Genomic DNA, 857184 nt, shown 5'->3' with positions numbered 1-857184 from the left:
GACTCTAGCAAGGGGTGTGGCCTAACGAGGGATGGGCCTGACCTAAAGAGCTGTTGGCAGCGTACATTACCAGAACACACTACATATACAGTACGTTATAGTAATCAAACTATGGTTCCCACTTTAAGAAAACCATTTTACTTTGCAAATGTGTTATAATTTATCTTTTAGATGTGATTGAATACTGTGTTGTCGAGATGAACAGCGCAGATAAAAAACAACACCGGGACGTTCAGTTTTAATACCTTTTATGCACAATTGTACACGTTTTTCACTCTGAATATCCAGGGATTTTTTTAAAGGCAAAAAACGATGTGCACTATTCCTTTTGCTTATACAGTATTCCAACCTTTTAAAAATAGAATGTTCAATTTCAAAATAATACAAAAGCAGAATCGTTATGCCCTGAATCAGACAAAGCAGGGTCTTCACTGTAATGGGGGGGGCGGTCATTTAGTCGACGGCTAACAGTGTGTTCTAACAGATGAGGGGTTTCACCCTGATGTGTTAATGCCCCCGTCCCCCAATACCACCACGAACAGGGCAGTTTGTAGTCCATTTGGTGCCCAGGGCGAAACACTAAATTGCGCGCTTACACCCCGGTGCGCGCGCCACTCCCAAACTACATCCGGCGGTTAAGTAACTCCTACCCAACCAATGTGTTTTTGTACGATGAATGTGATGCACACTGTTTTGCCCAATGTGGGACAGCTTGATGAGTTACTTCACTATGTAGGTATGTAGCCCACTATGTAGGGTTTGATTCTGACAGGGGGCTCTGATATGTTTCAACAGGTGCAGGACACCATGTAGTAAAAAGGGTAGATGTGCAGCGCTTCAAATAATCAGCATTGAGGCCTGTGACTTATATCAAGACCGAGTACATGGTCCTTTGGCACTAATGATGTTGAAAATCTGCTTCCTATATTTCAATTTCTATATGATATGTTCGGTTGCGCGTTTATTTTGCATGGGAAAGCACCATAACAACGGTATAAGAAAATATTTGTGAAAGTGCAAATGCTGTTTGCACATGCACAAATAGTGTACATATGTATGTTCAAACTCACAAACAGCGTTTTCAAATGATCACAACGTATACTAACATTGCATGAAAAGTGATGTGTCATTAATATTGATGACTACAAATGATCCATCAGCACACAGTAATGTGATGTTTGCATCCATGGGTTTATTTTTATTTATTTGATTAGCTGTTTTATAAAGTGGCACATTGAAACGGGCTGCTTCAGTGTACAAAAGTTTGAAGATAGGTAGACCGGTCATCTGGCCCATCACCTCTCTGGTCATCTGGCCTGTCACCTCTCTGGTCCGCTGCTCATCTGGTCTGTCACCTCTCTGGTCCGCGGTTCATCTGGTCCTCTGGCCTGTCACCTCTCTGGTCATCTGGTCATCTTGCTCGTCCCCTCTCTGGTCCGCTGCTCATCTGGTCCTCTGGCCCGTCATCTCTCTGGTCCGCTGCTCGTCTAGTCCCACAAGCTCTCAAAGTACAACAAGAGTTTTGGCATGTAAGCCAGTCTTTTAAACATTACATACACCAAGGGTAAGAAAAGAAAAGAAAACGTTGTGATAGGGCATTCAGACGTGTGTTAAATGAATGCTGTTAACAGATTCCTAAAAGTATGTAGCATGCGTGGTTCGTTTGATTGGTTACTTCAGCATGCGGATAGTAGTTTTGATCAGTTTTACTGAATAAATATTTTTCTTAATGCAGAATTTGCATCACATTTTATCAGCCCCCCCCCTCCCTTTGGTACTATTCAAACAGTCCGTCACACAAGGAATGAATTGCCATTTGCAACGGTGGGCCACTTTTTACTTGGTGCCCAAGACAATTTTATGCCCCAGTCCAATTTAGGATGTGGGCATTGAGGACTGGGTGCTAAAATGGATTTCTGAACTCTGACCTGGGGAGCAGAGGTTCAGGAGGCCAGCCTAGTTTCTTGGAACAAAGGTAACCTTCTGGCCAAGCCAAACCAATCAAGGTAGCTTGGCGGCGGTCAAGACTAGGTGTCAGGAGGGGTGAGGGTGACTGAAAGACCTCAATGAGCACACAGAGTAAAGGACACTTACAAATCACTCCCAGTCAGGTGTATATTATATTAAAAATACAAATACATTTATTTAAAGGCCTTGGAGTTTCAACGCACAAATCAAATCATAGTAATACTATTAAGCCAACACAATCGTATCTAAATACATATATACAAGACCAATGCGGTCTAAAGGGTTAATGCACGAAATGGGTCCACAACCTAAAAGGGGAAGGAAATAGGCAGTACAAATAGTCCTTAGTCCCTTCTGCATCCAACACACTCCTAAGAGGCAGTCTAATCCCTAAGAAGAGTGGAGCCTATTGCTCAAATATACATGCAATGCTAGATCACGTGGTAGTTCAAATGGGCAAAACGGGGTCTCTTCAGGGGTCTGTAGCAGCTCAGGAAGGTGGGTGATGTGATGAAGAATAGGTTCCCACTATTCAAGGAGGTTCTCCACTTGAGGGCAGAGTCGATTCCAAGAGTTGAGAATAGTTTGCTAGTTCGCACTAGCAGTGGAAAGGAGAGGGGCCCCCAGGGGCCTCTCTTGTGTACAAATGGATGGAGGCACCAGGGGCCACCGGTTAGGGTTGTGATTACTCACTAATCCTCAGTGCACTCTGGACCAAACTTCAGGAGTCGAGTCCACTTCGGTTGCAGGTTCAAGTGTGGCAATTTGGCGGCTCTGCGGCTTTCAGTGACAAAGATACAGCGATGATTTCCTAATGGGACAGTGGCGATTTTTCCTCTCCTGGTAGATGGATCAGACCAGTTTCAGTGCAGCAGGCTTTAGGGTCAAGAGGGGCACAAATGCAGCACACCTGCAAAGTTTGTCACCACGGCTGGGCGACACGGTAACATGTATGCTCCGGTTCGGGCGCACTCACTTTACTCCAGACCTGGGAATGGCAAGTATACGAAATTTGGTGTGAGAGTGCCGTGAACACAGAGCTAGCAACGTACCAAGTTTCAAGGGCCTCCTCGAAATGGCGACGGTATCAGGGCAAATAGTCTGCGTAAACTGGTCAGCCCACTGGTTGGCCCAGGGACACTTCCGAGAGAGCTTAATTGCAGGGTTTGATGAAGGTGCCGAGAATAGTTGGTCCCACTATTCCAGTGGGTCGAAGCGTCTTTGCAGACCTTCTAGGATGACCAGATTCAGAGGGGTCCCACGGGACTACAGCAGGCTCATGGTGCCAAACCTTCCAGCGGTTCCTTGACTCAGCTTCTTAGTTTCAGGATTCTTGGATCCTATCCTTCGTTCAGTGAGAACTCCAGAGATCGACATGGTATGGGTGTTTTTAGCCTTCTCGTATCCAGAATCTCCTTCGCGCCAAAACAAAGAGGACCCAATGGGAGATCTGCTCACATTCAGGCATATCATATGTGGACCAATCATGAAACACAGTGGTCTCAGGCATTCACAACACTCTAGACTCTCTGGCATCCAGGATGTGTATTGGGATTAGACATCCCAGCCCACATCCTGGAGGGACACACACAAAGCATGCAGAAGCCTGCGAAAGCTTGGCGCTTCACAGGAAAATGCATACCCAAATAAGGAATGACCCAGGTCGGCTCGACCTGTGGAAGGTAAAGGGGCAAGATGGCCAAAGGACAGGACAAAGAACTTCGTGGCATGGCCATTTTGGAGCCAGGCCACCTATTTGTGCCAAACGCGGTAATCGTGGTTTACCTGGCAGGAAAGGGTTCAAAATATACCAAATGATAAGCTGCTACCAGCCCTGTCCAATGCACATCTGCACTTCTAAAAAATCCTTTGAGAGTATCTAGGGCCTTTGGAAATGATGAATACACCCAAGTGCACTGTACTGTAAGGTACATTGTACACTTGTTACATTTTGCAGAAAAGTTGCAACATTGGAAAGGACTAAGGGAAACAAAGTCTCCCAGTAATGACTGTCTTAAGGGCATGTCAGTTTCCCCATAAAAAGTGAGCGAAAAGCACAGAGGAGTGCAGCAGAAGGCTGGGCTCCTCTGGTAAAGTCAGACTATGGTGTTAAACATCAGCAAAAGGTTGGGGGGTTCACAATTGGAGGGAAAATTACATATAAAATGGAAATCTTTCCTAACACTGGGCACATCAAGAGACCATGATTATGGCAGAGAATGCAGTATATACAACCAACAAAGAACACAAGATATCCACTGGAGCATGTATGGCCAGGGAAAACAATGGCACGGCCAATAGGGGCTGCAATATATGCTACTGGGCATATGGGGGCTTGCCGTCTCCCTTACCAAGCATTTTGGAGACTGGAGATCTGTTGACAGAACAAGAGGACATGCCATATCTGTGATTCCCAATTATCTCATTATCAAGCGCGTAGTTTCAGTATCTGCTCCTCAATGTCAGCCTGAGTCACTCCCAGCTCAGTCTTTCAGAGCCGCTTGCCCACTTGCCTCCCGGGCTGTTGAGGCTGAGAGCCACCTTAATCACAGTCTTGGCTTGCCAGCTGCAGCCACGCTGCATCACCGTCTCCGCAATTAAAGGTAGAAGATCCATAAACCACGCCAAACCTCCTCTTTCTAAAACAAACACTCATCCACATACAGGCTCAGAATGGCCTAAACCTAAAACACAAAATGTTGGTGTTGCACAGTTTTTTGGGTCAAAGTGGGCCCCTTTTTTGGCCCATGTGGGCCAGTTTGATGTGTTACTTCACTATGCGGATAATAGTTTTGTCCAGTGTTGCTGAGTAAATATTCTTTAAAATGCACAATTTACATCCCATTTTATAAAAAAAAAACCTCCCCCTTGGGTACTATTAAAACAGGGTCAGAAAAGGAATGAATTGTCATTTACAACTATGGGCCACTTTTTCATTGGAGGCAGAGACAATTTTATGGCCCGGTACGACCCTGCTCAGTACACAGGATGATCGGCAGCACATGTACACAGGAGCAAACCGTACCAGGCACCTGTGCACCTAAACTAGCAAGAGCAATGTTAGTCCACACTGCGATCTGAGTTCATGCAGAGGAGGACTATGTAAGAATCATTAAGAAAAGCAATGACTCTAGCTAATGGTGAAAGACAAATAATCTGTGCAGAAACCCTAGTTTAAACCGAGGGATTGTCCTGCAACCTCATTCTTAAAACCTGCTGATTTCTGTTCGCCATAAGCAAAGCTTTCTTTTACTTGACCCACATCCGGCACAGCTCCTGCAGCTCAGAGACGTCATTTAGGCATCGCAACTGCGACCCCTGAGGTCAAACATTGCATAAATAAAAAAATAAACCGGGTCGTGGCTGAGGACTGTAACTTCCTCTGGTGACTCCTGGCACAGGGTCACCAGAGGAAGTTACAGTTTGCTTTTCCTGCACAAGTGCCAGCCACAGCGTTGTGCTGGTTCGTTTTTCAGTCACAGCTGCTCCGCCGTATCTTCATTATAGCGGCAGGCAAATGTCCTGTCGAGGTTGCGACCGTGGTCATGGCTGGGCCGGGGGCCCTGCTGAGCTCCACTTAAAGCACTGCCCCCAATTATGAGACTGCAGCTGCGTGCACAAACACCCTTCTCTCTCGGCATTCCCCAGGACCCTTTTGTTATCCCTCCAATCCTCAGACACACACACACCTGCAGAGAAGCAAAGCTGCCTACAATGCATGCCAACTACCCACACCCACTGCACCTCCCATCCCATCAGAATGCAGGCACGAAAGCATTCAGTGACTAATGGCCCATTATTAGTAGTTTTGTGCACTCCATTCTGATGAGGCCTGTGAGGGGTGGCTGATCTTAGCTGCAGGGGCAACTGAACTGTTTTTATTTTTGTGCTTATGAGGAAACAAGCGCAACAATAAGCATCCAATTAACACCATAAGCGGACAAAACCTGCGACAAGCGACCAGAAAATAAAAGCGACTTTGGTGAAAAACAAGCCCAAAGTCGCTTATTATAAACGGACATGGCAACACTGATGCTGGCATCCAAAAGCTGCCATGAACACCATGCAGGCACCCTTCTATGCACCCAAGCAGTGGCGCGAAAGCTGCGAGTATGGTGACCCGGGGAACGCACATAACTTGAGCTCATCAGAGGCAGTGCCAGCACCTGCTGCCTCTACTCTACTCGGGCAATCGCACACAGCCCAAGGCAATGGTGCCCACCCCAAGGTAAATGCGCCCCCAGGGCAATAAGAGCCCTCACCAGGGTGGGCAATCCGAGCCCTCACCAGGGTGGGCAATTGCATCCCCGTGGCAATTGCGCCCCGGGCAGTCGCCCGCTTTGCACATGCCAAAAAACGGGCCTGACCACGAAGCACTGCTTAGCCTCTGTAATCCATGGCTGAATGATGCAGTCGCAGAGGAAGGAGGGTGAAACATGAGCCAGTCTTTCAGGTGTACCTCGATGGCATGATCGCTCACCACAGAACACGTCAAAGCCGGGCGCAGTTCATGCTGGCAATGGTAGACTGCACATATAGTCTGCTTCAAATATGTCCTCAATATTTGCGCTACTTTTGTAACAAAATGATAATGGATACAGGGGCAAAGGCGGGACCAAACACTATATTATTTAAACCAGAGAGCCTCAGAACGACTACATGGCGCGAGTTACCTTAGCTGAGGGGACCTCCAGGTTTGACTGGCGACCAGGGCTGTTGCTAGGTCTGGAAAAGATCTGGGGCTAAGCTAATGTCGGGACTGTCGGAACACGGGGCTAGCTAGCCTTTTGGTTGTAGCCCCTGAGATTCTATCCGGGGCTACAAACAAAAGACCCGGTGCTTAACCACCCTCCTCCCCCCCAACAACCCCTCTGCTGTTGACTTAACAGACCGCGGTTCTATGTCATGCATCTAACAGCCCCGTACCAAGTTATGCAGTGATGGTGTAAGGCAGGCTGGTAGGCCAGAACAGTTCTGCAAGCGGTTGTTCATGCCTGATGATCCCTCCGCACCTGTAGGTCTGTGACAGAGGGTTGTTCATCGGAGAGCTGATCATGAGCACATAATCAGATCAGCAGCACACCTTGGCTGGTCCAGCACAATGCAGCTAGATCAAGGAAATACATGGGTGGGTGGTTTCCACAAAGGGTTCACAGCCCTAAGAAACCCATGTTAACCATTAAACCTACCGAAGTGGGTGGGGCCTACAATGATTGCTTATGGGAATTCAGGCTGGACAGCATACTCGCCCATAGCTCTTGGGCAACAGGACCAGTTCTACCAATGAGTTTATACTGGGACCATGACAACTTTGATTTGGTAATACGGCTGGATCTGTCCTACCAGTGAAGTACTTCTTCTTGGTGTGTTGTGGCGATAGTCCGTGCCCATCGTGGCAAAAGACACCTGTAGCAGTACGGTATTGGTGACCACTTCCCTGCACTCATCTGGGTTGGTAGTGGCAGATTATTCTTCCCTCTCACGGATCAGCCTGCTAGAGCAATGGGAACATTCCTGCAGCTAGTCGCAGCCCTTTGCGCAGGGCTGTCCAACTCCAGGCCTCGAGGAGCGGAATCCTGACGGGTTTTCAGGATATCCCTCATATGCATACATATAGAACCATTGTTTGCAAATTTACCTCATGAATATTAATTAGGGGTTTCCTGAAATCTTGACATGTTTCAGGCCTGGAGTTGGACAACCCTGACTTATGGCAATGGGAACAAGGCTTGCAGCTAGTGGCATCAGATAGGGCAGTGGAAACAAGGCTTGCAGCTCGTGGCACCACTTAGGACAATGGGAACTAGGCTTACACTAGTGGCACCACTTAGGGCAATGGAGCGGCACTTGCAGGTAGTGGCACCAGATAGGGCAGTGGGAAAAAGGCTCGCTGCCAGTGGCACTAGTTAGTATATTCAGAACAAGGCTTGCAGCTCGTGGCACTACTTAGGGCAAGGGGACCGAGGCTTGCGCTAGTGGCACCACTTAGGGTAATGTAACGAGGCTTGCAGCTAGTGGCATCAGATAGGGCAGTGGAAACAAGGCTTGCCAGCAGTGGCACCTGTTAGGGCAACAGGAACGAGGCTTACAGCTAGTGGCACCACTTAGGGCAACAGGAACGAGGCTTGCAGCTAGTGGCACCTGTTAGGGCAACAGGAACGAGGCTTGCAGCTAGTGGCACCACTTAGGGCAACGGGGACCAGGCTCGCAGATAGTGGCACCACTTAGGGCAACGGGGACCAGGCTCACAGATAGTGGCACCATTAACGACAATGAGAACGAGGCTCGTAGCTAGTGGCAGAACTTAGGGCAATGGGAAACAGCTTTGCAGCGAGTGGCACCACTTAGGAGCATGGGAACAAGACTTGCAGCTAGTGGCACCAGTTAGGGCAACAGGAACGAGGCTTGCAGCTAGTGACACCTGTTAGGGCAACAGGAACGAGGCTTGCAGCTAGTGGCACCACTTAGGGCAATGGGGACCAGGCTCGCAGATAGTGGCACCATTTACGACAATGAGAACGAGGCTCGCAGCTAGTGGTACCAGTTAGGGCAATGTGTCACAAATACCAGCTTTGTCAGTAATGTCCAAACCACTTTCCAATTCAGTCTCCTTCCCTTCCTCCTCACCTGAAGAAAGAGCTTTAGTAAACTTCTTCTCTCTTTTCTTAATGGAGGATTTCTTTTTAAGTAGATATGGTCTACCGCGGAAAGACGCCACAATGGTTGTCGGAAAGTTCCGAAAACCAGTGGCCCCGCATCCGCAATAGCCAACGGGGAAAAAGCCAGGTAGGCAAAAAAAAACAGAACGTCTTTGCTGAAGAGAGGGAATCCTGATGCCAATGGAGAGATGGTAAGTATCCTTGGTGATCCGGGAAACCCAGGTAAGTGTCCGTAGTTCCGGAAGCTCAGGCACGAGATAAGGATCTTAGTAGGGATGAAGGAATGCGGGGCGAAGGGGGACGAGAGAGAGAGTGAGAGAGAGACCGTGAGAGAGGCAAGAGAAAGGTACAGGAACAAGGGAAGGCACTGCGAAAGTCCGCATGAGAAACGGAACAGGTAACCAGAGGAAACAGAGAAAAAAGTAAGAAAGAAGGGACAGGGTGCCCAAGACAGGAAAGCGGGGGCTCAGCGGAGCCAAGAGAAATAATGTGGAGCGCAACAACCAGCAGAGTAGCGAACTCAGTTGCAACGCGAATGCCGGCTGCAACGAAACGCTGATAACACAGGCGGTGGCCATCTTGGAAAATACTAGACCGCAGCCTAGCGTTGCGGCCCCTACGTAACGGGACTCATCTATGGCGGCCAAGTTTCCATCTGCCCCAATCCCTTACAAAGAAGGGACGCATGACAGTATGCCCCCCACCAGTGCGAGAGAAACCCGGCTTGCCAGGGTGAGCTCGATAAAACTTCCTCTCCAGTCGTGGGCTACGTACATTAGTGCTGGCCTCCCAGGAATCTTCTGATGATGGGTAACCCTTCCAGGAAAGCAGAAATTCCAATCTCCCCCGGCGATAACGGGAGTCCTTGATCTCTGCTACCTCATATTCATTTTCTTCCTGCCCCTCTGCCTCGGTAGGGCGAACCAGAGGTGTGGCAGGAATGCCAGCCAGGGCTGGACGTAACAGAGATGAATGGAACAAGGGATGGACCTTATTCATGCATTTGGGCAACTGGAGGCGAAATGCTACTGGATTAATTCGGGAGACCACGGTGCAAGGTCCCACAAATCTGGGTGACAACTTAGAAGGGTGGACCCATCTGGGTAGGTATTTGGTCGATAGCCAGACCCGTGAACCCACCTCGATGGTGGGTACGTCAGTGCGTTTCCAATCCGCTACATGCTTGTAGCGGCTGCGAGCTTGGGCCAGGGCTACTTTGGCAGTTCTGTGTGCTTCCATGATTTGTTGCAATCGGTCATCGAAAGTGGGACAAACAGTGGCAGAAGCGGAGACAGGCAAGATGCTCTTCGGGTGTCTACCACAGGTGCTGTAGAAGGGGCTTAGGCCTGTGGCAGAATGTTTACAATTATTGTACGCAAACTCTGCAGTGGGCAACAGATCGTACCAGTTGTCTTGTGTGTGGTTTATGTAACACTGAAGATATTGTTCCAAACTACCATTCGATCTCTCCGTCTTCTCATTTGTTTGTGGGTGGAACACAGAAGACAATGCCCTTTCTATACCCAGTTTCTGACAAAGAGCGGTCCAAAATTTCGAGGTGAATTGACTCCCCAGGTCAGAGAGTATCTTCGTAGGTAAGCCGTGCAAGCGAAATATGTCTCGCACGAATACCTCTGCCATTTGTGAGGCAGATGGTAAACCCGGAAATGTGGAGAAATGAGCCAATTTAGTAAGCAAATCCACAGTAACCATGATACATGTGTGGCCACGCGGGACCGGAAGGTCCACAATAAAGTCGGTGGAAATTTGTTCCCACGGGCCTTCGGGCAAAGGGATCTGTTCCAGGAGTACAATGGGTTTTTTTAAGCAATGTTTACTTCTGGCACACTGAGCACACGCTTGAACGTATTTCTTAATGTCGGAGGACATATCAGGCCAAAAGAATGATCTCTGGACCAGTCCTTCTGTGTTCTTCCTTCCTCGATGACCTGCAGTACAGTGATCGTGGCACCAAGGCATGACCCTGTGCTGTAAATCGGATTGGGGCACAAACAATCTTTTGTCCACAAAACACAATCCTTCCCTCATTTCCACCTGGATTCAGGGCGAAGAAGGAACAGGGAGAGGTCTTGACTCGAGAGAGGAAAGAAGTGGCAGAGGCGATAAACACTCTGCTTGGGAAAAGCCTTTCCTTAAGGTGCGCAGAAGGATCTTCAGAAGCATATAGATGGGAGAGTGCATCAGCGATCACATTTTGACTACCCGGAACATAAGTAATCTCGAAATCATACTGGGCGAAGAAGTGTGCCCACCTCGCCTGGCGAGAGTTGGCAGATTCCATATTCTGCAAGGCTTTAAGGTTCTTGCGATCTGTTCTGATAGGAAAGGGACTTCCTCCTCCCTGCAAGAGATGCCTCCACTCCTCACAGGCAATCTTTATTGCCAAAAGTTCTCGTTCGATCACAGAATAGTTCTTCTGACTGACTGTGAGAGTTTTAGAGAGATAAGCAATGGGATGTTCCACTCCTTCGTTTTCTTGCAGGAGAACCGCTCCCACTGCATTGGCAGAGGCGTCTGCTTCCAAAATAAATCTTTTGGCTTGGTTGGGCTGAACAAGAACGGGAGCCGAGCTGAATCTCTTCTTCAAGTTTTGAAAGGCACCCTCTGCCTCCGGTGACCAAGAGAAGGGTTGGTTTTCTTTCTTTAAGAGAGTGGTGATGGGAGCTACCGTGGAAGAAATGTTTTGGATGAACTTTCTTTAAAAGGTAGTGAATCCCAGAAATCTCTGGACCTCTTTTACAGACATAGGAGATGGCCACTCCAGAATGGCCGAGACCTTCTTCAGATCCATTTTTATCCCCTCTTGGGAGAGGATGAACCCTAGATACGGGACTGAAGAAACCTGAAACTCGCACTTACTGGGTTTCACTAGTAGATGGTTTTCTTGGAGACAGTAAAGGACTTCATGGAGATGAGTGGAGTGTTCTTGCGGGGTCTTTGAAAAAACCAGGATGTCATCTAGGTAAATGATCACCGAGCGGAACAACAAATCGGAAAAAGTGCGGTCCATAAATCTTTGGAATACCGCCGGAGCATTCAACAGACCAAAGGGCATTAACTTATACTCGTACAGGCCATAGGGTGTTCTGAATGCTGTTTTCCATTCGTCTCCAGCCCTGATACATAGGAGATGATAAGCGTTTCTTAAGTCTAACTTTGAAAACAATGTAGCGCCTCTTACAGCTTCAAGGATGTCGGATATAAGTGGCATTGGATATCGGTCCCGAACGGTAACCTGGTTGAGCCCCCGGTAGTCGATACATGGTCAAAGTTCTGTGGAATCCCTCTTAGCGATGAAGAACAGGGGGGCACCTGCAGGGTATTTCGAGGGTTGTATCAAGCCATTCTTTAGGTTGGCGTCCAGGTACTCTCGAAGTACCTCTTTCTCTCTTACAGATAGGGAAAGCATCCTGCCGAAAGGCACCAAGGCCTCTGGGACTAACTCTATGGCACAGTCCTCAGGACAGTGAGGAGGTAGATCATGTTCTGTCTTCTCCAAGAAGACTTGGTGGTATATCTGAAATTGAGGAAGGATCAAGTGGATTGTTCGTGGTTTAGATTCTGCCGACTGTAAAATGGCCGGTTGATAACGAGAAGACTCTAAGCAGAATTGTTGGCAATAAAGTGAGAGGAAGCTGAGTGTGTTCTTAGACCAGTCTATGGTAGGATTGTGTTGGCGCAGCCAGGCTATACCCAGAATGATGTGAAAAAGGGCTGCTCGGATGATTTTAAAGGATATATATCCTCTGTATGATGTTGGATGATAATCCGGATCTGTTCTGTGGAATGGGTAATGGGTCCCGAGCAAAGAGGGGTACCGTCAACTCCTTCTACCTTCATGTTTTCCTTGTTCTGGACACGACGGATTCCCATCTTCTTCTCCCACAAGGTGTACACAAAGTTGCCTGCAGCGCCACAATCAATGAGGGCCAAAGTTTCCACTGAGTGATCCCTCCAGGACAAATGCAGGGTTACTACCATCAGGGGTGTGTCTTCTGTCTGACTTGAAGGTGCGATAGACAGAGTTACAAAGGGACTTTCTGTAACTCCTCGAACTGTGGTCCCACCTAGGTTCGAGGCGGTCCATTTCCCGATCGTCTTGGCGGGACCTCTGGACAGTTCCGAAGCAGATGAGAAGAGGATCCACAGTAGATGTAGAGAACAGCTTCTCTGCGTCTCTTCCGTTCCTCAGGGGCGAGTGGAGACCTCATGGATCCAATATGCATTGGTTCTTCCTTATTACTGGCTCCAGAAGAAGGTGAGGGAGTCTGTGAGAGGGCAGGAAACCCAAATGTCTCTCTTCCTTTTTTCTTCTCTTGCCTTCGTTCGTTGATCCGATGTTCAATTTGCAGAGCGACCGATAACAGCTCAGAGAAAGAGGCTGGGCAAGGAACTCGGGCCAATTCATCTTTAAGTTCCTCCTTGAGCCCTCTGCGAACAAGATCGGATAACGACTGCGATGGGTTGAGCGCTGACAACCAAGACCCAACTCCCTTCCTTTATCTATTCCTTTATCTATGAAAGGTTTTGCTTCACTTATCTGACTCCCAGTGACTGGAAAGGCAACAGGGTCTTGCCAAACACTTCCCTGATGAAGGCGGAGGACAATCCTTGGATATGAAAAACACTTTCTTCTTGTCTTTATCCAATCCTGTTCCGCCGAAACGCTTTTCTTCTATCAGAGGGGAATTACAGGTCCTTCACAGCATCACCTGTGGACACCAGGATCTCTCTCTTTTTTTGCCTATGTGACATGTATCCATTAATGGGACCATGTCCTTTCTGTTAAACATGTATCTAATTTTTTGCTTCCCCCCAAAGCGTTGGCAGACCCCATTCTCATCCCTGAGTCCTTGGGGATTGATTCAAAACACTGAAGAATATTCATTTTTGAGTTTCTATAATTTCAAATAGAGACAGTATGGTACTTATCACTATATTTACTCTAATGTTTAGAATATTCATTTTTGAGTTTCTATAATTTCAAATAGAGACAGTATGGTACTTATCACTATATTTACTCTAATGTTTTGCTATTTGATCTATTCCAATACTCTAGTGATAAATAACTGTTGTTTTGCCAATAGGAAAATTGTCGTATGTATTTTTATGTATGTCTTCTTTTTGATGCACTAATCCTTCTCCTTTTTTTCCCTTTGTGTTAAAATTGTCATTCTTTATTTCCACAAATGGAAGATTTGTATTTATGTCTTCAATTATATATGTACCTCCAAGTTGGTTTTTATTATATGCACTAAGTTGTGATATAAAAGTTTCTTTTCTAAGAAACCTTTTTTTGTTCCATTATTGTGGAAGTTTCCAGCACACCTTCTGTGCATGTAAATTTTGATAAATTATCAAGACTATATGGGTTGAGACCAGGTGAACCTTTCCAATTTATTTAGACTTCAGAGTAGCCAACCCAACACATACCAGTATCCTTTCTTTCTTGTTGAGATCATATACTTTGCCCCCCACTGGTATGTGAACCCACGGGGCTAATCACTGTGGCCACGATGTGGCCCATTTATGCACAGAGAAAGAGGCTGGGCAAGGAACTCGGGCCAATTCATCTTTAAGTTCCTCCTTGAGCCCTCTGCGAAAAATGGTAAATTGAGCTTGTTCGGACCAGGTGGATTCGGTAGCTAATCGCTTAAACTTTGTAATATAAGACAAGAGGTCCATCTGGCCTTGGTGAACCTCCAGCAGTTCTTCACAAGCCATGAATTTAATTTCTGGCCTTTCAAAGGTCTGTTTCAATTTAGTAAGGAAGGCCTCCCAGTCTCGTAGGACTGGATCATCCGTAGTAACTAGGGGGTTGGCCCAGGCCAGCGCGTTCCCGGACATGTTAGAAATGACAAAGCCTACCTTGCTAAGGTCCGTAGAGAAAGTGGTGGGGCGGAAGGCAAAATGCACATTACAAGCTTTGATGAATTCTTTGAGTCAAATTTACCAGAAGACAGAGGCATAGAAGGGAGGTCTGAACTACGTGGTTCCCGGTTGGCCACCAATTGATGGAGCACATTGTTCTCTACCTTGAGATTCTGCTCCTCTTGGTTCAAGTTCCGGATTTCCAAATTGAGAGACTGTACTGCCGCAACCAGTTCCTGGACTTGTTCGGCAGTAGCCATTTCGGAATGAGTTGGGCGTTGCAAACTGTCACAAATACCATCTTTGTCAGTAATGTCCAAATCACTTTCCAATTCAGTCTCCTCCCCCTCCTCCTCACTTGAAGAAAGAGCTTTAGTCAACTTCTTCTTTCTTTCCTTAATGGAGGATTTCTTTTTAAGTAGATATGAAACACCTGTGTATAGGCGCGTTACAAATACCATATCATATCATATCATGGTCTACCGCGGAAAGACGCCACAATGGTTGTCGGAAATTTCCGGAAACCAGTGGCCCCGGATTCGCAATAGCCAACAGGGAAAAAACCAGGTAGGCAAAAAACCCCGGAACGTCTTTGCTGACGAGAGGGAATCCTGATGCCAATGGAGAGATGGTAAGTATCCTTGGTGATCTGGGAAACCCAGGTAAGTGTCCGTAGTTCAGGAAGCTCAGGGACGAGATAAGGATCTTAGTAAGGATGAAGGAATGCGGGGCGAAGGGGTACGAGAGAGTGAGAAATAGACCGTGAGAGAGGCAAGAGAAAGGTGCAGGAACAAGGGAAGGCACTGCAAAAGTCTGCCTGAGAGACAGAACAGGTAACCAGAGGAAACAGAGAAAAAAGTAAGAAAGAAGGGCCAGGGTGCCCAAGACAGGAAAGCGGGGGCTCAGCTGAGCCAAGAGAAATAACGTGGAGCGCAACAACCAGCAGAGTAGCAAACTCAGTTGCAACGCGAATGCCGGCTGCAATGAAATGCTGATAACACAGGCGGTGGCCATCTTGGAAAAGACTAGACCGCAGCCTAGCGTTGCGGCCCCAACGTAACGGGACTCATCTATGGCGGCCAAGTTTCCATCTGCCCCAATCCCTTACAAAGAAGGGATGCATGACACAATGGGAACGAGGCTTGAAGCTAGTGGTACCACACACGGCAAAGGGAACGAGGCTTGCGGCTAGTGGCACCAATTAGGGCAATGGGAACAAGGCTTGAAGCTAGTGGCACCACATACGGAAAAGGGAATGAGGCTTGCGGCTAGTGGCACCAATTAGGGCAATGGGAACGAGGCTTGAAGCTAGTGGCACCAGCTATTAATTTATTTGTACATTTATATAGCGCGCCTAACCCTCAGGCATCTGGGCGCATTTCTTGAACATTAAAGAAAGGTTACAGTAACAGGAAAGCAGTAGACAAGTTGGACAAAAAAACCGAAACACATACAGTTCTTGTTGAGAACGGTTGCATTTTTTTATTTATATATATTTTTTTAGTTTTGGTTGGTTAAAATAATAAAAAAAAAACGACCTTTTTTTTCGACCATTTGACTTCGATCAAATGGTCATTCGATCATTTTGTTTTCGACCAGTTGACCTACAACCGTTGAGAATACAGTACATCTGCATAAACAGGTGCGTAATGGCAGGTCAGGCTGTTGCATAGATCGTTACTGTGAAAAAAACCATGTTGTCAAGATTTTTTGAAATGTCCATAAGGGTGGATTCAGCTCTTAATGATAAAGGTAGCGTGTTCCACAGTTTGGCAGCTACAACTAGGTTGGAGCCGGCCAATCAGGAGGCTAGAAACGCAGACTGATACTCCCGATCTAGCCTGATTGCTGGATCCCCAGCCTGCCATCTTTCCCACCGCCGCCGCAGTAATTATGACCACCATGCCCCAATACCCATTTACCTGTTTGCTGCGGTTACTGTCGCAGCCCCTACAAGTTCTCTCCTTGCTCTGTTTGGCTGCCATGGAAAAGGAAGAGGGGCTCCGTGTGGAGCCCCACCTTCCTCAACAATGGCGGCCATCTTTGCACAGTATTTATATTCAATGAACGGGACGCCGCTTTGGTAACCCGGGGTGATAATAGAGTTAGTAGCCCGTTCCATGGGCTATACCGGGGGTAACGCCCCAGTCCCCTTGTTACATACCATTGCTTCGCTCTGGCCTTTAACTCAGGCTGCCGGGCCGTTACAACCTGGTATAGACCGTGCAACGGGTTACTAACGCTATTATATAGAATTCCTCCTCTATAGCAGCACAGTACTGCTCTCAGGGCTGCAACTGGTGACTGATGAATGTCACTCAGTTGTCTTTACCCTTCCTTTTATGCTGTGCCAAGACGATGCTCACTCCAATGTCCAATCAGCCGGGTCTGCAAAATGAATGGCTGCTTGGGAAACAAGAGCTAAAGGCAGAGTCCGCCCTGTCTTCACTTCATTTCCCCATGCCTGTATGAACGGCACCTCGTTTGGGAAGCCCTAAGGCCGCAAGGTTGCCACTTTTCTTTGTTGCTGACCGGCCCTTATAACATGGCCGCTGGGTTTCCTGGCTACACCTGAGGCACCCACAAGCCTCCGTTCTGCAGCCTGATTGGCTATTGCCCTATGTCCCTCTTCCTCTCTGAATGAGCTGACCCTGCCTCACTCATTTCAACCTCTTCTTCCAAACTCCTCCTCCTTGGTGACTTCAACTTCTACTCTCTTGAATCATCCACCTCTCAGTTCCGGGTCCTTTGTGACTCCCTCTCGCTCACTAGTCTTCCTTGCGTCCCCCAACTCATTCTGCCGGTCACACTCTTGATGCCCTCATCTCTGGTGACATCCTTATATCTAATCCGCTCACCACCCCTCTCCTGGTCTGGCAATTCTCTCCTTTCCCTGTGGCCCTCCTTTCCCTGTGGCCCTCTATCTGAGCCACCCCCTGCACTGCCAGCCTCCTTCACCGTCATTCGACCGATGAAGCGAGTATCAGTTGCTACTGTCGCCTCCACCTTCATCCCCCATCCTACTCCCACTACTGAATCTCCCTCTGACTCTGTCCTTGCTAACCTGCACCTTGCCATCTCCAACACCCTTGACATCCTTGCCCCTGCCATGAGGATCTGCCTAAAACCTGCCACCAAGAACAGCAGCTGGTATGAGTCTGATCTAGCATCTCTGAAACTCAAGTGCAGAGTTGCTGAACGGAAGTGGCAGAACTTGGGCTTATCTTACATACTCCAAAGGCAATATCGCTTCTCTATCTTCTCCAAGAAGCGGGCCCACATCCAAGCCCACATCTCTGGAGCCACTAACAAAATGGCTGAACTTTTCAAAATCTGCAAGGAACTTGCCGATCCACTTGCAGTTTCCACCTCTCTCCTTCCTTCCTATGCTCTCTGCACTGCCTTGGCCTCCCACTTCAGATCCAAAACTCAGGACATCCTGTCCTCACTCTCTTCCACCCCATCCCCTCACTCTCTGGTAGGAAGAAGTTTAAAAAGGACATCCCGGTCTCCAACCCAGGCCTCCCTATCGCTGACACCTACATCAGTGCCTCCTCCAAGGAAACTCTCCAACCAACATCCTCTTTGTCGTTTCTTCACCAGATCTATGGACCCCTCATATGGTCTCTGTTCTCTCTCCTTTCTCCTCTTCTCCCATTAATGGTGGTACCCGTTGGGACGCCCCCCTGGCCTCCTTCCTATCCTCTAAGGTCATCATTAATGTCTACTCTAATGGGACCGTCTTGGTCCAAGGCCCTCAGGCCAACCTTCATCTCTTTGATAGACGCTTTCCGCGCCTCATCAACTTCCTTTCTTCTCCTTCTGTCCCTTCTCCCCTTTCCTTGGCTACCTTGCCTTCCCCCTCCCTCTCTGCCCCCTCTCGAGCGCTTTCTACACTTCCGCAGGGCATACCTCTGATCTGTACCCCTCCCCGGAAGTCCTTCAAGGAGGGTAATCTTCTCCACATTGCCACTCTTAACTCCCGCTCCACTGTCAAACACTCCTCTGATATCTGCCGCCTTCTTGAAGAACTTGATCGCGATGTCCTCGGTCTCACTGAGACATGGTTTACGGCCAGCTCTGTCACCAGCTTTGACACGCTCCTACCTGATGGCTACAAGATCCTCTCCACGCCCAGGCCCAACCGCTCTGATGGGGGCGTAGCCCTTATTTTCCCTGAGTGGATTCCTGCCTCTGTCATTCCTACGCAGGCCTACTCCTCTTTTGAATGCCTCGTCTGCAGGCTCTCTCTCTCGCCTAGCCATTCCCTTACTGTGGCTACTATCTATCGGCCACCTGGTCAGGTTTCTTCCTTCCTCTCTAAGTGGATGGACCTCTCCTCCTCACTCCTGGCCTCAACCACTCAACTCCTCCTTCTTGGAGACTTCAACATCCATCTGGATGCCTCCTGTCCCCCCTCTGAACTCTTTCGCGACCTCTGCGACTCTCTCTCACTCACCACTCTCCCCTCTGGCCCGACTCATTCTGCAGGGCACACTCTCGATGTTCTGATCTCTTCAGACCTTCCCCTCTCTGTCCCTCTCTCCACTCCTCTCTCCTGGAGTGACCACTTTCTCCTATCCTCCCACCTCACCCTCCCTACCCCGCAGGCCAAGCCACCTCCGTCACTGCCACCCACCTTCTCGGTCATCCGACCCATGAAGCGCGTGTCAGTTGAGGCTTTCGCCGCCACCTTCTCACCCCCTGTTACCCCCCTGGCTGACTCTCACCCTGACACAGCCCTCTCCACGCTTCACTCTTCTATATCTGATACTCTGGATATCCTTGCCCCTATCATGAGAATTCACCTGAAGCCCAAAGTCAAGTGTAACTCCTGGTATGACTCAGACCTCGTCACCCTAAAACGCAAGTGTAGGGTTGCCGAGAGGAAATGGCGTGCTTCAAGTTCATCCTCTGACAAACTGGCCTGCCGCCTGCTTCAAAGGCAATACCGGCTCTCCTTCCTCACCAAGAAGAGAGCTCATATCCAAGCTCGCGTCTCTGCGGCATCTAACAACTCGGCTGAACTCTTTAAAATCTGCAAGGAACTGGCCAATCCTGCCGCAGTCTCTACCTCTCCTGTCCCTTCCCAGGCCTTCTGCATGGCACTGGCTTCTCACTTAATTTCAAAAACTCAGGACATCCTGTCCTCACTCTCCTCCTCTCGCCCCCCCCGCTATTCCCTGCTCTTCCTCTGGCCCTTCTGCAGCCACCCCTCCTCCCTCCTTCTCTGCCTTTCCCCTTTAATCTCCAGACAAGGTTTCTAGACAAGTCCGATCTATGAAAGTCTCGTCGAAACAGGTTCACCCCTGTTCCTCCAAAACTATCAAGGACCACATCGACTCCCTGGCTCCTGCCCTGGCGGATTTCTGCAATCACTCCTTTGCTACTAGAGTCTTCCCTCCCCCCTGAAGCACTCCCTTGTGCACCCTCTTCTTAAGAAACCCTCTGCCGACCCCTCCTGCCCGGCTAACTATCGCCCAATCTCCATCACTCCCTTCCTGGGCAAGCTCCTGGAGAAACTGGCCATCTCCCAGCTCAATCTCCACACTGAATCTGTTGGTTGTCATCATGACCATCAGTCTGGCTTCAGAGCTGCAAGAAGCATGGAAACTTCTCTCCTGAACATCCGTAAAGACCTGCTCACCAACCTCGACTCTAACATCCTGTGTGTTCTCATCTTGCTTGATCTCTCTTCTGCCTTTGACACTGTCAACCATGCCATCCTGCTCAACCGTCTACGTGATAACCTAGGTATCACTGGTCAGGCTCTGGCATGGCTGACTTCTTTCCTCTCCGACCGACCCTCCCAGGTCCAACTTGGGTCCTTCCTCTCCGACATCTTTTTCTTTACCTGTGGTGTCCCCCAGGGATCTAACCTCTCTCCCTGGCTGTTCAACCAATACCTGGCACTCCTTGCCCACTGCATCGCCGCCCTCTGTCCCAACTTTCAGTGCTATGCAGATGATACCCAGCTCATTGTCAGGCTACCCTCGGCCTCCTCCTCCTCTCCTTCCCTCATCTCGGACTGTCTGTCTGCCATCCAGGAATGGTGTGTCGCCAACAACCTCTGCCGTAATGCCAGTAAGACTGAGATTCTACTCATCGGCACACCCACTCCCTTCTTCCCTGCAGCTCTCTGGCTGGCCTCTCTTGGCCCTCCTCCCACTCCCACCTGCAAGGCTAAAAACCTTGGGGTCATTTTTGACTCTGCACTCTCCTTCTCCCCCACATCTCTGACGTCTCTAAGAAGTCACACTACCAGCTGCACCTCCTTAGAGGTATTCTTCCTTTCCTCTCCTTCCCTCAGAAGCTCACTGTCTCCAGAGCCCTGGTCCTCTCTAAGCTGGACTACTGTAACAGCCTCTATCGAAATCTGCCTGTCCTCCACTCTCCGCCCTCTGCAACTTATCCAGAACAGGACTGCGAGACTTGTCCTTGGCCTCAAGCCCAGGGATCGTATCTCTCTAGGACTGAAATCTCTGCACTGGCTCCCAGTGGCTGGGAGGATTAAGTTCAAAACCCTCTGCATTGTACACAAGGCCTTCTGGGGTCTGGGTCTGGGGACGCAATACCTTCAACTCTCTCTTCCTAAATATCTTCCTTCTTGAGCTCATCTGCCTCCAACTACCTCAGGGTCATTCGCTTCTCCAAGCAGCGAGTTGGTGGCAGATCACTCTCTTCGGCAGGGGCCTCTCTCTGGAACAGCCTTCCTGCCTCCCTGAAACTCGAGGAGAACCATCTCCGGTTCCGGAAACACCGCAAAACCTTCCTCTTTGCTTCTGCTTTCTCTCCTCCCCTCCCTTGCTGAATTCCTGACTGAAATTGCACTGGTTACCTGGCCACCCTTTCTGATCTCTGGCCCAGGCCCTGTCAATTGCCCACCTGCACTGCCTCCCTGGCAACCCCTGTGTTACGCTCACCTGGTTCCCACAGGGGTGTCGAGCGGAACTGGACAGCCACGGTCTCCACCAATGTGATGCGTAGTGCAGAGATGACTGACTGGACTGGCCCACCTAGCTTCGTCTGCTTCACCCGTAGAAGTAGTCTCCTAAAGGCGGAGAAAGGGAATTAGCCACCCGTGGATTTGAGTAATAGCCCCTCACTGTGTCCCCATTTATCACCTCTGATATTCCCGTTCACAAAGTTCACCTTATAGTTTTGAATGATGAGCTCTCCATCCTGCAAGGAACGCAGGGGCGCGTTGATGGCCAGTTACTTCATTGGCTTGAGGATATTGGAAGAGTTCTAGACAAATCTTGGCTCCAAACCTCCTGGTGAAGGACCGTAAGTATATAGTTCTTAAGAGTTCAAAAATGTCTGAATAATCACTCTTGTCCAATTCCTTTGTTTATCTTGTAGCTTAGACCCAAAAGAAGATCGTCTTGTGGCAGCTGAAAGCGTTCAGGTAAGAGTCTGTGTTATTCCACACTGTCCGTTAAATGATACCAAGGTTTAACTTGCTGCTTTCTCTTTTCTTACAGGTGCGTTGTAAGAAGATTTGGCGTGCTGGTGAATAATACCTCCGGCGGTAAAATCAGGTAAGTATATGGTGGCAAGAGATTGTCCTTGTTTGGTCCCACAGTTCACCTTGTTGTTTTCTGTTCCCCCTTAGGTGCTGGAATGCGGCAACATAATGATGGAGACAGCGCCGGATCGTAGAGATGCTGCGAGGAATGGTGAGTATGGCGCGGCGCTGCTGGTGGCGATGCGACGTGTTTAAAATAAAGTCTGTTTCTGGTTCAAAGGTGCGATGAATCCGGAATCCGGTAAGAAACCCAATAATGTTCTTGTTCTAACCTTTCTTCTTCTTTCCCTTCTTTCTAGGCGCTCCGGACTCGAGGCGGCGTGGCAAGAGGCTGGATGCTGACTGCAGGCACGGTGAGCATTACGCTGCAGGATGCAGAATAACGCGAAGCGTGTGATGCTCTTCGGGCGTGGTTTAAATAGCCTCCAAAGTAGTCCCAGGTAAGAAGTTCCCAAGACCGCACCCGAGTAAGAAAATAGTCCCTGAAAAGTAGTCCCTTCCAAGCCTCACATGGGCTTGGATCTCTTGCAGCATGGTCTGCATCAGGTAAGTTTTAACATATGAGCCTGGCGCCTATGACGCCAGGACTGATGCCCCATATGAGCCTGCGCCATAGACGCCAGGACTGTACCCATATAGCCCCTAACAGGGGTTGCTGGGTTTTCTCTGGGTAACATTATGCCTGCTTCCGGGGTTGATGGACTTGGTCTGGATGCCCGGGGTAGGCATCATGACACCCTGCACCTGGGGACCATTTTCTGTATCTCTACAGTCCCCCTACCAGCACTTATGTCTGCACTTCCTTGCACTTACCACTAGCTGGCTGTTTTATTTGTCTTATTTATCTTATTTAATCCACTTTCCCATGTACTGCACTTTCCCCTCTCCCTTCCCCCGCACACTTTTCCTTTCCCCGCTTCCCATGCACTTGCGCGATCTGAATGACACCTGGCCTAGTAGGATCGTTGTCTGTCCTCCCTTTCCCCCCCCCCTTGCCTCGCCGCGCCTTGAAACTCTTGTGTATGGGCGCGTTATAAATGCCATATCATATCTGCTCTCCTTCCCATAACACCGGATAATGTCTCTAAAGTGGTCCACTCTAAGAAGGCCTCCTCCAAACCGGTGCCCCCTGCTCCTCCACAACCATTAGGGACAACATCGCCTCTCTCACCCCGGCTCTTGCTGACTTCTGTAGCCATTCCTTTTCCACTGGCTCTTTACCTCAAGTACTCCCTTGTGGCCCTTCTCTTAAAAAGGCCGGCTGCTGACCCCTCCTGCTCGGCTAACTATCACCCTATCTCTACTATCCCCTTCCTGGGTAAAGTCTTGGAGAAGTTGGTCCTCCCCCAACTGTCCCTCCACACTGATCTTGTTGGGTGCCTTCATGACCATCAATCTGGATTCTGGGCATTCAGAGGCATGGAAACTGCTCTCCTGAACCCCCGTAAAACCCTGCTTGTAAATCTCAACTCCTACTCTCCTGCTTTTCTCATTCTCCTCGATCTCTCCTCTGCCGTTGACACAGTAAGACATTCTATCCTCATTAAACGTTCTGTGACACCCTCTGCATCACTGACCGGGCACTTGATTGGTTGACCTCATTCCTTACTAACCGCCCTTCGCACCTGCAATTGGGCCATTTTTTCCTCCACCACTGGCCTCTCTACCCTGTGGCGTCCACCACGGCTCTATCCTATCACCATGGCTCTTCAATATCTATCTTGCCCCTCTTGTTCACCTGATCTCCTCCTTCTTTCCCCATTTCCAGTTTTATGCCGATGACACACAGATTTCCTTCAAACTTCCCTCTACTTCTTCCTCTTCCTCCTCCTCCTCTCTCATCCCTGAATGTGTGTGCGCCATTCAGGCATGGTGTGCAGCACATGATCTCTGTCTCAATGCCAGTAAGGCAGAGATCCTCCTCATCAGGACACCTGTGCCCTCCTTTCCTCCTACCCTCTGACCCCCCTCTTTAGGCCATCTACCGCCACAATCCTGTGAGGGCAAAAATCTCGGGGTCATCTTCGACTCCGATTTCTCCTTCACCCCTTACATCATGGACCTTACCAAGAAGTCCCACTTCCATCTCCACCTCCTCAGTGGCATTCTTCCTTTTCTCACCTTCCCCCAGAAGCTCAATGTCTCTAGAGCTCTGGTCCTCTTCAGCCTGGATTACTCTAACAGCCTCTTTCTCAATCTCCCTCTTTCCTCCCTTCGCACCCTCCAGCTAATCCAGAATAGGGCTGCAAAACGTATCCTTGGCCTCAAGCCCAGGGACCGTACCTCTCCAGCCCTAAAATCTCTACACTGGTTCCCAATGGCTGCAAGGATCATATTCAAGACATTCTGCATCATTCACAAGGCCTTCTGGGGCTTGGGACCACGCTATCTCCAACCTTCACTCCCTAAATACTCTCTCTCCCTAAATACCCCCCTGCTAGAGCCCTACGGCCCTCTAATTACAACTCTCTGACTGCCAAACACTTCTCCAAGCAGAGAGTGGGGGGCAGGTCCCTTTCCTCGGCTGGTGCCTCCCTTTGGAACAGCCTCCCTGCCCCTCTCAGACTTGAGCCGGACCTCCTTAAGTTCTGGAAACTGCTCAAAACTCTGCTCTTCTCTACCTCTTTCCCTCTTTCCCTTCCCTGCTAATCACCCCACTGCCGCTGTGACCGTTGGCCTGGTCCTCATTAATCACACACGATTCCAAGCCCTTCATCACTAGTCAATACCAGCACCTCTCCGCCCCCCCCACTGCACTGCCCTCAGGGCCCCTGCTTGGTGGCTCCACAACCCACCCTTGAGAGTCACCTACTAGCACTTAGCCTGAGGTTCTCCTCCTTGGTTCTCCTTAGCATTCCCCTCACGGGCCCTCCCCCAGCACTTGTCCACTCCTCTGCTCCTCCTTCCTTCCCCATCCCCTGCACTTCTCTCAATGCACTTGCACGTCCGAATACCACAAGGTCTAGTAGGACTACAACTGTATATTTACTGTTTTTTGCCATTGTTTATCTCCCCTGTTCCTTTCCCATTTAGCCTAGCTTTGAAAAACAACTCTGTTGTATAAAGCGCCTTACAAATACTCAATAAAATAAAATAAAAATAAAAATAAGAATGCATCTTTCAGTCTCTGAAAAGGCCAACTTAGACTCTCCCATCAAGGCAAACCTCTTTGGCTGTCCATGAGGCTACTATAGAATGACAGCTAGCCAAAAATCATTGGTAGTATTGGGTGAGTCTCAAAATGGCGCTAACCTCTGTCTGGGTGATGCGACTCCTAGTCATTCATTGCCTGCATCTTGACTTGATGGTTGCCCTTTCCCCCGCCAACTGTGTGTCCATGGTGCACCACTGTGCTTTGCCACACATGGCATTTAGTGACATGAATGGACAACCATTTCTTTAGGTGAGGGAAATGTTCTTCCCTGCTCCCACTGAAGACTGTAGGGCCATTGAGACGATGATGCGGCGCCCATGGAATGTGTTACAGAACAACACCTAATGTATCTATGACTGTATCAGCTCAAGGGATATGGCATGCATTTTGTCTTTTTAACAGAATTGAGCCCTATAAACAGTATAGAAAATACAAATAAGTGTTGGCCCGAGGATACCAGTATGATAGGTTTGGACCATGGACTCGGGTAGGTTCAATGACCTCTAGGTGACGCTTAGAATTGATGCAATCTGTAATATTGTCTGACATTCAATAAGTCTTGCTTTTGACAGGAAGAATACACCACAGCATCAGTCCTATAGTCAAGGAGAATAGCTGGGAGAACGGATGCGGAAATGCTCCACTGACTTTGTGATACCAGGAGGTGAGGCTGGAGGAGAGCACCACTACCTTGTTGGAGCCACCAGTGGGTACTTCATTAAGCAGGTTGGAGAGACCTCCCTGTTGTCTCCTTCTTTATCTGTGGCAATAAGGAGTGCAGTAAATTCCGCACAACAGAGGCAAATTATTACTATAGAAGCTTATTTCTCAAGCAACTAGTTAACTGCACGTCTATTCCTAAATACAGTGTGGGGGCCAGTTCCCTAGTGTACCAGAGCCAGCAGCTCATGGGCTACATTGCCAGAATCTTCTGGCTCTCTTGGACATCTGCCTGGGTTACCTTATGATCAAATCACTTTTTCATCAGCTACTGGCAAGTCTTTTGGTTCTACCTCACCCAAGCCATGAGCAGGGCACTCATTTTCTTGGGTTCTGGGCATATCTTCATGCTGCATCCTGCCATTACAGAAGAGGAAGGGTCAAAGGCAAATTTGACTTGGTCCCACCGTAAAAGGGGCAGTCCAGCCCAAACTGTTTGTGCCTCAGTGGAAGTTGTCAGTGAGGTGTATCTTTGGTCTCTAAGCAAGGTGACGTCAGGACCCACGTCTGAGCATATCCGTCCTACTCGGGCAGACAAATATATTAAGGAAAAGTACTGGGTGGAGGGTTCAAAAAGCACTGGCAAATCTCGTGGCACCGCTCCAAACCATGGGATTTCAGCCTGACATGCCAATATACAAGGGTTAGCAGCAGAGAGGCTAAGTAGTCAGAGGCCTGTGCCCTGTGGCAGGCAAAGGGTGCAGCTGTTTGGTGCAGGCTGGGGAAGCAGGAGCCTGAGTCTTTGAGTCTGGACCCTGTGCTTAATTACCTCTGGGAACACCTCGAAGTTTAGAGAGTCTCAAAAGCTGCTTGAGCCGACTTGATTGAATTCATTGAGGGTGGCATTCTACCTCACTGACTTTCATTGACTTTGTTGTCACGTGAACTTCTGCCCATTTGCTCAGGTGGTTGCTGGGGGTCACAGGTGTGATCCCCTATGGTCTTCTTGAAACCCCTATATAAAAAGAAATGTTTAAATATATATATATATAATCGTTTTTTTTTTAAAACTGAAGCACCAGCGGCAGACACAGTACCAGCAGGGTGAGGCAAAGCACGCATGGCCAGTTTAGGCAAAAAGGCAAGCCTTGCCTGAGCCTCACGACTCCAGCTGTATCTCTGACACCCCCTATGGAGGAGCGAGGCTCCTTCCCTACTCCCTCCACAATTTTAGACTTCATTTTCTTTCATGGGATACAAAACAGGTTTAGAAGTCTGTTCATGGCGGTTTAGAAGTCTGTTCATGGCTGTGAACATTTTCCCTGGAATGCTGAGCTTGTAAAACCATCACATCACGTGAGTGTGTCTGCTGCTTACGTCACATTTTGTCTATATGGCTGACAAATCTCGACTTCTGCACTTGACAAGAACCCTGTGATTCTGGGAAAACCACCTTCTGCCACCTCTCTGTATCTAAAATCATAACCATGTACAAATTACTGTGAAACAAGGTCACTGCTACATCCAACCAGCAGCATTACACCAAGATAAGCCAAATGACGTTTATGTACTAATATTGGCAGGGTTAGAAACAACCGGACTCATTACAACCTTGCTGCTATCCTGGCGGTAGAGACGCCAGGATACCAGCAAAGGCTGTTACCGTTTCCAACACTCCGTCCGGCGGCATTGCCGTCAGATTCCGAGTGCCGGCGGTGCAGTGTAAATCCCCCAAATGTTGTGCTACGCCACTCGGTTACCCTGTTACATTTTGTATGTTTTACATATAGGCCCCACGTCGAATCTGGAAAATGACATTCGCCATATGAGTGATCGTAGATAAATCACACCTCCCTCTGTGCCTCGGTTCTTATATCTGGCTAAAATTAGAGCGCCTGGGAACACTTCCGTTAGACGCATCTGAAAGGCATGTGCCATCACTTCCCGTGATGTCACTTGGTGGTGGAGTCATATGACATCACTTCCTGTGAGGTCATCAGAGGTCAAGGTTCATGTGATGTCACTTCCACTACCCCTGGCATTTTTGTCAAATGACGTCACGGATGTGCTGCTCGCTTTCGCCTCTCAGCCCGACACCCTGCAGGGCAGAGGACTAATCAGTGCTTTGAGCTGCAATCCGATGGGCCAGCAGATAATGCAGCGAGGCAGCAGCAGCAGTTCACGTTAATAAAATAGGGGCCAGGGGCTTAACTATTATGTCCAATTTTGATGTTCAAGGCAATGGCTTGTTCTTAGCCCAAGTTGCCCAGCCCATCCATCAGTAATTGGGCCCCTTTACTCCAACGAGCACGGTGGATGGCATTGCTGGCACCGGCTGTTGAAGGCAGCGAAGTGAGGGAGGACCTCGGCCTCTGGATGCCCCTTGAGCTGTCGGGCGTTCCTCACCTGCCCAGCCCATCCCTTTGGATCTGGGCTCTCTTACCTTAACGAGCCGGTGATTGTCATTGCAGCTGTTGAGCTTGAAGGGAGTGAAGTGAGGGGGCATGGACCATGCGTGCCCCTTAAGCTGTCGGACGCTCCTTGCTTGCTTACTAGCTGCATATTAGCCTGTACACAAGCTTGGACAATTTTGTACACTTTATGGTGATTTGTTGGTCACTTTTCACTTTTTAATTGCTATTATTGCTGTGTGCTGTAAAGCGCGAAGGGAGGTGGGGGATCAGGGACTTCATTCCACCAAAATGCCTGGGGTAGTGGAAGTGACATCACACAACCATTGACCTCTGACGATGTCACAGGAAGTGATGTCATTTGACCCCACCCCTAAGTGATATCACAGAAAGTGATGGAACACGACCTTTCACTCCTTGACAAAACAGGAAGTGGCCTCACATAGCATTGATCCTAATTACACCATGAAAAATATGTTTACATTATCACTATAATGTGATATACAATTCATACAAAAAATGGATCGCCATATGTATAATTTAAATCAGGGTGCATAGGCCCATATTACCAAATTACTGTGAATGCCAGTAGACATCCATGGCCAAATGATAATGATGTCTTATTATATGGCACTTACGCCTAAGGGCTTTATAAAGAACAAATATACAAACAATTTCACCCAACCTGTGTTGGTACTCATTTATCGACCTCAGAAGGATGAAAGGCTGAATTGAAGTGTTTAAGAACAGACTAAATCAGTGACTCAACCCCTGAAGTGTACCTGAAATAAACTTCTAATGAGTCTACCAATTATTGTATAGAATTCCAGGAAGACAAATTATTTATAATTCCTATTCTTTCTTATTTAGGCTCACTGCTGAAAGTGTTAGACTTGTGAAACAAAGAGCCACATGGCGCTGGCCAGGGGAGGTTGCATTTGAAATTTTTTTAAAAAATATTTTTGTTTGTTTTTGTTTCCAGGGGTAGCAAGGGAGACCACAGGGGTAGCAAGGGAAACCTCAGGGGCCACAGTTGCGACCCCTGGCGGCCCCTAAATGATGTCCCTGGGGGCCGGGGGAAAAGGGGGTTGGCACAGACCATGCAAGCAATTTTACCTGTTGGGTGTTATTCGTTTTGCACAAAAGGTTTTATCGTGTTATTTTTTGCATTGTGATTTTAAAATGGCCCATTTGGGTTTTTTGCATATACTGCATGAACAGAGATTATCTCTGACTTTCAATAGGTAGGAACCAGCCTGATAGGTTGCCTGCAGCAGATAATTAGATATAACTATTTCCCTTCCACTAGTTTATACCAGGTAACCTGATATTGTGCTCCTTATAGTCTTTTTATAATTTTTTTCCACTGTGTTTGATATGTCTAAAAGGAAAGCTACCCAGCCCATTTCGCCAAAAGGCGGGAGCAAAAGGGTTTATTAATTATTCAAATCCATTAGGGATGTCAGCATTCTTATAACAGAGATTAAAGGCCTATTAAGCGACATATATGGGCCGACTGACCACCGATACATTAAGTAAACCAGCCTGTACCCAGCGGGTCACTGCCTCTTCCAATTGTGCATCCGTGGTAGAGGATGATGAAATTAAACCTGCAGAACCTGTAGTACACAATACTAAGCAGACCCTCGCCACAAATATGGGGAGAGGCAATGGAAAGCAAAAAGACCCTTGGATAACTATGAGATAGGGAAGTTCGATGGTCAGCACGGGGTGTGGGGTGTTGTTATATCAGCTACAACACCTGGTCTAGAGGGGGGCCAAATTGTAGAGCTACACCAGCTAGCGTTGCACCCTCCAACCCTGAGCCCCTTTAATTCAGATGGAACTACTGAAGTTAACCTGTCAAGTTTATACCAGGTGGAATTGACTGGTCATTTAACCAAGGACCCATCACTTATTGTAGTAGAGCAAGAGGACGGGATCCAAATTAATTGATCAACTTCAAATAGATTTCAAGTCTTGGACGAAGAGTCATCTCTGCCTGTATCTAACTTTGAATTGAGTAGATCAGGCAAGAAAGTGCAAACACCAGCGGTGAGGGAAGTAAGGGCACTAAGGGTCACCCTGAGCCAAGGGATAAGTACAGGGACCGAGACGGAATGTATGTGTGAGCCACTCTGGCCTGATATGTTAATGTTAAAGGATATGTGTACCGCACACTGGTCCCCTGGCGCTCTGGTGGATCTGAAACAAAAGGTGGGTAGGTTAGGGCGTGTTAGTAGGACAAAGCTTGGAGAAGAGCAAGGGAGCTGTGAAGTAGTATTGGCAGAATCAGTTCGGTTAACACTGTTCACCGAGCTTACTGGTGTGGTATTCGGGCCTGAGTCCGTCGTGTGCTGTTGTGTGGGGGTCTGTGTGGGGTGTTTGTTGCTGCGGTGCAGTGAAGTGCATGCGGGTTGCTGCAGTTTTAAGCAGTGTGGTTGTGTTTGGTTAGAGTGTGAGAGGTGTGTGAGGAGTGGTGAGGTTTTTAGAAGGTTTCTGGGGGTTGGTTAGTAGCCTTGTTGTTAGGAGAAATGCACACTCCTATTGTGTCTCATTTGTGATTTAGACACAGTTGTATTCCTTTCAGTGATTACGTTTCAGCCTGATAAGGCTGTCTCATCTCTCTGTCATTATGCTATGTTAGCTACTCTTGGTGTTTCTATCTTTGCATTTGGCCACCTCCTATATCCCAGTTTGTCGTTGCTGCAATCCAGTCCTTTTGGATCGATTTACTTGTGACCTACACCTGGACCCTATGCCCTTTCTGGGTGGGTAAGGTTGGTGGTAGTGCCTTTGTAATAGGCGTGTTTGCTATTGTTCTGTCCTCATGGGGTTGTCTCTCGTGTTCTGTTCCACCTAGCATCGTCTGTCTTGTTCTTGTAGGAGTTTCCCTTAGACAGTCCTAGGTGTTGTCTGTGCCGTCATATATTCTGTCAGTCTGTTCTTTTGTGTTTCCTATTTCATTGTTTCAGTTGTTTTCGTCTGGTTCCAAGGTGTTGAAGAGCCAGGTTTTTAGAAATGTTCAAAATTTTAGGTGGTCTTTGGTGTTTCTTATTTCTTTCGGTAGGTTGTTCCAGGTTTTTGCGAGAAAGGGGATTCTTTTTGTTGAGTGAAGGAGGAAGAAGCATTTCTTAATTATCATGTTCACTTGTGGTTCTAAGCTTAGAGCGTTGTCTATTAGGACTCCCAGGTTTTTTACTACCTTAGATGATGTGGGCACAGTTCCCAGTTCCGTCGGCCAGAGAATGTAGGTGTTGTTCTCTTGGTTTTTGGATATAATCATGATTTCTGTCTTTCCTGGGTTGATTTTTAAGTTGTTGCCGTTCATCCAGTCATAGATTTCTTTTATACATTCTACTAGGGTTGAGTGATCAGCTTGTGTATCTTCAATTTTGTTGATGATTTGAGTGTCGTCTGCGTAGTTGTAGCATGTAATGTTGTATTTTTTTAAAATCCTGGTAAACGGAGTCTGGTAGATGTTGAAGTGTAGTGGTGATAGTGAGGATCCTTGTGGTACTCCACAGTTGTTAACTCGTGGAGTATATTTGAAGGGTTTTATCCATACAGTTTCTGTTCTGTTTGCTAGGAATACTTTAATCCATAGTGCATACTCCGTTATACCCATATCTTCTAAACTTTTGATGAGGGTGTCATTGCTTGCTGTGTCGAAAGCTGCTGAGAGGTCGAGCAGAATCAGGGCAGAGGTTGTGTTGGAGTCTGTGTTTGTTTTTAGGTCATCCCAGATGGATAGTAGTGCCGATTCTGTTCCTCTTGCGGGTCTGAAGCCGACTTGTGCTTGGTCTAGCAGGTGGTGTTTTTCTACGTGCTCGTAGGTTTCTAGGAGTTTTGCCGGGTAGGAAATATTTGAAATCGGTCTGTAGTTGGAGAGGTCTTCCACGTCGGCACTTGTGTTTTTTAGAAGTGGTTTAATATATGCTGATTTGAAGGATGGTGGGAGAGTCCCTGTTGCAAGCAACATATTCAAGAGATTTCTGTAATATTCTGATGGCGTTCCTTGTGCAAGGATTGATTTGTAGATGTCAGGGGGGCAGGGATCCATGGGAGATCCTGCTTTCTTGTTGTGCTTTGCCAGCTTGACGGATGTCTCTATTGATATTTCCTGGAAGGTCTGGAGTTTGTGCTGTGGTTCCACATCAGGTCCGGTTGGTTGAGTGTTAGGGTTGGTTGCTCTGCTTTGTATGATTTGTCGGATGTCATTGATTTTGTTTTTGAAATGGTCTGCCAAGTTGTTGCATTATGTTTGTGAGGGTATTGGAGTGTTGTCGCAACATGGTGGGTTTCTCATTTCGTTTATGATGTTGAAAATGTATTTTTGTGTGTTAGAGGCTTTGGTGTTTCTATCATCATAATGCCTTTTCTTTGCCTGTTGAATTTCCTTCTTATATGATTTGATTTGTCTCTGGAGCTGGGTTTTCTTATCTTGGTCGTATTCTTTCCTCCATTCTAATTCCAGCTTCTTGTTGTTCTTTTTCATGGTGCTTAGTAGTGGGGCGAACTATTTTGCCATTGCTCTTTTTCGTGAGGGAGTACATGGATTTTCCGGGGAGATGTTTTCGATTGTATCAGCAATCCATTTGTGGAGTAGCTCCAGTTTCCTGTCTAGGTCTGCCTTCTCCAATTTTGCCGTTGAAGGTTTGGTCAGCTCCAGTTGCTCTATTAGGTTGCTTGCTTTGATGGTTTTCCAGTTTCTTTTTGTGGTGGTTGGGAGCTTGAGGGGCTGGATGGTGACCTTGGTTGATTAGTGTGATCACAAATGCAATGATGAGATGGTCGCTCCAAAGTATTTGTATCGGTGGTGCAGTGGTGATAAGCTTTTTCCTGGCAAAGATTACGTCAAGGGTGTGTCCTGCCAAGTGTGTTGCCCCTTTGACCAGCTGTTGTAGTTTCATGGTTGTTAGCTGCCCGATTAGTGAGTTTTGAGAGTGGGCGTGTTTTTCTTTGAACCAAATGTTGAAGTCCCCCAGGATTATCAGATGCTCGTGTTGAATGACTATGTTGGTGTTGGCTTCTATGTAGTTGTCGATGAAGGTTGCATCGTATGTCGTTGATCTGTAAACCAGTATGAATGTAATGTTTGTTTTTGGATTCGCCAATAGGTGTATGACCATGGATTCGCAGTTCACCATATTTAGAGGTTTGTCTGTTTTTATTTTCAGGTGTTCTTTGAATGCTATTGCAAGGCATCCTCCTTTTTTATTTTTTCTGTTTAACTGAAGGCATTTGAAATTGGTGGGGAGGCAGCTTTGGAATGTGATTTTGTAGTTGTCGTCCAACCATGTTTCTGTGATGAATAGGATGTCGATACTGTTGTCGCAGAGAAGGTCAAATATCTCTGTTGAGTGTTTTGACATGGATCTTGCGTTTATTAAATTGCAGTGGATTTTTAAAGTATAGTTTGGTTTGTGCTTTATTGTCAGTGTTGTCTTCTGACTGGTGTTTTGGTTTCCTTCCAAGTCGATCTCTAGTTGCTGTTTTGGTACAGTTGTGTATGTTAGGAGAAAAAAGGGGGTTCTCTATGTAAGCCTATGCGCCTTCAAATAAACAGTCCTCACAAATTCCCAGTTCTGTAAGGATTGGGAGGTACACACTTGTTAGTGATTATACATCGTTATGTTTTAATTCAATTATTCTACATTCATAAAAAAGAAAAATTCTTCACTTAGTATCATTCCTTATTGAACTTGTGCCCATAGTGACATCTTACATGAAATTGTGTAATTCTTAAGTAAACTTGTGCCTCAGTACTTGTCTCTGGGGTATTTAAAATAAATGGGTTTGGGAATCTCACTTGTTTTGTATTTGTGACTCTGTTTCTTTTGTGTAGCATTTTATTTCCTCTAGAAAATCCCTTTTGGTTGGTACTTGGTTGTTCGGTTGTTTATTCGTGCTCTCGTTCTCACTTTCTCCATCAGAGCTTGTAGGAGATGTACACGGTGTGCTGTCCCTCGAGGGAGTTTTCTTCTTTTCATCATATTTGTGTTGGAATGTATATACTCGATCCTGTCTGTAGTCCTTGTTGTCTCTTGATGTTTTTCTTGCCTTTCTTAGTTTCATTTCATCCTGATGTTGTGTTAGTATTCCATCCATTGTTTTGTAATTCTTCTTTTTGGTCTCTTCCAGTGCATCCATTTCCTGGATTTCTTTTTCATTTTTTGCCATTTCTTCTTCAATTCTTTTGTGTTCCCGACTGGTATGTTCCGCCAGTAGTTCCACCATTTTGGTCGAGCTTCCATTAAGATTATTTACCCATTCTTCTGCTAGGTCACTGTCCTCTTCATTGTGGACATTTGGAAAAATGTGTATTCTCAAACCTTGTGGTAGCTGTTTGTTTTTTAGGTAGTTTAACATTGTTTAACATTGTCGCTTTCTCGTAGTATTTGGTAATTTCCTTAATTGATAATCTTTCAAGTTTGATAAATTTGTCTCGTAGAGATTCCGTTGTGCTTGATTTGTTACTGAAGGCATTCTCTGTACTCCCTTTCAGGGAGAAGAGTGATCTAGTGTCCTCTTCCCTGTTCACTCTGTATGCAGTCATTTTTGATTTGTTGGTGGCCACACTAACTGATCACAATTGTAGTGTATGTTTCTGGTTCTAGCGAATGTTATCAGTCTGTGCGCTCTGCCCACTGCTGATCTGTTTATGATGCTTTATGTTTTATATTCACTTAATACCTGACTGATCCAAGTTAGTATGGATCCAAGCAGCCCCTGACCTCCAACTAACTTGGATCAGTCAGGTATTAAGTGAATACAAAACATAAAGCATCATAAACAGATCAACAGTGGGTAGAGCGCACAGACTGATAACATTCACCAGAACCAGAAACGTACACTACAGTTGTCATTGAATAGCTCTTCTAGGTTCAGTCTTGGGTTTTTGTTTTCATCAGGTTCCTCTTCTAAATATTGTGGCTGTTGAGGGGGGGGGTCCTCTTGTTATGGTGATGTAAGGGGTTAGGGCATGGAGCATGTTCTTGTTATCTCTAGGTTTGTCCGTTCTTCTGCGTGTTTGTGTTTGGTTGTTGGTCGTTCTTGATTTGTACGTTGGGTCAGTTCGTTCCAGTGAGAGGTTATTTGCGAGGTATGATGTTAGGTATATGGATTTCTCTCTTCTCTCTGCGCCGATTCGGAAATTGTTCCTGTCAGTGGGAGTGTGTTCTACAGTTGTGAGTCTTCGGTGGTGTTCAGTTGGGTTTGTTCTTTCTGCTCTTTGTCTTTCCTTGGGTCCAATTTGTTTCCGCTGCATTTTTGAGTTATTTGGCATTTGCGTTCTTGGTAACATGTTTGGTTTGTATTTCCATTGGGTTTCCTTGGGGTTGAGGTTGTGGTTGCTGTGGCGGCAGCCCTCGTGCAGTGCTTTGTTGGCTGGCTCGTTTCGTTCTGATCGTACGGTTGCACACGTTGTTCTGGTTGGTTTTGTTAGGTTCATTGTTGCAGAGTCAGTCTTTCGTGCTTTTGGTCTGGCTGTTTTGTGGTGTTAGACTGGGTGTGGGGGATTGTCTGATACAAGCTTAGGCTCCATCTGTTGGGGCTGGTCTGGTCGTGTTATATCACTTGGGCAATACAGTTGCTGTCTCGAGCTTGGGGGTTGTCCGGTTGGGGAGGTCTACTAGGGGTTATATCGCTAGGGTATTTCAGTGGCTGTCCCTAATGTGACTCTCCCTGGGTGAGGCTTACAGCAACAATTAAATCTCTGGCGTGCTACGAAGGCTACTGTTCATAGCATCATCTCAGAATGTCATGGCCAATAATGGCAGTACCATTTTGGTGCGGCAGGGCTAATACTTACAGTGCTATACCAATGTGGCTAGATGCGATTTAAAGGTCTTCTTAACAATTCTCTAATGGTGCGACGTAGGCAAATATTCACAGTGCTATCCCAGTGTGGTGCGGGCTAACAGTCACAGTACTATCCCAGTGTGGGACGGGGTGATAATCACGGTGCTATCCTAGAGCCACAGGCTAGTAATCACAGCACTATTCTTATTGTGGTGTTTTCTAGATGTGATTCATTTTAATATCCACAAATCTGTATGGGTGCTGCAGAGGCCAATAATCACAGTACTATCCCAGAAAGGCACAAGCTAATAATCCCATTGCTATCATAGAAAGGCACAAGCTAGTAGTCACAATACTCTTCTATTGTGTTGCTTTCTAGATGTGAATCAAGTCAACACGTGCTAATCTCTAAGGGTGTAGTACAGTCTAATAATCACAGTACGGTCCTAGAAAGGCACAAGCTAAGAATCACAGTACTATCCTTGAAAGGCACAAGCTAATAATCACAGTACTATCCTAGAAAGGCACAAGCTAATAAACACGGTACTATCCTAGAGAGACATAGGCTAATAATCACAGTGCTATCCTTCAAAGGCACACGCTAATAATCACAGTATTATCCTAGAAAGGCACAAGCTAATAATCACAGTATTATCCTAGAGAGACACAGGCTAGCAATCACAGTACTATTCTAATGTAGTGCTTTCTAGATGTGATTCAAGTTAATATGTGCTAATCGCTATGGGAGAGGCGTAGTCTAATAATCCCAGTGCTATCCTAGAAAGGCACAAGATAATAATCACAGTACTATCTTAGAGAGACACAGGCTAACAATCACATTACTATTCTATTGTGGTGCTTTTTAGATGTGATTCAGGTTAACATGTGCTAATCTCTATGGGTGCGGCGCAGTCTAATAAACACAGTCCTATCCTAGAGAGGCACAGGCTAATAATCATGGAACTGTACTAGGAAGGCACAAGCTAATAATCACAGTACTATCTTAGAAAGGCACAAGCTAATAATCAAGGTACCATCCTAGAGAGACAGGCTAAGAATCACAGTGCTATCCTTGAAAGGCACAAGCTAATGATCACCGTACTATCCTAGAAGGCACAAGCTAATAATCATGGTAGTATTTTAGAGAGACACAGGCTAAGAATCACAGTGCTATCATTGAAAGGCACAAGCTAATAATCACAGTACTATTTTAGAAAAGCACAAGCTAATAATAACAGTACTATCCTAGAAAGGCACAAGCTAATAAACACGGTACTATCCTAGAAGGCACATAATAATCATGGTACTATCTTAGAGAGACACAGGCTAAGAGTCACAGTGCTATCCTTGAAAGGCACAAGCTAATAATCACAGTACTATCCTAGAAGGCACAAGCTAATAATCATGTTACTATTTTAGAGAGACGCAGGCTAACAATCACAGTACTATTCTATTCTGGTGCATTCTAGATGTGTTTCAAGTCAATATGTGTTAATCTCTAGCGGTGCGACATAGTCTAATAATCACAGTGCTATTCTAGAAAGGCACAAGATAATAATCACGGTACTATCTTAGAGAGACAGAGGCTAACATTCACAGTACTATTCTATTGTGGTTTTTTCTAGATGTGATTCAGGTTGATATGTGCTAATCTCTATGGGTGTGGCGCAGTCTAATAATGACAGTACTATCCTAAAAGGCACACGCTAATAATCGCAGTACTATCCTAGAAAGGCACAAGCTAATAATCACAATGTCATGGCTAGAGGCCCCAGGACACAAAAACCACACCATCTAGTGATGGGGGCAATGGGTCACTTGACTCACTTATGTCCCTCTGGGACCTACAAACACAGGGGCTCTGGCTGGACTCAGTCCTGGCGACTTTGGCGCCAGGCTCATGTAGAGATGTGAGCAGGAACACTTTATTTCAGTGCAGGAGTGCTTTTACTTTATTTCAGTGCAGGAGTGCTTTTATTTCACAAGAACTTTCCAGGAGCTGAAAGCCTTTATTCCAGAGAACATCTTCATGTGCTGGCTCATCGAGTGTGGCTCCCTAGGCCTGGTTTTCATGTGCTAACTCATCGGGTGTGGTAGGGTGTGGCAGGCAGGCTGAACCTGGTGGGCGTGGCTTCAGAAGCTCAGCTATATAAGCTGCTTCATCCTTAAGGCCGGTGCTTTGCGTTACTGTGCACTCGCATGCACCATGACGCTCACCGCCGCTTGGACCATTTTACTTACCTTTGCAACCAGGTATTCTCCTTCATCGCTTCATCTGCAGACCCATCTCCTGACATCCAGTGATCTTGACCCCGACACCGCAGCACCGCACTCCGCATCCACAAACTCAGACCCTGTGAAGAAGAACAAAGACAAGGTTAGAACATCCGTCCTAGGGTCGTGCCGCATTTGAACCCTGCGCACCCCCTAGTTAACAACTTACCAGCTACTGTACCGCTGCAGCTTTGTTCCTCATTCCCTCCGGCTGTTGCCTCGAGCTCCACAGCTTCTGGCAGGCCAGCAACATCACCTGCAAGGGAAGAAAGCAAAAGAGCAAACATCAAAAGTGGAACGGACAGCAATACAAGACAATGAACTTTACAATACAACAAAAACAGACGAGGAAAGACAAAGGCAAACAGGAACACTTACCTGAAGTATAGTGGCTTAGTCACAGCAGGACTGGACTACCACGTGCAAGGGTCCAGTGAAGGAACTTGGTCCAGATCATACAAGCGCCCCTGCCAGAAGCAGCAGGAAGGAGTGCTCGCCAAAACTAATCAACAGGTGAGCTTTCCAGGGATAGCGCATCCCACGGGTACCACGGTTTGGGAGAAGGGGTCTCGAAGGGGATCAGGTGCACAAGCTGGCATACTCACGCCCCCTATTCTCCGCGCAGGAGCAGTCCCGAGCAGCATCACCTATTACCACCAGTCACCACATAAGCGCAGAGGGCGAAGTCAGACCCGAGCGACCTCACCCCCGGGAGGGCTGTAACCGTGCCCCAACGTCTCCGCCGAGACCAGGTGAGCGTAACACATGGTAATATCCTAGAGAGACACAGACTATGGGACTCGATCCCAGCCTCACGAGGGTGTCAGTCTCAGCACACTCTGCTTCCAACAATCTTCCACAGCTCCCACTACTGCCACACCTCTCCTATCACGCAGCTTCACCTGTTGCAAGATTTCCTGACTCCCTCTCTGTTACACGGCCCCCCTTCTTATACATGAGATACTGATTAAGTGACTGTTGGTGTAGCCTTTGAATGTAGTTGCCTGATTTTGATAAGAGTGATTAGTTGGACATGCCTGACCTTTACAGTGCTCTGAAGGCTTCTTCCTCGTCCCAGTACTAGAGTGGTGAAAGGTGTTACTGGTATCAGTACTATCATGGGAAATATGTGGGAAAATGAGGGGAGATGTTTGACAATAGCCCACAAAGCCCAGGGGAGGGTTAGGTCTGTTTTCAATAGGCAAAGAGGGATACCATGTCTCACCTGGGGGCACTCCACTCTCAATCCCCAAGGACCCTCCACCTACGTGATCCTTCCTTGCCACTCCACCTCCAGAGTCAGGATTCCCTGGCCACCTGAGAAGAGGATCCAGGGGGAATAAGAGTGAGAACACCCTCAGGTTTCTCACATACCTTTCCCCAATAGGGGCTGGACCGGGGTGCTTCATGGGGAAACCAGGAGAGGAAGTCTACATTACCTTGCTCTAGTTTCCTATAGTGTTCTGGTGAGGTTGAAGGTCCAGGAAAGGAAACCCTGCATAACTCTTGGGTTGGATTCTTCTCTCTGATGTACAAGGTCCACCCTTAAGAACACAATACTTGCTTCCCCACTGATTCTCTCTTCAGAATTGGGAGGTTCTGGTTTAATTGGGCAGAGGAACCAAGCTCTAAGAGTCTTGCATTTGACTTGGGCCACCTGTGAAACCCATTGATCGAATTGGGGTAAAACAGTTCCCAGGACTCACTGGGCTGGTAACTTGGAAATCACCACTAATGTTAGGTTTATTTTTCTTCCTAAAATGGTAATGGTGATCTGGGTTAATGGGTGATTTACCGTACGGCCATGTACCCATGGCCACTCTCTCTTTTCCTAATTCTTTCCACCCCTGGGAAAGTAACTCTGTTCTTATGGCACTTTTCTTACTTCCCGTATCCAATTTTGTCCAGACCGTTTTTCCCTCTAATGTAACAGGAATTTTATACATGGTTTTATCTCTAGTACATAGAAGGACGTTGGGTTTTCTCTGGTTCTTATGGGTCCTTCCTTTTTTCCCAAACTTCTTTAGGCTCTTCTCTCCTTCTATTATCATACCGTGAGATTGGGTGTATAGGATGCTATGGTATGATGACTCTATCCTTGCTTCCTTATTCTGTTTATCCTTACTGAGTAATTGTACTGATGGACTGGTAGGGAAATGGATCTGGTTTAAGGGGCAACATTTTGTGCGGTGTCTCATAGCCTTTCCCTGGCCACCCTCAGGTTTCTCACATCATGCAATCTGCATTACCTCAGCATGACCACACGGAAGGTGGCCATAAGAATTAATGAGCATCTCTCAAAAATTCAAACAGCTAAAGTGTTTAGCCCGTCTGCTCCAACATTTTTTGCTAACTAACCACAATGCAAGTGGTTTAAGATGGTCCCTTATTGAACATCTCAAACCTGATTGCCATAATTCTACAATGATGAACCGGCTGCTTAAGTTAGAGCAGACTTGGAGGCATTGCTTGCGCACGCATGAATTTGTCTTGAATGAGGAGCTGCAATGGCAAGTGATACTAGCATGAACAGCCATCACATTGGGCTCTGTCTCACAGGCGATTGCTGGACAGGGCTGTAAACCTTTTGATATGACTCTGCTTTGAGCACATATTTACTAGCAACTCCCCCCTTTTTTACAGGTGTAGTATGCCTTAGTTATGCTGAGGGTCTACTATAGGAGGGTGCCCGGCCAACTTTGAGTGCCTGTTGTCATGCACCGTATTTCTTAGTGCCTACTATTGATTTGCACGATTCAGGACATTACTATGTACACTTTCCAAGATGGCCGATGGTATGTCTCGTTAAACAGAACTGTTGATAACGTTCCAGTTCTACTTTAAAATGGCCGTCAAGTTTTTAGTTGCGTGGATTGTTAAATGTAGGGATGCTGGCAGTTACAGATAACTCTGGAGCCGGGCGGCGCAGGAGCATTCATTAGACAGTGCAAATGTATATTGGAGCAGTAGGAGGTGCCCTTAGAACTACTGCGTGGGAATCCAGGTCAGGTTAAAAAGAAAATGATGGAAAAAGACTGCATTGTGACCTGTGATAAAAGGGCTCAATATACCCTGAGCAGAGAAATAAACACTGAATGTAAAAAGAAAGGAACACTGCAGAAATATTTGGCACAGTCTCCAGACAGTCGGTATAGAGATACCCTTTTTTAAGGTTTCGACTTAACATCCTCCTAACTGGAGAGATAAAATCAGTATGCAAAAACCAGAAAACTGTGCAACTGTGGAATAGCGGTAGAAACCCGTAAGCCTTTAATGATTGATTGCGGGGCCGTCCAGAAGTTAAGAGAAGAGCCTTTCTCCCAATGTGTCTATTCCATAGACTCACTGAATTCAGGGAACCTCTGGAGATGCATTTTACAAGGCTCTACTTCTTCCTTGGCGATTAGAGCAGTCAACTTTTTGAAACCGATTAATATTGTTGATTGAAAGAATGAATGGTTGATTTGATGAGTGAATGAATGCAGGAATGTGGAATTTTAGAAGAATTTTTGCAGGACTCCAATGAAGTTGTTAAATCGGGAGAGGTTATGAGTATTTATCTATGAGATTGAAAGTAATGGTTTTAAGAAGATCCAACCTTTAATGAATTAGTTAATCTAGCAGAATTCCATGCTTGATATAAAGCAACTGGCACTAGTATGTAATACACAATTAATCATTTTACAAGCAATTTTTATGAATGTACAATTCGTAATGGTTTTTAAATTATATGATTGAATGAACGGTTTCCTTTGAGTAAAATGTATAAGGTTTGTAGTAAAGCATTTTGTACAATGAAAAATAAAAAAAAATGAGGGGATGCAAACTGAAGCAAAATATGTTGGGTGCCTGAGATGGGTGCCTTAACAGGACATCTATATGCTTGTTGGCCCGGATATGGTGCGGCTACCAGCATTTCAAACATGTTGAGTGTTTAGGTGGATGATGCATGTGTCATGTACACTTTCCCCACCGTTTCTGCGCTCTGCCCCATTGAAATGCTGGCACATTTTACTCTGCATTGATGTTTTAAAGCTTAGCTCGATTGGTAGCTGGTTTCTTTTACAGGTATGGTTAAACCGGTTTGTCATCACAGTGGTCAGGGTGCACTTACCTAATGGGCTGTGCCTTCTTGGCCTGCCGTGTGACTTATGGTTTTCATTTTCCGGCAGTGTGCTTACCATTGGTCGTATGGCCATTGGCCAAGGTGATACCATAGACCGCACGGGTGTCCTATTTGAACTCGAGGTAAGGTTACAATTTAGCAATTGGTCTTTTCCTCCTTTTGTGAGTTTCTTTGTTGCTAAACACTGTGTGAACTCCATTAACAGAGCATTAATTCAGAACCTCTCATTGTGTGGACTGCATTTCAGATGATAAGATGCTCTCCCTCGTGGCTTGTCAATCCTCAGTCCTAAAGAAGGCTGGGTCAAATAGAAAGGAGGGACACCAAAGCCGAAACTCAAGTCGATAAAAATGTACATTGTGGTTGTGATCTGTTTTTTAGTTTCAATATATGGTCGCAGTAAATGCGACTAAAATACAGTTGGCCTCCTGAAGTAATTGAATGCACCGAGTTTGATTGTGATGGGCGTTGGGATGAATTAATGGTCCTGTTTTGTGTTTCATTTGTTTTAATGATTTAGCTTGAGCACATGTGAGTATGGTATTTTTGCGTTTATTTCTATGAGTTTGGAATGATTGGGTTGAATGTGTTCGACCTTTTAACACATAGGGAGTATGCGCTTGCACTTTAATATCATTAATGTATTTTGTTATTTCTAACATTGTGTATGTGTATCATTTTTGTGACTGTTGTATTTAGATTCGACCTCCTTAGGCTCGATTTCCATACATTCATTCTGCATTACAAATGTCTTATTATTCTAACAATGTTTACCTTAAAAATGTTTGCCTTGAAATTATTTGTTTTCACTTGAAAATAGTGGAGGACCCTCTTTGTATTGTTTGTTGTTTATAGTTTTCCACTGGTCCTGTACTTTGTTCTATCTTGTGGATAGACCTCAGTTTTGTGAGATTAACATTTCAGTGTTCGAGGTGCACTCAGTGAGGGGCCAGATGGTCTTATCGGCTTCCCTTCGAGGGGAAGACTTGAGCTCATATTGAGAGCAGCTGATTGGTCTGAGTCAACTTTCACAAAGTGTTTTCATCGATGAATTTAACATCTAGCAGTAAATGTATTGAACATGCATAACAAGAAGCCTCCGGTATTGACATAGAGTGGAGAATCCCCTCACTACCATGAGTGGGAGGGTTTAGATTCTATTAAAGACACAAAAGCACGTGCTAACCCTCCCGCCCGCCCTTGTTTATTTTTGGTTTATTGCAGCTACGGTTTGTGGCAATAATAAAGCAGACTCAGATAAGAATTTCGGAACACGGCAGTCGCACAGTGAGATCCTTGGATTCAGTTATCAAATGGATTGCAGGCCTCATGTGGATTTTCCTTTGGCTGTCACATGTTACATTGGAGCTTCAGAAGAGGGTGAAGTAAAGAGCACATAGCCTCAAATGGACTGGAGAGTTACCCTACTGGATGGGTCAGGGAATGACCTTCCGGAATCTTGCATTGGGGTCTGCCCTTTGAGAAAATGTTAACTTTTGTGTTGAAAAGTTACAACTTGTAATCTTTCCTGCTGGTTGTTGGTAGGACAGAGGTACATGCATAATACTCACCTCTGTGTCTTTAAAAGAATCTAACAGCCACCCTGTACTCCCCCTCGTAAATATCTTCCTCTGCGACTTCAACATCCCTGGCATCCCAGCAAACAAGTCAATGAAGGAAGATCTCCACTGCTTACTCGAAACACTGAACCGCACACAGCACACGAAAGAACCAACTGACTGGAAAGGTAATATCATCAACTTCATCATCACTGCACTGCAGGAAAGGTAATATTCTCAACCTCATCATCACTGCACTGCCCACCCTCCATCACAGCTATCCTATTATGCTCAAATCTGGCAGTCTACTTTGAGATTAGTCACACAACACCTCTCAAGCAAACCCATTGCAAACCAAGCAATAAAGCCTTTAGGTCCTTCAAGAACTTCCCAGTAGAGGCTCTCACAAAAGACCTAACCAAACTCCACCTCACATGGCCTGATGTACCTCTGACGAACCAGCACTGCAAGTCACTTCTCCAAGAAGTCAACATCACCCTCACAAACATCAACCACCATGCCCCAGTGAAACTGTGCACCCTCAAGCCTAAACCATCAGCACCCTGGTACACTCAAGAAAAAAAAATTCTGGCAAAAATCCTGCAGCGCATCTGACCTCATCCTGCTCAAGGAACTATGTGCTACCCACAGGCAATTGATCAACATTTCCAAGGCCAACTACTACCAAAACACCATAGCCAAGCCCAACAATGAAAGCTGAGCCCTCTTCAAAGCCATTGAGCACTGAATCAACCCTCTGCCAACCCACCCTTAGCACTCCATTGAAAAATACATCGCCATCAACTCTAGCTTTGTCAACAAGAGCAACATGATCCACCAACACGTAGCCACAACTGACAACACACTACACATCCCATCTTGCAAAACCACAACTACATGGAAAACTTTCAAGACACTAACTATGGATGACTTCACTGCCACCTTAGCATCCCTCAATGCCACATCGTATGCAGACGGCATCCTACCAGCCTCTGTACTTAAGACCCTTCCGACTGAAACACTCCTCCCTTACCTGACAATCATCAACAGCTCCCTAACTCAAGGCACATTCCTCTCGACCCTCAGGACCGGACAAATCCTCCTGCTTCTTAAGTGGCCAACGTTGGGCTTCTGCCTTGAATTCAAGAGATATCCATATCCTCAACAGCATGACCAAAGGGGGAAGACAACGTGGAAAGGGAAAAGAGGAGGGCACACTATCGACTACATCTGTGTGTCCCGTAATCTGCTTATGATGGTTCAAACATTACAAGTAGAAGAAAAACACCACACTGATCACGATCTATTAACTATGACTTGGAACGCTAATAGTATGGCTGATGAAGGCAACTATCCAGCTGTTTTGGAAGTCACATCTGGAAGGAACAGACTAAGGATCAAGGGGAAGAAACTAACAAAATTGATAGAAAGTCTCAAACTGGAAATATTACAAGCAACTACAGCACAAGGCACCAACGCTGTTAACTACTGCCGGGTGCTGGAAGCATACAAATAAAAATGAAAAAACATTTAACAAACCCATTATTGTTCACCGGCATGCATTTGACCCAGTGGTCATGGAAAAAAAGAAGCAAATGAACACCTTGATCGCAACTTGAAGAAACAGAACAATACAGAAACTGGTGTAAACCACACAAAAAAAGGCTAATGCTACAGGACGCACAGAATATGCTACAGTACATCAGGCATAAGAATACAGCTGAAATCTGGTTAATGATTAACAACCTGGATGCCCCTCAGCAAGCTCTAACAGCCAATCCAGTTTCTGAATTACAATGGACGGAAAACGTTTCAATGTTGTTTGACGATTCCATCGGTGCTCAGCGGACAAGTGAAAAGGCCGGTAGACAATGGGATCAGTTAAACTTAAACTTGGAGTCTGTGAGAGAGATCATAGCTAAGTTGAAAAATTCGAGAGCTCCAGGGCCCAACGGAATGACAAACGACTTGCTCAAGGAAGACCCTGAATAATGGTCCATGTTCCTGATGATGCTATTTGAGCACATAATGAAAAACAAATCACTTTCAGCTACTTGGAAAAAAGCTGGGATAGTGCCTATTTACAAAAAAGGATCTTGCTCAAATCCCGAAAATTACTGCCCGATAGCGTTGTTGGATGTAGCCAGGAAGGTATTTGGTTCGCTCACATTGAAGATGTTGGTGAAATAGGCCATGGAAGTGAACAGACGGGGCAAATGGCAAGCCGGTTTTGTCAAGGGTGTGGGAAACTCTTTGAACATGTTTGTTATAAATATCTTAAAAGCGGAAGTCAAGAGAAGCAAAGGACGGCATATTTTTGTAGCCTTTATTGATCTTTCCCAGGCATTTGACAGCATCAGCCAGCCAAAATTATGGGGAAAGTTAAAGGACTGGGGATGTCCTGCCAACGTCCAAGAAGTAATCGAAGATCTGCACTCTGATACATCATTGCAAGTAAAACTGGACAGATCGGGTATGCTGAGGAAGGAAATCTTTACCAACAAGTGCCTTAAGCAGAGTTGCCCACTGGCACCCAAACTTTTCAACCTATACTTCTCAGACATCGAAGCCGCCTTTGCTGACACTAGATATTTCCCACCAAAAATCGGCACAGCCAAAATAGGACGAATCTTATATGCAGGTGATGTAGTTCTGGATCAGACACCAGTAGGACTACAGAGACAGCTTGAAGCCTTCCAGAAGTACGTAGAGAACAATGACCTCAAAATCAATCCAGCAAAGTCTCGAATGATGTCCTTTCGACCAGGCAATCAGAAGCAGTTTAAGAAACCCAACGTGTGGTTATTGCAGGGTCAAAAGATTCCAGAGGTCAAATCACTAATATACTTGGAAATGTGTCTGAACACTGACAAAAAGGACCTGCCAAGATGGGAACTTCTAAGAAAAAAGGCATTTAATCTAGCAAGCCAGGGGCGAATTCTATTGAAGAAATTCTGCGGCTTTTCATTGTTTGCACTATTAGTACCCGGTGAGAGTCAAGCAGAATGCAACACGCATTCTGATTGGCTCTCGCCGAGTCCTTACCCGGCCAAGAATCCTTCATTTTCTCGGCAGGGATTCCAGCTGCCTTGTCCTCGGCGGGGGGCGTGGCAGCCCCTCAGCCAATGAGGAGGCTCGAAGAGGGGCCATCCCCGCTCCGAGCCTCCACACGGCTGAGAGGCTGCCTTCGTCCCCCGCGGGGGACTCAGGTAAGCTTCTTTTTTTTTTCTTCCCTTCCCTCTCTCCTCCCTGCCCTCCCCACCCCACTTACCTGCTTGCTCCTCCGTCCCCGGTGGGGGATGATAGCAGCCTCCAGCAGTGTGCAGACTCGGAGCGGGGCCAGCCCTGCTCCGTGCCTCCACACAGCTGGAAGCTTCCATCTTCAAGGTATATATTATTTTTATTTATTTTTTTCTTCCCCTCCCTCCCAATCCCACTTACCTTCTGCTTCTTTTTCTTTTTCGGGAGCGGACGCGCTGGGAACAATTGTGTTCCCAGCGCGTCCGCTCCCGATGGCCGCCATGGAAAGGGAAAACGGACTCTGTTTTCCCTTTGCAAGGCGGCCATTTTCTTGGTCGTTTTTTTTTTTTCTGTCCTGAAACGCTGCAGCGTTTCGGGACATAAAAAATGCTTTTAGTGCCCCGGTCACGCACATAATGCGGGCCGGGGTACTAATAGCAATATGACCCTTGCGGCGGGGGCATTACCGACTCAGGTAATGCCCCGGGGCCTTCGTTAAGCTATATAACTATGGGCCCCGGGGCATTACCTGAGTCGGTAATGCCCCCGCCACTCGGGTCATATTGCTTAAATATCTTTCTATGGTATGAAGGTACTTCCCATACTAACATATGGGGCGGAAACATCGTTTACATTTGGATCGGAAAATTGGTCAATGATTGAAGGCCTATTCTGGAAGAGAATGCTGCGTTTGTCCAAGGGCACCCCGATCCAAGCAATTCGGATGGAGCTGGGAATCGCAGCCATGAAAACAATAGTAGTGTGGAAATCATTATATCTGCATAGGAAGTGTATGGACAGCCCAAAAACAGGAGGTTTTGCAGTTCTAAGGAAAGCGCTTGTGACCAGTGAGAACTCAACATTGACAGAATGGCGAGTGCTTTGCCAGACAATCATATGACAACTGGGTGAACCTGAAGATACCTTGTTGGATAACCCAGACAAGGTTAAAAGAAAATTGTACATCCATGATTGGGTAGTAAACCAAAAAGAGCGCCAGCAATTTGAATTGTACGGAAAGTCCGTTCAAGAAGCAGGAAAACTCAACAACCATACTAGATAGCTTAGACTGTTCCCTAACTGGTATTTTAGGGATCAAATCATGAGATTTAGGCTGAACTTATTACCAACAAGGAAGATACTCAGCCAAAGAAAGGCAATGATGGTACAACGAACTGTAGACTGTGCAAGAAAGAGGGCTTGTATGAAAATCTGAAACATCTTGTATTATTCTCCCAGAAACGAGTAGAATCAGACTGTCTTTATTTACTGAATTCACCATGAAATATGGCTCCCGCACGATGGAAGACTGGTGGACTGAACTGGGGAGGAAACCATATTCCACTTACTGTGGCACTGGTAAAATTACTTTTATTTTTTAAAAACAATTCTTGGATATAAAAAAACAAAGTAAGACACGAAATGGTTAATTTGAGAATACAAAAATGTAATGGAGTTTGTATGTTTTAAGTTTTTCAAAAAGTTTGATAAAAAAGGTTATTTCTGTGTTGTGTAACCATATAAAAAAAAATAATAATACAAAATAAAAGAAATAAACCAACACTGCACCCTGCTGACAATCTCAGCAACTACCAGCCCATCGCCCATTTCCCCTTCTGAGGTAAGATCCTTGAGAGAGCAGTAGCGACACAACTCCTCCAACACATCAAAGCCAATAACCTCGTTCAGTCCTACCAGTCATTCCCCCTATGACTGTAAGCGCTGCATTGCTTCCCGATGCTAGGTTCACGCTCAATTAATACCCACTAATAATACCCTGATAATGCTGAGTAGGATAATTCATTGTGTGCTGCTTTCCTGCCGCAATCTGTGATGATCGATGAGGCCGGCGGCAGCCATTCCTGATCCCTGCCACTCCCGCTGCAGCGTCTGCATGGGGGCCCAGGTGGGCCCGGGGTTGCTTGAGCTACTCTACCTTTGAGGGTCACGGAAAGAGTGAATCTCCGCTCTGTCTCACCTGTGCGTGAGTTTAGCAGTAGAGTCCGTTTCTATTGTAAAGGTGACTTTTGTAATTCGTCCTGCTATGATAGGCTTTTAAGCATTTATTTTCATTTGCTGCTTCCGTTTTTTACTTCACTAAAAACGTGATTTTAAAAAAAAATGTTCATCGTATGCGCAAAAGGAGATTGGTTAGCATTTTAAAATTACGTGTATTTTAAGGCCATATTTTTAAATCACACTCTTAGGGCAGACGCATGCGGTGCTGTCCACTAAGGCCAGCATAGGAAACACAAAACTATTTTCTAAATAGCCTTTCCGACTGGCCTACAAGTAATTTAAACTGAATATATGGATGTGGCTCCCTCTCCTGGCTATATAAGATGATAGCTCCCTGTAATTGGGAAAGCAGTAGACACCGTACACACCATAACGCATGGAGCAGAGACGCAAGCTTTTCAGATCATTTGAATATATACCCATGATGCATTGCTAGAACTCTGATCTGGAGAAGAAGGTCCAGTGACGGCTTTGTTGTGCGTGTTCTGACCTGTCCACATGTTATGTGTGGCACATCACGTGTGTCACATTAATAAACGCTCTAATTTTTGTAATCCCTCCATATCATCAAATGGATTTAAGCACGAATTTAGTTCAAAGAATAAAGTAAATGAAGTGCAAAGATATTTCTGTATAATCTCAGGTAGTCTGCAGAAGGCCACAGGCCTGCAAACCACCTCAGCAAGACAACAAGATGACTTGTGACCGTGGCGAATTGGATGGGGCAACGCAGCCTCAAACGCAATAGACCGGAAATGGAAATCTTAGGCCTTCGAGGAACCCAACTTCAAAAACTATTGGGCACTCTTGCCTTAATCAAATCTAAGGCCTGAGAATCAAGCTTTGGCATGAGCTCGCAGGCTGGCACGGTAGCTAAAGCATCCCTTTTCCAAATGAAACTGCTAAAGAAACAATCACCTTATTCTCTCAGGAAAACTAGTCATTCGTAGTAGGCACCCTAGCCAACTCCAGGCTGGGCCACTCTATATGTGGCCGTCCCCTACACCAGCAGCCTGCCAAATGCGAAGTCTCCAAACATTCAAAAATGCTGTGGGCAGACTCCTCTTTGAACTGAAAATAAATGCAAATCGCTCCCCAGCCACCTCAAGAAGATCGCTGGCTCTCCCTGTCCTTCTTCAGAATCTACTACCCAACATATGCATGCCTGGACAAATACAGCCCACTCTTGCTCCCAAGGAAAAAAACAAGCCCCACCGCTGAAAGAAATAACTAGTGCACAACGCTAGATGCAAAAGCTCGGGAGACGGGCATTTCAGTCTCCTTGATGGTTGAGACAAGCAAACAGACCCAACACTCAAGGCTGGGAATCAAAACGTATATTCTAGCACCCTCCTGAAATCTGGAAGCACACAGGCGAAGCACCTAGAAGCAACATTGTTTTGCAGACTATGTGATCCAAATCAAACAAATATAAACACAGGTGCAAAAATCAGAGTATTTTCTGGCTGGCCCGCACTTGCAAATATATCTTGGCCGTCGCACCTTAGAAGCGTACAGGCTCATCTTGGCGTGTCACAGCACATTTTGTTTGGCCAAACAACCATTGTGGCCATGTCCCGACGGTGGTGTGCCCTGGACCCAATGCTCGAGACCTAATATTTGCCATTGTTTCAGACAAAATGGACGGATTTCTGTAAATCCGGCCACCATTTTGTGATCCAATGGTCCATTCCATTCACCTTGGCTTAATCATTCTTCCAATAGCCCGGTCTGTCCTTAGACAAGGCTTTTTTAACTCTTGTCCCACCCACACACTCACTTCCCTAACAGAGCCAAACTATCTCTCTTGGCCCTCATCCTCCTCCCACCTGTGAGGATAAAAACCTTGGGGTCATCTTCGACTCCACACTCTCCTTCTCTCCTCACATCTCTGACGTCTCTAAGAAGGCACACTACCAGCTGCACCTCCTCAGAGGTATTCTTCCTTTCCTATCCTTCCCCCAGAAGCTCACTGTCTCCAGAGCTCTGGTTCTCTCTAAGCTGGACTACTGCAACCGCCTCTTTCTAAATCAGCCTGCGTCTACTCTCCGCCCTCTGCAACATATCCAGAACAGGACTGCAAGACTTGCACTTGGCCTCAAGCCTGGCGATCGTATCTCTCCAGGATTATAATCTCTGCACTGGCTCCCAGTGGCTGCGAGGATTAAGTCCAAAACCCTATGATTGTCTACAAGGCCTTCTGGGGCATGGGGCCTCAATACCTTCAACTCTCTTTTCCTAAATATCTTCCTTCTCGAGCTCTTCGCTCTTTGCTCTTCCGCCTCCAACTCCCTCAGGGTCAGTCACTTCTCCGAGCAACGAGCTGTTGGTAGATCTCTTTCTTTGGCTGTGGCCTCCCTCTGGAACAGCATCCCTGCCCCCCTGAAACTTGAGGAGAATCATCTCCGGTTCCGGAAGCACCTCAAAACCTTTCTCTTTGCTTCTGCTTTTTCTCCTCCTCTCCCATGCTGGTTTACTGGCTGAAACTGAAATGGCACTGGTTACCTGGCCACCCTCTGATCTCGGGCCCAGGACCCTTCCCGCCAGTCACACACCTGCACGGCCTTCCTGGTAACCCCAGCACTTGGGGACTGTTTTTCTGTATCCCATTACCAGCACTTGACACCTGATGCCTGCACCTACCCTTTACCCTTGCACTTGCCACCTGCTGGCTGTACTTGACTTATTGTTATTTATTCTATTATCCCATGTACTGCACTGTCCCCTCCCCCAAACTTTCCCCTTCCCCCTTCCCATGCACAGTAGTAGGATCGTTGTCTGTCTTCCCTCTGTTCCCCCTCCCTTGCCTTGTCACGCCTTGAAACACTTGTGTATGGGCGCGTTATAAATGCCTTATCATATCATATAATATTTTCCCTTCTACTCAAATTCTGAGGATGTGCCCAGTATCATTATCTCAGGCCACTTCACCATCATCCTACACAATATATGTGGTCACCCCAGCCATAAGATATGCACACCAAGTTTCCATGAATGTAATACCTCCATAACTTGGTCACTTAGCCAGTGCTGGTCATTGGGCCAGATTTAGCTGGGTCCAAGATCCGGCAAAATATGTCTCCCTGGATCTCGGATCCAGTCTGCCACAGCCCTGGCCTGGAAGGAACCACATCACACTTTGGCATGGGGGCGGTGAACGCAGCAGGTTGCAGCCATGAGCGCCATGATTTTGTGGCTCCACCTCCCCTTCCTCCGTCACGCAGTCAACGTGCTGATAGGGGGGTCTAGGGTGCACTGCACTGCAGTGCCCCCAGCTCACCTTGAAGAGATCACCAGGGTTGCCAGATTTTGGGCTATTTTGGGTGAGTTTGAAGGTTTTGACAAGTAAATGTTTGTTCGGTAGGGGTGGAAGTGCAACACAAAGGATTGGTACTGAAGCACCAGTTTAAAAGGCCGCCTGGGGCTATAGCCATCACCTCTGAAGAAGCTCACAAACACGTTTCCCTTTGCCATCAGTAAATGCTTTCATATGCGTGATGGCAGCGACATTTCCAGCAGAAAGACCCAAAATACCACTAGTTAACAACGGAATGAAGCCCTCTTTTAAAGATGTTTTTATAGCCAAGCAAGGGGAAATCATAGCAGTAATTTGTGAAGAGATCTCTTTGTTTGTGTGGGGATAATTAATTAGGTGGATGCTGGCTTTCAGAGTGCCCTTTCGAGCCTTTTGGCAATCGTGTAATTTACCACATGGGTAAGAGGATGGGGAGGGGACCTGAAATGAGTTTTGGGCAATGGAGAAGGGCCCTATGGGTTGGAGATAGCAGCCCTTCATCCAAGAAGAGGGGAAGTGGACACCCTAGGTTTAGACAAAGACAGACTTTTATTTTGGACTATCTGGCATTGACGGCCTTTAGAAACATCTGTTTAGGAAACCATCCCTTTAGAGCTAGGTCCAGTTAGGCATTACACCAACCCAGAATCATTAGTAAATAAAGGTTTTGAAATTAACATATTTGAGTCTGTGTCTCTTTTGCGACCATGCCTGTTTCACAACGTATACAATACAAAGTAGCATATTGTGAACTATTAAGCTTAGTATCTTCATACTGCAATGCACACACCAGAACTCTTGTGCACGCTTCGCTTACATTCTCATCCATCACACAATCCCTCTTGCACCCTTGTGCTCAGCTTAACAATGCATTCCTCCAGATCTTTGATGTTCCTACATCACTCTCACCTCACATACCTTCATACACCCTCAAACACACAACATTACTCTCCAATATCATCCACTCAACTCACCCACCCCTTTTTCCACACATCACATACAAACATACGCACATACTCACAACGTGTAGCTTTGTCGCTTAACATACAACAATTTTGAGTTGAATTGCACTGAACACTAAAAGGTTTACGCCCTTTACAATGTTTAACACGATTGACAGCATTTGGATCATTATTGCAATGTTCCCTTTACTGGTAGTCAATGCCAGTACCTCTTCTCTTATTGTTAAACGCGTATATTTTCTTTTTTAGCTCCAATAGCGTAAATAGATAAATTGTGATGCTTATATCTCCTTTCTGGGTAAAGTGGCAAGGCTCTAATAGCAGCCACAACCTTCACTTCTCTCACTCGCTTCCTCACTCCTCGGAAAAAACTTGCTGGAAGGAGTGCTCATCTCAGTACTTCATCCCTAGGCCTTTATACCCAAAGTCATTTACTTGATCACAATAGCCCTCTTGGCTATCTGCAGGCCCAACATCTACTATCTAACTCTCATCTGTAATTCTCTGTTCCTACTATTACTATGTCCTGCACACTATCCTCTCTTTTCCCCCTTTCAATTCTATTTCCACAAAGGAAGGAAGGAACTATCTATCCACCATCTTTTGAGAGACTGCTGCAATATGTGACCTCATTTGCAACATCCATGCAGTGTAATCTGTACGTTTTCACTTCAATTAACTCAATACCACCAGTTTCCATTTCCCCCTGTGTTTACACAAATGCTTAGTAGACCTAATAGATTTTTAAGCCGTTGTAGAATGGGGTGGCAAAAAAGTAGCAAATCTCAGGGGAAGTCTCATGGAATGTCAGAGGACTCAACAACCCAATTACAAGGCAAAACATTCTCTCTCATATTAAGGAATTAAAAGCTGACACTGTCCTTCTCCAAGAGACCCACCTTTCAGAAACGGAAGCTCTGAAATTAAAAAAAAGACCCTTTGAACACTGTCTCGTCTCTCAAGTCACAGGTAAAAAGAATGGGGTCACAATTCTCATCAAATCTTGCATAAAAGCATCCATCATTCAATCCGAATCAGATTCCGAGGGAAGATTGATATTTTGTTCATTGTTAATAAATGGCAGTAAATACCATTTAATGAATATGTATGCGCCCACCCAAAGCGACACATCCTTTTGGAACTCCTCAGTAAAAGGATAGAATCCCTTGTCAGTGACAATCTTATAATTAGAGGAGACTGGAACCCCCCAATTGACCTATTTGTAGAGAGAAAATCAAAAGTAAGATTCTCCGGCAGTAAAACTCACAAGTCTCTGTTAAAAATGATTGAGACACTCCTCCTTACTATAATTTGGAGATTATGGAATCCAAACTAGCTGGACTACACATTCTACTCCAACACTAACCAATCATACTCTAGAATTGATTACATCCTAATGGGCTCCCGCATCAGAAATAAGATATTTGACACCAAAATAGGACTGACTGTCCTCTCCAAATGCCCCCATTTTAATTGTTTTATATATTAACCACACTGATAACCAAAATAAAAGATGGTATCTAAAAACAGCACTCCTTAAAGATACAAACTTCACCAAAGAAATGACTGCATTCTGCAAGGATTATTTCTCACTTTACCGACCTGATCAAACTAATAAGGAAGTAACTTGGGATGCCTTCAAAGTGACCTTAAGAGGGGAAATAATCAGGAGAGTAGCTTAAAAAAAAGAAATATGATATGAGAAAGAACTACAGGATTTACCTTCAACCATCAAACAACTTGAAAAACTGTTCTAACTAGACAACTCAGACATATCTTAATAAATCTGATTAAATCAAAATTCGATTTCAATAAAAAATCTACCACAGCAGCTAATATAACGCTAGTCAATATTAGGGCAAAACACCACGGTGATTCAAACAAAGCAGGAATACATGTGGCACGTTACTTGAAAAGTAAAAAAGAGAAAACTAAATTTGAATCCATCAGGAACTGTTGAGGCAAAACATGCACCACAGACTGAGATATTTCGGAGGACTTCACAGACTACTACTGCACACTTAATGCTTCTGAAAACTCTACAAACTCCAACATCCAAGTAGAAAAAGACCTATTGTTTGTGAAAATTCATAAAAAGAAACTAAGCCAGAAATAGCAAACACAAACTCCTCAATTCAAAAAAAGGTAATCACCTGGACCAAATGGTTCTCAATAGAATGTTACCAAACCTTTACTAATATTTTATCTATTTATCTTATATGACCACTTTTCTTCTAAGACCTACCCTCATGCACCTTTAGGGAAGCCAACATTATCGTATTACCGAAAAACAATAGAGCGAGAAATGAATTTTATTCTGACAGTACGTCTATTAACACAATGACACAATACGTAAAATTATCATCGATCACCATATACAAATAGATTCCTTTCTTCCATAAAATATTTGACACATTAAAAGGTTCCTTAATAAAATTGGCTGCATCAGATACAAATGTCACATCATTATTATTCATAATAAAGTTAATTGCCCCAGTGCAGGTTCTTATGTTATTCTGATTAAAATGCAGCCAAAGCCAGCGTTTACTCATATGAATTGTATACCTACAGACTGTTAAAAAATGAATCAGGTCCCCCATCAACCCCAACCAAAGGGATAGGTTTTCTCTAACCTCAACCATGGCACTCTCGCTTGCAATGTTAATACATTTATTTGTGCCATAAGCAGCAACCTGCGGCTGTTAGGAGAGTGCAGTCTGACTATTGTTGGGGAGTATTTCAGAGACTCCGAAACAGGGTCATAAACCCTTGCACAGTACCTTTAAAATGAAGTAGCTGAGGCAGTCCTTCCTGGCAGCACGAGCAGATCTCGCTGTTCCTGAGCTTCAATCGTGGGGACAAGAAGGAGGACATCGGGAGGTTCCTGCATGGCCCAAGGATGAGGCCACAAGCTTAGCAAAATGTCGGTTTAAAGTGTGAGTGCCTTAAAGACCACAAACTGGTATCCCTCCCACTGGCTATTTGGTTTTCCACAGCACTCTGCAGAAAATTCAACCAGGAGGGGACGGTGTCCAGGCGGCTAACGAGTTGGTTGTTCCCAAAAGTGGATGCCCTCACTCTTTAAATAAATGTGATAGACAGTCTTTAAAAAGGAAGAAAACAGTGGTTCAAAAACAAGAGGAAACCAAGGTTGGTTTCAGGTGGTCTTCTCATCAGGTGTAGTTTGGTCAATGTCACAAAAATGAGTTCAATCAAAAAAGGGCTGTTTCTAAGACCTTCTCGAAAGAGCCTTTGCAGTATTCTCCAACACCTTCACCATCTTTGTTTCCTTTGGGTACCCTTCCCCAAGCTTCAACTTGTTCAAGTTCCAAACACTACAAAAGAAATATAACAGTTCCTTTTGAAGCTTCTCAGGGTTTCCTTCCCCAAGCTTCAATCCTTTCAACACTACAAAACAACACATATACTTGAGGTTAACAAAAGTATCCAGATCAGCCAGTGAAACCCAAACCCTTTTCTTTGTTTTACACAGGGCACTATGGACCCCAGAAAAATGACATGTGTGATAATCCACTCTATTGGCGGTGCAAACATACACAACTACATATGCGTTTCTCATGTCCTCGACTATCTATATTTTGGGAGAAGATTCCTAAAAATATTTTAAATTGGCTCTATCCTTTCCTTGAAAGACCTTTTCACCAACGTCTTAGCTACCAATGTTAAAGAAAGATTCTTAAATACCAAGCAAACCTTTCTACTAGAAACACTTCTAGCAGCAGCCATTCAATGAAACGCTGCTACACGGAAGAATAAATACCAGTCAAACTTGGTGGAATTCCATCTGCTTACCTCACTGTTTGGAAAAAGCAATTAGTGGAAATACTTTTGAAACTTTGAAGTTCTTAGAAACCTGAAATCCATTGGAGAATTACTTATGCAAGTTCCCCCCAACTCCCCATACAATAGCATTTTTCTAGGAGTCTGCAAACCTCTGTAACTAAAACTTGTAAGAGTCCTATTCTAGAGATCCCTGGAAAGCTACAACAGACACAACTTTCTCGAGAAGTTAGGCTACGTCGTAACCAATCCTGGCTGGTCTATCCTCCCCCTCCTCCCCTCTACCGCCACACGACCCTCCCAATACTGCATCCCTTGGCACATCAGCCTCAGGGATCTTCGAGCTACACTCATCAGTCAAATGCTCTACAGGTACCCTATCTATATAACGCACACCTTCACCACCTCAGAAGGGCCTTTCAGAGTCAGTAGTGAACCACTCTGTAGTTCACTTAAGATGGATTGCCTTCTCCTTCCTTCTGTTCCACTCTTACTTTTGTCTTCACATCTATTTCTCCCTCTAAGCTTCTTCTCAGTAGCAACATTACAATCCAACGTACCCTCCATTTTTGAACGCAATGGAGTGCACGCACACAGAAAAACAATTTCTCAAATGCTTTTGTAATAAACAATACACCTCTCTATATTAAAGAACGTTTTTGGATTATCCTTACCAACACCATGTAATAGGCTTTGTCACGGTTCAATTCATTATTGTCAATGAATTCTTCTTCTGGTCATTCTACGCATTTTAATCATATGTTGTCGCTCCCCCTGCGTACCTGTAGCCTTGTCCCTTACTTATGTTTTACATACTTACTTATCTTAGATACTTAATCTTAACTTTTAATTTTATAAAATTAATTTTAAAATTTTCCTTAATCTTTCTAATATCTTTTTTTTGTCTGATTGATTGTTTTGTCGATATTGGGAGGAAATTCGATCCTGAGATATTTAATGTGGCTTGTTTTTCAGCATAGTCCTAGGTTGTCAAGGTCACTTTTGATACAAGAAACAGTTAGAGGGAGAAGCTTGGTTTTCTCTTTGTTGAGTTTGTAAACTGAGACTTCCCGATAGTTTTCAATGTGAAACATAGGGCCTCATTACGAGTCCGGCGGTAACCAAGCTGTAAAAACCGGCAGGTTACCGCCGGATTCGTATTACCATTCCGCCTCCATGATTCCCGGAATTACCGGGGCATTACGACCCGGTTACCCGGGAATTCCGGAGGCGTAACTGTGGAAGTCCCCATCCCCATGGAGTCCCAAAGGACTCCATGGGGATGGGGACTATCGAAACACCGGTTCCGTCTATGACGGAGCCGGTGTTTCCATTTCCGCCTGCATGCGGGTGATGTTAATCTCTTAATCAGCCGGTCCGGAAAGAACGGTGGTGGTGGTTTTACCACCACCATTCTTTCCGGACCGGCAGGGTCATAATGAGGCCCATAGTTTTCCTTACTGTGCTATTGGGTTTGGAGAGAAAAAGGATAATATCATTTGCATATGCTGCAAGCTTGATATTGGTGTTATGTACTTGAATTCTGGTTATAGTTATGTCGTTCCTGATTAGTTCCAGAGCAAAGACACATAGAAGTGGGGTGAGCAGACAGCCTTGCCTGGTGCCTCTGTTTATGGGGAACAAAGGGGAAATTGTGTTGTTAACTGTTATGAAGGCTTTAGGGTAGTGGCACAGGCATGTGATCAGTTTGATGATGGAGTCACTAAAACCGTGCCAACTTAGTGCTTTAAACATGAAATCACAATCTAAGTGATCAAAAGTTTTCTCTGTGTCTAATGCCATTAAAAGCCTGGGTTCAATAGTAGGGTTAGCAATCAAGAGAATGTCGGTGACCAGTCTAGTGTTTGTGTTGGTATGTCTACCCTTAATAAAACCCACTTGGTTGTTTTTTATCAGGAAGGGAAGAAGTGTCTCCAATGTAACAGCAATGATTTTAGATTTATTTTTACAATCAACGTTGATTAACAATATGGGTCTGTAGCTCTTGGGGTCTGCGGGGTATCCTTATTGTTTTTCACCCGGAAAATTATCACAGCCCGATGGTTTTATACTGGCTGTCTGACAGGGATGCAGGTGAACTCCCAAATATGGAGGGGTCTCTAAAGCAGATCTGTCCCATGAAAATGATATCGAGAACAGCGGTTCTTAAACTGCTAGCGGATGAGGATATCTCTAAGATTCAGGATAAATTATTGAAGGCTTTGTTGCATGCATAGGTGATGAATCTGTTTGAACATATCGAGCTACGAATTAGCAAATTAGATGTGCCCGCCTCTCCAGCACTGCAGCGCTTTACTGAGCCAGTGAGGGCAGATGCCCCCTGGTTCGACAGCGAATGCAGGCAGTTGAAGTGGGCAATCCACGTAACCTCTCATACACAGAAGTCCATGGTAGGCCACCTCTTCCACCTGAAGAAGTCATACAGAAATTGCTCAAGAGAAAGAAAAATCTGTTTGTTGAGGCTCAGTGGGATTTGCTGGACATTTCAATTAAAAATAATCACCCAAAAAGATTCTGGGGTCTAGTTTCGAAGGGGTATGTAGGTGCTAAAACAAAAGTGGCAGGTGCAATTAACCCAGAATGCTGGGCATACCATTTTGAAGAGATCTTGTGGGACCCTGCAGTGGGAACCTGTACCCTTCCATGTCTGCAATACGCGGTCCGGAAATCTTTTCGGCCATTGCGAAAGTTTGAAGGCTTGTCCTTCTCTAAACATTCGTCTAACTTTTTTCGCCTAGCCAAATTCTTCTAAACTCTGTGGCAAAAACTTAACCGTTTACTACCAGAACTGTGCTATCCTATATAAAGACTATGAACCATTGACTTTGGCCCAGGCCTATGAACTGAATTGCTGGTTGTAGTTTACTGAAACCCTTTGCCCTGCCTATGAAAGTATTTGTGCTGTTGATTCTTATAACCATGTCTTTTTACCCCTTTTTAAAGTATCTGAAGTGCCATTTTTGTTCCCACTTCAGGGGAGCTGAACTTGTTCAGTAAGTTATTGGTTGTGTATTTGTAGTGTATTAGTATATGATATTGAGCTGCTCTTGCTAGTGTAATGCTTTCAAACTGACTGTGTAAATAAATGTATATTCTTTTACCAAGAAACCTTCAGTAAGTGTTGATTGAACCATGTATTAGTTGGTCCTTTGTGTAACTTGTTCTACTGCTCACTCAACTCTTGAGATAAGTGTAGCTGCTCAGCAACTGCTACCACGTTACTGTGTAGTACAGGCTTGTACCAAAGGTGAAATTGTACTGACACTTGTAGTCTTAATTGCATGTAGTGTTCCCAAGGGGTACTGCATGTGCTTCTGCCTAACATTCTTCAATGAATAACAGAAGATATTCTCCTAATTCCATCGGCCCATAGAAGTCGACCGCTACTCTGTCCCGCAGTCAGTATGGGATGTGTGTCCGCTGTAGTGGGATGGGGGTTCCACCCTCGCTGTGCAGTGGCATGCTAGACATTTCTTTACCCAGCTGTCCACCAACGAGTCCATGAAGGGAAACCATACGTGGCACCGCAGTTGTCTTTTCGTATTGTCGGCCCCTCGGTGTCCCTCATGTGCTGTATTAATCACTTCAGCTCTGAGTGTCGCAGGGATGACTAGGCGACACCCACTTAGTAGGATGACATGGTCTTTGACTGCAGGTTCAGTGTGTATCCTGTCCAGTTCTACTCTGCACACCCCCATGTGCTTAAACACTGCACATCGATAGCTCTTCCACTTGTTATTGCACGTCAGGCTGATGGCTAGGGCCATGGACGGGTTTGCCGCGAATGCGTTTGCGACTGTTTCGAGTCAGATCGCTGGTGGGAGTGCATTTGCAGCCACATAAATGATATATTCTTTGTCACCCTTCCGGGTAACCGGCATACCTGCGGGATGCTGCAACAGATAGACCGCTGGATTTTGATCACTCCCAGGTCTGTAAATTATGTCATAGTTGTATTCTTGCAGTCTGATCCCCCATTGCTCTATCCTAGTGCGTGTATTGCCAAACATGGATAGCAGTGCCTGGTGGTCCGTGATAAGTGTGAATTTCTTCCCAATAATGAAATTATGGAAATGTTCACAGGCCCAGACTTCCGTCAGGCTCTCTTTTTCGGCTTCAGAGTACGTGGATTCGGGGCCAGTTAAAGCTCTGCTCGCATATGCGACAATGAGCCTGGGGTGCATGTCTGGTCCACTTGTCAACAGGCTTGCGTCCACAATGATTTCTGTGTGCCAGTCGGGGTCGAAGTATGCCAGGTGTTGCGCCTCTGACTCAGCCATCTTGATGGATTTGAATGCCTCTTGGCACTCCGCTGACCATTCGAACATGGTGTCCTTCCATTGCAGGTGCCGTAGTGGCTCGGTGAGGGTCGCATAGTGGGAGATATAGTGTCCACAGTAGCCGGCCATCCCCAGGAAAGATCAGACATCTGCCATTTGCATTGGTTCGTGTAAGTTGGAAATGGTTTCTGGATCTGGGGTCATGCCCTCCGCAGAGAAGATGTGACCCAAGAATTTCAGTTTTGTTTTGCTGAAACGACGCTTCGCGACATTGAGTGTCAAACTGGCCTCCTGGACCACTGTACAAGTGGTGAGAAGAGCAGCGTCGTGGTCTTCACGGGATGTGCCAAAGAAAAGTATGTTGTCGCTATTTCTTTTTATTTTTTTATTTTTTTTATTTGTGTTTTAGTTCAAAAGAACTTTTCACAAATTATGAACATATACAGTTACATAAGAACAGAGAAAAGAAGAAAGTACACACACGCTCATTTGCCAATAAAATACAATATAATAATAGCTACATTGAATTTGTCACCAAAATATAATATACATTATTAAAAGAAAATGAATTACATAATTTACATGAACTAATTATAAAATACAATAGAGCAGACAGAACACACCGCACCTAAATACATCTAAGTCTCATACAATTCATCAATTAGGAGAAAAGGTGACCAGGATAGACGCATCGTAACTTGACGCAACCCCAACTCAGAAGGGATGAAAATCAAATATATTTATAATTCTGTTAGTAGCTTCACATTTTCTTCAAACTGCCTAAGGGGAAAATTTGCCACCTTACAAATCTGGGTTGTTGCAATTATTAAACTCCTATTCCACCCTGCTAAGCATCTCAGCCAAAACCTTTCACTGGCAATGTAAGTCAGGTCATATTCATATTTTTCCAAATATTTTTCTAAATATTTCTCATTAATGGAGCTCATATTCTTACAACAGGTAAGCACATGTCTTATAGTTTCTTTCTCATTTTCGTTACAGCACAGTCTGCACATTCTCCTTTCCTCCGGGATATTTAGCCATGCCCCCCGTACCCACAGAACATTTAGTCGATTTAACCTCATATCCAGGAATATTTTCCGATTTACCTTCGAGGGCAAAAGCTTTAAGTAGAACTGAGGTTTTTTATACAGGAAAGGTAGTTTTGCAAACAACCCTAATGAGCCAAATTCGGCAAACCTATCATTGCTGTAAGACCAGTCCCACTTTTCCACGGCATTTTTCAGGGTCTTCAGCACCGCCCCCTCACCATAATCCCATTTTGGGACAAAAGCAATTCTCTCGAAAACATCCTGGATTTTGTTTTTGGAAGTTATTCAAGGCCCCCATATTTCCTCCCTTTAGACCTTCATGTACTATATGCAGTAATGAGCCTTGCTGTGTATACCTTATTTTGATATATAATTTTGCTCTGTTATAGTCAATTTGGGTAGATAGAGAAATCAGCCCCATTTCTAACCGAATGGTCTGGATAGGTGTATAGTTAGAGAGATCTAATATTCTCCTCCATATCACACCTTCTGTCACATCCACCCATTCAGACCAGTCAGAAAAAGAGGCTTCCAAGGCATACAAGAACATTACAACCAGCTTTTGCTTATAGATGTTAATGATTCCCAGTAGACTAAAGGCCGCTGTTTTCTTAGAAAAGCTCACAACTGCTGCTAGGGTTGCCATTATTTTGGTTCGTTTGATCTTTTGGACTAATGGGTTCATTTTCTTCCTCTCGCCACATATTTCCTGGCCCAAATATTTGTAGCTGTTAACTTTCCTTATTGATCCCAGTGAACATAATATGGTGGGATTTTACAGCAGTGTACCCCAAAGCTCATAAATTGTGTTTTTTTCAGGTTAATTGTGAGGCCGTTCTTTTCTGCGTATTCACACAGGGCAGATGCACTATTACAAATGCCCACATACGTATTGTCCATGATTATGATATCATCTGCATAGCAGATCCACCCCACCTTATGTGAGCCAATTTTGGGAAAGGTGTTAATTTTATCTTTGAAAATTTCACCAGAATCGGACATGAACAAATTGTAAAAAGTGGGCGTTAGCACACATCCCTGTCTTACGCCTTTAGAGATGTTAAAGGGTTCGGATAGGGTACCTCGATTATCTAGGCGTATCCTGGCTTTGCTGTCATCGTATATCATCATACAAAAATTTAACACATTTGCAGGCATACCAAAAGCTTTAAGTTTCATCCAAAGTCGCCCCCGCTCAACCGAGTCAAAGGCAGAAGTGAAATCTACAAAGAGTACATATAAAGATAGAATTTTATCTTGGACAAGATCATTAACTTTGCTACTAGGACGCTCTTTGAACTCCCTCACTTCACACCTACTTGCTAGTACCGTCAGCATGGCCAGATTTACATTTCTTCTCCTGGTTCACAAAACTATGCACAGTAAGGCACCAGTGTATCTATCCTCCTCTATCCAACTCTACAAGCCTTCTCGTAATTTCTACTCTTACTCCTCAGCTACCCTGGTGGCTCCTTTCCCTCCCTGTACTACCTCTCGCTTCCCCCTTTTCTCTGTTCTTGCTACACTTGCATGGAATTCTCTTGCCCGGACATCTGAGAAACAGTCCACATGGATTTGGTCAAAACCAAACTAAAATTCTATCTCCTCACCTCTGAGTTACCCTCTTAACCTACCTCTCATCTGTCTGCTAGCTAGCATTTTTACCTTGCCTCTAACCTGCCTCTGTCCCTCACGTCCTCTGCCCCCACTTTAGCACTTCGCCCAACATGGTCACATCCCAAGCACAGCTGGCCATACTGCCCACCTGCACTTAAAATGTCCAATGTTCTTTGTCCTTAATCCATGCATGTCTGCTTATGTATTGTACCTGGTGACTGTTCCATTTATTCCCCTCCACAACCTGGTCAGAATGTCCCTCAAACTCACCCCATTGTTCGAAACTTACCGCTTATGTCAAATCGATTTCTTATCTATTGTACATTCTTCTGTGATCAAAAAAGCATTGTTCCTCCTGTATATAAATGAAGCATTGTTCTGGAAATAGTAGTTTTTCGAGATAAACAACATTTATATTTCCTTGGATGTCCCTATCATGATGCATACTGCCGCTTTACAGGATCGGTGTTCCGATCACATTGTTTAATCATTCAGGAGGCCTTTTCTCATCATGGCCAACGCAGTTTCCACATTGCTGCCTGCTGCCTGACCTTGTGCGTGGTCGCTGGTGATTGGCCTACAGCCCGCCTTAAGGACCTATCAGGTATGCCAGCCCACCGCCAAGGCCCTCGAACTAAAGCCCTGTTTGTCCCTGTCCGTGCTGGTACATGCCCAAGGCCCTACTTATGGCTGATCATTCCACACGCCGTTCCAGATCATTCTTTCCGCACATAACGTTCTGCCGATGGATCTCCTTGCAAACCACACCATCAGGTGACTTCAGTGGCGTACCTAGCCCTCTGTCTCCCTCCTCCGAGACCTTCACGTCGCCAACCATAAAATGCGCCCACACTCTACACTGACTCTGTTTACTGCCAGCTGCTACTAAGGCTCACTCACCTTTTTACCATTGCGCCCTGCGGCAACCGAGTGATATCTTCAGTATTGTGTGCCCTGAGAGCTGCTCTGCCGCTGCCTAACAGTTACCCTGTAAATCTGTATTTACTGCAAATCGTCTGGGCTTGTTTCTTCCCTGCCCCATCCCTGCTTGGATACTGCCTGTGTGTCACAACCTTTGCGTTCCACCCCTCTGCTATCTCAATTTGCCCCTCAGACATACTCTGTACCCTCTTCACTCTCTGACTGTGTTGGTTGCTTTAATGTTGCACTCCCTATCACTATGTTGTCCTTGGATTGCTCTCTACCTACCTGTAACTGCATAGTTTTGATGTAGCACCCTGTACCATTAGGTGAGGCTTTCAAAATTGTGCACCCAAAATTATGCCGCGTATTACCTACCTGGAACTGCATATGTCTAAGCACCCTGTACTAAGAGGTCAAGTTCTCCTGTGCAAGTGTCCTGTAACCAATGTAAGTTAACTAGATGCCCCTGCATTTTGTGCACTATGACATGACTAAATAAATAAATAGTGAACATTTTAGTAAGCTAGTCCCCACAAATATGGATAACGTGTTACTCTCTGCATGTCAAGTTGAAAAGAGGGTTTACTGTAAAGTCTTACACCTAGTCTTATAAGTCTGTGTCCCTAAGGGACACCCTATTCTAACACCCAAACTTCAGACTCGCGGCCAACAGAAAGTTACAAACCTATGCATTAGGAATGTTTTATCCTCAAAGCTAAACCTAAGTTGCAACATAAAAGTTCTCAACATTTGCCCAAAACAAGTGTAGATAAGCCTATGCTTTAGCAGTCCATCCTTATTCTATACATAAAACATATATCAGAGCGTATCACAACAGAACCAGAGGCAATCATACCATCTGCCTGAGGCTGCCTGCAGAGGTCAGGGGACCAAAAAGAAGTATCCAGGATTGTTCTCTGGCGTGGACGTGTGACCTCTGACCCCAGAAACACCATATTTCAAAGAAAGATCTTTCCACCTTCAAAAGGGACTACAACTGGGATGAGAGCAACACTGAGCTCATTACAGCAGTACCAGAGGCACTCATGCCATCTGCCTGAGGCTGCAAAGGTGGCCTGTCACCCCCACAGGCTCCTTCTGCTACTCTCAGTGTGGCATCCTCCATCCAGCTGGCTCCCCTCAGCCACCTGCACCACTATTGAGCAATGAAAAGGGCGTCCGGGCCAGGACTCCATCTCCCGGCTTGCCCTGCTCTGTAACCACAGGCAGGTAGCCCTACCTCCCATTACTGCCATTGGATGCTCCTCACCACTTCCAGTACTTGGCTCGTTGCTTTGGGAAGACTCCATCCGGGCAACCCAGAAAAGGGCCAACCTCCAGCCTTTCCTGCAGTCTCTTTGCCTCTTCGTCTTTGAGATATTGCTTTGGTGTGTCCTGCTACTTGCTTGTGAGTACTAAGTACGTCTTTGTTCAGCCTCGCCCTCAGCATGCACTGCGCTTACTATCTCTTTTACTTCTTTCCTCATTCACCTCTGCTCAAAACCTTTTCAATTCTTTCCTTATCGTCTCTTCCTATCCCCTCTTCTTGCTCACACACACTCTCTATTCACAAAACCTCCAACCCCAACTTTCATCACACTTCCGCTTCTCGTTTCTACCCCAGTGCATCTCTACTCCGCAAACTTAACATCAGTATGCTTCTACTTCTAACTTTCTTTATATTTCTCTTGGGAATACACTGTCTATAACAATTCTCCCTTTCTTGACATCATTGCCTTTACAGATAGCTGGATTATTCCCTCAGTCTCAGCAACCCTTGCTGCCCTTTGTGACCATGCCTACACCTTCACCCCCTCTCCCCGTCAAACTGGTAGGTGTGGTGGTGCATATCTGTACCCATCTTCCAAACTTCCTATCTCTCCTACTCCCCTATTTCCTGCTATTTCTTCTTCTTCTTTTGAATACACTATCTCCACAATGGCATTCATATTTTATCTCTTTATCAGCCACCTGGACCCACTGGTCAATTTATTAACCACCTCTCCCAACTGATTGACTCCCTTCCGCCCCGTCATCACCTCATTGTCACTGGTGCCTTTAACCTTCCCTCTCTATCCATTCCTCTATCCACTGACTTTAGCTCTCTTCTCCTTAACCACTCGGTCACTTCTACCCACTCTCTGCCCATCCATTCAAATGGTAACTTCCTTATTCTAATCTCCTCTCAACTCTCTGCCTCTAATATCTCCACTGCGCCTTATCCCTCTCATCATCCCATCTTCTTTGCCTCAATCTCTGCTCCTACATCCACCCACTCTCCCCATGTACCACTTCCATTACAAACCACAAGTTTCCCTCCTCCAAATTCCCTATCTACCTCTCTGACCTACACCACTTCTGCTCCAATGGAAAATTAATTGCTCCATCCAGTGATGGACTTCAATACCTTTAATGCTGCTCTTAATGCTCCATTCTCCTCTCTTCCCTCTTACTACATTCATTCCTAAACCCTCCCCTCCACGGCCTTGGATTACACCCAACATCTGCAACCTGAAAACAACATTGAATAAAAGCCTTTCTACGTCGCAAAGATCTAGACACTCCTCGGATTTCCAACTCTACCTGACTGCTCTTCAAAACTACTGCTCTCGACTCTGCCAAATGTTACTTCTATCTCTCTCTTATTTCATCTCAATCCTCTCAACCTAGGCCCCTCCAAAAATCTCTCAACTCAATTCTCTTACCTCCCAAACCCACCTCCATCTCCTCTACTCTTTCTGCTAATAATCTAGCTCTATACTTTGCTTCATACATTTCTATCATTCAGCATAACTGTGCAAGTTACCTTCTATCCCCCACCTGCTCACTTTTCTCCACCTCCTCTACCCTCCTCTACTGCAGCATTGTCTTCATTTGCCCCCACTAACCCAGATGAGATTCTTGACATTCTCCTCAGGGTGAACCCTTCATGTGTCCCCATCGACCCTCTATCGCCACACATAGTGAAACTCATAGCTCCCAGTGTGGCTCCATATCTTACGTTCCTCTTCCACTCCTCTCTTGAAAGTGCCCCTTTTCCATCATCCTACAAGTTGGCTTCTGTCATCCCTATCCTTAAGAAACTTAGCCTAGATCCTAACTTCCTAGCCAGGTTTCACCCTGTCTCTCTTCTACCTCACTATTCCAAAATCCTAGAACATGTAGTTTTCAACCAACTCACTGAGTTGCTTGGCGCGCACACACAACCCCGGGCTCCTCTTCAATCTGGCTTCCAACCTCTGCACTCTACTGAGTAAGCTCTCCTCAATGTCAGCAACTACATCTCTTCCGTTCGTCATGATAATGTTAATCTATTCTTATTCTTCTTGAACTCTCTGCTGCCTTCACTAGCGTCACCCATTCTGACCGTCTCAACACTATCTCTCCTAGGCATCAGGGACAAGGCCCTTGCTTGGTTTGCTTCATATCTCACCCTCAGACACTTCCAGGTGTCCTGGAACAGCCTTACCTCACCACTTACTGTTGGTGCTCCCTGAGGGTCAGTCCTGGGTCAACCTCTCTTCACTCTCTATACCTCTGCGAGTTGATCTCCTCCTATGGCTTCTCCGATACACTCTTCGCCGATGACAGTCAGATCTTCTTCTCCCATTCCTCCTTACCTGATGAGCTACAGTAAAACATGTCTAACTGGGGGGGGGGCGTGGCCAAGATTGTTGACAGAGAAGTTGCATAAACGTTGGATCCGATGACCCATCTCTAATGTTGCAGTGAAGCAGGCGACTCCCTTCCCTACCAGCCCAGGAAGGACCCTGCAAACCGAACTGGAGGGGGGGAGTGCTGCCAGACCTAATGGGTGTAGTTTGCCACATCAACCTTGTCCCCTGGAGCTCGACCCCTTAAGCTAAAGGATGATAGTTCTGTCATCTCAGCCCACACCAGACTGCTTCTACACAAGCAGATGCCAACTTCCCCTTTCTAGTTTCTTTAGTACTTTCTTCTCTAGCACCCAAGGTGTCTACTATACCAATTTCAAAATTCAGCCCACAGTCCTATGTTGGGGAATTTTGATGGGTCCTTAAGGCTTTGTGGAAACTGAACCAAATTCTGTATGATGCCTTTACCAATCTAGCAAGTATATGCAACCTTTCTCAGAACCCCTTTTTCTTTCACACAGTGGTTTTCTACAATGCACTTCTTGCCCTATTGTATCTCTCCAAATTATTGCATTCCCAGGACATTTACATCCCAAATGGACTGGTTGATGAGGTGGTTTGTTGATATGGAAAAGTTGATTCCCACGCTATCACCCATGGGACGGCACTGAAATGGTTGGCGTGGAAAGGGAATGTCAGTCAAGATATTATGCGAAAGGGTCAACTTAAATTGGACCACCCATTGTATTTATAGGTCCATATCTAAGTGACCCCAGGAAAGGTGATGCGTCACACATTCATGAGCAAAATTCAAACATAAGGTTTACTTGTGCTTTTCTAATCGTGTCAATGTATTCCGACACACCTTCACCAATATGCAATTTAGTCTGAGTTGTATAAAAGAATCTTAGGTATAGGAGCAATTGCAAGGACATGCTTACTACATGTATTTCATCAATCTTTCTACGGTTCTATTATGTCTATGGCAGTGCTGTAGGTAGTGAGCTGTGGGACAGAGTCTAAAACTGAATATTGTGAACCTGTTGATCCCCATCAGAGGCGACACTGGGATGTTCATAGGCTGCTGTATCTCAAAAGCCATGACAGGCTGGTACAATAATCAAGATGGAAGCCTCCAATCATTACTCGCGTAGCCCCAAGCAAGATGATGGACTTCTGCTACCGGGGTAATTCTGGAAGGAGGAGTCATGGTAATCATTTAGGAGAGCATGGATTGCATCTTCCAGTGTCACAAGGCTTCAGGTACGCAGTCTTCCACTGTGGCTTAATGTTGCCATCCCCATATTTCTCCCAAATGTCTGCCCACTGGTCTACTGAACCTAAGTTTCATTCCCTGTTTGTACTACACGCTGCTGTGTTCGGTCTACTTTTCTTGTGTCCTCTTGTCTTCTATGTTGGCCATGGACAGTAGATTAACTCTCTACACTCAAATCTCCCTCATATTTCTCTTCCAAGAAGATCACTTCTCGTTTCTGTTTAGAGATTTTTCCCTAACGAGTTTTCCCTTCCGATTGGCCTTTTCTTTTGCTGACCACATATCTCCCAGCAGTAGCCCCTCTTGAAGGACAGGGTGGCATCAAGAAGGGACCAACTGTTCTTCTACGCATCACAATTATGGAGTAAACCTCAGGTAAGACCTGTCACTGACAGGTTCGATATATGTGACATTTAAGAGAGACACATTTGCAGGTTCTGCTTTCCAAAGGTTACTGTCATGAATTTCTTTTCTTCAACCCTCCTTGATGTTAAATTAAATATTTATTTGCCTACAGATCACAAGGAGAGTGGTTCAAGGGGCCAGATGCTTTACCATTGCAGTACATGATGGGCCTGGGATAGATGGGGGAAGAACCCCTGGCCACTTTTCATTGGTCACTGCCACACTATTAGACGTATCCCCTCCCCAGTAACAGAGTCTGTTGTGCTTCACAGGAAAGGGAAACTCTTTTATAATCTACTGTCTATTGGGGTTCTGAAATGTTGGGTGGGGAGCATTATTTGTCAATTGGGAGAACTGCTGTGGGGATGAGCTGTACTACAAGCTCCATGAAAGAGATGTATGTTAAGAAAAGAGGCACGATACGCAGGAAGCACCCTCGCGCTATGAGAGAGCTCGTGAAGTTGAAACGAGATGCATAATATGAAACATCACTTAAGGTTAAAACTAAATATGTATAACATTAACCATTACTTATAAATAAAAGGAATATCTAACATCAATTTATAAACACTATACACTTAGATCATTACATATCTCCCTCCTTACGGCCAAATTGACCAAGATAAGAAAGGAACACATTTGACTACATTTCACTCTACAAAATCATTTAACCATCGCGGTTTGTGGATGGGTCTCCTCAGTTTATGAAGAACACTACATTTTTCATGACTACCCTCAGTAACACCTTCAGTAGGGATCTCACTTTCTTCCTGCTCATCACCACCCTCCTCATTACAATTGTTTTCATCCCTTATCACTACTCCATCTTCATTGATTCTCCCTTTTACTTTTGCTAATCTGCCTTGAAGCCATACTTCTCCACCTTCTAGGACTACTGCACCACCCACACCTCTACAACCTTCTTTGGACCAATGTATTTACTTTCAACACATTTCTGCGAGTGTCTGGGATTTTTAATAAAAACCCAATCCCCAATATTCCATTCCCTTTTTTTTTACACACTCCCTCCTGCCAAACAATTCTTTGTTCCTTACGTGTGCCTGCTTAATGAGCTTCATGATGGTTTTCCTGTCTACAACAACTGTCCCCGCCAGTCCTAACCAACCCCGACAAAGCTTGGTCCCTGGTTCTCTGCCTTTTGGCGATACAAAAGGGGACACTTTTGTAACAGAATGTGGTGTGGTAACATAACTCCACAACATGTGATTTAGTATTTCTCTCCAATCTTGATTTGAACACAAAGCTAACCGAATCCCGCCTTTTATTAGTCTGTTTATCCTCTCCACTAACCCATTCGCCCTTGGGTGATATAACGCTGTCCTGACATGTTTAATTCCATAACTTTCTAAGAAAGACTTCATAAACTGTGATACAAATTGTACCCCATTGTCAGATACCAACTCAGATGGGAACCCTTCCCTAGGAAACACTCTCTCTAAAAAGGAGATCAGCCTTTGGCTGTTACTTCTCTGGACACATCCCATTCCACCCACTTTGAATGGACATCAACTAAAACAAAGAAATATTTGTAACCATCCCCCAATGCTGCAACCGGTCCTAGTATGTCAACAGCCAACTTCTGCTAGGGTTGGGAAGGTACACTATTTGGTATCAGGGGCACTTCACGTACACACTTGTACTTGTCACTCGATTGGCACACATTACAGCTCTTCACAACATTTTCTACCATTCTATCCACCTTTGGCCACCAATAGCAATGTCTTATGCTTCTCTTGGTACTTCCTTCTCCTAAGTGACCCTGATAAGCTAGTTCAATTAGACCCCTGCATACTCCTTCAGGAGGTACAATGCAATTACCCCTTCTCAATCTCTCACCAACTATGCTTAGTTGATCTTTCACTTCCCACCATACCTCAAATATCTTATCAAGGGTTTCCCTTTCTGGACACCCATCAATGGTCCATTGTTTAATAAGCTTCAAGTCTACATCATTGTTTTCAGCATTGTTCCATTCAACTTGATCCACACTGACTAACTCAGCAAATTACATAACTCTCCTCCTCGTTACTCTCTTTCAACTCACATCCAAATCTGCTAATACATTTTTCTTACCAGGAAGGTAATCTACTTCAAAGTTGTAGGCCTGAAGTCCCAGACCCCATAGACTTATCCTAGGAGGTCCTAATGCCCATCTTCCGCTATTGAATAATTGTACTAGAGGTTTGTGATCTGAGCGCACTAGGAACTTCCTTCCCCACAAAAAATACTTGAAGTGACCGATAGCCCAGAACATAGCCATAGCTTCACGTTCAACAACAGAGTAATTCGCCTCTGCCCCTTTAAGTTTTCTAGAGGCAAAGGCAATGACCCTTTCCACATTATCAGAATTGTACTGTAACAGAGTTGCACCCAGACCTAAAATACTTGCATCAACCACTAACACTGTACGATCCTCATTGTTGAATTTTCCAATAGAGGGAGCATGCATAAGCCATTCCTTAATTTCTTTAAATGCCGTGTCACACTGTGTGGACCATTGAAACTTCGCTCCTTTCTTTAACAATGCTCTAATTGGAGTGGATATGGTAGCAAAGGTTTTCACAAATCTATGATAGTATTCGTCTAAACACAGGAATGACCTGACTTGGTCTTTATCCGATGGATATGGTACACTCTTTATAGCCTCTACTAGGCTCAACTTCGGACTAATACCTTGGTTTGTTACTACATGATCTAGATATTCCACCTTATCCACTGATATCCTGCATTTATTCCTCTTAACTGTCAAGCCTACTTTTTCTAATCTAGAAAGATTAGAAAAGATCTGAGTAACTCATCATGCTCCTTCTTAGAGTCTGCATATATAAGAACATCATCTTGGAATACCACCACATTACGAATTCCCTCCACCACCATCTTCATGATCTTCTGAAATACTGCAGCTGCCAGAGCTAAGCCAAACGGCATTCTGCAGAACTTGAATGTCCCTTCAGACGTGATGAATGAGTTAAGGCTTTGGCAGTCTTCTGACAAGGGAACTTGCTGGTAAGCCTGGGATAGGTCAATTACAGAAAAGATGCTTGCTTTACTTAATGTGGCCAACTTCTCGTTGATATTTGGTAGAGGGTGGTGGTCAACCAATATGTTCTTATGGCTCGCTGCAACTGCAATTCCTCGTCGCCAATGTTAAGAAAAGAGGCACGACACGAAGGAAGCTTATGGGTGAGTTTATTCATACGAGCCCACTGTTCAACTGACAACATAACAACCATAACATTCCATACTCCCGTGCACCCTTGCGCTTCGAGAGAGCTTGTGAAGTTGAAACGAGATGCATAATATGAAACATCACTTAAGGTTAAAACTAAATATGTATAATATTAACCATTACTTATAAATAAAAGGTATATCTAACATCAATTTATAAACACTATACACTTAGATCATTACAATGTACTTACCAAACTGGCTGTGCTCTTCTCTTCACACTCCTTCTCCAAGTCCTACTAAAAGTAACATATGTCCAGAAAGGTGTCCAGTCATATGGTCGAAAATAAAAGATCGAATGACCATTTGATGGACAGTCAAATGGTCGGAAAAAAAAGGTCGAATTTTTTATTTATTTATATCTTTTTTTAGTTTTGGTTGGTTAAAAAATATTTTTAATAAAGAAAACGGGGGGTTGGGAGGGGCAACCCCCCCATAAAAAAAAAGAACAAAAAAAAAAAAATCAACCATTTTTTTCGACCATTTGACTGTCGATCAAATGGCATTCGATCCTTTGGTTTTCGACCAAATGACTGGTAACCGTCAAGAAACATTCACATACCAGTACAGTGCAGTGAATGTCAAAATAAGCTATGTCCAGTTCGCAAGTTCCCAGTCCTTTCAAAACCAAAGTGTAAACAAGCACTTTATTGTTCACTAGCGGGTGAAACTCAACCTCTGGACACAACCCTTTAGTTCCACAGAGGGACAGAAAGGCTATGCTCCCTGAACTGAAAACATCCCAGCAATGAACCTCGCAAATAACCCAGTTGTGGCATAATAGTTCCATACGGTAGCATTCTATTTCAGGCCTGCGGTTTGGCTGATCATTCCCCAGTCTCCAGCACATCCCTGGCAGTAACAGGGAAATGAAAGAAACTCCAAAAGAGTGACAGGGCCTCATTTAATTTTGTCCGAGCCCCAAAGCACCAATGTGACACAGGTGAGACCAAAAGAAAAAGCCAAATCAGGGCATTTTCTCAATTCATCACACATGTGCAAACTATCAGGAGGAAGCCCATTTAGGAGGAGGAGGAAGGACAATATAAAATCCAGCCGCCCCAGTTGCAGGGTGTGAGTTGTTGGTGCAAGTTGTGACTGGTAATTGAGGGAATTTAGAGTGGAGCACCAGAACGGCAGAGGAATGGCCGTTGTTGGAGTCAAAATGGGAAGAAGGAGCCAGTAGGAGGAGGTGAAGATCTGTAGGAGGTTGTAGGGGATGGTGAAGATCTGTAAGAGGTGGTAGCAGAAAGAGGTGGCAACGATCGGGGGGGGGGTGAGGTATTAGAAGGTGACGATCTAGAGGTGGAAGCTGGAGGAGGTATTAGTGGGAGGAGGTGTTGAAGATCTGGAGGAGCTGGTGAAGATCTGGAGGAGGTATTAGTGGGAGGAGGTGGTAATAGGAGATGGAGAAGGATTGGAAGAAGTGGTAACAACTGGAGGAGGTGGTATGGCAGTTAATAGGAGCAAAAAGGAATTCAGTTGACCAAAAATATTTCATTTTGGGGCTCTACAAACTAGCATTAAGTTTTAAAAAGCAGTCACAGACAGCGAAGTGGAGATGGGAAGGGCCACTGGGAATGCTGACAACAGAAGAACAATGCTAGCATGCGAGAAGTTATGTGCGCAGAGTCTCAGGGAGATATTCTTATAAATGATTACAAATTAAGTACCTACATCAATATTACCAAACCCCAAAGCAAATCACTGTATATGAGCTGCAATGGGGCGGAGAATGTCCCAGATGCCGAGCGAATGCGGCTGATTTCCTACACGTGGCCTGGAAGTGTCCCCCAGTACAGGAGCTTTGGGGAGCAGTGACGAGGAAACTCCAGGAAATACTGGAAGAAAATATGGATTGGTCCCCAGAGATAGGTTTGCTTGGCCGTCTCATAAAACTAAATAAAAGAGACGCTAACTTGGTTGGAGGGGCATGCCTCTTAGCAATAGCGCTCATTGCCAAAATGTGGCCCCATTAGTGAAACTTGGATGGGGAATTTGATATGGGGTAACGAACAGCAAAAAACAATAGGCAGTATAACTGCCCTGGCTGCTTGGCCCCATGATTGCTGGGGGGAAACTGCGCTTTTATCTTATAAGACAGACCCTAACCACTTCCAGCAGTGTTGTAAACTGATTGTTTGTGGTATACATATTGGAAGATAGGATCCTGCCTTTCCACAACCAGACTTCAGAAGGAATGTATGTATGTACGACACTGGTGTTCGTTGTTATTGTTGTTGATAAGTTGAAATAAATAAATAATAGCAGAAAGGAATGAGGAGGCCAGGTTTACCCACGACCAGTCAAGAAAGCAGGTGGAGGTATGAACCCTTTTCTGGGTGATCAGAGCAGTAGTAGCGAGGAGCCTAAGAAGACAGAGGTACAGACTGAAGGCTCTAAATGTGGCGAGGGGGCCTAAGATTTAGAGACCGGTAGTGGAAACTCCTGGCTTCAACTCCAGCCCCTCAAGAAGCTTGAGTTAAATCAGGTGGTGGAGGATATGGAATGACAGGAAAAACCTCACAGACCAGAACCTTATGGGGACACTTGGTGTTAGATAGTCCTGGGTATGTGACTTAGATAAACCTGCAACTAGCACGTCAAGAACGAGCTGCAAGTCAGCAAACAGCTTTGGGATGAGAGGCATGGCCCCCAAGGTGAGAGAACATACAGAAATATTCTGGAGAACATTCCCTTGACTATTTTGACTAGTTTGAGCCTTTGTGTTCTGTTGAAATAAATACTCTAGAACTCACCCCCGAGTCAAGTCGTTTGGGAGCCTTCATACCAGTATCAAAAACTAAACAGAATTTCATTGTTCATTACTGTTTAATTCAAAGTTTTCAAATCAATATTTCTGTTGGTCATATCTTGTAATATTCCAATAATTAGCAAGCATGCAAAGTCCAGCAGTTAATTGGGAAGCTGTGTGCAATCCGCATAGACTCAATGGTCTCCTGTCCTACATTGGTTATAGGCCTGGTGATGATAGCAAGCTATTACAGGAGGCAGGTAGTCAGGGTAAATAAAATATTGCTTCTTCAAAATGTTCAATCAGTTTAAGAATCTCTGTATACCGGGAGAGTAAAGTGCTGATCTTTTGCCAGTCTACGTGGCTTAGTTTTCACATCGATATCTAATTTTGGACATTAAATATGGAGAAATATATCCATATTATTATGACATGATCGCTGTAACACCAAATAGGTTGCCAGGATTTCATTCATAATCTTTTGAATGACTCATTTAAACTTTCAGCTGCCTTTTACAGCAATTCCTATTGTAATATTCATGAAGAGGTTGTGTTTGTTTTGATTTTGCAGGGCAACTGTCTTTAATTCAAAGTCTATTGGTTTTATGTCAGAACTTGAATCATAGCGCACCACACTTTGGATTAGATGGCAGCTACGCAATGTGGCGAGATGGAGTAAAGAGGCTGTCGAGGTGGCATCATTTTGGTTATAGACTTTTATTTAAAGAAAAGTACCTGCCTCTCCCTATTCTAGTGTGGTCTTTCCTACCTCAACACAGAATAACCCAGGTGCTCGTCAGGATGCAAGTTAAAAACCAACATACGTTCTCTGTCCAAACCAACTACTCTATCCCTATTACCAAGAAATAAACCAAAAAAGATCAATTCACTTCTTATCAAGGCCACTAGGAGACTGGCTCCCTTCTCTTGGTATAACAGTCCATTCTTAGGCTGACTTAACAGCAGTCTCTTGCAATAGGGTCTGATTTACCAAATACTCTTAGACAGGAGAAGGGAGAATGACTCCCTTCTCCTGTCTGGAAGAGTTTTGAAGACTGTTCCTGGATAGTCCTTTGTACACATTTTTAGAAGTTTATTTACTTCCTCCCAAGGAATTGCAAACAACAGCGTTAAGGCTTTATCAACTCTTCTTCTTAGTGCTGGCACATTGTCAGGACTTTTTATATCTTGAGTATTGGTCCTTACGGTATCTTTCACAATGGTTTTGCGTGTCACCACTGTGAAGAAGGGATAGTTAACTCTTGATTCTCTGGGTATCACTACTGTGACGAGGGAGTTTGCTCCCAAGGAATACTTGACTTATTGGACCGCACCCGGCTTTCCCGCAACGCCAGTTACCTGTATCTTCACTGGGGAGTGCTGCCGGTTCTTCACAGGGTCTCTGGTTGTTGTTGGTTCTGCATGTCTTCAGCACGTATTCCTGTTTTCCACCGCTTTGGTCTGTGCAGCTCCAGAGAGCCATTACAGCAGCAGACTCCATGTGTTTTAGGGACTGCATGGTCTGGCTTACTCTGGATCGCATGATTCCTTTCAGCTTCTTCTACTGAAACAGACTGTCTCTCGACGCTTAGAGCAGCGCAGGTTGGAGTTTCCCAGGCCCTGCAGGACGGACACCAGCTTCCCTCACTGCTCTTTCTGCTGCCGAACACTTCTAGTCCTACTTCAATATTTACTTTATATTGCTGGGCATGCTCCAGCATAGCGTTACTGTTTGTTGTCAATGCCTCTGACGTTATCTTCATGCCTCCTGGTGGCCACCTCTTCACAGTACTTTGGTAATCCCTTCTACTGTTGTTCTGTATGTTTCTTTGGGTCTTCCTCATCTCAGTCCCATCTGATCCACACAGTAATAGTTTCAGGTTGGGAGGGAGAAGGAGTCAATAGTGCCATGAATTCTGGGCACAAGGGTTTAGGTAAGTCTTTCACAGGACAAGAGTCCTTATCCCCATAATTGGAGTCCCTCCCTATGAGGTCTTCCCACTTTTTATCACCCCTAAGGGAACTATTGGGTAGCAGCCTCACCTCCCTAGCCTCATATGGAAGGGCTCCACTCTGGGGGGAAGTGACATGATCCCGTGAATCTTCACAGGAAGCACAGGATGAATATCAAAGCCAACCATGTAAGAAACATCGGCACACACGGACAGAGTAAACTTTATAGTCCCACCACCATTAGTACATGACGATCTTGAAATGGGTTAGTGTCTCTGTAGTTGTTCAAGTCACCCGTTTATCTCAGCCATACTGTCCCGTCCATGGCATCGGCTACTCCCATACCACCAGGTCTTTACTTCATAAGCAAGGCACCCTGCATAATTGTGCTAGGTCCTCTGTGTGCTCATCTCCTCTAACTTCATAGTGTGTAACTACATCAGTGGTGTAGTTTCTTTGCAGCACCACCCCATCAACTCCCAGATCTTTGCTTTCCCCCTTTTCCATCCTACTTAAGTGTCCCTGTGTTCTCTTTACATCTTTCTACTTATCCATCAGCATGATACTGTGGAGTTCCACAGTTCAATTCCCTCTTCCTCTCCCAAACCTACAGAGTCTGAACTGCTAACATATACTTCCACACACACAGGGCCCAATTGATCACACTTTCATTCCATCTCCATTGCCTGGCTGTTCCTGTGACATCACTCACCTGCCAACATTGGGAACAAGCACACAAAATGAATGGTATACAACCAGAGTGCCAGTTGTGCTTGTTCCCAAGACCACCTTAGTGTTTGCTCTCAGTGTCCACCCTCTTCTCCCTTACACTACTAATATTTCCCAGTGAGGTTTCAAGACTTTTGTATCAGTACCACACAATCCAAAGTGTTTTTAATTCCTACTGACCCTGCCCTTAACATGTCTGTCCCCCAGCCACTCCTGTGTAAACATTCCCTAAGATCCATGCATTTCTCCATTACCTCTGACACCAATCTTCTGAGTTCCACATTGTTCTAACCATTTGTGTTCTTCCTCAGTCCCTACAAAGTTGGTTGGATGAGCAACAACGATGCTGTGTTGATTCTGGGAAATCGGCTGCTGTTAACCCACAAAATTACTTCAAAGCTCTGGGATGGAGGTTTCCATTGGATCAAAGACAATCAAAGAAGTGGTGTTTCTTACAAAAATAAAAAGTAGAATATGTGTCTGATACAGCACATCAAAAAATAAAGAAAAAAAAAAGACGCTAAAGGAATGTGAAGTGATACGATGGTCACAAAGCTTGCCATGAGAATGTTAGAGTTAGCATCTGAATACAGAAGGCACAGTTTCAGGGCATAACTATGGTAAACAAACAATTGTCTTGGACATCAGTTTCCCAGCTAATTGACTGTTAAAGTAATGTCTTGTCACCTGCCGAGGATTGTCAAATGGTGCAAGACTAAAAGCAGTTCCAAAAGAAATGGGGTATTTTGTACATCAAAAGACACAGGTTGGATTAAGGCTGACGGTATAACAAAGAAGGTGACCACTTTGCAACAGTTCAGAAAGCAAAGGGAAACCACAATTAAGAGGGAAAATTGAGCTCGAACTCCTTCCACCTCGCCCCAGGCACATCAACAGAAAGAACAGCAGGAAGAATAAGGAGCGCACTCATCAATTTGCACCAGGTGCCAGTGCGCCCATGGGTGACAAATATGCTGAAAGACACCCATTTCACCAACACTGCAACCTACATTGGCCTCAATTCAGCAATACTGCCATGCAGAATCTACAAAACACAATAATTCCTGTTTAAAGGCTTGCAGATGCTCACATGAATGAACCTAACAGCACTATAACTCATCAATTCATGCATTATCAAATGGCACAGTGTAAAGCCATGCTTCAGGAAAATTACAGCCAAGTACACTTGTCTCACTAAACACCAGCCGCAGTGGGGATTCGTGCTTGCTTCAGAAATGCACCTCGCAAACCCAGGAGCAGCTCAAGGCCTTGCAGTAAGATAAGATTATTTTCTTTAAACGACAGTGAACTCTGGCAGACAAGCATTTTTAATTCTTCATAAATGCGAGTAATTCAGAGCAGAACACCCAGGGCCCAGCGTTTTTTCTCTGGGAACGAAAGAAATGTTCGCAAGATCCAGACATTATTTGAAACATAATTGTAACAAGAATGGCTCAGCTCTGGCCAATGAACATTGAGGGCCCAGGGGTGAAAAGCCTGCTCAGCTAAAACGAATGGGAACAAATTCACAGTGCAACAATTTTAGAATTAGGTAATGGGGAGGAGCAGCCAAGCCAGCCCTCTTACACAAAGGTCCAACAATCAGGGTTCGTATAAGGGCACTATATGTCACCAACCACTCGGCAGCCAATATCAGGACGAGATAGGTTTCTGGGAGCTGTCCAATTTTGTGATGTCAGCCTGCAGTGTGTTACAAAGATGACTTGCAAGCCAGTCTCTCTGAGACGGTGCCTGGATTTTCTTGGTGCACGAATCCCTGTGTGTGTTTGCTGCCCAGAAATAAAACACAGTTTGGAACATGCTGCTGCTTGCCTGGAACTCTGCTGCATTTCTTTGGACAAAATGGGAGGTGTTGGGGCCTCCCATATTCTGGGACCCCCAGAAGCTTGGTGGCGGGGTCCAACTTCTCCCCAACAAGTTGGTGCCCTCGGTGAGGCTCATTGCTCACTGTAAGGCCCTTAGTGGATGGGCACTGCCTGCACAAGCCCTGCATTGAACTACCCTCCCTGCCGCCGACCCAAGGAAGCTGTGGGACACTCGCCTGCACGTGAAGACCACCAGAAAATGCATCTACCGGGTAAAGGCACCAGGGGCCACTTGGGAAAACCCTGCTTAGGGGCAGGTGAGAGCCCTGCACAAGAAGGGGTGCGATGAAACGCCTTGATGGGGGGTCCGGTAGCAGAGCAAGTGTCAGTGCAACATAGTAAATGTAAGAACAAGTTCAAGCAACCAGCAACATGGGCTTTGAGGGGAGGGTGTGATTGTGTGGGGTAAGAATGGGCAAATGTTTTAAGTATTAGGAAGTATTGTTGATCAGTATGTTGTAAAAATGTTAAATTGTATTGTCTGGATAGGGACTGGAGCTTTTGTGTGTAGGGAGTGTTCGGGCTTCGAGGTAAAAGGTTCTGGTGAATAACCAGGACTATAGACTTGACAGGCTTGGACTGCAGAAGTATGTAAATAGAGGTATACCTGTGAGTCGGGCGTTGTAGTCTGGATCAGGGATGATGTACTCCCGTAGTGATAGGTTAGCTGGAGCTATCCTAGATTGAGGATGGTGTTTGACTGGACACAGTCTCCAGGAGAGAGGCGTATCATTTGTGGGGCGACGCAACAGGTGCAGTTTAAAACAAACACAAGAGAATAAAGAGAATACTCCACCGTGGTGGGTGGGAAGGCAGCTGTGGGGGAGGTATTGTAAATAGGGTGGGGTGATTGTACATTGTTACAAAATTTGGTGTATCAGTGGTGATCGGCATGTGAGTTGTAGTAGGGAACGGAGCGGAGGTTGATGCATAGGACACAAAGTTTTGATGGTGAGGAGCTAGTGGTGTGGATTTGGAGGAGGAGAAGAAGAGGTGACCGAGAGGCAGTGTGCACAAGGCACATGTGCAAGATTGTGGGGGGGGGTGCCGGAGAAGGCAATGATTTGGTGAAGATGGGCTGTACATGAAGTACACTGGCTAAGGTGCAGAGCCAAGAAGGCTCATAGAAATTTAAAAATGTTAAATCATCTTCTAACTTTTGCTCCCTGAACAGCGGATTATCGAAATTCTCAACTTGAGGTGAGGTAAAAGGTGTCACATAATGGAGAAATGACTCCCCTTCAACTGTTATGTAGGACACAGCCCCCATGCCTAGATAAATTAGTAAAACATAGTGTACAATTGTTCAAAAGTACTGAAAACAAATAAATAAGACTATAGCCGCCCACAGGCAGCTTCTCCAGAGGCGTGCAGATAAATTAGTAAAACATAGTGTACAATGGTTCAAAAGTACTGAAAACAAATAAATAAGACTATAGCCGCCCACAGGCAGCTTCTGCAGAGGCGTGCAGCAAATGCTAATGACACACATACATAGCACTTACACAGGAAAGAAGCTGAAAAGGCACCCGGCTATAGTTGAACCATGGCGCATGAGGGAAAAGAAAGTGGCGAGGGGTCAGCAGATGCTGAACAAGCATGAGGTGAGGGAAGAGGGGTCTCACCCTTCTGCACCTCTGGGAGTGTAATATTTGATGACGCAGATGGTGAGCAAGGAATGCATTCCATGAGAGAACTGAAGGCAGCAGAAGGACATTTAAATACCACATACAAGCCATCACAATACACTAAAGAGAACAAACAGGCGTGTGCAGAACAACCCACTAGCAGCACAGGTTTTATTTTTCAAACTTAAAGGGAAGATAATGGGGGAGGTGCAAGGAGTGACCACAGCAATAGTGAGTGGGGAGGAGGAGCGCAAAAAGCTTGAGTGGGCAGAACAAATGGAGAGAGAAGAGAGACGGGAAAGGGACTGGGTAATGAGGTGCAGAGTAAGGTGAGAGATAGGAAGAGAATGGAGAAACTGGAAAGGGAAGACAGGAAAAGAAGGAGTAAGGAAGAGCGGGAGCTTATGGGAAGGAGTGTGGAGAAGGAATAGAAAGGGAACTAAAGGGAGAGGGTAGAGAAGAAGTGGAGAGAGAAGAGAGGAAGGGAACTAGAGGCAAAAGAGAGGAGGAGAGGGATAGAGGAGCAAGAAAAGTGTGAGCTAGCGGAAAGGGGACAGAGAAAGTTGCAATTACAAAGACTCGCAAGGGAATGGGCACAAAAAGTAAGAGGATGAACGGGCCATAAAAGCGGCCAGTGAGTGGGTGGCACTGGAATGGGAAAGTAAGAGATGGGAGAAGAGAAGGACTGAACAAGACAGCACAGCCAGACATGGAAGAGGGTCAGTGGGGAGTGGAGCAGCTTGGGATATGGAAGGGAGGGAGCCACCACAGTGCTGGATCTGCGGGCATTTAGGACATGTTTCAAGAACCTGTCATTTTGGGGGAGGAAAGCAAAGCAAAATAGGGGGGGGGACAACAATTGTATACAGGGGCACAGGAAAATTATTATGCCATGGGCTAGCAGCAGCAAGGACAGATACAGGGATCATTTCAGCAGATACTACAAGCATCAACACAGGCACTGTCACCACTGCAGGTACAGACACAACAAATGACAGCACCACTACCCCCCGGACTTACAAGCATCACAACCCAGGGGGACTGCACAGTCAGCACACATACAGAACACTGACACAATAGCAACAGTACCAGTTAGATGACTGGGAGGGGTCATCTTGGTGGGGAACAACCCTTTCACAGAGAATGGATTGTCATTATACGCCTAATAGGACAGCCCCCAGACACACTTGATGCGTCTCACTCTGCCACACACACTCACGCACACTTGATCCTGCGGAGGACAATTGCATAGGGGTGGTGATAGGTAACAAAACATTTTCCTTTCTGGGTGACAGTGGGGCGACTAGGCCATGCATTAGGGAAGGGACATTTGTGACATCATGAGCAGACTGGATATGAACATTTTATTCACAGACAAAGCCATAACTTGTTTAAAACCAGGCATACACATGCTGAAAGTAAGGAAGATTGTTTAGGCATATTGGGAGTGCATGGTACAGAGGGGAGGGGGTGCCCAAGGATATTGGATTGCAAGAGAGTACATTCAGCTGTATTCTGAGCACACATCTTTTAGCAAGGAGACTGGGCTCATGCATACACAAATAACACAGAGTAATTCAAGCTAGAGAAAGGTGCACTTGAGGGTGGAGGCATGCCTTTCATTGACGGTTCACTAACTATCGATCAGACTGATGAGGTCAAGAGGTTAGGAAATGCTGTAGTAAGACTGAGGGAAGGCAGGACAAGTGAGAAGGTTGGGGGTGCACGATTGCCATCACATTATTAAGCACACAGAACAAAACGAGTTTCCCATGCACACTGACACAGGAAGAAAAGCTAGTTGCCCTCACAATTGGCACTGGAACACAGCACAGAAACTGGGGGAGAGACACACTGACTGAAAGGAGTAAAGGAGTGAGGGGCACGGTGATCGGAACAGGGTACAACAATCCACCAGAGAAACACATCATGAAATTGCAAGGGGCTGCACCACGGGGGGAGAGAACTCCAGGTAAAGGGTGGATGATCCATGTTCTCAACAGACACCCTTTGGCGTCAAAATAACACAGTGCAAGTAGTAATGCCACTAGCGCTTTTGAATACAGCACTGGCACAAATGTATTAGCCAACACACATATGGAAAGAGGTAATTGCTGCACGAATTGGAGAATAATGGTTGTATTAAAATTTAGGAGTAGATCCTCATGGAAGAAATATTGTGTTTAACTTCAACAGTAATGAAAGTAGTGAAGTAATACAATGCTAGACTTAAATAAATGAGCAGTTAACAATTGTACATGTGGTGGGATACAGGGCATGGGAGTAAATTGTGATGGTTGGATTGATAGAAAACAAAAACAAATAAAACAAAAAAAGAGACAAAAGAGGGGGGAACAGGTAGCGAATACTTGGTAGCAAATTTCATTAGTACCAGCTTAAGTGCCAGCAGTTCACTGCGGGGCACACCCGGAGAGTTGTGAGAGGAGCCATAGAAGAAAGATCTAAAAACCCTGCGATTCCCTTCATTCAGGAACCTGATCCTCTTAATTTAGACACACAGCCACTTTATCTGACAGATTTACCACCTTGATGCTTCCCTGTTCAGCTTGTCAGCGCCTAATGCCCCCGGGTCAAAGACCCACACTATAAATAGCTTAAAGTAAAGTACAGTAAGTATGATCCAGATGTGTTATGGCAGCTACAGGTTAGTGGTTGTCTACCCATTTTCCAGGTAAATTTTGAATTATGCAACAGGTTAGGGTCCGTCCACAATTCAACACCCACCAGGTGGTGACAGGACGGTGCATAAATGTACCCTTGGCTCCTTCCACTAGGAAACAGAATAGTGTGAGAGTAGTTCAGAGAAATTAGGTCAAGAAATTGAAGAATATGTCAATTCTCAGGTCTCAAGCGCTTCTTTTTCATTTTTACGTCAGATACAAAGGACCCAGGGCAGGCCTGAAGACAACAGACAACTAAATTCCAATGATTAGGGACTAGAGACTGAAAAATCTCTAGTGCAAGTGGGACATTTTGCCCTCCTGACAGACTTTGTTAGATGTGTAAGGCGTCAAGCCCTACAAAGCGGTAGCCACCCTGGCAACAATGGAGCAACAATCAACAGGGCCAACGCAACAGATTTTCATGAACTGCAAGACAGCACAATCACTCAAGTTAGGGAAACCTGGCCATCCTATGGTCCAACGCACACAAGCAGCTAGAATAGGGACTAACACCCCTGTGTGCATAGCATGCTGAATTAAGTTTCAAATTCTATTTTGTACACCCGATGGTTGTAACACTGTTTTGTTCTCTCTCTTTTCCTCGCACATGCAGGCTGTTGCGTATGTAGGTTGTTGGAATTGTGTAGGGAATTTCCTTGATGTTCCCTCCCATTCATCACCCTGAGGCCTACATTAAACCATCCTGAAGCCTTTCCCACTCAAATTGCCCACTCTATTAGAAAACCCAGACTCTTCAGAGCACGATTACCTGGAGTATATTTCCTTGCTTCCATTGAATACCCAGCCCAAACTTTTCCCAAAATTGAATACAGTGCATATACTGTCCTACCCACATTGAGAAACTCTCAACACGAAATGTCTGGGGGGAGGTTTCATTTTTGTCCTCAGTGATTGTTTAGGTTGTGGAGCTTGAGGTTACTAACAAGTACTAATGTATTAATGCCTTTCTTGTGATTTTTAGGTGGGAAACTTTATCACCTCATCAGCTGCAAGCACCCAGCAGCGTAAGAGGTTATGGGCAAGCCAATAAGGACTCTTATCCTCATGATGAGACTGTTAATGGTGAACAGAATAATGGGGGGTGGTCCTTTGAAAATGATGTGCAATAGTGAGCATTACCGCTGTACCCCCTACTAACATTCCCTGACCCAAGCAGGAAGGCCTACCTTGTCAGAGGGTAAGGAAAACACTGCTGCCAAAGTAAGGAGAGGTAAGCGCAGTGTTAATGCAGACACGAAGGGAGTAAACATACACCTCACACATAGCACAAGTAACCAATGACATACACACATGTACAAAATTGGTAGTGACGCCACTGGGGAGAGCTGTCCTGTCTGCTCTTTGATCCCCTATGCCTTGAGTGCCTTGAGAAAATTGATTGCAACAGAAATATCTTCAGCAAAGCACGATGCCCAGGTATTTCAAAGTGTTCCAAACGTGAAGAAGATTGCAAGGGAAGACAGCAACATTGAGATTGATGTAAAAAGAGACATTCCCCTATGAAAGAAGATTACATTGAGATGCAACCCATAATGAACAACTACTGGCAGCTCATTGAAGAACAACTTATATAGCAAAGGGGCCAGAGAAAGGAGAAACAACTAGCAAATGCACCAGTGAGCAAGCTGCAAGAAGAAAATGATAAGTGCCTAATGGAGTGGACCAGGAGTGCAAAGATGGTGGCTTGGGTGGAGAATGAAGAAGGACCTATACTCTGAAGGCACCAGCCTTATCTTACCAGCACAACAGTGAAAAGAAGTGGATGAAAATGCTGAATGCAAGAAGGTTGAGATCAGTAGGGAGATGAGAGCAGGAACAGCAGTGCTTCTGGACAACTATTTAGCATATGGATCTAAAGCTCAAGAGAATATGCCACCGAAATGGGGAGGAGACTGTTCATTGGTGCACACCAGCTTGCCCTTGTTGGTGATGCCCAAGGAAGATGTGAGGCCTGACGACTTCCCCAAGATGGAAAACAACTGAAGGAAGAAGAGATGACTGAACAAAGCATCAACAGCCCAAACAAAGGAAGAAGAGAAACAGACTGAGAAGTGAACAGAGGGGGGAACTACTTCTCGAGCGAGACAGAAGCAACATTGGATGAAGTACCAGCACACAAAAGACTGTTCATCAGAAAACGCACGTGAACAGAGAAAGACAAGAACTGGCTAGCGTTTCAATGGTCATGAACAGAGAAAGCCAAGAACTGGCTAGCGTTTTCATGGTCATGGATATCATCATGACTGGCTGGTGTATTGAAAATGATAACTAAAGCACTAGTACTGAGCGCAGCATCATTGTGCATGATCAAGATCCATTGCAAGGTGCAAGAGAACAGCAGAAGAAGCGATAGGAATGCAAATACTGATGGATGTGAGCATAGGGGGAGCAATAAAAGACATGATGAAAGGAAGAGCGGACTAAGGGAGAAGATAGTGGTGAGCGACATGGTTCCAGCAGTAATAAAGGTGGACACTCCCTGTGATCCGAGGAAGTACGAAGGGAAGTGAGTATGGTGGAACTCAGAAGGAGAATACTCCTAAATGTACTAGTGCTTGCCAATTATGTGAACAATTATGGACACCTCAGAGAATTGACAAAGATATGCTGACCGGAAGAAGATGAATGTTGCTTGGTGGTATGGTCAACAAGTCGACCAGAGGGGGGACTGAAGAGGGAAAATCGAGATCAAACTCCTGCCCCTCTCACCCCGGGCACATCAACAGAAAGAACAGCAGGAGGAATAAGGAGCACACTCATCAATTTGTACCAGGCCCCAGTGCGCCACTGGGTGACAAATGTGCTGAAAGACACCTATTTCACCAACACTGCAACCTACATGCTACATTAGCCTCCATGCAGCAATACCGCCATGCAGAATCTACAAAACACAAGAATCTCTGTTTAAAGGCTTGCAGATGCTCACATGAATTAACCTAACAGCACTATAACTCATCAATTCATGCATTATGAAATGGCACAGTGTAAAGCCATGCTTCAGGAAAATTACAACCAAGTACACTTGTCTCACTGAACACCAGCCGCAGTGGGGATTCGTGCTGGCCTCAGCAATGCAACTCGCAAACCCAGGAGCAGCTAAGGGCCTTGGAGTAAGATAAGATTCTTTCCTTTGAAAAACAGTGAACTCTGGCAGACAAGCATTTTTAATTCTTCATGAATACGAGTAATTCAGAGCAGAACACCCAAGGCCCAGTGTTTTTTCTCTGGGAACGAAAGACATTTTCGCAAGATCCAGACATCATTTGAAACATAATTGTAACAAGAATGGCTCAGCTCTGGCCAATGAACGCTGAGGGCCCAGGCGCGAAAAGCCTGCTCAGCAGAAACTAATGGGAACAAATTCAAAATGCAACAATTTTAGAATTAGGTAATGGGGAGGAGCAGCCAAACCAGTCCTCTGACACGAAGGTCCAACGATCAAGGTTCCTATGAGGGCACTATATGTCACCAACCACTCGGCAGAGATAGGTTTCTGGGAGCTGGTCCAATTTTGTGATGTCAACCTGCAGTGTGTTACAAAGCTGGCTTGCAAGCCAGTCTCTCTGAGACAGTGCCTGGATTTTCTTGGTACACGAATCCCTGTGTGTTTGTTTGCTGCCCAGAAATAAAACACAGTTGGGAACATGCTGCTGCTTGCCTGGAACTCTGCTGCATTTCTTTGGGCAAAATGGGAGGTTTTGGGGCCTCCCATACCCTGGAAGCCCGAGAAGCCTGGTAGGGGGTGGTCCAACTTCTCGCCAACAACAAGGCGGAGGTGTGAGGGGTGTACTATAGCACCTGTTCCAAGTATGACTACAGTCGCGGGTCCCAGTACCCTTATGTGCTTCAAGTAGTTCAACAAAGTCACTATCATTTCCGGCAGAGATCCAAAGGTCCAGGGTCCTCTTACTCAATTTTCCAACAACATATGATTGGCCTGACCATGGAGGACCTTATAATCTATGCACTGACCCTAAGCTCATTTTGCATTTTCACTGGGAGCCTTTTTAGTCTGTCTTTCTGTTCCTTCTTCTCCTTCTTGTTTGGTTCTTGTTAGGATCTTATTTTTACATTGTCTCTATCTACTTCTTCTGTTTCTGCCCATTCCATGTATTGCTCTGATCATCATTATTATTATTATTTATTTTTGTTGTGCCTTTAATACTCCATTGTTTGTTTCATCTTGTACTTCTGGTCTTCCTTTTCATTCTACTTTTGCTGCTCTACCCGCGATGACTCAGCTTCTATTTTTTCATCTATGCTTTCTTCTTCTCTTGATCATTTATTTCTGGTTTCTTCTTTCTCTCCCTCTCAGAAGCCACCTCAGCCTTAACTCACTTCCCTACTTGGCTCTATGCTATCATGTTCTTCGTGCCCTGGAGAGGTGCTGCCATAAATCTTCGTCAGTGTCGGATCTTCTCTCTTTTATTTCTTATAATACATTATATGATGAGGTTCTTTGTCAGCTAAAGTTTTGTATTTTTCAGATCTTCTGTGTGCTCAATCTACTCACCCTTGCGATTTGTTTCACTCAAATTCTCGTCTTCTGTCTCCTCCTTTGCCTGATTATTCCCTTAATTCTACTTTAATTGCTTCAGACTTTGCTTCTTACTTTTCTTCAAAAGTGACTGCTCTTCGACCTGCCATTGTTCTGTCAGCTCCATCTCTCTTCTCACCCTGTTCTAGACAATCTTCTGTTTCAACCATTTTTTGGTTTTAGAATTCTCAATTCAGATAACTCTTCTGTTCTACTTCGTGCGCATCCTACCGCTTCTCCGTCTGATCCTATTCCTTCACCTCTTATACCAAACGTCCATCCTTCATTGGTTTCTTATCTTACTTCTCTTTTTAATATTTGTGGAGTGCCCTGGTGAGTGCTGTTGGGCTGTTTCGCTGGCGGTGAGTGGGGTGGGCGTTATATCCAGCATATTATATGGCGAGATTGTAGACACATTTGAAAGAGCACAGCTAGGAGAGCCATATCCATGTGTTTGATGGTAATTACCACAAAAATAGAAATATAGCACTGATTGTACTTTAGCATACTGAATATTAGGGGTATGCCCGCAATTACGAGGAAATACCACCTAAGAAGTGAGGTGAAAAGTACATGTGCAATCAGATCTTTAGTGGCTGTAAGAATTTTAAAAAAAATCTTCAATACAGAAAGATTAAAAAAATTATAAATTAAGTGCACAGCTCAAAAAAGAAGGTAGTGGAGATTGGGATCATTGAAGCACCTTGGGAGTAGAGAGGCGACCCAAGGATGGGTCAGAAAAACATTTCAACCTTCCTGAAACCAATTAGTAAACCCAGCATTACGGCAAAACAATCTCTGGTTATGGGGGGGCAATGATCCCACTGAGTGGGAGGAAAATGTGGAATCGGACCCTATTGATAATAATTCCTTATTACATATGGTGTTAAGAGTGGGAGGAAAATGTGGAATCGGACCCTATTGATAATAATTCGTTATTAAATATGGTGTTAAATCTTAGAGATAACACTATAGAGGGGTTGTGCAATGTAATTGAGGGGGAATGTGTGGAACGACTCCTCTTCATCTTCTGAAGAAGAAAGCTCCTAGAACCGGAACATATTAAGGAACATATTAAAATAATTAAAGCATTGTTCACCTTGTGTAATACAATGTATAATGAACAAAAGTAATTAAAGAGAACTTAGCAATGCTTGTGGATGTAATATGTACCACTACCAATAGCAAGTAAAATTACATGGATGGGGATGATAATGAAGAAGGGAACACAATGGAGGCAGTGGTGAGTGAAGGAGATCCTGAAAGAGGGGTGGTAAATGAGGATGATTCAATACTTACTTTGCATGAAGATGAAGAAGTGATAGAGATGGGTAAAACTATGGAAACCTCCTGTGATGTTTTCAATGAGGATGATACAAATGGACTCCCGAAAGACCAACTCCAAAATGAGGGCAGAAAATGTAAACATAAGAAAAAGCATGTGATTATTGCTACCAATAAAAAGGGCAGATCGAAAAAAAATATCTCTTTAGCCAGGCCTTCTAAGAGTGTTAATAGCGTAGAATTCCCCGAGAATTATCAACTGGTAGGAAATAAACAAACTTTCAAAAGACAACAAACAAATAAAAAAGGTTGTAAGCAAAAAAAAATTGGATACATGGGTCCAGAGAGTGCCGTGTGTGTAGCTAAAAATTCTGTGTTAACCCACTTTGAAGATAGGGATGATGATGAGTAGATGTGCATTGAGAAAACTGATGATTTACAAACTGAAGATTGGGAAACAGCAAATAATTAATTATATGGGAAACAAGTAATAGAGAACATTAAAAAAAAAGATATGGGGCCTCATTATGATTTTGGCGGTAGCCATGCTGCTATTGGCGGCATGGCTGCCGCCAAAATCGGGTCTGCATCCGAGTTCCCAGAATGGGGAATTACTGGGCCATTCCGAGTTCGGAGGGCCCGGTAATTCCTCCCTCCAGGAACCCGGGCCCAGACCTTCCCCATTCCCATTTCAGCCCCCATAGGGCTGAATGGGAATGGGGGAGAGAGCTAACAACGGGCCGATTATGACCAGCCCGTTGTTAGCTCCCTCTTCCCCTCGCGGGACCCGCTCTGCACGTCTGGTTTCACCAGGTGAAACTAGACGTGCAGAGCGGGTCCCGCGAGGGGACCTCGTAATGTGGCGGAATGGTGTTAACGGGTCCACATCCTTTTGCGGAACCCGTTAGCCCATTCCGCCACTCTTGTAATGAGGCCCATGTTGTTGACTGACGTTCTAGGATGCACTGAAATGAATACGCCAATCATTAAGATAACTGATACATTTGCTATCTTCTGTAGTCCTTTCCATAATAGCCAAAATGTTCTAGAATTATTACATCAAATTCCTGAGCTAAAGATATTAACAAGTATGGAGAGGGCTCTGGTGGAGTTACTGATGACTGTGCAGGATGCAAATGAGGCAATATTGCATTTTGTCTCATCCATCATTGCAGAGCTTATATTGATACATATGGAGGAGATAAGGGATTTGGCCTATGAAATGACAAAGATTATCACTAAAGTATCCAGAAATTATACTAAAAGAAAATAGCAAAACATGTAGGAATTTAAATGAAGAGGATATGTCTGATGTGGAAAAGTTGGTTAAATGTATCATAAGAGAACTCACAAAACATCTAGGAATTAGCTTAAAGTGCCTCGGACCTTGCAGATATACCAATGATATAGATGAATTAGATTGACAAAACGCTATATCCAATGAGAAACTAGAAATCACATCATGGAATACAAGAGGTCACCACTCATTTTTGTCAAGAAAAGAGGGGTTGATGTATCTAATGGAGGCGGATATATTTGCACTCCAAGAAACATGGTTGATGAGTGATTTAGTTATTGATGGATATTGTATATTACAGAAAAAGGCTATGCGAGGTGAAAGAGGTCGCTCTTATGGAGGTTTGGTTCTGGGTTTCAAATATCATCTAAAAATAATTGAGTATAGTGTGGTGGAAAATTCCCCTTTCATACTAACAGCGACTGTACAACTAAAAGATGTTGCTCAAAATCAGTGAATATTGATTATAATGTTTATAATCCTCCAAATAATAAAAGCACTGTGGAAATTATAGAGGCATTGGAAAAAATACTTGATGCTTGGCAGTGGAACCATGCAGAGGCCTTGTTTTTAATAATGGGAGATTTCCATTATCAAAATGGATTGCGGTTTGGAAGAGATGGTGTTGTCAAACAATGATTTAGGCTCCACGATCATTCATCATATGGATAATTGTAATTTGACGAAAGACTGATGGTCTATATTTATTCATGCAAATTGCTTATACCAGCTGTTCACAAATCAAAGTGATAAGTGATAAACTATGAAAGTGTTTTACTTGGTCCGCTGGTAGCAATGAGTAATGGATCGATTACATATTTTTCTCTGTACCCTTATTCCGAAAAATTGGTAAATTACTCCTGATTCAAAACACCTTAAGTGATCATGTAATCATTAAGTTTAACTTGAGATCAAAAATTAACATTAAGGAGGCAGCATTGGGACAAACTATGGTTAATGGAGCCGGTAATAGAATACACTGGTTGGTGACAGACATAGATACGTATAGACCAGGGGTGCACAACGATTTTCATGAAGGGCCAAATGTACCTTTGAAGCCATTTACAGTGTCCCGGATTCTAATGTGTGGTGTGGAGCGAGGAAAGGGGATCGCGGGCAAAGCTAGGAAAATGAAAAGGAAATAGAAAAAGCATCCTGGTCATGAAGATGGGGACCACAGAGTATTGTGATGAGAAAGAACAGGAGTCCACGTCTCTCTCCATGTCTCTCTCTCACTCTTTCTTGCCCCTCTTTCTCTCTTTTTCTTTCTCCATGTTGCTATTTCTGTCTCTCTTTTTCTGTCTTTCTATCTCTTCCCTTCTTCCTCTCTCTCTCTCTCCCTCTCACTCTCTCTCCTCCCCACCCCCGTTGGTTACTATTTCTGTTGATATGACATGATTTGGCATTTGTAACGCGCCTTTACACAAGTGTTTCAAGTCGCGACCAGGCAAGGAAGGGGGAACAGAGGGAGTGCAGAGACAATGATCTTACTAGGTCAAGTGACATTGTGCAGGTGCAGGGGAGAGAGAGAGGGAGGGGAAAGTGCCAGGGGAAAGGGGAGGATGCAGTGCTGTACATGAGATCAAAACAATAACAAGAAGTGTGGCCAGCAGGTGGCAGGTGCAAGGGTAAGTGCAGACAGCAGGTGTCCGAAAGTGTAGGTAGGGGGACTGTAAGGTTACAGATACAGACCCAAGTGCAAGGGTTGCCGGAAGGCAGTGCAGGTGTGCAACTGGGCGGGCAGGGACCTGAGCCCGAAATCAGAGGGTAGCCAGGTGACCAGTGCAGTATCAGCCAGGAAATCAGCAGGGGAGAGGAAGAGAGAAGGCAGAAGCAAAGAGGAAGGTCTTGCAGTGCTTCCGGAACCAGACATGGTTCTCCACAAGTTTCAGAGAGGCATTGTTAAAAAAAGCAGGCCTCCCTAAAGAGGACCCTTTGAACTACAGGCCCATCACTAATTTGGCATTTCTGATGAAAATATTGGATAGGGTCACTTACAAGCAGATAGCCAATCATCTTTAAAGATTCCCCATACTTAATGGCCGACAATCGGGTTTGAGAGCCGGGCATAGTACCGAAATGGCTCTCCTGGAACTTAAATCTAGGCTTTTGTCCAACATCGACAAAGGAGAGGCCTCCATGCTTATGCTGTTGGATCTTTCCGCTGCTTTTGACCTGGTTGACCACACGTTATTGGTCACCAGGCTCGTAAAGGTGGCAGCATTTTCCTCAGAGGCTTCCCGCTGGGTAGCCTCCTTTCTCCAGAACAAGGTTAGCTGTGTCTGCCCGGAAATTGCTGAAGCAGCTATGGTGCCGATTGAATACGGAGTTCCGCAAGGAGCAAGTCTCTACCGTGTTTTTAGAGCATCTTTACAGCCCCATTCTTGCTTGGGCAAGAAGGCATCTGGTTCACTAATTTTGCGGATGATACTCAATGTATCATCCCTTTGACTGGTGCCCATGCACAAGATGAAGCCTGGATCAATAACGCATACACATGCATCAAAAATTGGATGGTCATGAATGGATTGGCTTTGAACAGGTCCAAGACAGAACTTATGGTTGTGGCGTCTCCCATTATGATCTCCAAGCTGGACTCTCTGTATAGAAATTTCCAACTTGGAGAAGTGAGGATCGACACCCTCAAGAAAGTAAAGTCCCTTGGGGTCATCCTGGACCAGCATCTCTCCATGAAGGCCCACGTGGGGAGCCTGGTCTCCAGAGCTGCCTACTACCTAAGTCTTTTTGCGCACTTGTGTTCCTTAATTTCTCAGACTAATGCGGAAACGCTAGCAAGAGCCATACTAGGCACAAAAATTGATTATTGCTGTAGTCTCTTGACAGGCCTTAGTAAAACTGAGATAAACCGGCTTCAGGTGATCCAAAATGGGGCTGTGAGGGTTGTCACGGGCCTAGCAAGACGTGACCACATCATGCCAGCCAGAAGAACCCTGCATTGGCTCCATGTGGAGGCGAGAATTAGTTATCGCCTTCTTTTGATCACTTTCAAGAGCCTTTTGGGTATTATGCCCTGTTACCTGAATGAACTTATTATGTTCCAGAATCAAGACCACCTCTCAATCACTCAGATCAAATGAGACAAAAATGCTAGCGATTCCTAGAAGCAAATCCAAAAAGGCAGAAAAGGTAGCTTTTGCCACAGCAGCACCATCGGCTTGGAATAGCATGCCGCTGGATCTTAGGTTGGAATCAAAACTGGAGCCTTTCAAGAAAAAGCTAAAAACTTGGTTGTTTGACTAATTTCCACTGTTTTCTGCTCCTTCCACCCTCTGGCTGACCTTTGCTTATGTTCCTTATGTCTGTTTTATGTTTTGTCCGCACCATCATGCCTCCGAGTCCATTGCTGCACATTACAAGTTTAATAAAGTAAAGTAAAGGAAGGCTGTTCCAGAGGGAGGCCCCAGCCGAAGAAAGAGATCTACCACCAACTGGTTGCTTGGAGAAGGCACTGACACAGAGGGAGTTAGAGGAGAGCGACAAGCTAGAGTAGCAAGGTATTTACGAAGAGAAAGTTGGAGGTATTGAGGACCCAGGCCCCGGAAGGCCTTGTGGACAATGCAGAGGGTCTTGAATTTACTTCTTGCAGCCACTGGGAGCCAGTGCAGAGATTTTAGTGCTCGAGAGATAAGATCCCTGGGCTTGAAGCCAAGGACAAGTCTCGCAGTGTTCTGGATGAGTTGCAGAAGGCGGAGAGTGGAAGCAGGCAGATTTAGAAAGAGGCTGTTGCAGTAGTCCAGCCTAGGGAGAACCAGAGCTCTAGAGACAGTGAGCTTCTGGGGGAAGGAGAGGAAAGGAAGAATACCTCTGAGGAGGTGCAGTTGGTAGTTTGACTTCTTAGAGACGTCAGAGATGTGATGAGAAAAGGGGAGTGTGGAGTCGAAGATGTCCCTGAGGTTCTTAGCCTCACAGGTGGGAGCAGAAGAGGGCCAAGGGAGGCAGGCCAGAGAGTGACATGAAAGGAGGGTACAGGTGTGCCAATGAGGAGAATATCCATCTTACTGGCATTAAGGCAGAGATTGTTGGCTGCACACCACTCCTGGATAGCAGACAGACAGTCAGAGATGAGAGAAGGAGAAGAGGTGGCAGAGGGGAGCCTGAAAACGAGCTGAGTGTCATCCGCATAGCACTGAAAGTTGGAGCAGAGAGTGGCAATGCCGTGGGCGAGAGGTGCCAGGTAATGATCGAACAGCCAGGACAGAGAGGTCAGACGCCTGGTGAACACCACAGGTAGAGTGAGATAGAGGAAAGGAAGGACCCAAGGTGCACCTGGGAGGGTCAATCAGAGCAGTGATACCCAGATTATCACGGATACGGTTGAGCAGGATGGCATGGTTGACCGTGTCAAAGGCAGAAGAGAGATCGAGGAAGATGAGGACAGAGGGCAGTTTAGAATCAAGGTTATAGAGCAGGTCTTCACAGATGTTCAGGAGAGCAGTTTCAGTGCTTCTGGCTGCTCTGAAGCCAGACTGATGTTCATGGAGACACTCTAATCTCCCTTTATCTTTCTTTCTCTCCCCTATGTTACTATTTTTGCCATCCTTTTCTGTATCTCACTTATGCCCACACTGTCCACTCTCACAATATCGCCCTTTCTCTCTCCTCTCCCACAAAGACATTGCTATTCCGAGGGGTTTAGGGAGCAGTAAGCTTGAAGGGCCGGGGTGCCATCCGCACCCCCCTGCAGTCCTCGGTTGTCTCCCCATTTTCTCCCGGGAGAGTTCTTCAACATGTGTCAAGTCTGCAGTGGTTCATGTGCACCCTCCTGGGCTGCCCTGTCCTGCGTGGCTGTTCTGCGTCACACGACCACCGCAAGACTGCTCCTCCCTTCAACCAGCCCCTCTCTGCTATGCAGACGGAGTCTGGGAGCTTTGTGCCTGATGGCACAATTTAAAGTGGCATAATAAATTGGTGAAAATTTTTTTCATACACCTGGGACCCAGACCTCATGGGTCATTCCTTTTGGACTGACCCAAAAAAGGAGCTATTGCCATGCAAGCATACATAAACCTACTTATGCATCAGCATGAGTGCAAGTCTAACAAGTAGTGCAGCAAAATAGGTACATGCAACAAATTAAATTAATACATTAATGTAACGCAAAAAAGCAGTTATTTATACCCAAGGAACACAGAAATGCTGTCCGAGAAGTTCCTGGAATGTAGCATTATATGTTCCACAAATGGCAAGAAGTTTTTGTTGCTTTTATTGCCAAAACACTATGGGCCTCATTACGAGTCCGGCGGTAACCGAGGCGGTAAAACCGCCTCGGTTACCGCCGGACTCGTATTACCATTCCGCCTCCGTGATTCCCGGAATTACCGGGGCATTACAACCCCGGTTTTCCGGGAATCACGGAGGCGGAATGGTGTAAATCCCCATTCCCATTGAGTCCTATGGAACTCGATGGAAATGGGGATCATGGAAACACCGGCTGCATCTCGTAATGCTGCCGGTGTTTCCTCGTCCGCCTGCATGCGGGAGGTGTTAAACCCGCCAGGTCAGACCTGGCGGGAACATCACCTCCCGCCTGCAGGGGTCGGACTCAGGCGGTCCGGAAACAGCGGTGGCGGCGAGTTTACCGCCACCGTTATTTCCGGACCGCCTGGGTCGTAATGAGGTCCTATGTATCTGTTAGCCACCTACATGTACCAAAAATGACTTTGGAACTTAAACAAGATCATCTGTTGCCAGAGTGAAGGTTCTTTATCAGTACAGACAGGGACGGCGCCTGTGCCTTTCAAATGAAAGGGGCCTCAAGCCTCAGGGGGGCCCAAAGCAACTGCTCCAATATTGCCAGTCAGCAGTCTAATAACATCAATATATTCCTTCCTATGCTACTTACGTTCTGGGCCTTACAGTGTGCGGTTTGCGGCGCTCTCCTCACAAACTGCATTGGCTGAGCCCGTCCAGCTGTGACTTCCATTGGGGAAAACAGAAGTGCCACCTTGTTGCCTTTCATCAATGTTTCCTCCATGCCAGCCGCTTTCTTACAAAGAAGGTTTCATTGCTACTCAGCGGGCATTCAGTGTTTCAGCTCCCTGCGGAGTAGCAATGAATCCTTCTTTGTAAGCAAGTGGCGAACAGCTGACTCTCAAGCCCAGGCAGTCATACACAAGGCTAGCACACAATCAGAAACCACAATTTGTTTTGATCACATGTGAGGCCATTAAAAAAAACATACATTATAAATGTTGTAGTTTCAACACATTAAGCAAGCAATATTCTTTGAAACCACCATCAGTGAACTGGACTGCATGTGTAAAGTGACCTACATAGGCCCCAAAAACCAGTTTATGCAGGCCTGGTGTGAGGGCCTATTGGGCACTGCCCTATTGGCCAGTGCAACTCTGGACCTCGTATGCGGCCCTCCCTGGGCTGTCGCAGAGTTCTCTCTTGATGCAGTTCTCTAAGCTTCGTGTATTTGGTAACCTGGGGATTGCAACACGGCCTTCTGTGGTCGAACGGCTCCAATCCTCCATGAGCCCTATTTATTTATTTAGTTATTTTGAAGCTTATATAGCGCACCAAGCCCACAGGCATCTGGGTGCTTTCTTACAGAAGAGATATGTTACAGTTGTTAGAGAGCGTAAGCCCACAGGCATCTGGGTGCTTTCTTACAGAAGAGATATGTTACAGTTGTTAGACAGCGTAAGCCCACAGGCATCTGGGTGCTTTCTTACAGAAGAGATATGTTACAGTTGTTAGACAGCGTACTTATACAAGACAGACATAATGCATGGTATAAGCAGTACAGATAAATTAGATTATAAACAATATTTACAGTATTTATAAGGGAGCAGGTGGAGGGCTGTGGCATGGTTGAGCGAATAAGGAGTCATCTGTGGAGGTGGAAGGTGTGCATTAGTTACCCATACTTTGAGTAAAGAGGTGCGTTTTGAGTTGTCTACGGAATACCCAGAAGGATTCTTGTGCTCTGAGTGGGACCTGCAGTGAGTTCCATACTTTGCTGGCAATCATAGGGAAGCTACTACCACCTGCTTTTTGGAGCTCGAACTCGAAATAGCGAGGAGGTGCTGATAGGATGCTCTTGTAGGTCTTGCACGATGTGTCATGGTGATTTTGTCTGGCAGATAGGCGGGGGCCACCTGGTGAAGACATTTGTGAGTTAAGGTGAGTGACTTGAACATGATGCATTCATGTACCGGCAGCCAGTGTTGCCTTTTTCTTATTGATGATATGTGTGCTGATCTGGGGATGTTAAGTGCGGCTCTGAGAGTGTTATTTTGAAGCACCTGTAGCTTCCGGATGTTCTGGATCTTAGTGCCGGCATGTAAGGCATTACAGTAGTCGAGGCGGGTTAGGACTAGTGCTCTAGCTAGAGTAATACATATGTCAGGTGTGAGGAATTGTCTACATGCATTGATGAGTTTGCAGGTGTGGGTAGTGGCTGATGTTGTGGCATTTACTTCTTTAGTGATGGTGAGGAGTCCAAGCAGAAACCTAGTGTTTTTACCTCGTTAGAAACTTAATGGTGTTCCCATCAATGTTAAAGGAATTGAAGGCAACGTTTAGTTTGGCGAGCCTGTGTTGAGAGCCTATTAGGAGCAACTCGATCTTGTCATCATTTAAGCATAAACCGTGATGCGCCATCCAGGCTTGAATGGTTAGGTATATGGCATTGTGTGTGGCTTTATCAGCATTGTGGTCCCCGGATATTGGGATGACGATCTGGGTGTCATCTGCGTAGTTAGTGTAGGTGACACCCAGGTCGTCCAGACGGTCAAATAGTGGCTTTGTAAAAATATTGTAAGTTGGGGACACACACAAACCTTGGGGTACTCCACAAGAGACTATGGTAGGTGGTGCTTCCTCTTTAGGGGAGAAGACTTTCATTGTTCTGTCGCTAAGGAATTATTTTATCCATTGTGTGGCATTTGTGGAGAACTGCGCTTCTGAAGCAAGGTGTTTACACAGGATATTGTGGTCCAGCAGATCGAATGCAGCAGAGAGGTCCAGGAGAAGAAGAATGGCTAGTTTCCCTTTGTCCCTCAGGTCGTCCATTTGGACTTTTAAATCCAGTAGTGCTGTTTGCGTCCTATGTCTCGGGCGGAATCCTGACTGACGTAGTCCTAGGATGTTGTTGGCTTCAAGGTATTTCTATATTTGCATGTATGCTACTCTATCTAGAATTTTCAAGAGGAATGGTACTGTTTTTATTGGGCGGTAATTCGTGGGAATGTTTGGGTGGAGGGTGTTTTTTTTTGTAGGAGTAGTACTCAAGCATTTTTTAGAGGTCTGTGGGGACGCAGTTGTTTTTGAATGAGGCATTAATAAGATTGGTGATGAAGGGAGTGAGTTGGGGTGCGCAGTCCTTAATGACAGTAGGTGGACAGGGGTCACCTTGACATCTTGATGGTTTTAGACTTAAGATGATTTGGAGGACATCTGAGTTAGTTAATTGACGCAATTCCTTGAAGTTGGTAGCATTCTTAAGGAGTGTCGGTGGAACGGAAATATTGGCTAGACTGTTCTTTTTTGCTTTGATTATGGATTGGGGTCGAGTGATTTTGTCTTGGAGAGCGTTTTGTATGTTCTCACATCAGTTTGCATCTTAGTTGCAGCTTTCCACTGGTGGGATCGGGGTTTCTAATTCTCTGAGGATTAAGAACAGTTCCTTTGTATTTGAGCTAGCTTAGAGATTCTGTCACTGTAAAGTTTACTTTTGGTAAGGAGTAATTGTTGTTTGTATTCCCTAGAGGCGCTGTCATAAACATTGTTGTTTGCTGCTGTAGGCGACTTTTTTCCAGAGTGATTCAGCCTTTCTTTTAGTCTTTCTTAGAGCTTTTAGCACAGGGGTGAACCAGCCATTGAGGTGGGCAGGTTGTTTGGCTTTGCGTAAAGCAAGAGGTGCTATTTTGTTTATGGCTGCAAGTATTGTGTCATTGTAATGTTTAGTCATTTTAATTGGGTCAGCGTTGTCATAGGTTGGTGTTGCCAAGACAGGTTGCATTAACGGAAGTTAGTTGTTGGCTGTGATAGTCCTTTTGTTTCTAGATGGCGCCGCTGGGGCTAGTATTGGGAGGTTGGTTTGGCTGATCTTGGTATTGACATTGAATGTGATGAGGTGGTGATCAGACCAAGGACAGGGAGAGTTCGATGAGATGGTAGAGTTGCAGTAGATATCTGGAAGCCAGTCGAGTATGCAACCTTTCACATGTGTGGGATTCTGGCTCCTGTGCGCGAAACCAAGTGCTGTCATGGTGGTGGCCAAGGGTAGAGCATTATTGTCGAGAGGGTCATTAAGGCCTGGATTAAAATCACCCAGAATTATGGTTTGTTATTTAGGTTTGGCATTTGAAAAGACTATTTGCGTAACATCATTCTCAAAAGTGAGTACAGGCCCTAGGGGTCTGTAGATGAGGTGAATATTTAGTGTAGCTGTTGCTGACAGTGACATTTTTACTGATAGAAGTTCAGGGAAAGTGAGGGGAGTTACAGACGTCTCTCTCATGTTCAAGCATGTTTTTGCTATGATGGCAACTCCTTCACCTTTGGCATTAGGTCTGTCCCTCCTACATATGGAATAGCTGTCTGGAACAGCAAGTGAAAGGGCTGGGCCCGCTGCGGCATGGAGACAGTATTCTGTTATGGCTAGGAAGTCTAGATTGTGTGATGTGATGATGTCTGCAATGTCTAGTGCTTGGGCTGGTAGTGATCTGGTGTTGATGAGAGCTCCAAGAAGTTTGTGGTTGGGAGTGCAGATGTTAGTGAGGGTGGGTGGGTGTGAGTTGGCTCGGGCCGTGCAGAGTGTAAGGATTGAGTTTCTTCTTAGGGTGGTGGGGGCAGTGGTGACTGTAGTGTCTCTTGTTGACTTTGTTCTGGTGCTAGGTTGGCGTGGTGGGGCTGAGACGATGAAGGGTTGCCCTGGCTCCCAGATTGTGCTGGTCATAGAGCACCGGCAGGTTCTGTTCTCCTGGAGAATCATGTGATTGTGGTTGAGCGCCGCTGATGGGAGGCGGGTATGCTGGATACAGCGGGCGTCAAGTATGTTGGGCTACATCGCTATAGATCTGGATGGTCTGAAGCTAGACAGGGTCATAACATAACGTATGTAAGGGGAGACCCAGGAACCAGCAAACTCACAGCTCATGAAAGCCATCAAGGCCCTACAGAGGACCATGGAGACCAAAATTGACGCTGTAGCAATTGATTTGAACCTACTGCATCAGGATGTCCGTGCTATTGCAAGCAGAATGGAAGCGCTGGAAACCCAAGTCTGTGAGAACACGGAGGCAAAAACCCAGATGCTTAATGATGTGGACGCACTAGTACAAAAGGTGAAAAACCTAGAGGACAGAGCCGATGAGGCGGAAGGGCGGGCGCGCCGAAACAATATTAGACTCCTTGGATTACCGGAGGGCATTGAAGGGGACGACCCCACGAATTATGTTGAAAACCTCCTACTACAAGAAATCGGGGCCGGAAAGTTGTCGCAAGGTTTCACCATTGAGCGCGCACACCGTTCCCTCACCAAACGGCCGCCCCCGGGAACCCCACCCAGGCCTATAATAGCCAAGGTGCTCAATTACAGAGACAGGGAGGCGATCCTCGCATTCTCGAGGTCGGGTGGCTGCATACAAAGGGACTCAGCCAAAGTGGCTATATATCCGGACTACACATTCCAAGTCCAAATGGAGAGGGCCCAATTCATTTCCACCAAGGCACGACTAAAAAACGCAGGCCTACGCTACATGCTTCTCTACCCGGCCAGGCTAAAAGTGCTACACAACAACAAAGCGCTACTATTCGATACACCAGCGGAAGCCAGCGAGTGGATGTACAGAGAACAGCTCCCAGACCTTGAACCCAGAGAGCGCAGGCCACGGAAGCAGCACCCTAAGTGACACAAGTCGCACAGCTATGGGGCTGGTCTCACACGGAAACCGGGACGCACCGCAGCGCAGCAACATTGATCCACATAGGAGTTGCACGCGAGTCGAACAGCTCCTCACAAGACAACATTTGTAGAGCTCCTGCTTCAAGCCCCCTGAAGAGGTTTGGGTGCATTAGACCCTCCCGTAGGGCACCTGGAGACCTTAGGTCAAATGGAGCGGAAACGGGATAGTCAGAACGGGGGGAACCTCGCTAGACTTGTTATGTTACAGGGGACTTCAAAGTTTTTGGGAAGGGGAACCCGGACCAGGGGATCCCAGTTGGAATTAGTGTGTATTCAGACCCAGGACCACCCAGAGCGCCCAGAGTCGCTGGAACCCTTTACAGACATACCCCAGGCGCAAGCCTGGAACACCAGATCACCAATTTCCCATGGCTGACAAAATTAGAATCGTGACATGGAATGTCAGAGGGATGAACAGCTACGTCAAACAGCATAGAATTCATTCATTCTTGAAACGTAGCAAGGTCGGGATCGCCTTCCTGCAGGAAACACACCTGCACGCCCCAAAGTTAACGGCGCTGGACCGGATCTGGAGAGGAACTACGATAGGCACCACGTTTTCTACATATGCTAGGGGAGTCCTCATATGGATAGCCCCCACCATCCCTATAAACTTGATCCACACGAAAACCGACGACGAGGGAAGAATGGGCTTGATACATGGCACCATTGAAGGGAAGGAGGTCTGCCTGATCAACTCTTATGCCCCCAACCACGATGCCACAGTTTTCTTCCGCTCCTTATATACTAGGCTCGGCCCATACAGAGACTGTGGAGGTCATTACAACCTTGGTGCTAAGTGCACCAACTTTACCACCATGGTGTAAACTATGTTTACACCATGGTGGATGGCGGATTTACCGCCCCATTCCAAGGTGAGTGGGGCGGTAAATCCCAATTTCCCATTTTCCCTTCCCCATTCCCATTTTTGCCCCATAGGGCATAATGGGAGAGGGGAAGGCGCTAATTACGCCGCCGTAAATTACGGCGGCGTAATTAGCACCGTTTTGGGTTAGCGCCATGGACTTTAACGCCTGCCAAAAGCAGGCGTTAAAGTGGGAATCCGGCGTTCGCCGGGGTTGTAATGACCTCCTGTATCTCAACATGGGGGGGAGACCACAATTGCACCCTGAACCCCCGCGTGGACAGGTCTGATAGTAAGCACTCCCGTCCTTCCCCGCCAGCCAAAATCCTGAAAGAACTGACACAACAGTTCGCATTGATAGACCTTTGGCGAGAGCAACACCCCGAAGCTAGAGAATGTTCATTTTACTCGCCCCCACACGCAGTGCATACCAGAATAGACTACTTATTCGTGAGCGCAGAACCCCAAGCCTCATTTGAAGACACACAATATCAGGCCAGAGTGCTGTCCGATCATTCCCCACTCACAGCCACCTGGACGGTGCTAGAACCCTGACCTCCAGCACCCACGTGGAGGCTCAGGAGTGAGGCTCTGCTGGATGGAGCCTTCAGCGAACAGATCCGCAGCAGCACGGTAGATTACTGGCAAATTAATGACAACAGTGTCCAACACATCCGCACGGCATGGGAGGCGTACAAGATAGTGATGAGGGGAGAGATGATAGCTGCCTCAGGGGGTGCACAGAAATCCATATCGACCCTGCTAGTTCGGGACGAAGGCGAGTTGAGAGAACTTGAAGCCGCGTCCTCATCGGACCCTGCCCACATAAAAAAAGATTTCTGACCTCAAGCAAGCCTGTCTAGTTCACTGGGAAAAACTTGGGAGACTTAGCTACGCAAAACACATAGAGAGGAAGCACGCCATGGGCGACAAAGCGGGGAAGCTACTAGCGTGGCTATATAAACGGGAAGCCCCTAGGAGGCCCATCTGCCACATCCATAGACCTGACGGAACATCAGCGCACACGCAGACTGAGATAAACTCGGTATTTACGAAGTACTACCAAGCACTCTACACCGAGCCCCCATCACTTATCGACACTGATATCGAGGACGTTCTAGACATTATCAGACTGCCCGCACTAGAGGGGCAGCTAGCCGAGACCCTGGACGACCCCATCACCCCCGAAGAGGTCGTGGCCACCATCAGGTCACTCCCATCTGGGAAGACACTGGGCTCCTATGGACTCCCCGGGGAGTTTTATAAAACCTATGAAGACGCACTAGCCCCCTTATTGGCCCAAGTTTACAATGAAGTTTACGATGTGGGTACCCTATCGGACACCATGAGAGAAGCTGTGATTATACCGCTCCTGAAGCCGGGCAAAGTGGGGGAAGACTGCAGCTCGTACAGGCCCTTGTCCATGCTAAACGTAGACAACACGATTCTGACGGCACTGTTGGCTAGGAGGTTGAGAAAAGTGATCCCACTGCTGATCCATCAGGACCAGACGGGATACGTGCCCGGGCGTTCCATCACAGAGAACTTACGCAAACTACACCACGTCATTCATAGCACAAAAGGCTGGACAAGCAAATGCGCAGTGGCGTCCCTAGATGCTACTAAGGCGTTTGATTCCGTCCGGTGGGACTGGCTTCACGCCACTATGACCAAAATGGGAATAGGGCCGGCCTTCCGAAGATGGGTTAAGCTAATTTACACAGACCCCACAGCCAGAGTGCGCACTAATAGTACCTACTCTGAGAAATGGCACCTCTACCGAGGCACGCGGCAAGGATGTCCCCTTTGCCCCATGCTATACATCATAGCCGCTGAGCCTGTTGCTGCATACCTAAGACAGGAAAACGGGGACGGGGGCATTGAGATAGACGGGGTAACCCACTTAGTCTCAATGTACACTGACGATATGCTCCTTTATTTAAGTAACCCCAAACACTTTCTGCCATACATACTTGAAACCTTAGAGGGGTTCCACAGAGTCACTGGGATCCAAATCAATTATGACAAATCCTGCCTCTTCCCCCTGGCGGCCCTGAGCGAGGTCAAGGTGGCGAGCCTTCCTAAACTGGTATTCAAATGGGTGGGAGACCTCCTCCTTCAAATATCTAGGTGTCTCTATCCATCGAGACCCCAAGACCGAACACGCCCTGAACACGGCGAAAGCCAAAGACAGCCTAGAAAAAGCAAGGAACTTCTGGAGCAAGATACCGCTCTCAGTGGCTGGTAGAGCGGGACCACTCAAAATGGTGGCACTACCCCGTCTCCTACATTACTTCACAAACGTCCCATACTACATCCCTCAGCAATTCTTCAGAGAACTAGATAAGCTCTGTAGGAGGTTCCTATGGCAGGGGGGACGGCACAGAGTGGCACTGGAGGTAATGCAGAGGCCCTACGACAAGGGAGGATTGAAAATCCCTAACTTTGAACTATACTACCTAGCAGGCCAATTGAAGCATGTGATCCAATGGATGGCCGACGACACAACAACGGACACTCGACTTCTGCAGCCGGCGGTCTCCCACGGGCTCCTTAGAGACCTTTTCTGGACTACACATAAAACAAAACAGAACCATCCATATCTAATCAACCTTGGGATCCAGATATGGAAACGAGCCTGCAAAGCCATGAATGAAAAAGACCCCTATTCACCTCAGATCCCGATAGCAGCCACAATGACCGCCAGACCCGACGGCCCGACGATAATCAGGAATACATGGGAGCCCTTTGGAATTGCCACCCTGGGCGACCTGGCGAGCGAACAGGGCATCCTAACATTCGAGGAGCTGCACGAAACCACGGGACTACCTGCAGGTCAGTTCCTGTTGCATGGAGCCGTGGTAAATGCCCTCAAAACTCGATGGCCTGAGATCGACGACTTCGAAGCTGGGACAGAGGTCGTGGAAAACATGCTGAATGCGGCCGAGAGGGGACATGAAACCTTGAGGATCTACGAGTCGCTGCTTGACGGCGCAACCAAGCAAGACCTTAAGTGTAAAGTAAAATGGGAGCAGAAACTGGGCCTACAGTTTGAGGACAATGAATGGCAAGTCATAACACACCACCATAAGAAGGTGTCCAGAAACGCTCGATTGCAACTTATTCAATTCTACATCATTAATAGAGCCTACCTCACCCCGGAAGTCATCTCCAAATTTAAGGGTGCAGGAGTCACAGAATGCCCCAAATGCAGAGAACCCCACGCGGGCATGACCCATATGTTCTGGGGTTGCCCGGCACTACAAACTTTCTGGAAGCAAATAGAGACAAAGGTGATGGAAGCGGACATAACCTTGGACGTACAGTCGCCAAAGGCGTGCATACTGGGCAAATACAAGAGAAACAAGAAAAACAAACCACTCAACAAGATGAAAGATCTGATGTACATCCTGGCCAAAAGGCGCATCGCTATGGGGCTGTAGAGCCCTAGAATTCCAAGCATAACACAGTGGGGGGAGGACCTCCGAAAATGGTCGGCTGCAGAAACAGGGGCCTGAGAGAATGCCCAGCGGGAGCAGAAGCAGGACATTAGCGGAGACCTGCAACAATGGGTGTCGCTGACGGTGACACTATTTCATCCTGAAGAGGGAACCTCCTCTGATGAAGACGCAAGCAGTTCATAAGGATTCACCAGTGAAGACGAACAATAGGGAGCGAGGGTTGGTCCTGGGGTAATGGGAGGGAAGAGGGGGAGGGTTTTGCGTTAAAGTGGTATAAGGTGTTGCGGAGCCAAATGTTGTTGGTTCATGTTATGTTGTAAAAACAATACAAATAAATTTTTTTAAAAAAAACATAACTTGTGTAAATCAGGTATTTGATTCATGCGGAGGACATGGTAATCGGTTTGGTAGATAGACTTAGTGGTGATGTGCCCGTTTCTGGACAGTGGGGTCTATGGGTGGCGCGGTAACTGTTTGATCAGGTTAGCCTCTGCAGACTCTCAGCTCTCGTGGATGTAGCAGGGACTTGCAGCTGGTACGCTGCTGAAGATCCTTTGGGACTAGGACCTAGTGAGGATTATTGTCTGTGGACAACTTACAGGCACTCACTGTATTTTACTGTGTGGAATACTGGTAGGCAGTGCATTATATGATTATGCTCCACATAATGCTGTGATAATACTTTTTTTAAAAAATTTAAAATACCTTCCATTACCTGAGATAGGGGCATGACCTCTATTGCTCCTTTCTGTAGCAGCTGTTCTACTTCTTGCAGGAGGATGACGAGGTGTTCTGGTGACAGGCGTCGTCCCCTTGGAGGTCTGTAGGTGGGGGACCGATTGAACTCTATACAGTACCTGTGGGCTACGGTTGACAATACCCACCGGTCTGATGTTATTCCCTCCCATGCTGAAAGGAACAATGTTATCCGGCCCCCAACCGGAGACGCATGGGAGGGGACCCGAACCTTCGGGTCATTTGGTGTTACTTGCCGGGGTGCCTCTGGGGCTGGTGCCTCGGCCTCTGCCCTTGCCACGGCGTTGTCCTCTTTGGTTATACTGGTTACTGGTACCCTGATTAGAGGGCCAGTTGCCCGCAGTGTAATGCTGTTGCTTTGCTGCTGTTGGCATTGGCCACGAAAAAAGCGCTTGTTCCCAAATCCCTGCCTGTTTGGAGGCTTTGAGATTTGGTCTAAGGTCTTTATGGTGTCAAATTCTTTCTTCGCATTTTCCAGTGCATCGTCCACTGCCCTTCCAAAGAGATTTGACTCTTCTATTGGCTTATTAATGAGTGACGCCTGCGTTTCTGCCTTGAAACCGGAATTGCGAAGCCAGACGTGACGCTTCAACAGAATTCCCTGCACCAAAGAACGGCCAGCAGTTTCTGCCGCATCAAGAGTGTTCTTAATGATGCTCTGGTTGACCAGAGCGTCTTCTGTAACTGTAGCCAATAAGCATGTTCTTAGAGGTTCCGGGGCTTCTTCGATGTCCTGCTTAAGCTTTCCCCTTTGAGCATCGGCATAGCTTGCCAACAATGTATTATTATTGGCAATCCTAATTGGAAACGCTGCTGGGGCGGAAATTCTTTTGCCCAAGGCGTAAAGTTTTTTCCATTCTTTGTCTGGGGGTGCCTCGCTGGTTGACAGTGGAACCCCAGCCCTCTTCCTTGTGTTAGTAACCACTAAGGAGTCCGGGACTGAGTGACCCCTGATATATAATGGGTCTGACTGCGAGGGTGAGAACAATTTCTCGATTCTTGGATTGACCCCTCTTACCAGCGCGGGGGTAGACAGCGATGGGGTGAGTTGTCTCTTAACCGAGGCGAGGATAGGAATAGTTTGACTAGTTGGAGGTTTTTCCTTAATAATCCTTTCGACGAAATCAGTATCTGGGGTGACCTCCCCAGTTTCAACTTCAAAATGCGCTGCTGCCTTCCTCAGTAGCGCATTGCAGGTGGGCTGATCGTCTACTGGAGATGGGTTCCTGACCGGTGTGGTCCGAGGAGAAGAAATGTCTATAATGCCAGGGTCTGTAGACCCTGATGGTGACTGCCAGGGCTGTGAGCCACCTTCACCTGGGTCCTCCTCGTAGCCCTCCTCACCTATGTTAGTGTCATCATGAAAACCTTCTTCCTCTTGTTGGTCTTCATTATTGACAAACTCATCCTCTTCCTGGAAGTGAGAGTCCTCTTCAGTGAGGTCGTAAGAGTTCATGCCTTCCTGTAGGGGGTTAAAGAGCTTCGGGTATTTAGCCCATGGCCCCTCCTGGAGTACCTCCCTTGGCCTTTTGGGTGTCCTATTTTCTGGGATGGCCATGAACCTGTCTAGCTTGTCCATACATGATTGGAACCTCTCTACAGTCCAGTTAGGTAGGCCAGAGCGGTCTGGGAGTGAAAAGGGAGGTTCTTCTCCTTGCAGCTGCTTAGTTCTGTCCCATAGCGTCGAAGATAGCGTCCCTTCGCCGTCTGAGAAACCTTCTCGCTGGCTAGGGTCTTCTGTCGACGGTGGGAGCTGTCCCAGCCTACCCTCCGGCGTCCTCGGCATTTCTTTGGCCTTGTGAGCGGTTATTGACGTGTTACCCGCCGTCCGTCTCTGGCCGTCTTTCGAAGCTATACGCGCGAGGCTTTCGGAGAGCAGCTTCTCCGTCGAGGGATCGCTCGCCGTAGGCTGTGCAGAGTCTTTACTGGCGACGTACGCACTCTTGCGAGATGCGTCGCCTGAGGATTTGGGGTTACCGCCCTTCTTTACAGAAAGCCCATTTGCCGGTCGCGGAAGCGGTGGCGTGGAGGGCTTGCGACCCTTACGGTCGGCGGAAGGCGCCGGTGGACCCAACGCCTCCGTTGACGCTATGGCTGCCTTCGTCTTTGACGAATGCGTGCCGTGGGGTATGTACTTATGTGTTTTCCTGTGTTCGCCCTTGTTGCCGGGGTGTTCATCCCCATAAGCGGGGCGTGAGCCGGGCTTGTCGGGGCCAGGGACGGACGCCGAGGAGCGGGAACGCTCCTTCGAGAGGTCTACAACCTCCGTTGCGGAGGCCGTGTAATCACTTTCCTCGTCACATTCGGCGGCGGCGGCAGTCGGCGAGGAGTCAGACCTAGACATTGCATAGGCTGCCCACCTTTTCACCCTGCGGTCTTTTAAGGTTTTGGGTTTAAGTAACTTACAGGCCGCACAGCAGTCCTCTTTGTGATCAAGGGGCAAGCAACGGTTACACCGTTTGTGCTTGTCCTTCGAGGTAAACTTGCCCTTGCAGCGCGGGCAAAACCTAAAGGGCGTCCTCTCCATAGCTGAGGGTATGAAATGTGATTATGACCTCAAAAGAGAGGGAGGGGAAAGAGAAAGGCATTCTTAGGGTGAAGCAAAGAAATGACCACACAACCCCACTCTCCCTACTGTATTAGGCCGGCGAGGCCAGGCCACGTGTTCGGCAGCGCTGAAGGATCTCCTCCGCTCGTCCCTCCGTCGAAGATCTTGCTCGGCGGAGAACAGCTTCTGCATCGAAGGAGGGATCTATGTGTATGGTTATAAATAATAGTAAACGACCAAGGGTTGAGGAAAAGATTTCGCAATGTCTCTCGAAGAGCTCCGCATAAAGGCGACCAATAACTGGGCGGCAAAAAACAATCTGAGGGACCTCGACGTGTGAGGGATTGTGGGTACACTGCACGTCACTATAGGGATAGTGTTACAGACACGCCTTGTCGACGTCTCCTTTTCGACTACGAAAAACAAAATGCAATACTCCGCAGTGACCACTGGATGTCGGACTATGCACAGCATGTGATTCTAAGCAGATTAACAAACATCAGAAACAGTGTTATTCTCCGTCCTCTCCCCACCCACCCCATAAACTTGAGCCGGCTCATCCGTGTCATCTACAGGAGCGTTTTCGGGAATCGCAGTGCTTGTAGACTTGTCTGAGTCTTCTGCTTCATAGTTAACCTGGTGGGGATTTACCATAGAGGTCACTAATTGTCGCCAGGCTATCAGGGGGCCCACTTCCTCCTCACCCCCCCTCGTAACTGCTTCAAACCATACTACTGATTCTGCTTCCGCCCATCTCAGGAGGTCGCCCACCATGTCTCCACCCTGGGTCTGTGGGCCGCCTTCCAGCCCATTGCGATCCTACGCTTGGCCAGGATGTAAGCAGGTCCTTCATCTTGCTTATGTGCTTTAGATTGCGTGGCCTGGGAAAAATCCCGAGCATGCATGCCCAAGCCGACCCCACATCCAGCACCACTCCCCCACCGGCCATCTTGGTCTTTATTTCGTCCCAGAATCTGTGCACCATGGGACAGGCCCAGAACATGTGTAGCAACCCCGCTTCCACCTTCTCGCACCTGGGGCATTTCTGTGTGGCCGAGCCTCCAAACCTGGCTATTTTCCCGGGGGTCAGATAAACCCTATGTGTGACATACAACTGGATCTGTTGGAGTCTCGCATTTCGGGACACCTTTTTATGGTACCTTTGAGCTCTCTCCCATTGCCCCTCTGTCATGGGTCCTCCTACCTCCTCCTCCCAGTTGAAGCAGCTCCTTCCCAGCCTTTGCTCTCAGGAGCTTGTTTACCCTGGATTTTTCGTGCCCGCCCTCCGAGACATCGTACATCGTTTCCAGGGCGGCATCAGGTTCTTCCGCCAACACCGTCTCAGGCCACCTCTCCCTCACCCGTTTCGTGAGTCTGGTGTAAGTTATATATTGGCCTCTATGCACCCCTGTCTCCTCCTGCAAACTCTGGAATTCCAATAGCTCCCCTTCCTGCCATATATCCCAGAGGGTGTCCAAGCCCATGGGTTCCCAGTATCTATGGACTACCTCAAGCAATTGGGAGTCGTTTCCACACAGCGCCACCAGCGGAACCTGCTGGGAGAGCGGATCCGGATCACCCACCGTTCTCCACGTCCTACGCCAGACCTCCCAACCCAGCTCCAATAGTCTCCCTCTTCCCACCAATTTACACTTTTGTAGCCACACCGTCTCTCTCAGAAAGTATGGAGCCAAGTTGACCTTCAAAAGTCTAGCTTCTGTCGAGTCCTCTGACAACAACCACCTGGCCACAAACAATAGCTGCCCCGCCAGATAATAAAGCTCAAAGTTCGGCAAGTTTATGCCCCCCCTGTCACACGAGTTCTGTAGTTTCCACAGGGCCACTCTGTTCCTGGAGTTGCCCCATATGAAGCTCCTGCACATACCATGAAGTCTCTTGAAAAAGCTTCTGGGAATCAAATACGGGACATTTACAAAAAAAATGTAAGAGTCTGGGCAAAACCACCATTTTGAGCAGAGCTGCTCTCCCCATCATAGATATGGGTAATCTAGACCAGAACACCATACTATTCTTAACACCCTCAATCGCTTTCTCTGTGTTATGTTCGTGCTCTGTTTCTATCCTGTGATAAATGTTTACTCCCAGATACCTAAATGTCTCAGGTTGCCAGGGTATTTGCAGGATAGGCAGCCTCTCCAACGGGAGACTCTTATACCTTCCCAAGGGGAACAAACTAGACTTCCCGGGGTTCACCGATATGCCCAAGAGGGTGGCATAATGATCCATCACCTCCAATACATATTGCAGGTTTTCCTCCGGGTAGCGCAAATAGAGGAGCATGTCATCTGCATACAGCGATATCAGGTGCATGCCACTTATCGTACGAATCCCCACCTCCCCGTATTGTTGTCGCAGGCATATTGCCAGCGTGTAGGATGTTTTTACCCATGCATCCAAGCCCTACCATAAAACTGTGCATTACTGGCATTGAAAACATCATGATGGCCAGAACTCCCCAGAGAGTGCACAGGGAAAACATGAAGAATAGGCTGCCACCCATTTTTGCCTATGTTGTGAGCACAGGAGGGCACTGCCTAAAACCACCATTGGGCTACACACACAGTAGCCTGAAACCATTGGGAATGGCAATGCTGATTGCCAAAAGCAACCCAGAACTGTGGGGAATTACTTTTCTTAATGTCAAAATGGATGCAATACTGGTGCTCACCACTATCAGAAAGCCGGCGTTTTAAAACCACCAGACTTTTGTGTAAAACTGAACAAATGAACTCAAACCAGGCCAAGGGAAGACTTGCTAAGAGGTAGATATAATGTAAAACTATATTCTGAAATGACTTGAAGGAAGTAATTATTTAATGTATATATAAAAATAGCTGGGGATGTCAGCAGCTTAAGTGAATTTGGGTTTAAAGCCACTAAAATCGAAATGTTTAGAATAAATGAGTGACCTACTTGTGAGTGTCACATAGGTTGCAATTGTTTAAATGTCATAGTTTTGAACTTAGAATCAGAATTCTAGCTGCATGTGCAAAAATTGTAAGTTGGATTTGAATGTAGAAAACTGGGAACTAAAGGGACATTTAGCTGAAGCCTGGCTGAAGAGAGTGAATTCTGCCCGGCAACTACCCCCAACAGGAGGGAAACCTGCTCAGCCACTCTTCCCAGGCCTGGCTGCATTCAGCTGCCCCTGCCAAAAGGAAATGACACCTCTCTGATTGAATTAGGGGAGTGGCACCTGGGGATTACAGGAAACTAAACAAAGCACTGTCAATGGCCCAGGCAAATGTTATATTGGGGGGGCCGTAGTGGCTTCCTCTTGGGAGAAATTGGGAGGGGCAGTGCCTGTGAGAAGCAAGCTGAGCTTGGGGGAAGTAGATAAACCAGAAATTCCACCATGTGCTTTGGAAAACCACACCCCTTTGGGGCCAGAGCATGATTTTAAAAAGATGGATAATTCACAGTGCAGACTTGTCAAAATTATATAAATAACATCATCATTCTTGCAATTTTTCTGTGCATATTTTAAGAGGTGTTAGGACCCTGTGGTATGTTCTTGGGGATAGTAGCCGAAAAAAAGGCTGTTACTCCAAATGTATGCATGTTAAAAATCTGACACTTTATCATCTGAAACCCATATCCCTGGTGCACATTTGTGTAAAATCTGGAAAGGTTTAGAGGTCGTTATCTGGATGAAAAGGGGAGAATTCTGTCATAAGTGGACACGAAATCGTACAAAGACAGGGATCAGATGGTTTGGTGCTACAGAAAATATGTTAACTGGACGTATAATATTAGAAAAATGGTACATAGATAAATATGTATTTGGCCCAGAAATAGATGTGTGTGCATTTGACAAGGGGAGGTTCCTCTGACCATAAAACCTACAGCATCACTCTGACACTCCATTTCTTTCCCCCAATCATGGGAGAGAGGAAAGCTTGGCCAATGATAAGTGAGAGGGGCAGGCTTAGCTAGGCCCAGGCACACACCCATTTTCAAAACACATAAAAGGAACATTGAAACCCAAGTAGAGACATTCACTTTCCACTTTGTTGCGGGACGCTTTGCTGGGAGACTTCAGACTTCACATCCCGAGATCCAGACTTCAAATCCATCAATCTCCAGAGACCAGAAATTAACTCCAGAATTTGTAGCAGAGAGGCCTGAATCCACAAACTGAATCCTCTTCAGCAGGCCTCAAAACCGACCAAACTATTCAACAGCCGGGCGAGCTGCTTGAATTCTTTGCCAAGAACTTTTGCAAGAACCTGTAGCAGTATCCAGAAAGCAGTGCTGTATCCGGAACCAGAGAGAACCAGAGACCAGATCGCTGTGAAGAACTGCTAGCAGAAGTCCAGCCAATCCTGACCCGATCGGTGACGAAGTCGCATTCCTGTCCAAAATCTAGTGTGAGTACCCAGCTAGCACTGTGCCAAAACCAATCTCTTAGTTTAAAATAATCTAATCCAAACTATTTTAGCCTATTAGAACTGCCTCCTAGAATCGTGTCATTCTGTCATCTTTAAAACTGAAAACTGTCATCTGTCATTCTGAGCTTTAAAATTTCAAATCCGAAAAACTACCTTTACTAAATCGGCCGTATCTCCGGAACCGTTTGTGCTATGAACGAGATTAGATTCGAGGCTTTCCAACGAGCCTAGAACCGACTTCCTACTCCTTATAGTGCCTCCGTAATTGCGCTCGACGCACGCGACTAAATTTGCCGTGATTTGACATTTTGCTTAATTTCAGCCACGTGTAAAAATATTTGTCCTTGCTTTCCTTGCTGAAATTCGTGAGCAACCTGACAATCATACATAGAGCATTGCTAAAGTGATCCTGAATTAATTTAAAGTATCTCTCACTCACCCTGAACCTCCTATAGGGAATTAAAGCAATTTTAGCATATTTTTCACTTCTTTGCATACCACATCAAAGTATATTGCCTGTGTTTAAAACTCCTACCTGCTTTCCTCCAAGCTTGCTAGGGGGGGGGGGGACTGAATTATATTAGATTGCAATTCTGAGAACTGTGTGCTTTCCTTCCATCTCTTTACCTTGCATAAAGGGGGGGGGGTGAATTGTCAAAGAAAAGTGATTACATTGTCTTTTGTTGAAGTCATATCAAGTTTATTTTCTGTACTGCATTTTCATTCATCATTGCATTGTCCCTGAAGCCATAAAAGCATTCTCAGCTACTTTATCCTCTCTATATCACTTCTAAGCCATCAAAATGAGTGTACCACTGTAACATTATCCATTGTTGATCACTATCATCCTCACAAGTGTGCTATTAAATATTAATTTACTATACAAGTGTGATAGATATATATTGTTTAATTTTCAAATAAACCTTTTAATTTGCAAAACAAACGTAATTCTTGGCTCAGTGGGGTCAGGGGGATTCTAAGAGAGGGGAGTTATATAAGGGTAGTCATCCAGAGTAAACGAACTGGACATAAAAATATATCAATAAGGGTTTCCCTCAGCATCCCAGACTAGGCATTGACTTAGCTGTAGTGTTGAATTGAATCCGCTTACAAAGTGGGGGCTCGTAGCCGGGATATTCTGGATTAGATTTACCACTTGTGCAGCTTAATACAGTGTGTCAACTGACCGGATACACATATCCGGTTAGATCACCACGCTGTTTTACACTGTGAAAGCACCCCTCAAAGGAACGCTCTAAGGAAACGGTCTGTTTTGCAAAATAAAATACAAACTTCTGTAACTCAGGAAGGAACTCAAATTCCAGAATGACGACACTGGTTGACATCAAAATAGCCAGAGAGAACTTCTTACATAAGCTATTTGTGAGAGGTGAATGGACTGAGCAGGGCCAGGATGCGTGGTTGCAGGCAATCACACGACAGGTCACTGTAACTGGGTTAGATATCTGAAGAGATCAGGGTCCCTTACATGTGGCCCTGAGTGAACTATACATGGCTTCTAAAGCTAAAGATGAACACGACAATATGGTTAGGATAGCGGCATATTTGTATCTATATATGGGAGCCATGCAGGATAAATGTGCTGAAGGCCAAGATCTTGCAAATAGGCAACAGATCGCGTTAGAGAAGGCCCAATCTGACCTGGTCTCTTCTGAGCAGAGGATGCACAGAAGCCAGGAGTCAGAAAATGAGAGCAGACAGTATCTCATTAAAATCAAAGAGGACAGGTGTATCCTGCAACAGGAAAAGTCTGACCAGGATACCAGATTTCTGGCCTTGCAGAAGGAGTACCAAGAAGGTTTGGACTCCCTACTGCAGAGCCAGAAAAATCTGGAGCAACAATTAGATTTCAATAGGGCATGTGCTGAGCAGGTAGTCACCCTGCAAAGCCACCTAGATAGGGAAAAGGCAGAGAGCAATAACCTGATCCTGAAAGATCTGGATACCCAGGCAGAGTTTGATCAGGAGCACCAGAAAGCTGGTGCCCTTCAAAGGCAAAGGGAAGAACTGGCGGCACAGATGCAGACTCTTAGTCAGGAAAGGGACACCTTAGGCCAGGAAGTCTGCCATTTAAAAAGAAAAACTGAAGAAAATCACTTGGCCCTCCATGGGCTGGGTGACATCCAAAAAGAGCATCAGAACCTGTTAGAGCACACCAGGAGGGTGGAAGAGGCTCTGGCAAGAAAGGAGCAGGCCAGTAGGGATGGGACTCAGGAGGTAACCCTCCTGCAGCAAAGACTGGCCCAGTACTCCAGGACCAATCAGGAGGCACAGAAAGAGAATGAGGCTCTCTGCCAGCACAATGATAGGCTCCAGCAACAGGTAGCCATGCGGGAGAGACTGATAGTGTCTAGTAAGGCCTTAACTGAGGAACTGACAGCGCAGGCTTTTGCATTGCAACAGGGAGCAGGGGCTGATAGAGATGAGGTTCGCTGGGAAAGGGAAACGCCTGAGCATAACCTCAGGAGCCCTAGTACCAGAGGCCTTCATCTCTCCCAGTCCCTGGACTCTGCCACCCCCATGTCCCATGGCGCACATGAGCACAGGGCCATAGGGATGGCAGATTACTATCCATCCAAAAGGATGGGGCTCATATGCCAGTACCACCCAGGAATGGATGGGCGGGCATCCGAGTATGGGCACCTAAGTACAGTGCAATTTAGTGGGGAACCCCAGGAGAGTAGGCCCACTAAGGGCATCCTGAAAACCTCTGCCCAGTTAGGTCAGTGGGGGGGTACCCATTAAATCCTGGTAGCAAGGAGGGATCTGAAGACTCCTCTGAGCGTCACAGGACACGGGAGACCAGGACCCCACATTCTGCCAGCTATTCCCAGGCTCGCAGAATCCAGGAAAACCTGGAAGATCAGACGTGCACCTTTGGGAGCAGTGCTTCTGAATCAGAGGATGAATGGACCAGGGTTACCCGAACCAAAAAGGCCAATAAGGTGAAAAGGGCCTTGCTTAAGGAGCCCTTAAAACAGATTAAGGCAATCAGGAGTGTCATCACGCCTTATCATAAGAACGCCAAGTATTCTGTTTGGGAACACTTGGAGCTCTATGAGCAAATGATGGAGACTTTCCATTTGAAGGACAGCAGTAGCTGCATCCAGTACGTCAAATGGACATTCTCCCCTGAACACTCCAGTTTCTTTGCGGGGCTGGAGGACCAAAACCATTCAAGATGGTCCACATATAGGGTGGCCATCTTGAAACATTTTTCTGTACATAGAAATCCCCAAGAGGCTCGCAAGGCAGCCTACAATTTGCAATGTGGGGAGGATCAGGCCCCACAAGAATTCGTGCAAGCATTGAAGCGTGCCTTTGCGCAGACCACCAGAAGGATGCGCACCGACAGCAGAGAATTCATCAACACATTTTTCCATGCTCTTCCCAAGTACATAGTGACCCAGCTCGTGAGAGAAAATATCTTTAGACTGGGTCGTTGAGCAAGCCACCCGGATCTATGAGGTGCAGAAGCCCATAGAAAATAAAAGTAATGCGCAGAAAAACCCCAAAACCAACAGCACCCCTGCTGCTGCCAAGGTGGCAGAGGTAAAGGTTGCCCCCATTTTAGATTTGGAGATGGGGGGCCTAAAAACCTGCCTGCACCAAATAATTCACAGCCCAGAAGGCCCTCGGGCCAGTCACAGACAGGGAGTCGAGGAGGTAGTCCCACAAATGGGGTCCCTCGCTCCCCTGATTATGTAAGTCCCCGCTACAAGGGAAACCAACCCATCCTGAGTTATGTGTGGACTCCTCCAGCCCAAGGGGGGGAATCCAGCCAAGTGCCTAACCCGGGGAACTTTCCTCCTAACTTCCCCCAGGAGGGCAGAAATTCACCAAATCCTGGGCAGAACTTTTTTCCCAGGTATCCACAAGGTTTCCAGCCCCAAAACCATCCATCCTTCTTTCCCCAATTCCCTGAGCCCAGACAACCTAATCCGGGAGAGGGGAGGCCAAGGGTGGAGGGGTACCCAAATCTTCCCAACCCGGGATATTACCAGAGAAGGGATAGCTACCCTTCCCGGGATCAGCCCAGGGGAGAAAACAGAACCCTGTATCAACCTGAGCGGGTTTCCCAACTTGAGCGCCAGGTCCAAAATATGGCAGGGGATCTGGGTCACATACTGAGGGCTCAACAGAACCCTCAGATGAGCATGCCACCGCAGAATGCCCGAAACTCTGGACCTGGTGCTCCAGAACAATGACGGGGGCAGCACCCTGATAACCCACCGGTTCCCAGGGAGGAGGCACAAGGGGAAGAGGGGTGTAAAGCCTTGGAGGAAGCTTCCGTCCCAACTTGTAAACAGCCCCTGGAAAACCAGGAACCGGTAACAAAATCTCCTGCCCCTGAAAGCCTGCCTCCCAAGGAGCAGAGGGGGGGCAGGAGAAACAAAGGACCCAAACAGACCCACTTTGTGGAGGAGGTACAGGTCTTTCAATTTGAGGGAGATGGATCCTCAGAAGATCCTGGGAAAAGGATCTTCTCCTTCAGAGATGGGGGAACTCCTCCCAAGGAAAAATGGATCCCAAGAGATTACAATCCAGACTGGGTAGATGTGGGGATTGAGCTGTCGCTGCACAACATCCTATCCCAGAACCAACAATACCAAAAACCCCTGGTTCAAACCCATCCTAGTGACTGCCTCCAAAAAGGCGGGGCAGCCCAGAACCCGAAACCATTTCCAGTTGCCAACTTTTTCTTTCAGATTCCCCAGGCTCTTCACATAATTCTGCCCAAATCTCTTCTCTCGCCATGTCCAAAACCAGAAAGTTAGCCCACCAGTTGTCCAAAAATGTGCATTATCTGTGCCCCCTTGAGGAGAAGGAGGGAAGATACTATGCCCCGGTACAAGTACAGGGGCAGGGTACAATTTCGGCACTGGTGGACACTGGATCCCAAGCTACCCTTCTGTCCAAAAGGGCCTTTGATGAACTAAATGCAGGAAGGGGGGAGAATTACCGTATTCCTCTCACCTCTCTTCCTAGACAACTGCAGAACTTTGACGGGAAGGAAATTCCCGTCGAGGGGACTGCAGAGTTGGACATTAAAATTGGGCGACACAAGGTGAAACACCCGGTCATAGTAGTGATTCCAAAGGGCACCCCTTTTTCACTAGGGAACAACCTCCTGAGAAGGTTGTCACCCATAATAGATTGTGTAAGCAAGGTCCTCTGGACCCAGACTAGCCGACCGATAAAATTAAAACAGAGTGTCAACCATGTTAGTTTAAATGGCACCTGCCACATGGTTGAACAAAGATCTGACCAAGTAGAATTTCACTTCCAGAACAATCAAATTCCAGACGTGACAGTAATAGCAGTAGGACAACAGACTGGTGATGGGGGGTCCTCTCTATTTCTGAAAATCAACCTTCCTTCCAGTTTAAGGTGGTATTCCACACTGGAAGGAAATACTCTGAAATTCTTTACCAATCCACAATCAGACACTCCCACTCCTATAGTCCAGAAAGATGTGAAATCAGCTCAGAGCCTGGCTGATATTCGGCAAATTGGAGAGCAGTTGTTCATCCCTGTTCAGTTAAATGATGGGAAGGACTCTGTTCTCGCTCGAGTGTGTGTGAACAACGGTAAGAGCTTCATCAGCGAAGCCATGTTCCGCCAACTCCCAAAAGATCCAGCCATTCCCACATTCAAACTGATAGACAAATGGGAAATGGATCTGGAAACACCCAATTCCAAACATCTCCTGCCAAGCAGGTGTATGCTCAAAATCATACTTAACAAAGAAGGTCAGAGTACTCTCTGTGTTTATATAGTGAGCATCAATGCAACCCATCCGTCTCTGAGCGCCCATTAAATCATGGCAAAGAAGATACAATATACAGCAACATGTCTTATTACAAACATTATATTGGATAGAAACAAATTGAATTCAATCCAGTCGACACACCAACACTATTAAATATAATTTATTAACATTTCTTTGAAGAAAAAGATTATTATCGTAAAAAAACACACATCGTCAAAAGTGTTAATATTATTCAAAAGTGTAAACCAGTCCCCTCAATTCATCCATGGGCTGGTACAATATAACATTCCCATCTTAAAAACCACAAGACAACACACATCAACCATATCACATTCACTCACAAACCATTCATAAGTTCATACACATTTTACAAATAATTTTCATTATAAAAATGATTGTACTAAAAAACAAGTTTAGCAATATAAGTCCAATATTCAATATGGATCATACACACTCACTAATGAGTCAGACTTAAATATTACAATCTGGTCCGACTCTAACTAGTTACACTTGAAACTGTTTATAATTAACAGTATATTCCCCAACCCGACATGTTTCTTTCTGTGTAGATTTAAATAAACAGAAATTCTTCAGGGGTATTATGGTCCCGTATGGTCAGGTGGATGGTAGATGGAGAACAATGGAACGGATAGACTGCACTGGAACTACTCACAGCAAGTTTCATGTAGTAGTCTCTATCCGTGCCGCCGATGAAAAACACATAGGCCCAGTACTAGAATGCCCACAATCGCTGCTTTAGATCAAACCTCAGCTTCTAGGGGGGTGAGATACAGAACCAAATCTCTGGACAGATTGGACCCCATTTCGTTTCAATCAAACACCACCTCAACTGAATTACTCTCGAGTGTGCTTAGAAAGAATCTGGGATCTTCCTATGAGCCATCACGTCCAGCTCATAGGAAGATCCCAGATTCTTTCTAAGCACACTCGAGAGTAATTCAGTTACACACAAGAGTCGTGGGTCTCGACTGACCAGATTATGGCCATTGGCTGCCGGGGTGATCACCACTAGTATGCATGTATTTGATACATACAACGGAGAGCTCCATACCCTTCGTATTGAGGTGGTGCTGTGAGTAGTTCCAGTGCAGTCTATCCGTTCCATTGTTCTCCATCTACCATCCACCTGACCATACGGGACCATAATACCCCTGAAGAATTTCTGTTTATTTAAATCTACACAGAAAGAAACATGTCGGGTTGGGGAATATACTGTTAATTATAAACAGTTTCAAGTGTAACTAGTTAGAGTCGGACCAGATTGTAATATTTAAGTCTGACTCATTAGTGAGTGTGTATGATCCATATTGAATATTGGACTTATATTGCTAAACTTGTTTTTTAGTACAATCATTTTTATAATGAAAATTATTTGTAAAATGTGTATGAACTTATGAATGGTTTGTGAGTGAATGTGATATGGTTGATGTGTGTTGTCTTGTGGTTTTTAAGATGGGAATGTTATATTGTACCAGCCCATGGATGAATTGAGGGGACTGGTTTACACTTTTGAATAATATTAACACTTTTGACGATGTGTGTTTTTTTACGATAATAATCTTTTTCTTCAAAGAAATGTTAATAAATTATATTTAGTGTTGGTGTGTCGACTGGATTGAATTCAATTTGTTTCTATCCAATATAATGTTTGTAATAAGACATGTTGCTGTATATTGTATCTTCTTTGCCATGATTTAATGGGCGCTCAGAGACGGATGGGTTGCATTGATGCTCACTATATAAACACAGAGAGTACTCTGACCTTCTTTGTTAAGTATTTTTTTGTTCTATCCGGGGTAGGTCACAGTATTGAGATATCCCTGGTATCCCCTGTTACTCTTGTTGTTTGAAGGTATGCTCAAAATCTCCATTGGCAACAAGAGCATAGTCCATAATTGTTGGGTCGTGCGAGACGTCACTGCCGCCTTTTACTTAGGCAGTGACATTCTCAATCACTTCGCCATTAGTTTGGACCTAATAAACTTCAAAGCTTGGTCCCGATTAGCGGATAATCCCATGGGCTTTGATGATCAAGAAAAAGCATTTAGGTCAGCTCAATTGCTACCTTATGCAGTTGAAATTCAGCTTAAAGAGGAAGTCACCATCCCAGAAAGGACCCGACAATTCTCCCTGGAAGTGAAAGTTAAAAGAGGACAAAAATGGAAAAACCCTGATGCTTATATTCATCTAAATGCTTCTCTCCAACAGCAAGGGTTAGGGGTAAACCCAATACCATTAGTCAACATAGAACATGACACCATTCCAATAGAGGTGGATAACAGCGAGTTACAGAGTATTACTCTAGCCGCAGGCACCATTATTGGAATGGCGGTTGATGACCGACATTTCTCCATTGATTTAGGAAATTAACTGTTAGGACAAATCCCCAAGGACTGTTTTGACAGTAGCAGTGATGACAATACAACACCAGACAGGATTTTCACTCGGCATGGGGGGAACTTCCTGGTGTACACTTCTTGCCCTTATGGTAAGGAAGATGTGACTTGTGACTTCAGGAGGGATGAGGTGATTTTCCAGGTCCATGAGGGCTGCCTTTCCCACCTGAAGCCTCCAGTCCAAATCAGCACTCTGACCAGGGACTTCTCCACCCAGCTGGAGGTGGCCGCTGAGATAGCTAAACCAGAAGTCTTTCCAGGCTACAGGCAGATGGTGGAAGAGAGAGTCAACCTAGCTGATGCCTGTGTGACTCTGGAACAGAAGCAAAAGTTGAAACAAGTTTTCTTGGATTTCCAAGATCTCTTTGCGGTAGACTCATATGACTGTGGTCACACCGACATCCACACAACAACAATTCCCACGGACCCTGGAATGACTCCAGTGTTTGTGCAGCAATATCGCTTGCCTCTCGCATCCATGGAGTCCCTTACTGAAATAATTAAGAACCTTGAGTCCCGGGGAATAATCTGTCCAGTACACAGCACCTTCAATAATCCGGTGCTGGGAATATTGAAGCCAAACGGCCAGTGGAGACTCTGTGCCAACCTTAGGGAGCTCAACAAACGGGTCCATACTTCCCGATGGCCTCTGCCCTACATTGACCAAGGGCTAGCCCAGATCCAGGGGTCACAGGTATTCACAGCAATAGACCTGACCAATGGATACTGGACCGTGCCTGTCAGTAGGGAGGACCAATACAAACTGGCTTTTACCTTTGGGGGCCAGCAGTACACATGGACACGGACTCCCTTCGGATACCTCAACTCCGGCAATGAATTCAACATTTTCCTACATAAGGCCATGCCCGACCTGGGTGCGAGGGGTAACCTGGCTTATGTAGATGATGTCCTCATCAAATGTTCATCTGTGGAGGAACACATAGCAGAGATCCGTTATGTTCTGACGCAGTTGAGGGCCGCCGGAGCAAAACTTTCCTTTCAGAAAGCACAGTGGTGTAGAACCCGTGTTAATTTCTTGGGGCAAGAGATTACTCCTCAGGGTCTCTGTCCCCAGGAAAAGAAAGTGGAAGCACTTCAGAAACTGAAGGATCCCACAACTCTGCGGGAACTAAGGAGCCTCCTTGGACTGACTAATTACAGCAGAAAGTTCATTGAGGGCTACACAGAGATCACCAGACCCCAGATTCATCTCTTGAAAGGGGGGTCAAGTGGGAATGGGGTCCAGAACAATCCGAGGCAGTAAGACAACTCAAAAGAAGCCTCTCACAAGCACCTTGCCTAGCTTACCCTGTCAGAAACAAGGAGTTCTTCCTGGAGACAGGGTTCTCTAATACGTGCTTGACGGCAGTATTATACCAAAAGCATGACAAGGTCAATAAAGTAATCTCCTATGCGGGCAAAACTTTATCCTCTGTGGAGGAAAAATTCAACGATTGTGAGAAGGCACTCCTGGCAATGGTGTGGGCATTGAAGAATTACCGCCTGTTTAACCAGGGGGAACACATCATAGTGGAGACTCCACACCAGCCTCTGCAATACCTCCAAAGTGCCAGAATCCGGGCCGGAAATGTGAGTAATTCCCTAATTACTTCCTGGATTCTGTCAATGCAAGGCTTTCCTGTGGAGGTCAGATATGGCCAAAACAAGAAGAGTCCCCTCGCGCAAGGTCTGGCTGACTTGCATGATTGTGCCAGAGAAAACTGTCTTGAGGACGAAAGTCTAAAAATCAAGGACAACATGGAGGCATACCTTAATTTCCCACACAAAGTCTTTGAAGAAGACAAGTGTGAGGGAATGCCCACTGTCTATGTGGATGGATGCTCTTACCATGTTGACAACAACGGGGAGAAAGAACTGGTGGCCGGCGTAGGGAATGCATGGGTGAAGGAGTTTCCAGAACCCTCCGCTGGATACAAAATTGGTCCCCGAAGTAGTCAGGTGGCAGAGTTGATGGCTGTGCATCAGGTCATCCTCACTGCTGTCCAACATTAACTCCGCAAACTGGTCATAATCACATATTCGGATTATGTATGGAACGGGTTCATGGAGCACCTGGTCAATTGGAAAACCAGAGGCATGTTATGTGCTAATAACAAACCTTTGAAACATGGGAAGTTAATTCAAAACATTGATGATCTGGTTACCTCGAATGGGATGACCATCTACTGGAAGAAGATCAAGGGTCATTCCAAAGTAGAGGCACCAGACAAAACTGGAAATGACTTAGCTGTTCAGCTGGCCAAAACCAGGGCCATCCAAGGGGATCTAATAGAAATAGAGTCCCTGTTGGGGGAAATCCAGGTCACTGCTATCACTAGGTCCCAGACAAATGCTCACAATGATCTTTCAACTGCACAATGGAGTAAGGAGGCCCCTGATGCTGATTTAGTTACGGCCCAGAAAGGGGGATCGAATAATTGGTAAGTTTTACCAACACATTGAGGACCCTGAGAACTTTCCCCTGGCGGATACCGATTACATTGGGAAAGAGGACCTAAGAGTGTTGATGAAATGTCCAAAAAGGTTCCGAATCCAAGACGGTTTGTTGGTAAGCAAATCCCAAGCTGGCCATGATCAGTGGGTTGTCCCTACCTCATTCCGAAGCCTGATGTTAAGTCACGCCCATGATGCGGCCACTGCCGGTCATAGGGGGTTTCATACAACACTTGAAATCTTAAGAGAGGTTGCATACTGGCCACACATGGGGCAGGACCTCGACCAATACTTGAAGGGGTGTCTTGTGTGTGCACAATTTCAGCCATCATCCCTCACACACCGTGCGCCTCTCCAAAAGAGGGGGTTGACACTGCCATGGTCAGATTTGCAAATCGACTTCGTAGGCCCTGTAATTCGCTCGTCTAGAGGAAACAAGTACATGTTGACGGTTACATGCTTGTTTACCAAGTGGGTGGAATGTCTCCCGGCCCCAAACTGCAAGGCAGAAACAGCAGCTGCCCTGATGATTAACAACTTCTTTTCCCGTTTTGGTCTACCTCAAAGGATTGAGTCAGACAGAGGTAGCCATTTCACCAGCGAGGTAATGACAAAGATGTGGGAGATACTGGGGGTCAAAAGGAAGTTACATATTGCTTACCGGCCAGCTTCTTCTGGGGCAGTAGAACGCTACAACCGAACCATTGTGAGCATCTTAAAAATGTTTGTGGCAGATTCTGGGCCAAATTGGGATATCCGATTACCTTTGGACCTAATGGCCATCAGATCTACCCCTTCATCTGCTACTAAAATGTCACCATTTGAGTTGATGACCGGATGCAAGATGGTGCTTCCCCAGCATATGCTCTACAGGACCCAAGAGCAGACACTGATAAATGCCTACACAACTCATGAGTATGTGGAGAATTTAAGGAAACACCTTGAGCATGTTTTTGCCTATGCTCAGCGGAATCTAGAAAGATCAGCTGATAGCATGAAAACCCACTACGACCTGAAGACCACCAGGAAGGAATATACTGTGGGAGACCGGGTCTATCTATACAATTTCCAAAGGAACCAGGCCAAACAGCAAAACTTTTTGCCTACATGGAAGGGACCGTTTGAAATTATAGACAAAATCTCCCCTGTAGTTTACAAGATCCAAATCCCCAAAGGCAGTTCGGCAGAGGGGGAAGACAAGTGGGTACATATAAATCAGCTAAAGTGTTGCCATCCCAGGCACACTCTGCAACAACTGGAGGAATCCTCTGGAATCCCAGAGGGGACCGCTCCAGATTAATCCAGTTCCAACCTAAATTATCCCATGTAGATAGTCTCTAAAATATTATGATTCTTGTAAAAATATTTCCTGTTATATCTTGTTTTTAAAACAAGACTGAAAAATGTAACCGGATGTATAAAATGTATATGGTCACCACACCATTAATAGTGGTGAAAAAAGGTCTAGGAATTTGTATTGCCGCTTTGCTTTGTCGTCCTATGAGAAAGAAAACCCGGAGACTGACCACGGAAGGCGACCTGGGGACCGGGAGCGAAGATCTGAGGGGCCCGGGGTACCGCCCAATATTCCTATCAGGACAGGCGAGGAGAACCGATCGATCCAACCGGATGGAGGAAAAGATGCTGAACTGTGCCATCTATGGAACTGGAAGAAGATGAGGCGAACATTCCAGATCTTGCGAGTTCCATCAGTGAAAGATCAGAATGGCCATCCCAAGAGGGGGGGCTTGTGGGATGTTTTTACCCATGCATCCAAGCCCTACCATAAAACTGTGCATTACTGGCATTGAAAACATCATGATGGCCAGAACTCCCCAGAGAGTGCACAGGGAAAACATGAAGAATAGGCTGCCACCCATTTTGCCTATGTTGTGAGCACAGGAGGGCACTGCCTAAAACCACCATTGGCTACACACACAGTAGCCTGAAACCATTGGGAATGGCAATGCTGATTGCCAAAAGCAACCCAGAACTGTGGGGAATTACTTTTCTTAATGTCAAAATGGATGCAATACTGGTGCTCACCACTATCAGAAAGCTGGTGTTTTAAAACCACCAGACTTTTGTGTAAAACTGAACAAATGAACCCAAACCAGGCCAAGGAAAGACTTGCTAAGAGGTGGATACAATGTAAAACTATATTCTGAAATGACTTGAAGGAAGTAATTATTTAATGTTTATATAAAAGAATAGCTGGGGATGTCAGCAGCTTAAGTGAATTTGGGTTTAAAGCCACTAAAATCGAAATGTTTAGAATAAATGAGTGACCTACTTGTGAGTGTCACATAGGTTGCAATTGTTTAAATGTCATAGTTTTGAACTTAGAATTAGAATTCTAGCTGCATGTGCAAAAATTGTAAGTTGGATTTGAATGTAAAAAACTGGGAACTAAAGGGACATTTAGCTGAAGCCTGGCTGAAGAGAGTGAATTCTGCCCGGCAACTACCCCCGAGAGGAGGGAACCCTGCTCAGCCACTCTTCCCAGGCCTGGCTGCATTCTGCTGCCCCTGCCAAAAGGAGATGACACCTCTCTGATTGAATTAGGGGAGTGGCACCTGGGGACTACAGGAAACTAAACAAAGCACTGTCACTGGCTCAGGCAAATGTTATATTGGGGGGCCGTAAAGTGGCTTCCTCTTGGGAGAAACTGGGAGGGGCAGTGCTTGTGAGAAGCAAGCTGAGCTTGGGGGAAGAGGATAAACCAGAAATTCCACCATGTGCTTTGGAAACCACACCCCTTTGGGGCCAGAGCATGATTTTAAAAAGATGGATAATTCACAGTGCTGTCTTGTCAAACTTATATAAATAACATCATCATTCTTGCGATTTTTCTGTGCACATTTTAAGAGGTGTTAGGACCCTGTGGTATGTTCTTGGGGATAGTAGCCAAAAAAAAGGTTGTTACTCCAAATGTATGCATGTTAAAAATCTGACACTTTATCATCTGAAACCCATATCACTGGTGCACATTTGTGTAAAATCTGGAAATGTTTAGAGGTCGTTATCTGGATGAAAAGGGGAGAATTCTGTCATAAGTGGACACAACATCGTACAAAGACAGGGATCGGATGATTTGGTGCTACAGAAAATATGTTAACTGGACGTATAATATTAGAAAAATGGTACATAGATAAATATGTATTTGGGTCAGAAATAGATTTGTGTGCAATTTGACAAGGGGAGGTTCCTCTGACCATAAAACCTACAGCATCACTCTGACACTCCATTTCTTTCCCCCAATCATGGGAGAGAGGAAAGCTTGGCCAATGATAAGTGAGAGGGACAGGCTTAGCTAGGCCCAGGCACACACCCATTTTCAAAACACATAAAAGGAACATTGAAACCCAGGTAGAGACATTCACTTTCCACTTTCTTGCGGGACGCTTTGCCGGGAGACTTCAGACTACACATCCCGAGATCCAGACTTCAAATCCATCAATCTCCAGAGACCAGAAATTAACTCCAGAATTTGTAGCAGAGAGGCCTGAATCCACAAGCTGAATCCTCTTCAGCAGGCCTCAAAACCGACCAAACTATTCACCAGCCGGGCGAGCTGTTTGAATTCTTTGCCAAAAACTTTTGCAAGAACCTGTAGCAGTATCCAGAAAGCAGTGCTGTATCTGGAATCAGAGAGAACCAGAGACCAGATCGCTGTGAAGAACTGCTAGCAGATGTCCAGATAATCCTGACCCGATCGGTGACGAAGTCGCATTCCTGTCCAAAATCTAGTGTGAGTACCCACCTAGCACTGTGCCAAAACCAATCTCTTAGTTTAAAATAATCTAATCCAAACTATTTTAGCCTATTAGAACTGCCTCCTAGAATCGTGTCATTCTGTCATCTTTAAAACTGAAAACTGTCATCTGTCATTCTGAGTTTTAAAATTTCAAATCCGAAAAACTACCTTTACTAAATCGGCCGCATCTCCGGAACCGTTTGTGCTATGAACGAGATTTAACTTTCATCTTAAAGCTAAGATTCTAAGCTTTCCAACGCGCCTAGAACCGACTCCTTATAATGCCTCTGTAATTGCGCTCGACGCACGCGACTAAATTTGCTGCAATAGTTTTGCAAAGGTAGCGGGCGCCCCTCTCTCGAAAGAACAGACTTGATAACCTGTTCAGTGGTTATTAACCACTTGAGAGTTCGCAGCCACTGCTTTTACTCACTGTGCCTTTCACAGATGGGAAATATCCATTTGCATATCAGTCTTTGTCCTGCCCAGGGGAAGTCCAGCACCGAAATGCAATGGCAATTCCAACCTGAACGAGAGTACCACCAGCAACCCCATACACGTGTTTCACCCTTGTTGGGGATCATCAGTGAGGTGAAGCTGATGCCTCTCTAAGCACAGTGAGAGGGAGACCACGTCTGGTTGCCCCCAGGAGACCTAGGGTTACCAATCCCAGGTTCCTTGAAAAATAGTTTTGCAAAGGTAGCGGGCGCCCCTCTCTCGAAAGAACAGACTTGATAACCTGTTCAGTGGTTATTAACCACTTGAGAGTTCGCAGCCACTGCTTTTACTCACTGTGCCTTTCACAGATGGGAAATATCCATTTGCATATCAGTCTTTGTCCTGCCCAGGGGCAGTCCAGCACCGAAATGCAATGGCAATTCCAACCTGAACGAGAGTACCACCAGCAACCCCATACACGTGTTTCACCCTTGTTGGGGATCATCAGTGAGGTGAAGCTGATGCCTCTCTAAGCACAGTGAGAGGGAGACCACGTCTGGTTGCCCCCAGGAGACCTAGGGTCACCAATCGCAGGTTCCTTGAAAAATAGTTTTGCAAAGGTAGCGGGCGCCCCTCTCTCGAAAGAACAGACTTGATAACCTGTTCAGTGGTTATTAACCACTTGAGAGTTCGCAGCCACTGCTTTTACTCACTGTGCCTTTCACAGATGGGAAATATCCATTTGCATATCAGTCTTTGTCCTGCCCAGGGGCAGTCCAGCACCGAAATGCAATGGCAATTCCAACCTGAAATTTGACATTTTGCTTAATTTCAGCCACGTGTAAAAATATTTGTCCTTGCTTTCCTTGCTGAAATTCGTGCGCAACCTGACAATCATTCATAGAGCATTGCTAAAGTGATCCTGAATTAATTTAAAGTATCTCTCAATTCCCTATAGGAGGTTCTCTCCCTGAACCTCCTATAGGGAATTAAAGCAATTTTAGCATATTTTTCACTTCTTTGCATACCACATCAAAGTATATTGCCTGTGTTTAAAACTCCTACCTGTTTTCCTCCAAGCTTGCAGGGGGGGACTGAATTATATTTGATTGCAATTCTGAGAACTGTGTGCTTTCCTTCCATCTCTTTACCTTGCATAAAGGGGGGGGGGTGATTACATTGTCTTTTGTTGGAGTCATATCAAGTTTATTTTCTGCAGTGCATTTGCATTCATCATTGCATTGTCCTTGAAGCCATAAAAGCATTCTCAGCTACTTTATCCTCTCCATATCACTTCTAAGCCATCAGAAAGAGTGTACCACTGTAACATTATCCATTGTTGATCACTATCATCCTCACAAGTGTGCTATTAAATATTAATTTACTATAAAAGTGTGATAGATATATATTGTTTAATTTTCAAATAAACCTTTTAATTTGCAAAACAAACCTACTTCTTGGCTCAGTGGGGTCAGGGGGATTCTAAGAGAGGGGCGTTATATAAGGGTAGTCATCCAGAGTAAACGAACTGGACATAAAAATATATCAATAAGGGTTTCCCTCAGCATCCCAGACTAGGCATTGACTTAGCTGTAGTGTTGAATTGAATCCGCTTACAAGCGGCTCTAGTGCCAGTATGTATAACATGGGTGACCAGGGGCATCCCTGTCTGGTCCCTCTGCTGAGTTGCCATTTGTCTGAAATTGTGGATCCCGTTTTAACTCTCGCTACCAGGCTGCTATATAACATCTGAACCCACCTGATGTATCCAGGTGCCATTCCGTATCCTTTCAGGGTCACTTTCAACCATGGCCACCGCACCAAGTCAAAGGCTTTGACCGCGTCTAGCGACACGATAGCCAATTCGCCCGTGTCCTCCCTGGTGTAATCAATGATATGGTGCAGCCTCCTATGGTTGTCTGTGATATTCCTACCAGGGACAGCCAGTCTGATCTGGGTGTATCAACTTACCAATCACCCTCTTTAACCTATTGGCTAGCACTTCCGTGAGTATTTTACTGTCCTGATTGAGCATGGACAAGGGTCTATAAGACCCGCACTCCATGGCTGGCTTGCCTGATTTCAGAAGTGGGATGATCACTGCCTCGCGGAGGGACGGTGGCAGTTCCCCCAGCTCGTAGGCTTCATTAAACATGCAAGCAACGGCTGGAGTAGCTCCTGCTTATATGTCTTGTAAAACTCGCTAGGCAACCCATCTGACCCAGGCGCTTTACATGTGGGCAGATGTTGGATCACCACTTCCAGTATGTCCGAGGTAACAGGGGCATCCGGATCTGCACGTTCTAGGTCATCCAGGGTGGGTAGCCCTATATCCTCTATTGTCCTCAGTATGTCTTGGTTCGTATCCTCCCCTGTGTACTCATATAGTTTTCTATAATACTTGAGGAACTCCTCATTTACCCACTCCTGGGTGTTACGGGTTCGGCCTTCCGCATCCCTGATCTCTCTAATCACTGAGCGGGGGGTCTCGCTTTTGTACAGCCAGGTCAGCAATCTACCCGGCTTATCCCCCCCGCCTGTAGCCTCTCCGTGTATTTCTTGTACTTTAATTTGCATAATCTATCCCAGAGTCCACTGCAGGTTAACTGTAAGTCTTTTATCTTGGCACTGTTCTCCCGGGTAGTCTCCTCATTTTGCATAAGACCCTCCAGCTCTTTTTCTGATTCCTGAAGTTCCCGTTCAATGCCCCCTTGGAGCCCTTTAGATTTTGATATAGCGACCCCCCGCACCACCACCTTAAACGCCTCCCATACTGTACCCACAGAGCATACACTGCCCGTGTTAGTTTCAAAATATTCCTCGATGGCCTCCCTCAGGTCCTCTCGAAACCCGCATCTTGTAACGCCTCAGTTCTGAGTCTCCATGTTGGGATGTGCGCCATGGGGGGTTGATATCGCCACTCTACGACCAAAGGCGAGTGATCGGATAATACCCGAGCCTTATATTCCGCTCCCATCATTTCTCCCAATATCTCGGCAGCTGCAAACACATAGTCTAGCCTCGTGTGCAAGTCATGTGGTGCTGCGTAGTGCGAGCATTGTCTATCCAATGGATGCAGCTTCCTCCAAACATCCACTAGGCCTAGGTCTTCCAACATTGTCCCCAGCACTTTAGCCGCTGGCGCTGGCTTCCCTGATTTGTCGTCTGACCTGTCTAGTCTGAGGTTCAGGGTACAATTAATGTCCCCTCCCCACACTATCGCGCCACCCACCAGGGGGCTAATCTTACTGTATAGGGACCTAAAGTAAGTCGCCGTATCATGGTTAGGGGCGTACAAATTGATGATGCGCACCTCTCTGTTCTCCAGGAGTCCTGTTACCACCATCATTCTGCCCTCTGGGTCTATTGTCAAACTGAGCACCTGGAACGGCACGAGCAGTGCCACCCCTGTGACCACCCCTCTTGCATATGTCGAATACATGGCCCCCATGACACTACCCCTCCATTTTCTCCTGACCACCTCCAGCTTCTCCTTCGTGAGGTGGGTCTCTTGTAGCAAGGCTATATCAATAAGCATCCTTTTTAGAAACAGCATCACTTTGTTGCGTTTTAAGTAACTGTTTAGGCACCACTCTAAGATTACCCGATGCCATCTAATCGGTGTGCTCCCAATCCACTCCTCCCTCCGATGCTTCCCGTGATGGCCCATTTACCGACTCTTACTCTTCCCAGCCTCAACAATTCCCCCCCCCCTGTACCCCAACTCCACCCCACTGCACATAACCCAACCCCTCCCCCCACCCTACCCTACCCCAAAAAAATGCCCAGCTCCATCCCTGGATCTCAGCCCAACCGCGTCTGGTCCTATCTAGCGTCCGAGGACTAGGACCCCGCAGAGCGTCACCGATCTAACAGTGACCTAACTAGGTGTACTACTAATGGGTTCAAGGGATGCCTCCTAGGTGCTCCCACTTATCTATTTAGGGTTGTTGCGCCCAGCGGATCCCGCCAGCCTATCTTGCAGCGCACTCCCCACAAGCTTAATTTAATTCTATATTCAAGTCCTAATGTTCTAGCCATGTCCCCGAGGAGGACATAGCTGCATGCTACTTATCTTCTGCAGCCCCCATCTGGATATCCGGTTCCTGAGGGCGGCCCTGGATATCCATCCATTCCAACGCATCCTTCGGCGTCTCAAAGAACAGGGATTTGTTCTTGTAGAACACTTTCAACTTGGCTGGGTAAAGCAACATATAACGATGGCCTGCTTCTTTTAATCTTCTTTTCACCGACCCAAAGTTCATCCTGCTACGCTGTACGTGCAGCGTATAGTCCGGATATGCCGTGATTTTTGCCGACCCCCTTTCGATCATTCCTTCCTTCCGAAAAAATTCGAGTTTCTTCTCCCGGTCTCGATAGTTCAGAATTGTTGCGATCAGCGGTCGCGGGGGGGTTCCTGGGGGTGGTCTCCTTGTCAAGGCCCTGTGCGCCCTTTCAACCGCGAACCCCTGGGTCAGCGCCCCACCAGTTATCTCCTGCAGGAGCATGGTTTCCACATATTCTGTTGGGTTGGGCCCCTCCATTCCTTCTGGCAAGCCAACAATTCGTATGTTGTTTCGTCTGGCCTGCCCTTCTGCCTTCTCCGCTCTGTCCTCCAGGTTGCCCACCCGCTGCACAAGGGCATGTAGCTTCGACCCATGTGCGGCGCACGCCGCAGTATTCGGGGCCATCTCCTTCTCCAAGTTCCCGGTGCACTCGGAAATCGTCCGCATGTCCAGTCTCAGCAGGTTCACTTCCTCTTGGACCGCACCAATCTTGAGGTCCAGGCCCACCTTCAGTTCATTCATTTCCAGGCCCAGTTTAGTCTCCCAGGCCACTTTCAAGTCTGCAATTGCTGCTAGCACCTCCTGGATCGTGCCCGGTGCCTCCGCCTCTGTCGTGGGGGGCTCCTTGCTTTTGCCTCCCTCCGCACCTGGGGGCGTCTTGGTGTAGGCCTCCATCGTGGGCTGTTTGGTCCTGGGTCTAACAACTTTATTAGACTTCCTGCCGTGTTGTCCGGGTGTAAGCCAGCTGCACCTCCGCGCGCACAAAGGTCTGCGTGGCACCAGGCCACTCTTGACAGTATAGGGCCGTAGCGGCTATGCCCATGTGTGTCTTGGTCGCTCGCCTCACCCTTAGAGTGGGCTGTGTCCACCCACGTACTTGCGCACTCTCGGTGTCGTGACCCCGGTCTCTGCCTTACTCCATGGGCACCTTCCAAGTTCAGTCTGACTTTACTGCGGGCCCAGCATCAGCCGCGAGTTCTCTCAGCGGGTCTCGTCAGTTACCATCTATGCGCATTCAGGCTCCGGGCGCACGCCTCTTTGGGTGTCTTGTTGTCTCGATCTTGTCCCTCGGCTCGCAAAGCATAAGCGCGGCCCGGGCAGTCTGCCTTCTTTCCTCCACTTCTCCACACCAGGGCCCCTTCGGGTCTATTGCTTAAAAGAGGATCCTGAAATCCATTACAGGTACCGTCTGATCCTTCCGTCAGTTATCGCTGCAGCGCGGCCATGACCCTCGATGATCCCTTTGTTCCTGCTGCCATTTTGTTTCCATTTTTTGAGTCGGGGCCCGCAGTTATACAAACGGGTATAACTTTGTGTCTGTGCATCCCATATGCACCAAAAGTTCAGTGAGTACGACCCCCACCTTCATGGTCACGGATGTTAATTCACAGCGCTGGCAGGCATCCGTGCGCACACTTTTTCCCCAGGATCAATACAGGATCAAAGGAGCTCCTCCGGAGCACGTCCCTTTACATGGACGTCCTAGCCACGCCCCAATGCTTTGATAATACTTAGTAGAGAGTCAGCACAGGGGGCACTGTGATGAGTGTAGTTGGTGCAGTGGGCTGGCTGGGCAGTCAGCATGGGCCCTGTTGTGTCTTGCGAGTTCACGAGCAAGGCAATGCAGAGCGATTCAATTCAAAACAGTTCACTGGTAGATGGCAGGTTCCGTGGGGCCAGCAATTGTGAATTACCATAGATCGATAGACATTAGCAGCAGGCAGCGTGAGCAAGCATGAATCAGTTACGTATTGACACTCAAAAATGAAAATGTAGCATTGAGGAACGATTAAAATCAGGGGGAAATCAGTTAGCCTCGGACAATTATAGTGGGACTAGCGCTTGTATGTTAGTGAGGTATTTGCATAGGAGATTAAAGGCAAGCATAAATCAGGTAAGAATTGACACACAATTGGATATTCGCATAGTGGATTTTTGGCAAGCATAAATCATATACGCAATTACACATGGGTGCGCAGTGAGAATGTGGACGTAAAGGTTGAGAGTCGAGCATGAAGCTGTTACAATTTAGCAAGAGGTCACACGGTTGGGGAACATCGGCTACTGTGAAGTTGTATAACTTAAATGGGCGGTAACGCTAGGTTGAGGCAGTTATCCGCTTACGAGTGAATAAGGCAGCCTTAGCAATGTCGATTTTGTTCATGAAGAGTACATGTAGATTGGATGCAGGGCACAAATGTCCATCAGAGCAGTATGCGGCGAGCAGGCATTGAGGGCGCCTGCAAGGGTGGCTAGTCTCCTGTCTCGTTTTACAATTATGCAAGTCTATCGAGGCCTAGTGGTCCTCGTGTAACCAACGACGGGTGCAGGTTTTGTGGTATCGGGATGCGCTTTAGTAGAATGTAATATTTAATGGTTTTGAATGCTAGACATTCAGGTTTGTACTTGGGCTAATGCGTCTGGGGTTTCTTACCGCAATAAAAACTGTAGCAGGTGGAGGCGTTGTCTGGGGTCTCACTGAAGATCGCAGTAGTGTCGTAGTTTTGCAGGTTGGTGGGGTGGAAGAGACAAGGGGTGTTGATAGGTAAAGGAGAGAGGGTCAGGCAGCATAACTGGCCCAGAGTCCCGGACAGGCAAAGACAGGCCTTGTAACACAGGCCTTGGAACATGGGACAGCTCCCGCCTCCCGGACGACCTGGTTGGCTGATAAATGAGATGCAGCCTGTCCAATTAGTGGGTGCGGCCATGTAGCCCTGGAGCTACTCAAATGCCTTGATGAAAAAAGTGGCAGCCATTTTCAAGGGCCGAATGCACGCAGGAAATATGCAGATGGATTCTGCAAAACGCCACTTTGAGGCTTCAGGGACCTCGTAGTGCGTTAGATTCACAAATATATCGAATTCTGGCAATATAAGGATAATTGAATTTGTGTTTTTTTAAAAAGGAGTGCGTGTGGAGTGGTGCGTTCCTCAGACTCACCAGAAATGATGCTGGTGTTGTGCTGCTGATGCTGCTGTAGGCACGGGTACTGGTGGAGAGGGCTCCTGCCCTTTCTGCGTTGCTGGACACCATTATTGTTATCTAAGCACACTCTGCACGCACTGCAATGGTGTTTGAGCAGCGACCTAAACGCTGGCCACCTCAATTTAGCCTTCCAAGAATTATTTACACTGTAATCTTTCATCTGGTCGCGCATAGTTTAATGAAATGCTGACAGGTTATTGATGATTTGGCTACCTGTCTGCCAGAAACGAAATGGCCCAGGTGCTTTATTTCAAAAGAATCGTCTGCACAATTAATAATTCACAAGGGAGACTGTTGGCTCGCCGTTTCTTGATAATTTGCGGCTATTAACCTTATCTTTATCTCCATTATAATGTATGCCCCCGTGGGTTACTCAGACTGCTTTTCGTTCTAAATAAAGGCGGGGGGCAAACATTGTAATGGAGATAAAGATCTGGTTAATGGAGATAAAGATCAGGTTAATAGCCGCTCTAGTAGAGGTGCAGACCCCGGGCAAACAGTTTACTTATGTAATGAAATGCGGCCAACAGCTTGAAGTGGGCTGCATCTCATCACAAAAGTAAACACTCTTGGTGGGCCGCATATCATGGGATGGAGGGCCGCATGTGTCCCGCGGGCTGTATGTTGGGTACCCAAAGTATAGACTGTGCTTTGAGAATCTTATTGATAGATATTGCCCGCTTGGTGTTATGCGGGTGCAAGGTTTATGCTGGATATCTAAAGCAGATAGGTACGTTACTGAGAAAAATCAAGGCTGGAAAAAAGCTCCTTCCAAAATAAAGCTTTTGATAAAATAATAGCCAAAGAAAAATGATTAGTATGTAAGAAGATTAAAACAAAATGTTAAAATAAGATATAGACATGGCCTTAAGATCAACGAAGATGGCAAATATTAAAACAAGATATAAAAATTTTGTTAGGAGACATAAAGCCTCTGTTTTTGCAAAAAATTGGTTTGCCATGAAGGCTATGCTCAGGGGTTCTGATTCTCGTAGGTGTTGGGTGAAACAAAGAATAGACCATAAATAGAAGTGGGGGGGAATAAATAGAATAACTGAGCCATATTTATCAATTGTACGTTAGGGACGGACCATTTGACACCCCTCTGGTTCACCGAAAATTCCCTAACAGGAGTGTTTTTTGGGAGAATGATGATATTGAAAAAATCATTATTAATCGAAAAAAATCAAGAGCACCTGGCCCTGAGAATACCTAACTTGGTATACAAAAAAGACCCTGCTATTGGGCTCCTACGCTAGGACATATTTATACGATTATTGTTCTAACAGGATTGATACCAGTTAGCTGGAAAGCTTCAGTATTAATCTCCATATTTAAAAAGTGGGCTAGAGAAAACCCAGAAAATTACCGGTTGCTGGCTATGACGGATGTCTGTGCCAAGATATTTGCTACATTATTACTCTCAGAAATGCAAAAATTGATAAAAAGAAATAAGTTACTCCCAACCAACAGAGTGGATTTATGAAAAACATGGGGGGTTATTTGGTCCCTGACCTATCTAATGCAAGATTTTTTTTAACTCTATTAAGCATATAAAGAAAACACCTTCTTTTTTCTTAAAGGAGCTTTTGATACAGTTGATCATAACCTTGAAAAGCTAAATATGAACCCGATGATCTTATATTTTATCAAGGAATTTTATACAAACACCAGAGTACAGATTAGGTTGGATCAGGAGGGTTCGCTGAGTGAAAACATTGATACAAATTGTGGCTTGAAACAGGGTTGCCTGTTAGCACCTACCCTATACAATTTGTATGTCTCGGACATGTTTCCTCACCTAGACTCCTGTAATAATTTCCCCCCAAAAATCAATTAAAAGAAAACAGTGTGGTTGGGATACGCAGATGATACTCTCTTAATGTATAAAACACAAATAGGCTTGCAGCGGAGTATGGATGCATTAAGCGCTTACTCCAGGAGATATAGTCTGATTATAAACCATAAAAAAAACAAAAATTATGGTAATTCGACCAGGGAAGAGGAGAAACCCTAGATGGAAATGGAAGATAGGGAAAGAGAACATTGAAGTGGTGCGATCTTATATATATTTGGGCATGAATATCTCTGATACAATGAATATAAAGGAAATTGAAAGACATGCATCATTGAAATTGGAAAGAAGATTCACTACAATACTGAATGTCATCAAAAGCAAAGGTGTTTATTCAATAGAGGACTTTATGAAATTCTATAAAACTTGTTTGATCCCCAGCATTTGTTATGGATTAGAAATCTACACGAAGAGGGAAACTGAAAGGATTAAGAAAATTGAATGGAAATTGTGGAAAAGCTTTAGGTTTACGCCAGAATGCCTCGATTGAGGCTATAAACTTTGAAATGGGTATTGTCTCTTTGAATACAAAATATATGATATCCAAGGGAATATTTGTTATTCGGTTGATAAGTGGAAATGTTTCTTGTGACTCTATACTTGTAAACTATAAAAAAAATATGCTACAAAATTGTGACATGGGGAATGCCCTGTCGAAATGGGTTTTGGAAGTAAATACTTTCTTCGAGGATATAGGTTACGATTTTAAGAATGAGTTACCCATCTCAGAAAATGAGAAAAGGCTGGGAAATTGCACAGGTGTATGGCACAGAGATACCCGATTATTAGTGTTAGGGAAACAGAGAGGAAATATAAGCTTTATGTTAAACAGGGCTCTCAGCCAGATTCCCCTGGTGCATACTTAACAAACCATTTTAATCATGAGGATCTGAAAATGTATTCTCCTGTTAGTTTGGAGCTACTACCCACATTCTCCCGTACAGGAGTATGGATGAATATAGACTATGTGATGAGACTCTGCAGGTAGTGCTGCGATGAGATTGAAAAATGCGACATCTCCTTACAAAATGTATTAAACTACAGGATGTCCATACAAACGCCTCTCTAAATTTAAGATATCCAATTGAGGATTACCAAATACCAAATATGGAGTGCTATGTATTCGGGAGAAAGCACCATTTAAAATTTTGTGTTATACCATGTGTGGAATAAAATTGTAAACAGGATATCCAATGTATAAAAATGTGATTTTAGCTGCTAATTGATAGGTTTTTAGGAAGATAAATGAAATTGTTTGAGATATTTGAAATAAGTCCATAGGATGGGGATTACATGTTCACAATAATGTATTGTAGCTCTATTATGTTATGTATTTTTAAATAATTGTGCGTGAATGCCAGTAATTGTTCCTTATTTCTTTTGAATTTTTCTTTTGATTAGATATGTGCAATTTTTTTTTAATGATATCTTAAAAGAATGGGTTGTTAAAAGGTTTAATTAACCAACAAAACAAATAAAAAAAAGAAGAAAAATGTATTTCTATTCTTACCTCTACGTTTCCTGCTTCTTTTAAGCATGCCTCCATTTTTCCTATCTTGAAACCACCTTCAGGTCCTTTGCTCCCTTTGAATTTTGTCCAATTTCTCTTCTCCCTTTTCTTTCTAAATTGCTTGAACGTCTTGTTTACTATCAGGTTTCTACTTTTGACACTGATAATTCTTGCCTTACTCGCTTCCAATCAGGTTTTTGGTCTCTTAATTCAACAGAAACTGCTCTTCTTTCGGTTTGTGATTCTCTCCTTTCTGCTATTTATTCCAAACCGTCTTCTTTGTTTATTCTATTGGATCTGTCGGCTGCTTTCAACACTGCGGATCATAGTTTATTCCCAACTTCTCGCTCTTCTTTTGGTTTTTCTGGTTCTCCGTTATCCTGGTTTCGTTCTCATCTATCTTATCGCACATACTCTGTCTCCTGGGTTGGGACTTCGTCTAACACTTTACCTCTTCTTCATGGTGTTCCTCAAGGTTCTGTTCTTGGGCCTTTCCTTTTTTCTCTTTACACTTCTCCTCTAACGACCATTATCCCGTCTTTTGGCATCTCTCATCATTTCTATGTGGCTGATACGTAACTCTTCCTGTCCTTTTCTTCTTTCACATCTTCTATTCATGATAATCTGGCTTCTTGTCTTACTGCTATTAAAAACCAGATGTCTGATCATTTTATTGTGTTGAATGTGTCGAAAACTGAAGTTCTTTTTTTGCCAGCTAATCCTATTACTCTTCCTTCTCCTCCTTCTGTTTCTTTTCCTCCTTCTCTTCTTCCCAACTAAACTTCTGCTCATAAAGGTTTGTATCTTGATTATGATTTGGCTCTTTCATATCATATTTTGATCATATCACGCTCTTGTCATTTTCATCTCTATACATTCGTTAAGCGGGTCCTTTTCTTACGGTTAATGCTACAAAATGTTTGATCTCTTCACTTATTTTTCCCACCTGTTCTATTGCTCTGCGTTGCTCTTTGGTCTTCCTGTTTCTCGTTGGCTCCTTTAAAGTCTGTTTTGAATGCTTCTATTCGTCTTTTATATTTATTGTGTCATCGTGATTCTATTTCTTTGTCATTATCCTCTATCGGATGGTTGCCTTTCTTGCCCCGTCTTATATTACATTTTCTCTGTTTTGCTTTTAAATAGTCTTACACGTGTTTATTTTTCTTCTCTGATTTCCTTCTATGTTCCTTCTCGTGTTTGAAGTTCTCAGGGTCAATTTCGATTATCAATTCCTCATCCGACTTGTGCTAAATCACGCTTTCGTTCTTTCTCTTTGCTTGCTCCACTTCACTGGAATTCTCTCCCTCTGTCTCTTCACTGTATTACTTTTTACTCTCTTTTCTGTTCTTCTCTTAAGAATTATCTTCTTCAATCTTAATGAAAACTTTGTACATTTTGAATAGCCTGTGATATCATATTCACTTGTACTGCAAGTGTGTTTTGTTCAGAGCTTTGGCGAAAAAGCGCTATATAAAGTACAAATAAAATACAAATACAAAAATTGGCACTTTTTATTAGGGCGAGGAAAGTGGTCAAAGTAACCAGCAACTCTTGGGAGCAGAGTTCCATTACTCTTACTTTTGTTTTTCTATGCTTCATAGTTCCACTACATCATACAACCATTTTTACAGTTCAAGAACCTGGCTTTTGAAGCCACATCATATATGTTAGAGTAATCTCTTTACTTGGGCTTTTACTGAGCTGCCAAGGAGTAGAACAACGTGCAAACTCTGCTTAAGGTGCACATTTTGTAAGTATGGTGCAAAAGTGGAGCCGCACATATACATCACATTATGAATTCATTGTATTCTTCTTTACAATCGCTATGAAAACCTTGATGCCCAAAATAAACAGATTTTACCTTTTATCTATGTATCCTTTTTGTTTTAATGTTCTCCGCCTTTCATTTTTGTGCTGACAAAGGTGTGAATGTGCTGCTCACACAAACCCAACTATTCCAGGAGCACTTAGCAGTGATTCGCGGCATCCCCAACAGAAACTCGCAGAACCTCTACAGTCTACAGAGTACCATGGGCAAATTTGACAAATATATGTAAAAAACTTGACTTTTCCTCCTCACACTGAATTTCATGTTTTTTTCCTAAACAGAGTTACTACCCCACTAGTTTACAGATGAACTGTTATATGTTGAAAGAGCGCAAGACTGTTGCACAAAAATATAAATGTCTCAGGGTTCACAATGAAATATTCAATTTAAAAGTACACTTCCCTTGCACTTTTTCTAGAATTTCCAGAGTTTGCAGGCAAAAAATACATCTAAACTGAAATCTGGCTTGATTAATAGAACATGAAATAGCAACCTGGGAGGACCCACCCCAATCTGTTGCCCATCTCATAGCCAGTCAAATGGTGCAGCTGGTTAATCGCTCATTGCTGTGATCTGTGTTTGATCTGCAGGTTGCAGGTTCGAATCCTGGTACGGTCGACTCAGTCTATCGTCCTTCTGAGGTCGATAAAGTGAGTACCAATTTCGATTGGGTAATAATAAAAATACAAATAATGTATGTAAATATGTCCTTTGTAAGGCGATTTGGATAAAATAAATTATTATCTCCTTGGCTGTACCCAGCCAATACACAGAACACGTGCTGCTTGTTTCCCTCACTAACAAACCCGCATTATACTGAGGTCACAGTTCACTACTTTTTTCACGTCTTCCGCTGGTTCACATTGGATTTCTTAAAGATGTGGCATCAATAATGCCTTTATGAACTTTCCTTCTGCCAAGACTAATCATATCCATCGTTGGTCTTTCAATAGTTTGGTATTTTGCAAGCGCCTTAAAGATGTCAGGTGGACTGGGGTCCATATCATAGCTACTGTGGAAACTGCAACTACAGCGGCTTCTAATATTTTATTGGGCGATATTTGCGACATTCAACTTGAGAATTAGGTCTAGGAATCACGTGACATTCAAAAAACCAATAAGACTTTCAAATTAATGAACAGATGAATCCAAGCAGATTTAATTGAATTTTTAATTTGATATGTTAAAAAAAAATCAAAATCAATGATAGGAAATCCAGTTTCAAAATGAATTCTAGAAACATTTCAAGTGTTACTGTATGTAATCTTGACATTGTTTGTTCTGTAAACATGGTAGAAAGTTTTGGGGAGCACAGCATTTCACCATTGTCTTTGCAGCAATATTACTAAACAGTGCACTACGTAAAGCTTGCTGTTACTTAGAAAACACGCTACCCTCATATTTGCAGAAGCATGCATTGGGGCTTGGCGTCTGAGTGGGAACGTCATGCCTTGGTGTGAGATTCACAATATGGACAGAGTGGACCCATTGTGCACACAGGTATTTAAAAATCACTCACAAAAGTTCAGATACTGCAAGAGTCCCATTGGAAAGCAACGGGGAAAGGCACTGCATCGTCCGAAACACACGGTACCGCAGACATTTGTCACCCATTTCACACTTTTTTTAGTTTGTCAAAACATTTAACGGCAACAACTTGAATGCACCACCCTGTGTGTAGAATATGATATCCAGCTCTTTGAAGACATACACTGCAGTCGGCATGCACACCACTGCACTTTGTTTTCTGTCCAATAACCACTAAGCACACCCACAAAGCACTCCTCCTAAGGACACATTACAATGCATTTGCCAAGACCCAAATAATACATTCTTTCTGCTAATAAAGCTGTGAAATACTAGATTGGATCCTTGTATGACTGTCAAATGGAAACACTGTGGAATTGCTTCCGCCCTGGATCGAGCGGTGAAAACGAACATGGTACAGTGAATTACACCAAACTGGGCGATTTCGCGAATGTACTGCATACCCGTTGAAAAACAACCATCAGTCGATACAGAAGCCAACCTGTGAAGGAAATACTCCCGGCAGTTCGCAAGCATATCAACCCTATATACTGTATGATGCAAACGCGCTCGTGAACTCCAATCCACATGCACAACACAATGTTAACAAAAGTAAAACAGTTAGTTTAGTTTCCACGCCGCTCACTAGTTCTCTGCTGTCTTTGTAGCAGCACACTTGGTACATCAAAGCAAACCGTCAACCTGTGTGGAGGACATATCTGGATACAAACGTGGTAAATAAATGCATGTATGCAGATACAACTAGTCACGTATGATGCACATATATTACATGAATACCGCATACTCAATCTCCTAACAGAATATTCTACGGTACCTGGAAAAGAAAACAAGACAAGAAAACAAAATCCCTTGATGGTCTCATCTATTTTTCACCCAATGCCCTTGTCCAGTCATCAGGATAATTGTGCGATCCGACCAAGGCAATTTTGGGCTTCAAGTTGCCCACTGATGAGCCGCACGTAAAAACTCCTTGCCGTATCACCTTGACGGCTAACGTACGTGGGAAATTCTGCCACTTCGGCCACCTCAGGGGTGATCTGCCATTCCCTCAGTAAAAGTTCTCTTGAGAACCGTGACTCAAAATTGCTTGCAGGACAAATCCCAGCTCAGCTCAGGTGAATCGGGGTATACTCCGGCCTTCGTGTCTGAATGATTTTTGGCTTGGGCTTCTTCGTTCCATCATCGTCAACTTGTTCTACCTCGGCTTCAGTTTCACTTTCGCATACGTGAACGACGACGCTGGGTGTGGTGTCAGTTGCTGCGTGCAATTCATACTTTCCTCCTAGAAATTAATGAACATAGAAAGCACAGTTTAAACCCCTCTGTTAATAAATGCAAAGAGAGCGTCATCAACAATATTGACTGGTCGTGTAATATGCAGAGATTATACCCAAGGCTGGTTCCGGCGGTTGCCTATCCTAAATAAAACATTGACTTTTCATCATTTCTTTTAACAGATATGTTAAGAGGGGAAGTTGGGTCTGTATGTCTGAAGTGGTGGTCAGGGTTGGCACAATTACTAGACCTTATATTTGGGTGTGGCTAGGGGTGAAGAGATCAAATGAACTGCAGAACAATTGCAGGTTCGCATCATTTGCGCCAGGATCTGAAGTTATCCAGGTCCTTCCAATCCTGCAACCCTGGAGGTGGAACAAGGACACAGCTGCAGGATTATCAACAGGCAGGTGGGCTGCTGAGGTTGGGTGCTAGAATGGGGTTGAGTGTTGCAATGGACTGTTCTAAGGGACACACGGGTGTGGCGGAAGCAGACTCCCTAAAACACCAACCCACACGTCTCTTTTTAACATGCCACCAAGTGTCTTCTGTTATGTTGTGTCTTCTTCTCTTGCTCTCCTCTCCGGTGTTGCCTTGTCTCAGCTATCCCGTGCATTCTTATTTTGCAGTTGCAAGACACTTATTTATTAAGAAGATAAACCTCAATACAAAATAATTGTGTGCAGTTTTTGTAATTATCTCAAATTTTCTGCTCCAATATCTAAAAACTAGAATTCATCTTCTACTCTTTATCTCATCTTTTTGTGTGGCTACCAGGCTCAGCATTTACCAGTCACAGTCGCTCACCTATATTCAATCCTTCCACCATTCTCGGGCTAGTTATGTTACCGAGTATTCATACTGCTGCCACAGCATGCACCCAAAAGAGCAGGAATTATGACATAGATTTCATTCTTCACTAAAACTTGCCTTTTAAAGCTGCATTTGTGCTTAGCACTCAGTTCCTCATCAAATGCCTAAAATGGATTGTATTCTTGGAACCGATGGTTTTCAAATTACTGGAGTGAAGGTTCCCAAGAATGCCACAGTATTAAATCAACACAGAGAACGGAAGAAGAGCGCACTGATTTCTGGAACATGGAGTGAAGGTTCGCAAATGCACCACGGTAGCAAGAGAACTTTGTGAGATGGACAAAAAAAACAATGGGTTTACAGTATTTTGCCCCGCTTGTGAGCTAAAGACGGCCTACCGAAGCTAGCGGATGGTTGAGGGCGAGCCCCGCCCCATGCCAGACACAAGTGTGTGCAGCGGCCGATAGGCCCTTCCCTCTATGGCATGGAAGAGGGAAGTTGCAGGTGTCGAGAGCAGATAAGTGTGTATGTATCTATATGTATGCTGGGGGGAGGAGCAGGGGTGCAATGTTTGTGGCGGGGCAGGAGGGCAAAAAGGGAGCTTCGGAAGCAAACCCCCAGGATCAAGAGAATCCCATCAGCATGGGAGACGTGTGGGTGGGGGAGAGGGTCTTTGATGGAGTGATGAAATGGAGTTTCAGGGTAATAAAAAATAAAATAAAATCCCCACTGTAATAAGGCAGCCTTCAACGAGCGGGTTTTAAACATAGAACCAAACTTGCACTCCATAGAGTGAAGTTTTACCGGCAGGACACAGACCAGAAGATTTCAAAAGCAAAAGATCATGAGATTCCGATCCAGGACTATGGACAAGAAGATCATGACCAATGAAAGGCTGGGTGCGAGACTACCTGCTTTGACATATGAAGTACCAGGAATTCTGTAAAAACAAGAAGGAAAGTATAAAAAGAAAAGTCTTCTAACTTCAAGTCATCAAACTACGATTTTTCTGGGATGAATATGCGACAGAGGGCTGCTTTCGGTCCGCAGTCCTTCCTTCCTTGGCAGCTGTCCCATAGACTGCGGTCCGCCACATCACAGGGCCGGAGAAATTAGACCACAACCTGACCATCCTCAAAGAGCTCTACCGGTGTCCCCTTGAAGCCTGAATCACCTTGGAGAAAGCCTGCCTCACTCATTCTTCATTGTGTGGAAGCATGAACATTCTTTTGTTGTAATCCGGCAAATGTGCTGGTCGTGGTGGGATGTCCTGGAAGGAGCGGCTCACTGCTAGAGTTAACGTGCCCAAGCAAATGGAGGGTCTTTTATGAGGTTGGCATAGAAGCAGACAAAAGGTGCCCAACAGTGGCAACATTGGGGGATGCTATAATGCCGTTGACCTTCGCCTTGAGCCAGCTCGGAACATGGATTTACACTAATGGATTGGCCAGACGTTCCAATCCTGGCGCAATGCTGCATGGCTGTTACATCATAAAGTTGCACACAATCTGGCAGCACAGAAGTGATGCTTCTATGAGATTAACTGGATATTCAAATGCCAACCACAAGAAGCTCATTCTGTTTTAAACTTTTACCTGTGTTAATGTCCTGTTACTTTATCACTTGGTCCCTGTGCAGGTTCCCAAGCCTACCCCGACGTACCCTTCCACCCTACTTTTATTTTTAATTCGCCCCTCCCACACCAGTACTGTTCTTTTCATTGTTAGTATTTTGTCTGTATGACTATTCAATTGCCTCTCTTTTTCTTTGTGGTAAAATGACACTCAAGAGGAGCCTGCAAAATAGCGAAGCACTAGTTGGGCAACTTGAAATCAGCCAATGCTCACCCATAGCTCTCAACCATTTGTGTCGCAAAGGTGGGTGAAATCACCCGATTTTGTTTTTGGCGGGTGAGACGCCCATTGGAATGAATGGGCGTCCATGAGGCTTGGCGGGTGAGTCAGCCCTTTACAAGGCGGGTGACACCCGCCAAAAGCGTGTGAGTTGAGAGCTATGGCTCACCCAGCCCTTCAGCCTTTCAAACTTCATGAACTGAGTATAGTTGAATTGGATAATACAACGGATGACTTGAAAGACATTGAAATAAACAGCATGAAATGCTATATAAGAAGGTACATGATTTTTGGGGGCTTAGTTCAATACTAAAAGAAAATGTTTGTGCTGAGCTGTGCCAGTTTGTGCGCTTTTTTTTGTACTGTCGTGGGAATGTCGACTTGGGCGTCATTTTGTAAAGAGTGTTCATTGAGTGAGGGGGACTGTCAATGTTAGCACTTCCTTACTTTTGTGCTCCCTCTATGCAGTTTTCAACATTTACAAAACGGAGTGCCAAAATGTAAACGTTGCCTGCAAATTGTGATTGGCTGACGTCATTTACAAAGGATTCCTGTGTAAACCACCTGCTTTGACCAGGTCCTCAAAGCAGGTAGATTCCCTGGGAATCCATTCCGTTTTAACCTGAGTGAAAAATCAAGTGTAAAATCAAGTGGCTCTTGAAGTCGGAGGAGGACTCTGTTGTAAAGTGTCTTTTGCTCTTGAGTGGAATTCTACCTCGCGTGCCTGTTGTACGCAAAGTCAGAAGGATTCTGATCATGGCTTGTGATGCTTTAAAGGAAGAGTCGCACAAACTCAAGGAGTCTGGGGTCATAGAGGAAGTAGAGTGTTCAGAATGATTGGCCCCAGTAGTATTGGCACGCAAGGGCGATGGAGGAATGAGGATGTGCGTAGATTTCAGAGATCTAAACTCAAGTATTTGGGTTGACAGACACCCCCTGCCCAACATCAATGAGATGCTTTCCCGGGCGTCGGGGGCTTCCTGTTTTTCTACTTTTGATCTTTCCTCTGCATATCATCAGGTAGATCTGCATGTGGAATCTCGCCCACTTACATCCTTTGTCACCCCTTTTGGCGCCTTCCGTTTTTGTAGGATGCCCTTCGGCTTGGCCTCCGCAGCTGCGGTGTTCCAGAGGACAATGCAGAAACTTTTTGGGGGCATTCGGGGTGTAGAATGTTTCCAGGATGACATTTTAGTATGGGGTAAGTCACGAGCTGAACATGATGTTAGGGTTCTTGAGGTGATGTGTGTCTTGAGGGATTGTGGTCTCACCCTCAAACTTAGCAAGTGCAAGGTGGGCGTTCCCAGTGTGACATATTTGGGATTTTCGTTAGATGCCCAAGGTATTCATCCCAGGGCAGAGTTGGTAAAAGCGTTGAAGGATGCACTGGCCCCAGTAAACAAAGATCAGTTGAAATCCTTCATGGGTCTTGCAGAGTACTACAGCAGATTTGTCCCGTTGTATGCCGACAAGACTGTTGGTATGAGGTCCTTGCTGAAGAAGGGTGTGCATTTTGCATGGTCAGACCAGTGCCAAACGGAATTTCTCAGGTTGAAGGAGGAGACTGTGCAAGCCCCGTCCTTGGGTTCCTTTTTACCAGCCAGGAAAACATATCTCACTGTGGATGCGAGTGAGTATGGCATAGGTGCTGTCTTGGAGCAGAGGGTGGAGGGCGAGCTTCAGCCCATCGCCTTTGCATCCAGAGTGCTCAGAGAGGCTGTATGCAGGTACGCTGTCATAGAGAGAGAGGCACTGGCTGCTGTGGGGGCCTCTAAATATTTTAGGACCTTCCTGTGGGGAATTGAATACACCTAGCGCACTGACCACAAACCTTTGGTGCATGTTTTGATGACCAAGGGCTTGTCCCATGCATCTTCAAGGATTATGAGGTGGATGGCTGATATGGCGGAGATCAATTTCAAGGTTGAATATGTCCCGGGAGCGAGGAACGCGGTAGCAGATTGCCTGTCGCGGTTTCCGAGGTCTGATTATGTTGATGTAGTCCAGGATGTAGTGGGGGATGATTGCACCTTGGTTGCGAGTGCGGTGCCGGCTTTGTCGGAGTTGGAATGGAGTGCAGAATGTTCTGCTGATCCTGAATTGATGGAAATAAAGACTGTGCTCAGCAGTGGGGTTGTTGGTACTGCGTTGTCCAAAATGTATGGTCACGTATGGGAGGAATGGTCTGTAGGTCCATGGGGTGTGGCCAGGGGCCTGAGGTTAGTTCCTCCTTGTTCCCTTAGGGGGAAGCTCATTGATTTGGCCCACGAGGGACATGTAGGAAGGTCCATGACCAAGAGGAGGCTCAGAGAAGAATATTGGTGGCCCCGAATGGACGCTGATGTGGAGGATGTAGTGAAGGATTGTGCGGCCTGCTCCATTAGTGACAAGAGCAAAGTTCCAACTCCCCAACCCATTTATCCTGTGGAAGTGCCCCGTGAAGTGTGGTCCAAGGTGGCGCTTGACATAATGGGCCCCATAGACTCATTGGGGGGGGGGGTCTAAGATTTATTGTGGTCTTGGTGGATTACACGTCCCGATGGGTTGAAGCCACAGCTTTGGCTACTGTTACTGCCCAGAAAGTTCCTCTCTACGGTGTTCGACAGGGAAGGCGTGCCTGCGGGGCTGGTGACCGATAATGGCGCCCAGTTTGTGTCGGAGTACATGCAAAAGTTTTTGCATGATCTTGACGTCATCATAGGGTTGCATTGTATAACCCACAGGCTAATGGTCTGGTAGAACGCATGAATCGTTTTGTCAAGGGTGCGGTTCAGTTGGCCCTTGCCAATGGTCTTCCCTGGGGGAGAGTGGTATCAGAGTCGCTGAAAGCATACAGGCTTACTCTTTCCGTTTACACTGGTCATTCTCCCTTTGAGTTGATGCGAGGGAGGAAACCTGGCTCCAAATTGAGAGTTCCTGCCCTGGGTGGTGGGGTTCAATCACAAGTGGATATGCAAGAAGTCTTAGATCGAGTACGTTGCAGGCAGCAGCGGTTTCTGCAGGAACAACTGGCCCGCAGGAAGCCCTTGCCGGTCAAGGTGGGTGATTGGGTCCACATTAAGAATCCCAGATTTGCAGCGAAGGGACTTAGCAAGTACATGCAACCATGTTTAGTTGTCACGTGTGGTCGTGGTTACGTCAAGCTTGAAGATGGCTCCAGATGGAGTGTCAGGCGTGTGGTTGTGGTGGACAAGGTCAAAATGGATTCTGCTGGTGGTGCGTGGGGGAGCCTGATTGCGCTGCAGGCGATGCTGGGGCGATGGTTGAGTGTCCCTTGCCATGCCCTTCTACATATGGAGAGGCTGCTGATAAGGTGCCTCCTATGCTGGCCCCTTCTCACAATTGTGAGAATGCTCCTGTTCCGGTGTGTGAACATGATGAGGAGGCGTCCTCCCTTACTGGGCCATCTGTCTCTGTTCAGGGTCATTCTCATCCTGTCAGGGTGAGGAAGGTTCCTTCTAAGTACAATGATTATGTTTTGGGTGCTAAAGTTCGTTAGCACTTTTCTAGTTCATAGGTTTTCCCTCCTTTGAGCTACATCAAGGTCCTTGTTTTGGTCCTTATCTTTCTTTCCCTCCTCTAGCTGCATTCTGGCTCTCATTATGTGTTGTGTTAAATGTGTGTGTTGGCTGTTGTGTGTGTTGCGGTAGCGTATTTAGCTGTGTGTGTAGTTGTTTTGCCGTCAGTTGTGGGTAAAGGGGGGAGAAGTGTTGTAAAGTGTCTTTTGCTCTTGAGTGGAATTCTACCTGGTAGAATTCCACTCTTTCTCTGATGTCATGTTTACATCTGTTCAGAAGGGAGATTCCCTGAAGAGTTGTTAGAAGCTGTAGTGAAGGTGCGCTGTGTAGGCTGAGTACTGCAGGCTCTGGCGGGCGAACGCGCCAGCGAAGGTGGCATGGCGGGCGCCGCCCCTTAGTGGGGGTTGCCCAGCCGACCTCCTCCCCCCACTCCTCATATGGGTCAAGGGGGGGGGGGGATGGGGAGGGGGGAGCAAGAGAACCCGCCCCCGGAAGCGGACAAGAGCCCGCTAAATGTGGGGGGCGGGGCAGGAAGCCGAGGGAGGGACCGCCCCCATAAAGGGACAGGTTACAAGCACCGGCACATTCTCCCTCGGTCTCCTGCCTCGCCTGTTCGTGGATTTCGTTCCTGGGTCTTGTTAGCTGGAGGGAGAGCGTGGTTGCTGGCATTCCGGCGTGGAGGTTCCAGGGCTCATGGTGGACGAATGACAGTGTTCCAGGACGGAGGTTGCGGTTCCTGTCGGGTAAGGGGTGTCGGCTCGCGGTACTGTGGGGGGGCAAGAAGGCGACGGTGCGGTAGAGGGCCGTCCAGATAGCACAGCGAGGAGGTGCTGGAAACCAAAGGTTTCCGGTTTGAGTGCAGGATATTGCTGTGTTAACAGCCGTCGCAATGGGGAAACACAAGTTGTTGTGAAGCAAGCAACTGGAAAGTGCGGTCGTGTCTCCGTTTTCCCTGGGTGGTTCACACGCTGCGGGTGTGTGGTTTGGCAGGCGGAAGGTAGGGACGTAGTTTGTCATTTTGACCACGTTGTTGGCGTGGATGTCCATTGATGGACAAGTTCGAAGTTGTCGGATGGCCGACTGGGGCACCGTGTGTGCGTTTTGCAGTTTAAAACAGGCGAATTTTATTAAAAGATTAATGCGGGCACGGTGCCGCGCAAGAAATGTACATGAAGTAGGTTGTCTGCGTCTTCCACGCTTTTGGTCCGCCGGGCGCAGACCCAGGAAGTGTAATACGAGGGTTTTGGGGTCGCATCCAAGCTTGGTGCAGCAATTATGAAAATATATTGGCGCCGTAATTGCTTAATGTTCCTAGGAGTATGGGTTTAGGGAAGTCTTTTGCCGTGTATATGTGAGAAAGGGGCAGGGGGCATGAACGTGGACCTGCGCCACACATGAGGTGTTTCAAAGTCGGCAGGCGACGATGGAGGGAACATGCATCTTGGGAGATTATGTGAAGGAGAACCAGGAGGCCGGTCCACGTGGGGCCAGGCAGTTTCAGAAGTCGGTTAGGAGGAAACACGGATGGGGATGATTGTGTGGATTTGAAGCAAAAAATGTCAGTGACTTCAAGTGGTGATTTTAATAGAACGTACGGCTCGGGTCATGAGAGAAAACGTGTTGCGCTCATTTGGTGCATTTATAATGCGGGTTGGTACAATTATGAAATTATTTCTATAAATTCATCTTGGGGTAGCGGACGGTTGTGGTGGTGTTGTGAAAGGAGGTCGCTATGATGTACACACCATGTTACCTTTGTGCTTAGGGCACTTTACTATTTCATTCCCAGTGCAGTTGTGGGGTTAAATTGTCGGTTATATGGCGCTAGGCTGTGCTTTAGGTATGCAGGGGAAAAGAAGTTCCTCGAGGTTGCGCACAGCGGGGTGGATGGCCTTTGTTTTTGTTTAACTAACACACGGTATCTAGGGCACTGATGTGCTTAATAAATGTCGTAGGGATAAGGGAAGTGTGCACGCTAAAAGCGATTATTATGGCTGATGCCGTTTTGAGATAAAAACAGACGGGTGGATTAGCACTCCCGGATAGGAAGGTCAAAATACATGTCACCATTCAGCAACTCCGAGTTTGATAGAGGAACAGTCTTACTGCACAGTAGCGCGTAGAGTTATGTGCAAACGTAGGGGGGAAAGGGTAACCAAAGTGCTCCGGGCGGTTACACTTAAATAGGGACACAGGTGTGTTAAATCCAGCTTGGGGAAGCGGACGGTTGTCGGGATGCCACGTTTATTCAAAATGTCAGGCTTCACCTGGCGGGGCAGTTATGGTGCTGTAAACTGCGTGGTGGGCCTGGCAATGTCTTTCGCCACGTTTGGGGTGGATGCGCATAGCAGTTTCCCTACGAGGGGGCTAGTGTGGCCATGGGGGAGTTATGACCGTAAAAACCGAGGGTTCAGTATGCTGCACGTGGCGGTTAAGGGTTCTTGCGATGGGGTTAATCATGGCCGTTTCAAGGGAGTCCCGCTTGAGCAGGGCGGTTGCGCAGTAATATGGGGGGAAATAGGGGACCCTGCAATCAGTAATTAAGGGTAAAGTTGCTTGGGATTGGCTGATGAATGATGGCTGGGCTGGCGAGGCTCGGGGTATAAGCTGGCTGCATTACAAATGCGATACGGGGTCACGTTCTTTCGCAGGAGGCCAGCACCTAAGTAGAGCTGCATGACAGGAGCGAGCACTCACTTTGCATCTGGGCAGAACCTGGGCACACAGGTTCGAATCCCGGCAGGGCCAGACCCAACGTTTCAATAATAATAAGCAGCGCACAGATACCGGAGGGTTCATAACGCTATATAAAGGCAGAATTAGTGTCATCTCGTTTGGAGAGCAGGACGACTCGAAGCAGATCAGGTTCGAGCACTGGGTCCGCCCGGAGAAACTTCTGGCCATTAAGCATGTTATATAATATTTAATAGACAGGCGGGTCCACGCCAGGGACTTCATGTGGGCTCCAGGGTCGCTATTTTAATGTGTTCACAATGGTTTTGTACTTAAGATGTAGAAGCGCGTCGATTAACAGAACCCGATCGGGTATGGCTTGGGCAGCCTTTACAACGGATTAGGGGACACGTGCTACAGTTATTAGGAAGGTACCAGGTGTGCTTAATTGTCTTAGGTCTGAGCCAGAAATTTCAAAGGAGGGCCCATTGGCAAGGTGCAAGCACGGACAGCCTTGCGTGTGTGATCTTAGCAGATTTATGTGGGGTATGGGTCGGGGGTCACTCCTTCGTGGTCAGGGCAGCTGCCAGAGCACGGACGGCGTTTTGGTACGGTAACTTGGGCCCCCAGGATTACACGATCAGTTGGAGCACCAAGGGAGGTTTTGGCATGCTAGAGCAAAACGAAAACTAAGAGTGGAGTGCCCTGGGCAGGCTGGGGGGAACTCTCTGCCGCCGGCAGCCAGCAGAGAGTCTTGGAGGTGTCACAGGTCAATCCCTTTAGCGAAGCACTGGCAGACCCATAGGGGAATGATCAGCCAACAAGATTAGATTTACGGCGCCCCAGGAGTACTAGGCTCGGGGGAGGCCCTGGGAAAAAGGGGAGGGATGCAGGGGACTTGGGAGCCAATTCCAAGCCCAAAATTGCGGGGGGGCGGGGTGGGTAAACGAATAACAAACTCACAAACAAAACCATCAAGGGAAGTCGGTCGGGGGGGGAGCAAGAGGAGAATACGGGGGGCTCAGGTAACAGTGACAAAATAACAGCAAGGGGAAGTCTTCACGGAAGGAGGGGGCATGAGGGGAGGGAGGTGGGGGATCCAAGATGGGGCGGCAAGGGAATAGAGGGAACAGGGGGGAGGAAGCCAGCCCCAAGGAATAAGGGGGGGGCAAGGACCAAAAGCTGGGGGACAGGAGACGGGGTATGGAAGAATAGGGCTGGGAAGTCTGCCCCTGGGGGGAAATGGAGCTAGGATAGGGAGGGGCAGAAACGGCAGGGAGGGGAGGTCTGGCGGGACCCGGAAAACGGGGTACCTGGTGAGGGGAGGAGCAAGCGAGGGAAGGAAGGAAGGAGAAGGGAGAGGGTACACGCTGGCAGGGGGGGCACCAGGCCAGACTCCAGGGAGGCCTGGGGGGAGAGGGAACTGGGAGGATCTAGGGGCTCAGCAAGACGGAAGGGAGACCTGGGGGGTGGCATAGATAGGATAGGGCTTCCGGTACAAGCGGCACTTGGGGGACGGAGGGGGGGACAGAATAGAGTAGAAAGGACTCAAACTAGACGGGCATCGCAAAGCGATGACCATATAGGCAGGCAGAAAGTTGTGGGCCAGCACCGAAGGGCGGTGTCGGCCTTAAATGCACGGATATGGGATGTGTAACGTTGGGGCACTTGTGGTGGTGCCGGTATAGGAACCTGAACACTAGCGAGGCACCGCGTGGCTGCCGGTTTTTACCTAGACCCAAAACCAGGACACGGTGCAAGTGTCAGGGGAGGGGAGGGCAGGGGATTCCCAACAAAGACCTAGAGAAAAAGGGGGGGGGGCCTGGGGCAAAAAATGTCGGTCATGGGAAATCTACAAACGGCCAGGGGTAGAGAGGGGTGACTAGCAAGGGCCGGGCTCAACCTGAGGCGTCCACCGGACGAGGACGGTAAGGGAGGGGGGGGGCAAGGGATACCTAGGTAGCCGCACACAGAGTAGAATACCTGTGGTGGTGAATTACGGATCGTCTGTAAGATAACTCCAAGACTTTATGCAAAATAAAGCTGCTGGGGCATTTCACTCTTCCAACTTTACAAGGTGTCTGTGTTGTTTCTTTTCAACATGTAATGTATGACATATGCCGGTTTGCGTGGGGGTGGGGGGGGGAGAGGGGCCATGGGCCCAGGTCATGGAGGAGGGGGGGGGACGAGGCACTGGGGTGCCCACGCTATGGCGGGCGAACGCGCCAGCGAAGGTGGCATGGCGGGCGCCGCCCCTTAGTGGGGGTTGCCCAGCCGACCTCCTCCCCCCACTCCTCATACGGGTCAAGGGGGGCAGGGATGGGGGGGGAGCACGAGAACCCGCCCCCGGAAGCGGACAAGAGCCCGCGAAACATGGGGGGCGGGGCAGGAAGCCGAGGGAGGGACCGCCCCCATAAAGGGACAGGTTACAAGCACCGGCACATTCTCCCTCGGTCTCCTGCCTCGCCTGTTCGTGGATTTCGTTTCCCACCCACCCTCCCAAAAAACGAAATGTTTGTAATAATTTGTCTTTTGTTTTCCAGGTCGCCTTAGTGGGGGTTGCCCAGCCGACCTCCTCCCCCCACTCCTCATACGGGTCAAGGGGGGCATGGATGGGGGGGGGGAGCACGAGAACCCACCCTCGGAAGCGGACAAGAGCCCGCGAAACATGGGGGGCGGGGCAGGAAGCCGAGGGAGGGACCGCCCCCATAAAGGGACAGGTTACAAGCACCGGCACATTCTCCCTCGGTCTCCTACCTCGCCTGTTCGTGGATTTCGTTTCCCACCCACCCTCCCAAAAAACGAAATGTTTGTAATAATTTGTCTTTTTTTTTCCAGGTCGCCCAGCGGAGTTACATGGCGATCCCTTTAACGAAGCACTGGCAGACCCATAGGGGAATGATCAGCCAACAAGATTAGATTTACGGCGCCCCAGGAGTACTAGGCTCGGGGGAGGCCCTGGGAAAAAGGAGAGGGATGCAGGGGACTTGGGAGCCAATTCCAAGCCCAAAATTGCGGGGGGGGTGGGGGGTTAAACGAATAAACTCACAAACAAAACCATCAAGGGAAGTCGGTCGGGGGGGGGGCAAGAGGAGAATACGGGGGGCTCAGGTAACAGTGACAAAATAACAGCAAGGGGAAGTCTTCACGGAAGGAGGGGGCATGAGGGGAGGGAGGTGGGGGATCCAAGATGGGGCGGCAAGGGAATAGAGGGAACAGGGGGGAGGAAGCCAGCCCCAAGGAATAAGGGGGGGGGCAAGGACCAAAAGCTGGGGGACAGGAGACGGGGTATGGAAGAATAGGGCTGGGAAGTCTGCCCCTGGGGGGAAATGGAGCTAGGATAGGGAGGGGCAGAAACGGCAGGGAGGGGAGGTCTGGCGGGACCCGGAAAACGGGGTACCTGGTGAGGGAAGGAGCAAGCGAGGGAAGGAAGGAAGGAGAAGGGAGAGGGTACACGCTGGCAGGGGGGGCACCAGGCCAGACTCCAGGGAGGCCTGGGGAGGAGAGGGAACTGGGAGGATCTAGGGGCTCGGCAAGACGGAAGGGAGACCTGGGGGGTGGCATAGATAGGATAGGGCTTCCGGTACAAGCGGCACTTGGGGGACGGAGGGGGGGACAGAATAGAGTAGAAAGGACTCAAACTAGACGGGCATCGCAAAGCGATGACCAGGCAGGCAGAAAGTTGTGGGCCGGCACCGGAGGGCGGTGTCGGCCTTAAATGTACGGATATGGGATGTGTAACGTTGGGGCACTTGTGGTGGTGCCGGTATAGGAACCTGAACACTAGCGAGGCACCGCGTGGCTGCCGGTTTTTACCTAGACCCAAAACCAGGACACAGTGCAAGTGTCAGGGGAGGGGGGGGCAGGGGATTCCCAACAAAGACCTAGAGAAAAAGGGGCGGGGCCTGGGGCAAAAAATGTCGGTCATGGGAAATCTACAAACGGCCAGGGGTAGAGAGGGGTGAATAGCATGGGCCGGGCTCAACCTGAGGCGTCCACCGGACGAGGACGGTAAGGGAGGGGGGGAGGGGCAAGGGATACCTAGGTAGCCGCACACAGAGTAGAATACCTGTGGTGGTGAATTACGGATCGTCTGTAAGATAACTCCAAGACTTTATGCAAAATAAAGCTGCTGAGGCATTTCACTCTTCCAACTTTACAAGGTGTCTGTGTTGTTTCTTTTCAACATGTAATGTATGACATATGCCGGTTTGCGTGGAGGTGGGGGGGGAGGGGCCATGGGCCCAGGTCATGGAGGAGGGGGGAGGACGAGGCACTGGGGTGCCCACGCTAAGGCTGGTTACCAATAAAGGATCTTCACTCACCTGCAGTGTATGCCTCCTTATTACAGACTCCACGTCGAAAATGTTAATTACGTGTTGTGTTCCTTCTCCACCACCAAATATCTGTAAAATGCCTTAGGTGTGAAAGAAGGTGTACATGGCTGTTCTCTCGCTTTTATGCCTTAATGTTGGTCTCTCAGTGTTTCCACCTCAACATTTTGGCTAGTGCATTTAAATGGTCATTAATAATGACTCATTATTAGAGAACAGTGTTATTGGGAAGCGGGAACATCACTTCTTTTGCCCGAGAGAAGCAGGAAGTTGCAGAGGCCGGGCGGAAGTGTGGCTTACCTGGCCCCATCTTGGATATGGCGTACAGCAGGTCATAGTTCACTACTGGCGTGGCGTCTTCCGCTTGCTTCCAGCCCACGGGCGGCGACGCGGGAGGGGAGATCAGAAACTGCTTCTCCGGGTTCGGTGGAGCCAGTCGCGAGCTTCCTATATGCAAAGTCTGGTGGGGGAAAAATGTAGAATTTTAGGCATCAATACAAATTCCGAGGCTTCTTTATGTCAGGTCACCATGTCATTCTGCGAAACGGACACCAGGTGGCAGCCTCTCACATGAGCACAATCACAAGCGGGTTGGTCTTTTAGGCTAAACGCATTTCTGTAGCTTAGGCATTACCACAGTGTGACCTCGGGCACACGCACACAGGCAGTGTTGCATGGCGACCCCAGCACTTAAAGTGCAGGGAGGTGGGTGGCGGCGTGCGCCACTGCCTCGCTTGACTGCACTAAAATGATTAACAAAGCGGCTGCGAGCAGCTCGAACGTGGCTGAACGATTGACTTTGCCAAAAATGAAGCACTTCTATCCGAAACTATCGCCCACTCAACAACCCCAGTAACTGACATGCAGGCTTCGGCTGGCATATTGACACCAAAAACATCCTTCCGACCACAAATCAGACACATATCAACACACAGCCAGGCAGTGTTAAAACCTGGCATTCAGAATGCCGAGACACAAGCGATCCTGGTTTGCAACATGATTTCCGTGCAAGGACACAAATACGATTTATACATTAAGTGGCTGTAGTTTAGGATATTTGTATCACACCTGTAGAGCATTTGCATCGGCAAAAAGTCCATTAACGTTCAGAAACTGTCAAGTAATAACACTGGCAGGGCGTATACAGCATAAAGAGTCGTATCACAGCTTGACGTGGCCAGCTCAAAGAGATCCTACAAGAATGCGCAGGCAAAGGGTGGGACCGTACTGGTCCTAGGCAGTCAGTAGGTGGGTAAAAAGGCGTGCCCCTCCTTCCATGCCACCTCCCCCATGGCTGTACTGGAAGGCAATCGTTTTGGTTTTAGGTGGTGCTTATATGGGCCACATACCAGCGAAAACTGAAAACAAGAAGCTGGAGCAGGGGTTCCGCAAACTTTGGCTGTGCAGATGTTTTGAACTGCAACTCCCATGGACCCTAGCCAGCATAGCCATTTCAAAGGTGTCATGGGAGCTGTAGTCCAAAACATACAGAGTGTCACAGGTTGCAGGCCCCTGGCCTAGAGAAACAGATTTTTATTTTTATAAAACAGTGACCACCAAATAATAAAAACAGTAAGAATTAAGCACTGTGCACTTGCTAATTTGGACTAGGCAACAAACAACAAGTTTTCTGCTATTAAATGCGACACAAAAATGACAGGAATGACACAAAAAAGTACTAATTATTGCATTTCAGCGGTCATGCCATGCTCTCCCTGTTTGCATTCAGTCGGAAAGGGGGGTGGGGCTGTGGTGAGCATATGATAACCAGAGCACGCGCTCGTCTGTTGCATATTCTGGGTTCAGAGGGCACTGCCTGGACTTGCTTTCAATGAGCAAAGCACAACTGGGGTTGTGCAAGTTTAATAGCTACGTGCAACTGCTTCAATTATAATCTAATTGCCTCCAAATGACAGCTGTGCGCCGCAATGTTTCCCTTTCTCCACAACGACATTTTGCGGCACGAGCGCCATTGCCCTGGAATGTCTGGCCTTTTTGCCACAAAATGGAAGACCACGTGCCCTTACACCAGTGCAAAGGGGTCGGGGTGTCGGAATCAGCAAAGATGGAATGTTTTGAAAGTGATTTTTTTGCAAAAACAAATTCAAAGGAGGAATAAACACACAAAGAAAAAAGAGAAAGGTAAAAGGGTTTTTTCCTAGAAAAGCAACAAAAAGGCACTTCAAAAATTGCGCTTTTTTGCCAATAACAGGACCGCTTTCACAGCCCAAACAATAATGTTTATATAAGAGGACACATTTTCCTTGGCAGTTGGGGAAAAGAGAGTCTTCAACCGTTAGATTTACATACATATAAACAAATGAATCCCCTGTACCGCCCATTGTTAGAGGATACGTAACACACGTATTTGAGTGATACTAAAGCATTGACCATGAAAAAGACTTGATTGATCCCCAACACCTGCCTTTAAATTCACGCTACACTATACTCCTGGGCCTCCGAACTTCAAGCCATCACACAGCCATGCCTCCACTAATTCCACTACTTCCTAACAAGGCGATGTACACCGCCAGGACTGGGAAACTGCTCGTTTCCACACGGTGTCCTGCCTCTCGAATGATCAGCTTTCCGTTTCTTGCACCGCCTACCACCACCCAAGCATCCCTGCTTCTACAACCCTTCGTATCATCCTTGTAGCTTGGATCTGTGCGTCCCTTTCCTGTATCTCGCTACCCCTCACTTTTGCACTTTTTCCATTCTTACTCCGTAGACTACTGTCTGGTTGTCCCACTCGGGGGCACGATACAGCAATTTCTCAGAGAAGGTACAGGCGACATAAGATCACTACAGTGGTGACTGGCACAGCATTATAACATAACACTGGGGTCTGCAACGTTTGGCTCTCCAGATGTTTTGTACTACAATACCCATTTTCTTCCTGCAGAAACTCAATGACTCCAGAGCTCTGGTCCTCTCTAGCCTGGACTACCGCAACAGCCTCCTCCTCGATCTGCTTAACTCCTCCCTTCGCCCCCTTCAACTAATCCAGAATTGGACTGCAAGACTTATCCATGTCCTCAAGCTCAGGGACCGCATCTCTCCAGCAATAAAATATCTCCACTGTCTTCCAGTGGCTGCTAGAAACAAGTTCAAGACCTTCTGCATCATCCGCAAGGCCTTCTGCGGCCTGGGATCCCGCTACATCCAACTCTCTCCCACTAAATACCTCCCTGCAAGAGCCCTTCGGTCTTCTAGCTACAACTCTGCAGATCAGACTTGCCAAGCAAAGAGTGGGGGTAGATAACTTTCCTCCGCAGGTGACTTCCCTGCCCCTCAGACTTGATCTGTATCTCCTTAAGTTCTGGAAGCTTCTCAAGACCCTCATTTTCCTCTTTCTCCTTCCATCTCCCCCTTCCCTGATAAAATCCCTCTCTGCCGCATTGATTGGCTGCCTGGTTCCTTCTGATTCATACAGGGACCAGGACCTCCTCGACCCAGTCTCCCCCAGCACTTTGGTCTTCCCCGACCCCCCCCCGCCCCTTACCTGCACTTGCTCTACCGGGCTCGATCCCCCTGCTCCCCTGGATTGAGCCCATCCAACCCCGTCGTCACACTTAGCATGTGGACCTTCATTCGCCTGCACTCTCTGCATACCCCCTGGCACTTTTGCACCTGGGCTCCCCTTAGCACACAGCTATCCCAGGGGCCATCCTCCCTCCCCCCCCCCCCCCCCAGCACTTGCATGCTCTCCACTCCTAACTGCACTTCCTTCCCTCCTTAGCATTAGCGCATCCCGCTCTATCCAGCACTCCCCCCCACCTCCCTACCCCCCTGAACTTCCTTCTTGTTACTGCACTTGCACGATCCGAATGACACAAGACCTAGCAGGACCGTTTTTTTTCCTTCATCCCTGCCCCCTCCCCCCCACCCTCTTGTCTTGTCGTGCCTGGAAATACCTTTTTCTGTATAGGCGCATTATAAATACCCAATAAATAAATTAAATAAATTAGACATAGTCATCATAGGCAATTGGGAAGGATATGGGAGTTGTAGTCCAAAGTATCTGGAGAGGTGCAGGTTGCAGACTCCTGAATACCATAGCACTAATAATACTATAAGAGAAAAATGCAGAGGCTTCATGAAATTCCATTGGTGCACGAGGCTGGGAGATGGGCACAGTATCTGGGCCTGGTGGATGTGGTCAACCGTCGGGAGAAAGGCTGGAGTACCCTACAGCGGACCTCTTCCCCATAAGACGATATTTGGAGGCTGTTTTGATCATCTCAACCTGGGACACCAGAAGGATGTCAGCTTGAACCAACAACCAACAAGTAATCAGACCATATGGTCATTCGGGCGGTGACGGCAAAGTAGAACTTTGCCAGAGGCGGCATGATTCTTTGCACCAGTGATTGGCTAGTAATAATGTATAGCTGCATAGGCTCGTCTTAATAATGGTCTTAAAACCACCTTGAAACACATGTTCATTTTTGCATCAAGTCAGTTTTGGACGGGCCATGGGCTATGTCACCACACTGATGCGATTACCTTTACAGAAAATTCAAGGACCAAGCAGGCTTGGCTCACAAAGGTTGGTTGGGTTGGGAACGGATCATACGTTCGCAATTATGTTCTAGTTTCCTCCTCAACTTTATCACGATTTCTTCTGTCAACTTTCATTCGACATTGGAATGTGATCTGGTGCTTTTCTTTGGGGAAACCGAATGAGCACATCAAATTAGCAAGCACAATCTGTCTCGGTCTGCAGGTTGCCCAAATTCAAGGGTGGCTCGCCTGGAAATCATAAAAAATCTCCCTGGGGTCTCCTATGTAGCTAACACAACCTCAGAAACTATGCATCGCAACATGACCCGGAACCCTGCCAGGCACGGCGTCCTTTAACCTTGCGCCACTGACTCGCAGCCTGGCAGTGAAGACAGATTCTACCATGAAAGGTACATCATCTTCTCTCTTAGCAGGATATCCTGGAAGACGGGCAAGGCTAGTTCTTAGAGTCCAGAGAATATGCAGTCTGACCCTGGAAAGTCTATCAGGGTCGGTCTTGGTCCTCCCTCATGCCCCTCCTCTGGAGCATTCCTGTAAGTCTTCAGTAGGCCTCAAAATTGCTGCTTTGTGCTTGTGCAGAGAGGTTTTTCTATTTTTGTTTTACTTTAGGGAGAAGTTATGTTTTCCCTGTTGACAAAATCTAGTAGACTTGGCTTATCTTTCCGAGAAGGAAGCACTTTACAGGCAACTGACATCTGGGCTCCTATACATTTTTAAGTCTCTATATAAGGTCCAATCAGGGTTGTTCTACTCTTAAGAACTGAGAAAAGGGCAGAGGAGGAGGGGCGGGATTCTTGCATAAAAGGTTGAGATTGGTGGTCTGGGACCTATGTGTCCTTCTGGTTCCCGGCCCTCCGACCAATCGCCCTCATCCTCCCGCCCCATCCCAGCACTTGCCTTCGGGCACCCACTGGCTTCTCGCGGACCTGCACTTATTATTGGCAGGTATTCACTCTGTACCAAGCGATCTCTGCCAGGCACTTACTGTTGCACACAACTGACTCCTTGGCACTTCCCTCTGTGGAACTCTTAGCATTTACCGCTTCTCTGCCCCATCCCTCTCTCCCTGCACTTGCACGTTCCGAATGCTCACAAGGCCTAGTATGACCGCCCCTTTCCTGTTCATCGGTTTATTCTATTTGCCTTTGCTCCCATGTTCCCTCCCCTTTACCCTGTGGGCGCGTTGAGACACCATTTCTTGATGTACAAGCGCCTTAGAAATGCACAATAAATAAATAAAGGGTGCCTCCTAGACATTAGTTGGTACATCTGAGCCTGACCTGGCCTGAATAAATACCTCTGGAGAGAGAAGGTGAGATCGGTTACACTAACAAGCCAGAAGCCCAGCTACCCTCAAGTGCAACGGCACCAGCCCCGTCTCACTAACGAGCGGGGCCAAAAGGAGCAGACGCTGCAGGCGGGAAGCTAGCTTCACGTTTAACAAAATGTTATTGAAGAAATTGATAGCAATCAACACGACAACAGGAGCATATGTTACCCTGGGGAAAACATGATATGAGAAGTATTCTGTTTTCGCCAGTTTATGAAAGGTGGGAGGTTAGACGGGTAAAAACCTCATAAACAACCAAAAATCAGAAGTTAGTTATGCAGATGTACTTCTGAAAGCCTGCAAACATGCAGATCTCTAGCCTCAGAGTCCATCGCAACTTCCTTGCCTGAGGTCAGCTCTACGAAGCGTGGTCGTATCCACAAGCTGCAACAAAATGCGGCACCTTAGACGCATTCCTCTTCATGTCCACCAACTAGTCCACGGCATAATCTAGGGGAACTAATAGATGGCGGTCAAAAATACAGCCGAAACATTTTCAAATACCCAATGATAGGAGCATCACCCCATTATTTTGTGGCCTAAAATGCAGAATTTCGAAATGCGCATTTCAACGCGTTTACATGTGGCAGGGGTGTTAGGGTAATAAATATTGTACGGGGCATACGGGGTAGCCTGCAGGGTGGCTCCCACCGCATATAATGCGTGGGGGGAAAAATTATATTTTCGGCCGCGGGTATTTTTATCTTCGAAAAGAAAATCACATCGATCCATGATGGGAAATACCTTTGCATTGCTGCTCAATTCTTCTCTGTGTTCTTTCTTTGGTTCTCTCTCTTCAGCCAAAAGCCGCTGGTTGGTCTTCCTGGTTCTCATGCAGCATGGAACGCTCAGTCCTGACACCACCATTGGACGTGTGCATCTAGATAACGAACCTACTCCTGACAGGGGACTTCTGACACCACCATTGGACGCATGCATCTAGATAACAAACCTTCTCCTGACAGGGGGCTTCTGACACCACCATTGGATGCGTGCATCTAGATAACAAACCTACTCCTGACAGGGGACGTCTGCCAGCACCATTGGACGCGTGCATCTAGATAATGAACCTTCTCCTAACAGGGGGCTTCTGACACCACCATTGGACGCGTGCATCTAGATAACGAACCTACTCCTGACAGGGGGCTTCTAACACACAGCATTCCCGCATGGAATCTTTTCTGGTAGTGAATGATTTGGAAATGGTCTCTTAACGACTCTTGGAACCCTTCATTCTGAAATATCCAGTCATGTCTCAGACAAGCCTGACTTTCTCTGAATCTCTGTTACCTCACAAACCATGATGTTCTATAACGCAGAATGGTGAGGCTTGATATTTACTCGGTTTACATTGTGACCAAAAGTCACACCGCCCTTTCCAATATTACGCATCCTATTGTGAAAGGTGTGGCTTGTTCGTTGGAACAGTCAAAGTGCTCTCACTAAGGATAGGAAATGTTCTTCTAGACTACTGCATAATGCGGCAATATCATCCAGAAGTGCTACACCGATGACACTTGTGGTACACAACGTGTTTGCTGCATTCATTCATTGAAAGCATCCATATGGCCTGGAGAATGCAGAATGCAGTCATCGTCTGTTGTGTGTGCCACAGTCTTCTGATACACACTGGTGAGTGTCCATCTGGTTTGGACGATGTTATGTTAGTCTTTGATGTATCTGTCATTGCAGTCTGCCGATACCCACTGGTGAGTGACAATTTAGTATGATGGATGCTGTCCTCGTCTTTGATGTATCTGCCATTGCAGCCTGCTGATACACACTGGTGAGTGAGTGTCCATCTGGTGTGGAGGATGTTATTCTAGTCTTTGATGTATCCGTCACTGCAGTCTGCTGCTAAACACTGGTGAGTGCCTATATGGTTTGGAGGAGGTTTTTCTAGTCTCTGATGTATCTGGCATTGCAGTCTGCTGATACCCACTGGTGAGTAGCAATCTGGTATGGTGGATGCTGTCCTTGTCTTTGATGTATCTTGCATTGTAGCCTTCTGTTAGACACTGCTGAGTGCCCATCTAGTGTGGAGGAGGTTTTTCTAGTATTCGTTTTTTCTGTCATTGCAGTCTGCTGATACACACTGGTGAGTCCCCGTCTGGTATTGAGGATGCTATTCTAATCTTAGTAGCTCTACCAGCCATTGACGCCTGCTGGTACAAACTGGTAAGTGTGCATCCCGGCATGGCGGATGCGATTCTAATCTTTAATGTATCGGCCATTATGAGAGCTGATACACACTGGCGAGTGCCCATTTGGTATGGGCGATGCTGTCCCACCACAAACAACTGTGAAAGAGTACTAGAAAAGCCACAATACCCAACACATGGAAAAGGGGAGCAACACTCTGTAAAACCTACCTGCGCGAAATACAGCTTGATTTCCTTGCCCAGGAATTCCGTCTTGTGCAGCTGGATCCGGGCCTCCGCAGCCGACAGCGGATTGCTGAAATTGATACGGACTCGCTTGAAGCTCTTAAAATACTGGAAGGTGGCGTCGTCATCAAACATTCGAAACAAAGACTCAAATTTAGCCTAAAAGAGAGAGAAGAAAGATTTAGGAAGCAACTCTATATTTTCATGATCAAACAGGCACAACAGTGCAAAATTCCCATAGGAACGTCTATGTTTACTCACTGCACAGCTGCCCCCGTGTTAATCAGCAAATGTAAAAGAATGCCTTAACCCCTTAACTGCCAGTCTATTATGCAAGTCTATGCAAAAAGGACGAGCATACTTAATTGGCATTTTATTGATTTTCTATTTGAATATTGGCGGTGAAGCTTCAAACTGTGGTCACCTCTCTGTATTGTCTTCTAAAACAGAGGCATATAGTGGCCAGGGAGTGTAATGAGCCAGAGCAGTGAAGCTGTTTGCAGCATGGGTCCTATCTAGTCCGGGACCCACCAATGGGACAGCAGGAGCAGCACGCCCTGATGATATTGCAACAGCTGCTGACATGGTTACATCTACAGGTATGGAGGTGAAACAGCCGTCAGTACTCTTTCAAAATGAACTATCGCAGCATATCGACAACAAGCACTGGCAAATCCAACAGTTTTGGCTTTTGTGACGCCGCAGGAAAAGCATTTACCAGGCACTGCCATAATTGTACTACCTGGCCATAAGATAGCAACAAATGGAAAATGATGTGCATTCATGGGCGTATGATATAAGTGCCTGGCAAACGCCTATTTAATACGCATACGATCCTCGACTACACGACTCTGAGCACCATCACTGCCGAACCCAGCCACAGAACGGGTACCCAGCCCACTGGCACCCACACATGGGAGGACCAGCTCACTGCACCTTGAAGCTCACCCCATAACTCAATTGGAGCCTTGAAAAAGACTTAGGTTGAAACGCGTGTCCGCTGTGTAACACATCATCATGTCATAAATGGCACCTTTTATCCAATGATGTCTTTCATTGGTTCTGACTAACTAAGGAATAAAACAACCTCATGTTTGACAACAAAACTTGACTCATCCATTATCTGAGAAAGCTGCCTACCAGCAATCACCAGACTAGCTAATCCTACCAGCGCCTCACAGGACCAAAGTTTGTCAAACCCCACAGATCCTATATAATACCTCTACACAAGTCAAAACGGTTGTCTTTGCCATTGCTTGTTTTAACAGGACTTCAGTAAAAGGAACATTTGTGAAAGCAGAATTTTTGCCTATAGAGCAAATGGCTGACGGTACACCTGTTTAAGACATTGTTATTTCCCCAGTAGCTCATAGACAGTTGCAACTAACCCATACATTTTCCGAAAACTGCGTAGAAAGCACACAGACAGGCCCTTTACTGCACAAAACGTAACCTTACAGTGTGACGGAGATGGCTCAAAGAGATCCCAGAAGGCTGTGTTTTGTTTAGTGAGGGGCAGGAGTGGGTGCGAATGGTCATAGGGGCATGGCCATGGGCAATCAATGGGTGGGACCCTCTTCACTTCCCAGTTCCCTCCTAACCGGAGTCCAACTGAATAATTTCAGCTTACAGAGCAACCGAATGGTCAAAACTGAAAATGGGAGTGGGACAAGACATTGGAAGGCGCCTTGCTTTCCCTGGACCCCGCTTCTCTGCAGATTACTGTAGCAAAGTAACAGATCTGGCCCCGGGTGTAGATTCCAAGTTGTTCGACAGTGCAAGCACCTGCCACTCCGGGCCTCATGGAAGGACATTTTCACTGCACCTTGTCCTTGCTTAGCGCCTTCCTTATTCTGAAAATTCAGCTAGTAGCAAAAATGTATGTAATCAGGGCACTGTGATCAAAATCACTAGATAGAGATTTAGAAATGCGTATCCGAGATCCACCTGAGTTTCCCCATAGGATGAAAATATCATTGTTTCAAGAGTAATTTTAAATCTACAAATGAAGGCCCCTTGCACTCCGCAGAAACGGTGTACCTTTAATTCTGACAAAGTGGTGGCCTTTTATTACCCCCAACCTTGTTCCCCGGCTCACACATTTCATCACTTCGTCATTAATAAATCTACCACCCCTTGCTGTAAAAGTGTCACTCGTCGTGGTACTGTACAACTTGCCCGTTAACTTTGGGCTTAAGGGCAAAGACTCATTTAAAGCCCTCTTAAATTTGATTAGGCCTGCATCAAAAGAAGTAAGCAATGCACACATATTGCAGCACCCCTTAAGTGCCAGGCTATTATGCAAGTCTGTGCGGAAAAAGGACGAGCATACTCGTCTTTGGCACTTGAGGAAATTAGGATTTTCAGAAGGATGTACTTTGGGAATCACCCGTGGTTTGGGAATGTGGATTGACAGAGCGTTAGTAATAGCTCAGAAACCACTCTAAAGGGAGTGGAAAACCAGGAAACCCCCTCACATTGATACGTGGCTAAATAATTTGCTTGTACTATCGAACTATCAGATAGTGATGTCTAAAAAAAAGAGAGCACTCTGATCTATATGATGATATGTGGTTATCTTTCAATAAATGCATGGATAATTTGAATCGGTAAATAGACCCTATGACATCGCGGTCTATATTATTTGGTCCTATACTATGGATTCATGTGGTTTTTTCTTCTTCTTTTAGTGTTTGTTCGTCATATGCTTGGGACTATTTTCGCAGTGGTTAGCTGCCAGTCACCTTTGAACTTGTGCATTGCTTAACTTCTTGTATTTTAATGCAAACTCCATGTCGATTATGACTGGAATAATACTAAGATCTTGTTTAGATATTGCTTTATGATTTGTTTATGTTCTGACGGAAATAAGGTTATGATTTACTTTATCACTCTAAAAGGGGAGGGAGGAGCCAGCCAATCAGGTGGCTAGGACGCAGGCTTGAACCACCGGTGAAAGCCCACGTTCCCCCACCTGACAGCCAGCTGCCCTCGCCACCATGGTCCATCCACCCACCGTCCCATTATTTTTGTTGTCCCTTCTCACCCCCCACTTACCTTATTTCTACGGCGGCAGCACTCCCCTGCAGTTGCTGCTCTTAGCTCTCTGCTCCTGCAGGCCGCCATGGCAAGGCAAGAGGTGCTCCAAAAGGAGCTCCTCTTCCCTTTCCATGGAGGCCATCTTGGAAAAGTATTTTCCTTCGTTCAACGGGACGCACGAACGGAGGAAAATACTTTTTTTTAGCACCCTGGGTTTCCGCTTTGGTAGCCCGGGTGCTAATGGCCTTAAGGCCCCATTCCAAGAGCTGGAACTGGGGCAATGGCCCGAAGCCCTCGTTAATGGCCCCCAAGCGAAAGCCCTTGGAACAGGGGCTTAACGCCACAGTATGGCATTTGCAATGTTTGAAATTATACATAAAGGTGTTTTTTAAACCCAAAAAATAATAATGAAAAAGGATTTTGGTTTTAAAAGAATAAACCCGTGTTTTGCTTATGTCCACAAGGAATACATAGAACTATCAATAATAAACTGAAAAGATGGAATCCTGATCTATGCCACCAATTACTTTTCGATGGCGATGATGGAGAATTTGGTCAATTTCCACCATGGCAAAACTAATGGCTCTGAGGAGCTCGGCTTCAGTGAAATGAGAACGCCAATGGTTCAGGGAACGGGCAGGGATGCAATATGCTTCTACAGCAGAACAAACCGCAATTCTTTCTCGACCTCCCGAAATGGAATACGTTGGGTGCTGCCAATTTCGGCTTGGTGAGAGGTGCCCTTGTGGTAGGCAACCTACATTACATATGTTTTTGTGGGTGTTTTCTAACATTCAAAACAAATGATCGCTTTGCTCAAGCAAGTCAGGGTGTGTTAAAAGGGATGTTGGATCACGACTGCATTAATAGTAGACCATGGATCTTCAGAGCAGACACAGCACACGTTAAACAAAACGCTAAGAAAAGATAGGATTATCTGCAAAGGCTGACTGTATTCTTTGCCCCCAAGGCCCAAAGACGGCGCTGATCTGATTTAGCATCGACTTCCAGCAAGGGAGGGCTACTCGATGAACAAAGGTTACTCTGAGTAACACTGACTTGATGCTAGTAGTGCTCCAGGTGTAAGCCAGAGTTACTCAGACGAGCTTCTTTTGTGAATCAGGAAGACCTTTGCAGGTGGGATAAGTAAGCTGGACTTACTCCTGGTAACCTCGTAGGTGAATTAGGGTCTAGGCTTATAAAAATAAGAGGAGCGCTATAAAAACAACATGGAAAAGGAAAGACACAGGAAACCGTCCTCTTTTTGTTGTCCATTGCATGATAATAGCCTCCACTTCCTTTTTTCCAGGGAAACACGCGGGTGTCACTGATCAACATAATGTATGTTATAAGCTTTCACTAGGCCCACAGCAAACAGATGCATCCTGGAATAACACAGTCATGCGCCGTGCAACAGTTCCACTGCTCGGTGCAGACAGTTCCCATTCAATGGGTTCTCGTCCAGTAGGTTGCTTGAGCTTGGAGAGCCGGCAGCCTGAGACTCCAAAGACGTATGGGAATCTAGCAGCTGGGTCACAGTACTCCTGACAGTGACCCTAGAGCTAACCCCAAGTGGACAGGATACCCCCCAAATCTCCCGCCCCACAATCCGCCAGGGAACCGGTTCAAATGTTGCGATGGAAAAATGCATTCTGGGATGAACTGATTATGCAAATTGGATACTGCGTGGAAACACTTCCAGGATGACGAGTGATGTCAAACAGAGCTTGGATCTGAAAGACCACAATATGGATACGATAGGTTATTTATAACGCGCTTAATACCCAGAAGTTTCTAAGCGCGGACCTGGGGTTTTGAACCTGTGTTGCTCTGTGTCGTCTTGCTTCAAAGGCGAGCACGTTGCCCCTGAGCTATCTTCCCGAGACAATACAATGGTTGCTTATTTAAAACAACATGAGAGAGAAGAGAAAGGAAGCGGCGATGGGGTGAACCAGATTTTAGCTTCATGCACTTTGGTCCGCTTGGTCTCAACCGACCTAGCCGCAAACCCAAGGAACTCAGAATAAAAAATGAAAATAAAAATGCAATCTCTGTGTGTGTCCCCTTCAGGTTATGTTGTGACGAGGATGGGATTTATTAAGTCCAAAACGTAATGGGTGGAAGGTTTTGAAGGAATCACAACCACTTGCATTGCTCTGGTCAATTTAAGAAGCCATTGTTTTTAGCCAATGCATAAGGGGACCAGCCGCATGCAACAGTCCCTGCCTGGCCACCATTGGATGCGGCCTGGGTCCTGACACGACTGGGAGCAGAGCACCCTGAACTGCGAGACCATGTGCCCTCTTACACAGAAGCAGAAGCCAGCCCAGACATGTGTCGACTTTGTTGGGTCTCAGCGAATTACAGCTTGGCTCCCTAGGGCACAGCAATAGTGTGGTGTTCACAGGTTCAGTGGGGACTGTCGGCGAATCAAGGGAATTCCATAAACGAAACGGGACCTTGAAATACTTTTATCCTGATTTTGAAGTAGATCCTGTTTCTCAGGATGAGCTACGTTAGTTACAATACTCAAGGAATTGATGGGGGTGCAAGTGGCAAGGGAGACCCTACAAAGTACATTTTCTTGAGGTTATTTTGATTTCTATTACTGGGGGATCATTAGAACAGCAACATCGCTTGCTTGATGGTCCTCAAAAGCAGCTTTGATTTCAAAAGAACCCACCTTCAATACTGGGGTGAACACAATTTTAGTAAGATTGGAGTAACCCCTTTTCTATTGTCCCGATTTCACTCCTTTCTCCCAGAGCGACATACTTTGCTTAAGCCGAGCTTGTGCTGTGGCAAATGTCCATGGGGCGCTGCTGCCGGTCAGCGCACCAGACTACTTAGGCTGCCAAATTGCGTGATGAAGAGAGGGCATACTGCCAATCACTTCCAGAGAGCAGCAGCAATGCTTCACTTTGAACCTGGGACTGAAAGGAGGACACGAACAAAAGCATGAAAGACCCCCCACCCCAAAATCCAATTTGCCGCCTTTCCAAGAAACACTAGTAGATCTCAATCCTTATAAATCAAACGGTCTTCAAAATAGAAAAGGTTATATCTTTACAAAACTACAACTCCAAAAGTTTGGTCCTAGAGTTCATACTTCCAAAATGAACTGTGACCGCCACGACGAACCTCAGTAGCGGACCGTACAAAATAAAAAAAAAACAAAGGCTGCCATAAAATAAACAAATCGAGAGTATCCGAATACCTCCGGTGCAGCCTTTAAATATCAATGTCCAATGAATTTGAGTAACTCGCAGGTTTTTGTAGAAAAGGTCTGTCGTACCCTACTCGTACCAATGCATGGAGTGGTGAAATCTGGTTGCTTAAAATCGAGGGTGAGAGTGGGCACTACCAAAAGCATTCAAAAGAAGAGTTTCATAAGAAACCGTATGTATCGACACAATCACCAAGACCGCCAGGAATAATCAACAGAGGCCAACTGGCCCACACAGATTGCTATCCAGCAAATATATTTTTTCAGCAGCATAACAAAGGGCAGTAATCATACTTACCAAACCCATTGGAACGTACTCAATCGCCTTGATAAAAGACCCTTGTGGGGTCGAAACACGTGTCGGCACCTTGAGCAACAATAAAAACCGAAATGAAAACGTATCTATCAACATGAGTGATCCTTTACTTTTGGGATCAAACAAAATGAACCATTCAGGTCCAATTTTAATGTAGATACGGAGCGTCGGGTTCCTGTTATTCCCATCCCATCCCATCCCCATCCTTTCAACAATTGGGACAATTAAGCACTGTCCCATGGGTATCTCAATGTGGCTGCAGAACGTATGGTATAAAACTGAGTAGCGCTGCCTCACAGCGTTCCCTGTGCTCCAGAACCTTACCATGCATATCTATCGACTGCCATGGAAAAGGAGCGCTGCCGCTAACCACTGGCGTTCCGGATCAACGGTACAATCACAAGAGGATTACAGCGGAGTGGCTATAAGGGGGCGTGCTCGCAGAAGGTCTGCTTGACAGAACCATCAGCATTCAGATGGGTACAATGAAAGTAAATAACAAATTCAATGCAGCTTTTAACATAATATAATAAGTCTTACTGAGAAGACATTTAAAAGCAGGGGAGGAACAGCATATTGGGCCAATGCATCGCGGTGGAGTAACTTTACTGAAAATATTGGGGGGACATGACATCTAAATGAAAGGAGCCCCTGGCAAATGAGTGGGACAAAATGGTGTGCCACAAAAGTTCTGGGGGTGGGGGCAAACACCCTTGTCACCTGCTAAAATTACGTCAATGTCAAATCCGTCCAGATCCTTCATCAGGCCCTATAGAACAGCAGCGGAGTGCACAGAGCACTCGGTACAGGTCTAAATGGCAGCACGAACTAATGCCGTTTCTTGCCAACATTACTGCAATAGCGCCTCCAAGAAGAATAAAAAAACATAACATTCCAACCGTAAAATACATAGGAAACAAAAATTATACAATGGTGATTTCCATAATCGTCGTGTGCAGTTTCGGCCTACCCAACTGTTTGAAATACCAAAGAATTTTGGCCAATCAGATTGGCCTAAAGCAGAATGTCTGCCAATCTTATTGGTTGAATGTAATTCAACCGATTTCAATGGCTCAAAGACTGAATACCAAAGAATGTTGGCCAATCAGATTGGCCTAAAGCAAAATGTCTGCGAATCTTATTGGCTGAATGTAATTCAACCGATCTCAATGGCCCAAAGACTGAAGATTGATTGGATGACAGGTCGCTCAATGGTTTATGTCAAAAACAATAACGCAGAGCATTACAGTTAAGCTCGGGGGTGGTAATGCCACAGAGATGCCATTATTCCTACGGGTAGAACATCTCATCAATCCCAATGTAAAATAAATGCTTTCAAAAGAGAACCAGAATTATTGTTGTGCCTTTCTAGTTCCTTCGTTGATTTCGGGTGGGGTGTGTGCCCTTTTTGAGAAAAACAAAATGTTTTAGCTCACTAGCAACAATGTCCTATTCTTGCCCAAAACAGTTGGGATCCCCCAAACCTGGTAATGAGTAAACTTTCTCAAATCTTGCATTTGTCAATGTCTTTATGTCGGATTTCCAGTTACTTCCGGTACAAGCCTGGGAGTGTGTCGAAGCACAGTTGACCCTGTGAAAGCTCTACACACAGACTGTTCCATGAATGACACCAAAGTTTCATGAAAAATACATTGGTAACACGAATGAACCCCGCACGGCATGGCTCTATACAGACTGTGGATCCGGCCTGTGGAAAGCTACAACATTCTGGAATTATCGCATTTACCCCCCAAAGAAATAGGTTTCTATATTGTTTTCAATGTATTGTCAAACGCCAGCAACAGCAGAGAAAAAATATCTGTGTAAACCGCTATACACAGCACAGCTTCTTAACTCGCTAAAGCGCCGATGTTCACCCCAGAACTGAGGGGCTGGTCAAATCTGCCGGGGTGCACAATTTCACAAAGTTTCGACCCACTTTCTAGTTTTGCTGATTACAAAAAAGTAGATGTGCGTCTTGGTTTAATTAAAAAAAAAATAAGGTCTCAAAAAGGAAGTGAAAACAAGCTGCAAAGAGTGACAAATAACCAGCTTCCTGCCACAAAAACAAGCATGGGCAAAGCCAATATTTTGTTCTAGCTCTCAGATGCCAAATATAGCCTCAAAAGCCCTGGTAAATGCCATTACAAGTTATAACTATCATTAAAGCACTTAACACAAAACACACACACTTAAAAAAAAATGTAGGGCAAAAAAAGAAAAATGTTCTACCAAGCGTGGACATCTGGGACTCGAATCAATTTCCAGCAGAGGCAAGCAAGGCAGACAGAGAATGTTCACCTTCCAACAGATCCCAATGCGAGAAGCATACACAACGAAGAAATAATGACGCATCATTTAGGCAGAGGTGCAGTCATTCAGATAACCATCCAATAACAGGCTGACAACTGTGAGCCAGAAACCACAACTACACGAGTAGCCTTGACAACAGCATGAACAAAAGTCGCCCAGTTGGCCCGAGAAACGGATATTTGGGTGCATGCCCAACATGGGCGCCAAAGGGTGAGGTCGGTACCTTATTCAATAGGCGTATAAGTCAAAACAAATGTCTGATGACTTTCAAAGAAAAGTCCTCACCAAAGAAGGTTCGAACATGCGCGCACGCCTTCTCCCCCTGGCTCTGGTGACCTGCCGGGCCCCTGCAATCAACGCCTACTGTACAGGATTGCATTTCCCTTTTTCCATTCTGCCATCACTTATCTCCCGACAGCGACACTCAGGTCTGGGCTCCGCCAATCAGGGGCCAGAATGAGGAGTGCAGATTTGACTTGCAACATTCTAGGACTGTCAACGTGCCTTGAACTCTGCTGTGGCACGGTCTCGGGGGCGAAGTATAATTTTGCCCTGCGAGGGATGTCTTAGTGGAATACTACTTGGAAAGGTATTTTCCCTTCTGTGCAATACCTATGAAATTATCTGAAGCCATCCTAACATCCACAAAGTTATCTGAATCTATCTTGATGCCCATCAAGTTGCCTGAAGCTATCAAGCTGGCACAGGCTATCAATAGCTCTTCATGCCAAGCTCCAGTGTTATTCCATCAGCGGGCCAAATGGTTTGCATGCCAAGCTGGCACGATACCCACCGCTGGCATCCACAGACTAATCAGCTATGTATCATTTCCACACAGCACCCTCACAAACCAGGCCAAACAGGCGTCTTCAGGTCATTGGATTTCCACGTCTCCAGTCCAGTGCTTTCATTTAACAAACTAATGCATCCTGGGAGTTGTAGTGTTGCGTAACTTCAAGTGAATACATTGGACATAAGCAGCCGATACCAATGATTTGTACCAAAAGAAAGATGAAAAAAAGAAAAGCCTTGCACTAGAAACAGACTTCTGACGTGGAGCCATCTGGTCACCCAATCCCAAAACACGTTCCAGAATGTTCCAGTGATGAACAGCTGGTGGCTGCCTGCTCGTTCCCGAGACAGCCATCCACTCCAGGTTTGTCCTTGGACTCCGGGACATTTTGTTTTGCAACTACCTTTATAAATAAATCCCAGACCACAAGTCCCAGAATGCAAAGAAAAAGCCAGGATTGGATGAGCATCTCTCCCGTTTGGAGGAGTTCTGGGTCTTTCCTGCGACTTCTGCCGCTGGCGGCTGTTTTGAATGCACTAAACCATCAATAAACACATTTACACACATTCAGTTGCTCATAAACTATTAATTGGGAGTCCATGTTTCATCGCCACCATGTTTAAAGCGGACCATTTGGTCGCGGAAATGTCACCGCTGCCATAAAATCGGGTTCTACTACTTTATAATGGGTGCTGGGCTAGCACCCTCCAACCCACACCCCACCCCCGACACACCCCTTCCCCCTTTGTCTCCCGTCTTATGCCGTGGAGCGATCAAAGCACCACGGCCAACAAGTCCACTTTAAAACTGGTGGCGATTAAACCACTGTCGACTCTTCGGTGACACTCACGTCAGCAAATCGCTATGCTACACGCAGATCTCGGCAGTAAGCGCATTCACCCACTGAGCTTGCGCACTTCACAAAGTCCTCAATGAATTACTTGGCAGGCGCTCGGTCCCCCTGCGCCGGGAGAGAGGCGAGCGAGCCCTTACCCTGCTCTCGCTCTGGCTGAAGAGGTCGCTCCCGGCCACGCAGGCGATCAGGGAGCCGAAGCTGTAGTGGAAGTTCCTGAAGTGCATGGTGGCGCCGCCGCCGCTGCTGCTGCCGCTGCCGCTGGACACGGGGAGACGAGGGTGCTGGCCGCGTCGAGCTCAGGCGTCCAGCGGGGTTACGGAAGCGGCCGCCTCTGCAAACGATGCTTATAAAGCAAGCGATCAGACCCCTCCCAAAAGGAGACACCGAAATAAATAAAGAAAAAAAAAAACAAGTCCCGATTGTCAAGCCGGGGACTGCAAATTCCTAAACAAAAGGCCGCACGCTTCCAGGCAGCCGGCAGCGGGCACAGAATATAAGCGCCGGCTGGAAAGCGGTGACGTCAGCACATTAGTCAGTTTCCCTATGCTAATTAACTTCGCCGTTTTGCTTTGGAGGATGGAAAAACAGCTGAGGTTTGCACAGCAGCTGCGTTATCAACTAGTCTTGCCACATAGTTTCCATCGCTAGTAATTCCATTCAGCGCCCGGGCGGAGGCGCGGGCGCGAGCGAGCGCGCGCGCGCGCAGGGCGAGCCCGTCTCAAGGTGGAAAATCTTAGCGCCCGGGTCCGAGGGCTGCTGCAATAAACAGTCATTAGGCGTCGGGGAGGCTGCACGACACGGGGGACTGGAAAACACCGCAGCTTTGGCCTTCCGCGGGGCTGACACCATTGCCGAGCCATTTACCCAGCGATGACTTGCCCCCAGTGCCGGCCTGTAGTTTAAGGACGTGCAAAAGTGCAGTGTCAAACAGAAAGGCCCACGTACGGTACGCGTTTCAGTTTTGGTTGTGAGCCATTCTATAATAAATATATAACCACACAGCCTAATGCATCCTAGCGTCGCGGGCTCACAGCGGAACACAACAGACTGAGCCCTCAACAAAGACCACTAAGTCATTATGGGCCTCATTACAAGTCCGGCAGTAGCAGTGCCGGTAAAACCGGCAGGATGCTGCCGGACTTGCACATTTTTCCAGCGCCTGGCTTGCCAGTAACAGCGGGGAATTCCAACCCTGCCAGTCCGGGAAGTCAGGGACTGGAAACATGGTATTCTCCATTCCCACTGAGTCCCAGAGGACTCAATGGGAATGGGGAACACGGTGGTACTAGCACCGTAAATAAAGTTGCTAGGGCCTCCTTTATGGTCTGCTTACTGTGGTCACTGTGCCTGGCAGGGCAGACCTGCCGGGCACAGTGACTCTGACAGGTAGACTCGTAGTGTGCCGGTCCGGTAAGAAGGGTGCCGGTAGGCTTACCAGCACTGTTCTTACTGGACTGGCACACTCGTAATGAGGCCCACTGACTCTTACACAGCTTTGTTGACGCATGCCGTTCAGAAGCACCCAGATGCTCTCTTGCATTTTTCCTCTCTGTCCACTTACCTAAACCATGTAAATGGCAGTGGTGGCAGGTAAAAATCTGAATGTCCCTCCCCCCCCCAACCCCCCCCAAGATGCACAGCCCATTCCCACCCGGGCAACCAGGCCTATATAACTCTAGTATGGCCTCTCCATGTCCTCAGACAGATTCTACCAGTAAGTATGGCCTGTCCCAGTTCAGGTGTGCAGAGCCATTTTGCGGAGAGAGTGTCAAGGTAAGGCGGCCTGCGTAGCAGACTGTCTCGCGTTCAGTGGGCCACCCTGTCAAGTGGGTGCCATTTACCAGGACTAACCCGTTCACGATTTGCATGGTGACCGAGGGAAACGGGTGTCCTTCACCAAATCACCATTGCATGTTTTCGGCATTGAGCAGCAAAAAAGGTAACCGCACCTTTGCTCTTCTGGCCGGCAGTTACTGATGGTGATGCTGTAGACTGCCAGAAATGAAAGAAATGCGGACTCCCAAAGGTTCGGAGCTAAAAGTTGGCTTCCCGGCCAAGATGCGCGCGGTCTGTGCTTTTGTCTGCACTCTTCCAGAGGGCCGCCCTTCCCAGGCCAGAGTAGAGATGGACCCATTGGCCACCAAAGGAAGGATAAATGGAAGCATACCAACACGGGTGGACCGGGGACCAAAAGAGGCCCTCGAAATAATGTTCAATGTGGCCCCATATTACACATTTTCAGGAACCCAACCCTTTTCCTACGAGAACATTTAAAATAGGTTTCCACACAAAAGAGGCCCAGGGTGTAGAGGCCTACTGGGATAACTCCACAGTTCCCTATAGAGACCATTCCCGCTCCCGTGCCACCTCCATAGATCGAGAGGGATACAATGCACGCCATGATGGTGCCCACTATGGAGGCAGCCTCACAAAACATGTTCCACCCCCCCCCCCCCCCCCACCCCGGGAGGAACCTGACCCAGCATTCCAGGGATTTGGAAGAGGAGGCCCTGGAAGATGGTGGCAAATTGATTTCAAGGGAGGTCTTGGCATAAATCATGTCCTAAGTGTAACATCGACCATAAATGCGGATGCCAGCCTCCTGTTTGCTTGAGGTACGGTGGTCATTAGCGGAAGCAGCCAATTCATCTAATCAGCCCAAGCTGGCAGCAACTGGTTCTGCATTCTGGGGGTTTGCCCCACTCTTGGACGGGACAAGGGGACATATCTGCATGAAAATTACATACGGCCGAAAATGTCTCCCATTAGTTTGCATTACAGTGAAGCAGCGTCGCAGTCGCAGAGAGATGGCGGCATACAAGGAGGTGTGCCGCCCACAGGTAAGTAAGGGGGGGGGGAGGGGATAGTCTGACATTTTCTGTAAAATAACTTTTTCTTTTCTCCTTCAAGCATCAAACTTCGGTTTAATCACAGTAAATCGCAACTATAGCATTCCTTTGACAAAGCTTTTTCACTGAATTTCAAAGGTTTTTTTTGATAGCTCAATTTAACAATAACGTCCCTTCAATAACGTTTTTTTTCATTGAATTTCACAGATTTTTATTAGGGCAAATTAACAGTAATGTCCCTTTTAGAATGTTTTGTCACTGAATTTCAATTGTTTATATAACTGAAGATGTTTCGTAATGTTCCAGCACTGTAGGCAAGTTATTAGAAATTCCTCGTTCAAACTATATGAAAGAACTACAATGTTCTTTTATCAAATATATATATATATATATATATATATATATTTGCAGCACACAATGATGTGTGTCACTTTGAGCAGCACATGCTGGGGACGAATCTACGGCTCAATTGCCTAGGTCTTGAAGTTCAGCTATGGCCCAGACCCCACCAAGCCATGCTCAATATCAACGGGACCATGCCTGGAGCCTGGCCCAGTAGCAACTACAAACCCATGATATTACCTTCGGCCACTGTACATAGCTTCTGGCCATGAGGCCGGGTCACCTTTTTGCAGCCATGATTTCACTGACCTCTTTATCATACAAAAAAAGGGAGAGGGACACGGGTCACGGGATGTTCCCCGTGAAATGACACCCCGAAGAAGCCGCTCTCAATGTTCTTGACAAAAACACACAAAACAAAAAATAACGGTAAAAGGCAGAGCAGGCGATGGGGTGGGACATTGCAGGAACAGAAATGGACCGTGGGGGTGAGGGAATTGGAAGGGGGAGGGGGCAGGAGGAGGGCGGGTCATGTTCAGCAGAAAAGTGTTCTTTAGAAACATGTCCCCGATCAGTGGCTGCAAATCCTGGGGCCTGGGCTTCAGTCATGTTGCAGAGCCCACCAAGAACCCACAGTAGGCATTGGGCCTGAGCTGCTGCCTGGCCCAGGCCACTATAGCCTCATAATCGGACCATGGGCCACTCACTATCCATCCACTAGTTCAGGCTGAAAGCACGAATCTAAGTGATTTGGCCGCGGCAGAAACTACTGCGGCCAAAATGTTCCCATGAGAAAGGTGCGAACTACCAAAAGTTTGCACTTTTCTCATGCAAACACACATACACACTCACACCCACACACACACAAAACACCATAAGACCCCCCAACCCACACCCTCAACATAAACAAACCCCACTTACCTTCATCTTCGTGCTGGGTTCCTGCAGCACCAGTTCCCTTTCACTTCCGTGATCGGGAACCGGCACCACAGGGTCCTTTTCTTCTTTTTTATTTTTAAACGGAAGGCTGCAGGGGTGCCCCCCGCAGCCCCTGCTCACTATACCATAAAGTATAGTGAGCGGGGGATACCCCCGCAGCCCCCGTTTCTTTCTTTATTTATTTATTTTAAACAGAAGGCTGTGGGGGTGTCCCCCGCAACCTCTGCTCACTATACCATGAAGTGCATTGAGCGGGGCGATGCAAATGACACCCCCGCAGCCCCTGTTTTTTATTTTTACAATGCTACCACCAAAGGTTCGAACTTTTGGTCTTCAAACCTTTGGTGGTAGCATTTTTAGAACTTTTGGTAATTGTGACCATTTTTTGTCGGTGAAATAGGCCTATACCGAACGCACGACACAAATGTTTTTTAATGCAAGTCATTCTGGATTTCAAAAGGATTGGGCCCCCCATAATTGCTACCCCCCTCTTGATGAAACCATATGCAATTTTGCTAAAGAATTCAGAGTCATGTCTATAGTGTGGATTCGTCAAACAGCACAAAATTAATAAGCTTCCCAAAAAGAGGAGGGTGTGCAAATGAATCATAACAAATATTATTATATAGATGTACACACACACACACGTATGAATGTCCTCAAACATTAGACAAGTTTACAAACATAACTGTCCGCAATCATGGACACAGATAAAAAACTTTTGTTGTCCTTTTCGAGACATATTCCACCCCATCCTCACCACCCCAGAGGTTGTTTCATATACTGTCATGTGTTTTTGAATATTTTCTTACTGCGCTGTTCGCAGAGTAAGGGTACAGTTCACAAATCCAACATGGCCCCGGTTTTAACATGTTTAACGTTTCTTACACTTGTCAATTGATGAATCGGCACCCGTAGGCGATGTATATGAACGTTACTCAGCTTGCTGATTGGAAGACACCGAATCAGGAAGTGAGTCTGTGGACTGGATCAAGATCTCACACATTATTTTTTCTAACCAATTTTTGGCCCATTAAAAATAAATCTACTGGTCAGATTAACACCACAGTTGCAATCCACGCTTTCACAACCAAGCAGCTCACGCAGGGTTGGTGAAAATGCCTCTAGTGCCTCGCCTGTAGGTGCAACAGAATTCTTTTTTAATGCAAGTCAATTGGTGTTTCCAAAATGTAGGGACACTCTCATAACTTTTACCGCGCCCTTGATGAAACGCCAAACTTTCCAAAATAATTCGTCAACCAAAATCCAAGTTTTGAACCCTTTTATTGAACTAACTGAAAATATTACGCTGAGACGATAGTTCCATTAGCTTTTGAAGTCCCAGAGGCCTCTTCATCGGATGGTGGTCACATGACAAATGAGCAAACACAGAAAATCACACACAGAGCTGGACTTCGCTTCTACACAGAAAACAAGGCATGGGATGCTCCCACTCTAACCTCCATTATCTGCAGGTAGAAAGTATGCAAGGAATTCAGTCCTGCATTGCCCCTTTATCTAAAGGTCCATAAGGTTAAAAAGGAATAGACAAAACTCAAATGCTGAGAAGCAGTTCTCATAGCCCAGAGATTACATTTCATGCAGAGCCACGTTATTCAACCAATGTTTTGGATGGCATGCGTAACGTGTCCAAACAATTAACCACAATAAGTCTAATAAGTGGAACACAGTATAAAAAAAGTGATGCTGTTGCACCGAAATTCCAAAAATTGGGATTCAAAAGGCCCACACTTTGAGAAGGAAAGGATATGCTTTTTCAGACCACCTCTGCACAGTCAAAGGTTTTTCACATGTGCAGTGGTTTTAAGTTTCCAATGCTTCAACCAGCTTCACATTTTTCCAACTACTATGTGTATTCGCACATCCCTGGCAGCCACAGCCAAATAATTGGTTGCAGTGATTGTAATGCCCAAGTTACTTCGAGAGAGTTCTCTAATGCCCAAATTACTTCGCAAGCGTACTGCTTCTAATACACGGTTCACCTCAACTCAGCAGTCGCCATCCCAGGAGTATACTGGCTTCTGGGCCAAACTTCTGAAAATTTCCGGCACCCGCGAATGGGCAATTACCGGGGCATTCCGGCCCTGCTGGCCCCGGTATTTGCCCATTCGCGGGCAGCGGAAAAAAGATGCTCCCTATTCAGCCCGGTAGGGCTGAACGGGGAGGTTGGATGCACCGGCACAGTTTATAACGCAGGTCCGACCTGGCGGGCAGAAAGGCATTCGCGAGCACAACTCGTAGTTTGCTGGTCTGGGAACTACGGTACCGGCAAGCTTACCGCTACCGTAGATCCCGGACCGGCAAACTCATAATGAGGCCCATTGACTTCAAACTGTAGACTAACAACCCAACACACAAATATGGCAACAGGCTGGACGTCTTGTTTACACACATTTGCCTAGACCCGATCGAACAGAGGCAACTCTCCTGGTCAGACCGCCACCTTCTTTCTAGCAGAACTCTGTGCTCGCCTGTCCTCAACGAACAATTCTCCTCTAGATCCAAGGGAGAAAACACAGTCAGACAAAAAAAAACTCAGCACTGGACAATTTCTCAAATATCTTTGTTGCTTCTTCACGTTAACCTAACTCTGTGGGCAAACCAGTTGTGAATATGGACTGCAACGTCAATACTGCACAATGCTATAATGATATGATAGGTTATTTATAACACGCTTAATACCCAGAGGTTTCTAAGCGCGGACCCTGGGATCGAACCTGTGGTTCTCCGTTTCGACTTGCTTCCAAAGCGAGCACACTGCCCCTGAGCTATCCTCCCGAGTGATAATTACTACTATTGTGATGTAAAATAATATCACCAAATGCAATGATAGTTTTATTTTAACTGCCATCAAAAGGGTGCAAGGCTAATTCAGCTTGTTGGGATTGGAGAAGGCGGCCTGCTAGTTGGTGGCAGGTATTTTTGCCCGGCACATTAAACCACAGGTCTTGATTTCACAGCAGTGATTTTCTGGTTCTAATTGTTTTTTGTTTCTATATCATTCCAGCACTGTCGGGGTCTTTGGTGTACAGCTACTTTCTATCTTTTAGGGTGACACAACCTTTTGGTAACTGGGTGCGGCCGCAGTTAAGGGCCAGAGAGTAGCCAGGGCGCTTAATGAGGAGGTCGTTGGGGCAGTTGCTAAGGATCTATGTGATTATTGCGACAGCCCCGCAGCCCGCCCCCATATTAATATTATATTGTAAACCTCCCCACATATATATGTGGTGTAAGGGGGTGGGGGGCCCAAAAAAAAAAGTCGCCATTTTCGGGCGTCGTAATTGTCAGGGTGACATTTTGATACGATTCTGTTGCTAATAGTGTATATCACCATAACCACAAAGCGGTATCGCATCAAAGATAAACTTCAGGTCGTGTGTCACTGTGACAGAGCCTCAGAGGTGAGGACAGTGGGCTGGTGTGTGAAGGAGCGAGAGGATTGCGGGCACAATGTAGATGCAGAGTTGCAGGTGAGGTCTGTGAAACAGTGGCACGAGTATGGAGGCTTGTGCTCTTAAATACAGTCGCATTCTCTCCCACTTGCCAGTCTGAGCACACATTCCAGGGTCCGAATAAAGCGATAAGCCCCAAGCTCAGGAGTCATTACCATTTCAGATAGTGCCCTGGGGCCCATGGTTACAGGCTTAAGGCAAGGGGCGTATTGCTAATAGCACCCCGGGTAATAACCATTTTTTAAAAAAGTTGTACAACTTAAAAAAAAAGATGTCCGCTATGGATCGGGTGAGACCGTACTAACTACTCCCTTCTCTCTTTCGATGGCGGTGAGTCACGCAGCGGGACGCGCCGAGGACAGTATTGTTCCCGGCCCAGGAGTAGGAAAAAGAAGGTACGTGGGATGGGGTAGGAGGGTGTGCAAGCTGTGGAAAAAGGGGGAGTGAAACGAGGGGAAGCACTGAACTCGTAACCTGGCAGAGAAGATGGCGGTGGCAATGAGGAGACTCGGAGTGGTGGGATTACCCAGTGGTTGAAGTGTACGAAAAGAAGTAGTGGAACTATGTTCCCTGCTGGCCACCCCCCACAAATCCCATCACCACACTCCTCCCACTCGCAGTAGAAACCCCATGCCTGGTCCCGCCTTTCCTCCATTCCACCTCCACCACTGAATAAAGGCTGAAAGAAACACAGTGAAAGAAAATGCTAAACAAACCCTCTTTATTCATCGTCACCCAAAGCATGAAGCTTTATGTACCCTTTCTAATCATCATCATTCACACCTCTTAAGGGGCATGCTAAAGATTAAAGCCACCCCTCCCACCTACCCTGATGCAGAACATTGAAGTGCAAGTTTCAACTTATTCTTACACTTTTATTTTAAAACAAAACCATTCTGGATTGGTTTGTTTTTAAAATAAAAGTATAGGAATGGTGAAACCTTATAAAAAAAAAAGTAGAGGAGCACCGCTCCCGCCCACTTTGACCACTGGGATTACTGTATGGTAATGCCCCTGCTCCGAGACTCCTCATTGTTTGGGGGGCCTAAGCCACGCCCCACCGGGTACTAATATGATTTTATACCTTGATTCTTAATGCACGATAACGCTGCTGTAATCAGCTCGTCTGAATTTTACGTTCTTACTATAGGGCGTAATGACTATTCAGAATCTGTGTGGCAGTAACGCGGCCGTTCATGGTCGCACCGTCACTATGGCACCAGTCATGAACGAGGTGCTGTGCGTTTTTTGACTTATTGTCATATGTTTACACCGGTACTGTTCAATGTCTAAACCCATCACAATGAAATGATGTATTTTCAGAATGTTTATTGTGTGCTTGTTTATGTTCCAGTTTTTACAAAATGTCAGATAATTAAGAAGTGGGGATCTAAAAATGCTCCTCATCCCTTTCCCCTCTGATCCCTGGGTAAATAATGTCCCCATATGTTGGCGGTAGAGGTTTTTCCGCATGAGTCCAGCCGTAGATTAGGGAAGCTTCTTTATTCTGAGAAACAGAGGCGTTGCTAGGGGGGGCTGAGGGGGCTATAGCCCCGGGTCTTTTCGTGGTAGCCCTGGAGCTACAACCAAAAGGATAGCTAGCCCAGAGTCCTGACATGCTCAACATTAGCGTAGCCCCGGACCTATTCCAGACCTAGCAACACCCCTGCTGAGAAACACATTTTCCATGGACACCTTTAAAGGAGTCTGGCAAATCCTTGAACCTCTGACATTAAATGCAATGTGACGTGGCAGTGGCTTGCACACTGCAGCTCCATCACTTTAAGCATGACCGTTCTATTCTATTAGGTGTAAGGGGAAGGCTGATATGGATATCACACTCTGAATTTCCCAGTTTCTGGATCACGGGTGGATGGATACTCACAAGCACACACAACATTTTTCTAAACCATTTTAAAAACTCCAAGGGATGGAGAAACAAATGTCCCAGAGAGGCTGCATGGTACGCAGTTTCTTTGTTGACAAGAATACAAGAGTGTGGGTAGCCAGCATTTGGGCTGATCTTAACAGTACCACAGGTACTGTGAGTTGAGGTCTGTGTGTTGCTATCTGCGTCTATTGGAATTAGTCCTTGGACAGGTGTTGAAAAAGCCATGATTTGAGAGATTTGTATAATTGGAGTATTATGAGGGCATTACGAGCCCATACGAGGATCGAGTTCCAGAGGGTGGGTGTGTGACAAGAGAATTGTTTGCGGGTACTCTCTTTGCGGAGGAGTTGCGATTCAAGCCGGTTGGTCGATGTGCTGTGTGAGAAGTGAGTGACACCCAGTATGTCGACCTTAGCTGCCCGGTATGCTGCTGTGTTTTTTGTTACTGCTTTGTAGAGGATGCATGCAGCCTTGACCAGAGGGGCTCCCACACTCCTTTGGAACAGTATCCTAGCCTGGAATGGAAGCCAGTGTAGTTGCGTAGGGTGGGGGTGATTCGGTCACATTTCTGTGCACCCGAAATAAGACATGCTGCAGCGTGGTGGACTGCTTTCAGAGGAGCCAAGTGGGCAACTGGGAGCCCCATCAAGGGGGAATTTCCTCCATCGATTTGCGAGGCAACAAGGGCCTGCACTATGATCTGGAAACACTGCGGCAGGATGAAGGGGTTGATTTTGCGAATGAATACAGTCTCCTCATTTAAAGTTATCCTAGAATCAAATATTCATCAGGGAGAAGTGTTAAAAGGCACTTAATTTAACTGAAGTCTTTTTTAGATGCAGGTTAACTTTTCTGGATATCTTCTCTTGGATAAAATGCCCACATCTAATACAAAGTCATCATCGGAGGCCAAGCCAGAGACCTACAAGTGGCACATGCACAAAGAGCTTGCAGTATCAAGCCCCCATGTGTTTGAGCTCCCCAGGAATCCCTTTGTGCTCCTGCAATTTCCCCTGAACCCCTTTGGATGTGGATTAGTGCCATACTGCCTCCAGTGTTCATGCACACAAAAAATTGCAATGAAAAAAAGAACACCATTCATGAAATTATTTGGCGCATTTAATTAGCATGGCCCAGTGCCGGCCCCAGGTCTGCCAGAGACCTGTGTGAGATGTGTGCACCCCCAACCGTGCCCCACCCACCACAAATGCAGAACATCAGCGGGCTCAGTTCTATTGTTCGGCTGATAGTAGAACCACTAATCAGACGAACAACAGAACCGAGCCCCCTGCTGTTCCTATAAAGTGTGTTTAAGTGTGCCTTCCCTCCAGCTCAGTGTCATCCAAATAGCACTATGATTCTTTAATAGGCACTGTTTACATGACACGGAGCTGGAGGCAATGCACCCTTTATTTATTTATTGCGCCATGGGGAAGCCCTTTTGCGGTGGCATCCTCCTGTTGCACCACCACCTTTTCTGCCTACTCCCAGGGGTGTTGCTAGATCTGGAAATAATCAGGGGCAATGCTAATGTTGCGACTGTCGGGACTCCAGTGTAGCTAGGCTTTGTTCAATGAGGCATCTCGTCCGGCTGGGTAGCTGTTCTTCCTGCTGAGTGATGTGGAGAGGCAGCCCGTCTGTCAACGTAAACTGAGGCGAAGAACTAGCAACACAGGGCACCAACCCAACACCCTCCTGGTTGACCCAAACAGGACGGGGCTGGACTGGCTCCCGACGCCACAGGACGGCACTTCTCTGATTTGCATGAGGTAAGGACAGTGCAAGCACTGGCAGAGAAGGCCTTGAGATGGTCCAACTGTAGTTAGGTGTGGAATGGAGATCCGAGAGACAGAAGTACACAGGTTCCAGGAGGCAAGACGATGAGGTTCCAAAAACGGAGCAGTGAACTGGTTCCAGTAGGTAGGGTACCAAACAATGGTACAAGGCAGGGCAATGACAAGAGGCTGACAACCAGGTGACAGCCAGGAGAGGCCAAAGGGTGTCAGGTGAGGGAACCCGGGAAACCAGAGAAGGGAACAGTAAACTGCCAGAAGGAGAGACGGGGAACCAGAGGGCAAGGACCCAACCCAGCCCGAGGGTAGCGATCCCACCCAGACCCACGGAAGGCACATGGACCCACCCGACAAGGAGCAGGCCAACCAAAAGACAAGGAAAGGAGAACAAGGCAGAGGCAGGAAGCAAGGATCAAGAACTAGTCCGGAGCGAGGAACGCGATCAGGGGACTGACCGCATTGAGACGCAGTATACTCTCGCAAGCTGAGCTTGGATATAGGTCTGGGTCCATAACGAGGCTTGGAGCGCAAGCCCTGGTTGCCAAGCAGACTGCGCAATTGTGGAGAGTAAGGCACGGACGCCCGCGCATGCGCAGACCCGTGATCATGGCTGTGCCCAAGGACCCAGAGACCCAGACTGGACGGGCCCGTGAAAAGCACAATTGGGGGTAAAGCCTCCATGTTGGGGTCTGCCGGAACCGGCGACCCTGCCTTCCAGACCCGCTGAGTGCCATAACAGCCTTTTGGTTGTAGCCCCTGAGCTTCTATCTGGGGCTACAACCAAAAGACCCGGGGCTATATCCCCCTTCGCCCCCGCTAGCAACGCTGCTGCCTACTCCCCAACCCCCATACTCATCATGCCCCCTCACCCTACTCCAAATGAAACACCATACTGGGTCCTTTCTTTCCTCCACTCCACCCTGCAACACTGCGTTTTACAACTGTGCAAGACAATGCACTTAAATGACCACCATTAGTGTGTCATTATCCCTCACAGCATACAGCTTTATGCAGGCTCCACATCCAATCACCCACCATTCACACCTCTTAAGGCGCAGAGGCGTTGCTAGGGGGGGGGGAGGTGCTGAGGGGGATGAAGCCCCGGATCTTTTGGTTGTTGCCTCGGATAGAAGCTCAGGAGCTACAACCAAAAGACTAGCTAACCCCGAGTCCCGACATTAGTGTAGCCCCAATCTTTTCTAGACCTAGCAACACCCGGACATGCCAATTTCTATAGCCAGAAACACCCCTCCCATTACCTGCAAACACTGCTGCACCTACATCAATTCATATGCAGACCACTGCCAAGCTGGGCGTTTTGGCTGCTTGGCAATGTGTATGCCCCAAGCAGTCTATTGAAATAACCAAAACAAGTCCAGGCATGCAAGCTAGCACAGTGACACGATACGCTGGCTGGTTATCAGCAAGGCTCAGGTTCGAATCCGCAATAGGGGAGAGGTTTTTATAAAAAAAAAATTAAAAAAAAATGTTGCTGTAAATCTGGTTACATAAAGTAAGGGAACGACCATGGATTGCCCCAAGAAGTAAGTCAACGTCGTAACTTTTAGTTCCCGCCCACTTTGACCTCTATTTTATGTTGCGTAAGGTCCCCTTGCATCCATTTTTCAGCCTCTGCGCTATCCCTCATGAGCCCGCGTTTTACAGCGCATAGATTGTGGGTATGAATGAGCCAAGTATACACAACACACAAAATGCCAAGTTCCCACTCCCCTCATCCCACAAAAACCCCAAAATGAAAATGCTGTAGCCCCCTGCCACGATGATGACTCTACACGAGGACACAGTGGGAGGGGACAGGATACAGACAAGGGGGACCATTTCTAGCAGCTTCTCTGGGACGCACACACGCAACAAAGGAATACATCGTCATTCAGAAGCATAAAGGTTCTGCCAATCAGAGCATCCGTGGACGATCTCTCAGGAAAGATATGAGCGCCTAATGCGTCGGCTTTTCAATAGGGACTGGATGACACACGGCCTGCTTTAAAAAGGCACTCACTGGCACGAGATGAATGTGTTTAGTTCCCAGTAGTAGTTTCGGCCCTTGAGAACGTCATATCCTGCGAAGGCAATTGGGAAGATCCAAGCGTAACGTTCTATTTGCAAATAGTGACAGAATGCGGATGTCGTTCAGCGGGAGGGGCGGCGAGGGAACAGAGTGCATGCAGGGGTGAGATGCCCTTGAGTAGCTAGCTACAAGCTCAGTGTGCCAGGCCAGTACCGTCACTGAGCTCTGCTGTTAGTTAAGCCCCATGCAGTAGATACAGTAGACCGCGTGGCCAGAGATCCTTGATAAGTAGAGAGGTGCGTGTTCAGGAAGCTGGCCATTGGAGGGAGTTCTCGTCAATCTGTGATGGGATAGGGAACAGGTACATAGCCTCAGGGGTGGACTGGTTTATAGGGAGCTCTGGAGATTTCCCGCTAGGCCTTTCCATCCTCGCCCTCTTTTGTGTGGTTCCCATATGTTCCCATAGGGAAAAGGGTGGGGCTTGCTGAAAATGTGTGATATGGGGCCACTTTGAAAATGATTTCCAGGCAGAGGCGTTGCTTGGGCGTGGGTGGGGGGGGTGAGAGGGCTATAGCCCGGGGTACAACCAAAAGGCTATATAGCTAGCCCAATCCGGCCAGTCCAGACATTAGCTTAGCCCCTGATCTTTTCCAGACCTAGCAACACCCGTTTCCAGGGCCTCTTTTGGTTCGCAGTCCAGCCCTGCATAGGCACGACACAGCATAAACCATGCCTATACATCAGAATGCCGTCAGCTATGACATAAGATATTGTCACATCAGGTAATGGTTGGGCGACGAGGTAGAACGGGATGAAGACTCACACTGGAAACCCGCTATTCTACCAGTGTGTATCACCTTTCCACAACCACGATGAATTATTTCCACAACCACAATGAATTATCAGTATCTTCATTTGTGGGACTGCCGGAAGTACAGACGTATCAAGTGATTGGAAGAGAACTCCCGTCGCCAAGAAGGTAAATCATTCAACAATTTGGGATGTTTTAGAACGGTATCCAGTGATTCCCTCGAAAACATTGCATCGAATGCAAAAGCATCGAAAAAAATCCATCAGAAAATGCATTTTTGTAAAGGTAAAGTTTTTATTTTTATTGTAATGGGTTTTAAGGGGTTAAAAAAACGGGGGTTGGGGGACCCCCCCATTAAATTTTTTTTTTAAAAAAATGCATTTTTTCGATGCATTTTTTTCAATGCATTTGATGCTTTTGCATTCCATGCAATCACTAGGAACCTTTTAGAACATGAAGACTGGCCCGCATGAGCCTGCTGAACCATACATATGGTGATTCTCATAGTACCCTAGTTACTGGCTAGGATTACAAACCTAAAGAGTAAACAACGTATTAACGATATCGTTCTGCACGCTTCCAGAAGACCTAACACTACTAGATATTGTCAGAGCCTCTTAAACTCCACGATACATAAGACTCTCTCATAGTGAAATACAATGTTCCCAAATCATATTTTATGAGGATTCTACAGCCTCGGCTTTGATCATCGGGGGTGGAAATGAACGAGGACATCTCTAGGACGTGGAAAGGACTGATCTGAATTTAATCTGGAAAGAGAGGTTAGCTCAGGGGCAACGTGCTCGCCGTTGAAGCAAGACGACGGAGCAACACAGGTTTGATCCCTGGGTCCACAGTTGCGTTATAAATAACCAATTACAATTACAACCCCCCCCCAAAAAAAAGAGAGTAAAACATTTCAGGCAGTTGGGGTTTTTCTCAATGCACCACTCTTGTTCCTGTTACAAGGGCTCAGGAAACGTTCCCATGCTCCGGTCACCTTGTAGAGCTGGTCACACAGTATCACTGTCTCTCATAGACCATTGGACGAACACGGAAAAGCCGTGCGGGTCTTAATATCCAATCACAATGCACCATGTGCTTTCTCCCAATGGAGCCAAGTACCACCTTTTAAGGTGCTGCGCATGTACCACAGCCCTCTGACTCACATGGCCACATTGTCCCAAGTACATCCGCAAATGAACCCAGCGCTAAACACATCCCCAAATACATCTGCTATAGGGTGCAGACACATCCCCAGCCTTTTTCCAATCAGACCAACGTGGAGGCCAGGCTTAGTACACAATAGGAAGGTCTGGGGGAGTAGAACACGCTGAGCTCTAAGGCTCCAACGGGGCCACTGCAAATCCCAAAAGCAGCCAGACACTTTATTCTTCCAGCAAGTCTTCTTGGCATTAAGAAAAAGTCTGGGACAGAAAAGGGAATGTAATCATTGCATGTTGATGCAGAACTTTACCCGGGACATTTGAACTCTTGAAACCCCTTCCCTAATTACCATTTGAAGCTCTTGGTCGCTCTGAAGAGGAAAAAAGCCACCCAAGATATCACAAATTAATAAATATATTAAATAACCAATATGTATATATAATTTATATTTTCAGAGTCCATGTGCTACAATCAGTCCACACCCAAGCATGCACCTCAGCCAAAAGCGAAGAGCATTTCAGTTCAAATTATTGCACCAAATTCATTACATTTCAATTCAAAGGACCAAAATGGATCTGTTATTTGAAAAGGAGTGACAGAGGAATTCAGTGTAAATTGGCTCCTAAACACATGGTGTGGTTCTGTTCCCCAATAGGGTCCCTTTTGAATGATGCTACCAAAAATGTAGACCTATATGTTACCTTCAAGAAGATGATGATATTTGGGGTCTGGTGGAAAGTGTTAGGCTTTCCAAATACTTCTCACACTCTGTGCAACTAACAGCCCAGGATACGCAACAGCATGGTTCTGATGATCTGCAGAGTCGCGCACGCAGAACCTTTAAGAGTTGATGTGTCTCATCAGTCTAGAACCGGATCTGAACACTGAGGCACTCCAGATGTTTAGGGCTCAACCATCAGCCATAGTCAGCGGTGAGGTATCATGGGACCCACAGTGCAAGACATCCGTAGAGCCAAAGGTTACAGATCCTCAGGTCTAGGCTCAGATTTACCTGCATTTTTAGTAAAATACTTGGTATTCACAGATATCGATCAAGAGGCTATCCCAGAAACAATGGAAAGGGTCATGCCTGCTAATCGTTGTAATGTCGAAAGCCGCATAGATGTGATTGACCATCTCCAAGCAATTCATGTCCGGCCAGGGTATGACGTTCCACCAATAGGGCTTCAGAAGAAGACATGGTGACCGAGTCAGGCTCGTGCATATAATTGGCTCAGGCACCAATGAACAAATGGCCCACAGTCACAAATGGTATTTATTTTCCTTTTGCGACAGACTGTTCGAGTAGTACCTATTGGGGAGTTTTGGGGTAAAATGGGTTGCAAATTGTGTATTTTAAGAATATTCAGTAACAATGTTGAAAACTACTAGGTGCACGGTGTAGGAACTCAAACTGGCCCGCATTGCCCCCAAAACTGCCCTACTCTAGCATGTTGGACCTGCACTTCGGGCATGGCCTTATTTCCCTATAGCCTAGTCCGAGCCTGCACACTCAGGGCCTAATTCACAGAAGCGTTTTATAATGGCAAAACCCCATTGAAAAACACTCTGTGTATCAGGTCAGTCTGCACTGCGTAAAGAAGGTATCATATTTTAAAACATGTTTTCCACTGTATGCAGATGCATTTTCAAAATAAGCGATATAGACGAAAATAAGGGGAAACAACACACATTAGGGAAAGAAGGGACAAAGCAGCATGTTTCGGGAAATGAAAGCAGACAACAACTTGCATGGACTTTTATTTATTACCCTGTTAGCCTTTGTGAACGCGTGCCCTGTGACCACTATTGAGTGATCAGGAGAAATTGTAACCATAGAGTCATACAGCAAGGCTTTCTAATACATTGAGAGTACTTGGGCTGCCAAAAGGAAATACTCAAGCAGCATATAAAAGAGACTCTTCTAGGATGGAGGATAGGTCAGGGGCAACGCGCTTGCCTTGGAAGCAAGACGATGCAGAGCAACACAGGTTCGATCCCTGGCACGTTATAAATAACCAATTATAATTATGCAAATCCCATACCTTTTTCAACCACCCAAAAAATAAGATGTATGGTTATGAGAGAATCGCATGTGAAGCTATATTTTTTGCATCCAGTAAAAAGATTATCAGGTTTATACCGCAACAGAGATATTTAATAAAAGCTAAAATCACACGCATCCAAACGCAGACATTTAATCACACATTGTTGCATGCATGCTGGGGACCCCAAACTCCACTATTTCAAACACGCAGGGTTTACTCTTGGTTATGGGCAGGGCTTTAAGTGGGCCGGGGCCGGGGCCGAGCCCAGACAGTCTCCACAAAGGCTCCCGAGCCGGGGCCCACCCCGACTAGCCCCAGCCACGCCAACACCTCAGGAGCCCGTGTAGCCGAAGCTCTGCGGTTACACGGACTGCCTGCAGGTGCCAGCACTTCGGAAGTACTGATATCTGCAGACAGTCCGTGTGAGTGTGACCGGGCTGCCAGAACACTCTGTACTCCGAAACAGGAGGAGGGCCCAGTCTCTCCTTTTGTTTCCGAGTAAAGAGTCATCACGCAGCATGAAGCCTCAGTTAAAAGGCTTCATGCTGCGTGATAACTCCTTACTCGGACACAAAAGGAGAGACTGGGACCTACAACCTCCTTCCTGTTTCAGAGAACAGAGACGTCATGCAGCAGGCAGCCCTTTCATTCAAGGAGCCCGTAGTTTTTAAACATGTGGCACCTTGAATGAAAGGGCTGCATGCTGCGCGTGAGCGCTGGGACGAGGCGCACATAAGGTAATAAAGCCAGTCCGCCCCAGATCCCCTGCTTTCATCAGCACACTCCCTCCCCAGTTTGTCAAGGGGCGAAGGGGAGGCTCTCTTTACGAGGCGTTACCTAAGTTAGGCCATGCCCCCAAATGAGAACCCGCTCAATTTAGCATCCCACTTAATGCACTGGCTATGGGAACTGCACGTTCTGCCCCTTACCAAAAATACAAATACTAATTGCAATTCAAGACAAATGCATTTATTTATTCAAACTTTTTAGATAGCTCAACCCTGACCCGAAGGCAGGACAATTCTCTGTGCTAGTTCTTATATGAAAAGTCAGAGGTTATCTGGCAAAGTTCCCAGTATATTGGACTGCTGAGCAGCAGGAATCGGATTAAGACATCTTTTGACAGGTGAACTTGAATTTCAAAATGTGATACTGTTTCAAATTGCTTATGGTGCCTGGATATAGATTGGGCGACAGAACAACAATGAAGATGTATTCATTTTAGAATTGAAAAACGAGGTTTTCTTTTTTTTAATGCTTCTAAATCGACCTGCTGCTTGAATAAGTGCTACTCTTGCGAGTTCCTGCTCCGACATCCAATACAAAGAAATGTAGAAAAACAAGGAATAATGTACGGGTTATATTTTTATTTAGCTATCATTTTAATTGACACAGGGCAGCTAAGAAAAGTTGGGATATGACATCACGAGGGATATATGTACAATTTGCATTGGAAGGATTTTCTTGCTGTAATCGTTTTTATGAAGACCAATAACGGTTTGAATTTGAATACTTTAGACAGAATAAAACCGCGTAAGAGAAAAAGACTTGCTTAGTCCAAAAGAGTTGGCTGGTAAATAGGTCTGGCTGGAGATATGATATGATAGGTTCTTTATAACGCGCTTAATACCCAGAGGCTTCTAAGCGCGGACTTGGGCATCGAACCTGTGTTTCTCTGTGTCGTCTTGCTTCCAAGGTGAACACTTGCCCCTGAGCTATCCCCCCGAGCCCGAGAGTGCAGGAAACAAAGAATAAGTCCCTTAGTCTTCCAAAAACAGCTTTTGTCAAGGGTGGGGTAATTGCCTATCCTGTACCAGCATTATTTTTCTATGGGGCAGAGTAAGGGACCTTTACTCGCAGAGTGCAATCGCCTGTACAAAAGCAATAAGGTAAACCCTTCCTACAGAGGAGGCCCATTGAAGACCTGATCCAGTTTAGGAGGAAAACCAAGACCTTGCGCCCCCGGAAGCCGCCATTGCTCTGCCTCTTGGCACTTTGGTACCTTTTGTGGCACTAGCGCACTACAAAACAACCAATCAAATCAAATAAAACATTAAATTAAAAAATGCCCTTGTAACAAGAACGTGTGGGGCTACAAGGTGTGGGTGCGATTTCTCGCCGTCACCATAACCAGTACAAAAGGGACCCTATAAAAACTCAAACAGAAAAGAGTTGAGTAAACATTGCTTTATTAACACACAAGCATTCGCGAATGGGCCACAAGTTCAACCGTCTCGCAAAGCAAGTCGACAAAGTGCCGCCCTTTCCCCTGCGCATCGTGGTCCTTTTATACCCATCTGTTTTACATTGTCATACATTGCTGCATATAGATTATGTCCACCACAAGGCGGTTCCTCCCAGTCATGACTTTGCATCAACGGTCAACAGTTCAACATCTGCTATTGTGGTTTCCTGTTATCTGTTATTCGCTCTCTCTCGTGCCCCTCTGTGTCCTTATCTCTGTGCACGAGGCTGTGCTTACTCATTCCTTCCCCACCCGTAATCTGCAGATAGTTTTAGCAGGCTCAGCATGCTTCGACATACAGTGACCAAACACAATTCTTCTGTTAAAAACAAGTTCTTGCCAGGTCAGCAGGTCTTAAATGCCGCTGTATAAAGAGAAGGCCTCTTCTTTTAACAAAGGGTACATTCTTTTAACACATATGGTGATTAGTACAAACTCCAAGTGTGAGCACAACATTACATATGTATGTGTACCTTCAAAGGCCTATTTTCAAGCACCTGGAGACAATTTATTTAGTTTATTTATTGATCATTTGTAAGGCGCTTTATATAGCAGAATTGCATTTCAATTGAACTGGCGGTGAACACATACATGGTCATTTGTATTATTACTATTGTTTATTATTTAATGGGTGAATTATGAAAATGATTCATAAGAATGGTTTTCCACATGCTTTGATGAAGGGATGCTATACCAAAACTAAAACACAGTCAGCACCCCTGACTACCATTCCAATGAATTCCAATAGGATGTGAAAGGCACTTGTAGCGGAAACGGAGGGTTTACACTGCAACAATTCTGTAGGACATTCAGGCTTCTTCAGAAAAAGAAACATGTAATTCACAGCTCCGCCTCCGTGGCGCTGCATGTCTGCTCTGAATACGGTAAGATTGAGGCCAGAACCTGTGATAATTATTTTCTGTGCTCGCCTATATTTCCTAGTTGCTTAACTGTGCTTAAAACCGGTAGTCACATCACAGGTTGAAAACGTTTTCTGGTACTTTCTACCTCTGCTTTTGATACAGTAAACCACATCCTGATCACCCGTCTCCAGGATACCCTAGGCATCACAGATCGTGCCCTGCCGTGGCTTGCGTCCTTTCTCTCTGATCGTCCTTCCCAGGTGGAGATTGGGTCTTTTCTCTCCGCTATCACTCTCTCCACTTGTGGTGTCCCCCAGGGAACTAATCTATCACCCTGGTTTTTCAATGTCTACATGGCCCCTTTGGCCTAATAATCTCTGCTTTCACCTCCAACTTTCAGTGTTATGCGGATGACACACAGCTCTCTTTCAGGCCACCCTCAGCCTCTTCCCCCTCTTCGCTCATTCCTGACTGTCTGTCCGCAATTCAGTCCTGGTGAGCTGCTAACGATCTCTGCCTGAATGCCAGCAAGACTGAGATCGTCCTCATTGGGGCCCGTGCTTCCACTTTCCACTCTCAATCTGGCCGGCGTCCCTTGGTCCTGCACTCCCACCAACCAGTGAGGCAAAAAACAGGGGGTCATCTTTGACTCTACTCTCTCCTTCTCTTCTCACATCTCGGACATGTCCAAAAAGTCTCACTTCCAGCTGCACCTCCTCAGAGGTATTCTACCTTTTCTCACCTTGCACCAGAGGCTCACTGTCTCCGGAGCCCTGGTTCTCTCCAGACTGGACTACTGCGACAGTCTCTTTCTCAATCTTCCTACTTCTACTCGCCGACCTCTGCAACATATCCAAAATAGAACCACAAGACTTATCCTTGGCCTCAAGCCTAGGGACCGCATCTCTCTGGCGCTGAAATCTCCCGACTGGCTCCCGTGGCTGCAAGGAACAAGTTCAAGTCTCTCTGCATACTCCACAAGGCTTTCTGGAGCTGAGGCCCTCACTATCTCCTATGCTCTCTTCCCAAACACTCTCCATCTGGAGCCCTCTGCTCAGCTTCCTCCAACTCTCTGCGGGTGTGCTGCTTCTCCAAACAGTGATTTGGGGGTAGATCCTTTTCCTCTGCAGGTACCTCCCTCGGGAACAGCCTGCCCACCTCTCTCCATCTTGAGCCGGACCTCCTTAAGTTCCAGAAACTCCTCAATACCTACCTCTTCTCTACCTCCTTATCTCATCCACTCCCCTGCTAACCTCCTTTCTCCTGGCTTCTTTCCCTCCTCCCTTCTCTTCCTCAACCTGCTCAGTTAGCTAACTGGTCACCTGGTGCACCTCCAGAGCCTCACAGGTCCCAGGCTCCCCCGCTAGACCTGCACTTGCCTCTGGGCCTCCGCACTCTGCCTGGCACTACTACAATATGTTCCATGAGAGGGGAACCCACTATGCACTTAACCCAGGCCCCTGCTGGACTGGGCACACTTGTCCCCTTTTCCCCTCCCTCGCACTCCCAGTTGTGCGCACTGGCACATCCTTGACCTTGAATGTTCTAGGCCTTGAAAGTCTGTCTGTCCAGTCCTCCCTCAGTTCTCCGCTCCCCAGCTTGGACGTGCTTGAAATATTCATGCAGAGGCGCATTGGATGACCAACTACCAGGCAAACTGAAATGTCGCCAGGCCAGTACTGTAGTTTATTGATCTCAATGCTCCTCTCCCTCTCCCCCCACTTCTCCCCTCACTCTTTGTCAAGCACCTCACTAGTATATATGCCTCTGGCCTAGCATGCTAGATATTGTTGTAAATCATTTGGAATCTTCAAGGCCTAGGAATGACGACTGTACTCCCTTGTTCCCTTCCCGTCTTGAAGCAGTTGGAAGCACTTCACTTGTGTATAAGTGCGCTACAAATGAAGAAATTACAATTACATGTGCACTGTCGTACATCTGCAGAACAAGTACATATTATGAGGAAGGTCCGGGTACATGTTCTTACATTGAACTGCTCCTCATCCTGGACTTAAGGCAATCGCATTTAGAGGATCTGAATGCTTGAATAAGGGGCCGGAAACAGAGTTCATTACAGATTAAAAACCTGCATGGCATCAATTAGAAGTAGCCAAGGGAAGCAGCTGGTACCCCTGGCCACCTCATTTGTACTCCTGGCACTGGCTCCGAGACCCCTGATTTACTGGTGCTCAGGTTTAAATGTCAAAACATGATTAATTGCTCATTGGAAAGCTTTGTTGCCCTGACATAGATCACTTTCGTTTTGACACTGACTTGTGTGTATTGGCATAAGGAAACAAAACTGCTTGCATAATAGCACTTACCATAACATATCCAGACTTATTCATGTTGAGGACTCTATTTTCCCCATATAATATACTGTGTGTGCGTCTAACCCATCTGTTTGCAGTTAAGTGTGACATTTGTATGTCTTATGTATGTGTTGAACTTCATTGCAAATTGTACAAAGCACGTATCTCTACTTTTCAGAAATTACTCTCTTTCTATGGGGTATGTATAAAGAGATGGCGATAGCTCAGTTAGTTAAGTGCTTGCTGCTAGTAACCGTTCATCCTGAAGTCCATCACAGATTTGATCCAGGGTGAATCTCTATACCTCATAGTGCCTAAAAACCCTTACCTGATCAAACTCTACCCACCATAACATGCCAGTACTTGGGTGATTGAGGCTGCACTGGGCCTATGATCACAGCATTTGGGCGTGTGGGGCTGTACCTGGTATATCATGGCAATCAAAGCTTGAAGAGAGGGTCGCTGGAATGCCCCTCCTCACCCCCGTGAACATGACGGCCTGAAGAGTTAAAAATGAACGGAGCAACTCGCTATTCGGACATGCCCAGAAGGGCCAGTGACATCTACATATGTGAACAGATATTCTCTTAGGCAGCAATTCAAACCTTATCCAATCAATGGGCCTCATTACGAGTCTGGCAGTAAAACCACCTGGTTACCGCCGGACTCGTATTACCATTCCGCCTCCGTGATTCCCGGAATTACCGGGGCATTACAACCCCGGTTTCCCAGGAATCACGGAGGCGGAATGGTGTTAATCCCCCTATGGGACTCAATGAGAATGGGGATCATGGAAACACCGACAGCATCTCGTAATGCTGCCGGTGTTTCCTCGTCCGCCTGCAGGCGGGCGGTGTTAAACCCGCCAGGTCAGACCTGGCGGGAACATCACCTCCCGCCTGCAGGAGTCGGGATCAGGTGGTCCGGAAACAACGGTGGCGGCGGGTTTGATTTGTAATGAGGCCCAATGTCTTAATGGATACAGGTGCTTCAACAGTGGCCATGGACCAAAGTGCCTCGATGGACGATGTTGACTAATGCTGAGAAACCATTGTGCTGAAGTCATTAGTTCTTGGGGAAGGGGCAGATCAGCCACCTGACATGTGAGGGCCAATCAACCAAGATCTATAGGTGCTATACACAAGGGATACCACTCCAATCGCCCAACCAAAAGAACCCGTAGAGGAAGGTCCCATGTTGTGATGCAGGGATGCAACAAAATGGCCTGACACAGGCTTGGAAGTGGCGATTATGGGAATTTTCGAATGTCCTGTATGATTCCTGTCTGTTTTTGCAATAAACGACAGTTCTAACTTGCCCTTGCCTGAGTCGTCCGTTTGTACATTGGGGGAGGGTTTTTGGCCCTGGGAGCTGAGACAGTGCGCTTGTAGTAACCCCCAGGCCTCTGGCATACCTAAGCCAACAGGCTTAACCTGGCATGGCACTTCTGAGGTACATTAGGCTGCATATAGCATGTTATGATATGCCCGGGTGTGTGAGGCAGTAGTATGACACTACCTGGCATGTGAGTCTCTAAAGTACGTATGATGTAACTGACCATCTGAGGCTGAACTGGCATAACAGAGGCGGTGCCCCTGGCCTTTGATGGTTTTGCTGGGTGCCAACCCAGCACATAATGACTGCAGACATTACGTACTGGCACAGCCCTTTAGTTAATGTATGCTTGAAAATAGCAATAGCCTTGTGTCCACTTTAGGACTATTTGTTAGTTTAATCAATCTTAAAGTTGTATTTTTGCTTTGTTTTTAAAAAGATGTCACGCCCTGCAGTACCATCGGGGACAAAGGTCATTTGACCTCACTTCCTGTAATGTGATTAGGGTGAAAGGTCATGGGATGGCACTTTCCAGCATGTCATCAGGGGAGCGATATCACTTTTGCTACCTCAGGCATATTGGTGAATTGGTCCCTGAAAACTATTTGAAACAAGCGCTTTGAAACACATTGTGTTTTGGCGCTATATAAATAAACGATCATATCATATCGTATGCACAGTAGAACATAAGTCAACCCTGCATAATGTTTCTTAATTGATTGCTTTATCTACTATTATGGCGACAGAGTGACACGAGGACAGGTAGGCGTTCTACACATGGAAACCAATGCTATTAATACGGATGTCTTGATAAAGTAATCAATCGATAAACACGTGTTGGGCTGCAAAGACTAAAACTGTCAATATCAGACTGAATTCTACCAATGAATCGCGTGTTCTTGGGGAGAAGGACTTGTACAAGCAAGTCTTTGCATTCGTTAGATAAGTGATTTTGCACATGTTTTCTTTCATTTGGGCGTTCTGCGTAGCGCTGCACATCGCAACGGGGCCATTTCCAGGCGCTAAGCTGTCTCACTAAGTGAATAGGTATAAGCAAGCTAGAATAGAAAGGAAATGAGCAATTCCTCAGTCAGTGGCAGCCTTGGGCGTCATGATGGCTCAGTCACAGGCCATAAGGGTGCCATTTTCAGGGGTCCCCTACAGAACCAGTAAATGGTACCGCTCCCAGGCACACGTTTGCCTCCCATGAATGCTAGCTGGCTGATCCCATGAGATTGGATGTTGCAGGTATGTAGTGTGTTTTAGGTTTCCCGTACAATTGCTTCCACTGGCCTATTGGAGTATGTATTATTTTCATTTGGGTATTTTGTGCAGCAGTGCCTGCATTTCTACTTCGTAGCACTAGGTCTGCTTGGGGCCAGAGCAAAAGCGGACAATTGTATTGGTGAACAACATCGACCCCAGAGACCCAAGTAACCTGAGACCGATTACTAACTGCCAATTTCTCCTTAAAATATTGGACAAGTTTGCTACCTCCCAGCTGCATGCCTTCGCTGAACTGAATAGCATCCTTCATGGCCGACAGTCAGGCTTCGGTTCAGCTTTTAGTACGGAGACAGCTTGTGTGGACCTCCAATCCCACTTGCTAACAATCATGGATGAAGAGAAAGCCCGGGATGCTGATCTTATTAAATCTATCCGCAGCTTTCAACCTTATAGACCATGATCGTCTTCTAATGTTTTTGAAAGGTCATGGGCAATTCTCCAAGCAAGTTGAGGATTGGGTTCATTCTTTTCTCTCAAAATGCGAGTCCAAAATCCAGTGGGGACAAGCATTCTCCCCCTCTTCATCGATTAATTGTGGGGTGCCTCAGGGCGCTTCCACCTCTCCCCTATTATTCACTCTCTTCATCAGGTCACTCTGTACGCTTCTGGATGACTTGGGTGCATTTTTTACAAACTATGCTGATGACACCCAATTGGTCATTGAACTCAGTGGTGAGCATGTAAAGGACTTGGTTACCATGTAACCAAGTCTAACATCTATTGCCTTATTGAATGCTGGATCTCCGAAAACTGGCTGTGCCTGAACAGCAGCAAGACAGAGCTTCTGATATTTGGCTCCCAACAGGCCTGAGCCAAACTGAACCCATAATAGAGCAGTTTCTACATACAAGGAAAAAAAATTGAGACACAACAGAATGTGAAAAACCTTAGGGGCCCAAATCCCTCAATGCAGGTGCGCATGTAAAATACCTCTATCAAACCTATAACTACTACCTGCGGCTACTTAAATCCATTCACCCATATATCACTGAAATGAACTGTTTCACTATTGCCGAAGCCACCATCTTGACTAGACTGGACTATTGTAACGCATTGCTATGTGGGGCCTCCGAAGCAAATCTAAGAACATGTCAGACAATTCAAAATGATGCCATTCCCATCGTTAAAAACGTCCCCAGAAGATTCCACATCTCCGACCATAGGAGAAAACTCCATTGGTTGCCCGTTCAGGAAGGTGTCCTTTTTAAAATTGGCACCCTGGTCCATCGCTGCATTTACGGCTCACTCCCGGACTACCTCAAAACTCTTCGTATCAGCGGTCCAGAAGTCTCTGCTCCACTGCCTTTGGTCTAATTCAGGGTCCAAAAGGAACACGCATAAAAGGCATTGAAAGATCCTTTCCTGTCAAAGCAACCTTGTTTTGGAAGGCTCTACCTCCGGCACTCAGACACCTGCTGGATTTGAAGCCCTTCCGAACGGCACTGAAAACCTCCTATTTAAGTGAACATCCTCCACTCCTAATTAGCTCATTAGGCCTCCTTGTTCCGTTCTTTGTGTTGTGTTCCGCCCGCGTTTTTATTGCACCCTGATGCCAGCGGGCCTTCGGTGCATTACAAATCTATGAATAAAATAAATAAATAAGAATGACTCCTTTAGGGTGGTGTAGCTATGCAGCATGGGACTTGCTCTCTACCGGTGTAAGGCCCTCCACCAGGACAGCAGAAGACAAACACAAGATCCTGTGACAATGTATTTCATTAGCACATGAAGATCGTTATTGACCTCCTCTAAGCGAATCAAAATGTTTAGAATGCAATTCAAAACTACTGACATGGACTGCATTCTGAACATCTGGTCTTCAAAAGCAGACAAGGAAACAGCAATGCAATTTCCAGCAATATTTCTTTCAACAGGACACTTCCTTTTTCAAACGTACCTTTTTCTGCTGCCGCATCCTATTTAACACACCAAAGAAAAAGCAAAACTATGAAAAAATGCTTTCACTTTCTTGGTGATAAACCATTTATGACACCTATTGAATGCTCATTTTAAACCCGCTACAGTTTTACCAAGTTTTTTAAATTAAATTGCTTAAATTATGAAGACAACTTTGCTATTTAAATAAAAACACATTTAACTTGCTAACTTAGTTTCTCTATTTCTCCTATTCGCCCTTAATGCAAAATAGTTACTTCACCACCAAAACCTTAAGCTGGCCTGCCCCGCTCCCCACAAACCCCATAAACCCCAACCCCATTGTTAGGAAAGTTTTTCTGGCGTCCAACTAAGGGCTTAGTAAAACCATTCAGCTGAGGCAGTACAAGACTCCACTCTTAGTATAAGGCTGTGCCACCTGAGTTCATGGTAGTGTAGACAGAGCAGCCAGACTTATCTTGGGAGGGAGAGAGGGCTGTAGAATCAGTACAAATGAAATTGTAATACAAATGGTCCAAAGAAATACTGAAACACTTTGTATTGTAAAAATAAAGAATTTATTTAAATAAAGGTAGGCCCAGATAAATCTAGGGGGTAAGTAAGTACTAACACATTATATGAAATCACAACATAAAAACACAGCACTATACTTCAAGGTACACCACAGACCCAAGTATAGACCTTATTTGAAATACCTAACAGTAGTTCTAGGGAAGTGAAAACCTTTTCATACACATTCAGTATAGATCAAGCCTATTCTTGGGGAGTAAAAACCAATGGTTACTTTTTACAATTACATTCAGTAATGCAAGGGCAGTGACCCTTCCAGTTGTATAATGATTCTCAGTACAAATCAATTAATCAGTCAACTGGACAATATACTTTTTGTGAATAGTGGAACACTTATTCTAGATGCAGAAAAAACGTATAACTACTTTTGTGATAACACAGAGTTATACTAGGTGAGTAAAACCTAAGGATGTAATATACAATTGCAGGTGCTTTTGAAATCAGGGAACCCCAGATTGAGGTAAACAGTAACCTTTGGGATGGCACACAGCTAACACAAGGTAAGTAAAAACCCACATACTTTTTTACCTCACAATGAAGGGGAAAGTAAAACCCAATGTCACACTTTACTGAATGGCTCAAAGGTATTCTAGGTAGGCAGCAACCTAATACAGACTTATTCTGGACAGGCCAACAGCAAGTCAGGGGAAGCAAGACCCAGTTGGGCGACACTCATACAATTATCCTTAAAGGAGTAATCTGGTGATACCAACACTTTACTTTTGGTTAGAGGCACAACCTAATCACAGGAGAGTAAAATACTTTCACATTTTTCTATTAGACTGGCAAAACAGTTGCTAAAGACGAAATGATGTTAACCATACTTTTAAGAATAGTGCATCACCCATTCAAGACAAGTAAGAACTTTTTTTAACTGTTTACTCTTAGAATTACAGTTACCAACCAACTCTTTACAAGTAACTTTTAAACACGTATTTTCTTTTCTAGGCAGAAGCCCCAATCCCTTGAAAGTCTTTCCCTTATTCTTGGAGCATGAGTGTTCTCAGTGGCAGAAGCAGGGAGTCACTAGGACTAGTGACCAACAGGCAGTATCAGAATAGGTTCTTTACTAGCAAACAGCAGAGTTCCTTAGGAAAACTGGGAAAACAGGTAAGTACTTTACTTTAGAGTTAGAAGAGGGTCCAGGTTCTTCGCAGAAGACACCCTAGCAGGATTCTAGCAGTGGGACTGGGTGCACTGGATGAGAGGCCTCCCCATCACAGAAAGCAACCCACAGCTACACAGAAATCCTAACAGGCTTAAGGTAAGTACATACCCATGCCAATGCAGGACCTCAGCATCGTAGAAGATTTTGCAGCAGGAGAACTTCAGGGTCTGCAGCCAAATACCCGGTCAGTGGATTCCTTGTTGTGGCGACTGAAAACAAGACCTCAGAAGGAACTTTGCAGCAGGGATTGATGAAGAAGGCTTTAGGCAAGGTTTCCCCCACGGCTGAATGCCGTTCTGCAGATTTGGCATCTTTTCAAGGAGCACAGAAGAAGACAGCCAATCGCGGTTGAATTCTCATCGTTACAAAGGTCGAGCACAGGGACTTTTCGGGACTCTATATGTGTCTCTGGTGATCCACCAGGATGCCCACGAAGGTTCAGCGATATTCGGAAATCGGAAGACCGTGCACCACATGATGGCTTGAGGTCCCAGGGTATTGCAACAAGGCAAGGTTGCAGCAACACGTGGGATGGCTCAAAATGCAGGACTTCTTGAGTCTAGTGGTTCTCACCAGGCTCTCGGTCGGGGTCGTCAAAGACAAAAGACAAAGGGCTGGGGAGTTTTGGACTCCTCCCTCGCTTCCTGTCCTCACAGACAGACTAGATCTGGGAGGGGAGTCCAGGGGACTCTCGCCTAAGATAAAAATCACACAAAGGAATTTCCCACACAGGATGTCAGGGAAAGGAACAAGAAACGACAAGAAACACAAAATTGGCTGAAAAAGAAGACAGGGGTCATTTCTGTAAAATGAGCACCCTTAGGTGCCTTTACTGCAGCTGTGAACACAGCCCGCAGTAAAGGTGCACCAAATTAATACAAGGCATCACTGCCACCAGCCATTGAAGCTAAGCTTGTCACTGTAACAGAATTGTTACAGTTTTAATGTGAAAGCGGATACATTTATCTCCCCAGCACTCCACATAGGATGAGGCGTGCTGGCTTCACAGAATAAAATGTAAAAGGGATCCAAAGATCCTTTCTACCCTTGGGAACTGTAGTTCACTCAAGGTTAGCAAAAGAAAGTTAAAAGGGGAGCCCCTAGGGCAACCCAGCAACAACAGGCACTTATTGCCAATAAGTTGTTAAAGAGGATAACTTTAAAAAGACACTATGGAGAGTCTTAAAAAATGACACCCATAAAAAGAGTTAAAGATTATGTGAGTGAGTGTGGAAAAAGGTTCCCACTCACTGAGGTATTATGGAAAAATATCCCACTAGTAAAGCAAAAAATTCTGGGGTTGACCCAGGTCAGGAAGATTTACCAGTTCTGTGCAAATCTTACCTAACAACCATGCCCCCTCCCACATGCAATCCAAACGCCCAAACAAACACACCTGCTGTTTAAAGAAATGTTCAGTGCAGCGCACTGAAGGGCAAGTTTCAACTTCTTCCTACACTTATTTTAAAGCGAAACCCTACTGGAACTGTTTCTTTTTAAAGTAGAGGAACACCGTACTGCATTTTACTGTAACTTTGTACAAATTGCGCCCTGGTGCCTCCCGGCCTGATGGTTGGCGCGTTATAAATAAAACAAATACAAATACCGCTCCCAACTGCTGCCGCCCACTTGGACCACTGCCCATTAGCCTATAAGCCGTGTATAACCTCACCTTGATACTCCACCGGGTCAGAAGTTATCAAGTGGCGCATTCCTGACCTGAAGAGGGCCCGTGAGTAAACCAGTAAACTGAACATGTCTGTAGAGGGCCATACAATATTGCTTTCATAAATGCTCTTACAGGCAGCTCTGCGTTTACAGAACCAGCTAGCACTGATTTAGCGCCCCCTCCCTCGCTCACAGCACTCTCTCTCTCTTTCACCCTGTCTCTTTCTATGTGGGTTAGAGTTGCATAGTTAGCTGCACTTGTGCTGCGGCCACTGCTGGCAGCTGTACAACCAGAAGGGGGAAAAGCAGATATCTTGTGGAGTCGGGGATATGAAGGCTGTATGGCTTCTTTTGTAACTTTTACAATGTTTATTTGTTTTCATCGCTTCCAGAATATATTGTAGTGATGATAACATAGTTACACTTGTCTTACTGAGCAAACCGCACTATCAAAACCTACAATAACCATATGAATAATTTTCTGAAAGAAGGTTATCATTATAAGGTGGACAGTCTGATATATTCCGATTGTACAAGGGGGACAAATAGCACCAGTAAGGGCTTTAGCCTGTTTTGCATAACATCAAGGAGAACTTTGTGTATATAATAAGGACCAAAGATTTTAAGATTATGACCAATACGTCTGTGAAAAAAAGGCTTGTATGCTTGAATCACTAAGCACATGGTGCACACTGGGCCGGGTGCTTTCTTTTTTCACAGCACTCAACCTAGCAATAAAATGTTTGAAACATAGAAACATATATTTATATACAAAAATGCATGTATATATGATAGTCTTAACATTTGACTGCAAGGATAAAATGGATGTGACATCAGTCACTCTACTAGGGTCCAAGGGCTGTGTGATGCTGGAAATGCATCGGAGGGACAGGGCCTCTGTATCCTTGTCCTTTACTGTTTTTATTGTGTGTTCTGTCGTGTCTTCCACGCAGGAGTTCATGTGGGACTCCTGGCGGTGAAGCTCTCTCTTTTGGTTTGGTGTGCAGCCCCATGGGATACCCTTATGGCACCCATGGGTGGGGGTACAACCCTGTGCCCCTAGTGTATGTTTTTGGGCACCTGTGTGTGGCCCACAGAGCAGGGTACGGGCTGGTGGCAGCTCTGTGCTGAATTGACAGGTGCCCTGAGCGTCCTCCATTTTGGGATGCCCACCTCCTGTCATTGGAATCAGTAGATTCCTGATGGAAACAAGATGGCCCCGTGGCCTCTTGCCTTCCATCGCCTGTTACCTTGTATTCCCAAAGTCCTGGGAAGCCCTGACTCTGTCCCTTCCCACTGACTGGCTGTTGGGTGGAAGTTCCATATATGGTTTTGTTGTGAAGTCCAGGCCAGACTGGCTGGAGCCTTCCCAGTGACTGTATGTTGTGGGCACACCCCGTGGGTGGGACCTGGGTGAATGGAGTGTGTGACCAATATGCACTTCTTGTTGTGGATGTCTAGTTTCTGGTGTTTGACACAATGAATGAGACAGCCCTGCCCGAAACTGGTATGAATGCAGTGTGGAGTGTTGAATGGCTGGGTACTTGTCCCAATACACATATCTTGTTGTGAGTGTCTGGAGAGAAGTGAATGGCCTGAATGCACTATGCACCTGATTGGCTGCCTGCCTGCATGAATGCCCTTCTGACCGATTGGTTGCCTGAGTGTGACCCAGCAGAATGAACGGGAGATCAACTAGTATATCTGGGGGCCTCTCACTGCTAGAATTCGTGTTCAGAAGCTGAAGAGAAACTGGAGTGAAACTGAAGCTTGACCTTGAAGCCCTGCTGGAAGAGAAGAATTGCTGTTGCCCTTCTTTGTCAATCTGAAAGCTGCTGTGTCTCCAAGGACTGACCCAGAGAGGACCTGGTAAGGCGCCCTCTTCCCGAGCTACGAGGGACCATCGTGCACCAGCTGATCTTTGCCAAAGCTCCCTGGTAGACAGACCTACGAGAGGCTGCAAGCCGGAGACGGGGACCGCCGCGGAATCCCAAAGAGAAGCGCCCAGACTGTTGTCCGCCACTGTCGACGACCGCCGTCGCCGACCAGAGCCACCGTTCTCCCGTTGTCTAAGAACGTTCGAATCACGGACGTGCTCGTCCGCACCATGGCCCGCCTTATCCCGCCGGCGAAGGCCAGGCTGTCGACGCACTGAGGGGCATCCACCGGTGGGTTACCCGCCACCCAAAGGCCACAGAGACGCCAACGACTTGACGCCCTTGCTGGGCCACAGTAAACTCTTTGCGGTCCAGAACTATCGACATCGAGGTGCCCCGCATGCCTCTTCCTTGCAGGGCATTTACGCTTCCCCGTCGGCGAGCACCGCTAGGAACGAAGCTGCCACTTCACCACCGTAGTTCACCGTGTTCATCGCCGGAAGTTCGACGACCCGTGGCTCCTGCCTTAAAGGGAGTGCACTCAAGAAGGGCCGTCGATATCCCGACAAGGAACTCTACAACACCATGTACTTTGGGGTTGTTGAACTATTGAAAAGGTTCTTGTGAACAATATATGGACTGGGCTTCTGATATAACTTTATTTTACAGGTTGCCCAGGTGGGAGGATCTCCACACATAACTGTGTCTAGGTAAACGGGCCAGTATTCTGACTATTGTTCTAACCAACTGCTTTCCTCATATATCTATTGTTGGTTTTCTTTACAAACTGATTTGTGTGACATTTAACCGTACAGTTGATGCACTTTAATGAGATCTAATAGTAATAGTGGTACCATGTAGAACTGTATATTTGCCATTATAGATAACCGAGTACAAAGTGAGTTATCGTGATATTATACATAACCTTGAATATTAATTATATAAAGACTGTGTTTAACTAATACAGTGTGTGGACATTCCTTTGTGGGGGTTCGGGGACTACACTGTACTTAAGAACCAGCCTGCCTCACCTCCTCAGAAGCTAGGCCTTGATTGCTCGACCACGTACCAATAATAGAGAATCTTGGCTGGGGTCCTCTGTGCCTCTCCTCTGTCATATAGAGAGCAGAAGTACAGACCCCCCCTCCGTTCTTTACAGGCTGTCCCAAGATTAGGTTCCCCACACAGCTTTTTAGTCAGCTCTCAGGGTAAGGATGGTTGAGCACATACTCAGTTAACAATGCTGATACACAGTAAGAGAATTATATGTATGTATTGTAGGATATTCTAAAAAAAAACAGACATTTTGCCTCAAGAAAAATCTTGTTGGCAAACATATCACAGGAACAGGATTACATTCCTTAATGACATCACTGCTCCACTGGATTTAGCCACACACGCTGCATTTAAGAATTTTAAGATGTTAAGTGACAACATTAGAGTGAATATTGTTTCAGAATAAAAAGTCACAAGACAAACTGCTCCACTGTCCCTTCCAGTAGTGTTCCGTGGAAGACTTTCGTTGCTTTCTCGGACCTCACAAGGTTGCAACTCGATAGCTTTCCAAATACCAGCAATTGTTCAAGATATCGCCTAATCACCAAGAATCAGTTTATACCCTGCAACTGCCCCTGTCCCGTGGAAAACAAGCAATGGTCAAGCCACACTTAAATGCCCACAACTCTGCCACCAATTTCAAACCCAAATACCAGTTGCCTTATGTTGCAAATTTGCGGCAATGCTCAGTGACTACCCATTCCAGACCACTGTAGAGAACATTGAGCTCCTGGACTAGGCCCACAAAAGAGCGCTGAATTAGACCGCATCCTAAGTCGGAGGAGCTCATGATGAAAATGGATGGCAGTGGAGCTGGGCACTACTAGAGCTACCCGGAGGCTCGGCAATGTTTCCCCGTAACTGCGCAGGATCTCTAGAATTCAAGAAGGTCCCAGCTACACTAATGGCCCCTCTGCAATAGTGCAGAACACAGCCACATGGGCCCACATACACCTTTCCAAATTCGTATGCATCTCATTTTGCTCTAACATCACCCTACTATAACTGGTCATTTATAACGCTCTCAATATCCAGAGGTTTCTAAGCGCAGACTGGGGGATCGAACCTGTGTTTCTCAGCGTCGCCTTGCTTCCAAGACGAGTGCGTTGCCCTTGAGCTATCCCCCCCGAGACACATCTAGCCATCAGATGTCACATTAAGCCATTATGCCTTGCAGTTAAAAGGACTAATTACTTCTTGCCTCCAAATTGACATGATACCTTCCATCAAGAAGTATCAGTTCCTCCAAGAACACAACATTGCTAGCCCCCCAGTTTAGGAAATCTAGAATGGGCAGCAAGAGTTGATTTATTATTTTTATTATGATAATTGTTCTTTTATAACGTGCTTAATACCGCTAAGCGCAAGCCCAGGGTTTGAACCTGTGTTGCTATGGGTTGTCTTGCTTCCAAAACAAACGTATTGCCCCTGAGCTATCCTCCCGGCATTTTGAATGACACAAACATAATTGAAAATGATCATGACACTGCCGGCAATTATTAAACGCTGGAAGAGTTAAAGCCTTTGTCATCTGCTTGGAATACATTTAGCATGCCTTTAGATTTGCAGGACTCCAAAGATCTTGGGGTACCACAGTCGTCCACTCCTTTAGTGATCTTGCCCCCTCAGCTTTGTGGGCTTTGTTCAGGCGCCCCAGGTAGCTTATTAGACTGATAGGAGAGGCCATCACATTCCATCACTGGCACAGCTCCCTTGCTCTACGCTACCCTCAGGAAGCCATCAGTGTCTGATCACAAGGAACAAGGTCTTCTTTCTATTAGTCACTTGATGCTGCTGCTGCCCCTTTGTTAGTGTCACTGTGTCCAAGTCCATAGGAAATGGGGGTAAAAGGCTTGTGCCATGTCGCAGCTTTCAGCCTCTCCAGTTCTTTGCGATCCGTGCTCCACTGGCAGTTACTTTGCGCCACAGTGGTTTGTCCGCCTTGCCAGATATGGTTGAAAGTAGCCATTGTCAATGTAATTGACTATGGTGCTTCACTCAATTGGGCTATCTGCTCTTTTTGTGGTGCAATGTCCTATAGAACCATTTTTTTTTCAGGATTCCAATTGGACGTCACAGTGGGGTGGATGAACGTGCCCCTACGCCTCAAAGACCCTACAGCCAAGGTATGCCATTTCCTCTCCAACGGACGTCATGAATATGTGTGTTCTACTATCCACACTCTAACAGCCAGCCACCAGCCAAAGTAACCCAGTAATTTAGTACTTATTTTAATGGAGGTAAAAACCTATTTTTTTTAACCTGGGTTTAAAGCTATCTGCACATCAAATGATTATTATGAGGGTATTTATTGACCGCAGACTTGGCTTCAGGAAGCAACTGAGTCCTTTACAAGTAATAGGGGGAAGTACATGGTGAGGGAAGCAGATTGCAAGGGCTCAGTTCGGGGGGGAGGGGAGGTATTAACAACGAGAGAGAAGGAGGTTGGCCAATTTGGCCCCAATGGATCGACAAGCAGTCAGGGGAGTAAACAGAGGGGAGCAGATCACCCACTCTCAGGTTAGGTGGGGAGTATATGGGTAATTATTCACTACAGAACGGTGATACTTTTTCTTGTGAATACTGTGCTTTACACATCCAACCACAAGATTGCGTTTAATCAGCCGGGGTCAGAAGGTATAGTACCTGCTGGTCAGAGTGCATGCTGTTAGAATTTATAGTGCAGCTAGTGGAATGCACTGCACGGGTGGAAGGCTCTGTGTGCCGGCTCCGAGTGTTATGCTTACTGGTGGTTGCAAGGTGCTAGATGCCAGCGATATTTTGTCCTATACATGGAGTTATCTTGTACACTGGAATAAAGGTACTTAACATACTCTGGACAGTCCTGGTACTTATGAGGCGGAAGAACCCTGATACTACAGAGCACTTATTAAAAAAGACACACAAACGTTATCAACATCAGGACGCACTAAACAAAAAGACCAGGCAATGCGAAGCCATGCAGAGAAAAGGCTTATATCCTGCTTAAGTGGAAGGTAGGTTCAAGCAATAAAGTAAAACTGTAGCATGTTATGTTATGTTATGTTATGTTATGTTACTTGGCATTTATATAGCGCCTTATGTATCATTGGTATGATCTCAAAGCGCTGGTAGGTTGAACGCCCTCGGGAACCGTAGTTCGAGTCAGTAGAGAGAGAGTCATAAGGTGCGTGGCTGCACCGGATATGTGTGCTGCAGGTTTGGCAGTTGCATGATAGCTGCTTTTTAGCGGTAGGTGTTGGGAGGTCAGGTATATGTGTTCATTCTGGAGGGATGACACCCAGATTGATTTATGGCTGCGTTAGGCCTCAGGAGACGCTTAAGCTAGCGGTGTGTGCTCAGCTAGCTGTGTTTAATTAGGATGAGTTGGAGTACGTGGCGGGTGTTAATATGAGAACAGCTATACCGAATGTGTCATAGTATCACTGTGTTCTAGTTGAGTGGTGGTGTATAGGAGAGAGTAAGCGTGGTAGTGTGATATGGTGGTTATCAGTAACGCGCTTGAGATTGAGCTCTCCATCTGTACCATCTATTCTATCCATTTTATTTACTCTGTCCGTTTATTTCACTTCGTCTGTTCATCCATTTCATCTCTCTCATCCATTTAATCTACTTCCATCATTACATCCACTCAACCCATTATCCACATTATCTACTCCATCCATTCCGTAGACCCATTTCATCCTTCACATCAGTTTAATTTGTTCTATCCGTTCCATCCTTCCAATTCATTCGATCAGCTGTGTGTGTTCCACCCATTCCATCAGTTCCATCCGCTCCATCCGTTCCATCCACTCCATCCACTCGATGTGTTCCAGCCACTCGATGTGTTCCAGCCACTCCGTCTGTTCCATCCACTCCGTCTGTTCCATCCATTCCATCTGTTCCACACATTCCCTCTGTTCCATCCACTCTACATGTTCCATGCACTCCATCTGTTCCATCTACTCCATTTGTTTCATCAACTCCATCTGTTTTGTCTACTGTGTCCGTTTCATCCACTGCATCCGTTCCATCCACTCGATTCATTCCATCTGTTCCATTCGTTAAAACTACTCATCCTTTCCATCCGCTCAATATGCTTGTTCGTCACTTCCATTCAATCCACTCATCCGTTCCATCCGTTGCATCCACTGCTTCCGTTGCATCCACTCCGCCCGTTCCATCCACTTTGTCCGTTCCGTTTCATCCACTCCATCCGTTTCATCCACTCCATCCTTTCCATCCACTCTACATGTTTCATCCATTCCATCCGTTTTATCTAATGCATCCATTCCATCCACTGCATCCATTCCATCCGTTCCATCCACTTCATCCGTTCTATACACTTCATCCGTTCTATACACTTCATCCATTTCTTCCGTTCCCATCTGCTCCAGCTGTTCCAACTTCCATTCATCCCGTCTATTCCTTTTGTTCCATCTATACCATCTGTCCCATCTATTCCCTTTGTTCCATCTATACCATCTGTTCCATTCATTCCAACCAATACGTCCACTACCTTCCGTTTGTTTCGTCTGCTCCATATGCTCCATCGATTCCATCCATTCCGGCCAATGCATCCACCCCAGCTAGCACTCCATTCCATCCACTCCAGCCAGTATGTCCACTCCGTTCCATCTGTTTCATCTGCTCCATCCGCTCTGTCAACTCCATCCATTCTATCCATTCGTTCTGACAAGTAGACTTAGTCCAACTAGCTCTCTGTTCCATCAGTTTCATTCACTCTATCCGTTCCATGCACTCAATCTGTTCCGTCCGCTCTATCCGTTCCATCCATTTCATTCGTTCTATCCACTCCTTTTGTTCCATCTACTCCCTCCGCTCAATTCATTCACCCTTTCCATCCATTTAATTCCTTTATCCACTTTATCCATCCGCTCCATCCTTTCCACGCATTCAATCTACTTTTTCATTTCGTCTACTTCATCCGTTCCTTACATTTCATCTTTTCAGGATACTTCTTCTATTCCCCTCTTCTTCTGTTCCCTCTAGTTCTTCCATTCCATCCAATTCTTCTTCCATTTCATCCAATTCTTCTTTTATTCCATCCAATTCTTCCGATCCAACTCTTCTTCCATTCCATCCAATTCTTCTTTTATTCCATCCAATTCTTCTTTTATTCCATCCACTTCTTCTTTTATTCCATCCACTTCTTCTTTTATTCCATCCACTTCTTCCGGTTCCATCCACTTCTTCCGGTTCCATCCACTTCTTCTGGTTCCAAACACTTCTTCTGGTTCCATACACTTCTTCTGGTTCCATCCACTTCATCCGTTCCATCTACTTCATCCGTTCCATCCACTTCATCCATTTCATCCGTTTCATCCACTTCATTTGTTCTACTCAGTTTATCCATTTTATTTACACTGGCCATTTTAGTTTTCTGTTTGTTCAGTCGGGTCTCTGTGCTGGATTGTTATCTTTGGTTCAACAACCTTGGGTTTCTGTTTATTGTGGTTGTTTATTCTGTTTGAGCTAAGAGTCGATTTTTAAGGGCAGTGCCACGTTTTCAGTAATTTGCGGAAAGACATGAGGTCTTCGGTGAGTCGAATGTGGGGTGGAAGTGAGTTCCACAGAGTGGGGGCCAAGGCTGAGAATAATGATCTGCCTAACCTGACTGAGTTGGTGTTTGTTATCACTAGGAGGGGGGCAGAGCTTGATCTCAGAGTGCGTGGTGGATGGTAGGGTTTTAGCTTATACTGAATGTATTGAGGTCCGGTTTTATGCATTGCTCGGTGAGAGATGCATATGGTTTTGAAGGTCACCCTTCGTCCAACCAGGAGCCACTGGAGAGGTTTGAGAGCTGGGGAGGTGTGATCTCTTGGGCCAAGTGCAAGTAGCAGTTTGGCTGCAGCATTTTGTGCTCTTTGTAGTTTAGTCATGTGATATGCTTGGACTCTGAGCTAGAGGGAGTTAGCATAGTCCAGTCTTGACATTACAACTGATTGGACCGCAGCAAGTCTGTTAGGAAAGGAGAGGTATGGAAAAATGCACCTAAGAATCTAAGAATTTTGAGGTGGTAGTGGCAGGACTTAGAGACGTTGTTGACTTGGTGCGAGAGAGTTAGGCCAAGATTTTTTACTGAGGTGGAGGTTGTCGGGGGATTGCCCATGGATGATGGCCAGGCTAGAGGGTGCGGAAGAAGTTTGGTGTTGCCACACACCATCATTCCAATTTTCGTGGGGTTTAAAAGGAGGTGGTTTGTGGTCATCCAGTGATCCATTTCAAGGAGGCAGACAGCGAGGTCAGGTTGGCAGCTGGGTTTTGAGTTAAGGAGTTTTAGGATTAGTTGGGTGTCGTCGGTGTAGTTGTAGCACAGGCTATTGTGTGAGCGGATTATTCGTGGGAGGGTGGACATATAGAGGTTGAACAGGAGGGCTGATAGGCACACTCCTTGTGGAACTCCGTTATCGACTGGTCGGGCGGCGGATACAAAGGAGGAGAGAAGGGTAATTTGGTTCCTATTGTTGAGGAAGGATGCTATCCACTTGAGAGCATTTCCACGGATTCCTAGGGAGTGGAGGCGGTCGAGGAGGATTGAGTGGTTGATTGTGTCAAAGGCGGCAGATAGGTCAAGAAGGATTAGTGCAGTGCATCCTGCAGAGTCTGCAGTGTTTTTAAGGTCATCCCAGATTGAGGTTAGGGTGGTTTCGGTTCTGTATCGGGGTCTGATACCTGATTGAGCGGGGTCTATGAGATTGTTGGCTTCGACAAAGGCATTTAGTTGGGAGTAAGCGATTCCATCGATGAGTTTAGCAAGGAAGCTGGTGTTTGAGATGGGGCGGTAGTTTTTGGGGTTGAGAGGGTCGAGGGAAGGTTTTTTTTAGAAGGGGCTTGACATGAGCAGTTTTGAACGCGTCAAGAAAGATTCCCGAGGAGAAGGAGTCATTTATGATGGTTCTCGCGTATTCTCCTGCGCAGGTAGATGCAAATATTTCTTTGAGGATTGAGGCTGGGCAGAGGTCTAGCGGGGAGCCGGATGGTTTCCGGGTGGAGAGAAGTTTGAGAAATTGGTCAGTTGATATTGGTGTGAACGAGTCGAATATTGGGTGGGTTGCAGTTGCAGGCGGTGGGTTGGCAGGTAGGGTGGGTGGATTGTGTGGTGGGTGCAAGAGGGCCAGTTTGTTGTTTAGGGAATTTGTTCTTTCGAGAGCAGTGGTGTAGAAGTGCAGAGAGAGTGAGTCGCAGAGTGACTGAGAAGGGGTTGATTGGGTGGTGGTGCATGATGGTTTGGTGAATTCAGAGATGATTTTGTGGAGTTCTTTGCTAGGGTTTCCACAGTTCCGGATTTTGGCTTTGTAGTGGCGATGGTGCCAGGCGAAGGTGGATCTGCTCAGGGTGGTTTTATCTTTCCGCCATTTGCGTTCGAGGGATTTAAATAGTTGTTTTGCAGTCTTCAGTTCTGGTGTAAACCATCTTGGAAAAGGGCCATGGCGAGCGGATGAATGGCAAGTGGGCATGAGCGGGATTAATGAGGTATTGAGCCATGAGTCAAAGGCGTCAGTAGTTAAGCGTTCATTGCATGGGGAGGTAAGGGGAGGAGACTGAAGGAGCGCGTTGGCTAGATCAGGAGGGATTTTTAGTTTCTTCCAGTATTTGCGAAGATTTGGAGGTTCTGGTTCGGGTACGGGGAGTGGGGCGGATGAGCGAATGTTGAAAGGGACAATGAAGTGATCGGACCAGATGATAGGGGTGGGGGATTTAGATGTATCTGGTCGTGGGAGCTGAAGGTGGCATCAAGGGTGTGTCCTTTATAGTGAGTTGGGCCATTTATGTGGGTACGGAGGTTAATTGCGTCTAGAAAGTCGGCCGAAGAGTGGGTCATAGGGTTGGTGGGGATGTCAAGCCAGATATTGAAGTCTCCTAGAAGAGTGAGGGTGGGATGGTTTAATTGGATGGTGGCTATCGAATCACGGAGTTTGTTTGAGAATTGTCTGTCATAGCCAAGAGGTCTGTAGATCATTAGGAAGCTGTGGGAGAACGTTGGGGGGAGGGATAGTTTGACGAGGAGTGATTCGCAGGAAGGGATGGTTGGCTGGCTGTCAATGATTGAGGCAGAGAAGTGTGACTTGAAGGCGATTGCTACTCCTCCTCTAGACGGTCAGTTGAGTGGGATGAGGAAGTAGTCTGGGGCGAAGGCTTCATTGGCAATAGGGGCAAAGTCGTTGGTGAACCAGGTTTCTGTGATAAAGAGTAGGTCTGGTTTGTCTGAGGTGAGGAGGTCAAAGATGCTGTGCCTGTTTCTTGCTAGAGATCGGGCATTAAAAAGGATGCACCTTACTTCGGTACAGGAGGATGATGTGGAGGTTGCAGAGGTGGAGGTTGAGAGGAGTGGGGAGTGAGTCGGAGGGATGGTGGGGAGTGGTTGGAGGGGGCTGAGGGGAGAGAGTGGGGGATGGTCGATGGGAAGAGTAGGCGGGCAGTCGAGGTAGTGGTTGTGTGGGGGTGGGTTGGACGGGTGTGTGAGGTTGGTTGGATTTGGGTCAAGGGACTCAAAGGTGGGGTGTAGGGGGTTAGGAGTTCCAGTTGTGTTTGGTGAGAATTCAAGGAAGAGTGGTTTAAGGCAGGGTGAGGAGGGGTAAGGGTGGTGATGATCGAGATTGGGAGATTGAGGTGGTGGGTCGAGACAGGAGTGGCGAGGAGTAATGAGAGATTGAGGGAGACCAGGTACATTTTCTTTTCCGGGTTTTTGTTGCAGTTGGTGTGCAGAGAAGGTAGGGGGGGTCGGAGGGTGAAAGGGATTCGGCTACAATTCTTGCCAGGGCGAGACATGCAGTTTTTAGAGAAGGGAAGGAGTGGGGTCGGAGGAGGATGTTTGGGGGAGTTGATGAGAGGGAGGGGGTGGTGGCGGGGCTGGGTGTGCCTGGGAGGATGGGCAGGCCATTAGTTGGAGGGGCCGGGGGTGCGGGCATGATGATACTGGGCGGGTGGGTGGAGGGGATGGGAGGAACAGGATTCTTAGGATGGTCAGCTCGCCATCGTGTTCCTCTGGCTTGGAGTTTGGATAGGGGTTGGTGAGGGGGCATGGTGGGGGGTGGGCTGGAGTGGGATGGGATGGTTCTTCTGGCTTGAGGGTTGGGCAGCGAGTGGGCTGAGAGTGTGGTGGCGGGTGGGCTAGTTTGGGATGGGCTGGTTCTTCTGTCTTGGGAGTTGGATAGGGAGTGGGCTGAGGATGTGGTGGAGGGCGGGATGTTTTGGGGAGGGGGAAGGGAAGCAGGGTCAGAGGGGAGGGAGGCAGGCGCGAGTGGGTCTCTTTTGGCGGACCATGGTGAGCCGGGTGGACTCATGGCCTGGCTAAGTTTGAGCTATACTACAGTTGGCATAGGATAATTTTGTTCACACTTTTCAGGTTCAACTATACCACAGGATGTTATTATTCACACTTTCTAAGTTTACCTATACCAGAGTTAGGTACACTTTCTAATTTGGCTGTAGCGCAGGATAATATTATTCACACTTTCTAAGTTCAATTAAACCACAGTTAGGGACACATTCTAAGTTCAACTATACCACAGGATGATATTATTAACACCTTCTAAGTTCAACTATACCACAGGATGATATTATTAACACCTTCTAAGTTCAACTATACCACAGGATGATATTATTAACACCTTCTAAGTTCAACTATACCACAGGATGATATTATTAACACCTTCTAAGTTCAACTATACCACAGGATGATATTATTAACACCTTCTAAGTTCAACTATACCACAGGATGATATTATTAACACCTTCTAAGTTCAACTATACCACAGGATGATATTATTCACACCTTCTAGGGAAAGATAAAGATAAGAAACGAATTTTGCACAGAGTGTGGGAACATTATGGGTGCTTGTGAAATACTGAATCTACATGACGGCAATGGAGAGGCAGGTGTAAGATTGCCAACGCCTCGTACAGGTAGACACACTTATGCTTTTTGCAATTCTGCCCGATTTACCATGGATTGAATTGAAATTGCGATGAGCCAAACACAGCGTCTCCACATGAGGTAATCTGTCAGCAAATGATGTTAAAGCTCCCGGTATAGTTGAGTATTGACCACTGCGAGTGGAGGCCTGACTTGCAGCTACATCAATGCCCGTAGGAGGCTCATGCCTTTCACTCTCAAGAACATTATGTTTGTCCTGTGGGGAATTCAAAATAATCACCTGTGTCAGGAATTTCCGACGGTGTTTGCATATAATCTGCGACCAACAGAGAGTCGAGTGTTGAGTCCAATCACTCGGAATAATATTGATGGTGTTGGAAGCTTGAGTGATTTCAGTTGCCGTACCGGATTGTTCAGCGGGAGACTCTGCTTGCGCTTTCACGGTTCAGGATGGTAGAAATCACAAATGTCTACTGTGTGGATCTTTGGAGGCAAAGACCCACCTGTAGGGTGATTATGTATTGCACTCGCGGAGTGATTACTTGTAAAGGGTGTCCGCTTTAGCTGGATCGCCAGCTTGGATATTTCCTTTTGAGCCGGCGTGGCTCATTTAAGCATGTAAACAACACCGGGCACGATAACACTAACACTAAATTTGGCGTGACGCTCACAATTCAAACAAACAAGAGGTACTGCGTGTGGGCGATCGGCCGGTGGCCGATATGTAACCATCAACAGCGTGGAAATGGGGATGCCACTGCCCGCTGCGCAGTCAAGCAGCACTTCCCGGATGCATGCGCGTGCTAAATATGAATGCTGGGAAAATAGGGGGCATGGTTTAGCCCACTCAATATCAATCCACCAAAAAGATGCTTGTTAAATCACAAAGGGATTCAGTAACAGTCCACAGGAGCAGCTAAGCAGCACTTCCCGTATGCGCGCCCCTCCCCTGATTAAGCACCCTTGCACGACAGAAACTAACAAAACCATAAGGAGCTTTAATGTGATGCCTCCAACATAGACATGCACCCCTTTAACTCATTCAAAGCAAGCATTTTCTCACCTTCACCACCTTCGTCATCATATTCTATCAGCTTCTGAAGAGACAGGGCATCTCGTCTGATCTCCGTTGGAGTAAGACGGTTCCCATCTAAAGCTCTTTTTCATGTACTTGATATGATAAGATAGGTTATTTATAATGCACTTAATACCCAGAGGTTTCTAAGCGCGGACCGGGGGGTCGAACCTGTGGTGCTCCATGTCGTCTTGCTATCCTCCAGAGACATTATCATTATCAAAACAAGGAATGGCAAAGCAGACAGCTTCGGCTTTTCTGTGAGCATGGGATAAGCATTTGCAATGCCCCCATAACAGAAGTAGGTGACCATAAAATGGCCATACATGGGAAATGGAGTAAGTACCTGGCATATGATGCTTATGTCTGACAAATGCCCAATGGCTATATACAAGCCAAAACTCTTGACTTCACCAATGCTCGCTTTTAAGAGGACTTCAGTGCAAGGAAAACAAGTAAGGACACATATTGCTTCTAAATCAAGTGGCTGAAGGCACACTTTGTTAAGACATTCTTCATTACCCACGGAGCTCATTTACAGTGGCAACTAAGCCATTAACTTTCAGAAGACTGCTTAGAAATAACACTTGCAGCCACTGAGAAGCAGTCAATGTGCGATAGAGCCAGTTGAAGGAGATCGCAGCAGGGAGTGTTTTGGGCGGGCAGGGCCAGGAAGTGGGTGGGAATGGCCATAGGAATTAGCAGGTCAATGGGTGGGTAAATAATCAAACAGCGCTGGTAAGTGTTGAGTTCTTGCTCACGTTCATCTCCATATGATCTGTCCTCCAATGGTCTCTCTGATTGGTTGATTTGGGTAATTTCACCCAAGTAATCATGTTAGGCTTGCTGGCCTTGGTCACCTTATATGACGAAAGGTCAAAAGGAATGTGTCCAGATCTTGCCTGCATGGGCCCAGTGATTGTTTATTTTCCCCAAATTACATTAAAGTTTTTTTTTTCTCACCATAATGCATTACTGCCCTGGATTTGGGGAGCATTGGCAGGGCCCTCACTTCTACAAATCTCATTGACATGGGTTTAGGCCCCAAATGTATACATTTGGATCGCAGTCCAGAAAAACTTATAATGTTCACAATATTAACCGAAGAGTTTTTAACCCACTAACTCACTGTATGCCAATTAAAAAACAATTGCACATAATCACAATTGTAGCCTTTGCCGCTTCTTGCTTGCATGCTGTCATGAAGATGACAGGCTAGTCTCCCGCACAAACCTCATGTTGGCCCTCATACACTCGGCAGTTGTGAATTCGCCCTCAGGGAGGGCTCTGAAAGGGGGAATTCCACTCTCTCTCCCCTACTCACTATCTCTCACTAAAAAAGCTCTGACGTTTCCAGCCTCCACACTTCAAGGGTTGCCCGAGAACATCTCACACAACCTTGCTTCCACTAATTCTTCTACGTCCATCCGAGGTACTAGAAACTGTCATCATGGGAATTACTCGTTAATAAGAGATGTCTTCTTATAGATCAGCATATCTGACCCACTGCCCTCCCACGTGCACCACTATTTCCATCATTCCTCCACCGCGACCCCTCATATCCCCATTTTGTGTATCCCTTTTCAAATCCGGCTTACCCCATACACGTTCCACTTGTATCCTTTTATTCTCCAGACTATGGCAGGTGCACTGCAGGTGGGGGCAGAATACCCTATTTTCTTAGACAAGGTACTAGAGCCACAAGACCACTGCAGTGGTTGGCACAGTAGAGATGTTGAACAAATATCAAAATAACATTTGAACAAAGCAATGGCATGCACATTTGACTATGGCCCTCACGTGTGTCTACTTTGTGTATACTCTATCTGTGCACACTGAACCAACAACGTACATTTTCGGAGAACTTTGATAGCACTCCCATTCTTGTCTGAACCCTTATATTCTCTGAGCTCTTATATTGCTCTGCTCGTCTGGCGGGTCTTCCAGCTTATCAGCTAGCCCCCTCTTCCTTCCATTTCTAACTGTTCTATTTTTCTTCTCTTTCACCCATCTCCTCATGATCTCATTTCTCCAGCGGTGGTATCTTCTCGCTGGCTTTGTTTTGAATATCGTTTATTATTTCACTTCCTCTTTGTCGTGTTCAAATGTCTACATGGCCTGGCTCTGTTTTGTCTGTCTGCCTCGATTACTTTCTAGTCCCCTTCTCATTCTCTTTGCTCAAAGTTTCAACTCCTATCAGTTCCTTCTATTACGTGCACACGCGGTGGAGTGCGTCACTCGGCCGCGTGTGTGCCTCTAAAGGTACAGGCACCACACTCCATGAACTCAATCTCGCTTTCGCTCTTTTCCACTTCTCGCAACGGACTTTTGTAATAAACGCTCTCTCGCTCTTCACTCCATGCCTTCGTTCTCTTTTTTCTGAAAAACCCCTTAAGGACTACTTGTTACCCGCTAGTTTTGTGTTTGTTCACTTGACTTTACCCAACATATTTGCAGTACCGTATTTAACGTGTGTGCAGCACTTTGGAATATAGCGCCATAAAAATTCCATATAATAGAAATGTTCAACCTTGCTGTATCCTGATGTGCTAGACTAGACATTGGATCAATATGTTGATATTGCATACGCCCGCTGCTCTCTTCTGGATAGCCAACACCCCTATATATTCTAACTGGGTGTCGACTCTCGTCATAGCTTCTAGAATTCGCGAGAACGCTGTGAAGGTCGCACGCGACACTCGGCATGCGCGGTACTGCCGAGTGACGCCGCTGCAAGGTGTGCCAGAAGCGGACTTTCAGATTCGGCCAGCGCTGGATTGGTTTCCACTGGCGATGTCCAGAGCTTGAAAAAGTTCAAAATAAAAACAGGTTGTCCCACACCAACAATTCGGCTCGACTCCTACAAGCCTGATTCTATGACAAGACAGGAGGCTCATATTATGCATTACAATCTTTACTCTGAAACCACAGCAGCAAAGAAAAAACTTTTACAAACAAAAAAGTTTCAACAACAGAACTAGATAAAGTTCAATGTCAATGCATGGGGAACTCCCCAAACCATCATGGAGGATAGGTCATACCCTGCAGGGGACCAATGAGCAGGCACCCTCCTTTATATATGTCCATTACTCTAACGCCAACCCCTCTTTCTTTGCTGCTGACACCACAGAGCTAAGTCACCCCTTTCAGTTGTGTCTTACATTGTTTGTCAGTAGTAGGCTTTATTAGTTTGAATATGGCATATATGGTAAATATGTGTTAATTACCTTTTATTATAAAGGAATTTGTGTATTTGATACAATGTATCTGGATAGCCGCGTGCGGCCGTTGGTTTCATTTTGGTGTCTTTCAAAAAGAAAATATGTATTATGCTCATACTTCCTGTTTCAGCTGAAGCAGTGGTGCAATGGTTGAATTTCGGACTACAGTCCATGAGGTTGTGAGTTCGAGGAGCTCTCTAATTTATTTCTTCTTTAAAAATTTCTCGCGCTTGTAAACTCAGGTGTTTCTAGTGCATTAATCAACTCGCTCCCGGCGTGCGCGAGAGCAGTGTTGTTTACACTGTTCCCTCTTCATTTCGCCTGTTTGAATTCGTGCCCCTTGACAGATTTATGGTCACCTGGGGATTCCAGGTGCTGCAGGCTTTGGGTTCGGCCTGCCCCTGTGGCTTATGTTTGTAACAAAAGCCTCTGTCTCAGTACTGAGCCAAGTTAGCTCAAATATAGAGCTGCAGGTCTCCCATGCAGGAAGACCCGGGTTCGTGGCTGACCAGCGCATGTTTATTTGTATATTTTAAGATTAGATATTTTAATTGTTATATTTTAAATAATTGTATTTTACAGTGGAGGTATTTGATTGTCACCTTTTTTGCTCAGTTGAGCAGGGATTTCCTAATGGGCATTTGGTTGGTTCATGACTTCTTCAGAAAGATTATAGCACAAACATTTTAATAGTAAAAATGTGGTTTTGTTAAATGTTTGTAATTTCGTATCCCTGGTGACACAACACATTTCCTTACCTTTAGTGCTGGAAAGAAAGAATGTTTACTGATAGACTGTGGGTTTGTTAGGTCAAAGTCTGACCATCCAGCGCAAGAGCCCGATGCACTGCCAGTCTGCAGTTTTATTTTATTTTCTTTGTTTATTTATTCATTTACTTATTTCTTAAGTTATGTGCTTTGCCTTCACTGTAGGTGCCATAAGTTCGGTTTCAGGTTCAGCCTGATTCTATTGCGAGGTTACCCCCTCGTGTACTGCTGATTATCACACCCTGCTCGGGCGAGCAGTTGGAGGTGCACTTGCTCAGTGTATCCTACCTTCAACTTGACAGTTTTCTTTTGTTTGGGTTATCTTCCCTGGAAAGGTGCAGTCACCTGCTCGGTGGCAAGGTTGCCTGGGGTTTCTGCGAGGGGTCCCCTTGTATACGGCTGTTTCCACACCCTGCTAGGGTGAGCAGTTGAGGTACACTTGCTCAGTGTTTCCTCCCTTAAAGTGGGCAACTTGGGTAATTACCTTAACTGGCATGCACCATAACCTGCTCGGTTTCAGGCTCTGCCTGAGTTCTAATGCGAGGTTACCCCCTCGTGTACTGCTGATTATCACGCCCTGCTCGGGCGAGCAGTTGGAGGTGCACTTGCTCAGTGTATTCCTTCCTTAAGGTCGGCAGCTTTGTTTAGGTGCTGCATATGGCTGACGCCATTGTTTGGTCTTGTAGGCGTGCAGTAACCTGCTCGGTTTCAGGCTTCGCCTTGTTCCTACTGCGAGGTGCTCCCTCGTGTACTATTGGTTGCCTCACCCTGCTGGGGTGAGCAGTTGAGGTGCACTTGCTCAGTGTACGCTTTGATAAACAATATGTTTAAGTGTTGACTGGAACACATTTGCGTTTTTTCAGAATTGTCAGTGGCCCAGAAAGCTCAGTGAGTATCAGCTTATATAAGGGCTGACTCACGACTCCACACACCAGCATTGCTCAACCCGGCCAAGTACGGCTATTCAGCCCTCTGGCACCCACACTTGGGAGGACCAGCCCATTCCACCTGAAAACTCAACCACCAAACCCAATTGGCCTTGAAAAAGACTTAGGTTGAAACGCGCGTCGGCTGTGTAACATATCATCATGCTATGAATATTACATTTACATCCAATGATGTCTTTCATTGGTGCTGATTATAACAAGGAATAAACCTATAAATCTCATGTTTAACACACCAACAACCTGGACCATCTATTTTCTTGTGCAAACTACCTACAAACAAATACTGGACTATCAAACCCAACCAGCGCCTTTCCAGTCCAAAAGTTTGTCACTCCCCCCACAATCTTTCTAGACAGTAGGAACCTCGGAGTTGGTTCCTTGACAAACTATGACTCTGGCTGCAGGTCTAATTCAACTAACAACCAAATAAAGGGTGCGCAGGAGAGAGGGAGTCCCGCCACAAACTCCACTCTTCCAAAAAAAAAAAAAAAAAAAAAAAATCAGCTTATATAAGGGCCGGGGATTCGGTCCCCTGTGAGGGCGTAACCCCTCTTCTTTGGATATTTTATATATATTTCATATATTATATATTCTTTATTTATTAAGTGCTTTAAAGAAAAGAGTGTGGAAGTGGTTGTAAACAGACCCATATGGGGTTGTACCTTCCTCTCTAACCATCTCTCTGGTGTTATCATTCATCTTTTAGTTAAAAATTCTGTCACCCTTTACCTTAGTTAGTTTCAGGACAACTCAGTCCTTTCCTTAGGTTTTGATTCCCGACCTCAATTGCTCCACCCAATACCAGTGCTGATTAAGCTACAGTATTTTCTCTCAACATGAGGAAGAATAAAGATGATGCGTTATGCCTCTATTGAGGTCTGTAGGGCTTAAGGCTCTCTTTAGTGGGGACGTTTGTTCTCCCCTACTTTTGTCCCATTGGACATTCCTTATTCTTTTGGTTTCTGGTGGAGACAGGGTCAGCTCGAGGGTAACCGTTCAGTTTTTTACATGACAAGTTGAGCAACCATGTTTTACTTGGATGGAGTGTTTGGAAACACTTGATGGTATCAGTTAGACGAGTTGCCAAATAATAACTTGCTGGCGCCTGCCTCATGTTTTTCCTCCCAAAGCTTGGCCTATGGTTCAGCTAACCGTCTAACAGTGTGTTGCAACTTCTCCTCTGCTCGAGGAGTACACGCAGGCTTCTGTACCCTCATGAGCGTTGCTTAACCTCTTTAGAGTGCTGTTTTCATATCCGTGCTGACCGTTCTGATACAGGTTCCTAATTTTGGAAAGGTCTACATCAGTCTTTTATCCTGCTGAGATCGATAAGTGAACACCTCACACCACACAACGCTCGTAGTAGTGTTAAGCACCACTCATATACCTGAGGGTTCGTAGTACTGTATAAGTACTGTTTTGCTATGGACAATGTGCTTAGTTTTTCCTTCCCCTGATTCCCTTAGTGGCCAGTCAGCCTCACATGAATACAGTGACTCAGACCTCAGGGTTTGAGGGGACAGTGGTCCCAGATTCCTTCTCAACCTTGCATTTACAGGGCATTGATAATTATCCAGAGTTCTTTCCCCCTCATTCCCCTTCCTGCCATCCTTGGGGGAGATTGCATCATAATATTACACCTCTGGGAGTATCCAATGGTTTCAGTTTTTTCCTTTTTACAGGAGTTCTGGCGGGTGACCAGTGCAGAATCGCACTGAGCATTTCCCTCCCGTCTGTTACTTTCCTTTGTGCTAATCTCTGGTATTTCAATAAGTTAACTGGAGTCTGTCCAGTCAGGGGATTGGTTAGAGGCGCTAGTGGGTATTTATTTCTCTTAACGGTGTAAAGCGGGGCTTTAATGTGGTCCTCAGGGTAGTTTTCTTTCTGGATTGCAAGGTTTTTCCTTTGGATAAGTGGGGGAGGTTTCTCCTCTTTTGGGAAGGCTCAATATCCCTTGGTGGGATAGAGGGGTCTGGGAGTGATACTATCCCCCATCCACGTTATGACCCTCTATCACGATGCGTTCCAGAGTCTATACATTAACTTTCAGACGGTGTCTGCCGCTACGATTACCAGAGTGCTGGGATATATATTTGGTTGATGACTTGATTATCATAGTCACCTGCATGGCAGGTGGACCTTTGGGGTTCTCACAAGAGTTTGTTTGCAGTAAGGTGCCAGCTCAGGGTGCTGTGAGCTTCAAAGATCTGCAAATTGGCTGAAATATAGGTTGGACCTCTTCTGGTGTACACCTTCAGTTTAACCATTTAGTGATCAGTTCTTTGCAGTTTAGAGTCTTGCTAAGATTTTGGAAATTTGGTGTCCTCCTTCGGTTACTTTTGATCCGCTAGGGGATTTATCACCAGGGAGGAGGGATCAAGGTTCAAGCACCGGGCATACCTACAAAGGAGTTTAGACTATAATGGTAGTGATTGGATGTCGGATACATTTTTTCTTCTTGCCAAGTTTGGCCTCTTAAGGATCAGGTTTATAATATCTGCCTTTTGTCATGGTAGCAGAGTCCTTCTTCAAGAGTTCGGGAGGTCTGAGGGTCTCCGTGTTGGCGGTTTGACGGGTTTAGCTTCTCAGGTGGGGCCCTCTCTTCCATTCTGCTTCTGCCTCCAGAAGACTTCCCTCCTTAGTATACACATATGTCTGAAGACAATTGTAGATTAATTCTATTGCTTTTCAGCTCCGCTCAGGATGGATTGTCCTATTACAAAATTTATAAAAATGATTTTTTACTCCCATTTTACCCTTTTGAAGATTTGTCTTTCCCTCTTGGTTCCCCAGTGTAGTTCTGTGACATGCCCTGTTTCTAATGCGATATCTTCCTTTAATGCATGGGATGGAACCTATAAGACTTTCACCCCTATGGGGTACTTTTCTTTATCTCCAGGAGAGCTAGGTGTTTGTTTTCATTGGTTTGCTTTCTAGGTCCCCAAAAATGGTACGAATTTAAGTGTTTTGAATATTTGATTGAACAACATAGGTGTTTATTTCAGATGGTTTTGTCCTAACCTATTAGTATAGGAAAACTTTGTTCAATGTTTTCCCCTCTTTTAACCAGTTGGTTTTGGTGGCCTGTAAGGAACGCTGGATTTGGCACATTCCTGTTTTTCTTGCAGTGGATTTGACTTTGCCTTATAAGACAGCTTTTCGGGCAACCTAGTCTTGGGCAATTCTCTGATTGGTCAACAGATTGATTTAATGAAAGCATTTAAAAAATGTTTCCTTTCCTATTATTTTATTATATTATCTATTATATTGGATCATTTTGTACTTACTAATGAGATGCAAGGGCTTTGAACTTGCATAATATGAGCCTCCTGTCTTGTCATAGAATGACTAATCCCCCACACTAACGTGAGATGGGGGTTTAGATTCTATTAAAGACAAGGAGGCGATTATTATCCCTCCCACCCACCCTGGATATGATATGATATGATATGACAATTGTGATACGCATGTACACAGGTGGTTCAAGTGACAACATTCTTTGGTTTGTTGTTCTTCCCAACCACCCACCCTTCTTGCTTGTTGTTCTTACAGGTACGAGTTGAGGTTCTGCTCAGGAGTGTGGATCGCAGTTACAAGTTCTGGAGTGCGTGATTTCGGGTGAGAAGTCCTATCCAGAAGAACTTCTTCATTGCTTCAGGCTGCGGAAAGGTTGAGATCTCCGGTTTCGCTGGATCCTTTTTCTCTGCGCTACGCAGTTCAACCGTTCCATTGGGCGTATGGTGCAAGTCAGCTGCAGGAAGAGGGGTTGGCGTTAGAGTAATGGACATATATAAAGGAGGGTCCCTGCTCATTGGTCCCCTGCAGGGTATGACCTATCCTCCATGATGGTTTGGGGAGTTCCCCATGCATTGACATTGAACTTTATCTAGTTCTGTTGTTGAAACTTTTTTGTTTGTAAAAGTTTTTTCTTTGCTGCTGTGGTTTCAGAGTAAAGATTGTAATGCATAATAATCGCCTCCTTGTCTTTAATAGAATCTAAACCCCCATCTCACGTTAGTGTGGGGGATTAGTCATTGTGAGAAAAGAAAACTCGCTACCACTGAGGCGAAAGGCGGAACATCAACCGAAAAAGGAAGGCAACACTACAAGTGTTCATGAATAATTCAGCAATGGGTCAGCGGTATCCTGTGTTCTACAGAACAGAGAGTTCAGAGAGCTCCAATTACTAAACCAGCCTGCAGCTCAGCAATGCACAGCGCCTACCCGAACTATTTCAGCGCACCATGGACTAGTTGTAGGCATTAAGCAAATGCTTTGCAGTCAGAATCTATTTCGCTTGATGTTTATTGATTTTCCTGTAACGCCGAAAGGGAATGCAATTATTAAAATCTAATTGTCACACATTGCATTATTAATTACACTTATAAGCTTTTAAAGCAGCTATGCTACTAGAAATATACATATGGAAAAAGTGAACGATCAATTCAAACTATCAATATACATTAAGAGTATATTATGCTTGAGGGGGCGCTGCCGAGCACAGCGGATGAGGGAGTAGATCTGCAGTGCTCCGTGTGGCCAAAAATATCCTGACCTGAATATATTGCTGGAGTTGCCAAATGGGGGAACCGAGGCCACAGCTGTGTGGGGGAAGGTGCCGGCTACTATCGGTGGTACTCCTGGCGAGATTTGCAGTCGGGAAGTGAGTGACCGAGCGGTGAGAGGTGAAGTGAAGAAGACGGTGGTGGAAGCGGCCGCCATCTTGTGAGAGGCCGGAGCGTGGCGGGGCAGTGGAGGTGGACCTCCTTCTGACGTCGGCAGCAACATCATCAGAGAGCTGTGGGGTGGGGTTGGACCACTTCTGGTCGCAGCGGAATAGACAGACTGAAGGTACCGTGTGCGGGCTGTGACTGCCATGGGGCCAGACTGCGCGGCTCTTGTGGCAGATAGGAGAGCAGCGGGACACACAAAGTCCGGGCGGAGGAGCGACAGGACAATCACAGGCCCCTGTGGAGGAGCGCAGCAGTACGGAAGCAAAGCCCGGCTGCCAAAGAGGAGACTGATCCCTGCAATATACTTCAAGACGGTCTCAGCAGTGGCTGGCTGGGGGGCCCGGAAGGTGTCAGGAGGAACGGGAGCCCACCCTGTGTAGCGGAGGACTCAGCCCTGGTAGGATCGAGTCAGGTCCCCTCACCCCCTGGGCCAATATAAGGATCAGCGGTGGGCAGAGGACCCCCCCCCCCCCGGGTGGCACAGAGGTGAGGAGGGAGTGCACCCCTGGAGCTGGGAGTACAGAGCTGCCGCAGTGGGGAAATTGAATTTTGACACAGCAGGGGTGCCCTGGTGATGGTGGGGCCCCAGTGAAACATCCTGGCAAAGCGGTCCTGGATTGCGGATGAGGTGTGGGTGGGGGGCAGAACCAGAAGGACCTCCTGCAGAGCTGAAGAACAGTTCCTTCCTCGGTGGCCCCGGGGTGTAAGACGGTGGGGCCCAATTGCTGGTGCAGGTACAGAGGCATGGCAGGGTGTGCCCTACTAGGAGTCAGCGAGCACGAGGTGAAGTGAGAAGGTGAAGAGGTACGGCCCTGCTGAGACGGGGCAAAGGAGGGGTGTTGATTGCATCGGCCAGGGCAGGTGTTGTGAGCAGTGCAGCTTCAACACAAATTGTCTGAAGGGGTAGTGGGGATCCTGGAGTGGCAGCGCCGGAGGACAGTGATCAGGGAATAGGCGCAGGAGTGGAGGTACCTTGCCGTGGGCCCCTCTCTTCCCTCCTCCATCTGAACATGGCAAAAGAAAAGGGCAAAAAGACCATCCAACAAAGTAAAATGGACCAATTTGCAATGTGGGGCCTGGCTGCGGGGCAGTCCAATGTGAAGAACAGCACACCCATGCACAAGACCCGACCCTCTAATTAGCTGACATCATGGGGGCAATTGCAGAGTCCCAGTCCTCGAAGGAGGAAAAGATTGATGGACTGGCGTCCGAGGTCTCCTTTCTGTGGCAGGACGTCCATAAACTAGCTTCAAGGGTGGGTGAGGCGGAGTAGCGGATATCAGACACGGATGATGCAGTAAGGAAGATGGAGAAGCAACTCACAGTGGTGTCCCAGAGGCTTAAAGTCTTGGAGGACAGCGAAGGGAGGTCTAGGAGGAACAACCTGTGTATCCTGGGGCTGTCAGAAAAAGTGGAAGGGCCTAGCATGGAACGTTTCTTAGAGCAATGGTTGGTGTAACTAATGGCTCAGAAGAAGCTCTCCAATTTTCTCTCTGTTGAAAGGGCCCATCAGGTGCCCATGGGAAGGCCAGTGCCCGGAGCTCACCCACGCACTGTTATCGCAAGGCTTTTAAACTTTCGAGATAGAGATACGGTCTTACAGATGGCGAGAGGGGCCAGCCCGATTACGTACAATGGCTCTTGCATTGGATTTCTTCCTGATTACATGAGGGCGGTGCATCGGGACAGGCAGTCCTTTGATGCAGTCAAGCGGAAACTGCTCTCCTGTGGCATCAAGTATGCACTTTTCTTCCCCTCTCAATTGAAGGTCTACTATGGGGCGAAGGCGCTCCTCTTCAACACACCACATAAGGCATGGCAATGGTATGAAACAAATGTCCAGCCAGCAGAGTCCCGTGTGCCACGGAGGGAGTCGCAGAGACCTGAGACTGATTAGGCGCCATTATCCGCCCCACTGTACTCACAGGACATGCTTCCCCCGGAAGTAATGGGCGAGGCGAGAGATTGAACCAAGGGGAGAAGGGCGGAATGGTGATGGGAAGGTGGCACCAGGTGCTGACAGGCCTCGGAACATTGAAGATTTATGTTACAGCAACTTCAGAGAACTGGCCTATGGAGCTTATGGCATCAAGAACAAGCCCAGTCTGGGTCTGCTGCTGAAGCGGCGGGTGCCCTGTTCATGATTGAGTTAGCAGGTTTGTGTAGGTTTCACACAGGCCCAGCGTGACAGGTGCTTCAGTTGGGGAAGAGCTGAAGGGTGGGGGGAGTTGGGTTTGCTTTTTATGGTTCTTCGCGTCCCGGGTTTCACATTGCTTGGCTACGGCGGGCGGTCTTTCTTAATAGGGCTTCTAAGGTGGGCCTAAAGGTGGGAATTAATGGGGCCGCGGTCCCCCCAGGGGTAGATTGTTGGCATCTGAACACAGGGGTGGATGGTATAGGATAAGGGAGTCACGTTGTTAAGGTGGAATGTAAGCGGGATGTTCTTGAGCATTAAACATTGGTTAATATTGCCGTTCCTCAACAGGCATTGCCCCGACTTTGCGCTGCTTACCGAAACTCACCTGGAGGGAACCCATTGTAAGTTCTTTAAGCTTACAGAGTGGCCTACCATTCAGGCTTTCTGAAGAGGGAGTCGGGATCTTGCCACCACCCCCACTCCTACCAAGTTCATGACAAGACGAAAGGCCAGAAAATACTGCAAACACCCATTCTATTTCGGACGAATTCCCAATGGACCAATGATTGATAAATATACAGAAAGGTATTCACTCATCCAGCCATATGGGCAAGGGGCATACAAATCTATCCAAATGCTTGGAAGAATAGCCCGAGACCATAATTAAATAATCCTATATGGACAGCCTTGACTGAACGATGAGGAGACACAGTGCTCACGTCAATGGTGACACCACGACGTAACAGCGTAGACATGAAGCACACGTGCAATCTGCACTGTGCGACGCAAACACACACTCGAATACATGAAGAACATGAGCGTACAGTTCGATAGTTAGAGGACAGATACATATACATAATGGTATTGCTTTTATTATTTTGTCATTAGCCAAATGCAGCAACGCAGAAACCACAATGCAACAGGGTTCCTGAGCAGAGCTTGCAGGTGCTTAATGCAAATAACTCTACGGAACTGCATGGCACCTATAGGACCTGACAGAGCCAAGTGTGACTAACCTATGGAGAATACAGTATAACAGAGAAGGCAGAAACCGCATTGTAAGGTTTTAGAAAATTACAGAAGTCCTCAAATCATTGAGCAGGAGACGAGCTGAGCAGATTCAGGCTGGACAGAGAACAAGACGTGCGAGACAGAACCCGCAGCCAAGGCTAAGAGATGCAGTGGCATTGCAATCCCCAGACGACAAATGGGCCAGCTGCAGAGAAGTGGAATAAATACTCATAATTCAGAGATGCAGAGCTCAATTTTGTGGTCGCTAAACACGTGATACAGCCAAGAAGGACAATGGACATTCTCCCGTGGTGGGAAAGGGAGCCAATCCCAGCAGAAAACAAACACAGGCGGTGACAATTGTTGCACCGTTCAAGGCACATTCTCATGAGCAGAAAGGTGGTGTACACAAGTTACAATACATAGACATAGTCATAGTCAGTCCTATCAACTTGAAGAGGTGGACAGAGTGATGAAAACCGTTTCAGGTCCCAGGCCTGAGGACCTCAGCTCTAGCCAATCACAGTATAGTACCCTAGGGGTGGGTAGAAACAAGCAAGAGCCAATGGTAGGCCTATTACTCTTCAACAAGGTAGTAAGTTTGATTTTGGGGAAGGGAGAGGCCAGCCACCTGACATGCAAAGGCAAGTAGAATAACATCTATAGTGTCCTGTATAGGTTATAGAATACTCAGTACCCAATCACCTGGTTGTGACGAAGTGCTGACGCCATTTGAGGGTAAAACTGGCCTGCGAGCTGAGGTAGAGCGAGATGTGCATGAATAATTCTCTGTTCCTGTGCAGATTCCTGTTGGTTTTGTTAGTAATAAACCGCAGCTTCAACTTGCCGTTGACTGAGTCCTACGTGTGTACTGGGGGAGGGAGTTGTGCCCTCCTAGCATTCAAACTTTCAGTATCGCTCTGACATACCTGGGGTTTCTCCCCAACATTTCCTAGAGGGGCAATGGGCACCACGATCCTAATACATAAGAGGTTGCCATTCTCGGTAATGGGGTTGAGGACAGACCCTGGTGAGAGGATTGTGTTGATTAGGGGGGGATTTAATGGGGACCATGTGGGAAATAACAGCGGTATACACACCAGCCGCATTTACATGGGAGCTACTTAATAACCTCTAGAAGCTTATAGTACTGGGGGAGGCAGAGAGGTGGATCCTGGGAGGTGACTTTAACAACGTGATGGACACAGGCCTCGACAGGTTGCACCTGGGTAGCAGAAAATTGGGACACCCCACTAAACTATGCACCTTTGTAGAGCAATAGTTTGGCTGGACACATGGAGGGCCATGCTTGCGGGGGAGACCGGGAACAACTCCTTTTCTGGGGTTCCCTTCTCTTTCTCTAAACTGGACTATCTCTTTATTGCACAGGGCGACAGTAACAGACTGCTAGCTGGAAAGCTGTTAGCTAGGGGGATTTCGGATCCCTCTCCATTATTGGCCATGCTCAAGAGCAGGCACGAGCCACCAACACCCACATGGAGATTGAACTTCTATAATTTAGGTTTCTCTGACTTCACTCAGGCCTTAGAACACACCACACAGGAATATTTCTTGAACAACGAGTGTTCAGTGGCGAGTCTAGTAACAGTCTGGGATGGTTACAAGGCAGTCCTCCAGGTGGAAGCGATCTCTCTTATTACGGCACATAGAAAGCGGCATGCACGGTGGTGGGGAAGGCTGAAGCGGACTCTGATAAGAGCAGAAGAAGCCCTGATGGCTACTGATTTCCGGAGGCAAAGCTGAAATTACGGAGTACCCAAGAGGCACTTCTGAACATAGCACAGGACAACGCAAAGCAAGCGCATTGGTGTAGGCGCAGCCAGATTTATGACGTTGGGGACAAGGCGGGTAAGATGCTTGCATGGTTGGAGCACAGGGAGAGGGATAGTGGGCAGGTGAGGGCTTTGCAGAATGAGACGGGGAGGTTTTGACTAGGGAAGTGGACATAGCGTAGGAGTTTGAGGGGTTCAACGAATCACTATATAAGGCCCGGGGTGGATCGGGGTTTGGGGCAGGCAGGCCCTGTGTTTCTCACACAGCTTTCTGTACTGCAGTGGGAAAGTTTGGAGGGGCAGGTCTTGGAGGAAGAGGTGATGACAGCGATGGCTCAATTGCAATAGAGGAAATCTCCAGGCCCAAATAGCTTCCCTGTGGAAGTTTGGAAGAAGCTGGGAGGGTTGGTAATCGAGCGGTACGATGTTCTTTCATCGTGGGATGTTTTTTCGTGAGGTTTTTTGCCGCAAATTCTTTTCTGAAAAAACCCATTGAATTTTTTAGGGGGGGTTAGTAAATCATATATATGGGGTTTGGGTGTTTAGGAATAAATACAAACCCCCCAAAATAATTTTAAAAAAAATTTAGATGGATTTTTCCGTAAAATAAATTGCTGTAAAAAACCCTGCAAAAAAACATCCCGCGATGAAATGACATGGAACCGGTCGAGCTGCTACACAGGTTGTTTATATGAAGCAAGGGGGGTGGGATTCTGCTAGAAGACCTAAGGAAGGCTCACATAGTGGTTCTTCCCAAGCCAGGGAAACCACCAGAATATTGTGCCTCTTATAGGCCAATTTCCTTGATAAATGGGGAGGCAAAGATCCTGGCCAGGGTCCTGCCAAATCATCTGCAGGGGGTTATCGGTAGCTTGGTTCACCCAGACCAGTGTGGGTTCATGCCAGCAAAGTCTACCCTCATGAATTTACGCAGGGTGCAATTGGCCATCAGTAAGGCCTCCACTATTCATGGGCCACTGCGGTACTTTCGGTGGATTCTGAGAAAGCCTTTGACTCTTTGTTCTGGAATTCGTTATGGGAGAATATGGGAAAAATGGGCTTTGGGGAGAACTTTCCGAGCTGGGTATTCTTGCTATTCAAGTCACTGGTAGCTAATGTGTGGGGCAATGTGGTTTGCTCTAGGGCTTTCCCTTAGAAAGAGGTACGCGGCAGGGCTGCCGCCCCCCGCCTGCTCTTCATGCTAGCAATGGAACCACTGCCAGTGAGGCTTAGATCAAGCATGGAGTGGGTGGGTTTTAGGTGTTCCTGTGGGGAGACAATAGGATCTTGTTGTATGCAGATGACCTATTGATCTATATGGGTGACCCGGTTGCATCCTGCCAAGCGGTGTTGAAGATACTGAATGAGTAACAGGGAGCCAGCAGCCGGAAGGTGAACTGGCAGAAGAGCAGGGACAAGGCACTCCCACAGGACTGCTCGTATCAGATATCTCAGACCGGTTGAGTGTGAGGGAGGACGGAGAGAGAGGAGTCAAAGATGACTCCAAGATGTCTGGCTTCAGATGAAGGAAGGAGCAGGGGAAGAACCCAAGGATGGAGGCCAAAGTGAAGGGAAGAAGGAGGGAGCAGAGGTCCCGATGGGAAGGATCTCAGTTTTACAGGCATTCAGGCAGAGATCGTTGGAGGTGCACCAGGACTGGATGTCAGAGAGGCAGTCGGGGATGATGGAGGAAGTTTGAAAAAGAGCGGTGTGTCATCTGCACTGGAATACTGGAAGTTGGAGGAGAAGGAGGAGATGAGGCATGCAAGCAGAGCAGGGTAGATGTTAAAGAGCCAAGGAAGGAGGATAGAACCCCGGGGGACAGCACAGGTGGAGAAGGAAGTAGGAGAGGAGAAGGTGCCCAGGATGACTTGGTGAAGAGAGGTCAACGAGGAAGGATGTCAGCCAGTCCAGTGCCCGTTCCGAGATACCAAGGGTATCGTGGAGCCTTTGTATGAGGATGGAATGGTTGACTGTGTCAAAGGCAGAGGAGAGATCGAGAAGGATGAGGACAGCAGAGGAGTTAGAGTCCAGAGATGCAAATAGTTCTTCACAGGTGTTCAGATGAGATGTTTCTGCGCCTCTGGATGCTCGGAATCCAGATTGATGGTCGTGGAGACCATCAACTAGTTTGGTGTGAGTTGAGTTGGGGAAATGCCAACGTCTCCACCAGCTTCCCTAGGAAGGGGGTGATGGAAATAGGGTGGTAATTGGCAGGGCAGGTAGGGTCTGCTGAAGGTTTTTTCAGTAGTGGGCGCACAAGGGAGTGCTTAAGGGAGGAGGGGAAAGATACAGTGTCAAAAGAGTGATTGCAGAAATCAGCGAGTGCAGGGGCAAGGGAGACAATGTTATCCTTGATGGTCCTGGATGAGCAAGGGGAAACCTGTTTAAAAGAGAGCTTCATGGAGCAGACAACTCTGGTAACTTCTTCAGGTGTGACAGGGAAGAAGGAGGAGAAGGTGGAGAAGGGGGTAAGGGGGAGAAGGGGCCAAGGGAGGCAAGGGGGTGTGGGATGGGTTGGGAGGGAGGGTTTGAAAGGAGTGAGACCAGTGGCAACATGGGAAATGCGCCTCTGGGCACACATCCTATCATGTACAGCACTTATTACATCCTTATTCGGAGTCATGGTCCACTCCACCTATTTCTTTTATTACCTTTTTGTATTGTTCTCTGTGCACAAGTGATGGCAGCCTCTGCTGGTTGCATGTTACTCAATAGTTAGTGCGCTGCCATGGAAAGTGCGTTCCTAAGCAGAGTGCACGTTCGTACAGGAGGATCCTGCTCAGTATTCTATGTTGATAGCAGCATGCAGACGTGTCTGGCCCACTCGGCCGAGCTGAATGAGTGAGCCGAAAGGGATGGCCCTGGGTGGCCACGCATGCCTGGACATCTACCCGAGCCGTTGCACCTTCGTGGAGTACGTTAACAGCCCACAGGGACAGCGTTGGGGACTGTAGTGATTTGCTTGTCAGATCTATTAGAACCTTGGTGCAGATGTTAGAATGTGGAGCACTAGCCTGGGATGTGCAGTATAGAGTGGCAGTTTGTTTGGAGTGGGCTGTCACACTGAAGTATCTATTCTTACATGTACTTTTGGGTCATTTATCCATGTGTATGTATGCAGTTAGGTGCTGCGGGGTATGCAGTTAGATGCTTTGGAGTGGTGTTTATGTAGTGAGGTGCTGCAGAGTGTGTCTGCTGTTGGATCATTTATTCTTGGTTGTGTGCGCAGTTAGTTGATGCGGGGTGATGTTGGTGCAACGAGGGGTCATAGGTTTGGATAAAGTTCTCCTGTCACAGGCGCTTTGGTGCTGTTGTTTTTCTGCAGCTGCAGTTTTCCTGCATGGTATTCCTTGACAGATTTGCTTCAGCCTTTTTCAGGCAGTTTTGTTCTGCTAGGTGTCATCAGATTTTGGTTTTAGTGCTGTTGTTTCGCAGGTGTTGCCTAGCTCTGTTGAGAGTGCAGTTGGTTGCCTTATTCTGCAGGTGAGGTTATTGACCAGTTGTGTGGTTATCATTGCTGGAGTGTTGGTGTGTGTGTCTAGGCGACGGGTACCTGTTTTGTGTTATTTGGTTGGTGTATTTCATATTTGTTGGTGGGTTTTTTTGTAGAGTTACATCTGGGTAGGAAGTCAGGTATGGTTGTTTCTAGGTGTTGTCTGACTGATGTTTCTCTCTGGGGTTGTTTTTCGCCAGTCTCAGTTTAGGTGCTTTTCCTTGATGTGGTGTGCTTAGAGTGTTTTAGCTTTGGTGTGTTCTGCCTGACAGGTTGGTGTTTGTGTGGCGTGCTGGCTCATGGACGAGCACTTTGGGGTTCGTGCCTGGGTGTGACAGACCTAGGACTCTGGGGTGGCAGCCCAGAGTATGAGGTGTTAAGTTTTGTTGGTGGCTTTTGAGTGTAGGGTGTTCTTTGCTCTGGGGAGAGCAAGTCTGTTCCTAGATGTGGCACACCTAGCAACCCTGGGGGTCAGTCTGGGAAATAAGGAGTTTTTGTGTTCTTGGTTGTTGCCGGCCTGTTGGTTTGGGGTGACAGTTATTTGGTTTAGTCCTTTGTTCAGTTCGGTGTGCTCTGTGTCTGTCGCTGTGTATGTGTGTGTGTCTGTGTGTTATGTTTGGTTGGTGGTTGTTGGCAATCACTGTTGGTGTTTGTTGATGAGTTGGTCAATGACAGTTTTGGAATGTTGGTGCAGGGGTTAGAATGTGGAGCGCTAGCCTAGGATGTGTTCCACAGAGTGGCAGTTGTTTTGGAGTGGGCTGGGTGCTGGATGTCCAGTGGTGTCACACTGAAGTACCTATACTTACCTGTACTGGGTAATAAAGCACTTACCTTATCTACGTGCCCAGCGTGGTACCTCAGAACTGGGACGAACCCCACAACAGGGTCTTTATATTGAAACAGGCCCTGGGGGCACGGGGAGCTGCCCAATGTTGGCAGAATCATGACACTGAAACATGGGGGCTCATTACGAGTCCGGCGGTAACCGAGCAGGAAAAACCGGTAGGTTACCGCCAGACTCGTATTACTATTCCGTCTCTGTGATTCCCGGAATTACCGGGGCATTATGACCCCGGTGACCCGGGAATTCTGGAGGTGGAATTGTGTAAATCCCCATTCCCATGGAGCCCCATAGGACTCCATGGGGATGGAACAATGGAAACACTGGTTCAGTCTGTGACGGAGCCGGTGTATCCATTTCCGCTTGCAGGCGGTTGGTGTTAAACCAGCCAGGTCGGACCTGGCGTGAGTGACACCACCCGCCTGCAGGACTCGGAATCAGCCGGTCTGGAAAGAACAGTGGTGGCGGTTTTACCACCACCGTTCTTTCCGTACTGGCTGACTCCTAATGAGGCCCATAGTCATTTAATACCAGACCTTAACCATGCAGGACGCGCATGTTACAGGCGGCTGATACTGAAGTCCGCATGTCAAGTATTGATTTAGTGCGTTTGTCCTTTACATCTTCCAGCTCGTCCGATTTTTTTTTTTTTTTAAATGCCCAGTTACTCCCAAATTTCAATAAGGTTCTTGTCACTTTGTTGCCTTTTTACATGGTACTCCCCATCATTAGCACCAAGCTGTCAAACAGCGATTAGTAGCTTTTCAGCAGACATTTGGTGTTTCAGCTCCCTGCTAGCAGATAATATGCCGCGATTATCCCTTTCGCTGCTTTCTCCTGACAGGGTGGGTTTGGCACCTTTAAGGCAATTGGGGGACGGGGGGAAATCCTGTTGGGTACCACGTGGCCATGATTTAATCCCGGTCTTGGCGGGGGGTTGGAGGGGCCGCAAACAGACCTTTGAAATGGGCCCCGTTCACCCTAAGCAGGCCCTGCGAGCCCACCACTGCCCTGGTGTTCACCCTCTGTGGTCACCACCCTATTCACTGTCATGACCACAGGTTGCCTCAGTATTCACAGCATCATTGCCATATAATGATGAGGTGAAGGCCAGGAGGTAAGTAGGCAGGATTTATTTTGGTAAACAGTGTCACTGGATGGCCAGTCTTCTTCCAGCCGTCAATGCCACTCATATTCTACGTAATGTAAAGAAATTGATGTATTTTTGTTTAGTTGTTTGATTTAAATCACTAGTACATTTCGAGTCTTTTTGGAGGTAATAGTAATGACTGCAAACAGAATCGATCATTAGAGCCAGGGCTATAAGTGGGCTGGGGCTAGCTGGGGCCAAGCCCTGGCAGGCTCATAAATATCATTCTGAGGCAAGGCCCTGCCGGAGCTCACTAATATGCCCTGGCAGCCCGGCTGCTAGAAGACAAGGTTCTTTTTTCTAAAGCCTGAAGCTTTTGTTCATGTACAAGAGCTCCAGGCTTCAGAAAATGTTTTCTTTAATCTAGAATGGTGGCGCCGGCACCTGCAAGGCATCGCTTCAAGCAAGAGAGGCCGGTGGGCCGGTGCCACCATTATCGAAGAAAAGGTGTAGCCGTAGGAAGCCGATGCCTTTGTTTTTCCTAAAGCATGAAGCTCCCGCTCGTTCGTGGGAGCTTCAGGAAAAAAGTCCTCTGCTTCCAGTGGCCTCACCTTTTCAACCTTAATGGTGGTGCTGTGCATCGCCAGGCATGATGCCTGGAGAGGGGCAGCAGCCCAAGTAAGGCTGAAACGGCAAGGTGCTGTCCCCTGCCCGGCAAGACGTCAGTAAATAAATGCAGAGATCAGCGTAGAGGGTGCTGATCTCTACAAAGGGCCGGGGCTTGTCAAGGGGTCATGGTCTAAGGAGCCGGCAGGGGACCGCCCGCCACTAGGCCACACCCCCTTGATGAGCCCCGGCTAATTTTCCACTGCCACGTAAGGCACTGATTAGGGCCATAATTGGCAAGCCTCCAAGCGAAGGGTCCTTCACAGAACTTTCCATTCCTCAGTATTGTTTAGGATTCCTCAATCTAGAGAGTACCTTTTATCCCGAATGTGCTTATTTGGTGGATGTGGAATTTATACACCTGTAGAAGTGCAATGATTGGGGCTTCTGTTTTTTAGTTGTTTTTTTCATGCTTGTACAGTTTTGTTTGCCATTTGATCAGTTACACTTTTCAATTTGGCCTCAGCGCGCTGCATGAACATTCAATGAAAAGGATGGTGAGGGGCAGGCGATGAGGCTTCTGCATGGCCAGAAAAAGGCTACATTTTCACATGCATGCAGCCCAGAAACAGACATAGGCTGATTTTCCATTTCATGAGCCTCATTACGAGTTTTGAGGTATTTTGGAGGTAAATCCTCCAAGATACCACCAAACGGATTTACAGTTACCACCACTTGGTGCCACGGATTTACTATTGGATTACGAGTGGTGCTAGGCAGTGTAAATCCCCATTTTCTGAAGTCCATAGGACTCCATTGGGGGATTTTTGGCAGTACTACAACTGGTGGAATTACGAGTCGTAATTCTGCCAATTTTTTGGGAGGAAAAGTGGAGTATTCGCCTCTAGCATTATGCTGGAGGTACATCCTTCACTTTTCCTCCAAAAATCGGTGGAATTAGCACTCATAATTCCACCAGTGGTAATTCCGCCAAACCTTGAAATTTGGCAGTGCAAGTAATGTGGAGGTAACGGAATGACCTCTACTTTTTTCCCGCACCACCAAACTTGTAATGAGGACCAGTGCACTTTCCTCACCTTGCGGCTAAACTAAGTTTCATTAGCGCAAAACTGGCGGTTGAAAATCATCATTCCCTGAAGGCCAGTATCATGCTGGCCAACCATCATTCCCTGAAGGCCAGTATCATGCTGGCCAACCATCATTCAATGAAAGGCCAGTATCATGCTGGCCAATCATCATTCCCTGAAGGCCAGTATCATGCTGGCCAACCAGTTACAAACCTCCGATCTGGTGGGAATGACACTTCAAAACAGCTGAGATATTGTGTCTCTGAAGTAATACACATTAGAAGAAATGATGTGTGCAGCATAATGTTTCCTCTATGGATAATGAAATTACTGGTGTGGCATTTCCCACTCCTTGTTTACCACTCTGTTAGATGAAAGAAAACGAGGGATCGTTGCTGCCTGTTATAGTACTGATCAGGAGTGTACACCCAAGCAGGCCGCAGTAGAGGTCATTGGGAATGTAAAGCCCACATGAAACTGAAGTATTGAAGTAACAGGGCTGTGGGAGATAAGGAAGGAAAATAGAGAGAGGAGATTCCAGCCATAATTATGTAAAAACCAACAGAAAAAGGATATAAAATACGATTTTTCTAGACCACTCATAATTTTAAGAGCCCCTCTAAACTTTTCATTACACTACTGGTAGCTGTATCAGGTTGATGGGGTATATGTAACCATAAACCTAAACTACACAAAAAAAGCAAAAATGCATTTTGGTAGCTAAATTGGATTTGGGACAGGAGTTTAAGCCCGGTGGGGACACGGCTAGGGTTATCACCCGGTCACCCTAAACAACTAGTAGGTGGACACTTCAATCAATCAATTTTGGACTGAAATGTTCAACCCAATTGCATTTGGGAACAAAACACATACATGCAAATGAACAAAGAAAACATGACTATTAACTCAAGACTGTCTCCTGGAGAGAGATTATTCAATTCACTAGAAATGTACCAGGAGTAATTCTGATGATTAACTACTGGAAAGAGAAGATTGAACCAGAGTTACTACCGGATTGGAAAGGTATCTCCAGGAGTGACTCATTCCTACTCCTGGCAACCACTATATGGTACCCAATTCGTGCAGTAAGTTGTGCTATCATTTTGAAAAGACAATACAGAACCAAACATGCCTTCACAACCCTTTAGTGAAATTGTAAGTATAGGTTTGGTACCACTTTCCAGATTTGTTACAGAAATCATTTAAAATGACTGAGCCTCATTACGAGTTGGGTGGAAATTCAGAGGTAAATCCTCCAAAAATAGCCCTGAGGAATTACCGTTACTGCCCCTTGGTCAGGCGGAATTTCAGCCCGATTACAAGTGGTGTTGGTGGTGTAATTCCCCATTTATTTTGGGTCCTTTGGACCCAATAGTGCTTTTTTAGCGGAATTACCGCTGCAGTAATTCTGCCGATTTTTCCTTGTTGAGTGGGAAGATTTACCTCCAGGGTTTTGCTGGAGGTAAATCCTCCACTCAAAACACAAATTCATAATTTGGCGTAGTGGTAAAATTGGCGGTTACTCAGTTACCGTCAACTTTACCACTTACCGCCTAACTCATAATGAGGCCCACTGTGTCTTAATACTGACGCCACAGACGCAATCTATTCATTTCTTACTCCCTTTGTGAGGTTTGGATAGATTTCAACTTGAAAGCATTTCGAAAAAGGTCTAAACCTGAAAAGTAGTAATGAAACTGGTGAACACATGTCATATCTTTGAAAGGAAAGCAAAACAGCAACTTCATAGAACTAAAAGAATTCATTAAAATAATTACTTTATACACCGGGTTTCAACAAAGGTTGAAACATATATGCCCTTGGAAAGCCCACAGTGTGCATTTGCAAAGAAAGGACCCCAGAAGCATTTAATGCATAACAGATTAATCTTCTTCAATCAAATTACTTCAAACATTTATTTGGGATTTTCTTACAAATTGTCGAGCAAATGACGTAGTTTGTAAAACCGAATATAAAATACAAATACAAAGTGGGAAGAGCAGTTCTTAATTTACCTGCAAAAGTCTGGGAAAAAGGATCCATAACTTATAATGGACCCTAATTGCGCACCCTACAATATCAAACCAATGAACACACTTTTGGAATAACCCCACCAGTGTGCGTTTGGACGAAGGATGTCCATACACCTCCCAAAATATGAGAAAAGCTAAACTGGAAATACCCAAGTGGTTTCTTGGTAAAATCATACATTTTCCTAGCCAAATTCCTGGATCTCTTCTCAGTTAAGCAAGGGTAGATATAGCAAGGGTGTATATAGCAAGGGTATATATAGCAAGGGTATATATAGCAAGGGTATATATAGCAAGGGTGTATTAAACAAGGGTATATATAGCAAGGGTATATATAGCAAGGGTATATATAGCAAGGGTATATATAGCAAGGGTGTATATAGCAAGGGTGTATATAGCAAGGGTATATATAGCAAGGGTATATATAGCAAGGGTGTATATAGCAAGGGTATATATAGCAAGGGTGTATATAGCAAGGGTATATATAGCAAGGGTGTATATAACAAGGGTATATATAGCAAGGGTATATATAGCAAGGGTATATATAGCAAGGGTATAAGTCCACCTTAATCATCAGAACTCTGTGTGCCTTTATATGCTTCATTATTTATACTCCCTATTATAGGTAGTTGTCACTTTCATTAAAACATATCGCTTATTTTCTTGGTTCAAATTCTCCAATCGCCAAGGCCAAGCAGCTGCAAAACACAAGTTCGTTTTCAGGAAGACTGCACCCGGGCGGGCATAAAAAAATAAAGATTGTGCCAAAGATCAGGCATCAAGCAAGTGATTGGAGGCAGTCATCGTGAAGACTGCCTATGCGAATATATGAACCCTGCTGAAGGGATCAAGCTACTGTCTCCATCTTGAAAAGTTGAGACAACGGAGGCTGTCCCTCTTTGAGGTGCCGTCACTAAGTTACAGAACTTGTTAGGGTGATTGCGAGCCAAGTTTTGAAAGGGTGGTGCATGCATGAGTACGTGTAGATGGAGGTATATGATAACAGGAGGATATTATGTTAATTTTAATGGATATTTATACTGCACACTATCACCACTGGAGTGGTCCCCTGGTGATCTGGCGGCTCTGAAAGATAAGAGGGTGGGGTTGTTAATGGGGCAAAGCGGGACAAAGGTATAGTGAGGAAGAAAGTGATGCACTGTTGGCAGCTTCAGTTCGGGTCGGCACCGTTCGCTGAGCATGGGTGCAGTTCATGGATGGGTAGATTCCCATGTGCTGTTGTGTGAGACTTTGTGTGACTTGTTTTGTTGTTGCGATGTAGTGAAGTGGGTGCACATTGCTGTGCAAGGATGTTGTTTGTGTTTGTTTAGCGTTTGAGAGGTGTATGCAGAGCAGGAGTTGAGATTTGGCAGTTGGGTTAGTGGGGCTTTTTCTTATCTTGTTGCTTAGGGCGTTCAGTGTTCACCCAGTCCTCGCCGTGATCTGTGCCAGTGGGCTCGTCTTTATGTGCCGTTAGGTGGTGTGAGGGTAGGAAAGAGGCGGGGCTTCTTCCTTCTGGGGATGAGAGGTGCATGGTATTGGGATTGTATGTGGGTCTCCAGGGGGGTTGCCTGTCGTCTCCGTGGGTAACTATGGCTGATTCCCTACCTCCGAGTTAGGTCCCTGTCTCACTGGCTCCCTTCATGGCTTAGTGCTCGCTCTCGCCTGCAGTTAGGGCGTCTGTTCTTAGTACAGCCTAGAGTTGGGCGGTGCTTTGGGCGTGTGTATGTCATGGGTTCACTCCTTCCCCGGCTTCTGCCTTTCATGAGTGACCATTGTGTCCCATTTTATTTTCCGTGCTGTCTTAGTATTTCTATTCGTTTCCGTCCGATTGTGAGCTGAAGGGACAGGTTTTAAGTGTTTTTCAGAAGTTTAGGTTGTTCTTTCTGTTACGTATTCCTTTTTGAAGGGTGTTCCATGTTTTGCTGCCAAGTGGGAGAATGAGGATCCTCCAATTTCTCTTTCTTGTGTATGGTCTTGGCTCCAGGCGGATGTCATTGCTTGATCTGAGGTCCATAAATGCCCATGAATATGTCCATAAATATGGTAATCATTTGGCCCATTCTCTGTATGTGCATGAATGCATTTTGCATACGTGCATTTGTGGCACATCATGGTAGGGCAGGCCGAGTGGTTGAGGGGTAGGGTATTAAAAGAGTACTCTTTAAAAAAAAAAATGTTTAGGTGGCGCATGAGTCTGGCCTTGAGTAATTCTATATGGACTGGATTGCTTTAACAGCGGGGGGTGCCGTCCAGTGGTGGGGAGTCAATAGTGAGACGGGGAGGAAGAGGGAGCTGGGCTCAGGGGACAGAAAGGTTGTTGAAAGTTGAAGAGTGCAGAGCCCAAGCAGGAGCAGAATGAGAGATTCAGACAGGGAGAAAGGGGATGGGAGGGCAAAGGCATGGACGCCTAAGGGAGCAGAAGCTTGAAAAGCTAGCACTTCTGCATTGACAGACAGCAAGCATGATGATGCTAAGCCAAGGTAGGAGCTAATCGAGGTAGACTATAAAGGCCGCGTGCGGCAATGTTAAGCAACTTATTATGGGGGAGATAAAGAGTAGAGAGGAAGAGGCAGGAACGGGCGAGAGCAGTACTCGAGTTTACTGAGGGCAAGAGTCGAGATTAGAGTTCGGTGGAGCGGTGGATGAGGGGCCCGACTAACCAGTTCACTTGCTCCGGCGTACCACCTTCTACTACACACAGAAACCACCTTGGACAAGGCAGCGTTGTAATTAAAAATACCACACATTAACTGGATGGAGATATGCCAAAGCTGATATGCTTAGCTGTGATAACACATCCCAGGCCCAGGCAGGAGGCCAGTGTATCCTCACAGTGTATCAATCATTAGATCTTGGGCTCGCTGCTGTGATAAAACACAGCAGGAAAAGACATAAACCCATAGTAGCACACTGGAATTGGGTACATCCGGCAGGTGCACCTCAGTTTTCTCCCCTGCATCCCATTGACATCACAGCCTCTCCTCTTCTTGCACAGCTAAGCACTAGAGCACACTAAAATGACAGAGGTGTGCTGTCCAAGATCACTTTATATTGAGTTACAATGTAAAGTGAGGCACTCCAGCCGCAGAGTTCTGCCAACACTACCATTTGAAAATGCTGTGCTACATGGAGGTCTACACGAGTCAGTATTTAACTCCCTATTTTGGAAAGTTGGCAGTAAAAGAAAATGTTTTTCTAAATGTATGTCTAAATCCCGAATTGTGTTATTTCAGCAAGCAAAATATATTTTAATTTGGAAAAATAGGGACTTCCACTTGTAACCCAAACCTTCTTTGTAGCCAGCAATTTCTGCAAATGAAAAGCATTTTTATTACACGAGCCGTCTTCCAATCAGAGAGCACTTACTGCTGAGGTGATTTTTGTGGGAGGTGCTGCTCAAGCCACGGTCCGAACACATCACCCAGAGACGTTTCTAGGGGGTGGCTGAGGGGGCTATAGCCCCGGGTCTTTTGGTTGTAGCCCCAGATAGGAGCTGAGGAGCTAGCCCACAGTCCCGACAGTCCCAAAATTAGCATAGCGCCGGATCGTTTCCAGACCGAGCAACACCCCTGACATCGCCTGAGCAGTGCAGGTGGCATAAAGGGTCAGACATGTGCGTACCCGTCTCTCCCCATGTTTGTACATTCGAGCATTGGCCCGATTATCTTAACTGGAGCCCTGGTCAGACTGGGTACATCAACACCCTCTTTTACTCATCCACATAGTTACTATGTGATACATGTTACACTCACAGTAGAAAAAGCATGTAAAAGAAGCCTTCATTGTATTTACCCTAAACTAGTCTCGCTATATGGCTGCCTTATCTCTACAGATTACTATAAACACACCCACTGAAACACTAGACCGGTTTTCCATGCAGTGTGTGTGCCATCCAGCCGGGAGCGGTCTTCCAGCTAGCACGCATACAGGGCCTTGTTATGACTGTACACGAAAAACACCTGGCCATGGGTCCCTTTACTTGGACTACAGCAAAAGGGCAGAATGTGAAACAATGTTACAGGTAAACCAAGTAACATTGTTTTCTGTAAACACGTCATTTCTATTGACTCGTTTGAACACCAACACACTGAAGTTGACCAACTATGCATGAGGAAGCAGTGGCCACTGCTGTCTTTGGTGTTGAGTAACATATGCTTGTGCCTTTTCAAAAATACAAACGTATATATATTTGTATAAAGCACACCCTTACTTGCAAGCAGGGGCATAGGAGACACATAAAATGTGGGGGGGACAGGGGACATCTTGGAGACTTTTCTTTCTTTCTTTCTTTATTCATTTATTGTGTTTTAGTCAAAGAACTCAACTTTTCACAAAATTAGAATTAAAATAGCAGCGCGTATTAAATTACAAATGTCACTGTATAAAACAAGATAAAAGAAGAAAAGAAAACAGAAGAAAATTAAAGAATGCAGCAGCAAAGAACATGTCTTTGTATGTTGCATTTCTGGATTGTTCATCTATGAGCTCATGGTAAGAGAGAGGAAATTACAATTACTTCCAGTGGGCCACAGCTAGGAAGCCAGCTCTTTAAGAGGCAGATCACCTGTAAGTGGACTCCTGCCAAATAAAGGAGTTGAAGCCTTTTCTACAAACTGCAAGTTGCTACTTTTTTGTGTGGGCAAGAAGACGTATGTGTCTCTTGGAATGGAAAGATGGGGGTTTCAAAGAAAGAGGAAATCTTGTCTGTCCTCTGAGTAAGCCCTGTTATGGGAGTAGAGGGACCAAGTGTGTGATGTTGCTGCTTTGACTGTCCTCCGGGGGGGTGGGGACAGCAAACAAGGAGGATGAGCGATCGCAAGCCCACCCCCTTATAAGCACTCCACAGGTCCGCGGCTGAATGTGTCGGACCCAGGGATGCCTTGTAGGTGGGGTGTATGTGGACCGAGGGGGTTGCCAGAGGGGCAGCCTGCTGTGTGGGCTACCCTTCTAGCGCCTCTGCAAGGGTCAGGCCAGCCTCTCACGATGAGTCTGGTCCCTCTTATTCCATCTCATGCTGGCTTCAGAGCCGAGCCTTTCTTTGCCTTTGTTATTCTGAATGCAGAGCTGGACTCTGTTCCTTTCTCGTTTAACATTTGCTGCAAAGCCTGATCTATTTGATTCTCTCATATGTTACTAGGATGGCAGGACATGGGTCCTCTGCCCGGTTACATTATTCAAAGAGCCCCTCTGGCCTTTCTTTGCCTCTCCCTTGTCTCACTGCTTGCTTGCTTAATGCATACCTCCTTGCTTGAACACTCAACATATTATCCCTAACACAGCAAAGGCAGCTGCAGTCTGTCTTAACTTCTATTTGTTCTGTGTCTTGAATTGGCCTCTTATTTCTGCTTTTCTGTCTGCAGGGGAAAGGCATTTGCCAGTCACTGCCATGATGGTTCTACCCGGCCATAAGAGGGCAACAGCTAGCCAATATTGGAAAAACATGGGCATATTATGCCAGAGGCTGGCAACTGCCTTCTAATGCCTACACAAGAGACACAACTCTCGCCTTTGTTTCTAACAGTAATTCAGTGGATGAAGAAACACAAGAGCACACATATTGCTTTTAAAGGAAGGGGATGATGTCACACTTGGTTAAGACATTTTGATCACGCCTGGAGCTAATTTCCAGCTGCAATTAAGCGATACCTTTTAGACTTCTGGCTTTAAATAACATTAGTATCACCTGGAAAGCACAGAGGTTGCTCAACAGGGTTCCTGGAGCACGAGGGGTATCCTACTCGTGGGCACGGATGATTGGAGGGCATTCTTGCCCTGTTTTGGAGCATGGCCCCTACAGCCATGATGGGGGGAGGCGCCTATTACTTTTGGTTGTACATACCCTTTGAGGGTGGGCAGACATTGCCTCCTGCTTTAGCCCACTAACAGCTCTGCTTTGCAACTTTATCACACATACCTGTCAGGTGGCATGTAACTCAAAACTATTAATGTTATCAGCCTCAGAAGTCTGGAATCCTTTGCCACATCAACTAGGGTACAGGCTTGCCACCTGAGACTTACCCATGTCTGAGACGGCATCTGTCGCCCTGTGGTGAAGACACTCTGAGAATGAGCAGGGCGCAGTGCCCTGGTGGGTTTTTCACACTTCTTCCTTGGTGTGACGACAATTCACTCTGCAGAGAAAGTGGCACATGCTGGGCAACATTCTCCCACTTTGACAATGTCACCCAAAGAGCAAAATTTGCCATTTGAAATACCTCTGTCGACTTATTATTGCGCAATCCACACTGATGGGTTTCAGCACCTGCTTAACGCGAGATGGCAATTAAGGGCATTTGCCAAAGCACTCAAGAAGCACAGGACACCCTCTTAAAAGCGACATGCAATGCTCACTCATTCTGATCACGAATTGGCATTTATCTGGGGTCATGTTAAATGTATTTATTTATTTCTTACATGTGTAGCATCACGCAAAACCCCCAAGCATCAAGGCGCAAAGTAAACTGCATCAGTGGAGCACTTCCGTTGGCGCACATTTTTACTTTTCTGCCACAAAATGGAAGATTTTAGCGTAAAAGGCAGGTGAAATCACATTGCTTTTCCACTTTGGAAGAGTGTAAATACCTCACGCAATTAGCGAATGCTGGCGGAATTGACAATGGCTTCCTCTGGACTCCGCCCCCTTTTACCAGGTTTCATTTCCAAGCAGATCCCAGGGGAATCCCTTTCCTTATTTCCAGCATGAGAATCCATGCTGGCAGTAAGGCTGCATTTGTCTGGTGGAGTGGGAAATACAGGGGGTCCTGGCGTGTCCACTCGGCTCCCGAACTCCACCACGAAAAATGCACGAAAATCTGGTCAATTAGAAAAAGTGACAGTAATAGTGTTTTCCACCACTTTTTCGGAACCAATTGACCTGGAAAATGCTCTGTTGCATTGGAAGCTGAATGCATTTACTCTGCCTATTGTCCCACGGGAAGATTAAGCCAGGTGCTGAACACAGGTGTTACATATTCCTGTGCACAATATGCATTTGGATAATTAACTAACTGAGCTACCTTACAAATGATATCTCCTCTGGGGCTTTACCGTCTTAACCCCTTAACTGCCATGGGTATTTCCCCCAGTGCCAAGGCCTTTTTTGGTGATTTCTGTATGTCGCCATTCAATCCCTTGCAACTTCTTTGTTACATGAGATATCTCAGTCAAAGTTGGCCCCTTTTTTCCCACATGTAGGCGGTCATAACGCCATCCTGGAATCCTACTTTGCTCTAGGGGGGGTGAGAGAAAATAACCAAAAAGGAGAACATTTGGGTTTTTTTCAGAAAATGTTAATAAAATGTTGTACAAAGAAGCCTGTGGTGTCTTTCTTGGAACAAGGAAGGAACAAGTGGTTTGCTGTGCTGGATTCGCCATTTTCCAGGCTTTCAAGAACAGATTGAGTGGAAACCAAAATAACATATTTTGATATGCTAATCAGCCGTTTTGTGAGAGGTAGGCGATTTTGGCGGTTTTTGTCCAATAGGACATGCGTGGACGGAATGTAAGAAAAGGGTAGGAAAGCTGAATGGGAGCCAGAAAGGCATACGTTTCTGAAAGGTAGACAATATTCTAAGTTTAGGAAGGGGTGATTTGCAGAGGTCAGACAACAACTATGTAGGGAAAGATTCCATAGTTTGGGGGGAAATCGGGAAAAAGACAGAACAAAAAGCACAATTTCCGCACATTTCACTCTGGTCACCAACCGAAACACCCAGCCAACAACACATGGCCTACATTCCCGCGTTCCCACAGGTTTCCCAATGAAAACGGTACCTCACATGTGTGGGTGCACCTACCTGGGTGCAAAGGGAAAAGCCTAAAACACTTGTAACCCCAAGTCTTTTCGCACAGCAGATTTTCAGGAATTTTGCTCATGTGGACAACCTACAGATTTGGGCACAGGGTGTCGAAGCCATGAAGGAAAACAGGGAACCCCATGCATTTCTGAAAAGAAGACACCCGTGGGAATCCACAGAGGTCTGATTTGAGCGAATCGCCCCATCATTTATGACCCACAATCCCTGACAAAGTCTGACATTTTGTTAAAAAAACACAATTTTCACTTTGTTTGGGATTGTGGGTAATACATTCTGGGGCCATTCAATCGGCGGCCTGTTTCGGTGGGTGGCAAGAGGGAAATGCCTGAAAATTGTAGTTTTTTCACCAAATTTCAGACTTTGCCAGGGATTGTGGGTAATACATTCTGGGGCGATTTGCGCAAGTCAGACCTCTGTTGATTGCCACGGGTGTCCACTTTTTGGAAATGCATGGGGTTCCCTGTTTTCCTGGGTGGCTTCGACACCCTAGGACCAAATCTGTATGTTGTCCACATGAGCAAAATCTGCTCTGCCGAAAGGCTTGGGGTTACCAGTGGGTTAGCCTTTTCCCTTTGCGCCCAGGTAGGTGCACCCATACATGTGAGGTACTGTTTTTCTTGGGACACCTGTGGATACGCAGGATAGTAGGACATGTGTTGTTGGCGGCGTGTTTCAGTGGGTGGCCAGTGCGAAATGTCTGAAAATTGTGGTTTTTTTTTCCACCAACTTCAGAGACATTTCCCTCTGCCCAAACACCGAAACACGCCGCCAACAACAGATGTCCCACCTTCCGGCATTCCAAGAGGTGTCCCAACTAAAACCGTACCTCACATGTGTGGATGCACCTACCTCGGCGCAAAGGGAAAAGGCTAACCCAATGATAACCCCAAGACTTTCGGCAAAGCAGATTTTGCTCATGTGGACAACCTACAGATTTGGGCATAGGGTGTCAAAGCCACCAAGGAAAACAGAGAACCCCAAGCATTTCCGAAAACAAGACACCGTGGGCACCCCCCTTTCCACTAAAAACATCCATGGTGGATTAGTGACCCCCACACTCACCCAAAACAAGTTATTTTTTTTTTTTATTTTTTTTTTATTTTTTTTTTATTTTTTTTTTATTGTTGACATTTTTAATCAAATACTTGATTTTTTTGCAACATTTTTTCTTTGTAAAATGGGTTTTCGTTTCTCTTTTCTCTTTTCTCTTTAGTCCTCTGGCTGTCTCGTAGCGAAATTATTTTGTTTGATCTAAAACAGAACAAGGTCTTAATTATGTCCAATTCGTTTTAGCTCTAGTTTTTCTGTTAGCTGTTGGAGAATCTTAAAAGTAGCTAGTTGCCATGATGTTCGATGGCCACTGATCATCCGTGCCCACCATGTTTCTTCATCAGTCGTTTGTGAATATCGCAGAAGGAATTTCAGATAGGGCAAACGTATTTCCTTTGTGGCAGGGCAAGAAAGCAGTAAATGACGAATTGTTTCCTTGTCTTCGTTACAGAATCTACAGCTGTTCGATAATGACAGACCTCTGATGTAGCGTATTTCATTGCAGTCAAGCAAGTTCAATCTCGCTCGCATTATCAAGTTACGCGCTGGTCGGCTTGGACATTTTTTGATGTAATTTTGCAGAACATTCAGTTTCATTGCCATAGGGGGAAGATGTGAGGTAAGTTTATAATCAGTCGATAGATTTTGCGTGTTGATCCAATCCATCTCTTTTAGTTTCTTAAGTATCCTTGTTGGATTATTTATCAGTTCCTCTTCAGCACACTCTATTGTTTTCAGCAGATCTAAATTTTCTTTTTTCCATCGAGTGAGCATTTTACCGCTTGATGCTTGAAGTTCTTTAAGTATCAGACCGTGGATATAGGTGCAGTCTGGGAGTATACATTTTCTATAGAGCATGATTGTGTTACAGTCTACCGTACCTTGGAGAGATAGCAAGCTTAGTTCTCGACGAATCAAAGGAACCGGAGTTGAATTCGGTAAAGAGAAAACTGACCTCCAAAAATAAGCTTCCAGCTTAGGCCAGAGTGTTTTTGGCAGATAGGGCATGGCTTCAGCGCCGTATGTCAAAGTGGGGACCGCCTTTGATTTGTAAAAGTTTAGCAGTGGAATTGTCGAAAATTTTCCAAACCTTCTATCAATAGCTTTCCCTTTTGTAGCTAAGTTACGAATTTTGTCCCAGAGAAATTCTTGCATGGCCAGCTCTTTTGTTGTGGTGTCTAAGACAACACTCAAGTATTTAAAATTCTGACTTTTTCAATCGTTATTTTATCGATGTTCCAGTCGAATTTTTCTTGTTTTTTGGTCGAGGTCTCCAACACCATTATCTTTGACTTTTCGATGTTGATTTCCAGGTTGTTTTCGGAGCAATATTCTTGTAAATTAGAGAGTTGTCGTTGAAGGCCTATGGGGGTCATATCAAGTAAAATGAGGTCGTCAGCATAGAATAATCTGCTGATGTTCGTTTTCGCAAGTTTTGGTGGAAAAGATCTGATCAACGACTCTGTATACTGATAATCTCCCATATAGGGAAGACAGAGTGCTGGGGCCAGAGGACAGCCCTGTTTGACACCTCTCTTGGTGACGATTTCAGTGGAAAGGCTTCCTTGTTGGTTCAGCCGTATCTTAATGCTGGTGTCCGAGTGGAGGGCTATGATGGGATTTAAGATTGCCCTTGGGCATTTCCACATTGTCAGTTTCTCCCAGAGTTTAGAACGGTCGACTTTGTCGAAAGCCTTAGAGAAGTCGATAAAGGCCATGAATATTCTCAGGTTTCCCTCCTTTACTTTAGCTTTCAGAATAGATATCGTAAAGATGTTAATAGCTGTTCCCAACGTTTTTTTGAATCCTGTTTGGAAATTGTCGTTGCATGGCGCGTTGGCCGCCCAAACTTGGAATTTTTTCAAAAGTAGTGTCCCAAAGACTTTCCCTATAGGGTCCAATAAAGCGATGGGGCGATAGTTTGTTGGATCTTGTTTATCTCCTTTTTTGTAAATTGGGACCACTATGGCAGAAAGCCATGAAGGAGGGACAGACTGAGATGCCACACATCTAATGAAGACTGTTCTTATAAATTTAGCCCACTCTTCCGGATGGGTTTTTAAATCGAAATTTGTAATCCCATCAGGGCCTGGGGCCCTGGACATTTTCCGTTTCTTAAGGATGTCTAATATATCTTCCAGGTCGTCAAGTTGCATCCAGGAGTCAATTGTCCTTGTGTTTTTAGGTGCGGCTAGCGTCATCTGAGAGGTGCTGCAAGCCGTTGAGTTTGGTGTAGGATTTTCAAAGAGCGAGCTGAAGTGAGCAGCCCTGGTGAATTCGCTAATACTGTTCGCCATGATCAAATCGTTGGATGAAGATGATTTGTTCAGCAGAGACCAGAATTCTTTTGAGTTTTTAGAGCAAATCGATTTTAGTATGGCTTCTGCATCTTGTTGGTAAAGTTTCCATCTATATGATCTCACCCAGTTTTTATAATTTCTAGTAATTTCTTTGATTGTTTTAGATCTTTCCATCGTTGTTAGTTTCAATGCATTTATTTTGGCTTTTCTGAAAGCCCTTCGTTTCTGGACCAGCACTTTATCGTACGAATGTAGGGATGTTTGCGAGTTTTTTTTAGATTTCCCTCTCAGTATTCTGTAAGTATTCAGCAAAGGGGCATAGTCGACCAATTCAAAGGTCGATGTAGGGCACGAGTCTATGTATAGGTTTGTGAGGTCTCAAATACTATGTGCTGTTAAACGCAATCTAGTGCCTTGAAGAGTTTGTTCAACCGCAGTTTCGTACCTATCAGGATTGAATAGGAAGTTTTCAAAGTGGTTTGAAGAATATTGTGATCACTAGATGTTGTGTGAACAACATCAAAGGAGGTCGTTAGCAGCAGGATGGGTTCCGAGACAAAAGTATAGTCGATAGTTGACTTTAGTTGCCCGTTTGTCCAAGTTGGTAATCGATTATTCTTTTTGTATACTACGTCAAGGTTATGTAGGTTTCTTGAGTTCATCAGTTTCATCCATTGGTTACCTTGGTCTTCACTCGGGGATTGTTTTTTGATTGTTTTCTGGGTGCAGCAAGCGTTCAGGTCTCCACATATTATAATGTGCAAGGTGTTGTAAATCGTTCGTACCTCGTCGATCGTGTTTTCGATCAGTTTTAAGAATTTCTTTTGGTCGATTGCTGCAGGGTTCCAGTATACGTTGAAAATCGCTACGGAGATACGATGGTAATAAACTCCGTCTGGTGATAGCGATGACCAAGTTAGCAAAAGTGCTAATAAAGAATAGTTTGAGACGATGATGTTAGTTACTGCAAAGCCTCTATCCATTCGCAAACCGGTAAGCAGACCAGAGGAGGGGCGGCCCATTTGGCCTTTTGTCACCGGGGCCAGGAAGAGATTGTATCCATCGAGTGTGGGTGTTTTGGACAGCCAAGTTTCTTGGAGGCACAATATATCAAAGGAGCCCAAGTTTGTATCACTGATCGAGGTAAGATGTTTATAGCCCCTAGTGTTCCAACTGGCTAACTTAATTTCAAACACGCTACTGGTTTGGTTTGTCGTCGAAGGTGGAGCGTCGATCAGATTCTTGGACTGATATTTTGAACGATGCGATGCTAAGGCTTTTGGGAGCCATGCCCAAAAGCTGGATGAAGTTGGGTTTCTATCAGGCGAAGCTGTAGCGTTTTCTTGCAGTTGGATGGTTTTAGTAAGTTTTCTATTGCTGTTTTGTCGATCTTTACGAAAACTGATTTTGTCTTTAGGATCTTCTGTTTCTCGGTCGCCAGATTTCTCATTAGATGTTAGTGAAGTTTGAGGCGGCCTATGTTGGGTCTTATTTGAGAAGGTCACCTTTGGGCTATGTGGAGAAGTATCAAAGTTTCGGTGTGACCTTGGGTAGTTGTTTTTTTCTTTAGAGTTCTTGTTGAGTGTTCGAGTAGTTTCCCAGGGCTTGTAGCTCTTTTCTTCTGTTATCATCGTTTGTAATGAGAGGTGATAGTCCAGACTTAGGAAGTCTTTTTTTTAGTCGATCAATTCGTCCTTAACTTTTCTTGATATAATATGAAGATGGCAAGCCGCTCTTCCGTGGTGGTTCAACTATCCACAAGTCGTCTGAAGAAATCTGTGTTAAATTAGGTATAAGATGTAACAGCGTCAGCATGCCTCCTCTGTTTAATGTAACTTTATTTCGATTTTCACTAGATTGTTCTAATTTTAGAATCCATCTCCCCGGAGGTTTGGCCGATTTTTTGAGCATTTGGTAAGAGATTGGCTTAGAACTAGAGGACTTTGTTGCATGATGTTTTTTTTTCTTTAGGACTGTCGTTTCGTAGATGATTCCGAGATGAAGTTTGTGACTGATATCGGGGGGTTTCATGAGAATCTGAAAACTGTTGAGAGTCTGTCGAGGGTCGAGTGCGCCTTTCCGGGCCAGGTTTGTTGGTGTTATAGCTTGTCCTATCACTCTGAGACGGAGCAGGATCTCTATTTTTTTTTGTTGTGACTGTCTTTGTCCTGGTTAAAGTTGACAGTTCGATTTTCTTTCGATGTTCTTCTAAGGTCATGAATGGTGACTGATGTTTATTTTCAAGACTTGTGTTCTTCGAAGAGGTCTTTGTATGCAGCGCTGCAACAAATGAATTATCTGACGATGGATTTCGTTGGCCTGGTGGCATAGGGGAGATTGCTTCGCCATGGTGTTCTGAGAGGTTTATCAGGTCTGTAATGGGCTCAGACTCCTCTGTGAGTTTTGCTGAGTTTTTAAGATCTTGGTTCTCAAGTGAGTGAAGGCAGTTCAGAAGGTCAGAATCTTGTTGTGACAGGTGGGTTTGGGGGGTAGGGTGAGTTTGGGATTCAGAGACTGATTTGTCTACTTGAGCCATCATTTTTGTAGAAGATGCTTTTGTATTGGGTGCTTCCAAAGTCCGCAATGGGGTGGCATGTGTTGATTTCACAGCAAAAATTGAGTACGGTTTATCTGGTTGTGCTACTGATTTTTTATTTTGATTTTCTTCCTCGTCGATTACCAAAACAATATTAGAGGCCGATCCGTTTGTGGTTTGAGACGATATTGGTGGGGCTTTTTTATAGGCCAGTTTTGTTTTAGCACAAGGGTTAGGGATATGTGGGGTACAGGACGTCAAGTCAATCGAAGGTGCAGTGATGGTAAGTGCGCTCGTAGAGCAGTTTGGAAAAGTTATTTTCTCCAGACGGGTCAATGTAGTTTCTATTGCTTGAAGGCGCGCATCTATGGCCATCGTGGTTGGGGGTGATGGGTTTCTTGATTCGTTGTGAGCAGTAATGTGGCCTTCTAGGAAGATGAGTTTGGTATGCATCATCGCCTGTAAGACGGTGTGGTCCTTTAGAGTATCATACAGCGATTCATATAGTTTGGTGAAAGGGACCAGGGCAATGGATAATGCTGACATATATGAAAGTAAGTCTGGCTTTTTTGATGATGGTTCTTTGCTGGATGTAGTAGACTTACGACTTGAGTCTTGTAAAGAAGTAGAATGGGTAGAAGAATTTGGTATGTCAGGGCAAGGTTCAAGATCCTGATAAGATATTCTGTTGTCTTTGCAATCAGCAATAGGTGGTACCTGAAAGTCAATTTGCTGACGCTTTGAAGATTTGTCATGTTCATTAGGAATTGGGATCATCTTTTTTTTAGCACTGAGCAAAGTGTTTCCTGGATTATCTTGTAGCACAGGTGAGAGTAGTGGTAACGGAGGAGGGGGGGGTTCAGCCCCCAGTTGTTGTTTTCTTTGGTCAGATGACTGGGGAACAGCGTCATCAGCGGGATGGGCGGAAGTCGCTGTGGGAGCCGGGGGGTCCCTTGGATGTGGTACAGGGCTAGACGTTTGAGGTACCGCCAGATCTAGGCCAAAGACAAATTCAGTAGGTATAAGGTGCGTGGGTGTTTGCCCAAACGTGAATTTGTTTTCCAGATTTTTTTCGGATTGTAATCTTTTTCCTGAAGTAGGTCGCTTGACATTGAGAGGGTCTGTTCTAGGAATTAGACAGTCCTCAGTTCTTCTAAGTTTGCTTGATGGCTGTAGATTGAGAACTGCGTCGAGGAGTTCAGCATCGGTAAGCTCTGTCAATGAGCTAGTGCAGATGTTAGCTTGGTGTTTTTTTCCAAAGAATTTCACCAAGGTTCCCGTAGGCGAGAGAATCGGTTTCATGGTCTTATCTTTGACTGATTTATTTTTGCTTAAAGATTGCTTTGATTTTGTATCTTTGCTTTGTAATTTACGTAGGTTTGTTGGATTTTGTTTACCACTTTTGAGTTTTGAAGTTTTCTTTCTTTTCTCGTAGGTTCGAACAGGGGATAGCCTGGGGCGTTTCTTTGCGTTTGCTGTTTGTACTTCTAGCAATGTAGTCGAATGTAACGAGCTATTGGGGCGGGGCTCAAACGTCTCAAGGGAGCCACACGCCCCCGGCTCTGATGACGCCTCTCGGGGCGTATCGCCCCTGTCAGTCGCGTGCAGCTCCGACTGCCGTTCCACAGAGACTGCCCTTTCCTTTGCCTGGGATGGGCTCTGCGCAGCGGCTCCAGCCACCTCAGCGTGTACCTGGGCAGAGATGCTACGAGAGGCCGAGGCAGCCAATTCATCTCGGGGGGCCAAGCGCTCCACATGTGGGCCGGTCATCGGGTACTCTCGCTCCTCGTCTCGGTTCCACACTGTCTGAGTGGCAGGGGCGGCAGGAGCACGCCCTCGTCCCTGCTGCGTCTCACCAAACACATCTTCATCGGTCGAGCGCCCGAGCCCAGTCCCGCGTGCACAGGAACTCGCCCGCCCGACTGCGAACACATCCCCCCGTCCGGGGACAGACAGTAAGCGAGCAGGCGGGGGCGAGGTTTGTTGAAAGGTGTGATTTTCAATCGGCATATTTTTGAGAGGCAGCGGTAGAAGCTGGTCAGTCAGGGAACAAAAGTTTGTTTTTTGAGCAGATGTTTGCAAAATGTCATTTGATATAAGTAGAGGGTCTTCTCTCAGTTGGCGTATTGGAAGTTTGGGGGTTTTTTTCCCACAAGATTTTAAGGATTTAGCTGTACTTGCCAGTGTCTTCGTAGTGTCAGGCAGTTCAGCCAGCAGAAAGTTATCTGAATGTTGGCGAGGACGCCAGCTTCGTAGCCGTCCATTTTCCTCTTCCTGTGGAGCCAGGGGAGAGGCAGTCATACCAGTCACGACAGCCATGACTGCTTGACTGCCACTCTCCGCCACTCCGCGTCCGCTCCGCGGTATGGAAGGGTAGTTGTAGTAGGTCAGCAGGCTCCACCTTCAGAAAGGAATGAACAGGGTGAACAGACTCAGGAGGTAGGGATGACTGCTTGACTGCCACTCTTTGCCACTCCGCATCCGCTCCGCGGTATGGAAGGGTAGTTGTAGTAGGTCAGCAGGCTCCACCTTCAGTAAAGAATGAACAGGGTGAACAGACTCAGCAGGTAGGGATGACTGCTTGACTGCCACTCTCCGCCACTCCGCCAAGTTATCATTTTTTTTATTTTTGTTTTTGTTTTGCATATTTCCTAGGGGAAGATTGTGCTAGCAATCTGCCCCCAGTGAGGGCTACATGAGATGCCTCCCATCCAATTGGGGTGGGGGGAGAGAGGACCACCCCGGCTTTCCACTAAAAACATCCATGGTGGTTCAATGGCCCCCGACACCCACCCAAAACAAGTTATAATTTGTTTTATTTTTGTTTTGCCCCTTTCCTAGGGGCAGACGGGCACACGTGAAACACATTGCCCCAGGCTTAGGGTTGGCTCTGCCAATATTTGCAGCGGCCTCCCCCCTGCCCCAAATGGATGGGGGCATCTCATGTACCCGTTCCTAGGGGCAGAAATCTGCCCCCAGGGAAGGCTACATAAGGTGCCCCCATCCACTTAGGGTGGGGGGAGAGGGCCACCACCCCCTTTCAAACACAAAAAATCCTGGTGGTCTAGTGGGCCCCCACCCAAAACAAGTTATAATATATATTTTTTTTGTTTTGCCCTTCCCTAGGGGCAGATGGCACATGTGTGTGACCATCTGCCCCCAGGGGGTGGCAAAATGTACTGCCCCAGGCTTGGGGGCAGGGTGGCTCTGCCAATATTTGCAGTGCCCCCCACCCCAAATGGATGGGGGCATATCATGTACCCCTTCCTAGGGGCAGAAATCTGCCACCAGGGAGGGCTACATAAGGTGCCCCCTCATCCACTTAGGGTGGGGCGGAAGGGCCATCCCCCTTTCAAACACAAAAAATCCTGGTGGTCTAGTGGGCCCCCCGCCTCCTCCCGCCCCCACCCATAACAAGTTATAATATATATTAATATATATATATTTGTTTTGCCCTTCCCTAGGGGCAGATGGGCACATGTGTGGCCATCTGCCCCTGGGGGGAGGGTCAAAACATACTGCCTCAGGCTTGGGAGGGGTGGCTCTGCCAATATTTGCAGTGGCCTCTCCCCCCGTCCCAAATGGATGGAGGGCATCTCATGTACCCCTTCCTAGGGGCAGAAATATGCCCCCAGTGAGGGCTACATAAGGTGCCCCCCATCTGCTTAGGGTTGGGGGAGCGGGCCACCCCCCTTGCAGAAAGCCCTGGTGGCTAGTGGTCCCACCCGCACCCACCCCACCCAAAACTACGTTGAAAAAATATATATTTTTGTTTTTGTTTGCCCCCCTTCCCTGGGGGCAGATCACCCATCTGCCCCCAGGGTATTGCCCCCATGCTTTGGGGGCCAGGGGGGAGCCTCTCCACCACTTCAAAAACAGATCCCTGCAAGAAACACCAAACACATATTCTGGGGGGGATACATGACATTACATCCCCCCACTTAAAATTGTGGGGGGGATTTATTCCCCCTCTACCCCCCATGTCCTACGCCCATGCTTGCAAGAGCAACAGGGAGATTGTAAAGAAAATTTTGATTGTAGTAGGTGCAACACAAAGGTTTAATGAGTGGGGTCCTATCGAGAGCGGACTTCCCAAACCAAGACATGAGTAGGGAGGTGGGGGATGTGGACGTGTAAACGAAAGAAGCCATACAGCTGGTCTGAAAATACGTCCATTACAATAGAAGACACATGAACATAAAGTGATTTGCTTAGCATCACATAATTATTCTAATTTTAAATGGTAGTGCTTATGTTGGTTTAAAATAATTCTTAAGCACTGTAGACCAGTAAAGATCAAATCTACATTTTCCAAAATTAAAAACAAATTGTGATAATACATACCGCAGTTTTACTTAAAAAAAATACCATGTTTTTTTTCCAAAATCCCCACATTTTAAAAACACTTACAGAAAAAAGAACGTTTTTAGATAATGAACATCGTCCACATATTTCATTGGCATTGTAAATCAACATATTCAGAATCAATTAATAAAAGCTTAAGGTTTATTTTAAGCCAAAATGAGAACTATAATTGTAAATAAAATAAAACAATACTTATTTTGGTTAAAATCTAAAGCCTGGGTTGAAACCTGGTCCTCACCAAAATGGCCACTAAAGCAATCCTTCCGTTAACATTTCTATAGAATAAGCCATACAATTCCAATCCGAAAACTTTGGGAGACAATCCACACTTTTGGGAGCCAAAATACCTTTACACTGGCATAAAGGACTTCCACCAAAAACCAATGGTAGCAAATACCTTGGTTAGCAGACAAGCAGAGTTCTTTTTTGTTGTGTATTTTCATTTTTAAGAGAAGAAAAATTAGGGCAAAGTAGCACCAGGATTTGACCACGCCTCCCCTGTGTTGTTCATCTTGTGTTTGCCAAGCAACATTACCAGCCCGCATCATATTTTCCATTGCTCTTCGGCAACGCGTGAGCTTGAAGCATGAACAGGTCCACGATACAGGTTTCGACAATCATGATTAAAAACCAGTTCAACCAGTTTCCCAATTAAGGTTAAACCTCTAGAGGCTTCAGTTCATGGCCAATCCTGTCGCCGCCATCATCTTTGCCTGTCTTACATAAAGTCTGGGATCGCCCGTGTTTACTTTGGCGGCCTAAAATCTTTGCATTTAATCAGTCCGTAAAGTACAACACAAGTTAGATATTTTTCATGCAAATCCTGATAACATCTGCCAACGGAAAAAGCGTCACCGTTTTTTTTCATCCTTCAGCAGTGAAAACTAGAACACTCTGGAAAGTGGTCTCCTCAGCAGGTTCACTTATCAGATGACTAGTGGTGCATTGCTGCCCTTTGTACACTTGTAAAGGTCAAAGGTCTGTGCTCATCAGGCCATTTTCCTTTCCTAGTATTGAATGTCTATATTTTGTCAGTGCTTCACACAGGAATAGGTATTAAAAAGAGTGTTTTTAACGTATGTTTTAATGTTGCTCAAGGCTTATTTATAGGCCGTTTGCATAGCAGAAAGTAGATGTAAAACGGGTTTGGAAGCATCGCTGCCTCAGTCACTCAAGCGCAATGCTCCTGTCGAGAGGTAGCCACACTCTACTGATGGCCACTAAAGACTGAAAAACACGTGCCAGAAGTCGGATTTCCTCTTATCCAGATTAACTGTAGTGTTATTGTACCATTCCAAACGCTGGAAGACTTAATCTGAAATGGTAAAGGGTTAGGTCACTTTCTGTTGGCGTTGATCCCACTTCACTAGTCCAGTGGTTAAAGATTTTACCAGAATATAGATATGTGAGGGAGCAAAATAGAGTGTTGCTGGTGCACATGCTGTATTTCACTTGAAATATTCTGCACATAAAAGGGAAACATACCGTTATATCCTGCATTTATCCTGTTCTTGTACATAGTTTCACGTCCGTGGGGTCATGGGGTAAGGGAGTTCGGATCCGGAATTGTTGAGAGTTGAGACCGTGGGGCGGGTTCCAGAAGGAGAGGCAATTGGTGGAGGGAGCTGAGAAGTGAGGCTTGCAGGGGGCCCGTTACCCATGCGCTGTGCCTTGTGTGGATGCAAAGAAATAGGAGTCGGTTACTCGACAACGCGTGACCTTGTTATAGTACATACTGGGAAGGCATCATGAAGTAAGACGCAGACAACGCATTCAAAGTTCAAACCAAATTGCTTTATTAACACAAATGTCAGGATGGATGAAGGCCTAACTTGCCCTAAACTCAGGTGGGAGTTCCCTACCTGAAAGAAACTAAGGAAAGTCTCAGACAGAAAGTTCAATTTAAAAATCTGTCTGTGTCCAAAACCTATACTGGCTGTCACAACTAAAGCTAAACAATGGGCCTCATTACGACCATGGCAGTAAGGTAGCAACGTTCCTGTATCCGTTTTTTTATGGGTCTGCTGGTCATCCCTATGTAGACTAGATTACAGGGGCATGTGATCATGAAGATAGCATTTGCTGTATTACAATTAGTCAGAGTATTTTGTTTCCAGGGGGTTCGGAGGCCCAATTCTAGCGTTTTGGTCCGTGTAGTGAGATTACACACGTTACATGAGCCACATGGTGTATGTCCGAGGGCTGGTGTGGTATTCCATAAAGTGGTAGGTGTTTCATTACCCAGTTCCTTATAGGAGTGCACTAGGGTGTCTCTAATGTTTTTCTTTTTCTAATAGCAAAACGGGGGCGGGGGGAGCAAGGTCTACTGCCCCTACATTCATAATAGGCCAAAGTTTTATGATTTCCCTTTTGATTCGATTGATTTTGGAAGAATACCCGAAAATTGCTGTAATCGTTTGTTGTCCCTCTGGGCGTTTGGTCTGTTGTAGTGTGACATCCCGAGGGATATTCCTTGCCCGTTATCTGGCTTGCCTAATGATTTTGTTGAGGTATCCTCTTTCCAAAAGGCGTTCTTTCAAGATTAGAGATTGGGTATCATACTCCTGTAGACTGGAACAGTTCCTCCTGTACCTGAGAAACTGTCCAAAAGGCAAATTATCCCGCAGGCATTTTAGGTTGAAGCTCGAGTATTGCAAAAGCGAGTTATGGTCTGTGGGTTTGTCTGAAGATGGTGGTGGTCAAAGTACCGGAATTTGCACTTATCTCCACGTCAAGAAATTGTGTGGTCTTCTTCACCGCACTGTGGGTAAATTTCAGATATCCGTTTCTGGAATTTAACCATAGGATAAATTCATTCAGTGTGGCTTCATCCCCTGTGAAGACTAAAAAGATGTCGTCAATATATCGAGCCCATACCGAGATGTTATTCAAGTATGGGTTTGTGTGAGGATATATGTGTGTTTCCTCAAAGTGGGCCACATATAGGTTGGTCAGGGAAGGGGCAAAAGTCGCTCCCATGGCGGTCCTGGAGCACTGTTGGAAGAATGTTTCTCCATATAGAAAAAAGTTCCTCATGAGTGCTATTTTTGTAAATTGTAAAATAAACTGAGCCGGCATTTCCAAGTTCGAGCCCATTTCTTGTAAGGTTTTTTCCACTATATGTAAAGTCTCCATCTGCGGAATGTTGGTGTACAATGCCTCTATGTCGAGGGTTACCAAAAATTGTGTAGCAGGATCGAACGGTAGTTCATTCACCATCTTCAGGATGCTGGTAGTGTCCTTTAGATAGGACTGCATTTTAGGAATCTCTGGCCTCAAAAAGAAATCCAAAAATTACGACAGGGGTTCTAGAATGGATTGTATTCCTGCCACAATGGGGCGGCCTGGTGGAGGTGAGATACCTTTATGTACCTTAGGTAACGCATAGGAAGCTGGAAGTATCGGGAATCTACGGCAAAGAAAAGCTGTTTCTTGGGAGCTTATATGGCCTTCGCAAACCGCCTCCTCTACGATCCCTGTGATCATAATGCGCAACTCCGCGGTAGGATCCCGGGGTAGAACCTGATAGTGATTTCTGTTGTCTAGGAGTTTTTTCACCATCAGTTCATAGTCAGTGCTTTTCAAAATGACTATGGAACCCCCCTTATCGGCTGGTTTTATAGTGATGGCTTGGTTCGGTACAGAGTGCTTGGCGTTCTTCCTTTGAGATTTTCTGGAAGTTGGTTTCTTCTTCTTCTTCAATTCATTCCAGTTTTTTTTAGAATCGCCTTCTCGAAGGTGATTGATTCTGCCTAGAGGTTCTGCGGGTAGAAACTGGATCTTGGATGTAGACCGGTTGTGTCCTTTCTTGAATCGGTGTCCCGTTCGGTGGCTTGTTCCCAAAGTGTTGTTTAAGGCAAATTTTCCTCATTAATTTAGCTAGATCTAGCCTCGTTTGGAATACGTCATGTCGTGCCGTAGGTACGAAGCTGAGTCCTTTCTGTAGGACCTTGATTTCACTGGTGGTAAGTGGATGAGTAGAGAGGTTAATCACTAATAGTGCTCCGGTGGGATGGGACCTCTCCCCCTGCCCCTCGTGACTCTGTCAAAATCTTAGTTGTGTCCTCTGTTCCGACATTTTCCTCTGCCGCCTTGGCCTAAAAAAGGCTTCCTTATGTTTCCTTGCCCCCTTTGATTATATTGGTCCTGAAATTGAACCCGTCTGTCTCCCGATTGTCCTCGATTCCTAGAATTGCTGCGTTCCTGTCCTTCTGGGGGGCCGGGTCTAACATCTTCCTCGGAGCTGCCGCTTGAGAAGCTCCAGGCTGCAGGTGTATTAGGCTTCTGGTTCCTTCTGGGTTGACGCCATTTCCGTGTTTGGTTAAATAATTGTTGTTGCTGGTTACTGGGGGGATCATCATAGTAGCTGTCTAGAATATACGGGTAAGTGTGCTCATGGGAGAAGGACGCAATGTATTTTTTTAGTTTTTGAATTTTCTTTGTAAGGTTAAATTCCTTAAATTCTTTCAGGGCAGCATCCAGGCCTTCCAATTTGGTCTTAATGGTCTCTATTATGACCGTGGACTTAAGTAAGTCCATTTTGAGTTCTATCTCCGCCATAAGTTTTAGGGACACTGTTTTTGCTGTGTTAATTATTAGAATTAACCAGTCCCTAGTGCATTTGTTGGCAATGCAACTCCAGTCTTTTCTAAACTGGATTTGGTCCAGGAATATCCTGGGTTCAATGTGGATAATCAGACCGTATGGGGCTGCCTGTGCTCTTAGGTATTCTGTCATTAGGAGACCGTGAAGTTCCGTTCTTATATATTTCTTCCTAAGGCCTTCTAGCTCATCCCAATCTTTGTTGTTACTTACAATTTCGCCTACTGGGACCCCTCCTATTAAGGATGGTGCTGCCAATATTGTCTCCACTCGATCCTCTGCATATGCCAGGAAATTGGATTCGGTCATCATATCTATGCTTACGTCTGCCATTAAAGCTGGCTGACACCGTATGTTACTGTGCAAGGTGATTAAAGTACAGAGCAGAAGAATGGAGTAAGAAGAAAATAAGAAAGTACACAAACACTGTGCGTCTGTGTGTATGTATCTCAATGTGCAAAAGGTGGACCCTAGAGACCCAAGGTCTGTTCAGAGGTCTACAGGGAATCACTCCCAGAGAACCAAAGGTCGGGGACTCAATCGACCCAAAATAAGATACCCACGGCTGTCGCCGTTAGAAGGATAGTAACCCAAAGGGCATTGATGGTGCAGTACACAGGGTGCAGCTCTAACAAGCTAGTATTGTAACACCAAAAAGGAGAGCAACACACAACTGTATAATTAAAAATAGGCAGTGGGAGAATCCCATTTACACAAGACGATAGCGCTATAGAACAGTGACCAAGGAGATACCGGGTCAGTATTGAAGACAGAAGGATAGATGTGAAATAGCTACCTGTCCCTGTCCTGTCCCTGAGATTAGGGAAAACTTTCCTTGGGGAGCGCTGATGTGCCGCTTACAAAAAAGGGGACAGTAAAAGAAATCAAAGAGAATCCATTTTTGAAAAACAATAACAACATCAAGGTTGTTAGACTCCTGTATGTCCCAGGTCACTGTTAAACCTCACAGAGGAATATAGGCAAAAAGGTATAAAAGTTTACACCTTGGACTGAGTAAACAAATAACAAATAACAGGTCCAGACTGTCTATTGTGGGTACATCATGCTTTACTATCCCATAGACAGATCGAGACTTCCCAGGGTGACTCTACCGTTAAAATCTAAGAAAGAGGCTCAGACCAATGTTCTGGTACTGCTGTGATTAAGAGTTTATGACAGCAAGTACTCCCTGGTGGGGATGAGCCAAATTTCGAATGAAGACAAACATGTAGCCCACGTATCCCTTCCAGCTGGGTATTAGATGGTAGGACGGGACGTGAGGCCACACTAAAAGACATATAAAGGGTTGTTCATGGTAAAGGTAGTGTGTATTTAGATTCTCCATCATGTAACCACCGCTGTCTACCGGTTTCAATGGTGTATTTTGGGTGTAACCACTTTCATCACGACAGTCTTCTAAAACAGGGCGGGGGGAAAGAGTTGTTCAGGTGATACTCTATATTCAGTCACCGTGTTTCTGCCACAGGGTTTATACTTTACCCCATTTCATAGCGCCAATGCAGGGAAGTTCAAGAGGAGAACCTATGGAAAAACAAAATGATAAACCATGGTCACTCCCCAGGCACTGCCATGCGCTCTGATGCTAGGAGACAGCAGACCAAGTAGCTGTGTCTCCTTATTCAGATCGAGGAAACTGAAAACAATCCATTGTGCACATTAGAGATATATAAAAATTTGAATTCAGATGGCGTAAGCGACTGTGTCCAGTAATAAACCAATCATGTCTATGGTTATATTTGTAGTCACAGGAAGTTGAGTATCTGCCCCTGTGTGAATGTTCCCACTCACTTGGCTTCCCCTGGTCAGCCTCTTGGCTTTGCCACAATGTGTCACATATCCGTTGCCAGTCTTCGGACTTGTCACACTGAATTCATGCATAAAGTTCACTTCGGTTTTATTTCTTCCCCACATTTCTGTCAATCGCTTTAGTTTCTTATACTTGCTCTCTTATTTCATACGTTGCTTTCAAATGGGCAATATCACAATCATCTGTCATCAGGTCACAGCTCTGCCCATAAAGTGTTCATTCAGTTCGGTATTCAATATAATATTAGTGATGATTCACTTTTGCTGGTTCACTTTTCTCCAAACCCGCGGCTTCTTGTTTGTTTCATTGTGCGCATATTATTCTGTGCATTCAGCATTTGCCTCGCTTCCACAGAACCACCCCAGGATCACCCCAGTTTTGAGTGACTTTCCCCTTCACTCACCGGTCTCTGGTCTTCCCTCCGGGCAACTGCACTGTTCCGTTTCTGCTTCGCTTGCTGGCTTTCCTTCAACCATGAGCCGTGTTCGCACTTTGGATGCTCTTCTGTTCCCGCCGGCAGCTAAACTTCTCTCCCGCAGAACTGACAGCTAAATTGTTTCCTCTTTTTTGCTCCGACCACGAAGTCTCCCACACCTGGGGATTACTTATGGCCTGCCTGGTCAATGGCCCCCACAGTTCCCTGGGGTTATCTGCCGGCATCCTGGCTCTCCTGTAGGACCCAACATGACTGCCTGCTCGCAAACAGGATTCCCTGCTTGTCTCTTTGCTGCTGGTCTCATCCCTTCGTTTAAAACTGTAACCACTTGGCAGGTTGCAGGTGTGAGTTCCCAATTGAAATCGTCTGACTGCAATTAGAGGAGAACTTGGGACATACCTGCCCTTTAAAATACTCTGCAGGCATCTTCGTCTTCTAAGTACTAGAGTGGTGAGATGACTTACTAGTGTTCACTACTCCTAGTCGCCTCTTCCTCGTCCCAGTACTGTAGTTGGTTGAATGAGGGAAAATGAGGTCAGATGTTTACAACAGCCTATAAAGGCTGGGGGAGGGTTAGGTTGGTTCTCATAAGGGCAAGGGTGATAGCCAGTTACGCCCTTAGACCTTCTCTTCTTCACCATCTTCCTGGTGCTTCTATACCGATAATATCTCCTGGTGTTTTCTTGGTCAGTGGAATAGGGGTAGCAATAACCCATAACTGCATCTGGGGATGAGGGTTCCTCCTAAAATGGACATGAGGGATACTGTATCTCACCCAAGCACATCTCATCCCCAATGACCGTCCACGCAGGGGATCCTCCCTCGCTTCTCCACCCCCAGTTTCAGGATCCAAAAGCGATGGCCTTTCCCCCTGGCCACCTGTGGAGAAGACCCAAGGGGAGTAGAAGTGAGGAGGCCCCCAGGTTTCTCACAATGGCCAGAGGTCCCTTTTTGTTTCACATAATTACTGTGTCACTATAGGTTGCCTGCACTTTCCCTTGGGCACCGCTGGCCTGTGATGTCTCACAGACCTGCACCTATTATATTGGTTGGTGACCCCTCTTCCTCCAGGCAGTCACTGCCTGGCACTTACCTGTTGCCGTTGCAACTAGCTCTATGGCACCTTTCTCTTCGCTCTATGGCACCTCTCTTCTCTCTCTCTCTCTCTCTCTCTCTCTCTCTCTCTCTCTCTCTCTCTCTCTCTCTCTCTCTCTCTCTCTCTCTCTCTCTCTCTCTCTCTCTCTCTCTCTCTCTCTCTCTCTCTCTCTCTCTCTCTCTCTCTCTCTCTCTCTCTCTCTCTCTCTCTCTCTCTCTCTCTCTCTCTCTCTCTCTCTCTCTCTCTCTCTCTCTCTCTCTCTCTCTCTCTCTCTCTCTCTCTCTCTCTCTCTCTCTCTCTCTCTCTCTCTCTCTCTCTCTCTCTCTCTCTCTCTCTCTCTCTCTCTCTCTCTCTCTCTCTCTCTCTCTCTCTCTCTCTCCACTTGCATGCTCTGAATGTTCACAGGGCCTAGTAGGACCGCTTTTTGTATTTTGCTTATCACTACTATCATTTTGCATTGCTTGCTGCTCCCTTGTCCCTGCCCTTTACCCTGTGGACGCTTGAAACACAATTTTGTTGATGTATAAGCGCCGCCCAAATGCTCAAAAAAATAAATATCCGCTTTATGAAACAAATTTGAGCAGGAGCACCCAGATTGTCTCCTTTAGAGATCCTTACTATACTGGCACCTACCTGGGGAAGTATATTTCAGGAAAAATACTTCTGCTTGTCAAGAACTTTAGTTTTTCATATTTTTACGATTGTGTAATTGGAAATCTGAAAAGTGGGTTCCATACGTGTGTAATTATGTATTTTAAAATAATTAAGGTTGGTTGTGTTTTAATCTCTGTAATATGTTATTATCCATGTGCAGAGTACCACAAGGATCATCCTTCTCCCCTACACGTACCTATCAATCAAACTCGTCAAAAAACATAGCCTCACATGCTACAACTACGCCAACGATACTCTACTAATCTTCAACATACAAGACACCCGAGAGGAAAACACTACACTAGAGAATTGCCTTTGTGATATATTCAACTGGATGAACCTCAACCACCTCAAAATCAACTCGGGCAAAACAGAGACAATGATTGTTTCACAAAAGGGAGGAGACATTAGCTACATCCCCTGGCCAAGAGAGCTTGGCGCCACACCAGCACCATCCTCAACTGTAAAAAACCTAGGGGTCCTGATGGATAACAACCTCACTCTAGAGCCACAAGTAAACGCTCTACTCAAGAAATGTTTCTTCCTCCTGCGAGCAGCAAAAATGATCCTACCGTTCCTGTCGTTAGCCAACAAAACACTTAACATCATCACTCTGATCATGTCCAGAGTAGACTACGCCAATAGCCTATACCTGGGCATGCCCGAACGACTTCTAAAAAAACTACAACGCATACAAAATGCAGCAGCCAGACTCCTCCTCAAGCTACCCAGAAGAGAACACATCACACACGCGCTAAAAATACTACACTGGCTACCATTAAAACAGCGAATAAAGTTCAAGTCCATGTGCATCACGCACAGAGCAATACACAAACAAAGCGCAGAACTCCTAAGCAATAAACTACGCCTACATCAACCCACAAGAACACTGAGATCAAGCACCGACATCCGCCTGGAACCAAAAACCTATAACAGAAGAAAACTCGGAGGATCCTCTTTCTCTCACCAGGCACCAAAAACCTGGAATGACCTACCTAAGAATATACGCAACACAACAAACCACCTAGCATTCAGGAAATCCTCAAATCATGACTCTTCACAGCGTAACCACAACAGCGACGCACTAGAATGCCCACCCCATTAAAACAACGATGAAAATAACACCAACCTCGGTCATTCCCAAAATGGACAAGCACTGAACCCAAAGAAGGGACTCCACAACAGACCATGAGATATCATGGGAAATAGCCACAAAAGGAGGTCACCAAAGACTGATCACATACTCAGCCTGAGGCGAATGCCCTAAATGACTCATCCACTCCCTCCTGGACGTACCATATCCATACTGCCAGCAGACGCATTTAGACAGAAAGTTTGTGAGAGGAGTCCACTACACCATCCCAGCACCCAAGGAGGAGAATAGACCCCCAACCCACATTAATCAATCCATCAGCATTAGAACACCTACAGAGCTCGCTAGAATAGAACGGCGAGGAGCAATTAGAACACCTACAGAGCGCGTGAGAACAGCACAGGGAGCGCCTCATACAATCCAAAACCCTGCCTTTGCCCACCCTGATGAGATCGGGAGGCTTGGCGAGCGCCACACTCGGACGAGTTCTGAATGTTAACAAGTTAAACTTCATACAACCCACTAACAAAAAACTCACCATTTCTGCAGACTTATCTCACTCAAAAATCTCACACAACCATCTCTCGCACAACAACCTGCACACACTCCACAACACTGCAACAACACATAAGCAACAGCGACAGCACACGAGGACTGACCTCGATCCGATACTCGCACCAAAGCTCAGCACCTGGTGTATATCGAGTTGAAGCTGCCAACAGAACACCACTCCTCTCACTATCCTACTCCCGCTTTACCTACTAACCCATCCCACCTTCTTGTTTTCAGATCCGCCAGAGCGCCTGGGAACCAACTCCGTTGGTGACGGTGCGCGGTACAAATACCTTTAACATTTCACATTTGTATGTGACGCTTTGTGTATATATGTGAAAGGTTCCTGGTGAACTACAACACAAATAATAAATAAATAACGCATTTTGGTTTCACTTGTGTGGGATGCCCTGCACCTCTCAGAAAGTAGTTGTTCTTTTCTGGCGAGATCAAATGAGAGCAGATTAGGTCAGAAGTTGCTTCCCTCTTGTCATGGATGGGTAGTAAACCAATCCAATCGTAAAATAACTTGCCAAAATACAGATGTGTGAGTCAGTAAGGTAGGGAGTTGATGGCACAGATCTGGACTCTGAGGATGCAACATTGCTTGATCGGAATGTGCGTCTGAGGGATTCTATGCACACAACCACAACGTTGTGTTTGTGCTGCAGGGGAGGCGCTCCTTGGCGTCACAGGATAGGCTTTCATACCGAAGGTTCACCCGCTAGCTCTTGAAGGGGGCATTCCCTTATTCGCTCGGGAGCTGCCCCCGGAAGGTGACTGTCGGCGTGTATGGTTTGTTACGAGCAAATCATGTGCACAGGCACTCAGGTCCTGTGTGTGGCACTTGGGGGGGGGGAGGGAAGGGTGCTGAACACACTGCCCACCCCAAGAATCCTGCTTAAAGTAGCACACAAAGGCGCTATGGAGATTCAGTTACAGACTGCACCCTTAAATCGGCAGCCTGGCCCTTCCAAAGGGACACTCTGCTTTTGCAACCACAAAAGCTGCCAGCACGGCAGAGCCCCTCTGTCCGTTTCTGCAAAGGGTCGCGTGCTCTGCATCATGAGAGAAATGATGCATTGTTCCCATGCACTGCGCGTGCGCCTGGGAGTGCATTCATTTCATAAAGAAGGATGTGGTGCAAAGGGTCTCGTGCGGCCAGTCTGTGCAGCTCATGCCTGTATGCGAGGAAGTGCTTTGAGACCAACAATGCACATTCTTTTGGATTTGAAAAGGTATGAGGGTTTTAATGCGGGTGTACCATGAAATGTCCATTTATGTATTATTCTTCCCGGTTAGCTGACCCACCCACCCCCCCCCCCCCCGCCACCCCGCTTTCTCATTGGACTTTCTAAAACGCTCTTACCGTGTTACCCACTGCATGAATTCACTGATGGCAATGAAGAGACGGCGAGGTGGTCACTATGAGATGCCTGCATTGATTCCGACACCTTTTTAAGTTAAGCAGACGCACACACACACCCATCAACATTCTTTGGAGTGGAGTCATAAGCAACTTTGAGATGGAAGACCCCTGTGGCTGTTTCAAATGCGAGAAACCTACATATTTCTGTCCGTGTGAGATGCGCTATTTTCGTTGGTGTACAGGGGGAGCAGATTCCCCAGTAAAATGGCTATTGACCTTTGTGTTGGTCTCATCAATAGTACCATCGCTGGCTCACTCCAGAATGCACGATAATCTGTGGGTCCAACACTGCACATTGCGTTGGATAATCCAGGTAAAGGGAGAATTCTTAAGGGGGCAAAGGCAGTGGTCGAAGTGAGCAGGAGCGGTCGGGAGCGGTGCTCCTCTCCTTTTTAAATTACCTTTTATAGCTCCTATACTTTTATTTTAAAAATAAACCGTTCTGGAATGGTTTCGTTTTAAAATAAAAGTGTAGGAAGAAGTCGAAACTTGCACTTTCAGCGCACTGCACTGAATATTCCCTTAAACGGCTGGTGCAAGTGTTTGGGGGGGTGTATTGTGTGTGGGAGGAGCGTGGTTATGGGGTTTGTGGGGAGCGGGTGCAGGCCAGCAGGGAACATAGTTCCACTACTTCTTTTCGTACACTTCGACCCCTGGAGGCTTCTGGTCTGCAGCCACCAGAAGTACCTAGCGCGCCCTACCAACATTTAAAAAAAATGGAGAGCAGACCTTTAAACAAAATCTAGAAGGTTCCCTGTTGCCGGGAAGGCACATGTGGATTTACAGCGGCCTGCACATTTAAAGGTGTAGTGGGCTGGGAAATACGCCCATTTCTGAGACATTGGGCAACGTGAAATCCCACTCAATTCTGTTCAGATCTGCAAGCGGGGGAGGGGGAAGAGCTGGAAACAGCCCCAAAATAAAAGTGAGTCCAGTGTTTTTTGTCGATTGTCAGGGTGGAGGGGTTATCAATCAAGGGAAAGCGCTCCATTGTTGCTGAAGAAAGTACCAGGCGAGCAGATGCTACACTCACCCGGGTCCCTGGCTGCACATGAGATTTACTGGGGGCTCCCGAGAGGGTGGGGTTCACGTGTTCATGTCATTTGAAGGGCAGTGTATTGTTTGGGTTAGTGAGGCCCTCCAGGCTATCTTTCCCCGCGTTGCTTGGTTGCATAACAATACAACAATACAGATTACATGAAAACATAGATTGTGTGTGCATCCCTGCAGTCCTTAGAATACATCATATGCCAATAGTGTTTTTTTTAGTGTTTTAGCTTATTTGCCAAACGCAATCTACACTTAATGAGGTAACTCTGGGGTACAGACCTAAATCTTTGTGTCGATTTTTGTTTCAGTGCTTTGGAAGTTGGGACAGATTCTATGGGAACACTGCAGGGGACCCATTTAGTCTGGGGGTAGTCCTGTTTTTGTTTGTTTTTCCTGGATCCTTTTTTTGATCTTGAAGGAGAGTATAGATCCGTCCTCCAGGTCCTGGCCCTTTCATGGCCCCTGCAATCGCAATGCTACCAACAGCCGCAGGCTGGCAGGCTGCATAGTGGAACTAGCCCCTTCCTACCCATAACTGATCAAACGAGAACAATGGGTTCTGCTTCTTCTCATTAAGGCAAGGGCGGCATGGATAGGGTCCAAATGACTGCAAGTCTCCCTAGCAGAAGACCTTTCTTTGTTCAGAGTGCAGCACGGTCATTTAAGCTGTGCCCTGCCGCCCATCATGGCAGAAGGGAGAGGTGTGGGTGGCGTCTGTGCTGTGATAAGAAACCCCAAAACTGTGTTCCCTGTGCTCTATGGTTCTGCTGCAGAAAGGCACAGCGCCTCCTGGCAGTGCAGTCCATGCATTTTAGACTGATGGATGCATATTGAACTCAGAAATCAGCAAACTGTGACGAGTAAAGAGAAACCAAGTGCCAGAAGCGGGAGTAAAGGTCGACTGAACTTTTGGTTAATGAATTGGAGACATCACAGAGGTGAGCTGTATTGTATCCAGCCAAGCTAGGACGTGCACCCTTCTCTGGGAAAATGTCTGCTGACACTGAGCAGCTGAGAGAAAGAAGCCCCAGTCTCAGATCCGGCCTTTTCTCCCTCCTGGTTGTGTGAACCTTCAGCACTGAGGAAGCAAGAAGGGACTTGATTGATTGATTGAAAGGTTATTTATAACGCCCTTAATACCAGGGATCGAAGCTGTGTTGCTCCGTGTCGTCTTGCTTCCAAGGCGAGCACGTTGAAGCTGAGCTATCCTCCCGAGATTGTCTTGCATTGTTTCATCTCCCAGCTAGCAGCTCATCTAAGGAATACAAGGACAGGCCCATTGTTGCATCTCCCAGGCCCTGGAGATGAGTCCACTGTGAAGTAATGTAGGGAGGGGAGGCATCTCCTAGAAAGTCTTTCAGTAGCCATCTTGGCTTCAAGAGAAGTTGGCCAAGATTGGATGGCCCAAAACCAATTGACAATAAAGATGGTGGCTGCCCACCCGAGAGTTAAGGTGCGTCTAGTCTGAGGCCAGAAAGTGCCCCACACAGTCAGTTTCAGGCTTAGAAAACCACTAATCCTGCAGCCCAATGTCCACATTATGTCCACCCGCCACATCCTCAAAATTGTACAGTCTTTAAAAAGGATTCCATGCCACACTCCAAGAACTGATGTGTGCTTTGGGACTTAAGGTGATGTACTAAAGGTGCACAAGACATTCTCTAAGTGCATTCTCAGGGTCACCTGAATGACCAGACATCCTTGGCATAAGGGAAGCTCCAATCACTCATCGTGGTTGACGCTAGCCATCGCTGATTGGGCAAGGGGAAAGATCATCTTGCAGCCATACTTAAAGAGAAACCCAAGTTTGAAAATCTCTGGAGGGGCACTGGGAAAAAGACAACCCTTCCCACCCCCACATCTACTCCTACAAGAGCACCCCCAGAACCTCGCGCAAGGAATCTTCCCCAACACACAGAAGATGGACCAAAAGGACAAACTCGCTACAAGCTAAAAACCCATTGACATTCAACTAAAAAAAATAACGAGCTTTAACACCTGCCGGGCTATTAGTACAGATTCCAACCAAGCGGCAGCACCAACCTAGTGATCAATGAGACTCTACACCAATGACAAGGAAGATCTTTGCCTGCTGATCTTCTGAAACCTTTCCCCCACATTCAACATTATCAGTCACAAGGTTCTCGTCAACATCATCCCCACCCTCATGCAGTTCGTCTCGGTCATGCAGTGGTTCCACTCCACTAACAGATCTGTACGACTATATGTAGGTTCTGGCAGGACATCTCCACCATATACGAAAGGTTGTGCCAAACATTATCGATCTATCACGGCAATTGGCCCATACAGGAATGGGCAGCTCAGACGACCTGCTCCAGGAGGATGAAATAAAGTGGTGATGCATGGTATTGGCCACTGCTATACGTGTAGCCTTACGATACTGGAAACAGAATAGTAGTGGAATGGTAAAAGTATATGTCGATTTTTAACAGTGGTTAGGAGCATATGCTTAAGAGGGGGGCATGGCCAATAAGCTGGCAGATATGGGGTCCAGATTCCTAGTAGTGTCAACTTGTGTGCCTTTTAGTTCAAATTGTACCATTGTCCTGGGATGGAGGGTCCTGTTATTGTGTTACTGACATATTGGGTAGGTTCTGAATGATATACTTTGTCATTCACATGAAAGGAATGAGACATGAGCCTCATTACAAGGTTGGCAGTAGCCCGACCGTGCTATCGGCGGGTTGCCACCAACCCTGTTACACCAATTCCACCGCCTGATATCCCGGTGCCCGCGCGATATCACAAGTGGCGGTAGAACAGTAAATCTCCATATCTGACTCCATGGGAATGGGGAAACTGAAGCACCGGCACCGGTACTTTAGTGAAAACAATGCTGGTAGGTGCCTGATTTCCCGACAGGTCAGGCCTGCCGGGGGATCCGTGCCCCTACCGGCATTGTCACAGTACAGCCGTCCGGAAAGGGTGCCAGTACATTGCTACAGCACCCTTATTGTTGCTACCGGCACCCTTATTTCCGACGGCCGTACTTGGAATGAGGCCCATTAGCTCTACACGCTCCCTTGTGTTGATCCCTTGCGATCTGCTTCCCTCACGGTGTACATCCCCTCCATGCCTCGCAAAGCACTCGCTCTGCTGCTTCCCGGCGCTAGGTCTACACTCAAAGAGTAGCCTAAAAATAATAATAACAATGTCAAGCAAAGGACAGGGAGTGGGCTAGTTTTGTCACCTGCAAACATTATTTGATTCGCTGTTACGGTACTATTTTTCAAAAAGCCAAAAAAAAATCCTCATGGTGCAAGTTCCCAGGCATTCACTAAACACATTTGCTCATCAGCACACAAATGCAATACCCTATATACATTCAGCACACCACGGAGGCCTTTTTACTTTGCAGAACCCAGAGAGGGTTATCATGCAATAAACAACTCCGAGACACCATACATAAGTGCACATTCATTATCATGTTATTTAAAGAAGCTCAACTGGAGATTTTTTTTCTTTTTCGGTAACAGCCGAGCTGTTTCCATACAAAAATAAAAGTAAACTATAGTTATAAACACTTCAAGAAAGCAAAGAGGCTCCCACTCAAGCAGGTCGCCGATCCAGATGTTTGGCAGTCGTTTGCTGTGAACGACCTGGGGGCAACACAAGCTGGGCTTTGTCTCTCAGGGGGTATTCAGTGACTGGTTAACTAGGGAATGGAAAACTGTCACACATTTCCCAGGCAGAAGATAAGACGTGCTTCACTTTAATCCATCAAGCGTGCACAGTGACCCTTCCTCAGAGGGTCATGACTCAGTCCATGAAGCCGTCCAGGCATTTCTGTAACCGACCGAATGGAAAAAGTGAATCCTGCGGAGGGGCCTTGCCAGGCGAGCAGGAAAAGGACCGTGGAGTGGCTGAAGCCACCATCTAGCAACTGTGGAATGTGAAATAGCAGTCAGTCTCCCTCCAATATGAGGTGTACAGAGCTGAACCCCAGAGGTCATGAGTCTGGGATACCCAGATAAATCATTCCACAGGTGCAAATACACTGTAAGTGACTCCGATCAAGCAATCCCGCTAAGTCAGTGCCTTGTCTGGGATGCCCAAGGGAAGCCCTTATTTATGTATGTTTATGGCAAGTTATAATCTGGATGATGAACCCTTGTATAACACCCCTCTCTTATAATCCCCCTGACCCCACTGAGCCAAGAAGTAGATTTCTATAAATAAATTGATAATGGATAGCACACTTGTGAAGATGAGCAGTAATCAGCAATAGGTAATCCTACAGTAGCACAGTTCTTGGTTACTTAGGAATAGGAAAAGAAAAATAAGGTGGTAGAGAATGCCTTCATGGCTTCAAGGACAATGCAATGATGAATGAAATGCAGTACAGAAAATAACTAGATATGGCTTCAACAAAAGACAATGTAATCACTTTTCCTTGACAATTCACTCCCCCCCCCCTTTATGCAATATAAGGAGATGGAAAGGAGAGCACACAGTTCTCAAGAATGCAATCAAATAGAATACGAAATTCAGTCCCCCCCTAGCAAGCTTAGAGAAAAACAGGTATGATTTTAAAACACAGGCCCAAAATGCTTTGAATGTGGTGGCAATGAAGTGAAATGATGCTAAAATTGGTTTTAATTCCCTCTAGAGGTTCAGGGTGGGTGATATCTAATTTATATTAGTTCAGGCTCACTTTAGCAATGCTCTATGAGTAACTAGCAGGTTAAAATGAATTTTAGCAAAGGAAAGCAAGGAGCTGCTGATTTTTACACGTGGCGGAAATTGTGCAAAATGTCAAATCGCGGCAAATTTAATCGCGTGCGTCGAGCGTAATTACGGAGGCACTATAAGGAGTAGGAAGTCGGTTCTAGGTTCGTTGGAAAGGTTAGAATCTTAGCTTTAAGATGATAGCTAAAACTCGCTCCTATCACAAACGGTTCTGGAGATACGGCCGATTTAGTCAAGGTAGTTTTTCGGATTTGAAATCTTTAAGCTCAGAACGACAGATGACAGTTTTCAGTTTTAAAGATGACAGAATGACACGATTCTAGGAGGCAGTTCTAATAGGCTAAAATAGTTTGGATTAGATTATTTTAAACTAAGAGATTAGTCTGGCACAGTCCTAGAGTACTCACACTATCTTTTGGACAGGAATGGCTTCGTCACCGATCGGGTCAGGATTGGCTGGACTTCTGCTAGCGGTTCTTCACAGCGGTTTGGTCTCTGGTTCTGCTCTCAACACTGCACAGTTCTGGTCTCTCTGGATCTCTGGTCTCTCTGGATCTCTGGTCTCTCTGGATCTCTGGTCTCTCTGGATCTCTGGTCTCTCTGGATCTCTGGTCTCTGGAGGTTGATGGATTTGAAGTCTGGAGTCCCCCAGCAAAGCGTCCCGCAAGAAAGTGGAAAGTGAATGTTCCCACCTGTCCTGCACTGTCTGCTTTTATGTGTTTAGAAAGTGGGTGTGTGCGTGGCATAACTGAGCCTGCCCCTCTCTATTTGTCATTGGCCCAATTCTCCCCTCTCCCATGATTGGGGGAAGGAAATGGATTGTCATCATGATGAGGTCTGTTTATGGGTCAGAGGATCCTCCCCTGGTCAATTTGCCCACAAATCTATATTTGATTCAAATACATATTTCCCAGATACACAAGTGGTTGACATTACATGTACATATTACAGACAAATTAAGACAGGTCTCTGTTCAAGCCCCATGTTCCTGCGAGCTGGGATTCAGAAATGACAACATTTTGCGCTTTTTGGTCGGTTTACCAATATCAGACATTTACCAAAAATTACACAAATGTGCGCAAGGAGTATGGACATTAATTGATGAAGTGTCAGATTTTTAACATGCAGACATTTGGAGTAAGACCCTATTTTCTGCTAGCAACCCCCCTGAATACTCCACAGGGTCCTAACACCTCTTAAAATGTGCACAGAAAAATCCCAAGAATAATGATATTATTTATATAATTTTGACCAGTTCGCACTATGAGTTATCTATCTTTTTAAAATTATGCCCTGGTCAAAAAGGGGTGTGGCTTCCCACATCACATGGTGGAATAACTGGTTTATCCACTTCCCCCAAGCTCAGCTGGCTCTCACAGGCACTGCCCCTCCCAGTTTCTCCTAAGAGGAAGCCATTTTACGACCCCCCCCAATATAACATTTGCCTGAGCCCAGGACAGGGCTTTGTTCAACTTCCTGCAGTCTGCAGGTACCCCTCCCTTAATTCAATCAGAGAGGTGTGATCTCCTTTTGGTGGGGGCAGCAGGAGGCAGCCAGGCCTGGGAAGAGTTGATGAGCCAGTTCAACTCCTGTCGGGGGTAGTTGTCAGGCAGAATTCAATTTCTTTAAGCCAAGCTTCAGCTAAATGTCCTGTTTGTTCCCAGTTTAAATCAAACTTACAATTTTTACACATGCAGCTAGAATGCTGATTCTAAGTTCAAAACCATGACATTTAACAGTTGCAAACTATGTGACACTCAAAAGTAGGCCACTCATTTAATTTAAAGATTTCGATTTTAGTGGTTTTAGTCCAATTTCACTTAAGCTGCTGACATCCACAGCTCAGCCAGTTTTGTTATAAACATTGTTTTGGGCTCTTCATCTTCCCAGATTTTGTATGCACACAAGAATACATTCTGCCAAATGTCTGCTGGTGTTCATTGAGATTTTTGAATATCTTGTGATGTTTAAAATAGGCATTTTGAGCTTGCATTCAGGGAAACAAAGGTGATTTTAAAGCGCTTTTAAGCTAACAGGCCTGTTATTTTTCCTTTGACACCACCTTTCACCCCTGGCGCTTCCGGTCCATCATGCTGGCACTGGTGGGTGGCAGGTTAGGCAACCATTTTGGTGTGCGCACAACCGCGCGGTTTTCCTGGTTCTGGGATGGAATGATGGCCGGCGACAGCTCATCCCCACATCCCCCCAGTCTATTGATTTAGTTTTGTTCTGGGATAGAATGATGGGCGGCGACAGCTCATCCCCACATCCACCCTGTCTAATAATTCAACATGGGTCAAAACCCTTGACAATACCTCAACAGAATTGGACACTAACGGCCTCAACACAAATCCGGCAGCAACACTTAAAAGCAGCGGTAACGGAATAAGTGCCGCCAACACTGCTCCGCCGGATCATGAGCTGGTGCAAATACCGCAGACATTAAAAAAAATCACAAGTCCTTGTCCGGCGGTATTAGCACCAAGAACCAGCGCTAATAACGCCGACAACACAGCGCAATTACCAGCTGAAGGTAAATGAAGACAGGTTCCTGAAATTAAGCCACAGGTGATCCCAATCCACCCCAGAGGGCTACATGAACACCGATTCCAACACCATGCTGCCAATAGCCACTTTGACCTGGGACAGTCAGCTGCTCATGCTGCGCTTGGAATTAGAGAGACTGGACAACCATGACAGGGCACAGGGAGTAGAGGGATGAGTGGGCAGGGAGGAGAGGCTAAGCAAGGTGTGCCCTGATCCTCAGGGTCAGACCCTCACCTTGGACCTTCACTGACAGCCAGTTGGTCACCCTGTACCGCCTCAACAGGGAGACCATAACAGAGCTGCTCACCAGAATACAGGGCGACATAGAGAGCAGGATCAACATCCAGACAGCTGTGCCCCCACTGCTGAAACTAGTGTCCGTCCTACAATTCCTTGGAACTGGCACCGTCCAGCACTCTGTGGCCATGATGCATGGCAGGGCACAGCCCACATTCTGTGGAGTGCTGGCCCAGGTGCTGGAAGCCCTCCTGCGGAAAGTTCACCGTCACATCATGCTGCCTACCACCCCAGCCCAGTTCAATGCCATGAAGGCACAGTTCTATGCCATTGCCCAAATGTCAAATGTGATTGCTGCCCTGGACTGTACCTATGTTGCGCTGGTTGCTCCCCTAGGCCCACGAAGCAGTGTACTGAAACCGCAAGCACTACCAATCCATGAATGTGCAGGTGACCTGCGACCCCAACCTCATCATCACCGACTACTGTGCCTGCTACCCTGGTTCCACCCACGATGTCATGGTCCTATGGAACAGCACACTGCCAGGATACATGGAGAGGCACAGAGGACAACGGACATGGGTTGTGGGTGAGTAGAAAAGCTAGCACACAGGCGCTGTGGGTCACCTGCCCAAATGGGTGGGGGCTTCGAATGACCACACAAAGGATGGCATGACAAGCAAATGCAAAATCCGCACATGAACACCTCCCGCACCAACGTCACAGTACAGTCCAGGGAGCATGCACATGTCTGACTTACCTGCATGGAGAAGCAGTAGTATACATAGAGTATCCACCAAATGCACCAACACGACTACAGGTACCACAATACAATATGCACCCACCAAAGCAATGCAGACAAATGGCCAAAAGGCCACATAGCACAACATCCCTGCCAGTGCCATGGCCATGCACCCATGTGCGGCCAGCCGACAATGCCCACACATTGCCACCAGCCACCCAGGGAGGGTCCATTTGGAACCCAGCATGCCACATGCACAGTGTAAAGACACAGCACATGACAGCCACCATGGCACAGTATGTAACATATGCTGCAAGGGAACAGGGTGCATGTGAAGCACAGTAAGTGCCACCAACGAAGCAGTGTAACGAACTCACAAGCACTACCACTTCACATTGTGTAAATATATGTAACTGAAACATTTAAGAAATGCACCCAGATGTCCTCGGGCTTGGTGCGCTATACAAATAAATAAAATACAAATACAAACAATGCACGGCACGAGTGACACTGCATGCACAGACATAGAATAGACACATGCCGTGCAATGAAGGCCCATCTGCATGCACAAGTAGTCCACTGACCGGATATTGTTTAAGTCCATCCCCACACCTTACAAAGTGACTTATGCATGTGGCTCCACCCATGCAGGTGACTCTGGATACCCACAGCTGCCCTGGCTAATGACCCCTGTGTGTGATCCACACACACAGGAAGAGAATGCCTACAACCACGCTCACAGCCAGACCGGTGTGCATTGAGCATACCTTCGGCCTCCTGAAGGCATGTTTCCGCTGCCTCTACTGTACTGGTGGAGCCCTGATGTACGCTCCAGAGAAAGTTGGCAAAATTGTGCTTGTGTGTGCATTGTTGGACAATATCTGCCTGGAGAGAAATATTCTGCTACCTCCTGACATGGACATGCCACCCCCAGAGGATGAGGATGCAGTGCCTGTGGCTGAGGCAAATGCAAGCATTGCCAGAGATGACATGAGCGATGGGAGAATGGCATGCCATAGACACATTCCTTTGACACTTTCACTTGGCACAAGCCATGCACAACTGTGTGACACCACCCTAATCAATAAACACGACAAAGACACAATCATGAATGTCCTCGCAGTGATGAATTTTAATGGTTTTTATAGAAAGAAGTGCCACAACTACCCCCCCTACGCCACACCAACTCCCCAGCACTCTATCCCCCTCCCTCTTCCCACCACCAACTCCCCAGCATGCCCACTCATGACAGCCAGTGTCCCAGCATCATTCACAGTTCGGGCCTCCTCCAACCCCCCTGCCTGCCCCATGTGACTTTTTGCAGAGAAGGTGCTGAGACTGTCATTGCGGCATGCCCTGCTGTGACCAATCTGTGGTTGTGGTGGAGGTGGACGGGACAGAGCCTGACACCAGTTTCTGCTGCTATTGCAACTCATTGCCCTGCCGGATGGCTTCTGCTAGGGCAGAGACACCCTCCGTCATTTCTCTTGAGCATATAGTGTCAGGGTGGATGTGTTGGCACTCATCTCGGCCCTGTCCCGCACCATTTGCCACACAACCCTGTGGGTGTCCCCCTGGATATTCTCCCTAATGGCCTGCAGGTGTGCGCAGTGAGTGTGCCCAATCTCCTCCATCTACTGCTGTCTGCGCTCCATGTCATCCAGCCTTTGCAGCAGCACGCTACAAGACGGACTACACAATCTGAGTGGGGGGCTCTGCAGAGGGTCAGGGCTGTATATGGGTGAGCCATAAGATGGAGTGTCCACTTCTGGCTCTGGTGTCGCTATGCACTGGTGATTTGGAGACCTTCCTGGGGAGTGTAGGTCTTCGACAGGTGTTGACTCAGGGCTGGTGTCCTCCTGTGGCTCCTCAGTGGCGCTGGCAGCAGGTGTTGGCTCATTGTTCATGCATACGGCAGCTGGTGTGGGTGCAGTGTGGCCTGCACTGCTGCTGGTGGCGTATGGTGTTAGTGCAAGGCCTGCGGTGCCACCTGCAGGCTTAGTTGCTGGCTGTAGGAGAAGCACAGCAGTCAGTTCGCCTAGGCGAGGATCGTGTGCGCCTTTGTGACGTGGTGGTGGCAGACCTTGAGGGCCTTGAAGCACCACTCACTGATGGGCAAGCTACCTCCTCCTCCGAGGCCTTTGGCAATGAGTGAGTGCCTTTAGGGAGCATAGGAAATGTTGTCAGGTATGGTTCCCCCATGTGTGTAGGCATGCAGGACACCACTGCAATAGTACAGAGTGTGATCCTGCAAATTTGGGGAAATCAACATGGTTGGGCATGGGAGGGTGCATGAAGGACCACTGCCATGGGGTTGCTTGTGGCGATGGGTGTGAGACCCATGGCCTGTTGGCCATTGGCCTGTATTTGGATAGGGCAGGGGTGTCCATGCTGGGCCAGTTTATGTCCGACATGCATGCTTGTGGTCCTTCATGGCCCCATATCACCTCCCTGGTTGGCACTCACATGGCAGGGTTCGGGGGGGGGAGGCAGGGCTAGGGGTGGCTTGTTCCATGGCACTGTCATTGCTCCATGTGGAAATGCTGCGCTGCCAGCAGAGCTGTACTGTGGTGCCCAGTGATTGGCAGGCTGGGCACATGTCTGTGTGTGTGGGATGTACTTTCCTGTGGCTTGTCTGCCATTCCCTCATGGGGCAAGCCTACTGGGACAGCTTCATGCTGGGTGACTGCTGCAAGGTGACATGCTCGCTCACGCAGCTCAATCCCGCTGGCACAGGGTGCGCCACTAAGGGTGTGGCGTGCATGGCATTTGTTTGTTTCACTTGCCCGCCCTTCCTGCTGCTGTGATGCTCAGGTGTGCCCTTGGTGCTTTGGAGGGTGGCTGATGTACCACTACCTCACTCTGACCTGTCCATGTCCACTGGTGCTTCTTATTCTGGGTTGTCATTCGCACATGCATTTGTTGGGGGGTGGGGGCTCACTCACCTCCTGCCTCCTGGTCGGCGGCTCCAAACACTGCACTGACGACTCCCTCTAGCTCCTCGAGGCCCAGCACTGTACTACATTTCTCCTCCCAAGCAGTGAGGACCAGTGGCTCGACAGTGCCTCCTCCTTTCACCAGGGAGTCACGGCAGACTTGGGACAGCAGTCCCTGCACCCTTATCTCCAGGTCATTCCACCTCTTGCGGCGGTCCTCACCATCACGGGGTACATTGGATACTGCTGTCACCTTCTGGGCAATGGTGTTCCAGATTGCTGTCCGCTGCTGGCCACTGGTCTTCCTTTGCCTGCTTCCGTACAGCTCCTAACAGTGGGCCACTACCCTTCTGTGAAGACCACAAGCTTCCCTTCATAAAATTTAGGCTTTGTTAGCCGGTGTTCAGCCCCCTTGCCTCGTAGCCTCTCCTGGGACATATTTACAGCTTTACAGGACCGGATGGCTGCAGGAAGTGGAGATGTTCAATGGATTAAATGGCCACTGCAATGCTTCTCGTTCCGTCAGTGACACAATTTCCGCCAGCATTAATAGCGCCAGGTTTTCTGGCGGTAGTGCTATTAGCGATGCTTCATTGGCGGTAACTATTATTCCAGTGCAATTACCGCTGGGTGCTAATAGCGTTACCATTGGTGTCTGGCGGGCGTTCATCCCACGTTGTGATACGGTGTTGTGTGCGCCACACAACCCGTTGTCAAGGGCCCCTGAACTTAAGTCCCACTTTACCCAAGGCTGGAGTCGAACCACCCCAGGTTCAAGTATCCCCTAAATAAACTCTTCTTCTGTGTGGCCTTTCTAGACTGATCTCTGTGGCTAAGAAGACTAATCCGATAAAAAACAGTGTAAATGTCTGTCATGAATGTTAACTTCCTGTCCTCCTACTCAATTTACCCTGAAACATTTGTCAGCTTCCGCTCCCCTCCCTCTCACTGTGCACTAAAGAGACTTGATATGCAAGTAGCACTCTACAAAACTCCAAATAAAATAGGAACAGACTCGGGTCTTCCCGGAGGGCTTCTGAGGCTCATCGTGCTTTTGCATTAAAATGTAATTGTTAGAAATAGACCCAATAAATAAGGCTCCTTGTCGCATCGCATCCCTTTAAGACCTCTGTTAGATTGCACCAGGGGTGCATCCTTGCTACTAAGCTCCTTTAATTCATATATTGCTGATAAACAGCATTTATGCGAAGACCACCGTTACAGACCAGTTAAATTGGGACCAATTTCACCTCCTTGGTTGACATTCACTGACTATTTTCTTTTTTTTATCCAACCCTTTTTGAGGGAGGGAGGATCACCTGGATGGGGGGTCCTTGGGGAGTGGAAGTGGGACACCGACGGGTGAGACGCGGTATCCTCCTTCTTCAAACACCTTTTCCCCATCCTATCACATAGGATACTCAAACACTCTAACCCCCCTTTTCCGATACAAACACTTTCGCACACCATGAAAGACAACAGACTAACACCAGAGCTGTTTAACTGACATGTGCCACCACAAGGATCAGGCAAAGTCAGGTTATTGACCAGAGTCATGCACACCTGATGGCCCTTTCCCTTCCCCACAGGGATAAAAGGTGGAGCACGAGAGCACAATATGAGCAAGGCAGACCACATGACGAGAGAGCTATCAAAGCACAGCAGTTCAAGATGAGGAGAAAGGCGGCGAGAACCAAAAGGGTAACCAGGAGAGAAGCGACCTTGCCCCTTCCAAGCTAGACCTGTGAAACCTCCAAAGAAGGAATCGTAAGACCGCAAACAGTAGCCAACGTGTGTTGCAGCAGATGTCAATGCTGCACAGGGCCCTCCTCCACTGATAGCCAAGCCAGGGAGAGATGCCTTCTATCGTGGTACCGTCCTTGACTCAAGAGACAAGGAAAGCCAAGCGGTTTATCACAGCCGGGGAAAGCCAATAAGAAACCCAACTGTGTTGAACAAAAGTAGCAAACGGCTAATTGAAGAAACGTACAAAGAACTGTTAATACGAGAGGGGAAAACCAGCTGTAGAGCAGTCTGGCACTATGTGGGTGCTCACTCAAGAACTCTGGGCAATTACCCTATTGTTGAAACTACTGTTACCAGAAGGCCTTGGGAATGGGGCTAGAAAGGGGTCAAAGTGGTCATACAGGGGTCTAGCAAAATCCTCTGTACAGTAAAAAGTCTTTCACCGGCAGATGATTTTAAAGCTAAGGGAAGTGAATCCTGCATGATAAGAAAAGTAGAAGGAACTGTATGATTGGCAAAAGTTGGCAAGAGTGTACTGGATGGAGGGATGCCGAAGTCTAAAGTCCCGATGAACAGTGTGTTGACGAAGGAGAACCCGACAGAGGGATGTCAACGTTTAAAAGACATTGGCCCTCATTACGACCTTGGCGGAGAACCATGGTGCTATTAGCACCATGGTCCATGGCGCTAAGCTGCCAACTCCGCCATGGTGGTTGGCGGACTTACCGCCCCATTCCGACCTTGGCGGGGCGGTAAGTCCCTAATCCCCATTTACCCTTCCCCATTCCCATTTTTGCCCCATAGGGCATAATGGGAGTGGGGAAGGCGTTAATTACGCCACCGTAAATTACGGTGGCGTAATTAACAACGAGGTCCCTTAGCGCCATGGATTTTAACACCTGCTAAAAGCAGGTGTTAAATCCGCCATGGCGCTGAGGGAACTCGTACTCAGGCGGTAAGGGTCGGCGAAGTTTACGCTGGCGTAAACCCCTTACCGCCTGGGTCGTAGTGAGGGCCATTAAGATTTGCGAATGCCATAAGTAACAGTGAATTCACAAAGGCCATAATGAACCCGATGGAGAGAGGCCAACATCCAAGAAGGGTCTTAGCCCAGAAGAGGGGGACTCAAGGGTGAAAAACCATCACCCCACAGACATATGAAAGCAACAGAAGAGTTTTTTCTTATACAAGTCAGAGTGAACCCAACATAGGGAGACAGATATTCGAGAGGGGTCTGAGCCCAGAAGAGGGGCACCCAGGGGTGAAGAATCATTGCGATATCTCGGCTGTCCAGTTTGGTTTAATAGGGTACAGATTTGATTAATATTTTCTTTCAATGCAAGAGTAAATCTTCCCGTTTATTACTATCGTGGAATATTATGTTGAATGTTAAAGGTATTTATATAGCGCACCGTCACCAACGGAGTTGGTCCCCAGGCGCTCTGACGGATCTACAAAACAAAAAGACAAAGATGGCAGAAGAGGGTCTAACAGATTCCATCTGCAGGAAAGCTTGTGCTAGCATAAGCTGGAAACCACTTCATGATGTTCTGGGCACAATATTTTCCAAAGCAATCGATCCATTTCTTCTTACCTAAATGATGACCGACATCTGTCAGCCTGAACATGAATGAAGATAATATTTCTCTATTGGTGCAAATAAAGAAGACACCAAGGCAAAAGCCTAAGGGACAAATAACAAAAGGACTGCCTGAAATTAGAACCAAAAGGAGATCGGTGCTCCACGTCCAATGTTCTTCCCTCACTTCGAAATGAGGGGGTGTAGCGACAAAGACAACTAAAGATGAAAGTCCAGACACAGAAGGTCAGGGAGAGGGAAAGTCCATACAGGGTCCAGGAGAGGGTGGGTTGGAGAGCACGTTCGGTAGTTCATATTTGTGGCCACCAAACCCAAGCAGATCCTGATGCTGGACCATCACTGGTGCATGGCAGAGTGGAGAAATCTACCCAGTAACTACTCACTGTCGCATGGTGTGGGGATTCCTATCCAGCTGCTATCAGAGAGAAGTGGTGTGAGGGGTCAGAAATGAGAGGCGGAGACCAAGAGGTATCATTCTCAACATTAGCCATTTTATTAACAGAAAAGGGTTTGGATAAAGGCCTATCTTTCCCTAGCATAGCAAGTGTCCCTTGCTATGAAACTAAAGCTAAAGCAGGATGACCTTGTGTACAAACTCAATCTGTAACAGAAATAGTGTAAGGGTTTAAGACCAATGAGGTTTGACTCACCTTAAATAGCTTGGTGCCATTCTAAATGTTTGTCCTGAGTTCTTACTTATCCATGAGTAGCGGACTGCCCTTCTGACAATTATATAAGTTATTTACTTTTGTGAGAAATATGAGGGCATTCTCACATGTATCCCTCTTAGGACCTCATCTCGGGTAACCAAGGAAGAGGCGAGGACACCAAATCTTGACCCCAGGAGTGTATCCACGAGGTAGGATCACCTGAGTGGAGGGTCCTTGGAGAGTGGGAAGAGAGTGCCAAACAGTGAGACATGGTATCCCTCCTTTCCTAACACTGACTTACCCTCCCTTCCCTCAGTCTTCATGGGCTATTTCCACTCATGTCCTATTCTACCCCATGAGTCCCCACAAAGTACTGAGAAGAGGAAGAAGCCTCAAAGAGGAATGCACACTTCCCATAGAAAACACCAATCTAGTACTGGGACGAAGAAGAGATATTAGGAGGAATACAGAAATTAAGGTCTGGCTTGTCCCATTCATTGCGTTAACTATGGCCAGGCAAAACAGGCTAAGTACTCACACCTCAAACCCCTTGACAGGTTTCAGGTTTATAAAAGGTGGAGCACAAAGCAGAAGGACATTCGTAAGGACAGAGCAGCAGGAAGTCCAGTCCAGTCCGTGATGAGCCTGTGGAGAGCGGAGTGCCGAGACACTGAAAAGTTGCAAATTAGAGCCGTTTTTGGTAGCGTGGCGAGGGAGCTGTGTGTCCAGGGAGCATACGAGGTCAGAAGAAAGAAACCGTGTGGCGGGTTGGTCCCTTCACTGAGGCAGAGCAGTGCTCATTCTCCTGGGCAAGGAATCCGACCCAGGAGTGTCTGAGCGGCAGGAAGAGAGACCCTGACCTCAGGTGTGAGAAGCCGTGTGAGCTGGTAAGGCGTGATAACCAGCAGAGCGACCAGTGAGTTTCAAGTAAAATGCAAGAAGCCTGGTACGCAAGCGAATGTAAGGTGCTGATGAAAGCTGTTGAAATACATTGTATTGGAGTGGTCGCATGCAGCCGGCACATTCTCGAAAGTGTACGATCTAGAGACGAGAGAAAAAGCAAATGCAATGTCAGCAATGGACCGTCTGGATCTAGGTAACAAAGTAGTCGCGTATAAGGAAATCATATGCATATGAAGGTCTCTGAACAATTGAATGTGTATTAAAAGTATTACAAATGAGAACTTGATAAAGAGCTGTTAGAAAACAGCAGAAGAGTGGGGAGCAATGAAGTGTGAGCAAAAGCTTGATCTGGAAACCCCATTAAAAGGAGAAAGAGGCTACTAGTGGGAGCGGACAAAATCGAATATATGAAAAGGTGTGACAAAGAAAGCAAGTCACCTACCAGTAAACATTTGGACAGAAAGCTAAGAAAGAAGCCAAATAAGAAGCCATGTAAGTACCGAGTTAAGGAACCAATTAAGAAACTACAAGGGCAACTGGTTGCGCGACCTGTAGTGGGTGGACCGCGCAGTCCGTCAACTGCGCCAAGACAAGGGAGCCCCAACCAACCTGTAACAAATAGTAAAAGGAAGTCATGAACACTGCACTTTAAGAAATACGTACCTTTGAGCTTGTGGAAAGGAACCCTGAGTTCCTGTTGACCATTGGGACACTTTACCATTGAGGAGAAGTGCTCTTTTGAGCGCAGGCAAGTGAACCCTCAGCTCCTGTTGAGTATTGTGAACCAATTGACTATTGTGAACAAGCGCTTTAAGGTTGATGAAGGGAACCCTGAACTCTTGTGGAACTTTGAAATTAACGGAATATTGTATGTCAAGAACAAGTGTGCTTTGGACTTGGGGAAGTGAATCCCAAGGCTAGACAAATTAGCTGAAACAAGCATATACTGGAATTGTATCCTGAACTTGGAGAAGGGAGCCAGAGGTAGCTGCATATTTGGTTTTGGACACTGGGCCTCATTATAAGGGTGATGGTGACGGTATGAATGGTGCCGTTCATACCGTCCCACGCATTACGAGTTCTGCTTGCGGGTTCCTGACAGCCCGCCAGGGCTTACAATACCGCCACCCGCAAATGGGCAATTACCGGCCCATTCTTCTCGTAATGGGCCGGTTATTGCCCAATCACTGGAGGCGGTGCCGGTAGCGAGCATGGCGGTAGCCGTGCTTGCCATACAGGCACGGCTACCGCCATGCTTGTAATGAGGCCCACAGTTTAGTTAACTTAGAACATCCCTACACTGTGTTCAGTATGAGACGTGAGGGCAAGCATAGGTTTTGACACAACAGCTATTTAGTTTGGACTTACAGACACAGACTCTCCTTCGTTTATTTAGGTAGGGAAAACCCCACCTTAGTTATAGGGCAAGATAAGCGTTAAACCAACCCAAAACTTTCAATAAAGGGTTTCAGAAACGGTTACTCTTGTTGTCTGTGCATCTCTTGATACCATGCCTGTCTGACACTTTGAACTGTAACTGTGTTCTGAAAAGTAATCTGTGTGTAACTGTATTCATTTTGAGAGAAGAATACGTCACATATGTTCCAAGGTGTGTACTTGTACCAGTGCTGGTATAACTAGAGCATTCCTGAAACAGAATAACACTATAGGTTATAACCAGTAGGGTCTGCCGACCTTGAATTACATTCTGTCAATTTTAAAGTATATTGATGTGGTTTTACTCCCAGCGAATAGCATGCAGCCATTCTAAATGTGTATCATTAGGTTTTACTCACCTAAATAAGGTTTATCCTTTGGTTTGCATGTCATAAGTATTGTGTTGGTTTTTACACTTGTGTTTATGACTGATAATAGCACTTAGCTTTCTAAAGGAATCTCTTTGGCTGTGTGTATATATATATATATATATATATATATATACATATATATACATATTCCATTCTTTTTTACAATACATCAGTGTATCATGTGTATCATTGTTTCTTTGGATCATATGTATGCTACAATTTCTTTGCACCCATCTACAGACCTCTCTCCCTCCTAAGATAAGCCTGGCTGCTCTGTCATTGCTACCAAACAGCTCAGGTGGTCCAGCCTTATACTAAGAGTTGAAGTTTGAGTATTGCCTAAGGTATAGTTTTATAAAGTCCCTGGGTGGACTTTAGAAAAACAGTCTGAACAAGCAGTAATGCCCTAATCATGCAGAGACCCTCATCTTCACGCAAACAGTAAAGATAACCATAGCATGTGGAAATCGTGGGTAGGGAGCACGGGGAAAACACAAATAATAAAATATCAAAACTTATATTAGAGGAAAATAGTGAGGATTCTCTGGTTCTCGACTACAATATTATTCAATTCAAGGGGTTCAGATAGAAGTGGATACAGAGACATGACGACTCTGGCTAGAGATGAGTCACTGATCATCAAAGGAGGAGGCCTTTTGTAGATATGGTGCCAGGGAGCAGAAAGGCAAGACTTGACTGTATCTTTCAGCTGTTTATTATCCCTGATGTTCAGGGGGTGAGAAGCACATTTTAGGCGTTGGCGACGTCCGTCCTCAGCCAAAGAACTACCAACAATGAGTTCCACGGCTCTGGACACTAGAAGCAAGGCTTGGCATACAAACACAAACTCCTTTATGAGTCAGGAAGAAATATGACTTGTAACTGGTGTATGGCAATGGGAGATTTGATCAAAGCCTGCTCGGCCCCCAGGTAGGAACAACGTTTTTACATTGTTGGAAAGGGGGCGGTGGTCAACTCTTCGATGCACATTTTCAATGTTATCAAGAAGGAACAGATTCTCAGAACTGGGCTTCCTACTCAGGTGTGTGCAGAAACGCGTACAGGAAAAGTAGTGGTTTTGCAATTTTAACTCCATTTTGTAAAGCAGTGCCTAGTCTCACCAGTAAGTTCCCAATGGTTGATAACAGAGTACTACACCAAAGAATAATTTGTCAGAGTGTCCGGAGTGTGTCAGAGTGTCCGGTGTGCCGTGAATACTGTGAGGATTTCTTGGGACTGCTGCTAGAAATCACTGCTGGAAAACGAATTTTTTTTTTTTTTTGCTGCCTTGGAACTTTACATTAGAGTCTGCTTTCACTTCGCAGACACAGGAGTCTGCTTTCACTTGCTGTTGCCCTGCCTGCACTTACGCTCCACCTCCCTACGCCTGCTTGCTTCATAAACCGTAAGTCAAGCGAAGCGTAGCGGACTGTGTCAGAGTGTCCGGTGTGCTGTGAATACTGTGAGGATTTCTTGGGACTGCTGCTAGAAATCACTGCTGGAAAACAAATATTTTTTTTTTTTTTTTTTTTTTGCTGCCTTGGAACTTTACATTGGAGTCTGCTTTCACTTCGCAGACACAGGAGTCTGCTTTCACTTGCTGTTGCCCTGCCTGCACTGACGCTCCACCTCCCTACGCCTGCTTGCTTCATAAACCGGAAGTCAATCGAAGCGTAGCGGAGTGTGTCAGAGTGTCCGGTGTCCGGTGGTAGGTGGAGTGTGGAGTGCTAGACCCCAGCGCCGTAAAAGATCTTCTAAACTTCAAAACACAAAGGAAGGTAAGCCTTCCTTTTTTTTTTTTTTTTTTCTACACGGGTCATCGGGATTAAGTGAAGAAGAGCACGGATATAAAATGCTCTTAAGGAGAGACAATGAACAAACTGGAGGGGCTGAGGGCACAGCTGGGGACACAGATATCACCTGTTCCACCCCCTCCTGGGCTGCAGAGGCAGAACTACAGTTGGAGGTCCCTGATCCCCTATTAAACGAAAACCCTTGCCCCTTTAACATTCAAGTGAAAATTGGAGCAAGCACAGCTCTATACATAGATAACGGGCTGGGGGCACCCAATACTGGGGAAACACCCAAAGTCACGGGAGCCACCATGGATGACATCGAAATTGTAGCAGGAAGCCTACAGACGGCCGCTGAGCATTCGGCAAATCAGGTCACACAAAAAACCATAGATAAACCAGTAGAAACCCAAACGCAAAATCTGGTCAGTTCGCCAAATCCAACAACATGGAACGTTTCTACTATTGAGCATTGGGCAAGCCCAAATGAGGCAAGCATAGGTGACAATGCCAGTCTAGGGCCTGCATCCAGCGGGATAGAAAAATCAAACTTACCAACATCGGGGGAGCATCACATACAGAAGATCCTGAAAATAAAAAATTCAAACTCCGAGGCAGAAGAAGAAAGGCTGTGGATGGAGTCAGCAAAGTCAGAAGGCTGTGAGGGAGCAAACCCAAGGAACCAGCTTAGCCCCCCTGCCAGATATACAGTTAAGAGGACGAAATACCCGACCAACCAAAAGGAAGGTGCCCCCAGAAGCATTATATGGAAACCATTTACTGCAGGACCATTGCCAATAAACCTAACAAAAGGGGGGACCAAAACTCCAACCATCACAAATGGAGGAACCATAGTAACCCCAGTAAACGTAGGACAGACCCTTAGCCTCAGTTTTGGCAGCAGGAGCTCCGCCTGTACGAATCAATTAAAGAAAACGACAGGAGTGGAAATATCAGACGCAGTTTTGTTGGAAACGTCAATGGACATGGAGAACGCATTAAGAGATAAGTTTACAGGAATCAAAAATGTTGACAAAGCAAAAGGAACGAGTGCCAAAGTAGCTACTGAAGACAAATTGGCGCAAGCGTTGCCACCAAACCAAGTGGGAAGCGTAGACCAGGTCATATCAGGCCGAACAATGGAAGACAATTTCCTAATGGTCGCAACTTTGTCAGGTGTCCTAGCACCCTTCATGAAATTGTACGAGGATATCGCGGACACACTAAGAGATCATTCTACAATACTTGCTATAGTTCACACTAAAACAATATTTGTGGAGGGCTTTATCTCAGCAATCCAAAACAACTTGGACAACGGTACCGCCAACGTCACCCAACTGCTACATGACATAATCGAACCTATACTAAAAGAGAGAAAACTAGGGAAGTCAAATCCAAAAAACAAGGAACCAATATGGAAAGGCTCTGGAATAATGACCACACAAGAGGTCAGCCCAGTCATAGAAAAAGAAAACAAAGCTGGATCCAACGAGCAAGAAAACAAAGGAGAAAGGTCCACGGCAACACCGGTAAACGTAGAAGAGGTCGCAGAAACCCAAAGTGCGTCCGTTACGGGACCGCAAGCAGCCCAAAGTGAAGAGAAGGGGGAGGCAAAACAAAACGAAGACGGACCCACACTGGCCAAGGACTGCACCAGCAATAATCTTTTGAGAGAAAAATCAAAGAGCACATCATCTGATCCAGATATAAGAAACGAGCCAACGAAATCACTAGAGACTGAAGTGGAAAAAAAAACCCTAAACAGAAGTGCCAGGGAAGGGCTAAAAGATTCTACAGAAATAGTGGAGGCTATCTCTAGTAAAAAATCGACAACAAGGCCTGAAGACCCCACCACTACGGATAAGTGTTGGGAGAAAGGAAAGAAAAAGGGGAACGTGTGTGAGATCTTCAAAACAAGAGACACAAACACAGGAGGGAAAAAATCAGATAACCAAATAAAAACGAAGAACAACGGGCCCGCAGACAACAAATCAGGGGGTCATCACAAGATCACAGGACCCACTAAAAAACAGAAAAATCAACCACCAGTAAAAGCCACAAGCAGTAGCAAAAGCTGGACATTTATGAAAAATTTGACAATTCCAAAAGAACAACCGAGTATAATTGACCAGCTAAGAAACAACAAGAAAAAGGTCAGAACAGAACAAAAGACTGAAGGACAAAAGATCTTAGAAATCGAAAAAGACGATTGTCCTGAAAATGACCTGCTGGATCTCTCTACATACCCGGTCTCAGATGATGAAGACAAACAGGGAATAAGAGGCTTCGAAGAGGTAAATACAGAGGCAGAAGACTCCTTGAGTGAGGAGCATACAGACTATAGTGAGAGTGATACCTCATCTATAATGTCAATACAGACCGAAAACGAGACACAGAGAGACAACAAAAAAGTTCCAGATACTCATACAGAAAAGGATGCATTGAGAAAAAAACGGGATCTAAGTGAAAAAACTCAGAAGAGTGAACGTAGAGGTCGAGAAAGGAACGTGGGGCGGTCTGAGACCCGGAACCACGGAACCAGTCGGGAAAGTGAAACTAGATACAGCAAAAAGTGGACCGAGATGGAGGAAAGAAGAGATCGGCATCAACAAAAAGAGGGGGAAAGAGACCTACAGCATCGACCGCGCAAAACAAGTGCTGGTGACAGTTATAAACAACCGGGGCTTGTCCTAGAACGTTTCCTTCATTATGAAGACCGACTAATTCTCAACAGAACCAATGTAATAAGATTACTCCACCATTACTCCACCATATACCGGCATTAAGACTAATTACAACAGACGACCTGGCGATCGTGGAATTCGTCGAGGAAGATCGCACTGATAAAGTAATTCTGCACACAAGATCAAATCTGGTGAGACAACTACTACTGGAAGAAGCCCCGCAATTAAGACCAATGGGTTTTGACTTACAAGAAAGTGACGAAGTCCTAAAAACCCAGGAGAGAGTAAAGAAACACTCGGTGAGACAGATCAACAGAAAAGACAGAGAGACCAGTAGTGTTAAAACAAATAGAACATCAGCAGTGAGAAGGGGCAACCAGAACACACAAAGCTCAAACAATAGAAGTCAACATCAAGGAGAAGAAAACGAAGCGGCAAGGTGGAAATGGTTGAAAAACATGATTGATGACAAACACCCAATAACATAAAACAGTAAAAAGTGTGGGTTCATGGAGCCTGGGAAGTTGGAACACTAGAGGCTCTACCCACCTTTTTACTAAGGGAGCGCTTCAAAAAGAGAACTTTAGTGTGTTGTGCCTACAAGAAACATGGCTGTTGCCACCACCGACACTGGAAGGTTACGTGGTTCTGCTAAATCCAGCGGTCAAAGGTCAAAAAGGCAGACCCATGTCAGGCCTACTTATAGCCATCAAAAACGATCTGGATTGGCAAGTCCTGGAGGAGTCAAACCCAAATTTATTCATCCAGATGGTAGTGTTACAGCTGGACAAAAAAGCCAGTAAAATACTAATATTGATCAACATATACTGGAACCCAGCAAATTTATCAAACGAAAACCTACCAGATAAAATAGCAGAACTAATTGATGAACAAAGAGAAAAATGGACTGATCCAATATTCATATTGGCAGGAGAATACAATACAACAACTGCCTCAGCAAAGGAAAAAAGAGGAACAATGTGGAATCGTATGGTACAATCAAGGGACTGTGTCGTTCTGAATGGAAAGGTGAAGGGGGACCAACCAGCAAAACCTACTTGGAAGGGAACACAATCAGTAGAGATCCTGGATTACATTTGCATTTCAAGCAACTTGTCAGATAACATCCAGACCTTGAAAGTAATACCAACAGTAGAAAGTGACCACAATCTGTTAAAACTGACGTGCAAAAACATAAGCAATGACAAGATTGGAACCTACAACCAGAAGGTTGTCATAGACCAAAGGGGTATTAAATTAAGGATCAGACCAGAGAAAACAAGAGAACTAAACCATAACCTAAAACAAATGATCTCGACACTTGAAAACGAACAAAGCCAAAAAAGGATTGACTACACCCCGCTTTTCAGAGCATTTGTTACAGAAAGGAAGCTTGGAAGTAACCATCAAACAACGACTCACCAACATCAGTATGACAGTCGCATACGAGAAAGGAAAAAAGCATTGAGGAGAGATATTAGACGACTAAAAAAGACCAAACACGACAACTGGAGTAAAGAGATACATAAGTTAAAACAAAAGTACAGAAACTGGTTACACTTACACAAGAAGACATTGCTAAACCAGGACGCAGAAAGAATGTTGGGGAAAATAAGATCTAAAATCACAGCCGAAATTTGGGCAATTATCAACGAAGCGGTAAAGCCTCAAGCAAAAAGTCAAATGAACCCAATAAGTGCTTCATCATGGGTTGAGTATTATACACAGCTGCAAGGGGAAATTTACATCGACCCAAAGCGGAAATCAATGACAAACAAAAATGAGGCAGTAATAGATATCAGTATTTTTTTTTTTAATAACACATTTTATTGGTGTTTTTAGGAAAAAACAAGGTTAAACAAATAAACAACGTAAACAATCAATACATGCGCATTGCCGGAGAGGGTTACTGGCTGTTTCAGATGTTGTACACATATGTTTGCAAAGGAAAAAAGGGGGGGGGGACAGCTTTAGTTGAGCCCGCAGGCAGCGTCCAGTTGTTTTATAATCCTCATTGGGCATCTTCCCATTTCCTCCACACTTTCAGGGCTTTTGCCGGGCATCCTCTGGCCGCGTATACTCTGTATTCCGTTGCGACACAGATATCCACATCCGTTCTCCATTGTTCATAGCTCGGTATTTGGTCCGAGCCCCATTTTTGAGCAATGTTCCTTTTCAAAAGTGCGGTGGTGGTGAACAAGAGCAGTTTTTCATATCTAGATAGGTCAATTTCATCATCTATCCCCAATAGTAGTAGCTTAGGGTTTCTGGGAACTGTTTTCCCCATAACTCTAGAGAGTTCCGCACAGCATGCCTCCCAAAGTGGTTGTATATGTGTGCAATCCCATATGATGTGGAAAAAGGTACCCTCTTCCGTTTTGCATCGCAGTTCGGATCATCTATTCTTCCCCATCTGTGTAGGGCCACCCTGGGATAGTATACTCTGTGTAATATCTTTAATTGAACCAATCTAAGCCTTGATGAAATCGCTATCTCCCTAGGGAACATCAATGTCATGACCCATTCCTCCGGCAGTATGGCCCCCACGTCCGATTCCCACTTGGTCCGCAGTGACAGTAGATCTGGTGTGCCAAAGGAACTTATGGCACTATATAGAACCGATGTCACTCTCCGGGTAATTGGTTCCGGGAGTAGATTTCTCTCAATGGGGGTGAAGTCCGGTAGGGGGCTCACTTCGGGGAGGATGTTTCGTAGTGCGTGTTGTAGTTGAGCATAGTGGTAATGTTCGGTTTGGGGAAGTCCAAGTCGGAGAGCCAGCTCTGCAAAAGGGACCATGGTGTTATCTTTCACAACGTCTCCCAAGATGGGCGGACCTTGCCGGGACCAGTTCGGCCACCTGGGGAGCGTGTATACACCTGGAAGGTTCTTGTTGTTCCACAGAGGTTGGGCCTGCGATAGTTTGTCGCCCCATCCCACGAACTTGTGTGCGTCTGTCCAGATTTGTGTTAGCTGTGCGCGCATGTTGGGAGTAGCCGCGCGGTCTCTTTTCTTATAAAGGTACAGCATGATGGGTTTTCCAGGAGTGTCCGACTCTAGAGATTTGTTGTGTGGTGCATCGGTGTCGCCGTGTAGTTGGTCATTCACTTTCATCAATTGACTGGCCCAATAGTATGTTTGCATTCGGGGTAGTCCTATTCCGCCCTCCCATATGGATCTTTGGAGTGTAGCTAGGGCTATGCGTGGATGACCGTTATTCCACAGCAGTCTGCGGAGTGTCTGGTCTATTTTCCTAAATATGTTTGAAGGGATGTGTAATGGGGCATTTTGTAATATGTAGAGTAGGCGGGGTAGGGTCATCATTTTGAAGAGTGCAGCTCTACCCAGTAGTGTCAGCGGGAGGGATGACCAGTGACGGGCATCCTCTGCAAATCTTGTCATGACTGGGTACAGGTTTCTGGGCACATAATCAGTCAGCTTATTTGTTATTAGAATACCTAGGTATTTGAATTGTTCCCTTTCTACCCGGTAGGGACATTGGGGCGGGATCGAGTCTCCCTCTTGTTTAAGTGGGAATAAGGTGGATTTGTCCCAGTTTACTTTCAGGCCACTGAAGGAGCCGTATTTCTGCAGTAAATCAGTCACTATGGGGCAGGATCTGACCGGGTCTTGTAAGTAAACCAATAAGTCGTCCGCGTATAGGGACACCTTATCTTCCCAGGCTTCAGACCATCTAAATCCCTTCCATGTTTCGTTTGTTCTTAACAGTATAGCGAGTGGTTCAATCGCTATTGCGAATATCATGGCCGACAGTGGGCATCCTTGTCTGGTTCCTGTGCCGATTTCAAAGGGGCCTGACACGTGACCATTCACTTTCGTGACTGCTAGCGGGGATTTGTACAATAATTTAACCCAGCTCATAAACTGGGGCCCGAATCCCATCCTTTGCATTATCTCCCAGATCGCATCCCACCTGATAGAGTCAAAGGCCTTCTCGAAGTCTACGGCCAACAGGGCCAACGGGTCTCGGATGGTGGTCGCATTCTCCATCGCCATGAATAATCGATGTATATTCATCCGCGTGGATCTCTGCGGCATAAAACCACACTGATCCGGGTGGATCAAGGAGGGTATAACTTGCTGCAATCTATTGGCTAAGGTTTTCGCTAAAATTTTGGTTTCTGTATTGATAAGGGAAATGGGCCTATACGAACTGCAGCACTCTGGGGGTTTGTCCGCTTTGGGTATGACCACTATGGTGGCCTGTCTCAGGTCTTGTGGGAGGGACCCTTTGTTTCGGGAGGTTTCATACATTTTCAGCAAGTGTGGTGTAATTACGCTCGTGCCTATTTTCTTCCATACCTCGACCGGAAGGCCGTTGGGTCCCGGGGCTTTCCCGGGTTGAAGGTCGGCTATGGCTGCAGACAATTCATTCTCCGATATGTCGGTTTCTAGCAGGGCTCTTTGTTCAGGTGTCAGGGAGGGAAGGGTGATTCCCGAGATGGGTGTGGTGTCAATGGGGGAGATTGGCGGTCCATAGAGTTCCTTGTAGTAGCTTGCGAACTCTTCCGCTATGTCACGGTCCGCTGTCACTAGTGTATTCCCCTGTGTTCTGATCGCTCTAACATGTCGGAGCCCCTCGTCACGCCTCTCCAGCCACGCCAACACTTTGCCTGCCTTATCCCCGGTTTCGTACACTCTGGTCCGCATCGCTGCGTGTGCCTGTTTGGCATTGTCCAGGGCGACGTTTTGAAACTGTTTTTGTGCTAGCTGTAATTCGCGATGGGATTCTGGGAGGTCTTGGGATAGATGAGCTACCTCTGCCTCTTGTACTCGCTTTTCGGCCGCCCGGATCGCCGCGGCGTGTTTTTTCCTATGGGCTGCGATCTGGGATATGAGTTCCCCTCTCAGTACGGGTTTGTATGCCTCCCACAATGTTACAGGGCTATCCACTGAGGTTGTGTTCAGTTCAAAGTATGATTCTGTTCCTTTTTTGATATGTTCGACTAGGTCGGGGAAGCCCAGATAATAATTGTTTAGCCTCCACGTGGGTGGGGGAATCGGCCTGTGTGTATTGAGCACCATTACGAGCGGGGAGTGGTCCGATATACCTCTGGGTAGGAGGTGTGCATCGGTTGCTAGATGTAATTCGGAGATCGGGAGAAAAAAGTAATCAAGTCTAGATAATGAGGCGTGTGCTCCGGAGAGGAAAGAGTATTCTCTCGTGCCAGGATGCAAATGTCTCCACACATCTTTCAGGCCTATTGCGTCGGCGAACGTGGCTAGTTTGGTATGCGTAGCTGGATTTCTCGAGCGGATGTGTGTTCGGTCAAGTTCTGGGTGCATGACCTCGTTGAAGTCTCCCCCCACCACCATCAAGCTCGAGGAGTCCGCCGCCAACATTGGCGTTATATCTTCAAGTAGTGCAGTGAGTAAGGTAGGTGGTGCATATACGGCTAGCATGGATATAGGCCGCTCCCAAAGAGTCGCGGTTATGTGAACGAATCTACCTCCTGGGTCCTGTGTGACGGATGAGAGGGTCAGTGGAAGTCGTTTGTGCACGAGGATCAGCACCCCCCTAGCTCCCATGGAGAAACCTGAGTGTATCGCGATGCGGTAATTAGTTCGCTTGAAGAGGTTGCAGTTTGTGCCCGCCAGGTGCGTTTCGGTTAGGAAGGCTACATCGGGCGTATAACGGTTCAAATATTGGAGTACAAGGCGTCTCTTGATACTGCTGCCTAGCCCATTCACATTCCAGGTCATTATCTTAATAGACCTGTTCTTGCTTTCAGCGGTGTGGTCAGTCATGGTGGTCGGGAATCGGACATGCCGGGTAATGTTGTGTGTATCTCCGGGCATTGCCCCTTATCCGCCCCCCTGGAACCCGACCCCAGCCTATTGCGCGCATTGATCTTAGAGCAGCAAACCAAACAAATAAACTCTGTCCTAAACACAAACTCCCTCGTACCCTCCCCATACTCCACCCCAACTGGAAGTACCTGTCGCCCCAACATTAGGCCGAGCCTGACAAGGGTCTGCTCGGACCGAACAAACAATCAATACATTCGATATAACTTCTTTGCGATTCTGTCGCCGTTGCTCGGCGCTGGTCCTATTACCTTTGTTGAGGGGGGGGGCCCCCGCTCGAGCCGCCATTTCTTCAATGTGGGGGGGGGGAAAAGCTCTGACAGTGCATTGCTATCAGCATGTGTCCGCACACTTCAGTCGGCTTCTCTTGGTGGTAGTCCATCCTGGCCTTGTAGTGGTTGTGCATTCGGGGATCTGTCCGGGCGCGGTCTGTTTCGTTCACGTTCCCTTCTATTTGTGGGGCCCCAATCTCCCTCCAGGTTATTTTCTGCCCAATTCCATGCATCCTTTGGGTCATTAAAGTGCACGGTTGTGCCATTATGGTAAATTTTCAGCTGTGCCGGGAACAGGAGACCATATTTGATGTTTTGGGTCTGTAGCTTCTTCTTAAGCTGGTCAAATGATTGGCGTGCTCTTTGTACTTCCCGTGTGAAATCCGGGAAGAAAGCGATTTTCGCGCCGTTGTAGGTCGTGGCTCCCTTGGATCTGGCCATTTGCAGTATCGCGTCGCGATCTCTGTAATTTAGGATTTTGGCAATCACAGTGCGGGGTGGGGCCCCAGGCGTTGGTCTGCCTGTTGGGACTCGATGTGCACGTTCAATGGAGAAAAGTTTCGAAAAATTCTTTGGGGCGTATAGGTCCATGAGTAGTTGTTCAAGGAATAGTTCCATGGAGGGGCCTTCACTTTTCTCAGGTAATCCCAGGATTCGTATATTGTTCCGTCTAGAGCGCCCCTCTCCTTCCTCCACCCGTTCCTCTAGAGTCTTAACACGTTGCAGTACTCTGGTCATCTGTTGATGGATGTTTCGGAGGCCATCTTCCGTGTTGGATATGCGGGTTTCCGCCTCTCCCGTGCGGGACGTGAGTTTCTGCAAGTCATGGCGTAGGAGGGACACTTCTGTGCTGATGCCGTCCATTTTAATCTCCATAGCGGTTCTGGAGTTGGCTATGGCGTTCATAATGTCTTTGAGAGAGGGTTCGGGTTCCTCATCTTCAGTAATTGCCGATCTTTCCTGTGTCGGCTCCGTGGCCAGTGTGGGCACCGCGTATTGTTCCATTTTGCTTTGCGTCGTGCCTCTCCTGCTCTTGTCCTTGCCCATGACCGTTGCAGTCACAACTTCGATGAGGATCCGCCTTGATGATTCTAGTAGCGTTGTGCGTGGGCCGGGGCACGGATTTAACTCTCGATCTAATCACAAGCGATTTTCTGGGAGCGGGCAAGCGGGAAAGCTGCTCGCAACCACTGCCTCCCGCCCACCCTGCTCCTCACCGTTTCGCGTGCCCAATCACGTGCCTCTCCGTCGCTGTCTGTCGCCCCTTGTTCTGAGTTGGCGGGCGCTCAACGCGGAGCGGAGCGGAGCGCGTACGGTTGGTCACTGCCTTCCCATCAACCGTTCGCTCCTCCTGTATGGCGCTGTTCTTCGTGCCGGATGTCAGTGGCGCACTATCCCAAGTCACTGTCGGCCATCTTGGATCGAGTTCGGCGGGTGCCACGCTCTATCACCTTCCACCGCAGTTATCTTCGCCTCCGGCCTCCGTTTTGTTACGGGAGCAACTGCAATGTGTCGTGTCGTCTGTCGGCCAACTTTTCGTAATTTTGCAGGAGTGTCGCAAGTCAAATTCCCCCAGGATTTGGCAGGATGTGTTGGCGGCACCGGGAGCTCAGCGAGCACGCGTCTACATCGGTCGCTCGTTGGCCACGCCCCTCCATAGATATCAGTATTGAGGAAATAGAAAACATCCTGAAAAAATTGAAAGACTCGAGAGCCCCAGGGGCCCGACGGGCTCACAAATGTAATACTGAAAAGCAACATAGGTGAATGGGCCAAATTCCTTCAACTTCTATTCAACTACATATTAACAACAGAAAAAATCCCGGATTCCTGGCGAAAGGCAGTAGTGGTACCCATTTTCAAAAAGGGTCTCAGAACATCAGCAGACAACTACAGACCGATTGCATTACTGGACGTGGTGGGGAAGGTCTTTGCGTCCACACTATTGAAAGCATTAAACCACTGGGTACAGCAAAGTGGACGTCGTGATCCTTGGCAATCGAGTTTTGGGAAGGGGAGAGGCACAGCACTCAACATTTTCCTGATTAACTTATTGAAAGCCAGAACACAAAGGAACAAAAACCAAGGAATCTACATCGCGTTTGTAGACTCGTCGAAAGCTTTCGACACCATAAAAAGAGCCAAACTATGGAAGAAAATGGAAAACTGGGAATGTCCTCAGTCACTGGTGGAGAACATCAAGGACTTGTACACGGACACAAGCATCAGAGTCAGACTGGATACAGCGGGTACACTAACAGACGAAATTCAGATAAAAATGGGCTTAAAGCAAGGATGCCTGCTGGCACCGGAACTGTACAACCTGTTCACGTCAGATCTGGAAGATTCATTTGTGTCCACCCGCTGCTTTCCACCAAAAATAGCAGGAACGCCGATTGGGAGACTGCTTTACGCAGACGATATCGTCCTGATGGACCAAACACAAATCGGCTTGCAAAGACAGCTTACATCATTACAGTCGTATGTGGACTCAAATGACCTGGTTATAAACCCAGAAAAATCAAGAATTCTGAAGTTAGGCCCAGGAGGTAATAAAGCCAGAGAGAAAAAACTAGGATGGTCTCTGAGAAACAAAAAAATCCTGGAAGTCGAAGCATTCACGTACTTAGGAGTCTGTATAGACAACACGAAGAACAATACGCCAAGAATAGCTGGGCTAAAAAGAAAAGCAACCAATCTAGCTGCCCAAGGGAGAATTCTGCGTAAAAGATACTGCAGATTTACCTTATCACATCTAATAGCCTTTTATAGGATGAAAGTGGTGCCAATACTAACATATGGGGTAGAATCACCAATCCCCTTACAAGCTCAAACATGGTCAATCCTGGAGGGTCTGTTTTGGAGGAAAGCTTTACAGCTGCCTAAATCAGCCCCAATACAGCAGATAAGAAGAGAGCTGGCTCTGACATCACTCAAAACAATAGTGGTATGGAAAACACTAAGTTTCTATCGGAAATGTCTTGAGGAAAACACTACGGGTGGATTTGGGGTGTTGAAAAAAGCCCTAAAAGATCAATCCGATGTAATCCTAACAGACTGGCAAAAGTCATGTCGAGGGATCCTAGTGAACCTCAGCGAGTCAGAGGATGACTTACGGATTAACCCAGACAAAACTAAAAAGAAACTATACATGGCAGATTGGATCGAAACCCAAGAAGATAACTGTAAATATAAAGGTTACGAAGACTTCTGGGCCCAGCCACGAAAACTGAATCAGATCCCGAGCTATCTGACTTTATTCCCCAATTGGTACTTCCGAGACCTTTTCCTGAGATTCAGATTGAACATTTTACCAACAGGAGAAATATTACAAAGAAGAAAAAGGCTGGACATCAGGGAAAGCTGCAGAATGTGCAAAAAAGAGGAGAGATAGAATCTCTGAAACACCTCATACTACAGTGTACCAGTTTAAGGAAAGAGCGAGAGCAGTGCTTGGGGTCCATCCTTAGAAGCTACACGACAAGGAATGTCGATGAGTGGTGGAGGACTCTTGTAAAAGGAGAAAAAATGAAAACGACATTAGCACTCATAAAATTAGTGATTTTAATCTTTAAGAAACCAGAGGAGATCAACAACATAACCCAGGACTAATAAGATGCTACCAAGCACTGCTACTAAGATACTGTATACCAAACGAAGAATCATGATGAAAGAACGGACATGCTCAGGTTAAAGGTTTCAAATAAGGAAACCACACAATCGGTTTAAATTAAAAAAAAAAATTATCTATTTTTCAAAGAACAAAACGAGTGATGATCTGCAAGAACCCCTTGTGTAAAGTTTGGCAAGAGTTGGCTTTGAGTAATTACCAAATAGATTGGGGGGAGGGGTGGGGTGTGTGCGTGTGTGGTGGGTATGTAGCAATGTCTTCCACCCTCGTCTGAAGGCCACCAAATTCCCAGAAAGAATCGATTTCCCCATGACACAAAATATTGAAAAAACAACACACAGGCCACATAATCCAGGTGATTTACCAATAATATCATGCCATAGTTTTATTCAATTTGAAAAGGCTTCAAAATTTGCACTTGCCACTAGCCACTGGCTAGTGATAATGAAATGTTGGTGAACAGACAATTGTGCTCTGTGTGTCTGTGGAGAACAGAAGGGCAATCATCTTTTTATGCTTGGCTAGTAACGTGCAAGCTTTCACATTTTTACCCTCAACTTTGTAGACTATTAGAGCATGCCTGAATTGGTCACAAGACTTTGCTAATTGTCATGAAAAAATGAGTATTATTAGATAGCCCAAGATACATGCATTTCTGCATGACATTAACATGATCCTATTGGTAGTGCTATAACAGATGATCCAACTCAAGCACAATTCATCAGTCGCATGTGGGATGCGTGCACTAGCTCTAGCAGTCCTCCAATTGGCGTTCCGTTGCTGCCACAAGTGGTCCATTATACGCCTGTCTGGGAAACTGAAAGATGGACTGTGTGCTGCTGGACAGAAGGGCTCAGGCCTGGGGTCACTTGTGCCCAATCCCAATCTTCCTCCATGCACTGCAACCATCAGTCCTGACCCCGCATCATGTCTCCTGAGCCTGGCATACACTGACAAGTGCCACTAGATCCAGTAGTAGCACATCACTCTAAACAGGCTCCCAGCCTCTTCTAATATGAATGCCTTGCAATCTGATTACTATTTGTAGTGTCTTGGAAAGCTTCCCAGATCTCCTTGCTTTTTAGCTCCATAGAGTCTACTTTTAGATGTTCCTAGAAGCTTCTCCGCTGTGCCTGCACTACTGAGATTGTAGTGCATGGAATGATTCAAGCACACTGGTGGACATTTCCTTTGTGTAAATGATGCCTTCCTGGAGAGTTGTACAGTGTTGCAATTTAGCAGAGATGAAATATACATTTGAAAATAAAATGGGGGAGTGCTGAACACCCATAACAGTAAGGTGGGGTTGGGCCCTAGTATTGGAACACTTCCGGCCCTGCACTCTGAGATAGATTTCTTTAGTTGGTGAACTGCAAGGTCACGCGTAGTGGCAGGCGGTGCCCACACCTCCTTGGGTAAAGAGAATAGGGTCCCGGATGCGACGCACTTCGCTTGTAGAAAGGGATAAATATCTGCACACTTGTTTGAGTGAGTTCAGTGGTATTCATTTTAGAAGAGACATATAGGGCCTCATTACGACTTTGGAGGCAGCCATTGCGCCAAAATCGTGTCCGGGTAGGCGGAGTGGGGACTCACCGGGGCATTCCGACCTAGGCGGACCTGGTAAGTCCCCATTCCAAATGCCATTCCCATTTGAGCCCCCATAGGGCTCAATGGGAAGGCGCCAATAACGGGCCCGCTAATTGCGGGCCCGTTATTAGCTCCAAGGTCCCTTAACGGGTCCCGTAAAGAACGTGTAGTCAGACCACACATCCTTTACAGTTCCCGCTAAGGGACCTCGGAATTGGGCGGTAAGGGATTACCGGCACCGGTCTCCTTAACAGTGCCCGGTATCCCTTAGCGCCCACCGCGTAATGAGGCCCATAGTCTTTTGTTGTCAGCCGACACGTGTTTCGTCCTCTAGGGTCTTTATCAAGGCTACCATTTAAGTGGCTGGGCCCGGATGTCCCTGGATGAGGGTCCTTGTATAGGCTGCAGCTGAGATCAGTTTTGTTCCCGCGTTTTGGATGATGGTTTCCTGTTTAGGCTGAGTGTGCACCTCTGTGCGTGTGCTGTTCTCCGTGGATTGACGGCCATATGCTCATTTGTGCTAACTATGTCTCTCATGGCCCAAAGACCTCTCTCCTATCTAGCCACTGGAAACATCCCTCATTTGACTGAAGATAGGTTACTCAGACATGTTCAGGCCGGCATCGGTAGGTTATGCAGGCCGCTGCCTTCTGACACTGGCAACCCTGGCAGCGTCCCAGGAATCCGGCACATGCTGCAGCCCGGCCGTCGGTGATGCACAGCTGTGCTCCTCTGTGCCCAGAAGCCTCTCTGGATCTTGGTTTCAGTCCTCCACCCAGTGGAAAAGCTCATAAACCTCTATGACAGACGCGGCTAATAATATTATTGCCGACGTAATTTTCCTAGTATAGCCTATTGTCTAGGTCAGTGCCCTAGACAATAATTTAAAAAAACAATGACAAATTATTTATACATTTAAAATACTTCGTGCATACAATGGAACCACCCCGCAAGCATACCTAATGGGCGTTTTAAAAGCCTATGACTTCAAAGTGCACACATGGATTCACAGGTTGCATCACAAACAGAAGTAAGCCCACTTCTGCAAAGAAAAAATCTGCACGCGCCTCTGTCACAAACAAGGGTCACATCATCAAAGGTCTTTCATTTCTCAGAAAGCTCATTGCACTGCCGCGCAGCAAGGCAAATGCCTAACTTATAAGAGGACGAGCCACGTGGATTCAGATCAGTCTTGCGCGGTGAGTCCGCCAGTAGTTTATTCCGGTAAAATGAGACCTGCCATAAAGCTTCACAACACATTCTAACAATTACAGTACAACAGTACATGCATCTTCCATCAATACATGACATACACAAAGTATTAATCATGTCAATAAATGTTAGCAGCCCATACAACATTAATTACTGCCTATGACATTAATAAGTCAGAGATTAAAAATATAAACATTTACAATAACAAAGCGTTATTCAAAAACCTATCTAATATGGGTGCAAAAATCTCTGGACGGGATAAAATTGTAAAAGGGTCCCATATAATATGATGATATAATAGGTTATTTATGACGCGCTTAATACCAAGAGGTTTCTAAGCACAGACCCAGGGATCGAACCTGTGTTGCTCCATGTCGTCTTGCTTCCAAGGCGAGCACGTTGCTGCTGAGCTATCCTCCTGTGACAATCATTAATACAGCTCCACCTAAACAGCAACTTATGTTACAGTTAACGCAGCGGCCTTTACTGATCTATATCGTATTCGCAACACTTGCTTAGCAAGATTCCATCAGAGCAGAAATAATATGGTGACATTGCCTGACATCTAATTCTCTAAGCAGTACTTTGTCTAGAAGTAGGGAAAAAAAACAGAAAATGCATTACTGTTTCCTGATCATTAATGCAAAAAGGTTAAGCACTATTTTTCCAATAGTTCATCTCCTTCTGCAGTGCATTTTGCAGTAATCAAATTAAGGGGTAAACAGCTGAGACGAGATTTAGTAGTTAATTACACTTCTATGTGGTAAATAGGGAGTCCAAGCTAAGTAAGATTGCAGTCCCTATAGTGGTGTTAATGTCTCATGCCGGGCCGGCCTTAAGGGCAACAGAGCCCAGGGCGAATTGGCGCCCCCCTCGCCCACGGCGCGCCCTGGTTAACAGGGGGCGAGACAGAAGAGGCCGGGGCCAGGATGGGCCACTTTTTTTTCTTCTTTTTTTTCAACCTCCTCACTCCAGCGAGGAGGTCAAATAGGGCGCATTACCACCCCATTGTCATTGAATGAGCCCGCCACCGCGGGTTCATTCAATGACAATGAGGCGCCTGCCACGCCTTCTGCCACTACGCCAGCTCGGGGGAGCCCTTGAAAGACTCCCCGGAGATGGCGTGGTGTGGGGCTAATGGCGCCTTTTCTTATGAAAAGTTCCCGCGGCCGAGGGGCGCATTTAAATGCACCCGCCTCCACGGGCACATTTTACAATAAAAGGCCGCCTGCTGCCTTACAATAAACGCCAGCTCGGGGGAGCCCTTGAAAGACTCCCCCGAGCTGGCGTGGCGGGGGCTAAAGGCGCCCTGGGGGGCGTGGCGCCCCGTGCAGTCGACTGGCTCGCCCACCCCTAAGGCCGGCTCTGGTCTCATGATACATACTCTGGTTTACTTCTCTCCAGGAAACTCCTTGCTCTATGAAAATTCACATTAAGAATACTTGCCTCATCCAGGCTCAAGACTAAATCTGCCACTACGCAGGGGGCCAGAAATGCCCTCCACACCCCACATCCTGGACACACATGAACCCGCCAACTACTCTTCGGTTGTATGTATTCAAGAAGCCACTGAAGTACAAGCAGTTGAAAGGGTTAAAGTTGAACACTTTGCAGCCTTCAATCATAATCTTACTAAACCGGTTAAAATTGAGGACTTACGATCCCGTGAGAGATTCATTCCCCCCAGGATCCACTTTCAGATCCATGCTTTTCCTACTAATGACGGCTGACATTGGCGTGGGGTTCCACCAGTGCGCTGATGATCTTCAACTCTACATCAACCCAACACATAATAGCAATCTCCTTGCGGTGTGCCTCAAACCAATCTAAAACTGGGTGTCGCAGTACAAGGGCAATCTGAGAAAATGCACTCAGCGATTCTGTCTCCCTCAACTGATCATTCAAAACTAGGTTGCTTTTCACTCAGAGGTTAGGGACAGTCGGACATAGTGCCCAATGCAAACAATCATGGCTTCACAGCACGTTACACCTTAAAATGTTCAAATCGTGTCCCAAGGAGCTCAATTCCAAAACCCAGATCGAACAAATATTTACAAATCTTTTAGTGCAAGAGTTTGACCTGCAGGATTCCAATAAGGCACACCAACTCCACTAAGCGGTACAACGCCCAACTGATGCTTTACTAATACAAATGTTCACACCTGTAACAATTGCTGGGCAATACTATTTTTAAACAATATACCTTGCCTTGGAGGGCTGCGCATAGCAAGCAGCCCAGTGGCCTACCTGCCACGTTTACTCCCTAAAAGCAAGTAAATACTCCCAACAAAATAAATAGGGAGTGAAACTACTCCCAACCAAATAAATAAACTATAGTATAGCAGCCAAATGGAAGCTTGCACACTGCTTCCAGCCACACAGGAGAAGGGCTGTGTTCGGATCGCTGGCACCAGCAGAGCAGGGACAATGGAAGGAGCTCGAATATTATTATTACAGGATCTGAAAAGGAACTTTAAGGTAAAAATGCATGTTTTATTTTGCATTAAATATGAGCTGCACAGAAGTATGAATTAAAAAAGAAGTCCCTTTTAGGGTTAAAATATATTTTTACTCTTCTAATAAATTTCCCCATTAGTAATGAGGATAAAAAATGTTACTTCCTAAAAAATCATTCAACTTGCAACTTTGAAAAAAGAAAAGGGAGTAAAATACTTATCTGAAGCCCTGAAAGCAATACAGAGTCCACCAATCCTAGAAACCATTATACGATACAGTGTACTATGTTAAAAAACAAGTTTACATCCAAACAAATGTATGCGTGTTGGAGTCAGCATTCACTTGGTTTGATATATATATATATATATATATTCACTGAAAAAACTTTGTTAGAGGGACGTTATGGTTAAGTTGGACAAATGAAAACCAATGAAATTCAAAGAAAAAACTTTGTTAAACGGGCGTTATGGTTCCAAGTAAAACCGAAAATCTCCTGAAATTCACCAGTTATGGTAAGCTAAGCAACCATAACTCGCGCCACCACCGTGCACTGCTATTTCTAAAAAATCGTTTTGGGTTGGGTGTATTTGTACATCTGTGCACCCCGCTTGGAAAGAGGGGTGCACAGATGTAGAGGTACACCCAACCCAAAACTATTTTTAGAAATGGAGGCACAGATGCAAAGCAAGTCTGTCCCTCAATTTCTAAAAATCGTTTTGGGTTGGGTGTATTTGTACATCTGTGCACCCCTCTGTGCAGCACTCTTGGTAAGAGGGGTGCACAGATGTAGAGGTATAATGTACCCAGCGGGATCGAACCTGTGTTGCTCCTGAGCTATCCTCCCGAGACTCCAAAGATCGGAAGCACATTTAATGATACAGAACCAGAACTATTGAGCAGGTCTAACATCATCTTCATCATCATCAGAATAAATCAACACTGTTGTGGTTATACAAGAGCTAATATATTTAAAGGGATGGAATTACTCTGAATGTAGCAGCACTATTCAATAACCCAATGTGCTTAAGCATAGTTAATGTGAAAATATGACACTTCTCACCATTGGGGCAGTACTGCCTTGGACAGAGTTTCACAGTGAAGAAGTGAGCAAGTGATCCGGGGTATGCAGCCCACACACACGCATGGCATTCCCATGCACCCACTTGCGCGAATTGCACCAAATTAGTGAGATTGTGCTCCAAGGCACACGCAGTCTTTGCTCTGAGGTTTGACACACTCACAGGATGGGATGGCATTTCGTTCTCCTATCCTAGTTGTGTTGCTCTGCCTTTTGAGGGCTACTACAACCTGGATGATTATAGAGGGGTGGAGTAGGGGCAGTATTGGCTTACTGGGATGCAACTGGAAGGCTTAAACCTCCTTCGTACTTGCCTTTAGTATATGCAATACATGCTAGTCAATGTTTCCACTGTTCTGCACGCCCCCGTCCCCCTCGCACCAAGTTGGCGACTATGTGCAAATGCGGTCATATAAGTGCTGGTTATGTCACTTCCTATATTTGGGCACCACCCGGGAAATTCATAAGTCGGCTCCCCTGCCCGATTTATTTATTTGTTCAATGTTTGTCGGGTCCGTGTGTGGAAATCGATATAATATTGTGACCCCAATCGCATTGTTTAAATGTATGTTGGCCTACGCCAAGCTGTCTAAAGAATACTATGTACATAGGTTCCGCGGCAAGGTCTTGACCTTAATGTATCGTGTAAGCCGCCATCTTGGATCTAGCCGCCATTTTAGGTACTCTTGCAGTGTGGAAGTCACCCCGAATCACAAAATGGAGGCCGAATGACATTTCGAGTAAGACTTCGGCCATGGTGACCTCCGCACACGTGAATTAATAATATGTCCGCAGGCTACTTGTTAGGGTCATGAACTAAGACCCTGTCCTCTCTTTAACCTATGTGTAAATATGTAACCGTATCAGCGAAACTGATCTAATATATGGAAATTGTGTGTTCGACCTGGCTATGAACCCTAGCCATGGTTCCAAGAATGGTTAACTTGCAAGAGGGCTGGCCAATGCAGTACAAAATGTATAAAAACCCAAGCATCCCGATGATCGGTCTCTCCCACTTTCAGTGCGAACCTAACGTTGAAGGTTCGTGTGTTAGTCAGAGGGCCGAATAGCTATTCGCATGTCAATTGACTTTGGTAACTTTGTAACTTTGAAATAAAGCGCTTTGTATGTCCTTTGTAACCTGTGTTGGTGTGTTTCCTTTTGGGCTTCCCGGCCTCATGTCAATTTCTCTGTTTCCACAGTTGGCGCCCGAATAGGGACCCTCAAGATTGATGCCGGATCATTGAAGGTTGACGCAGACTATCGAATCGGGATCGGACGGTGTGATTCTGCGGGCCCGACCGATCGAGACGCGATACATCGGCAGCGCTGCACGATCCGATCCTTGGGCGATAGTCGTGCGGTCTGACACGGCATCTTGACGAGGGTCCAATTCCGAGGCGGGCAGATTTGCCGAAACCACCGAACGCAGGTAAAATTTGTTAGTTGAAGTCCTTTGTAAACCGTACGGTCCTCCTTAGGTTTGGTCAGGTGCAGTCGTGACCCGGCTCTTAATTTAACCCTGACAATTTGAATTTGGCGTATTGTATCTGCAGACACAATTATTGGACCAGGTAACACCAATTCTTTGAGAAATGCCTGGGAAATTGTCTAGCTGCTTTAGGGTTCTGTTCCGCAGCGATCGACAATCTTTGGAATTTAGCCGTCCGGCACCACAGGAGGGGTCGCCGGCGTGTACTATGTACTGTAAGTATGGCATTGGTAGTATTGTATTTAATGACATTTGGCACAGACAGACCAGAAATGCCTCCGAATTTCAGTGGCCAATCAATGGTAGTTTTGAGATCCCCCGTATTGAATACTTAGAATCGATCTTGCTTAAGAAAAAGGCTAGGCCAGCAGCCTTTGATATGTTACAAAATTGGAAAAAGGAAGCGCTGCAGCAGCTTAAAAGTAGGGATAAACATGCACGATGTCATAAAACGAATGCCGAAAAGGCATTGTTGTATGACAAGGAAAAACGATTAGAAGAAACCCAGAAAATGGATAGAGCTTTCTCGCTCGAGGTCCAGAAAATTTACCCCTCTAAAGATTTCCATGTTTCCGAGGAGTTTATTGAGAAAATATTGAACGAACGGAGGCCTGATTCTTCAGCGCCACCTCCGTATGCTCCTGTTATGGGCACCTTGCCCGTTCCTGCTATTGTTCCCGTTGCTATTCCTACTCCTCCTGCGCAGCCTACTGCTCCTAGTTCTTTGGTCGTCGCTCCTCTGTCTATTACACTGCCTCTCTCCTCTGCACCCTTGTCAAGCCCACCTACGCTTTCGATTCCGGGGAGTCCCGTGTTCGTTAAAACAGATCCCGGTGCAGGGTCAACAATTATAACTCGTAGTACTGTTCCTGCGGGCAGGAAACAGGAACTATTTGCTTGGGCTAAACATTGCATGGAAAAAGGTGATCAAACTGATGTACTTTCGACATTATCTAATTTGCACGATTTTCCCGAGAAAAACGTTTTTATTGAAGGACTGGGGATTCATTTAGGTGTAATGTGGGGTAGATTGCAGACTTCGGATCTCCCACAAGGGGTGAGAGATCTGAATGCCTTGGCACTTTCGAGGGATACAGAGCAGAAAGTATATGGACATGTTGACAGATTGTTTGAGTTTAGGAGGGATTTTGAAAGGTTACAAAACGAGGATGATGAGGACGACAGGATGTATGCACAGAAACGGTTCCTTTCGTGCCGAAGTTCAGCACCTGAGGAAGTACGAATTTGTACCAAAGACGCGATTCGATGGATCTCGGATTCATCGATACCGCCAGATGAGGTGTATGACACATATAGTCAATACACGGTAGAGATGCAAAGGAAGGTAATCCAAGTGATGGTACAGCACTTACAGGAGGAATGTATAAGGAAGAAGGTTGGTTGCCCCATAGAGTTATTGGGTATTTGTAAAAGAGCTTTTTCGCCCGACACTTCTACAGCTGCTTTAGCGCTCGATTTGGCCCTATTGCTCAGTAAGCGGTCGGAGGTCCCTATATCTCAGTTGCCTATGAGAGAGGTCCCTCCGACCTTTGTCCCAAAAGTAGAAATCCCCGCCGACGCGGTAGCTGGTACTCCCGCGACGGATATCCCTGCACATTACGTATCGCAGTTTGTTCACGTCCCGTTCCCCCGACAGGAAGTGAACACGATTAGACAATCAGTCCCTGATATTAGGAAAAACCCGACAGGGTTTTATAATGAAATAGAATCCGTCTTGCAGTCTTCTGTGTTCACCTTAAGTGACATGGACTTATTGTTTCCGGTGCTTTTGCCAGTTGATGTATGGAAACAGGTACGGACAATAGATGATGTGCCGGGGCTAGGGGATACATGGGTAAATCTGATTAGAATAGACAGAGAACGACTAGCTGGTGAGAAACCACCCCAGGTAATACTTACCTTACCCGATAGAATAGTTGCTAAACTAAAAACTATAATCCCAGAAAAAAGGATTATTTGGGACAAGCTTACGGCCTGCATCCAAGGGAAAACTGAAGGTACTACTGAATTCTTTAATAGATTCGAACAGGTGTTCTCCGACTTCAGTGGACAGGATTTAGGTACAGAGTCGGGGAAGAGGTTGTTTGTGGACAAATTTGTGCGTGGATTGTTGCCCGACATCCAGTCACAAATTATGTCCTCAGAGAGCGCTTGGCAGGCAAAATCTCAGTCAGAGGTCTTGCATATGGCTCAGTATTACGAGAATCGGGTTAATAATGAAAAAGAGAAAATCGAAAAAAGAAGGGGTGACCTAAAGACTAAGGTATTGTTGCAGCAAATTGTCAGAAACCCCAGAGGAGGTACGACACAGACTAGAGGTCAGTACATTCCAAGAGGAAATACTCCTCCAAATTCTATAAATATTAATCAGTGTGCTTATTGCCGCCAGGAAGGTCACTGGCGAGCACAGTGCCCTGCCCTCCGTCAGAGGTCAGGAGGCACATTCGGAGGAATGGGTAGGCGACCACGGGGCCGCCCTGGAGCAGGGGGCCCTGATAGGGGTCAGCTTCTACAAGATCCACAGCAACCTTTTTCACGGGAAAGTCAGACTCTGAGTATGGACTCGAGAAATATATTTGATCACCCTTCCGCCGCCTATCTTTCTGAGGAACTTCCCTTTGATGAAATTCTGCCTTACTAGGATTGCCCGAAGCAGCGTTTGGAACCTTTACCTATTCCCGTTATTCAGAAGGGCCCCTATGTTGAATTATTGGTGGGGAATAGGAAACATCAGTTCTTGATCGACACTGGAGCACAAAAGTGCTCCATCGACCATTCGAGGGTTCCAAACATCCCACTGTCAGGGCAAACAAACGTCTCTATAGGGTTCTCTGGTATACCAACTGTTTGTCCGGTTTCTGCGCCGGTATCCGTTTCTTTGGGTCCTTTTACAGACCAGTGCCCTTTTCTTCTTACTTCAAACTGTGGAGAAAATTTGCTAGGGTTGAATTTGTTGAAGAAACTGAATGCAGTGATTCATTGTTCCCCTGACGGAATAAGATTAACAGTTTCACCACAGCAACCCTTTAACTCCCAATACTTGACCCGACCTCTACCTCCCGAATTTGACATTGTCCCAGAATGTTTGTGGGCAATAGACGACAATGATGTCGGGATATTGCACATCGAGCCTGTTAAGATAGTCTTGAAATATGGGGTTAAGCTACCGCGCATTCCGCAATATAAAATTTCAATTGGCAATATAAAATTTCAATTGAAGGTGAGCGTGCTCTGAAATGCATTGTCTCCGATTTTGTACATCGTGGAGTGATCGAAGAAATAACAGGTAGCTTATGTAATAGCCCGATCTTGCCAGTATATAAGAAAGGCGACAATGCAATTCCGTACCGGTTTATAATAGATCTTCGTGCTATTAACCGGGTGGTAGCCCCACAATTTCCAATCGTGCCTGATGTAACAACGATCTTAACAATGATCCCTGCTACGGCTACACACTTTAGTGTCGTAGATTTGAAAAACGCCTTCTTTAGTATTCCGATACATGAGGAGAGCAGGTATTTGTTTGCGTTCACCTTGGGGGGACGCTCGTTTACATTCACAAGGGCACCTCAAGGGTATACTGAAAGTCCTAGTATCTATAGTAGAGCCTTAAAAGAGCAGCTCGACACCCTTGAATTACCACCTACTTGCACGCTGCTTCAATATGTAGACGATTTGCTCCTGGCTGCAGACTCTGAGAAAGCTTGTAAAGAAGGCACTATATTGTTGCTTGTTCATTTAGCTGAAAATGGTCACAAAGCTTCACTTAAGAAATTTCAATATTGTTGTCAGGAGGTTGCCTATCTAGGCTACCTCCTGTCAAAGGAGGGGAGAAGATTGACACCTGAACGAATAAAACACATTTCTGGCATGTCTGTCCCAAAAACACAGAAGGAAGTCAGAGCCCTGATAGCAATGGCGTCCTACTGTAGACTGTGGATCCCGAACTTTGCCCTAGTGGTAAAACCGATGTTGGCTTTGACGAAGAAGGGCATTTCTCTGCCACTGCCATGGGAATCGGAACATCAACGATCATTTGAGCTTCTCAAAGCCGCGCTGTGTTCAGCACCGGTTCTGGGTACACCAAATTACGATAAGGCCTTTGTGTTGTTTGTGCATGAATGTAATGGATGTGCTTTGTCTGTGTTAACGCAGGAACATGGAGGGAAGAATAGGCCGTGCGGCTATTATTCCTCCGCCCTCGATCCTGTTGCATGCGCTTTGCCGCGATGTCTGCGCGCTGTTGCTGCTGCGTCTGTAAAACAGAGTGAGGGGATGGTCCTAGGCCACGATTTAATTTTGATGGTGCCTCACTCTGTCGATATTCTATTGAATAAAACTCAAACACAACACCTTACTTCTGCCCGGTTGACCAGGTACGAATTAGTTCTATTTGCTCCTCAAATCCAAATTAAAAGGTGTTGTGTTCTCAATCCGGCTGAACTTTTGCCTCTCCCGCAAACTACTGCTTGCGGCGATGACAGATCACATGACTGCCTGTATGCCACCGAACAGGAAACAAAGGGCAGAATAGACCTCTCAGATACTCCTTTGGAGAATGCGGAAGGGGAGCTGTTTTGTGATGGCTCCTGTTTTAAACTTCCGAATGGCACATCTACAGCTGCTTATGCAGTTACTACTTTGAACAAGATCGTAGAAACTAAAAGGATTCCGCATAACTCCGCGCAGGCCGCAGAGATTATAGCGTTGACCCGCGCTTGTGAGCTCTCCCAAGGGCATAGAGTTAACATTTATACGGATAGTCAGTACGCCTTTGGGGTGGCTCACAACTTCGGAAAACTGTGGTCGGAAAGAGGGTTTCTGACCTCACACGGGACCAAGATTCAGCATGGTCCCTTAATAGTACAACTACTTTTAGCGCTCTCACTCCCTGAACAACTAGCGATCATGAAATGTGCAGCACATCGCAAGGTCATAGACGATGTGGGCAGAGGAAATGCCTTTGCAGATTCGATAGCTAGACAAACAGCCACAGACCTTAGCACAGACATGTATACCTCGAGGGAAGTGAGAGATGGTTGTATAATAGATGAAGGCATTGGGTCTGTGCGAGATATTCAGACTGATGCCTCTGTTGAAGAATCTAGGAAATGGGCTGAAGGCATGGGGAAATTGGATGATGAAGGGTGTTGGGTGGACGCATCCGACGGGAAATGGTTGCTTCCTGATTCTTATGTGTTAGCAATGGTTACAATGGCACATGGTCCAACACATGTGTGTGCCCAGCAAATTACGAAGATATTACAGCAGGTCTGGGTGAATGATAAAATTTTGGAAACTGCAAAGAGATATGTTCAGAGTTGCATGATTTGCCTGCAGCACAATGTGGGTAAAGGGACAGTGACTCCAAGGGGAAGTTTCGGGCCCCCCTCTGTCCCCTTTGAAACCATTCACCTTGATTTTATTGAAATGGAGCGATGTAATAACTTGAAATATGTTCTTGTTATCATTTGTGCTTTTAGCAAATGGGTCGAGGCTTTCCCCGTCAAAGATGCTACCGCCATGACCACCGCAAAGATCTTGGTAAAAGACTATTTTCCTCGATTTGGGCTCCCGAGGATAATTTGGTCGGACAACGGCCCCCACTTCATCGCAGCCGTAATGTTGCAAATATGTGTTGCCTTAGGGATAGAGAAACGTTTTCATTCAGCTAGGCACCCTCAAAGTGCGGGGTTGGTAGAAAGACACAACGGTATTTTGAAAAACAAACTTGCAAAAACATGTGCCGACACTAAATTAAAATGGCCAGATGCTTTACCTATTGTGTTGTTAGCTATGCGCACCACACCCCAGACTAGAGCTGGGCTCTCTCCATTCGAGGTAGTAATGGGAAGGCCTGCTAATATTTGGGGTCTCCCTAAACCTAAAGCCCTGAGGGATGTGGAGAATGTATTGCTCATAGACTATTGTAATCAATTGACTAAAAATCTGTATTTCATTTACCACCAGGTGAATGCCGCCTTACCTGTACGGTTTACGGGCCCAGGACACGATATATTGCCCGGCAGCTGGGTCCTGGTGAAGGCCTACGAAAGGTCTTCCTGTCTCGCGCCTCGCTGGCGGGGACCCTACCAGGTTTTATTGGTCACCAGGACGGCAGTGCGGGTGGCAGGAAAGAAGAACTGGATACATGCAACACATATCAAGAAGATCCCTCACCCGACGCCACACGTTACAGAAGAAACAGAACCCCTCGCTGGTGCTACACTCTCTGATCTCGGAGTAGCAGGCAGCGTTGTGAGTGCGTCGGAGAAGTTCTCTGAGCCTGAGGAGCTCGGGGAGCCGTCCATTTTGTCTCTGCACTCCCTTGATCAATCACTTCCGGAAAACCTTGTTTCGAGCTCTGCGACTTCCGTCGCCACTGATACGACGCTCCCCTCAGGGAGCGACGATACTTTGCTTTTGGATTCAACAAACTTGGGTACCATCAGGTACAACCTTCGACAGCGAAAATAAAATTACCGCACGAGTGTCGTGCATCTGGAAGGAAAAAGTGATTGGAGTACTGTTGTCTTTCTTTTTTCGAACAAAGAAAAAGAGGGTTCTGTTGGCTAGGGTTGGGAAGGACTAAGAAATCGCTCGGCCGAAGTGCCGCCAGCAACGAACATTGGGGCCGTCGATCGGGATAACCATGATGCCTGCCGCCTTCACCGCTGCTCCTCGTATTGAACTATTAGATAAGGAGGTGACCAATTCGAACAATGGACAATGTGCCTGGGCCCTGAAAACGTACTGTTGTGTTCTCGTTTTGATTATTGTTAGTTTTGCAACTGCTGCCGTGGGACTTTGGTACTTTGAAGAAATCTATCCTTTGAAGCCTCTATTACCGACCAAAATTGTACCAACTGTTTTGACTCCCTCTGTACACCTTCACACTCTGTCCCCTAGGGATTCTCGGCATAGACAGAAATATCATAATAACACTCTGATGATAGTGATGAATGCTACGCATGCTATTTTTAATAAGAGTAATTGTTGGATCTGCACTCACTTACCACAACATGGGAACAAGGGACTGGGATGGTATATACATCCCTTACCTTTAACAACCTCTTGCTATGCCTCTCTTAGAGCACTCTTTTTTGGCCGATGGAATGATAGCTTCTCAGGGAACTTCGATGGGACTAATTTGAATGAATTTGAAAAACGTGAATTGACTCCCCTGGGATGCTCGCTTTTCGCAAATAGAAGTAAACCTAACGTCGCTTCTATTAGGCCGTCTGATAAACTTTCTTTTCCTTTTCAAAATCTAGTTTCTTTCAAGATGGCTCCGATAGGCAATAAGGATGCCATGCCTCCTTCTTATTCTGTAAATCACAGTCCTGATTCTGTCCCTTTCTGTGTACAAAGAAATGGCACTAGGCCAATGGGAGATTTCGAGCCTTGTGTAAATATTGTAAATTTGACTGGGGAAAATAGGCCTTTGTATGTAGGGGGACCCGTTTATTTTGTTTGTGGTAGTTTAGCTTTTCCCTGGTTGCCGAAGGATTGGCAGGGGACTTGTTATTTAGGGATATTGTTACCAGGTGTATTTATAGCCAGTACCTTAGAGGTATCTAAGGCTCGCCCGCGACGGGATAATGATGGAGATACCCCTGGACAAGTGTTTGGGGATATAGCCAAATCAGTAGTGCCCTTTTGGGGACAAATAGCAAATTCAGAAAACATTAGGGGATTAGCGAGGGTGTTGGAGAAAACGATCAACCGGACCACGGACATACTTTACAATATGACCTTAGAGCAAAAGGCAATAAGATTGGTAGCACTTCAAAATCGAATGGCATTAGATGTCATTTTAGCTGAACGAGGTGGAGTATGTAAATTAGTGGGGTCCGCTTGCTGTGTTTTCGTACCAGATTCTTCACCAACAATATTCAAAGCAATTCAGAATTTACACACTCTTAGTTCTGAAGTTCATATCCCTGTAGGAGACTGGAGCCTTAGTACTTGGTTTTGGGATTCTCTACGATCTTGGGGGTGGAAGGTGCTATCTGTTATTTTAGGTATTTTAGGGACTCTGTTATTTCTTTGCTGTTGTTTTCAATGCCTCCCGAGTATATGCGGAATGATAGGGGGATGTTGTGCCCAGGTTATGAGCGCAATAGGGCGTAAAATATACACCCCGAAGACAGCATCTAAAGAATTCATGTTGCAAGAAGTTCTTATGAACAATTTAATGGCTATTGACATTTCAGACAATGATGCGGAACCTATGGATGATAATGCCTTCAAGTATTTTCAAAAGTATTAGGGAATGATGTTTTAGCCCTTGGCATAGGCCAAAAGGAGGGTCTGTGGAAATCGATATAATATTGTGACCCCAATCGCATTGTTTAAATGTATGTTGACCTACGCCAAGCTGTCTAAAGAATACTATGTACATAGGTTCCGCGGCAAGGTCTTGACCTTAATGTATCGTGTAAGCCGCCATCTTGGATCTAGCCGCCATTTTAGGTACTCTTGCAGTGTGGAAGTCACCCCGAATCACAAAATGGAGGCCGAATGACATTTCGAGTAAGACTTCGGCCATGGTGACCTCCGCACACGTGAATGAATAATATGTCCGCAGGCTACTTGTTAGGGTCATGAACTAAGACCCTGTCCTCTCTTTAACCTATGTGGAAATATGTAACCGTATCAGCGAAACTGATCTAATATATGGAAATTGTGTGTTCGACCTGGCTACGAACCCTAGCCATGGTTCCAAGAATGGTTAACTTGCAAGAGGGCTGGCCAATGCAGTACAAAATGTATAAAAACCCAAGCATCCCGATGATCGGTCTCTCCCACTTTCAGTGCGAACCTAACGTTGAAGGTTTGTGTGTTAGTCAGAGGACCGAATAGCTATTCGCATGTCAATTGACTTTGGTAACTTTGCAACTTTGAAATAAAGCGCTTTGTATGTCCTTTGTAACCTGTGTTGGTGTGTTTCCTTTTGGGCTTCCCGGCCTCATGTCAATTTCTCTGTTTCCACACGTGGACACGATTAATTAATTGATTTCTGCAATGTTGGGTCCGACCAATAAACCGGGCCGTGGCGGAGGACTTTTACTGCCTCAGGTGCCCCCTGGAATTGGATCATGCTTCTTTCATTACGACAGAAGTATTGAATGTGTATTACAGAGATAAGCTGGCATATGTATTGGGCACACTGCACATGCTCAGGCAGCATCAATCATGCTTTGTAGAGTACAATGCTGGCCTAAATTGGTAACAGCCAGCATAGACATGTTGCTACAGAGGCATATTTTGGGCACAACCAGCATGTCAATGTGTTACATCAGTGACAGTGCTGTTTTACACTGTGGACACATTGATCATTAAAATGTGTTGTGTTCTACAATGTTCTTGTCTGCTGTTAGTGACATGGAATGTACATGTTCCCCTTTAGAACTGATTGTAAACGTATGGCTTTTTGGTCACTTTTCCTGCTGTAAAATGCACAAGTTCAGCCCCATATTTGGAAAAAAAATCTTGGGTGGGGGCAGGAGACACCCCCCCCCAAAACCCTCCCTATATTGTTATAGCTCCCTCGTTACGCTCGGTCGCCCCCACTATTTCCGAGAAATATCAACACATACACACTGGAAGAAATCACAAGAAACTAACCTTTCATCACTGCCCCCAACACCAAAAGCTATCTTTGGGACTGCATGGGTATGCCTTTGATGCTATTGTGTGAAAGGTCACACACCATCGCTTTTGAATATACTGCTTTGGGTCAGGATGTTCACTTTTGGCTCGTCGGCCCTCCGGGTGACAAAAAGTGAATGCTTCGGCCCCACATTCAAAAAGGTTGGACAAGCCTAATCTAAATCTAGATCTATAATCTTTTTGCAAACCTTTGTGTAGATTTGTCAAATGGCACCACATTTATAAGCCTTTTCAATATTTTGGGACCGCCACTCTAATTTTGCTCCCTCTCGACAGAATCCCACCAAACTTCGCAAAAACATGTATATCTTGATCTATTATCAGTTTGCCAAACGAAGTGTAGATTCGCCAAATGGCACCTCATTTATAAGCCTTTACATTATTTTGGGACCCCCCCTCTAATTTTGCCCCCTCATGACAGAATCCCACCAACCTTTGCATACCCATTCTGTATCAGCCCAGGAATATACATGCAACATTTCATGCAGTTCTATTAAATGGCGCCAACTTTATAAGTCATCCAAGAACTGCATTACACCAACCCTGTAATGCTGGGATGTTCGCAAACTTTCACAGGACTGCTCACGAACATCCAAACTGTTTGTGGACTGTCATGGCAAAAAACGCCTGTTTTTTTGCTTCTTGCAGCCATATGCCGTCCCATCCTCATCACCCCTCACCTCCCCAGAGATTATTTTATAAGTTTGACAAGTGAATGCTGTGTTTTTTCATATTTTTTTATCGCAATGCCCGCGGACATCGGCCGCTGTCCATGAATCCAAGATGGCGGGAGTTTCCAAAAATCTGACACACTTCACGCTCCTCACCATCCAATCAGCGAACACGTCGCATATCCGCGGACATGACGCAAGCTGATTAGCCAATCAGGACACTTTCCGCGGACCGAACAGGGAAGTGTGTCCGTGGACCGGACATAGATATCACTAATTTTTTGTGACCTACTTTTTGGTCATTTTTTTAAAAACTACTGGACGGATTTTCACCAAATTTACAAAAGCATGCTTTCGGGACCAAGCCACTGCTCCTGTCGCAAATTTGGTGAAAATCCATCCAGCGGTTTGGGCAACATTTTTTCCCCATTCAGTCTGTGGGAAAAAAAGAAATTTTCGGACCCCCCTATAACTTTGCCCCCCCCAGACCAAACCTCACCAAACTTTGCAAAGAAATTCAGAGTGGGCCATATACTGTTTTTGCAAAGTTTGGTGAGGATTCGTCCAGGGAGAGCGAAGTTATAAGCCACCCAAAAAGTGCTCTTCCTATGGAAGCAGCAACTTAACCATAACTACATGGCCACTACCGTGTAATATATATATGATTTGATTTTTATATTTGTAACATGCAAATCCCTGAGGGAGCCTGGGCGCAGATAGGATTGAAAAAGTGTAAACATTCATTACCTGCCTTGGATCAACCCAGAGAATTATTTAAACAAGTACGTTTTCAATTGCTTGCTAAAGATGGCTAGAGAATGAATTTACCAAGCTTGGGGTCCATAAGAGAAAAACGTCTGTCCCCCCCAGGTAGTAATTCTAGAAGCGGGGGGTCAGTAACAGGCCTTCTCCCATACAATCGCTCGGTAGAAGCTACAAGCAGCGGGGAAGAGTTGAGAGCGGAAAAGAGCCAGGGGTGCGTGTTGGAGTCGGCGTTCACTTGGTTTGAGTGAGTACTGCACGGAAGAGGCAGGTATCGGTTTGTCTCAACGTAGTAACAACATATAGAAATATAGGTTGGTAGCCATTAGTGAAGGGGATATATTCCACATGGAACTTTGACTGACAGACAATGAAAAAAGGTTAGAGTTGCCTATGATAACTCAATAGTGGAAGATGTCCATTTGAAAACTACCAATTTTATATTTTATATGGCCCTCTCATCCATCTTCATTGCAGGGGGAGTAAGTAGATGCACAAGAAAGGGGATATTTTACAACAAAGAAATATAAAGTACCCTCTGCCTCCCTTACAGCAAGCCAAAAAGGGAAATAAAAGAGCCGGCAGTGAAACGTCTGTGTCGCCTTGCTTGAGTTCAAAAATCCACAGCCAAGACGTCACTGTAGGAGGTTCCAGCATTTGGAAAAGGAAAAAGTTGCCACTGACAAGAAAATAAACTCAAACGCAATGTGCGGGTGATCCAGAACTTGAAAGCCATGGCAAAATCAATAACGACTGACCCCTCAAGTGGAGGGAGTATCTGGGAGATGTAGCACCAAGATAGGTCATTGAATTGTCCACGGTTGCTGGTTAGTGAAAAGACTGGAGGGGATATCTGTACTTCTGCCCATATATGGCAGAGTAGAGGCACAGAGAACCCCAGCCAAGGTTCTCTTTATGGTAGATATGGATGAGCAACCAAGGCTTAAGCTCTCAGGAGATGATGCAGACTGGTTCTTAAGTACAGTGAGTCCCTAAGCCCCCACAAAGGAATGTCCACAAACTATGTTCTATGCTAACACACTTCTTTATATAAAAATAAGGTGCAGAGATATATACACAATTCAATAACACACTTTGTACTCTGGTAATTCTATAATGGCAAATCTATACAGTCCTATGTAGTACCACACTTAGCCTTTCGATTCCTTTAAAATACATCAACAGCTGACAGTTATAATAGAGCATACAAATCTTTTAGTAAGGTGTATCAACACAGACAATAAGGAAGGAAGGCAGGTTAAACAATGGCAGAATGTTTCTTTGGATATAAATACACAGTTCTGTGTGAGGATCCCCTGACCTGGGCACCCTGTAATAAAGAGTTAACAAGCCCAGTCCATAAATGTTCAATAAGCCCGGCTTCTTGGTTAAAAAGTTCAACCACCTCAATGTACCTGAAGTGGAAGAGTTTGTTTGACGGTTCATCGACGGGCCCTTCGAGGGTGTACTCCCTTTCAAGCAGGAGCCCCTGGGCGTTGAGAACCTTGAGGAAAAATGGAACACTTGCAGTGAAACAGCAGCTCCGGCATTTGCGGTGCTCTTCGACGATTGATTCCTTAATGGTGCAAGTCCTGGGAAGTAGAGGCGTGCGGTAGACCTTGATGTAAAGTGTTTGGTGCCGCAAATGAGACTCAGTGATGGATGCAGGCCCGGCAGCAGGCGTCGGCAGTCACATTCGGCGGACCACTGGCCTGTCGGTGCTGCAGCCGCAGCACGTACCGCGGGATAGCTTCAGCGATCGGGACTCGACCATGAACTGGACCTCGGATCTTCACTCCGTCAGTGTCCTCGGGACGTCTTTGTCAGCTTCTGGTGGCGGGAAACCCATCGGCAGACATTCCTCAGTAGCTGGTGACCTTGACTTTCTCTGGTGGGACAAAGTGGTTGATAGTGATGGCAAGGGAGCCCTCTGTCAAATGTTCATGCACAAGTGGAGCTTTCTCAGCTCAGGGCGTCAAGCGGCACACTTTAAAGTGCCCCCACTTCTGGACGACATAATTCAACTTGGCTTCCAGCAGTCACAGAAATCTTCTGAACCCCCGTCAATGTTAATGGACTTTGATGGCGGTGATGTCCTGGTGCTCTCTTCAGGATTCTTGGCGGACCCCTCTCCGGACGTCAGAGTTACAGAACTAGCTTCCAGGGTGCTTCGATGAAGAAGAGCAGTTTTTGCACAATGGTCCCTTGTAGCTCAGGGAGAGGTCTCCTAGCCAGGTCCTCTCTTGGATCAGTCCTCAACAGACTCAACAGCTTTTAAACTACTACGAAGGAATGCAGAAGCAATCTTCTTCTTCCAGCTGGGCTTCAAGGATTAGCTTCAAGTTTCAATTTCAGCTTCTGAACAAACTGGTAAGTGAGGGGTACCCAGATATACACATCGGTCCCCCATTCACTCTGGCTGAGCCAGGCTCAGTCAGCCAATCAAACAGAAGGGCATTCATGCAGGCAGGCAGGCAGCTAATCAGACTCACAGGCATTCAGGCCATTCACTTCCACCCATAACAAGTAATGTGGACTGGGGCAGGCATCCAGCCTTTCAGCACATCACACTGCATTCATGTCAGTTTTAGGCAGAGCTATCTCATTCATCGTGTCTCACACACACAGTAACCAGACACCCATAACAAATAATGCATATTGGTCACACACTCTATTCACACAGGTCCCAACCCAAGGGTGTACCGATAAGTGTCACTGGGAAGGCTGGCCTGGACTTCCCCACAATACCATATACGGTTCTTCCACCCAACAGCCAGTCTGAGGAAGGGACAGCGTCAGGGCTTCCCAGGACATGGAAAACAAGGTAGCAGCAATAGAAACCAAGAGGCCACCTTGCCTTCTATCAGGAACCCACTGATTCCTATGGCACGGCCTGGGTATCCCAAAATAGAGGAAACTCAGAGCTCCTGTCATATCAGCATGAAGCTGCCACCAGCCCATAACCGGCACTGTGGGCAACACACAGGTGCCCAAAAACATACACAAGGGGTACAGGGTTGTACCTCCACCCACGGGTGCCATAAGAGTATCCCAATGGTGTCTGTTTGGTGTCAACCACAACCAAAAAGAGGAAGAGCTGCACTGCCAGGGGTCCCACTGGACTCCTGTGCAGAAACAACACAGAACACGCATGATTAGGGAGTACAGGACAAGGACATGAAGGCCCTGTCCCTCCAATGCATTTCCAGCATCAGGGGTAGTGACACAGTATACCTTGCATCGCACCACTGTAACAGATGAAAAATCTATGACACATGTATTTATACCTTTACATACCTGAAGCAAGAGGCATGGTGTAAGCCGGCAAAAACTGCCCACATACAGGAATGTGTAGAAGTCTACAGCCAAGAAAGACATTGATGTTCGCGATTAAATAGATATCTCCTAATGAATATTTCACATCGTGGGAAAGTTGAAGCTGGATATTCCTATCTCGGGCTTCCTCTCTTGTTTCTTGACTTAGAATCACGAATTCACTCATTGTCAACACGTTTGGACTAAGGAAGGGACTTTGTGCTAATGTTGCTTTGGAGCCTAGTTTGGACACCGCGTGCCAGTTGTCTCCAGCACCTGTAACGGCTTTGGCAAGCCTCATGCTTCAAGCACTTCAGCCCCACCCTGTGCGATCTGTTGCGGCCACTGGTAGTTGCCCCTTCTAAGTACAGGATTGCTACTATGCCCAACAGATCTTGGCAGGAGAAAGGGCCACTCACTGCCTGCATTCTCGAGAGGGGTGGCAGAGGGCGACTGTGCACAACCTACAGTACTCTAAGTGGTCGCGCATCACTGAGTCTATGCTATGGTGCGCCACCTTCTCAAGAGCTGATCCCTCCCCCATTGAAGATTCAGGCAGACTTTGCTTCAGCTTGGCCTTAAATACTCTATTTTTTTAAATGACACTCTCTGCAGTGCTCTGTAGCACTTTGATTGGGGGATTTAAACCCATACATGTAAGGATGATGAACAGTAGAGATCCATTGCCATTTTCTTTTCAACTTTCGCATGTGATACTTAATGCACACATTTGTGAAGCAGACTGTACATATATGTATATACATATAGAAGATGCAGGATGCAATGCTATTTACATAAATGATCAATATCTGTACATCAATTACTATTAACCCCAGATTGCAATTTGGCATGCATAGCTTTGTCACCAGGGTCCCAAGAATGTGATTAAAAGGAAATTGTAATGGCTGCGCTACAAATAGAGCAACGGACTTAAAAAATCAACCTTCTACTGTGCTAAACAATGCAATTAAACCAAGTAACCTGTGGTGTTTGTTGTTCTATCAGGTTGGGCAAGTCTGTACTGTAATTCTTTTTTCCGGTTAGCCAGAGGTCAGACCGGATTGAGGCGCTTTCCATCAGCCTCTGCTTTAGACAGGCTGGTAACCGCACAGTGGTTTCTGAAATGGAACCTACATCTTCTAGAGCGTTGTGGCAAGACATTTCTATTCATGTTGTTCTAACAAGTTCCTCAATTACACAGCCGCCCTTCTCCACGTCCCCAGTGACATCATGTTTGAGTGTCGGGTTGTCGGGTGCTCTTTTGTGAAGCATAGTAATCAAATTATTTCGCCCAGTTGGTTAAATTGACGTGAACCAAGACCACAACTCCAAGAAGGAGACTCAAGATTGGAACATCCTCAGTGTCGGGGCGTGATCTGCTAACTCTGGATCAAGAATGAGAAGGCAGAGGCACGCCATTCCGTAGGATCAAGAATGAGAAGTGAGGCAAAGAGTGAACGTGCTCTGGCCCCCCTTCAACGTCCACTTCCTTGTTGTCCAGTCTCCACTGTCATCATCAATGCACTTCTGTGATGTGAGGGATGAAATCCCCAGCCTGTGTTATGGGGGTCAGGTGCCATCACCCATGGTGCGATGCTGAACACGGAGAAGGTACAATGGGGATCCCTGAACCACACCATCATTCCTGAGATTGCCAGTGGGTCTTAGCAGATTCCTTGCTTATCCCTTTTAGAAACGTCCGTGGGCGAAATAATTGTATGAGGCCCAGTATTACTTTTGACAAAGTTCCTTCTGACAAAGTTCCCTGCTTAAGGCGAGCCGAAGGGAGAAGACCGTATGGAAGTCTGATTGTAGCCAATAGGCGTGGTGCCGGCGAAACAGCAGCAGTCATGTAGACGTTCCCACTGAACATAGCAGGGAGAATAATCCTGCACAAGGAAAGTATCCTACTGACGTCCTGCGTGTGGACATGCAAACAAAGATGGCGGACAGACCTGAAGTAGTTGCATCAGACCAGTATTACAGTTAATTAGGTGTTTGGGTTTTCAAAACCCACCGCTCCCATCCGGTTACAGCATCAACAACGAGACACAAGTGTTCATGGTACTTCACAAGGTGGCCAAAGGGAAGAAGTGAAGACCCTATAAAAGTAGGGGCGGTTTCACAGTAGTGTGTGTGGAAGAAGCTGGCAAGAAAGCATCAGAAGCAGCTGGAGGCCGAGACAGGGGGCAAAGGGGGTGACCGAGGAAGAGTGAAAATGCAGAGTTGAAGAGCCAAGAGGATGCTGAAGGAAGGAGAAGAGAAGAGTGAATGAAGCGGGAAGGATAGAAGGGACTAAGAAGAGGAGGGGGAAGGAGTTTGGGAAAGACAGACAAAAGTTGGAGAGAGACATCAGAAAGGGGAATGGAGGAGAAATGGATTGGAATGGAGACAACCTCAAAGTAGGGGTGGGAAAGGAGATGAGAGAGCTGGAGAGAGTAACATCATGAAGGAGGTGGGAAACAAGAGGTTGGAGAAGATATTCAGGGGAGAGCAGGAAGGTATTAATTAGGAGAGAGGGGGACACCAGAAGGAGAGTTTAGAAGGAGGCACTAGAAGAAGGTTGGAACGAGCGCTCATAAAATGTACAAAAGAGACACTAAAGCCAGCAGAAAGGTTGGAAAGCGATTTCAGGAGCAGGTTGGAAGAGATACCAGAGAGAGAATGATGGTTCAAAGGGGATATCCAAAGCAGGTTGAAGTAGATTCTAGAAAGAGAGGGGTGGATGGAAGCAAACATCATGAGCAGGTGCCAGGAGATTCTAGAAAAAGAGAAGAGAGTGAAAAGAAACCCCAAGAGGAGGGTAGGACAAACAGAAAGAGTTGGGCACCATCCTCAGGAAGTGGACGCAGAAGAGACTAGAAATGGTGGAGGTACGAACCTGTAGTGAATCAGTGGCAAGGAGGTACTGGAGGAGACACCGGTTGGGAGGAGCTACTAGTAGAGTATTGCTAGCAGCTTTTGAATCAGTTGTCTAATATTATCTACACGTTTCATACCGGTTGGGAGGAGAGCAAAGAGGGTGAAGAAGTGATCCCCTTAGGCAAGAAATGTTGCAATGCATCAAGGAGGAAGGTGAGGACAGGGCTTTGGAGAACAGAGCCAGGAACCTGAGAGAGGGAGGTAACATGGAAACTGAAATAAAGCAGCCAAGTAAACGGATGTTACCAGCCACTTGGTATAAGGTCCGGGGTTTTGCTCAACACTATCCAGCCCCAAGTCATAGTTTGCTCAGTCCTAGTATGCATTTTCATGTGGTTCCTGGAGACGCAAGAAAATTGGCCTCTCCACACCCAGGAAAAAGAAGCAGACAAGCAGGTTCACCAAACAGAGGACACAAATGCTTGGGGGACACGTGAAACCCCGAGTAGGGGCTGTGAATTTATCCATTCTGGGGAGGGAATCCAGTCTGAGTGTCACCCACCTAATAGGACCTGAACTGTTGAACCCAAAAGAAGCTACTTGGTTATTGCTAAAGGTGTTCCGTTACATTTCCATCTTTTGTCCCAACCCTGTAAACGTCCCCAATAAACTTTTGATGAAACACAACTCTTTGTGTTGGCCTTGTGTTGATCCTACTTAGCTTTGTGAAAGTGGAGTATTTGCATTTAACAGACACAGCAAATCAATCTTAAGGCTTCCTTAATGCTAAGGTGTTGCTGTAGAAAAAAAGCCCTGGAAGATGAATATCAGCATGGTGGAGAAGGTTGCTTGATATCAATTCTGATAAGAGCAATACTGTACATTAATAGCCGGTGAAGGGGGTGTGGTGGCCTCCTAGCCAATGAGGAGTCTCAAAACGGGGTCTTTACCACATGCTAAAGACCCTGCTTCAATCCCCTCAAAGTGGGCGGCCATCATCTTCCCATGAAAGGATCCACTAAATGCACTCCGCCGCCTGCCGCTCCCAGTCTCCTCCACCCCCCTTTTCCACATATCCAATCCCCACACCCCCACCAGACTTACCTTGCGCTGCTTTGCCCCTCGCTGGCGCAGGATACACTAATGTTCCCGGAGAGTCCCTGTCACGGCAATGGACGCAATGGAAAGGGGGAAGGGACTACATGTAGTTCCCTTCTCCCCAATCCATGGTGGCCATCTTGATTTGCAGTTTAATCTCAAGCTGAGACATGACAAACATGCTGTTTCTCAACTTGAGATAAAAAACACTATTAGTACCCCAGTACAATTTGCTGGGGTACTAATAGCAATATAACCTTGCAGAGGGGCATTACCAGTTAGGTAATGCCACGGGGCATAAATTACAAACCCGGGCCCACCTGCTTGGGTTACATTGCTTAATTGGGTCTTAGTTGTTTATGTCAATGCATGTTTTTAGAACTTGGCAGGTGTGGAGTTGAGGATTACAAGTAGGCTCCAGATTAGATTGTGAAGAGGGAGTATTTTGCTCTCTATATTTTGAAGCTAAGAGTAAAAGGACTGTTTAAGGAGTAAAGGGAAATCTCATTCCCATTAGGGGTGTTTTTAAAGGTGTCAAAACATACTTTAACTCTAAAACGGGTATTGTTTTGCAATCTATATTTCTTTGCAACTCGCAATTGATGCAAATTAAAAGATTCATTTTCATCACAGAACTCCTTTTTGGATTAAGAGGTGCATTTTTAACAGAGAGGCAAGAAGTGGTGAAAGAAAGACTTTTCCATGCATTTAATGTTTTATTTGATAGAAGATATATGCTGCAGGTCTCCCCTAAGGAATAACAATTCACCAGTTTTCTGGGATATTTCATCCTCAATAGGGGAAGGCTGGATGGACTAAACTCTCAGGAACTTATTGCATCTAACTGTTCTTACAGATATTAACCGAACAAGGGCCTCTCCAAATGGAAGTAATGCAGAACTAAAAGGGAACAATAGTGCTTTGTGAAGTTATGTCATTTTGGAGCCTTGAAAAAGCACCTCATGAAGCAAAACACAGGTCATGCTTCTTCAATTTTTCAACACCCAAAATAGGTTTATTTCTGAAAAACTGGAAGCTGAATATGGAACAAAAACATTGCAAGCCTTCCACTAGTGAGGTTATTGTAACAGAAGTATGGGTGTACTAAATTTCAGCCCGGAGTGAGTATTCGGCTGAAATCCATAAATTCGGTTTTGGATGAAACTCTTCTGAAACATTCACTCGAAGCCGAAGTCTACTTTCTATTATTAGCTATCTTGATACTATATGAGAGATGATGGCCAATCACAAAGAGTGGAACTGCTGAAGAAAGGCTGCTGCGGCCAATAAGCTACTTGCCTAATGGCTGCTGTCGACCGAACAAGGAAGAACACTCTGAAATCACTGGGATAGTAACTAGCGGGACCAGCCGCCTTCTCACTTCTTACATGGTTTCAGAACTCACAGACACCAGAAGATGGCACTCCTGACCCGAGGGAAGGCAGACATCGAGGAGGCGACCTGCATGTCTTTCTTTGTACTCTGCACTGAACCCTTCTTTGTACCACTCTCAGGGTTCGCTGTTCGGAGCAGTCTCTACAGCGGGACGTGCACAGAAATCTCAGAAAGTGCAAAATGGTTTTCGGACTGAAAAGCTTGCAGGCACTCCAAGGCATTGTCTGCATTGCGCTGTTGTACATATTCGAAGCTGTGGTGTAAAGAGCACTGCCATTGAAATATGTAGCTGATTTGTGCAACCGTTGGTGCCTCGTGAAGTGTGCAGCACTTCTGAGTGCTGAACATTTAACGAGGCACAGCATATTGCTTCCTTTATCATAGATAGTGCTGCGGCATCCATTGGATTGCAGTTCTCTTAAGTGGGGTTGGTGGAGGCAGTGGCAGAGCCAGCCATTGACTTGTGAGGGCTTAAGTTGAGGACTTTGGAGAGAAGAGTAATTATGTTTAAACATAATCTGTAACAGGCTGCAGCAACAAACCTAGAGGCAGAGGACCAGAGACTGCCCCGCCCATATCAATGCACTCCCGACCCCCATGACAAAGCCAAAGACTTGACTGCTCTGCTCAGCATTATTGACTGGCACCTCCCATGATTAGCATCACATTGAGAAACTAAATACAGGGTTCAAAGTTGAGGGGAGCTGGGAGCTATTTAGATCCTGCTCATAGCCTAGAAGAGCCTGGTTAGCTTAAAACCAACAGGTGCCACAAGCTACTTTTGGCTCCCCAGGTCAACTGATGTCCACCAAGCACAAGTAAATAATGGATAGAGTCATATGTTAGCATTTTATGTGGAAGTTAGATTAGCATAACACCATGATATGATATGGCATTTATAGCGCGCCTATACACAAGTGTTTCAAGGCACACCGAGGCAAGGGACGGGGAACAGAGGGAAGACAGACAACGATCCTTCTAGGCCATGTGTCATTCAGATCGCGCATGTGCAGGGGTCTGGGAAGGGGAAAAGTGCGAGGGGAGGGGGCAGCGCAGTGCATAGGATAACAGTAAAATAAATAAGGCAATAAATAAGAGTGCGGCCAGCTGGTGGCAAGTGCAAGGGTAAGTGCAGACAGCTATGTACTAGCTCCTCATTCCCAAGTGGTAGCTGCTGGTGACTGGTTACTGCTGGATACCCAGAAGCTGCTTGTAGCTCCCGATTATCCAATCTCAGTTTCGAGCCCTGTGAATATCCTCTGAATTGGAGTAAAAGACAGGTTGGATGGGCCAAAGGAAGGCCTAACAGATATTCAGCCTCCCGGTCTCAGAGAAAGGGGAGAGGGTTACAGCGCAAAGGGTTAATGCTCCTAGTGCAGCTATGTACAGCCTGCAGTCAACATATTACATACTTGTTGAGCTTCTGGCACAGGCTGGTTTGGTATGCTGGGACCTGTAGTCACCTCACACCACCCCAATAAGGTACGTCATTTAATTCCCAGCACAAGTACCTTAAGCATTGACCACTATGCTTGACCTTTGGTCCTCAATTTCTTTCAGGACAGTTGGCAGCAGTGGAACTGCTCATGTATGAGGGATACCAACACCAGAGTGCTCAAAGAGAGGGCACAACTGGCATGCTGGCACTTCAAGGAGCACTGAGCAATCACTCATGACCAACTGTTCGGCTGAAAACTTGAACCAAGTATTCAGTAATTTCACTGTTCGGTAAGAAGTAATATGACTAGCGCGCCTTCCTGTGGCAATGCTTTGCTGATACCACTGCTCCCAATTTAAGTCCATGGCGCTAAGTGTCCATCGTTCCTATATTTTGTTGGGAGTAAGTTATACTTTTGATTTCTCTTCTGAGTAGTTGCCGGTTATTAGGGAGTAAAAGTGCCTGGTAGGCCGCTGGTGTATAAGACTTGTTGCAGTGCTACCATGATGGAACAGCAGGAGCCGTTTCAGTAGGTCGGGCGGTTGAGCTGTCCAGGCCTCGAGGGATGTATCCACGTCGGATTTTCACGATACCCCTCATTAATATGCATGGGATACATTTTCATGCAATGATTTTAAATGTATGCACATTTTTCCTCATGAATATTAATGAGGGGCATCATGAAACCTGTCAGGTTTCCGGCCCGCAAGGCCAGGAGTTGAACGAGACTGAGCTAGACTGTATAGGTGAGGTGCTGGCGCAACAGCATGATGGGCCGGTGCAATGGCTACAACACATCCAGGGGCCAATCTGCAAGAGGTTGACACAGCACCTCAAAGGGACATTTGTCAATGGTCTCCTGTCCAGTGGAGTAACTTTGCTGAACATGTTGGGGGAACATGACATCTAAACGAAAGGGGCCCCATGCCAAATGAGTGGGACAAAATTGTCTGCCACTAAAGTTGGGGGGGGACAAACACCCTTGTAACCCCCTAAAATTACGCCCATGCTCCTGTCACAGTTTCGATATAGCGGGTTGAAAGTCTGGGCCATTGGCTAGGGATGAGTCATGCATTTGGAGTGGTACTTGATTAAAGCCTAGAATGACAATATCAACAGCACTGTTCGTGTGTGTGTGTGGTGGGGTGAAGGGTTCCAGAGATGTGGGTCGAAACCTGAGACCCATCTGTGTCCTCTACTCTGGTAGTGGGAGGAAGGAAACATCAGCCACTTGGAATCAATCCAGTGAAGAGTCCTGGGGAGGTTATACTGAATTTTACGTTTCAAGAATTTAGGGCCCCCACCATTACATTTTGTATCTTGATTCTGGACCCCACCCGCAGGCTTCTCACTTTCATAGAAAGAATTTTTTTTTTCTCCAGCCAAAACATCAAGTGTTGCAATCTGTAAGTTGCGTATCCATTTTATTTGGAAAGATTGGAGACCCGCAGGGAGGGCTTTGCAATATTTAAATTTCCTGTGTATGGGGTCCCAGCAATCACGAGTGGAGTGATGGAGAGGCAATGACTCCGGGGAACAGAAGGTACACACGCATCCTGTTTCTGTCCCCATATCTGAACACTCGGCCCCTAATCTCGTCCTATCCGAGTTTCCTTTCGTCACAGGTTTGTGTTCCTGGAAAGCAGAATAACTGCGGTAGCAACGTGCATGATGACGAGACGGGGGCGGATCAGCCCCCCAGCAGTGTTTGCCAGAAGCTAAACCCACTCAACTGACTCTACACTAAAGAATGTGCTGCTGAGTCAACCCGCAGCATTGAGGTACCGAATACTTCGCTTGCAGTATTTCAGATTACACCGAGAACTCTCAGCCATAAGAAACTGAACAAGGTAGTGCTATAATACTGGGGGCATAGTTACACATTCCCTATGTTGTAGTCAAGGCAGAGTCAAGAGAAGCTGAAATAATGTGTGCAACAGATGTTTTTCGGAGGTCATTAGCACAATGGGAAGTTGAAGTGGAAACACTTGCAACAGTCCATAGGAAGTGAAAAGAAAGCAGGAAAACACACCCAAAGCTGTGCCAAGCAGTCACACTAACCCTATCGTGGTCATAATAAGTCACGAAAAGCACTTAGAATAAGTTTGAAGAAAAAAAATGTTTCTCCAAGTGAGAGAAAAATAGTTCGAAGTTACCCGGTACTAAAGATTCTGAGGCCACAAATTAAACCCCATCTTCCGTCTGGTGTAATGCATTCATGCATAAGAAATTAAGTTGTCCTTAAGCACTTAAGTCTACAGCTAATGCATTTCCACGGCACTGTGGAAACTGCTCTGTCCACCCTAATGCATTTCCATGGCACTGGGGAAACTGTTCTGTCCACCCTTGTGCAATTCCATGGCACTGGGGAAACTGCTCTTCCCACCCCAATGCATTTCCATGGCACTGGGGAAACTGCTCTACCCACCCCAATGCATTTCCATGGCACTGGGGACATTGCTCTGTCCACCCTAATGCATTTCCATGGCACGGGGAACTGCTCTGTCCCCCCATAATGCATTTCCATGGCACTGGGTACACTGCTCTACCCACCCCAATGCATTTCCATGGCACTGGGGACAGTGCTCTGTCCACCCTAATGCATTTCCATGGCACTGGGGAAACTGCTCTGTCCCCCCCTAATGCATTTCCATGGCACTGGGGAAACTGCTCTGTCCCCCCCTAATGCATTTCCATGGCACTGGGGACACTGCTCTACCCACCCCAATGCATTTCCATGGCACTGGGGAAACTGCTCTGTCCCCCCCTAATGCATTTTCATGGCACTGGGGACACTGATCTGTCCACCCTAATGCATTTCCACAGCACTGGGGAAACTGCTCTGTCCCCCCCTAATGCATTTCCATGGCACTGGGGACACTGCTCTACCCACCCCAATTCATTTCCATGGCACTGGGGAAACTGCTCTACCCACCCCAATGCATTTCCATGGCACTGGGGAAACTGCTCTACCCACCCCAATGCATTTCCATGGCACTGGGGAAACTGCTCTGTCCACCCTAATGCATTTCCATGGCACGGGGGAAACTGCTCTGTCCACCCTAATGCCTTTCCATGGCACTGGGAAAACTGTTCTGTCCACCCTTGTGCAATTCCATGGCACTGGGGAAACTGCTCTTCCCACCCCAATGCATTTCCATGGCACTGGGGAAACTGCTCTACCCACCCCAATGCATTTCCATGGCACTGGGGACATTGCTCTGTCCACCCTAATGCATTTCCATGGCACGGGGGAACTGCTCTGTCCCCCCATAATGCATTTCCATGGCACTGGGGAAACTGCTCTGTCCCCCCCCCCCTAATGCATTTCCATGGCACTGGGGAAACTGCTCTGTCCCCCCCTAATGCATTTCCATGGCACTGGGGACACTGCTCTACCCACCCCAATGCATTTCCATGGCACTGGGGAAACTGCTCTGTCCCCCCCTAATGCATTTTCATGGCACTGGGGACACTGATCTGTCCACCCTAATGCATTTCCACAGCACTGGGGAAACTGCTCTGTCCCCCCCTAATGCATTTCCATGGCACTGGGGACACTGCTCTACCCACCCCAATTCATTTCCACGGCACTGGGGAAACTGCTCTACCCACCCCAATGCATTTCCATGGCACTGGGGAAACTGCTCTACCCACCCCAATGCATTTCCATGGCACTGGGGAAACTGCTCTGTCCACCCTAATGCATTTCCATGGCACGGGGGAAACTGCTCTGTCCACCCTAATGCCTTTCCATGGCACTGGGGAAACTGCTCTGTCCACCCTAATGCATTTCCATGGCACGGGGGAAACTGCTCTGTCCATCCTAATGCATTTCCATGGCACTGGGGACACTGATCTGTCCCCCCTAATGCATTTCCATGGCACTGGGGACACTGCTCTACCCACCCCAATGCATTTCCATGGCACTGGGGAAACTGCTCTACCCACCTCAATGCATTTCCATGGCACTGAGGAAACTGCTCTGTCCACCCTAATGCATTTCCATGGCACGGGGGAAACTGCTCTGTCCACCCTAATGCATTTCCATGGCACTGGGGACACTGATCTGTCCCCCCTAATGCATTTCAATAAGAGGATGGTCAAGGACGCCCTCCATCCCATGCATTGCGACAGGGAGCTGGAAAGGCAAGACAGGTGGCAGGGAAAGTGGGAAGACTGGAGAGGCCATACTGCCTCTAGGGACACTTAAGAGCTGAACACTCCCCCATTTGTGTTGCTACATACAACGTGCGTGTAGGCAACAGGTGGGCATAGTGTATGAGTTGGAATCAAGGATAGTATCATGGCCCAGTGAGTTGCAGAGAGCCCTCATTACCAGCATAGCCTCCAACCATGTCTCTTCTGCCATGGTTGCCCATGCTGCCGGAACAACCTGCAAGTCAGTGACTAAGCACTGGCGGTTTGCTGCTGGGGGGCAGAGTGTTGTGGAAGAGGACCTTGCTTCTGCAACTCAGAGATTAGCGTATTTGCCCCCAGGGATACCCCTCTTAATGACCAATGAGGACAGTGCAGCCCCAGCCCATGGCACCCGAGGACATTTGTATTACCATCAAAAAGCCGTGAGGATCCACAGGGTAAATGGAACCGAGGAATTTGGTCTGGCTGCAACGACTGAGGCAAGAGAAACACCTCTGGTCACAGGTACCCCACATAGCCAGAATGTGGTTCACCTAGCAACCCCAGCGGTGTTATCAGGGGCAGTCTGAATGCAGTTTACCTAGCACCACTTCTAGGGCTGGTATTAAGGACAGTCTGAATAGTGTTTACCTAGCACCCCAGGGTGGTATGGCGCGCAGTTCAAATGCTTTTTACATAAGGCAGGCAATGGGACAGCTGAATTTGTACAGACAAAAAGGAAACAAAGGTACTGAAGAGGCAATTGTAAAGTTGGAGACTACTTGGGGCCTGTGTGTCATAGGAAGGTGGGACATATCCAGAGGTTTGGGGAAGCAATTGGTAGGATGGGCAAAGCTGGAGAACGTGAAGACTGTACATGTCACAAGAAGGCAGAAAATCACTAGACAACATAAAGGAACCTGCATTGGGCAAAACATTTTCAATTTCTAATGATCAAGTTCTGGGTATAAATCAGTCAAAGCCTCCTTCCTCCCGAGAGGCAGTCCCTTCATTCCCTCCCACCCTTCCCTCCCATTCTTAGTGTAAATACCTCATGGTAGGTGGGGGGCAGTTCCTTCCTGGCTCCATGGCATCAAGAAACCCCTGGGGGACAGTTCACGGCTCGTGCATATGACATGTCATAACACCCACCTGCGGATCTTTAGAAAGAGAGCCCTAACATTAGATAAATACTGCACACCTGCTTATGCCGTGGTTAATCCTTTAGCTCTTGTACAAAGCATTCCATGGAGCAGTGGAGAAACTTTGCTGAAAATGTTGGGGGGGACATGACCTCTGAAGAAAAGGTGCCCCATTCAAATGAATGGGGCAAAAATAGTGTGCCATGAAAGTTGGGGGGTCAAACACCCCCGTCCCCCTTTAATTACGCCATGCCATGGAGCTCCGGCACGTATCAGCACTTAATAAGGGGCAGGAGATTATGTAAATTGAAGAATGCAGTGCTACTGGACTGCCCATCTCCCCACTAGCCTAACCCTTGTACCCTTCTTTCAGATTTGTCAGATTGCCTGGAAACCATGAAGAAGTTGGCAGAAAATTGTAAAGAACCTCTTAACAAAGCATCACTACAGGCACAGCTATAATGATGCCAATATAGCCTTTTCCCATCTGGGAGATAATTCATGTCACTGCACAAAAGACCGGTTGTGGCACAGGGCCCATAGGGAATGTTGAACAAAGACAATGCTGATAATCCCCTATAGATATTGCTATCTTTGCCAAAGGACAAGAGTGTACCAAGGGTATCACTTCCTGCTGGCACAGCTTCAGTATACCAATATGCCTGAACCGGTAAGTCTTCCAGCACCTGGTCCTCACCTCCATCATTTTGCAGTGCTCCTTTAAAGATCTGATTTTGATTTCTTTTAATATTTTCTGCAGTGCGGCCATGCCCTTTTGAAAGGAGCTAAACACAAAAATAATAACCAAGCAGATTCATAGTATCCCTTGTGAATCAAGAATAAGATCAATAAACCTGATTCATGGACCACACTTGAATTATGGGCTGGAGATGGCATGCAAGGAGAGTAAGGAGCAGCAAATAAATGTATTAACAGGTCAAGGTCAATACCTCCACATACCTCTTCCTCGCCCAGTACTTACCTTTGGGAGGCTCTGGCTCCTTACAGAACCCTTGCCAAGCTCTTTTTGCTCTTTTTAATGTTGGTTCCACTCCTCTTCTGGAGATATAACCTTCCCCCTACCCATGAGGCCTCCGTTTTTTCCTTGTTCCCGAAGGATTTCTAGCTTCCTTTCTGTGTGGGTCATGAGAGGCAATGGTTGGGGAGCCTCGTCTGGACAATACCCCAGTGGTGCTTGGGGACCGGGAGGACTTTAGGTTTTATGATGGGCTCCCTGGGGAGCATGGTGGCTCAGCAGATATTGATCTAGATGCTGCATGGAGAGTGGGGAGGCACGATAGGACCAGCTCTGATTTGCTGCCAGATGAGGTTGGACCCGTTGTGGGGCATACAGGCTCCGATCCGGATGACGGCCCATGCCCTTCAGCACTGGTCCTTGTGTGGGTGCTAACCCTGTGCCCGGGAGACAGGTAAGAATATAAAATAAAATATATTTAACATGTGCCAGAGAGAAAGGAATCCGGTGCAGGACGCAGTGGTTGCTATGCAACCGGGGAGCATTATATGGGCATAGATTACAGGGGCAATGGGTGTCACATGCGCACCAGGGATGGCTATATAAATTACATTCGGAGGTTGCTAGGCAACCTGAGGTGTGTAGCTTCTACACAGCATAGCTATGGGGAAGTGTACAGAGAAACGAAAACACCATAGATTCCTCTTCCTCGCAGAGTACGAACAAAAAGAGGGAGTAGTCTCTCACAGATGATAAAGAGCTGAAACTCCTTTTTAGGGAATTCCCACAACATAAACAGAAGAGTTCTCTTCAACTGATTCCACTACCTCATCCGAAGAAGATGATGACGTGGAAGCCATTGGAAAATACCTAAATAGACAAAGTGGAGAAGGTGTTGATGCAAATCCACGAGTCCATGGTTTTCAAGGAACAGGATGTAGTATGGCAGTCCTTGGATCCAAAGATCCGACAATACAAATATACCCTTTACATTGGTGTCCCTTTAACTTCAGCCATTAGAGAAAAGATATTAAGGAAATGGGCGGACCGAATACTCATCGCTATGACATCGCCATGACAGGGTTAATGTACAAACTACATCCACTAAACGATAAGAGACCAGAATGCTTGTTTCAGTGGAGATGGATGACATTTTGACTAGCCTGGTTGGACAATACTCAGTGTCGGCCGAAGAGGCGACTGTCAAAGACACTCTGGAAAGAAGGTGGACTCAGCACTAACGAAAACATATGTAGGATCTCACTTGGTGCTGAGATCCAATACCTCAGGTTTGTATGCTACGTACGTGCAGGGCGTTAAAAAGTTCCAACAGTCCCTGGAGGACAGTACTGACTGGGGCAAAATTCGAATGGACATGCAGAGACAGGTGGAATTTGCAGGGAACTTTGGGCCTGTAGGAGAAAATGCAGGTCAGATAATGGACTTAAATTAAGTGAACTGAGAAAAGCCTTTCTGAAAGAGAAAGAGAGGCTCTATTCGCAAATGTGTGTTTCCTATTGGATTTCACATTTTGCTTACTGCTATGATAAAAGGATGACTCTTTAAAAAGTGAATATCAGACTGCAACCACTTCTAAGGTACTTTTCAATACAGAGTATTGTCAGGGTTAAAGACAGGCCAGAAACCGTGATTGCGTAAACAGAAAACCTGTGGCGTGACAATAAAAGAGGCCTGAATTCATACTGGAAATCTGACAGTTCTGGAACTATTGCCTCATTAGTATCTAAGAATATGCAGAGAAATGCACAGGAAAGATGGAACTGTGCACATGTAAAAAAGACAACCCCCAGACTTTTATTGTGCTTCCCACATTCCAAAAGAATTCGGCAGGCTCTGAATGTTTATTGGAGAACATGACACTAAACTAAAAGTCATGAATTTCATCACCAGTTCTATGTTCCTGGATTTTCAGTATAGGAGCAAAATCCACTTCATTTACAAACCTGTCATTTGTTTTAAATGATCGTAGTTTGCATATGTTTCAAGTTAACTAAAATAATGTAAAATGCCAGACTGAAAAAGTATCATTTGAAGTCCCATTTTATTATGAATTGCATGTGCATTACTTTGAATGATGTCAGATCTTGTTGAAAACTCTAATGGAGCAGACCTGAACATATTCCTGTAGTTCCTTGGGGTAACTTGAAACTGTTGGATATTTAGCTCACATTAGAAACTACATTTCAGGAATGCAGTCATGGGACTTGTGTTCATGAGCTAGGCCTTGCTGTTGTATTGAAGGAACATTTATCTGCTCAAATCCTGTTTCTACCTGTGTCAAGCTAATGAAAGTCGCACAAAAAAACATGAAAAGCATTGCATTTAAAATTACAAGTATGTGAGCTTTCCATGTCAATAAAATGGAAAAGAGCCCATTTCCCCATATATCAACAGAGCCATCTTGTGGCCAAAGTCAGCAACTTCTTCCTTTACAGAAAGAGGAAAAGTCCTTTTTGTGCAATTTTAATCAAATGTGTAATTATTTTTTTTAAAAAAAGATCTGAACAACCCATAGTGTTGCAGATTGTAAACAGAACATAGGTCTTTTCACCAAAGAATCCTTGTGGGGTGTCATGAAAACCTTAGGAGATGATTTGGCAAACACCTTTTGAAATATTTATCACACAGCAATTTTTTGTGCATGTGATTTTGCGCACTAATTTACAGAATCCAATTATACTGATTTCATTAATCTAAGACATTGAACTCAAAAGTTAGACCACAAAAACACAATTGTAATTTTTACATTAGGAATGAGCTTGACCTCTCTCTTTACAATCACCGAACTGGGAAAGACACACCCATGTCACAAGAGCAGTGGAGAAGTCAAAATATATATAATTGCATGCACATGCACACATAATGGGAGGATTATTAATTAATATGGGGAGGTGAACATCAGCGACTTTTGGGATCCAACTGGAGATGGCTGGGGAGAGCTGAAACCATTTGGAGACTGGTTTGCAGGCGTGCAGGAGAGAGAAGTCCTTGCAGAGACAGATGAGCTGCCCATATTGAAATCTCAGATCCAGACAACCCTGCTGGGGCAGTAATTCCAGGCTGAGAGGATTCAAGATGATTTCCCCAAATGAGAAGCCACATTTTCAAAGGTAAATAAATGCCAATGTAAATTCAAATTGCCCAAAGTTATTTCTATGGAAGAATTCTGGGAATAGAGGGCTGGAGGAAAAGAGAAAGCTAAAGACAAAGTCACAGGTGCAGTCTTAAATATGACTCCGGTGTTTCCATTTTAAATTGAGTACCAAGTCAGAAGTAATTGCTTTAAGATCCAATACATTTTGTGTTGGGGGATGCAGTTTTGATGCAACTTAAGTGCAGAACTTTTTTTGTAAATATTTTGCACCACTAAATAGAATCATTGGCTCACACAAACATAGATTCACACAGGTTAAAGTGTATTTGATACACACTATAACCTGTGATATTATGCAAATGTTTGCATGCGGGGGGAGTTTAGTCATAATTGATATGTTTGTGAAAAACTAAATTCAGCACAGAGAATTCATCCTATTATTAGAAAATAGTGCAAAGTGTTAAACCCTTGCAGTCCCATATCTCTGAATGCACAAACCAACCCATGCTTAATATGTTAGGGAATGGATGATTTAACATCGTCATTTTACTTGGGAAGATTACATCTCCATTCCTAACTTGCTGAACTAAAGGAAAACTCAATAGGAAAAAGTTGGAAGCAGGGAACACAAGCATGTATTTAAAGCCACACACAAACACACACACATAGTCTGTGAAAGTGGCATAAACATATTATGAAAATAATGCCCACACATCTGTTCAGGGAAGAGCGCACTATTCTAAGTGAATTATTTTCTGAATTCAAACTTGGGCAAGTCTTATTCAAGCTAGCTATTGTCTACATATAAAAGACTTTCACATAGCCTATATATTCACAATCCCACACTTTTATATTCCTTTCACTTAGCTCCCCTGTATGTTTTAAATGTTGTTTATTAAAATAGCTTTTCTCCGACACCATACTTGTTTTGATACTGGAGAAAACCAAGTGTTCATTTGAAATATTTAATTGATTTGATTTAAAAATACCAACACTGGCCAAAAAGCAGCAATGCTATCATTAAAATGAATTGTGTTGCCTAGATAGAAGCAATAGAAAGGTTTAAAATGCCTTGTACGTCATTTAGAGCATAATATACATATATTTCAGCCCTGAAATTAAATTAATATTTGTTTGTAGACCTAAAGTGAGACCCATACAGGAAAAACTTCATTTTATTGACAAAATGTTCATAAATCCATAACATTGTGGTGATTTCCATGAAGTAAAGCCAGAGATCGCTTGGTTGAAGCTGAAACTGACTCTTAAACACATTTTAAATGTTGAGATACACAATGTCGTTCTCTTGCACAGAATTGTGAGGTGGGACTGGATATTGCAACTTGAAACACCATTTGGTGTATATGTGCAGTATAAATACCAATAATAAAAATAACCCAATAAAAAAGGAATTATCAGGGGGGCATGAAAACGATCATACCACTATAACCGAACCTACACATACATCTTTCAAAAGATATTTTTACAAATTCATGTCCGCCCTCTTTTATGATGGAGTCAGAGGAACATCGAAAGCTGTGGGGTGACCATCTCATGAAGGTGCGACCTGTGTATTAAAGACTGAAAATCTGATAGCTCCCAGAAGTGTGCACCCATCAAGCTCCCGTTTAAAGGACATTAGCAGTTTGGGGATGCCTTGGAAATCAGGGCTCATTAGGTTTTCAAGGCAGATAAATACACAGAGAAGTTAAGGAAGAAGACACCCTCCTCATCTGCCCCTCTGGGATCCAGATCAAATAGGAGGCCACACTTAAACTGATCATAAGGTGGTTATAGGAAATTCAGGTTTATGGGTCCATTAAAAAACCCAGATCCCTGTCAAAAGGGCAGAAACCATGACAATTGCGGTCCACTGGTAGGAGGAAGGTTGGTATTCTTTTGGAAGATATGTGACTGATTGGTCTCTGATGCTTGGACATGCAGCACAGTTTGTCTGTGGTACAGGTTGGAGTTCGCCTTCCCCCCTCTGGGATCGGGGTCTGTTTGGGTTAGCCTGCTGGGGGATGTCCACAAGAAGAAAGCCATGTTCACTGAACTCCAGGAACTCCAAAGGAAGGGGGCAATTATCAGGGGGCCCAATGCACAACAAGGATTGGGATTTTACTACAGAATCTTTCTAGTACTCAAGCCGGCGAACAACAGCTTTAGACCAATTATAGACTTGAAGGAGTTGAACAAATTTGTAAAGCCCAGGACATTCACAATGGTGCTGTAGAAGATCATGCCAGGGATCCTCAAAGGGGTATGCTGTTATCGATCAAATCTGCAGGGGATTTGCAGATCGTTGAATAGACCTCTTTGCTTCCCTTTGCAATGCTCAGGTTCCGAGGTTCTGTTCCAGGTTACCGTCACACGGGGACGGAGGGTGGATGCCCTGTTGGTGGAAAATGGTATATGCACACCCTCCTTTTCCTGGAATACTGCAGGTGGTCAGAAAGATAAGCAATAGTTTAGTCACAGCAATATTGGTGATTCCTTTCTGGCCCAGGAAGGGTTGGTCCTGAGTGTTTATCGAACTACAGTTGGAACCCCCATGGGTATTACCCAGTAGGCCATCCCCCCTGCAGGGAGTAACAGCCCAATTCTCTTGCCATCCAATCAGATGTGGGGCATGAAAGTTGCAAGGATGTAATTAAATAAGCATGGGCTCTCCATTCAGGTGGCAAAGGTTGTCCATAAGGCTCAGCAGTCCTCCATGCTTCGGTCATCCCACCAAAATTCGGTCACCTTTGTGGCATGGTGAGGCAGGAAAGATCTGCTGGCACTAAAATGTGAGTCCCTGTAATTCTAAACGTTTTGTATCAGGAGCATTGAAGGGACTAGAAGTGCCATCCTTAGAGGCACTGTACATGCCAATCAGTCATTTAGGGAGTATTGGTCCCCTCTTACGGGTGTGAGGAGACAGAAATGAGGCACAGACACAGACAGCTCCTAGTTCTGGCTATAAACGTTTATTTAAAATAAAAGGGGGTTGGAAAATGCCTTGCTGTGCCTGTTCTAAGAGGGGGTTCCCTACCCCAACCAATATTAAGGGTCTGTTCTATGTCAAGATGTCCAAAGCAAAAAACATCCTGTATCTAAAATCCTACCGTAACCCTCACACTCTAAAAGTAACTCTAAGGTGTTACAGGTAACGTCTTTGGGCTTAAAATTGCACAAATGTTCAATCTCAAAAGTAAGATTTAACTCCAACACAAATGTTCCCAATGGATAAAGTTCACAGTTCCATAGGATGGCTCCATCCCATGGTTTTCTCTTCGATATACTTTAAACTGATAAGGATGCAAGTCTTCCATGGACTTTTCTAGTCAATAATAAAACGTGTATGCAAAACAACTTGGATGCAAGTCCCAACTTTGTAGGATACCCAATATACTCCCCTGCCAGGTTTTATTTCTCCACTTTTACATAACTTCACTCACAAGCTTGGCTTTACATGTTGTACTTTTCTGCCAGGACTTTCTTATACGATTCACTTCACATACTTGCCAACTTGTCTTTGCCTGGTATACTCTCATGACAGGACTTCTTTGTGTAGTTAATGTTGTACCTTTGTAAACTTGACGTTGCCTGGCATACTCTCCTGCCAGGGCTTTCTCATGCGATTCACTTTACACACTTGGAAACTTGACTTTGCTGCATTCACTCTATTGTTCTTCCTTTGGAACTATCAGGTCTCATATTCACTTTCATTCACTCACTCCACTTGCTTTTATCTGTGTTTGGTAAAGTTTCCCAGTATCCCTGCTGAGAACTCACTAACTTTCTGTGGTGTTCTTCAGCTCCCTTGCGGTAAAGTGGAAGCAGGGCTTCGGTGTCCCGTTTCCACTTTATGAGCTCGCCGGCTTCGTTGAATGACTTCCATGTCTTCCGCGGTTCCTGATTGCCTGCAAAACGCTTCTCTGTGTTCGGGCGGCGCAGATGCTGCTCTCCAGTTCCTGTGAGGTCTCTCCTCCTCCTCTTCCTCTCAACGTTTCCATACGGTGGACTGGCATCTGCAGTCCTGGCTCCACAGTCCTCCCTGTGGCTAGTCAGTCCCTCGGTTAGCACTGAGCGGGTGAATCCTCCCCAGGAAGATTATCTCTCCTTCATGCTTGTTCGAGTTTTTAAATGTCCCGGCACGTATCATATACTCGCACCACTAGAGCGCATTTGGCATTTCTCGTTCGGACTGATCCTCATTGTTCAATTCAGCCTCCTCGTCCCAGTAGTTTCACATGTCTGTGAACAACAGACAGTTATTGGTATTTTCTGTACAGAATATTGGAAGGTGTCAACAGTAGGTCCTATGGATTGTTGAAGGGAGCCATCACAATATGCCATCAAGGCTTGAGGAATGGAGGGGGGTATCCCAAAACGGAAAAGGGGGATACCATGTCTCATCCGATGTTGTTGTGTCACTACCTTGAGGGTTGGTCCTCCCTCATATAATCGCCCTCAGGGGCAGGTTCAGGTAGCGGGTGCCGTCCCTTGACGCCATGGGGAGAGGCTACCGCCAGGAAAGGAGTGATGACATCATCAGATTCATCACACGGGGAATGAAGGCCTGGTGGCAACGTCCCTTAAGAGCATAGCAGTATTGAGACATATTGTACCTTACGGTGTTCCCTCTTGGGATCTACCTTGGGTTCTCAGCTTGTTCAGAAGCACCCTTTGAGCCCCTGAGATCCACTGCACTGAAATATGTCACTGAAAACTGCATTCTTAGTAGCATACACCTCAACCAGGAGATTTGGTGAGATTGGGGCTCTCCTGTGTAGACCACCCTTTTTGAAGATCTGCGAGGAGGCACTTGTCCTGCAGTGTCATCCGGCCATTGTTCCTAAAGTTCCACCGGGTTTCACTGGTCTCAAGAGATTGTGATGCCTGCCTTTTTTCCAGAGCCTCACTGTCCCAAGGAAGAAGCACTGTCCAGTTTAGATGTCAAAAGATAGACATTAGAATACAGACTGTACTAGAAAGATGGAAAGCTTGCTGGTGAGTTCTGGAACAGACTGATGTGGACAGAAAGCTTCCACAGTTGAAGATGGATTAGGACACATATACTGACGGCTTACGAACAGAACACCATCCCAGGGGACCCAGTCAGGAGAGATTCATTAGAGGAATGGGCGCCACTTGAGCAAATGCGCAGGGCATATCACTGCAAGACATCTGTATGACTGCCTCATGGGCAAGTCCCAACACATTTATTTGTCACTGCCAGTTGAATTGTGAGGGTCTTGTGTTAACATTCTTTGGGGTGGTTTGGTGGAAGTGTTGCAGTCTGGGGCTCAGTGAATAGGAATTTGCACTATGCTCTGTCTGCATAATACATTGGCGTTGGGAGAAAAGCAATTTACTGGCGTCTGGAGTGGTTATTGAGACCATTGGCCACTTCTCCGTGGCCTTGGCACATCTTAAAAGGTACGTTCTGGGATGGGGAAGAGTGCCATGGAGGTAAAGTTTGAATTACTTACTGGCAATCTGCATTACTCCTAGTCCTACTCATTATCATCCCAGTACGGACATCCCTCCTTCCCCTACCTGGATGGTGGAAGGACCCCATGACAAGGATTGGTATAGTCCTAGGCCTTATGGGTAAGGGGAGGTTATATTTCCAGAGAAGGGTTCCCGAAGGAAGGTGAGCATCTCAAAGGTAAGTACTGGGGCGAGGAGGAGTAGGACAAAGAGTAATAAAGAAAGTAAGTAAACCAAAAAATAATACTCTTATTGCCAGCATTATCAAACCCTCTATCTCTCTCTGCTGTTCCTCACATTGCAGCTCTCTCGTCTCCCATAGCATTTGCTTTGACCATTGTCAGTGCTTTGAGTGTACTGGGAGAGATTTCAGAAGAGGCCAATATTAAGTTATGGACTGCATTTTAAAGAATGCGATGAACTGCTCCCCTCTCAACATTTTAATGAATGTGCTAAATACGTGTTACAGCTGAAAATGGTAGGGTGTAATGGGCGTTCGTGGCCAGCCTTCCGTCTATCATGCCGAGGAGTGAAGGCAAGAACATTCAATGCCTTTACCGCCTTGTGTATAGTTCAACGAAATTCCTCTGTGTGCAGCTCAACATGCCTATGTTAATGTAAATGTTTTTATACCACACACAGGTGTCACTTGCGTAGTCTCGCAGTGCTCTGGCGGTTCTGTGAAAAAAAAGAAGTGGGTGTAGGTTAGCGGGAGGAGCAGGATAAAAGGACATGGGAGCTGTGATGTGCTGTTGGCAACTTCAGTCCGGATGTACCGTTCGTACGTGGGAGATTCGGGAGGTGGATGTCATGTGTTGCTGTGCAGGGTTGTGTGAGCTATGTCTTGTTGCAGTGTTGTGAAGTGTGTGTGGTTTACTGTGCTGAGTAGCTGTGGTTGTTTTAGTGCAGTATGTGAGAGGTGAATGCAGAGGGTTGATTGTTAGTTTGGGTTGTTAGTGGCCGTGGCAGATCTCCTTCATCTTTTCCGGTTTATTAGTTGTATCTTCCCTTCTTCCGTGTGCCCTTTCTAGTTGTATCGGTAAAGTCTCCTCTGGGTGAAGGGTTCTTGCGCTACTTTGCTACTCAATCTGTTGCTCGCATTCTGAGTGCAGTCACCCTTTCTGATTAGATGCCCGTTCCTAGCCCAGAGAGTAATCAGCGGGACAAGGAGTTCTTTAACTGGATTCACTTGGGGGTTAATTTCTAGCAGGTGCATAGTTAGTGTTTGGTCCAGTCCTTGTTGTCCTTACTCGTGGCACACCTGGGTTGACCCTCCCTTTCCCATTTCCATCCAGGGGTTTTCCTTGGCCTACTTCCCTACCCCTAGCATTTCTGGCTTATCACCCTCTCTTTTCCGGGGCTCTATGTTGGCCGCAGAGGTGGCGGGTGCTTCTCTTTCCGGTCCTATCCCTCAATCTTGTTTTTCCTGGTTACTTCTCTTTTTCCCGTCTTGGTTGATCTGGAAGTGTGCTGACGTCCTTCAGTCGGCTTTGCTGTGTTCGGATTTGAAGAGCCAGGTTTTCAGCAGTTTCCTGAATTTTGTATGGTCCTGCATGGTTCGAATTTCCCTCGGAACGAAGTTCCATAGATATCCGGCTAAGCAGGAGAATGCTGAGGCACCCAGTTTTTGCTTCCAGTACCATTTGGGTTCAAGATGGATCCGTTGCAGGATCTCAGGGTTCTAGCTTGTTTGTAGATGGAGAATTTCTTTCTTTTGGATAAAGTCTGGACGTGTATCGCTCTGTGCATTATGCATGGGGTTTTGAAGGAGATTCTCTTTTTGACCGGGAGCCAATGTAGCATCCTGAGCACTGCTGTGTTGTGATCTGTACTGCTGAGTTTGAGGAGGAGCTGGCTGCCGGATTTTGTATTAGTTGTAGTTTCCTCATTAGGTATTCTGGCATTCCGAGGTAAATGCTGTTAGCATAATCAATCCTGGACCTAATGAGGGATATGATGGTCAGTGTTTTGTGCATGAAGGAGAGGAATGGTAGGATATGTTTTATCTTTTGTAGGAGGAATAAGCCTTTCCGAATTATTGCATTCTCTTGGAATTCAAGTGTTAACTTGTCGTCCATGAGGATTCAAAGATTTTTTACAGCTTTGGATGGCGTTGGTTGGTTTCCCAGCTCTATTGGCCATGGTATGTGCTAGTCGTTCCCTCTGTCTTCCGGTGTAATCATGATTTCAGTTTTCTCAGGATGGATTTTGAGCCTGTTAATGTTCATCCATTGGTAGAGCTCCTTGAGACACTCTCCTAGGGGTGTGTTCTCTTCTTCTTTTATGTCCTGGAATTTGAAGATGATTTGTGTATAATCTGCAAAGTTGTAGCATTTTAGGTTGATTAGCGGTGTCATGTAGATGTTGAAAAGAAGCAGGGATAGTGAGCAGTTTTATGGTACTCCACAGGAGGAATCCTGTGGTGTGGATTTGAAAGGCTTTAACCAGATTTTTTCTGTCCTTTCTGCAAGGAATGATTTGATCCAGAGAAGTGCTGTGTCAGTGAGCCCTATTTCTTTGATTATTTTTATTAGGATGGTGTGGTTGACTGTGTCAAAGGCAGCTGAGAGATCGAGTAATATCAGTGCTGATTTGGTGTTAGAATCTGCGTTCATCTTTAGGTCATCCCATATTGAGACTAGTGCTGTTTCAGTTCCTCTCGGGGGTCTGAATCCTACTTGCGCCCGATTCAGTAGTTGGTTATTTTCAATGTGCTCCAGTAGTTGTTCGTAGACACAGGTCTCTAGTATTTTTGCCAGGCAAGAGATGTAAGAAATTGGTGTGCAGTTTGAGAGGTCTTCCACATCGCCTGTTTTGTCCTTGAGTAGAGGTTTTATGTAGGCCGTTTTGATAGCTCTTGATACTTTCCCTGTTGAAAGGGATTGAGTGAAGAGGCTTAGGTAGTATTCTGCTCGTGTGTCCTGTGCGAGGATAGATTTATAGATGTCCGGAAGGCAGGGGTCCATCAGAGAACCTGCCTTGTTGCTCTTTTTCAACAAACTTAGTAGTTTTCCTCTTAACATCTGTTGGAAGCAGTACATTTTGTTAGCTGGTCCCAGGGTTGGTGGTAGCTAGTATGTTATTCAGTGCATGCAGGTGATTTTGTTCTTACAATGGTCTGCAAGATCATTGCATAGTTTTTCGGAGGGTGTCGGTGCGTTGTTGCAGCCCGATCGGTTTCTTATCTCATTTATGATTTTGAATAATTCTTTTTGAGGGTTGCTGGTTTTTTCACCCACGCGTTATAGTATTTCTTTTTTGCTTTTGGGATTTGTATGCTCAGATTTGTAGTAGGTATTTTATTCTTTTTTCTTGGTCACGTTTGTTCCTCCATTCTTGTTCTAGTATTTTGTTAATTCTTTTAATCACTTTTAGGAGGGGTGTGTACCATTTTGCCACTGCTTGCATTTTTGATGGAACTATGTGTTTTTCCGAGCAGGTGGCATTTGTTTCTGCAATCCATTTCTGGAATAGTTTTGCTTTTTCATCTATGTCTGTTGCATCCAATGATGTGGTTGCTGGCTTCGAGATTTCTAGTCACTCCTCTAAATTGCTGTTCTTGGTGGTTATGCAGCTTGTTCTCCAAATAGGTGGGTATTTTTCAGGTTTTTTTTAGGTGACTTTGATGGTATTTGGATCACGAAAGGGATAATGAGGTGGTCACTCCACAGTATTTAGACGATTGGTGACGTTGTGACCAGGTTTTTTTGGCAAATATTGTGTCTTGCTGTGTGTGTCACTCCTTTCACCATCTGGTGGAGGTTCATGGTCTCAAGTTGTTTGAATAACATTTTATGCGAGTTGGGTTTCTCATCTTCGGACAATATGTTGAAGTCTCAGAGAGTGATCAGATGTTCATGCTGTATGGCTAGATTTGTGACTTCTTCTATGAAGGTGTCTGCGAAGGCCAAGTCGTAGGTTGCTGGCCTATAGATTAGATGTGGGTCTGGGATAAGTTGAAGGACGAGGGACTTGCAGTTAGGTACTTTTAAGGGTTTGGCTGTTTTTATTATTAGGTGATCTTTGTAGGCTACCACAAGTCCTCCTCCTCTTTTACCTTTCCTGTTTGCTTATTTGCATTTGAAGTTGTTGGGTGGGTAGCTGTGAAGTATCACTTAGTATTTTTCGGCTAGCCAGGTTTTTGTGATGAATAGTTTGTCAATTCCCCCGTTACGGAGTTGGTCGTAGATCTTGGTTGCGTGTTTGGACATCGATCTGGCGTTAATTAGGTTGCAGTGTAGTTTCCTCTTTAAGTTTATTTGTTTTGTTTTGGCTTGTGTCTTTGGGTGGTTTTGTTGGCGGTTCTCCCTGTCGTGTGTGGTTTGTTGAGCAAGCTCAATTGTTCTAGTTTCGTCGTTGAACAGATCGGTTAGGTTTCTTATTGGGTTTGTGGCCTGATCTGGTTGTTCCTCAGATTCAGGACAGGGTTGGCAGAGGTTCCCTTGGTGTTTGGTGATGTACGGGGTGAGGGTGTGGTTCTCCAATCTTCTAGTCATTTCATAATTTTTTGAGGTTCCCGATATCCTGCTTGTGTGTATCGTCATTTGTTCTGGTGGACTATCTGTTGCACAGTAGGGTGTAATGTAGAGTCATTTCAGTCTTTTTTGGGGGCCTGCTCTAATTCGAGTGCTGTTTATGGGTGTGCGTTCTGTTGGTGTTCTGTAGTTCGGCGGCATGGAGGTCTGTCGCTGTTCCCTTGCGGTTGTCCCTTCGTCTTGCTTTCTCTTGCGTCTGCTGGTTCTTTGGTGTGGCATTGTCTGTTCTTCAGGTATCTATCAGATTGTCTCACAGTTGGGAGTGGCTTCCCGTGATTAAGTGGTTGTTTGCCTCACGGTTGCACCTTGATTCCTGTGGTTAGTGGTTGTTTGCCTCACAGTTGAAAATTCCTTTCCCGTGGTTGGTGTTTGTGGGGGTTGCAGGAGTGATTGCCGTCCTGAGGTTTTTGTGTGCGTTTCTGTCTGCTCTGTGATTGTTCTCCTCTATGGTTCGGAGTTAGGTCCCTTTGAGAGGTTGTTTCCTTGCAGTGTAGTGGTCGTGTTGTGGGGTAACAGGTGTGTCTTAGACCAGTCGTGGGTTGCCGGTAGTCTCAGTGTTTGTTGGGGTCTAGGTGAGCTGGGCTCAATAGTTTGCTGCGGGGCGATGGCGGTGGGCTAGACTGGATGGGGAGGGGAGGGGAGGGGAGGCCTGATTCTTTCACTGGAGTAGTTGTCCGCTAGACTATATGTGAGTTCTGTCTTCTTTGTTTTTTGGGTGGATTGGGGTGGGGGGGTGAGAAACAGCTGAGCAAACAGTACGCCTAGCTGTGAGTGTAGGTTCAGCAGACAGTTCACCTAGGTGTGGGGAATGGCTAAGCACCACAGTTCACCTAGATGCGAGAGCGGTTTAAGCAACACAGTTCACCATGATTTGAGAAATGGCTAGCCAAACAATTTGACAAGATGTGAGAGCAGTCCAGGCAACACAGTTCACCTAGATGTGAGACTAGTCTAAGCAAGGCTGTTCACCTAGATGTGAGAAGTGGATAAGCAATACAGTTCACCTAGATGTGAGGGTAGGCTAAGACACCCAATTTACCTAGATGTGAGAATAGTTCAAGCGTGACCGTTCACCTAGATGTATGAAGTAGATAAGCAATATAATTCGCCTAGATGTGATCATGGTCTAAGCAACACAGTTCACCTAATTTTTAGAGTAGACTAGGCAGCACAGTTCACCTAGATGTGAAAAATGGTTATGCAACACAGATCACCTAGATGTGAGGGTAGACTAAGCAGCACAGTTCACCTACATGTGACAGTAGAATAGGCAGCCGAGTTCACCTAGATGTAAGAGCAGTCTAAGCAACACAGTTCACCTAGCTGTGAGAAATGTCTAAGAAATACAATTCACCTAGGTGTGAGAGTTGTCTAAGCAACACAGGTCACCTAGATGTGATAGTAGAATAGGCAGCACAGTTCACCTAGATGTAAGAGCAGTCTAAGCAACACAATTTGTCTAGATATGAGAGCAGACTAAGCAACAGACTTTAACTATGGTGTGAGAAATTGATAAACAGTAAAAATTGCCTAGGTGTGGGAAGCGAACACATATGGTGTGTATGAGAGGTGTGGTTGTCATATGATTGTGGGTGCATGTATTTGATTGTAGGCTTATGGGTGGTGAGGTAAGAGAGATAAGAGTACTAAGAGAGGTGGGTCAGTTTGGTGGGGTACAGTCATTGCTGCCCCCCTGTCCACGCCACACTTATTTGTCAGTCAGAGCAGTTTGACAGCTGCAGGCTTCTGGCTTCCCCAGTTGACACCGACAGAAATGACCTGAAGCTGCTTCTGCAAGGCTGACCTGGAGAGCTTTTGAAATACAGCTGTTCCAGTCACAGTGTGGCACGGACCAATGAGATTCAAACGGGCAGAGCGACACCTGACTGTTTCAGCCAATTGCAAGGGGGAGGGTGGGGACAGAAAGATAGCCAGAAACAAACAAAGGACTACACCACAGAGACTGCACACCCTAGATGCAGACCAGCACAGAATGCAGGGTGAGAGTCCACAAAAAACACAAGATAAGCCCCACAGAAAACCACAAACTAGGCAGAAAATGATTGCAAGAAGCACACAAATCCCTCCACAAAAGCACCTGAAACAGGCCAAAAACGGATTGAAATCAATGTAAAACTACTCAATGAGTATCAACCGGCCCCTAAGACTGCTTTTCAAGCGGTTACCTTGCAGGATACTTCTGGATTACTGTCACGAAGGCAAGTGGAAATGGATTGATAGGCAGGAAGCATTAAGTGCAACGCAACTCATACAAAAAGAGCATCCCAGTGCAGGGCTTCAAATTAGGATTGGATAAGAAGGAGCTAAAATCTACACCTGGGTCTCCAGCATTAACCAATGACCAGGAGCTACCAATGGGGAACTAAGAGCAAGTGCATAGCATTCTGGAAATCTGGCTTCCACACATGATGGACAAATATAATTCTGTCCAATATTTATGACCCCTTGCTTTAAATGTCAAATAGTTGTTCCCTAATGTTTCTTTATAGATTGTCCCAAATGCATAGAGGTCAATTCAAATTGTTGTATTTGTTTGGCATCAGTTGGCGTCGGATGCCAAAAGTAGCTCTTAGTAGCTGTTGGTGTCAAGCTAGCCAGGCTCCTCTAGGCTACATGCAGGAGCTAAACGGCTTCCCGATCCCCTCAATTTCAAACCTTGCAGTGATAAGGAAACAACATGGTCTGATAACAAAGCCTCTATGGAGTCACTGTAATACCAGCAGCGGCCTCCAGGGCCTGGAGAGGGTTTGACAAGTACAGTGGCTGTAAAGAGTTCATCTGCCCAGTTCCATCATAGCAAGCTCAAATTAGTCATTTAGATATAACAAGTGGTATCTAATGTCAGCACTAGCTTCATGCCATAGGCTAGAAATGCATGGAAGAAACAGAATTCTAGATGAACTAGAAAGGAGAAAAGGCCAGCCGCAACACAAAGGGTAAGAAAATACAAGGCAGGTGTGATGCAATGTTGGCTGGGAAGTAGTAACAGGAGCGTCAGCTTTAGTTAATTCCCGCCCCCCGGCCCCATTGTTCACATTGACAGCCAATAAACAAATTTAATGTATATTAGCACTCCAGTGGTCCGCGTTGACCAATAATGTAGCTTGGAATGCAGGCGATACGCGCAAGTACTGATCTGCAGTTCAAAACATGCTAAGGTCTTCGCAGTACACCTTCCCCTCAGATGATGGAGTCGTTGATCAGCAACTCTACTTCTCATAATTGCCCTGGATCCAGGTCACTGCGACAAAGCTCAGGCTCCTGGTGCACTTTGCATCATCGGTAATAATGTAACTTTTATTTTAAAAAATCTTTTTTTAACCCTCTACAAAGGATGGCAGATGCCTTTTCTTGTCTTTCTTTGCCTTTTTCCATCACACTTGTTCTGGTAATCACCTGGCTGCTCCAGACTTAATTCGAGCGACATTTGCTCCCGAGTATTTTTTTTATGGCTTTGCTATACACAGTAATATTTGTTATATGTTAAACTGCACGATGGACACATGATTAAAGGGAATCCGAGCATGGGCTGTCAATGGGACTCGCTAATTTTCCAGCAATCCACACAAATGTCAAAGACGCTGGTGTGGAGCAGAGGATGCATGGGTGGGCCGAAGTTAACTGGACCAGTGGATATGGTTACTCAGCTGGATAAGATGAAGCGTCAGCAATACTCCGACAATGGTAAAGAAGCATATGTAGATGCTTCGGTAGGGAAAAGCTCTTTTGGGTTCCCTTTATTTCTACATTTAAACGGCACGTAGAACACGTTTTTTTTCTGTTTTCTGGGTCAGTAGCATATTTCTGCTTCGATCCTTTCCCGTTCAAAAAACGTGCAGGTTTTTAAGCTTCCAAACAAAGCACCCAGTTGTCGCACACAGATACATACATACTAATGGACTTACAAACTATCTTTGTAGACCACACTGCCTGTTAATAGGCACAGAGATCATTATAAAGGCCCTATGGACTTTGAGCATGCCGCTGAGATGGCCAGTATTTACTGCTAAGGGGGGCTGTACGTCTATATTATCATTTTCATTGTGACGTCAAGAGATTTCTAATGTTGTATGGCTAATGTGACTCCTCGAAATGTCCAATCTACTAGAATTGACCACCTTTGGAACCTCTTTAGGAACACAGCTGATGGGGGGTTAGAAGTAAACAGGGGAAGAAGAGCTTGCAGCACTGGAAGATTCTCAAGTTAAGCATTATACAATTTAGACGACCCCACACTAAGTACTCAAGGTTATGACTCAAAAATGCTAGTGATTATTTTTGTGATTTATTTCTCTGAAATGCTTAATCATTTACATTCTTGTAAACCCTAATGACCCAACATCTTTTTTAAGAAGCTTTGCACCATTTGAATCAACATTATTTTGGGTCAATAACCCTTTCTTAGGAGGACAACCATTCAATCACAGGGATAAACCAAAAGGATTTACTCAGTAAGACTGAAACAGTTCAATTAAACAGCTTGAATATTACATTGGTGGCGTGGGATGTGAAGTCATTTTACAGGAAGAAAGTAGTGAGATCAGAAGGAGAAAATTGTTCAGCTCTGATGCAAAGCACACTCACTATGAATTTCTGAACACACTTTTGAGTGTGATCTTTGCAAACACATTTTCTAGACATGAACATCAATTCTATAATAGAATTATTGGAATTGAGATGGGGGCCAACTTTGCACCTAATTTGGCAAACATGTTTATGCAGACTTTGAGACAAAATCCTGATGCATCAGAATACATTAAGTTATATACGCAATATACACGTGGCACATTGATGTGTATACGCTATATATTGATGACTCGTTTCAGACATGGAATGATTCTACAACAAATATATGCATTTATACACTTATTAGCTTTCAGTTTACAATGACATCATTACAGAAGGAAATTCATGTTTTAGATACCACATTATGGGGTATGCCTGGCTTGTACATTTTATGGAAAATCACCTGAATGCAATGCAGTTCTGGAAGCTAATTCTCATCATTGCCGAAGCCTAATTAATGCACTTCCATTTTCTCAGTCTTAACACATCAAAAGCATATGCACAAATAACATGCTCCCACAAGAGGCTCTGAATACCTGTGAACAGCAGTTCTTGAATAGGAGTTTTCGAAGCACCATTTTATAAACCGCAGGTCACAGAATAGAGGTGGTACACAGTGAAAAGGTACTGAACACAAAACCAAACTCTGCTGAGCGGAGACTGGTATGTCCAATCACATTCAATCCTTTACGTCTGAAAATCAACGTCATCGCCTGTACTAATTGAAACATTCTATCAACTGACTGTGAAATAGCACATACTTGTGAAGACTATTGTGTGCACGTATAGCTAATGGGGGGGACTTAGTCACTCAAACAGACATCATGCAACCCTCTAGTATTCAATCTTTAAAAGGAAAGAAACAAACGGGCACCTTCCCATGCCTAAGTTGTTCACATTGTAGCAAAAGAAGTGAATTCAATCATCCAAGTATGGGCAAACTCATTTAGGTCCTTTGTGGTATATGTGATATCGTGCCCAGGTGGGCTACAGTACATGGGTGAGTCCACTCGATCTGTCCGTGAAAGACTTAACAAACACAAATCTATTATACAGAGAGAATCTGGACAATCAGCACGATCCGAACATTTTAAACCATTGAACTACAACATTGCACACATCCCTTTCTTGGATAATTGAGGTTACGCCTAGACACCATTGAGTGGGCAAGGCGGCATTTTTACTAATGAAGAGAGAACTGCTTAGGATCTGATTTTTGAATAACCAGTTCCTGGAAGGTTCCCATGGCACATTGCAAAGTAGACGGACTACAAGTTCCAGAATGCCCTAATGAAGACATATCACTATTCATCACTGTAGGTGTTTGCAAATAAAAGGGGAGAGGATGGTCTCTCACCTGATCTTAATCATTAGAATGCAGAAGAGGTGTGCCAAGTTGCAAGAGCTCAGCATGTGGGAAACCAATGAATAGGCAGATTTTAACTTTGACGTGACAGAAGGGCTTTCCCTTATTATTATTTATGAGCATGTCTCAGAATCATGTTGCCATCCAGAAGAATGTTAGAACATTGATTAAGTGTTTGACTTGTTTATCTGTTTTGTTGTTGTTATTTGAGCCAATTGATAAAGGAGCAGAACGAGTTCTGAAACAGGCTGCAGTGTTTGTTAGACAAATTGACTGAACCGTGGGAAAGATGACATTGAAAACCAACAATGATTTAAAGAAATGTATTTAAAAAAAACATATTAATGTGGCTGAGGTGTTCTCCTATTTTAACAAAGTTTAGTGCGAATGGAGGCTGTAGATATTATTCCACCAATCACATGTTCAATATTGTAACAAAAAACAAATTCTGAAAAAAAACTAAAATAGTTTGCTACAGTCCTTAAAAGCTAAACAAGAAAGCTGTTTCTAAGCGAAGTTGATACATTTGTAGCACTGGAGCAAATATTAGATTCTATGGCAGCAGGTGTGCTCTCACTGCCGATGCTGTACCTGAGGCGTAGACAGGGTAGGGCCGCAGGGGCAAGGCCCACCCAAAATCTGTAAATGCCCACTCAGCATCACTGTGCAGCCTGAGCAGCATGGTTTGCTCTCCGGTAAATCCACGCATTGCGCAGAGAACGGACCCTGCTGGGTGCATGTCAAGAACCCGGAAACTATCGCTGCTTCCAGGTTTCTGTCTGTGCAGGAGCCGGGGGCCTACAGAGCAGCTGAGGAAGCAGCAGCGTGGCGAGTCTGGAGGGAAACAGGTAATGGAAGAAAAAGTGTTTTTGTTTGTGTTATGGATTGTATGTAGGTATGAATGTATGTGTGCATGCTTGCGAGGGTGTGTGTAAGTGCACGTGTGTGTATGTACATATGTATGTATGCGAGGTGGTGTCCGTAAGTGCATTCGTATGAATTAATGCATTGTGAATGGTGTACATTGGTCTGAGAACGGGTGTGAATGAGAATGCAGTATGAATGTTCTAGGTGCTTGTGTGAATGACAGAGAAACTGAATGGGTATGTAACTGGTGGATGAATGTGTATAAGTGTGTGTATAAGTGTGTGTATAAGTTTGTGTGTGTGAGAAAGAGAGAGAGAGAGAGAGAGGGGGGATGGGGCCCAGGGAGGGTCATTGGACCATGAACAATTTTTAACAGAGATATGGCATGTTTAACTGGCATTTATGGGCGCAACAAAGCCAAATTGAGTGTAATTATTGGAAGGAGAGGTTGGTGTAGGGGTAAGGTACCACACTATGAAAATGCATTGGAATCATCTTCTGTGCAGTGTTGGTGACTTGGCTCTTCTAATGAATCCCCTTGGATCGTTTGGGCTCCCTATCTATGCTGTGTCACTCCTGCTCATTTAGAACAAATGCACATCTCTCTGCAGGCTCGCCTTAGGATGGGCCCTACTACATTAGCTCCAGTCCCCACTTGTTATACAATCCTGGCTACGCCTCTGTGCTGTACCTGGTTTTTTAGCATGCTTTAACGTGTAGTATATCTTCCTAATCACCTGTAATTAAAAATGACATAATGGACTCGAGATCAAGATCAATTAGCAGGATACAATTCATATAGCAAATTGGCCAAACAGCATATCAGAGTCTGGTGGATTATGTAGCGAGATTCCCAAATCCTAGGCAATGTTTAGTTTTTCTTAGGTTTAGGTTGAACTTAATTGGGTCTCTCCAGAGGTGGGGCTCGATCGGCTGAATTAAGAGAGTGGATCGGTATTGTAGGACGTGTAAGAACGTGCAGTGCTTAGAGACACTGAAGCATTGGGTAATAGGGGGTCCAGCAATACTAAACATAAGGAAATTGTATTTTAATAGATTCGTAGTAAAAAAAAAAAAGACGACCTAGAAAGTGATTGGTTTTGGAACAGGCTAAATTAGTTCTAGCTTTGGTCAATGTTTTAGCTGCCATTCATGAATCATTGGATGAAGTTGTGTATGTGAATTAATGGGGAGGTTAGTTGGGATTAACTTATTTGTGGTTTTGGAAATTTGTATGAAATATATAGACTATCCAAATGAAATGTATGGGAATTATGTATGAATTTGAATGTTATGATAATATATATACGGATATATGTGATTTCACAGAATTTACTTCACCTAAAGGTGAAATCTTGTAAATGATTTTTCGTCAAATTCTTTTTTATTATGAGGGGGAGACCCCGCCCTCCCCCACCGCATCCTATCTCCCGAACTCACCCCATCTATGTTTTAAAATGTACCCACTTACCCAATCAAATTCAAAGAATACATTTTTCGAATATTTCACATCAGGAGAAAACCGATACGCTGAAATGCACTCATACGAATGTATACAATGAACTGTACGTTTTGCATTCATGTGTTTTATATGTGTTACTGTGGTAACAATTTATGAAATAGAAACGCTACAATTAAAAAAGAAAAAGTATATCCTGCTATTTGCATGCAGGAAAGGTCATTGGTTCTAAATATTGTGGGTTTGAATAATGAAAAGCATTTATGAAAGGAGACTATTGCAGTGTTGCGTACATTAATAACATTAACTGGGCGTCGTGTCATTACAAAACAATAATGGACCCACACACGGTCTATAAGGCTATTAGCACATAGTGTTAGCAGCAATACATGTTTTGGAGTTTTGGTGGTGAAGTTAAAAAAATGAATACTGGGTAAAGTAAATAGGCAACTAAGTTAATTTAAATGTGGTTTTCTTTTGTAATAGTAAAATAACAGTTAGCATAAATTAAGCATTTTCATTGCAAACTTGGTTCAAATGAAATGGGTTGAACATGAACATGCATCCATGTCAAAGTAAACGACTTCTCTTTAAGAAAGACGTAGCGTGTCCCCTGTTTTAGCTTTCCCTTTCATGTGTTAAATAGGATGTTGCTGCCAAAAAAAGGTCTTGTCGGAGAGGACGTGCCTTGTTAAAAGACATCCTGCCTGGAAATTGCATTGTTGTTTCTCTGCCTGCTTTTGAACACAGAATGTTCAGAGCAAGGTCAGTTACTGATTGCAATTTAAACCTTCTGATTGGCTAAGAGTTCAATAATGATGCCCATGTGCTAATACCAGTTATTTCCACTTGCCCACTTAATGTACCCCTCCCGTGAGTCGTACAATTAATCGGGTCAGGGAAATACCCACTTTATTGTGAGTCTCTGCAGAGAATAATGCCAAATAGGGAGATGGCACGTTCCAACGGTGGCCCTTACAGTGCGGATACTTGGAACAGCCCATTTTAATATGGTATCTGAAGCATGCAAACTAAATGATTTTCAGATAGATTTGCCGAAGAGCCTATGTGTACTAAATGTTTCCATAGACCGTTTCTGCGACTAATATACCTAAAAGAGGGGAAGGGGGGAATTAAAAGTTAGTGAAAGTCCCCCAAAGGCCCCCAATACATTCAATCCATTATATGTTGGTGATGTGTGTACTACAATCAACTACCACCTCGACAAAAACAAACCAGTGTACCTCATCTCACGGCAACATCAAATTCCCCCCTCCACCACCCGACAACCAAGAAGGCCAGAATTGGGGAGTCAAGAATCTCTGGGCCTCCATCAACCAAACCTGAATAACTACACTGGCTTTCCATCAAAGATGTGGTCTCCTTCGAAGCGCTTGGGACTGATTTGCAGCAGCAGATATGATATGATATTTTATTTGTATTGCGCTCGAACACAGGTGTTTCAGAGCGCGACTAGGCAAGGGAGGTGAAACAGGGGAGAACGCAAAGCAACAACGATCTTACTAGGCCCAGTGACATTGAGAACGTGCAAGTGCATGGGGAGGGGAAAAAGGAAAAAGTGCATGGAAGGGGGAGAGTGGAAAGTGCAGAGCAGAGGAGAGCAGATAAATAAATAATAATAAATAAAAATAAATAGAATGGAAGCAATAAACAGTGGTAGTGCAGCCAGCAAGTTGCAAGTGCTGTGTTTATGGTGGCACATTGTGTTAGTCTGATAAGTGCAGAAAAGAAGAAAATGGGGGTCTGTATGGGTACATATACAGTCCACCAGTGCAAGGGGTGGCCAGGAGGCAGTGCAGCAGGCCAGCAGGGTGAGCAGGTACCTGGGCCCAGGGGAAAGAGGGTGGCCAGGTGCACAGTGCCAAAAGAGCTGGTCAGCAGGGGAGAGGGAGAGACAAGGCAGAAGCAAAGAGGAAGGTCTTGAGGTGCTTCCGGAACCGGAGATGGTTCTCCTCAAGTTTTAGAGTGGCGGGGAGGCTGTTCCAGAGGGAGGCCCCAGCCGATACAGAAAAGCCTCCAACTAGCTTGCCAACATAACGCAACATTGCATGCCAGGACGCTCTGCGCACTCATTCAGCCAAACATTACCCGGATCCAACAGGGCCGCGGCCGCGGAACGGAAGGTCCAATGTCCCAGCTGGTGATCTCTCATGAGATGAACCTGCGCCTTCAGATCCAGCCCCTCACCTTCTGTAAGAGCTCAACATCGTCCTTATCTGACTGGGCAGCGCCAGTCTCTGAAGGGTCCAGCCCCAGTCCTCGGGGGCCTCGCCCAGCACTTGTGTCCAAGGTATGCGCAAAAGTGAAATTAATGTGAATTACAGAGTATTGAGCTATCCTGCAGTTTTGATTTTCCGATTTATTTCTTTTTTAATGTGTGTATCTATGGGTCGTGTTTGTGGTTTATACGTTCTTTGTATATACTAGGTCCATGAAATATTATTTATCACATTGTGTCAAATAAATTAAAAATGATTTGATCTTCACTAAAATGATACGTTGTTTTGTGTTGAGATTTAGAGTTATTGCGAGTACATTACTAATGAAATATACAGCAAATGTTTAAGTGAAGTCATTTAGGTAAGTTCATTTTTACAATCATTCCTGGTGGGAACAGCTGTTGAGCATCCAGAAAACCTGAGATGATTGCAGCCCGTGAGAGCCGGAATTTGAGCCCCCTTTAGTTCCCTTGATACTTTCAATGGCGATTTTGGGCCTCTTTCTTTGTCTACCTTTTCATTTGTTTAATTGCATCAGGTTTCTGACTGTGCCAACACCCATCTCAACTGGGAGCTGGGGCAGAGCCTCAAACACATTCAGCTGCTGCTTTGAATTAAGGCCCCAGGGCCATCAGAGCCCATCTCTTCTTAATCTGCCCACAGAGCTGAGGGTCCTCCAAGGAGTCAGGTTTAGCCCAACTGCCTCGGAAGCTGGGTCACAACTTCATTTTCAGGCACCCATCGGCTCCCATAGGGGCCTTATGGACCTTGTCCTGGCGCCAGTGGCGCCAGGCTCATAAGGGGACCCAGTCCCGGCACAGGACGTGCCGGGCTCATGATGTAAGGAATGGTGCTTGGGTGGACCTACCGGCTGCAGACCATGCTGCTCACTCCCCTGCAGGATGAAATCCTCATCCATCCATGGCTGGAACTACTTTACCTTCTGGGTGTGGCCAGCACCACTCCCTGGGACTGGATACTGGAACTATTCTGGAAGCTGGGACTTCTTACCTGGGCGAGGCTGCTGTGGAAGGAGACACCTAAGCACTCCAGTAGGACTATTTAAACCACGCCCGATCAGAGCAACGTGCTTCGCGTTATTCTGCAATAGCAGCAAGACGCTCACCGTGTCAGCTCCAGAGAATCTTCAACTTCTGCATCTAGGGAAGAGAAATCCGTAATCTTACCTTCTGAAATACCATCTTCGTCTTCTGCAGCATCTGAGAAGGGAAAAGAACACCAGGTTTGCACGAGATAACAACCAGCGCAGCACTTACCCAATCCATCGGTGCATCTCAAGCCACGGGCTGCAGCTTTCCATTTTTTCGGCACCCTGTGGAAGCAAGGACATTGGTTAGTAACCATCGTGAAACTTTCCCTACCTGCGCTGCATTCTTCTCGCCTCCGCCGACGCTGCTACTCGCATTTGCAAAACAAAAGGACATCATTAAGAAATACAAAACTCCATCCATGCGCACGTGTTTTGGGCAGCTCTCATCTTTCTCACTCCTCGGCGCATTCCTCGACATCTATTTTTCTACCCAGCTGCTTCTGCAACCTGAAAAAGGAAAAGAGACATTAAGAAGTGCTTTAAACTTCGGATTGACATTTTCTACTTACTTGCCTGCAATACCTTCGCCTTTCCATCGCTCTCCATTCAAGCAACCGCCGTTCGTGCTGCTAACGACGGCCTAGCTCCAAATCTTCATCCTCTGCAACCAAGAGGCTGGACAATTAACCAGTGAAGTAACTGGCTTCGGCGCCCCTGCACAGACGCAGGATGGAGAGCTCCGCTTTCACCTATATAAGGTGAGCACATTTAGCCTACGAACTACGTGGGGAGTACCAGGAAGGGGAGTCAGCTTGCCCAGTCAGGCTTATATATCCTATTAACCCGTTGCTCTCCCAATTGCAGACACCTCACCCTTCAGATCAAGATCTCAGTGAGGAGAGGGCCTTTCCAGGGTGGCATTCGAGGCCTGCGCGTGACACTAGAAGACTCCGAGAACCCCCAGCCCAGACCTGCGCCTCCGAGGGATTCAGGTGAGCGTTACAGAACGCGAAGCCTACCGCAATATTCCCACCCAGGCGCAATGGAAACCTCGGACACAGATCAACTGGCTCAATTGCTTGGGGAACTAAGGGCAGAAGTACACGCATCTCGCCAAGAAACAAACGCTTTACGAAGGGAGTTGATCATGGCCAAGGAACGGACTGATGATCTGGCCAGACAGTTGCTACAGGCTCAAGCGGGACAGACGCCACTGCCTCCCTATGGAGGGGGCGGCACTCCTACAAGCTCAAGTAATCCGGTGCAAATTAATCTGCCAGGGAATGTGCCTTTGGCCCCGCCCGAACGTTTTTCCGGTGATCCAAAGCGATATGCAGTATTCATCAATCAATGCCGCTTGCACTTTCTGTGTAGACCCGCCGCATTCCCAACGGACCAAGCCAAGGTAGCGTTTGTACTTTCCTATCTTAGCGGTAGTGCTGCAGACTGGTCCATTCCTCTCGTGACACAGGATGACCCGCTCCTCTATAACTTTCAAGACTTTCAGACCAGTATGGAAAAGTTGTTTGCAAGACATTCGCAGGGGCAGGCCTTGGACAATGAATTCCTGTCACTCAGACAAGGTAATCAGGATCTCCTGGCTTACATAGCGTCCTTTAATAGACTGGTGGTTGAGACCAGGTGGCCTGAAGATAAGAGAATCACGCTCTTCTACAGAGGTCTACGTGGGGAACTTAAAGACGTTTTAGCTCAGGTGGTGAATCCGCCGCAAGACTGTTCAGATTATATCGACCTAGTGGTCCAATTAGATCATCGGCTACAGAACAGGAAGACCGATCGATCCAGATTTGAAACCCGGGTACTTTCAAGACCTCAGAGCTCCGCTAAAGGGAATGACTCCGTGGAACCAATGCAAATAGGAGTAGTAAAAGGACCATTAACCCAGAAAGAACGGGAAAGAAGAAGGCAATTACAGCTGTGCCTATACTGTGGGACTTCTGGACATTTCCTTCGTGATTGCTCAGTGAAACCGGTCAAGAAGACCGTAGGAGCTTCTGATAAAACTGCTGAGAAACTGGAATCGGGAAACGACCTCGCCCGACAAGCGTAGAGGTCCGCTTGCCGAGCGTTAGAACCAGTTCCTTGACCTCGCATTTGGTAATGCCTATGGTCCTCATATGTCCCAATAGACCAGATCGCATGCATGCTATCAAAGTATACATCGATAGCGGAGCAATCGGTAATTATGTGGACCACGACTTGGCTACCAGGATGGATCTTCCCCTACGTCCCAAGATGGTAAAGGACGTAATCACTACAGTGGATGGTACTGAAATAGCTTCCGGACCAGTTTCTCATACCACCGTGGAGGTAACGTTGTTATGTCAAGGCGGACATCGGGAGAAGATCGTGTTTGATGTAATCAAGGCCCCGCAGTTTCAGGTGATTCTGGGAATGCCTTGGTTGGAAAAGCACAATCCTCAGATAAACTGGCGAGCCAAGGTGATTCGGTTTCCAGAATGCGCTTCAACCTGTTATCCTCAGCCCGAAATCAAGCTAGCAGCCATCACTTCCGAGGACCCCCGATTACCTCTGGAATACCAAGAGTTCAGCGACGTCTTTCAGAAAGATCAAGCCAACACCCTGCCTCCACATCAGTCATACGACTGCCAGATAGACCTGATACCTGGGTCCACCCCTCCGTGCAGTAGAATATATGCCCTCACTGAACCAGAAAACCTCCATCTCAGGCAATACTTGGACCAGTACTTGGCTAACGGATTCATCCACCCCCTCGAAATCCCCGGCTTCCTCAGCTTTGTTCTTCGTCCCGAAAAAGGAAGGTGACCTAAGAACGTGTATCGATTATCGCGCCCTGAACCAGATTACTGTCAAAAACCGATACCCGTTGCCCTTGATTCCTGAATTATTGGACCAGGTAAAAGGCGCCTGCATATACACAAAGTTAGACCTCAGAGGATCTTACCATTTGGTACGCATTAAGGAGGGCGACGAATGGAAGACGGCCTTTCACACTAAATATGGATTATTTGAGTATCAAGTAATGCCCTTCGGACTATGTAACGCACCGGCCGCTTTCCAGTTTTTCATGAATGATGTCCTCAGAGAACTTATTGGTGTGTGCGTAGTCGTTTATATTGACGACATCCTGGTATACTCAGCCTCAGAATCTGATCACCGTAGACACGTCACAGCGGTTTTACAGAGACTTCGCCAACACCGCTTGTTTGCTAAACTGGAGAAGTGCACCTTGCACGCAAAGGAAGTGGAATTTTTAGGGTTCATCTTATCACCCAACGGAGTTCACATGGACTCAAGAAAAGTTGATGCTATCACCAAATGGCCTTCCCCAACTTCCGTGAAAGGTGTGCAGAGCATGCTGGGCTTCGCTAATTTTTACCGAAGGTTCATTCCTGAATTCTCTCGGGTAGTCCAACCTATCACGGCTCTTCTGAAAAAGAATAAAAAAATTCGAGTGGACTCCAGAAGCCGAACAAGCCTTCCAAGAATTAAAAACCAAATTTATCTCTGCTCCAGTCTTAAGGCATCCCCGTCCAGAACTTCCCTACATCGTCGAGACAGACGCTTCCAGTCTTGCAATGGGGGCGGTGCTGTCACAAAGAGACCCCGACACGCACCAGTTACACCCTGTAGCCTTTTGGTCTCGCAAATTTTCGGCTCCTGAAATCAACTACACAATTACGGACAAAGAACTCTTGGCAATTAAGTCCGCCTTTAAGGCCTGGCGGCATTATCTTTTGGGAGCCCGGCACACAGTAACTGTAATCACGGATCACCGTAACCTCCAGTACCTGAAGTCAGCTAAAGCTCAATCTTCGAGGCAACTACGCTGGGCTTTATTCTTCGCAGAATTCGATTTTGTAATCACATTTCGACCAGGCGTTAGGAACGGAAAAGCAGACGCCCTTTCCCGGATAGGGGTAGACGAACTTACAGCTAATCCGGAGCCGGTGCCAATAATTCCTGAACAAAAGATACTAGGAGTAATCAACACATCATCCCTCGAAGAGATTAAAGCAAGGGTCAATCAACTCATAACTCCCGAGGATTCATCGAATTGGCAATTGAAAGGAAAGGATTTTACAATAGATCAGAACCTATTGTATTTCCAAGGAAGACTATTCTTACCCTGCGCTGACTTACAAAAACAGGTCATCACCTGCTACCATGATTCTCTAATGGAAGGACATCCTGGAGTTGCCAAAACCTCAGAGAAAATTAAAAGGCATTTTTGGTGGCCATCTTGGAGGAAAGATGTTAAGGAGTTTGTGGCTTCTTGTGGTATCTGCGCACAAAACAAGAGTCAGAAGGAAAAACCAGCAGGATTATTACGTCCAATAGACATTCCACCAGGCCCTTGGCACACGCTCTCGATGGATTTTATCACGGATTTACCCCCTTGCTCCGGATACAACACAATTCTAGTGATCGTGGACCTTTTTTCAAAAATGGCTCATTTTATCCCACTGAAGGGTTTACCTACAGCTTCCATTCTAGCCCGAGAATTTCTTGAAAACATTGTCCGGTTGCACGGTTTCCCTTCAGTACTAATCTCTGACCGAGGGAGCCAATTCATTTCCCATTTTTGGCGGAGTTGTTGTCGTTTAGCACAGATTGATGTACGACTTTCCACCAGCCATCATCCTCAAACCGATGGGCAGACTGAGAGAACTAACCAAACTCTAGAACAATATCTGCGCTGCATGTTGCATCAATCCGAGGGTACTTGGAAGGATGTCCTTTGGATTGCTGAATACGCTTACAATAATTCAATCCATTCTGGGACAGGAAAAACCCCTTTTTTCCTGCTGTATGGAAGTCATCCTCGAACCTCAAATCTGGACCCACCTCAAGCTCTCGGAACACCTGCTGTTGACCATCTGCATTCGGCGATAACTCAAGCATTTAAAGAAGCCACAGCTCATCTTCAACGAGCTAAAGAATCATACAAAAAAGGAGCGGACCAACATCGAAAAGAGGCTCCTCAATATCAAAAAGGAGATCAAGTCTGGCTGTCCACTAAACATTTATCTTTAAAAGGGCCACGCACCTTCAACCCAAGATATTTAGGACCCTACTCGATCACGGCCGTGATTAACCCAGTGGCTGTCAAACTAGAATTACCTACTCGAATGAAAATACATCCTGTCTTCCATGTTTCTCTCCTGAAACCTGTGCAACCCGGAACCCGTTTGACTAAACCTCCTGAGCCAATCCAAGTTGACGGAGAATCCGAATTTGAAATTCGAGACATCTTGTACTCTAAAATTTCCAAATCAAAACTATACTACCTGATTGATTGGAAGGGATATGGACCCCAGGAGAGATCTTGGGAACCCTCAGAATATGTACATGCACCTCGTTTAGTCCGAAAATTTCATCGGGCTTTTCCCAACAAGCCAAAACCTCCGGAAAAGACAAGCTTGGGCGGGGCCTTGAGAGGGGGGTACTGTCATGACCGCAGCCTCCAAGGAGTCAGGTTTAGCCCAACTGCCTCGGAAGCTGGGTCACAACTTCATTTTCAGGCACCCATCGGCTCCCATAGGGGCCTTATGGACCTTGTCCTGGCGCCAGTGGCGCCAGGCTCATAAGGGGACCCAGTCCCGGCACAGGACGTGCCGGGCTCATGATGTAAGGAATGGTGCTTGGGTGGACCTACCGGCTGCAGACCATGCTGCTCACTCCCCTGCAGGATGAAATCCTCATCCATCCATGGCTGGAACTACTTTACCTTCTGGGTGTGGCCAGCACCACTCCCTGGGACTGGATACTGGAACTATTCTGGAAGCTGGGACTTCTTACCTGGGCGAGGCTGCTGTGGAAGGAGACACCTAAGCACTCCAGTAGGACTATTTAAACCACGCCCGATCAGAGCAACGTGCTTCGCGTTATTCTGCAATAGCAGCAAGACGCTCACTGTGTCAGCTCCAGAGAATCTTCAACTTCTGCATCTAGGGAAGAGAAATCCGTAATCTTACCTTCTGAAATACCATCTTCGTCTTCTGCAGCATCTGAGAAGGGAAAAGAACACCAGGTTTGCACGAGATAACAACCAGCGCAGCACTTACCCAATCCATCGGTGCATCTCAAGCCACGGGCTGCAGCTTTCCATTTTTTCGGCACCCTGTGGAAGCAAGGACATTGGTTAGTAACCATCGTGAAACTTTCCCTACCTGCGCTGCATTCTTCTCGCCTCCGCCGACGCTGCTACTCGCATTTGCAAAACAAAAGGACATCATTAAGAAATACAAAACTCCATCCATACGCACGTGTTTTGGGCAGCTCTCATCTTTCTCACTCCTCGGCGCATTCCTCGACATCTATTTTTCTACCCAGCTGCTTCTGCAACCTGAAAAAGGAAAAGAGACATTAAGAAGTGCTTTAAACTTCGGATTGACATTTTCTACTTACTTGCCTGCAAAACCTTCGCCTTTCCATCGCTCTCCATTCAAGCAACCGCCGTTCGTGCTGCTAACGACGGCCTAGCTCCAAATCTTCATCCTCTGCAACCAAGAGGCTGGACAATTAACCAGTGAAGTAACTGGCTTCGGCGCCCCTGCACAGACGCAGGATGGAGAGCTCCGCTTTCACCTATATAAGGTGAGCACATTTAGCCTACGAACTACGTGGGGAGTACCAGGAAGGGGAGTCAGCTTGCCCAGTCAGGCTTATATATCCTATTAACCCCTTGCTCTCCCAATTGCAGACACCTCACCCTTCAGATCAAGGGCATCTATGTGATGGAACCAATGGCAAAGAGGAGGTATTTCGATCTGAACGGCTCTGCGCTCCCATTGGTTGACAGCGCTACAATGGCCTTCATACAGTCTCTGTCATTCGTGTCTGCATCGCCTTGTGTTGGATCGTCTCGTGTGTGTATTGTGTCCTTTGTTCTCTTGATGCACAGCTGTGGCTGTGCAACAGGATGCACCAAACATGTACTTTAGATCAGCACAAAGCTAGGTGTATTGTATTCTGTTTTAGATTTCAGTAGCACATAAAAGCGACCCATTGATGTACTCATACACATAGTCCTAGTGACCCAGTGTCCCGTCTAATAAATGTCCTTCGTCTCTATGTGCGCCCTGATGCCCGAGGGGTCCCGGCGCTATAGAAGTAAATAAATAAATAAAGTGCAAGCAAAGAAAAAAGAAAGGCGCAAAATGGCACACGCCAAATGCATTCTCTGGACAGCGTGGGAAGCGCGCTCGGTGGGCCCGGGCTGCAGCACTCGGTATAGCAGCAATACCGCCAAGAATTGGTGCAAATGCGCTATTCAACTCTGCACTCCAAGTGGTCCGGCGTGTCCAAAGAATGGCAATCCATGCCGCCACTGCATGCAACAGTGTGACTCAGTGTGATGCCACCTGTGATCAGGCTGCCCACATTCCCAATAAGCTGGTAGCGTATTTACGAATATAGCAGCTGCGGGGTACACGGTCACACAAGGCCAGGGTGACCGGGCCGCCCCTAGTCCCTGGATGCCGCATGCCTGCTGGAGTTTATTCTTTAAATAATGATGGTAATAGTGTAATGCAGCTGGTCCAAATTCCGCCGATCCTGGCAGAGGAATGGCCCTATTTGGTACTGAAGGCATATAATAGGCATCAGGTAATATTATCCCAACCAAAAATATCGCCCTATATATGGTCGTCGGGAACGGCCATAGGCGATATTTTTAGTGGGGATAATATTTGGGTTTTTTGGGAGCGGGAGTTGCATGGGTGTCCCCCGCTCTCTTTAAAATAATATGGGGGTTGCGGGGGTGTCCCCCGCAGGTTCCATGCCTTAATATCTCCACACAAATATGGTGATATTTTTGTACGGCGATATTTTTGCCGGGATATTAACACATGGAACCATATAATATATATTGTTAACATTGATACTTTATAAAACCTTTATACTGCGCTAGCCAATCACCACTGTAGTGGGATTACGTCGTGGGAACATGGTCAGAGGAATTGGCGACCTGTTACCCACACCCCAGGCAACAGAATGTGGTCAGAGGAAGGATCCCCTTTCGTACCGAAAGCTTATACATATTGCAATAACATTGATATGTTATGTTATAAAGCGTTGATAGTGCGCCAATCATCAGCGTAGTTGTCTTATGGCACAAGTACGGTGTCCAAGGAATTGGCATAGTGTCCCCCTGCCCAGGGGAGTGGATACCTTAGTTTGAGAAGGAAAAAGAGGAGAAAAGAGCAAAAGTAAGCAGAGGCGTTAGCAGGACATACAGAGCTAACAAATAGGGAAGATGCTATTGGCTCAAAGGTTACGTAAGTGTTACGTTTTCTTCCGTTTCCATGGTGCCTTCTGCCACAGTTCATGGCTTCAAATCACTTTGCCTGTCAGAGAAGCAATGGAGGAATATGATAGAACATTCAGTAGTGTTAGGGAGAAGCAAAGACAGTAGACAGGATAGACAAGATGCTCAGGAAAGCACGAGAAGGAAAAGGTGGAAGAGCTACGTGTACATTTGGACGAATGTATCGCAGGACTCAACTGTGTTCTATGGGGCGCAAGACCAAGAAGAGCGATAGCTGGAGAAGAGGTGTGCTCGGCGGAAGGGAGGTATGTCTGGAAATCACTCATAGCACGGTGAGCCTGGGCATATTGAAGCCATGCCGAAGAAAACACACGTGACAAAGGCCTTACGCGTACTAATCAAGGTTCCCAAATACATTTAGGATGGGTTGTATGTCAGAAATCCGAATTTGCCAAGTTTGCAAAAGCTCCCTGAAAAGCGAGCAAAAACCCTCAAATTTTTGGGTTTCCTCATTCATGGCATGGTTACCAAAGTGCCAGGTGTGACTGCATAAGTATGGGCTCATGTGCAAGAGGACCAAAGAAATGTGCCACTAGAAAGAGGAAACATCAGACCTCTCGTGGGAACAAGCATTTTCCAGGCACGGTGGTTCCTAGCACCTTGGAAGAAAGTACTACAAATCAATTCTGTTGCTTGTGTTGGACCAATAAAAGGCATCATTGCTTCCACGAGTCTAGATAGTGCACAGTAACTTATGAGTCCTACTCAACCTGAGCTATTGCTTCTGTAGAGCAAGGAGGGTGTTCCGGGCTAGACTGGCCCTCCCACATATTTGCTTGAAATCATGGAAAGAAACAGCTTCCTGGAACCAAGGGGTTTAACCGGACACCCAAAAGCCCTGACGAATTCCTTCCATTATGCAGCCATGCACCCATGATTTACGCATGACTTCAACGGTTCTTGCCTCCGACCGGGCCGGCATTCCGTAAACATGACCTTCCTGTACACCCTGACACAGCAACTTTGGCAACTGGCCCTCACCTCCTAAGTCTCAACACAAAGAGCAATTTACGGAGACACCAACACACAGCTGCACAAAATGAGCTTCTGACACAGTGCAGTGTAGTTCTTTTTTTGCCAGTTACAAATACACCACGAAGTAAAAGTTGACGTGGTTAATTTTTTATTAATTTATGAATGTCTAGTACATATCGTGTGTGATACATGGAACAAAAGCACAAATATTAGAGCCAGCCTACGATGTGAATTTTCATGTCATAAGCTTTGCGGGTGGGCAGGGGCAGGGTGTTGGATGCACCCGACCTCAAACACCTCCATGTAAGGTCATGAAAAATGTTGGTGCATATGTGAAGAAACAACCGTCTAACAAAGTCACTTTTCATGGGAATACATGAAGAATCGACTAATTGTGTAGTGTTCCATCCAGAGGCCTTTTCCATGGTAAAGTGGCCATAGCACAGTTTCCGAGACTGTCCTTTGGTGCAGGGGTGTTGCTAGGTCTGGAAAAGATCTGGGGCGCTACGCTAATGTTGGGACTATCGGGACTCGTGGTTGCAGCCCCTGAGATTCTATCCGGGGCTGCAATCAAAAGATCCGGCGGATATTGTCCCCTCATTCCTCCTAGCAACGCCTCTGCTTTGGCGAACCGCGGCAGAACAAGGACACACCTGGCAAGCCTAGAACCACATTTTCATACATTCCTTAGAGGAGGCTTATCTTCTCCCACTCTCCTCCCCATGCACAAAGATCGCTGCCCCGCCCTGCTAGCTTCTACTGGAGTTCCCGCTGCCGCCTTACCTACCCCTGCTCTAAATCTCTTCAACGCAGTTGGCTTAACTGCTTGCATGTTCTCCCCTGCAACCCACCTGCTCACCTCCAGGGGTGTCGCTAGGTCTGAAAAAGATCCGGGGCTGCGCTAATGTCCGGCCTGCCAGGGCTCGGGGCTAGCTGGCCTTTTGGTTGTAGTCCCCGAAATTCTATCTGGGGCTACAACCAAAAGACCCCGGGCTATAGCCCCGTAAGCCCCCGCCTACCTACGCCTCTGTTCACCTCCTATACTACCATCAAGACTATTTTCAAGGAAATCTCTGGTGCACCCTAAACTGGTCAACCTGAAGAGAAGTGAACTAAAGAAAGTTTCATGAAGCCACGCTCTAAGCTCTGGTCCTAGCAGACAGATTGTGCACACGGTTATTGTCTGAACGCATTTGCTAGGGGGTTGGAGAGGGGATTGCATTACAAGGGACATGTGACCGCGCTATAATCATGTTCCTTACAGGGACAGTTCTTTTTGAATGCAGGAAGCAATCAATGACATGTGTTACAAGGCTGAGTATTTAGGACGTGGAGGGGGGACGTTCAATCTGCACACATGTTATGTTAGTAGACTTGTATGCTATGCCAAATCCCCATTATAGCAGCGCCCAAGGCTTGTCTGTGGAGTGATGACTTGGCACACGCCCAGGGTCTGCAGGAGGAAAGAAAATGAGCAGAGGGAGACAGGAGGATGGGAAAGCAGGAAATAGATGCTACAACCAAAGAGAGGGGAAACACCCTGTGGTAGAATGGTGCCCTTTGGTCCTGTTAGGTGGACCATAGGGAGGAGGCAGATGCGTTGTGATATAAGCCAGCTTTGGTGAATTGTAACAATACACAATGTAATGTTGGATGCACAAGGAGCTTGAGAGTGGGCTCTGGGCGTCCTGGAAGTTTGGGGACTTATTTGCCTGGTCAGCTATTTACTTTGTACCCCAGGTCAAGCTCCAGAATGTTAATTCTGGGTTGCCGAGCCACAGCCAAGAGGGTTGTAATGAAAGATTCACGGTATATAAAGGGAAATGTTGGTAACAGAAGGTAAGGGAATAAAAGAGTGGGCAAACTAGTAGAGTAAAATTGAAAAAAGTCTGGCAACCTGATATCGCTCAGGCTCGCATAGGCGCCCTGTGTTCTTTGTCACCAGCAATGTAACCAGGGTCAGATACTATCTACGTAGCTGCTGGGCACAGTGCCGCTTACACTGGCTGCAGTTTGTGTATCTACATAGTGCTCGGCCAGCAAAGCAGCTGAATTAACGCTACTCCAAGCGCTGGGCATATGTGCCCAAAGCCGACCATCCCCCATTGCAGCACTGGAAGACTGGGCAGCACCTGCCATGCTGGCTCATTCAAAATCACAGGATGCTATGATGAACAATGGGGGTATTTCTCTGATCTTTATGGGTGAAATGTGCTTCATTTGAGAATTTTCAGATCAGTCTAGTTTACAATATATGTTGTGTGTTGTGGGTGTTTGTATTTTGTATTATGTTGTCGTTTGTGGTCCTGTATGTGTGGTCGTTGATTGTACTTCTTATTGGGATGTTTTATAGTTTGTGGTTCCTTTTTCCTTAATTGATATCTCTTAAATGATGTTCTATGCAAATTTCACAATTGACCTAGCCAAGGTTATTCTGTATTTACTTGTTTTTCTGTAATTGAAAATGAAAATAAAGTGAATCAAAAAAAATCACATTACACAAAATACAGAATATTTAAGAAACACTGCACTATATATCAAAATGACCCTGGCATATAATTGCACCAACATGGCTTAAAAGCAGAAACGGATGGGATTCATGTTTTGCCACATTAAAGCTGTTAATTGGCACAATCTGTAACCTTTGTCAGACCAAGTACTGCGTGAAAGTTTAGCATGAATCAGTTCAGATTCGTGCCAGTCAGCCAATTTAGGATTTGGGCCTGCTTGGTGGGGTTTCCTGGGAGAATTAATTTGGTCTTTGTCAGGTTGAGCTTCAGGTAGGCGCTGGATACCAAGGCCATGAGTGAGGGACATGCATGCTTTAGTGAATGGGTGGCATGGATACAATTGGTCTTTAACTAAGGTTGAGGGTCATCTGCGAGTTGGTGTGTTGATGGGGAGGTCCCCCAGAGGTTCCATGTAGAGGTTGAAGATAACAGGAGACCGGATGGAACCTTGTGGAAATCCCTGCTTACTGGGTGCCACTGGAATCTGTCGAGGCACATCGCGATGAGTTTTTCCTCTATTGGCGCGGTAGGAGGGGAACCACTGTAGGATTGTTCTGTCGAAGCCCATGCACACATCAAGGATGTAGAGGGGTGCTTCATGGTCTATAACATCAAAGGCAGAAAGCACAGAGTTCGAGTCCAGTGAGCAAGGAGGGTTCTCCTTTGTCCAGGAGCATCAAAAATAACTTGCCAGTATTTGAGGGCATACGCTATCTTATTGCTTGAGGCAGAGCATTTAAAAACTGTTTTCCTGGCGGAGCATCGGCAGAGTATCGCAGAGTGTTTAGAGACCTGCTGCCAGAGGACCTTTCTCCCGAATACCTCTGTTGGTACCTCCTTCACCTTAACTTTGCACGGTAAAACTGCTTATTACATCGAACTCTGTCGTGGTGTCAATCCATTTGGAAACAACTCAAGAGATTGCCTAGAGACTATGGGGAGCTCTCTCCCTTTGATCTAGGCTCCAAACAGGCGAAGTGAAAAGTGAAGTTGCTGCCTGCAGTCCGCAGGCTGAAGGCAAAGTGCAGTGAAAGCCTACAAGTCCGGCAGGACCGACGACGCTCTACACAAAGCACTTTCAAATAACTGTGTACACACATTGCCCCTTACCATAGAACTAAAGTGCGCGGGGCAAGTAATGCAACCGCCCTCTAAACACACAGAGCAATACTCGGCTTCTGCAACTAAGTGTGTTGCAGAACAACGATAAACAGAGAGGCGGAACTCCAGTGGTAGGAGTTTTCAAGCTTGCGCCGGACCCATGTGATTCCCACATAGCTGGGGAAAGCTGTGAAGCCTTGCCAGAAGCAGGATCCCCCACACCAGACATTTCCTTCTCAAACCTCCCGGTGAATCACATAGACCCGACTCGGAGTGGTAATAACCTTCCGCTGGCTCAAGCCGTGGGGAGTGAGTCATTACGTATAGGCTCCCCTCTTAACATCACCAGAGCAGAACATATCAAGTGAAAGAAGAGAACTACTGACTACGAAAAAGGCAATACAACTAATAAAAACCTTGCTGTCCCAGAATTCAAATAGCCTGCATCGTAAGGGGTTGCCGCAAAAAGAAAGAAGTAAATCAGTGGCTGACTTATCAAACTTGAGATAGCACTTAAACCAAACAAGATCTCCATTGATACCGCTAAGCAAAGCCAAAATCAGATTTTAGAAATCAACCAACCAAAGCCCTGTTCTACGAACGAGGAACTCTTGAGGAACGCAAGCTGGAACGCTCCAACTGAATGTTGAGATACTGAATAATGACGACAGTATCCACACACAAAACAACAAACCCTGGGATGATATCATCTTGATGAGGAGAACCGATGAATGTACAGCAACCTTAAATACCCATGTAAGCAATCATCTTGCACGTTCAGCCCTATGCCAGAGTGTATAGCAAGCTGGTTGACACCTGACACAACTAGCATCCTTGGCCCTCCAAATGAAACTGAGATCTCCATCGGATTGCCATGCATCCTACCTTTGGACGGAAACATTGGGCCTCTTACGAATCCGCCTGTGCCCAAGGTGGAGACCCATACACTACACCAAACACACAGCCACCTAGTCATAGACTCCCAAGAAATTAACCTGGGCACAAAATCTATAAATAGAGAGGTGCAAAACAAACTCAAACGAGTTGAGCCTAATGACATTCTGATGAACTCACTGCTGGCCGTTCGTCTATCGAAGGTCATCACTGCTCCCCTATCTAGCATGGAAACTAAAGAGAGGAGCAATAACTGTGCCAGCAACGAAGTTTGCGAATCACTTCAAAAACTGTAAACTGCTGAGAGAAGTCAAAGCCCAATTTTGGCACTTTGACCACCGCTCTAATGACCTCAACCCAGTGCACAAATGATGATAGGCTGAAGAGTCTCCACCTGCAAGGGTGACCTACCACAAAAAGACCTTGATTGGTGGCCAAAGTGCTGACGCATCCTCCTCCGCTGTAATCTTTTCTAGTTACAGTGCTGAAACAGACAAGGACTAGAGGCTATCCCAGAAAAAAGGTCCCTGCTTGAGAGAACCCCTAAGAAATTGTACAGGAGGAAACTTTTGACTAAAAAATCCACCGATTTAGTAAATCAACCAAAGGAAACACACAAACCCGCAAACAAGAGCCCCCACCCAAATAGACAAACCAACATTTGAGCGAGTAGTAGTAACAGAAGATCCAATGCAGGTAAGCAAAACCTCTGAGGTCATCTCAGTATCAGAGACCGAAGAACCTCTCCCCGCAAACAGCTCTACGACTTACTCTATATTTGCTGCTAAAATGCAAGGATCTTTGGCAAAATCATCAAAAACCTGAAAACCAAACCCAGTGAAGAAGACGAAAAATATGCTAATGCCGTGTAACTCCATAAAAACAACGAGTTTGTGAAGCTTGATAAAGAATCTGAGGATACCCGGAGTATAGATTTTACCACTTGAAAATGTAAACCTAGGTAAGGAAACAATTACCAACATGCGGCAGGTCCATTATGAAGACCAGCCGCAAGCTATTCCACTCAACCTTCACTCTCCCTCTGAAAGAGAACCACTAGATGGCCTACTACTCGAGATGTCCCTATATGAAGAAGAACCTGAAGAAAGAGAATGTGATGAGGACCATAATGACCAGTTGCGGCTGCTTATTCAGGGTGTAGGGGTGCCGACCCCCTCCCCCTCGGCCACCAAGGGGGTAATAGAATTAAAAATACAGTGTCTGTTCCCTTTATGATTTATCCTTTTGCGCAGTGCAGCGTGGCAGCAATATGAGCTAAATAAATAATCATGTCGCATCGTTGCTGGGCCTGACCTGAACACACACAAACTTAGAGAAGGGCGCATCTCATTTTACGCAGTTTTCCACCTTATTACTGACTGGAGCTTGTAGGCTCTGCGCAGTTTACGTAATCTCCGATATGGGCATCAATGTAGGAGGCTGGCAGGGCGCTACAGTTGTGGCCCCACCAGTATCATTTGTGCACAAACAGCGTAGAGCGAGGATCGTCTCTGCACATAGTAACAGTTATTCTGAATTCGTATTGGCTGTTTAGCAGCCAATGACAATCTGTTATGATGAGTGTGGGTTGGGTGCTGATGGGCGCACGCACGCCTCCACTTTCTTTTCACTTGTTAATGAGTTCAGCCAGGGAGTTGTCGGCCAGAGGCGTTGCTAGGGGGTGGCTAAGGGGGCTATAGCCCCTGGTCTTTTGGTTGTAGCCCCAGATAGAATCTCAGGAGCTACAGCCAAAATGCTAGCTAGCCCCCGGTCCGACAGTTCCAACATCAGCGTAGCCCCAGGTCTACCTAGCAATACTCCTGTTGTTGGCCAAGCTTCCTTCCATGCTGAGGAGAAGAGCAGAGCAGGCACGCGTGGCCTTGCTTTGTGTGGACCGAGGAGAGGAGTCCACTGCTGTCCACTGAAGTCTGAAAGGTAAGTAGCGCCACCAACCTGCACCACGAGCGCAAGGCTGGACTACTGGTGGTTCTGGTCCATCTGGATCTGGACCACCAGAAAGGCCGGCCGCAGTATGGCCTCCTCCCATTCCCTTCCGTGAGGAAGCCCCAGTAAGGGACCCTGCCACTCACTACCCAGCTGCCTGCTGGCCGAGTTTTCTATTTGGACGCTATTTGGTCCTGACCATCCGTCCGTCTCCGCAGCTGCATGAATGATTCCATTAATTCGTTCACATGAAGTGAACCAATGCGAACACTTTTCTCCCAGTGCCTCTCTGCGTAAGTAGGCCACCAAGGTCCAAGCAGTGCTGTAACCACCTGGTCCCGGTGGCCAGCAACCTTGGGAGAGATAATACCTTGCGACTTTATTTCAAATGAGCCAGGCCTTCCCCTGCGCAGATGGCACATCATTGTGTCTGCTCGCTGTGTATAGCGTGTGGAAGACACACACAAATAGTGTACGTTTTATTTTGGTGTGCTGCGTGTTTTTGAGTGATGATGTTGAAAGGATAATGGTCCAAGTAAGCGTTTTGCATGACTCGCATCGATCAGTAACTGCCCATGGCATGTTTATTCACATTTTGTGGCTAGAAAGACTTTGGGAGCTAACCGCTGCCTTGTAAGGTATTTCTGTTTGTTTTCCAATTCTAAATGTGGTCATGTGTAAAAATGGGCAAGCACGAGTACAATGTTATAATATTCTTTAATGAAAGAGTTCCTCCCTTCTCCCTCGAAAACACAGCGCGATGAACTCTGGTGAACGGCAGGCACCACGCTATTTTGGCCGTCATTCAGGATAGAAATGGGCCGTTTAGTTGGATGGTCAAAGGCAGCGCACGTGTCTAGGGCCGACGTTGTGCATGGAGCACGAACGTCATTCTCATTACAAGAAATGGGAGAGGGCTACATGGCCCTAGCACATTTAGGGCCTAATAATTCACAGAAGCGTTTTATAATGGCAAAACCCTATTGGAAAACACCCTGTGAATCAAGGTAGTTGAAATGCACGAAGGCAGGCCCCCTTTACTGCCAACTTTCCATATGCGGGGAAGACCAGGTTTTATTTCACTTGCAATAGCAGGCGCATCCTCAGACATTTTGGGGCATATTACCTCAAGTTTGCACCAGTGATGAAATAAACATGCATAGCAGGATATCAACAATGGTCCAGTCTGCTGCTTTTTTTGGAGGGATATGGCGCAGTCACTTTTCAGCCCACATTACATAAGTATTTTGCCACGATAGCAAAAACAAGTTTTGTCCATGTTTGCCCATCGCTCAATCGGGAATGGAGCAAACACGTTGGCTCCAGAGTCCAGACTTAGGTAGGGCCACATTAACTCAAGTTTTCAAGCAAGGAATGTCAATGCAGAAATCTGATTTTTATCTCATTTTGAAATTGACTTTATGAGGAACAGAGCAAATGAACACTGTTTCACTTCTCCAAATGGGGAGAAAGAATAGGGTGGATGCACAATCATTATTTCACATGACTTGGAGTAAACAAAGTGCTGACAGCCTTTTGCTCCATTTCAGCTCATGGGCAAAATTGCTTATGTGACGTGGAGTGGATCAGCACCTGTTTGCTCCATTTACTAATTCACAAGGAGCACAACTGACCTGTGCTGTAGTAAACATGCCCCAGAGTGGTGCAGTTGTGCACTGTATTTACAGCGTAATTGGCCTTGTTCAAAATGCTTTGACTCAATACATATTTGCAGAAGGATAATTTTTTTTTCCTTACTGTGAAGGGCAGTGTAGTGAATGGTTCTTGTGATCTTGTTCTGATGCAAAATTAATGTTTCTCCTCCCTTTTTGGCACTTTTTATAGTTCGGCTGATTGGTTGTTGAGCCTATACCATAAGAACACAGTTCTGCAACAGAGCTAAACAGAAGAGAGATGAAGGTAATTTGCAATGAAGCACTGAAAATACTTGTCAGCAGGTAAACTAATCCCACATTGGTATGTTAGTTGCTCACTGGAGAGGTCTCAGTTTAGCTAAGTGACATTGTCATGTGCTTTGATGGAAACTTTTATGTGAAGTGACATTGTCATGTGCTTTGATGGAAACTTTTATGTGAAGTGACATTGTCATGTGCTTTGATGGAAACTTTTATGTGAAGTGACATTGTCATGTGCTTTGATGGAAACTTTTATGTGAAGTGACATTGTCATGTGCTTTGATGGAAACTTTTACGTGAAGGACATTGTCATGTGCTTTGATGGAAACTTTTATGTGATACAAATATACAGCATAGATGAGTGGTTATCGAAGTCCGCTCCCCAAGATTGAAATCCATTGCATATTTTCAGGGATGAAATACATTGGAATACAGTATCCACATGCAAATTATTTGTATATTCAGTGATAATCTTACAAACCTGGTGTGGTTGGGATTCTCGAAGACCAGACTTGGAGTTGCCTTTTGACAAAGACCTTTATAAAACTTAAAGCCGCTTGTTTAACTTTGAAATGTCAGACGCTGTGGCATAAGGTAGTTGTTAATGTTTATAGGTCTAATGAATCCTATTCCTAATTTCCCAGCAAAGGTTCTCTTGGCAGTGTAATTAATTCCTCCTCATCCATTTAATACCGTTACATTGTTGGATCTGAACCTTATTTGCAGACACACATTTATATTGGGTTTATACGAGGTGCATTAACCGCAAGTCGTGCTAAGGAGGGTACATGGACCAGAAATCCAGGTCATGTTGAACTTAATATCGTACAGGGTTGCACACCTTCACACGCCACCTACTCTTATTTTTTCCTATGTGTGGTGTTCGGTTATTTGGGTTTCAGAGATGGAAGTGTAATATAAATCATGACACTAGTTTGTTTGTGTTTATACATCATCACACTTGCACATGTAAGAATAATGTACCACCACTAGTACCTAAAACGTAGTGCTTTTTAGGTCATATTTGTGTGGGTTTGGACAGTAAATTTCACTTTTTTGAAGACATTTTTCCAAAAGGTTCACAGGGGTAAAACCCTGCACCCCTCATGATGCAGGTTGGACTTGCTCGCTGCACTTGCTTGGTTCCATATTCAGCCTGATACATTTACGCCCCACCACCTTTCAAAGTCACCAGCCGCCAATGCTAATAATAATAATAATAATAATAATTTGGCATTTATATAGCGCTACGAACCCTCAGGTATCTGAGCGCTGCTTATTATTACCCACGGTGTGTGGTGCTCATTTATCGACCTCGGAAGGATGAAACGCTGAGTTTGGCGCTGCCGGGATTCGAACCTGCGTTCGCAGGCTCTGCACTGATGTCAAAGCGAGCGCTCTACTCGCTGTGCCACTTGACAATGATGCGCAAAAGGAACCCATGCAATGAATGCGCTAGCAACACTTCTTTAACAAGCTCTTCGTATCTAACTCTAGAAAAACGATAGTACGAATGTCCGATACTACCAACTCGGATACTCTACTAACACAACTGATCAAAAACTCTTTGACTACTGAATTAAGAAAACAGATCTCTGGAATCAGACCACACAAAATTATAGAAAAATCAAATCTGTAAGAGACACAGCGACAAACGTTGCTCCAAGAAATCCAAGATCTTTCAAAGTAACGTTGGAAAGGGTGTTGAAAGCAGACGATGGTCTCACCTTAAAGGTCAAAAGTATTGCCAGCAGGCATACTGCAGACCTGAGCATATTCATGAGAAATAGCCTAAAATTAGAAGTAGAAAGGGAAATTCATCCAAATTCCTTCATCCAGATTGATATAAAACTCAATGAAAGAAAAGCTAGCAAAAATCGCAAATACTTAATCCTATTTAATCTATACTGGAAGCCAAAGAACTCAGAATCTGTGGACTTTGTTGACACCATGACGACCCAGATTGATGAAATCAACGCAAAACTACAGGAGCCATTCTTGATCTTCTGTGGCAACTTAAATTTGACTGCTTGAAGCTCCAAACAAATAGAAAACATCAGATCACTTAAAAAGAATGCAAAAAAACGTTCAATACCAGAAATGGAAGGAAGAGTCTGGAGCAAGACAGATTCACACGCTGAATGGCAACCTGCTAGGAGATCTGCCCGGAGAAAAGATTGGAAAAATGGGACAATGAGCTTAACATTAGGCTACTTCTTTGCCTCAAGCAACATGTTAAGCTGAACTACCCTACTGAGAGAATTGACCACGCCAGTCAGTGATCATGATCCCATCATTCTAACCTGAACCATGCTTAGCAAAATTGCATTAAAAACATGCTCTCATACCATCGAATTAGAACCAGGTAGAAATCGGCTTCGATTAAAACCACAAGACGCCAAAAAACATACTGAAAAACTGCTGACGTGGCAAGAGCTTGACAAATCAGGTGTGGATTATGAACGAGGACTGACCATCTTCAAAGAACATCAACGAAGAAATGTAAGACCGCTCTTGAAAGCAAAACACTGCTCTGATAGTATGGTATACAAGCAAAAGCGTATACTGCTCAAAGAAGTGAGAAAACTGCAGAGCACACCACTGCTTGTGAGAACACAGTTGATTAAAAAGAGAAGACAGAAACACTGCAACTGGATAGCAGCATATAAAGCCACATTGTTTCAAAAAGATGCTGAAACAATGCTCAAAGCAATGGGAATTAAGAACACAAAGAATGCATGACAACTGCTAAATGGAGATATCTCCCCCACTTGCCCGTTCCTTTTGAATCCAGTGCCAGAAAATGTATGGTCGTCTCACTTCACAGACCTATATAAAAATAGCACCTACAAAAGTAATTAATTTCTGCAGGCGGGGGGGGGACAAGTTCATGGACCATTAACTTTGATGAAGACGAAATCTTATTTATCACAAAGACAGCAAATCAAATCAAGAGCCCCAGGACCGGACAGACTCACTAACGAAATCCTAAAGGCAGCACCGGCTGCATGGGCTAAATTCTGCTGTGCTTTGTTTAAAAGGATCGACCAGAATGGCCAAGTTACAACTTCGTGGAAAAACAGTATAATAGTCCGATCTTCAAGAAGGGTGACCAGACGAAGCCAGGAAATAATCGGCCAATCGCCCTCCTCAACGTGCTAGGCAAGATTGCTGTTGCTGTATTGCTAAAGTAACTGAATGAATGGGTGACTGCGACCGGAACTGTAGACTGTAGACAAACAGGCTTTGTTAAAAGGCGTCGGGTGCAATCTTAACCTTTTACTAATGAGCTTGATGAAAATGCAAACCCTTAGAGCAGACTGTAAAATATATGTTGCATGTATCGATTTAGAAAGTGCATTCAATAGTATCGTGGGAGAGCGACTGTGGATGAAAATGGCTGCTGCAAAATGTCCAATTGACCTGTTAAATGCAATTAGAGATCTACATGCAGGAACATCCTTGCAGGTCCGACTAAATCGAGAAGGCCTCGGTCTACCATGGAAGACGTGGGACTGGCTTGAAGGAAAACATTTTGGTGAACCGTTCTACATCTGCCGAATGCAGTCCCTATAGCCATCATCCGACAGGAGATTGGACTCGCATCCTCTATGGAAGAGTGCAATGGAAATCGTTTCTACTCTTCAGCAAAACGCAATTGTGGGAATGTCAAATCCAATTAGCTGCTCTGCTACCAAGAATGGATGTCACTGCAGACTGGCCATTCGACCTATGGGGGAGATCTTGTCTCGCCCTGCTACCAGAAGTGGCTGTCACAGTTGAGACTCTATACCGCAATACTCCGTACATAAAACGAATTTTGTGGGCAGATGACTGGAGAAAGACAGAAATGGCAAGATCAAATTACAAGACCCACTCCCTCTCCAAAACACTAACGGCCTCCCTCAACGTGACACTGCTTTACTTGACAAAAGTCCCGAATCCTAAACACTGAGACTTGTTCTTGAGATTTCACCTGGACATGCTACATAACAGAACTACATTAATTAGATACGGAATAGGTACTAAAAATACAAATTGCAGACTATGTGATGGAGAAGTGGAGTCTTTGCGACACTTGTATGCCCAGAACTACGACGATTGAGAAGTGTATACCATGTATGATCACCTGTTCCCGAAATTTGAACTGTATGCTGAGGCATGGTGGGAGGCATTATACATGGGTGGACTGGTAAAATATTGGAAATTGTTTTTTAAATAATTGTGCCAATTTCAGTGCATCTATAAATGTGCCTTGTGTGAAGGTTGCATTGATGACATTGAAAAGTGGTATGAGTGCTTCATCTGTAAGGACATTCACAAATGAGGAATGGTGGTTTCAGAGCTGCAAGTGAGTTATTTCGGTCTCCTAAAGTAATTGCCCTGAATTCGGTACATTTTGCAACATTGTAGGCTTGTATGTGTGAGATAATTGTGGTGTGTTTGGAGCTACCAATGTGTTGCCTTATCTTGTCTTTCTTGTCTGTGAAGGAGTTGCACTTATAGGTGGCTTGGTTTTCTCACCAACTGTGGCCGGCAAATCAGAACACACATCACCAAGAAGATTCAAACGGCACAATGACAGAAAATGTTCCTCCACAGATGTATGCCATCCATTGGTGCCTCCATTTTCAGAACAGCTGTCCAAGGCCTGGTCTTCCACCCTGACAATGGCAACGCCCTACTCACGGGTGTATATGTTATGTTGTTATATTGCATTTGTACAGCGCTTTATGTACCATTGGTATGATCTCAAAGCACTGTGGGTTGAACGCTCTCAGGGTCCATATCAGTAGAAAGAGTAGTGTAACGTATAGTGCTTGGATACACTTGGTATGTGAGCAGCCAGAGTGGTTTTCGCGGCAGTGTGGTGCGGTGGACGTGAGAGATCAGTGCAATGTGCGCAGCAAGGAGCGTGGTCTCCGAGTCAGCATTCTCGCTGCTGTGAGGTATGTGTAAGATATTATGTGTGCTGCTAGGCCGATTTTTTTTGGGGGGTATAGCTGCATTCTACCAGGCTGCTGAGGTGTTTTATGAGCGATAAAGGTATGTGTGCAGCTAGGCCGAATTGGTCTAGCTTTGTTCTATCGTTTGTTCATGTAAATAGGAGAGTGAGTATAATGGTATGAATGATTGTCTGTGGTTATCAGTGGGTGGCTCCTGGCCAGTGAGGGTATAATGATTTATTTTGGATGGGCAGTTCTTTTCGAGGGGCTCTGTGGTTGGACTTGGAAGGCCCATTTTCAGGGTCTCTGTAGGGAATTTGAGTTGGGTTGTTGGATGCTTCTTGGGATATTCTGCAGTGATGTTTTTTTCAGGTTAGCGCTGATTCTCACAGGACTATGGCAATGGGCAGTCCTTTTCGAGACGCTCTGTGGTTGGACTTGGAAGGCCCATTTTCAGGGTCTCTGTAGGGATTTTGAGTTGGGTTGTTGGATGCTTCTTGGGATATTCTGCAGTGATGTTTTGTTTCAGGTTAGCGCTGATTCTCACAGGACAATGGCAATGGGCAGTCCTTTTCGAGACGCTCTGTGGTTGGACTTGGAAGGCCCATTTTCAGGGTCTCTGTAGGGATTTTGAGTTGGGTTGTTGGATGCTTCTTGGGATATTCTGCAGTGATGTTTTTTTCAGGTTAGCACTGATTCTCAAAGGACTATGTCCATGGGCAGTCCTTTTCGAGACGCTCTGTGGTTGGACTTGGAAGGCCCATTTTTAGGGTCTCTGTAGGGATTTTGAGTTGGGTTGTTGAATGTTTCTTGGGATATTCTGCAGTGATGTTTTTTCAGGTTAGCGCTGATTCTCACAGGACAATGGCCATTGGCAGTCCTTTTCGAGATGCTCTGTGGTTGGACTTGGAAGGCCCATTTTCAGGGTCTCTGTAGGGATTTTGAGTTTGGTTGTTGGATGCTTCTTGGGATATTCTGCAGTGATGTCTTTTTCAGGTTAACGCTGATTCTCACAGGACTATGTCCATGGGCAGTCCTTTTCGAGACGCTCTGTGGTTGGACTTGGAAGGCCCATTTTTAGGGTCTCTGTAGGGATTTTGAGTTGGGTTGTTGAATGTTTCTTGGGATATTCTGCAGTGATGTTTTTTTCAGGTTAGCGCTGATTCTCACAGGACAATGGCCATTGGCAGTCCTTTTCGAGATGCTCTGTGGTTGGACTTGGAAGGCCCATTTTCAGGGTCTCTGTAGGGATTTTGAGTTTGGTTGTTGGATGCTTCTTGGGATATTCTGCAGTGATGTCTTTTTCAGGTTAACGCTGATTCTCACAGGACTATGGCAATGTGCAGTCCTTTTCGAGACGCTCTGTGGTTGGACTTGGAAGGCCCATTTTCAGGGTCTCTGTAGGGATTTTGAGTTGGGTTGTTGGATGCTTCTTGGGATATTCTGCAGTGATGTCTTTTTCAGGTTAGCGCTGATTCTCACAGGACTATGGCCATGGGCAGTCCTTTTCGAGACGCTCTGTGGTTGGACTTGGAAGGCCCATTTTCAGGGTCTCTGTAGGGATTTTGAGTTGGGTTGTTGGATGCTTCTTGGGATATTCTGCAGTGATGTCTTTTTCAGGTTAGCGCTGATTCTCACAGGACTTTGGCAATGTGCAGTCCTTTTCGAGACGCTCTGTGGTTGGACTTGGAAGGCCCATTTTCAGGGTCTCTGTAGGGATTTTGAGTTGGGTTGTTGGATGCTTCTTGGGATATTCTGCGCTGATGTTTTTTTCAGGTTAGCGCTGATTCTCACAGGACTGTGGCAATGGGCAGTTCTTTTCGAGACGCTCTGTGGTTGGACTTGGAAGGCCCATTTTCAGGGTCTCTGTAGGGATTTTGAGTTGGGTTGTTGGATGCTTCTTGGGATATTCTGCAGTGATGTCTTTTTCAGGTTAGCGCTGATTCTCACAGGACTATGGCAATGTGCAGTTCTTTTCGAGACGCTCTGGTTGGACTTGGAAGGCCCATTTTCAGGGTCTCTGTAGGGATTTTGAGTTGGGTTGTTGGATGCTTCTTGGGATATTCTGCAGTGATGTTTTTTTCAGGTTAGCACTGATTCTCAAAGGACTACGTCCATGGGCAGTCCTTTTCGAGACGCTCTGTGGTTGGACTTGGAAGGCCCATTTTCAGGGTCTCTGTAGGGATTTTGAGTTGGGTTGTTGGATGCTTCTTGGGATATTCTGCAGTGATGTTTTTTTCAGGTTAGCGCTGATTCTCACAGGACTGTGGCAATGGGCAGTTCTTTTAGAGACGCTCTGTGGTTGGACCTGGAGGGCCCATTTTCAGGGTCTCTGTAGGGATTTTGAGTTGGGTTGTTGGATGCTTCTTGGGATATTCTGCAGTGATGTTTTTTTCAGGTTAGTGTGGATTGCCCCGAATATGAGGGGGTAGGGAATTCCGTTGAGTAGGCTGTCCCTCCAAGTCTGACAGAACTGGAGGCTGGGATCTTAAGTAGGAGGGCGATGCTTGACCCAAGTAATCTGCCATATGGTGACAGCACCAAGGCATACAACCTTAGCAACTGTGGTGTACATTTTTCTTCTAACACATATGTTCTGCTATTGTTAATTAACTGGCACATGAAAAATGATGGCAATTACAAACTTGTGCAATTTCTCATGTCCTATGATTCCAATCTGCCATTTTTCCATGGGGGTTAGGCGACTTGCACACTGTATCAGGGGTGCTACTGTGGTGTGTGACTGGCCTGCTGAACCTCTAGGGTTTCTATACTTCACAGAATGCTCTGATGGGCACGTGCATGATTTCCTGCTGTAGTGAGGGGAAGCGGTGTGCATGGGGAAAGACATGGCGCCTAGTACTGAGAAAAACCCGAAAATGAAGTAATGGAGTACTTCAGCCTCGATTCTAAAAACCTTTAGTGTTTTGGTCAATATATTTGAAGGACTGTGCTCTAAAATACGCAAGTTAGGTGGATTTTTTTACAAAGATTGTCCTGGGGATGGAACATTATGAAAGCACTGCGATCACTTTTTCCAATGCATGCGCTATGGCATCAGTGCCTGGAATTAACACTCGACCTGTATTAAGTTTAGCCAAAGCGACCCATCACATTTTGCATAATACTGAGACTCAGCAAAGAACCGTAGCATCAATTAACAGCTGGTGCAGCCCGAACCAAAACTCCTCGCGAATATGAGTTCAAGCAGGCGTGGCTCTCTGGAGTACCAACAGAGAAACCTTCAATGCTAACGTGGAAACGGTAGACTGCAGCACCAGGGCGCAGAAGCTGCTGTTCAAGCTGCGTCACTCCCCCTAAAGGCTAACTTCGACAAATTAGCACTTTATCAATATTGCACCACTTTAAAGAATGGTGCAGTACTTACCGAGCGGAATCCCAGTGTACCGTGTGCTGTTACTAAAGCCGCACAATCAAAACCGAACAAAATGGCTCAGCAAACTACCAAAAATGAGCTCCACGTGCGTGGATGTGAGGCCTGCCGAGTTCCTCAACTGTTACACTACCACGCCCCAGTTATTAAGCATTCCCTTCGCGTACAAGAGACAGCGCCGATTCTGCTGCTGGTTTTAAGGCGGGTCTACCAGTCCTCCTCAACGCCCTTGTGCAAAAGAGAACTGCCAATTTTAGTTAATGCTTTGCGCTTTCTCTTACATTAGTGAATATTATACACGGGACATATTAGATTTTTAAGATGTAATTTTTTATGTGCGTATAAAACCATCTGGCAGCCAGCACACGTTTCAGGTGAAAAGCTCTTTCTCAAGGCTAATTTTAAAGAATTGCTGGAATTAAATTCGGATGAATGTTTGGGTGTCATGCATGTTTAATCATGACACACAGTTGCCATTGCAAGGTGAGTGGGCTCAGTAACTCGGAGAACAGATTATTCTGGAAAAGTCCTGTGGGATCCTGTTTTGAAGCCTGAATGGAAAGAGAAGCATGAGGCTTCCGTGTCGAGCATGGTTCATGTTGTGGGTCTCTATAAAAGCAAGGGCTCTATACTACATTAAGAAATGTAAGGACACAATGACTAGCTGGCAGGTCCGGATTTAGAAGCTGCAGTGCCCCAGGCAGCAAAACAAACATTTGGCATGCCCCTCCCCTCACCCCGAGCACCCCATGTCATGCGGGAGGGGTGGGTGCCACATGTTTCAATAGGAACAGCAGTTCCCTATTGTAATTAAATGCGCTCTGCTCCTGGCTGGCAGGGCTAATGGCAGGGCGCCCTGTGCGGTCACCCGGGCGGCCCTGTCTGAAGGCCAACCCTGCTCGCTGACTGGTGTGAGGTGGTTGCTATGGAGTTGTAACGGTTTATTGAGAAGCCACCCTCAACACGGGGAGTTCCTTCCCTCCCCACTCAAAGCGAGACACAACACACTGTTTAACAGATTCTTTTCTTCAGCCCTACTTCAGACGCATATCATGCCCCTTGGATCCCTCCCCCTGAGCTACAAATGAGCTAAGAACCAGGCCGGTGTATAGCAAATATATTTGTATTTATTTAAATTAAAAGTAATAGAAATCACATGAAAATGTCAACCACCACTTTATCCGTCACACAACACAAACTTCTCTCAACATGAATAACCCTCAAAAATGAGTTTAAAAGAAAGTGAGTTTAAAAGAACACAAATCACAATTCTTTACTTTCAACGAATTTCACTTCAAGAAATAATTAAATTGATCAATAACCAGAACAATTATAAAGGTGGTGCTGCGCAATTTTCCTGCGGGATTAAAAGGCTAGCAGTAGGATTTCAACATTGGTACAAATACATATGGCAATTATGATTTCACTCACACATTTGTTTTAAAATAAGCACAGGGTGATTAAGCGTTTGTTTTTCAGATCCCCCCTACTTTGGTCTGGGTCGGGGAAGTCAGGCATAAAAATTGGAATGATTTTGGGAATTTTGGATTTCAGACACCCCTCCACTGAAAAGCCTGTGTTAGGGGAAAGTTGGACAAAAAGATTGGACTGATTTAAGAACAAAGACACCCCTTTTCCTTAAAGAAGTCTGGGTGAACAGGACAAAAAGGATTACCCAATTAAATTATAGGGTATATTTTTGCAGCGCACACTGGGATGTGAGCTTTGTTAGTTTCTAATTTTAACTAAAATCACCAAGTAGTGTCCCACCAAATTGGGAATTAATTAAATTAATCTTTTTTGTTAAGTGGGCTTAGGATCTACACAGTTTTGCCCCTGACCCTCCCCTACTATAAAGGGGAAGGGATTTAAGCCAAGCAGACTCTCTACCTTTGGGTTTCCCAAGGCTCAGTTCTACTTATATAGAAAGCCTCTACTTAAAGTTCAGGACAGCCGGCTGCATACCAGGACCCGTTGGATTGATAGGGCAGGGGCTGATCACTCCACTCTCAAGTATGGCATCCCAGTCTCCACCATGGGACCCGGCCAGTGTTTAGGCCTTCCTAGCAAAAGACAGCTCCACCCAGATGCACTCTAAGCAATCTCCTCTGGTGTTTCCTTGCAGCTGTCAGGTGGTATGTTTCATCAGCGCTCTTTGATGGTAAATTTCAGCAGCTCTGTCCCTTCCTCCTAGTGCAGTCCCCTTTACATAGCAGCAATGACAACACCAATTTTACAATCTTGGGTCACCCAATCTTGGGTCACACAAATAGGATTGGACATTTACCCTTCTATCTCCTCCCAAACCCAGCCTCCCAGTTAAGATTGGTTCAGGGGTCTGGAGCAGACATATGGCAGCTTAATTTACAAGCCCCATTTGTTTTCATGTCACATTTTTGGCAAAACTAGTTATGCGGCAAAACTTCATAATTGTACTAATAACTGCCATTGTATACATATTTTCTGATTCAGCTAATCACGGGGAATTAAATAAGATGATAGCCAGGTCTCCAACATGTTGCACGGCCATGTAGCACTTTTCTGCCCTTTTCACAAAAAGCATAACATTTATGAATATGTAATTTGTCCCATTTTCCTAATTTTATCCTCCACCCGTTCACCAACTCTCACATTTTGAAATTTTTCAGATCAGCCAGAAACACATATTAGATGGCCATTACAGTTCCCTGAGTCACAGGTGGATATATTTATATCTCCAAAATTGCCTGATAATTACCTAGAAATGGTACACAAATTAAGAAAATCCCCCTTATGGTTTCTGGGGAAAAGGCCTAAATGATAATCGTCCTTTTAAATTAATTGTAAATCTTTATTTGAGACAAATGGCAATTCTCCTGCCTTCAGGCCGTATGATCTCACTGGGTCAGCCTGTAACCAGACTTTTTATTATTCTCTTTGTGTTTGCAACTTGCTCTTCGATGTTGGTTGCCTGTTCGTAGTTGTAGCCCCAATCTTCACACCTTTTAGTCATGCTCCAGCCAAGGGGAACTTGTCCTGCAGTAACTGCCTTCAGAGCCAGCAAGTCTGGGGAACACTGGGCTTTCCACACCATTAGCGGGACACCCTTTATTGCAGTTGTAATTAGATGGGGGATGTCACTTTCCAGTGTGGGAGTTTGTGGTGCAATGTGTCCAACAGCCATCAAAAGGGTAATAAACATTACTTTTTGTCAACATGCACCATGTCTTTTCCCTGATATTTTTCTGTTAGCAGTGGTACATGTTCACATTTAAACTGCAAAGCCGTTTTTGTGTCATTGTTGAAAAATCCCGCTTTTCACGTGAAGGGACTTCAGTTTGGGGCCTTTGAATGCACCGCATGGAGTCAAACCTTTTAAAACTCATGATTTCCCACTGGTGGTGTGATTGAACATGCTCATGCAAGCAGCCAGAAAGATATCCTTGAAAGCCATGGTGCTTGCAACTGAATCCAAATCATGGAGGAATTTCCCCAGATCTTCCTTTCCTACCAAAAACATTCTCATGTACTACATTTCCCCTTCTCAAAGCACAAAATAAATATCTCCATCGCAGTCCCATGGCCAAACCCACCGTCCAGAATGTGCTCCCAATATTCTAGGAGGACTGATATTAGAACAATGCAAGAGCAACCAGGTGGCGGCACTCAGCCAATCAGAGGGTTGGAAAGCTGACGTTACCCCCACTAGTACTTGTCCACTTTCTAACCTTTCAGATCAACACCGACCAAGCCTCACCTTACCTTCACTAACCCACTACTGCTGAAACAAAGGCCCCTCACGCAACCTCCAATATTCGCTCACCTCAGTTGGTGGCATACTCGCCCTTCTCCATAGAGATCACCTCCCATTCCTCGCTACCGAAATGGAGAAGGGACATGGCGTAGTTCCCCTCACCATTTCCATGGCAGCCATTATTTTGAAGGTATTTTTTACTTGAGAAATGTTCGGCTTATTAGACGTGTGTTGTTGCAAGTAAAATAAAACAGATCTATTAGCAGCCAGTATGTTTTGCAAGGGTATCAGACACTAAAACCTTTGCAAGGGGTGGGTTCCCTGGTGGGAACAGCAACAGACACCTCCTGAAAGGCCCTTCCATCACAGTGGCCTTTAACTTGGTCTCCAGGCCACACAAGATACCCCACGTGTGTCGCATTATTGCTTTATTAAAGCAGTCTTAGAATAGACAGAGATTACTGGGAAGGGCTTCATTAAATAGACATTATAAAAAAGTGAGAACAAAATATTCCAAAATACGCATCCGTTTTTTAACATTCACCCCACCACCTGCCACAGCAACTACAACCCAACCCACCTTCGACTCGTTCACACCAATATCAAGAGACCAATTTCTCAAACTTATCTCTGCCCAGAAACCATCTGGCTCCCCCCTAGATCCCTGCCCTGCCTCAATCCTCAAAGAAATTCTCATCCACCTGCGCAGGAGAGTATGCAAGGACCATCATAAATGACACCCTCTCCTCAGGAGTCTTCCCCAATGCCTTCAAAACTGCTCATGTCAAGCCTCTTCTAAAAACTACCACCCCATCTCAAACAGCAGGTTCCTGGCTAAACTCATCGATCGAACCGCATACTCCCAACTAAATGCCTTTGTTGAATCAAGCTATCTCCTAGACCCTGCACAATCAGGCTTCAGACCTCGACATGGAACCAAAACCACCCTGACCTCAATCTGGGATAACCTTAAGATCACCTATGACTCTGCAGGATGTGCTGCACTAATTCTTCTAGACCTCTCTGCTGCCATCAACACAATAAACCACGCAATCCTCCTCGACCACCTCCACTCCCTAGGAATCCGTGCAAATGCTCTCAAGTGGATAGCATCCTTCCTCAACAATAGGGAACAACCCTCCTATCCACCATTGCATCCGCCGCCCAACCAGTCAATACCGGAGTTCCACAAGGAGCATGCCTATCAGCCCTCCTGTTCAACCTCTATATGTCCACCCTCGCAGGAATAATCTGCCCGCACAATATCCTGTGCTATAGCTACACCGATGACACCCAATTAATCCTAAAAATCCTCAACTCAAATCCCAAATGTCAGCCCGACCTCGCAGCTTGCCTCCTTGACATGGATCACTGGATGACCAAAAACCACCCCCTCTTAAACCCCACTAAAACTGAAATCATGGTTGGCGGAAACGCCAAACTTCTCCCCCCAACCTCTACCATGGCCATCATCCATGGGTAGTTCACCCACCACCTCGACCACAGTAAAAAATCTTGGATGCACTCTCGACTCTGACCTAGCCCTCTCTCCCCAAATCAACACTGTCTCTAAATCCTGCCATTAACACCTCAAATTTTTCCGTACCTCTCCTTTCCCAACCGACTCGCCGCTGTCCAATCTATTGTAATGTCGAGACTTGACTATGCCAACTCCCTCTACCTCGGGGTCTAAGCATACCACCTCAGTAAACTACAAAGAGCACAAAATGCTGCAGCCAAACTCCTTCTAGCACTTGGCCCTAGAGACCACACCTCTCCAGCTCTCAGAACTCTCCACTGGCTCCCAGTTGGACGAAGGGTGTCTTTCAAAACCTTATGCATCTCCTATCAAGCAGTGCATAAAACCGGCCCCCTATAACTACAGGACTAGCTTAAACCCTACCACCCACCGCGCACTCTAAGATCAAGCTCTGCCCTCCTTTTACTGATACCAACCACCCACTCAATCAGGTTAGGATGATCATCATTCTCGGCCGTAGCCCCCACTCTATGGAATTCGCTTCCACCCCACATTCGACACACCTACCTGTCTTTCCGCAAATTACTGAAAATGTGGCTCTTCCCTTAACCTATCGACGCTTAGAGCAAATGAAACAAACAACCATAATAAACAGAAATCCAAAGGGAGTCGATGGAACTGATAGAAAGACTAAAACCGATAGTGTACCTAAAACGGATTGACTGAGTGAAACAGATGGAGTAAGTGAAATTGATGGAATAGATGGAACAGATAGAGTAAATAGAAAAGATTGAGCAGATGAAACGGATAGAGTGGACGGAACAGAGAGAGTAGATGGAACCGATAGAGTAAATGGAACGGATTGAATGGATGCAACGGATTGAGTGGACAGAATGGATGAAAAGAATGGAACGGATGGAGTAGATGGAATAAATTAAGTGAATAAAACAGATCAAGTGGATGAACCGGATAGAGTTGATGGAACGGATTGAATGGAGTGAGCGGATGAAGTGAATTGAACAGATGGAGCGGATGGAATAAATGAATTGGACGGAACGGATGAAGCGGACGGAATGGATGAAGTGGACGAAACGGATGAAGTGGACGGAACGGTTGAAGTGGATGGATGAAGTCGGTGGAACGGAGGAAGTGGGTGGGACGGACGAAGGGGGTGGGACGGACGAATGGGGTGGGACGGCCGAAGGGGATGGGACGGACAGAGTGAATAGAACTGATAAGAAATGGAACAGGTGACCAGATAGAACTGATGAAGTGGATAGAACGGATAAAAGATGGAACAGAGGAGGGGAAAGAACCGATGATGTGGATAGAACCAATAAAGAGGATAGAATGGTTGGAGGGGGATGGAACGGTTGGAGTGGATGGAACGGATGGACTGGATGGAACGGATAGAATGAACGGAACGCACGGAATGAACGGAACGGATGAAATTGATGGAACGGATGAAGTGGATGGAACGGATGAAGTGGATGGAACGGATGAGGGTTGGAACGGATGTGAGGATGGAAAGGCTGGAGTGGCTGGAGTGGATCGAGTGGAGGGAACGGATGGAGTGGATGGAACAGAGGAAGTGAACGGATGAGGGGTGGAACAGATGAGGGGTTGAACGGATGAAGGTGTGGAACGGATGAAGGGGTGGAACGGATGAAGGGGTGGAACGGATGAAGGACAGAACAGATGAGAGGCAGAACGGACGAGGGGTAGAATGGACGGTGGGGATGGAACAGATCGAGTGGATGAAACCAATGGAGTGGATGAAATGGAGGGAGTGGATGGAATGGATGAGGGGCGGAACGGATGAGGGCATAGTGAGTATGGAATGGATGGTGGGGATGGAGTGGATGGAACAGAGAAAGTGAACGGATGAGAGGTGGAACGGATGAAGGGGTGGAACGGATGAAGGACAGAACAGATTAGAGGCGGAACAGATGAGAGGTGGAACGGACGAGGGGTGCAACGGACGGCGGGTATGGAACAGATCGAGTGGATGAAACCGATGGAGTGGATGAAACAGAGGGAGTGGATGAAACCGAGGGAGTGGATGAAACCGAGGGAGTGGATGAAACCGAGGGAGTGGATGAAACCGAGGGAGTGGATGAAACCGAGGGAGTGGATGAAACCGAGGGAGTGGATGGAACCAATCGAGTAGAAAGAATGAACAAATTGGATGGAACGAACAGAGTATATGGAACGGATATGGGATGGAACGGATGAGGGATGGAACGGATTAAGTGGATGGAACGGATAAAGTGGATGGAACGAATGACTGTTGGAACAGATGTGAGGATGGAAAGGCTGAAGTGGCTGCAGTGGATCGAGTGGAGGGAACGGGAACGGATGGAGTGGATGGAACAGAGGAAGTGAACGGATGAGGGGTGGAACGGATGAAGGGGTGGAACGGATGAAGGACAGAACAGATGAGAGGTGGAACGGAGGAGAGGTGGAACGGACAGTGGGGATGGAACAGATCGAGTAGATGAAACCGATGGAGTGGATGAAACAGAGGCTGTGGATGGAATGGATGAGGGGCGGAACGGATGAGGGGCTAGTGAGGATGGAATGGATGGTGGGGATGGAACGGAGGGACTGGATGGAACGGAGGGAGTGGATGGAACGGAGGGAGTGGATGGAACAGAGGGACTGGATGGAACGGATGAATGGATGGAGTGGACCGAAAGGATTGAGTGCTGGAGTGGACCGAGTGGATGGAACGGATCAAGTGGATGGAACCAATCGAGTAGAAAGAATGAACGAAGTGGATGAAACGAACGGAGTATACAGAACGGATGAGGGATGGAGCGGATGAGGGATGGAGCGGATAAGGGATGGAACAGATGAGGGATGGAACGGATGAGGGATGGAACAGATGAGGGGTTGGAACGGATGAAGCAGACAGAACAGACGGAACGGATGGATCAGATGGAACGGATTGGAACAGTTACTGATGATACTGATAACCCACCATTTCACACTACTACGCTTACTCTCTCCTATATACCATCATTCAACTAGAACACAGCTATACTATGATACGTTCAGCCATAGCTGTTCTCATAATAACATGACCCCACGAACACCTCATCATCCTATTAAAACACAGCTAGCTGAGCACATTCCGGCTGGGTTAGGCGTCTCCTCAGGCCTAACGCAGCCAAAACTCGGTCTGGATGTCCACCCTCTGGATGTCCACCCTCCAGACTGAACACATCCAACTGATTTCTTCAGCACCACACCTACCGCTAAAAAGCAGCTCTCATACTACAACCACACGAGCTGCACACATATCCGGTGCGCCCACGCACCATACGACACTCTCTCTCTCGCTATTGACTCAAACTATGGTTCCCAAGGGCGTTCAACCTACCAGCGCTTTGAGGTCATACCAATGACACATAAGGCGCTATATAAATGGCAAGTAACATAACATTAACGTATTACTATTTATCTATACAAACAAGTTTTCATTGTTTTTAATGTTGGCACTTAAGTATTTTATCCAAACAGACAATGAAAGTTTCGTGATATATCTAAGAATTAAGTTTTACATTGAGATGCTAAAACATGCTGTGCGTGTTGCGGTATTTCGGCGTGAATGCAGTGGCATACTTCCTTTTGGAATTAACAAGAGAGCTTCATGCCGTGTTTTGAGTGATTGGATGCGGGCATTGTGCTTATGGAAAAACGACATATCCCATTACAGGTATGCCAACGCCAGCTGGCCAGCTGCACTTTTACAGGAAGGATGGTCCGCTGTTTGCATTGCAGAAACGTGTCCCTGGATGCCCCTGCTCGGCATCGCAGTGCATGCCGGGAATTGCACATATAGGAACACTCGGAAACTGGAACCTCTACAGGCTGCGCGAGGCATCCTTCGCGCGTGCCACCATAGGGCGATCATCTGTATTTATAGCATGCCCGCCCCATACATGAAGCGGACACTCTCCTAGCAATGAAACTGAACGTTGCATGGAAAAGGCTGCTCATTATCATCGCATGGGATAGGACCCAATTGCTCAGAGCACCATCTGGCTCTGCACAATGTCACAACCCCATATCAGAAACTCGGAAAAGCCAGCTGTGATGATATTGCTGGAATAAATACCAAATGTATTACAAATTACACCCATCCTGCAATTCTAATTGTGTAATGAAATCATCGTTTTGAAACTAAGGCCATCCCCTATTTAAATACATTTGAGTTTTGATCACAAGTAACTTGTTTATTGCCCCGGAATTGTGGGGTGGTACTCTGTAGCATGGGATGTTAGGTTAGCAATTGCCACTTAGTTAAGAGAGTGATAGATCAACAAATATTTCTATAGACAGCGGAAGAAAGGATTCTGGGCAAAGGGGTGCCCCTTTCAAAACAGGCAGGGAGGGTGCAGGGAAGCATGACCCCTTTATCACCGCAGGGAGAACAGGGGAGTGGAAGGCAGGTTAGCATGTGATGGCAGTACTACAGGGAAGGCAGAGCAATGGAGGTGTGTGGGCAAGAGCAAAGCAAAGGCCTGATGTAAGCACGCTGAAGGGAAGACTGGCACGGCGAAGAAGTAAAGATATGGGACCCACAACCTGAGCCGACCTTAGGCGGGAGCGTACTGGGCGACTGCACAGAGTGCCACGCCCCCCAGGGCGCCCTTAGCCCCCACCACGCAAGCTCGGGGGAGTCCCACAAGGGATCCCCCAAGCTGGCACCGCGGGAGATGGCACGGCAGGCAGCCCCTTTCTGTCAAAAGTGCCCACGGCAGCGGGCGCATTAAATAACAATAGGGTGCTCTTAGCACCCCATTGTCATCAAATGCACCCCTCTTCCGTGGGCGCCTCCAATGACAAAAGGCGCCATTAGCCCCCCACCATGCCAGCCCGCGGGAGCCCCTCAAGGGCTCCCCGAGCTGGCGCAGCGGCAGAAGGCATAGCGGGCGCCTCATCGTCGCCAAATGCACCCGCGGCCGGGGGCTCATTCAATGACAATAGGGTGCTCATGCACCCTATTCATATCCTTACCGCCTTGCCAGAGCGAGGAGGTAAAAAAAATAAAAAAGAAAAGAAAAGTGCCCCATCCTGGCCCGCCCCCCTTCCGCCCCACCCCTGGTTAACCAGGGGTGTGTGGGGGGGGGGGAATTCGCCCAGGGCGCTGCTGCCCTTAAGGCCGGCCCTGCCCACAACCACAGCAATGCCATGCTGACAAGTACCATTTGTGATTGTCTGTTATACCCTGCTCATGTATGTATGCAGGATTCGCCATTTTAGACAAATCACAAACATCACAGTGCCATCCCGTAGCAATCACTGGAAAATCACCTCTGGTTCAGAGCAGATGGGCAATGCATTGTGGGTATGCAAATGAGATCAAATGTCAAGACTTTCCTTCAGGAAAATAGCTTTGTCTATAGGGCAGTGATCTTTATACGTAGACATTTTGAACCCAGGAGAGACAGTCTCAAGGATTCAAAGCACTGCATGGTGTCTGTGTGTGCGCGCGCAAGTCTTCTTGATTGTCCGTTTCACTTACCTGTTGATCATTCTTCTTTCTACCTTATACTATACACATCAATCAGCAAGAGTTCAGGTGAACACCTGCTGGTGGGCTACCCCTTCCCCACACACTACCACAAGACCTGTGTAGGATACCTTCACCTGGCAGCCGCTTCAGTATTTACATGGCTCTAGTGTCCTCACTGCAAGTCACAAAGAAACAAACCAGCACTTGGAAAACTGGTTCTTCCAACCTTCCATCATACCTCTGTCTGTCCACACCACTACATTTCCCCCACCTCGTCTCCATTAAAGGATCTAGGGTGTACTAGTTTTAAGGTTAGCCCACCTAATGGAGGCACGAACAGTAGCTCAAAAGAGAGTGAGAACGATTGTGTGATAGGTGTGAGAAGGACGGTGTGATAGGTGTGAGAAGGACGGTGTCACAGGTGTGAGAAGGACGGTGTCATAGGTGTGAGAAGGATGGTGTGATAGGTGTGAGGACGGTGTGATAGGTGTGAGAAGGGCAGTGTGATAGGTGTGATAAGGACGGTGTGATAGGTGTGAGAAGGACGATGCGATAGGTGTGAGAAGGGCGGTGCGATAGGTGTGAGAAGGACGGTGTGAGTGTGAGAAGGACGGTGTGATAGGTGTGAGAAGGACGGTGTGAGTGTGAGAAGGACGGTGTGATAGGTGTGAGAAGGACGGTGTGATAGGTGTGAGAAGGACGGTGTGATAGGTGTGAGAAGGACGGTGTGATAGGTGTGAGAAGGACGGTGTCATAGGTGTGAGAAGGATGGTGTGATAGGTGTGAGAAGGGCGGTGTGATAGGTGTGAGAAGGACGATGCGATAGGTGTGAGAAGGACGATGCGATAGGTGTGAGAAGGACGGTGCGATAGGTGTGAGAAGGACGGTGTGAGTGTGAGAAGGACGGTGTGAGTGTGAGAAGGACGGTGTGATAGGTGTGAGAAGGACGGTGTGATAGGTGTGAGAAGGACGGTGTGATAGGTGTGAGAAGGACGGTGCGATAGGGTGAGAAGGACGGTGTGATAGGTGTGAGAAGGACGGTGCGATAGGGTGAGAAGGACGGTGTGATAGGTGTGAGAAGGACGGTGCGATAGGGTGAGAAGGACGGTGCGATAGGTGTGAGAAGGACGGTGCGATAGGTGTGAGAAGGACGGTGCGATAGGTGTGAGAAGGACGGTGCGATAGGGTGAGAAGGACGGTGTGGTAGGCGCGAGAAGGATGGTGTGATAGGTCTTGCCAACTATTCCAACTCTACACACTCAGAGGCTCCTTCCATCTGATTTGAGGGAGACAATCATTTTCTGTTACCGTTGCAGGCGCACTTCCTCCATTTTGCCTCCCTGAGTGCCCTCTGGTGGAAATCTTCCGCTGTGCGGCCCACGTGCTTGCTATGTTATGCTCGAGGGGCAGTTGCTCGCCATCTTCAGATGCAGGAGCACTTTTCTGATAAACGTTTCTTCGCCGCGCTCTGTGTTGTGCCTATGCATCATATCATATCACATATAGTACAATTCATTGGTTGGAGTGCTCTGCTCCCACCACGCCAGAAGTCGCAGATCCATTTCTTTCAAGCGTGACACTATACTACCACTACAAGGGCAATGCCGCGAAACTGGAGTGTCTGCCAAAGGGGTTCTCTACTCACATTACTTGGACCCACAAGGTTGTTTGTATTTTTTATTTATTTGTATTTATTTATTGGGCGTTTATAATGCGCCTACACACAAATGGTGTATCAAGGCGCATCAAGACAAGGAGGGGGAGGAACCAGGATGAAGGAAACCAAAAACAAAAACGTTCCTACTAGGCCATGAGACATTAGGATCGTGCAAGTGCTGTAACATGAAATGCAGGGGGGAGGGCGAGGAGGGGACGTGCCGGGCAGGGAGAAACAGAGAAGAAGAAAGCAAAACAAAAACGTTCCTACTAGGCCTGGAGACATTTGGATCGTGCAAGTGCCGTAACATGAAATGTAGGGGTGAGGGGGAGGAGGGGACGTGCAGGGCAGGAAGAAACAGGGAAGAAGGAAACAAAACAAAACAAAAACGTTCCTACTAGGCCTGGAGACATTTGGATCGTGCAAGTGCTGTAACATGAAATGCAGGGGGGAGGGCGAGGAGGGGACGTGCCGGGCAGGGAGAAACAGAGAAGAAGAAAGCAAAACAAAAACGTTCCTACTAGGCCTGGAGACATTTGGATCGTGCAAGTGCTGTAACATGAAATGCAGGGGGGAGGGCGAGGAGGGGACGTGCCGGGCAGGGAGAAACAGAGAAGAAGAAAGCAAAACAAAAACGTTCCTACTAGGCCTGGAGACATTTGGATCGTGCAAGTGCCGTAACATGAAATGTAGGGGCGAGGGGGGAGGAGGGGACATGCAGGGCGGGGAGAAACAGGGAAGGAGAACATAAACGTTCCTACTAGGCCTGGAGATTTTCGGATTGTGCAACTGTGGGAACATGAAATGCAGGGGTGAGGAGGGGAAGTGCAGGTCAGGGAGGAAAGGGGCATGTAAGGAGGGAGGGAAGAGGAAAGTGCATACAGTGCAAGGTGAACAGGTGCAAACACAGCACAAGGCTGTAAATGAAGAACAATATTAGCATGGGTGAGATGCAAAGAGTGGTGCGATGTAACAAAGTGAGTGGACCAGGCCGTCTGCCTCGATCTAGGTAGTCCAGTAAAGAGGCACCAGAATGGTAGTGCAGGCATAGTATAAGGGAAGGCAGGTTATAGGCCAGGTCCAAGAAAGAGAGAGAGAGAGCCCTGCCACAGGTGTGAGGCTGGTTAGGATACAGATACGGGTACGTAGGCATGGTGAGAGACACAGGAGTCTTACCCATGATAGGCGGCAGTGCCAAAGGGGGCTCCTCTAGGTCACTACAGTTGGCATGACGATCAGGATCCAGGCATGGCTGTGGGTTAATGAGGGTGAAAAACAACTACAGCAGTCACGGACAGAGTCAGACAGGGAAGAGAACCCGGAAGAGAACCCAGCCTTAAGAGAGGGCCTTAGGAGGCTGTTGAAAAGGCTCCAACCTCCAATCAAAAGCGGGAGGACAGGAGGGCCAGTGCAGGCAGCAGTAGGCATCAGAGAAGGTGCAGCCATTTTGAGATGGTTAGAGGCAAATGGTGGTAAATGATGGTAAGTAAGCCCACCAGGGCTTACCTGGCACATGGAGCTCTGTGAGGAGGCCTTGATGGGAAGCCTGAGTTCAGCACAGCACTGCGGCTGGATGTTTCCTCCCAAAGCAATGTATAAGGGCATCTTTCAGATTGCGAATTCTCTTAAAAGAAAATCGGGCGACTGGGATAGTGTTGGTGCCAGCATTCAGCATACGCCACCTCTTCAACATGGATTCTTTACTTTCATTGACCCTGAGTGAATGCGCGAGGTCACATGTCATGTGTTAAATGAGGATTTCTCAGGATGGGCTTCCAGAGAATTGTCGGCTCTAGGCGACAGCCTATTTCTTTTATGGATATCATGAGTGACTCCACCTGTAGGTCATTCCTGTACTGAGTGACAATTTCTCCTGTAGCCCTGACATTGGGATTTCAGATACATCATGTGAACATTTCTAAAAGACTGTGATCTTGAATCTTCTGTGCATCATTTGTACCTCCAAATCCAATTAGTGCATGATGCGCTCCTCTACTGTTTGTGTAACTGCAAATGAATGCTTCTGTGTATTGAGCCACACAAATAACTAACTCATTGAATTCATCTCAAGTTCGCTTCCACGATAACAATGTCGTCCGCATATGATGCCCAGCTCGTTATGTGTCCAGAAAAGGGATTGGTGGGAGCGTATAGGCGATACTGTGGCTCCAATGGCCATTCTGCTTATTTGGTGAAAGAACTGGCCTTTGTAGGTAAAGAAGTTCTCTGAGTCCAGGCTACCCCGACTAGTTGTGAAGTGAATGCAGATGGTACCTTTAGGAAGCCAGAGCAGATTTCCAGAATAGGTTCGATGACCAGTCGCGTCCATCACTGAGGCGTGCTAGTCTACAATTCCTCGGCATATTGTGCCAAGAAGTTGCGAGGTATCAATGGTGACAGAGTCTAGATGATGGGATACTGCCCTCGAGTCCTAGAAATATGATCACATCTGTGTGGCACTACTTGGGAAAGGGGCTCTTAGAGTAAGCCGATCCCGATGCTATCATTCTCCCAGGTAGGGAGTAGAAGGGCATTTTTTGGAAAGGGCATAACACAAAGGGCTTTGGGCATGGGGAGGTTGAGGGGAGTCCGCCTCTTTATTAGAGATACAGGTTTGGAGATTTTTCAGCTATGAAGGGATTTATGTGATGAATTAAATCGATTGGGTATACAGTCTTTATATAAAAACTTTTATGTAGAAATGCACATATAGCAAAACTTTTATAATGAAAAAACATAACAAAAAATGTATTTGGGGGTGGGGTAAAGGGTTCAATCTTGCTGTGAAACATTTGGGGTGGGTTTTTATAGGTTGGAAACAGGAATTTGGGGGCAATACCCCAAACAAATATTTTGTTAGGTTTTTTCGTTGTACATTTTTTAGTATATGTGCATTCTACATACAATATGTAACCATAATTTGTGGAGCTCTCTTGCTAAGGATAGATACATGTTGCAAGCTTCTAATAGAGAATTTAGCATCCTGAGTGAAGCAGCATTCATTCGTAATGACAGTATATGCAAAGCCACTTTACATTATGCCACCCCCCATGAAGATGCTGCACCATGGTGGTCATTGAGGCATAGCACTATGCCACGATCGCTGGAACGGCTCACGTAGTCCTTCTAGTGCAAGCTGGCATTTTTTCCAGGACCAATGTTAGAAAGAGCCCTAGAATTGATGTAGACTATGGGTAGCTATTTATTTATTTATTGTGCATTTGTAAGGTACTTATACATCAAGTAAATTGTGTTTCAAAGCACCCACACGGCAACCGGGGGGAACATGGGAATGAAAGGCAGACATAATAATGAAAGAGAGAGGCGGTTCTACTAGGCCTTGTGAGCATTCAGAGCGTGCAAGTGCAGAGAGAGAGAGAGAGGGATTAGTGAGGGGGTAAGTGCTAGTAGTGACAGGGAGGGAAGTGCTAGGGAGTAAGTTGCAAACTGTTAAGTGACTGGCAGAGATCACTTAGTGAGAGCCAATAAGTCAGTCAGGTTTCAGAGCTCGGCATGGGACAGAAACCGCTATGCTAGACCTTAAATCCACCTTGGCCAGCATTAGGATCGGGGTAATTCGGCCCTGCTAATGCTTCTAGACTTCTCTGCGGCCTTCGACCTTGTAGATCATTCCCTCCTTGTTTCCAGGCTCAGGGACCTGGCACACTGTTCTGATCTAGCGGCACAATGGATTACTTCATTTCTTGGGCTGCGGACAGCTAGGGTGGCAGTCGGAGAGGCTAGCTCTTTCCCTGTGACTCAAACATGTGGTGTGCCACAGGGATCATGCATCTCTCCGACACTGTTTAATATGTACATCAGGCCACTGCTTAGCATGTTGGACGACCTGGGTTTACAGTATACTAATTATGCTGATGGTCACCTAGGTCATCCTTGAGCTCATAAACAAAATCTATGATGCACTGCAGACCTGGATGGCCGACAACTCCTTGGCTTTAAACAGTGATAAGACCGAGCTTTTGATTGTAGCATCCGGCTCACGCCTTAAAAAACTAGACCCAGCTTTCTCCAGCTTCTGCATCAATGGTAATAACATCAGGGTGTCTAAGAACGTGAAGACACTAGGCATATTTCTCGATGCCGAACTTACCATGAAGACTCATATCTCCCACATTCGTTCCTCTTGTGGCCACACTACCAAGTTACTGAACCACATCCACACGTTCATTTCAGTCAGCAATTGCGCCTTGCTAGCCACAGTGCTATTTAATTCTAGACTGGAGTATTGCAACAGCCATTGCAACAGCCTGTTGGCTGGCAAAAGGCAGACCAACCTGCACTCACTACAGGTTGCACAAAATGGTGCAGTTTGTGATATCTATGGTTTGTCAAGTCGGACTCATGTCTCACATGCTAGAAGGAAGCTGCCTTGGCTTCCTGCTAAACATCGGGTTACTCATAAGATCCTCACGCTTTCCTTTAAATGCCAGACCAACGCAAGCCCCAAATATCTTAAGGATTGCTTGAAATTCCACACTCTGGGAAAACGGCTGCATTCCCTTGACCACCCCACCTTGTACCAACCAAGATATAAGCTGGTCCGGTTCGGAGGGACCCTGTTTGATGACCAGGCTGCATTGTTATGGAATGCCATTCCTGATCCTATGAAATCGGCAGATACCCTTGGCCTTTCAACCTTAACCCTGACTTAACACTAGCTCCTACTCTTTAGTACTCCTTCCTATGGATCTGATCTGATCCCTGTCTGTCTTTGTCTGTACGTTTTGTCTTTTTGTGCACCCTGAGGCCTATGGGCATGTGGCGTGCTACAGAAATGAAATGATTATAATAAGTAAGTGCAGGCCTGTGATAGAACATGCCAGTGGGCGCCTAAGGCAATTGCTGGGAGTGGGCGGAGGCTGAAGGCCATTAAGGGTGGGAGGACAGGACCCAGGTGGGCACATAAGGGCCCTGGTCACCGATCTCACCGACTGTGGGGTTTAGCAAAGAAGGGAGGAGGGGGGAGAAGTGAAAAGGAAAGTTGTGAGAATCTTCTGGAATTTGAGGAGATCCGGCTCAGGATGAAGAGGAAGGGGGAAGCTGTTCCATCGAGGGAGCCAGCCGAGGAAAGAGATTGTCCACCAGCTCCATGTTTAGCGATTCGCTTGTCACACAGAGTTGGTGCCCGAGGAACAAAAACATCTGGAGGGAGTGTATTCAGTGAAAGACAGAGCTATGTATTTAGTTTGAGACTGGTGCAGTGGAATCTGGAATCAATTTCGTATAGGGCTAAAATCTTGCTGTTATGCAAAAAAAGTAATGGTGCAGTACATATTTGCATTTTCTGCCCCAATTCAAATGAAGGTGCAAAACTGCACTTCACTGATGCAAAGTGTATCTTAGATGGCACCCATAATTCTTTCTGCAAGATTTAGCACATTCATATCCTGGTTTCACTGACTGTATATTTCAGTTAACATCAAAACGAAATATTGAGCTAATATTGAGTATGGAACGCCTGTGTGATCTACAGCAGTAGTATGGAATGCTGGGTGATCTACAGCAGTAGTATGGAACGCCTGTGTGATCTACAGCAGTAGTATGGAACGCCTGTGTGATCTACAGCAGTAGTATGGAACGCTGGGTGATCTACAACTGTAGTATGGAACGCCTGTGTGATCTACAGCTGCAGTATGGAACGCCTGTGTGATCTACAGCAGTAGTATGGAACGCCTGTGTGATCTACAGCTGTAGTATGGAACGCCTGTGTGATTTACAGCTGTAGTATGGAACGCCGGTGTGATATACAGCCGTAGTATGGAACGCTGGTGTGATCTACAGCAGTAGTATGGAACGCCTGTGTAATATACAGCCGAAGGATGGAACGCTGGTGTGATCTACAGCTGCAGTATGGAACGCCTGTGTGATCTACAGCTGCAGTATGGAACGCCTGTGTGATCTACAGCAGTAGTATGGAACGCCTGTGTGATCTACAGCAGTAGTATGGAACACTTGTGTGATCTACTGAAGAAGTATGGAACGCTGTGTGATCTACAGCAGTAGTATGGAACGCCTGTGTGATCTACAGCAGTAGTATGGAACGCCTGTGTGATCTACAGCTGCAGTATGGAACGCCTGTGTGATCGACAGCAGTAGTATGGAACGCTTGTGTGATCTACAGCTGTATTATGGAACGCTTGTGTGATCTACAGCAGTAGTATGGAACGCTTGTGTGATCTACAGCTGTAGTATGGAACGCTTGTGTGATCTACAGAAGAAGTATGGAACGCGTGTGTGATCTACAGCAGTAGTATGGAACACCTGTGTGATCTACAGCAGCAGTATGGAATGCCTGTGTGATCTACAGCAGTAGTATGGAACGCCTGTGTGATCTACAGCTGTAGTATGGAACGCCTGTGTGATCTAAAGCTGTAGTATGGAACGCTTGTGTGATCCTTGTGTGATCTACAGCAGTAGTATGGAACGTCGGTGTACAGGAGTAGTATGGAACGCCTGTGTGATCTACAGCTGTAGTATGGAACGCTTGTGTGATCTACAGCTGTAGTATGGAACGCTTGTGTGATCTACAGCAGTAGTATCGAACGTGTGTGGCCAGCACAACGCAACCAGAGCACACGATCTTCCGTCAGCTGCAAGCGTGTCCTGAGTACTAGCCTAACCACAACACCAACAAAGTGGGGCTACAAGCATACAAGCGTTTGGCGACTCATTAGATGTATATTTGGTGCATTAGTAAAAGTAAACATATGTTATTTGACTCTGCCTGACTTGCATCCTGCACTGAGGTGCAGGGGCGGGATGCCTCTGAGTAGCTGTTAACTTGGGAAGGGGGCCAAGCCAAATGCTCCTCGCTGCAGCAGTCACAGGAATTCAGCTTATTGGTTGTTCGCCATATGTGGGTGACTTTGTCCTTTTCTGGGACTAGAACCCCACCCAGCCTGGCTGGTGCAATCACCAGGCCTCTTCAGGAATCGTGTAAGGACATACAATGAGTAAGTTGCGCTTTGTTTTATTGTGGGTGTTCAAGACACAGACGCAGATACACTGGTACACATGGGCCCACCGGAGTCACACAAGCAGTTATAACCACACTGGAGAGCAGCAGCGGTGGTCTGCTTGACTATGGTCGAGTTGAGATGGATTTAAGAAAATGGAACGACAGCAGAGAATCAGAGATGTTTTTATGGGAGGGCAAACGGGGCACTTGCCCGGGCCCCACCCCCTCTCCCTTGGGGGGGTCCCCACAAGGCTAGCTGATTTGAACAAGTAAGATTCTGTTGTTCACCAGTCTTAAATAGCACATGTCTGGATATTTTATGGGGTGCTGCTGAGGCTTTAAACTCGTTGCCTAAGTCATCATGCATTGCTTTCTGTCTTCACTCTGGTATACATAGTTTGTGTGTTCCTTATGGCTCAACTCTGTAGCATTCTTTCCTTCCTGTGGGAATTATGTTGATCATGTGCAATAGGCAATGGTGAAATTCAAATTGATAAATTGAGTGCCACAATGGTTCCGAAGTTAGCTCAGTGTGTGAAGCACCCATTGCAGAGATATGTGTTCAAATGCAAAATTAGAATATCACATTCCAGCAAGGCTGGCTGAACCTTTCCTATGTCTGAAGTTTATAAACCTGCCTGCATATGTATGTTGTTTTGCAGAACAACATCTGCTATTATCAGCAACCTGTACCAGATAGGGGTTGCTATAAAAACGAACATATCATCCGTATAGTGAAGATCTAGAAATTGGTTTGTTCAGATGGGGTGTTGTAAAACATAGGCAATCGCCTCCAACGATGGCATAAACTGTTAGTCCAAGAGGTGAATAAATATGCAAATTCAGAACTATGGAACGACAGCGTTCATGTTTGTATCCTGGATTTGCCAGCAGACGATAGTGATCCTGGTCAAATCATCCAATATATCTTACATTACTGTGCTGTCTTCTGTGAGGTTTGCCTTCTTGCATGCTGCTGGTATCGTTTAGCCCATTACTTGATCTTTCTTCTTATGAAGGCCATTTGGGTGGAAGGGTTGGTAGACGGAAGAGAGCGGACCATATGTTGCAGGCCTCAGGCAGCAATATTTTAAGGTCTGCTTGTGTGACACAAAAACGGTTTACTCTTTGGTAAAAGTCAAAGGTTTTTATGCACGTTTATAAATGAAAATGTCACAAGCCATTGTTTTGGAAGTATTTAAAGCTTTAAAATACAAAAGACAAACCCAGATGAAATTTATTAAATCACATCAATTAGTATGCTGGTTCTTATATACTTCCCTTGATGATGGAGAGAATGAAGCTAGAATCATTCCCATTTTGCATAACACCCTTCTATTATATTTTGTTGAAAAATGGTCATGTTTGGTAATGTGATTTGTGTACTTTCCAAGTTCGTTTTTCTTATAAAAGGAGATTGTTTTAGTTTGTGGTAAGAACTGGAAAAGAAAGTGTTCAAATGCAGAAATTGCAGAGTTGGCACAAAACCCATCTTCACCCCTTCACCAATGTGTGATCCTGGGCATCTCCTTTAATCTTGTATTGCCTAGCCTCTCAATATTGCCAGCCCCTAAACCTTTCAAAAATGTCAGCCCTTCCGAGTGATTTCCTTTTCAAGGTATGATCTTCATAAAAGCCTTATTCATGGTTCATTGTGTTAATGGTGAGAATATTTATGTCGCACACCAGAGGCGTTTGTTCCTTTGATATCTAATGGCAACACTATTTGAAAACCATATCCAACTTCTAATCTCAGTCTGTCTTGATAAAGACACATTCCTGATAGCTTCTAATCTGCCTCCACTAGCCATGCTTTATTTATTTTTATTTTATTTTTTGGATTTGTAGAGCGCACATCTGCCCGGCATACATGGTGAATATACAGATTAACAGATTAGCATAGACGTGTTTTTTCATACATTTGCTGTTATTTCCATAATTACAGTGGTGAGAATACAGGTGAGGCGGGGTTAGTGGAACAGCGTGGTTTTGAGTAGTCTACGGAAGGCATGGTATGATTTTTCGCTTCTTAAGGCGGTGGGGAGTGCGTTCCAATTTTTGGGTGCTAGGTGTTGGAAGCTGGACCCTCCGGCTTTGCTTCTTTTGAAAGTGGGTACATAGGTCTGGTTGGTCAGGTGTGACCTGGTAGGTCTAGTGGAGGTATGGAGGGTGATCCATGCTTTGGTATGTGTAGCATTCTCCTTCCTTCCAATTCGTGTTCTCTATCCGTGCATGAGCACTTTTGCATTCGGTGGAGGCAGCTAATGTGAGTTACCTGTCTATTATGGGTTACATGTACCTTTTACATACGGTCCTGCATTAATACTACATCTACCTTCCTGGATGTTATTGATAAAAATTATCTGTATGTACTAGCACAGTAACCCCTTTGTTGACTGCTAATGTTGGTCTTCAAATGCTACTCGTTTATCTTTCTGATTAGAGCAAGAATGAAGAGGGCAAGGTCTTTCTGATTAGAGCAAGAATGAAGAGGGCAAGGGGACTTAAAGGAGGTAAACGTGCTTATTATGCTGCGAGACCTATAGGTTGTGAGCGCGACAGGTGGGGGATGAGGGGCGCGACCAGTGTTCTTGATCCCTTAATTCCTTGGGTTTGGTGCAGGGAAGCCGCAAAGATGTCCGTGCCCTGATCCCCGAAAGTGCTTAAAATGGCCCTGCAGGGAATGCAAGAGTAGGACTGGTGAGGGGGTGGGAGGGGGGGATGGCGGGTAATGGTCAGAGGTGCAAGACATCTACAGCCGATATGGAACGGAGCAGAAGATGCTCAGATACCTGGATATAGCTTGAGGGCACAAGCTCCAGGCATAACCAGAACTTGATGTTCTTGGGACCTGGGCCCACCAAGAACATCATGCATTGCTTTCACCGTGCATGGCTTCTGAAACCCTTCAGAACCGCGCCAAGGGAGCTACGAGGCCAATAAGCTCTGTAAAGGCCACTGGGGGAAGGGGAAGTTCTGTTTTCAAGGAACCCAGAGAGTTAGAAGGCCACTGACACACACTGGCAGGGATGTACCTGGTATACAATCTGCATCAAGGCTCTTTGCCACCTAGTGTGGACGAGGGTGGCTCGGAAGCGGTCCCATGAGCGGTCTGACATGCAGAATTCCAACAAAGAGTTGCAGTTGGCTTCTATTTAAAAATCTTAAAAGCGATGGAAGGCTGCTTATAATTAGAACCCAGAACAGGGCCCCATTTAGTTGTGAAGCAGGGGACAGGACACCAGGGCACGCGGCACGGGTCAGAAACCGCAGAGGTGGCACGTACTGATCCGCTTGACTAGAGAAGTGGGTGTTTTCACTAAGAGTCTAAACAGCTGAAGGCTAGTGAGATGGAAACAGAAGGAATCCGGGGAAGGCCTAGCAGGAAGGAAACAGGAGTCAACTGAGGAAAGTCAATCGGAGAGGAAACACCTGCTGATGCATCTGCTATAGAAAAGGAAACACATTGCATATAATGCCAAATAAACGATTTACTCTCATCAAATACCGCCTTTCAACTAGAGGGAATATAATGGGGCTGCTTCATTCTAATAGCTTGGGCAGCTGTTATTGTATGAAGGGTGTGATTTTATGAACCACCACAGCACATTTATACCACGATCTCCCAGACATGAGTGGAGGCCCTGCACCAAAGTTATGACTCAGGCAGTGGAGACTTTGAGGTGGCAGAGGGCATGGATGCGGGCAGCAGGCAGGCAGTGCGATCCAAGCACTAGGGCCCCAGTACCGGAGGCCGCGCCTGTTCTCACTTTGAAGCTGCCTCAGTAAGTGCACCCTAGGTGGGCCATAACCCAACCGTTTCTTTGACCTCTGCCACCACCGACCTTGAAGCTGGCTGACTGGGCAAGACCCACTAGTGGCCTCCTTCAGGCACGGAGTCGTCGACATAGAAAAATGTTCAGCCGGGGAAAAATTATACAAAGCTCAGAAGGTAAAGTTTGCGTCAGTAAATACTGCTCACTTCCCTGGTCTAGAGGGATGACTTTAGAGACCATCCTGGAGTCATTTGATGATCATCGAACTACATTAGAAGTCATTCCCACATCATCAGACGAGATCACGCTCTTACAGTCATCAGCAAAGTCTCAGAATTGTGTGTGATGATTTGGGGATCACTTGCCGATTATGCCAAGAGCATCACCATTTTAGACACCTCGTTTGTTCCTGATGATTTTAAGAAGATTTTGAGATGACTTGCTAATTACTTCAAGAGCATCAACAAGTTTGTTCCCAAAGCTTTTAAGATGACTTGCGGATTGCTTCAAGGCATGTGTTGGACACACACATTGCACAATGTCTTTGCACAAAAAGGAAAAAAGCATGGCCGCGTCCAATCAACAATAAACTCTGGCTCACTGTTCGTCTGTGAAGGATCGCACTAAAAACACAGAGAGCCAAGTATACTATGTTTCAATTGGGCCAGCCGGAAATGCTCCGTAGTGTCGCACTCAGTGCTCCTAATGCACTCATGAAGATATCCTGGCATCTGTGTGAAAGACCGCAACTTGACTCAGTGTCTAAGGAATGATGCAAGCAAGCGCAAATCACAACCCTAAAACGAGTTTGTGTCCTTCTGAAAATATTTCTAAGATATGCGATGGCAAGGCCAAGGTGGCCAACAGAATCAATTATCTGTGTGAACCGTGCAGCCTTCAACAGATAGCAATGTTTCTATCTGCATACGTCTTCAAATGAGCCAAGGTTCATTGGAAAAAGATACTTCGGGAGCTGACTGAGTGACATCGACAAAACTTGTTTTGTAGAAAGCAAGAAAATCACATTTTGACAGGCAATGCAAAACTAAAAATCAGTATTATTTAAGCTTTGCAGACACAGTCCAAGGGCCGCACCGGGACATCATGGGCACTGAAGACTGAATGAAAGGCCCAAGCTCAGGCCCAGGCTATGGTCATCAGCTTCCAGGAAGTGGTTCCGTCTAGATTCATGGGGGAGGCAAGACTGAGAATTGCCAAATGTCACACCTCCGCCTTGCAATTATTTACCCCTCTCGATCTATAGGCCCCATCTCTAAATGTCCACCGCTATAGGCATTCAGGAAAACCCTAGAGACTCATCTTTTAACAACAAATCCATTCTGACCTTCCGATCTGTGCTTTCCCGCTTCTATATCTAGAATCGCAGCAGAAGTGCTTGGAAACGATTGCATCTCTAGTACTGTAGTGGCCATTGACAGCAATCAGCTAAAGACTGGGGCCTGCTGCTTTTTCCAATAAGCTACTCTGTACATGAATGTATTTTCCCTATTGACCAGTCCACCAGTACCAGAGACCTGATAGTCACATGTCTGTTGAACGTCTTAATGTGTGGTGCTGGACTACAATCAGACTAACATGTCAACCCCTTTGGCTCAAACACTAAATTTGCTCCCATTTTACTGATGGACCTAAACTATGCGTCTGCAACCTCTGGCTCTCAAGATGTTTTGAACTATGACTCCAATGAAACCTCAGGATGGACTGTTCTGGCTATGGATGATGGGAGATGTAGTCTAAAACATCTCGAGAGTCAAAGGTTGCAGACCCGTGCCCTTACAACTCCAAGACGAATGGAAAGACAATGATTTGCCATCTGACCACCTGCCCTTTATTCAGACTGTGCCACCAACTCCTAATACACTACTATGATTGCTAAATCATTGGTACTGGAAGGCTTATGTGCTTGGGCTAGAAGGGCCTTCTTACGATGCATGCCCACGGGCTTACGACCCTGGCTAGGGGCTTAGAACTCTGGGAGAAAACCTTCAGCCCACATTAAAACCAAGGAGCTGAAGAGCCAACAATATTACCAACAGGTCTGTCAGAAGGCATTCCAATTCTATACAAAGGTCAGGGGGCGTGAGGCAGGAACCCGCCTAGCGAGATGTGTTAAATTGGATTGTTTGATACCTATGTACTGGATCCACCAATATAGCTCATGGCCATTCAAATTGGAGTAACAGAAACATGTATGCATTCTCCATAAATCTTAGCGATCAGAGAGTGAGCAACACCAGTCATCACAGCAAGGTTACAGGAAATTAGGACGGATTTTGTCAAAGTCAAGTAAGACCAGAAATGCACAATATGGATAGAGGACAAAAGCAGACTGGAACTACCCATCTTGTGGGCTATCGCTCTGAGCTAAGAGGAAGTATTTCATTTAATCAAGTTTGGGTTGATCCCATGAGCGTGCCCACATGACCAAGATAACTAAAAAGTCTGCCAAAACATCATCGATTATCTGGAAATGTCAGGTCATATGGCAGCACAGCTTAAATTAAAAAATGAAGCTGCGTTTTGAATAAGCCACTTTTCTACTCCGGTGGCCATAATTATATTCAATGGCTGTCTCAAACTATGTTTGCTTCCACATCAAGAAGATCACTCTCTGAAAATGTCAGGGCTCACCGGGCAGGAGGCTGTCTGATTGACGGGCAAAGGAAAAAAAGACGCAAAATATGGACTTTGGTTTGAGCTCCAAAGTAGGACACCAGAACAAGGAAAAGTGTACATGTGTTTGTGTCCCAAACAAAGATGGGTGTCAAGAAGCACTGATTCTCAGAAGAACAATGAGTCCAAACGCTGGTGCCTTCGCTTGAAAGATAAGAAACACATTCTGGCTAAATGATATAGAAAATGTTGCAATTCTGGGACAACGTCTAGAACAGTTTTTAGCAGCTACAAGATTTGCCAAAATCATGAGAGAATAAAAAATGCAATTTTTACTGGTTGTAAAAAAATGTACGGTATATAGTTTTGAGAACACAGCAAAACAAAATTATTACACTTGAAGGTTCTGCCATCTCATTCAGTTTGTATTTTTTTCCTGAACGAATTTGTTTGCTCTGATGATTAAAACACAATTGGGATAAGGTGCATTCAACAAAAATTGTTTCCAGAGTTCCTACTTGAAATATATAGTAGCCATTCTCTTACAAAGGGGGCATTTTCTGCTTGCCGTGACAGCAACCTAGCCAACAGCGCAAAGGGAGAAGCAAGGATTGACTCACCAGGGAATTGGGTGACCTTTGAATGCAGGTGACCTGTGGACATCCTGGATACAACCTTCACTTATGGACTTGGAGGAAAACCACTGTAGACATTTCAGGTGCATGAGCCAGGCCGGGCTCAGGCCAGCGCAACCAAGTTGCTGGCTTGAGTGCGATGCACTGGATATTGGCCTTCCTAGTGGGGTCGCTAAGGAAGCTGGATACTGGCAAATGCTACCCGATCGCCTGACTACCACACACCATATCACATGCGGGAAGCAGGGGCTCATCACATTTCCACATTAGACCATCCTTACTCTTTAAGGGAACCAAGTGGGAGCAGTGATCCCTCAAAGCAGGACACCTGCCATTTTGGCTCTCCTTGTGCTAGTGAGGCACTCCTATCTAAAACCAGTGGATGTAAGCGTTTGACCTGAACCAGTAGACCGATCTCAAACAACTGACCAGTCATCTCACCTTGTCTCAACAACCATGCACCCAAGGCTGGTTAGGCTGAAGATGCCCACTGTGAGGGCGGGCCAATATGTGGCAAGCAGAGACAGGAACCACCCATAGAGAGGGACTAGCTGAACCAAAGTCCCACATCTGAACTGCTGGCCCTCCCCTGGGGTGGGTTCATCAGTCGATCGCTATCCCTGCTGCATAGGGAGACACACCGGAGGTCCCTTAATACAGGGAGGGGCTGGAAAGAAGGGTCATGGCCATATAAAAGAAAGGGTCTGTGGCAGAAGGAGCTCATTTGGAGTTGGCTCGTGAAGACAGGAGAAGAAGCTTGAGCAGGAGGCCAAGTACAGACCCAGAAAGATGAAGGGCCAGGAGGCAGGGGAGAGAACGAACCAGGCTTGGGTGAGAAGAACCCAGGAGGCTGGGGAGAGGAAGAGCCAGAATGCTGGTGAGAGGAAGATGGAAGGGACTGAGGAGAGGAAGACCCAGAGGACTGAGTGAGTAAAGGGGATGCATACAGTACACACTTTACTTGCAAGCCCACCAAATGTAAAATAAACCGGTCCAAAGTCGGTTTGGTGATGGCTCATATGTATGGAAGAGCTTTTGCTTGGGACCCTTGCCCCCTTACTACTGAAGACTCACTACTGGATAATTATGACTTTCTAGCACCCATTAGGGGGATGTTTCAGTGGCCTGGATTTTGTACACTGTCCAAGAGTCCCTTTTGGATTGTACCCAAAGAAAGCAAGATTTCTTGTCCCTTAACGAACCAGTTAAGTAGAGGTTGGCCAGAAGACGTGTGCTTCGCCTTATACAGACAAGGTCTCAATAAGGAGTTAAAAGATACACTGGACAGGGTTCCTTGAACAACCTCCTTTTCAGCACTAGTCAATATGGTGCAATGTGGTCTGCCACCACTTACAACAATGCAAACAAGAACAAAAGAAGCATTGAAATCCTACCACCAATGACGCTGCGGCATGTAGTCAATGCTCACCCAACCTTTCTCCAAGGTCTAATGCAGAGGTCAACTCACTTTAATGGCCAGAAATACACCATCTTAACTACAAGGGTGTTACCTGGTGAGGCAACAAAATCATAACATTTACTCCTCTGGGATGATGTTGATGGTGTTGAGATAGGGGATATGTCTTGATTGCCCGAAAGAGTTGCTGCGATCATAAGTGGGGACACATTCTAACAGTGTAGTTCAGTTGTACAACGTTAAGGATTATAAACATACAATATTCCTGCTACCTTGCTTGATCTTTGTCCGCTCTTTTGGAGATCAAAGGATAGGAAACTCTTGAGGAGTTTTTGCTCAGAAGCAGACGGAGAGGCTCCATGACTTAATTTGAGGGATTAATAACAGTACCCTATCCAAGCAGATAGAAACAGCCAAGGGACAAAAGTCTTAGAGAAACCTAGCACTAGACGGCTGGATGCTAAAATATGACTGGGCAGTAGTCCTGTTCATTCATTCATTCATTCATTCATTATATTTTTGTCATTTGTATAGCGCCTTTGACCATTATTATGGTCCCAAAGCGCTGTTTGGTTGAACGCCCTTGGAAAGACTGGAGTCCAGAATTGGGAGGTGCTATATAATTCCGCCATTACAGTTATGTGAGGGTAGCAGAGGTAAACTATGAACTTAACAGGGTGGACTGTGTTTCAGGTGATAGGGAATTATGTGGGAAGCTACATTTCAAGATTTTGTCATCAAATGTAGCTTCATTCTTATGGCAGAGGTTTTGTGCAATAGTGTTTGTATTATATGTGAGTGCATGGTGTGTGGAACGAGCCCACGCCGCCTGCTAAGTTACGAAGGTGCGGGGAGCGAGAAGAGAAAATGGGTTAGCTGTAAAAACAACAATGTTTACATCCTGGGTTCCATCTATATACAAAGAACAGTGCTACGTAGCAGCTAGATTCAAAAGGAGTGCTGGGCCTAAAATGCACAGAAAAATGTCATATGAACAATATTACGAAACTGCCTAGATTTAAAAAGGGCGCAGAGCCTCAAATGCGTAGACAGCCACTGTGTGATTGATTTTAGAAACACCTTATGCAATATATTGCTACCTTACAAAAACAGGCTAAATGCAGAATATGGCTACCTTGCACAACTAGGCTAAATGCAGAGTAAGGCTACCTTACACAAACAGGCTAAATGCAAAATATGGCTACCTTGCCCAACTATGCTAAATGTAGAGTAAGGCTACTGTACACAATAGGGTGAAATGCAAAATATGGCTGACTAACACAATTCGGCTAAAAGCATGTAGCAAGAGTGGAGGGGCTTTACTGGAGTACAGTAATGGTTGTATGCCCCGCCCACACCTGATGGAACACACTCCTTGGCAATTGCTGAATGTTAAAGCTCAGTGAAGTCCACAGATATCACGGATGCTGGTCAAAATTCATTTCTGTTGTTGGAGGCAATGCTCCTGGAAATGGCACATGAAGTTAAAAAAAAAAGAAAAACTTATCTGATCACTATCACAGTGTATAAAGTAATTGTGGCCAGGATAGTGAAATAAACCAAATTTAGACGTGAGCTGTGCAGGGGAGAAGGTACCGGCGACAAACGGGAGGGGTCACTACAAGCTTTCTGGCATCAACAGCTTTATTTATGTTTTTTAGTTTTGGCTGATTGGTGGTAGCGCTGCCAATTGCCATCTGTTTTTACGTACTTGATAAAGGGCATTTGAAATTGACTTATCCAAATAGTGCATCCAAAAAATTCCATGCAAAGTTCTGCATTGAAATGGACCGACAGAACACAGACTACTGTGCAGTGCATGTTCCAAGAGAAAAGCGATGAGCAGGATGTAACCTTGCTTAAGCGTTGGAAGTGCTGGCTGTGAGTGCACTTGTTCACTCCTCACACCATCTTCACACTAACCGGGCAATGATGTGTTCATATAATGGCAATAGATAGCAAATAACTGCCAGATGCCTATGCAAGAGCCCAAAACGAATTGGCGCTGTCAACATTTGTAGTCACTGCCACAACACGAATCTGAGTGCTAGAATAGATGGATAAAGTAGGGGCACCAAGCAGACGGGAAACGGGGAAACTCACAAACAGCGTTCATGCTGTTAAGGGGCATCTTTAACCATGTCGTGAGGATCCGCATGAATCCTGCCTCCAAGCGCCACACCTGGTATGACTCGGACCTGGCCTCTCTGAAACACAAGTGCAGAGCTGCTGAGCGGAAGTAGCAGGCTTCAAGCACATCTTCTGACAAACTGCCCTGGTGCCTGCTCCAAAGGCATCTACTCGAAGAAGAGGGACTTTCTCCAAGCATGCATCTCTGGGGCCACTAACAACATGGCTGAACTTTTCAAAATCTGCAAGGAACACGCAATCCTACTGCAGTCTATGTTTCTCCTCTGCCTTCCCTGGCCCTCTGCACTGCACTCTCACTTCATTACTAAAACTCAGGACATCCTGTCCTCGCTCTCCTCTACACCACTTCCTTCTTCCTCACCCGCTCTCAGGCTTCCCTTGGCCCCCTCGACCCCTTTCCTCCTACTCTCCTCTTTCTCTCCCATATCACCTTATGAGGTTTCTAGACATGTCCGCTCTATGGAGGTCTCATCCAAACAGGTGTTCCCCTGCTCCTCTAGAACTATCAAGGACAACATTGTCTCCCTTGCTCCAGCCTTGGCTGATTTCTTCAATCACTCCTTTGCCGCTGCATCCTTCCCTTTACTCCTCAAGCACTCCCTTGTGCACTCTCTCCTCAAAAAGCCTTCTGCCGACTCTTCGTGTCCGTCTAACTACCGCCCTATCTCCATTTTCCCCTTCCTTGGCAAACTCTTGGAAAAGCTGGCCACCTCCCGGTTTATACACCACACTGAATCTGTTGGTTGTCTCCAAGGCCACCAGTCTGACTTCAGAGCTGCCAGAGGCATGGAAACTGCACTCCTGGACACCTGTTTTTCTCTAATCTCGATTCCAACTCTCCTTTCCTTCTCATCCTTCTTGACCTTTGCCTCTGCCTTTGATATGGTCAATCATGCCGCCCTTATAAATCTGCTCTGTGATACCCTTGGCATCACGGACCTGGCTCTGTACTGGTTGACCTCCTTCCTCTCTGACCAACCTTACCAGGTTCAACTAGGCCATTTTCTCTCCTCCACCTCACTTCTCCACCTGTGGTGTCCCTCAGGGCTCTATCCTTTCACGTTGGCTTTTCAACATCTACCTTGCCCCTGTAGCCCATATGATCTCTGCCTTCTCTCCTAATTTCCAGTGTTATGCGGACGACACGCAGCTCTCCTTCAAGATTCCTTCCTCTGCCTCCTCCTCTTCTTCTCTCATTCCGGACTGTCTGTCTGCTATTCAGGCATGGTGCACTGCTCACAATCTCTGCATTGCCAGTAGGACTGAGATCCTTCTCATTGGGACCCCAGCTTCCTCATTCCCTCCTACACTCAGGCCGCTCTCCATGGGCCCCCTAACTTCACCCTCCTGTGAGGCAATAAACCTCAGTGTCATCTTCGACTCGTTTCTCTCCTTCTCTCCTCACATCACAGGCCTTGCCAAGAAGGCCCACTTTCAGCTGCACGTCCTCAGAGGCATTCTCCCTTTCCTCACCTTCCCCCAGAAGCTCAATGTCTCCAGAGCTCTGGTCCTCTCCAGGCTGGATTACTGCAACATCCTCTTCCTCAATCTGCCTTTCTCCTCCCTTCGCCCCCTTCAACTAATGCAGAATAGGACTGCAAGACTTATCCATGGCCTCAAGCCCAAGGACTGCATCTCTCCTACCCTAAAATCTCTCCACTGGCTCCTGGTTGCTGCGAGGATCAAGTCCAAGACCCTCTGCATCCTCCACAAGGCTTTCTGTGTCCTCGGACCCCGATACAACCAGCTCTTTCTCCCTAAATACCTCCCTGCTAGAGCCCTTCGGTCTTCTAGCTCCAACTCTCTGTAGATCATACGCTTTGCCAAGCAGAGAGTGGGGGTAGATCTCTCTCCTCTGCAGGTGCCTCCCTCTGGAATGGCCTCACTGCCCTTCTCAGACTTGAGCTGCATCTCCTTAAGTTCTGGACGCTTCTCAAGACCCTTGTTTTATCTTCCTCTTTCCCTCTCCCCCTCCCTTGCTAATGTCCCCCAGTGCCTCTTTTCACTGGCTGCCTGGTTCATTCATATTTTTACAGGGCACCAGACCCTCCTCGACCAGTCTACCCCTGCACTTGGTCTCCCCTGATGCCCTCCCTGCCCCTGCAATTGCCCTTCCGGGCCCCCTCCCCTGCACTATCATGGCTGGCCCTGCACCCCTTAAGCCCTTCCAGCCCCGCTTAGAACGTGGACCTTCTTCCCCTACACTCCCTGAATTGCCCTGGCTCTGTCCACCTGACCCGCACTGTTTTCTAACACTGGGCCCTTCCGCCCTGACCGGCACTTCCCCCTTCCCTGGCACTTCTTCTTACTGCACTTGCAAGATCCGAATGTCACAAGGCCTAGTAGGACCGTTTTTGTTTTGGTCATCCGTGTTCCCCTCCCCTCTTGTCTTGTTGCACCTTGGAACACATTGTGTATAGGGGCAATATAAATACCCAATAAAGAAAATATGCCTCAGCCGGAGTACTGAAAAATGACATTTTTACCACAAAAACAGCACAACACCTTGAACTGGGTACACACAAACAATAGATGGCCAGTTTATTGAGCCCAGAAGGGCCACTCCCATGTGTGCAAGGATCAGGGAGAACATGTCAGAGAGCAGCAGGTCTCCTTCCACACAATGAACCCGGATGTAAAAGTCTCTCAGGGAAATCACGTGTTAACAACGGAAAGGAAAGAAAGGCGCGCCAGAGAAGGATGCACATACCACAACGGCAGATTTATTGGCAAGCCCCAGCGGCCGCAATAAAATGCCATATTTCCGATGACAGCAGAAGGTTATTTTGGGAGAAGCAGCTGGAAAATGTAAACGCGCTGTGGCAGAGTTCAAGTTAAAAGATAACTTTGGTGTTTGAAATATTAGTTTCTCGGATTGGCCCAGCATATTCCACTTACTAAGTGGAAAAATGCGACTTAGTCTGAAAAAATGTAAAGTCCAGCAGCAGCGGGAGAGCGTCTATTTATACCGGGAACAGGATACAAAGACGCGCTGATGTTCTCAGTGGGAAAAGCGGCGCACAAGCATCCAGTCAGCCATTTCAGAGTTTTCCGTTGCATTTTCACAACTATTTCCACAGTGCCCGACTGTTGGAGGAAATAGAAAGCCCCAGATAAAATTCTGCATCCCTTCTGGGAACAGACGAAATCCAGTGTGCAAGCATGAACCTTGATTTGATTTGCACTTATTACACACCTGCGGCAGAACAAAGTGCATCTAACCTTAAAGAGTGCTATTTAAGTAAGGACTGCCCATTTAATACTGGGCAGTCCTTATAGTCCTCTAAGGAACTGGTGGGACGAGGAATCGGCGGCGTAGTGGTTCACACTAACATGTCATTTCACCACTCTGGTACTGAGATGAGGAAGAGGCATGAACACTGTTGTGAGGGTCAGGTATGTCCAGAGATCACCAATAATTATGGTCAGGCAATTGGACTTGAGCACTCACACCTGCAATCTGTTAAACGGTTACAGGTGCATAAAAGGTGGGGCCGACAATCAGTAGGGGAGACCAGTAGGAGAGAAGACGTGCCGAGAGTTTTGGGCCTGTGGGGGGAGAAATTATGTTCCTGAGCTGGCAGAAGTCACCAGAGCTCTTATAAACCACTCCTTCATGACAGGATTAGTAGTGCCACACCCCCAAGATTTCAAATTGGTCTAATGTAAACCTTTGCTTAAAAAAGCAGGGCTGAATCGGGACAATCCCAACAACTTGTGAGCTATTTCCAACTGCTGCTACCTAGTTAAATTGGCAGATAAAGCTGCTTACCTCCAGCGTATTAAGTTCAATGAAGACCAAGACTTCCTGGACACTGAACAAGCTGGTTTCACACATGATCACAGTACAGAATCAGTTCTTCCCACTATATGGGTGTGAAGGCATCACGAAGCAGACACAGACAACAGAATTAAGTTTGGTCTACAAACATTTATTAACTGAAAATGCAGGATGGAGTAAGGCCTAACTTGCACTATGCTAAGGCGGGATTCCCTACCTAAAGAAAACTAGGGATAGTCTGTGTCAGGAAGTCCAAAGCAAATGTTGGTCGGTGTCCAAAACCTATCCTTGCCCTCACGTCTAACTGTATACAATGTGTAGGGTCGTCAGAATTAAAATAAGCAGTGTTCAAAATGAAGTTCAGAGTCTCTTCCAGCTCTTGGCTTGTAATCCCCTTCCCCAAGTTCAAAATAGTTCATAAGGCATAGGGGTTCCCTTCCCCAGAGTTCAGATCTTCCAGTTTTTCAAAACAACACAATTCATTGGAATACTTCCCAGCTCTTCTTATTTTGTCGCTTATTGCTAGTTCTCATAAGTAGTTCAGTTTCTTGACTTCAAAAATCACATAAAGGTGTATTGCAGTTCATACACAAGCTTCTTTGTGCGTGCTTTCAGTGGCTCGTACAAACAGGGGTTGTGAGAAACCCAAGGGTATCCTCACTCCTACTCCCCTTGGATTCTCTCCTCAGGTGGCCAGGGAAAGGCCATTGCTTTTGGATCTTGACCCTGGGGGTGGAGATGCAAGGCAGGATCACCTGGGTGAGGGTCCTTGGGGATTGGGGAGAGGATGCCGGCAGACGGGACATGGTATCTTCCTTTACCTTGTAATAATCAACCTTACCCTCCGCCTACCTTTAAAGGCTGTTGAAATTCCCTTCCTTTCATTTCCCCTCATTCATACCACTATAGTACTGGGATGAGGAACAGGCGACTAGGAGTGGTACACACTAACATGTCATTTCACCACTCTGGTACCGAGATGAAGAAGAGGGCTGAAGACTGGTGTGAGGGTCAGGCATGTCCAGGGAACACCAATAATTATGATCAGGCAACTGGTTTTGAGGACTCACACCGGCAACCTGTTAAATGGTTGCAGGTGCATTAAAGGTGGGGCCAACAATCAGCAATGGAGACCAGCAGGAGAGAAGCCGGGCCGAGCGTTTGAGGGAGAAATTCTGTTTAGAAGGAGGATGCCGAGGGGGGTCATGCCTGGAGTCCAGGACGCCGGCATATAGCCAGCAGAGACTGTGACGCCGAGACCGTAGCAGGTCATGAGAGGGTTGCAGTGGTTGAAGCCTCCCTGGTCAGGTGCCCACAGCAGGGGCTGTGGGGCACGGAAGAGAGCCTATTGCTGCAAGATACCAGCAGTGTCCGCGATAGGTGAGCAGAGCTGCTGGCAACCCACAGCAGGAATAGCACAATCCAAGTGCGGTTCGCAATATTACTGTCATGATCTCTGCTTCCAAAAGGTCAGGGTTTTCCCAACTCCCTTGGAAGCAGATCCATAACCCAGGTTCCGAGTGCCAACCAGTCCCAATTGGGACCTTTTGGACCCAGTCCTGGCGCCAGTGGCACCAGGCTCATAAATATGCCCAGTCCCAGCGCTGGAAGCGCCGGGCTCATAATGCTTGGGTGGACTTACCTTCAGAAGACCATGCTGCTTACTTGCCTGCCAGTTGAGCCTCTGATCCTCTTCTGTTTGGAACTACTTTTCCTGTTGGGTGGGGCTGGAGCCACTCCCTAGATTCAGAACACTGGAACTCTTCTGGAAGGCAGGAACTCTTTTCTTACCAGGAACTCTTTTCTTATTTAGGCGTGGCTGTGGAAGGAGACACCTAAGCACTACAGGAGGCTATTTAAACCACACCCGGTGGATGAATCTTGCTTTGGGTTATTCTGCAACCTCTGCAGCAGAACGCTCATCGTGTCTTCTGCATCCGGTCCTGGGCCTAAGGAAAAAGGCTTACCATCCTGTATCCAGTCTTCAGCAACACCTATAAAGACAAGAAAGAACAGGTTAGCATTCCGGCATCTGAAAGGCAAAGGCTTACCATCCTGAATCCAGTCTTCAGCAACACCTATAAAGACAAGAAAGAACAGGTTAGTATTCCGGCATCTGAAAGGCAAAGGCTTACCTACTCTTCGTGCGCTCCGGAGGTCTTCACACTGCATTCCGGCATCTGAAAGACAAAAGTTTACCAACTCTTCGCACGCTCCGGAGGCCTTCGGCGCTAAATCCTGCATCTGAAAGACAAAACAAGGTGCGTTTAAAGACATTGGGGAACTTTAATACTCACGTGCCATTACTCCTTTCCACATCTAATCCAGTGGGTATTCCGGCACCCTGCAGCCGCTCCGAACTCGTACCTGCAAAATAAAAAGACAGTTAGAGCGCATAGTGAAGCAGGCAACAAGCGCTTACTTACGTGCTTCCAGGCGCTTCTATTCATCACACGGGCTCCATCTTCAACTCACTTCAGCCCGTCATCCGCCATCGCCGGAACCCTGCAAAACAAGAGACATCATTACTAAAGACTTTAAAGACATTTGAATGACTCGAAACTTACCGTTCGTGCAGTAAACGACGGACAGCAGTCCTCTGAAGTCAAGAGGCCTGCGCTACCTATCCAGTGAAGAAACTGGTTACAGCACCCTGCCCCGAGGCAGATGGAGAGCTCGGCATTCACTTACCTAAGGTGAGAGCGTTAACCTTTGGGGGTCTACAGGAGAGGAGAAGAGGAAAGAGATAGGGACACCCCAATAACCCCAGTTCATTAACCCCATATTTTCTATCTGCAGACATCTTACTCTACACGTCAGGCATACAGTGCACAGAGGTCCAGCCCAAAGAGCCAACCGGGTGCTACACATCACCTTTGAAGATACGGTAGTCGCCCAGTCAAGACCGGCGCCTCTGCGAGAATCAGGTGAGCGTTACAATTACAGAGACCTGTGTGCGGAGCAGAAGAAGAGGAAAGAAGCCACCCGGAGGAGCCGCCAGGGACCGGGTAGTGAACAAAAGGGAACACTCGTACCAGGGTACTCCTGGGGGCTACACAGGGAAAAAGTAATTGCTGAATGAAGGTAATGAGATGTGCAAGCAAAAGTAAACCCAAAGTGAAGGGTTGCAGTGAACTATACAAACAAGTTGAACTGCAAGTGAAAGATTATGAACTAAGAACTATTGAATACCGCACTAAAGGAAAGCTTTGAGAAACCGATGAATGGGATGCAAGTTTGTGTGAAGCACTCGTGACATATATTGAAAGGCAAAGAACAAATCTCATGAAATACAATGAAAAGCAAGTAATGAATATTACGGAAGAGTGTGAAAGTAATGTGGTGAAGGAAAGAGAACACTGAAGAGTGAACATTATGAAAGAAATCATTGTGGCAAAGCCAAACGTATGTCAAAGAGAAAGCAAGTGAATGTGAACCAGAACACAGGTCCAGGGATAGAAGAACCTGTGTGGGCAAGAAAGCCTAGGGTGCACGGTTGCATGACCTGTAATGGGCAGGCCGTGTAGTCCAACAGCTGTGCCTAGACTGGGTAATACCCTATCTGTGAAAGTTAAAGAAACATACACATTTTAAAGCTGCATGTATAAAAGAGATTGCTTAAGTGGAGCAGAAGGAAGCAAACTGTAAAAACTGTCCAGGAAACAGAAGGAGTGTAAAGTTAACCAGGAACTGGTTTTGAATATTAAGAGACTGAAACTAAGTGCGAGTTGGCAAGCTGGAAGAGCTTGTGTCTTGGGAAAGGGAAACCTAAGACTGTATGAACTTTGTTGTTGCCTTGGGGAAGGAAACCTTGAGGCCCGTTTGGAACTGTGTTGTCTTCTTGGGGAAGGTAACGCTGCGACTTTGTGGAACTTTCTTGAACTTGGGGAAGGGAAGCTGGAAAAAAAGCCAAGAGCTGGAAAAAAGCTCAGAACTTTATTTTGGAACACTATTTGATTTGTGGTTGACACCTACACATTGTCTTAGCTTTAGTTGGGAGGGCAAGTATAGGTTTTGGACACAGACAGACTTTTAAGTTGATCTTCCGGACTCAGACTGTCCTTAGTTTCTTTAGGTAGGAAATACCCACCTTCGCATGGGGCAAGTTAGGCCTTCAACCACCCTGACAATTAAGTTAATAAAACAATTTGGTGTGAATTATGAATCTAATGTCTGTGTCTTGCTTCATGATGCCTTCACAGGGCGCACTCGGCCTAGGCGCAGTTGTCGGACCACGCGGTCCACTCATTACAGGTCACGCAACCAATACTCCTTCCTTGCTGCGTTTCCATCAACACTAGGCCACTACTTCAACTTAAAAGTGATGCTTGACTTATTCATCTGTTTCACACTCTCCTGGTACTGTACCACGGCTTGCTTGTCCACCATGCACTTGTTACACTTCCTTGTATTCTCTTGGTTCTTGCCAATGCGTGTTTTGTAATAACACGCACTTCCTTGAACTCTCTGGGCTTTTGCCAGTGCTCAGTTTCTCTTATGATAAAGTGCTTTGTATCAGACAAATTCGTAAACTTTCTTTCACTCTGATTAATATTCAAAAGTGGTCAAACTTGCTTTAATTCCGCTCAGTATTCAAAAGTGAGTATATTTGCTTTCACTCAATTCGGTATTCATAGAAATGCTCGCTTCTTTTCACATAAATGTTCATTACATGCTTTGCATATTCGACTGCCAACCCGGTGTTCCCCATTATTGGTACACTTGCTCCTCCTGCTGCAGCTCGGAACTCACATGACCGCTTCGCTCGGTCACACCGGTCTCCCTCTTGCGGCCTGCCACCAGCGTCCTTCAGCTTTGCTTCCCATTGCATAAACTCTGCATCTTTAAAGGGTCTTGAGCGCTCTGCTTGCCACTCCCCTGCTCCGGAGAGGTCTGCTTGCACCCAAAAGAACATAGCCCTGCTTCCACAGCTGCTGCCTCCATTTTGACAATGATTCGGGCTTTTAAAGTTCCTGCCACCATAATTGGTCCAGAAGGACTAGACCGCTCAATGTTGAAGCGGTAGTCCGGCCTTACTCTTGTTGCCCTCCTCCTCGTCTCAGTACACAGCGGAGGTCTGTATGTGTATGCATTAGAAAATAAATGAGGATGTGTTTCTCTAGTTGGGCTCTTCCTCGTCTCAGTGCCGAACTGGTGTTTCTTAGGGAAGGATTTAAGGGACGAACAGGAAAAGGGCTGACAATAGCCTATAAAAGCTTGAGGGACAGAGGGTTTGTTATGGAAAGGAAATTGGGATACCTTGTCTCACATAAGGGCGTTCTTTTGCCATTCTCCAAGTCTCCTACACCCAGGTGATCCTCCCTTGCATATTCACCCCTGGGTCGAGATCCAAGAGCAATGGCCTTTCCCTGGTCACCAGAGGAAGAAACAGGGGGGGGGGAGAAGTGAGGACGCCCTCAGGTTCCTCACACTGGGATAAGAAACTTAGCAGAGACAGTAATGAGGCCTCGACCCTCGAAATGCTGGGAGTCTCTGCAGCATTTGACCTGGTTGAATTTAATACCCTCCTCCCGCACCTATTTGACTGTGGTATTATAGGGAGAGCATTCGAATGGCTAATGTCCTTTCTCACTGACTGATCACAATGCATCTATATTGCACCTTCCCACTAGGGTTCAAAAAAATGTCCTTTGGGGGTACCCCAGGGGGCCTCACTCTCACCCCTACTCTTCAATCTCTACCTCAGTGGAATCTCAATCTCTGCTGCTACAACTGCGCCGATGATACACAGCTCATCCTTACAGCACAGAGCAATTCCGCGCCTATGTTCAACATCTCCGAATGCATTACAAAATAGACACCTTCGTGGCACACAACCAAATCTCGGTGAATCCAAACAAAAACAGAAATCCTTATAGCTGGGGAAGCATCCCTGAAACCCCTTCTCCTACAACGAACAGAACAACCCGTTCCAGCCCTAAGCGATTCCCGACAGTCAAAACTCTAGGAGTGACCCTGGAAGATAACCTCTCACTTGAACCTCAAATCACCACTGTCACCCAACAAGCTTTGTACGGCTGTTATATCAATAGTAATCGCAAGATTAGACAAAGCTAGTAGCATTTACCTAGGAGGCCCAGCATCCCTTATTGCCAGACTCCAGAGTCCCCAGAATGCAGCGGCGCGTACCTTACTCCGCCTGGGATTGAGATATCCCATCTCACCCGCACTTCACTCTCTACATTGGCTGCATGCAGGCAGGAGAATTGCATTCAAAGTTCTGTGCATAACTTTCAAAGCAATTCAAGGAAAAGGGCCCAAAGTTATTCAAGCAAAACTCAACAGATACAACCCCAATCTAAACCTCTGCTCAACATTACTCAAAACTTTGGTGCTGCCCTCCTCTTCTAAGAAGAAATTGCGAGGATCCTCCTTTTCAACTCTCGCACCTCAACTCTGGAACACACTCCCAAAGAGATTAGAATCAGAGATCAGTACCCCCATTTTAAGAGAGCCATCAAACCATAGCTTTTTCCATACTAATAGAGCTTGACTCATTTTAAAGACTATGCTAACAGATCTAGATCTTTCTAAAGAGCCATTCTCTTCTTGGCTTTTCCCTTTTCTAGCGGATCTGGACTCATTTCAGTGCAAATAAAGCTTTCCTCTGGCTCTATGCTCAAACCTTTCCCCTCCACTATCCTTAGAAACACATGTCTGTATTTAAGAAACTGCTGTGGAAATGTTCTTAAAGCAATCGTTTTCTGTTGGATTGTGTCGCACTTTACGTCTAGCTTCACATTGACACGCACGTGTTCTATAATTTGTTTATTCCCATTTAAGGTCTACTTATATTGTATGCGCCAATCACATTTCTGCTGTACTCCCAACTCATATCATACCATAATGTAAGACCCTCCATCGGATCCCAACCTTATGTATAGGCAGCTTACTCTCCCCCTCCCTAATAACATTGTACTTCTTGACTCGAAGGATCATATTGTGTTCTTTTTGTTTGATACAAAGGACTTCTCCACCAAACCTACACCTTATAGCGTTATTTATGAAATAATAATTTTAATAAAACTAAGGTCCAGTTCCACTAAATATAATTCTACTTAAGAATAGACATTTTCTTTCTCAAACCTAGAGCCGTTGATTTTTGGCTCAGGTTGGCAATGCATTTTTATGCCTCCCTTTCCCTGTATATCAGCCGCATACCCTCAAAGCATAGCCAGCTCTTGGCCACTGAGACACTGCTGTCAATTACACGTGCCTCTCTTAGCATGCAGGGGCTCTTACCAGGGGAGTACTTCGACATTACTTTTCAGTATAAACTGCTTCAAAACTATCTGGAACTCGAGCACATGTCAAGGCCATCACGCATCCGTAACTAGTCTTAGTAAATCTCTTCATCACACTTGAGCCCATCAACAGAGGAGGTTGTTTCTCTCCCCCCCCATGTTTTTAACTTGTCTTTCCTTACACGCAGCCACGTATCCCCTACACACATTCCTGCTTGCACGTGCATTCTGTCTTTTGTCATCTACTCTAATGTTATTTTAAATTGTTGACCCTTCCCCCCCAACTTACTCGCTCCCCCTTTCACTTTTTCCTCCCTGTTCCCACAGACTGCGGGCTGGTTTAATACCCAGGCCAGGGTCACAATTCGCTCTTCCACAGACCAACTCAGCGCATTAAGACCACTTGGCGACTCCTGCAGCATTAAAGCCAAATGACAACATACTTTGGGCAAAATGCCCCGACGCCACCCATATCTGGCTCCTCGTGCCATGGCAGCTTACCTGCTTGCCTTATGTCAGTCAGGCATGGCTCGGGCCTCTTTTGCAGAGGATCTTTAAGCCTTTTTCAAATCTTAGACAAGGGGAGCAGCCGCACCATGTACTTCAACAGAGTGATAGATGAGCTTCAACCTCAATGTACACATCCAATTTTTCAGACATGCAAACACGCCACAGGCCAATCTGGACATATCTGATTGCCTCGTCCAGTTCTCCTATATTATTAGAATTAAGGGACTTCCATTATAAATCTGGGACTACAAGTACCAGAATGCAGAGGGAAAAAAACAGGAATGGATGACATGGGGCGTGTATACCATTTCTCCTTTAGCGTTGTCTGGGAACCAAAAGCAAAAGGACAACCAGAACACCTGCTAAACACTAGCAATCTTAGAGTACAGTATGGGCAATGTGGGTTTCCAGTTCCCGGAGAACAGTTTCAGTGCCATTACTGCCACGAGGACTCATACACACAGAGGCCAGGCCCCTCAAACACAACATCTACCAGTGGTGCAGTCCTGCCCATGGCTGTGCATTAAAAGGACTGTTCCCCATAGGAAGCAACAGCCTCTGCAAGTCCATAGTCTTGCTTACTTCATGAAGGGCCTCATTATGAGTACTGTGCTAATGGTAAAAACATGTGCAGTTTTAAGTATCTCATACTTTAAAAATATTGACATGGAATATTTATGATGGGGGTGCATTGTACAACTTAGTCTAAATATCACACTTGTGCCCCATGCAGTATTTTCTATGTACCCGTGCTGTAAACATCCCATTTGATCCCCACTCATAAGTAAGTGGTATTTTAAAAACAGGAGTTCTTTAAAATACCACATTTCTACTATTGCCAACCAAACTCTCAAAACCACCCTATTCACTTAAACCTGCCCTCTGATAACTTGTAACTAAGTCTGTAACATAAGTCTGTTTTTCACATGTAATTTGTCTGTATTATGTAACTAAGTTCAATGTCTGTAACAGCGCCACGAGGCCCCCGGGCTGATGCGTGCTTTATAAATACTAAATAATAAATAAATAAATAAATTCTTCTTTCCTTTCCTGAATGCCTTTTTTCTAATTGACTAATTGGCTGATTGTGTACTGTTTATTTTCGTCCGCTTAGGCGTAAGTGCTTTATAAATAAAAACTAGAAAAATACAAATGCTCATTATGAGGCCCCACCCTCAGTTTGTGAAAGAGGGGGAGGAGAAAGAGAACAAGGTGGGTGACCTGCTCCTCCTCTTCTCCTCCCAGACTTTTACAAGGAAGGGAAAAGCGGAAGATGAAACGTGCTGCCGATGCTGCCGGGCATCGACCCTGAGGCAATGGGCAAAGCAGCCTTCGTTTTACGCGTTCGCCAGCTATTTACAAAGCACTGTCTTTAGGTTTGGCTGATCGGAAAACTTAACAATTAGTTCCAGGGAGGTCGTCTGGGGTGAACAAGTACATTCAACACCTTTGACGTGTGTATTGGCATTTTCCAGGCACTGGCCTCGCATACCCAGGTGCTCACCCCATCATAAACCTTGTGCTGCGTATATGCACTGCCTACTTCATCAACGCAGACAAAATAAACACGCATCAACAGTGACGCAATACTTCACTGGTGGCAATCACGTTAAACCATCCGCGAGCTCGGTGAACAACTTCACCCGAGGTCATATGGGGGGCGGGAGGGGAGGTCACAGTGACCCCCGAGCACAAAGGGCTGAGTAGAGAGTGCTAGTGTGCGGCTTGCTGGATGGGAGCCACATACCACCCAGGTCTGAAATAGCCTCGTTCCGCTGAGACAATGTTTGCCCGACGACTCATATCTTCTGTGGAATGCTTATGGAACGGAGGGGCACGGAATGGAAAACTACTGGGGACGTGCTGAAAGGGTTTGTTTTTTTTCCAAAGGTCTTGTATGGTATACGTTACCATACAAAGGTCTTGTATGGTAACATATACCATAGCATATGTATTTTATACATATGCTAAATTAACTATTTAATATGCCCACTGATGGCAGCTGCTTCTGAAGAATGGGCCATTCACTTCGCTTTGCTTTCCCTCGACTCTTAAATTTCATGTAAACAAACCATGGCTGCCAGGTGTAGTGAGACAGCCATGGCCTTTGCGGGATGGGGGCATCAAAAAATGTAGGCGGCCTCCCTGCGAGCCATGCCGAGGAGCCCTGCCAAGCTCCTCAAGAAAGCAGGGGCAGCGTCACACCCCGGGCCAGCCTGGACTACCGCTCGTGCGCAATCTTTGTGCCAGGTTCACTGTGCCTTTTATGGTCTGGGTGCCGAGTATTTTCATGCAAAATTTCAGCCTCATGTCCCTAGACGCGCTTTGCGCTCTGCCAATGTTTGCCTTTTGCCTATCCCTCCCGGTGGTGAAATGCAGCCGCATTGGTGGCCGCTCCTTTTCTGTGGTGGCAGCCAGCCTGTGGAATGCTCTACCACGTTCCCTTAGATCCATCATCTGGCCTTCCGCAAGGCTTTGAAAACCTTCCTCTTGTGGCGCGAATGCTGCACTCTAAAAGCGCCTATCAAATCAAATCAATTGCCAGAATGGTCCTGCTGCTGCAGGGGCACGCCGCGCACTGCCCTAGGTGACAGATTCAAGGATGTTTTTTAATCAAAGCTTATATATTTCACCTAGCGTAAAAACACCCAAATGTACCAGCCACCAGTGACGGCTGGGACATTTTTAAATTACCAGGCATAAATATTTAACACAAAATGCAAGAATGTCCGAGCATAGCCATTGAGACCACAGCAAACAAGGTGGGTGCGATGGGGTATAGGGGTTCTTCCCCAGACATTTTACTTTGAATGATTAGTTAAAATGGTGCCTTATACAGCACACGTTATGTGAAAAATTGGGTAAAAATCCAGACAGTTGTAATCAGTTTGAGTGACGGTGCACGGTACAAATACCTTTAACATTAATATTAACTCATGAAAAAATCCAATAGATGCAAGTCTCCAACAGTGCACATGAGTGTTTCCCAACACATTTTCCGGATGCCGTTCCCCACAATATATGCCATTACAAAACACATTTTTACACCGCATTGCCCATAAATCTGCATGCTGGCTGCACCAATATACGCCAATATCCCCATATAAGAACACACTCTTGTTTGCTTTGCACATAATGCCAGTAATGATGCCAGTATAGACTCCTGGAGCTGTGAACTGTGTTGCCTAGCCATGTCCCCCATCTAGGAGAACTGTTAGCCAGCGATATCGCACATCTAGGTGGACTGTATTCTAACTGCACTAGCTAGTCCAGACAGAAATGTAAATGTCGGCTTGTGTAAGATCTAGACAGAAATGCGCATACTAGCTTGCATCATATCTAGAGAGAAATGTGAATATTAGCCTGGGTCACACCTAGACAGAAATGTGCATACTAGCTTGTGTCACATCTAGACAGAAATGTGCATACCAGCTTGCGTCACATCTAGACAAAAATATGAATATCAGCTAAGGTGAACTGTGTTAGCCAGCCATCTGTCATCTCTGGGCAAACTGTGTTGCTTAGCCGTACTCACATCTGCCATATATAGCTATACCAAGCACCTCACGGTATTTGCTACTGTGGTATAGTTAAACAACCGCGAGAAGTCCTGGCAGGCGAGTGCACCAGGCAGCTGAAATTTTATAAAGATTCATGGCAAGGGAGTATACCAGGTGATCTGAAAAACCTGTAAAAGAAGTCCTGGCAGGTGAGTATACCAGGCAGCTGAAATGTTATAAAGATTCATGGCAAGGGAGTATACCAGGTGATCTGAAAAACCTGTAAAAGAAGTCCTGGCAGGTGAGTATACCAGGCAGCTGAAATTGTATAAAGATTCCTGGCAGGGGAGTATATCAGATGATCTGCAAAGTTACATGAAATACTACAGAAAGAATATTACAGAACATATTTCTTAAAGAAGAAATTGTGAAGACCCAAAGGAATTGTTAGCTAAAAAGAGACAATTTTGACATCCTATCAAAGAATCCAGGGTAAGGCAACCACCCTCTGGATCCAAAGGTCTTTATCTTCTAGAACATTTTCGTTGGAGTCATTCATACACTTAGTTTTGAACAATTTTTGCCAACATCAGTTAGAGATATTTCCTTGCACCCTTTGTTGTTTTTGTTTGTAGTGCGAGGGTCAGGTTAGGATGTTTTGGATACAAAGACAGTTTTAGTTACCGACATCCTGACAAGGACAGATCCTTAGTTTTTAGTTCATAGGCAGGGACACCCCTTTTTAGCATACAGCAAGAGAGGCATTTTTCCACCTTGTGTCCTGCTCTCATTTCTGACTCCTTACATGGGCAATGGATAGCAAAGTAACCCCTAAGGGGGGAACCAGGAGCCCCCAAGTGGGGGAGACCCTAAGAAAGCCCCAGAAGTGGGAAAGGAAGAAAGACTGAAATAACCCCAGGGGCAAGGAAAAGACAGCACGAGACCTGGGCTAGAACACCTAGAGAAATTCCTGGCCCCCCTGGAATGGTCTTTTCTGGAATGGAACTATTGGCAAAAGTCTTCACTGATCATGAGAAGGTTGGGGTCAGGAGCCAGCAGCCATCCCCTTCAGTTGATAATTCCACAAGGGCTTCTAACTGTTTTCTGTTTTAATTTCTTTTTTTATTCGAAAATAGGGCAGTGATAGGTTAGAGTAGGATTCTGGCAAGAGGACCGATAGTAATTTACAAGACTTCCTGACAAGCACTTTATCTTTCTTGCATAGGATAGGGTTTGAGCTGACAGTCTTACGGAAAGATTGTTTTGAACCTGATAGAAAAATAAACAAACTTGTGAACCATTTCCCATTGTCCCTGTCCTGACTCTGACCTACACTACATGGTTGAATGTGTTTCACCCCTCCAAATGCTCCCATCAATGTCTTTAGCAATGGTAAGACCTACACAAAGAAAACAAGAAAATATGAATCCTCCTTTCCTCGGAGTAAGACAGGTATTGCTTAGTGGAACTTGCATTGGTAACCAGCAGGCCAAAGACAGTTCCTTACGAAATACCTATATGTTTTGGTTTTTCTTGCCATGCTGGGCCCGTAGTCTCCTCATGTTAGGTCGAGAAATGTCCCTTGTTTCATTCCCAACACTGAGCACAATGCTTCAATTTTGTTCCTCGATTTTTCTCAGGTCATTTGGGAGCAGAGACACAGAAGATGTAGATTGAGGGTAACCGAGGCTAGAGTGTACACATTGATGCAGGCTTGTTTATTTTGAGGAAAAGGCACAATTGCTAATGGAACTTGGGGCACTTGAAAGGGCATTGGGCAATCACTAGTGGCCCCACTCGCAACCCCATGTTCAAAATGGTATTTCAGCCCCCATCACAAAATTGAGGATCGCTGCAGTTGACAGACGATGCTAAATCAATTGTGAACTCCCAGGACTGTCAAAACCTTTGGAACAGACACCTCAATGCTGGCGAAAACCTTTTTCATTGTGGCCAATGTTCTTGCATCTTAAGCCAGATGAGGCTTTCGCAGTACATGCTTTCCGAAAGAACTGGGCTACTCTCAGTCACTTTGCCAGAGTAGCCTACTCCATCTTGGTCCTTAGACTGCCGCAACAGGAGTCCAGAACGATGCACTTGATTTGTTCGCATTGCTTCATTACGACAAGTCATAGTCTGAGCAAAAAAAGTGGAAGTGAGAAAGCCAATCATCAGATCTGGGGGGTCCTTGAGGGTTCGGCGCTTTCCGCTACCGTCATGAAGATCCAGCTTGTGGACGTGGTTTATCTTGTTAAAGTGTTGGTCCTGTTTAATCCTTCCATTTGCAATCCTCAAAACATATTGAGACTGCCCAGCTCTTCTGGGAACGTACACCTCTGCTAGCCATAAAGGAATGAGTGACAAAATACTGACATTGTGCCATCAAAAGTCATCAAAAACAAGATCCAGATTATTGCCCCCTGCTCAGATGTCTGCTGTTCCATTACCTGACACAACAAGTTTGACCAACATCGTGTGATCGCCACAGTTGTAGCAAAACCTAAGAGTCCTCATTGGCCGCTCACTTTTCACAATGACCAACTTACATCGTAATCACTGCTCAGTATCCGTCAACATTTCCACCTACAATAGCCACGTGCATTAAATACAACAAAATTCCAGATGGAGTACTTTGGCCATCACTGGTAACCCTGTACAAATGCCATGGGATTGAGTGGCGGCAACGGTAAAGACTTTGGCAGTAAATTGGTGGATGTACTGCCTATTTAAAGCCAAACTCGTAATGAGGATCAAAGTGTTGTGTTGACAACTTAAATTGACAGCTTTAGATTCATGACTCCATGGGATGTTAGGCCACCAGGCCACTTGTGCAGGGCTTGCTATCCTCCTTAAAAGGAATGAGAACAGCCGGCATGACTCACAAAGATTTGCATTGAAGCAGATCCCCCGTGCTCATCTCAGATTTGCCCCTGCTCCTCAGACCCGATTCACCAAGCTTGAAGCTGGAGCATGTCCCAGTCCCAGGCTTTCCTTTCACTATCCATTACATCCTGTGAGATGTAGCCGAGGTTCACTTTAATCGATCAAAGCCCAGCAGTGGAACGCAGTGGGCCCCGATGACCCGCTGTCATCTGATAAAATTAACAAAAAGCGGGACAGTGAATTGAAGTATAACTAGAATATCTGTATTTGTTTATTTATTAGTGGGTTGCCTTTTGTATAGCACCAAATGAATCAAAGTATGATATGATAGGTTATTTATAACGTGCTTAATATCCAGAGGTTTCTAAGCGCTGACCCCGGGATCGAACCTGTGTTGCTCCACGTCTTTTTGCTTTGAAGGCGAGCGCATTGCCCCTGAGCTATCCTCCCCGAGACTATGGCAATAACATGTAGCCGTGCTATAAAAAGGCATAGACACAGGAGGAGCCGGTTTGTTTGAGGGATGTAGATCCTTATTATACATTTATTGAGAGCACATAACCCTGAGGCATCAAGGCGCTGTTACAACCGGGTGCACTTAACTTGTGGAGAGGAGGGAAGGAAAGAAAACAAGGACATTTTACATTTATTGAGTGCACATAACACAGTGTCAGGGCAGGTGGATCCCCATGCACCCGTGGAAGAGCTAGCAGTCTTGGGGGGGGGGGTGTGTGTGCTCGTGTGTGTTAGTGTGTGTTCGTGTGTGTGTGTGCGTTCGTGCGTGTGCGTGTGTGTGTGTGTGTGTGTGTGTGTATACGAGGATTTGCAGTCGACAAGCTGTCGTCAACAAACGAGAAACCTGGCCAGGATAGTAGGTTGGTTCTAAGTCTGGCGTTACTCGGTCACTGCATCCGTGGAACAAGTAAACTTGAGAATCCTTTAAAAAGACAAACTAAAAAGGGAGCCGCATACAATTGATGATACTCCATAACAGCGAGAGTCCACGGGACGGTTGGAAACGTGCTCTGGCTATCAGGAAACTGCAAGGGGTTGTTAAGTGCTTTGTTTTTCAAAGAGTAATTTGCACCTGAGGATGGAAAGAATGACTCCACCGTTCGAGGAGAATTATGCAATATGTGAAATCTGGGCTGGAGGACTGCCATGGAGCCAAGCCCCACTGAGTTCACACCAGGATTGTGTGCACTGTATGAACTGCGCTCTGCTGCTTCAAATACATTTCCACACGAAAGAGCTTTACTGTTAATAATGTTTTTAAAATCACTGTTACATTTATTATTCAGATCCGTACAATTCATGGTCATTTGCATATACTATTATATTATCACCCGCGAGAGAGGCGCCAGCCAATCAGCTGGCCAAGAACGGAGATGCTATTAGACAATCCAAGCCTGCATTCCATGTCAGCTGCTGGCACCTCTCCCACTCATTCCCATTTCACTTTGTCAGTTTGCCCATCCTGGCACCCCAGCAGGGCTTCAGGAACCCTGCGTGCCTCCGTTCCAGTGCCTCCTCTTCCTGCCCACCCCACATCATTTACTGACTTCATAGTGCTCATGGAGTGGCGACCCAGGAGAAGGGTTCGGACCAATGACGGACACGATTCAAGGGTCTTTATTCAAAGGAAATGACTAATTTGCTCTCTCTCTATGAGGGGCAGTCTCTACCCAGAAACTCAAACTAATGGTGCTCATCAAAAGACTACAGTGCTTAGTCCTAAACCCTATTCAACTAATCTGGCCATACAAAGAGAGGCTGGAGCAATGGCCTCTATCTTAGGCTTCTTCCTGGCTCAATCACTTGGATGGCTTGTCGTTAGATTGCAGTTCGTCAATATGATAAAACAGTTCACAACTTTCTTGCAGACTTTGCAGGTCTAAAGAAAGTATTCCCCGTGCAGTTACTTCTTAACACAGTTCTCTTCATAACAAGTTTGGGGCTCTTGGATGCCCCAAGTCCTGCGGCCCTCTGGCATGCTCTCGCTCTCTCAAGCAATGCAATTCATTTGGGGTGCTTGCCCACTTGGGTTTCTCAGGCAACCATAACCTCATTGGCCATCCCAGCCCTGATGCACAGTGTTTGTATCCACTTCACTTTAACGCACAGAGTGCTTGCCCATTCAGGTTTCTCAGGGTCCCGTAACCTTGCCGGCTCTCCTAGTGTGTATGCAAAGTGTTTGCAACTATTTCAATCTGATTCACACAGGGAGCATGCCTGTTCTGATTCCTCAGGATCCCGTAACTGTGTCGGCTTTCCCCACTATAATTCAAAGTGTTCGTACCTCTCAGTGGTAGTCTCTACATTGGAGGGTTTGCTTCCCTGCTGCTGCTTGCCTCTGCAGCTAATGTCCTTTGAGAGCAGAAGTCAGGGTTCTGGGTTCCCTCTGGCCATCCAGTCTTAAGTTACCGAGACCCAGGACCACCACACTACCAGAGGAAACCGGTATTTCCAACAAAAGCTAGAGACCAAGTAAAAATACCAGGTCACACAGTCGCTCTCAATGGGGCCAACCTGGGCATATTATTATTCAAAGTTCAAAACAGTTGGATCCGGTATCAAAGGTAATATGCTTGTTCAAAATGAAAAGAGTCTGTTGGTTGTTTGTATCAAAGTGATAATTTATCCAAAGAAATTCAAAACAAAGCTGTCACTAATGTATTCTTAGTGAGGAAGCAGTTGCCACAACTCATATGTAGTACAGACTTAGTATGCCAGTGCATTTTGGAAATCATTTCCTTCTTCAGGGCAAGTCTAGTAAATTCCAGGTAAGTAACATTATGCAAATGTCAACATGATAAATGAATCAAACAAACAAAACAAAACACACATTATTGTGAAAATAAAAATGAAAACATACCAATCAGTTGTGATTCCAAGAGTGATAAGTCAAGGAAAAAATAAACGAAAGACATGATGAGTGGATTGTCATGTAAATAACTAAAAACAGAAACATGTTTAAAACTAGGTTTACCTTAATGGTGTGGCAAAGAAGAGAACGTTTGTTGTTCATACCCAAAATAAGATAAGCCAACAAAATGTTGTGGATACAGCGGCTGTAGTGTGAAACACGCTTGTGTTTGTAAAAGGTGGATCGTATCTAATGATGGGAAAAGATCCAGTTAAGTATCGTGGTATAACAAGCACGGATACCAGAAAAAGGATAACTGAAGTGTGTTCTGATCAGATATCATACCTTACAGCACACAGAGCGTTAGAGTCCTCCTGCGTGCAGCTGCAGGGGAGTGTCTCAGACTGCCGTGTTAGGCCTTTGCTGGGACAACGGCTCTTTTACACTACACGCGACCACCTCGCGCCCTAGAGAGGCCGGTGGTCACGAACCCAGGTGTATTGCAGGTGATAGCCTGCATAAATATCAAAAATAAGTATTTATGGGGCATACCTGCACAATGTCCACAATTACAGTAAGTAAATATCCAAAGAAAAGAATATTCATAGAAATAAAAGAAATACTGAAAATGCTAACGAGAGCCCGATGGGAACTGGAGCTGAACAGGAAAAAAAAGTATATACGGAGTAGTATTTCTCCATTGTATAATAATTAAATGAAAACAAAAAACATGAAAAAAACATGAAACTAATGCAAACCACTCAATTTAAACACAACACATTGGAGGTTAATGCACTTGATAATGTACATATGCAGTTAAACAGACATTGGAATGATAACACATATTATGAGACTACTTAGGATCAATAAAGAACACAGGTTCAACCTTGTCGCGGAAGGTGTTGCCCTCAGGCGGCACCTTGGATCCCAGTCAGGAGTCCGGGATTTGCGGCAAGGTTACTGTTAGGTGACATAAAAACAGAAGTGGTACGAAATTTAGGAAACATGTGGTTAAATTACAATAAAAGCAAAGCAGTGAAAACAGCAAGCACCACACATGAAGTGCGCCAGGACATCAAGATGGGCACATATGCTCTTGAATTTCAGTGAGTTTCAGACAGAACAGTGGTAGTTGATTTCCTCATTCAGACCATTCGGGATCAGACTACAGAGTTTGTCAATCCAAAATGTCTCCCTGCGATTGAGGCATAGGCCTAAATCCTCATGAGGGTTGTTCCTGGTCAAAACCTCAGGAAACCAAAAACTTAATTTGTGAAAGGTTATGGTTATTTTCGGCCAAATGTCAGGCCACAGCTGAATTCGGGTTAGAATTACGGATGCAGGAACGGTGTTCGTTCCACCATATTTTGGCTGCTCTGGTTGAGTGGCCCACGTAGTATTTCCCACATGGGCATTTGATGCCATATATGATGTTGATGCTGTCGCAAGTTCCAAATGTCTTAAGAAGAATCTTCTTGCCTGTTCGTGGAGGAAAAATAACATTCCCTTTAACCACGAAGTTGCAATTAATGCAGTGTAAACAGGGGAATGTACCAGTGCGTTGTGTGATCAATTTTTTAGAAGGTGGTCTTGTGTGTACAAGTTCATCCCTGAGGTTCCTGCTTCTCTGAAAGGCAAACACCTGTAGCTCGTTGAATACGTTCTGTACTCTCGTGTCGTTTTTAAAAATACCCCAATGTTTTTTAATTGTCTTCTTGATTTTGTTGCGTTGGATGGAGAATTTTGACACAAATACTGGTGATTTGAGCTCCCCAACTGTTTTTTTCGGAGCAGATAAGAGAGTTTCACGTTCAAGTATGTTGACTCTTTGAACTGCCAAATCCAATTCTTCTTGGTGGTAGCCTCGTTTGAGGATTTTTTCTTTCATTTCAAGTTGTTGTGAGATACAGTCTTCAAGGTCACTAACGATCTTCTTGACTCGAAGAAGTTGGCTAAATGGAAGGTTCCTCAATAGGCTTGGTTGATGGAAGCTCAGACGGTGCAACAGGTTTTTGCGATCGGTGGGCTTCCGAAAAAGGCTAGTGCTGTAGCATCATATATGGCATCAAATTCCCATGTGGGAAATACTACGTGGGCCAGTCAACCAGAGCAGCCAAAATACGGTGGAACTAACACCGTTCCTGCATCCGTAATTCTAACCCAAATTCAGCTGTGGCCCGACATTGGGCCGAAAATAACCATAACCTTTCACAAATTAAGTTTTTGGTTCTGGAGGTTTTGACCAGGAACAACCCTCACGAGGAATTAGGCCTACGCCTCAATCGCAGGGAGACATTTTGGATTGACAAACTCTGTAGTCTGATCCCGAATGGTCTGAATAAGGAAATCAACTACCACTGTTATGTCTGAAACTCACTGAAATTCGAGAGCATATGTGCCCATCTTGATGTCCTGGAGCACTTCATGTGTGGTGCTTGCTGTTTTCACTGCTTTGCTTTTATTGTAATTTGACCACGTTTCCTAAATTTCGTACCACTTCTGTTTTTATGTCACCTAACAGCAACCTTGCCGCAAATCCCGGACTCCTGTCTGGGACCCAAGGTGCCGCCTGAGGTTGACACCTTCCGCAACAAGGTTGAACCTGCGTTATTTATTGATCCTAAGTAGTCTCATTATATGTGTTATCATTCCAATGTCTGTTTAACTCCATATGTACATTATCAAGTGCATTAACCTCCGATGTGTAGTGTTTAAATTGAGTGGTTTGCATTAGTTTCATGTTTTTTCATGTTTTTGTTTTCATTTAATTATTATGCAATGGAGAGATACTACTCCATATATACTTTTTTTCCTTCCTGTTCAGATCCGGTTCCCATCGGGCTCTAGTTAGCATTTCCAGTATTTCTTTCATTTCTATGAATATTTTTTTCTTTGGATATTTAGTTACTGTAATTGTGGACATTGTGCAGGCATGCCCCATAAATACTTATTTTTTATATTCGTGCAGGCTATCACCCGCAATACACCTGTGTTCGTGACCACCGGCCTCTCTAGGGCGCAAGGTGGTCACATGTAGTATAAAAGAGCTGTTGTCCCGGCAACGGCCTAACACGGCAGTCTGAGACACTGCTCTGCAGCTGCACGCATGAGGACTCTAACGCTCCGTTTGCTGTAAGGTATGAGATCTGATCAGAACACACTTTAGTTATCCTTTTTCTGGCATCCGTGCTTGTTATACCACGATACTTAACTGGATCTTTTCCCATCATTAGATACGATCCACCTTTTGCAAACACAAGCGCGTTTCACACTACAGCCGCTGTATCCACAACATTTTGTTGGCTTATCTTATTTTGGGTATGAACAACAAACGTTCTCTTCTTTGCCACACCATTAAGGTAAACCTAGTTTTAAAAAAAAATTCTGTTTTCAGTTATTTACATGACAATCCACTCATCATGTCTTTAATTTATTTTTTCCTTGACTTATCACCCTTGGAATCACAACTGATTGCTATGTTTTCATTTTTATTTTCACAATAATGTGTGTTTTGTTTTGTTTGTTTGATTCATTTATCATGTTGACATTGATGCATTATGTTACTTACCTGGAATTCACTAGACTTGCCCTGAAGAAGGAAATGATTTCCAAAATGCATTGGCATACTAAGTCTGTACTACGTATTAGTTGGGCAACTGCTTCCTCACTAAGAATACATTAGTGACAGCTTTGTTTTGAATTTCTTTGGATAAATTATCACTTTGATACAAACAACCAACAGACTCTTTTCATTTTGAACAAGCATATTACCTTTGATACCGGATCCAACTGTTTTGAACTTTGAATAATTATCTGCCCAGGTTGGGCCCCATTGAGAGCGACTTTGTGACCTGGTATTTTTACTTGGTCTCTACCTTTTGTTGCAATTCTGAGTCAGGGTGTCTCCAGACTTGTCACAGCCAGCTCCTTCTGAACTGCAGTTTGAATATTCAGTCTTTACCTCTACATTGACTTTAAATTTGAAAGATGTTTTTACTCGGTGGTGCCCACTCACTTCTCCGTTTTCTCTTTTCTCCCCCTTGCAAAACTGGAATTTCCCCCATCTCCACCTCTTCCTCCCAACCTTGCTTCTCGGTCGGACGGTATGCAAGCCTTCCTGCATCCGGCTAGCATTTAGCTCACCCACCACGCTCCTGCAGGTTCCACGGTTGAGCATGGCCCCACCCATCCAGGACGGCTCCTATCCAGAGGCTTGCATCGTTTTAGGAATCGCTCCCTGTGCAGGAGTCTCCCCTCCATTCACAGATCCTCCTGGGTTTATGTACGTCATCACAAAGAAAGAGGGCATGTTCTTCTTTGACTATGTCACTCAGATGAAAACCAGCATTGCTTGAAGCCAAAGAGATTAAAGGAATGTCACTGGGGGTGTAGTTAAAAACAGGAGAAAAATACGTTTTTCCAAGTCCCATGTAGGCAGACAATATAGTCTTGTCTGGGAGGTGCTTGTCGTACTGGGAGTCCTTGTCCACAAGATGGGAGTCACTCAAAGGGAGGTCCCACGTGCCCAGGACTCTAGGCAGAGTCTTGCAGAGCAGGCTCACCGCCCTAGCCTCAAAGACGTTGGCTCGCCTTTGGGGAGAATGGACGATTGAACCAGATTTGTCACAATGGCCATTGGTTTTACCAGGCCGGTAATCTCCCAAAGTCGTACTAGCACGAGATTATCAGCCAGGCAAGTGCCCCATGACTGTTAATGGTGAAATAATAATAATAATAACAACAATGTGAGTAAAGATCATGATCATTGAATTATCTAGGAAATGGCACAAATTGTTCTCCAATGTGTGAAAAGTCCATTGGTGTGAGATACATTACCTGGGAGTCTTTTATGAAGATCGCAAATTGCACAAGAGGGGACAGTAAACTATTGAACTAAGTGCAAAAAGTCCCTTCTGGGCAACTTTTGTCATTTCCAAAATGGAGCGCAAATTTAAAGAGTAAAAAACATGCAAATGTGCCTTTACTCGTCACTGTTTCCATTTTGAAAAAAGCGTAAATGCCTCCTGCAATTCACGATTGTGAGAGGCCTCTATAATCGATTCCTATGTAATATGCCAGATTTTACGAGGAGGTCCTTGCAAGTGGATTCCGCAGGAATCAATTGCATTAATGCCAGCATGAAGATCTCATGCTTGTGGTAACACTTTCGGATTTCCAAACAAGATCAGCAAGGCTAGATGATGTGCAAAGTCTGCTTCGCTCACCAATCTGTCTGTCTGTCTATCTATCTATCCGCTCTAGGAAATCCAGCAAATTCCTGCAGATCAGTAAAAGTGGTGGGATCCATTGACACCAGGTATTACCGATCCAGAGGTTTAGAAAATGAATCCCAGAGAAACTATGTGCATTAGAGGAGACCCCATTTAGGTGATATATCATCAAGCATGAACTTAAACAAGTACAATTGCAATTGTATAGTGTATTTGTAAAGCGCTTATACACAAGTGAAGTGCTTCAAAGCACTTCAAGGCAGGAAGGGAACAAGGGGATTCTTAGGCCTTGAAGATTCCGAATGATCTAACAGCAATAACTAGCATACTAGGCCAGGGCATTTCTACTTTTATAAGTGCGTGACAAAGAGTGAGGGGAAAAATGGGGGTTGGGGAGAGCAGGAGAGGAGCAAATAAGACAAAAAAAGTTTGGTCATCAGTGCCCCTATGCATGCAGGCATAACCAGCTATTGAGGGGAGATAGGAGGAGGACAGAACAATCATGCTAAGCCTAGTACATTCAAGGTTATGCACGTTTGCAGACAAATGTGTGAGGGAAGGGGACAAGTGCGCCCAGTCCAGCAGGGGGCAAGGTTAAGTGTAGAGTGGGCGCCACTCTCATGAAATGTATTCTGAGTGCAGTAGTGCAAGGCAGAGTGCGGAGGCAAGTGCAGGACTGGCAGGGGAGCCTGGGACCTGTGAGGCTCTGAAGGTGCACCAGGCAGCCAGTCAGCTGACTGATCAGATTGGGGAAGAGAACGAGGGAGGGAAGCAGGTTAGCAAGGGAGAGGGAGAGCGAAAGAGAAAGAGTAGAGGAATGTCTTGTGGAGTTTCTGGAACTTAAGGAGGTCCGACTCATGATGGAGAGAGGCAGGTAGACTGTTCCAGAGGGAGGCACCGGCAGAGGATAAGGATCTACCCCAAATCTCTGTTTGGAAAAACAGCTCATCTGCAGAGAGTTAGAGGAGGCAGAGCGGAGGGCTCTAGAGGGAGAGTGTTTAGGAAGAGAGCGTTGTAGATCGTAGTGGCCCCGGCCCAGAAAGCATTGTGGACTATGCAGAGGGACTTGAATTGGATCCTTGCAGCCACGGGGAGCCAGTGGAGGGATTTCAGCGCCAGAGAGATGCGGTTCCTGGGTTGGAGGCCAAGGATAAGTCTTGCGGTTCTGTTCTGGATGAGCTGAAGAGGCCGGAGAGTAGAGATAGGAAGATTGGAAAGACTGTTACAGTAGTTTAGTCTGGAGAGAACCAGGGCTCTGGAGACAGTGAGCCTCTGCGGGAAGGTGAGAAAAGGCAGAATACCTCTGAGGAGGTGCAGCTGGTAGTGGGACTTTCTGGACACGCCCGGAATGCGAGACGAGAAGGAGAGAGAAGAGTCGAAGATGACCCCCAGATTGTTTGCCTCACTAGTGGGTGAGGGTGCAGGATCAAGGATGGTCAGCTAGAGTGAAAGGGGGAAAACAGGAGCAGGGGTCCCAATGAGGACGATCTCTGTTTTACTGGCATTAAGGGAGCGATCATTAGCAGCACACCAGGGCTGAATTGCGGACATACAGTCCGGGATGAGCGAGGAGGAGGAAGAGGCGGAGGGTAGCCTGAAGGAGAGCTGTGTCTCATCAGCATAACACTGAAAGTTGGAGGTGAAGGCAGAGATCATGTGGGCCAAAGGGGCCATGTAGACATTGAAAAACCAGGGGGGTGGATTGGATCCCTGGGGGACACCACAAGTAGCGAGAGTGGTAGCGGAGAGAAAGCAATTGAGTTCTAATGGCTGGTTTCAATGTCTCTGCGGCTGGTAAAGCCAAGAAACATTTTTCATGGAAACATTTAATTCTCCTGAGTGTATTTTACAATCTTTTTTTACAAATCACCTCAAACATTCCCAAAAAAGATGCAGCACACTCTGTGCCACCTACCAAAAAAGTAGGTAACGCTAGAGTGACATGACTTTCCGGCAAGTCAATTGCAGAGCGGTTCTCAACTGCTCTGTACTTGCGGCACAGGTGACTTAAGTGGGTAGCATGGACCGTAGAGGGGTGTGATGGGAAGGAGTTGGGCGGCACCGGGGCAAAGCATGGTCAAGCAGACCCCGCTCAAAGAACAAAAGAGAAGGGGGTGTGGGTTAGTGGATACATGTGAATGCAATGAACTGTGTGATGAAAAAGAAAAATACTCCCAAAGCATAAGATTCTGCATATTTTGGGCTTGGTTTAATGGGGCATTAAGCTTATTTGTTGGTCCGAATAGTAAACAGTGGGAAGGCAAGGGACTCAGGCCCGAAGTGCTGATGCGATGGAAAGCTTTGTGAAAAAGAGAGACGTGCCAAGATAAGGTACCGCAAAGCCAAGGATCCAGTGCTACCGCAGGTGGCAAGAGCCAGCAATGGCAGAAGGCCCAAACACTGCTTAACAGAAAAATCTGGTGGAAAAATAACTATCTGTGGTAAATTCATTATCAAAGGCAGCCCTCATTTAAGAAAATTAGACCTTCTCAAAATGGAAGAATGTAGTTAAAAAAAACTCCACTTTTCTTACATTCAAATCCATAGGTGCAAAGTTCAGGGGCGCGAAGTTGGCAACTACCCCCTTACTTCTGAAGCAACTGGGGCAGAAGGCACATTTCGGCCCCAAGAGATATTTCCACGTAACAGCTAAGTTTTGCCCCCACAGTGGAAATAAAAAAAGACCACTGTTTTCAAGCCAAAGGGCTAGTTAGGGCTTTCCGGGCTGAGATTTTGCGCAATGGCGACGTCCATCTGCAAGACCTTGTCCCTCGCGCGCCCCGCGGCTTCTTCATTCAATGGCCTTCGCTAATCTTATCGCTGTCTGGAGTGCGCTGAAAGGGGAAGTGCGCAAACAGGACGTGCTCGTATTTTATTTTCGCCACTTCGCCCTCCCCGGCATTCCCGGCGCTGTCATTTCATGGGCCACTTGAAATGGAAACAGTGATTGCACGGAGGCCCGCACTCTGTGGCGGAGGCTCGCAGGCGACCTGGAAAGCGGCGGCGGCGGCGGCAGCCGTCTCAGGCCGTGGAAAGTCTGAACAGGTCGTGCCTCTGGCGGTGAACGCAATTAATAAGTGCATTTGGGCGCGCCTAAATCATTACGACTTTCGCTGCGCAACTCTCATTGCAAAGCAAGCAGTCCCGACATGCGTCCAACGTAGCACGCCCCATGAATAACACTTGCAGGACCTTGCACCGACTCACCCCGCCACGCGACGTGACCTGTGAGCGGACATGTATTATGCACTGTAAAGGATAAGGGTTGTTTTATGTTCCTGGGATTTATATAGCACACGCCACTGCCATTAGCATGATCTTCAAGCGTTCCAGTGGATGGATATCAACTACCCCTTAAAAACATCATTGGCAAGACGAGTGAATTGGTGGGCACTTTTCAATTGGAATCAAAGCCAATTGGGAACCTGCAAATATTTATTTATTTGTGCATTTAATAAAGCGCGCCAAGCCCGAAGGCATGAGGGCGCTGGTTACGGAGAGCTTTATGGGCCAGATTTAGTAAGGTACAATTCTTGGGTTAAACAGATAGGCAGTTTGCGATAACAAAATGGTCTTGAACTGTTTTCGGAAAAGTCAGGATGATTGTTTAGCTCTTAAAGATGGGCCTAGTGACTTACAAGTCTTGACAACAGAGGCGTTGCTAGGGGGGGGCTAAGAGGGCTATAGCCCCTGATCTTTTGGTTGTAGCCCAGGATAGAATCTCAGGAGCTACAACCAAAAGGCTCTCTAGCCCCCAGTCCTGACAGTTCCGACATTAGCATAGCCCCGGGTCTTTTCCAGACCTAGCAACACCCCTGCTTGACAGCGACGACGGGAAGCTTGCCCCAATCGCTGTTTTTAGCTTTAAGTCGGGGATGTGCAATTGGTGAGAGTATTTAGACCAGGTAGTTATGGAGGATTGCGTTTTTGCAAATTGTTGAGAGAGGTATCTTGGGGCTGAGTTCGTAAGACACTTGTGAGCGATAGCCAGGGATTTAAAGACAATACGGTCAGGGATAGGCAGCCAGTGAACTTTGGTTCTTGCAAAAAATGTGTAATACACGAAATAGGGACAGCTGGGAGAAATCAACAGCCGTGCAGCGGCTGGGCTGGAGCGGCCTAAAGGGAACTCTGGAGATTTTCCCAGAAGGCCTCTGCACCCCGGGCCTCTTTACTGTGATGTTTCCACATTTTCTCATAGGAAAAGGGTTGGACTTGCGGAACATGTATAATTTGAGGCCACTTTTGAATATTATTTCCAGGGCCGCCCTGCGTGCTGGCATTGCCCTGGGCACACAATTATGAAAAAGCAACATGCATCGGCACAGCAAGAAAATCACAACACAAAATGGACAATCCAAAATGGCAAGTTGCAAGGGTTAGGTACGAAAAATGAAAACTTCGCCATCTTTTAAAAACATTTTTTTTTTATTTGATGAAATTAATTATAATGTTTACAACCAACATGGTGTACAGCATTTCATGTTCACTTTTAGTAACTTTGCTTCTCCTTCCTTCTAACATGCAGCCGCTGCTAATGTCCACGCCGTTCTTTCCCCATTCATCAAATCCTCCCAACGTAGATCTGAAATGTTCCCACCAATGGCTTCAACCAGTTTTCCCTTTCCTTCTCAAGTGCCAGGCAATGAAGCAACAGGTGCTTGATGGATTCACTTTCTTCCTCTATCCCACAGAATCTGCACAAGTTTCCCTCTGGTTTTCCTCGTATGTCATTTATCTCATTAGTCGGAAGCAGAGTTAGTCTAATTCCTAAGAAAGGATCTCTGTGCGCTCTGTCTGGAAACTTTGACAGGTATCCTCGTGCTTCGTTTAGTTTTTTGGTATTTACTGGTAAGCTGAAGGTAAGCTTACAGGAGGCTGCCTGATCTAAGGTTATAGTCCAGTCGCTATCCATGAGTTTTTTCTTTACTCCGTTTGGATTTGACCCTAAATCCGCTTCCGTGCAGCATAAATGTTCTAATTTAGATCGAATATTAGTTTGCCAACCAATCAGGAGCTTGTTTTTTCCCCCGTCTCAAGTTCCTGGTTGAAAATGTGATACATTTTTCGACTCTATGGCGACGTTATTTTGGAAAGCAGGGTCATGCTATTCCACTCCACAGTAGCACTTAGTGAGAGACGACTTAAAGCTCTCTGTATTATCGTTATGGCCGTGGAGTTCGGTAGATTTAGTGCCTTGCCCAGAAACCTTCTAGCTTAGGCCATAGTTTGCCTGGAATATTAGGCATGGCTTCCGCTCCATATGTGAGTGCTGGCACGAACTTTGCTTTATAAAAGTCGATCAATGGGATCATAGAGAAACGGCCATACTTTCTGTCCATTAGTTTAGCTTGGGTAGCTGAAGCTTTTGTCTTCTCTAGCAGGTCTTTTACATTGGAGTTTCGATTGAGCTGTTACTGAATGTAATCCCCAAGTATTTAAACATTGTTACTTGCACGATCTTTGTCACTTCGAGGGTCCATTTCTCTGGCTTTCTTCGAGTGAGTCATTTTTCTACACACATGATTTTAGTTTTTGTATGATGTATTTAGAGATGGTTTTGATTTATGTATCTTTGAAGGCTGTCCAATTGTCGCCGGAGGCCGATTTTTGTTTGATCAATTAAGAATAAATTGTCCGCATAGAAAAGGCAAGGCACTTTTAACCCCCCGCCCCCAATACTCGGCTGGAAGGATCTTAAACTAGGCTCAAAGTGCATGATGTCAGAGATGAAAAAGTTGTAAATGGCAGGCGTTAGGGGGGCATCCCTGTTTAACCCCCCGTAGCTGTTTGAATCTCGACTGAGGTTTAATCACACTCTCATAGATGTGTTAGAGTGCAAAGCCTTGAGGGGCTAAATTATTTCTCCTGGACAGTTTCTCTCTATTAATTTTCCCCAAGCATGTTCTGGTCGACTTGGTCGAATGCTTGGACCAGATCGATAAATGCGGCGCAGATCCTTCGACTGCCCTCCAGAATTTTACTCTTTAAGATGTTCAGCATCTTGATATTCGCTGATGTACCGGTATTTTTAAAGAAGCCCGTTTGTAGCGGATCTATCCAGCCTGCCGTGCTTGTCTAGTTTTGGAATTGGGCAAGCAAGAGTGAACCAAACATTTTCCCGATCACATTTTAAAGTGCGATCGGGCGATCATTTTTGGGGTCTTCTTTCTTCCCTTTCTTGAAAATAGGCACGACAGAGGCCATTCTCCAGGATTTTGGGATTGTCTGAGTTGAGGTCATCCTTTTTATAACTTCGTGGATAAACAACGCCCACTTTTCTGGGTACTCTTTCAACATGGCATTCGCTAAACCATTGGGCCAGGGGCTCGTGATGCGTTTAACTTACGAATTTTCAGGAGAATAGTTTCTACGTCGTGAGGAATTGTCCATCTCGACGCAGGATTTGTCGTTGGACTGGTAAGGAGCTATATTTGTGTCACTGAATAATGTAGCAAAATTATCTTTCCATGCAGACTCACTGACACAATTCTGTTGTGACCCTGTATTTGTCGATGTAGTTGATTTAATCAGTGAACAGAATTATTTTGGCATTTTTTCCGCATGCTGTCCGAAGCATTTCCTCAGAGTCTTTCTGGAGGAGTGCATGTCTATGGCCAATGACCAAGTTTTTATAGGCGTTTGCTATGTTTTTTGCCGGCTTCTTTAGAATCTCAGAGTTTGGGGTTGCCGCTCGACGATTTGCTCTCCTCATCTCTCTGCTTTTCTCAACTGGAGATTTATCATACGTATGCAGCCACTCACGAGTCTCTGTTTTTTTAGGCTTTGTTGACAGTGAATCATTTGAGTGGGGGGGGGGGTGTAGTCACTCTTGTTAGTCGATCCAGGCCACGGTCTAATTCAACTCCAGATGTGTATATACTGGTCAATGCTGGCGTCTTTACTTTTTAAGATGGGTGCCTCCTTTGTTCACTTCTACGTCAACATTCATATACAGGTTTTGAGAAATATGGCTTGTTTGCCATATCATGTTCAAGAGGTTATGGTTGCTGTTTGTCGTTCTGATAACTTCAAATGATGTTATGTATTGAAGCAGGTCCCTTGAGACAAAGATGTCATCCAAATCAGCTGATTGCAGCCCTCTTTCCCATGCTGGGAAACATAGCTTTGTTATGGTTTTTGTCTCCGTAGCAAGTGAAGGTCTTGTGATTCCATAAAAGTCATTCACAAATTTCCTCTTACTCTGGCGGCTAAGCAAGCTTTTTCTCCCTCCAGAGCCAGGCCGCAGATGGCATTTAGGTCACCAGACACAATCATGCATTTTGCTTTTGTATTGGTGTAAATATCATCAATGATGTCTGTGGCTTGGCTCATGAAGCTAGAATTTTAAATTGCCTGGGGATTCCAATAACAGTTTAGAAACGCCAGGTTAGAGGATAGATCTTGGGGTGGTCCTGATGGAGGGTAGATCCAATTTGCCAAGACGGCGACAAAGAGATGACTTGAGTGTAGAATTTTATCAAAGGACATACTGCTACCTGATCTAATTGCAGTCAGAAGTCCAGATGTTGGACACCCTCTCTCAGGCCTCTTTTTGCTGGTGCAATTGTCAGGTCGAATCCATCGAGCCCAGGTTTCTCCATCAGCCAAGTTTCCTGAAGGCAACAGATGTCGTAGTTACCCACGTTTATATCACTTGGGGAGGTTAAGTGTTTGAATCCCCTGGTGTTCCAAGAGGCCATATTTAAATGGGAGCTTTCGTTACATGGTGATTTAGGAGCCTTGGCTGATCTTTGGGTCTTGTCCGGGTTAGGCTCTAGCTATAAGTCCCTTTTATGGGCTAGGGGCTATGGGATCCAGGCCCATTTCAGTGGATCTTGTGGGTCCAGTCCTTGCTGTGTGTCATAACCTGAACCCCTGTCTGGCTTCCGTAGGGTGGCCCCATTAGATTTAATTGTAACTGTCAGCCTTTTTCACGGTCCACAAGGGACTCGACCCACCCCTAGTGGATACAACAGGGCCTTTGGACTAGTTTGCAATTCGTCTAGTTTTATATCCCTTTGGCAGTTCAGAACTGAAGTAAGGGTGGGTCTTCTCTCTCTTTGCGGTTTACCTTATTCTTGCTTTTGGTTTGACAAATGGTTTCTTTGAGGATTAAGAAGGCTTAGATCGAAACCAAGGGTACGGAAACTGTCAGTGGCATCTGACAACATCCTCTGGACTACTGACGAAGGAATGTCCAGATATACACATTCTGTCCAATGGTCTGCTCCAAATTCAATAATTTGTATGTCCTCTGAGGCAATTTGACGAAGGTTCACGATGCAATATAAAAGTTTCATGACCGTCTTTCTATTTAATATCACCTCCTCCCATCTGTCAAATATTTCTTCCAGCTTAAAATGAACGCTCACTTTGTTGGTTAGGTCCTACCCCCATTAACCCTCAATCCAGATGGGGACTTATGTTTAGCCGACGACAACTGGCTTTGATACCTATCTCGATGCTCATGAGCATCTCGCTCATACGGTTGCTTTGAAGAAGCTCTTGGAGCTTTTGGGTCTAAGAGGTTCCTACGTTGAGACAAGGGTGGCCCTTCTGGCTTAGGCAACTTGGGTTCTGCATTAACGCCATTTGGTTTTGAAGCCCTCGTTCGTGATAACGAACGGGAGCGCTCAGATCTTCGTTGCTTTTCCTCTAGGATTTTAGCGTTTTTCTCCCATAATGTAAAAAAAGGGGCTTCTTTAAATACATTTTTTGGTGAACTTTCTGACTTGCTGCTTTCGCTGTTTGAGTAGGGACTTTTTGGCTTGTGCCCAGAGCGGTGATGTTTTGGGGAAGCTCTGATTCTGATTTTTCACATGAGTATTGCGACAGGTCTGTGAAGTCCATGGAACTTTCCGTGTCGTCGATGGTCATTATCTCAACTGTCCTTAGAAGTGTAGCCACCCTCTCTTCCTCAGGTAAAGGGTGGTTTGACATTATCGATATCGAGATCACTGGGTTTGCGATATGGCTGAGGGGGCTTTGCCGTGCGTCGACTGCCCCTTCTGATTTCCCAGGGTGCCTCTTTTGTTTTTTCTTGAAAGGCAAGTTTATCTCTGCCATTCGTATTTTGACAATTTTTTTTGTTGTTCACAAAGATTGAGTAAACTTTGGTTGCTTGTTTTATGACTTTTGTTGTCGCAGTCTTTTGTCTATTGTTTCCTCCTCATACAGATCAAGATGTTCTGTTTGCACACACCCATTCGATCCCCTGGTCAACCTGCCGAAGGCAAATCAGAGCAAGCGTCCTCTTCTGTTTTATCTTTCAAGGGTCTGGAGGTGGCTCTAACGGGAGAATGGTACTGTTCGGTCTTGTCCGTTGCACTCTTTTCTTCCTGGGCAACTTCCTAACAGATATCGCCCATTTTTTCCCTTTGACCCTTTTTCCCTGTCAGAGATCCAAACTTGTCTGTCTGGCAGGCTTTCTCCCTTTTGGCATCCGTGTGCTTTTGGAGTTTCTGCTTATTTTACAAGGCTGAAATGTAGCCTTCTAGGAATATTAGTTTAGTATGCATCATGGTAATCACTTTAGTGTGGTCTTTTAAGTTTTCATTTATAGACTCATACAATTTTGAAAAGGGAGCCAAAGTGATTATGACAGATGGATAGTAAATCAGGTTTCCTAGTCCATTCTTTATTGCTCGTGTCTGCTAGAGACTTTGATCTTCTTTTATGTACTGGGGTCGAGGTTTTGCCAGGTAAACCGCCATGCGCTGTCTGAGTCCCTTGCTCTTCACTGGTTTGGCGGAAGATCCTTGTTGGGCTTGTTTCGATGTTACACAAACGACCCAAATGATGAAAGGAATCAATTCTTTTCGAAATTTGATTGGTTATTTAGAGGGTTGATTGAGCTTATTTGATTTTTGAGGGGTCCTGGGTCCCAGTCCCTGGCTATTCAGACCAGGTATCTGTCTGTAACTAAAGTGAGACTTTAGATTTAACGTCTTCACTTTAGAAGGCGTCGGCTCCTTTATTCCGCAGCCGTTAGCAGTTATACAAGTTGACTTGCTCACAACCGGCCGGCTCCTGTTACTGGGGACCCTTGGGGCCAGCTGGGTCTATTGTTTAAAGATGTCTGGTGGTGAGGCATGGCCAGGAGGACCATTTTGTCATTTCGGGGGATGACTGCCTGGTGATACACTGCAGGGCAAAACCAATTGAAGGTTCTGTGCCACCACCCCTCTCAATTTCATCCTTGTTTCTTATTTTATCCTTTTTTTCTGGTGTGCATAAATGTACAGTTTTGCAGGAGTGTACAAGGGGCACACTTGTTGGCCTGGCACTGGGAGTAGAGTGCACCGTAGGTAGCCATCGATTTTGTGATTTCACCTGGGCGCCCTAGAGTTGTATTGGCTGCGTCATCATTTTGATTTAACTCGGGTTCCGTTACGATTTCCAGGATTTATGCATCAGTTAGTTCGTTTGCAGGTTCTTGTTAAGATGTCATTCTTTGCTTCAGAAAATAATTTGTCAAGTTTGCTGACAAAAGGGACCTTTTCGTGTGATCTTTCGATGGGTCCTTCAGGCTTTTTTTGTTTTTATTTCTCTTCCTTCCATGCAGGGTGTTGAAAGTATCTTTTGCAATGTAATCACGTGTGGCTTGGTTGTGGCTTGGTCCGTACACCTTGAAACTTGTCGTTTAGCGGTGTGCTACGCATGTCGCTTTAATCTGTTCATCAGCGTTTTTTCCCATTTGCACTTAGCTGAGGGTCCGCAGTGGAAACACGTTTTTGCTCTAAGTCCAGTGTGTAGTTAGCAGGGCTTGCTTCTGCTGTGTTGGGGCGATAGTTCCCTGTTCGGCTCACTCCTTGGTGATAGATTTTTTGTTGGTCCGCTCTCTCCCCCAACAAGCAGAAGGTATGGGAGTCTCTGTCCGGTTCAGCGGATATAGTCCTTGAGTCGGCGTTTACACCCGTGGCTCTTATCGTGTTAATCGAGGCATGAATTTGTGCCACAATGCTAACTCTGTATGCGTTCCCGGCGACAGTGTCAACAATCCACCTTGTTGCTGCACCAGACAAATGTTCCTTAAGTTCAAAGGTGTCTGGAGCTGGCAGAGCGCCCGTTTAGTTGGACAAGAGACCCCTCTATCGCTGGACTGACTGTGAGAACAGCGGTTGGGGAAGACCACGTAAGAGCTCACTCGCGTCACTCGCGTCAAGTGTCGGTAGATGGGGCACTACAGTCTTGTGAGTGCCTGCAGGGGCAGCAGTACTTTGGCTCCCAGGCGTAACAGGTGAAACGATTGTCTTTTCCCCCTCGATTTGTTCTGGTGGTTTGGGAACCCTTTTCACATGCGATTCAGGGAGGTCATCTGGCATTGTAGAGACTCCGGTCTCCTCCAAGCGTTTGGCACTACGCAGCAATCGTCCTTTCTTAATGTAGGGAATTCTGCTGGCAGGCAGACAGCCAGTCAGCCACTCGAAATGCCTGACTCGCCCAGACTGTGACTGAGCGACAGACTCTGCGCCATCAGGAGCAACTGGTTGAGACGTTATGGCACATGTTACCTGACAACCCAAAGAGGTAGGGGGAAAGGATATAAAAGCAGAGGGTCATTGACACAGTTTTAAATGAGTGAGTAATAGACCTACATACATTCACTCTCAGATGACAGGCCACCCTACTGTCGAGCTATCTACCAGAATAATAGGAAGCCAAGCTCCCGTTTCTGAACCTGTCTATTTCAGATCCTGTGTGGTGGCTAGCACTGATCAAGATAAGGTGACCATGGCCCAAGGTCACAAAACTATAGACTACTGTGAACAAATACATACATTCGCTACAGGTTCCCACATTGGATGTGGTGCAAAACCATCGATGAACTTGATGATATCATGGCCCATGACACACAGGGGCCCAGTCCTACCTACGTGTCTGCAGATGACACCTTAAAGGGGAAGTTCACAAAAAAAATGTAGTGTCTCAAAAGATGGGTCATAATAAAAAAAATATATAACAAATATTTTTAAAGGAAGTTCCTATGTAAACCTTTGAGCAAATGAGGCTCAAAGTTTTGACACGGGGGCATCCATTTTGTGAAATGAAGCATGTTAAGCTCTGCTCTGGCGGCAATAAACAATGAAAAGCCCCCTACTGGGAGCTTGTGCTTACTGCTCCCAGAGAGCAGAGCTAAACATGAAGAGAGGAGGCAGCCACAGTACTTCCATTTTACGTTTTCTGTACTCCCCAAGCCCAGGGAAGCACAGAAAATGTAAAATGAAAGGCTCAGCAATTAGAAATACTTCGCCGGCCACCGGCAGAGTTTTCATAATTGCTGCGACTTTCTTTTCGAGTTTCCTGAGCACGGGAAGCTGAAAACTACAGTCACAGCAATTATGAATCCTCTGCTGCCGACCGGCAAAGTATTCATAATTGTCAGGACTTTCTTTTAAGTCTCCTGGGCTCCCCCGGCTCTTACAAAGGATGTACCAGCAATTATAAATACAATGTTGTTGTATTTAAGATTGCTGTGGCATTCGTTTCAAGTCTCCCGGGTTTCTTTAGGTGGGGTTCAATATGGGACTGTCTTCCCTTCGGGCTCAGTGGGAACCTTCTGGTTCTCAGGGAATCCCAACCCTGAGGCCGCCTCCCTCGGATCTCCCTTTGGTTCTCAGGGCCTTACAAACCCCTTTATTTCAACCTGTGGGTGAGGTCCAGTTGAAATTCCTGACATACAAGACAATCTTTCTGGTAGCAATTACCTAAGTCAAACGCCTGGGGGAACTGTGTGCTCAATCCTGTGTGAGACCATATTTAGTGAGCACCCAGGAGTCTGTGTTCCTTAGGTGTCATCTCTACTATCTCACCACTGGGGTCTCAAAATGTCACCAATCTCAGGAGATTGTCCTACCTGTGTTTTCCCCAATCCCTTTTCCCCTAAAGAGGAAGGATAGGGTATTCTGGACGTTAGAAGGGCTGTCCTGATATATCTGGATAGAAGCCAAGCCTCCAGGGCCTCCGTAGCCTCATTGTTTCTTTCGAAGGGCACTCTCCAGGGAAAAAGGTGGCCGCCCCCATAGTCAGTCGCTAGCTATGGCACACCATCGAAGCCTCAGTATCCCTCCCCCACCAATGATTCTGGACCGTTCCAACAGGGCCATGGCAGCTTCCTGGGCAAAGGCAAGAGGTGTTTCCATTCAGGACATTTGCAGGGTGGCCACCTCGGGGTATTCAGTGTGGCACTATTGTAATTATGGACAAGGTCCAGTTTACAGGTTTGCCCTTAATGAGTTGGTGATGGTGTGAGTGCATTTCACTGTGCTTTTGTTCTAGGCCCATTTGTTAACTATAGTTAGTATACCTCATAATGAAGTACTGGGAACAAGGAATAGAGACATGGAGGTAATTCTCGGATTACGTACAGTTAATCTTCATTACTCCTAGTCCTACTCTTCCTCACCCCAGTACTCACATCCTGCCTCTCTCTCCCGACTGGTATTAAGTGAATGGGCATTCTAGGGCGGTGTTGACTAACTGAGGTGTGCCAGGTCGGGTACACTTCATGCTACAGATGGAGGAGGCAGGACCAAAGAGAAGAAGTAAAAACAAGGGTTCCTTCAAAGCGGTAAGGTTACCTGATGATGAGGAAGAGTAGGACTAGGGGTAATGAATATCACCAGCAAGTAATCAGAGCTTTATCAAAGCATAATCATAAAAAAACCAATACATCTTTAAATGGAGGATTGCAATAAAAAAGAATCTCCATTCTTCTTATATTCAAATCTATAGGTGCAAAGTTCAGGGGGGCGAAGTGGGCAACTACCCCCTTACTTCTGAAGCAAGTGGGGCAGGAGGCACATTTCGCCCCCAAATGATATTTCCACTTATCAGCTTCCGACTTTATGTACCAAGTGAGACTGCACGCAACATCAATGCTGCGGGAGAAAAAGCATGATTGGCTTTCAAGCCATGTACATGAACTGAGCTGATAATTGCAGTGAACTTGAAAAGTATCCGGGATACACCTGTAATGTTGAGTTCTCTTTTAATGTTGAGCAACAGTCCATAAAGCAAAGAGCTGCAAGGTAGCACAGCAGGTTAGGTGACTGTTGCTGAGATATTATATGTTGAGTTCAACCTATAAATCCTTTAGGGTTTTTCCAATTAATTCTCTAAAATGTGCTAAAAACTTCACTATTTCCACCTGAGAAGAGGTCGAGCCCAGCTATTTGCTCATATTCACCAGGGGTGGGAGGTGGAAGTGTAGTTACTTTTGCCCCCTTAGTGAAAATCAAAAATTGACTCCCATGGTCAAGCCGAGGTACTAGTGCTTTCTATGCTAAGACATTGCACATTGGTGAGGTTGATCTGTAAGACCTTGTCCCTCGCACGCATTCCGGCTTCTTCAATGGCCTTCACTAATCTTATCTCTCTCTCAAGTGTGCTAAAAGGAGAAGCGTGTCCACACAGGAAGTTCTCGTATTTTAACATAGTGATTATGAATATGAAGGATCACATTACAAAGAGCAGGCCTTGGAATTAATTGATAAATGGTATGAGCTATGAAAACAATAGTGCTAAAATGTCACAACATACTTTTTACCTATGATGCATAAAGAGTTTATCATGATTTCAGACATCCGGCAAGCCCTACAAATAAGGGTAGTATCGGCTGCTTTTACTCCCTAAAAATAAGCAAATACTCCCAAAAAATAAAAATAGGGAGCACAAATACTCCCAAGAAAAATTTGCAAACAAGCACGTAGAACCTTGTGCCCCTGCTTTCACCAACACGGCTCCATGGATATGTTTGGACCAGTTTTGCATATAGTACAAGAAGAAATTACTATTACTGCCTGATCGGAAGAAGTAAACATGTATCTTTTAATGTACATGAATAACTAGGTGCAAATAATTATTGCAGAACCATTTCCGTCTTCCTATTAAAACGTTGTATCTGCTTATAAAATACTCCCATTGGGAAAAGAACTTACATTTGTACTACCCCAAAAACAATTTTACTCCCGAAAATCGGGAGTAAAATACTCCCACGTCAAAATCTTATCTAGAGCACTGCATGTGACTCATAATGAGCAGGACAGGCTGGGTGAGCCAGACAACCTCTAAACACATTGTCGCCTAGTTGAGAGAATATGTTTTGCAACTAGAATCCAATTCGAGAGATTCCATGGAGAGGTAAAATATGATTGTATGGAAAACATTTCCTAGGAAGTTAAATAGCAACAAATTCAGGATAGAATTTACAAGCCCCTTCAATAAAGTATCAATAGACTATCTAGACTTACACATCATGATAACAGACCGAAACATTTAGGAGAAAAAATGAAGTTCACTATTTTACATGCCAAGAGCGGTCACAAATATAGTATCATTTAAAGTATTTCAAAAGCCGAATTAGTAGGAGCACGGAGGAATTGGAGCGTTGATACTGATTTTGAGGTTGAAATGATTATGCATAGATTTAAAGAAAGGTGAGAAGAGTGATTTAAGATAGGCTTTGAAACATTTAAAGACAGTTGGAGAGAAGAGATGTATTACCTACTAAAATAAAGCATGAGGTCAAACAAGACAGGATACATCAAGTTTGCTTCAGCACTATATACTCACCACAAGGCACTGTATAGGAAAGATCATAGACGACAGAGCTTACAAGTAATCTGTGGGTTTCTTAAAATTAAGTATGTGAATGATGCATAGATTTTCTATTTAGAAATGAAATATGTTCATGTGAGAACAACAAGGACACAGTCATCCAAAAATGTATCAACTGCAAAATCTGAATAACTGTATGTGCAACAAGTTTTACATAGGAAGGTAAAAGAGAGAATTGATATTTAGGATAAAAGAACATGTATATCAATTCGGACAAGGAACACCAAATATTCACGAACAGAACACTGGCTAGAGGAACAGGTTGAAGATTGCCTCACCTGAATAAGATTTTTTAGGTGACAAACAGCGTACATAAATATCACAGGTGGTGATAGGGAGCATCAACTGAGGAAAATGGAGGCTAAACTGATATTAAAAATAAAAGCGAGATGTAATGCATAAAGACCATGTGTTGCATTTGTTTTTAAATACTTGATGTAAGAACTTGAGGTAAAATAGACACACTTTATGCTGCTAACAAATGGATGAAATGTGATATTACAGTTGTGAAGTTGAGGTAAAACTGATAATGTGATCATCTTTGTGTAACCAGTTTTAGTATATGCAAGAATTGGCATACATACAAGCAGCTGATCAATGGCTTACTATGCAACATAAATCCGTACTGAGGGATTATACCAGTCCAAATGATTCTGAAACGAGGTGCTCATAGCAATCTGCTAAATAATGGAAGGAGCACATGATACTTTTTGCAACTTGAAGTTTCTAGTTTTAACAATTCATATTGTTAGATACAAGTACACGGATGGCATTTAGGAATGAGCAGTAGAAAATCTGCACACAATGAATTAAAACTATTAACTAATAAGCAAGTTGTATTTAGACGTAAACCAATACACACTTAGTTGAAATATAAAATAAATAGTTTAGATGGTAACATTAATAATCTTCCAAAGGAGTAAAGTTATGGTAACAATAAGCATAGAGTATAAGTTGTACCACTGAAAGATGGCCACCATGATGGCACTGAGAAATGAGACAACAGAATTACTGTGTGCACTATGAATGTTAAGATGGCATGAGCCGTTGCTTACACGTGGTGCTACGCCATCACGAACACAGGCAGAGGTACCTAGTGTAGAAGTCCAAAATGTAGTGATTATTATTTCATTGAAAAATTACATCAAGTGTCTGAACATTAAGCTAATCATCCAATTTGGATGTCATTAATTATGCTTACAGAATACTAGGGTAGAATAAGAAGACAATGACTAAATGCTACGGCGAGTAATTGAATGTGACCAGAATGAAAATTGAAATCTCTAATAAAGGAACACATTACTAATCAGAAATCTAACACATATACTATAATTGTTCAGTAAAATATGGATTCTCATATTATTGCTACTCTAGAATACCAAAGTCAGCAGTCCAATGTTTTTTATTTTTATCACTACAGATTTGGAAAATTAATGATACAATTATTAATGATACAATGCTAAGAAAGGGAATGGCTGAAACAACACTGAATACGTAAAACAATATTGCAATCAAATCGTTGCAAGGTAATAGTTTTGGCACAAAATAGCAACTTCTAAATGCAAAGGGCAGCGAAGGTTATCTGCTCAAAAATCCCATCACAGTATAGGAAACTAATCGGGAGGAATTACTGTTTGGTAAAGCTAATTAGTAACCATAGGTTAAACTTGCAATATAATAACTCACGATACCCTTAATCTGCAAAGGAAATACAACAGGATTTGTATATTTATTATGACTACAATCAACACTAACTTTTTTTATTTACTTACTTTCTATGTCATTTATTATTTTCGTCAATTTTGTATTGTGCTTTTATTGTATTGTTTTTAATGTTATATAACTATCTAATTGTTGGGCTAATTAATAACTCAATTATATTGTTATTTCTCAGATTATTTTATGATGTGTCTTAACTGCTGAAGCATAACACTTATTATTGTGTTAATGTGTGGTGTTCACTTTCTAACAACACACTTGAATATGCCCTGAAGAAGAGCTTTTGCTCAAAACGCGTTTTGGTAAAATTGGGAACTAATGTGAATAACTGAACGTCACAAAATAAATGATAAAAAAGAGCAGAAATTCTAGGTTTTATTACTTCACAGAAAATAACTTCTAGGGAAATCTGACTCAACGTACTTATGTGACGAGGCGCAGCCCCACAATCCAAAGATTGTGTTGTGTACGTTCTCATGCAACATGTGGCTTCACAAACTACATGTCACATTCTATTAAGCTCTGCGTGCATTCCTGGAGACAAAGCGTCCTTTGGCAAAGAGTAGAACACAACACCTATTTTCTATACATGAAGTAATGTCAGTTGGGCATTTGTTCAGCACAAAACTCCCATGGTTGTTGCATTGTAGATCAGCGACCATTAGAAGAGCATGGCTATGCCTGACTGACTATCTGGGAGACCATAGTCTGAATAGAGCATACATTCTGAATGGCATGCACAAAGTTGTGCTTCACATTATTCACAACTCCCAAATGAATGTAAATAGCAACCCTTTCTGCAGTTGAGCAATTGTGTTAATTCTAAAGAAATTACGAAGCCATCATCATGTGTTTTCTGTTAAAAAAAGATTATATAGATTGAAATAACCAACTCCAAAGTACCCTAGTATTCAATAATACCTCATGTCGTTACAAAGAAAATTACATACAGCAGTATTGTAATGGGCATGCACATTTATTTGTGGCAATTCATATATTTAGGCTCATATTCTTAATAACTAGCCTCCAGAGATCTAGGCAAGTGACACTCTACTCGACACAGTCCGCCAAACTAGTCATGTTGGGCCTCATTTCAAGGTAGTACTTCTATCTAACTACCGATCTTTCTAACTACCTACCTATCTATCTATCTATCCCTTCTATTGCACCACTCGCCCATAGGCCTCAATGCACTCACAAGGGCCAATACAACTTTTCCCATCCATTTTAAGCCATGTTACTCACCATAAATGGTGAGATTGTAGTGAAACGCCAATCAAAGGAATGGTATTAAGAAATATACTGTGAGCCAAGGAAATCCTGTAATATTTATTGTCAGCCAAGGAAAACCTGTAATATTCCCAGCTACTAAAGGGCGCAGAAAGGGAAACACAGAACTGAACCTTAACTTGGGTTTTCCAATTACTCCATTACAGGATAAATTGCTCTTTAACTTTATTTGGAAATGATCTGATTAATGGCAAGTGCAAATGTGTGCATGACCTTTTCAAATCAGTTCTGTGGCAGGGCTTATAGGGCAGTGAAGGCTTATCCCACTGCCCAATCGTGATTCACTCCACCCGATGTACCAGTTGTTGGGTTGATGTTCCCCTTTACATTGTTAATTGACTCATTACATCACAAGCATAATAACAGAGTAATTACAGCAGTAAGCGTCAGCCCTAGCACAGCCCAGCAGTATTAGCAATAGGCTAGAGGCAGAAGGCATATGGGTCTGTAGTCCTTCAATGGGAGATCCTCATTCAAACCTAGATGCCCCAAAAGGACATCAATACAAGTGTACTGCTCCACATAGAGAAGGCGGAGGGGTCAGTCCTCTTCTTTCTCCTATAAACGAGGAGAATGGCTTTCTCGATTAGAAAATCAAACTTCTGTCAATAAATGAGCAACCTAGGGGTCTCAGTAGACAGCGGCTTGTTGACTCTGTGACTGTTGTTGACATTCATTCAGCAAGGAGAATCGGTGAGTGACAAGCTTGCTTTGCTCAACTACTGGTACCTGTACTGAGGGCAAGGCTGTGCCCGATTACAACGTCAGAGTGAACGATACTCTGATATTTTAAAAACTGCTAAACGCCACCACCACAAGCAAAACGTATTCCGCACACACATTCCATGTGCCGGTTTGTTTGTGTAACACTAGGACCATGCTCTACTTGTTTCCAAAACACACAGCTCGCTTGTCTTGGCGGGCAAGGGTGGGAAATGCAAACAAGCCGACACTATCTCTGCAGCTTGCTGTAACCAAAACCCGGGTGCTGGTAGCCGGGGCACCAGAGGCAATGTTGTCTGAAAAACACATAACAACTGCCTGTAGTTGTAGCATATCAGGATGTCTCAGTTACCGCTGTGTTCCATGACATCACACCCCACTCTGCCTGCAGCTGCGGCCTCCGATCTGACCAAACGTCTCTGCAGCGCGTAACAACCTGATATCATACAATTACAAGTTGTTTCCTCCGATGCATCATCTAAGCCATGACCCAATGATACTTATTTATGTTCTTACGCTGACCACAACATGCATCCTGGACAAGATTATTTCATGAGGCCCATATCAAAAGGAAGCAACCCATTTCACCTCTTTGCAGTAATGGATTACACTTCACCAAACTCTCCTTTTACATGACTCTGCAAAGCGGTATCAATCTTTAGGCAACATTTCTAAGCATCATCTACATTTTGGGAAAATTCAAAACAGTTTAATGTTGGTTTGCATCAATTTGCATATGTTTCTGTGCACATCCCTTTCAATGTGGTTTGATTGTAAATTCTTGATTGTAATCTGCTCTTGTGTTGAGTAAAACAAGACTGTTCATTAAATAAACAAAGGCTGTTTCAGGATCATTCCCCTTGTCAATTTCTCGGTGGCAACCTGAAGGGTTTGACTGAATACTGGCTAAAAGCCGAACTCTACAGCACATATTGCTTGACCAGCCCACTGGCGTGCTGATCTGCGTCATGATATGGCACTAAAGCCAGTGCCTGGAGGTATTGCACTACCCTTGTGGCTTAATACTGCAACAAAAATCCAAAGGACGGAACACAGTTTTATAATGCTGTGGTGCATGCAATCTCTTGCCCAGTAAGTACTTATTTATTTAAGTATTGCATTTGTTGTTAGCGCCCAGAACCCGGAGATATCACGGCGCTAGATTACATGCATGATGTTGCATGAGAAAGTGCAGAGTTAAAGTTTCAGAAAGTAGTTTCCCTGAGCTCATCCATTCGGAGGTGGGCACTGCTCAAGACCCCGTCGAAGGAATGCGTGTTCACGTGGTTACCAGGCAACCCAAAGTCCCAGGGATCCCTGGGCTCCAATGCTGGATAGTTATTGAACAATCTAGTGCACTGGAGACTGAAGTCCTGGTTCACTTCAAATAATTTATTATACTAAAGCACCAGATTACAATGTTTCATAAACGGATTGGCCGGGTATTTATTTATTTGGTTAATTTCCACCAACCTTTACAAATAAAAAGAAAACAACAACACATAAACCAAGCTAGAAAAATGCAGTTCCATTACTTTATGTCCTATTAAAATAACGTATATGTAGCCACAGTTAATATGCCACCAAACCCTCATCTCCAATTTACATAACCTCAGGTTAATACCGACAGTGCCATATTTCCATGTACAACAGCAACAACTTCTTTCCTAGAAAAATGCTAAAAGAGACTCCACACTGTTCCCTAAATAGCACAATGATAACGTGATATACCTCTAAAGTCATTTCAGCCGACGCAAAAACCTCACTACCGCTATAACAAAGGGACGTACCCAAAACCCATTGCCACACACTATTGACATCAATAAAGTCCATTCTATTAACAAACAGTTTAAAGCATGTTACACGTATTTCTATTTGTTTTGCGCAAACCATAATTACATGTCGCAATGTTTCCAACTCATTGACATTCTCACACAATCGGCAAAAAGCGAGCTCTTTTGGCGTGAACTTCCGAAGGGTTAGAATTTCTCTGGTCGACATTAAGCTCATCCTGAGTCTCATGAAATCAGTGCCCAGGAGTTTACTGGGTGACTTTGTCAGACAGGGAACTAACATGCCCAGCTTTTGTGTTTGTTTTTAAGCAACACTTGATGTTTATGAGCAGTTTCACGCGTGTTCATTCAGTCACTGACATATATTGCATGTTTCACCCTATTCGGATTTTCTATTAACAGGCCACAGGTTAAATCCAACTCCCCCAATAACGGCTGACACAGAGCACAGCATTCCTCTTTTTTGCTTGAGACAGTCGATTTACGTCACCGAATAAAGAGTAGTGGGGGCTGGAGGTACCAACATTTTCCTATAAAACGAAAGCACTCTCCATTTTCGGCAACAGACGTCTAGGACTCAATTGCTAACTGAAGCGAATGACCACTGCTTCAGCACAGTTTGGCAATTTTAATACTCCTCACCAGATCTTCGCTTCTAAAATATCCAATTTATCACAAATCCACTCTTGCAAAACCTCAATACCATACATAATTGTGAGGATTCGTTTTTTGTTCATAAAAATGCAATTGAAAAGGGAACCGTCAATTTCCGTTATTTCCCGTAAATGTTACCCATCCGGGCCAGCATGATATTAACCTTGCAAGATACATATTCCCAGATATGTGCTTTGTTTGACTTGGAAACAACAGGGAAACTCAAACACACTAGGTTATCTATCATGTCCAATGTCCTGTAATGCCCAGGTATGGATCATGGTGTCCACGGTGACACAGCCATCAGCCATCTCAAAACCCTTTAGTGAATGAGAAACAGAGAGATCGAAAAACAGAGAGAGAAAGAGACGCCCTAGACACGTACTCAGTAAAATGGTTCAAACCCACACACACTATTATTGTGGATCCATCGCCCCAGGACTGAGTAGTATTTTTTCCTTAGAGCCAAAAGCGAAATTGAGGTGTAACAATCACCCTGCTGCATAACATGGAAATCCCGTCTAGGAAATGTGTCTGCAAGCGTGGTGCAGCTACTTCGGCCCAATACTAACAGATGGCTTTGCCAAATCCTGCCCCGAGATGCCAAGCGTCCCCCGTTTTTGAACGGGAAAGCCCACAGGAAAACAATCACATCTGCCAAAGCAGCATAGTACTGCTCCGGCCTGTCTGCAGCTGACAGCACAGCATAAAGAGTCCAGGAAGACCATCACTGGTGCAGATCCAGAGCGCAGCCGTGCAGCTATGGAGGTCTAGTCATGGGAGGCAGGCAGGAATGGAGCCTCAATGGGAACACAGCTGTAGATTCACCAACCAATGAATGAAGAATAGCTCCACCTTTCACTCCCTAACCACACCCCCCTCCATCGACTTTCTCCTGGTCCTTCCAAGTACACCCTTAACAGCCTATAAATGTCAATGGTATGCATATTATTGTGCCCTGTTAATGCACCCCCCTGTGCATCTAGGTGTGTGCTATAAAAGAAACAGCACACACAGCACATACACGGCTCAAGAGATGTTTTCAATGTACATAGACATCTCGAACAGCCGATTTCCATTCCTACCGCTTTGACGCTTACCCAGGATTCAGTTAACAACAGGTCCACCCTCTTCAGCAACAAAAATAACTCGGGTACGGTAATCCATCAGGTTGGACCTTTTCACCAGGCAAGATTGCTTGCAGTATCCCAAATCAGCAGACTTCCCAGACTCATGTAGCCCTAGAAACCAGCGCCAGTTTAGCTCGGCATGAAAAGATAATCTGTGCACTGAAATTGTCTCTCGAAAATCAACTGCTGTTCTGCTCATCCCAGTCATAGTAGCATGAAGACCCTCCTACACAGATAATTAATTTAGTGAACTACTCCTTTAGTACATTCACTAACAGAGAGCTGCAGGTCAGTTTTGCTGAAGTCCAGGCTAGCCGAACCCTGCTTTGGCGATGCAGGAAAAACACCATTATTATGCATGCTACATCCTGCATCCTCTTCCAATAGGGGGGTAGGAGGGACACTGTCACAATCCCTGTTATCACAGCAACCTCCCCCCACCTCCTTCGCTTCCTTCGTCTGGTGCAGGGGACAAGTCTCCAGCTAGGCCCGGTACCCTTCCCCTCCTGCAACTCCGCTCGCTTCCCCGTGCCTCACCCTTCTCTGATTTGACGGCCCACCCCCTGCACCCACTTCCTCTTTACATCTCTGTCGGAAGCTGCCTCCGCTGATGCCATCAGTGACACCCTACATCCCCATGCTCTTAACAGACATGCGCTTAACCTGTTTTGGCAAAAGTGCAATTTTGGGAAAGCGCGTGCAGGAAAGAATGGGGTTAAACGACTCGGGATCCTCATCAATACACTTTGCTCCCACTTGATTTTCAACATTACATTTCCTCTTAAAGATTTTAGAGAAGGAAACATTGATCCAACTGCAAGCCTTCCTGGAATCTCATTAGATCCCCAGGGATCAAAAGTAATGCTTTTGCTCTGGTTGTGGGGTGGACACGGCCCTGAATGATGATCAAAGCCAACTTTTAGACGCATTGAAAAAAATACAAAATAAGAATTGGCCCAAATAGAAGCAACAGTGTTGATTTTGTTATATCTCTCCACTGTTTTGATGCCCTTGACTGATCAACTCATTTGGCTAGATTGGATGATTTGATAGGATTCTCAGCACTACCTTGTGTCGTGATTTACAGCCCTACTGACCAACAGCATGAGCTCTGCGGCTCTCGAAAGGTTTGAGTATGATTGGTGCCAAGTCACCTATGGTGTCCCGCAGTGGTCTCATCTTTCTCCCTCCAGTTTAATGTGTACATTAAGGCCTTGCACCAATCAATGTCTTCATTATCAAGGTATCAAATGTCATGAATGAACTTATGACACCCAAGTAATCTTTACTCCTCCAGGAAACCTCAAATGGGGGTAAACAAACACGGAAATTGCGTCATGGCCGATAGCTGACTAGCTGAGTCTTAATGCTAATACAGAATTCTTCCTTTCCGTTATGAACACAAAATATTCACGAGGATTGGGACTCTGTTCCTTCGTCTATATTCGACAACTACAGATTCACAACTGGCCAAAAATAAAACCGGTAGCAGTCCACTGGGTTTCAACCGTGAACTTGAATTTGTTAGAAATCTCTGATATGAGCTCCGCTTTCCATGTTATGAAGCTATTCTTTCTCAGGAGCCTTCGGACATTGTGTCACGTGCATTCATAGGCACCAGGATCAGCTGTTCGTTTTGCCAATCTCCTACCATTACCTTCAGATGATACAGAATCACGCGGGCATGAAGATGATGAAGACTTTGGGGAAGAAGCAGATGACTCCCTGTAAAGACCTGAACTATGTTGGGCTGTCTACAGCATTGCTTTCATCTACCGGGAAAATAATATCAAGCTCAAAGATCACAGATGCCTTCTAGAAGCTCCCAGAGTAAATGGTCATCAAGTAGGGGAAACAATGTTCTTCTACCATACGGCTAAACTCCTTTTAGTTTTGGGAAATTAGTGAAGACTTTTCAGCTTTGAGTATCACTGGTCCCTCTAGTCCAGGGGGTCTGCTATCAACGGCTCTCGAGATGTTGTGGACCGCGACTCCCATGATTACTCACCATTGCCTATAGTAGCGATGCCTGTTGGGAGTTGTAGTACAACAAAATTGGAGAGGCAAAGGTTGCAGACCTCCTGTCCTTTATATAACCCTTTTTGTGAAGCACCTCAATGTGGTTTCAGGGTCTTTAGCACATAGTAATTGAAATTAGAATTAGAGGGTGGGAATTTAAAGAGTTGGGTCCATGCAGTGCACCGCACACAGGTAGAGCCTCTGTTACTTAGTAACCAGTCTTTTACATATGCAAATGGACATCTAGAATATCGAAAAAGCCTCCAGTCATAAAACAACAGTCTGGTTTCAGTGTGTTCAATAACTTTCTACAAGCCTGGAAACATTATTTTTAGGTCAATAACAAGTTACGTGCTTCCTACACTCATTTGCATGACTTTGCTGTCTGAACCACCCACAGGATGCAGAAATATTCGAACAAAACCGGAAAAGAAGTTCAATTGCTTGGCAAGACCTGGAGGCGTATATCATGCATCCTATTCATTAATAATTCAAGTGACGATAAAGAAACAAAAAAGGAACCAAAAAACCACAGCTTTCTATTCCTCGGTGACAGAAGAATACCTAAAGCAGTTTCATTTCAAGTGGTTTGCAAGTAAAGCAAACGGTCATCAAGACATATCTGGGAGTCTCTGTTACAGTGACTTACATTTGTTTTATGTGGTACTAGCGCTTACGTATAGATTGGTGCGCAGGAGTCTCCAAAAAAATCCTCAATTAAAACCGTCAAAATGCTAAAACCATGGGGAGTTTTGAGATGCACGCACATTATATTGTACTAGTGTTTGGGATCTGCAACCTGTGACTCTTCAGATGTTTTGGACCCTGAATCCCATGATCCCTCACCATTGACTATGCTGGTCTGGGCTGATGGTAGTTGTAGTCCAAGGTTTCTAGAGATCCAAAGGTTGCAGACATCCCGTGACTAGAACACAGAGTACAATCCACCCCTCTGTGGAGTCTGCAGACAACGCCAAACAATAGACCGCAGAGGTATTTTGCATAACCTTGCAGTAGCATCCCACAAAAAGGGCCCGTTGAGAATTTCAGCTCACCAGCTTTGGCTTACAGAGTTGGCATGGCACTAGGATGGGGATGCCAAAAGAAAAAAGAGACTCTGGGACTATTACGGGTTTGGCGATAGAACCTGCTGGTAGGCGGCGGGCTACTGCCGACCCCGTAACACTTTCCACCGCCCGATATCCCGGTGCCACCGGGATATGAGCGGCGGCGGAACTGTAAATCCACATTCCAGGAATGGGGTCACTGAATCACCGGCACCGTTGGTGCTTCAGTAAAAACACTGCCTTTAGCGGTCTGAACTGTACCTGCCCCTGCTGGCAGACTTTGTAGATTGGCGGTCTGGAAAGGGTGCCAGTACGCTGCTAGCGGCACCATTATTTCCGGACTACCAAACTTGTAATGATGGCCTCTGTGCATTATGGGGAACATTAAAAGAAACAGTAGAACACGTATTTTTCACCTGTAATGAAAATAAAAATGTGCAAGTCTATTTCTATTAATGAGGAGTATTCTCTCAATTGCTATTATAATAGTGCTTCAAATCTGATGTGTATTTTTGCTTTGCAGTTCTTTTAGAACGTGAAGTACTAAAAAAGATTAAAATACTTTCATTTGATTGTTTCATTAGTTAATATATGCAGAATTAGAAGTGTGGTTTCATGTTTGGGAACACTTACATATACATTGGCCCCACACTCCACCTGGGTGGATGACTGAAGCCAGCCCTGCATCCACACGAGTGCTCAGTGCCAGTGAGGGGCTTTAATCACTTGACCGTAGGAATGATTCTCCTGTTGTAAAGCAGGAGCCGCAATTTTTGTGGGTGCAGTGAGGACATGCCCATCCTCGTCCTGCTTAGCCGAGTGGCCTCCTGAGGTAAAACTACTATGCGCTAAATGTTTTGAGCATGTAATTTGCCATTTATGAAGCACCCCCCCCATAAAATTACTATTCACCAAATAAAATGGTACTCACTCCACCAAGCTTAGAAGAATGCAAGTAGAAACAGAACTTTCACACATGGGCTGCGCCACTGTTATAAAGAACCCAAGATTAAGCCGGTCAGATAGCGCAGCGAGTAGAGCGCTCGCTTTGACATCCGTGCAGAGCCTGCTGATGCAGGTTCGAATCCCGGCAGGGCCAAACTCAGCCTTTCATCCTTCCGAGGTCGATAAATGAGCACCACACACCGTGGGAAATAAGCAGCGCTCAGATACCTGTACCTGAGGGTTCGTAGCGCTATATAAATGCACAAACAAACAAACATTAGCTGGTTTAATTAGTGTTCAATTCATTTTAAAGCTCTCGTAGGATGGCCCTTTGTGAGACACGTGTTTCGGCACCTCTTGTGCCTTTTTCAAAGCAGGGCAATGTGTTTTGCTTTATCACATATTCAGTACTACGTCCTTCTCGTGTCTGCTAAACTAACTGAGTTAGTTGGCCTTATATTCAGGGTTAAATACCTCCTGCGAAGTGTCCATTCCTAGTCATACGCGTCGGCTGTGTCAGGATGCCGGGGTTTAACGATCCGACAGGCAAGTTACAAAATAGCTACAGTGGTAATGAGGGCAAATCTAGTTCATCAAGTCCAATTACTCCAAAGGTGAGCATGCAGATTTATCGATAACAGCAGCAGAAATGGATAGTCAACACCCTCGAAAACACCAATTCTATTTCAAGACCAGAGGCGCAATATTATGCATAACCATATTTGCGCCTTGAAACACCTTTTGCTATATAGGCACATTATAAATACCCAATAAACAAATAAAACCACCTTTACTACCAACAACACAGCAGCAAAGAAAAAAACTTCATGCATTAACACAAGCCCATGGGGATGACCCCAATCCAAGGTAGCAAAACAAAAGAGGTGATGGCTGGAAGGTTTAGAATGACTCTTAACCTCAGGCAATTCTCTAAGCAACCCTCAACCCTAAACCTTTTGACAGGGCCGGAAGAGGTAGAGCCCTCTCCTCTGGCTGTCTTCCCCGCGCACAACCCCTCCTCTGCAAAAGGTGCCCAAGCCGCATTCTTTCGCCAGAGAGGGAGCCACTGGAGAGGACGTGCCGCCAGAGGCTCTGGTAGAGAAAGGACAGCTCCAGGTAATTCCACATGTTTTCAATGCTTCTTCCAGCAGAGGTTTGGGGGCAGGTTGTCAAGGTATCTTCCACAATGGGCGGCTCTCACATCAGACCCTTGGGTTCATCAGGCAGTAAGAGGTTTGCACATAGAATTCTGCTCTCCCCCATGCCAGTTAGTCAATCCAGTTCCCCTCTCTTACGAAAAGTCCAAGCACAGAGCAGTCAACAGAGATCTAGGACCTCATTTACAACGGCGCAGTGGTCCATGCCACCATCACGCCTCTCAATTCGAAAGTAAAATGTCCTTAGTCCCATAACCCGAGGAGGGGTTTCGGCCTGTCATAAATCTAAGAGCCCTCAACTCCTTTGTGGTTTACCACCATTTGAAGATGGAGGGCATTCCTCAGTGATATGCTTTTTCCCGCAGACTGGCCGGTCAAGATAGATCTCAAGGACGCGTACTTGGTAGTCCTCCCCAAAAGGAGTTTCTCCAGTTACAGTGGAGAGCTCGCACTTGGCAGTTTGCCTCTCTCCCGTTCGGTCACTCCTCAGCTCGTTGGTGCTTTCCCAAGATAATGTGGCTGGTTATGACCCATCTCAGTTCCAAGGGGATAAGAACCATCATTTATCTGGATGACATGCTCCTTATTGCTCAAGAGTTTTTAGATGCTTCAGACACATCTAGCAATCGCAGTTTGTCATAAATGCAAAGAAGTCAATTTTCCAGCCAATGCAATGTTTCCAATTTCTGCCCTTCAATATAGATTCCAGGCAGTGCATCCTCCTGCTTCCAGACAGCCAACTGACCAAGATCCGGACGGAGAGCCGTCTTCTCCTGGTGAAAACAAGGTTTTCCCTCAGACACTTAGCCAGGGTAGTGCACATGTTATCAGCATCCATTCAAGCTATATTTCCAGCCCTGCTTCATTACAGAGCCTTACAGCATCTGAAAGCCAGACATCTTCTCAAGAAACTGTCATTTTCCAGGCTAATAGAGTTATCTCCTGAGACGGAAATAGAGCTCCTTTGGTGGATCAAGCACATGTGCGCCTGGAATGGCAGAGTGATGTTTGGTCATCCTGGAGTCAGATAACAGCAAGGGTACCTGGGGGCCAGGATAGGGCAGGTGTCCACTGGGGGAAAGTGGTCAGATCAAGAGAGGTCTCTGCATAACAACTACCTGGAGCTATTATTTTATTTATTTATCGGATATTTGTAAGGCGACTATACAACAAATGGTGTTTCAAGGTGTCACAAGACAAAACGGGGGGACAAGGGAGAAAGATAACAATAACGGTCCTACTAGGCCTTGTGACATTCGGATCGTGCAAGTGCAGTAACAAGAAGTGCGAGGGAGGAGAGGGTGGGGGGAAGTGCTGGTCTGTGCGAAGAGTAAAGTGCTAGGGAGGGAAAGTTCAGGGTAAAGAGGAGAGAGTGCAAGTGAAAAGGGAAGGTGGAGGAGGGGGGAGGGCCAAATGGGCTGGGCGAGGGCTAAGGGGAGGCCAGGCGGGCAAGTGCCAGGCATGGGGTCCAGGTCCATATGATAAGAGCGGGGAGAGGTGGACTGGGCAGGGGGTGGCTGGTACCCTGTAGATCTCAGAGGGAATCAGGCAGCCAGTCACTGCGGCAGACAGGGGTGATGGCACAGGGGGGGAGAGAGAAGGAAGAAGGGAAAAGAAGAGTCTTGAGGCGCTTTCCGGAACTTAAGGATATCAAGCCTGAGAGGGGCAAGGAGACCATTCCAGAGGGAGGCACCTGCGGAGGAGAGAGATCTACCCCCACTCTCTGCTTAGCAAAGTGCCTGATGTGCAGAGAGTTGGCGCTAGAAGACTGAAGGGCTCTAGCAGAGAGGTATTAGGGAGAGAGATTTGGATGTAGCGGAGTCCCAGGCCCCAGAATGCCTTGTGGATGATGCAGAGGGTCTTGAACTTGATCCTAGCAACAACCAGGAGCCAGTGTAGAGATTCTATGGCTGGAGAAATGCGGTCCCTGAGCTTGAGGATAAATCACGCAGTCCTATTCTGGATTAGTTGAAGGTGGTGAAGGGAGGGTAAAGAAAGATTGAGGAAGAGGCTCTTGCAGTGTTGCATTAGTGATGAGTTTCTGGGGAAGGTAAGAAAAGGGAGAATGCCTCTGAGGGGGTGCAGCTGAAAGTCGGCCTTCTTGGCAAGGTCAGCGATGTGAGGAGAGAAGGAGAGAGAGGAGACAAAAATGACAGAAAAGGTTTTTTGTCTCACAAGAGGGGGAGGGGTGGGGACCCATAGAGGGCAGCCAGAGGGCAGGAGGGAAGGTGGGGCTGGTGTCACAATGAGAAGGATCTCAGTCATGCTGGCATTAAGGCAGAGATGATTGGCAGTGCAACATGCCTGAATAGCAGTCAGGGATGAGAGAGGAGGAAGAGGGGGCAGTAGAGAGAGGATTGAAGGAGAGCTGCGTGCCGTCTGCATAACACTGGAAGTGAGTAGAGAAGGAGGAGATCAGGTGGGCCAGAGTGGCAAGGTAGATGTTGAAGAGCCACGGTGAGAGGATAGAGCCTTGAGGGATGCTGCAAGTAGAGAGTGTGACAGGGGAGAGAAAAGGGCCCAGTTGAACCTGGGAAAGTCGGTCGGAAAGCAAAGAGGTCAACCAGTCAAGTGCCAAGCCTGTGATGCTAAGAGAGTCACAGAGCCGATTTATCAGGATGACATCATTAACCGTGTCAAAGGCAGAGGAAAGATCCAGAAGGATAAGAACGGGCGGGGAGTTGAAATCGAAATTTGAGAGCAAGTCATCATGGGAGTTCAGTATAGCAGTTTCCATGCCTCTGGCTGCTCTGAAGCCAGACTGGTGGTCATGGAGACAACCAACCGATTATGTGTGTTGGATCAGTTGGGAGATGACCAGCTTCTCCCAGAGTTTGCCCAGGAAGGGGGTAATGGAGATAGGGTGGTAGTTAGCTGGCCAGGAGGGGTCGGGAGAGGGTTTTTTGAGGAGAGGGTGCACAAGGGAGTGCTCGAGGGGGTAATGGGGAAGGAGGCAGTGGCAAAGGAGTGATTACGGAAATTGTCCAAGACTGGCATAAGGGAGGCAATGTAGTCCTGTATAGTTCTGGGTGGCAGGGGAGCACCTGTTTGGAGGAGACTTTTATAGAGAGGACCTGTCTGGAGACCTCATCCGGTGCATGGACGAGAAAGAGGAGAGTAGGGGGCCAAGTAGGGCCTGTGGGAGAAGGGAGGGGACTAGAGCAGAGTGAGGACAGGATGCCCCAAGTTTTGGTTAGGAAGTGGGAGGCCAGTGAAGTACAGAGGGTCAGGATGGCCAGGGAGAAGTGGAGACTGCAGTAGGATTGGATAGGTCCTTGCAGATCGCCCGAGTTGTTATTGGCCCCAGAGATGCGGGCTTGGATAGGGGCCATATTCTTCGAGCAGATAGAGAGTCTGCATTGCTTTGCAGCAGGCAGCAAGCCAGTCTGCCGGAGGATGAGTCTGCTGCCCGCCACTTCTCCTCAGCAAATCTGCACTTGTGTTTCAGAGAGGCTAGGTCTGAGTCTTCCCAGGTGTTGCGCTTGGAGGCAGGCTTCAAGCAGATCCTCATGACAGGGGCAAGAATGTCAAGAGCATTGGTGAGCGAGAGGTGAAGATTAGCAAGGGCAGAGTCAGTGTGGGAATCCATGGCAGGAGTAGAGGGGAATGAAAGTGGCGGCAAAAGCTGAAACTGACAATCGCTTCATCGGTCAAATGACGGAGAAGGAGACTGGCAGTGCAGGCAGAGTCTTAGCTGACGGAGCTAGGAGATCCAGGAGAGAGGAAAGGAGAGCATGGTCAGACCAGGAGAGAGGTGTAGTGAGAGGATTGGAGATGGGGATGTCTGCAGAGATGGGAGTATCCAATGTATGTCCAGCGGAGTGCGTCGGACTGGAGTGATGAATGGTGAGGGAAAGAGACTCACAGAGGCTGCAGAAGAGTCCAGTGGCTGAATCAGGAGAGTCAAGGTGAATATTGAAGTCTCTGAGGAGGTGAAGCTTGGAGGTGGAGGCAAGAAGAGAAGAAGTGGTTTCAGTCCACTCCGAAAGGAAGAGGGAGACCAACCCAGGGGTCCTGTGGATGGTGGCAAGAGTCAACGAGAGGGTTGGAGAAACGCCAAGCCTGCACATAGGCATTCAAGGAAGAGTAGGTCTAAGTGGGAATGATAGTAGCAGGGACCCATTCAGGGAGGATCAAGGCCACCCCACCTCCTGACCGGTTAGGCCTGGGCTTAGAGAGGATCTTGTAACCCTCAGGGAGGAATGTGTCAAAAGCAGTGACAGAGCTGGCAGTGAACCACATCTCAGTGAGAGCAAAAACATCAAGGTCTTCAAGGATACAGATATCAGAGGAGTGTTTAACATCAGAGGGCGAGAGTTGAGAGTAGCTAGATGAAGCTATTTGACACCTTTGAAGGTCTTCTGAGGAGGGGTACAGGGATGTGGTACACCCGTTGGTGGTGGAGAAGAGGTAGGAGGGGGTGGCAGATGGAGGAGAGGTAGGAGAAGGGAGGAGGTTGATGAGAGACAGAAGACGCCTATCAAGAAGGAGGAGGTTGGGCTGAGAGCCCTGGGCCATGACAGTGCCATTTTCATAGACATTAATGATGCAGCTAGAGGATGAAAAGCCTGCCATCTAGCCTGCCCACTTCCCATCTGGTGCCACCATTAATGGCCCACAAGGAGAAAGGGGAGAGGACAGAGACCATGTGGGGAGTCTATAGGTCCGGAGAGGGAGGGACAAGAGGATGCCTGTGAGAGTCTGACTGGAAGAAGCGTTGCCGTAGGTGTCAGCGATGGGCAGGCCTGGGTTGGAGAACAGGAGATCTTTCTTAAACGTCTTCCTTCTAGTCTTCAAAAAAGACGTTGGATAGGTGATATTGTAGCAGTTGGAGTAAATAGGGGAAATGGACAGCACCATGGAGGGAGAGGGCAGAGAGATGGAGGGTGGAGAGAGAGAGATGGAAAAACTGCACACAACACAATGAACTCACTAGACGGCCAAGCTGCAAGACAAGTGCAGACGAGTCAGGTGCACAATGTCACGCAGGTCGCCGAAGGGGGGTGTTGCGCTGCTCCAGCAGAGGAGGAAGGTGGCGACTCAGGTGGGATGAGACCTTCTCCAGAGTACAAGGAAAAATACCTTGTCATCAGTCACAGGGCGCATCTGATGCGTTGCATTCTAATGGCACTTCGTGCGATTGCATGGATTATAGAAAATTGGAGTTCAACGGGCTGCGATGGCTGGGACTGAGCCGAGGTGCTGAGTGGGAATAAGAGATAAACAGAACAGAGGGGATTCTATGAGGCGATCCAATGCCAGGTGATACGGGTGACCCAGTCAGCCAGCAAAGTGTATATACCAGCATGTCAATGTGAGCATCTCTAGCAGAAGTGCAGAGATAATGGATGCACAGGAACAGACACTTGGCGACTTCCTGCACACAGTGTAGTCCAAACCCCTAAGTCACAGGAGGGGCTCCAGCATCGATTTCAGAAGAAGTTCCTCAGCATAAGGCCACAAGGCCCATAGATCAGCCCTTGATCCTTTGCAGTCAAAAGTCTCCTGAAGGATCAGGGGAATTGCTCTGTCCTCCTTCGGATGGACAATGTATCAGCAGTACGGTGCATCAATCATCCTGGAGTCACTTGATCCAAGGTTCTGGCGGATCTTACCAAGAAGTTTGGCATTATTGCCTGGACAGAAACATTCTGTTGAAGGCAGAATATCTCCTGTGGCACAGCAATACCATGGCAGACTGGTATTCAAGGCACCTTCAGGACAGGAGCGACTGGTTGTTGGACAGGAATGTCTTTGCCTCGATCCTCTCTGTCTGGGGCCTGATCCAGATGGATCGCTTTGCCTCCAGACTCAATTGTCAAGTGCCTCACTTTTACAGTTAAGAACCAGACCACCAGCGTGCTGACAACAGACACGCTCCTTCAGAATTGGTTGGGTATGATGGTTTACACCTTCCTTCTGTTTGATGTGAGGAGGAAGAGGAAGAAGCTTTGGAAAATCTACTGCTAACTCTTAAACCCACACCTGAGAGGGCCAAAAGGGCGTTACTATTATCAACCTTGCAGACTGTCTGCGACTTTGTACTAGGACCCTCGCTATCCTAGTACAAGTTCACAGACAGTCTGCAACGTTGAGAATGGTAACGCCCTTTTAGCCCTCTCAGGAGTGGTTTTCAGCCCTCTTAAGAGTTAGCGGTAGATTTTCCACGGCTATTTCCTCTTCATCCTCACATTATCACAGATCAGGCAGGTCTCCCTCACTATCTGGTCCTTCGGGGGCATCTTTCCCTTATGACCTGGAAGATTTCAGCTGTTCCTGGTTGTTCCAAGGACTTTGCGTGTCATCAAAGACTCGTGGGCAACCTCCAACAAGTCTGGTTACTCTTCAGCATGGAGCCGGTGGGTGGCCTGGCCGGTGGCTGGGCTGGCAAAGTCTACAGGACAATCAAGGTGTTCAGATCAGCCATTTCCGCTGGGCATGTTTTAGTGCAAGGGGAACCTGTTGCATACATTTTCTGGTGCCGAAAGCTCTCAAATACATTGGCATCAAGGTTCTGCCTAATGCTAGATATTCGGTCTTGTGGGAACGTTGATTTGGTGTTAAGGTTGTTTCAGTCTTGGCCAGACAATGAAGGTTGACTTTAAAACAGCTGTTTTCCAAGCTTGCTATGTTGCTATGCCTTATTTCTATTAAAAGGCTTTCCGATATCAAGGCTTTAGATGTGGATAACAAGGTGTGTTCTCCCTGCAAGGGGTAACATTCTTTGTGTCCAGGACAACAAAATTATTTCCTCATCTTATCCTTCTTTTCCAGAGGATCACAAACTGTGTGTATTTCAGAGTTTAAAATGTGTTGAACAGAAGACTGTGGTTTTTAACTTCAGGTCCCTCCCAGCTGCTCATTTCTTACCGGAAGCCCCATAAACCAGTGTCCCCGGTCACTCTAGCCAGGTGGGTTATGAGGGAGGCGGGTACTGGTGTCTCTCTTTTTGGAGTTCATTCAGTTTGGGGTGCCATGGTTTCAAAATCAGTTTTCCTGGGGGAGGTTTGGAACACATTTTGAAGGCAACTGATTAGTCCAAAGAGTCCACGTTAAGGTTTTATGCAAAGGCTTTAAGCTTGCATAATATGAAGCCTCCGGTCTTGAAATAGAATGAATAAACCCCTCACTAGCGTGAGAGGGGGTTTGGATTCTATTAAAGACACAGAGTGGAGCATTATCCCTCACACCCACCCTTTATGATTTCTGTTTTTCATGCAGCTTCCGGGTGAGGTGCATTCCAAACGAGAGAGTTCCAGGAGTTTTTATGGAGTACAGTCGTGCAAGAGAGTTTGGGGTTTCAGCTATGTTTCTTTTTTCCGTTCTGCTGCATTTGTTTCTTCAGGATGGCGTTACTCGTGGGGTGGCTGCTGAAGAGCAGGTCTTCGTGAAGAAAAGGACTTATTATGGGGGTGGGTTCCCGACTATTGGTTGTTGCCGGGACATGACCTATCCATCTTGGATAGGGGTCATCCCCATTGACTTATATTAATACATTACGTTTTTTTCTTTGCTGATGTGCTGTTGGTAGTAAATATGGTTATGCATAATACTCACCGGTGTGGCTTTAATAGAATCTAAAACCCCTCTCACGCTGCCCAAAGGAAAACACTATTAGCATGAGAAGTAAACAAAGGTGAGAGATGGGGCGCAAGGAGGGACACATCCTGTGGGTATTTGACTTTTTAACAACCCATTGACTGGCCATGGCAATGCTGTACCCTTTCCTGTGCTGCCCACTCACTACTTACCCTCCCTACCCAAAACACCCTGCCCCAGGATCGCTTTGAGCTATCTCTGTGGTTTTAAGAGGATCCCAATGCTCTAAGAAGCCTTCTGAAAGGAAGGACTTACTTTTATCTTTAAATTAACTCCTTGTGTAATACAAATATTGTAACCACTTGCTACATAAGCAATATGTGATTCCCTGCATCTGTTCCGTGCACTGAATTCCTGGAAAAGGCAACCGTTTTTGCTCACGTATAGGCACTATATTTTAGTCTTGCAAACCAAGACAGTACCATTTTAATAAGGCTCTACTTACCTCCAGTAACGGCCATTAAAGTAATTAGTTTGCCCTAATATTGGTTGATATTTGACTTGTACCCTACATTTTAAAGTATTTCGAAGCAAGGGTTGTGGGATTAACTTCTCCTGCTATGTTCACTACGATGACAGCCGTACATGAATCAGTGATACACAAAAAGTGCAAACTTTTGTAAGAATTGATTTATTTTAAAAAAAACGTGTGTTGTTCTCTTTTTCTATCCACTTTTAGATAGGCGGCCTAGGGATAACACCCCACGCCCCCTCCCCAAGAGGTGGGGACTGTTAGAACCTTCTCTGTCCCCATTTAGATAGCTTCTATCCTGACCTAGCTTACCTGTAAAGCCCAGACCCTGGTTGTCATTTGTTAAAAACACTAACAGTCCAGTACATCATACTGTAGTTGAACAGGCTTAGGTTGCCCTCAATCTGTCACCTCGCCCCGAGACATGGTGCTTTATCTAAGAACATTATACATGCTTGTTGGCTCGTAGACGCTACAGTTTGTCTGCTCACCCCCTCCTCATTGTGTTATTAGCTATAGCTTAGGCATAACGCTTTAACCTATTAAACAGAGCGCCTGGAGACCAACTCAGTTGGTGACGGTGCGTGGTACAAATACCTTTAACATTTAACATTTAAAATCCTTCTTTCTTCTGCGTAGGCACTATATAGGCATTTAATGAATTATTCACACCTCAGAACTTGCTGAGATGACAACCTGGTCACTCTAAACGAGGAAATGATCCTCTTCATCCAATTCTCATTGAGTATAAAAGAGAAAAAAAAAGGTTTATAGAAATTTACTAGTGAAATCCATAGGTAAAATATATTTCAAAGAAAGAAAAACACTTCCTTTGTTAATGACAACCTCATATAATGTTTCTTGATTGCATTCAAAATTCAATAAAGCAGAGTACCAAATTCAACACAATACACCTTTACTTTCAATAACATGTGTAATTGGAAAAATTATAGGTATATAAGTTTGTTTTTACAATGCGTTCAATACCACAAATAGAACAAAATATAATAATCAGATAACAATCCTGTGTTGATCTAACAATATTATCTTCATATTGTTCAAAAAACAGTTGATCAACACTTCATACGATGCGTTTCGGGGTCCTATGTCCCCTTCTTCAGGTATGGATGTTACTGTTAATTTACCTTTTCTGTAAAAAAAAGAATAAAGTATTTCCATCAGTACTTCTAATATTGTTTATAGTGCCAAGTACCTAGGCGCATATCCAGAAAACACATTCACTAACCTTACTGTCCTAGGGTAACTTCCATCCCACCAAATGAATTATAGTAATTCCTCTTCGATTCGTATCACTGGGATCTAGAAATAATGATCCAGGGAATGTTTGATTTTTTTTGTGCATTTTACAGTAATGTAATGTCAAAAGACAAAAAGAAAAAAAGTTAAGAAATCACCTACTTGTTTGAAAACCGTTCAAACTTTCTGCTATGAAGTCCCCATATCTGTCAGACTGGAGTCAGCTGTGTTTCCCCCAGGGGCGTTGCTAGGGGGGGCTAAGGGGGCTACAGCCCCAGATCTTTTGGTTGTAGCCCCGGATAGAATCTCAGGATCTACAGCCAAAAGACTAGCTAGCCCCCAGTCCCAACAGTTCTGACAACAGCTTAGCCCCGGGTCTTTTCCAGACCTAGCAACTCCCCTGGTTTCCCCCAAGGTAGATCTAAAAAAGGAACCACCAATTCAGTAGCGTATTCGTAGAGGAAGATCAATCTTCAATTCTAAATGAAGCTTTCAAAGGATACCAGCTATTGTAACCCACCCCTTGAAATGATCTCGAGAAAACCGAAGTCCGCGAACAGGGAGAAAGACTGCATGAGCAGCCTCCTGTCCCGGGCCTCGGTAATAAACACTTCCCGATGTAGTTACGTGGTTGCGATTTCTGATCACGTGACATACATTTGAACTCAACAGTTACATAATGGTATTTGAGAACTCCTTACTTTCTTATTCATCACTACACTCTAAGCCAAGGTATTGAAAGGGCAACTACTTCAATATGCTAGTATGCACGGCTTCAGTTTTTTTCTCGATCCGGTCATGTGATCGTAATGCCGATGACGTGACAAGTACACATCGCATTTACACAATATTTTTCGATCTTCCAATCGTTATACGAATGTCTTCGGAGAAGACGCTTGTCTACTCCATGTAATCAGTTCATGGGCTACATGACACGTGACTCCTTACCCCACTTTCCACTATAATACTGAATACGGTATTATAAATGGCTAAAAATGTAATTCAAGATTCTTCCTGAACCAGCCAATAGGTAAGTTCAAACCAATAAGCTATGCTCACTGTCTCAATTGAAATGTGATACTAAATGATGAATAGGAGTCCACTAAATAGCACTAATGATGGTGCACGTGGATGGAATTCTAAGTTGGCTCAGACAAGGACAATGTCTGTCTTGGAAGTTACATAAAGAAATGTTAGGATCAACAGGAAGCGCTAACAGTGCTTGGCACTGAAAAAACAACATTATCCATTATTTACAATTTTCACTTGTGTAGAAAACAAAGCATGTTTAATATGGTATATACTCCTCAGTTTGCACGTTATTTTATACACACTGCAATATAGGGTAACATATGGCTCAACAATAAAGCATTGCTTATTTACCCCAATATTCAAACAACAGTAAAAAAAAAATATATATAGGCATTTGCCAGGCAGTGCTATAATATGACCAGGTACTAACACCATTTGTCACGTGTGGGCTTGCTGAAAATGTCTCATATGGGGCCACTTTGAACTTTATTTCCAGGGCCTCTTTTGGTCCCCAGTAATTATTGCCAGGGCCTCTTTTAGTTCCCAGTCCACCCCTGGTGCCTGCCATTATGTCAGTGCGCGTGAAACACTTATCCCATGCTGACACAAAAGCCCAAACTATAAGCTCTGCCAGTTCTTGTGTTTACCACACCATGGTTACTCTCACGAGTTTAGCCCATCCTCATTAGAATTCGGTAACTGAAAGGGTTATCAGCAAAAACACACAAAGCAACATGTCTGTAGCAGACGGAGTACCCCCCACTGGGCTATTGCATTGGCTAAAAGGACGCCATCTTCAACATGACTCATCCAGCCTCTTCTGGAGCATAACCTCTCATTAAGGGCCATTGAAAGCAGTGTCTGTGGTCGCAAGCGCTATGCAAATAAATAAAAATAAAAACGTATCGCAAATAAGCCCGACTTTCCATCAAGAAACATAAACCTCTTCTCAAATACTTCGCCATCGGTGAATTCACGCACACGACTGTAATTTCACTGAAGACATCGTTCTATCGCAGACACTACCCTGAAGGCGTCCCCGCCCATCCCTCTTCTTCCACTGACTTCAGAAGAAATACAATTTCCTCTCCTACGCACACAAGTAATCATTTTGAATTTAACAACAATTGTGGTTTCCAGAAAATTGACGGGTGCAAGGGTGTACGTTTGGCCTCAGCAGGATGAAGTCTATGGAGAAACGCTGGCCCGCTGCACTTAATGCTGAGTCATGTCTGAAAAGAACGTGCTAATGAGCCGTCAAGAAGCGCAGCCGAGATTACGACGGGTGTATACACCTGTGTTGGCAACAGAATAAGCAAACGGTATTACAGGGGAGGAGGAGCAAGAAATTAGACAGACTCCAAGATACGTGGGAGCACAACCTCAGACAGAAGCTCCACAGAAAATGCCGCCTGTGGTGTCGTCACTTCTTACACGTTCAGAGGATGAGTCCTCTGTCTATGTTTGACAATCAAGTGGGCTGCGACCCACGTGGGCATGGGGGTCGGGGTTACCGCCACCAGGGAGTTCGAGAGGGTATTCGATGAATAAAGAAGTGTTGCACCCCAGCTCCTGTGTTGGCCTATTCTTGTGTGCATGAGGGTGGCCGAGCGGATGCGTGAGGAGGTCCACTCTTAGGACATTACACCGCCATGAACACTGAAAGGAAGTTCTTAGATATTCAAATACTAGCAAGTTCCTTAGGAAGGCAGTCTGCCTTCCCACGCTGTTCAAACCAAAATTCCTCCAATTAGATATAAATGATGAATAATTCAATATAAAAGAACGTATACATAAATATACAAGTGTCCGGCTTACCCATAGACTCTTGCCTATTACTCTTCAGGTTCTGACCCTCACGGGGTATCATGAACAGACCAACAGAGGGGCTGGTGGTATAAGGGGCCAAGGAAGCAGGGACTCTCTAATGGAGTACCCAGGGCACATGCCCGCGCCATCATCTGCTTCATCTCCCAGGTGGAGCAGATCAAGACTTCCTTCAGGCCGCTAGCCCGTGAAAGTCCCATTTCTGTTTCCTGGCTACTAAGAGTACAGTGGGTATAGCAGCATAGGTCTGTGGTATTTCATCGCCCACTGTCGATCGCTGATATTCGTCACACTTCATAAGTATATGCTGGGACGAGGAAGAAAGGACACTGGGCTAATGTTCTGATTACATGCTAGGAATCTTCATAACACATAGTCACTCCCTTCCTCGTCACAGTCCTGACTCCCTCCTCAACCGATTACTTTGGCATTGTACAGGAGGTCTATGGGTAAATCGGCCTTTTATACCCTAAGGGAAGGGGAGAGGGGCAGCCCCTTTAAAAAACAAGCGGGTGTGGGACCAGACTGATAAGCAAATGGTGATTTTTCCTCTGTGAAGAAGGAAGAAAACCTGGTTGTAGACCCTCCTGGTTGGAAGACATTCCCATGTTCGCTCACAGTAGGGCTCCCCCACTCTTGTTTAAAGTGTGGGGGTGGGGGTCTGCCTTCTAAGTATGGACTTTGACGAGGAAAAGACTATAATGAAGATTGTAATTAAGTATTGAGAGCACTGAACACTGCTGGTAATTCAGTGGCAAATTACAACCAGCGAAACGACATATATTTATGTGTTAGGGGACGATTACATGGGCGCTGTACAGCAACACACACATACTTTACGCGATGGCATCTGTTAATGGTTCAGACCATTTCTAAGACCAGCTCAGAGATTACGTTACTTCTAGCTATAATTACCACTGTTTAAAGATGTGCTACATTTCTATGAAGGGAACTTACTGAGGGCAACCATTTAGCAGTATTTGGCCAGTATGTCTGCTGATATTACTGCCATGTGTAGCAAGACGCCCCCACTCTCAATCAAGGCCTATAATGTATGCCTGTATGAGCTAAGAACGATTCAAAAAGCGGAACGTGTGTGTAGTGCTTGCATGAACAAACCGCTTGAGTATACCTTATGCCTAGGAAGGGGGCGCAAGAGGAGTTGACGTGCACATGGAATACACGTTCAGGTATGACCCACACTATGACCGTCTGGTCAAGAACCTGTGGCATGCGCTTGACACACATATCCGTGCCCTGCATGGACCAGACAGCGGTCTGCCAGAATATATGGCGAACTGCCCCAACTTGTCCAAATATTTCAGGTGGTGTGGAGGAAATTGAAAAGCGCATTCTTTGACTATCAGTTTGCATGCGTGCTGTACACAATGTGTGCCCTGCGCATGCACGGAGTTATGGAAATAAGGGCAAGGCATCAATGCAGGCAAATACAAGAAAAATGCAATGGGCTCGACATGCGTGATTTGCATGGCTGGACATTTTGCATGAATGACTCAGTGGTAAGGCAAACCTATCGTTGGGCTGGATTTGCAGAATGCGCACACGAAAAGTCTTTAGCTTTGTAAATCGGCCCCTGCTTGTTCAGTTTAGTTTAGTTTACATACGTGGGTCCATTGCTCCCTGTGCCATAGGCTCACACCCTCTTGTAAACCATCTGCCCACCGTGGCATCTTTCCTAGATGGTTCACACCTGAGTTGAGGACCAGTAAACAACTATATAAATACCTAGAACGCAAATGGCGGAAAGACAAAATTCCCCTGAGCAGATCCACTTTAGCCCGGCACCTTCATCAGTACAAAGCCGAAACCGTAAAGCAAAAAAAGCCCATTACAACTCCTGAATCCTAAACTGTAAAAACCCCAGCAAAGAACTTCACAAAATCATCACTGAATTCATCAAACCTTCATGCATCACCACCGCCGCGACCGCCTCACAATCTCTGTGCGACTCAATCTCTCTCCACCTTTACACTACAGCTCTCGAAAGAACAAACGCTCTAACCAACAAACTAGCTCTCTTACACTCACCAGGCAACCCACCCTCCTTACCGGCCAACCAACCACCTGTGACCACTACCCAACCAACGTTCGACTCCTTGAGTCCAATATCCGCCGACCAATTTCTCAAACTTGTCTCTGCCCGCAAACCATCGGCTCTCCGCTTGACCCTTGCCCGGCCACAACCCTCAAAGAAATCTTCGCTTCGACCTGTGCAGGAGAACACACGAAAACCATCATAAATGACTCCCTATCCTCAGGAATTTTTCCTAACGCATTCAAAACAGCTCACGTTAAACCTCTAATAAAAAACCTTCCCTGGAGCCCAAAAACTACCGCCCCATCTCTAACACCAGGTTCCTTGCCAAACTCATTGACCGAACCGCCTACTCCCAACTAAATGCATTTGTCGAAGCCAATAATCTCCTAGACCCTGCTCAATCAGGTTTCAGAGCCCGACACGGAACTGAAACCACACTAACCTCAATCTGGGATGACCTCAAAAACGCAGCAGACTCTGCGGGTTGCGCCGCATTAATCCTCCTTGACCTATCCGTCGCTTTCAACACAATCAATCACTCAATCCTTCTTGACCGCCTCCACTCCCTAGGAATTTGTGGAACCGCACTCAAATGGATAGCGTCCTTCCTCAAAAACAGGAATCAAATAACCCTACTCTCAACCTATTCTTCCCAACCCCGACCAGTCGACACCAGAGTTCCACAAGGAGCATGCCCATCAGCCCTCCTGTTCAATCTCTACATGGCCACCCTCCCACAAATAATTTGCATGCACAACATCCTGTGCTACAACTATGCCGATGACACTCAGCTAATTCTGAAACACCTGAACTCAAACCCCAACTGCCGACCTGACCTCGCTTCCTGCCTTCTCGACATAGATCTCTGGATGACCACAAACCACCTCTTGCTAAACCTCTCCAAAACCGAAATCATGGTATGTGGCAACACCAAACTTCTTCCACACCCACTACCCTGGCCATCGGCCATGGGCAACTCACCGACCCCCTCTAAATCAGTAAAAAACCTTGGATGCATCCTAGATTCTGACCTAACACTCTCGCGCCAAGTCAACAACGTCTCAAAGTCCTGCCACTACCACCTTAAAACTCTTAAGCGTATTTTTCCGTACCTCTCCTTTCCAAACAGACTCTCCGCTGTCCAGTCAATTGTTATATCAAGACTGGACTATGCTAACCCCTTCTACCTTGGAGTCCACGCATACCAACGGTCTAAACTACAAAGAGCACAAAACGCTGCAGCCAAACTGCTACTAGCGTTTGGCCCGAGAGACCACATTTCCCTAGCCCTCAAAACTCTGCACTGGCTTCCGGTCGCCCGAAGGGTGACTTTCAAAACCTTATGCATTTCTCACCGAGCACTGCACAAGACCGGACCACAATATCTTCAAGACAAACTAAAACCCTATCGCCCTGCACATACTCTAAGATCTAGCACAGCAGGCCTACTAGTCATACCAAAAACAAACTCAAGTCAGGTTAGGCGGATCATATTTCTCAGCCTTGGCCCCCACGCTGTGGAACGCACTCCCGCCCCACATTCGACCCACTGAAGACCTTATGTCTTTCCGCAAATTGCTGAAAACTTGGCTTTTCCCCTAAAACCGACCTCAAACTCAGTCTAACTCAAACTGAATAACAGCACCTCAATGACGTTGCCAAAATACTTGATCATAAATATCAATGCAGTATTCATGATGCCAAGCAAGAAATTGTAAACTAATAACCTCTACCGATTAGCTAAAAAGGACAAACAAAATAGATTGAGTAAAAACGATCATACCTGTAAAGTAAATAAAAAGAATAAGTTGTATAAAGACAGTAAAGCGGCTAAAATTAATGAAATAAACAAATAAATGTAATGGACAAAAGGATCAATGTGGACGTGAGGAATAAAGTAGATAACAACTTGTCAACTAACCCAGACGACTAGATTTAATTAACACTAAAACAAAGAGCAATACAACATCATGAACAAAATGAGAAATCAAAAACTAATAAGCTCTAATGTAATCTAAAAAAGAAAAAAAAAAGGAAAGATACATTCCGGTGAGAGATCAGTGCAGAGACAGATGGCATAGTCTCTGAGAGTGCATGGTATGAATGGAAAGCAAAAAAAAGTCGATTCAAATAGATGAGACGGGTGTAGGGCATGGGACTGATTGAGAACTCGAAACGAAGTGAATGTGTATGACAAGTGACATCGACTGAACCAATAATGTAGGATTAATGAATGAAGTGAATGGATCAGATGAAGTAGTTGGAGCGGATGAGTGCATTGAACGCTGCGCTGTGCAGATGAGTGTATAGAACGGATGAGTGTGTAGAGCGGATGAGTGTGCAGAGCGGATGAGTGTAGAATGGAGGAGAGTATAAAGCGGATGAGTATGAAGAGTGGATGTGTGTGTGGAATCGATGTGTGTGTAGAGCGGGTGGGTGTGTAGAGCGGTTGAGCGCATAGAGCAAATGAGTGTCTAGTGCGGATCAGGGCCAGAGCAGATGGGTGCATAGAGCAAATGGGTGCGTAGAGCCGAGGAGTGCGTAGATTGAATGAATGCGTAGAGATGAATGAGTGCGTAGAAGGGGTGAATGCGTAGAACGGATGAAGCCGTAGAGCAGTTGAGTGTCTAGAATGGATGAGTGCGTAGAGAGGAAGATAGCGCAGAATGGTTGAGCGCCTAGAGCAGATGGTGCGTTGAACGGATAACTCCATAAACGGATGATTGTGTACAGCAGATGATTGCGTAGAGCGGATGAGTGCGTAGAGCGGTTGGTTGTGTAAGAGCGGGTGAATGCGTAGAGCGGATGAATGCGTAGAGCGGATGAATGCGTAGAGCGGATGAGCGCGTAAAACGGATGATTGCATAGAGCGGATGATTGTGTAGAACGGATGATTGCGTAGAACGGATGAGTCCGTAAATCTGATGATTGCGTGGAGCAGGTGAATGTGTAGAGCGGAAGAGTCCCTAGAATGGATGAGTCCGGAGAGGATGAGTGCGTAGAGAGGGTGAGTGCGTAGAGAGGGTGAGTGCGTAGAGAGGGTGAGTGCGTAGAGAGGGTGAGTGCGTAGAGAGGGTGAATGCATAGAGCAGATGAGTGCGTAAAGCGGATGAGTGCCTAGAGCCGACGAGCGCACAGAGCCAACGAGTGCACAGAGTGAACGAATGCACAGAGTCGATGAGCGCGTAGAGTGGATGAGCGCGTAGAGTGGATGAGCATGTAGAGCGGATAAGTGCGTAACAACAGACGATTGCCTAGAGGGAACGAGTGCCTAGAGGGGATGAGTGCCCAGAGGGGATGAGTGCCGAGAGGTGATGAGTGCCTAGAGCGGATGAGTGCCTAGAGCGGATGAGTGCGTGGAGCCGATGATTGCGTGGAGCGGATGAGTACGTGGAGCGGATGAGTACGTGGAGCGGGTGAATTGTAGAGCATGGGAATTGCATAGTACCAGTGAGTGCGTAGAGAGTGGGTGAGTAAGTAGATCCGACGAGTAAATAGAGCGAGTGAGTAAATAGAGCGGGTCAGTGCGTAGAGCAGGTGAATGCATTGAGTGGGCGGGTGCGTAGAGCGGAGGAGCGTGTGGAGCGGACGAGTGCGTAGAGCAGACGAGTATATAGAGCGGATGAGTGTGTAGTGCAGATGAGTGTGTAGTCCGGATGAGCGCGTAGTGCAGATGGCTGATACAAATGGTTTTGAGTGCCTGAAACGGTCATAAACACGTAGAACAGTCTGAGTACATGGAACGGATGGCATACATGGAACCTTCGGAGTGAGCGCGACCGCAAGCATCTAAGATAAACCACCTTATCACATCTCCATGCTTACTCTCTTCCTTACACCACCACTCATCTAGAACACAGCGATACTATGACACCATTCCGTATAGCTGTTCTCATACCATCATTCTGCCTCATACTCCCCATCACCCTATCTAAACACTGCTGGTGATACACCTTCCAGCCTAGGCGTTCTCCTCAGGCCTAACGCAGCCAGTATCGGTCTGGATAACAACCTGCCAGAACGAACACATACTGATCCCTCAACCACCACACCTACCGCTAAGAAGCAGCTATCACACGAATACTACACCAGCTGCACACATAACTGGTGCTCACACGTGCTTTTTGACTTCCTCTACCTCTCTCTACTGACTTGAACTTCAGTTCCCCATGGCGTTCAACCTACCAGCACCTTGAAACCATACCAATGGTACATAAGGCACTATATAAATGCAAAATAACATAACATAACTTGACCGCATATCTTCGCAGGCGAATCTTGGTAGGAGTATGTGTTAACGTTTGACTTTTATGAATACTCTCTATTACAAGCATAACTCGAGGAGTACAGAAATTTGGATAAAAACGGATTGAAAAATATATATGAATCCTTATAAAATGTCAAGCAAAAACAGTACAATTGTAGCTTTTCTCCCCCTCCTGGCCCCCTTAGGCAAAATAATGGAAGCCTGAAAATGTCCTTTCTGTTTAGCAAATGTCCTCTCAACAGTTAAAGCTCCATAGCAAAGGCTGCTGTGATAGGGATGCTTGCTTTATTTATTTATCTGGTATCCTGAATTTGTAGATGTAGTGTAAAGAAAATATTGAAAATCTAAATAAATGCAAACGCTCCTTTGTGGGTTTCAAAATAAAAACGATCAGCTCTTCGACTGGCATCTTTGACTTTGCATTAGATTGTTTTGCCCCCTAACATTGTTTGTTTGAAGTTAAAGGTTTCTTAACCTATCTGAGGGATTGTTAGATGTTGGCCTTTGTTTCCCTTGCACCTCTCTTTGGTTGTTTTGGGTTAAAAATAAAAACACATAGAAATGTGACCTTTGAATGCTTTGTCTTGAAATAAGGCCAACACTTGGATATTTAGCTGGAGCTTTACTTGACCTTTCTGATGCAAAAGAGCCATTGCCCCCTCACATTTTATCACTGACCATTAACAAAGATCTGTTCATTGTGTAAATGCCTCAGTGGGGGTCCTGTGGGCTTTGCTGCCAAGCGGGCGTTGTGTAACCTCTCTCTCACAGGCATCCTTTGACCCCTGCAGATAGAAGATAGCCGCTGCATTGTTATTGTGGCCCTGACAATCCCAGAGGAAGACCATGAAAACCCAGAGGCTCTGGAATAAACCCGGAAGTTAGGCAGGTTTGAGGACTGGCCATTAAACAGGTTCTCGATAATTGCCTTGTGGGCCGACAGCATGAAAGACTCCATGGCTGGTTTAGGGCTTTCCCTCTGAAGTGCAGGGCCTCCTCTACAGCAGTGGTATTCAAACTTCTCTAGATTGATCCCCCTTTGAGTAAACATGTTTCTGCTGAGCCTCCCCATGAGTGACAACATTGTTGCTGGGGCCCCCCAGATGCCACATCGCCTATCATTTCTATTAAAAGCAGTCATTGTAACCCCTTTTTTAAGAGCCACGTGCCCCCCACAGTTTGAAGACCACTGCTCTATAGAGATAAACAATTAAGAACACATATTAGCATAACTTGTCCCGGGAGAATAGCTCAGCGGTAACGCACTCGCCCTGGAAACAAGACGACACAGAGCAACACAGGTTCAATCCCCGGGTCCACGCTTAGAAACCTCTGGGTATTAAGCGCGTTATAAATATGCAACTAAGACATATTCCTGTAACAGCGCCTCGATGCCCCCGGGCTGTGTGAGTGCTTTAAAAATGCGAATTAAAAAAATAAAGTGCCAGTGAGACTTCCAGGAGCTGCCTCCTCCCACGTCATCAGTGCAAAGTGAGGCCCAGATGCTAGTTGGCCACATCTACACAGCACATGGTCATCTGTAGGGCAGATAGCTCACCTGTGGTACACAAGGGTTCACACAAGATGTCCAACTGTTTCTTTTTCCTCAAAGAGGAAAAGTCTAATGCAGACATTTCTCCTGGGAGAAGATTTAATAGCTAGCAAGCCATGGTCTCCCTTCTTTCCATCTAAAGGTGAGGGGTCACATACATTCTTCCCAGCTGGCGTAGGGGACCCTGGACCCATGGGGGCTGCAATGCTTCAGGGATTCCCGATCGATTCCAATGCATAAGCCGCTTTTAGGCTCTCGCACCATTTCACAGAAATTGGAGGGTTTGCTACAGAAAGGAGACAAGTAAGCTACACAAATGACACTCAGACTTTCCTAGCAACCTGTCCATTGTAAAGAAAAGAAGCTATATGTTTGCCCTATGATGCCCTTGGGAGCTAAATCACTTTCTGGTTTGCTGACACTTCCAGATGGAGACAATGCATCTCCTTCAAGATGTTTTTCACCCAAGTGACTGGAGGGTCGGATCGGATTTGATAGACCCATACCATTCAGTGCCCACTTTCACTCATCACATATGATACCTTCAATTTGCCTGGGATCAAGAACACATTCTAGTTCACATGTCTCCCCGTTGGCTTACCATGGCCCCATGGTGCTTCACAAAAATCCTTTGTCCAGTGGTGGCAACATTTCACAGCCCAGATGGCCATCACTTTAGCGGTCTAGATGACATTGAGGTAATGGCGTCCATGAAAGAATTCACCATAAAGCCTCCAAGGATGACCCTTCGCCTTCGGGACTTTGGCCTCATTGTATATCAAGAACAGTCAGAAATAGTTTCTTACCAACAGATGGCATTCTTTGGGCTACATCATCAATGCAGTAAAGTCATCCCTGCATTGTTTGCAAATGAAGGTCAAAACCATCAAGAAAGAAGGGATCAGAGTATTAAAATTACCAGACATTTTCCTTCAACATCGAGCCAGGCTGATGAGCCTCCGGGCATCATGCTCCGTACAGGATCTCTTCCCAGGCCCTCTACATTAAAGGGGCTACAAAGGCTAACAATTAAATATCTATGCCAGGGCAGGACTTACGCAGATTGGGGACCTTTGAATTGAATGGCGAAAGAAGACATCAGGAGGTGGTGCTTATCCCCATAGAAGAATGCAACGGCAGATCAGTATTAAGTTCTCCCATAAATTAGATGGGGTGGTAATCTCCAGTTGTGAAGAATCCAACAGACGTTCCATGGTGTTATTTGGGGCTAAAGGATCACATAAATTGCACAGAAATTCTTGTAGGCAACTTTATGATGAGATAGATTGTACAGGTCAGGACTTCATCATCCTTTGTATGACTGTTCAATACCTCAACAAGCCAGGGGACAAACAATAAAAAGCCCTTGCAGTAACGGGGAAACATATGTAACTTTATGATGAGATAGATTGTACAGGTCAGGACTTCATCATCCTTTGTATGACTGTTCAATACCTCAACAAGCCAGGGGACAAACAATAAAAAGCCCTTGCAGTAACGGGGAAACATATGTAACTTTATGATGAGATAGATTGTACAGGTCAGGACTTCATCATCCTTTGTATGACTGTTCAATACCTCAACAAGCCAGGGGACAAACAATAAAAAGCCCTTGCAGTAACGGGGAAACATATTTGGAAACTTTTCCAGCTGGTCATATTATGGTCCAAACAAAATTTGCGTTTGGATCACCCAACACTGTAGCACACTGATGCTACATAAAAGCTCAGGGCGGCATTGGCTGGCATAGATTTCATGTACTTTGGAGACCTAGAAGAATGGATATTTTTGCATCTCACCTGATCACTCCGATATCAGTATTGGAGACCAGACACAAACAGCATGGCAACTGACCATTTTTGAGATGTTGGGTCCATGCTTGCTGTACGCTTTTGCACCTTCACCTCATTCCAAAGGTTTGCTGCAGACATGCAAAAATAACTTACATAGTATTGAGGGCGGGAGGATATCTCAGGGGCAACTCATTTGTCTTGGAAGCAAGACAACACAGAGCAACACAGGTTTCAATCCCAGACCCGCGCTCAGAGACTTGCGTCTGGAATTAAGCGCGTTATAAAAGATTGTTAGTTTCCGCCATCTGGCTCGTTCAAGCTTGGCATCCAATTGCTCTGGAAATAAGCTCATACTTGTCCCGATTTCTTCATTTTCTCACTTGCTGTCAAACCCCAATGGACAGTGCCATCCGTGGGTATGGCCCGGATCACTTCTCCTCGTGGCACGGGGACTCTTGGCCAATGGTGAGCCACTGGTGCAGTTTTGCAGATGGCGACAGACTTCCTACAGGCATCCTGTGCCCCAGGTACCAGAAAAGTATGCATTGCCCATTGGGAGATCTGGGAGCACCCGTTTTTTCGCAAGACTCTTGGGCTCCTTTAAATTCCATGAAATTGGCATTGCGTTATTTATTTGGGTGATGTAGCATCATCCCACTCTTATCGAACAGCCAATGTGCATAGATCAGTTCAGCCAACAGGACAGGACCAATGCCCTGTCCAGAGCAGCATAGGGCTAGGGGACATTCCTAAACATGGTCGTCAATATGGCTGTCCTCCTCTTTGAGATTAGCCAGACAATGGGCCTCATTACGAATCAGGCGTTAAGGGGTTAACGGCGCCGACCCTTAACGCCTGATTACAAGGTCCCTTAGCGCCATGGTGATATTAACGCCTGATTTTTGCAGGCGTTAAAATCCATGGCGCTAAGGGACCATGGTGCTAATTACGCCACCATAATTTACGGTGGCGTAATTAGCGCCTTCCCCACTCCCATTATGCCCTATGGGGCAAAAATGGGAATGGGGAAGGGTAAAATGGGAAATGGGGATTTACCGCCCCACTCACCTTGGAATGGGGCGGTAAATCCGCCATCCACCATGGTGTAAACATAGTTTACACCATGGTGGTAAGGGTACGACCCAGGCGGTAAACTTACCGCCTGGGTCGTAATGAGGCCCAATGAAGAATTGTCCCAAAGTGCATTGCCTGCCAAGAGGGGGACTCTATTATGCCCCGTTCCCTTTGCACACGTTTGATGTAAGGGCGTTGTGTCTGAAGATGGCACTCTTTTACCTACAGGTGTCAGATTCTCCATCACTCAAAGGAGAACAAGCGCACGTATATGCCCATCACTCAAAGGAGAACAAGTGCACGTATACGGCCATCACTCTCAAAGGAGAACAATGTCCATCACTCAAAGGAGAACAAGTGCACGTATATGCAGAGATGCAGTTTTTCCTCGATTGTGTGTTGGGCAAAGTCTCAAAGACATAAGAATCAGACCAGAGACCTAACAGGTTCCTACTCGCAGCTTTTCCATTCATTCCGCAATCTTCTCATTCCGGTCTCCGTTCTGCCATAGCCAGAAGGGTTTGGTGAGTCAAAGGCCTCAGTGGGGGGACATTTCTCTATTTTTGGAGCGCAATCAGCCAGAGGCGCCAGGCCTTCTAAGTTCTATTGGACAGGAGCACCTTAGGACGATGTTGAAAGAATGTGTATTCAGTTCACTGCATTGCAACATCTACTGCTCACGCTTCCATTGGGGCACTCCTCCAGCTTGAAGCTTGCATAGTAAGAGTCTCTGTGCACTGCCCTGAAGTTATGAGATTGCTAGTAGTACAATAAGAAGTCAAGATCTTATCAAGGGTGCAATGCGAGTGAGTATTAGCACACAGCTGTGTTACAGTCTGGAGAACCCACCCGAGTCTATGCTGTGTCATTTCAGCGTCAGGTTCAGGTGGGGGTGCCCATCCTTTTGAGGTTGGGCGATGATGTGGATCTGAAGTTGATATTTGATGATGAATACTTGATCTTGTGGGGGGCTACGTTTACTTAAGAAAAAGGGACATTACACATGTTCATTTGAATAGCGGGGAATGGGCAGACTAGTCCATGTATGGAGACTGAAGAAGGGATTACAGGAGATGTAGCTCTAAATAAATAAACTAATCATTCCATCATTTTTCTTGGTGCAGTTTAGGAATGAGAAGGTGCTTGATACTCGCCTCCGTGTCCTCAACAAAAGCCCCACTTTGTCATATTGGTTTGGGTGAGCAGCATTCATAAAAAATATTGCAGGGCAAAATATAAACAGGACACGTTTTCTGTTGGCAAAACAGAAACACAGCTAAGGCCGGCGCATTACAGCCATCAGCTGTATAAGGAAAGCGACAGCAGCCTTGCCAATAAAAAAACACATGGTCACCAGGGGAATACTTCAGTTTCCAGAAATATAGATCTACACAAACGCAAATAAAGCTGTACATACAAGCTGTTCCAGGAAGCCCCAAAGGACTCCATCATGCTTTCCGACCAGGGCGTGTTGATCTGTGCAGGAGCCAGCTTACTCCACCTGAAGCACGTGATGTGGCAATGTGCGCGCTCATAAGAACTCCATGGTGCAATCCTGTTACAAGTTGCAAAGGCAATGCAAGGCCTTGTATTTACTCCCATCCGTTGGAGAAGCGGACCTTAATGAAGCAGTGGAGCACACACCAGAGGACTCTGATTGTGTGGTAGACAACCTCCGCCCAAGTCAGTGGTCCAGAGCTGACAAGGATACCCTTTAATGGTGGCAAAGGTCACCTAGCACACAATTATTATTGATGGTTTGAGCTGTAATGCTGGTAGAACTTGTGTGGGCGGGTGTCATGTTGACGTATCCTGGACGACGGGGGCGGGAGGGACCCGGGGCGGGAAAAGAGGGGAAGTGACGTGGGAGGGGCGGGGGCAAGTTAGTTACAGTTGACGCACGAATAAAGAAGGAAGTTTAATAGCGTCTCTCCGTGTCGGCCTTGTTATTGCCGCGACCTGCATGTGCGCTTATCCCTAGGCCGGGGATACGACAATGGCGACGAAGGTGGGATTCTGAGAGGCAGGTCCCCGGAGACGAGCGCCGTGCATCGACACGCAACAGCGACGAGAACGCCCGCTGACCGACGCCCACAGCAACCCAGAAGCGAAGGGTGCCGCCGCAGCGTGGGGGCGTCGCGGAACCGGACAGGAACCTGGCAGACAGGACGGAGAGAAGATCTGGGCCGCGACGGTGAGCACGGAGGAACAGGCGAGCGCACGTGCGCATGGTAATACGCGGCAGCGACGGTGCCGGCTCAAGCGAAGGGCCAGGCTCACGCCGGAGCGTCTTCAACAGGCGTGGTGCTCATCGATGGTGCTCGTGCTTTCCAAGGCGGCCATCGCACCACGACAGCGGAAGCCTGCATAAGGAAGCCACGCTCCCAGCGCCATGTCTAATCAGGATGCAAACCAGGGCGCGGGAGCGGCCGGAAATGGGCCCCCAGCACCCGTAGCACCCGTAGCACCCGTAGACCAAATGCCAGGTCACGTGCCCTACCAACTGCCGGACACACTGGCCGCCCAGATGCCTGGAGCCTTCGACGTGACGGACACGAGCAACATGGGCCCCAGGTGGACCAAATGGATTCGAGACTTTGACTTGTACATGGGGGCCACGGGGCCAGTAGCGGATGCAAGGCAAGTGTGCCTCCTAAAGCTAGCGGTTGGCTCCGCCACCCGAGATATCATAGACGAGATGCCCCCGGACTCCATAGACTCCATACAAAAATTAAAGGACGCTCTAGCAGTATACTTCGCACCTCACACCAATGTTGACTATGAAAGGCACCTGTTCCACATCACAAAGCAGGCAAAGGGGGAGACCATGGACGCATATGTAATGCGACTCCGCACAAAACTCAAACATTGCGACTTCGCAAACTATTCGAACACTGAAGCCCTCAGATCGCAAATAATATCAGGGTGTGAGTCCCAAACATTCCGCAGGAAATTGCTCCAAAAGTCCCGCACGCTCGAGGAAATACTGGCACTGGCCAGGGTCGAAAGAGCCATTGACTGTCAAGTGGAAAGTTTCGGGAGCACGCCGTTGGGCGAAAGCTTGAACAAACTACATCTAGAGAAAAGGACAGAGGAACTGTTCTTCTACAAGTGTGGATTCGAATATCCACACGAAGGGACATGCCCGGCTATAGGACAACGCTGCACCACATGCGGTGAAGAAGGCCATTTCAAAGCGGTGTGCAGACTGTTCAGGGATCGAGAGAGAGAGAGGCCACGAGATAGTACCACTCGCTCGAGGAGTCGATATGGGGGAACACAGAGCACTCGCCCGACCCAAAGTAACACCTCCAACCCTCCAAGTCAACTCGGAAGTGACCAGAGAGAGAAGGACTCCGGCGACGACCGCCAAAAGCGGAGAGAAAGAAGAAGATTTGTGACACGGGCCAAACCCGAAAGAAGGTCAAGACGCCATGTTCGCTATCTAGTCGAACAATCCCTCACAGAATCTCCCTAGCTCTTCCGGGAGTGATCACAAAAAGAAGGCGTACGTCTACGCGCTAGGAAATCCCACAGCCACCGCTCATAGCCCCACCCTCATCATCAAGCTGCAGGAAAGACCAACGGAATTCCTCATCGATACTGGCGCCACCGTCAACGTGGTGAGTGAACAGGTATATGCCGAACTAAACCCGAAACCAAAGCTCCAGCCAGCCGCCGTTGACATCTACGCCTATGGCGCGAAAGCTCCTCTCAAGTGCGTAGGAAGGTTCAGCGGGCTATGCCGATACAAGGGCCAAGAGATGAAGGTCCCAATCCACGTCCTGGCCACCGAAACGGACAGTGGATGTGTCCTGAGTTTCAAGGCCGCTGCAGATATGGGCCTGATACACGTCCTATACAACATCATGGTTCATAAGTACATCGACCCGAGTGACATGATCAATAACTTGTACCCAAAAATATTCAGAGGGGTTGGAAGACTTAAGAACCGACAAGTAAAGTTACACATAGACGACTCCATATGCCCAGTAGCCCAGCCCTACCGAGGGATCCCTGTCAACATCCAACAAAAGGTGGAGGATGAGCTACAGAAATTGCTGGAACAGGACATTATTGAGAAGGCCTCGGGAGCAACCACCTGGGTTTCTCCGATCGTCCCTGTCCCAAAGAAGGGATCTGAAACCATCAGGTTGTGCGTCGACATGAGACGTCCCAACCAAGCAATCCGCAGGGAAAGATACCCTGCGCCACGCATAACGGACATGATACATCTACTAAACGGAGCCAAGGTCTTCTCGAAACTAGACCTCCAGAAGGGATACCATCAGCTGGTCTTACACCCCGAGAGTCGCAACATAACCACATTTGTCACCCACGTTGGGTTATTCAGATACAAAAGGCTAAGCTTTGGGGTGTCGTCGGCCGCCGAGATTTTCCAAGCTGAGGTGCATAACATCATAAAGCACATCCCCAACTGCCTCAACTACTCGGACGACATTCTGGTGTTTGGGACCGACGTGAAGAACCATGATGAAACCCTCATGAAGGTGTGTAAAGCCCTGCATGATGCAAACCTCACACTCAACAAGGACAAGTGCGAGTTCCGGAAGAGCACACTAAAATTCTTTGGCCACGTGTTCTCGGAGGTGGGGATGACCCCAGATCCGGACAAAGTCTCTGCCCTGAATGACACAGCTGCACCACTCAACGTGTCAGAACTTCGCTCGTTCTTAGGCCTAGCCAGCTACTGCAGCAGGTACATCAAGGATTTTGCCTCGGTCAGTGAACCGTTGCGGAAACTTACACACCAGAACGAGAAATTCGAGTGGACCAGTGCATGTCAAGTAGCTTTCGAAACCATCAGGGAGAGGGTTGCTAAAGCAGAAAACATGGCCTACTACGACCCCAACCGGAGAACAGAACTAACAGTGGACGCGAGTCCAGTGGGATTAGGGGCCATCCTGGCTCAAGTTGATCCCAAAGACCCACAACAGAGACACGTGGTTGCCTATGCCAGCCGCAGTTTATCCGCCACTGAACGAGCCTACTCCCAGGCTGAGAAAGAAGGACTAGCGGTGGTGTGGGCATGTGAACATTTCCACTTATTCCTGTATGGAAAGCCATTTCAGGTGGTCACCGATCACCAGGCGCTCCTGTTTCTCTATGGAAATCCCCAAGCCAAAATGCCCCCGAGGATCGCCCGGTGGGGGCTGCGCCTGCAGGATTACGCCTTCGACATTATTCACAGACCAGGGAAGAGTGAAAACCCGGCTGACTTCCTGTCGAGGAGACCGAGAGACGAGAGCAGACCTGAGCCGTCGGTGGCGGACCGCTACCTCAGATACCTGATTCACCAAACCACGCCGGAGGGGGTTAACATAGAAGAACTGGCAAGAGAAACTGAAAACGACCCTGCATGCCGCATCATATGTGAAGGCCTCACGTCCGGACAATGGAGAAGGGCTAAAGAGAGAGGTAAAGCGGCAGGGGGCCAGACATGGGAAGACGTGGAACGGCTTCTCCTTGTGAAAGAAGAGTTGGCAGTATCAGAAGACCAACTACTACTCAAAGACTGCAAGCTGGTGATCCCAACAACCCTGCGTGAGAAGGTCATCAGCCTGGCTCACGAGACCCATCGAGGCATCGTCTCCACACAGCGCATGCTGCGCCAAAAGGTGTGGTTCCCACGAATGGATGCCCGAGTGGAGGCCGCCCTGAGAACTTGCCCCACCTGCTGCATCATTACCCCAAACCGAAATCCGGAGCCATTGCAAATGTCCGAACCTCCGCAGAACATATGGGAAGCGGTGGCCGCCGACTTCTTTGGACCCATCGAAGGGGGGAAGTATGTCCTTGCAGTGATGGATGAATACTCCCGTTATCCAGAAGTCCAGATGATTTCGTCCACGGCCGCACATCATGTCGTCCCAGCACTGGACCACATATTCTCTGCCTACGGAGTGCCCAAGGTACTCAAGACCGACAACGGGGCCCCGTTCTGTGGACATCAGTTTGCCAGGTTTGCGGAATACTTGGGGTTCCGACATCGGAAGGTGACCCCGCTGTGGCCACAAGCAAACGGAATGATCGAACGATTCATGGCAAATCTCAAGCGGGCCTTGCAAATTGCCCGCATCACGGAACAACCATATGAACAGGTGCTTAACCAACTGCTGCGGGACTACCGGGGAACGCCCCATAGCACCACAGGGAAGACCCCTGCCGAACTCATGTTTGGGCGCAACCCTCAAACCCGACTTCCCCAAGCAGAGACAAGTGCACCACGTCCAGCGATGGATGCGGAAGTCCGAGAGCGGGATGAAGCGGCAAAGGACAGAATGAAAGAATATGCCGACGCCCGCCGAAGAGCCCAGACATCCCAAATAAACATAGGGGATGTGGTGGCCGTTCGACAACCCTCGACTCACAAGCACACGCCTGCTTTTCGGGAAGAGCCCCTTCTCGTTACGCAGAAGAAGGGGTCGATGATCACTGCACAAGGCTCCACGGGAACTATAACCCGGAACTCGTTCCATTTCAAGGAACTCCCACCGCCCGCAACAAGACGCCTGAGTGGAAGGGTACAGGCTCCACCGGAGGAAGAATACAGTGATCAACAAGGAGAGGATCCGTGGGATGCCGACGAATCGGATCAAGATCCAGATACCGAGACGACCGTGAGTAGATCGTCACCCCGGGCCGAGCTGACCCGACCACAGCGAGCTCGGACCAGACCTCGCCGGTGGATCGAGGAAATGGAATAGTGACTTGCCAGATCATCGCCTGTTGCGATGAGTGTGGTAATGGTTTAAAAAGGGGGGAGATGTCATGTTGACGTATCCTGGACGACGGGGGCGGGAGGGAACCGGGGCGGGAAAAGAGGGGAAGTGACGTGGGAGGGGCGGGGGCAAGTTAGTTACAGTTGAGGCACGAATAAAGAAGGAAGTTTAATAGCGTCTCTCCGTGTCGGCCTTGTTATTGCCGCGACCTGCATGCGCGCTTATCCCTAGGTCGGGGATACGACAGCGGGGAGGGGCGGGGGATTAACAACCTGACCAGGGGCTACCTCTGACACAGCTCATCCAAGTGTCCTTAAAAAGTGCCCGGTGTGTACAGATCACAAATCAAGGCTTGGAATGCAGCCTTTACAGATCGCCACAGCCTCCATTTCCATTGTGCAGGTTGCCAAGACAACTGGGAGCTGTGGGCGTAACAATGAACACGAATACAATGGGGCCCTCCATTATGGTAAGAGCCTGGCTTCCACAGTTTCTGATTTTCTATAGTAGGTGTCTGCCACCTCTGGCCCCCATATGTTTTGAACTACAACGCCCATGATCCCTCACCAATGAATGTGCTGGCTAGGGCTAATGGGAGTTGTAGTCCAACATATCTGGAAAGCCCAAGTTGCAGATCCCTGCTCTATGGAGAAGAAAACATGCTCTAATAGGTGGGATGGTTCAACTTTAAAGAAAATGATTATCATGGCAGAACAAGTACAGAAAAGTCACTACCTCAATCCCCAGTAAAGGGATTCAAGCTACAGTTGGGTTGGTTCCCCCCAATAGCAAAGCCTGACAGGATTTTACCAAATCTAGAATAAAAATGCATAAGGAAAATTACACAACCCATTTCTGTGGAGTTTACATCCAAATGTATTAGTCAATTAAAAAACCCAACTAGATTTTACACTTTGGTGGGTCGGCAAGACTAGCTCAAACTGAAAACACTAACTTGGTCAAGACACCCAAAACATCATTGCAAAGAAGCATTATAAATGAAACTGACTAACCTCCGAGTTACTCAGTTTCAGAGTTGCATCATTGCACCTCAGAGCTCACACTGTTCCCTATGTTCAAGCGAATCATGCACACCCTGTAACAGCCATTGCCTCTCCCTGCGCTAGACAGTGTCCCCAGTGATGAGCTGAGTATTACTGGGGCTCTGTAACAGGAGCCATGGCACCATCAGATACAGTGGGAATGCTGGCAGCCAGCACGAGCCAACTGGGAACCTGGCTTTCCAGGCAATTTAACACCTTTTTACAATTCTATTAGCGCTCTCCAATGTGCCACTGGGAATTAATTCATGGTTTTCAAATATTTCATGAAAGCTCCCATTTAAACAGGAACTCCTGTCGGCAAATGTATGTTTTTCCGACACAGAGTCTGTGGAAAGGTTTAAGACGTGGCTTGAATATGTGTCAGTGCCGGCATAGTCCACCATCTTTTTTCATGTATGACTCAATGTGCAAATGAAGCCAGGGATCATCCTCTGTGTCCGCCGCATGTCACATGTTATGATATTGGGCACGGGTGGACCTAAACCAGAACTACCAGAGAGGCATCTGGTCCTGGGCCCAAGTCCGGTGCTCCAGCATGGGTGGCTAAGTGGAACCCTCATCAAAGCCCACATATGAGGCTCCGAGTGATATATGGGTGTGAGGGGATCAAAAACAGGCAAAAAATAACTTTTTGTATTACTTCTGAAAAGGCGGATGAGGCGCTTCAAGAGTGCACTGATTCACCACTTGGAGAATCTGCAGAGGGCGCGAGGTAGAGAAGTGTAAATGAGTCTTGGTGGGAGGCACGAGGGAGTCGTGCATTTGTATCTGGACCACCAGAATAGTTGTGAATTCGAAGAAGACCAAAGGAAGGACATCTTGGATATTCGGGTTCAAGTTCAGAGTCAAAGAGCTCAAGTGCAGGTGGTTAGTCTACGACAGGGGTTTTCAACCTTTGGCTATTCAGAGGTTTTTGACTACAACTCCCATGATTCCTCACTATTGACTATGATTACTAAAGTTAATGGGAGCTGTAGTAAAAAAACATCTGGAGAGCCATAGGTTACAGGCACATGGACATAGGGACTGGCACTCCCATTGATACATTGAGTGATGTCCAGACAGAAATCCTCAGATACTACCCTTTAAAGATTCTGCTTTGAGCAGTGTGTTGCAATGCCAGCAACGTGTAATGTGGTGGCTGTGTAGTAGTAGTACAGTGCTTAATTCTGTGAGTTTGCCTTCCTTAGGCATGCCAGATCCTGGCAGGTTAGGGAGGAACACAGATATGAAAGACCTTTCACCAGGATCAGAAAGTCACGCTTTAAACGGTGCACCCCTGGTTTCAGAGTTGATCAGAAAACGAAGAAACCACCCCTGTAAGAATCGCTGTACTGGGACAATATGTGTCGTGCTCAACAACGGAAGGCCATGCTCTATGCCCATCTTGGTTAGCTTGGCCGGTGTACAGTCCATGATAATTTCCTTTGCTTACTCAGTTATTCTTTATTTAGGTTTAAACAAGGAATCAGACTTTTGAGGGATTTAATCCCCCACAAAATGGACAAGACACAATACGGAACAAGTTACTTACCTGTACTTACCTGTAACTCCTGTTCTCCTGCATGGGTCTTGCATGGATTCACATGCTCATGAATATTCCCGTTGTCAGGCTGGGAATCCTCTGTAAAAAGAAAGCAGTTTCACTTTAGACTGAAAACTGCTTGTCTCCTCTATAACCAATCATTGTCCTTTGGGTCATACTGCCCCAGCCAATGACCCTTGTCCTCCTAAGCTCCACCCCTGGTGGCCATCTTCAGATTTGGTAGAGCACGTAAAGTGGCAGTATGAACCACAAAGAGCCACAGAGAGGAAGGAGGGAGGGTTTGCATGTGAATCTATGCAAGACCCATTGCTGGAGAACAGGAGTTACAGAGAAGTAACTTGTTCCTTCTCCAGCATGGGGTCTTGCATAGATTCACATGCTCATGAATAACAAATACACAGCAGTACACCATTACACAACCACAGGAGGTGGCAAGGCTCAACAGAAGCAATACACTTATCCCTGGAATAGACTCACCTCAAGTAAACAGGTTGCGCAGCACTGCCTGGCCGCCCCAGGACTCCTCCCTGGAATCCCTGTCGATGCAGTAGAATCTCGCGAAGGTGTGGGTGGACCTGTACATAGCAGCCCTGCAGATGTTGAGCAGGGGAACACCAGAGAGAAATGCCATTTGTCACTGCCATGGCTCTGGTGGAGTGGGGTCTCGGCCTGTCTGGAAGAGGTCGGTTAGCCAGGCAATAATAGTGCATGATACAGCCAGAGAGCCACCTCGAAATGGAAGCCTTAGAGAGGGCCTTCTCATGTCCCGCAAGTACAAAATTCACAAACAGATGAAACGTCTTCCAAAAATCCTTTGTGGGTGCCACATTAAACTTCAAGGCATGAGCAACATCCAGCGAATGCAACGCTCTTTCATCAGGCATAGAAGGGTTCAGAAAGAAAACTGGCAGAACCAAAGGCTCATTAAGATGGAACTCCGAAGACACCTTCGGCATAAAGGTGGGATGGGTCCCCAGCACCACTGTTGTAGTGTGGAAAGTAAAATGTGGCTGCTGAGGTGATGGCAACCAGGAAAGCAGCCTTCCATGAGAGAAACCTCAGATGGTTCAAATGGAGGCTCCATGAGCTTAGTCAAAACTACATTAAGCTCTCAAGCCGGGGCAGAAGCCTTCACCAGCGGAAAAGACCTGAAGAGGCCCTTGAGGAACTCCTTGACAGGCCTGTGTGACCACAGGGAGGGCTTGCCTGGTGCCCGGGTGTACCACGATATGGCAGCCAGATAAACCTTGATGGAGGCATGAGCTAGAACTGCTTTGGCCAGCCAAAGCAGGTACAGGAGGAGCTGCTGAACCATTATCTGCAGAGGCGTAATCTTCTGAGTCCTGCACCACACAGTGAAGTGCTTACATTTGTCACTGGATCTTTCTGTTTTCTCTGGAGAGAAGATCGGGAAGTGGAGGCAGCTGACCAGAGCCATTAACAGATGGATAAGGTCTATGTACCAGATATGCCGCAGCAACGCTGGCGCAATGAGGATCATCCTGCAATGGCAACGTCCAAATGTGTCGATCACACGTAGCAGGAGCAGAATCGGGGTAAAGGCATAAAGGAAGAGCGCATCCCACAGGAATGAGAATGCGCACCCCAGTCTACTCGGATGAGGATATCTGCAGGCACATTTCCGGCATTTGAGTTAGCAGATGTCCTGAAGAGGTAAATCTGGGGGAAGACTCCACCTGCTGAAGAGTTGCAACACCTGCACGTCCACTTGAACTTTCTCAGCCTACAGCCACCTTGGAACCGCAGGGCCACACCATTCCCTATCTGGAGGAACCCTGAGTCCGCTATGTCCAGCGCCACTGCAATGGTGTGATCCAACGCCACCTCGCTTTCCTGGACCAGGGTCAGCGCATCAGCCTTCTTGTCATCAGGAAGGAAATCCAGTATCGGCCCAAGCTCGTACCAAAGCTCCCTGTCGTAAAGAGACAGGATGGCGCAGGCATTGGCGGCCTTGACGGTGGAAACTGGTGTAGATGATGCGTTTGCCAACCGCATCTAGCTTCTTGCGTCCTGGTTGATTATAAAGGCATATAACAAATGTATGTTTTAATATACATCTGTCTAAGAGTTTGGCTGTGTGTGCTCATTGTGGACTTCGGATCACTTTCACCCCTCCTGAGACTTTAGTCTTGTCCGCCTGCCAAGCTACCGTAGATTGGTCTGGTTTGTCCAGAAGGTTCCCCTGTTTCACTAAACTAGCGTGGCCTCCTAAACTTCTGCCCACCAGGTCGGAGTTTAGAAATCCATCTTAACAGTTGCCACTGCAGGACAGCTGCTGGAGATATCAGGAGGCTGTCATGGAAAAGGTACATTGGTGCACAAGGATTTTCGGCATGGAGCATTATGACAGTCGGGTCGGATTAGCAGATCCTGCTTTCAGGCATAGAACTGCCTGCATAATTTAATTATTAGAAAAATCGGCGTCCCGCCGTCACAGATGCCATTCTGTCACAAGCACACAGGCATGTGATCGGATGACTTACATCTAAACTAGAAAGCTGCGGCCTCCATTTCCAACGAAAGGTAATATCCACCATTTTGTTTATTTATTGGTCATTTATGGCACATTTATGCAAGACATGTAGTTGCCTTAGAATTAATATAGCCTAACAACACAAAGCCAGTGCTTTTAGTGGTATGGGAAATTGAGGTAGGTCTAATGAGTCATGAAGTAGTGTTTAGGGGTGGGTCCCGGGATGTGTCTGGTGCAGCCTTTGAAGTATAAGTAACCTCTCAAAGAGCTCTGGCCTTCACAGGAGTGGCCTAACAGACGCAGCCAAGTATTCAATCTATCACAAAATATCCCCTGCAAGAAAGGAAACAAAAGAATCAGCCCGAGACCCTGAGACATGTATTGATGGAATGTACCAAACTCGCTGATAAGCGGAACTTATATTTAAGACCACTCCTTAGTGACTTTTTGATTCGAGATCCAAGTATGCTATGGCAACTTATTTTTGCGACTTCACTCACGTCTGTTAGAATAGCCACAATGAATTTTCTAAACATGTTGCATTTAGAGAATGATTAATTTTAATTTAATCATATCAGCAAGGTAAGACCAATTTTAACCGTTTTATAAACTCATTTATAAATCTGTTACATTTTATAAATCCGTTACATTTTATATGATTTTAACAAATTTATTTTTAGGTGAAATGTCCTAATATATTTTTTATATGCTTTTTCTACAGTTTTACTGATCTAGATGTGATAACATTTTAATATCTTAGAGAATATGACAAATTGTCGAAATAATATTTTGCGATTAGGAAATGTGAATGATTTTAAGGAAAAATGTCTTGTAAAATTAAAAATTGAAAGAAGGTTGAATTTCATTGAACTATGACAATAATAAAAAAAAGAAAGGAAACAAATCTAGCTATATTTAACACACCTTGTTTTTAAATAATCGCTAGTCAAAATATCTAATAACATTAAAATATTCCAATAAAAACCAAACTAAAATAGGTCCCCAATATCGCTACAAGTCTTATGGGATCTGATGCAGAGAGATACTTGCATCACAAAGGACAGCATGTCCCATTCTACCAAGACAGCTCAAGGCATGTAAAATGGAGGGAATAGGTCGGCCCTCCAAGGCAACAGAAGAGATGTGGCACCACTCTCAATGTTGCACACCACAAAAACTGAAAAGAATACTCTCCAAATTGCTCCTCATAAAAGAATCTTTGCCTAGAAAGATGAAAGGCACGTTTTAGCAAAACAAAGCTTTCCTTCTTGCAATGTCCTGCAGGGATCCGTGAGGTGTTCAGCAGGGCTCAAGTCGAGCCAGTTGGCTCCTTTTGTGTTTTTTATGCCTCATTGAAGGTTCTGCCCTGCTGAGGCATCAAGGTGGTAAAAGTGGAAATATGCCCTTGGTCAGTGGCCTCGTAGGGCCCCATCTCAGAACCATTTATAAAAGACTGCCTGGGCACTTTGCTGTGTGAGCCCTGGTCCCCTTAAAGCTCTACGGAAAAGTGCCTCAGAAGTGGGAAAGGGGAGACTGGTAAAGTGGGAGGAGCTGAAACAAAGGGAGCTGTCTGGGTAGTAATAGTTCAATAGGCAACAATGTATTTAACACACATCACAAAGTGAATTGTCTCCATGTGGTGGACCTGAGTAGGCTGAGTCAGCCCTAACAGGCTTCAAAACCTGTAGCCATCAAGTCCTGGGAAGGGCCCTCTGTTTACTAAGCTCCCTTATGAACTGGCGCCAAGTTTCCAAGTGTTAGGAACCGGAGGGAGCCAGAATAAAGTGCATGTTTTCTGTTGCACCAAGACCGTGCACAGAAACTAGCAGGCAACTGTAACACTCCAAGCATTGCGCTGACACACAGAAGTTGAAAATGTGTTTCCGCTTATGATGAAATAGCACACAAATTCTTGAAATGTCAGGCCAACCCTCAGACCTCAGATTTGTGGTCAAACTGCTCACATGGTCGTGACAACTAATGATTTCAACACTTGTGAAAAACTGCACGATCTGAGGAAAATATGAAATGTCACTGGTGATACTGTAGCAAGAACAGATCGGTGAAAGGCTCCCAACAAAAAAATCTTTAAATCTTTGCACTCATCTTGCGCTTGCATAGAAGAGCCCGAAGATTTGATAAGACTGAAACAGGGGCCGAAACATGCAATGGTATCTTTGTTTCTGGTGCAGTGAGGACCTGGTCAGCATCGAAGTATGGGCCTGCTCCCCCTGGCAGCAGGACGAATACTTGTTTGCATGTGGTTGGTCATGTCATGTAATGGGCATTGACAAACTAAAATCTATGGAGTGGATGCTGCCCAGAGCAATTGCCAGTGGTTATGATTAAATCAAAGCTTTCCATCAATCATTGTTGGTTTTTATAACGACAACAAAACAAAGAGTGACATACAGTCAGACACATTTGTTTCATGCCTCCTGATTGACAATAGTTTAAAGGAGTCATTTTGCAAACTACATAAGGACATTTGTATGTACTTTCCAGTTGTGTGTATGAAAACCACTATGCTCATTGCATTTCAACAGAGTTTGAACAGATTTCTATCAAGGACACAACATTTATTTCTTTTGTTCTTTAAGGTGGAGAACCTCCTGCAGTGAAGGGAGCGTTTGCTGCTGGGGGGCAGGTGTCACCTGAGGGGGTACCAACTCTTCTTAATTATTCAGGATCCATGGGGGAAGGTACGAATTTTTAGTAGAGGGTCATAAATATTTCCCCTAAATTAGAGCAAGCGACTCATCGTAGGTAGGTGTTAGGGTTATGAGGAAAGGAATGATGCACTGGGTTCATGTTGCCCTTGCCATATTTGTTACTGGGGGCGCAGCGAAATTGGAACGATATTGCAATTTTATATGTATCCAGTGTAATTAAATTTTGAATGGGATGTGTTACTTCAAGTGTTATTTTTGTTCAAATTGATACATATCACATCTGCATGCGAGTAGAAAGAGAAATGCCAAAATCGGCAAACCTAATATAAACACGATTCAGATATGGCGAGCTACGAAGTGCCTAGACGCTGGGCGATGAGTTTCATAGTGCGGATGCGATGAAGGGGACTTGTCATGAAGAACCTACTGTGAAGAAGAGACAACAGTTATTAAACAAGCATGCACGCTGATATTCATACATAGGGAATTTCATAAATAAACATGTAGTCTACTTTCCTATAAAGTTATTAAAACTCTGCAGCCAAAGGATAAGTAATGATTAACTGAGCAGATGGTCAGCTGACAAACCGGACAGGATGTTTATGGCCTAGTAGTTTCGCAGAAGGCTGATGTAATCTCCTAAGTGCATGGGAGCTAGCAGAGGGATCCAGCCATTTGTTTTGACCAAAAATAAACATGGGATGAAGTGACGCTCCTGGCCATCCTGACCGATACTCCCTGTGTTTCGATTGTTTTCTCAGGATATGCCATGCGTGCTGAAATGGTAATCATTTAGATTAGAATGTTCCAAATGACTCCAGTAAGCTGGGGCGGGCAAGATGGTCATTGACAGTTCAAAGGGAACCTGTTTATTCTGCTCTTCCTCGTGTTGTTTGATATATTGGTGCAAACCATGTGCAATTACGGTTAAAGGTTATAAGGTCTCAGGTCAGCTGGGACTTGTGATGAATTATTTGTATGTGAATGTGTAACTGTGTGATGATGTCATGACCAGCCACGGAAAAATCCTAAAAAGGGGTGTGCTATTAATATTATCTACAGATTGTAGTTAAGATAACTGAAACCATTGAAAACAGGAGAATTAGAAAAAGATTGGATATCTTTTGTACAACTCTTGTCCAATCACATGTGGGGGGTGGATTGTAATCATATATATGGTAATGTTTTAACTGTTGCAAAAATGTTTATAATGTGTCAACTTATGTGGTTCTGGGACACTCGAGTTAGACTCTACAGCGTCATCTAGCTCCTCCCCAAACAATTGTACAATAAACTTGCTTTACGGACAAAAACGTGCACTCGCTTCTTAAGTGGTGGGCCCGCTTTGGGTTATGGTGATTAGGGGCCCATCCCTACATAGGTCCTGGGGGATTCGCTTACTCACACAAACATACATATATACACATACATGTTTTTTTTTTTTAATTTTTATTTTGAAAACAAATAAACAATACAAACCAAACTTGCAGCATTATTTACAACAGACTCGTGAACATCAATTAACGCTCATTACTGCTCCCCAAATCCCCCCCCCTCAAGAGCTTATTTGCATTTCTCGTTCTGTATCCGCTGCGTGTTGCTGGGTATCGCTTCCTTCCGAAGCTGCAGAATCCACTACTGTGCCAAACAGTCCTGTTATTAACATTCTCCAAGCCATCAGGTTACCCACATCTTCTTCCCCGCACTTGCTACATGCCTCCTGCCACACCACTGTTTCAGCCTCCGCCCATTTTTGCAAGTCCCGCCACCATACCTCTACCGGTGGCTTGTGGCATTGCTTCCAGCCCATGGCAATCCTTCTTTTAGCAAGCACATATGCCAGGTCCCTCAGTTTCCCAAGTGTTTAGTATTCCATGGTCTGGGAAACCCTCCCAACAGGCAGGCCCAGGCCGTATCTATGTTGAGCGTGACCCCTTTATCCGCTAGTTTCCGTGCCACTTCCCACCAAAAAGCTTCAATCACTGGGCAAGACCAGAACATGTGTGTCATATCAGCATCTTCTTCATCGCATTTTGGGCATGCTTGTCTTCCTGCGTTTGAAAACTTAGATATTCTCTTCGGGGTCATATAGGCTCTATGCGTTATGTATAACTGTATCTGCTGCAATCTAGCATTTCTGGACACCTTCTTGTGGTATCCTATAGCACGTTCCCACATTCCATCGGTCATCTGTGCCCCCACCTACGCTTCCCAGTCCAGCCTCAAATGAGTCAAATCCTTCCCCACCCGGGTCATCACCATCTCATACAGTCTAGAGATCTCGTGCCCTCCTTCTGATATATCATATATTGTTCCCATTAGGACGTCTGGCTCTTCCGCCAGTACAGTCTCTGGCCAGGTTTTGCAAATAGTCTGCACTAGCCTAAGATACGTGACATATTGGCCTCCATGCAAACCTGTCTCTTCTCCCAGTTCTTCGAAATCTTTAATAATCCCTTCTTGCCATATGTCTCCCAATGTGACCAGCCCAACCGATTCCCAATAGGTCCTGATTATCATCCTGAGTTGGTTGTCTCCCCTAGTTAAGGCGACTAGTGGCACCTGTGGGGAACACGGGCATGGGTTCTCCATCAGTTGGCATACTCTGTGCCACATCTTCCACCTAAGCAACAGCATACCCGGGCGTTCTTTCATTTCGAGTCTAGGCACCCAGATAATCTCCTTTAGGTAAAACGGGGTGCAGTCCTGCCCAAACAGCCTAGATTCAGGAGTTTCTTCATCAGAGAGCCATTTGGTTACATATTGCAACTGACTAGCTACATAATAGGCCTCAAAATTCGGCAGCTTAATGCCCCCTCTATCATGGAAGTTCTGTAGCTTCCATAGCGCCACTCTGTTGCGAGAGCCGTGCCATAGGAAGTCCCTGCACATGCTGTTCAGTTTGACAAAAAACTTTTTGGGTATCAAGTTTGGTATATTACTGAAGAAATGTAACAGCCTAGGCAGGACCACCATTTTGAGCATCGCCCCCCGTCCCATCATCGCCAGCGGCAGCTTCTCCCAAGACTTCATATTTGTTCAAATTTTTTTCACAGCCACCTCGGTGTTATGCAAGTGTTCCCTCTCCACCGTATGATATACATCTATTCCGAGGTAGCGGAAGGAATCAGCCGCCCATGGTACGGACAACACTGGCAACCGTTCCAGAGGGGCTCCTATGTAGCTCCCCAATGGGAACATGCTCGATTTTTGGGGGTTTACCGCTATGCCGGACAGTTCTGCATACTTTTCCATGACCTCTAGAATATACTGAAGATTTTCCTCCGGATATTTCAAATACAGTAGTAAATCGTCAGCATACAAGGATATTAGGTGTTTCTCTCCCCCCGCCTCAATACCGACCATGTCATATTGTTGTCTGAGGTGCACTGCCAGGGGCTCTAGGGCTAGAATGTATAACATCGGGGACCAGGGGCACCCTTGTCTGGTGCCTCTACTGAGTTGCCACCTCTCAGATATCAACGATCCTGTGCGTACTCTGGCCAGTGGTTCACTGTACAATAATTTTGCCCACCTAACATAACCCGGCCCCATCCCGTATTCTTCCAGGGCCGCCAGCAACCATGGCCACCTCACTGAATCAAAAGCTTTGACTGCATCTAGGGACACCACAGCCATTTCCCCATCGCTCCTGTTTCCCTCTTCAATCACCCGGTGGAGTCGCCTGTGGTTGTGGGTTATATTTCTGTTGGGGACATAACCGGTCTGATCTGGGTGTATCAGTTTGCTGATGACCCTTCGCAGCCTATTGGCCAGGACTGCCGTCAAGATCTTGCTATCCTGGTTCAACATTGACAACGGCCTATAGGAGCCACAGCTATGCCCTGGCTTGTTGGGCTTAGGGAGCGGCACAATTAGCGCTTCTCTGAGCGATTCCGGTAGCCGACCCTTCTCAAAGGACTCATTGAGCATCTCTAGCATAGGGGGGAGTACTTCCACTTTATATATTTTGTAAAACTCACCAGGGAATCCGTCTGTGCCCGGGGTCTTGCAGGTGGGCAGCTGCTTCACCACCTCCTCTAATTCCTCTAAGGTAATCGGTGCGTCCAGCTTCTCCCTTTCTTCATCACTAATCTTAGGTAATTCAATGTCTTTTAGTGTTTCTCTAATCTCCTCCCGATTGCCCCCTCCTCTGTCCTCATATAATGTTCTATAATAGTCCAAGAATGCCTCGTTTACTCCTTCCTGGGTGTCAACCACCTCCCCGTCTTCTCTAGTTATTGTCCTAATCGGGGGTCTGGGGGTTTCGCTCTTATATAACCATGCCAACAAGCGGCCAGTTTTATCCCCACCTGCATGTTGCCTCTCGACATACTTCTTGTAGTTAAGGTTGCAGAGCCTTTCCCAAAGCTCTGCGCACCTCTGCTGCAACTCGAGTACAAGTTCTGCGTCCCCTCCCGCCCTGTTGCTTTCACGCTCCAGTTTCTCTTCCGCTTCCTCTAGTTCCGTTAGGACCCCACCCTGTAGGCCTTTTGACTTAGCAATAGCAGCACCCCGCAATACCACCTTAAAGGCTTCCCAGAGTGTGCACGCTGAATCTACCTCAAAGTACTGTGAGATCGCATCCCTGATATCTTCCCTGAAGACTGGGTCTCGGAGCGCCTCCGCCCGGAGGCGCCATGTCGGTTACCGCGCCCTGGGGGGGCAGTGCTGCCAGGTGAGCACCAGAGGCGAGTGGTCCGACAGGACCCTCGCTCTATATTCTATTTGGGTGGTCTCTATCATCACATCTGGCGTGGCAAAAAAGTAATTCAGCCTCGTGTGCAGGTGCTGCGGAGCTGAGTAGTGTGAGTACTGTGTTTCATTAGGGTGTTTCAGTCTCCAAACATCCGCCAGCCCAAAGTCATCTACTAATGTCTGCAGAACCCTGGCCTCTGGGATGGGCCTATCAATCTTCCCATTAGATCGGTCAGCCTTTGGGTTGAGCACACAGTTGAAATCCCCTCCCCAGATAACCGCTCCTCCCATACACGCGCCCAGATGAGTACATAGGGTTCTAAAATATGTCGCAGTGTTTTGGTTGGGGGCATACGTATTTATAATGCACACCTCTCTATTCTCTACCAAAGCCTTTAATATGACCAGCCTCCCCTCCGTGTCCACCACCTCTTGTGTAAGTTGGAGCGGAACGTGCGGTGCCACCCAGACCAGCACTCCCCTAGCGTAGGCAGAGTACGGAGAGCCCACTACAGTACCTCTCCACTTCTTCCCCACCAGTTCCAATTTTTGCTGGGTCAAATGCGTTTCCTGCAACAACGCAATATCAATCTTCTGTCTTTTTAAGTACATCATGACTTTGTTTCTTTTTAAGTAACTGTTAAGTCCCCTGACATTCCATGTTACGATCTTAAGGTCTCCCTTGGCTCATGAGTTGTTTCTTGCCTCCCACGTAGCGACTCCCCTTTGCCCACGTGATACAGATACAGCCCTCCATCTTTGCTTGTAGCTTCTCGTACCAGCTCAAACTCCCCATAACTGTGTACACGGCAAATCCCCAACTTCCCTCCCCTCCCCCCACCCATCCCTTCCCCAACATCACACACCCCAACTGCTGCCCAGCTCCATTCTCGGAACTCAGGCACCCCCACATCTAGCCCTGCAAGCACAAAACAATGCACAGAGCTCAGTAGGGTGAAGTCGCCCTAATGGCCACTTAACTAAAACTGTTGTGGGGTAGAGAGAACCGCTCTGTAAGGCTCCCGTTAATTCAACATTAACTACAGTGCTTATAACATATCTAGTGCAATAGTCTGACCTTCTCTACTGAAGGTTGCGCAAGCGACTATATTCAAGTCCCACGTGCCGCGCCATCTTCTTCATGCATCACTTGTCTCTTCCGTGCTCTTTCTCCGTCCGAACGTCTGACTCCTGGGGACATCCTTGCGCGTCGAGCCATCCCATGGCATCCTCCGGGGTCTCAAAAAACAAAGTTGTGTGTTTATGAATGACTTTCAATTTTGCCGGATACAGTAACATATATTTGTGGCCCGCCTCTCTCAATCTCCGCTTTACCCTCCCAAAGTTCATGCGGCTACGCTGCACAGACAGGGTGTAGTCCGGGTAGGCCGTGATGTTTGCCGCTCCTCGTGTGATCGTTCCTCCCTTACGAAAGTGTTCCAATATCCTCTCCCGTTCTCGGTAGTTAAGAATTTTGGCTATCACCGGCCTAGGCGGGTTCCCCGTCGGCGGCCTCCTTGTTAGAGCTCTATGTGCCCTTTCCACTGCAAATCCTTGGGATAGGGCTCCTCTGGGTATCTCTTGCAGAAGCATGGATTCAATTAATTTTGAGGGATCGTGGCCCTCCAATCCCTCCGGCAGGCCCACAATACGGATGTTGTTCCGTTGGGCTCGTCCTTCCGCCTCCTCCGCTCTGCTCTCCAAGTTGCCCACTCTTTGTATCAGGGCATGCAATTCAGCCTTATGGGAGGCGCAATCCGTGGTATTCGGGCTAACTTCCTTCTCAAGGGACTCCGTGCGCTCCGCAAGGGCCCTGACATCCTGTCGGAGTAGATTAACGTCCTCCTGCACCTCTCCAACCTTGAGGTCCAGTGCCGTTTTCAGTTCAGTGACGGCTAGTTCGAGTTTAGATTCCCAGGCCGCCCTTAGGTACGCAATCGCAGCTAGGACTTCTTGGTTAGCGCCCAAAGTCGTCATGCCGCTTGCAGGCGGCTTGTCCCTGCTCTTGGTATTGTCTTGACCCGGGGACGTCTTAGCGAAGTCGCCTAAGGTGGGCTGTTTCACCTTCGGCCTCAGTACGCCCCTTTCGCTAGGTCACCGTGCGGCCTGCTTCTTCCTTTGTTCCGGACATTGGTCGGCCATTTTGTGTCGTCTTTCGTCTCCGGCGCTCCCTATCTTTTCCGCACCGATCTCTGCCGCCGTTCCTCCTGCACCATCCAGAAGTTCACCACGCGTGGCCCAATCATTCACACACCGACATGTGTATTTTCAGCGGTCGTCGGCCCATCATCACGCACGTTTTTGCCCGGATCATTACAGGATCTCGGGAGCTCCTCCAGATCACGTCCTCCTACATGGCCCTCGTAGCCACGCCCCCATATACACATACATGTTCGTACACAGACTCAATTACACACACACACACAAATACACACATGGTAGAACATACACAGTAGAACATTCGAAACACTCATACAAACACTACTTTTTGTAAAACTTTCCTCACAGTGATCTTATCTGCAGTTTGCTCTCCAGTCCGTTGCTCACCTCCAGTGTTAGCAGTGTCCCTCTTGAATGGTGGAAAAAGTGCTTTCTTCCCAGAGCAGATTCCTGCTGGCCTCTGCACCTTCCCACCTAAACTTTCAAAGTTGTGATAGATGCTCAAAACAGTGGTCACATTTTACATAATGCCCTATTCAAAATGTAAAGCCCAGGAGGCATGGTCCCTTGGCATGTTGTGCACTGAAATTCAGGACGTGGAACCGGGGGGCTCTGGCGTTATGTTTAGAAGTGGAGGGAACACATGGGGCACCTATGGATCAGACTTGGTTGCCTAACAACCTGTGGGCTGTGGTGCCCAGTGCCTGTGCACACTGCTCCTGCTCTCTTTCACTCCATTTACTAAAGGCTAATTTTGCAGCTTTGAAAAGTGGGCAGAAGGTGGGTCACACCAAGACATGGAAGAGTGGCATATAGTGGTGCAGTGGCCCTCCTGTCTCCACCACTGGACACGTGCCATATTATGTACAGTGTGGCTAAAGCTTAGAAATGCTCATTATTTCCTTCAGCACTAGAATGCAAAGAAACATTCTCAATATTATTTTTGAGCCCTGCTTCTCTGCATTACGATTACCGTCTTGAGCAGCGTGGTTAACATGGTCAGTAGTTAGATGAGTACATGCATACTCAGGTGGTTCCCCACCTAATCGGACCACTACCAAAGAGAAACTCAAAAATATGAAAGGGCAAACAACTCTGCTATACCACAAATCTTTGGATGGCCAGCTCTACAGCATAAACAACAGAGCAGGGGTCAACCTTAGATTGGATAAGCAGGACCTAAAAGCATCTTCTGGGCATCCAGCATTAACCAGTGACCAAGAGCTACCACTGGGGAACAAGCAGCTAGTACATTGTGTTTCCGCAAATCTAACTTCCACAAAAGATGCGCAAATATCATGTTGTTCATTATTTATGACCCCTTATGCTTTAACACAGTGCATAGATGTGTCCTCACTTTTATTTATAGATCTCCCAAACGCATATATAGGTGTATCTGTTCAGCATCAGTTGTCCGGGGGAGCCAAAAACAGCTTGTGGTAGCCGTTGGTTTCAAGCTAACCAGGCTCTTCTAGGCTACAAGCAGGAGCTAAATAGATCAGAGCTTCCCTCAATTTCGAACCCTGCAGAGCTGAGAGGGCCCAGGAAAAATGCAGCACACACTAAGAAGATGGCAACAGAGCCAAATGGTAATGGGGAAACAGATGGGAGACTGAGTCACAGTAGAGACAATGTTGAGCCATCAAACAGAAGTGTCTTAGAGACTGCAATCCCTGGTCCAAGGTGAGAAAGAGTGTGATGGGAGGGGGAGTACGATGTGGAGGGGATGGGCAACACCTGACCACCACAGAGGGACAGGTGAAAGCTTTTTCTTTCAGTGTCCCTTTGGAGCAAGGAAGGTGGCCAGACATGCTCTGAGCAGGAACAACAAAGAAGCGACTGGAGGGAAGACACAAGAAAGCAGACAGTGAGAGGCCTCATTCAGAAGAAATGGTGGGGGCTGAGAAAGGGACAAAAAGGGGGAGCAATGGAAACATAAGTGGGGTGCCCTCCCAGAGGAAGGGTCTTGTGAAAGGCCCAGATTAGAAAATGAGAAGCCTGGCTAACCCGTATTAAGGAAGCCACTGTCATATTGAAGCAAAAGGCTAATGTATTTATTTGTATTTTCTTTCATTTACAACGTGCTTTCGCCAAGGCACGGTGTACAAAAAGAGGCGGCACAATAACATGTGATAATGAACAGAAAAATTATAATAAACATTTTAGAACGTAATGCAGTCAAGGAACATACATAAAATCACCAAATCAAGTCAAGCCAGGGGCAGATTAGAGATCAGCGGTAAATCTTTTCTTCTTAAGAAGTGAGACAAAAAGATGAAGGGAACTTGCTACTGTCTGGTGCTCCAGCAGCGGTCTGTGTATGTGTGTATGTGAACAAACACTTCTGATTTAACAATATAACTTTATACAATAAATCTGGAAGACTTTTCTAAGTATAACATTATTTTGATTGGGATACATATGACCAGAAAATCAGACACAGTCAAAGGACTCAGATTTCGCTTTCATTGGCTGATGAGAGGGGGTGGAGCTACCTGAGAAACCACATTTCCCAGTACTTCTGATGAGATGCCCCCGGCACACAGCACTGCAAAATGAACAATATCAGACTTCAACAAACACTGATGGGGCGAGCCAAGAACCAAATTCGAAACCGAGCTTGAAAACCTAAACCGGAACATGAGAACAAGAGGCTCTTGTGAGCAGAGATACTGCAAACAGCAAAGCATTGATGCAGGCCACACCAGGACCCTCGGCTCCGCCACACACGAGCATGCAAACAAAGGACCACCAGAAGGGAGAATGCAAGGACCGATTCAAATTGAATTATTCAGATCAATAAAGAACTCAGACAGATGTGCAAGATAGCCCTGCTCGCCCCCCCCCCCCGCTGTGAGAGATGACCCAGCAACGATACCGACAAGCGTACATCTGGTTAGCTGCCAGGCAGTGTTCCAAGCTGAATGGCCTGTTAAGCGATATTAAAGGCCTTCTTTCTTACAGGCGCGCCTCAAGGATCTGAGAAGGCTCACACAAGCCATGCAGGAACCAAAGCTACTAACATAATATAGATTCCCGTAGGAGTACTGACTCCAGCACTGACGTGTTAAGCTGCACTCTGATCTTTCGGCAGAAAAAAAAAAAACTTTACAAACTCACTACATTTCCCATCAATCTGGGGACATTTCTGTAGTTTGAACTCCCAAAAACCACACAATAGAGGCAGTCCAATCACCAAACTTCCAGTCCATGACATCACTTCCATTCTTATGCCCATCCTGTTTCTTTGGTGCGATAATCTATGGAACCATAAAACACAACTCAACTGTTGGTCAAGACCCCTCCAGATGACCAAAATTCATGCCAAGTACACACACACACACCTGACTGAGCTGCCAATGGATCACCAGTACCCCAAAACTTCTGTAGACAAACAATTTGATCACCACTAGGACAGGATGAAAACCTACAGGCATATGAACTAAAATCACCTCTGCACATTTATGTATAATGGGAGGTATAATAAGTTCCTCTGTGTCAAAGAGAATCAGTCCCTCCTATATTGTCTAATATGCGGAATTGTACGGCAAAGACCGGAGGAGAGTATTATGCGTGTTCAAAGCATACTCCTCATTAAGGAATGAACCTATTTAGTTAGCACAAAATAAAGTTCCACTAAGGTTGAATTCCATCCCCCATTTTGGGTTCCTCAGAATTGACTCCAGGAGATTAAGATTTTATTATACTTTCGACTGATTAGGCCTTTTGTGTCGTAAAACGCATACAAAAAATACTTCATTTGCAAAAAAGTACAACAACCTAAATACACAATACAATATTCTAAAATACACAGTTCCTCCATATATATTAATATTGTCAGCAACAAAGTTTAAAACATCTACCCCCTATGTAAGTAAATGCTGTAAGGGCGAGCTAAACAGACAGTATATACTGGAGGGGAAGGATAGAACTAGAAAAACAGAAAACATTTGACCTTCATCTCTCGCAGGCCCTGCGGGGTGAACCCCTTAAGGGCCCAGTAATTGATCTCGTCAATTCTCTGTCTCCAGGCTCCATATATAAAAAAAAAACTTTGTTGATTTGATGATATCAGTGTCATAAAAGAAAGGGGGTTGCTGCATTTGTGTTATCTAGAAGGCCTTCCTTCCATTGTAAGGGAGTAATCCATCCTGACCTTAGTGGGTCATAGACCGGGCATGCAGAGAGCAAGTGATACAGATTTTCCTCCTCCAATCAAACATTTTTCACGTAGCACTCGCTGTACTGTTCCATCTTTTCTGATTGCACGCCAATGGCAGGGTCTGCTCTGGCAAGAGAAAACATGCGTCAGATTTGGGGATTTTCAAGGTTTTACAGGTAGGGTTGATGACCACCACAGACCACCTGGATGTCTGCCCACCCTAAATGGGCTAAGCGGGCCAATTCACCCTCCTGGGTCAGCCTTGCTTTTGCAGGTTGTTCATTTTTTAAGAGATTCCAGGCTGAAAGCTCTAGAAGCCCTAGCTCCTCTGCCTGAATGGGCAATGAAAATTGAGATGCCATGATCCAGTTCACGAATCTTCCAATCAGGGGTAAATACGCCGCCAGGCATAATCCGCTTGATGGCCTCGAGTCCTTTCGTCGACTCTGTGACTGCGCGGACAGATTGCTTAAACCTAAAAAGTCAACTTCAGAGTCACTTAATCGTCGAGTAGAAATAGTTAGTTCGATCATGGACTAACATTTATTTTGATTCAAACAAAAGTTTAAAAAAAGAAAGGTTTCAAAAAAGAGAGAAGGAAGGTATGTCGGGGCAACGATAGTGAAGGGGGCGTAACCCCCCCCCCATTAATGAAACTAGAAAGGGACATAAAAAAGTCACACATTTAGCTACATTTCCAGGGTGTCGAGAAAAAAGGCATACCTAAACAATATCTTAGATGCAATTCTTTCCCTTACATATACCTTTCACAATGCCTGCCAATCGCTTCGATATTGAGCTAACTGATGTGACTAATTTGATGATTTGCATTTTGCAAAATCGGTCCAACAAACAGATAGCTCTATAAATGTGGTGAAAAGTCTACTATGGAATGGAAGTCAGTGAAGCCCTAAAGAACCTCGTTGAGGATCATACAGACACCTTTTGAAGGTGGACATGGCTTCAGGAACAGGCACCTTCCGATCAGACTTTTGCTGGAGATGGGTAAGGGGGGTGGGGAAAGGAGGATTTATCCCTCATAGGCATAACAAATCGGCAATGTACTAAACAGCTACCTGATTAAAAAGCGTAGCCCCATGGAGTACAGTCTGTCCAAGATGTCTATGACAGCTGGTCTTACCATCTTATCAACAGATATAAAAAGTACTTGCTTAAAGCCTGCAGGGAGGGCACCAGATGGGTGAACATGTCTTTCTGGGTAGACATCCTTGCTCGGGAAGTCCTGAACTGCAGTGCTGGCATTAGGCCGGATCTTCCCGGATCCAGGATCAAGCCAAAATGTCTCCAAATCCAGGGAAATCAATGCAGTGTCTACATTTGTTTTAGAATGCTGTCGTGTGTTTGATTTAAACTATGCATTATATGTAAACTACACCGTGGGGCATAGTATTTGAATCATGGTCCCTAGCGGAACACTTCCCCACAAGACCACTTGAGTGTCTGAGCAGAAGCCCTTTGAAATCCATTGTTAATATTGCACTGTTCATGAAAGATCTGCTCTCCCACCTTGATTCCAACACCCCCTGTGTCCTACTCTTACTTGATCTCTCTTCTGCCTTTGACATGGTCAACCATGCCATTCTGCTCAACCGTCTCTGTGATAACCTGGGTATCACTGGTCATGCCCTGGCATGGCTGACTTCTTTCCTCTCTGTTCGACCCTCCCAGGTTCAACTTGGGTCCTTCCTCTCCTCTATCTCTACCTGTGGTGTTCCCCGGTGGTCTAACCTCTCTACCTGGCTGTTCAACCATTGCAGCACTCTGCCCCAAATTCCCGTGTTATGCGGATGACACTCAGCTCATTTTCAGGTTACCTTCAGCCACCTCTTCTCCCTCTCTCATCTCTGTCTGTCCGCCATCCAGGAGTGGTGTGCCGCCAATGATCTCTGCCTTAATGCCAGTAAGACTGAGATTCTCCTCATCAGCACACCCGCTCCCTCCTTTCCTGTCACTCTCTGGCTGGCCTCTCTTAGCCCTCTTCCTGCTCCCACCTGTGAGGCTAAAAACCTCTGGGTCATCTTCGACTCCACGCTCTCCTTCTGTCCTGACATCTCTGACGTCTCTGAGACGTCACACTACCAGCTGCACCTCCTCAGAGGTATTCTTCCTTTACTCTCCTTCCCCCAGAAGCTCACTGTCTCCAGAGCTCTGGTTCTCTCTAGGCTGGACTATTGCAACAGCCTCTTTCTAAATCTGCCTGCTTCTACTCTCCACCCTCTGCAACTCATCCAGAACAGGACTGCGAGACTTGTCCTTGGCCTCAAGGCCAGGGATCGTCTCTCTCCAGGACTGAAATCTCTGCACTGGCTCCCAGTGGCTGCAAGGATTAATTTCAAAACCCTCTGCATTGTCCACAAGGCCTTCTGGGGCCTGGGGCATCAATACCTTCAACTCGCTATCCCTAAATAACTTCCTTCTCGAGCTCTCCACTCATCCGCCTCCAACTCCCTCAGGGTCAGTCGCTTCTCCAAGCAAAGAGTTGCTGGTAGATCTCTTTCTTCGGCTGGAGCCTCCCTCTGGAACAGCCTCCCTGCCTCCCTGAAACTTGAGGAGAATCATCTCCGGTTCCGGAAGCAGCTCAAAACCTTTCTCTTTGCTTCTGCTTTCTCTCCTCCTCTATCCTGCTGATTTTCCTGGCTGAAACTGAAACTGCACTGGTTACCTGGCCACCCTCTGATCTCAGGCCGAGGTCCCCTCCCCCAGCAGTTGCACACCTGCACTGCCTTCCTGGCAACCCCCACACTTGGGGACTGTTTTCTGTATCCCTACAGTCCCACTACCAGCACTTGACACCTGATGTCTGCACTTGCCCTTGCACTTGCCACCAGCTGGCCGTACTTTTACTTATTGTTTATTTATTCTATTTATCCGATGTACTGCACTGTCTCCTCCTCCTTTTCCCCCTGCACCTTCCCCCTTCCCATTCACTTGCGCAATCTAAATGACACCTGGCATAGTAGGATCATTGTCTCGTCTTCCCTCTGTTCCCCTTCCCTTGCCTCATCGCACCATGAAACACTTGAGTATAGGCACATTATAAATGCCATATCATATCATATCATAGTACATTTTGGGGGGATTTAAAAGGTGTACACATATTATACTTTGTTGACAACATTATAAGAAACTGGGCTACTTTCCAGGGGTTTATGATTCTTCGGCGAGGCAATTTTTTATGGGGGGGAGGTGACTAAAATATCTGCCCTATACCCCCCCCTTGCCATGCTGCATGGGATCCCCCAGTAAAAGAAAGTACATGTCCTCCACTGCGGACCTCCCTCTTGGCAATGCAGCTCTGCCTTTTCCTCATCAGATCAACCCGTGTTGGACATGTTCCCGATTCAGTGTCCCTTAAATATCCAAACTAGCAGCCTGCAGTGGCTGCTGAGTGCTTAGGAGCAGAGGGGCTAAACTGACTGTGCTTGGTTGTGCAGAGATTCAAGTTTTAGGCTATTACGATTGCCTACGTAATCCTTCATTAGCCGGGGGAGCATTTATAGTGGTACATCACTTGTGTCCTAGGGGAACTGTGGTTTATGCACGCTCCTCTCACTGATTAATCTGCAATTCCTGGCCTCCCATGTGGTTCGCGCATGCGCAGTACTGCGCCCAGCGACATCCGGTTAGTCCGATGGCTGCGGTTGGGGACTTGGATGGGTTCCACTTCTGAAGTGCACCACACGGGGGCCTGTGGCAGTTCAGAGATAGGCTTAGGGGATCATTTAAATACAGAGAAAGACCGAAGAGTTGCAGACATGGTAGGGGAAAAGTTTTCTGGTTCCAGGGGTTGGGGGAAGGGTGGCCGTGGCTTGGCTGCCTTAGGCCACAGCTCCCCTCTGTGAGAAGCGTTCATATCACTGATAGGGCTGCTGTGGGCAGAGTAGGGGAAGGCATGGCCGATGAAGCTCTGCTTGCTGCTGGACAATAGAGCCACTTAGTAAAAATGGGAAGTTCATTACAGAGGAATACAGCGGAGGGGTGACAAACAAGGGGGTGCAAAAGGAAGGTGGTGGAAAGAGTGAGAAAATAGGAAATAAAGGGGAATGTGGCAGTGGAAGACGGGTGGATGTAACACTTCAGTAGCTGCTCCTTTGGGAAGCAGTGACAAGGGGAGAAGGGAAGGGGTGCATGGGTCTGGTACTAATGAGCAGTCCCGCAGTAGGTCCCCAGTGGATAGGAAGGTTGAGGAAGCTAGTAGGGACAACAAGGTGAAAACGCTGATGGCAGGTGTGGAACTGGGGAGGAGTCAATGGAGGGTGATTAGGAGTGGCGAGTGGTCATTATTTCGGAATGGGTAAAGAAAGGGATTGGTGAGGCCCAGTCTGTGCAGGTGATAAGTGGAGGGAGATTGTTGGTAAAAGGTGTAGGTGAGGAAACCAGGAACAATGCTTTGGACTTAGGTAGCCTTGGGAAACACCCTATAGCTGATGGAACAGTATGGGGATACATGTAAAGGTGCGATATATGGAGTCCCTCCTAGTACACATGATAAGGATATAGTGAGATCACTGCAAGATATGGGGGTTTTGGAAGTGTGGCAGTTGGGCAGAAAAACATCTGATGGAGGCACTATCTCTATGACTGTGGCACTGCAGTTTAAGGGGAGCATAGTCCCAGAATGTGTGCATTTGCGGTATCAGCGCTTTAGGGCCAAGCAGTTTGTCTCACCACCTCTTCGGTGTTATAAATGCCAAGCATATGGCCATGTGGCACGAACATGTAGGAAGGATAAGTGGTGTAGCAAATGTGGTGGGCCCCATGATATTAAGGAATGTGTGACCGAGGATATGTCAAAGTGTTGTAATTGTGGTGGTGAACACGCTGCTTCATATAGAGGTTGCCTTAAGCAAGTAGAGGCCTGGAAAGTAATGCAAACAAAAGTGAGCCAAAAAAACAGTTATACTGCAGCGGGTCCGAAAGTGAGAGAGGAGAGGAAGGAAGTGGCGAGAAGTCCTAAAGGTCCCTGGGGGAGAGGTCGGGGTGCGGCAGGCCCATAGGAGTGGTGAGGTGCTTGGACAGGGGTTTAATGGCAGGATGGAGGACTTGTTATGTTTTATCATTGCAACCATTAACCTGACGGCTGAGTGTCAGTCGAAATCTGACAGATTGCAGGTAGTCGCAAGGCCCGCAACTATGTATCTGAAGATAGGGAATCTCACCAACAGGGATGTTCACAGAATGGTGAGTGGAGTTGATGCTACCAGTGATAGTTCAGGGGTAGGAAATTATGCAGTGGAATGCCAGGAGTTTATTGGGGAATGGACAGGAGCTGAAGAGAGAGCTATTGAATGAGAGTGATGTAGATATTGTGTGTATACAGGAGACTTGGTTGAGAGGCGACCTCAACGCTCACTTTCCATCTGTTGTATCGGAATGATCGAGGGGCTAGTGTTGGTATTTTGGTTAAGAATGGTATTCAGTGCTCAGTAGTTGAGTTTGATGGGGACATTGAACTTATAGGTATAAAAATACCAGTGGGTAATGGAACGATAGTTGTGCTTAACTTCTATAATCTGTGCAAACCCCTCGATATAGGGGTGTTACAGAACGCCATGGGTCAAGGGAGCAAGTTTATATTCTGTGGCGATTTCAGTAGTTATAATACCTTATGGAATAGTCCTGTTACAGACATGAATGGGGATAGACTTGAGGTGATGGCAGAAGAGTGTGGGCTTGTATTGTTGAACTTTAAAGAATACACAAGGACAGATCTGACCACAGGCAAGGTGTCCTGCCTTGATTTGATGTGGCTATCAGCGAGTGTGGTGCCTAAGTGTGTGTGGAAAGTGAGGACGGATGGGGAGATTGAGAGCGATCATAGATCTATTGCGCTGGAGGTAAACGTCAGGATGGTAATAGCAGCCAGTTTTGCCTCCCAGAGTTGTAACATTAAAAAATAGACTAGGTGAAATTTGGTGCGAGGTGCACTGGATTGATGGTTGATAGTGGAGAAGCTGGAGGGCATAGTTCACACTTGCCCTTCACAACATAACATTTTGATCAAGCAATAGTGCATGTGTTTCAGAGTGTAGTGGAGGAACTGCCTCTAGCTCGGAGAAAGCAGTTTAGGAAACTGGATGTCCTGTGGTAGTCGTCAATGTTCAATGGCTGTAGGGGATAGGAAGAGGACACCGCGGAAGGCCTTGCACTCCAAGTGTGTGGAGGATGTGGTGGCATATGAAAAGGTCAGGGCTTGCCCAATGTGTAATCAGGTCACATAAAAGATTATAGGAGGGTATATTGCAATACTCATTCTGGGGATACGAGTATGGCACAGGTATGGGCGAGATTTAAGTGTATGTCTGGTCAGGCAAGATGTAATTATCTGATTCTGCTCATCACTGTCAACGGGCGTGGATTGGTGGATGATTGTAATAAAGCGAATGCTTTAGGGGCACATTTTGTGGGTGTGCACAGTGCATGTAATTATTCACTGGCAGCTAGACAAGAGATGACAAATGCCATGATTGTGAATTTGAGTATGATGGAGAATGTGGAGGTGTGGACGCCCTGTATGGACGTGCCTTTCTGCAAGTGGGAGTTACGGGAAGCCTTGAAGGGGAGTAGAGACTCTAGTCCGGAAGAGGATGGTGTGCGTTATGTCTTCTTGCAAAAGCTACCAGATAACTGCTTGGAGGTAGTGTTCAAACAGTATAATATGGTGTGGGCCAGTGAGATGATGCCGCTTGGGTGTAAGAAGGCCATCGTCCTCCTGATTCAGAATCAGGAGAAACCAGATGATTCCTGTGGGTCTTATCGCCCTATAGCTATGGTGTGTGTTATATGAAAAGTAATGGAGAAAATGGTATGTGGAAGACTGGTATACTTTCTGGAGTCAGAGAGTAAACGGAGTTTTCCATCATGGATTTCTGAAACACAGGTCAGTTATGGATACAGTGATTGTTCTGACGTCAGACATTGAAAAGGCCTTGAGCTGCAGAGAAATGGTGTGCGCAATATTCATAGACATGGGGAAGGCTTATGATATGGTGTGGAAAGGTCTGCTCTATGCATTGCGGGAGAAAAGGTGTTCAAGGGAAATTATATTCCTGGGTGAAGAACTTTTGGTAAAAGAGTGTTTAGTGTGAAAGTGGGGGATATGTTATCCCAGGAATATCTGATGGAAAATGAACTGCACAGGGTAGTGTTATTAATCCTGTACTCTTTAATATAGCGATGCATGGTCTCAGGAAAGGTCCAGGAGTAGGGTTCTAAGCGGATAATGAGGTGCTATGGGTGAGAAACAAGGGAGGTGGTAGTATTCAGGAGAAATTGCAAATGACTTCCGAAGTCATGGAATGATGGTGTACGATATGGGGTTATACGATGTCTAGCTCCAAATCAGTTTGTATGCTTTTTCATAGATGTAATACAGGAGTAAACCTGGACCTTAGACTGTGTGGGATTGTGTTGAAATGGTAACATCGATTGGAGAAATTATCCCAGCTTTTTTGGGATAATTTCTCCAATTTTGAGGACATTTTTAAAAGTTATAGAGGTGGGGTGGGGTAAGGGAATTAGTTCAAGTGGGGGGAGAGGGGAGGAGTGTGGGGCTCTCCCCCCGCATTTTTACAAAAATAAAAGCGGCAAAAATGTCTCCATTCGATGTTTCAACATACATCCGTTGAAACAAGTGACGGAATGTAGGTACCTGGGAGTATCTCTGGACAGGACAGTAGTGAAAAGTAAAGGACGCCTAAATCTGCTAAGGGAGGTGTCGGAGAAGGATTGGGGGATGTCAAAAGAGCATGATAGTGCTGTATTTTGGAATGGTTAAGAGTGTGTTGGAGTACGGGGCACAACTGCAGTGTAGTTACAGCAAGACTCAGTTTGGTTTTCTGGCAAGAGCAGTGAGAATTGTGACAGGCACGGTAAGGTTGTCACCTACTGAAGCCGTGCAGGTGTAGGCAGGGGTGTTGCCCTTGGATCTGAGGAGGGATGAATTGTGTGTTAAATATTGGTTGAAATGACACTCCTTCAATGAGAGGCACCCAGTAAAAAAGTGCCTGGAGGTTAACTGGATGAATGTGTACAAAGGTGAAAGCTGCAGGAGAAGAGGCGGGACCTTTGGGTTTCATGCTGATAGGTTAGTGAAGCATCTGGGGTTGGAGATGCTACGGATTGTGGAGAATGTCGACAGAGTGTGGTTTCCCATATGGATGGTGCATGAACTGAAGATCTGTTTAGAATTGATGAAGGTAGTGGTGAAAAAGAAGGGTGATAGAAAAGAAATGAAAAAATGGGCACTTGGGTACGTGGGGGAAAAGTAGGTGCACAAGTGTATACCGATAGATCCAGGGAGCCTGCCAGGCACAACGTAGGCATGGTCTACCGTTTTAAGGAGGAAGAGGATTTTAAAGGCCAGGCTATCAGATAATGTTTCCATTTGCATGCCAGAGTTGATGGCAGTGGATATGGCAGTGGATAGAGCTATGGAGAAACGGCTGGCAAAAGTAGTGGTGTTAGTGGACTCGATGAGAGCGTTACAAGCTACAAAGGAATGGAACGGCGATAGAAAAGATATTGCGATGCGTATTAGACAGCAGCTGGAGAAATGCACAGTGGGAGGGATGGGGATTGAGTTGGCATGGATCCCCAGTCATTGTGGGATATTGGGAAACGAGTTGGTGGACAGGAGCTGCGTATGAGGACACAACTAGGGGAGGTAGTGGATATAGAGAGCCCCTTAAATTTGTCCGAGGTTCAGGTGGTGTTGAAAGGCAGAGTTATGGGAAAATGGCAAAGCAGATGGGATACGAGCAGGAAGGGGAGGGAATTATTTGTGGTACAAAGGAAGGTTCTGTGTAAACGATGTGGGGGATTGCAGAGTTGGCACGCAGACAGGAAACTATTTTGAATCAGCTAAGAGTGGGCCATGCAGGTTTGAAAGGGTGGAAGTTTAAGATGGGTAGGCTCATATCTGCGAATTGAGAGGCGTGCGAAAGCCCAGAAACGGTGGATCACTATATGATGGGATGCTAAGAGTTCAGACTGCAGAGGGAATTGCTAATAGCCAGACGAGTAGCATTGGGGTGTCCGTGAAGAGTATATCGGACTTGCTTCACCTCAAAACGGGGTCCGAGGATAAGCAGTGCCAGTTCCTCCTTCAAAATGTTAGGGAACCTAAGAAGTGGGAGGAGCTTCAGCAGAGGTGCGCGTCTTACAAGGGTGACTAATGGCAAACATCATCTCTCCAAAGAGAAATCGCCGGCTTGAGCCCTTGAAGAGCCATCCCAAGAAGAAGAAGAAGATGAAGGCTGCTGTCGGCTTTGTGCGGCACAGCCAACGCTGTTGCCATGCTACTCTTTATGTCAATTGGCAACTGCACACCTTGTTAGACATGCGAGGAGGAACTCGGTGTACCTAGTAGCGTTTGGACCCAGCACACAAAGGCAACTGTTTCAGATGTACATGCAATTCTGGTGGTTGCAATGCAGCATCTCCTGTGAGGAACCAACAAAAGGAAATCCCCACCCGAAGATCTCTCTCCACATACAGTTCCATAGTTACCAAAATTATCCATTACAATACTTAAGTGCTTATCCCGTCCAGCATGTTGCATTCTGGGTCTTGTAGCTTTTCCCATTATAAAACTCAGGCTACAAATCCCAAAGTGCAAACAAGAAAACAGGACTTCATAAGCAACTACCTATTGGAATAGATCATGTTGGCAACTATGCAAAAAACAAACACACACAATCTGGCACAAAGAGTATAGATAGAGGGGACACATCACAGGATATGGCCCAGTACACACCAAACACAGAGGTATGCACAGGTATCCAAAATACATTTACAAAATCAAGCCAGTCACAGACGAGTTAAATAAGGTGGAAACTTCACTCCACGGGACCTAAACCAATCGGGGTGGTCTCTCAAACGGGATACACGTCTCCAATGATTACAACCTTAAAAAAAGGCTTCGACATCCTGTATTTTCGATCTAGTAGAGGAGAAACCGAGAAAGGACTGCTTTGCAAACATACTTGAAAAGGCCTAAGAAAAGCATCACCTAGAGACGAACAGTCAAAAAGGGGTGAAGAAACAGGTGCGACACCTTCAAAATCCAGCAGCAGCTGCTTTAGGCAGAGCGGGTTGCCAACCTGGCAAACACCCAGACCTCTCAATCTAGTGTTGATGTGAACTTGCATAAAATCAGTTGTCGCCTGTCCTTTGTGGCATTGGACCATCCTATAATAGTAATCACAGCAGATCTTAAGGGTGCCTTCCGGCATGTTCCTGGCTCTGCATGGAGCACCTACGCAGTTTCCTAATGCTTTCACCTTGATAATTGAATGATGTGAGAATACGTAAAACCCAACACATTACCCACAAATATTCAAAGCAGTTGGGGGCCAAAATAGTAGATGACCACTACATTTAATGAATTTCCTCAAATCATGGAAAGGTCCAAGCTGGACACATCAGTGCCTCGGTCTGAGTCCACGGTGGTACCGACAAGGGAAGGAAATTCATTACAACTCAAACATGTTATGGAAGAGATTTCTTTCAGAGAAAAGTGCAATGCACACGTTAAGATCCTACCAGGACATACAGGAGATCCCCATACCAGAGGGGCACGTGGGGCTGGCTTCATGCCTCAGGAGACTGAGGGCACTAAACCCCTTCTACTGCAACTACCATGCTACTAAGGCAATGCAAGCCAGGGGTCAAAATTCAGATGTCACGAGCAGGAAATAAAACGAGCTCCTGAGTATTGGGCATCCCCTGGTAGGTGTTTCCCCTAGAGAACCAGGAGTTAGTACCGTGGTGAACCAGACGAAGGAGTCAGACTAGTACTTATCATGTTCAAAAGGTATTAATTATATAAAAAGAACAAAATGCATATCTACCTCTATTGCTCTGAGGGTAATTCCCTATCTACCAAACTAAACTAAGGGTGCTCGTCAAAGGTCCAAATTAATAAAGCCCTCTGTCCAAAACCACTACCACTTAGAAATAAACGTAACAAAAATAGACCAGGTCAATAGCCTCTCCACTCCGGCTTTGCTTGGCCAAACTACTTAGGTTTTCTCCCAAAGAAGGTGTTATGAAGTGATGAAACGTTCAACAAAGTTCAGAAGGTAGCTTCCTGTGTGAGGGTCATTAGCGAGTGAGTGGTGTCAAAGACGAGGAATCAACAGATCCCGCAAAGCCATACATTTTTGCTCCCGGTTCCTTTCTTTCTGTCACAATAAAACGGGGATTAGGTAGGCATGAGCCCAAGGAATGGGTTTAGGAATTCACAAATCAGCCAGACTCACTTTAGGACCACAGTCATTAGTCTTTCCCTCTTTCCCCAGTAAGGTCCACCTTCTTGGAGGCAAGAAAGTCACTGATAGTCTTTAGGACATAGTGTCCCACACTTCTTTCTTGGATCTTTCATCATCGTCGCTAAAGTGCCCAAGATCTGATGGTGGTAAACCTGCACGCTGCTCCCAGGTACACCTCCCACACTTCTTTCTTGGATCTTTCATCATCGTCGCTGAAGTGCCCAAGATCTGGTGGTGGTACACCTGCGCGCTGCTCCCAGGTACACCTCCCACACTTCTTTCTTGGATCTTTCATCATCGTCGCTGAAGTGCCCAAGATCTGATGGTGGTACACCTGCGCGCTGCTCCCAGGTACACCTCCCACACTTCTTTCTTGGATCTTTCATCATCGTCGCTGAAGTGCCCAAGATCTGGTGGTGGTACACCTGCGCGCTGCTCCCAGGTACACCTCCCACACTTCTTTCTTGGATCTTTCATCATCGTCGCTAAAGTGCCCAAGATCTGGTGGTGGTACACCTGCGCGCTGCTCCCAGGAACACCTTGGATTCTAAGCTCTTCCAATGGATTCTTTGTCGGACCAAACGCTCAGGTGCCATGACCCAGAGGGTTATTAGACTTTCTTTGCTGGTCATATTTTGAAAATACTCCTCTTGGACCCAAATATTTTTTTATTATTATTAAAATCTTTATTTGTTTTTGGTTTACAAAGCCTTTACAATAATACAATCACTGTTTTACAACAGCCAAATACATTTAAAACCAACATAATGCATACACTGCCATAGCAAATCTTTTGAACGGGTAAAAAAAAATATTTAAGAGTTACAACTTTGTGCAAGAGATACAAATATAAACAAACCAACGATTCTTTCCAAGCTTCCCAAAATACATTGTATACAAGTTGCTGTTTGTCAGATAACCTTTGAGCATCAACATCTTTCTACAACATCAGGACCAATATCGGCTCTGTTATAGGTCAACAGTATGCATTGTCTGAGTTGAACGAAACTTCTTCATGAATGAGTATATACATATAACATCCTGGTTGTCTGTCTATGAACCAATTAACTCACATTGGGTCAAGCAGGAAGCATAATACACCTTAAAAATACATGGAGGATTATAAATTTGTGCAAATACGCATTGGAACAATTGTGCAAAGTGTGCATGGCTTATACGTTTGTGCAAATGCGCGTTGGAACAATTGTGCGATGTGGGCAATGTGCATAGGTCCGTTGGTTACAGCATCTTCATTAAACATCATCCCCAATTTGTGACTACAAGTAAAAGGTCGTCTATTTGCAAGATCACCCATATTCATTGTGCTCCTTGAGGTAGGTTGTACGAACCTTGATATTCATCAATTAAGCCCCTTGTGTCCATCTTTCATCAAAAGCTGGTCGCTACTTCTATCGAGTTTAGTTGCTCATGCTACCATTCTTAGCACTAAAAAACATATGAATTGTTCACTTTTTAAAAGCTAATTATTACTTTATTTTTATATTTTTATTTATTTTTTCGGTTTAATAATAAAATATGCTGCTGAGCATAAATAGCTTGTCCAATATCAAAATGAAGCGGATCTATAGTGATGTAATACATCCACTAAGTTGTAGGAACAAAAATTCCATAAGGAAGATCCTTAGTCTATGGACCTTGGTTTATTTCACCTGCCAGAGGAAATCATTGTGAGATAATCCAGTCAAGACAGAAACATCCTCCCCGAAAAAACTGCTAGCGTGCAGCTATTATTCCTGGGTGATTGCCACTGCAATCCCTTGATTGTTTTCGTTCAGGGCTTCCTCAATCCTGCATACAAGTCGTACTGTGGCAAATATGATTCGATCGCTGCTACCCCCCATGCACCGTGACAAAACAGCATAACCTTCAGGATTTGAGCCTGACCTCATATATGCGCCCAGATGTAGCTTCCTCTCACATTCAAAATGGGGGCAAAACAGAAAGAGATGCTGTAGTGCCTCCATTTCATTTTCATTGAAGTAAAAGCGGCATTTTAGGCCAAAGCCCAGTGTTTCATGCCCATGCCATTTTCGCATTCGAAATCCAGATTGAAGTAAGTCAAGGCGAAATCTCATGTATGTCACGTGCGCTTTTCTATCCGGACAGTGCATCAAGTATGGACAACGTGGTTTTTGAGCATGTCTAAAGTTCGAATAATTTGAAAAGGAGGAATACCCTTCGATCTTATCTAAGTTAAGCGCCCAGTTATAGAGGTGACCCTCGGGTCTCTCGGGAGCGTAGTGCAATTAATAACAATAGGGTGCCCACTGTGCCTATTGAAAAATGTGGCGCTCCCTCCACCCCCTGCTACATGACAAGCAGTGCGTGGGGGGAGGGGTGCCAAATGTTTGATTTGCTGCCCGGCCGCTGTGGCTTCTAAGGCCGGCCCTCACACACGTACCCTGTGCCCATGTCTAGGAGTGTATTACACATTTTCAGCATGACATGTCAATGTTTCTCTGCCTATGGTGGTGGGATCACGCGGTAGCACCGCTTCCTGGTTATTGTTGCATGGTGACCCCTCCTGGGAGCATGGTAGCTCCCAGGATGTTGTAATGGGTCACGTGGCCCAGCCACGTGACAAACCTAATAAAAGGACTGAGCCGCTTCCGGCTCAGCATTCACTCCATCACGAGACTCCAGCGTTGTTCTTGGAGCACCATGCTGGTGCTGCGCTGTGTACGTGCTGGGCCCAAGGACGGGGCCCAGCTTAAGGACGGTACCCCTGCTGGGCAACGCCGTCCCTGTGGGGCCCCCCTAACCATGTGAGCCGGGTTGGGGAAGGCGACCCCGGCCTGGGTGCCCCCAGAGCCGGGGCCGCAGTGAACCGGGTGCCCCCGGCCACGTGCAGAGCTCCGGTGTCCCCGGAGCGGGTGAGGTGACCCCCGCCTTTGTGTCTGTAGCGTGAGCGCTGCGCCCATTCCGACACGAGCATGGGGGCTGCCCGGTGACCCGGAGCAGCCCCGAACAGTTATTAACTGAACTCATGGGTGCTGAGTACATGAGTGCTCCCAGGCCTGGCCACCCGCCAAAAAACAAAACAAGTTGAGGGCATGTCTCAGAGGTTGAGAGTTGGCTCCCCTGGTTCTGCTATTACATATATCACTTGGATTTTAAGCCAGGCGCTTGAGCTAATTATTGTATTAAACTGGGGACTTGGGGACAGGAAAATCTGCTCCTGGGTTCTGTAGCCAAAGCACGCACTTGGAGTACCTTTGGGTAAGAGACCCTGCTTTATGCAGCATCTTACACAACGGGTTGTGTAGGGGTACCCGACAAGTTCCAATAATTAAATGTAGAAATGCAATAACATAAAACTCTGTGTCTCAGGCTCGATTCCTCGCATCAGCTGGTTTTCCAGTTCGAGGCGAAAAAAAAAATGCAGCAAAGGGAAAATATGTGGAAAATGCTGACATGAGTGAGAACATCGGGTAATGTGGAATAAATCCGTGAACAATGTGCCAGAAATAATGGAAAACCTTAAGGAATTGACAACAGTCATGTTTTCCATTTCTGACCTCAGCCGTTCTCCTTTCTCACCAACAAAGCTCCTCCAATAACAAGGAGGAGCGGGGGGAGGGGGGGGATGCAAGCTGCGCCAGAGCAGAAAATGCTGCAGATTCCAAGAGGACCAGAGGAGCGAGCCTACCACCCGCAATACAAGGCTTTCCTTCACTTAGACATTTCCATGGGAAATATTCAGAACTCTCTGGGTGTATGTGCATGGAACCTCCCCCCAGGGGGGGGCAGGGAGAGGTTATGTGGGTGGGGGCCATGGCTGAGAGGTGGAGAACCCGTCCATGTCACGCAGCACCCCTTCTCTTCAAGGAAACCAAATTGGGCGATTAGCATAAAAGCAAAGAGCATTTTGGGAACATAAGAATGAACACATTTTACATTTGAAATATGAATGTGATAGCGATTCCGCGGAAAACCCTTCTGATCAAGTGATATAAATTGGGCTCTCTACTATTTTCATTGGTCTCAATACTCACTCTAACAAAAAGAGGTCTGTAAATCCCCCATTTGGGGCCCAGTTGAATGGCTTGTAGACTGGTAAACGCTCATCAGTCTCCTGCAAGTCTTCTGAAGGTAGGAGCAGATTTTGGGGACTGCTCATCTAGTCACGTCCTGGGGGCTTGACCTCAGGACCGAACGGCTCACTGGGAAGGCAGACTTGTAATGTAATTTCATCTTGCTCCAGCCGTTGTCCTACCCTAATAATAGTGATTGTACAGAGCCTTCTGCTAACAAAGCCGCTTCTATGCACTGGAGACTGAGATCATTACAGAAGCTTAGCCCGGCTGCACTAATCAACTAATGGGCACGGGTTTGCAGTGTGCTCACGTCCCTGCAGATTCTACTCAGAGGCGCAACATGACACTTGTGGGCCAAAAATAATGTTGCTCTACAAACAAACATGCATCATCCCAAAAAAGACAGATTTATTGAAATGTTTTTAATTGTGCACTGCGTGCAGAGGGAAGCCCATCACAGAAATGCAGAGCAAGAGAATCCTGTGAGAACAGGAGGGAGGGGGTGTTTCCTCACCCCAAAGGGGAGTAGGGGAAGATGGGAAAGGGCGCAATAGCCACGCGAGAACGGGGAATGCGGTCCCGATAAGAAAAAGTACAACCATAGGAGAAACCAATGATACGCTAGACCGGCTAGTGTCTCATTGTGAAGGACCACATTCATTCACAATAACGGAGAGCAGGGGTCGAAGTGGGCGGTGCAGTGCTCCACTACCTTTTGTAATTAGGCGTTACTGTCCTATCCTATGTTTCCAGAATGGATTTGTTTTAAAATAAAAGTGTAGGAAGAAGTTGAAATGTCCACTTTCAGTGCACTGAACATTCCCTTTAACAGCAGGCGCATGTATTTGGGGGATTGTATTGTGCGTGGGAGGGGGCGTGGAGATGCGGTTTGTGGGGAGCGGGGACAGGCCAGTAGGGAACATAGTTCCACCAATTCTTTTCATACCCTTCGACTATTGATCGAATGTGCTTATTTGGCATGGCATTGGGAGGATAGCTCAGCAGCAACGTGCTCGCCTTGGATACAAGACGACACGCAGCAACACAGGTTCGATCCCTGGGTCCGGGCTTAGAAACCCAGTTAAGCCCGTTATAAATAACCTATCATATCATATTGTGCCTAACATTATTGATTGACCACCTTAGCACAACTTCCCAGCCATGCACACAGCCATTAGACTGGTCTTCAGAGATAGGCCACGTCACACGTGTTAGAGGATTACCGCCTTGGCACCCAGTTGCAAGCCAAATTCATTCTTAAATAGCCTGTTCAGCTTTCAAATGCTGAGTGGACATGCCCGTTAAATATTGCACTGACAGAATTCAGTATTATTCCTCAGGTCCTAAACTTGGAGAGGTCTAACTAGTACTCCGCTGCAAGATGAAACACTGAAACGAGCACTGTTTTAATTCACACTTTGCTAGAGGCCCTCATGCCCCAGTCTCCCCCACATCTTACAAGTCTCTCTGGCACCAACTCAAGATGCCCCATTTCACCTCGGATGCCACTACACAACTTTTTCCGGTTTCTTTTTTAAAAGCTTTGTGCAGGAAGTGGCAGGCCCCCACAAAGAAGTGAAACTTTTTTGTTTTTTCCCCGTTTAAAAACGCCCTCGTGTACAGGCTACACAAAGCCACTTCATCTCCCACTGCTTTTATGAGACATAGGAGAATCTTCTAATATGTAAATACAGCAGAAAGTAGTCTACCATGTCTACTCTATATTATCTATACCGAGCAGATGCTTAGCCATGTTAATGGGAGCACTTTCTTTCATATGGGAAAAGATGAAGACCATGGCAACCCTCCTATCTCTTCCCACCTCTCCCTCTTTCTCTCTGTGTCCTACCATCCCACCCTCTCTTCCCCATCTCACTTCGCTCCACCATTCCCACCACCCTCTCTTCCCCATCTCACTTCGCTCCACCATTCCCACCGAGATCTTAACTATCCTTCGCTCTGCAAAACATTGCCGCATTAATATTGGGCCCTCTGCACCTCTCCTCACTTTCCACCACTGTCTCTTTGCAGGAATGTTTCCTGCCTGCTGTAAATTATCCACTGTCACCCCAATAATTAAGAAACCCACCACTGACTCCAACAATCCCTCTTTCTACAGATCACTCTCCCTCCTGCCCCAACACTCCAAAATCCATGGGCATGATGTCTCTGATAGCATCAAAAGCTACCTCAAGCTTCACTTCCTATCCAACATTCTACAATCAGGGAGCCAGGGAGAACACTGCAACGAACTGTGCTTACCCACGTCTTAAAATTTCCAGCCACTTCTCACTACTCTCACCTCTGCTCCACCCTACGCCTACAGGACCTCTACAATGCTCTAACACCCTCCCTCGAAACCCTCTCCTCCCTTAACCTCGAGAACACCGCACTTAACTGGGAGCCCGTTATCTGTCTGACAATTTCTTCTCCATCGCATGGAACTCTAAACAGACTCCTCCCTTTGGGTGTTATGCAAGGATTTGCCTTGGCCTGCACCTCACTGCGCTGTTCCCACCTCCTTGAGCAAACCCATCTCCTACTTCAGATCCCACTACCGCCTCTTTGCTGAAGACACCAAGATCATCTTCCTTTCTTTTCCTCCTTCGTCCCTGACATCTCCCAATACATCAACAGCTGCCTTGAAGCCATCTGTCATCGGATGGCTCTACGCTGCCTGATCCTAAACCCTTCCACATAAGAAATCATATTCCTACCTGTCTCCAATGTAAATCTAACTTTGCCTTCCCCTATCTCCTTCCCTCGAGACGGACACTCTCTCCCCACCGCACCCCAACTTTGCAACCCTAGTGTCCTCTTTGGCTGCAATCTTAAAGGCCAACAGTTCATCACAGTAGCTAGACGTAACCGGCATAATGTCCAGGAAACTTCCCTCCACCTAACTCACCATTCTGCCAAAACACGAATCACTACGAATCACTACTGTGTAACCAAACTCGACTACTGCTCAAGCTTACTGATTGGCTTCCCCCTCTATTCTTTCCACTCCCTTAAAGTCCTGAATTTCGGAACTTGCACCCACTATAACCTATCCCAAGGTTCCTCCATCTCGACAAACCACCAGCATGCTGGAGGGCTCTCTGCTACCTCTCCTCAAACCCCTACTTCTTGTGTTACAAGCCATCCAGGGCTTGCCCCCCCACCTTACAAACCACATCTAACAAAACTCTCCCTTTCATAATCTATGGTACTCCTCTGTCCTTAACCTCTCTATCCCCTGCCCCACGCCTGCTTCAGCAACTTCTCCCTAACTCACCCCCTCACCGCTGGAATGCACTCTACCCGATATCAAGTGTTTGTTATATTTATGTCTGATCAAGGTCCAAGTCCCTGGTTTTCTGCCATCATCATACCTCCCAAAACGGCTACTAAAACTTGGACCTTCTGATCCTATTGTAAATGCACCCTACATAGGACCTGCCTGTGTTTCCTGTATGGCTCCTTTTTGTTGGGGATTTCTGCTGGAATTGTCACTCCATGATCAATAAAAATGTAAATGCAAATTGTTTTTCCTCCAGAAGGCTGTGCAGTCCAGCCTCACTCCCACCTCACGTCCATTTATCTGTGCGTTGTGGAACAAGGGATCTAGGCCGTGAGGCAGAACCTGCAGAGATGTAGCCCTCTGACCTTTCCACTGGGCCACTGGTGCAGAGTAGGGGAGGGGTTTAGGGAACAATTAGAACCTTGCAACACATTAACTAGAAAGATTGGCATGAGGCGAGATGGATGCGTGCAATTAATTAACAAAGTGAAAATTCGGGTACTACTTTGGGAAAGACAACAGTATCCAATAGTAACCCAAGAGAAAGGGAGTTGCTTAGAAATGTGGCAAAAAGAACAAACCACAGCTGTCGGTCATGCATTAAACCTGGATGAGGCTGCAGTGTGCGTGGATTCCAAGGGTCCTATACAATAAGCAGTCTCTTGCACAACAGCATTGCTTGACCCTCCTGTAGAGGAAAGCTAAAAATGCACTATGCACACTGCCCATACAAGGATTATCCTTTGGAGAAAGAGGCATGTGTATGAAAAAAAATTCTGGCATACCTTGAAGAAGAATTTTCTACAATGAACTGTGTTGGTGACAGTGATGGCCCCGAGCATCAGGGTCTCGTAGGGTATCCAGAGTGGTGGTTTCATGCCACATAAGGCCGGTAAGGCAGAGAAAGGGTGGGCAGATTCACAGTGCCTCGAGACCCTTTAGCAGGACAGACTACTGATGGATGGCACACAGGTTCCAGAGATGGCACATTGCCATGTGGCAGTCAGATGTTGCCAGTGGGAGACTGGATCGCCCAGTGGCATCCTCTAACTCTGGCATAGCATTACTGGTTTCTAGTGGAACGAACAAGATGGCTCCTGAACGGACAACACATTCCATAACTCTCATTGAACAAATTGGCATAAAGAGATTCTCTCTGTGACTTCTATTCCTTTTTACAGCAGAAAGAACAGAAATGTAACTCTCAATTGAACTGCACCGCATTCCATCGAACCACACCACATTCCATCGAACCGCATTACATTCCAACGAAGCACACCACATGCCACTGAACTGCTCCACATTCCATCGAACCACACCACATTCCATCGAACCGCATTACATTCCAACGAAGCACACCACATGCCACTGAACTGCTCCACATTCCATCGAACCACAACACATTACATCGAAGCGCGCCACATTCCATCAAACCGCGCCACATTCCATAGATACCTGTGGGAGAAAAGAGCAATGGCGAAATCATTTGCAGTCCACCCCAACTGCATTCAGCAAAGCAATGGCGACTAAAGACAATAGCTGATAAATATTTGATTGATTGATTGATTGATTTATATTTGAAAACGCATTTCAAACAATGAACAAATACTAACATCATGTTCCAGGTCGGCTACCCAAACTGTGCTGGCATTCCGTCAGCGAACGGACACCCCACAGTTCCGTCTCCTCCCTCTCGCTCCTTTCCGACATCAATCTGTTTAGAATGAGACCAGCTGAAGTCCAAAAGAGATCCAAAAACAGGTTATATGTGATCTTACCGACCACAATTACAGAGTGGTACATTCAATTGTGGAAAAAATACCAAAAAACACCTATTTTTTTGTTTTTAATTGGGCCTCCAGACCCCCATTTTATAACCCTTAAAATGCCACCCCAAACCCCTCCGGACCTATTTGAACCCCTTTACCCCACTAGCCTTTATTTATTTAATGAATGGTTGCTGTGTTTTTCTGCGTTTGTTTCCACTTATTTACCACTCTGTTTTGTTTCAGATATTTTGACTGGATACCCCCAAAAGCCACCACTTTCCTTCTTGGTTTTCCAACCTCAAGCCCCCCTCCACCATTGACTATCGATGGCTTGCGCACGCGACAATGAGTTACCAGCGTTCATGAGTGTTCGGCACACCCCACCTATCACTGCCGCCGATTACCCCGCACTCGGCGCCAGCGGACAGGCGACTGAAAAGACGAAATGTCGCGTTCAAAAACAGAGCTGAGAAAAATGCCGACCACCGAGAAGGGATCGGAATGCTAAACTGGCCAGGAAAACGAGGAGCTGAGGAACTGGATTAAAGCGGCCACATTGATGACATCTGTCAATGGTTAAGAGGCAGGGCTGCGCACAATTAGAGCCGGCTGTAGCTAAATGAATGCTTAGAGTAAAAAAGATAAACAGTCCAATGTTTTATGACTATCAAAGGGAACCGCATAATTGCACCCCAAAAAAGATCAGCTGCCATTAATGTTACAGATATAGCGTTTAGGAGATCGGAAATAGAAAAGGCATGAACATATAGCATGCCCTCCTCTCTAATTGTGTAACCACATCTGGCTTGGGGCGGGGCTGCTGCTGATCACTCGGAGTCTGAGGGCTCTTGAGGTCAGGTTCTGAAAGCTCTTCACTCCTCCCTCTCAAGGCGTGTGATGGCTTTTAATGACTCTTTTCCACGCACAGGTGCATTTGTTCACCTTACCCAACCCCAAGCTGTCCACCTTGTACTGATGATCCTGTGACATGAAATGCAGGTACAAATGGGGGGCTTGACCTCGAGGAACATTTTGGATGCAAAAAGAAATACAAAATAAGGGCCTAACCTTCCAAATAAAGGTTCCTTCATACGTGCGATGTCTGTGTCCCGATTGTACCCTCCACCTCGGCATTCTCTAATTGTCTGCAGAAAGGAGCTTCCTTATTCTGGCTCTTGGACCACAATTCCAAGCTTCAAATCCCTCCTGCCCCATCATGCAGTGCTTTGCGCTTCAGTATTATTATGATTAGGGTATTTACTGAGCACAGACCTAGCTTCGGGAAGCAACAGAGCGCTTTACAATCATAAGGGGAAGAACACAGTGCAAAGTAAAATGTAAAAGGAAATTAACAGCAGCAAGCGATCTACAAGCAACCAGTGGGGTTGGGGGGGCAGACAGTGGGAAGCAGATGACAGAGTCTCAGGGAGGGTGGGGAGTGCAGGGTGTGTGAACCTAGTTGTTAAGGAGGAGCCATTCCATGTAGAGGAAGGTCTTGAGCTCTTCCTGAACTGTAGATGCGATGGGGCAAGTCTGATGTTGACAGGAAGGAGGTTCCATAGCTTGGAGCGTAGACAGAGAAGGCCCGTCTTCTGGTTCTTTCCTTCCAGCACCGTCAGATTTCAAGTCTGCACATTTACTTTCTTCTGGTGGATCGCAGGCCTCCAGAGATGCTGCGTTTTTTAGTAAGGTAGCTTGGGGACTTCAGGGTGACAGCCTTGTAGATGATGGAACAGGATTTGAAGATGATACAGGCTTGCAGTGGGAGTCAGTGCAGTTCGATGAGGGTCGGGGTGATGTGGTCAAATTTGCAGAGTCCTTTAATGAGTCTAGCCGAAGCATGCAAGACACACTTCAGGGGTGCCAGTGCAGTCGCCGGAAGGCCTTCCAAAAACAGCGGATATGAAGTAGTTTTTCCTGGGATGAAGGGCTAGATTTTGCAAAGGAGAGAAAGTTGGTACCAGGCCATTTGTGTGTTCCTGGCTATGTACTGTTCAAATGTGGGATGTCTGTGGGCGTTGAACCCAAGCGACTTGGCAAAGGTCTGGATGTCGGGCTGTTCGATGTGTGGTGTTGTTGGCTAGCAGTATGAATTCAGTCTCGGAGGGGTTGAGCTTCAGGTAAGCACTGGAAATCCAGGACTGGATCAATGTGAGATGTCTGTGGATGTCTTCGATGGAGGACATCTTGAGGTAGATCTGCGTGTCATCTGCGTATTGGTGAATGTGGATGTTGTGTGGAGCGAGGAGGGTTCCAAGCGTTTCCATGTAAAGATCGAAGATCATGGGGGACAGGATGGATACTTGTGGGACTCCACAGGTGAGAGGTAGAGTTGGTGATCTGGAAGAATCCATTAGTACAAACTGTGGAGAATCGCAAGGTAGGATTTGAACCAGCTGAGGGTGACCGCTCTGATCTTTTGACAAGTTGCCAACGCTAAAGAGGAACTCTGGTCTCCTCTCAGTTTAATAACCACAACTACAAAAAATACACCAAATACATCTGTGTGAACCTTACCTTTGGCAAAGGTTTCTCCTCCTCTTGCGTTTAGTGTCACAGTGTGACGCCCGGTGGTTTATTGTTTTGGCCTGTCATATTTTTTTTTTCAAACACCCAGGAAAACAGGCATTTTTGCCAAAAATTGCAGTTTGTTTAAAAAAGACTTGCGGCCTGGTTCTCAAAACTTCTTTTGACCTAAATAATGAAATGCACAAGCACATCTCATCACTTGCACCAAAAAAACAAAGAAGAGCAGCCCAATCCACAAAGGACATCTGAATGGGCACATCTTTAATGCATACATGCACATGGGCTTTTTGACCTTTTTGCTCATTTGTGTAACTCAGGGGGCATTTCTGCACATTTAAAAGCACTCCCCAAATTTACAAACAAAATGCGCTATTACATGTGAAGAAATCGGAGACAACCCCATGGGCCTGCTTTGAATAGGCACAGTTGGGGGTCTGCACTGCAAGACAGGGTCTTCCCTGAGCACGTCATGCAACTTTTTCTTTTAGCTTTTTTTTATTTATTTTTTAAATTTCTTTAAGTGTGACAGAGTTATGAGCCGCTGCTGTCTCACTTGGATTCCTGTTCCTCAAATGGGATATAAATGTTATTTTTGGATCGCATTTTACAGTGACAGGACCCTTAAGAGCATGTCACAGTGAAATGCACAGGGAGCTTGTAGAATATATTTGTCGCTTCCGACACCAATGTATTGAAGCGGCTGTCCAGCGCATCCTTGGTGCTACAGCTCAGCCTTGTGGATATGCGCAGGTCACCTTTCAGGTGACCTACTTGACCAAAAATGGGTTATCTAAAAACAGAATATCCTCTGCCCTATTTTTAGATGCCCCGTTTTTTTGAGGATCTGGGGGCAAAATCTACATTTGAAAAAAATAAAATAGTCACAATATCAGAGGGAAAGGAAACGAGAGGGAGGGGTGATGGGTCGGAAGGGGGTGATTGGCAAGAAAGCAGAGGGAGAGCAGTGGGCCATAGGGGGAAGGGGCAGTCAGGACAACAGAGTGGAAGCAGTGAGCCAGACATGGGGGGGGGCAGAAAGCAGAGAGGGAGCGGTTGGCCAGGAAGAGGCAGCAAGCTGCAGATTGCAAGATAAGATGAGGGAAGAGTGAGATAGAAAGAGGGAAAGGATGCAAGATGCAGAAGTAGTAAGAAAGAATGAAAGACTGTAGGAGGAATTGGGGAGCATAAGGTGCAAGTATGATTTGGAGTGTGGCAGGGACTGGGGAGTGCAAGAGTTGGCAGTGTGACAAAGCATGCAAGTATGTGCATGACTGAGAGTGAGGTTCGGGAGTGTAAATTGTGATGGGGAATGGGTGTTGGTGAGAGAGGTGTGTCTGTGTTTGTGGGATTGGAGAACATAGAAGGCGAATATTTGAACCATTACAACTATTAATGATCAATAGTTAACAATATTAAATAGGCATGCACATTTAACCATAAAATAGCCCAAAAAAACCCACTGTTCTGTCACTCCAGGGACATCTCGGACTCTTCCTATTATATTGATACAAAAAGGTACATATAATGACAACCTGGCCCTCGTGTCGCCTCACACACTGCCTCTTTCCTGCAATGTGCCCTTCTTACATCCTCTAGTCAATAAGAAATGCGCTGCAGAAATGCTGCAATAAACAAAAGTCTGTGCTGCAAAATGTGTTTTTTTTATGCAGCAAAATGTTTTCATTTCATGCTGCAATATCCTGGAGGGTCTACATTTATAGGTAAATACATTTACATACCACTCAACCGATTGACTCTCCAAGGTGGTGAAATCAGGTGTGCTTGGTTTGCTTAGTGGGTGTGTGGTGGGGGAACACATTGACGTCAATGAGAATTAATGCATTTTTGAATGTTGCTGCAAGCTTTTCTGGGCGTTCAAGCCCGTTGAAGTCTATGGATGACAGCGGTGTGTTGGAAGGGTGACAATATGTCCAAAGCAGGTGGTGCCCTCAAAATGCGGATAAGTTGAGAGGCATGCATTTATTTACCAGGGGAACATGTCCTAGAGAGCACTTTGTGATGCACTGATTTTCAATAATACCCTTTGGTCTTTCCTCATGACACTGACAGCATTATGGGCAGGATAAGTACATTTCAAAAAGCAATCAGAGTAGGATAGGGCATTCCCTGTCACTCACCTAAAGAAATCATTAGCTACTTTGGTGGTTGAAAAACATTAGTCATTGGGCGCAATTTGGCTTTGACAATTGGCAAAAGGCTTCCGTTTGGTCATTTTAGCACCCCTTAAACGACAAAAAACGGGGTCCTTCTGTCTCAGTAATTAAAATGCTTTTTGAGGCCATTCGAAATTTCTTTGATAAGCTGCTTGGGGGGAGAGGGCAGCCATTAAGCTTTTCTTCTGTATTAATAGGGAATTACTGCATATGTGGTTATAACCAAACGGCGAATAGTATGCCACGGGCCCAGGACACACAATGAGTTTACCTCCGACAGGCCGGAAACAATCTGCATGCAATAAAATATTTCTCCAAACCTGCATGCAGTGGCCTCCGCGTTGGTCGATACACTTCCATCCCTGCACAAGAGATGGAAAGGCACCAAGGTAGCAGTGGATCATAAAGAAGGCACCAAGACCCATTTGGGTACTATGTCCCTCCTGCCTCTTCCAGACAGGCACAGGGAAATACTTAGCTTTTCCAGACTTTGGGTTGCATTTCAATTTCAGGATATTGAATGCCCATTGAATATATATTTTTTTTGTTGGAACTTGGATTAAATCTTTTTATTAAGGTAATATTCATATCACAAAACAAACCGGTGAAACATCCAAAACACACTTGACATCATAACTGACATCAAATCAAAATCAAAAGGTAGAGTGGACATTATATATCAGTAGCATGGTACATCTACAGAACACAATCATGAAACCGATCAATATCCCTCAAGATTATCAAAAATCATGGCTCTTCTATGAAAATCGATATCCCACCCACTGTGACCCGCCCCCATCAATACAAATGAGTTCATCATCACTGTATTGAGTGTTGTGTACGCCTCACGTCACCGCGTTGCGGGACGTGAGGCGCGTTTAATAAAAGCCCCACCCCCGGAGTAAGGAGGCAGTTCCGGGCAAGCCACAAGCCGTAGCGTGCATCTCTCTTCATTTGGGCTCCGCGCCCAGGCCTTGGCCCGCGGAGCCCCACATGCGTTCTCCCTCGCCGGCACACCGGCGGGAGAAGCCATTACACTGGCGACAAGGAGACGAACCATGACACACCACGTGCGTGTTCCTCTACAATAAGTCCTCGGCACGGGTGACATTTTTGGAAACACGATGCGGGGCCCATCCCCCACCGGAAACTTTTTCTTTTTCTTCGAACACAAAGAAAAAGGAAGACAACTCGCTTTCCTTCCAAGAACACCACCATTGATGCATGCCTGAGGGCACTGCATATTAGGATCCCATGGTTGGAGCCAGCCAACAGACCTCCAGGCAGTCCAGGCAACACGGCACTGCCAGCCACAATCCATCCCCCCTGAGGTGAGGAAATTTCGGCGCACGCTCTCCACCACAGCCCTCATCTAAGCACACCATGGCGACAGGCCCATCTACACCCAGGCCTGTCCCCGCGACCTCAAGGAGGTACCACAATGGTTTTCGGACCTTTTGACCCATACACAGACCCCTCATCTGTAGGCCCCCGATGGCTGCTGTGGGTCCAGAAGTTTGAAATGGCATGGACTGCAAAGACGTCACAACACCCAGGAAAATGAGGTCACACCTCCTACTTAATGTGTGTGACGAAGTCCTGCGCATCTTCAACTCGCTCATCATTGGAGATGGTTTAGACGTCTACCAGCTATCAAAGGACGCTCTCACAGCCCATTTAATGCCTCAACTAAACCCAGACTACAAGACATTAATTTTCTGCACCACCATCCAGCTAGAAGAGGAAACGCTTGACGCATATCACACAAGACTCAGAAAACCCGCGCTCTCATGTGAGTTTGACAACGTCGAAAAAGAGATCAGACGCCAAGTCATCAACGGAATGCACTCTGAAAAACTACGCAGGATGGTGTTGAGCGAAAAGGGCATCTCACTGGTCGGAATCCCTGAATACGGACGTCAGAGGGAACTATCACACGCGAGGGTGGCACACATGAGCACCACCCTGCAGAAGCTCCAGCTAACACAGACGGTTGCGACGATAGCGTAAATTGCCAGCCGCCAACAGTCAAGAGAAGACTCCAGCGATGCAAACAATCCATCTCGGTGGCAATCTAGGATCCCAGGGACCACCGAATGTGGATGGTGTGGAGGCGTACGTCATGGAAGGCGAAATTGTCCAGCACAGGGAACCACGTGCAATGCATGGGGCCGGAAGGACCACTACGCTAGAGTCTGCAGATCGTCGCGACCCGCACAACGCCCTCCGCCGCAACAAGAAAGAGCGGCCCAGAGAAAAAAGAAACAGGCCAATGCCCGCCGTGTCGAGACGGCCAACTCATCCACCGATGAAGAAGTTGATGGTGACGCTGTCACAACAAATAAGACAGATAGTGGGCAACCGAGAAGAGGTAGGAAAGTCTACCTAGTGCCAGCTCAAAGTCCACAAAAAGGCAAAGAAGATGGAAATGCCTAGTGGCCATTCAAGGCCAAGAGACTCTAATGACAATCGACACCGGGGCATCGGTGAACGTCATGCCGGTTACCATGTTCAGAAAGCTACGCCCCACCACCCCAGTCCTAAAGAAAACGGACACGCTTCTATTCGGCTACGGGTGCGAAACTCCATTGCCAGTGGTAGGACGTTTTCAGACAACTCTCAGCAGAGGCGACTGAGCACTACAATCCAAGGTGTAGGTCGTCGACGCGGGCATCGAGTGCCTGCTGAGTGGGGATGCAGCGGAAGACGTAGAGTTGATACGTTTTGTCTGCAACATCACAGACCAATGGGACATTGCCAGCCTCCTTGACAGGCACCCAGGCCTCATCAAAGGTATCGGATGCCTGAAAGGCAAACTCATCAAACTCCATATCGACGAATCAGTGCAGCCCTGAGCAGTGCACCACAGACTACACCTTTTCACATGAGAGACCTAGTTGAAAAGGAACTGCGTGAACTCGAGAAGGCTGGTATCATAGAGGAGGTCACTGGGCCAACACCGTGGGTTTCACCCATGGTGGTGATTAAGAAGCCAAAACAACCGGGGAAGGTGAGGATCTGCATCGACATGCACCTCCCCAATGCAGCCATCAAACGGGAACGGCACATCATCCCCACAAAATCATCACAGACCTCACTGGATCAAAGGTGTTTTCCAAGATTGACCTCAATGCTGGGTACCATCAGCTAAAACTGCATCGGGACTCGAGGTACATTACGACGGTCTCCACGCACCTGGGTTTGCGCTGATGCAAAAGACTGAGCTTCGGCATATCATCAGCGGCCGAAGTCTTTCAGCAAGCCATCCAGGAAGTGATACAGGGCATCCCGGGAGTACTCAAGGTCAGTGATGACATTCTCATCCACAACAGCGACAAATCAGAACACATGCGTCGCCTCGAGATGGTACTTAGCAGGTTGGAGGCCGCAGGGTTAACCATTCACCGGGAAAAGTGTGAGTTCATTAAGGATGAAATCATCTTCTTCGGATATGTGTTTAACGGCGCAGGAGTCTAAGCTGACCCACAAAAAGTCGCAGACATCATGGAAGCCTCACCCCCAACAACACCGACTGAAGTACGTAGCTTCTTGGGGATGGCGAGATACTGCGGGAGATTCATCCCCAACCTGGCAACGATGTCCGAGCCACTCAGGGAACTCACGAAATTGAACATTAAATGGACCTGGAGCCCCAACTGTCAGGAGGCTTTCGAGCAGATCAAGACATCCCTATCGGCTGACACCACAATGGTGTTCTACAACGGAACTATATGGTGACGCCAGCCCCGTTGGCCTCGGGGCAATCCTAGTCCAAGTGGCCCCGACAGGCGAGACCAAGTCGATTGCCTATGCGTCCCATGCTTTGACTCCCACTGAACAAAGGTACTCCCACATGGATAAAGAGGCCATTGCAGTACTGTGGGGCTGCAGCCACTTTCACATATACCTGTATGGATGGAAATTCAAAGCATACACGGACCACAAGCCTCTCATCCCCATATTCACAGGATCCTCCTCGCACCCCGCGGCGAGGGTAGGGAAATGGTTGCTACACCTGCAACAGTACGAATTTGAACTAACATACCAACCCGGGAATAGCAACCCTGCAGACTTCCTATCCAGACACCCGAGAGCAGCCAAGGGAAGTGAATGTGGCAGAAGAAACCGAGGAACACATCTGCCAGGTCGTCCACATTATGAAACCCAGAGCGATCAGCATCGAGGACATCATACAAGCTAACCAAGCTGACCCCTGCTGCAACCTCGTCAAAGACTCCATCATCTCCGGAGAATGGAAATCGTTTCTGCAGAACGTACCCAATGGCACGCCCGAAGCCAGAGACTTCCTCACAGGCGTATTCCTGGTATGACAAGACCTTTCCGTCACCAAGGAAGGCCTCATACTAAGAGGAGCTTGAATCATCATACCCGCAGGGCTCCAAGACAGAGTCATTGCGCTGGCTCACGAAGGTCAACAAGGCATGGTCAGGACCAAAGCCAGGATCAGACACCGAGTATGGTTCCCGCACATCGACACCAAGGTGGAACAATTCATAACAGCATGCCTACTGTGTCAGATCACAAGCACACCACCGAATCCTGAACCCATACAAGCAGCAGAATGGGGGTCATCAAGATGGGACGCGATCAGCGTTGACTTCTGCACGGTCCAGGAAGGCACATACCTGTTGGTAGCAATCGACGACCACTCAATATATCCCGAGGTAGAAATCGTGTCATCCACCTCTGCAGACATGGTGATGCCTGCTCTGGAGAAGATTTTCGCCACCCATGGCCTACCTCGCCGCATCCGGAGCGACAAAGGGCCACCCTTCCAAGGGGCGGAAATCAAGATATACCTGGATGATCTGAACATTCAATTTCACCACATCACGCCGAGATGGCCCCAAGCCAACGGAGATGTGGAGAGGTTCATGTGTACCCTCAACAAGGTGTTGCGCCTATCCCGGGCGCACTCTAGCCCCTGGAGGGTGGACCTGTATCGGTTCCTAAGGAACTACAGAGTGACACCCCACAGCACCACAGGGTTACCACCGTCAGATGTCATGTATGAGACAGTGATAAATTAATCTATTCCACACCACACAGCCGGGGCACAGATGCCTACGATAGTGAGCACACTCACCAAAGAAGGATCACAGCAAAGGAACGCATGAGCACCAAGAGACATGCAAAGGAATCCAGACACCAAGTCGGTGATCAAGTGTTAGTGAAGAGAAACCACTCGAAAACAAAACTGGACACCCAATATGACGTGGCCCCCTGGACCATAACTCAAAGGCGAGGAACCATGATAACGGTCACACGAGGGCAACGGCAGATCATCAGGAACGCATCATGGTTCAAGGGAGTGTCACGACAAATGTGGACTGATGGGGACCAACAGCCCTCGGAGGAAGCAGGGTCACTGCCGGAAGATGAGTACCAACAACCCGCGGAGTTCACCGAGGAGCACGAGGCAGACTGACCACTAGAGGAACCAAGGAAGGCATCTCCAAGTAAGGCAGGTGAGCCGCAGCAGAACACGATCGGGGGGACAGCTCCTAGATGTGGGTGCTACACCCTAAGAACTGCACAGAGAGCCCCAGAAAAGGTAAGATACTATGAGTGGACTAGAATGCACAGTAGAGTTAAGTTGAATCAGTTGGACATGATTGTAGTTAGTGTGTTGTGTTTCAAGTTCTTGGAAAAAAGGAGGAATGTTGTGTACTCCTCGCGTCACCACGTTGCAGGATGTGAGGCGCGTTTAATAAAAGCCCCGCGCCCGGAGTAAGGAGGCAGTTCCGGGCAAGCCACAAGCTGCAGCGTGTGTCTCTCTTCATTTGTGATCCGCGCCCAGGCCTCGGCCCGCGGAGCCCCACGTGCGTTCTCCCTCGCCGGCGCACCGGCAGGAGAAGCCATTATAGTGAGTGCGAGACACATTAAAGTAGTGCGCATGCGTCAAGAAACCCCGGTCCAGGGTAGGAGTGCCGCGTAGTAAACAGCCATGTCTAGAATACCGAATCAATCCGTTCCCAGAATCCCTCTGCTTGCGTCACATCGGCCACCCGTCGCTAGCATGCTTGTTCAATGGTGACTGAAATGTTAAAAAATGTAATCCCACCCACCCGTAGATTTCCGCAGCTTTGCACAGGGGTGGAAATTGAGCACGAGAAATCGTGCAGTTATGTTGGCCGTGTTCTGGTTCCTTTCATGAATACGTTTCACCACTTTTCCTGCAAGTGAAAGGGACACGCCATTAGTTCATCCATCCGCTCATTGGAAACATGTTTTGGGAAGTAGCTCCATAGTTTCCTGGCAAACATCTTTTGGGTGGGGTAAAATTATAAGGAACAAGCATGGACTTTCCAGAAATAAATCCTACTCGCAATCATTCCGTTTTTTCAAATGTACAGTGGAAGTTAAAAAGCACATGCAGTTGCTGCCAATAATGAGCAAATGTGTTTAAAGCAAGCCGCTAAACTCTTAATGACCCCGAGGTGTTGAAAATAACACCACTTCTAACTCGAATTTAACATCAGTGACTCAACGTTACTCAAGTCCCAACAGCTAAACCAGAGTTCTTGTGTTCGAAACATGTGCGGTGCTCATGGAAAGACAGCCATCACTGCTGCACACATGCCCCACTCCCGAATCCACTGTAGCAATCGCTGTGATCCAAGTCACATTCGACTGTGTGACCACAATGTGCGCCAGCCTGTTCAACTACCATCTGGAGGTACAGAACACAGACCAATGCCTTACAGTCAGCAAAAACAAAACACCAGGAAAGAAAAGATGCACTTTTGGAACATTCTTGAAAAGGTTACAGTATTTTGGGGGAATTTGGTGTTTATAAAGCACTTTTGACAAAGCAGTACATCAAAATGAACAATGGTGGAAATAAAAAAATATCAGAAGAAATAAAAAAGGTTAGGTATAAGAAAGGAAGGAAATAAGGCAAGTTTGAAGATGGAAAGAAAAGATATGTAAAGACGATGAAGATCAAATAAACAAGGGCAACGAATTTAATTATTTAGCGACAAGAAGGGAAAATAATGAAATCGAGAGCGGGCGGGGAGGGGGTAGGGACAGCTAACTCCTATTGTGCAATACCACTGAATCAAACAAGCCACTGGAGGCGAGCACGGGGGGGGGGGGGAGGTGAACCAATGTAAATAACTATTAGTCTTCCCAAATACATGTTCTGGATATTTATATACCTCCAAGTGTCACATTCCCCCCCTCCATGCATCTGGAGGAAGATCTAATTTTCCCCACCCGGCAACTACCCTGTGCCAAACAATCTTTTCTTGCTGTCAGATACCCACAATACAGGAGACGAACATACAGAGGCTTTGTGGGCTCAATGCCCAGACTCTGGAATTACTGTGATTTTGCTCTAAGGTGTTCCAGCAGATGTTTTCCCCCAGCTGTCTCAATGCAATTCTGCTCATAGGTTTCTGTATAGGAATTCTCCTCTAGTGCAATTTCACTCCCTGGTGACCTGGTACCCCACGGCTGCTTGATCCTGGGTGCCTTTCCCCAGTCTAATTTGAGACCAAGTGCTGTGGCGCTGTCCATTACTAGGAAAACCAGCCCATAGCATGGTGCCTAAGGACTTCGCGCAGTTACCAGACCAGCGGTGTACCACCACCAGGATGTTGGAACGTTTACATGAAATAGATGCCTCAAATGTCCATCGAGGTCTCCACTGACTGCACCTTGCAGTATCAAGCTCAAATTGCTATGTACCAACACACAATGTGCATACCAACTAAGCCACTCATACATGGCAATCCAACACCCCTCAAAGGTCAGAAAGCTCTACCTCTCCAACCAACCTATATATCACTCTCCAGAACAATGCATCCTCACACCAAGGACACACAAGGCTCTTCTCTGGACACTGCTACATCAAGTGCTCTCAACACAAACCACCTAGAAACAGAACCACAAATAGTACCCGGCTACCTCCGAACAACACACATCAATACGGCAGCAAACCTATCTTGCATTGACCCTTTTCCCCACTACCAAACCTACCTCTCAGATCTGACAGAACACAACAAGACCATGCAAAAGCCAGCAGACAGTGGCATAAACCCAATAACAAAACATTCTCCAAGGCCTCGTGGAGGATGTATTATTGTATCCCAGCAAAGTCCTACCCCATTTAGAGAGGATTTCCTTTGCAGTGTGCATTTTACAAATTCCTAGTATCCACAATTTGCAAGTGTGCAACTCTACAAATGATCCTGTAAAGGAAATCACTTATCTTTGGGCTTGATACAGTCTTGAACCCCAGTGCCCGTGCTGTTGGTTGGTGTGGAGAATCTTCAGCCTTTGGGGGAGTTCATCTCCTCGGAAGCGGGAACACTCAAAGCTACAGCTGAGATCTATGGCCAGTGGCGTTCTTAATTATGTATCTGATTGAGCAAATACCCCGAACCCTAAAGGTGCGAAATACGCCCCAGACTAAGACATCCAAATGTTCTGGCAGCTGCCCACCATTCAATAGTGGGTTGAATCTCATACTTCTTTGCTGCCCCACTGTTCTGATCAATCATACACCAGCTGCGTGCTGTTCTGATGAGCTGCTGAAGGCACAGTAAAGCCCATTACTACGGTGATGGATAAGGCACAAGCAATCCACAATGAAACTAACAAATGCTGCAGAAATATTTAGCTTAAAACTATTTCAAAGATCAGTAGTCAGATTGGTTAAACTGGACGATTTGCGATAGGATAGCTTATTTATATAGCGCCTATACACGATGCGTTTCAAAGCGCTTAAGCGCAAAGCGTCAGGTAGAAATGGTTGGATAATGTGGAATAGTTGTTGCCAGTCTCTTATTCTACACCACTGTATGCATCTGATTTAGAATGCCTACCTCCCAGCTGTAAGAGGAAACCAGGATAACAGCACCTTGTTAAGATAATAGGATGGTCATCTATCATGCATTTCAATGGAGAGTCCATCATTGTGTTGAGAGAATAGATATGCCAGCACTATCATGCTATACATGTTGTGCTCAGTTATATTATATAAGACTAAACTGTAAGATATATTTCAGTCAATATATTTATATTTGGGTTGCTTATTAAGTGGGCAACCCAATCTCATACCCCCGAATATACAGTCCACCCCACAAATCTTGGCAAGAAATAGGAAGTTTGCCCAAAACTCAGATTTAAAGAGTTGAATTAAAGGTGATCCACATACTTTATGCAAGTGATTTCACCACTATGTTACACAGTAACCAGCAGCTTGTCTAGAGAAAACAAAATTACCTGCCTGCATGAATCTCACTATTGCTCTCAAACATGCATTTATTTCCATGACCAATTCTGTATATATCTTTAAGTCCTGAATAACACTAGACATTCTAGTTGCACTTCTAGTGCTAGTCGATCAGCATATGAAAATCCTTGACTTCACAAAAACGTCACCTTTCCAAATGAATCAAAGAACTTTGCTTTTCCCCCAAAACACCAGCAATTTATAGAATCTGAGAACTATTGCAGGTCTCCCATGTCCCATGTAGATCCAGTGCTGTCGGCTGCTAACACATGTGCAGAATAGGCTTACCAAAACCTACATTAGAATTCTGCGGGTTTTGGTAAATTGTGTCATCTATTCACAATGCACAGAATTTCAGTTCCCCCACCCAACCTGGAAGAATGGTTTTAGATTTGTATTACATAGGTATACGTGTCCTTTTCCTCTCACCTCACTAATAGAGTTCCACTGTTCAGATTTGAGAATGCAGGCTATGTGGGATTTACATTCACATCAGGTTTATTCGAGCAGAAATTAGTCCATTAAAAACTCGCTCCTTTCCCATCCCAAAATATCTATTTCAATATCTACAGCCATCACAGAACATACTACTTCTGCGCAAACACTTTGGATATATAACTGAATGAGATTATGAATTTTTTAAAGCAGTGCTCAGAATGCAGAGAAGTACTATCTATGTCACGGCACACACAACTCAGAAAGGTATTTTAAAGTTGGGTTCAATTGACATCCCACTTAATTTTACGTGCAGAGAGATTGCTCTGTTAATTTCCCATTTAAATATATGCATTTTAATGACGCCTTCCCAAAAGATCACCTTTTTGGGACTTAGCAGGAAAATAGAGAGAATTCATTTTTTTTTTGGGAAATCTCATACTGATGTTTTGATTAAACATTAGAGACATTGAGACAAAAGAAGCCATCCTGTGTTCCCAGGGCAGTCTAAGTCATCATCAGGTTCCCCGGTAGACAGAAATAAACTTCTGGAACAGAAACCTTCCACTATGCAGGCCTTAAATTGACCTCTCTCTTTAATTCATCCCAACGGAACAAGGTGGTGTTATTTCCTGCAACTCTTTCCAGTGTCCCAATGCTCTCCTTTGTGTTCCTACTATATTTAAAGTGTCCAAAATGACCAGCGTATGTCGCACTTTGTGACTGGCCAAGCTCTTCCATTGGCCTACCCGTAGTTAGACACACCCATTGAACACATACACACAATTTCTATTGGATGATTACAGTTTCTATAGTGATGGGGGGCTAAAACTACTCCTAATCACCTTAAATGCTAGATCGTTTACCTAACATGATTCAGGGTAGCAACATGCAAACACAATTAAACCAAGATTATTGGAATCCATGCTTTCAGGCGCACGCTTAGATGTCAAAGGTTCTTATGCCGCTCAATGTTGACACCTGCGTGGTCTCTTGGTGCTCTTATGCAACAAACCTATTTGGTAAATTCCTTAATAAATGTATTCATTTTTCTCTCATTTTATTAATGAGTAGAAATCATAGGCAGTGAGAATTTGGTGTCTAAATCAAGAGAAAACTCTTATAAAATTTGGGGCCAGACCTGTAGTAAGAGCTAAGTCTTTGCTAAGTCTTTGTGAATACTTGATTAATGATTAATGTGAGACAGGTTACAGGGCTCTTTTGTTCTCGATGCATTAGTCCCAGCAAATGGCTAATTTTCAGGAGGCCACGGTCAAAAATGTGCCAGCTAAGTTAATGCCTTTAAGGCTGGCTCATAAATCTGACCATCTGTTCACTTTAGATATTAACCTTTACACAGACGTCAAATCCTATTGTGCTGGAATGTTACAAGTATTTTTCTAACACTCTCCTATGGAATATTACAAACGGTCAGAGGGCTATTTGGCTCCAAGTTAAAACCTAGGTCAACCTGAAGTTAGCAAACATCAAGCTGAATCAAACATTAATCTTATGCAAACCACACAAAAGAACCATTGCTTTTCTACATATTGTATTGTATGAGGTTATTTAATTCCAGTATATGATTCTAAACATAGTACAATAATCTATGAATTGTTGGAGAATGAAAGCATTACCGTAAAAGACCCTGAATGAATGACGATTCTTTCCCTTATTTGATGCAAAGAAAGAAATGTAGAAGCACACCATTCAGAACATTTGACAAAATTCGATCAATAGAATGTTATCATTTTAAACTTTCTGCAACATAGTTCTCCCCAGTTAACAGTATTATAGTTTTGACAGACTTGTGCCACTTCACACTTTTAGAAATGAATTTCAATTTTAAATGGTTGCACTCTGCATCTACTGTTCTCTTTGACATTGGTAAAAACCCAGACTTTGGGTGAAATGTATCCAAAGACCCAGTGTGTCGAGTGGTATCACTCTGGGTTGCAGGTGATTACCTGCATCCCGCTGGTGCACCCTGGTCATGGCGACATGTAAGAGGTGGAAATTGTGGGTTATACAATGCATTTTTGTGGCTTCTCTCCCTCTTAAACTTGAAACAATCTCCATTGGTCTTTAATTCTCCCTAACTGAGCCATCTGCCTCACACTTAAAAGGAGCGGCACATTTCACAGTTTTACGGCATCAGTTTGCTTTAGGGAAACAGTCTTGGCCTCCATTTAGATTGACACAGCCATGAGGCATAGAACCTCGCAATATCGCTGTGCAATTCCTTTACAATGGCCTTTGAATCGGGTCACCCTAAAAGGTCACATTTTACACTTAAGTGCACTTTTAAGGCATGCACATCTTCTGAATATGTCGCACCAGGCACTGCGGAATGTAATAGGGACCAGCTGGTATCTTCTTTGCATATCCTCAGTCTTTCCATATTGTCCCGGGTCCATGGCTACTGTTAGCATCTGTGTGGGTGTTTCTTGGCAAAATGTCATGTCCTGCTCAATGAATTTGTACATTGTAGAAGGTTTTTAAAAATTCATTTTGAATAGTGGGAAAAGATGACCAACGTGAATGTACAGTCATAGGTAAAAAAAGACCAAAATATCAAGAGGTGAATTACTACTAATGTGTAAGAGCTCTGGGTAAAGGCCATGCGTTCATTCCTCAAAGGAATTTTTAAATAGAATTTATAAGAAAACAAAATTGACTGCAGACAAAAGGGAGTCCTGTTGCACTACTTGGGGCTATCCCTTTATTAAGTACTTCTAAATGGGTAAGTACTTCCCTACACTGCAAACTCAAAACGCATCTATTTAACTTACTCTTAAAATTAGTTTTTCAGGCCTAAAAATGTGCTCTCGCCACTAGCCAATGACCAATAACAATAGACTATAATTGGTGAGCGAGAAATGGTGTGCAGTGCCTTTGTGAAGAACTGAGGGTGGCAAGTGACTTTCTATGCTTGGCTAATAGAATGCCACTTGAAACGTTTACCCCTGGAATTTGTATTGGTACTTTTTGGAGTTTTATGGAGCACTTTTATTGCCTGTGCGCATCGTGGTGCTGTCTAAGAGAGTACAAGTCATGCCAACAGAGAATGGGGATGCGTTCTGAAAAAAACACATCTTCAGCTTCTTTCTTCCAATCAATAGTTTGGACTCCAGACTAAAGACAGCACATTCTATCTAGCCAGCGTGATAGACAAAGAACTACAGTCAATTCTGACCTTTCTCAACTTTGGCTCATTGACAAGACGAACACAATCTTAATTCTCTTGTAGGATGATAAAGGAGTTGTAAGTAGTTGTCTATTGTCGCAAAATATCTTACCAGTCAGACAGAGTCTTAAACAGCACTCTCTTTCTGACTTGCAGCCAGTGCACGGATGCCTAGTACGTTGATATGTGGTACAAGATTTTTAATCTTTGGAACAAAACCGGGTAACCCAGTATTTGTGGGGAAAAATGTGTCTACCTAAGTATTATATTAGAGGAGACTACTTGTCAATATCATCTGTTCACAAAAATAACACTTCCATGTACTCCCCAGGGTTATTATTATTTCATCGTCATGATTAATATGCAAAAATTCGAATGTACCTGTCGATGAATACATTTGTGTATTTTTCTTCACAATGGAAAAAGATGAAAGTCGTTGTTTATATTTGGTATTTTCTACGTGACCTTAACATTACAAATAATGTAATTGATCTTGACAGGGGCGTTTTTTTTTTCTTCTGTGAAACAAAAACAAATGGGGGACATTTATAAACCTTTCTCAGAGTTCTTCATTTTAAATATATGTTATACTTTAGATACCTTATTATGATCTGAGATCAAGATTAAAACCAAGAACTCAGAGAGGTTTATAATATAGATCTCCTATTTGTTTTTGTTTCACAGAAAAAAAGAATTACTGTACCTAGGCTGACACTAGGTGAGAGCCTGCAAAGGGGTCTCAGCGAGGTCTGAAGGTAACTGGGGACAAGGACCCAGAATATGTGGACGTTCCCCAGGCAACCATTGGGGATTTCAGTGAGGATCCGGACCAATGCGACCAGGCTTAACCGGGTGATGTGATCCCGACTCCCTTGCCAATTATGTAAAGGACCATTGTCCATTTAGAAGTGAGAATGACAGCATAGAGCTTAGAATGACTTGGGGCAGAAAGAGGTGGACCAGGCACTACCCTCCTGGTGAGGATTACAAATAATGAGCAAGGCGCTATATTCTTTTGATTGTAACTTGAGCCAAGAAGCAGCTTGTCGAATAGAGATTTAATTTAATTGGGCAGCATCCGATTCAGGGCGATTCCCCAAACTACTGCAAACAAGACCGGCACAATTTGGATTATTTTTAGGTCATATAACAGCCATGGAAACTGCTGATCTAACAGCCCACACACAACAATCACACTCTCACTCTCTGAGACAAGAAGAAAGCTGGTTTGTAATAATTATTTTATTAAGAATATTTCAGGCAATTAAATGCTGAGACAGAGGACTCCCCACTTATTACAAGGGAGTGCACTTGAGTCACAAATCAATTAATACAGAAGACAACACAACTCAATAGTTATTACTCCTGTAAACATGCAAACATCACAATGTATATTGGCTATTTTATTCACTCATCTCCCAGATAGTGGAACATGTATTGTCAGAGCAAAGCTTATTTAAACAGATAAAGAATCACTGCATTTTTATAAAATAATATTAGAAATTTCGATATCTTGAAAGACACTTATCCTGAGCAACCACCTACCAATATTAATAGGCCAGTGTGTTCATAATAAGACTTTCCAATCATCTCTCTCGCCAGTGCAAGGCTGTCTGCAATCAATCCTGATGGCTTCCAGTTTTAAGTTGGTTCTCCTTTTTTACAAAGGGTTTGACCTTAACCCCACCAAAGGTACTTTGGACCACATATAATTCCCATTGGGTAAGCCATATGATTAGTTTATAGCCTAGTGATGACAAAGCTATTAAAACATCTACTGTTTTGGTACTGGCTATCTTGGCTGACAAGGCTGTCAGGGATAGTGCCAAAATCTAACTTTCAATTTAGTGCCATGGCTGTGAATGGAGCTATTACCGCCCCATTCCACGGTTGGTGGGAGCGGTAATTCCCCATTCACCAGGGCCCTTCCCCATTCCCATTGAGCCCCTACAGGGCTCAATGGGAATGGGGAAGGCGCTTATAACGGTACCGCAAATTGCGGTGCTGTTATTAGCTCCAAAGTCCCTTTGCGGGTCCCGTCCTTAACGCCTGGTAGAAGGGATTACCAGCACCAGTGCCCTTACCGCCCACCTCGTAATGAGGCCCCATCCCTCTTATTCTCCTGGCATCATCCAGCTTTACACTGGTATCACATCATTTGGTTCTCTAGAAATGGTGGTTGACGTGGCCTTACAAATCTACAAATAATAGATTCCTATATTCAATCTGGGTTACTAAATGCAATTTGTCTTGGCTTTTTAGCAGGTAAAATAACAGGTATGGATATTGATTTTTCTATAACCTAAAATGATGTTGAATTACATTAAAATGATATATTTAAATTAGTCTATGTAGTCTGAATATGCCAATATCTAATGTTTCCCTATGTGAGACTCTGAACAGAAGTTATAGAATGCTTTCATATGTCATGTTTTCAAATATTCGGAAACAGCCTCAATTGAAATGAAATGCACTTATCACCACTGCAAAAAAAGGAAACCATTTACTTAAGTAGCTTCTTCTTTCCCGGGTTTCTGAAGCCACATACCAAAATATTCTGGACAATGTAGGAGTTTGAAGATCCATCATCTCTTCTCTTCCACTCCTTTAATCCATGGGTCTATAGTTCAGCAATTCCCATTATTCTACATGGACCAAATTGAACAGGCTAGTCTATCTCTGGCAACACATGCCCTGACATTTCAGGTCATATTACATAATCCACACTGTTCTTAAAAGGCACTTGGAATCCTAGGAATTATCATCCTATTGCCCTATTAGACGTTATTGTTAAGGTGTTTGGCTCGCTAGCCTTAGACAAATTCCAATTGTGGGCTAAACAGGCGGATTGTACAAACACTTTCCAGGCGGGTTTTGTAAAAAAACATGGGTACAACGGCAAACAACTTACTGTTAAGCACATTGAAGGCCAAGATCATGGAGGGAAGCCCGAGAGTCTTCCTAGCCTTTGTGGACCTGGTTCAGGCTTTTGACTAGGTCAACCGAGAAACATTATGGTGAAAACTGGTAGCCTGGAAATGCCTGAATTCGAACTTGGAGCCCATTAAAGCCCTTTACTCCGAGACATCAATGAGAGTTTGGTTAAATCATGCAGGTCAACTATATGAGGAGATCCTAATGGCAAGAGGAGTAAAGCAGGGATGCCTGCTTGCTCCAGCTTTATACAATTCTTACATAGGCGATTTTCAGTACTCTAAGGAAAAGATAAGATCTTCCCTCCAACAATAGGAGATGAGAAAGTAACATGCCTCCTATATGCATATGATATCATTCTGATAGATCAGACAGCGGTCGGCCTCCAACGACAACTAAATAATCTATCTGCATAAAAATAATCTATCTGCATATATAAAGCACAAAAACCTGGAGATTAACAAGGCCAAAACCAAAATCATGTCCTTTTAAAGAACAACTAAGCGAACTGAAAAATTACAATGGCACCTGGATGTAGTGCAGCTTGAAAAGGTGAAAGACTTCAAATATCTGGTTGTAACATTGAACAATAGCCCTGTGGAAACTCCAATGCAAATAACTCTCTTCGAAAAGATCAAAAATCTAGCACCTGAAGCAAAGGCAGTTGACAGGAAATCTGGACCTTTCTGAATTATTCCCATCCTAAATTTCTATAAAGCAAAGGTTATCCCATCACTATCTTACGGAGTAAAGGCAATGCCACGTATACCTGTGAAAATTTGGCAAAAGCTGGAGGGCCACTTTTCGCGAAAAGTCCTGCGACTACCAACATCAACCTCAGTACCCGCCATCCGTCGAGAATTGAGTCTGGTCTCATTGAAGGCAACGATTGATCGGAACGGCCTGATGCTATAAAGGAAGAAATTGCTTCCCTACCGCCGAAAATTCAATATCATCCATAGAGAAATCACAGGTGCACAAAAAAACACAATGCTGAAAAAGTGGTCAAAAAGAAAGAAAGTTATTCTGGAAGGGATTGGAAATATAGTAGAAAAACTCAGGCAAAATCCACCAAATGTCGCACAAAAAATGGACGAATGGGATTGGATACAGACACTTGAAACAGCATCTACAAATAAATTCAAGTCTCCCAATAAATACAAAAAAGGTAAAGCAACTTCCTGGCTACCTGAAAAAGTTCCCTAATAGAGCATTGAGGATTATCTTTTTGAGGGCTTGCCTGAACCTCTTGGGGACCAAAGAGATTCTTGCCGTTAGAGGTAAATCAAGCACAAACAAGTTCCGATATTGCAAAAAAACAGACCAGGTGGAAACAGTAAGACATTTCCTGCTAGCTTGCCTGGGCAAACATCTACTCGGGCCATCACCGTACCGACTTACAGACCTACAATGAAGACGATTGGTGGTTTTGTTTGATGAGCGACGAAAAGACTTGCTTGGTGATTGCAGTAGCATTGTTTTTTCAGAACATTGATTTGGAAAAGGAAAAAGGGAAGGGATGAAGTAAACAGGTGGTAAAAAGAAGAGGAGTATGACAGTTGGATTGGACATTAATTCTCTTCCCTCCCGTTGTTCTGTCCTTTTCTTCTTCCTTTCCTGGTGTTCCATAGTTTTCCCTATAAACCAACCACCTCTTACTTCTTCTTCTCCTTTTAACGATTTGGAAATGGATTGGGGCTCAACCCCTGTAAGTAACAGTCTTTTAAAAATTGTAAAACAATTGAATCAAGTAAAATAAAAACAATAAAAAGGCACTTGGTATATTGGTAGCATTAGCCTGTCAACCAAATGGACAGGTTTAGGTTTGGGATAGTCCAGAGGACAACTGGAAAGAGTGAAATTAACTGTATTTTGTCAAGTTAACTGACAAAATGTAAGATGGATTGGTGCTCTAGGCCTATACTGGTTCACAAAATACTATGCTCTCAAGCCTATAAAATACTCCTAAATACAGGCCCAAGACCTGCATTTGAAATGAGCATAAGCACCTAATTTCATGACTTTGCTAGGGAACAGAAACATTTATTTCAACCATCAGTCCCAGCAAAATAATTTTTCATATTTAGAAAAATCAAGAGTTTAGGTCTCATCTAAAAATAAGAATTTATATAAACCAAAGTGTACATGTATCGTTCTACAATGCCTTTTTCTTATTTGGATCTGTTATATTGAAAGACACCATTGCTAACATTACATGCACATGCAATTTCCATTGCGGAGTATTTCTTAGCTTTCTACTCTGACCTTCCACACGGATTGGCCACTTCTGGGCCTTTAAACACTGGTCCCCCTGGGTGATACAGATGCTGTGGTAAGGCTTACACACTTATGGTGTAAGTTTTATTTCCTTTAAAAATTGTTTATTTTCGTTTGGTAAAATGTATTTTCTTTTACTTGCCTTTGAGCTTGGGCGGTTGACTGGACTCCCTTATTACCATTGTACATGCACAAGCATATTTGTAATAATTTTATTTTCCTTACTCTTTTTAGTTTGATTTAGTTTTACTTTACTTTTCTTGTAACCGCAATAGTTGTACCAAGTGTGCCTGGGCTTAGGGGAGACCGGCGACTCGCACCGGCATTGGACTCCCACGCTATCTTTTCGTTCTTACACAGACTATATTTCCATTGCAGAGTATTTCTTTACTTTCTACTCTGACCTTCCGCTTGGATTGGTCTCCGTTATACTATGGCTGGCTTCTATAAAAGCACTCGCCGGGAGCGCAGCGACCGAATGCAGACTTAAGTCCAACCAAAGTCCGGCTTGGCTGCGTACAGTCTGAGCTATGGGAGCTTCCCGCTGCAGGTAAGGATTTCTCACGGACGACTTTACTATCTTTGGCACCTAGTAATACTATTTTTTCCTGCAGGCTGGACAGACATCAACGATTCCCGTCCCCGTCAGGTCGCCCAGCTTACTGCTGCGAGCATGCCTGATTAACGCCCGTTCCTTGGTTGCTCACAAATTTGAAATGTTTTCATTTATTCAAAGTCACGATCCAGATCTGATATACGTATGGAGATCTGGCTCTCCGCGTCTTCTGATCCTGACTTAGTCCATAGTACCCCTAATGGCTACGCTATTTTCCCCACAGATCGGGAGTCTCTGCATCCAGTTGGAGGGGTGGCCCTTTTGTTTAAAAACTGTTATACTTGCCTCCTCCTGCCTTTCATAGCGAATGCCGAGATAGAGTCTATGGTAGTAAGAATTGTAATGAGCCCCTCATCTATATTTAATTTTCTTATTGTTTACCACCCCTCTTCCTTCAGCCTCTGTACATTTTTCAAACTCTACTGTCACTTCATTTTTAACAAGTATGGAAAACCTATAGCTGCAACAATTGGTGGTGGGTCCCACCCATGTTAAAGGATACACCTTGGATCTCAGCCTCGCCCCTAAACAACGAGTGCGTGTTTTCCCTTGCCAAACTATGATCTGGTTGGATCCTCATGTGGTTTCCTTTGAGCTTCTTTCTCCTGCAACGTCATGTCAGGCTATTTTATAAAAACTCTTCAGGGAAACTGGAGGTCAGTTCAACCAACCAATTTGGCTACTTGCAACCCGGGATCCAGACCAGAACTACATGCAAATCAAGAGCCAAAAACAAAGAGGGACTGCATATAAAGGAATATTAGAAGTAAAGACTTCAGCACCCTTTCTGAAACAATAGAATTTCAGTAAAAACAGCACAGGAAACTTATTTTTTGACAAAAAAGAAGGATTCTAGAAACAAGTTGAACAAAAACTTACCTCCTTATGAGCCACTGTAAAAGCAAGTGGTGAAACACGTGTAGAGGACATAAAACAAAGCACAAATTGAATAAAATAAAATACACATTGGAGCGCCAGTCACCATAGTGTTTTGGATTTTCTTTTGGTAACCAATTTGGCTACTTGGATTACTTCAAACTACCAGGCACTGTCAAACGGCCCTTCTCCAGTACCATCATCCATCTCTCGGCTTGTCACAGCATGTATTGCGGTGGCTAACCATTTAGCACTGGTGGACCAAAAAGCCTTGGCGTCCTTCTGCTCCAAGGTTCTCTACTGACCTACGTTTGTTTCGGCTGGTAGTTCGTCAGGCTAAACGTAAATGGAGGAACTGCTACGACCCGCTCTTAAAAGATGATTTCAAGAGACCGCTTGCTTTGTATCACAAAGCTCAAAGCTGCTAAACCTTCTTACTTTACCACCACTATTCATTCTGTGGTGAATAAACCTAATATATATACTTGCATGAGGGTAAAATACCCCTGTGTCTGTTACTCACCGGGTCTGGTACTTTTCTACCTTATAAACACACACAACCAGAGATGTGTTGGTACTTTCTGTTCCCCGTGAACATTGCCCAAAGCAATTGAAGTGGCCATTAAAGTCATGTCATAAAAATGGATACCTTGATTTACAATAATGACCTAAATCATATTTTGGTACACATCCAGGTCCCCATGCAGAAGTCTGGACCCCAGCGGCATCTGCAGTAGGACTGAAGCCTACATCCATTCATCTAGGACCCTCCCGAGAAGAGAAGACACCCAAAAGTGGGGGGTAAGACACTTACCACACCAGGTGAAATATAGACAAATTGTGCAGCCGCAACACCACTCACCATTGTGTCTTTTCTCGCTTCCTTTCCACCTCCATCCCTTCCGTCCCCTCCCGGTCCTGTATCCATACAGACTGGTCTACCTGCATGTAAGGAAGCTAAATCTAGCCATTAAAAACACCAACAGCAACATACTTGGTTAGCTGTTCCAGCCCTGATGAAAGTGGTCTTTTACCACTGAAACCGGTCGGCTCCTCATAATACTGTACCTGCATGACTGAACGCAATATGTCAGAATACAATGTGATCAACCTTAATGAAGATAAGGGCTGATCAAGGATCACCACTGTGTATCCAACACACAGAGATATAGAGAAAAACTCTCTATATTACCAACATCAAGACAAAGAAAAAGAGAAAAAGAAAATAGAAAAGACCCTGACGCGAGGACTGTAGGTCCCAGATATACCAAATATACCCACCTCCCAGAAAATATACCAACCAGGGACCAGTCGGGGTCTTTTAAAGAAAAAACCTCCCCTCAAGGAAAACCTAATAAAGTCAATGTTGCTTCACTTTGAGGACAGCCTTTTATGAGAACACAACAGAAGTGAATACAAAACCTTTTGTTTTTTAAGGAACTGCTACAAATAAAATTGCCCAAATCCCAATGTGAAAACACAATAACCAAGGGAAGATTTGGGTACTCGACCACCCTTATGGTCCAGTACGTGGTTACCCGTGAATAAACCTAAGACAATCTTTCAAACGGTTAAAGAGTTATCAAACTCATGAACAGTCTCTATAGGTCGGGGTCTCAGACTCTGCCTGAAAATCTGTCTAATTTCTTTATAAACAAAATTGAGACAGTTAGAGCTAGCATTGCAAACATTTTTACTAGTTCCTCGAATTATATCAACACAGACCTGCCGCCCCAGGATAACGATGATCATCCGGTTTTTACCTCTTATCAGCCCACTAGCTGTTCAGAGATTGTCCGGATTGTAGCACTTTTGAAATCCACGTTGCCACTTGATGATATTCCCTTGCGTTTGTTTAAGTCTGCAGTCACAAATATTATTGACATAATAGTGGAAGCAGGCAATTCCTTGCCCGTCTTTCGTCAGATCCCAGCAGTTCTAAAAAAAAAGCCTCAGTGATTCCGCTACTGATAAAACCTTCCCTAGATGTGTCGACTTTCTCCAACTCTCGGCCTATCTCCTTACTTCCTTTTATCATGAAAGTTATGGAGGGGGTTGTTACTCCTCAACTGAGATCTGTTCTGGAAGACCATAATATTCGAAATCCTTAGCAACTAGGCAGTTACCCCTTAATGGGGACAGAATCTGTTTTAGTCTCTGTACTTGATGATGATCAAGGATGATGGCGGTATGTCAGGTCTTATTTTATTAGACCTGTCTGCCGCCTTTGCAATCTAGATAAGAGAAGGGCATGATCAAACGGTATCCGATCTGGCATCTCAGGGTCAGTCCTGGAATGGGTCCAAGATTTTTTGACATCACGTACGCAACTGGTTTCCCTCGCCACATTCAGGTCTTCCCCTAGAGCAGTCACCTGTGGGGATCCACAGGGCTCTGCCCTTTCCCATTTGCTTTTTAACATGTACATCCAACCACTCCCAGCCCTCATTCGCTCCTCTGGGTTCCATTTCTTTTCCTATGCAGATGACACACAAACCTTGTTTAGGCTCGACCTGGATCGAGCAGGAACTGCTGAACAGCTGAGATCCTGTCTTGAAATGATTGGCGACTGGATGGGGCCAACTGAACAGCGAGAAGACAGAGGTTTTGTATTATTGGTTCTGCTGCCACTTCGGAAAACTGGACCTCTGATTTTTGGCCATTTTCATTGGGCCCTCTCCCTGTTGCAACTAAAACAGTTAAGAACCTGGGCATTACAATCCATTACAATAACAGTCTCATTGACTAAGGAAACCCAGATCAATACCAATTGTAGCCTGGGATTTCTTAAATTAAAACAATCTAGGAAAGTTCTTCCTTTTATTACAGAGGGACTCCAGGCTCAAGTTGTAGTGTGCTGCCTTAATGGCAGTCTGGACTACTGTAACGCTGCCCTTCTTTCTCAACCAGTCTATCTATTACACCGTTTACAGGTTCTGCACAATGCAGCAGTTCGTCTGGCAAAGGGCATTCCCTGTGGTCACCATGTCTCCACAGCGTGGTGTGAGCTACACTGCGTGCCTGTGCCAGCTCGGATTCACTTTAAGGCCTTATGCATTATTCATCGTGCATTAAATAGGAAAGGATTTGGTTATACTGCCCAGGGCGCTCACTTCGCTCTGCTGATGCAGTGTTACTGAAGCAAACACATTTTAAGTCTTAAAATGTCTCTTTACATTATTTTAAGTAGGCTTGCCCGAACTTCGTTTTTGGGTGGACTGCTCATGACAATGTACTCATGTTAGCGTCACACTTCTATCAAATGTTGACCTGTGCATAACTTTTCACATGCCTTTATAACCCTGCAAGCTGGATGCTATATCCCTGAATCTTGTGTTTTATAGAACCTTGAGAAGACTATTTTTCCTGCGATAGGAAAACTCAAACACTTTAATATTTGGCCCATCCTGGAACCGTTGACTTTGACCAATCACAAGGAGGGATACCCTGTTTTGTTTTCAGGAGACCCCAAGAACTGTCCCAATCACCTCCCACTTGCAAATAAATCACGTCTCAACATTCACGAGTCATGCGTTTTGTCAAACAACCACCGTTCTATGTAATAACATTGCTGTAGAAAACCTTGTTTATGGAGCAATGGCATTTCCTGACCCCTCTCACAAACAGACTTCCCCTCATATTCTAGGACAGGCATTATTCAGTATTCTAACACCAGGGACTTGTATTATTTACTATTCTAAAACCAGTCACAATATTTGAGGACGTGCTGGATGGAGAGTCGGGAAGGAAGAAAACTAGCATGGTTTCATAAGCACCGTTTTCTAGGTGTGGTGAAATCGCATGTAATGACTGCACAGTATTACAAGCAACACAATACTTCCTAGCGTGGGAGGAAAGGATATTGCCATTCCATAACCTTGCCATTGGGCCTTATGATCACAAACTCCTTGATGTCTTGAATATATTCTTAGAACCTACTGGAGGGAGTACGTTATCCCATACATAATCCTACAATAATGATGCTGATTGTATATATTTTATAGTCAGGGAGACGTGACAATATGAAATGCAAACCGGCATGGGTCCACAGGGAATCCCCACAGCTGCACTTCTAAACTGCCTGTAGGGGCAAAGAGAGTGCAGGCTACCTGTCCTGGCTCAAGACCACACATACCTGGCAGCTCTGCCAATAAAGAAGTAGGCCGTGTGAACAGAGAGCATGGACAGCACGGTTCTACTGACAATATTCTTACTGTTACACATTATTCAGTAACTCTAAACACGATACAAAAAAAGATGCCTGTAGTTTGAACATTTAGTTGTCCACTCCAATCACACATTGCCTGGTCGGCAAACAAAACTTGGCAACACTTTGTGAGAGCACCTCAATTCAGATCCTAGGCCTGTAATGACAGCACAAAAGGGATGTCAATTTCACCTCTTCTTAAGCAGCAAATAGTCAGCTGCTTGGATGCGTGTATGGATGGAGTGATGATTGAGAGGCCAGCAAAACATTCATTCAATGGCATCAATGGTTAATCATTTTGCACATTTATAGGAAGCATACTGATTCCATACCTTTCTATCCAGTAAGGCCCCAAATAGCACTACAATAAGTCTGCATTCCATCACTCATGATCTCAGTCAATTCAAATGGCGAGTCTAAAGATTGGTGGTGAAAAAGGTTAATTAGGTCAACTATATATCCAAGGAGTTCTACTTTTTAAAATCTCTAAATGTAGCTCATGATTCCATGTTATCCTCACAGATTCCCTTTTTCCCAGTACCGCATTCATGCCTTGGCATGTGTCTCATCCTACCAAATGTTCTTTTCATCTCCAGTGCTCTGCCACTTCCTCCCGAAAGCATCACAAATCAACTTTTCTCCGACTCCGCCTCTGCTCGGACTTCCTGTTCTGCTCCCCTATTGCTTTCCACTCCCATGCAGGACAATATTCTCAATCTTACGACAGAAAAAAATATTTCTAGCGGTACCCATTGTTAAACATATCTCAAACATATCTCAACTACTACTCTGGACAGATAATGAAGTGCTACGATTTTCTAAAACAAAGAAGTAACGGGGCTAGGGAGGCCGCCTTTTCTCCCCATGGACCATTTGGGATTGGTGGTGCATGTTCAACTCAAACACAAATGTCACCTTAGCAGCGACTGGGAAAGCATTTTTTATAATCAACAATGATATACTTCTGATGAACTGGAATTTTACATTTCAGGAGGGAATCGTGGAAAGATCACCAGCTGTGAGATTTTCAACTGCTTGAAGTTTACATTTTCAAGTAGTCAACAAGGACAGAGGTGGGCGAGCCAAGCAGGGGCTTCAACCAGCTCCGACCAAATGGCTGGCCAGAACTGAACTGGCCCCTGAAAGCCCAAGTCATGCCCCGCCTACTTGCTCTGGGCATTTAAATACAAAAATAAACCTGCCTGACAGGGGGTGGGTGGCATCTGCCTGATGTCTCGTCCCACCATCACTACACAAAGCCGCCCTCCACACAAATACCTTTTCACGTGTATTCATCGTGACTATCAGGAGCACAGGGAAATGGGAAACTTTTTTGCTGATACAGCGTTAAGCAGGGATTGGTCATTTGTACTTAAATGCCTTCCTGCTTCTCCCAACACAAATGCACCCTCCTTACGTTAACTGCCCAAACTGTGCCTACTTCCCATAAGATCGACAGGGATAAAGAGATATACCTAACCACCACTCCAAGATGGCTGCTGGCTTCACGTGTACACAAAAAAGCTTTATTTTCGTGGAACTTCACATTTTCTTCACAAGATGCCTAACCACCTCAGGCCATTGTCCAACAAGGACTAAAAACAGGTGACCTTGCTCCACCGTTTATTGCTGCAGGTCTACATATTGAAAGTACAGTTGCAAAATGGAGATTTAGGCTAACATTACTTTCAATTCTGGTAGTCTTCCATTTGGGATGGGGAAAACAAAACTACAATTATCCTCTTTTTTGTTTAACAGAAGGATAGATGCATTTGTTGATTTATAACGAAATTAGGCTCCCTTTAAGCAATCACTATTAATAAAAAGGAGAATTTAGTGCTCTTCCTTTAAAGCCATTCATTAACACCCATACTCCAAGGTGGGCTGGGAAGATATGCTTCCGAAGTGTCGAATGTAAGCAAAATGGGCTCAACTCCTGACTTCTTCTTAACATGAGTCAGTGGTCTTCAAACTGTGGGTCTGGCACCCATAGGCTGTCTAGGGGGGTGCAAGGCTCTTTACAAAGGGATTACAGTGACTGCTTTTAACAGAAAAAATAAGCAGCTATAGGTAGTTACGGGGCCCGGGATATAATATTTTTACTAAAGTGGGGGCTCAGTAGAAAAAGTTTGAATACCACTGACATAAGTGGTTGGTTATGGGAATAGCATTTAATCTCACTGCGCCATGTCTCCCAACATCAGGACACCAGGTATGGATTCTGTGTTGGTTGAAGGGACAGTGCGGGAAGTCAGGGTTCCATGTATGTTTTGTTTGTTGTGGGGTGGGCAGCCAGGACGCCACGCATGTGTTTTGTGGAGTGGGAGTGGTGAAGCCAGGCGCCAGGTATGGGTTTAGTTTACTTTTTAATGATTTGGGCCGGCCAATGCTCTAATCCAGCAAGGGTGCAAAGGAGAAAGATGATCAAGAGGACCATAAAAAATACTTCCTGTTTAGGTCAAAGGAAGGTTTTTACCGGTTTCCTAATAGACAAGTAATGCTCTTCCTTCTGACGGAATTCTAGAATGGACTATTTCGTTACTCAGTGGAGAACTAATAAACTAATACAATTTGCATTTGAAGAGCTGAGGGAGCGGCATTGGTTTTTTTGTTGTAAAGAAGTAAAGGACCTTTATAGTGTAGGGCATTATGTACAGGTAAAAAGGGCTTTGAATCTCGGGAGGATAGCTCAGCGGCAACGTGCTCGCCTTGGAAACAAGACGACACGGAGCAACACAGGTTCGATCCCCGGATCCGTGCTTAGAAACCTCAGGGAATTAAGCACGTTATAAATAACTTATCATATCATATCATATCATATATCCTTTTGCCAACTGGAAGCCAGTGCAGCTGGAGGAGTGTGGCCGATGTTTGGTCCCGCCAAGGAAGTTTGAGTAGGATTCTGGCTAACACATGCTGAACGCCGTAGTCTTATGAGCCAGGATTTGGGAAGATGCAAGTAGACCGAGTTGCCATAATGAAATTATGAAGTTGTAAATGCATTAATCACATGGACTGGGTGGCTGAAAGACGGTAAACGAAGGAGTTCCTTTACGTGACGTATTTGGCAGAAAGAAATGCCATCTCCTTTGTTCACCTGGGGGAAAAGATCATTGTGACTTGCAATGGTATTGCCATCAGCCTTTATAATGAAATGCTACGAATTTCTAAAAGAAAGGCATAATGGGGATGCGGAGGCTATCTTTTTGCCGTGCTGACTGTCAGACAGTACTTACTGAATGCGGTCGGTTTCCAAGGGCAGTTACCCAAAAGGTTGGGTTCAAGTCAACTGAGATGGAACCATGCATGAGACATTTTGTTTTGCGTGTAATGAATTTTTAACTATTTTGGTCCGTCCAAATACTTACTGCAGACTTTGACATCCCAGCTAGATGTAAAAAGATTTGGCTACCATCTGCGCATGCATAAGTGTATAATGTAAATTGTGCAGGGGGTTCGTAAGAGATTAAACGTACCAATTAAAGAGAAGTGGGGAAGACAGTGGCTTTTTGTGGGATACTGCATACAATCTTCAGAGAGGGTGATTCAAAAGAAGCCGATGGATGCTATTGAGGGCTAGTTTGTAATAATATTGTTATCCATGAAGGGGCCGAGCGGGCGTGTGATGCCAAATCGATGAAGTCCACTCAGGAGGATGGTGTGGTCAAAGGTGTTGACAGCAACAGAGACCAAACAGCACCAAGATACCAACACTGCCACCATCCACCATCCTCTTGGTATCCATGGTACCATGCAGATCACATGCACCCTCTGTCCCTCTGTCCTACAGTCAGTACGGAAACAAGCCTGTCTGCAATCCAGAATATATGCCGATTTCACAGTTGTATGTTTGATGATCGAAAAAGGGCTTGAATTCATTTTTTTAGCTCACATTTATTCATCAAATTTTTTGTCACAGAATGCAGGGGGTACCCCCTAGATCTCGCCCACTGCCATCATCCAGCACCACTCCCCGCCCCCACCGATATTGCCCGACATCAACTCAGCATCCAGATGATCAAAGAAAGTAGAGCAAATAAAAGTGGAGCAGTGTTTGCTCGAGCATTAGACCTACTACTGATTCCCATGCTTGGGTAGGTACTCCCTCACAGCTGCCTTTAGAATCTTGCCTGGGAAGGGAAGTCCTGAGGAGGGACAAGGGTTGAATGGGTTTTGTGGTTAAGCATCTCTCTTTTTTATAAGCGGAAAAATAGGAGAATGTTTCGGAACGTGATAATATACAAAAGAAGTGTCAACAAGGGTTCTAATCCATCAGCGATTGCTAGAACGAAAGATTTTAATATTTCTGGACGCATGATAATAAAGAAAAGAAGTGTCAACAAGGGTTCTAATTGGTCAGCTATTGCTAGAATGAAAGATACTAATATTTCTGCTGGACATACGCCCGAAGGAGAACCGGAGGGATTTGCTCTTCTTAATTAGTAGAAAATATGCTTCTTTTGCTGATGAAGGAGTAAAAGGAGTTACACTAAAAGGGATGGATTTAGAGTGCCAACATGCGCTGCTGAAATCATCATCAGAGATGAAATTCAGCTTGAATCTCAGTAAGAGTAGCCAAGACTCTTCTGAAAATAATTGGATATATCCTAAGAGATGTTCCCAGGGTGTTTATGTCTTCATCAAGAAATGTAGGGGAGTGAAGGTTTTCTACAATCTTAATATTTCTACATGCACAGTTCCATTCAGGTGATGCAAATCAAGTCTTGGTTTTTCTTTGCATCGTGCGACTTCTAGTCCTGTATTTCCCCATTATAAATCGAGGACTATAGGCCCCAGAATGCAAAGACTGGACCAGCATCTCCCAAATGGAATTGGGCACGTTGGCATATATTGCCTTGTGGAAAGTTTGGAAGCTGGGCGCCAGGTATGGGTCTTTTTGCCAGCTTGGCTTGTGTTTAAGTCTTTCAACTCTGACTCATCTCCATCCATGATTTCTCTGGCTCCCCACCTCTACATAAGGCCTGAACAAAAAAAAGAATGGGGGCTGGGTGGCAGCAATGGCCCCAGAAGGCCCTGGTGTCAAGGTATGTGCAGTCAAAGAGAATGTGAGGTCAGAATGACGGGTTGTCAAGGCATGAGTGTTGGTAATGCTCCTATATTGTTTTTGATGTTATAAGAGTTCCAACGATTCACCATTTGCAGCATTTTAATGTATATGACGCCGAGAGGACAGAGTGTGTTAAATGTTGTAAGCCTGAAACAAAACCACAGTAAAAGGAATTGTTTGTCAAAGTAATGAAGTGCGTATAATACAACCACCATGCACGACAAACAACACAAAAATGACTTTTTCCCACTTCTACTAGAATATAAAGGAGGAATTAGGTTGCTGACAGCATCTGCTAATTAGGAAAGGGGCCAACAAGAAGGGCTTTTAGGAAATTCGGGAAGATCGTCCACTTCTTCGGGCTAAATAGTGGGAGGCTAGATTCTGGTGGGGGGACAGAGCTCTCATTGTGTCATTCTGAATTAGTCGATGAGATTTCGAAAGCTAATGCATTCTCCCAGCTCTGCATAACATTTCCAGTTAGTCCAATAAAAGGTATCAAACCCTGAGTTCTGAAAGTGTAAGCCACCCAGCGTAATGGGTGCGAGTACGTGCAGGCTGTGTGGCTCCGCTCTGCGTGTTGCGTGCAACTCTTTTAAGCCACCCAGCGTAATGGGTGCAAGTACGTGCCGGCTTTGTGGCTCTGCTCTGCGTGTAACTCTTTTCAGCCACCCAGCGTAATGGGTGTGAGTACGTTCAGCCTGTGTGGCTCTGCTCTGCGTGTTGCGTGTAACTCTTTTCAGCCACCCAGCGTAATGGGTGCGAGTACGTGCAGGCTGTGTGGCTCTGCTCTGCGTGTTGCTTTTCAGCCGCACACATTCCATGCTTTGCGATAAGCAGAAGAGAAGGCTGCCTTGCGGGGGAGCAGGAAATCCGACAAGAAGCCTTGAGGATGCTTCCAGGCAAGGTCAGTGTCAGCCCTGGGCATTGACAGGGTCATTAACATGCCACGACCACCATTTCTTTTAATACTTTACATCACTCCAGCCTTCGTCAGGAACGGGTCCAATATTAGAATATCAGAGGTACAGAGGGCAGCAAGGATCCTCCCTCTCCTCCCTATCACAATTCCATGTTCTGTTCCACAGACAATCCAGCAGACCAAGACAGAGGTCAAGCTGTGCAAAGTATGCAGGTTTGCGATAACTCCAAGAGCTCCCATATGCAACTAAGCCTTCTTGGGCAAATCATTTTAACAAAAGACTACGGGCACATTTTGGAGCACTCAGTATAAATGGAGGTGCTAAAGACAGGCGCAACGTCTCCATTTACGTTCTGTGAGATTTGCATTGTTGTGGAAGGTGGAACGAGGGGGCGGAATGCGAGTTATGTTTTACGCCTCCGGTTTGCCCTCAAACTTCAAAAACCACTTGGTTTTATTAAAGCAGGAGATTTTCAGGCTGGAGTAAAACCAATGATTTCGTGTGGACTATGCCTGATTTTGGCAACAACAAAATGCAGGCGGATTCCATAGGAAATCATCGTAAATGCTGCCTGCATGTGTACATGCGTGCAGCATTTACTCTTTGCATTGTGGAGAGCAAAAAACTGCTGTCTCTTTACAATGCTAACGTACTCTCTGCAGTGCAAATGATGAAAATTCCCTTGAGAGGACCGGTTTGCCTGTAAGTGCTGTGAGGTTGGCATCATGGAAGGACACACGGACAACAGATTCAACGTTGAAAAATAGTATTTCATTAAAGAAAAAAGGTCAGTATGGAGTAAGGGCCAACTTGCTCTATACTAAGGTGGGATTTCCATACCTAAAGGCACTATGAATAGTCTGTGCCAATATGTTCAACTCAAAGTCCATCTGTGTCTAAATCCTATACTTGCCCTCACAACTAATACAAAACCACGTGTAGGGACGTCCACCTAAACAGTGTTCCAAACAAAGTTCTGAGCGGTTTTCCAGCTCTGGCTTACTCCCTAGCTTTCGTGCCCAAATGTCAATAAGTTCACCTCTGGGTTCAATGTATCCTCTTTGTAACAATTGGGGTGCCCTTCCCGAAGTCCAACACAGTTCCAAGGCACCGATACGTAGGGTTCCCTTCCCAAGCTTAAAGTAAATACAAAAAAAGATATATTTTGTAACCTTGTCTTTCAACTGAACTTCACAATTCTTTATAACTCGGGGTTCCCTTCCCCACGTCTGATATCATCAGTTGTTTTCATCAAAGTAAGCTTCCTTGTTGGCATGAATATATTTTCTGGTCTAGGCGCAGTTTCAGACAATGCGGTCCACCCATTACAGGTCACACCACCAAAAACTTAGCATTTACTTTTCAATCATCCTTTGGTTTCATAAATAGTAGTTCTCTGCTCTTGGTGCAGTTTTAGGCCACACGGTCCACCCACTACAGGTCATGCAAGCAGGAACTTCCAGGTTTCTTTCAGAGCTCAAGATTCTGATCAACAGGCAGTTTCCTAAACCACAGCTTCACAACTTTATCACATATGTTGTTTCTTAATCTAGCTTCTGCTTCATTCAAAGTCTCTTTCATTCAGATAAGTAGTTCTGTTTGCCAAAGATGTTGCTTTAACTTATAAATGTGGCTTTCACTTAATAAAAGTATACCATTGCTTGGTTCTTTCAATTCAGTATTCGAATAAATGTCTCCTTGATTGTTTCTTTTAATATAGTATTCAATAGAAGTAGCCTGCCTCGTTTCATTCAGTTCGGCATTCAATAGAAGTAACATACTTTGTTTCATTCAGTTCAATAAGTTACTTTCACTTGTTTCATTGACCGTTACTGTAGTCACAGTCCTCTTCGATCGCCCCTGGTATTTTAAGTGTCCCCACACTTACCCGATCTTGGCAACTCCTGAGGGAAATACAGATAGCCAGGCACTCCACTAAGCACTCGCCGGCTGCTAAGCGTACCTTCACCGTCGCCCTCTGGCAGCGCCTGCTGCTCGCCTTCCCCTCTGTGAGAGGTCTGGTCTGTATTCACCATCCAGCGGGACTCCCAGGGTCTCGTTCGGCGTACCAGGGTCTTGGCTTCTCTCACTCCCACATGGCTTCCACTTTCCTTCTTCTCCTTCCATCTCCTGTTCCGGAAGCTCCTCCTTTTATACACCTGTGTTGGACTAACAGGCTGCAGGTCTGAGTTAGGGTTCCGCATTACCTGACTTGCCCGACCACAATTAAGCAAACCAGTGGGACATGCTTGACCTCCAGACATCTTCGCCCCAGTACTCGATGGGAAAAGGAGGAAATCCTCATGGCTCCTAGTGGTTTCTTCCTCGTCTTAGTATGGTTATGCATTCTAAAGGGGGGGATGAAGTGGAACATTGTTTTTTATTATCATTTTTTTATTATTTTTTATTTGGTTGGCTGAAAATAACCTTTCAAATCAAAATTATTACATGTTAAAATTGTTTTTAAAAGATCAAAATAACAATAGTAATTCTCTTTACAACCTGAATATGATATCAGAACAGAACAGTTCTTCTAAAATGTTAACCAACAAGGTATATGAGATGCGGACAAACAAACAAGGTTGTGACCATCACCTCGAGACATTGTGCAATTTACAAAACAGGTGAGAACAACAGTTAAAACTTTCCAACCTAGCACTAGGCACTTAATGAATCAAGGCATACCCATGAGAGCACAACCCTTCCAAAGCGAGGACAATAGGTGCAAAGCTACTAAAGTAATCCCATGACAACTTGTCATTCAGTTAAGATGGAAGAATTGCATCAAGAAAGTGAACTATAGCTATTTTTATGGCAAGCCTAGAATTAGAAAAGATTAGCTGCCATATAGTTCTGGAATCTAAAGATCGATAGATACAGATCACATTTTTAAAATACAATTGTCGGTTACTTGCCAAGACTGGGCAATCTACAATCAGATGCTGTAGTGTTTCTTGTTGCAAATTATCAGCACAGAACCGACAAAAGTTCTGATCGCTTGGAACCTGACCCCTTTTTGCCAGCACGGCAGTAGTTGGCCATAGGTTAAAGCCTAAAGCGGAGATATTTATTACGAATGTGAGGGGCTGGGCACTTTACTAGATAATCTGCCATACTGCGAAATCTTTTATGGCCGAAGGGAACCCGTTGAAATCTTGGTAAGAATCATATTTGGACCGGTTATTAATCCAATCGAATTCAAAAAGTTTGATCTTCGCTCGAGTAGGATTTTGCAATAGAAGATCTAAAGTTATGGAGGCATCTGCTACTGCATCCAATACACAAGACCGCCACTTGCTGGGGAAATTATGTTCAACGACACTCAAGATATTCTTTGAGCTAAGACCTAAAAGACATCTGCGTAATAGTGCGGACATTTTCCATAAAACATGAGCGTGAAAAGAGAGAGAGCCCAATTCATAGCGTATGATTGGGAGCGGCGAGCAGTTTGGAAGTTTTAACACTTGTCTCCAGAATCTCACCACACAGTGATCCCAACATTTTTGTGCCCGTGGAAGTCTAGCTTCAATCCCATACAAAAGAATTGCCACAATTTTCTGTTGGAAAAACATCATTATATGTTTACAGGAAAATTTGCCAAATTTGTACATCAAAATCCTGGCCTGTGAGATCAATGATGATAGTTTTAGATCCAAGGTCTGTTCAAAGATGGCATCTGACATTGAGTTGGTAAAAGGCACCCCAAGCTATATGTACTGCAGGACTATCTTGAGTTCAGCATGTTGTAGCGACCACTTGTATTTGGAAAAAGTTGTATTAGTCGCGGTGCCATTGCAAACAACTATTTGCGTCTTATCTGTGTTTATGAGATTGTTATCATGAGTGTACCCCTTTAGGGGTCTGAGATAATAAGACGAGGTCCTCTGCATAGAGAAGCCATATTATGCATTGTAGGCCTAGTTTTGGAGCATCTGACAGAATAGCTGTGAAAGTTTCGGCCATATCAAGAATAAACAGGTTAAACAGAATGGAGGCCAAAATACATTCCTGTTTAAGGCCATGTTCGGTCAAAAAACATGAGGACAGAAGCCCCTCCAGGGAAAGTCTCACCTACATTGTTGTATTAGTGTGCAACAGTTTAATTAGAGTAAGGAGCGAGCTGGGGCATTTGTAACGAGAAAGTTTCTCAAACAGTAGGAGGCGATCAATGGAGTCGAATGCCACTCGGAAATCCACGAAAACTAGACATAGTGGTTGTTTCCGAGTGGCATAGGATGATTTGATCATATTCAATGCACTAAGATTAAGTGAAGTCCCCAAACCGGCCACAAATCCAGATTGGAAGGGGTCTCTCATGTTCATATCTAGGGACCATTTGTTTAAATCACATAGGATTAATCGAGAAAAACCTTTCCGGGGGTGTCCAGGAGTGCTATTGCACAGTAGCTGGAAGGTTTGTATCGGTCGCCTTGTTTGTAAATGGGAAGAACTATCGAATGCTTCCATGATTGAGGCACTTGCTGGGTAATGTTTACATAATTAAAGATGTTATATAGCACCTCAGCCCAGATTTTTGGATATTTTTTGAAATGATGATTAGAGAGACCGTCCGGTCCCGGGGCCCGCGAACGGCTCGCTTTCTTGATGTAAAATAGAACATCTTCTTTGTCAAACATAAGATGGAATCACAGATCATCTATAACATGAGATTCATACTTTTGAGCATCTAGAGGAGCATACAAATGGGAGTAATAGGAGATCCATTCATGTTCCATAACTCCTTCAGATTGTAAGGCTATCTGGGGTCCTGTAGATGTTTGGTTAATAGCTCACCATATTTCAGCTGTATTTTTGGTTTGAAGTATACTCAACATTTTTGCTCCATCAAGTTGGTATAAAAGAGATTTTCGACTTTGGAGCCAGTTTTTATATCTGGTTTTTAATTGAGTCAAAACAGCTCCCCGGGAGCCATCGATCAATTTTAGGGCTTCACGCTTTTGAAGTCGGTATAAGGTTTTCCGTTCTCTAAGGTCTTGATTATATGCATGCAATTTTGAAGCCGTTTTAGACTGTGAGCGTGAATTGGATTGGAAAAGCTGCATCAGGTCACAGTATATAATTTCTTGAGCTGCTTCACCGCTGATATTCTTATGAATTTCTGATGCTAAATGGTTGCTGAAACCAATCAGGGAAGTTTCTGTCCAGCGAAGTCGATTACAGCTGGGATTGACTGTTAGATGACTCTTAATGAAATTCTGAGGGCGTAATGTAGACACATTTTCTGCAATCCATGTCATTTGAAGCATATTATGGTCGCTCAGGTCAGTTGTTAGGACCCGAAAGTCAGTGACTTGGGTTGCAAGAATAGAGTCGACAAAAATAAAATCAATGATTGCTAGACTCTTTCCCCTATGCCACGTTGGATTCAGTGGTATATCAGCCTTAAAAGAGCTGTTAAGCATCTGAAGATTTTGGGTTTTGTCAAGGTGATGCCCTTTGGATAATCTTCCCACAGAATGGGTGGAGTTTGTTCTTAGACAATGCAAGTTCAAGTCCCCAGCAATGATTGTTTTTGAAACGGTCGGATCCAGGGATATACGATCCATCATGTCATTTAGATCTTTAAGAAATCGTTCATCAGAGATCCCCATAGGATTCCAATAGATATTGACTAGCACATATGCCATCTCATAAAGATGAAGTCTTATCATCTGAATGAAGGCATTTGGAGAAACCCAAGTTTCGGTAGAGATATGTGCTTGTTTTTTTACAGCAATTAATAATCCTGAGGTTGGGCGGCCTTGCGTGGCTTTGGAGGCCAGATTCAGGTGTACATCATGATTATCCCAAGTAGGAACTGGGGTGAGCCACGTCTCCTGAAGGAAAATCACATCGTAGTTATTAATCTCTAGGGCGCACTTGTTTAGCAAATGTTTGAAGCCTCTAGAATTCCAGCTATGCAATGAGACTAAGCTAGGTGGATGGGCGTGGCCTAGTTAACACTGGGCTTCAGAACATTTACAAACACATTGTGATGACAACTGCACGGTTGAAATTTGAAATGGTTTGGTGGCTGGAGTTTGAACAGATTCTGGAGAAGAGTTATTAGGGCCGGAGTTCGCATTGGTAGTAAGAGATGAGCCAGTCAGTAAAATAAAGCCCATAGAAATCAGTTGGGATTCGGCTAGCCATATGGTGTTTTGTACCAGACGAGATTTCATCCAAATCTCAATGCAAGATAGCTTACTTTCTTGCGTAAATTCAACCAGTTTGATATCCTCTAGTGCTGGAAAATCAGAGAAAATCTCCATGATAGATTGCCGGTTCAGATCGTACTGGGTGAATGGCAATGGTCTGCAAAACAGCAGCAAAGAAAAAGGGGCTGGACGTTTGGTAGGACGAATAGGCTGGTTTTTAGGCAAAGAGGGAAAGGATGGATTTCTAATGGCCCTTGCCACTGAGGAATGTTGTTTGTCCTGATGTTTCTTTAAGGAAGAATCAATCAGGCCTAAAATCTCAGGGATAAGAGAGGCTAATGTGGACGAGCTTGCCTGTGTTTGGAGGGCCAGGTCCTGTGCGAGGAGTGATTTCTGCGTGTGTACAAGTGATGGAATATTGCTTGCACTTGGAGCAGACTCACCTGTGTTTGTGATAGAGAGATCGAAACTCACCGAGGGGTGATGGTAGGATGTCGTGAATTACCACTTTATAATTTGTCGAACTCTTCTTTGTTTGTATCTGGGGCACAAGAACTCACCTGAGGTATCAGGGCTTGTTCGGCAAGAGAAGCCTCAGGCTCTTTGGGAACCAGAGATGGAGAGATGTATTTTTGTGAGGGCTGCACAGCCATGTACGTATCGACTGCTTTCCATATTTCTTGTCTATAGAATTCATTTGTGCATTGTGGAGGTTTTTTGTTAAGTGGTGTGACCTCAGGTGGTATGTTAACCTCTCGTGATGATAAGTGTGAGTCTTCCACATCAACGGTTGTAGCTGTTACGGCGGCAACCAATTGATCAAGTGGGGAATAGGAAGGGATGTTCAGATTGGGTTGGGAAATAATTTGCATCTTCTTGTCACGCGCTAGACAAACATGCTTCTGTGTGACGGCCTTCAAGACTGTAGATAGGGTTCTTTTTGGTTGATTGATGGATTTGAGAAATTGCTTGGTTTTAGTCTAAGTAATTCTGACAGCTTTGAGATTTTTGGATTTTTTTTGCGAAAGGGACGGGGGCTTGAGAGCTTCGGAAACAGATTTGTTAGCTTGAAAAATAGTATAAGCGGGTTTGACGTTGGGAATGGGGACTGCTGGAGAAGAGTTATTGTTAGAAATAGGTATGTGTTCAACATCAGTATTTGGCATGTTAACAGTTCCGTCATAAATAACATCAGCAAAATGGGGAAGGAGGGGGGTCTGGCTATAAGAAGCTTGAAGACCCATTGATGGAACATCACAATTTACCTCGGGCACACATGAAATTGTTTAGCAAGATACCGAGGCCATGCAAGTGATTGACCGAGAGGAAACAACAGGCTCTCGTGTCTCATGACTTTGGGGAATGCAAAAATTATTTTGCCAAATTAAGATCCGATCCAGTTGAGCAGACTGAAGAGTTAGTTTTGCATCTACCGTGTCGAATAGTCTAGTCATCGAGAGGATAGCCAAATTCATAGCATTTAGAGTGATTTCCAACAATTTATATAAGGAATCTGGTTGTCTTGGGGAATTAAAATGCAAAGAGGATTCACGCGGTTTGCGGGGAGTAGGAGCTGCATAAGAAACCGCCAGGGCAGAATTTGGATGACTGGAATCAAGGAAAAGATCTGGTGATCTAGAAAGGTTATGAAAGGAGTCATGGACAGAAAAACACGAGCCATTCAACTCTAAACCAATCACAGTCATGTCAATTGTCCCTGGAGGGTTTAGATTAGCGTCAACAGAACAAGCCGAAGCAGTAAGAGCATTGTTCAATAAGGCACTATCAGCAATAGAACTGTTAAGAGTATGAGTAGCTGGAACAGCTTTCGTGTGTGAGAACTTTTCCATTGAGGTAGCCAACGTAATGGCAGTGGGTTATAGCATGTGACCGCAGGTGGAAGAGGGAATGACAATTGCAGGCTGACTGTCCGTAAGCAGTGGAGCGGAAGCTACATTTACACTTTGCAAAGGAATCAAAGATTCACTGGTGCAAGCAGGGGGAGGTCCGAAGCTTGAATCCGCATCCTTGTAAAAGGATCGAATATCCGTGTTCGAGATTGCTTTTCGTGAGGAAAGCGTTCGTTTTTTTGTGTGGAGCAGATCAGCAGCGTTGAGCATGATTGTGACACACCCCTCCGTTTACCAGGAACAACAGGTGATTTCAATTGCACATTGGACAGTATAAGGGCTGGGGAAGGCATGCGTGAATATGCCTTGTTGCATGACTCAAGCCAAAATAGAGGATTTGAGGCAAAAAGGTTACACAACCACTCACCTGGTGCAAAGTGGCTTTGCTGCTAATACTAGTGCCCCCAAAATCTACGAGCGAAGGCCCCACCACACAAGAGCCGCCCAACAGCAACAGCGCAACAAGCGTGGCAAAGCAGCCAAGCGGGTACATCCGGGAACATTTTTATAATGACCCATAAGGGTCACAGAGTGGTTAGATTGGTTATGAGGATAATGGGGGTACCATATCTCGCCTAAAGGCACCCTACTCCCAGTCCCCAATGAACCTCCACTCAAGTGATCCTCCCTTGCTTGTCCGGCCCCAGGAGTAGAATCCAAATGTAATGGTCTTTCGCTGGCCATCTGCATAGAGGATCCAAAGTGAATAGAAGTGAGAAGACCCTTAGGTTTCTCACAGTGCAAACTTAAGCCTTGCCTCTGGGAAATGTATGATTTAAAGAAAATTAGCTTCTACGAGTCACAGTCTCCAAAAGCACTTGCATTCTAAGGAGGCAGTAACAACAAGGTGTACATAAAACTAATAGTATACACACAGTTGATGTGTTAGCCAGAGACTGCATAGGTAGAGCCTTGGCAGGAGCGCATAGGGAAGAGACAGTCTGGCTTGGCTTTCTAAGTGCCAAACGCAAGCAAAGCTGGCAAAAGACTGAATCACACACCCATCACAAAAGACTCATTCCTAGCATCCCACAGCCTCATAACCTACACCAGAAGACCCATACCTGGCATCCTGCATCTCCACAACAAAAACCATACACCTGTCATTGTGCCTCTCCACTACACACAACCCATACATGACATCCTGGATCACCATGCCCATAACACAAACACTTACTTGCCATCCCAATTTGTGCTGACAATACATGTTGAGATAATGTTTTGCCCAGGAACACCAGTCTTGACATGCCAGGATTTGAGCCTAGTCTGCACTTTAGACACTTAACATCGTATCATCTCAACACTAATTTATCCAAATGAGTGTTAATGCATGACTTTGAATAGATCAATGAATACTCTGTTTCATAGAGAGCACTTGAAAAGAACACATTATAAACCAACATCATGGATATATAGATATTTTTCAAGCAGGAAATCCTGAATAGTAGAATACAAGTAACAGAATCAAGCACAATTACACATGTTGGGGCAGGGGCGGGGGGGGGTAAGGCCGCCCGCCACCAATGTAATATTCATATTGGTACCCCGGCAGGATGTACTGGGGTACTAATAGTTTTTAAGTTTCAAAACCGCAAATTTCAACAACAACAAAAAGATGGCTGCCATGGATCGGAAGGAAGTGATTATAAATGTAGTCTCTTCTCACTTTCCATGGCGGCCATGCTGAGGTGGGTGGTGCACTGGAAAGACTACTGTTCCCAGCGCAGCCCACAGACAAGGAGCACAAAGGTAAGTAGGGAGGGGGTGGGTGTCCCTTATTGGGTTGAAAAAGGGGGTGGCGGTGGGGGACAGGACGCGCGGGACCAGGAAAGCATGGCAGCGCACTTACATGAAAAACCCAGCAAGGGAAGATGGCGGTCACCTGCTCCAAGGAGGCTCGAATCAGGGCTTTACCATGTGGTCAAGTCCCCGGTACAGACTCCTCATTAGCTGCAAAGCTGCCACACACACTCCTCGCCAGGTACTAATGCAAAGTAGAGTCAGGGTAGAAACAAATAAATCTCCAATGGGTTTTGCATTAGTGTGGCGCCTGTATAACAAACATCACTCTTCGCACTGAAGTACCTGTGAGGCACTTGTGGCAAATAAAGTACTGAATGCCAAGGAACAAATGCACACAGCATGGAACAATCGGAGATGGACGTTGAGCAATATGTTTTGGGTCTGCAAAGCACACATTGTAAAGTGTCCATGAAATAACTCTGGGGATACTTGGTTGGTTTGTGGCTACACTATGAAAGACCAAAACACTTCAGCCTTCACTCTATACCATCGGAGCTTCTACACCTTCACAGCAGACCTGCAAACTAGCTCCTAATCGATCACCTACCAGTCAGTCTGCCAGCCCCCTCATTGCTGACAGATGCCCAAGCTCGGTAGGGGCTATAACAGGGCTACACCAAGATATTTTCCCACTTGAAACTTTTTTTTGTAAGCAGAAAGCCATAACATGAAGGAATGTAAGGACTTGTGTGTGTAGGTTGGGAGGCTCCTGCACACCTAGGAGATTGGAGCTACAGGAGGTTTAAAGTCCCCCAACCAGAACCTCTGATCACACTTGCTCTAGTCTCCAACTTTCTTTTCTGCCAGAGATCTTTCTGCAATTCAAATTGTCAAAATGTGTTGAAACCACCCGTATAATTGGCAGAGGCGTAGACGGGGTAGGCCCATCCAAAATCTGTAAATGCCCACTCAGCAGCACTGTGTGGGCATTTACATATGTTAATGTCACGGCGGCGTGCCCAACTACATTAACTTCAGGCTCCACTTGTTAGACAATCCTGGCTGTGCCTCTGATCACGGACTGCCTTACATGGCACGCAAAGGTGGGTCCTCCCAACTTGCACGACCATTCCAGCACAGCACTGTCCCTGCATTGAAGAACGGAATATCACTTTGCCAGCAGCTGGCCAACGGAATATCACAGTGATGCCATCGCTCAAAACAGGAAAACAGAGATTATGAAGCTCCAAAAGCAAAATACAAAGAAGAAAACTGCAAAAAAGCGAGAGAGAGAAAGTGTGAGAGTGAGTGAGTGTGAGTGACTGTGTGAGTGAGTGTGTGTGAGTGAGTGTGAGTGTGTGTGTGAGTGAGAGTGTGTGTGTGTGTGTGAGTGAGTGAGTGTGTGTGTGTGAGTGAGTGTGTGAGAGTGAGTGTGTGTGTGTGTGTGTGTGTGTGAGAGTGAGTGTGTGAGAGTGAGTGTGTGAGAGTGAGTGTGTGTGTGAGAGAGAGAGCTGCACTGACACTTTATACGGGGAACTGTTATTTTCTAAGTCAGTTTAAATATCTTGGAAGAAGGCCCATATTTGAAAGTTAACTAGAGCTGGAGAACGGGAACACTTTGAGGTACACATACCGAGACTGTTCTTATCACCTAAAATCTCGACGCCACCTGCAGGAACTGTGGCAGCAGGTCTTGGCTAAACGCCATTTCCGGCTGTCACTACCATGTATCAAAATATGTCAGCAGCACGAACGTCTCATTTCTTTTCACAAACTCAGTGGTCGAAGTGAGCGGAAACGGTCGGGAGCGGAGTTCCACTACTTTTTATTATTTACTGTTAACAGTTCCACTACTTTTTGCATCCATTTTCACCTTTCCGGAACTGTTCTTTGTGAAGTTAAAGCACATTTCTCCACCCAATAGCAGTTACAGCTAAATTGAAATCTGTTTCAACTCAATTGGCTGTCAAGCAGCGTGGCTGCAACCCTTGAAAAATGGTTTGCACGCTGCTCCCCACCCGGGTCACAGCTCCAATACTTTTTTTGGTACACTTATACCACTGCACAAACTTGAAATGCACATTCCTACATATTAATAAAAGCATGGTTACTTAATTTAAAAATCAAATATGCTGAACCAAAAAAAGAAGAAAAAAAAACATCCAGTTGTCAGCTGTTTTAAAGAAATATAAAATGTTCAAGTGTCAGTCTATCGAGTGATAGATAAGTGGAGAGAGAAAATGCCTGAATAGCCACAAATAGCAGGCAGGCGGCCAGTCCACTTTAGGACTCACAGGTCGTCCCAAAAGGAGCATGCTTGAGAAGTCCAAGGCATGAAACAAGAAAAATATTGTGCTTGCATTTCCTACACTGCCCCCTTCAGGTTGTTGAAATATGTCACTCAGTGGGCCCATATTCATTGGGAAAGTTCCATCTTGCATTGCAGCAAAAAGAGAGTATCCTAAATGATTTTTAGAATGGTTTCACATAACGCGGATAGGAACGGTGGCTTACTGTTATCGGACAGAAGTAGGTTGGCTCATTCAGTGCTCCACGTCTGGCAAGCATCTACCAACATATCAAGTTCCGAACTTCTGGGGTGCTTTGTCAATGGAAATAAAGTAACAGAATTGAGGGGTACCTTGCTTTATGACATACGGGCCCATGCTTGGCATGTCATGGGCATGCACGGTTCAGCTTTATGGTTGTATGGGAGGTTCTGTCCTCTGGCACCAGAGGGAATTTGAATAAGGACATGTAAATTTATGGAAAATATATTTAGGGGGAGACGTGTGTGGATATTCAGCTATCAGCTTATTTGTTAAAATATTTTTAGATGATGTAATGTAAATTTGTAAAGTTTTTATGAAACGAAACAAATACATTTAAATAAATAAATAAATATTCAGCTATCAACCAAAATTGCCGGGTCCTTGTTCCCTCAATAGATCTGAATAAATATACCTTAAAATGAGGTTCAAACGTTGGAACCCTATTCTGCACTTTGTGTTCAGACAGACCACACAGCCAGCAGACACCAGGCTTTAATAACACTGCTGTCACACGGCCACGTCCAGGCTTTGTGATTCAGTCATCAAGGTTCCCAACCACCATCTCCTCAGGGGCTGAGGAGGGCCTAATCAGAAACCGTGCATCAGATTTTCCAGTCCAACTGCCGAGAGAACATCTTCCAACAACACGTTGCAAACTGCACGCGGTTCTTCTAATTATGAGCAATGGGAGAGCTTAAACTCAATTAAACAACTAATGAAGTGAGCACCGTCACACAGTCAAGTGTGTGTCCGATACTGAACTCCCAAATTAAAAGAAACGGTCACTTTTATGTAGACACTTGGTTATGGGCATAAAATAAAGCACGACCAAAGTCTAATTTGCTCTTAACTTGGCCAAATATTCCCCAAAATCTTGACATTTTTTTACTTTCAATATATAATCAAGGATAAGTCAGTAACCTCTTTTTGAATCAGGCCCTAAGTTAAGAACCTTTCTGACCGGAAATAGAGCCTTTCTTAGAAGAATTATTGGTGAAAACAGACCAAATGTAAAGAAGTCTCAGAATAGAGCTGGTTATAGCACAGCTGCTGCTATTCAATATACCTTTTAGAATGTGCAATCAGCTTGCGAAATTGAGGGGAGCTGGGAGCTAGTTAGCTCCTGCTTGCAGCCTAGAAGAGCCTGGTTAGCTTGAAAGCAGCGGCTACCAGGAGCTACCAGGCGCACAAATGCTGAACAAGCACATCTATGTGAATTTCACTGTGTGCATTTGGGACAATCTAAAGATAAACATTGGGACACATCTATAGACCATTGAAATCATAAGGGGTTATACATAATGGACAACATGATATGTTTGCATCTTATGTGGAAGTTACATTTAGGGAACACTATGTACTAGCTTCTCGTTCCCCCCTCGTAGCTCCTGGTCACTGGTTAATGCTGGATTCACAGGAGCTGCTTTTAGCTCCTGCTCATCCAATCTTAATTTTGAACCCTGTGCAATATACGTTACGTCCAGGGCAGCCCTCCTTTCAGATTGCCTTTTCCTACAAGCAAGTTGTGCACTCTCCATGCGCATATGGATGAAATGTATGGGAGGATAAATAAAATGGCTGAGGCTGCTCTGGCTCTCATTTAAAACCAGGGGCCTTGCAGAATCTTAGAAGGAGCACAGGTATCCTTACAGAATTCTATACATGTAGTGCCTCACCTTTCCTGGTAAATGACTACTGCTTGCAGACAGATGTTAACGGAGTTGTGTCAAACTTCTAAGACAAGTCACTTGCTGTCCAGCCATGCCGGATGCATTCTTTCACCAGAAAGCAGAGGGGCCATGTGTTCATATTGGCTGGATGCTGCATAACTAGGACATTTTCTGTTGCCGAGCAGTGGCAGGAACAGGATTGCAGTTAAAAATGTTAGTGTTTATTTTGGGAAGATTTTAGTTAAAGAATTTTTCAAAGACTAAAACATAGTTCTCATTCCCAACTGGTGTGTATACTTAGGCGAATAAAAGTATATCTACATTTTTTTAAATATGTCTTTTTTTGTAATTCAAACATTCTTTCAAGCTAACCAATCCCTTAACTGAAAAGAATCATTTTATGACATATATTTTCTTGGCATTAGGTAACACAAAAACAGAGGGCCTCTTTGTGGAATTCGTTGCTTATGCCACGGGTCAGAGAACATCTTTCTGAGCAGGGCAGGTGGCATACCGGGTCAGACACATGCATACCTGTTACTCCCAATATGTTTTTGGGGGAATGGAGCCCTGTTATTTGGAAGTAAAATAGCTTGAAATATTGCATATGCTGACAGGGACCCCACAAACGCCTGGCTGTGTGCCTTTTCTTGACGATCCTGAAACATTCAGAAATTGCAAAGATCAAGAAGTGGAGGATAACTGGTGTGACTGGAGCCTGACAAGTGTCTGATGTGTGATTTACTGCTAACCATACTCACTTGGAAAGGAAGGTTCAAGTTGAACAGCTATCAAAATCGGGTCATGTCCTTGGCCTCAAGCCCAGGGGTCGTATCTCTCCAGCTCTGGAATCTCTGGCTCCCCGTGGCTGCAAGGATGAACTTCGAGACCCTCTGCATCATCCACAAGGCTTTCTGTGGCCTGGCACCGCTCTACCTCCAACTTTCTCTTCCAAAACTTCTTCCTTCTCGAGCTCTCTGCTCATCCACCTCCAACTCTCGGAGCGTCAGACATTTCTCCAAGCTTAGAGTTGGGGGCAGATCTATCTCCTCGGCTGGGGCCTCCCTTCCTCTCTCAAACTTAAGCAGAACCATCTCCGGTTCCAGAAGCAACTCAAGACCTTCCTTTTCGCTTCCGCTTTCTCTCTTCCTCTCCCCTGCTGATGCACCTGAATGCTCCGCGCACTGGTCACCTGCCTACCCTCTGAACTCGGGCCCAGGCTCCTGCATGTCCAGTTGCCCTCACACAGTCTCCGGGCTCCCCAGCACTTACGGGTCTGTATCTGCAACCCTACAGTCCCTTGTCTCTGCACTTATGAGCCACCTGCTGGCTGCACTTGTGAGTTAACTGCACTTTCCCCTTCCCCTCCCCCCGGCACGTCTCCTCTTCCCTCTTACCCGCACCTGCATGATCTGAATAACAAGGCCTAGTAAGATTGTTATTTTGTCCTCCCTTGTTCCCCCTCCTTGTCTAGTCGCGCCTAGAAACACAGGTGCGTTATAAATGCCACATCATATTATATCATATCATGTACGTATGACCAATGTATTGTATGCTGCCCTGAGAGGATGGTGACATACATGCCCGGGCTGTGAGGAGAACATCGCCAAAGTCTGATTCTTAAGAAAACTAGGAGGGGAAACTATTGTTTGAAACATCCTCCCCAGCTGTCTCGCTCTAGGAGCGGCTGTCCAGATTTTGAAATGTATTTCAATGTATACAGTAATACACGGCACCTTCTGGCAGGCACAGAGCGCTCAAGGAATGGGGGAAGGACAGAGAGAAGGAGGTGGTAAGATCAAGACCCTTACATGATCCCCATTTTTGAAAAAAGATCGAAAGGTGCAGTATACTAGCAAAGGACATCCTCAAAGTTTACAGAAGAGCAAATGCCCGTTTGGTTGGAGTACCCACGGGCAAGTCAAGCCTGCGCATGTGGTGTTGAAGTCAGTCCTAGGCATGGTACCAGTTAGGAGATTGTCAGGGAAGAGAAATTATGCATGTCAAGGCTGGTGGTTTTGAAGAGGGCGTGCTCAAAGAGTTGAGGTACTGTCCCCACTGATGGTGCAGGAGAGTAATCTTGCATTTGCAGAAGTTTGTCTGAGCTTGGTGGAGTGTGGAGTGGGCGTCCCAGAGAATGGAGCCCAGCTAACGTAAGCGTCTGTTGACAAATCTCCAATGCCTAGTCGGGTAAATGCTTTGCCAATCTCAGATGGCTGAAAGGCTATACTAACTGCTTAAACCACAAATATGTTTAGTACATTTAAATAGGGATCAACAACTGGAAATACTGGCTTGTTTCACTGTTACAGTGCCCCCTAAGCTTGCAACCCCGCTGTGGTTTCTGAAAATAGATATGCTTAAGGGAAGAGTGATTTAAAAATGAGAGAAGACCACGCATACTTCTCTGTGTTTTCTTTAACTTAGCCCTGTGTGTCAGAGCAGAACAGAGGTAGCTGTGCTTGTTTGCCCACTTGTTTGGGTAAAAGACATACTGAGAATGTGTGGGCTTGTCCAGAGATGACGCCACTCCTACCACTCCATATAGCGCTCTAAAACCGTCAGTGCAATTCATACTTGGCGATGCAGAGACATGCCAGTTTGACTTCTGACTCCAGAGAGTGGAGTAGGGAACCGGCCATCAGGACACCATCAATCTATGCATAAGGGAAAGCGATCATGAATCGGGCATGGATTTCTGTATTTCTATCAAAAAGGGCTGTGATGCAAATAGGAAGAAAAAACACATTCTGGCAGCAACTTACAACAGAGAAACGAATGCGATTGCCAGCCAGATGAGATGTATGAAACAAATTACAATAGGAATTCTGGAAATAAAACTGTAAAGGAAAATGTGACCCCATGTTAGTCAATTTTTTTAAATCACAGAAGATGGGGGTTTTAATACCTTTTCCTGTACTAACTGAAAATGCTGTGCAAAGTATGGAAAACGTGCATTAGCTTTCAAAGTCACCCAGACTTTTTCGTCCGAAGTTGCGGAGTGACATTATTAGTAAAAGAAAGTCACAGTACAGATCATTTTCAAAACGTGGATAAAACTGAATATTTTCAACTTTATTGGCTGAAGGAAGGGTACACCTGGAATGTAGATCTGCGATTGAGGTCTTATTTAGTGCCCTGCGCAGCTCAGAACTTTGGTTCTTTAAGTTTGATTTCCTTTGATAGTTGTGTTTGTGTGGTCTTTTGATTGCCATCTGCTGGGGTGGAGGGGAACGTTCTTGATTTAAAATGTTAACCTTTGTTAAATTGGTCAGTAGGCACAGGACTAAGTCTCTCAGCTGCCGCGTTGCTGTTTTTTTAATCAGCGCCGGCGTGTCTAAGCCGGTTTGTGACGTGTGGCTGGCTGTGTTGCTGCTCTGCCGTCTGGTAAGATTTGCTTGCTCGGTCAACTCGAGACTTTTATGGGGAGGAACGTAGCAGAGCCTGCTTTCTTTATACTCTTTGTGTTCCTCTGTATTAGTACTATCTTGGGGCACCATGCTGGGCTCAGCCAACTTCTATCTGCACAGAAATCTTGGGGGGCCATTGTTAACAAGTATGTTAATACTTCATTTCGGAATCTTTCACCTAATGCCCTAGACAAGACATCAGTCATGGTTGATACTAACTGCAGTGAGCCACAGACCTCTGGTTACACTGTTCCTACGAATACATAACACGCCATTTGTCAGTAACATCATGGAACCACTCTTCTTTTGTCCCGGTTAGCGGAGCAATGTATGCCTGTCTGTCAACCTTGCATAGTTGGCAGTTCCTACAGGGTACGATTATGTTCCCAGAACCAGGCATATGTGAACGGAGGCAGGGTGGGGTTGCCATTATAGCTAGGATTGAAATCCTTCTTTTTGAAGTGCCCTGCTCCTGCCATGGCTGTGAAATTATACATCTCAAATTAAATCCTAATCATAACAGCTGCATTAACCAATTAACCATATCCATCTCTATAAGGCCTAGGAGGTCAAGCAGATGCAATGATAGAAACTTTCTATGATGTGTCGGAGGGAGGACACGAAGTCTCACGCATATATGAGTTGCTAATATCTAGGATCGGGAAAGAAAGTGTGCGAACGAGGGCAAACTGGGAGGAGGTGGTGCGAGAAGCCATGGATGATGGGCTGTGGATTAGAGCGCAGGGATACCATAAAAAGGTATTGAGAAGCGCTCGACTACAACAGATCTAGCTATATATAACACACAGAGCGTACATGACCCCAGGGAAAATAGCGAAGTTTAAACACACAACCGTACAGACATGCCCAAAATGTGGGGATATAGAAGCAGGAATGGTACATATGTTCTGGTCTTGCCCCGAAATTGGAAGATTCTGGAGGGAGGTAGCCCGACTCCTGACAGATGTAGACATTAACTTGGATGCGAGTACCCCTGGGCATGCCTACTAGGGGCGTTCCCTAGACCGTGCAGAGCCAAACACATAAGTAAATTGAAAGACCTGGCATATATCTTAGCCAAGCACAGAATCGCAATGAGCTGGAGAGCGCATGTAAGACCGTCAGCCTTCGCCTGGTGGCGAGACTTAAAGAAATGGGTGAATGCAGAGACAACAGTGTGGCAAGAGGCGTCGGAAAGGGATGGGGAGGAGGAGCAGTGACATTGGCTGCTTGGAGACAAGTAGTAGGGGCACTATCTACGCCAAAGGTTGAAGAAGATGGAGGGCGTGAGAGCGATGCGGGAAGTAGGCTGGGGAGGTGGAGGGAGTTGGAAGTTGGGGGGGAAACAGTAAAAGAATGTTTGACTGTTAAAGCAACACAAACTGTGTGAGGATGTAAAAATTATGCAATGTGCAATGTCAAACGAATAAAAATGATTTAAAAAATAAAATAAAAAACGTATCCTTCTCTATCGTCCCCCAGAGGACATGCAGTTTTAATGATGACATCATCCAGCTATTGGGACCATTAAATAAGTCAAATTCTGCAACTGCACTGTTGGGGGAGTTAAAATAATAGGCAGGAGATACTGCCGACAAGGAAGCCTTATCTCTGGAATAAACTTAAATAACATCGAGTTTACAGTCCATAAGAATTAACCCACTCCTGATAAAGGGAATATCTTGGACTGGGGAGCATCACGCAACCTCAGCATAAATATTACCAATACCAAATCATGCATTCGTACAGATCATTCCATTTATGGAATTCAATATGGAGCTCCCGGAGAAACGTATGTGAAAAATGACCACATCTAAAAGAATCCTCAGTAGGGATTAAGAACATTTAAATGTGTGATCTTTCAGACAGTATTAATAATCTTATGGAATCCACTACAGACCGAAGCCCTCTCTTGCTGCGTCATATAAAATGTCTACGACCCACATGTTGGGACCATGTAGCCACTATGAGGGTGAAAACTGCAAGGGACGGCCCCTGCCATAACAATTGCGTTACCGCCAAATCTAGAAGTTCTTAAAAAGAAAAAGAGGCAAGCCGAACACATCTTGCAGAAAACTAAAACAGATGCAAAAAGTAATATGGAAAACTTAAGAAAAAACCTTTAAGTTAGCAATCTATGAAACTTAGAAAAATCCCTTTAATTAACTTTAATGAACAGATAAATAATGCTAGTATAATAACACCCAAAAACATTTTGACATTTTAAAAACAAAGGTCAAGCGCAATCTTTTTTCCCTCTGCGACGGATTGTGTCAGTACACAACAAGCATTTGCTGATAAGATCTCCACTGCTCAAGAGAAAATAAATTAAGATCTCCACTGCTTGGGAGGAAATTCAAAAGTATTTGCTTGTTGGCTCTCAGACAACCACAATTGATTTGTCTGTTGACTCATCTAACTCCTCTCAGGAACCGAAACAAATGTTGAGTGACTTAGAATGTATTTTCCATCCTGTCACAGGGACCGAAATGGAAAAAGTACTGGGTAAATTGCACCCCACCTCCTGTTTCGGAGAAGTCATTCCATCTAAATTGATCCTGGAGAATAAAAATATATTTGCCCCGTTTCTTACATGGTTTGTTAATTCATCTTTCGCATATAACTGTGTTCCCAATGTCACAAAGGAGGTCATAGTAACTCCTCTGGTAAAGAAAGCTGGCTTGAATCCTAGAGATACAGCCAATTTTAGGCCCCTTACTATGTCACATATTCTACTAAAAATGGTGGACAAGATAGCCACAGCACAGTTCCAAGAACATCTGGACTCTGCCTCTATTCTACACATAAAACAATCTGGCTTTTGTCCAAATTATGGCACCAAGAGTGCCTTGTTAGATTTACAGTCCAACATGCTGGGCTGCTGGTCCTGTTGGACCTTTCGGCAGCCTTTGACCTCCGCGATCACAAATATCTTCTAATCACTATCGATGCAATAGGGAACTGTTCCAAAAATGCCATGTATTGGGTCAGCTCGTTCAAAAGCAACAGGGGGTCTATGGTGTGCTGGGGTGATGCAACCTCCGACTCTGCCCCTATACAATGTGATGGTCCCAAGGGCGCCTGTTTGTTGCCGGCACGGTTTTATATCTACATCAGGCTTCTCTGTGACCTGCTCTCCAATATAGGAGTGCAGTTCACAAAATATGCCGACCACATAACGCTGCTATTTGAATTGAACGGTTCTTATGAGACGGATGCTGACAAACTATGTCACATCTATAAAACCATTGAACACTGGATGTCTGCACACTGAATGTGTTTTAATAGCTCAGAAACTGAACTATTTATCTTTGGATCTTCTCAATACAGGATTCAACTTGATTCTAGATATTCAAGCTTTGTTATAGAGGACTGTTCCATCCCAGTCCTCATCAAAGTCAAGACACTTGGGGCCGAATTCACAGAAGCGTTTTTATAATGGCACAATCCCATAGGAAAACGTTCTGTGAATCAGGCGCATGTCAAATACATCGTAAAAAAAACCTCCCAATTTCATTTAAGACTCTTCAGCTAGATTAAGCCATTCGTTTCAGTGAACATTTTTATAACTCTAGCTCGTGCCACAATACTACCTAGGATAGATTATTGTGATGCTCTTCTAGGGTGTGCTAGCAAAGGATGGTATCGGGAAATAAAATTCCTACATAATGGTTGCCGTATATAATGTCGCCGGAAAAAGGTTGTGGCACGTGGAGCAGAGGGTTTGGGGGTGTCCCCTGCTCCCCTTGAAACAAAAAAAGGGTTTGGGGGTTGCAGGGGTGTCCCCCGCATGTTCCATCTAATAATGTCCCCTCAAAAAATGCCACTTTTTCAGCGATGTTTTTGCATGGCGTTATTTTTGAGGGGACATTATTACGTGGAACCCAACGGATGCATCCATAAGCTGCAAGTAATTCAAAATGATGCTATCCACACGGCGAAAGGGCTTTCTCGCAAAGCTCACATTTTAGAGATCAAGAAAGAGCAGCTTTCGCTACCTTTGGCTGCCAGAGTGCAGTTCAAGATAGTCACCCTGACAGACAAAAGTGTATACGGTAAGGCTCCTATTTATCACAGGGATAGATTGACTAGACATGACACAAAAAGAGTCCTAAGGTCTACCATTATTGGCCTCCTTTCTTGTCCCATCAATGAGATGGGCTAATGGAAATGGTAGGTCTTTTCCGGTGCTGGCTACCCTTGCCTGGAATTCCCTGCCATTGTATTCACGCCGGGAAAGTCATCTGCTATCATTTCAGAAGTTTCTGAAAACTAATTTGTTCAAATAGATCCTCCTTACAAGTATCTCCTGCTCCTGTCCTGTTCTTGATGTTCCTGTCCTAAGTGTTTAAGTGCGCCCTGATGGTTATGGGCTTTGGCGCATAATAAATAAATCAAATAAATAAATCTGAAACTCCTGGGTGCATGCAACACTTGGAAACAGTAGACATTCGGAGAGTTGCATTAAAAAAAGAGAAAATAAACAAATCCTTTTCACATGTAACAGTTAAATTCGGCCCAGGTAGTTTTAAATGGTCCGTTATCTATGCGATATTGTCGAAAATAAATAACCGAATTCCAAAATAGTGAATTTTTGTTTTCTTTTCCCCCCATTTCATCACATATACAGGGGCAGACCCCCACAACCTCACCCCATAACCCTCCAAATGTGTTGTTAACCTTACCCATCCTCCTGAACTCCCAGATATATATGCAGTGAAATGGGGGTGGCAGAATTTGATGTTTTGGCATTCACCTTTTTTGCAGCAAAAATATGGGGCGATACCAAGCCAAGTCATCCCATACCAACACATATGCTCCAACAGGAAGACAAGGGACAACCTACTCGCCACACGTCGCACATCCTTCCTGCAAAATGGTCACTCAGCTAGAAAAAGTGACAGAGAATTTGATTGTGCATTGAAAATACCTAAAGCGTGTGCTCCAATACAAAGAGACAAAACAAATACCTTTGGTTGTCACCTAACATCCAACTCTAACATCTGAATAGGATTGTTAAGGTCCTACAACCAATTTTTAGCAGGGATGATGGCCCGCGAAACAGCTTCAAAGAAGGTCACCTAAAGCATACCGGCTACCAAAAAAACCTAACAGTCTCCGACCAGGAGTACATTTCTACTAGATCATGAGCAAAGAAGACCTGGAATGTACACCTTGTAACATCAGGAGATGCAAAACATGCCAACACATCTGAACAATGAACCAAAGAACACATTTCACTCTGCATATTCTGATGAAGAAGACTGTGGGACTTCAAAAACGAATGCTTTGTCTCCATCTTTTACATAGTATTTTCAGTTAGTCCAATCAAAGGTGTCAAAACCTGCGTATTGTGGAAATAAACAGGGGGACATTTAAATAGTCAAATGTCACTCACACTCTCAAGCACCGTGACCACTCAGGCACATAGAAATGCTTTCAAAATGTACACATATCACACCATGCAAACGAACGGGGGGCGAAGCTCAACTCCTCCAAGCAGGGTAACCTTGAAAAAATGGGTCCACATAGTGGATTGTTGAGCACTTTGTTCCTATGTAGGGATTACAAATATTTAAAAAAAACAAAGTAATTGACATAACACATTTGTTGCTATCCAGTAAAAATGGAGCCACCAAAAATGTAGTCAGTGAAAGGTTCATGGTGAAAATAGCTCTGCCTTGAAAAAGTAGTAAACAATGCAGCTGAAAAGTAGCCAAAGATGCAGTACTGCTGGGGTAATAGTTAGGCGTAAGGAGGTTTTAGTGAGCTTGTGATTGCCTGGTTTAGGGTTAGGATAGGTGTTATGGTAAGGTTAGAGGTTCGGGTAAGGATGGGGGTAGAGTAAATATTTTGGGGTTTGGTTACTGGTTAGGATAGATTAAGTGTGAGGGTAAGCATTAGAATACGGGTTTGGGTAAGTGTTAAAGAGATACAGAGGTTGGAAAGGGCTGGTGATGTTGGCGTAGTATAGCGGTCAGGATAAAGTAAGCATTATGGTAAGTGTTAGAGTTGCAGTTAGGTTAAGGTTAGTATTACAGCAAGGGTTTGGGTTAAGGCAAGGGCTATGTAATTTGTGGTGAGCTGGTGATGGGGTTGGAGATATGTTCATTGTTCATTTTCTATTTATTTTGCATTTAGTAATAAGCAAATAAAATGCAGAAGGGCTAGTGTTCTGTGAGAGTTCAGGGGTAGGATACGGGTTGTAATTAGAGTTAGGGGATGGTTCTGGAATGGAGTTAAGGTAAATGCGGAGGTTTCGTTAGAGGTGTGGGTCATATTTTGGGATGAAGCCTTTTACTTTTGTGTATTTAAAAAAAAAGCATTTTTGCCAACCTTATTATTGCCAACATTTTCACACTTTGCATTGCTTGTATTGAATGACTACATTTTTTAAAGTGACTTTTTTCTGACAACATTTTCATGTGACTACATTTTCCTGGGGAGATTGTTTACATTGTGAGGACTGAGGAATAACATACTGGAAGTTGTATCATATTCTCTGCTTCAAAAGGACATAAGGAGAGATTCAAGGTATGGGGTGGGCTGATTCAGAGAGAGGGTAAGAGGAGCAGAAACCCAAGCTACACAGAGAAAGCTGGCACATGGTTCAGTGGCCCACCAGGACATCTCCAGAGTTCCTTGTAGGCCAGTCCACCACTGCAAGGTGGCAAAAGGTTTATTTATGCACGCTGAAGAAAGAGTCTGTATATTCTCACAGCAATAGAGACTGGACTGCATGTGCAGAGGCACAAAAAGAAGTCAGAGAGAAGCAAGCTTAGAAATCGTCACCACACAGTGGGTGAGCAATAACCCACGTAGGCGGGAGCACGTTCATCAGCGGCTTGCGCCAAATTTTCTCTAGCATTTCATGAAAACAAGTAACTCTGACTCAATGGGAATCTTGCAAAAGGAACAAACAGAGGAAATCCTCACCGAAACAGGGGCACTAATGACTTTTATAGCTACGAAACAATACGTAGAAGTCAGGAAAAAGAACAGTATCTGTAAGAAGGATTTGGAAAATGTAAATCATCAAAGCGCTGGAAACGTCTTTAATGATATGATACATGTCATTTATAACCCACCTGTACACAAGTGTTTCTGGGCGCGACAAGAGAAGGGAGAGAAGACAGAGGGAGGGCAAAACAACGATCTTACTAGGCCTTGTGTCATACAGATCGTGCAAGTGTGGCGACGTAAAGTGCAGGGGGGCAGGTTGGAGGGGGAAGTGCCAGGGAGAGGGAAAGAGGAAGTGGAATCAGGTCAGCAATTGGTCTAAGTGCAGACAGGGCAGCGCCACTCTGGGTAAGTGCAAGGAGGCAGGGGACTGTGATTAACAGTTACAACCCCCAAGTGCGCGGTAGGCCCGGAGGCAGTGCATGGGAGACTGATCATGGGGGATCCTGGTACCCAGTAGACTCTGAGGGTAGCCAGGCAACCAGTCAGTGCAGGAGGCAGGCAGGTCAGCGGGGGGAGGGAGGACGGGGGAAGAGAGAGAGAGAGAGAGAGAGAGAGAGAGAGAGAGAGAGAGAAGAAAAGGAAGGTTTTGAGCTGCTTCCGGAACTTCAGGTGGTCTGGCTTAAGGCCATTCCAGAGTGAGGCACCCGCAGAGGAGAGAGCTCTACTCCCCATTCCCTGCCTCTAGAAGCGTCTGACCCTCAGAGAGTTTGAGGAAGCTGAGCGAAGGGCTCGAGAAGGATGGTATTTTGGAAGAAAAAGTTGGATGTAGTGTGGGCCCCGGCCCTAGAAAGCCTTGTGGATGATGCGGAGGGTCTTGAACTTGATCCTTGCAGCCACCGGGAGCCAGTGGAGAGATCTCGGGGCTGGAGAGAGAAGAGGATGCTGAGAGGAACCTGAACGAGAGCTGAGTGTCATTGGCATAACACTGAAAGTTAGAGCAGAAGGCTAGAGATCAGGTGGGCCAAAGGCAATTAGACATTGAGCCAGGGTGAGAGGATAACGCCCTGGGGAACATCACATGTGAAGAGAGAAGTGGTGGAGAGAAAGGACCCAAGTTGCACCTGAGAGGATCAGTCCAGGAAGAAGGACGTCAGCCACTCCAGGGCCTGATCCGCGATGCCCAGATTCTCAGAGAGTCGTTTGATCAGGATGGCATGATTGACTGTGTCAAAGGAAGAGGAAGGGTCAAGGAGGAATGAGGACAGAAGGAAGGCTAGAGTCGAGATTAGTGAACAGATCTTCACTGCTGTGAAGCCAGAATTATGGTCATGGAGGTAACCAACAGATTCAGTGTGGAGCATAAGATGGGCAATGGCCAGCTTTTCCAAGAGTTTATCAAGATAAGGAGTGATAGAGATCGGGCGATAGTTTGCCGGACAGGTAGGATCAGCAGAAGGCTTTTTAATGAGGGGGTGCACAAGGGAGTGCTTGAGGAGAGAGGTGAAGGTTCCAGTGGCAAAAGAGTGGTTGCAGAAATCGGTCAAGGCTGAAGCGAGGCTGTCAATGTGGTTCTTGATGGCTCTGGAGGAGCATGGAAGCACCTGTTTGGATGATACTTTCATAGTTTGGACTTGTCTAGAAACACCGTCAGGTGTTGGAGAGAAAGAGGAGAAAGGAGGAGAAGGAGAAAGGCAGCCAGAGGGGGGCCGGGAGAGGCAGAAGAAGAGGTGGTAGGCTCATGTACCACTCACATTCATAAATCCTTATATGTGTCGAAAATATTTTTGTGTGTCAGAGTGGACAATGTCGGCATGCTCTACTAAATCTAATCTGCACCAGGCATTCAAGTTTAACCTATTTGTCAATAGTTACTCAAAAGGGGTACCATCATGCCCAGGTGAACATATGAAGCAAAGTAAGGCTATTTGGCAAGAGGGTAAGGAATAACATCAACGCTCCTACCTGATGCTCTATGCCTGTGCAGTTTACCTCCTCATTTGCAAACAGGACTACAGGCAGAGTTCCTTAAAGGGTCCTTCCTGAACCTTTGTTCTCTCCAAGTTTCTGAACAGATCCCTCGTGGACCACACTTTGGCACAGGTTTCTCAATAGGTCACCCATGGACCTTTCTACACTGTAGTTTTCAGCAGGTCCCAATGAGGACCTTGGTTTGGTTTGGGATTCTTTCACGGGTCCTTCCTGGACCTTTTATTCAGCAGATCCTCCCTGGGCCTAGGTTCTGTTTTAGGTTTCTTTAATAGGTCCCGCCTGGACCTTTGTTCAGCAGGCCCTACATCGTCATTGCTTCTGATTCCGGCTTAACAAGTTCCTCCTTGACATTTGTCCATAAAGTCCCTATTGGACCTTGGTTCTGGTTCAAATGATGTAATGGGTATTTATCCTCATCCCTCCTTAGAGTGCTTGTCAAGCACCTGCTATTATGTGTTCCTACCATGGGTTAAGTCTCACCCAATTTACACTGGGGTCGGAGGTTGACGACTTAGGATCTAGCTATCCAGCTCCTTCCAGGCGTCCTCAACAAGCTGGTTAGGCTTCACTTCAAGGGTCCCCAGGTGTAGGCTGCTTCCAGTCTGGTCTCTCCCAATGTTGCCAAGTAGCTTGCAGCCTTCCCCGATCCAGTACATCTCCTTGGGATTCATCCTTCTGCAGAGCACAAGCAGGCATGACTGCCGCCACCACGATCGTCTTCTCTTTCTGCATTTCCCCAGCCCCTTTTAAACTTCAAAAGGGGCTGGTTTTCAGCTTATTCCTAGTTCCAATTTGAAATCTCGTATCTGATTGGCTATTCACAAATAGATATTGGAGTCATGCTGGGACTATTGATGTGAAGGCAAGTCTTCTCTCCCCACCACTCTTCCAGGTAGTGCTGTAAGGTACTTTCTGTGATCTCTGCAAATGCTGTGGGCTTACCGACTTGGCAACGGTCAAAAGGATTCAACTAGCACCTGGTTCTATGAGTTTAAATGCCCAATACTGTGTGTAAGTGCTCTAGGATATCGTGGGACACATGGTTCAGAGGATACAGTTCTCCCCAAGTACCCTCTGATGAGGCAATACTGCATTTCATAGAGCAGCTGGCCTGTACTGGACCTACCCCATCCCTAGTGACTCACTAACCCCACATGTGAGATTGGGGGGTTTGGAGAACCACAGCTCATGAGATTTTTGTTGGCAGAGAGTTTAACACCACCCTCGATGACTGTCTGGATAGATCCTCTCCCACGAAGCAGGCTACACTCATTATCGGAAAACTGTTTTCTCAAGGCAATGGATTAATTGTTATTGATCGACTTTGACAATGTCTATGGCCCTAGGAAAGACTAGACACTTTATTCATCTGCCTGTGATGCCCACTCCAGACTGGATCTACGGTTGGTATCACTTAGTCTTTCTAGAGCAACATCAGACCATCAGATTTTCCCCACAATAATGATCTCAGACAATTCACTATTTGTTCTCACACAATCCATGTAAATCCTGAATTTCTAGTAACTACGTGATCTTTAAAATCAGACTGTAACTGATTTAACATTAAAAAATTGGTGAAGACATTTCTCCGTTTTCACTTCTAACTATTGTGGTGTGTTGCAAACAATTTACAAGAAATGTGATATTTGCAAGAATAAGTTAACAAACTAGAGTAAAAGAATGCAACGACTCAGACCTACTCCACTGCTACCAGTCTCCATAACCTGCTAATACAATGTAGAGATGGTCCGTTGGAGGTGTAGAGAGGTGGCTTGTAGGTATGCTGAAAGTGGCCAGCCTGGGCAACTATTGTCCTAGACGATTAGACACGATGGAGGTTTGTCTGAAATTTAGGGAAACATTTCTCAGCAGCCTTGAAAAAAATAATTTTGCATTTTGTAACTATCATTAAACTCTATACTCTTCCAAATACTACCCGACTGACTCATTTAAATACAGCTTAATTGGTGTGGTTGCAGGCAGACCAATGTTTAACACTACAGGTTCCTATTAATACTAAGGAAATAATTGATGTTATTTAAGATAAGAAATCTGGTAAAACACCAGGGGCAGATGGCCCTATTCTTTAATAAATAGCATGCAAACGTGTTGGCCCCTGAGCTCTATAATATGTACTTAAAGCCGATCCAAACTGGTGCTGTTCCATCCTCTACCAATGAATCTGGTAGAATAGTCTTATCAAAGCCAAAAAAATATAGAAGAGATTGTGAACGCATCGACCATTATCTGTGCAAAATCTAAACAATAAAATGTTGGCTAAAATGTTCTCTCATAGACTATACCCTCTTCCCCTCTCTCCGATCATTGTTAAACAGTCAGGATTGGTGCAGAGGAGGTCTGCTGATGCCAATCACAAATGTGATTTCCCCAACTAATCCACACGGCAAAGCTGCTGCAACATTCTTAGACGGAGAAAAAGCATTTGATTCCATACAACAGAAAGTTATGTTCACCCACTTTATATCGTATGGGATTATGGTCCCATTTCCTGTCACTGGTCCCACTACTATACTCTGTACCCAGGGCTCATATAGGAATGTTTTTTTTCTCGACTCCATTCCAGTTGTCCAGTTTTACACAACCGGGAAGACCCGTCACCACCCCCATTTAAATATTATGCAGCATTTTGAGAGAGGGTATCATGCAGTGCTGGGGCTCTACAGCCAATCTGCCCTTTTATATCTTTAAATATGGAAGATGTTTTACTTCACGTGAAAAATCCTGATGCAAATTGAAAGCCCTTGGTTGATGAAGTGAAGGAATAAAGTCAGCTACTTGGGTATCAACATAGCTAGATCATCCAAATTGTTCTATGTTTTAATTGCATCCTATCCTGGAAGATATTCAAACCATAATTAACACATTGGTTGCTCTTCATCTTTCACTTTTAAAAGAGAATGTCCTTGTTCAAAAGGTTATCGCTAACTAAATGTCTTGATCTATTCAAAAATAACCCTATTAGATTTAAATCCAGTTTATTTTTGCCATTGAATCAATGATGTCTACATTGGTTTGGAGAGGCTAGGAAGTTAGAGTGTGTTGGAACACTTTACTATTGCCTTTTAGCCAAGGTGGACTAAATATTCCAGATTTTGAAATGTTCACACTTTTTGCCATGGTGAATCACTCCATCCCACAGTACATATCTCCAGTAGTTGTTCAACATATCCGACTAGAATCAATGCAGTTAACTTCCCCTTACACTAAATTAAATGATCTTGATAATGTTACTACAAAATGAAGGACCTGTCATAGATCACATGCTAAATTCTCACAACCTATACCTTACATATCACGTTTATATTGCTAAACAAAATAGAGGGCCTCTCATTGATTTACGATCCTGGAAATTAAGAAATTATGTAAATTTGGCCAAGCTAAAAATGGATAATCTGTATGATAATTGGGATTTTATTTTGCTCTCTAAGATCCAGGAATTTGGCAATTCTACATTCTCGCACATGTTGATCCATCCATCATAGATTTAGGGGTGGAATGGTGGCCCAATTTCAGGAATTCCCCAGTTATCCAGTGGAAGACACTATCCAGCTGTATATCACCTATGCTAACTCCATGTCATATACTATATCCTAAATGTACAAATTAGCGATGTTTAGGAAACCAAAGTAGATATTGACCTATGTTGAAAAATGGGGCAGAATATATCTTATGAAGATTGGTCTCTTGTATGCGCTGGGCCTTCTAGATGGAAAGTTGATCTGGATTTGAGGTACACGCAACAGAAGATAAAGAATTCTTTATATTGGTCTCAATGGAGAATGTGGCACTGTAAACTACTACCAACAGATATCCGTTGGTCATGTAAGTCTGAGTGGGACAACTATTCATATGTTCTGGCACTGTAAAAAGTGTAAGGCTTTTTGGGATGAAGTATTAGAAATAATATTGTGCCTTTCCCTTCCAAGATCACTTGTAATCTGTGTGGTAGGGTTGATGTCTAGAGTGGCAGGATTAAGTAACTCTAAAGAAAACTGGGGCGATAGCTCTTTCATTGGTGCTAAGAAAAACATATATTGAAATTGTAGAAAAACATAGCTAGTCCTTCACTTGAAGATTGGATTAACATTTTAATGACCCTCTCTGCTAGGGAAATATAAGAAGGATGAATTAGAAGAACATTTGGAGTGCTCTTAATTACTTATATTGATGAATTACTCAGAACAATGGCCCCCTTTGTCTCTCTTCCCCTTCCATATTCTCCATCCTTAATGTTTGTTACTGTGTACAGGTTCTGTAATTAATGCACTGTTATAATAGTTACATGAAATAAAATGTGTGAATGATTGCTTGAGAGAATGCCTGGTGGAATGTATGCCTGTGGAATGTTGTGGTGTGAGTGCCCCTGCAAGTTCCATGAATGTCAGCTGGAGTATAACAGCCTGTGAGAGAGGAGGCCGGTGGATGTCTCCTGTATACCTTCCTGCTCACATACCCTTGGACGTACCTGATGTATATACCTTGTCACTGGAACTTAGTAAAGGAGTCCACTTCCCTTACCAGCAGTATCAGATCTTTCATGTCACCCCGCAACACATTACTTTTAGCCTGTAAGCACTGCATCGGATGAGCTTGACATCACCTATTCTCTCGGCCAGCCTTTGGCAATTGATATGGGCTAAGAACTGCACGGACAACTATAGAGAAACTTCACAACCAGGATCACTTTGTGAGGACATCTGCGCAATGCTGATGCAGATCTTCGGGTGCTTTGAACCAAGTTTCACTTGCACTGTATTGCGAACTGTTGAAACGAGTCTTCTGTTGATTACATGCCACTCCCTGCACCTTTATTTGAACAATATTGCTGCTGGCTCCTCACTGATGGCAACCGAATGCCGTATGATAATAATAGGATTCATGTTGCTCTGGTTACAAAAATGCAATAAACAGATCATTAAAAAAATCAAGAGTGTTCCAGTTCATGGGGTTCCAAATAACTATCTACTTGATGTGTTTTATTAATGAACAAATAAGCCATTAAAGATGAATATGAATAATACAAATCACTGGCAAACAAACCCAAGCAGTTTTCTTTTAAAGAAGTGTTTGTCATAAGTACGTTTTCCAACAGGCTGCTGTAATATGTTCAGAAACAAGCATTGCACTCATGTTGGACAGAGTTCATAGCACAGCATTCTGCCTTTTTTCTATAAAATATGTCCTTGACCGGTTTCATGGAAATGAGCATTTCATCCTTGCAGCCTTCACACTGTAATCTCCAGGTCTTCCCTGGCGAGTGGATGTCTGCATCCAGAGAGAGGCCTGAACGGTCAGCAAATGGGGTGTGGGAGTAGTTTGCGGTTCCGGCTTTCCACACTCACGCTTGCAGAATGCGCCAGTGTGCCTCAGAGGTAAAATAGGAGGATTCTAAAACATGGTGACTACTCAGAATTAAATAAGGTGGTTTTTACACCGGTGAAAGCACTAAATAAAAACATGCACTCAGAGAACTTTACTTTGAAAATGTTGTCTCTGTTACATTCTAAGTCTAGCGGTCCGTAAATAAGGGTGCCGGTTGCAACGTACCGGCACCCTTTCCGGACCGCCAGACTACGAGAATGCCTGCAGAGGCCTGATCTCCTGGCAGGTCTGACCAGCCGGGAGTACCGGCCCCTGCAGGCATGTTTCTCACGGAAGCACAGTTAGCAATGGTGCTGGTGCTTCCGTGTCCCCATTCCCACCGCCTGGCATTCCGGGCCGCCACAACTTGTAATGTCCCAGTTGCACAGGGATATCAGGCGGCAGAAACGGTATTACAAGGCCGGCGGCAGCACCGGAGGGTTTCAGCCGACCTCGTATTGAAGCCCAGTGTGTAACGTTTAATACACACACAAGTAAGTAGCAAGTTGGCTGGCTTGCACACCTCATGTGGAATTAGGTTTCAGACATACCCTCCCTGCAGTACTGGTGAAAACATTCACTGTAGAACTCAGAGGGAACCAGACAACCCGTCACTGTGGCAGACAGGAGTGTTAGCAGGGGTGAGGGAGAGAAAAGGAGGGTCTTGAGGAGCTTCTGGAACTTAAAGCAATCTCATTCCAGAGGGAAGCTCCTGTGGAGGAGAGAGAGATCTACCCCCCACACTCTGCTTAGAGAAGCATCAGATCTGCAGAGAGTTGTAGCTAGAAGACCAAAGGGCTCTAGCAAGGAGGTATTTAGGCAGAGGGAGTTGGAGGTAGCGGGGTCCCAGGCCCCAGAAAGCCTTGTGGGTGATGCAGAGGGCCTTGACCCTAGCTGCAACCTAGAGCCAGTGGAGAGTTTTCCGGGCTGGAGAGATGCAGCCCATGGGCTTGAGGTCAAGGATAAGTCTTGCAGTCCCATTCTGGATTAGTTGAAGGAGGCGAAAGGGAGGATAAAGGAAGATTGAGGAAGAGGCTGTTGCAGTAGTCCAGCCTAGAGAGGACCATAGCTCTGGATACATTGAGTTTTTGGGGGAATGTGAGGAAAGGGAGAATGCCTCTGAGGAGGTGCAGCTGATAGTTGGCCTCCTTGGCAAGGTCTGTTATGTGAGGAGAGAAGGAGTGAAAGAGGAGTCAAAGATGACACTGTTTTTAGTATCACAAAAAGGTGAGCGGAGGGGACCCATAGAGGGCAGCCAGAGGCTAGGAGGGAGCTGGGGTCCCAATGAGAAGGATCTCAATCTTACTGGCATTAAGTCAGAGGTCATTGGCAGCACGCCATGCCTGAATAGCAGTCCGACAGACAGGGATAAGGGAAGCTTGAAGGAGAGATGCATGTCTACATGACACTGGAAGTGAGGAGAGAAGGAGATCAGAGAGGCAAGGTAGATGTTGAAGAGCCACAGCGAGAGGATAGAGCCCTGAGGGACACCGCAGGTGGAGAGTGTGATAGGGGAGAGAAAAGGACCCAGTTGAACCTGGGAAGGTCGGTCGGAGAGGAATGTGGTCAAGCAGTCCAATGCCAGGTCCGTGATGCCAAGGGTGTCACAGAGCCGATTTGTCAGGGTGGCATGATTGACCATGCCAAAGGCAGAGGAAAGATCCAGAAGGATAAGAAAGGATGGGCAGTTTAAGGCGAGATTTGAGAGCAAGTCTTCACAGGTGTTCAGAAGAGCAGTTTCTGTGACTCTGCCTTCTCTGAAGCCATACTGGTGTTTGTGGAGACAACAAACAGATTCAGTATGTTGGATCAGTTGGGAGATGACCAGCTTCTCCAGGAGTTTTCCCAAGAAGGGGGTAACGGAGATAGGGCGGTTGTTAGGGTCGGCAGAGGGCTTTTTGAGGAGAGGATGCACAAGGGAGTCCTTGAGGGGTAGAGGAAAGAAGTCAGTGGCAAAGGAGTGATTACGGGAATCGGCCATGGCAATGGTGTCCTTAGTTCTGGAGGAGCAGGGGAGCACCTAATTGGAGGAGACTTTAATATAGAGGACTTGCTGTGGGATGTTTTTACCCATGCATCCAAGCCCTACAATAAAACTGTGCAGTACTGGCATGGAAAACATCATGATGGCCAGAACTCCCCAGAGAGTGCACAGGGAAAACATGAAGAATAGGCTGCCACCCATTTTTGCCTATGTTGTGAGCACAGGAGGGCACTGCCTAAAACCACCATTGGGCTACACACACAGTAGCCTGAAACCATTGGGAATGATAATGCTGATTGCCAAAAGCAACCTAGAACTGTGGGGAATTCATTTTCTTAATCCCAAAAATGGTTGCATTACCAGTACTCATCACTATCAGAAAGCCGGCGTTTTAAAACCACCAGACCTTTGTGTAAAACTGAACAAATGAAACAAAACCAGACCAAGGAAAGACTTGCTAAGAGGTGGATACAATGTAAAACTATATTCTGAAATGACTTGAAGGGAGTAATTATTTAATGTATAGGTAAAAATTGTCAGTTTGATTTGAATGTAGAAAACTGGGAACAAAAAGTGACATTTAGCTGAAACCTGGCTTAATGAAACTGAATTCTGCCTGACAACTACCCCCGACAGGAGTTGAAACTGGATGCTCAGCCACTCTTCCCCTGGCCAAAAGGAGTTAACACCTCTCTGATTAGATTAGGGGTGGAGCAGCTGGGGACTACAGGGAGTTGAACAAAGGCCTGTCCTGGACTCAGGCAAATGTTATATTGGGGGTGTCGTAAAATAGCTTCCTCTTGGGAGAAACTGGGGGGCAGCTGTGCCTCTGTGAACAAGCTGGCTTGGAGGAAGTGGATAAACCAGTTATTCCACCATGTGATGTGGGAAGCCACACCCCTTTTTGACCAGAGCATAATTTTAAAAAGATAGATAACTCATAGTGCGGACTTGTCAGAATTATATAAGTAATATCATTATTTTTGTGATTTTTCTGTGAACATTTTGAGAGGCGTTAGGACCCTGTGGTGTATTCTGGGGGGTTGCTAGCGGACAATAGGGTCTCACTCCAAATGTCTGCATGTTAAAAATCTGACACTTCATCAATTAATGTCCATACTCCTTGCGCACATGTGTGTAATTTTGGGTAAATGTCCGATATTGCAAAACCAGTGAAAAAGCGCAAAATGTTGTCATTTTTGAATGCAAGCCCCCAGGAAGATCAGAGGGGGACAAGCATGGACCATAAGGAATATATAATGTGCACATGTAATTTCAACAAATTGTATATCTGGGAAAGGTGTATTTGAATCAAATATAGATTTGTGGGCAAACTGACCAGGGGAGGATCCTCTGACCATAAAACCTACAGCATCACTCTGACTCACATTTCCTTCCCCAATTAAGGGAGAGAGGAGGAATTGGCCAATCATAAGTGAGAGGGGCAGGTTTAGTTATGACCAACGCACACACCCACTTTCCAAAACACATAAAAAAAGACTGCTGGGACAGGTAGAGACATTCAATTCCATTTGCTGCGGAGCATGCTGGCCGACGACTTCACATCCACAGATCCAACACTTAGACTTCCAAGCTAAACAGAGACTACAGAACTTTGAACCAAGAAGGCCCACTGCAAGCAAAAATATTTGTCAGCAGGCCTCAAAATCATTTGCAAACTATTCCACAGCCGGGCGAGCTGTCTGAATTCTTTTGCCAAGAACTCTTGCCAGTACCCAGACAGCAGTGTTACATCCAGAATCCACTTGATCCGGACCGGAAAGCAGAGCAGTATCCAGAACCAGAGGCCGCTGAATCCAGAGAGGCTAAACCAGCAGAGCAGAGCTGACCCAGATCGCTGTGAGCAGAACCGGTGCCTGATTGACCCGCCGAGCAGACAGAACCACAGCCGGACGTGTTGACCAGATCCGTGACGAGGCCTAGTTCAAATTTATATTGTGAGTACCTAGCAGAATTGTGCAGAACCAATCTCTTAGTTAAAATAATCTAATCCAAACTATTTTAACCTAAGTAGAACAGCCTCTTAGAAATCGTGTCATCTGTCATTTGTAAAGCTGCACAACTGTCACCTGTCAATTCTGAAGCTGCAAGCTGTCACCTATCATTTTGAGTTTTACTTTAAATACGAAAAACTACCTTTATTTAATCGTCCATATCTCTGAAACCGTTTGGGCTAGGAACGAGATTTAACTTTCCTCTGAAAGCTCAGGATCTAAGCTTTCCAACAAGCCTAGAAACTCCTTATACTTTTGCCGCAATCACGATTCACGCACTCACGAATTTACCGCGATTTGCGATTTTGGCTCAATTTCTCCACTTGTCAAAATAGCAGCTCCATTCTTTCCTTTGTTAAAATCCGTTTGCAACTTGGTAATAACTCAGAGCATTGCTGAAGTGAGCCTGAACTAATACCAACACGCATCTCCCACTCACCCTGAATCTCTAGAGGAAATTAAAATCATTGGCACATTTTCCCATCCATTGCCATCACATTTAAAAAGCATTTTGGGCCTGTGCTTCAAACTCCTACCTGTTTCCTCTAAGCTTGCTGGGGGGAACTGAATTTCGTATTGTATTTGATTGCATTCCTGAGAACTGTGTGCTCCTCTTTCCATCTCCTTCCATTTCTTACATTGCATAGGGGAGGGGGGTGAATTGCCAGAGATAAAGTGATTATCTTATCTTTTGCTAAAATCATATCAAGTATTTCTGTACTGCATTTTATTCCTCATTGCTTTTCCCTTGAAATCATAAAAGTATTTTTGCTACTTTATCCATCCTATACTAACTCCTCATTGATTGTAAAGGAGTGTGCTAGTGCCAAATTACCCATTGTTGATCAACATCATATGTCTAAGTGTACTATCAGATATTAATTTATTATAAAGTGTGATATATATATATATATATTGTTAAAATTCTCAAATAAACCTTTTAATTTGCAAAACAAACCTACTTCTTGGCTCAGTGGGGTCAGGGGGATTCTAAGAGGGGGGTGTTATACAAGGGTGGTCATCCAGAGTACTGAACTAGACATAAAAATACATTAATAAGGGTTTTCCTCAGCATCCCAGACTAGGCATTGACTTGGCTGTAGTGTTGATTGAATATCGCTTACATTGCCTAGAGGCCTCATTCGGTGCTATGGGCAAGAAAGAGGAGACTAGGAGGTAAGGAGAGAGGGGGCCAAGGTAGTCTTGAGAGCTGGGAAGGGGGAAGGGAGAAGTAAGAGAGAGTAGAGGAGAGTGAGGACAGGATGTCCCGAGTTTTGGTTAGGAAGTGGGAGGTGAGTGAAGTACAGAGGGTCAGGGATGGCAGGGGGGAAGTTGAGACTGCAGTAGGATTGGCTAGTTTCTTGCAGATTTTTAACAGTTTGCCCGTGTTGTTAGTGGTCCCAGAGAGGCAGACTTGGACATGGGCTCTCTTCTTCAAGCAGATGGAGAGTCTGTATTGCCTTTGGAGCAGGCGGCAGGCCCGTATGTCAGGATGTGCCTGATGTCCACCACTTCCGCTCAGCAACTCTGCATGTGCGTTTCAGAGAGACCAGGTACGAGTCATACCAGATATTGCGCTTGGAGGAAGGCTTCATGCAGATCCTCATGACAGGGGCAAGGATGTCCAGGGTGTTGGTGATAGCGAAGTGAAAATTCGCAACTGCAGAGTCACTGCGGGAGTCCGTGCCAGGAGTGGGAGGGGGAATGAAAATGGCGGCAAAAGCAGCAACTGACACTCGCTCCATTGGTCGAATGACAGAGAAGGAGACTGGCAGTGAAGGCAGAGGCTTAGCCGGGGGACCTAAGACATCCAGGTGAGAGGACAGGAGAGCATGGTCAGACCAGGAGAGAGGTGTAGTGAAAGGGTTGGAGATGAGGATGTCTGCTGAGATGTGAGCAGACAAGGTATGTCCAGCTGAGTGTGTCGGACCGGAGGGATGAATGGTAAGGGAAAGAAAGTCAGAGGCTATGGAAGAGTCCAGAGGCCAAATCAGGAGCGTCAAGGTGAATATTGAAGTCTCTGAGGAGGAGAAGCTTGGAGGTGGAGGAAAGAAGAGAAAAGGTTAGGTCAGACCACTCTGGGAGGAAGAGGGGGACCGGACCAGGGGTCCTGTAGATGGTAGTGAGAGTCAACTAGAGGGTTGTAGAGAATCTACACCTGCAGGCGAGGAGTAGGTCTGAGTGGGAATGTAGAGAAACCACACCTGCAGACGAGGCATAGGTCTGAGTGGGAATGATAGTAGCAGGGACACATTCCGGGAAGGTCAAGGCCACTCTGCCTCCAGACCGGTTAGGCCTGGGGTTAGAGAGGATCTTGTAGCCCTCAGGGAGGAGTGTGTCAAAAGCAGTGACAGAGCTGGCAGTGAACCACGTCTCAGTGAGAACGAGAACGTCAAGGTCAAAGTCTTCAAGAAGGAGACAGATATCAGAGGAGTGCTTAACAGCAGACCGAGAGTTGAGGGTAGCTAGGTGAAGCTGGTTTCCACCGTTTAAGGTCTTCAGCAGAAGGGGTACAGGGATGTGGTACACCAGTCAGTGGTGGAGAAAGGGCAAGAGGAGTGGCAGGAGAAGGCAGGAAGTTGCTGAGACGAAGACGCCTATTGAGAAGGAGGTTGGGCTGAGAGCCCTGGGCCATGACACTAAATTCTGATAGACATTAATGATGCACCTAGAAGATGAGAAGCATGCCAAGAGTACCTCCCATCTGGTGCCACCATTAATGAGTGATGAAGAGAAAGGGCAGAGGACAGAGACCATGTGAGGTGTCCATAGGTCTGGAGAGGGCGCGGCAAAGAGGATGTCTGTGACAGTCTGCCTGGAAGTAGCATTGACGTAGGTGTTAGCGATGGGCAGGTCTGTATTGGAGACCAGGAGATCGTTTTGGAATGTTTTCCTTCCAGGCTTCAAGAGAGAGGTAGTATAGGTGATAAAAGTGGCAGTTAGAATTAATAGGGGAGATGGAGAGCACCATGGAGGGAGAGGGCAGAGAGATGGAAGGGGAGGGGAGAGCAGAGACGGAGAAATGCACAATGCACGATGAACTCACCAAGCGGCATAGCAGCAAGACAGGCACAGACTAATCAGGTGCACGTAGTCGCACAGGTCGCCGAACAGGGTCTTGTACTGCTCCAGCAATAAAGGAGGAAGGAAGGAAGGCGACGTAGGTGGGATGAATCCTTTAGCAGAATTTGAGGAAATTGCCTATAAATCAACGCACGCAGCCAAATTCCCCGGAAAGCCTGCCCTTGAAGCGCAAGGGCACCGATGGTTTGAAAAAGCAGGATATTTCACAAATAAACTATTTTCGTCTGAGGATGGAAAGGTGATATGCAATGAATTCGTTTTAATTAGTTTGTCTGGGTTTCTTTCTGTTCAGTTTGCATGCAATATATCACAGATTGCTAATGTGATCTATTTTCATGTAAACAAACAGGGCAATGTGGATGGGGAAAGGTCAGAAAAAAGAATGCTCGCTCTGTGATGCAGGAAAATTAATACATTCTATTAATGCTGCATTTTGAAACACTCTAGAGCTCGTCAGTCAGCTGGTAACTGCACCGTGCCCCCCCCTTGGACCGTCCCACCTCCCGGACTGCTTGGCAATCCACTTGATTTAACCAATTTTACTACCAAGGTAATAATACTTTGCAAATTTGGGCAGTACTAGTAGCTGGTTGGTTGTGCGTACGTACCATTCTACTGTCTAACATTTTCAATAAAGACTGTAAACAAAAACTAAGAAAACACCAGGCTCAAAGGCCATGTGATGTCCTCGCATGCAGGAGCGCAGCATAATCACTAATGCAGTCGCTGTTTTCTACAACAAGCAATGAAGTGTACACAAGATTATACAATGAATTTGACACCAGAAATGTATTACATACTTTGAGGTGGAAAAAAGCTATTTCTCACTATGAGTTCTCTGCCTTTACATCCTCCAGTGTAATGACCCGCGTTGGCAGGCTATTATCCAAGTCATCTCATCCATGCCGCCTTCCCAGCAGTCTGCATGGCACTCTCCCAGCCCCCTCTCGCACGTCCCACACCAGCCAACCAAAAGTTGCAGCATCACTTAGTTCACTCATTTCATTTATGGGGAAAAAACAATGTCTCAGAATTGAAGTTGCCAAGGATGAAATAAGTGTCTTTTGGATGCGCTATAATTCTGGGTTCGAAGTGGAGGGGGAGTTTGGATCTATTTCGCTTCTGTTTGTAGCCAAGAAGAGCCTGGTTAGCTTGACACCAACAGCTACAGGAGATACATTTGGCTCTCCTGGGCAAGTGATGCAGAACAAACACACTTTTGTGAATGTAAATCTGTGTTTGGAACAATCTATAAACATGAGCACGCATCTACACAACATTTAAAGCATAAAGGCTCATAAACAATCAACAGAATTATGTGGAGGTTAGATTTACGGAACACTATGTACTAGCTGCTTGTTGCCCAGTGGTAGCTCCTGGCCACTGGTTAATGCTGGATACCCAGAAGCTGCTTTTAGCTCCTGCTTAGCCAATCTTAATTTCGATCCCTGAGTTATTATTAATAACATCTGTTAAACCCAACACTGGATCCAGATGGTGAGGGAGGGTCCGGGAAGCCAAATGCTTTGGTTCAGCGATTAAACGGAAGACTGGTTTTCCAGTGTCTTGTTCCTGGTAAACCCACTCACTTAGAAGGGATCTCTGCAGTTTAGCTTGTGTTTCAGTCAGTTCAGCAGAGAGCACCATATCCAATAGGTAGAGCCCTGACTGGCTGAATACCATTCACGATCTGGGGCTTTAAAATTGAATGGTTGTGCCCAGGTTGTCACTGTAACAGGCCAGGCATTGAAAAAGGGCCCCACATATTTGAGCATGCTAGGGTTATAGAGGGCAACCGGAGTAGCATTATCCCAATAGCTACCCAACAGGAGCAAAGTATCAAATACCTACCTTCAGGCACCCCTCATCTGTTCCCAATGATATATTCTGAAAAGCCCATCACATGATACACTCGCATTCAAGGGTCTCTGTACTTGAACTGGTCTTTACACACATCTAGCACATACACGACTCATTTAATGATCATGTAGGTGACCCATGAACGTCTGTATCCTTGCATAGTGACTGTTCCTTTTGCTGGAATTAATGGGGTTAATCTGCATAAACCAGACTTAGTTTTGAAGGCAGCCTTCGTCGCCTCAAATCGCTGCGGCAACTCTTTTGATTCGTCTCTTTCCCTCAGTGAGGCCAACGGCCTATGGCATTAGTCCTCACTGCCTTGATTACGAATATACACAATATAAAAGGCACCACAGTAGACTTACTATGTAGACTCCAGCATATTCGAAATACTCTGGCTGGATTACCAGTCCACCTGTGCCCGAGGCACCATAACCAGCACTTAACGTCCTGCACTAGCTTCCAGTTCTTGACAGATAAGGTCCCGGGCACTAGGCACCACCCAACGTGGCATGGCACAGATTCTACATTCCTACAGCTCGGAATGCTGGGAAAATGTCGAAAACGTAGCCTCTGCACCACTTGGCTGTGCCTCCTTCCATGACAGCCCACCTGGGAAGAACCACATTCTCTGTACAGGCCCCTAGCCTTGTGCACTCCATGCCAAGCCATCTGCTTAGAACCCTGCCTGGCCTCAAGGAAAGCGCAGATAGGTTGACCCTTGCCTTCCTCCTCTACAGAGGAGGTAACAGCGATACGGTCTGACATGCTACCAACGAACACGCGAAACACTGCACGTTCCCAGACATAGGCCGCATCCCAAACCAACAGCCTTGCAAACCACTGCAACCAACTCTCCCTTCTGGCATGCAATATCAGCAGCGAATCACACAGTCTATAATGGCCTTCTACCAACCCAAGGAATATGTTGCGGTCACTATGAGTGGTACCCGCAGAGCAGTGCCACAGGAAGGAGCGCCACTGGTATGCAGTGTCTGATCTGAAGAGATAAACAAAATGCACCTTTAAATTTGCATGAATTATTAGGTGCAAGAAAGTTTCGATTACAAGGAGAGATCTATTCTAGAGTTAAAATATATTTTGGTACGCCTAAAAATGCCAACTTGGGAAATGCGAATTACTTATTTTACTCCCAATTTAAAAACAAACAAACAGGGAATAAACTCTTATCTGGAGCCCTCGCCCCAGAGAACAATGCAATTGCATGGTCGGCTCCGGACACGCACATCTGAACTGCAGCGTAAATTGGACACACCGAGCCCGCAGAGCAGGGCGCTGCAATCCTCCTCGGCGACTCCCTGATGTATGGTCGTCGCCATCTGATAAGCGGTTGCAAAGGTTAAGTCTGCCGGCCAGACATTTTCCATTGCTCGAGTTATTCCATTTCATTCCCGGGAGGCAAAATAAGAGCCGAGGAGGATTAAAGAACAAAGCCGCCAAGCGCTCAGCTCGGGCCAGCCCTGACAAAACAAGTGGAAGCAGCAATCATCTCTATTTCGAGTGATTAAATGTTCCTTTGTTTTGTGCATGTGTACATGTTTTTTTAAAAATTACAACTAGAGCGAGAACCGCCACTGTATAATAAAGATGCATTAGCTGTGCATGGCCTGTCCCAACCTGGTCCAGTGCGCGCGCTCTCTCGCTCCTGCACGGCCTCTGTCTGTGTGGTTGAGAGGCCCCACACCAGCACTTGCTAAGAGCTAAGGTACCAGAGGGGGAAACGGACATCTCGAGGGGGCCATGGTTTTGTGCAAGAGCATCTCTTTAAAAAAGGACATTATTACATTGCACGAATATTGCAAACTCTTTTTAAAAATGTTACAACGTTCATTTCTAATTATCAATTGTAGTTTATATTTTAGTCACAAGTACTGCACACTTCCCTTACTGAGCAAATCACACTAGCAAAACTTACAATAACCATATACATTGTTTTTCGATAGAAGGTTATCATTCCAAGCTGGACAGTCAAGTACTCTCACGAATTCCATTTGTTAATATCCACGCAAAAATATCGCCATACTAAAATATCGCCATATTTATGTGGCGATATTAAGACATGGAACCTGCGAGGGACACCCCCGCAACCTCCGTTTCATTTCAAATGAAGCGGGGGACACCCCAGCAACCCCCGCTCCCAAAAACCCCTGATATTATCCCCACTAAAAATATCACCTATGGCCGTTCACGACGGCGATATTTTTGGTACCTGATACCCTCTCATGGTTCAAAATTGCTGGGAGCTATTTAGCTCCTGCTTCTAGTCCTGGAGAGCCTGGTCATCTTGGCACCAACAGCTACCAGGACATACTTGTTCCTCCAGAGGACAACTGGTGCCGTACAAACAAAACTTTGTGACATTAACATTCTGTATTTGGGAATGTGCACAAAGATGCATTAGATACATCTAGAAGGCATTTAACGCACCATGGATTGTATATATAATGGACAGAAAGTTAAAGTTGGCACCTTACATAAAAGTTAGATTTGGAGCACGCTCTGCACTAAAACCAGGTTGGATCCTGCCCATTAGGTGATAACAGATACTCAACAGCTAGTTATAGCTCCTTAAATCTGAATTTCAATCCCTGTACACCCCCATTGTACCATTTCAGAACACTCCTGTAAGAAAAAAAAATAAGGGGACAAACAGCAACAATGAGGATTCCTGGCTGGCTGGTTTGCATAAAATCAAAAGAATTTTGGGAAGATAAAAAATGACCACAGATCTTCATATCTGAGAATTATATCTGTAATAAAATAGGTGTGCACTTGCATCACTAATTATATAATACACACTGGCCTTGGTGATCATTTCCCTTTGAACAATACTCACAATAATGTTACAATGGTTGTAACATTGAACCATATAGACTGATTAAGACAGCACCAGAAGCATCACTTCTGCAACAGTCACTCACAGATATTTTAAGATTATATTAATATATATATGACACATTACACCCAAATACAAGACAGCTTCATATTTTTATTAGTCTTTATTTCAGTCAATTGCCTGGCGATCAAAATGACCACCATTAGTATTTATACCACCCTTTCTGTAATCTGGCCTTGGGTGTTTTGCCTTAATCCTCCTGAGAATGCTTTGTACTAATGAACAGCCGCACACATTTTGCCCTTGGCACTGCTTTAATCTTCTCTGCGATTCTGATCAGTCCCATACATACTCCTCATGAATCCTGACAACAAATCTGTGTGATATTTTTCATGGGCTAATCAGCAGAAATGTCAAAAAGCATACAAATATGGGAGTGGGGGGTGACGAAGCATTGAGCAGGTGTCACTGTAGATGGTCAACAAGGTAAATGCTGTCTATAGGTAAACAATCAGTAAAAGGTCAAAATGTGGCCAAATAAGTTACTTACAGAACAAGGACTGCAGTGCAGTGTGCAATGCGTTGGCAAATCAGCTGTGACATGCCCAAATACTTCAAACAATCTGGTCTTCTCATAAGTGCAGAGGCCTGCCTACCATTTCTTAGCATGAAGACGGGCATCCGCATCACCACATGTTATGGAGCATGTGTAGGTGATGAAGATTTGGTTGCGCTTGAGAGAAAAAGGAAGTATCCATATCTTGCCGGCCTACACTCTCTGAAAATGATTCTTGAGATTCTAGACAGATCAATTCCAATAACATACCAGCCAGAAATTAACATACAAAAGGTTGCTCATTATGCAGATACAACATGCAATCCATAAACAAATAACTTTAGGCACAGAGGGGAGCGCCAAATAATAACACTCACAAATGTATTTATCCATGATCTTGCACCCACATCGCGAGAAAATGGCTACATCACACAATACAGATACTAAAAAGCAGATCAGATTTTCCAACAAAAATGGACCAGGACCCACAAGAATATGCAGGGCAGAAGGAATCTACACAAAAGCAATGACATTACTAAGTGTCCACAGAGCTTTAATGAAAATGAAGGAGAAAGAAGAGCGATCTTGCATTACGTGCCATTTCACAGTGAAGAAACCCAAGAATATGACTTATGGCAGAAAACTTACAAAAGGAGCCATTTCATAAACTCGCAGTTTACTGCATTCTTTGCCATTGCAATCAGCCTCGTCTTGGCATGCAATGAGGCGGCAGTGTCACAGATGACCAGAACGCATCAGATACCAAATCAGATGAAGGATGCTGTCCCATGCCCTCCACTAAAGAGACAATCATAATATGGACAAATTCGTCAAGTCAATTTAGGCATCGTACACACTAAGCAGCGCTTGGGATGAGGTGATCGAAAAATCACAACTACGCAAACAAGAAGCAATTTCAATGTACTGCCTCCATGATACCAAAATTATCCTCATCTATGGCAGTGAACGGGAGTGTTTTAAGAGTAATCATCTATCAAGACTACCTATTATATACGTAACTCTGAAATATTATTAGGATTTTGCATGTACTCTCCCTTTTTCTCATTTCTTGCCCTATACATTCAGATTCGGAGTGCATTCACTTGTCAATTTATCATGCCTAACATGGGGAAATGAGTGCTCCAAATGCATGCCTGCATTTCTAATCCAGTATTTAGGGAAGCCATTTGCTTATGTTATAATGTATTAATCTGCAACCTGTGGCTTTCAGGATATTCTGGACTAGAACTCCCTTGACCCCTCACCATTTACTATGCTGGCTAGGACAACAGTTAGAAAAACAGAGTGGAAACCACCCCGTAGTACCCAGCGCTCTCTATTGCTTCCTGCCAGGAAGCTAAATTCATTCCTTCGGATTCTGTTTATGTTGTTGATAAGTATCTTTGGCTTGATACTGTGACACAGTATGGTTATTTATAATATCCAGTTAAAAAAAGCAATTTTAGCCACTTCTTTTCTTAAATCTTTACTATTGTGGTTGTGTTTGAGTCACACAATTGTTTGGCAGATTCACAATTCCTCTCCATATAAACACAGCTATTGCCAATGCATTTCGGTGCCTAGCACCATCTTCAGGGCTACATTTAAACATAATTCATATCGCAAACACAAAGGTATAAATTATAGATGTACATACCCATAGGTAGATTAGTCCCATCGTGTGATTAGGAAAAAAGAAAAGTTACAATGTGTTCATTAGTGACCCTAGCAACATCAAAAACGCTTCATTTCAATGTGCTTATTCTCCTTGTGTGATCGTACGTGCACATCTGTAGGCACACGCAAAAACATTGGGAATTAAAATAATACCATTAATAATTTATTTATTTTTTATTTGCATTTTTAAAGCGCTCACACAGCCCGCGGGCATCGAGGCGCTGTTACAGGAATTGTTTTTTTTTTGTTGCATAATTGTTTTTTTTTTTGTCTTAGTTGCGTATTTATAACGCGCCTAAATACCCAGAGGTTTCTAAGCGCGGACCCGGGGATCGAACCTGTGTTGCTTCGTGTCGTCTTGCTTCCGAGGCGAACACATTGCCGCTAAGCTATCCTCCCGGGACGGAAAATAATAAAGGAACGACAGACATGTCATTTGCAGACATCGGAGCGCTTACAAGTAACAAAGCAGATATCCTGGGATTTTCGGCCGAAGAGGCAAACAAGATTCTAGGACTAATCACTGATTCCTCCTTTAGCACAAGCTCAAATGCCGGACAAGATCCGGCCAGAAAAATCAAACAATTAGAGTACTTGATCAGAAAATAAATCAACTGTAAATTGCACGCCATTACCCTGGGCAGATACAACAAGAACCAAAGAACACCTCGAGGACTATGGATACAATTACGCCCCACACTGTGTAAAGAAAGCAAAGAGTTCGTAATGAAATGGGAAGCGATTTTAAACAAATGTTCACTTGATATGATATTACTTACAATACACGAACTGGCTAATAACCTGACAACACTACATACGGAAATTGAGGAGATTGAGAAAGAACTTGTGAAAGCCTTAAATCAAGAGGAGGTGCAAACGATTCTGGATGACATAAACAAGAAACGATCAGAAAACAAATCCGAATTGGAAGCAAAGAAAGTAAGGAAATTTCGCAGAGACACATATGACTATCTAAATGGGGAGGTATATACTTGGATGGAAAAGTATGGACCACCAATAGGCAAACCCAAACCTAAACCTAGACCTGGCAACACCAGTGAGACATCCAGCTCTGGGTCAGAAAGTAACCCAGCCCAGCCAGAAGAAGGAGAGCACGCAACGGGAAGTACAAGCTCCACACAAAGACCAATTACATCTACGAGCACACCTGCATCTTCCTCTTTTTTAGAGAAAGGCCGGAAGGAACTAAGAGAACCAGAAGGGGGAAGAGGAAAGCCAAGAGAAGGGCCGGAAACGAGACAGAAACAGTGAAAAGTTTAGTACTAAATCTCTCTTCTAGAACACTAACCGAACAAGAAATCACAACACTACATAAGGGGCTCAGTTTTGTGACCACATATAACAGCTCACTTTTTGATACATGTGTGGAACTCTTCAAACTCGTAAGGAAAATGAAACTGAAGGTGTTCTTTACTGAATTGGAAATACCTGGCGGAAGAAGAAGTGAAAGAATTCAGAGGGAAAAGTGGTTTCATTCCACAGATCAGGGTACCTTCCATCAACATCTTTCAAAAGCAGACTATCAAAGACCTTGAAAAGATCAACTTTAAATCCAGAGGAAGAATGAATACGAAACCCCACGAATGCGAGCTTATCAAAAAACAATATTGTGATGAGGAACTGATAATAGGAAGTACAGAGAAAGGAGGAGTACTGGTACTTTTGAACACCACAGACTATGATGACGAATGCATGAGACAGTTGAATGACCTGAATACATATGCAAGGCTCGATAAAGATCCTACAGCTGAAATAAAACTGAATCTAGAGGAGCTACTCACTAAAGCAGATGAAATCAGTTGGATCAACCACCATACTAAAAGATTTCTGACAAACAATTTTCCCAAGATCCCTCATTTCTACACATTACCAAAAGTACATAAAGGCCTTACGAATCCGCCTGGCAGACCCATTGTCGCAGGCACGAACAGCATCTTACAGCCCTTAGGAGTTTACATAGATCACTTTTTACAACCATTAATACAGAAAACCAGCACGAATGTTAAGGACACAACACACTTTTTGAAATATTTGAAGGAGACAACTCATACTGAATCTGATATATTGTTCACAATAGACATAAAAAGCCTTTATACTTCAATCCCACATGACCATGGAAGAGCTGCAGTGAAATGGCTGTTATTACAAGAAGGAGACATCCCAGCTCAGAAAGAATTTGTCATGACTCTATTGGAATTCATCAGTGAAAACTTATACTTTCAATACAAGGAACATTTTTTCTTAAAGATTGCAGGTACGTCCATGGGTGCCATTATGGCACCATCCTACGCCAATGCATTTATGCATAAATTTGAAGTAGACCATGTGTTGAAAGATGAAGGATGGAAAAGAAAGATCGGCCTATGGATCCGATATATAGATGACATTTTTGGAATCTGGCATGATACAGAAGACGAACTGAAGACATTTTTGGAATATCTCAACAACATTGACCAACGCATACAGTTTACATTTGTATTCTCCACGGAAACATACATTTCCTGGATGTCAAGGTCACTAAAGAACATATAGGCTACAGAACTAACATATACCAAAAACCAACGGACAGGAACAACATCTTACACAAGCTGAGTTTTCACCAGCCAAGTCTAATAAACAATCTCCCCTATAGTCAAATGCTGAGGGTGAAAAGAGAATAGTCAGCGACCCAGAGGACTATGAAGAAGCCATCAATATGATGGGAACTAAATTCCTGAATCGAGGATATGGTCGATCAGAAATTGCAGAAGCAGAAGGAAGTCTCAAGAACAAAGGAAAGGAAGAACTCCTTGAACCTAAACAGAAGGGCGATGAAGCACCCTCAATTGTGTTTGTGTCCAAATATTCAAAACAGAATAACCGGATTAAAGATATAATAAAAAATGGAACATACTAGCTTTGGACGAAAGAGTAGAGCCTTTGTTTAAAGAACTCCCGACCTTTGCTTACAAAAGGAGTCAGAATTTGAAAGACAAGTTGGTTAAAACAAGGAACTTGAAGAAGAAAAAGGACACCAACAAAAACAGAACATTCCTGTGTCTGAACTGTTCTAATTCTGGATATATTCTGAAGGGGAACATAGTGAATCACCCACATACTGGAGAAAAGATAAAACTAAGAAACGTTGGGACATGCAACTCAGTGAAAATAATTTATTCCATAAAATGTCCATGTGGGCTATACTATGTGGAACAATCGACACGAGCCGCTAAAACGAGATGGAATGAGCATCGCTCATGCATACGAACACACAAGAAAACTTCAGCAGTGGCACGGTACTGAGACTGGGACTCTTAAGAAGCATAATCTGGCCCAGATAAAATTGCAAATTTTGGAAGTAGTGCAAAAAAGAGAGCCACACATGAATCTCCAACAAAGACTTGATCAGAGGGAATCATTCTGGATTGATAAATTGGGAACTCTGACCCCCAGGGGGTTGAATGAAGAGATTAACTTTGCTTGTTTTCTTTAATGCAATTTACACAGTGGATACAAAAAATTGTTTTAAAAAAGTTTTGATGGATGTGATTTCTTGGCCTTCTAGTGGTGATGGGTTTTGTACACCATTTGGTTAAACATCAGTGAGCAATTCTGACAGGTGCGATCACTTTAACAAATATGGTTACTTAAAGATTTAAACTTGACTTTATAATGATCATTATAAGGGTGGACAGGGAGTTCCAGCTGTGACTGGTATGTATTCTACTATGACCTTTTGTTATGGATGGGTGGCACATGCAAGCCAGCATGGAGCCGACTGGCAGCAACTTTTAGCAAACAGATAGAGGGTTTCCATGGTTTCCCCACCACTCATGTGGGAGGGTGGAACTGGAGGCACGCCCTGTTCGTTCAGTCGTGGACGGCCGATCGGCCGCATTCCCCATGGAGGCTCCTTCACATAGTTTCCTGATATTCCAGCACATACGATTGGATTTACCTGCGCACTAAGATGGATTGAAGGCAGCATTGAGCAGTAAACAGAAACACACTACTAGCATTACGCTAACACGGGCGGTTGCCATGGAGTTAGTTCTACTGTCCCGCCCGTCCGCTCACGCGGAGGGGTGGGACTGGAGGCACGTCCGACCTGTCCGATTCTGGACGGCGGGTAGTGCAGCGAGCTCCATGGTTACACCGCAATGAAGCCTCACACGGGTACGCGCAGAAGCGACCCGGTTTGCGAGGAGTTAGAGCAGAGTGAAGGTAAGCCTCTCTGGCGTGAGACGGCAACTTGATTGAATCGAGTGACGTTACAAGTGAGTTGTAGAAAGCTCATTTTCCCTCTCTCCTGACAGGGACACTCCACTGATGTTTTAATATTCACGAGGCGTTCACGATTGTGCAAGGAAAGCTAAGGTAATGATGTGCATGTACGATCACACAAGGACAATAAGCACATTGAAATTAAGCGTTTTTGATGTTGCTAGGGTCACCAATAAATACATTGTAACTTTTCTTTTTTTCTAATCACACGATGGGACTAATCTACCTATGGGTATGTACATCTATAATTTATACCTTTGTGTTTGCGATATGAATTATGTTTAAATGTAGCCCTGAAGATGGTGCTAGGCACCGAAATGCATTGGCAATAGCTGTGTTTATATGGAGAGGAATTGTGAATCTGCCACACAATTGTGTGACTCAAACACAACCACAATAGTAAAGATTTAAGAAAAGAAGTGGCTAAAATTGCTTTTTTGAACTAGATATTATAAATAACCAGACTGTGTCACAGTATCAAGCCAAAGATACTTAACAACAATAACAGAATTTTACTGAATCCGAAGGAATGAATTTAGCTTCCTAGCAGGAAGCAATAGAGAGCGCTGGGTACTACGCGGTGGTTTCCACTCTGTTTTTCTAACTGTTGTACTTGTTATAAAGCCAGAGTGTCATTGGGCTTTTTCTCAACCCGGTAAGCTCCATATAAAAGCAAATATCTATAAAAACAACAAAAGGAACTATTTTTCATTTAAGGCTAATACAACCTACAGTGGTGCCCACCTTTTTTCCATTTTTTGCTATGCTGGCTAGGACTCATGGTAGCTGTTGTCATAAACATCTGGAAAGCCTCTTTGGCACGCTGTTTGCGTGCTAACATTTATTAATATATCCCCATCGTTACCAAGGCATAATTACGACCAATATCATCAAGCACAATTTTACTTATAAGCCAAAGCTGATAATATATAGCATGTTCTAGAAAATTAAGATCAGCACAGATCTATATATATAGATGTAAGACGCTTAGGTATGTTTCCATACTCAGTGGATGCAATTTATCAGTGTTAGGTTGCCCTCTGCTGTCCAAATGTGAAAGTGCATGCACTTGAACAATAGCTATGTTTTCAACAAACAGATTGAGCACAGTTCTACGCGGTAATCTTCACCTTCCACCATCGCAAACATTCGGAAGTTACTTCTTTCCACCCCCAATTCTCTTCACACAGAGCACTGTGGTTCAGTGTCAATGAACACTTAATTACCGGCTCAACGTTTCAGTCTCTAAACAGCGAAATTATGTCGGATGAATGCCTCCTCACAACCTTAAACTGAAAGTAGGTGCTGTAATTATGCTATCACACAATCTCATGCCATCACGGGGGGTCTGCAATGGAACAAGGTTGACAATTACGCATCTACAAAGATGCTACCATGCAATCTTATGCCATCACAGGGACTCTGCAATGGAACAAGTTTGACAATTAGGCATCTACAAAGACACATCATAGAGGCCTGTGTGATTGATGGACCATAGATACTGTTCTTATACTGCGCATATTTCTCATTCCACATGATACGCTTAGCCTTTTCAATGGCCATTAATAAGTCACAGGGAACTACACCACCTTCCTGGAAGCGTTCTGTTCAATTTCTGATATTTAAGAAGGGGAACAGAAGTGACCCTATGAATTACCGACCAATATTACTCCGGGAACAGCTAGTCTATCATAATTGGCATGACACAGGGGTTAGAATTCCTCTATTTCTATCACTACTATCAGTGTTCGAAATTGCTGGGAGCGATTTAGCTCTAGCTTCTAGCCTAGGAATTCCTGGTTAGCTTGAAACCATCCGCTACCCAGAGCTACTTTTGTCTCCCCATACCAACTGGTGCCTTACAAACATGCTTATGCAATATTAAATTTGGGTATTTGAGAATGTTAATAAAGAAAAATTAGAACACATTTAAACATAATGGATCATACATAATAGGCAAACAGTAAAGTGTGCATCTTGTGTGGAAGTTAGATTAGTGGTGAGCAGGTTACTTGGTAACAACTCCCCAGTGGTATCCCCTGCTTACTGGGTGATGCCTGGCAGCCAGGAGCTGTTTTTAGCTCCTGCTCATTGAATATTAATTTCAAACACTGATACTATTATGACAACATTAGTCTGTTGAATCATCCCTTGTCCAATAACATTATTTCCAGCAAGAACCTGGTTAGTCCAATGCACAGAAGGTGAAAGCTGCATTGGCAGCACACTGCTCAATTATCACACTTGTGGTCACACTATTGTACTGGGGGTCCTGCTTCTCCCTCTTCCATCAAGCACCAGACATCTATGAACACTTCTGAGAGAGAGAAAAGGGAAAATCAGACACCTGGGAGATTTTTCATCATGATCTTTATTGGCTGGAGTAACAAGACACACTGACAGACATTTTTTTCTTTAACCTGCTCTACACTGTTTTTAGATGATGCAAAATGTTTATGCAAATAACTACGTTGTATATGGTATGCTTCTGATAGATTCCCTTAGTTGGATGAAAAAAATTCCTTCAGTATCATTGAATAGCTTAGCTTGTGTGTACAACAAGCCCACATTAGCATAGCTGGGATCCAACATTTTCTCTACTTATATCCTTATTTTAGACTTGGCTGGACACAACTATAACAGTGCTCAACTCCTGCCAAGAACATTTTGACGCACCGATATCTAATCCTTATCTGATTGCTGAGGTCCTGCCAAGTTAGTTATTGCTCCATACTGTTGTAGAAATACATATACTCTATTATATAGTGCCAAAATAATACAGCTGGTCTCTCTGAATAATCTGCATGACACACATTGTGCCCTCTTCAATAAAAACATAGATAAATGTATCTAAACTTCCCTTACTTATCTGGCCACATCAAAAGCAGGTCTGCTGTTTCTGCCAATTTCCATTGTTAAACTAACAAACCTAATTAAATCACTGTGGGGTGCTGCCAAAGAATGTCTCCAGTGTATCAGCCTATGTTGCTTGTCTGAAAGCTCTTAGCATGGTTCATAGTCTTCCACACCTGGCTTGGGCCTGGAAACCATTTTGCACCCGAGTCTCCATTTTGAAATATATTTTAGTCTGACACTGTATTTTGCTTCAGGAAGCTATTACTTAAATAAGCATCTCTCACTCTTTCCTGGGCCATCCCAACCCAAACATGCACTTTTTACTTTTAATAAAGGCACGCTAATCCCAATTTCTGCAATGATGGATGGGAGAAGGAACTTATTTGATCTGCCTATCAGGTTATCTATATTCAGTTGAGGGGGAGGGGTTGACACACCCTACACATATATATTTCTGGCATGTTTTGCATGTATGCCACAACAAAATCCAAAGAGAGTGGGATACTGGGTTCCATTTCTTAAAACCTGTGCATTTGCAACTGTGAACGTGCATCTTTTTTTTAAAAATAGAAATTAAATGTGGTCAATCCCCATTCCCTCCTTTTTATTTTTTCGATGCCTCTTTTCATTTTTCAGTGTTTGGAGGTTTGGCTTATTCCCTGAAAAATTAGCTAGCCCGTTATAAATGCAAACATTCAAATGTATTGATGCACATTGTTATTACAATTTTTGCTCAAACGTACATTGTGCATCAGTATTATATGAACAGAACTTACAGATACTAGTAATTTTCTGTACGTGGCCAGTAGTTTATTGTTTACTTTCTTGTTTTCACACTTTAGTTCTTAATATTTGTTATTCTTAGACTATTGTTAAAAGGGTAATTTTTCTCTTGAAAAAGTGTGAAGAGAGATGTGAAACATTTGTTGGATAGTATCATCGACAATCCAAGGATTGACTACAACCACCATAAGCACAATATACGATACCTCAGAGGCTATAAAAATCTGAACAATCCACATCTGGCTTATTTAATACAAGAACCTTCCGGCAACAACCACCCAAGAGAGGTGTGGCACACACTGCCATTTGAAACCAAATCTCAAATTTAGAAGTGGGCAAACTGGATGGACTACTGGATTACTCTTGTTCAACAAATATGCAAAGGACAATCGAGATACCTTAAACATGACCAGCTTACATTATGGTACTGGGGGCTATAGCTTATAAAAGGAATGTGGCATGTGGATGAGTGCAGGAAGGTTCAAGGAGTAGCATTCAGACATGAGTACTTTCAACTTCCTAGGAATTTAACTCTTTTCTGTAACAATGCACATTAAAACTATTGTAATGGCAATGAGGAAAGCAAAACAACCAAGCTCAAGGTGTGGCAGCTTTCAAATAGACATCACCATCCCCAAGGTTTTCAAAATCGCTCATCTAACAGTTGCAGGTCTTACTTGTGGGTATTGATTGAAATACAAAAGTTATTTGCACATACTTTAACATGGTTGAGGCCATTAAAGATCCAATCTGAAGAACTGTGAACTATGAACTTCAGTGCTCTATAAGGAAATGGCACACAGATGAATTCTGAATCACACCAGAATTATAATCATTGGTTTTCAGACCAACATACGGCTTAGTTACCATTAGAAGTAGGAATGTCAAAAATGAACATTTTCTATTTTAAATGTGACAGAAAGCACCTTGTGCAGCACCGAGAACCTGTGAATGTACACACTGAACTTCAGCTGTGCTCAAATGTATGTATTTCATGAACAACATCAATTAGGCAGCTCTCAGTCCAGCAATACTTTCCAAACCTCTTTTAACCAACCACTTAGACCAATGCACAGAAGATAAATGTGACAGGTTAGATTGTTTAGGCTAACGTGTCTTAGTTCTAAACATGAACATACAAGCATTATTAATTGAAATCCCTATTCGAGGATGACCTATTTTTTTTAACTTAAGCCCCAAACCAACAGCCTTATATTTTTAAGCCAAGGTCCAGACCACCATTACGTTGGCAAGTGATAATTTCACTGACAGGTTAAATGCTTTTGGGAATCAGATGCCTGGAGGGGTCCATTAACACTCGACATTGAAAAGCATTAGGCACCAAGAACAAATGTACACCTGTTCTGTTAGTCCTCAGGTAATGGGAAATTGACCATTAAATAATAATTTTTTCAAGTTAAATAATCTGTTCTAGATAGCTGTCATTAATAATTAGGAGGCCACATATATAGAACCTAGATTAAAATGTCCAAAATGTGCAGCAGAAACATATTTGAAATCAGCAGAGAACAAAGGAACATTGGAAGAATATCTATTGTAACCTGTGAACCATTTCACCCACTGAACAACCAAATACTGATCTGATTTCACCTTAAATCAAAAGAATAAAATGCATATCCTTAAGCAATTCTACAATGTATACTTTGTGCATAATCCGCATCTATTGATAATACCTTTCTTTGCAAAGTGACAAAAACACAAGTTACATCCTTGGATTCAGATGTTCTCACAAATCTCAGTGCATTTTTTCTTATTATCAAAGATGTACAATGAATCTTATCGTGAAGAATTTATTGCAGCCGAGTATATTTCCTCACTCATAAGGGAGGGGGCTAGTTTTCAGCAGACACCTCCCTCTTATGACACACCAAGTTTAATGGGCAATGGAAGCTAGGAGGGGGTCTTGGTTGGTATGAGAATATTAAGGAAACAAATCACATGGCCAATCCAAAATGTAGTGTCAAATAATCCTGCATGGGTGGGGTTTGGCATATCATAAGCAGTAATGTTTTAAAGGGAAAGAAGAGACAAAGTGATCCAGTTGGATTGTCTATTGACACACAAGTTTTGGATGAAGGAACTTTTATCAAAATCCTTGGAAGGAAAGGAGAACTAGGCCCAAAAAGAATGAATGGGATCCAACCCGAGGGACACCTTCATACCTGGATTCAAACGTTCTGCAAACAAGACGTCCCGAGGCCCATTCCTGTGGGTGAGAGTTCATTTGACAACCAAAAGCATAAGCTTATTTCCTGTTCCACTGCCATTTTAATCCCGTAGCAATACAACCTTGTTTAAGAGGGGGGTTAATCTCCCAGTGTGAAGTAATATAATGAATTCTCTAGGTTTATTTCAATAAAATGAAAGGGTGCATGTCATCTTTGGCTTCTTGTATTGATCTTTTAGACTTGGCAAAAAATGAAAATGCTGGATGCATTAAAATAGAATTTATAATTAAATGTCACGAAACCGATTATTTTTACAAGGATGCCAAATAGGGAGGAGACATATAGGAAACCTGATTGTAGGATTGTGAAACTTAAAAGGTTCACATTTTCTGCTAGCTTCCATCATTCAAAAGAAATCCCAACCAAATGAACATTACTCCTTCATTTTTCTCCTTCATGTTTTCACAACTTTATCCATGTAATATGAATAGGAACCCCTTTCATTTCTCAAGTAGAAATGAAGCCATATGAATGTCCTTTTAGGTTCTGAATTGAGTAAAAGTACATTCTGATAGTCCTATTTCATTCGTATTGGCAACTGCATGTTTAAATTCATAATTGCCAAGTGTTCCATTTGCATACATTTGATTTGCTATTCAAAACCAACATCTATAATGATTGTTCCATTGTAAACTATTTGAGCATATTTTGTAGAATAGCCTTTCATATGTGCTTAAGTATGGATGTCTGTGCACATATATAGAGTTCACATTGGATAGTCTATTTAAAATGACATTATTGCTGAGATATAAGTAGCCACGCAGCACTTTATTAATTATTATTGTAATATGGACACATCTGTAGTGTTTTGAGGTGATGCCGGCAGTGTTGATTTAGGGGACCAACAGTATTTTTACTAATGTATTATTTAAATTAAAACTAAAAACTTCTGATTGCAGCCGCCTGTCAGTCCCAGATTGTGAGGTGGGACTGTTCTGGGGGAGGGCAAAATCTGTGGATTCCCCCATAATAAATGACCACTAGAAAATAAATTAAAGATCAAATAGAAAATCTCTTACATACTGCCACTTACGGAACCCCCCTTGCCTACACACATCAAACATACACCACAATCCATTCTTTGATAGGATACTACACACCTACTGTTGCAGAATATTAAAACCAAAATCAACAGGATAAAATGCACCTTCCAACAATTTAATCAAACAACCATAGGTTCCATCACATCACCGCCCAACACATTTTTTCACTGGCTTCCAAAGACAAGATTATCTCTACCTCATCCTCTGCCCCACAAACAACAGGACAAATACTTAACAGGACAGATATCACATTCAAACTAAGCTCGAACTGCACCTACATCCAGAAGAACAACAATGGATATATCACCTAATAGCAACCATACAAGATATGAACAATGAAAAATAAATGGTTGTTTTTCTGTTTTGCAAAACAATTGTTTTCCCTAAAACAATTAAAATACTTTCATAATTTAAAATACTTCATCATTAAAACTGTTGTTTTCATTAAAATACTTCTATACTGTTCCACCCAACTGCTTGCAATGACAAAAGTGGCTCCAACACCACAGAATAATGCAATCTGATAATGCATATTTATTTCATGACTGTCACAGCCCCTAAACCTAGCATTACATAACCAATTAACTTAACAAATATACAGTCAACTGCTATTTAATACACATATATATTTATTTAATTAGACATATTGCTGCTTGTCTACTGCAATAGTAAGCCAATTAATTACTAACAAGGTAATGATTTAAGTTCTTATTTCAGAAAGGAAGCAAGTACTAATAGAAAGCCCACGGGGAAATCTCTAAGGAATCAAACACTAGAAGATGTTGTGAACTTTTTTTTAGTGATCCCAAAAGTATATATATAACTTTGTTCCTCATACAATTCCACACCGTTCAACCAATCTGCACCAAATTGTGCAGTTACCTGCTAGGAACCTTCGGAGGTCACTGGCTACATTACATGTGGACACCCCACCCGTGTCCCTGGATTTCAGTCTCTGCACACAAGACGGTTGCCTGGAAGCTGCATAACATGAAGGTGGTTGTATTAGGACCGGACAAAGCTATTTCAAGCAATGCAGAGAACAGAAATTCAAGGTCCCTTTGGGACCTTGAAAACCACATTTCAAGGCCCTAGGATGCACCATTTCTGATATATTTGCACAGCAACACGCAAAATATCAATGCGGTCATACAAGTACCGGAAGAAGCTAATTTTAACTGTCTCGACGCCAGGAACAAAACTTGAAGGTTCAAAACCTATATTTCAAGGGTCTAGGATACCCCGTTTCTGAGATATCTGATCTGGAATGCAAGGCAAAATACTGCACCGGCCCAAAGTGAGGTGACAGTTGGGGAGAGCACACAAAAACTCCCATTATGCTGCAGTATGCCAATTCTCCCCTCCCCTCCACGTTTGCTCAGTGATTGTCAACAATTGATGAGTGTTATCATGTCTGTGTACAGAACCCGTGCAAAGTACGGGCACTTTTTGCTAGTCTAATAATAGTGGCACTGAGGCAGCCATGCAACCTTGTGGGACACAAGCTGAACTAATGTTACCCTCTGATTGTAATCTGGTATTTTCACCTACTGATGTAATGGAATGTATTCTTGGTATGACATTTAACAAATCTCCCAGACCTGATTTTATTCCTACAGACTTATTTTAACATCATCTGGATACATAGGGACCTCTTTCGTTTAATTCTATAATAGCTACATGGTTATACCCTCAATCCTGGACCACAGATTTAATGTTTCCTATTTTTAAAGAAAGACTATAGAGGGGGGCTATCATGCTAGAGGCTGACACCCTTGTAAGGTTCTTCATTTGAAATATTTGGTAAATTGGTTTTACGAAAGATAACAAGTTCGATTCATTTTAAAGATATTCTGTCTGAAACACAACTTGATTTTAGAGAATCTCTGAGCACTGAATATCAATCACAAAACAAATCCATCCTAACAGCCAAATCCATATCATTATACGTTGATTTCATGGACATATAAAATGGCATTTTACTACCAGTAGCTCTAATCCATTTTCTTTTTAAAGCGGAGAATGCACCCTAACCTGCTCCTACTACTAGTTAGTATCCATGAAAATAATAGTGAAGTTGTCCAAATCAATGGTCATGGCCACACTATGACTCTATGACTTGTGGTGTTTGGCAAAGCTGTGTTCTGGTCCCTGTTCTTTTTTGAAACATATGAACCATTCTCCAAAATTTGAATGAGGGTGTTCTGAAAATTGATGGTAGGAGTATTCTGGTTTTATCCTATGCTGATGATGGAGTCCTTCTATCGAGGACCCCAAACTCGGTTCACAAACTCATTCACGTCTACACAAACCACTTAGATCTGAAAGTAAACATTGGAAAGTAATGTACAATTTGTTATTCCTTACATACTCACAGAAGGAAAAGAGCTTTTTCTCAAACTGTCCACCAGTAGTATAGGTAGCTCAATGTGATGCCTGCCTGGGTATTAGTTTCCTCCCTAACGTAAATCCTCAATCACATTTAAGTAAGGAAGCATAAATGATGAGACAGGCCATATGGAGCAATTTTTAAGTTCACTAGTAATTATAAAAAGGTACAAACTGTTGAAATTATAAGGACACCATATGGAGCAAAGGCAAGAGCCGTATCATTATTAGGTGGGGATACTTTTGGTCATGGACATTTGGAAGACATTGTATGCATTAAAATGCATTTGGTAAAAAGACTACTGGTGCTTTTACAACACGCACCCAATTATGAAGTTCACAGTCAATTGAGTATGCCATATAGTGAAGAGACGTTATGCAGGTCCTCAAGTCTATGTCTCTCGATATGCAATAACCAGAAAGCAGTCTTATCTAAGAAACCTTTGAGGCACATTTTAGCTAGTGAAAAAGCTTTTAAGAGTCCTTGGTTGAATAAGGTAGGGCAGGAGATAACTAAAGTGTCAACATCAATTGCATATCATATTAGATATTCTTTTCGGAATATATGGTATTAAAAGGATGGAAAGCAATAATGGTTAATCAATATTTGGCCATTAGACGGCATGGGGACATTTCAAATTTAACTAATAGATACATAGAGATGCAATCAGCCCCAGACACTATGGTCTCATAAATAATTTGCATACATAATCACGTATTAATAAGGTGTGCTTGTTTTAATAGTTTAAACACAACGTCTTAACTGATGGTTGGATAAACTCTGGTCCACTTTTCCCTCACTTTCAAGACTATTGTCCATGTTTGCATTGCTTTATCCTAAATACACTTTTCGTAGGAGAAGGGATTTATTGCCCATTCTGAGAAACTAAGACTTTCAGCCAATGCTGGCCGGCTTTGATTCTTCTTTTGTGGGAAATCTCAGTTCCAACGGCTCGGGCACTGTCAAAGTTCCTACACAGAGCAGTTATATTAAGGAAGAAACTTTAATGCAATTTAGGTCATGTATAAATAGTCTGCAGGGAAAAAATACTATAAGTACATGATTATTATTTTATTACAGTGAAATTCAAATAATAGCACTATGGAAGCACCAGTAAATTATGAAATATCACTGAATCGATGTTCTAGTGGAATTGATGCATTTTTTGGTTGTGCTTTTTCCATAATTACTCTTTTTTCCCCATCTTCTCATTCTCCCAGTTTCATTCCAGTTTTCTTGTTTTATTGCTTTTTCTGAACATCATCTCTCATTCCAATGGGCAAACACCAATGTGACAACCTTGCATCTTCTCCGGCTGTTCTTATTCTCCTGCCATACACCTTTTTTGTTGCTTATTTGGCTTGCCTTTTTAATTTTTCTCTTTCCTCTGGTATATTTCTATCTCCTTTGCAGCAAACAACTATTCTTGCAATCTTTCTCTTGATGCTTCCCTCCCTGCTAATGATCACTCTGGTTCTTTTCTTCTGATTTTGATCTAAACTTCTGGAGCATGTGGTCTACTCCTAGTTATCCTGATATCTGAGGTCCAATTGCCTTCTTCCTCCCCTAAAATCTGGGTTCCATCCTGCTCATTCTACTGAAACTGCTCGTCTGCAGCTAATTTTCTCACTTTGTCTTTTCACGAAAAAACAACATTTTCCCTTAATACTTCTCAAGTTGTCTGCTGCTTTCGACACAGTGGGACACAATTTGTTGCTCTTCCCTTTCCTATCTTGGTATATCTGGGATTGCCCTGTCCTGGTATGACTCTAATCCAGCCCTATAGATAAGCGGAGTATCAACCATTTTCCTCACTAGAAATTAGCAAATACTCCCAAGAAATAAAAATAGGGAGTAAAATACTCCCAACGAAAAATGGGAAACTGACACATACAAACTTTTCCCCCTGCTATTGAATCAGTAGTGCCAAGGGAAGAAACTATTATTGTTACTGCCGGATCCAAAGAGGTTAACATGTATGTTTTAATGTACATGAATAGCTAGGTGCAAAGAAATATTACACTGTACTCTCTTATAAAATACTCCCATTGGGAATAGGACATTATTTATGACTGCCCAAAATATAATTTTAATACTAACTGTAAATAAATAGGGAGTAAAATACTCCCACTTCAAAATCTTATCTGGAGCACTGCTCTCATCTTTCTAAAATTCTGTATCCCAAGTTTGGAAATCCTAAGATTCTCCTCCTCTGAGATTTGGGGCACTACAAGGCTCAGTCTTTCATTGATCTCTGTATGAATGAGGTGTTCAATATGTAAGTAATGGGATTCCTGTTCGTGCATCATGGCTCTGAATGAATTGTCATTGCCAGGATTACATGGCTGTAATGCCATTCATACAAACAATTCGGTTTTGTTTTTTGATAAAATAATATTGATCTGCAGTTTATGGGGGAAGCTTATTATTCTAATGGCAAGTAGATATCTTAAGTTACTTAACTTGTACATATTGTACAATTTTTCGAGGGAAATAATTTAAAGCAAACCAGATCAAGATTAAAAGAATGGTGCGCTGAGAAATAATAATCGATAAAATGATTGGCAATAGTCTAAAACATAGTTCAGACATATTTTGAATGGAAGTTCCTATGTAAACACTTTGAGAAAACGAGGCTCAAAGCGTTTACATGGGAGCATCCATTTTGTGATTTCAGGCAGCCTCCTCAGCTCTGCCCTTGTGGCACCAACAATCAGCAAAAGCCCCCTACTGGGAGCTTTTGCTTACTGCAGCCAGAGCAGAACTGAGGAGGCTGCCTTAACTTTCATTTTCTGTTTTCTGTGCTCCCCAAGCTCAGGGAAGCACAGAAAACGTAAAATGAAGTCAAAAAGCTGAGGCGTGGCAATTAAAAATAGAACGTTGTTGTATTTGTGATTGCCGTGGTTGGAAAATCACGCCAATCACAAATACAACAACGTTGTTATTCTGACAACGGCAGCTTTGGCGTGGAGTCTCCTGGGCTCCCCCAACCCTGAGGGAGTCCAAGAGACTCCCAGCGAAAGCTGCCGCATTCAGAATAACAACGTTTTTGGATTTGTAAATACTGCGGCATACTCCCCTGGGGGAGCACCGTTGACCCAAAGTGATAGCCACGGCAGGCGGAAACACAACGCGGTTGTGTTTCAAAAACGCTGCAGTTTTTCTTTCTAAGTTTCTCAGGCTCCTCCGTCTCGGAGGAGCGCGAGAAACTTAGAAAGAAAAAGTGCAGCGTTTTTTAAACACAACAACGTTGTATCTATGTTTGCGGTAGCTTCAGCTTGGAGCCCAGTGGGCTGCAAGCTGAAGCTACCGCAAACATAAATACAACTTTTTAAAAGCTGCGGTTTTATTTCTAAGTTTTCTGCGCTTAGAAAAAAAAAACGCAGCTAGTGCTTATTTTAAAAAAAATTAGCACTTACCGAGATGCAGCTACAGCTTTTCTGCCTGTAGTTTCTGGACTCCGTCCTCCGAAATGGATGCCCCCTAATGCTTCCCATTTTGAAGTTTGAGCTTCATTTGCTCAATACTTTACATAGGGACTCTAAAAAAATATATTTTTAGATATTTCTTTTATTATTGGCCATCTTTTTGGCCAATTATATTTCTGACCACACCATTCCTCATGGTGTGGGGAAACCAAACGCAAGCTGTGACAAGAAAAGACTTCTTGGACAAGGAACCACCTCCAATTACACTTGGTCCCACCAATTCATACAAATAAAACCTGACCCACATAACAGAAAAGACAGAAACAGCGGCATTGGGAATCACAAGATTTATTAAGCTCTTCAGGGACAGGTTCGTCAACATGCTTCTTTCTGATCTCCAGGATAGTCAATTCCACAATTGTCTATGATGCAGTTATATAGGCACCTCAGGCTTTCTGCACAGCTGGAAGGCCCAAAAATAAAGTGTAAAATTATCTTGAATACCTACCACACGCAATTCCATCAGCAACCCTGATGCACTGCTGTACGTGCACTCTGGTCATTTACAGACATGAAAAGCAGACAACAAAGCACATAACAACCGGATGGATATCTGCTTAAAAGAGCTGGGAGACTGCACAGCGAGATGTTCACGGAAAATCTTCATCCAGGATGGTGCCAAAATCTTGCATCGCCCGCACAAGCTTATTATAGTCTATCAAGAACATCAACCCCTGACTTACAAACTATAGTAAAACTGTAAAAAGATAGGAGTTTCTAGGAAAGGCAGAATGGGCCGAAATACACATCCTTGAAGCTTACTGGCATCAATTCATCACTCAAGAATCCTGAAGAAAGAATAATCGCTGCACTGGCGAAAGAAAACGTGTGCATATGTGGGCACAAAAGAAATATAGGTGTAAAGTAGGGGACAAAACGAATGCAAGTGGAAAAGGCCATATTCCAAACACCTTCACCACATTCTCTTTTCTGCCCATATGGTGTCATTAAAAAGAAAATCACACAAAAAATTCAACAAAAGTGAAAAATGTGAAACTTTATGAATAACCCTTCTACATCGTCTTGCACCACAGCCCCCGCATGGCTTTGGAAATACCTGGAAAAAAGAATAATCTGTAACAATGAAATCTAACTAAAGAATTTCCAACATAGCAGAAAACAAATCAGGAAAGTCCTACGAGGGAGTCAGGGTAATCTTGAGGAGCACACAAAAATAAACAGAAGCAGACTCCACTGGCTGTGCTGTGGGATGGAATGGGTAGAACGATCCCCTACGAGATACAGGCAATTCTAGGAAATGAAGGATGGTCAGGGATAATCATCGCCTAGGAGGTTGCGGTTCCCCAAAGAGCTGTGAAAGAGGAAACCGTGGAAGAGGAAAAGACAACTAAAACACTCTTGCCATCAAGGCTGGTTTAAAAAAAAAAGAAGAAACTAAATTAGGTTATTTATTGAACTTTTCCTTGCTTGCCTCTGGTGCACAGATCAACATAAAAATACATATAAAAATAGCATTGAAATAAAGAACTATTGGGAAGAAGGGAAAGCAATAAAACAGGTGTACTGAATTAAAAGTAATTAGATCGGCAGGGGGCAAAATTCAAGTTGCAAGCTACTTGCCAGTCATCAAAAAGTCACTCACAACGACAATTCTATACATAAACACAGCACACCATTTCTTACTCGCCAAAAGTCAAATATCACTAACCAATTACTAGAGGCGAGTACAAACTTTGCACCCTGACTTCGGTATGGAATTGGAATAAATGGGAATGCAAATTCAGGGGGCTGCAATAAAGGGGGTGGATAACTGCTTTGTTATTTTGGGGCCATACACAGCCTGCTTGTTATTGTGTCTTTCATGTTTCCCCTTATGTAGCTGTGGGTGCTGGGTGACGGGGTGACTTCCAACACCGGAGTAGTATTACACTGGGCATGTTGCTTGGACAGCAGTGAGGTGCCCTGCTCTTAAGGTAGTGTGGGGTCCAGTGATTGTGCAAGGGAAGACACCATGGACTAGTGGACATTTAATGAAAGGTGATAGGACCCATGACTGAGGGAGGATCTAACATGTACACAGATCTGGGGCTTAACTATTGTGAAGGTTCCTGGGGCTTCCTCCCTCCTGGGACTCCCTCTCCTCAGGTGGGGGGAGCCCCAAACATACGACAGAATTTCTGGATTGTATGGCTCACCACTTTCTAAAATAAATTACGTAAGAGTAAGACAATCCGTGAGTTACCACATGTAGAGAGCCCCTTGTGCCAGTGAGTCCTGGGTCAAGAACTGAGGACTGACTCAACGGTAGGACTGACGAGAAAATGATTTTGCTCATCAGAAGCTAAGGGTCCAGAAGAAGGCCCTAGGGCCACCCAAGTTGCAAGGGTGAAGCCCTTGAGCCCTATCGTGGCCATTTACTAGGTGAACATTGTCAGAGATTTAGGGGTGGTTTTGCAGCTACCACAATGTTTCAGTCACCACGGGGTGCCCCATGTCAGTGCTGCTCTAAAATATAACGCACTCCCACAGGTGCCCCACCCACACATGGGGTTCCCTAAAATATAATTACTCAACAGGTGCCCTCTATGTTGTTCTGCTGTGATGAAAGTGTAGGAGTCGTCGTCATGCTCCTGTAATACCATGTTTAGAGTCTGTTTATCCCCTACAATCTATATCGGGTAAGAGGCACAGTGTTCGGTCAGAAATGGATTTGGTGCCCGACGTCCTTATTCTGTATAATCCGACTGGGCGGTGCAGAAACTCCTTTTCATGTTCCTTACAGTATACTATATACCCAACATCATTCCTGGAACAGTTGTACCAGAGTCATCCACTCAGGAAGAGCGGATTTAACTTTTGGACAACAGTCAAAATGTATGAACCATAAATGATTTATGGATCCAGTTTCTATTATATACATTGGCCACATATTCATTTTAAAAGCCTGTACTATAATTGGGCCTTGTGGTTTTATTTTGTTTACATATTCCTCTTCTTTATTATCTATATTTGACTATTTTATCTATATAAAGAATATATACATAACAGTGGAAAGCAGCTTGCCAGCCAGTCTTACTCTACAACAGAAATTAGACAAACGGGAGAGGATAAAGAAAGAAAAAGATTATCCAAATGGTGGGAACTCATGACTCTTCAAACATACCTAGAGGTCCAGCGGATTGCGAGAGGACTTAGGATCCTAACGATCCCCACTTTGAGGACATAGAACCTTGACTCATAGAAGAGTGGCCTGCCCATACTAACCGTGTTTAAAGAGGAGACAGAGCTATAGTGTAGATGCCACACATATAAAGAGCTCCCATTGGGAGAGCCACAAAAGGACCAGTCGTGGTTAAAATGATAAACATCAGATTTAATAGAATTATGACCTAAAAAGTGATTAAATAGTGTGGTCCACAGTACATACAATTCATAAACATTTTAACATATATCAAACAGTCGTTACGTGATAAGCTAGAATTAGCTAATTGACAGTGTATCAAAAACAGGGATACACTCGACATCAAGAGGTACGCTTTACAGAAAGTGCAACGTACTCTACAGTAATTAGAATCAGTATGTCAAAAAATGTTTATTACTCTGGTGACAGTACAGAGTATTAGCTCGACATGTTTCAGTTCCTACAGTTATTATGGAACATTCATCAGGAGATATACAGGTGACCACGTAACCAAGACAACATTTAAAAACGAAATGATGACATTTGAAGTATTCGTAGCATCTGCAAAGTAAAGAACAAAAAAAGCGCAAAACATGAGCTTCAAATTAGCCATTATTGTTGCATGTTCAAAATACATGAACCAAGGCTTCTAAATAGAGGGAAATAAATACCTCCACTGATGCCTGTGGGTGCTCTCTACTCGAAAGGTAGTAGGCGGTGTAGAACTGAGGGTCGTCTCTACCTAGGATATAGAAAAAAACATCCAAATGAGCGCTGAGTAGTAGCTCACTATAAAAGCAGGATATGTGCTTAGGCTTAGCAAATAGCGAAACTAGTATCGCATAAAAAACATATGAAGAGGTGTCCGGGTGAGAGAAACCCAGTGTTGAGAGACAAAACGAATTATCCACAGTGTGCCCCATATAATTCCAGAAGTTGAGAAGAAGTCGGTGACTCGAACCTAAAGAGGTAGTTCAAGGTATAGTCTCTAATCTCGTGTGTTTATAGGAGACAGAAGGCGGCTAGTAACACTCAAAAGTAAACAACTACCCCACAGGCAATACCTTCAAGTTGGCAGTAAGAATGTCAGTCGTGACCAAATCCGACAGCCCCAGGATATAATCCTGCCGCCAGCGCTAGTGCTGTGTGGATAGTACGGAGAGTGCCGTCTGTTATGCGGGCAGCAGTGCAGCAGGACTGGGCGACCGATGTGCGAGTGGTGTGACTAACCACATTGCTCTACATCTCTTTTCTCTTCCAACATAGTTGTAGGACTACTGTATTTCCCTGACTACCACTCGCACATCGGTCGCCCAGTCCTGCTGCACTGCTGCCCGCATAACAGACGGCACTCTCCGTACTATCCACACAGCACTAGCGCTGGCGGCAGGATTATATCCTGGGGCTGTCGGATTTGGTCACGACTGACATTCTTACTGCCAACTTGAAGGTATTGCCTGTGGGGTAGTGGTTTACTTTTGAGTGTTACTAGCCGCCTTCTGTCTCCTATAAACACACGAGATTAGAGACTATACCTTGAACTACCTCTTTAGGTTCGAGTCACCGACTTCTTCTCAACTTCTGGAATTATATGGGGCACACTGTGGATAATTCGTTTTGTCTCTCAACACTGGGTTTCTCTCACCCGGACACCTCTTCATATGTTTTTTATGCGATACTAGTTTCGCTATTTGCTAAGCCTAAGCACATATCCTGCTTTTATAGTGAGCTACTACTCAGCGCTCATTTGGATGTTTTTTTCTATATCCTAGGTAGAGACGACCCTCAGTTCTACACCGCCTACTACCTTTCGAGTAGAGAGCACCCACAGGCATCAGTGGAGGTATTTATTTCCCTCTATTTAGATGCCTTGGTTCATGTATTTTGAACATGCAACAATAATGGCTAATTTGAAGCTCATGTTTTGCGCTTTTTTTGTTCTTTACTTTGCAGATGCTACGAATACTTCAAATGTCATCATTTCGTTTTTAAATGTTGTCTTGGTTACGTGGTCACCTGTATATCTCCTGATGAATGTTCCATAATAACTGTAGGAACTGAAACATGTCGAGCTAATACTTTGTACTGTCACCAGAGTTATAAAAATTTTTTGACATACTGATTCTAATTACTGTAGAGTACGTTGCACTTTCTGTAAAGCGTACCTCTTGATGTCGAGTGTATCCCTGTTTTTGATACACTGTCAATTAGCTAATTCTAGCTTATCACGTAACGACTGTTTGATATATGTTAAAATGTTTATGAATTGTATGTACTGTGGACCACACTATTTAATCACTTTTTAGGTCATAATTCTATTAAATCTGATGTTTATCATTTTAACCACGACTGGTCCTTTTGTGGCTCTCCCAATGGGAGCTCTTTATATGTGTGGCATCTACACTATAGCTCTGTCTCCTCTTTAAACACGGATCTTTGTCCTCCCGGACTTAGACAGAGTATACATTGCTAACCTATCTTAGTTAAACGTATACCGGGTTTCCTCCCCATTTAAGCTGCCCATACTAACACCTGTTCATTCAAAATGATTGAAAGCCTTAGAAAGTTTGCTAAACTGGACAGGACTAAATTCTTGAAGGAAATTGAAAATATGGAGGAACAACTTTGTACCTCAGAGGATGGGGACGAATGCAAAAAAAGAATGTCCAGGATGGAAGAAAATTTGGAGAGACATGAGGGAAAATTCCGAACAAGAAAACAACAAAAGTTTAAACGAGATTGTTTGGACTATGAACAAGGTAGAATGTATACCTTTGCCAAGAGTTTTGATGCTCCCATCAAAATAAGAATGGAACAAGCAGCGACCAATCAACAACAACCAGTAATACCAACAGAAGGTTGAGACATCAGAAACATATCTCCACTTCAAAAAAGCTCAACTTTTTAGAAGAATTCAAGCTGCTTCATCTGGACAGCAGGATGGACGGAAAGGGACAAGGCCAATTTGCCGGACAAGGAAGAGGAACAGCAGGAAAGGTGGGAAGATCAAAACGAGGCGGGGATGCCGGAAACAAGCAATCAATCAAACATGACAACACAATATGGCAACAACCAAAAGGGGAGACCGAGAGGAAGGAAGACCTTTAATTAAAAATCTTCAATATCTCCACGAGAGCACTGACTGAAATAGAAACATCAGTACTCTCATTTGGCTTATCCTTTAGCCCCACATACACCTATGACTTCACATCAACTAGAGTGGATTTATTCAAGTTCACAAGAAAATTGAAGTTGACAAAATTCTACGCCACTAAGGTAAACGAAGGGACAGTTAATAAAGATTCGACCATCAGAAAGGGTCCCCTTTAACAGAGAAATACTTAACTAGTCTGACATGTCTAGCCAATATGGACCAAATGGCAGAACAGTATCAAGAAGGCGAAATAGAATAGGATAACATCATGCTAGAAGATCATTATGGCATTTACAAGGATATGAGCTGTCCCAGTCACTTCAAACCGAATTCCATCTTTTGTCTAAACATTATTTGTGGTTTTATTGATAGTTTCAAAGATTTAGTCATAAAAGATTTGAAGATGTTACCTGCTAATATACATCCCTCACAAAGGAATTTGAGTTTCCTACAGTTCAAGGCATTAGGAAATCTTTAAAATGATAATTCTATAGTCAATCGTCCATCGGATAATGGTGGAAGCATAGTAGTGTTGGACAGTGGAAAATACAAAACTGAAGCGGCCGGACACCTCAGCAATATAGACAGTTATGAGCCAGTAGACAAATCAGTTCTGAAATACACAAATGTATTCTATTATGCTATGCTTCGTAAGTGGTGTGACTTAGACTTAATAGATGAGGATGAATATTTATTTTTGAAGACAAACCATCCAGTCACACCCCTTATCTACTTTAATCCCAAAATTCATAAAAGTCTAATAGATCCCCCTGGGCGTCCTATTGTTTCGTCTATCTGTAGTCTACTAGAAAACACATCTAAATTCTTAGATCACTTCCTTCAACCTTTTGTCTTAAACCTCAGTTCATGCATACGGGACACTTCACATTTACTGATCAAACTGAATGACATCAAATGGGAATCTCCATATTATCTTGTTTCCCTTGATGTGGTTTCCCTGTACACTTCTATCAAACATCAATATGGAATCAATGCTTACTGCTTTTTCTTAGAAAGCAGATCTATCGGGTATCATCAGCACAATGGCATGCTCCTGGATATGTTACAGTTTTGTCTTGAACACAATCATTTTCTCTATGAAGAACACATTTATAGACAACCCAAGGAACAGCCATGGGTTATTGCATTGCACCAACCCATACTAACCTTTATATGGGGTGGTGGGAGATCAAAATAGCATGGCAGAGGAATTGGAGCATTTCAGTAAACGGATAGTCATGTGAGATCGTTTTATAGGCGACCGATTCATAATCTGGGATGGTACAGAAGCAGAGTTGTATGAATATATCAACATTCTGTACATCACCATGCTAAATTTAGAACTTACCACCACATGCAGCAAACATGAACTAGTCTTTTTAGATGTGAAACTTCAAGTCATAGACAATCAACTCACATCTAGTCTATATAGAAATTCGAATAGCTCCAATTCGACTCTCCATGCAAAGAGCTATTACCCTATGGCAATAAAGAACTCCATACCATATGCAGACTTTTTAAGAGCCAAACGGGCCTGTAGTAAAAATACCGATTATCAAACTGAAGCTAGACATATCAGTCAGAGGTTCATAAAAAGAGGCTATACCAAAAGCACAGTGGCGGTGTGCTTTGGCAAAGCTGAACAACTGACAAGACTGGATCAATTTAAACCTAAAGACAAAAAGAAGGAAGACAAAATAAGATTTATCACTGGCTTTAATCATAGAGCCCAAGAAATCAATAATGCATAAACATTGGAAAGTACTTCTTATAGATCCAGATCTAAATAAAGTTCTAGAAAAAACACCAAGTGTTACCTATTACAAGGCCCCTACTTTAAAAACCATGCTATCACCTAGCATGGCGGTCCCTGATATCGACATACCACATAACTTCATGACCACAAAACAACATGTTGGTTTCAGAAAGTGTGCCAATTGTAAAATGTGTAATTTTGTCTCTAAAGAACCATTTATGAGCTCTAATGGATTGAAATGGATGTATAAACATAACATCAGTCTTACTAAATGTGTAGTTTATGTAATCAGATGGACATGTTGTTTACACTATATAGGTTCCACTATAGGGACACTTAAACTGTGTATATTACAGCATTATAGAGCCATAGAAAATGGGGACCTAACCTACCCTTTATCGGCTCATTTCCTATATAAACACAAAGGAAATATTAAAGAAATGTCATTTTTGGGTTTAGCTCATATACCGCAACACAAAAGGTTGGGAAACAGAGAAGTCAAATTTCGGCAGTTAGAAGCTACTCCGATATGTAAATTTGACACATTAAGACCCGGGTCTTAATATAGATTCAGAGATGTTTGTATTTTTACAGTGATACTATGTACCTAATATCATTAAAATCTGGACTGGAGCCTAAGATTTATCTGCCCTCCCAAATGTTTACATCATTCTGCACTTGCACTTTAATAGAATGATGTGGTTATTAGATGGAATGTTACAATATGAGTAAGTTCAATACACTTATGCACTTTATATCAAGTAGTAGGTTGGTCCATTCACTGCAACAGATATATCTACTTTTAGGCTCACCTGGTATCCACGGGGGCACCACACGATACTGGATGGAGGTCTAAGCGCTATCCCGGACCCCTCTCTGCTTGGTTATGTGCCAGACCTTGGGTAGCATCCTATAACAGAAGAATGGAGGGTTAAGATACTGGTTCTGTGATGGGTGGAGTCCCACCTCCCTCTGGTCTAAATCCCCTCCCTTGGGGTTAGTGCTCACCTTAGGTTTTTGTCCATTGAACTCTCCGTCCTGCGTCTCTGTGCACGTGCGCATGGTTGGTGCGGGCGTTCCGTGGTCCTAGTTGCTTCACTGGTCCGTGTGCCCTTATGTCGGGTGCAGACCGCCTGTGACTCCGACTCTGCTTGCTGTCTTCCAGGTGAGTTATAACGTCTTTTCCGTCTTTATTCTGTCTTTTTCTTTCCCTCCGTTTTCTCTGTCTTCTCTGCGTCTTGCTCCACTACGCTGTTCCCTAACAATGTCTCTTTTTGTTCTCGGAGGGATTGTTGTGATCTCTGAGATGCCGCGCCGATGGCGACGACCACAGTGAGTTATTGATGCGTGGAGCACTGCGCTGTTTATTGGTGTTAATTTCTAACCTGTGTTCTCTTCCCTTCTTTGTACAGGTTGCGGTGATGTTCCGGAGTGATGAGCGATCGAAGCGCTGCTTGCCCAGGTAAGTGCTTTGTTAATGCTGACTTTGTTCCTTCTGCCTTGCAGGTTGTGGTGAAACTCAGAGATGGGCGAGGTAAGAGAAGCGCAGGGTGCTGCCAGGACTCGCTGCTTGCCCAGGTAAAAATTGTTATTAATGCTGTCCTTGTTTCTTTACCTTTGCAGGTTGCGGCGAACTCCAGAGATGGGTGAGGTAAGCGAAGCGCAGGATGGATTCAAGACCGGTTACTTCACAGGTAAGTGTTGTTGCTCGCTAATGCTGTTCTTGTTCTTCCAGGTTATTAATGGAATCCAGGTCTAGGGCTTCAGGAGTGGGCCGCCGGAGAAGCAGATGAGCAGGAGCTGGACACAGTGAGCGTTACGCTGCAGGAGTGCAGAATAAAGCGAAGCGTGCTCTGCTGTTTGGGTGTGGTTTAAATAGCCCAGGTAAAGTAGTTCCAGGCCAAGTAGTTCCAGGCCCAGCCACACCCAAAAGACCGCATGGCTTGGTTCTAAAGAACTGAGCTGTGTAATAGGCCCCCATGTTGGATTAAGGTCCAAAACTGGTATTGCTTTATTCCTGATAATGAGCCTGGCGCCAAAGGTGCCAGGTCTAACTCCATGTATGTTCAGATGGAGTTTTAAGGCCTTTGGGGCCAGTATGAAGGGCTTTAGCCCCACTGCTGCCAGGGGGCTGTTATACCTGAGGGGTTCAGGGGCATGGATCGTGATATCTAATTACTGTCTATTTACCTTCTAGGTGAGTGACTCTGCTAAATATGTTTGCACAAATTTGCACATGCACTTTAGAAGAACATATGCATTCCATATCTGGTACAGGTATTGGCCATCCTTTATGTATAAATGAGACATATGGACATGATGGCATCATGACGAAGTGAGGTGTATACTAGAAAAATGTGTGACTATATAGTCTAATGTTCAATGAAAGAGAAGATGTGTTTGCACTTTATGTAGTACAAACTGAACGTTTTCTTATTTCAAGATGATAGACTATGACTGTCATTCCATTGTTGTCGCGTTCGCTTTTGTTGAGTCTTGGGTAGTTTTGCCCACTTGGAACAAATTACTGGATGATACACTGTTAATGTTACAACAGTCTTTGCAATATGAAATGGCCATCTAGTGGCTATGGTCGCAATTGCATCCGAATAGGACACTGTATCAAATGCTGTAGAACGGAGATAAGAAGGAATTTTTCACCCCAGTGTTTGTCTCACGGCTTATTAAAGCATTGTCCTTCGGGACGATTGGCACAATGCTGCTATTTATATCAGCAAAATGCCAAAATTAATATTATCACGCACTAGTGCATCCAAACACCAAAATGAGTTTCAATATTACATGGCATGCTGGGAGGGCGGGCATGCTCAGCCCCTATTATCCTGTTTATAATATCAATGTGAACGATTTGGCGCAAATTTGATTATTTAACCTTATGTCCATTAGGACGTAGCCACTCTAATATGGCGGCACTCATTTTTTGTAATAGTCAATTACTAAGAGATAATGTGATCATAGTTTGCACAGGCTTCAGAGGGAGGAGCATGCCACTCAAGCCAGCTTTTTAACTCTATGGTGGTATCCGTACAAATGTATTCAAACACCCTGAGGAAGCTTGTAAGAACGAGCGTAATGCGTGGCATTTTCCACCCGGATGAGCGAGTGTTTTTGCTGACTTGGTTGTCATCTGTGTGAACATGCACTTTATGCACCCTTTTTGTCTGTGTGATGCACTTATATTTTTTAATGAAACTTACTTTTAATCAAATGTAGTAAGGTCTTGAGTGCTTGGGTCTCTTTTACATGTATTCCTCTAAGGTTTTTTGAAGAACTACAACCCTAGAGGTGCATGTGTTTTTTGTATGTGTATATATATATATATATAAAATTTATTTTTTGTTTATTTGCCACTGCTATTTTTCCACATTTATTCAAATTAAATATTGACTACAATACTTGGAAGCCGAGTGCCATTATCAAATGTAATAACTACAGCAATATTTAATTTTCATAATAAAACCAAGATACACGTGGCGATTGATGTCAGATGCATCTTACTTCTGATAATTGTTATGATGTGTAATTGAAATCTACATTGTTCCTTAATTGAACAGACAGATTGCAATATAAGACATACAGTGCACATACAGCTGCAACATTTTCTTTTTAATAAACCAAGTTACAATTATTTAACAAAACATCACATAGGGCACACACAGCTTGTCACCAAAGTAAATGTTCAGTACCTTCAATAGTTAAGCACAGAATTGAAGAAACGTTGTCATGAGTTTCCCTGCTTCCCTATTTCCTTGAATGGTCCAGAGCTAGTAACAAGACCCTGCTCTGTGATGTAACCAGGGAATGATTTGAATTGCATTATTGTTCGAGCATGTGAGTCAGGGATCTCCCAATATACACACCATTTGGATCTATTTTATGAAATGTAATGTTTTCAGAAGCATTTACACTTCTTAAATATTTATTTCCCCAGGATGTACAATTGATACACCCCTCCCTAAACCTCCCTGCCACCTTAAGTACTTTCACAAATAAGAGGGTCTTGGATTTAATCTATTCCCTGTTGGAGATACCTCCCCTCAGAATTCGTTTTCTCCTGGGTATTATACTAACATTGGATTTTCTTTTGGCCGTCTCGCACACAGGTGGGTACTCTCTCAAGGACTGGTTCAATTTTCCCCTTCAACAGGTGGGCATCAGTCAGCAGGATCGGTTTGCTCCCCTCCGCCGCCTGGTTTCTCTGATTCTGCATTGGATTTTCTTTTTCCACTGGGGAAGGTCTGGGGTTAAATTTCATGTGAGCCTCTCTTACAGTGGTCTGCTAGTAATAAAAAGAAATCGGTCCCAGGGAAGACAGGCTCTTCTATTATTCTCGCCCTTGTTATTGAATCTTCTTTCTATCTCCTTCTTCCAGTCTGTCAATCAGTCCTTCCCAGCCAGTGAGAGTCCCTTTCAATATTTGGTTTTGGACTTTCATAGATTAGAAATCACTACCTTTAGAGGTGGGTATCATTTCTCAATGTTGATTGGTCAGTGTATCAAAAGTGATATTACCCTAAACAATCCCCTTCCTAGTCACTGAGCATATTAATGAAGTACATGAAGAGGGCAGTCCAATGGGAGTAACTTCCAAACCCAGTTTCCCTTCCATTTGAAGTGATGTCATCTTGGAGATATCTACATTAAACAATTGTGATTTTCTAAAACAGTATGTGCCACACATGTGATCAAGTTACTGATTAGTTTGTCAGATTGCTATCACTCAGGCGAATCAAGTAATGCAATGTTCAACTCAGCACAACATATGATGTGTGTGTGACAGATTATTGATTGTCATTCTTTTATATTCTCATTCAACAATCCTAATCCCAAATCAGAATAAAGGCCTATCCGGCAAGAACACTAAGATATTGGAATCACAGACGTGCAATGTTTCGGCTCAAAAAACAACAATCATCTAATTTACATAATGCAATTGAAAACTATTGGCTGAATGTAAAATAATTTTTTGTAGAAAAAAATGTGAAAGTTGGTTTCTACAACATTTCTATCTAAAGATATTCATAAAAATGTTATCCCATATGGAACATTTAAAGATGCATTTTTTTCTTATTTAACAAAATATTAAATAGTCTCTTTCCTGGCCTGGTAGCACTCCTATGTTGTTGGGCCTTTGAGGCTCGGAGATGGGCTATTTATGACTCCAGAGAGGTCTCATTGTCATGGCATCAGTTCTTTGTAGTTACGTTACTCAGAGCCATTTGTTGCTGCAACTATTACACATTTCATAATACGTTGAGTATACCCATTGCCATGGAACATTTAGTATTATAAAGGAGATTAGCTCCTACAAAGTTGAAGCTATGTTCAAATACGATTCTCCTCTGGTTTACTTCCTCCAGGCTGGGATTAACATGAGGGCAGTGAGGCGATTGGAGCGGCAGGAATGCTGTGGACACTTGTAGGATCACCTTCATGATTAATTTCAGGGCGGAGTTAATGGGTGACCAAGGACTAACTTTGCAAGGGCCACCAAGGGAGTATGAGCCTGCAATACCCCCGTAGAAGCGCCTTGCTACTTCCTGAGCTCTCCAGCCATCATCAAGGAGACAGATTTTTCCAGAGGGGGGCGGGGGGTCATTGTGCTTGATCCTTTGGAGAAAGGTGCTTCAGTGCAAGACCTTCAGGTGAGGCCATCAGCATGCTATCACCACCAAGAGGATGGAATGCCCCGCCTGCTCAGGTCGTATTTGGGCATTAAAGAGCAGAACCTACTTTATACGAACAACATCAGCTGGAGGGCCTAGAGTGATGGGTTGACCAGAGTCTCAACTGCTTTCAGAAACTGAGCAGTCTTTCAATTTTTCACCCCTAACTGCCAGCCCCGAAATCCATTCCAACTCCCAACAGGTAGGAAGCGAATGCCATTTCCCACATACCTGATGCCTTAGCTCTGCCATCCGGCTTGCGGATGCGCCCATGGGATCCTCTGGATCACTGCATCCATCACCTACACGACCTCCAAGGGAATGTACACTGGGCATTGCTTGTGCAACCCTTTGTTGAGGTGAATGGCCTGATGGATGCTTTCAAGACTGGCAAAGAGATAAATATACCTTCCATTTCCCTGCCCACCTCATGCATGCAATTAGGGGGCGTGAAGACCTGCCAACTTTTTGGATCCAACCAAATGCTTGTGCCACCAAAGAGCACCAAGTGAGGTTGGACTGGTCTAGCCAGAAATAATGCAGCATTTAAAGATGGGGCAGATCATGGGATGCTTTATTTCAGAAATAATCACTAGAGTCTCATTTTCCTATGTAGTGGCTCGCAAAGAGGGATACAAGGCAATCAGAATAACTTGCGTAGCCAAATTCGAACTTCAGGATCATTGATTATTGTTGCCTAGAAATGTCAGACATTTACCCTCCCCTAACTATCTACTTATTTTGTTGCCCAAACTTAATCTTGGTGCAGAAGGGTTTCTTTTCGAATAACCTACTCAGCCTAATATTTTCCAATATATTTTTCCTTTCCCTGACATTTCACGTAATCGTTTCTAAAATAAGGCCTCCCTGCATTGGCATTGGAGACGCAGGCCCTTTTTAAAATCCAGATAAAGTATATTTCTGCTTGCCCATGTTGACAGGTTAAATTCTTAATTAAACATGCTGTATTGGTAGTTTGGTAATACCTGTTAGGGAAAATTCCGGCTGGGACAATTCCATTAAGGAATAATTGCAGCTGGGGATAATTATTGCGGTGGGGGAATATTACCCTGGAGTAATAACTACTACTGGAGGGACAGTTCCTGGAGATAGGTATACTTCTGCCTGCGTCATTGTTGAAAAGCATCAATGGTGTGCGTTTATATGTATGTACCAGGTTTTATATGCAGCAAACTTATTTATGCAGCAAGACACAATAGGGTACAATAGAGATACACGTGGCGCTAAAGACTATTTCGAATACACCTGAAAAGACATGCAGGGGCTACAGAAGGTAACTGGCAGGTTTACAAGTTAGCGAGGCGAAGGAAGACTCGGTCTTGATGAATTTGTTGATGGAGCTCCAGCTATAAAAGCCTGTTGAAACTATGTACTTGTGAGGTTCACACGATCTGACATTCTTGTCTGCAATGTTTTCTGCATCAGCAATTCCTGTCTTGCCATTTTCTGGTATTGGAAAAAAAGCAAAGTATGTTTGGTTTTAATCTCCTAGAATACAAAAGGCAACTAGTCTTCACGCAACTTATCTCACATTCCCCCCTTTTTTGCCAATGTTTACCAGCTTTAGAAAGCAAATTCGAATTTGTCTTTGTTCACACTTCTCACTATTTTTACTCACTTCAACTTATCACTGCAGCTTTCAGCAGAGAACATGGGGCGGACTAAAGGCCTTATTTTGGGTGTGTTGGCAGCAGTAAAACGTGTGCTATTTTAAATACCAGTTGGTTTTAAAATAACATCTAATTATGGTTTAGCATCACCTGGGATATTTACTGCATGTGTATATAGAAAATACTGGAAAATGTAAATAACCCATATTTAGCCTTTGCAGTCATTTCTATGGACCTCGTGCAGTATATATCCCCTTGTGATCACAACTAGTAATTACATATTTTAAAAACAAATATTTAAAAAACTATGTTCTTACTTACCACCATAATAAAGTCCCATGTAGGATGTCAATACTAGCCCATTTTGGGAGTTTTGAAATGTGCCTTTTAAGCACTGAGGATTTCATGCCATTGAACCCGTTGAGTGTCCAAGGAAAATGAAGTAAAGATTTTCAACACATTCGTTACAGAGAGTCATGATTCTATTAAAGACTCTGAGGCAAAAGATTATGCTAAATTCTTCTCGAGCAGCAATAACCAATAAACATTATGAAAACAACAAACTAACAAATTAACTACAATTCCCAAAAACCGAAGTGAACTTGTAGTTTGTTTTCATAGGTCTGCTTTAACATGGGTCTTTTCCAGTCCAATCACATCAAATCTCTCCGCATAAACACTGATAATTTCCGTGCTCCTTCCTCTTTCTGCCGCTGATTGATCTCTGAATAACCTGCACCCCAACTGATAGATGACTTCTATTTCTTAACCTGAACATTTCTCACGATGCCGGTGTCTTAATCTCTGTCCCTGTCAAAATATAAAAACTCAATGAAACATCTCTTCCTGAACGCAAGGGCAATCGCATAATGTTAACAACACATAATATTTCCAAAATTACAACGATCTTTTGATATACGTCCTGTTATCATTCATACATTACAGCGATTGAATGGGTGGAATAATCTTTGATTATGCTCGTTTAAAGCTTACTTACCACCGATGCCATCTGGTCTATTGGTCTAAAATAGAAATTCTTAAACGTTGTTTCGTTTGACCAGTCTGCAGCCTACAAGATATCCTCAAGGAGACTCCCTGGCATAAAAGCTGAAGACGCCATAGCACCTCTAGTTGAATGTGCTCCAAACTGACCTACGTCAAGGCCTGCTTCTGCCATACACCATCTCACCCATCTAGATAATGTGGCTGTCGCTACTGCTTTAAAGAGCTTTCTCAACCGCTATCAACAGATGATGTTCGCCTGTGGGTCTCACCCGATCTGCCACAGTCTCCTAAGCTTTCAGACACCTAACTGGGCATAACCTGGGCCTTTCAGGTACAGCCATTTACTCTACAGTTTTAATCCCTGTCTTCGTCCTTTTTTCAATGTAAAATATAAAACCTGTAGGAGAAAAAGATTTTCTGTCTGTCTCTAATGCCTTGACCTCTGACACTCTCTTACAAGAAATTAAGCATAACAATGTAGTTAGTTTCGCCCAAAGAGCTTTCCTAGATAGATTCTCGTTATCCGGCCAGATTCTCGTTATCCGGCCAGGACTCAAACATCCTCAACACCACACTCACGTCCCAGAGGCGTGACTATCTAGTTGTCGGTGGTCTCATGCACCTGACTCCCTTCAGTGATCTACAAATTAATGGATGTTCGCCCACTGGTTTTCCTTCGATGTATTTGTGCCCTGCCAATATCGCTGATCTGTACGTGTTAATTGTTATATATGCCTTAGCTTCTGCTGCCTGGCCTGACCACGAGAATTACATCTGTTCATACGGGATTAACCTCCCTCTCCATGCACCAATTACTCCATTTTCGCCATGCCACTCTATAAGCCTTCCCGGTCCCCACGGCCCATGATTCTTTGATTAACTCTTGAGCTGTTCCCGAAAGGCACGGCTTGGCCCACGATCTCCTGAAATCGCCCATGCTATCAGGCTCATGTTCTCTGTTTGCACCAGCGGATGAAGTTCTCCAACTGGTCCCAGGACTATGTCTTGTCTGTGTGGCAATAGCATTGGATAGTCATAAGTCATCTCCAGTAGTTCTGGGAACCATGCTTGACCCCTCCAATCGGGTGTCACTAAGATCACTGTTGCTTCCCGATTTGCGCCACAGTTCGTGCTATCATGGCGAATGGAAGGAAAGCGTATTCCTTCGCTGGTCCCCAAACCTGGAGAAATGCATCTGTTGCCTCTGCTTCTGGGTCTGGTCTCCAGCTGAAAAATCTGGAGCTCTTCCTGTTCAACCTCGAAGCGAACAGATCTGTCTGACACGGACCTCTCCGATGCATGATCTCCTGGAATGCTGATCCTCCAGTTGCCAATCACTGGAGTTCCTCAGGTGTCTCGCATTCTGTTCTGGTTCTGTTCCCCTGGCAGGTGCTCTGCCGTCACGCTGACTCCTCTCTGGAGAAATAGGTGCCAGAATTCCATGGCTATCTCTGCCAGCATTTTGGATCTAGTCCCTCCCAGTCAGTTTATGTACCTGACTGCTGAGACATTGTCCATCTTGAGCAGGATGGCACATCTTGCTCCTTCCTGAGTCTAGCAATGGACTGCAAATGATCCTGCTAACAGTCCAAGACAGTGGATATGGTGGCCCAATTCCTCACTCAACCATCTCCCCTGGTCGACTGGTCAACTGTTCGCCGCACCTGGCCCCCCAACCCCAGTGGCTGGCATCTGATTCTATTACCAGGTCCGGGGAGGATCCAAATATCGCCCTGCCATTCGCTTCTTGAGAAATGGGTACTTTCTGTTTGTAAGATAAACCTTTCCTGAAATGTTCTATTTTTCGCCTCTGCAACGCTCTGTAATGCAGTGGTCCTGGAAAAATTGCCTGTATCGAGGATGGCAGTCAGCCTACCAGCCTGGCTATCTCGCTCAGAGAAATCACCTCCCTTGTCATCAAGTTCTTTATTTCTTTCTTGATGATGTTCACCTTCCCCAAAGGTAATCGGAGGGTGCCATGTACAGTCTCTAGGATGAACCCCAAAAATTCCATCGACTGGGCTGGAACTAGTTCTGACTTCTCCCAGTTTATTAGGAAACCTAACAGCTGCAATTAATCATTGTTCTCTGGATCTGTTCTACCAGTCTCTCCCTGTCCTGGCACATTATGCATATATCGTCCAGGTATATAATCAATCTGATTCCCTATTCTCTGAGGTATCCTACCACTGGTTTCAGAAAGCTTCAGTCCTAACGGCAAGCTTGTGAATTCCGATTTCTCACATTTCAAGAGGAACTGTAGTAGTCTCCTCTGACTCTGATGGATCGGTATTGTCAGGTAGGCATCCTTGAGATCTATCCTCGCTAACCAATCCCTTCTCTGTAGGGTCTCAGTAGGTGAATTACTTCCATTTCAAAGTGTCTGTATATGAGATATGAATTCAGTTCCCTGAGGTTTATCACTGGTCTGACTTTGTGTTTGCCTTTCACTAAAAACAGGTTGCTTATAAAACCTTTCTGTCCTTCTCTGGATGGGCTGATTGCCTTTTTTATTTTCAGCAGCTCTTCTCTGTCTAGTAGTGCTTCGTCTTCCCTGCTGAACCTTATCTGTTTGGGTCTGACTTCTTGTATTGGTTCTTGCCAGAATTCTAACCGAAAACCCTGAACCGTCTAATGTACCTAAGCATCCGAGGATATTTCTATCCAACTTTGCGTATGCAGTCTCACTCTCCCTCCTACTGGAGGTATGCCTGCTAACTCTTTCGCTAGCCTGCTTTTTCCTCTCATCTGTGGCATTTTGATGCTGCGGTCTGCCGCTGCGTCTCCAACCTCTTCCTCTGGAAGGGAAGAAAGGGTTTGCCCTTCGGTCCTCCTGTTCCCTGCAGTGATGTCTGTCACTGTAGGACCTGTGGTACTGATAGTGGCTGGCCGAGCGGCCCTTTGCTGTGTCAGCCTTGTCAAAAAACTTCCTTCCAAAAATCTTTTTGAGTGAAGCTTGCGCTAGTTTGTTGTTTTCATAATGTTTATTGGTTATTGCTGCTCAAGAAGTAAAGAGAAGAATTGAGCATAATCGGAGCCTCCGAGTCTTGACATAGAATCGAAATGTTTTGGCAGGTGAGCCTACTGAAGTCAATGGAGTAAGCTTTTCTGTAGGGAAATTAAAGGTTTGCCAAGAGGGTGATGCAATTGAAGTCTATAAAAAGCATTGAGCTTGCGCAGGGTGAACTTTGTCCAAGTTGGTGAAATCACACAAATGAGGGTGAGTTAATAAATTAAAGTTCAGTTGTTTGCAAAGTTAACAAAAGTACTCTGATGTAAACAATCCGATCACGAAAGCAAAAATAGAAACTAAGACTGCAAAGAAAAAAAATACTGAACAGGTTTCTCAGGCCTAGCAATCAAATGCCATGCAATAGGCTCAACGTTCTCACATTGGAACACTCGGTGCTGAAACTGGTTCAGATGTTGATCGATTCAAATATCACAAAAAAAGCCTCCCTGAAATTGTGGAAATGAAACTCGCAGTTGTTAGTTGTTCTGGCACTTTGCATTTAGGCATATTAAAGTTTGATAAACGTGTCATGGCTAAAGAATGCAGAAAGTGAGTTATTGGTTATGGCTATTGACTACAAGCAAGTGATCATATCATGCATTTTCTTTCTGCAGGTTTCTTTCAGTCTTAACAGTACTGCTCCAGATTACATGTTTTGGCCCACCTAACGTCGCATGCTGGTAGTGGTAGGTTTTCACATGCAGAGTAATTAGACAAAATCCTTATTTTGCAAATTGATTAACATAACTTCCCAGCTGTTCCATAGTAGCTAGTTTCTAGGCTTGAATTAGTGGATTGGAGCTGCAGGTTCAACCCCAGAGGGTCTCTTGCTGACTTTGGTTGCAAAGTATCTATAATCCTGAAACGTATTTTCTGAGAGATTGCTGCACCACACGATCCAATGGTATCTAACACTACATACAGGCTAACCCTCCCAATTAAGGTGGGACCCCCTATGTTTCCGTAAAAAATGGTTGCATTTTGTTTATGTTATCCCTCCTAAAATATCCCTAACCACAAAGCAATTCGATGGATAAACTCAGTGCTCCCTTTTTCGTGACACAATCATTAATTTTGTCCAGCAAGGTACTCTGGAGAGATATATATATATATATATATGTCTTATCGATTTATGAGATGGTTGCATGCTTCGAATCAACTCTTTAAACGTACTATTTTAGAGATGTTGTATGCCCTTTGTATTGTGCTCCTTCTACCCCTCCTATTATGCCGTAAAACCGCCCTCTCCCACCGTAGCCTGTGCATTCCAGGTTAGCAGCGAGGACATTACATACAGAAATGTCATAAACTGTTAAACTGAAATTCTTGCAACTTTCCACTACAGTAGAACTCGATTTACAAAACAATGACCTCCTTAAAAAAATCATGAACCGGGTAAGAAGCTTGTTAGGCGTCTTATTGTTTTCGAAAATCTCCCTCCCTCTCCTAAATGCGTCAATGAGGTTGAGGATTACATTGCAAAAGCACCACGATTTAGTAAACGGGTAGTGTCACGTCAAATGCGTCTATGGTCGCGCTCCAATGGAAACCGATACGCTACTCTCATGTTCCGCCTCCCTTTTCCCGTTACAGCAAACAGAGCAGCCATATTGAAAGGGAAACATACATGAGTAGGTCAGCACGATTTTCATAGCCTTTTTGTTTTTTTAAAAAATATAATTAAACACTGTCAGTTTTAATTTTAGATCTAGAAAACGCGCAAAAATATGTACATTTTAAGATAGCAAACTCATACACAACTATAAATGGTGTTGGCTATAATAATCGTCGATTTTTTTCAGTTTTCTCGCAAGAAACCCGCATAAAACTCTATGAAACATTCCACCTCTGAAACATCCTCTTTTTTTCTCCTTTTTGTTTCGACACAGCCCTCACAACACGTTGTCAACCAATAGGAGATGTACATAAGAAAACCCAGGCTTGATTTACAGCCCTCGTACTGCACATGCGCGTTGGGCACTCCCTCAAGAAACACAGTAACCATGTAGAGTATCACCAGTACGGTTCCTTAAGACAACTGGGCATCAAAACACCGCGGAGAGCTCCCAAATTCTACATCAGTACACAGCATGGGCTAAACGCAGAAACAGAAAACTGTACAATGCTTCCAAAGGCGTAACACTGTAGAAAGCTCTTAAACATATCTCATTACACACACAAAAACAAAGTGTACGCAGCCATAAGGCAAAGAAGAAGAACATCTAAACGGCGCAGCTAAATATACAGCCGTGTGCACGGCACGGCACGCCCCTTGAAATTCCATTCAACCTTTTGTAAATGATTTCCACTGGACACAGTTACAGCTTATGGATCAACCGCGATTTCCAATTGATTTGTGGCAAGTAGGGTGCCCGTATGGGGAAGGGGGTTGGAATGGATTTAACTGATGGGCAAAATCCTCACAATCACCAAAAATGCCGCATGAAAAATGACTTAAATATTGGTGACAGGATTTTTATAAATCAAAATAATCGCCACCTTTTACATTTCTTTGGGTTGATTTGTAATACATGGTGTAAAGAGGGAGCACTCTAGATAGCATCAAAGGGGAAATAGAATGGGAGTGTCCTTAGGAGGCAAAACGACGCTTTAGAAAAACAGGGCCGGTGACATTTTGGAACGTGGCGCATTACTGTGCATTAAAAGGCGAGGTATGAAGGTAACGCGGGGAGCACAGTTACCGCAGTGCATTTATCCACCCACAACATTCCCCCGCACCCCTCCCCACCAGTCTGGAAAAAAGCACAGGGAAGCCCTGCTGCGCTCACCCTGCACAGGCTGTCCAGGAAGAACCTCCCGCTCAGGTTGCAGGCGATGATGGCGCTGGGCAAGGCGTGCAGGTCCACCCCCTCCATGTCGCTCTGGATGAAGTTCCAGGGGTTGCCAGACTCCAAGGAGGTTTCGCATAAGGCCCCGTTTTCCAGCTGTTGCTGCTCCTCGGCAGAAGTGCCGTCTTCTCCCCTCTCCATGTTATGAAATTGCGAAAAGGAGGGCAATCACAAACACAGCGCACACCAAAACAATGGCACGTGAGGAGGTTTTCAACCCGTGTCCTAAATGCTTCCTCTGCAGGCGCTGTGTACTCATGCCTGTGTTTTGGTGAGAACCATTACAAAGCCCATTTTTTATGTCAGATTTGTCAATCTCCAGACGATTTGCATTTAGATATTCTTTTGCTGCTCTCCAAATTGGGGTGTAGGATGTGTTTCAGGGCCAGATCTCGACGAGTTGCTCGCCATGCCCTCCTACTAGACCCCCGCTGGACAGGTCACCACACTGCATACCCAGCCACAAAAATAGCAAGTAATCAGTTATTGGCGTCACTACAGGAAGGCACACATGGCCTCTACGTTATTAGAGAGACATTAGCACCACTGACAGGCGGTTATTGTGTACTACAGCTGACCGGTAAAGCAGAACAGCAGCCCTTTGAGCATAATGGGCATACAACATGTGAATATAAGAATAGTCAGTGTTATTAGCTCCAGGGGAAGGAGATGTAAGCCTTCAAGTTGCATTCCAGTAGGCCATCACTGCCCCTACTCCACCCTCAGTAATCATCCAGGTTGTAGTAGCCCTCAAAAGGCAGAGCAACACAACTAGGATGGGAGAACAAAATGCCGTTCCATCCTGTGTGTCAAACGTCAGAGCAAAGACTGTGCGTGTGCCTCCTACCTTGGAGCCCAATCTCACTAATTTGGTGCAAATCTCGCAAGTGGGAGCAAGGGAATCCCCTGCGTCTGTGTGGGCTGCAGACCCCGGATCACATGCTCACTTCTTCAGTGTGAAACTCTGGCCAAGGCTCTTTGGGCAAGCATTCAGGATGGGTCTCACACCTATAAACAGTGTGATATATTGAGTGGGCACCTCACTCCTTGGAGCATAGCATCAACCGTTGCTGGTAATCTCACAACTGAATGTATAGTTTCACTCTTGGTCATCTCAGTGACCCCATGTATATTAATTGAGTCAGTCTCCCATCTGGGAAGACAATTATATTTCTGTTAAAACACTCTGAATTGTCACTCCAGTTTTCTCGATCTATATAGATCCATACCATATTCATTCAATGTGTGTGCAGGGGTGATAACTTGTGTTTGAGAGAGCTCATTCTTTCATTCAGGAGAGATAAAGGGGTAACAACCCCCTGTATGTGCGATCAGGCTCATTTTGCCCCATGACCCCTCCAGATGGAGTGAGCAGGGTTTAAGACCCTGCTGATTCTGCTATCCGACAGGCTCGAGCCTTCTATCCCTTTCCCCATCACGGCTCCCAACATCCTGAGCGGCAGTTTATGGACAGCAGGCAGCTCCGGACATGCCTGTTGCCAATTGAATGTAGACAGATCTATTTAGACACTGGGAGAGAACCATGAATCCGCATTGGTGGTGAAGAAGCACTCAACATACAGAACACAATGGTATAGTGTTGCAGTCCTGCTGAGAAATGACAATTCTGAGAATGTGAGCAGTAGGCTGTATCAGTGCTGCCCCATAAAAGGTGTAGAAGCCTCTGTGAGAAGTGGCAGTACTGTCCCAATGGTGAGAAGTGTAGTATTTTCACATTACCTATTCTTAAGAACTTTGGGTTATTGAATAGTGCTGCTACATTCTGAGTAATTCCATCCCTTTAAATATATGAGCTCTTGTATAACCACAACAGTGTTGAGTTATTCTGATGATGACAGACTTGCTCAATAGTTCTGGTTATTTACCATTAAATGTACTTCAGATCTTTAGAGTATCAGAAGGATAGCTCAGGGGCAACATGCTCGCCTTGGAAGCAAGACGACACAGAGCAACACAGGTTCGATCCCTCGGTCTGCACAACACAGGTTCGCTCCCTAGGTCCGCGCAACACAGGTTCGCTCCCTCAGTCCGCGCTTAGAAACCTCTGGGTAGTACACGCATTATAAATAACCAATTCAAATAAAAAGAAATACATCTGCTGGGAAGTGCTGGGGCCTTGTCAATAAGAGTGTAGCAGCTCAACTGAGAAGTGCTGATGTTGTCCCATCAAACGTATAGAAGCCCCACTAAAATGAACTAGCATTGCCTCAACAAAAGCATAGTATTATCGGTGAGAAGATTCAACAATTATAGAAGCCCTGTTACAGCAGTACTATCCCATCAAGAGTATAGTGAGCTAACTGAGGAGTACCAGCATTGCCCCATTTCAAATATGGCAGCTCTACTAGAAAGTGCTGGCTCATGCGCCTCCGCTCCCCGCCCATAGCATTCACCCTCACCACGTGCACACTCAGAGACATGCAGTCTCATTTGCTCTCTCCCTGCCCCTGCTCCCTGCCCCCTACCCCTCCCTCGTTTTGCATCTGTACCTCCATTTCTAATAATCCTTCTGGGTTGGGTGTACCTCTACATCTGTCCACCCCTCTTCCCAAGAGGGGTGCGCAGATGTACAAATACACCCAACCCAAAACGATTTTTAGAAAATGAGGGACAGACTTGCTTTGCATCTGTGCCTCCATTTCTAAAAATCCTTCTGAGTTGGGTGTACCTCTACATCTGTTCACCCCTCTTACCAAGAAGGGTGCACAGATGTATAAATACACCCAACCCAAAACGATTTTTAGAAATTGAGGGACAGACTTGTTTTGCAACACATGCAAACCAGATACTTACTGCAGTACCATAATATATACTGAACTATACTCTTTTTAGATATGAAGTGATATCTACTGTCCATTCAATGCTGCTGCTGTGCATAGGATGCACAGTTATCTGTAGTTTTGGGTTGGGTGTACCTCTGCATCTGTGCACCCCGGTGCAAAGATGTAGAAGTATACCCAACCCAAAACGATTTTTAGAAATTGATGGACAGATGCAAAGCAAGAGCCTCTTGCTTTGCATCTGTCCCACAATTTCTAAACATCCTGTTTCCCCGGGCCGCCAGAGAGAGACACAGTATGGATGGAACAAAGGGCCATCCATACTGCGTCTCTTCTCTCCGGCCGGGGGGGGCTCAGCCCTGACTTCATTCTGCCGGGGGAGGGGGCCCGGGCCCCGAAGCCCCCGTACTCGGCGCCCCTGATTAGCCCTTATTAAAAACATGCAATAAACTGTGCATAAAGTACTGCAGTATTCTGAACAAAGTATACTGCATTCATGATAGTAAAACCTATAGTCTATATACATTGTAGTAAATATACTACAGATAATTGTGCATCCTATGCACAGCAGCAGCATTGAATGGACAGTAGATATCACTTCATATCTAAAAAGAGTATAGTTCAGTATATATTATGGTACTGCAGTAAGTATCTGGTTTGCATGTGTTGCCCTGAATAATACTGCATATATCCATGCACGCATGTTTCCACAGTTATCCCAAACGAAAGCTTGGCGCAACATCATAAGCTTATGGCCATGTTGACCGCTGGATACCCCCCGATGCCGCTATCATGTCCCCCCTAATAACCACCTTATATGCTTCCCACACCATGCCCACCTGTTGTACACTCCCCACATTTATTGCCATATAATCTGCAGTGCTTTTCCTAATGTGTTCATTAAATGCTACATCCAGCAGTGCCTCACTTCGCAGTCTCCAGGTGGGCACGGGCAGCCTTGGAGCGAACACCCTCCATTTAACTGAGAGTGGGGAGTGGTCCGACAGGACCCTCGCCAAATATTCCACCTCTGAAAATTCCATCACATGTTCCTCTCCAGCAAACAAATAATCAATTCTTGTATGGACACCATATGGGGCGCAGTAATAAGAATATTCCCTACTGACCGCGTGCTGTGCACACCAAGTTGAAACTGCTTTAGGAGTGAGGCCAACAATTTAGCTAAAGGGGATGGTCTTCTATGTTTGGTATCAGACCTATCCTTGGTGGGATCCATGTTACAATTAAACCCTCCACCCCAAATCCTCACCCCATCTCTATAAGGGCCTAGCCTTTCATATAATGACCGGAAAAAAACTGTTGCATCATGATTTGGTGCATACGTGTTAACGATGCATATTTCGCAGTTCTCTAACACCCCGTATATCAGTGCCATTCTACCCTCGTTGTCTGTTTCAGTAGTTAGTACTTTGAATGGGATGGTGTCATGATCTCTGCTTCCAAAAGGTCAGGGTTTTCCCAACTCCCTTGGAAGCAGATCCATAACCCAGGTTCCGAGTGCCAACCAGTCCCAATTGGGACCTTTTGGACCCAGTCCTGGCGCCAGTGGCACCAGGCTCATAAATATGCCCAGTCCCAGCGCTGGAAGCGCCGGGCTCATAATGCTTGGGTGGACTTACCTGCAGCAGACCATGCTGCTTACTTGCCTGCCAGTTGAGCCTCTGATCCTCTTCTGTTTGGAACTACTTTTCCTGTTGGGTGGGGCTGGAGCCACTCCCTAGATTCAGAACACTGGAACTCTTCTGGAAGGCAGGAACTCTTTTTTTACCAGGAACTCTTTTCTTACTTAGGCATGGCTGTGGAAGGAGACACCTAAGCACTACAGGAGGCTATTTAAACCACACCCGGTGGATGAATCTTGCTTTGCGTTATTCTGCACCCTCTGCAGCAGAACGCTCATCGTGTCTTCTGCATCCAGTCCTGGGCCTAAGGAAAAAGGCTTACCATCCTGAATCCAGTCTTCAGCAACACCTATAAAGACAAGAAAGAACAGGTTAGCATTCCGGCATCTGAAAGGCAAAGGCTTACCTACTCTTCGTGCGCTCCGGAGGTCTTCACACTGCATTCCGGCATCTGAAAGACAAAAGCTTACCAACTCTTCGCACGCTCCGGAGGCCGTCGGCGCTGCATCTCGCATCTGAAAGACAAAACAAGGTGCGTTTAAAGACATTGGGGAACTTTAATACTCACGTGCCATTACTCCTTTCCACATCTAACCCAGTGGGTGTCCCGGCACCCTGCAGCCGCTCCGAACTTGTACCTGCAAAATAAAAAGACAGTTAGAGCGCTTTGTGAAGCTGGCAACAAGCGCTTACTTACGTGCTTCCAGGCGCTTCTATTCATCACACGGGCTCCATCTTCAACTCACTTCAGCCCGTCATCTGCCATCGCCGGAACCCTGCAAAACAAGAGACATCATTATTAAAGACTTTAAAGACATTTGAGTTACTCGAAACTTACCGTTCATGCAGTAAACGACGGACAGCAGTCCTCTGAAGTCAAGAGGCCTGCGCTACCTATCCAGTGAAGAAACTGGCTACAGCACCCTGCCCCGAGGCAGATGGAGAGCTCGGCATTCACTTACCTAAGGTGAGAGCGTTAACCTGTGGGGGTCTACAGGAGAGGAGAAGAGGAAAGAGATAGGGACACCCCAATAACCCCAGTTCATTAACCCCGTATTTTCTATCTGTAGATATCTTACTCTGCACGTCAGGCATACAGGGCACAGAGGTCCAGCCCAAAGAGCCAATCGGGTGCTGCACATCACCTTCGAAGATACGGTAGTCGCCCAGTCAAGACCGGCGCCTCTGCGAGAATCAGGTGAGCGTTACAGAACGCAAAGCCTACCGCAAAACTCTCGCCCAGGCGCTATGGAAACCTCGGATACTGACCACCTAGCCCGGTTACTTGGGGAACTAAGGGCAGAAGTGCATGCAGCTCATCAGGAAACGAACGCTCTAAGAAGGGAACTAATTATTTCCAAGGAGAGAACAGATGATCTTGCTAGACAATTGCTACAGTCACAAGCCGGACAGACCCCGCTACCCGCATCAGGGGCAAATCTTCCTTCAACATCCTCTATGAATCCAGTGCAGATCAACCTACCTGGGAATGTACCTCTGGCTCCGCCCAAACGATTTTCTGGTGACCCAAAGAGGTTTGCGGTATTTATCAATCAGTGCCGGTTGCACTTCTTATGCCGGCCAGCAGCCTTTCCAACTGATCAAGCTAAAGTAGCTTTTGTACTTTCGTACCTTAGTGGCAATGCGGCAGACTGGTCGATCCCTCTAGTTAATCAAGATGATCCGGTTCTCCATGATTTTCAAGCCTTTCAGCTTAGTATGGAAAAACTGTTCGCAAGACATGCACAGGGGCAGGCCTTGGACAATGAGCTTCTTTCGTTGCGACAGGGTAATCAAGACCTTTTGGCTTATATTGCATCTTTCAATAGACTAATAGTGGAAACTCAATGGCCTGAGGACAAAAGGATTACGCTGTTTTATAGAGGTCTACGTGGAGAGCTCAAAGACGTTTTAGCCCAAGTAGTGAATCCCCCACAAGACTGTTCGGATTATATAGACTTGGTCGTTCAAATAGATCACAGACTGCAGAACAGGAAGGCCGATCGTTCCAAGTTTGATGCTCGAGTATTTTCCAAACCGCCAACTCCTTCCAAAGGAGTAGACTCCGGGGAACCCATGCAAATAGGGGGTCTGAAAGGTCCTCTAACACAAAGGGAGCGGGAAAGGAGAAAACAGTTGCAATTATGCCTATATTGCGGAAACTCAGGGCACTTTCTTCGAGACTGTCCGGTGAAACCTGCCAAGAAGGCAGTAGGAGCTGCAGTTACCACAGTTACAAACTCTGAGCAGGGAAACGACCTCGCCCGACAAGAATAGAGGTCCTCTTGCCGAGCGTGAAAACCAGTTCCGTGACCTCGCATTTCGTGATACCTATGGTCCTCATTAGCCCTGATAATCCGGGTCGATTACATGCAATTGAAGCTTACGTCGACAGCGGTGCCATCGGCAATTATGTGGATCATGAAATGGTTTTGAGGATGAATCTAACTCTTTGTCCCAAGGCTGTAAAGGACGTCATTACTACGGTGGATGGTACGGAGATAGCCTCCGGGCCAGTAACACACACCACTCAAGAGGTGACGCTAGTAAGTCAAGATGGACACCATGAGAAGATCGTGTTCGATGTGATCAAGGCCCCTCAGTTCCAGATTATTCTAGGAATACCTTGGTTAGAGAAACACAAACCTCTGATCGATTGGCGAGCAAGAACGGTCCAGTTTCCAGAATGTGTCTCTACGTGTCACCCTCCACCTGGTGTTGCACTGGCAGCAATTTCTTCAGAGACTCCCCAGTTACCTCCCGAATACCTAGAATACCAAGATGTTTTCCGGAAGGAGCAGGCTAACTCTCTACCTCCTCATAGGTCTTATGACTGCCAGATAGACCTGATACCTGGATCTACTCCTCCTTGTAGTAGAATTTATGCCCTCACCGAGCCTGAGAACCTTCACCTTCGACAATACCTGTATCAATACCTGGCAAATGGGTTTATTCGTCCCTCCAAGTCCCCTGCCTCTTCAGCTTTGTTCTTCGTTCCAAAAAAGGAAGGAGACCTTAGAACTTGTATCGATTATCGCTCCCTGAACCAGATCACCATTAAGAATAGATATCCGTTACCTTTGATCCCTGAACTCCTGGACCAAGTCAGAAAAGCATGCATATATACAAAGCTGGATCTTAGAGGAGCTTACCACTTGGTACGAGTAAAAGAGGGCGATGAATGGAAGACGGCCTTCCGCACCAAGTATGGGCTATTTGAATATCAGGTCATGCCCTTCGGACTTTGCAATGCCCCGGCCGCCTTTCAATATTTTATGAACGATGTCCTCAGAGAGCTCATAGATGTGTGTGTTGTTGTTTACATCGACGACATTCTCGTTTATTCTTCATCGGAACCTGAACATCGGAAACCCGTGAAAATGGTCCTCGAAAGATTGCGTCAACACAAACTTTTCGCTAAGTTGGAAAAATGTGTTTTCAAAGTGACTGAAGTTGAATTCTTGGGATTCATATTATCACCTGGCGGAGTGCGTATGGATTCAAAGAAGGTCGATGCAGTTCTCAAATGGCCATCACCATCCTCCGTAAAAGGTGTGCAAAGCATGTTAGGCTTCGCTAACTTTTACCGCAGGTTTATCCCCGAGTTCTCTCGAATAGTCCAGCCCATCACTGCCTTGTTAAAGAAAAACAAACGTTTTGAATGGTCTACCGAGGCAGAACAAGCTTTCCAGGATTTGAAGACTAAATTTATCTCTGCACCAATCTTAAAACACCCTCGCCCCGAACTCCCCTATATCGTGGAAACTGATGCTTCAAGCCTTGCCATGGGGGCAGTTCTATCACAAAAGGACCCGGTAACCAATCAGTTGCATCCCGTGGCATTTTGGTCCGGCAAATTCTCGCCTCCTGAAGTCAATTACACGATTACTGACAAGGAACTTCTGGCTATCAAGTCTGCCTTTAAGGCTTGGCGGCATTATCTGCTGGGGGCCCGACACACCGTTACTGTGATTACGGATCACCGAAACCTGCAATATTTGAAAACCGCAAAAGCCCAATCCTCTAGACAACTCCGTTGGGCATTATTCTTTGCCGAGTTTGACTTCATAATTACCTATCGACCTGGTACCAAGAACGGTAAAGCCGATGCCCTTTCTCGGATGGGAGTGGAAGAACACTTGATCAACCCTAAACCTGTACCAATCATTCCCGAACAAAGAATTCTGGGTGTAATCACCACAGAATCCATAGAGGAAGTTAAGGATAAAGCCAGGCAACTTGTAACTCCAGCAGACATACAGAATTGGCATCTGCAGGGAAAGGACTTTGCAGTAAAGGACAACTTATTCTATTTCCAAGAACGATTATACCACACCAGCACAGATTTACAGAAAAAAGTAATCTCTTGTTATCACGACTCTTTAATGGAAGGTCATCCCGGTATAGCCAAGACCTCAGAAAAGATCAAGCGCTACTTCTGGTGGCCGTCTTGGAAAAAAGATATCAGAGACTTTATAATGTCCTGTGGAGTATGCGCCCAAAACAAGAGTCAAAAGGAAAGACCAGCAGGCCTCTTACGCCCTATTGACATCCCACCTCGCCCTTGGCATACGCTTCCTATGGACTTCATCACCGATCTACCTCCATGCTCCGGATACAATACGATTCTAGTAATCGTGGACTTATTCTCCAAGATGGCGCATTTCATTCCGCTCAAAGGCTTGCCAACAGCAGCAACTCTGGCCCGAGAATTTCTCGAAAACATCGTCTGACTGCACGGTTTTCCTTCGGTTCTAATTTCGGATCGAGGTAGTCAATTTATTTCTCATTTTTGGCGAAGTTGCTGTCGGTCGGCTCAAATTGATGTGAGACTATCGACCAGTCACCACCCTCAGACCGACGGACAAACCGAGAGGACCAATCAAACTCTGGAACAGTATTTACGCTGCATGCTGCAACAAACTGAAAAAACTTGGAAAGATATCCTTTGGATAGCCGAGTATGCCTACAATAACTCTGTCCATTCGGGAACTGGGAAAACCCTGTTTTTTCTTTTGTACGGCAGTCACCCTCGAACCTCGGAGTTGGATCTCCTCCAAGATCTTGAAACACCAGCAGTAGACTACCTGCATTGTACAATCACCCAAGCCTTTAAGGAAGCTGTTTCTCACCTTCAAAGGGCTAAAGAACAATACAAGAAAGGAGCAGATCAACATCGGAAGGAAGCCCCTCACTATCAAGTAGGGGATCAAGTCTGGTTATCCACCAGATATCTATCTCTAAAAGGGCCACGCACATTCAACCCAAGATACCTTGGTCCCTATTCCATCACTACCATAGTAAACCCAGTAGCGGTCAAGTTGGACTTGCCCCCGCACATGAAGATACATCTGGTCTTCCACGTCTCTCTATTAAAACCCGTGCAACCTCAAACCCGACTAACCAAATCTCCAAAACCTATCCTAGTTGATGGAGAACTCGAGTTTGAAGTCAAAAGCATTCTGGACTCCAAGATCTCCAAATCTAAACTATTCTACCTAATTGACTGGAAAGGCTACGGCCCCCAAGAGAGATCCTGGGAACCTGCTGAATATGTCCACGCTCCTCGCCTAATCAAAAGATTTCACTGAACATTTCCTGGCACGCCAAAACCCCCGGAGAAGCCCGGTTTGGGAGGGGCCTTGAGGGGGGGTACTGTCATGATCTCTGCTTCCAAAAGGTCAGGGTTTTCCCAACTCCCTTGGAAGCAGATCCATAACCCAGGTTCCGAGTGCCAACCAGTCCCAATTGGGACCTTTTGGACCCAGTCCTGGCGCCAGTGGCACCAGGCTCATAAATATGCCCAGTCCCAGCGCTGGAAGCGCCGGGCTCATAATGCTTGGGTGGACTTACCTGCAGCAGACCATGCTGCTTACTTGCCTGCCAGTTGAGCCTCTGATCCTCTTCTGTTTGGAACTACTTTTCCTGTTGGGTGGGGCTGGAGCCACTCCCTAGATTCAGAACACTGGAACTCTTCTGGAAGGCAGGAACTCTTTTTTTACCAGGAACTCTTTTCTTACTTAGGCGTGGCTGTGGAAGGAGACACCTAAGCACTACAGGAGGCTATTTAAACCACACCCGGTGGATGAATCTTGCTTTGCGTTATTCTGCACCCTCTGCAGCAGAACGCTCATCGTGTCTTCTGCATCCGGTCCTGGGCCTAAGGAAAAAGGCTTACCATCCTGAATCCAGTCTTCAGCAACACCTATAAAGACAAGAAAAAACAGGTTAGCATTCCGGCATCTGAAAGGCAAAGGCTTACCTACTCTTCGTGCGCTCCGGAGGTCTTCACACTGCATTCCGGCATCTGAAAGACAAAAGCTTACCAACTCTTCGCACGCTCCGGAGGCCGTCGGCGCTGCATCTCGCATCTGAAAGACAAAACAAGGTGCGTTTAAAGACATTGGGGAACTTTAATACTCACGTGCCATTACTCCTTTCCATATCTAACCCAGTGGGTATCCCGGCACCCTGCAGCCGCTCCGAACTTGTACCTGCAAAATAAAAAGACAGTTAGAGCGCTTTGTGAAGCTGGCAACAAGCGCTTACTTACGTGCTTCCAGGCGCTTCTATTCATCACACGGGCTCCATCTTCAACTCACTTCAGCCCGTCATCCGCCATCGCCGGAACCCTGCAAAACAAGAGACATCATTATTAAAGACTTTAAAGACATTTGAGTTACTCGAAACTTACCGTTCATGCAGTAAACGACGGACAGCAGTCCTCTGAAGTCAAGAGGCCTGCGCTACCTATCCAGTGAAGAAACTGGCTACAGCACCCTGCCCCGAGGCAGATGGAGAGCTCGGCATTCACTTACCTAAGGTGAGAGCGTTAACCTGTGGGGGTCTACAGGAGAGGAGAAGAGGAAAGAGATAGGGACACCCCAATAACCCCAGTTCATTAACCCCGTATTTTCTATCTGCAGATATCTTACTCTGCACGTCAGGCATACAGGGCACAGAGGTCCAGCCCAAAGAGCCAATCGGGTGCTGCACATCACCTTTGAAGATACGGTAGTCGCCCAGTCAAGACCGGCGCCTCTGCGAGAATCAGGTGAGCGTTACAGATGGTCGGGTCTATCCAAATCAGGACTCCTCTAGCATATGTTGGGTATGTGGAGCCCACCAGCAACCCCCACGACACCCCATTCTTTCACCAGGTTCTTTTGTTTCTGTGCATCTAGGTGTGTTTCCTGTAACAGTGCAATCCCAACCTTGTTCCTCTTAATGTACATATGTATTCTCTGGAGTTTCACATAACTGTTTAGACCTCTGAAATTCCATGTCATGGTTTTTTAAAAACTTTATTAATAAGCTTGGCAACACGACAATGGAAACAAACAGTACGCCATCAATCAAAAAAATATGCATGTGGTATACATAGCAAGTCACAAATGTTCATGAGCAACAGAATAAGCATTTAGCGTTTACAGTAAAATTACATCAACACATGTATCATGACGATAGCAATATGAAGAAACTAACCAACTCCTGGAGAGGGGGATAGTGGCTCGCTGACCTCGTCCCCAGAGTCAGCAGAAAGGGAGGAGATGTATGAGCGAAAAGGGCCCCATACATTTTTTGGTCTTGCTCATATCGGCTGTAGTAGTAGCCAACACTCTTCAGTGGCGGAAGCCCACGTGACCGCTCGGAGCCATTGTTCCTGAGAGGGGGATCTAGGCCAGAGCTAAAGTAAGATGATGCACTAGGTAGCAAGAAGCAGGCACAGACTCGCCAATCTCTTAGAATCACGGTTTAGTAAAGGGAGTTCATAAAAGAGGCACGTCAAAGGGGATGGGGCGATCGTACACTCCAGCATTTCAGAGAGGGATGCGCACACTTCAGTCCAAAATTGAATAAGTCGCGGACACATCGACAGCATGTGTATGTAGTCTGTGGTGTCAGAGTTGCATCTTGGACATGCAGTTGAGTGGTCACATGGCATGCAGTGTAACCTCATCTGTGTATAGTGGAACCTGTGTAGGATCATGACTTGCATAAGTTTGAAAAGTGAGTTGAATGAGATGTCTTGTGTGCAGGTACACATATGCAACCAGCGCTGATCGGATATCTCAGTATCCAGGTCCCTGGCCCACGCTTCCCTGAGCCCAGCAAGCTGTGAGGACACCCTGTCCTGGAAGGCAGCATATAGTCTGGAGACCTTGCCTCTGAAAGCCGCAGTGTTTAGTAGTTCCAATAGCATAGGGTTATCTAGCGGGAGTGAAAGGAAGTTGGGGAGCCTGGTCTTTAGCATGCGCCGCAAACCTGCATAATGTAGCCAGCGAGAGGGCCTACTCCACAGGGATACCAGCAGATAGTACATAGCCCGGTTTCCGCCCTGTGGCTCACAGTTTCCCCGAGTGGCATCAGGCAAAAGTTCCATAGGGGAAGTTCACCGTTGAACGGCCGCACATCACCCGTCTGTTTCCACATCTTGGTTAGGGCTAGGACCGTGATGCCTACAGGATCGTTTGGCTCAAATCTGGTAACACAGGGGGGAAGGACTATGGTACGGATATCGTAGTTATCTGCAGCAATGTGCTCTAATTTTACATGGGGGGATCAGCAGACAGGAACCAGTATGATGCAAAATGAGCCTGGTCAGCTATCCAATACCCCTCGAAATTAGGAGCCCCGAATCCTCCCTTTGCTATTGGGGCAGATAGTGTTGCTAGCTTTAGCCGAACCGCGCCAGAGTGCCACAAGAATGCATTGACAGTTCGGATGCCCGGCCATAGTGGGACATTCAGAAATCTATAGAGTAATTGCAGCAGTACCACCATTTTAAGGATGGCGATCCTACCGGCCAGGGTAATCGGCATGTTTGTCCAACCTGCACATTTCCGGACCAGGGCAGCTAGGTATTTACCGAAGTTGGCATCATACAGTGGTTGGATCACAAGCGACCACAACGCCCAAATATGTGATCTCAGTCTGGGCCCATGTAAATCCCTGGAGATTAGGTGGCGGGGTGGTGGCTTCAGTCAACGAGAATAGTGTGGATTTAGTGCAGTTGACTCGGAGGCCCGACAACTCACGAAGCGAATAACATCTTCCAGTATTGGGGAGAGATTAAGCTCAGGTTGGCGGATGAAAAGAAGTGCATCGTCTGCATACAGCGAGATGATCTCCGTTGGGCCCACCAGTCGTATGCCTCTGTGTGCATGTCTCTGGCGTATCCTGTCTGCCAGTGGTTCAATGGCGAGGGCAAAGACCAATGGTGAGAAGGGACAGCCCTATCTAGTGCCTCTCGCTATAGGGAATTGGGACGAGCATAGGTTGTCGGTGCGAACCCTGGCAACTGGGGAGGAGTATAGTAGTTTGACCCAAGCTCTGAAACTGGGACCGAAGTTGCATCTCTCGAGTACCTACCATAAGTATCTCCATGAGACAGAATCAAAAGCCTTCTGCATATCTAAGGTTGCTGCAACTGCCTGGGCGTTGGGGTCAATGCGGGTTAGTATATTAAATAAACGTGAAGGTTAAAGGAGGTAGAACGGCCTGGAATAAAACCTGATTGGTCCATTTGTATGATGTAGCACATGTACAGGGCAGGCGCACGGCTAATACTTTGGCGTAAATCTTAGCATCGCAGTTAATGCGTGAGAGGGGGCAGTAGAAACCACACTGTGTGGGAGGTTTGCCTGGTTTGGGCAATAACGTTATAATCGCTTCACGGAGGAAGGGGGGCAGGGATCCCACGAGGCACGCCTCATTCCACAAGGTCAGTAGTGGCGGGACGAGACAGGATTTGTAATGCTTATAAAACTCGACCAGGAGTCCGTCAGATCCCGGAGCCTTAACCGAGGCCAATAGATCGGTGGCGTTCGATATTTCCTCAGATGTGATCGGAGCATCGAGGGAGTCCCTAGTTGCAGAGGAGAGAACCGAGAGCGGGTGGCTGTCCAAAAACAACCGTAAGTCGGTTTCACTGGCTGTGTCAGTGTTGGAGTAGAGTTTCTCGTAGAAGGAACAGAATTTAGTGTTAACTTCATGCGATGCCACAGCCAAAGTGCCGTCAGCTCTTTCTATCACCAGGATGTGTGATGTACCGCGTTCAAGTCTAACCAACCTAGCAAGAACCCGACCAGAGCGCTCGCCCTCCCCATATCATCGTGCAGCAGCCTGGGGGGAATCTAGGAATTTCAGCTCCCGTTCAGCATGTACGCGAAACTTATCTAACTCGGTGCCGATGTCTGCCAGCGTATCAGTTGCTTGTGTAGTGGCATACTGAGTCTCGAGGAGTGCTAGTCTCGTTTCACTATTAGTGATGTCCCTTCTGATAGTCTTTAGGATCCCTGCCTCCTTAGAGATCGGCATGCCCCGATTATAAGCCTTGAAAGCTTCCCACAGGGTAGTTTGTGATTGGACAGTACCAGTGTTCAGGGTAAAATAGTCATCTATGCAAGCACCTAGTTCGGACGCAAAGGCAATGTCCAATAAGGAATGTGGTTTGAGTCTCCACGAAAGAGTCATGGGCTCATCAGCTGTCCACTTCAAACAGATTAGCACTGGGGAGTGGTCCGAGTAGGTCCTAGGAAGAATAGTCATATGAGTGACGCAACTGACCAGGGTATCTGTGAGGAGCATCTACAGGGTTGGATTGGCCCCTCAGACCTTTAGCCCGTGGCTAGGCTGAAATCGTCCCGAGGGAGTGGGGGCCGGTTTCTGGCCATGCCTGGGCCGGTTTGGGAAAAAACAAAATTGAAAATAACATATATATTTCTTTTCCATTTTTTTTTCGTTTATCAAAAAGCCTTCTCAGGTCGATAAATTAGTACCAGCACAGCTTGGGTGATATTGTATGCATATTTGTTCTATAAAAAAGAGCTAAAGAGTAAGTGCTATATAATAACATATCATTTGGCCTTGGACATCTGCTTAGATTCATAGTAATTTAGTGTTTTGTCAAGGGGAGAAAGGTTGTGTTTCATCGCTTCCCAGGATGTCACTTTGGGATAGGGTCAAATGTCATCACTTCAGGTGATGTCATCAGAGGTCAAGGGTCATGAGGCGAGGGGTGGCCCACCCCTCGCTTTTTTGAAGCGAGGGGTGGGCCACTTTTTTTGAGTGACCGGGCCTATTTCTTGTCCCAGTCTGACCTTGGCCATCTATCGATGCGGAAGTGGGAGTCATGCACAGAAGAATAAAAGGAGTACATACGAGTGTCAGGATGCAGCAAGCGCCATGGGTCAGTAAGGTCAAATTGGGTTTGCAACTCTATAATTGTTTTAGCTTCCCTGGACATTGTACAGAGGTTTGGAGCCTGATCTATCATACTGGACATCGAGAATGGCATTGAAGTCCCCCCACCCCCCAGAGAATCGGAATAAGTGGGAACCCAGCCAAGAGCAAGGAGAGCTGTGTATAAAAGTCAGGATCATCAATGTTAGGACCATAAATATTCAAAAATACAATTTCCTTGCACTGTAAGGACCCAAAGAGTAGGACATGGCGCCCCTCGGGATCTATGTGTGCTATCTTCTGTTGAAATTGAAGACTTCTATGGATAAGTGCCATAACACCTCGATTCTGGGTGTAGTAAGCAGTATAATACCGTTGGGCACCCCAAGACTTCGCGAATCCCTCACATGTGCCTGAAAGGGCGTGTGTTTCCTGTAAAAAAAAAATAGGTTAATCCGGTGCCGTTGAACATAGAGTTGCAGCCTCCTCATTTTGGCGTAGTTACCCATCACCCTGATATTCCAGCTCATGCATTGAACACCATCAACCATCCTCACACCGGTGATAAAGTTTCAGAGGCAATTGGTCTCGGCTGGGGACTGGGATACAGTGGCCCAGCCAATAAACATAAAACAGAGATTGCACCTATCTTGTCAGATAATATAAGGAGATTCGATCTTCCAGTCGCTTGCCAAGCATTTTTCCAACTGCAACTCCCCATCCTCCTCCCCCTCCCACACCTCCCTCCCAATCAAAGAGGTGATACCCAAACACAACTCAAACCCACACAGAACCAGTGGCGACATTGCCTGGGGGGCTTAGCGCCTTCAGAGCGGCAACACAACCGCATTGGGGTATTTACTAGACATGTTGCAGTGCAAAGCACGATTATATTCCAAAAGTAGAAGCAAACGGATCAGAGTGGCAGGTCAGGGTCTGTAACCAGGGGGATTTAAAAAAAAAAGAGGCCCTCCATTCAGAGAGCCAACTCGGGCCCAACCCAAATAGAAACTGAACAATAGCATTGAACAGGTCACTGACTGCTCTTGGGATACCAACACAGGTGTAGGTCACCCGGGAAAGTGTTCCTCAATGAACTTGGATGCCTCCTCAGGAATGGTAAAGAACAGGACTTGGTTGAAATGCTCAATCCTGAGTTTGGCGGGATTCAGCATTGAGTACTTAACTCCTAAGTCACGCAGCCTCTTCTTGACGGCCAGGAAGGTTTTTCGTCCTTGCTGGATGGCCGTGGAAAAGTCAGATTAAAGGTGGATCCTAAAGGACCCCAGAAAGAGGTTGCCTTTGGCCCTAGAAGCACGTAGCAAAACATCCCTGTTGTGATAGTTCAACACCTGCATTATTATGGGGCAGGGAGGGCCCCAGGCCTGGGTTTCGCTGCCAAGGATCAGTGAGCCCTCTCGATGGCGAATTGTGGAGACAGCTTCGGGGAATCTAGTAGGGATAACAGTGTATGTTCAATATAATCTTCCATGGGGCCTTCTATGTTGTCCCCCGGGATACCGATAATGCAAATGTTGTTGCGCCTAGAGCACAATTCGAGGTCTTCATTCTTCCTGCTGATTTCCTGGACCCGCCTAGACAGAGCATTCACTTCGGAGCGGAGAGCTCCGATATCATCTTCAGCGTTGCCCACCATGTTTTCCACCTCTGTCACTCTGGCACCCGTCCTCTCGATGTGGGCTTTAATTGAGCATGTAGCCCCATTCATGTCATCTAACTTTGAGTGTAGAGCGGTGAAGCCCTTGCGCATGTATTCAAGCATTTTTGATGACTCCAGGGTGTCGGAGGGGGCAGACTTGTTCGAGCTGCAGTCCGCCTGTTTTCTGACTTTGTATACATATTAATATTACACTGCTTTTTATTGCCCCCTTTGTCATGGTATCAAGCGTTGTATGTACAGCGAGGCGGCACAGCCTGCACTATTGCAGCAGGAGGGGAGGGGGGTCTCCGCCCGGACCCGAGTTAACAGCTACAGGGTATATGCCCTTCAATGGTTTCCGGCTGAGGCCAAATCACAAAGCAATACAACGGGGGGGGTGTCCTTTAGGTGCTGTGGATTAGGTCAGTCTGGTATCTGGGCCTGAGCCACCTCAGTCAGGTGAGGGGAGCCAGCACCACAACGCAGGTGTAGGTGGGGTCCCCGCATGCAGCACATATCCTCATGTTAGTAGAGCCAGGGAGGGGCCTTGGCGCACACAGCCCTGGGGTTGGCAATTTGAGATATGGCTTGGTGTACAGCGATCACCTGGTGTCCTCCGGCTGGGCTGTGGCCTCCCACATAGGTACAGGAGTGTGAAGGATTAACAAAAGGGCCAATTCCACTAATTGCAATACCGAGGCAAGGAAGTTCATATGGCTCCAGCTGTCCATGGGTCCCCAGCCCCTCATGCGACACCACTCAGAAGTCACGGACTGCGGGGCTCCCAGCACCACCCGCAGCACAGCCGCCACGGGTCCTACCTTGCCTGTCGTGATGGTGAGTAGCAGCAAGGAATCCACAGAAGCGCCAGGGAGCCAAGCTGGGCACCGGCATATCCAGCCGCACACAGTCTGGCGCCCCTACCGGTAGACAGAGTGGTCCATGGGATGGGCGCACGGCACCAGTCAGGAAGGACCTCTGGAAGTCGCAAGGCCGCCTGCTGCAGAGCCGGAGGTGCGATAATGGTGGTGTCTCAAAGTGCCGGATGGCTCAGCCGCGAAGCATCCAACAGTCTGAAATATAATGCCGCCGTATGGAGTTGTTGAGCCTTCCATCGGACACGGCAGCACAGGCGAGACGTGTGGCAAGGACAGCGACGCCCCTCCCCCACCAGGCCCATGGCACCTCGCCTCTCAGTTACAGGATAAGCCGTGTCACTTGGAGCTGCAGCCCAGGCCCTCGCAGGGGGATCACGTGGCGATCTTCAGGTGGCTCTATCTCCTAGGTCTCCGGCTTCTCAGAGCTGACAGTTGGCTAGCATCTGCAGGAGCAGGATGTCCAGAGAACGGCCCAAAATCAGCAAGAATGACTGCACCGCAACGGGTTGTTTGTGACAAAGGATGTCCCCCAACATGGAGCTCGAGACACAGGTAGCCATACTCCTTGAGCACAACAGCGCCCGCTCCATGTCATGATTTTAAATGTGTCAGCCATTATGCCTCGAAACCCAGGGTGTCATGGGGACCATGAGTCTAATATAGTCCTTGATGCTCAGTGTATGCAATGTACTCCAAAGTATGCCAGGCCTCCCCCCATACCCTCCCCACTGCCCCCCAACTACCCTCAAACCACACTCAAACATAACCTGCCCCACTGTGTCAAGCACGCTAGGACCTCGCTGTTTCCACTCCATTCGACCTGGTCGGTAGACTAGTCTCCTGGCACCCTACGGGCAGGCACTGTTCAGTTGCCCTAATCTAACTTGACGGGAGTAGAGGGTCTGCTGTCAGCGTTACCCCTACTGGGTTTCTGTGGCCTATCTCACTGCTCATGATATAGATTGGAAAAAAGGCACAATAACCATATACTAATGACACGCCAGTCATTTCCCAAACAAGTCTCGTTTTATTCAGAGTATCTCGATCGGCCGATCGGGTCTCAACACCTCACGACGTGTGCTCACAAACACCATGAGAGGAGAGAGAGAGCCGTCGATAAAGCAGTAATATATATACATAATACATCATCATTGAACAGCATTATTCGGTCCACTCATATACATGACGTGCAAGCTAGGGTTCAATAATTGAGAGTTAGGCACGTAACTTCATTCAGTCTAAACATTCCGTATTTCTAGCCGAGGTTTGCAGAGACAGCTTACTGTTTTGGGGAACACTGGGCACTGGCATGGGGAAGGATATCATGTTCTAGCAGGGAGACATTCCAGCAATGTTATCTGGTTGCTGCACTCATGGGCTAAGTGTCAGACAGTTTTGAGGCAGAAAAATACCATCTTCCGTGAAGGAGCACCGTTAGTTGCATATACTTCTCATTTAACTGCCTTTTACAACAGCGTTTGCAAGAGAGGCTGGCACCTGGGCTTCTGATTAGCCACAGCTCTTGTACAGCTTCAAGGCTTTACCGAATAATAAAACAATGTATTTCTGCAGGGTTTCACATTCCTGTCTACGTTAGTATTCAGAGTTAAGCTATGGCCTCGCACCGTGTGTGGGTCTGAAGCACAGAATATGTTATGCAAAGCGTTACAGAAAAAGAAAATGGCCCCATGTATGTTGGATGTTAATGCAAATTGGACTCTTGAAGGAGCATTCCCACCCCCTCTATTTCCTCTGGCTACCTGTTGTAGCAATACTCTAGTTTTCAAGTCTCCCTTTTTCCTTACTTCCTTATCTCTTTCTGAAGTCACTCAATTTTCGTAATATTGGGCAATGTGTAATACTTCAGATTGTGAATTAGCTTGTCACGCACTTTCAGATGTCATTATTAAAGGAATGGTTCGGTCAAAATGTTTTATTGTCCCTATGGGTCGGCCATGTGTTTTTTAAGCCTAAGTCGCTCGATTTTAGAAAAATTTCCTATGGACCTTACCCGAGTTTTCGTCCATTAAACACACGCGAAAACAGGCACCAGGGTGCTGCCATTTTGTGATAATCCTATCACTTGCCGCATCGCCCTGGCTGACCTGCTTTTGTGGCACTAAATCATATCCCCCGACCCTGAGCCTGACATTATCAAAAGATTCATATTCCCTGCCTCTCTCCGTGATGTTACTGTGCTGCGTAGGCAAACACGGCCAGTCGTCTTCTACGCGACTTCACACAGAAACCAACACAGATCAACTCACAACACAGCACGCCACAATTCGGAATATGAAACTGTACTTTAAAATCAAACAGCAACACAGTACATTTGGTAAAGTACATTTATTTGACATTAAATGTTTATAGAATATTCAGCAATTGGCATATTAAATCGGAATGTGATTTTTTTTTTCTTTTCTCTTTATCCGCAAATGCTGTTCCGTTTTATCGTGAGTCACGCGCTGTTCCTTTATGGTACACAGGGTGTTGGTTTTCGTTAAAAGCACTTTGGTCGCACGGTGAACTGCAAGGCTGTTCCATCAACTAGGCACTAAGCCAGCGTAAAGGTTGATATGTTGCTTCTAGCCGCTAGTACCGCGTAAGGGCACATGGACCCTTGGCGATCGTCCCATAAGATCGTCAAAGTGGTGCAGTTGTTTACAAGAAGCTGCAACTGGCGGTTGAAAAAAATCATCTGCCGGGGTCTGAAACTGGTGGCAGTAGCAGTAGGGTAGGATATACCTGTTTTGAAAACATAAAAACTATAAATAGTCTCGCCAGCTGATCTTTATTACTATTATTCATTTTATTTATTACGGCTGATCAGAAACTATTTGCTTGCAAGGATAGTGCAATGGAGTATGTTCGGCTCTAAAATCAATGTGAAAACTGACAAAATAAATCGAGGTTAACATACAATGAGAAACAACTGTTTGTCTACATGCGTGTGGAATGTGGACCTGCATGCCCATGTGCCCGGTACAAAGACGATCCCACAAACGTTTTACTTGCTCTTCATTCATTCATTCATTCATTCATTCATTCATTCATTCATTCATTCATTCATTCATTCATCCATTCATTCATTCTTCATTCCGGTATAAAAGCGTCTAAAGAGTTTAGAATTGTATTTGCAATTTCCATTGTGTCTCTGCGTAATGCAGTCCGTAAACCCCACTGTGCACGTGACAACGATTTTTCATATACTGAACTAACATGAAACTCGGTCTAGTGTCCGAATTTTCTGCCTTATCGTCTCTTACGTTATTGCACCCTTCCTTCAAATGAAGTCCTTTCGGCATGGTCCCTGTCTCTCAAGGTCAAAAAACAATAGAACCTTATACTGCTAGTGCGAGTTGTGGGCCTCTTCAGGCCGCGAGCTGAAAATCAAAGCCACTGACCTTCACTCGAAATGAGAAAACATTCTTACTTTGCAACATCCCGTGGTAAAGCCATCTGTGAGAACTTGAATTTTCGAATCCATCTATGTACTGGGCCTCAATGTGCAAATGCGAACTGGCTTCTCTCCCATCTGCAACGGCTCGCTTGGAGCGTTCTAAGGCCCCCAATTTTGTCCTCGTTGTCTGCGAGCTTTGCAGCCCTAGAGAACCATAACTATGGAGATATTGACTTTTTGGGGGAAGGTCGGGGAAAGTATAAAGTACCCGAGGAGTTGAGTTGAAAGTGAGATTTATTGTTTGTTTGTTTTATTATTTGCAATACGCAAGCCTCCCCTCGGTTAACAGTGCACAGCATTTTCATGAGATTGCGAAACTTAGTTACATCAACAAAAATGTTGACAAGGTCAGCGATATGAGGTGAATAGAGAGAGAAGTCAAAGATGACACCCAGGTTGTTCGCCACCCAGGATGGTGAAGGTAGGGGTTAGGGTTTGCATACTTTGTATGTACACTGTACAATAACATTTTTTTACAAAAAGACAATCAGATTATAATGATTTAAACCGGGATTTGTACTTCTCAACGAGCTCTTCTTTGGGTGGACATGGCACAGTGGCAATGTCTGGTGGCAATGCATCAGTGCTCTGCACAGAAACGCTCAAAATTCCATATCTGTGCTTCTCGAGTACAGCAACAATAAGGCCTTTAACAAAGTCGAACTCCATTTCCTCATAGACTGGTTTGATCACCCATTGCTTACTTCTTTTTGCAAAGGCCGTAGTGTAGCGAAGCATCCCTACATTACCTCTAGTTCTAGATTGTTCACGGCACACATTCTCGTTATGGGCCAAGACCGCAAGTAGGGTCCTATGTTTCATGCCCTGCATGCTGAAATGCAAGCGCTTTGGCCTGTACATATTGTGGAACACTTCCAAACCTCCTGTGTGACAGAATTCTGTCAGCCCCCTCAAATCTCTTGATAGAGTTTTATCGAAAACAATCTTCTCAATGGCTTTGTGTGTGGGTGAAGATGGAACCAACCACTTCTTCTTCCGTGCCTCCTCTGGGGACAAAGGGCCATGTTCACATTGGTGGAAATGTAGGTTTTCTGTCCAGCGGTGAACGTTGGTACAGTGGTGCATCAGTGACTGCCATTTTTCAAGTAGGATTTCCACTGACCCTTCACAAGTTTTGGAGCTCCACCAAAGATGGTTGCTGATGGACTGGGACCACTGTGAAATACTTTCCAAACCTTTTTCCCTGCAGCCAAGATTTTCTTATTGATTGGTTTAGCAAGATACCATACATCAAATTGATGTTTAATATGTGGGAACTGCTCTCTCATTGTCTTGGCAATTGAAACGTGTCTGTCCATGGCTATGAGGTCGATGTGCATTCCCCTCGATTGTCGATATTCCACTGATTTTATAAATCCTAGTTTCTCCATCTCCACTGAGGATTTACATTGGGACACCTGCACGACCACCAAACTCACAATTTTCTTACTATCCGTGTCCTGAAAGTAGTAGGTGCAGTACTCAGCATAAAATCCAGGCCTGTCGCACTGTCCATCGCCGGCTAGCCTGAATCGTTTGCCTTCGAATGTACTTGCTAGAGACAATTGTTCAATTTTCCAAGCATCACTAATGGCCAGAAATAGATAATCATGTTGGAATTTGTAGTACTGCGTTTTAGAAATGAAATGGAGTCCCACAAACTGAAAGAAAGACTCTAACTTTCTAAAACTGGAGCCACTAAAAAGTGATGCAGCTGCACATAGTAGATTGCCTGCTGGTAGTTTCCCCAGCATCGGTTGTGCAGACCATGAGAACGTATGATTTAATCAACAGGCGGCATGTATTGTGACGTTACTGCCTTGTTTTTGACAAGTCACATGAATCAATGGCTTCCCACATACTTTCCCTCTGTCGGAATGCCCACATTTCAGCATACTTATAATATCCATCAAACAACTGTCGAATGCTATGTATTTGCCCTCTTTCATTAGACTGTCATCCGGCATCACACTTGTTCCGGACTGCATCATTGCGGACATATCACCAGAATTGAAACTAATATCGCTGATATCAGGTTCTGATGCATCGGTGAATAGTGATGCTGGTTCATTCTCTGTCATTTCAACATCTGTTACTTGAACATTGATGGGAGAACACAACAATGTCGACAGCTTTTTTGGTGGCAATTTTTTGGCGGGTGTAGATTGTGTGAACTGATCTGCAACTACTTCAGAGCTATCTTCAATACATTCAGTATCATCTTCTTGTGGTGTTGCAGTCGCACTGTAGCAATGGTCCATTACAACTTTACTGGATTCTCCGGACACATTAATTTCATGTTCTGGCCATTGGACATGAGCATTTCTAGTCTCAACACGCGGCGTCTGAATTAATAGTTCCTCCATAGTGTAAATGGTCTGGCAAGCAAAATCTCTCATTCGCATCACTGTCTGTGTATGTATACTTCGTACACCCACAGGTAACTAGAGGACAGATTGGAAAAGGGATGTTCAGTTTAAACACAAGATAAAGTATAGTACAATTGACTGGAAAAAAACATAAAATAGTCCCCAGCACAAAAACATTTCTAAAGTTATGAACTGTTTGTAACTAACCTTATTTTTGTTTCTTTTCTTTGCAACTTTTTGATTCGACCTTCAACATCTGCACGCTGTAGCTCCGATTCGTTTCCGCATCTCTTCCCTTCCTGTTGCGCTGTAACAACTATATTTTCTGTATCTGCATAGGCAGCACGGAATGAGGCTCTATCGACTCCCTGAAACACAGTACTTTCATTACTAGTATCACAATATTGTTAGCATAAAACACACGGGAGGACGAACACACAGGTACATCTCAATAGCTAAACACGATTTAAACATTGTGTAGACAATCAAACGACAAGTATTCGAGCTCTGATGACCTAGTTCTATGGAACTGTCAGTATCCATACCTCTGGCTCTGCATGGACTGTCATGCATGATTGTATTGGAGAGGATGCATCAGCAACTCCCTGAAACACAGTACTTGCGTTAGTATGGTTTTCAATAATGTAAACATACACACACTTGGGGTCGACGGCACAGGTACATATAAAGAGATAACCACAAATGATGCTTTGCCTAAAAGAATCAAGGAATATTTAAATATGATCAGATTTAATCGACTCATTTCTCCGATTTCTTTACATCTACATCATCTAAATGGGATGTTGTGATTGTAGTGGAAGCTCCATCGTCTCCCTGAAACACAGTACTTGCGTTAATAGGGAAGAAAGTATAGCAGATGGAATCACGTTATGTGATCACGCTCGATGGAGCTGTCAGTATCCATACCTCGTGCTGCTGAAGAATATTTAGGGATGTTTTAAATGTTGTGCGCACTTCCGAAAGCTGTTGCGCCGATTCGTATCCGCATGGTCCCGCTTCCACTTCCCCTGGAATTACTTGAATGTCAGGCTCCGCATTAAGTGCGGGGGTTGACACTTCAACATCTGCCTGAAACATAGTATTTGCATTAGTAAGCATTACAATATTGAAAACATAACACACACTTGGGGTCGACCGCACAGGTACATATCAATGGCTAACCACGAATGAAACATGGTGTAGAACAAACAACAAGTGTTCCAGTCCTGATGATCACGGTCGATGAAGCTGTCAGTATCCATACCTTGTGCTGCTGAAGAACATCTAGGGCTGTTGTCAATGTGGTGGACACTTCAGCATCTCCCTGAAAGACAGTACTTGCATTAGTATGGATAACACTAATTATAACTGAAAACAAACACCAGGGGACAACAACTAAGGTGTATATCAATTGGAAAGCACTAACCAAACAATTGGTAAAATAATCACACGATACATAAAAAACTATTACTTGACATGCATAAAACAAGTCTGTAGCGGAATAGCCTAGTAAGATTACCTGATACGCGCTAGAAGTGGTTGATAACTGCGAGCACGTCGTGGAAGTAGAATGTTCTTGCTTCAGATTCAAGGGATAGTCAAGCAGTTGTAAAGGTAAATTATTGTTTGATAATGAAATGCCAATATTTAAAATTGCCGTTTAAGGAGACAGAATACTTGAGTAATGCTATTGACAATGCGCAATATAGCACAGTTCCCTGTGCCCATATATAGATTTAGTTTGTGGGTTATGAAATCTAAAAATAATATATTGATAAATGTCATTATTCAAAAAGCTATACACTCATATCAATGTCGAAAGTATTACAAATTGGAAAACAACACCTAAAATATCAATTAATCCATTCGGCTACCTACACACTACCGCAAGGCCTAAAGCTAAAAACGGACACTTGACTCACCAGTGGCGGAATGTGGACGAATAGAGTGGGAATAGCGTTTGCGAGCAATTCTCGTGCCGTTCGCCGTTTATTCTTCTTTGTTACCCAAGATGTGGCGTACATGTTCGAGGAAAAGTGCCGGCTGCAGATGCAGTATCGATCACCCCTCTTGACCTGTAAGACTTGTTGGACTCTACTTTCAAGCTCATCCAGTGGATATCCGCAATGTCTGACCCATTCTCTTATTTGATCAACAGTTTTCGGGAATACATGCATTGTAGTGCCTTCAGATTTAGCATGGGTCTTCGAAGGGCAACCGCTAATCGAACAGGCAGGCATTGTTGAAAATTCTGAAAAGTAAGTATCGACATTATTAAACAATCTTGATGAATAAAAATGTGATACAAAAGTAAATGAACCATACAATGTTCAATGAAAAGTTTGTTTTACTCACCGGAACTATACCATTTCATCATGTGCGGCTTAGTGTTTGCATAAGTTGCAGAAATTTGTAAATGATGTGACTAAACTCTGAACATGTGACTCGTCCCTTGGATGTTCTGTCTTGCACGAGAAGGAAACATGCTTACATTATAGACTGGACCCCCGAAGGATGCAATTCGATGACAATTGACACAGATGAAAATAAATAGATCTATCGATAGCATAACAATTGAAACTCAAGTCAATAGCAATGAGCCAAATGAACATAGCACTATTGGGTACTCTAATCGCAAATAGATAGAAATTTAAAAATGACCGAAATATGACTAGGATACATGGCCTTACCTTGACCAACAAACAGTTGGATTCTGCAGGCTGAGCAGTATGTTGCAGGAGAACAGGTAGATGGCCACAGGTAGCACACTGACGAGTTTTCTCGAAGCGGTCACAGATGGCACAACGACGAGCACATTAGCATAGATCTCAGTGCTTCTCAGGTAGAACGTTCAGGAGTTGACGTGCAAAGCACAAAGATGTTCTCATGAGACATATCAAGTGGTTTATAAAGTATTAGAAACAGGGGTGTGTTTGTGAATGAATGACGTGTGTATGTCATGGTATTATGTGGTTTGCAGGGGGCGGCCAGCGTCAGGCTTGGCCTGCCTGGAGACACGGGGTCTGAGGAGGCCATGTGAGTGATTGCCCCAGGCGTGGGATACCTTTTGAAGTATACATGGTGTTTGGCACCTTGGCCGTTATTGCCCCTGACAGCACACCATGGCAGCGCTCTTCCACGGGTGCGAAATGCCTTTGATAGGGGAGGGGTGGTGGATGGATGGGCCGGTGGCCGTGCAGACAAGGCACAGGAAGACTGCTGAATGGAGACACACTTATGTGGATTGCAGGGGGGCGGCCTGCCTCAGGGGACGCCTGCCTGGAGATACGGGGTCTGAGGAGGCCATGTGAGCGATTGCCCCTTTGGCGTGGGATACCTTTTGAAGTGTACATGGTGTTTGGCACCTTGGCCGTTATCGCCCCTGACAGCACACCATGGCAGCGCTCTTCCACGGGTGCGAAATGCCTTTGATAGGGGAGGCGGGGTCTATGGATGGGCCGGTGGGCGTGCAGCCAAGGCACTGGAAGACTGCTGAATGGAGACACACTTATGAGGATTGCAGGGGGGCGGCCTGCCTCAGGGGAGGCCTGCCTGGAGACACGAGGTCTGAGGAGGCCATGAGAGCGATTGCCCCTTTGGCGTGGGAATGGGATACCTTTTGAAGTGTACATGGTGTTTGGCACCTTGGCCGTTATCGCCCCTGACAGCACACCATGGCAGCGCTCATCCACAGGTGTGAAATGCCTTTGATAGGGGTGGGGGGGTGGATGGATGGGCCAGTGGGTGTGCAGGCAAGTGTGTGGGAGCGAGGGGCCATCAGGCCCCTCTCATCCTTTACTTCTCAGTAGAAACTCAGACCAAGTGCCTCCAGTAGTGGGTTCGTCCCTTGCCCTTATGTGATGTTAACTTTGGTTGACATTCGCGTAGATGGGACCACTGAGCAGGACACAGGGCATCCATTTTTGTACCCCCTTTCGACTCCATCTTGGTGACCAGACCTCACTGCGATAGATCAGTGCGCAGAGCACATGGCCCCCACCCTCGTTCCCACTCTGACTGGAAAACTCCAGAGGTATTTACAACAGCTAATAAATGTAACACATCACTCTTCCTCTGAGATCACTGTCCTGCATGTGAACCAGCCTGAACTAAGCACATAGCTCGTTCATCTCCACAAACGTGTCCTTGCCCACGCACCCTCGCCAGTGGAAACTTACTGCCATTCTGACCCTGTGTCCCTGCAAGGTATTCTCTTCATGTGCCAGACCACTGACCACGCCATGATGCCCACCTAGCAGATCCCCAACTAACATTAGACCCCTACCACAGTATATCGTTGCCTATCAGTAACAAATGACACATACTGGAGATTCTTGTGAGCACAGACCCACACTTCAACCAGTGTATTATAGTGGTCAAGACCCTTAAACTAAGGCCTGTATAATCCAATGTTAATTGATAGTATAGATATATGTGTGACTTTTATAGAGACATAACCCACTGAAAGACTTTGAACAAGTGTTATTTAGTGCATGCATTATTGAGAATATATTATGTTAGCTTAGATAGTGACCACCCCGCTTCACAGCGACCTGACCTCACCCATTCGGAGCACAGGTGTCTGACGTCCATACTTGAATGGAGACACACTTCATTCATTTAAAAAATCGAAACAACCGTTGTTGAAATATATGTGGTGTTTTATTTTGTATCTTATTTTGATGGCACAAAAATACAAGACTTTACACATTGTACAGGTCAGGTTGCAGCACAGCGAGGGAAAATCCCCTGTACTGACCGCTGTCACTCGGGAAAGTTTCTCTTATGGCACGAACGGCACAGGCGGGTATTACTCTTCGAACGCGGTATCCAAGCCTCCACAATGTAAAGGAACGATAGGCCACCAGCCGGTACCACCTGTGAAAAAGAATGATACAAACTGTTTTTAAATGAACAAGATAAGTTTATTAAACGTTTGTTGTCAGTGACAATTCTTGTAACTAATGGCATTCTGCTTGGACAAATGCTATCTAGAGACTGCACACTATTGAACGACTTTCATGCGTTAACATGATATGTATATGTAATTTTGGATATAGTAGAAGACCATGAAATAGGAGTGGCATCACATGCAGAGTATACTTACTCGTTACTCGGATTACGAGGACGAACAGTTGCGCGAAGTTCGTGCATAAGCACCATCATTATCCTCAACACGGACCGTGTGAGGCAGGCTGGCAGCTCGGTGATGCATTGCGGCCGTGGCTCGACTTCCGAAATGTAGGCCATGCATCCCGAGTTTTCACAGCAGCAGCAGTTCCCGTCCTTGGTTGGCATTAGCTCGCACCGATTGCATGTGCACCAGGTGGAAACACTGTCCATGGGACTAGGTCCAGTGTCTTCATCCGCTGATTCGTCCTGCCAACTGTCGTCCGAAGCCCCATCGTTTTTGCATGTTTCCCTTTCCAGTAGTTCCTCCTCGGTATACTCGGGCTCGTACATGTAGGGCATTATTGTAGCCATTGTGTGTTAAACAAAACAAAATAATTTATAGCAGTGGTACTGGTATCTGTTCACACGGGCTACAAGCAACGAAGGTAGCTGACCAGAGCACAGAAATGAGTCACAGAATACTCAAAGTAACACAGAGAGAGGAATGGAATCGAAAATCTGCTGCTGTGTGTTGTGAAACGGTCTGTTTATACTTATTGAGTAAAGAGGCTCCCTGCCATTTCCATGGCGACATGTCATTAGCTGAAGCACAGCGATTGTTGACACGAGACGTGCTTTGACGTTGTGAAATGGGCGGTACGCGTCTGCTGATGACAGGCTCAAGGGCGGGGGATATGATTTAGTGCCGCAAAAGCAGGTCAGCCAGGGCGATGGGGCAAGTGATAGGATTATCACAAAATGGCAGCGCTCTGGTGCCTGTTTTCGCATGCGTTTAATGGACGAAAACTCGGGTAAGGTCCATAGGAAATTTTTCTAAAATCGTGCGATTCAGGCTTAAAACACATGGCCGACCCGTAGGGACAATAAACATTTTTGACCAAACCATTCTTTTAATGTCTGAATTTCCGGTAGCAATCCTCGCCCAAATTTATCAACAATCGCTTCCTGGGTTCAGTACTTAGATGCTGACCACTAAAGTCTGCAAATAGTTCCTCAAATCGGTTAAAGAATTCTGTTTCTCCTTCCAATTTACCTTGTAAACAAGCAGTTAATTTATCCCAAACAGTTCTCTTTTCAGGCACTAAAGTTTTCAATTTTGATACTAGCCGCGAGGGCAGAGTTAAGATGACTTGCGGAAGTTTCTCTCCAGCCTTTCTCTCACTATCAATTCTAATCAAGTTCTCCCATGTGTCACCTAGCATTGGTGCATCATTTATACTTCTAATTTGTTTCCATATATCAGCAGGAAGAATCACAGGGAACAATAAATCAATATCACTCAATGTAAAAACAGATGAATTTAACACAGATTCAATTTCCTTATAGAAACCAGCAGGATTTTTCCTCATATAAGGAACTGTCTGTTTTATAGTATTAATTTCTTGTCTAGAAAAGGGGACATGTACAAACTGTGCAACATAATGGGCCTCTATCGTGCGTGCTGGAGTCTGTCCTATGGCAGGAATTTCATCCTCCGAACAAACGTGGGAGGCACCTCTCTCATAGTGGGCTCTGAATCTGAGCGTCTATTAAGCAACAAAGCTAAATCAAGAAACAAAGCAGCAGTTCCTGTCAGGCAAAAATGCTCTTTTATAAATCGTCATCAAATCAGCAGTACAGCAAACTTTCTTTTTCATGCACTCATCCTGTAAATATTCCACCATAACCTGTATTACTTTCCTCTGCATTTACGACAAATGTTGACTAAATGTATCGTGCACCTCAACCAGGGAAATGGTAGTGTCCGTAATCCATCTAAGCACATCTCGTGTGCAAATATGCATCTCCTCACTAACAGGTTTCAACGGCGGAAGAAATAGTTTCTGGACATATGACATATGCGGCTCACGCTTATTCATTATATCTTTATGCAATCGATCAAGTTCTCGTTTAAACACAAATATACGTTCTCCATGCTCACGTATTTTCACCGCGTAAGTGGGAAAGGACAATGAAATCACGCAGCTCTTGCAGTACGTCTCGATCAGTTAAATCACTCCATACTTTAACAAGATATTCAGCCATATATTCTAACATATATTCTAACAATACCTGTTGTTCGCCACTACCTGTATGATCAGATATGGAGCTTTGTACGGCCACTTCATCTCCATCATCAATATATGTCTCAGCCCACTGTCTCAGTTCTTCTTTCCGTTCTTTACTAATCATACTACGAGTCAGTCTAATACTTCCTCTTTCAGGCCCTACTGATGCATAACTGCTAGCTAAGGCATATAACTCATGCTCTATAGGAGGAAATTATGTCATTGGTGCAGATGGGACAATTACTGCAGGTGCAGATGTAACTGTGGGAATAGCGTCAGGAGGGGATATATAGGGAGGCGGTGCAACTGGGTCAGTACTCGGATGTTAATTTCTTCACTCATTCAATATCTTATTTATCAATTTGTCTGATGTATGCAAATCCTGTGATGGGTATATTTTCTGTATATCTAATTGGAAGGCCCTATCCATGCTTCGAATGGCTTCTGTCTGCTTCTGTTAATCATGCACTAGCGCTTTCTCTGAATTTGACATGTGCCTACGTGCATGTTTCTCTCTACTTTTCAAGCGTTGATTTGCTTCCTTCATCCAGTCCCTAACAGCGTTGAACGCTGCAGGTCTGGCCTTCTTTCGCAGCAATACTTATTCTAACTCGAAGCTCCCATTATTCGGCCACTGAATGTCTGATACACGTCTGGTCTGCCTATGCCAAACCGCATTAAATACAATGGCCCCAATACCGTACTAAACATACATTTCATATGCCAGCGACCCTTCGGGTGGCGCGGCCTGGCCAGTTTCCAAATATTGTCTACCACAGTGGAAAGATCTCACTATGCAGGAAGACAATTTCACAGGCATGATTACCTCTTACCTCGCTTATCTGGGTGTTTATACTTGCAAGGGCAACACTCAACCAATAGCAGGACGTTTAAGAATCGGATCGGGGTACGACTCACCTGATCAATCAATTCGTCTCTCAGGATGCAATTCGCCCGTATAAAGGCGTAACCGAGAATCGTCTCGACCAGCGTGTCTGGCTCAATCTGCCTCGATTCCAGGACCCTCACCTTGATGCTGTCTGGGCGCCGCTCGTCGATCAGCTGTGTAAAGATCTGTAGAGGAGTCTCTAATCACTTCTGCAGGGGCGCCCCAAACACCTTCCTATCGTGATCCGACAGCTTTGTCCTCGACTCGTCCTTGCCTTCAACGTACGTGATGGAGCATCACATGGAGGGTCCCTATTCAGGCGCCATATTTGTAAGACCATATATGGAATAAAGGCACAATAACCATATACTAATGACACACCAGTCGTGAGGTTCGTTTCCCATACAAGTCTGGTTTTATTCAGAGTACCTCGATCGGCCGATCGGGTCTCAACACCTCACGAAGTATGCTCACAAACACCGTGAGAGGAGAGAGAGAGAGCCGTTGATGAAGCAGTAATATATATACATAATACATCATCATTGAACAGCATTATTCGGTCCACCCATATACATGACGTGCAAGCTAGGGTTCAGTATTTGACAGTTAGGCACATAACTTCATTCAGTCTAAACATTCGGTATTTCTAGCCAAGGTTTGCACTGACAGCTTACTGTTTTGGGGAACACAGGGCACTGGCACGGGGAAGGATATCATGTTCTAGCAGGGAGACATTCCAGCAATGTTATCTGGTTGCTGCGCTCATGGGCTAAGGGTCAGACAGCTCTGAAGCAGAGAAATACCATCCTCCGTGAAGGAGCACCGTTAGTTGCATATAATTCTCATTTAACTGCCTTTTACAACAGCGTTTGCAAGACAGGCTGGCACCTGGGCTTCTGATTAGCCACGGCTCTTGTACAGCTTCAAGGCTTTACTGAATAATAAAACAATGTATTTCTGCAGGGTTTCACATTCCTGTCTATGTTAGTTTTGAGAGTTCAAGCTATGGCCTTGCACCGTGTGTGGGTCTGAAGCACAGAATATGTTTTGCAAAGCTTTACAAAAAAGAAAATGGCGGGCAATTACAAAATGGATTCCCACTGGCCACATTCAGGCTTCATAGTTTGCGGTGTTTGTACATGATGCAATTTGCTTACGGCCAACATACATAACGTGTCATTCGTGCTGTGCGATTACATGAAAGTTTAACAGTGGCCTCCCACGTAGGTACAGCAGTGTGAAGATTTGACAAAAGGGCCAGTTCCACTAATTGCTATACCAGACCGTCAATATACCTCTGCACAACGATATCTCCGTCTGCCAGTGTTCCTTATGCTTGTGAGCAGGCCACCAGTGGTATGTGGTAAGAACTTCCAGCTTAATCAGGAGCACTGTGTCCAGCTTTGCCCCCGTGCGTCAGGTCGATGTGTGCCCCCGTGACAAGCAGAATTTGCAGGGTGCATCCGCGTCCTGCCGCCGTGGACGTCAGATCATGGAGTCTTGACAGCAATATGGGACACCAGTTCAACCCTGGAAAGGGGGGACAAAGTCAGGCTGACACACCAGGGTGCCCAGTGTGGAATACGATTGCAGTTCCCACAACCGCAGCACGTGTCACAGGAGCGGGCAACCTTCACCGCCTGGTGTACTGCAGCAGGGGGGAGGCAAGGAAGTTCATATGGCTCCGGCTGCCCACGGGTCCCAGCCCCTCATGTGCCGCCGCACAGAAGTCACGGACTGCCGGGCTCCCCAGAACCTCCCGTAGCGCAGCCACCGTGTGTCATACCTTGCCTGTCGTGATGGTGAGTAGCGGGAAAGAATCCACAGAAGTGCCAGGGAGCCGAGCTAGGCACCGGCGTATCCAGGCACACACAGCCCGGCACCCCTACAGGTAGGTAGAGTGGTCCAGGGGATGGGTGCCCGGCACCAGTCAGGAAGGACCTCTGGAAGTCGCAAGGCCGCCCGCTGCAGAGCCGCAGGTGTGATAATGGTGGTGTCTTAAGGCGCCAGAGGGCTCAGCCGCGAAGCATCCATGCGTCCGATGTATAATGCCGCCGTATGGAGTTGAGCCTTCCCTCGGACAGGGCAGCACAGTTGAGACACGTGGTCAGGGCAGCGACACCCCTCCCCCACCAGGCCCACGGCACCTCGCCTCTCAGTTACAGGATAAACGGTGTCACCTGGAGCTCCAGCCCGGACCCTCGCAGGGGGATCCCGTGGCGATCTTCAGGTGGCTCTATCTCCTAGGTCTCTGGCTTCTCAGAGCTGACAATTGGCTAGTATCTGCAGGAGCAGGATGTCCAGAGAACAGCCCAAAATCAGCAAGAATCACTGAACCGCAGCGGGTTGTTTATGACAAAGGATGTCCCCCAACATGGAGCTCGACACTCAGGCAGCCATATTCCCTGAGTGGAACAGCGCCCCCCCCATGTCATGATTTAACTGTATCAGCTATTATGCCTCGAAACCCAGGGTATCAATATAGTCCTTGATGCTCAGTGTATGCAATGTACTCCAAAGTATGCCAGGCCTCCCTCCCCATTACCCTCCCCACTGCCCCCCAACTACCCTCAAAACGCTAGGACCTCGCTGTTTCCACCCCATTTGACCTGGTCAGTAAACTAGTCTCCTGGCACCCTACGGGCAGACACTGTTCAGTAGCCCTAATTTAATTTGACGGGAGTAGAGGGTCTGCTGTCAGTGTTACCCCTACTGGGTTTCTGTGGCCCATCTCGCTGCTCCTGCTATAATTATACATCTTGTCTGCTTCCATATTTCTTTTCAGCGACCCCTTAAATGTAGTCCAATCGTCACCCCCTCCTGCACTTCTCTCCTTGCGTCCACAATGTTATTCGGCCCCCCGCTTGAGATCTCACTACCCCTGTCAGGTATGTTGACGTTGCTCTGTAGTCTCTGGGGTCTGCTTTCTCCATCCAGTCTTGTGCTTCTATCGGCGTCTCAAAGAAAAGTACTTTGCCCTTGTGGATCACTTTCAGCTTTGCCGGGTATATCAGCATATATTTGAATCCAGCCTTCCTGAGCCTTGCTTTCGTTGTGATGAATTAGGCTCTTCTTCTTTGGACCCGGTGTCACGCTCACCTGATTCCCACGGAGGCGCAGGTCTGGCTTCGAGTGCTGATGCTTCTTCAATGGTGAAGTGCAGGACTCTGAAGATGGACAGAAGGGCCCCTCTACTCTGGCTTTTCTGGCTCGCAGGAATATTCCCCTGTGCGTGAAAAGGGAGTATTACCTACTGACGGAGTAATGCTCAAGCCTCCCACTCCCTTCCAACCCCCTACGATACCCTTCCACGATTCCCTGTGAAGTCTCACCTTAGGGTCTGGAAGGTTGAGTTCTCCATCCTGCTTCTGATGCAGGGGCGCGTTGAAACCCAGTTACTTCACTGGATTGAGGTTTGATGGGAGTTTAAAATAAGCTTGACTATTCAGGTGAGGCGCTGTAAGAGTTCTGTAGCAAGTTCAAATGTTCAAGCTTAATAATAATGTTCATTGTCTTATTGCAGCAAGCGCTAATGTTTATGTCTTTTTCCCCTTAGGGGCCGGGGTTCAGAATGCCGGAGATATGGCGCCGACCCGAAGTGAAACGTGCAGTTCCAGTAAATGACAGGTAAGTTCTGGATGAGCGTTCAGGTAATGTCTTTGCATTCGCTTATTCAATGTCTTTGTCTTTTTTCCCCATAGGGGCCGGGGTCCAGAATGCCAGGAAGCGGCAGGACCCGAAATGAAATGGGAATGGCCCAACAGGTAAGTCTTAGAAGGAAACTGAGCTTTTCCTATTCCCTTCCTTCTCTCACCTGGCTTTCATGTCTTTTTCTCTCTAGGTTCTGGGAAGTGGGTGCGGATCTGGATGATCGCTGCTGAAGATGGAGGCGCCCCGGAAAGGTGAGTGAAATGCAGCGCTGCAGCGATCGAAGCGAAATGCTTTTAAAATGATGTCTTCCCTTTCAGGATCGTCGGTGTGATGTCTCCGTGATGCAGTTTTAGCAGGTAAGGTCTCTTTCTCTCCAATTATCTCTTATCTCTCTTTGCAGGCGACCTGGAATGCTGACAGGGGTGGCTGAAGTCCAGATGCAGAAGCTGACACGGTGAGCGTCCAGCTGCGAGGAGCAGAACAACGCGAAGCGTGAGTTGCTGATCGGGTGTGGTTTAAATAGCTTTGGAAGAGGTTCCAGGTATGTAACCTTCCACCGATCAGGTATGTATCCTTCCCCGACCACACCCAGGTCGAAAGTAGTCCCACAGGTAAAGTAGTTCCATTCAGGCCTCAAGAGGGCCTGGATGTAGCAGCATGGTCTGCATCAGGTAAGTGCACTTTAAAACACTTGAACACATGTCTAGCTTTATGAGCCTGGCGCCTAAGGCGCCAGGACTGTGTCCAAAGGGCCCCAGCTTGGGCCCGCTGGCACTTCCCTGGGGGGAATGATGCAAGCCTCTGGGGTTGCTGGGTCGGACCTGGCTCCTTGGAGGTAGGCATCATGACACCCGGAAAGTGTAGTTGGGGTATACCGATATCTTTGCGGAGCCTCTCTGTATTGTCCTTGGCTATTATGGGCCGTTGCGGGGCTCCTGGTGGTGGCTTTCTAATGAGGGAGTGGTGCGCTCTTTCGATTGTGAACTCTTGCGTAAGTTCTCCTGCACCTTTTTCTTGTAGTAGCATGTCTTCGACATACGTAGTAGGATCTGACCCTCTGTTCCCTCCGGCAGCCTCACAAGTCTTATCTTATTTCGACGTACCCGGCCCTCCGATCTCTCTAAGATCGCAAATATTTAATGCTGCACGTACATTGTCACTGAGCCTCCCATTACAATTGTGGAGCTTTTCTCAATGGCAAAGTCAGCTGCAGCGAGAGCTTTTTGCATGCGAACTTCCCTTGCATAACTGAATCTGATGTTCCGCTGTAGTAGGCTAATGGCTTGTGGCCCATTGTGCTCTTCTGAGTTAGCACGGCGGTTATGAGTGTGCCGTTTGAGTGTGAGAATATGTGGAACTCTTGTGTGTAATCTGGGGTGGTGAGGACTGGGGCTGCGGAAATGACTTCCTTCAAATCATTAACATTTTGTGCCGTGTCTGCTGTCCATTCTACTGTATGGTTGCCCTTTTGGGCTTCCTTTAGACCCTGTAAGAGCGGACTTGTGTATGCTGCATAGTCCAGAATCCATGCCCTGCAGTAATTACACAACTCCAGGATTTCATCATGTCTTTTACTGTAATAGGTTTGGGTGTGGCTCACAAACTTGCATCTCTGTCTGGTATTATCCTTTTGCTGTCTGCTGAGACGGGCTGTCCTAAATAAAGCACCTCAAGCTGGCAGTATTGGAGTTTGCCCTTGTCAACCTTGTACCCCTTGCGTTCCAAGAGTTGTAGGAGGGGGGATGTAATCCTTGCAACAGTTTTGCTCAGTGGTTGATGTGTACGAAAAGAAGTAGCGGAACTATGTTCCCTGCTGGCCTGCACCCACTCCCCACAAACCCCATCATCACATCCCCTCCCACACACAATACACACCACCAAACACTTGCACCTTCTGTTTAAGGGAACATTCAGTGCAGTGCACTGAAAGGCCAAGTTTCAACTTCTTCCTACACTTTTATTTTAAAAAGAAACCGTCCCGGAATGGTTTTGTTTTAAAATAAAAGTATAGGAGCTGTAAAAGGTAATTTAAAAAAGTAGAGGAGCACCGTTCCCGACCGCTCCTGCTCACTTCGACCACTGGTTTTGCTCATCATCACGGAAAACTAGTAAGTCATCCATGTACTGGATGACCGTCCCGGGCACATCGATGTTGCCTTAGACTTCGTGCTATATCCTGTTGAATATGCTTGGGCTCTCGCAGTACCCTTGGGTGAAACAAGTGTGCTCATTGCGCTTTCCATCATGTGTGAATCCTGTGAGATATTGTGAACCAGTGTGCAAGGGTATTGAAAAGAAGGCGTTCTTTAAATCAACTTCTGTGAAGCGCATTGCTTCTTTGGGGATACTGCACAACATTTTTGGCAGGGGTTCGGAAATAGAAGGAATTCTTTCTGTACTACGTCATTAAGTGGGCAGAGATCCTGGATCATTCCTCAATTGCCCCTGTTGCTTTTTTGTCAGGATATATGACAGCATTGCAAGGTGAGGTAGAGGGCACTATTATTCCTTGATGTAGTAGAGCTTGTATTGTGTCTTTTATCCACTCTTCTGCCTCCCTTGATAATGGGTGCTGTTTTACTCAGGGTAATACTGCTCCAATCTTTAGTGTGATCTGCACTGGTCACTTCCTTTAGGAGCCCTACATCATGTGGGTTGGTTGTACACAATTGCGCTGGCACATGCTGTAAGGCTGTCTGGATATATGATATGATATGATATGATATGGCATTTATAACGCGCCTATACACAAGTGTTTCCAAGCGCGACGAGGAAAGGGAGGGGAAACATAGTGAAGACAGAGAAAACAATCTTACTAGGCCAGGTGACATTGAGATCGCGCAAGTGCAGGGGAGGGGGAAGGGAAAGTGCGGGGTGGGTTGTAAGGGGCAGTGAAATACACAGGATCAACAGTAAATAAATAGAACAGTAGGTAAAAGTGCGGCCAGCTAGTGACAAGTGCAGGGGTAAGTGCATACAACAGGTATCAAGCGCTGGTGGGGGATATAGGGATACAGAAACAGCCCTCAAGTTCAGGGGTTGCCCAGAAGTCAGTGCAGGAGTGCAGCTGGCGGGGGAGGGGATCTGGGCCCGACATCAGAGGGTAGCCAGGTGACCAGTGCAGTTTCAGTCAGGAGTTCAGCAGGGGAGAGGCGGAGAGAAAGCAGAAGCAAAGAGGAAGGTCATGAGGTGCTTCCGGAACCGGAGATGGTTCTCCTCAAGTTTCAGGGAGGCAGGGAGGTTGTTCCAGAGGGAGGCCCCAGCTGAAAAAAGAGATCTACCACCAACTCGTTGCTTGGAGAGGCAGTTGACCCTGAGGGAGTTGGAGGTGGATGAGCGATGAGCTCGAGAAGGAAGATATTTTTTGAAGATATAGTTGGAGCTTAAGAGGCCCCAGGCCCCAGAAGGCCTTGTGGACAATGCAGAGGGTTTTGAACGTAATCCTCACAACCACTGGGAGCCAGTGCAGAGATTTCAGTCCTCGAGAGATACGACCCCTGGGCTTGAGACCAAGGACAAGTCTCACAGCCCTGTTCTGGATGAGTTGCAGAGCGCGGAGAGTAAAAGCAGGCAGATTTAGAAAGAGGATGTTGCAGTATTCCAGCCTAGAGAGAACCAGAGATCTGGTGCCAGTGAGCTTCTGGGGGAAGGAGAGGAAAGGAAGAATACCTCAGAGGAGGTGCAGCTGGTAGTGTGACTTCTTAGAGACGTCAGAGATGTGAGGAGAGAAGGAGAGAGTGGAGTCAAAGATAACCCCCAAGGTTTTTAGACTCACAGGTGGGAGAAGGAAGTGGGCCAAGAGAGGCCGGCCAGAGAGTGACAGGAAAGGAGGGAGCAGGTGTGCTGATGAGGAGAATCTCAGTTTTATTGGCAAAGATCATTGGCGGCACACCACCCCTAGATAGCAGACAGACAGTCAGAGATGAGGCGGTGGAAGGGAGCCTGAAAATGAGCTGATTGTTATCCGCATAGCACTGAAAGTTAGAGCAAAGAGCTGTAATGCGGTGGGCAAGAAGTGCCAGGTATTGGTTGAACAGCCAGGGAGAGAGGTTAGACCCCTGGGGAACACCACAGGTAGAGATAAAGATAGAGGATAGGAAGGACCCAAGTTGGATCTGAGAGGAAAGAGGTCAGCCAAGCCAGGGCATGATCGGTGATACCCAGGTTATCACAGAGACGGTTGAGCAGTATGGCATGGTTCACCGTATCAAAGGCAGAAGAGAGATCAAGTAAGATGATGACACATGGGGTATTGGAGTCAGGTGGCATGAAAACCGCCACTAAGGAGCACTGCACTCTTCTGTACTGCACCATGATTTCACAGGGGATGCATATCTATTGTCTTCAAAAAGTTCTGCATCTGTCACTTCCTTGAGGGGCACAGTGGGATCAATGTACATTACAGAACGCCACTGGACCCTTGTCTGTCTGTTCCGAGAACAACTACTCTTTTTGTAAATATTAGCAACCCTTGTAAGTCTAGGGATATTATTGTACCTGCTACCAATTCTGGAGAAACTACAGGGTTGAAAATTAAATCATATAGCACTCTACAGCAGGCTTTGGCAATTTGTGGTACTGCTTTCACCAGCACTGCTATGCCATAGATGAACCTGTCTGGGTCATTCGGTATACCTCGCGCTACTACGTCACGTGTCATGGCATGTATTATGAGCATCGCCCTTATTGTGCAAATTCATGGGGTGGCGCAGACAATGCTGTTATCGGTAAATGAGATCATCATGATCAATTTTCTGAGCAGATCCCTGCCGAACAAGTTGACAGGAGAGCTCTCGGAGTACAAGAGTGGAGCGCAAACTACCCTTCCTCCCACCTTCACATCCAAATCCTTTGTATATGGAACTGAAGAAATAGCCCCAGAGAATCCCTGCGTGTCGAGAGTTTTGCCAGATAACGGGAGTCACCTTCACTGATGCATGATTTCCCAGCACCCAAATTCACCATAAAGATGAATTGCTTGTTTCCTATCTCTGCCCCCACCAAGGGTTCCGCTTCTGGGTTGAGGGTCATCGACTGGACCGGACATGCAAGTGTTCTCTTTGGGCTGTCCCAGTCAGGATTTGTTTTTGTCCCTGGGAATGAGAACAGAGTTCCCCCCACCACTGTAGCACCTTGCAACAGGGCCACTGTGCCATTGGGTGCACCGTTAAAGTGGCTCGTGTTTCCTGCCTGTTGGAATTTGTTTTGAGCAGGTATTGTTGCATCGCCTGCTGGGAGTGTTGCTGTGGGCAAGGGCTTGGTATCTGTGGGGGCAACTTGGTGTAAGCTTGATGTATCTCATAGCGTATGGAGGTCATTCTGGGAGTCGGCCCCTTGCGGTGGTTCACCGTCGTTCTGTTGACTATAGCTGTATACCATTCCTTGCTTACTCCTACACTCCCTTGAGAAATTCCCCCACTTCTCACAGTTCCAATATTGTCCCATTCCTCCTCGGGGTCCCATTCCTCCGAACCCCCACCCCATGATCCTCTGAACCCACCTCTTCCTCGCTTTTGTCCTCATTGCCACTGCGGCCCAGGGTATTGCGTGTTTCCACCCCACTATCCTTGTCTTCCTTCAGCCCACACCGTGGCTATTCTGGCATTGGTGAAATTAGGCGCATATCTACTTCTGTCAGCGCTGGCGTCGATACTGATGCCTCCACAGCTACTTTATCTAATTTATTTTGTACCATTTTTGCTTCTTCTGCCTGTCTTCTACAATGGTGCACTATTTTGCTCTGAATTTCAGTCCACCCCTTTGCCTTGACGCCCACAATTTTGACTAGTGCTTTTTGCACTTCTTTGGGTAGCCGTTGTTTGACAATAAAATAGAAGGGTATTGACTGGTCCCATGCGTTACCCATTTCTGTCCTCCGCATTTCTTGAACCGTAAGAATTAATTGGGCGGCATCCTCATCATCACTCATGTTGCACTGCATAATGGACTGCAAGTCTGGTGTGTCTGGGAAAGCTCGCCCCAGCGCATCTCAGACTTTTGTTGTAATCATTTTGAAGGATGCTCCATCATGTGCATCGTTGCTCAGGCTTACTCCCAGGTACCCCACCTTCACCCACACATCAGCAGCCTGATCTCCGATAGTGGCCACCAATAAGCTGTTGATGTCTCTTATTGCTAGAGGCACTCCTGCCGTTTGTTTTTTCAAATGCATATATCCATTTCCTGTACCCACCATAAGGGCCGGTGTTACTCACCACCGAGTGGACTGACCGGGGCGTTGGGCAGAAATAGCAGCTAAGGACAGGAAACTTCAGTCGCTGCTGAGAACCGCCCTATAAAGGACACCTCAGACCGGACTACCTCTCTTGGCAACTCTTTTGAAAATGAACAACCCTGCTGTGCAGATAAAACAGTCAGGTTAATGTATTACCCAAAAGAGCGGGGAAACCATGCTGCCACACCAAGCTGAAAAAAAAAGGCAAATATGTTATACCGAGATATGCATGAAATAACTAGAGATCTAGAGTAGAGGCAGCTAGCTCTAAGGAAAAAGTCTGGAGAGAGAGAGAATAGAAGTACTTTAGCTATTTAGGCGGAGTGAAGCTGAGTGTTGTCAGTGTTGGACTCGCTGTTTGCAGGCTATCAGCATCGTTGTGCAAGGAAGTCCATTTTTACCTTGCAAATACCCTGCTCTGTCGCGGAGCGACGCAGAGTGAAGCTGAGTGTTGTCAGTGTTGCCAGGGGTGCACGGAGGTGCCGGGCAAACTCACTCTCACTCCAAATCAAAATTCAGTTTAACTTCTGTCTTCTCAAACTGAACATCGACTGAGTGCTTTCTGGAGGTGGAATGAATGAGCCGGGGCCCTCGGGTCTCCTCCTGACCGACGCGGCCGCGGTACTTCCTGGAGATGACGGAGGAGTACATCCGCTTACGAGACAGCAGTGTCGCTTTCTGGCTGCCGCTGCCTGTGGAAGCACGCCTACGGAACCGCAAGTGGCACCGCCGGTAAGCTGTAGCAGGTCCCGCAAAAGGACCTGCGCTTCTATTCCTTCAACTAACTCTGAAATTTTTTTTGATTGTCAAACAAGTAGCTCTCCCTTACTTGCAATGGCTACAGCCCCTTCTACTCCCTTTACCCCCTCTGCATCTCAAACATTTTTAACAACATATACATCGAATGGCATAATTGATACAACTCATGATACAAACCATGAGTGAGCAAACAAGAGCCTTGTCATGTCTGAAGTATTCCCAGAGGTTGTTATTGATCTTGCCATTGATGAAAATGTAGAAAACAAAGATATCCCTAGTGATACACAAGTTCATCAAATCATTACAGCTTTTAATAAAATTGGAGCTTGTGAAATCCAACCTATCACGGCCCCACAGTCAATGGACCATGCCTTAAGCGACTGCAAAGTTAGGTCTGGAGAGAATGAAAGAGAAGAGAGCTTTGATTGATCGCTTGAAGAGGATATTGAAATCAGCCGTAAAGACCCTATTACATCAACTCACCGTGCCCAAATTCAAATCGAATGGTGCACAAGTGACAATTCATCTAATCCCACAAGTGAATTGCTAGCGGCTGGCTCAACTGGCATGCAAAACAATGTGGCGTGGTCCAACTCAGCCTGCCTACCTGACCAACTAGTCTCCACTACAAGAAGCCCGAATCGACGCAGCTCGATTGCTGCTGTGGACAAAGTATTAAAAGACCTAATCCAAATAAATACCAGACTATGAAGCAAGTGTACTGTTGAAAACAGAGCGGAAGCACATTCCATTGAACTGCACAAAGAACAAGAACACGAGCATGAGCCCCAAATGGAACTCCAAGTGGGAAACATGAAGAATACCTCAAATTTACGACCCAAAACCCAAGAAACCCATGAAAAACAGAACCCGTGGCTCAAACCTATGGCTAAAAGGAAAAGAAATGATTCTTTAGGTGATGATCACAGAGACCAGCTATTTGCATCGCAAAAAAGACATGCCGAGGTGCGAGAATCAGCGGGTCTTGATTGTCTTGGATTTGAGTCATACTTTGTGCCGCTCTCCGCTGATCCCCATATACGAGATCTACCTACAAAGAAAAAGAAGTGTCGGAAAGAAACGTCAAAAATCACCAGATTAAGGTTGACACATAACAACAAATCAAACTCTAAAACACAAAATATGGCAGAATGCTTATCTAAAGAAATCTCCAGAGAATTGAATGCACTTATAATGTCTGCACATACCATATCCATGTTGCCATATATGAAACTATATGAACAATTGAATGAGAATTTAAAGGATCAAACCACACTTTTAGCTATGCTGAACACAAAAATGATCAATGTAGAGCAAGATCTGAAAACTTCAAAACAAACACGGCAAGATGATCATTTAAGAGCTGAAACAAATGTGAAAATCATATTGAACACACCAAAAACAGTGCTCTCGACAAACGACTATTTGCAGAAGTAGCTAGAGAAGCGATTGCCCTGTTAAAACAACAGAAGTTGAACTCCACATCAACGGAGATGGAACCAAATGAGAACAGAGAGCTCCTGGACGTCAGTGTGAAAATGACATCAGTTACCAATCTAACCGATTCGAATGTGCAATCTGCAGTCTTGAGGACGGGAAATGTTGCCAAGACGAACCAACAAGAATTAAGCAATGGAGAAGATTGTATGACCGACAGACCGACCAAATGTAAACAAAAACTGAAACGACTAACTGGTTCAACTAGCAACAATAATGTTGATCAAACTAGCGAGAAACCTGCCCTAATAAATGGCGCCCCTGCAAGTGCTGGAGAGAAAGAAAAGCAGAATTTACCTCGATCACTTGTGATTCATCCTAGATGTGCGGATGATGCAACGTCGCTGCCATCTGGAAGTGGTGGATCAGTGACCAACCTGAACAAAAGTGTGGAGATTGAATCTGTATTACATGCTGATCAATCTGAATCTAACTTGGTTCCCAAGCATAAAGACAATCATAATCTGGAAAACTGTAAAGAGAACGAGGTAGAGGATGTTACGCTGAAGAAAGCAAAGGCCACTTCAAAAGAAGTGTTCGCAATCTTTGAACCAAAAAAAACGGAGCCTGACAAAAATCCTAAAACAGTGGAACCAAAAGATGGGAAACAAACGAAAAATATGAAGAAAAGGAAAATGCAAACCAGAGCAAGCGTGCGTTCATTTCTAAAGAATATTAAAAGCTTTAGCTTCACAACATCATCCAAGCAAGCGGCAGGACCTTTGGCAAAGGCCAATATCGCCAACCAAACAGCTTCTGTAAATGACAACATCGAGGCACTAAATGATGAGCCAATGGCCGTTGAGAGCTCTACTGAAGATCTTTTAAATTTCTCGACGTATGACGAATGTGAAAGAGACAAAGGTAGCCTGACCGAGATCCCTGATTTAGTGCCGAATGAAGAATGTGCATCTACTGAGGTCCTAATTAACATTGACCTCACCGCTCCACTAGACGAAGTCACAACACCTGCAAAAAAGACTATTCCAAACAAGCCATCAATTCTTTCTGGAACTGGAAATAACCACAATTTAAGTTGTCTTCCAAGTGAGAAACTTGCAAATTCGCAAAGAAGTGCGACTACAGACCCATAGAAACATGACGGCGATTCGCCACCCTTCGCAGGAGATACATCTGAAAAATTCATTACACTTGAAGCTAAAAGAATGTTAACTTTGACCTCCATGAAACGAGATCAATTTGACATGAAGCCTACTTCTCCTAATGCGAATCTGTGGAAATGTGAGCAAGAATTCGGAGCACTAGAGGCAAAAATGGCCTTAATGGATGTTGGCTTAACCAAAGCTTTACCAAAGGTGGAAGGAAGATGCGGAGCTCTGCACTCGAACAAATCTGAACTCTACTCCCAGAAGCTGACTAAAGATCGTTCCTCACAATCAAAGAGACCATGCGATCATCCTCAGCCATTGTCAGAGACTAGGCATTATCATCCTAAAAGGAACACTGATATCAGCAATGACTATGACCGTCAAGGCCGTCAAGATAGAAACAACAAAATAACAGGGAAATATCTTTTGCGACTCGAGCGAATAGTAAGAGAAAGAGATGGACTCTTACTAAATAGGTAAAATGTGATGAGCTTATTACACCACATCCCACAACAAAGAATTGTGGTTTCCGAAGACATCCAAGTGGTGGAATTCGAAAAGGAAAAAATCAATGACTGTGTGATATTACACATAGCCTCAAAAATTATCTGTGATTCAATATTAAATGTGGGCATGATCTTGAACTCATTGGGATTCGATATAAATGAAATCTCGAACCCAAAAGAGAAAGACCTATCGAGAGATTTAAAATCACCCCTAAAATTCGAAACAAGATCTAACTGTGGGCCAGTACAACAAGCTGAAAAAGGCAATCCAGAGAACAAATTTGTCTCCGCCATGAGAACAAATAATGACGAAATGCAAAATCAGATCAATAATTGCACTGTAGCAATAGATGTGAACCTAGATACTGAAACACAGAAGAACATCAACTTACAAAATGAGGATCTTGATTGGACCTGGGTCTCTAAAACGATCAACATCACCAAAAACAGCTAATGTTTAAACCTTAAGGATCCTGGTAACATATGCGTAGCCTCATGGAACACACGAGGGCATTAGCATTTATTTGGAAACATACCCAAGGAAGTGCAGGATGTAGATTTACTTTGCCTGCAAGAGACTTAGCTAATGGAACCACCAATTGCAGAAGGATTTGAGATTGCGTTTAATCCAGCGATTAAAGGGAACAAAGGACGCCCCATGTCAGGGATGGTGATCCTTGCCAAAATCAAAAGTGGCATACGAATCTTATCATCAACTAATGTATCAACGTACGTACAAGTATGCAAAATCAAACTCCCGGCGAGATATGTTAAAGAGGAGAACGTGTTAATACTGGTAAACATCTACTGGCAACATGTTGCTATACAACTGGAAAACTTCATTGAAACAATTTCAACTCATCTGCGAAATTAAAAGACATGAAAAAGATGTATATATTTTAATATGTGGCGATCTCAATATAAACTGCTTCCAAGACAAAATCCATAATAACCACGTTGAGAAAAAAAACAAAGATGGACATGCGGCAACACTCTGGATGCTGGAACTGAACGCATGGAATTTGCAGATGTTAAAAAGACAGACCATAGGAGATATTCCCGCCCAACCAACTTGGCGAAGAAATGAGCAAAGCTCAACAATCGATTACATGTTCGTAAATGAGAAGTTAAGAAGTGAAGTAAAACAGCTGAAAATCATCGAAATGAAATCTAGTGACCACAGCCTAGTTAAGCTGTATGTGAAATCACGACAATGTGGCAGAACAATCGACACAGTCAAAAATGCTCTTGAAGTGGGGCCAGGGCGCAATAGACTACGATTGAATGCAACCCAAATAATTTCACTGCGGACATCACTAGAAGCAAAACAAGACACAGATAAAATCGAATATATTACTCTCTTGGAAACCTATCGAGAGAAGAAAACTTCTCTTCAAAAGTAGATCTGATTTCTCACAACGTCATGTATGGGATGCTGAGCTTAATCTGAGGAAAAAAAAATTGAACAAAGACCTAAGATTGCTAAAGAATAAAACTGATCTAAATAGCAAAAGTAAAATAAAACAACTGAAACAAATGTACAAGAATTGGCTAATCAGCCATAAACACATAATGCTTCAAAGAGACGCAGAAAGCATGATGACAACGCTTGCTAACCGAAATACAAGCGATTTTTGGGCTTACTTGAATAATATCTCAAGACCCCAAGGAGCAATCATAAAATCCATAATATCGGAAGAAATATGGGTAAAACATTATGCAGAAATTTTCTACAATGACATCGCCAAGGGAATTGCATCATCAACCTCAGAGTCTGAGTGGTCAATCGAAATAAAGAGAGAAGACATATATCGTAACATCAAAAACCTGAGTACATCAAGAGCTCCTGGGCCATATGGCTTAACAAATCATCTCTTAAAGCAACATCCGGAACTCTGGGCAGACTTATGCCACTCATTGTTTACATCGATCTTACAGAACCGAATGATTCCATCGTCCTGGCGAAGTGCTATTGTTGTACTGATCTTCAAAAAGGGAGACCGTACAAACCCGAAGAACTATCGACCAATAGCACACTTAGATGTGGTGGGAAAATGTTTTGCCACTCAGCTCTAAATCCAATTGTTAAAATGGAGCCAGGACTCCAAGAGATACGATCCACGCCAATCCGGATTTGTGAAGTGGGTTGGTTGCGGGCTAAATTTGACAATCCTAAATTTCATAAATATGGAAGCAATCCGCCAAAATAAGAAGATCTACGTGGCATTTGTCGATCTGTCCAGTGCCTTTGACACCATCGATCTAGAGATGCTCTGGAACAAGCTAACGAAATGGAAATGCCCGGACAACCTACTCCAACCCATAAAAGAGCTACATACAGACACAGAAATTAAGGTCAGACTAGACGCCTGTGGAACATTAAGCAAGTCAATAAGAACAAATCAAGGCGTGAAACAAGGCTGTCCACTGGCAGCCACGCTGTCTGGCCTATTTCTGTCAGACATTAGAGAAGATTTAGAAGCTGTAAATTCCTTCCCACCGAAAATCAATGGGATGATTGTAAACTGGATGCTCTGCGTGGATGACATTGCATTGTTAGATTTAACGCCCATTGGCTTAACACGAAAGCTATCCGCTCTTGAAGGGTATGTGAGAAAAAACAAATTAAAAATCAATCCTGCCAAGTCAGAAATAATAATACTCCAAGATCTCTCTCGAACCAACAACAGAAACACAAAATGTGCCCCAAAATGGAGGTTATCTAACGAAAATCTGAAATGTGTAAATAAGGCAAAGTACCTGGGAACTTGGATCAACAGTAACATAACTGATGCACCATGGGCCGAAAATGCCAAACAAAAATGTAAACAACTTGCATGTCAAGGAGTAATTATAAACAAAAAGTTTGGAAAATTTTCCCTGTTACCTGTGCTAGTCCACTATAATTAAAAAGTGACACCAACGTTGATCTATGGTGCTGAAAGTGCCTTAGGAGCGTCAGCAACACTGTGGCCAGAATTAGAAAATCAGTACTGGAGGCGAGTATTACACCTACAAAAGGGAATCTCGAGTGCTTGCGTGCGATACGAACTCAATCTAATATCCATGCAGGCCCGAGTGTTATGGAATATGTTATCCATATACAGGAAAATTATCCTAACAAACTGTACTCCTCAGTTCAAGATCCTACAAGATGCACTGCAGGGCAACCAAGAAGCCCTCTTGTGTAAATGGGCCATTGGATGTGGCAATCAATTAACACTTCTGGGTACAGACCAAGACACATTGAAAAATAACCCAAACTATGTTAAAATAAAGTTATGGGAGCTCGACTGGTGTACAACGATTGATGATCGGAATCGTCACAAGCTCATGGAAGATGCAGCAACTGAGGCTAAAGATCGAAGGAAACCGCTGCAATACGTGATGAAGTCAGCCAATGCAAGACATCGAGCTATCTACATGAAATTCTGACTAAATCTCTTTAACACCAGGGTGAATCAAGTGATAAGGGTGCGAAAAATGACAGCGATTCCAAGCTGTCGCTTCTGCAGTAAACAGCAAGAGACTCTCAAGCATTTAACCTTATACTGTGAAAGCTTGAAAGACATGAGATCTGTGCATTTGGGAAACCTGGTACGACAATACTCTACCCTCTGTGGCGAAGATTTATGGCGAAAACTCTACAGTCCGCGTGAAAAAGACATATATGGGCTGACAAACTTCCTACAATCCCTGGAGATTTTGTTAAAAACCCAATAAGAAAGGAATGGAAATCATCCAGAAACTAATACCAGTGTGTCGGAGACGAAGAAGTGCAAACTTGCGCCAAAGTATTCTTCTGATGTTGGCGCGGTGGAAACAAAGCTGGTTGATCGAACAAGAGGGAATCAATGAGAACCATAAGACAGTCAAGAGACTAGCTGTGGCAAAGACTCTGTCATTATGTATCGAAATTCTGCTAAAACTTGTTTTCTGTAGGCCCTCTGACACACTATAGGAGGAGGAGGAGGTGGGATAAAGAATTATTTTCAAAAAGTTTGTATAAACTAAATGAAATAATACATTTTTTTTTAAAATAAAGTAGTGGATAACTCCCCGGGCGGCACGAGGGTCGCAACTAGATTCGGGATGGTGCAAGGAAATCAGCACAGCATTCAGCTTGCATGTGTAACAAACCAGGAGAGTTCCTTAAGTCACTGCAGGTTCCCAAGTTTAGATAACAAAAAGAAATGCAAGGCACTGAAAACAAAAGCACAGTTGGTAAAAGTCTCACCGACGGCAAAGGGGACGTTTGTATCTCTGGGCAGACACAGGGACTGTTCAATGGGCACTGGTGAAATCAATCCGGGTTGCAGAAAGCGTTCATGCGGAACAAACGTGCAATGGAATACACTGCCGCACGTACAATAAACCGGAGGCAAGAAAACAGTAGAATGTTTGGATGGCTTTTCAGTTGATAGATTCCAACGGCAGATCCAGGGAGCAGACAAAAAGGAGGTCGATATACCGGTCCGTGGTCAGAGTCAGGAAGGCAGATCCAATGTCAGACAAGGGACGCGCAAAGGAATGGTCGAGGGGCAAATCCGAGTCAAGATAGGAGAAACATCAATACACAGGAATCGCAGGCGAATCAAACAAACGCTAATTAGAAGTGCTGAGTTCCTCGTTATGTGAACATTTATGGAAAAGAAGGCGTGACCTGCCTTCGCGCGTTGGTTTGCTAGAACACGCCTGGGTCAGCTGTTTGAGGACACACCGCATGGGCATGTGACGTGGTTTCCCCAGCAACCACCAACGCTGCCAAAACGGGGAAGAGAATAACGCTCCCCGATCCTTTAGGTGGCGAATTCGATGCAGGCCAAGGCGAGCAAACTGGAGACCGGGTGTAACAGCATCCGCCCCAAAAGAGAGCGGCAACCCCCTGGAAGTGTGGAAATCCCACAAAAGGTCGGGTGAGTGGATGTGGGCTAAATGTTCCCAAGTCCTCTCCTTCAGGCCGTAACCCTTCCAATCAACCAGATAGTACAAAGAACCCCTACAGACCTTAGCATCCAAGATACGGGCCACCTCAAATTCCTCTTCACCATCCACCAGAACAGGAGCAGGTTGGGCCTGTAGACGGGCACCAGGCAGACAGGGCTTCAGCAGGGACACATGAAATACCGGGTGAATATGCCAAGAGGCAGGCAAGGATAGACGCACAGCCACCGGATTGATCACGGCTGAAACTTCATAAGGACCCACAAAACGAGGTAACGGAGACCTCTTACCAGGAATGCGCAAATGGAGTGTGGACAGCCATACAGACATGCCCACATGGTACTTCGGGGCTGGGATGCGATGGGCATCCGCAAATCTTTTTGACCGTACTTGGGCACGTAACAAGTGAGATCATACATCCCGATGCAGTTGGTCTATGTCCCTTACACACCCCAGGCCTGCCGGGTTGTCCACTGGCAGCGTAGGGTCTAGTGGCAGTGAGCGTGGGTGGTAACCATACAGGGCATAGAATGGAGAAACCTTAGTAGCAGAATGCATAGAGTTGTTATAAGCGAATTCAGCCTGAGGCAAGGCGGTCAACCAAGTAAGCTGATACTGTAAGCATAGGCAGCGTAAATACTGCTCCATAGTGGAATTTGTACCTACCGTCAACCCATCGGTTTGCGGATGGTACGATGACAAATACCTGTCGTCAACAAGCAGGGAGGCAGTAAGAGCCCTCCAGAAACAAGAGGTAAATTGGGACCCTCTGTCGGATATCAGAACCGAAGGTAGGACAAAACGCTTCAAGATGTTGGACAAGAATAACTCAGCCAAAGCAGGAGCAGTCGGGAGGCCTACACAGGGAATAAATACTGCGTATCTGGTGAAGTAATCGATCACAACAAGGATGGTGTCAAAGCCCTTGATCTTAGGCAGTTCAACCACAAAATCCATGCCCACCATTTGCCAAGGTTTGTAGGGAACTGGAAGAGGGTGTAGCAAACCCATAGGTTTCGATCTGGAAGACTTACATTGAGCACACACAGAGCAAGAGGCCAAATGATCAATGACGTCTCGGGTCATGGAAGGCCACCAGGACCATCGACGCAAGGACTCAATAGTTTTTTGTTGACCAGGATGTGCTGCTACCGCAGAATCATGAGCCCATTGAAGAACAAGTTTACGTGCTTTGCCAGGTGGCACATATATCCTACCCCAGAAATAAGGTAAGCCATGGAGGACTTCAAGCTCAAAATCGGCGATTGCCACAGAATTAGACCGATCCCATTCTTCCAGCAGAGCACGCAAAGACGGCTGCACAGAGCAACTATAAACCACATTGTCCTAAAATGAAGGAGCCGGTTCAACACTGATCTGCGGGACACCCATATGTAGGCAAGACAAGGCGTCAGCAGCGACTTGGAGGCGTGCATGACGGTAGGCAATAGTGAAATGGAACTGCGAAAAGAACAAGTGCCATCGGGCCTGTTGTGCGGTAAGGCACTTCATGGACTTGAAAGCCAAGAGGCTTCTGTGATCGGAATTTACAGTAACAGAGTGTTTGGCCCCTAACAGATGGGGCCTCCACTCGACAAACACCTCTTTGATGGTTAACAACTCCCTTTCTGTGATTGCATAATTCTGTTCATATGCCGTGAGTTTCCTTGAGAAAAATGCTACCGGATGAATGTCCCCAGATTGGGGACAGGCCTGGGACAGAATAGCACCAATAGCGAAGCCTGATGCATACGTTTCCACAAGGAAGGGCAGATCAGTATTGGGATGCTGGAGAACAGGTGCTGTAGTGAAGGCAGCTTCCAGCCCCTCAAATGCCTCCTGGGCCTTTTCCGACCATACAAAAGGGATTTTCGCGCTAGTCGGGCCGTAAGAGGGGCCGCCAGGGAAGAGAAGGAATGGATAAAGCGCTAATAAAAGTTAGTGAATCCTAGGAAGGATTGTGGAGTCTTGACTGAGGTCGGAACTGGCCATTTTAACACTGCCTTTACTTTGGAATAACTCATTCGGATTCCCTGGCTGGTGAGATCGAAACCCAGAAATTCGACTTCGGAGGCGTGAAACACACACTTCTCCAGCTTGACAAAGAGCTGATTATCACAAAGTCGCTGGAGTACCGTAGAGACGTGTTTTATATGCTCCGAGACGGAGGGAGAATATATAAGAATGTCAACTAGGTATATAACCACAAATTGATCTAGAATGTCGTGAAGCATGTCATTCATGAACACCTGGAATGTAGCCGGAGCGTTACAGAGTCCGAAAGTCATTGCAAGGTATTCGTAAAGACCAAAGCGGGTTTTAAAAGCGGTCTTCCATTCGTCCCCGCTTCTTAGGCGCACCTCTGTGTGTCCGTCCACTCTGCCCATAAGTAAAGGCTCAGTATGCTGGACTACCAATCCGGAAACCAAGGCTGAGCCATCAACAGCACTGACCGACTCGGGTTGGGGTTTAGCCGCTAAGGCCACCCCGAATGAGTTGGCAAAGTCCAGGTCAATATAATTACCTGTGGCTCCGGAGTCGATGACCACTGAAGCAGAAAAGGACGAACCAGAGGCTTTCGAGAAAGTGGCCGATAAATGGAACAGTGAAGGGGGCTAGCAATAATTGAATCCAAAGCAGACCTTCCCGACAAAGGGACTCTATCTATTGTTGGGACCTGCTGTTTCCCGCCTTTATCTTGGGTATCTTGGTACAATCCGGTAGCAAATGGTCTGCTGACCCACAATACATGCATAGATTGTTCTTTCTGCGGTGTTCCCGTTGAGCGGGGGTTAAAGGCCCCCTAATGGTTCCGATTTGCATGGGTTCCAGAGTGGGATTAACTGAAGGTACGGAGTCCGAGACCAACAGAGGCATCATAGGTCTTTTCTCGCCCTTCCTTTCCGCTCTATGAGCATCAATCTGGAGAACCAAATCTAAGAGTTCACCAAAAACAGTAGGAACCACCGGTACTGTGGAAAGAGTATCCTTTAATTCCTCTGAGAGACCTTGATAGAAAACAGCCGATTTCTTTTCTTCTGGCCAGTCAGTTTCAGCAGCTAGCTGATGAGGGTGGTAGAACCCTGTCTGAGCTTGAGGAGCTCAAGATCCGAAGCTTGAGTGGTATAGCGTGTATCGAACACTCTACTCATGGCTGTGAGGAGAGCATCGCAATTATATAGGACATGGCTATTTGACTCCAAAAGAGGATTAGCCCAGGCAGCCGCTGTATCCCCCAAGTGCGACAGTACAAAAGCAGCCTTGGTGGTGGACGTGGGAAAAGAGAAAGGTCGGCACAGAAAGTGCCATTTGCACTAATTAATGAATGTGCGATATTGCTTTGGTTCCCCTGTAAACCGTTCCGGAGGAGCAAGGGGAAACTGGGCGGAGACCACTATGGGAGGAGGGTCTTGGCTAGGAGGTGGAAACCCTGAGCCGGAAGCAGAAGCACCTGTTGCTCCAGTTCCCTGTGAACTGAATGACATCACTATGCCCTGTAATTCATCAACCCTCTGACGAAGGGAGTCCTGAGCAGAAACCATATCTGTTCTCAGGTCAGACCTCATCTGCCTCAGCTGGGCTAAGGTTTCCAAGGGTTCCATTGGTACCTGTTATGTCTTGGCTTCTAATTCTGTTAATGACCACTGAGTGGACTGATCGGGGTGTTGGGCAGAAATAGCAGCTAAGGACAGGAAACTTCAGTCGCTGCTGAGAACCGCCCTATAAAGGACACCTCAGACCGCACTACCTCTCTTGAGACAACTCTTTTTGACAATGAACCACCCTGCTGTGCAGATAAAACAGTCAGGTTAATGTATTACCCAAAAGAGCGGGGAAACCACACCGCCACACCAAGCTGAAAAGAAAAGGTAAATATGTTATACCGAGATATGCATGAAATAACTAGAGATCTAGAGTAGAGGTATATACCTGAAAGGAGTTGGCAGCTAACTCTAAGGAAAGAGTCTGGAGAGAGAGAGAATAGAAGTACTTTAACTATTGGAATACTACTCAGATGAGAAGAAGAAAGGATAATGGAGAATGTCTTACCCCCCTAGTTGTTGGAAGGAGTCCAAAAAAGAACACAACGACAGGATAAAATAATAAACAGGGTGGTTAGTAGCGGGAAACTCCCCGGGCGGCACGAGGGTCGCAACTAGATCCGGGATGGTGCAAGAAAATCAGCACAGCATTCAGCTTGCACGTGTAACAAACCAGGAGAGTTCCTTAAGTCACTGCAGGTTCCCAAGTTTAGATAACAAAAAGAAATGCAAGGCACTGAAAACAAAAGCACTGTTCGTAAAAGTCTCACCGAAGGCAAAGGGGATGTTTGTATCTCTGGGCAGACACAGGGACTGTTCAAAGGGCACTGCTGAAATCAATCATGGTTGCAGAAAACGTTCATGCGGAACAAACGTGCAACGGAATGCACTGCCGCACGTACCATAAACCGGAGGCAAGAAAACAGTAGAAAGTTCGGATGGCTTTTCAGTTGATAGATTCCAATGGCAGATCCAGGGAGCAGACAAAAAGGAGGTCGATATACCGGTACGTGGTCAGAGTCAGGCTGGCAGATCCAATGTCAGACAAGGGGCGTGCAAAGAAATGGTCGAGTGGCAAATCCGGAGTCAAGATAAGAGAAACATCAATACACAGAAATCGCGGTGAATTAAACAAACGCTAATTAGAAGCGCCGAGTTCTGGGTCACGTGAACATTTATGGATAAGAAGGCATGGCCTGCCTTTGCGCGTTGCTTTGCTAGAACAAGCTTGCGTTAGCTGTTTGAGGACACACCGAATGGGCCTGCGACGTGGTTTCCCCAGCAACTGCCAACGCTGCCAGAATGAGGAAGAGAATAACACATGATCCTTTAGGCGGCGAATTCGATGCAGGCCAAGGCGAGCGGACTGGAGGCCGGCTGTAACAGCCGGAAGCGCCTTTATTATTGTTTTATTCATATATTAATTTTTCATTTGTATAGCGCCAAAAACAGCCTGTGGGCACTGTGGCGCTGCTACAGAGGCAAGTAGGTTGCTTAGGTATAGAGGTACCGACATTGGGTATGGTTACATTTGGACAAGCAATGGGTATAGTGGCAATTACAGAAGAAGGTTGCTTAGTTGCAGTGGTGGGGAAATTATAAAAACCAGTGTACACAGTTCGATAGGTTTGCAATGGTAGGTTTTTCCAATGTCTGGCAGCAATGAAGGTGAAGCTCTGGCCCTTTTGACTTTGGGGATGATGAGTTAGTGGGAGTACGGTGTCTAATGGGTCTGGAGGAGCCAGCTCTGACTAGTTTCGAAGAGAGGTGGGGGGCTGTGAGAGTGAGACTCTTGTGAGTGATGGCAAGGGTTTTGAATAGAATGCATTCTCTAATGGGGAGCCAGTGGGATTTGCGTCTGGCTGCAGAGATGTGTTCTCTTTTAGGTATGTTGAGCGCAGCTCGGAGTGCATTATTTTGGACTACTTGGAGTTTCTTTAGGTTTTTTAGGTAAGTGCCAGCAAAGAGGACGTTACAATAGTCCAGTCTTGAGCCTATTATTGCTCTCGCGATCAAGTGGCAGTTCTCAGTGGATAAGAATTGTTTGGCAGCGTTACTCAGCTTGGTGTAGTAGGCTGCTGAGGAGGCGATGGCTCTGACTTGACGTGACATGGATAAGGTGGCATCAATGTAGATTCCTAGGGTCTTAACCGAGGCAGGGACGGGGATCTGGATATTGTCGACAGTGAAGGCGGTGTAATGGCTAGGAAGTTTCTTAAGGGTTTCACTTGGACCTACTATGAGGATTTTTGTTTTTTCTCCATTGAGGCAGAGACTGTTGGCTGCCATCCAGGCCTGAATGATGGAGTAGACTGTATTGAGGGCCTTGGTGTCAGTTTTATAGTTGCCGGAGAGTGGAAGAAGGACTTGGTATCTTCAGCATAGTTGGTGTATGTTATGCCGAGGGAGTCTAGGATGTCGAATAGAGGCTTGGTGAAAATGTTGTACAGCATGAGAGAGATACAGGAACCATGTGGCACTCTGCAGTTTATGGTAGCAGGGGCTGTGCAGGCTTGATCTGAGAACACTCTCATTGCTCTAACTTCCAAGAAGGAAGTGATGGGCTGCGCAGGTGAGGAGATGACACAGGATGTTATGATCTACCAGGTCAAATGCAGCAGATAAGTCCAGGAGGAGGAGTAGAGCAGGCTTGCCTACACCCTTGATCTCATCTAGTTGTTTTTTTTAGGTCAAGCAACGCAGATTTTTTGTAGTGACCATGGCAGAAACCAGATTGGCGTGAGCCCAAGTTGTGGTTGGTTTCGAGGAAGTGTTGGACTTGCGAGTAAGCTGCTTTGTCGAGAATTTCTAGGAGGAAGGGGACTGTGGTTATGGGCCAGTAGTTGTTGGGGGAGGCTGGGTCAAGCATTGTTTTATTTAGGAATGGTCGCACCCATGCTTCCTTGAGGCTAGGGGGAACTAGTCCTGTGGCAAAGGAAGCGTTTATGATGGTAGTGAGAAACGGGGCCAGTGTGATAGCACAGTCTTTGATGATAGAGGCAGGGCTCACATCTCCTTTGCAGTTGGAAGGTTTGAAGTGTTTGAGGAGTGTGAGGACTTCAGGTTCAGTGACCGCCTTGAAGGAGAAGAGGGGGAGGTGAGGTGTGGGGGTGTTAGTGGTAGGGGTGGCGGTGGGTGTTGTCAGTGAGTTCTTGTTGATCATAATTCTGCTATGCAGCAGGTCAAGTTTGTTGAGCAAGGCGGTTTGAATATTAGAGCACCATGCTTCATCTTTGGAGATGGCCTGGGTGGTGGGAGTAAGTGATTCTAATTCCCTGAAGATGACGAATATTTCTTTGGATCCAGATTTTGCATTGGTGATCCTTGTGTTGAAGGAAGTGGATTTGGCTGAGATGATAGCCTTTTTGTATTGGGCAGAAATCTTTTTGAATTCCAGTTTAGTGGATTCAAGTGGGTTGCTTTGTCATGTAGAGACCGGTGCACTTCAAGGAGCTAAGTTAAGTTGTTTTTGTCCATCTGTGCGCATGGCACATAGTGCGGTCTCCCAGTCCCCTTGTGTATTAGGGGCATTTGCATTTTTATTTTACTTCTCACGCCCTTTTTTGCACTTGCTAGTGCCATCCAGCCAAACCTCTCTCTCAACCTGGCGTCCCATTGGCTCTTTAGTCTAGGGGTAAGTTGAGGTGCTTGCTCTGCCTCCTCATCCTCCTCCTTGACCTCATTGAACGTGCTTCACCCATCTTCCTCTCCCCTAAGGAAACCAATATTCGCATAACCCAAACAATCTGTTTCGCGGTCACGTTCTACATGTACGGTTCTTATGTGCATGTTGTCTATCCTGAATAAGAGAATTCTCCTGATTTCCACTCATCCATCCCCTGCTGTGTCAGTGTGTCTGTCTTAGTCATGCGCAGCCTGCAGTCTGTTGAGTTCTGAGCGCATCAGTGCTAATGCTACCTATAGGTCTCTTGGATTAACGTCTGCATGCGCTGCAACATCAGGAGGGGAGGCATATGGGGGCGGCGCGGCTGTCACAGAGGTTGACACATAAGTTGGATTTGTGTATGCAACAGTGGGACGGGCTGCGAAGGGATATATTACCTTGTGTCCTGCTGATGTCTTCCCACCTTCCCCTAGACATGCGCCGTTTCTACCGTTGCACTCCCCTCCTTCTCCCTTGCGCTCCCCTGTATCCTCATACATCTTCCAGAGGTTCAATATTTCCCTTCTGTTCTGTAATTGTTTCCTTTGTACTTTGATGTCCAAAAAATTGGCATGTGTTCCAGAATACTTCTGTCATAGGAGCCCTGCTCTGGCCATGAGCGGGGCTTCCCCCTCTTGTTTCAGTCACCCACTGGTTGTGATATTACTTAATCCTGTCACAGTACAACGGCAGGGCCTTGCACATGTATTCTATGGGCGTTTCTCCTCCCATAGCCGTGCTGGTTGTGCCCTCGCCTGTGCTAATGCGCTACACAGTTTTATGTATATTGTCAAAAACACATTCAATTTCCCTCCCTCCCTTAGTTAAAAAAACTTTTTAAAAAAATGTAATTTCTTACCCCACCCCCCTCTTTTCTTTTCAGTCTCTTTCCTCATGCAAACCACTCTTCACACACACCACAAAGCACACAACGCCCCTCCGTGGCCTCCACCCTACAGAATAAAATACACAAATAAAACATACAAAAATAACAAGGTAAAATAACAAACACTACTATGCCAGAGCCCTCCAATTATACAGGGCTCCTATGTATTTCCTCTTTTCTTTTTCGTTAAACAATATGAGTGTTGCCACCTTCTCCCAACACTCCACATAATGCCACACTTCCAATTTCAATCTCTGCATGTTCACATTCTTTACACTTTCCCATAAATCTATCTCTTGCAAGGCTATACACAAGTGCGAACGTTCACCCAAACTCCTCCATCACGGGGTTCCAACAACACCAGCCAGCACTTCCCCTTGGAACCGCACCCTGCTCCAAAGAGCAGACAGGATTCTGCAAAGACGGCTCCTGTACGGCCACTGGAAAGTATGTGTTTTTGTGGTGTGAGAAACCTGAAAGGTGTCTCCCTAACTAGTCCCCAGGAATCTGTCATCCAGATGGCCAGAACATGGCCATCGCGATTGGATCCAGTTCCTGGGGGGTGGACCACTGCGGGAGGATCACCTGGATGGAGGGTCCCCATGGAGACGGTATTCCCTTTCTCATAGCCCCTCTTCCCTATCGTACTACATAGAATAGTCAACCTTTCTACCCCAGTCCCTTTTCTAACACAAACATTTTCACGCACCACAAGAGACAACAGACTAACATTAGAGCCCTTTACCTGACATGTCCCAACACAAGGGTCAGGCAAAGTCAGGCAATTGACCAGAATCACTCACACCTGACAGCCCTTTCCATTCCCCACCGGGATAAAAGGTGGTGCACGAGAGCACACTATGAGGAAGGCAGACAGCATGACAAGAGAGCTATCTCAGGGCGGCAGTTCAAGAAGAGCAGAAAGGCAGAGAGTACTGAGGAGGTGACAAGCAGAGAAGCAACCTTGCCCCACCCAGACCGGCGATTCCTCTGTGGAAGAAATAGCAAGACCGCTAACGTGTGCTGCAGCAGGTCTCAACGGTACGTGCCTACGCTGATAAGCAGGAGAACAGAAGGCGTTTGCTACTGTGGTACCGTCCTTGACTCCAGATACAAGGAAAGCCAAGCGGTTCATCACAGGCTGTGAGTTGAGGGGAGATCCGATAAGAAACCAAACTGTGTTGAATGAAAATTACAAGAAAGTTACAAGTTAAGTTCAAAGAATTGTGAAGGTCGTAGGGGAAAGGCATCTGAAAAGGCCTGGCACTACGTGAGTGTATGGCAAGAGACTCTAGTTGGTCCCCCATTTTTGTTGAAACTACCAATTGCAGAAGGCCATGCAAGAACCGTGAGAAGAGTATCACAGTGGTCATACAGCAGTCTAGTAAAATCCGCTGTACAGTCAAAAGTCTTTGAACAGTCAATAATGGAAAGCTGAGGGAGACAAATCCCACGTGGTGAGAGAACAGATTGGCAAGAGTGAACCTGAGAAAGGGAGGTTCACAGTGAACTGTTTAAAAGGATATTAAGAATCATGAATGTAACATGTTTTAAATATCTCGGAATACAAGCCACAGTGAACCCGGTGGAGGGATGCTAACATTTAAGATGAGTCGGAGCCTGGACGAGGGGGACCCAGGGGTGAAGAAGCATCACTCAAAGAACAAAGCAAACATTTGAAAAGTATCTGAGCACGGAAGAGGGAGATCCAGGGGTGAAAAGTCATCACCCATCGAAAAAGGCCATAGTGAACCCAAGAGAGGAAGGCAAACATTCAAGAGGGGGCTGAGCCCGGAAGAGGGAGATCCAAGGGTGGAAGAGATATTTTAAAGATAAGCCGGAGTGAACCCAAGTGAACCGGGAGGAGGCAGGCTATCATTCAAAGAGGGTCTGGGTCCAGAAGAGGGGGGCCGAGGGGTGAAGAAGTACAACCCCTACTGTGATCGAGAAATAACTTTTTGTTTTGTTGTTTTGGACACATCAGACCCTCGGAACCACAAGGTACATAACCACTGAAGGTCCTGATACTGATAGAAACTCTTTGTGGATCTGAGCCCGGAAGCGGAGGATCCAGGGGTTAAAGGTCATCACCCAACCTCTTTGTTTATTTTTGTAAGCAGCAGATCCTCTGAGGCAAGAGACGTTTTGTAGAAAAGAACTTAACCGCCAGAGGTCCTGGTACCTAAGAATGGAACTGTAGGCTTGCGCTGATAAAAGCTTGTGTGTGCTGTGCTTCGGAATCCCACCTTGTCCCATACTAAAAACGTGGAGAAGGGAGACCCCTGGCTACTACGAATTGACTTATCATTTGTGAACACTTCTTTCTTTCTCAAGAAACCTTATCCGACTCTTTTCTGTATTTAGTTGTAAGGATTGGAAATAGGTTTAGTTTAGTACAGGCCCTTTTATTTTGACAAGACGCCACCAGGACTGCCTTATTATTATTTGATGGTGGTTGCTTGCTTCCATCTTAGATTTCGGTTTAGATTAGGTGTTTCTCCAACCCATTTATACAGCTCAATAAACACCCTTGAACTGTGATCACTTGTGTCTGTCTTTACTGTTGCCACCGTGAGTTCCTTACAGTGGCTGGCTGCTGTAGTTGGGCGCGGCCCTTCCGGAGAGGCTGCCTGGATACCGCTGCAGGAATTGGGGTCACCAGATAAAGGCATGCCCCTGAACGCTCACGCCAGAAAAAATACAACCCGCTAGGGAAAAAAGGCCAAGACATTTCTTGCAAGGATAACAAGTTTTAATAGCACAAAAATAAGTATGTCAGCAAAGAACTCTGCTGCTTATAATGTTCTGCCGAAAAATGGTTCAGGCAGAAGGTTATAAGGCATACAGTAGACACCCACGTGGTTGGTTGATGAGACTTTAAACATGGTCGGCCTGCACCATAGGGGATGCAGGGCTTCAATTGGCCGCATCCCTGTCCATCTGTCTGTCTTCCATCATGTGGGGTGTCAAGACTCGAAGATCGCGAGGAACAAGAATACCTCCGTCCCTAAGCAACCAACAGCGAGACAGTAAACACTCACTGTTCGAGGATTAGGGCCACAGGTGGCAGGAACAGGATACCCAGATAGTCCGGATGGCTGCTGAAAAGGAATGAGCAGATTAAGTGAACAAGGAAATGAGAGCAGTGTTTCTTTATCTACAACAACAGTAAGATCACCTACCATAAGCCAGGAGATGGTGTGATTGGGGAAATACCTGTTCCCTCAGTGGGTTAAACAGCAGTTGAGCACTTGGAGGAATGAGTGCATGTATAACACACTTGAAGCACCTGAAGACTTGATGACAGAACGTAGTGATTGTAGAATGCATGAAAAACGAAGCGGGAAACAAAGTCCGGGTCAGCTGAGCAAAAGGCGAATCTTTAATCCGTCTGTGAGCACTCCAGGGTCAGAAAACCAGTTGATCCAATCCTTATGCGTGGTACAAAAGGGTGAGGCAAGCAGAAGTGCTTAGAACGAAATTCAGAGGTTGGGTTCACAAAAGTAACACGAAACAAGATCAAACGCCAAACGCCATAACGAAACAGCTGAGAAGCGCTGTTCAGCTGAATCGTGTCTGTTTGTATGCCGCAACCCTAGTCACGTGAGCCTACCGCCTGATATGGTAGATGCCGTCAGTCACCGTGCGGTCATCCGATGTAGATGTTGCAGTAGGCGTGGCGAGTTCCTGGATGGCACACGATGCAGTGTCCATGGAGACAAGCCTTCGCTTCTGGCGCTGCTTTGACAAGGTACTCTTCCATTGCTTGTGCATACGCCACGGGAGTTGCCACTTCTGGTAAAAATGGTGGTTCCTCCCGCAACGTCCTCTCCAGTGACTCATCAGTCTTCCCCTAACTGAGGGAACATACACCTGATGCTGGTGAAGGGAAGCATGGGAAACAATAGACTTAGGGATTTTTCTTCAGTGTTCCTGTGAGTGTGGTCTGGAGTGATTGCCTGAGTCTTGCTGAGAGCATGTCTGGGACCATGTGTGCATGACATGGGGTCAGCTGGGCTCATCTCTCCAGGGACTGAAGGTCGCGTTCCTCATTAGTTACTATTGTAGGACAATGCTTCTCTATCATTATGGCATGCACCTGGTACACTCCGGGACTGGCACAGGGGGAGGCTCAAGATCATGTTGACCCACACATTCTTCACTCAGTTCATATTGCACTCTCCGCACCCAAGATTTCCCCCCTCGCTCTAGACTATAATTTATTCCTCCCTGTACCTCGTATTAGAAAGTGTGTCATTATGAAATAAGGTGGAATGGTCGTGTTCTTTTAGATCTTTTTTGACCACTGGGTTTATGGTTGGTGGTCTGAGGGCACCTACTATCCCGGAATTCAGGGGTCTTGGACTGGGTCAGTTGTAGGGTGTCATAACTCCTGGTGGGCTGGGTGGGGGTTGGAGGTCTGCTTTTGGCCTGGCCGTGATGAATGTGCACAGTGAGTCGCCTAGTGCTGTCTCGCCGCCTTGCAGGGTGCATTCCTTTCTGGGATAACAAGTATTTGCAACAGTTAAGGAATGAAAATAAGTTTCTATGGGAATTAGCAGCACAGGTCTTTCTAACATCAGTGCTTGGGCCTGTTCAGGCTTCTTTGCCAGGCCTTTATTTACCACGCAGCCATGTAGGGCCGAATGTATCTAAAATAACTACAAAAATGGCATCTCATTATATGTGCGCATTAACTCTACACATTTATATTTAATCTTATCACGGCCCCCTCACCCTTCGTACATTGCAAGTGTGCTTATGGGATCCGCATTACTCTAAAGTGCTTAGGGGCGGGGGGTGGTAAAGGTTAATTTCCTTCCCAACAACAACTGTATAGTTCTCTAATATTCTGCACTGCACTACTAAATACTGTACTAGAGACACAATTCACGTACCCAAGTTAGAATGTTCTACTAGAATGTACTGCTGTTTAGCTGTGGATACAGTACAACGGCGCAATATATGCAAATCATGTGCAAATACTGCAGTGTGGAAAAAATGTACATTATTTATCAGCTAGATCTTTAATATTCTACAGTACACTACCATATATTTAAAGGCGGGCACTTAGAACTGTGAATCAAACTGCACTGATAGATTACTTGAATGATAATCCCTGCTGCATGTGTAGGGTGGGTAGAGACGGTGCACAACCATACTCAGAGATCATGTACATCAATCAGGGTGCCCTAACCACAACTGTGCTGGTTCTCTGCACATATAATTCTCATGATGCTGTCATATACTGTAATGGGATTTAATAGATTCCAAATCACAGTGTTGGTCCATAATAGAATAATAGATTCCCTAATTAGAGCATTCCCACAGCCAACATGTGTTTCAACCTCCCGCAGGTCTTTATCAAGGCTAATGGTTTAATGTTGTGTATCAAATGGCACCTGGATCAGATTTGCTAAGGATCTAGTACTAGTGAACACTGTGATGAATCTGATGATGTCATCACTCAATTCCCTGGGATATCTCTCCCCATGTGGCCAGGGAATGGCAGCCGCTACCTGATCCTGACCTTGGGGGTGGCTACATGAGGGAGGACCACATGGGGGGAGGCGACCCTCAAGGAGATGACAAGACATCATTGGAGAAAGTCACATTCCTCCCATTTCCTTATAGGGATGTTCCCTCGATTCCTCATGCCTTGATGGCATATTGTAACACTCTCCCTCAACCACTTACTAGATCTACTTCAAGTATTCCCCAACATCTCATAAGGGACAGCATGGTAACAACTGAGAGGAAAAAGCGGGACAGGGCAATGAAGATGAATAAGCCCGGGAAACCTACACATCTGTCTAGTCTTTGGAAGTAGTTCAATCATCCCGGGAAACTTGTATCTGCCGCAGCTGACAGACAGTAGGAAGAGCTGCACAGGCTGCATTGTGCCAAAACCTGTGCTGACATCTGTCAGAATGATGAGAGGAAGCATGCCGTGAGAAGATGCATCTAGGCAGCAGAAAGAGAAGTCAGAATTCAGAAAGTCCACTGCCTGAGACTGCGAGCCAGCGGGAACCGGGCACCGTAGAGAGAGACGCAGCGGTTGCAGCGGCTAACAGGGCATATGCCAAGCCAACAAATAGAAAGGTACTTGGTAAGCCCAGGAAAGACTAACAGGTTACCGGGTTGCCTGAATGTGTCTGTGCCATTTCATAAAAGTAACACGAGAGACGCAAAGTGAAGCCTCTGAAGAAAGTAACATATTGTGAAACGTGCTACGAATGGGTCGCTGAACCCATACCGCAGGAGAGAAAGCAAAGTAAATGTGAATGGTCTTGGAAAAGGGGCAGAGACCCAACATGTGAGAGAAGAAACAAATATTGAAATTAACTTTAACAAGCGAGGCTCGATAAGCCAACATTGTGCAAATATCATTTCATGCAATGCCAGTGGTTAAGATTATTTCTAAACCTTCCAGCCACCACCTCCTTTGTTATGCAGTAATGTATAGGATGCATATGAAGGGGTCATGTGAGGAGGAGCACTGTTAGCAATGGGAGCCAAGTTAAGCAAGCAACAGAGATATAAAAAATTGTTAATTTCCAACAAGGGCGGTGGATACGGATGATCTACTTTAGTCAGAACCCAGATTCTGTTGTGATCTAATATTGGTGAAGATGTGGTGCCGAGTTAATACATTCCATGATTGGAAATCAGTCCCAATAATCAACAAACAGGCTGTGTAATGCGATGCAACCTGTTGGTTGATCATTGTTATTTCACAAGCAAAACACTGACCCGCACCCTGTGAGCTTGGCTCCTGTGGGCAATGATGAGGGAGAAGACAGGCAATACATATGAGAATCACAACCTACTACTAGCTCTGCTAAGCACAGTAGAAGCAATTTTGCAGTTGAAATTAAGAGATATAAATGGGTTAATTTATGGGACAATAAAGGCATTCCCAAGAGACGGGTCACTTTTCTTTAGAGAAACCACTACCAGACAAAGATATGGGAACCACCGTCACAGGGGAAGAGAGGTGGAAACAAGAATAGAAGCAAAAGAAAAGGAGTATGGAGTGACAACAATGTCCAAGAATCACAGTCGTTAACTGGGAGTGATTTGGTCATGACATTTTCAGACCACAACCTCAATGACTCAGAAAAGAGACTACTTAATAAGGGTTTTAATTATTCTCAATTAACATCCATTAATATCACAGACACTTGCATTGATTTGTACAAATTTACCAGAAAACTGAAAATCAAAAATGTCTTCCATAACAAGGAACCTTTGGAAGGAGCGGAAGCAGATCCACAGGTACCTAGTGAATTAACAATGCAAGATTTAAAATGGACTGAACTAGTACTTTCCCTAGAGGAAGGTACACAAATTGAGGATAAAGATTTAATGTATTAACTTAATATAAAATGGGATCTGCCAATTCCTAGTGAATTATGTAAAAAATCAATTTTCATACCACCTATCACAGAGAACAACATGATTGATACTTTTTTCAACCTGGTCACCAGAAATTTAGAACCCCTTCGAATAAATATACACAACAAACCTTTCAAGGATAACCTCATTAAAGAAGAGAAAAGGGCACTCACAGAGATGTATTTTATTTATTTATTTATTGGGTATTTGTACAGCGCTTATACAGCAAATGGTGTTTCAAGGCGCCACAAGACAAAAAAGGGGGTGGGAGACAGGAAAGAAAACGGCAATAATGGTCCTACTAGGTGTTGTGTCATTCGGATCGTGCAAGTGCAGTAACAAGAAGTGCAGGGGATAGGGGAGTGGGGAGGGGCATGAGTGCCGGTCGGGGCGGAAGAATGCTAGTGAGGGAGGGGAGTGTGGGGCAGAGTGGAGACATTACAGGGGTGCCAGAGGGGAGAAGAAGCTCCAGGCCCTAAGCATGTGCTAAGGTGAGGCCAGGTGGGAAAGTGCCAGGGGATGCAGGGAGTGCGGGGAGTCAGGACCGCATGCTAAGTGCGAGGACAGGGGTGGACCAGGCTTGGTTGGGCTACACACCCCGCCAGGATAGTCAGGGGAAGGGGGCCCGAAAGGGCAAGTGCAGGTTAGAGGGGAGGGGTCAAGGAGACCGGGGTGCAGGGGTAGACTGCGTGAGGAGGGCCTGGTGCCCTGTTGGACTCAGAAGGGACCAGACAGACAGTCAATGCGGCAGAGGGGGGAATTAGCAGGGGAGGGGGAGACAGAAGGAAGAAAAGAAAAGGAGGTTTCTTGAGAAGTTTCCAGAACGCAAGGAGATCCGGCTCAAGCCTGAGAGGGGCAAGGGAGGCCATTCCAGAGGGAGGCTCCTGCCAAAGAGAGATCTACCCTCACTCTGTGCTTGGAAAAGTGCCTGATCTGCAGAGAGTTGGCGCTAGAAGACCGAAGGGCTCTAGCAGGGAGGTATTTGGGGAGAGAGAGTTGGATGTAGCGAAGTCCCAGACCCCAGAAAGCATTGTGGATGATGCAGAGGGTCTTGAACTTTATCCTCGCAGCCACCCGGAACCAGTGGAGAGATTCTAGGGCTAGAGAGATGCGGTCCCTGGGCTTGAGGCCAAGGATAAGTCTTGCAGTCCTATACTCGATTAGTTGAAGGTGGCGAAGGGAGGATGAAGGCAGATTGAGGAAGGGGCAGTTTCAGTAGTCCAGCTTAGAGAGGACCAGAGTTCTAGAGACAATGAGTTTCTGGGGGAAGGTGACAAAACAGAGAATGCCTCTGAGGAGGTGCAGCTGAAAGTGGGCCTTCTTGGCAAGGGTCGCAATGTGAGGAGAGAAGGAGAGAGTGGAGTCAAAGATGACACCAAGGTTTTTAGCCTCACAAGAGGGTGAGGAGAGGGACCCAAAGAGGGCGGCCAGAGAGTAGGAGGGAAGGAGGGAGCAGGGTTCCCAACAAGAAGGATCTCAGTCTTACTGGCATAAAGGCAGAGATCATTAGCAGCGCACCATGCCTGAATAGCAGTTAGACAGTCAGGAATAAGAGAGGAGGAAGAAGAGGAGGAAGTTGAGGGATGCTTGAAGGAGAGCTGCATGTCAAAAGCATAACACTGGAAGTGAGGAGAGAAGGTGGAGATCAAGTGGCCCAGAGGGGCAAGGTATATGTGTCATGATCTCTGCTTCCAAAAGGTCAGGGTTTTCCCAACTCCCTTGGAAGCAGATCCATAACCCAGGTTCCGAGTGCCAACCAATCCCAATTGGGACCTTTTGGACCCAGTCCTGGCGCCAGTGGCACCAGGCTCATAAATATGCCCAGTCCCAGCGCTGGAAGCGCCGGGCTCATAATGCTTGGGTGGACTTACCTGCAGAAGACCATGCTGCTTACTTGCCTGCCAGTTGAGCCTCTGATCCTCTTCTGTTTGGAACTACTTTTCCTGTTGGGTGGGGCAGGAGCCACTCCCTAGATTCAGAACACTGGAACTCTTCTGGAAAGCAGGAACTCTTTTCTTACCTAGGCGTGGCTGTGGAAGGAGACACCTAAGCACTACAGGAGGCTATTTAAACCACACCCGATGGATGAATCTTGCTTTGCGTTATTCTGCATCCTCTGCAGCAGAACGCTCATCGTGTCTTCTGCATCTGATCCTGGGCCTAAGGAAAAAGGCTTACCATCCTGAATCCAGTCTTCAGCAACACCTGTAAAGACAAGAAAGAACAGGTTAGCATTACGGACTTCAGTGACAGCTCTTCACTTACCTGGTCCATCGGCTGTCACCAACCCCTCGCGCTGCATTCCGGTATCTGAAAGACAAAGGCTTACCTACTCTTCGTGCGCTCCGGAGGTCTTCACACTGCATTCCGGCATCTGAAAGACAAAAGATTACCAACTCTTCGCACGCTCCGGAGGCCTTCGGCGCTGCATCCCGCATCTGAAAGACAAAACAAGGTGCGTTTAAAGACATTGGGGAACTTTAATACTCACGTGCCATTACTCCTTTCCACATCTAACCCAGTGGGTATTCCGGCACCCTGCAGCCGCTCCGAACTTGTACCTGCAAAATAAAAAGACAGTTAGAGCGCATCGTGAAGCAGGCAACAAGCGCTTACTTACGTGCTTCCAGGCGCTTCTATTCATCACACGGGCTACATCTTCAACTCACTTCAGCCCGTCATCCGCCATCGCCGGAACCCTGAAAAACAAGAAACATCATTACTAAAGACTTTAAAGACATTAGAATTACTCGAAACTTACCGTTCGTGCAGTAAACGACGGACAGCAGTCCTCTGAAGTCAAGAGGCCTGCTCCCCTTATCCAGTGAAGAAACTGGTTACAGCACCCTGCCCCGAGGCAGATGGAGAGCATGGCGTTCACTTACCTAAGGTGAGAGCGTTAACCTTTGGGGTTCTACAGGAGAAGGGAAAGGGAAGAAGAGAGAGACATTCAATAACCCAGTTCCTTAATCCCATATTTTCTATCTGTAGACATCTTACCCTTCAAGTCAGACATACAGTGCACAGAGGTCCAGCCCAAAGAGCCAGCCGTGTGTTACACATCACCTTTGAAGATACGGTATACGCCCAGTCAAGACCGGCGCCTCTACGGGAATCAGGTGAGCGTTACAGAACGCAAAGCCTACCACAAAACTCCCGTCTAGGCGCTATGGAAACCTCGGATACCGACCAGCTAGCCCAGTTACTTGGGGAACTAAGGGCAGAAGTGCATGCAGCCCGTCAGGAAACGAACGCTCTAAGAAGGGAACTGATTATTTCCAAGGAGCGAACAGATGATCTCGCTAGACAATTGCTACAGTCACAAGCCGGACAGACCCCGTTACCCGCATCTGGGGGAAATCTTCCTTCTACATCCTCTATGAATCCAGTGCAGATCAACCTACCTGGGAATGTACCTCTGGCTCCGCCCGAACGATTTTCTGGTGACCCAAAGAGGTTTGCAGTATTTATCAATCAGTGCCGGTTGCATTTCTTATGCCGGCCAGCAGCCTTTCCAACTGATCAAGCTAAAGTAGCTTTCGTGCTTTCGTACCTTAGTGGCAATGCGGCAGACTGGTCGATCCCTCTAGTAAATCAAGATGATCCGGTCCTCCATGATTTTCAAGCTTTTCAGCTCAGTATGGAAAAACTGTTCGCAAGACATTCACAGGGGCAGGCCTTGGACAATGAGCTTCTTTCGTTGCGACAAGGTAATCAAGACCTTTTGGCTTATATTGCGTCTTTCAACAGACTGATAGTGGAAACTCAATGGCCTGAGGACAAAAGGATTACGCTGTTTTATAGAGGTCTACGTGGAGAGCTCAAAGATGTGTTAGCCCAAGTAGTGAATCCCCCACAAGATTGTTCGGACTATATAGACTTAGTCGTTCAAATAGATCACAGACTGCAGAACAGGAAGGCCGATCGTTCCAAGTTTGATGCTCGAGTATTTTCCAAACCGCCAACTCCTTCCAAAGGAGTAGACTCCGGGGAACCCATGCAAATAGGGGGTCTGAAAGGTTCTCTAACACAAAAGGAGCGGGAAAGGAGAAAACAGTTGCAATTATGCCTCTATTGCGGAAACTCAGGGCACTTTCTTCGAGACTGTCCGGTGAAACCTGCCAAGAAGGCAGTAGGAGCTGCAGTTACCAAAGTTACAAACTCTGAGCAGGGAAACGACCTCGCCCGACAAGAATAGAGGTCCTCTTGCCGAGCGTGAAAACCAGTTCCGTGACCTCGCATTTCGTGATACCTATGGTCCTCATTAGCCCTGATAATCCAGATCGATTACATGCAATTGAAGCTTACGTCGACAGCGGTGCCATCGGCAATTATGTGGATCATGAAATGGTTTTGAGGATGAATCTAACTCTTTGTCCCAAGGCTGTAAAGGACGTCATTACTACGGTGGATGGTACGGAGATAGCCTCCGGGCCAGTAACGCATACCACTCAAGCGGTGACGCTAGTAAGTCAAGATGGACACCATGAGAAGATCGTGTTCGATGTGATCAAGGCCCCTCAGTTTCAGATTATTCTAGGAATACCTTGGTTAGAGAAACACAATCCTCTGATCGATTGGCGAGCAAGAACGGTCCAGTTTCCAGAATGTGTCTCTACTTGTCACCCTCCACCTGGTGTTGCACTGGCAGCAATTTCTTCAGAGACTCCCCAGTTACCTCCCGAATACCTAGAATACCAAGATGTTTTCCGGAAGGATCAGGCTAACTCTCTACCTCCTCATAGGTCTTATGACTGCCAGATAGACCTGATACCTGGATCTACTCCTCCTTGTAGTAGAATTTATGCCCTCACCGAGCCTGAGAACCTTCACCTTCGACAATACCTGGATCAATACCTGGCAAATGGGTTTATTCGTCCTTCCAAGTCCCCTGCTTCTTCAGCTTTGTTCTTCGTTCCAAAAAAGGAAGGAGATCTTAGAACTTGTATAGATTATCGCTCCCTGAACCAGATCACCGTTAAGAATAGATATCCGTTACCTTTGATCCCTGAACTCCTGGACCAAGTCAGAAAAGCATGCATATATACAAAGCTGGATCCTAGAGGAGCTTACCACTTGGTACGAGTAAAAGAGGGCGATGAATGGAAGACGGCCTTCCGCACCAAGTATGGGCTATTTGAATATCAGGTCATGCCCTTCGGACTTTGCAATGCCCCGGCCGCCTTTCAATATTTTATGAACGATGTCCTCAGAGAGCTCATAGATGTGTGTGTTGTTGTTTACATTGACGACATCCTCGTTTATTCTTCATCGGAATCTGAACATCGGAAACACGTGAAAATGGTCCTCGAAAGATTGCGTCAACACAAACTTTTCGCTAAGTTGGAAAAATGTGTTTTCAACGTGACTGAAGTTGAATTCTTGGGATTCATATTATCACCTGGCAGAGTGCGTATGGATTCAAAGAAGGTCGATGCAGTTCTCAAATGGCCATCACCATCCTCCGTAAAAGGTGTGCAAAGCATGTTAGGCTTTGCTAACTTTTACCGCAGGTTTATCCCCGAATTCTCTCGAATAGTCCAGCCCATCACTGCCTTGTTAAAGAAAAACAAACGTTTTGAATGGTCTACCGAGGCGGAACAAGCTTTCCAGGATTTGAAGACTAAATTTATCTCTGCACCAATCTTAAAACACCCTCGCCCCGAACTCCCCTACATCGTGGAAACTGATGCTTCAAGCCTTGCCATGGGGGCAGTTCTATCACAAAAGGACCCGGTAACCAATCAGTTGCATCCCGTGGCATTTTGGTCCCGCAAATTCTCGCCTCCTGAAATCAATTACACGATTACTGACAAGGAACTTCTGGCTATCAAGTCTGCCTTTAAGGCTAGGCGGCATTATCTGCTGGGGGCCCGACACACCGTTATTGTGATTACGGATCACCGAAACCTGCAATATTTGAAAACCGCAAAAGCCCAATCCTCTAGACAACTCCGTTGGGCATTATTCTTTGCCGAGTTTGACTTCATATTTACCTATCGACCTGGTACAAAGAACGGTAAAGCAGATGCCCTTTCTCGGATGGGAGTGGAAGAACACTTGATCAACCCTAAACCTGTACCAATCATTCCCGAACAAAGAATTCTGGGTGTAATCGCCACAGAATCCATAGAGGAAGTTAAGGATAAAGCCAGGCAACTTGTAACTCCAGCAGACATACAGAATCGGCATCTGCAGGGAAAGGACTTTGCAGTAAAGGACAACTTATTGTATTTCCAAGAACGATTATACCTACCCAGCACAGATTTACAGAAAAAAGTAATCTCTTGTTATCACGATTCTTTAATGGAAGGACATCCCGGTATGGCCAAGACCTCAGAAAAGATCAAGCGCTACTTCTGGTGGCCGTCTTGGAAAAAAGATATCAGAGACTTTATAATGTCCTGTGGAGTATGCGCCCAAAACAAGAGTCAAAAGGAAAGACCAGCAGGCCTCTTACGCCCTATTGACATCCCACCTCGCCCTTGGCATACGCTTTCTATGGACTTCATCACCGATCTACCTCCATGCTCCGGATACAATACGATTCTAGTAATCGTGGACTTATTCTCCAAGATGGCGCATTTCATTCCGCTCAAAGGCTTGCCAACAGCAGCAACTCTGGCCCGAGAATTTCTCGAAAACATCGTCCGACTGCACGGTTTTCCTTCGGTTCTAATTTCGGATCGAGGTAGTCAATTTATTTCTCATTTTTGGCGAAGTTGCTGTCGGTCGGCTCAAATTGATGTGAGACTATCGACCAGTCACCACCCTCAGACCGACGGACGAACCGAGAGGACCAATCAAACTCTGGAACAGTATTTACGCTGCATGCTGCAACAAACTGAAAAAACTTGGAAAGACATCCTTTGGATAGCCGAATATGCCTACAATAACTCTGTCCATTCGGGAACTGGGAAAACCCTGTTTTTTCTTTTGTACGGCAGTCACCCTCGAACCTCGGAGTTGGATCCCCTCCAAGATCTTGAAACACCAGCAGTAGACTACCTGCATTCTACAATCACCCAAGCCTTTAAGGAAGCTGTTTCTCACCTTCAAAGGGCTAAAGAACAATACAAGAAAGGAGCAGATCAACATTGGAAGGAAGCCCCTCAATATCAAGTAGGGGATCAAGTCTGGTTATCCACCAAATATCTACCTCTAAAAGGGCCACGCACATTCAACCCAAGATACCTTGGTCCCTATTCCATCACTACCATAGTAAACCCAGTAGCGGTCAAGTTGGACTTGCCCCCGCACATGAAGATACATCCGGTCTTCCACGTCTCTCTATTAAAACCCGTGCAACCTCAAACCCGACTAACTAAATCTCCAAAACCTATCCTAGTTGATGGAGAACTCGAGTTTGAAGTCAAAAGCATTCTGGACTCCAAGATCTCCAAATCTAAACTATTTTACCTAATTGACTGGAAAGGCTACGGCCCCCAAGAGAGATCCTGGAAACCTGCTGAATATGTCCACGCTCCTCGCCCAATCAAAAGATTTCACCGAACATTTCCTGACAAGCCAAAACCCCCGGAGAAGCCCGGTTTGGGAGGGGCCTTGAGGGGGGGTACTGTCATGATCTCTGCTTCCAAAAGGTCAGGGTTTTCCCAACTCCCTTGGAAGCAGATCCATAACCCAGGTTCAGAGTGCCAACCAATCCCAATTGGGACCTTTTGGACCCAGTCCTGGCGCCAGTGGCACCAGGCTCATAAATATGCCCAGTCCCAGCGCTGGAAGCGCCGGGCTCATAATGCTTGGGTGGACTTACCTGCAGCAGACCATGCTGCTTACTTGCCTGCCAGTTGAGCCTCTGATCCTCTTCTGTTTGGAACTACTTTTCCTGTTGGGTGGGGCAGGAGCCACTCCCTAGATTCAGAACACTGGAACTCTTCTGGAAAGCAGGAACTCTTTTCTTACCTAGGCGTGGCTGTGGAAGGAGACACCTAAGCACTACAGGAGGCTATTTAAACCACACCCGATGGATGAATCTTGCTTTGCGTTATTCTGCATCCTCTGCAGCAGAACGCTCATCGTGTCTTCTGCATCTGATCCTGGGCCTAAGGAAAAAGGCTTACCATCCTGAATCCAGTCTTCAGCAACACCTATAAAGACAAGAAAGAACAGGTTAGCATTACGGGCTTCAGTGACAGCTCTTCACTTACCTGGTCCATCGGCTGTCACCAACGCCTCGCGCTGCATTCCGGCATCTGAAAGACAAAGGCTTACCTACTCTTCGTGCGCTCCGGAGGTCTTCACACTGCATTCCGGCATCTGAAAGACAAAAGCTTACCAACTCTTCGCACGCTCCGGAGGCCTTCGGCGCTGCATCCCGCATCTGAAAGACAAAACAAGGTGCGTTTAAAGACATTGGGGAACTTTAATACTCACGTGCCATTACTCCTTTCCACATCTAACCAAGTGGGTATTCCGGCACCCTGCAGCCGCTCCGAACTTGTACCTGCAAAATAAAAAGACAGTTAGAGCGCATCGTGAAGCAGGCAACAAGCGCTTACTTACGTGCTTCCAGGCGCTTCTATTCATCACACGGGCTCCATCTTCAACTCACTTCAGCCCGTCATCCGCCATCGCCGGAACCCTGCAAAACAAGAAACATCATTACTAAAGACTTTAAAGACATTAGAATTACTCGAAACTTACCGTTCGTGCAGTAAACGACGGACAGCAGTCCTCTGAAGTCAAGAGGCCTGCTCCCCTTATCCAGTGAAGAAACTGGTTACAGCACCCTGCCCCGAGGCAGATGGAGAGCATGGCGTTCACTTACCTAAGGTGAGAGCGTTAACCTTTGGGGTTCTACAGGAGAAGAGAAAGGGAAGAAGAGAGAGACATTCAATAACCCAGTTCCTTAATCCCATATTTTCTATCTGCAGACATCTTACCCTTCAAGTCAGACATACAGTGCACAGAGGTCCAGCCCAAAGAGCCAGCCGTGTGTTACACATCACCTTTGAAGATACGGTATACGCCCAGTCAAGACCGGCGCCTCTACGGGAATCAGGTGAGCGTTACAATATGTTGAAGAGCCACAGTGAGAAAATAGAGCCCTGAGGGATGCGACAGGTGGAGAGTGTGGTGGAGGAGAGGAAAGGGCCCAGTTGAACCTGGGAAGGTCGGTCAGATAGGAAGGGGGTCAACCAGTCCAGTGGCAAGTCCATGGTGCCAATGGTATCACAAAGCCGATTTATGAGAGTGGCAAGATTGACCGTATCAAAGGAAGAGGAAAGATTGAGAAGGATGAGAACAGAGGGAGAGTGGGAATCGAGATTTGAGAGAAAGTCTTGACAGGTGTTCGGGAGAGCAGTTTCTGTGCCTTTGGTTGCTCTGAAGCCAGACTGGTGGTCGTGGAGATAACCAACAGATTCAGTGTGGTGGATCAGTTGGGAGATGACCTACTTCTCCAAGAGTTTGCCCGGGACGAGGGTAATGGAGATAGGGCAGTAGTGAGCCAGGCAGGAGGCCTTTTAAGGAGAGGGTGCACAACGGAGTGCTTGAGTGCTTGAGGAGTAAAGGTAAGGATCCAGCAGCAAAGGAGGGATTGCAGAAATCAGCTAAAGCTGGAGCAATGGAGGCAATGTTGGCTTTGATAGTGCTGGAGGAGCAAGGGTGTGCCTGTTTGGAGGAGACTTTCAGACTTTCCGTTGTAAACGGTGGATAGCACAGGGTGAACGTGCTGATCTTGGAAGCAAGACCATGCAGAGCAACAAAGATTCGGATCCCAGATGCACGCTTAGAAACCAAACTCAGTTATGGTGTTAGGTGCATTATAAAAAAACATTTAAATAAATAAAAATAAAATAGAGGACTTGATTGGAGACCTCATCCGGTGCTATCAGAGGAAGGAGGAGAGTAGGAGGGAATGGGAGAAGCGGCCAAGGGATGCCTGAGAGTGGCTGAGGAAGAAGGGAGGGGAGTAGAGGAGAGTGAGGACAGGATGCGCTGAGTTTTGGTCGTGAAGTGGGAGGCCATTGCAGTGCAGAGGGCCTGGGATAGCAGAGTAAAAGTGAGACTGAAGTAGGATTGGTGTGTTCCTTGCAGATTTTGAACAGTTCAGCCATGTTGTTGGTGGGCCCAGCGATGCAGGCTTGGATATGGGCCCTCTTCTTTGAGCGGATGGAGTGTCTGTATTGCCTTTGGGCAGGCGGCAGACCAGTCTGTCAGTGTATGTGCTTGATGCCAGCCACTTCCGTTCAGCAACTCTGCACTTGCGATTCAGAGAGGCTAGATCAGAGTCATACCAGGTGTTGCGCTTGAAGGCAGGCTTCATGCAGATCCTCATGACAGGGGCAAGGATGTCCAGGGTGTTGGAGACAAAGAGGTGAAGGTTAGCAGGGGTTGTGTCAGTCTGAGAGTCAGTGGCTGGGGTCAGAGGGGGAATGAAAGTGGCGTCAAAACAGCAACTGATACTCGCTTCCTCAGTCAAATGCTGGAGAAGCAGACTGACAGTGCAGGCAGAGGCTTAGCCAGGCGACCAAAGAGATCCAGGTGAGAGAACATGAGAGCATGATCAGACCAGGAGAGCGGTGTAGTGAGAGGGTAGGAGATGGGAATGTCTTGTGAGATGAGAGCATCTGCGGTGTGTCCGGCTCAGTGGGTCAGACTGGAGGGAAGACTGGTGAGGGAAAGAGAGTCACAGAGGCTGCAGAAGAGTCCAGTGGCTGCATCAGGAGAGTCAAGGTGAATATTGAAGTCTCAGAGGAGAAGCTTGGAGGTAGTGGCCAGGAGAGAAGAGGTGAGGTCAGACTACTCTGTAAGGAAGAGGGAGACTGGGCCAGGGGTCCTGTAGATGGTGGCAAGAGCCAGCCAGAGGATCGAAGAGACACCAAGCCTGCATACGAGGCATTCAAAGGAAAAGTAGGACTGAGTGGATATGATAGTAGCAGGGACCCATTTAGGGAAGATTAGGGCCACTCCGACTCTAGACCAGCAATGCCTGGGCTTAAAGATGATCTTGTAGCACTCAGGGAAGAGTAAGTCAAAAACAGTGACAGAGCTGGCAATGAACCACGTCTAAGTGAGAGCAAGAACGTCAAGGTCAAAGTCTTCAAGGAGGTGACAGATGTGAGAGGAGTATTTAATGGCAGAGCGAGAGTTGAGTGTTGAGTGAATCTGGTTGCCACATTTGAAGGTCTTCCAAGAAGGGTTACAGGGATATGGAACATCTGTCGGTGATGGCAAAGGGTCAGGGGGTGGCAGAAGTTGATGAGGGCTGGTAGACACCTATCAAGAAGGAGGAAGTTGGGCTGAGAGCCCTGGGCCATGACACTGCCATTCTGGTAGACATTCTGGAGATCACTGACAATACTTCACTTGTCATTAAAAAAGCAGAAAAGGGGGTAAAGATCGCTGCTATGAACTGCAAAGATTATCAGGCATCTTTGCGGGCAGAAATCATCTCAACAGTTCAGGTTGTTACCAATGTTTGAAAGTAGATCCAACTAATCATACAACCCGGAAAGCACAAGCTTTAGTAAAAAATGTTTATGACTATGGGCTTCTGGACAAAGAAGAGAAAGATTTTTTGTTGAATTCAGACAATAAACTACCCACCATTTACTTCCTGGCAAAGGTACACACACAATTTGATGCCAGAGATTACACTAATAGTGTCAGGAATTGGGTGCGTGACAAAACCAATGACCACATTTATAGATACACACATAATAGATTTGTTTTGTCAATCTGGATTCCTATACAAGAGATCCAGTGTATATATTTACCATTGCAAATTCCATTGAATGGCATAAGCATTACCTATTAGTGACATATGATGTCAAGGCATTACATACCTCCATCAGACTCGACTTGGCATTGAATACAGTTTGTTGTTTTTGGCTCAGACAAAAATCAGCATCTCATTACATATTTTGCAAAATGCTCACTGAAATGCTGGAATTCACTCTATACAATAACTATTTTTTGTTTGATGGAGAATTTTTTAATCAAATCATTGGAGTAGCCATGGGAGCCAAATATGCCCTGAAATTAGAAACTCTCTTTATGGGCCAGTTGGAGATCACTCATGCATGAGCACCCAGTCCGGCAAGTAGTGAAAGTCAGGTTATACTGTGGAAAAGATGTATTGATGATATTCTTGTGATATGAGAAGGCATTCATGTGGAATTAGATGTGTTTACTAAGAAATTGAATAACAATCCATTTCAAATTGAGTTTTCTTATACTTACATCATGGAAAGAATAACTTTTTTGGACTTAGAAATCAGGATTGTAAAAAAGAAAATAGGGAGCAGCACCTTTCCGAAAATCGATGGAGGCCAATTCAGTTCTGCATGCCACCAGCGGGCACAAAAGATGTGTCATCAGCGACATCATTAAAGGAGAAATGCTGAGAGCCAAGTGAAATTGCAGTACGAAGGACAGCTTTGAGCAAGAAATGGAACCTATTGCTCAAAGATTTAAATAGAGAGGATATGACATAAAACATATCACCAAAGCAACTGTGATGGCCAGGAACAAAGATTGAAGCAGATTACTCACACCAAAAACCACTTTTAACTCATTAGACTTAGATCTTGTGAGATTTATCACTAAATTCTCAGCACATAATAATGAGGAATATACGATTTTGAAAAAAACACTGGAATGTTTTATTAATAGATACAGACTTAGATGACTATATCAAGAGCATACCTGATCTAGTACTAACCAGAGCTCAAACTATTGGCAATAAAATCAGCCAAAGTTACTTAGAGACTGAAAGCCTTGCCACTAAGTCCTTGGCTTAAACAACCATCTGGGTCTTTTAAATGTGGCATATGCAATATGTGTAAACACACATTAAACAAAGTAACCAATATTCAGGCCTACACAAATCAAATAGTGCATATACAGGGTTTCATTAATTGCAAAACAAAATATGTGATTTATATTATACTTACTGTTACTGGCATAACATACGCCATTCTAGCATATCTTAAAGGTCAATATCGGTTGGTAATTCATAGGGTCACTTCCGGTCCCCCAAGAGAAGAAAAGAGGATCCAAGATTGGAATCCTCCCGTCCCCTACAAGGCGGTTAGCAATTCTATATGGAGTAAAGTCCTTCACTCGTTAGTAATTTGCGGTTCCAATAACCAAGGTCAAGAAATAATCATGAAGCCAAATCTTGTGCAGCGAAAAAAGCAATTTAATTGCGAAGAATATGCAAGCAAGATGTGTTCAATAGTCCAATCACTTCTGTCCCCCTTCTTAAATATCAGAATTACCACCGATCGCTTCCAGGAAGGGGGCGTAGGTCCCTGTGACTTATTAATTGTCATTGAAAAGGCTAAGCGTATCAGATGGAATGAGAGGTATGCGTGTTATAAGAACAGTATCTAAGTTCCTTTTATCACACAGGCATCTATGATGTGTCTTTGGAGATGTTTAATTGTCAACCTTGTTCCATTGCAGAGTTCTAGTGATGGCATATGATTGCATAGTAGCATAATTACAGCACCTACATTCAGTTTTAGCTTGAGAGGAGGCATCATCCTACAGCGTTTCCCTCTTTAGAGACTGAAACGTTGAGCCGTGATTAACTGTTCATTGACACTGGAACCGTCTTGCCCTGTGTAAAGAGAAGTGGAGGTGGAGGTAAAGGTTTGCGATAGTGGAAGGTGAATGTGACTGCGTAGAACCGTGCTCATTCTGTTTGTTGGAAATGGTAGCTGTTGTTGAAGTGGGTGCACTTTGCCTAACCAAAATTTGCCCAGTTGAGTGCGACCTCCCGGCCCTTAGTTCCTGCTTAAATTTGAAATGTTTAGCCCCCCAAGCCATGCCAAGCGCCCTCAGCTCTCCTTCCCTCTGCGCTCCTCCACTTCCCTGTTCGTTGGTTGTCCCGTCTCCCCCTGTACCTGATTGGCTGCATTGAGCTGGTTCACTGACTACAGCGTGCGTGCTGCTCGTAGCCATGTCCATAACCAAAATGTGCCCAGGTGAATGCATCTGTCCACCCGACCTCCTGGCCCTTAGTTCCTGCTTAAATTTGAATTTTTCTGCCCCCCCCCCAGCCTTGCCATGCGCCCTCTGCTCTCCTTCTCCCTGCCCTCCTCCACTTCCCTGTTTGTTAGTTGTCCCGCCTCCCCCGTCCCTGATTGGCTGCATTGAGCTGGACTAATGTATTAATCCTCCCCACTTCCTAATCCCTCCTCCCGAGCCCACCTCACCCTGTGATTGGTGCTATTGATGGTCTTAACGACCATCCCAGGCCAGCCCCCTGCCCAGCAGCCCTTCGGCTAAGGGGCCCAAGGCAATGGGCGGCTCCAACAGAGGCGGCTCCAGAAAGTGTCAGCAGGTGTCCGCAGGGAAAGCCAGTGAAGCCAACGACCAGCCGTCAACCAGCAGCAACCAAAAAAGTAAGTGTGGCATGGGTGGGGAGTAGAGCAATTATTCTACTTTGGAAAACCCTGCAATTTTAGAATATCTTGCCTCAGAACTGTAAATGTCAGCAATGCCGCACTTAGTAAGAATTGTGAACATCAGCCTGCGCCAGACCCAGACATGATTGTGAATGTTAAATGGTCCAACTTTCAGAGTGAACTGTGAACATTAACCCGAATGGTTTGTTTGTTTGTTTGTTTATTAATTTGTATAGCGCACCTGACCCAAGGGTATATGGGCGCTTAAGCTTCGAGTTACAGGCAAGGTAGGGCACAATTGTACAGTGATGAAGCAAAGGTATACTTGACAAGATAGCAATTAGTGCATAGACAATAATATTCTGACACAGTGCAAAATACATTCTTGCAGAGGGTATGCATTCAATCATGGTAGGTTAATTGTTGAGTAACCAGGTGATGACCTTAGTTCTGAAAGGCTGGAAGGTGGGTGTAGATTTGATATCCAGTGGAATGGTATTCCAAAGTTGTGAAGCCAGAGCTGGGAAGCTGGAACCACCAGCTCTTTTGAGGGAGAATTTGGGCACAGTCAGTTGTAGTGTATTAGAGGATCTAGTGGTTCTAGTGTTCTGTCTTAGTGTAAATTTGTTAGTGAGATAGGGAGGGGCAAGGCCGTTGAGTGCTTTATAGGTGAGGCAGATGGTTTTTAGATCTATTTTTTGTTGGATGGAGAGCCATTTGCATGCAATTCTGGTAGCCGAAATATGTTCTCTTCTGGGAATATTCAGGGCGGCACGGAGTGCATTATTTTGTAGAACTTGCAATTTATTAATTACCGTTTTGTTGGCACCTACATAGAGACTATTGCAGTAATCTAGTTTAGATTGTATAAGTGCTCTGGCTAAGGTGAGGCAGTTGTTAGGGGAAATCAGCGGTCTACAGGCCCTGATTAGTTTGCCCGTGTAGGCCGTGGCTGAGGCAGTCATATTAATTTGTTTGGCTAGATTAGTATTCGTGTCGAGGTAAAAACCAAGGGTTTTTACACTCTTGGCGATAGGGATGGTGTTGCCGTCAATGGTAAAGCTAGTGTAGCTGGGACTAAGTTTCCGAATGGTGTTGGGTGAGCCGACAAGGAGCAGTTCAGTCTTGTCATCATTCAGGCAGAGGCCATGTGTGGCCATCCATGCCTGAATGATGGAGAAGACTTCATTGATCCAAATGGCGTCCGAATTATAGTTGCCGGATAAGGTGAGGAGTATCTGGGTGTCATCTGCGTAGTTGGTGTAGGTGACACCCAGATGGTCCAACTTGTCGAATAGGGGCTTTGTAAAAATGTTATACAAAGTAGGTGATACACAAGATCCTTGTGGGACACCACAAGTAATAGGGATAGGGTCGGCAGCTGCTAGGGGTGAGAAGACCCGCATGGTCCTATTGTCCAGGAAGGATTGGATCCATGAAATTGCGGAGTGGGAGAAGTGTACTGCCGATGACAGATGGTTGCACAGGATTTTGTGATCAACCAGATCAAAGGCAGCGGATAGGTCAAGAAGAATAAGGATGCCAGCTTTACCTTTATCTTTGAGGTCGTCTATCTGGCACTTGAGATCAACCAGGGCCGTTTCTGTCCCGTGTAGTGGACGAAAGCCGGACTGGCGAATTCCTAGTAAATGGTTAGTCTCGAGGTAATCCTGGATTTGTAGATAGGCCACTCTATCAAGAATTTTTAGTAAGAATGGGACAGTGGTGATGGGTCTGTAATTCGTGGGTATATCTGGGTCGAGGGTAGTTTTTTTTAGTAGTGGTAGGACCCAGGATTGTTTCAGATTGCTGGGTACCGAGTTATCAGAGAATGACAGGTTTATTAATTTTGTAATGAACGGGGAGAGATCCCTTGCAGCATCTTTTATGATCTGTGCGGGACAGCTGTCCCCCTTGCAGTTCGAGGGTTTCAATGATGCTATAATTTTTTGTACTTCGGGTATGGATACCTTTTTGAAGGTAAACCCTGGGCTGGTGGCTGTAGGGGGGGCAGGGGTGGGGCTGGAAGTCGAATCATAAGTGAGTTGCTGTTGTTTATTGTCAATTTTAGACTGGAGCCCTGACATTTTGTTAACAAGGGCATTCTGGATCATGTACATGTACCACACTTAGAGATGAAATCGTGAACATTCGCCTGTGTCGCGTCAAGATAGAAATACAACTGTCAACATGTCCCACACCTAGATGGAATTGTGATTGGTGCACCAGAATGGTAGCATGGTGAATGGTAGCATGTATCCCATGTAGATGGAACCATGACCATTAGCCTGTGTCGCATCTAAATAGGATTGTGAATATTAGCAATGCCACACTTATTTAGACTGTGAATATAAGCCTGTGTCACCTATAGATAGGACTGTGATTGTTAGCAATGCTGCACTTGGTTAGAATTGTGTCGTATCTAGAAATAAATGCAATTGTCAACATGTCCAAAGCACTTAGATGCAACTGTGAATCATAGCATGTGCCACACTTTGATGCAACTGTGAATGGTATCATGTCCCACACTTAGATGGAATTGTGAATGGTCACATGCACCACACATAGAGATGAAATTGTGAACATTAGCCTGGGTCGCTTCTAGATAGGGTTGTGATTGTTAGCAATGCCACACTTATTTAGAACTGTGAATATTACCCTGCGTCACCTCTAGATAGGATTGTGAATGTTAGCAATGCAACACCTACTTAGAATTGGGAAAACCAGCTTGCGTTGCATCTATATATGTTTGTGATTGCTAGCAATGCTATACTTGGTTAGGATTGTGAACGCAGAGAGGATTGAATGGATAGAGTGGATGGAATGGATAGAATGGATAGAATGGATGGAATGGATGGAGTGGATGGAATGGATGGAATGGATGGAGTGGATGGAATGGATGGAATGAACAGAGTGGATGGAATGGATGGAGTGGATGGAATGGATGGAGTGGATGGAATGGATGGAGTGGATGGAATGGATAGAGTGGATGGAATGAATAGAGTGGATAGAGTGAATAGAGTGGATGGAAGGGATGGCATGGATAGAGTGGAATGTATACAGTGGATGAATGGATAGATTGGATAGAGTGGATGGAATGGAATGGAGAGAGTGGATGGAATGGATAGAGTGGATGGAATGGATAGAGCGGATGGAATGGATAGAGTGGATGGAATGGATGGAGCGGATGGAATGGATGGAGTGGATGGAATGGATAGAGTGGATGGAATGGATGGATGGAATGGGTGAGACAGATGGAATGGATGGAATTGGTGCAATGAATACAATTGATGGAATGGATAAAATGGATAGAGTGAATAGAATAGAGGGGATGAAATGGATCGAATGGAAAGAATGGATGGAATGAATGGGGCAGATGGAATGGATAGAATCGATGAAATGGAGGGAGTGGATGGAGTGGACCGAGTGTACGTAGTGGACGGAGTGTACGGAGCGGATGTGGTTGATGGAATGGAAGAACAGAGAACATTGGCCTGCACCAGATCCTTTCAAGATTGTGAACGTTGGCCTGAGCCGCCTCTGGATGGAAGTGCAAATGTTGGCATGTCCCACACTTGGAGCTGTGAACATTAGCGTGAATTTCATCTGATAGAAATACGTATGTAAATGTTAACATGCCCCACACGTGTATCTCTGTGTACCTTGCCCTCCTCTTCTCCATGCTGTTGCTATAAATCCTCCCAGTGTGTCGCTCTGTTCCCCGCCACCCTGTTTACGTGCCTGGTCTTGGGCGCTTTAAAGATGACCATTATATCACATCACTACACTTACTCTCTACTTTACACTAGCATTCAACTAGAACACAGGTATACCCCTGACTAATTCAGCCTAGCTGTTCACTTACGAATATGACCCCATGAACATCTCATCACCCTAATAAAACGCAGCTAGCCGAGCACATTCTGGCCTAGTTGCTCACATAAGTGTCCTTAAGGCCTAATGCAGCCAGAGCCCAGTCTAGGTGTCCACCCACCAGTCTGCACACATACAACTGATATCTCCAGCACCACACCTAATGCTAGGATGCAGCTACCACCCGGCAAATACAGCTGCCCACAGATACGGTGCAACCACGCACCCTACAACTCTATCTCTCTCTACTGACCAGAACTACAGTTCCCGAGGGCGTTCAACCTACCAGCGCTTTGAGGTCACACCAATGATATATAGAGTGCCATATAAATGCCAAGTAACATTTGGAAAGCAAAGGGCAACCTAACACTGAGAAATTGCATCCGAATGTTGAAATGATAGCTGTTGTTGAAGCCAGTGCACTTTACCATTTGGCCAGCAGAGTGTAACCTAACACTGAGAAATTGCATCAGCGGAGTACAGAAACATACCTATGCCTTTTATATATATAGATTCTGTTTATGTAAAAAAAACTTTACATAGGAATCACAAAACGAGAAATCAGATGGTGAATTTGAGAAGACTTGTACGCCATCAGGACCGAGAACCTTCACTATCCACTAGCACAGCACCAGTGGTCTGAACATAATGGAGAAGATGTGGGAATTTTTCAGTTTGCAGAGGAATAAGAAGGATTGAAAGGAATTTAAAATGCAACATAGAGAATGCAGCATGAGAAGAAAAGAGGTGAGATACATCTTTGAATTGAAAGCAATCAGAGCTGGGCTGGACAAGGAAGCAGAACTCAATGTCTTTCTAAATTGAACACAGTAGAATCATCTTATTGACAAGACTGCCATGTCAGAGTGTATGCATTTGTGTATAGTATTAAGATTAGAAGAATCAAGGAACCATTGATTGCACATTTTATGTGGAATTCTGTAGTATGCTGACATGTGCCTGGTGCCTGGATTGCGGGTATCCCGGGTGTACCTAGATGGGGCAGCGTATAGTTCCCGTGGATTATTTTCCTAAAGGTACACCAGCTCAACATATGATATGATATGGCATTTATAACGCGCCTGTACACAAGTGTTTCTAGGTGCCACAAGACAAGGGAGGGAAGACAAAGGGAGGACAAGGCAAACGATACTACTAGGCCTTGTGTCATTCGGATCGTGCAAGTGCGACAGTAGAAATACAAGAGGAAGGACACGGGAAAGTGCAGGGGAGAGGGAGGAGGGAAGTGCGAGCAGGGCAGCATGTCTCTGAGTAAGTGCAGCCAGGGCAGTGCGGCTCTGAGTAAGTGCAAGGAGGCAGGGTGGCTGTAGGGGTTACAATTACAGCCCCTAAGTACGATGTAGGCCAGGAGGCAGTGTAAAGGAAGACTGGTCATGAGATGCTTGTACCCAGTGAGACAGTGAGAGAACCAAGCAAGCAGTTTGCATAGTAGGCAGGTAAATTAGCAAGGGAGCGAGAGAGAGAAGGCAGAGAGGAAAAGGAGGGTCTTGACCTGCTTCTGGAAATTCAGGTGGTCCAGCTCAAGTCTGTGAGGGCCTGGGAGGTTGTTCCAGAGGGAGGCACCTGCAGAGGAGAGAGATATACCACTCACTCTCTGCCTGCAGAAACATCTGAACCGCAGAGAGTTGGAGGTAGCGAAGAGTGAAGAGATCTAGAAGGAAGATATTTCGGAAGAGCGGATTGGATGTACAGCGGGCCCAGGCCCCAGAAAGTCTTGTGGACGATGCAGATGGTCTTGAACTTGATCCATCCAGCCACTGGGAGCCAGTGAAAAGAGTTCAGGGCTGGAGAGATACGGTCCCTGGGGTTGAGGCCAAGGATATGTCTCGCAGAAGAATAATATTTTGGGGATTATTACCTCGATTTTATTTGTGCATGCCAATGCAACCAACATATCTCCTTACCAAAGGAGACTTTTTGAAAAGAAATCAGTTTTAATTTTGATATAAATCCCATCCCATAGGGACCATTATATTTTGAAATAATCTCCTGAAAAATTACCTCAAATGCTGAAGTTTTGGGATGCCAATATGTGATGAATCCAATGGAGTCATCACAGATTCCCTGGCAGTAACCTCCTCCCATGTGACCACTGGATGGCAGCCTCTACCTTATACTGGACCTGGGGTCAGTTATATGAGGGAGGATCACATGGGGGAGACAACTACCGGGGAGACTTCATTGGATGAGACATAATACTCCCCCTTTTCCCATGAGGAAGCCCCTATACTACCCTGGTTCTTAATGGCCTATTGTCATTCTGGGTATGCCCCCACCTTTGACTCAAACATACACAATTCTCACATAACACCTTTGGTTTCTGATGTACCTTTATGTGAAATCCCTGAGAAAAACAAAATAAGTTTTAAAAGTCCAATGACACCGATCGACTCCAACTCGAGGAGGAGGATGAGGGACTTTGTGCGAACTCACAGGCGCTCGAAGTACAACATGCAGGCCAGTTGTTATTCCAAGCCTTCAATGCGCAGGACATTTGAAGATGGCAACCGCACTATTTGATGGAGCACTGCAGGAGAAGACGTGAAACCCCAGGCTGAGGCTCACGAACGTGAAAGACAAGGACAGAAATGGAGGAACGGAGAAGGCCACTAGGAAAGATGAAGAAATGCTTTAAGCAAGTAAGAATGGCCTTGGAGATGCTGGGAGCCAGACAGGAGCTCCTGGAAATTGGGCCGCTCAAGATGACAGCATTCTCTAGTCCAGGGGTGCACAACTGATTTTGACAGAGGGCCGAAAGTACCTTACATGAGGACTATAGTGGGCTGAAAAGTAAATGTGGGCGGGGCGGTGGGCGGGGCGTGACAGGAGGCTTTTTAAACCCCCAATTTGTATTAAACACATGGAAAAAGAATATGTTTTTGAGGGGTAACGATTTTTTATTTGCATTTCAAACTTACATTTTGTACTACACATTTTCCATTGTTATAATTTATTTCTATTTAATTTAGTTATTGTATCTCGTCTGTTTAATTAACTTATATATATTTTATTGACCCTAGATTGGGCATTCCGTTATTTTGGACTGCTATAGTTTGCGGTTTGGGTTGCCCAAGAGGAGTATGGCCTTCGTTGAGTCAGGTTTCCTCAAAAAGCAAAGGATGTGCATCTCCTAACTGGGCCTGTTTTAGCTTTATTATTGGGTTCACTCTTGGAGTGAAACACTATGCCCCATGGCTCCCATCCCCAACCAAACACTATGCCCCATGGCCCCCTCACCCCCAACCAAACAGTATGCCCCATGGCTCCCTCGACCCCCAACCAAACACTATGCCCCATGGCCCCCACCCTTCAACCAAACACTATGCCCTTGGCCCCCTGACCCCCAACCAAACACAATGCCCCATGGCTCCCTCAACCCCCAACCAAACACTATGCCCGATGGCCCCCACCCCTCAACCAAACAGTATGCCCCATGGCCCCCACCCCTCAACCAAACACTATGCCCCATGGCACCCTCACCCCCAACCAAACACTATGCCCCATGGCACCCTCAACCAAACACTATGCCCCATGGCGCCCTCACCCCCAACCAAACACTATGCCCCATGGCCCCCACCCCTCAACCAAACACTATGCCCCATGGCACCCTCAACCCCAACCAAACACAATGCCCCATGGCACCCTCAACACCCAACCAAACACTATGCCCTATGGCCCCCACCCCTCAACCAAACACGATGCCCCATGGCACCCTCAACCCCAACCAAACACTATGCCCCATGGCCCCCAGCCCTCAACCAAACACTATGCCCCATGGCACCCCGACCCCTCAACCAAACACTATGCCCCATGGCCCCCACCCCTCAACCAAACACTATGCCCCATGGCACCCTCAACCCCAACCAAACACTATGCCCCATGGCACCCTCAACACCCAACCTAACACTATGCCCCATGGCCACCACCCCTCAACCAAACACGATGCCCCATGGCACCCTCAACCCCAACCAAACACTATGCCGCATGGCCCCCACCCCCAACCAAACACTATGCCACATGGCCCCCTCAACCAAACACTATGCCCCATGGCTCCCACCCCTCAACCAAACACGATGCCCCATGGCACCCTCAACCCCAACCAAACACTATGCCCCATGGCCCCCTCACCCCCAACCAAACACTATGCCCCATGGCTCCCTCAACCCCAACCAAACACTATGCCCCATGGCTCCCTCACAAACCAGCACACATACAGACCCGAACCCCCCCATCCGCCCAACTCCAAACCCCCAACTCAGCACACACACAAACATGCACCCAAACACACCCGAACCCCCCACCCCCCAAATCAGCACACACTCTCAAACATGCACCCATACAGACCCGAACCCCCACCCCCCAAATCAGCACACTCTCAAACAAGCACCCATACAGACCCAAACCCCCCACCCCCAACTCAGCACTCTCAAACATGCACCCATACAGACCCGAACCCCCCACCTGAGCACACTCACAAACATGCACCCATACAGACATGAACCCCTGACCCCCCAAATCAGCACACTCTCAAACAAGCACCCATACAGACCCAAACCCCCCACCCCCCAACTCAGCACACATACAAACATGCACCCATACAGACCCCAACCCCCACCCCCCAACTCAGCACACACACCCTCAAGCATGCACCGATACAGACCCGAACCCCCACCTCAGCACACACACAAACATGCATCCATACAGACCCGATTCCCCACCCCCCAACTCAGCACACACACTCTCAAGCATGCACCGATACAGACCCGAACCCCCCACCCTCCAAATCAGCACTCTCAAACAAGCACCCATACAGAACCGAACCCCCCACCCCCCAACTCAGCACACACACAAACATGCACCCATACAGACCCATACAGACCCGAACCCCAACCCCCAAATCAGCACACTCTCAAACAAGCGCCCATACAGACCTGAACCCCCACCCCCCAAATCAGCACACTCTCAAACATGCACCCATACAGACCCGAACCCCCACCCCCCAAATCAGAACACTCTCAAACAAGCACCCATACAGACCCAAACCCCCCACCCCGCAACTCAGCACAATCTCAAACATGCACCAATACAGACCAGCACCCCCCACCCCCCAAATCAGCATACAAACTAGCAAGCATTCACACATACAGACCCTGCATCTCAACATACACCACACTTACACTCCAAAACAAACATTCATGCACACCCGACACCCCCCCACCCCCGCATCTCAACATACACACAAAAAACATTCAAATCCAAACATTCATACACATCTGACACCCTCCCCCACCCCCGCATCTCAACATACACACAAAAACATTCAAATCCAAACATTCATACACATCCGACACCCCCCACCCCCGCATCTCAACATACACACAAAAAACATTCAAATCCAAACATTCATACACATACGACACGCCCCCACCCCCGTATCTCAACATACACACAAAAAACATTCAAATCCAAACATTCATACACATCCGACACCCCCCCACCCCCGCATCTCAACATACACACAAAATAACATTCAAATCCAAACATTCAAACACATCCGACACCCCCCCACCCCAGCATCTCAACATACACACAAAAAACATTCAAATCCAAACATTCATACACATCCGACACCCCCCCACCCCCGCATCTCAACATACACACACAAACATACAGCAAAACAGACCCGACACACAAACACAAACAGACCACTTACCAGAGACGTGCTGGAAGGCAGGTAAACTGGAAGTCGCCGGAATCGTACTACGGCTGGCGTGGTCCAAGGCAGAAATGCCTTCCGGCATCAAGCCTTATGGACCACGCCAGCCGTAGTGCTGGCCCTCCATTGGTGCAGCACACATGCACTACGTGGCTCATAGGAGCGACGTGGTGCGTGTGTGCTGAGCCAATGAGGGCAGTATTTTTTCTGGCCCGGAAGACAACAAAGGCTTTCCTAATGGAGGGCGGCCGATGCTGCTTGCGGGCCGCCCTCCATTAGGAAAGTGTTTGTGCCTCGCGGGCCGGACAAAAGAGCATGGCGGGCCGCAACTGGGCCGCGGGCCGTATGTTGTGCACCCATGCTCTAGTCAGACCAAAAAGGAAAGCCGGCGTGTGAATGCAGAGTAGTGCAGGATGCTGGAAGAATGTCTGCAAACTCCAAACTGGAAAGTTGGTGAAGGAATCGCACTGTTGAGGTGCGAGCAGAGTTGGAGACACTGGAAGAAACCAGTTAGTCTGCCCAAAGCAGCTGGGGACCCGAGGGCGTTCCGACAAGCATGTCAGCAAGTGTTTGAATGGTATGAAATTGCTAATTCTGAAAATACCCAAAGTTTGTTTGAATACAATCAAGCCAAAGTGCAAATTCACCACTCAATAAGAAGAATATTTGAATGCAGACAAAGCAAAGTACAAAGGCAAACCCCAGTCAAGTATAGATGCATGAGATGCCACTGTGGGGGAGATGTTTGAGCAAATGTTACCATAGACAGATATACCATGCACTTCATGGTATATGCTAATAAGAAGTCCTGGCAGGCGAGTACACAAGGCAGTTGAAAATTGTATAAAGATTCCTGGCATGGGAGTATACCAGGTGATCTGAAGAATCATAAAAGAAGTCCTGGCAGGCGAGTACACCAGGCAGTTGAAATTGTATAAAGATTCCTGGCAGGGAAGTATACCAGGCAATCTGCAAAGTTATAAGGAATTCTACAGAAATACTATTAGAGAACCTATTGCTTAAACAAGAACTTTGTGAGTCCACTGAAAACACAAAGCAACTGTTAGCTAAAGAGACATTTTTTTCCATCCTATTTAGGAATATAGGGAAAGGGGATTACCCTCTGGATCCAAGGGTCTTTACCTTGGAGAACATTTTCGTTGGAGTCATTCTTATACTTTTGGTTTTGCACACTTTTTTGCCAACATCAAGTTAAAGACATTTTCCTTGGACACCTTTGCTTTGTTGTTTTGTTTATAGTGTGAGGGTCAGGATAGGACGTTTTGGACACAAGGACAGCTTTTCAGTTGGTGACATCCTGACTTAGACTGATCCTTAGTTTTTAGTTTCTAGGTAGGGAAGTTCCTCTTTAGAATAGGTTCAGCAAGGTATTTTCCCAAACCCTTTTTATTTAATAAATTGTCTTATATTGAGAACACAACAACTTTGTCTCCAGCTTTCATTGCTGACCCCTTGCAAATATCTCTCATGTACACATATATCTTATTCAATCTTAAATTTACATTTTAACCAACATTATCAGATGTTGTCACTAGTAAGACAAATCATTTTTTATAGGTAGTGCCTTCATTCATCACACTTCATGGATAAATCAATATTCCTTACTTATGTGCAGCCTCGTTTACGCACGTAAATATAGCTCTTCACATCACTATTGTCATGGTGTCATTAACATAATCTGTACTCACCGGGCCAGTTAAAGGAACACGTCGATCAGGAGTTCTGCCAGTACTTTAACATCATATTTGAACACAAATCGTCCTTATCATGAGGTTGATAATTCAATATTCATCTCAGATTTTGACTTTGTACGATGTTATTTTTGCCTTTGTTAACACGTCACAATTATACTAATTAGCGCGAGTATTTACTTTTTTCAAAGCAACTTCACTAGTTTAGATATATAAGATAATCTCAGTATTAATGTCTAATATTAAACCCTTTCCAATATAAAGCAATTCTGTGTCAAGACCGGAGGCTCGGATTATGCTTTCTCTCTCTACTTTAAACTTGAGCAGTATTGAAAGCTATTACAAAGCATATAAAAATAACATACACATTAAAACTACATTCCCCATGGAAATAGCCTTTTTATGTGTAGTCCGTTTTTGATATGTCCAACAAAACACATAACATTTTCTAACCAATCCTGTCATCCATAGTCCATTATCTTCCTGTGTCTTTCCTCTTTCTTTGCTGCACGGTCAGCCAGTTAAGTGGTTTTAAATTCTTTACGATATTCCGAATGTATGATGAATGATTACATAATGAATGCATAGATAGCGTAGCGTGGCTAGGCAGCGCAGCGTGTAGGTGTGTGGCGGAGCGTATCCACAGTCAGTAGGGAAAGTATAAATACTTTGAAAACGTTTGAGACGGGGCTGTCAGCTCCGGCGAGTGCAACATCTCCTTTTTTCTGAAATGGGGCACTGCGGTCACGCAGTGTGACGGGACCGATTGAGGTTTTGGCACTTAGTGATCATATCCGGACAATTAGGTGGAGCAAGCGCAATAATGCTCATGTATAGAAATGATAATAGAACTACAACAGGCACAGAACACACGCATCAGCGCACCGGAGTGAAACCTGCACACAAGCTGACAAAAGTCGGTTGAAGGGTTAATCACCTAATATCAGGCAAGAAAGAAGCAGCTACTAAATAGAAAGTGCTACGCACAAAAACGGGCACACACCCAAGATAAACTGTTAAAATAAAGTAACTCAGGCCCACATAAGCTGCACATTTCAGATGGGTACAGGCCCAAGAACCCTTTCAAGACCCACTAGCATTACAAAAAAGATGCAAAGCTCCAGCGAAGAGTATGAGCAACCCCATACTAGCAGGCAATGGACAGCGTCCAACAAGGGCCAAGCAGTACAGTGTGTACTGGGCACAGGTCTGGGGGCACTATACCAAGGTAGGAGCTTGGTGGAGGACCTTATCACTTCTCCCCAGGGATGGAAGCCCTTAGGGGAGAAGCCCCAGAGAGACACCGAGATGGGCAAGGGGGAGAAAGAAAGCCCAAAAGGCCCGCAGCTGCCGAACCCCCGCACCCCAGGTACGCCACGCTAAAAGACAGGTGGTTAGAAAACAATGAGGTCATGGGTGAGGAAGAGTGGGACGAGGCGTACTGAGACAGCTCAGAAGAGTGAAATATATCATCCCTGAGCCCTCTTAACAAGCATAAGGCTGCTGAGAAAAGGAAAAGACAAAGGGAGGCGGAAGAGATGGGCGAGGTACTCGACCCGGGCTCTCTTATCCATCCCAGTTCAGCGGAGTGGGAGCCTCACGCCTAGATTGCCAATTATATAAAGAAGAGAATTCGTAACACAATGTCAAAATGAGCAAGTTATGGGTGGAATGCACCAGGCCACAAGTACCGGAAGGTATGGCAGAAAGGCCAGAAATTGATGAAAAGATGCTATCCTTCATGGGTCGCTACGGAAGGTAGATAGCTCATATGAACAGTTACAAACATTAAACATCAACTGTTAATTGTAACACATATAAGATTTAATCCAAATTTGACATATATAAAAAATACACTTTTAACAAAAACACATAATAAAACACTGTGTAAAAATACAAATCAAAAACCGTGACAGGTACCGCCTACTTGACTAGGTGAAGATCTAGATAGATCGAGTTGTTTATGGCAAGAGAGGCTATAATTGGCATCTCTAAGTCAAAATTGTCATTTTATTGACATAAATAAGGTATCAATGGTTACTAAATATACCATTGTCATGCACTCGACATGTTTCAGTTCTCTTCAGCTGTTTAAGGAACTTTCTTCAGGAGAAATGTCACTCAATTTTCTTAAAAACATACAAAGTATACTATTATTGTATATTGCTGGAATTTCCTCCAACGTCTAGTAAACAGTGTGACCGCTGTTGCCCTCTGTAACGCTTACCTGAACTCTGCGGGAACACCCAGAGAGATCTTTACCAATCCTTTCTTCAAAGAACAGGGAATTACTGTGGAAACATCAAACAATAACTTTCCTTAACATCCACCCCTTGGGAATTTCTCTTTCAACAGACTGTTTTGGATTTTAGTCCCCAAGTATATACCCCAGGCTCACCTGATTATTATTTTTTATGAGCTCTCCATCCTGTTTTCACACAGGGGCGCAAGTCCTGAAGAATGTTGGTATAATGGAGGCAGCAACACTAAAGGGGGGTGTAGATAACTAGAGAGTTCTAGTAATGAGGTAACCTAACTCTAGTCACCTTTATCCTAAATACCTAAGCGAATTTTAAGGGAAAAGGAATAGCCCTATAATAACCAACGGTAGTGAGTGTAACAACCCTCCACCTAATGCCTCAGAAAATATACATATAAGGGATTGACTATCGAGTGATGTGCGGGTGATTTACATTTATCAACTTGGCTGAGGAGAAATTCCGTTATTTTAATATCAACAGCAATTACACAAAAGCCTGAAAACAATGCCAAAAATGTCAGAGGCAACTCCACTCGAAAAAACTAACAAGCAGACAATTATAAGTTTGACACATCGAGTAGAGAAGCGCCTCTTGAAAACACTAGCAGCTCTGATAATTATGCCACGGCTGCGTGCGCTCCTTGCCGGCAGTTACAACTGTTAACTGTGACTAGAAATTCACTGCGTAAACCGCGACAACAAGAAACACTGAGTCTAATAAGAATATTAGAGACTAAACCTTCGTAATTACAACAACACCACAAAAGAATACTTGCAAATTGTTCCAGTATCCCTGCCGGTATTCACTGAGGAGAAGTTTCACAACACGACGGAAAAGAATAAAATGTAAGGGACTGGAACTAGCCTCAATGGAAGGGAGGCGGGAAGAAGAATTGAGTAGAAACTACGGGCAAGGGCAAAGGCAAGGGTTCTGACTGAAAACAGCGGAGGAACTTTCTGAGAGACCGCGGTAAGCGTTAGTACTGCAAGCAGTCAACGACGTGAAGCGCGAGTCTCCAGGTGAGCCTGCAATATATAGGAAAATACTGAAATAGACTAGACCTGTGAGAGTAGTCTCTGGATGGCGCAATGAGGCGGCCATTGCAGGAAATCAGGAAGTCCTATTGATTCAATGGAATTTACCTATCTATCCCCAGGCAACACCACTATCTGCCTGGAATTAACCCTTAAGACTACTATTAACCTACAAACTGGCCTGTGATCATGACACTTTCTTAATATACAACCCGTTGTAAATGTTGATAAAAAGAACACAAAAAGAGAAGGTAAGCTATAAGTGCTTCATTATATCTCTAAGATTTATTTAATAATCTACGTTAGACCTTAAGGTACTTTACCTGGTCTAATCTGTGGAGTCAGCTGAGAGGGCAGTCTTGAGTTAAGCAAGAAATGTCTTCTCTTAGGTGAAGTTCCCCTAAATGAAGGGATAATCAACCTGCAAAGATATTAGCATTTTATTTAAAAATGTCTGAGAGATTGAACTCAGGAGTTCTCATTAAGTGGACTTACTTAGTTGGTATATGTTACTATCTTTCACCATTAGGGGGTCCTTCTGGTGAAACCGTATCACCAGATTACTGATAGAAACTCGCTACTGCATTATAAAAGCCATCATGTGAAACATTAAAAAGATAATTTACTGTATGGTCAGTTTTTAGGGTTAAAAAGGAACAACAGTCTGAATGAAGCATATGAGACAGAAGCTAGAGTACTGTCAGAGAAACTCAAAGAGAGGACTACCCTAAAAAACTGATATGTAAAGCAGCTAAAAGAGCCTATAACAACAACCTCCAATCGCTTTTGGAAGATAAAATTGAAAAACCCCTAGATGACTGCATAGTAAGTGTGAACACCTTTACTAACCTAAGCTTAACCATAACTAACATAGTTCATAAACAGTGGAATATTTTTGAAAAATCAACGGTGAAATTACCCTGTCCTCTTTTGGCCTATAGGATATCTACCACCATCTGCAATCACATTAGTAGCAGTAAATTAAAAACTAGCCAGAAACAAAGTGAAACTCTCACTCAAAGCTGGGGTCTGAGTCCTCTAACTGGACACCATCCATGTGGACACTGCATAGTGTGCAAATACACCACTAAATCAAAAGAAATAGAGATAGGCCTAGATAAGAAATTTGGGCGATATTTGGCTCATCCCCGGACCTCATTATAGAATCAGATGCCAGCGCTGGGGCCGTGGGGCCCATTGCGGAGAGATGACAATGGGAGGCAGGTGGTCAGGGAAGGAACTAGAGCTCCACATCAACTGTCTGGAGCTGATGGCGGGGTCCTTTGCAGTAAGATGCTGGACCCAAGACAGAGTGAACTTTTGGGTATTACTAAAGATGAACAATGTCTCCACAGTACGCTACATAAAAAGGTTGGGCGGGACGAAGTCCAGGATGCTAGCAGAACTAGTAAAAGATGTCTGGCACATGTACCTAGAAAACTAAATCAGCCTTACAGCAGAGTATATCCACGGTCTGCAGAACGAAGTGGCAGATTGGAATTCGAGACACCTGAGAGATTCCAGCGATTGGCAACTAGACAGAACAGTATTTAGATCTCTGATGTAAATGAGGGGACCATGCAAAACAGATCTGTTTGCATCCAGGCTGTACACGCAGCTGACCCGATTCTTCAGCTGGAGGCCCGATCCAGCAGCGGAGGCAACTGATGCATTTCTACAGAGTGGGGACCGGACAAAGAATACGCTTTTCCCCCATTCACAATGATTCTGAGAGTGGTAGCACAAGTCAGGAGACAACAGGCGACACTAATAATAGTAACGCCAGATTGGAAGAGTCAGGTATGGTCACTGGAACTTCTCGAATTGTCAATCGACAAACCACTGGTACTGCCCCAGTTCAAGGAACTGATTCGGAATCCAGTGGGGGTAGAGTCATCTGCTGAACAAAGAAGGGGAGATGGGTGGAGTAGCTGGTGTGTGGAACGGCACCCACATCCCACTAGAGCAGATGTAACCCAGATGGTGAATTTCCTAGCGGCTTTGGCAGCACAAGGCAAGGCATACAGAACAGTAAACACATGTAGATCAGCCATATCTCCTGGCCATCCCAAAATGGAGAATGTGGCGGTAGGAGAACACCCACTCATATGTAGACTCCTCAGAGGAGTGAGACTTTTAAGACCACCGGTACCCAAATATTCTCAGACATGGGGTGTGAATGCAGTCCTGAATTTGTTTAATAACTGGCCAGACAATGAGCACTTGAGAAGGCAATCTCGGCAAAGCTCACTACACTGCTCTACCTTATATCTTACAAAATAGTGTGAGATGTAAGAGCACTCCAAATAGATAGGAATTCCTTTAGCCCAGCAGGGGTCACGTTTTACATTAGCAAGAGATCTGAGACAGGCATCAGAACTGTTTCCTACTCATCTTTTCCAGACCAACCTAGATTATGCCCATTCTGATGCCTGAAAAAGTACAACACAATGACAGGTGCTCTTAGAGTTACTGGAGTAACCCAATTGTTCATCTCACTTAGGAAAGCATTTAGGGCAATTGCATGTGCAACCCTAGCTATATGGGTTAGATGATGTATGATTCAGGCAGGCATTGACATTGGAAAATATGGGGCGCATTACATTAGAGGAGCTATAGCGTCTAAAGCATATAATGTAGGTGCTAGGTTGAAAGACATCCTAAAAGCAGCAGATTGGTCTAGGGAGTCAACGTTTAAACAGTTTTATTTTAGACCAATAAATGACATGTCTGCGTTGGTGGTGAGTAAGCTTTCAACAAGCATAATCCAAGTCTCCGGTCTTGACATAGAATACTGATTTTCCATACTAACGTTATAGAAAGTGACAATTCTATTAAAGATACAGAGGCGAAGGATTATCCCACCCGATGAATGCACATGAGATAATATTGTGAAACAGTGCTGGGTTATAACGATTGCCTACCCAATCACAGAAAGCCTCAGCTTGTTATTTGATTACTCTGCAGGGACGGAGGTGAAGACAAGAGGATCATGAACAGGGAAGGAGAAGGCTGGCGTGGTCCAAGGCAGAAATGCCTTCCGGCATCAAGCCTTATGGACCACGCCAGCCGTAGTGCTGGCCCTCCATTGGTGCAGCACACATGCACTACGTGGCTCATAGGAGCGACGTGGTGCGTGTGTGCTGAGCCAATGAGGGCAGTATTTTTTCTGGCCCGGAAGACAACAAAGGCTTTCCTAATGGAGGGCGGCCGATGCTGCTTGCGGGCCGCCCTCCATTAGGAAAGTGTTTGTGCCTCGCGGGCCGGACAAAAGAGCATGGCGGGCCGCAACTGGGCCGCGGGCCGTATGTTGTGCACCCATGCTCTAGTCAGACCAAAAAGGAAAGCCGGCGTGTGAATGCAGAGTAGTGCAGGATGCTGGAAGAATGTCTGCAAACTCCAAACTGGAAAGTTGGTGAAGGAATCGCACTGTTGAGGTGCGAGCAGAGTTGGAGACACTGGAAGAAACCAGTTAGTCTGCCCAAAGCAGCTGGGGACCCGAGGGCGTTCCGACAAGCATGTCAGCAAGTGTTTGAATGGTATGAAATTGCTAATTCTGAAAATACCCAAAGTTTGTTTGAATACAATCAAGCCAAAGTGCAAATTCACCACTCAATAAGAAGAATATTTGAATGCAGACAAAGCAAAGTACAAAGGCAAACCCCAGTCAAGTATAGATGCATGAGATGCCACTGTGGGGGAGATGTTTGAGCAAATGTTACCATAGACAGATATACCATGCACTTCATGGTATATGCTAATAAGAAGTCCTGGCAGGCGAGTACACAAGGCAGTTGAAAATTGTATAAAGATTCCTGGCATGGGAGTATACCAGGTGATCTGAAGAATCATAAAAGAAGTCCTGGCAGGCGAGTACACCAGGAAGTTGAAATTGTATAAAGATTCCTGGCAGGGAAGTATACCAGGCAATCTGCAAAGTTATAAGGAATTCTACAGAAATACTATTAGAGAACCTATTGCTTAAACAAGAACTTTGTGAGTCCACTGAAAACACAAAGCAACTGTTAGCTAAAGAGACATTTTTTCCATCCTATTTAGGAATATAGGGAAAGGGGATTACCCTCTGGATCCAAGGGTCTTTACCTTGGAGAACATTTTCGTTGGAGTCATTCTTATACTTTTGGTTTTGCACACTTTTTTGCCAACATCAAGTTAAAGACATTTTCCTTGGACACCTTTGCTTTGTTGTTTTGTTTATAGTGTGAGGGTCAGGATAGGACGTTTTGGACACAAGGACAGCTTTTCAGTTGGTGACATCCTGACTAAGACTGATCCTTAGTTTTTAGTTTCTAGGTAGGGAAGTTCCTCTTTAGAATAGGTTCAGCAAGGTATTTTCCCAAACCCTTTTTATTTAATAAATTGTCTTATATTGAGAACACAACAACTTTGTCTCCAGCTTTCATTGCTGACCCCTTGCAAATATCTCTCATGTACACATATATCTTATTCAATCTTAAATTTACATTTTAACCAACATTATCAGATGTTGTCACTAGTAAGACAAATCATTTTTTATAGGTAGTGCCTTCATTCATCACACTTCATGGATAAATCAATATTCCTTACTTATGTGCAGCCTCGTTTACGCACGTAAATATAGCTCTTCACATCACTATTGTCATGGTGTCATTAACATAATCTGTACTCACCGGGCCAGTTAAAGGAACACGTCGATCAGGAGTTCTGCCAGTACTTTAACATCATATTTGAACACAAATCGTCCTTATCATGAGGTTGATAATTCAATATTCATCTCAGATTTTGACTTTGTACGATGTTATTTTTGCCTTTGTTAACACGTCACAATTATACTAATTAGCGCGAGTATTTACTTTTTTCAAAGCAACTTCACTAGTTTAGATATATAAGATAATCTCAGTATTAATGTCTAATATTAAACCCTTTCCAATATAAAGCAATTCTGTGTCAAGACCGGAGGCTCGGATTATGCTTTCTCTCTCTACTTTAAACTTGAGCAGTATTGAAAGCTATTACAAAGCATATAAAAATAACATACACATTAAAACTACATTCCCCATGGAAATAGCCTTTTTATGTGTAGTCCGTTTTTGATATGTCCAACAAAACACATAACATTTTCTAACCAATCCTGTCATCCATAGTCCATTATCTTCCTGTGTCTTTCCTCTTTCTTTGCTGCACGGTCAGCCAGTTAAGTGGTTTTAAATTCTTTACGATATTCCGAATGTATGATGAATGATTACATAATGAATGCATAGATAGCGTAGCGTGGCTAGGCAGCGCAGCGTGTAGGTGTGTGGCGGAGCGTATCCACAGTCAGTAGGGAAAGTATAAATACTTTGAAAACGTTTGAGACGGGGCTGTCAGCTCCGGCGAGTGCAACATCTCCTTTTTTCTGAAATGGGGCACTGCGGTCACGCAGTGTGACGGGACCGATTGAGGTTTTGGCACTTAGTGATCATATCCGGACAATTAGGTGGAGCAAGCGCAATAATGCTCATGTATAGAAATGATAATAGAACTACAACAGGCACAGAACACACGCATCAGCGCACCGGAGTGAAACCTGCACACAAGCTGACAAAAGTCGGTTGAAGGGTTAATCACCTAATATCAGGCAAGAAAGAAGCAGCTACTAAATAGAAAGTGCTACGCACAAAAACGGGCACACACCCAAGATAAACTGTTAAAATAAAGTAACTCAGGCCCACATAAGCTGCACATTTCAGATGGGTACAGGCCCAAGAACCCTTTCAAGACCCACTAGCATTACAAAAAAGATGCAAAGCTCCAGCGAAGAGTATGAGCAACCCCATACTAGCAGGCAATGGACAGCGTCCAACAAGGGCCAAGCAGTACAGTGTGTACTGGGCACAGGTCTGGGGGCACTATACCAAGGTAGGAGCTTGGTGGAGGACCTTATCACTTCTCCCCAGGGATGGAAGCCCTTAGGGGAGAAGCCCCAGAGAGACACCGAGATGGGCAAGGGGGAGAAAGAAAGCCCAAAAGGCCCGCAGCTGCCGAACCCCCGCACCCCAGGTACGCCACGCTAAAAGACAGGTGGTTAGAAAACAATGAGGTCATGGGTGAGGAAGAGTGGGACGAGGCGTACTGAGACAGCTCAGAAGAGTGAAATATATCATCCCTGAGCCCTCTTAACAAGCATAAGGCTGCTGAGAAAAGGAAAAGACAAAGGGAGGCGGAAGAGATGGGCGAGGTACTCGACCCGGGCTCTCTTATCCATCCCAGTTCAGCGGAGTGGGAGCCTCACGCCTAGATTGCCAATTATATAAAGAAGAGAATTCGTAACACAATGTCAAAATGAGCAAGTTATGGGTGGAATGCACCAGGCCACAAGTACCGGAAGGTATGGCAGAAAGGCCAGAAATTGATGAAAAGATGCTATCCTTCATGGGTCGCTACGGAAGGTAGATAGCTCATATGAACAGTTACAAACATTAAACATCAACTGTTAATTGTAACACATATAAGATTTAATCCAAATTTGACATATATAAAAAATACACTTTTAACAAAAACACATAATAAAACACTGTGTAAAAATACAAATCAAAAACCGTGACAGGTACCGCCTACTTGACTAGGTGAAGATCTAGATAGATCGAGTTGTTTATGGCAAGAGAGGCTATAATTGGCATCTCTAAGTCAAAATTGTCATTTTATTGACATAAATAAGGTATCAATGGTTACTAAATATACCATTGTCATGCACTCGACATGTTTCAGTTCTCTTCAGCTGTTTAAGGAACTTTCTTCAGGAGAAATGTCACTCAATTTTCTTAAAAACATACAAAGTATACTATTATTGTATATTGCTGGAATTTCCTCCAACGTCTAGTAAACAGTGTGACCGCTGTTGCCCTCTGTAACGCTTACCTGAACTCTGCGGGAACACCCAGAGAGATCTTTACCAATCCTTTCTTCAAAGAACAGGGAATTACTGTGGAAACATCAAACAATAACTTTCCTTAACATCCACCCCTTGGGAATTTCTCTTTCAACAGACTGTTTTGGATTTTAGTCCCCAAGTATATACCCCAGGCTCACCTGATTATTATTTTTTATGAGCTCTCCATCCTGTTTTCACACAGGGGCGCAAGTCCTGAAGAATGTTGGTATAATGGAGGCAGCAACACTAAAGGGGGGTGTAGATAACTAGAGAGTTCTAGTAATGAGGTAACCTAACTCTAGTCACCTTTATCCTAAATACCTAAGCGAATTTTAAGGGAAAAGGAATAGCCCTATAATAACCAACGGTAGTGAGTGTAACAACCCTCCACCTAATGCCTCAGAAAATATACATATAAGGGATTGACTATCGAGTGATGTGCGGGTGATTTACATTTATCAACTTGGCTGAGGAGAAATTCCGTTATTTTAATATCAACAGCAATTACACAAAAGCCTGAAAACAATGCCAAAAATGTCAGAGGCAACTCCACTCGAAAAAACTAACAAGCAGACAATTATAAGTTTGACACATCGAGTAGAGAAGCGCCTCTTGAAAACACTAGCAGCTCTGATAATTATGCCACGGCTGCGTGCGCTCCTTGCCGGCAGTTACAACTGTTAACTGTGACTAGAAATTCACTGCGTAAACCGCGACAACAAGAAACACTGAGTCTAATAAGAATATTAGAGACTAAACCTTCGTAATTACAACAACACCACAAAAGAATACTTGCAAATTGTTCCAGTATCCCTGCCGGTATTCACTGAGGAGAAGTTTCACAACACGACGGAAAAGAATAAAATGTAAGGGACTGGAACTAGCCTCAATGGAAGGGAGGCGGGAAGAAGAATTGAGTAGAAACTACGGGCAAGGGCAAAGGCAAGGGTTCTGACTGAAAACAGCGGAGGAACTTTCTGAGAGACCGCGGTAAGCGTTAGTACTGCAAGCAGTCAACGACGTGAAGCGCGAGTCTCCAGGTGAGCCTGCAATATATAGGAAAATACTGAAATAGACTAGACCTGTGAGAGTAGTCTCTGGATGGCGCAATGAGGCGGCCATTGCAGGAAATCAGGAAGTCCTATTGATTCAATGGAATTTACCTATCTATCCCCAGGCAACACCACTATCTGCCTGGAATTAACCCTTAAGACTACTATTAACCTACAAACTGGCCTGTGATCATGACACTTTCTTAATATACAACCCGTTGTAAATGTTGATAAAAAGAACACAAAAAGAGAAGGTAAGCTATAAGTGCTTCATTATATCTCTAAGATTTATTTAATAATCTACGTTAGACCTTAAGGTACTTTACCTGGTCTAATCTGTGGAGTCAGCTGAGAGGGCAGTCTTGAGTTAAGCAAGAAATGTCTTCTCTTAGGTGAAGTTCCCCTAAATGAAGGGATAATCAACCTGCAAAGATATTAGCATTTTATTTAAAAATGTCTGAGAGATTGAACTCAGGAGTTCTCATTAAGTGGACTTACTTAGTTGGTATATGTTACTATCTTTCACCATTAGGGGGTCCTTCTGGTGAAACCGTATCACCAGATTACTGATAGAAACTCGCTACTGCATTATAAAAGCCATCATGTGAAACATTAAAAAGATAATTTACTGTATGGTCAGTTTTTAGGGTTAAAAAGGAACAACAGTCTGAATGAAGCATATGAGACAGAAGCTAGAGTACTGTCAGAGAAACTCAAAGAGAGGACTACCCTAAAAAACTGATATGTAAAGCAGCTAAAAGAGCCTATAACAACAACCTCCAATCGCTTTTGGAAGATAAAATTGAAAAACCCCTAGATGACTGCATAGTAAGTGTGAACACCTTTACTAACCTAAGCTTAACCATAACTAACATAGTTCATAAACAGTGGAATATTTTTGAAAAATCAACGGTGAAATTACCCTGTCCTCTTTTGGCCTATAGGATATCTACCACCATCTGCAATCACATTAGTAGCAGTAAATTAAAAACTAGCCAGAAACAAAGTGAAACTCTCACTCAAAGCTGGGGTCTGAGTCCTCTAACTGGACACCATCCATGTGGACACTGCATAGTGTGCAAATACACCACTAAATCAAAAGAAATAGAGATAGGCCTAGATAAGAAATTTGGGCGATATTTGGCTCATCCCCGGACCTCATTATAGAATCAGATGCCAGCGCTGGGGCCGTGGGGCCCATTGCGGAGAGATGACAATGGGAGGCAGGTGGTCAGGGAAGGAACTAGAGCTCCACATCAACTGTCTGGAGCTGATGGCGGGGTCCTTTGCAGTAAGATGCTGGACCCAAGACAGAGTGAACTTTTGGGTATTACTAAAGATGAACAATGTCTCCACAGTACGCTACATAAAAAGGTTGGGCGGGACGAAGTCCAGGATGCTAGCAGAACTAGTAAAAGATGTCTGGCACATGTACCTAGAAAACTAAATCAGCCTTACAGCAGAGTATATCCACGGTCTGCAGAACGAAGTGGCAGATTGGAATTCGAGACACCTGAGAGATTCCAGCGATTGGCAACTAGACAGAACAGTATTTAGATCTCTGATGTAAATGAGGGGACCATGCAAAACAGATCTGTTTGCATCCAGGCTGTACACGCAGCTGACCCGATTCTTCAGCTGGAGGCCCGATCCAGCAGCGGAGGCAACTGATGCATTTCTACAGAGTGGGGACCGGACAAAGAATACGCTTTTCCCCCATTCACAATGATTCTGAGAGTGGTAGCACAAGTCAGGAGACAACAGGCGACACTAATAATAGTAACGCCAGATTGGAAGAGTCAGGTATGGTCACTGGAACTTCTCGAATTGTCAATCGACAAACCACTGGTACTGCCCCAGTTCAAGGAACTGATTCGGAATCCAGTGGGGGTAGAGTCATCTGCTGAACAAAGAAGGGGAGATGGGTGGAGTAGCTGGTGTGTGGAACGGCACCCACATCCCACTAGAGCAGATGTAACCCAGATGGTGAATTTCCTAGCGGCTTTGGCAGCACAAGGCAAGGCATACAGAACAGTAAACACATGTAGATCAGCCATATCTCCTGGCCATCCCAAGATGGAGAATGTGGCGGTAGGAGAACACCCACTCATATGTAGACTCCTCAGAGGAGTGAGACTTTTAAGACCACCGGTACCCAAATATTCTCAGACATGGGGTGTGAATGCAGTCCTGAATTTGTTTAATAACTGGCCAGACAATGAGCACTTGAGAAGGCAATCTCGGCAAAGCTCACTACACTGCTCTACCTTATATCTTACAAAATAGTGTGAGATGTAAGAGCACTCCAAATAGATAGGAATTCCTTTAGCCCAGCAGGGGTCACGTTTTACATTAGCAAGAGATCTGAGACAGGCATCAGAACTGTTTCCTACTCATCTTTTCCAGACCAACCTAGATTATGCCCATTCTGATGCCTGAAAAAGTACAACACAATGACAGGTGCTCTTAGAGTTACTGGAGTAACCCAATTGTTCATCTCACTTAGGAAAGCATTTAGGGCAATTGCATGTGCAACCCTAGCTATATGGGTTAGATGATGTATGATTCAGGCAGGCATTGACATTGGAAAATATGGGGCGCATTACATTAGAGGAGCTATAGCGTCTAAAGCATATAATGTAGGTGCTAGGTTGAAAGACATCCTAAAAGCAGCAGATTGGTCTAGGGAGTCAACGTTTAAACAGTTTTATTTTAGACCAATAAATGACATGTCTGCGTTGGTGGTGAGTAAGCTTTCAACAAGCATAATCCAAGTCTCCGGTCTTGACATAGAATACTGATTTTCCATACTAACGTTATAGAAAGTGACAATTCTATTAAAGATACAGAGGCGAAGGATTATCCCACCCGATGAATGCACATGAGATAATATTGTGAAACAGTGCTGGGTTATAACGATTGCCTACCCAATCACAGAAAGCCTCAGCTTGTTATTTGATTACTCTGCAGGGACGGAGGTGAAGACAAGAGGATCATGAACAGGGAAGGAGAAGGCTGGCGTGGTCCAAGGCAGAAATGCCTTCCGGCATCAAGCCTTATGGACCACGCCAGCCGTAGTGCTGGCCCTCCATTGGTGCAGCACACATGCACTACGTGGCTCATAGGAGCGACGTGGTGCGTGTGTGCTGAGCCAATGAGGGCAGTATTTTTTCTGGCCCGGAAGACAACAAAGGCTTTCCTAATGGAGGGCGGCCGATGCTGCTTGCGGGCCGCCCTCCATTAGGAAAGTGTTTGTGCCTCGCGGGCCGGACAAAAGAGCATGGCGGGCCGCAACTGGGCCGCGGGCCGTATGTTGTGCACCCATGCTCTAGTCAGACCAAAAAGGAAAGCCGGCGTGTGAATGCAGAGTAGTGCAGGATGCTGGAAGAATGTCTGCAAACTCCAAACTGGAAAGTTGGTGAAGGAATCGCACTGTTGAGGTGCGAGCAGAGTTGGAGACACTGGAAGAAACCAGTTAGTCTGCCCAAAGCAGCTGGGGACCCGAGGGCGTTCCGACAAGCATGTCAGCAAGTGTTTGAATGGTATGAAATTGCTAATTCTGAAAATACCCAAAGTTTGTTTGAATACAATCAAGCCAAAGTGCAAATTCACCACTCAATAAGAAGAATATTTGAATGCAGACAAAGCAAAGTACAAAGGCAAACCCCAGTCAAGTATAGATGCATGAGATGCCACTGTGGGGGAGATGTTTGAGCAAATGTTACCATAGACAGATATACCATGCACTTCATGGTATATGCTAATAAGAAGTCCTGGCAGGCGAGTACACAAGGCAGTTGAAAATTGTATAAAGATTCCTGGCATGGGAGTATACCAGGTGATCTGAAGAATCATAAAAGAAGTCCTGGCAGGCGAGTACACCAGGTAGTTGAAATTGTATAAAGATTCCTGGCAGGGAAGTATACCAGGCAATCTGCAAAGTTATAAGGAATTCTACAGAAATACTATTAGAGAACCTATTGCTTAAACAAGAACTTTGTGAGTCCACTGAAAACACAAAGCAACTGTTAGCTAAAGAGACATTTTTTCCATCCTATTTAGGAATATAGGGAAAGGGGATTACCCTCTGGATCCAAGGGTCTTTACCTTGGAGAACATTTTCGTTGGAGTCATTCTTATACTTTTGGTTTTGCACACTTTTTTGCCAACATCAAGTTAAAGACATTTTCCTTGGACACCTTTGCTTTGTTGTTTTGTTTATAGTGTGAGGGTCAGGATAGGACGTTTTGGACACAAGGACAGCTTTTCAGTTGGTGACATCCTGACTTAGACTGATCCTTAGTTTTTAGTTTCTAGGTAGGGAAGTTCCTCTTTAGAATAGGTTCAGCAAGGTATTTTCCCAAACCCTTTTTATTTAATAAATTGTCTTATATTGAGAACACAACAACTTTGTCTCCAGCTTTCATTGCTGACCCCTTGCAAATATCTCTCATGTACACATATATCTTATTCAATCTTAAATTTACATTTTAACCAACATTATCAGATGTTGTCACTAGTAAGACAAATCATTTTTTATAGGTAGTGCCTTCATTCATCACACTTCATGGATAAATCAATATTCCTTACTTATGTGCAGCCTCGTTTACGCACGTAAATATAGCTCTTCACATCACTATTGTCATGGTGTCATTAACATAATCTGTACTCACCGGGCCAGTTAAAGGAACACGTCGATCAGGAGTTCTGCCAGTACTTTAACATCATATTTGAACACAAATCGTCCTTATCATGAGGTTGATAATTCAATATTCATCTCAGATTTTGACTTTGTACGATGTTATTTTTGCCTTTGTTAACACGTCACAATTATACTAATTAGCGCGAGTATTTACTTTTTTCAAAGCAACTTCACTAGTTTAGATATATAAGATAATCTCAGTATTAATGTCTAATATTAAACCCTTTCCAATATAAAGCAATTCTGTGTCAAGACCGGAGGCTCGGATTATGCTTTCTCTCTCTACTTTAAACTTGAGCAGTATTGAAAGCTATTACAAAGCATATAAAAATAACATACACATTAAAACTACATTCCCCATGGAAATAGCCTTTTTATGTGTAGTCCGTTTTTGATATGTCCAACAAAACACATAACATTTTCTAACCAATCCTGTCATCCATAGTCCATTATCTTCCTGTGTCTTTCCTCTTTCTTTGCTGCACGGTCAGCCAGTTAAGTGGTTTTAAATTCTTTACGATATTCCGAATGTATGATGAATGATTACATAATGAATGCATAGATAGCGTAGCGTGGCTAGGCAGCGCAGCGTGTAGGTGTGTGGCGGAGCGTATCCACAGTCAGTAGGGAAAGTATAAATACTTTGAAAACGTTTGAGACGGGGCTGTCAGCTCCGGCGAGTGCAACATCTCCTTTTTTCTGAAATGGGGCACTGCGGTCACGCAGTGTGACGGGACCGATTGAGGTTTTGGCACTTAGTGATCATATCCGGACAATTAGGTGGAGCAAGCGCAATAATGCTCATGTATAGAAATGATAATAGAACTACAACAGGCACAGAACACACGCATCAGCGCACCGGAGTGAAACCTGCACACAAGCTGACAAAAGTCGGTTGAAGGGTTAATCACCTAATATCAGGCAAGAAAGAAGCAGCTACTAAATAGAAAGTGCTACGCACAAAAACGGGCACACACCCAAGATAAACTGTTAAAATAAAGTAACTCAGGCCCACATAAGCTGCACATTTCAGATGGGTACAGGCCCAAGAACCCTTTCAAGACCCACTAGCATTACAAAAAAGATGCAAAGCTCCAGCGAAGAGTATGAGCAACCCCATACTAGCAGGCAATGGACAGCGTCCAACAAGGGCCAAGCAGTACAGTGTGTACTGGGCACAGGTCTGGGGGCACTATACCAAGGTAGGAGCTTGGTGGAGGACCTTATCACTTCTCCCCAGGGATGGAAGCCCTTAGGGGAGAAGCCCCAGAGAGACACCGAGATGGGCAAGGGGGAGAAAGAAAGCCCAAAAGGCCCGCAGCTGCCGAACCCCCGCACCCCAGGTACGCCACGCTAAAAGACAGGTGGTTAGAAAACAATGAGGTCATGGGTGAGGAAGAGTGGGACGAGGCGTACTGAGACAGCTCAGAAGAGTGAAATATATCATCCCTGAGCCCTCTTAACAAGCATAAGGCTGCTGAGAAAAGGAAAAGACAAAGGGAGGCGGAAGAGATGGGCGAGGTACTCGACCCGGGCTCTCTTATCCATCCCAGTTCAGCGGAGTGGGAGCCTCACGCCTAGATTGCCAATTATATAAAGAAGAGAATTCGTAACACAATGTCAAAATGAGCAAGTTATGGGTGGAATGCACCAGGCCACAAGTACCGGAAGGTATGGCAGAAAGGCCAGAAATTGATGAAAAGATGCTATCCTTCATGGGTCGCTACGGAAGGTAGATAGCTCATATGAACAGTTACAAACATTAAACATCAACTGTTAATTGTAACACATATAAGATTTAATCCAAATTTGACATATATAAAAAATACACTTTTAACAAAAACACATAATAAAACACTGTGTAAAAATACAAATCAAAAACCGTGACAGGTACCGCCTACTTGACTAGGTGAAGATCTAGATAGATCGAGTTGTTTATGGCAAGAGAGGCTATAATTGGCATCTCTAAGTCAAAATTGTCATTTTATTGACATAAATAAGGTATCAATGGTTACTAAATATACCATTGTCATGCACTCGACATGTTTCAGTTCTCTTCAGCTGTTTAAGGAACTTTCTTCAGGAGAAATGTCACTCAATTTTCTTAAAAACATACAAAGTATACTATTATTGTATATTGCTGGAATTTCCTCCAACGTCTAGTAAACAGTGTGACCGCTGTTGCCCTCTGTAACGCTTACCTGAACTCTGCGGGAACACCCAGAGAGATCTTTACCAATCCTTTCTTCAAAGAACAGGGAATTACTGTGGAAACATCAAACAATAACTTTCCTTAACATCCACCCCTTGGGAATTTCTCTTTCAACAGACTGTTTTGGATTTTAGTCCCCAAGTATATACCCCAGGCTCACCTGATTATTATTTTTTATGAGCTCTCCATCCTGTTTTCACACAGGGGCGCAAGTCCTGAAGAATGTTGGTATAATGGAGGCAGCAACACTAAAGGGGGGTGTAGATAACTAGAGAGTTCTAGTAATGAGGTAACCTAACTCTAGTCACCTTTATCCTAAATACCTAAGCGAATTTTAAGGGAAAAGGAATAGCCCTATAATAACCAACGGTAGTGAGTGTAACAACCCTCCACCTAATGCCTCAGAAAATATACATATAAGGGATTGACTATCGAGTGATGTGCGGGTGATTTACATTTATCAACTTGGCTGAGGAGAAATTCCGTTATTTTAATATCAACAGCAATTACACAAAAGCCTGAAAACAATGCCAAAAATGTCAGAGGCAACTCCACTCGAAAAAACTAACAAGCAGACAATTATAAGTTTGACACATCGAGTAGAGAAGCGCCTCTTGAAAACACTAGCAGCTCTGATAATTATGCCACGGCTGCGTGCGCTCCTTGCCGGCAGTTACAACTGTTAACTGTGACTAGAAATTCACTGCGTAAACCGCGACAACAAGAAACACTGAGTCTAATAAGAATATTAGAGACTAAACCTTCGTAATTACAACAACACCACAAAAGAATACTTGCAAATTGTTCCAGTATCCCTGCCGGTATTCACTGAGGAGAAGTTTCACAACACGACGGAAAAGAATAAAATGTAAGGGACTGGAACTAGCCTCAATGGAAGGGAGGCGGGAAGAAGAATTGAGTAGAAACTACGGGCAAGGGCAAAGGCAAGGGTTCTGACTGAAAACAGCGGAGGAACTTTCTGAGAGACCGCGGTAAGCGTTAGTACTGCAAGCAGTCAACGACGTGAAGCGCGAGTCTCCAGGTGAGCCTGCAATATATAGGAAAATACTGAAATAGACTAGACCTGTGAGAGTAGTCTCTGGATGGCGCAATGAGGCGGCCATTGCAGGAAATCAGGAAGTCCTATTGATTCAATGGAATTTACCTATCTATCCCCAGGCAACACCACTATCTGCCTGGAATTAACCCTTAAGACTACTATTAACCTACAAACTGGCCTGTGATCATGACACTTTCTTAATATACAACCCGTTGTAAATGTTGATAAAAAGAACACAAAAAGAGAAGGTAAGCTATAAGTGCTTCATTATATCTCTAAGATTTATTTAATAATCTACGTTAGACCTTAAGGTACTTTACCTGGTCTAATCTGTGGAGTCAGCTGAGAGGGCAGTCTTGAGTTAAGCAAGAAATGTCTTCTCTTAGGTGAAGTTCCCCTAAATGAAGGGATAATCAACCTGCAAAGATATTAGCATTTTATTTAAAAATGTCTGAGAGATTGAACTCAGGAGTTCTCATTAAGTGGACTTACTTAGTTGGTATATGTTACTATCTTTCACCATTAGGGGGTCCTTCTGGTGAAACCGTATCACCAGATTACTGATAGAAACTCGCTACTGCATTATAAAAGCCATCATGTGAAACATTAAAAAGATAATTTACTGTATGGTCAGTTTTTAGGGTTAAAAAGGAACAACAGTCTGAATGAAGCATATGAGACAGAAGCTAGAGTACTGTCAGAGAAACTCAAAGAGAGGACTACCCTAAAAAACTGATATGTAAAGCAGCTAAAAGAGCCTATAACAACAACCTCCAATCGCTTTTGGAAGATAAAATTGAAAAACCCCTAGATGACTGCATAGTAAGTGTGAACACCTTTACTAACCTAAGCTTAACCATAACTAACATAGTTCATAAACAGTGGAATATTTTTGAAAAATCAACGGTGAAATTACCCTGTCCTCTTTTGGCCTATAGGATATCTACCACCATCTGCAATCACATTAGTAGCAGTAAATTAAAAACTAGCCAGAAACAAAGTGAAACTCTCACTCAAAGCTGGGGTCTGAGTCCTCTAACTGGACACCATCCATGTGGACACTGCATAGTGTGCAAATACACCACTAAATCAAAAGAAATAGAGATAGGCCTAGATAAGAAATTTGGGCGATATTTGGCTCATCCCCGGACCTCATTATAGAATCAGATGCCAGCGCTGGGGCCGTGGGGCCCATTGCGGAGAGATGACAATGGGAGGCAGGTGGTCAGGGAAGGAACTAGAGCTCCACATCAACTGTCTGGAGCTGATGGCGGGGTCCTTTGCAGTAAGATGCTGGACCCAAGACAGAGTGAACTTTTGGGTATTACTAAAGATGAACAATGTCTCCACAGTACGCTACATAAAAAGGTTGGGCGGGACGAAGTCCAGGATGCTAGCAGAACTAGTAAAAGATGTCTGGCACATGTACCTAGAAAACTAAATCAGCCTTACAGCAGAGTATATCCACGGTCTGCAGAACGAAGTGGCAGATTGGAATTCGAGACACCTGAGAGATTCCAGCGATTGGCAACTAGACAGAACAGTATTTAGATCTCTGATGTAAATGAGGGGACCATGCAAAACAGATCTGTTTGCATCCAGGCTGTACACGCAGCTGACCCGATTCTTCAGCTGGAGGCCCGATCCAGCAGCGGAGGCAACTGATGCATTTCTACAGAGTGGGGACCGGACAAAGAATACGCTTTTCCCCCATTCACAATGATTCTGAGAGTGGTAGCACAAGTCAGGAGACAACAGGCGACACTAATAATAGTAACGCCAGATTGGAAGAGTCAGGTATGGTCACTGGAACTTCTCGAATTGTCAATCGACAAACCACTGGTACTGCCCCAGTTCAAGGAACTGATTCGGAATCCAGTGGGGGTAGAGTCATCTGCTGAACAAAGAAGGGGAGATGGGTGGAGTAGCTGGTGTGTGGAACGGCACCCACATCCCACTAGAGCAGATGTAACCCAGATGGTGAATTTCCTAGCGGCTTTGGCAGCACAAGGCAAGGCATACAGAACAGTAAACACATGTAGATCAGCCATATCTCCTGGCCATCCCAAGATGGAGAATGTGGCGGTAGGAGAACACCCACTCATATGTAGACTCCTCAGAGGAGTGAGACTTTTAAGACCACCGGTACCCAAATATTCTCAGACATGGGGTGTGAATGCAGTCCTGAATTTGTTTAATAACTGGCCAGACAATGAGCACTTGAGAAGGCAATCTCGGCAAAGCTCACTACACTGCTCTACCTTATATCTTACAAAATAGTGTGAGATGTAAGAGCACTCCAAATAGATAGGAATTCCTTTAGCCCAGCAGGGGTCACGTTTTACATTAGCAAGAGATCTGAGACAGGCATCAGAACTGTTTCCTACTCATCTTTTCCAGACCAACCTAGATTATGCCCATTCTGATGCCTGAAAAAGTACAACACAATGACAGGTGCTCTTAGAGTTACTGGAGTAACCCAATTGTTCATCTCACTTAGGAAAGCATTTAGGGCAATTGCATGTGCAACCCTAGCTATATGGGTTAGATGATGTATGATTCAGGCAGGCATTGACATTGGAAAATATGGGGCGCATTACATTAGAGGAGCTATAGCGTCTAAAGCATATAATGTAGGTGCTAGGTTGAAAGACATCCTAAAAGCAGCAGATTGGTCTAGGGAGTCAACGTTTAAACAGTTTTATTTTAGACCAATAAATGACATGTCTGCGTTGGTGGTGAGTAAGCTTTCAACAAGCATAATCCAAGTCTCCGGTCTTGACATAGAATACTGATTTTCCATACTAACGTTATAGAAAGTGACAATTCTATTAAAGATACAGAGGCGAAGGATTATCCCACCCGATGAATGCACATGAGATAATATTGTGAAACAGTGCTGGGTTATAACGATTGCCTACCCAATCACAGAAAGCCTCAGCTTGTTATTTGATTACTCTGCAGGGACGGAGGTGAAGACAAGAGGATCATGAACAGGGAAGGAGAAGGCCACGGCTTAATGCAGATTCTACCAGTCGGGGCACAGATCTTGAAGTTGGAGACAGACAAAGAAAGAGGAAGGACAGAGGATTGTAAAGGAAGATAATGGACTATGAATGACAGGATTGGTTAGAAAATGTCACATGTTTTGTTGGACATATCAAAAATAGACTAACACAAAAAGTCTATTTCCTTGGGAAATGTAGTTTTAATGTGTATGTTATTTTGATATGCTTTGTAATAGTTTTCAATGCTGCTCGAGTAAAGAGAGAAAGCATAATCCTTCCTGTCTCTGTCTTTAATAGAATCTTGACTTTCTATAATGTTAGTATGGAAAATCAGTATTGCACATTGTAGGGATAAAAGATAATTTCATCTATCGCTTCATGTGTTAACATCTTGCCCACATTTTCTAGCACTTATTTACTTATGAGCTATGTAGTCTGTTTTCAGCATCAAGCACACGCAGTGCCATGGCAACAATCACACTAACAAGATGCCATAAAATAACGACTCCCCATCATATTGAGTTTCTGGATTACACTCCGCACTGGGAAACCAGCATCGCATGACGTTCATCTGGTTTCACTTAGTGAGCATGTACCAGATCGCGCAGCTACATCTAACGCGCGCTGGTCTTTTGTTTTTTTTCTTTTCCTATAGACTCAACGTTATCAAACGTACACTACAGGCTGGGATACCCGCAGCACACAAATCAGCTGCAAGCCCATTTCATTATAGCGCTCGTATAACACGCAACTAAGGTCTTCATTTCTGACTGCCAATTGACACATCTTTATCTTATTGCAACTCCATTAAATCTAGTGAATCCGTGAAATGAACATTTTTGTTTTTACACAAGAACTAGTTTTCAACAGTCTCCATTTATTCACGTCATAGCAAATAACGTTTTATCCACCTTATTTATAGTTTTGTTATTCATTTTTAATTTCGATTATTCTCCTTTTTGACAACATTGGAAATCAGTATTCATTTGAAGGAGAATCTAATGTTTTCAATACTAAGCAAAATATTGAACTTCTGCTGGTTATTGTTAATCGTCGTGCAAATAATGTAAAAGAGTGACCGGATGTTTAAGAAAAGTGCGAGTACAAAAATTGCATCCCCATAACCTTTTGTTCATTGTTAGTGTCTAATGAAAGTTAAAAGCATGAACATCCCGGAAATGAGTTTGAATCCCACTTGCACCATTATATTGTATTGTATTTGGTTATTTATATAGCGCTCTTTCCCCACTTGTGTGGTCTCAATGCGATTTTTCTCCTCGGTTGGAACGCCCTTGGTGACCGTAGTCGATGTGGTTGGAAATTCTAGGGAGTTTAGCTTAGGAGATGCATGTGTGCATGTTGCCATTCTAAGACTTGGGTGGCTGGCAAGGCTCGACTAAGCAGCCCAAGAGAGGTCAGACGCATGGGTGGGTGCTGTTGAGAGTTAGAGATAGATAGCTATTGTTGAGAGAGTCTATGTAGGGCCAGCTATACCAGGTTCCTTTCAGGTGGTGGTCGTTGTATGCTAGTGGCAGAGGTGTTGAGGTGCGTCAGGTGTTTCAGTCGGTACGGCTATGTCTGAAACTAGAATGGATGTACTTAACCATAGCTGTATTCTATCGTGCATGGATGCTTGGCCGTGCCTGCGGACTGTGTACACACTAGTAGTGTGAGATATACATACCGTAGGCTGGGATATTGCTCGGCTGGGGCAATATTTGTCCAGGTCTAGAATTGAGAGTCCTATACCAATGGGCCTAGGTTTCATACTGTAGCAGGTATCCACATATATTAAACAAAGATGGAGGCAACGCCTAGATCTGAGAATCCTGTATAGTGGGAGAGAGGCATAGGTATCACAATGCAGTAGGTTTCATCATACAGTAAACAAAGATGGAGGCTACACCTATATTTGAGAATCCGGTATAGTGGGCAAAAGGCCCAGGTTTCAAAATTCAGTAGGCCTCAGCACATAATAAATAAAGGCGGAGACTACACCTAGATCCGAGAATACTGCATGGTGTGGGGGGGGCTAGGCTTCACAAGGCTGTAGGTTTCAGCCTATAGTACAGTAGGTTTCCGTAATGTAACACTCATTGATGGTTTGTTGTACCTAGATTTGGGAATACATTTGTAGTGGGAGATTGCTAGTGTTGAGAGCTTCCCTGAAGGAGCGATGCAGGTTAACAGTGGCAGTGATTACTTACTGATGGGAGTGTGCTTCCTGGGCTACTTATCACATTGTTAGTCGTCCCCCATGTGGACCGGCGGGCGGAGGCGCAGTGAGAATGTTGCGAGTGCGCCACAGCGAAAGCCGCTGGCTTACCTGGAGTGCTTGCCATGTGGGAGTGTTGTTGTGGGTGGGTTCATAGTGGATCAGCTGTGCCACAACAACAGCTGCTGGCTTTAGTCGGTTGGCAGTGTTGTTGAGCAATATGTGGTGGTGTGTCAGGTGAAACTGCTGCAAGAGCTTCCGGCCCCTGAGTTGTGATTGATACCGTGGAGGTTATTAGTTGTGTATTCACGGGGTGCAGTGCATTAGGAAAGTATTGGGATGAGCTAGGTTTTAAGGGCCTTCCTGAATTTCCAGTGGTTTTCAGTGTTGCGGATGTGTAAGGGAAGGGAATTCCAAATGATTGGCGTTTGGACTGAGAAGGAGGAACCGCCAAGCCTCATGGAGCTGTGGGGTGGGATCACTAGGCGAAATGCAGTGCGAGATCTGAGGTTTCTGGAAGGTTGGTAGGGGACAATTTTGTCTTGGAGGAATTCAGGACCGGTGTTGTGTACTGCGCAATTGGTGATATACATGGCTTTGAAGGTGGTGCATCGAGCAATAGGGAGCCAGTTGAGGACTCTCAGGGTAGGGCTGATGTGTTCTCTGGTGGGAAGATTAATAAGCAGGTGTGCTGCCACATTTTTGATTCTTTGGAGTTTCCTTAGTTGGGATGCCGTGGCTCCTAGGTAGAGGCAGTTTGCATAGTCTAGGCAGGAAAGAATGATGGAGTTGATGGCGGAGAAATGGTGGGGATCGGTGCGCTAGGGGAAAATCCACCTGAGGATACGTAGGTGAAAGAAACAGGTTTTGGATTCGCTGGTGGTGTGTTGGGTGAGGGATAAATCTGAGTCAAATTTGCATCCATGGTTTTTAACCACGTTAGAGGGTGCCAGTGCTTGTCTTAGTGGTTTGGGCCACGGTATTGGTTGGGGGATGAGTGATGTTTTCCCGCAGACTAGGATTTCAGTTTTCCCAGGGATGAGGATGAGGTGGTTGTTCATCATCCAGTGATCAATGTCAGAGAGGCACGATGACAGGTCCCGGATGCCAGAGCCATCGGAGCTTGGGATTTTGAGGATGATCTGGGTAACATCTGCATAGTTGTAGCAGGTAAGGTTGTATGAGCGGATGATTGTGGGAATGGGTTGTATGTAGAAGTTGAAGATTAGCTGTGGCATGGGCGCTCCTTGGGCGACACCTTTACAAAATGGATGTGATTTGGATGTGAACTGGTCGAGGTGAATTATTTGCGACCGGTTAGAGATGAAGGAAGAGGTCCACGAAAGGGCTGTGCTTTTGATTCCTAGTGTTTGTATTCTGACTAATAGAATCGAGTGATTGATGGTATCGAAGGCTGCAGATAGGTCGAGCACAATGAGAACCCGTGCAGCCGGCTGCATCGGCTGCTCTTTTTAGGTCATCCCAGATGGAGACTAGATCCTCATCCAATCCTGTGTCTGGGGCTGACATGACATTGACATAACCAGTCTTCCTCTGTACATAGTCTGTAATTCATATCTGCAATGTAAAGTACATGTTGAAAAGGGATTTGTCCCATCAAAGAAATGCCTGAAAGTATTGCTGAAAAGTCAGCCTTATAGGCACATTTTCACCTAAGCCAAACTCTCCAAAGGGCTATCTAACATTGTTCAAATCACAGCAAAGCAATACTTACCTATATTTCGAGTGGATTGTGTTCTCCAACGTATTCCTCATCTTAGATGTATTCCATTCAGCTTTAGCTGCTTTGGATTTTTTTTTCACTGGTATACGAAAGAAGAACTGAGTTATCCAAACAGGTTATTGCACACACTACTTATTTACGTGTGATTTCTTTCTTACAAATGAGGCTCGTAACTAATTGGCCTCCAAAGGCAAAGAATGTAGAACCCAAGTGCTCTGGACATACCACTGATTCTATATCTCCGGCTATCCCATAAAAAACAGTGTCGCTAGTCTGGAGCAGGAAAACAAAGATTATGCTAGACTACAGTTGTGACTTTGTAGCCATTTTTAATTTAGAAAGTTTTTTGAAGCAGAGGAAACATTTTTCTCAAAGAAAGGTACTGCACAGTTCGGGACGCGGACCGGCGCACTGAGACAGTAATTGTCTTTCTTCTCAGCACCATTCATTGTGCTACCAGCAGACAGAGGCTCCAGCATCATTATGACGCCCACTTTGGAGTGATTGGATCTCCCCCAGGATTCCATCCATCCCGCGCTCTCTCTCTCTCTCTCTCTCTCTCTCTCTCTCTCTCTCTCTCTCACGCGCACGAAAGCTGCAAGTGCGGCCATCAGCTGGAAGTCCTCCTCCTCCTGACACACTGGGTCCCGTTCTCTCCCCCCTTTTCTGGACCCCACCGTGGGGATCTGATTAATGCTGCACGAGTTCCCCCCAGCGCCTTCACACGCGATGGGCGGGTCCTCAGTGTTTTTCATTGATGACAGGAGTACTCCTTCTCAAGAGCGACATCCGTAGGCCCAGATGAAGGTAGCCTTCACTGCCTGCCGAAACGTCTTTTGGTCACGCAATTTGATTGCAGCCCACCTCTAAACCAGCAGGAATACACCTACCGACGTTGACCTAGGATTGGTCTCTATACACCCACAGCATCCACCAATTGATCTTCTGAGTCACCAGGAAGACGATCCTTTCATCTTTGGAACTGGGTTTAGATTAGAAACAGCCTGGTCCTTGGACCACAAGACTTTATGCTTGTTCTACAAACGAGTTCACAAGCAACCAGACTCCTGTGGGTGGCAAATTCATTTGCCCTTCTATATCACACACAACCTAGGCAGAATAAGTCTGCCCCACTTTGTAGGTTCTCTGAACCAATGTAGCACTCTTAGTTGCTTGGGTATTCTATTTCATTCTGTATGCTTGGGACAAGTTGCACATCCAGTAATACATGTTTAAAATGGATTTCGTTTGAAAATGTTTTTTCTTTGTAATGTTTTTGTATGTATACCATTGTTTGATGAAAAGTTGCTTTGTACACCATTTGTGGGTGACCCTTTTAAGGTATAACCTGCGCAGTACCTTTCTTTGAGAAAAATGTTTCCTCTGCTTCAAAAAAACGTTCTAAATTAAAAATGGCTACAAAGTCACAACTGTAGTCTAGCATAATCTTTGTTTTCCTGCTCCAGACTAGCGACACTGTTTTTTATGGGATAGCCGGAGATAAAGAATCAGTGGTATGTCCAGAGCACTTGGGTTCTACATTCTTTGTCTTTGGAGGCCAATTAGTTATGAGCCTCATTTGTAATAAAGCAATCACACGTAAATAAGTAGTGTGTGCAATAACCTGTTTGGATAGGTCAGTTCTTCTTTCGTATACCAGTGTTTTGATGCCCTTTTTTTGACCTTCCTAGTACATAGGGCCTTCCCTTTTGTTTACCTCTTGGAAAAAAATTTCGGCAGAGGGCACTGTGCATCGATGTCATTGAGTCGATGGTCCCTCGAAGGCCTCCGTCGAGGGTGATGTCATCAGGTGTATAAGTAGCATGCGCGGCGCCTGTTGGCCTCAGTTCTGTTTTTCCATATTATACGTTGCTTCGGAGATTCGGCGCGCCTCGAGTTCTGTGAGAATAGCAAATAATATCGAATATGTCCTCGTCATCAACGCCAACCACGACCCCGAGATCGGGTTTCAAAAAGTGCAAGTCGTGCGGTTCACAAATGTCGATCACAGACCCGCAACAAGAGTGTTTGTGGTGCCTCGGAGAAGGCCACGACATGGAGGCCTGTACGAAGTGTCAGGTGATGACGGGGAAGGCCTTGCAAGAAAGGAGGGGAAAACTACAGGTAGGTCGCAAATCTGACCATAAAGCCTCTAGCGTCGAGTCGAGGTCCCGTGAGGAGAAATCTCCTCGAAGCGAAAGGCATCGGTCCAGGTCCCAAAGCGATTCCCATCGCTCGTCGTCTTCGACGAAAAAAATCAAAGAAACAACGCCACAGGTCCCCCTCACCTCGTCCTCAGACGAATCCCCAAAAAGGATAACATGTCCCACTAAACATTCCGAAGAATGGGAAGCATTCAGGGTCAAAATGATGGAGGTGTTCGAGAAAGCGAAGCCTCGGTCCGCGCCTTCCTCGGAAGCCGGCCAGGAACGTCATTGCTCCGACACTCGCGCACCCTCGAGCCCAGGTGATCGAAAGAGGAAGGATAGAGAACTTTCTAGGACGCCGAGCGAGAAAAGCTGCTCGAGTCGAGTCGACCGCTCGAGGTCACCGACGCCGTCCGAGACCGAACACACCTCGAAGGACAAGTCTTCGAAGAGCGCCTCAACGCCATCGAAGCCGTCGAAGACGGGTATTGCGCCGACGCCATCAACGCCTTTGTCGACCCCAAAGCCCTCGATGCCAAAATCCCCAGTTTGGCAAAATCAGCCAGAAAAAGGGAAAGAGAAGGCTACAAGACCTGTAATCCCTTCAGGGCCTATCAATACTCATCCTCCACCTCTCCTAGAAAAGGTTTTCAAACCTCTTCCTAGGAAAGAGTTCTTCAAGTCTCTGACCTCAATTTTTGAGGAACGGGAGAAATCTGATGAGGAGAATATACCTTTTGGGCTAGAATATGGCACCCCAAATGTCCCGGAATGCCTGATTTCAGAAGAAAGCAGGATGAGGGATTTGGTTGAATCACTGCACAATGCAAGTGGTATTGGTACATCTCCTGAAAATGACTTTGGTAGACCAGAACCAGGAGAACATGCCAGTCCATCATACCGTTAGCTAATGACAAAGGTAATAGATTATTTAGGATGGGCCAGACCTCCAGCCCAATTCATCCAAGATGATCTAACAGACATATTGGATCATGGTCCTACTGAAGACCCAATACTACCTTTTCACGTAGCCTTGCAAAATAGAGTGGCCAAAAATTGGGAGACTCTGGATTCTATTCCGCCAGTGAATAAATCCCTTACTTCAAAATACCGCTGTGCCAGTAGCGAACCCGGCTATCTGCCTAAACATCCCACTCCCGAGAGTTTGGTCATACAGGCAGCCACAGCTTCTAACAAACTGGCGTACCCTTCTATCCCTCCAGACAGGGACGATAAGTGTGTGGATGGCTGGGTACGGAAGGTATTTTCATCTGGGAGTATGGCATTAAAATCAGCCAACTCCACATGTGCCTTGGCAAAGTTTTCGTACACCCTGTGGGAGTGCATTGCAATGGCGGCGGAGCACATACCAGAAGGGGAGGAAACGGAAGGATTCCTAGCCATCGTTAGAGATGGAAAGGAGGCCATGCAAGAATCCCTTGAATCTGGATTGGGCACTGTAGATAGTGTGAGCAGGTCCATGGGCACTAGCACGGTAATGCGCAGATTTGCATGGTTACGGAAGTCGGGTTTCGCACCAGACGTGCAGAACCGTCTCCTGAACATGTCTTTTGACGGGTCTCACTTTTTTGCCAGCAAGGCGGACAAGAGCCTTGAGAGGTTGCAGACCTCAAAGGCAGCTGCCAAGACTTTGGGAGCTGCCATCAGGCAACCTCAGCCTTTTCGTGCACCAGGTCAATCTTGGAGGGGACGATCCTATCGTTACTACTCCTCATATGGAAAGGCGAGAGGAATGGCCAGTCAAAGGGGCCAGAGAAAGGCCACTCACAGTGGACGAGGAAAACGTGCAAAGCCAGCTCCAGCTACAGCCTCTCTGCCATCAGCAGCTGCAGCAACTGCCTCAAAACCACTTTGCGGACATGCATCACAAGACACCTGTAGGAGGCAGGCTGTCACAGCATCTGCAAGAATGGCGAGCCGTTACTTCAGATGTTTGGGCTCTAGAAATATTAGCCCAAGGGCTGCCTTCCTTTTGTAACACAACCTCAAAGCAATCCACCAATGAGACACCCTTTGAAGTTTACAGACCCGCTCCTAGCAGGAAGTTTTAACCCTGCTGGAGAAAGGTGCTATAGAACCGGTACCTGCAGCAGAGAGGAACAAGGGATGGTACTCCCTGTATTTTTTGATCCCCAAAAAGGATGGAGGACTGAGACCCATCCTGGACTAAAGAAACTTGAACAAGTTCCTCAGGAAGGACCAGACCAAGATGGTTACCCTTTCTCAGATCCTTCAGGCCCTTCAACTTCAGGATTGGTTGGTGTCATTGGACCTCCAGGATGCTTATTTTCATGTGCCGATTCATCTGAAGCACAGAAAATACCTGAGGTTCGTAGTTGGTGACTCACACTATCAGTTTTGAGTCCTGCCATTCGGATTGACCTCCGCCCTGAGGGTCTTCACCAAACTGATGGTAGTGGTGGCAGCACACCTCAGGAGAGGGTGGATTCACATCTACCCCTACCTGGACGATTGGCTAATCAGAGCACTAGATCACTTGAAAGTCACCTGCCACTTCCTCCACAGACTAGTCTTCCCCCTCAATTTCAAGGAGTCACAAATGACAACTTCTCAACGGCTCCAATATATAGGAGCTGTATTAGACACATCCCTGAGAAAGAGCTTGCCTCCCAGTTCGAGGGCTCAAGACATTCTTCAGATGGTTTCCAAATTCCAAAATGCCCAAAATCTTCAGGCCTATGACTTCTTAAGGTTACTCAGCCTCATGGCATCCTGCATCTTTCTGGTGCCAGAGGCACGTCTGAGAATGAGATCCCTTCAATGGGCTCTAAAGACTCAATGGTCCCAGTTGTCAGGTCGAATGGCGGATCTTCTCCAGATTCCGAACAAGGTTCATCAAGATCTTCTAGGGTGGACTTGTTCAGAGAATATCCTGAAAGGAGAACTTTTTTGGCAACCATGGCCAGAGATCACAGTAGTGATGGACGCCTCGCTCAAGGGGTGGGGAGCTCATGCCAACGATCTGACAATCAGTGGTCGTTGCTCTCCATCGGAGTCCAAACTACACATCAACCTTCTGGAGCTGAGAGCAATCAGACTAGCGCTGAAAGCTTTCCTGCCATCTGTCAGTGGAAAGAATGTCCTGATAATGACAGACAACACAGTGGCCATGCATTATCTAAACAAAAGAGGAGGTGAAGGGTCACTACCTCTGTGCAGAGAGGCAATGCAACTCTGGTATTGGGCAATTCAAGAAGGAATCTCTTTAACGGCAGTTCACCTAGCCGGGGAAGAGAATATGACGGCAGATGCTCTGAGCAGGCAGAGCACAGTGTTCCATGAATGGGAACTGGCTCAGGAAGTCATTCAAGAGATCGTCGCCCTTTGGGGAACTCCTCAAGTGGACCTATTTGCGACCGGAATGAACCGGAAGTGCGAAAGGTATTGCTCAAGGGAATTTCCCCCGAGATGAGCCCTGGGGGATGCGTTTGTGGTGGAGTGGAATTTCCCACTATTGTAAGCGTTCCCTCCGATTCCCGTCATTCCTCAGGTCATCAGGAGACTGAGACGCTTCGGGAGCCGCAGGATCCTAATTGCCCCGGATTGGGCCAGGAGAATATGGTACCCGGACCTTCTAGACATGTCCATCTGTCCCCCAGTACGTCTTCCTCAGAGAGAGAACCTTCTCTCTCAAATGGAGGGTCAGGGTCTCCATCCAGAGGTCAAAACGCTCAACCTTCATGCTTGGTATCTGAAAGGCTGAGATACAAGTATTGGAACCTTCCAGATGACATCGTGGAGGTGTTGCTTTCGGCAAGAAGGCCAGCAACAAAGTCTCTATACCGTTGCCGTTGGAAAAAGTTTTGCAACTGGTGCAGAGAAAAGAATGTCGATCCTTTTCTATGTTCTATTCCGGAAGTACTGTCCTTCCTCCTGACCCTAGCACATAGAGGGCTAAATGTTGGAACCATTAAAGGTTATCTTGCAGCGCTTTCCATCTTCAAGCGCTCATCGGAAGAATGCTCCTACTTCAAAATTCCTTTGATAGTACAATTCTTAAAAGGACTCACTAATATGTTTCCTCCTTACCCATTTCAAGTGCCAATTTGGGCTCTCAACTTTGTCCTAAAATTCTTAATGTGTGCTCCTTTTGAGACTTTGCACACTTGTCCATTAAGATTACTGACATGGAAAACCGCTTTCCTAGTTGCTTTAACATATGCAAGAAGAGTGAGCGAATTGCAGGCACTGTCTTCTGGGCCACCCTATACTGTGTTCCATAATGACAGAGTAGTGTTGAGGGTTAAATCCTCGTTTTTACCAAAAGTGGTATCTGATTTTCATTTAAGTCAGAGAATTGTCTTACCCGCATTCTATCCTCCACCTCATCCTAGTAAGGAGGAGGAAAGATTACAAAGGTTGGATCCAAAAAGAGCTTTAAGCTTTTACATCTCTAGGCTTTCTAAGCTTAGAGTGGACAATCAACTGTTTATTGGCTACACAGGAAAGAAATTGGGTCAGTCAGTGACAAAGCAAACAATATCACGCTGGATTGTGCTTTGTATTTCAGAATGCTACAGATTAGCACAAAAAGACTGACCCGGAAGGTCTAAGGGCTCATTCCACCAGAGGCATCGCCTCTTCAACAGCCCTACAAAGATGTGTTCCTACAAGGTCCATTTGTGAAGCAGCAACTTGGTCCTCGCTGCATACCTTTTCAAAATTCTATAGCCTGGATGCTTCCCAGTCTAAGGAGCTTCATTTCGGTAAAGCAGTACTATACTCAGCCATCTAAGGGTATCGAAAAATCAAACCCTTCCTCCTGAGGAATTGTCCATACTGCTTTGGGAGTCTATCTAAGACGAGGAATATATTGGAGGACACAATCCACTCGAAGAACAAGTTACTTACCAACTGGTAACATTCTTTCAATTGGATGTTCCTCCAACGTATTCCTCATCGCCTTCCCATCCTACCCCTCTGTAGATTTTTACGGCTATTGCCACTCCAACTCTCGCAAGGCAAATACCTGTCTGCCAGCACAGTCTACACAGTGAATAATCAATAATGAAGGGGGAAAAACAGAACTGAGGCCAACGGACATCGCGCGTGCTACTTATACACTCGATGAAGTCACCCTCGACAGAGGCCTTCGAGGGACCATCGACTCGACAACATCGACGCACGTCACCCTCTGCCGAAATTTTTTGCCGAAGCAGCTTAAGCTGGATGGAATACATCTAACATTGTTGTTATTGTTATTGTTATTTTGCACTTATATAGCGCCTTATATACCATTGGTATGGTCTGAAGGCGCTGGTAGGTTGAACGCCCTTGGGAACCGAAGTTCAGATCAGTAGAGAGAGTAGGGAGAGTCAAAAGGTGCGTGTGAGCACCGGATATGTGTGCAGCTCGTGCGGTACTTGTGTAATAGCTGCTTCTTATCGGTAGGTGTGGTGGTTGAGAGATCAGGAGAATGTGTTCGTTCAGGCAGGATTTATCCGGAACGGATGTGGCTGCGTTAGGCCTGAGGAAAACGCCTGGCTGGGGGTGTGAGACCGGCAGTGTTTACAAAGAATGATGTGGAGTAAGCGGCGGATGTTCGTATGAGAACAGTTATACCGAATGGTGTCATAGTATCACTGTGTTCTAGTTGAGTGGTGATGTAAAGGGGAGGGTAAGCGTGGGGTGTGGTAAGAGTGGTTATATGCTCTTTCAATGTGCAAACTTCTAAAATCAACTTTCCCAGAGAGGCTACCGGGCGAACTTCTAAGTACAATTTTCCATACAGAGGCTATTGGGAACATTTCTAAATTCAATTCATCAGTGAGGCTACTGGGCACACTTCTAAGTGTAACTCTCGCAGAGGCTATTGGGTACACTTCTAAATGCAATTTTCACAGAGCGTCTACTGGGCACATTTCTAAATTCAATTTTCCAGAGAGGCTATTGGGCAAACTTCTAAATGCGACTTTCCAGAGTGTCTATTGGGTACACTTCTATAATCAACTTTCACAGATGCTATTGGTAGCACTTCTAAATGCAGCTTTCACAGCGTGGCTAATGGGTACACTTCTAAATGCAGCTTTCACAGAGGATATTGGGCCCATATCTAAATCCAATTTTCCACAGAGAGGCTACTGGGCGCACTATTAGAATCCATTTTCCAGCGAGGCTATTGGGAATACTTCCAAATTCAGTTTTCCAGCGAGGCTATTAGGAACTTCTAAAAGCAACTTTCACAGAGTGATTATTGGGAACACTACTAAATTCACAGCGGGGTTATTGGGCACACTTCTAATGGAACTTTCCAGAGTGTCTATTGGGTACATTTCTAAATGTAGCTTTCCAGAGTGTCTATTGGGCACACTACTAAATGCAATTTTCACAGAGTGGCTATTGGGCACACTTCTAAATGCATCTTTCACAGAGGATCTTGGGCACACTTCTAAATTCATTTACCAGAGAGGCTATTGGGCACATTTCTAAGCTTGACAGAGAGGCTGTAGGGCACACTTTCTAAGTGCAACTTTCACATGCTAACTTTCACAATTCCATCTAAGAGTGGACATGCTAACTTTCACAATTCCGTCTAGGGGTGGACATGCAAACTTTCACAATTCCGTCTAGGGGTGGACATGCTAACTTACACAATTCCATCAAAGAGTGGACATGCTAACTTTCACAATCCCGTCTAGGGGTGGACATGCTAACTTTCACAATTCCATCTAAGAGTGGACATGCTAACTTTCACAATTCCATCTAAGAGTGGACATGCTAACTTTCACAATTCCGTCTAGGAGTGGGCATGCTAACTTTCACAGTTCTATCTAAGAGTGGACATGCTAACTTTCACAATTCCGTTTAGGGGTGGACATGCTAACTTTCACAATTCCGTCTAGGAGTGGGCATGCTAACTTTCACAGTTCTATCTAAGAGTGGACATGCTAACTTTCACAGTTCTGTCTAGGAGTGGACATGCTAACTTTCACAGTTCTATCTAAGAGTGGACATGCTAACTTTCACAATTCCATCTAGGAGTGGACATGCTAACTTTCACAGTTCTATCTAAGAGTGGACATGCTAACTTTCACAATTCCATCTAGGAGTGGACATGCTAACTTTCACAGTTCTATCTAAGAGTGGACATGCTAACATTCACAGTTCTATCTAAGAGTGGACATGCTAACTTTCACAGTTCTATCTAAGAGTGGACATGCTAACTTTCACAGTTCTAGCTAAGAGTGGACATGCTAACTTTCACAATTCCATCTAAGAGTGGACATGCTAACTTTCACAATTCCATCTAAGAGTGGACATGCTAACATTATGGCAATCAATGTTATTTGGGGGTAAGATAGAGTGGCATGGGCTTTCTGGAGTGGAGTGATTGCTCTACTCCCCTACCCATACCACACTCACGGTTTTGGTGGTGTCTGTTAGTTGCTGGCTTCATTGGCTTCCCCTGCGGACACCTGCTGACATGAGGAATACGTTGGAGGAACATCCAATCGAAAGAACGTTACCAGTTGGTAAGTAACTTGTTCTTCTGCTTGCTTCTTGTGTCCGAGAGCTCCCACAAGCAGTAAACTGGCCTGTTAGTGCAATGCGATCCACCTTCTAAAATGCTCTGTCCTTCCGGGTTGAAGGCTCACAGTACTATAAACGCCATATGCCGATTGTGACCTCGAACACAAACCTAGCACCGTTGCTGGTAGGTAAGAAATTAATAACATGATAACCATTGTTATGAATTGCATATTTTCTTTTAGTTTATGTAAATATGTTTCAGTTGCTTGTGAAAAAATGAAAAAGGTAAATGTGTTTTATTTTGGCTTGTCAGTTCCGGAAAATGGTTGGAATAATGAAACATGTAGTGTTAGGGATGTGTGATCATTCTACTAAACACAAGATTAATAAAGTCACAAGTAGTGGAGATCTATTAGATAGTAATTGATTCATGAACATAATTAAATGTGTGAAAATGTAGAATGGTTCATTGTTATTTCGGAGAGTTGAGTAAACAGGTGATTCACTTTTTGAATTTGGTGAACTGCATGAACAGACCTCCAAGACCACAAGGACTGGCATCCAAAAGAATTTCTGTGATTTTCTTGATATCAAAGCAGAACATTGTGGCAACGGTAGACAGTGCATCTCTGATGGTTGGAGGGCTAGTTAGTGGGTGCCTTCCTTTCCTTTGTGGAGAAGCTTTTCCTGGGGTCCCTTATAGATTCCATCAGTCGATGACAAGTTAGCGCATGAAGTGACCACAGTCATTTAGCATACCTAGGAAAAACTATAATTCCTTAACTCTTTCTGGAGCAAGTTCTGCCTTGTTATACAAAACAGTCTTTGGATCAACAACAGTGGCACCCCTGAAGAAAACATATGTAAAATGTTCCAACCTGTGCTTGAGGAATTTACATTTCTTTCTGTGTTGGTTCAGTTACTAAACTGCATAGGTCCATGATGTGCTCAACTTCAATGTGTAAGTACACCAGAGTGTCTAGGCTCATGTTTGTGATAACCTGCAGAGCAAGGTGGGCATTTCCTATATCTTCTTGAACCACATTTAGAGGACATTCCAAAACTCAATTTCTTGTGTCGATTTGTGAGTTGAGACAATTATTTCATGATATTCCTTGCTGATTTTGAGGCAGTGGTAACCTCCACATAGATTGATTGTTTGGAGAATTCAGTGGTGCCTGTTCGCACTGATGTTGAGGGTAAACTTGATGAGGTCCAGATCTTCTGCAGCTCAGAAGCATCTACTTGTGGGTCTCAAATGCAAACACGCACTGATTAGTGGAGTTATTTTCATGCTTGGGATCAGAGAGGACTAGCTGAAGGGGAAAGCTTTGACTTTAGGTGGTGAAAGCCAAGTATTTTGTGAAGGTTGTGGAATTTGCAATCCGGTAGTACATTTACAGACATTACAGTGGTCGTTATAGCTGACAGCCATAATCTGTTGATGGTAATTATACAGTGCAGGGCCAGATCGCCCGGTCTCCTTCAGGAGTCTTTTTATGGAGTGATCTTATGTAGAAGACTTCCGCTTCACTGGATGATACAGACTGGGCCTTGGTCGATGGTTCTTCAGTGCAGCAGTTTATGTTCTGAGAAATTTAGCAGTTTACTTGTGCTGACTTTTTTCTCACTTTTGCAATGCCCAAGCTACCAAAGTTATTGACCTTTTGAATATATGGCTCCCTTGCAGGAAAGCCAGTGGGTGAGCAATGTAGGCCCTCCAAAAATGTCCACATGCAGCCAGAGGTCATGGTTTGCAGTGGTAATTCCGATTTGCAGTGATTTGCCCATGGCTGAAAGTACCACAGGCGAAACGTTTGCATGAGAAAGGTGCGAACACACATACCAACTCACACCCACACACACAACACACCCATAACACCCCCCATCCACACCCTCAGCCCACCCCCACCCACACCCCCAACATAAACAAACCCCACTTACCTTCATCTTCACGCTTGGTTCCTGAAGCGTCAGTTCCCTTTCACTGCCGCGATCGGGAACTGGCGCTGCAGGGTCCTTTTCTTTTCTTTCTTTTTGTAACGGAAGGCTGCGGGGTGTCCCCCGCAGCTCCCACTCACTATACCATAAAGTATAGTGAGCGGGGGTTGGGGGGGCACCCCCGCAGCCCCTGTTTTTTATTTTTATTTTTTTTAACGGAAGGCTGCGGGGGTGTCCCCCGCAACCCCCGCTCACTATACCATGAAGTCTAGTGAGCAGGGCGATGCGGGGGACACCCCTGCAGCCCACGTTTTGTTTTTACAATACTACCACCAAAGGTTCGAACGTTTGGTGTTCGAACCTTTGGTGGTAGCATTTTTAGAACTTTTGGTCATTGCGACCATTTATTTTCGGTAAAATTGGCCTAGACCATAATTCCAGGACCCTTGAAGTAATATCTGTGGTGATGAGGGAATGGTCCAGTTTACTGGCTTCTTGCAAATAGGGCAAGAAGTTTGCATACCTGCAAACAGTGTTCAAATGAGCAAGCAGTGTCTTTAAAGGAAATGTAGCATCCTTAACTTTATACCCACAACTGCAAGATCCTAGCACTACTATTTAGGAAGATGGTGCATCCTTTTAATTTTTGTTTCTGCCATCTGATTTTTTGTTTGTTTCTACAAATAATGTAAGTTGTTGTAAATCCTGTGAGATTTTGGTGGCTATAGTGGTTGGCATGGATCTCTCCTGCAGAAATGACCCATTTATCTTCCGAACAGAGCCAGTCCAGAGCGCCTACCTTCCTGCATCGAAGTAGCCCAAACCGCTGACAGCTGGCGCCAAAGTACTTGAGAAGTAACAAGACTTCACATCAGTGTCATAAAACGCAAGGGCTATGCATCAAAAGGTATTCAGAGAGACTAACAGAAACCCTGACGCTATTCAGGGCCCTTTGTAAGTAACTAGAGCAGTCCAAATGTAAGCCTGAAAAGCACATCAGTGAATGAGGCCGTGCTCTAGCCATTGCTGTAGGACTTCTGGGATTAAGCAAAGGCAGCATGATAGTGGTATTGATAAGCAAGAAGCCAATGCATTAGCAAAGAAAAGGCTTCCTCTTAGAAAAGGGCCAGGTGGCATTAGAAATAAAATCAAGAAGTCACAAGTAGAGGTGTGTCACCAAGCATCTCAAGCCACAAGACATCCGAGAATTAACCACAGAGCTAGAATCCTTGAAAGAACTCTCAATTCTTCAAGAGAAGCAACAGTCAAATACAAAACAGCAATTAGGAATTCTGGGCCTGTAAATACTACTTTTCGACTGGTTAGTGAAGATAGAATTGCAGGATGTGGGCAATGCATGATAGAATACCAAGATAGCATTTTGCTCTTGCTACTTGCATGATTTCTTTAGGCCCCTGACAGATGGCACATCTGTTATTTTATCCAATTCCCGTTTCTCCAAGGATCCTGGGGTCCTTTTTGTGTTAATTGCTGTTAGGTAGAATTTCACCTACTGCTATTTTACCTCTATATTTGTGGATCCACTTTTGCTTTTGTTTCATCCTCCTGTCCTGACTTTTTGCCAGTGGAGCACAGCCTTCAGCTGCACTCCACTGGGCTTTCACTCATTGTTATGGGGAAACTGACTTGTCCTTCAGACAGTCAGTACTGAGAAACTTAGTCTTATGACTTTGTTGCCACTTTTTGTACTGTACTGCGAAGTGGGGTCCTTGTGTTTTCGGTTCTAGTCATCCACTAAGGATTTTTTGGTAACCGTACAATGTGCCCAGGAGTAGACTAGTGGCAGCAGAAGCATTTTCATGTATTTTTTTAATTTCTTTACCAAGCCATACAGCGCTTACTGCCTTTGGCTCATGACTGTGGCTATTGTCCATCATGGCCGTGCCACAAGGTCTTTTGTCCTCTCCTTTGGCCATTTTGTCCATTGACCTTCCTCATCATCTTTGTGACTCGGGGAGTCTTTATTTGCACATGTATTTACCGGCGCTTTTGGCGGGCTAATGCATGTCAAGTGTGTAGATACCCAGGAAGATACCCAGGAAGTGGGCTGGGACTGTCTGGTCCCCATCCACACTACTGGTGCCAGGCTGGCTTGTGTGCACGAGAGCATGAGAGCCACAGTGGTCCCTGATTGGACCACTGCTGGCGAACATGAGTGGGGCAGATCTCCTCATTGACCAGCTGTAGAGAGCACTCACTGGACTTTGGGATATGAGGAGGGGGCCAGAGTGCAGACCCACAGGTCACCAATATGTCTGAATCCACCTATTCACTGAGCCAAGTATCCAGAGAAGTGAAGCAGACCCAAGGGCTACTCAGAATCACGCAGAGAATGTTTGGCACCCTGAGCCCACTGTTGTCTCGCTAGAGTCCTGCTTTGTGATCGATCTCCGAAGACCTGCAAAGGTGCTGCCACCCCTAGGAGTGGTGGGACCAATCACTCTCGACGCCTTCTCAGGAGTGTTGCTGGGCCCTCCAGTGGACTGACCAGCTTGTACCCTGGCACCTGCGTTAGAGCGTTGCTTTATCGAGTTTTGTCTCAAGCTTTGGGAAATCCTAATTTGTACTGCAAAGCATCTCCTTGCCAAATTTGACCCAGCTGCTTTGAGCCATGAGAGAAGAGCGTGGGTCAGACCGCAAGACTTGGGTGTCCCTGGCTCACTGTGCGACCGTGGCGGTCGCTACTGGGGACTTTCCCGCCTTTCTTCAAGTGTCCTGAGACCAGGTGCATTGGTGCTTTCTATGTCCTGCATTCGTGGAGAGAGAACCAGCTCTAGTTGTAAACTGGACTTGCATCTGCACCCGCAGCGCCTGTGCACTTTGAAGCTTAACCAAGGAGGGGATTCCGTACTCCAGGCGATCATCGCCAAGCATGCTAAGTTTGGACCCGGAGTGAGCTAAGGGCGGTGAGTAATCAGACCACTTACCGGTGGCCCCTAGTTCATCCATTCCCTTTTTACGCACAAATGATCCCTTGTGGTCCTTGCCTTGGGTGACCTCTGCTCCCTAAAGCCGTCCGATAGTTGAGGACAGCTTTGTTCTCCACAGTAGATCCTCCTCTGACTCTCGGGAACCGAATTTCCACACTCCAGAATCCTCTCTGTAACTTTTTCTTCCCATTGAATATTGTACTTTGTAGGATTACCCATCAACAAGTGCTTTTACACACAAACCTGATACTGAGCACAAGGCTCCAATCTTCATAGGGTTGGACTTAATAAGTTAGGATTAGGCACCTCTGTAGTTGGCCAATGTATTAAAGTTTGTCTTCTCTCTCTCCTGGCAGGTTTAGGCAGGAAACCACACTTTACTGTATTGACCGAAAAGTGACTGTACATATATTTTACATAGTGTTTGTTTTAAGTAGCAATATTAATGTGTTTTCCATTATTCAATTGTGTTTGTTCTGGGCCTAATAAATGGTGTATTTTTGATATACTACTGTCTATGGGTAATTCCTGTCGTCCTACTGTGTGTGCTCATCTAAGACCTCAAATCACCACCCACTACTCCTGAAACTTAGCCTTGGCTGCTCTCCAGGCTACCTTGAATTGTCCTGGTTAACTTCGCAGGAGTGTTCCCTGTTTCACTAACAAGGGTGGCCTCCTAAACATCTGTTCACCAGAGCAGAGTTTAGAAATCCATTCTAACAATTGCAAGGAACAAAGGACTCACGACTCAGAGGGGCCTGTGAGGCATGCTTCCTCCATGGTGGACCTCAGAGATCCTGACAGAAAGGTCTGTTTTAGACCGTGCACTGGACTGAATGTCTTTCTTCTTCCATTCCATGATCAGGTGTGTTTCTTCACAAGGTGATTGCATTATCACTTGTTCAATTACTTTGGCATGAGAGTCAGCAAGTTCAGGATCTCTCACCCTTTAAATGATTTCCTGGAGGGAAATGTGGTGTTCCTGCAGAATGGGCTTGCATAACGTCTGCCAACTGCAGCATTGGATGATTTAAGCCCCAGTATCATCTTCCAGTTCTGGCATTAAGCCTTAGTTTGATAGATGTTGAAAGTTGTCTGTCAATTCACCAGCTCTTTAGGCCGGTCTTTTCAGTTGGAATTTCGCATTGTCTCGATTGATACGGGGCGAAAATAAACTGTCAGCATTGCGGCAATACCCCACACAATCCTACTCATTAGAATGTTTGCAATTGATAGAAAAAGTTGATGTACATCACCTTCAACCACATGTAAAAGGATGGATGTCTTCACCACCAGAACATCCTCTCACGTGACACAGAAATAGTTTTCCAGGCTGCGTAGCCGCACAGACAATCTGGGGCCTAAAGTAGATGCTTTCTTTCTTGTGTCAAAGAGGGATCTCTGGACGGTGAGTAGAGACTGCTGCTGCCTCACTCATGCTGACAGACTTGTGTACATGTTTTGTGCACAGACATATAGAAATGATTGGACAGACAGCCACGAGTAATAAGTATTTGGGGAAATCTAAACAACCACCTCATCTTGAGATGTTAGGTCTCTGTGATGGCATGTGTGGAGAGCGGTAAATGACGCAGAAGACATTGGTCAAGTACGTATTCTGCAGGGTCATAAGGGGCCAGGGTTTAATGGTGGAGGAAAGCATGGCAGGGCAGGTGCTTCGGATTGCCTCCTGCACCCAGAAAGGGAAATCCGAGCCCAGGTCTTAGGCAAGGAGATAGATTTGAAGAGACATACAGGAAGCGGGAAGCGCAGAAATGGTAGGCTGGCTCTTCCCTGAATTTGTGTCAGGAGCCTATCAGGGCAGGCAGCACCATCCTTATTTTCTAATCCTTAGTTGCCCCCATTTCCTTATTTTCTAATTCTTAGTTTCCCCATTCCGCACAGCAGAATTGACAGTGTTGCATCTGTTCCTTTGCTTGCCGCCTTGCACCATTCTAGAAAGGGGACTGCATGGGAGGCATGCCAAGTTCTGTAGTTGGTAGTGGAGAGAGACTGCCAGGTGGGCAAGTAGCTGCATATCTCTCTTTTCCCCCGTAAACCTCTCTGCTTCCCTTGACCGTGTCATGACTCATCACTGGCAATCAATTGCCCTCGCTTACAAGGTATGGCACCCACAAAATACCCAAAGCGCTTTGGTACTCCTAAGGTCATCCTGTGGGCCTGTGCCTGCATCTGCAAGCTGAGCATTGTTTCAATGCCCAGATCTTGGTTTAGAGTATCTCCACCCGGCTTCCACATTTAGCTCTCTCTTCACCTCCTGGTGCAGAGTGTAGGAAAGGGTCGTCTAGGCCTTTGCTGCACGGACACATGAAGCTCTGACCATTGGTGTTGGTTGTGCCCACCGTCTTTATTACAGGGAGCTGAATCATCACACAGTCTCTGGTTTTCCCTGACATCCAAACAGCCTCTGCCCTGGGAGTCAAGTAAATTTCTCTGGCCCATGGTGCAGTGGCCAAATCCCACAATGCAGAGACCCCAACATCCATATCAACTAAACACAAGATTGACCTCTTCCCCCACTCATAGATTCTCAAGTATCTATAGTAGACATTATTGAAATTACTTTACTTTTATCCAACGCATCTTTCAGTTCCGGTTGTGGTTTCTTTGAGCCCCCAACCCCCAGGAACGCCCCCCACATACCAAAAGTAGTATAATGGTTTCACAAGGATAATATAATTTGGTGAAATGGGTAAGGTAGGATATGAGCAGAGGTTTCCTTGTGTTCGAGTTTGCAATTTGAGAGTAGACTGCATCTACTCTCATCCGATGTTTTAATTTTAGACCAACATAAAGAGGTGGGGAAGGTAGAAAATGCCTGGCTTCTCTCTAAATGCCAAACATGAGGTGGCACAACTAAAGACTCATACCTGACTTCCTGCCTCCCCAAAACACAAAGTCCATACCCAACAATCCTGTCTACCCACACCATAAGGCCTTAAATTGGCATCCTGCCTCAACATCAGTACGCAATATATAAATAGTTAATATTTGAGGGCGCTAGAGGGCCAACCATGATGGCGGCTCCTCTGTGAGCTCCTGTGAGGCTCCTTCATCAATCCTGTTTCATCGCGGCTTTCCTGATGTCGGATCAATCCTAAACGGCTAGCTAAAAGCAGCAGATCAACAAGATTAACATTGAAGACAAAATCGGGTCAAACAAGGCTCCCTGCGCCCACCTCTAGAAGTGGGCCTGGGGAAGACCGAGCCCTCGCAGCCCGAACAGACACCAGTGTGCTCCAAACAAAGCCGCGACAGATTCTATCCACGCAGATAACAAGGGCGGCGGCCTGGAAACAGCCACAATCCCCCCCGTCAACTCAAGAGGAGAAAGCGACCGAAGGCAGAAACACTGGGCCCCACTTCATCGACCGGAACACAGTGAGACGAACAGCAGCAGCAGCCCACCCAGCCGAGAGCCTCCCTGACGTGAGCGGACTGCAGCTAACCATAGCACCGGTGAAGCCGAGGAGGAGAGAGAGCAACGAACCGGCCCGGGACGCAAGACCCCCCAGTGCCCGCATTAAAAAGGTAAGCGGTATAACCGCAAACACACAGGAGGGCACGGGCTGGGTACCAGAGGTTGGGAGCTGTAACTGAAAAGGCCCGAAGAGGGCCATCAGCGCAAAGGGAGCCCCGGCCACATCATCCAGTACACCGCCCCCCCGAACTCCATCCGCAGATGGAGGGCACAACACGAAGGAGGGTAGACCCGACCCACAACAGACCACTGCACCGGCACACCACGACTCACCAGCCCCCAGCAGCCGCTCGAAAGGAGGAGGGGGTGGGCGTCCGAGGCCCCCAACATTCGCACTGTGTATTATTGACTGACCTGCCATCACTAATAGTCAGCTCCCAGGGAAGCAATAGCACACACACACAGCATCCCAGCAGACTGCTCAGGAGAAGGGCAACCCCATACAGCTGGGGTCAATAATCTGAGGAAACTCTATTGCTACCAGTCCGGAACACTGAGCCAACTACCAGCAACATCCAGCCTGCCACATACCCAACACAAAAGACCAACCTCTGCTTATATAGCGGCACTTACCTGCAAACCCATAAGACCACGACAACTCGGCACGCACTGTGCCCCCAAGAGAATCCACTCAGTGCGCAGCAAAGCACCCCAGTGTACCTCACAGACTCATATATAAGTGGAACACGCTGCTTGCCTGGGCAGACATCTGATATTCCTGCTCTAGTACTCGCGACGCCACTAGCACTGCTGACTGCCCAGAGTGTGCCATCAATATCTCTCTAGGCAGCTCCTCCCGCCCTAGGCCTCTTCACAGTGTGGAAATCCATATTAACTACACCAGAGCCGATACCTCCTGGCCCTCAGAGCCAACTTAAATCGGGAACCTAACCCTCAGCAATGAGAATGGGCCAATCTGACAAATCATAGCCAAAGCTCAACTTTGAATCCGGATCCTCAACTAAAGCTCCAAGACCCAGCAGCCTTCCGGAATCCCCACAAAGTCATGTGAGCCAGGAAGAAGAATACTCTCAGCCCATGGACATCTGCAAGAACCTAATGAACCTGAAAGCTGGGATCGGCAGCCTCAACAGTAAAATTCACACGCTATCCTCCAAGGTCGACCTACGACAGCACCGCCTTGACAAACACAGCGACAGGCTGGATAACATCGAACAAAGAGTCTCCAACCTCGACGATGGCACAACATCATTGATGGAGAGAGTGTTGACGCTAGAAGGTCAAATGAAAGTAGTCATAGCCAAGAACGAGGACCTGGAAGGATGCTCCTGCTGAAACAACATAAGGTTAGTCGGGGTCAGAGAACAGCAATCACAGACGAATATGGAAGACCATGTCGAGAAAATTTGAAGAGAAATCTTCAGAGCTACAGCACTATCACAGCTGTTCGTAGTGGAGAGAGCCCACAGGATCCCTTCAACCAGGCCTATCCCCGGAGCACCCCGATGCCCGATCATCGCTAAGTTGTTAAACTACAAGGACCGGGACGCAATTCTGAGACTGGCCAGGGATAAAGGCAACCTCCAGTTTGATGGAGATAGCATACAATTTTATCCAGACTTGTACCCAACAGTCCAGGCACAAAGGAGGTCCTTTACGGGGGTTAAACACCGGCTATGAGATAACCAAATGACCTACTCAATACTTTTTCCAGGATCCAACACGACGGGAGGGTTCAATTCTCTAATTCACCAGAGGACGCCAATTCATTCCTCGACAGACTAGGGTGTAGACCCCCCAACAACAACCCAGGGCTACCTCATAGAGAAGAGCAGGAAGGAACCCACCATGATGTCTAGAACACCTAACCTGGTCAAGCACAATCACGGCTGAACTCAGCACCAGGACGACACAGTTTTTTAACGTTGAAGGAGCCTCCGACCTTGGGAGGATACTAGCGCCCCACGTGCTGCAATACTGACTTCATTTAGGGGGGTTTCTAAACGGGCGAGTTGGGGGTTACCCGTGTAGGGAAAGGTTTACTGGAACTGTTATGGGAACGCTCCAACCGACCCTCACCCCGCACCACTCCACTCCACCATCCCCAGAAATCTCATTGTCTCTTCACTTCGATAAGAAAAGGATCAATCGTTCTCCTATTGCACTCTCCACACTGTCACCTGGCTCCATGGGAAATAACTATCCAAATAAGACCTGACCAGAAAAACTACACACCCAATTCAAAATAGCGACGTGGAATATTAGAGGTGGCAACCTTCTGTCCAAAACAAGGAGAATCCTACAACACCTCAAGTAGACATAGCCATGATACAGGAGACGCATCTCCTTCCAGGAAACTAACACCTCTGGGCCCGGAACTGGGACTGTCACCGTTACTTTTCCTCGTTTTCATCATACGCCAGAGGGGTGGCTTTCCATATTGACCCAAAATCCTGCTTCTGTCTAATAAAAACAGAGAAATACACTGAGGGCAGAGTCCTACCCGGAAAGAAATTGTTTTTGTAAACTCCTACGCTTCCAACGTAGATGGAGCAACCAACTTCGACTGGGTACTATCACATCTCGCACAAACAGGCCCTGCAACCATAATCTGGGGAGGCGACCTGAATACACCACTAGACCCACAAACTGACAAATCACAGAACACAACTGCTCAGCCATCCAAAGCCAGCCTTCAGGTTAAAGTGATCTGCAGAGCCTACGACCTAATCGACGTATGGAGACACAATAACTGGGATGGACGAGGATACACCTTCCACTCAGCAGTCCACAATACCAGCTCATGCATTGACTACCTTCTGGTCTCCTCCCGAAGCCTGTTTCAATGGAGAACGTGCCAAATCCTTCCTAAAACTTTCCCCGACCATGCCACAGTTACACTCAAATGCAATCTCCCCAACGTCAAACCGAGGGCACCCCAATGGCGTTTCAAACCAGGAGCACTGGCAGATCAAGTATTTGCAACAGAACTACGAGACGAAGTCACATCCTCCTAGAAATTAACCAAGGCATAGTCTCCTCAGCAGGCACGCACTGGGAAATGCTGAAGTGCATCGCGAAGGAGAATAGAAAATTAAAACTAATATGAAGAGAAATAGCTACTAGTGAAGACCGCCTGAAGAGCCTGGAACTTCAGTACTCTACCTCAAATGAAACACGCATCCAAGAAGAGCTCAAAGAGGAATTGCTGAAATTCAGAGCCACAGCAGAGCGAGAACTGAAATTTCTAGGACAAGGACACCAGATCCATCAATAGGGAGAGGGTCAAAAACGTGGAGCCCTACTAGCCCGCCTGATAGCCGCAGACAGGAAACCAACACTGGTGGAAAGAGTGCACTCCTTGCAGGGCACACTAGTACACACAGAAGAAGAAATCGTCGAGGAATTCCGAGCCTTCTACAAAGAAATGTACAGCTCCAAACACAATACAGACACCGAAACCCTCCGTAACTACCTTGATGATATTGAACTTTACTCGGTAGAAAGAGAACTCTGAGAACCCCTGAACAAACCCATCACAACAGAAGAGATCCTACAAGCCATAAAGAGCTTACCCAACGCCAAGGCCCGAGGTCCCGACGGCCTAATTGGGAAATTCTATAACGCCTTCTCACCCACACTGGCCCCTCTCCTCCTAAACGTATACGAAGAAGCGACAGAGTCCGGAATCCTCCCACAAACTCTCCAGGAAGCCAACGTAATCCTCCTACACAAAACAGGCAAACCCCCTGAGGAGTGTGCGTCATATAGACCTATCTCATTAATAAACCTAGATAATAAGATTTTAGCAAAAATTCTAACTAACAGATTACTCCACTTGATGCCAGGTCTGGTACTTGCAGACCAAGCAGGCTTTGTACCCGGGCGCAACACAACATTTGGCGTAAGGAGAATGTTCGGGGCCATGGAAGCATTCAACCCCACCCACCAGGCGATTGCAGTCCTTCTTGATGCAGAGAAGGCCTTCGACTCAGTCAAATGGCCCTTCCTATTCGCTGTTCTTAGACAACTGGGGCTGGGAAACCACTTTGTTAGATTACTCTCCCTGTTATATAACAACCCCCAATCGTCCATCATTCTGGAATGACAAAATCCACCAGTATAAACCTACAACGCGGGACCAGGCAAGGCTACCCGCTATCAGCCTTAATATTTGCATTAGTAATGGAACCCTTGGCATCAGGTCTACGCACTCGACAGCTTCAAGGAGGTTTTACCAATGGGCCCCACAAACTGATTATATCCCTTTACGCTGACCACATGGTACTCTACATCCAGAACCCCAGCGAAAACCTGAACCCTGTTATGCGCGAAGTAGTGAAATTCGGCTGTCTCCGGCCTAAGAATTAACCACACTAAATCGGTCAAATTCCCCCTAACTCCAAACACCAGAGAATTCATTGATGATTATGAATTCAAGTGGGAAGCTCACACGTACGGTATCTTGGGATCCTAATGTTCCAAAACTACCAAGATATATTCCGTGATAACTACGAAATAGTATTGAAAACACTTCAAGAGAAAGTGAACAGATGGAAAACACTGCCACTAACTCTATGGGGGAGAGCATCGTTGGTCAAGATGGTGATTCTCCCCAAATGTCTCTATTTGTTCGCAAACATACCAATTTTAGTACCACAACCCTTCCAGAAAAAAGTCAGGAGCCTAATACTAGAATTAATGTGGGCAGGCAAACACGACACTCATTCTACCAGTATCCAGGGGAGGCCTAGCACTCCCCGACCTAGGACGGTACTACTGGGCCGCCCAAGCACAATTTCTTAGCTACTGGTACTCCACACACTTCATCAGGCCACACGTTCAAATAGAACTAGCCCTAGCATCATCTAACCGACTGATAGCAGTCATCGTTAGTCGGCTCTCAGTGCCTCACACCATACTGAATGTAGTTGTGTCCACTTATGCGGTCTGGAAAAAATTGTCCAGAAATACGACATACAAACCAGATTCTTCCCCCTTCTACCTGTTACATTTACACCAGGCATACCCCTCACTGCAGAAAAGGTTTTCCACCAATGGGTTTATAAAGTACACATAAACACACTGGGAGACCTGTTGAATGAAGGAACCTTTACAACACCTCGACAAGCTGATGAAAGAGGTAGTATCACCTCCCTAGATACATTTATATACTTTAGACTGCGTTATACTCTCCAAGCATTCTTCCCCTCATTTCCACAACAACCACCAACATGGCAGCTACTGCATAACGTGATACAAGCGCAAGGTGAGGGCAGACTGGTCTCGATGATATACAAATCCCTCTTAGCCGATACTGTGCCTGAAAACGCACGTACAAAAACGAGATGGGAAAAAGCCCTGTGGACTTCAATACCAGACGAAGAGTGGACGTATATCCTGCAGTAAACTCAAAAAGTGGCACTGAACTCATGCTTTAAGCAGATTCATTTCAATTACTTGCACAAACGTATTACACTCCGGCCAAAAGCTGCATACATCGACCAAAGTGGGCAGCGTCATGTGACAGATGTGGTGTCCCAATGACCGACTTCCTCCATCTAGCCTGGGACTGCCCAGCAGTAGTCCCGTTCTGGAAACAGGTCCTCCAAACAACAGAAGCGATAATTGTAGAAGAATTACGACCCATTCCCACAGTGGAATTACTTGGGATAACGAAACATATATCGCCCTCATTGAGGAAACTAGCAAGCGACCTACTGGTACTGGCACGCAGGTGAATTGCCATGTCATGGGGCCGGGGCCAGGTCCCAACGTTAGCAAACTGGCTGAAAGATGTGCTTTATTGTCAAGATGTAGAAACAGAGTTTATCAAGACACTGCCCCTACATGCACGCCCTCCAGACATTTGGGGACCATACGTGGCGTATTTAATCTCTAACTCAGACCACTCATCTTCTTCCTCAACCCCAACACAGCCAGACAATCGAGAGGGTACCCACGCTTCCCCAAGCCCTGAGAACGGAACCTAGAACAAGACAACAGGGAAAGGAGACAACACGCTATCTAACTGGAGGGGGGGGGAGGATCGCATTGGCGCAAAGTTGACTGACCTGCTGTTGGGTAGTCTTGGATGTAACTGTTAAAGTTAAAATACCAAAAATAAAGTTACAAAAAAATACATAAATAGTTAATATTCTCACTGTTTATGAAGTTACACTGTAGATTATAAAGTTATATGAGTGAATCGTTCCCTACAGCTAGTTAGAACACTGGTAAAAAGTGATTTGCTCAGAATCACTTAATGTGCAAAATGTGGAAGACATGGATTGGAGTCCTGGCCTCCTGCTTCCACAGTATCCAATTTAGATAGCAGGGAGACTTCATCTCATATTCAGTCTTTATTATTGCAGCAAAAGGCTAAACTAATACACTATTCTATAAATGTGTCTTTTAAAGCACCAAGTCACATCACAAGGTAACCTGACAAAATATGAGAACTTTCTTAACTGAACATATATTTATAAATGATGCATCACTTTGTCATAAAAAAAGGGGTTGAGACAGTCCCACAATCGGGTGCAGTACCATGCAGGTAGGGCACATATCTTAGCAACAATCACTCAATCTGCTGACCGACCTTTACAGATGTATACCTCTGTCTCATTTACCTTATTTTCCTTACATGTCACCCTCCAATGCCTTTACCTTGCACCACATCCTTAATGCCCCTTAACCCCACCCCTTCCTTATTATTAACTTTTAAACCTCCGGTGCCCTTTTGCTCCATCCCTTAATGCAATTCCCCCCTCTTACCTCACATGTCCCCCCTTCCTTTTCCTACATTACACAGTGACCAAATTCTTTTTTCTCTCCCCATCCCATTGCCCTGACTCACATGTTGACAGTAGACCTCACATGTTGACAATAGACCCGCTTGATTTGCCAGTCAGCCTCTGTCAGACCCTAAGGGGATCTGTTGTCAGGACCTTGCTGGTAATTGTAGGTCTGGGTTCTGGACTTGGACAATAAAGAGAAAGACACAGAGAGGACTTTGCCTGTACTGTGCTCTCAAGATGCACTTTCTTGGAAAGTCAGCTTCATATTCCAGTTCATGGAAGCAGAGAGAACTCTGGGTCTAGTGATTGAGCGGCAGTAAGAGTGCCCTCTCATATTTATTTGTGTTCCCTAGGAAGATTGTGTATGTGTGTGTGTGTATGTGTGTGTGTGTTTAAGGTTTCGTTTGGTGGTGTGTGTGACTGTGTAAAGTATATGTGGAAGGATGCATCTGTGTTCATTAGACTATGTAGCTATATATGTTTGTTTATTTCTTTTAATTTATAATGCGCCGATTGCCCGCAGGCCTCGGGGCGCAGAGATATGGGCACGTTTACAACTGGACAGTGCTTATGAAGGCGGGACAGACAAACAAGTGAGCAGGGGGCCTAAAAGGTAGGTTCGACAAAGCGATTATTTAAAACAGAGGGTCTACACTTGCTTGCAGAAACTCAAATAGTTGGTTTCCAATCGAGTAAGACTGGGGAGATTGTTCCAAATGCCGGCTGCCAGTATAGGGAAGGATCTGCCCAGACCACGTTTGAGTTTATGCGGAGCAACTGTAATTGTACTGAGGTGGGTAGATCTAAGTGTTCTGCTAGGCACATAGGAATGAATCCTGGATTTCAAGTAAGCCGGGGCTTTTCCATGGATACATTTATGCACAATGGTTAAGGCCTTGAAATGGACCCTATCCTCTATTTTCAACCAGTGTAGCTCTCTTCTGGAGTCACTGATGTGCTGTGATTTGGTTTTTTGCTTCACAATCCTTACCGCGTTATTCTGGACAACCTGATAGCTGTGTATGCATTTCTTAGATGCACCCAGGATCAGGGCATTGCCATAGTCCAAACGGGACAGTATGGTGGCTCTGGCAATGGTGGCGCTGTTTTCCTCGGATATATATGGCCGGATGGATTTCAGTAGCCTGAGGTGATAAGCACAGTTTTTTTTAATATATTGTGCCTGCACGTTTGTCCCCAATGAGGCTTCAAGCATCATACCAAGGGTTTTAACTTTACTTAGGACCTGAATCTGTGTATCTTTTATTTTAAAGGATTTATACGAGGTGGAGAGTTTGGCTGTGACTGAAGGAGATCCAAAGATCATAAGCTCGGTTTTTTGTCCATTCAGGCACATCCAATTGGAGTCCATCCAAAGTTCCACGTTATTGTAGACCAAGGTGAGCTGGTCACTATCTTTCTGATAGTCGCTGCTTAGCTCGATCACCAGCTGTGTATCGTCAGCGTAGTTGGTAAAGAACGCATTGATGTAATCAAGGACGAGGCATAGGTATCTCAAGTAGATGTTAAAGAGTAGCGGTGACATGCTTGCGGCTTGAGGAACTCCACAAATGATTTCCTTTTCCATGGAGAACTTGTCGCCCCAATGGACCTTAGATATCCTGTCTTTTAGGCATGACATAATCCAGCCGATGGCTTCCTCAGAGCAATTAGCTGTTTTCTTTAGAGCGGACTGAAGTAAGTTATGGTCCAATAGATCGAACGCCGCGCTTAGGTCGAGGAGAATGAGGAGACCTGCCTTTCCTTTATCGATAATGCTAAGCATCTCGGACTGTAAATCAAGCATTGCCGACTCCGTGCTGTGGGCTGGGCGGAAACCCGATTGTTGCGGATGTAGTGAATTGGTGGACTCTACATGTGCCTGTAGCTGGCTAGTGGCGATCCTGTCCATGATTTTCAATATAAAATTACAGTTCGTGATGGGTCTCAGGTTATTGGGGTCTCTTTGATCGAGGTTCGGTTTCTTGACCAATGGTGTAACTGTAACTTTTTTTATGGCCTTCGGTACATCCTGATCTCTGAAAGATGCATTGACTATTATGGTCAGATTGGAGACAAGTATTGCTTCTGTTTTAGTATGTATTGATGCAATTCTACTTGTCTGTTTTCAATAACTATTGATTGGTTTCACTAGGGGACAACCTCTTTTACCCCACAGAAAATATTGATTGCTTTGTTCTGCGTGGGTTGGTGCCCTCCATAATTCTTTGCCTTTTTTTCTTTTAAAAAACTTGTGTATACCTTTCTAATTTTCCTTTTTTTCTGCCTTTATTTTGGTTATAAGTAGACTTTTTTAAATACAGATTGGGCACCAATTTGAGATTTAACTTGTCCTCTGGTGCTGTGTGTGTTTTTGAACTACTTTATGCACAGTGTATTCATTCTTACATCTCAGGATGGCCACTAAACTAATATGCACTTTAATCGGATATGTTCAGCATTGATTATATGTTTTTATGCTGTTTTTATTATGTGTAAGGAAATTGAATATGTGTTTATTAAAGATTGATTGAAATACTTTGTATGCTCCTTGACCTGATCTATCTCCACATTTAGCTCCTTTTCAGTGAGCAGTTTATTCCATTGATCTGTTCTATGGTGTAATTCACGTGAACCCCCTTCCTTTTTTGGTGTGCTTTGCTCTGTTTTTCCCCTAGGTTCATGTTGTTGGGGACGCCTATTCCGGATTACACACTTGACAATTTTGGTTAACATTGGTGCGAAAATGTCCGCATTGTCCAAGATTATTTTAGGAGGGAGAATGTTCTCCGCACAGGAGGTAGGTTTCATGGAGGTAAGGGTTTTAGTCATGTCTTCCACCGTGATTTCTGAAAACTTGAAAGTTTCTGAGGGTGTCGGGGTGGTCTCCGGGGGCATAGTCATTGATGTGGTTTTATTCATTAGTGAGTTTAGGATAGTGTCTCTTGCTTTCGAGATTTTATTGAAGAAGGCAATCTGAGTGGCCTCACATTCTTCTTGTGTAGGTGAGAATGGTGGTGTAATTGCAATTGGTTTTTTTTCCACTGATTTTAGAATGTTAAAAAGTTTACTAGTGGAATTAGCAGCTGCCTTGATTTGGTCATTATAATAGCTTTTCTTGGCTTCTAGTATCATACGTTTGTATTTGGATTCACTTTCTTTCCAGGAAGCTTTATTAGCTGGCGATTGATTTTTTCGCCAGCTATTTTCTCTGTTTCTTTTAACCTTTTTTTGATCTGTAAGTTCCCTAGTGAACCATGGTGTTTGTTTTATTGCTTTGTCAAGGTGGCTTAGTAAGTTAGACAATAATGTCTCACATGAATCCATTTTCCCTTGACTAGCTTCCGCGTTGGAAAGGCATTGCAGAAGTAAGTCCCTGTCTATGTTTTTATAGTTTCGATATGTTATAGGCATGGGGTGGTTGGGAATTTTGGGCTTGGGGTAAGGCAAGGAGATGTAAAAAGTTATACTATGGTGATCTGACCATATGCATGGTTCTTTCACAAAGTCTCCAGTTACCAGATTGTTAGTGATAACCCAGTCTACCATGTGACCATTATCCATCGTGGCATGTTGGTTGTTGATCCTAAAGTCAATGTTGCTCAGCAAACTTTGTAAGTTGATAGCTTCTTTGTCCCCAAGATCATCATGCCAACGATTGAAGTCCCCTACGACTATGGTGGCTGTATTAGGTCCTTTACGCATGTTAAGTTGGTGCGCAATGTGCTCATTAAACTCTGGGATGGAGGAAGGGGGCCTATAGAGGACAATCAGATTAAGGCTACTGTTGGCTGTGGGAAGGTGTTTTAGATGTAAGATTTCACTACCTGGGCATGCAATGTCCGTGGGGAACATGTGAATTGAGTCCCTTGCGATAACTGCTACACCACCCCCATAGCCTTCCTGTCTGTTGGAGTAGAAAATGGAATAGCCCTCCGGGACCGCAATGTCACAAGTAGGACCTATCGGGTCCTTAAGCCAGGTTTCGGTTATGCAAAACACATCTATTTGTTCCTCTATGATCCTGTCATGTACGCATTGCGTGTGTTTATTAAGGGAACGGGTGTTCAGAAGGCATAGTTTAAGGTCATGCCTGGAGTTGGGTTGGCAAGCTGTGCCATTCCATGATTGAGTGCTCTGCTTTTCATTCTTAGGAACTCTTTTAATTGCCAGGCTTTCCCTAAGTGGAGAAATGTCCGGTTTGGGACGGGTCAGTGCCATGGCAACTGCTTGTTCTACCTTGTATAAGCATTGGATATTATGGAAGTTGGAAATTAACTTTTCTACCCGGAGTAACCCCATTTTACCTTATATGAAGGAGATGAGCTTGAAGAGAGGAAATTCCGGCAGCATTTCCTGCACCAAGCGCTGTGGGCGGCGAGGACCGGAGCAGACCGGCTTGCCCATTAAAGCGCCTGACGTATCTAGATGTATGCACCAGGTGCTCTTGGGAACTGTAGTTCCTAATGGCCAAGGCAAACAGGTTAACCTAATGCGAGTGCATGCTCGTGCAGTAAACAAAGAAAGCTATTTAGAACACACACATGTGCTAGGTACTCCGCCTGGAAGAGCAACAGATGTGACAAAGATAGCAAAAGAAATATCAAATGCACGTACTTCAAGTAATGTTACCCCTGTATATTTCAATGGCAATGTGACAAAGATAGCAAAAGAAAATGCACGTACTTCAAGTAGCATTACCCCTGTATATTTCAATGGCAATGACAAGCAGCTAAAAAGCTTCCCCCCTCACAGCAATGAAATTATTTACCTTTCCTTTGGCAGCAGATGCCAGAAGGGTTAATAAGGGGGTCGGCGGGACCGGCGCAGACCGGCTTGCTCCTGAAAGCGCCGGTGCTGAAAGCGCCTGATGTATCTAGATGTATGCACCAGCTTCTCTTGGGAACTGTAGTTCCTAATGGCCAAGGCAGACAGGTTAACCTAATGCGAGTGCTTGCTCGCTGCAGTAAACAAAGAAAGCTATTTAGAACACACACATGCCCTAGGTACTCCTCCTGGAGGAGAATCAGATGTGACAAAGATAGCAAAAGAAATAACGAATGCACATACTTCAAGTAACGTTACCCCTGTATATTTCAATGGCAATGTGACAAAGATAGCAAAAGAAAATGCACGTACTTCAAGTAGCTTTACCCCTAAATATTTCAATGGCAATGACAAGCAGTTAAAAAGCTTCCCCCCTCACAGCAATGAAATTATTTACCTAATATTCATATATATATATATAATATTTATGTTAATATGGTGTTGATTTGTATGTGTGTCTTTTGTTGGACACAAAGGGCCCGAATGGGCGCATAAAAGGCCCAAGGGCCGTGCGCCGAGAAGGAGCATGCACCACGCATGCGCCAGCCGTGGTGCAAAGAAAAATTTGTGCAGCACGCGTATTCATGGATTTCCGGAGGCATCACTAGCCGTGGCACAAGGAACATCATGGCACCTCCATGGTGACCTCCGGCCCCTGAGTCTGGACTGCTTCACTCACACCTACGTCATCACCCCCGCCGGGCCCCATGGACTGGGCAGATGTGGCCTCCTCCTCCTCCCCCGCCAACCTGGATGCCTCCCCACCGTCTTCCGCAGTGTCTTGCCCCTGTGCGGGCTCACCTGTCCCTCCCACTGCTGAGGAGTCCTCCACCACCTTCACCCTCTTGGACCTACCCTCAGCAGCTGCAGCCGTTGACTCGGATGCGGCACCAGCCTCCTCGCTCCCGGAAGATTACAGTACCTGGGAGGATGACTGGGCCTTGCGTCTGTGCCTGGTGGAGGCATCCCTGCTGCCTTTCTCCACAGCACCTTCTCTGCCCTCTTCTTCCACCGTCGCTGTGGATAGGGAAGCAAAGAACACAAACATCAGGGGACTGAACATATGTGTGTTTGGCACAATGCAAATGTACATCAGTGGCACTGTCAAAGGTCAGAACCATCATCACTGTCCACTACACACCGGGAAGTGCTATTCACACACATCCACAATCATGTATGTCATGCGCAACAGACATTCACATCCATGTACAAGGCACTGTCAGCACATCAAAATTAGGCATCCACCTCACATGCATCATGGGACATACACATCTCATTCACACACATCACCTGACAGTCATGCATCAGCCAATGGACCTATCACATCCGAGTGCACTTGAGGATAACTTGGCAGCATGAGTCAATCACACATTGACCTGCTCATGTGTCAGACATCCATGAGTGTTGGCTTGTCACACACTCACTTCTCTGACACATGCACATGTACACCATGCTTTTCCATGAGGTTGCCGAAAGCACACATGTATCACACCTCTCACATGCCCCAGTACAGACACATGTATGCATACATGTGCAGGTCGTTACATGCTTGCGCGCATCATGCATTGCAACCCAAACACCATTGCTGTCACACATGTTTGAATGGGCTCACATGCAGCACTGTCTGGGACATGTACACAGGCATCTGTACAAGAGGCATGCAAGATTTAAGGCCAAGGTGCACACTCCAACCATACATCAAAATGTACATGCAGCATGGTGGACAAGAACACATGGACACTTACCAGTCGACTCCAGACGAAACTTCAAATCCTAAACCTCCTACTCTTAAACGTAGTTGGCGGGGGGTGAGCAATCATGAGCTCGTCAGGTCCCTGGTAGATTGCTGCGGACAAGCTGACAAGTGCTCCTTACTCATCTTAGAAGAAGCATACACAGCTACGGCTCCTATGAAATTATCCAAACAAAGGGGCCGCCCCTCTGAACCATGGTTTACCATGGAACTTAGAGCACTTAAACTCCAGTGCAGACAGATCGAGAGGAAATGGTGTGCCACCTACACTTGTGAAGTAAAAAGTCGCTTCCGCACTCTGCTTGGCATATACCATAAGGCGATCACTAAGGCTAGGAATGCCTATTTTAGCCATATGGTAGAAGAAGCACTCAACAAGCCCAAGATACTATTTGATTTAGTTCAATCTCTCTCAACCCCAGCATCCCGTCGTCCCTTGGTGCCTCCCTCTCAGGCCCTATGTGACTCCTTGTCCTTGTTCTTTGTGGACAGAATATCAACCATCCGAAATACTATAAATGAGGAGTCCATGACTCTAATCCCTCCTAATACGACTTCTGTTGATCCCCCCCACTGTCACTGCTACTTGGTCCACCTTCCCTGTCTTTTCACACTCTGATATTCTTTTAGCTATTCAGCGTTTAAAATCTGCATCCCCTGCCGATGCCATACCTTTTGCTCTCATGAAGGAAACCTCTGGCAATTTAATCGCCCATATCACTTCTGTCGTCAATCTTTCCTTCGCTACTGGAGTGATTCCTCCATCACTCAAACATGCCTTGGTCATTCCTTTGTTGAAGAGGCCCTCTTCTGACCCTGAGATGCTCTCCAACTACCGGCCTATTTCTTTATTGCCGTTCCTTATGAAGGTCCTGGAAACTTTGGTATCTCCCCTTGTATCGAATTATTTGGAGTCCTCTCAATACTTTGATGAGTTTCAATCTGGCTTCCGTCCAGGAAGAGGTACAGAATCCGTTCTGAACTCTGTATTCGATTATCTCACTTGCCTTGTTGATCAGGGGGGTGTCAGAGCCATCTTGTTATTAGATCTATCGGCGGCGTTCAACACTGTCGATCACCTTACCCTGATCTCCCGGCTATCCGATGCTGGCTTGTTCTCAACTGGTTTTCCGCATTCCTGGCCGACCATTCTCAATCGGTATCCCTTCCCCCCCTTTCGGTCAGCCCCTGTTTCTATTTTGTGTGGGGTCCACCAGGGCTCTGCATTGTCCCCTATTTTGGTTAATGTTTACATTAGACTTCTGCTGGTCCTCCTTCAGGCCAATGGATTACGTTTTTACTCATATGCTGCCGACACACAGATTCTGGTGCGTCTGGACCTATCACAGGATGAGACTGCAGCTCTTCTAAGGAAATGCCTGGAGGAGTTAGGAGGCTGGATGACCTCTAACTGGCTTAAGTTTAACACCTGCAAGACTGAGGTCTTAGTTGTGGGTACCACCTCCCCCCACTTATTTTGGACAAAGGATTTCTGGCTCCCCTCCTTGGGCCCTCCTCCTACCCCTGCCCTCTCAGTAAGAAACCTAGGAATAAAAATCTCTGCCTCCCTGACTATGGACCTATCACAGGATGAGACTGCAGCCCTTCTAAGGAAATGCCTGGAGGAGTTAGGAGGCTGGATGACCTCTAGCTGGCTTAAGTTTAACACCTGCAAGACTGAGGTCTTACTGGTGGGTACCACCTCCCCCCACTTATGATGGACAAAGGATTTCTGGCTCCCCTCCTTGGGCCCTCCTCCTACCCCTGTCCTCTCAGTAAGAAACCTGGGAATAAAAATCTCTGCCTCCCTGACTATGGACAAACAGGTGGCAGCAGTCTGTAAGTCTGGTCACTTTAAACTTTGTGTTCTTCCTAATATCCCCGCTGATGCCCAAGCGCTGGTGGTGGCTGCCCTAATTTTGAGTGGGAATGACTACTGCAACTCACTTTATTTAGGCCAACCCCTGTATCTTCTCAGGCGGCTGCAACTACTCCAAAATGCCGCCACTAGAGCTATTCTCCGCCCACATTTTGGCACACACATGTCCCCACTGCTGAGAAAACTCCATTGGCTCCCATTGACAGCTCGGATTATGTTTAAATACATGTATTTGGTTCACCGAGCCTACTATGGTAGGGGAGCTGAGTACCTGCAGTCAAAATGTGTACAATATGTGCCTTCCCAAGCCCTTGTTTCTTATTCCGCCTCTCTGATTGTTGTCCTGCGATTTAGGCGCACCTGCACTGGGGGACGTGCCTTTTTCAGTTGTGGCCTAGTGAGCTTCGGAATATGGCTGATCACCTTGCCTTCCTGCGTAAACTGAAAACTCTGCTATTCTAATGCTGTTCCTTGGTATCAAACTGTTCAGGGCTACCTCAGCGCCATGATGCCTTTGGGTGTATGTGCGCTTTATAAATCCTGCTACCATAACATAACATGATCTGGGCTTACAGCGCTGGGTCGAATTGCTCCAGGACCCGATGTTCTCACCAGCCTTGAGGAAGCCCTGGGCCTTGTTGTGGGCACAGCGCTTCCTCAAGGAAGGCACAGGAGACCCACACGTCGAGAAAGAGGAGCTTCAATGATGAGGAGCTCCAGATACTCGTGGACTATGTGCGGGAACATGGACATGGTGCGGGCAGGTAGCACACATACGCATGCTCAGTGTATGGCCCACTGGCAGCGCGTCACTGAGCTAATCAACGCCTTGGGCAATGAGAGGCGCACAGCTTCTGAGGCATTGAAGCATTTGAATGACCTCCGACAGCGAGCCAAAGAGAAGCTGGTTAACGCCTACACCTCTACTCTGGTGACTCACTCAACATGAAGAACAAGTCAGTAATATGATTGATGTGGAGCAGATCCAAGGCTTTGGAGACCTGCCAAATTATGAGGACATGTCCGGTGAGTGGTGATGCGTGTGCGTCCATGACATGTGTATGTTGCTTGGATGGATTGTTGTGATTGTCTGGCAGTTCTGCCTGTATTTACATGACTGGCATGAGTGGGCATGTCATGGTGGACTGACACATGCTTGTTGTCCTGTAGACTGCATGCATAACATGTGCTGCACACCGTGACACTCATCCTCACCACACATTATAATTCCTTCCATGTCACGTTCTGTGCAGCCTCTCGTGGCACACTTCCTGCTCCAACCTGTGATGGCGGGTAGCCTGTGGTGATCTTCCACTCCACACTCTGTACTCACATTTGTGAGGTCTCTGAGAGGTCACCCTGCATCGCTAGATGCCCCTCCTCAGGGGTATTTTTCCTTTCCACTCATTACCCCTGCAGCTCACTGTCTACAGAGGACTGGTCTAGCCTATGGTGGGCTACTGCAACAGACTCCTAGATTTTGGTGGTTGAACTCTCTTGCCTCTCCTACTCATCCAGACCAGGACTGTGGGAGTGTCCTTTTGGGTTGGGGCCAAGGATTGTATCTCCCTCGGACTGGGATGATGCCACTGTCTCCCAGTGGCTACAACTGTTCTTTCCTGAACCCTGTGCATTGTCCACAAGTCCTTAGGTGTCCTGGGGCTGATATTCCTTCTACTCCATCTTAAAGATGTGCTTACCTGTCATAGTCTTCACTCATCCATTTCACAATCACTCTTGGTCAGTACCTCCTCATTGCAATGAGTTGGTGGTTGTTGTCTGTCTTTGGCGGGGTCCTCCCTCTGGTACAGCCTCTCTGGCTCAGTGGAACTGGAGGTGAACCTTCTCCAGGTATGTATGCACATCTGATGCTATCTCCTATCTCATGTGTTGTACTTACTCTCCTCCTCTCCCCTGCTGGAGTCCATGATGACTGAGATGATGCACTAGTGACCTGGCAACAATCTGATCTCCGACACGGTCCTCTGAGCCTACGTTTTCACCCATGCACTGTGTCCCGGCCATCCCCCGCTCTTGATGTGTGTTTGCTGTATCCCTACAACCTACTACCGCCACTTCGCACCTGATGTGTGCAATTGCCCTTCCATTGCCAACAGGCCACACCATTTGCACTACTGGTGACATGTGTATGTTTGAAATTGAGGCCGTTCACATGTTCTACTATGCCCCCTCTTACTTCAAAACCCAGGTATCCCCTTCAACATGCCACTGGCGTGACGTCAATATGACCTTGCATCATGGTATCAGTGTGCTTGTCTTCACTCGATTCCGACACCCTAGCATCTTTGCGCATTGTGACACTTGTGTATGTTGGTTTTGTGAGTACAATGTAATGTAAGCTCACAACTATTGTACATAGCTCTGGCGCTGTAGTGATCAGGTTCCATCTCATGCTGTTTGGCAATTCTTGCATGGCTATGTAGCATCTGTGTATTGCACGTCAGGTGCTTGTATGTGAAGAAGGTGCTATGCACCATGCACTACATGTGTTGTTGAGCCCTTGATCAGACATCAATGGCTGCATTCATAGTTCCCTTCCTTTCCATTTCCACTGTGTACATGCATGGTTTTTGTGCCATGAGTGGCATGGCAGGTAAATGTGTTGCATGTGAAAATTGTGGTAGCTGTGTGTGTGGGCTATGCAATTGACATGGGTCTTCTTTTCCTTTTCTGTCCATGTACAGGACACTGAGCAGCTACCAACCACCAGTGGAGGACGTGGTGTGGTAGCCAATGAATAACCACTGGTGCTACAGTCCATCCTGGCCCTGACTCAGTCGGACTCTGCCTCTGATGATTCCTTTGGATCTGATGGTGAACCACACATGGCTTCCTCAACACTGTCACAGGTGAGTGGATCAACTGTGGTTGCTGCTGTGTCCCAAACGTCTGCAGAGGGTGAAGACCCCTCACAGGCCCAGTCATTGTTGGTACGTCAGTCTGTGGTGGTTACGGATTCAGGGTCACACTCCAAAGTATTGGCTCCTGGTCCTGGGACAGCTGATCAAGGGAGGGATGCAGTCCTGCAGCCACAGACAGGCACATCACATCAAGGGCCAGGTTCCCTTGGGCCTGCCAGGCGTGGGGTCCGCCAACGCGGTGGCCGTGTGTCAGCTGGCACTACTGTGAGGGAGCAGCCCATGTATGGTGTTGCAAAGCAACATGGGGCTTCCTATGAGATGTTGGCTCAGGGCATAGAAAGGGTGGCCAATTCCATGATGCCCCCAGAAATACAGGTGGAGCTCCAGCTGCAGGCAATGCGGTCCACAAGCCGCTCACTCAGGCTGCACATGGAGGCCAGCAACAGGAGCCTACAGACTGAACTCAGGGCTCTGCGTGCATCCCTGGTTGCAGATGGTCGTGCATACATGAACGCCCTGAGGGAAGAGTATAGGTCCCTCAGAATTACACTGACTGCCCTTGAGGAAGCCTGCAGTAGATGGTCTGAACAGCAGATGCAACTGTTTACTCATACCATCACAGAGGAACTCTGTGCATCCCATAAGGTGTTGCATGGGGACCTCTAAACCGTCATGTTGCAGATGCGAGCATATCAGTCCCGTATGGCCGATGCCATGGAGGACCAGGCCAGGGTATGCATGGCGATCCTCCCTTAACACTACCACATTCTCATGGTACACCACAGGGTGGTGACAACAGAGACAGCTCTTCCAATCCATGATAGCTGTGCGGCCCATGAACCCATGGAGGTTTTTTTTTATTTTTCTTCTCAACACCCGCACATGTGGGTGTTGACGTGCACCCTGCTCCCCCACCCGCCTGGGTGGGCCCCCGTCCAGCATGTGTTTTTTGTTTTTGTTGTTTTCTGTCTATTGTGCATTATTGTGACAGTGTGTTGCTTTGTGTGGCATCCAAGGGCATCCAATGTAGGTTCCATCTGGACCCATAGAGGCTTGTCTCGTGTTGGTGTTTCTGCCTTGGGTACAGACACATATGCCACTCATGCTTCCCCTTTTCCTGGGCTTACAAGGAGAGCACTGTGTGACAGTAACTTACACAGAGGCATTGGGCTTCTAGTATATCTGTGGGCAGTCTGAAGTCCAACCTGTGTATACACCCTAGTGGGATTCATGATTGGTTATCCAGTGCATGGTTGGCATCCCTTTTTGTGTGGACCTTGAGATGCATCTTTTGTTCATGTTCCATCTTCATGTTTGCCTTGCCTATCTCAATTATTGTTAGCCTTCCCTGCCCTCTTTAGTTATCAGGGCCACACCAAATAATGGAAGGGTGATATGTGCAAGTAACAAAATGTTGAGGCACTTGTGCAATTATGATTGGTCACTGTCAGACATAATCACTATTCTGGCCTGTGTATCTGGTATGTTGCACTTCCCAATTTGGGTCCCTGTGTACATTGATAGTTTGATGTGTGCGAGTGACTTGTTTATGAACTGGTTCCGCTGATTGTTGAGCACTTTGTGACAGTGGAGTTAAGTGATGGCCATTTGATTTACTCTTTTGACAATGCATGCAATGGCAAGGTGTGGTGACCAGGTGACATGAAGTGTTGTATGGTTTAGGTGACATACCAGCATTTTGAGGTGTACTTTGCCATGGTGTTTGTGAAATGCTACATCTTCCATGTGCTACTTTTGTGCACACCACATTGAGTTGGTTTAAGTTCTAAGGGATGCACACAATGTGGCACTTCCAAGGACAGGTTCTCAGGGTGGTAAGGTTGGGACAGATGATTGTCCCTTTGTCGTCATCGATTGTCACCTGTAATGTGCCAGAGCTGTGTGCACTTGGCAGGGTTTGGAGTTTAGGTGAAAAATCGTGCCACAAGCTAGGTACGGGCAGCGTCGGCATGTGCCCTTTCCCCTCCCATGCGCATCCGCCGTGCATGTGGTTGGGGATGTGGGGGCACCACCATGTCCACCAGTACACCACACCGTGTTGCAATGTTGTGCATGACACATGCTGCCACAATGATCCTGCACAATACTGGTGGTGCATATAGTAGCTCACCACCAGAGTGGTAGAGGGAGCAGAAGCGTGAATTTAGCACTCTGAATGTGCGCTCCACTATGGCCCTGGTTGCAGTATGGGCTGCGTTGTATCTTACCTGGGGTGGTGTGGTGGGGTTCCGTATTGGCATCATCATGTAGGTGCTCAGAGGGTAGGCACTGTCCCCTGTGGAGGTGAGAGGTGTTGTGAGTGGGGTGGTTTTGTCTGTGTGAGTCATGCATGCATTCACAGGGCCATTTGTACTCACCAATGAGCCATGTTTTGCCATGCCTCCCAGCTTCCAGGGCCTGCTGTAGGGGTGACATTCTGAATATGAAGCTGTCATGGGTGGACCCAAAATAGTTGGCATATACAGAGTTTATGATTCCCTTGGCATCACATACAACCTGCACGTTGATGAAATGCCAGTGCTTGCGATTGCGATAGATGTGCTCTGTGGCCCTAGGTGGACGTAGGGCCATGTGGGTGCAATCAATTGCACCAAGTACTTTCGAAAAGTTTGCCACCCTGTAAAAGTCCTGGACCACGCCTGCCTTTCTGCGTTTGTTCTGGGCATGTATATGTGCCTGCGGACTGAGGGGCATGCAGTCATGATAGCCAGCACCTGGTGTAGGCAGCGTGACTGCGTGGCCTGTGAGATGCCCCCGACAATGGCAGTTGTCCCCTGAAATGACCCAGTGGCCAAAAAATGCAGTACATTGAGCACCATCTCCAAGGGGCTCAGTGCTTGGGAGCACAGGGTGGGTGATGTGAGGTATCTTCCCACTCCATGACCAGGTCTAATATGATATGAGGTTGAAACCTATACCTGGCATAGACCATCATCATCAGGCATCCCAAAAAGGCTGGTCCTGGGTAAGAAAAAGCGTGCCCTGGCTATCCTCCTCCTCCTGCGGTGTCTCACGATCACGGCTGCGAAAAATGGTACATTCATCGTAGCTGTATACACGTGTTGGCCTTTGCGCGCACTTTTTATGCATTGTTTTGTAGTGCGCGGTGACGCTTATGCCAGCTTTCGCATGGCGGACTTGTTGCCGGATTGGCGTGTCTTTTTCCGCGCGCCTGGGAGCCCTGTTCGATTCCATGAATATGTGTTGTTAGCGCGTGTGTGGGCGATGCAAGTATTTTGCTGAGGTACTTTCCAAGTTATGCCCACATTTACGCTTGTTGTTCCCCATTCCACGTGTTCTGCCCCCTTTTTTGGTGACTGTGCTAGACGGTGTGCGCCTTCGTTGGGCGTCTCGCGCAAGGCTTTCGTGGTGTTGCAGTAACATGTTGAACCTGTGCAGATTCTACGCAAGTCTTGGGTAAGCCGCGCGCAATGTATTCCATGAATCAACAAACGGGGGCTTGCGTGCATTTTGCACGCAAGCGCCTGTTTTTCCGTGCAATTTTATTCCATGAATCAGGCCCATAATTGTGTTATTTCTGGAAAAGATAATGAAAAACAATCAGACCTATGGGGAATTCAGATTTGGGTAGTAATTGTCAAATCAGTGGAAATTGGCAAATAGTGATGATTTTACCATCGCCCCAATTCAGGGTTTGATCGAATACTGCCAGCGCTAATGCGTGGCAATACCTGTGGCAGCATTTTAGATGGATTTTCTGAAGAAAATCCACTTATATTCACCTCCACATAAGAGGTAGATGTAAACTACCAAACTGGCTCAAATTTTTTAAATCCTCCTTCGTGTACTGTACAGAAGCGAAGCATGGGTGTTTCCCTGCAGAACAGTGAAACGCGTTTTACAAAAGGCCAGGGTAAGGGAGTGAAGAGGTGGCCATCTCTGATGCTCTCTCTTTTGACTTTACCCATGCAATGCATAACAGGATTAAAATTGACACTTTTGTGTATAAATAAGTGTATAGTAGTGGCATGAGACACTTGTACATAATCCATTTTCACCTTCATAGTGAAAGTTGAAATGGCTGATTTTTTAAAATAAAAACACCTTTGTATGTTACCACTGACGGAGGAGACATTTCCCAAATACCACCTGCGGCAGTTTGTCAGAAATACCACCAGCAGAAATGTTCTGTTGGTGGTATTTAATATGTAACAAATCTGCCCAACTCTGAATGACCCCCTTAGTTTTTAGTCTACAATTAATTACCACTTTCTGTGCATGTTTCTCAAATGTTTCAAAAGTGAGTACGGCAAACAACCCAACATCCATTTATTTAACCACCATATAACGATGGGTGCTAATCAGGGTGCTATACAACTCTTTTTTTAATTAACTCACCAGTGATCCAGACATTCAGCAGAATTCAGGGAAAGCATTCTTCCAGAATCAAACCAAAGACAAATATAATAAAATATGGACCCTTACTTTGTTGGCGAGAAAGAGTCATGATATGCTACTGAGGATTGTAACAGACGATGGGAATATGGGCTACAGTGGTGCCAACGTTACCATCCAGGGTCACATAATCTGTCATTTAAATGCATACTTGGCCATAGGGCATTTGAACATTGTGACGAATCATGGGAGGTGAGCCCACTACGCGATACCCTACATATGGGTAGAGGCAAGCAGAACCTCACCAGGAGAGACTCCTTCCTGGGGGCAAGGACTCATGATTGTTTTGTAGAAACCCTAAGTAAACATGAAAAGAAATACTTGTGTAATACTGAGAAGTAGATTGGGTGAGTAATACAGAGTACGCCTTCACCATAGAAGAAGGGCTCTTACGCTCCGCTGGGAAGTCTCAGCATTGCGTCATAAAGCAAGGAGAAGGGGGAATCCCAGGAGAGAGAGGGAGAAGCCTGGGAGCTTCAGGTCAGCTGTGCAAGGAATGCTGAAACAGAGAGGGATACGCTGTTCGCTAGCTTGAAGAGAAGCTGGAGTGCACACCCGACCCGGCGGAAACCCCAAGAGAGGGAAACTGAAGGAAGGAAGCCACAGACAGGCAACCTAACCCACGGTGGTGGTGTGATGTGACCTAGAGTCGGTGGACTGGGTAGGCCAGTAACTATGCCGAGACCACTTACCCAATTACAGCAAGAAGCTGGTACTCCGAGGAAGAGAAAGCGACCGAGAAGCGAGAGGCTCACCTGACAAGTAGAGGAAAGGGTCCTATCCTGAATACAGGCCTGGTGATGCTAGCCCTGAGAGTCAAAGGTCACAGGGGAGGCCGGAGACCCGTGAGGGACATCGAGAATAACAAAGAGGAGCATCGTACTCGTCCCAGTGGGGACTATAAAGGTGTGGCAGGAGGAGACTGACACACAGGTGGCATGATTGTTGCTAAATACTTCAATTCTTAGAGGAATTCCCCCTATCTTTCCTTAGTCCTAAGAGGGGTTTCCTTGCCTCAACTAAATACTAAGGAAAATGCCAGAATGTCTGAATATAAAGAGTCCACCATCCAGTGTCAAACTCCTATTTCTAACCCTTACACTCCAAAACAAACTAAAAGTGGTTTTGCTATCCTCTAGGGTCAGAGGAATGAATCCCTTCTTCTGGACAGGTACAGTTCCATATACTCAGGGGAAGGTCTCCCTTCCCCTGTACTTTCTTAGGCTCTTTTCTAGTCAGGTCAACAAAAGTGGGGGAATGACTCCCTTCCCCTGGCCTTTCCCAGGCTTCTCTTGGCAGTTAAACAAAGGTGGGAGAATGTCTCCCTTTCCCTGGCTTTTCTTAGACTCTTCATGGCAGTTCAGCAAAGATGGGAGAATGTCTCCCTTGTCCTGGGCTTTCTCGGGCCTTTCATGGCAATTCAACAAAGGTGGGAAATGTCTCTGTCCCCCTGGCCTTTCTCAGGCCTTTCATGGCAGTTCAACAAAGGTGGGAAATGTCTCTGTCCCCCTGGCCTTTCGCAGGCCTTTCAGGGCAGTTCAACAATGGTGAGAGAATGTCTCCCTTCCCCTGGCCTTTCTCAGACCCTTCTTGGCAGTTCAACAAAGGTAGGGGCATGTCTCCCTTCCCCTGGCCTTTTTCAGGCCCTTCTTGGCAGTTCAACAAAGTTAGGGGCATGTCTCCCTTCCCCTGGCCTTTCTCAGGCCCTTCTTGGCAGTTTATCAAAGGTTATGGAATGTATCCCTTCCTCTCGCCTTTCTCAGGCCTTTCTTGTCTTGGCAGTTCAACAGAGGTGGGCTTCTCACAATGTTCACAAACACCAGGGGGAATGACTCCCTTCCTCTGGCCTTTCTTAGGCACTTTCTTGCAGCCCACAACGCCAGGGTATTTGTCTCCCTTCCTCTGGCCTTTTTCAGACTTTGTTTTGCAGTTCACAATGTCAGGAGGGAATATTTCACTTCCCCAGGCCCCCTTACCTCTTTTGTGGGACTACCACCGTTCTGGCACTTCCTGGGGTATGATTTTCATTCAGTGTATCCACCCGTAGTCCTTCCTCATTCCAATTCTTCCCATGGCGTCTCGTTGGCCCTGTGGGCGTGGAGGTCTGCTGCACTCAGCGTCCTGTTGGGTTGGCTCCTTTCCCTGCTTGGAGCTCTCCTTTCCGACAAACTCCTTCGGGATCTTTCTTCATAGGGGTCTCTCCCGATGTATACCTTACAGGGAGATAACTCTATCCGTTCCTTTCCCCTGCAAACCTGTTGCAGCAATTCCGTCTGGTTCTCCCAGGTTTGGGTTTCCCATCTTTGTCTTGTTCTACGCTGGCTTCTCTCTCTCATTTGATTCGGTCCTTCATCGGTTTTTATTCAGACTGAACACGAATAACTGGAATGCTCCTTCGGGTTCTTGTTGTTGCTCGTCATTGCTCATGAGGCATTCCTCATCTCAGTAGTTCTCGGGTGTGTCATCTTCATGGCTCTGCGCCTACTTCTCGTCTCAGTATGTTGGAATGAATATCCAATGGAGTAAACCCTGCCCTTCTTCATCTCAGTATTTTGTAAGGCTTCTGCCCTATTACATGGAAATCGGCGATAAGGTGTTAAGGGTTGTGGGTGGGGTAGGTGCATGGAGTGTGGTCCGAGTCATGTTTGGGTACTGCATTCTTCCCGGATAGTCGTCGCTAGTCACACATCAGGGATCCATCCCCAGGAGATCCAACAGCTGAGTACCACCCCCCCGGGTGACTGTCGGTTAGCGGCCTCACCTCCCTGGCCTCATGGGATGGGTCTCGACCCAGGGGAGAAGGGACGACATCCAAGGATTCGACACAGGACCTAATGTTAAAGTTACCGGAGAGGAGTGGAGATCTGTATGAGAACACTCATACTCATCTAAGTAAAAACTGAGTAACCGAGAATGATAAGAATAATTTTTTGAACACTGACACTCATTCCAAGGAAGAGCGAGGAATAGAGAACAAGGAGGATCATTACTGGAACACTCATACTCGTCCCAGTAGGAGTAACGAGGTGAAGAAAAGTCATAAACATTGCTGGAACATGCTTGCCCATCCCAGGAAGACCAAAGAGTTGGAAAGAAGTGTGAATCGGGACTGGAACCCTCATACACATCCCAGTAACTACCAAGTGGTGAAGGAGAATGAGAATCATTTTAGGAAAAGTCCTACTTGGACCAGCTACGTAAAAGAGTGGACATTCAATAGAGAAACATTCTCAAGATTAACAAGCAGGAAAAGAGAGAAGAACAATATTGAGAGGGCGAAACAAAGTGTAAAGGACTGCGTTGCGATATTGAGAAGTCCAATATCTGAACCATATGGCTGGATCAAAATAGGTACCAAGAACTACCTGCAAATACTTTACTAAAGTGAACTTTCTGAAAAGCAGACCACAGGAGAAGTGAGTCATTCTCCTGTGCCTTCATTTTTTTTGATAGTGGTAGGAACAGATCAGATTAGTTTGGACAGAGGACGAATCTTCCTTTTGGACTCACCGACGACTGACAAGCACCCTAGTTTGCTTGTGTTAGGTAGGGGAAACCCATGGCTTATGGCAAGTTAGGGGTTTTTCACTTTTCTTTGATAAAGAAATATCCAAAAATGGAAGTCACAAGTCTTTGTCCTTCTTCTGACCAGCCGCAACATACAGCCTACCCTCTTCACTCTCTCATTCACTGTGGAGGCCCACGGATGGGGGCTGGCCAGACACATCAGAAACTCTCACCAAACATACACAGAAGCCAATCAGGCCTCTCGGCGCTCAGTTCTTTTAGGGCAGGCTGCATTCTGAAGGATTTTCACTTTTTCAATTATTTTTCTCATATTGCAGCTCTGGCCCAGGGAGCAACAACCCAACCAACCAGGGAGGGAGGCTGGGGTGGGAGGTTGGTATGACCCCTTTCCCCCACCCCCAACCCACACAGCATCCAGTCCTCTGGTTGCAAGGTGTTCCATGATGCTCTCTACGCAGCACTTCTATACAGCACATCACTCACTGCAACATAAAGTGTGAATGAAAAAAAAAAGAAAAAAAGGAAACCTTTGCGAAAAGTGAGAAAAGAAAACTCTAACAAACACAGTGTTGAAGGACAATGCTGCAAGACCCCCACACAAAAGGTTGTCCTGCCTCCTCTTCTGCATGACCCCACACCTGGTCAAGAACATTACCCACATTCTCCACTGCCTGATCTCTCATTGCCGATACCCTCGATATGTTTTGGACCCTGGTGAAGACGGTGCCATTAAATATTGAAGGCACTGAACATACAAACATATTGAGCAACTATGAATTTAGGATTATTGTGAATATATTTATGCAACCAGGAGTGGAGGATGAAGTATACTCTATATGCATAATTTGTTCTTCACCAATGGCTGTATAATTTTAAATTGTGTTGTTGCGATATGAGTGAGCTATTGGCTGATTGATATTTCATGTTGTTACTTTGTCTATATAGGAGCTGATTTTATAATATCACATAAAGACAATCAGATTCAGATAGCATTGGAGGCTATCTTTCATTCATTTTGTAAAAATTGTAATACAATTAAATCAAATAAAAACAATAAAAAATAAAAATAATATGAATTTAATTAGTCTGAATTGTTTTTCTCTTTTTTGATTATTTCACTCAACATAAAGGGTGCATGTGCAATTAACCATTACAAATCCTTTTAAAAACTGAGTTAAGAACAACACCTTTTTGTTGATATTGATGACTTTGAGACTGTTGAGGCTTCTGTGATTAATCCAATGGAGTCGACACAGATTCCCTGGCGGTGACCTCCTCCGATGTGGCCAGGGGACAGCAGCCGCTACCTTATCCTGACCCTGGGGGCGGCTATATGAGGGAGGATCACATGGGAGGAGACAACTACCGGGGATATGGCATTACTTCATTGAACGAGATGCGTTATCACCCCCCCCCTTTCCCATGAGGAAGACCCTCTAATACCCAAGACCTTAATGGCCTATTGTCAGCTGTTTGTTCCCCCTTGAAATGATAATGATGTGTTATTTATATAGCACCTTAATCCAAAGCGCTTTACAGAGCTTTACACACTTTACATACAATATCACCCAACCGAAATTGGTACTCATTTATCGACCTCGGAAGGATGAAAGGCTGAGTTGGCCTTGCCGGGATTCGAACCTGCGACCTGCAGATCACGCTCAGATCACAGCAGCGAGCGCTCAACCCGCTGAGCTATCTTAGAGGAAAGAAAGAAACCTCTTCCCAATATTCTTTAGGTCAAACCCTCATCTATGACCCAGACACACATAGCTCCAACAAACCCCTTTTTACTTCTGTTATACCTTTAAGTGAAAATATTCTCATGTGTAAAACCACTAATTGCTATATGTCCAATGACACCCATGGACTCCAATAATAATTTAGCATTTATATAGCACTACGAACCCTCAGGTATCTGAGCGCTGCTTGTTATTACCCACAGTGTGTGGTGCTCATTTATCGACCTCGGAATGATGAAAGGCTGCCTGCCTGCCTGCATCAGCAGGGTCTGCACAGATGTCAAAGCGAGCGCTCTACTCGCTGTGCTATCAGACCAGCTTAATACCATAATCACCGAAGTACTGAGATGAGGAGGAGGAAGGAGTTGGTGCAAGGTAACAGGAGCCCGAAGCAATGACCCTGACTGTATCTGGGTAAAAAGCAAGTGCATCACAAAGTCAAGGGAAGGTTGGGAGGCAAGGTCCGTCTTTCTGCTCATGTGTTCTTGGAATGTATATATTTTCCCCTCCAAACATACTATTACAAAGCACATTCTGATAAGCTTCATAGGCAAACAGCCTTATCTGGCAATGCTTTCGTTTTCACCTTGAAATTCACTCTTGCCATTCAGTAAAGCTCGTGCTGCCTGCTTTGTGTAGTTCTGTTTCTGACCTGAGAAAGCACTGTTAAGCATCTGATGGACTGCCACGACTACCGGTGCAGTTGCGAAAGATATGCCAATATTTGAATACATTTTCAAAGTTTAAATAGGACCCTATATTCATTTAATTGGATCGTTTTAATTATTATTACTAGTGAGCTGCATAGAACTATATCTGCAAAAATGTAAACGAAAGGCCTAGAAAATATGACTTCTTGTGCCAAGTGTGTGCCTCATTGTAAAAAAAAACGCCCTCTGTAATGCAAAGAAAAACCACACAATGTTTTACCAACTTTTAATCTTAAAGTTCAAACTGTGTTGTTATTTTCAGTGTTTGAGTAAATGTAAAAGGGGTCAAAGCTCACTTTGAAGTTTACAGAGTTACTGCTGTTGCTGTGTATGCTATATCTCAGGGACAACCCTTAGTTTAGGCCAAAAAATCCTTTCCATCTCAATCATCCCGTTTGAATCATTTACCAAGTATTTTCGTTTTTCAATAGACGGGTAATCTCACAAGCATACAGGAAGTAATTTTTCATTATTAGCCTACAAAACCTTAAACCGTCGCAAAAAACTTTGTTGCCTTAGCTGACACAGTGGTTAGCCATCTCAAAACACTAGCCACCATGATGGAGTGGGGGTCCTGGCCCCATCCTGGAGCATGGAAGGAACTCTGTGGACCAGGAAATCCGGGATAAAAGGGCCTTCCGGTGCCTACCGGAAGGGGGGCAATGGTGAGATGTGAAGAGTCGCCCTCCTCATTCATGCCCCACCTCCGAGTCTGAAGGCAGAGGCTGTAATAGTGGGCCTGATCCCTCTCCCTTAAATCCACTAGCCCAACTCTGCATGAGGCCTGTGGCTGGCATCCTTTGCCAAGAAAATGAGAAACAGAGCCATTGGAACACTGGTGACCTCGGGGCCGGGCCTGCTGTGAAAATACAGAGTCTGGACACTCATATCACATTCAGTGCTATCCTGTAGACCAGAATTCGCACATAAGAGCCCAAACCGTGGAGTGCTTCCCAAAAGAGAAAACGCCTCCCAGTGCATGCTGCATGCATGGTCCCTCATGCCAGATGGAACCCTCGTAGAGACTTAGGGGCTCATTACGAGTTCAGTGGTATCTGAGCAGTAAATATGATACCACAGAACTATAATACAGTTACCGCCACTTGGTCAGGATGCATTACCTCTGTATTACAAGAGGCGGTGACGGTGTTAGTCCCCATTTAATTGCAATCCATAGGACTCCATGGGGATTTTGGTGGAATTAACGTGGCACTAATTCTGACATTTGTCATAAAGGTGGCGGATTTACCTCCAACTCATAGCAGTGCATCAATGTGGCGGTATGCAATATTACCGCTGCATTTTACTGTACCACCGCTTAACTTATAATGAGACCCATAGCCTGGTGTGGCGGGCCGGGCCTCATTGTGCGTTCTCATATAGCAGATAGGGCCAGCAAGGAGGTGTGTTGGCATGCAGGGAGATCTGGAAAAGCTGGAAACACTGAGGAGGAAAAAGCCCCTGAAGGAAGGATACAAGGAGGGAGCCAACTGCAGAGCCTGAAATTGCAGCAGAGGTATCTGCTTGACCCCAAAAAAGCTGTCAGGGATGGCAATGAGCCGCAGTTGTGTGCAGTGTGTATATAAAGTGCTAGAGCCTTTAAGCAAGTGTGAAACACCTCTGATTTAAGCCTCCAGTTTTAGGATTACATAGCAGATAGAAAGGCCTATAAAGGGGCTGATAAAAATAGTTTATGGGCAACAGTCACCGAGAGCAGATTCGGTAGACAAGCTCAAGCACAGAGAAGCCAGGAGATGTAGTCAGAGTGGCAAGTCAAGCTACACTAGCTGGCTAATGTGGGAGAGCTGATGGTCTTGAGAGGAACAGCCAATCATGAGCGAGTAGAAGGGCCAGAAATTTAGAGAGTGACACCAAGTGAACTGAGCACTATATGCCAGAAGAAATCAGTGGGCAGGACAGTATCACTGCAGAGGTAAATTGGGCACTGTATTCCTACAGGAATGAACTGGGCACTATATCCCTCCAGAAGTGACCTAGGTGTTTTATCCCAGGTAATGTGGTTGATATGCAAAGAAATAAGCCAGACACTATCCTGAGAAAGATTACAAATAGCAAACAGGGTACTATATAATTGAGCCTGTATTTGAGAATCAAGAAAGGTGCTGGGAGCTATATCCCCGATACACATTAAAATGTATCAAGTAGCATACTAGATGCAATGTGACTTGCTGGTCCTCTTGGACTTATCAGCAGCCTTTGACCATATGGATCATGGCACACTTACGGCAGTCTTAGAGAAGACAGGAAAGGGCTCCTCCGGGGCCATTAAATGGATCCACTCATTTTTGTCTGAAAGAGAGTCAGCCGTTCATTACGTGCCAATATCCTTTGGATTACTGCAGGGGGCCTGTTTGTCCCCCGCCCTTTTTAATCTTTATGTCAAGCCCCTGTGTGATCTATTAGAGGAGTTGAATATCCGTTTTACCAATTACGCTGAGGGTACTCAGCTTCTGCCCAGTATAGACGGAAACTATGAACAGGATTCTACGAAATTGAATGACGTCTTTAAAACTATAAAACAGTGGATGGTGGAACAATGGATGTGTCTGAGTGATGCTAAATCAGAGTTGTTGCTTTTTGGTTCACCCCCACAGAGAGCCAAACTAGACCAATGATACCCTGAATTCATGCTTGATGGATGTGTTATTAAAACTGAGTTTAAAGTTAAAACACTGGGTATAGTTTTTGACTTTAATGTTGGTACTGATGAACACATGAAAAATATTGCACACAGTACACAATATCATCTGAAACTTCTTAGAAAAATCAGACCTCTGATCTCTGAGGAAAATTGTGAAAATCTAGCTAAGGCCATCATTCCCTCGAGGATGGATTATTGTAATGCCCTTTTAGAAGGAGCATCTAAAAAGAATTTGCATACCCTACAAGTGGTTAAAAATTATGCTCTGCACATTATAAAACAAGTACCCCGCGGCAAACACATTACCCAATGTCGGAGCTAGAATCCAATTCAAATTAGCGGTACTCATCCATAAAGCCATATATGGCACCGCCCCTGAATACCTAAAGAATAGAATCGATGCTTAGCAACCAGCTAAACTGCCTATGACCCGAACGGATTAAAGAAACGGGAAATCATTCCCATATACTGCATCTTCCCTCTGGAACACGCTTCCATTGAAGTTACGTTCAGACTATAACCTGGGATCTTTACGAAAGGGATTGAAAACGCATCTGTTTGAATGGTTATTAACATATCTCTAATATGCTATGCCACCCTAGGCTCAGTGTAATTTGTTTTGTTCTTTTGTGTTTTATGTTCCCAGACCCTGATGCCTGTCGTGTTTTCGGCATGTAACAAAAGCATATACATTTTTTTAAAAAAATAAGTATCCCAGAGAGTGTATTTAATCAGAGATTCAGAGTGGAAACCAATATTCCTATGAGATGGATGCCTAAATAAACTACAGTTTTTCCCACTCTGTCACCCTTTGCTTAGTTGTACCAAGAAAGGAAATCCCTTTTCAGTTTTAGATAAATTGACAGTTATGCCAATTATTGTTTTAAAAGGTACCTCACACTGAAGTATTTTGATACAACAGCTAATACCAAAGTGTTTGTTTTGCTAAACTGTGATTTTCCAAGAAGCTCGGGTGTGATGGCTGAGACCCATCAGATGTGACAACACGAGGTGTGATCTGAGTTGTCATTCGCACACCATCAAGCATCACTGAGTAAGTGTTTTTTAAATACATTTCCAACCATCAAGGCAAGTGCTTGTAAGCACTGTTATTGAAAGGAGCATTGGAAATGTTGAAAATATTCTCTCGAAACTGCACTAAGGACGCTGCCTCCTTTGTAAAAAATAAATAAAAAGGCAGAGGATACAAAAGGAATCAAGTTCCGGCACACATAACTTTAACTGTTTCAGGCGGTGGCAGTGTTGCTTAGCAGCTGTAATGCATTTACGCCCTACAATGCGGCCGCCGCGTCGGATCTATGCTCCAAATAAATCATTCCGGTCTATATTCAGTCTGAGGGCTGTAGAGAAGGAGCCAAGTACCCTCACCTCAACCACTTCGCCCATATTGCCTATATGTTCGGACCCAGAGTGTGAAACACGTGAGGTACCACTAAGAATACTGATACCAAAGAGAATCCTGGAAGCAGGGTTCCCATTGAGAAAACCATACTTGCACATGAGAAAGTATGATGGCCATTTGAATGAAATCCCGGAAGAAGCAGAGCAAGTGAATGGCCAAGACGATTAGTGATGTCATACAGAGTCGAGCTGACATACATAGAATAGATGCAGAGGCAAGAGAATGCAAATATTCTATAAGGCATCAAGAAAGTATCAAGGATAAGTGAAATCTTGGGACCAAGGTGAAGAAGCTTATGCCAGAGAACTGATGAAGATATCAAGCCAGTTTACACATGTACAGATGCAGAGAAATGCAAGCAGATACAGTATTCTTGAGGCTAGATTTATAGTGAATAGATTGCGGCATGTGCCAACATATACATATATGCATAAGTGAGTAAAGATTGGATGTTTCCACTACAAACTATAGCAGAGCTGAGCTTGAAAAGGAAGGCCTCTTTTCCAGTGTGTCGCAGTAAGAAAGCAAATTAATTATCAAGTGAATCTCAGAAAGGCGAAGCTAGTTGAGCCATGAAGCCAAGCCAAGAAGCCAAGGTCTTATCAGGATGGTGTGAGCAGACATTGAATACAAATCATGTGAAAGAACAAAACTCCTTTTTCAGAAGGCATGAACCAAACAAGGAAGACATCAGATGTCTATTAGAAAATAGTATTTGTAATACACAAGAGGCACGAGTTTGTGGCCTTCAGTCACGTGGAAGGATGAAGTTGGACGAACAAGATGGTCATACCTACGCATGAGGGCAGAGCGTGTTTTCACACCCTGAATTCTCCAGAGCTAAGAACACTCTCAAGGACAAGTTCAAAGTCCTAATAGGCAGCAGACCACTGAGGGTATGATAGATGCATATGCTAATTGTTGGGAAGTTATGGTCAAGACGAGCTCACCAGCACCTGGAAAAGTACTGACAAAGGTTAGAGTGCCAACCAATTGTAGGGATGCACGTAATCAAGGGTCCTATAGTTTGTGTAGCCAATAGGTCATTGTGTATTTAGTGACGTTCATAGTCATTTGTTTAAGGGGAGGGCTTAGTTGCACCACTTGATGTTATGAAACCAATTACTTTCTTTCACTGTACCATACTAGTATAGAACGTATACTTAGATATTCCCTGAGACCCTATCACATTCTTTAGTAGATTTTGTAGTTTGCCACGTAGGATGACGTTAATAAATACGTACGTTGACATCACCTAAGATGATTTATTGCTATTAAAGAATGCTTTTTTGTAAGATGCATTGAGAGAATTTGCATTGAGACGTCCATTGATGTCCGTTCTACTGTTTTAGATAATTGATATTAAAACAGTTATCCTTTTTGCCATGTACCAGAGTCGTTTCGATTATAGATGTATGAATAAAGTGTGCATCCCCATCCATCTCAAGGATATTGCTATTCATCTTAAAGGGCTGGAGGTCACCCAGTTCACGTGGTAGCAGAGAGAGGATAGTTAGATACCCATCGATTTAAGTAAACTTTGGGGTCCCAGCAATATCGCACGACCTCTGCCATTCGGCTGAAATAACGTGAAGCTCCCTGTAGATCGTGGTATTAGTTAAAAACTTTAAGCTTGCAAGCTAGGGTGTGACGGGTCTACAGGAAGCTGAACGAACGAAAAGTTGAAGAGGCGATAACGAGGCTGACGATCCTGGGAGTCGGAAGTTGAACACACGAATGGTAAGTAAAACTGAGTGAGGTGACAAAATTGTGAATGGGCAGTTAGGGAAGAAAGTGATAAGGGGAAAATGAATAACGGAGGGAGGCTGGGGCAAGCAACTTAAGAATGATAAGTGTTAAATATTGAGTAAATTGACTTGAGGAGAGGCCAAGCAATTAAGAGGTATCGTGAGGAGAGACCACGATAAAGAGTACGCCTAGTTTACCTGTGTTTTAAAGAATGTAACAGAAGGAACAGCGCCTAGAGTCCCGTAGTGAATGATGTAGAAAACAAACTTGGTTAAAGATGAGTTTAAAGAGGGCAGTTCAAACTCTGTAGGAGTATTTTTAGAGGCAGGATAAGTCTTGAGGAAAAAGGCTGAAGGATATGGGGCCTGCCGAATATGTTCGTCTCTCTGTCTGTTTTATGTAATTGTGTAATGATGACGAAACAGTAGACGAAATTGATAAAACGTAAAGAGGAGAAACGTGAGAGTTAAAGGATTAAGTGTATTTAATGAATTTGAATTGATGGTATTTCTGCAGATTAAAGTAAAAAACATGATATAGAGGGTTTGGAGCCTGAGACGATTGGTGCATGCTCATATTGTTTTGTTTTTCTTGAAAAGTATTATTGAAATCTGCAAAGAGTAAAGGTGAGTATTGATGGTCAAAGAGTGACGTGTCAAAATGGAGGATATTACTCCGCTTATACACCTTTGCAAACAGCTGCCGAGGCACGCCCCTAAGCTTAGACAGTACAGTGCAGAATGGGTTAAAGGAACTGCAGATAAAATGTTCATGCCATGGCCACAAGGGGAATCACTATCGAAGGCAGTTCTGCAGCATATGACGATATATTTGCATGCTGCATATAAGGGAAAAAGTTAGATAAACGACTAGCGAGCTTAGAGCTCTGGCAAATGCACCAGGAGGAGAGAGATGAGCTGCCTCCTGTAGACTAGATACTTAATGTATGCAGAGAGGGGAGTGAAGAGCCTTCTGCTCCACCCGCCGCACCCGAAGAAGACAGCAATATTACGAAAGATAATGGGATGTACCCATTGAGGGAGCTAAAGGTAGCGATGGGGTATAGTAATACGCCATATGAGTCACCTGTGCAAAGCAGCGACGAGCGCCCAGAGAAAAATACTGAGAGAAACATAATCTGTAAAGTCCTGAGAGAAAAAGTGAGATGCGATAAAGAGAGAAGTGATCGACCAAGTACATCCTTAGATATAGGATGAGAAATAAAGAGATGGAAAAGAGAAAAGATAAAGTTGAGTTAGCGCTTATACATAACGAATGGATGTGTGGTCAGATTTTGCTCAAACTTGATGGTAAGAGCATTGAGTACGTGAGGCAAAGGGAAGATCGAGACGAGCAGGATAAAAAGGATAAGGAAAGGGAAGAAAGATTGAAAGAAGATGGGGCAAAAAGGAAGGATAGAAAGAGACGGGAACAGTTGTATCAAGATGAGCAATTGAAGGAACCGAAAAGAGCAGAGGAGCAAAGAAAATATAACAACAGACAGAGGGAAATTGAAGAGTGCGAAAGACTAGAAAGGAAAAGAATGGAAGAGGAAGAACAAATTAAGGGATAAAAGGATGCAAAGATGTAGAGATGAAGAAATATGAAGGGCAAATGAGAGAGGAGATATGAAAAGAAGAGAGAAAGACAGGGCACAAGAGGAATCAAGGAAGCTAACAGAATTTGACGATGCATTAGAACGAAAGAGGAGGCAGAGAGGACACGATCTTGATTGCATGGAAAAGGAAGTAATAGATCCTAATCCAGTAGTGTCATGGGAAGACATAGAAGAGTACTTCCCAGCACATGAGTTAATAGCTGGTCCGTCTAGAGCAAATCTAGAGGATGAGATTGACTCTAGAAGCATTGGGGATGCTATTGATAAAGTCTATCATGATATGAAGACCAAGAAACTATTGCAGGGGAAGGGTAAAAATGATCGACTTGAGAGTACGAAGCTAGACGATAAAGAGGTAGCCTCATGTAGTTTTGAGCCAAGATAGCTGTCTTTAGATAGACTGACTCTGGATAGACACGAAGAGGAGATAAGTCACATGAGTTGGGCACAGGAGATGTCAGACGAAGACAGAGCAACGTTCCGTGAGGAAGAGGAAGGTGACGCGTATGGCCCTGAAGGGTGTTTTTTGATGGAGAAGGAAGTAAGGTGGTCGGATTTAGACCCACCTATATCTCGGGTGTCAGAATCATTGATGCAGCCAGATTAATCTAAAGGGTGATCCTATGGTAGAGCGAGGACTCGCCACCTTATGTGAGCAGATTATGGACACTGCCAGGAAGACGGAGGTGCAGAACTATTGTCCCTGCTCTGAATAGACAGACAATGGTAGATGAGAGTGAATATGGGGTTTCAAAGTTCCCCTTGTTAGAGGAGGGAGAGGCCAGATCGCAGTATATACCTTGGCCTCAGATGGACAAAAATAATTTAAGGTGCAAACTCCAGAGTTTAACTTCTGGCCCTGGAAAGTGAATACATGAATTAGATAAAATGACAGGACTTCACACGTTAGCTACAGGGGACATTAAGGGTCTCCTGATTGCCATCCTTGGGGAGAGGGCTGATGACGTTTGGTCAAGAGCAGGATATTCTGGTGTTACCACGGTAAACACTGCTCATGATGGAGCACCATTCAACAATTGAAGAGCGGCAGTTTGGAAAGCACTTAGAGTGCTGTATCCGGACATGTCAGATATGGGAGCTATTATTACAAAAAAGATGCAGGAAGGAGACGATCTGCTTGTTTATATTCAGAATTTTCAAGAGCAATGGGCTGTGGAGACATGAGACGCTTGGGGTAAATCTATACCTTTGTTTTTATCATATACTATGTCAGGGGTTGCCCGACCCAGCACAGAAGCAGCTTAAGAAGTTAGTGGGCATGGAAGCAAAACGTGGTGAGAGATACAGCTGACCATTGCGCATTTTTACAGACTCTTACAAGAAAAGAATCACAAAAAAGACAATGTTAAGAAAGGCGAAGAGGCAAAGTTAGTACAGAAAAAATAATCCAAGTACGCCATTGAAGGGGCAATATTGACCAGTGGAGAGGATTGCGCTCACAGCAAGCAGTAAAAATGCCACAAATGTATAACAAAAGGCAGTTCAACCAAGGTAATAATGGATTTATACCACAGGGACGGGGAGGTTTTCGAGGAAGAGGTTTTCAGAATAATCACGTGAACTTCCAGAATAATCAAGGTGGGGTTCAGAACATACAGAATGATAATCAAGGCATGCAGGGAGGACAGATGTGGAATCCAGCTCCTATATGTCGGACATCCGGTATGACAGGACACTTTTCTCGCACATGTAGAAATCAAGGATTTGTGCAGAATGGGCACATAGATGAAAATGTATCCACAATAGGACAGCTCACTGGGAGACTTGATGTGTTCAATAATATTGATAATGCCAAATCCTCAAGAAGAACCAAGGGTTGACGTTAACACAGGAGGCAAATCCTTTTTGTTTTTAGTAGACACAGGTGCAACACGCCCATGTATACGAGAGGGGACATTTTCGATGTCTGGAAGTGCCATGAATACTCAAGGATTTACAGGAGCTACAAGCATAGTTCCTTTTACTGACGCATTGCCAGTTTCTATAAGAGAGTGTGACATGTCGGTGCCATTGCTATACTCAAGGCAGACACCTGTCAATATATTGGGTCGAGATTTAATGACTAAGTTAAATATGACAATTTCATTCACTGATAAAGGCATAGTGTGTTCAACAGCCGGAATGCATTATTTGAATGTGAGTGAATTCATTAAGGCATTTGCAGGACAAGTGGCCATACGAGGAATGCCATTAAAACCAGAAGTGTTTCACTATGGGATACGCATTTTGCTGACATGGCTGCCAGGCTTAGTGGGCAGAACTATGAGAATACCTGATGAATTTCTATTCAGGCCAAAGATACGTATGGATGAAGTGGAAGGGTGAATCTTTCCTTTAGAATTGCAAGCAGCCATAGTGCGAGGAGAAATGGCTTTGCTTGATGGAAATGATTACAAAGGAAGATGATGGAGCACAGTGATCGCCATTGGGGAAGGTTACAGATTGACTGACATCACTGATGGGGATATGGTTGGAGATCATCCATTAGATGACAAAGCAATATTCGAGATGAGTATCACTTATTGGGTGAGGGCAATTAAACGAGAGGTTCCTCAGAAAATGATGTTAGCACAAAAACGTCCCTATTATTTTGAGGAAGACATGGCAATAGTGCCAGCTTCATTATGGACGACAGGCCCCTATGACGCAGGCCTATTGAAGGGGGTTGGAGAAGTGAAAATTAAATTGAAACCAGGAGCAATTTTACCTCGAGAGGCAGATGAAGGTATTTTTAAGACAATATCAGCTATGATGGAACAAGGCTTCCTAGTGACATCAGAGTTACCATGTAATATGTCGGGGTACCCTATCAAGAAATCTAAGGGGGGGTCGTGGCGTCTAATTCAAGATTTAAGACTGATTTAACATTTTAAAGGCCGAGTTCCCTCCAGTTCCTAATCCTGCGACAATCTTATGTAATATACCTGTTGAGTCAACCACAGTGAAATACCATGCCATTTGGTATTTGGTATTTCACTGTGGTTGACTTGAAAAATGCATTTTTCTCAATCCCATTGCATAATGATTCACAAGATCTGACGTCATTTACGTTTCATCCGACTAAGTTGAAAAGTACTTGTTTACCACAGGTGTACTGTGAGTCTCCATCAATTTTCAATAGGGTCCTACGGATGGACTTAAGAAATAACGATTTGCAAAGCGTTGTGTTGCAATACATGGATGACATATTGGTCTGTAGCACCTCAGAGGAACAGTGCAGACGTGACTCAGTTCAGCTAATGATTATTCTTGCAGAGAAAGGATACAAAGTCGACAGAGAGAAGTTGCAATATTGTCAAGAGGAAGTACTGTATATAGGTCAGTTAATCTTGCATGAAGGAAAGAAGGTTACTCCTGAGAGAGCTGAGGCTATTTTGAAAAGAGTAAAGCCACAGACGATAAAGCACATGCAGAGATTTTTGTGACTATGCAATTATGTGAGAGCATGGGTCTTTGATTATAGTTCATACATAAGGCCCTTGTTGCAAACTTTGAAGAAAGCACAGGCAACCCAAGAGAACATTGTTTGGACTGAGGAAATGGAAGAAGGGTTTGATGAATTAAAAAAGGCAATTTGCACAGCTCCAGTTTTGGGGATTCCCAATTATGCTGAGAAATTATTTTTGTTTTCGCACATGGATGGCACTGTTATGACAGCAGTCCTCATGCAGAGAACCATGTTGGGGTACAAGCCCCTGGCCTATTATAGTGGGATTCTAGACCCAGTGATGAGGGGTCATTTTCCTTGCGAACAATCTTTGGCAGCTTCTGCATTTGCGATTGAGAAAGCTGCTAGCACAGAGATGGGTTGTTTCATGACGCTATTTGTTGAACATGCATTATTTGCTATCTTGGAAAAACCTAAAGGCACGTTGACATCTCAAAGGGCTTCTGCCTATGAAGTAGTCATATCAAAAACGACGATTAAAATAGTCTGATACAGAATGGTGAATCCTGCCATGTTTATAGCTGAACCACTGGCAGAGGACGAGCATGCGCATGATTGCTCGCACTATGACGAGTTTTATGATGAACTCCCGAGAGTAAAAGAGAATGTGTTGGCAGCTGGGGAGATTCTTTTTATTGATGGTTCTTTGAGAATTGATCAAAAGGATGGACAAAGATATACAGGTGCCGCTGTTGTGAAGCACATGGCCAATAGGGAGTTTCAAGTGTTGGTAAGCGAACGGGTACCATCTCACTTTTCAGCACAGGCTGCAGAATTAGTGGCACTGATTGTCACACTCAAGAGACACGCAGACCAGGAAGTAACAGTATACAGTAACTCCGCCTATGTGACATCATCAGTGCACGCAGGGCTATAGCACGCTGGAAAAGGAGGGGCTACCTCAGAGCGGACGGCACCCCAGTGCAACATGCAGCCCTATTGGACAGGCTTATTAAAGCACTACAAATCCCAGTAGCCATCGCAGTCGATAAATGCGCAGCTCACACTAAAAGGGCAGATTTTATTTCACGTGAAAATCAAAAAGCAGACGAGGAAGCCAAACGTGTTGCGTTTTCAGATGACATTGGGCCTCATTACGACCCTGGCGCTAAGGGATTACCGGTACCGGTAAGGGTACCCGTACCGGTAATCCCTTAGCGCCTGATTACGAGGTCCCTTTGCGGGTTGGGGAATTTAACGCCTGCTTTTTGCAGGCGTTAAAAACCAACCCGCAAAGGGACCTTAGTGCTAAGTACGGTGCCGCAATTTGCGGCACCGTACTTAGCGCCTTCCCCATTCCCATTGAGCCCTATGGGGCAAAAATGGGAATGGGGAAGGGCCATGGCGGCATGGGGAATTACCGCCGCGCCAACCTCGGAATGGGGCGGTATTTCCCCATTCCGCCATGGCGGAGTCGGTAAGTTACCGGCATGGACCCTGGTGCTATTAGCACCATGGTCCAACGCCAGGGTCGTAATGAGGACCATTAAGTCGTTTGAAACACCGAATGTGAAAGAAAGCATGGTGGTGATAATAAGTGTGTCTAACTTTTATAATAATCTGTCTAGGACCCAATTGATAGAGATCCAGGGGGGACGCAGAGAGGGTGTTCTTTAAACCCCTCTGAAGCAATGTGGACAGTACTGGTAAACCAGTGATGCCTGTAGCCTTATTAAGGGTGGCGTTGGAACATCTACACTACCCTGCGCACACAACTAGAGAGAACATCGCTGCAACTATTGCAGAGGATGGTTTGTCCCAAATTTGGTAGAACACATTGCATTTTATGTAGTAAATTGTATTGTATGTCAAAAGGTTACTGGTGGGCACACATTGCACACAATTAGGGGAGTTATTCCTAGACCTGGTGGCCTCTTTCAGCATTTGCATATCAACTATGTCGACATGCTGCAAGTATATAATGGATATAGGTATATGATTGTCCTTTCTCGAGGTGGATTGAGGCTAGACCATGTACACACCCAGACTCCACCTGTGCAGCAAAATTCCTAGTACAAGAAGTGTTTCCCAGATGGGGAATATGTGAAATATTGAGATCAGATAATGGCCCTCATTTTGTAAATACAGTCTTTGAGCAAATAAGCTTGCTGCTTGGCATAAAGCACAAGTTTTCATCGGCTTATCACCCATAAGCGAAAGGTGTCTGTGAGAGACTCAACAGCTTGCCTAAGGAAAGAATAGCCAAATTGAAGCTTACTTTGAAGAAAGGATGGTTACATTGCCTACCACTGGCATGGTATGCGTTGAGAAATCAGCCAGGTTCAGACCACCATCTTACCCCACACGAAATAGTGACAGGGAGGCAAATGAGGACACCTCTCACACCTCCGGCTAGGGTTAGAAGTGATGCCCTGTCAAGTGCAGAATTGTTAGGAAAGGAGCTACGTGATTACCTTATTTGTATGAATTCAAGTAACTCTGTCAGATCAGCTCAAGCAAAAAGCGTGTGGGGCGGCACAAAATACAGAAGGAGATGCTTCAACAAGTGAAATTAAAGAGTTTTGTCTTCCCAAACTTTTCCCCGGAGATGCGGTCCTAATAAGGAACTTCACTAGAAAGTGGCACAAGACATTCTTCAAAGGCCCTTTCATAGTGGAGGATGTCACGCTGTCTGCAGTCAAAGTGCAAAGCAGATGTGCTTGGATTTTCCTTGGTGATGTGAAAGTCTATGCTGGAGAGCCCCCTTCACACCCACACCCATCGGAAGCAAGCATCGGGGAAGAGCCACAGCACGTACAGACTAGATCTATGGTGAGGAAGAAGGACCCAGAAGCTGTTGAATAAAGATAAAGAGTTCAGTGGACTGTGGCTTATTTTGGGACACTCTTTTCAGTCATTTAAAAAGGAGTTAAGGGAAGCTATTTGTTGTTGAGCTGCAGGAGTTTTTTGACATTGGACTGAGGCATGCTTAAGCCTTGATTGAAAAACAAAGCCTGATGTCTGAGCCTGATGACTGAGCCTGATGTCCATTCTGCCCACAGAGGTTGGAGCAGGAGCTCCCTCTTCCCCCCAGCTGCTGGAGCAGCTTCATGCAGCCCCACACTCTGGCTGTCTTTAAGGTAAGCCTGGAGGCTTCACCATTGCTTTTTTGCACTGCCTTAGCACCATCCAAAAAATCGAAATTTCCATGTGCTAATAAGGATGTTCAATTGTGCTACCTCTGTGCCCATTCCCAGCCGTGTCTGCTCCCTGGGTAAGGAAAGGAAGTGCACTGTACCTAGATTCGAATTTGCAAAAACACAAGGTTTTTGCCATTCCAAGATGGCCGCCGCTGCATCTGTGGCTGGATTCAAACCCCTCTGAAGCCCCTGTGTCCCCTGATTGGCTGCCCGTGGCCTGATAGCCTATTGGGAAGCACCCGCCGGCGTAAGCCGGCCCCCGACAAAGGCAACCGAAAAAGGCTCCACCTGACTGATCCTGATGTCCATTCTGCCCACAGAGGTTGGAGCAGGAGCTCCCTCTTCCCCCCAGCTGCTGGAGCAGCTTCATGCAGCCCCACTCTCTGGCTGTCTTTAAGGTAAGACTGGAGGCTTCACCATTGTTTTTTTGCACTGCCTTAGCACCATCCAAAAAATCGAAATTTCCATGTGCTAATAAGGATGTTCAATTGTGCTTCCTCTGTGCCCATTCCCAGCCTTGTCTGCTCCCTGGGTAAGGAAATGAAGTGCACTGTACCTAGATTTGAATTTGCAAAAACACAAGGTTTTTGCCATTCCAAGATGGCCGCCGTCGCATCTGTGGCTGGATTTAAACCCCTCTGAAGCCCCTGTGTCCTCTGATTGGCTGCCCGTGGTCTGATAGCCTATTGGGAAGCACCGGCAGGCGTAACCCTGCCCCCACGAAGGCAACCGAAAAAGGCTCCACCTGACCTAGCTCTGCCGTGCTCGTGTGCTCCGATGACCCGGTCTGTGTGCCAACCCTCTCTTCATCAAGATGAGACCCTTACCAACCCCTGGCTGTGACTCTCTTGCCCCTCCACTGCAACTATGGTTGGTCTGAGTAACCCTAGATCGTCCTGCCCACCCCTCGCCACCCTGCATTGGTGCACCTATCCCAAGTCTGGGCTCCCTGCAGCCCCACCCACAAAATCACCCGACCGATGCCTGTGCCTAGTGACTCTCGCCACACGGAATCAGCACGCCACTGGGTCTCTGAATACGTCGCCGCACCATTGCCAATATTGCTATGAAGAATACCCTGCAGCACTGAATCCGTGACCAACCCCAGTCCGCGTACGATTCACTGCTCCCCATTTCACTAGTGCTCCGCGGATGAACATCTACATGTTAGGGAAACATCAACTTGCAATTTACTTTGTCTTTGCGCTGCACAGCCGATATCCTTCTGCCTTATCGATATCCTCCCTTTGCCTGTGATAAGTGCCCTTTATTTTTATCTCCCCTTCATAAACTTAACCTGTGGCGACCCGTACTGCACGACCCGTTTTACTATTGGTCCGCCATTTTGCCCCAGCCTGAAGCCCGCGCCTCCTCATGTTTCTTGCCAGACCTGTTTGTAACCACCTGTGTCCATAGCAACTGCCTGCCATACCCTCTCTGTTTACTGGTTCATCTGAGCCCTGTGCCATTTTACTGGCCTGCTCAACAATGCCAGCGCATTAATGCTTGATTGCCCAAACTTATCATGTTAGCTCGCATTCCTTACTGGTTACCTATACATGTATCGCTTGATTGCCCACCGTGCACATATTTTCTGCCTGCCAATTCGGCCAAGCTGCTCTGGATAAGTATGGCTAGAGCCTCGCATTGATCTGTTTTCATTGCGCACTGTTTGATTGCCTACCTTTTTGACTATATTTACTGTTTGCCAAGCTGCTCTGGATAAGCATGACTAGTGCCTCGTATTGATCTGTGCTGATTGCGCACTGTTTGATTGCCTACCTTTTTGACTACATTTACTGTCTGCCAAGCTGCTCTGAATAAGCATGGCTAGTGCCTCGTATTGATCTGTGCTGATTGCGCACTGTTAGATTGCCTACCTTTTCGACTACATTTACTGTCTGCCAAGTTGCTCTGAATAAGTATGGCTGGTGCCTCATATTGATTGCTGCCCACCATTGCCACTATTCGTAGCACCTAGACTATGACATACTCTCAGCTTTAGCCTCACTTGATTATCTGACCCTTGCCCTCATTGCTACAACCTATAGCCAACCTTATAAACTCCTAGAAAGTGCCCCGCCACCACATGCCAGCATGCGTTTGATACCTGCCAGCCAGACGGCCCACACTATTGTGTTCCTACAAGATATCTTGCTCTACACCATATTACAACACTCACCTACCCCGACAAATACCTCCAACTTACATAATACTACTACTGCTAGACTACTCCCAGACATGATTGACACCACATTCCCACCACCTAGCAATCCCTGCTCTACCACTGATAGGAACCTACGTTTTAGAGCCAGATTAGCCAAAATCTATGAGCCCCCTATTAGCTCTATTCCTACTGCAATAGGATCAAGGACTAAGTCAATCCGGCTTTGCCTAACTAATATAAACCTGAACCTAGCTCCTAACTCTGACCCTATGCCAATAAAGAGCTTAGCTAAGCATAGTAAACTCAAATCCTCACAAACCAGACATCCTACCTTGACCACCACTGTGAATTCTCTGATCAAGGGAGCTCTAATTAACTCTAGATCTCTGGTAGCTCATGCCACAGAAATTGCTGACTTCATTATTAGTGAAGACTTAGAATTCCTCGCTATCCCCGAGACCTGGTTACACCCTGCAGCAGGCCCCATGCTCAGGCTAGCAGTCCCAGACGGCTACTCCATATTGAGACAAGACAGATCAAAATCTAGAGGAGGTGGTATCGCCATCATCCACAAATGTAGCCTCCCTTTGGGAATAATCACTCCTATTGATGTCCTTTCATGCGAACTGCTATCTATTAAAGTCCCTCTCTCTAATGCCCAGACCCTTAATATCCACCTGATCTACCGCCCTCCAGGCCCTCCTGGAACCTTTGAGGATGACATTAACACTGTTTGTCCAACAACCTCAAGAGTTCTACCCAAGTACTTGTACTTGGAGACTTTAACATAGGCTTTAATGACCCTTCAGACCAACTCGCACTTACCACACGCAATACCCTTTCAGAACTAGGCTTTACCCAAAGAAGTAATGTACCTACCCACAATAAAGGCAGAATACTCGATTGGGTGGCAGATTATAACTGCCAAACCAATATCCTCGCCATCTCACCCCTAGCCTGGACCGACCACTACCTTGTGTCTTTTATGCTCTCTACCAACAGACCCCCTCCACTACCTGCCATCAGGGCTCCACCTTCGCTAACCAGAAATAAAAAGAGTATCACCATGGATAGGATTATCCCGACTTTACTCCCCGCCCTCAACTCGCTCCCTGACAATATTAATCCGGAGATCCTGGTTGAAGAATATAATAAAATTATGACCACCTCTTTGGATTCGATTGCCCCCCTCAAACTTAGACCAAGCAAGCTTAAAACCCATTTGAATAACTGGTTCACGCCTTTCTTAAAAAACTTAAGGCAACAAAAAAGAAGCTGCGAGGCTGCATGGAAAAAACTACCTTCAGCAGCCAACAAACTTAAACTCACTAAACTTTCATCCCTCTATAAAAAGGAAATATGTCTGGCAAAACGCACATCCTTCGATACGCGCATATCCCAAGCCAAATCTAACATGAAAGAACTATTCTCTATTCTCAAAGAATTAGAAACCCCGATAGCTCCCCCTGACACTTGCATCAAAGATAAAAAATGGTGCTCAGAGATCCAAAACGCACTAGCCAATAAAATAGCCACCTTACAAAATACAATTTCCAGCAAAAGAGCCTCTGTAAATGACTCCACCCAATCCAAAACATTTGAGAGCAGCACGGCTAACGAATCCACCCGATTTAACTTCTCCAAAGTCTCTATTCTTGAAGTAGAAAGAATTATCTTGTCCCTCAAGCCATCTAACTGCCAGGGCGATCTCTGCCCTGCACAGCTCATCAAAGATGCAGCCCGAGACGTCTCTCCTTTCATTACAAAACTAATTAATGCATCCTTCTCCACTGGAACTATCCCTACCAATCTCAAACAGTCTTGGGTACTCCCACTCTTAAAAAAACCTACTCTTGATCCATCCACACCAACTAACTACAGGCCAATCACGACAGTACCTTTTCTTCTAAAAATCTTGGATAAGGTTGCCTATGTACAATCCAAAAACACCTGGAAGTACACCACCTATTGGGAACCAGACAATCGTGTTTCCGCCCTCAGCATGGAACAGAGATAACCCTTATCGATCTCAAGACTCAAAGACAATGGCAAAGCTGCCCTACTCCTCCTCCTAGACCTTTTGGCCGCATTCAACCTGGTTGATCACACCATACTCTGCAACCACCTTAACACAGCGGCACACTTTTCTGTCAATGCAATTACATGGATTAGATCCTTCCTAAATGGTAGAACCATGAGGGTTTTTTTCTCCCACAGCAGCTGCCGACCCGATACCAATCACATGTGGTGTGCCCCAGGGTTCTTGTGTCTCGCCCACATTGTACAACATTTTTACCAAGCCCCTCTTCGATGATCTGTATAATCTCGGTAACGCCTACACTAACTATGCAGATGATACCCAGATCCTCCACCCGCTTTCGGGGGATTATGAAGCGGATTTGGCCTTGGTGAATAGAGTGTACATCATCATCCAGGCATGGATGGCCACGCATGGTCTATGCCTGAATGATGATAAAACTGAACTCATACCTCATACATCCAGTCTAAAAAAACTAGGACTCACTTACTCCTCTTTCACAATTGATGGCAACAGTATCAAAGTCAGACATGAGGTAAAAACATTAGGTTTTTATCTTGACTCGAACCTGACATTCAGCAAACAAGTTAACTCGCTAGCATCCTCCACGGCCTACACGTGTAAGCTTATCCGCACTGCCAAGCCATTTCTATCTGACACTAGCTGTACTACCCTAGCCAGAGCCCTCATCTTATCTCGCCTGGACTATTGCAATGCTCTTTACTTGGGATCAACTAAAGCTATTACTAGAAAAATCCAAACTCTCCAAAATAATGCTCTTAGAGCGGCATTAGGCATCTCCAGAAAAGACCACATCTCCGAGATTAGCCGACAGAACAACTGGCTTCCAACTAATGATAAAAATCCTCCTTAAAACTCTGTCTCTTACGCACAAATCCCTTAATAATGCTGCGCCTACCTACTTGGTCGACAGATTCCACCGACAGATATCTTTGAGACCGTCGAGAACTGCCTACAAAGATTGCCTCTCTATTCCCAAGTTTAATCGTTCTACAATTGGCGGTAATAGTTTCCCGGTGAAAGCAGCTAAACTGTGGAACTCCCTACCTCCCACTCTGAGAACTAACCTACCCTACCAAAACTTCAGGACTAATACCATCTTGTGGCTGAACAGGAATGCTCATTAACATGTTATGCAGCTAGGATTCATTGCCTGGACTTAATCCCACGTCTCCCTAGTTGCAAGCCTGCTCACTTTTACACAATCTTCACCTATTCTTGTATACACTGTTGATGTAAGTAAGTTGTATGTATCATTTTCTCTCCTGTTTTTGTTCCTGTCATCTGTAATTAGGTCTTACTTGTATATAGTTTGTATGTAATACCTGTCTGTAAATATTTACGCTGTTATAACTAAGCTTCGCATATACGTGTAATTGCTGCGCCCTGTTACCTGAGGGTATGTCACGCATTATAAATAATAAAACAAACAAACAACAAACAAAGATATACCAAATCTGGAGTTCCTTTTCGACGACTGGAAGAGGGAGCAGTACCCAGATTTGTTTCTCACTGAGTTCCTGTTTGGAGGCACGCATGGTGGTGTCTAATGACAACGTTTCACGGGTCATTATTGCAGTTTTTGTGTTCATATCGCACGCATACCCTGCACTTGTAGGGAAAACTATTAGTGTTCATGATTTCTTGCAATTCATGAGGAGATTGCTCATAGCCATTGTTGAACAGATTCTTCAGCTTCCTGAGTTCAGTAGGGAAAGCGTAAATGTCCCTGTCACCGGATAATGCACACAGACTGGTTAGCTTAGTATTCTACTACCTGATTGAGGAGTGCCCGCATCTTGTTGGAAGGCAAACCGACATCCGAACATTCCTGAGAGACCCGAGGAACAATGCAGCACTCAATCGAATATTGAGCGACATCATAATACAAGTGAACGGGTACTCTGCGAGAACATTAAGAACTGAAGGAGACTTTCTTTCGAGGGACAGATCCGAGGTCTACTGGTTAAATAAATTTTGTTTCATGCTGAGAAAGAATCATCATGTCGTCTGGTGAAGACCAATTTGTGGCATTCATTGGGAATTCGTGTTCATCATCCAGTAAGCAGTCTGCTGATCGAGGAGATTTACAGAGCCGATTCAGCAGCTTCCAGAGGTAGTGCATAATGTTGCCCTATTAAAAAATAGCTTTTCCTTCCTTAAAAAAGAGAAATGGCCAGCATTAGTAGCAATATCGTCATGCCAGATTCTGAGAGACGTCCGCGATGTATAAAAAGCCATTGCTGCAAGTGGTCGTACCTTTGCTTTGATTTATGTATGCATTTTGTTCTAGCGATATTGCTCTCACTTACAGTGTGCACATCTTACTATATAGACGTAAATGGAGCAAGGACTCCTGTCAATCTTCCTGAACAGAAGGAAGGTATAGGTGTGGCAACTACTAGGCAATGAAGACCCTATGTAATCATCCCAGTCCCAGTAGATGATGAGAAAATTACCTGAGTCTGTGACAAATGTCACTAGTCATCATTCTTTGAGAAAAAGTGTTGTGAAGATTGTTCTTGAGCTCGAAAGGAGAGACAGAGGAAGAGATTGTCTAGGAGTGAACCTACACAGGTAGTACATGTAAACACACCCATTCCACTGATGAATGTGCCTATGATTGGTCCAGTGAGAAGGAGTTATGCTCCTATGCTTTATTAGATGATCAGAGCAGATCACAAGAATAGAACAAGGTCCAAGAGAAATGATAGGGGGGATGATCATGAGCTAAATGATTACCTGGATAGTACAGCACACTGGGGGTATCAACATATGAAAGAAGTGGGAAAGAAGACCTCTAAAGAAAGGAATGCTTTGTATCTGCACTATTGCCTTACAGCATGGGAAAGTCTAAAATCGTCATAGCTATTGAAATAGACCTCCAGACAGCACATTGTCTATCATACATAGCACTCTGCCATACAAGAGGCCTGTTCATGGGTCGAGATGCCTATCTCAAATGGGCAACTGAATGGACAGATCCAGATGAAGATGACTATGTACAAGACACAAAGACAAGAGACAGAGATCATACCAAGAATCACGTGATCAGATATGAAAAGTCTGGAGTAAAAGGAGCTGGAATCAGATGGGAAGTAAACAGAAGACTTGAGAGTCCAGGGAAAACCGAAGAAGACATCCGACATTGGAAGAACAGAGGCCAGATGCAGATTTGGGGAACAGTGTTATCACCAATGGCTGGGAAGAAGGAGTGTTTATCTGCAGAGCCTGGATGGCATATGATCGTCCTGAATCAACTGTGTGGAATGCAAAAGGACTGTGCAAGCCATTATGGCTGAAACTTGCTAAACTACTTACTTGGGACGAAGATAGAGGAGGACCCTTGCAGATAGTGCCTTTGGAAAATTCAAAGCTGTGCTTCAGAAATAATGGCACAAGAAAAGTTAGAGAGAACCAGAACTGTAGTCGGATCTTTGATGCACCAAGAATTAATCTTGTAACAGCAGTGCTCATGGATCACTATTGGGTGTGTCGAGCCAGATCTTATATGATTGCCTACAAATTGGGGAGCAATATGCACTTTGGTGAATGTTCATGTTCCAGCATTGGTGATTCCTAAAAGCGACTTGAATCTTGACAGTTTCTCGAAAGCAGATGCTCACCTGGGGAAGAATAGATCTGTGGAGCTGATTAGAAGAATGAAGAGAGAGAACTACTTCTCAGCAAAATCAATAGAAGCTTTTGATGCCATTCCGTATGAGCACAGACTGTTCAGCCAGACTTCGTCAGTCCTCACATTGATCTTTATGCCGATCCAGGTTGGAGCAAATACGAAATGGCTGCAGATTACCAGATGGGAATTGCTGCAGATGAGATGATCAATAGAACGATAAAGGGATTCAGTGCTATCAGAGAAGAGATGAGAGCCATACGACTAATGACTTGATATGTCTTGGACATGATCACAGCTATAGATGGAGGTGTTTGTGTAAAAATCGGAGAATCATGTTACACATTCATACCTTCTCATGACGACGAGAATGGCATAGAAATGGTAACGAAACTACACATCCAGATGATAGACAAAGTAGAAGACATTGCTGATGACAGTTGGTTTGGATCACTCTTTTCTTGGGTTCCACAATGTATGGCAGATATGTTCAAGTTCCTCAGAGCCTTGATAGTACTGGTGTTGCTCTGATTCTGTGTGATCAAGATAATAATCACATAATGCAAGAAGACAGCAAAAAAATCCATAGGGATGAAAATCATGATTGATGTTGAATCAGGATGGAAGGCCAGAGAATTGGCAGATGAAGAAATAAAAGACTTTGTGAAGGCCAGTATCCATGCACCGGAGGGAACGAAGTTCCTGTATCCAAAGAACCATAAGAAGTATGTGGGAAGATGGATCTTTTAGTGCCCAAGTGGACAGTGCATGCTCATGACGTGGAACAAGGAACAAGGATGAGCATGTGAAATCTGCTGGATGCCTGAAGGAAGTCATAAAGATATGGATCCCAAAGAAGCATTTCTTCAGACAAGGATGTCTAGATTTGAAGGGTGATGCGAGAGTGGTTGATAAATCGCAGAGAGGGGGGAGTTTAGAGAAGGAGCCAAGTACCCCCACCTCAACCACTTCACCCATATTGCCTATATGTTGGGAACCAGAGTGTGAGACACGTGCAGTACCACTGAGACTACCGATACCAAAGAGAATTCTGGAAGCAAGGTTCCCATTGAGAAAACCATACTTGCATACGAGAAAGTATGATGGCCATTTGAATGAAATCCCAGAAGAAGCAGAGCAAGTAGTGAATGGCCAAGATGAATGGTGACGTCATACTGAGTTGAGCTGATGTACATAGAAGAGATTCAGAGGCAATAGGATGCAGATATTTTATAAGGCATCAAGAAAGTATCAAGGATAAGTGATATATTGGGACCAAGGTGAAGAAGCTTATGCCACAGAACTGATGAAGATATCAAGCCAGTTTACACGTGTACAGATGCAGAGAAAAGCAAGCATATAATGTATTCTTGAGGCTAGCCTTATAGTGAATAGATTGCTGCATGCGCGAGCATATACATATATGCATAAGTAAGTAAAGATTGGATGTTTCCACTACGAACTATAGTGGAGCTGGACTAGAAAAGGAAGGCTTATTTTCCAGTGTGTCGCAGTAAGAAAACAAATTAATTACCAAGTGAATCTCAGAAAGGCGAGACTGGATGAGCCATGAAGCCAAGCCAAGAAGCCAAGTTCTTATCAGGCTGGAATGAGCAGACATTGGATACAAATCATGTGAAAGAACCAAACTCCTGTTCAGAAGGCATGAACCAAACAAGGAAGACATCAGAGGTCTGTTAGAAAATAGTATTTTTAATACACGAGAGGCTCAAGTTTTTGGTCTTCAGTCATGTGGAAGGATGAAGTTGGATGAACAAGATGGTCACACCTACGCATGAGGGCAGAGCTTGCCTTCACTCCCTGAATTCTCCAGAGCTAATCCCAAGGACAAGTTCAAAGTCCTAATTGGCAGCAGACCAGATGCATATGCTAATTGGTGGGAAGCTATGGTCAAGACAAGCTCACCAGCACCTGGGAGCCCAGCCTGCGTGCTGCTATCGTAGGTAGAAAAGTACTGACAAAGGTTAGAGTGCCATCCATTTGTAGGGGACCACGTAATCAAGGGTCCTATAGTTTGTATAGTCAATAGGACATTGTGTATTTAGTGACGTTCATAGTGATTTGTTTAAGGGGAGGGCTTAGTTGCCCCATCTAATGTTAAGAAACCAATTACTTTCTTTCACTCTCCCATACTAGTATAGAACGTATATTTAAATATTCCCTTGGACCCTATCACGTTCTTCAATAGGTTTTGAAGTTTGCCATGTAGGATGACGTTAGTAAATACGTACATGACATCACCTATGATGATTTTTTGCTTTAAAGGAATGTTTTTTTCTAAAATGCATTGAGAACATTTGCGCTGAAACGTCCGTTGATGTCCGTTGTACTCCCTGTTTTAGATAATTGATATTAAAACAGTTCAACTACCTGAGTCGTTTCGATTATTGCGGTATGAATAAAGTCTGCATCCCCATCCATCTCATTTTGCATTGCTACTCATCTTAAAGGGATGGAGGTCACCCAGTTCAGGGCTATACCAGTTTGTATAGCCCGCAGATTGCCAAATCAGGGGCTTGGAAACACAGTTAGGGTGTTCTAATGGTATTTATTTGGTTTGTTGGCCATACAATTCTACCAGAAGTGCTGTTCATAGAGCAAAACAATATAGTCAGTGGAGGCACTCCCTTCTCAAGGTGCCTTTGCACAGTTTCAGTGTTTACATGCTGAAGGTAAGCCGGGTAGCACAGCTTTAATGCACTTCTATATAAAATAGGGGCATTTGTTGATAGGAAGACAAACATAGATGTAGTGTACATTTATGCCAGGGGTCCCCACCCTTTTGTGCACAATGCCAAAAATGTGCATATCAAATGAAATGGTGAGCAACATCAGTTTTTCAACTGAACATATCGGCGCTCAGTTGGTGGACAAATGATTGCAACACAAATTAGAAATAATAATAATAAACTTAGAAAAGTTTAATTTGTAGTACTTAATAGTTACTAAACCATGTGCAATTCTAGTAAAGGAAATGTGCAAA

The 857184-nt window shown here is 45.6% G+C and overlaps 1 protein-coding gene across 3 annotated transcripts; it reads right to left on the bottom strand.

The window, feature by feature from the left end:
* Positions 1–144021: 144021 nt before the first annotated feature.
* Positions 144022–667997, bottom strand: RCAN1 (regulator of calcineurin 1). Of its 3 annotated transcripts, none has more exons than XM_069636147.1 (4): positions 667468–667997; positions 167112–167285; positions 159183–159342; positions 144022–145698 (listed from the first exon to the last, which is right to left on the bottom strand). In XM_069636147.1, exons 1-4 carry the CDS (start codon positions 667666–667668, stop codon positions 145523–145525), a joined length of 711 nt encoding a protein of 236 aa, XP_069492248.1. In that variant the 5' UTR covers positions 667669–667997; the 3' UTR covers positions 144022–145522. The 3 variants fall into 3 exon arrangements, with proteins under 3 accessions (XP_069492248.1, XP_069492250.1, XP_069492251.1); XM_069636149.1 differs by lacking the exon at positions 667468–667997 and adding an exon at positions 177807–178194; XM_069636150.1 differs by lacking the exon at positions 667468–667997 and adding an exon at positions 176306–176338.
* Between the last annotated feature and the right edge of the window lie 189187 nt (positions 667998–857184).

Source organism: Ambystoma mexicanum, chromosome 7p (genome assembly GCF_040938575.1).
Source record: "Ambystoma mexicanum isolate Mex_15411 chromosome 7p, UKY_AmexF1_1, whole genome shotgun sequence".
Lineage (NCBI taxonomy): Eukaryota > Metazoa > Chordata > Amphibia > Caudata > Ambystomatidae > Ambystoma > Ambystoma mexicanum.
Note: the sequence above shows the minus strand (reverse complement) of the source record. Positions and strands in the feature narration are given on the sequence as shown.

Coding starts and splice junctions, on each gene's coding strand:
- RCAN1 (XM_069636147.1), bottom strand. CDS start 667,668: ATGGAGAGGGGAGAAGACGGCACTTCTGCCGAGGAGCAGCAACAGCTG. Junction 167,286..667,467: donor TCCTGGACAGCCTGTGCAGG/GTGAGCGCAGCA, acceptor TCTCTCTTTTAG/GCTAAATTTGAGTCTTTGTT. Junction 145,699..159,182: donor CATATCCAAGATGGGGCCAG/GTAAGCCACACT, acceptor ATTAATTTCTAG/GAGGAAAGTATGAATTGCAC.